This window comes from Ursus americanus, chromosome 29 (assembly GCF_024610735.1).
Source record: "Ursus americanus isolate L20-20 chromosome 29, mUrsAme1.1.p, whole genome shotgun sequence".
In the NCBI taxonomy this organism is placed as follows: domain Eukaryota; kingdom Metazoa; phylum Chordata; class Mammalia; order Carnivora; family Ursidae; genus Ursus; species Ursus americanus.
This window is the reverse complement of record NC_142155.1, coordinates 5,560,855-6,544,584: the sequence shown is the minus strand read 5'-3', so window position 1 is coordinate 6,544,584 and position 983,730 is coordinate 5,560,855. Positions and strand designations below refer to the sequence as shown.

Below are 983,730 nucleotides of genomic sequence, written 5' to 3'. Positions count from 1 at the left end.
CACAGTTATTTTTGGAATTATTTCTAGCTTTCTAGAAAAGAAACCCTTTCTTATAAAACTCAATGTATCTAACAGTCACCTATCGTTATGTAACAAACTACAAAATCTCAGTGGCATACAACAATCAATATTTCTCAAGTGACTGTGGGTCAGTCACTTGGGGATGGGCTCATCTGAACTGGATTCTGCTGGAAAGCTCTGCTCAGCCTGCAGATCCCACTGAGCTAGGCTCTTTATTATAAATCGGGCTTTGGTCTCTTCCATTGTGCTTGTTCTGGGGCCCAGGTTGAGAGGGACACAGCCACTCGGGGCAGCTACTCAGGCTCCTCTGGCAATGGCAGATTGGCAAGGGGCAAAGGGCTAGACTGAGAAACGCTACACTGTGATTGTCCACGTGCTTAGTCAAAGTGCATCAAATGGCGAAGCGCAGAGAAAAGAGGCAGGGAGGTACCTTCTACCCAGAGTGGGAGAACTTGCAAAGTTCCACGGCAAAGGGCATGGACACAGGAGAGATTGGAGAATTGGGGCAAATAATTTACTTTACCACACACACCAGCTGAACCCAAGGAGGGTATTCCAGATCCTGAATTAGGAGGAATTTTTCTAATATTTGATTCCTGGGATTTATATAGTTGATGACACCACACAAAATCCTCTACCCATGACATCTCCCCATCCTCACTCTTAATTATCAGACAAGGTTGGTAAATATACAAGCAACTGCAGTGGCCCTTTTCCCATTGCGGCCAGCTGACATAATGATCCTAGGAAGACTTGTGTAACTAGGACAGATTTCTTAATTCTAGTAGTCTTTAAAGCTTCATGGTCTGAAAACTAGCCTAGAAAATGTATTTATTTTAGAAGAACAGACCAGATGTTGGGATCATCACTGATGTACAAAACAGAGATACATATTACCTCCATTTGGTATTATTTTTTGTAAACACTTAAGTTTAATCAATTATATGACACCTAACCCTTCATTATACTGTGTCTCAGTCTCTAACAGTGTTGACTGTACAGTACATTTAGTATTGAGGTCTAAATCTGCTGGTGAAAAAGAAGATGAAATGAGATATTTGTATCTCTGTTTCAAAAAAGTGGTGTAAGTTAGTGAATGAATGATTTAAGCTGGAATTAAAATGATTTAAAAATGTAGCATTTAAGATTTGATTAATGTCTAACTTTACAATTAAAATTCAGGGTATAATAATGGAGACAGTAGAAATTAGGCAGTGCTGAAATTGATTTTAGGATAGGATGGGAAATAGAGAGGACCACCAGGCAATACTAAAAATGAAAAACGATAAAAATGATAGTAAGTCCTAACATTCATACAGTAGACATATAACACTCCTGTAGCGTAGATATAAGAGACGCCAGGCACTGAGCTAAGCATTTTACACATATTGACTCATTTAATTCTCCCAACAGCCCTATGTGATAAGTAAAATTATGATGTCCATTTTAGAGATGAGGAACTCAGGCAAAGGAACGTTCAACAGCTCTCCCAACATCACAGCACCAGGAAGAGGCAGACTTAGGTTTTACCCCCAGGAGTTCTGTCTTCCCAGTCCACACTCCTAGTTAATCTGCTACACTTCCTGTTCATTGCAAACTGTGCTGGCACTTGGTGAAAGTTTCACAAATGCCACTTCTTGGGAATTGTCACTGAAGCTTTACAGGCCCTCAACTACAAATCTTACACCAAGTTAATGAGCTTATTTTGGAGTCTTCAGCCCCTGAAGAGCAGCTGTCCGACCTACCACCATCTCAGAACAACAGCATACTTGTTCTTTGCTACATTGTAATATTTTACTATAGTAAAGACTCTAGGTAAGTTACAGATCCTCTTGGAACAATTATGTTCTAAAAAGTACAAGGCTCTCTAAAGATGGGGTGGGTGAACTATCGGCTGCAGTGCTCAGCCCGGTGGGAAGAGAAAACAAATCTGATTGTTTTCTCCTTGGATCTATAAATAGATATTGGTGGTATTTAATGCAATTCCTTTACAAACTTGTACTTTTCCATCATACTTGTTGGCGTCCTATAAATAAGGGCAGTTATCAGAGAAAGGCAAGAATAAAAGCCATTTACTTTTCAGATTTTTATGTAAATTTGTAGATTTTTTAAAAATACTGATGCCTCTGGCTTATGAGAACTTGGTTTTGTTTATTCATCAAATATTAAGCACTAACTTTGTGCACAAACCAGTTATTTGCACATATGAACAATAAACATAATAAGTTTTAGCTTTTATCAAATTTATAAAGCAGAACTTTGTTTTTGTGGTCACTATAACAACCCAACAACATCAACAGCTTGTATTTGCTGAGGGAGATCGTTAGAGTGATAACATTTACCTAATTTTGAAAAAAAAAAAAAAGAAGAAAGGATTTTTATTATTGAAAGCCAATTCGTTCTTCTTAAATTATTTATAGAATTGACGGCACTAAATTCATCTGGTCAATGAACAGGCTGCTCCTTTAAGAACTGCCTAAATATTATGGGCTATGATTGACACATAGGAAATGACCTTGACATCTTTTTTGGTTTTTGTTTAATATGAAAGTCCTTTAACTAGTTTTAAGAATCTATTACTATAGGAAACAAAGCTTGTATAAAGATCAGTCTAACATTCATCCCAAATTACTTGACTGAAATTTTTTTTAGCTTTCTCTCAATGTGCCTTAAAATTCCGAAGTAGGATTTTGGGAACTTTAGTTATTCCTGATTCATTTTAAATGAGTAGCAAATTTGGGACACCTGGGTGGCTTAGTTGGTTAAGTGTCCAACTCTTCTTGGTTTTGGCTCAGGTCATGATCTCAGGGTCATGGGATCGAGCCCCGTGTGGGGCTCCACTCTCAGTGGAGAGTCTGTTTGGGATTCTCTCTCGCCTTCTCCCTCTGCCCTTCCCCCCCCTCTAAAGTAAATAAATCTTTTAAAAAAATAAATAAGTAACAAAGTTAAAACATATCTGTCAACCTTAATAACACCTTTTACATTCATTTTTTAGTTGCTTCACTAAACTTACTCTCCACTGGTGGCATTTTTTTAATCCAACTTTATGAGCCATAAATTATAGCTTTCCGTATCAGTCTTGGTAAAGAATGACAACAATGCAGAGAGATGCAGACATGATGTTACTTTACTCTTATGTGGGCCCCCCCCCAAATAATATCAGAGTGTTCATCTTTCTCCCCAGAGATCTGTCTTTATAGATAAGTCAAATATAGTTTAGTTGTAAATATATTATTCTATTTCTCAGACCTAGAGATGAAATTCTACCTTCTTTATATCCTTCTGGAATATGGTGTGACAATAAATAAATAACTAATAAATGATGGCTTGTTCTCAACTCTTGTGTTTATTTCCACCATGTTGTGTCTTTACCACATTACTGTGAGCTCCAAGTTGCCTAAGGACAGCGCCCCTGACCTAATGAAGGAACAGAGCTATCACTGCTTTAGCTTTAACGGCATAACTACTAAGATATTTTCATGAATGATTAATGATTTCAGGAGCATTAGAAATGCTAGACACTCAACCAGCAAGGAAAAGGATGTATTTGTTCTTACTTCTCTCTCGCATACACTGAAACTCAACATTCATTTTATAAAAAGAGATCCTAATCTTTTGAAACTAATTTTTTAAAGTTTGGGGGGGGGGATTCTCCTTTTTTTTATCTTGTGGTCTTTAAGGGGTCCCACTACATGTATTGGCTACATCTTTGGTGCCTTTTTGCCATAACTTGCATCAAGGATATGGAGCAGACCCCTGGCACTGCCCTGTCATGACCGTCCTCTCTTGGAGAACTCCAGGCAAGGCATTCTTCTGAGAGGAGTAACCACGGGCCTTTAAACTGTGTGGCTCATTCCCTTCCACAGTGGCCCATGACCGAGAAGCAGAGTTCACCACAGCTGATCACCTTATCTTGCAACTTGATAACTTCTAAGAAAGAGCACACCAGAGACTAGACTGAGAGAATATGTTTTCTCCGATTATAAAACAAAAAGCAACAGAGCTGGAAATAATTCTATAGAAATGTGAGGATGTCTCCAACTCCAAATGAGTATAGTGATATGACTCCCATGCAAAAACTTAAAATAATAATAATTTCTGAAGCTAGTATGATCTTGGAATATGAGGTACTTTTCTTTCACACAGACTCTCTTCTACACATATCATATAATCCATGTGCCTTTTTGTACCATCACTGTATCAAGGCAGGTAGTAAGACCCAGAATGCTAAGCTTAGCATGAGCTAGACCCTCCACCAAGTTCTTTAATTTATTGTTTTGCTGAATCCTTCTAACAACCATTGAGGTTAAGTATATTATTATCCCCAGTTCGAGGAGGAAGCACGCACAGACCATGTAAGTCATTTGCCCATGGTCACAGGGCTGGGGGAAAAAAAATCAGAGCCATGGTTAAAATAGGCAACAAGCAACTGAGTCAACAGTCCTCCCCGTCAGTACTCAGCTACCCACAGCTGCTGCTCCCGAACTGTGCAAAAGTAGAAAGTGAGTTCGGAGAAGGGATACTCTGATTGTAAAACTCCAGCTCGCATTCTTTTTAAAGAGTTCCTCTTAGACATAGGCCTCATGCCCTTATTATGATAATTATAGTGGTAGGAAATTTACACTCGATTAAGTAAAATTGGATGACGGAAAATATACTGTTAAGTTTGGAAGAATAAAAGAAGTGTGCTAAGACCTAGAGATTTCCAATTGGTGGAATTTATTTAAATGAAATAGACATAAATTCTGCTCTAGTATCTGATTGTTTTGCAAGCCAGTGTAACACTTTCTAAGGAAATGCAAGTTAAATCTTCCAAAACGGAAGGATCAAGATCAGACAACCGTGTACGGATTAGAGTTAATTCCTAAGTCTTAGACATGGAAATAAATAATACACATGAAGCATAATTTCTCTATACCAGCTCCAAAATCGTACTTCTTTTGCTGTGAGTATAAAGAAAAATATCTCTATTTCCTGATTAGAACTGATCAGTATAATCCTATTGACAATATTTGACATTTCTAAAGCGTCTTATGAAGTAGAAAGAAAACATCTCTATAATTCCTTACTTCACAGGGGAAAAACATATAAATAAATAATGATTTAAAAACATCTCAGTGATATGTTCTCAAAAAAAAAAAAAAAAAAAAACTTCAGGCAGCTCTTGTTTACCCATTTTCCTTCGTTCTGGAGAAAAGAGATGTGAGGACTTTTCCCTGCACTCTGCCTTGTCAATCAGCACTACAGCCCAATTTCATTTGAGAGGCTTTCTGTTCTTACCATATTGAACAACAGTGCAGCCCAGAAGAGAACACATTCTAGAAGGCACAGATGAAAAGGCAGGGTGCGGGTTGTGGGGGTAATGGAAGAACAGAGAACAGAGCGCCATGATGGCCAAGCCACAGTGTGACTTAGGACAACTAATTTCATACTCTCATTTTCGCATTATAACAAAGAGCATTTGTTTTTCAGTTTTAAAGTGTAAGGAACAAAGAGTTCCTTTGTATTTCTGCTCAGGAAATGTGTTTCTTTAGAATGTATGCATAGATGATTAGACTAAAATTGTTAAATGTAACTACCCATTATTACTAAATGTTATTGCAGAGCACTGGGAGTTTTGTCTCTCCTGTCGTCATGGAGATCTTTCAGTGATAAACTTGCTACACATTTTACAAGGCCCAGTACTTGGGAGTTAAAAGATGAGGATATCACTCTATCCCTGTTATATAAATAAAACCTCCATTTCTTTATTGTTATTATTTTTTCTTCTTAAGAGCACATGTGGGTGTGCGGGGGCAGGGGGCAGAGGGGGAGGGAGAGAGAGAATCTCAAGCAGGCTCCACACCCAGCATAGAGCTGGACATGGGGCTTGATCTCACAACTCTGAGATCCTGACCTGATCCTAAATCAAGAGTCAGATGCTCAACCCTCTGAGCCACCTAGGCACCCTTCTTCATTGTTAATTGTATTTTTTTTATAATATTTTTTTATCATGTTGGTCCCCATACACTGTATCTCCAGTTTTTGATGCAATGTTCCATGATTCATTATTTGTGTATAACACCCAGTGCACCATGCAATATGTGCCCTCCTTAATACCCATCACTGGCCTATCCCAGTCCCTCACCCCCCTCCACCCGAAGCCCTCAGTTTGTTTCCCAGACTCCATAGTCTCTGGTTCATTCCCCTTCTGTTTACCCCCCCTTCATTCTTCCCTTCTTTCTCCTACCGATCTTCCTGCTATTTCTTATGTTCCATAAATGAGTGAAACCATATGATAATTGTCTTTCTCTGCTTGACGTATTTCACTTAGCATAACCTCCTCCAGTCCCATCCATGTTGTTGCAAATGTTGGGTAATCGTTCTGATGGCTGAGTAATATTCCATTGTATATATGGACCACATCTTCTTAATCCAGTCATCTCTTGAAGGGCATCTCGGCTCCTTCCACAATTTGGCTATTGTGGACAATGCTGCTATGAACATTGGGGTGCATATGGCCCTCCTCTCCACTACGTCCGTATCTTTGGGGTAAATACCCAATAGTGCAATTGCTGGGTCATAGGGTAGCTCTATTTTTAACTTTTTAAGGGACCTCCACACTGTTTTCCAAAGTGGCTGTACCAACTTGCATTCCCACCAACAGTGTAAGAGGGATCTCCTTACTCCACATCCTCTCCAACATTTGTTGTCAATTTTTGCCATTTTAACTGGCATAAGGTGGTATCTCAATGTGGTTTTGATTTGAATTTACCTGATGGCTAATGATTTTGAACATTTTTTCATGTGTCTGTTAGCCATTTGTATGTCTTCATTGGAAAAGTGTCTGTTCATATCTTCTGCCCATTTTTTGATTTGATTATTTGTTTCTGGTGTATTGAGTTTGAGAAGTTCTTTGTAGAGCAATGGAAGAATAGAGAACCCAGAAATGGACCCTCAGCTCTTCAATCAGTCCTCCAGAGGTCTTGATTCATTAAGACACAGTGGTATATTTAAGACACCTCTTTCCTACCAACCAGAGAGTTCAGGAATGGATTTCATATGACTGCACCCGAGGCAAACAAATGCTTTGTACACCGTTCACATGGCAGACTTTTTGCCCTGGCTCCTGATTGTCATTCTAGTTCCCCATTGATTCTGGATTCTCATCCTGAATGCTACCAGGACAGTGGATAATAGTTCTCCTTTTAGAAATAACAGCTTAATTTCCTTTTGTGTCCTATGTCTTTGCCCTATTGTGCACAGTCTTTTTTAATACTAAAAAATCAAGATGCCTTTTTTTCCTAGCTGGAAGGTATTCGCATGGCACCAGTCAAGCCATTTGGAAATTCCCTCTCTAAAGTCAATGCTGTGCAGAATCACTGAAATCGGCTGTAGCTTATTCACTATGGCAGCAACACACTAATTGGATTGTTGACAATTTTTGCTGCTTGCCTCCCCAAATTACCTACTTTCTGCCTTTTTCTAAACCTGATCCTTCAGCTTTTCAATTCAATCTGTGAGTTAACAGATTTTCTTAAATGACATTGCTTTTCTGTTTATGTTAATCAGAGATGATTTCTGTAGCTTAGAACTGCTGACCCCTACCAAATATGCCCACCAAACTGTGGTCCTGTTACCCTTGTTTGTTCCTGTGAGTGCCCTCCATAACATGGCTGGACCATTCTTCCAGTATTTTTCTCTTCCAGTTTCCCTAGCATCTAATGACATTCCAGCAACTAGCTGATATCTGCATCAATCACAAGAGTTCCTGTGAACTATAACTTTGTTAGTCACCTTGCACTAAACACAACTACTCCTTGAAACATAAGCTACCATGCACCCAGGATCTTCCACTCTAACCTGCCTGGACTGAACTCTAATTCTGCACATCCCTTCGACCTTGTGATTCCAAACGCTGCTGACTTCGTTAGCAGTTCACTCTCCTACGGACAGACACAGTTTGCACTGCCTTTTACCCATGAATCTTGCTGTCTTGTAATAAAAAAGCTTATTATAGAAATGAACTATCTGGAGGAGGAAAAAAGATGGCAGAGGAGTAGGGGACCTTTTTTTAGCCAGTCCCCTGAGTTGAGCTGGATATATACCAGACCATCCTGAACACCCACTAAATCAGCCTGAGATTCAGGAAGATACATCTGGATCTCTACAAACGAACATCTCCAGCGCTATTGAGGTACGAAGCGGGGAGCTGTGAATCCTGCACAAATACGGGAAGACAAATGGAAGGGGGGGGAGCTGCCGCGTTCGGGCGCCGGGAAGCAGTAACCACCTACACTGGGGAGCGGGCAGACTCGAGGACCGGTAGCCACGGAGAAACCAGACTGTAGCCACGGAGAAACCAGACTGAAACCGGGAGTTCCAGAGCATGCACTCAAACCAGAGTGAAACCGGGAGCTCGAGAATGCTCAATGGAACCAGACTGAAACCAGGAGCTCAGGAGTGCCTGCGCGACCAGACTGAAAACCGGTGCTTGGGGGCGCACGCGGGAACCGGGGGTGGCTGGCGGTGTTAGAAGCACAAAGGACAGAAACGTGCTGGCCCTGGAAGTGAGGGCTGGGACACTGGCTGTGGGGTGTACATCCTGGGACGCTGTGGGGTTTTTAGCAGCACGACAGAAAAAGAGTTAAAGTGGCCAAGAGAGCTCAGTGGAGAGCGGACTGCGATCTCTGTTCTGAGACAGAGGCTAGGATACGGGCACTACTGCTACTGCTCTCTCAGAAGAGTCACAGAAAGCTGCCAGAGAACAAAAGCCTGGGCATACCAGTTCACATGGTGCCCATCCCCATCACCCCTCACAGGGGATGGGGCAACTCTACCCAAACAGGGTTACCTGAGTATCAGTGAGACAGGCCCCTCCCCCAAAAAGCAGGCTGAAAAATCAAGCCCACATCCCTAAGGTCCCTATGCAACAAGTACACGTTGCTTGGGTCCTGGCCAATAATTTGGGCTCTGTGCATCCCCACAACCACTCATCAGAATGACGAGGAGGAGGAACCCCCAACAAAGGAAAGAAACAGAGACTGTGGCCTCTGCCACAGAACTAATGGATATGGATATAAACAAATTGTCAGAAATGGAGTTCAGATTAACAATGGTCAAGATGATGTGTAGGCTTGAAAAAAATATTAACGAAAATATTAACGAGAATGTAGAATCTTTAAGGGCTGAAATGAGAGCGAATCTGGCAGAAATTAGGAATGCTATGAATCAAATGCAGTCTAAACTGGATGCCGGCCAGGGTAAATGAGGCAGAAGAACGAATTAGTGAGTTGGAAGATGAGATGATAGAAAAGAAGGAAAAAGAGGAAACTTGGCTTAAAAAACTCCAATTTCAAGAATGTAGAACACAGGAGATTACTGACTCAATGAGCCATTCCAATGTCAGAATCATCAGCATCCCTGAGGGGGTGGAGAAAGAGAGAGGTCTAGAAGAGATATTTGAACAAATTGTAGCTGGAGATCTTCCCTAATCTGGCTAAGGAAACAAGCATTTGTGTCCAAGAGGCAGAGAGGACCCCTCCCAAGATCAATGAGAACAGACCAACTCCACGTCACATAATAGTACAATTTGCAAATCTTAGATCCAAGGATACAATCTTAAAAGTGGCCACGGGGAAGAGAATCCTCACCTACAGAGGGAAGAACATCAGAATAACGTCACACCTATCTACAGAGACCTGGCAAGCCAGAAAAAGCTGGCAAGACATATTCAGAGCACCAAGTGAGAAGAACATGCAGCCAAGGATCCTTTATCCAGCAAGGCTGTCATTCAGAATGGATGGAGAAACAAGGACCTTCCAAGACTGGCAGAAACTGAAAGAATATGTGACCACCAAGCCAGCCCTACAAGAAATATTAAGGGGGGGGTTCTATAAAAGTAAAAAGACCGCAAGAGTGATACAGAAGAGAAATTTACAATCTATAGAAACAAAGGCTTCATAGGCAACATGACATCATTTAAATCATATCTCGCAATAATCACTCTCAATGTGAATGGTCTAAATGCTCCCATAAAGCGCCACAGGGTTGCAGATCGGATAAAAAGACATGACCCATCCATATGCTGTATACAAGAAACTCACTGAACCTAAAGATACAACCAGAAGGGATGGAGAACCATTTTTCATGCCAACGGACCTCAAAAGAAAGCTGGGGTAGCAATGATCATATCAGACAGATTAGATTTTAAACTGAAGACTGTAGTCAGAGATACAGAAGGACACTATATTATCATTAAAGGGTGTATCCAACAAGTGGATATGACAATTATAAATATCTATGCCCCCAACAGGGGAGCAGCTAGCTACCCAAGCCAACTCTTAACCAGAATAAAGAGACATACAGATAATAATAATAATACGTTAATAGTAGGGGACCTCAACAGTCTGCTCTCAGCAATAGACAGATCACCTAAGCAGAAAAACAACAAAGAAAAAAGAGCTTTGAATGACATACTGGACCAATGGACCTCACAGATATATACAGAACACTACACCCCAGAACAACAGAATACTCATTCTTTTCGAATGCACATGGAACTTTCTCACAGAATAGACCATATACTGGATCACAAAACAGGTCTCAACCGATACCAAAAGACTGAGATTATTCCCTGCATATTCTCAGACCACAATACTTTGAAACTGGAACTCAATCATAAGGAAAAATTTGGAAGAAACTCAAACACTTGGAAACTAAGAACCATCCTGCTTAAGAATGATTGGGTAAACAAGGGAATTAAAGAAGAACTTAAGCAATTTTTGGAGACCAATAATAATGAAAAAAACATCGGTCCAAAACCTATGGGACACAACAAAGGCGGTCCTAAGGGGAAAATACATAGCCATCCAAGCATCACTCAAAGGAATAGAAAAATCTAAAATGCAGTCTTTATAGTCTCACCTTAAGAAGCTGGAGCTGGAACAGAAGAACAGTCCTAACCCATGCACAAGAAGGCCATTGATCAAGATTAGAGCAGAGATCAATGAATTAGAAACCAGGAGCACAGTAGAGCAGATCAACAGAACTAGAAGCTGGTTCTTTGAAAGAATAAATAAGATCAATAAGCCACTGGCCAGACTTATTCAAAAGAAAAGAGAAAGGACCCAAATTAATAAAGTAATGAATGAAAGGGGAGAGATCATGAACAACACCAAGGAAATAGAAACAATCATTAGAAACTATTATCAACAACTATATGCCAATAAATTAAACTACCTGGAAGAAATGGATGCCTTCCTGGAAACCTATAAACCACCAAGACTGAAACAGGAAGAAATTGATTATTTAAACAGACCGATTAATCATGAAGACATTGCAGCATTGATCAAAAACCTTCCCAAAACAAGAGTCCAGGGCCTGACAGATTCCCCGGGGAATTCTACCAAACCTCTAAAGAAGAAATAATAGCTATTCTCCAGAAGCCGTTTCAAAAAATAGAAACAGAAAGAAAACTACCAAACTCATTCTATGAGGCCAGCATTACCTTGATCTCCAAAACAGGCAAAGACCCCATCAAAAAGGAGAATTACAGACCGATATCCCTGATGAACATGGATGCAAAAATTCTCAACAAGGTACTAGCTAATAGAATCCAACAGTACATTAAAAGGATTATCCGAGATGTTGGAGTTAAGATGGCAGAGGAATAGGGGACCCCTTTTTCAGACGGGCCCCTGAGTCGAGCTGGATAGGTACCAGACCAGCCTGAACATCCACGGAATCAGGCTGAGACGCAGGAAGATACATCTGGATCTCTACAAATGAACATCTCCAGCGCTGAGTATTGAGGTACGAAGAGGGGAGCCGTGAAACCGCGCACAAATATTGGAAGATAAACGGAAAGGGGAGGGAGCCGCCGCGTTCGGGCACCGGGAATCGGTAGCCACCTGCACGGGGAAGCGGGCAGACTCGCAGACCGGCACCCGCGAGAGAACAGACTGTGACCATGAGCGGGGAGTGCGTGACCAGGCTTCTAACGGAACTCCGGTGCGCTCACTGGAACCACACCGAGACCGGAAGTTCTGGGAGCGCACGGGGGAGGCTGGCGGCTGGCAGTGTTAGAAACACAAAGGACAGAGATGCACCGGCCATGGAAGTGAGGGCTGGGACGCCGGGTGTGGGGTGCACATCCCGGGACGCTGCAGGGTTGAGCAGCACCAACAGAAACAGAGTTAAAGTGGCCAGAACATCAGTGGAGAACGGTCCGCAATCCCTCTGTTCTGAGACAGAGGCTGAAATTCGGCCACTGCTGCTCTGACACTCAGAAGAGGCACAGCAAACCGCCAGGGAAAGCCGCCAGAGAACAAAAGCCTGGAAATACCGGCTCAGAGAGTGCCCATCCCCACCCCCCCTCGCAGGGGACGCAGAGACTCTACCCAAACAGGGTTGCCTGAGTATCGGCGTGGCAGGCCCCTCCCACAGAAGGCAGGCTGAAAAATCAAGAAGCCCACATCCCTAAGATCCCTATAAAACAAGGGCGCACGGCCTGGGTCCTGGTCAATAATTTGGGCTCTGGACAACCCCGCAACCTCTCCTCATCAGAATGACGAGAAGGAGAAGTCCCCCCCCAGCAAAGAAAAGACAATGAGTCTGTGGCCTCTGCCACAGAACTAATGGATGTGGATATAACCAAATTATCAGAAATGGAATTCAGAGTGACAATGGTCAAGATGATGTGTAGACTTGAAAAAAGTATTAACGAGAATGTTAATGAGAATATAGAATCTCTAAGAGCGGAAATGAGAGCGAATCTGGAAGAAATTAAAAATTCTATGAGCCAAATGCAGTCAAAACTAGAGGCTCTGACGGCCAGGGTGAATGAGGCAGAAGAACGTATTAGCGAATTGGAGGATGGGTTAGTAGAAGAGAAAGCTAAAATAGAATCTGGACTCAAAAAAATCCACGCTCAGGAATGTAGGTTACGGGAGATTACTAACTCAATGAAACGATCCAATGGCAGAATCATCGGCATCCCCGAGGGGGTGGAGAAAAACAGAGGTCTAGAAGAGATATTTGAACAAATTGTAGCTGAAAATTTCCCTAATCTAGCAAGGGAAACAAACATTCGTGTCCAAGAGGCAGAGAGGACCCCTCCCAAGCTCAACCATGACAAACCTATGCCACGTCGCATCATAGTGCATTTCGCAATTATTAGATCCAAGGATACAGTATTGAAAGCGGCCAGGGCAAAGAAATTTCTCACATACCAAGGCAAAGGTATCAGAATTACGTCAGACCTGTCTACACAGACCTGGAATGAGAGAAAGGGTTGGGGGGGGCATTTTTAAAGCTCTTTCAGAGAAAGACATGCAGCCAAGGATCCTTTATCCAGCAAGGCTGTCATTCAGAATCGATGGAGAAATAAAGACCTTCCAGAATCGCCAGTCATTGACCAATTTCGTAACGACAAAACCAGCCCTACAGGAGATATTAAGGGGGGTTCTATAAAAGTAAAAAGGCCCCAAGAGTGATACAGAACAGAAAGTCACAATCTATAGAAACAAAGACTTTACTGGCAACATGACATCATTAAAATCATATCTCTCAATAATCAGTCTCAATGTAAATGGCCTAAATGCTCCCATAAAACACCAGAGGGTTGCAGATTGGATAAAAAGACATGACCCATCCATTTGCTGTCTACAAGAGACTCATTTTGAACCTAAAGATACATCCAGACTGAAAGTAAAGGGATGGAATACCATCTTTCATGCCAATGGACCTCAAAAGAAAGCTGGGGTAGCAATTCTCATATCACACAGATTGGATTTTAAACTAAAGACTATAGTTAGAGACACAGAAGGGCACTATATTATTCTTAAAGGATGTATCCAACAAGTGGATATGACAATTATAAATATCTATTCCCCCAACAGGGGAGCAGCAAGATACACAAGCCAACTCTTAACCAGAATAAAGAGACATATAGATAAAAATACGTTAATACTAGGGGACCTCAACACTCTACTATCAGCAATAGACAGAGCACCCATGCAGAAGATCGACAAAGAAACAAGGGCTTTGAATGCCATACTCGACGAGTTGGACCTCATAGATATATATAGAACACTACACCCCAGAACCAAAGAATACTCATTCTATTCTAATGCCCATGGAACATTCCCAAGAATAGACCATGTTCTGGGTCACAATACAGGTCTCAACCAATACCAAAAGACTGAAATTATTCCCTGCATATTCTCAGACCACAACGCTCTGAAATTAGAACTCAACCACAAGGAAAAATTTGGAAGAAACTCAAACACTTGGAGACTAAGAACCATCCTGCTCAGGAATGACTCGATAAACCAGGAAATCAAAAATCAATTTAAACAATTTACGGAGACCAATGAGAATGAAAACACAATGGTCCAAAACCTATGGGATACTGCAAAGCAGTCCTAAGGGGAAATACATAGCCATCCAAGCCTCACTCAAAAGAATACAAAAATCTAAAATGCAGGTTTTATATTCTCACCTCAAGAAGCTGGAGCAACAACAGAGGGACAGGCCTAATCCACTCATGAGGAAGCAGTTGATCAAGATGAGAGCAGAAATCAATGAATTAGAAACCAGAAGTACAGTAGAGATCAACAGGACTAGAAGCTGGTTCTTTGAGAGAATCAATAAAATTGACAGACCACTGGAAAGTCTTACCCAAAAGAATAGAGAAAGGACCCAAATTAATAAAATTATGAATGAAAAAGGAGAGATCACAACCAACGCCAATGAAATTGGAAGGATTATTAGAAACTTTTATCAGGGGCGCCTGGGTGGCACAGCGGTTGGGCGGCTGCCTTCGGCTCAGGGCGTGATCCCGGTGTTATGGGATCGAGCCCCACATCAGGCTCCTCAGCTTTGAGCCTGCTTCTTCCTCTCCCACTCCCCCTGCTTGTGTTCCCTCTCTCGCTGGCTGTCTCTATCTCTGTCGAATAAATAAATAAAATCTTAAAAAAAAAAAAAAAGAAACTTTTATCAACAGCTATATGCCAATAAATTAAGCAATCTGGAAGAGGTGGAGGCCTTCCTGGAAACCTATAAACTACCAAGACTGAAACAGGAAGAAACTGATTTCTTAAACAGGCCAATTAATTATGAAGAGATCGAAACAGTGATAAACAACCTTCCAAATAACAAAACTCCAGGCCTGGATGGTTTTCCTGGGGAATTCTACCAAACATTCAAAGAAGAAATAATACCTATTCTCCTAAAGCTATTTCAAAAAATAGAAACAGAAGGAAAGCTACCAAACTCATTCTATGAGGCCAGCATTACCTTGATCCCCAAACCAGGCAAATACCCCATGAAAAAAGGAGAATTACAGACCGATTTCCTTAATCAATATGGATGCCAAAATCCTCAACAAGATCCTGGCTAATAGAATCCAACAGTACATTAAAAGGATTATCCATCATGACCAAGTGGGATTCATACCTGGGATGCAAGCGTGGTTCAACATTTGCAAATCTATCAGCGTGATACATAATATCAACAAGAAAAGACTCAGGAACCACATGATCCTCTCAATTGATGCAGAAAAAGCATTTGACAAAATACAGCATCCTTTCCTGATTAAAACCCTTCAGAGTGTAGGGATAGAGGGTACATTCCTCAATCTCATAAAAAACCATCTATGAAAAGCCTACAGCAAATATCATTCTCAATGGGGAAAAGCTGGAAGCCTTTCCCTTAAGATCAGGAACACGACAAGGATGCCCACTCTCACCACTATTATTCAACATAGTACTAGAAGTCCTTGCAACAGCAATCAGACGACAAAAAGGGATAAAAGGTATCCAAATTGGCAAAGAAGAAGTCAAAATGTCTCTCTTCGCAGATGACATGATACTCTATATGGAAAACCCAAAAGAATCCACTCCCAAACTATTAGAAGTTATAGAGCAATTCAGTAATGTGGCGGGATACAAAATCAATGCTCAGAAATCAGTTGCATTTCTATACACGAATAATGAGACTGAAGAAAGAGAAATTAGGGAATCCATCCCATTTACAATAGCACCAAAAACCATACGTTACCTTGGAATTAACTTAACCAGAGACGTAAAGGACCTATATTCTAGAAACTATAAATCACTCTTGAAAGACATTAGGGAAGACACAAAAAGATGGAAAAATATTCCATGCTCATGGATCGGAAGAATTAACATAGTTAAAATGTCCATGCTACCCAGAGCAATCTACACTTTCAATGCTATCCCAATCAAAATACTGATGACTTTTTCAAAGAACTGGAACAAATAGTCCTTAAATTTGTATGGAACCAGAAAAGGCCCCGAATCTCCAAGGAACTGTTGAAAAGGAAAAACAAAGCTGGATGCATCACAATGCCAGATTTCGAGCTGTACTACAAAGCTGTGATCACAAAGACAGCATGGTACTGGCACAAAAATAGACACATAGACCAATGGAACAGAATAGAGAACCCAAAAATGGACCCTTGGCTCTTTGGGCGACTAATCTTTGATAAAGCAGGAAAAAACATCTGGTGGAAAAAAGACAGTCTCTTCAATAAATGGTGCTGAGAAAATTGGACAGCTACATGTAAAAGAATGAAACTTGACCACTCTCTCACACCATACACAAAGATAAACTCCAAATGGATGAAAGACCTCGATGTGAGACAGGAATCCATCAAAATTCTAGAGGAGAACATAGGCAGCAACCTCTACGACATTGGCCAAAGCAACCTTTTTCATGACACATCTCCAAAGGCAAGAGAAACAAAAGATAAAATGAACTTGTGGGACTTCATCAAGATAAAAGGTTTCTGCACAGCCAAGAAACAGTCAAAAACACTAAGAGGCAGCCCACGGAATGGGAGAATATATTTGCAAATGATACTACAGATAAAAGACTGGTATCCAAGATCTACAAAGAACTTCTCAAACTCAATACACGAGAAACAAGTAAACAAATCATAAAATGGGCAGAAGATATGAACAGACACTTTTCCAATGATGACATACAAATGGCTAACAGACACATGAAAAAATGTTCAAAATCATTAGGCATCAGGGAAATTCAAATCAAAACCACACTAAGATACCACCTTACACCAGTTAGAATGGCAAAAATTGACAAGGCAAGAAACAACAAATGTTGGTGAGGATGTGGAGAAAGGGGAACCCTCTTACACTGTTGGTGGGAATGAAGGTTATCATGTGGTTTCACTCATTTATGGAACATAAGGAATGCAGGGAGATCGGCAGGAGAAGGAAGGGAAGAATGAAGGGGGGGTAAACAGAAGGGGAATGAATCATGAGAGACTATGGATTCTGGGAAACAAACTGAAGGCTTCAGAGGGGAGGGGGTGGGGGATTGGGATAGGCTGGTGATGGGTATTAAGGAGGGCACATATTGCATGGAGCACTGGGTGTTACACGCAAACAATGAATCATAGAACACTACCTCAAAAACTAAGGATATACTGTATGGTGACTAACATAATATAATAAAAATTTTTTAAAAAACCATCCACTTCGTTGAGCCATCATTCATACTTTCTATTTTGTGATTTACAAATGTCCAAAAAATTTTGAACTTAAAAGAATCCTGATACTATCTAGTTATTGCCCTCATTTGATAGATGACAAAACAGATACCAGAAAAATTAAGCAGTAAGCTCAAGTCACACATAGTTGACTGGCTGAACTAGAAATACCTAAAAAAACAAAACAAAACAAAACAGTAGTGTAGGTGGGCTTGATATTTGGCCACTACACTTTGAACACTTTGAAAGAATCTTTCAAAACAGACCCTGATGTGTAGCACAAATACTATATTTCAGGCAAGTAGTAAGTGATCAATAATTATTGACTACATTGCTGTATTAATTCATGAAAGCTATTGATTTCCTCATTCTCTCTCATACATGGGAGTCAGAAGCCCTGGAGAATATTCTGCAGTGGCAATCAGTGTCCCAAATTGTGAATGATCTACACTCAATAGGTGAGTGAATAAAAGTCGGAAGCACACAATACCACTCTCAGTCCAAGGAACTCTCCTTTACTTCACAGAATCAATGACCTAATAGAGATCTGCACTCTAGTTAGGTAGGCAGATGTAGTCTCTCATGTAGCTATCTTATTTTCAAACGCTGTTGCCTAGGTAGAGAATGAGCTGAAATTTAGGATGTTTTTCTTAGGGAAAAAAGAATGTTATCAATTGCAAGTGTAAGTCAAATAACAGGACATGGTACACTGGATTCATCTTGAATTAACATGAGTTTTTGTCCTGATGAAAAATCTTATCTCCATGTATAACATAATTTTTGTGCAAAATATATTCCACTTTCCACTTTATAAGTGAAATTTTGTATCCCAATTCATTTCTATTGTATAGACTGTCAATAGAAACTTCAAACCTTTCCACCCTTGACAACCATCAGTTGTTCCAGTTTTTAACTAGGTTACTAAAGAACACTTCTGCATCAAGGATTGTACAGCTATCAGTGACAAAAGTATCATGTATTTCTTTTTCTGAAAGAAAATACCGTTTAGAGAAAAGAATGTCTTAATGGAAGTTATATGTACTGCTCAGACACAGTGAAAAGAAGGATATAGGACTTACATATTGGTCTCATATAATTTTGATTGACTACTGAATAAATGAATGAACAAAAATGGTGGGATTTCATTTATTATTTCCTATGAGGTAATTTTAGTGGTAAGAAAAAAGAACCAGTAAGCCAACGCAGACTAATACTGATTGCTACATTATTTTACACAAGCGAAAGTACATTAGGCCCCTTACCAGCTCAAGAGAATGAAGGGGGTTACCAAAATGGAGAAGAGCATCAGTATATGAAACACAGGAGTAAGAAGTAGGGCTTAGTTTACTTTTGCTTCAGTGTCTACAATCACTCTTTACTGTGGCTGCTTCAACCCTTTAATCATTTAAAGAACAGATAAGCCCTTTTTTGCTGATGGATACTTCTACTGACAGTACAAAGGAAAATTCATAGAAAATGTTAAGGTGCATTCAAAGGGATCAAAAGTATTTTATCTATATTTTCTCCTCAAAATGGGGCAAAGAAAGCATAGCAGTAAATGTGATTAATTATGGCAGAATGATGGCAGAATTTATTAATAGTCTGAAGGACTATCATCAAATCAAGCTGCTACTTAGAGGTAATATGGAAAATCCATTAGACTGTCAAAAAGCATATATTGTCAAGGCAATGTTTACAAGCAAGGTACACTTCTGAATAGGCAATTGCATAACAAGAACTAGACTAAATCCCTGCTGCCAGAAGATTCAACATAATTTGAATTTCAACAACTTCATTTTTGAAAAATAAAATTACTGGCATCCTAGCAATTGTGAAAGTGACTAAATGGGTAGAAATAATATAAAAGCATTTAACATAAAACATTTTAGAAAATATTAAAAATCTAAAATGCTAAAATAAATGTTAATAAAGAAAGAAGCAGTACAGTTAGGAATACAGAGGTCTTCTTCTCCAAAAGTTGTTCTTTATGATGGAGTAAAGATTTTAAATATTTCTAAATATAATTGATCTTTGTTTATCTCCTTATAGTGTCATTTATCTGCCAAATGTTGGTTTATAACTGTATCAGTGTAACACTTGATTTACAATTAAGGTGATTTACCTCTTAGTGACTACAAAGAAACAAAGAGTATCAGGATAATGCCCTTCTCAAAGTACAAGAAGGCCCATTTATAAGTAATTTTCTACATTCATCTGCACCTGAACTTTTTCCAATCTAAATATAGATCATATTATTTTCAAAACACCCTTGAAGAAGAAACCATCTTTCTATTTCTTTTATTTTAGTAGTTTTAAATCATAAAAACTAAAACCTGACAAATATTCATAATAAATATATACAAGTATCTTATAAGTATCCTATGATGTACTAATTGTACTTCTAAGTATACACCCAAAAGAAACCACTGTCTTTGGGCAAGAGGGAACATTTATTAATTCAAGAACATTCATATTATCACTGTTTGTAATAAAGAGCAAAACCCTAAATGCTCCTAAATTGGAAAGTGGGTAAAAAGTGTTATCTTCATTCAATGGAATATTATCCAACAGAATAGATAAAGCAGAACAAAGGATCAGTTAACTTGAAGATAGGGCAGTGGAACTCATCCAATCAGAGAGTAGCAAAAATTTAAAAAGAATGAAAAAAAAGTAAATAGTTTAAGGTGCTTATTGAAAAACATCAAACAGACTAACATTTGCATAATAGAGGTCCCGTAGGAGAAGGGAGAGAACAAAGGGGCAGAAATCATATTTGAAGAAATAATGGATAAAGCCTGAAAACTTCCATAACTTGGGGAAGGAAATAAACATCCAGGTCCTGGAAGCCCAGAGAGTTCCAAACAAGAGGACTAGGGGAGTTAAGATGGCGGAGGAGTAGGAGACACCGTTTTCAGCCGGTCCTCCGAGTCGAGCTGGATAGGTACCAGACCAGCCTAAACAACCACGGAACCAGCCTGAGACGCAGGAAGACGCATCTGGATCTCTACAAATGAACATCTCCAGCACTGAGTATTGAGGTACGAAGCGGGGAGCCATGAAACTGTGCACAGATATCGGAAGATGAACGGAAGGGGGAGGGAGCCGCCGTGTTCGGGCGCCGGGAAGTGGTAGCCACTTGCACGGGGGAGCGGGCGGGGCTCGCGGACGGCACCCGCAAAACAGCAGACTGAGACCGTGAGACGGGTGCGCGCGCCACCAGGCATCTCGCGGAACCCCGGAATCCCGGTGCGCTCACTGGATCCAGACTGAGACCGGGAGATCCGGGAGCGCGCGCGGGGCGGCTGGCGGCTGGCGGCATTAGAAACACAAAGGACAGAGACGCGCCGGCCCTGGAAGTGAGGGCTGGGACGCCGGGTGTGGGGCGCACATCCCGGACGCTGCAGGGTTGAGCAGCACCAACAGAAACAGAGTTAAAGTGGCCAGAACATTAGTAGAGAACAGGCCGCAATCCCTCTGTTCTGTGACAGAGGCTGAAATTTGGCCGCTGCTGCTCTGACTCTCAGAAGAGGCACAGCAAACCGCCAGGGAAAGCCGCCAGAGAACAAAAGCCTGGAAATACCGGCTCAGGGAGTGCCCGTCCCCATCCCCCCTCGCAGGGGACGCCGAGACTCTACCCAAACATGGCTGCCTGAGTATCGGCGCGGCAGGCCCCTCCCCCAGAACACAGAAGGCAGGCTGAAAAATCAAGAAGCCCACAACCCGGGTGCCCGGGTGGCGCAGTCACTGAGCGCCTGCCTTCGGCTTAGGGCGTGATCCCGGCGTTCCGGAAAGGAGTCCCTCATCGGGCTCCTCCGCTGGGAGCCTGCTTCTTCCTCTCCCACTCCCCTGCTTCTGTTCCCTCTCTCGCTGGTTGGCTGCCACATAAATAAATAAATAAAATCTTTAAAGAAGAAGCCCACATCCCTAAGATCCCTATAAAACAAGGGGCACGGCCTGGGACCCAGTCAATAATTTGGGCTCTGGAAACCCCGCAACTTCTCTTCATCAGAATGACAAGAAGGAGAAGCCCCCCCCCCCAGCAAAGAAAAGACAGTGATTCTGTGGCCTCTGCCACAGAAATAATGGATATGGATGTAACCAAAGTATCAGAAATGGAATTCAGAGTAACGATGGTCAAAATGATGAGTAGAATTGAAAAAACTATTAATGAAAAGGTTACTGAGAATATAGAATCCCTAAGGACAGAAATGAGAGCGAATCTGACAGAAATTAAAAATTCTATGAGCCAAATGCAGGCAAAACTAGAGGCTCTGACAGCCAGGGTCGCAGAAGCAGAGGAACGGGTTAGTGAATTGGAGGATGGGTTAATAGAGGAAAAAATGAAAATAGAAGATGGTCTTAAAAAAATCCACGCCCACGAATGTAGGTTACGGGAGATTACTGACTCAATGAAATGATCCAATGTTAGAATCATCGGCATCCCCGAGGGGGTGGAGAAAAATAGAGGTCTAGAAGAGATATTTGAACAAATTGTAGCTGAAAACTTCCCTAATCTAGCAAGGGAAACAAACATTCGTGTCCAAGAGGCAGAGAGGACCCCTCCCAAGCTCAACCACGACAAACCTACGCCACGTCACGTCATAGTGCAATTCGCAAATATTAGATGCAAGGATACAGTATTGAAAGCGGCCAGGGCAAAGAAATTTCTCACGTACCAAGGCAAAAGCATCAGAATTACGTCAGACCTGTCTACACAGACCTGGAATGAGAGAAAGGGTTGGGGGAGCATATTTAAAGCTCTTTCAGAGAAAAACATGCAGCCAAGGATCCTTTATCCAGCAAGGCTCTCATTCAGAATTGATGGAGAAATAAAGACATTTCAGAATCGCCAGTCACTAACCAATTTTGTAACCACTAAACCAGCCCTACAGGAGATATTACGGGGGGTTCTATAAAAGTAAAAAGGCCCCAAGAGTGATACAGAACAGAAAGTCACAGCCAATACAAACAAAGACTTTACTGGCAACATGGCAACATTAAAATCATATCTCTGGTAATCAGTCTTAATGTAAATGGTTTGAACCATCCCATAAAGCGCCACAGGGTTGCAGATTGGATAAAAAGAAATGACCCATCCATTTGCTGTCTACAAGAGACTCATTTCAAACCCAAAGATGCATTCAGACTGAGAGTAAGGGGATGGAGTACCATCTTTCACGCAAATGGACCTCAAAAGAATGCTGGGGTAGCAATTCTCATATCAGATAAATTGGATTTTAAACTACAGACTATAGTTAGAGATGCAGAAGGGCACTATATTATTCTTAAGGGAAGTATTCAACAAGTGGATATGACAATTATAAATATATATGCCCCCAACAGGGGAGCAGCAAGATACACAAGCCAACTCTTAACCAGAATAAAGAGACATATAGATAAAAATACATTAATAGTAGGGGACCTCAACACTCCACTCTCAGAAATAGACAGAACACCCTGGCAAAAACTAAGCAAAGAATCAAAGGCTTTGAATGCCATACTCGACGAGTTGGACCTCTTAGATATATATAGAACACTACACCCCAGAACCAAAGAATACTCATTCTATTCTAATGCCCATGGAACATTTTCAAGAATAGACCATGTTCTGGGACACAAAACAGGTCTCAGCCGATACCAAAAGACTGAAATTATCCCCTGCATATTCTCAGACCACAACGCTCTGAAATTGGAACTCAACCACAAGGAAAAATTTGGAAGAAACTCAAACACTTGGAGACTAAGAACCATCCTGCTCAGGAATGACTCGATAAACCAGGAAATCAAAAATCAAATTAAACAATTTATGGAGACCAATGAGAATGAAAATACAACAGTCCAAAACCTACGGGATACTGCAAAGGCAGTCCTAAGGGGGAAATACATAGCCATCCAAGCCTCACTCAAAAGAATAGAAAAATCTAAAATGCAGTTTTTATATTCTCACCTCAAGAAGCTGGAACAGCAACAGAGGGACAGGCCTAATCCACGCACGAGGAAGCAGTTGACCAAAATTAGAGCTGAAATCAATCAAGCAGAAACCAGAAGTACAGTAGAGCAGATCAACAGGACTAGAAGCTGGTTCTTTGAGAGAATCAATAAAATTGACAGACCACTGGCAAGACTTATCCAAAAGAAAAGAGAAAGGACCCAGATTATTAAAATTATGAATGAAAAAGGAGAGGTCACGACGAGCACCATTGAAATTGGAAGGATTATTAGAAATTTTTATCAACAGCTATAAGCCAATAAACTAAGCAATCTGGAAGAGATGGAATCCTTCCTGGAAACCTATAAACTACCAAGATTGAAACCGGAAGAAATTGATTCCTTAAACAGGCCAATTAATTATGAAGAAATTGAGTCAGTGATAAACAACCTTCCAAATAATAAAACTCCAGGCCCGGACGGTTTTCCTGGGGAATTCTACCAAACATTCAAAGAAGAAATAATACCTATTCTCCTAAAGCTATTTCAAAAAATAGAAACAGAAGGAAAGCTACCAAACTCATTCTATGAGGCCAATATTACCTTGATCCCCAAACCAGGCAAAGACCCCATCAAAAAGGAGAATTACAGACCGATTTCCCTAATGAATATGGACGCCAAAATCCTCAACAAGATACCTGCTAATAGAATCCAACAGTACATTAAAAGGATTATCCATCACGATCAAGTGGGATTCATACCTGGGATGCAAGCGTGGTTCAATATTCGCAAATCAATCAGCGTGATACATCATATCAACAAGAAAAGACTCAGGAACCATATGATCCTCTCAATCGATGCCGAAAAAGCATTTGACAAAATACAGCATCCTTTCCTGATTAAAACCCTTCAGAGTGTAGGAATAGAAGGTACATTTCTCAATCTCATAAAAGCCATCTATGAAAAGCCTACTGCAAATATTATTCTCAATGGGGAAAAGCTGGAAGCCTTTCCCTTAAGATCAGGAACTCGACAAGGATGCCCACTCTCACCACTATTATTCAACATAGTACTAGAAGTCCTTGCAACAGCAATCAGACGACAAAAAGGGATCAAAGGTATTCAAATTGGCAAAGAAGAAGTCAAAATGTCTCTCTTTGCAGATGACATGATACTCTATATGGAAAACCCAAAAGAAGCCACTCCCAAACTATTAGAAGTTATAGAGCAATTCAGTAACGTGGCAGGATACAAAATAAATGCTCAGAAATCAGTTGCATTTCTATACACGAATAACGAGACCGAAGAAAGAGAAATTAGGGAATCCATCCCATTTACAATAGCACCAAAAACCATACGTTACCTTGGAATTAACTTAACCAGAGACGTAAAGGACCTATATTCTAGAAACTATAAATCACTCTTGAAAGACATTGAGGAAGACATAAAAAGATGGAAAGATATTCCATGCTCATGGATCGGAAGAATTAACATAGTTAAAATGTCCATGCTACCCAGAGCAATCTACACTTTCAATGCTATCCCGATCAAAATACCAAGGACATTTTTCAAAGAACTGGAACAAACAGTCCTTAAATTTGTATGGAACCAGAAAAGGCCCCGAATCTCCAAGGAACTGTTGAAAAGGAAAAACAAAGCTGGGGGCATCACAATGCCAGATTTCGAGCTGTACTACAAAGCTGTGATCACAAAGACAGCATGGTACTGGCACAAAAACAGACACATAGACCAATGGAACAGAATAGAGAGCCCAGAAATGGACCCTCGGCTCTTTGGGCAACTAATATTTGATAAAGCAGGAAAAAACATCCGGTGGGAAAAAGACAGTCTCTTCAATAAATGGTGCTGGGAAAATTGGACAGCTACATGCAAGAGAATGAAACTTGACCACTATCTCACACCATACACAAAAATAAACTCCAAATGGATGAAAGACCTCGATGTGAGACAGGAATCCATCAAAATTCTAGAGGAGAACATAGGCAACAACCTCTACGACATCGGCCAAAGCAACCTTTTTCATGACACATCCCCAAAGGCAAGAGAAACAAAAGATAAAATGAATTTATGGGACTTCATCAAGATTAAAAGTTTCTGCACATCCAAGGAAACAGTCAGAAAAACTAAGAGGCAGCCCACGGAATGGGAGAATATATTTGCAAATGACACTACAGATAAAGGACTGGTATCCAAGATCTACAAAGAATTTCTCAAACTCAATACACGAGAAACAAATAAACAAATCAAAAAATGGGCAGAAGATATGAACAGACACTTTTCCAATGAAGACATACAAATGGCTAACAAACACATGAAAAAATGTTCAAAATCATTAGCCATCAGGGAAATTCAAATCAAAACCACACTGAGATACCACCTTACGCCAGTTAGAATGGCAAAAATAGACAAGGCAAGAAACAACAATTGTTGGAGAGGATGTGGAGAAAGGGGATCCCTCCTACATTGTTGGTGGGAATGCAAGTTGGTACAGCCACTCTGGAAAACAGTGTGGAGGTCCCTTAAAAAGTTAAAAATTGAGCTACCCTATGATCCAGCCATTGCACTACTGGGTATTTACCCCAAAGATACAGACGTAGTGAAGAGAAGGGCCATATGCACCCCAATGTTCATAGCAGCAATGTCCACAATAGCTAAATCGTGGAAGGAGCCGAGATGCCCTTCAACAGATAACTGGATTAAGAAGTTGTGGTCCATATATACAATGGAATATTACTCAGCTATCAGAAAGAACAAGTTCTCAACATTTGCTACAACATGGACAGCACTGGAGGAGATAATGCTAAGTGAAATAAGTCAAGCAGAGAAAGACAACTATCATATGATTTCTCTCATCTATGGAACATAAGAACTAGGATGATCGGTAGGGGAAGAAAGGGATAAAGAAAGGGGGGGTAATCAGAAGGGGGAATGAAACATGAGAGACTATGGACTATGAGAAACAAACTGAGGACTTCAGAGGGGAGGGGGGTGGGGGAATGGGATAGACCCGTGATGGGTAGTAAGGAGGGCACGTATTGCATGGTGCACTGGGTGTTATACACAACTAATGAATCATCGAGCCTTACATCGGAAACCGGGGATGTACTGTATGGTGACTAACATAATATAATAAAAAATCATTAAAAAAAAAAAAAAAAAAAAACAAGAGGAACACCAAGATATGCTATAATTGAAATTTCAAAAGTCAAAGACAAGAAAAAAATCATAAAAACAACAAGAAAAAAATTTTTGATATACAAATCCCCTTAAGACTATAAACAGATTTTTTAGCAGAAAAATTGCAGGTCAAAAGGGAGTAGATCAATACATTCAAAATCTGAAAGAAACAACTTCCAACCAGGAATACTCCACCTGGCAAGGCTATCATTCAGAAGTGAAGGAAGATCAACAAAATTGACAGACGTTTAGGGAGACCACCAAGAAAAAAGTGAGAGGACTCAAATATATAAAATTAGAAATGAGAGAAAAGAAAAACCAACTGACACCACATATTACAAAGGATTATAAGAGAATACTATGAAAATCGATATGCCAACAAATTGGACGAGCTAGAAGAAATAAACTTCTAGAAACATACAATCTTCCAAAAGTGAAGCCAGAAGAAATGGAAAATTTGAACAGACCAGTTACCAGCAATGAAATTAAATCAGTAATCAAAACAACCTCCTAACAAACAAAAATCCAGGACCAGATGGCTTTACTGGTAAATTCTCTCAAACACTTAAAGAAGAGATAATACCTGTCTTTTAAAACTGTTTCAAAAAAATAGAAGAGGCAGAAAAGCTTCCAAATTCCTTGTGTGAAGCCAGCATTACTCTGATACCAACACCAGATAAGAACACTGAAACAACAACGCTACAGTCCTATCTCTGATGAACAAAGAAGAAAAAATTCTAACCAAAATATTAACAAATTGAATCTAATAATACATTTAAAAAAATCTTTATGATCAAGTGGGATTTTTTCCAGGGATGCACAAATTGTTCAATATTTGTAAATAAATCAATGTGATACATCACATTAACAAGTAAAAGGATAAAAACCATATGATCATCTCAAAAGATGCAGGAAAAGCATCTGATATAGTACAACATACATTCAAAATAAAAACCCTCAACACAATAGGTTTAGAGGAAACATACCTTAACATAATAAAGACCATCTATGAAAAACTTACAGCTAACATTATTCTCAGTGATGAAAAACCAAGAACCTTCCCTCTAAGATCAGGAACAAGTCAAGGATGTCTATTCTCACTGCTTTTATTCAACATTGTGCTGGAAGTCCTAGCCACAGCAATCAGACAAGTAAAAGGAATAAAAGGCATCCAAATTAGTAATGAAGAAGTAAAGCTTTCACTATTTGCAGATGACATGATACTATATATAGAAAATCCTAAAGACTCCACCATCATGACAAGAACTTTGATAAATGGATTCAGTAAAGTCGACAGGATATAAAATTAATATACAGAAATTGGTTGCAGTTCTATACACTAATAACAAAGTAGCAGAAAGAGAAATTAAGAAAATAATTCTATTTACAAAGTGCCACATAGAATAAAAATACCTGGGAACAAATGTAACCAAGGTGGTGAAAAATCTGTATTTGAAAAGCTATAAAACACTGATAAAAGAAATTCTAGATGACACAAACAAATGGAAAGATATTCTACGCTGGTGGATTAGCAGAACAAATATTGATAGAGTGTCCATACCCAAAGCAATCTACACATTGAATGCAATCCTGAACAAAATATCAACATTTTTCACGGACCTAGAACAAATAATACTAAAATTATACAGAGCCACAAAAGCCCCCAAATAACCAAAGCAATCTTGAGAAAGAAGAATAAAGGTGGAACTATCACAATCCCAGATTCCAAATATACTATAAAGGCTATCACAATCAAAACAGTATGGTACTGGCACAAAAAAAGACACATAGATCAATGGAATAGAACAGAGAGCCCAGAAATAAACCCATGCTGCCATGATCAATTAATCTATGACAAAGTAGGCAAGCATATCCAATGAGAAAAAGAACCTCTTCAACAAATGGTGCTGGGAAACTGGACAAGTACATGCAAAAAAAGAAACTGAACCACTTTCTTAACACTATACACAAAAGTAAACTCAAAATATATAAAAGACTTAAATGTGAGACCTGAAACCATAAAACCCCCAGAAGAAAACATAGGCAATGATTTCTTTGACACTGGCCATAGAAACGCTTTTTTTTTTTTAGATGTCTCCTCAGGTAAGGGAAACAAAGCAAAATTAAACTATTTGGACTACATCAAAATAAAAAGTTTTGCACAGTAAAGGAAACCATCAATAAATTGATAAGGCAACCTACTGAATGAGAGAAGATATTTTCAAATGATATATCCTATAAGGGGTTTATATCCAAAAAATATAGAGGAATTGATACAACTCAATGCCTCAATAATCTGATTAAAAATGGGCAGGGGACCTGAATAAACATTTTTCCAAGGAAGACACACAGGGCCAACAGATACATGAAAAGATGCTCAATGTTACAGATTATCAGGGAAATGCAAATTCTGCATTATGTGAGGTACCACTTCACATCTGTCAGAACAGCTGTCATCAAAGACAGGAGATAACAAGTGTTGGCGAGGATGTAGAGAAAAAAGAACCCTCATGCACTGTTGGTGGAATACAAGCTGGTGTAGCCACTGCAGAAAACAGTATGAAGGTTCCTGAAAAATTAAAAATAGAGTTACCATATGATGCAGTAATTGCACTACTCAGTATTTACCCAAAGAAAACAAACAAACAAAACCTAATTTGAAAAGATACACACACTCCTATGCTTATTGCAGCATTATGTACAACAGCGGCATTATTTACAATATGGAAACAACCTGGTGTCCATCCACAGATGAATAAAGTGGTGTGTACACACACACACACACACACACACACACACACACACGCGCACGCGCACGCGCGCATGCGCACAATGGTATATTCCTCAGCTTTGGAAAAGAATGAGGGGGTGCCTGGGTGGCTCAGTCAGGTAAGTGTCTGCCTTCAGCTCAGGTCCTGGGATGGACCATGTGGGGCTTCCTGCTCAGCGGGGAGCCTGCTTCTCCCTCTCCTCCCCACTCATGCTCTCTCTCTCTGTCTCTCTCTCAAGTAAATAAATGAAATCTTAAAAAAAAAAAAATGAGATTTTGCCCTTTGCAGCAACATGGATGGGTCTAGAGGGTGTAATGCTAAGTGATTTAAGTCAGACATAGAAATACAAATACCATGTTATTTTACTCATATGTGGAATTTCAGAAACAAAACAAAGAAAGAAAGGGAAAAAAGGAGACAAAAAAACAGTATTAAGTACAGAGAACAAGCTGGTGGTTGCCGGAGGCGGTTGGGACAGGGTATGGGCAAAATAGATAAAAGAGATTAAGAGTACACTTACTGTGATGAGCACTGAGTAATGTATAGAATTATTGAATCATTATATTGTATAACTGAAACTAATGTAATACTGTATGTTAACTACACTTCAACAAAAAAAAATTTAAATAAAGTTCTTTAGAGCCTGACATTTTGAAACAGAGGGATGGAACTCACAATTATAGTAGTACCTATCTCTTCTTCAAGGATATATCTCTGAATGGCAAAATAGTTTGGATATCACTAATTCATCATTTAATGAGTGAATAAATGATAGCATTAGCATATAAAGATGACAATTTTGGGTCTATTTAAATTGACAGTCAACGGATTAATTGAAATAGCCATTATCACATCAAAGTAATCAGTGAAAATGGTTTCTGCTTGGTATGATCTGACTTTGTATTTATTGCAAAATTAATGAGTGCTCTGTAATATGCATATTCTCTCTCTATATATATATATAATATAGATATATGGATATATATGTATATATTCATAGTCCATGAAATTGCGGCATCAAAAGCTACTTTAGAGATTATCTACTGCCATCTTTGTTATAGATTCACAATGTAAAAGATTCTCCATTCATTGGTCTCTGCCGCTTTACCTCAAAGTTGTAGAAATACTCATAGTTTTCTATTGAATTATACTCTCCTTCCTCCATGATACCAGGAAGAGAATTTTAAAGGAGATTTAAACGTTCTATAAATCAATTTTTGAAAGTAGGGGGAAAAAATGTGACATTTCCAAATTTTTGGATGACTTTTTTACAACAGGTGGTGATATGGGTACAATTTGATGTCCCAACATGTTACCCATGAAGATAGCCAATTCTACTTGCTCTTTGAACTGTCTACCTTTAAGGAGGAGAAGAAATTAGCATGTATTAAGTGCTTGCTATGATACTATACCAGGTATCCTACAAATATTCTCATTTCATCTTCACAGAAATTCAATGACATAGATATTTCATCAAATTCTCAGATGAGAAAACTGAAGCTCAAAGAGACCAGAGTCATAAACTAAACAGTGGAGCTAGAATTTAGTAACCGATCTGTCTTACGTCAAAATTCATACTCTGTAAAAGACAGAGTGGCTGAATGAATAAAAATGCAAGACTCATCTATATAAGGCCTACAAGACACTCACTTTAGATGTTAGTACACACACAGACCGAAAGTGAAAGGATGAAAAAAGATATTCCATGTAAATGGAAACCAAAAGAAAGCTGTATAAGATAAAAACAGACTTCAAAACAGACTGTACTAAATGAAAAAGAAGGGCGTTACATAATGATAAAGGTGTCAATCCAACAAAAAGATACAATTGTATATATTTATGTACCCAACATGGGATCACCTAAACATGTAAAGCAAATATTAATAGACCTAAGGGGGAAAATGACAGCAATAAAATAATAGAGGACTTTAATGCCCCACTTACATCAATGGATAGATCATCTAGACAGAAAATCAATAAGGAAACATTGACCTTAAACAACACATTACACCAAATGGACTTAACAGATATTTATAGAACATTCCATCTAAAAACAACAATACACATTTTTCTCAAGTGCACATGGAATACTCCCAAGATAGATCATATATTAGGCCACAACACGTCTTAATAAATTTAAAGCACTGAAATCATATCAAGCATCTTTCCAACAACGATGGTATGAAACTAGAAATCAAATATTTGTGTCTCTAAAATAAATCCCACCTGATCATAATTTATGTTTTTTAATGTATTATTGAATTTGATTTGCTAATATTTTGAGGATTTTTCATTTATGCTCATTAGGGATACTGAGCTGTAATTTTCTTTCTTTGTGGCATGTTTTACTGGTTTTGGTATCAGGGCAGTAGTAGCCTTGTAAAATGAGTTTGAAAGAGTTCCCTCCTCTTCTAGATTTTGTGTTTTGTCTTGTTTTTTGTTGTTGTTGTTGTTTTGTTTTTTAGGGGGAAGAGTTTGAAACAGATTAGTATTAATTACTCTTTGAATGTTTCATAGAATTCACCAGTGCAGCCATCTGGTCCTGAAGTCTTGTTTGTTAGGAGGTTTTAGATTAGTAATTCAATCTTTTTATAGTAACTGATCTATTCAGATTTTCTATTTCATCATGATTCAATCTCGATAGGTTGTATGTTTCTAGGAATTCATCCATTTCTTCTAGTGTCCAATTTGTTAGTGCATAACTATTCATAGTAGTCTCTTATGATCCTTTGTATTTATTTGGTATAATTGTTATATCCTGCTTTCATTTCTGATTGTATTTGAGACCTTTTTTTATGAATCTATATAAATGTATGAAAGTATCTTTTTTCTTTTTTTTAAGATTTTATTTATTCATTTGAGAGAGAGAGAGCACACACAAGCAGGGGAATAGCAGAGAGAGAGGGAGAAGCAGACTCCCAGTCAAGCAGGGAGTCTGATGCAGGGCTCAATCCCAGCTCCCTGGATCATGACCTGAGTCGAAGGCATACATTTAACCAACTGAGCCACCCAGGCACCCTGAGAATTTTCTTTATCTTTTCAAAGAACCAGCCCTTAGTTTCATTGATTCTTTTCAATTGTCTTTTAAATCTTTATTTCATTTACTTCAGCTATGATTTTTGTTATTTCCTTCCTTCTACTACATCACTTTTATTCAGTAGTATTAGAGGATCTAACCAGAGCTATTAGTCAAGAAAGAGAAATAAAAAGGTATCTGAATTTGAAAGGAAGAAGTAAAACTGTAACCATTTGCAGATGGCATAATATTATATATAGAAAGTCCTAAAGACCACATCAAAAACTGTTAAAATAAAGAAATTAAATTGCAAGTAACAAAATCAATACACAAAGACATGTTGTGCTTTTATATACTAATAATAAATTATCAGAAGAGAAATTAAGAAAACAATCTCATTTACAATTACATTATAAAGAATAACATACCTAAACAAATTAAACCAAGGAAGTAAAAGACCTGTATATTGAAAACTTTAAAGGGAAGAAGACTAAATAACTGAAAAGGTATCCCATTTTCATGGGTCAGAATTAATATTAAAATGTCCATATTACACTAGCAATCTACAGATTCACTGCAACACCTTCCAAAATTCCATTGGCATTTTTCACAGAACTAGAACAAACAATCCTAAAACTTATATGAAATTATAAAAGACAGACTAGCCAAAGCAATTTTGAGAAAGCAGAACAAAGCTGAAGGTATCATGCTCCCTGATTTCAAACTGTATCACAAAACTTTGGCAATTAAAACAGCAGAGTATTGGCATAAAAATAGACACATATATCAAAGGAAAAGAACAATGAGGAAAGGGCAGTCTTTTCAATAATGGTGTTGGGAAACTGGACAGCCACATGCAAAAGAATGAAACTGGATTTTTTATTTTATACCATACACAAAAATTTACTCTAAATGAATTAAAGATTTGAACATAAGACCTGAACCATAAAAATCCTAGAAGAAAAAATATGCAGTAAGCACGCTCACATAGGTCTTGGCAATGATTTTTTGAATGTGACATCTAGAGCAAAAGCAACAAAAGCAAAAATGAACAAAAGGGACTACATCAAACTCAAAAACTTTCACACAGCCAAAACTATCAACAAAATGAAAAGGCAACATACTGAATGGGAGAAAATATTTGCAAATCATATATCTGATAAAGGGACAATAGCTAAAATACAAAAAAACTAATATAACTCCATAACACAAAGCCACCCAAACAATCCAATTTTAAAATGGGTGGAAAAATAGACATTTTCCAAAAGAAAACAGTTGCTTGAAATTATGATGTCATTAGTCATCAGGGAAATTCAAATCAAAACCGCACTGATTTTTGCAACCAGCAGGCCTTAAAACCTGGATTTTAAAGCTCATCAGGCTTGACTAGGATAGAGCTCATAGGGTTCTGCATTGCTCCTGGAGAGAGGCAAACAAACAATCTGGGGATGGACAGTGTAGAAACGGTGATCTAGGGAATTCCTGGGGCACACAGAGGGGGAGACACCGTCCCCTCTTCTTGGAGCATGTCCCTGAGAGGCAACATTCTTAGAGATGCCTCTCCAGGAACAAAGGAGTTGGCTGGTGTCCTTTCCCTCCCCACCCCTCAGAATAAACATAGGGACACCAGTGGGAAGCAGCACAGCCCTGACACAGGGTGCCTAATTTGCATACACCAAGCCCCACTCCACCCTACCCCCATGCCCTGGGGGACTGTCCTTCTCAGTCAAGCTTGCCCCCTCAGTTACAGCATGGAGGGCCCCTTCCCCAGAACACCAAGATAACCCCTGCCCTTACAACCTCTCCCAACCAGAGAGGTCTGCAGGGCCTCAGTTCTGGTGGAATTGGTTTCAGGTCTCATTTCACAAGCAGACCAGAGCACACCTAGTTAAAATCACCACATTCAGACCAGGGACCAAACAGGCAGGCAAGGAGAGCTTCTGCAGATGACTGGCCTTAAGCATAGAGCAGCCAAAACACAACAGCAGAATGTACACAGCACACACCAGAGATATTCTCTGAAGCACCAGGGCCTGGGCACTTGACATCTTCTTCATAAGGCCATTACTTTCAAGAGCAGAAGACATACTGGCTTTTCTAAGACAGAGGAGAGGGCAGAGACTTAGACAAAATGCCAAGATGGAGGAATTTATCCCTAAGGAAAGAAAAAGATAAGGCCATGGCCAGAGATATAATCAAAACCGATATAAGTAATATGCTTGACAGAGAATTTAAAGCAACAATCATAAGAATGTTCACCGGACTTCAGAAAAGAAGAGAAGACATCAGTGAGACTGTTACCACAGACATAAAAGAGTTAACAAGGAATCAATCAGAGATGAGCACTGCATTACATAAGACTGGAAATAAGCATGATGCAATTAACAGCAGGCCGGAAGAAGCAAAGGAATAAATTAGTGACCTAGAACAAAAAATAATGGAAAATAATGAAGTGAACAAAAGAAAGAAGAATTATGCAACACCAGAATAGACTTAGGGAAATCAGTGACTCCATCAAATGTAATAAAACTCATATTATATAAGTTCCAAAGAAGGGACAGAAAAAGGGGAAGAATATTTATTTGAGGAAATAATAGCAGAAAACTTCCCTAATCTGGGGAAGAAGTAGATACCCAGATCCAGGAGTCACAGAGAATTCCCACCAAAATCAACAAAACTAGGCCAACACCAAGACATATTATAATCAAATCTGCAAAATACAGTGATAAAGAAAAAAATCTTAAAAGCAGCAAGACAAAGGAAGTCCTTAACTTACAAGGGAAAACCAATAAGTCTAGCTGGAGATTTCTCAATAGAAAGGTGGCAATCCATAAGAGAGTGGCATGACATATTTAAAGTGATGAATAGAAAAAAAAAAAAAACTGCAACCAATAATACTCTATCCAGCAAGGCTCTCATTCAGAATAGAAGAAGAGATAGAGTTTTCTCAGACAAATAAAAAATAAAGGAGTTCATGACCACTAAACCAACCCCATGAGAAATATTAAAGAGGACATTTTGAGTACAAAGGAGGGACCAAAAGGCACAAAGACAAGAAAGGATCAGAGAAAAGCTCCAGAAACAATTACAAAACGAACCATAAAATGGCAATAAATACATATTTATCAGCAATTTCTTTGAATATAAATGAATGAAATGCTCCAATCAAAAGACATAAGGTGTCCGAATGGATTAAAAAAAAAAAAAAAAAGACCCACTGATATACTGCCTATAAGAGACTCCTTTTAGACCTAAAGACACCTTCGTATTGAAAGTGAGGGAGCAAATAAACATTTATCACACAAACGGGTGTGAAAAGAAAGCCAGAGTAGCAATTCTTGTATCAGACAAATGAGACTTTAAAACAAAGACTATAAAAAGAAACCAAGAAGGATGTTACATAATCATAAAGGGGACAATCCAACAAGAATCGATAACAGTTGTAAATATTTATGCACCCAACATAGGAGCACCCAAATATATAAGATAATTGATAACAAACATAAAGGAACTAGTTGATAACAGAATAAAAGTAGGGGACTTTAACACCCCACTTACATCAGAGGACAGATCATTTAAACAGAAAATAAACAAGGAAACAATGGCTTTGAATGACACACTGGACCAGATGAACTTAACATATAGTCAGTACATTCCACCCTGAAACAGCGGAATAAACATTCTTTTCAAAGTGGACATGAAACATTCTCCAGAATGGATCATATATGAGGTCACAAATCAGGCCTCAACAAATACAAAAAGAATAACAGCATACCGTGCACCTTTTCTGACCACAACATTATGAAACTAGAAGTCAACCACAAGGAAAAATTTGGAAAGACCACAAATACATGGAAGTTAAACAACATGCTACTAAACAATGAATAGTTTAACCAGGAAATCAAAGAAGAAATTTTTTAAAAATGCATAGAAACAAATAAAAATGAAAACACAATAGTCCAAAACCTTTGGGTTGCAGCAAAAGCAGTCCTAAGAGGGAAGTAATGAAATACAGGCCTACCACAAGAAGCAAGAAAAATCTCAATTAAACAACCTAAACTTACACATAAAGGAGCCAGAAAAATAACAAAAAACAAAGCCTAAAGCCAGAAGAAGGAAGGAAATAATAAAGATTAGAGCAGAAATAAAATAGAAACTAAAAAAAACAAAAAACAAACAAACAAACAAAAAAAACCTAAAGAACAGTTCAATGAAACCAGGAGCTGGTTCTTTGCAAAGATTAATAAAATTGATAAACCTCTAGCCAAACTTATCAAAAAGAAAGAACCCAAATAAATTAAATCACAAATAAGGAAGGAGAAAAGCAACCAATACCACAGAAATACAAACAATTATGAAGAACTATATGCCAACAAATTGGACAACCTGGAAGAAATGAATAAATTCCTAGAAACATGTAAACTACCAAAACTGAAACAGGAAAAATTAGAAAACTTGAACAGACCCATAACCAGCAAAGAAATTGAATCAGTAATCAAAATCTCCCAACAAACAAAGTCTAGGACCAGATGGTTTCACAGGTGAATTCTACCAAACATTTAAAGAGTTAACACCCATTGTTCTCAAACTATTCCAAAAACTAGAAAGGGAAGGAAAAATTCCAAATTCATTCTATGAGGCCAGCATTCCCCTGATACAAAAACTAGATAAAGACTCCATTAGAAAAGAGAGCTACAGGCCAATATCCCTGATGAACATGGATGCAAAAATTCTAAATAAAACGCTAGCAATCAAATCCAACAATACATTAAAAGAATCATTCAGCATGATCAAGTGGGATTTATTCCTGGGCTTCAGGGGTGGTTCAATATTCACCAATCATTCAATGTGATATATACCACATTAATAAAAGAAAGGATAAGAAACATATGATCTCAATAGATACAAAAAAGCATTTGACAAAGTACAACATCCATTCGTGATAAAAACCATCAACAAAGTAGGTTTAGAGGAAACATACCTCAACATCATAAAGGCCATATATCAAAAACCCACTGCTAATATCATCCTCAATGAGAGCTTTTCCTCCTTTCTGGTTAGGAACAAGACAAGGATGTCTACTCTCACCACTGTTATTTAACATAGTACTGGAAGTCCTAGCCAAAGCAATCAAACAACACAAAGAAATAAAAGGCATCTAAATCAACAAGGAAGAAGTCAAAGTTTCACTATTTGCAGATGACATCATACTCTACATACAGAACTCGAAACACTCCACCAAAAAACTGTTAGAATGCTACACGAATTAAGTAAAGTCACAGGATACAAAATAAATGTACAGAAATCTGTTGCATTTCTGTGCACAAATGAAACAACAGAAAGAGAAATTAAGGAATCAATCCCATTTACAATTACACCAAAAACAATAAGGTATCCAAGAATAAACCTAACCATAGAAGTAAAAGACCTGTACTGTGAAGACTATAAAATGCTAATGAAAGATACTGAAGATGACACAAAGAAATGGAAAGATATTCTGTGTTCATGGATTGGAAGAACAAATATTGTTAAAATAGCTATACTATCCAAAGCATTCTACACATTTAATGCCTATCAAAAACCGCCAGCATTTTTCACAGAGCTAAAACAAAACAACCTTAAAATTTGTATGGAAACACAAAAGACCTCCAGTAGGCAAAACAATCTTGAAAAAGAGAAACAAAGCTGGAGGCATCACAATTCCAGACTTCAAGTTATATTACAAAGCTATAGTGATCAAAACAGGATGGTACTGGCACAAAAACAGACACATGGATCAATGGAACAGAACAGAAAACCCAGAAACTAACCCACAACTGTATGGTCAATTAATCTTCAACAAAGCAGGAATGAATATCCAATGGGCGGGGGCGGGGGGAGACAGTCTCTTCAACAAATGGTGCTGGGAAAACTTGACAGCAACATGCAAAAGAATGAAATCGGACCACTTTCTTACACCATACACAAAAATAAATTCGAAGTGGATTAAAGAGCTGAATGTGAGACAGAAAATCCTCAAAATCCTAGAGGAGAATACAGGTAGTAACCTCTTTGACAGCAACCATAGCAACTTCTTTCTAGGTATGTCTCCCAAGGCAAGGGAACAAAAGCAAAACTGAATATTGGGACTTCATCAAAATGTAAAGCTCTGCCCAACAAAGAAAACAATCAGTAAAACTAAAAGGCAATTTACAGGATAGGAGAAGATATTTGTAAATGACATTTCCAATAAAGGGTTAGTATCCAAAATATATGAAGAACTTATAAAACTCAACACCCAAAAAACAATCCAGTTAAAAAATGGGCAGAAGGCATGAATAGATATTTTTCCAAAAAAGATGTACATCAGATGGCCACCAGACACATGACAAGATGCTCAACATCACTCATCATCAGAGAAATACAAATCAAAACTACAACGAGATATCACCTCACACCTGTCAGAAGGGCTAAAATTAACAACACAGGAAACAACAGATTTTGGTGAGGATGTGGAGAAAGGGGATCCTATTTGCTCTGTTGGCAAGAATGCAAACTGGTGCAGCCACTGTGGAAAACAGTATGGAGATTCCCCAAAAAGTTAAAAATAGAAGTACCTTATGATCCAGCCATTGTACTACGAGCTATTTACCTAAAGAATACAAAAATACTAATTCAACAGGATACATGTTTCCCTGTGTTTATAGTTTATAGCAGCTTTATGTACAATAGCTCAATTATGGAAACAGCCCAAGTGTCCATCTTCTGAAGAACTGATCAAGAAGATGTAGTATGTGTGTGTGTATATATATATATACACACACATACACATATATATATATACACACACACACATACACACATGTATACAATGGAATATTAGTCATAAAAAAGAATGAAATCTTGCCAGTTGCAATGACATGCATGGAGCGAGGGAGTATTAAGCTAAGAGAAATAAGTCAGTCAGAGCAAAACAAATACCATACGATTCCACTCATATGTGGAATTTAAGAAACAAAACAAATGAGCAAGGGAAAAAATGAGAGAGAGGTAAACCAAGAAATGGACTCTTAACTACAGAGAACTGATGGTTACCAGAGGGGAGGTGGGTTAAACGTGATGGGGATTAAGGCGGGCACTAGCGGTGATGAGCACCCAGTGCTGTTTATGCAAGTGTGAATCACTAAATTCTATACCTGAAACTAATATTACACTGTATGTTAACTAACTGGAATTGAAATAAAAATTTAAAAAGAACTCACAATGTGATATTACTTCAAACCTGTTAGAATGACTATTATCAAAAAGACTAGAAATACATTTTGGCAAGGATATGGAAAAAAGGAACCCTTGAGCACTGTTGATAGGAATGTGAATTGAAGCGGCCACTATTTAAAACAGTAAGGAGTAAATTTCTTTAAAAAATTGAAAACCACCCTACTATCCAGCAATTCAAGTTCTGCGTATTTATCGGAAGAAAACAAAAACACTATTTCAAAAAGATATATACAACCCCATATTCGTTATTATAATGAATTATGACACACACACACACACACAGTCACACACAGAGGAGTATCATTCAGTCACACGTGAAAACAAGGATATATCCTGAGGGCATTATGCAAAGTGAAATATGTCAAACAGAGAAAGACAAATACCGTGCAGTCTCTCATATATGCAATCTAAATATATATATGTAGATAGATATAGAGATCTAAGTTCATAGTTAGAAAAAACTGATTATTGGCTATTAGTGACTGCCAGAGGTAGGACATGGCAGAGATGAAATGGGTGAACTGTTTTCATTTTTTTCTTTTGTTTGTTTAAATAAATAGAATGAAAAATTTTAAAAAAACAAAAAGTAAAAGGAACTTTGTACCATTGACATTTAAAGGCCATTAACTTTCTGATAAAACACTCATAAGTATTCCCTAAATACTAACAATAAATGTGATCTAGTCTCGTTCATAAAAGAAAAAAAACGTAAGTGTGAAAATACAGGATACATTAGAAACTATGTAGATGAAAATATCTCAGCTATGATATCACAACTTCTGTAGGTGTTTGCAAACATAACTTTATATCCATTGAGAATTATTTTACTTTCTCTCTGTTGCCTCTATCACTTTAAACTATTGACCACTTTCCAGACAACATAACTGATACCCTTTATCATAGTGTCTTTAGATAATAGGAAACATCATATAAAAGTAAAATACTGATATGCTCAGCACTAACCTAACACTAGAAAGTAAAATCCCCACATATGCAGAGAAACACAGTTTTTGTTTGTTCATTTGTTTGTTTGCTTTGTAACCATGATGGCTATTGTCTGCCTGGAGCTCTACGAGCACAGTAAAACCTTATTCGTTAATCATATCAAGGTCTAGTTATTGCTTGATACCAGCTAGAGTGTTATGTCTTGAAAAATTGGCCTAGACTGCCCACTTGGTTACAGTATCAATGACAAGATGGCAAAACAAGATTACTAAACAACTTGAATTGAATTTGCAACCCTAGTTTAATAATTATTTTGCAAGAAATATTTATGAACCATTTTCCTACATTACTCAGAAAGCACAGAGTGTATTATCAGAACCAAGACATTTTTACACAGCTTTGCCTTTGTCCTGAGTACTCCTCCACCTCGCATATATCCCAATCCTGAAGTCTTCCAAGCACTCAATCGAGGGTGCCTTCCCTATGAAACAGTCCCCCATTAGGGTTGGTCACTTCCTGCTCTTGCCCCCTCATGACCAGTGCTGAGTTACATCATAGCAGTAAGTCCCACTGACAAAGACAGCGACATATATCTTATATCTCCTGTTCTCTGACTCAGGATGAGTGCAGTGAGGCACCTTCTGCATCCTACAACCATCTGCTGAGCATTCATGGAGAAAAGAACAAAGGAAGACCTAATTGTGCCATTATATATTCATTGTTACCAATTTCAACACAGCCATAACATTGAGGCTCTTCTGTTTTTCTCATTATTTTATTCTTACCTCTTCAAGAACTCTTCCCAACTACCTCTTCTTTCCTCAGATCTCTGAGTCCTCCTCATTTCATCTCACTCTCAGCAGATAACCTTGTCCTGTACCTTATATAGAAATTAGAAAATGCAGGAATTCTCTTAAGTTGCTGCCATAAACATAAACCTATCAACCATCTTGTCTTTACCAACTTCATAATAAAAAAGATATGTTTGCGTCCTCCTATCAAAGGTGATGAGGATGCCAAAATTTTGCACCACCTTCTATACCCACAAGAACCTTGACCCACATGTCCCCTCCTTATCTTTAAATGTTCCAAATTTTCTAGACACAAACAAAAAGCCTCCCTGAGCCCCACATCTTCCTCCAGTCAACATCCTACTTCTCGTCAAAATTAAATAGTTGTCAACAGTTCCTACTATTATCTCCTTACTATCCTCATTTTCTCCTCAATTCAGGGCAATGTCTCTGATAGAGTTCTTATAATGATGAGATGAAGTCATCAAGTAAGAAGTACAATAAAAGACAACCATTATTCAGCCATTGCTCTTTCGGGAGCATACAACAGGATGACCAATCTCCCCTTGAAACACTTAGTTTGGATACAACGATCCATATTGTCTGTATTGTTTCCCTACCTCTCTGATGCTGCTTTAGTCTGCTCTCTTGGTTTTTCTTACGCCACTTGATGACTCAATGTGAAGTTCCTCTGGGGTCTGTTTTCAGACCTTCTTTTTTCCTACACTCTCTATGAGAAATATTTATTCTTTCACGTGGTTTCACTGACCACAATTTTGCTGCATAGGTCAGAATACCTAGTTGCAAACAGCTGTATACAAACTAGCTTAAGCAGAAAAGAAATTTATTCATATTAGGAGGATCTTAAGGAGGATTAGAAAGGCTGTAAAGCTAATCCTGGAAACAGTGCCTATACTAGAAAGATGTGTTAGTGAAAATACTATGGCTAACTCTGTAGAACGGGAGGCCTTTGCTGCCACGCTTCCCCCACTACACATAAGTTCCTCACATTGCTCATGTATACATCCAAGTCTCTCAAAGTTGTGTCTGATTAGAAGAACTTAAGTCATGAGTCTGTCCTCACTCAGACTGTAAAGAGTTAACAAATGTTGTGTTTTCTGATTCTTAGCTGGAGAAGATAGGATTTACAGTATGGAGATGATAGAAAAGAGAGTGAGTATTCTAAGATATGAGGTGATCAGAAATGGCAAAAACCCACTGCAGTTGCTCTTCCCTACCTGACATTAATATATATCCTTCTTCCCAACATAATCTTTCAAATAGCAAAACGCTCTCACCTATCCTATTGCCACTACCTATTAACAAATATATCACCACCTTCTCAAGAAGAAAGAAAACATCTCATCAACCATAATATCCATGGTAGGACCAGTGAATTTCACGACAGTTGGCCCACTGATTTATTTCTTTTACTGAAAAGAGTTCTCAAAAAGGCAAAAATGTTACGTGAAATGTCTTAATAGTGAATACGATATTCCACAAAGCTTGTGAATGGTGTTACTATAGGAAGTAAGACGAGCATGGAGGCAAATATAAATCCAAATTAGGCATCTATCCTACCAAGGACAAACTATTTCTAATCCGTAATGGAAGTAGCTCCATGTAATTAATTCACCACCAAGAATCAGATACTTTTCCTGGAGTATAGAACCATAGTGAAGGCTTAGGATTGTTTCCTACTGTGGGTAATTTGGGTAATCAGCAGTCATGGTGTCCAGCTCAGCCTTGTTGTGGGAGATCTACATAAATCTGCTGTTCTTGTCACCATGATCACTTTATTACTGAGTGTACTGGGCAAGTATTGGGGTGGCTAGGAAGGAATCAGACTTTCATCCATTTATCAGGTCATTTTGTTCAACTGATTATTGAGAGTTTTTTCCACAGTGAGAATCTTTGACAGAATATTCACTTGGGATGTAAATATTGTTAATCTCTCAGCCCATTTTGAGTAATGAGTCCCTAAATCTAATCCCAAATCTTCTCCAAGTTTGTTGCGCCTGAATGCAGACCACCTGATCAAACTATTGCTCATGAATCAGTACAAAGCCAGCCTTCAGCCACCCCTCTCTAGACTAAGCAGAAACCAGAATAGTCCTTTGAACTTCTATATTTTGACAGGATTTTCCTTTCCTACTGAGATTTATGGCCACCCTGCATGGGCTTAATTTAGCAGCAGTCCAGTTCTGATTAGTGCCAGCATATCAGACTGAGTAAACTTAAGTTAGACTCAAATTATTTCCTTCTTGGTCCATTTGTTATAGGACCTCAAGAGCCACACATGTGAGTTGACAGAGGAGTGGCAGAGAAAAACATTAGGACACAGGGAGCATGAAGTGACAAAGATTCTCTCCTTGACCAAACTCTAATTGTACCCTCTGAGCCTTCTTCTTGATGAGGCCTCAACTTTGGTGCCAAAGACTTCAGACTCTCAACACAAATTGTTTTGTCCACCCATCACACACACACACACACACACACGCACACGCGTGCGCGCAAAAATACATATCCCATATTAAAAGACTTGAACAAGCCCTAGCATAATTTCTAATAGCTCAAGGCTGCATCCCTAGGATGACCCTAACTCTTTAAAGTGGCTGCCTGAAAGAAACCTCAAGGCTGCCAAACAAATTTTTACCATTTTCTTTCTAGCCAGTACATCATCAGGCCTCTGACCTTCCTTTCTTAGAGCATTTACTAACCAAGGCTTACCACCATGAATTCTTCTGTCCGTGTATCTCCTACAACTCAGGATCGTCTTCTCAAGGACCTAAAAATCATTCCTTTGAAATAGTATCATCAGAAGGGATAGTGCCCTCTCTCCCAGTCTCTGTGGTAGGAAGCAATCCTAACTTCAATAATTGACAGCTAACAGACACAGTTGGTCTAACTGTATTTGCATTGGCCAACTCTTTGTAATTTTTCACTTCTCTGGTTCTGCTCAAGCCCCCCTTCCTTCTCCCACTTTATTTATTTATTTATTTATTTATTTATTTATTTATTTATTTCCTTCCTTCCTTCCTTCCTTCCTTCCTTCCTTCCTTCCTTCCTTCCTTCCTTCCCTCCCTCCCTTCCTTCTCTTCTTGGCTGGGTACAGTATACTTTATTGATGGTACATGACAAAGTAGGGCTCCCCAAGCCCCTCCCCTTCTTCAGGGGGTCTGGGATAGAAACTGTGCAGAGGTCTGGAGATTCTCAGTGTGTTGGGGAATGAGTTGGGGCAAGGACTCCCCAGCTGCCGAGGGCCTCTCTCTTCCTCTTGCTCTCACTGGGGGCTCTTACTCCTTGGAGCCCATAAGGTCCATCACCCTGTTGCTGTAGCCAAATTCATTGTCATACCAGGACATACCAGCTTGACAGAGTGGTCTTTGAGAGCAATGCCAGGCCCAGCATTGAAAGTGGAAGAGTGAGTGTCACTGTTAAAGTTGCAGGAGACAACCTGGTCCTCAGTGTAGCCCAGGATGCCCCTGAGGAGGGCCTCTGATGCCTGCTTCACCACATTTTTGATATTATATTTGGCGGCTTTCTCTAGGTGACAGGTCAGATCCACAACTGACACATTGGGGTGAGGACACAGAAGCCCATGCCATTGAGCTTCCCATTCCACTCAGAGATGACCTTGCCTACAGCCTTGGTGGCACCAGAAGCAGGGATGATGTTCTGGGCAGCCCCTTTGGCCATCATGCCACAGCTACCCAGAGGGGCCATCCACAGTTTTCTGGGAACTGTGATGGCATGAACTATGGTCATGAGTCCCTCCATGATACCAAAGTTGTCATGAATGATCTTGGCCAGAGAGGCCAAGCAGTTGGTGGTGCAGAAGGCATTACTGACAATCTTGAGGGAGTTGTCATACTTCTCATGACTCACAACCATCACAAACATGGGGGTATCAACAGAAGAGGCAGAGATGATGACCACCCCTCAAGTGAGCCCCAGCCTTCTTCATGGTTGCAAAGACCCCAGTGGACTCCACAATATACTCAGGATCAACATCACCCTATTTGATGTTGGCAGGATTTTGCTCCTGGAAGATGGAGATGAGATTTCCATTGATGACAAGTTTCCCATTCTCAGCCTTGACTGTACCATGGAATTTGCCATGCATGGAATCATACTGGAACATGTAGACTATATATCTGAGGTCAATGAAGGGGTCACTGATGGTGACAATATCCACTTTGCTAGAGTTAAAAGTAGCCCTAGTGACAAGGCACCCAATATGGGCAAATCTGTTTACTCCAACATTCACCATTGTGTTTCAGGGACACAGCTGGCACTGCGCCCAAAGATGTGGCTGTCCATCAAACAGGGAGGAGCAGAGAGCCTATCATTCTCCCTTTAAATACCCAGTCACTTTTGTAAAAATTGAAGTTGAGCTTGATTTACCCTGTACCACCTTTTTCCCTATTGCAATAGTATATTGCTGATTAAAAACTCTTTTTACCACTTTAACTACTGTCCAGTTTTGTTTATCTTTGATGAAAATACCTGCTCATGCAACTAATTTGTTTCAGGATCTGCTTGAGGTCAAACCTATATACACGATTTCTAATTGATGGGTTATTGCTGGACATAACCAGTTACATAGCTTGAACTAATATAACACCAAGTTAATGAATGTAAGATCAGATTATTTGTTGCTCTATTTTCAGACGTGCAGTGCCTATCATGATCTTGCTTCTACAAGGAAAACAGAAACTTGCAATCAAAAGGAGAACAGTGACTTGGAAAGTGGTCACAGCTTTATTACAAAACCTTAGAAACCTGTATTATGATTCTCCTATTAAGGCTTGACACAAGCTTAATACCATGTCTCCTGCCACAAATACTTTGGGCACAACTGGATCAGCTATCATAAGGCCCATTGGAGGGTTGTTTTCATGGGTTCTGGTCCAGCTGACATATCTTTTTTTCCTGAGGCTCCCTTAAAAAATGACATCCTTTTGAATCACCTGGCAAATAATCAGAGTAACCAACATAAAAGTGGTGATAATTTTCTTCAATACCCAAAGAAACCCATGGTAACTCTTTCTTTAGAGACTTATGGGGCAAAGCACAGCAACTAGCCTTTCACTTTGAATAGTATATCTTACCATGTACCATACCATAGAATATTCAGAAACTCCGTAAGGTGGCAGACCCTTGTACTTTCATGGGATTTTTTACCCAAACTTCAGCATGCATACACGTCTCAGAAAAAAAAAAAAAAATCTAGCATCCTTGCTCTCCAGTTTCTTCCCTCATGATATTATTAATATACTAAAACTGTATGATGCTCTCTGACATTGTGAGATCAAGGTCCCTCTAGAATAAATTATGGCACAGAATCATAGACATAATATAGTTTTGAGATAAGTGAGTAAAGGCCTACTGTTGTTTGTACCAGGTGAAAGCAAATCACTTTTTTGTCTGGCTGTTCGAATAGAAAAAAGGCTTTACCATATCAACAGCTGCATTCCATGTGCTATTCCAAAGCTGTTTAGATTTCCTCTTGAAATAAAACTGAATCTAGAACAGTAGTTGAGATTAGAGGTAACATGTACTTACATGAAGGAAAGCCTAATGTTATGTTCCAAGGCCTATTTCTTACCGTGCAGGTGATACAAGCTGACTGAATGAGGAAGGGAAAAGGCATAACCATCCATTGGGAATATGAATCCTTATTATTCCAAGTGAGATATGAGAAAAACTTTCAGCTTTGATTCTTTTATTTCATTTTTCATTTTAAAGGCAAAGAAAAGGCCCAGGAACATCTACTTAAGCAACCATAATAAAATTTGGTTTATGGGTTATGACTCCAATCTGTGAATCATTCCACTTACTGATTATAATCATTTCAACTATCAGTAGGAACTAAAGAAATAGCAACAGGATGTGTGTATAAACCCACTGGGCCTACTCTGAGTACTCTCACTGAATCTCCATTGTTTTGTTTTTGTTTTTTTGTTTTTTGTTTTTTGTTTGTTTGTTTTTAAGATTTTATTTATTTATTTATTTGACAGAGAGAGCTAACCCTGCCCCCCACCTGAATGTAATGGTATTGGGAGGTGGGACCTTTGGGAGATAATTAGGTATAGATGAGGTCATGAGGGTGGGCTGAATCTGCTGGTACCTTGATCTTAGACATCATGGACTCCAGAAACTATAAGTAAATATCTTTTTTTAAAGATTTTATTTACTGATTTGAGAGAGAGAGAGCGCACAAGCAGGAGAAGCAGCAGAGGGAGAGGGAGAAGCAGGCTTCCCACTGAGCAGGACCCTGGGATCATGACCTGAGCTGATGGCAGATGCTTAACTGACTGAGCCACGCAGGTACCCCAAAATAAATCTCTTCTTGTTTAAGCCACCCAGTCTATGGTACTTCCTTAGAGCAGCCTGAGCTAAGCAAAGACACTAACTATTAATCACTATTAATCACTAACCCCAGCATTGTTAGTGAATTACAGAAATGGTTTAGGTTCAGTCAGCAGTGTCAACCTGGAATTAGTACCAATACTTAATGAAATGTCTAGGTATTTCTCTTCCTTTAGTAAACAGTTGGCCTCACAAATGGTGCAAGTCTCTTAGGAGAAGAGTAGCGATAGCCAGGGTCTATTGACTGCTTAATATGTGCTAGGTACTTTTCTAAGTGCTTTACATATATTAATTTATTTACTCCCCTTATCCAGGGATCATAAAAACTCCACTGGAATCAGGGAACTCATTTCAAACACAGTGTCTCAAAGGTCTTCAAAGGTCTACCAAGAACAATTATCATTATGCTTTTAAATAACACTGAGTCTCTCCTTCCCAATTATTTCAATCAATAGCTGTATTGCAGTCTTGTGGGTTCCACCAGGAAATCTTTAGTAGGAGTAAGAATCACCTATGTTAAATTCACTACAGAAATTTTCATAATTTTCTGGAATTATCTTCTACTAATTAACTCAAGGTATTTTATGGCATCTTTACCTAATTCAGCATAAGCCAATCTCATGTCAAGGAACTGAGAAAGCAATTACAATTTCTGACTGATTCTAGCTGTTGACGATAGGCATTAAGGAGTGACAGGAAGGGGCGTGAAAAAAATTGGCTCCCCTTGCAAGGGACTTATCTAATGGGTCTTCAGGCAGGGCCTGAACTGGGACAGAGATTCTGTTTTGTTGCAAAGACACTCCAGGAGGTTAGGGTGTTTAGGGGTTCTCCAAATGTCTCCTTTTTAATTCTGGTGTTCTACTCTTTTCCATTCAACATGCTGTTACTAAGAAATCTGACAAAGACGTGAATTCAACCTAATCTGAAATTCAGCAACCCAGAGCATCAGATAGGTTATTTTATTCTTGGCTATGTCAGTCCGGCTGTTGCAACAAATATTTTTGACACAGACACAGAAAGTCTCCAATTCTCCTACTCTGTCTTGAGCCAAGAACTTAAAACTTGGATCTTATCATTTTCTGTTGCTAAGCTTTCCAATATAACTAGAAGCACCAGCCTTCCTTTTCTTCCTCATAATCCTGTCTTTCCTACTCATTCTATATCAATGGCTCCCTGTCTTTTCAAAAATCTTGTCTTCAATAGCCATTTCATTTTAGAGGATAATTTAAGTAACTCTTTCACATGTGCCATTAACCACCAGAGTTCCCAGTTCTGTACTATGTCTTCAGTGCCTTCAAACCCAACTAGCATAAACAATCGATTTACAAATTTTTATTTCCTTGATGGCTTGTTGGTTTCCCTGGCACCAAATACCATATTGGTCAGGATTCTTAACTGCAAACATTAGAAAATATTCTGATTTAAGAAGAAAATTAGTGTTTAAAAGAATATTATGGAACTCACATAAATTAGAGAAGGACCAGAGGACAAGATTCTGAAGACACAGGAACAATGACACCACACCACGGAGAATGCTCTGAAGAAGATATCATGGCTATGCCATTTGGAACTGAATGCCCTTAGGATTAAATGCCTGATATTCCACTCCCTTCCTTCCCCCAACCATCAGAAAGAACCAAAATCTCTGTCATTACATGTGCTGGGGTGTGTATTCCTCTTTTCAGGGTCACCTTTTCAAAATGCTAGCTTTCTAATGTAAATTTCAAGTGGGTCCAAATAATTGGAGAAACTGAAGTCACATGCCTGCATCTAAAACTGCAAGAAAGTCTGGAATATAATTATTCTGTGCTCTGCCCTTGGAAAGAAAGATTTATAATGGGAAAAATTACTAAAACATAGAGAAACTATTGGACCACAATAAATGACAAATATTTACTAGCTGGGCCATAGGTTAAAATCACCTAAAATGATATCATCAATCCAGTGCTAGTCATTACTTTACTCACAGTATTTCTGGATCTCTTTCTCTTCCTATATAATAATTTGAAACTACACTTACCACCCTGTAGAATTCAGTAGAGGTCAAATAACTTACCTTGGCTGATGGAGTGTAAATGGAAGTGACAAGTGTCTCTATAAGACAGAATCTTTTTGAGCCGATATGCCTTCTACATACTCCCTTGGCCTGCCACGGAGAACACAGAAGCCCCCAATAGATACGGTAGCATCATCACAAAATAAGGCTGCAGTCAGCTTGGGTGTCTGAGTGAATAATCTGAAAAAGCTCCCTTCTCACCTTGCAATGGACAGGGAGCAAAAATAAAAAATAAAACTTGTTCTAATTCCCTGAAATTTTGCTGTGACATGCCCATGCTGACAGAAGCTCAGACCTCTCTTCAATTGTACTTTTTATATGATACATACCTAACAGCTTGCAAGTCACGACACAGAGCTGTCACAAAAGCACTTCATTCAACATGTTCAAAACTGAACTCATGAACTTTTCTATCAATTATTCTTTCTCCAGCATTTCCTGCCTCTACAACCCAAAACCATGTGTTTGCTCATCTAAAAACATAAGAATCTTCCCTGATTCTTCCCATTTTCTATTATTTATATGTTATCAATTTCCAAGTACTATGGTTTTCATTTCCTCTATTTCTATAGTTCTGGACCCTACTTCCAAAAGCCCAGTCCAAGAAACCATCATCTCTTATATGATTGAATGAAATAGGCTCATACCTATTTATGCATCTTTATCATTGCCTTACAACCCAGCCTCCACACTATTGCTAACATATTCTTCTGTTTGTTTTTTCAATATATTATTCAATATTTAAAATTTCCTCATTAAAACCCATCACTGACTTCTCATTTCTTTTAGCATAAAGTTGAGATTTCTGACTGAGATCTTTAAGGTTCTGCCTGGCCTAGACTTTTGCTCATCATAGTTTCACTCTCTTATCTGGAAGTGCTGACTGGCATTCAGTTCTTAAGATGTGCTATCCTCTTTCCCACCCCTTAGCTTATGCTCCTATGATTTCCTCTATCTGAAGACTTTTCTCCAACTACTCCATTACATCCACTACTACTGCGACCACCACTATCTTGCTCCATCCACCCACTCTCCTTTCTAATGCCCACGCATTCCTTACATCTTTGCTGAACACTATTGCCTTAGGAAACATGCCTTTATTCTTGATCCTTCAGTTACATTCCCCCAAAGAAGTTCATACTTACTGTTCATTATTGCCCTGTTTTATAATTCATTTGGGGTTTGTTTTCCCAAAATAGTGTTTAAGTTCCATGAGGAAGTAAACATTGGCTTGTTTGCCATTGTTTCTTCAATGCCTAACACAATAGAGGTAGGACATCAGTAATATTTTTTCAAACGAAGGTTCAAAGTTGAATAAATGAATGAGTGACTCCTAGATGCTTTCACACCCTTAACATACTTCCAGGTTTTGCTTTGGTTTTGTTGTTGTTGTTGTTTTTTGGGGGGGTTGTTTGTTTATTTGGTTTTTTTTTTTTTTTGGTTGTTCCACCAACTTAAGTCTATGTTTAGCTTTTTTAACTTGGAAGATATAAAAAAAATTCCCTGTTGTTCGTTATTTACATCACATTATCTGCCCATCTGTTTTTATTTTGTTTTCGTTTGTTCTACTTCTATTCAGCTTATTGCTTGCATTGAGAAGCATTTTAGCTTCAATCTTCTTAACTGTTTGGAAACCAGGGGTTGGTCTGTTTATTTTTCATACCTCATGCTGGCACAGAATACTGACTTTTTTTTTTTTTTTTGGATTCAGGTATTTGTAGAAACTATTAAATGTCCTCTATAACTGGGGAGGTAGAGAAGAAAACCAAAAATTCTGATACTTGGGGGTTTTTTCCCTTCAAATAAAAGAAAGCCTGTTTTGAAATAAAAATATCTGCAGCTTAATCCATGTGAATGTTCTAACCCTTACATACAGAAAGCATTTAAGCAAATCACTCAAACACTAAAGCCTATATTTGAAATAACATCTATTTGAAAATCAATTTTAGTATTTAATATGACTGATAATATCTTGTGAATAAAAATTCCATTGTTTAAATAGAATCCAACAGAATACAATCTAAGTAACGAGACAGAAAGTAGAACGGACAAATTTTCATATGGTTTAAGTTGGTGCATACGTGTCTGAAGCATAATCCATTATGGGATGTAAGCAAGGATATTTAAAAGCCTACTCGAAGAGTAATTTATGAATCTTCCAGGATATTTGGTCTCCACTCAATAAATCATGAGCCATTGGGGTTTCTTAATGAGCACCATGTTTGGGATAGATAGTAGCAATTTGGCAGGTCCCACAGGTGATTTTTTAAAAGTGAATCCAAATTCTCCACAGATCTCTCTTAGCTTCCATCACAGTGTTTCTTTGAAGGGTGCACGGGAGTTGTCATAATGTGTTCTCCCATACCATGTGGAAGAACTGAGAAAACTGCTGTAAAATGCAAATTTAGGGGCATTAATGGATTTTCTCTTGAAGCTGCCTGGATATGGTTCAGACAAATAAAGCAACAGCAATGCACCGTGGCAGACAGAAGGAAGAGGACTTAAAAGCAAATGCAGTACGGTCTTCTGGCACGTCTTCAAAAGGCACTTTGCTGTAATTAAAGAATGATCTGCAATGATTTTTTTTTGGTATATGAAGGAAATTTTAGAAGATGCATAACTTTTAGGGGCAAATATATGAGTTGGACATTACTTGGATCTTTATTGTGCACAATACAACTTGTCTAGCATCCCACAGGTCAAGGAACTTTTCAAGGATTTTATTCCAAGTAAAGAGGTTTGCAGTCTGGCAGGTTCCATGGTATTACAGTTGTAATCTGAAACCTCTTAAAACCTCTCATCTATTGAAAGAAATTTAAAATCTCACCAGTACATCTGCTTTGCTTATTGTAGTTCACACTCTGGGAAGATCGATTTTGTGCCTCTTCTGTTGGGATATGTGTCACTACCCATAGACATGAACGCTTCTAGAGACAGGACACAAGTCTCAATAACTGTATTAACCATGTATCTCTGATTCTTTGACTTCTTGGGCCTTGCTGACCTTGGAGAGACTGCCCCCTCCCATGGCTAGCCAATTCTTAGACATAGTAAACTACCTGCCTGAGAACACATCTTTTCATATGCAAACCAACTAACTGAGATTCCAGATCACCCACATCCTCCTTTACGGCCCTCTCACAAGGCTCTTCCACTCCAGGTCCCTACCCACCTGCTCCAATCACCCCAGGGCTAGATAGATACTCCAGACCCTAAGGCCTGCTGAAATTATTCCAACTAGCCAATTCTAAACCTCCTTACTCCTCCTCACCCATTTCTTATTATAGAAACCACAATAAAGATTATTACCCATGTTTTTCCCCACTCCCTCTGCCTCCATCTAGCCCTGGTGCTTCCCCACGCAACCCCCTATGGCACGTGCCCTGTCCTCTTGGGATCTGTCAATTTAACAATCTTTTTAAGAACAATTTTTCTCTGTTGTATTGGCCTCACCATACTTGAAAAATAATAAATCCTATGTTTAAAAACAATAGCCAGGTTGCACAATATTCCCAGAGATACTAATGGTCATTCATTTTGGTCTGAGCGGGCATTTCGATTCTGGGTGGTTTGAAAGGTGCCAACAAGTTTTCTAAATCAAACTGTTCTCAACCTCCTCAAATTCATACTAGTCATTTTAACTAGATTCAGGAATGACATTATTTGAGAGAGGTAACATAGTTATCTTCCCTTAGCCATATCTCATAAGACAATCATCTCAATTCAGGCATCTAGCAGAACAGAGGTTTAGAGAAGAATGGGCTGTAACATGTGGGTTTATAAATGAGTGAGGAAGATGGAAATATCCTGATGTGAGCCCTCGGCAGCCAGGGGGCTAACTAGAAGAGGGAGGAGTATGAAAAAAAGAGGGTACAGGAGTACCAGGTACACTTCTGACAGTTTCACAATTTTAAATAAAGCCCGACCTTGGCATTATGTTATCTCCAGACCTTTCCTCATTCACAATTTGATATCTTCCTAAAAACATTTATTTATAACACAACCGTCTGGTTTTTTGTTTTGTTTTGTTTTTTAAGATTTTATTCATTTATTTGAAAGACAGAGCACAAGCAGGGGGAAAGGCAGAAGGAGAGGGAGAGGGACACACAGACTCCCTGCTGATGAGGGAGCCAGACATAGGGCTCAATCCCAGGACCCTGAGATCATGACCTGAGTCAAAGTCAGACGCTTAACTGACTGAGCCACCCAGGTGCCCCCACAAATATCTGTTTTAATTAGAAGAGATATTTTACAGTTGGTATATTTTGATTTGCTGATCTAGTGTGCCTTACCCTCACTCAAATGGGAAAAAAAAAAGTTAAAGTAAAAATGTCTTATCCGTATGAGGTAAAACTGGCACCAGAACTCAGCTCTCAGGATAGGTTCAAGACTCTAGCGATTTGAAAGAAGCAGGCAACTCAGTGTTCAAAGGTCTAAATTTAAGAGCTTTCTGGAACTCAGAAGCCAAAGGCTCTCACACTCGTTTCACCAATCTTCAGTGAAGATCTCCTGGTTTGACCACCTTCCCATGAACACATCATAAAGTATATCATACCTGACCCACCTACACTTTATTCTCAACAAAGAAGTCAGAGTGATCCCATAAATCAAGTCATATCATTCCTCTGGCTCAGAATTTTCCAGTGTCCAGGGCACCTGGGTGGCTCAGTTGGCTAAGCATTTGCCTTTGGCTCAGGTCATGATCACCAGGTCCTGGGATCGAGCCCCATATCGGGCTCCCTGCCCACCAGGGAGCCCGCTTCCCTCTCTCCCTTTGCCTCTCCCCCGGCTTTTGCATTCTCATTCTCTCTCTCTCTGACTCACTCTCTCTCAAATAAATAAATAAAATCTTAAAAAAAAAAAGAATTCTCCAGTGTCCCATACATACTGGAATAAAAGACAATATCCTTACATCACCTACAAGGTGCTCTACTCTCTGGATGCCCATGGTCTGTCTGACCCCATTTCTATTCACTGTCCTCCTTACTTCCTCTGCTACAGCCACTCTGTCCTCCTTACTGTTCTAGAGTATTCCGGGTATGCCCTTGTCTCAGGTCTTCTCCACTGTTACTTTCTATATTTGAGCATTCTCTTCTTAAATATCCATTTGTACCCAGGAAATTGAAAGTGGTTAGAGACAAACACACAGCTCCACATTCCTGAAAAACACACAAATGCTGTCTTCTCTGTGAGGCCTGCTCAAGCCACCCTACATTAACTTGCAAGTGTCCCCTTAACAAACACCACCAACTTTTTTCTCTGCTTTATTATTCTTAACATTTATCAACTTCTTACATCATTTATTTTCATATTTCCTATCTACCCCCAGTAGAATATATGACACTAAAGGTTAAGGATTTTGGTTTTTTGTTCCTTGTCTTATGTCCCATATAAAGCATGCTCAACACTTCCTGACTTCCATAGGCTTCAGAAATATGTGTTTAATTGAATAAGTGAAAGACATTGTGATAGATGCTTGAAGTACGGTTAGGCGTGAGTAGCTATTACTATCCTTGAAGAACTCCAAAATACAGGTGGATGGCAGAACAAATGTTTTAATTAATCCTTTATCTTCCACAGACTCTTGTAAATCTAAGTTGTTAGAAGAAGGAAGGGAGACTTATACCAAAGTCATGATGCTGATGGCTCCAAGGACTGAAAACAAAATGTCACTATATTTTGGAGGAGGTAGCATCTCCCCTGGCCCCTGAAGGGTGACAATGACATGAAACCATTGCAAATACAACAAATAGGCATTCAGATCAGCCTGATATAGCCCCTTTAAATATTCACAGCAATTCAAAATTCAGATGGATAAAGATTCCTTTTATAAAAATTCTGTAGAGATGCTCTAAATAGTGCTCCTGATTTATTAAAAATATTTAGAGTTGAAATAAAAAATTTAAAACTCCTTGCTCTAGTCTTCATTTCCTGAGCTCCTAACCATATATCAGGCACTGTGCTTGGAGCTGAGAGAGAAAAGGATAAAGAGGACTAAATCTCAAGCCCGCACAGAGTACACTAGTCTGCTCATGAATAATTTTAATAGAATGACAAAAGGTCTCATTCCTTAAAACTACTTAATTATCATAAACTCATTAAAATGATATGCAAATTCTTTATGGAGATACTTGTCACCAATAAGAAGTTTAGGAGAAATCACAGAAAGAAGACATATTCTGGCGTTAGAACCACTCTTGGTTTTTTCCAATGCTTAGCCTCAAAGAAACTCCACGGCTCTAACTCAGTCCTCTATCATCAATGACTATCTCACCTGTACCTTCTAGGTACACTGAACTTAATTCCCCCCAAGCACACCAGACCCTGAGTTAATTTAATTTATCACATTATTGGGAACCTACCTTTCATGAAATTCCCTTTCCTCCTTTCCTTATCGATCAAATCCCTACTCATCTTTTATACCCTATTCACATATTACCTCAGTGAATTATTCCCTGAATTCCCTAGCTTGTTGGTCACTCCACTTGCCCATCTGTGCTTTCATAATTTGTAAAATCACTTAACTAGTATTAGTTGAGTATTTTCTCTGTGCTGGACTCATTTCTAAAGGCTGGGAAATGTAAGAAAAATCCCTTCCTGCCTGAAATTTAAATCTGAAAAGTGGATTGTATCATAAAGAAATAATACATTGTCAAGTAGTGATAAAGGCTATGAGAAATAAAGTGGTACAATGTCATAGACGCTTTCCCTGACTTCCCCATTACCATAGAAGGGATGGAGTAGTCCAAAAGGACTCAGAGGAAATGGCATTTGAGCAGAGTCGTGAAGAGAGTGGATCATAAGAAAAATCTAGTGGAGAATTACTTCAGGCAGAAACACTTGCAAAGGCCCTGAGGCAAGAACATGTTTGGGAGCTCTAAGAGCAAGTAGGTCAATGTGTCCTGAGCAATGTGATGGTGAGGAGAGCAGCGGGAGGGAGTTAAGCCAAATATCATGTAGAGTCTTTCAGGTTATGACCTTACTATGGTCAGGACTTTCGGATTTATTTGAAGCATTATGAGAGGCCAAAGAAAGGTTTGGACACAAGAATGACATGGTCTAATCCTGCAAGATTAATCTAGCTGCTCTGTACAGAATAGATTATAGGGGTCAGGAGTGGAAGCAGCAAGATGAGTTAAGAGGGGGATTAGTACCGCTGAGAGGTAATGGTGGCACCTATTTTATATTCAGTAATTTTTTAAATGTAAATTGCTTAAAGGTGGACCTTGATTTATTCATTTTTTAATTGTAAGTATCTAGCAAATACCCGGTACACACTAGACGTTCAAAATGTACTTAAGAGAAGGAAGTGGGGAAGAAAGGAAGGGGTGGCAAAAATAAAAGAAAAAAGAAAAGAATGGATTTTAGGATTCTTGAATCTAGTTAAAAGAAACTCAGGTGAGAAAACAGTCCTCTTTGCAAACAGAAATACAAAAAAGAAAAGTACTCATTATTTCTTCAGTGAAAGGAACAAATCTGTTTTTATATTTAAAAAATTGAAAATGTTAGATCCTACTCATGTCTCAACACTAAATGAATATGTGATCATGAAGAAGGCTTTTTTCTGCAAAGACTGACCAGTTGGTTTTAAGGAACCAATTGTTCATAGGAAACAGGAAGGAAAAACGGCTTCTATTTTTTGGAAATGGGTAATATCTTTAATAGGAGACAAACAACTATCCCCCCTCTTCTCTCTTAGTGGGTGGCACTGTGCTCTCTTGGGCTTTCAGGAAGTCAAGGTCATGGAGCAGATGGTCTGTTATTGGGGTAGAGTAAAACAAGATAAATCTCTCATCTGAAATTAGTTTAACTTGGGAAGAAAAATTTCACTTTCACAGATGTACTTGAAGTTGGCACAAAAACGAGAACATGTTGAATTTAAATCAATTTCTCTGGTCCCTTATGTTTTCTGTTAACTGTTAAAGCATTAGTCAAATGCTTTTCTGCTGTATTTGGCAAAATCAAAATGAAGAATAAACTTTAATCTTAAATGTAATTATTGATCATCCATAAAGCATTTTAAGCAAGATGGCTTCTGGTACTATTTAACCACCCCAATTCAGGCCCTGCCGCAAGAAATCTGACACTGGATCAGTTTCACTCATAAATCAATCTCTTAGGACAATCAGGAAAAATGGGCAAGTGTCATGGTGTCTGAGTCACTTGACTATCCTGTAAAATACAAAAAAAAAAAAAAAAATTAAAGCATGTGATTCACCTTGCCTAGAAATGTGGTAAAAACATCCTGATAAGTAATTTCAGATGGCTATGATGTCTCTCAGAAGTTGGGGTTAAAAACATACCACACTCAGGGTCGCCTGGGTGGTTCAGCCGTTAAGCGTCTGCCTTTGGCTCAGGTCAGGATCCCAGGGTCCTGGGATCGAGCCCCGCATCAAGCTCCCTGCTCCGCGGGAAGCCTGCTTCTCCCTCTCCCACTCCCTCTCCCACTCCCCTTGCTTGTGTTCCCTCTCTCGCTGCCTCTCTGTCAAATAAATAAAATCTTAAAAAAAAAAAAACATACCACACTCAGACATAGGCTTAAAGTGCACATCCAGAGATGTCTGAGCATATACTAGACATTCGGGAAACTTCCACTTGGACTATCCTTCATCCCTGGCACCTTATTTCGCAGTCATATTTTTACATTGCCTTGTGGGATCTGTTTGAATTTAGGGTATTTTTTGGAAAATGGCAATTCTATTTTTGAGTTGTTCAGGTGGAAAACATTGGGGCCTCTAATTCCTATTTATCTCACATAATCCACATCTAATTGATCAATAAACCCTGTCAGCTCCACCTTAAAAATATATCCAGAATCTTCCTATTTCTCACCCCTCCGTTGCCATCATTATCTCTCCTGGATTACTGCAGAAATTTCCTGTTTTCCTGCTTCTACCCTTGTGCCCCCTAAGCAGCCACGGGGATGCAGTTTAAAACATAAGTTGCACTATATCCCTCCTCTCCTCAAATCTCCAACATGGTTTTCCATTAGAGTAAAAGACAAAGTCAAGAGAATATATGGTCCTGTGTAATTTGTGTCCTCAAGACCCGATTACCTTTCTGACCTCATCTCCTATGACTTCGCACTTATTCACTCTGCATTAGCCATACCAGCCTCTTCATTGTCTCTGCCATAAACCAGATATGCCCTTGCCTCAGGACCTTTGCATGTTGCTGTTCTCTTTCTGAAGTGTTTGTCTTCAGGCATTTGCACAACCCTCTCCTTCATTTCCTTCAGGATTTTATTGAAATGTCATCCTCTCAGTTTGGCCACCTTCTCTAGAATTACAATATAACACCACACATGCTTATCTCTCTTTTTTGCTGTATTTTCTTCCTAGCATTGATTCCAACATAACAGACTGTATTTTTACATATCTTGTCTTCCCCCCACTAGAACAGAAGCTTCAAGAGGGCAGAGATTTTTCTATGTCTATTGTTATACCCCCAGCAACTAGAACAGTGCCTGACACCCATTAAGAATTCAAGAAATATTTGTTGAATGAATCATTTGTTTGTTTGTTTGTTATTATTTTGGATTCTCCCTATTCAAATAAGTTTTGTTTATAAATAACAATCTAGATGGCTTAATTTAGGGTTTGGGCTAGATAGAGCATTTGTGAAAATCCTTGGTCCTTTTCCTTCAGCCATAAAACAAACGTAATAAAAATATCAGCAATATGAAAAGTATGAAATTTAACATGAGGGAAAGGAAGCATAATAGGTGAACAGGTTACTAAGCCAAGAGGCTTAAGATCCATTAGCCTTTATTACAACTTAGGTAAACCTCAGAAACCAGACTGGAATACTCAGAAGAGGTAAAAACTAAGTTTTTATCCCACACCTCTACTTCTTTTATATATTAGACAATAGACTCAAAGTCTCTGTCAGTTTCTTCATCTGTAGTGGTCCTTAAGCTCTTCTCCTAAGCTCCACTGCCACAATTGCTTACTTAGTAAAGACTTTTTTTTTTTTTAAATAACAGAACCAACATGAGGAAGGCTTCACCATTAAAAGGAAATTTATAGTAAGAATACTGCGGATTTTACAAAAATTTTTAAATATTGAAGTAGCAACTCTTCAGAAAGGATGAAACTGGACCTTGGGCTTATAGAATCAAAAGTTTGAGGGTCTTTCACTAGAGTTCCACCATTAAAGTGAAGTCAGTTCACAGTCCTGAAGGAAGGAGTGTTCGTCAGATGTTCACTCCAGTCCAACCAGATATTGCCAGAGAGTCAGGATGATGTGCTAAAACTATGGTTCTTGTGGCCCCATCATTATGGATGGGTGGACTATTCTCAGAGAAAAAGAAAGGTTCCTACAAAGTGTCTATGGAAACTTTAAATCCCAGTGTGTCTAAAACAAGATGTGATATTAGCACCAGTTATGATATCACACAATGGAGATCATTCTAGTCAGATGATAATTTTTGACTCTTTAATCATCGATATTAACGTCCGTAATTCTTTCTTTGAAATCTAATGGCAGATTAGTTACTGAGATGTTAATTAATCTCAGATAATCCTCAAAATACTGTTTTGTCAATACTGATCTCAGTAACTTTCACAATTTTATAAATTATGTGTTTATGTATTTTCTCCATTTCCCCAAGTAACCCAGACCCTACATTAAACAGAATCCTCTTCCACTTCATCTACCTCTCATGACCCAACCAAGATAAAATTTCTTAGACATAAAATACAGACTTAGACTATTTTAATATTTTTTGTTGTGTGGTCAATAATATTTCTTTGTGACTAGCTGCTTTAAGATTAACTGTAAAAGACTGCTATGATTCCTTGATCCCTTTTGACTCACTACCTAGCCAGTGTCTGAAAGTTTTATTTTAGGGTTGATCTGAAAAATAATAAAAATATATTTCTAAGTGTATACATGTTCATGCTTACTTGTGTGAATGCTTATATACCCTCTCCCATAAAACCTAACATAAGCAAATACAGTAAGTTCTAAGTATCATTTATTTGACATCTGAAAACATTATCCACTCTTTATTTTAGGTTAAGCTTCTTTCACCCCTTCATAATACAGAGTTTGCCAAGCATATACAGTGCTATGCTGATTTGGAATAGATTTTGAATTCCTGTCAATCTTGAATCAAAATTCTTGAATTCTTGTCAATCTTTTGGCAAATTAAGTTTAATTTGTAAATAAAAGGGAAAAAAATCATTGAAAGCTGTTTTGAGAGGCAGATTTCTATTCTGATTTCCCCAAACCAGACTTTTTGGAGTCTCTGTAGGCTGAGTGCTTATTCTGATTTCTAAGTTTCTTCTACTGATATTTTTTATTTCCCAGATAACACTGGTAGAAATTAAATGGTTCATTGCTTTGGGGGAAATTTTACTCTTTGTTCTATAGTTTATATTTAAGGTACTTTTTCCTCCCTTGCTTTTCCTTCCCTTTGATAAGCTTCAGGCAGAATTTAAAGCAGGAATCCAATATACCTTAGTGTTACAGTAAGATAGAAATGGACTTTCCACAGAATCTTTCCTTAAAATTTATTGCTCAACAGTCCCCTCTCTTAACCCAATAAGTTTAACGAAATACATAAGTAGTCTCTTCTTAGCAAAAGACTTCCAAAAAAAACTAGAAAAAGCAACAATATAAGATTTGAGAAACATGTAATTATATCAGCATGTAAGCTGAATGCCAGTAATAGGTGTTCAATAGGCAATAATTTCTTCAGAAATAGGAAATGTTAATATATTGTAAGAATGTTTTGAAAGAGAACAACGGGTAAGAATGGTAATAAATTTTGTCATTATAATCAGTCTCTTCCCCCCAGCAAACTTTTGTTTTTCACCTTTCAAGACATTTAAAGTTGTAATAATTTCTCATAAAAATTAGGAAAATAGTGAAAGTCTTCTAAAAGGCAAGGTAAAATGCACTAGGTTCACTTAGCTCAGAGGAGCTAAACATTTGGAGCACTGTTCTAGAACACGAGTGACCAGTTGTCCTTCATTGCCACAAAGGGCAAACCAAGAAACAATGGGCTAAAATTTCAATGAAACATGGGAACACATCTCTAAGTGTGTAAGGCTGTGGATCACACCCTTAGGTGTACATTAGTTCACCTGAGAGCTTTCACAACAGGAAACACAGTAATTAAAATGTCAAAGATTAGAGATAAGGAAGGAATTTTAAAAGCAGCAAGAGAGAAGCAAAAGTTACATACAAGGGAGACCCCATAGGGCTATCGGCTGATTTTTTATCAAAAACTTTGCAGGCCAGAAGGGAATGGCATGATATATCCAAAGAGCTGAAGGGAAAATAACCTATGATCGAGAATACTCTACATGTCAAGGACATCATTTAGAAGTGAAGGGGAGTTAAAGAGTTTCCCAAACAAACAAAAATAAAAGGAGTTCATAACCACTAAACTGGCCTTAAAAGAATGTTAAAGGGACTTCTTTAAGCAGAAAAGAAAGGCCTTCATTAGAAGAAAATTATGAATAAAAAGATGTAAAATATGACAACATATACATAAAATGTAGAGGGGGAATAAAAAAGAAGTGATTTTAGAATGCGTTTTAACTAAAGTGAGCATCAACATAATATTGACTGCTATATACTTAGGATGTTTTATATGAACCTAATGGTATCCATAAATCCATAACTTAAATAGATACACAAAAAAATAATGAGAAGTCCAAGCATAACAGTATAGAAAATCATCAATCACAAGGGAAGTGGGTGAGAGAAGAAAGGAACAGAGAACTACAAAAAACACAAAAAACAGTTTCAAAAAAGGCAATAAGTACATATCTGCCAATAATTGCTTTAAATGTAAATGGTCTAAATGCTCCAATCAGAAGACACAGAGAGAGTGGATTTAAAAAAAAACATGCATCTCTATGCTGCCTACAAGAGACTCACTTCAGACATAAAGATACATACAGACTGAAAGCGAGGGGATGAAAAAAGATATTTCATGCAAATGGAAGCAAAAAATAAAAGCTGAGATAGCAATACTTATATCAGACAAGATAGACTTTAAAACAGAGACTGCAACAAGAATCAGACATAACATAATGACAAAAGGATCAATCCAATAAGAGGATATAATAGTTGTAAATATCTATGTACCCAACATTGTGACACCTAAGTACATAAAGCAAATATTAATACACATAAAAGGAGAAATTCACAGTAACACAATAGTAGTAAGAGATTTTAACACCCCACTACAATCAATGGATAGATCATCCAGGCAGAAAGTCAATAATAAAACAGTGTCTTTGAACAACACATTAAACCAGATGGACTTTACAGGTATATACAGAACATTCTTTCCAAAAACAACAGAATATACATTCTTTTCAAGGGCACATGGAACATTCTCAAGGATAGATCACATGTTAGGTCACAAAAGAAGTTTTAATAAACTCAAGAAGACTGAAGTCATACAAAACATCTTTTCCAAATCAACAGTATGAAACTAGAAATCAATCACAAGAAAAAAAAACTGGAAAAAAACATGTGGAGGCTAAACAACATGCTACTAAACAACAACTGGGTCAATGAAGAAACTAAACTGAAATTGAGACACATGTAAACAAATGAAACGAAAAACACAATGGTTCAAAATCTTTCAGATGCAGCAAGTTCTATGATGAAAATTCATAGCAATTTGAGAAAATTTGAAGTCTGTCTCAAAACAAGAAAAATCTCAAATAAACATTCTAACTTTATACCTCAAGGAACTAGAAAAAGCAGAAGAAACAAAACTCAATGTTAATAGAGAAAGGAAATAATGAAGATTAGAGCAGAAATAAATGAAATAGGGACTCAAAACACAATAGAAAAGATCAATGAAACCAAGAGCTGGTTCTTTGAAAACTTAAGCCACACTGATAAATTCTTAGTCAGACTCATCAAGAAAAAGTGTAGAGGACACAAACAAATAAATATCCAAAACAAAAGAGAAGAAGTAACAACTGACTCCATAGAAATTAAAAAAATAATAAGAGACTACTCTGAATAACTATATGCCAATAAATTGGACAACTTAGAAGAAATGATAAATCCCTAGAAAAATACAATCTTCCAAAACAGAATCAGGAAGAAACAGAAAATCTGAACAAAGCAATTAGTAGTAAAAAAATTTAATTGGTAATCAAAAACTCCCAACAATCAAAAGTCTAGGACCAGATGGCTTCAAAGGTGAATCCTACCAAACATTAAAGATAAGTTAATATTCATTCTCCTATTCCAAAAATAGAAGAGGAAGTAAAGTATGCAAATACATTCTACAAGGCTGGTACCACCAGGATACAAAAACAAGACAACGACATTTCAAAAAAAAAAGAAAACTATAGGCCAACATCTCTGATTAACATATGCAAAATCCTCAACAAATGATGAGCAAACTGCATTTAAAAATACATGAAAAGAATCATTCACCACAGCCAAGTGGGATATATCTCAGTGATGCAAGGATGGTTCAATATTTACAAATCAATCAATGTGATACACCACATTAACAAAATAAAGGATAAAAATCATATCATCATCTTGATAGATACAGAAAAAACATTAGACAAAATTCAACAGCCATTCATAATAAAATTTCTCATCAGAGTGGGGTTAGTAGGAACATTCCTCAAATTAATAAAGGCCATATATGAAAAATTCACAGCTAACATCATACTCAATGGTGAAAAATTGAGAACTTTTGGTCCAAGATTAGGAAAAAGATAAAGATGTCCACTCTCACCACTTTGTTCAACATAGTACTGGAAGTCCTAGCCACAGCAAGCAGATAAGAAAAAGGAATAAAAGGCATCCAAATTGGTAAGGAAGAAGTTAAGCTGTCACTATTTGCAGATGATATGCTATAGTAAAAAACACTAAAGACTCCACCAAAATACTATTAGAAGTAATAAATGAATTCAGTAAATTTGTAGGATACAAAATTAATATACAGAAATTGGTTGTATACACTAATTATGCAGTAGCAGAAAGAAAAAATTGAGAAAACAGTTTTTATTTATTTATTTGAGAGAGAGAGAGCACACAAGTTGAAGGAGGGAGAGAGAGAGAGGGAGAGAAAAATCACAAGCAGGCTCCACACCCTGCATGGAGTCCAGTGCAGGGCTTGATCTCATGACCCTGAGATCATGATCCAAGCCAAAATCAAGAGTTGGATGCTCAACTAACTGAGCCACCCATTTGCCCCAAGAAAACAATTTAAAATTGCACCAGAAAGAATAAAATACTTAGGAATAAACTCAACCAAGGAGGTGAAAGACCTGTTCTCTGAAAACTATAAAACACTGATGAAAGAAACTGAAGATGACACAAAGAAATGGAAAGATATTCCATGCCCACAGATTAGGAGAACAAATGTTGTTAAAATTTTGGTACTACCCAAAGAAATCTATAGATTTAATGCAATCCCTATTGAAATACCAACAACGTTTTTCACAGAACAAGAACACAGAACTCAAAAATTCATATCACACCATAAAAAAATCCCAAATAGCCAAAGCAATCTTGAGAAAGATAAACAAAGCTGGAGGTGTCACAATATTAGATATCAAAATATACTGCAAAGCTATAGTAATAAAAACAGTATGGTACTCACACAAAAACAGACATATAAATCAATGGAACAGGATAGCGAGGTCAAAAATAAACCCATACTTGTATGATCAATTAATATACAACAAAGGAGGCAAGAATATACAATGAGGAAAAGACAGGTTATCCATTACATGGTGCTGGAAAAATTGGACAGTTCCATGCAAAAGAATAAAATTGGATCACTTTCTTATACAAATTCAAAATGGACTAAAGACTTAAATATAAGGCCTGAAACCAGAAAACTCCTAGAAGAAAACATAGACAATAATGTCTTTGACATAGACCTTAGCAACATTTTTTTAAAATATGTTTCCTCAGGCAAGTGAAACAAAAGCAAAAATAAACTATCGTGACTATACCAAAATGAGTTTTTGCACAGTAATAGAAAACATCAACAAAATGAAAAGGCAACCTACTCAATGGGAAAAGATATTTGCAAATAATAAATTTGATAAGGCTTTAACATAGAAAATATTAAATAATTTAAACACCTCAACACCAAAAAAATAAATCTGATTAAAAACAATGAGCAGAGCACCTGAACCAACATTGCTCCAAGGAAGACATATAGATGGTCAACAGACACATGAAAAGATGCTCAATATCATTAATCATCAGACAAATGCAAATCAAAACCACAAGGAGAAGTTACCTTATACCTGTCAGAATGACTAGAATCAAAAAGACAAGAATAACAAGTGTTTTTGAGAATGTAGAAGAAAAGGAACCCTTGCACACTACTGGTTGAAATGTAAATTGGTACAGCCACTGTGTAAAACATTACAGTTTCCTCAAAAGATTAAAAATATAAATACCGTATGATACAGTGATTCCAGTATTGGGTATTTATGCAAAGAAAACGAAAAAACTAAAATAAGTATATGCATTCCTATGCTTATTGCAACATTATTTACAGCGATCAAGACAGGAAAGCAAACTAAGTGTCCATTGGTAGATGAATGATGCATAAAGGAGATATAGTGTGTGTGTACGCACACACACACACACACACACACACACACACACACACACACAAAGGAATATTACTCAGCCATAAAAAAGAATTACATTTTGCCATTTTTGATGACATGGATGGATCTAGAGGATATTATGTTAAGTAAAATAAATCAGACAGAGCATGACCAATATCATATGATTTCACTTATATGTGGAATCTAAAACAAAACAAAACAAAGACACAAGGCAGAAACAGACCCATAAATGCAAAGAAAAAACTGATGGTTGCCAGAGGAAAGGGAAGTAAAGGGATGGACAAAATGGAGGAAAGTGAGTGGGAGATACAGGCTTCCAGTTAGGGAATAAATAAATCACAGAGATAAATGGTGTACCATAGGGAATATAGTTAAAGGTATTGTAATAATGATGTAAGGTGACAGGTGGTAGCTACACTTGTAAGCACAGCATAATGCACAGTCTTGTGGAATCACTATGTTTTACACTTGAAACTAATGTAACATTGTGGTCAACTATACTCAATAAAAAAAAAAGTGAATCTTTGGTCGCCATCATGAGGGGAAAAAATACATACATATGTGTATGTATGCATGTGTGTGTGTGTGTGTGTCTATATATATCTATATATAGATCAACATTATATCTATTATATCTGACAACATTCCATCTATCTATCTATACAGATGTTAACTAAATTTACTGTTAATCACTTACTTATTATGGTAATAAACTTATTGTGGTAATTATGTATGTGAGACAAATCATTATGCTGTACAGCCTAAACTTACACAGTGTTGCATGTCAATTATACCTCAATTTTAAAAAGAAAAAAATACACAAGGCAAAAATGGTAACTGAATGGAAAAATAAATCTATTCTTAATTGAAAACTTTAACACCTCTTTCACTATTTGATAGATCAAGCAGGCAGAAAATCAGTAAGAAAGAGGTGACCTGAATAGCAATACCAATCAACTTGATCTAATTGATATTTATAGAAGACTTCATTCAATAGCGGAGTTTACGTTTTTCTCAAGACTACATCCAACATTCACCAAAATACACATTTTAGGCTATAAAACACATCTTAATAAACTTAAAAGAATAGAAATCATACAAAATATGTTTTCAGACCACAATGAAATTAAACTAGAAATAAATTAGAAAATACCAGGTATTTGGAAATTAAACACACTTTTAAATAACTGATGACTCAAAGAAGTACCCAAAGATATTTTAAAATATTTTGAACTAAATTAAAATTAAAACACATCATCAAAATTGGTGGGATAAAGCAAGAGCAGGACATAGAGGGCAGTTTATAGCATTAAATACTTATATTTAAAAATTAAAAAAATCAAAAATCAAAAACCTAAGATTTCACTTTAGAAAATTACAGAAAGAACAATTTAAACAATACAAATTAGAGTATAAATCAATAAAATTGAAAACAAGAATTCAATAGAGAAGATTGCTTTAAAACTTTCATTCTTTGAAAACATCAACAAAATTAATAAACTTCTAAGTAAGCCAATCAGGAAAAAATGAGAGAAGACACAAATTACCAATATCAGAAAAAAAAAAAAAAAGAGATCAACACACTGATAAGAAAATACTACAAAAGACTCTATTCTTGCAAATTTAATCATGTCGATAAAATAAACAAATTCTATTTCACCAAGAGAGCACCACTGCAAGCTCCAGCAGTGCATCAAATCATATGCCTGCCCCTCAGGTCAGCACTACAAGACAGGCAAAGGAGACTCTGTCACAAGGAGTCCTTGCACACTTTCACCATGGCTTTCTCCTGAGTTCCCAGGACAGGGAAAGGAGAAAACACGGTGGAGGAGTAGGGGACCCTATTTCAACCAGTCCCCTGAATTGAGCTGGATATCTACCAGACCATTCCGAATACCCACGAAATCAGCCTGAGGTGTAAGAAGATATATCTGGATCTCTACAAACAGAATATCTCTGGTGGTTGGTCTCGAGGTATGAAGCAGGCAGCCGAGATTCTGTGGGCAGATATTGGAAGATAAAGGGAAGCGGGAGGGAGCCTCCCTGCTCTTGCACTGGGAAGGCAAAAGCCTCCCATGCTGTGGACTGGGCACAAACTCAAAGGCCAGTAGTAGCAGGAAAAGGAGTTTAGGACAGCCTCCCAGACTGAAACCTGGAGCTATGGGGGTGAGCCTGTGAACTGGGGGTGGCTTGCGGTTTTAGAAGCACAAAGGGTAGAGACGTGTCCAGCCCTGGGAGTGAGGACTGGGAGAGCTGCTGTGGGGTGCACAACCCAGGACACTGGTTTTTTAGCACAGACAGAAATGGAGACAGTGTGGCCTGGAGAGCTGAGTGAACAGCACACTGTGATCTCTCTGTTCTGAGACAGAGGTTTGGATACAGTCACTTCTGCTCTCTCAGAAGAGACACGGAAAGCCACCAGGGAAAGCCACCAGAGAACAAAAGCCCCCAAAAACTGGTTATCACTGAGCCCTTCCCCACCAAAGGGGGCAGGGCAACTCTGCCCAAACAGGATTGCCTGTGTAACAGTGCAGCAGGGCCCTCCCCCAGAAGACAGGCTGGAAGAACAAGAAGCTGACAACCCTAAGATCCCTATAAAACAGGCGCATCTTACTTGGGTTGTGGTCAGTAATTTGGACTCTGTACATTCCCTCAACCGCCCCTCAACAGAATGACTAAGAGGAGGGACCCCCAACAAAGGAAAGAATCAGAGATTGTGGCGTCTGCCACAGAACTAATGGATATGGATATAACCAAGATGTCAGAAATAGACTTCAGAGTAACAATTATCAAGGCAATATCTAGGCTTGAGAAAAATGTTAATGACAACATAATCTCTAAGGGCACAAATGAGATCTAATCAGGCTGAACTTAAAATCCTATGATATACAGTCTAAACTGGATACTCTGACTGCCAGGGTAAATGAGGCAGAAAAATGAATTAGTGAGCTAGAGGATAATTTGATAGAGAAGAAGGAAACCAAGGCAGCATGGGAAAAACAAATTAAAACACAAGGAATCAAACTGAGAGAGATTAGTGACTCAATGAAACATTCCAATATCAGAATTATCAGGGTCCCTGAGGGAGTGGAGAGAGAGAGAGAGGTCAGGAAAATATATTTGAGCAGACTGTAGCTGAGAACTTCCCTATCTGGGGAAGGAAACAAGCATTCATGTCCAAGAGGCAGAGAGGACCCCTTCCAAGATCAATGAGAACAGACTGACACCACGACATATAATAGTACAATTTGTAAATCTTAGATCCAAGGAAATAATATTGAAAGAGGCGAGGGGAAAGAGATTTCTTACATATGGAGGGAAGAACATCAGAATAATGTCAGACCTGCCCACAGAGACCTGGCAAGACAGAAAAGGCTGACAAGACATATTCAGAGCACTAAATGAGAAGAACATGCAGCCAAGGATACTTTATCCAGGAAGACTATCATTCAGAATAGATGGATAGACAAGGAACTTCCGAGACCAGCAGAACTGAGAGAATATGTGACCACCAAACCAGCCCTGCAAGAAATATTAAGGAGGGTTCTAGAAAAGAAGAAAGACCCCAAGGGTGATATAGAACAGAAATTTACAGAGACAATCTATAGAAACAAGGACTTCCCAGGCAACATGATGACAATAAAATCATATCTTTCAATAATCACTCTCAACATGAATGGCCTAAGTGCTCCCAACAAATGGCACAGTGTTGCAGATTGGAAAAAAGACATGACCCATTCAAATGCTGTCTACAAGAGACTCATTTTGAACTTAAAGATACATTCAGACTGAAAGTGAGGGGATGGAGAACCATTTTTCATGCCAATGGACCTCAAAAGAAAGCTAGAGTAGCAATTCTCTTATCAGACAAATTAGATTTTAAGCTAAAGACTGTAGTTAGAGATACAGAAGGACACTATATCATTCTTAAAAGGTATATCCAACAAGAGATCTATCCAACAATTGTAAATGCCTATGCCCCCAACATAAGCCAACTGTTAACCAAAATAAAGAGACATATTGATAATAATACGTTAATAGTAAGGGACCACAACACTCCATTCTCAGCATTAGACAGATCATCTAAGCAGAACATCAACAAAGAAACAAGAGCATTGAATGACACACTGGACCAGAGGGACCTCATAGATATATACAGAACATTCGACCCTAAAACAACAGAATACTCATTCTTCTCGAACACACATGGAACTTTCTCCAGAATAGACCACATACTGGGTGATAAATCAGGTCTCATCTGATATCAAAAGATTGAGATTATTCCCTGCATATTCTCAGACCATAATGCTTTGAAACTGGAATTCAATCACAAGAAAAAATTTGGAAGGAATTCAAACACTTGGAAGCTAAAGACCATCCTGCTTAAGAATGTTTGGGTCAACCAGGGAATCAAAGAAGAACTTAATCAGTTCATGGAAACCAATGACAATGAAAACACATTAGTCCAAAACCTATGGGATACTGCAAAGATGGTCCTAAGGGAGAAATACATAGCCATCCAAAACTCACTCAAAAAAATAGAAAAATCTTGAACACACAAATTAAGTTTACACCTTAAAGAACTGGAGAAGGAACAACAAATGAATCCTAAGCCATGTACCAGAAGAGAAATAAATAAGATTAGAGTAGAGAATTAGAAATCAGAATAATTTAGATCATGAATTAGAAATCAGAAATACAGTAGGGCAGATCAATGAAACTAGAAGCTAGTTCTTTGAAAGAATTAATAAGATCGATAAACCACTGGCCAGACTTATCCAAAAGAGAAAGGACCCAAATTAATAAAATCATGAATGAAAGGGGAGAGATCACAACTAACACGAAGGAAATAGAAACAATTATTAGAAATTATTACCAGCAACTATATGCCAACAAATTAACCACCGTGGAAGAAATGGATGCCTTCCTGGAAACTTATAAACTACCAAGACTGCAACAGGAAGAAACTGACAATCTAAATAGACCAATAACTGGTAATGAGATTGAAGCAGTGATCAAAACCTCCCAAAAAACAAGAGTCCAGGGCCTGATGGATTCCCTGGGGAATTTTACCAAACATTTAAAGAAGAAATAATACTTATTCTCCTGAAGCTTTTTCAAAAAATTAGAAACAGAAAGAAAACTACCAAACTCATTCTATGAGGCCAGCATTACCTTGATCCCAAAACCAGGCAAAGACCCCATCAAAAAGGAGAATTAAAGACTGATATCCATGATGAATATGGATGCCAAAATTCTCAACATGATCCTACCTAATAAACAGCACAATAAAAGAATTATCCATCATGACCAAGTGGGATTCATCCCTGGAATGCAAGGTGGTTCAACATTAGCAAATCAATCGGTATGATAGAACACATTAATAAAAGAAGAGACAAGAACCATATGATCCTCTCAATTGATGCAGAAAAAGCATTTGAAGAAATACAGCATCCTTTCCTAATGAAAACTCTTCAGAGTGTAGGGATAGAGGGTACATTCCTCAATTTCATAAAAACCATCTATGAAAAGCCTATAGCAAATATCATTCTCAATGGGGAAAAGCTGATTCCCTTAAGTTCAGGAACACGACGAGGATGCCCACTCTCGCCACTATTGTTCAATATAGTACTAGAAGTCCTAGCAACAGCAATCAGACAACAAAAAGAATAAAAGGTATTCAAATTGGCAAAGAAGAAATCAAACGCTCTCTCTCTGCAGATAACATGATACTTTATGGGGAAAACCCAAATTACTAGAACTCATACAGCAATTCAGCAATGTGGCAGGATACAAAATCAATGCACAGAACTCAGCTGCTTTCCTATATACTAACAATGTAACTGTAGAAAGAGAATGATTAGGGAATCGATTCCATTTACAATAGCAACAAAAACCATAAGATACCTTGGAATAAACCTAACCAAAGAGGTAAAGGATCTATACTCTAGAAACTACAGAACACTGATGAAAGACATTGAAGAACACACAAAAAGATGGAAAAACCTTCCATGCTCATGGGTCAGAAGAATAAACATTGTTAAAATGCCTATGCTACCCAGAGCAATCTATACTTTCAATGCCATCCTGATCAAAATACCAATGGCATTTTTCAACGTGCTGGAACAAACAATCCCAAAATTTGTATGGAACCAGAAAAGACCCCGAATCACCAAGGGAATGCTGAAAAAGAAAAACAAAGCTGGGAGCATCATGTTGCCTGACTTCAAATGATACTACAAAACTGTGATCACCAAGACAGCATGGTACTGGCACAAAAACAGACACATAGATCAATGGAACAGAATAGAGAGCCCAGATATGGACCCTCAACTCTATGGTCAACTAATCTTTGACAAATCAGGAAAAAATATCTAATGGAAAAAAGACAGTCTCTTCAATAAACGGTGCTGGGAAAATTGGACAGCTACATACAGATTAATGAAATTTGATAATTCTCTTACACCATATACAAAGATAAACTGTAAATGGATGAAAGACCTCGATGTGAGATAGGAATCCATCAAAATCATAGAGGAGAACATAGGTCACAGCGACTTCTTTCAAGACACGTCTCCAAAGGCAAGGGAAGCAAAAGTGAAAATGAACTTTGGGACTTCTTCAAGACAAAAAGCTTCTGCACAGTAAAGGAAACAGTCAACAAAACTAAGAAGCAACCACAGATCAACAAAACTAAGAGGCAATCACGGAAATGACACTACAGATGACACTACAGATAAAGGACTGGTATCCAAGATCTATAAAGAACTTCTCAAACTCAACACTCAAAAAACAAATAATCAAGTCCAAAAATGGGCAGAAGACATGAACAGACACTTTTCCAAAGAGGACATACAAATGGCTAACAGACACATGAAAAAACATTCAACATCATTAGCCATCAGGGAAATTCAAATCAAAACCACACTGAGATACCACCTTGCACAAGCTGGAATGGCAAAAATTGACAAGGCAGGAAACAACAAATTTTGGAGAGGTTGTTGAGAAAGGGGAACCCTCTTACGCTGTTGGTGGGAATGCAAGTTGGTACAGTCACTTTGGAAAACAGTGTGGAGGTTCCTCAAAAAGTTAAAAATAGAGCTACCCTATGTTCCAGCAATTGCACTACTGGGTATTTACCCCAAAGGTACAGATCTAGTGAAAGGAATGGCTACATGCACCCCAGTGTTCATAGCAGCAATGTCTACAATAGCCAAACTGTGGAAGGAGCCAAGATGCCGTTTAACAAATGAACGGATAAAGAAGATATGGTCCATATATACAATGGAATATTACTCAGCCATCAGAAAGGATAATTACCCAACATTTGCATCAACATGGATGGAACTGGAGGAGATTATGCTAAGTGAAGTGAGTCAAGCAGAGAAAGACAATTATCGTATGGTGTCACTCATATGTGGAATATAAGGAATAGCATGGAGGACATTAGGAGAAGGAAGGGAAAAATGAGGGGGGGTGGAATCAGAGGACGAGACAAACTATGAGAGACTATGGACTCTGGGAAAAAAACTGAGGGTCTCGGCGGGGGGAGGGGGGTGTTAACCTGGTGATGGGTATTAAGGAGGGCATGTATTGCATGGAACACTGGGTGTTATATGCAAACAATGAATCATGGAACACTACATCAAAATAATTAATAATAAAATAAAAATAAAATAAAATACTTTGAAAAACACTAACTACCAAAATTCATGCAAAAAAGAAACAGATAACCTAAATAGCTTTATACTTACTACTGAAATTGAATCAATATTTTAAAACCTTTTAAAAAGTAATTACCAATCCCGGCATTATGGGATCGAGCCCCACATCAGGCTCCTCCGCTATGAGCCTGCTTCTTCCTCTCCCACTCCCCCTGCTTGTGTTCCCTCTCTCGCTGGCTGTCTCTATCTCTGTCGAATAAATAAACAAAATCTTTAAATAAATAAATAAATAAATAAATAAATAAATAAATAAATAGTAATTACCAGGCTCAGGTGTCTTCACTGTTGAATTTCACCAAATATTTAAGAAAAAATGTACCTACTCTCTACAATCTTTTCAAGAAAATACAAGCAGAGAGAGTATGTTCTAATTCATTCTCTGAAGACAGAATTACTTTCATATGTGAAACAGATGGCATTTTGAGGAAAGAAAAAAAACAGAAAAATATCTCTCATGAACACAGATGCAAAAACTTCAACAAAACATCAGCAAATAGAATCCACCAATATGTAAAAAGAATTACATACCAGGAACAAGTGAGATTTATTCCAGACATCTAAAGCTGGCTTAACATTTGGAAATCTACTAGTGTAAGGCACCATGTGAACAGGCAAAGATGAAAAAGAAGAAAGATGCTGAAAAACATTTGACACAATCCAACACCCATTCATGATAAAAAATAACAACAAAAAACCTCTCGATACTCTGGAACAGATGGGAACTTTCTCAACTTGATAAAGCATATCTACAAAAAAAAAAAGGCTTACATTTAATATTACAGTTAATGATAAAAGACTGGAGCTTCCCTACTAAGTCTGAGAAAAAGAGATCAACTTACCATCTCAAACTGAAAGCCCTAGCTAGTACAATAAAACAAGAAAATGAGAGAAAATTAGACTACAAAGAAAGAGAAACCTGTTCTTATTTGTAAACGACAGAAGTGTATAGAAATCCCCAAAGAATCTGTAGAAAAACACTCCTGGAACTAATAAGCAAGTATAGCAATATCACAATATACTACATCAATATATAAAACTCATTTGCTTTTCTATTTACCACTAATGAATAAATGAATCATTCGGTAGGAGAAGGAAAGGAAGAATGAAATTAAAATTCAAAAAAGTACTAGTTACAATAGCACAAAAAGGGAATTGCTTAGGCATAAATTTAACAACATGTATAAAACTGTATGCCAAAATCTACAAAACACTGATGGAAGAAATCAAACATTTAAATAAATGGAGAGATATTCTATGTGTCTATAATGAAAGACTCAATATTATTATAATGACAATTCTTCCCAAATTGATCTGTTTATTCAACATAATCACTATCAAAATCTGAGCAACAGTCAGTTAAGTGTCTGTCTTCAGCTCAGGTAATGGTCTCAGGGTCCTGGAATAGAGCCCTGCATCGGGCTCCCTGCTCAGCTGGGAGTCTGCTTCTCCCACCCTCTGCCTCTTTCCCAGATTGTGTGCGCATACCCTCTCTCTCTCTCTCTCTCACTCTCTCAAATAAACAAAATCTTTAAAAAGAAATCTGAGCAAGCTATTTTATAAATATCAACATACTGTCTAAAATTTATAGGGAAAGACAAAGGATATAGAAAAGGAAATAAAATATTGAAGAATAACAATGGAGGACTCACATTATTTGATTTCAAGACTTATTAAGTTAGAGTAACCAAGGAATTATAAAGGATGGCAGATGTTAGGAGCCAGGTTTCTCCGTGTTGGAGTAGGAAGTTATAGACAAGTAGGGGGAGAAGTCTAGAATGGCCAGTGTTGGTAACAGATTACAGTTAATGACATCAGTATGAAGTCATGTGTAACTTAATAATTTATAGATATGTGTATGTATAAGTACTACTATAAACACACACACACACACACACACACACACACACACACACACACGAGTTTTCTCTGTCAGTGGAGAGGGCCTAATAGTGTAACACTGGTAGCAATTAGCACAACTGGGGCACAGATCTTGGATTCTAATACAATTCTTCAATAAAAGGAAGTAAGGCTCTTTAGAGAAATGACCCCCTAGAAGCTGTGTCAGTGGCCATACAAGATGCACTTGGATAATGATGCTACAAATATCAGGGTACACATATCCCTTTCAATCAGTATTTTTGTATTCTTTGGTAAAGAATACCTAGTAATACAATTGCTGGATTGTAGAGTAGTTCTACCTTTAACTTTCTGAGGAAGCTCTATATCGTTTTCCAGAGTGGCTCCTCCAGTTTGCATTCCCACCAACAGTGCAGGAGGGTTCCCCTTTCTCCACCTCCTCATCAATGCCTGTTTCTTGTGTTGTTGATTTTGGCCATTCTGACCCGGGTGTGAGGTGATATCTCAGTAGGTGGGGAGATGGGTTAAACAGATGATGGGGATTAAGGATTACACTTGTTGTGATGAGAATCAGGTGATATATGGAAGTGTTGAATCACTATATTGTACACCTGAAACTAATATTATACTGCATGTCAACTAACTGGAATTTAAATAAAAACTTTTAAAAGAAAGATGCACTTGGAACATCTTGTAATGCAAAAAAACCAAAAAACAAAAAACTCTCTAAAAAACAGAAACCAAGCACAACCAAAAAAATCCATAATGATGCTGCGTCAAAGGGATACAGGAGTCAACTGAAATACCTCCCAAAAGCCAAAGCTAGAAAAATTAAACAAAATAACTCCTATTGCATGATAATGCAAAATGTAAAATAATTATCCACGAGTCCATACTAACATAAATGAATGACTGAATAAATAAATCAGAATAAATAAATTGCCCATTCAGAAGAATTCCAAGTAAGTTACACAATATTCCTCAGTCATAGAGGTAGAACCCAATTCCCCATTCCTTAGTGTGAACTGCACATAGTGACTTACTTCCAGAGAGTATAGTTAGGAAAAGTGTGAAAAAAGGGTAATATTACAGTGGAGAAATATGACAAATACTACTTCAGCCAGGAGTTCAAGGGTAACATCAATAGTGATAAGTCATATTGACAGGACGTACCCTTAATATGTTATGATGAGAGTGGTGCTTTAACTCTGTGGGTTTTCTCCCCAAAACATATCACTGAGAAACTAGCACAGCCAACAGGAAGTAGGAGATTGCACAAATAAACATATGCGGTATCCTGAATAGGATCCTGGTATAGAAAAAGGACATTTGGTAAAAATTAAGAAAATCTGAATAAAGTATGGGCTTCACTTAGTATTGTAATATTATTGGTTCATTAGTTGTAACAAATTACTAACTATAGTAATATGAGATGTTAATAATAGAGAAACCTGGGTGTAGGATATAAGGGAACTCTCCATACTCTCTTCATAACTTATCTGTAAATATAGAACTATTAAAATGAAAAGTCTATTTAAAAAAAACTGGGCAAGCATTTTTTTGTAGCCCCTATTTTCCACTTTAACTTCTCCCATGTTTATGCTTATTGATGTTTTACTAAAGTCTTCAGACTGAAAAAAGTTTTATGGCTGAAAAAAATGCAGCTCCAAATGGCATCAGATTGGACACATATACTTAGGGACTGAACCTAATAATTTTTAAATTTATTTCTGTATATATTAAATGCTTGATATATTGAGAATTCTTAATTAAACAGCAAGAATCATAACTACAGATTAACAAAGAGTAGTGTGAACAAGACTTTAGACAGTATTTTATCTACTAAAAGGATTCTGGTTAAATGGTTGTAATAACCAAGAACATCACAGCTCTTAAAACCAACAAAATGATCACATCAAGAATAGATGAAGAATTAGAAGCATTGATTTGATGAATCTAGATATGCCTGAAATAATCCTTTCTCAATTCTGACCTTCCAACAAAGGTCAGCACTATTTCTATACTCTGCATATTCTGGCCTAAAAATGAAATTTATCATTCTGACAGGTAGTAGGGCTTCTCTTCCTTTGTAATAGCTTCTCTGTTTCTGTTAAGATTTGCCACAATTAGAATGATTTCCACTCCTCCCTCTCCGTCGTGTCCCTAGAAAGGTCCTCCTCTTTCTCTTCTATGTAGAAGTAGAACTGCTTTGCTTTTTTTTTTTTTTAGAACTGCCTTGCTTTTTATTAGTGCAAGCCATTTGCATGAGAAAACAGAATTCTATAGACAGAAATGACACTCAGTGGGCCACAAATCTACTTCCAAAAGGACAGTATCCTGTGAATGGAAATGAAAAAAGTAGCACCTGCAGAATTTTTAAAATGTATAACCTAACAGATCTAATTTCACTTAGTGATAATATTTATATAGAAAACTAATGAACTTCTCCCACAGAAATAATGTCTGCTTCTCAACTGGGAGGGATTTGGGGCTATATGCTTCCCAGCTTTTTCCTTGAAATAGCTTAGCCTTTAACCTTGTTTAAATGCAAAAGCAACACAAAATACCTTTTCAAAGTCAATTTAGGTAAAACAATCCTTTTCTCATGTGAGTTCTGTAAAGATAACATAATAACCAAGCTGGAAGTGAAAACACAAGATGGCCCTGGCTCGCAAAGAAAATCTGATTAAAATGAAAAAGTTAAACTTACTTATAAATATCAAATGTTTTCACCATGGGAACAGAAGTGCAAATAAATGAAAGCTGTATGAACAGCTTCACTTTACATAACTAACATTTACTGAGAATTTCTCATGTGTCTCACTGACCTTAGCATATATGGAGAATTTTATTTTCACAGTTTGAACTATTTTTGAATGGGCTGAATGTAACATTTGGCTACAATAAATATACAGGTTACTTCTGATTTTTAAAAAAAATGCTTTTTTAAAAAAGTGTCACTTTTTATTTCTTTAAATTATCTCATTGCACTTAGAGCCATCTGTGACAGAATGAGCTATTATTTTCAAAATACCTTGTGCAGATTGCTCCACTGTGACTATACTGGTCATAGTTTATGGAAGTTTATACTGTGCAAGTTTATATTACCCTATTTGTAGTATAATGAACCAGTGTTTCCATATAGCTACACAATAATTTTCAGGTTCATTTATAATATTTCATAAGAATAAATGAATACAGTATTAAGATATTGAGAGGTCTCTACAGGTGGCTTGGAGGACAATCACGAAGAGTGGGAAATGAGGCAGGGACAGCTATTCCACCAAATGTTCATGATCCGCTTCAGTAGTAGGAAGTTATCTTTAAGAAGTGCCCACTTAGTCATAGATTACACTTGCCAGTCACCCTTGTATTTCAGTAGGGCCTTGTAATTAATTCCTGCCAATGGAACGTGAGCAGAAGTAATACATGACACTTTTGGGTCAAGGTATTTTTGAAGTGGAAATGTTTTTGTATGTTCTCTTTCCCTCTCGGCCAGATGAATATCAATCCAAGATGATCTCAGAAGACATTTGTTGATGATGTTACAACCTCCATTATCCTGGGTTCCTGACTAGATGAAGTAGAATTCTCTACTCCAGTAACCAAAAGCACCTGCACAGTGCAGTGAAACCTAAGCATTTACTGTATTAGGGCACTGTAATCTGGGAGTTGGCTTTTTAAAATAGCAAGCATTACCCTACCTAACACAGCAAAGACACACTTTACCAAGCCTCCAGAAACATAATCAACTGCTTCACAAGTCCAGGATAACCTGGATGTGCAAAGAGTGGAGAAACCTTGAGCACTGGCCTTTAATTAAAATAGTTAAATAAAGCCATACAAACAAATCCTAAATAAACCAGTTGTCTTGGGTATAAATTTAAAAAACCATGGAAGTTAATATAGAATTTTTCTAAATGTTTTAAAGATTTGTTTCCCATAGCAAAACAGATCCATGTTTATTTAGCATTATCCTTAAAAATTGTTATCACTTTTCAAATCATAGTGATGTTCCAAGGCTGGTAAAATAATATTTACATGATCATAGAATACACTTGTTATTACAGATATGAACCTAAAAATTGCAATTGTTATTATGTGTATCATTTTCTAATACATCTAGGATTATGAAAGAAAGAGTTTAAGAAGAAGACCAGTTTCACTTACCACTAAAAAGAAGTTGGTGTTTATTAACCTGGTTTCCAGGGAATTGCCATCCTTCAACAGAATAGCTCTTTTAAAGACGGTTTTTCTATGACCTAACTATATCCATGCTGTCACCTTGTACTTTATGGGGGAAATATTCATGACCTTATTAGTGAAAGAATGTGGGATACGTTAGCTTTTCAGGGGAATATGGATCTTATTAGCAGGTTAGTTAGTCCCAAATGCTCCAAGAGCACGTGATAGAGTAAGACACCCAAAGCACATAAAGTCTATGCTTCTGTGTCTTTTTTAAAATCAAGTTGTCATTTCCTGAGCCCTTTCATATTCCTCCCCATCTGCCCTCAGCACTATTTGGTGGGAATAAGTAAGAGATAAAAGTACCAATAAGTGAATTTTGTTACTTTTTGAACTTTGAGAAAACAGGAAAGAACTTATGAAAGGTGTGAGGTTTCACTCTACTTGTACGTTAACAAGTCAGCCTGTCAGTTTCATGGATGCTACCAAAAGACACGAGACACTTAGGTCAGAGACAAAGGAACTTTGTCTCACACCAATGTCAAGAGTCTGAGCATCAGAAGTTATCATAATTCCTCAAACCTAATTTCCAGAGTTTCTGATCCAAGACAGTGGCGTAAGAAGATCCTTGAATTAACTTACTCCCACGGACACAACAAATCACGTATACAGAGAGCAATTCCTCCTGAAGAACTGAGGGCTGATTGAATAGCTTCTGTACAACAAAGGATAGAAGGACCACATAGAGGAGGACAGGAGAGACAGAAACACAGTTACCATGGCACCCCACAATACCACCCACACTAGGGAAGGATATCACTAGAGGGCCAGCACATAGATTCACCCAACTTAAAGCACAGCAAAAACAAAAACAAAAACAAAAAACAAACACATGCACGCACACGCATCCACCCACACACACCCACCCACACACACATACACACAGAGTGGTTTAAAGGGGAGCTACTAAAAGTGACTTACCCTAGAACATCTGCCAAATGGTGTAAAAAACTGCTGGAACTCTCTCTGGGGTCAGAAGTGCTGGCAAGTGCCATTGTTTACATTTCCCCTTCACCTTGATAGTGCAGACAAGAGCAATGTCTAGGTGCTCAAGCCAACCTGCTAGAGCCACTGCAGTGAGCTTTAGGCCCCTAGCCCACAACAGCTCCAGCCATCCCCCCAAAGTGCCCCCTGTCTGCACCGGCTCTAATTCCATCCATCTCACCAAGGCAGCCCCTGCACAAAACACAGTGGCTATGTCCACTCCAGCTCCAGCCATCTCATAGTGTAACCCCATCCAGTGCATCTTGGAAATCCCCTGGCCCACATCGATTCCAATTTCAGCTATCTCACCAGAGCAGCACTGGCACAGAGTGTCCAGGAACATTTGGCCGAAGGCCAGTGAAGCTCCAGCCATCCCATCAGGGTGACCATACAGCAAAACACCCTGGAATTCCTGGCCTGCACCTACTCCAGCTTCTGCCAACCAGCCAAAGCCACCAAAGCACATGCAGTCAACAGTGGGGATATTCTGACACAAGGCCACTCCTTCAAGGCTGGAGAGGTAGTTATTCTACCTAACACATAGAATAAAATACAGAAAGTCAAACAAAATGAGGAAACAGTGGAATACGTTACAAAAGAACAAGACAAGCCTCAGAAAAAGAGCTAAATGAAATGGAGATACCCAATCCGCCTGATAAAGAGTTCAAAGTAATTGTCATGAAGATATTCATTAGAGTTGAAAGAAGAGTCGATGAACTCAGAACTTCAACAAAAGATAGAGAATATAAAAAAGAACCAATTAGAGTTGAAGAATACAATAAATGAAAAATACACTAGAGGAAGTCAAGAGTAGACTAAAGAATGCAAAAGAATGGATCAGTGATCTGCAAAGAATGGATTAGTAAAGAGCAGAAAGTAAAAAGCATTTTTTTTAAAGACAGGTGAAGAGAACTCTGAGATATTTTCACATGTACTAACATTCACATGACAAGTACTAACATTCACATAACATTCTCCAGATGGAGAAGAAAGAAAGGGGCAAAAAATTTATTTGAAGAAATAACAACTGAAAATTTCCTAAGCTGGGTGAGGAAACACATTCAGGTCCAGGAAGCACAAGTCCCAAATGAGATGAATGCAAAAAGGTACACACCAATACGTATTATACTTAAAACAGTAAAGTTAAAGAAAAAAATCTTAAAAGCAGCAAAAGAAAACAAAGAGGCACATACAAGAGAGCACTCATAAGACTACGAGCCAATTTTTCAGCGAAACTTCGCAGGCCAGAGAAAATGGCAGGGTGTGTTTAAAGTGCCAAAAGGGAAAAATCTACAGCCAAGAAAACTCTACCCAGCAGAATTATTATTCAAAGTTGAAGGAAAGACAGATTCCCAGGCAAGCGAAAGCAATGCATCAGCATTAAATCAGCCTTAAAAGAAATGTTAAAGGATCTTCTTCAATTGGAAAAGAATAGGCCACAACTAGACATTTTAAAAATATAGGAAAGAAAGTCTTGGTGGTAAAAGCAAATATATAGCAAAGGCAGTAAATCAGCCACTTAAAAAGTTAGTATGAAAATTAAAGGATAAAAATAGTAAAATCAACTATAATTATAATAAGTGTTGAGGGATACATAAAATAAAAAGATACCAAATAACATGTTAAACGCATAAAATGGGTGGGGGGGAAGTAAACATGCAGTGCTTGTAGAATGCGTTCAGACTTAGATTCCTATCAGCTTAAAATAAACTGGGCGGCACAAGTCAGTATATATGAACCTCACAGTAACCACAAAACAAAAACTTACAACAGATACATGAAAAAATGAAGACAAAGGAACCAGAAAGAACACTAAAGGAAATCATCAAACCATAAGAGACCAAAAAGAAGAAGGAAGGAGCAGAGAAGAGCTACAAAAAACAACAAGAAAACAATTCACAAAATAGCAATAAATACATACCTATCAATAATTACTTTGATTAAATGATCGCATTAAAAGACAAACAGTGACTGAATGGATAAAAGAAATAAGACCCATATATATGCCCCTACAAGAGACTCACTTTATATCTAAACACACACACAAACTGCAAGTGAAGGGGTGGAAAAAGAAATTTCATGCAAATAGAAATAGAAAGAAAGCTGGTGTAGCAATACTCATATCAGACAAAACAAACTTTAAAACGAAGACTGTAAAAAAAGGACAAAGAGGGACATTACGTAGTGATGAAAGTATCAATCCAAGAAAATGATATAACACTAGTAACCTGTAAATATTTATGTACCCAACATAGGGGCATCTAATAGATGAAACAAATATTAACAGACATAAAGGGAGAAATTAGAAGTCATACAATAAAAGTGCGGGACTTTAATACCCCATTTACATCAATGCATAATCTAGACAAAAAAAAAAAACAACAGTGAGGAAACGTTGGCCTTTAACGACACATTAGACCAGATAAGCTTCATATATATATAAATAAATAATCATCCAAAAACTACAGAATTCACATTCTCTCAAGTGCCCACAGGACATTCTCCAGGATGGGTTATCTGTTAGGTCAAAAACAAGTCTCAGTAAATTCGAGAAGACTGAAATCATATCAAACATCTTTTCCAACCACACATTATGAAACTAAAAATCAATTACAAGAAAAAGAACTGGGAAAAACACAAACATGTGGAGACTACACAACATGCTACAACATGAAACCAGTGGGTCAATGAAGAAATCAAAGAGGATATAACAAATATCCTGAGACAAATTAAAATGGAAACACAACTTAAATATATATAGATATATAGATATATATGGGCTACAGCAAAAGCACTTCTAAGGGAGAAGTTGATAGTGATACGGGTCTACCACAAAACAAGAAAAATCCCCAATAAACAACCGAATGTTATTTCTAAAGGAACTAGAAAAAGAAGAACCAACAAAACCCACAGACAGGAGAAGAAGGAAAATAGAGATCAGAGCCGACATAAATGAAATAGAGATTTTTTAAAAATACAAAAGATCAGTGAAACTAAAAGCTGGTTCTTTGAGAAGATAAATAAAATGGATAAGCCTCTAGCCAAACTCATCAAGTAAAAAATAAAATCGTAAATGAGAGAGGAAGAGCTACACTTGGTACCACAGAAATATGAAGGTTATACACACACATATTGGACAACCTAGAATGAACAAATTCCTAGAAACACACAATCTTCCCAGACTGAATTACGAAGAAAGAGAAAACCTCAATACACTATTACAAGTAATGAAATTGAAGCAGTAATTTAAAAAAAACTTACCAGAAAACAAAAGTCCATGAGCGATGACTTCACAGGTGAATCTGCCAAACATTTCAAGTGCAGTTAGTACCTTTCCTTTCAAGGTATTCCAAAAACTGAAGATAAAGAAGACTTCCAAACTCATTTTACCAGGCCAGCGTTATCCTGATACTGAAACCATGCGTACACATCAGACACACAAAAAGAAAATTACAGGCCAATATCCCTGATGGACATAGATGAAAAAACCTCAACAAAATATTAGTAAAACCAAACTCAACAATGCATGAAAAGAATCATACTACGTGATGAAGTAGGATTTATTCCAGGGACGCAAGGCTGGTTCAGCATCCGCAAATCAATCAGTGTGATACACCACATTAACAAAGCAAAGAATAAAAATCATATGATCTCAACAGATGCAGAAGAAGCATTAGACAAAATTCAACACCCATTTATGATAAAAACTCTCAGCAAAGTGAGTACAGAGCGAATGTACCTTAACGTAATAAAGGCCCCATACGACAAATCCACAGCTAACGTCATACTCAATGGTGAAAAGCTGAAAGTCTTTCCTCTAAAATCAGACACAAGACTGGAACGCCCATGCTTGCCACTTTTATTCAACATGGTACGGAAGTCCTAGCCATAGTAATTTGGAAGGAAAAGAACTAAAAGTCATTCAAATTGGAAAGGAAGAAATAAAACTGTCACCCTTTGCTGATGACATAATATATAGAGAAAACCTTAAAGGCTCCACCAAAATACTATTAGAACTAATGAATTAATTCAGTAGAGTTGCAGGATACAAAATTAACACATAGAAATACATTGTGTCTCTATACACTAGAAACAAACTACCAGAAAGAGAAATTAAACAATCCCAATTACAATTGCAGATAAATTTGACCAAGGAGGTGAAAGACCCATACTCTGAATCTTATTAAACAGTGAGGAGAGAAATTGAAGAAGACACAAATTAAGAGATATTCTGTGCCTATGGACTGGAATTATTAATATGGTTAAAATGTCCATACTAACTAAAGCAATCTACCGATTCAATGCCATTCCTACCAAAAGAGCAATGGCATTTTTCACAGAACTGGAATAATCATAAAATTTGTATGACCTCAAACAGCCAAAGCAATCTTTAGAAGGAAGAACAAGCTAGAGGTATGATGCTCCAGAGTTCAAACTATACAAAGATACAATCATCAAAATAGTGTTACACTCAGTTATAAACAAAGAATGAAATCTTACCATCTGGGACGACACGGGCGGACCTAGAAGGTATTATGCTAAGTGAAATATGCCAAAGACAAATTTCATATGATTTCATTTATATGTGGAGTCTAAAAAATAAAACAAATGAACAAATAAAACAAAACAGAAACAGACTCACAAATACACAAAACAAATTGTTACCAAATCTGAATCTTTTATAATGGACAGCATGCCAGCTCTCTGCTCTGGAGGTTAATGCTATTATCTTCCAAGGCTCTAAGCAAGCCTAACTTTGTTCCAGACAAAGACAGTATTTCTGTTTAGTAAAAAAAAAAAAAAAAAAAAAAAAAAAAAAAAAAAAAATCCTTAAAAAAATAAGTCAGAATAAAAGGGGGCAAACGAGGTCTCACTCTCAAGATGTATAGAAATGCAAAACTCATAGGTACGAGAATTCTCTGTCCCTCTCCTCAGTATCTATGTATTTGTATAATCTGTACTCTGTGTAAGGCATGGCAAGGTTAGGGTAGAATAGGGTTTAATAAATACTTATTTTTGATTGATTGAATTAATTATCACCAACCAGAGATTTATTTAAATATATACCGTTATCCCTTAAATAACATGGGTTTGAACTATATGAGTACACTTATTTCCAGATTTTAAAAATACAGTACAGTACTGTAAATGTATTTTTTCTTCTTTATTATTTTCTTAATAACATTTTCTTTTCCCTAAGTTACTCTGTTATAAGAATATAGTATATGATACCTACAATATACAAAATTTGTGTTAATCAACTGTTTAGGTTATTGGCAAAGCTTCTAGTCAACAGCAGTCTATTAGTAGTTAAGATTTTAGGGTGTCAAAATTACATGTAGATTTTTGACTACACGGGGTTGGCACCTCTCACTTCCATGTTGTTCAAGGATCAACTGTGTATATACATCTGTGTTACATATTAAATATACATTTATATGCTATTTACATTTTATATATTTGTTTTACATATTAACATACATGTCGAGTATTTTATATATTTAAATAAATATCATAGATTATTAATTCAATCAAAATAACGACTAAGCCCTATTCTACATAATTAACCTTGCTGTGCCTTACTTCCCTAACTTGTAAGACTGAGATAATAAAACTATCCATTAATTGCATAATTTTGAAGTTTAAATGAGACTATGCATGTAAAGCACCCAAGATTTTATTTTGTTTATCCATACCAGTTCAGAAAATGTTAGCTCTTACTGTTTTATTAATGTTTATATTTTATCATGTTTTTCAAATCATCTGTTGATTACTACTTATTTTACTATGTAATTATTAATAACTATAAATCTGTATAAATATGTATGCACATATATTTTATGCTTTGTGCATTTTAAATGTTGAAATCAATAATTCTACGCTTTTCTTCAGAATATAGAAAAATCAGTTTATTTTATTATTATTGACTCAAGTAGACTCAAGTTGAAGTGCAGAATCAAGTTAAAAGAGAGGAAAGATACTAGGTAATAGATGTTCCTGCCCCCTCAAGTAACAGGTCTTGAAGCAGCATATTAATTCTCTCCTTCTCTGTAGATTGAATCCTTTTAATAAACTGTAATCCACAAAGTATACAAAAAGAAATGCAGTTTATGAAGGAAACCCAAAAAAAGAATGTTTATTAAGAGCACTATAATTTTCCCTTCAAAGAGTATTCATAAAGAGCCTGTTAAGAAGGAGTGAAATCTTCCGTTCCTGTAGGAGAACACGTTAGGATTTTCTTTCTGTCCCTCTTTAGATTCTTGCATCTACCAAGAATCTCCTTTTTAATAACAGGGCCAGGTCGTGCTTAAAATATATGCTTCTATTTGTGGCATTTTGCTAGTTTCTCAGTGTTTTCAGATCACCTCTCACAGAATAAAAGCTTAGGGGGAAAGGGAAGGTCAGATTAAAATGAATTGGTGCTATTAGTAGTTTATATATAGGGTGGGAGCAGGGACAGGCAGGAGTAAATTAGAAATGGAGATAGCAGTAGGGTAAAGCTTATTGGATTTAGTACTTTGTTAAATACTCTGCATTAAAATTTTCTCTCCTTGGCCTTTAAAATCATCCTCAGTTGTCTGAGCCTCAACTGAAATTAAACAATAAAACTAACTTGCTGGATTTATTTAGGCAAAGTCAAAATGGCTACTAATTTCCCAGGTTATTTACCCGGTCTTTGTGCAAAGAGCACTAGACAGCCAAAATAAATGAATGTGCAGCTGCCAGTTTATAATGAAGAGCACGCCACCACTATTGCCTACTAATTACAACCCAAGAGTTTAATTAAGATCTAATTACTCACTTTAGTACCATATTGCCTTAATTCTCCTGCAAAAGAAGTCAACCCACAGATATAGTCAATGGTGGGTCAGTCATCCACCTGGCCTCAGAATGGAGCTTCTGGGGGACTTCCAGAGCATACATCTTGGATTTACTAATGCATTTTCCTCTTATCTTTCAGAAATAACTTTTTGTTGTTGTTGTTGGAATAAAGCCCTTCTGTCTCCCAATGCTCCCATTCAACCCTCATTTACATGAATAAAACACTTTAGAATGACACTTGTTTGTACGATTTGAAAGCATGGAAACGTGCAGATAAATATAGTTAACTGTTGATTTTTTTGTTTAATTCATGCCTCAGTCTCAATGGCTCAGGATGATTACTGTTTCTTGATAACCGCACATAAAGAAATCCTGCAACGATGTAAACTGCTGGGATTATAGTCCAAATCTGTATTGTTCCAGTTCTTGTAATATTTCACCAGTAGGGAAAAAAATGTCAAGGAACACCAGAAGTATGCTGAAAGAACGAGTCTCTTTCCTCTCCCACTTCACCCGGATTTCAATTCATAATGTCCACATAAAACTGACATACCTCTGTTAGGTAATATAATCTCTTAAAGCAGTGTTAAATTGTATTATAATTTATTTTAATAGCATTACATGGATGTATAGTAATGAGGGATTTCTCTTACCTATTAAATAGGCTGTGTTTCTTCCTGCTTAGGAGAAGTGAGTCTCTAAGATATGTATTCACTGACCCATGTTACCTGTTAGTGATCCTGAAAGGAAATGTACATATAGCTCACACCTACCTATCTCTAACCAGCGGAGGTTACCAATTTTACCCAGGAAACCTGTACAAGTAGTTATAATAGCCTTGATTTATACACCCAGTTTGCTCCAAGGGTCTTGTCTTTGGGTTGCAGGTTATTTTAGTATATACTAGTAATCTCTACTGCTTAGAGGTGGGTAGATGGGTCATATGTCCCTTTCTTGTCAAGATCACTAATGGGTGATGTTTCAGTGTAGATATGAAAAATTTTTATTTTTTAAAGATTTTGTTTATTGTTTATTTGGGGGAGAGAGAGAAAGGGAGAGTGTAGAGGGAGAGTGAGAGGGTGAAGCAGAGTCCCCACTGAGCAGAGAGCCCGATGTGGGTCTCAGTACCAGGACCCTGAGATCATGACCTTTGCCAAAGGCAGATGTTTGACTGAGCCACCCAGGCACGCCTAGATAAGAAAATTTATTAAAGAGGGGCGCCTGGGTGGCACAGCGGTTAAGCGTCTGCCTTCGGCTCAGGGCGTGATCCCGGCGTTATGGGATCGAGCCCCACATCAGGCTCCTCTGCTATGAGCCTGCTTCTTCCTCTCCCACTCCCCCTGCTTGTGTTACCTCTCTTGCTGGCTGTCTCTATCTCTGTCGAATAAATAAATAAAATCTTTAAAAAAAAATTTATTAAAGAAGGGGCTCACTCAGATGGCCCACAGGGCTTAAGAATATAGCCATAATCTATGATTGTCATGTAATTCTATAAAAAGGAGAATGATTTATATGGCATAATCAAGGTTTTGGTGATTTTTTCAAATCTACCCTATTAGGTTCATCAAATTTAAAAATGTGAATTTAAATTTTAGTTTTGTCAAACTCCCACTGCATCACACTACATAATGGAGTTTACTATATACATTTATAAATATCTGGAAGAAAATATTTGATACAGAAATTTATGGTTTCCAGGTCTTCCCATACAACTTTAATTGTGTGAAAAAAAATCAATTAAGTTAATGAGGATTAAGAAAAGTATAAGAAAATTTGCAATCACAGATCTTTCTGTTAGTAAAATTGAAAATAATTACTAATATATCATGTGCAGAATAACAAAACCACCTTTTCTTTTAACAGTAACAAAAGCATCAAAAAGAATGTAGGGAATGTAGGTTATTTTTTTAAGATTTTATTTATTTGAGAGAGAGAAAGAGTGAGAGAGCGAGCATGAGCAGGCGAAGGGCAGAGGGAGAGGGAGAAGCAGACTCCCTGATAAGCAGGGAGCCCAACTCTGGGCTTGATCCCAGAACCCTGGGATCATGACCTGACCCGAAGGCAGATGCTTAACCGACTGAGCCACCCAGGTGCCCCAAAAAGAGTACAGGTTGTTTTTGTTTTTTGGGTTTTTTTGAAGATTTTATTTGACACAGAGAAAGAGCATATGCATGTGAGCACAAGCAGGGGGAGTAGCCGGCAGAGGGAGTGGGAGCCTGATGTAGGGCTCCATCCCAGGACCCTGGGATCATGACCTGAGCCAAAAGCAGATGATTAACTGAATGAGCCATCCACGCACCCAAGAGTGTGGTTTTAAAACAGCAAATTTAACTAATGTCTGTCTACTTTGTAGCATTTAATTTTATTTCACATCTATTAAGGATTACTTCAGCTAATCTCAAACAACTTGGATATATCAGACATATTAGGATAGGTTTATATTGTGGTAATATTCCATCCCCAAATCTCAATGTCTTAAAATATAAAGTTTATTTTTCACTAGTGTAAAGCCTACTGTAGGTTTTGGAACTCTCTAGGGTGCTGAATTTCATGTGATGGCTCAGAGATACAGGCTGTTTCAAACTTATAGTTCCGCCATTAACAACACGTAACCTTTACTCTTACCCTGAAGGGAAAAGAGCAGAACTGGAGAATCACGAGGTGTTTTCCCCTGCCTTAAATAGGAAATGACATTTACTGCTTCAGCTCACATTTCATTGTCCATAACTAGTCACGAGGTCCCTTCCCACTGCAAAGAGCTTGGGAATGTCGGGGGACAAATGAAATGTTTGTTGTGCATCAATGTCTTTGTTGAACTAGATTACTGGACATTTTAAGAACCAGCTCCGAGAAAGAGCACGTTTTCTAATATTCTCTTTCCCAAAGATTAATTCCCAGAGTTTATATGCAAAATGTTTTATAAGGTAGGGTAATATTTTGATTATGAAGAATTCATATTGTTGGTGGAGAAACAGAAACAAAAAGGTGTATAGTCAGGCCCACAGATAAGTCAGGATCCCCCTACTCTGTGCTGTAGTCTTTACTGAGTTTCTCCCTTTTAGCTAATTATTTTTGCTAGGTGGGAGTAAACACAAGTATTTCCTACCAGATTATAAGAGGAGCAGCAAGCATAACATTGCTATATGTGATAGAAAGCACTTTCCATCTCTGCCTCTTTCCCTACCTCTGCACCTCTCCCTCCTCCTCTCATTTGCACCTGAAGACTCCATACTTTCTGAAAGACAAAAATAATACATCCAATTGATTTTCTCCATTACATGACTCTTATTTAAAATTTGTTTCTGCCTCATCACATTAGGAATAAGATGCTTTCCTTTTATTCATAAATAGACAATTTTTATTTAGGCTTCCTAGTTGAGAAATATAAAAGAGAATCATCAAATTGAAGGGAACATTTTTTCTCTTCAATTCTCTTTATATTAGAGAAAAAGTCCAGTTGTTTTAGAATTCCCTGGTTGTATTTCATATTCACAGGTCACTGATCACACAATCGATTGAACCCGAGAGGGAATAATGTAAAAGCAAACAACAACAACAAAAGTAATAATAACAAAGCTATGGCCCAATATGAAAACATTAAACTAAATTACTTTGTAAAAATGCCTTTGTCATTTTCTGACTTTGCTTTTATTTCTAGGGTACAATATTATTTATCCCTTTAACATCCCAGTACAAGAAACTGGTTTTAATGTATAATTCAAAATTCTGAGAAGCTTCATAATGAAGTATTAATTTTCTCAAAAACAAACTTTCATACTAATAAAAGTATATTTATTTTTACTGTGACTGGGAATCAACTCAAGATCTAAATTTCTCCTTAAATTAAATATCAAGGGTTAAGCTTTTTGTTTTTAATTATTACTTTGAAAGAACACAACATAAGCTTTCCCAGATGATACTGATAGGCACTATAATCTATTTTCAAGATATGATAGATTTTCAAGTATATGAAAAGACCTTCCCTATTTATCAAAAATCAGTCACTGTAGTGGATTGAATAGTAGCTTTCAAAAATATAAGTCTACTTGGCCTTTATCTGGAAGGAGAGGGTCTTTGCAGATATAAGGAAGTTAAGGATCTTGAGATGAGATCATCCTGTATTAAGAGGGGCCTATGAGAGGACATAGAAACACACACAAAAAGACCATGCAAAAACAGGTAGAGATTGGAGTTATCTTGCCACGATTCAAGGATGCTTGGAGCCACCCAAAGCTGGGAAGGGCAAGGAAGCATTCTCCTCTTGAGCCTTCAGAGGGAATGCAGCCTCCCAACACCATGATTTCAGACTTCTGGCCTCAAGAACTGTGAGAAAATAAACTTCTGTTGCTTTAAGCCAGGAAGTACATGGTAATTTGTTATGGTAGCTCTAGTTTGTTATAGTGTCCTGAGAGTCTGTCCTTCAGAACAAATCTTTGAAGATGGTTATGTGTGAAGAGCTGTCCTGTGTTAGAATCACATATTTTAGGAGGTTCAGCCAGAGTTTAGGAGTTAATGAACACCAGGTCCTACCCTGGGCACTTACTTGCTAGATGATTTAAGATTTTTTTCTGTCATACATTTTTTATTAAAGTATGTGATGACACTTTTTAAAGTCTATGCTAAAATCCCTTCTTTTCTCCTTACTAAATAAAAGAATCCTCTTTGGAAAAGTGAAAAATATTCCACTGCAACAATCCCTTGAAAATGAATTTAATCTATAAGTAAGATTATTAAAAATGTAGCACTCTGTAGGTGCTAAATGAAAAGAACATGGCCAGGAATCACATTAGTCATGCTTTGAGGCCCACTTGATGGGAAATTGTTCACATCATTATAAATACCTTTGCATCATAATTTTCTGAGTATCTTTAAACACTTTCTGAGAAATATGAGAAGAAACAAGCTATGAATTGCTCATAGAGATGTTTCCTATTCTACTCTTCAGACAACAAAACAAAACAGCCACTAAAATATGACCAATGCTTATATGAGTAGGAAAATTGACATTAGTTCATGTTCTCAAACTCAGATTGGCTAAGTAGAATGGATTTTCTAGGACAGCCTGGGCTCTTACACACCTGATTGTTTGAAGGGGTGGCTGTACTCTAATTCCCTCAAGCCACTTTGTGGCCCCTGTGACTTGAAGGTAAAGAGCAGCCACATCCCTGATATTCAGAATGAGATGCACCACTGACATTTGCAAGGTCAAGGGCAATAATCCAAATGGGAACTCATAGACTTTATGCCAAATTAGAGATATACATCAAGCTAACAAACTCAGTTTGAATTCTCTTCCCCTTAGTTTCTCTTCAGTACAGGACAGTGAACTGGAAGGAGCTCCAGTTGGTCAGTTTGGCAAGCGCATATGGTCTAGACCTACCAATATCATCAAGTCTTTCTGCAGTCCTTTCCCCTCACCTCATTCTCATCGGAGCCTGCAGAATCTCCTCCCAGTTTCTAACCCTGTTCATGGATTGCCCAGTCTAACTTTGTTGTTTATTTTTGGGCCATGTTTTGTTTGTTTGTTTGGTTTTATTTTCCTTGCATTTCAACAAGCAGTCACTGGTATTATGTGGATCCAGTGACTATTAGAAGTTAGTCCCTTCCCACACATATTTTGAGATTCATGAGAATTCTGTGTTACTTGTTTTGTAGTAGGTGTTGTCCACAGGCTTTTTGTTTGTTTGCCTGCCTAAACAGTTGCTCCATCAGTTTTTGAGGGGGGATTCAAAAAGATAAAAAGATTCCACTCAGGATTCTCGCTTATTGAAGAATGAGCTATCAGAAGAACCTCAATTACCTTATCCATAAATTACAGAAAATAATAGTAGCTATCTTATAGGATTGAGATAAGAAATAATGTGAGACATGTATATTTTTAAACACTGGCCCCAAATTAGAATGTGAACATATTAACTTTTATTTTTAGCCATTAGGTTCAAACTCTTTCAGAATCTTCTAGATTCTTCTTTACCATGAAATTCCAAAGAAGCTTTTCTATGTGTTTTCAGAACACATAGCAGATAAGAAACTGAAAACTAACAGGTAGTAGGAGGTGCCATTACTCACGATTTCAATTACAACAGAAAGGTTCTTTGACAGCCTGCTATTTGAGGGAAGGCAGAGAAGTAAGAAGCGATAAAGAACTATATTATTCTTCGGTACCATAATGGACACTTACACTTTTCACATAGAGATTATAGTGTTGTTATGGAATAGCTTGAAAAACATTTAAAGTTTCTTTAAATAAAACAGAAGTTAACGCCATTAAAAGTTAAAAAAAAAAAAAAACTTGACCACAAAACGTATTTTATTAAGAACATCATTACCTTGTCATCCTTCCTTAGGTTAAATAAATAAATTTTAAAAACCCATTAAAAATCACTTTGTTATTCAGTTATAGTGAAGGACAAATCATGTGCCATTAGTCATATAAAACATCTCTCCCACTACCATGCAGAAAACCCAGTATAATATATAATGTTTATTCATCTAGCCTCTAATAGAATTATTTTAAGGAAGTGTAAACTCTGTATCAAGTTTTAGTTCTTTGCAAAATTGAGCAGTTTAGTGGTAGAACCGTCTTATCCCCAACTGAAGAAACTGATACCAAGAGATTCAGTGAAGTTCAATTCTAATGTCTCTTTTCATTCTACTGTGCAACATAGTGGCGTTTTAATGATCTCACAGTGTAATCTTTGGGTTGTCTGCCTTTTGAGCTCTCTTTTAATTTCCCTAGAATGTAAATAATTGAAGAGGAGAAGCCAACATCAGAGCCCTGGTTATGACTAGAGCGGGAACACTGAAGATTGATGTCTCGCATGAAAACAACCAGTAAAAATTACCTAATACCCAATTTTCTGGCTAACTTGGTGATTTTGAATGACTTATGTGGTTTGTGTTCCCACGTCCCCATATGTAAAGAGTGACTGGCTCACTTCATAGAAAAATCTTGAGACTCTCACAGCAGTATAGGTGTCACAATGAGGAAAGAAGATAAGGAAAGGGAGCCACTGGACTGCCAGAGGAAAGGACTAGCCACCTGATACTCATGCAGAATCTGACAGGCTAGGAACAAGCACCTTGCTACAAAATAGGGGTTAGGAAAGGAAAGAAAAGGACGGGCAGCTGAAGTTTCATGGTCCTTGGACTCTCAGCAGTACTTAATAAAATTAACAATCTCCCTTACTCTTGCCACGCTCCTTTTCCTCCTTTCAGGCCCAATACAACTTGGATTGTTCTCCTAACCTCTCAGACTACTTCTTCTCTACATGAGTTTTTTCTTTATGGCCCCTGATTTTCTTCCCTTTTCTTTCTGCTCTGCCCTTCTGTCTTACAAACTGACCATTCAGTATGGTATTTTTATATGATTTTTTTAAAAGCTGGCATAGAGTACTATGCCTTTTTTTTATTTTAGTATATTAGCATTCGCACTCTGACTGAACTCCTTCACAGGAACAACAAATCATGCCATTTTAATAAAGGGATAAATGACAATATTGATGAGCTCAAATCCATTTAAATTAAGAACTACAGTATGGAGAATGAAAGGATAAACTACAAAATGGAAGAACTATTACCCATGAAATATTAAAATTACTATAAATCAATGAAATAAAAAGAGACATCCATTAGAAAATAGGAAAAGGCCTGACTAGGTCCTTCAAAGGAAGAAAATTCCAATGGTCAATAAACAAGAGTTACTGCACCTCAGTAATAATAAGGTAAATTCAGATTAGAATGATTTTGAATGAGCACTACCCATTCACCGGATTAGTAAAAATGAAAACATTTAATATGCCAAGTGTTGGCAGGATGTGGTGCAGTGAGAACTCACAGTCCTGCAGATGGGAGTGTTAGGTGGTTAACCACTTCGAAAAGCAGTTTGACTTCTCTAAGTTGAAGGTTTTCATTCCTGATGCCCATTAATTCCACTTGTAGGCACACTTCCAAGCATAAAGGACCACTGTTGTAAATGTGCATAAGAAGTGATGTGCAGGAGTAGTCACAGCAGCATTACGTGCGGCAGCCCTGACTCTGAAACAACCCAATGTCAGGCTAAAACAGAATGAACATACATTTATAATTCTCAGTGTATTCACACAACGGTATTTATAGAGCGATGTAAAAAAATAAACAATGTCCACGTGCAATAACATTTGTGATCACAAACATAATGCTGAGCAAGTCTTAAAATAATGCACAGAGAATAATTTACATAAAGTTCAAAAACAAGCCAAGTTAAACTATATTGCCTTCGGGTACATAGATGATGAGTCTCTAAAGAGAAGGAAAGAAATAATGATTATGGTAAAAATCAGGATGGTGGTTACCTCTGGTGGGAGGAAGGTCACTGTAATTAGGTGGGACACACAGAAGGTAGGCATGGAGGTGGAGGGAGTTTCTACTGTGTCGGCCAAGTTGTTCCTTGATCTACTGGCAGTTATAGAAATCGATGTTTGCTTTATAATCCTTAAATCTCTCACAATTAAAAAGCAAAACAACCACACACACACACACAAAATAAAGAAATATGGTAACTGGCCTCTATAGATGATCTGCCAATGAACCATGCACTTAATACTGTTGCCTCCTCTTGAGTCTGGGCTGCCTTTATGGTGAAAGGGATACTGCATAACTTCTCATGTAGGGCATAAAAAGCCACGTAGCTTTTTCTTTTTCCATATTCTGTTAGAATGTTCTCCAGGGGAAGCCAACCACTGCGTAAGAAATCTGACTACTCTGAGGTTGCCATGCTATGGAGATGTCCCAACTGGTCATGTGGGAAGGCTTCATGGAGGGATAGATGTCCAACCAGCCTGAAGCTACTCCAGCCATCTCAGCCCAAGCACCAGAGACATAAATGAAAAAGTCTTTATACAACTCTAATCACAACTGCATGAGAGTCTCTAAGTATCTAGCTGAGTCCAGTCAACCCAAAAAACTGTGAAAGATTAATAATAATAATAATAATAATAATAATAATAATAAAAAATTGGTATTTTAAGCCACTAAGTATTGGGTTGGTTTGCTATGCAGCAATGGATAACTGGAACAGAATGAGAGTGGAACAATTAGAATAAAGTGGGAAATTTATGTTGGAACTACTCAAGATAAGGAAAAAACAGAATCTTATATATTTAAATAATAAAAATTCAGCACTTTTAGGAATATGGCTCACTCATGTATTTCAACAACTATACTCTCTTCTTAGTGACAAACATATTTTCAACTGTCTGTTGGACACCTCTACCTGGATATCCTGTTGGGTTTTTTGTTCCAAAATGAACAATCCCCTTCTCCTGAGATTGGCTCCTTTTCCTAAGTTACTATTTCTGTTAATGTCAGAGTAAGCCTGACCCATATTTACACCCTCACTTAGTTACATTCACTTAATTAGATATGAAGTCTAATAAATACTAGCTTTCATCTGTTCATTCAATCATTCATTCCTTCAATAAATAAGTCCCTACTAAGTTTCAGGCACTAAACTCGGTGCTAAGCTACAGAAGTGACCAACTAGTCATGCTTCCTGCCATCACGGGACTTTCTACAAAATTCTTGCAGTATCCTTTCCCATTTCATTTCCACTCTCTCCACCTACTTTCTAGACTTTATTTCTTTTCACTTGAACCAATGGTTAGTTTCCCTACCAAGAGTTCATGTTTTTCTGCCTGCTGTTTTCACTGGTCTGGCTTAGCCATGTGGCCAAATTGATCTTTGTACTCTGATTACTGTATTCCTTCACAAAAGTGATTCCCTGACATACTACTGATCTGCTTCCTCTTCCCAGAACTTAAATGCAACATTTAATGTAACACAAAGCACATCTCTACTATTACCTCTTCCGCCAAACCTGTCCTGTGTGTGAGATACTCTTTTGTTCATTTCATATCAGTTTATTGAGGGGAGGCGCACTATGTATTCTGCCATATATTATAGTCAGATGAAATGAATAACTGTTCTCCGCAAACTATGGCTTTAATCATCTTCTATCTTCTATCTGGAATAGGCTTTCTATCAATAGTTTAACCTATTTGACCCTAATTCAACATAGTCCATTTTTGTAGTCTATTTTCTATTTAATAGGGTTTGCAACTGGTAGATGCATTTCATCAATGTTAAAATTGTGTCCCTGCACGCTAACATACTTACAATTTCAGCTGCTATGAATATAGAGAAATGAAAAGAATCAGATGTCTCAGAAATTTCTATGTGAATTTATATTAATGATCCTGAAAATTGATAAAGAAGATAAAGGCTAATTCAAATATCCTTTTTTTCAATTTTTTGTAAAAGAAAGATGACAAAGCTAAGGAACATGGTCCTTGCTGTCTCACAGACATGCAGAGAAATATACTAGACTTTTGAAAAAAATTAAGCCTCTTGTTGCTCTGCAAACTTTTCCATAAGTATTTTTACAAAGCCAGTTTAGTGAACATTTAGTTACAGCTTTTTCTTTCATACTTTCTTTCATACTTTCTGACATTAAAAACTGTTCATATTTTCATGCAGAACTCATTCCTACTTTCAAAATCAAAAATTTAAATCCTTATATGTAATTATACCTTAGAAAAAGAAATTCCTGAGTATTTGACTGATTTTTTCAACCACACAAATCCTTTCCGGTACTGTCCTTTTAACATTAATAACTACACAGATATTCATATGGGAGTCTTTTTTTTTTTTTTACAAACTTTTTGCTTAAGCCTTTTACAAAATCATGTCTTGAAAAATATAACTGCCAATGACTGAACTGATTTCAACTGCACACATCTAATAAACACACCTGAGGAAGTGAAGCTGGTGAACAAAGCTCACTCGCCTTCAAGACATCCATGAGATGCAGTGCGCCACGGCACGCTTAGGGGAAAGGAATTACAAGGACAGCAAAAAGATGTTCTCCTTCCTAAGAGCTCTGCATTTAATGTTTCCATAGTTTCAAAAGCAAAGAGTAACCTTTTAAAAGAATATCTTTACCCTAAATCCGAACAACCATATTTCTTTATAAAATAGGAGGATCTAGATGTTACTAAGTGTGTCGTAGGAGGCGGCCTGACACAGAGGTGTGAACATAGGGCTTAAAAGAGAGACCTCTATACTTCACAACAGACATTGCAAAACGTGGGGCAGTTTACTTAACCCCTGTGAGGCCGCCTCAGCTTTCCTCTCTGCAAAATGTGGATAGTAACCCTTACCTCTAGGATTCACATAAGAATTAAATAAAATAATCAATGGAGGGGTGCCTGAGTGGCCCAGTTGGTTAAGCAGCCAGCTTCATTTCAGCTCAAGTCATGATCTCAGGGTCCTGGGACCAAGCCCTGTGTTACCTCTGCACTAAGCAGGGAGTCTGCTCCCTCTCCCTCTGACCCTCCCACCTCTAAAACAAACAAACAAACAAACAAACAAACAAACAAACGATTTGAAAAAAGTTAATCATGGTGCACTGGGTGTTATACACAAGTAATGAATCATGAAACTTTACATCAAAAACTAGGGATGTACTGGGGCGCCTGGGTGGCACAGCGGTTAAGCGTCTGCCTTCGGCTCAGGGCGTGATCCCGGTGCTCTGGGATCGAGCCCCACATCCGGCTCCTCTTCTGGGAGCCTGCTTCTTCCTCTCCCACTCCCCCTGCTTGTGTTCCCTCTCTCGCTGGCTGTCTCTGTCAAATAAATAAAATCTTAAAAAAAAAAAAAAAAAAAAAAAAAAAACTAGGGATGTACTGTATGGTGACTAACATAATTAAAAAAAAAGATAATCAATGAAGGGAGCAGATGATCTTGTAATAGCCATTGCAATCAAAGTAATGGAACGAAAGATTCCTGCCATTCAAAGAGGTGGATGTGATTAGTCTTGGGGGGTGGAATATAGTGGTTAGAAATGATCGAGCCTTGGGGCGCCTGGGTGGCACAGCGGTTAAGCGTCTGCCTTCGGCTCAGGGCGTGATCCCGGCGTTATGGGATCGAGCCCCACATCAGGCTCCTCTGCTATGAGCCTGCTTCTTCCTCTCCCGCTCCCCCTGCTTGTGTTCCCTCTCTCGCTGGCTGTCTCTATCTCTGTCAAATAAATAAATAAAATCTTAAAAAAAAAAAATAAAAGAAATGATCGAGCCTTACATCGAAAACCGGGGATGTACTGTATGGTGACTAACATAATATAATAAAAAATCATTATTAAAAAAAAAAAAAAGATCATACTCCATTTTATTACTCAGAAACACATTAGGAAAGGGAACTATGGTCCTGTTTCATAAAGCTGTAAGTAATGTAACATCTCTGAAGGAAACACAACAGATTTGTTATGTACCAAAACTAAGTAGTCCTATTCCTTGAAGGCTTACCCCTCTGTTGGCCCTGAGGGTTTACCCAAGTGCCTCACTCTCTGTAAAACTCATCACCAGCGTTGAGCAGAATGATCTTCCCTGTAATATACTGGTTGCGTAACTGAATAGAAACATGGCCAAGAACTTGCTTTACAGAGCCCAGAGACTTCTATTAGCTAAGATGGATGTTGTGCTTTCCACCTTTCCAAATTTACCTGGCTATCTGTCTTTCTCTGACTTATTTCACTTAGCATAATGCAGTCTAGCTCCATCTGCATTGCTGCAAATGGTACGGAATTTAAGAAACAAAACAGATGAATATAGCGGAAGGGGTAGGGAAGAAAGGGAGGCAAACATAAGAGACTCTTAACTATAGAGAACAAACAGGACTGATGGAGGGGACGTGGGCAGGGGATGGACTAAGTGTGTGATGGGTGACATGACGGGTACTTGGGTCAGGGCACCTGGGTGGCTCAGTGTGTTAAGCCTCTGATTTCTGCTCAGGTCATGATCCCAGGGTGCTGGGATCAAGCCCCTCATCGGGCTCTCTGCTCAGCATGGAGCCTGCTTCTTCCTCTCCCTGCCGTTCTGCCTACTTCTGATCCCTGTCAGATAAATAAAATATTTTTTAAAAAAGAAGGGTACTTGCAATGAGCACTGAGTGTTATACGTAAGTGATGAATCACTAAATTCTACTCCTGAATAAACAAACAAACAAATTTACCTAGCCAACAGAAGAATATCCCCTCAGATAACTGTGCTCTGTAAATCAAGAAAGAACAGGAGTGGTAACTAAAGCTGAACTGTTTCTACTTGATATTATATAGTACTCTGGTCTGGTAGTTTCAGTAACTTTTTACTAATTCCCCAAATACCCACTTCACTTGGCATTTTGTGGGCAGGGAATATATGTAGGAATTGTAGAGATGGCACAGTAAAAAGGCTGAACAGCTGCTGTCCCTTCCAGGGCCTGAAATCCAGAAGCAGCCACATGTAGCACATTTATCTCAGAGCAGCCACTTTTAAATTGCTAGCATCCTGACATCTACCAAGAAAGGCTGACTCTTCCCTGGAATTTGGGGGGCGGGGGCTGCGGGTGGGAACCTATAGGAAAGGCAACTGTCACTGTGGCACGGAAGGTGTGTAGGGGGATATTCAAGAATTTTCAGAAAAGAAAATTCTTTGGGACAGGGAGGAATTGGCCTTTATAAGAAGCCGTCTGGCTTCTGTTATTTCCATAAATTACACTAATGACCAAATTTTGCAGTGTGATAGGCTTACTATTTGATGAGTAGGATGTATTAGAGCAAAAATGAATACAGTGTCAATGGTAATGACACTATCATCGTAATAACATTTGCACTAATAAACAGTCATGGTCAAATTCCAGGAAAAATGGCACTTTGATAAATAGTGAGTCCCTTCCCTTCTCCCTTTCTTATCCCTGCAGATCCCTAAAATTATTTCACTAATATACTTCTCACATCATGCTCTTCAAAATCGTATGGAAATATCTCTTACAAGTGTGTCCCTTGTATCAGACGACAAACATTCAGAAGGCATAAAAATGACCACCGCAGATGGTGTGACGGGATTTGTATCCCTTAGTGCCCGAGCTTCTTAGTCACGCCACTTCGAAGAATGCGGTTGTAGAGCAGACGAAGAGTGGTGGGCAGCAAGGCCAATGTTACTGAGCGACTGTATAAAGCTCCCAGAGAGGGAGGGGACCCAAGAGGGTTGCCGTTTTGGTGTTCAAATCTAGGGGTGTCTATAAGCTCTTTTGCAGAACTCTCTTGAGCAACCTGAGTGTGGACCCTTGTGGATTGGCTGGTAAGGTGTGCAAATCAGGGCTTTGATCGTGCACACCTCTACTTATCAGGTTATTGCTCACTTGTTGATGGTCTTTTGGGCTGGCATCTGGAGACTAACTGCTTCAGTTGTGATAGTCACCAGTGTTTTCTAGTTAACTGTTTTGTTTCAGGATGTTTTGCAAAGGCCCTTCTGCACAGGCTGCTAGACGGGATGCTAGTGTGGCCTTGTCTAAGCTGTAAAACAGGACGCTAGTGCGGTTTTGTCTTAGCTGTCCCTACTCCCCGTTTTCTTGTTGGGGACTCTGACTACCTAATTGTCCAACTAACTCTTAACAATGGTACCAGTACCTGCATTTTGAAGGAAATCAACTGAAATTTCAACTGGAAAAGCTGTTGCTTCCTTGCATCTATTCACCCCTTTTAGAAATCTGTCCTCTTTAGTCATCACTCACATTCCTACTTGGAAAAATTCTCAGAATCTTTCACCTATATTCCGAATGATGCTCTGGCTTTCCAAGTATCAGACTCTTGAGATCCCATCCTTCCAACTCCCAGCAATTTTGTGGAATTTCCCTGGGCTTTTATTCTTTTCATTTGTACCGGCCCTCGTCTGATTCTATACACATTCACAGTTATTGCCTCCTAAGTCCGAATCTAAATTCAAATGGTGTAAGTTCAAGTAGAAGCACTTTCTTCTACTAGATTTGACACATTGGGCAAGATGGTTTACTTCTTCAAGCCTTGGCCCCCTTTTGGATAAAATTTGGGCATTAATACCTTGAGGCTCACAGAACTATCATTAGGAACAACTGAAAGAGAGGCCGAGAGTGCTACGGACACTACAAGTTACTGTAAACATGTAAGCTATTATTGTATGGAGAGACTAACTCTATCAACAGACATATATACCCAAACCGCTATGACAATAGAACTTTGACACCCAGCCTCTGTAGCAACCAGCTCAGCAAGCCAAACAATAACCTCTGTAGCAACTGGCCCCAAATGGTCAAAGTGTGCATAATAATTGCTACTTCCCAAATTTTTGCCACCCCTCTCCACTTCCAACCAGAACCAACCAGAGAAAAGCAAATATGTTCTCCAAACAATCACACAGGACTCTTCCCTTCTAGTAAGCGCACCTCCTACTACCCTTGCCAACAACTTCCAATAAGAGCATTTCTAAAGCCCTCCCCCAACCCCAACAGCCGCCACCGCCAACTCTAGAAAGCTTTGCAACTCTCTCACCTGCCTGCAAGTCTGCCAAATGCAAGTAATAGTGACTGACTCCTTGCAAATCTACATAAATTGCCTGTTTATTCTCATTTGTGTAGTCTTTATATACTTTTATAATACCTTGATATATATTTAAATTTACTCCTATTGAACTTGGGAGTAGTATATTTTTTCTTTCAGAAATTTATTCATTCATTGGCTCAATGTTGATATTTATTAAGTATCTCCTATATAATACTGTGATGGTTAAGATTCCAAAGAAGACTAATTTATGTAGAATCATAAATTATGTAGAGCCATGGAACAGACTGGCCTTGTTTGTAAGACATGATACAGAATACAAAAAAAGTAAAAAGAAAGTCAACAATTCAAGACAAGCTAAAAATAGCATGGTATAGATGTAAAAATCAGTGATATAGGCAATACACGCACTAATTCCAAAAAGTAGATGTCACCTATGCTTAGCTACGATGTAGGAAGGCTTCAGCAGCAAATCAGACTTGAACTCAAATTTGCAGAAGAGTTACAAATTTAGGATGGTGGTAGGAACTGAAGATAATCCAGATAGGGAAACATCTATTAGTAATTTCTAGGGCAAGAATGTGCAAAACCTAATAGGAAAACTGGTCATAATTACAAGAGCAACCACTGGGAGCAAAATGAGATAAAAGAAAGTGGTGTCAATTAAGACTATAAAATCATTCACAGAAATGTGACCTTTATCCTGAGAAGTTGCTCCGTGTTTGTGATCAGAGGGTATAATCTGTGTAGATACATTTCCAAATTTAGAAAGTTTTCCCGCCATATTTATGTTAACCTTTCAGTATGTATTATCAAATAATTTCCAAATACTGAAACCATGGTCTCTATTCAACTTTCTTGGGAAAATGCCTTTTAATACTTGCATATTTAGAAAGCATGCAAAAAGACTTTGGAGAGCATAAACACATTATGCATATTCATTTTATTATTAAGTCGTCACTAGACTTTATTTGAAAGTCCATACTCAGCAAAACTTCCGTTAAGAATTTTGCCATGCTGAGGAGGACAAATTAGTGTAAGGTTTTCTGGTGGATAATTATCACAAACAACAACTCTAAACAAATAAATTACAGCACAAAAACTTACAAACAACATGGAAAAAAAGTTCTGGTTTACAGTATTTTTTTTTTTAAGATTTTATTTATTTATTTGACAGAGATAGAGACAGCCAGCGAGAGAGGGAACACAAGCAGGGGGAGCGGGAGAGGAAGAAGCAGGCTCATAGCTGAAGAGCCTGATGTGGGGCTCGATCCCAGAACGCCGGTATCACGCCCTGAGCCGAAGGCAGGCGCTTAACCGCTGTGCCACCCAGGCGCCCCTACAGTATTTTTATTTGTATTTTTTCTGAAGTAGAAATGCCACCCTTTCCAATAATTTTTAAGATAAATTTTCACTTGCTGGTAGGTGCATTATGATGAGAATAGTTCTGAGGAAGCAATCTGAATCTTAGAAGCAAGGAGGAAAACAGCATCTTTGGGGGGTTCTCATTAGCCCACCAACCTCTGAGCACTGGGGTGAGTCCAATGAGGCCACAAACTCCTTCCCTCATCACCTGTTCTCCACCGTTACAGCCAAGTGTGTCTCCCAGCTCTGCTCTTTTGGAAGTCAAAATCTCTATTTTGATGCCTTTTATCTTTTAAAACTTCTAAAATTGATTTTAAAGGTAATCTTATTATATGTTCAAAGTTTTATTTCAGTAGAACATCAACTGCATCTATCAAACTGTTCTCCAGATATTCATTTTGAGAAATATAGATAAATCACAACATATTGTTGTTGGGTGGAACCTCTTATTTCCTTTCTCATCCCCTTTCCTAGCTTTCTGGGGCCCAAGCACATGCTGGAGATCCTGAACTTGTTTCATACTGCAGCACAATATTGACAGAATGGTTCTTCCTCATCTAATATGAGAAATGTCAAGAAAGAAATCTCTGGTGTGGAGCCAAACCACTGACAAGGTTGGTGTAGTTAATATCTAGAAAATCAGTGTTCATGAATCTTTGGTGCTCTGGAAAAGGGAAAGAAGTCCCTAAAAAAAAGGGAAAATTTGTTTTACTAACCAAAAGGTGGTTGACTATAAGGTATACTAAAAATCTTAAAAAAAAAAAAAAAGCCATCCTGAGAGTTTAAAATGTTGATCTCAGGTCCACTTAGGAGCTGAAGGCAAGCTATATAAACTTGAAAAGCCACTATGGACACACCATGCAAACACCTTATGGCTTGATATACAGAAGTCCAACTTGGTTCAAATATTAAGTCTCTTTATCCATTCTTCTGGCATCTCCGTGTGCTCAACAGGCAAGAAGAAGATTGTTTTGTACTGTATTGTACCATTTTCTCTTGAATGCTTATGTATGAGTTATTGGAGTAAAAGCTAGGAGTCTCACTCTAAATCTTTTCTAATAGTTACTAAATATCAATGTATTGAATATCTTTTCTCCATGGGGAGAAATAAAGTTTGGCAATAGAGAAATACATACAGAAAAAGGGTATTGCATGGTTGGGGACATAAACTAGCCATCTGTTATAGATACAATAAAATATTTTGTGTTCAAAAATTAATACTTATAGGGCGCCTGGGTGGCGCAGTCATTAAGCGTCTGCCTTTGGCTCGGGGTGTGATCTCAGCGTTCTGGGATCAAGCCCCACATCAGGCTCCTCCGCTGGGAGCCTGCTTCTTCCTCTCCCACTCCCCCTGCTTGTGTTCCCTCTCTCGCTGGCTGTCTCTCTCTGTCAAATAAATAAATAAAATCTTTAAAAAAAAATTAACACTTACATAATTAACATACTTTTGATAAAATGATAGCAAACACATAGATAATACAGAAAAGTTTTTTAAAGTGAAAGAAATGAACAAAACTTAAAGAGAGTAATGAAAGAAGAGATTTAGGAGTTGAAAAAATTGAACTATATATTCCCTCACATGATCTATAATGAAAAAAGAATAAAAGGCATTACTGATGAGAGCCAAGAGGTCAGAAGAGTGGAGTGTCAATCAGATCTTAGACAAAGAAAAGTTGGAAAGAAAACTTAGGAGGTAAGTAGTTCCAGAAAGATGTCTTTAGAGGTAAGATACCTGAGGAGAAAAAGATAAAAGGAATAGAAAAAAAAACAAGCAGGGATATTGCCAGAAAATTATGTATGTATAGAAGAGGAAGTCCAAAGGAACTCTGAAAACTGGAGATGATTTTACGTGCTAGTTAACAGGAACTCCGCAGTCCAGTTTACTAACAATTCCCCTCACAGCCTCGGCGCTTATCATACAGTAAGGATAATAACCAGAATAATATACATTCGGCACCAATGTGCTGATGTGCAGACCAGAGGAAAGTCATATTTTTATCAGTGAAAGTAGCAAGTATATGTACCACAGAATCCTAGGGTTGAAAGCATCTGGAGGGTGTAAGTTGCTTGAAAGTCCTCTACAAATCATCTTCCAAAAGCTCATCACCTCCCAAGGCAGTCTATTCTGGTCAGGACAGTCTGTCAGATCTTCTTTGTCCGGAGCCAGAATTTAGCTCTGTGCATCTATGAGTCATTGAGTCTAACTCTAGGACCACAGGAAAACACTAGAGTCTTCCACGTCAGATCCAGTTACTGTCTATCGTATCACATACTTCAGGCTATCGCACAGACAAATCTCGAAACAGCGCCATAACGCATGGTTTTAACGTTCCACCAGCAGAATGACTGCTCTTCTTTGAGCATGCGCCACTTAATGTAAAACTCTTAGTACAGTCTGATTGGCCTTCTGGGAGCTATTATTTTATGAATGTGGTGTAAATCAACGGTGTTTTGTAATGAGCCTATCATACTGTTGATACTGACTGCATCAATTGAAGTTAAACACACGCTAGTATTAAGCCATATTTACTTGATCCTGGTCATATGTAAGTAATTTTTCTAATTTCAGTTTGGGGACCTTAGATTTATATCAGATGATGAAGTAATATATTGGTCTGTTGTTCTGTTTGTCAGTATTGGGGGGGGGGACTCCTCATTCAGTAACTAGATTATTTTATTCAGTAGTGTCTTCATCATATCATTTAATAACTGGGTATAACTCACTCATATAAAAGTGATCCAAACAGGGCAGAAGACAGAGCAGACCATTACAGACGTTACTCTGGGGTCCAAACATGCCTTGGCGTATGATAAACTAAAACACGTTTCTTCAGCTTGACCTCAATAATAACCCAAGAAATTGTCAAATATTTTTATTATGTATCTCTCTTCTACAAAATTAATAAGCCTCTGCAAAAGTCAAGTGAGGTGACAGGTATGTTCTTACTGCAATTACGCAGGATCTAGTGATTATGGCTTTTTCTTTTTTCCCCCCCCATAACTTAGGTTTTTTTAAAACTATTTTTTTAAAGAATAGAAGTTATAAATTCTCACTGTAAAAACAAAAGTCACACAGCTATGGAATGTAAAAGTCTTCCATTCTGTCCAATGTCCATACACAACAACTCCCTAGAAGTAATACCTTTTTTTTTTTTAACCCAGACATTTTTGTTTCCTTTTACTTCAAATGGAAAATCCTAACTCCTCACAGGAAGAGATTATTCTGACATAAGAGAGAAGCTAAGAAAGTACAATTCACAAACTTCAAGCTCAAAACACTTCTGAGAACAAAATCACTCACAGGACTCTCTAACTTTAGAAAACCAGCCAGTGACGATATAGGAGGGGCCCACTCCACAAGGTAGAAATAAGTACATTTGAACAAAATCCTGATCCACGATCAACTTAGTATTCTTCTGGTAATTGCTGCGATCAGTAAGACATATTGCAGGTACACTAGGATGCTTGCTTGCTTTTATCAATCACGAAGTTTAAATGATTTTAATACCGCCAACCTCTTTCGTATCCCCTATGCCCAAACTAGAGCCTAAGCAGAATTAAAAACCTTTAAAATCTTGACATTTTGGGGGGCTCTGAAGATGATCAAAAGTGTTAGTTTAGTTACCTCCACAAGATTTTTTAATTTTACCTTCATGCAAATTTTACTTTTTTCACACATACTAGACCAGAAGAAGAAGAAAGTAAAGAGGAAAATGGAAAAAAGGAAAAACAAAGGAAGCAAACAACAGGAACAAAGAAGGAGGACACGATGAAGAAAACAGGGCAGGTCTGAGAAAGAAATCCAATCCAGCAAATCCATCAGCACAGTGTGAATATATGCTAAAGAGATCAAACTCATAAATAATGCAGATTTTTCCAATTTACACCTTTGTCCAGAAATGAAATGATTTTAGGTGGTAGCAAACCAACAGATTCTCACTTCCACATCCATAAGTGATTTTACCTGCATATCAACAACCCACTTTTGTTAAACAGCAACAAAGCTTTCAGTGAAAAATCACCCATTTCAACCAGGATCACATCAGGAAACTGAAGGGGTTTTTTGTTTATTTGTTTTTGCATGTTTTTTAAGCAAACAAGCCAAAACAGATTAACAGCAAAGAGCTTTAAAAACTTTACATTTCTCTTACAAACTGTCATTCAGAGAACAAAAATTTTGAAGTCTATTTAATCTTGGCATATAGACAGAGAAACTTGATAAATAGGTTGTAGCTGGAATATCATGGAATGTTTTTGTTTTGCCAATAGCCATTTAAGTTTTCGTAGAACACACCCCCAGTTAAAAACAATTATAGGAAGGACTATATAACAAGACAATGCAACATGAATGCATCACATATAGAACCTTCATGACCTCATACATGCAGAAACACGCATGAAGAGGAGGAGAGGACAGTCTTATAATTCGGTATATTTTCAAATATATTTCATTTTATATTCATATTAAAATGCACAGATAGAGGGCTAGCTAGGCCTTATTTCTAGGAGTATAGATACAGAAACAATGTTCTTTATCATCCATCTGTATGTGTACTATTTATTAATGCATCCACCCAACTATCCAATAGGTTCATTTTGTTCATTACTTGCCTTTTTTACTTTAAATGCCCCGATTTATTTTAATGAATAGATGCAGTTACATTGTAATTTATACCAAGTGTAAGTATCTTCTATTTGCCTTTCCATATTTATTTGCCACCCTTCCCACCTTTCTTTGTATCCTGGGATGCTGGCATGCATGGACCACATCAACAGTCTGTTTTCTTGCCCGAGTTCTGATAGATACATTCATCCATGGCTTTTAGATTGTTTGCAATATTTTACTGCTTCAGAAAAATCTCAGTGAACATCCTTGTACATGTATCTGTGCACAACTTAGGGGACTATTTCTGTAGGAAAATTCTCTAGAAGGGGAATTTATGAGTACCTATTTAAGACTTATTTATTCATTTCAGAGAGAGAGCGCATGAGTGGGAGAGGCAGAAGCAGAGACAGAATCTCAAGCCGACTCCACACGGAGCACGGAGCCCCACTGGAGGCTTGACCTCACAACCAAGAGACTGCCACCTGAGCCGAAACCAAGGGTTGATGCTCAACCGACTGTGCCACCTAGACACCCCTCTTTTTTTTCAGATATTGCCAAATTTATCATAAGAAGTTGCAAATTTGTACTTAACAATGACCCTGTGTTAGTGGGAGTAAAAACTGAGCTCCCCTGTGTAGCATGTGACCCATAGGAAATATTGAACAATACATTCTAGAATTGTTCCTTAGTTTGACACACACACACAAAATCACCAATTTTTAGAACCCACTTCAAATGTTTTAAGAAAAGTTGGAAAACGATACTTTCTCAGCTTGCACTTTCCCGTTCTCTGTCCTCTTTCCACAATCCTTGCTATTCCTCTGATAGGTCTGCCTTCACAAGAATGTCTCTTAGTCCTGGGACGTGACTCTTCTGTAGCGTTAATACAAAGACTGGAGTGTTTATCGAGCCTCTTTAACTTGGAGGGATTAAACTCTAACTCTGTCTTCCTTTCACTAGGAGGCTGTTAACAACTTTGTTCAACACTTTCAGCCTTCTAGATATTGTTCTCCCTCTGGGCACCTTAGAGTGTCCACAGCTCACGAGTCCATTAAGCATGGGTGAAGAGTTTGAATGAAGATTTTTGGGCTTTCCTGTCTGTGGTTCCCCTTTTCTGGGATACTACCTCCCTGGTTCCCAGCCTCTGTGACAGCTCTGAAATCCAAACATAGACTCTTCGACACAACATGATGTGACTTTGTGCTTGCGTGTTATCTTTGGTTTGCTGTGGGGACTAGGGAGTGCCCCAAGGGAAAAAATCAATGTGACCTTCCAAGGGTCATATCCTCTCTAGCTTCTGCATGCATTATTAAGGTCCTTTAAATAGTTCCTTTTTACTATTTTGTTTAGAGCTTATTATTATTATTACTGACAATAGGTTAGTCTTACCAAGCTACTCTACCATTATCGGCAGCCAGAACTTGGTTATAGGACCCTTTAAAAATGTTGGCATCTCAGAGTTTTTAGAAGTAAAAGCTTAGATGTTTATGTGAACACTGCAACAATTTTTGCTAAATCTTAAAAAGTGAGGAAACTAGTGATGCTCAAGAGAAAGCTTGAGATAAGTGGGATCCTGTTTTACTGTCTGTAATGATAATGGAAACTCGGGCTTTAAAAGCACAGAACACTTAGTTACTAAGTGTATAGACTATTCTAACAATTACAATATACTTTAAAAGTTTATAATTCTAGTTTTTCTCAGAAATTCTTACATAAGACAAAACAGTATTGAAATAGCTTTACAGAAGTTTAATTGAATGGTTTCAGAAATGAATGAAACATTACATGTAGGTCTTGCATTTTTGGAGAATGCTGGCCTTCAGAGGCCTCTGAAATTCTTTATGCTAGAGGACACTGTTTTATGAAAGTGGTTAATTTGGGAAAGGCTGTACTTTTCCGTGTTTTCATTTATCTTTATATTAGCTGTGAAGAAAGGCTTTATTAAAATAAATTTAATAGTTTAAAGAAGATTAGAGAGGGTATTTAATTTAATGGAGAGAGAAACTGCTTTTACGCATACGTTTGCACTTTAGAAGTATACATTTAAAAGCCAGCGAAGGACTAATTAGAAATCATTCTTATCTCTTCACTAAAGCATGAACAATAATGTAAGGATGCTTTAGGATCTTATTAGCTTATTTATAAGTTTAGTTTTTAGCATTTTCAAGTTGCTTTCCCCTCCTGTATACCTTCACAGATGCTACTAATCTCGAGCTTGTTGGGATTATCAGTTTATGTATCTGTACCCTCCGACTGCGTCTGTCTCCCTCAGCTGCATGGGTCCTCACGCTCACCACGGTGCCTCGGCTGAGGCCGATGGCGTAAAATGTGACTCTATGTATATTTACTTTTAATGACTAGATAAACAGAGTGAGTATATTTTTAAAACCTTATGATAGGGGTGCCTGGGTGTCTCACTTGGTTAAGTGACTGCCTTCGGCTCAGGTCATGATCCCAGGGTCCCAGGATCGAGCCCCTCACTGGGCTCCTTGCTCAGAGGGGAGCTGCTTCTCCCTCTGCCTGCCGCTCCCTCTGCTTGTGCTGTTTCTATTTCTCTGTCTGACAGATAGATAGATAGATAAAATCTTTAATGAATACATACATAAATACATAAATAAAATAAAAAACCTATATGACCAAGATTTCTACTGTTCCAGATCGGTATTCCACAATTAGTCAGACTGATTAATATTTTTCTGGATATTTTAAAGGAAACTTATGAGCTAAACTTAACTATACCGAAAGGTGAGAGAAATCTGACACTACAGCAGGCAGGCTACAGAAGTCCTGTAAAGGCCATTTCGTGTGAGTGCGTGCATCCATCTTTCATAGCTCCCCCACCAGCTCAGAGGTTCTGTCAAGGTCAAGAGTGAGGCACGAGCCTCTGCCACCTCTGAAACCTGATTTGCCGGCTCTTAGTTCAAACATATTGACCAAACTTACATTCTGCACAATGTCAAAAATGCCTGGGGAGGAGATCCATAACTCCCACAGAGACTAGCTACTCTCCCCCCCTTCTGTTTTAAGCATTTTTCCTGAAAGGCATACCACATTATATATATCGTTTAGGACCCGGAATTTATTTTCTGGGAATAAAATATGAAAAGGAGTTGCTGTCAATTGACACGATAATAATAATTCCAATAAATATAAAAATAATAACAGCTATCATTTATAGAGCACATATCATACACCAGCCTCTTTTCTATGCACCGTGGCTCAGTGTTTTACATTAAGATTCCCTTATATGATAAGAATATGCAAGGTATTAGAAGAACGTGAATTCATCTCTCTCCACCAGGATCTGCTGGACCGCTTTGTAACAGCAGCTGTGACTCAGAAATGCCATTCTCATTGATCGACTTTAAATAGGTTAAAACCTAAACTAGGTTATAGATAAGTCCAGCTAGCTTGTGAGCCTTTGGTTTCTTTAGAGTTCTTTGTACCTATCTTCTCTGATCCTTCTATGCTGATCTCATGTTTGATTCTCAAAGAGTATATTGCCTATATCTCTAAGTTCCTTGTAGGGAGGGGACCGCACTATCATGAGCTACTGCAGGAACTCTCCTCTCAAATAGTTTTAGTAAGACTCAAATAATGATAATATAATAATTATTATTATTGTATTAATAATTAATAATTACATATTATTAATTTATAACATTGTGTACCAGATACGGTTCTAAGCATTACAGGTGTTGAGCCTTTTAACGCTGACAATAATCTTATGAGATAGGTACGGCTAGAGTACTACAATCCTCGTTTCTAAGAGAACAACGAGGCATAAAGAAGTTAACTACCATGACTGAGTTCACATAGCCAGTAAGGGGCAGAGTCAAAATTCACACCAGGCAGCTGTCTCCTGAGTAATGGAGGTTGATCTGGGGGTTTTCTTTTTGTTAAAGAAATAATGTTTTACTTTTTTCTTGTTATAATGGCAGGTGCTCTTCAGTCAACGAAAAAGTCTGTACTTGTGACTCAAAACTAACTCTTCCTCTTGACACTTTTACATAGAAGGCTGATTAAATCTACATGTAGCCTCGATAAGAGATGTGGAACAAATGTGGAAATTCTATTTAAAATAGAAAGATAAACCTTGGAAGCAGGATCGTGACAGGAAAGGGAGACAGAGTATACAGTGTCAGCCCTTCGGGAACTAGTTTTAGAGAAGATAATCTCTGAGTGTCTGCTTATCTACTCTTACTGAAACATATAATTTGAATGTATTAAAAGATTTTTCCGTTCTTCAAAATAACCCCAGAAGTGGTTCAGAACCAATACTTTAATTTTAATTTTCATAAGCCTGTAAAAAACTGTGAATCCACAGGAGCTGAATTTTAGTAGAATTGAATTAATTTTGGATGCTTCATTAATGAGATGACAAAGTGGCATAAAGAAAGCAGCATCTAATGAGAAGTATATAATTAAATGTTTAACATCAACTTTGAGGAATGAGTTATTTTCCTACTCTTTTTTTCTCTGATGAACAAGAAATTAAAGTGATGAATCGCTAAATTTTACATCTGAAACTAATATTGCACTGTGTTAGCTAACTGGAATTTAAATAAAAACTTGGAAAAAAGAAATTAAAAAACTAAAGATCTAAACAGTATTTTAGTAGATTTACCAGAAAGAGACAATATTACAAGAGAAGAAAAATATGTAATAGGGAGAACATGAAAGGCTTGTTGAAAACATCAAATCTAGGAAAAACTAAAGACCGCGCATATAACGGTTCTGTACTAGTGTCTCATTGCGGTTTTAATTTGCATCTCTTAATGACAAACACCACTGAGTATTTCTTTGTATGCTCTTGCCACCCATTTGCCTTCCTTGGTGAAGTATCTGTTCGAATCTTTTGGCCATGTTTTAGAAATAATTGGATGACTTGTCTTCCTATGCTTATTTTTTGAGAGTTCTTCATACATTCTAGATAGAAGCCCACTATCAGACATATGATCTGAAAATATTTTCTCCCAGTTAGTAGCTTGTCTTTTCCTTCTCTTAACAGTACCTTCAAAGAATAAGTGTTTCATTTTATGAAGCCCTCATCATTTTAAAAAGTTTGATGGATCATACTTTCAGTGTTGTATCCAAGAACTCTCATGTAATCTAAGGTCCACAATTTGCCCTATGTTTTTTTCCAGAAGTTTTATAGTTTTAGGTACACACTTAGATTTGTGTACCACTTTGAGTTGATTTTGTATGTGGTATGAGACAGGGATTGATGTTATTATTTGTGGTGGATATTTGATTGCCCGAGCACCCTTTGTTGATAAGACTATTCCTTATTCCTTCACGATTAAATTTCAGCTCGATAGCCAAAAAAAAAAAAAAAAAATCCATTTAAAATTAGGCAGAGGAACCAAATAGACATTTTTCCAAAAAAAAGATATATAAGTGCCTTTTTTTCTTCTTAATATGAGCATTTAATAGTATAAATTTCTCCGTAAGCACAGCTTTATCTGCGTCCCAGGTACACTGATACATTGTATTTTCATTTTAATTCAATTCGAAATATATTAATTACCTTCTGAATTTCCCCACTTTGATTCATATATTATTTACAATTGTATTATTTAACTTCCAGTAATTTAGGAAGATTTTCTTGTTATTTTTCCGTTATTGATACCAAGTTTAATCCATTTTGGTCAAAGAACACACTTCCTAGGATTTTAATTCTCTTAAAGTTCATGTTATGAGTCTATTTTGGTAGATGTTTCATGTGTATTAGTAAAAAAGAGTTATTCTGCTGATGTTGGACGGTTTGCTGTTTAAATGTCTTTTAGATCAAGATTTTCCATCTCTTCCATCAATTACTGAAAGAAGAGTATTAAAGTCTCCAATTGTAATTGTGGACTTAGCTCTTTGTATTTTATCTTAATACACTAAAAGACAGAGATTATTAGCTTGGTTAAAAAAGCAAAACCAAACTATTGCCTGCCAGAAACCCACTTACACTATAATGAAAAATATAAGTTAAAAGGAAAAAGATGGAAAAGTTATACCACGGAAACACTAATCAAAAGGAGAGATGGGTGGATATAATAATATCAGAGTAAATTTCAGAACAAGAAAATTACCAGAGATGAACTGGAACATTGTATAATGATAAAAGGTCCAAATCACCAAGAAGACAAAACAATCCTAAATGTGTGTATATCTAACAACAGAGCTTCAAGATACACAAAACATTGTTTTCTGGTTTATTGTTTGCTTTTTTTGAAGCATTTTTTAAATTGAAGTACTATTCATGCATAATATATTTTAAGAGTACAGTTGGATAAATTTTAATAATTATATATAGTTGTGTAACCACTGCCACAATCAAGATATACCATAGTTACCTTATCCTAAAAAGTCTTCTACCCTTTGCAGTTTATCCTACACCTTGCAGCCCATCTTTTTCTCCTCCTGCCCGAAGGTCTCAGGCCATCATTGATTGCTTTCTGTTATGCAATTTTCATAATTTCTACAATTTCATATGAAAGACATCGTTTAGATATAAATAAGATAAAGAGATAAATGACCTCTTTTACTGGATTTCTTTTACTGATAATTTTTTATATTAATCAATACTATGTTCATTAATATTTTATTCCTATCTCTAAGTAGTACTGCATGGCTCAATCATACTAGTTTACTGTTCAGCAACTGATCGATCCGTGAGTTGCCTCCAGGTTTTAGTTAATATGAATAATCCTGCTGTAAGTACTTGCAAACCAATCTTCGTGTTGACAAATGTAATTTCTCTTGGAGAAATACCTAGATTGAAATTGCTTGGTTATATGAAAAACAGAGCTTTAACTTTTAAAATATAGCCATTTTGTTTCCCAAATGCTGAATTTTTTTTTTAAATGCTTTACCATTTTGCCTTCTCACTTGCAATGTGTGACAGTTCCACTGTGACACATCATTGCCAATAACTGGTATTAATAGGCTTCTGAACTTAAATCTAGTGGGTATTTCTATCTCATTTTTATTTTCATTTGCATTTCTTTGATGTCTAGTCATCTTTTCGTGTACTTATAGGCCATTCTTATGTATTCATATATTCTTTATGTAATGTGTTCAAATCTTTTGCCTGCTTTTGGGGAGTGTATTTGCCTATTTATTACTGAATCATTAGAGTTCTTTATATACAGAGGATACAAACTCTTTGTTAGATGTATGCTTTGTAGATATTTTCTATCAGTCTGTGGCTTATTCTTTTGTTTAATTCTGTCTTTGTAAGAACTAAAGTTTGTAATCTCTAATGAAGTTAACTATCACTTTGTTCATATTTTATGCTTTTAGTGTCCTATTAAAAAAAAAACAAAAAAAAAAACTTCTCTAAAAAATAAATCTCCGCCTAACCCAATTAAACAGATATTTTCTTCTCTTTTCTTCTAGAAGTTAAATAGTTCATATCTAACATGTAAGTCTATGGTCCAATTTTGTTTAATTTAATTTAATTAGGTAAGAAGTCCATAAATTTTTCCTTACAGATCTTCAGTTGTTCTATCACCAATTTTGAAAAGATCATTTTCCCCCATTGGGTTACCTTGACAACTTTGTTGAAAGTTAACTTTATAAATTTTATTTATTTACTTCTGGACAGTCTATTCTGTTCTATTGTCTCATATACCCTTCTGCCAATGGCACATTGTCTTGATCACTATAGCTTTACAGGAATCTTGAAAACAGGTAATTTAAAACTACCAGTTGTATTTTTCAAAAAACTTTTTGGGTTTTTTAGGTCTATTGACTGTGTAATTTTTTTTAAGTTTTTGAGTGTTTTACTACACAAAACCTCCAGGTATACAATATAAAAAACAAATAAACAACAAAAAAAATCCAACCAACCTGGGAGGAAAGTGTGTTTCTATAAGTGGAGAAAGGGACCACCATGTATTTGAAGAAGGGGCATTTGAAGAAATGTGGGGAAAAAAATGCTGAGAGAATATCTAGCTCTAATTTGGGAATGACCATCCACTGTCAAAACAGAAGAGGAAAACTCAGGCTGGCCTACATGTGTGCCAGGATTAGAAAACTGGGATAGGTAGACATAAGAACCGCCATGTTTTCTAACCTGCCTGTTCCCATACGAACACACGCTCAAGAGAAAATCCTTAAAAATTAACTAATATGTCTCTGGGTCCACACGTAAGAAGCTTGGAATTTGCCATTCTATCTTAACAAGTAAAAAACTGAACAAACTAAAAATATCAACATTTCTTAGATGTGCAGGAGAGAGGAGAATACAGGGCAAACTGCTGCCCCCCAGACTGGAGAGACAGGAGAAGACGAGACGTCACGACTTACCAGAGCTGAGAATCAGGAGAAGAAATTGCGGCAGGAATCGGTGCCGTAGGAAAACCAGAGCCGTCACTGACGAATTGCTGGAGGCTCAGTGTAGACCACTCTGAGCGTTAAAGAGCCCAGAAGAACCCACAATTTTGTGAGATTTTCTTCCAGGAGCTCAACCAGGTTTTCACAGTGAATATCAGAGAAAATTCCCCTAATGCACCTGGCAGGAAGAGGGGGAAAAGAACAACTTTGGAGTAAACCAGAGCACTCCGGTCTTGTAAGACCTGCTCTCAGCAACAAGAGAGCCGAGTTAAAGACAGCCTGACCTGCTGGGATATAGCCAGAGCCGGAAGAGGGGGCGGGACCTGGTCAACTGCAGTCAGCTGTGGCCTTCCACGTGGGGGCGGGAACTACCTAACTCCAGGCAGCTGTGCCCTCCATGTGAGGGAAGGAAATACCCAACTCCAGCACACTAACCGTCCTGTCTTAACCAATGGGGAAGAAAGAAAGGGCTGAGAAACACGTGAAGTTCACCCCACAGAGGCATAGGCTTGCTAAAAGACTGAGACCAAATCATAGAAACGTCTCATCCTCCCAACCTCAGCACCGCATTGTTAAAGGCTTATTTACATTAGTTCCTTTTGCCCAGCAGATCATGTCTGGCTATCAGGAAGAAATTACAAGGCACAATAAAAAACAAAAATCACAGTTTGAAGACACAGATCAAGCAAGAGAACCAGAGTCAGCTACATTAGGAATGTTGGATTATCAGAGCAGAATTTAAAACAACTGTGATTAATATGTTTAGGGCCTTCGTGGGTAAAAAAAACTTTCATTTTTTTATTCATAGTCTGATAAATAACAATTTGTTTGAAATAACAATAGCAACAATATACTTAATTACGTGTGCTTAGTATACACACATACATAAATATAATATATAAAATATGCTAATAGACATTTTAACAATATTTGTTCTCCCAATCCATGAGCATGGAGTATCTTTCCATTTGTTTGTGCCATCTTCAATTTCTCTCATCGATGTTTCATAGCTTTCAGACTATAAGTCTTTCACCCCCTTTGTTTCTAGGTATTTTATTATTTCTGGTGCAGTTGTAAATGGGACTGTTTTCTTAATTTATCTCTCTGCTACCTCATTGTTAGTGCATAAAACACAACAGATTTCTGTATATTAATTTTGTAAACTGCAACCTTATAAAAGTCGTTTAACAGTTGTCATAGTTTTTTGTGGACTCTTTAGGGTTTCCTATATATATACTATTATGTCCTCTACAAATAGTGAAAGCTTTACTTCTTATCAATGTGGATGCCTTTTATTTCCTTTCTCTCATTTGATTGCAGTGGCGAGGACTTCCAGTACTATGCTGGAAAAAAGTTGTGAGAGTGGACATCCTTGTCTTGTTCCTGATCTTAGAGAGAGAGCGCTCCGTTTTTCACCATTGAGAAGATGTTAGCTGTGAGTTTTTCATAGATACCCTTTATTGTGAAGGGGTATGTTCCCTCTAAACCTACTTTGTTGAGGGCTTTTATCATGAATGGTTGTTACACTTCGTCAAATGTTTTTTTTCTGCATCTATTGAGATAATCATACAGTTTTTACCTTTTCTCTTGTTAATGTATCACATTTTTAATTTGAGAATATTGAACCACCTCTGCATCCCAGGAATAAATCCTACTTGGTTGTGGTGAATGATTTTTTTAAAAATATAGTTGGATCTTATTGGTTAACATTTTGTGGAGGATTTTTGCATCTGTGTTCATCAGAGATACTGACCTATAGTTCTCTTTTTCTGTAGTGTCTTTATCTGGTTTTGGTATCAGAGTAATGCTGGCCTCATAGAATGAATTTGGAAGTTTTCCTTCCTCTTCTGTTTTTTTTTGGAATAGTTTGAGAAAAATAGGTATTAACTCTTCGTTAAATGTTTGGTATAATTCACCTGTAAAGCTGTCTGGTCTGGGACTTTTGTTTTTGGGGAGTTTTATGATTACTGATGCAATTTCATTGCTGGTATTTCAATCTGTTCAAATTTTCTATTTCTTCCTAGTTCAGTTTTGGGAAGTTATATGTTTCCAGAAATTCATCCATCTCTGCTAGGTTGACCAATCTGTTGGCATATAATTTTTTCATAATATTCTCTTATGTTAAAATGTTCATACCACCAAAAGCAACCTATAGAATTAATGTGATCCCTATCAAAATACCAGCAGCATTTTTTTTCACAGAATTAAAACAAATGATCCTACATTTTGTATGGAACCACAAAACGAAACGAAACAAAACAAACAAAAAAAACCCACCACCAAACAGCCAAAGCAAACAACAACAACAAAAAAACCCCAAAATACAAACAAACAAACAAACAAAAAAGCTGGAGGTATCACAAACCCAAATTTCAAGATATACTATAAGCTGTAGTAATTTAAACACTATGGTGCTAACACATAAACAGACACATAGATCTACGGAACAGAATAGAGAGCCCAGAAATAATTAATTGTCAGCAAAGGAGACAAGAATATGTAATGGGGAAAAAATAGTCTCTTAAACAAACGGTGGTGGGAAAACTGGAGAGCTACATGCAAATGAGACTGGATCACTTTCTTACACCATACACCAAAATAAACTCAAAATGGATTAAGGACCTAAATATAAGACCTGAAACCATAAATGTCCTAGAAGAGAGCACAGGCAGTAATTTCTCTAATACTGACCATAGCAAGATCTTTCTAGATCTGTCTCCTGAGACAAGGGAAACAAGAAAAAATAAACTATTGGGACTATATCAAAATAAAGTTTCTGCACAGTAAAAGAAACTACTGGGACACCTGGGTGGCTCCGTCAGTTAAGCAACTGCCTTCAGCTCAGGTCATGATCCCAGGGTCCTGGGATCGAGTCCCGCATTGGGCTTCTTGCTCAGCAGGGAGTCTGCTTCTCCCTTTCCCTCTACTCCTCCCCCTGCTTGTGTTCTCTCTCTCTGACAAATAAATAAATAAAATCTTTAAAAAAAAAACTGTCATCAAAACTAAGAGACAACCTACTGAATGTGAGAAGTTGTTTCAGTCTATCCTTGAACATTATAGGTTTGAACTGCAGAGGTCCACTTATACAGGGACTTTTAATAGTAGAGTTGACCCTTGAACAATAGGAGGTAAGGGGTGGTGGCCCTCATACAGTCAAAAATCTGCCTATAACTTCTGATTCTCCAAAAACTTAACTACTGGTAGCCTACTGCTGGCCAGAAATCTTACTGGTAACATAGTTGACTAACACATATTTTTTACATTATATGTATTATATACTGTGTTCTTACAATAAGATAGGCTAGAGAATGAATATGTTATTAAGAAAATCATAAGAAAGAGAAAATACATTTACAGTACTGTAGGTATATTTATTGAAAAAGTCGGAACATAGGCGGGCCAGGTGGGCTGGGACAGAGGCAGCCACTGTGGGAGGCCTGGCCCAGAGCTGATGGCTTTAGTTCAATAGCAGCAACTGCCAGGTGGGCTCGGGAGTGGCAACAGCAGCCTCTAGGCACAGCACAACTCCTCCATCTGCCGGAGGTATATCACCAGCTGTGGCCATTGGCAGCTGTGCATGTGAGTGTGCGTGCTTCCAGGAAGCCACGCGGCCAGGGCACCACTGCAGGGAGGGTTCTGTGCTCCTCTGCTTTCCCAGTACAGAGAGCTGGGGAGGGGGGCAGTAGGATACAGGGCTCCCACTCGGTGCCATCTGTACTCTCTGGACACATTCCTCTACTTCAGCCCAGCATCCTGCTCGCCAGCCACGGGCACTAGACCTGAGCACTTCAATGGCACACAGGGTGACCTGCAGCCCTGCCAGGTTCTGGGGCCACCAGGGGCTGCCGACAGCCTCAGGGCGTCCCTGGGCTTTCAGAAGGCAGCAGGCATGACTTCTGCACAGTCACCTTCTGTTCAATCCAGCGGAAACCTGAGTGGGCAGTTGCAAATAAATGCCTTGTGGCTTTTGGTGTCAAAAAAGAAAAATCTGCATATAAGTGAACCCACACAGTTCAAATCCCTGTTGTTCAAGGGTCAACTATACAGTACTGCAATGTATTTTCTCTTCCTTAGGATTTTTTTTAACATTTTCTTTTCCCTAGCTTACTTTACTATAAGAATACAGTATATAATACATAATAACATACATAATATGGGTTAATTGTTTATGTTATCACTAAGTTTTCTGGTCAACAGGAGGCTATTAGTAGGTTTTGGGGGAGTCAAAAGTTATGCACAGATTTTCCACTTCATGGGGGTCGCTGCTCCTAACCCCCACATTATTCAGTGTCAACTGTTTATGCATACATGTGTGTACATAGACATCTGATGTGAGAAACAAAGGCAGAAGGAAATGTAGATGAAAATAAATGTCCTTATAACCTGCAGTCCATTGACAAATACTTGAGCCAGGCAGAGTATGATGTTCCTCCAGAAAGCTCCCAACTATCTTCAGGTTAATGCCTTGCTACAGGGAAAAACAACCTTGGTTTGACAATAGTAAGACCTCAGGTTTCCTGTCAGTCTTCTTTAGCATATGAACATCTTTTTGAAACTTCCCTTATCTTTATTTCCCCCACCCCCAAAGTATATAATCGGTTGTTCCTCACAATTCTGGGGCAGCAGCTTTTTCTGCCCACAGGTCCTGTCCCCAGGCTTTAATAAAATCCACTTTTTGCACCAAAGATGTCTCAAGAATGCTTTCTTGGCCATCGGCTCCGGATCCCGCCAACCTCACCAGCATTCCAAAACTACATCACGTCCACATATACATCCACATATACACCAGACACTCACATATATATGTACATACCACATACCGTATTAATTATGTACCACGTGATATGGGAAACAGAGGCAGAGGAGAAATTATTAAATGTCCTTACTACTTATAGCCCATTGACAAGTCCTTGAAACAAGCAGAGTGACGTTCTTCTAGGAACTCAGCTGCCTTGATATTAATACTTGACTAAGGGCAAAAGGCAATCTTAGCCGGACCCCCAGGATCCTGTAAGTCTACTTTAACATATAAAAATTCCTTTAGAAATTTCCTTTATCTCCAAACCACCCAAGATACGTGTTGGCAATCATTTCCCAAGCATATGGCCCACCAATATACATCTGAAGAGTCTCATGCCTAAGGTTTTATAAGATGGTAGTAAATGACCTTTTCCCAACAACAGCTAGCCCCCTTAAGGTCTTGGAAACCTTGCTTCCAAAATTCCTTAGAGACTTATGATATTCCCTAACCCCTTCCCAACTTGAAAGTATATAATCAGTCATTCCTCACAATTCCAGTGCAGCTCTTTCTGCCCATGGGTCCTGTCTCTATGCTTTAATAAAATCACCTTTTTGCACCAAAGATGTCTCAAAAATTCTTTCTTGGCTGTTGGCTTTGAACCCTAACGTCTTTCCTACATGACTTTGCAATATTTTCAGTGCTATGCCTATATTAATTCATTTAATCCTCATAACAAAACTATAGCATATCTTATCCTCATTTTATAGATGAAAAATAAGGGAACAGAAAGATGAAGTTTACATGGTAAGTGGAGGAACCCGGATTCACAAACCTGAAATCTAGCTACAGAATATCTGCTCTCAATCACATCCCATTTATTTTCTCTGGTTTTATTTACCTCTAAGTGGTAAACTTTCACCCTCTACTCTTATTCTTGAATATATGTTTAGCCGAATAAATTATAAGTGATAGTTATTTTTCTCTTAGCACTTAGAATATTTTATTCTCTTGCTTTCTGGAATATATCAATGAAAATACAATACTGCTATACATGTGATTGTCCTTTAGTTTTAGGTAATCTCTTTATGTTAACCTTTAAGATTACTTTTTCCTGTCGTTTACATCTTTTAGTTTCAACATAGAGTATCAAAGATGTGTAGTTTTTATACTCCTACATTCCTGGCTTCTTAATTCTGAAGAATTCATATATAGTCTATCCTTGAAAATAGTTCCTCTGCCATTGTGTTTATATATATATATATATATATATATATATATATATATATATATATATATATATATATCTTGAACAACATAAGTTTGAGCTGTGCAGGTCCATTTACAAGTGGATTTTTTTTTCAATAAATATACCTACAGTACTGTAAATATATTTTCTCATCCTTATAATTTTCTTTACAACATTTTCTTTTCTCTAGCTTACTTTGTTGTAAGAATACAGTAGATGATAAATAGAACACATAAAGTATGTGTCAATTGACTGTTGATGTTATCAGTAAGATGTCAAGTCAGCAGTAGGCTAGAAGTTAAGTTTTTGAGGAGTGAAAAATTATACATAGAGTATGGGAGTTGAGGGATTTGGGAGCCCCTAACCCTACATCGTTCAAGACTTTAGTGTGTGTGTGAGTGTGTGTGTGTGTGTGTGTGTAGTGTCTGTAAAGAGAGAGAGATTGAGAGATTGAGAAATACGTATTTTTCGTATATGTGTACATATATATACTATAGGTATATGTGTACATATCATGTGACATATGTACATACTGCATACATATGTATTCCATAGACTATAAGTTTTTTCACACATATATTTTATCTATCTTAAATGTTTCTCGAGCAAATTTTTCCTTTATAGGATTTTTTAAAGTTTCTTTTATATCCACCAGCCATTGTTCCATTTATTCCTCTATTTCCATTTATATTTATTTAAAGATATCCTTCACTTCAGTTTTTTGTTTTTATTTTTGTTGTGGGGAAGGGAGAGAATCCTAAATGGAAAAAGTTGTTTTCATTGACCTATGGTTTTAATCCTATCTAGAGTGATAGGACATTGTTCACTCTTTCTTGTATTTTTTTCTTTTTTTTTTTTTTAAAGATTTTATTTATTTGTTTGACAGAGGTAGAGACAGCCAGCAAGAGAAGGAACACAAGCAGGGGAGTGGGAGAGGAAGAAGCAGGCTCATAGCAGAGGAGCCTGATGTGGGGCTTGATCCCATAATGCCGGGATCACGCCCTGAGCCAAAGGCAGACGCTTAACCGCTGTGCCACCCAGGTGCCCCTCTTGTATTTGTTTTCTTGATGTATTTTGAAATTTTTCTCAACAGACTGACCTTGAATGTGGGATCCTGCATGGGCTCCCCATAACATGTATTAGGATGAAATAAGATAGCGAGTTTAAGTCACTGAAAGCAGTTCAAGGCACATAAGCTTTCGATAAGCCTTAGGACTTTTCATTATACCTACTAACTGTCTAGCATTTCTTTTGTTGTTTTCGTCTGGCCCCTATGGATCTCATTCGAGAACCTCTTGTTACATTGGTGAGTTGATATAGGCTCTGGCTGTAGGACAGTATGTTAATTTCTCCCTAGGAATGTACCTTTACTCTCAGCTTTATTGGCCTTCTTTATGTGCAGAGAGCCCCATCTTAGTTCAGGTTTCAAACAGTAAGCACTTCTCATTCCTGCCCAATGTGGGTCACCTTTAGCCTTTTACTCCACAAACTCTCCACTCCCTGATGCTACTTCCAGAACGACAGCTCAGTGGAACCACAGTTTGTTTTTGTTTGTTTGTTTGTTTGTTTATAAGATTTATTTATTTATTTGGGAGAGACAGAGAGAAAGAGAGAGCAGGGAGGTGGGGGACAGAGAGAGAGGGAGACAAGCAGACTCCCTGCTGAGCGGGATGCTGGAGGCAGGGCTGGATCTCATGACCCTGAGATCATAACCTGAGACAAAATCAAGAGTTGCATGCTTAACCAACTGAGCCACCCAGGTGCCCCGGCCCACAGCTTTTTCAGCACTTTCTGCTTTGTCTTCTATTTCCACTTTTGGCACACTGAAATGTTTACCTCGTTCACTTTCTCCATCTTTGTTATGTGATTCAAGCTGGCAGGTCTGGGGACACCTCAAGCATGAACTTTCAATACCATATTGATTAAAAAGCTCATCAATTTATTTTATAAGTTCTGCTTACAAATTTTAAAATATAGCCTTCTAGGGATGCCTGGGTGGCTCAGTAGGTTAAGCGTCTGCCTTCGGCTCAGGTCATGATCCCAGGGTCCTGGGATTGAGTCCTGCATCAGACTCCCTGGTCAGTGGGGAGCCTGCTTCTCCCTCTGCCTGCCACTCCCCGGTACTCTCTCTCTCTCTGATAAATAAATAAATAAATAAATAAATAAATAAATAAATAAATAAATAAATAAAATCTCACCAAAAAAAAAAAATATATGTATATAGCCTTCTTTTCCATTATACTGAAAATAGTTTCTGATAGCTTGGCATTGAGTCTTAGGCAAGTCATTTCAATAAAAACATATACTTTGAATTAATTCTCTTTATCTGAATCTAGAATCCATTGGCCAACACAGCATAATATTTCCTATTTATAAGAACGATAGCTCTATTTGCATTCTTTACTTTACCGAGCTTCTATTTAATAAATGGTTTCTTTGCACTAATTCCAAGGCTATCTTGTTGTCATTTTTCAAGCACGGCCACTAAATGTCTTCATTTTGTATCTGAGAAAAATTTGACCTGAATCAATGCATGCTTCCATAATTATAATGAGAATATTTTCATGACAATGGAATTCTGAACATTAGTTTTATTTAAGTGCAGTACTTCAGAAGGAAACATGTACTAATTACCAAAACAAAGTATTTTATCTTTTTGCTTATGTATGTTAAGCATGAATTTCTTTTTGGTGGAGGAAAGGGAGGATGGAAGACAACTTTTTACTTATAATATTATGTAGCACTCATATAAATATTATATGAACATCTCTATATGAACAGATTCTGATTAAGATGTTTAGGGGCCTGGAATATTTGTTGGATAAAAAATAGGTTTATATTTCAAGTGAAACTGCATATAACCTTTGTTCAATACAAATATCGCCTCACTCTTTAAAATCCAGTGTCCACACAGTAGCCTAGATCACTTGCAGGCTATTCAAGGAAGTGGAATGCACAAGTTCTTTGTTTGATGTTTTCATCAATTTGGTTTCCACCAAGTGTCAGTGAAATTTACAATAGGAAAGTATATCCACATGTCTAGTGTACTCTTCTGCATCTTGCGGGCCTTAATAAATACATCTAACCCGAATGACTAAATGTGATTTTCGATAGTAATAATTCATAGAGAAAAGGAAAACGTTCTATTTCATTCTTTATCATTAGTATGGACAGGAAGTATTTTGCTGCCAAGCCACAGGGATTTTTTTTTTTCTGGTGATTCTAGCAAAACAGCATCCAGTCCAATTAAAATGCTGTTCTACCCCTGTTAGTTTAAGAAGTCAGCACCCACACTTTCCCGTGGTGCTCAGCTCTCAGTTATTAACAGCTCTCTTGACATCTTATTAAATTGGAGAGGCTTTCAGACCCAAGATTAAGCGGCATGTATGAATCTCTTCATGTTATTTGAAATATATATTCTATCCACATAAACTACTATTTCTATTATCTTAATTTTGTACAGCACAATAAATTATGTGAATTATTACCCATAGGCCCTCAAAGAGGGTCATTTTTCAAAAAGGAAGTAGCCACATAATAAAAAGGTCAAAGCAAAATCACAAAAGAAAAAGTCTCTAATCATTAAAAACATTTTTTTTTAATTTGGAGGAAAATGAGGCACATCAGACATCACCTATTTTCAGCTAATCTAAGATACATGGTGGAATAAATCATAAATCTCAATTCTATATGATCGATTCTCTCCTCCCAGGTGTACAAGTATGCTCGTAGTACCCATATTTAGAAAACGAATCCTTCTTCTTCTTCCTTTAAAACTGTATTTAGTGAGGTATAATTGACATACAATAAAATGCACATACTTTAATTATAGAGCTTGATGAGTTTTCATAAATTCATACATGCATACCCATACACACACTGATGTGACAATAATACATAGGATATTTTTATCACCCGCAAATATTCCTTCATGTCAACTACAGTCAATCCCCAATCTCCATCCTGGGTTCCAGGCGATTGTTAATATACTTACTTTTATCACTAAAGATTAGAATGTTTCCTAGACATTCAGACAAGTGGGTCTATATGGTATATATCCTTTTGTATCTGGCTTATTTCAGTAAATGTATTTTTTAAAATAAACTTTTCATTATAGGATAATTTTAGATTCACAGAATTGCAATGATGGTATCTCACACCCAGTTTCCCCTATTAAAATCTTACGTTAATTAAAATGTAATTAATGTAATTAATATGGTACATTTGTCACAACTAATGAACTCGTATTGGAACATTAGTATTAATTAAAGTCATATTTTATGTAAATTTTCTTACTCTTTAACCTAATGTCCTTTTTTTCAGTTACAGGATCCCATCCAGAATATTGTATTACATTTAGTCATGGCATTTAGTCATCATGTCTCTTGGCTGTGTCACTTTCTTAGATTTTTCTCGTCTTTGATGACCTTGACAGTTTTGAAGAGCACTGCTTAGATATTTTGAAGAATGTATCTCAGCTGGGATTTGACTGATGTTTTCTCATGCTTACAATGTGGTTAGGGGTTTAGAGTGGAAGACCACAGAAAAAAAGTGCCATTCACATCACATCCTATCGACGTGACTTTCACTGTTGATGTTAACTTTAATCACCTAACTGAGGTAGTGATTGTCAGATTTCACCAATGTAAAGTAACTCTCCCCACCCCATCCACCACCCGTCACTTCCATGCTGTACTCTTTGGGCGGAAGTCACTAACTGCAAGCCACACTTACAAAATGGGGAATCATGCCCACATCCTTCAGAATGGAGTACCAACATAAATTATTTAGAATTCTGCATAGATTTATCATCCCCTATTTAGTTCTTTAATAAATCACTTATTTTATTTTTTTATGTTCAGTTAGCCACTGTATAGTACATCATTAGTTTTTGATGTAGTGTTCAACAATTCATTAGTCACATATAACATCTGGTGCTCAACACAACATGTGCCCTCCTTAATACCCATCACCCTGTTACCCCATCCACATACCCCCCTCCCCTCTGAAACCTTCAGTTTGTTTCCCAGGGTCCATAGTCTCTCATACTTTGTCTCCCTCTCTTATTTCTCCCCCTTCAGATTTCCCTCCCTTCACCTATGGTCCTCTGTGCTATTGCTTATGTTCCACGTATGAGTGAAACCATCTGATAATTCTTTCTCTGCTCAACTTACTTCTCTTAGCATAATCCCCTCCAGTTCCATCCATGTCAATGCAAATGGTGGGTATTCATCCTTTCTGATGGTGGAATAATATTCCATTTTATATATGTACCACATCTTCTTCATCCATTCATCTGTTGAAGGGCATCTCATCTCCTTCTACAGTTTGGCTGTTGTGGACATTACTGTTACAAACATTGGGGTCCATGTGCCCCTTCTTTTCACTACATCTGAATCGTTGGGGTAAATACCTAGTACTGCAATTGCTGTGTCTTCAGTAGCTCTATTTTTAACATCTTCAGGAACCTCCATACTGTTTTCCAGAGTGGCTGTACCAGCTTGCATTCCCACCAACAGTGTAAGAGGGTTCCCCTCTCTCCACATCCTTGCCAACATTTGTTGTTTCCTGTTTTGTTAATGTTTGCCATTTTAACTGGTGTAAGGTGGTATCTCATCGTGGTTTTGATTTGTATTTCCCTGATGGCTAGTGATGTTGAGTATTTTTTCATGTGTCTGTTAGCCATTTACTTAGCTAGATACTTTTTACATAGCCAGATACTTCTTTGGAGAAGTATCTGTTCATGTCTTCTGCCTGTTTTTTGACTGGGTTATTTGTTTTTTGAGTGTTGAGTTTGAGAAGTTCTTTATAGATCTTGGATATCAGACATTTATCTGTAGTTTCATTTGCAAATACCTTCTCCCATTCTGTGGGTTGCCTCTTAGTTGTGTTGACTGTTTCCTTTGCTATCCAGAAGTTTTTTATCTTGATGAAGGATTGTTTGTTCCAGCTCCTTGAAAAATGCCAATGGTATTTGAATGGGGATGGCATTGAAAGTATAGATTGCTCTGGGCAGGATAGACATTTTAACAAGGTTTATTCTTCCAATCCATGAGCATGGAAGGTTTTTCCATCTCTTCGTGTCTTCTTCAATTTCTTTCATAAGTGTTCTGTAGTTTCTAGAATATAGATCCTTTACCTCTTTGGTTAGGTTTATTCCAAGGTATCTTATGGTTTTTGTTGCTATTGTAAATGGAATTGATTCCTTAATTTCTCTTTCTATAGTTACATTGTTAGTGTATAGAAAAGCAACTGATTTCTGTGCATTGATTTTGTATCCTGCCACACTGTTGAATTGCTGTACGAGTTCTAGAAATTTGGGGATGGACCGAAGGTTTTGTACTGAAGTGTTTTCTTTCTCATTAGTTTCCACGAATTGTTTAAGTATTTCTTTAATTTCCTGGTTGACCCAATCATTCTTTAGCAGGATGCTCTTTAACTTCCAAATGTTTGAATTCCTTCCAAATGTTTTCTTGTGATTGGGTTCCAGTTTCAAGGCATTGTCGTCTGATAACATGCAGGGAATAATCTCAATCTTTTGGTATTGTCTGAGACCTGATTTGTGACCCAATATATGGTCTATTTTAGAGAAAGTTCTCTGTGTGCATTCAAGAAGAATGAGTATTCTGTTGCTGTAGAACAGAATGTTCTGTATATATCTACAAAGTCCATCTGGTCCTGTGTGTCATTCAGAGTTCTTGTTTCTTTGTTGATCCTCTGCTTAGATGATCTGTCCAATGCTGAGAGTGGAGTGTTAAAATCTCCTGCTATTAATGTATTATTGTTGACATGATTCTTTATTTTGGTTAACAGCTAGCTTATGCAGTTGGCTGCTCCCATTTGGGGGCATAGATATTTACAGTTGTTAGACTTTCTTGTTGATTAGACACTTTAAGTATGATATAGTGTCCCTCTGCTTCTCTTAATACAGTCTTTGGTTTAAATTCTAATTTGTCTGATATAAGAATTGCTACCCCAGCTTTCTTTTGAGGTCCATTGGCATGAAAAATGGTTCTCCATCCCCTCACTTTCATTCTGGATGTATCTTTAGGTTTGAAATTAGTCTCTTTTAGATAGCATATGGATGGATCCTGTCTTTGTGTCCAATCTGCAACCCTGTGCCATTTCATCGGAGCCTTTAGGCCATTCACATTGAGCGTAACTACTGAAAAATATGTATTTATTGACATCCTATTGTCTGTACAGTCCCTGTTTCTAAGGATTGTCTCTGTAAATTTCTGTTCCATATTACTCTTGGGGTCTTTCTTCTTTTATAGAATCTCCCTTAGTATTTCTTGCAGGGCTGGCTTGAATATGGTGGTCACATATTCTTTCAGTTTCTGCTGCTCCTGCAAGCTCTTTATCTCTCCATCCATTCTGAATGACAACCTTTGCTGGATACAGTGTTCTTGGCTGCATGTTCTTCTCATTTAGTACCCTGAATATGTCTTGCCAGCCCTTTCTGGCTTGCCAGGTCTCTGTGGACAGGTCTGACATATTCTAATGTTCCTCCCTCCATATGCAAGAAATCTCTTCCCCTTAGCTGCTCTCAGGATGGCTTCCTTGGTTCTAGGACTTGTGAGTTCTACTATTACATGCCAGGGGATTGATCTGTTCTCACTGATCTTGGGAGGGTCCCTCTCTGCCTCTTGGATACTAATGCTTGTTTCCTCCCCCAGATTAGGAAAGTTCTCATACTTTCTCAAATATACCTTCTAGTCCTCTCTCTCCACCCCCTCAGGGATCCCAATAATTCTGACATTGGAACGTTTCATGTGTCGTTAATCTCTCTTAAATCTGTTCTCATGGATTTTAAGCTATTTGTGCCAAGGCCTCCTCTTCTTCCTTGCTTTCTATCAGCTTATCTTCTAGATCACTAATTCATTTTTCTGCCTCATTTACCCTAGCTACAAGAGTATCCACTTTAGACTGCATCTCATTTTTAGCATTTTTAAGTTTGGCCTGATTAGCTCTCATTTCTGCCCTTAGAGATTCTATATTGCCTTTGATGGTTTTCTCAAGCCTAGATATTGACTTCATAATAGCTACCCTGAAGTTTTCTCTGACATCTTGCTATATCCATATCCATTAAGTCTGCAGGAGAGGCCATTGTCTCTGGTTCTTTTCTTTGTTGGGATTTCCTTCTCCTATTCATTCTATTGAGGGGTGGTTGAGGAAATGTACAGAGTCCAAAATATCAACCACAACCCAGACAAGATGCACCCTAGGAAAATCTGGAGCCATCAGAAGCCACCCCCGAAAAAACAAAGCCAAAAGGAAACACAGGAATAAAATTTATAAAATTAAAATTATTTTTAAAAAATTAAAAATTAAAAAAAAAATTTAAAGGGGGGGTGAGGGGAGGAGGTTACTATAATCTCTCAGTGTGGGCAAGGTACGGTGATTCAGTTCTTCCTGGGTGTGTTTTGTTCTGTTTGTTAGAGGACACTACTTCCAGAGTTACAGGGAAAATAAAATTGGTATAAATATATAAAGGTAATACTGAATAGGGAAAAAAAGGACTACATTTAAACATATATGTACATAAAAAATATAGGTGTGAAAAAGTACAAGTTAAAAAGCTACTATGAAATATGTTATATTATATATGAAATGAGAAAAAGGTAAAAAGAAAAAACAGAGAAGAAACATGAGAAAGAATAAAAACAAAACAAAACAAAAGTTGTATCTGAAAAATACACAAGCTGTGAGGCAATCCCTGGAGCTCAATATACTATTTTCCCCTGGTGTTGGGGTTTTAGAGTTTTATGGTGACCCTAGGGTTGTTGTCCTTTTGTTCTTCTAACTTGTCTTCTGGGGGGAGAGCCTGCTGCACTGTTTCTCAGGCAACCTTACTTGGGTGGTATTGCCCTGCCCCTGTCTGCACTTTCAGTGCCTTTTCTGAGGGTCAGAGTGAAAACCAATGTCTGCACCCAGACCTCTGATCCAGAGCAGAGAAATCACAGACTGTGATTCTTCCCTGAACCCTCCAGAACACATAATCTCTATCTCTGCAAGTGCCACTGAAAACTACAGCCTCCCACCAGCAGTGGGAACCCCTAGCAACCCTCTCTGTGGTTGACTGAGGAGCCCTGCCTGTCTCTGCCCTTTGCACTTACAAAACTGCAAGTGGTCCCAGATTCTGGCACACCCCCACAGCTCCTGGATCCTGTGTGATGGCTGTTATAAAGCCCTTCCTGGCCAGTCACTACCGCTCTGGGAGTTATCACAGGTCCTGGGGCAGGATGCTTTTGTGCTCCAGTGTTATATCACCTTCCCCGCACCAGGTTATGGGGGCTCCGTCCCCCTTCTGTTTGTCTTCCGATATCTGTCCGCAGAATCACACCTCCTCCCTTCCTACCTCTGGACTGGTGGTGTTTTCCTGCTTGTAGAGATTCAGATATATATTTTTACATCTCGGGCTGATTTTGTGGGTGTTCAGAATGGTTTGGTAGATATCCAGCTCAATTCAGGGGACTGGCTGAAACAGAGTCCCCTAATCTTCCGCCATCTTGCCCCTCCTCGAATCAAGAAATTTTACTTATTTATATCAGCATGGACTCATGCATATTTAGCTTAAACTTTGAGTTATAATCCAACACTATGTTATTAATTTTGTCCCAGTTTTCACCACTTAGAGCTCTTTCAACTGGCTCTTTTTCCCTTGATATACTCCTATCATTGAAGGTTTTTTTGTTTTATTTTGGTTCAATTAGGTTTTTGCTTTTGTTTTCGAACACTACCTTACTTTCTGTCGCTACAAGATTCTCCAGCCTTGTATATTCTCTGTTGTAGCTCTGATGCTGCCATTTTACCAATAAGTGCAGATTGCCAGCATGTACCCTTAATCGAATAGTATGAGAATGATACTTTATCTCTGTGATTTTCTCCCAAAACCCAAAACTACAATCTAAACATGAGAAAAATTGATGCTACTAGATGCAAAGAGCTAGATATGCTCATTTACTGGGATACATCATCACTTCAAGGCCTTCTCTGTGGAGATACAAGTTATCAACCATATATATACATATATCTATAAATATCTCTATATTTATCTGTATCTATATTGAACTCTATGTAAAGTTGTACAATGTCTCCACTGTGATCCATTACTATATGGATCATTTTAGCCATTTCCCATTGCTTATTAGTAAACTCCCACTCCAGCAGTGAGAAACTTGATTTAACTGCTCAATTCTAGCATACAGACACACACACACACACACACAGACACACACACACACACACACACACACACACACACACATATATATATACACACACAAAAGTTTCAGAATTGTTATCCTATAGTGCTGAAGAAATAACTTTATCAATTAAATTGCTGTGGACAGTTCCTTTAGTCTTTGGTTTTAAAGTCTCCACTGAATTCCAAAGTTACTTAGTTCAGCACCTTTCCCCTTTGCCCCTTCAGTAATGCTCTTTCATACATTTGCAATAGCAACTGAGTCACTGGTACAGATAAAGATAACATTAACTGGGACTGGAAAAATGTAGGGGATGAGGTTTATTTTGCTAACCAAAAGTTACAGGTTCATGTATGTTAAACTGAAGATACTTATTAGAAATCCAAGGGAGGGGGCGCCTGGGTGGCACAGCGGTTAAGCGTCTGCCTTCGGCTCAGGGCGTGATCCCGGCGTTATGGGATCGAGCCCCACGTCAGGCTCCTCCGCTATGAGCCTGCTTCTTCCTCTCCCACTCCCCCTGCTTGTGTTCCCTCTCTCGCTGGCTGTCTCTATCTCTGTCAAATAAATAAATAAATAAATCTTAAAGAAAAAAAAAAAAAAGAAATCCAAGAGAAATATCAAATAAACTGTCAACAAATTTTAACCATTTGTCTGGTTTGTGAATTGCAATTATTTTCTCCCGGTCAATATTTATCTTTTGAATTTGATTATGATATAATTATATGTGATTATGTATTTATATCTTATATTTAAAAATATATAACATTTTATAGGGAAATTAAAATATATTGTCTTTATATCCTTCTATTCCTTCTAATTGGTATTTTGAAATTAAGACAGGCTCTGGTGCTTTAAAACTTTGTAGCAGAATAATTTTGAATTTCATTTAGCAAATTTCCTTGTAATCATTGTATTTTCTATCTAATTATGATGAAATTTTGCTCTAAGTAGTTCAGATCCATTATGTCTGTAGTTAAGATCCATTATGTCTATATACAAAAGTCAAGATGAAGAACAGTCCGAGAGGACACAACAGTCCCTACTCTAGTCACTATATGAGTGAAGAGATCTTTGGTTAGCTATTCCTATTTAATTATATTCTCAATTACCTAAAGTGAAGGAGTAAACAATCTTATATCTTGAATGACTTAATGCACTGCATTGTTATCTCATCTTTCTTTTATAAATGCACTGCTTGGGCTACTAGTATATTATTTAATTTACTTAAAGCTCTATTTTTCAGAATAGTAAATTTATAATAAAATTGTACATCAAAAGTATAATATGTGGGAAATAGGTTTAAAAAGCCACAAATCATCTGAGTATATCCCAAATGAAAACTGAACTCATCCCTCACCAACAGTTGCCTTTTAATTAATGGTGATAATCTTGACATCATTAGCCGAGCATTTTCATGGAAGCGATAAAAGCCAAATATTACTCACCAGGAAGAAATACACAAAGTAAGGGAGAATTTTTTTTTTTAAACATACAAGACACTAGGACAGGAGCTGCAGGAATGTTGTGTACAATTTTAAAATGGATTCTCACCTAGAGAGGAGCAGAAGGAAATTTAAAGGGGAGCTCAGTTTACATAATGACTCTATTGTGATACTTTGGTAGTACTTTATGTGACATGGTATAAATAGGTATAAAAAATAACATGTTTATAACTGGCAAAATTATGCCACAGAAAGCTTTGAAAGGATAAGAACTTGTCACATAAGGTTCATTGTGCTAAGACGAAAAATATAGTCCTTTGTGGTTGACATATAAATACTATTCAGGTGTCTCACTTTTTTTTCCCCCCTGGGCTCATTAGCCGTCAAGTAAATTCCAATTGGTATTTTTCCAACAGAAATTATATATAGGCAAAGCGAAGCCTCTCCCTTAAATACACATACTTTCTAATAAACCTGAATATGCTTAATTTATCAATTAATAAGTGAGTTGCTCTAACTACTTTCAGCAAGTACAAAGTTAGCTAAATTAATACCGTACTAATTTTCTTTAGTGCTTTATCTATAGCCCACTTCTTTTGCTTCTCATATTTGAAAACTTCAAACTACATCATCATGGATTATATCTCTTTTCAAGAAACTGCAGATAAGAACTAAAATAGGCAGAAGATAAGAGTGTGATAGGTAAACACTAGATATTTTTTAGGGTTTTCTCCAATTTTCCTAATGGCTGTAAGCAAGGATTCTATGGTGATTACATCTTTTTTCTTTTGTTTTCTTTTTTTGGGGAGGGGTGGAGAAATCACAATATATCCACTACAAGAAGGAAGAAAAGACTTTATTTCCTCCTGTTGCTAAATGTTTAGACTTGGGCTCTTCCACAAGAAGCTCAGAGTGTGAACGAATCTCACAGACCTAAGTGTAATTTTAAAAAAATACAGAAAGGATAAAATTGCAGATACGATTTTTCCCTAAAGACCCTCCCCCAACTTATAAACACACACACACACACACACACACACACACACACACATATAGCACACATATTTTACACAGGCATAGATCTGACCATGGGAGGGCCCCTGCTGATAAATGCGGTGGCTGCGCATTCATATTAAAGGTACGCAGTGATAATTTTAATCAGAACAATGGCTGGTTCTCCTGAGGAGGATAGAGTTTACCAACTGGTTGAAACTATTAATATTACTGAAAAATAATTATATTGCTTATTATAAATTATTAAATTTAGGTTTAATGCCAAAAGTGGTCTTGAGATAAATACATTAGAGTTGGATTTCTTTAAATGATTTACCACCGGGGAACCATAACAAAATTATAAAACATCCATTCAAAATAAATGATGGCTACAAAAGACTACTGAAAAGCTCATAACTGGGTACTAAGTTAAAACACTGTTTCGGGGGTAATTGTGTGACAGGCATTAAGGAGGGCACGTGATGGGATGAGCACTGGGTGTTATACGCAACTGATGAATAACTGAACTCTACATCTGAAACCAACGATGTACTACATGTTGGCTAATTGAATTTAAATTAAAAAAAGACACTGTTTTCACTTAGATCTCAACTATGTAAAATTACATATGATTTAAAAAGACTAAAGATGTTGAGAAGTAGTCTCTGGGAGTCAAGGGTAAGGTGATTCACACTTTATACTTTCCTGAGTTTCTCTAGCCTTCTACAGTCATCCAGTAATGTTTTAATAATCAGTGAAACACACAAAATTTTATTGTATAGCTTGATCTATCAAAGTAAATTCTCTTGCTCACACATTATCCTGGCTGTCATAATTATGTTCTAAAGTGAGTCCCTATCTGTGGACGTCCACCCTGACAACCACAGACAAGCTCTGCTAATGATTTCGAAATAACCCTAGGAAATTACTTCCATCTTATAAACAGCACAGCAGCCTGTTCTCTTTAACTTAAAATAGCAAATTTGGCCCGGGACTCAAGAGACTATCTTAATTAATACTATTTTCAGTCTGACAATATTCTCTGCTTCAGTTAAATTCAGAGCAGCTGTTGTGTTAAAAAACTGAAGAGGAAGTTGCATGTGAATTTTTTGGCCAGAAAGAGGATTTTCTTTTCCTCTGTAGTGTTGTGAACAAGCTCATTGCTCACCTGCAAAACGAAACAAAGTTGCACCACTGTCCTTTTATAGCCCAAATCATAATGAGAACTGTTTCTTTTGGTGCAAGGGCAGAGTTAAGCTATAGGAGAAGGGACAAAAACCTTGACAAAAATACAGCCACATGAAGGAAAGTACCATAAAGAATTGAATCAGTCTTTGAGTTGGAGATATCATGGGATTAATCTGATCAATTATATGTATATTGTTGAGCAATGTGCATCGTAGCAGCTCAATAAATACTTGTTGAATAATTATAAAGTGTGACCATAAAGTAGTAAGGCAGGTCCTGTACGTTGCCATGTTACCTCATGGTCATGGTTTTCATGTTTTGTTACAGTTAGTGTAATAAGGATCTTCTACAAAAACCAGCAATGTGTTTCTTGTCTGATGTCAACGCCATTGATTTTCGCAGTGTAAAAAACATGAATTTGGGAGTGAGACAGAACTGGATTCCAGTCTCTGCTCTTGTATAAGCCTATGTCCTTGGGCATATAACTTAAGTTCTATAAGTCTCAGTGTCTTCTTTTGTAAAACGGAAAAAAAAAAAATGAAACCTAGATAAAAAATTAACTGAAATTATGTGAGCAGAGCAATAGCTGAATACACTAAGTGCCCAATAGATAGGAGCTATTATTATTCTTGAAATGAATTTTTTTCTATGATGTTCAGAGCTATTATCTTAAGCAACAATAAAGTGTAGTGGGTAAGAGTTTGAGATTGAAGTCAGACAATCCTGGTTCCAACTCCTTGTTCCATCTCTTACTAGTTTTGCGACCAAGTCAAATTATCAAGCTTCCTTAAAGCTCAGTTTCTATGTCTGTAAAATGATGATAAAAGAATTTACCTCACCAACTTGTTCTAGAGATTCAACAAGAGGGTCCCTATAGACGTGTGGTAGAGGGATAGGATTCACTAAGTGTTCAATAAATATTAGTTATTGAAGGTTTTATTGGCAAGACTCAGCTGATGGTAACACTGATCCTGCCTCTGACTCCTAGATGGACTTTCCAAAACTCTCGCCCAGCTAGGATTTCTTGTGTGAGCATCTGCGGGGGGCTATTTTCAACCAGCTGCCATGTTATTCATAACTGGACTTCAGCAGAGTTAATCAATGTCTTCTTTTCACCCTGTTTCTAATGTTCCATCAGTTCATTAAACAGTATCTGCTCTGCTGTATATATCCCATAAACATTCAGTGTTCTGAGTCCCTATATGTTGTTATCTTTTGTCACTATAGGGATGTAGATAAAAGGAAAATTTAAAAATGTAAGAATTATAAAAATGTATGAGTGGTCATTATTCCTATTCCACATAGACAAACTAGAGTTTAATTCCTCAGCTGTCTTTCAGACTGTCCTGTAAGCTGAAAATAGAAACATCTCTGGAACGAGATCTATCAGACTTTTCCCCATAGTCCTCCCTACTCTAACATATGGATCCCACTCCCTAGTTCCCACTGACACCACAACACTCAATGTCTTTGTAATAATCAGAACCTATTGTTACTGACAGAATCCAAGTCATCCTTAATGAAGCGCTCAGTAAAGGCTAGGCAACAGGTGCATATAATCTCTGGCCCTTACAAAGTCCCAAAAGGCTAATATATCCAGTCTCACTTTACAGATGTACAAACTGAAACTTGGAAGATAAAGATGAAGTATCAAATCAGGTCATGATCAATGTACCAGACTATCACTCAAAAGATAATCTACATCATCAGTCAAGACTCTTAAAAGTTGTAGGACATATTCATGACTCAGTGAGATCTCTGGTCTATTTCTCCCATATCTGTCCTCAGTCTTACCTATAAAACATTAGCACGTGTTGCTTCCTGTCACTATACCTGCCCCACTAATAACTGTGTACCATGTTAAAAGAGTGTAAAACTTTGAAGTAGCAAAGGATACATTTAAAGGAGTTCTATTTTCACTAGAAGATGATGCTCGTCTTTACAAAAGATTTATAATGAGAACATTCTAAAATAATGCAATCCATTGCAGCCAGTCTGTGTATGGTCACATTACACTAAGTCACATCTCCGATTTCTTTAGTCAGAGTTTTGTAGTTATCTGGATATAGATCCTGAACATACCATTTAATATTTTTATCTAATTATTTAATTTTTGGTGCCAATTTAAATGGTATTGTTTTTAATTTCAAATTCCACTTGTTCATTGATGGTAGATAGGAAAGCAATTGAGTTTATACATAAATTTAGTATCCTGTGCTTTTTAATAATGGATTGTTAGCTCCAGGAGTGTGTGTGTGTATGTGTGTGTGTGTGTGTGTGTGTGTGTTGATTCTTTTTGATTGTGTACATAAATAATGTTATTTGTGAGAAAAGACAGTTTTATTTCTTCCTTTCCAATCCGTACACGTCTTGTTTCCTTGCCTTGTGTTATGGTACTTGCTCAGATTCCTAGTAGGATGTTTAAAAGGCATGGAGAAATGGGGCGTTTTTGCCTCGTTTGTGATCTGGTGGGGAAAGTATCCAGTTCTTCACCAGTAAGTATGATGTTAGCTATAGGTATTTTGTCACTATTCTTCATGAACTTGAGGAAGATCCCCCAATTCCTAGTGGGCTGAAAGATTTTATGTTAAATGTATGCCAGATTTTGCCAAGTGCATTTTCCATGTCAGTTGATATGATCATTGACTTTTCTTCTTTATCCTTTGATCTGGTAGATTTTGATTGATTTTGAATGCTGAACCAGCCTTGCCCAGCTGGAATAGATATCACTTAGTTGTAGTGTATAACTCTTTTTATACACTTTTTAAATTCAATTTTGCTAAATTTTGTTAAGAGTTTTTGCATCTATACTCATCAGAGATATTGGTCTGTAGTTCTCCTTTTTTTTCTCTCTTTCTCTCTTTTTTTAAAGATTTTATTTATTTATTTATTTGACAGAGAGTAAGGCAGCAAGAGAGGGAACACAAGCAGGGGGAGTGGGAGAGGGAGAAGCAGGCTTCCCGTTGAGCAGGGAGCCCAATGTGGGGCTCTATCCCAGAACGCTGGGATCATGACCTGAGCCAAAGGCAGGCGCTTTACCGACTCAGCCACCCAGGTGCCCCATGTAGTTTTCCTTTCTTGTTATGTATTTACCTGGCTTTGGTATTAGGGTAATGCTAAACTCTTATAATGAGTTAGCAAGTGTTCCCTGATTGTTTTTTCTGGGAAAGATTTTGAAAAATTGGTATCATTTCTTCCACAAATGTTTGGCAGAATTAACCATTTAGATCATATGATCTTGGTGCATTCCATTTAAGGTTTTTAATTATTTGTTCAATTTCTTTAATGGATATAGACATATTTAGATTATCTTTTTCATGTGAGTTTTTTTCAGTTTTTAAAAAATTATTATTAAAGCATAACTGACATGCAATATTATATTAGTTTCAGATATACAAGATATGGATTTGATAAGTCCATATGATGCTCACTGCAATAAGTATAGTCACTATCTGTCACCATACAAAGTTATTAAAATATTATTGACTATATTCTCTATGCTGTACTTTTCATCTCCATGTCTTATTTATTTTATAAATATGTTTGTATGTCTTAATCCCCTTTATCTATTTTGCACATCCCTCCCCCCACACCACTGACCTACCCTCTGGCAACCACCAGTTTGTTCTCTGCATTTAAGAGTCTGGGGGTAGGGGAGGTGCTTGTTTTTGCTTGTTCATTTGTTTTGTTTAGATTCCACATATAAGTGAAATAGTGTGGTATTTGTCTTTCTCTGTTTGACTTATTTTACTTAGCATAACTAGCACAGAACTAGAACAAACAATCCTAAAGTTTGTATAGAACCACCAAAGACCTCAAATAGCCAGTTATCTTGAGAAAGAAGAACAAAGCTGGAGGTGTCACAGTTCCAGATTTTAAGATATACTACAAAGCTATAACAATCAAAACAGTATGGTACTGGCACAAAAACAGACACTTAAATGAAGAGAACAGCATAGAGAGTCCAGAAATAAACCCACACTTATATGGTCAATTAATCTATGACAAAGGAAGCAAGAATATAAAATGGAGAAAAGACAACCTTTTCAATAAATGGTGCTGGGAAAACTGGACAGCTACAAGCAAAAGATTGCCTATTCTCTTTTTTAAAAAATTATTTTTCTCTTTGCATTTCAGGTTGGGGAGTTTCTACTGACATGTCAAGCTCACTTATTTCTTCCTCAGTTGTGTTAAGTCTACTGATGAGTCCATTAAGGCATTTCTGCCTCTGTGTCCCTATATCTAGAATTTCTTTTTTTATTCTTTCTTTGAATTTCTCTCTCTCAGCCTATATTACCCATCTGTTCTTGCATGTTATCTACTGACCCTGGTATTATTATAACTCTTAACATATTAATCATAATTATTTTAAATTCCCTGACTGATCATTCCAAATTTGTGTCATATCTGAGTCTGTTTCTGATATTTGCTTTGTCTATTCAGACTGTGTTTTTCATTTTATTGTAGGATATGTATTAGAGTTCCCCCCAAAGAAACAAATCAATAGGATATCTTATTTCTTTTCTTTTCTTTTTTCTTTTCTTTTCTTTTCTTTTCTTTTCTTTTCTTTTCGTTCGTTCTTTTTTTTCTCTACCTGTCATCTATCCATTTATTTATTATAAGGATTTATTATAAGGATTTGACTTAGATGATTCTGGAGACTGGCCAGTTTCAAAATCTGCAGTCCGCAAGCTGGAGACATAGAAAAGCTGATAATATAATTCTAGTTCCAGTCTAAAAGCCTGAGAACCAGGACAGTTGATAATGTACAGCCTAAAATTCCATAGTCTCAAGACCAGGAGGAGGTGATGACTCGGTTGAGTCTAAAAGCAGGAGGAGACTGATGCCCTAGCTCTAAGGCGATCAGGCAGAAGGAATTCTCCCTTATTCAGCCTTTTTGCTATAGTCAGGCCTTCAGTTGATTGGATGAATCCCATTCATCTTAGGGAAGACCGTCTGCCTTACTTAGTCTATTGATTCAAATGTTAATTTCATCCAAATACCCTTACCAGGGTTGCCTGGGTGGCTCAGTCCGAGTCTGCCTTCGGCTCAGGGTGTGATCCCAGAGTCCTGGGATCGAGCCCCACATCAGGCTCCTCTGCTGGGAGCCTGCTTCTTCCTCTCCCACTCCCCCTGCCTGTGTTCCCTCTCTCGCTGGCTGTCTCTCTGTCTCTGTCAAATAAATAAATAAAATCTTTGAAAAACAAAAAACAAAAACAAAAAACAAAATACCCTTACCAGCATACCAGGAATAATGCCTGACTAAATACCTGACTACCCCCTGGCCCAGTCTAGTTAATACATAAAATTGACCATCACAGCACACTTTGTAATTTTTTTTTTTTTTTGCTGAAAGCTGGAAATGATGTATTAAATAATAGAAAGTGAAATAAATAGGGCTATAGTGTGAGGTTTTATGTTAACTTTACTAAGAGTTATGTTTAATGTTTGCTATAGCTATAACTGATGTGGAGAACAAAGGCAAAAGGAAATGTTAATAAAATTATATTTCCTTACAACTTGCAGCCCATTGACAAATACTTGAAACCGGGAGAGTATGACATTCCTCCAGGAACTGTGAACTGTCTTAATGTGGACACTTTGCTAAAGGCAAAAAGCAACCTTAACTCGATGATAGCCAGACCTCTAGGATCCTGTAAGTCTGCTTCAACATGAAAATCTGATTGGAAACTTCCTTTTTCTCTCCTCCCCCAACTTTAAAGTGTGCAATCAATAGCTCCTTCTACCTACAGGTTCTGTTCCTGTGCTTTAATAAAACCGCCGTAAACATCTCAATAATTCTTTCTTGACTATTCACTCCCGGACCCCAAGATCAAATCACATCATTTTGGTGTCCAATGTGGGGACTGAGTGTTCCTATCTGGATTCTGAGACTTGATGCCAACTTCCTATTCCTTTATTTTCATTTCAGGGACTTTTCAAGAGTAGGGTCTGATCGGAACACTTTCATGTCAATTGCTCAGGCTACAGTACTCTAGCCTGTGACTACTCTATGGGAAAAATAAAAAGCCTGCCTTTTGTCTGGAAGCTACTACCCTGGCTAGAATGGTAATAAGACCCAGAAACTCGATGCCCTCTCTTTATTCCTATTCTTATACAAAGTTGGCTTTCTTGGGTACAGGACAGCCTCTGGGTCACTAGGACAGCTCCCAATCTTAAGACTCCCATGTCAGGTTTCCTCCTCATTGGTCTAATGGGATCCCTTTCACATCTCTGGTCTTGCCACTTCTGGCCACTAGACCTCCATCTGCAGCTGACTGAAATCAGTACCAGACTGAATTAAAACCCAACTGGGGACCGTTTCCTAGGGAACTTGACTGTAAGACGCATGTGTTGGAATGTTGCTTAGATTATGATGGATTTCTATCTTTACTGTTTTCCATCCACTCCTACTTCCTCTAATTTCTTAAGTTACAAGATTGGGTAATTTCCCATTGTAAAACTTTTCTAATATTTCCCATGGGTTAAAAATTGTGGATTCTTCATGGCACAGCAAAGCAAGACATTTTGGTTTATTCACCAGCATCCGTCTGAAGTCTAGAATGCACTGGAGAAGCAGTTTGGTGGGGAGGATGCTGGCATCCCTCCTACAGGGCAGCGTGGTGATCACAGCAACTTCATTTGAGGGATGCCTCTAGCTGCTTTGACATCAGGAACCCGTGACATATTCTGCACAGGATGCCACCCAGGAGCTGACACGCTTTAGGACCAGGATTCCTCTTTCTCTGCCCTCTGGGTTTTTATCTGCCTTTAGCCTTGCTGGCAGCACCTCCCCTCTTCCGCCTTCCCCTCCCACTCCTCCTGTTTCTTCACCACCTTGGGTAGGGCCTACATAACTGGCTCCTTCACCGTCCTGGGTGCCTCCAGCACCATTGGCTCATCCTCCTACCCTCAGTGTCAAGGAGTCAATCCTCGGGCTTACACTGCCCACTTCAGATTTCCCCACCAGTGCCCCAGGTAAAAATCGACAATGGGGAAAAAACGGATTGACTTTTAAGTGGACCCAGGTGGAACATATTTGGTATTTAAACTAATTTCATTTGTTGGTTTAATGAAGATAGGCATGTCTTTGTAGTTATCAGCATTATATAAAATACTGTTATTCTACAAAGGTTTACTTAAGGTCAAATAAACTCATGATTTCTGTTGCAATTTGTCAGCAAAAAGATCACTTAAAATGATGGTTAACTTTGTCTCAAAGTTTTCATGGGTAATTGTTAAGATCGCTTTCAAAGTCTTTGGTAACCTGAAACTTTAAAGTTTTGCTTGGATGATAAATTGGGTTCATTGGACCTCTAAGTCCTTTCCAAATAAGATAAAATACTAAAGCCGTGATTACTAAACATAAGGTTTATCTGCTTTTGACGAGAAACTAGGATATTTGAGCCTGTTGGAAAACATGCTTAAAAAGTACACTCCTTTGGGGCGCCTGGGTGGCACAGCAGTTAAGCATCTGCCTTCAGCTCAGGGCGTGATCCCGGCGTTATGGGATCGAGCCCCACATCAGGCTCCTCCGCTATGAGCCTGCTTCTTCCTCTCCCACTCCCCCTGCTTGTGTTCCCGCTCTCGCTGGCTGTCTCTATCTCTGTCAAATAAATAAATAAAATCTTTAAAAAAAAAAAAAGTACACTACTTTAAGATTGAAATTCTGCTTTGTCTCTGTTAAAACAAAATTTTCTTGGATTGTTGTCTGCTCTTGATAAGAAAATGTAAACAAAGTTGTTGTTGTTGTTTTCTGTTTAACTTATCAGACCAGAAAAAAGTTTCTATGTTTTGTCTTTATCAGGTCCTTGATTATCTGTAATCCTATTTAGGCATGTGTTTTAAAACTTTCTGAGGCTTTTAACAAAAGTCTCTGAAATTTGAATTGTAAGAGAAGTCTCTGACTAATTAGGCCTTTTTATTTGGTATGTTAAATTATTCCACAAGCACTGCTGAACAAATGATAAGCCCAAGGTTGTGCTGTGTGGGTAAATGCTATAATTATTCTAGAGTTTATACGTAATTCCTAAAAGTTTTCATATGTTTTGGTATAAGGCCATCACTTGATATTGTGAAGTGTTACGCGTCACAGAAATAACTGGATTTCCTTGTCAGCTATATTATAATGAAATCTCATCAGATCTTGAACAATGTCCATTTATGAGTCTTTTATCATTTATAGTTATTGTTCTTATTCTCTTGTGAAATGTGTTTCATCTTCAAGGAGATTCATGAAAAGGGCTTTTGACAAATACAGGTATTGATATCTCTAAGATCATAAAACTAAAACGGATAAGAATATCCAGAACTAACTAAAAAGGCTGCATTGAAGCTGAATAAGAATTAATAACATGGGACTAAGTAAATTGAGGAAGATGATTATAGTTTTTGTGCCTTTTGTTTGAAAAATTGCTGGTTCTCTAATGTTTGCTATTCCAGACGAAGGGGACTTTCTCTTAATCTATGACTTACAGAAATGCAATAAAGTATTTGTTTGTGGACAGATTGAAGCATTTAACTTTTCTAACTGGAACTCTGAAATTCAGAAAAGTCTCAATTCTTTCATGGTAATTACAATTATTAGCATAAGTTTTATAAGAATCTGTTCTCCTTGTAACAGGATATCATTGGAAACATTGGTTATTTTACCAAGCTTTGACTGGAATGTCATATTTGAGAAACATGTATAGACTCACATATGACCAGATAGCTTTAAGAACTAAGCTTGCCTTTATGGAGCCAAAAAGCCCCTTAGAAATGTTGGCCTGACTGCTTACAGAGTTCCCAGAAGCCTTATCAGGTGAGTCAAGAATTCACTTCCTGGCAAGTGCAGGAAACGCAGGATATTTTGGTGACCTCAAAAAGAGGAATTCACTGAAACCTACAGGTGTTACTGGCTTGTTTGATGGCAAGTATTTGGCTTTGCTTCTGGCCTAGAGATGCTACTAAAAGTTCATTCTACAGATTCCTTATAAAAAGTTCCAGCAAGGCATATTTTAAAAGATCTGTATGATCAATCACTGCTTTTACTGAGCTGATTTAAATAATTAGGTCAAGTTTATTAAAACTGGACTTGTTTTACAAATGAATTAGTCTTGGTTTGGCTATCTCTGATTAAAAATGAGGGTGATTATAGAGAGAAAATGTTTCAGTAACATCCTGGTAGATATTAAATTTTAATACTATTTCCCGAATTCTGCTGGTTTCCTCAAATATCTAGCTATTGCTCTCCAAACTAAGGTTTCCAATCTTCTTCCATTCTCTTGACAAAAAGTCATTGCAAACTAAAACTGCCCTTATGCCTGGACCGGACCATCCTACTCCTATGGAATATAGCTGTTCAGAAGTGATTGATGTTGTTTATTCTAAACACAGATCAGACTTAAAAAATTCTCCTACTGATAATGAAGATGACAGTTGTTTTTTTTTCCCCACTTGCCAGACATTCCTCATAATTAAGTTATTTTTAATGCCAGACATCAAACAAAGAGGGCTTCTTGATGGTTTTATCCCTTAGCTGCATTTGTCCCAGGAGCTGCCTCTATTGATGTAAAATTGCAAATAGAGATTTTAACCAAACACACAACGGCCACCAAGCCCAATATGCAGCCACCCACAAATTCAAAAGTGGCTTTCCAAAACCGAATGGCTTTTGTTATCCTGACTGGGGCTCAAGGAGAAACCTATGCTTTATTTAAAAAGTGTTATGTAGGGACACCTGGGTGGCTGAGTTGGTTAAGCATCTCTCTTCGGCTCAGGTCACGATCCCAGGGGCCTGGGATCTCCTTGCTCTGCAGGGAGCCTGCTTCTCCCTCTGCTTGCCACTCCCCCTGCTTGTGCTCTCTCTCTGACAAATACATTTAAAAAATAAAAAATAGATAAAAAATAAATGAATAAGTGTTATGTATATAGTCCAGATTACCACAAAAATGTGACAGGGTTACTAGAAGACATGAGTACTCAAATTGGCACTTTAAATGATCCCTCTCTCTCTTTAATGATTGGTTAAACTCCTGGCAGGAGATTTTTGTTAACTATCAAAGCACTCTTACTTGGGTTTCCCTTTCTTCTTGTTATTCTAATTTTGTTTTGCTGTTGTCTCCCATGTCTCTCCACCAGGTGCTGAGAGAGCTTCACTTCCGTAACCTCAAGCCAACAGATGGTCCTTTCTACTCAAGGGGCTTCATACAGGTTGTCTACCTTGGATTCTGCTGCCTCTGCCTTTGCTTATATATATTTTTATATGTTTATATATATAGTTATACAAGTGTATATACACACACACACACACACACACACAAATATATATATATGTACACACACTTATATATATAAACTTATATATATATATATATATATATATATATATATATATATATATATATATGTTTCCCAACTGACCAATATTGACCCATAGGTAGGGACCTCTCTACGCCCTATTGAACGAGAAGAAGTTACAGAAGATAAGACCTTCCACTGTCTACCACCTTAAAGATTTAAGGGTCAAAATTGTTTGGGGGTGGGGGGATGATGTGGAGAACAAAGACAAAAGGAAATGTCAATAAATTAAATTTCCTTACAACTTGCAGTCCACTGACAGATACTTGAAACCAACAGAGTATGACATTCCTCCAGGACCTCCCAACTGTCTTAATGTTAACACTTTGCTAAAGGCAAAAAGCAACCTTAGCTTGACAATAGCCAGATTTCCAGGATCCTGAAAGTCTTCTTCAACATGAAAATCCTTTGGAAACTTCCTTTATCTCTGCCCACTCCCCCCACCCACCCTTAAAAATATATAATTAATAGGTCTTCACAATCCCAGTACATCTCTTTCTGCCCACAGGACCTATCCCCACACTTCAATAAAACCACCTTTTTTGCACTGAGAACATCTCAAGAATTCTTTCTTGACTGTTCGCTCCTGGACCTCAACATCAAATCCCACGATAAGCACCACAGGTTCCACTGAGCTCCACTGTCCTTATGTTCGTCTACCTTTTTGTCTTTGGGTATCTCTAAGAACCCCTTAAATTGAATCTGTGTCTTAGAGATCTTTCAGCTCTAATCGACTCTTATTCTGAAGTCCTGTTGATGAAGACATTAGGTGAAGGAAGAGGAAGTGTTCTATAATGTTCTGAATTAAATCTCAGTCTTTTAGTGGGCCCGTGTCTCTGGGCTGTGACCTTATATATGTTTCTTACCCTTTCTGTTTCTTTCTCTCTCCCTCTTTTTCTTTAGGGAAAACAGGGAGCCAGACCTGGATTTAGCTAATTATCCTTTTCCCAAGTAGATAAGGTTCTGAAGTTGTTTCCCTCGGGAACAAGTTCTTTCTCATGCTCTGGACATATTTCAAAATGGTTACTTTCCCCTACCCCCCACCAGAAACACGAAGGGATTTGTCCCTGATCTTCACCATGAGAACCTAATGGGATTCCTGGAGGTAAAACCCACAAAAGTGCGGAGGTCTCTTTATGACAGCCCCCAGGAGTTTCTCACTCTCATGCTACTTAGTCCAGACTAAGCCTCAACAATTTGTCCAAATTATTTAAGTACTCCAATCGCTTTATGGCTATATCTCCTGTTCTAGGTAAGCTGATCTGAGTTGAGATTCTCTATATCAACCTTTCTCTCCAGATTTCAGGGCTTACTCTGCACTCTAATTCTCTAATGGGTCCAAGAAAAGTGGCTTATCTTCAGTTTGTCATGCGAGTAACGACTTTCAAGCTCTTACTACATCAGAGCTGAAAGTAGAACTTCACAGCTTCTCTACCACTGATTGTTTGGATTGCAATGAAAGGGAAACCTACAGCTTCCATATTTTTTCTTCTAAATTCTCCCTGCCCTACACCATGGGATTAATGGCGAATTTATTTTCAATATCTTTAATTCTTAGCATTTTATTAGTCTCTCCCTTGGTGGTAGGGGTGGGGAGTTTTCCTACAATTGTACATTTCAAAATATAACCGAAACATTTTTTGCAAAGCAGAAATTACAGTCAAAATATAAATACTAAAGTGTGGTTTGTCATGTTTTAAAATTTAAGAACATAAATTAAAACCCAAGGAATAAAACAAAACCAGGGCTGTCCTTATTTCTCATTTTATTGCTCATCTAAATTTTACGGACTATTTAGCAGATAAATACTACTGACTGGTGACACAAGAAGCAGTAAGTACTCACAGAAATAGGTTAATAAATACTGATTTTTTAAAGTAATTCATCTGTATAAACTGTTTATTGGTAGAAATGATAAAGCTAAAGACTGTGTTATTTTTACGCTATGGATTATTATGCAGATAATAAAATTCTAATTCCTCCTTGTAAGAGAATAGGAATGTGCAGCTTTTATTTCTTCTCAGGGAGGTAATATTTTACCATCTTCTGTATCATTGTCCTTAAGAGTAATATATCCATATTCACTTCAGCCTATGAAATTTTACGTCTAACTTTTGTACAGGTAATGCATTCATATGATTCCAAAATTAACGTAGAGAATAAAATGTCTCCTCATCTTTATCTCTATTCTTTTGGCATCTGTTCCTATATATTCACTCTAATTAGTATTTAGGTACAAGTAAACAAAAAATCCAATATTCGATCACAGATTTTCTTAGTTTCGGCCTAAGTAATTAAAAGGTTGCATTCCCATTAACCGAAATGGGTAAGACTTTAAGTAGTGCAGACTGTGGGAAAAGTTCAGAAATTCCTCTTTGGATATTTATGTTTCAGATTCCTACAAGATATCCAAGAAAATAGATTGAATAGTCAATTGGACATGTGTATGGAGACCACCACAGAAACTCAGGTTAGAAACATACTTTTGAGAGTAATCATCAGTCATTAAATGGTACTTAAAGTCATGAGACTAGATGAGATCACCGAGAGAGAGTGTATTTGACAAAGAGAATGAAGACTTGAGCACAAGCGCTGCGTCATTAAGCATGAGGACAGGGCAAGCTGTAGAGATGGTGATGGGAACAAGTGGCAGGAAGAACATTAGGAGAGCATGATTTGCTGGAAGCCAAGGGAAGAAATAATTTAAGGAGAAAGGGATGATCAGCTGGATCAAATGCTGCTGATGGGTCAGGTGATGCGAGAACCCGAAAATGATTCTTTGACTCAGCAGCTTTGAAGTCATTAGTGATCCTGACAAGAGACATTTCAGTGGAGACATGGAGGTAAAAGTGATGCTGGAGCTTACTCCAACTCTTGATCTTAATCAAGAAAGAATGGAAGAAATAGATAAAGAGATACCCAATACAATACTTTTTGTTATGATAATATTTTTCTCTTCTAATTTTCTTCAGTCTGTCAGTTCCATTTAGGTGATCCACTAGCTTGATTAAAGTGATGAGCTGATGGTGCTATATAATCCCTCTTGACCTGGAATCCTCTCTCTCTTTAGAAAAAATTCTGCACCTACAACATGTTTCCCATAACTAGTCTTCTGCCCAGGCTGGCTTCATCTCCTGGACTGTGTCCCTCCATCTCTTATGCAGGGTGTAACCTGCTGCATCAGGAGACAGTCCAGTATTTTCCAGGCTCTTAGCATTGCCTCTCTTTGCTTTCAGGGATATGGTACTACTTTCCCCACAAGAGATAATGTGTGTCCTCAGTGGCCTATTTTTATCATATCTGCATCATATCTAGAAAGTCTTTGGCATAGGAGGTATAATAATTCATTGTTTACATAGTGTCTAAGACTGATGTAATTTTCCCGCTCATTTTAATATTTTTTTGGTAATTTTTGTTCAGTTTGTAGGAGGAAGGCAAAGAGATAATGATCATCTACGTTCATGCCACACTTCTGTAAATTTGGCTCTCTAAAATGATATTTCCATTACTACATGACTGATCTTGGGCAAGTTACTAAACTTTTCTAAAACTCAGTTTCCCTATCCACATAGTGCGTGATGACACATAAAGGGTTACTGTGAAAATTTAAGTGCTTGGCACAAGTTAAACTCTCATTAAGTTTCTGCCACTTTGAACACACACAAGGATATTCAAGATATATGAGCATCACTGTGTGTCTGTATTGGCAATCCTAAAGGCATCTTTAAACACTGGGAGAAGACAGGTTGATTGAACATACAACGTAAAGAAACAGTTTTTTCCTTATTTCAGACAAGCATTAGGAGGAGGTACAAAGAGGTACATTTTATTTTTAAGATTTAAAAAAAAACAGTTCTGGAAAAATCTGCCAAATTTTTGCTATAAATTGGATAGTTTGCAGAATCATGTTACGATGATTAAAAACATGATAGCAGAACACCAGGGGCAAACTGCTCTTGGATTCTGTGATTAAAGGAAACATTTTTGTGTAGTCCTAAAGTTAATTTCGAGTATTTCCAATGCCTTTAGGCATATGACAGAACAATGTAAGGTCACCAGCTTTAAAGATAGCAGTCATCACCAAATCCAATTTCTTCATGCTGACTGCAATTTAGTTGTTTTTCCTTGAAGAACTGTTCTAATTCAGGGAATTAATAACCACAGCATAGTATTTAAACCTTCCTGCCTTAAAAATTATGTTGCAGCTCTGCAGTGAATGTAGAATATTAGGAACATTTTTTTTAATTAGAGAATTTTAGAAAAATAAAACTTTACATTGTGCATCTTATTTTTAAATTGTTCAACATTAAATGGCCCCAAAAGCGCTGACTTTTGTTTTATTCAACATATTAATTCATTTTCTCACATATTTAGGAAAGCAATTTTGTTTTTAATGTCAACAATATTAAACAGTTTTGAAACTGAAAGCAAAAATCTTTCTATTGCTGTATTTAGAAATATTAGCATATCACAGTTATGAGATTCTGATTTTTTCAAAATCATTTCACTTTTAAAGTTTCAAAATATTTACATGTAAAAAAGTTAGGAGAAAAGGAAAAGTGAGGGAAAATGGAGATTCATGCTTTAATCTATCTATTATCTATTAATCTATTAATCTATCACTTATGGAATGGCTATTCTTTGCAAGTGCCTAAACTATGCAAAAGAATTTACTATCTTATGGAAAAGTCAGTAAATAAACAGATAATAAAACAACTTAGGGGCACCTGGGTGGCTTAGTCATTAACTGTCTGCCTTCAGCTCAGGTCATGATCCCAGGGTCCTGGGATAGAGCCCTGCCTTGGGCTCCCTGCTTCTCCCTCTCCAGGTCTCCCTGCGTCTGCTCTCTGTCAAATAAATAAAATTTAAAATAAAAATTTAAAAAATTGCTGTCACAGAGGAAGTTCTTGGAGATGAGAAAAAAGAGACCCAGACAAAGGAGGGAGAATAACTGTGGGTGCATAGAAATGGCTTTCCAGACCCCGGTGCTGCATGTTGGATGCGATGAATATAAAGATATATGTATATAAATAGATAGACGTTTGTTTTTATCTGGAAAAATTATTAACTTTTTTAAAAAAGATTTTATTTATTTATTTGACAGAGAGAGAGACAGCGAGAGAGGGAACACAAGCAGGGGGAGTGGGAGAGGAAGAAGCAGGCTCCCAGCGGAGGAGCCTGATGTGGGGCTCGATCTCAGGCCCCTGGGATCACTCCCTGAGCTGAAGGCAGACGCTTAACGACTGAGCCACCCAGGCGCCCCGTAACCTTTACTACCATTTACTGCAGAGATTTACACGGACTTCTTAAGTGGTCCATGGCCACATAGCTGCCACCCTCTAGAAGAAGGGTGATAGACCTACATATGAAGGTGATGGCGGAGGCATCGTATCCCCTTCTCTTTCATCATATTGCACACATTTCTATTTACACATGGAGAGTCATTCTAAGCAGAGGACAAACACAACTATCCAAAGATTGAGAAATACAAATGAGCAAATTCATTCAGGAAGCTCTGAACCATCCGATGCTATAGAAATGTAGGGAAAATGCATATAAGTAAGGAGATGCAGTGGAAGTACAATTATAAATGTTGTGGTATCGATATTAAGGCATAATTTTTCCACCTTTGCCTGTCTCTCCATTCAAGAAGCTAGTGGGCTCTGTGCTCATTGTTTTGGGGTGGGATATGGTAGAGAGGAAAACAGGACAAGACCTGTAAGTCCTTATAATTTTTATTTCCAGAACCTATATGCATCAATTAGGGAGAGGATTCCTTGTACAAATAATAGATATTGAAGGAAGCCAAGGGAAGCAGGAGGCTCCCATCTATAACTCCCCCAAATAGAAAGATATCCCCTGAACTGTAGAGAGAACAGAAGGTGGAAAGATACATAGAGCATAGAGCATAGAGAGAGGAAGGGGAAAAGTGAGAAAAACATGGAGAGAGAGAGACAGAGAGGTGTTTGGTGGGTCTTGTGAACAGGATAGCCTTCTGGCAGATCACAGGCAATCTAGCAAGTCACCACAAAGAGGTGTGTGGTGTGTCTAGGAAGATGGAGCCCTGGACAATTTCTCCAAAATACTCTGTGTTCCATCCGGCACAGAGTAGTTCAAGTCACTGGACCTGGAGCTGCCCGACCGACTGGGTGATATGTATTTCCTTGTCAAACTACTGCAGCAAAGCCAAGGAGTACACTGTCCTCCTTCCCTCAGCTCTTCTTGCCTTAACACTACACAAGACTCTAGTACTACAACAGATCCCTGGGAGGTGAGTATGGGGAGTGGTGACAACCCTTTAAGGAACTGAGACGTTTCACCCACAACAATAAAATAGAGACAATAATTAAGTTGAATTATAGAAAATTAAGTTGATTTTGAGATCAGATATTTAATAGTAATTGCATAACGATTTTGGACTTAATCTGGGAAGTAACTGGGAACCGTTGTAGGAGTTTAAGTGCAGGAATTTAACATCATGGTTCTTTTCATTTCTTCTCTTTTCTTTTTTGGAATTCCAATAGTGTATTAGAAAGAATGTAGACATTAAAAAAAAAAAACCCCCACACTCCTGAACATAAATTGAAGCTTTCAGCCTGGGACAAGCGGAATCAAAAAAAGAAAAAAGATCCAATAGTGTATCAAGATTTTTTTCATTCATCTGCCAAATGTGAAATTGATCTAAATGTAGACTCTCGAGCAACAGTGTACAGCCTTCCTTTGTCCTCCGTGCTAAGAGATGTAAAGGTTAAGGTCAAACGATACCAAACGTAGAGGCTTCAAAACCATCCATGGTAGGGCATTCACTAGTTTTAGCTAAGATACATCTGCAACACTGACACGTGATTACTTAGAATAACGTGGAGTACATTTTTTGACAAATAAAATGTTAATGGAATAATCCTGGAGGATATACCGAAGAAACAAGTTACCAGTTTAAGGTATCAAACTATTTGTTTCATTAGTCACTTGAGTCCATGTTCTAAAATCTAAAATTTAGTTATCTTTCTTCTAAGCCAAGAGCTTCCTATCATGTCAGTATCTATATTATGAAGTAAAGGAGACTGAGGAGAAATGCTTTTATTTATCACAAGGGCTGTATCAACTGCCTGGGGCCTCAGCAGCATCACGGAAGTCTGGGAAAAGTTCATGCGTAAAGTTATTGCCTTAGCTGACTTAAAACTGCCCCATTCAATGGTCCATATCAACCCTTGGTGAAGCCTTTAAAAAAACAAACAGGTTGAAAAATGGGTTAACAGAGGCAAATACAGCATCTGCCTTTAGAGCTATCAACTCAGGAATTCTCTCAATTACGAAATCTTGCAGAGAAGTTATTTTTCTTTCTCAAAATCTGGTGATTTTTCTTTCCCAAAATTCCTTACTCCAGAGCTGGCACCATCATTGTCTTGTGACTCATCGTCTGCTCCCTCTACTTCTGAGAAATCTACATCCTAATCACACCCATGTTGTTCATCATCTCAGAGAAATGATCAAAATTCAACGTGTCTTCATCTGAATCACCTTCCCAGTCTTTCCAATATTAAAGTCCACACTAAGCCAACTAGATTTTGCCCTGTTTTTGGTTAACCTTGGCCATGACTGCCCAGAGTCACCTTTTTTGTAAACAACATAAAATCGATCTGTCCATTCTTTTATGTTTAGAATCATTTGGATCAATCCAGTGAAAAAGATCAACTTAATGTAAATGTTTAAAATTATCACTTCCTCTAAAACAACTAACGTAAGTGTGGATTTTTCAAAATCTCCATTAACATCTTTACTGTCTTCAACACAGAATTTAACGAAGATGTAGTCCCCTCGATCATACCACTTTGCAGAAGCAGGCTGCGCGGTGAACCCAACAGGGGTACAGGTGAATGGGTAGACCAGGGCCTCTCCAACTCTTCTTGCTTCGCTCAGGCTACAGCAGTGGTGGACTCCCCATGAGTCCCCGGAATGCCCCACGGAGAGAGCACCAACTCTGGTCTTGAGATGAGGAACGTCTCCGCGTCACTATTCTCTATAGAGGATTGTCCGTGAAGGAGATATCAGATGTTAAATATGGCAAAACATGCTTCCTGGTAAGTGGAAAGATGCATTCTTTATTGTACGGTAACAAAATTGGACCTCAACTCTATAAATCGGTATCTTCTTGAGGTTGTTTATAGTGTTGTAGAACTTGAGGTCAGCAGTGCCAGAGTGAGGTGAGTCAGCTGGCTGTGTATTTTCTCCAAACGAAGCACTGGAGGGGCTGATTACATATGGATTTGGGGTTTGAGCAAAAGAGGGGAAAATGAGTTGAGAATATTGGCAAGGGTGTTATATTAATGATGAGCCACAGAAGTTACTCAGTAAGAAGGGAAGTGTCAAAGAAAACTTGAACCAGAGTTTAGCAGGCAAGGAAGACCCTTAACTCGCTACCAGGGAGAGAAACTGAACTCTACTCCCCTGAACCAAAAGGTAGGAGGGAGGGGCGCCTGGGTGGCTCAGTTGGTTTAGTGTCTGCCTTTGGCTCAGGTCATGATCCCAGGGTCCAGGGATCAAGCCCTGCACGAGGCTCCCTGCTCAGCATGGAGTCTGCTTTTCCCTCTCTCTCTGCCTCTTCCCCCCACGCATGCTCTAGCTCTCGCACTCTTTCTCTCTCTCTCAAATGAATAAAATGAAAAAAAAAATCTTAAAAAAATAAAGGTAAGAAGGATTTAAGTGCTGAGGTAAGTTAGTGAAAAAGTACTGGGGGTTAGTTAGTGGCATGTGTCCAGTACACTGAATCATTCCTGAGTTTGAAAATGTTTTTCTTTATGATCAAGGCGCCTGCCTTTGCTAATAGGCACTTATCAAGTTAGGCTTCTGTCCTCCAATGGGAGATAGGGGTACTAACTTTCTTGATGATTAGATTTCAAAGAGATGACTCCCAGGTCCTTGAAAAAGACATTGCTGGGTTGTAAAATTGGGTGGAGGCTGGGATAGGATTTACCTACATTTCAAAAGGGCAGAGAAAGAATTTATCCTTACAAGCATCGAAAGTAAATGTTCTAAGAAGGGAGGTTAAGGGCCTATAGTCAGGAAGAAACCTCCCTAAAATTTAGTCAAGCTGGGAAGAATGTCAAGGCCATCTTGGTCAGAGTGAGTAGAAAAGGTGGTGAGAGACTCAGAAAACACATCAGGATAAATGGATTACAGCTCCTTATTTGGTCAAATAATTTTAGGTGGTAGCCTACTCTTGGGAGTTAGGAAATGCAGGTCTTACACAGGTCTTAGAGAGTAGTGAGTTGTTTTTTTTTTTTTTTTTTTTTTTTAAATCCTGTGACAGTAATCTTTTCTGCTCCAGGAAGGAAAGAAGTTGGTATACTAGAAACAAAAACGGGTTGATATAAGGCAATCTGACATTTGTTCTCGGAATTTCTATGGCCCTTTTTATACTGGAGTGAATCCTTTGAAGCAAGGAAATTAACTTTGTAAATTGTGCCATAATCAGTAAACCTCAAGAAAAAAGGGAAGGAAATAATCATTTAGGGTACACATACCAAGTATGAATAGATGTTCGATATTTTCTCGTGCATTATTTCACTTAGTCTTCACAATTCTTAGAATTAAGAAAGAATTAATCCATATTTATGGATGAAGAAACTAAATCTAATGCAGTTTTTAGAAGCTGTTTAATATATTAATCCAGCTTAGTGTTCTTTGGTATTAATGACGACCTCTTCATTGTCATTGTCACTGTGGAATACGGAACTATAATTGTGAGACAAAATGTTCCGTATAAAAACAGCAGATCAAAGGTGGTTATTGTCAGTTTTCTTCTCTCTGGTGTGATCGTTTCCATATTACACTTTTCCAAATACACATTTTCTTAGTAAGTATTTTACTCAAAGACAACCATTGTGTAGATTTTTTTTACTCCAGGGAGGGTCACTGCCAATATCTCGTACAGACATTTTTTTTAAATACTAACATAAGGAATAATGATTTCCAGCTGTTAACCCAAGACTATACCAGTAAGCACCTAACTAGTAAGTTTGCTAAAGCACTTCTTTATTTGAAGCTCCACGTTTTAGTAAAATTGTTTACTTTGATATGCAATTTACATCCTCTTAAAGCATTTTCCCATCCATCTCTAAACTTGATATATATAGGTTTCTTTCATTTTAATAACACACTCTCAATCTACTTGATAGATGTAGAGGAAAAAATAGTCTGACCTTAAAGTAGTAATTCTTTAGAAGCAAACACTGCATTTCTCCATTTCAATTTTAGAGCAACTGTCAACTTAAAGTGTTCCATTGATATGTGTATCATCTTACAAGATTTTGATGATATTGGATTTGGAAATATAAAAATTTCTATTTATTTTAACTGTACATCAGGTTTAAGGCTTTGTCTTCAATATCAAATATTTTTCCAATTTAAATTGCTTTGTTTGCATTATAAGTACTATCTAAATGCAATAGATGAATCATGTTCAAAAAATCAAACTAGTTAACTCTGGATTGCTATTGATTACTAGAGAATGAAATAATATCAATGGCAGAGCTGGGCTCCAGAAAATTGCTAAAATAAAGTTAATTCATATTGAAATACAAAATCACACTTATTAAATCATGTGTAAGCCCACTCAGTTTAACGTGTGCATTGAGTTATTTTCACGCTATGAAGATTACCAGAGTTTTGAATGTGGTTGTCAGTCCTCAACATTCTCTAGAAAAATGATCTGAACTGTATGGGTCTATTCCATGCATTTAAGGAAAGAGAGTAAATATTACACTTACAGATCAACTGATCCCACCCCCTTGATATCTATTACAACTTCCCGCAGCAGAGAAAGGTGTCCTTACCGCATAGACCAGTGAGTAGAGTGGTCATCAGGCTAGCATCTTGTGGGGCTTCACCTCAACACAGACATTTGCATGCATTTCGCCCTCACTTCACTTAATTGTGTGTGTGTGTGTGTGTGTGTGTTTAGAAAAGCAGGAGAGAAATGCTCTGGCAAATTGCCACTACTCTGTGAGGATTTCATAAGAATTTGAGATGATTTGGCCAAGTGCAAAGCACTAGATGAATAAGCAGAGCAGTGTGCAAAATTACCAAGAGGAGACTCAAAGCGGATCTTACAACTTCACAGCTCTGTACTTACTGACTTTGATTTTACTATCATTTCCAAACGTAATTCTTTTGCTTATGACTTTATTTGGAAATAACACATTATAAATAGGAAATATAGCTACCACGTAGCATAGATAAAAGTGAAACTGTGGGGGCGCCTAGGTGGCTCAGTCACTCGTTAAGTGTCTGCCTTTGGCTCAGGTCATGATTCCGGCGTCCGGGATCCAGCCCTGCATCAGGCTCCCTATTCCATGGGGAGGCTGCTTCCCCCTCTCCCACTCCCCCTGCTTGTGTTCCCTCTCTCGCTCACTCTCTCTCTCTCTGTCAAATAAATAAATAAAATCTTAAAAAAGGGGGGGGGGGGAGAATTGTGCACTCCAAAAATCCTAATGGGAATGTTTATATTATATCAGCTTGGCTAATTTGGAACTACATTTCTCAGAATCATCTTCACTGTACAGTTGCAGCTTGGCATTGGCCACAAGAGAAATTTGCATAAGATTTGGACCAATGAATCTGCGGCTATCAACTCCCTGAAGTCATCAAACTCATCATAGTAGGAGGCAGAGCAAGACGGTTGTGGAGGGACTGGTGGGTCCCAATTTGCCCTCACTCTTGAACTTTTCTCTTCTTTTTGACCACTGACCCTGCCGAACCATTGCCTTCCAGGCCCACTGCAGGCTTGGCTGTGAATTCGGAGGGGCTGTAACTAAGAACAGGCCGCAGTTTTCTTGATACCCGCACCCAGTACAGCTTACGCCAGCAGCTGGATGTTCCTTGTTTCCAGATTTCCTCTGAACTTTAACATGGCCCCCTGTGCCAGGGCTTGCGGAGAACTGCTTAGTGACTCACAATGACTTAATAATCTTCCAGCTCCGCTTTGTGGACGCTTACTTTCTCAGTTCCTCCTACGACTCTGTAATGTCTAATTCTGATAATAAATTCCTGATTGCATAATACTCATAGTGGCTCTTTTTCCTCCATGAAAGCCTGACTAATCTATATTTTCATTAGTATACATTGGTACATTTCTTTTCTATTATTTTTTATCAATTAATTCCGTCAACTTTTGACAGTCATTTTTTAATTCTTTGTCCCCACTTCCTTTCTCTTTTTTTCTTGCTTCCTTTCCTGTTTGTCTTTTTAAATTAATTAATTAGCTAATTATTAATTAGAGATAGAGAGAGCAAGCAAGAGAGAGCATGAGTAGGGAGGGGCAGATGCAGAGGAGAAGCAGGGAGAGCAGAGACATCTTCTTTCTCCAACATGCCTCCTTTACCTGCAACATATCACTATTGTTTCTTGTACAATAATAAATTATTGTTAAGTGACTTGAATAAATAGTATTAAATGATGTGATTTAGTAATCAAATTCTTAAGACTGTTTTCCTAATGAACATTCTGATTAATTAGTTGAATCTGAGTTCCCACTACCTTCATCAGTCTCTCTGTAGTTAAATGTAACCCAGTGTTGTGTGAACACAATACAATTTGCCTCCACTTAGAGAAATGTTCATTGTCTTCTAAAAATAATCAACTATATGACTTTGTAAACAATGGTAAGTCTAAAGATCATTTATAAAAGACTCAGTTTAGATTAAGAAGTGACTATGGTGGGGCGCCTGGGTGGCGCAGTCGTTAAGCGTCTGCCTTCAGCTCAGGGCGTGATCCCCGCGTTATGGGATCGAGCCCCACATCAGGCTCCTCCGCTATGAGCCTGCTTCTTCCTCTCCCACTCCCCCTGCTTGTGTTCCCTCTCTCGCTGGCTGTCTCTATCTCTGTCAAATAAATAAATAAAATCTTTAAAAAAATAAAATAAAAAGAAGTGACTATGGTTACAAATTACATTTGCTCTGTTTTCTTTATAAAATATTTTTCTTAAAATTTTTACTCTTTAGGTAATATAGTGACTAGAAATAGTATATTAGCTGACTTAAAAAAAACACCTTTAAATCAGGAAAACCATTTAATCTGAATATTGCAGTTATTAAATGAAAAAAGTTTGATACACTGATTCTTTACATTTATCCTAGAATGTAGTTCTGTGTATGTCCAAACGGTTTTGTTTTTAAAATAGGAATTTGTCGTTTTTCAGAGGAGTTAACTCTATCTTCAAAAAAACAGGTCCACAGTAGTGTTACCTTTTTATTTGAGACTAGGAATATTGACATAGAATTAGTAAAAACACTAATGGAAATGGGCGCAATGAAAAGTATCCTAAAATTCTCGGGACACAGTAGTTTATCAGTAATCTTTGTTGATGGTTATCATGGTGAATCAGAGATTCCTACTCAAGACATTTTAAAAATAATGTTAGGAGTTGGACAGAATTCCTAATTCTGAAGCTTGAGCAAAGCAGCTATATGACATTGGTTGGTTGGTGGAAATCTCTCTACGCTTGTTTTCTTTTTTTTTTTTTTTTTAAAGATTTTATTTATTTATTCGACAGAGATAGAGACAGTCAGCGAGAGAGGGAACACAAGCAGGGGGAGTGGGAGAGGAAGAAGCAGGCTCACAGCAGAAGAGCCTGATGTGGGGCTCGATCCCAGATCGCCGGGATCACGCCCTGAGCCGAAGGCAGACACCCAACCGCTGTGCCACCCAGGCGCCCCTCTACGCTTGTTTTCTGATACACTTATAATGCATAATAATAATCACATCTATGCTTGTTGAGAAATTACAGGTGTGAAAGATGCTGTAAGCAGTAGCAATATGAATGTTACTATAATTATCACTAACAGTGATTGATCCTGTTGGCCTGTACGTTTTTCTTCCCAGGTGTCAGCCCAGTTCTGTTATTTACCTTTGATAACTCTGTCATATGTGGTCAGCTTCAAATTATCTCTTGTTATTGCCCACATCTTTTGTTCAAATGAGAAATTTGTAAGAAAGAATGACCTCGCTGAATTAGTCATGAAAGCAGCGTGGACGCATGACCTTACGTACTAGCGCTCACTGATCTGCTTTCCTGGGAGCCAAGAAAATTCCTTCACTTTCAAGAAGGACAACATTGCAAATGTGAGCATGTTTAAACTCTGCATTACAATAAATCTATAAATTCAGACCCTCTCCACCTAAAAGAAGATTCTGTGTTTTCCTTTCCTTCATCTTGAATTTAATTTTATGCCAAGAGTATTCTGTACTATTGCATTAAAATTGTATAAAATAGGGGCGCCTGGGTGGCACAGCGGTTAAGCGTCTGCCTTCCGCTCAGGGCGTGATCCTGGCGTTATGGGATCGAGCCCCACATCAGGCTCCTCCACTATGAGCCTGCTTCTTCCTCTCCCACTCCCCCTGCTTGTGTTCCCTCTCTCGCTGGCTGTCTCTCTCTGTCTAATAAATAAATAAATCTTAAAAAAAAATTGTATAAAATGACATTTCAGCATTCTTGTCCATGTATTTTTTTTTTTTTTTTGCTACTCTTAATTTTGCTCTTTGCTCTGTAGCCCTTCCATTATTAAAGCAACAAAACAAAACAAGGTTAAAGTGCTCTGCTCCAGTGGAAATAATGCACGATATATTTTAGTATTTGTTTCAAATTCTCAGCTCTGAGTTCCAAAATACACTCTTGACCTTTATAACATAAACAATATCCTTGAAAACATTTTGAGAGTGATAAGGATTTATGTACTCTAAAGTGTCAGGGAGTGGAGAATTTGCAACCTGAAGTTTATGCTATGAATTCCAGAGGAAGATAAATGCCAGATAAATGTATTAGTGTGGGTAATACCAGCTGCTGCAAAGAATAGATCCAAAAGGTGTTAAGGCCTAAACGCAACAGAATATATTTCCAGCTCACCTAACTATCCAATGCAGCTGTTCCCGCTTGATAGGAGGCCTTCTTCACGTGGGGCTCCAGGGACTTAGGCTCCCTTCCTCTTGTGGCTCACGCATCCCCTCACACCTCCTCACTATCTGAAACCCACAGTGTCCAGCCAGCTGAAGGGGAAATTAAGCCAAGAGGAAAATCACCTGCTCCTAAAAAGCTTTGTTCCCACATCACTTGCACTCTTATTCTGTTTATAAGAACATTTGCATCAGAAAACTGAGATATGGTAATCTAATCAGGTTCCTGAGTGGTATAATGTTTTCCTATGTTAGTAAATGAAAGCCTTAAATTATCACATATTAAGAGTTATCTTTCGATGTCTAATCGGCTCTTGGAGAAGATTCCCTTATCACCAGCTACAATGCCTCCAAATGGAGCAACTGAAAGGAATCGAGGAATGCCTCCAAGGTAAGACGCTTGATAATGCTGAAGTGATCTACCTCTTAGAGAAAAGTATTTTACTATCCTTTGTCAAAAAGCACTTGGTTCTTGTCAAGTCAATGCTTATCCGAAAGATTTTGTAAGTACTTGTTCTTTCCGTTTGAACATAGTCCACGTTTATTATAACTGGTGCATTAGATACAGAAGCTTTTGAGAATAAGTGACTTAAAAAAAAATCGCCTCTGAGCTTTGCTCCCCATCTGGAATTCATACGTGAGATGGAAATGTAGCTGCATGACTGTGTCTGAACCTTCAAATGTTCTCTGCTTCGGCTCTATTCAGGAAAATAGGCAGGTAATTCCATGTGCCTGGTATTGTTAAGTCCTTACTGAGTAACCTGATCTTTGAATACTAGAAATTGAGAATTAAGAATAAAAGTACACTTTAGTTGAGACTCTAAGCCTTGATTTCGGAATAATTCTACAAGTGTTCTCCAGGGGCACCTGTGGGGCTCAGTCGGTTAAGTGTCTGCCTTCGGCTCAGGTCATGATCCCGGGGTCCTGGGATTGAGCCTGGCATCGGGCTCCCTGCTCAACGGAGAGCTCGCTTTTTCCTCCCCCTGCCGGGACTTTGCAGATTAAATTCAGATTATGAACCAATTCACCTTAAGAAAGAGAGCTTATCCTGGTAGACTTAATATAATCACACAGACCCTTAAAATTAAAAAGGAAAATAGAAAAGTCAGTCGAATTATGTGGTGGAAGACAGCAAAGGAACAATGAGGCCAAAGGGATGTCAGAGACAGTCAAAGCACGAGAAGAACTCAATCCGCCACTGCCGTCTTTGAAGATGGAGGAAGGGGGCTACGACCCAAGAAATGCAGGCGGCTGCTAGAAGACTCGGAAGACTCCCCGTCAGCAGCGAGCAAAGAAGCGGGAACCTCAGTTCGACGGCCACAGAAAACTGAATTCCGACAGCATCCTGAGCTAGCTTGAAAGTAAATTCAAATCCAATGTCTCTAGAAAGAAATGCAGTCCTGCCAAGACGTTTGGCTTTTTGAAATCATGAGTAGAGAACTGGGTGAGCAATGTGCCCGGGCTCCTGACTTGCAGACCTGAGACAGAAGAAGCGGCTCCTGTTTAAGCTGCTGGGTCTGTGGTTACTTGTTGCATTAGCAACAGAAAAATAACACCTGCCCTTATGGGCCAAGAAAACCACTGTGTTTACATTAGGTTGCGTAAACTAGTGGAGTGGAAGTGACCCAGTGGTGCTTCCTGAAGTTTTAAAAATCGCTTCACCAAATGAGGTTTTTAAAATGTTCACTAGAAAACATACAGCGAATTATCAGAGCCCAATATTAGTTTCACAAGGATCTAGGACTTAGGGGGAAATAGGGGCAAATACATGACATTTTGAATTTTCACCTTATGTTCAGTACCTACAGAAACCTCATTACCTCACAGCGATGACCTAGCTGATTCCCAATCGCCCTGGATTGTATTGTGGCTGCGTGTTTTCAGGCTTTGTAGATTAATGACTTTGCTACGATTTTCACCCTCTCAAATTTCTATGCTTTTTTTATTCGCTACATGAAATCTTCACATCCCTTATGTTGAATTACATTGACAAAACTGCCTCCAATTCTCAGTGATGATCCATTTGGAGACAACACTGCACTCATATTTGAAAACACTTTCTGAAGAGACATCTGATTTATAAAAGTGCTTTAAAAATCAATGAACTTTTAGAAACGGTGACAAAATGATAAAGCAGCGAACTTCAAAATCTCACTGAAGGTTTTCTTTTGTGTCAACAAACATTTATTAGGAATCTACTGGGTGTCTAGGACTTAAAAAGCTTCTAGGATATAACAGAAAAACAAAATCAAGTTGGAGCCAGACAGATCTAGGTTTGAATCAAATATTTAACCACTGACTACATGTAACTTTCGGTAAGTCTGGGACTCCAGTAGTCTCACCTGTCAAATCAGAGCATTATTAATTTCTTCACAAACCAGCTATGCAGACTGAGTAAAACCATGCAGAAGAGCATCTAGTTGCTGCTCATTGCAGGCTGAATAACAGCCCCCATAGACAGAAGGTTTTGATCCCTGGAAACTGTAAATGTTACTTCTAAAGAAAAAGGATCTTTATAGAACAAGTTAAGATTCTTGAGATGGGAAAATTATTCTGGGTTATCTGCATGGGCCCCAAAATACAACCACCAGTGGCCTCAAAAAAAAAAAAAAAAAAAAGCAGAGGATGATTTGACACAGAAGAGGAGAAGGCAGTGTGACCATGGAGGCAGATTAGAGGGATGTGGCCCGCAAACCAAGGAATGTCAGCTGTCACCAGAAGCTGGAAGAAGCAAGGATACATTTTCCCCAGGAGCCTCTAAAGGGAGTTGCAGCCCTGCTGATACCTTGATACCATCCCAGTGAGACTGATTTTGGATTTCCGGTGTCCAGAACTGTGAAAGAATACCTTTCTGTTTTGCTTCTAGTTACCCAATTTGTTGTCGTTTGTTATGGAAGCCACAGGAAACTAACATAGTCTAGCTCAGTGAAAGTTAGTTTGCTTTCCCATCTTTGGACAAGTTTTTGTCTGTCTTGGTACCTCATTGGGACTTTCATTTCATTTTCATCATTGGAAATGAGATATCATATCCTTTGTAATGTAACAGTGGTATAACTCTTTCATCTAGTTGTCATTTTACTCAATAAATTGATTTGGTTAAAATTATTCCTACACATGTTTACTAACAACCATCTGCTAAGCCATTCATGGTATCAGGGAATATAGAGGATGACAAGATGGACCCAGTCCCCCTCCTGAGAGAACCTGTCATCTGCTTTAGTAGTTACACTCGTGTAAGACAATTTGCACTAAATAGCTTAAAAATTTTCAGAAAATCAAAGAAGGGAAAGATCAATTCCTACTAGAGAATCAGGAAAGGCTTCATGGAAGAATTCACCTTTGACCGGTGTCTTCAGGACAGCTTACATTTTAGGCAGGTGCAGAGATGGTGCGGGAAAGTACAGGAAACAATGGAGGAACTATGAGCGAGCTTCATCAATGGGACCATCGTATACCGAGCAAAGTGTGGGAGGAAAGGCTGTTTAGCCAGAGGAATAGAGAGACATATTCATGGCAAACAGTCTCTGGATATTGTCCAATCACTTCATATATTTTGAAACAAGTCTGGTCCTTTATTTTTGAAAATTGCATGATGTTTAATTTTTAAACACTGGAGACTCTATCAGAGCTTTTGGAGACGGTGATATGGGGGCCTAGAAGAAATGTCCTGAAAAAATTAGTTAGATCACGTGAGAGAATAATAGGAAAACTTAAAAGTAGTTGTCTAGATATTTCAATTTTTTTTTAAACTTTCAAATTCCTATGTGAATTTGATACTTGAATGAAAGCAGAGGAGAATACCGAAGTGTTCCAGTTTGCCTGCATAGCTTTATTTTTCCATTGTGTTTTAATAATAAAGCCCTATAACTTTAAAATGTTTACATTATTCTCTTCAGGAAAATCTATGGAGCCCAAAGCAGTAAAGCCATGATATGATTTTAGTTTAAAAGTCTGTGAAAGAGGACAGCATTCAAAGAGCTGAAGACATGGTTTCATCAAAACGTAGCTGGCTGTTGTTTTTAGTCTGACTATTAGGTTTTCTCACTCCTGAATGTTCTTTAAATCGATCCACCGCTGTAGGTGTTTGGGGCTAAATTGGAAAATCAATATTCATTATCTTCTGTGTAGAATATCTCTCGTTTTACCCTGATGTAGACTAAGTCAGAAGAGGAAAGGAAGAACGGCAAAACCATCCAGGCAGGTGCAGGGGAGAGAGATTGATGAGCCATGGAGGCAAGGAAGGGACATTAGACAGCTTGCTCCTGGAGCTCATGCAAATCGACCATGGAAGAAAAAAACGTGAAAGTGAGAAGATGGAGAGAGAACTCTGGAGAAGTCTGGCGACTCTTAAAAAGTTAAGTTTCACTACTAAGTTCGTTGGACAGGTAAGTTTCCTCTCCTTGAGAAGTAAGGAAAATGAACCCTCATATACTCAAAAGTAACTGGATATTCTCATACATATTTCTAACGTGTTTCTTCGGCGCACGGTTGTAGAGTACCAGCTGCAGAATCTGGTTGTGCAGCCTTAACTATTTTGAGGATAACTGATTAAGTGAGTAGCTAGCAGGCCTTCACAGCTGTAGAGGATCTTACGATCCACATTCAGTCAACATAACCACAGTCGATTGTCACAACGATGTAAGTATAGCAGGCATTAGGTCCACTTACTAGGCCAGCAAACCATAGATGGTGGCTTGCCAAGGACACCTAGCCTCTAATTTGTAGATCTAAGACTCCAACTTAGATTCAGGGTGTCTGCCATCAAACTGGTAACGGATTGCTATCTACAAAAACTGATGCAACAATTGTTTGATGACTAGCATTGGTCTTAAGTATCGGATAGTTTCTAATAATAAGTTAATATTTTAAGTGTTTGCCACGTTCCAGATACGTTCTATGTGCTTGATCCCACAAACACCCTATGAGGCAAGGGTTAATATTACCACCATGTTATTAATGGGCAAATTGAGACAGGAGGAGGTTACAGAGTACCTAAGGTCATTCGGGTAATGTGAAGCCAGGATGTGAAGCCAGGGAGTTAAGCTTCAGATCTCATGTTTGTAACTACTAGGCATATTGCTTCAAATTCAGATATGTAAGAAACAAAATTGCTTTAGGTCTAGTTTCTACTCATAAACTAATAAACAGTCACTCCTAAATTGCTGTGCTTGATTTAATTTGGGCATAGTTACATTTTGCTCCACACCAACCCATGGCCAGAAATGCTCAGGCAAATTAGAAGAGAAAGGTGATTTGAGTTACTGCAGACACCCAATTTGGATAATTAAGACTTCCCCGTTTCATTTTTGCTTTGGATATGCAAGAACTGGCCTTTGCAGAATATATAGGTTACTCTGAAAAAACTTAGGAAGTATTTCTTATAATCAAAAGCTAAAGTTTATGGGGAGAGATAAAAATGTTCATCTATCTTGTCAGTATTTTCTTTATCATTTCTGGCATCTTATCTGTCTGTATTTCTCATGTAACAAGTGCATCTGTGGATAAATTTCAACTTTCTACTTCACCTACTTAGGATAAATTTCCCAATGTCAGTCATTTACATTTCAGTAGTAGAGAAGAGTGCTATAATATACAGACGTCATTTAACCCCTAAGATTAAAAAATCTGGCTCCTTGATGTTGGAGGGGGGGCCTGAGGCTAGCCTGGCCAATGAGGTGTGAGCTTTCATCTTTCAGTGGTCAAGCAGGTCCCCTTGGGGAAACATAAAGAAAGGAAGTACAGAGTGGGTGACTGAGCCTGGCTCTGCTTCATGTTTATGGGAAGTAAAAGTGGGTTGTAGGGAGAGGCTGGGTCCGAGATAGCGACGTAGGAAGACCCTGAACTCAGCTCCTTCACGAATGCACCGAATCAGCGCTTACATACAGGGCAATTCTTTATACCTACAGAGTAATTCCTCCTGAAGAAGAACCGAGGGCTAACTAAACAGCTTCTGTACAACCAAGGATAGAGGGACTACATAGAGAAGGGCGGGAAAGATAGAGACATAGTGACCACAGGAACCCCAGCCTGGTGTTGTGACCTGCAACGGGGGTGGAGGGAGGGTACTGAAGGACCAGTGCAGAGCTGTGGTTTAAAAGGGCAACTCGAATTTAAAGGAACCAGGCCTTGAGTGTCTGCTAAATGGTGGGGGACTTGATGAATGTTCTCCAGTGTCAGAGAGGCTGGTGAGTGCTATTGTTTATGTTCCCCTTCCACCTTGACAGCACGGGTGGAAGCAGGGTTCAGGCACCCTGGCCAGCCTGCCAGTGGCTCTAGCTGCCCTGGGGCACAGACAAAAGCCATGGTTTAAAAAACAACCAGAATATGAAGGAAACGACCCTAAAAGGGGAAGACAAATGCCACTGTTTATGTTCACCCTGCACCCAGACAGCATAGATGGGAGAAGAGTATGGGCCCCCAGGCCAGCTGGCTGCCCTACTAAGCCTTAGACCCCTAGCCCGCACCTGCCATCCCTCATCAAGGCTCCCCCCAACTGCCTGAGCTCCAGTCATCCCTCCAAGGCAGCCCCAGTGCAGCACACACCAGGACACCCTTGGACAGTGCCCGCTAAGTCCCAGCCATCTCACCAGAGCGCTGCAGGATACAACAGGCCCAGGCCCGCTTCAGCTCCAGGTGACTCACCAGAGCACCTCCTCTTTGAAGCACCCCAGGCCCTCCCAACCTGTGCCTGCTTCAGCTCCGGCTGTCCTGCTATGGCACTGCCTGCAGGGAGTGCCCTGGAACCACCAGGTGCATGCCCGGCTTCAGCTCTTGCCATCCCGCCAGGAAGCCCCCTGCACAGAGTGCATCAGGACAGCTCTGCCCGTGCCTGCTTCAGCTCCGGCTGTCCTGCTAGGGTGCCCCGTGTGAGGACTGCCCTAAAACCCCACGGCCTGAGCCCACTTCAGCTTCAGCCCTCCTGCCAGAGTGCCTTGTGTGTGGAGCACTCTGGGGAGCCCTAGCCCATGCCCACCTCAGCGCCAGCCCCCCACCAGGGAGGCTCTGACGCCGAATGCCCTGGCACTCCAGGCCAGCCAAAGCCACCAGTCACATGCAATCTATACAGGGGACATAGCTATTAGGCCAATCCTTCCAGACTAGCAGAAGTAGCTGTTCTAATTCAGAAAAACAAACACAGAAAGTCAGACAAAATGAGAACACAGAGAAATACGCTCCAAACAAAAGAACAAGACAAAACTCCAGAAAGAGAACTAAATGAAACAGATAAGCAATCTACTTAATAAAAAGTTCAAAGTGATGGTCATAAAGATGAGCTAGAAAGAAGAATGGATGAATTCTGTGATCATGACCTGAGCCAAAGGCAGACACTTAGCCGACTCAGCCACCCGGGCGCCCCCAAAATATAGTACTTTTAGAAAGAGTTTGAACTTAAGCAACCATCACTTTAATATAGACTGCTGTATACTTAGGATCCTGCATATGAAATTCATGGTAACCGCAACCTATAATAGATAGCCTATAACAGATAACAAACAAAGAAAAAAATAAAGAGAAAGAGCTCCAAACAGAACTAAAAAGAGCTATCAATCACAAGTGAAGAGGCAAGAGAAGAATAGATAACTACAAACATAAACAGAAATCAATGACTAAATGGCAAAAAGAACATACTTAGCCAATAATTACTTTAAAGGTAAATGGTCTCAATGCTCCAATCAAAGGAAATAGGATGGCTGAATTGGTTCAAACACAAAAAACAAAACAAAACCCATCTATAGCCTGCCTACAAAAGACTCACTTCAGACCTAAAGACACATGCAGATTTAAAGTAAAGGGATGGACAAAACTATTACACACACACACACACACACACACACACACACACACACACAAATTATTCTACACAAGTGGAAGCAAAACAAAACAAAAAAAAACAAACAAAAAACCCAAAAAGCCTGGGTAGCAATACTTATATTAGACAAATAGACTTTGAAACAAAGACTGTATCAAAAGACAAACAAGAGCATTATATAATAATAAATGGATCATTCCAATAATAGTATATAACAATTGTAAATATCTATGCACTTAACATATGAGCACCTAACTACAAAAAGTGAATATTAACAGACATAAAGGGAGAAATTGATAGATACAATAATCTAGAGGACGTTAACAACCTACTTATATCCATGAATAGACCATCCAGACAGAAAATCAATAGGGAAACAAGGTCTTTGAATGACACATTAAACCAGATGAAAATAACATATATACTTCAACCAACAAGAAAAATCTCAAATAAACAATCTAAACTTATACTCAAAGGAACTAGAAAAAGAAGAACAAACCTCAAATTTAGAAGGAAAGGAATAAAAAGGTCAGAGTGAGAACTGAAATAGAGAATAAAAAAATAAAATATAAATAAAATATAGAGAATAAAAAAAATCAATGAAACTAAGAGCTGATTCTTTGAAAAATAAATAAAATTGATAAACCTTTAGCCAGACTCGTCAAGAATAAAAGAGAGAGTTTTACTTCTTCCTTGCTGATTTGGATGCTTTTTATTTCTTTTTGTGTCTGAATGCTGGGGCTAGGACTTCTGATATGATGCTGAATAAAAGTGATGAGGGAGGACATCCTTGGCTTATTCCTGACTGTAGAGGGAACCCTCTCAGTTTGTCTCCATTGAGGATGATATTACCTGTGGCTTTTTCATATACGGCTTTTATTATGTTGAGATATATTCCCTCTAAACCTAATTTGTTGAGAGTTTTTATCAAGAATGGATGTTGTGCTTTGTCAAATAGTTTTTTCTGCATCTTTTGAAATGATCATATGGTTCTTATCCTTTCCTTTATTAATGTGTTGTACCATGTTGATTGGTTTACCAGTATTGAACCACTCCTGCAACTCAGAAATAAATCCCACTTGACCATGGTGAATGACTTTTTTAAATGTATTGTTGGATTCAGTTTGCTAGTAGTTTAGAGTATTTTTGCATTTGTGTTCATTAGGGATATGGGCCTAATTTTCTTTCTTAGTGATGGTTTTTTTTTTTTTCTTTCTGGTTTTGGTATCAGGGTAATGCTGGCCTCATAGAATAAATTTAGAAGTTTTCCTTCCTCTTCTGTTTTTTTGAATAGTTTGAGAGGAATGGGTATTAACTCTTCTTTAAATGTTTGGTAGACATCACTTGTGAATCCATCTGGTCTTGGGCTTTTGTTTACTGGGTGTTTTTTGATTACTGGTTCAATTTTTTTGCTGGTTATTGGTCTGTTCAGGTTTTCTATTTCTTCCTGTTTCACTTTTGGGAGTTTATATGTTTGTAGGAATGTATCCATTTCTCCCAGGTTGTCCAGTTTGTTGGCATATAGTTTTTCATAATGTTCTCTTATAAATGTTTGTAATTATAACTGATTTCTATGGTATTGGTTGTTATTTCTCCTCTCCTACTTGTGATTTTATTTATTTGGGTCCTTTTTTCTTTTTGGGAAGTCTGGCTAGAGGTTTATCAGTTTTATTAATTTTTTTCAAAGAATCAGCTCTGATTTCATTGATCTATTGTTTTTTTAGTTTCTATGTTTTTTATTTCTGTTCTAATTTCCTTCCTTTTGCTGGTGTCATTTTTTTTCTTTTGCTAGCTCCTTTAGATATAAGGTTAGGTTGTTTATTTGAGATTTTTTCTTGCTTCTTGAGGTAGGTCTATATTGCTATATACATCCCTCTTAGGACTGCTTTTGCTGCATCCCAAAGGTTTTGGACCATTGTGTTTTCATTTTCATTTGTTTCCATGCACTTTGTGATTTCTTCTTTGATTTTCTGGCTGGCCCATTCATTGTTTAATAGCATGTTGTTTCACCTCCATGTTTTTGTGGTCTTTCCAGATTTTTTCTTCTGGTTGAATTCTAGTTTCATAGGCAAGAATATACAATGGAGAAAAAACAACATCAATATATGATGTTGGGAAAATTGGATAGCTACATGCAAAAGAGTAAAACAGGACCACTTTCTTACACTAAAAACCCATAAAAAACTCAAAATAGATTAAAGACCTAAATGAGAGACCTGAAACTATAAAACTCCTAAAAGAAAAGATAGGGAGTAATCTCCTGGACATCAGCCTTAGTAATATATTTATGGCTATGTCTCCTCAGGCAAAAGAAATAAAAGCAAAAATAAACTATTGGGACTATACCAAAATTAAAAGCTTGGCACACAGAAAAGGAAACCATCAACAAAACAAAAAGGCAACTTACTGAATGAGAGAAGATATCTGCAAATGATTTACCATCGTGTATGGTACCATAATGATGAATACATGTCATTATATATTTGTCCAAACCCATAGAATGTACAACGCTAAGAGTGAACCCTAAGATAAACTATTTTGGATGATTATGATGTGTCGGTGCAGATTTCATCAATTATAACAAATATACCACTCTGGTGGGGGATGTTGACAATGGGGAAGGTAAAGCACGTGTGGAGGCAAAGGGTATATGGGAAACCTCTGTACTTTCCTCTCAATTTTTCTGTGAACCCAAGACTTCTCTAAAAAAAAAAAAAAAAAAAAAAAAAAAGTCTAAAAAAAGTACACAATTAAACTGCTGTCTACCTCTCTATCACTCTCCTCTTGTCCACATTAGCCTTACCTCTATTTCTAGATCCTTCCTTCTGTTTCTAAATCACATTAAGATAATTTCTTCCTCAGGGATTTTGCCAACTGTGTTCCTTCTGGTTGGCATGCTCTTTCTCTAGAATTCTAAATGTCTTTTTGTTCTTATCCTTCACATCTCAGATAAAAGTTCTTAAATATGCCTCTAAATTATTCTTTCCCTCTCAGACTGGTCATTCATATTTCATTAACTCACTATATTTTTGTACTTATTTCTATCTGCAATTATTTTATTCATTTTTCGCTCATCTGTCATCCCCCCATACCCTCCTCTAACTCCACAGTGATTATCAATGAGCTTTGAGATTTTATTGTATCCATGGCTGTATCCTGGGACCTAGAACAATGCTTACTAATTAGTAGGTGTCTAAAAATGTTGGTTAAACCAACACATCTGACAACATTCCATTCTCGAAAAGCAGGAATATGGTATTAGCCACTCTTGGATGGGGGATAAGTAGAGCAGATCACAAATGTCTGAACTTTCTCATTGAATATGGAAAAATGTTTGAGCTATCGTTGAATATAATCATTTCTGTGCCTCATTTTAAATTAAATACAGATCTTGAAAGTCGTGGGTTTATTTTGCTAATAATTAAGCAACCCTTTTTGCAACTGTGTTAGAACATGGCCAGCCAGGGCAAATCCTACGGAAAATATTGAGGTAGGCAAAATATGTGTTATTTGCCTTTAATTCCTCTTTGTGTGTCATGTTCTTATCTTTCTACAACCAGTTATCTTTTAACTCCAGGACCCCTACTGATTATCGTAACTGTTCTTTTTACCAGTGGAAAATTTCTCTGATAAATCCCCATGTATATTCTTGACTTTAGAACGTTATTCCCCGTAGAAGAATGGGAAATTGATCCCCTTGCAGCATTGTATGTTATTATTAGCTGAGCGATCCCTGCTCTCAATTTTGACTGAGCAATAAGTCCTTGATAAAATTATGGAAGGCACTCTAGATATGAAGTTAGGTGAACTAGATTCTCATCCTACTGCTGCCACAAACTATTAAGATAGTCTTTTACTTATTCTTGGGGGACTTGGTTTACTCCTAAATAAGATAGGAAGATTAGACTAGATTATCACTAAGTTCATTTCAATTCTAAACTCTAATACAATTTTCTAATATAACATTCATATCCCCTCACTAATCTTACTTGTAGGCACTATTAAATTTTAAAGGAATTAGTAAGTGGTAAATATTTGCAACTACATTGAATATAACAAATTATCTGGTATGGTATTAGAGAAACCCAAAATTGTTTCTGATAATTTTTCAGCATGAATAATTATTCTTCATTTAAAGAAAAGATTTTTATCTGTGCATTCATCCTCTAATTTCATTATTGTCATTTTAATAAATTAGATTTAGAGCACTGCAATTGCTATTTTATGGCATTCAATTAGGGAAGCGATATGTTGAGAATACATCACAAATCTGTGATTAAAAAACACTGTACTATACTCTAAAAAAAATCAGTCTTTATTTTTTTAAAAAAAAGATTTTATTTATTCATTTTACAGAGAGAGAGACAGCCAGCAAGAGAGGGAACATAGGCAGGGGGAGTGCGAGAGGAAGAAGCAGGCTCCCAGTGGAGGAGCCTGATGTGGGGCTCGATCCCAGGACTCTGGGATCACGCCCTGAGCCGAAGGCAGACGCTTAACGACTGAACCACCCAGGTGCCCCCAAAAAATCAGTTTTTAAATAGTATACTTTTATATTAATTCCTTCGATGAATTAAACTGGAATATTTCCTAGCGGGTTTCCCAAGTTTGGATTTCCTGGTCACCAGAAGATGTGCTTTCAAGCATCATCTTAAATAGAAAAGTGAATTTAAAATATAAGGGTGTTTTATTCAGAAAAGTAAAAGCTAAAAGTACTTACTATAAAATAATGATGGTGAAATCATGTCTTATGTACTTCATCTGCATCAAACACGACAGGTAATTAAGAAATGTTTATTGATGATTAAAATTGCCTTATGGGGTGTCTGGGTGGCTCAGCTGGTTGAGCATATGACTCTTGGTTTTGGCTCAGGTCCTGATCTTAGGGTCATGAGATGGAGCCCCACGCTGGGCTCCGTGCTCAGCATGAGTCTGCTTAAGACTCCCCCTCTCCCTCTGCCCCTCCCCACTGCACATGCTCGCTCACTCTCTCTCAAAATAAATAAATAAATCCTTTAGAAAATCAGTTTTTAGATACTTTCTATGAAAAAGAACTCTAAGAATTTCAAAATAGACTGATTGTATGAATTGGAATGGGAGCAGAAGCAAAATTAAAATGCTACATTAGATTTGAGAACTAGTTCACCCAAGGTGTCTGCTGTCGCCTATGTGCTTTTAGAAAGTAATATCACCTTCATTATCTCTGCTTTGATGTGGGTTTGGCATCAGCCTTCAGATACTGAAAATACTCTTCAGATGTGAGACAATAAAATAGAGTCTAGAAAAAGTGACTGTATTTTAGAATTAAGAAAATATATTTTATATTCTCAGATCCTCATAAGGGAGTACTATGAAATGGATACCTACATGACTGAATACCAGGCTTCTGTACTAGTCTGTTCCTTGAAATTAGATACAAGGAATTTCAGTTAGTTTTGTTTTTATTTTTTAATCTGAGGGGGAAAATCTCATTTAATGCATAACTACTCTCTTGTATTGTTACCAGCATATTTACACATAGGTGTTTATTTACATATATATATATTCTATTAAAATATCAGGCATGAAACTTTATTCAGAAGCAGGACTTGTTAGAGAAACCACAAGAAATGTTTTAATGCACATTAATGAATGATCGATCACCTTCCCACCACAAAGCTGTTTATATGAGTCTTTCTGGTTCTCCAAATCTGTAGTTACAATAATACACTATTTTAATGACAGTTATGACAGTCTTCATTTTTTTGAAAGATTTACTTATTTTAGAGACAGAGGGTGGGTGGGGGTGGGAAGGGCAGAGGGATAGAGAGAGAATCCAAGCAAACTCTAAGCCAAGAGCAGAGCACAATGTAGGGTTCGACCTCATGACCCTGAGATCATGACCTGAGCTGAAACCAAGAGTCAGATGCTTAACTAATGGCATCACCCAGCTGCCCCAACAGTCTTAGTTTTTAAAACTCCACCTATCCATATTTTTTATAGTCTTGGCTGCCTCCAGACTCCAAACTGGGGCTAGTCATGTTTCTAGGACATAAATGGTCAAAAGACATTTAGAAAGCATTGGGAGACAAAAAGCAGACAGAAGCAATATCTCCTTGACATGAACAGAGAGTAGTGTCTCAGAAAATAGTGACAAGCTGGATAGCTTAAATAACATCGGTGCATTTAAGATGTAGCTTGTCTTATTTTGAGTTGGGTGCTGGGTGAACGCAGCTCGGGGAGAGCCTGACACTGCAGGACTGGCCATTTCATGACGGTAAGGCTTCTTACGTCCCTTGTGAATGCAAAATACCCCAAGAGCCCCATTTGGTTCACATTTTACTACCAGGCAACAATAGTTCTCAAACACAGGACTAACCAAAGACAGAGTGGTAACTTATTATTTCTTGATATAGAAAGAAGTGCTTGACATGAAAAGGAAGCATTTCAAAGCACCTTGAAAGTTACCTGAAAATAGTAATGGCCAAGGAAGAAGAAATTAAAAAGCAAAACCAAGACCAAAATGGCTTTTGAAATTCTTAGTATGTTTCTGAACAATCACAGAAAGATAAGGCTAGTACAGTGAAATAGAAGGTGAACAATGAAAATAATTAGAAGAAAAACTAGTTCATTAAAGAATAAGGTGGTATTGTATCAGTGAGATTATAAGTTGAGATATCAAAACATATATGTGGAAAAGATTCACAGATATTTGATGCATATGAATCAAGATTAAATTAAGTATGAAAAGAGGATCTCTTGGCTTCTGTGTATTGCAAAAGTCTCCTAAAATGACATTTAGGATTAAAGATTAAATAAAATGCCTGAATAACTTGTAGTAAGCATATACACTATTGCATTACTCATGACCCGTGGAAATCAATTATGATGTCCTATTCTAGAAGCAAGACATTAATCTCATGTAAAGATTATATTGGTGATAGTGTAGAGATAGGTTTTTCTTTAGATAATCTGCTATTTCCAAGAGTTCTCTAAAATTCTGGGTCTCTATGTGAGCTGGAAAAAGGGCTAAATCCTTTAATAAAATCTCCATGGAACCTTTAAGACTGTTGGTTCTCTCTGTCGGTAAAATGAGAGACCTTTAAATTCCTTCTCTATAAAGCCTTCCAGAAAGCTCTAGCTAGTGACTTTGCCACCTCTCAAGTTCAAGAGCTTAACATTCTTCAACCAATCATGTACTCTCAGGAGTAAAGCCAAGTTTTGTTGGGCCTGAAGCTTATACATTTGGAAGGGAGCATTTTAAGAGAAAGAATACAAAATTCTAAATACGAAATGAGGCGTAGGACCTCAGAGGTAGATGAGTTGTCCTGAGACTTATGCTTGATTATAGTGCAAAGTAAAGCAGCTCCCATGATGTAGATTAAGGAAACTAGATCCTTTGTTCCTTACTGTTATTATAACATATACCATGGAGCAATCTGTGTTATTCCAGAATTGTAGCTAAACCCTCAAAGCTAAGGGCAATGGATGATAACTACCGTAAATTCCAAATTGAGTTCCTAGATATATCCATGGAGATTTACTAAGAGGTAGCCAGGTAATCCTTTGACCATTTTCCCCCATACCCATAACTAGCCTTTGTCAAACTAGGTTAGAGATTTATTATGGAGGTTTTGAATGAAATTTATAGGACCAGAGAGTTCTGTGGGCTTTTCCACCAACCAAGCCATGTTGGAGGGGGAGCCAAAAGATTGGAGAGACAGGTATCTTCTTCTATCCTGGCTAGATGTTTGCTACCCTGTAGGTATTCAAACTTCTGGCCTATGCTTTTCCTGGAGCTGAGCATGAAAGAATTTTTAGGAAAAGCCCACATATGTGCTCAGGAATTAAAAGTATAAAATGAAGAAAGAGGTTACTTAGGGCAGGCTACACAGGTAGCAGCTGAAGAAGCTACACCATCACTGTTTGGCAAAGATGCACGAGTTTTGGTGTCCTAAGTAAACTAAAGTTTTCCATACCTGAAAATGAAAGTTCTCAGTTTCTTCAAAGTGACCGTAAAGGGTCATCAAACATAAGAAAAAGTGATCTGGCCTTTTTGCATATTTAAAGTTCACAGTGGAAGAAAGATAAAGTTCTTTCTTATTTATTCTCTGTGGAGTTCTTGTCATTCAATAAGGGAGTTACAGTTACTTAGAAGTCAAGTATTTTTAAGTTATCTTACAATGAGTTGGTAAACTCCTCGGAGAGAATTACGTTTATGCTTGTTTATGTTTCCCGTCCACTTGGTGTAATGCTTGCAGGATTGTATCTGTTCCATAAATCCTGCCTGATCACTTACCTGCACTCTGTCCATCATCAGCTGGACACTAAGGGGATGAGGGGTAGTTTTGAGAAAACTGACTTAGCACAGACACACAGCTAACTTCCTGCATCGTGCATCATTTTGCTGGAATAAAAACGCTTTCACAATTCTGGAAAGTCAGCATTTTCTCTATTCGTTTCAGGCATTTTGAATATATAGCAGTGAGGGGTTGTTACCGACAATCTAACCACTGCTGAATAATGAAATCCATACGTACTCTCCACAGGAACAGGAAAACTCAAATTTTCACTTTTCCATCATCTAATGCCTAGACATAGACACTGAATTGCTGATGATAATGCAATTATGTCCCAGCTTTGAAATGTCAGCTATCAATTTTTCTTTAGCACCTTTTGAAATGTGACAGTATCTCTCATTTGAACCAATTCCTCTGCTCTCTCATCTAACACGACTTTCTTTGATGACAGTTCAGGATTGTTTTGAAACATTCGGCACATGTTTTAAATAAGGAAAATTTCACGGTTCTAATAAAATCATTAAACTAAAATCATAAGAATTCCTAAGCACATGAAAAGAAGGAGCTCAACTAAGATCTGTGAAAGATGACCCCAGGGCGTATTCAGTGACACCAACGGTTCCGCAGTCCCTGGCCATGTTTACCTAAATCTCTGCTGCAAACACTGCAGTTTCCAACGTTGCACATATTTTACACATCTTTTAGAATGCTAATATATTGTACTTTCCATCAAAGCTATACAACCAACATTTGGAATTGAATATTAGAATCTTTAACAAACAGGGGCACCTGCATGGCTCAGTTAAGCCTCTGCCTTCTGTTCAGGTCATGATCCCGGGGTCCTGGGATCCAGGCCCTCCCTGCTCAGTGGGGAGTCTGCTTCTCCCTCTCCCTCTGCCTCTCCCCCCCGCCCCGCTCATGCTTGCACTCTCTCTCTCTCTCTCCCTCTCAAATAAATAAATAAATCTTAAAAAAAAAAACAACCCAATCATCCCATGAAGTCTCACATAACTACTGACACTGCACACGCGAGTTGCTGTGGAGACCGACTAAATCAGGGTATCAGTGATCAGACAAACATGAACTGTGAAGAGAAAGCTCTCTTGAAGCCTTTCTACAATGCGATTCTTTGTGCTTAAATGAGTAACTTATTTTTGATATCTAAAATTTGAAGACATAATTTCTTAAAACTGAAATTTGTGATAATCTAAAAAAAACTTGTGTAGACCACTTTTCTCTCTATTGGAGCCTCACTGTAGTCTTCCCATTGAACTTTTTGCAGTCGGCTGTGTCCTGCTGCACAATAGAATTGAGTCCTTCTGGCCTTTTAGATACTTGGGTTCTTTTGTGATATATTTACTTCAAGTATAATCCTGGCCTCACAAGACATACCATTTGAGAAATGTGTCTTCTTTCGTATGTAAAGGAATTTGCTTTCTGGTGGGTAATTGATACTGTCATCTTATTTGGTGAACAACCCGAGAAAGATTTCTCCAGAATCAGATTATCACTAAAACCAGAGACTTAATGCTTTAAGTTTGTTCCTGCTCCGTCAGCAAATCATACCAGCCAGCCGCATGGCTTCTACTCTTCTGTTCTTGAAAAACCAATGGAGCCCGATCTGGTTGGACATAACAGATCTTCCATTGCACAAATAGCCTTTGATTTCTCCACGGAATTCCTTACACTTTTCCTCTTTCTCAATGAGAGAACCAATCTCCTCCCCTGGGGTATAGAAGTCCCCAGCTCTAGTACACAGATGTTCTTATCTTCATGGGTCCTCAGAGAACTCATACCCATGGATCCCTCACAGGAGGCTGGAGTTTTCCTCTTCATGTGTTTCCTGCCAGTCCGATCTCATCATTGAACGAAATCTCTGAATAACAATTCTGTTTCTTCCTGACACTTAGCCTTTGCCACTGTCCCAAAGTCCTGAGCACTGACAATCACACTCTCCTGGAGCAGACTGTACTCAAGGGGAAGGGGTGTGGCCAGATGCTCAGAGCATCCCCTGCTCCTCGGTGCCCTTTCCCCAGAACTGGTCTCTCCTCACTTCCAAAATTCAGCACAGTCATCCATTTTCACTTTTCTACATGAAATATTTTATATTAAAATTATATAGGGATGATATATTAGATGATATTACAGGATTGTGTAATTTGATTATTAGTTGTGATACAACTAATATAAATGTAAAGATAGTGCAAGCTGCCTCTTACTGAAATAAATCCCAAAGGATCCCATGGTTAATTCCTTCCTAGCTTTTCCCCATGAACTCACACAAAGAAGGGAAGAGCATTATCTCAACACCATTTGAGATGCTATCGGCCAACCAAAAATATTGTTTTTTATTACCCTTTCAATGACTTCACATTTTACATGATTTAAAACCTAACATAATAAAAATGATCTGAAAAGTTTCAAAATTATTTTGAAGAGTCTTTAAAAAATAAGAGACTGTGATTTAAAGGGTATAGGTTGCCTCCGTGATGGTTATGAAACCACTAGGGAACACATACATCAACAAAGAAGATGCCTTCCAACCACAAGATTCCTTTTAAATATCTCATATATAGTCACTCTTTATGGCTCAATATTGTATCAGAGGAACCATTTAAATTATCATGAATTAAGTTCAACTCACTTATACTTAAAAAATAATGCATGAACCTACGTTTTAAGGAAGAAATAGCAAGCAATACACCAGTAATTGCCTGAAACACTTTCAATTTTAACACATTAGTTCTCATAATAATTCTATGAGATCAGGACTATTATTCTTTCTATTTTACAGTTGAGGAAACTGAGGCATGAAGACTAGGAGGTAGAGTTAAAATTTGAAACCAGGCTTGAATCTGGCTTCAGAGTGCACGTGTTTAACCACTACAATGAAGAAATTCATTCCATTACAAAATACTTTTAGGCATGAATAAAAGAACAATATAAAATGGGTCAATGCTTTGAAGAAATTTATAGGTGGTATGACACATCTCTAAGTATATAACACTTACTAGATTTAAAAAGAATAGAGATACCAATCACCTCAAACTGACTAGAATAATCACATGGAAAAGCTCTTCGGAAAGTGAAGGAAGAAGGGATGCTGAATGTAATTCAGATAAAGTTTCACTATCTCCACTTTATATATAAGATCTTACAGATACTAAGAGGTAAGGATCTGTTCTTTCTGTTTTATCATTTGCAGAATAATTCTGTGAGCATAATTATATTCCTCACTGCATATTTTTTCAAACCAGATCTATTCTTTTTTTTTTTTAAAGATTTTATTTATTTATTTGACAGAGATAGAGACAGCCAGCGAGAGAGGGAACACAAGCAGGGGGAGTGGGAGAAGAAGAAGCAGGCTCATAGTGGAGGAGCCTGATGTGGGGCTTGATCCCATAACGCTGGGATCACGCCCTGAGCCGAAGGCAGACGCTTAACCACTGTGCCACCCAGGCGCCCCCAGATCTATTCTTTATAGAGGAAAAGGATAGAATTTATTGCCCATTAAATTACAGGGTGCCAAATATATATATTCAAAAGTTTAATGCTCTTATTTTTTAATTTGAAGCTTCTCTGACAAAGCTTATCACATAATAATAAAAGTAAGAAATATTATTGTATCAGACTGCATATTTACATTAAATTTAAAAATTGTGGAAATTTGGAAACATTCAATAACAAGATTAATTTTTACCTAGAAAATTAATCAAGATAATCTGAATGTCAAAGGCAATAAATGATAAATTAATTTGGTTTCTAAAATGTAAACACACATTCTTTCTTACTAAAACAAAACACTTGGAAAATAATGCTTATGGCAAAAAAAAAGTCCTGACCCCTAACATTAACACTGATCAGGTGACTTTGTAAAACACTTTTTCTTAACTTTGGGTTTTCAATATAAGAAGGGGAATGGAACAATTCTCTCAGTAGGAAATGCAGGAAATTGAAGAATATTGCATTTAATGTACTAAAAAAGCTGTTTCATAGAAGACTGAATTCATGCTCTGTACTTTAGAGTTACCCAGGTTCAATATCCTCTGCTTACCCACCTGGTTTACTTGACTTTTGCTCTTTCTAGTTAAAGAAAAATGGTGCTATTCCAATTACCATAAATATGCAGACATGCATTATTAAAATACATACATAATGCTCGAGATAGCTCTTCTGACTGTAAACTTAGGGTTGAATAGATAATTGAATAAATGGAAAAATAAATTTAGAAATTATTGAACAACTATTGCTAATTATTTTATGTAAATAAAATGATACTTTCCCTTCGTGCAATAGAGAGGAAAGAGAGAAAAATTCTTGTTGTGTCAGTTATGGTACATTTCTTCTCCAGAATATCTACATTTGATTCTGTTTTTATAATTTCTATCTTTTAATTAATATTCTCTCTTTTGAAACATTGGCATCATACCCTCCTTTTCCTTCTCTCATCATATTTATTATTTATTATTATTTATTTTTTTTTTTTTAGAGAGAGAACGTGTATGTGTGAGTGATGGGGGAGAGGGGGAAAGAGAGTCTCAAGCAAGCTCCATGCCCAGCACAGAGCCCCACACAGGGCTTGATCTCATGACCCTGAGATCATGACCTGAGCTGAAATCAAGAGTTGGACATTTAACCGACTGAGCCACCCAGGCGCCCCATCATATTTCATTTTTAAAACATTTATAATACCTACTTTGATATTTTTAAAACATTTATAGGGGCACCTGGGTGGCTCAGTTGATTAAGCGTCTGCCTTCAGCTCAGGTCAGGATCCCAGGGTCCTGACATCCAGCCCCCTGTCAGGCTCCCTGCTCAGTGGAGAGTCTGCTTCTCCCTCTCTCTCTCTGCCCCTCCCCTGGCTCATGCTCTCTCTCTCTCTCTCTCTATCTCTCGTTCTTGCTCTAGCTCAAATAAATAAATAAAATCTTAAAACATTTATAATACCTACTTTGAATACTTATAATACTGAGTCTTCTCAAAGCCAATTTCTGTTGCTTGCATTTTTCCTCTGTGTGTAGGTTACACTTTCTGGTTTATTTGCGTGTCTCAATTTTTTTTTTTTCTGAAAACTGGACATTTTAAATGATACATCGTAGCAACTCAAGATGCTGATTTCCCCTCTCCACCTCCTCTTTGGGACTTGTTTGCTTGTTGTTTGTTTCGTGGCTTGGCTGGAATGTTTTATTAAAGTCTATTTCCTCTGCGCTGTGCAGCCTCTGATGTTGCTCTGTAAATTCCCAGTCACCCTGGCAGCAGTACTGGGGGGGGGGGGGGCTTGCCTTGTCTCTTTCCCTCATCTCTGTTAAACTGACAGCCTCAGGGCGCACCCCACGCAGCTGCTAGCCTTGGGGATCTGCTGGTTGATTTCTCTATTGTTTTTAACATTGCTCCAGGGCATAAACTGCTCTCTAATCATCCAATTAAATGTGAGTCCTTTTGCAGGCTGGTGTTTGAGGTTTGTTCTAAACCTAGGAGGGCTCTTCTTAGCCATTCTTTGCCCTGATTCTTTTTCCTGATTCTCTCTGGCGAACTTGTGGCTGGTCTGTCGCTTAGTGTGTTTCTCTCCTAGAGCTACCAGCTTCCCCTTAAATACTTATTACCAAAATGTCATTGTTTTCAAGGGTGCCCTTAGGCTTGGCCTTCCCCATGCTCTGAAATAAATTCCCTCCAAGAGAGCTTCAGTCCAGTCTGTTTTGATGGCCTGCCTCTGGCCCTGGGCAAAATCTCTGAGCTGCTGCTTAGAAGCTGGGGCCTGGCAATGGCCCACTTTTCTCAGTGATAGCTCTGCCTTAGGAGGGTGCTGGGTAGGGGCAGAAGCCGCTGGCTTTCTCCGCTGGTGCCTCCCAGGCTGGAATCTCTGCCCTACAGGAGAGTTGGAATAAGAGTTAAGTGGGGCCCAGTATTTGACTCCCACACTTGGTTAAGGTTTCCATTCTATCAGTGGGGTTTGGGAAGAGCCTGAGAACCCCAGACTAGACCTCTCAGGGGCTGTTTCTGGAACAAATCTTCTGCAACACAAAGCCTTGCTGGGGGGAGAGCGGATGGGAAATGTTGGCCTCCCTGCTCTGGCCAGATACTATATTCCTTGACTGGGAGCAGAGGAGAGAGGGAGCCCCGCCTCCTTGGATGCCACCTGCTGTGACTGGAGCTTCTGTCATGTTGAGCTGGGTTGTGGTATAAATGGCACAGATTCTCACTGTCTTCCGTGAGGCTGAGTAGATTTCTTTGAATAAATGTATCTTGGTTTGATGCATTCCCTAAGGACAATTTCCAGATGTCTAGATGAATATTTTTACCAGATACAATTGTTCCACTGAAGAGAGAGTCCATGGAGCTCCTTACCCTGTTATTTTGTAGTTACTTGATACTTTAATGTTTACCTTGTTGGGGGTTTAAAGCACTGATGGAGTCCATTTTATTTTCAAGAGCAGTGTGTAAAATTAGTGAAGCATTTAATAAATGTAAATCATGATGGAAGTGAGCTGTTGCATTCCTTTGCTATTGAAGAATTACTGCTTAATAGACTATAAAAGTTCTTTATAATGATAACATGATCTGATGAGTATCGGGTTCTAAATGAGTGTTCACTCATTTATAAGAAAATCATTCATAACCAAAATGGATGGACCAAATACTTTATTTTTGTTTTAAAAACTTTTAAGAACTGAAAGAGTGAACTGTATTTTATGGCAACTCTTTACTCACCTCTGACAAAAATATGTCCAATCACAAGTGAAATCTAACCTGCCCTGGGAGCCAGTCAGCAGCACCAGCATTTCAGGAGGGGCCAGTCATCACCAAGCATGGGATGAGCTGGTTGAAGAGCAAAACAAAACATCTATACATTTTGCAAGGTCAGATCTAGGAAAATAGAAAAATCTCCCTTTTTACAGTAATACATTAAAGTGTGCTATGTCGATATATTCCACAGAAGCCCAGAGATAGACCAGTTGCCAAAGACTAAACACGGTCTCTAAGAAATTTAAAAGTAAATACATCATATCAGAGATTTTTAAATAAAAGGCTCTGTGTGCAACATAGTGTGGTAGAGTGCAGGAGCTTTCCATGATTTGCCTCTCAAGTCTTACATTTTCAAGCTGTGCTAATTTTTCAAGCTCTAGCTGATGGCCAGTGGAGGGACAGGCACAGACACAGGCATACACACCTGTACGCAAGCACGTCTATACACACACGCACACACGCACGCACACGTGCACGCACACATGCACGCGTGCATGCGCACGGAACAGAGACAGGGACTGCCTAATATATTTAGTTGACTTCTCTAAGATTTTCTGTGTATATGTGTGTGTGTTGCGTTTTCACTACGCTTTGTCTCTATGTCTCACTGGAGATTTCTCTATTCATCGTGTTTCAAATTATGTGTGTTTCTTCATTTTGAATATAAAAGTCTTTCCAGAAATCTGGAAAATTCTTATTCATTGCCTCTTCCCCTTTCCTTTTCATTTCTCCTTCTTAGTCTGACATTTTGACTCCATTATCTGTATGTCTTGTTTCCGTATTTTGTATCCTCGTTCCACTCCATGTTGCATTTCAGTGATCTCAGGTCTATACTCCAGTTCATTTATACCTTTTCATCTGAGACTAATTTGATCTTTAATCCATCATTGAGCTTTTAAGAGTTTTTTTTTTTCATTTAATTCTGAAAGCCTTTGAAATGTGGTGAAAGCAATAGCTCTTTCCTGCGCAGAAATACTATCTGATAAAAAGACAAGATTTTAGGAGATTCTAGGAACTCCTAGGGAGTCCATGACTATGGATTAGAAACATTCTAGTACATTTTGCCTAATGTGCCTCAATATCTGTGGTGAAGGAAGTTGCTTCTAAGGGAGGAATTAAGCTATTTAGGACTTAAATGTTTCATGGTACACTCAAAAAGTGATAATTTTCAGAAGAGTTATAATTTGTTAAGACATAAAACTAAGGTATAAAATTTAAAGATTATCTCAAATATCAAAAGTCAGAAGCAGAGATGCATCAAGACATTTTTAAATCCAAAATCTGGCTCAAGTTGTAAAATTTATCCTCAGTTTGTATTAACTACATGACCTTGGAGTTCTCGTGGTAGAAATAATAAAACCAGTATAATGAAGTGACATTTTCCAAATCTTTTATCCTCCATTATTTCATATCTCTTCATCCATTCATATACAAATACTTTTGAGCTCCTGCTTTTACATGGAAGGCATATAATCATAAATAACGAATTTATGTTATTCTCTGCTAAGATTGAGAAGACATTGAAAAGGTAATTTTAAACATTAAAATAATAAAGCAATTAACACTTGCTGATTTCTAAGTTCTGTACTGTTACTTATATACACTATCTCAGTCGATCCAAAAAACAACCCTAAGAAATGCCCTCCCACATGTTACAGATAAGAAATCTGAGGACAGAGGAGTGATCTTGCCTATGGACACTAAATGGTAGACTTTGGATTAAACCGAAACAGGGTGATGTGGGAGGTGGGTTTATAGAAGGTTTTCCAGAGGAAGTATCATAACTAAAACTTGAAGAAGTAATATCATAACTAAAACTTGAAGCATTATAGTGCAAACTGAGACTGGGAAAGATGTTCTAAGAATAAAGAAGCATGTGGACAAGCCATGAGGTCAAGAAAAAAACATGGCCTGTTTGGAAATTTTTAAGTGGTTAGGTCTAAACTGTCGAAATGTGCCAGGCTGGGGACAGCAAGAGGAAGGTCCTCAAGAGCTGAAAGGGCATCATAAAGGAAATGTTGAGCCTCGATAATGGGGTTACTTTAAGTGCAATATAGAATTGAACAATAGTTTTAAGTGGGGGGATAGGCAATAGATTTGAGGGAAGTCAGATCAGTTTAGATGTCACCGCAATAATCCAAGAGAGGGACAATATTTATTTAAATCCTGGTAGTCACCGTGATGGTGGAAAACGCTGGACAGATTTGAGAATGAAAGAACAGAAGTAAATTGGACAAGACTTCTAATTTCTTGGGTATCAGAGTAGCAGAAGACTAAATAGATCTGGATGACGCTCAGTTTTCCAGCTTGAACAACCAAAAGAGTGGTGGTATCGTTAATGGGGACCTAGAACGCAAGAATATATCTGGAGGAACAGGATGATTATACTAGCTTTGTAAACATGCTGACTTAGGTGACTGGTCAGTGCTGGGAGAGTTGTGCTGAAGGGATTTTGAAATGAAAGAGATTGGAACTTGAAATGTTGATGTAGACTCTGCAAATCAGAGATAGCAGAGTGAATGAGATTGCAAAAGAGAGGCTTGAAATGAGATGCAAATTACACCCAAGACAGATACATGGAGTAAAAGACTTTGAAGGACGAAAGGGGAAGAAGAGCTTGAAAAAGGGCTGATAGAGAATGAGGTAACCTGAAAAAAAAGGGCTGAAAACACAATGTGGGAAATGAATTTCAAATTTGTTACCGGCATTGTAACAAACTTAGAAGAGCTCCAACTTTCCCTTTTTATTTATTGTAAAAAAACAGTAGGGTACTAAATGCTGCTCCAAGCTTCGTAATAAGATCTAAACATGCTACCTAAATTGGTACTGGCAGAGACAAGCTTAGGGAATATGATAAACCAACTAATGTAGTGCTTTATTTCTTTATGTGAAAAAATTACCCACTGCAAAGAGAAAACAGAAGCAAGTAACTAGGATCCCTAAGAGAAATAAACTATATTCATCTGTTAGAAAAAGAAGATATAGAGGATCCTTTTTACAGTCTTCTCACTACGGGGATAATCTGAATGAAAAAGCAAAGACCAAATTAAGTACTGCATCAAAATACAAGAAAAATCTCAAAGCATTAGGCATAGTTGCTCTAGTTTCGAATTCTAAAAATCAATTGTTGATACCCAATTTTGATCATTATTTACTTAAAGATAAACGCAGCCAAAAATTTGCACATGATATAGAGTTCTTTATATTAAAAAGCAAGATCATATTAAAAAGCAAATATATATCAACAACTATATGATGTTTCCTTAGAAAGGAAAACTAGTGTTTCCTAGTATCTCTTCTCTTCCCCATTCATACCTTTCTTTTTCCACATGGTTATGCATTTTTTCCACATATACAATATTTACACATTTTTTTTCCTTAGATTGTTGAAATAAGGAACCGATGTGCTAACTTAGGCTTTCAATATTTTAATAATGAAGACCTAACAAAAAATGGTGTAATTTATCATAACCACTAATATGAGAAATGCTTATCCTTTAAAAATTTAGAAATCTACAATTTTCTAAAACTAATATAGAAATTCAATTAAGATGCAATAATAACCCCAATAGTTTGTAAGGGCAGGTCATGGCTGAGAGCTGTATATGATTCAAGAAGACTGCTTTGATTAACGTAAATGTTTCTAAAAGGTTGACTATATTGAGAACAGAAATACTTCTGTTGGATTTGGCAATGGTGATCTTGCTACAGATCATCGCTGGCCTTGGCAAAGGTAATGGTAGGAACAGATTCTGGACTTCAGAGGTTTGAATGAGTGGATTTCAAATGGCGTATTGTTAATGGCATCACTTTTGAGAAGTATTAAAGGAAGTGGAAGAGGGGTCATGCAAGAGGATTCTGAAGATAGAATTCCTAAAGCATGTTTGTAGGCTAGTGGGTATAATGCCAGTGATTCGGATGAAATTCTTCGTCACTTATTCCACAGAAAATATTTTCCCTTTGTTTACATTTTCTTAAATAAAGATAAGTGTATGCATTTCTGGTATTACTAATGAACGGCATCCACAGATTCTCTCATGGTCTTTCTCAGATTTTACCAAGACGTTGATTACAATGGAATTGTACAATGAAATGTATATGGTTATGTTTATAGCTGATGATGAAATTGTTGCCCACAGCTTCTAGATCAGTTCCCAGTATTAATTCATCTATCCACCTAGCCATTCGTCCATTCAGCATGTTTTGCAGGCTTATGGTATGCAAGAAGTTAAAGTAGGGTGGACCGTCCAGACTAAGACATCTGAATTCAGATCTTCTGTCTCTTTCTTACCTTATTATATTACACTGTTAACTAATTCAGAATATGAAGAATGAACAACTGAACAAAAAACTCATCTCCTGTATAGACTACCTCTTCTCCTTTGCCTCCACAAGTGGAAACTATAACAAAACTATGATTAGATTAGAAAAATTTAACTTTGTGAATAAAGTTAAGAGGCAAAACACAAAAACCGTGAAAAATGGTTATAACATGGCAAAATATGGCTGATATTCTTAGAAGATTTAAAAAAAAACAATTGGAAAAGAAAGATTACCAAACCAGAAAATGATGAACAGGCAATTCCTCACAAAATAAAAAAGCAGATAATAAGAGAACTGTTTAAGCCCCTAATAATCACAAATTAAGCAACAATGAGAAAACTTTTTTCCCTTTTATATTATCAATATGAAGAATATTAAAACCTAGTGTTGATGAAATATTTAGAAACATACTCTCCTATAATGCTAAGGGGAGGGTCAATTGGTACAACCTTTTTTGAGGACAGTGTTGAGAACATGTATTAAACCTTGCAGTGTGAATTCTTTGGAACCTAGTAATACCACTACTTAAAATGTCTTATTAGGGAATTCATAAAAATCCTATGCAAAGATTCATGGAGAGAGTTCAGAGCTATGTTATTTATAATTGTAAAAAACTAGAAATACTTAAATGTCCTTCAATATATATATTGAATATTATATTCCAATAATATATCCCAACATAACAAGGATTTGGGAGATTATGTTGTATGTTTATAATGGAATACTATATAACAATTACAAATTATCTCATAAAGAATATTTACACAAATATGTATGTTATATTCATCAGTGACAATATTATACATTTAAAATACAAACATATATATCTGGCTATCTCTCTCTCTATAAAGCATATTTATATATAGCTATCCATATATATTTATTTATATTCATATAGAGAAAAAGGAATACAACAATAATAATATTTACATGGTGAGATTATTGTTGATTTTGACATGTGTTTTTCAAGATTTTTTTTGCACTGAGCACATATTACTTTTATAAAGAGAAATAGTTGCTGTTTTAAAAAGATAAGAGTGAATTATTATTGTTTTCCTACTTCCTAATGTTAAGTTGCAGAGAGCTGCATCCTTTGGAAGTATGTAAAAAAAGTATGTATGTAAAAAAAGTATGCTTTGGACTTCTGTTTCAAAAGGTCAAACTGAGTACAGTCTCTCCTTCCTCATATCCATAAAAATTAAAAGAAAACTCATTAAATAATATTGACTTTAAAACTCTATAAAAACATGGGGAAACAAAAGTGGAACCCCTTGATGAGCTAGAGGAGGTCAAGGAATCCTTTGGGGAAGAAAATTAAGTAGGATTCAATTAAAGACTGCCCATCAACAGATGACTGGATAAAGAAGATATGGTAATTGGGAGGAGGGCACGTGATATCATGAGCACTGGGTGTTGTACACAACTGATGAATTATTGAACTCTACATCTGAAACAAATGACGTACTATATGCTGGCTAATTGAATTAAAAAAAGATGTGGTATACATACACGATGGAATATTATTCAGCCATGAAGGAAATCCTGTCATTTACAGCAACACGGATAGACCTTAAGGACATTAAGCTAAGTGAAGTAAGTCATACAGAGAAAGACAAATGCTGTATGATATTACTTATATGTAGAATCTAAAGAAGCCAAACTCATAAAAACAGAGTAAAATGGAGGTTACCACGTTATAGATGTTTAAAGATATAAACTGGCAACCAGTAGATAAATAATAGTAGATATCCTAGTTATCTAATGCATAGTATAGTGAATATAGACAGTGAGACATATTCTAGCATCTTATAGATAATAATCTGTGATCTACATACAAATATGCATGCATCCTGGAAGTAATTACCCAAATAGTTCTGACCTAATTATGCTTAAAACACAAAGAGAGTAATTACCAAATTTTAGTCTAATAGATACTGCTAATCGGATTCTACCCTGACCCTATAGTTTCACACTTGAAGTCAACTAACTTCTCTGAGTCTCGGTTTATTCTAATAAGAAAATGGCTGTTGGGAGCCTGGATGGCTCAGTAGGTTAAGCATCTGCCTTCGGCTCAGGTCATGATCCCAGGGTCACGGGATCAAGTGCCACACTGGGCTCCTTGCTCAGCAGGAAGCCTGCTTCTCCCTCTGCCCGCTGCCCCCCCCACCCTCTGCTCTCTTGCTCTTTTTCTTTCTCTCTCTCTGACAAACAAATGAATAAAATCTTTAAAAAAAATAATCAAAATAAAATAGGAAACAAGAGAGTAGTAATCAAGAAGGGAGTGCTTTGTTCAAAGAATGTTCTGTACCTGCAGAAGATGGCTCCTCAGAGTAGGAAATGACTTAGGAACAACACACAGGATGATTAGCAAAGATACCATAACAGAAGCCAGGCAAGTCAACTCCCATATGTAGTGCTAATCTTGGGTTAGGAAGAAGCAAAAAGGGGGGTCTGCCTGTAGATGGAAACAATGAGCATGGGAACTTGAATTAGAAAGACATAGTAGTGCCAGCTATTCCCAGATGGTGAGACCCAAAAGGAATAGAGACAACTGGGACAGAGATGACTAAATCTAAGAATCCATCTCATGACATGGCCTCACTCTCTAAACTAAAACTATGCAGGTGTATCAACCTTTATGTGATTCTGAAAGAGTAGGATAATGAGGAAAACCTTTTCTAACAACTATCAAAACGTGATAAAAATGATGTGCCAAAAAATGTGGACATATACTCATGGATGGGAAGTGTGAAGTTGCAGTTATTTCCAAACTATTGTTTAAACTATATACAACACCCTAAAATCTCAATAAAACTCTTTTTTTAAAGATTTTATTTATTTTATTTGACAGAGATAGAGACAGCAGCGAGAGAGGGAACACAAGCAGGGGGAGTGGGAGAGGAAGAAGCAGCCTCCCAGTGGAGGAGCCTGATGTGGGGCTCGATCCCAGAACGCCGGGATCACACCCTGAGCCGAAGGCAGACACTTAACCGCGGTGCCACCCAGGCGGCCCTCAATAAAACTTTTAAACAAAAATTGATGTGCTGATTTTAAAATAAAAGGAATGTAAGAATAGCCAAGACAATTTTGAGGAATAAAAAGAGGGAGATAGATATGTTTTACCAGAAGACAAAACATGCTACATAGCTATAGTACTTAAAGCATAATAATAATAATAATAATAATAATAATAAATTATATATACAGATACAATTAAATATAATGAATATATATTCAATGAAATACATGTACATAGAAATATATTGGTGCAATGGATAAGGGTGTTCACGTAAACATGGGAATTTTTTATCTAATAAAAATAGCATTTCAAAGAAATGAGGAAATTATTGCCTCCTTAATACCCACCATAGGAAGCATTTTCTATTAATTTGACCTTCTATGGACTTCTCTCCATTGAATAGGGAGTCAATGTAGGGTTTCTGAGAGTTGTTAAACATATCTTCTCAAATTATACACTTAGGAATTAGGAAAATAATGGCAGAAGAACTTACTGATTCACTGACCATACTGTAACATAGACTTTGCCCAAATCCATTTATGCCTAATCACACAGCCCTTATAAACTCCCACTCTGGTGAACAAGTGGTGGGTGTCTGGATCCCAGAAATAAGTGTTATCTCAGATCCAGAGTCCAATAAACAATACCCTATTGGTATTTCCTTTTCCTCATTATAATGCTATCCTGGAAGATGGCCACAAGTATATCTGGGCAAGATTCAAAGGAAGATTTTAACAGAGTTTTTCCTTCCTGTATCTTCCTTTATGAAAGGTACAGTGAGTCTGTTATTGACTAAGGCCTGGAAAAGAATGAGGGGTCATGACTCTAACTCAATCGAGCTCTATATGCCAAAACTAGATTTTTGTTTTGTTTTGTTTTTTCAGTTATAAAGATCAGGTAGGATCTTTGAAGGGAGTCTATTCATTTTAGCTCTAATGTCCCCACGAATAACGGCCCTCTGCTAATGATGCCTTGTGGTCAAAACCTTTTGATGATCTCTTTGGCCCTGCTGCTGTCATCTTTTCTTGAGTGGTTAAGTGCTGTCATTTGGCATCAGATAATCTGATGTCTCATTATTTCCACCAAATCAGAGAGCCCATTTCAATGGTAACATCCCCCATCTATTTCTTTTCAAATATTATGGTGCTTATCTCACCAATGTGCATTTAATACTTGAAAAATGTATTAATATGGTACTTGTTACCCTACTTTTCCTGGCCCACTTCTTTCTTTTTAGATAGCACTTATCACCTTATGTCATATTATGCATTTACTGATTTGTCATGTTTGTTTATTATTTATAGTATGTCTCTCCTTCCCTCCATCACCACTAGAATGTAAGAAAGCATAGAGCTTTGTCTTGCCCACTGGTAAATCCCAAGTGTTGGAATATTTTCTGGCTCATGGTTGCATTCCCTAGATATAAATTAATGGATAAAAGAACAGAATGAATATGTGGAAGCTATGAGAAGGTTTTCTGAGCCCTCTCAATAAACACGGTTAGAGAGTGGGTGACTGAGTTTCACATGATAATTCTACTCTATCAATCCTGTCTCCCTAAAGCTTTGAGTACCTTCCAAGGAATCTCTGGTATTATATAGCTTTGCCAAGTTTAAGTATACCATTATAGTCTCTAAGTTTCAATTTTAGGCAAAATGAATTTATTCTCTTCCACCTGTTCTATACACTAAATTCAGAATCTCTCTGTGATATATCAGCTGTATAATATCAGATGTATATATCAGATATATAAAGGATCAGTCTTGTCCAAAGAATGATTTAGCACTTGATTGGCTCCTGACTTCTATACATATTGTCAAAAATCATTTGTAGGAGAAATAAGTGCTGTCCACGTAAGTGCTGCACTGGCAGAGGACAACCAGAAGCTCCGCACCTGCTCCCTCCTGACTTCCGCCCAAAGGCTCTTTTTGTTGATTCCCTTTGCTGATTTTAATTTGTATGCTTTCAATAAACTGTAACTGTGAGTATAATAGCTTTTCTGAATTCTGTGATTCGTTTTAGTGAATTACTGAACCTGAGGATAGTCTTGAGGACCACCTGAATTGCACGATGCTAAATGTAGCGTTATGAATAAAGTCAGACTAATCTCTCCTTGACTTAGAACAATTAGAATTCACCCCATACATATCCTGCAGGTTTGTGTTCATAGAACTTAGCAAAATCTTTCATTTAACTTCCAGCAAAGAAGAGAAAATTATGAAAATGTGACTAGTTTAATAAATTGAAGAAATGATCTAAAATTGTTAAATTGAGATAATGAAAGGCTAATGGTAAGGCCTTTCTTGATTCCTCCTCCCCCAGCTCCTTTCCAATGGTGGTTCACAGAAGTAGATGAGAAAAGAAAAATAAGGACTGTAACAATGAGTAAACCTCAAGGAAGAAGTTCTAGAAAATAGTCTAGCTAAGTGTGCTTGTTCAAAAGAAATATATTCCATATTTATCTAAATAAAAGAATTGTTCCACTCCACTTGTCATTTATCAGATCTCATTAAAAGTATTATGTTGAGATTATATTTTGATATTATAATAGAAAACTGCTTTTAGTGTCATAAATAAAATGGCAAGTTTCATTAAATAAAGTATTTGAAAAAAGGTTCATGGAACCGGACGTGTTCCATTTACTGGGAAAATAATAATAAAACATGGTTATTTAATGAAACATAGACCATCATTTTCAAGAAGATATGGATCACTTCCTCCTGATTAATAGGAAGATAACTGTAAACTTAGGCAAGAAGAATTAAAATTAATCACAAGAGATTGGATGGGGTAACTATACATAAAATCTCATCTACTATGTTATCCAGGCTTGGTCTAGGTAGGTAACATTCCCTTGTGATTTAGTCCACAGCAACCAGTGGCCTCAGGGCATCCATCCACTCAGCTGCAGCCAGAAAAGCAGACTTCAAGATACATTTGTAAACATGTATGTAGAGAATACTGGTAGTGTTTCTGGAGAGAAATTATTACTGGCATGCTCCTACGATCCTTCTTGACAGCTTAATATTTTTGCCAATAACTTGGCTAAAGGTGTCTCCATGTTATCCTGTAACTACTGACATTCTTATCTATCTTCTCTTAAGTGGTTCTAATATCTGGAAGGCTGGAAATCTGTCTCATCAGATTTTGCATCCTTCCCACCTAACACAGGATCTCACTGTACATTTTAGATGCTCAGTACACGTTTAATATCAAACAACCATGATAGAATTTAGTAATAGTTTAGGGAAGGAATGTTTCAAAAAAATAAATTTTAGGAGAATAAAATTAAGTTTCTACATATGGTTCCAAAGGTCAAAATTCACGACTGCATAAGGGAGCCCATGGTTTGGCAAACTGCGTGCATTAAGTGACGGCCAAAGGGGTTTTAGATGACAGCACAAGCTTACAATTGTCAAGAGTATAAATGCCATTGTCCAAAACTAACAGTAATTGGAATACAATACCTAGGATGAAAGTATTTCTAATTGTTGAGTGCCAGTGATGGCACAAAAAGGAATTCAGGATTCATTTTGGTATGCCAGTCTCTCAAGTTGCAAAATAATGTAATTGTTGAGATAAGAAAGCACAGGAAGCAAGGGACTGCTAAATAGGGGAAATGTGTAGAGGAGTTGAAGGATTTGGGCTGGTTATTTTTAGAGAAGGTATATGCATGGGGACACAGTGATAGTAACTATTTGGAGTTGCTATGTGGCAAAGGGATGGAAAATTTTTCTATGCGGCCTTTTAGGACAACAATAGGATTATCGGTAGAGCTATATATACATATATCTTTTTTTTCTTCTACTTCTTCCCCAATCAATAGAAATACTTGTCACACTGGTCAGATGTATCAGAAGAGAGATTGAGTGTAATTCCCTACCAGTGGAATTGTCACGTCTAAACAGAAGATCCACATCGACTTAGCAGCAAAAATATCGGCATTCAAGAGGGATAAGCCAAATGACCTCTAAAATAGCTTCAAAGCTTCTTGAAATCCCATGATTCTATATGGTTTTCATCAGTCAAGTGTTTAACCTTGGAACAATAGCTAAATGAATAAATAATAAAATACATAGAACTTGGTTCCTGTGTCTCTGTTTCTTGGCAGCGTTTTCTGTGTTCTCTCACAAAGCTCTTAGCATGCCAGACATGTATCCGTGAGGCCATTTTTAACCCAAATGACTAAGTATAAGTCTTTGGAGAGAAACTGCCACAAAGTGTTGTGATATTTCTGGCTGAGTGGTTCATGATAAAGGAGGAAAGAATACTTTCTTAAAATCTATTTCCCTTTCTCTTTCTGAAAACAACTCTCCATGCAATAAATATCAGGCAAGGTCAATACCAAAAGGCAGGTATTTTGAAGGAGAAACCCTTTATTTAAAGTAGAATTCACTCCCCAAACACTGACTAGACACCTACTACGTGCCAGGCGCTGTGATAGACGGGTAGTGACCCATGACAGAAGCCCATCTTCAAGGAGCTCGTCCTCCAGGGGGAGGGGGCAGACCTATAATAAAACAGCTGTCAAAATAAGCGCACAGCACTAAAATGAACATATACGCAGGGGGCATAAAGGCAATGGCCAGAGTGATTAAGCTACCTTGAAGAAGTCACGGGCAAGTGTGTGTGGAACGGACAGGTTTGGGGACAGAAGTGGTGTGCTTGGCGGGGACTGGATAATAATACCAGATACATGATTTTGGATTTCTTAGAAACATTTCTCACAGTGGCACACCAGGTCCTCACGGCTTTCATGTGTGCAGCGTGACAAGAGGGAGCTCACGAATCCTGAGTGCTGTATTTGAGTCACAGCTCTGAGGATCCGGCGGTACAGAAGCCTCTTGAACACTCCTGAATCAATGTGTTCTAACTTAGCTGCCCAAAGAACCTTAAAAAATGGAGTGCCCTTTAACAACTGTTAAAAATATCCACGGAAAACCATTCTTTTCTCCCACACAAAACAGGGAGCCTAGGGTTTACAATAGGGCTTAAGTTGGGACACAATATGAACCCATTTTTTACTCAGCAAAAAGTCATTCCGATTGCTAAGTGGAGGATGGACATGAGGGGAGGCTAAGAGACCCCTGGAGAGCAATGCGGGTGGGAAAGCCCCAGCCTGGACGGCCAGCTTCTTATCCCCAGCAATTAAGGCTTTTATTTCTGGATGTCAGGCACCACCTTCAAAGCACGTCATACATCTCAGCCCTTAATACACATCTTCTGTTTTGTTTCTGGGTTTTTTTTTTTTTTTCTTTTTCCTTTTTTTGAGGCTTTGGAAAATGGTCTTTTGAAAATAACCCTTATCAGCCATATCAGTTTTAGATGCACATCTTTAATGGGTCCATGTGTTTTCTGTTAAAATTACTCCCGAGTATATATGTGTTTTTATATTCTCTCTCGTTTGCGTATTTTGGGTCAGGTGACCACCCAAAGACATGGCCACTTTTGGCGGATGTGGTTCACCTGCAAGACAGGAAGAACCAAACAATGCCCCAGAGGCAGTAAGTTCCTTAGGTGAAGGTCACTTTTTGGACCCTGATCCCAGGCACCTCATTATCGTTCCTTGTTTTGAAGCATCTCTGGGTCCTGCTGCCTCACTGGGACTTGATTTCCATTCCCTGCGCTTGACCTTTGATCTGACTGGCTCTGCATTTTTGCAGGGACAATCCTTTCCCTGTTGCTGTCTGGTTTATTTCACTTGTATTTTCCTCTTTGGTACAGCCCACTGAAACATTCGGTATGTTCCTAGCCCACAGCACTGACTTCTGCCAGGCCAACTGAGGCTTGTGTCCCTCAGCTGGGAAAGACAGAGCAAATACCCAAAGGATATCTCTAATATTTGAATAAGAAAGAGAAATCATCCCCAGTAATAACTAGAGGTAGGCATTTTTCCAATAGAAATATGAACTTTTTAGAAATATAATTGGTTGACCAATATGTCTTTTGCTTATTTTTTTGGAACCTATTTTCCAAGGAAATTAGTCTTTGTCCAGATTTAGTCAAAGCTCTCGGACAAATATTAAAGCTTGTGAAAACAGACATGATGGCAATGCCTTAGAATATGATGTCACCGGTGAGAAAGAAAAAAACAAAAATGAACTAACAAACTAAAACCAAACTAAAAAAACAAGCAACTCCTGACATCTGAGAACTTGTCTGGTATTCACAACTAGTCCATATGGTTCTCATGTTGGGTATAAACAACAGAACAGAATACCAACCTCAGACTCTGAGATCGTCTCCAAGTGAGACAAAACCAGTATCTGTTTCAGTCTCTGCTACCAGCAAAATATAGAATCTCCGTCTTTTCCAGCTACTGTGAGTGACAGGTGCTTCCCCACCAGTACAGCATTGTCACTTACTATACGTAAGATTTATTGAGATACCTAATCATAGAATCACCCCAGCTTCCGGACAGCATGCAATCCAGAAAGACGTTCTGCTTCTTTAGACTCCCCCCCAGATTACTTCACCTTCAAAACCCAAACCTATAATATCTCCTTTCTAACCTCTCACTGAAGGACTCCACAAGAGGCCCTGTGGGTGTGGGTAAGGATGGTCACGTAATTGTGTGGGACCAAGTCGCCAAGTGGAGTGGTTAGTACTTCTCTATCTTCTCTACATGTAGTCTTTACTCAAAGTTGTCGCCAATTAGCAAGCCAGTAACAGTCTTCTGCTATTTTTTATTAATTACATTTCTTAAGTGTTCTGAGAACATAACAGAAAACTCAACTGACAGATTTGGACAAATCTTGACATTGATTATAAGTTGTGTGCCTGAGATTTCTCTTTAACAAGTCTCTTAAAGAGCTGAATGCTAATCTTTTCAGCCAACTTGCTTTATGTTACATTGTTATCAATCAATCATGGTTGTAATTGACTTTTGCTTTTATAACAATTCTAATACTTATATGACTTTAAGGATGATTGAACCCACTTTTTGTTCTAGCTTCCTCACTGAATACCAGATAACCCAGAAAGACTGTAAGTCATAATTTTAAGAAACTTAAAGTAAAAATTTCTCTAAACTAAAACATTAAAATTGACAAAATTTTAAATCATAAGCACTTGAATTGTCTTAAATATACCATATTAATAAATCAAAAATTTAAAAACTTATATGCCTTTAATGAGTCATCCATATACAATAAACATAGATTCCTAATATATCAGCATCTGCCTCTGATAGATATTATCCTCAAAAGCTAATACTAGTCAACAAAGGCTCTGAAGCCATTTGAAGATTGAACAGTTCGATGTCCTTGTTAAAATTAAAAACTCATTTCTTAGAAACTGCTACCTCTTTTTCATTTGCAGATAATTTTTCCACGGGCCTTTTATAAGCAAGGAGAAACAAATCACTTTTTCATTATTTCAGACAAAATAAATCTCTAATTACAAAATAAGACACGTATAATTAGATAACTAAAAAATATGATAGTTTGGGTAGAATTGATGTTTAATAAAAACCTTTAAGACCTATTGGTTTATACCATAACTATGAGTAAGTAGTAAATCTGTAGGGATGCCGAGTCCGATAAATTAGGGAGAGAAAGTCTAACCATCTAACTCTTAATTTCTCAAGGAAACGAATAACAAAATAAATATTTATCTTTGGGAAAATTTTATAGCAGTTCAGAAAACTGCTTTTTCACACTTGATTCCATTTATTCCCTAAATCAATGCAGTAAAAGTGTGGAAGTGCTGTTAATTTGAAAAATCCTTGGCTCATCCTAATATTTTATGGTTGAAATTCAATGTATACGTTCCTTTAGACATACTTATCATCATAAACTCCTTGTACCTGAACAACAGGAAATCCAGGCTTCATAAACCAAGCAAATGAAGCAAAAATAGAGATCTACCTCAAACTTTGTCCTTGGGTATAGATGCAATTCAGCATGGCAATTATATGGCAACCTCAAGGTTTGGAGGCATAGAGAGTTATTTCCTCTGCTCTTTGCCAAGATGCACTTGCAGAAAATGTGGGTGAGGAGTTTGAGGACAACATATAGGATGGGGTATGAAATGGGCAACAGAATTGCTAAGTGGAAATGTTTATATCCCTCTCAGCGGAAACAAATGATCTTGGTAATTGACAGAAGTTGTTACCTGCCAACCCAAGGAAGCTAGACATTTAAGATTTCCTTTTATCTCGACTGCCTGATGTGGACTAGATAAGAGGCTATGCTTCCAGATACCTTTAGCAGAATCACAAGGCTGGAAAAGATTTCCTAACTTCTTGAAATACTACAAAGCAAAAAAGTGTACTTCAAAATGATTGATTTATATTATTCTCTTAAAGATTTTTAGGAATTATAATTTTTCCTCTCCATTGAATTTAAATTCCAGTGTTTATCTAAAATATATGTTAGAAACTTATACTTCCCCTGCTTTTGTTCAATTCTCTTACATTTTGAGTCAAGTTTCAAATGGGGATGATTATCTCCAATATAGTTAGTGGTTTATTTCTGTCACTTTGCCTTACTTGATTCTTCCTGATTTGATAAAAACTGATAAAGATTTTTGAAATAAAAACTTATGTTCTTTCAAATGTTATCAAAGCTATTTAGTTGTTAATGGGCATGTAGTATATGTCATTAATTAATAAATTAAATACATATTTTTGAGTTTCTATGTTCCAAGCACTGTGTTAAACACATACTTTTTTGATATGTAATTTAGAATCTGGAAAGAGACATACGATTCACCAGCCATCACCAAACATAATCAAATAAAGAAATGTGCTAAGTGTTAATAAAAGTTGTAAAATCCAAAAAATATGTATTAAACAATAACAATTTTCACCCTCACTGTTATAGCTGTGCTTGTTGGAGATGGAACTGTCCATTAATGAATTACAAGAACTAATCTCAGGGTGAAGGAATCTAGTGATGTCAAAATCTTTCAGGCAATAATCAGACCGGACATTATGTCGTATGCCCTAAAGTCAGAGCGCACTCCAGATGCTCTGCCACCACAATGACAGGACAGTATTACTGGCAGGCATGCTGTTTGCAGAAGGCATCGCGGTGTCATACTTTCAAAGTTTTAATACTTCAATGAAATGAAACAGAACAGTAGGAAGCAGTTGGGATATTTAAAGAGCAAACCTAGCACAGCTGCAAATATAGACACTACGTTTTTTACAACCAGTATATTAATCAGTGCTGAATAAAGAAACTGGCTTATCTAGAATAAACTGGCACGGGCATGCTGTCAGATAAATTACACACAGTGAGTGTACATGATCAGATGGGAGAGGAAACATGTGGGACTAAGATAGTCCAGATATTCCAGATATTCTTGGCAGAAATTTTTTTATAAGTATCCTGGAGAAAAACAATTATGGACACAAATTGTTTTGTGGTATTATGTATTATACATTATCAATAATCTATGTAAGTAAAATAAGTGTGGCAAAAGTGATTTAATTATCCTTCAGTAGTTGTTTTTCCTTTCTTCTATGCGAGGACACATTCTAGCTACCCAGAAGAAAGCTTTGCAGTTAGATGTGGCCATGCGACTAATTCCGTCCGATGAGATTTAAACAGAAGTGTCATGTAACAGCTATTGGTAAACTTCCTTATGATTCAGTTGGTGCCCCTCTCTTTGTCTCCTTTTCAGAATTTCCATCATTCTGCTCCCTGGAGTGCAGATACCGCCATCTTGGACCACGGTGTCAAGAGCCACACTTTACAGAAGACAAGGTGGCGAACTGGGAATATCCTGAGTTTTTGGAGACTTCATGAGCATACATGCCAAATCATTCCTGGATCACTGGTTACTTCTGGATTTTGTTTGTGTGAGAGATAAATTAATTTCATCTTATTTAGACCACTATTATTTTTGCTTTTCTCTTACTTATAGCCAAACCGAATCCTACTTTTTAAAAAGATTTTATTTATTTATTTGTTAGAGTGAGAGGGAGAAAGAGAAAGGCAGGCAGAGGGAAAAGCAGACTCCGCACTGAGCAAGAAGTCCAAAGAGAAACTCAATCCCAGAACCCTAGGATCATGACCTGAGCCGAAGGCAGACACTTAACGGAGTGAGCCACCCAGGTGTCCCAAAATCTAATCCTAATTATTAAAACTTGCTCATGCATATATACACAGATATATATTTGTTCATATATGTAGATCTTTCTGTCATGAATTATTTTTCAATATATGTGTCTTTTGTTGACATTTTTAAATGTTAAGAGAATGCCATGAACATTGATAAGCATACTTCCACTAGGCAACTCCAGCCAACATTTGTGGTCAATATTCATTTTGAAATGAACTAACTTAGCAGTGGTACCCTATGATTAAGGCGAAATAATGCCTTGCTCTGAATCCTATGCTCTAGGGGACCCCACAGATGACGCAGATAGACCCACGGATAGACACACATACTATTACAGACATACATACACTTCTGCCATGCAGCCTTCTGCACTTAATGTGGCACACTGTCCTAAATAATTGCTCTTCTGATTAACAGTATCCAGATACTAAGAATACATTTCTCCATATCTCTTGTTCTATATTCTCGAAGTAAAAGGCAGCTAGCTACTCTCAAATGTCACAAATGTCTGTGAATAGTGCTATTTCAGAGTGGGAGGGGGATCTAAGCAACAGAGTGTTTAGGTAAGAGGAAAAAAATACTTAGCATGAGTTCAACAGTTTCTGACATAACAATATTTCATTTCCCAGTTGTGCGAAGAGTCATTTTCTTATTTCTCTTTTGGTTCCAAAGTATAGTTCTGGAGGTACTCACAAATTACATGGTATTTGACACACTGCATATGGCATCTGAGGAATATTCTGCTCACTAAAGAATTAAAATTCTCTTAGATTTGTACAAGTATAGGTGTATATATAAAATATGTCTTAACATCATTCTTGTTATTGCAACTAGATGGATATTGAGCATTAGAATTGGAAAATAATTTTATTAAAATATTTAACCAAACATAAAATTTTAAATTAAATTTTAATACTTATTTAAATAATTTTTAGTATTCAGTGTTTATTAAGCTTAAGTTTTTTTCCATTTAATTTTTAATATGATAAGAAAAAACATTTTTGAAAGTATATATAAAAATTTTAATTTCTAGGGGCACCTGGGTGGCACAGCGGTTAAGCGTCTGCCTTCGGCTCAGGGCGTGATCCCAGCATTCTGGGATCGAGCCCCACATCAGGCTCCTCTGCTATGAGCCTGCTTCTTCCTCTCCCACTCCCCCTGCTTGTGTTCCCTCTCTCGCTGGCTGTCTCTCTCTCTGTCGAATAAATAAATAAAATCTTTAAAAAAAAATTTTTTAATTTCTAGATTGAAACATGTACTTTAATTTACATTATTAATATTATATTTAAATTTTTACTTTAAGTACAATTTTACTTCTTTTAACATTTTTAGAACAAAAGATGTGATCATTTTGATTATAATACAATAAATAGGGACATGTCTTCCTGCTGTAAGATCCTTCTGCAGTTGATTTTTAGGACTTTTCAGTTTCTGTATTTTCTCACTTTCCTCAAGCTCTCTTGTGCTGTTTCTCACTATTTACATTTAATAATAATCTGTCCCTAACTGTTCTCTTATTTGCATTCACTCTCATTTATATAACGATAAGTAAATGTGAAATGGATAAAATCAGAAACTGGAAGGTGAAAAAGAGATGCAAAATAATTGTGAAAAAAAACAAGAAAGAATTAGAAAAGAATGAAGATTTAAAAAAAAGTGAAACCAGAAAATTAAAAAATAGTTTTCCAGAACACTTTAATAAATGAAATAGACTATAAGCAAGCTAATAACATTCTGGAATGGAGCAGTGCAGAGTCAAGTCCTAGCAGGCAAGACTTGTGCAGAGTTTTAACTACGGTCCGTAGATTTGTCCAGACCAACAAGACGCCAAGACCTGACCTTTACTGCTCACCTGTTTGTACCCACTGAGCTGTGTCCCACCTTTTTCCTTAAGCTCTTCTTTCCAGCTTACCTCTTAACTCAGACCCCATGGGCATAGGATCCTGTGATGGAAACCCAACCGACCCCTTAAACAATAATGACTGCCCTGATGAAGAACTCTGGTGGCTCAGACAACCCAGACCAGTTTGAGCTCAACCCCCAACTCTCATCTATGCAGTTGGACCCTGAAGTTAAGGACAGTTCCTTTTACCTCATTATAATGCTAGAATCTCCACTCCAGGAGGAGTACAAACCTCATTTACATAACATACAATGTGTGTATACGCCTATTTCCTTAATGCTCTGGTGTGACCTTATACCCACCTCTCCATAGGATGACAAGGCTCTCCTATCTAAATATTCATCCTAACCCTAAATAAAAGGAACCCACTCACCCGTGCCTGGGGAGCTACGGCTTTGGAAGTTATTCCTGGTGATCTCCTTATTTGTTGCAAATAAAGTTTCCGTTGTGTGACGATTCCACCTGACGCAGTTTCTTTCTATAACTCACCAAGGTGCAAACTCATGTTAGTTTGGTTACTGATACTGTGAAATCATTTAACTATCTGGGTTTCTATTCCCAACAAAATGTGAGGTTTAACCAGATTTCAAAGGTCACTTCTGTTTCTAACATCTTGAATTTGACAAAAAAGAACAGATACAAATTAGAGTGACCATCGTATCTAAATTGTGGTTGGTTTGCATTTACTCATCATAATTTCAAAAAAACTGAGTATGCACACAAGAATATATGAAAAGATGAACATACCCATCATCATATGACTTACTAAAGTTGTTCAAGACACCCGGGTGGTCTGTACTTTTTACTTGGTAGGCTCAGGATTTTATATCTAGTTGAAGATCTCTCATTACTGGGACCCAAATATGCCTCTCAACAGGACATGTAAGGAACACTGTCAGGCTATCTACACTTGAGGTTAAATTTATTTATTTATTTATTTATTTATTTATTTATTTATTTATTTATTTAAGATTTTATTTATTTATTTGACAGAGAGAGACAGCCAATGAGAGAGGAAACACAAGCAGGGGGAGTGGGAGAGGAAGAAGCAGGCTCCCAGCGGAGAAGCCTGATGTGGGGCTCGATCCCAGGACTCCGGGATCACGCCCTGAGCCGAAGGCAGACGCTTAACGACTGAGCCACCCAGGCGCCCCACTTGAGGTTAAATTTAAAATCACTGATACAGTGACACATAATTCACTGTTTTTTTCCCTCTCCTATTACTGCAAGACTGAACCCTCAATTCACAGTGGGAATATCGCACGTAACCCCAATCAAGTCCGCTCATCTACCAATAGAATGGTGGTTTTGTTCTGTCTTCTAGCTCTGCTCTCTTTGGAGACATGGCTCCCATTAAGGCCTCTATACTCGATCCTCCAAAGTAAATTAGTTTTCTCCACTGTATGTCTCTTCATAACCCCTGAACTTCTGAGTATTTACTGAAATTAGAATTAAGTGATCATTTGTGTGATTACTTGTTGGGTGCCCATTTTCTTCACTCCATGTCGGAGAGGGCTAGGGGCTGGGGCCTTGTTCTCTGGTAGTGCCCCGCACCTAGCACGGGACCCAGCTACGAGAAGGCCTCCTTACGGGTTCAGGGCCTAGAGAAGGCCGACTGCGCTCCCGCACTGCGCCTCACCTACTCTTGCAGGCACTGCTGCGCTCGCGGCGGCTTCCTTAGCGCCCGGCGCTCCGCCAGCACCCTCCGGAACCCGACCGCCAGAGCCGGAGGCCCTCAGGTGCCAAACTGATGTTTTGTTCTCAGGAGTCCTCCAGACTCTGAAGCAATTAACTCTGCATTCCTCACAAAAGTAGAAAGAATACCTCTCAACCCCTTTTAAATTACATTTTGCACCCTGAATGTCTTTTCAGTGGAAATGGCTCTTCTAGCTCTTTCTTACAACATAGTCTTAAGTCCAGATTGTTCTGCACAAATAAGGTCCGGTACAAACTTATTCCACACTTCAAGTGTGGAGCCCTTTCATGACAACTGTGAATGGAAAAGTTGGGTTAATTTATTGGGACTTTTAGTTGAAGGAAGCCCCGTTTCTTATTTTTTTAAATGTTAGCAATTCAGCACAAATGATTAGGGTGGTGTAATGTCATAGGACAATTTCATTTTCTTAGTAGTAGATTGTCATTTCTATACCTTGAAGAGCCACTTGGGGGACGACAATGAAGCCTTGATGTGTGTGAGGAATAGTTAGGGGCCAGGGGCTAACTCATGTGTGGCTGCCACTGCTGTTCTCGAAGTTCAGGGAGAGAGAACCAGCAAAGAGCTTTGAACACTTTGGCTGGGGGAGAGAGAGAGAGGAAATGAGGTGACTGGCCAGGGAGAGAGAGCCACTTTCTGGGAAACAAGGGAGACATTTCAAAGGAGTTCTTTTCCTCACATCCTTACCGAATCTCTAGAGAGGAAAAAAAAAAAAAAAAAACCTGCTTCCTTTTAATGTATATCAAATTGAATCTGGTACTAGAACTGTTTTAAAGTGCGCAGCCATCTTTAAGATGCGAGCAGAGAAAGAAGAGAAGCTGCTGATGGGGCCCTATCATGTCAGGGTTACGCAGTCTCGTGAAGTTCAGTTTATCTCCTTATTATTGAAGACCAGGTTTTCCACGTAAGCCACAGCACAAACTTTAAATATCATGACTTCACACAGGCTTTTCAACACACAGGATTTCTATAATATACTCTCTCGGTAAACTCATATTATTTTCATGTGTTCTGGCCCTAAGGTTTAGAATGTCAAACTATTTCCCTTTCGTGAAAAAAAAAAAAAGTCTAACATATCTTAAGTTGAATTATGGAAGATTCATTCCATATTTTGTTCTACTCGAGACATACTTAAATTTTTATTTTCATCAGTCTAGACAGTCAGACATTTCATGACTCTCCAAACACAAAAATAAACCATTTTCTAGTTGTTTTACACCCTCTCAGTCCTGCAGTCAGCTTTTTGGATGCATTTATTTGTTTCAAAGATGAAAAGCAAATGGTTGTGCCTTAACCAACATAATTTCATTAGGAAGCACTATTCCGTGGTTTGACATTTTTACAGGGGTCCTCAAATAGTTTCTTTTAAGCTTTGAGTCATATTAATTGTTACTGCAAAACAATGAGTATGATGTATCAACTGGCATTTTACATAAGTGCAAAAATATCAATTCCATCATGATTTCATTATGCAGGTTTTCCAAGGAACAGAGAGTAATTGCTGGTGCTGCTGCGGTAGCAAGTCAGGTGGAGCCTGGGACCTGGCAGTGTGGACAACACTGCTGTCCTAATGAAAGATGTTTTACGGGGGTGGCGAGGTGATGGCCTAAGAAGGGAAAGTGCAAAAGTGAATGGGATGAGAACACAGTAAGTAGAGACAACAATGTGAGGGGTTTTGCGATAAAGGGAGCAGGGGAGGATGGTAATTGGAGTGTCCGTGCCACCAACGGGAGGTGTTTATTAAGGTGGATGACACTGAAACATACCAACTCCTTGATGAGCAAACATGATAGTCACCGGGAGCACTGGTGGTTCAGTTCCCATAAGGAATCATCAGTGCTCATGCTTTACATTGCTATTAACTAAATATCGTCCGTGCTGATGTGAAGAATCCAACAGACAGGGAAAGTGTAGTGACAGAGGGAAGAGGAGCTAACTGCAGCATCTAAGTCCTGGATAGGGGAGAAGCTGGCGCGGGCATGGCCAGGTTAATCATTTTACCAGCAGCGACCAGTGACAGGCCCAGATCCAAGGAGGTGGGAAGATGAGAGATTTCCTTCTGGTTGCTCTTTTACTTTCCGCTGAGAAATAATCTAGTCAAGGTCATCAGCTGAGGGTAAGAGGAAGAGATGCTGCAGGTTTAAGGAGGGAGTAGAAGCCCGCAGAGGAAGCAGTCTCATCAGGAAGCAGCCTGGTGACTGTCAGAGCAAGAACAAAGAAACTTTCAAAGAGGTGGGTAAGCACACAAGGGATCCGATGATAACAGACTGAGTTCCAAAGGAGCAGAGAAAGCAAAGTTTAGGACAGTCATTTTCAAAACCATCTATCGAAAGCCCACAGCATATATCATTATCAATGGGGAAAAGCTGATAGCTTTTTCCTTAAGGTCAGGAACATGACAGGGATGTCCACTCTCTCACCACGATTGTTCAACATAGTGCTAGAAGTCCTAGCCTCAGCAATCAGACAACAAAAAGAAAGAAAAGGCATCCAAATTGGCAAAGAAGAAGTCAAACTCTCTCTCTTCACAGATGACATGATACTTTATGTGGAAAACCCAAAAGACTCCACCCCCAAATTACTAGAACCCATACAGCAATTCAGCAATGTGGCAGGATACAAAATCAATGTACAGAAATCAGTTGCTTTTCTATACACTAACAATGTAACTGGAGAAAGAGAAATTAAGGAATCAATTCCATTTACAACAGCAACAAAAACCATAAGATACCTAGGAATAAACTTAACCAAAAAGGTAAAGGATCTATACTCTAGAAACTACAGAACACGTATGAAAGAAATTGAAGAAGACACAAAAAGAAGGAAAAACGTTCCATGCTCATAGGTTGGAAGAATAAACCTTGTTAAAATGTCTACCCTGCCCAGAGCAATCTACACTTTCAATGCCATCCCCACTAAAATATCATTGGCATTTTTCAAGGAGCTGGAACAAACAATCTTAAAATTTATGGAACCAGAAAAGACCCTAAGTCGCGAAAGGAATGTTGAAAAAGAAAAACAAAGCTGGGGGCATCATGTTGCCTGACTTCAAGCTATATTACAAAGCTGTGATCACCAAGACAGCATGGTATTGGCACAAAAACAGACACATAGACCAATGGAACAGAACAGAGACTCCAGAAATGGACGCTCAACTCTGTGGTCAACTAATCTTTGACAAATCAGGAAAAAATATCCAATGGAAAAAAGTCTCTTCAATAAATGGTGCTAGGAAAATTGGACAGCTACATATAGAAGAATGTAACTAGACCATTCCCTTACACCATACACAAAGATAAACTCAAAATGGATGAAAGACCTCAATGTGAGACAGGAATCCATCAAAATCCTAGAGGAGAACATAGGCAGCAACCTCTTTGACATTGGCCACAGCAACTTCTTTCAAGACATGTCTCCAAAGCAAGGGAAACAAAAGCAAAAATGAGCTTTTGGGACTTCAACAAGATAAAAAGTTTCTGCACAACAAAGGAAACAGTCAACAAAACTAAGAGGCAGCCCACAGGATGGGAGAAGACATTTGCAAATGACATTACAGATAAAGGGCTGATATCCAAGATTTATAAAGAACATCTCAAACTCAACACTCAAAAAACAAATAACCTAGTCAAAAAACAGGCAGAAGACATGAACAGACACTTCTCCAAAGAAGACATACAAATGGCTAACAGACACACGAAAAAATGCTCCACATCACTAGCCATCAGGGAAATACAAATCAAAACCACAATGAGATGCCACCTTACACCAGTTAAAATGGCAAACATTAACAAAACAGGAAACAACAAATGTTGGCAAGGATGTGGAGAGAGGGGAACCCTCTTACACTGTTGGTGGGAATGCAAGCTGGTACAGCCACTCTGGAAAACAGTATGGAGGTTCCTCAAGATGTTAAAAATAGAGCTACCCTACGACCCAGGAATTGCACTACCAGCAATTTACCCCAATGATACAAAGGCAGTGAAAAGAAGGGGCACGTGCACCCCAATGTTCATAGCAGCAATGTCCACAATAGCCAAACTGTGGAAGGAGCTGAGATGTCCTTGAACAGATGAATGGAATAAAGAAGATGTGGTCCATATATACAATGGAATATTACCCAGCCATCAGAAAGGATGAAAACCTACCATTTGCATCGACATGGCTGGAACTGGAGGGGTTAAGCTAAGCGAAGTAAGTCAAGCAGAGAAAGACAATTATCATACGGTTTCACTCCTATGTGGAACGTAAGCAATAGCAAGGAGGACCACAGGGGAAGGGAGGGAAATCTGAAGGGGAAGAAATCAGAGAAGGAGACGAACAATGAGAGACTATGGACCCCGGGAAACAAACTGAGGGTTTTGGGGGTGGGTAGGGGGATGGGGTAGCAGGGTGATGGGTATTAAGTGTTGTGATGAGCACTGGGTGTTATACACAACTACTGAATCCCTGAACACTACATCAAAAACTAATGATGTACTATATAGTGGCTAACTGAACATTAAAAAAAAAAAGAAGTAGGAAGCAATAAAATACCACAATGAAAACAGAAAAAAAAAAAAAAAGGACAGTGAATTTCAACACTGGCTACATTTTTGAATCAGCTGGGGATTAAAAGTAACACCGCTGCCTGGGCCGCACACACGATAAATCAAATTTAAAACTCTGGGGTGGGACCCGGGTATTAGATTTTTCTAAAAGCTCTGCACAGGATTCTAAGGTGCAGTCGGGGCTGGAACTTGGCCGGGGGGCTAGCGGTGGTCGGGGAGCGTGGGTGTGGATGGCTAGAAGAAGGCAGAGGAGGGAGGGACAACCTAGACCTCTTGACATGACAGCAGCTGACCATCACGGTGATGTAAGTAGGCGGATGGTGAGATGTGCTTAATGATTTCTTCACCCAAGCTCTAGGTATTTATAGGTTGTAAAGGAGAATTATCATAGGTATTCATGGTCCTTTCCTTTCAGAATTTCCATCTTAAATAAAGGAAAATATACAGGAAGGCCAAAAAATATGTAATCTCTGATAGATGTTTTTCTCCTAAAATTGGTTTTCTTATTGGTAGGTACTTGACAAGGTAATCTGTTTTATTCTATTCACTTTTAATATTTTTAAAAAACCAGAAAAACATTTAGCCTAGTAGGTTAAAGAAAATACATATGATTGGGCGCCTGGGTGGCTCAGTTGGTTAAGCATTCAACTCTCCATTTCGGCTCAGGTCATGATCTCAGGGTCATGAGATTGAGCCCCTTGTCTGGCTTGTGCTGGGCGTGGAGGCTGCTTAAGCTTCTGTCTCCCCCTCCCCCTCTCCCTCTCTCACATGCGTGTGTGTACGCACTCCGTCTCTCAGAAAACAAAAAAAGAGAAAATATATATGATTTATTTAAATGAGTTCTCATTTCCTCCATGTAAATGAAATGTTTATATAAAAAAGTATCTTCATTTGCAAATAAAATGCCCTATAATAATATGCGTTTTAAAATTAGATCTGTCTGAAAGTCTCTCTTAGAATAGGGTCCTCACCAACTTCCGCTGACTCATCATAGGTGTGAATAAGGACAGAGCAGCAGGTCTGGAGTCTCCCAAAACAGCCGGCAAACGGGGGGAGGAGTCAGAAACCTGTAGATGTGGACACTTGGGACTCCCCAGCATCTGCCCTGAATTTCTAGCAGTAAAATTATCTTTCATTGTTGTTGTTATTGAGATTTTGCTTTGTATTATGAGGAAAGTTAGGCTGTTTTGTTGTTTTTGTTGTTGTTGTTACCTTTCCCTACCCCCGTTCCCTCCCTTCCTTTCTTCTTTCTTACCTCCTTTTCTCTACCTGTTCCCAGATAATCCATTCTGGTCAAGACATAGGATGACCTGCCCTGTTGATAGGCACAACCTTTCTTTATCCCCTCAGCTGTTTGGTTCCTTCTACTAGACAATATTTGGAAAAGCAAGGATTTCATTTTAGTTTTCATTGTCTTCTTCATGGATCACAGTCCTGACACACAAGACCTACTCAATATAAAAATCAGTTGAATGGATAAGGGAGTGAACACCCACCTCTGATCTTGCCCTAAAAAAGCAGCCTTCAAAGTAAATAGTTATGCTCTCCACTGGCCAAACCAATGTTTTATCTAAAAAACAAACAAACAAACAAAAAACCCACCTTTAACTTTCATGTTACTAGCATTTGAACTTCTTTAAAGTACTTTATAATACAGACTTGATGTTTCCAGTAAGCATGGAGTTAATTTCATCCTTTCGAGACAAGGATTAGCCTTCACGACAATGAAACCCTATCTCGGTAAAGGGTTTTGCTTCTTGTGTTAGCTAGCAGCCCTCACGTTTAAAACAAATTAACGCTATTCTTAAGAGGGAGAACAATACCTTTCGCTGTTAGTCAGGTGTATGCGACACTGATCTGAACGTCCTCTGGACCAGAGATTGATTATAACGGATGACAATTCCTTAAGAGTGAAATGAAGCAAGAGGAGGTCTGGGTGCTGATTTGTGGGAGTCTTCAGTGGACTATTGCTTCACTAGGTCTAGAACAGACTGCCCCACCTCCCCCCTTTGAAAGTTTAAAAAAGACAAATATTTCTTCTCGTGAGCCTCTGTAACTCTCTTTGAGCAGACGAGGCTCCAGGGCAGAGATGGTGGAATAAGTGGCCAGGTGCCTGCCACCGACATTCGTGCTGGGCTCATTCTTTGGCTTTTGAGCCCAGGTCCCTCTGGATTTGTGGACACAGCCAAGAAGAAATAGACAATAATCCAGGCAGATAGCTGTCTGGCATAAAATGTCACATGCCACAAGTTAAGCAAAAATGCGTCTCTTATCTGTCCTTGAAATACATTATTCGAAAGTCAGGAAATGTGCAAAAGTCACTTAGCTTTTGAACCCAAGAGAATTTCAACAAGGCCTTCACCATAGCGATAGGATTTATTTTTCCTGAGGCAGAAGTAGCATACTGAATAAAATTATACCTTTTTTGGCAATGAGGAAAGCCATTTAAGGATCAAGAATATTCAACCATACGCCTTTTTGCCAAAATTTTATTGTTGATGAGTTGGAGTGATATCCTATGTTGTACCAATCAATTCCGAAAGTCACAAAATAAATGAAAAGAGACACTCTTTTATTAAACTTTTATAATTGAGAATTTTACTGGGAATGGACAAAGCTTTGAAAGCTGATCATCACATTGTTTTTAAAAGTTAATTTATGCCTATTTAGCTCTTTATCTAACTGTATAACCAACCTATGTACAAGGAAAATCTGAACAAAATCAGTACCATCTGTGTTGAGCATTTAAAAGGTTGCCTTTTTCCTTTCTATTTAATTCAGGTGTACAACCTCAAAGATTATTCATGATGAATTTTAGCTATAATGTATTCTTTGGAATTATGCACCTGTGATACTTCATAAATTTATGCACAATAATAACACTTCACATTTTTATGAAGCTTTTCATCTTCAAAGCGTATTATGCACATTAGGAAATTCATCGTCTCAACACACTTATGAGGAAGGTAGATATTGTTCTCTTCATTTTACAGATAGGGAAACTGACAGAGACAAGTCATCCATAGACATTTTTAGAAGGGGATTTTAACTCTGTGTGGGGTAGGCTTAAGAAATATTTATATTCTATTTTAAAATTTATAAAACTATGAGAGCACGCAACTATTATCTTAAAATTTTTCTATGCCTGAATCCCTACACTTGCCCCAAAAGCACATACTTATTCTCCAAATATGGTGTGCAGTTTAAAAATAAGTTAGAGAGAATTTATCTATATACAAACTCAATTTCTTCATAGTTTCTAACCAGGTTCTCAACTTTAAAAAAGAAAAGTTTACTTATTATATTTAGCGGTAAGAGTCCTGACTTGTGTCTTGCTTCTTGCACTTGACCTACCAAAGTGGGAAACATTTTCTTTTTGACATGTTTTTATAGAAAACTGAGGATTCTTTATGTTTTAAGAGGTTGCCTATTGAGACCCATTCAAAATGCAATCATTTATATTAGTAATTTCAATATCCAAGGCGCTAGGCGGCTGATTATATATTCTGTTGTAGTGTTACTGTTCTAGAAAGCATGTAAATACAGCTCTTTTCCAGTCATGTTTGCTTATGAACATGCATTGCTCATTCCATTGTTATGACACTGACATATGAATTTACATAAGATGCCATATCCTGTTGAAATGCTTGTTTTCAGAAACAGCCCCAATGAACATTATATTGCAAGGAAAGATCACCACTGTCTTAGGAATATACTCCAATTAAGAGCTGTGTGTCCAGGTTTTATCAGAGTGTTCACTCGAAGGAACAATATTTACCAGGGAGCAAACGAAACAGGATGGGGCAGAGGGAGAAGCTGAAATGTAAGGTAGCAGCAATAGAGACTAAGGGGGTGGGAAGCTGGGCTAGCCCTAAAGAGTGGTTCTAAGTTGAGGCAAAGGGGCTGGATCTTGTATCCCCAAATCCACCAGCTATAGGATTCTGGACACCCCTGTAGCAGAAGCATAATCTGGATAAGGCAGCTTCCTTCAGCCAGAGGGAAAGTCCCAGAGGAAATCAGTGCTAAGCTATCAGCAGCCAACAGTATCCACTACAATAAAGCACTAGGTATCACAGTCAGAAGCAATCTTTGCTCTGATTCCCCAGCCCAGAGATAAAGCCTGGGCTCTTGAAAGACTGTCATCATTCTGTGTGTCAATGTAGCTTTAAATTTGGCCGACAGAAGAAGCGAAGATGGGGTGTAAAAGACTGGAAGCGTGGGCACAATGTTCTTCTGTGCAAAACTGTTGCTAAATCCCTTCCCTCAACACACTGGGAATATATAATTTGCTGGCCAAAGGAACCATGACCAAGACTTTGAACCCAGAGGACTGATGCTGGAATAAACTGTTTTACAAGATGTTGTCCTGAGAAAAAAACTCCCAGAAATATGAAGCTGAGCCCAACTGAGAACCATGTAGTGTCAAACACAGGGAGAGCAAGCTCAAAAATGAAGTCCCGGGGACAGGAGCTGGCAGGAATCAATTCAGGAGCTGCATGTAATTAAAAATGAATGAGCGCAAGGTGGACAGAAAGGAGTATAAGGCTGGCAAACTGTTGTGGACTGTGTTGGAGTGTCTTTCGCCTGAGCTCAGTGAACGCTGTGCCTGGGCTGTGGTTTAGTGTTAGTATAGAAAGGCGATGGGATAGACTTTTACAGAAAAGGAGTTCTATGTACAAAAGAAGGCCCTTACTTGCTGAGATCTCATTAAACTTCACCCAGAAAACACATAATGCCAATGAGACGAAGAAGAAAGGGAAGTTCACACATGTTCGTTAGTGAGCTATAGGGGAGGAGAAGTGGAATTAGGATCATGAATCATAGTGCTGTTTTTATGGAACCTTTCCCCTTCTGTCATCAGGAAATCCATAGACAGGATCTAGGTGCTCGGGTAAAATAAGGATAAAGAGCTCTGATCCTTAATCTCCTAAAGGAAGCAGAACATTCACATCTCATTGATAAGCCTTCTGCCATTTTGAAGCAGAATATTGACCATGAGGTCAGCAGAGAGATTTCTGCATTTGATTTTCTTCAAAAATGTCAGACCTTTTAAATTGCTTTGATAGAATGTATGCTCTGAAGCTTAGTACAAAGAAAGCAATTGCTCAAAGAATTCTCGAACTAAAGGATCAGTTACAAGGAGCGTGTAAATGAGCTTTCGGTGGTTTAAAGAGGTCATTCCATTGGACCTGTTACAGGCTCTTACAGGGCTCAGTGAATTTACCAAAGTAGGAAAGTATTTCAAACACTAGTTCCCATTAAATTGATACCTGTTTTATTCAGTGCATCTGACCTCTGAGCTTGACAATGACTCTTTGCAAGTGGAAGCTTAAAATGCCATCTGTAGCATAAAATATCAGGTATGTGGGTGTTACAAAAGCACTCTGTCTCTGTGATGGGATGGCTCTGGGGAGAGTTCACTACCCACAGGATTTTTTATCTGTGAGTCACAGTTCCTGGTAAGGGCAGTTTCAGAGACACCTTCAATACACATGAGCCGCGAAGTCAATGTGTGCTCTTTGTTGGGAGTTTAGTGGACAAGTAGCATGTGGTCGAAGTTCCTGGCACAGTTTGCCCCAAATAGTCCTGTTTTCAAGCCTCAGCAAGGAGGCCTGGAACTAAAGTAGATGGAGGCCATTCTCGTTTGCAGGCACAGTAGAGCAGATAAAGTAGATGACAAATATTTAACGTGAGCTAAGATACTACAACTCTTCAAAGTTGCGGCGAGTTGGAGGAATAGTGAATGAAAACTTTTAGAAAAATTCAGTGAAAAGCCTTTATGCAAATCTTAATTTTCAGTAATAATAAATCCTTATGATACAGTGACAAAATTAACCAAGAGTCGTACCATTTCATAGCTGGAAAAGGCCTTCACGATGGCCTTGTTCCCTTTTTTCTAATGAAGAAACTGAAGTAGAAAGTAGTAGGTTAATTTGCCCAAGGCATCTCAGCTTGTTAGAAACTGGCTTGGACCTAGAAGCAGGTTTTCTAAACCCTTCCAGGCAGGGTTCAATGCTACCGGCCGTCACTGGAGAAACTGCCTGTAAGGCTGTGACTAAGGGAAGGAATCAAGTCTGCAGGTTTGCTTTATCTGAATGGCAGTCATTGGTGGGAAGATGTGCATTTACTGGGATTGAAACATCATAAGCTTAATAAGACAATACATAATTTAAAATTTCTTACCAAAATAAAAACAGATGCTCTTATTGGCATAAGTTCCCTAAAGTCAGAGCTCTCATTATATCTTCATCTGTCCTCTCATTGTGGCAGACTGAAAAGAACTGAAAATTCCCTGACATTCCTTCCACCGGAAGGTGGGGTCTCTTTCTCCTCCCCTGAATCTGAGATGTGCTGTGATTGCTTTGGCCATGAAAGTAGAGCAGAAGTAACACTATGCCAGGTCTGCAGCCTACCTCAGACAGCTTTTCCCCGCAACTTGAGACAGTCCCGATCCACTTTATAAGAAGTTCAGCTACCCAGCTCTGTTAGTTTGCCTGGGCTTCTGTAACAAAGAACCAGAGACAGGGTGGCTTAAACAGAAATTCTTCGTCTCACATACGTCTCTCAGTTCTGGAAGCTAGAGGTCTAAAGTCAAGGTGTTGGCAGGCGTGCTTCCACACAGAACCCTAATAGCAGCTAAAGAGAGATGTTACGGACAGAGCCTCACCTTTTTTCCATCCTCCCAAGGCACCAGAAGGCATGTGAAGGAACACATTTTGGACCCTCCAGACCTGCCAGCAGACAGTGACTCAGTCAATACCACGCACGGAAGAATTGCACTGCATTCCTGGTACATAAAAATCACTAGATAAAATAAAATTATTGTTGCCTTATTTATGGCATTAAGTTTTGGAAGAGTTTGTTACATGACATATAAACATCAGACTCCTCTGATTTTCACCATATAACAGTAGCCTTTCAGTATGATTGTATAGAACTCTGGCACTAAATGAACTTATTTGAATGAAAAGCCATTTGGGGGGCAGCGGGGTGGCTCCGTTGGCTAAGTGTCCGACTCTTGATTTCCACTCAGGTCATGAGCTCAGAGTCATGAGATGGAGCCCTACCTCAGGCTCCACACTCAGCAGGGAGTCTGCTTGAGATTTTCTCTCTCCCTCTTCCTTTGCCCCTCTCCCCACCGCTTGCATGCACACACACTTTCTCTCTCTCAAATGAATAAGTAAATCTTTAAAAAAAAAAAAAAGCCATTTAGGTCACTTGTGGCCATGCTATGTAAGCTTAATTTCACGGGTAGCTAGCTTTGTTCTAAAAAGACTAGTCTGCTAACATAGAAATATATAGAAGGTATTAATTTGATTCCAATCAAATTTATTATTTCTGCTCTGATGTGAAAAGTTTAAGTGGCAAGTAAATAATGGTCATGCCTGCATCAGGAACTGAGGAAAAGAGATACATCCTAGAGCAGAAATCCAGAGACCTGGGCTCCACTCTGTCATTAACGACAAGGTGACTGTACACAAATTATTTAGTTCTTTGAGTCTTAATTTCCTCAAGAATAAAGCGAAAGGATAATATAAGCTTTGATTCTAATATGTTGTGTCATTTATCTGCATTTTAAGAAACAGAGCAACCTGTGAACATACTACATTGAAAGAAAGGCTATTTCTACAGTTCTCAAAACAACCAGAATATTCATAGGACCAATTCTATTGGGAGCACTGAGTTGCTCAGAGAATATGAGACTCTAATGTGTATTAAGCTTTATATTTAAGGGAAAAAAATCCACATATTTAATAATCTGGCATATTTACACATCATTTCTTAAACTATGCATTTTGACATTGTCTGCTGTATTATATATCTGTGGAAGTGACAGTGAAAGTTATATTTGTATTTCAGAAAATCACTTAGAACTCATCAGAGATGGGTTTAAGTTGTTATTATTGAACATAAAACTTGGCAGTAGTCAAGAATTAGGTCTCTTGATTCAAAAGACAGAAAACTCAATTTACACTGCCTTAACCATAAAGAAACTTCATTGGCTTACCCAACTGAATAGCTGAAGGGGTGGGTTAGCTACAGGCAAGGTTGGTTTTAGAAGTTTAAATGAAATATTATCATGACCCTGTCTCTAGCCTCTCCATCCTCCATGTGGCCTCATTCTTCAGTTCCTCATGGTGGCAAGATGGCTGCTGGAAACTTCAGGCTTACATCCTTCCAGGTCTAAGACACTAGAAAGATCGAGCACCTCTCCTCCAATATTTCTAGAAAAAAAAATGTCTCACTGCATCTCATTGTCTCATTGTCTTTGATTTCATCACACATCTATTCTAACTCCAATCATTACAGCTGAAGAATTAGATGTGCAGATTGGACAGACTTGAGCCCTATGATTGCCCAAAGCCTTACCTGAAGCCTAGAGTTGGGGCAAAAGTGATGGGGCAGAGAAAAATCAGGGTACTGTCAGCAGAAGATGGGAGACTCGGTAAGGAGCTGCAACAACATGTCTACCAAACTAGGATTTTGATGTATTATCAAGTTTTGACTTTTTATAAGCTCTTTTTATTTCAAATTTAATAGGATTTTCTGCACTGCTCTTGCAGGCAAGTAGCAAAAGTTGACTGCTATATAATGTGTACCAACCTTCGCTGACATCACGATAGGGTCGTTTACCAATGTCAGTGTGACGGATTAACACAGTGCTTTTTGCACTAGGTCATCTTGTTCAACTAAAAGCTTACGTGAAACGCAAACTGATAAAAACTGAGCTTTTAAGGATAAAGTCGGGGCAGGTGGGGGATCCTCTGCAGCAGCCTCCTTGTCAAATGATCCTACAGATAACCCTCGAATACTTCAAATAAACCTCTGAGCTCCACACAGCAGCGTTACTAGAGGTAAACAGGCAGTCTTATTTGAGTTTCAAGATGCTATTCTTCCTTCTCTCTAAAGGCTGACTAACAGACATCACAGGAGAATTATGCGCTGAATTTGAAGGAAAATATGGGTGGCAATATTTTACAAATGCCCTTTGTCTAGAGAGTCCTGCTTTGAGATTATGGGGCACTTGCGAAATTAATAATCTCAAAGAAGGACTCTGGATAAAAAGTGGATTGGAGAATGTGAGAGATGTGAGGACAAAGCACGGCTCTTTTCTCTTGCACTGAAGAGAAGACAGAAGCGTGTAGAGGCAAGTCTCAACTGATTTCTTCACTTGCTCATCGTGAAAGACAAGGGAGATAGTCAAGCGGGATGCAGTGAATAAAGGGGGAAATAGGAAAGTTGGAGAAGAGGTGCCTCTACCGGAGGCAAAGTTCCTGGCCTCCCTGTTAATCCACATCAAGGGTAAGAGGAAGCATGAAGTTTCTGCCCTTGACACAGTAACGCCAGCCTTCCCCAACCTGTCCAGTGGTTGTCCTGGATTCAGACAAGTCGGATTGGTGAGCATTGCTTCTGTAAGGAAGAATGAGGAAGAATATACCCCACGCGGGGAAGAAGCAAGAGTCCTCTTCTCAGTGGAAAGAGGACAAATATGAAGAGGGAGAAAATTTCCCCCAAGAATTTGGCCCCAGGTGGCCTTAGAAAAAATGGGTATGTATTGAAAAGTAGGGATGGATTCTGTTTTTGGTTAGTGTAGTAGACAGAATTATGGCTCCAAAGCTATATATATCCTACTCCCAGAACCTGTGAATATGTTACATGACATGGCAAAAGGGAATTAAGGTTGCAAATGAAATTCAAGTTGCTAATCAGTTTACTTTACGTCAGGGAGATTATTTCAGATTACCCAAATGGGTCCAACGTAATTATATGAGATCTTAAAAGCAGAAGATGGAGGCAGAACAGGGAGATGGACACACGCAACATGAGAAGGACTCAACCATGCTAGCTTTGAATATGGAGGAAGGGGGCTGTTATGAGTTAAAGGATGTCTCCTCCAAATTCATATAGTGAAGTCCTAACCCCAATACCTCAGAATATGTCTGTATTGGAGATAGGGCTTTTCAAGATGCAATTAAGTTAAAATCTGGTCATTCAGGTGGGCCCTAATCCAATATGACTGGGGGCCTTATAAGAAGAGCAAATTAGGACACAGACGCGCACAGAGGGAAGACCATGTGAAGACACAGAGAGAAGACGGCCATCTGCGAGCCATGGAGAGAGGCCTCAGAAGAAATCAATCCTGCCAATACCTTATTCTCAGACTTCTAGCTTCCAGAATGGTGAGAAAATAAATTTCTGTTGTTTAGGCCATCCATTCTGTGGTATTTTGTTATGGTTGTCCTAGAGAATGAATACAGAGGCAGTTAGCGAAGGAACATATGGACTCTAGGAGCTGGGAATAGCCCTTAGTTTACAGACAGTAAGAAAATGGTAGTCTCAGTCCCCGAACTGCAAGGAACTGAATTCTGCCAACAACTTGTGTGACACGCAAAACATATGCTTTCCTAAAGCCCAGAAGGAACGCCACTTGTGGACTCCTTGGTTTCAAGTTCAGTGAAACCTGTATCAGACTTCTGACCTACAGAACTACAAACTTGGCTGTTTTAAGCCCCTACATTGTAGTGATTTGTTATGACAGCATGAGAAAGGACAATGTATTCATTCACACAAAAGGCTCTTTTTTGAAGCGTTCAAGATATGATTCACAGATGCCCTCAATCAAACCAAAGAACCCTCAGTTACTTTTAAGGGCATTCTTCCTCAGCCATTTCAGCAAAAGCCAAAATTAGAGATGGGATCGACTAGGAATAATTCGTGGAAAAATCTCATATCTAATGGCATGAATTCCTGAGATAGACATGGGAAAACAAGGTGCTTGAGAATTTTAAGCCAGCAAAAATACAGCCAGTTTGGACCACCCAGGACAGAGTTAGCGTTAAGTGAAAGGAGGCTACTGAACTCTCAAAATTCCACAGGCAGGAAGTAGGCTGCTAAACTGACTCAGCAGCAAACACATGCTCTCCGTCATGAAAGGGAAGAATGACCCAAGCGGTGGAGGCTTGAGCCCAGAGGGCAGAGCCAGGTACCAGAGAGGATTACTCTCAGCTCTTGAAACCTAATGAAGTTTGGATATATTTCGAAATTGCTTGGAACTGATGACTCTTTCTTTTTGTCTTCCATTTTCTTCCCTTTCCAACCATAACGTCTATAACCGTTACTTTATGCCTATCCCACCATTGTACTTTAGGAGCAGATAACTGGTTTTCTAGTTTCACAGGACTACAGATGGAGAGAAATTGTGTCCCGGGATGGATTATGCCCAGAACCTCACCCACAGCTGATCTAGATGATTCAGGTAGTGAGATCTAGGACTGCAGATGAGATTTAGATGAGATTCTGGATTCGAAGCTGGGGGTGTAATGGGAGGAGACCTCTTGGGGGTTTGGGATGGGAGAATGTGTTTTGTATGGAGGACATACCTGGAGGATAGACTGTGGGCAGAATAATGACCCTCCACAAATGTCTACATCTGAATTTGCTACGGTGGCAATAAAAAACCAATAGTCAGTGGTCTACTTCTGTGTAAGTCAGTGCTCGAATCCTAGGACCTAAGAGCAGGGAGCACGTCAGCATCTAATTCATGTCCATTATTATCCAGATGCTGAGCGTGGACAAGGGCTGATGAGAGCTTACTCTGTATGACGTGGCTCATTTCTGTAAAAAAAAATCATGAGAATGTTTATTTCCCTATGGAATAATTATGGTCTGATTATTCTCTGCTTTCAAAATCATCTTGTATGTGTGTGGGTCCATTCTCTGACCCAGTTCCTTGGACACCCTCTACTCCACACCGGCTGCCATCAGTCTAGTGCCTAGTAAGACTCAGCAATGCCTCAGCGTCACATTTCCAACATAAATACCTTTTAGCTGGTTATGCATTTCTTTGGCTTTTGACAAAGTGATCCCTATAAAGTCAGTAATGTGTTACTCCTGAGAATTTTACTTTTTATTTCTTTAAATTTTTTTTAAAGATTTTATTTCTTTATTTGAGAGAGAGAGAGAGAGAAAGCACACAATAGGTGGAAGGGTAAAGAGAGAGGGAGAAGCAGACTCCCCATTGAGCAGGGAGCCAGACTCAGGGCTCCATCCCAGGACCCCAGGATCATGACCTGAGCTGAAGGCAGACACTTAACTGACTGAGCCACCCAGGTGCCCCTGAATTTTACTTTTTAATCAACACTTAACAAACCTCTTCAAAATGAGATTATCCTGGGAGAATTTCAAAGACAACAATCTTTCATCTTAGCACCCAGAGAAAACTGTTAGGTCCTCCTGAAACTTTTAAACTAATGGATAATATGATGCCCTTGTTTTTGTGTCCACTGCTATCTCTTCATTTTCTTAGACTCCTTCTTAAAATAGGGTTTGAGCTTTGTAATTATTTTAGCTACAATCCACTGTCTTAATGTGGAAGCCCCATTGATATGGCGGTAATGTGTGGAGGAAGGGAAAGTATTCGATCACCTTGGATTAGGTCCGAGTATTTCAGTGAACCTCTGCTCCCCGGCTGTCAACTTCAGAAGTGCTCCTCAGCTTCCTGCCTTCCTTATGGGAGACGAGAAGGCTAGACATGACTGAAATTGGGCATTTCTCTTCATGTCAAAGGCTAGAGAGGGATGGAAGTGAGTACTTCCCTTCTCTCAGATCAGATAGCTGCTGCTAAAATAGTTTCGCTTGAGTTCAGGCCTTGTCACGGAGAACAGAGCTCTTGGGGCATGTCTCAAAATGGTGGCTTTTCCAGTCCCCCTGCTAGAAGCATGAAGGGAATTTTGTCTGATCTTCATTAGGAGAGCCTGGTAGGACTCTTGGAGGTAAAATTAACGAAATATGGAGGGGTGCCCGAGGACTGGGCCCCAGGGTTTTTTGACTCTCAACCTGTTCATACTAAGCCTTGTTAATTAGTTTGTGTTCCCACCAGTACTGGCTCCAAAGACTGGTTTCCTCCTAGTAAGCTGTGATTCTTGGTATCTTTTCCTCTCTCCAGTGTTTGGAGGAGAATTTGCTCTGTGACCTCAATTCTCTGGCAGATCTAAGAAAAGTTGTCGATTTTCAGTTTGCTCAGCTTTTTTCTTGTTGTGAAGGTGGAATGGATGACTTTTAAGTTTTTTGCATGTCAGTGTAGAAACTGGAACACTGTATATTATAAGGGGATCAACTTGAGCATACTGTTTTTTGTAAATATTTTCATGTTGCCAAATATATTCACAACCTGTATGTTAATATTTGCATAATATCCTCTTCCATAGATACACCCTAATCTGCTAACTCTCAGTGTTAAACACATGGTTTGTTGTCCATTTTGAACCCATTTTATACAATCTGGAAGTGCAGCAAGCTTGTGATTCATCTCTGTGCCTATCTATAAGATCCTTAAAATGTTTTCAAATATTTCTATGAAGAAATCAGATTTAGCGTACAGGAAGATTTAGTGAAAAAACAAGGAGAGGAGATGGATCCCTAAATCCATCTTTGGTTACTGCCCATCTCCTCCTAACCCCCCTTTGGTTGGTCCTGTTGTCTTTCCCCTCAGTTCCCCATGTGCCCACTGCCTTCTGGCTGCCTGATACCCTGTGGCGGAACTCAGAGGACTTGTGCCATTTAATGTGCCCTGTGTGGAGATGAGAATTTCTGGGAACACTGTGGAGAACGGCTACTACCTCCCCTGTCTTCACCTCCCATCTCAACCTCAGTAACAGAAGAAGGAATGTGTCCAGAAAGCACCTGAACACATTCTTTTTAAGGTTTTATTTTTTAAAAAATTGAAAAATAAACCATGCCTACATGTTCCCAAACTTCCTCTTGCTAAGCTTTTGGGAGGTGGGCACAAATGGCATCCCTAGATCTCCTTAGCACTTCCCACTGACCCCTGAAGACGGGAGAGCTGCCCCCCCACACACACACCCAGTTCTGCTGCTCTCAGGCTCCAAGGAACTTATTTGCCCAACTCCGTCGTCAAGCACCCCCCACCTCACCCCACATTTACTATTAAAGGAAGGAAATGAGGAAGAATAGCCAACATGCCAAACTGTCTCTTCCCCCACCTCTTGTGCGGAACAGCTCACAGAGCAACAAAATTGGCACTAGAGCTCACAGAAATACACAATCTCAAAATCAGCTAAGTCAGAAGTATAGACGGGGACAGAAAACTGACATTGTTTTCTTTAATGCCTCAGTGCATGATGTGTCTGGAATAAAATACTGGCACATTGATCTTTTGATTAATATTAAGAAAAAGTTCAGCCATACACACCTTAAAAGGGGGGGAAGTGTCATGACAATTCTACTTTGAAATCAATTTCTTTTTTTCTGTATCATACACACACACACACACACACACACACTCAGATATATATGCTTATATATTTAAATAACAACCATTTGAAATGACCCAAGCTGAATGTCATTTTCATAGTTAAGTAAAAATAGGGTACTAAAAATATAGCACTGACTCTAGTCACAAGGAAGATGTTTGAGGTTTTGCTATGTGATAAGAATATAAAATATTTCCACATGTATAATTAAATATACAACAGATAGCAAAGTATTATCCCTGGAAATTAACATAAGACAAATGACCTTGAACGCTTTCAAACGTTATAAGCTGATAAGTCTGACTATAAAAATAAATATAATTGGGCTGTAAAAAAATATTTAATAATTTTAAATTTAAGAGGAAAAGTTTAGTGAGAGAGCCCTGAAAAGAAGGGAATATACACCTGAGAAGTGGTAGAGCTGGGGTTCGGGGAGGAAAGTGGTCCTTCCTAGGCATTGTGTGTGTGTGTGTGTGTGTGTGTGTGTGTGTGTGTGTGTAAAAACCCTTAACAATGAGATCTACCATCCTAACAAAATTTTAAGTATACAATTTGCATATGCATTTGTGAAACCAGAGGTTTATGTGAGAAGAGTTATTTCTGTGTGTGAAACTGCGGTTTCACCAGAACCAAGCAGTCAGATAAGTGACTCTGTAAGTGAAAACTCAGAGTCTCACTGCATGTAGAAATGCACCTTCCCTTGCTTATCGGTGTATCACTGATAAGTGTTAGGGCACCAGCGTTTGGAAAATGAATCTGGAAGAACTCTGTCTCCACTGAGGTGCCCCTTTTTCTTCCCGCAGAAAGTACTTCGTCCTCATAAACATGCCTGGGAGTCATGCACAGAGCTGTGCTTCTGAGAGTCAACGTGATTCTGGGTATAATCTTCACATTTCATGTTAGAACCCTTACATTAATATTTTGACCAGCTTACATAGTTTATTTTAATGACGAGCCACCTTTATATGCCACTTTTCAATGCCTCGATTTTTTTGATCTGGCAACCTTTTCATACCCACTCAGCTTTAAAACTAATAACAAAAATTTAGTCACCAGTTCCTCCCCTCCCACCAGCAAATGTTGAAAACCCTGTCTTTTAAGTGCTCTCTAAGAGAGACCAAGTCAGTCTTCTCTTTGATTCTTCTCAAAGAGCTTCGACAGGGAATCTTAGCTAATTTCCGGGATTATGTAACATGACAAAGTTTCTGGACATGATCCACAACCATCCCAACCATCTCGGGTAGAAGCTAGTCTCACTCTAAACTTATAGCCTTGGTGGAGCCAAGTTTTAGTTACTTCTCTATTCAAACAAGTGAATAGCGTAAGATCTGGTACCTTCAGCAACAGTGCTCAAATTCTTCCCCAAAAGAAAACAGCTTCAATAGGCCTAAGAAACCTGTGTTTCATGACTCCGTTATCTTTTTACCACCCTCCCTTTTTTAGTGGAATTAGGGAGGGGATGATTTGTTGAAATTCAAAGGTTTATATCTTTGCCAAATACTAGCTGCTAATCCATTAGTCTAAGTCATCTGAGAAACATTTCACAGAAATGAATCTCACTGAAATTTAAAAAAAAAGAAAAGAGAAGGTGACAAATGACTTCAAATATCACAATCCAACTAGCACTTAGTGTATTTAATATGGTGTTTTGCTCTCCTTCTGTTCACTGATGCGTAGACGACAATTCAGCTTGGTCCAAGATAAAGAAGCAGATTGTACTTCTCTTTTATCTGCCCCGCGGATGGAAAGCCCTCCCTGCTTTTTCCCCACCCCTGTCTCATTTTCTCCTGTATACCTGTGAATGGATTTCACCCACCTGGTCTCAGTCTAGGGTGTGAAGTGCCTCTTCCCTTTCTTGGGATGTTACTTTTTTCTTCTCGCGGGTAATGATAGTGGACGTTAGCATTTCTGAATTCCTTCTTCTAGGCTGGTGCGGTTCTAAGCGCCCTACGCATACTAATACCGTAAATCCTCACGCTAGCTCTGGAGGAGGCTAGTACCTTAGCCCCATTTTACGACATGAGGAAGCTTCAGGAACAGAGGTGTCAAACAGTTAATAGTGGAAGATTCAAAACTGGGCGGTGTAATTTCAGAGTTCCCATTCTTAACCCTGGCACTGCTGGTCCGCCATACCCTCCTCAGTATTCTCTCCCTAAGACCTCTGTTCTTTTCTACCCGAATCTTTCCTAGTATCTCTTTCTCAGGGGCTATCCCTCTTCTTCCCTCTTGAGGTGGCTTTAAACAGTAATTGAAATATCTCGTTATCTTCAGCGGAATTTGACACCGTTGAGCAAGGGAGGTGGCAGTGCGGTTGCAAGAGCTGGCGTCTAGATCCCGCATCTTCGATCCGGGCTCTTGGTTGGGCAGGGGCTCTATAGCGGCAGGGCCAGTTCCTTCCCCCTCCTCTCATTCCACCATCTTGTAGTCTCTGTAGGTATCTGGTGTCTGGAATCATTCTCCGCCTTTCCGGGCTTCCTTCTCCCAAGTCGTCGCTGGGAGAAAGAAAAGGAGAAGCAGCGGACATCTGTAACCAGCCGCTCAGCAGCGCTGGCCGCGTTCTGGCGCCACTCCTGGCTCTCCCGGTCCTCTCCGCGGCTCCTGGGGAGTTTTGCGTGGACCGTAAGTGCGCTTTAGCTTCACGACAGCACTTTCCGTCACCAGGACCCCTCTCAGGTAGGCGCGGTGTGAACTTCCTTGAGCCCTAACAGAACAAGCTCCAGCCCCCATCTGGTGGCCTCGCCTTGCTCGGCCTTTTGGAAAATCCTAACACAAAGTGAAAAACATAATAAAAAATATTATTGTAAAAAAATAGCATTCGTAACTTCCAAAAAAAATTAAACTGATACTATAATCATAAAAAAAAAAAAGTGAAAAATGCCTTCGCTTGTTCACTGTACGTTTGACTATTCGGTAGTCGGTTTGCACAAAAGGGAACCTGCCTATACTTTACTCGAGACTATAATATGCTGTAGCACTAAATTCGATTTTGTTAATTCTTAAAGCTGTAGAAGCTGTTGGTATTCCATGAACGGCAAACATGGCAGAAGATCTAGTGTTATTCAGAGACACAGTGTTTCATTTAGCCTTGCTACAAGTCCGTCCCCTGTAGCAGATGCAGTGAAAAGTAGTCTGTGCTGCACGCTCTTCTCGTGTAACTAAAGTTGAGATCTCATTACTTGCAGACCTACATTCAATTAACCTTTCTTTTCACGGGTGAGAGAAGTAAGCTATAAAGAGCTCTACCTGTGAGTGCACAGCACCACGACTGCATGCGGGTGAACAGGCTTGAAGAAGTCTCAAGTCTCTACAATGCCTTCTAGATCAAATAAGATTCCTAAGCTTGCTTTCTAACAACAACTCTGCTTTACTGAGCTCGCTATGCCATCCGGAGTTGGCGACGGGCCCCGTGTGCCTTGGTGTCAGCTTCTCTCTCCCCCGTACTGCTGCGGAGTCAGCACACCGGCGGGCTAGTCTACTTCCTTGACGTCAGGGCAACCTTCCTTCTCCCCTCCTCTCAGTCCTCGCTCCCATGTGTAATGGTGAGCTGTGCTTCTCTTGCCTGCCTGTGTTCTTAGAACACAAATAAAACCTTGATTCAAGGCAATTAGAAATATGCGGCTTTTTTTTTTTTTTACAGAACCCATGTCCTGTTGGAAATGGCCTGAAGGAAATAATCTGCAACAGTATACAATGTTACTGAGTGAAATAAAGTCTAATTCCTAAATGAAGTCAGGCACCCATCGACAAGATTGAAATGAAAAACTGATTTACTCAGTGTGAAGAGATGGGATTCATCTGAATGTATGCCATGCTCAGAGCTAACATATAAGGTGCTGTGGATATTCTGCCCAAGTCAATCTGGAAACAGAAACTGTTTTGTTTTGTTTTGTACTCTGCCCATGGTTTTGCCAAAAATTCCAAGAATCAACATGATGGAAGCTAGAATCGTGGCAGAGTTTAAAGCATGCTTGTCCGTGACCTGACCCTCTTCCCTGCTCGTACCAAAGGGCAGACGGAAGCAGAGGTCCTGGGGGTCACCTGGCCAATTTGCGTTAGAGTCTCAGAGCTATGCGTCACCCTCCCTACACTTCATCTCACTTCTTGGACTGTGTTTTGTGACATACCATACCTACGGGTAATGCTCAGTTCTCCACGTTTCCAGAAACCTTTCTTATTCTCTACTTTACCTTTTGAAAAATAGCAGGAAGAGAGGCCATGCTCCATAACTCTTATTAGATGTCTTTCCAAATGCCACAGGGGGTCCTGATGGCCACTGGAAACCTGCCAGCGCAGAAAACATACCCTGTGTTCTGCAAGTTTTCCAATTCTGTGTGAAATCCGCTACCATTTAAAAGACATTTCCTCGACTATGCATTCCTCTCCATCAATTCCCAGGTCTCTGACTTCAAAAATGTTTTTTCAAATGCCTGCCTTAAAGAACACTGTACTAGTTACAACACTTCCATTGCACCTTCCGAACTCTTTGCTCCTTCGGCTGTATTGTGCCCTAGGCGTGACCTTAAGTAGAACTGCCTTGTTCCATCAATAGTAAGTTTTTGACCACTTACTGTGTGCACATCTTTGCGCCAGGCACTGCAGGAGGGTCTAGAGAGCAAGGAAAGCATTCAGAGCTTTCCATTTACCTTAAGCGGAGAAAATTAAAACTTACAAACTAATCAGAGAACAATTAAGAACTGAACTGTGAGAATTAATGCAGCAGAATATGACTGAGAAATGGGAAAAGACGTTAAGTTTGTTTGGATTCCTTTGAGAAAATTCACAGTGGAGGTAAGACGTGGATTGGGGCCTGCGGGAAGAAGAGAATTTGGTGAGAGAGCAAAGAAGAAGGGGCATTGCAGAGGGGAGGCAAGCGTGCGCAAAGGCTCAGGGGCGGGACTAATCGCGGGGTCCAAGGAGAGCCTCCCTGCGTACCAGGAGAGGGAGGTAAGCCGCTCAAGCGCGCTCGGTCATGAGGGGCTTATGGACTGCGCAGCGGCGTTGGAATTTGGCATAAAAAAGACCTAATAAAGAACTATGAGAATAATGCTGCCCAAAGTACAGCCTGAAGAACACCCATCTAAAAATGTGTGCAGCGCTCCTTGAAATAGTGTATCTCCGTAACCACCACCACAGCGAGGACGCAGAACCGTTTCAGGGATCCAAACCACACCCTAGCGCTACGCTTTCATGCCCCCCCCCCTCCAATACACGTGTCAAAATTCATAGACCTGTTCATCAAAAAGTCCATTTTATTTGATATTAATTTGAAACAAAGAATAGATGCAAGATTGTTTTTAACCTATTTTAAAAAATGGCGTATCTCTACGCTCCACCTCACAGGGACTAAAATCAGAATCGTTGGCATTGACTCCAGACATGGACTTTTTTTTTATATATAATTTTTATTTTGTTATATTAGTCACCATACAGTACATCCCCAGTTTTTGAAGCAATGTTCCATGATTATTTGCACAGACATGGACATTTTTAAAAAACACTGCTTGCGGTGATGGAGGGAGATCTAACCTATCTAAACCCCCTCCACCTTCCTGCCCCACCCCTTCCACGCGTAAGTTTTGGAGGTCTCCTTCCTCCAGCTGAGGCTCGGGCGTGGGTCTGTGGTTCTGCCAGGCTGTGGCTGAACTGTAGTCCAGGGACGGCCTTTCTTTTCTGGGTTGCTGCCACTGTTCCAGATCTTGTATTTCTTGGTTTACGGTTTCATTCTCCTGGACTTTCTAAGAAAATGTCCACGAGAAAAGTTGTCGGAGCTCCTGTCAGTCTGAGAAGATTTATGTGTCCCCACATATGATTAAGAATTTGGCCTTTGTACAGAATTCACGAATGAAAATTATTTCCCTCAAAACTTTGAGTGTATTTCCCTGTTGTCCTTCAACATCGGATGTTGCTTTTCCTTGCCAACTCTATTTTCTCTACTTTCTCAAGGTCATTTACTTTCTTCTCTAAGATGTTTAGCGTCATTTCTCATTTCTGAAATTACTCGGATACGTCACAGTACTATTTTGGGTGGTAGGATTCCCATTCATTCATTCATTTGTGTTAGGCAATTGCTGGATCTTTTAATCTGAAGACTTGGACCCTCATTCAATCTTGGAAACTTCATTACATCATTGATAGTTTTTGTCTTTTGTGTCCTATATTCTCTTTTTTGGACTTCATGTAGTCTGGTATCAGGACATGTTACTGATCCTCTAAAACTTAACCTCCCCCCCTTTGGCCATTGTCCCATGCTGGCAAGTGCCGATTGCAGCTTTCTCTGTCTTGCTTCATCAACCAGTATCTCTCTGATAGTTGTATATTCATTTTTTATTGCTTTTGTAACAAATTATCCAAATGGTGTAGCTTAAAACAGCAGAAATTTATTATTTCTGGTGATCAGAAGTCCAACATGTGTCTCACAGGACTAAAATCAAGGTGTCAATAGAGTTCTGGAGGCTCTGGAGAATTCAGTTCCTTGGTTTTTTTCCAGCTTTGTTGGCTCATGACCCTTTCCTGCATCTTCAAAGCTAGCAAAGTTGCATCTTTCCCTCTTTCTCTCTCCCTCTCTTTTCTATTACTCTCTGTCTCTCTCTATATATGTGTCCAAAGCCAGGAAGATTCTTTGCTTTTAAGGACTTATCTTATCAGATTGGGTACACCTGAATAGTCCAGAATAGTCATCGCATCTCAAGATGTGTAACCTCAATCTTATCAGCAAAGTACCTTTTGCTGTGTCAGGTAACATATCCACAGGGTCTGGGGATTGTGGTATGGACATCATTGTGGGCCATGATTCTGCCGATCACAAAACATCTACTAGAAATTTACTGGACTCTGTGTCTGCTGATATTCCCCTTTTATATTCTTCATTTCTGTTGGCATGTATGCCATTCTATATTAATTTATGATTATTTTACTACAGTTTTGGGAGGAAGGAAAGGTAAATGGATGAGCTTAATTTGACATCTTGAATCAGAAGTCTTTCCCCAGGATTGTGTAATGTCCATTATCATTTAAAAATCACTGTTGGGGTGCCTGGGTAGCTCAGTCAGTTAAGTGCCTAACTTGGTTTCAGCTCAGGTTATGATCTCAGGGTCATGCGATCGAGCCCCGTGGCCCTGTGTCAGGCTCTGCAAAGGGCGTGAAGCCTGCTTCAGATTCTCTCTCTCCCTCTGCCCTCCCCAATCCCTCTCCCAGCTCATGCTCACTTTCTCTCTCTTAAAAAAAGAAAAAAATTACTGTCATATGGGCTATTGAGTATAGGGACAATAAAATGAAATGCTTAAAAATTTTTGGAATATGGGGCGCCTGGGTGGCTCAGTGTTTGGGCATCTGCCTTCAGCTCAGGGCGTGATCCCGACATTCTGGGATTGAGCCCCACATCAGGCTCCTCTGCTGGGGGCCTGCTTCTTCCTCTCCCACTCCCCCTGCTTGTGTCTCTCTCACTGGCTGTCTCCGTGTCAAATAAATAAATAAAATCTTAAAAAAAATTTTTTTTGGAATGTATTTTGCATTTTCAAAAGTACCCATCATTTGCATTATCCTTTTGATTCTTCTCTGAATTTAAACTTTATTATAAATGGAATTACTTTACTTAAGCTATTTATTTATGATTAATACTATCCCTTCAACCTGAGTCTTATTAAGTCTTCTTGTATATCTTTAGCATTTTAAAGTATTCTGTACATGTCTGTACATGTATAAAGTATTCTGTACACTGTGTATGTGTGTGTGCGCGCGCGCGCGTGTGTGTGTGTGTGTGTGTGTGCAGGTCTGTGTATATTTCTAGGAGGAAGTCACATTAAAGTGGTACCAATTATTTTGCTAGAGACACAAAAATTTCTTTCAAAATAACTTTTACATTTAGGATGAAATAGGATTTGTCATAAAATATTTAGCCCAACTGTATAGTTTAGCACTTTTAAATTTTTAAAGTTCTTGTTGCATTTTAAATTTCTTGTTAGAAATGATGCATTTTCTGTAGTTCACTAAAACTTCAGAGTACCTTACTGTTCTTACCAGAAACAATTACTTTCAAAAGTGTATTCCATAGAACCCTACATTCCTGTGAGATGGTGTGCACTTAGTCAGGGAAAAGTGTTCTGTGGGCAAATAATTTGGGAAAATGACTCACTCTACTATATCCCCCCCTCAATATTTACAAAGTATATTAAGAGAAATTATACATCAAAACAAACATTTAAAAAATCTTTGGTCAGCCAAAAGTATTTTAAATATATTTGATCATAATTTTTTTTAATTTGAGGATTATCCTCTAACATCTCATGTAAAACTATGTATCTCAGAAACATAGTCTTTTTTTACAATTTTTAAAATTTTAATTCCAGTGTGTTACAGTGTAACATTAGTTTCAGCTGTACAATAAAATGATTCAACAATTCCATGTATTACTCAGTGTTCATCAAGACAAGTGTACGCTTAATCCCCTTTATCTATTTCACCCATCCCCCCTACCAACCTCCCTCTGGTAACCATGTTTATTCTCTATAGTTAAAAGTCTGGTTTTTTGGTTTCTTTGTTTTCCCGTGTTTGTTTCTTAAATTCCACATATGAGTGAACTCATATGGTATTTGTCTTTCTCTGACTTATTTCACTTAGTATTATACTCTCTAGATCCACCCATGTTGTTGAAAATGACAAGATTTTATGATTTTATTCTTTTTTATGGCTGAATAATAGTCCCGTGTGTGTGTGTGTGTGTACACAGATATACCACATCTACTTTATCCATTCTCCTCTCAATGTTTACATAGTTGCTTCCATAATTTGGCTATCGTAAATAATGCTGCAATAATCACAGGAGTACATACATCCTTTCAAATGAATGTTTTCGCATTCTTTGGGTAAGTACCCAGTAGTGTGATTACTGGATCATAAGGTGGTTCTATTTTTTAATTCTTTAAGGAACCTCCATACTGTTTTCCACAGTGGCTGCATCAGTTTGCATTCCCATCAACAGGGCAAAGGGTTCCTTTTTCTTCACACCCTCACCAACTCTTGTTATTTCTTGTGTTTTTGATTTTAGCCGTTCTGACAGGTATGGAGTGGTATCTCATAATGGTTTTGATTTGCATTTCCTTGATGATAAGTGATGATAAACATCTTTTCATGTGTCTGTTGGCCATCTGTATGCCTTCTTTGGAGAAATATTTGCTCACCTCTTCTGCCCATCTTTTAATTGGGGTGTGTGTGTGTGTGTGTGTGTGTGTGTGTGTGTGTTGCATTATATAAGTTCTTTATATATTTTGGATTCTAACCCTTTATCAGATACGTCATTTGCAAATGATATTTGCAAATATCTTCTCCCATTTCAACAGGTTGTCTTTTAGTTTCGTTGATTGCTTCCTTTGCTGCACAGAAGCTTTTTATTGGATGTAGTCCCAATGATTTATTTTTGCTTTTGTTTCCCTCGCCTCCGGAGACATATCTAGAAAGATGTTGCTATGGCCAATGTCAAAGGGGTTACTGTCTATGTTGTCCTTTCGGATTTTTATGGTTTCAGGTCTCATATTTAGGTCCTTTATCCATTTTGAGTTTATTTTTGTATGTGATGTAAGAAAGTGGTCCAGTTTTATTCTTTTGCTCATAGCTGTCTGGAGTTCCCAACACCAACATAGCTTGAAAGTGCTGTTGCAGCTTATACCTCTAATTGTTTTGTGTTAAATAATTTGACTTTATCATGTACGAACACAATTCGGAGAATGATAACTGGGACACAGTTTTACAGCCGGAAAGGAATTAGAGTCTGTGCCTCAAAGCATGGGATTAGGTCCTCTGTTGCCTTACCTCTGGTTCTCCCACTAGCAGATACTCATGAAATGACACCCATTCCAGAGCTGCCATCTGAAAGCCCAGCATGGACAGGTTTTCCAGAATTACTCTGTGGCCAACAGCACATTTTCCCTCTTGATTCTACTTTTCTTTTCATAGGAATGTTGGTGCAGCATTGAGGCATAAGAAAAACCAGAAGAATGTGATAGGACACAAAATGCTTTCTTCAGTCTGACTCTCATCTGTAGATACCATTTCAGCTCAGTCAGAGTACCAGCCATCCTTCTCCCAGGCAATATTTTGAAAATGGTTCAGAATCAGTTTATTAGGTATTTATTTGTACCTTTAGTTTCAGAAAATATTTCAGAAGATTTTCAAAAGTACATATATCATAGAGCATTAATATGAATATTATCTTGTGACCTACATTTTTACCATGATTGGGCCATAGTATACTGTTGTATTTTCCAGAACCAATTGCAAAGAAGGAATCCTTGTCACTTAAGAATCACAATATCCACTGGATAAAAAATCAATTGCTTAAGAGAATTACAACTAGTCTTTAAACCAGAGTCAGGCAGAATTTTATGCTGGGGGGGGCTTTGTAAGGAGAACATTTTCTGATTTAGTAAATAGCATTGTCACAGTTCAACAAATTTCTTATGGAGCTTTCTTATAACACTGTCAGTAAAATCTGATATTATCACACCTAAACATAATTTAGTAATGGCAATTCTTGTGTATGTGTGCAGGGAGGAGGTATAGTTGTAATTCAGTGCTAATCAGATGTCTACCTTTTGGCTGACCTTGAAGAGGGTTGAATTCCCAGCATCCAACCCATTGCCCTAAATGTAGCAGGTGCCAACAAATCTTTCTTGAAGGTGATAATTGTGTATTAAAGAATGCATAGGAACAGCTTTGCTTTCACAGTGCTCACACTAGTGTCTTGTTATATGGACCACTTCAGATCTGCTGCCTTCCATCCTATACCCATGCGAATGGAATGAAATGATGTTTACTAGCCAAGGCAGAGTGCGAAAGATTGCTCAGTTTTAGCCAGCCTATATTTCATAATCTCAGTCCCAAAAGCAAAAAGTTGATTTTACAAATATTTCTTTAAAATGTCTATAGATTTATCCACAACGTTTAGTTTCATTGCCAATAGATGTAACATTCCAGTAGGGTAGGAATTTACAATTAAGGAAGCTGATTCTTGATAGTTGAGCATATTGACCCAATTCATTGAGCTAGCAAGTAGCAGAGCTGGGACTTGAACACAGGTCTGTCTGACTTCACATTTCATCATCTTAATGTGCTCAGCAATGTGCCAGGAGAGATCCTGTAGGGATTGAACTATATACTTTTTCTCTCAAAGAAAGAGAAGAAAAGGGCACTGCAGACAGAAGGAACCTTAACAACTTCACAGTCAACAATTCTGGAAATTCAGATATTTTAAATCTTCTTTGATGCCCCAGGGTCTCAGACCTTGTCTCTGCTGTCTTGTGAGCTGGCCTTTCTCAATGCCAGCCTTTGTGTCATGCTTCAAGGACAGCATGTCTGATGTACCTTTTGAATTCCAGGGACACTGACTTTCACAGGAGGACCTACATCCTTTCATTTATTTTGTGTGCTCTCAGGTGGTATTTAAGTTGACAGCCAGGTCCTCAGTCTTCTCAAGGGATTATAGGTGTTGAACTACTTTCATCTTTCTCTGTCTGTGTTTTTTTTTTTTTTTTTTAAGTGATAAAGGATCAAGATGGCTCTCCATCCTTCTCTTTCCCCTGTAGTCCCCTGGCATTCTCAGTGAAATGCTAGTTGGAAAATCACACTTCTGCAGTGGTGGACAGATCATTGAAATTCAATGCAGCGAGGAGAAAAATCAGTTCTGAAGGCCTATTTTGCTGCACATTCTTTATTAGGATTTTGGCCCTAGATCTGCTCTAGTCAAGATGGGGACAATTCAAAGAGAGGAAAAGGATTCCCTACAACATTCTGAATCGAAATAATTACGTCCTGAATCTGTACATCTTGGATGGCCTGCTTACCTTGCACCTTGCACACATCCTTCTGGTTTCCTGTTCTTTAGATGGTTTTTTTGATGTCAAGCCCTCCTGCAAAGCATCTTTAGCAAATACCCTTTGAGGGTTAGACATACAGTGTTTACATTAATTTGAGAGTTTATCAAATGTTCTTTTTTAAAAAAATTATTCCAAGCAGGCTGACAACCCATCATCCCTGTCATAACTGTTGCTTAACACGACTTCCTCAGGCATACATCTTAACAAGTTGCATTTGACAACGAAGACAATCTACCTTTTTTTGTGTGTGTGTGTGGGAAATCTGGCTTTAAAAAAAATATATGTTCTCTCTGACAAGCATAAGACTGGCATTAGCCAGGAAGAGAAAGTCTAATTTTCTGATTCACTGAATACAGTAGACATACAATGGAGCCCAAACTCACAAAGTTATAAGATTTTGAAGAATATGAAAGGTAAAAAGATCCTGTTAATTTTCTTTGTATCTGTTTATCATGGCCCTGGGACAGTAAAAGAATCTTTAAAGGAAAGGGAATGGGAAAAAGAGGTCTGCAGTATAAACTGATAAGTTTGTGAAGCCTAAGAGGTATAAGTCAAGTGTCAGTTCCTACTTCTCAAGTTCTACATTCTGTTTGGGGTTTGGTTTGCTTTGGTTTTTTGGCTGCACTTAAACTTCATAAAGAGAATGATGATGACAGGATGAACAGAAGCAGCTTTCAATAAAAGGAAAAAACTTTTGTCATCCAGCTCAGAAATAAAGCTAATACGGAATAATAATGCATTAAGAAGCACATGTAAAGCAATATATAATGGAAAGGCATTCATACACAACGAGGCTGACATTTGTGTTACTTTATAAGCTATATTTGCAAAGTTAGGAGTCAAGAATCTGATGGTGAGATTGCTAAAATTCCTTGAAGTCACTCAGAAGGTTTCAAGGCAACGAGGACATTTTAAATACACAATGTCTAACATTCAATCTAAAAAAATTACTGGTAATACCAAAAAACAGTACAAAGAGAAAAGCCAGATAATAGAAACAGAAATAAATTCAGATAATGTAGCTATTGAAGTTACTAGACACAGACTTTGAGATAACTGTGGTTAACAAGTTAAAAAAAAACCATAAGCTGAAATAATGCACCAGAGAACTAGAATATAGAAAGCACAATAAATGAGAAAATCTAAAAACTTAAAAATAAATTGGCTGGATTTTAAGAATCAATGCATGCAGTTATCACAGCTGAGAAAAAGAATTTGTGAACTCGAGGGCAGAAAACGTTACGACTGACACACACAAAGTAAAATAACGGAAAATATATAAAAGAGAATAAAGGATATATGGGACACCACGAAAAGGTCTTTAGAAGAAGGTCATACATGTAGTTGGAGTTTCAGAAGTGAGGCAGAAAGAGTTTCAGAGAAGAAGCTTTGAAGACACAGTGGATCAGCTTTCTTCAAAATGGACAGAAGTCGTCTGGTAGTTACATTGTTAAACTCCCCTGAAGTTAGGCCAGTGAGTCAAGAAGAGTTAGGAACCCTAAGTAGGATAAATAAAAAGAAAATCCTGTTTAAGATTAGATACATTATAGTAAAAATGTTTTAAAATTTTTAAAAGATAAAATCTTATAAGCCACCAGATAACAACAAACCAGATCAAAAACAGGGCCGATGGTAAGAGAAGAAATGGAAGCCAGTAGACAACAGAATGTCACCTTCAACATGCGGAAACATCAATGCCAACCTAAAGGGTTACACCCTGTGAAACTATCCTTTGAAAAAATAAGGCAATCAAAATCTGAAAAAAAATTAAACACCAAAGGGGATTTTTTTCAGGAGAAAGAAAATAATCTTACATCAAAAAGTAGAATTGCAGGAAAAAAGATAATACTAGAAAGTATAAATATGTGGGCAAGTATAAAAGATCATTCACTTTTTAAAGAGTACTGCTAAACCTCATGGAGTCAAACCTGTATGTAGAATGAAAACGCATGGCAACAATAACATAAAGATGAGAGAGGAATAAATGTAATTTAAAGGTTGAAGGCTCAAGCATTGCCATAAAATGGAAAAATACTAATTTATATTCCATGCTCATAAATTAAGGATTAATGTTAGAATCTCCAGGACAACCTGAGAAAATAGCCAAAAAATATACAAACTAAAAATAAAAAATAAAAATAAAATCAGAACAAATAGAATAATAAAAAATACTGGAAGACCACTGGTTGAAGCCACAATAGAGTAACCAGTATCAGACTCATCCTTTCACCATAAACTACCATTGTATCTGTACAAAAATATGTAACTATGTCAGGCAATGGATGGCAACCAACACGGGGCTAAGAATTATGAAAGGTAGAAAGCACAATATCAGCTCATATTCACCCAGGATTTCTCCCTGAAAATATTTCCGAATATGGCCCAGGAAAATAGAGGCCACGCGGAGTGGTGGTATCATGGGGTAGAAGAAAAAGAAATCCGATTTGGGGATGCCGAAATAGGTGGAGTTTGGGGGACAGAATAATTGCCGGTGAAGGATCCATTGAGGAGAAGCCACAAAATTTTCCATAAAATTATTCCTAGGGCCTTTATTCTCTTCTAAGCTATAGATCTGCAAAGCAAAGTCTTGAATTGGCACTTCCCAAAACAGTTTATCCAAACAGCCAATATACATATTAAACATTCGCAATCTCATTTGCCATCAGAGGAATGCAAATTAAAATTACAGTGAAATATACACACTCACCAGGCTGGCTACAATTTAAAAGACTGATAAGATGGAGTATTGGCAAGGAATTGGAACACCTGGAACTCTCAGGCACTACTGGTAGATGCGTAAATTGGCTCAACCATTTAGGAAAGTTAATTGGCTATACATAATCACCATACGAAATGTAAAAGGATGTTCATACAAGCATTTTCTGTAATAACTCAAACTGGAAATAACCCAAACATCCATCAATAATGGTATGGATAAATAAGTTGTAGTTTAATCATGCAAAGGAATAGCATCCATCAGTGTGTGGTGATAGAAGTCAGATTAGTTTTGTCTTCTTTGAACTCTATTTAAATGGGAGCATGGCACATGTGTTCTGTATGCCCAGCATCAATAATGTGGAGACACATCCATGGTGTTGCATAGAGAAATACTACATTTTTTTCTCATTCCTGGGAAATGTGTATTTTTTGTGTACATTCTATTTGTTCTACATTTCCAGACGTGTGTGCGTAGATGTATGAAGTGTATAAGTGTTCTATATGTATGTACATATACTAACTGTACATCGTGTGCTATGTTGTATGTATATAATACGCATATAAAAGTAAACATGCGTGTGGCTCCACAGCTGGGATGCTCACAGCTGTCAGCACCTGGCCCAGGTTCTTTGGCCCAAGTGCACACGGGTGCGTCGAAGCATATACCAATTTGGAATGCTGAGTGTGATTCTCTGAACATTGCAATGGCCATCAAGAGCCAAGATGTGGATGAGGTCATCATTGTCGACACTTGACCCACCACAGAAATAGAGACAGGATATTGCCTTCACCTACCAGAGAAAGACCAAAAAGGACCTTGCATCACCACTGAAGTCAGCCTTGTCCAGCCACCTGGAGACCATAGTTTGGGCTTACTGAAAACATCTGCTCAGTACAATGCTCCTCAACTAAAAGCCTCCATGAGGCTGGAGACTGATGAGGACTCCCTCCCTGAGATCATCTGCTCAAAGCCAACCAGGAGCTTCAGGAAATTAACAGAGTCTGCAAGGCCATGTACAAGACTGATCTGGAGAAGGACATATTTCTGATATATCTGATGACTTCTGCCAGCTGATGCTTGTCCTCGCAAAGGGTAAAAGAGCAGAAGATAGCTCTGTCATTGATTATGAACAGATTGACCAAGATGCCCGGGATCTCTATGATGCTGGGGTGACGAGGAAAAGAACTGATGTGCCCAAGCCGATTGGCATCATGACTGAGCAGACTGTGTGTCACCTCCAAAAAGTATTTGGCAGGTATGAGAGCTACAGCCCTTATGACATGCTGAAGGGCATCAAGAAGGAGGTCAAAGGAGACTTGGAAGATGCTTTCCTGAACCAGTCCAGTGCATTCAGAAAGAGTCCCTATATTTTGCTGACCGACTGTACAACTCCATGAAAGGCAAAGAGACTTGCTGTAAAGTCCTGATTAGAATCATGGTCTCTTGCAGTGAAGTGGACATGTTAAAAATTAGGTCTGAATTCAAGAGAGAGTATGACAAGTCCCTGAACTACCGTATCCAGCAAGTCTACCAAGGGCGACTACCAGAAAGCACTGCTTTTGCCTGTCTGGTGGGGATGACTGAGGCCCACGATAGCATGAGCATCCAGGAGGGGCGCTCCTTTGTTTCCAGCTCACAGTTCTAGAAAATAGCTTGTGACTAACAGTCCCCTCGTGCCCTTCCCTGTGAGGACGATGTTCGCACTGCCCCCTCCCCATCCTTATTTCGGTTGCCTAAGCAACGCCTGCTTCCCACAACTAGTCTTTTCTTTTAGCCAAAGAAATGAACATCTCAAGGAGTTGGCAATGCATTCTATGATGTGAAACACTTTGCCTCTTGTGTACTGTGTCATAAACAGATGAATAACCTGGATTTTTACTTTATAAGAAAATAAAAGTAAAATGTGCATGCATGTATGCATACGTATATTATATATACAATAAATTGTATACACATATAAGATGTGTGTAATAAACATTTATTTTAAAATGCTATTGCGTTGGGGCGCCCGGGTGGCACAGCGGTTAAGCGTCTGCCTTCGGCTCAGGGCATGATCCCGGCGTTATGGGATCGAGCCCCACATCAGGCTCCTCTGCTATGAGCCTGCTTCTTCCTCTCCCACTCCCCCCTACTTGTGTTCCCTCTCTCGCTGGCTGTCTCTATCTCTGTCGAATAAATAAATAAAATCTTTACAAAAATAAAAAATAAATAAAATGCTATTGCGTTAATATTCTGAGGTTCACATTAAATAAAATACTAGACCAGAAGAGTTATGACTGGCCAGCTAAGAGTTAATAACATAGCATTAAAAGGCAAATGAATCAATGAAATCTGTCTGGGCTTGTTTTCAGGCAAACAATGTGGGGACCAAGGACAGCCTGCCCCAAAATAGGCCACTGTGGCATGAACATTTTATTGAGTTAAAAGTAATCAAAACCCAGCAGATGCAGTAAAAGCTCTCTTGCTGTCCTTCAACTGCCTAAATTTACATTGGTAAGGAGAGCCTGTACCAGGAAGAGAGCTATTAACAGAGACTCTACTTTACCTAAGAAACTTACCTGCATAATTGGGCAAACTTTGTTTTTGAAAACATCCTTTCACCTTCCTGCTAATGGCTTCCTCCCCTTTGTGTCTTCAGAACCTCTCCCTCTCCTTAGCTCATGTGAGTTACATGTTGCCTCATCTTCTCTGGAATTTTATGTCTGTGTGGATTCCCTATATGTATGCTATTACATTTTATTGTCTCCTGTTAATCTGTCTCATGTCAATTTTGTTCTAAGTCCAACTAGAAGGACCATAGGGCAGGGGAAGGCCTTCCTCCCCAACAACATTTCACTGAATGCTAAAGACCACCATAATTCCCTTCTTTTGTAGTAATGAGAATGATATTTTAATAGACGAACTTCCTTTTGTAATATTTTCTACCTTTTCAATTCTCTTTTTCACACATACCATATCCAATTCATCTGATATTTTGCCAACTATACTTTCACCAAAACATGTCAGGAATATGACGTCTCACTAGGTCCATCACTATAACCCTAGTCCAAGCCATTGACCAAGAGGTTGGAAGAATGTAGGGAAACACAATGGATAGAGCTACCCAGGAGATGGCTAACATGAGGCTCAAATCCGTTCCTCAACCTGAAGAGGGAAAGGAAGGAGGCTGTTATAGGATTGAAAAGGGGTGCTTGACAGGATTTCGACCTTGACTTAGGAATTCAGCCAGCTGGAGGCAATCACTCTTGGGAGGGAAGACTGAGGAATAAATATCCTGAATTTAGGGGCGCCTGGGTGGCGCAGTTTTTAAGCGTCTGCCTTCGGCTCAGGGTGTGATCCCAGCATTCTGGGATAGAGCCCCGCATTGGGCTCCTCCGCTGAGAGCCTGCTTCTTCCTCTCCCACTCCCCCTGCTTGTGTTCCCTCTCTCACTGGCTGTGTCTCTGTCAAATAAATAAATAAATAAAATCTTTAAAAAAATATATATCCTGAATTTACTCATTTTTTTTCTATCTCAGTTCTTTGTTCATGCTCCCCATTGGCTGAGGCCAAGCTGAGGCCATTTGTCAATAGAGCCTTTTGATGTGATCCGTAGAGGCACATAGGCATTGAATAAAGTAGAAGAGGGTGGAGAGTAAATCTGATGTAGGGGAATGTGTCTCTTAGTGGAACCTTTCAATTCCACTGTTGTTTCCTTTTATTCTGTTTTCCACTAAGCGGCCAGAGTGATTTCCCTAAAGCCTAAGGCAGAACCTGCCATTGTTTTCCTGAAGACCAATGGTTTCCAGTTTCAACTAGAGCAAAATATAAAGTCCTTCTAATGGGCTAGAAGGTTCTAAGGGACCTGGCCACATCACTCATTCTTTGGCTTTATTTCTAGTCAATCTCTCTCTCCAAAAAGATCCCTCAGTAACATGACCTCTTTTCTCCTCCTCAAACACATAGGCTCACTTCCAAACCAGCATATCTGTCATTAATATTCACCTTGGAATCGTCCCCCTTGCCTTCCACATAAATGCATGGTTCTTTACTTTCTTCGGTTCTCTGCTCAAATATAAAATTGCTTCTCGACATCACTAACTCTGCTTTATTATTATTTCTAGAATTTAACTGCATCTGGTGCCTGTTTTTATTTGTTTGTTCATTATCTTCCCCTCTACTTTGGACTGCAAGTTTTATAAAAGGAGGGATGTATTTTTTCTCTGATCTATCCTTAGGTCCTAGATCAGTGACTCACACATAGTAGGCATGTATAATAGTGTGAAGAGGTTAACTTCTATAATGAACAACCACAAATAATCACTACAGTAAAATTTATTTCTCACTCATGTCGCAATACAAGTGTAGGTATTTGGAGGATAATTACTAAGGCATCCTGACCACTAAATGGTAAACAATCCATTTAGGTAGACTATGAAAATGGTTCATATCATTGTTCCTAAGAAACTTCTAGCACCTAAATAATAGGGAAGCTTTGAATACCTTCCACCTTATTTTTATTTTTTAATTTATTTAAAAAAAATTTTTTTAAAAAGATTTTATTTATTTATTTGATATAAAGAGACAGCCAGTGAGAGAGGGAACACAAGCAGGGGGAGTGGGGGAGGAAGAAGCAGGCTCATAGCGGAGGAGCCTGATGTGGGGCTCGGTCCCATAACGCGGGGATCATGCCCTGAGCCGAAGGCAGACGCTTAACGACTGTGCCACCCAGGCGCCCCCCCACCTTATTTTTAAAGGGTCATTAACTTCCCTCATTCCAGAACACCACCTTAATTAAGGGAGGGAAGAAAGGAGAGAGAGAGAATGGAGAAGCAAGGTATTTATGTACAATCTTAGATTAATATATTCATTCTTCCTTCTTCTAATTACCTATGATGACACCAGGGAGTAGAAAAGGAAGTTATTTTCCCTTCTTTCTTAATAAAATAACTATGTCTGAAAACTTTCATTTCTTTGAAATCTCTTTGGAAACCACTGGGTCATTCCTTTTGTCAAGGTGGCTACTTGTATGTGCTACTGAGGGAGCCTCTGGAGTTCATTTTTCATATAAAATATATTCTAATCAGTATGACAGCTGTGAGTCTTACATTTTGATTTCTTTCATTGATCTAGAGGCTTTTTCTTTATTGTCATTTGTCAATCAATACCTAGTTCTAGGATTCTTTAAGGGAACTCATTTAATTTTTGTGGCACAGGCGATGCTTCAATGAGAATGATCAATTTTCTGCCACGCATAATAGTACAAATAAGTTGATGTATTTAAAGGAAAAATGTCCTTGAAGGAAAAGAAGAATCAGTACTTTTATCTCTCTGAGTTAAGAAGAGTAATGGTGAAAGGTGTCATAAAGTCTTAAATCAGAAAGTACGTAAGTACGTATAGAACAAGTACAAATCTGAGGATAAGGGAGGTTACAGGACACAAGACAAAACCCTTGCTCACAAGGAACCACCTTTATAAGCACTTAACTGTATGAAGGGTGACTAGTTTTTAAATAAATATGCAATGGATCCAAGTTTTGTGTTTTTGAACAGAACAAGTATGTGGTAGACTCATTCCGCCATATTCTCTACGATGACCCTAAGAATGTATTTCTTTTTAGGTCAACTATCTAAAGTGAATGGCTCTGTGAGTCCCTGTCCCCCTACCCACCCATGGTAGCTTTTTCCAGCTCTCTTGTCAAGCAGAATAGTTTTCCTAAACAGTAATATAATTTTCAACTGTCTTACCACAAGTCTGATTTAACTGATCATACTTATTTTTATGTTTGTGGTTTTTGTTGTGTGCCTTCAAGATATATATTTGTGTTCTCAAGAAACAAAACCATTGTATCTGCATCATATCTGATGTTTTCAAAACAAGGAAATCTGTGTTTGCCTCAGCAGCACATATACTAAAGATAAAAGGAAAAGAACTCTGGCATTTGTGAGCATTTTACCCAAGCGCCTTCATAGATTCCCCAAATGTAAATATCATTGAAGTTGACCATTTCCCAAAGAAAATGTAGCAAGGTGCAGACCCTTAGTGATTTTCCAAACATAACACTAAATGTACAAAATTTTACAAAGTTTTGTTCCTAGAATAAAAGCTATTATTTTAGCATTTTGGTGATAACATTAAATATACCTAATCTGCAATGGAACTCGGTTGTTGTTATTTTACAAGAGGACTTTTGTGTATGAGAAAGAAGAGATCAGTGTAGTCATACTAAAGAATGGATGCTAGGCAGTTCTCTAACTTTCCACTGCCTAAGAGCTTCCTTCTGACAATGCAGACTTATAGCAGCTTAGAGGGCAGAAAACTGGTGCCCAGCGTCCAGTAAACCCTACCAGCTGGGAAAATTAGTCTAAACATTTCCTGCAATCCTTTGCACCTAAGCTCAAGCCCATGTTTCCCAGAGGAAATGAGCTTGAATATTTTCTTTTAGCTCAACCTTATAAAGTTTTTTAAAAAAATAGTATTACAGCTGAACAGCTAATTTTTCATGTAGCAGGTTTACCTTTTGTGTCTTTGGGGACTTTTCAGAATAGAGAAGAAATGAGGATTGATTTAAATCACTTTCTAAGTAAGATGACCTCTTAAATTGAACAAATTAAGACATCTCTTAATAACAAAGCCATGAAGAACTTGGCATTGCCATGTGCCATAACACTTCTTATCTCAGACTTATCAAATATTTCTTTGATCCCAGTGTAGATCACGAGTTCATAAGTAACATGCAAATGTTTTCTGAGGGAAACACATCTGTATCCATGATGAGTTTCTAAGAGATTTTACTGAAGGGCAGTCATAGGAAGCAGGCACTGGGTTCTGTACCAAAGACACTTGGAAACACTACTGCAGAGGTTACGCGGGAGCCTGGAGCCATGGTTCTCAGGAGACTGATGACCTATGCAACTGTTTACTGAGTTTATCACATCCTGAGGTCCTAATCTAAAGCTCTGACCATTAGTCCTCCGAAATAGAAATGTACGCATATCTCGGTGGCGGTGCTTCAGTTCCACCAAAGCACTTAGTTTTTTTCTGGTTCCTTTGAACAGACTCTTGATCTTGTCTTGTCTTTTCTTTTCCTAATTATCTTCAAGTTGTAGAATCATCCACCAACTTTGCTAGATCAGTTCCACATTCTTCTGCCTCCTCTCCCACTGCACGTGATATTAGAAAACAGAATTCTCCAGTATTTCTGCTTTGGGACTGAGTCAGGCCCAAACAAAATTGCAAAGTGAGTGAGATTTATCTCCAAAGCTCTCGAGTCCTGTTGGTCTTGCTGCCTTCCTTGTGGGTAAGAGCCTTAAGAGAGGTGCTATCTCACACTGTCTGTATTCTGTGTTCGCAAGAGAACCCTACAGGGCTGCTATAGTTATTAGCCCCATTTTGTTTTACCCATTAGGAACCAAGTAGGAAATAGCCCAAGGTACATTTCTTTCTTTCTTTTTTTTTTTTTTTAAAGATTTTATTTATTCATTTATTTGACAGGGACAGCCAGGAGAGAGGGAACACAAGCAGGGGGAGTGGGAGAGGAAGAAGCAGGCTCCCAGCAGAGGAGCCTGATGTGGGGCTGGATCCCAGAACGCCGGGATCACGCCCTGAGCCGAAGGCAGACGCTTAACGACTGCGCCCCCCAGGCGCCCCCCAAGGTACATTTCTTGAATCCAAGAACCCCGCTGCGGTGTAACCATTGTGCTCTACTGAGCTGACTTCTCTTTTCTGCCTGAACTCTCTCACTGTGATGTTCCCCTGTACTGCCATCCCCCGCCCCTGTCCTGTCTTCTCACATGCCGTCAATGCCCTGTAGGCCATTTTTTTCACCTTGATATCTGAGCTGACATCCAAATTTACCGAACGTGTGCTATGCCAAGCAATTGGCAACGTGCCAAGTAATCTGAGAAACAATTTCAAGTAAGGGAACTAATCACTGATACTAAATCACTTGTTGAATTTTATTTGGTGGCGGGAGGAGTCGGGAACTCTAACATAACTCAGGATTTGGGATTTATGGTATGAAGATCTCAGTCTACGAATTTTACTGTGCAAATTTGATACTGGCTCATGATGAATTAACTCTGCCTGCACCAAGGAAAACTCACTCCTTTAAATTCTGTCTCCCTCCTCTATCACAATTCCCTCATATGCATAAGCTACTGAAATTTAAAAATTTTCCTAATGAATTATAGATGCCTCAGCAATAATTTCCAAGCACTGCAACTTTTGCTAACACTACTTTATCCTTGCAGCATTTTCCTCTTAGCTGAGGCTTGAACGTTTTGGACCAATGCCTTTCAAATTGTGCTCCCCTGTTGAGGCCTGCCATCCCCCCCCTCCAACCTCTGGCAGCACAGTCAGGCCTTTAGATCATATTTTCTCCATGACACTAAGAATTTCAGGGTAAAACATCCTGAAATCTTGAGTTACATGACTGAAAATATTAAAAATTTCCTTTTTTTTTTTTTTAAAGATTTTATTTATTTATTTGGGAGAGAGAGAAAGCAAGAGACAGAGCATGAGCAGAGGGAGGGGCAAAAGGAGAGGGAGAATCAGACTCTCAGCTGAGCAGGCAGCCTGACACAGGGCTCCATCCCAGGACTCTGAGCTCATGACCTGAGCCTAAGGCAAACGCTTAACCGACTAAACCACCCAGGCGCCCCCCAAATTTTCTTTTATGATAAGATGACATTGTTTCACTAACACATTTCGACATTAAGTCATCATTGCTATTGATTTCTGAAGCATATATTTGCAATGGAAGAATTAGAATTATTCATATACTAGTCATAAAAATATAGGCTTTATGAAGTAGAACTCCTGCATTACAAATTATGATGATTTTTCTAATTTTTCTATAAAGATAAAAGGCTATTATTTTCCCAAACTGCTTTAACAGTTTAGTCTTTATGTGTTTGTTGTTGTCACTTATTTTGTTCTTGTTGGGGGGGCAGGGTAAATAATATGGCATATCAAAAAAATTCAAGCCCTCTCATATTGAAAATGTACACTGTTATCATACATATAATTTTCTTAACTAAGACTAACAATTTAAAATATAAAATTTACTAAAGTTAGAGAACAGAGATTTACAGTAGTTTCATTAGAAAGTCTGTACGTTTATTCATATTCCCAAGGAGAGCAAGGATTCACGCGAACGTGTGGGTGAAATGCTACAGGAGCACGCGATCCCTCCACAGTATGAACAATTCTTGGGGTGCCTGGGTGGCTCGGCTGGTTAAGCGACTGCCCTTGGCTCAGGTCATCATCCTGGAGTCCCAGGATTGAGTCCCCATCGGGCTCCCTGCTCAGCAGGGAGTCTGCTTCTCCCCTGGACCCTCCTGCCTCTCCTGCTCTCTCACTCTCTCTCTTTCTCAAATAAGTAAATAAAATCTTAAAAAAAAAAAAAACCCAATTCTTTACAATTTCATGAGAGGTGAATTAATAGTAGAAAATATGTTTCTTTCCTGAAGAAACCAAACAGCAAATGAGAAAAAATTTCTCAGTTATCAAACACTATGTATGTTTGTATACTTGTATATATCTGTGAGGTTGGTGAGCTCATTCTGAGTATCGTTATTGTTTACTTTATGTTCTAGGGATTCTTGCTAAACAGAAGACTATGGGGACCTGTTACAATTTCTTTTAAACATACTAGGATGTAATTTCCAATGAAAGGTATATATACAGAGTATCGTTCCAATCACATGCATTTATACTCATTCTCTGCATACTTTCTGGGCTAAGTTATTAGTTTCTTAAACTCTGACACATTTTAATCTTAGAGAAATTACGGCCTTTAAGTCTGTAAAAGAAATCTTCATACGCCATACTTTGATCCCCTTTCAATATAATGGTACCACCTGCACTGGTATAACTTCCTCAGTCCAGCAATTCTTTCACGCCGCCCAGTGAAGGAAAATCTCATGATTAGTATCTAAATTCTAGGTGTTCCATGGCAAGAACAGATCATTTGGACACATTTTCTAATCAAATCCTGGTTTGCTGTTTTTGTTCTTATTGCTGTCCTAGTGGTGGTTTGCTTTATTTTTAAAATTAAAACAAGATCAAGCTGAACATACAATAATAAGTCTATTCCATCTTGTAGGGTTCAATTCTTTACCCGAAGTCAAATCCATTCATGTAACCCAGTGGCAGCCCTCTCCAGGACGTGTCAAATCACTAAAAATATAATGGTAAATATATACGCTGCCAACCACTATGAATAAATGCTACCAAAACAAAAAGGCTTTTATGAAAAACAAAACAAAACAAAAACACTGTCCTAAAGGAAAAAGGTCCCACCCCATACACACACAGGACACGGAGGACATGTTTTAGCAGTCATTAGATAAGAGCCTCTTATAGAAAATAAAATCAAATCCACGGAGAGGTTCAAAATTCCATCAGAGATATCCTAAATCTGTGTCCCAAATTCTGAAAAGAAACACTGGGAACCATCGTATTGAAAGATCCATATGGCCATGAGCTGGCAAAGCCAGGATGGCCACCTGGTAGGATCTGATAAAACTTGAACAGCTGTCAAAATCTTCTGTGAGATGATCCATCACAATAAAGACAAAATGACTACAATATTAAACACTGGTAGATAAAATATATAAGGATAACAAAATATAGCCTCATCTGTAGCTTCAATAATCCTGGAAAAAAGTGTAAAGGCAAGGCAAGACTGGAACCATGCTCTGAAATAATATTTAAGCATTTTTAAAAGATTTAATTTACTTATTTGAGAGAAAGAGCATATAGGAGTGGGGGAGGAGACACAGAGGGAGAAGCAAGCTTCCCCCTGGGCTGGGAGCCTGCCATGGGGCTCAATCCCAGGACCCCAGGATCATGACCTGAGCTGAAAGCAGATGCTTAAACAACTGAGCCACCCAAGCACCCCATATTTAAGCATTTTCAACTGAATTTTATATAATGACTTCCCTCTGGTTGATGTATATTTACAAATAATAGCATGATTACTTTCTGGAAAGTTGGAACATTCCCTTGTTAAAACAGCCGCGGTACAGACTGTAGCTAAAAGATACTGAGTATCCTATTCACTATGTAAAACAGTCTAACTGTTCCATCCAGTAGAAAGGGCTCATTCTATCAGCACAGGTATTCGTGAATTCTGCAAGGACTTGTCCCTTGCTTAAAAGCAATCACTGTCTTCATTATGGTGAAACCTCTAGAAGTGCAGAAAGGATCTTAACAGAATGGGTAAGTTATGCCAATCAAGTGTGAAAAACAGGAGAGCTTCAGAAAACCCCACGTATGTCTCCTGCTGACCCAAGATCCTCAGAATAAGCAATGGCTATAGAGATTATAGAGCTTACCATCAAGACCATCAGAAGCAAATCCTCCGAAATACCCCAAATCACTGAATATTATACTCTCCTTTGCATACTTTTGTTCATTACCTTTTTATTTGTATTTCTTTCCTTATAAGTTTAAGTTTATATACTTGTGATTTATCCTGTTTCCCTTATAATAATACAAACTTGTTTATATTTAAGATTTCCTAGAGTCAATCACCACCATAACTCTCTAATAGTTCCTCCAAGCTATTGCTAGTCACCCAATTTGAAATGTATATATGTATGTATACATGTGTGTTACACTGATTTTATTAATAATGAATTTCTTATAGATAATACACAGAGCATTAGAAGAAGGGGATATATTTAGTATGCCAAACTGACTGTCTTAACAAAATCCTAAAGACAACATATTTACAGCTACACAAAAGTTGTTCTCTCGTGAAGCTCCTGTGTTCTTTGTTCCGGGAGAAAATAAAGGCTCTTTAATGTTCACACAGAGCCAAGTCTTTTGTCCTGCACAACGATCAGTTAGGCTACTCCAAGCAGATGATTCCCCAATATCTCCTGTTGAATTTTAGTATTACAAAGAGCCTAAAGGTATGAAATCCTTTGTGGACAAATAATAGCTAGTGGAACAGATCACAGAGGAGTTAGGTAACTCAACACGGGCAAAAAGGTTTGGTACATAATTTGAATGCTGTTAATCAGTGACATCACACAAAAGTTGAAATTCCTTATGTAGGGGCACCCGGGTGGCTCAGTCATTTAAGCATCTGCCTTCAGCTCAGGTCATGATCCCAGGGTCCTGGGATTGAGTCCCATGTTGGATTCCCTGCTCAGGGGGAAGCCTGCTTCTCCCCCTGCGGCCACTCCCTCTGCTTGTCCTCTCTCTCTCTCTCTCTGATAAATAAATAAAATCTTAAAAAAATAAATTCCTTATACAAATAATTGGAGAACATAGGATTTTCTTTTAGCTACTCAGAGAAAATTTATGCCATTGTTAGCATATCTTATTGTATCTGAATTAAAAGTACTCATGAAATGAATCTATAAGTGAAAAAGAAAGTCAACTTGGCTATCTAAATAAAGTAGACTTAGGGAGTCACTGGAATCTGCTTTCATAATCAAGCCTGGAAAACCATGGATTGATTCCACGGTACCTTTCTGCCCCACAGTTATTTTTGTTTTTCTTGTAGTTATTTGATATCTGTTGTCCATAAATGTAAGTGCTTGCATGCAGCCTCTGCCCTAATAGATGGTGCAGCAAAAAGCACAAAGATAAAAGCACATGTGATCACGCTGATCAATAGTCACACCAACAATCACACCTCCACAAATAAGCCTCACCGTAAAAGATCTGCAAACGCATCTCGTCGTCGGGGAGAATCAACACCAGCGGTGAAGATCTGAGCAAGTCATGATGGTTTTCACTCCAGGTGGCTGTGAAAGAACCAAAAGGGGTACCATGAGTAAAAAAAATTCCTACACTCTAGAAAAACACTGATCTTCTGTTGCCAAGGTAATAGAGTAACAAAAACTCATCTAAAAAAATTTATTATTGAACAATAGTTGAATCACAACTCATTTCTAACTTGCTTAATAAAGAAGTGACAGCCTTCTAGTCACCAAAAACAAAAACACCAAAACAAAAACAAAAATAAAAAAAAAAAACCCCACCAGAGCCAGTTTTAAATTTGCTTAATCAACCAATGTCAACTCAGTTCAGTAAACGTAGTTATACAAGCCAAACCAGCAGAAGGCTTTCCCTTCCGAAAGGCAGCCCACGAGGAGGAGATACATGCCCGTGAACATGATTCTAAGTGCTGGGCAATCGACAACAGTCTTTATCCAAATAACCATTTATGTACAGTAATGTTAAATCACTCCTGTCTCCAAACTTCAGTGAAGTTATCACTGAACTTCATGCTTCCCAAACTTGCTATATAAGACTGATATTCTGCTCTGCTTAGAAAGACGGTGGTTGACCAGCAGAGCTGCCCCACCTTAAAAAAACAATAAGTTCAGTTGTGTGTGTGTGTGTTTCAGATATTGAACGGTGGCTTCATCCTTTACATGGTAGTGGTTACATGGGTGTATATACATTTGTCAAAACTCTATACAAAAATCTGATTTGTATTATATATGTTAATTATACTTAAATTTAAAAAAAGACTACTAGGAATAAAACACAGACAAAAAGAGGCAGATATTTAGAGTTGAGATGGAAACATGGCACACTGCCTGTGTGGCCTCTCTCATACCCATATCAGCAGCCCCCAAGACACCTCTATGATCTCAATGGGACACAGAACATAGTTTGAAATTCGCTGCCATATACATGATAATGACAACTCAAGTAGGCACTGGACAATACAGTGTAAAATTCTTCAATCATGATGTTTTGACTAATTTGGAAAGGCTTAAAAAGCATGAACTAAAATACAAGACAGAAATGACATGAAAGTGGGGAAAAGGGATCAGAATTAAAGTAACCAAAGATTGCTTATTCAAGAGGAAGACAGGCATATTGAGTAGTTTATTAAATCAATCTGCATGTTAAAAAATTCAAGGATAATCACTAAGTTAACAACATAAAATATATAACTTGCATTCCAGGAGAGAGGAAAGAAGAGAATAAGAAAATCTGGTTAATTCAATAAAAGGAAGGAAACAAACAAAAAAGAAGCAAAGATAAGTAAGATAAATCAGACTGAGAGAGATAAATATCACATGACTTAACTCGTGTGCAATCTTAAAAAGAAAAAATGAATAAACAAATAAACAATAAGCAGAATCAGACCTGTAAACACGGAGAACAAACTGATGGTTGCCTGGGTTGCCTGGGAGGGGGTGGGGGGATGGGTGAAATGGGTGGAGGGGACAGGGAGACAGGCTTCCAGCTATGGAATGAATAAGACAGGAATGAAAGGCACAGCATAGGGAATATCCATGGATACTGTAATAGTGTCATCTGGTGACAGATGGTGACTACACTTGTGGTGAGCATAGCATAATGTTCAAACTGGTCCAATCACTGTATTATACACCTGAAACTAATGTCACATTGTGAGTCAACTGTACTGAACTACGATTAAAACAAGAAAAAGAGCAAAGAAGATGCTCTATGAATGGTATGCTAGAGCCAGCTCAGTCTCACCAGCTCTCAGCAGTGGCCACACGCAACTCTTTACACCCTCAACTGCAGACCTCACCGTGGTGCCTTCCAGTCTGCCATGTTGACGGTATTTACACCAGGGGAAGACACAAATGCTACAAATCAGGGCTTTTGTTTCAGAGAACCAGATTTTAAACACTTACCTATATACCTCTGTGCATAGTAACTAGAAAACACAACCATTAACACTAAAAATAGCAGGAAGAATATGGTTTAGTATTATTAATACCTAATCAAACTGGCTCTATGCCCAAAATAGAGCATTTCTGAGTTAATTATTTAATAATATAAGGATGAATTCATGGAAGGATTAACATTCCTAAGCTTGTGTGCAGTTAACATACATAAAGCAAAAACAGAATCACAAGAAGAAATGGAAAAATTAGTACTCAGATTGGGAAATTTCAACACAGTCCTCTCGGAAGCAAATAGATTAAGCTGGCAAAAAAAAGTCACTAAATATATGAAAAGGCTGTACTGCACAAACAAGAAGCATGACAGAATGGACACATGTACAGTCTAGCAGCCACTAATTCCAGAATACACATTATTTGGAAGCACACAAGAAACATTTGTTAAATTACCATGAAAGAAGTTTCAAATAGTTAAGAATTGGTATATAAATCTCATTTTATAATCATGTTGTCATAAAAACAAAAATTAAGAAGAAAGTTGACAAAACAAAGAGGCAACCCACGGAATGGGAGAAGATATTTGCAAATGACATTACAGACAAAGGGCTGGTATCCAAGATCTATAAAGGACTTCTCATACTCAATGCCCCAAAAACAAATAATCAAGTCAAAAAATGGGCAGAAGACGTGAACAGATACTTCTCCAAAGAAGACATCCAAATGGCCAACAGACACATGAAAAAATGTTCAAAATCATTAGCCATCAGGGAAATTCAAATCAAAACCACATTGAGATACCATCTTACACCAGTTAGAATAGCAAAAATTAACAAGGCAGGAAACAACAAATGTTGGAGAGGTTGTGGAGAAAGGGGAACCCTCTTACACTGTTGGTGGGAATGCAAGTTGGTACAGCCACTTTGGAAAACAGTGTGGAGGTCCCTTAAAAAGTTAAAAAATTGAGCAACCCTATGATCCAGCAATTGCACTACCGGGTATTTACCCCAAAGATACAGATGTGGTGAAAAGAAGGGGCACATACACCCCAGTGTTCAGAGCAGCAATGTCCACAATAGCCAAACTGTGGAAGGAGCTGAGATGCCCTTCAACAGGTGAATGGATAAAGAAGATGTGGTCCATATATAAAATGGAATATTAATCAGCCATCAGAAAGGATGAATACGTACCATTTGCATCGACATGGATGGAACTGGAGGGGATTATGCTAAGCGAAATAAGTCAAGCAGAGAAAGACAATTATCATATGGTTTCACTCATATGTGGAATATAAGGAATAGCATGGAGGACATTAGGAGAAGGAAGGGAAAAATGAAGGGGGGGAAAATCAGAGGGGGAGACAAATCATGAGAGACTATGGATGCCAGGAAACAAACTGAGGGTTTCAGAGGGGGTGGGGGTGGGGGGATGGGTTAGTCTGGTGATGGGTATTAAGGAGGGCACGTATTGCAAGAGCACTGGGTGTTATACACAAACAATGAATCATGGAACACTACATCAAAAACTAATGAAGGACAGTATGGTGACTAACATAAATAATAATAATAATAATAATAATAATAATAATAATAATAAAAAGAAAGTTGAAATCATACATTCAAAACAAAATAAATATCTATCTCATGGGCTAGAAACTAAATTTTAATTGAAATTTAGGATATGTTCAGAACTGCACTACAACAAAAGCACTATGTTACAAAATCCATGGGATGTTGTTAACCAGAAGTACTTAGTGAGAAATGCACAGCCTAGAATGTGAAATGTTAGAAAATAAAGACTAAAAATAAATGAGCTTTGTGCTAATCTCAAAAGTCAGAGAAAGAAAGCTGAACAAATTTAATAGAATTAGAAAGAATGACACTTTTTCTAGAAAAAAAGTTATTTAAATTGACTACAAAATGGATACAAACATCTCTATCACTGTTAAAAAATCAATCTCCAAAAACAGAAATATAGAACTTGTAAACAAAAAACAAAATTGTTATTATTTGCACACAGTATGGTCAATTATATAGAAAAATCCACGAAAGTGTACAGCAAATTAGAGCTAATAATGTTTTTAATCAAAATTATTGGATATAGAGTCATTGTAAAAAAGTCAATAGCATTCTATATATCAGCAACAACCACGTAAATGTAAGCCTAGAAAACATTCCCTTTAAAAAGGGCAAGAAAACCAGGAAGGTACTCAGGAATTTAGCTGATAAAGATGTTCATTTACTACAGATTGATTTATAAATTCAGGATAATTCCAATCAAAAATATCCAGAGTTTTTTTTTTTTTTCATGAGAATTGATAAGCTGTTGCCAAAATCCATAGTGGAAGAAATGTCCAAGAATAATAAAACACAAGCAGATGGATAAAAAGTATGATGCTATTTATGTAAATGTTACAAATACGCAAATCAATTATACATTTATATACATGCATATACAATTTAGTAATACATGCATATATACTGAGTCAAAAATAAACATATGGTAAGGATAAACACTGATATTTGAATAAGGGAGAAAGGAAAATGTAATCAGTAAGAAGCATAAAGAAGATCTATCCATAATGAATTTCTGGAAAAACACGTATGAGGAAAACAACAAAAATTAACAATTGTTAGATTTCATTTTTGGTACGTGGTGTTTGTTATATTAGAACCTATATTTTCTGTCTTTTTAAAGATTATCCAGATAAAAATAGGAAAATTGAAAAAGTCTGAATCGGAGATTGGGAATAGGTAATACTGAGAAGCGACAACTCTTCTAAGGAGTTTAGTGTCAATGAGGGCAGTAGTCAGAGAGTAGTAGCACGAGGTCAAGGAAAAGTCCTTTTGTAGTATGGGAAAGAGTGGAGTATATTTCCATGTAGATTAATAAAACATTTAAAATACTGGAGAAAGATAATAGAATTGATAGGGCCTTGAGCATTGAGTACATTGAATCAAAAACACAAATGAGAAGAAAAGAGAACAGAATGCCTCTATTAAGTTCCATTACCAGAGTAGAGAAAGAATTAGTGAATGGGAAAAATGGCTCCAGGGACTTTTATCTTGGACACTAAGATAAGAATAGATGTGAAATACTGTGTTTATCTCACTCCTAAATGGTAGGATAAGTGGAGGAAGGAAATTAAAATATACTGTTAGGATCCCGAGATCTCTTTGGGAACGTTGAAAAAATCAATCTCCATGGCATTCTAATTTTTTTTTAAGTTTTATTTATTTATTTGAGAGAGAGAGATAGAGAGAGAGAGAGAGAGAATCTTCAAGCAGACATCCCACTAGGAACCAAGCCTGAGACAGGGCTCAATCTCATGACCCATGAGATCATGACCTGAGCTGAAACCGAGAGTCAGACACTTAACCAACTGAGCCACCCAGGTGCCCCTTATGGCATTCTAAAGGTCATGGTTCCTAGTCCAGAGTTTCAGTCTCCCTTGCACATGGTAAACTTAAAAGCTTTTTCTTTGTACTCTACATGGAGAGAGTGACTTTTTCCCATACAAGTTTTTGACACACTGGAGATGTTAGATATAATTTAATGCAAGATCTTAATTTTCCTTCCTGATCTCCTAAAGAGACAGAAATATAAGTATGGGATTTTTTTTCTTGATCCAAAGAGAAACAGACCAAATAGGTTGGGGTGATGCCATTTATAGAGGGAAATCTTGTGATTATTCTTGTTTATTAGGCAAAAGCCATCACCCACACACCTCCGTTTAAAGTTAATCGTTGCCTGGAAGTTGAGACGTGAGATCCTAAAAGAGTCAGGTAGGCCACCAGCCAGTCTGGCCTTCATTCTTTGTCTATAACATGAAGGCAGTGGATTAATGATCCCTAAAATAAAATCCTACAGTTCAGTGAATCTGCCTCTGCGGCCATTTGCCCCAGTCAAGTGGAAATGACCATCCAGTACCTTCTTAAGAGAAAACCTCACAAACATCCTAGTTTTTTCCCCCAATTGAGCTGCTAGCTAGAGAGTACAAAAGACTTTAATTCATAGAAACTTAGAGCTAGAGTAGGCCATTTCGAGCCTAGTGATTTCTTCTTACAGGTGAGAACAGTTTCGTCCAAGATCAAGTTAACGGCTTGCTTGAGGGAACACGCTGACTAGCGGTGTCACTCAGCTGTTCCCTCATAGGCTACAACATTTAAAACTTGCTTCTGATATACATATTTGTTAAATTAAACTGCTTCCAGAAAAGTTTGTACACTTGTGATATAACTTTACGTTAAGTGTCCAACTCTTGGTTTTGGCTCAGGCTGTGACCTCGTGGTTGTGAGATCGAGCCCAGCGTCAGGCTCCACGCTCAGCACAGCGTCTACCTGAGATTCTCTCTCATCCTCTGCCCCTCCCACTTCCGCACTCTGTCTCTGAAATAAATGTTTAAAAAAATAAAAATAAATGAATGAATAAATAAATAACTTAGCATGATTTTTAGCATGAAGACTTAAAGAGGTTTCAGCCCAGTGGTAGTATATTTTGCATGCATTTAAAACCTCAGTGGTTTTTGCCAGTTTATTTCCCATCACACATAAGAGATCATTGGTTTTGTCAGAAAATGTCTATTAAAGTTCATTCTCTTTCTCTGTTTCATATGGGACTGTGAAAGGAGGTATCTCAGTGGGATAGAATGTCAAGCCAGTTCCACGACTGCTCAGTCAAACTGAGTATGTCCGAGGGGCCTTCAAATTTATATTTAGGTTTACGAATTACAGGTGGTTTCTGATGGGGCTCTTGACAACTGTTGATGGATTTATAAGCCGTGATAATTTTGGAATAAGTAATAGAATAGCGTAATAACAATCACTGTTTCTTTTTAACCTGAAAGTAGTGACTAAAGGACTATTCTTATTTGGTAACTCTCTGAAATATTTAGATTTTGTAGGCAACTGTGAAAGTCTTTTTAATGTATCTATTGAAATATAAAGTGTGCAAAGCAAAGAAACAGTCTCTTAAAGCGTGATCACATCCAGGAAGAACCATCTGGATCTCTTCCTTTAAGATTTCTTGTGTTTGTTCCAAGTAAAATTGTAATTTTATTTTGTTTTACAGACTTCTCTATCTAGGACACTACTTGGAATGCTGGGAATTCAGAGTTTTAACTTTGTGATGAAAAAAAGGCATTTGACTGCTGGCCTTTGATAATGAGGGTAGAACAATGGCCAATCCAAAAAGTAAAACACAAATTGCTTCACATAAGAAAACACTCTTAAAGCAAAGCTGTAACAAGGTAGAAAGTGAGTACAAGTCAATCAAATAGCGTGTGAAATTTGGCTTTAAGGGGGTAGAAAATAAGTAACTCCAACTGTCCATGCTTGTATGGGTTCTCCAGTGCTCAACAGCGGCAAGCACTTAGACTGTGTGCACGATGTATGTATCGTAGATGTGTAATTTTACTGCAATTTTCCTAACACATAAGGAGGTAACTATCTTTGGGAAAGGCCATCTTTTTTAATCCAAACAAAGATGACCCATAGGTTAGTATTAGTTTGGAGTCTTAAACCATTATTGCAATAATTGATTTCAAGCTCCCTGTTTTGCATGTTTGTATGTGTGTGTGTGTTTTAAGCGTTTATTTATTTATTAGATAGATAGAGCATGAGCAGGGGGGAGGGGCAGAAGGAGAAGCAGACTCCCCCTGAGCAAAGATCCTGATGAGGGGCTCAATTTCAGGACCCCTGGGATCACGACCTGAGCGGAAGGCAGACACTTAACCGACTGAGCCACCCAGGAGCCTCTGTGTGTGTTTCTTATGATCTTAAAGTCTACATGTTACCTGAAGAGAATTTTAAAAATAAGTTAAATAATGTAAAAATTGAGCTACTTAATCTACCATTAACTGTGAGGACACGGCAAGTATTTACCCCAAATCATATTTTAAATAGAACTTTAAAACAGCTCCCTGAAATAGCACTATAGAATGAAATTAAATCTACATATCTCAAGTGCATAAAACATTGTGTATTTTTATTTTAACTGTCATCTTGTATAAACCATGGTATACGAGGAAATTTCATTTAGGAAAGAATGCCGTTCATTTTCAAAGGAAAAAAAAAGAGGGGTTAATTTGAACCTCTCATTTTGACCAAAACAAACAAACAAACAAAAACAAAAAAACCACCTGTTTTCCAGAATCTCCTACTGCAGTCCACAGTGAGTTGAAGCAGCAGAAATCACTTCCGGCTAATATTAAAATTTTATTTGAGAAAACTACTTTCTCAGTACTAGAAACAGATCTAACTCTCAAATTCATTTTGTACAGCTTTGCAATAATTTAATGAGACCTGATGATGTATTAGAGAGGATGGAAAAACAAAGATATCCGCTGTTGTATTTTACTTCGCCTTTAAGGTTATCGGTACCCTATCAGCCAGTCAAAGCTACATTGGATCTCTAAAAGGCATTTTCTCTTGTTAACAAAAGCAATTGCTTAGTGTTTCCATTTAAACGTGAGACCAATCCATAATGCAATATAGGCAAGGAAGAAGAACATACGAAGACTACCGACTTTGAAGTAACGGAAATACAGTCTTGCGAGTCACATGCACCAGTATCTAGGATGCCAAGAGATGTGTCTCTGGTCGTACTCTTTCAGACTGTGATCCTGCCACTGCACTGGTGCTGGGTCTACACCTGAGACTTCTGACTCCAGGCATCACGTGTTCCTGGATCCGCGGTTGTATCCGTCACTCACTATTCACTTAATCCTAGGCAAGCTATTCTCCCTCTCTGAGGTTCTCTACGGAAACCAGGAGTTAACAAAACCAAAAAATTACACAAGGGATTTTCCCAAAGTGTGTTCCACAGAATATCTGGACAATGACATGAGTAAAACTCTAAGATTTGTAGAGCTCTTTCTCTTCATCTCTCTGCTTCCAGTGGCCCGACCTGCCAATTCCAGCAAACTTGCAGCCTCAACTTCCCAGGTATCTACCACTCAGCTTCTATTTCTTTCATCCACTGAGATCAACACTGTCTGTTTGGGCTTCGCTTCTCCGCATTACAGCATGAAACCCCCCGCAGGAAGAACGCTGTGCGCTTCCCTTACCTCAAGTTTCTGAGCCATTTATTGGGTTAATTTAATCCCTTTCATTAGTTGCTTCTTATATTCTGAATAGTTTTATAGATGTTAATAGCAGGAGAGAAATTCTGTTTCTAGCCATTCTATTACGACCCACCCCCAGATGTCCCTATAATAGCATTTTTATGACCTAACTCTTTCTACCAAATTGATAATAGGTTGGTTTGACTCTACTCAACAGAGATAAATAAAACTATGCAGCAATTGCTCAAGCTAATAATAATGATAACTTTGTTTAGCATAATGGTGATAGTACAGAAGGAGAAAAAGAAGCATTTGTGAAATATGCAGGAGATGTATCATTTGGTATTTGATAGCACATGACACTAAAATAAGAGGGGGTTTTATAGAATGGCACAGTTTTCTGTTTGGGCTACAGGATGGATGGTAATATCTTTCATAAATGACCACAATGAATTTGAGATCCTGGTGAGATATCCAGGTAGAAATGATGGAAAACAGAGAGGGTTTACGGTAATAATAACATTGAGAGTTTACTTTTACTCTGATCATTCCACTTTCAGTGTGGTGTAGTTTGTTTTTTCATTCTACATTCAATGAGCTCCATGAGTGTGTTCTATCAATAAAACCATGTCTAATTTTTCATTTTTCTGCAATACCTGGCATAGATAAAACATGTCTGACCAAGGCAATAAAGGTAAGAGACAGGAAGTAAGAGAAGATACAGGAGAGGCTAAAGAGGTAGAGTCAACTAAAATTAGTAATTAATCATACATAAAAATTAGGACAAAGGAAGGAAAATAAAATAACTGGTCAGCTAATGGCATAGGTATCTGGATGGCATAGGTGGTGGTCATTCATCAAAATACAGATTATATGAGAAACAGTCTGGGGTGTAATGAGTTTTGTTTTAGATATCCTGAGTGCATAGGATGTCTAGGCAAAGATGGAAGGTAAACAGTAAGAAGTACTGGCCTGAAGTTTATAAAGGAAATCTTAGCTACAGACACAAGGTTGGAAGTCAGCATGGATGGTTTGTAAATGCAGATGTATAAACCGAGTATAAGGGTTAAACAAAGATCTCTGAGTGGAACTTTGAAGAACACCATTATTTAAGGTATTAAGTGTGGATGAGCTCACTGAAAGCATTGAAAGGGCTTGAGAATGAGTAGCTAGAAAGGATAGGAAAAAAGCAGAAGAATGTCATATTTCATTGATTTATAATTTTACAATGTACAATTTCCTCTTTTTTCATCATTGCTTTGAGAGCAGCAAGTTTTAGGGTTACATCTTTGAAGAAAGTAAAAATGTAAGCCAAATTCTTCTTTCATTTACCTGTTTTTTTAATACTTTAAATGCAATATATATAACATTTAAAAATCTTCATATTATTTCTGTGTCACTCAAAAAGGAAAATTGTTTTAGCAGAAATTTAGGAAAAAATGTTTATATGACTATAATATTGCATTTTTGCTACTGGATAGAATTATTTTGCTCCACTTCTAAAACTGCAAAGTGCAGCTTTTCATACTATATGTTTGATATGTTCCCATTGCCACTGAAATTAATAGTTCTGTATTTAGCCCAGTCAATACTGAATTTCTCGAAATACTCTTCTTAAAACATGTACTTGCATAAACTACTTCTTTCAAAGGGCTCCTTTTTTACTTAAAGCTCTCCATAATCTCCCTGCCCCCACTCTGAACTCAGTCATATTCTATTTCTTCGAGCCCAATAACACACACTCACACAGAGGCACTCTTGTATATGTACCTGGGCCCCTCTGTCTCACTATGGACTAGAGGCCAGGCAGCAATTTTTAGGTCACGAGACAAATTTTACAGGTCTTTACTCCAGGGTCTGTTTGCTTCAACAGTCCTTGTTTCCTTCGTAAGAAAGTCCATTTCTTTTAACACCCATGGTTGGCCAGACCTTAAGTACCACGGCTAGTGATCAGTACAAGAGTCGTGGATTAACACAGCGGGAGGAAGACATTAAGGAGATTCTCTGTTGATGTTCTTGAAATCAGATTGTTCATCCTTCACTGAATTAACAGCAACTATTTGGTCCTCTTCCTTTTTTTAAAAAAAGACTTTATTTATTTATTTATTTATTTATTTGAGAGAGAGAGGAGGAACAGAGGGAGAGGGACAGACTCCATGCTGAGCATGGAGCTTGACACAGGGCTCGATGAGATCATGACCTGAGCAGAAATCAAAGCTGGATGCTTAACGGACTGAGCCACCCAGGCACCTCTGGTCCTGCTCCTTTATATTTTACACTTTTATATTTAGTTACTACACTCAGTGAATAAAGTCAGATTTTACAATTGAAGATTTCTATTGTGTTTTTTTCTCTTCCACTTCCTCAGGTATTTACCTTCTAATCCCTCTGATCTTAGGATGTGGCTTTCAACATCTGACTTTGCCAAATAAGTGTTTTCTAGTTAAGATTTTAACAATATTTATATATTCTTATAAACATACTTTGCTTATTCTGGTCTAAGCATATGAGAGTTCTTAGAAATAAACAGTCAACTGGTAAATTTAGCACCTAATGTTTCTTCCAATAATGAGAAACATCTTTGAAAAACATTTGGACTGAAAATTTCTTGATTCACCATGAGAAACTGAAATAGCAAGACAATTATTTGGGTTGGTAAAACAGAGTTTTCGCATTGGACATGCCTAGAAGAGAAAGGCATCAAAGTCTTAAAATCACTGTTTCATTTATGTTCATCTTTTGTTGTGCTTTAGGTTGCATGAATTGTTTTAAGAGGAAGATGCGGGACATTTGAGGTGTACTGATGAATCTTACGGATTCTAACCGGTCATACAGAGAAGTTACATAAATGGAGGGTATGAAAAATCCTGAAGGGACGTGAAAGAGAACATTCATTTGGAAAGTGCACCTCTACTTTACTGAACTCACTCCTGTTCTCTACTCTGTTTAACCATAGGGAGTGACTTTTAAAAATTATTTTTAACTGTAGCCAATTTCTCTTTGATTCTCTGGATAACATGTAAATTCAATATATCCTTCCACAGAGTGTTCACAGAGTTGCACCCGTGACAAAAGAAGTTTCCCACTGCTCTGGCACATTGCCCATTCCTGCTGACCTAATAGCCATTCATGTCCAAGGAAGCAACTTACAGAGTAAGCTTGGTTAGGGAGAAAAGACTATTTTCTCCTGCCCACCAGGTGTTCAATGAAATGATACATTTTGATGTATCTGCTATTAAGCAGATTTCTTACAGAAATCTTACCTTTTTGCATAAACAAAAGAAAAACCTCTGGCTTCCAATCTGGATCTGGCCGGGTATGTTTGCTCAAGAGAAGAGCAAAGATCACAGGTATTTAATCTCATACTGTAAGACTTAAACATCGTTGGAGATGCCATCCAGCCATAAACCTCTCTACTCCCATCTGTCTTCGAATACAGTTCTAACAGAAGTTGTTTTATTTCTAAAAAGACACAGAAGATTTCCATGCTGTACCATCAAGGGTCAGATTAATTAAAGATGGAGAACTTCTCTCATTTAAATCTAAGGATCATCTGAAATAAAAACAGTCAATGCCCCAGAAATTAGAAGCAGGCTGACCCAGGTGTTCTCCTTTGTACAGAAGGAACAATCACAGGTGTACGTGTCATTTTCCACTTTCCACTTTCTAAGTTTCATCATCACATTGTCTTATTGCACATCCCCGTGGTGTATCACGTGATCCATTGGGACTAAGAACAGGATAGAACTTCTATTTCTATTTAATTTTTTCTCATCTCCTAATTGTGAATGATTTTACAATGTACATAGGTCAGTAGAAAATATATGTACATATCCATGTATTGGTAGGTGGAGGGAGGGTGTCTTTTTTATACGAACATACAATTAAGTGTGAGGAATCTTAACCTAGACTATTAAAATTGCCTCCTAATCCTGACTATGAATCGTAACCCCAGCCCGCCTTTCCTAACTTCACTGGAGAAGACTTTTTTGAATGTCTCATCGTTTTAGGTTTGTTTCTGATGGATTGCTAAAGTTTGACATTTAAGACCCCTTGTATTCCAGCCCACCCTAAATTCTAGTCTTAGTTCCACCTGTATTTCTTAGAGGTCTCCCTCCAGGGTTTCAGTGCTTTTGCTTTACTGTTCTCAGTATTGTCCGAACATACTCTGATGCTCTTCTGTCTGTTGGAAAACATTCATTTTGCCTTGAATGTCCTCCACTAAAAATTGCCTAATAGATGTAGTCTACCCAGTTCTCAATAGGCAGAACTGAGATTTTTTTTATACTGTATAATTATGAAGCACATTCAATTCTCTGTAAGCATTTACCCCTGTGCAATGTATTTGTGTTTATGTCTCTTAAACTGTAAATCCAGAGAAGGAAGGGCCAATTTTCAATTATCTTTTTATTTCCCAAGCATCTTACTCAATGTCAATTCACCCAGTTGGTTTTTAGAAAGTATTTGTGGGATTATTTCAAGTGGAATCAATAGATCATATCAATAACATATTCTTGGTAATAAAAAATAAGAAATATGTCTTACTAGTTATTTGCTTCATAAAATAAAGCCCCAATATGCATTTGCTATGAATTTATATTCCTATTTACAGCTCTTCCAATGCCTCTAGCTTTAGAAATAAGATAACATTTGAAAAGATTTCATGAACAGTCAGGATCGTTTTCCTGGAAAAATAATATTGTGATGACCTTAGGAGATACTATTTGAGAACCCTCTAGTTATGTTTTTTTAATATCTCGATTATTTTATTTCATCTTAGTTCAGATGGAAAGCCCTCAGGGAAGTAACTGAGTCATATTTTGTAACTTAGGAGACCAAAAGACTCCCCTGGAAAGTCACTCATAAATATGTCATCATCATCATAGTTGCCCCTGAAGAGTGTGTTACATTTAAATAAGAACATAAAAATCCATGTTATTTACAATGATGGTTTTATGAAGTTCCCCTTTAGCCTAGTATTGTCTTTCATGGAGCTTTGTACAAGTCTGAGAATTCTCTCCCCTAAAGGTCTATAGTAAAGCAGAGTAGAATTATGACTCCCTTAGGTTTTATCGACAATGTATTCCCTAAGGTTACAAGTCTCCGGAGTTGTTCAGATGGAAAATAAAATGCCAGTTGGACACACTTAGTAAAAATTTCTTTTTTTACAAAAGATTTTATTTATTTATTTTAGAGAGAAAGAGGGAGTGTGCCCGAGTGGGGTAGGGGCAGAGGGAGAGAATATCAAGCAGATTCCTTGCTGAGCGGGGGAACTGAACAGACGACCCGGGACTTGATCTCAGAACCCATGAGATTATAACCTGAGCCAAAACCAAGAGTCTGCGCTCAGCTCAACCCAGGCACCCCACTTAGTGCAAATTTCTATAATACCTCTTTTTAGTAATTAATTATCTGGTTTTCTCAATCTCTCAGTAGCTTTACATTTTTATAGATGATAGAAAAGTTTACCATTTACATTATAGTTTCACATATCAATAAATTCGCATTTTAGATGTAACCCTTTACATTTCACACTGCTATCTAATTTTTAAGTGAATGCCATTGCAGCTTATGTAATACTCATAGAAATTTAAACACGGATGGTACGCAGAATATTTCTTTCACCAATAGTGATGATGATGATGGGAACAGTAATGGTGATGATGTGGTGGCAATAATGCCAGCTAATACATTTCCACGTTTATTGCCATACAATGAATTAAGTGCTTTCGTAAATTAGCTCATTTAATCTTCTCAGCCAGTCCGTGCAGTATCAAATAGCAATACCACATTCTAAAATTAAGAAACTAAGCTTTAGAGATGTTAACAGATTTGCCCAAAATAGCTTGTAGCAGACAGAGCTTTGATTCTAATTGAGACTGACTCCAAAGCCAAAGAGGCTAATGAGAGTGTATTTGAGTTTTTATTTTCCTCAAATGTCAAGATACATGTTTAATTAATTTGAGTTAATAAAGCAGAATTCCTTGTGGAATTCTCCCATGCAAATGTTAGGTTTTTAGGCCATTGGTTTGAACACATTTAAAAATTATCTTTTATAACATCAAGATATATTTTGTGTGAAACACTGTTTTCAAAGAACTGCTTCTTAGGGGCATGTGGGTGGCTCAGTCGGTTAAGTGTCTGCCTTTGGCTCAGGTCATGATCTCAGGGTTCTGGGATCGAGCCCGCATCAGCCTCCCTGCTCAGCAGGGATCTGCTTCTCCTTCTCCCTCTGCTCCTCCCCCCCACTCCTGTTTTTTTTGTCTCTCTCTCTCAAATAGTTAAATTAAAAAAAAAAATATATATATATATATATATATAAAATAACTGCTTCTTAGAACACATAAAATAACAACCAGGCTGCATTATTAGGTTCTCTCTCTTATTTTGTTTAATGGCCTATTACCTTAACCCTCCCTTTCTTTTCTGAATCTACAATATACTTTGGTTAATAATAAGTATAAGTGAAAAATAATTGTTCAGATTAGCTGTTGTGCTTAAAGATAAAGGTGACAGAAGGGAGGATAAAACTAAGTATCAGTGAAAATAAAACATATAATTTTTGAAAATGTAATTATAAGAACTATTCATTAGTGAGTTTTTTCGTAATATCTCAAAGCCCCTGTTTCCTCATCTGTGAAACGACTATAATAATATTCGATCTAATTTAATAGTAAAAGGAATAACAGTTTTATAATAGTTACTATAGGCTGGATTGTCTCCCCTCAGAGTTCATATGTTGAAGAACCCTTAGTATCTCAGAAGATGGCTATATTTGGAGGCAGGGTCTTTAAAGATGTAATTAAATTAAATTAAAATGAGGTTGTTAGGGTGGTCTAATCCAATCTGACTGGTGTACCTATCAGAATAGGAAACTTAGACATAAGAAGAGATATAGGGGCCTGGGTGCGCAGAAGGACAACCATGAGAAGAGGTGCAAGAGGGCAGCTACAAGCCAAATGAGAGAGTGATAGAACAAATCCTTTGCTTATGGCAACTTGATTTTGGACTTCCAGTCTCCGCAACTGTGAGAAAATAAATTTCTGTTGTTTACGTCACCTAAGGGGTGGTATCTTGTATATCAGCCCTAGCAAATGACTGACACATACATACCAACAAATAGACATACACATGTACGTGTATATGCGTAACATGTAAGAATTGGTGGTTATTATTGGTCTTGATTTTGATAACCCACGACCTAGACCAGTGCTAGGATACCGAAGGGATCTATTAAGGAATTTATTAATTGTTTCATGTGTATTAGTTTTGTCTTCCCTAGTGGATTATAAACTCTTCCAGGGCAGCAATGCTTACTGGATTACTACAGGATTCTTTAATTTAATAACTACGGAACGGTTAATTTTCTGTTTTGATCTTTATTTCTCTCAGTTTTTGCTTTCAGTAAGATGAGGCTCTGTTGTTAGCTACAGACAAATTTAGGATTGTTATATATTCTCGAGTTGACACACTAGTCATTATAAAGTGCCGCCCTTCATCCCTTCCTTGTTCTGTCGTCTAATTGATATTAATATGGCACCTCCAGCTTTGGTTTTCTTATAATTTCATAGTTTATCTTTTTCATCCTTTTACTTTAGACCACTTTTGTCATTATGTGTAATATGGTTTTTTGTTGTTGGGTTTTTTTGTTTTTTGGTTTTTGGGTTGTTTTGTTGTTGTTTTTTTTTTAATAGGCAGCATGTCTTTGGATCTTCCTTGTAAATCTGACAAGCTCTGTCTTTTAATTGGGCCATGTGGACCATTTGCTTTCGATAGAATTGTACATTGTTGGATTTAAGCATACAATTTTTTCTGTTTTTCTCAATTGTTTTTTGTTCTCCTACCTCTTTCCTGAATTTTTTAAGACTATTTTTTAATCTAATTTCATCTCCATTATTGGCTTTGTAGCTCCACTTCCTTAAAAAGTTATCAATTTCTCTAAATTTTACAAGATGTATCATTAACTTGTTACATCCTTCTTCAAAAATAATATCATACCACAAAATATATGTAAAAAATTACACCAGGTTATCCACGTGCTTTTCTTCACACATTACTTATTCAAATACTATAAACCCAACTATCTATTTTGTTACTGGCTTTTAGACAGTCAATTATTTTTAAAAGAGGTTAACTATAAGAAAGAAATGCCTTTATATGTACTTTTATTTGTACCATTTCTAGCACTCATTATTTATATGCTAGATGTGTTTCCCTCAATTGTCATACCCCTGACTGAACAAATGTTTTCAAACATTTTTTCTGGTGTTAAGTCTATTGGTAAGATCCCTCAGCTCCTTCCTCTTCTCCTGAAACTTCTTCATTTTAGCTTAATTTTTTGAAATATTTTTTACTCAATATAAACTTTTTGGTTGACAGAATTTTAAATTCTTTTCTGACTTTGAAAGATGCGACTCCATTTCATTCTGTCTTACATAGTTTAAGCCAAGAAGTGTGTTGCAATTCTTATCTTTGTTTCTGTGTATATTTCTTTTTTTTTCCTTCTGTCATAATTTTCTTTTTATCTTTGCTTTTTTTTTTTTTAGCAGTCTTACTAAGAAGTAACTAGGGGAGTCTCTGTTTCTGAGTATATTTGATTGGATTCTCTGAACTTGCATCTGAGGTTTGTTCTCTTTCATTAATTTTGTAAATGCAATTTTCTTTTCAAATACTTTTTTTCCTTCCTTATTATTTCTCTGTTCCCATCTGAGATGCCATTGACACTTGTATTAGCCCACATAATAACGCTCCCCATGTTGTGAAAATTGTGGTTTTTGTTTTGGCTTGGTTTTTTAGCCCTTTTTGTTCTTCTGGTTTCAGTTTGAATTATTTCTATTAATCTTTCCTTTAAGTTTACTAGTTCTTTATTCTTTTAGGGCTACTATGCTGATAAGTCTATCAAAAGAATTATTCACCTCTGAGATCATTTGTTTCGATTTGTAGCATTTCTATTGGACTTTTTCATGGAGTTCTGTTTACTGAAATCTGTATGCACACTTTACACCCTTTCTACTATATCTGTTAGCTTATTAGTCATAGTCATCTTCAATTCACAGACCTCTGTGTCTACTTCTGCTATGTCTTTACTGTTAACGATGGGTGTTGATTCTTGCTTTTTTGTGTATCTAATTATGTCAGCCGTTAGTATGGCGGTGGAGTCAACCTAATCATTAGTTGATTTTGAGTTGATTTATTGTTGCTAGAAATTCCTTCAGAACACCACAAGCTCCCAGTTGTCCCAGCAGTGGGTTGCTGGTGTCTGTGCTTAGTGCCACACCTAGGTTGTCAAAAGATGTCTCAGAGTTCTTGCTCCACCTTCAGTTTTCAGCTGGACCTGCGTACCTGAAACGCAGAGATTTTCTCCACAACTCTTTTGCTTCCTCAATGGTCAGCTACCGTGACATCTCCTGTGGTAAAAAAACTCATGGTGGGAGCAGAGGGTGACAGTTCTCAGTTCTCCTGGCCCAGTCTTAGTCTTGGTCAGATGCTGTGTACTGGGTTGTAAAAACCTCGTTGTCTACCCCACTTCATCCAAATGCTTCCTTGCAGGGTTTTGAGACAAAATATTCTATCTCTTCCTCAGTCATAGCAGAACTGGTTATTACCAGGGTAACATTCTCGGTCCAAGCTCTGTCCTCTGGGTCAGAGCTTTTGCTGCTCCCTTGGTAGCAATGGGCCTTTGCCTGAGACCCTGCTCAGAAGAATTTCTTAGTCTTTCCACAACTGGTGACTACTGATTCTTCCTACTTACTGCATGGCTTGTGGTGGGCCATAGGGCTTTCTTTTCATCTCTCAAAAGGAGACAGGTTTTGCTCCTATCCTTCCTCCAGAACAGATGACTTGCTTCTAACTTCCCCCCACAAATAACAGATCTTTTCTGGGTTATATCCTCAAGCTGCTTGAGGCTTTTGCATCATATAATGGAAAGGCTCAAAACATGGGCAAGATTTTGTGCCCATGTATCACTGAGGGTAGCTCTTTCCTGCCCTGTCCCTAATCTTGAGTATCTTGAGTTCAGTCAGGGGTATGACAGTGGAAGCCTATGAAAAAGAGATGGAAAGTGAATGCATACTCCCACTGGGGCTGGAGTTCCCAAAGGTTCTAAACTTTTGTGCTAGCCCCAACCTAACCTTTAATAATATATTAAATTGTGACTGTTTTCTTCTTACCTGATTTTATAGTGGCTGTCTCTTCTTATGTTCTGCCAAAGAGGAAACAGTTCATTTGTGCCATCTCTCCTCAAAAGGGCCTACTACTCTGGAATTTAGTCTACCAGCTTACCTTGAGACCTCAGCTCTTATAACTTAAAAAAAAAAAAAAAGGTTATAATTTTGAAGATTAGCCTTTTCTTCTTGTTAAGGTGGGAGTAACATTCCTTGTAGCTTTTTACGTCCTAAATGGAAGTACAACTCCCAATTGAAGATCTTTTGAGGAGTTTCCAAATACAGTATGAGTACCCAGTATACTGAGATAGTTACATGCAGAAGTAGAAAAAAAAGGTAGTTTTTATGGATAAATTCCATAAATGTATTTAATACGGGTTATATCTTATACTTGAAATTTATAGTTCTTTATGTTGTATTTCTCAATGATTATGTTAAAAGTCCTTTTAAAAGTTAGAAAAAAACATATAAGTTTCAAAACTACTTTTACTTCATCTAGAATTCTTTATTTCAACATCATACTTCTGGTACAAACTCATCATATTACAAACTGAGTTTGCATTATGAGAGGACACCAGAGAATCAAGACTTAAGTTTTTTAATGTAAGAATATGTAAGAATAAGATTTCTAACCCCCAGAGTGTCTCCAATTCATTCTGAAATTTACCAGATAGCCAGAAGGAAGATAACAGCATCACACTTCTAAAATTACAAACAGAAAATAGAATAAATTCCATTGCACAATTAGATGTATAACCCTCAAGAATACATTTTTTAAAAACTATATTGTTCAAGTAATAGAATTTGGCACGCTGAATGTTGCCAAAAGGGACTGATCTATAAACCCATTGTATCCCCCCCCCCAGAGAAAGACATAATGAGAAAATCAAATAGCAAATGTATCAATGTCTCAATCAAGAGCAAGTCTGAGGAAAGGAGGAAATCCTGCATATATATAAAAAGGGGCTATTAGTGGCTTGAGAAATTCCAGGAAGCAGGGGCGCCTGGGTGGCTCAGTCAGTTAAGCATCTGCCTTTGGCTCAGGTCATGATCCCAGAGTCCCATGTCAGGCTCCCTACTCAGAGGGGAGTCCACTTCTCTGCTCCTCCCCTGATTTGTGTGCATTCTCTCTCTCGCTCGCTCACTCTATTTCTCTCTCAAATAAATACATAAAATCTTAAAAAAAAAGAAAAGAAAAGAAATTCCAGGACCAATGTAGAGAATGTTCTCTTATCAAACTTGACACTGAACATGTTCCTATGGGAAAATCAAGGATAGGTAATTACTGTATCTTTTAAAAATCTCAACGCAAGGACTATTTACTCTCCCAACCTATCCTTTTTGGTGCATTAGGGGTTGGCACAATTGCAAAATAGTATTTTGTTACATTACCAAATAAAGTCAATCTGACATACAGGTGGATAGAAAATGTCAGATTGCTCAGAAGGCACTAATTTCCTGGAATTTTTGTTAAAGCTTCCAAATATCTTCACAACAACTTTCTAATATAACTTTTCAGTAACATGTGTATAGCCACAAGTCAGCAAATTTGTTGGTATTATCATGTTACTAAATATTCCTAACTCAACCTTTCTTAAAATGTAGACAGGAGAACAGGAAATTTATATCCCTCCAGTTTCTTTGCCATGAATCTCAGTAAAATGGAAATCAGACTTTGCCTGGACACATTTTAGGGAAACCTAGCTTTTCTTCTATAGTCCATCCTGACAACATGAAAAAAGCCCAAAAGAAAGTGAAAACAGCCACTTTCTCTCTTACTCTAATGATACACCAAAGGTCAGTTTACTTACAAGAATATAACACAAATAGTAAATTGCAAAAGGTAACTAGACTTCTAAGATTAACAACCATGACATTGTCCATTGCTCTGCTCTCATATGTCTGGGGGCATAAGCTCCTCTGTTCAGTTCCATTTAGTGATCGCCCCAGTCGGCTCCTAGTGATGTCATAGAGTTGTTTCATTTCAAAAAATAAAAAAAGTCAGATGGAGGATTACAACCATATAATCATATTGACACATAACAGTCCCTTTCCATAAATACAATACAGCCTCCAGCCTGGATTGTTTCCAAGCCTTAAGTGTCTGAGAGGAGAATGTGGTTGGAAAGAATGGATTTTCTTTCATAGTCTTAGTAGCCACAGTTCCATTTCTCAAGCCCTAGACACAGTATCTGGGTTGTGTGTGCCGCTAAGGACTTCCCTCACCAGGTACAGTGTTAAAATACATACTATAGGACATTTTGTGTAAAATGAGAGTATCCCTGAGAAGGGTAAATGCAATTATTATTCAGTTTGAAACATTTTTAGAAGACTCTGAGAGTGCCATAAGCTTTGTCCACTAGGCATTGAATGCACGTTATTTTAACGTATCACTGAAGAGACGATTCGATTCTACACTAAAATGTCACCTCAGATTTCTTTTTAGAGAGAGAGAAAGAGAGCATGTTTGCGTGAGAAGGGGGGGTAGGGGCAGAGGGAGAGGGAGAGGAAGAAAGACTCTCAAGCAGGCTCCACGCTCAGTGCAGAGCCCAACACGGGGCTTGATCTCACATTCCTGAGATCATGACCTGAGCGAAAATCAAGAGTCAGACACTCGACTGACTAAGCCACCGAGGTGCCCCAGTTCAGGATTTAAATAATAGGTTACACTTGTGTAACATGTATTTTCTTTTTTCTAAATTTAGGGAGGTATGAAGAACAAAAGGGGCAAAACTGGTCTAGTATATCCATGCTTTTTTGTGCCCTTTTAATTATATATGCATAGTAACAATAAATAAAACCTGAAAAAGAAAGCAAAAGAACAAATAATACTCTAGTAAAGGATAAACTTTTTTGTACGTTGGAAATGAATTATAAGTACAAAGCAGTGAGGAGAATGAAGCCAAAGTCTTGCTGAATCTCAGGTTGAGGAGAAGGTAATAGCAGACTGAAACTTACTTACAGGGGGTTAACGGGGACGAGCCTTTCCTATGCCTGAGGCCTCATTTAAGAAAGAAGCTAAGAACAACTGCTGCTGGCGGCCACCCATGGCTAGGGCTCATATGAACATGTGTGCTGAAGCAATAGGAGGATATAAACACCATTTCATAAATAAGAAACCAGGTCTGGCTCTGTAACAAGCTGGGTTCACCAGATCTACAAGGTAGAAAAAAACCAAAATGATAAACCTGATTCTAGATGCTGATTCTTAATGAAACATGGCTTTAGAGAAAAATCACATAGTAGGATGGCAGGAAGGAGGGAGGTAGAAAGAGAGAGAAGCCTTTCCAATGAAAATGAACCTACAAACCAGCATTTTGAGTTGTTGGAAGAAAGATGAACACATCAATAGAAAAGCAACTGAAAATCCACAACTGGAACATAAATTCACTCCGCGTGAAGTAAAATTATGGGTGTTGGGTGGATGCTCTAACTGAAGAAATTATCGGTATTAAATAGAAGAACAATGAGAAAGTATTCATTGTGCCTGGAAAGATGGGGATCAGTGATGCAAAACCACAGACAAAACTTAAGCCTTCAATGAACTGACAGATCTGGCCAAAGAAATATGCAGGCCTAATGCTGAAATTGACAAGTGGCTGTCTGTGTCTGTCTACGATAAATACGGGATGAGAGAGAGCTAAAGAGAGAACAATTCATCGGGCAAACAGAATTTAGAGGAAATATAAAGAATTTAGACATGCTGGATTACAAATAAAACCATTTCATATTTCTAGACTTTCCAGCTCTGGTCTTAAAGATCAAATCAAGTTTGTGGCTTTGAGACCTTTAGTTAAGAGCACAGAGAGATTTATGGGAGTGCCCAGTAAACCTTCACAGGAAGACAAAGACTTTCCAAGAATTTCAAGAGTATTGTCTAAAAACAACCTCACATATAGCTCAAAGTAAACAGAAGTCTATTTCTAAAGAACTATGGGTGTGGCTTTTGGCACACTGAAGACATCTCAATTAGATTTATAAACAGTCCAAGATATTTTTAAGGGAGTTATGAAAGGCCCAACTATTGGGAATAGAGAGAGTTCAAAATAAAAAGAAGTCTCTGGGATCCCAAATTTCTATGGTCAGGAAATAGGCTAAGAATGCCTTTCAGAAAATAACTGAACCCTTAATAGGGTTCATGTCCTTACCCTGGAAAAGGAGGCTCTGACAACATGTGTATGGCTGGATTTCAGAATTGTTGTTGACTAGAGATTGCTATATGCTTCATCCCCTTTCTGGCTTTCTTGATTGAGTATGGCTATTGTAATCATTCTGTCCTTGTCTTACTACTGTATGTGAGTGTATAGTGTATGAGTAACTAGGCCTTTTCCATTATATACGTCTCTGGATCATAAGTGGCTCTAGCTGAAGAGCTATGTAGATGAGGAGTCCCAGTTATCACCTAACCTGTTGGCAAAGAATAATGCCATGATCAGATAAAACTGTGGGATTATAGAGAGAAACTAAGTATATTTTGCATGTGGGAAAATATGAGCCATTTGGTCTAGATGATGGGTATTATAATAGACTGTTTCCATAATGCTCCCTCCTGCAAATAACACCTATCCCTCTCCACACTCTCCCGAAATACCTTTGTAGCTTCTCCCATTGACAGGTGGAATCTAGTTTTCCACCACCCCGATTCTGGGCTGATCTTGTTCTTTCTTTAACGAATAAACTGTGGGAGAAATGAAATAGTACAAATTTGAAGTCAAGGCCTTAAGAGACCTTGCAACATCTGAGTTCAACTTTCTGGACTGCCTCCTTCATCGTATGGACAAGCCAAACGTAACCTACTAGAGGATGAGAGGCTACACAGCTGGAGAGCAGGGCACCCAACAACAGTCATCAAGCTGCTGGACAGGTCAATGAGACCGTCTGGAACACACTTCCCAGGTGGGCTGACTCAACCTGCAAGAATGAGTCCAGGTAAGATTAGTGCAAGACTCACCCAGTGCAGTACAGGCCAAATTGAAGGATTGTGAAGTAAATGATGGTTTCAATCGTTAAGTTTGTTTGGGGGCCAAGGGGAGTAGTTATTATAAGCCATGGATTAATGATACCCGAAACCATGAGATAAACTAAAATCTAGCCAGCACTCAAAGAGAATTAGTGAATGGGAACACGATACAGGACATTCACTCAGTACAAAACACAAAGTGATAAATAATTTTCTTTTTAATACGAGAAAAGTATAAGACAGGTCAAACAGTTTGAGAGAAGCACCAGTTGACTAATAAGGGTTCCAGAAGAAGATAAAACTGAAGGGAATGGCACAGCAGAAACATACAAAGAGATAACTTTTGAGAACCAAGTCATGAGACTGCACTCTGTGTACCAAGGGGGTATATAAATAAACCCAAACCTAGAGCATATTACAGGCACATAGTATTAAAGAGAATGCATTTTTAAAGGTCAGAAAGAAAAGACACATTACCTATAGAAAAACATCCAAACAACAAAAACTCTTTTCACAACCACAACAGGTGCCAAAAAATAATGAAGCAGTCTCATCAAAATGCTCAAGAAAAATAATTCAGTGTAGGATTTTATACTCGACTAAACTATCTTCCAGGAAATCAAGCAAAATCAAGAAATACTGCAGAAACACATATGTTAAGAGTTTACAACTCATAGAATATCACCAAGCAAACAAGCAAAGCATGTATTTAATTTTTATATAAAGTTAATATGGAGGAAAGGCATAGAATATAAGAATATCACTGTGTACAGAAATAGATAAAACACATCATTTAATTTAAATAACTACTAACTAAAAATAAGATAACTGAACTTTGCCATTTCTACGAGAACGCAAGTCCTATGCTGATTTTGTTTCTCTCTGGGATGTAAGCTTTGGTGTTTGTAACATAGGAAGGGTTAACAAGTATTTATTAAATAAAGACTAAAGGTCCTTACTCATGAGAATAAAAGGTACAGCATAGGGACTATAGTCAATGGTATTATAATAACATTGTATGGGGACAGATGGTAGTTGTATTTGTGGTGAGCAAAAGGTATGAACTTGTCAAATAATATGTTGTATACTTGAAACTAATATAACATATGTGTTAACTGCAATGAAAAAGACTTCAAGTCCTCGAAGAGGAGAAAACTATTCAAAGTCTAGATTTAGCAGAGAAAATAGTCAACTATAAAGTAATTAAAAATTCTACCATAGAAATATAGCCTATAGAATTCAATAAAAGGGAGAAAAGGAGGGGAAGTGCAAAAGAAATGACAGCAAAGAGAAACAGTAAATTCAGGCAGAATTAAAATATATCAATTACCACAATTAATGAAAATATTTTAAATTCATCTACTGTATGATCAAGATTATAAAATTAGAAGAAATGAACAACAGTCTGGTGTTTGTTACTCACAAGAAAAATAAGACAAGTATATAAGAAAGTTGAAAATAAAAAACATAAAAAGTGTAACAATAAGTAACCAAAACAAAAATTAATAAAACAGCATTTAAGAAATCATTAGTATCAATAAAGCAGTAGAATATGTAACAGCCATTCATTTTCAACGTCTGCCTGCTTTGCTGCAGATCAGTCATATCTACCCTCCTTAGTGGCTTGCCTTTGAGCACGGTAACAAATTAACTCTTGCAGAGAATCAGAAGTGGTTGGTGGTCTATGTTCTACCCCAGGGATGCCTTCAGCTAGTTACTGGACTATTAAAAACTCCGCTCCTTTGCTGTGAGTCAGTATGCCCACTGAAGTACAATTCATGCTACAGAGTTCACCAAATGATCGAGCAGTCTGAGATGTCACCAAAATTGTATCCTTTCTGGCCTTCTCCCTTTTCCTGTTTCCACCATATTCCCACATCTTTCTGGGGGCACTTCCTTAGTGAATAACCTGTATTTGAATCTTTGGTTCATTATCTTCATCTGTAGGAACCTACCCTAAGACAACTATATAATACTAGTTTAAGAAGCAACTGGAGTTTCACTTATACCTATGATGTGGGAAGTTGGAAAGAGCATTGCTCCCACTACTAATAAGATGAAAATGCCAGATAAACTACAAAATCATGACTTTTCTTGAACCCATCAGAGAACTGAGATCTCAGGGCAACCAATTAGCTTGGAATCCCAGGAAAGACGGCTCCATGCAGACCGGACACATACACTGAAACACACATGGCAAAGCATGAGAAAAAGAGACACCGGTGTCATACAAGCAGTTAAAAAGAACTTAGCTATTTTTTAAATGAATTTATAAAATCTGAATATGGGCTAGCATAAGAGTATAGAACCGTGGGAGCCACAGACACAGGGACATTCATACTACTCACAGGCTGTCCTCCACAGACCTCTGCTAGGGCTCAAAGAGGGAATGGGGCATGTTGGGAATAAGAGAGACCCTCTCATTGGGTAGGTTTAGGTAAGGAGAGTATCCAACACAGAGGAAAGGCATCAATTCCCATTTAGAACAAAAGCCTTAAATTGCTGGGAAGTTACAGCATAAATCACCACTCCAGGCACACTTAAAGATGAAGCCGGGAAAAGGTAAAAATAATAACTTCTATCTCTGCAGTAGGAATAGGAAATTGTCTTGGGACCAGACCATTAGAGGTCTCCTACCACTAGGGGAGGGGCAGGAAACTCTCACACAAGACCTCCTAGTGATCTGTAGCAGAGTTTGGCTTACAGGGCTAGCAAGGCAGGTTTACTAAGGGAATTCTAAACTTGAGACCAAGCTCACCTAAGTTTTAAACCGGACCAAAACAAGAGAAAATCCCCCTGCCCCATAAACCAGGATCACAACACAAAGTAATAAATACTACCAATCTACCACTAGAGAGAACAAGGACATAGGAAGACCCCCTGTCAGGTGCAAGAGCAAAAGGGAAGGCTAGAAGCTGAGGATAGATAAGGAGAATTGAACCAGAGACTGTTTTTGTTAATTCTCCTTATCCACTAAAATTTTTATGGAATCACAGAAGATTCCAAACAGCCAAAACAATTCTGAGAAAGAACAAAGCTGGAGGTATCACAATCCCAGATTTCAAGGTAGACTAGAAAGCTGTAGTAAATAAAACAGTATGGTGCTGGCTTAAAGAGAGACATAGATCAATGGAACAGAATAGAGAGCCCAGAAATAAACCCACAATTATATGGCCAATTAATCCGTGACTAAAGAGGCAAAAATATACAATGGGGAAAAGACAATCTCTTCAATAAACGGTCCTGGGAAACCTGGACAGCTACATGCAAAATACAAAACTGAGCCACTTTCTAACACCATACACAAAAATAAACTCTAAATGGATTAAAGATCTAATTGTGAGACCTGAAACCATGAAACTCCTAAAAGAGGACACAGGCAGTGATTCTCTGAGATTGGCTGTTGCAGCATTTTTCTAGATATGTCTCCTAAAACAAAGGAAAAAAAAAAAAAACGAACTTAAACTATTGGGGCTACATCAAAATAAAAAACTTCTGCACTGCAAAAGAAACCATAAACAAAACAAAAAGGCAATCTACTGAATGGGAGAAAATATTTGTAAGTGATATATCTGATTAGGGATTGATATCCAAAATATATAAAGAACTTATACAATGCAACATCAAAAAAAAGTCCAATTTAAAAATGGGCAGAGGAACTGAACAAACATTTTTCCAAAATGACATATAGATGGCCGCCCCATGAAAAGAGGCTCAACATCACTCATCATCAGGGAAATGCAAATCAAAACCACATTGAGATATCACCTTACACCTGCTAGAATGGCTAAAATCAAACTCTTAATAAATAACAAGTGCTGGCAAGGATATGAGCAAAAGGAACCCTTGTGCACTATTGGTGGGAATACAAATTGGTGCAGCCGCTATGGAAATAGAATGCAGGTTCCTCAAAAAAATTAAAAATAGAAATACCATATAATTCAATGATTCCACTACTGGGTATTTACCCAAAGAAAACAAAAGCACTAATATATACATATACATACATATATGTAATATATGTAATATATGTATGCATATAAAATATATATATAATGGACAATGGGCACGATGGATGAAGGGGTGTGGAAGATATAAGTTTCCACTTATAGAACAAATAAGTCATGGGAATAAAAGCCACTGCATAGAGAATATAGTCCATAATATTGTAATAGCAATGTAACAGGACAGACAGGAGCTACGCTCGCAGTAAACAGCATAACGTACAAACCTGTCAGATCACTAAGTTGTACGCCTGAACTAATGTAGCCCTGTGTGTCAAATACACTCAAATTTTTTTAAAAAAAACTTTAAAGAAAAACACTATGACACCCAGTCTACCCTAATGTATTGTTGGAAGAATTTGAAGGTGGTGATACACTGATGGTAATCAGAGCAACAACATAATCCCACTCATGACTAGATTGACGCAAGTCTCCACATTAACAGTCTAGCAGAAGAGACACACACATTTCCATGCAAAAATGGCTACTTACCTCAGTCTGTATTGTGCTGCCTTGATGTCCAGAATCAATAAAAATAAAAATTCGAGACTCACAAAAAATAAGGAAAGGAGAATTCACTAAGATACAGCAATCAAATCAAATCCAACGCAAAAAACCCCAATGTTGGAATTATCAGGCAATAAATTTAAAACAACTATGATTAATAGTCTTTAAATTCTAAGTGTAGTTTCTCATCTTCAAAATGGGGACTTTAAAAAGCATCTGATTCATATGGTTTTTGTGCAGACTTAGTGAAATAATGGTATTAAGTGCATATTTAGCAAAATTCCCAACACAGAGAAAGGATTTAGTAAAAAGAGAGCTGCAGCACTTGGACACTTAAATAAAAGTTCACTAGTTTTATTCCAAAGATTTCTGAGAATATGTGTAAGCCTTACCTTTCCCACTCCAAGCTGATGACCACCACCCTCCTGCTTCTTTTGCGATGGGTTTTTCATCAGGAAGGGGAGATGACATGGTAGCTAAGCTTCTTTCTCTATTAGTATTTTGGCTATTGGTAACTCTCCCAGTTCTCTACTTAAAAACATTGGGAAGGCTTCTTCTCACCAAAAAGTCAGAAACCCCATTATAGTCTATACCTGCGTTGTCATCATAGAACTCAAAATTCAATTTTCCACTTTCTATCTTATTTCCATGTGTCCCTACCATAAAACTAAACAGGCGAGATAGCACCACATATCAATTTTAATATTATTTGCCATACACTTTGAATCTTTCCCTTGAAACCTATATCACCTTTACAAGTGAATTTCAATTAAAAGTCCTTTTTCATACACTAATCAGAGATACCCACTTGCAATGATGAATATTGTGCCTAAAAATTCAAGATTATCATTCAACAGGCAGAACGTGGATTACAGAATCAACTTTCCTCTGCCAATATTTTCAGAGTTTATAGATCTCTTTTATTTTTATATTGCTTGAGTGAGTTCTCTTGATAGATAGTATGCCTTGAGATACAGTCTTCAATTAATAAAATAAATAGGATTCAAAAAACAGAACGTGTCCATTTGTGTTATTCTTAGAGTCTCCTTTTTGTAACGAGGTTGCACGTATGGTGCGGATGTCACTGGCCAGCTGCTCGTAACCAGCAGACATACTGAGCGTATCTAACATACAGCACCTGCATAGTTGCTGTGGTTCTTTCAAAGATGATTTATCAAATTAAAGTGACGCACGTATACTCAATTTTCCCTAGCTTCTTTACTCTGCGTCTCCTCTTTAAATTAGGATTACTTTTTAAAAGAATAATTATTTCGAGAAGGCTAAACCCAGAACTGTTGATATCATATAGTTCATTGCCCTCGTTTAGAGAGGATAAGTCGACCTCCCCACAACAATGGCAAAGGTAGGGCTGCAAACCCAGGTCATGCGACTTGAGTCCATCGTCCAACAACTCTGCCATCATGCTTCTCAATATGCTCCAGGTAGTCTAACTCTGCCACTAATTGGATGACCTTGGAAAGCCACTTAATTTCTCTAACACATAGCTTCCTCGTATGGAAAATGGGGCTAATAATAGTGGCTCTCTCAGTGTCATGGTGAGAATTAAATGAGTTACTATTTCAAAGAACATACAACAGTGCTTGACACATTGTAAGCACTATAAAGGTGTTGGCTAAAATAAGTTCTGTTACTTTGACAACAACACTTGTGTTATCTTATTGACATCACTTAACATTTTGATAAGGTAGCTTTAAAATTGCTAGTACAAATTGTGGTTAAATAAAAGAATCATCACTATTCTGGGGCTGGAGTATATTAGACACTGCCATGAAATCCCCTTGTAGTTGTGTAATCACTTGCCTGAAAATACCAAGTAAGCACACAGCTACTCAAATCCTTTGTGGAAGAAAACATATTCAAAATTCAGTGACATTAATTGTGATAGCTAGTATTTACTGGGCACTAAGTATTCTAAATATTAATTATTAGTTCTAATTGCCAGAATAACCTTATGGAATAGGTACTACTGTTATCCCCATTTTACAGATTAGGAAACAGGCACAGAAAAGTAGCCTGTGCAAGTTCACACAGCTAAAAACTGGTAAAGCTGAGATAGGAGAACTGATTATGTCCTAAGCATACCCCAATTTAGCCAGTCCTTCACCCTTCTCTTGCCCCAGATGGCAGAATCGTACCGAGAAATATAAATAAAGAATATATAAAGGAAATATATATAAATGTAGTTTCTAAAACGTAGTCTCCTCACTGCCTGGTGGTAAAAAACTACAAAGGAACAGTTCTACTGAAAGTGATCAAGTTCAGGAAGTAACTGAACCTTAGTTCCTTCCTCAACCTCAGTGAAAAGCCTGAGTTTGTCAATGGCACTGACGCTTCCCCTGGGTCTGAGAGCGCTGAGGGTTTTGGACACGGCAAAGATAAAGAAGTGTGTAATTTGCAAAAAGTATGACACCGTATGAAAGCATTCGCCAATCTTATCAAGTTAAGAGCATTAACCAGTCTTATCAACCGATTTTAACATGTGGTTAAAAGTTACCACCCTCTTTGCCACCCAACCACTTCTAAATTTTTCTGCCTCTGGAGGAAAAGAGCTGCACATTCTGAGAGTAAAAAAAAAAAAGCAATTTCTAAGAAAGCATCTAGAATCTAGAAAATAATTTTCTGGATCAATGATGTGTACGTCATTGCAAACCATGGTGACTCTGAGGATATTTGTAGAAGCAAGTTGAACAGACTTGTCCAACAACCCAGGCTTTGTCTACCCAGAGAGGGTTTGGGGACCACATGTTACTTACAGTTGGGAAGAACTGATCGTGGAGACATAGTCAGCTCCTTTCCACTTTTAAGGGTCAGATATGGAGGAAATGGAGAGAATTTTGGCAGCTAGCTCCATGTTGTTTTCCCTAATACATTTTCTGTTACACTGACAACTTAAAAAAAAAAAAAAATGAGGCCTTGGGAAGAAATTTAGGGAGAAATGGTGAGATGAAAAGATGCCAGGATAGGCAGACTTTGACAAATTTGCTAGCAAGCAGGCCATAGGAAGCCCTTTCCAAAGTGAGAATAGAAGCATGCTTGGGTTGGAGACCCATCTACTTATCCCAGGTGATAAAAAGAGGAATCACTCCAGTTGGTGGAAGAAATGAGGTAGAGGGTAGAGGATGTAAGGAATACACACCCTTATACCACAGGATACCACTCTACAGCCTTTGCATGGACAAATGAAAAGCAGAGACCCTGACATTGTCCTTTTCAGGACACTGGCTCAACAAATACCTATCGCCAATTCATAATGTGCTCGGCACTGCTGATACACCGATCAACGAGAAAGATAGTTTCCTGTTCCCAAGGAGCTGATAGAGTAGAGGGGACTAATTGCCAATTAATTATCACTGTAATGAGCATACAAAGAAGTATAGAGCATTATGGGGGCCCATAGTAGGAGACCTAAACTTACTTAGTCAAACAAAACATAAAGAGGCATTTAAGCTGAGGCCTCGAGGATGGGGAGGCTTCAGCTTTTCATCATCTATGCGGGAATGATGGGGAAAAGCTGAGGAGGACATTTTAGACAGGGGAAAAAGAAACATAACCTTGATGGCTCACTTGCAAGGTTGAATTTATGCTTTAAAATATTAATCTATCTTCTTCCATCCAGAACCAGGTAAGGATTGAGGAAGGCAGAACGAGTATATGAGCTCATATGTATCACACGCTTCTCATGTGCCTCCGAAATGCTAAGCTCTTCCTGTTTGATACCTTACTTCCTCTAGCAGCAGCCCTATGAGGAGAGTGCCATCATTCTTTCCATTTCACACAGGACAAAATGAAAGAGCGAAGAGTTCATACTGCGTATAAATTTAAAGCCGGGAATTCAAATACAGGTCTCCCTGGCACACGCCCCAAACTCTTCCCACAACACGTCTGCATGTTTGTTAGAGGGCAACAGAAAGAAAAAAGTCTGACTCAGTACAAGCAGAAAATATCCTGAGAAGAGGAATGAGGGGAGGAATGCTCCTGTCTGCCTATTTATAACCTACCCATATCCTCAAAAACACATCGCCAGAGGCTGTTTGCCTGTGTAGAGAAAAATGCGCGGGGATTCTTCAAGAATCAAGACAGGAGGCACCACGGGGCAGCCTGCTACGGAGGACTAAGATCTGCCGTGGAGCCCGACTCCTGTTCTCTCGGAAGGTGTCTGCCCGCTCAAAACCCAAGGCACTTCATTTGCAACATAAAGGACATTTCTCCAAGGTGAGGCTGAAGGTGATCCTTCTGGAAATACAAAGCATTGCATACAGGAGACATCTAGCTTTCTCTTGAGTCATGCGATATCACTGCTTCCAATAGTCGTATTGTGCAAGACAGTTCTCTTAAAGCCCGAAGTTGTTTTTATATTCGGAAAGGAGAGAGAGGGGGGGAGGGAGGAATGAAGGAAGGAAAAGGGGAAAAAAAGGACTATTATAGAGGAAAAAGTGTCACAAAGATCGAAACACAACACACACTATATCACTAAATTTCAGTGAAAAGAAAGCTTCAAAATTCCCCCAAAAACATCATCGAATGATCATACTGTCAGAACACTTCTGTCGTATCACCCAAGGAGACGGGCCTGATGATTCTCAGAACGCACTATTCACAGAAAAGAAGCCCATGAATCCACTCATTTTAAGAGCTGTCAACTCTGTGTTTTAAAGCTCATTTCAATCACATAAGAATAAGGCATTTCCTGCATCTTTTCGTAAGTCAAAAGAAAGGCCAACAAATCAATACGTGTTTTTCAACCCCAAAAATGTATGTTTTCATTACTGAGAGAAGTAAAAAAAAAAAAAAAAATCTAACAGCAATAGTGGCATTAAATAGCAACACCTCTCTTTTTCATTTATTGGTAAAATATCTTTTTTTATTATATAGCACATATATAAAATGTTTAGAGGGTTTTTTTCCCTTTTTATTAAGTCTTCATAATAATCTCCCTGGGACTGAGTTCTAAACTCTTTGGAAACTACTGATATGTTAATTGGCTTTTAAAATTCTCTTAAAATCATAAATTTCACTTAATTGCCACATAGGGCCTTTCTTTTAAATATTAATGACTCTTCAACAAGTAATATCTATAAATAAAACCAGACTTCAAAAGCCATCTCTCATAGCAGAGTGAAAATCTGGTAGATTTTGCTTACCTGCCACAACTGAAAACCCAGAGTTGAGGAAATGTCATTTTGTTCTGGAGAGTATAAATAAACAGAACCAAGTGGATGTGTGCTTTGGCAGTCACTGCTACGAAACGGCACAATAAAGGAGAGAAACAAGGTCAGACAGCCGTGTCTCCAACTCAGAAGCTGAGAAAAGACCAATCATTGTCATTAGACGGGGCAACTGTTCTAAGAGTTGAGGGAGAGGGAAGGACAGGAGCTCGTCCAGTCTTCTCACTCGACTGATACAGAAACAGAAGAATGGAACACAACCAGGTAGATGAACTTAAATAGTTAGCACTCTACTCTTCTCAAAGCCTTTTATGTTTTATCCCAAGGGTAGCATCATCCCAAATTAATAGATAAAACAAAAACAGGGGGACTAAATGACTTCGTTGAGACCTCATAAGCAAATGAGTAGAATAACACTAAAACGTGAGACCAGTGCTCCGTACAGCAAACCTTCTGGATGAGGTCTGGAGTTGTGCAGTACACATGTATGGAACCATCTAGCTACTGTCCTCTTCCGTCCGTCCGTCCAGCCAGCCATCCAGCCATTTATACTGTGCTAGATTTCAGATCAAGAGAGCTCCTAGAAGTGATGTGATCCTTCGGGGTATTTGCATCATGAAGAAGACTTTGATTTTCAATTACCAGTGTGGCCAAAGTTATTTACAGGGATCAATGAGTCATCGATTATTCAATATCTAAATGGGGGGGGGGGAGCCACAACTTAAGTTCCCTGAATATAAAATTTTCTGAAAACAAATTGGGAACATTTTGTTACTCTTAGCAAGAACAACTCAATAAAAGCAAATACATAAATCATAAACTTTGACCAAAAATGGATATGAGACTGACTATTAAGTGGCTTACTTTCTGGTAATACAGTAGGATAAATTCTGGCATCCTGGACAAACAAGGGTCAAGAAAGTCAGATTTAGTGTTGTCTGTTCTATTTTGGTCAAACCTGACTCCATCATTAATTTCTAATAATTTCCATGGTATCTCACCTCCCAGGTAACCATGAGGTGTTCTCCCAGGCCACCACATATCTCAGGCTCACTTATACCCATCACGAACTCTCAATAAACACGAGTGTGCCTTTTCTCTGCCGTATCTTCCACTTAACAGATTTCTGTATCTTTCAACTTCGTTAGTTCCGTGTATAGTCATAAATCATGGCTAAAAATGTTTATTTTTTTTGCCTTCATATTTCTCCCATACACTATTACTTTTGCTACTCTGCAATTAAATGGTAGATTAGGGATGCCCAAAATATGTGTGAAAATACACAAAAAGGGTTTCGTACTGATCTTTATGAAAGTACTCTAAAACTGGAGTTTTCGTGATTAAGAGCACATCTTATTGTCACTTTCAGCTCAAATAACCAAAATATTTAGAAAACAGAGCTTACGAAAACTTCAGAAATATTAAGATTTTTATAGTAATATAGACCAAATTGTTTGCACTTATGTAAACAAAACTCAAAGAACTAAAAATTGAGTTTTTCATTTAATAAAGATTTTAAATGTAAATTACGTTTATATTTTCCCCTTTTTCTCCCATGTTCTCATTTTCCTCCCATTCTGATTCCTACTTTTAACTCCAGTTTTATAAATTTATTCCATTCATAATTTATAAGTGGAAATGAACTTCACCGAACATCATGCTCTTTTGTGCTCCTACTGCATTTTTTACACCCCATTCAGCAAAACTTCTTGAAATAGATGTTCATATTCACCAGCTCCTCTTTCTCACCTGTCATGCACCCAGTTCCTTTTAATCAGGCTTTTATCCTCACCATTCCGCAGAAGCAAGAGACATCCCTATTATCAAAATCAATAGTGACCTCTCTACTTCCTCTTTTTCTAATTAATTTTTAAAATTAAGACTTTGACTTTACCTTTTTTAATTTATTTTTAAAGATTTTATGTATTTATTTATTTATTTATTTATTTATTTATTTATGAGAGAGAGAGAGAGAGAGAGAGGGAGATCACAAGCAGGCGGAGAATCAGGCAGAGGGAGAATCAAGCTCCCCACTGAGCAGGGAGCCCAGTGTGGGACTCAATCCCAGGACCCTGGGATCATGACCTGAGCCGAAGGCAGATTAACTGACTGAGCCATGCAGGCGTCCTTAGACTTTACTTGTTTAGTCAATGTTAGGTTCACAACAAAATTGAGAGGCGCACGCAGAGGTTTCCCATGTACATCCTACTCCCACATGTGTATAACCTCCCGAACCACCAACATCTTCCCACCAGAGTGGTATGTTTATGATTGATGAACCTACAGTGACACGTCATAATCGCTGAAAAGCCATGGTTCACATTCTGGTTCACTCTTGGTGGTGTACATTCTGTGGGTTTGGAGAAATGGATCACGACGCATCCATCCTTACAGTAGCACAGAGCGCATTTCACTGGGCTAAAAATCTTCTGAGGTCTGTCTAGTCATCCCTTTCCTCCCAACCCCTGGCAACCACTGATCTCTTTATTGTCTCCATAGTTTTGCCTTTTCCAGAATATCACAAACTGCATGTTGGAATCATACAGTATGTAGACTTTTCAGATTGACTCTTTTTGCCGGTGATATGCTTTTAAGATTCTCCATGTGTTTTCATGGCTTGATAGTTGATTTCTTTTTAGCACCGCATTTTCCTGTTGTCCTTGTTCCAGGTTCCGGCCATTCTGATAGGTGTTTTAGTGGCATCTCACTGTTGTTTAATTTCCCTTCCCCTCATGAGATACGATGTTGAACATCTTTTCCTGTGTTTATTTGCCATCTTTATGTCTTTGGTGAGGTGTCTGTTAAGGTCTTTGGACCATTTTCTTAAATCAGATTGTTTTCTTATTGCTGGGTTTTAAAAGCTTTTTGTATATTTTGTGTAACGGTCCTTTTTTTTTTTCTTTCAAGCTTTTATTTAAATTCTATTTAGTGGGGCACCTGGATGACTCAGTCAGTTAAGAGTCTGACTCTTGATTTTGGCTCAGGTCATGATCTCAGGGTCCTGAGATGGAGGCATGCACTGGGCTCCCTGATCGGCAGGGAGTCTGTTTCCCTTCCCCCTCTGCCTCTCCCCCCCCACTTGCATACACTCTCTCTCTCAAATAAATAAATCTTCTAGAAAATTCTAGTTAGTTACTATATGGTGTAGTATTAGTTTCAGAGTAGAATTTAGTGATTCATCACTTGCCTATAACACCCTGTACTCATCCCAGCAAGTGTCCTCCTTAATGCCCCTCACTCTTTACCCCATCCCTCCACCCACCTCCCCTCCATCAACCCTGTTTATTCTCTATTGTTTAGAGTCTCTGATGGTTTACCTTCCTCTCTGTTTTTATCTTAATTTATTTTTCCTTCCCTTCCCTTATGTTCCTCTGTTTTGTTTCCTAAATTCCACAGATGAGTGAAATCATACGGTATTTGTCTTACCCTGGCTTATTTAGCTTAGCATAATACATTCTAGTTCCATCCACATCACTGCAAATGTCAAGATTTCATTTTTTTGATGGCTGAGTAATATTCCATTATATATACATCTTTGAAGATGTGGTATATTTTGAATAATAGTCCTTTATCAGATATCTTTTGCAAATATTTTCTCCCAGTCTCCAGCTTGCCATTTCATTCTCTTGACCGTCTCTCACAGTTTATTTTAATTAAATCCAGTTTATCAATTCTTTTTCTCATGGATCTTGCTTTTTGGCATTTTATCTAAAAAGGCATCACCAGTCCCAGGGCCTCTAGATCTACCCTTTTCTTACTCCATCTCTTAACAGCTTGCAAGATAGTTGGCCAGCTGCTCAGGCCCTCTTTCTTGAAACACTCCCCTTTTGCTTCTTTGACACCACACTCATCTGTCACACTCACTACTCATTCTAGTCACTTTGCTCACTGTGTCTCCTTCGTTTGAGCTACAAGTGTTAGAGTGTATCTCTGCTCACCTCTAACTTTCTTCTCCTCTGGTCCCATGGCTTTACATTTCATTTTTATTACTTTCATTCTACATGTGTATCGCGATGCCCAGTTGAGCTCCAGACTACTAACACCAGTCGCATACTTCACCTCTCCACACCAAGATCTAATCGTCATGTAAAACACGGTCACATTAGAATTATTGATCTCCTAGACCCATTCCTATCCAGTCAGCTGTATCTCAGTAAATGGAAAACCACTCATTCAGTGGCTTAAACCAAGAACTAACCGGTCCTCCCTGGGGCACCTGGGTGGCTCAGTTGGTTAAGTATCCAACTCTTGATGTCAGCTCAGGTCATGATCTCCGGGTCATGGGATTGAGCCCCACATAAGGCTCCACACTCAGTGCAGAGTCTGCTTGTCCCTCTCCCTCTGCTCCGCCCCCTACTCTTGTGCTCACTCTCTCTCTCTAAAAAAAAAAAAAAAAAAAAAAGGCCTCCTTGATTTTTCAGTTTTCCTCATAACATCCATCCAGTCTACAGAATCCTATAATTCTGCATCTAAAATCTATCCTGAATCAGTCTAATTTCTTCATTTGCAATGTTAATACCCCAGTTTTGCCATCGTAATCTCTTTATTGAACTACTGTGATAATCTCCAAACTTCTTCCTGTCTCCCTCCCTATAATCCATCACCCACACAACAGCCTAAACGGTCTTATAAACCAGATCATGCTTAAACCTCCAATGGTTTCCTTTTGTGCATTGTATAAAAACCAAATCCTCTAATATGCCTCACAAGCCCTTTATCACCTAAATCCTGACTCCCCCAGCGGATGTCCCTCCGCGCCACTGTACTTCTTATTCACATGACACAGTTGTCTTTATCAGCTTTGATTTCCCTAGACGTGCCCAACCTCAATCCTGTTTTAGTTTCTTAATTCTTCCTCTTCCTTCTACCAGAAATGCTCTGAACTAGATTTTCTCACAGCTGTTCCTTTGTTATTAAACTCTGATTTCAAACGTAATCTCCTCAGAGAAGTCTCCCCCATCGCCCACCCCACCCAGGACCACAGTCATTCTTTTTTGCATAACCTTTGCTTTCTTCATAGCTCTTACAACAATCTGAAATTATTTTAATTAGTGCTATTGTTATTGTAGATTTTCTGTCTCGATGCCTCTACTAGAATGTGAGTTCCAGGAGGACAAGTACCTCATTTGTCTTATCATTGCTGTTTCCCCAGCTTTGGGAACAGTGTTATGTGCCAAACACTGGCACATTATGGGGACTCAATATATTTTTTAAATGAATGAATGAATTCACTGAATAGGCAAATTGACAAGGGGCCATAAAAACTATGATCCTTGTTTTTGTAGTGAATCAGATCTACTTGAGTTTCGTAGGGTCATCTGAAAGATCTTTATGTCTGTTTGCACACAATTGATCTTTTATAGAACTTACAGCCCTAATTACACTGTGAGACAACAGATACTAGGAGACTGTAGTTACTTGATTTTGCAAATAGGCATATTGACATATATAGAGAGAGAACAGTCAATTCTTCAATGAAGTCAGATTTCCTCAATGTTAACAACGTTGTGCTACCATGCTTTTTCTAGAAATGTGGCCATCTTCCGCTGAAATGACACCCATCTCAGTGCAAGATCCAGGAACTATATTCAGGAGCTAAATTACTGATACAGAACACAGTCCAGGAGTACAGCCTAAATTAGAAGAAGGCACATCATTATTTCTAAAACACTGCTTTGATTTGATTATTCCCTGCTCTTCAGCACACAGTAGCATCTATTGGCCACTCTGACTTTGTCAATTGGCATATGCTGGAAGCAAGGTTTATCAGAAGTAGTTATTTAATAGATATTTTCAAAAGATTACGGCAACATTTAGAACTCCAAATCTGACTCTCTCCTATCTTCAGTCCCAAGCACAAGGTGAAAATTAAAGTAAAAACACTGAACAAATTAATTTTGGCTTTGCAATACTTTTCAATGACTGAAATAATTCTGAACTGTAAATAAGTGTTTTACATGTCTTATAATTTTTTTCTAACTAGAACACATTTCAAAAAAATTATTGCTGTTCTCCACACATTCCTACAGCATATGCTATATAGAGAGCTGATCAGCTCAGAAACAACCCAGTGAATATTAGTATCTAGAAATCCCATTATTTGCCCTTGAGACTTATTATTAATCATGCTGACACAGGTGCTTGCTAGAAAATGCAAACATCTGAAAAAAAAAAAAAGGGTAGTTCTAGAGAATTAGTTGTATCACAGGGAGAAAACAGAGAGTGCTTTAGTGCCCTCAGTTGAAAATGTTGAGGGAGGGATATCAGGAGCAACAGTCCCAGGATGTCAACCCACTGCATGGTTTGCTAGTGTTGGGGTCACCAAGAAGACACGACTCACACAGGCAATGGATGGAATACCACTTTTCTCACACAGAGGAGAGGCAGAGCAAGACCAACTTTAATAGTGAGCATCGATACCCCATGGACAGCAGATCTCATCCCACAGCTGATACAGGGAGAAGGTCTGCACGCATCCTTCTTGTCCTGCAGGTGAAAGGCCCCTTCGCTCCCCACCAGAACCAAAAAAGCAACCATCTCAGCACATACTTAAAGCTGAACAGAAAAAGTACACCTCAGGCCTGGAACAGGGAAAGATAATTCCAAACAAAGAGAAATATCCAGCTTATGCTGTAAGGGCTTTTTATCTTTCTGCAAGGAAATGTTCCGGGCCCACGTCTACTCTAATGTAGCTGTGTAGGGACTGAAAGGCTACTCACTCATGAGCTCCCAGCAGAAAATGTACTCACTGTACTCAATGTTATTTTATAATACCTGAGGACCAGCTAATTAACTGAAGCTTCTTTCTCAAACTCTACCCCCATATATCTTTTTCCCTACTATTCTTCTCCTTTACCATTTAGGAAGAAGTAACACCTTTCTAGACATCTATTCCATAGGGGGGTTGGGGTAGTTATGAAAAATATATTGGATTAATGTTCTAAAATATGCTTTTTAGAGTTATGGCAAGAAAATAGTCTTAAATGACAAACTATATTTAGTGTATACAAGCCAGATGGTTAAGACAGAAACGCCATCTTTGTTGCATTTCTGAAACTTGATTTTAAATACGAAGAGAAAAATACTAAAAGCAGAACTTAGGTAGAACTCGAAAAATAAATGTATTAGTTTCAGTAATACTAATTGCTGTAACAAACAAGCTCCAAGTTTATAGAGCTTAAGGCCACAGAAGTTTGTTTCTTGAATGTACGAAGGCACAACGAGGGTGTTCCTGGTTGGTAGCTGAAGGTGACATGAAGTGCAGCTATGGTCCCTGTGTTCATTCATGGATACTGGGCTGATGGAGGATTTGGATTTTTTAGGCATAGGTCTTTGAATATCACCATGGATATTGACATCTGACCAGGAGGAGGGAGGAGAAAGTGTTAAGACGGTACACTTGTCCCTTAACGGCCTTAAGGGTCTGGAAAGAAAATTAATGTCTTCCATTTGCTTTTCTGCAAGAATCAGTCACATGGCCCCAGTTAGACAAAAGGGGTGCTAGTGAATGGCCATTTCTCAGGGGACAATTCTATTCTCTGGAAGAATTTTGAAATAGGAAGTCCACAAAATGAGTCAGTGGTGGTTGTTTCCTAGAAAAGCAAACAACCCCACCCCCTGTTAATTCTTTTATTTATTTTTTTTAAGATTTCATTTATTTGAGAGAGAGAGGGCATGAGGAGGGGGCAGGAGCTGGAGGGAGAGGGAGAAACAGACTCCCCGTTGAGCAGGGAGCCCGATCCCAGGATCTAGGACCATGACCTGAGCTGAAGGCAGATGCTTAACCGACTGAGCCACCCAGGCGCCCATCCCCTGTTAATTCTTAATATAACTTCGATACAAAAGGCGAAGAGAAACTGCTAGATTAAGGGTTCAGAGAGCAGAGGGTGTTTATGCCCAACTTCCTATATGGAACTCAGAGGTGATGTAATCTCATGGAACACTCAGTGCTAAAATGTGCAGCGTCAGTGGAGTTGAAATTGTGGTAAAATACTTCTAATCAGACATACAGCTTGAAATACCACTCCTCTCCAAACTATCAGAGATCTATAAAGGTGCAGGAGAGCATCTAAAGTTTATCCTACTGCACACTGATGTAAGGTAGGCTAGAGATGCCTTTCAGTTATGAAAAGAATAACACGGAATAAACAGCAGGGGTCTAATGACTGGAGAATGGGGTCCAGCAGACCTCGGCAGCGGGTTTCAGCAGGGATGGATGCTGACAACCAAAGGAACGTTTGCATTGGTAGGGTTACATTACCTTTTCTGAGAAAAGAGTTTAGTTAAATAAGGTACAGAAAAATTACTAATGTCATTTGATTGCACAGTAGTTTGCTGGTTCAAAATACACGTTTCATACATCTAAATACTGACCGTTACAGCATTAGTAACCATCTCAAAAACTCTAGGATTTTAATGATTTTCTCCAGTGATACCTGACAATTAGAAAAGTATATGGTTTTAGGGGCGCCTGGGTGGCAGAGTGGTTAAGCATCTGCCTTTGGCTCAGGGCGTGATCCCGGCGTTATGGGATCGAGCCCCACATCAGGCTCCTCCGCTGTGAGCCTGCTTCTTCCTCTCCCACTCCCCCTGCTTGTGTTCCCTCTCTCGCTGGCTGTCTCTATCTCTGTTGAATAAATAAATAAAATCTTTAAAAAAAAAAAAAAAGGAAGTTTATGGTTTTAGATTCATCTTCCCATTTCAGAATTTTATTTAGGAAGATATTCTAGTTATTAAATCAATATTAGATTCTACAGCATGATCAAGTTGAGGCTTACATAATGAGATCGCTGTTTTCCTCTTCCATGACATCTTAATACATTTGGTGTTTTTCTTCTAATTGGCAGCCAAGTATTCTTCCCACTACATTCCTTTTAGCTGTTTATGAAAGCATTTCTCTCATGGTTGGTAACCATGTGGGCCTCTCACTCAACTGCAGTGTAAGAGGCTCTCAAAGATATCTGTCTGCAGGTGCCCCAGCCTTTCTCGGTTGCTCTTGAGAAAGCTTGCCTCTCCCTTTCTACCTCCAAATGGACAGCCTTTGCATCCATCCATGATGTTGCCTTCCTATTTTTCTTTTGGAGTTGCCTCCAAACAGTTGCCTCTGCCATATTCCCACAGCACTTCTAAAGTGTATACTTTTTAAAGTTTTTTTTTTTAAAATCAGACTCTCATATATAGACCTTTCAAAGTTGGTGAAAATATGTACGGGAGTTTTCCCATGGTGGCAAGATAGATAGGAAGTTAATTATTTCTCAACAGATTCACTCAAGTTAATATCCACACAGCCTCCCCCACACAATAGCCCATTCCATTTGTACACCTTGAAAACTTTGAGTCTTTTCTCTGACAAAAGTGATCTTTATTTTCCCTTCCAAACTTCACTTTCCTCAACATTGAACCTTCCTATCCCCAGTGATAGGTTTCATTCCCAAACTGACCTATCTCTTATAGAAAACTTTATTGTATTTGTAAGAAACACCATTTAGTGGACTTTATCATTTCCCTGGGAATTAATTATAAATCCTTACCAAATATCCTTGAGGGTGAGAGCATTTTACATATCTTTTTTTAAATCTTCCAAAAGAGCTGGTATAGTGCTAAGTTCATACCATGTGACTACGTCAGTGTGTTACTGTGGCTCTTTTTGAAGAATAAGGGTGGATCTCTGAAATAGGAACATATAACTCATCAATACAATTGCGACATTTCAAGCTTCCGTGCAGAAAAATAGTCCTGCTAATCATGAAATGAAGTAGTCTTTAATATCTAATTATATGCCTTCTTTAATGAGAAAAAAGTATGATCTCAAGTTTTATGATTTTTCACCGTATAAGTCTAGCATAAAAAACAGATCAATGCAATACCATGCCTTTATTTCCTCTCTGCCGTGAGTAGAACTTGAAATTTTCATACGTCCTTACTGTAAGAAGGATATTTTCGGCCACAACTTAGTTTTTACATTTAGACTGCTGACAATAATTTCATAGCACTTGTACAGATGATCACGCCCCTTGTAAAGGGAGACATCTTTTCTTCAGTTCGTACTGAGTTCCAAATTTCACAGTAAAAGTCACTAAGACTTACTGTTTCTCACAGATGTTTTATGAGCTAGCTCTATGTTTATCATCATCGTTGCTTCCCAACAGATTTCCGCCAGTGGTTACTTCAAAGGAACAGCCCCTCTTCAAGGACGGGTAGCTTGGCCACCAAGGTATTGATTAAAAAGACTTAACCAATCAGTGTAAACACACTTCTCTTCACTGAGATGTACATTGCTAGAGAATAAAATTAGAATCCAGACAGAATTAGGGATCAGTTAGCTATAAATGTCAAAACTGATTTCAAACTCCTTAGGTGGAAGAATTTACTGGTTCTTTAATTTAGGAGGAAGAAAAGCAATAAAGTTCAAAGACACTGAAACCAAAGAATCCAAGGCAAACTGGACTCAAACTCCAATTCTCATCTCTGCTTCTTGCTCTACGTTGCCTTCATTTTCTCTGTTACCACAAGAAAATGGCTGATGTTCACTTTAGCACCAAGGCTAAAAATTCTATTAAGTGCTCTTACTGTCATTCCATAGATTAAGTATTCACTTGTTGCTGATCAAAGGATGACTGGGACGGCTGCAGAAGGTTAACGGCAGCACCCCTCACACGCACACATATTAGACTTGGAATAGGGGTGCAGAAGAGCTGTATTTGACAACGAATAATAGATGGTCACTGTCAGAACTTACAAAAACTTGCAATCGGCAATAAAAGGGCATTTATATATTGACACAAATGATAAAATGGTAGTTTCACTTTGGTTTAGTATTCTAAAAATGTATTGCTTAATTATCGAGTAGCATTGTTTTGTAATTATGTAACTCAAGGAACCGGGAATGAAAGAAGATCACCCCAAGACTATATAGTGCGATGGCTGCATTTCTTAAGTGTTCTGTCTTCATGCTATAAAGTCATTGATGAATAAAACAAAATCACTTAGAATTTTGTCTATTAAGAAAACTATTGAGCTTAATAAAGAATTCATATCCTTTGATGGAAAGGTAATGTTAAGCAAAAATGGGCTCTCATATAGATAGCTATTTAGGAGATCACTAAAACCATGATCCAACCTAAATAAAAAGCCAGCAAAAACCAGTATTCATATTACAATTTTCACTGATGTTTAATTTACTTCAAAATTATTTTTCTGTTAAGGCCAAAATATACTTTCATTCTGGACAATGAGAAACAAATTATCTTAAGATATTAATGTAATGAAATCACTGAACAATATCTAATAATGATCATTAATGGAAGGGAGTAAAGTATTTATCTACACAACACTATAATATTTTTCTCCTTCACCTAACCAGAAAGAGATTTATTTCCCCATGAGAATTTTCATCAGTGCTCTCTAGGTTATCCTCTCACCAAACAGCACATTATTCACTATTGCTGGTTATGCATATTTGCAAACATTTAATTTTAGAATGTAGTAGACACCTAATGAACATCTTTTTTTTTTTTTTAAAGATTTTATTTATTTATTCAACAGAGACAGAGACAGCCAGCGAGAGAGGGAACACAGCAGGGGAGTGGGAGAGGAAGAAGCAGGCTCCTAGCAGAGGAGCCTGATGTGGGGCTCGATCCCAGAACGCTGGGATCACGCCCTGAGCCGAAGGCAGACGCTTAACCGCTGTGCCACCCAGGCGCCCCCCTAATGAACATCTTTTTTTCCCCATAGATGTATTATGATTAATCTTCCTTTGCAGGATTTATTCATCAAGAAACATTGCTGAGTTCTTGATACATGAAGGCTTGTTGCAACTGGAGTTAGAGGGATGAATACGAAATAATCAGTAAAGACAAGCAGTGTTCAGAGAAACAGGCTTACTAGACTTGCCCTGCCTGAAAAGTGAGGAACTCCCCCGCAGCAGCAAGCGCTTGATGTGGCTCACACTCTGTTGGGGCCATCAGAGGAGCTAACAAAGGCCCTGCAGCAGTTGCGCTAGTCGGCTCCCTTGAGAGATTTGTGGACAACTCAGTGACATGCTTAATAAAAAGTGTGGACAATGAGGCTTATCATCTATCTGCACCATCAAATAAACCATTACCAAATTTCTCCTTTGATGTGTGTGGAACTCACACATTACCACTTGACAGGCAGACCATTACAACGAGGAACTGGAATCTGGGGTGCCCCCACCTCGATTTTGCCAGAGTTAGGGAGTTTCTCTAGACTAGAGTCATCAGCTTTCCCATAGTCTTTTTGAGAACTTCCGCCGTGAAGGGCAAGCAGAGAAATGGAGAAGGGCCTTGTGGGAATATTGAACTTCACATACCTGCCTTTTCTTTTTTCTTTCATTTTCTTTTCTTTTTCAGATGAGAGACACTATAGCATGTTTGCAGGATTTGTGGAAATTATACATAGAAAGAGATTAATTCTGGTGAGGAAAGGGAAAACTGCAGAGCAAATCGCTGAGAAGGTAAGAAAGACGAGGGGCTCTGAAACACAGGTGAAAGGCGAGGGAGCAGGGGAGGAAGGGGTCTCTTCCACCTGAACAGGGAGGACAGCAACAGGGCAGGTGCTGGTACAATCCTCAACATGGCAATGAGAAGGTGAGAGAGCTCCCTTACAACAGCTTCTATTTCTTTTTCACTGAAGTAGAAGACAGCTGTATCTTCTGCAAGACAGTGAGGAAGGTAAAGAGAGGTTTTAGGAGAGAGGAGAAGGTATGAAATAATCATCCAGGATAGTTTTCTCAAATTATCCAAGGTAATAGACCATTTATATTAAATTTCCAATCCACCATGGACAAATACTTTTATAAAATAAAAATGAAATACCAGAAAATTTAACAAGACTTGTTTAACGTTAGATGAAGGAGAATTAAACTTATTCCTTGAAATTGCTCTAAAAGGTTGCAAATTCACTTGTCATGGACCACTAATAAATAGTTATAAAAGAGCGCCAGTTTCTGGGAAACACTTTAAGGAGCACAGATCTGGGAGAGAGGGACTTGAAGCTTACTAGGAATGCACTGTGGAGTTCCCTGCCAGTGTTACACAAGTATTTGAACTAGCCATCCTGAATGATGTTATTTTTCTGTGTAAAATTCAGCTGTTTATGGTACAGACGAGAATAAGCTGGGTGATCGGATTTCGTAGGAGTCGGAACACCACTGGTGGAGAACATCAGAGCTCAGAGATGACAGGGCTTTTGCAAAGGCCAAATGGACCATGGAATATAAACTAAGCAAAGAGTAGAATGAGGTGCAAAGAGGAAAGATGGTTAGTAAGAAAATTATGGGGTTAGTGGACTAGCAGCTTCAAGACTGAGGAATCCTATCAGTGGAACTGGATGATAGGGGGTGTTGGGATGGAAAGCAAGATATTTAAGTCACACTTTCAGAGTTTCTAGGAATAGCGATGGCTAAGGAGTCATTTTAGCAAGTAACAGAAGGGAACTGGGATAAAATACCACTGGAGGGACTCAAATGATAGTAAGACTGAGGTGCAGAAAGGGATTTTTGAGTCAAGAACTAAAGAATTTACTGAATGAAGGAAAATTCACAGAGAAAGGGAAGTGATTAGTCAAATCAATGAATATCAAAAAGAATAGTGAAGTTTTGGCAAGAGAGAGTAGAAGAAAAATTATCTGGAATTACCAATGTGAAGAAAAAAAGAAACCAACTCCACTTCCTGGCCACAGGCGCCTGGAAATGAAACCAAAACAAAACAGAAAAGTCTTCATTCTGCAGACACAGCTCAGCCCTTAGAACCTTGTTAATGACGAGCAAGAGTTCCAGAGGGCACCTTGGAAGGGTTTATACGTGCTGAGTTCCACAACCATCACCAGCTATATCCAAACACTCCTCCCTCTTTTTTTTTTTGCAATAAAATCAGAGATAAAGCAAAACATACTGCTGGTTTATATCTTCAAAAAAACGATGTCTTGATATATGAGACTATTCTCCTATAATGAAACATTTCGATAAAATGTTTGGATGCTAATAGACTAGGAATATTTTATGTAAGTTGCATTTCAATAACAAAATAACTGAAAAAGATCAAATAAATTAAGGTTGAAGATTGACATAGGAATTATATACACACTCAAATAGAGAGTTTCCACTAAATAAAGTGTGTGCTTATTCTGACAAATGGTAAGAGGAACCTTAACTATATCCTTAGGTTTTTCTGTTTATTATTTTACTAATGTTTTTTGTTAACAATAAAACATGATAAATATGATGTCCTTTGTTTTATTATTTTAATCATCATTTCTCCCTCAAACTACAGAAATAGAATACTACATATATACAAAAATGTTACTGGAGATTTATAAATGTACCTATAAAATGTAACGATGATGAATCTGAAGTCCAATATTGAAAGTTAAAACAATTTTCCAAATATAGGTTGGAGCAGAGTAGTTTCCTGATCTGTAAAATGGGGTAATAAAAGCATTAAACCTGTAAGATACAATGAGATTGAAATGAGACAATTATCATTATGTACTGAATATTTGTGTTCCCAACCCCCTCAAATTCATATTCATATATCTCCAATGTGATATTTGTGGACAGGGGGCCTTTGGGAGGGAACTGGGTCTAGATGAAGTCCTAAGAGTAGGGTTCCCCCCCGATGGGACTAGTATCCTTATAAGAAGACAAAAAGAGCCCAGAGCTCTCCCGCTTTCTCTTCCATGTGCTGACAAAGCCAAAAGACAGCCATCTAAGGTCAGGAACAAGTCCCTCGCCAGTAAATGAGTCTGCTAGCACCTTGATCTTGGACTTCCCAGCCTCCAAAACTATAAGAAATAAATGTCTGTTGTTTAAGCCACTCAGTCTATGGAATTTTGTTACGGCATCCCAAGCAGATTAAGACAGTCATGTAAAGAATGTAATGGCATGACTAGCATCCATTGGTCTATAAAATGTTACTGTTGCATAAAATTTCAAAACTTGACAAAACACTATAAACCCAATTGTTTGCAGTATATAGTAATAACGGGGTTATTATACACTGGACATAGAATAATCATGATAATAAAGGAAAAATATTAATAGCACTTGGAGTTACATAGCAGTGACCGAATGCCAAAGCACCATTCAGATCACTTTACATATATAAAAGCGTTTAGTCTCGTAATAGCACTATGAAATGGCATGATGATTGTCCTCATTTCATGCAAGAAGAAATTTAGGAACAAAGTTTCTAAATGTTTTACACGTATTAAACCTTTAACTTTGCTAGCAATAATAAAACGTGGGTAGTATTACTGAGAAATAATTCTCATTTTATAGATGAGAATAGTGAGGACGTGTTAATAAAATTGGTCCATGGAATTAGCAGATAGATGGTAGAGTTGGAATCTGAGCTCACACTGTCAGGCTCAGACCTAGGTGTCTAGTTATTACATGATATTATCAAGGGGCTGATGGTCTGTTCAGATCTCTTACAAACAAATAAGAGGAGGTTAATCCTTCTGGGAAATGGGCAATGAATTTGAACAGATAATTCACAAGTGCACATATCTCTTGTCTTCTTTGAAATGCTCATCACACCTATGGTTGATTGCCTGGATGGCTTTTTGTGCAGAAGCCTAACCCATTAAATACAGAAAAAAAAATACATTAAATACAGTAAAAATTTGGGTAAAAATAGTAAACTCCAAGGTGGGCAAAAGTGTTAAAATCTTAGATTGCTTATCAAACTGAATGGAAGTTTTAATTTATTAGAAATACATACCGTTTATAAAATTTTTATTCTTTTAGAATTATTGTTTATTGTACAAACTCATTTCAATCACTTGAAAATGACTGTGCAGATCACTCTGCATGTCACTGCTTAAAAATGACTGAAATGGAAAGTTGAAATCTACCTTTTCCACTATTTTATCCAGACCGTTGATCTTCCATTATGCTGGCATAATAAATGATTAATACTCCATGAAAGCATCAAATAGTTTACACAGAGTAAAAGACAAGGTTTAAATGTTATCTATTTTAATATCACTCCTTTGAATTTTTATTTCATAATTACTAATGTGGATATTCATTATATTCTTCAATTACTTTCAAAGTCATTGCTTACTGATGGGAAGACTATCAACCTCTTGTCATTGATACAAAAATATTTTCAAATATGGTTCTCTGCTCCTTTCCTTTTGACAAACAGCCACATCCTCTGGTACAGTGACAGCTGTGTCCCTGAGACATGAAGGTGAGGGTTGGAGTAAAGGGATTTGGCCATATTGAGTGCCTGGTCACCAGGGCTATTCTGACTCTGGCAAAGTGGATACTGTCACCGTCAATGACCCCACCTGTGGCAAATTCCACAGCATGGTCAAGGTTGAGACGGAAAACTTGTCATCAATGGAAAGCCCATCTCCGTCTTCCAAGAGTGAGATCCTGCCAACATCAAATGCGGGTGATACTGGTGCTGAGTATGTTGTGGAGTCCACTGGGGTCTTCACAACCATGGAAAAGGTTGGGACTCACTTGAAGGGGGGGGGGCATGGGTCATCATCTCCGTCCCTTCTGATGATGCCCCCATGTTTGTGATAGGCATGAACCATGAGAGGTACGACAACTCCCTCGAGATAGTTAGCAATGCCTCCTGCACCACCAACTGTTTGGTCTCTCTGTCCAAGATCATCCATGACAACTCTGGTATCATGGAGGGACTCATAACCACAGTCCATGCCACCACTGTCACCCAGAAGCCTGTGGACAGCCCTTCTAGGAAGCTGTGGTGCAATGGTTGAGGGGCTGCCTGCTTCTACGGGCACCACCAAGGCTGAAGGCAAGGTCATCCCTCAGCTGAATGGGAAGCTCACTGGCATGGACTTCCGTGTCCTCACCCCCATTTTGTTAGAAACACAGACCATTTATATTTTTTATTCTTTTAAAATTATTGTTTATTGTACAAACAGTATAGGTCAGTCAAGGATATGACCTGCCACCTGGAGAAAGTTGCCAAATACAATGACATTAAGAAGGTGATGAAGCAGGCACTGGAGGGCCCCTCAAGGGCATCCTGGGCTACACTGAGGACCAAGTTGTTCCCTGTAACTTTAACAGTGACACTCTTCCACTTTCAACGCGGGGGCTGGCATTCCTCTCAAAGACCACTTTGTCAAGTTTGTTTCCTGGTATAACAATGAATTTTGCTACAGCAACCAGGTGGTGGACCTTATGGTCCACATTGCCTTCAAGGAATAAGAGCTCCCTGGACCACCAGCCCCAGGGGGAGCAAGAGGAAGACAGATGCCCTTAGCTGGTGGGAAGTCCCCACTCCAACTCATCCCCCAACACACTGAGAATCTCTTGACCTCTACACAGTTTCCATCACAGACCCCCTGAAGAAGGAGAGGAGTTTGGGGAGCCATACCTCGTCATGTACCATCAATAAAGTATACTGTACCCAGGTAATAAATAAATTAATAAAAAATATAAGTATAAATATAATGAAATTTTACCTACACAATAAATTAGAAAATTAGGAAGCAAATTAGGGACAGCATTTTAATTCCTGTTCAAATACTACTAATTTAGAGTCATCTATAGAGAAAAAAAAAAGTTCTGATATGAATTACATAAAATCAATATATCTGGAAAAAAAACCCCTCAGAACCCAAAGTCTATTAACAGGTAACAATTTACTGAATTGAATTGGAAATACCTTACTTTACTGTTTAACAATAGAGCTAATCAAGAATTTAATTTGTAAAGTATCAGAAAAATCATTTGTCCATCACTATATACTCATATTTCTTGAAAAGAAAATTTATTTTTGCAGTGTACTTCTGGCATTATTTAACAACCTCTTATTGCAAGGTACAAGTATACAAAGGGATTGAAAGTAGTTTGTTCAGGCATAAAATACATGAAGAAGTGAAATTTTCAAGGGCTATCCAATCTCTATTTAAGAGATTTTTCTCAATCCCCAACTGAACCTAGAATTCAGGTTAGCTTTGTTTTGTCTTTTTTTAAATCATATATCTGTGAAGAAACCTTTATTTGGAATACATAAACAAATCTAAATACTTAATAATAAAAAGACAATAAACCAATGAAAAATAAGTAAAGAATTTAAATAGACATTTCTCCAAAGAAAAACATAAGAAATTGCCCTTAAGAATATGAAGTGATTCTCAACATCTTTGGTTATTTAGGAAAATACAAATCAAAACCATCACACACAGAATAACTAAAAGGGCAGATGATATTAAGTGTTGATGAGGATATGGAAAATTCAGAAATTTACACCCTTGTTAAAATAATTTTCTACATTGATTCACTCATCTTCCAGCAATAATCGCTGGAAAAACACCAGTACTTCTTAAGTTCGACTACTTGTTTACAGTACTGCTGGAGAAATTCGAAAAAAGAATTGTGCTGAATGATGTCACTTAAATATTAAGATCATGAACCTCTGACAGGCACTCGCCATTCACCATATAATCCCGTAAACCTTTTACAATATACTTTTCCCTGCTTTATGGACTACTTTGTGCCCCCACCATCCCTACTTCATATGTTGAAGCCCTAATTCCTAGAATGACGATATTTGAAGATAGGGCCCATAAGAAGGAAATAGAGGTGAGGTTAGGTTAGGTCATAAGAGTAAGTCCTTGTAAGGACACAAGTCCTCATAAGAAGAGGAAGACACAGGAGAGCACTCTCTGTACAGAAAAGGCCACATTGAGGACATAGCAAGAAGCTGGCCAGTAAGGGAAATTCACCAGAAACCCACCCTGAAGACACCCTGATTTTGCATTTTAGCCTCTAGAACTGTGAGAAAATAAATTTCTGTAAGTGTGAAAGAATGAGAAATACATATATTGGTCTCTACCCTTGCTTGGTTCCTGGCTCGGAGCTCCAAATACCCCTTGTAAAGAGGGGTGCTAGGAGAATCTTTTGTTCTGTAATTTAGTCTTTTACCCCAGGTCCTGACACAGAGGTCCTAAATCCTTTGGAACTTCTTGGGTCATAGCAGTGTCTTTGTTCTAAAGAGGTCGTTCTTGCATGGGGACTGGTCACTATAAAGACCAAGCTATGATTGGAAGCTTATAATTTTCAGTTCCACACCTCATTCTTCAGAGATGGGAGAGGAACTGGGAGTAGATTTAATAATTGATCATGCCTGCACAATTAAGCTTCCATAAAAATCACAATATCTTTCATCCTTACCAGCCAATAAAATTGTTTTTATCAATGGAACCAGTTACCTTCATCTTTTTAGATGTAACGGTCCATTTATTGCCTTTTTCTAAATGGAACTCTTACAAGATTTGAGATATCATTTTCTTCTTTAAAAAAAATCTTTATTAAAATATAATATACATATCAAAAATCCAGCCATTTAAAGCATATAATTCAATTGTTTTTAGCATAGTCACAATGTTATATAACCATCACGACAGTCAACATTAGGATATTTTCATTATTCCCAAAAGAAATCTCCCACCTACTAATAGTCATACCCCACCCCCCACCCTGGCCCTAGGTAAGCACTAATCACTAATCTCCTTTTTGTTACATAAATTCGTTTATTCTTAACATTTAATATAAAGAGAATCAGGGGCGCCTGAGTGGCTCAGTCGGTTAATTATCTGCCTTCAGCTCAGGTCATGATCCCAGGGTCAGCAGGGAGCCTGCTTCTCTCTCTCCCTCTACCACCTCTCCCCCGCCAACTCATTTTCTCTCACTCATAAATAAATAAAATCTTTAAAAAATATATAAAGAGAATCATACAATATGGGCAATTTGCGACTTGCTTTTTTTAACTTAGCATAAAGTTTTCAAGAATTACTGACGCTGTAGCATGTATCAATACGTCATTCCTTTCTTGGTCTAGTAATATTCCATTGACAGGTTAGCATTTTACATAAAATCAACTAATTTTGACTCCAAAGTCATTTGTCTCTCCTTTTTGCTAATAATGGAAAAGACAAGACAAATGTTAAGGAAAAAAGCACATGGAAATAGATTAATTGGACAATCAGTTTCTGAAAAATTGATTCTAATGGACATCTTTAGGCTCCAGGTGAGTTCACATCTGGAATAGACCACTGAAACACCTTGGAAACCCCCCCCCCTTTTTTTAACCTTTGTACATATTCACAACTGTAAGGAAATAATATTTATTTGGTGTTTTACTCACAAGTGGTACCTTTAGATTGTTGAAGAATTAAATATATTTCTCTACCACTAAAAAAAAAATTAGTTTTTGACCTTGTTTACTTACTCAACATATAAAAATTCTTTCTCCTTTACCATTCATGCATAGGCACTCAGCTTCTCTGATAACAGAGTTCTGGTTTTGCCTTCTCACAGAAGCATCTATTTTCTAATTTATATCATAACTAGTTCATTTTCTCATTCTATATTTGGTTATAAATTAGCTAATATTTCAACAGTGATAAATACCTGTCCTCCAATTTCCTTTCTAACTTTCTAATTTACTTTTGCCTTAGATTTTGTATTGTTTTTTGATGACTGTGAATTAAAAAAACAGGAATCACTGAACACTGAACTGAATTTAATATTACAACATAGTTAGCAATATTTCACTGGAATATTCACTAAAGTATATTATTCAATCTAAGGTAGATAGACATTTATGAAGACACTATTTCCAGAACAAAACATAATTAAGTCGGTACTGAGACATTCACATAAAGTTACCTCATTTGGGAGCCCCAAATGAAAATTCTATTGTGAGAATTATTTGAATAATATGTTTAGCATCTACTTCACAGTTAATAGCTAATTCTTAATACCAGTGATTGACTTATAAGCCATTACACTGATATTCATGTTCCTTTCAAAATCAATACAAAAAACACACTATTTTATAAATTGGTACTTTTATAATTAACTGTCAATGAAAAAGGTCATTTTTTTTCTATAAAGCGTCTATAAAGTTCTATGAGTTATATTTAAAATGTCAAGGAAATTATCTTTTCTATTAACTAATTCCATTTTTAAAAATTGAGTATTATTTAATGTAATAGTGAAGATTTTCTTCTCATTTCTCCTCACACTCGGAGAAAAGCTAACATTTTATATCCCCCAAATTATATTCTTTTGTTCTTACTTTAAAATGTGTTTAGGGGCACCTGGGTGGCTCAGTCAGTTAAACAGCTGCCTTAGGCTGAAGTCATAATCTTGTCCTAGGATTGAGCCCCAAGTCTGGCTCCCTGACCAGTGGGGACCCTGCTTCTCTCTCTGTCCTCATGCTCTTTCTCTCTCTTGCTCTCTCAAATAAATAAATAAAATAAAAAATAAAAATAAAATCTTTTATTTTATATTATTTAAAAGGATTGTATTTATTTGACAGAGCAGGGAGAGAGAGAGCACGCACGAGCAGGGGGAAGGGAAGAGGAAGAGGGAGAAGCCAATTCCCCACTGAGTTGGGAGCCTAACACGGGGCTTGATCCCAGGACCCTGGGATCATGACCTGAGCTGAAGGCAGACAATTAACTGACTGAGCCACCCAGACATCCCATAAATAAAATCTTTAAAAAAAATGTATTTATTTTCCTCTTGGCTAGGAACATTTTACAGCTACCTTCTTTTAAAAGTATTATAAAGATTTTATCTCATTCAAGTTATGCTATATTCCGTATTTATTTTAAAACAGAGTATTTCTAAAATATGTTTTTAACTCTTTCAACTATATTTCTTTGTTCTAATGCAGTAAGAACCCAATTCCAAGCACCTGATAATATGTGTTGCTGTAAATTCACTTAGTGCCTTGTGTTGATCTGCTTTGACTGCCTTCTTCAGTCATGAATCTTATAACATAAAACCAATCTTTCTGTCAAAATTTGCCTACAAACTACCAAATATACCTATGAATTGCACAAACTGACCCTATTGACTGTATCCACAAGGCTGGATATCTGAAAGTTATTTATAGTATCAATTATATTACATTACCTGATGGTTAATATCATAGCTAGCAAGAATTGGCACTGCCAGAAATGAAATGTGACTGTTATAAGGATTATTTAATAATTGTTTGCCATTCATCTGGGGCCTCTATATTTTGGAATTGGGTATCTATGTTTAAATTTGACAGCCATAAAATTCCCTTTTAATTATCCAATGTGTACCTTGAATTCTCTTAAGTAGAATCAAGTGTCTAGAGAAACAACATTGAAGTATCTCCTTTTACCTAAGAGAGGATAGTCAGGAAGAATTAGTGGGGGAAAAAATTAGGAATTAGAACCACAAGTCTGTGTTCCAGAGCATTCTTTGACTTTCAAGAGTGGACTAGTCTTGGGCAAGTCACATGATTCTGAGATTTTTTTTTTCTTCCTCCACACAACAAGGACAGTGAACAAGAAAGTCTTTGAGGTCCCTTTAAATTTAAATTATCTTTGATTACACCATGAAACTGAATAAAGGAAAACTCATTTAAAACAGAGTTAGGAGGCCAGAGGGGGCGCTCTCACACACTACCATTCATCAGTCCCAGACCCCAAGAGGAAGACAGGTGCCTTGCATTCGCAACAAGAAGCCTATACTTTACTGCTCCAGCATGGAGTTAGAAAGAATTCTTCCTTGCCCAGCAACAGCCCATCCAATGACACACTCTCACAACTCAGCCAATGAAAAACCACTACACTTTGAATTCCCAATTTACTCCAAATTATTTTTTTGTTCGTAATAACCTCTCCCAATTCCTCCCTTTCCTCTATAAAAGAACATTCCTCTCCTTTGTTCTCCAGACTTGCTACGGTTTTGCCATAGCTTGCATGTCCTGAATTGCAATTTTTTGTTATCCCTAAATAGTCCATTTTGCTAATAAAATAACTGGCTATTTTATTTTTAAGGTTAACAATACACTGTGAAGTTAATTAAATAAGGAGGCCATCAGACTGAGGTGGCTCTAATGCCATGGTGGTCTGCGTAAGCAAACCAAAATCTCGTCCTGCAAATGCCTCAGGGTTATGAAGCCAAAATGCTACAAGGACAACCAATCACAAACAGCTAACTAGGCTTTAAGCAAGAGCCAATCAATAATTTCCTTACTTTGCATCCATCTTTTCTCTATAAATGTCTCTGTGAGGGAGTGCTCCTAACCACTTCTAGTTTGCTGTTGTCCAATTCAAATCAATTTTTTTTCTCAAATAAACCCTTACATTTTTAATATGCCTCGGTTTATCTTTTAACAACACTCAGCTATCCGAGCAAGAAAGGCTTTAAATGGCAAAAATTTATCTCAACAGAGAAGAATATTAATGTAACAGAGGAAATGAATACAAAATAATGTTTTGTTGAATAGTGGGTGAAGGCTAAGAAGAGTTCTAGAAGACTTTCCTATCAACAAATACTTCAGTTTCTAATAAATCCTCTCACTGACATGATCATAAGGGAGAAGGACCTATAAAAGGATTCACCGGCAACTTTTACAGCAATTTGCAAAACATACCATCATAGCAAAGTCCCTGCTTCCTCCTGTTTCCACATCACTCAGTCTGTGTCATGGCTAATAGAAAATGAAATAGAAAAGACTATAGAAAAATAATGAATGAAGACTCATTCTGAATCAGGGGGTTTGGTCATCTGCAGAAGGAGCAAATAAAAATTTTCTGCTTTTAGAATACAAAACCTAAGACAAGTGACAATTCTAGTGTTTCTCTCTGTGCAATGCGGTCAATCTAGCATGGATTTCTGCAGGGAGCCTATGGGCTATGTAGAGTCTAGTCTTACAACTGGATGAATTCACACATATGTAATTTAATCTTATGGGAGGATGGGAACTGGCAGGACCCCACTTAGAGTGTGTATTTACATAAACAGTACTCACAGTCTATAATACATACACATTTAATTTTATTCATCTATAAATAATAATAATTCATTCCATCAACCTTCTCAACTAAACTTTTTTTAAAAAGATTCTATTATTTATTTGAGAAATAGAGTGGGGGAAGGAATAGAGGCAGAGGGACAAATAGACTCAAGGCTGAGCGCAGAGCCTGACCCAGTGCTCAATCTCAAAACCCTGAGACCATGACCTGAGTTGAAATCAGACTTCACTGACTGAGCCACCCAGGCGCCCCTCAACTAAATTCTTTTCATTGTATTGCTAAATTACCTAAACAAGGAAGCCATCAGACTGAGGTGGCTCTAATGCCTGTGGGAGCCTATGTAAGCAAACCAAAATCTAAGCCTATAAATGCCTCAAGTTTACAAAATCAGAACACTAGGGACAACCAATCACAAACAGCTAATTGGGCTTTAAGTCGTAGCCAATCAAATAATCTCCTTTCCTTGCTTTTGAACGTTCTCCAGGTCTTTCCCTCCAGCTCCTTGAGGAACCACTTCTAAACTTCTGATTTGGCATTGCCCAATTTAGATTGATTTTCGCTCAAATAAACTTAAATTTTTTAAATGCCTTGGTTTATCTTTTAGCACTTCAATGTCTCCCAAAATTAAAATGGAACCTTTGGGTTATTTTCAGAGTTCTGCACATAAAGAAGAGGGACCTATATAGAACTACAATAAGGTTCTATTTTCTAGAATAAGAAGACTGATGAACAGTCCTCTAAAAAGAGTCCAGTCTGAGCGGGCTACATCCAAGAGATGAGTTTCTCTCCAAAGACCATAGTATGTCAAAAATATAGAAGTCTGTATTTTTGTTTATATGGAAAAATAAATGGCCTGTTAGGAGGCTTACAATTTTACATATGACAATAATATACACAATTGATATAAAAGCCTTGTTTACGTGGGGCTTGGGAACATTTTCATTCTTTGAAGGACCAAACAAAAACAGCTTGCTTCACATCCACATCTCCCGTGGCTCTTGGATAAAGGTTTCAGAGATAAATGGTTTGAATAAAGAGAATTTATTTCTGTTCCAGTGTAATAATAAAAATTAATCATTTATGTTTATTCATACATTTGGATCTTTTTAAACAAAAGCCATCAGTTTGAAGCTTGCTTTCTCAGTTCATATTAAAAGCTACGGAGTATTTGAGGAATTCATGTAGTTTGTAAATATTTGCTTTTGGACACAAATGATAGTAATTAAATACACTGCTGTGTGTTTTACTGAATGAGCAATGTCAGAACATTTAGGCATGTAGATTCAAAGGGTAAAGCTCTTCATTTGAAAAGCATTTTACTATTTTACATCTTTAATGAAAGTCTTGATTATTGGTGATGTACTGTCACTAACATATACTCAGGTTAAATTAGTTAACCATATTTCCTTAACTAATCAAATTATTAACAACTATTAAGCATACTATGGCTGCTACATTTCTCATAAAGAAAAACTTCAGGAATAATAAATGAAGTTCTGAGTACAAAGTTAAATATCATTTGGCTTCGTGGGGTATAATCTGCTGTTGGATATTAATGGGTGTGCGTGTATGTGTGTATCTGCCAGTGGAAAGATCATGGACTTTCTTTTCAGACATCTTTGGATCTGAATTTAAGAACAACCTTTCTTGGCTGTGTGAAATTAGGTAAGTTATCAGGCTCTTGAAACCTCAGTTTGGGTTTTGTTTTAATCTATAAAGAAAGGAAATACAGACATATAGTGCATACAGTTCACAATCTTAAAGATGAAATGATAAATTCTCATTCCCAAGTTCCCGTTCTCTTTATGTCTTCTATTCATTTGTTAACATGTTTTCTTCCACACTCTCCTTTACCGTTGCTTGCCATGTCTCTCTGACATGCAGAGCCGGAAAGATCTTCCCCCACAAAACAAAACTCTTCCCATTTCCTGTGAGCTCACAACTCAACCGCACCCCACACTCCCCTGGGAGTCCGGTGCAGCCATGGAAGGCAGACCGAGGTGAAAAGCACTATTTCCAGCTCTGACCCACAGACGCTTTGATGTCACTCTCTGCTCTCTTTCCACTCACTGGCTGCACACAACTCAGAGAACAAGGAGGAGGGCAGATTCAAAACCGTAGATGAAAGATGCCCGAGTCCTCGCACACTTTGTGAACACCAGCATTGAACTGTCTGTAATAAAAATAGAGTTCTTTTTTATAAAGCCACCAAGAATAGGGATTATTTTTACATTACCTCACGTTACTTTAATTTGTGCAGAAATCGAACTGAGACGCTGTGGTTGCACTGACTTAGTGAGGACTGGCTATTAGCAAGAAAACTGCTATGCAAGCGGGAAAGCTGGAGAGCCGCACTATGCTGTGGTAAACATGGGGCAAGAATGCCACCCGCATTAACATAATAGGAAACCCTATGCCTGTAACTCTAGAGCAAAGAGGCTGGAAAACAAAACACTAGGTTTTCTACTGGCTAGTATTAGCAGTACAGAAGGAGTAGATAACCCCAGGCAAACAAGAAGCAGTCTGCAGGAAGGGAAGGGGAGGGAACGGGAGGGGGAGGGGGGAGGGGGAGGGGGAGGGGGAGGGGGAGGGGGAGGGGGAGGGGGAGGGGGGAGGGGGAGGGGGGAGGGGGAGGGGGAGAGGGAGAGGGAGAGGGGAGGAAAGGGGAGGGGGGAGAGGGGGAGGGGGGAGGGGGGAGAGGGGGAGGGGGGAGGGGGGAGAGGGGGAGGGGAGGAAGAAACAATTCAGAAATGAGGTCTCACAGAGTTAAAAACAACAACAACAACAACCACCTCCAGCTTTTATACCTCAGGCAGTATAAAACAAGACTAAGAAAGGATTTAGCAACAAAACCACATAAAGAATCAGCCATGTAGCAAAATTCAGACTAATGGCTTCTCTACCTAAACACATTGAATCAGATAGCCCTGAAGTAGCCACTAATAACTTGAGAGAGAAACACATGCGAAAGAAGGCTTAAAAAAAAAAAAGAGTAATCAGTCTTAAGAATTCTGCTTAGTAAAGATTTTTGGGTATAGTTACTGGCACAACAGCATATAGGATAGCTTAGAAGCCGAATAAATCGAGTATCTAATCAGACTACATAAGGAATTTTTGAAGAAATTACATTGCCCATGAAACCATAAGCCTGGATAAAAACAAACAAACAAAATTTGGCTATGTGGATATTTAAATAACATTCAGTCCCCCAAAACGGCATGAACAGATCGTGGGCTGTTACTCTATAAAAGCATGAAACAGACAAAGCGTAATTCCCATTACTTACTTAAGATTTGGCCAAGGAGGAGGATGAACATGGAAGTCGCTCTCAGAACGCCAGGCAAGGGAGTGCCTCTCAGAAGAGCAGAATCGGGGTCTAATCAGAGCGATGAGGAAGGGCTGTGCAGGTACAGAGGCAGGTAGAGAAGGATCCCACTGAGTCTGAGTCTTGAACTCTTGAAGGTCACCTGCTGAATATCTTCAACAAACAGTTACATGAGCAAGAAATAAAAGTGGTGCTCAATTTGAGGGTGTTTCAGTCCCCCCCCCCCCCAGGGGGCTTGTTACAACACAGACTGTTGTGCAGCCCCCCCCCCCCCCCCGAATTCTGAGCCAGGCATTCTGGGCGGGAACCCAAGAATTTGCAAGTCTAACAAGCTCCCAGGTGCTACTGATGCTTCTGGTATGGAGACCTTTTGAAAACTACTGAGGCCGATGAGGGTGTCTCAAAGAAATTTGAGATTTCTTGTCAGTCACGATAGCTTGTCAGTCACACTGGCCAGTCTCAGTGTAACGGGTACACAACATACATTTTGCATTCCTTCATCTCCTCTGTCTCTTCACATTTGTGTTACCCTATTTTACCTCTATTACTTTTACCCACTCCCCGTTCCTCTTCTTTCTTTATCCATTCTCTGACTTTTTCATTTCTACTCATTTTTTTTCCTTTGACCTACCCTCCTTAGAAAGATTCTCAGTCTACTGAATTAAAATGTATGTCTCAAAGTAAAAATTTTCAGGAACCGGGAAGTCTATTTTAAATACCCTTCATAAAATTATCACTAGCTACCTAAAGCAGGTATGTACTGTTTTAAAGTGGTGCTCTACCTCCTCGGAGATAGGTCTCCGGGAGCAAGGAAAACAGAAGAAAAAATGAACTACTGGGACTTCATCAAGATAAAAAGCTTCTGCACAGCGAAGGAAACAATCAACAAAACTAAAAGGCAACCCACAGAATGGGAGAAGATATTTGCAAGCAACATATCTGATAAAGGGCTAGTATCCAAAATCTACAAAGAATTTATCAAACTCAATACCCAAAAACCAAATGATCCAGTTAAGAAATGGGCAGAAGACATGATTAGACACTTTTCCAAAGAGGACATCCAGATGGACAACAGACGCATGAAAAGATTCTCAACATCACTCATCATCAGGGAAATGCAAATCAAAACCACGATGAGATACCACCTCACACCTGGCAAAACGGCTGAAATTAACAACACAAGAAACAACAGGTGTTGAAAAGATGCAGAGAAAGGGGAAATGTCTTGCCCTGTTGGTGGGAATGCAAACTGGTGCAGCCACTCTGGAGGACAGTATAGAGGTTCCTCAAGAAGTTAAAAATAGAGCTACCCTATGATCCAGCAATTGCACCACTAGGTATTTACCCAAAGGATACAAAAATACAGATTTGAAGGGTCCATGCACCCCAATGTTTACAGGAGCATAATCAACAATAGCCAAAGTACACACACACACACACACACACACACACACACACACACACTGGAATATTACTCAGCCATCAAAAAAGGAAATCTTGCCATTTGCAACTACGTGGATGGAGCTAGAGTATATTATGCTAAGTAGAGTAAGTCAGTCAGAGAAAGACAAATACCATACGATCTCACTCATATGTGGAATTTAAGAAAGAAAACAGATGAACATATGGGAAGGGGGAAAAGAAAAAAGAGAGGGAAACAAACCATGAGACTCTTAATGATAGAGAACAAACTGAGGGTTGATGGAGGGAGGTGGGTGGGGGATGGGATAGATGGTGACGGATTTTAAAGAGGGTACTTGTGAGGAGCACTGGGTGTTCTATGTAAGTGATGAGTCACTGAATTCTACTCCAGAAACCAATATTGCACTGTGTGTTAACTAAGTAGAACTTAAGTTTAAAAAGTTAAGTGCTGCTCTGTATACAGCTAATGTTCAAAGATGACTCTAACAAACCATCTGTTGCTTTACTAGTCGAACTCCAAGACTTTCGGTTTTCTTGGAGGGACTAAGATGAACTCTCAAATGGGAAATAAACATTAAATAATTTCTCCTGCAAAATGATAGTTGCTTGTACTACTCTCTTGAAAATGATCGTGATGGGGAAAACAAAGACAAGAGAAATGTAGCTTAAATTAAATCTTATAGCCTGCAGCCCACCAACAGATACCTGAAACATGCAGAGTGTGACATTCCTCAAGGAACTCACGGCTGCCTTACTGCCCTAATGTTAAAGTTTTATTTCTTTTTATTTTTTAAAGATTTATTTATTTGACAGAGAGAGCACAAGCAGGGGAGAGAGGGGGAGCAGCAGGCAGAGGGAGAAGCAGGCTCTCCGCTGAGCAGGGAGCCTGATGTAGGGCTCGATCCCAGGACCCCGGGATCATGACCTGAGCCAAAGGTAGATGCTTAACTGACTGGGCCCCCCAGGCGCCCCACTGTTTATGTTTTATTAAAGACTAAAAGTAACCTGGGGCAGCTGGGTGGTGCAGTCGGTTGGGTGTCCGACTTTTGGTTTTGGCTCAGGTCATGATCTCAGGGTGGTGAAACCGAGCCCCACATCTAGCTCCGTGCTCAGTGCAGAGCCTGCTTGAGTTTCTCTCTCCCTCTCCCTCTGCACCTCCAGCTCGCTCCTGTGCACTCTCAATAAAATAAATAAATAAATCTTCAAAGGCTAAAAGTAACCTTAACATAAGCAGCTGGCCCCTCAAGGTCCTGAAAGCCTTGCTTTCAAATTCCTTAGAGACTTAAGCTACTCCCTAACGCCCACTACCTAAAAAGCACATCATCTGTCACTCCTCACGGTCCCAGTGCTGCTCTTTCCAGCGACAGGTCCTGTCCCCCTGCCATAATAAAATCACCCTTTTGCCCCCGGAAAGCATCTCAAGAATTCTTTCTTGACTGTTGGGCTCGATGATCCAGCGTCAATAGGAGTAGCATTTTTAACTATATACTGCAACATTTGTATTAATTTTTAAAAACGACTTCTTTGAGAGTCCAAGTAAATGTGTTTAGCAGTCTCTAATGTGTGCAAGGTTGTTCTTGTATCCATCCCAACTCTCTTCTGTTTCAGTTGTCAACTTAAAAAATAAAATAGCCAGTTACTGTGTCAGCAAAATGAGTTTATTCAAGAATGGCAGAGTAATTGCAGTTCAGGATGTTAGGAAGAAGCTAGACAGGAGCAGCGGAAGGAACGCCCCGAGGCAGAGCCCCAAGTCCCTGAAGGGGAATGGGAAAGACCTGAGCTGGGGGCAAGGAAAGGGATCAACACAAAATAAAACAAAACAACAAAAACCCTGCCTATTATAAACCCAAGAGCTCTACATCCTTAGCTGTGGCTCCCAAGACCTCGGTCCTGACAGACGGAGAGCCACAGGTGCAGAGCACACATTCTCCTTTTCCACCTCTGCCCCAGGGTAACCCTCATATTCATTGTAATGCGTTTGTATTGCAGGAACAGCCACGGATGGAGAAAGGCTGCGGTAATGGTTCTGACAGAACCCTTGCAGGGTCAAAAGCCCCCGCCCCCACCTACCTGTGGGAGGAGTCCCCCCAAATGATTGGAAACAGCCTCCACCGTTAGAGAGCACCCCACTGTAGTCACAGCTCCTCCCAGCCCAGAAGAACCCAATAATATCCAATCCCAAAACAACCTGGGGGCACCTACCCGCTCTCCCACTGCTTTGCGCTCGCTACTTTCCCTCCGGCTGTCTTTATTCTGAGGGCGGATCCTCACAAAGTCTTTGCGTGGGGAATCCAAGGACATCGACCTCCATTCGCACACCACAGACTGTCTCTCACTCCTAACAACCACAAGCAAACTATGGTGAACCATAAGCAAGTCTAGAAAACAAAGGAGCATTCTTTTACAGAGAAACAAGGGGAGTTGGGACGGGTTGTTCAGAAGTCCAGTGGAGGAGAATGAGAGTTCCAAGCGTGGGTCTTCTCATCGGCTGCAGGCAAGGGCAGCTTGCTGTTGCTGGGCTCGGAGGAAATCCTCCTTCGTCCCGCGGAACCGTGCAAGCTGTAACTAGTGTGTGACAGCTCCCCTACCACGGCCTCTCAACTGCATTTTAAGTGAGGTTTCTTTTATGCATTTTCACACAGTGAAGGCACATTTCTTTTCATTCTGTTTTCAGTGAGGATGTAGATGAGGAGGTTGCCATCCTCTTCAGGTATCTTTCAAATATATAAAGACACGTTTTTTTCAAGTAGGTTCCACACCCATCATGGAGCCCCACGCAGGGCTTGAACTCAGGGCCCTGAGATTAAGACCTGAGCTGAGATCAAGAATTGGATGCCTAACTGACTGAGCCACCCAGGTGCCTCTAAAGACACTTCTGATGTATATCTTAAAATGTTCTCATGTTCAAAATATAACAATCTCACAAAGTTCTAGATTGTGACAATTTTTGAATCTTTTAAACAAAACTATTGAAGGCCAAAGTTATTCATGCCAGCATGGGTATTTAACTAATATTTTAAGGACTAAAATTACTAGGCTCTGAAATGTTCTGTCTTTGTTAGAGACTGTTGGAGATGTTTTAATGCATTTCCAAATTTTCGCTATAATTTAAAGCTTCTCATTTTATATTTCTATATAACCCAGTTGCTTAAAAAAATGTTCATTACATACCTTATTTGTAAATCATCTATTATATTGTTGCTGTATATCAATCTTCTTTTTTTTAAGTTTTTATTTAAATCCTAGTTAGTTAACATATAGTGTAATATTGGTTTAAGGAGTAGAGTTTAGTGATCCATCACTTACATACAACACCCAGTGCTCATCACAAGTGCCCTCCTTAATACCCATCACCACGTAGCCCCGCCCGCCCCCGTGTTGTATGTCAGTCTACTAGGATAACGTTAACTCCTCCTCACACAAAGCTTAATCATTCAGGTCTCCATTTCCCCAAATCCCTTTCTATGACTCAGATCTCACTTACAATCCTCAGACCTCCTATCTTGTACTTAACCCTCAGATTGTCTTTACTCCAGCCAAGCCACTTAGTCATTTTTTTGTGAAATGAGTCTTTCCGCATTCCCTCTCATGCTATGTATCTCTCCTGAAAGGTCAATCAATTTCCTTCTACTAGATTCATGGAAATTTTCTTTCAATAATAAATTCCAGTCTTCTCTAACTCTATTATTTGTAGGGCAGACTTGGGTTAAAATTTGGGGTTCTCCCAAGTATTTTCTAAAAAGGTGATAATAATAAATGTGGCAGTTAAGTACGATTTATGGAGAAAAGAAGAAAAAGGAACTACACCACTAAACTGAGTTCTAGGATGACAGGAGTTTTATCATGTTCACCACATTATCACCAAAGTCTGGCATAGAGTAAGTATTTCACAAACAGTAAAGCTTTTTTTTTTTTTTCTTAATCTGGCACAAATACATTTAATCTATACCATACATTGTTTCTTTATGAATTTCAATTTAACAATAATTATTGTACATTTGTTCTGTGTTAAATCCTGTACTAGCCAGTTGGCAGAAAAGGACAAATACATAGAGTACCTGTGTTCAAGGACTTTGAGTTTCCATGGGAATCCGAACAAATAAGTTGGCAATAATAATACAATTCTATCAGGGTCATGATAAAAGAGGTACAGTTTTTTATGGGAGCATTTAAGAGAGAAAACCTTAGTTCTTAGACTGGGGCTGTGGAAGGAAAGGAGGAATTTACAAGAAAAGTGAAAGGGATATTATTTCCAGGGAAGAAACAGCAGGTACAAAAGCCTAGAGGCAAGAGAGGGTGTAAAGTGTGGTAACGACAACTAGTTTAAAATGGCAGCTTTCAGCACGTGAGGAGAGTAATGATTAGAGAGCAACCCAGAGAGCAAGGCAACACCACATCAAAAATTTCGAGAGTCAGTGTGAGAGGGTGTCAACTTTAAGAATATTGAGTGCATAGCTAAAGGTTCTAAACTGAGAATGGGGATGACGTAATCAAACCAGAATGTCTGACACCTTTTCCTGTTCCTTTTATAGCTTTCTCCATTTCCGCTCCGTATTTCCAATTATTCAGGTCCCAGGCCTTTGAGTCACACTTGCTCCTGTCTTTTTCCTGATGGTCAATCTTTCAATAAATTCAGTAGGTTCTATCTTCAGAGTATTTCCAGCATCCACGTGCTCTCACTGCTGCATTGCTGCTCCTGTTGAAAGTTCTATCATTCCTCTGTGGTGATCAAGACCCCTACTATGGTTCGATCATCTAATCCTGAGAAAAAGTCATTCCTTGTAAGGACCTCTACGATCTGCCTGTTCTCCCTCATGCTCCTCTATGACGCCCACCACTCACCTCTATGACTCCTTTCCCTCTTGGCCACTCCAACCCTAGCCCAACAACACCCTGCATGAGGTCTGCTCCCACCCAGAGTCTTCACGCTTGCTCTTCCCTCTGCCTGAGTGCTCTTTCTACGTGTCTACGTGTCATGCTTCAAGTCTTCTACTCTCGTGTCTCCTTTGCAGTCAGGACTCTTCTGGCCATATAAAATCACTGTCTTTCCAGTTCCTATTTTCCTCATCTTCTACATTCTTCTTTTTAGCATAAATCACTAACACATATTTTTTAACTTGTTTATTAACTTTTCAAGGATTTTTGACTGCTTTAGCCACTGACACATCCCTAACACTGTTCGGCATATCGTAGGCACGCAATAAATGTGGTGAGTAAAATGCCATATTAGAAGTCCGGAGGAAGAGCTAGGAGACTTGTGTAAAGTATAGGATCATTTCTTGTTGAAAATTGGAAAGGCTTCAAAGGACAGGCTGTATGTCAACCGAGATTAGATGATGGGTTAGATTTGGGTATGTGGACATGGGGGTGATACCTGCAGGTGGAGGTGACTGTGTATACAAACTCAAAACTCCTGGGAAATAACAGAGGCAACAAGATAGTTATTCAATCTGGCTGGAGTGCAGAATACCTGAAAAGGACAGAGAGGTAACTTCGGGCATGTAAGGTAAGCAAAAAGCCAATCTGAGTCTTTGAAGGGAGCGGTGTAGCTCTTCCCTCCCTTGAGCAAACAGGCAGATCTTTGCCATGCTGCGTTTAGATACGAAATCTAGGTAGAGTAGTTGTAACATCTTCCTCTTCCAAAATTCTGCTGGTGACAGTCTTTCTGCTCATCAGGCTGGCTGAGGGAAAGCTGAATCAATAAACCTCATTTCTTATTGAAGTGGACCAAATATTTTTTCATCCTTCCTTAGGGAATATGAATTTCAGTTTCGGAATTTTCAAACTACACACTATTCTAAGTAAGCCAGAAAATAATTATAAGCATATAGAAATAAAATGTTTTATTCTGAAAGATTACATGCAAGTGTTTCACTAGAATTGCTCTTCTATACTTAGGACCTGAATTTGAGTTTGGGGAAAAGCAATCAGTCATCTTATATAATGAGGTTTAAGAGGAAACAGTCAAGCAAGAAATTCCTCTCATGGGCAACAATCTCTCCACCTTCCAATCTTCACTTCTTTATTTCTGCTTGGCTCAAAACAGAAAAATTCTAGCCTTAATTCTCCAGAACCCCTGAAGGCATTCTCTTCTAACAAGATTGCTTTTTCCTTTGTAGTCATCTCTATAGCTGTTATGAAATCAGAAACTATAACTCCCATCACTTCCTGAATTTACCCTCTCTCACCATTAAAATATATATATCAGTGATAAATAGTGAGTCATAAAAACATAAGTAAAAAGAAACAAGAACAAAAACACCTAACAAACCAACGAACCGACCAACAAACAAAAACTACTGGTGAGAGAGTCAAATAAAATGAGAATAACAAATGGCAACTTCTTCAAAATACGCACTGTGCCTGTATATCTGATTAGCTAAAGCTTTTTTTTTAGAATAATCTGTTCATCAAAAAGTAATTCACCTGGCATGTGGAGACATGTGATAGAGATCATCAGATTAACAACTCTATACTAAAGATATAAATAGTAATTATTACTATAAAATAGTACATATTTATTGAGCATACCAGACATTTTGTATGAATTATCTGATGTAATATCCCCACAGCAGCCCTCTGAGATAGGATACACTATAACCCCCAACTGACAGATGAAAGAAGTGAGGCAAAGCAAAGTTAAGTTACTTAACTCAAGACCAAAGCAAATGAGGTGGAAGAGCCAGAATGAATTCAAAGGCCATCTGGTCAATACAGAGTACACACTTTTAACCATTCCACAATTCTGCTAACTTTCTGTAATATACAGTTTCTCCAGTTATTAAAAAGTAAAAGTGAAGCTACCATTAATTAAGCACTTATATGTCAGATATTTCACATTATTCCAAGTTTTACAACAGTCATACAAATTGGACATTTTACAGGCTAAGGAAGGAAGGTTCAGGTCAGTTTACTTCTCATTCCAGAGACTGGAGTCCTATTTTCTTTAAAAAATATTGGAAGAGTAGACAAGTAACATTCAGCAAGCATACTTCTATAAAATCACAAAGCTCACTGTATTTTCTTGGTAAAAATCATGACCAAATTAAGAAAGAGATAATAAAAACATACTCTATTATGTCCCCCATTTTCCAGGTCCAGCTCAAATGCCAACCCCTTTATTAAGCTTTCGTCAGTTTCTTGATCCCCAAACCTAACTAATCTTATATTTCAATTCAATTAAGGAGAAGCAATTCTAACAGATTGGGGAGCAGATAAGCAAACTATTAAACCACTGTTTCTTACAGTGGAATCAGACCTATTATACCCTCATTGGTAAAACCCCTGCCCCTTAAAGTCGGACTCTAGTGACACACACTCTGCTCAGGAGTAGAATTATCATTGTGCTTGCCTTACTCTCACTTCCAGATTTGAAGCAATTAAGAGCAAAGGCTGTTTTATCCTCATCTGCTTTTTATCATCTACAATATTCAGTACAGTGTCTGGTATATTGTATTTGCTTGATAGTGGTTGTAATCTTGGTTGTGATGAAGAATTCAATCACCTTATCTTTGATTATCAATTATTTAATAATCTTCCAATGTCGAGAATGAACAGCTCTACTCTCTTAGCTTGTATAGCTCAATCATTTCTTGACACTTTCAACAACTTTCCCATGATCTCATGAAAGAAAAAAAGTTTCACAGAAGAGGTAACAGATTTGCAAAATATTAAATATGCCATTGCCTGATGACAGCATGAGATAAGCCCCTGCTTTCATCTCTACCTTGCTCTAGAATTATCTGTGTAAGACCCTAAGAATTAGCTCAGCCAATTCCAGAGACAACTGTGTGACTGAAGTGTACATAGCAAGGGGAAGAGGGTGGAAGATGAGATCAGAACTTTAGAGCCAGAATGAAGACTGTGGAATTTATTCTAATTACAACAGGAAGCAAGGAGGGTTTTAGGCAGTCAGACTCACGCTTTAAATGAATTTCAGCCTTAAAAAAGAAGGAAATCCTTTCATTCATGACCACATGGATGAATCTGTGGGACATTATGTTAAATGAAATAAGCCAGACACAGAAAGACGAATACTGTGTGATCTCACTTACATGTGGAATCTAACGTAGTCACATTCACAGAAGCAAAGTGTACAAGGGTGGTTGCTAGGGACGGCGGGGAGGGGGAAATGAAGAGAAGCATCAAAGGGTATACATTTTGAATTATGCAAGATGCATAAATTCTGGAGATCTAATGTTCAGCACGGTGACTATGGTTAACAATAGCAATTTATATATTTGAAATTTCCTGAGTTGGTAGATCTTAAGTGTTCTCACCAAAAGAAAGAAAAAAAGGAAAGGAAAGGAAAGGAAAGGAAAGGAAAGGAAAGGAAAGGAAAGGAAGAAAGGAAGAAAGGAAGAAAGGAAGAAAGAAAGAAAGAAAGAAAGAAAGAAAGAAAGAAAGAAAGAAAGGAAGAAAGAAAGAAAGGGAGAGAGAGAGAGATGGAGGGAGGGAGAAAAGAAAAGAAAAAGAAAGAAAAGAAAGGAAAAGAAGGAAAGAGAAAAACAGACAGATCGAAAGAAAAAAGCAAGCAACTATGTGAGACAATGGATATGTTAATTAGTTTGATTGTGATCATTTCACAATGTATAAAATATATCAAATGATCAAATTGTACTCCTTAAATATATACAATTTCTATTTGTCAATGATATCTCAATAAAGCTGAAAACAACAACAATAAAAATTAGGATTACTTTGACTACTGCATAGAGAGGTTTAAACGACAAAATATGAAAGGACTTCCACTCTGTGGTGGGAGAGGGCCTGGAGCTGTTGCAAGAATCCAGGTGGTTGATGTTGCTACCTCAACTGACAGCCGTAGCCATGGAGATGGGGAGACTTGCCAATGCACTGGCTGTGAGTGTAAGTGAAAAACACGAGATTCAAACTTGTTTATCTTACTTTAAACTTCACAGCATTTCCACACCTTCATATTCCCTCCCTTGGTAGCTTATCTTTATTTTTTTACTTAAATTCAATTAGCCAACATATAGTACATCATTAGTTTCAGATGTAGAGTTCAATAATTCATCAGTTGCATATAACACCCAGTGCTCACCACATCACGTGCTTTAAAAAAGAGACAATACAAAATTTTTAAGCATAGTTTTTCTTCTGGGTACTTCACTGCTTTATGATTTACCATTCTTATCTTCTTAGAATCTAAATGCAGTTTTAGAGAGTGTGATTATTCATTCAAAAAAATAACACAAGAATGCATGGATGCATGGAAATTAGTAGATACCCTAAGAGATTATATTTCTCTATTTTGAGCTTGGCAATGCAAGTAGGTATATAGAGTGGATAAGCCAATTACTTAAACAAGACAGAAAGCATGTAACCTTTTTCTTTTCTTTGTATAAATAACTTACAGCATTTCAGACTTCTATCTCATTGCAAGTTTAATATAACCACAAAAGGATTCTGAATATCATTTCAAGGAACATTTGTTTGCCACCACGCTTTTCCAAGAAAATTATAATAAAGATAATGGTTAGAATAAATGCCTCAAGATATTCTCTTATCTTTGAGAAAGTGTGCAAATTTTAAAAATTTACAGATGAAGCAATATGATAGCAAGTCGTTCCAGCAAGTTGTGAGTAATAGAGGTACAGAAATCAGACTCTTACCAGTAGTGAAATACATAGTCCATTAATAAGAGGAATTTATTAAACAGGAATCGTGATAGTTAAAAAGCACTAGTGCCTGGCTCTACTTCGTAAGACTATGATTCAATTGGATTGAGATGGAGCCCATGAGTTGGTATTTAAAAAAAAATTTTTTTTCAGATAGTTTTAATGTAAAAACAGGGTTGAGAACAGGGTCTGGGGGAAACAAAGTATGATTTCTTATTTTTCCATAATATCTTAAAAACAGAAACCCATCCCCATTTTCCAAGTTAAAAGAACTCTCTCTTAAATCTCGCAGAAGTCAGGAAGGAAGGGCCATGTGTGGAAAATCCAAAGTTTTCATGTGTGTGTATGCGCAAGAGCACGCACGCCCACACACATGTAGTGATGGGTAAAAAGAGGACTTTTCAAACTCTACAGCCAGGTGGAGACATACATCGAACAGAGTAAAGCATAATTTCTGTCCTAAGAGGGGGAAAGATGCAATTAAGAGTCAGCACAGGTCGTTAAAAAGCAATACACCAAATGGTTTAAAAAGAAGAAGTTTATGGAAATAGTGACTGTGTACTAAGACTACCTTCATATTTCTATTTTAGTACCATATTCCATTTAAAGAAATTTACAAAAGATGGAGCTTTTCATCACATTAAGATAACCTTCCCCCAAGTCCTTCACCAACTCTTTCTAGTCTTGTCTCAAGCATTTCTGCCCTGTTAGCTAATGAATGAAATTCATTAGTGCATTGAATTCAATTTAACCAAGAATTAGTGAAGATCTACTACAGACTCAAGTCAAATATAAACCACACTGGTAATTTCCTTTAACCATGACGGCCAGCTTCATGAACAATTACTTTGTATTAAGATCTCTATCAATGCCTAGTCCAAAGGAGAACACAGCACCTGGAAAGGAGGAATCTCTGAATGAGTGCTTCTGGGTGCAAAAGAGATCCTTCTTAAAAGTCCTCATAGAACTGTTTCTTCTGCCTTATAATAGGTCCAGAGTAGATAATTTTGTTGATCTAGACGCCTCTCATATTCTCCCTGAAATACCTGGGAGAGCACACAACCCAGAAAACACGGAAATTCTAGAACCAAGAATGAATCGGGCTCTGTGGAGCAAAAGTGAATGCAAATAAGCAATGAAATTAACTTTTTTTTTAACAGCAATAGGATGATTCTTAATTAAGAAATTTTATTTTTATAGTGAAAACCTTAAGACTGAGTCTCTCAAAAAATGAAATGAGGGCACCTGGGTGGTTTAGTGGCTAAACCTCTGACTTGGGCTCAGATCATAATCTCAGGATCCTGGGAAGAAGCCCTGTTTCGAGCTCAGCAGGGAGTCTGCTTCTCCCTCTCTCTTTGCCTCTCCCCCAGCCACTGCTTGTGCACTCTCTCTCTCAAATAAATAAATAAATAAAACCTTTTTTAAAAAATTAAATGAATGTGTCATCATCTATGAATTTGTTCATTCTACATTAACTGAGCACCTACTAATATCAGGAAGTAATTTTTTTTACTTATTTATTTATGCAGTTTTATTCAAGTAAGAGGATACAACCAAACAAAATAAAGCAGCCAAATAAGTAAGTGTGCCACATAGTTACAGGATGATAAATGCTATGGGAAAAAATAGGTACGGAATAAATGTGATGAGTGATGGGAGTGGCAACTTTAAACAGTGCGATGAAGAAAAGCCTCTTCGAGAAGGTGATATTCTAGCAAAGGTTTGACGTTGATGAGAAAATTAGGTTTTGCAGATGTTTAAGAAAGTGGGCACAAGGGAAGGCAAATTTTTGATATGAAAGAAATAGTAATACAGTTACACTTATGGAAAAGATCTGGCAGAAAAAGAAAAAAATAATAATGAGAGAGAGGAAGGAATTGCTGAAACGTCCAGCAGTGAAAAGTGATTCGGTGAATACGTGGAGGGATGCTTTAGAGAGGAGCTTGGACTCTGCTTGTATAATATATGGGAAAGCAGAGGACCATGGCATTTTTGTACCAGACTGGAATTGCACACCCTGGAACGCAGATCCATCAGAGTGTCAGATTTCTGTCTCTTCCATTTTTCTCTTCTCTAAAAGTGGATGTTTTAGTTCATGACCTAGTGTGGTCACGGATTATTTTGGTGGACAGTGAAAAAACACTGAATAGTGGTAAGACAGGCTCGTATACAGAAGGCACACTGGGAAAGAAGAGAGTAAATGTCCTAACATCATTTGGCTCTATCACAAGCTTTCACGTTTCTTACCAGCTGTACTTGGAGGTGGAGCCGCTCATTGTCACCCACACTATCAGGGCTGTGCGCTGGAGCAAGGGAATATCCATGCTGGTTCCGAGAGGTGCTGCTCTAGGGATGTGCTTTGTTGCCCAGAGGCAGATGCACAGAGTCTCTGGCTGGAGCAATAAAGTCAGTCCACTGGTTTATCGGAGCTTCCTGTGCCGACGAGTTTGAATAAAAGTGCATCATTAAGCCCCTCCCTCACACCGCCCCTGGCTCTGGTTATTGCAGTGGCCAGCCCAAGATTTCTCTCTCTGCCAACCCATTTCCTTCTTCAAAATTTGGCTCTCCCATCAAGTTTTGTGTTTTGTTTTCTTGTTTTGTTTTGTTTTTGCCTTTGGCACAATAAATCTGAGAAACAAATTCATATGTATTCTTCAGAGTATCCAAATACGCTAACCTCCTCAAAAGGCATTTGCTTTATCAACGAAGACGTTCAATTAATCAATAAAAAGGAGTAGCTGATGGGAAGTACTGGGAGCAGCTCTCAGGGAGAGAGATTCTTGAATAGCTCGCAGGGATTGGTGTATCTAGCATGTGATTTGCTTTGCTCACTGCATTTTCCTTTTTTTTTTCCTCTTACAACCTATTTAGTTATATACAAATAATGTTATTCAAGTCATCTGATCAGCAAACAGTTACTGACTGGGTGTCAAGAACTGTGCTTGGTTCTTAGTACAGGCTACTGAGATGACATATTGCCTTATCATCAAGGGAATATAGCCTAATTGGAGAGACAAAGTCACAAACAGCTACTATTCCTACAGTAGGACAAGCACGTGCCCATGATGCTGACATACAGAGTAAAGTACTTACCAGAGTCTGTGGGCTCAGGGAATATTAGAGACTCCCGAAAGTTCAAGGGTAAGCAGAAGTGAGCCAGGCCAACAGGGTGGGAAGGGCATTCCTGACAAATCACTAGAAGGTAAAGAGTAGGCGATGATAGATGACAGATGTTAGATAGACAGACAGACAGACTCTGGTTTCTGTATTGTTTGGTTAAAACGGATGACCCGAAATTTAACATTCAGTAATACCTAGCTGAATGGAACCACTCCTTCTAAGCTAGATAAATACTGCCTTTCTACATTTCTACAAGACTATTCTATTCTCGAAGATATTGTCCTTGAAGAAATAGGCCTGGGATTTAGAGGAGAAAAAGATATGGCTGGAATACACTATTTTCCAGTCCAATTTGTTTGTAACAGAGGCAGAAAGCTATGGCAAAAGCCATTCCCTGCAAGAATAAATTGAAAAGTTCTACAGAGTTCAAGTGTTGACTATATAGTGAACTGACTATGGAATTTTCAGACGTGTTTTTCTTTGAAGACATATTGACATGATGCCCCTTGAAAGAATATAATCATCCTTTTGAAATCATTTTTAATATACCCTATGTGATACAGATTGTTATTGTCTAAGACTATTTATTCTCTCTGAAGTTTCCAGTGAAAGTCAACCTTAGCCAGAAGCTGTGTCAAGTTGTAAAAATAAATATATCTGACAGGCCTGAGAATGTTCGAATTTGGCGGAAAAAAAGTATAAAAATTGGATAATTCTACTTTATAAAAGCATAATTTGTATTTTAGGATCTCCAAATTTTCACTCCAATCATAGTAATTATGCTTTGTTATCAAGTGAATGTGTTACACAAAAGAAATTGACCCACTGAATGAACAGATTTGTCACTCAGAATTTAATATTTCAAGGTTATTATGAAGAGGTTTTGAAAAAGAATAGCTCTTTTTTTACCTGAAGGTAAAACTCTACTGCTATCATAAATGCAGAACCTAAAAGTAGCTTCAATAGTGCAATTATAAAATCCAGAACCTCTGAACCTATTCTTCTGTCATGCCAGTTGCATAGCTCTGATGTTTAGTTGCCTCTGTCCGTACACCCTGTCAAGACAATCAAGCAAAAAAACAACAAGGAAATAGCAAAACAAAAAACCGACTTCTAATAACATATTGAACTGCATGAAGACAGTGGCTGATGCTTAGACCTACATAAGTATGGGTCTTTGTCAGTGCCTGCACTGTTTGCACACGGGCAGAATGAGCTCGGAGGGCGCCGTACAGAGCATATTCCTGGGGTTTCATCTTGTAACAGAGGAGGACACTACTCTGTATTCACTTACTATGATGGAAACAGTTGAGATTTCCTTGGCCATCTCTCCGTTTATGTGATCCTATCTTTCTGGTGTTAACACATAGCTCCGTGAAGATCAAGTACATGATTTTTTAAATGCACATTTTGGTAGGATAATAACAAAAAGATTAAGTTATGACATGTATTTCTGATATGTGCTTCCCCTAATCGTTATGTGCATTCCCACATTTTGGTGTAGACTGGAAGCACGCAAAGATACATACCTATCTGTGGTCTACAGATAAGGCCACCGTGCCCTCAACAGTTTCTGGACATTTTCAATTATCTTGTGTTTCACTTTCAAGATCTCAGAATTTGCCAATTTGGTGACAGTCCTTTCACTATTTCTCCAAATATGATTTGTATTTTATAGATATTTTGTATATAAGTTATATAAGCAATGCCATTCTGTATCAGTTTCCTAATATATAACATGATGTACTTAAAAAAAAAAAAAAAAGACCATTACACTGGAGGAGAGAATACATTGATTCGAATTCCAGCTACTGACCTTGCCTTGTTTCTCTGTCCCTGAGTGGCCCTATTGTTTTGCCCAGTGCCTGAAGCCAAACTTGAGTTTTACCTTAAACATCTCCCTTCTCTCAACTTTCTCATCATGTATCTTCCCAATTCTCTTAAATTTCTCTCAAATACATCTACTTCTCTTGACAACCCCACCATCATTTGGTTACAATGATCTCTCATCTAAAATGGCACAAATGTTTTCTAACCTGTGGCACCACAAGATTGGCTGTGGTGCTTTTTGCGGAAGGACTTGTCATCCTCATTGTATTAGCTGTCTGTTGATGCCTAACAAATTCTCACATACTTCACAGCTTAAAGCAACACAATTTGTAATCTCACAGGGTGTATGAGTCAAAAATCAGGTATGATTTAGCTGACTTCTAGGCTTCCGAGGCTTTTATAATACTAAAATCAAAATGTTTCATCTGAAAGTTCAGTGAGGGAAAGATCTGTGTCCACGCCCATGCAGTTGTTGGCAGGATTTCTTTTGAGTTGTTGGACGGAGGGCCTTAGATCCTCGCTAGCTGCCAGTCAGCGGCTGTTCTCCATACCTTCCAAGCAATCCACTCCATAAGGCAGCATGCAACATGGCAGCTTGTTGCATCAGAACCAACAAAGGATAGAGTCTGATAAAAGATGAAGGCCAGAATCTTAAGGAACAGATTCACAAAAGTGGCATCCCATCATCTTTGAGATATTCTATTGGCTAGATGCAAGCCATAGGTCCTGCCCACACTCAAGGGGAAGGGATTCCACAAGATCATAAACCAGGAGACAGGGATCATCGGAGGCTATCTTAGACTCACTTGACCACATTCATCATTTCCTTCAGTTTCTTAAACTTCCCATAAAAACACATAATTCTAGGTAAAAATTTCTGCAGTCCATACAAATGCAGCTTCAAAGGAAATCTCTGAGGATGTAGGTGTAGACAATGGGACCCTCTTATGTGCTTCCTGACTACCCTTTATTTCTCCTTTCTACCTACTTACCCTTTATTTCTCCTTTGTTTCCCTTTACTAATCACATCATATTACTGTATTATTGTTGTCTCCTTTATATACCAAACAAAAACCTTGGCTGTCCTATTCATTACCAGTGCCTAGCACAGACTCTGCTATATAGTAGGTGTTGAAAAATATTTCTTACATGATGAAGTTGATAAGTCCCTCAAGCTAGATTACCTTAATACATCAATTCTGTCATTATCATCAATGAATGGATCAAAATCCCTCTAGAATTTATTTATTGTTTCTGCTTTTACCACCTCCGGGATTAATGAGCACCATTATTTAATAACTGCATGCATTTGCCATAAAATTACCTCTTTCTTGATTCAAGATGACACTTTTATTTACATCATTCCAATATCCAATAATCAGTCTCATGTCCATACTCCCTACACCCCTCAGAAGGCTAAAGACTGCAGTCTAAACACTTCACCACCTTCCCGTTACCTCACTGAAGAATTCCAGCTTTATTGTTCTGTCTTCATATGAAAAATATCTAATCTTTTTGATTAGTTGGACTTGCCTGGATCTTCTCCAACTATATTATATCTGCTTTAGGGTAAAATGAACAGAATTTTATACATGTACACAGTGGTTTTGTTCAAGGGAGCACAAAGTTCTCATTGCAAAGTTAATATATAAAAATATAGATGGCGTATTTTCTGGAAGATTTTTTATAATAGCCTTGATTCTAGGGTAAATTGGTATCTGGGAAGGCTTTGAGATTGAAGTGTTGGCTTGAATAAATTAAATGCTAAGGTTAAAAATTGCACCATGCCGAGTCTGGGGATAAAGACTGTCTTCTGTAAACTCCATAATAATTTTCTTAATCTCCATCTTTACATAAGACTGCTCCTCCCTGAGATTTCGAGAAGTATTATTTTTTTAAAGTAGCTGATGCTTACCAGAAAAATGACAGAAAGTTAAGTTGGAAAATTAGACTAGAACCAGTCATGATGGACCAGAGATCCTTCCTAAGGCATTTTGAATTAATGCTACAGGAAGTGTGGAGACATTGAAAGTTTCTTTGCAGAGGGATACCATGATGAGAACTGAGCTTCCAAAAGGATGAATAGAACACTTTGAGGCTGTCACCATAATTGCAGGAAGTGGAGAGGCTGAAGAATAATGATGGTGATAACAATTAAGGAAAAAAAGCATAAATATGATATACTTTGTATGTGGTGGAAGAGAGGGTATTTATATTAACTTTTAGATTTTGAGCCTCGATTATGGAGGTGTGGTAATACCATTAGAAGGAAAAAGGAACACAAGAGGGAAGAAAGCAGATTCCAAAGGGCAGGGATTGGGATTCAGTTTGTAATATACTGAGTCTGAGGGGTTGCTAGATATTCAAGGTATAAATGACCACTGGCTGTCAAAAATAAATATCTACTTATAAAGTTGGAGTGAGGATTAAATGATTTGTTGCATTTACTGGAGTCTCTGGCACACAGTAATATTGGATAAATAATATTAAACAAAATTTCCAAAACTCATTATCAGGATTTAACGAAGAACAAGCATTTTGATACATAAGTTTTCATCAGGGTGTGAAGAAACTGAAGCCCAGGATATTTAAATAACTTTGATAAGATCTCAAAGCCAATACCTACGGAATTGGACATTTTCTGAGCTCAATCACAAAACTATTACATAAGCAAAAAATAATATTCTAAAATTCAAATTATCTTGATATTTATAGGAAATATCACTCAACTAAATAGTAAACGTCTGGTTTGATCCTGAAAAAAAATTCATCAAGGTGAAATCCTAAATTTCAGAAAGATAAAATAGTTACCAATGATATTTTAATCATCTAAATTCTCCCCCTAAGACCAGAACCCTAGCATTTGATGGAACTAATAAGATCCACTATACATTTTTAAATTATTTATTTACAAATTCAAAACATCTCCAAAAATTCATGAAGAAAGTAAAGTTTTATTTAAAAAAAATAAATTCTGAAATTTTTAATTAACAGAAATGTTGCTTAGGGGTGGTTCTGAAATAGTGAAAGAAAACTACTTAGAACTAAGCGGTTCCAAAGACAAAAACATTAACATTTACATATCAGAGGAAGACTTCCAGGTGTAGGGTGTCAGTGAAAAATTTCACTGCTCCCTTCTACTAAGGTAAATCATACCAAAAGAATTAGAATAGTAAGAAACAGATAGACAAGCCATTTTGGCAAAATTAGGAGATAAAGTAATAAGTAGAATAAAATAGAGACAAACTTCATCTTTGTCAAATCCAGCAGACACATATACTCCTATACTAGAGAATTTGAGAAAAGGATCCAGTTACAGGGACGCATGCATGGGGTGTAAGGTCATCCAGAGACTGTATATGGCAGTGCAGATCTCAAAGCAGCAGATTTTTAAAGTTTAGACCACTCTGAGAGCAAAATCAATAGGAAAAGGATATAAGTAAGGCTGAAACAGATATTAATAAATTAGAAAAAAAAGTGAAACTAAGAAAAAAGTCTAAAAAATGTATCTATTGATTAGAAAAAAAAGACAAAGTACTGTTAATTTACTCATAGAAGTAAGGAGGAAAATGAGTACACAAAATAAGAAATGGCAACGGGTAAATAATGTCAGACACAGAAAATCAGAAGAATAATTTGAGATCACATTGATCAAATGTATGCAAATGAACCTCAAAACATACATGAAAATAAATGATTTCCAGGAAAAAATACAAAATACCAAAATCATTCCCAGAAGATGTAAGAAACTCTAAATTATTTAATTAACATAGGAAAAAAAAAAAAAGAACTTCGTCAGGGACCTACCCTACAAAAGGTTTTGCATATGGATTATTTTGCAACATAATTATGGAAAAAAATATTTGAGAATTTGAGCTCAGATGATTTCTGAATTGCTCCAGTGGAGAGAAATGGGAAAAAAACACCCATCAGAGATGATGTGTTTGACATGTAGAAATCATTCCTATTCAAATAAAGAGCCAGGCAATGATGGCCACTATCAGCAAAATGTTTGAACATTGTTCTGGAGGAACTAGCTAACAAAATTTGACAAAAGGGGAAACAAGAATTATAAAATTTAGAAAGAAAATAAAAAAACTGTTGTCTGCAGCTGGTAACAGTAGACATGTAAAAAGCCTAAGACTATTACCAACAATTCAAGGTGATGTAGTCACAAAATGATTATACACAACATAAACCTCCTATTGTCATCAACAGTCAGATAAAACCATATTATGGAAGAAAATATCCCAAAACAATAGTAATAAAACAAACAGAAAGGGGAAGATTCCTAGAAATAAACATGTAGAATCTATACAAAGAAAACTTTAAACCCAAACAAGAAACCCAAACAAGTCTTGAATAAATAGAAAGATATACCCCATTTCTCTATATGAATTTTTAACATCCTATAAATATCAATTATCCTTAATCTATGCATTTAATAAGAATACAATAATATTACAAGAGGATATTTTTAGAAGTAAACAAGCTGATCATGAATTTCATTTGGAAAAACAGCTTGGGAAAAATCAGGCAAATTCAACTTGAAGAAAAATAATGAGGAATTAGTCTTCTGAGATGGAAAATATATTTAATAAAACTGCCACAAAAATGTGTAGTTCTGACACTTAAATGGGTAGACAATTAATAGAGCAAAATAGATGGCATGTTGGTGAACTGAGTCTTTGTTCTGATAGCCCCAAATCCCCACATTTGCTTTTCTCGTGTGTGAATGGCATAGAACTACATTTCCCAGACTCCTCTGTGTATGTAGTCTTCTGTGCTCTGACCTCAGTCTTCTGCCTGGGTTCATGCAACAAAAGGCATTGGCAAAGGTTTGCAGGGAGGAAGGGGGAAAAATCCAAGTTTTATCTCAGGTACTCTGTCTCCATGGCTCCTGATCCTGTGGGACAGCTGCTACTTCCATGATCTCGTTCCCAACGAACATCCCTTGAAATGGCTGTCTCTCAATGGGAGCACTGACTTCTTGGCTCTGATTACTAACTTCTTGCCTTATCACTACAATAGCAGGCATGGTATCAGCTTCTCGCTGTTGCTAATCTCTGCCCTCTATTTGGTACCCCTATTTCCTCCACCTGTGTAACACATTCCCTACATAAATGGTCTGTAATACCTAGAGTGATTTCTGTGTCCCTGCCTAGACCCCAGCTGTTCCTCCTGGCAGAGAAAAAGGAACCAGTCAAATCTTGTGTTGAGAAAATTGGAAAGGTATTTGGGAAAAAAAAATACTGTGGTCCTTCTCACTCCTTACACCAAAACAAAATCCAGATGAGTCAACAATTAACATTTGAAAACATTCTGTAAATGTGCTACAAGAAATCACAAGAGAATAAAACCTTACTATGACACAAAACTCAGATGTGGAAGAAAAGATAGACAAATGAGACTACCTAAATATAAAAAGCAATCACAAAACAAAAGCAGTGTAAACAAAGTCAACCTATAAAATACATATTGACAACTTACATTATAGATAATGGACTAATTAACCTGCTACGAATCTCCCAAAACAACGGACGGTATAAGAAAAAATGAGCAAAAGCATGATTGGACAGTTCGCAGAAAGAAAATACATAAAGATCTGATATATCTTAAATACATACGAAGATGTTACGTCTCACTCACAATAAAAGAAAAGCAAATTTAAACTATAATAACATACCTATCTGGTGGGAAATTGATAATGCTTTGTAGGAGAAAAGGTACTTCATACATTGCTAGTAGAATGGACAGATCTCTTCAGAAAGCAGCTGGGCACTAACTACCAATATAAAAATGCACACTCAAGTCCTAGCCATTGTATTTCAAGAAATTTACTCTCCCACTACAGTTGCATATTTGCAAATTGAAGTATTTATTAGGATGTTTATTGTGGCATTGTTAAGTGTAGTAGAAGATTGGAAATAATCTCAATGACTAACTGGGTACTAGTTAGGACATACAATGAGATTTTAACATCATTGAAAAGCACAGCATCTCCAACATATATTAAAATAAATTACGGTAGATGGCATACTACCTTTGCATTAAGAATGTATACAGAATAGGGAGCCTGGGTGGCTCAGTCAGTTAAGTGTCTGCCTTTGGCTCAGGTCATGATCCCAGGGTCTTGGGAGGGGAGTCCCACAGTCAGGCTCCTGGCTCAGCGGGAAGTCCACTTCTCCTTCTGCCCCTCCCCCCGCTTGTGCCACGCCTGTGCTCACTCTCAAGTAAATAAAATCTTTAAAAAAAAAAAGAATGTATACAGAATAAATGTACATGATGATGCGTGCATAAAACATCTTTGAAAATATAGTCAAAAACTTTTAGTGGGGAAAAGAGGGACTAAGACCTAGAGAAGGAGACAGTTAACTGTAAACCTTATGAATTCCTTGATTCTTTCAATGATGTGCTTGTGTAATTTTAAGAATTTAAAAAATTAGTATTTCAAGTTAAATGTTTTAGCTTAGCTTTCAGTTAAGAAAACATGGAAGGGTAAAAGGGTTGGAAATAATTTGGATTTTGTAAATAGAGATATTTCTTTGAGCCCTAATATGATTTTTGAACTGAAGTTTTTTTTTCAATTCTGGTTGAAAAAGAAACAGCGTTTTAAGTATTCATCTGAACACACATGAAATTGCTCTGCATTATTTTAACTCAGTAATCTGTGAAAAATTATCAGCGGCACACAGTGACATCTCCAGCATCACGTCTAAGTCCCCAGATACAACACAGGGCTCCTGGCCCAGGTCCCTGGTTGGGCTCGGGCAGAACAAAGGATTATGCTACCATTCACTGACCGCCTAATATGACCTGATATGTGTCGGGAGGTTTATCTTTATGGTCTCTAACCCTCACCATTACTCTGACGTTTTCTGCATTTTACCAATGACAGAAATGACGCTCGGAGACATTGAAGCCTGTCCAGCGCCGTTCAGACGTTGTTGATGCAGAATGCAAACCAGATCTGGCTCAGGGAAGCCGGCGCTCTTCCCACCACTCTAGGTCTCGGATTATTAGATTCCAATACACATCGTTTTATTTCCAGAATCCCCAATTCATGCTCACTAAGTAAACAGTTCCTCTCAGGACATTCTTCTCCTGTGCCAACCTACGTCCTCACAGACATTCTGGAAAATAGGCACTCATCTCTGGGTCAGTAAAAATAAACAAAATACTAACCCCAAGTAGCAGGTTCTCTGATTAGCTCATCTATCTCTCTTAACATGAAATACACACACACAGGCACACACACACACACACACACACACACACACCAATTCACCTATCTTAAACTCCATTTTACATACAAAGCCAAAGCACAGGGCTCTAGATTGTAAAATTGGTTACCTAACCTTCATATTGTCTGTGCTCATACCCCCACCAATTCAAATCCCTTCCTTCTGCTCAAGTGACTACTGCCCTTCCTTTCATCAAAACTCACTCTCATACCCTTCATTAACAATCAAGTAAAAATAATCCATAGTAACATATATCAGAGTTTTTTCTATTTGAGATCCATAGGATTTCAATAGTATGATACGATAAGTGGTTTGGTTAATGTAGGGCTGAACAAAATATAATGCTTCCCAGAGTCTTTAAATTGCTAACGTGCATGCAAAGAGGAGCCCATACCCAGCAGCAGATTCCAAGCTTAATAGATTAGGTATTCCAAAGAGAACCATTCTAAGAAAAAATTAGAATTGAGTCTACTCTAAACTCTTGATCTTCAAAGTGAGATGCTAAGAACACATTCTGACTTCAGAATATACTTTGGAAATTATTTGCCTATAGCATCTGCTAGGGTACATTTGCAAATATAAGTATCTTAAGACAAATGAGAAACTTGAGGCATGAGTCTAAAATATTAGGTAGGAAAACATTCGAGGAAATTAGGTCTTCCCTACATCCTTGAAATAGCTGAGTAAGCAACGGCACTTAAAAGACTGGCATACTTTTTCTCTTTTTTTGGTTCAGGTTTTCCTCAATTCACTCTGTGTTTACTCAGTATAATTACCTATGCTTCCTACACCCAAGCAAGAAAAAACAAATCAAACACTAAACTCTTAAAAAAAAAAAAAAAAAGAAAAAGTTAAAATTATAGTAAGATACATTCGAACTAAGTTTCAAAGGTAAATAATTCAAGCTACAAGTTAAGTAAAAATCAGAAAAATAAATTCTATAAAAATATTCTAATGTACTTCTAAACATTGAGGCATAACTCTGAATATCTTAAACAAGTAAGCTGGTAAGGTACATAAATTAATTAGAGAAAAGCCTTAATGACATCAGAGCAGTGCTTCTCCAGTTAATGTGCATAAGCATCAATCAAGATAAGGGAAGTCCTGGAAAATGCTGATTCACTAAGTCTGAGGCCTAAGATTTTGCATTTCTTACATTTCTTTGCATTTCTCTTCTGGCTGATGCCAGTGGGCTATCTGCAGACCCATCGGAATAGCAAGGGCTTAGAGTATATTATTAATTGTACCTCTTGCGCAGAATGGTTATCTCATGAAAGCTTACTGATGAGAATACACTGTCTGTTGATTATGAATAGGCTGTGCTCAACAAAACCAAAAAATGCACACCAAGAATTAACACAGGATTCTTTTGCCCCGAAAGTAGACCTAGTATTTTAGGAAAATACTTGAAGCCCAAAAAAGCAGCATTTTTGCTTTACATCCTGAACTCATTTTTAATCCGCTTGTCAGCGAGAGACTGAGTATCCTCAGAGGGCTTCTGTTAATTAAGAACTGTGGACTGTTGAGTGACATCCCCTCTGCTCTTAGCCACCTGTTAGGGCCACCAGCCAAGAACTGAAGTTACAGGAAAGGTGCCAAGCAGCAAGAAACGACTTCAGGTAATGCTAGATTTGATAATGTGAATACCCTTCCTGTGGGTTATCAAAAGACACTTTCATTATCATAGCAAATATATTCAATTCTACCCTCTCAGTTGGACTTTCTTTTCCTCCTTCTCCTAAATTATCACCAGTGGAGGGTGACTATAGCAATTTTTCAAGTAGATTGCATAATGTTTTCAAGTTGCTAACTTGCTCCCTCATCTCCTATTTGAATCTATTCTTTATTCTCTTGATGAACACACTTGATTTTAGAAGTGGGTTGCCCTAAAGCTAGGTTATCCATGTCTTGGAAAGTGCTTGCTCAAGACTATTGATTTCTGAAGTTGTTGGGCTGTAGCCAGCAGCATACATTTTTAACACCATTGTGATTTCAGTGACTTACAATGTCATGTTATCAGAACCCTTTACCCGTATTTGCAGAATTTGTACCTGAATGACACTGATTAAGCAGCTGGTCCATTGAGCTCTTCTACATGAAAGCAGCCACTTCCTCTCTTGCCGCCAAGGGAATGGCAGCCTCCATGTCACACTTCGCTATTTCGTGGTCGCTTCTCCGCCATTTTCATTTTAAATTATGCAGTGGGATGTAGCTCAATCCCTCAATCCTTTTACCACAAACTCTGAGATCTTACTCCCTTGCTGTTCCTCCTTTGTCGGTAGGATTGCAGTAACAGCGCCATCACCTGGCTCCAGTGACTTTTGGTTATTCTGATGTTTTTGTTATAATGGGATTTGCTCTGACAAGATTTAACCTGGAGGGACACCAAGAGTGGTGGCCCCAGTGTCCATGTGAGCCTTGGCGAATAACACCAGTTGTATAGTACTTGATCTCTAATCCTCTTGGTTCCACTAAGTGAATTTGCTGAGAAGCTAACCTTTAATCTTCAAAAGGAAGGATGTTTACTTGTCCGAGACACTGGACTAGATTTACAGAATTGCACCAATTACTTCTGCCTTTACAGCATGAACAATTTGACAACATTAATTAACGCAAATTTTGCTGCACCCCTTTTATTCCATAGACGAATAGAGTTTTTTAAAAAAAAAAACCCTCAGGATTCTGAAAATAAGAGATCTGTAACTTCCAAAGGGGAGACAGTTCTAGACATGAAAGAGCACAATTACGAAAAGACAGCTTATCTCGCTTAACTTTTTAAAATTGTTTTTCCATGTACTATCATTTTTAAGCAGCTTTTCCATTTCTTATTTCATGATACCGCTTTTCACTAACAGGGCCAGAATAATGTCTTTCTTACAATCAAGAAAAGATACTAAGGAACAATTCTATTGCATTCTTTTAAGACTTGGTAAATAATAAGTACAAAGAACAGATATGAGAATCGATCTATTAATTCCTAGGTTGTGTATGTTCCTTGCTTTGATTTACCCTTCCTTCTTTATGCTAGAAAACTTCTCCGGGACACCAAGTAGTAGCATTAAGAGCAATAATGTTCATATCCATGGTGTGTATTGAGTGCTTACTATATGCTAGGCATTTTATGTACTTTAATATTTACAGTATCTCTATGAGTACAAATACTGTTGCTGTTTTACAAACGAGAAAACTAAAGTGTAGAGGTTAGGTTGCTTCCAAAAAGTACTTGACACAGTCAGGCTTTGAATTCAGTCTACCTGAGCCTGACACCAGGCTCTTATCCATAACGATTTCTGTCCATCTGGTCACTGACTCTGGTTAGAGAACGACAATAGAGGGCTCATTTGCATGTGTTACTCAGTTGCCTTCTCCTGATCCTGGCCCTTGCCCAAGTGTGTCTTCTTGGATTTGATTATTTAATGAGAATCCAAGTCCAGACACTCGGTGTTTCCTGACTAACGCAGGTGCGTCCCTTCATTGCCAGAGCCCAGAATCAAGGCTGAAGATGCTGGACCAGATCCAGACTTTAATCCTCTGTATCATAGAGTTCTGCTCGAGTTCTGCTCGCAGACAGGCTCAAAAAGGTGTAGGATGCCTGACAGAATATTAATGCTCTTCAGATTTTAAACTACAGTCATTATTTATAGAAAACTGATTGTAAATCAACACATATTTTTATTAATTTGTCAAAATATGTTTATAAATCTGTAATATTCCTCTCAAGATTTGTTTGCTGGAAACCATACATTTCATTTTAGCTGTGTCACCTCCCCTGTCTGACTCCAATTCTACCAGCCCCTGCTGCCCACGAAACTCCAGGGAAATGAAGAGGTGCACTGGGTCATCTTTACAGCTTTTTCCAGCACGGATCTCATATTCCATCTCTTTCCACATGGAGCAGGTTTCATCACCCAGGAAGATGGGAAGGTGGGCTGTTCCAAACAGGTGGCAGTTCCCTCAGAAGCTATAGGGAAAGGATGAGAAAAACAAATTCCTCCCCATTTTGTCACAGAGCTTGGGATGTCCACTGTTGTGGTCACTCGCCCTCAAGCTTAAAATTAGGAGTTCGAGCTTCCATTAGTGTCTTTCTCCCCTTCTCACAAAGTACAATTGATTCTCCAACCCCCTCATCTGACTATTTTTTTCACCATCTGTTGACTTGTGATTCTGGTTCTCTTCTGTTTCTTCCACACACAGTTAATCAGCAGCAAACAGACCTTAGAGAATTTATAAGGAACTAAATAATAAACATTATAAATAAATGACTTTGCAAATAAAGAAACGAATTTAAAAAGCAAGTGAGGGTCAAAATGCACAAACAGTGGAAATGTACCTGAAAATGATGACTGCACATTTCGAAAACTGGCAGGAAGAGAGCACTGATACACGACAGGAAGACTAATGCATCCATTCAACACCTATTGAGTGACCACCTACAAGGCAGTGTTCTGTGAGCAGAGTGGGATGTGAGATGATGAATAGGATATGGAGCCCACCTTCAAAATTCTTGCAGTCTGGTGGTAAAAATAAGGTGCATGCATAATGGAAGTAATATGAGACAGAAAGCAATAAACATCACAAGCTTCCCTCCCTAGGCTTAGCTATTCCTCTTTGTATAAGCACCTTCACTGGAAACACAGGTTCATAAACATAGCATGACCATACATTTGGGTTTGCCAGGATAGACCCAGGTCATGCCTGTTGTCAAAGCATAATTATTCATTTTCCCTTTCACTCTCAAAAATGACCCAGATTGGGCAATTAATGTCACCTTAATTTTACTACAAGCCATTTTATTGCATTTTTTGGTTTATGTATCTATTTCTCCACTAACGTGCAATTTCCTAGAGGGAAGAGACCATGTTTTCAATTTTTAAAAAAATCCTTTGCCTCTAGCACATGCCTGCCACGTATAGACAATTAATTTAAAATACTGAAAGGAAGGGGTGCCTGGGTGGCTCAGTCAGTTAAGCATCTGACTTCAGCTCAGGTCATGATCTCAAGGCCCTGGGACAGAGTCCCATGTCAGGCTCTGTGCTCAGCAGGGAATCTGCTTGTCCCTCTCTCTCTCCCTCCCCCAATGTTCATGTTCTCTCTCTCTCTTAAATAAATTAAATCTTTTTTAAAAAAATAAAAAACTGAAAGAAGTACTAATTCTATATTTGGGGAAGAGACAAGTTTACATTTATTTAAGGTAAAGGGGGACTTTGAATGGAGAAAGTGGTATCTAAAATGGACCTTGGGGGCGCCTGGGTGGCTCAGTCAGTTAAGCATCTGCCTTCAGCTTGGGTCATGATCCCAGGGTCCTGGGATCAAGTCCCACATTGGGTTCCCTGCTTAGCGGGGAGCCTGCTTCTCCCTCTCCAGCTCCCACTGCTTTTGCTCCCTCTCTTGCTCTCTCTCTCTGTCAAATAAATAAAACCTTTTATAAAATAAAATAAAATAAAATAAAATAAAATAAAATAAAATAAAATAAAATGGACTTTGAAGGAAGGGTAAGACATACTTCCAAAGAGATGAGGAAAATAGTACTCTACGTGAAGGGAATGCCAGTGACGTCACGGCAAAAGCTAGAAATTTAGACAGTGAGAACAAATTAAACTACCGTTAAAAAACCTAAAAATGCATTGTTGCTTCCAGTGTCATAGAGAGGCAATAAGGTCTATCCTGTATGAGACAAACTCTGAATTATTCTGATATGGTCATCAGGATCCCACAAATTTCCTTGCTACTTACCAAGATAAAGACACATATTTGTAATTGGAACCCCAGTTTTTCATTTAATTTTTAAAACTGCTGCTAGAGTAATAGAAAGAGTAGAGCAATACAAAGTATATGTGAAGAGTCAATGTTCTATTGAGACCAGTTTCAAGACAAGTTTGACACTTACTCTCTGTGACCTTGGGCAGGTGCGGAACCTGTGGAATCCCCAGTGTTATCATCTGTAACGCAGGAAGAAACATTGCATTTGGTTACTGTGAATAGCGACAGAAAGCAAGGGCTGATACAAAGTGAGCAATCAACTAACGTAGTTATTATCAGCAGTTCAGCAATAAACAAACACAATTTGTGTTCACTGTGTATAGATCATGATTAAAGAACCAATTCCAGATCATTTCTGCAGCAGAAAGAGTAGATGAATGGGTTGACTGCATGTCAGGATAGACTTGTATTCTAACAGGAATTTTTCCTCTAGATTGCTTCACTGATTGTAGCCCTTGCAAATTTTATTTCATTTTACTTTTAGTTTGCAATGTTTAATGCATGAGAATGTTATTTTTATTGTGTTTTTAAATAAGAAGCTCTCGGGTGGTATTATCTTGCTTTGTTTTATATAATCAAATACATCTAACCGTGAATTTTCTATAGAATTACATTATATAACATATGCGTGTATTTACCTACTGTGTTTATTCTCTGCTCAAAATTAACATACCATGCTGAGAACTGTTCAAATGATTTTTTTTAAAGATTTTATTTATTTATTCGACAGACATAGAGACAGCCACGAGAGAGGGAACACAAGCAGGGGGAGTGGGAGAGGAAGAAGCAGGCTCATAGCGGAGGAGCCTGACGTGGGGCTCGATTCCAGAATGCCGGGATCACGCCCTGAGCCGAAGGCAGACGCTTAACCGCTGTGCCACCCAGGTGCCCCGTTCAAATGATTTTATTTTTTATGTTATAAGAAATAAAACATTATCCTGAATAATAAAGTATAACTATTATACCCATGATGTTTTTATATTTCATAAAAACCTTAATGTTCTTCAGTTATCACAAAGACTGAGTCCCAAGACAAAGAAAAAAATTGTTCTGCAAGTTCCAGTTGACTTTTCCCTCCTTTAATTGGCATTTGCTAACACTGTCCTTTCAATTCCAAATGTGCATTCATGTCCTATGACTTCCTGTTTCAAACAAATTAGTACACTAGGCTTTACAATCCATATATTCGACATTTACTCCATTCCGTATGTATTTCTACCAATCATCTCATATAATCATACCAATACGTCATGTATATTTAAATACATATCATGCAACTATACATTTTATACATGACTTCCAGTCCTCACTACAGAAGGTAGCCTGGCCCATTCCCATGCCAGAAGAAGGAAGAAAATGACATTACGGTAACCAATTATTCAGGAGAAATCTTGAGTTTTTGCATCAGCTGCTCCTGCTCTTACCTCCTTTGATGAAGTTAGCATTTGAATTTAGTTTCCAACTTTTGACTTGCATTTCTTTCTCAAAGACGAGCATGAACACACCTGCATTACTTTTCCTGTATTCTGCTCTATGGAACAGGAAACCTTGATCTTGTTAGTCCCTTTGGACCATTCTCTGAACTACGCTAACCACATAGCTGGTGTCTTGGTTACAATTACTCAGACTATTTTTTGAGGGAGTAGGGATACATGGTAATTCATTTTATCAAAGAGAGAAAGGGGCATGCAGGCATTAATCATATAACATAATATATAATAATAATATAATATAATATAATATAATATAATATAATATAATATAATATAATATAATATAGCATTAGGAAAATGAATAGGATTTCTTCATAAATCTGCCCAGAGATAAGAAAAATTCTGGCCCAAACACTCTCAAAGAATTGAATTAAGGTCCTGGCCTCAGATATGATCCATAAAAGAAATAACTGTTAAGATGGACTTCATTAAAATTAAAAACTTCACAGTCTATGTGGCCATACAAGCTATGTCCTGATGTATTCCTGTGGGACTCCCTTATTGCTCACTGGTCTCCACGCTGTAGGAACAATTTAGGTGCAGCACTTGGACAGGAATTTCCTCCACTACTTCCAATAGTGCTCCAGCAAACTCTCCCACTGTAAATATTAAAGATTTTATTTATTTATTTTAGAGAGAGAGTGCAGGGGGAGGGAGAGAGGGAGAGGGAGAGAGAATCTCAAGCAGACTCCATGCTGAGTGTAGAGCCTGATGTGGGACTCGATCTCACGACCCTGAGGTCATGATCTGAAACGAAATCAGGAGTCGGATGCTTAACTGACTGAGTCACCCAGGCACCCGTCCCACTGTAAATTTCAAATATCAAGACTAATTCTGAATTCTTCAAGTCCTACATCTTGTCCTGTATCACAGCAGTATGGAGCTAGGCTCATGGGAGCTTTGTTTCAGAGATTTGAATATACACTACATACTACCAATATCTGAAACTGTAAATTTCTCAAATTTCCCAAAAGGTTTTTCAAAGAAAACAGGATGTTAATAAAGAAGAGAAAATAGAAAATTAAAATACAGATAAAAGGAGAAAGAGAAGGGGGTGTGAGGAAAGAGAAGAAAAAGAAGGCGGAAGAAGAGGAGGAATGGGGAGCAGAAAGGAGAGCTGCCAAATAAGTCAATGTGTCTGAGGAACAACATTTAAAATGTTTCTTTACTCAGAAAATCTTAGTCTTCCACTACATACACTACATAATTTCTTTACTTATTTAATCATGGAAACTTTTATTTTCCTTTCAGTGGATCATATTACTTTGAATATTCTGCAGAAAATGAATTACTGATCAAGTTTAATCTCTTTCAGTTTAAAATTAAAGAAACTGAGGCAGCAGTGCTTAACCAACTCTCCCAACCTTCATTTGATTTGTCACAGAACCAGAACTGCAGTCCTATATTCTCTACAAAGTCACAGTTAACACTGGAAAATCAAATCGGATAAATTGTTAAAACCTATCCCTCGTTGATACTAAGAAGCACTTGTCTATCACAGTCCTGTGAATCAATACATTAACAACATGACCTTATTCCATGTTATCTTGGCAAGAACATACTTCGCCTACTTTCCTGTTTGCATCCACATATACTGTGCCATGTGGCTTTAGAGCCTGTGAGTCATCATACTCAGGACTGATGTACACGGACCGGGCCCGTCCCATTTTTGCAATTGTCTTCCAACATCCAATGTTTAGCTCTTGATGGATCTGTTGTAGTTCTCTTCTCAATTAAATATCTCTGATATTTAGATTGTCACTGAAATGGAAATATCACTGATTGGATACTGTTGTGTACACTCTGGGTGTAGGTCTGCAGACTAAGTAGATTTGAGGTTTGTTTAAATGATGGGTCACAGTTGTGCCATGTAAGTTTTTAGTCTTCTCCACAGACACTCAACTAGCTTCAAACAACACTCTCTAACAGACAACTTCTGCACTCTTGAAGCATAAAGGAACGACACAAAATTATGAGGCCATTTATTGATTCTTGAACTATTAGAATTAGAATGGTCTTGGAATCATTTAGTTGAATGTCTCATTGACTGCAGGAATTATCCTGTCAGCCTGATAAGCCATCCTTAAGAGTATATGTTTTGTGGAGTCCAAGATTGTGTTTTGAAATCCATCTACATTGCTAATCTAGTCAGTGGACTATCCCTGGATTTTGTGTATAATATTCATTTTATGCAATTTCCAAGTTCTCTTGCTGCTATATTCCTTGTGTGTGTTTGCATGTGTATTTTAGCGAAAATTTGGAAGAACATGCTTGTCTAGTCTGGCACCACACTAACCCAGAAATTCCCCATCACCCACCCACACGCCTTTCTAAGTGCGCACACACTCACACAAACACAGGCTCCATCTGTTTAAAAAGTTATCATAATTCTTGCCAGGAATTTACAGAAATTTTAGAAACATAACAACATAGAATGTCAGTCCTGGAAGAAACTCTAGAAATCATTTAGAGTAATTACTTCATTTCGGAGTTAATGCCAAGAGAGGTTAAGTGACTTATACGATGTCGTTTTCTTAAATTCACTTGGTTGCTTGCAACCACGTCTCATCTCTTACATTTTTCATGATTTTTCAAAACTTTCTGATACTAGCACCAAGACTATATCCCAAAATTCTTTTAAAGTCCCAGGATTTAATTCTTTTAAAGTCCATGTTCTTTAAAAACTTCTTAATTTTACTGGATCTTCCATTTCCTCCTGTAGGTAATGTATGTAAGATTACCACTTACTAGCAGCAGTGATAAAATATGAGTATTAATGTCACTTAATATTCACTGCCTGACCCCGGAACCTCCTATTCCTCCATTGTTGTTATTCCTTGTCTGTGTAATCTATTAAAGCCGGTTATGTTGTTACACATGTATGTGCTGTGACCGTCTTGACACCATTCTTATACATTCATGCTCGTCTTGTATGGTCACACTAAGGCAGCATTCCCCAAAGCGGACCACTGATCTGTAAAAATTATCTGAGAATAAGATCTCCAAAGTCAAATAAATATGAGGATTACCTCATACTATATACTGCTCTGAGAAAGTTACACTGCGTATTAGCATATGAAAGGATCCATTAAGTCCTGTCCTAAAATGCCCAGGCATGAAAATAAATATACTTCCAAATTTCATGAATACTGCTATAGGAAATACTATAGCAAATATTCTGCCCACATTTCGTGTCGATTTTCTCTATATATGAATTTATTAGAGAATTGACTTTTTAAGCTTACCTGTTTCCCCTAATACCTGGACTTCTTAAGTTTTGGAAGTTAGTTTACAAAATTTTGAATCCTTATTTAGTTATATTTTCCCTTTAAAATATCTAACACAATGGGGCGCCTGGGTGGCACAGCGGTTAAGCGTCTGCCTTCGGCTCAGGGCGTGATCCTGCCCTTCTGGGATCGAGCCCCATATCAGGCTCCTCCCTTGTGAGCCTGCTTCTTCCTCTCCCACTCCCCCTGACTGTGTTCCCTCTCTCTCTCTGGCTGTCTCTATCTCTGTCGAATAAATAAATAAAATCTTTAAAAAAAAAAAATCTAACACTAATATTGCATACAGGTCTTCTCAATTTTATGAAATATACTTCATGATAACCTAGGGATTATGTCTGACTCTATACAGAATAAATTTCTTTTACTAGTCAATGTTAAATTTTAAAAAATGTTTAAATACTATGGAGCCCCCCTCCCATACTGAATTCAGGCAGAATGATGTCACTCTTTTTCTTTCTTTTTTTAAGAGAGAGAGAGAGCGCAAGTGCATGCAGCACACACAAGCCCCTGAGGGAGGGGCAGAAAGAGAGGGAGAGAAAGAATCTTAAACTGACCCTAATCCCAGGCCGGAGCAGATGTGGGGCTCAATCTCACCACCCTAAAATCATGACCTGAGGTGAAATCAAGAGTTGGACACTTACCCAACTAAGCCGCCCTGGTGCCCCGATTGTTATGTTTTTAAAAAGCGTTTCAACTACTAAGTTAAGATAAACTTTTATATGGCAAAAAAACAGATGTGGTCCCAAACAAAATTCATACAATTAATTGTTCTTGTGGCAAAGCATTGTACAATAGGATATGAGAACTACAAAAACATATTAAACCTGTTCCCAGTTCTCCACATCCTTTTTGTCTATTTGAAAAGATGCTGACTAAACATATATTATTGAACAGGAATACAGGATTTAACAATTCCATAAAAATAAATGGAAGAAATGCTATAGTCTATCCTATAATTGTTAAATGAATTAAACAATGGAAATTATTATAAAATTGCCTTTAAATACCTAATAAAAATAACATAGAAGGTGACAAATGTTTAATTTTTAATACACAAGACAAAGTCACTGGAATGTCATCAATCTGTTAGCAGTGCCTATATTCAGAGAAGTGTTGTTAGTATTGCAATATTTATAAAGATAAGTCTATTTCATTCTAACTGGAATTTCCAGTCGGTCTCAGGAATCTCTGGAAGATTGTTTTCCAGTGGTGTCATTCTGAATGGTTTATTTAAAATATTGGCACTAACTAAATGGAACCTCCACTTTTTATTTTTTCCCTTTAAAGCTCTCAAGAATATAAGTAAATTAGAAACGACCTCAGAAATTTAGAACTATAAAATAGAGAAAAGGTGTGGTACTATGACAGCGGTAACTTTAAGTTGCACAAAATGATGATTTGAGATTTTTACTTATCAATTAATTTTTTGATACAATTGTTATTCTGGCAACATTCATTGGATCCCAAAGGACCCAGGGGCTGAACTATGATAGGCAAATCACTAAACCTCTTTACCCCCAGTTTCCTCATGTATAAAATGAATATAATAGCAGTAATTAATTTCTAAAAATGTGATGACGGTTAAATGAGATAATTGAAGTAAAGTGCTCAGCAAGCTCCTTATCAAAGGGTAACTATTAGGATTGTTTTAATGCAGCCAAAAAAAAAAAAAAATGCTGTACACATAGTATCTCTCTGTTTCAGCAGTGAGTTTGACAAACTCTCTTACGATTCCCTATGGACAAAATAAATGTGAGCTGAATGACAGAACAATTTATGTGGATCATGCTGGTTGAGCAATTACAGCCCAAAAGTATTGATTAATGGGTCTTTATCACTGTGAAAGAGGTAAACTGCAGGGTTCTGCCCCTGGCCCTTTCCTGTTCAACAGTATCATCAACGAAAATGGAGAAAAGCATAGGTGAATTTACCTAACTTATATATTACCCGAAGTTGAGAGAAACAGGTAACACATAAAATAGCAAAATATATATTTTCATATAATCTCAATAACAGATGGTAAATAAATGCTAAATATGATAGAAGGAAATGAACCAAAAGTCATAAAATTATTTACATTTAAAATATGTATTATACACATACATCAAGGAGTAGAACCTGATAGGAAAAAAGCTCTTATGAAAGAGACCAAAAATGTTTCTTTTTTAGTTTGCAATTTGTATTATTTAGCATAAGGTTACCTACTGTAACAAACTGAACCAAAAACGTGTAATGATTCAAACATAATCCAAAATAGATATTCCTGATCAGTAACTAGGTAACTCTATGGTAAGTCTTGAATCAGGGACTATTTTAAAACACTTGATCTAAAATAATTAGTACAATTTTATAGACAGTCTTTTCCATTGGCATATGCAAGCAAGACACAATGTCATATCTAAAGTCAAAATCATATAATATGTCAAATCAATGGTTCCTAAACCGGACAACACATTGGAATCACATCAAGAGCTATCTAAGAAAATGCTTCTGGATAGCAATGAGGATAACATCATCAAATATTAGAGGCCAGCTAGGTGTGTTTAAGTATTACAAGCAAGGTAGATGCAATTATCTTAATGAGCAGCAAGACTGGAGTAGCAACGGAGGTGCAGACCCACTCAAAGCTATGGTAGATGGTATACAGAGCACCGTGTTCCAGGGTAAAACAAACAAGCAATCAACCAGAAAATTCTTAATCTATACAATGAATGGAAATCAAGAATAAACAATTGGAAGTCTGAGAGTAGCTGCTCCAATGAGATGTCATGTTCCTTGCCCAGTTTCTAGACTCAGGCTAGTTTTTAGACCTGGAAGCCACTAACTAAAGGAGAGTACAAGTCCTCAGGATAAAGGACCCTAGACCACAAGAGAAATTTTACATGATAACTCTTCCAGTCCTTCCACGAATGATACTATAGACATTTCCTTGGTTGAACATATGCTGTAGAATGAATGGAGAATGCCCAGACATTTCAAAAACTATTGGAGATATGGTCCAAGTTGACCAAAAGATCTGAAATGCCACCATGGCCCTTTGTTAGAGTAGTGGAAGAGGGGGCAGACAGGGTTTATACGGAAATCATGTGAATTCCTGGTACTGACCCAGCCCTCGGTGGGTCTTTTAGGTCCACAGACCTACTTGGTAGTTATTTTTGTAATTTCCAAATATATGTTTGCAATGAAAACACTTAATCATTGGCAAAATTCCCACATTGGGTTCTTACTCTGAACAGGTAGAGTTAGCAGGAAAGTCAAGTGGAAACCACTGAAAGCTCACCCCTTGGCCAAGGTACTAAATCAAACACAATATTATATCTCAGAAGAAATGGCAGAAATTAACGCCATTCTTAAACACTTAAGGGATACTGGGATGGTGTGCCCTATAGTCATCACATCTAATTCACCATTCTTTGCCTCTACAATACCCAGATGGATCCCAGAGGGTGAGAGCCAGCCAGCTACTGCAAACTCAAACAAACTGTAACCTCAACTACAGCTGTTGTACACATGTGGTATCTGTGTTAAAGCAGATTGACACAGTCTTAGGAGTATAACATGAGGCATTTGTTTTTCTATATGCTTTATTTTCCAAAGTTACCAGGAAAGAAAACCAGAGTTCCCAAAAAACAACAGTATACATTCGAAGTCTTGTCCCAAAGCTATGTTAATGCTCCTATCCTCTGTCATTAAATAGTCCAAAGTTCCCTAGACCACCTATCTTGGACCTTCTCCAGAACATCACACTGACATCATTTTAATCAGAAAAGAAGAAGAATAAATGAGGTATCCTGGAGACCTTGGTAACATAAATGCACTCCACAGGGTAAATGATAAATTCTACAAAGATTCAGATGCCAGTCACATCAATGAATATTTAATGGCCCATCATCAGGGGCATACCATAACCGCCCTTCTCAAAGTAAAGTTCAAATTATCTCATTTGGTATCTTCCACCACCAGAAGACCTGGTAGGCCTCTTCACATAGTGAAAGCAGCATAATTGACACTTGGGGATATGGCTCTAACACATTTACCAAGTGACATGGAAGGCTGCTCACTTTTAATGGGGCCCAAAGCAAGGAGATACTCTGCAATAGGTCCAAACTGTAATGTGAGCAAACTTTTCTGATGAGCCATATGAATGAGAAGACCCTATGGTCTTATAAACGCTAGAAGTGAAAAATTTTGCAAAGAATTTATGGAAATAAATGGCAGAATCACAACTAAGGCCCCAAGGGTTCTTGAGCAAGACCATGCCGTCTTCAACAGAAATTATACACCACTGAATAAACCATTACTGCTATACTATCGGATCCTGGTAGACAGATCAAGCAGCCAGAACTGTATTCATTGAATTTTTTCAGGCCTATCGAGTCATATGGTTGGGCAGGGCAGTAGTAACCCATCATAAAATGGAAATGGTACAAAAGAAAATAGGCATACTGGGACCAGAGAGCACAAGTAAACTGCAGTAACCCCTGTGTCATCTATTGTTTCCATGGCTTCTCTCCCTCAGTTCACAACTGATGGAGAAGGGAAAAGGGCAAGGTTGGCTCACAAATGATTCTGTAGGCCAAAAATTAAGTACTGCCAAAAATTAAGTACTGCCACACTATAGTCCTATTCAGTTGTGTCCCCGAAAGACAGGAGTGGGGGCAATTCTCCCAAAGGGCAATGCTTTGGGCAGTGCATCTGGTCATCAATTTTGTGTATAGAAAAGTGGCCTGAGATAAGAATATATATATATATGGATTTATGGACAATAGAGAATAGCTTGGCTTTTTAGTCAGAGGCCTGGAAGAAAAAAAAAATTCAAAGACTGGAGACAAGAAGCACGTGAATAAGCAATGAGAGTGAGCAAGGTGTGAAGATCTTTGTGTCATAGGTAATTCCCTCTAGAGAACATCTGCCACCAGAGAAACCACTAAATAACCAAGTGGACATAATGATTCAAACATCTGATGTTAGTTAACCTCTGGCATCATCCACTCTAACACTTATGAATGAATATCAATGGAATAATCATGAGAGTAGGGTTGGAGGATATATACTTGGACCCCAAAACATGAACTTCCACTCACCAAGAAGTATATAAATGCTGCCACTGCTAAATGTCCAATCTGTCATCTGGAGAGACCAACACAGAATTCCCAAAATGGCACCATCTCTCTAGTAGTCAATAGCCCCTCGATGTCCATTTGATTACACTGGATGTCTTCCGCTTTGGAAGAGAGAGTGATTCATTACCATATAGTCACTGAGGCAGCTCCACTGTCTCAGGGCTTAGAGAGTGTTTGATCTGATATTCTATCCCATCTAACACTGACCAAGTAATCACTTTACAGAAGAAAAGGTCCACATTGGGCATACGAATATGAGGTCAACTTGTCCCATAACTTGCCACATCACCTGACAGTAATGCAATGGCCTTTCAAAGGCACAGCTGAGGGTCCAGCTTGAAGATACCATGCAAACATAACGAAATACCCTCCAAGATACAGCATGTATCCTGAATCAACAACTGTTTTGGTTTTGGTTTGGTTTGGTTCTTTTTTTACCATTAGGTATAACACAAAGGTCCAGGATCCAAGAGGTGGAGGCTGGAGGGACCCTGCTTAGCCTCGCTCTCTGCGGCCTACTTAAAAAATTTGGACTCCGATCCTCACAACTCTATGTTCTACAGCCATGAAGGACCTGACTCACCAAAGGGAACATTTCTACCATGGGCAGCCAGAGTCCAGCAGTCAAGGGGGCAACATACAAGGAATGGTAACATCCTGACATAGAAAATTGACCCCAATCATGAGGAGGTTGTAGAGCTATTATTATATAATGGGGACAGGGAAAACTATGTTTGACATTAAGATGATTCATTGGACATCTCTTGGTACCCCTTTCCTACCTTTGATGGTATATTGATAATTGTATAAAAAAGTTCATTACTGAAAAAAAAATTTTTTATTAACAACACAGTTACATCAGTATGAATCTTGCTCACTTCTTGGATATTTTTATAAGCCAAACTCTGCCCTTCCTTGGCCATAGACCACAGTTGATCCCATCTGGGGACTTCAGTCATGCCACTGTTGCCTCTGTTTGTGTTTATGATAGATAGAGTGAAAAATGGGCAGGTCTGGGCTTCATCAGAGGGAGTCATCTTTGCACTATACAATTCTGGTAGAACAAGGATCCCAGAGTGAAAGTGAAGCAGAGGTTTCTCCTCCCACTGAACAACTTTTCTCTTTCATTTTTTTTAAAGACTCATTTATTTATTTTGAGACAGAGAAGGAGAGAGTGCAACACAGGTGCGGAGGGGAGCCAAAGAGAGAAGGAGAGAGAGAATCTCCAGCAGACTCTCCCTTGAGCACAGAGCCCAACACGGGGACTGATCCCATGATTCTGAGATCATGACCCCAGCCAAAATCAAGTCTGACGCTCAGCCAGCATCTTTCTCTTTCTCTTTTAAACCCAGAGCAACAAGCTGCCTCCAAATGCAGTAAAATTAGATACTACACCATAGGAAGAGGGGTCATACTGATGAGAGAATCCTAAAGGAAAGAATATTTTAATTTTTAAATTTTCATGAAATATTCTTGTTTTTCTGATATTTAATGTGCTTTAAAGAAAACTGCCTTCTCCTCAGAGATGCAGGGAGTCCTTCCACAGAAGCATAACGATCACAGTATGCTCACCACTGGAACCAATCTCTTTGTACCCTTTGTTTTGTTTTTTTGTTTGTTTGTTTGTTTTGTTTTTTAAAGATTATTTATTGATTTATTTGACAGAGATAGAGACAGCCAGCGAGAGAGGGAACACAAGCAGGGGAGTGGGAGAGGAAGAAGCAGGCTCATAGCAGAGGAGCCTGATGTGGGGCTCGATCCCATAACGCTGGGATCACGCCCTGAGCCCAAGGCAGACGCTTAACCGCTGTGCCACCCAGGCGCCCCTCTTTGTACCCTTTGATCCTCTTTATCTTGCTACACAAAAACCCACAGACTCTCAAGTCACCCTCATCGCTCCTTCTCTATACAAAAAAGGCTGTACCATCTCTCCCTTTCTTCTGTTTTTCCTCAAATCTTGAAACTCTTTCACTGGGCCCCCTGGAATTCATAATTTATTATCAGAAAAACTTCTGTTTTCTTAATCTCTTTAATCAAAACCTGCCTTTTCCCTGAGGATCATAATTCCCCTCACATGAAGGCTGTTTCTCGTGATTTTGTAACACTGGGCTTAAAACTATTTATATTTACCCACTTGCTCTCATGGGTAATGATACCCTAACATTGCCGCTATCTTTCTGAATTGTAATTGGCTGTTTACTTTTATGTCTCTCCCAGTAGAATGGGAACTCCTAGATGTAAGAGATAGTATCATATTCAGGGATGTATTCCTAGAATGGAGCACAGTATCTTGTACATCAAAAGACCTCATATATGTCTGTCGAAAGAAACAAAAAAATACATGAATAAATACAGTAATAAAAATATTTCAAATCAGTAGAGTTTCAAAATGTGTATTGGTGATATTTAGAAATGTTTGTACCCTTGTATCTAGTCATCTCACTTCAAAAATTTATCCTAAGGCAACCAAAGAAAATTTATTCAGACACGTTCAAGAAGATTTCGGTAAAAAGACAGTTACTACTGCAAAGTAGAACGCGGGAAGAAAGCTAAACTTACAACAAAGAGTGACTCATTTGGTAAATCACCGTTAATCTATAAAATGGAACACTATGAAACCATTAAAGTCATGTTTGTGAAGAACAATAGGAAATATTTATTATGAACTCAATTAAAACGCAGATTATTGTTAAATACAAGAGGCTATTTCCCAATTTGAAAAAAATGTCCAAGATGCTAATGAAAGCTAGCTTCATGTGGTAGAACCATGAATGATTTTCCTCATTAAATCCATTTTCCAAAATTTCCACAGTGGGCAAGCCTCTTTGCCATTCTGAAACTCAAGTTCCTTACCAGTTAGCTAAGAAAAATTCTCCCCACAATACTTTTTTCATTACATCAAGAACAGCTCCATATTTTCAATGTGGAGGTAGGTGATTCATACTTCCTTCTCACAGTGCTGGATCTTGTTGACTAGTAGTAAGAAGATGAGGTTAAAGTTAGGGCAAAGAAATATCACCAAACAGAAATGCCAATAATACGCATACTACACTATTGTACTCTATTTCACTCGTTTCATGTAGCCTGAAATTACATTAATATTACATTTCCTTAGTGAAAAATGAATGAAAGCTTTGGGAACCAGCCAGCAGGTCTAGACCCACTTACAGATGTCGGCTGATTTCTGAAGCAGAGAAGATAGATATCTCCCTCAGGAACCAGGCATTTAATATGGCGGAAGAGCCCCGATTCCCTATCAAACAGGTTTCCATGGAAGTTCTCATTCAGTTGAGATTTGAGCCCTTCACAGTGAAAAGCAAAGTAAAATGAATGATTGCTCTTACTCAACATGGGAGAATTATATTCTCTTCTTCAGTGTTTGGATTCAGGGTATGACTTTATAGCAGCTATTTCTCATGCCAGTCAAATCCCATTTCAAAATATGCCGTTACAACAGAAATCTCTGTACAACAAAAATATTTTTCTAGCCTGAAATCCCTAAATTTTTAATCATGTCTATAAGAAACCCCAATTACTATGCCAATGATATGTGAAAATCTTTAGAGAAGACTAGAGTCTGAACATTTTATAATATTTTTGTGTTCATTCACAGTATGCGGTATGTGTATTATCTTTAAAAAATTTTGGTTACAAATTTTTCAGTTATCCACATTTATATGTCGCCATTAGCAGTCACCATCTATGAAAATAAAATGGAAAAATACCAATAATTTTTCAACATATATTTAATGATTTGTTTATACTCTATTTTAATAATACTCTTTCTGAAGTAAAGAAATTGCTAAGTATCACTCCCATTTTGGGGGCTGAGAAGACATCTGCAGATAGATTCTACTCTATTATGTGGAAAAGCATCCATAGGGTGAATTGGTTCTTGTCCTTGCTTGTGCCCTGGTTCCACAGCCTCTTAATCTCCATCACTGTCATTTAAAGAACATTTTGGTTGGCTGCCTTAGGGACAGTAATTTGTCTTTCAAGTCTTCTGCCTGCCCCTGTTTCTCAGGTTTTATCATCACACGGTGGTTATTTGGGTGTTGTTTTGGAAGCCATTTTTTTCTGCAATAACAAATGAGTCACTGAAGAAAGCACACATCAGCCTGCACCTGGGTCTCATGTCGGGCTGTGTGAGGGCTGTTTCCTCTGTGAGAGATTTCCTGCAATACCCAGAAGCTCTGGTCTTTTCCTTCCTCCTTCACTGGCAAAGCAGCCTTTTGTATCAGTTCAAAGTGCAATGGGTCTTGTCCTTGTGTTTCACACTGTGGCCAGCCTCCTTCTCAGTGCCCAAATCAGTATTTTAATCTTTGCCTTACATCTCTGATTCACTTCTAATATTTCCCAAACATATTTTTGCTGACTTAGAAGAGCAGATAAACCCCACAGATGGGAGAAATAGACATAAAAATATACGTATGTAACCCTGAAGTTTATTGAGCCCGCCCTTTCTTTACCTTACCCGCTACTGATAACACAACCTTTTGCCTCAAACAAGTGTTGCACAGTTTTGCCCTGTTTTCATTCTTGCTTTAAAACTCTTGGTAAGCACTGGGAGTTGAGGAACATTCAAAATCCACCGTGATAAAAACGTTTAATGCTATTTTCATCAATCACTTCTATTTTGGTGGGGCACACGCTCTGAACAGTTCTAAGGGAATTGCGATAGCGAATACAAAGCAAAACAGAATAAGGAATAGACTCTACCCACCTGGAAATCATCACCTATAAGGTGACCGCTATGAAGGACTGGAGAGAACACTGGTTTGGGAACGTGGAGAGTGAGTTCAAGGTTCAGTTCATAAAAGAGACTGTGGACAAGTCACTTCATTTCCAGGATACTTTTCTGCCTATGTTTCCAGATGCCATATGGATCGGTAACTATCAAAATACTTTACAGACCTTGCTTTACCTGCCAAATGGAAGAAGGTATTGCTGAAGGAAGGAGATATTATTTGAGTGGTGGTTTAAAAAATAAAAAATAATAGTTACTAAGATTTGCTGCGTGCTTAATATCTAATAGGAATTCTGCTAAATGCTTTACTTGTATTTATTTCATCACTACAGAAAGCTGATGAGGTACATATTGTAATTCCCCTACTTTGCAGATGAGAATGCAAGGCTTAGAGAGGTCCAGTGAATTGCCCAAGATCACACTGCTACTACATGTTTCAGCTGGGATTCAAACCCAAGTCTCACTGCCACCAGAATCTGTGCAGAAGTATGAAGCCGGTGCTCTTCCCGGCTCTGTACCCTCCTCTTTCCCCTTGTTGACCTCTCTCCAACCTCCCTTCCCTTTCTTTCACATTCTTCCTCTCTCCTGTACACATTTTTCCTATAATATAAACACGCATTAACACACACTTAAGACATATAAAAATGGTATAGAGACTAATAAAATAAGCATTCATATACTCACCACACCACTTAGGCAATAAAACATTACCAGTACAGTTGAAGCCCCCCATTACCCCTCCCTGATGGCTTTCCTTTCCCTTCCTACATCTGTGTGTAGTCAACTTCCTGTCTATAATTTCCATGCATTTCTTTATATACTTATTTAATATGGATATATCCTTAAACAATATGTAATGTTGTTCCACCTATTTTAAAATTTTCTATAAATGGAATTGCAACTCATAGATTTATTTTCATTCATATTCTATTGGAAAGATTTATCAATATTGATATATTTATCTCTCCTTCATTTATACTTTGATGCTATATAATATTCAATTACATGAGTATCCTAAAAGTTACTCATTCTCCAGTTTATGAATATTTACACTTAGATTGTTTTTAATTTGTTGCTATTGCAAAACAATGCTCACATAAGCACCCTGTACATATTCCCGTTAGTAGCACTGCTTAATAGTGGGGTACACATGATACCAACTCCCTGGATATAGCTAGATTGTTCTCCAAGGCAACTCAACTAATTTATACTAACCAAGGAATATGTAAGAATTCTAAATGCTTCTCCATCTTTGTGGACCACATACTATCATCCTACTTCAATTTTTACTAATTATTAACATGATGGGCCTGAAATGGTATGTCATTGTGACTACAACTTACAGTTCCTTAATTATTGGTGATATTGAACTTTTTTCTTATATTTTTGCCCATTTTTGCTTCTTACTCTATACATTGCCCATTTTTCTATTTGGTTTTTGTTGTTCCCATATTGTCTTATAGAAATTAAAGACGTTTTCAGGATTCTGTTTGACATAATTTTGATTTTAATTGTTAAAATATAGATCAATTGATGGAAAACTGATGGCTTTGCTATAGTATTTCTATCCATGATTATGGTATAACTTTTATTCATTTACATCTTTTTATAATAGAATTTTGCATTTCCTCCATAAAGATCACAACTTTGGTTAAGTATATTCCAATTAATTTTTTATGTCGTTGATATTTTAAATACTTTTTAAAACTACATTTCCTAAACGTTTATTGCTGGAATATGAACATAGTTGGTGGGTGTGTATGTATATGTAGATCTCATATGTGCAAATATCTTAAATTTTTGTCAAGTTCAAATATTGTGCTGGGCTTACTATGTAATACTCATATTGTGTTTGAATAAGATCTGTTTGCCTTTTTTTTTTCCAATATGCTGGCCAGAGCCACTGTGATGGTAAGGAAAAAAATATATCTTTCATTTTTATACATTTTAAGTATTACATCACCATTTTTATATAAATATAAATAACTTGGAATTTCATGTTAGAATATTCTTGTACTACTGAAGAAAATCATTCCACAATAATGTGTTACCAGTATTTTTTCAGATACATGTTACATGATTCAGATTACCAACATTTTTATAAAATTTTATAAAAATACCAACATTTATTATTGTAAATAACATTTACCTGTAACCTTTAATTTTTATACAAATTCACATATGATTTTGCAAGGTTATGACTAGCATCATAAAATGAGTTGGAAAGTATTTCACTTTACTTACCTCTGGAATAGTCTGTATAAAATTAGAATCATCTGGAGTGAGTGGACTTAGTAAGCAGACTTTAATCCACTGATACAATTTCCTTAATTGTCACAGAATTGCACAGTTTTGCATTTTTCTTGAATTAGTGATGATAAATTTTAGTTTTTATGGGAAAATGTCAATTCTATCTGTTTTCAAATTTGCTGACATAAAGTTACTTATAGTATTCTCTTGTTTTTAATATCTGCTATATCTGTTATGATCACTTGTACAATAACAATATTTATTTATTTGTTACTTCTTTTGGGGATCAATTTTGCCTTAGGTTTGTCTATTTTGTTAGTCTTTTCTAACCCTCAGTATTTGTCTTTGTTGATTCTTTCTATTGTACATTTATATTTTATGAGTTTCTGATCTTATTATTGTTTTCTCTTTTGTTTCTTCAGAAACAGTATTCACTTTTTGGAAGCTTAGTTCCTTGTTTTTACCCTTTTAAAATTTATTATACATTCATTAAGGGCTTTAGTAGATGCATGCTACAACTTTATTTGTACTTTTGTATCATTCAGTTCTGAGTATTTCATAGTTCACATTATAATTTATTTAGAAATGTATTTATACTTTAATCTTAGTTTTTTTGTCTTTTATTTATAAGTGAGATGATTTGTGATCAGTGATAACTGTTTGGAATTCATTTCTTGAAATGCATTGAAATTTGTTTTATGTAGTATTCATAGTCAGTTTTCATGAATGATTCATGTATGCATGAGAAAAGTATTTTTCTCTAATTTTGGTTGCATTAGTAATATTGTTCATGCAAAAATTCTCAACAAAATATTAGCAAGCCAAATTCAACAATACATTAAAAGGATCATATACCACGATCAAGTGGAATATATTCAAGGGATGCAAGGGTGGTTGAACATGTACAAATCAATGTGATTCAGCACATTAACAAAATGAAGGATAAAAATCATATCATCCAATAGATGCAGAAAGAGCATCTAACAAAATTCAGCATCCATCTATGATAAACCTCTCAACAAAGCAGCTGTAGAGGGAATGTACCTCAATATAATAAAGTCTATATATGACAGGTCCTCAGCTAACATCATAACATAGTGAATGGTGAAAAGCTGAAAACTTTTCCATTTAAGATTAGGGACAAGATGAAGATGCTCACTCTCCACGTTTATTCAACATAACATTGGAAGTCCCAGAGAGAGCATTAGACAAGAGACAGGATCAAAAGGCTTCCAAACTGGAAAAGAAATAAAACTGTCACTACTTGCAGATTACATCACACTATACATAGAAACCCCTAATGACGCCAGCAGAAACAATCAGAACGAATAAAAAAAAATTCAGTAAAGATGCAGGAGACAAATTCAATACACAAAATCGAACACACTTCTACACACTAACACTGAACTATCAGAAAGAGAAATTAAGAAAATAATTCCATTTATAATTGCATAAAAAAGAAGAAACTATCTAGGAATAAATTTAACCAAGGAGTGAAAGACTAGTACACTGAAAACTATTAGACATTGGGGAATGTCTAATAGACACAAATAAATGGAAAGATAGTACATGCTCATGGACTGGAATAATTAATATTGTTAAAATGTCCACACTATCCCAAGCAATCCACAGATTCAATGCAATTCCTATCAAAATTCAATGGCACTTTTCAGAAAAACAGAAAAAGCAGTCCTGAAAGTTGTATGAAACCACAGAAGACCCTGAATAGCCAGAACAACCTTAGAGGCACCACACCTCCTAATTTCAAACTATAGTTCAAAGCTACAGTAATCACAACAGCATGATAAGCTCCTTAACATTGGTCTAGGTAATGATTCTTTGGCTCTGACTCCAGAAGCAAAGGTGATAAAAGCAAAAATAAACAAATAGGGCTACACCAAACTAAAAAGCTTCTGCACAGCAAAGGACACCATTATTCAAATAAAAAGGCAACGTACTGAATTGGAGAAATTATTTTCAAACCACATATTCAATAAAGGATTAATATCCAAAATATATGAGGAATTCATACAACTCAATAGCAAATAATAATAATAATAATAAACAATCCAATTTAAAAAATGGGTAGAGAAACTGAGCAGACATTCTTCCAAAGAAGACATCCAAATGGCCCAAAGGCACATGAAAGATGTTCAAAATCATTAATCATCAGGGAAATACAAATCAAAACCACAATAAGATATCACTTCATACCCAACAGAATGGCTATTATCAAAAAGACAAGAAATAACGTGTTAGCAAGGATGTGGGAAAAAGAGAACTCTTGTCACTGTTGGTGGGATTGTAAATCAGTGCAGTCTCCATGGAAAACAGTGTGGAAGTTTCTCAAAAAATTCAAAATAGGACCTATCATATGATCCAGCAATTCCACTTTTGGGTATTTAACCAAGGGAAATGAAAACACTATCTCAAAAAGATACAGGCACCCCTATGTTTACTGCAGCATTATTTACATTATGGAAACAATCTAAATGTCCATCAATGGATGCATGGATATAGATATCACATTTTCTTTTTATAAATAATAGAATAATATTCAGCCATCAAAAAAGAATGAAATCTTGTCATTTGAGACAACATGGATGGACTCTGAGGACATTATGTGAAGTAAAATAAAAGCAGAAAAAGACGAATATCATATGATCTCACTTATATGTGGAATCTACAAAAAAAAATCAAACTCATAGATAAAGAAAACAGATCGATAGTTGTCAGTCAGGGAATAGGGGACTGGTGAAATGGGTGAAGGGGGTCAAAGGATACAAACTTCCAGTTATAAAATAAATACGTCTTGGGGAATAATGTAAAGCATGGCAACTATAGTTAACAATACTGGACTGCATATTTGAAAGTTCTAAGTTCTAAGAGAGCAGATCTTAAAAGTTCTCATTACAAAAAAAAAAATTCTGTAACTATGTGTGGTGATGGATTATAACTAGACTTATTGTGGCAATCATTTCCCAATCCATACAAGTATCAAATCATTATGCTATACACCAGAAACCAATATGATGTTATATGTCTATTACACCTCAATAAAAAATAAATAAAATAAAAATGTTTACAGGGAAAAAAAAAGACTTAATGGTTCCCCGATGCTCTCTGAACTTAAATCAGTCTACTTTGCTGAAGAAAAATATATTTACTTTCCTTTCTCCATGATTTGAAAAACTCTGCTATAGATAATTAAAGCTAACTGCACCTAATATTTTTAGCAAATTAACTTGTCATACTGCAGAGTTTTTCTGAAATAAAAATATGTAGTGCTTACTTAGCATAATTAAGTCAGTTGGGGAACTGGATGAGTAGATGTAGTATGATCATATCTGTAATCATTTTTCTACCAAAGTTAAAATGCGCATTTTTGTTCCAATTTAAAGGAAAAGGCAACATCTATTGAAATTATTGTTAAACCATAACAATTTGGGGATCATAATTTTAACAGAAATGGTACTTATTTGCTCAAGAAATATTTAATCGCCTATCTACTTTGGGTCAATCATTGTACTAGGCGAAAAGTAGTCAACAGGATAGACATAACTGTTACCACAGCATGTGAGCCTCACCACTTTTACAAAAACAGGAGTATCAAGCAGGTTGATCATTCTATCTCCTTCCAGCTAATATTATTTCTCTGCTGCCTTTGAGAGTTCTAAAAAAAAAAAAAAAAAGTGAAAATTCTCCAAAAAGTTGTTCATATGGTCCCTAAAATATGTTTTTCCCATCTTCTTAAAACACTCATTTACTTGGCTTCTGATCACTGCTCTCTTTTGGTTTTCCTCCCTGGCTAGTGCTTCCTCCTCCTCTTATCTCAGTTCTTAAATGCTGGAATTACCCACAGCTGAGTCATCCAACTTCATGTTTTGGGTTTTTTTCCCCCCTTCCTGCAGATGGCTTTAAATACCATCTCTATATTGATAATTCCCCTATTCGTATCTCCATCCTGGACTTTTCCCCTTGATTCCAGAATTTTATATACAGGTTCCAACACAAACTCTTCATTTGGGTGTCTGATATTTCAATACGTCCAAACTCTGTGTTCTGCGTGGACACAGCCCCCCTCCCTCCCTATGCTCCTCTATAGTCTTCCCAGTCTCAGTAAAGTGAAGTTTCATCTTTTCCCATACTTGCGCCAGAACCCTGATTCATCATTGACTGCTTTTTCTTTCACATCCTGTATTCAATCTCTCCTCAAATCCTGCTGGCGAAGTCTTCCAAATGCATGCCAGATTTGACCGCTTGTCACTACCTTTCCTACTACTACTCAGATCCCAAACACCATCGTTTCTGACTCTGCATTCTTTTAATTACTTTCTAACTAATTTCCCCTCTAACTTTACCCCCTACAAGAGAGCCTATTCAAACTAAAATCCCTCCTGTGGCTGTAGTATCTTAAGAGTGAAAGCCAAAGTCCTTAAAATAGCACGTTTTAGCCTCATCCTTTAGTCCCTAGCTAAGCGCAGTGCCTACCTGGAGTGCTGAGTCTGGCTCAACAAAAAAAAGTCCACATGGTCTTCCAGAAGGTGGCCCAGACAGCCCTCAGCAGCTGCAGTTACAGCTTCTGGCTGCAGAGCTTTGGCGCGGGGACCTGACTGCTTGGGGGCCCCCTGCTCCGATCCCCCAGCAGCATAGAAAGGATCTAAGTGACCTCCTGCTAAGTTGGGTAGGCTGCCCCCAGTCCTTGAGCTGTGACCACCGAACTGCATCCGGAATAGAAGCGGACCACCAAGGCCAGGGCCCGGCCCCCGGGACTGGGATCCTTGGATTGGAGCAAACCCCTCTGGGCTTTGAAGAAGGGGGTTTCCGGCCCCACCAGCCCTGTGGGGAGGGAGTTCCCTGGAATCACCTAGACTCCCAGCTCCCCGCCGTGAACATCGAGGTGCGGCCTGGGCAGCTTGGCGCCACCTCGCGGCTGTTCTTGAGGCTGCACCTTCAGAATCTGGCTTTCCTATGAGTATCTCCCCATTCCCTTCCCCAACCCCATCCCATTAAGAACTCTATAAACTAAAATGACATCACTTGTCAAAGAAGTCCCAAAAAAGTCTCTCTTTTATTTCATCTCTTACTAACCCTTTCCTTGTTCATTCTGCTCCAGCCACACTGGGCTCATTGCTGTTCCCAGAACGCTTTAAAAACACTACTGCTTCAAGATCTTCCCACTTGCTGTTTCCTCTGACCTGGTCACTTTTCCCCTGCTTATGCTCAGAGCTAACCTTTTGTTTACTTACAGATTATCTTCTAAAACATCTAATGCATGAAGATTTACCTGGTCCTCTATATAAAAGAGCCACGTCTACTATTTTCTTGGCCCTCTCATCTCCCTCACCCTGCTTCATTTTTCCTCACACTACTCATAACTGTATGAAGTACTATGTACTTACCTGTTTCCTTCTGGTCTGCCCTCCAACCCCACCACACTAGATGTAAACTCCACAAGAGCTGAGATGATGCCGGTTGTGTTCACTACTGCATCCCTAAGGTCTAAACCAGGGACTGGAACATAGCTGGCGCTCAAATAATTGCTGAGTGAATGACTGAGTGAATTTACAAAAGGGCATTATAAAGCGTTATAGAAGTATAAAACAGAGGGATCTAACCTAGACCGGGAAAGCAAGCCGAGACTTCTTGAGGAATCTGAAAGCTGAACGCTAAGAAGACAAGTAGGAGTTTACCCATAGAGAGAACAACATTGCCAAGACCTCGAGTCCGTTTATTTGACAAGTATTTATTAAACACCTACAATGTAACAGGCTGTGGTCTAGGCACATGGAACATAAGGAGTAAAGGGAAAAGAACATATACAAATAAATACTGGCATATGGTCATTTAATAAAAAAGCTATTAAATTAACCTAGGATAGAGAATAAAGAATGATGAGGATAAAGAATGATGGGAATAGGGAAAGAAGACTAGATATGCTGGATAACACCTTTCAGGAGGTACAATTTGGGTAGAGACTGAAGAAAGTTCAAGATAAGTTATTATCTGAGGGAAAAAAAGCAAAAAAAATGTTCAAATCTATTATATCCTTATATATTGTTACCTTATTAATCTATCAGTTACTGAGAATTTTGTTTGAGAAATCTCTTACTCTTGGTGGATTTATCAACTCAGTAGTTCTGTCAATTTTTGCTTTCTATATTTCGAGAAAATATATTTCTGTATTTTCTATATTAGGTACATTGAAGTTTATAAATGGTTTATATTCCTGATGAATTTAAACTTCTCTTTCTACATATGCTCTTTTTTTTAATGCTTCGTTGCTTTTGGATTTTTAAATTCTTCTACCACTCCCCCTTTTTACTTCCATAATAGAAATGCTATACGCTACTTCTTTTATTTCAGCAATTTCTTGACTTTTAATATGTACATATTTCCTAAAGCCCAAAGTTAATGAAAATCTCAGTTTTCTTCTCGGCAACACAAGGGCTTTAATTCCCAATTTGCCTTACTATTCAAATAATTTAGTTCTCTAGTTTTTATCCCCTATGTTGTACAACAATATTATTTTTATACAAAAATATTTATTTAGAAATAACCATATTTACCAGGTTTTTTGTTTACCATTCCTTCTTGCTCAGTTCTTTCACATTTCTCTTTTTCCTGAAGTACAATCTTGAAAGTTCCTTCAGCAAGAGTCTAGTAGAAACAAACTCTCTTCACATTTTTATGGAAATATGTTTATTTCATCCTTATTATTAAGTGAAACTGTAGATGCAAAATGAACAAGCCTTTTTTGAAATTTTAAAGAGAAAGGAAAAGAGTTTTATTTGAGCTCAAGTTAGAACAGCTGCTGGGAGACATATTCTTCACAAAGAAGAGGGTGCTCTGGAGACGGAGTGTTACACATGTTTCTTGTTACATCAAAAGTTACAAATCATCATGACAGAAGACAGTCCAGAAAATTACAAACTTTATCTTATACTTTTAGTACTTGCAAGGTTACAGGCTTCAGAGGTATGGGAACTTAAGGAGATTTTTATTGTTACCTTTAGTTTGAGATGTTTCTTTTAGGTTATTTGCTAATGAAGCAATATACAATGTGTACCCCTGGCAGAAATGGATCCCACGCTTTGAAGTCTGGTTAAGTCATTCCGATCTTGGCAAAAGTTAAACTATAGCTTCCCTGGGAGCCCAGAAGCAGGGCCCACAAACACTAAAGGTTGAAATTTTTCTTTATTGAAAGTTCAGTTAGGTATAGGATTAAGACCAAGTTATTTTTATTCTCAGTACTTCGATTATATTATTCCACTTTTTGTGACATATTTTAGTGTTAAAACTCATGTCATCCTAATCGTTGTTCCTTTGTAACTGATTTGTCTTTTCTCTTTTTCTTCTTAAAATAAATAAATACTTGCATGAAACATCTCTTTGACTTTGATATACATAAACATGTGCCCGTGTGCATTATTTTATATTTATCTCACTGTAGGTTTTATAATGTTTCCTGAATCTGATACTCTGTATCTTCTATTGATTCTGGATAATAGCATTTATGTATTTAACCATTGGCTTTTCCCACTTCTCCTGTAACTGACAAGACAGAGAGACCACTGGCCTTTTTATTCTGCCCACTATGTCTCTTAACCTTTCTTCTACGTTAATCCACTTCATATCTCTTCTCTGCTTCTAGAGAATTTCTTCATCTAAGATCCAGTTCACTAGTTTTGTCCTACTTGTGTCTAATTTACTGCTTATCGATACCGTTCAGTTTTTAATTTGCATTATTTTTATTTCTGAACAACATATTTCGTTCTCTAAAATCAATTCCAGATAAGCCATGTTAGCCTCACCCTCCTCAATCGTATTTTCAATTCTCTTTTATTTGTTTAAATTTTAATCATAGTTATTTCATATTTTAAATTTGATAAGTCCCAATTATTTAAATTATCTTTTTCCAGTTCTGCTATTTATTGTTTCTACTAACTCTTGCTTATGGTGTATTATTTTTCTCATCTGCTTTGTAATTTGAAGTATAAAACTGATATTTGTATGACCTCAATGTATGAGAACCAAGAGAGGCCTGAGTTGAGTGTCGATTTCTCCAACGGGAATTTGAGTCAGCTTTGGGCAGGCTTAACAGAGCTTTACTAAAGTAGGACCACTCTGAATTTATTTCTCAGAGTGCGATTTTCTGGGTCACATAGGACAAAGTTTTGCCTTGGTTACGTGAGGGAAAGCATGTGGTTTGCTGGCAAAGACAAGTTCCATTAGCATCTCCCTTTGTTATTTGGCAAATGTCTTTTCAGTTTCACTAAGGTGTTGACTTTGGATATAAGCATCATATAGTAAGTGTCCCCTTCCCCTCCTCTGCTTGAGCCAAAGAGTATTTTTTCATGTACCCTTCAAAGACTATTTTTTTAAGATTTAATTTATTTATTTGAGAAAGAGCATGAACGGGGTTCCGGGGTGCAGAGGGAAAGGGAGAGGGAAAAGCCGACTCCCTGCTGAGCAGGGAGCCAGACACAGGCTGGATCCCAGGACCCTGAGATCAAGACCTGAGCTGGAGGGTACGCAGGTGCCCCACTCTTCAAAGACTTTAAAACCCAAAGATCTAAGTTCCTGGTATAGCCAAATGTCCTCAAGACAGCCTGGTGTTCACTCGTGATTTTTAAACTATTTTATAGTTGCCTACTTCTTTTTTTACTAAGGATATTCTTCCATTCTTACAAGCACAAGCTGGTAATTTAAAAGTTGTGTGCCACAATTTTTCAGTCCGTTGGTGTTTTGCAATGGGAAAATTTTTAACTGAATTGCTGCAAGCATAAATCTATAACCCTGTCTATACATGACACAAAGATACAGATTGAAAATACTTACAGTGACATCATGGAAATCTATCTTTTCCAGCACAAACAGAGGAAAGATTATGCTCCTATGCTTGACTGTGTACTCTCCTCTTCTCTTTTCTCTCTTGGCATAAATGATAAGGAACAAAGTAATTATATTATTAAATTATTTTACAACAAACTTTTACATAATCCATGTATTGCATATATATCAATCAACAGAACTAGGACATAAATATTATGAATTTTTAACATATTTGATTTGAAAAATAAGCAAACATATGTAAATTAATACGTTTCACTTATGTTTTGGATTCAAGAAATCAAGTGCCCAAAAAGAATATCCAGCAGAATAACTCCACAGGGACTCTCTTCTCCATGCAAAATTCATGAACATTAAAAAAAAAAAAACCTCTTCCCTTTGTTATTTTCAATTAAGATATTTCAATACTTTGCCAAGATAAATGATGACAAGTATTTTTCCCTTGTTTACAGGGACAAATCATTTTTATCATTTTTCTTCAAGAGAAGTCAAGTATTTCCATCAAACAAGTTTTGTTACCTTTAATCAAAGTGACAGGATGAACACTCTTGACAGCTAATGATTGACAAGACAAGTCTCAGAGATACGACAAGGATTGTTACTCTAAGATACACTTGCTGCACAGTGTCTCAATGTAAGGTCATTTCTCTTCTTAGGCAGATATGGATTATAATTTCATTAGTTATTGAAACTAAGCAAAAATCATTCGAAACATCTCGCTACCCTCTGTTTGCATTAATGACAAAATAAAACTTAAAAGAGTTTTTATTTCTTTGTTTAGATAGTAAAATAAATATATACAATATAACCAAGTGGAGTGTTTTCTGTTTTTCTAGTGTAAAGAGAAGTGAAATCTGATCCATCTTACCCTGTGCTGCAGTGATCGACATGAAATAGTAGGATGAAATAGAAACATAATAGACCTAGACATTCACATCCTGGCTCTGCTAGTCACTACTTAGGTGACCTGGGAAAATACTGAAATGGTTCCAACCTTGAGTTCCTCAATTATAAATACTATTTTTAAAAATTAAAATACCCAGCTGATAGAATTGTGGTGAGAGTTGAGCAGATAAATCACCTGGAAAATAGGCTCTTATCAAAAGACCTTTCTCGATGAAGGGTGCTTATGGAGGAGAAAATATAAACACACATACACATATACACACATATATGTATTTATGTATATAGATTTATGTATACATATATTTATGTATATATTTTTGTGGATGTGTTTGTGTATGTATATATCCTCTTAGGAGGCATTTCACAAAAAAAGTTCAGTGACCCATGACATAATTAATGAACAAAAAATTGGAATAACTTGTTAGCCCCTGAATAAATCTTTCCTTGGGGAAGGGATGCTCACCCTGTTGAGAAGGATAGGATGTTAGCCAGAGTTAGGGACAAATGACTTCAGGTTTTTGTTTTCTGTTTTTTTAAGATTATTTATTTATTTATTTATTTGAGAAAGAGAGAGAGAAAGAGCACAGAAGGAGAGTGAGAGAGAGAGGCAGACTCCCCGCTGAGCAGAGAGCCAGAGATAGGGCCCCATCCCAGGAGCCTGAGAGCATGACCTGAGCCGAAGGCAGATGCTTAACCCACTGAGCCACCCAGGCACCCTGAAATAACTTCAGTTATTATGAAAAATAGGAAACACACTGGTGACAGAGCGAAAGCTGGACTCAAAAAAGAATGGGGGAAAAAAGGAAGAAAAGAAGAACCACAGGCGTTACTTTCTGCAGTATAATGAACCTTTCACAAATCATAGTTAAGATGGCATTCACGATTGAGGATTATTTGAAAGCATCTCAACTGCAATGATCGTTAAGGTATACCCAATTCATATATATATGAATTATATATAAATATATATGAACACACACACATATATATTATACATATAACAACCAATATCTGAAAGGGTTTTTAACTGGAGACTTTATAAAATAGCAGAAGAATGTATCTAAAATAGCAGAAGAATGTATCTAAGAACAATGCACCGTTCACTATTAATATGATGGGCAAAGCATAATTACATAGGACAACTACAAAGCATATCAGCGATGCTTTGATGTAAGCATTTCGCTTCTCCTCTCAAGGAACATCTAAAAATACCTTCCTGGGTCACAAGTTCAAATGCACACAGGAGCCATGCAAGCATCGTAAGTGTATAAATGGGATGAATATATGATCGTGGAAAGTGACATAATAAACTGGGAGTATTAGTGCCACATTTATATTCAAGTTTTCAAACCTACGCTAGCCGAACAAAGCGCACCTTTGGGTGAGATATGGTACAGGACCACCAATTGTTAGCCTGCCTTATTCAAACAGGGCTAGATTCTTCTGTTCAATTGATCTTCCCACACCTGACCCTATTCTTGCCACGCTATCCTCTTTTGAAATGGTCATTCCTTTTATCTAAATCATTTGTAACAAGTTGCAAAGCAGTGCGCTTCTGCGTGCAATTAAATGAAGTTTGTTATTATGTAGAATCTTTCTTTTAACATCCACGGTTACTTACTAATTGTGCACTATTTTTCTTTATGCAGTGTTTTTCTGGGGACAGTTGATTGGCTGTCTCTACGTGTCCTTTCTGACTTCTTTCAGTGCCAGCAACACCAGAGCCATTCTCTTTATAAGAGAAACAAAGAACTGGCCTGATTTAGTAACAATTCTACCCCATACAAGACCTTTCACCCCCATCTTTTGCACAGAACTGTTCATAATGCAGTGCTTTGGTTTACCACCAGTATGCATTCTTGTGGACCTTAATAGTGGATCAAAGTTTTAATAGTAGATAGAGGCCTGGGTCTTCTAAGTAAGACTCCTCTTGCTAATAATATATATAGTCCTATATGAAAGCTAAGTATTTTCCCAGACATATGAGAAGAAGATAACTTGATTTGACAATGCAGGACTGGACAGTGGAGGACCTGGGTATAAAAGTTTGTCAGAGCTTGTAAGGCAGTAAGGAAATATTGCTGTGGGTTATCATAGGTTTTAAAAAAAACTAACATTCTGGACTTCTGCAGAAGGGCAGTGTAGGAAGATCCCGAAATTACCTCCTCCCACAGACACACCAAATCTATAGCTACGTATGAATCACTTCCCTCTGAAAACTAGATGCACAGCTCCTCCACAAAGAAGGATAAAAATCACATGGAGAAAAGCACCAAAACCCCCAACCCTGACACACAACAGAGAGGGATTTCACCAGTCCGGTGCTCTGTTGGAGGAGCAAGAGGCTGGTGCCCTATCCTGGGCATCCCAACCCCTGGGATCTGTACCAGAGAGATGAACCCCTGCAATGTCTGGCTTGAAAAACTAATGGGGCTGACATGCAAGTGATGCAACCTGTTACAGAAAACCGAGGCTCCTCTTTCAAAGGGCTCTCGTGCCGTCTCATGTGTCCAAGAACCAGTGAAGAAACAGCAGTTTGAGAAGTGCCTGGACTACTTGTGAAGGAGATTCATTTGCTAATCTAAGGTCTTCTGGAGGGGCAGGGACGGTTGAAGCTCCCTGGAGGCAGAGAGGCTGGTGGGTGTCATTTTTGTGTATGCCACCTAACTACTAGCATGGGTGGGTGAACGTGGACACAGCACCCTCCTGCCGCCTCACTAACAATGTGAGGGGAGGAATTTGCACGCCGCTGGGATATCAAAGGGAGAGCTTTCTCTCAGACTCAGAGTAGCAAGAGAAGACTGTTAGGCTCAGGGACAAGGAAGACCCCCCACAAAATAACCAGGGCTGTTTATCGGTGCCATGGGCATTTCTAATGCCAGTTTGTCTGCAAGGTATGTCTCAGAAGTTATTTTACTCGTATTTTAAAACTTCCTTTCTCTAATACAAAAAGCAAAACCACTCCAGGAATTCTCTCACAAACTGACACCAATTTATATGCAGCTGGTAGTATTATGCTGCTGGAAGAAACGGTAACCCCAGGGACCAAAAGAACTTAAGGATGTCTTGTCTAAATGCCAGTTAGTTTTTGATGTTGAGCTAACATCTAGAGACCAAGTCAGAACGAAAGCTAACATGTCAAGTACAATCTCAGTAATTTTTCCATCTGTTTTATTATTTCCATATTTTTAGTGTTATTTGGAGATATACAAGCCTGAAATTGCCCTCAAGTTGACAAAAAAAAACTTTTCAAAAGTTTTACTTTTTTTTTTTTCCAAAAAGGGTGCAATTTAAATGTGTATTTCTTCATCTGGGCCAAATCATAACAGGCTTATACACACAGAGATTAAATCAGAAACGAAAATCTAACTTCAGATGGAAACAGCCCCCAAAGTCACATATGACACAGCTTTGTCTATTTTTCATAGGAACTGAAGTTATTTCAAATTCACGGCTTCCAACAATGGTGTACATTCTGCAGGGTCTCTTCTTGAAAGGTGCCTGATTTTTTTCAGATTGTATTTCTTTTAGACAGAGACTAAATAGCAACATAGTTTTTCATTTATTAATTTACTCATATTTTCTACAAACCTTTTTCAAGCCCTCGCTAAATGCCAGACACAGTGCTGGAGATACCAGTATAAAAAAGGCAAAGAACCTGCTTCATGGAGTGAAAACCTCTCCTTCCTCATTTCTCTTTTATGCCATACCTTGGAAAAGAAGCAGGATTTTTTTTCCCCCTTCTTCCTTTCTTCTTTCCTTTCCTAGCTTCTTTCTTTCCCTCATCTTTCTTTTTCTCCTTTTTCTTATTCATTCTTTTGTCATTCAACAAATATTAGAAGCCCACAGTGTGTTAGACACTATCCTAGGCACTGGGTCACCTATAGCATAAAATCAAGTCCCAGCTTTCTCGGGGGCTTTGGGTTCAGGAAGGTACTATAGATACACAGGTGACCAAACGGCTAGCATAATTACATACTAGATTATCGTTATAAAAGTAAGCAGAGAGCTCTATTAAGACAATAATGAGGATTCTAATTTAAATAATTTGGTGAAGGTCTGTCTGATGAGATATTTAGGCTGAGATTGTGCGTGTGATTGTGTGTGTGTGTGTTTACCGAAGTACAGTTGACACATAATGTTACATGAATTTCATTGCAACATAGTGCTGTTATGCTATGTTATACGATGCTCACTGTAAGTGTAGCTACTTACTATCCATAGGTTAAGATTTGAAGAAAGAGACAGAACCAGCCCTGGAAAGGGTTTAGGAATAACTAGTCCAGTTTTCCATGCAGAATAATAGGCAGCTGCAAAGGCACTAAGGGTGAAATCAATTTAGTTTCAGAACCTAAAAGGGGAGAAGGGTTGAAGCATGTTGGCCCAACAGGCAGTTTCAGAAGGAAGCAAAGACCAGATCATGTAGGGAGACATGTGGGCTACTGTAAGAAAGTCAGATCTTATTCTAATCCATGGGAAGCCACTAAATGGGTTCAAGCATGAAGTTAATTATAGTTATTAATAAGAATACCAGAATAATAATAGCTCACATTTTCATAGCATTTCTCACATAGTGGTAAGACAAAGAAAGGTAAAGTACTGTTGACTGGCTTCTTTGGATAATATATAACCATACTATTAACCCAAAATGTAATGTTTTCAGAAAGTGGAAAAAGTTTTCACACATTTATTTTATTTTATTATTTTTTTTGTTTCAAGTTTTTATTCACATTCTAATTAGCTAACATACAGGGTAATATTGGTTTCATCAATAGAATTCAATGATTCATAACTTAATACAACACCCAGTGCTCATCACAACAGGTGCCCTCCTTAATACCCATCACCTGTCTAGCCCATCCCCTGCCCACCTCCCTCCATCAACCCTCAGTTTGTTCTCTTAGTTAAGAGTCTCTTATGGTTTGCTTCCCTCTCTTTTTTATTTTTCCCTTCCCCTATGTTCATTCTTAAATTCCACATGAGTGAAATCATATGTATTTGTCTTTTTCTGACTGACTTATGTCACTTAGCAGAACACACTCTAGCTCCACCCACATCATCATAAATGTCAAGATTCCATTCCTTTTCATGGCTGAGCAATATTCCATTGTACATATATACCACACCTTCTTTATCCATTCATCTGTCGATGGACATTTGTGCTCTTTCCATAGTTTGGCTATTGTTGATAATGCTGCTATAAACATCAGAGTGCATGCATCCCTTCAAATCTGTATTTTTGTATCCTTTGGTTAAATACCTAGTAGTGCAATTGCTGGATCATAGGGTAGTTTTATTTTTAACTTTTTGAGGAACCTCCATACTGTCCTCCAGAGTGGCTGCACCAGTTTGCATTCCCACCAAGAGTGTAAAAGGGTTCCCCTGTCTCCATATCTTCGCCAATATCTGCCATTTCCTGTGTTGTGAATTTAGCCATTCTGATAGGTGTGAGGTGGTATCTCATCGTGGTTCTGATTTGTATTTCCCTGATGATGAGTGATTCAACATATTTCTTTTAATATTTACAAATGTATTGACTGGTTTTAATCCTTTCTAAATAGGCAGAGCTCACTGCTGGTCCATGGTGTCCAAGAGGACAATAGTTGTTAAGTGTGATTGTCCTGTGACTACAAGGAGACTGGAAATGTCATAGGAACACAGGATTAAGGCTCTCACTTCTTAAATCCTCCCTCTACATCCACTCGCTCACAACAGCGCTAAGCACATGGAAGAAGCCTGTGGACTGACTGGTCTGCTGCCTCTTCACTCAGAAAACAACATCAACAGGACAACAAGTGGCTGCTACTTTCACTTCCTCAGAAAGTTCAACACACAGCATTTGATCAATTTTGCCTTTGAATGAAGCTAGTGTGGAGATAGCCTGTAACACTGTACTGTTAATTCTGTCAGATATCAAAGGAAGTATGCATTAGAAGAGAGGAATGTAGGAATATGAGCCAAGGCAATGGGCCTCGGGAGTTTAAAAGAACAGAGACTGAATGCCATATGAATGGGTACAAGTGACGACTTAAACTCCTTTGGGAACTCCGGTCACAGTTGCACATTAGCTGTCCTGAGAAGCTTAGAGCTTTTATTTTGCTGCTATGATCTCTGTGGAATTACTCTTTTCTATCGACAGATACATCAAAATATAATCCATTCAGGTAAGAATTTCAATGTAGGGAGAACCTTACTGGACATGGTATTTGAATGGAAATGAAAACAGTGTATGTTTTCTGACATTCTGCCTTTCTCAAGTTATCAAAACGATCTGAAACCAATATAATTACTTCAGGCCCGCAGCACATGGAATATGTTCCATTTTAACTTTCTGGGACCATTGTAGAAAGGTTATGGCAGGACATAGGTCTTTGGAAACAGGGACCTCTCCACTGCAGCAGGTACTTGGAACTCTGCTTTCCCTACGCAACGAAAGCCCAGGTAGCTCATAAAATGAGATCTCCCATTAAATTATTTGGTAGCCATGTACGTTCTACTGACCAATAAATAATCCTGAAAAAATAAACCACAAACTACAAATGGAAGCAAAAAACTAAAAGGCTGCCTCTACTCTTGAAATGAACATACATAATGAGAAGCTTTATCGAAGTATTCACCTTACCTCTTTGATTATCTCTAGAAAAGTAAATACTAAATTTAGACGATATTCTTGACCATATCCTCATATGGGCTGTTCCACAGATTTGCTATGTGGCGTTAGATAAGTAAACTGAGATGAAAAACTTTCATGCACCTAATGCTAGAAACATAAAATCACCCAAGAGGTCTGATGGCTGTGTTACAATTAAAAATTAGCTTTACCTTCACGGTTTGAAACCGTGTCTGTGATGTGTCATGGGAAAAGCATTAAAGTAAAAGTCAGAAATTTAGGTTCCTACCTGAATCTCTCACTTTTTTGCAGCATAACATTTGGTTAATTACCTAACATCTTTTTTAATGCAATAGGTAAGAATCAAAGTCCTTGGATTTATGTGTCTAAGAAATATAATTTTAGGGGCACCTGGGTGGCTCAGTCGTTAAGTGTCTGCCTTCAGCTCAGGTCATGATCCCAGCATTCTGGGATCAAGCCTCGCATTGCATCGGGCTCCCTGCACAGCGGGAAGCCTGCTTCTCCCTCTTCCACTCCCCCTTCTTCTGTTCCCTCTCTTACTGCCTCTCTCTCTGTCAAATAAATAATATCTTAAAAAAAATATATATATATATATAATTTTATGTATTTGTTTATTGTAAGTCAGTTTAATTTCTATTTCACGAGATTAGTGGAAATGTAGTCTTAATATATTTGTATATTTCCCTCTCAATTTCCCCCAGGTTGCACCTAAATTCCAGAAGTCTTACATAGATCCAGTCATGGTGTGTGTGTGTGTGTGTGTGTGTGTGTGTGTGTGTGTGTGTGTCTGCATCTGTGTGTGTATGTGTGATTTGGGGCAAAGCATGATGTAGGGCCATATTTTAGTCCATTTGGGCTACTACAACACAATACCTGAGTGGGTGGGTGGCTTGCAAATAATAGAAATTTATTTCTCACGGTTCTGAAGGCAGAAAAGTCCAAGATCAAGGCTCCAGCAGATTTGGTGTCTGGTGAAAATCTGCTTTCTGGTTTACACATGGCTGTCTTCTGACATAACAGAAGGGGTATGGAAGCTTTCTTGGGTCTCTTTCACAAGGGCACTCATCCTACTCACGAGTGATCTGCCTTCATGAGCTAATCACCTCCCAAAGGCCCCACTTCCAAACACCATCACAAGGGGATATAGGACTCAAAATACAAACCCAGTAGGGACACCAACATTCAACAGATAGACACATCAGAATCTTGATGCAAGGTGACCAAAAATTGTCTTTAATTACTCTCACTCTTTTCTAAATGTACGTCTCTGTTAACTAGCCCTCCTAGCTTGCTGTAAGACCTCACTTGTTCGTATGCATGAGATTATCTCTAGTCCAGAGGCTGCTGGCCACTTCTATGCCTTTCAAGGCCGGAGTGGAATCATTGCTGTATTGTCAGGCCACACTGGGCCAGTGGAACTCTGGGAGGTTTCATGATACAGGCCTTTTCTTGTTGATGCCTCATAGCTAGCTTCTGGGAGCTCTACCCAGAGAAATGGAGATCAGGTATTCATTGCTATCAGCAACCTCAAATTCAAACTGCCATTTGGCCTTCTTTGGAACTTAGCCCAGGTGGCAGAGCACAGAAAACTCCCCATAGGGCCACAAAAATTTGTGCTTCCTGATTCTTCCCCCTCCTGCAGAAAGAGAAATTTTGCCTAAGTTAGGTTTGAGGAAGTTCTCTTTTTACTCATGATGCTTACTTCTCATTTGTTTATTCTTTAAGTTATTTCCATTTCCACTGGCTAGTGAAACAGCCTGAAAGACACTTTCTTCCCTTTCCTTTTTGCTCTTGTGTGCCTTTCCTGAAACAATGAGTACATAATGGCCACAAATGAAGGGACTAAGTGATCTCTAAGGACCTTTAGAGTCTGTATCAAAGTATGAACAATCTCTTGCTAAATCTGGGTGAACTGAAGATACAATTTTGGGTGAATAGGAAAAGCCATTAAGATGAAACAATTATACTACTTTTTAAAAATACGCAAAGTCTGTTATCCTATATAGTTAGCAAATAGTTATGCTACTTAGGTTTCCTCCACTACCCAAAAGTAGAGCATTCCTATGAAAACTTTACAAGCCAAAATCGTGTAAAGTGAAGTAATTACTTTCATAAAAGTGAAAATACTCTTCAGATTTCTTTCACTTAGTGAAAACAGGTACCAAGATAGGTCTTTCATAAAAGCAGAGTGGAATGAAGTGAACTTTTGGACAGTAGGGGAAACCTGTATATAATTTTATTAATCCAGAGTTCACATAGCATTCATAATACATGGCTCTCTAATTTTCACAAAATCGATACAATACAGACACAAAAAATATTGGTTATGCAAAGTTTACATTTGTTTAGTCATTCAGAGGCAATACAGATCCATCTGTGACTTTTAATAATTATGATTAATGTTACCTGAAACACAAAGAAGTATTAGCTAAGGTTAACTTTAAATAGAACGACAGAATGTTTATTCTATATATAAATGAAGTAATCCAACAACAACAAAATATATACATGAGATGTGAGCTGTTTGGTTGCACAGAACTCTATAATTGAATGGATCCACTATGCATTGTTTGACACGTTAACATAAATAAAACAAGTCAGCCAACCTAAAACACTTTGTGTAAGAAAATGAGGATGGAAATTTGGAAAAAAATAACTGAAAGTATAGCAAATATGAACAGAAATGGACTTAACTCTAAGGAGAGAAAAGTTATACCCAAATCCAAAGAGTTGAATTAATAATAAAGTAGAAGCTTAAGCCTAGAAATCTTCTAGATAAGTTGAATTTAAATTCATGAACTTTAAGTAAACATTCAAAATGTTTACTTTATAATTGTATTCATTAACATAAAATCAACAAATTGATAACAGTTGACTTACTAGTTGATTATTCCATGAAAAAGCAAGTGTTCTTTTTTGCTGCAATTAATCAGTAAATTTTATTGAACCACTACAGGTGTTAAACACTGTGGTCGGCATTAGAGACGCAGACACTTAGGACAACATCACTTCCTTGAACAGGCTGATTCAGGAAACCAACAGTGGTGGAATTCTGGAAAAGATGGCAGAGCAGGAGGACCCTAAGTTCACCTTGTTCCATAAATACACCAAGATAACACCCACATCAGTGTAAATAACCCAGAAAATGACCTGAAGACTGGCAGAACAGACTCTCCACAGCTAAACATAGAGAAGAGGCCATGTCAGCAATGGTAGAAAGGGCAGAGACACAAAATGACCTGTGAGACTGTCCACGGAAGAGAGGGACACCACAAGCATGGTAAAGGGAGAGGAGCAGATTTCACACCAGGTACTGCAGGCACAGGAAATCCACACTGGGAAGACAAACCCCCATAATAGTTGGCTTTGAACACCAGAGGAGCTTAACTTGTGGATTTTTACAATCAGTGAGGCTCAACACTGGGAAATTTAAAAATCAGCAGCTCAGCTCTGGGAGAACCAGAGGGCAATAGGAAACTGAATTCCCACCCTTAATGAGACAACATAAGAGCAACCCTGATGAGATACAGCATAGAAGAAGCAATTTGAAAAATGCCTGGGGTATATAGGAGATTTATTTACTAATCTCAGAGCATGTGCTGGAAGGGGCAGAGATCTTTAGGAGACTTGAAAAACAAAAGAACTGGTGGGTGTCAGTTCCCTCCCCTGCCCCCCGCTTAGATACATGGACACCTGCAGGAACCAGCTCAAACACTCTCCATCTAGCCTGTTAACAAAACTTCCTACTCCCATGCTCTCCTATGGACCAACCCTCTCCACTTCACCCCTCAGGTGGAGTCCATCCAAAGCACCACCATAAGGGTGACAGTGTGCAAACAGCTGCAACAAGGGTCAGCACCACTCCAAAGTGACACCTGCTCTGGAGAAAGGGGAAGATAACCACACACACCAGTTCGACTGTGACTCAGCAGTGGGATAGGGGAAGACAGACGGTCTGACTGCAAGCCCCACCCACCAACAAAAGCCTCTTGGGAGACAACCCAGGGAGGGGCACCTGAGTGGCTCAATCGGTTAAGTGACTGACTGCCTTCGGCTCAGGTCATGACCTCAGGGTCCTGGGATTGAGCCCTGCATCAGGCTCCCTGCTTCTCCCTCTCCCACTCTCCCTGCTTGTGCTCTCTCTCTCTCTCCCTCTCTGTCAAATAAATAAATAAAATCTTTTAAAAAAGGAGAAAATCCAGGGAGAGCATCCTGCAGTTCAGTGCCACCACGGTTCTTGCAAATGCCTGGTCTGATTGCACTGAAGCCCAAGGTGGGCCCAGACTGGCCTCTTAACAGCACAGGGACCAAAACCTGCCCTTAATAGGCAAAGAGAATCATTGCAAATGACTGAACTGAAGGTAAATGTGGCTCAGCCGCATGAGAAGGGCACATGCAACACATACAGGAGATACTTCTGAAAAGCCAGGCTCTGGTGAATAGGAGACATTGCACTACAGGACACTATAGGACGTCTTCGTCTAAGGCCACTACTATCAACAGCAAGATACCTGCTGACTTTCCTAAAACATAGAAACGGATGCAGAGAATCAGATAAAATGAGGAGATGGAGGAATAATCTCAAATGAAAGAACATGGTAAAATCACATCAAGAGACCTAAGTGAAACGGAGATAATTAATATGCCCAATAGAAAATTAAAAATAATGGTCATAAAGATACACATTGGAGTTGAGAAAAAAATGAAGGAACTCAGGGAGATACTCAAGAAAGAGATGGAAAATATATAAAAAGAACCAATCACAGATGGCACAGAGTGCTCCCAAAAAAATCAACCCAAGAAGGTCTATACCAAGACACATAGCAATTTAAATGGCAAAGGGTAGTGATAAAGCAGCAAGAAAAAAGAAAAGAAAGCAGTTATATACAAGGAAAAAACCCATAAGGCTATCAGCTGATTTTTCAGCAAAACTTTGCAAGCCAAAAGAGAGTGGCATAATATATTCAAAGTGCTCAAAAATAAAAAACCTCCAGCCAAGAATACACTATCCAGCAATTGATAAAATGTTAGCCAGACTCATCAAAAAGAGGGCTCAAATAAACAAAATCAGAAATGAAAGAGGAGAAATAACAACCAACACCACAGAGATACAAAGGATTATTAAGAGAATTTTATAAAATTTATACCAAAAAATTGAACAACCTAAAAGAAACAGATAAATTCCTAGAAACATATAACCTCCCAAAATTGAATTAGGAAGAAATAGAAAATTTGAATAGACCTAGTAGTAGCAATGAAATTGAATTAGTTATCAAATAGGTCCCAACAGACAAAAGTCCAAGACCAGATGGCTTCACAGACAAATTTTACCAAACATTTAAAGAAGAGTTAATAACTATTCCTCCCAAACTATTCCAGAAAATAGAAGAGGGAGGAAAGCTTCCAAATTCATTTTATGAGGCCAGCACTACTCTGATAAGAAAGCCAGATAAATACATTACAAAAAAGAAGAACTACAGGCCAATATCTCTGATAGACATAGATGCAAAATCCTCACCAAAATGGTAGCAAACCAAATCCAACAATACATTTAAAAAATCATTCACCATGATCAAGTGGGATTTATTCCTGAGATATAAGGGTGGTTCAATATTCACAATTCAGTCAACATGATACATCATATCAATAAGAGGAAGGATAAAACCATATGATCATTTTAATAGGTGCAGGTAAAACATTTGACATAGTACACCATCTATTCATGGTAAAACCCCTCAACAAAGTAGGGTTAGATGGAATATACCTCAACATAATAAAGGCCATATAGGAGAAACCCATTGCTAATATCATCCTCAATGGGGAAAAAGAGAGAGCTTTTCCTCCATTCTCACCACTGTTATTTAATAAAGTACAGGAAGTCCTAGCAACAGCAATCAGGCAACAACAACAAAAAATAAAAGGCATCTAAATTGGTGAGAAAGAAGTAAAACTTCGACTATTTGCAAATGACATGGTACTATTCATAGAAAACCCTAAAGACTCCATGAGAAATCTACTAAACTGATAAATGAATTCAGTAAGGTTGCAGGATGTAAAATCAATGTACAGAAATCTTTTGTATTTCTATATATTTATAATGAAGCAGCATAAAGAGAAATCAAGGAAACAATACCACCTACAATTGCACCAGAAATAATAAAATACATAGGAATAAATATAAATATAACTAAGGAGGTGAAAGACCTGCTTTCTGAAAGCTATAAAACATTGACAGAAATTGAAAATAACACAAACGAATGGAAAGATATTCCATGCTCAGGGGTTGGAAGAACAAATATTATTAAAATGTCCATACTACCCAGAGCAATGTACAGATTTAAAGCAATCCCTATTAAATACCAACAGCATTTTTCACAGAAATATCCTAAAATTTGTATGGAAGCACAAAAGAACCTGAATAGCCAAAACTTGAAAAAGAACAAAACTGGAGGTATCACAATCCCAGATTTCAAGAAAGACTACAAAGCTATAGTAATCAAAACAGTATGGTACTGGCACAAAAGTAGACATGTAGAACAACAGAACAGAATAGAGTCCAGAAATAAGCCCACACTTTTATGGTGAATTAACTTTTGACAAAGGAGACAAGGAGATATAATGGGTAAAAGAATCTCTTCAACAAATGGTGTTGGGAAAACTGGACAGCTACATGCAAAAGAATGACACTGGACTACTTTCTTACACTATACCCAAAAATTTAAAAATGGATTAAAGACCTAAATATGAGACCTGAAACCATAATAATCCTGCAAGGTATCACAGGCAGCAATTTCTCTGACATCAGCAGTAGCAATATTTCCTTAGATATATCCCCTAACACAAGGGAAACAAAAGCAAAAATAAACTATTGGAACTACATCAAAATAAAAAGCTTCTGCACAGCAAAGGAAACATAAAACTAAAAGACAATCTACAGAATGAGGGAAGATATTTGCAAATGATATATCCAATAAAGGATTAGAATCCGAAATAAAGAACTTATACAACTCAATACAAAAAAAAAATTAAAAATGGGGAGAAGACATGAACAGTCATCTCTCCAAAGAAGACATACAGATGGCTAACAGACACATGAAAAGATGCTCAACATCACTCATCATCAGGGAAATGCATATCAAAACCACAATGAGATATCACCTCACACCTGTCAGAACAGCTAAAATCAAAATGACAAGACACAAGCATTGGTGAGGACGTAGAGAAAAAAGGAACCCTTGTGTACTGTGGGTAGGAATGCAAACTAGAGCAGCCGCTGTGGAAAACAGTATGGAGATTCTGTAAAAATTTAAATATAGAATTACCATATGATCCAGTAATTCTACTACTGGGTATTTACCCATGTAATATGTAAACACTAATTTGAAAAGATACATGCACCCCTATGTTTATTATAGCATTATTTATAGTAGCCAAACTATGGAAGCAGCCCAAGTGTCCACTGATAGATGAACTGGTAAAGAAGCTGTGAGATAGAGACATATAAATAAAATGGAATATTACTCAGCCATAAAAGAGAATGGAATCCTGACATTTACTACAACCATGATGGATCTGACTTCAACTAACAACCTGAATGAGCTTGGAAACGGATTCTTTCCAAAGCCTCCAGAGAAGAGCTAAGTAACACTGATTTCAATCTTGTGAAACCCAGAGCAGAAAAACTAATTGAGTCAACCTGGATTTCAGATCTACAGAACTGTGAGATAATAAATCCATGTTGTTTTCAAAAAACTAACACAAGGTTAAAGAGGTAAGTAGAGACCAAATTATATAGGCCTTCGCATGCCTGCTAGGCTATTAGAGAAGCTTGCTTCAAAACATGAAAAGAAGTGGGTTTTGCATGAAAAGTAATTTTTTCAGCAATGCTCTGGTCTCGTGTACAGAGTAGACACTAGAAAGCAAAATCCTCCACTACAACATAAGATCTATGAAGGTAGGGATTATCGTCCGTACCATGCTACATCCCTGTTCCCTAGAACAGTTCCAGTATTTGGTACTGGAAAATATTTGTTGTACTCAAAAAATATTTGTGGTTGAATGAATCATACAGTAGAAAGGGTCAGTAAATTCTTGGTCAAATTTTGCCCATTGCAGTTATGGGCTTACTTGGGGAAAAGTGGTCAAAGTCTTCTTTATCTTTACTCACCATATTTGCTCACATTTCTTTCACGTTTACTAAAGAAATGTTTAGTCAATAAAACCAAAATAGGTTCAGAAAATGGCCCTAAGGTGACAGTGACTGCTGAAATTGAACCTGCCTTCCTGTAAAGAGTAAGAAGGACAAGAGATACATGGTGAGGATATGACATGGCAGGAGGCCCATCTAGAATTAGGAGTAAATATACCATGAAGCTCTCCTAATGGGTGTTTCTTTTTATTTTCCTTCTGCATCATAACTACATGTTCTAGATTTCTCTCTCACTGAATGAGGTGGAAATAAAACTACATTTCCAAGGTAGTCTTTAGAATGAACCATTCCAAACAGATACCATAAAATGCCCTTGGGCAAACAAAAACTGAATAAAAACCCAGTGAAAAAGACTATTCAGGTTTGGGCCTTGGCAGTAAAATAAAATTCAGTTTTTGGAAACTTATGTTTATCTTGTGTATTTTTCATGTTTTTGATCCTGGCCATTATTTGGATTGTCATTTCCTCAAAGGAAAAGATAGAGTAAATCCTCCTGCAGCTGTACAAACACAATTCAACACTTTGCATATAATGAATGCTTAATAAACAGTAATGCCTCTCCTATTTATTTAAAAAGTAGAAAACTAAAAACTAAAAACAGATCCCTCAGAAACTGGCAACTATACTTTCCCATAGTAATCTTATTTTTAGCTCTTCATTGTTCCATACTCAAAGATAGATAACAATACAGTTCATTCCTTTGATCATTTGACAATTACTGAGTACCTACCATGTGACAAGCACAATGCCACAGGGACACAGTGATGATCAAATCAAATTTAGTGGGTCCTTCAAAACACAGAGCCCACATTCTACTTGGGGAAACGGTCTTGAGCCAAGTAATCACACTAATAAATATATATCGATATATTGAGCAAATGTCCTTAACGTAAAGAACATTTTCCTTAGACAGAAAGAAAAAAAAAAAACCTGAAAATAATGCCAGGCAGACATTATCATGGAGTTCCTATGTAGCATGACATTTTGGAGGAACTGCGAGCTAATCAATAATGCTAGCGCACAAGGCTGGATACGATGAGAGCTGAAGATGGGAGCTGGAGAAGTTGGCAAGCCAGAACACGTCCTGCTGAGTTATCTGGACTTTATTCTGTAGATGACGAGCACACTGTCCTGGGCCTTCCCTTTCATAAAGTAATCCTAATTTGCCATATAACTTACAAACTACACACTTATAAATTTATATATTTAAAAAATATTTACCTAAATAAATAATAGTATTAATAATAGTAATTGTGTCTGAGTCCCAGGAGAAATTATTGCACTTATATTTTGTTCTAGTTTATTTAGAATGGAATGTTTTTTGCTTGTAGGTAATATTTCAGTTATACACACAGACACATACAGACACACACACACACATACACAATCAATCAGTCTGGAAATTGGCCCCTTTGTTTCAGACCCCAAACTGTATAAAGTGCATAAACATTTAAAGGCAAGTTTCTGTTTCTGCCTCTTTTATCCCACTTTTAAACTGGAATTAAAAATTTTATCACCATAAGAAATACAAACTAAATACAGTTAAAGACACCAGCTAGAGAACACAAAATATTTTTCCATTCTGTAGAAAACACAAAACGTCACATTTTAAGTGACGAAAACTGTTCTTTTATATCAACATAACACTAGAAAATAGAAATAAAGATTTAAATTAGCCTTTGTTATAACAATGATAATCTTACTGTTTCCTCAAAATAAACAATTTTGATTAAAATATAAACACAACACAGAGTTTGAATGAAGAAAATTTAGTCCCTGAATTCATAAAAACTCTATTATATTAGTTGTTACTTAGCTTTTTTTTTTAGATGGGGAAAAATTGCTGGCCATTTTGTTTCATTTGCTTTTACTCTAACCTGCCTTATTGTCCATGGAAGCAACACAAAAGTGCCTTCTAAATATTTTCTAATAAAAAGAGTGACTGCTCAAGAAACATAACAGAAATGTGTGGACCTTTTTGGACAGGGGAGTGGTGGAGAGAGAAGGACTACTCATTGCTCTAAAATGGAATACGTAGGGGTGCCTGGGTGGCTCAGTCGGTTAAGCTCAGGTCATGAACCTGGGGTCCTGGGATCCAGCCCCTCATTGGACTCTCTGCTTAATGTGTGCACTCCCTCTCTCTTACCTTTCCCTCAGCCAACCTCCTCCCCCCCAGCTCGTGCGTGCACGCTCTCTCTCTCTTGCTCTGTCCTCTCTCTCAAATAAATAAATAAAATCTTTTTAAAAAATGGAATAGGTAATCTGTATGGGACAGATCATATTTCCTCTAATATTCTGAAGATATTATCTATAAGGAAACTGTTAAAGCATAGATTATTAAGCACAGATTCATAAAAATTTGGAGTTAAGAGGACCTAAAAGTTGATCTCATCTACATTCTTATTATTCTATGTGGTTCTCCATTTTTTCCAGACTCCCTTGTACTTAGGTTGGAGCCCTGTGACTAGTTATAGTCAGTAGACTATGAATGAAAGTGATGCATTACTTCTCAGCTGAGCTCTTAAGATGAAGGCACCCCCTCCATCTCTCTCTTCTCTTCCTGTAGCGACCTACTAAACCATGGTTTCTCACACAACCTGGGTCCCTGAGTGACTTGCAGATCGCCTTCTCCTGCCATCTTGCATATTGGAAAATAAGTATGAGTAAGAAAAAAATTGTTCTGTTGAACCACTGAGATGCTGGGGTTTGTCTGCTGTGGAAGTTAACATCATTTAATCCAACAGATACAGCATGAAATGTGCTTCTGGTGTAACAAAGCCTAAAATATTTGACATTAACCTATGGTCACAAAGCAAGGGAACCAATAGCAGCAGCAAAGATGGAGATATGATTATGTGATTAGGTACAGGCTCTATATTTGTTAATGCTAATAAAGTAGAAGAAAGACCATTATTACTTAACTAGTAATTGTTAGAGGAGGTCATCGAGAGGACATGATCTCCAGTTGATCTGTGAGCTATACCTGAGCAACTGAGGCTCCTCACCCCCTTCCCTGTCCTTGGAATATACATTCTGCCCACTGTTGCCACAGTGGGAGTCATTCCAAGGACATAGCCTTGACAGTAGGTGTTGTTGAACCCATCTTCATAATGTATGTGACTGAACCCAATTTAGGCCTCTATAAATAAACTTTTAAGATTCTGCCAAGAAGGTGAGGAGATCTGGTCATTTTGTAGCCACTGAAGACAAGCCTTGTATGCAAGTTTCCTTGCTTATTAAATCTGCCACCTACCAAACTGGAGTGATCTGCCTTTCTTTGGTCTCTTCTTACCCTAGGGATACCAGGGGCCAATTTTCAAACCAACAGTAGTTCCAGGGAAAGGATGTATATTAATTGGTATTGGCTGTGTTTCATAACATATTATGAGAAAGTGATCAGTGCAGAAAGAATTAGCCAGTTTACAAACAGAAATTTGGGCCTTGCATGACTGGAAAAACAGAATTTTCAGATTCTGACAATAAGCGAATGGTATGAAATTGACTTTGAGAGACCAAAACCAGTATACCTTTTCTACTGAATAAAAAGAATTAGGGAAAAGATCAGATTATAGGTATAGCTGACATATACGTTCCAGAGAACTTCAAGTTAGCTTCCAATATTTGGGGGAGATGCATGGAATAAGAAAACAAAAAAAGTAAAGACTCCAAAATCATAATTCATGGAACTGACTGGAAGCAAATAAATCAGAAGTCTACTGCATTTTCAAAGGAATGCTTATAAGCTTGGACTATAGAATATCTTGCATTGTTCTAGACTTAAATAAACAAACAAGAAAATATTGTGGACCTCCAAAGTTATGGGGGAAAATTGGTTGAGAAAGCTTTTCATTGAGCATAGTTTCCAATTCCTATTTCAGATGAACCAAGTATAATAGAAAAGAAGAAACATCACAGAAGGCTTAGCCAAAGAATAGGGAGAACAACAGATACAGGAAGTCTTTCAGAGCAGAACAAGAAACTTAATCAAGGAACCTTTGCCCCCTCAGGGTAAAAGTTCTTAGTATGGTGACTAACACGACATTAGAAAAAAAAAGTTCTTAAAATGTCTTTTCAATGGGATTCCAGAATTACTTACAGACTAGTGACTGCTACGTGCCATCCAGTTTTCCTTTTTTCCTGTGGGATTTATTACAGATATCCTGTTCTTGTTCCATTGTTTATATACAAAATGAGAAATTAATTTGTAGTTAATTGGCCCAGGAGGATTATTTTTGTCATCAACTATATGTAATATTAAAATAAATACATATTTTTTTTGTAAAATATTAGTAGGTATTAGCAGGTAAACCTTTCTGAGGTTTCAACAAAGGCATTCTATTTAAAAGTCAAAATTTTAGGGTACCTGGGTGGCTCAGTTGGTTGAGTGTCCAACTCTTGATCTCAGCTCAGGTCTTGATCCCAGGGTAATGAGTTCAAGCCCCATGTTGGGCCCCACAATGGCTGTGCGGCCTACTTGAAAAGTCAAGGGGCGCCTGGGTGCCTCAGTCAGTTGGGCGTTTTCCTTCGGCTCAGGTCATGATCTCAGGGTCCTGGGATCAAGCCCCGCATCAGGTTCCCTACTTAGCGGAGAGTCTGCTTCTCCCTCTTTCTGCTCATGCTCTCTCTGTCTCTCTCAAATAAATAAATAAAATCTTAAAAAAAAAAAAAAAAGAAAAGTCAAAATTTCTACTTCAGAACATGCCAAGGACAATGACATCTTCAGAATATAAGTCAGCATGTATGCCCCAGAAATCTTTCTTGGTTTTACTACATTTAAAGACCATCCATCTAGGGGCGCCTGGGTGGCTCAGTCATTGTGTCTGCCTTCGGCTGAGGGCGTGATCCCGGAGTCCTGGGATCTAGCCCCACATCGGGCTCCTCTGCTGGGAGCCTGCTTCTTCCTCTCCCACTCCCCCTGCCTGTGTTCCCTCTCTCATTGGCTGTCTCTCTCTCTCTGTCAAATAAATAAAATCTTAAAAAAAAAAAAAAAGATCATCCATCTAAAATCAGGATGTTAGACTTGAAATCTAAGGCAGGATAGCATAGTGAATGGATGATATTCACTGAACATAGTTTTTGGACTCTGTGGTGTTAGTTCAAATTATGTCTCTGACAGTAACTAGTACAATTAAAGTTCTTTATGTCCCATTTTCCTCCATTTCTTAGCATGGAGCTATGGGATTGTAAGGATTAAATATGATAATATATGACACCTAGTCAATACTCAGTAGTTGGCTTGGTATACACAAAAGTATAGATTATAAAATCTCCTATTGAAAAAGAGAGACAATGGGAGATTTAGAGGAGTCACTGGTCCTCAGCAAATCTGAAATCCCACAAGGCACATGTTGCTAGTTCTTTCATTAAGACTAAAAGCCAGGTTGTGGTTCTTTGCTCTACACTCTGGGCCCTTAGTTCTGCCCCTCCAGTCCTTCTTTTTTGTCAGGCAATGTAACCTGTATTTACGGCTGAGTAATGTTATCAGTTTGCTTCCTGTATGTAAAATGGGGACCCAACTTCCTCTTTTTATTCTGCACTCTTTCTGTCCCTTTCTAATCAAGCTAGCAGTATTTCTGTCTGTATAATTCTCTTAAGATTTCTTTGGTCCCTTACAAATCATATCGGGGTTCATTTTGTTTGGTAAAAGTCACACACAGAGGCATCTTCAAGATGTTTTCTACCTTTGGGCTAAGCTGAGGCTACGAGAACAAAGCCTCATTGTTTAACTGAATAGTTCTCTGAGTTACAACTTTATATCTTTCTGAGGTTTCAACAAAGGATTTATTTATCACATTTATGATTTGTTTTTAAATCATAATTTCCTGGCTTAAAAAAAAAGCATTTATTATCACTCATAGTTTCTGAGAATTTGGGTGATTTGGGTTAAGTGTCTCTTATGAGGCTATAGTCAAATGGGGGCCAGAGATAGTTACCTGAAGCCTTGACTGGGGTTGGAAAATCTACTTTTGAGGTGGATCACTCACTTGGCTGGCAAATTGTTTGTCGTTGTTGGCCGTGAGCCTCAGTTCATTCTCATGTGTCCCTTTCCACAAGGCTACTTGAGCGTCCTTGTAATATGACGAATGGCTTTACCCAGGTAAATGATCTGAGAGAGGGCAAAGTAGAAACTGAAATGTTTTTTATGACCTAGTTTTTAGAATCATACAAAACCACCCCTACAGTATTTTATTTCTCACATTGGCCATCCGTGATTCAAAGTGGGTGAGTACCACATCAAGACACAAACACTAAGGGGAATGGTATGTAGGGGGCCATCTTGAAAGCTAGCTCCCATACTGTTTTCCAGTGTTAAAAAATAGACATTGAACAATAAATATCATAAAAAAAGTATATGGTATGGTCAAAGATGCTAAGTGCTAAGAATTAGAAGAAAGAAAAAGAAGACCAGGGTTAGGGTATGGGGAGAACAGTTTGCAGTAATAAGATAGTCAGCGTAGGCCTCATTGAATAGATGATAGTTTTGTAAAGACTTGAAGAAAGTAATTTTATAATACCAATATTATAATGATATACTGCCATATTTTATTTATTTCAAAGACTATCATATTTTTCAATCAGAATCACTTTAATATATTAAGAAAACATATTTCTTGTTATGTCTAAGACTACATACATACAAAGCTTAAAAAAGCTTCTTTCCAAGGATTTGGTGTTCACAGGCCTTGTATAAGAGGATTACAAGTTAGTAGTAAAGGATTTACAGTAATTCTTAGTGATCTGTTATTTGTGAATTCTTAACCATTTTTAAAAGTCATTGAGCTATTCCTTTACTTAAAAAGCAGCCTGTAATATTTGATGCATACAAAAGAATGTATGTAACTAATGAAGTGTAATAATAAAATAAACACACATGAACTACCATCCAAATTAAAAGCTAGAATATTGCCTTTTCATTTGAAGTTTTTTATTCTTCCCTAATCCTATTCTCCTTTTTACCATCCCCAAGGTAATCGTTATCATTAATTTGAGTTGATTATTTTATTTTTTAAAACACTTTTACCATATATGTGAGTAGCGCTAAAACATTTTATATTCAAGTTGCTTATTTTTGAGCTTATAAAAGCTATATATTTAATATAGCCCCCTGAATTTTTTAAGTAGCATATTCTAAGATTTACTTTTATTATTGTATATACTATATTTCATTCAAATTTAATTTAAGTACCATATTCCATTGTATGGATAGAGCACAATTTATTTATACTTTTTCTGGTCAATAAATACAAAGTTCCAGTCACCCTTGCAATGAAAAATAATGATTCTAGGAGAATCCTTAGGCAGCCTTTTCTAAGGTGAAAGTGATTGCTTCTTGGCCTTTTGGCTAAGATCATGTGACTAAGGAAGAAGTGAAGTAGGTCAAAACACCATTTATAGTAATAACAATAACAGTAATAAAAATAGATGCCAAGGAATAAATTTAACAAAAATTGTATACCTTTCTGTAGACAAATCTAAACCCTTATTGAGACAAATAGGAGCCAAACAGAGATGTATACTATATTCATCAATTGACGTAAAATTTCAATTCTCCTTAATCTATAGATTAATTGCAATTTCAATAAAAATCTTACATAGTTTCAAAGAAATTTCACCCACTGATTATAAAATTAATTTGAATTTACAAAAACCTAAGAACAGCCAAAGCATTCTTAAAGAAGACAAATAGGTTTTGGGAACTTGTCCTATCCAGATATAGCAAAGTAAAAAATGCCTGATTTTCATTATGTATAATAATTACTTTTTTCCTTAGGCAGATGTATCCTGGGATAAACAATCAATATCAAATGCATGTAGACATCTTAGCCTTATTGTGTGTCAAAATTACAACAAAAAACTATTAAAATACACTGTTAGCATGTAAATAAATTTTCCTTTAATGGGACTCGATGAAAGGGGGGTAATCAGAAGGGGGAATGAAACATGAGAGACTATGGACTATGAGAAACAAACTGAGGGCCTCAGAGGGGAGGGGGTGGGGGAATGGGATAGGCCGGTGATGGGTAGTAAGGAGGGCACGTATTGCATGGTGCACTGGGTGTTATACACAACTAATGAATCATCGAGCCTTACATCGGAAACCGGGGATGTACTGTATGGTGACGAACATAATATAATAAAAAATCATTAAAAAAATAAATAAATAAAAATAAAAATTAATGGGACTCGATAACTACAAAGTAAAATTATTAAATTAATTATATGCATAAGTTTTAATGATTTTTATTGGGGATATTTGTTTAATTTATAATAATAATTGACTGATGGTTTTATGATAATGTCCCCATAGACTCTTCAGAATCTTTTCTCTGAGGTGACTGTCAGTTTCAAACTGTGTGGCCTGAGAGATCTAAATGCCTTTGATCACATTCCAAAAGAATGTGGGAATAAGAACAAAGTCTAAACTTTCTATAATATGATGCCAGGCCCAACAGGAGCTCTAGCACTTCACCTGACTAAATGCTTTGATCTTTTCCCACCATAATAGAATCAGAGTTTGTACTGAAAGATTTCAATTTCTCCTCTAGCCAGGCACAATTTCAGTATGGTTGCTTAATAAAATCAATGATACATACCAGTTTGTAATAAACAAAATTTTCAATCAATACAGCTTTTGAATATGTATAAATGGACATGAGCATGACAGATATTCCACTGGCTTACAAGAGGAACACAAAAACCAACACTCCCCTTCATGCATTGCCCATTTTAAATTTTAAAATTTCTGGTAGTAATATTTGCTTTTTTCCCTCAAATATGTGGCACTTTTTGTTTGATTTAATTATTTTCTCTAAGAAGCCTTAGTTAACTCTATAAGGAACTTACCACCCTCTCTTTGTACGATGCTAGTATCCAGTATACACATCTAGCATAGCTTCTGTAATCCCTATTCCACCAAACTGTTCACATGACTGTTTTTCCTTACAGACTGTAATCTTTTGAGAACACAGATGGCATCCTATTCATCTGTGTGCAACGGCTATGGGAAAGTAAAGGACATTCTTCCCAAGGAATGTCAAATCTCTGAGCTGTTATCTCCACCGCCACATCAACCATAATATGTTTACTTTCATAATCAATTCTTTCACATGCTATGGAGGTTTACTTAAAGACCTTTTGAGTATTGTTTTTCAGAAAATCATTATGTGACCTTTTGTTCAACCAATTAATGATGTCATTGATCCATGCTACATTTACTTACTGTTTCCCATGGGTCAAGCACAGTGCTAGGTACTAAATATACAAATATGAAGAAGACACAGCTTGCCCTTAAAGAATTCAAAGACCAATCAGAACACAAAAACTAATAATTACAATGCAATGCAAGTGCTAAAACATAGACAGGAACACAATGATCTAGAAATACATTTAGTGACTGTTTCCGGCTACTTGAGAAAAGATTCAAAGAGCTTAACAAATTGGCAGATTTTGCCAGATAAAGAAAAAGGAAGCAAATAAGCAAATTTTAGGAACAATGTATGCAAAGACATGCAATCAAGAAAGGATCAGGCAGGGGGCGCCTGGGTGGCACAGCGGTTAAGCGTCTGCCTTTGGCTCAGGGCGTGATCCCGGCGTTGTGGGATCGAGCCCCACATCAGGCTCCTCTGCTATGAGCCTGCTTCTTCCTCTCCCACTCCCCCTGCTTGTGTTCCCTCTCTCGTTGGCTGTCTCTATCTCTGTCGAATGAATAAATAAAATCTTTAAAAAAAAAAAAGAAAGGATCAGGCAGATTTAATGAATACGGAGCTGCTCTCTGTGTTTAGAGCACAGGGTATCGATGTGGAGACGAGAAAGGCTGGGAAGTTAGCCAGAAGACTAGAACAGATCTCAGAGGCAGTGTTATTTTTGAGCAGGGGCCATGCTAATCTTCTCTGTCTCGTTCCAATTTTACTATATGTGCTGCTGAAGTGAGCACTCAGAGGCAAAGTTAAGAAATTTATACTTTATCTGTGGCAACATAAACATAGAAGAAATTGTTAAACAAGGCAGAGACATAATCAGATTTAGCTTTAGGAATGTCATGCTGGTGGCAGGATGAGAACAGGTTTGGAGGTGAGGAAAGTTTGTGGTATAAGGACCAATTAGGAGGCTTTTAAATACTTTAGGGAAAAGATGAGATGAACTTTCAAATGGTAGAGGCATTGCAGGGTGTAAGGGTTAATTGTTTGATATTAATGAAATAAACTCAACTGAGCAGAGTAGAAAGAAGAATCTATAGGATGGAGGAGTTAAGGGTGGGTCCTCATTTCTTCTATGAGACATTGACATGAGAAGAATCTTTATGGGTTTAAATAATGTTTGGGATGCCTGGAAAACAGATAGGCAGACACGTCTAGTAGATAAATGTATCTGGAATTCAAGAGTAAAGTTTAGACTCACTGATTAGAAGTTGTCCACTTGTATCTGGTCATGTAAACCATGAAAGTAGATCAGATCACTCAAAGTTTATACAGACAGTAAAAATGAATGAGAGAGGAGGAGACCTTGAGTCATCCACCAACATATAAATAGTGGTCAGAGGACAGAGGGGAAAAAAGACTGTAAAGAATCCCAGATAGGCTAAACAAAATGATAACTAGAAGCCATCAGAGAACAGGCAATTACTGTCAAAAACTGCAAATCCCTCCGGTGAGAAAAAAGCTTAAATTTCTCAAATAAGAAGAAACTGCCAAGGAGGTTGGAAAAGCCATTCAGGGAAGGGCAGGAGTTAGAGAGTAGATTACCAAGGTTTGAGGGGCAGGCATAGAAGATGTAAACTATTTTTTAATAAGAATGATGCTGAAAGGAAGGAGACATATAAGTGCAATAGTTTGAGCAAAAGGTTAATGTAGGGCTTCTTCTTCTTCTTCTTCTTCTTTTTTTTTTTTTTTACAACCTGAAAAGAAAGAGCTAAAAGAACAGGCAAATTGTTGGTAGAAAAAATAGAAAAGATAATGGGATAAAATCTCTGTATAAATGATGGAAACTGAGATACTGGTATATTTGTTTCCTACTGATGCTGTAGTTTGGTAGCTTACAACAAAAAAATTAGTCTCTTACGTTCTGGAGGTCAGAAATCCAAAATGGGTTTTACGGGGCTAAAAAATCAGGATGTCCGTGGGTCTGTGCTCCTTTCTGGAGGCTATAGGGGACAATCCATTTGTGTGCCTTTTCAAGCTTCTAGAGGCTACCTGCATTCCTTGGTTTGTGGCCTCATCCTCCATCTTTAAAGCCAATACTATGGCATCTTCAAATCTCTCTCTCAATCTCCCTCTCTCTCTTTCATATCTCAGCTTCCATTGTCATATATCTTCATATCTCCTCTCACTCTGACCTTGAATTTCCCTTTTACAAGGGTCTTGTGAGGAAATTGGGCCAACTCAGATAATCCAGGATAATTTCCTTATCTCAATCACATCTGCAAAGTCTCTTTTGCCACATAAAGGAAAATATTTACAGGGGCCAGAGATTAAGATGTTGAGTTTTTGAGGGGACAATTATTTTGTTTATCACACTGAGTAAGAGTGGAATGATTAAACTAGGAAGGGACAATCAACTCTTCTTCTTCTTCTTCTTTTTTTTTTTTAACATTTTATTTATTTATTTGACACAGAGAGAGATAGCCAGCGAGAGAGGGAACACAAGCAGGGGGAATGAGAGAGAAGGAAGCAGGCTCCCAGCAGAGGAGCCTGATGCGGGGCTCGAGCCCAGAATGGCGGGATCACGTCCTGGGCCGAAGGCAGACGCTTAACGTCTGAGCCACCCAGGCACCCCAACTCTTCTTCTTTTAACAGGAGAGAAGACCAGAGTGTATGATGTCATATGGAAGCACAGAAGCAAAGGTGGGAACTAGTCCTGTCTGGTGGCCATATTTTCTTCTTGGCAGCGCTGGGATGGTGAAGTATGCCATTGACAAGAGGAACAAGTTTTTGGAAAACCCAGTAAAGTCGGTTGCAGAGAACATGACAAGAAACGGTGAAGAGACCATGAAGAAGCATGCGGGAGCTCTGATGGAGCTAAAAAGTATAAGACCTATGTGGACCTTATTGACTCAGCATGGAGATTTGTCCAGCAACACTTTGAAGGTGGGAACAGAATCAAAGAAAATGAATAGCTGGATTCATCAAGTGATGGATGTCTAAAGGGTGGCTATAGTAGGGAAAACAAGGAGGAACGTAAGCAAGGATCCTGGGGAATATACATTATCGTTGAAGCCACTGATCCTAACATTAGGCTTGGTCAGGTTCACTCTTCCCTGATTTTGAAATTTTGTAAAAATTTATTTAATGTACAAGATGTGTGTGTGTGTGTGTGTGTGTGTGTATGAGAGACACAGAGAGAGAAACAGAGAGAGAGATTCCTGAGCCTTGGAAATGCAAAATTCTTGGCTATAGCACTGACAGGTCAATATCCTTATATACTCAAATTACAAAATCATGTCAGCAACCAAAGTAACTTGGTGGAAGTTGAAACATAAAAGTAGATTAGGATGATTAATAAATCCATCCTCATTCTTCTAGTATATCATATTAGTATATCATATTAATTTAAGTTTTTCTGAAATCTGTTTTTGACAGGCTGATTAATTTTACTGAAAGTTTATTTAACAAAGTTTAAAGTGAATTAGCAAATAGAGTTTTCCCACTGGCAGAGATAAAAAAAATATAATTTACTACATAAGTATTTGGTAATTATTTTGTCATCAGATATCTTTTATGAGAAATTTAACTCTATCTCCCATGTAATCTGTTCCATTTAGTTTAACTCTGGGTCTCATTATTCTCATTTTATCAGTTACAATTCATTAAAATATTATGCCAATTTCATTAGCAGGTCAAAAACTGTCAGTCAACATTCTAGAAAGCCACAATCATTTCATTACTGAGTATTTTACTTCTAAATTTCCCTAACTAGGAGTATACTGGCAAGCTTTTCATCAAATATGAAATGTTCTCATTATAATTTGTTTTTTTCCTTAAAGTATTACATTATGTTTTGTTTATTTAAATACCCTACTACTTTCCTATTGTTCTTTTCTTGGCGTCATTTACACAGACAACCAAGTGGATCTAATGAATTTTGAATATTTTAAACCACTTAGAAAATCAGGTACGTGTGAAACTCACATAAAGAACTTTGCAAAAATACAGATGGGGGGGCGCCTGGGTGGCACAGCGGTTAAGCGTCTGCCTTCGGCTCAGGGCGTGATCCCGGCGTTACGGGATCGAGCCCCACATCAGGCTCCTCTGCTATGAGCCTGCCTCTTCCTCTCCCACTCCCCCTGCTTGTGTTCCCTCTCTCGCTGGCTGTCTCTATCTCTGTCAAATAAATAAATTAAAAAAAAATACAGATAGGGATGAGATTAGTAAATGTTTGGGAAGAAAAGGAATGCCATACTCAGTGCCCTGGATTAAGATGACTTTTGTAGCAGTTGGCAGTGGGGATAGATCAGAGGCACAGGCTCCAGAAAGGAGCACATTCCCATAGCCAGTGTGCTAAGTAATATAGTCCTGAGCCAAGATTATGGCCATAAACATGGCAAGATTATTAGAAATGGAAGAGAAATATGTAAAATCGGCTTAAAAGAAGCTGCCCTAACCATCTCACAGAGTTGTTCTAGAAACAATGTGAAATTTCAGAGGGAAAATTTAGAAAAGACAGAATTTTTTATATGTCTAAGTCTTCACATTATTCATTCTGTAAGAGCCCATTTCTCTCTGAAGTCTCTGTGCTTCACTTGAAAGATTTTGTGAGAGAAGTTCATGCCTGCTGCCACAAACTTTTGCAGTCAGTACTCACAACCTGCTTTTGTAATGGGCTACGAAAGTAGATTTTTATTAGTTACTTCCTTAAAAAACATTATCTACATATCATCTTTTAAAATGAAAGCTGTTTGAGAAAGATATTTGTATTGTTTAAATATTTACATATATAAAATTCAATATTATGCTCTGAGCCATTGTCTCTTTTGGAATAAAATTCCATGCCAGTACTCATAAATTTTGATAAATGAGAAAAGTAGCGTTTCTCCTTTTTTTCTGCCATTCTATCCAAATGAATTAATAATAAATTAAAGTTAATAAAATTTAAAAATGCAGCACAATAAAAGAAGTACTCATATTTAAATGTGACATAGATTTTTACTATTAAAGAATAAAGAAATGAAAATACGCCAAAATTAGTAGTATTTAATGTTCATTTTAGTTTTTCATCAAGTTTTCAAGCCATGGAATTCTCCATCTTGTTCCTTGTTAGTGCTTACATCTGAGAGTAATTTACTGACTAACTATGACTTTAGGAGTTTGAAACTGAATGAGGGATAGTTAAAAACCAAGGCATTAAATTTTTTGAACCATTAGTCAACAAATAATTAGTCATATTGGCAAACAACTGCATTCGCAAGGTATAACCGCTGAAATAAGCATGTTTCAGAAAATGTCAGCTGTAGGGCAATCATTGTTACTATAGCAAACAAGAAAAATAAACCTTATCACAATGAAATGCTTATTCCCAAGAAAAAAATACCTTTTATATGTTTGTATATAAATATATGATAATGTAATTTCTTCACATTTTTTCCATCAAAACCAAATAAACCACTTTAAATGGTCACTCAAATTCAGGTTTTAGTTCAGCAAGAAGGTGCTACTGCAACATTAATGTACAAGATAAAGTATTTCCTCACCTGTGCATACATCAATCTTTTCAAATTTTGATAAATTATCATAATGAAACAGTATGGCTCATTTTAAGTTAATGTATATTAAAAAAGACAAACTAGATAAATTCAGAAAGTAATTTTCACATCTCAAATTTCTTATTTTACTAAGGGATCACTATTGGTTTCCTCTCCATTAGTGCATTTAAAATATAATTAAAAAATAAATAAATACAATAAACACAATTTTGACTAATATTTTCAGAAGCATCTATTCTAAAATGAGTTTATTTGTATCCTATATATTGTGTGTGTCCATTTGAAAATGTGGAAATGACGAACATGTCTCACTAAAACATTTTTTGCTGATTTTTCCCAGTCTGCTTTCATTAAGATTGTTATATTGCCAAGATGCCTCTTACCTCAACGTATTTCAAAATGGATATCATAAACAATATTAATAATCCTGGTGGATTATTACATCTGTTTACACTTTTGAGATTATCTCATCACTTTTAATTGAGGGAAACCTGTGTAATATAAACCTCACACTTAAAAATTGAGATTCAATCATAAATGTCTTCATTTTCCTGATTTTCATTCTGCCGAGTTTACTACCTAATTCGCAAATAGCATTACATTAAATATTTAACATAACTTCTATAAAATACTTCAGCCTAAAGTAAAGAAACTAATTTACAATTCCAACATCATCCTAGACTGGATATTTGTGAATCTGAATTATTTTTAAAACTGTTTTCTTAAATCCTGATTGGTTTCATTGTAGATACCAAGGGAACAGGAGTTAAATTCCTTATATTTCTACTTTCCTCATTCTCTCTCTTTAGGTACAACTCTCTCTCTCTCGAGATAGACCTAGAAATGATACAGAGATGAGATAATAATAGAGTTTTCTTTCTATTCCCATAGGTAATTATATTCTGACCCCAGAGAAACAGGAGAGTTTTCAGAGTAATTCTGAGTTTTTCCAAACTTCTTTTCAACTCTGAAGAGAATTACCAATAACAAGCTCACCAACTATAGTAGCCAACTTAATTTACCTAATCTTCAATTATCAACTTGACAAATGGTATTTGCATTTTTCTTTCCAAGATATTTAGTTACTCCAAAGGGGGGAAAAATGCTTATTAGTGTATGAATTCCCTTTGAACTTTTTATTGCCTTTCCCATTACTCTTCTTAATTATAGCTCCAAGTATGAAATTATCTACTCATCAATATATTAGGCAAAATTCAACCTAACTGGTACAATGAGAATGATTTACTATCTATTGGATTAAATAACTGAAACTTTTTGAGTACAAATAATAATTTATTCTCTTGCTACAAAGAGAAACAAAACACACTCTCCATTATAAACATAATGGAAAGAATGTGGTTTTAGAGCTAGCTAGACTTTGGGCAGTTTACCTGATTTTTTTTAACATCAGTTTTTCATTTTTAAAATGGGGATAAAATGCCTACCTCATAGGACTAGATAAAAATACACCCAGAGTTTGACACATAATCATACCCAATAAATGAGAGCAGAGAAGGAGGAGGGAAAAGAGATGATTATTATGATGTAGCCATCGCTATCTGAGGCCAAGCAATCCCATTCCCTCCCCTCAACTCATCTTCATTCATTCCCCATCACTAAAATTACCTACTTTCCTCAAGGTTGGCCCTTCCCTACATAATCGTAGAGTTTCTCAAAACTAGTGGAGTCTCTCTGTATTTGTACACTCTTGACTTAGCCTGATACATAGTTAAGAATTTGGTAGATTCTAAGAAGTCCAACTATGTTTATTTAGAGATGTAGTCTACATTAATAGAACCAAGTTGGCTTCACCTCCTTCCTCTCCACATCTGATTTAGGCCAGGTATTTGGGGTGCAATGACAAAAAAAGACTGGCCATGTGAACCAAGTCTAGTTCCTTAGAAAAGGTCAAGATTCTATGTGCATTATAATGTTTTATTTTCTCCGGTTTCTCCCCAGACTCAGAGAAGTAGAAATTCTTTGTTTCCAGCAAGGAGTAAATTCCCTCTACAGAAGTATTTTGGTTGCCACACTTTAGACGGATATTAATCACTTTTACATGTTTTGACTACAGATATTTGCCTGAATAGACTCAGATAGGTACAAACTCAGCTTTACAAGGTCCGTTCTTTTCCATGCTTGTGGCCACCATGCAGGCCTACATTCTTCTCAAAAATATTATGGCCTAAGTCAGATCCATCAATAAACAGTGAATGAGACGCAGAGGTATGTGCAAGAAGATTATAGAGCAGGGCTCTTGAGACTAATATCTTTGAGAAGAATTCAGGAAGCCACAGCGAGCAGAGGGAGAGGTTAAATCACAATGAATTTGCAGTAAGGGACTCAGCTGAATTCACAGGGAGATTGGCGGTGGACTAGCCTTTTGGAGTCAAATTCGGGTAGAGGCCTGGCCTTTTATCCTGCATTACTGGTTCCTTCTTTGGGAGAGGCTGCTCCCTGTTGCTGAGGGCAATTGTTGGGGAGGCACTCAGCTGTGACAGCTGGTAGCAAGCACACATGGCAATTTGCAGAATGAGTGTTTCGTCCTGAGGGGAGGTACGGGTGGTGCGCTGCACAATTCACTACCTACTGCTAACCAACCAGCATTTACTTTTAGTCCTTCAAAATAAAATATTTTATGGGAATTGAGAAAAAAAGCATGTGTATTAAGATGAAACAGCGTTTGTCACAGTGACATTTCAGTAACTTTACCAGGTGAAAATATAACAATCCTTTGGAAGGAATTTTTTCCTTTATCCACCACAAATTAGGGTTTCAGGGGCCAACCTGCAAATATAACAATTGATGATCACAGGCCTTGCTATTCTATAGCATGAAGGATAGCAGAGAGAATACTGACCATCTAACGGCAGTAAGAAAGCTGAGAATGGTGGATCTTAGTGAGCTGAAGACCTGGGGAATAAATCAGGCCAGAAGTGCCTGAAAAACTGCAGGCACTCTAGATTTCAGAAACCAATAAACCTAAAGGTCATGGTAAGTACCATATCCTGGTACTTATGTAGCTATCCTTATTTACCAACAGCTGTTTCTACATCAGTGTTTCCCAGTGGATTCCTCCTGCACATCAGTCCCCCAGGATGCTCATGAAACGAAGTTCTGGGTCAAATGTGATTGGGAAACTCACCATACCAAAATCCCCCAAAGACTGCCGTGTTTGTTAGGATATTAAAGTCTCAAGTCAGTCTGTCTACTTTTTTTTTTTACCTTGTCATTTTTCACATTCGTACAATTATACCATCCTTTTTCATGCAACCTTTATTATCATTCTAAGGAAATCATGTCCTGGAGAAATGAAGCTGGGTCATCCTTCCCCATGTAATGTTAAAATGTCTTATGGGAAAAAAAATAAATACTTCAATTAATCAACAGGCTGCTTTGCCAGGACAGAATTCAAATATACTCTTGTGGATATCTTTTACTGAAATTCCTCTGAGAAATTTAGGCAAAAAAGCAATTGCAACTTTAATGTCAACAAAATAGTTTTTCTGTCAGTGAGTCACATGTGTCTACAAACTCTTTTTCTTACATATTTAAAATAATCAATTAAGACACTTCACTTTTTCATATACACCAACATTTGAATTTTCAGAATGTCTATGTGTGTATCACTATAGGAAAAACCACCATAGGAAAAGCAAAGGGCCTTTCTGAGTTGAGGCGGGATGCAGCCATACTAAACTGACAAACCCTTTCTATGTAACATGATATAGGCAGAGAAAATGTGTCACATGGAAGAAGGGGGCTTTGCAGTGACATGAAAAAGGGATCCAATTCCAGCTTCATTCCCTAGCTGAGTAACCTTACCCAACTGCTCCCCTCCTTTGACTTCGGGTTTTACATATGTAATATGAAGATGACCTCATCTGTCTTGAAAGTTATGTTGGAGATTAAATGAAATAACATTTCTATACGGAAATAAACTCAATAGTACTGTTGCTTAACAAACAGTACTGTTTCTTACCTACCCCCTTGTCTCATTCCTTCTAGATGATCCAGAGGAAATGAGGGATAAATTTTCCAATAATTATTTTCTTCAAAATCTCCCCTTTTTTCAAATTTTTAAAACTCATGATCTTATTGAAAATACAGGCAAAAATCAGAAAGGACATTGAAAGGGAAAATATTAGGATAGCTGAATCGGAAACATGATAATGGGAAGCTTAAAGACTAGAAAAAACAAAAGCATGAAGATTTCCCTTATTCAAGGTTGCCCCTTACCTTCTGTCTCTTGAAGGTTTTTGTAAAAGGAGAAAGTCCTTTAACCCTTTATAATTTTTGACATTTTTCCTAATACAATTTGGACATTTTAATCATACCAAACTATATCTACCTGGCAATTAACAATAAATCCATTGTAGAGTTTGAGTGTCTGTTCACTGACAGCATGAGTGCTCATAATATAAAATGCAAATTAAAAGTTAAAAGTCACTACTCTTCACTTCTCTCATTGGCAAAAATCAGAAAGTTTGATGACATGCTGTGTTCGCAAAGGTTGATGTAAACCAAAATTGGTACAACATAGGGAAGACAACTTGGTAACAGCTGACAAAATTTGAAATGCATCCTTTTTGACTCAGCAATACCATTTCTAGCAATTCATTCTGTAAATATTCTCTTGTGTACAAAACAAAGCATCTTCCAATGTACAGCACTGTTGGTTATAGCAAAAAACTAAAAATAGCCTAAATTTCTATCATTTAAGAACTATTTAAGTAGTTAAGTATATCTCTAAGATAGAGCAATGTTTATAATTAACCTGATCACGAGGGAGACTTCTTTTCCACTTGGATTATCTACCTATTCAAAATGTTTCAACCTACAAAATCCTTACCTACCCCCTTGTGGTGTGGTATAGAGCCTCTGGAAATATAGGCTAAGTTATCCTGAAGAGATTCATCCAGCCACCTTCAGCTTTGAAATACTCTGCAAAATATTTTAAAGAGAAAAGAAAACTTTGAAATACTCTGCAAAATATTTTAAAGAGAAAAGAAAACTTCCAATTAAACAATGTGAACTGAAACTAAAACGGGAACATGTCCTTAATTCCTTCAAATACTGCTGTTTAATACAAAGAAAATGTTTTAGTTTAGTTGCATGATAATTACAACGAGCTCTTCTAATATTTTCCAGAGATGCTATGTGGATGATTATTTCATATATCTATCATATTTGGGTCACCCTAAGCTCAACATATACATTAACTATTGAACCCTTCAAGTTACAAGGCTGTGTTCGATCAAGCCATTTACTTTGTGATGACTTACATTCAAAGCAAAATAAGAAGGGATAAGCACTCATACTTATAAAGTCAGTATAATTCACTTTTCAGTGACATAGTCTTCTCTCAAAGCCAAGTTCTGAAATCTACAGAGAGAAATAATACTATCAATTTTTATGCTCCATTATTTAGTTCAATTTTTTCTTTAAAAAGTAAACTTCAAACTCAGAGAACTTAGTAAGTAATTAGTTTGTCAATATTAAGGATGTGTTCCCATAATTAAATTTCTAGGAGGTAGAAGAAATTTAATTTACATTTTAACACTACTCTCATAGGAAGATGGCTTTTTTTCCCCTTGGCTCTATCTTATCATCATCTCTGTGTTGTGGGCTCTCTCTCCTTACCATTACAGTTAATTAAAAAAAAAAAAAGAAAGAAAGAAAGGAAAAAGAAAGGGGATAGGATAATTGGAAAAGACTTTTAAATATAATTCAAGGTAATGAAAGAGACAGAATATAACTTTTACTGTTTGATGTGCTTAGCTTGGAAACCCTTCAGAGTGAGAGACATTTGATTTTTTTACACTATCTGGAATTGACCAAAACTGGAAGTAAAGCAAGCTGCCACCTGGAATCTGCACTACCTCTGGGTCTTCATTCCCTACATCTTTCTCTGAATCCATGCTACATAAAGCATGTTCAATGGATGAACAGCATTGCCATTACCTGGGAGCTTGTTAAAAAAGAAGAATCTCAGGCCCTACCCCAAACTTCTTAATCAAAATCTGCACTTTAAACAAAATTTCCAGGTGATTTGTATGGACATTAAAGAGTGAGAAGTAATACTCTAGATCTGAAAGTCCTCTCCCCCCCCCCCCACTCAGCAAACATTAACTGTGACAGAGGTTTGAAGAATTCTTAGGACAAAGATGAAAACATCCTATAGTCTCCCAGCCCATAGCCTCTCCCTTCCATTCCAACTGGCATGTCATTACCAAAATGGTCTTCTCAAAATACTGTTTGTGATATGCTCCTCATAACAACTATAATAACAAACTCATTTGCAGTATTTTTTTCAACTTCCAAGTACTTTCAGGTAAGTTAATTTAGTTCTCATAACAATACTGTGAAATATGTTGCATTAGTTCCAGGTGAAATGCATTCTCAAAAATGTGCCTAAAATCAATCATGAAGTAAGCAATGCAGTCAGGCTTCACTGTTTTAATTGCTAATATTAAATATCACCCTTTCTCCCTCATTTCATGCTGGACCATTCCCCTGCCCCAACATTCAATATTTCCCAATTGCATATTAAAGAAAATTCAACCTGTTGACCCAGTCTGGTCTCACTGACCTCTCCTACCAACTATGTCAAAACCAACTCTTTACGTTGGCCTCACAACCCAGATGTAGTCACCTAGCCCTCCTTGTTCACACAATGTCCCTTTCTAAGAAATTATCATCATCCCAATTTTTTGAAATGCAGTTAATGATCATTATTATACAAGAAGGAATATAAATCATAAAGTGTTCTGAGTTACTCACCATAAACATTTTCAGGTCTTCAACATTTAGGAAATCTGGATATGCATTAAGAAAATGAAAAATAGCACCTTAATAGTTCCTTTGGAACTAGAAAAGACTCAGGTCCTCCTTTGAAGGTAAACTTCAAATTCAGAGAACTTAATAGGTAATTAGTTTGTCAATATTAATAAGTAATTAGTTTATATTAAGACTAAGTTGTCTTAGTCTCTTCCAGCTGCTATAACAAAGTACCACAGACTGAGTGGTTCCTAAACAACAGAAATTCATTTCTTACAGCACTGGAGGCTGGGAGTCCAAGAACAGAGTGTCAACATGGTTGAGTAAGGGCCTTCTTCAGGGTCACAGACTTCTCGTTGTATCCTCACACAGTGAAAGGGGTTAGGGAGCTCTGTAGAGTCTCATTTGTAAGGACATTAATCTCATTCATGAGGGCTCTGCCTTCATGACCTAATCAACTCCCAAAGACTCCCCACCTCTTAATGCCATCACCTTTGGGGGTTAGGATTTCAACATTTTGGGGGGACCAAACATTCAGACCATAGAAAATACCAAATAAATTATCCATTATTTGAAAAAGGCATTTACCATTCTCTGTGATCATGACTGTTGTCTGTTACTTATAAGCCAAGTGTAAAAATTACAGAATTAACAGATCTTCTTGTTGGATAGGCCCCTTTATTATGATATAGTGTCCTTCTTTATCTCTTATTACAGTCTTTGGTTTAAAACCTAGTTTGTCTGATATAAGGATGACTACTCCAGCTTTTTTTAAATGTCTATTAGTATGATACATGGTTCTCCACTTCCTCACTGTCAATTTGGAGGTGTCTTTGGGTCTAAAATGAGTCTCTTAAAAGCAGCATATTGATGGGTCTTCTTTTTTATCCATTCTGATACCCTACGTCTTTTGATTGGGGCATTAAGTCCATTTACATTCAGAAAAATTATTGAAAGATATTAATTTGGTGCCATTGTATTACCTGTTAAGTTGCTGTTCCTGCAGATTGTCTCTTCCTTTTCTGGTCTTTCTTACTTTTGGGCTCTCTCTCTGCTCAAAGAATCACCTTTAATATTTCTTGCAGGGCTGGTTTAGTGTTCACAAATTCCTCTTACACTGTTGGTGGGAATGCAAACTGGTGAAGCCACTCTGGAAAACAGTATGGAGGGTCCTCAAAAAGTTAAAAATAGAACTACCCTATGATCCAGCAATTTCACTACTAGGTATTTACCCAAAGGATACAAAAATACTAATTTGAAGGGATACATGCACCGAATGTTACAGCAGCATTATCAGCAATAGCTAAATTATGGAAAGAGCACAAATGTCCATTGACAGATGAATGGATAAAAAAGATGTGGTATATATATGATGGAGTATTACTCAGCCATCAAAAAGAACAAAATCTTGCCATTTGCAACACCATGGAGCTAGACAGTACTATGCTAAGTGAAATTAGTCAGTCAAAGGAAGACAAATACAGATGAACATAGGGGAAGGGACAAAATATAAAATGAAATCAGAGAGGGAGACAAACCATAAGAAACTCTTAACTCTAGAAAACAAACTGAGGGTTGCTGGAAGAGAGGTGAGAGGGGGCTGGGGTAATTGGGTGATGGGCATTAAGGAGGGCACTTGATATAATGAGCATTGGGTGTTATATGCAACTGATGAATCACTAAATTCTACCCCTGAAACCAATAATATACTATATGTTAAGTAAATTGAATTTTTAGAAAAATGATGGACATACATTTATATTGTATATAAATAGAAAAGAAAAGAAAATTCAAAATTACTAAAATAGTAAAAAATTAGATAAAAAGCATTTCTCTAGCTAAGACAGTAATAGAGTCTGGACGACCTTACCTCTCCATCATAAACAACTACACGACTGGATACACTATATGAAACAACTGACTTTAGACAAAGGGCAGCATAAAACAGTGATCCATGAATAAGAGGGGAAAACAGGTATACCCCATAACCATCCCACCTTTCTTCCTTGAGGCACAGTCTAGGCTCGAGTGGGAGGAAGAGAAACTGAAGAGAGCATAGTCTCACTGAGTTGAAGAGACAGAAAACATTTTTTAAAAAATAATGGCTAAAACGTTTTGAGTTTTGATAAAAACTACATTCATAGATTCAAGAATCTCAATGAATCCCAGGCAGAAAGACACAAAGAAAATCACACTGAAACATATAATTATCAAATTGATGAAAACCAGTGAAGCAGCTAAAAAAAAGAACCATTATATATAGAAATATAAAGTTAAGAAAGGCTAGGAAGAGCTAAGATGACAGTGTCGTAGGATTCTAGGTTCATCTCATCCCTGGAACACAATTAGATAACTATCAAATCATTCCAAACACCCCAGAAATCAACCTGAAGACGAAAAGAACAAACTCCACAATTAAAGGGAGAGAAGAAGTCACATCAAAGAAGGTAGGAAGTGCAAAGATGTGGTTTGGGAGAGAAAGGATCCTGGGTGCTGCAGAGGACAGGAAGGTGCTGTGGTCAAGGAAAAGTCCAAAGAGAGAGGCACACACAGGGGAATGTAAAAGGGGAACACTTCCCCAAAGCCAATGGCTGGGAAAATGAAAGGGACTGCAACCAGTGGGGCTTAAAGACTGGAGTTTTACAGGCGGTGGATGTGGCTGGGATAGAGCCCTGAGGGCACTACCCTACTCCTGGAGAGAAGGCAGACAAACAACCTGGGGGCAGATAGTGTGGAAATACTGATCTGAAGAACACCTGAGATACACAGGGAAGAGACTGTTCACTCTTCTTGGAGCATGTCCTTGAGAGGTAGCATTCACAGAGGCACTTCTCTAGAGACAAAGGAGCCAACAGCCACCATTTCGCTCCCCAGGATAAATGCAGAGCCACCCACAGGAAGCAGCTCAGCCCCAACACTGGCTGCCTAACCTACTTACACCAAGTCCCACACCCCTGCGCTTTGGCACAACTGCCCTTCTAGGTCAAATCTACTTCAGTCCCAGCATGGTGAGACCCTCCCCCAGAAGACCAGTGCAGGCCCCTGCTCCCACCACATCCCTAAAGCCCGGAGTTCTAAGTCAGCAGGCTTGGCTGGGTTAGAGACCAGAGGGCACTGTATTGCTCCTGGAAAGAAGGTAGGCAAGCAATCCAGGGGCAGTGTGGAAACACCAATCTGAAAAATTCCTGGGACACAGAGTGGGGAGACTATTTGCTCTTCTTGGAGTGCTTCCCTGAAAGCAGAAAGCACAGAGACCCCTCTCTGGGACAAAAGAGGTGGCTGGTGCAATTTCCCTCTCTGCCTTGCCCCCCAGCATAAAAAAGGAGCCACCTGTGATAAACAGCACAGCGTGAACACTAGCTGCCTAACCTGCTTACACCAAGTCTAACACCACTGTGATCTAGTGGGACCAGCCTTTTTGGTCAAGTTTGTCTTAGTCCCAGCATGATGGGCACTTTCCCAGAAGACCAGCAGAAACCCCTGCCCACATCATGACCCCCAACCAGAGAGTTCTGCAGGGCCTCAGCTATACTGAAGTAGTATCAGGTCTCATTTAACAAGCAGACCAGAGCACACCTATTAAAATTTGCCACATTCTGGTCAAGGATCAAACATTGCCCACTGCAGGCAAGGAGAGCTTCTGCAGTTGACTGGCCTGAAGAATAGAGCAGCCAGAACACAACAGCATACATCAAAAACTAGGGATGTACTGTATGGTGACTAACATAATATAATAAAAAAATATTATTATTGAAAAAAAAAAAAAAAAAAAGAACACAACAGCAGAGTGCATGCAGCACACACCAGACACACTACTGGAAGTGCCAGGTCCTGGAGACTATATGAGAGAATCATTACTCTCAGAAGCAGGAAACATAACAATCCTTTTTAACACACAGAAGAAGAAAAAGACAGACAAAGTGCCAAGATGAAGGAATTCATCCCAAATGAAAGAATGACATAAGGTCACAGCCAGAGATAGCAAAATAGATATAAGTAACAAGTCTGATGGTGAATTTAAAGCAACAATCATAAGGATACTCAGCAGACTTGAGAAGAGAATAGAAGACTTCAGGGAGGCTCATACTGCAGATAAAAGAGTGAAAAAAACAGTCAGAAATGAAAAACAAAATAACAAATTTGAAACAGATGTGATGCAATGAACACAAAGACAGAAGAATCAGAGGAACAAATAAGTGATACAAAAGAGTAATGGAAAATAATGAAACTGAACAAAAGAGAGAAAGAATTATGGAACACAATAGACTTAGCCAACTCAGTGATGTCTTCAAACATAATAACATTCATATTATAGGAGTTGAAGAAGAAAAAAAGAGAGAAAAGGAGGCAGAAAATTTATTTGAGGAGATAATAGCTAAAAACTCCCTAATCTGGGGAAGGAAACAGACATCCAGATCCAGGAGACACAGAGAACTTCCATCAAAATCAACAAAAGCAGGCCAACACCAAGACATATTGTAATTAAATTTGCAAAATACAGTGACAAAGAAAAAAAATCTTAAACAAGACAAAAGAAGTCCCTAACTTACAAGGGAAGACCCATAAGGCTAGCTGCAGATCTCTCAACAGAAACTTGGCAAGTCAGAAGAGAATGGCAAGAAATATTCAAAGTGATGAATGGGAAAAATCTGCAGCCAAGAATACTCTATCCAGCAAAGCTATCACTCAGAATAGGAGAGATAAAGAGTTTCCCAGGCAAATAAAAAATAAAGGAGTTCATGACCACTAAACCAGCCCTTCAAGAAATATTAAAGGGGACTCTTTAAGTGGAAAGGAAAGACCAAAAGTGACAAAAACAAGAAAGGAATGGAGAAAATCTCCAGAAACAATAACAAAACAAGCAATAAAATGGCACTAAATACATATCTACATATCTATCAATAAGTACTCTGAGTGTAAATGGACTAAATCCTCCAACCAAAAAACACAGGGTATCAGAATGGATAAAAAAGAAGACCCCATCTATATGCTGCCTACAAGAGACTCATTTTAGACCTAAAGGCACCTGCAGACCAGGGGGGATGGAGAAATATTTATTACGCAAATGGGTCAAAAGAAAGCCGGAGTAGCAATACTTATAACAGACAAACTAGATTTTAAGCCAAAGACTGTGACAAGAGAAGGACACTTCTTGTATGTTCCATAATTCTTCTTTCTCTCTTTCTCCCTCATCATAAGGGGGATTATTCAACAAGAAGATCTAACAATTATAAATATTTATGCACCCAACATAGGAACACTCATATATATATATATACATATATATATATAAATATATATATACATATATATATATATATTAGTAACAAATATAAAGGAACTCATGGATAATAATAGAATAATATTAGGGGACTTTAACACCCCACTCTTACACCAATGGATAGATCATCCAAACAGAAAATCAACAAGGAAACAATGGCTTTGAAAGACACACTGGAATAGATGGGATGTGTATACAGGCCTACCTCAAGAAGCAAGAAAAATCTCAAATAAATAACCTAAACTTACACCTAGAAAAAGAACAACAAATGAAGCCTAAAGCCAGTAGAAGAAAGGAAATAATAAAGATTAGAGCAGAAATAAATCATATAGAAACTAAAAAAACAATAGAACAGATCAATGAAACCAGGAGCTGGTTCTTCGAAAAAATTAATAAAATTGATAAAGCCCAAGCCAGACTTATCAAAAGGAAAAGGTAAAGGACCCAAATAAATAATATCACAAATGAGGGAGAAGAAATAACAACCAATACCACAGAAATACAAATAATTACGAGAATATTATGAAAACCTATATGCCAACAAATTGGACAACCCCGAAGAAATGGATAAATCTCTAGAAACATACAAACTACCAAAACTGAAACAGGAAGAAATAGAAAACTTGAACAGACCCACAACCAGCACAGAAATTGATAAGAACCATATGATACTTTCACTGATGCAGAAAAAGCATTTGACAAAGTACAAATTCCATTCACAATAAAAACCCTCAACAAAGTAGGGTTAGATGGAGCATACCTCAACATAGCAAAGGCCATAAACAAAAAACTCACAACTAATATCATCCTCGATGGGGAAAAACTACGAGTTTTTCCTCTATGGTCAGGAATAAGACAGGGATGTCTACTCTCACCACTGTTATTTAATTTAGTACTGGAAGTCCTAGCCACAGCAAACAGACAACACAAAGAAATAAAAGGCATCCAAACTGGTAAGGAAGAAGTCAATCTTTCACTATTTGCAGATGACATGATACTCTATATAGAAAACCCAAAAGACTCTACCAAAAAATTCCTAGACTGATACACTAATTCAGTAAAGTTGCAGGATACAAAATAAACATGCAGAAATCTTATGCATTTCTATAGACCAATAATGAAGCAGCAGAAAAAGAAATCAAGGAATTGATCCAATTTACAACTGCACCAAAAATAATAAGATACCTAAGAATAAACCTAACTAAAGAGGTAATATATCTGTACTCTGATCTAATGATCAAGACAGTATGGTACCAGCACAAAAACAGACACTTACATCAATGGAATAGAATAGAGAACCTAGAAATGGACCCACAACTATATGGTCAACTAATCTTCAACAAAGCAGGAAAGAATATCTAATGGGGAAAAAAAAACAAAACAGTCTCTTCAACAAATAGTGTTGGGAAATCTGGATAGCCACCTGCAGAAGAATGAAATTGGACCACTTTCTTACATCATACACAAAAATAAACTCAAAATGGATGAAAGACCTAAATGTGAGTCAGGAACCCATAAAACCATCTCCTAGAGGAGAACACAGGCAGCAACCTCTTTGACCTATGCCATAGCAACTTCTTACTAGACACATCACTGTAGGAAGGGAAACAAAAGCAAAAATGAACTATTGGGACTTCATCAAGATAAAAAGCTTCTGAACAGTGAAGGAAACAATCAACAAAACTAAAGGCAATTTACATAATGGGAGAAGATACCTGCAAATGACATATCTGATAAAGAGTTAGTATCCACAATCTACAAAAAACTTATCAAAGTCAACACCCAAAAAACAAATAATCTAATTTAAAAATGGGCAGAAGACATGAATAGACATTTTTCCAAAGAAGACATCCAGATGGCCAACAGACACATAAGAAGATGATCAACAGCAATGATCATCAGGGAAATACAAATCAAAACTACGAGGAAGTATTACTTCACACCAGTCAGAATGGCTAAAATTAACAACGCAGGAAACAACAGATGTTGGTGAGGATGCAGAGAAAGGGGAAACCTTTTACACTGGTGGGAATGCAAACTAGTGTAGTCACTCTGGAGAACAGTATAGGGGTTCCATAAAGAGTTGAAAATAGAACTACCCTATGATCCAGCAATTGCACTACTAGGTATTTACCCAAAGGAAACAAAAATACTAATTTGAACAGGCACATGCACCTGATATTTACAGTGGCATTATCAACAATAGCTAAATTATGGAAAGAGCCCAAATGTCCATCAACTGATGAATGGATAAAGATGTGGTATACATCTTTACAATACAATATACAATGGAATGTTATTTGCTTTCTATAAAAAATGAAATCTTGCCATTTGCAACAACATGGAGGGAGTTAGAGAAAATTATGCTAAGCAAAGTAGGTCAGAAAAAGATAAATACCATATGATTTCATTCATATGTGGAATTTAAGACATAAAACAAATGATGGTGGGGGGAGGGGAGAGAGAGGAAAACCAAGAAACAGACTCATAACTATGGAGAACAAACTGATGGTTATTGGAGGGGAGATGGGTGGACAGATGGGTTTAATAGGTGATGGGGATTGAGGAGGGCATTTGTGGGGATGAGCACTGGCTGTTGTATGTAAGTCTTGAATCACTAAATTCTACACCTGAAACTAATATTACACTGTTAACTAACTGGAATTTAAATAAAAACTTGGAAAAAATTTAAAAATTAAAAAAAAATTTTTTTAGTAAGTTAAGAATTGCAGAAGACTTCCCATGAGAAAATATGTAAGATGGACCACAGTGAAACAACACCTTTGGGCTGTTCATAGCTATAACTGCCTGTTAAGGAAAAAAAAGAGTTCAAATCCCTCTGTAGAGGCATTTGGCTACTTTCTTTCCCCCCCTCCCTCCCTCCCTCCTCCCACCCTCCTTCTCTCTCTCTCTCTCTCTTTTCTTCTTTCTTTCTTTCTTTTTTTTCCTTCCTTCCTTCCTTCCTTCCTTCCTTCCTTCCTTCCTTCCTTCCTTCCTTCCTTCCTTCCTTCCTTCCTTCCTTCCCTCACTTTCCCCCTCCTCTCACCTCCCCTTTCCTTCTCCCTTTTTCCTTTCTTCTCTAGGAGTTTATAACCTCTTGCTCCTACCTGTGTCTGTCTGTGGTACTGCAGGTTCTCTGTAGCTGCCTCAAGCTGTTTTGCTCTCTTTTGTTCTCTGTAGGCTGAAGATTTCTAGAGTATGCCATATCCCACCAGTACTGCATGTCAGGCAAGACAGAAACCAGTCCCTTAGGAAGCCCTCACAAAGCTAGAATGTTTGATGCATGCATCACACTGTTCCCTTTCCCCCTGGAGAAGAGACCACCAAACTATATCATCTTTTGTCCGCTAGCACATGGTTCTCTAGAGTAGTGCAGAGTACCCAGGTATCTTTTGTTCTCATCGGCTCCTCTAAGCATCTAGGTCATGTCAGGTTCCGAAAGCATTCCAAGACAGGTGAGGCAGAAATCAGTCCCTCAGTCAGCTCCCCAAAAAGCTGGAATATTGGATACATGATCTAACTCTTTCCCTCCCCAGGGAGAAGCAATGAGTTGGGGTTTTTCTCCAACTTGTTCCATGCCAAGTTGGGGAGGACTACCACAAGTATGTATGTGCTGATACAAACCTTTGCTTTTGTTTTCAGTGACCCTCAATTTGCCCTTTCCTGTCAGCACTTAGATTTAGGCAAGATAAAAATCAGACCCTCAAGTAGCCTGCTGAAAATTCTCTAAGTTTGGTACATCTTTCAGTCTTCAGAGAGATGCCAGAAGCTGAGAGTGGTCTCATGGTAACACTGCACTGAACTGAGGACAGGGATTATGGAAATCGATTGCTAAGAATTTTTCTACTGGCTTTGATGTAACTGGTTTTGTGTTCACATGGGGTGTAAGAGCCTCTTCACTGGTATCTGTACTACTCACAAAAGGAATTGGTCTGTGTATTGTTGAATACTTGTCTCCCTGGGAGGAAGGAGAAACTGGAGCCATCTTGTGTCATGGCATTACTACCTCAATATATGCAGTTATTATTCTACCCTTTATTTGTGTTAACTGAATGTGAGGAGTTGGGACACTTTCTGCAGGCCACTTGGCCTAATGGGCTAATTGGTAGAGCAGAGATTAAACCTAGGTCTCCGATTCCCAAGCTTTGACTCTCAAACCACTATGAACTACCATCACCACATACAGGGATATATTAGAGGAAAAGACATGATTATAAAATTTGTTTTAAAAAATAATGATTCAAATCCTATCAAGGATGGAAAGGAAGGCAATGTTTGAGATTTCTCAAGCCCTCCTCCATGACTTAGTACTCTCTTGCCTAGATTTGCCAATTACTAATATTCTGATAATCACTGGTCCATTTTTTAAACCACCTTTCTTATAAGCACAGCTCCAAGAAAAGTAATGACTTCAATGTTATTTTCAGATATGAGGCCAAGGTTATTTTAAAATTATATTATTCATATATTCTTTTTTTAAAGATTTTATTTATTTATTTGTCAAAGAGAGAGAGAGAGATTGAGAGAGCACAGGCAGAGGGAGAAACAGGCTCCCTGCTGAGCAGGGAGCCCGATGCGGGACTTGATCCCAAGACCCCAGGATCATGATCTGAGCCAAAGGCAGATGCTCAACAGACTGAGCCACCCAGGTGTCCCTATATTATTCATATATTCTTAATAAAGACTTCTTGCTTTGGAAATTATGGCTGGAAAATACGAACCCAAATGCATCTGCCATCTGTTACTACTAGGAAAAGATAAAACTAGACCTCCTTTCTCTCTGAAGAGTGTCTTCATGACTGACAGGAAGTTCTATTGTTTATATATTACAACTCAAATTCATTTTTCAAAAGACTGATGAGCCATTAGGAACAGAAAAATCTGAAAAACATACTACTTGCTGGAACAGATCATTAGATTCAGAGTGGTCTCCTGATACAGGCTCTTTGTTTCACCTTTCTTAATTTAGGACAATGATTCTATTTTCTTTTTTTTTTTTTTAAAGATTTTATTTATTTACTTGACAGAGAGATAGACAGCCAGCGAGAGAGGGAACAAAGGCAGGGGGAGTGGGAGAGGAAGAAGCAGGCTCCCAGCAGAGGAGCCCGACGTAGGACTCGATCCCGGAACGCCGGGATCACGCCCTGAGCCAGAGGCAGACGCTTAACGACTGCGCTACCCAGGCGCCCCTCTATTTTCTTTTTATGTGTTGTCTATGGAGCAAAATAAGGATATTATTTTATTTCAAATATCTCTAAGGATTTAGAGATATTTAATAGAGATATTTAAATGTAGCAATGTCACCACATTGTCAGAATCACACTGAAGAATCATAAAAAATTTAAGATATGTCAGGGGGCACCTGGGTGGTGCAGTCAGTTAAGCATCCGAGTCTTGGTTTCGGCTCAGGTTGTGATCTCAGGGTCTGGGATCTAGTCCTGTACTGGGCTCCACACTACGCGTGGAATTTGCTTAGGACTCTCTCTCCCTCTGCCCCTAACCCCTGTTCTTTCTCTCTCTCTCTAAAATAAATAAATAAATCTAAAAAAAAAAAAAAGATAGGTCAAGAATATACAGACAAAATTATTTTCTAACATATATAATACTTAGAATTCATTTAAAATAACTTTTAAAAATTAGATTTTGATATTTTCTTTTGAAATATTTAATCAGTGAATTTACTCAGTGTTTTTCCCACAGTAAAAGAAAATTTATAGAAGACCAAGAATGTTGGTCTAAAGACAATAAATACTCAGCAACATACATCTCAAGTTTCTTTGACATTTTGAGTGGAATACAAGTGTAGAAAATGTTTCCTATGAAATTTTCTTACTTTTAATTTCCTATGAAATTCTTAATTTTTAAAAATTCCTATAAAATTAGTTTTTAAAAAATTCCTATAAAATTTTTAATAAGTCTTATAATAATTAAGAATTCACTTACTCATTGACCTCAACCATGTAATTAATACACATCCCACTGCTGCATATATTTCAAAGTTCCTCTTTTTTAAGTTCTGATACCTATTATATCATTTTGATTCTGCTCCACATTATAACTATTTTTAAAATCCAGAGCAATAACTGTCATATTAGAAGGCCTTGTTAACAATGTAGGTCCCTGAGACCACTGTAAGAAGTACTGTGTCTTAGTCTCAAAGGACAAACCAGGCACCAACGTTCATTAATTCAACATATACTTATTGAGCATTTGTTATATGCCAGACACTATTCCAGGCTTTTGGGGATACAGCAGTGAACAAAACAGACTAAGATCATACTCTCGTGAAGTTTACCTTCTAAAAGTGGAAGGTATACAATAAACAACCCAAGAACAAATAACTTAATAGAGAATATGTCAATAATAAGTCATATAAAGAGAATTAAACCAGGGTAGAGGGACTGAGGGGGTCAAAGGGAATGCTTCTTGATAAGGAAACATGGGAGGAGAGCTACAAAGGATATGAGGGAATGAGCCACACAGACATCCAGGGCAAGAATAGTACAAACAGAAAACAGAGAAAGTCCATAGACCCTGAGATGAGACACGATTGACCTTTTCACAGTGGGAGTGAGTTAAGAAAGATTTTACGTCAGGTACAGTTTTTATATCACAATAAGGACTTCAGATTTTAATCTAAGTGAATAAGAAGCAGATGGAAAATTTTACCTGACATGGATTTTGAAAAATTCCCTCCTTTGCAGGCATGGTGACAAGGACACCACTGGAAACTACTGCAATAATCCAGGCAAATGTTAATGGTGACACGGACTAAGGGAGATTTCAGATACATATATAGAAGGTAGAGCAGAAAAGATTTTCAAGAATGCAAGAAAAAAAGGGGAGTAAAGATTACACCAAGGTTTCTGGTAAAGGCATCTGGTAAATATAAGTTGTCATGTGGTGACACTGAGAGACAATAGGAAGAGCTAATGTGTATTTTAGAGGAGGAAGGGGATGCAATCAGAAGTATTATTTTTCAATTTAAGTTTGAGTTTGAGTTTTAAATGTTCACACAGAAATGACAAATAGGCACTTCACGAACCTGACTGATATTCAAGGAAGGGGTCAAGATTAGAAATAAATACACTGGAGTCATCAGCATATTATTGGTGTTAAAAGCACTGTAACATTAAGAGTTCAGGAAGATAAGAAAGTAGTCAAGGAGGTAAAAGACAAACAAGGAGAGTGTATGTCCTGGAATCCAAGTGAAGAAAGAGTTTCAAGTAGGGAGTTGTGACTGACAGTCATATGCTGCTGGCAGGTAATCTAGGAGAAGTCCTGAGAAAGGATTACCATTTTTGGTAACTTGGAGGTCACGGATAAACTCAACAAGAGCAGTTTCAATGGAATGGTTGAGATGACATTCTGAGTAGAGTAAGTTCAAAAGAAAACAGGAGGGGAAAAAGTAGAGGCAACAAGTATGGACAACTCTGCGGAGTGGTTTCAATTTAAATGAATCTGAGAAATGAGATAAGCACAGGGGTTAAGACATGAGATCAAAGAGGATATATGAATTTTTAAGTGACAGTATGGTTTGTAAATATTTCACTGGGAATGATCTGGAAGGGTAGGGGAAATTAAAGAGGAGAGGAGAAAAGAGATAGCAGTAGGAGCAATGTAGGTTGGAGCAGATGGGCACCAGTGCACAGAGAAGGGATGAGCCTTAGATGGAACATAGCTCATTCATATTGAAAAGACTGAAGGCAAAGTCTGGGAGCAAAAATGTATGTAAATGCATGTTTTAGTGGTAGGAGGTAAAATTTCTTTTCTTTCCTGATTTTGTTTTCTCAGTAAAATAAAGCTATTAACTGAGAGTGGGGAGGTGGAAGTGGGTTGGAGATTTGATGAAAGAGGAGAAGGTATAAACTAATTCTCTACAAAAGCGGAAAAGTGAATTGATTGGGGAAGGATTGCTGGGCAGCACTAAGAACCTCTTTATAGTTAATCATGAATTTTATGATTTTTTCCCAGACATGTTGAGTTCGTTTGCGTGAAGACAGAGAGCATGCCAGGTGGAGACAGAGGCAGAGATTGTAGTAATTCACCTACAAGCCAAAGAATGCCAGACTGCCAGCCCTCACAAGAAGCTGAGAGAGAGGCATGTAATGGATTCTCCCTCAAAGTCCTCAGAAGAACCAACTCTGCTGACACCTTGATTTTGGACTTCCAAGCTTTCAGAATTGGGAGAAAATTAATTTCTGTTCTTTTAGGCCACCCAGCTCGTGATACTTGGCTATGCCAGCCTTGTGAAATACAGGTGGTAACAACAAGCGTGAGTGAACACCTCATAAATTTGGGTTGGATTTTTCTCTGACCATATGAATTCTAACTTGCAGGCATAAAATTTTGTCCATCAAGCGCTTATCCTAAATGCAGCCTGAATATGCCCCAATCATCTTAAGAGAATTGTTATTTGTAAATTCAATTTTTAAATATGTGCTTCCTCTTTGGGATCCTTTTATGATGATGTATTATAAAGCATCATTCCCATCCCTGAAGTATCTCACTGCAAACACTTTTTAATTCTTCTTATTCCCACTCTTTGCTTCCTGTCTTTAAATGTGTTCTCTATACTTGACCAAGCATTTCCTTACATGACTTTTAAAAAACTAGAATGATTCAATTAATAAAAAAATATGAGCATGCATTTGCACAAGAGCAATAAACATATGTATGCACTACCAGTGCAATTTATATGTTATTAAAATAAAGTTACAGAGGCTAATAATCTAATAGAGATGAAAAATTTGTATTAACAACACATAATTCAAAGCGATACTCTAAAATCCAGAGTGCAAATTCTAATTAGCATCCTGTAATTCTGCTACAAAATCATTGGCTTATAAAATTCAGATATCAGCTTCATCTTGCTAACAATTCATGCAATAAATTCTCAGAAGCAAGATGTATAAATTGAGGCTGATATATCCTCCTTTTTTTCTAGCATATATGTATAAGACAAAATTAATATATGTGAAAGTCTCACTTAGCTGATCATTTTCATGTTGCAAATATTCATCAAAGAGATATGAATATGGCCTTGAATCTAAAAACTTGACTTTGATGATTGTGTTCCATACTTACTAATCATCAAATTTAAATGAAGGTAAATCATTATTCAACACAAAGAAAAGAACCCGACTTCTGATATGATCTAATGACTGTATTACAGTAAATATTATTTTTAGTTTATAAATACTAAGATCTCTTTTCTGCAAGACTTATAGACCTAATTATTTTCTTAGAAGTTAATACTATTTCATAATAGTATTTTTTAAAAAGTTTTCGAGTTAGTCAATGAGCTGCAACTTAATCATCTGGTTTTACCAAAGGATGAGAAAATTATTTTTAATTTTAATTATAGCTAAGCATATTATAACAAAAATAACAAAATCTCTCTACATGAAGTGAAAATTTAACAACTTAATGTGATAATTGGTATTTATAACTATCCTTATCCAGCTTCTATTAAATAGGACTTCATGAGAACAGGTGGTGGGTGAAAAAGAGAAAGAATTAATTTTAAAGATTTATCATTTCATTGAAGAGTAGACTTTGAGCAACCCAAACTAATGACCAGTTAAAATTACTCCTCTAGTTGTATTCAGCAAACGGGTGCAACTGAAATCTAAATTCACAACTTCCTTTGATCAAGTTCTTCCTGAATGATTTGTCTTAAATACTTTGCTCTGTATATAATTAACAAAAAGGACATTCTTCTGAAGATTTGTTAACACAGTCTATATTATAATCCCGCAAAATATACAGCAGAAGTTTAGATAGGAGCACTTTGCATTAACGCCATGAGTTATTGGAAGAGAGAGAATCTTCTCTTCAGGGGACAGTTTGAGACGGTGCATGTTCTATTCAACTGAAGAGTGAAATTCTAAAAGGTTCTAGATAACTTTTGAAGATTTTTTTCAACCTCATAATAATCGCCAATAATTTTTACCTATAGTCATGTATAAAAGAGAATGTTTATATCATTTAACACTGTAGCTACATTGAAACTAAAATTTGAGCACTTAGGGAGGAAGTATACCAACTTTTCAAAAAATGCAATATATCAAACCACATACCTAGGCAAATAACACTTTCCAAGTATTTGATTCCTCACCCTTTTATTCCCCAGCTTTATTGAGGTATACTTGGCAAACAAAAAATTGCATATAATTAATGTATACAATTTGGTGGGTTTGAGCATAGATATGTGCTTATATTACCATCACCATAATAAAAGTAATAAACATATCCATCAACTCGAAGTTTCCTTGTGTCATTTTGTTTTCTTTTGGTAAGAACAATTACTATGATATCTATCCTTTTAAAATTTTAAGTGTACAATACCTTACTGTTAACCATGGGTACTTTATTATCCGGCAGATCTCTGGACCTACCCATCTTGTGTAACTGTAACTTTATACCCATTGAACAATTCCCCAATACCACTCCCCCATCCCCTAGTAATTATCACTGTATTGTTTACTTCTATATGTCTGACCATTGTAGATGCCTCCCTTAAGGGGAATCATGCAGTATTTGCCCTTCTGTGACTGATTTATTTGCTTAGCATAATGTCTTCCAGGGCCATCAATGTAATTGCAAATGGTAGGATTTCCTTCTTTTTAAAGGCTGAATAAATTCCAGTATATGTATATACCACATTTTCTTTATTCATGCATCTTGTCGATTGACATTTGAGTTGTTTTTGTATCTTGGCTATTGTGAATAGTCCTGTAAGGAACATGGAGTGCAGATACCTCTCTAAGATCCTGATTTTAATTATTTTGGAGATTAACCCAGAGGTGGAGATCATATGGTACCTCTATTTTTAATTTTTTGATGAACTGCCATACTGCTTTCCATAGTGGCTGCTACATTTTACACTTGGAGCCCTGCTCAAGGGTTCGTTTCTCCACAACATCATCAATTATTTTTATTTTGCTCTTTGAAAATAACCATCCTAACAGATGTGTGGTGATATCTCACTGTGGCCTTGATCTGCATTTTCCTGACATTTAATAATGAGAATCATTTCATATACAGGTTGGCCATTTGTACATCTTCTTTGGAGAAGTGCCTATCCAAGTCCTCTTCCCATTTTCTGTTTTTTACTTTTTTAAAAAAAGATTTTATTTATTTAGTTGCGAGAGAGAGAGAGAGCGAGCGAGAGCACAAGCAGGGGAAGGGGCAGAGGGAGAGAGAAGCAGACTCCCGACTGAGCAGGAAGCCCGATACGGGGCTCAATCCCAGGACCCTAGGATCATGATCATCTGTTTGTTCTCTATAGTTAAGAGTCTGTTTCTTGGTTTGTCTTTTTCTCCTTTGTTTATTTGTTTTGCTTCTTAAATTCCACATATGAGTGAAATCGTATGGTATTTGTGTTTCTCTGACTTATTTTGCTTTGTTTTATATTCTCTAGATCCATCCCTGTTGTTGCAAATGGCAAGATTTCATTCTCTTTTATGGCTGAGTAATATTCCATTATACATATATATGTGTGTGTGTGTATACATATATACACACACCGCATGCCTTCTGCCCATTTTAAAGTGGATTATTTGGGGGGGTTGGTGTTTAGTTGTGTAAGTTCTTTATGTATTTTGGAGACTAACTCTTTATTGGATATGTCACTTGCAAATATCTTCTCCCATTGCATAGACTGTCTTTTAATTCTGTTTTATGTTTTCTTTGTGGTGCAGAAGTTTTTATTTTGATGTAGTCCCAGTAATTTATTTTTGCTTTTGTTTTCCTGGCCTCGGGAAATATATCTAGAAAAATGTTGGTATGGCCAATGTCAGAGAAATTACTGCCTGGGCTGTCTTCTAGGACTTTTATGGTTTGAGGTCAAATATTTATGTCCTTAAAGCATTTTGAGTTTATTTATGTGTATGGTGTAAGAAAGTGGTCCAGTTTCATTCTTTTGCATGTTGCTGTCCAGTTTTTCTAACACCATTTATTGAAGACACTGTCTTTTTCCCATTGCGTATGCTTGCTTCCTTTGTTAAAGATTATCCCTATGTTTTCTTCTAGGAGTTTTATGTTTTCATGTCTCATGTTTAAGTCTTTAATCCATTTAAAGTTCATTTTCCTTTGACACTTGACCAGATTCTTCAACTGGGACATCAAATAGATTTCCTCCTTTTGCCAGGTCAACCAAATTGCCATTTGTCAAAACACTGTAGAGTAGATAAACAGAAATCTAATCTTTTCTTCATTCCTTATTTGCTATATTAATTAGTAAATATGTTCTTGCTATATTAACTACTACATACAGTATTAGAAGATAAATAATAAGAGATCAAGTTATTTGTTTGATAAATAGTAAATAAGGCCTTTGTCTTCAGGGTAGCATTGGGTCACTTCCATGAAAGAAGCCCATTAAGTTTTCAAATTATCAAGTCTCCATACCCAGTTTCCACAGCGACAAAAATATATTTTCTACTCTTGTTGGTTTCCAAACCAATTTAAAAACATAGCAAGTATACACAACACCAAAATACTCCACAATTTTGTTACAATGTAACCAATCTTCAGTTAACAAGGATATCAACTATTCTACATTTAGATTTTCTTGTCTTTATTTCCATTAACTGAGAAATTATATTTATTATTCAATTAATCTTTGTATAAAAATTATGTTAAAAGTTGGTTACAGAAATGTCATATGGAAATAAACAGCAATTCTAAATTTCATAAAGTCTACGTGTAATACATCTTGGAAACTGGTTAGTGAGCTCACCATGCTCTACTGAACCATATCATCAATTGAAATCTGGTAGGATGCAGGTTTAGAATTTGAGCTGGAAAGTTTTTATATTGAGCCAATGGGATATGTTTATGTAAAGATTTTTCTCACTCCAGTTATTGAATTTTCATATTCTACACACAATTTTGCACTTACATTTTAGAAAAGAAAACATGCTTTTAAATCTAAGAAATTTAGTTGTAGTTACCATTATCTCACAACTCAGATATTAGTTTTTATTGTCTGGGAGAGGGGGGTTTATTTGGTGGGGTGTAGGGCTTGAGAAAACTGCATTTGAAAGCTCTAGCATTTACATTATTTATGAGAGGAGCTAAAAATAGAACTGGCCATCTAAAATCTGTAACTGAATATGTCATATCTAATGCTTCAAAAAGTTGTTCTCTTTGTACTGGATGATTGTAAAGAGACCAAAATGAAGAAAGCCTGAATGAGTGCCTCAGGAAAAGCATAGAAATAATGAGGATAATATGGAGGGTTGAAGGCAGTAATAGGTCACTAGACTTAGATAAATGATCATCTCCATCAACCCACAATTATAGTATCAAAATGGGAGTGAGTTCTGTAAGGTAGAATCCTTTTACTCCTAGTTCCAATAACTCTGTTTTCTTTGCCCAAAGGAAACTAAACAATGTTATAATAACAAAGTTGATAAACTAAATTACAACTGAACAACATACAGCAGAAGACTTTGGAAAATGTGGCCCACAAAAAAAGTTTTACGGGAAGAGAAAATCTGTAGGCTTTTGAAAAAATCATTGGCATTACCAGAGACAGAATGCATTTAAGACAATAACCACACAAACACTTCTTGTCTTTTCAGTAAAAATGATGCCTTGAGTGACACATAGTCAGGGTTATTTAAAAAGACTGCTCACACACAGCATTCCTTCTGGCCAAAAACCATGGAAATCCCATCTGTTTTGCATGTTTTCATCTCTGGGACCAAATTCTGGACTGTTGACTCTAACTTGTTAGAATTTTGGTTTTTTATCTCTTAAACACTCTCCTGTTGACTTTCTTCATCTTAACTTTCCTGTACAATTTTAGCTATAGTTTCTTCGTTTTTCACTTCACTGGCTGTTGTGGGTGAGAACTTTCCAATTCAACTCTCAGGCCTGAGAAATCCCAGCTTTAGTGGATCTGGCCCCAAGCCACTGACAAGGAGAAAGGACAAATGAAAAATTTTAAAACAGTACTTTTGAGAGAAGGCAACATGAGAGACGTGCAATTGGAAAGAAGAGAACTCGTTAAGGGACCTCCACACTGTTTTCCAGAGCGGCTGTACCAACTTGCATTCCCACCAACAATGTAGGAGGGATCCCCTTTCTCCAAATCCTCTCCAACAATTGTTGTTTCTTGCCTTGTCAATTTTTGCCATTCTAACTGGCGTAAGGTGGTATCTTAGTGTGGTTTTGATTTGAATTTCCCTGATGGCTAATGATTTTGAACATTTTTTCATGTGTCTGTTAGCCATTTGTATGTCTTCATTGGAAAAGTGTCTGTTCATATCTTCTGCCCATCTTATGATTTGTTTATTTGTTTCTCGTGTATTGAGTTTGAGAAGTTCTTTGTAGATCTTGGATACCAGTCTTTTATCTGTAGTATCATTTGCAAATATATTCTCCCATTCCGTGGGCTGCCTCTTAGTTTTTTTGACTGTTTCCTTGGCTGTGCAGAAGCTTTTTATCTTGATGAAGTCCCACAAGTTCATTTTATCTTTTGTTTCTCTTGCCTTTGAAGATGTGTCATGAAAAAAGTTGCTGTGGCCGATGTAGAGGTTGCTGCCTATGCTCTCCTCTAGGATTTTGATGGATTCCTGTCTCACATCGAGGTCTTTCATCCATTTAGAGTTTATCTTTGTACATGGTGTGAGAGAGTGGTCAAGTTTCATTCTTTTGCATGTAGCTGTCCAATTTTCCCAGCACCATTTATTGAAGAGTCTGTCTTTTTTCCACTGGATGTTTTTTCCAGCTTTGTCAAAGATTAGTTGCCCAAAGAGCCGAGGGTCCATTTCTGGGTTCTCTATTCTGTTCCATTGGTCTATATGTCTGTTTTTGTGCCAGTACCATGCTGTCTTTGTGATCACAGCTTTGTAATACAGCTTGAAATCTGGCATTGTGATGCCCCCAGCTTTGTTTTTCCTTTTCAACAATTCCTTGGCGATTCGGGGCCTTTTCTGGTACCATACAAATTTAAGGGCTATTTGTTCCAGTTCTTTGAAAAATGTCGTTGGTATTTTGATTGGGATAGCATTGAAAGTGTAGATTGCTCTGGGTAGCATGGACATTTTAACTATGTTAATTCTTCCAATCCATGAGCATGGAATATTTTTCCATCTTTTTGTGTCTTCTTCAATGTCTTTCAAGAGTGATTTGTAGTTTCTAGAATATAGATCCTTTACGTCTCTGGTTAAGTTAATTCCAAGGTAATGTTAAAAATTGAGCTACCCTATGATCCAGCAATTCCACTACTGGGTATTTACCCCAAAGATACAGACGTAGTGAAGAAAAGGGCCATATGCACCCCAATGTTCATAGCAGCATTGTCCACAATAGCTAAATCGTGGAAGGAGCCGAGATGCCCTTCAACAGATGACTGGATTAAGAAGTTGTGGTCCATATATACAATGGAATATTACTCAGCTATCAGAAAGAACGAGTTCTCAACATTTGCTGCAACATGGACGGCACTGGAGGAGATAATGCTAAGTGAAATAAGTCAAGCAGAGAAAGACAATTATCATATGGTTTCTCTCATCTATGGAACATAAGAACTAGGAAGATTGGTAGGAGAAGAAAGAGATAAAGAAAGGGGGGTATTCAAAAGGGGGAATGAAGCATGAGAGACTATGCACTCTGAGAAACAAACTGAGGGCTTCGGAGGGGAGGGGGGTGAGGAAATGGGATAGGCTGGTGATGGGTGGTAGGGAGGGCACGTATCGCATGGTGCACTGGGCGTTATACGCAACTAATGATCATCGAACTTTACATCAAAAACCAGGGACGTACTGTATGGTGACTAACATAATATAATAAAAAAATATTTAAAAAAAAAGGAAAGAAGAGAACTCGGCAAGGGATTTCATATTTACCTAGCCAGCTTCCAATAGGAACCATTTATTTTATCATCCAAACTGGGACACTGTTGAGAATAAAAAGAAGCACTAACTAAACAGGATGCCAGATAGAACGTATAAACAGAAACTTCTAGGACAAACTGGGAGTGAATGGTTACCTTAGCTCTAAATGAATATAAGACCACAGCAATGATTCCAGAAAGAAAAATGAAGACAGGAAAAAGACTGCAGAGAGTAACCCACTGTCATTGTGAAGGAAGCCAGACATGGCTTCAACTATAATTTGGTAGAATCTTAGACATTAAAACATCCTTGGAGGTTTGGTCTTCAAAAACTTGCAAAGAGGAATCATACTCAAAGATCAGGGCTTGAGTTAAGAAAAATGTAATTAGGGGCGCCTGGGTGGCACAGCGGTTAAGCGTCTGCCTTCGGCTCAGGGCGTGATCCCACTGTTCTGGGATCGAGCCCCACATCAGGCTTCTCCGCTATGAGCCTGCTTCTTCCTCTCCCACTCCCCCTGCTTGTGTTCCCTCTTTCGCTGGCTGTCTCTATCTCTGTCAAATAAATAAATAAAATCTTTGAAAAAAAAAAAAAAGAAAAATGTAATTAATTCCAAGAATGTAATCCAAGTCACTTGAAACACAGAGATCTATGATATCTGAATTCAACCATAGATTATACATTATAAAAATACATTTTTATAACAGGATAACAATATCCCACATAAACCCATTATATTTCATATAATAAAACATAAATGGAAATTTGATTTTAGAAGTTATGAGAGGCATTATTGAAAGTGGAAGACTTGTGATATTTCAAAATTTCTCCTTCACTGGTTTTAAATTACTGATGGGCTGTGTCTACTGGCAAGACAGACAAATCATAATGTTTCCTGCAAGCCAGATGTTGAAGTAATATAGAAAAATGGATATGTCGGTAATAATTTCTAAAGCTGCAATAATGAGAGGAACTGTGTTTTTGTGATTGAAGCTTCCTGCCATTGTTGCTGATTCTATAATATCAGTAGACTGTTTTTCACTTTTCTGTTGACATTCAACTAAATCTTAAACTCGATTATAACAGTCCTTAAAGAAAAGGCATTTCAAATTCTATCAAAATGGTTTTGTTTTTAAGTTTTTCTTCTAAAATAAAGATCACATTTGGTGAAACTTAATTTTTATCAAGATAAATCACATGATATTATTGCATTATAAAAGATACACGGGAAGTAGAGCTTCCTCGTATTCCATGTCTCCATAAATGCAATTTTAATCTTAAGTTCCTAAATGCCAGGTGTTTTTGACAACAAGTGAAGCTGTCAAATGTCATAGTTGACCACTTATAAGGTTTGTTGCTGGAGATCCAAATTTAGGACACATTAGCATATTGATATTACTTAAAAGAAGTGCGGATGGACAAGATTCGACCAGAGAGTATATATATAGAATGAACAGTAGCTCAAAAAACTAAACACCAAGGAACTAAGCAACAAAGAACTTAAACACAACCCTGAGATCATGGTCTGAGCTGAAATCAAGAGTCAGACAGTTAATTGACTGAGGCACCCAGATGCCCCTTCATTTTTTTAAAAAAATTTGCTCCTATGACTGGATAATTTCCAATGTCCTATCATCCAGTTTGCTGGTTCTTTCTTCTGGCTGAGTCTACTTTTTAAATCTCTAGGATTTCTGTGTTTGTTTGCTTGTTTGGTGGTTGAGATTTCCTCGCCGAACTTCTTGTTTTTGTTCATGCATCACTTTCCTACTTTGATTTAGTTGTCTGTGTTTTGTTTTAGTTTGCTAGACTTCCTTAAGAGGATTACTCTGAATTCTTTGATGGTTTATAGATCTCCATTTCCTTAGGGTTATCTACTGGAGCTTTATTAGTTTCCTTTAGTGGTGATTTTTTTTTCTTTTATAAACCTTGAGTCCTTATGTTGGGATCTGTGAGTTTCAGTGATCTAGCTCCTCTTCTAGACTTTATAGTTCACTTTTTTAGAGAGAATTCATCAGTCAGCTCAGTTTGGGTTTTTTGGATGTGTCTGTTGGTGATGTCCATGGGAAGGTGGGCCTGCTATTATGGTCTATTTTAGGGTGAGACCAACTGTTCAAGCCACGAGGACAGGGATGGTGGGGTGTGACACTGGCTGAGAAAAGGTGGGTAGGACTACTGGCTTGGTTTTCTACCCAAGTGAAGCTCTAGGAAAGGTTTTGCATTTGCCTAGATTATCTGATCAGTAATGACCACCATTACTAGATGGTCAGAACTAGATAAGATATTCAGTAGGAGATGAAGTCATGGATTAGCTTCCCTGCCCTAGCAGGGCAGTAGAATGGGGCCTAGGACCTACACAGCTCATTGTGTGGGGACCCAAATCAGTCCAGAGTGTGCATTCAATTCGCTAGTCATGTGAGGCCTCCAGTTTTGCTCGGCAGTTGGGGGATGCCATGGGCTCTCTGATCAAGTGTCACGATACGTAGGGCTGTGCTGTTTCTCATATGTTCTGGTTAGGTTCCCTGGTCAGACAGGCTGAAGGCTGTACTCAGTGATGAGCAAGGCTATGAATTAGATTCCCTGCCTGCAGGCAATGGGAAAAGCAGTTCTAATGCTGGTAAAGCTCTTTGTTTATTGTCTTAAGCCAACCCACACCCCAAGTTCCATGACTAAACAGGACCACTGCCTTTCCTCTGCAACCTATCAGCTCAGCCTGACAGTTTCTTTGCTCAAATACTGTTAGGCTGCACTGCTTTCAGGAGTTGCCACCAGCCTTTCTGTTCAGATGGAGCCAGAAGATACTCTTCACAGCAGGTGGAGCTGTGATTCAGTTCCTTGCCTGGGATGGACAAATAGGGCTCTAGGTTCAGCACAACTCCTTATTTGAGGATCTAAAACAGGCAGATCTACACTCTTCCCAGTTTCCTGGTCAGAGTATTCCCCTGACTTGGTTCTGCAGATGAACAAAGCTGCTGGTTGGGAATACTATTTGGGCACTGCAGGTATGAACTTCGTCTGCCAAGATCTTCGTGTTCATAGTTGCAAGCCCCTCCCCGCTTCTCCACCACAGGTATATTTCCAGTGGTTGAGTCCCATAGACTCCTAATATGTCTTTAAACTGAATTTCTATGATGTCATTCTTGCTTGATTTTTAAGAATTTTTTAAAATTATGAAGGAATTCATAATTGTTGTAGATTTTAATAAATACAGAATCAGGTAATAAAAAAATTAAGACTTCCATTTTACCCCAATGCCATTTTCCTGGGAAGTTTGGTATGAAATTATGTTTGGAATGAAACCATTCAAACTATCTTCTATGCTTATCAAAGCACATATAAATTTTGTTGGTTTATTTTTATTTTTGTTCTTATATCAGTGCAATCACACTAATCATTGGCTCTACACTTTTTTTTGTCAATTAACATGTGATTTTCCAAGCCAATATTTATAAATTTAAAATTATTTTTAATGATCCTATAGTTTATGTCTTCCATGTTTTATCTAACCATTGTTCCTTTAATGCCAAATTACATTATTAATTAAAACAATGCTGCAGAAAATATTCTCAAATTTATATCATTGCATACAGGTCCTCCTCTAACATTTGTTGGACTGAGGAAAGAGTACAAATGGAGGGTCACATACCATCTATTTAAATACTTAAACTAGGTGAGCCAGGGTGGCTCAGTTGGTTAAGCGTCTGCCTTCAGCTGGGGTCATGGTCTCACGGTCCTGAGATCAAGGTCTTGAGATCAAGCCCCTCATCAGGCTTCCTGCTCAGCGGGGAGCCTGCTTCTCCCTCTCCCTCTGCCTGCCACTCTCCCCGCTTGTGCTCTCTCTCTCTTTCTCTCTGTCAAACAAATAAGTAAAATCTTTTTAAAAAATACTGAAACTTATTAATCAAGCTAACAAGCTTTTAAATAACTTACATTCTATCTTCTTACTTTAACAAATATACACTCAGAATAACTGGAAAACCAGCTTGAAATTTCCAATTCTCAGATGTCTTGGTCTCTGGCCATTTACCCTTACCTTCCCCACTTCTCATTCCACACTTGGAACAGTCCTATATCACAGTGGCCTTGTATTCTTACATGCAGACACTCTAGTCCTAACTTCCATTCCATCTGCACTCTTCTTACAGACTCTCCTCCTGCAAATAGCCTCCAGTTGGCCCCCTCCTTGGGTGGGGTGCTGAGAGAAAACAACTGGGGAAAAAAGCACATTCAGAACCTGGAAAATTATTTGGGTAATTTCACAGAGAATTCAGAATCCTGAGTATATGAAATGTGACCCTGCATGGAGGCAGGAGATCTCAGGTTCCAGGATGACATGACTTCTTGACTCCAACTTTCCAGCCCATAAGGAAACATAGTCATACTGAGAGCTCTGAAGAACAGGGCCAAGAGCAGAGCCTGCTGTCACCCATATCTAAGGAGAGTACTTATTGCATAGTGGTGCATTCATTTCTGTAATATGGATCCCTAAAAGTGGAGCTGAGGGTTAAAAGATATGATCATTTTTTATTTGGAAAAAAATCCTATCTGATGCACCAAGCATTGCTAGCTATTTATATTCAACTGACAATGTCTAAGAGTTTTTTCCTTTCAATCTTACAAAAAATATGATAAATTTCTTTCTAATATTTTGCTGAACTAATGGTTGAAAAACAATACCTCATTGTTTGCATTCATATTTCCCTAAGTAGTGGTGAGGTTTACATTTACATTTATAATATATTCTATCTTTTTTTAAAGATTTTATTTATTTATTTATACATTTATTTATCAGAGAGAGAAAGAGCACAGGCAGGGTGAGCAGCAGCCAGAGGGAGACGCAGGCTCCCCACTGAGCAAGGACCTCAATGCAGGACTTGATCCCAGAATCCTGGGATCATGAATGGCGCTGAAGGCAGACACTTAAGTGACTGAGCCACCCAGGTGTCCCTATAATATATTCTCTTATGAATTGCCTATTCACATTTTTTGTCTCTCTTGGGAGAATTATTATTTTTATTGTTTAGCCAATAATTTTCACTCTTTCATTTTATATTCCATTAACTTCAGCATTCATCTTTACTGATTTTATTCTCCAAATTTGTTTTAGTTGCATTACATTTAATGTGTTTCTAGTTTCTTAAGGTGATCACTGATTTGTTTTCAATTTTGGTCTTTTAATTAAAGCTTTTAAAGTCTAAATTAGCTTAATTTTTTATTAGCTTAATTTGTTTTAGCCTAAATACAAGCATTAGCTATGTCACATTGGTATTCATAAAATTATTCATATTTTCATTAATTTCTATATAATTTGAAATTCAATTTTCAGTCCATTTTTGATCGAGGAATTTAATTTTAAAGGGGTTAATGTTTTCTAACTTGTTCATTCTTTGTACTAACTGAATTATTGTGAGCAGAGACTATAGCTGTGAAAGTCCTACTTTTGGGAGTTTATCATGATGCTTTTTGTGACATAGTACCTGATTTATTTTAGTAAATAATCCATTATCGAAAGATCCAATATAGATTATGGATATGACAAGTGTGTGTTTGTGCACACGATAATGTATATACAGCAGAAAAGTAAGTGTTAAAGACTGTTGTTCCAAAGAAAGGCTACTGAGGCTGTAAATATAAAAATTGGTTTTGTGCCAGATTAGCTTAAAAGAATAGAAAAGGATAAGAACAAATAAGCAGAGATCCAAGCAGTATCTAAGATTTTGGCATGTATATCCAATCAGGAAAGAAACCTATAATCACAACAAGAGGGTTCCAGTATTGGACAGACCCGGCATAGGGATTAAAGATTCTCCCAATGGGAAAATTAGATTTCAGAGATAGGAAACCCCCCTGAAAAAATACAGAGTGTAAGTCAGCACAGCTCAAAGCAGAAAGGCAGACTTGATTTTGAGTTAGTAATTGGAAGCTTCTTGTGCTTTCCCCATTTATATCACAATTATTCCTAGAAAAGGTAGCGGAAATAACATGATCTTTCTCCCATTTCCTTATTTGAAACTATTTTTAACATTTTTATCTTTAAAAAGTATTGTTATGCTTACTTCTATTCCAATACTTTCAGTATGTTCCTTCCCACGTGTGTGTAGCATAAGATTTGGTATTAAACCTGTTTAACAGAACAACTACTAAACTTGAATTGTACTTTTATTTTATGAGACACAAGAAGGACCAGGAAAACTATTCAGTCACCATAAGGAACACTCTTAAATGAAAACACTCAAAAGAATAGACTATAGCAACAAAAAGTTCCAAAGTACATAGCCTTAGGTCCAGACAGACCCAGATTTCAGTACCATTCTGTCCCTTTGAATCTCTAAGTAAAAATCTGTGAATGTTTGGCTAGTGAGAGGGAACCATCTGCTGTGGCACTGATGATGAAAACATCCTTCCTGCCCCTCTGCCATATACTACATCCAGAACTCATTAAAGTATACTCCTGTTGGATGTCTCCTTAGTTCAATATATTAACCTCTACTTACAGCAACGGAGCTTATAAACAGCTTTAAGTAGTTCCATGGTCTTGAATCCGCTCAACATAATGCTGAAGAACCTGGAGCAGAATTTTTTAACCTCAACACTAATTCCATGTAGTCACAGACTGTCCTATACCTGAATGTTCAGCAGCATTCCTGGTTTCTACTCTGGTTTCTAAGTAGCATTTCGCCTCTACTTGGGACACCAAAAATGTCTTCCGACATTTTAAATTGTGCCCTAGATGGTACAAAATCACCCATGGTTGAGACCATTGACATAGTTAATTATGTATAATAACTATTCAGTTTTCCTCCATTACTGGAGAAGAATTAAGATATTATGCTATTGTGAATTGCACATTTTTGAGATATATATATCAGTACCTACAATAAGTCTCAGAGAAGACATGCTCCATTATTATTCCATATATTTTTAATATAGGATGTAGAAACACACTCTAAATTTAAGGAAGTATAATAAATAGCCACATTAAATTAATCTCTTCTAAAATAATCACAGAACACCCAGATAAAATAGTTTAATAAATTAAACTTCACCAAAATCTTTAATTTCATATGTTCATCTACTGAAGTTTATTGAAATTAACTCAAATCTTGGAAGTGGGAAGAAATATTTTGATGTTTCTTTAAATATTTGATGTTTCTTTCAACAACCTAATACTCTTAGATGCCATTATCACCACTGTAGGAAATTGGTACTCCCATCTTCTCACAATTACTATAGATGGAAGTGATAAAGGATCCATTGTGTCTTCACGAAAAGATATTTATCTACATAAGTATGTACCTTGAGGAAATTTAGGAAGAAATTACAGCCATGCCAATCCATTCATGATTCCAGCTTTTTCCCTGTGTTGGACATTGAAATTATTTGGGTGCCAATGTCAATGACAACAAACCAATTGCAGTTCATTTGTGTTGAAAATTCAGCTAAAGCTGGTGGAATTTCGATCATAAGTAGGCAAATTGTGCTATAATTTGGTAACTTAGTAAGTAGTAAATAAATTAATAAAATGATTTTACTGTCTTTAATAAGTAAGACAGAACTTTAAGTACTGGAATTTTCCCAGAAATTCCAAGAAGGGATGCCTTTTATTGGACAATTAAAAATTAAGTTAAGTACATTGGGCAATAGAACTGAGGGACTAAAAGATGCATAATAAATAATTGATGGTTGTGAGGTAGTGGTATCCAATACTGCATACTTGTGATATTATATACAAAACTATTTCTTTTAGGAGATGATTCAATCAAACAATCTTTCAAACAAGAAAAACTCTTCTCTGAATTATTCAAGGGGCTTTTTATAATACATCTTAATCTTTAGATGAAAAGTGTTCTTTTTCTGTACAGGATGTTATTACTTTTAATTCAAAAGCTTCAGTAAATGATCACAGCTTGTCCGTCATCGCTCATAACGTCAATTGCAAGTCTGACATGAGAATGGATCAATAATAAGCCAAAGAAAGGATATGTCAGAAGAAGTCATTGCTAACTTAAGAATTACTTTCTGGATTTATTATAACATGACAATTAATGGGTAGCTTTGACAAGTGTTTTTAATGCTAGCTGTGGATAGCTGAAAAGTAATAGGAAGTTAACTGCATTTGCATTTTTTAGTACTTTATGAAGTACCATATTTTTTAATATAAATTAATCAAAACGAAATTTACTTATGTATTTCTTGATAAGGCATTTCTCTTTCTAAAAATCCAATTTCTTAAGATAATGCAAAGATCTCAGATGCATGATGAAATGACATTTGCTGGATTGCTGATATATCTCAGGAAATAAACTAAAGGTCAAAACTAAGTAATAAAAAAAGTATCAGTATTAAATGTAAGTGAAACAGAAGGAATAAAAGGTTGATGTAGAAGCAATATAAAGTCCTATTGGGCTTTTTCTACCAATAGATAAGGACATGTCTGTGACATTTATTATGCTCCATGGTAGTTCAAAATATATTTACGACTGTCTCAATTGTTGGTATTCAGTAGATATAATGCATATTCTAAATTCAAGAGAGTAGATTGAAAACATGAAGATTACGAGATTAGGAACAGACGGAAACAGAATAAAAGAGAATAAGTTAAAGTCTAGTAAAATAGGATGGTGTAATACTCTACTAAAAACGTTTTATTTTACTGAACAAAAAAACAGAACGTGAGCAGGTTAATAGAGTGATCATGCTGTCTACCACCCCCCAATTAGAATAGAAATGGAATTTCTGAATAAAACTAAGTCATTAAACATTTATAATTCATAAAAAAGAAAGCACTTAAATAAAAATCAGAAATTTCATTTCCAGTTAAGGCAGACAGGGTCATTCAAATTAACCCTACCAATAAAAAATAACAAAAGATAAGCTGTTTTTATTTTTTAAATCGCATCAATAGTATTAAAAGAGCTGAAGAGTTGGGTAAACAATTTGAAGTAAAAGAGCTTTAGATGTTTCTTTAAGTTTTCATTTGAAGAACTTAAAAGTTCAGTAAACTATTAGAACTAATTGGAGCATGTGGCAAGGTCCCTGTATACAAAATAAATATTAAAATCTATTATATCTCTGTATATCAGTAACAAATCAAAAAAACATTTTTAAAGAGATATTTAAAATTTCATCAAAAAATAAAATAAAATTGCATCAAAAATTTAAAGTGCATAAAAGTAAACAACAAATATGTGTACACTTCCACAGGAAAAATTACAAAATTTTACTGAGACACAGCAATTAAAACTTAAACAAATACAGAGATACATTATTGTCCTCACTTTGCTTCTCTGAGACACCCCTCCTTCTTGTGCTCCTTCAGTCCTTCCAACATTTTTCTAATAAACTCTCTAAATAAGTGCTCTACTGAAGTACCTGGAGTGATTTCCATATTCCAGAATGGACACTGACACAATATTCTGCAACTAAAATTAAAATTAATTATAGGTGGATTAATTTCAAAAATGTGAAAGGTAAACTAATAAAGCTTTAAGAATAAAATATAAAATAATTTTTTTATTACCTCAGGGAGGGAAGAATTTTCCAAACAAGACAGAAAGACCATTAAGCATAAAGGGAAAGACTGATAAATTCTACTTCAAATCAGAACTTTTATTTATTAGAAGACACCAAAAAGGAGCTAAACAACGGAGTGAGAAAAGGGATTTGAAACTCATAAGTAAGAAAAAGCTAGCATGAAGAATATATAAAGAACTTCTATCCTTCCATAAATCAATACAAAAAGACCAGGAACACAACAGAAAAATGGGCAAGTCATTTGAATGGCATTTTGCATTTACAAAAAGTAAACCCAAATGATAAATGAACATACGAAAAGATACTCATTGGCAGTTTCTAATCTTCTGAGCATTTCTCCTCCTCCTCCACTTCCTCCCCCTCCTCCACCGCTCCCTTTCTCCTTCTTTTTGCTTTTTTCTCCTGCTTCCTTCTCTTCCCCCTTTCTCCTCATTTTCTCTCTTCTGTCCCTTCTCCAATTCCTTCCTCCTCCTCCCTGTCTCCTCCTCTTTCTCCTTTACCTCTTTCTTCTCTTCCCCTTCTCCTCCTCCAGGTCACCTTCTTTTTCTTTTGCTCTCCTAGACCCTTTAACTCTTCTGTAACCAATCCCCTATTTGAAATCCTGAGAGAAGTTTGTTTTCAAAATTGTTCTCACAAGCTTTGACATGAGTTCTAATCTGTTGGGGCCAATATTAAATTACATAAATTTTTGTTAAAATTACAAATAAAGGGAAATCTCTTTGTTCCCTTAATCCATGTATTTATTCAACAGACATTTACTGAACAATTATGGTAGAGTTGGATCCCTGATAGATTTTATATAAGTTCATAAGGAAAAAAAGACTTGAACTAAAGAGTAAGAAACAGAATTGAACAAATGGTAATGACTTCAATTTTCCAAGTCTTAGTTCTTTTATCAACAATATGAGATAAATACGAAAACTCGAAGGACTGATATGAGGATTTAGTTTATTATAATGCATCATTCTAGAAAACTCTCATTTGTCCTTCCCCTCTCTTATGCTTTCCCGCAAGCTGTTTCATCTGTCTCAGATGCCAGTTCTTTATTCTACTTTATTTGCTACACACCAAATTTCTGTTTATTTTTTAAGGCTCAGCTGAGGAATTATCTATTCAAGTAAGGTTTTTCCAACTTCTCTAGGTAGGTTTAAGTGTTCTTTGGGTTTCTTTAACACTCTTCTTATCTACTACTCTTAGAGGACTCAGTTGCATTTTCAATACCTGTCATGTGCCTATCACAGGAACCGTGCCTTCTTTATCTCTTTATTTCTTACCATGTCTTTCATATTGCCAGGTAGGTTACCAATAAATGTTACTTGACTAAATGAATAGAGTTTTAGCACTACCCACCTAGATTTTTGATAAAATATTAGGCCAAAATTCAATGAGTTTCAGATCCTGGAAGAACTGAGAAATAGTATTAAAAGGACAACTGTGATAATAGTGAAAATGTAAAGATCCCAGAGGTTATCATCAGAATTAGTTTGGCTTTTTTCCAAAGATTTCCCAAGAGGTATAAATGATATCTTCTTTGGAATAAGAAATTGTTTCAAGGGAACTTTTGTATGAATGTTTACTGGGAAGAGATTCTTCATTAATATTAGCATGTAGTAACATATTTTTCATCCATGGATATCAGGGAATGAGACTCAAAGCACTGATAAGCAAGATAAAAATACTGAGTGCTAAAAGCAATTAACCTATACAAAATCTGATTCTTAGTTTACTGTGATTACCTATTGAAACAACATTTAAATTTTAAGAAAAACTAAACATATATTTTGCTTTGGAAAGCAATTTTTAACCCTGGCATTCTTTTTAGTTTTTAGGTAGCAGATAGAAATTGGATAGCTTAAAAAATGTATTTTCTAGGTGACCACTATATCACTGTGTTTGGTTTTGAGGTTTTCTTCATCTATCCTTCTGCTATCATTCTGGACATCTTCTTTATATCATGTTTTCCAAATCAATGATGTTGTACATATATTTTAAACACCATTTTGTTCTCTAATTCAAATACCCATAGGCAATGACAAAACTAGACATTTTGGGTAATTAAGCATATACTTGCATTGCTAGGAAAGGTTGGGAATTGAAAATTACGTAAAGAGTAACTAAAGACTTGTGTTGTATTTTGTTCTAGGTATGGCATGTGAATTTTAAAAAGGAGCTTTCTCAGATCAGATCAAAATGAGGCCTGTGAAAATGCAGTCTAGGGATACAAAGCTTAAACTCTAGAGTCTAACAGACATGGATTAATATTCTATACAAACCCCCTTAATCACTATGTACCCTGTGAAATATACTTAACTTCTGCATCTGCAAGCTGGCAACAGTAATACTTCCCTAATAAGGCTAGGGAATCTAGTATATGTAAAACATGATCACAGGGCTTGAACACAGTGTCAGGGAATAATACTGTTGTTGCTATTATTACTGATTACAGCAAGCCTCATTACAGATGACAAGCCAGGTTCTGACAGGTAAAATGACTTGTTCTAAACCTGAGTCTGCTGTCCCCAGACTCCAATCCAGACTTTATCTGTTAGGAAGTGTTCAGCCACAAAAATGGAACTTCTGACTCAACTCAGATAAAATAAAACATGTTGCTGCATCATAATTAAGTTGAGAGGAAGAACTGCCTTCAGGCTTGATTAATTAAGATGCTCAACTTTGTCATCAAGAACTCAGGTTCTACTGAGATGATCATTTCATTTTTTTCTTTCCTTCTATTAACATGACATATCGTAATGACTGATTTGCATATATTACACCACCCCACTTGGTATAAATCCCACTTGATCATGGTGAATGATCCTTTTAATGTCCTCCTGAATTTGGCTGGCTGGTATTTGATTGAAAATTTTTGCAACTATATCCATCAGGGATATTGGCCTGTAGCTTTTTGTTTTTGTTTTTCTGGTAATGTCCTTTCTGACATCACGGTGATGCTGATTCATAAAATGTTTCTTCCTCTTCAATTTTTGAAAGGGTTTGAGAGGGACTGGCATTAATTCTTCCTTAAATGTTTATTAAAATTCATCATGTGGTTCTGGGATTTTCTTCATTTCTTCATTCTGACTCAATCTCCTTACTATTAATTGGTCTATTCAGACTTTCTATTTCTTCCTGATTCAGTACATTGTATGTTTCTTAAAATGCATTTGACAGAATTCACTATATATTCATGATGAAAACTCTTAGCAAATTAGGTATAGAATGGATGTACCTCAACATAATAAAGGCCATTTATGATAAATCCACAGTTAACATCATACCAAAGGTAAAAGGTTGAAATCTTTTCCTCTAAGAAAAGAACAAGACAAGGGTGTTCATTCTTACCACTCCTATTCCACATAGTACTGGAAGTCCATACCAGAGCAATCAGACAAGAAAAAGAAATAAAAGGTATCAGAATTGGAAAGAAAGAAGTAAAAATGTCTCTATTTGCAGATGACATTATTTTGCATATAGAAAACCCAAAACACTTAACCAAAACAAAAAACAAAAACAAGAACAAAAACTGTTAGATCTAATCAACAAATTCAGTAGAGTAGCAGGATACAAAATTAACAACAAAAATCAGTAGCATTTTTATGTACTAACAATGAATTATTGAAAAAGAAATAAAAGAATCCCATTTACAACAGCATCAAAAACAATAAACACTTAAGAATAAACTTAACAAAGAGGGTGAAAGATCTCTACTTGGAAAACCAGAAAACTATGAAAGAAATTGAAGACACAAAAAATGGAAAAGTATCCTGTGTTTATAGATTAGAAGAATTAATATTGTTAAAATGTTAGTACTACCAAAAGCTATCTAAAAATTCAATGAATCCCTTTTTAACAGAAATAGGGAAAAAAAATCCTAAAATTTATATGGAACCACAAAATGCCCTAAATAGCCAAAGCAAACATGAAAGAAAAAAAGTGGGAAGTATTACACTTTCTGATTTCAAGCTATACTACAAAGCTTTAGTTCTTAAAACAGTACGGTATTGGCACGAAAACAACAGATACATCAATGGAGCGGAACTGAGAGCCCAGAAATAAACCCACGCATATAGTGCCAACTAATATTTGACAAGGGAGCCAAGACTACTTAATGGAGAAAAGTCAATCTCTTCAATAAATGATATTGGAAAAAATGGATATTCACATGTAAAAGAATGAAACTAAACACCTATCTTCCACCACTTATAACACTTAACTCAAAATAGATTAAAGACGTAAATGCCCAAACTAAGTGTTCATCAACAGATGAACAAATAAAGATGTGGTATACATACACAATGGTATATTCAACAACTATGAAAAAGAATGAAATTTTGCCATTTGAGACAACATGGGTGGACCTAGAGGATATTATGCCAAGTGAAATAAGACAAATAACACATGATCTCACGAATATGTAGAATAAAAAAAAATGAACATACAAGATAAAACAGAAACAGGCTCACAGCCACAGGAAATGAACATCTGTTATCAGAGTGGAGGTATTACGCTAAGTGAAATAAGTAAAACAGAGAGAAGCAAATACTGGTATGATCTCACTTATATGTGGAATCTGTCAGAGAGAGACAAATACTGATATGATCTCACTTATATGTGGGATCTAAAGGAAAATAAAACCAGAAACCAAACTAATAAAAAAGAGAGAGAGAGAGAGAGAGAGAGAGATCAGATTTGTGGTTACCAGGGGTGGTAGGCAGTGGTGGAGGGGTAATTGGAGGAATGTGGTCAAAAGGTACAAATGTTCAGTTATAACATAAGTATTAGGCATGTAGTGTAAAACATGATGACTATAGCTAACACTGCTATGTAATATACAGGAAAGTTGTAAGAGAATAAATCTTAAGAGTTCTCAACGCATGAACTTTTTTCTTTTTTTGTTTTTTCTATTGTATCTATATGTTAACTAAACATATTGCAGTAATTATTTCACAATACATGTAACTTAAATCATTTATGCTGTACACCTTAAACTTATGCGGTGATGGGTGTCAATTATATCCCAGTAAAACTGGGAGAAAAGAAAGAACTCATGTTCTTCCCATCTCTCTACCATACATGAGATCAATTCCATCCTATGGTTGGTTGTCTTCATGGTTTTAGAATGGCTTCTGGAAACAACAGGGCAAAACGATCTTTGCTCAAGTAGGGAGAGTGACAGAGAAAGATCAATTTATTGATTCCAGGAACCCAAGCAATCCTCTTCCTTTGTGTCACTCTCTGCTTTTCTTTCCTCTCCTCTTCTCCTTTTCTTTAATCTTCTGCCATCTATTCTCTCCATCCTTCCTTTTTCCCTCCCTCCTTCCCTGTTTCCTTCCTTCCTTCTTTCCTTCCTCTTTTTTTTTCTTTTTCCTCTTTCTCATTCTTTTTTCGATAACTATTTATTGGGTATTTATCATAGGCCTGTCACTGTCCTAAGTCGTAGGAATACATTAATGCACACAACTGGCAAAAACATTACCCCCATACAGCTTACATTCTAGTGGAACCAAGTTGCTCCCACAACTAAACAAACCACTGGCCAGAAGAACGAAATGACAATGGTTAGAAACTAACCAGTTAAAGTGGAACAGATATGGAATCTACCACATTGGCTCAATATATTTCAAAATACAACCTTAGGATCTCTTGTAGACATCAAATCTTCAAGCACCTCATAGTCTATGGAAGGGAAAAATCATGCCCTTTTTCGAAATAACTGCCTTATTTTCTGCTTCTCAGAAAAAATAAATAAATTAGTTCAATGGTGTGTACTACACAGTCATTACCAGACATATTTGTTTGTTTTATGTGACAATATGTTGTTAATAAAATTTAAGCTCATTTGCTTTCTTTGGTTGTCATTTTAAAATCCCAGACCTTGCATTTATCTTGGTTTATTATGTAAAAATAATTTAATGTTTTAATCACAGACTACATGATATACTATAATGGTAATCTTTAAATGCCCATTTCATTAAAATTTTATGTTGCACACAAGACCTATAAGTTCCTGCTGCTACAGCAAATCACTTCATAACTTTATCTAATAACAATGTCTGGTGGTGATTTTCAATTAAATTGAGTCACTCATAATGCATCAGAGTAAATGGATCTGAGCCAAATGTTATTGATGCCACTTATGATGTGGTTGCACAATCATGCCAAAGTAGTTTTGCCTCAGTTCCCACCAAATCCTGATTCTCACCAGAGTAAAGCAACATATGAATAGCCCAGAACTAAACAGTAAGTTGTTTCTTCTTTTTTAAGGATAGAGTATTTCATTTATTTTCAATCCTTTACTGAGGTAATTAACATTCTGAGTTTGCTATCCTTTTAATGTTTTGGATTTTTTTAAATTTAGTTTCATTTATACCCACTAGAACTTAATCAAAATAAAATTGTCCAGGGGCTGCCTGGGTAGCGCAGTCGTTAAGCATCTGCCTTCGGCTCAGGGTGTGATCCCGGCGTTCCGGGATCGAGTCCCACATCGGGCTCCTCCGCTATGAGGCTGCTGCTTCTTCTCCCACTCCCCCTGCTTGTGTTCCCTCTCTCTCTGGCTATCTCTGTCAAATAAATAAATAAAATCTTTAAAAAATAAAAAAAATAAAAAAAATAAATTGTCCAGAGCAGCAATCACCTTTCTTAAGGATATTATGTAGAAAGAGAGAAAATTATTATCTTTAAAATAAGTGCACAGGGAGAGGTGGGATTTGCACAGGATGGTTTCCATGAGCTTTTCCAATTCTCACTTCCCCATAAGCTGCAGGATTTCAACATAACTGGGTATTGTAGGTGGTGGAACCATCTGACCTAAACTTTATCTAACAAAAAAAAACCATATTATTATGTAAAAGTTCTTAAAAGAAGTATAACTACAATTAACAGAGTCAAAATTCAGTCCTAGGAAAGCAATTAGTCTCTATTCCAGAGACAGCGAAGTAATTCAAAAAAGAAAATTAAGAGATAACGCTTGTAGCCAATAATAGGAGAGGGGTTTTAGCATTTATTTATTTATTTATTTATTTATTTATTTATTTATTTATTTTTAAGATTTTATTTATTTGACAGAGATAGAGACAGCCAGCGAGAGAGGGAACACAAGCAGGGGGAGTGGGAGAGGAAGAAGCAGGCTCATAGCGGAGGAGCCTGATGTGGGGCTCGATCCCAGAACGCCGGGATCACGCCCTGAGCCGAAGGCAGACGCTTAACCGCTGTGCCACCCAGGCGCCCCAACATTTAACTTAATAATAATGAAACAGATTTCTTCAAGAGGCACCTAATCTCAAACTTACCTTGGTTGTAACTCCTATGCTGCACCATGTTCTATAAATAAGCCAGGTTTTCACACAAACCATTTACAAAAGAAGTTAAAGAATTATAAAATTATTTTGAAGAACTGTCTCAGAAGACACTGCCTTAACTATTGTTGGTACTATCATTCATTTAAAAATCTTACTGATGTATGGGTAGGCAGATCTGCCACTCACTGGATAAGCTTAACGGAGCAGCTATTCTCTGTTCTCATAGGTTGGACATCCATTTTAATTGACTAATGCACATGCCATACAGGTTGATAAACATTTCAAATATTATTTCTGCACATTTGTACTATTATAAACTAGCAATTTATTGAAATGCATTACTTAAATATCACTCAGACATGAAAATCTGTGATAAAATCAATAATCCAAATTGCTGAGAGTTCCGAAATCGAAAGATCATTTTCATTCTCAATTTTATTTCAATCTGTGTCAACTAGATGATACAAAGCACCAAGTTTACCCTGCAAAATCTTGGGACTATTGGGTATAAATCACGTATTAGTCTGTTAAAACCACCAAAACAAAATTATCATGGGCTGGGTGGCATAAAAAACAAAAATTTATTTCTCACAATTCTGAAGGCTGGAAGTTCCAGATCATGATCTGGGAGGGTTTAGTTTCTGGTGAGAACTCTCTTCCTGATTTTCAGACAGCTGCCTTCTTGCTAAAGTACTCAGACAGCCTTTTCTCTGAGCATGCAGATATGGAGAGAGATCTCTCTTTTCCTCTTATAACGCCATCGGTCTTATCAGATTAGGATCTCACCTTTATGACTTCATTGTACCTTACTTATCTCCAAAAGGCTCTATCTCCAAAGGCAGACAATTGGGGATTAGGGCTTCAGGAATTTGGTTGGGGGTGGGTAGTACAAAATTCAGTCCACAGCAAGGTCAATAGACTCTATCCTATCATCCCAACTACTTTGGAATCCAGAAGTTTTATGGGAACTAGTGTATTAACTTGGCTAAATTCAAGTAAAATATTATATGCCATTCACAGTAAAAACCTACCAAGTAGTTAATCTTGTGTGACAAACTTATTGACATAGGGTAAGATGATTGTCTAGGTGTTGAGTGATGGCGCTTGGTGTCTGTCTACAGCTTCTAGTAAAATGATAGAAATGAATCGAAGTTCACACTCCACTTTTGTGGATTATTATATCAGATATAATAATCACCCTAAAATTTCACACAATAGTGAGCCTTCTAATGTGGATTGACAGAGGAATATTATGTAGAAACATAATGTGATTTAAGTATAAGAGACACAGGGATACAATTATAATTTAGCAATAAATCTGTGGGCTTAAAACAGACACTTGGTTATTTTAACAAACAGATAAAGATGATAGTAATTTATAGTAGAAACATCTCATAAAACAAATAAAATGAGTACTACTTTCAGAAGAGTTGCCAAAATACGTAGAAAAAACCAACAAATATAAAACTTCTCACCTTAGCAACTGAGTGATTTCTCGTAGATTCATTAGGCAAGCCTAACTACCATATTTTCTAAATAACTCATAAAACATGCTCTTCTGGACATTTTCCCCACTTAGTAAAGACATGTTTTTATTAAAGACATTTATTAAACATTGAATTGTATTAATAGACTTACATTTATACTATATTTGTTATATTAATTCTATCACATTTTTCTCTTCTTGCTTTTAGATCTATAGACATGGTGACCTTGGAGGAGGAATGGAAATAAATTTGACAGTATTGTTTTTTTATGTGGTTTTATATTTTTGGAGATTATGTATGATTTGGAAATCAAGTTACTAATGATTATGGGCTACTAAAATTATGGATCCAAGCAGAGGTAACTGATGCAAGGCAGGGGAGCTCTAGGCATTTACATCTACACTTTGATGGAATGTTAATAGCACGGTAAATATATGTGCTTTCTGCTTTTGACAAGTATGACTGGGAAAGCCTTGAAACACTTTAGGGGGTACCTGGATTTAATATGAGTGTGGAACTGCATCACAGCGGGGCATACTCCTATACCAGAACTGCTGCTCTTATGAGCACACACAGTAAATCCTTACTATAAAAAATAATAAAATAAAATAAAATAAATAAAAAGTTACATATTTTCATCCTGAGGGCCTAACTTATAACTGGGGTCCAGAGTCACAGTTTCTGTAGAGGGAAAGCTAAAGCTAACATTTTTCCATCGACTAGGACATTTGAGTTTCAGCAAAAAATTATTATTATGAGTGAGTCAATAAGGCATGTATTATTAAAAGACAGTTTACACGGTATTTTTCAATCATAAACAAAATCATAACAAGAAGGCTTACACATAGAGAAAACAACAAATGATGTTGCAAATTAAATTCTTAAGCATAATTTTATAGACCTAAGTGAAGAGAAAGTTTTTTTAAAGAAGCTCATTAGAAGCTATGTCCGTTTCAATAGCGTACTTACCCTTCACACGTCATGAAACTACACAGCTTTCTGAACACAGACCCGCACCTCACGTAGCCACCAAAGCCAGGACCCTGTGGGTGTAGGTGTGTCCATGGGAGTCTTACTACTGACTAACCTACACCCGACTTTATATTCTCTCTCAGGACATTGGCCTTTTTGCTCTCAGTCCATAAATAATTCTCTCTCATCATACTCTTCTTAACCCTAATGCTCCTATCCTCTCATTTTTCTCCTATGAGCACCAATATCTTGCCACTCGTAACTCAGTCTGCATTTTCTCACTCATTATATTCTTACCTGGTTTTCTCCACAGTTTTTCTCCCTTTCATCCTTACCAGTAGCCTCCACCCTCAGAGAGTCGGTATCCCTTCACCTTTTTTGATAAATGACTCTTTTTTCCTAGAGTTTTTACTTCTCTTTAAGTGCACAGAACTTAAAACCTAATAATGCATTACCCCACTGCTCTCTTCCCTGATGATTACTTTCTTCCATTGTCCCCAATTCAGTAGGCCAATATTCCCCATACAGACCATTTAATCCATTGTCTGCTACTCTCCGACACTTGCGGTCATCATTTTATATAACCACTGCCCCACAGGCCCATTTCCACCTTCTCAGCTCATGGGCAGTGCTGCAGAGTGCTCTGTCATCATCACAGTGATTACAACAGCCGTATCAGTAATTCCCCAGACTCTTTCATTATCTTCAGACATCAGGTATCTCCTAGATGTCAGAGATATCTACTTAAGTCAATTACTTATGCCATGCCTATCTTTAAATGTATTTTGGCCAAGTTGGGAAGCTTCAGCTGTGCATTTGTTTTCTGTTACTGCTTTAACAAAAGACCACAAAGTTTGTGGCTTAAACAACTGACACTTATTCTCTTGCAATTCTGGAGGCCGTAAGTCTAAAATGGCTTCCTGGGTCTAAAATCAAGGTATGTACCTTGATTCTTTGAGAAGCTAAGGACCGAATCTGCTCCTTGCCTCTTCTGGCTTCTTGTGGCAGCCGGCATTGCTTAGCTAGGGCTACATAACACCAATTGGTGCTTCTATCATCACATTGCCTTGTGCTCTTCTATCATCAAATCTACTTTGCCTCTGTTTTATAACCTTGTGATTGCAGGTATGGCCCACCCAGAAAATCTAATATGATCTCCCTTTCTCAAGGTGCTCAACATAATCACATCTACAAAATTACCTTGCCGTATAAGGTAACCATTCACAGGTTCTGAGGATTAAAATGTGGATATCTTTAGGGGCAATTATTCAGCCTACCACAGGCTAACTGGCCCCAAGAACACCCAGATAATCATCAGGAAATAGCTTCAGTGGCAGTGGCAGTAACAGCACAGCCAGGGAGGTAGCTTCCAAATGATGTTGGCATCGTAGGGCATCATAAGGCACTAAAGGGGCAAGCAGGAGCCAGTGGCAGTCCCAGGGGCATTAGCAATGTGTCTATCCATTCATATCATGATTATTCTGTGTGATCTGGGTGTCCCAGTAAACATAGGATTAACAACTTTATTTTCACCCATTTTTCTTTGTCCTGGTGTCCCACAGTGGTCAATTTCTCACACTGTCCTTCCTGCATTTCTTTTCTCCACCTGAAATATCTTTCTTTATGATCTTCTACCTATTCCAGTGCTAGCTATCCAAATTCCCAAAACTTCCTTGAATCCTTCTTTACCCTTTCCCTCACATGCTGATATGATTTCTTCTTTCTCTAAATTTCTTAGCTTTTGGAATCACAACCACATAGTTTAACATTTCTTACCAGTTTTGATTATATATATATAATTATATATATTATATATATATAATTTTGATTATATATATAATTATATATATAATTATATATATAATTATATATATATAATTATATATAATTATATATATATAATTATATATATATATATAATTATATATATTTCAGTTGGATGTTTCTTTCTTTCTATAAAACCAAGTAGAATGTTACACACATAAGATGGACACTCAACAAATAATGCATCATTCATTGATAGATTCAAATTGCTCATGAGGTTAATTGGAGAAATACAGAAACTTATAAAAATTCCAGATCATTATTACACTGTTGTGGTGAATTTGGCCAAGTATCCATAATAATAAGGTAAGATCATATGTATGTGGGCTATAAACAATAACAATAACAATAATGAGAATAATAAATATTTTTAAAGAGTTCTGATTTTAATTAAGGAGTTCAATAAAGAGGCATTTTAGATATGTTGTTGTTAATATCCATCTTTTCACAAAGCAGCTATAACCACTACAAATGTTTTTTACAAGTCTAGGACTCAAAATGCTGGTTTATAAAAGTAAGTTTATTACAGAGGTGAGATAACAACTCCACTTGGTACCCTCATCCCTACTGTTCAGGAAGATTTCCTCCACAAAGCACCTGATTAAATACTTGATATTGCTCTTATAAAAGCAGTTTTCTTTCTGGACCATGCAGAGATTAAGTTATATACTGGACCATGAAATTTGATTTATCCTAATATACCTAAAACTAAATTTTAGGCTCTTCTGGGCATGGGCTTCATTTGTTCAGGATAATTATTTCTCCATGATACAGACATGTACAGATGTACAGATCATGTACATACACAGCCCTATAGAAATAATAAATAACTGCAAACGATGATTATTGAGAAAACATTCAACTTTTTAAAAATGCAAATGAAAAATTTGTCTCAATAACAACCAAATGGCAGTGAACTCAAAATATGATTTTTGTAATACACTGAAGTGACTCTCATTGTTTCTTCTAAGTACATAAAAGCCATTCTATAGAGAGCTCTGTTCTTGTATTTTGTATTATGTATTACAGTAAGTAAAAAAAGAACCATTGTCATCTCTGTCCCTTACATACAAATAATCACTTATCCTTAACCTTACCATTTATCTTAGACATGTCAATAATAATCTTCTCTACACTCAATGAAACTACTCTGATCCTTCCTTAAAAAAAAACTACAAAAGCTTGCATGAGTGTTTCCACTTGATATGTCTGTCTCAAATTCACTTTTTGTTTAACTATTTGAGCTTCTTTTTTTTTTTGCATTATGTAATAGATTTTGAGGAAGGTAATTCAGAATTTTAGCTACTACAAAATGGTCTGTTCTATCTTTGATTCTAAAATGAGGCAATACGTTAAAGACCTATATGAATTATAAACTGATAGAAAATACACAGATGCAATACAGAGGTGTCCATAAATATAAAGAATAGAGAAAACTGCATAAGTGGTGAATGAAGGAAAAAATATTTTGAAATGTAATAGCCACAAAAGAGAGGCATAGAAAATAGAAACATGATTTGGATACGTATCTTAGTTTTCCACTCCATTGTGTCTCACAAATTTAGGACAGGAAAGCTCCTAAACCTGAGAATGTAAAAAGAAAGTCCTAAAAATTGCATTCACAATCTTTTCAAATATAAGTGGAAGGAGCTGTACACACATAGTGCATTTCAAAGTAGAAATTATGACACAGTTAAAAGTGCTAACCAGAGGAAAAGAGAACTTAAAATCAAAAGCTAATTATTCAGTATCTAAGTTTATGTGCAGTAATATAGCTTGCTAGGATTTTTCAAGTTAATTAAAAAGACATGTTTAAGTGTTCTCACTTAAATTAGCTAATAATTTTAGCGAATTAAACAACTCAGCAAATTAGCTAATAATTTATGTATTTTTATGTTAACCCCAAAATAACATCTTGTTGGAATATATCCAATTGTAACTCAGTTCTGGTATAATTGTTAAGTCATTATTCAGGAGAAAGGAGGAAAAAGTAACTTAAAAAAAAATCCCACTAAGCCATCTTGCCTAACCAATTACTTGTAAACTACCAATGCCACTCATGACAATTGAACATATACCAGAATATTTCCAGAATTAAAAGCAGTTGGATCTTAAGAATTTAAACTTCCTTCTGATATGAATTTTACAAAGTAAACAAATATAGCCTGGCGATTTCCAGATAAAAGTTCCTGAATAAACACTTGCATTATTTTTGCTTCCTCCTAAAACTTGATTAAAACTTCAACAAGTCTCTTAAGCTTTTTGAGGAAGACATAGATCCAGAGTAACCCTGGGAGCCCAGCCCCTGCTCCCAACTCACCGCTGTGCTGTTCGCTCTTGCGAGGAGGAACAAGTCGGTCAGGAAACCATGCTGTAACCGTGGCTTTTAAAGACACTGGGAAGACACTCGTGGAACCAGAGGTGGCAATGCACCGAATTAGAATTACTCTAACCAGTGCCAGTGTAAAATCATTGGAGAAGGTATATGCTGGCCTGATCAGAGGCACAAAGGAGAAGAATTTCAAAGCAAAAGGACCAGTTCAGATGCCTACCAAGACTCTGAAAATCACTACAAGAAAAATCTTGGTGGTGAAGGTTCTAAGACTTGGGATCGTTTTCAGATGAGGCTCCACAAGCGACTCATTGATTTGCACAGTCCTTCTGAGATTGTTAAACAGATTACGTCCATCAGTATTGAGCCAGAAGTCAAGGATGAAGTGACCATTGCAGATGTTTAAATCAACTTTTTTAATAAATTGATTATCAGCTGTTAAAAAAAAATTTCAATGAAAGTCTATTAAGATATAAACCCACTAGCAGCTTTCTCCACAATAGCTAAATCGTGGAAGGAGCCGAGATGCCCTTCAACAGATGACTGGATTAAGTTGTGGTCCATATATATGATGGAATATTACTCAGCTATCAAAAAGAACGATTTCTCAACATTTGCTGCAACATGGACGGCACTGGAGGAGATAATGCTAAGTGAAATAAGTCAAGCAGAGAAAGACAATTATCATATGGTTTCTCTCATCTATGGAACATAAGAACTAGGAAGATAGGTAGGAGAAGAAAGGGATAAAGAAAGGGGGGTAATCAGAAAGGGGAATGAAGCATGAGAAACTATGGACTCTGAGAAACAAACTGAGGGCTTCAGAGGGGAGGGGGGTAGGGGAATGGGATAGGCTGGTGATGGGTAGTGGGGAGGGCACGTATTGCATGGTGCACTGGGTGTTATACGCAAGTAATGAATCATCGAACTTTGCATCAGAAACCAGGGATGTACTGTATGGTGACTAACATAATATAATAAAAAAACATTTTTTAAAAAAGATATAAACCCACTAAAACAGAATGAGAAAAGAAAACAGCAACTATTTTAATAGCTGGAAGGCAAATGGAAAAATGGTAACTTAACTTAGCACATGGAGAAAGGTGAATCTTAGAATCACAGTATAAAAAGTTCTAAGAAGCAATCTCATTTAAACATAGAGACCTAAATGCCTAAGGAATTGGCAGAGTAATATTTTTGGAAATTGATTAAATGAACACTGAAAGCATAAGAATTTGTTGAAAACTTGCCTAAATAGCATTAAGACTAAGATCTCCTTCTCTGTTTCAAAGTCTGTAGGTTACTGTTTCTCTCTTACACTAGCAGAGAACTACAAGTATTTTTTGACAGCTTTACTGAGATATAATTCACATATCATAAAATGTACCCATTTAAAGTGTAATTCAATGGTTTATAATATATTCAGAGTTGTGCAACTATCATCACAATCAATTTTAGAACATTCTCATTACCCCAAAAAGAAACTCCATACCCATTAGCTATCATCCTCCAGTCCTCCTTCTTTCCAGCTCTAAGAAATCACTAATCAAATTAATTAAAATACATTAGATGTTAAATTAATTAAAATCTAATCAATTAATTAAGATTAATTAAAACTTTATCTCTATGGATTTATCTAATATATAGATATAGACATTTAGTATAAATTGATTAATCCAATATGTGCCCTTTTATAAAGCTTCATTCACTTGGTCTAATGGTTTTAAGGTCATCTATGTTGAAGCATGTGGCAGTACTTCATTCCATTGTATTGTCAAACAGTTCTCCATTGTACATATGTATCACATTTTGTTTACCTGTTTTTCCACTGATGGACATTTGGGTTGTTTTCACTTTTCTATATATCATGAATACAATTACTATGAACATTTGTGTATAAGTTTTTTTGCAGACATAGGTTTTTATTTCCCTTGCGTATATACCTAGGAGTAGAATGTCTGTGACATATGGCAATTGTATGTTTACTCTTTTAAGGAACTGGCAGACTGTTTTCAAAAGCGGTTGCACTATTTACATCTCCACCAGCAATGTATAAGATTTCTAATTTCACATCCTCACAAAAACTTGTTATCTGTCTTTTGCATTTAGCCATCCTTGTGGGTATGAAGTGATCCCATTATGTTTTTATTTGCATTTTAGAGGGTATATATATATTTTTTATTATATTATGTTAGTCACCATACAGTACATCCCTAGTTTTTGATGTAAAGTTCCATGATTCATTAATTGTGTATAACACCCAGTGCACCATGCAATACATGCCTAGAGGGTATATATTTTTTGAGATAGTACCAAAGTCTCCTGCCCCAGGAGAGTCCACACATACAGAAGAATTAAGTAAAAATGTATATATTTATGTAGAAAGCTCCATTCCATTTTTTTCACTCTGCCCCTAAAACAGCTACGTATATATCACCAGGCAGATAAATGGACAAAATCTTTGGGCACTCTGAACAGTTCAGGAGAAATAATCTAAGATACAGACATCAAGCATTTCTCAAAAAAATATCCCACAATAAAGTTCAAAATTGATAAGCCCCATTCATACACTCGGAACTTCCCATCAACTTTTAACTTGCTCTACTTTTAAATGTGAGCTTTCAACCAAGAATTACCAGACATTTTGATGGGTAGTAAGGAGGGCACATATTGCATGGTGCACTGGGTGTTATACACAACTAATGAATCATCGAGCCTTGCATCGAAAACCGGGGATGTACTGTATGGTGACTAACATAATATAATAAAAAATCATTATTAAAATAAAAAAAAAAAAAAGAATTACCAGACATTTTAAGAAAGCCTATAAAATCAAAGACAAACCAAGCAAAACAGGAAAGAAGCATTGTGGATTAAAAGAAAAAAATAACTACATAAGGAGAAGAAAATTTTAAAAAAAGTAATAAATCTTCACTAACATTAATATCCTGAGAGAAATAAGTTATTGCATCCATCAGCCAGTACAGTATGCTATATTTATAAATATACATAAACACTCAGAAGACAAAAAGTAATAGCTCTCAGGTTTCCAAAAAGAAAAGTAGACACTAAAAACTCAGTGGGCAGTTTGGAAGAAGGAATTGAAATAATTTCCTAGTAAGTATGCCAAAAAGACAAGAAAATGGAAAATAGGAGAATAAAGTAAAACATAGTAGAAGAACTTCATTAGACTCAATATCCAAATAATAGATATTCCAGAAAGAAAGAACTGAGAAAAATAGAGGGGGGGGAAGTCAATTAAGTTACCCAAGAGATCTGCTCTACTGTGATCCTGGTTCCTAATTCATTGATCTCTGCTCTAATCTTGATCAACAGTCTTCTCGTGTGTGGGTTAGGCCTGTTCTTCTGTTCCAGCTCCAGCTTCTTGAGGAACCAGGAACACAGTAGAGCACATCAACAGAACTAGAAGCTGGTTCTCTGAAAGAATAAATAAGATAGATAAGCCACTGGCCAGACATACATATTCAAAAGAATAGAGAAAGGACCCAAATTAATAAAATTATGAATGAAAGGGGAGAGATCATAACCAACACCAATGAAATAGGAAGGATCATTAGAAACTTTTATCAACAGCTTTATGCCAATAAATTAAACAACCTGAAGAAATGGATTCCTTCCTGGAAACCTATAAACTACCAAGACTGAAACAGGAAGAAATTGATTATTTAAACAGACCGATTAATTATGAAGAGATTGAAGCAGTGATCAAAAATTTCCCCAAAAACAAGAGTCCAGGGCCTGACGGATTCCCCGGGGAATTCTACCAAACATTCAAAAAAGAAGTAATACCTATTCTCCTGAAGCTGTTTCAAAAAATAGAAACAGAAGGAAAACTACCAAACTCATTCTATGAGGCCAGTATTACCTTGATCCCCAAACCAGGCAAAGACCCCATCAAAAAGGAGAATTACAGACCGATATCCCTGATGAATATGGATGCCAATATTCTCAACAAGATCCTAGCTAATAGGATCCAACAGTACATTAAAAGGATTATCCATCATGACCAAGTAGGATTCATCCCTGGGATGCAAGGGTGGTTCAACATTTGTAAATCAATTAGTGTGATAGATCATATCAGCAAGAAAAGAGTCAAGAACCATATGATCCTCTCAATTGATGCAGAAAAAGCATTTGACAAAATACAGCATCCTTTCCTGATTAAAACCCTTCAGAGTGTAGGGATAGAGGGTACATTCCTCAATTTCATAAAAACCATCTATGAAAAGCCTACAGCAAATATCATTCTCAATGGGGAAAACCTGGAAGCCTTTCCCTTAAGATCAGGAACATGACAAGGATGCCCACTCTCGCCATTATTATTCAACATAGTACTAGAAGTCCCTGCAACAGCAATCAGACAACAAAAAGGGACACAAATTATTCAAATTGGCAAAGAAGAAGTCAAACTGTCTCTCTTCACAGATGACATGATACTCTATATGGAAAACCCAAAAGATTCCACCCCCAAACTACTAGAACTTACAGAGCAATTCAGTAATGTGGCGGGATACAAAATCAATGCTCAGAAATCAGTTGCATTTCTATACACGAACAATGAGACTGAAGAAAGCGAAATTAGGGAATCCATCCCATTTACAATAGCCCCCAAAACCATACGTTACCTCGGAATTAACTTAACCAGAGACATAAAGGATCTGTATTCTAGAAACTATAAATCACTCTTGAAAGACATTGAAGAAGACACAAAAAGATGGAAAAATATTCCATGCTCATGGATTGGAAGAATAAACATAGTTAAAATGTTTATGCTACCCAGAGCAATCTACACTTTCAATTCCATCCCGATCAAAATACCAATGACATTTTTCAAAGAACTAGAACAAACAGCCCTTAAATTTGTGTGGAACCAGAAAAGGCCCCGAATCACCAAGGAATTGTTGAAAAGGAAAAACAAAGCTGGGGGCATCACGTTGCCGGATTTCAAGCTATACTACAAAGCTGTGGTCACAAAGACAGCATGGTACTGGCACAAAAATAGACACATAGACCAATGGAACAGAATAGAGAACCCAGAAATGGACCCTCAGCTCTTTGGGCAACTAATCTTTGACAAAGCTGGAAAAAACACCCAGTGGAAAAAAGACAGTCTCTTCAATAAATGGTGCTGGGAAAGTTGGACAGCTACATGCAAAAGAAACTTGACCACTCTCTCACACCATACACAAAGATAAGCTCCAAATGGATGAAAGACATTGATGTGAGACAGGAATCCATCAAAATCATAGAGGAGAGCATAGGCTGCAACCTCTACAACATCGGCCACAGCAACCTTTTTCATGACACATTTCCAAAGGCAAGAGAAACAAAAGAAAAAATGAACTTGTGGGACTTCATCAAGATAAAAAGCTTCTGCACAGCCAAGGAAACAGTCAAAAAAACTAAGAGGCAGCCCACGGAATGGGAGAAGATACCTGCAAATGACACTACAGATAAAAGATTAGTATCCAAGATCTACAAAGAACTTCTCAAACTCAATACACAGGAAACAAATAAACAAATCATAAAATGGGCAGAAGATATGAACAGACACTTTTCCAATGAAGACATACAAATGTCTAACAGATACATGAAAAAATGCTCAAAATCATTAGCCATCAGGGAAATTCAAATCAAAACCACATTGAGGGGGCGCCTGGGTGGCACAGCGGTTAAGCGTCTGCCTTTGGCTCAGGGTGTGATCCCGGCGTGATGGGATCAAGCCCCACATCAGGCTCTTCTGCTATGAGGCTGCTTCTTCGTCTCCCACTCCCCATGCTTGTATTCTCTCTCTCGCTGGCTGTCTCTATCTCTGTCGAATAAATAAATAAAATCTTTAAAAAAAAAAAGCCACATTGAGATACCACCTTACGCCAGTTAGAATGGCAAAAATTGACAAGGCAGGAAACAACAAATGTTGGAGAGGATGTGGAGAAAGGGGATCCCTCTTACACTGTTGGTGGGAATGCAAGTTGGTACAGTCACTTTGGAAAACAGTGTGGAGGTCCCCTAAAAACTTAAAATTTGAGCTACCCTATGATCCAGCAATTGCACTACTGGGTATTTACCCCAGAGACAGAGACGTAGTGAAGAGAAGGGCCATATGCACCCCAATGTTCATAGCAGCATTGTCCACAACAGCTAAATTGTGGAAGGAGCCGAGATGCCCTTCAACAGATGACTGGATTAAGAAGATGTGGTCCATATATACAATGGAATATTACTCAGCCATCAGAAAGAATGATTTCACAACATTTGCAGCAACATGGATGGGACTGGAGGAGATTATGCTAAGTGAAATACATCAAGCAGAGAAAGATAATTATTATATGGTTTCACTCATTTATGGAACATAAGAAATAGGAAGATTGGTAGGAGAAGGAAAGGAAGAATGAAGGAGGGTTAAACAGAAGGGGGAATGAACCATGAGATTGTGGACTCTGGGAAACAAACTGAGGGCTTCAGAGGGGAGAGGGGTGCGGGATTGGGATAGGCTGGTGATGGGTATTAAGGAGGGCACATACTGCATGGTGCACTGGGTGTTATACGCAAATAATGAATCATGGAACATTACATCAAAAACTGAGGATATACTATATGGTGACTAACATAGCGTAATAAAAAATTATTATAAAAAATAAATAAATGCAATAAAACAAAAAACAAACCAAAAAAATTACTCAAGAGATTTTCAAAGTACAGAAAGACATGAGTGCCCAGTTTGAGAGAGTCCAGAAAGTACCTAGTGAAAGTACAAAAATAGACTCATTCAGAGGTTTGCCAACATGAAATTTCATAACAGTGCAATCAAAGATATCCTTCAAGATTAAAAGAAAAAAAGAGCAAAGACGGGCTTCTAGAGGCAATATGGAGAGAGTGAAAAGAGCGTAGCAAATTTTTTTCAAGTGTGTTTTTAAAATTATTTATTTATTTTAGAGAGGGAGAGTGTGAGACAGAGAATCTAAGCAGGGGGAGCTGCAGAGGCAGAGGGAGAAACAGACTCCCCACTGAGCAGGGAGCCTGATACGTGGCTCGAGCCCAGGATCCTGAGATCATGACATGAGCCGAAGGCAGACGGTAAACCGAAAGCCGTAGTAAATTTTTTATAATCTCAAATCCCCTCATACAAAAAAATACTGAAAGAACCATTAAGGCACTCGAAGAAAATTAAAATGGCCAATGATATTTTCAATAAAACTAGGAAATAAGGAATTCCCCCGAGTATTCGGGTGAAGCCAAAATACCAATAACAACACAGATTGTGTGTTCTAGCTCCAACAGCTATACGATGGGAAAGAGAAAAAAAAAAATGGAAAGATGTTATAAGCCACAAGACACAGTAACCACCAATAAATACTTAACCCCATAAGGAGAGGACCACAGACTGAATGGGACCCTATGTGAGTAAATTTGAGAACAACTAATAAACTTTGAAGAAACCTTTCTAGGCTTCAAATAAGAAGTTAATGAGCAAAGACTTCCAGGACACCACTAATGGAGTAACAAGAAATTCTAATAATGCAGAAGAGACCAAACCGCTAGTGGAATGCAAAAATATCCAATGAACCTTCGCTTGTAGAAGGAAAGATCCACTGTGAGATAAAACTACAGAAATGGAAATCACACTGGGATCCCAGGGAGAGGTAAAGCTCAGATACTGTGTGGCAGAAGAGACCAACAGAGCATAGAGTACTTTAATAGCAAAGAAGAATGTTTAACAGTGAGATCACCATGAAAAGCAAGGCTGGTAGAGCTATCAACACAGAAATAGACAGGAAACCTACCTGAATCATATCAGGCTAAGCCTTGAAAGATGTATAAGTGGCTAAAACATGTAAATAGATGATGATAGACAGATGATAGATAGATAGATAGATAGATAGATAGATAGATAGATAGATAGATGATAGACAGATAGATAGACAGACAGAGAGATAAAATAGATTAGGTAGACAGGAAAGCTCTTGAGCTACAAGGGACAAGAGCTACCATGGCCAAGCCATACCTCCCATATAGAAACATCCTTCTAACAATCCAGGAAATGCTATCTCATTTAAACATGTGAAACGAACAAAATTACAATCAAACAAACAAAATTACAGTATCTTTATAATATAAAAGATATTTTAAAACTGAAGATTAAACTAATCTAAATGACGTTCCAGCAGACAATGAAAAAATGCTAAGAAAATATGACTACAAAGAAAATGAAAGTAGCATATTATTTCAAAAAGGGATAAAAGAAATTAAGAAAATTATCAAAGCTCAAAGAACAGCATAGTCAAAATTAGAACATCTCAGATAAAATAACTAAACAACAGGAGGGTATACATTTTTTTAAAGATTTTATTTATTTATTTGAGAGAGAGAGAGAGCAAACACATGCACAAAGCAGGAGTGGGGAAGAGGGCAGCAGGGGCAGAGGGTGAGGGAGAAGCATACTCGCCACTGAGCAGGGAACCCAACATGGAGCTCAGTCCCAGGACCCTGAGATCATGACCTAAGCTGAAGGCAGATGCTTAACTGACTGAGCCACCCAGGCACCCGAAGGAGGGTATACATTTTAAATGGCTAACAGAACTCATGAATAAATAAAAAGAAAATGAAAAAAATAGAAATAAAGACTAAATTTGAAGAAATACAAGAATATGTAAATACAAAGCAAAGTAGGAGAAACAAAAGAAAGAAGAGGAAAAAAGTGACTATAATGAAATAGAAATAAAGATACAAATGTTTTCCAAGTGAAAGATATAGAAGACATGCAAAGAAATACTAGGTATAATTGAAATACCTAAAGAAGGAAAACATAACAATTGAAAAAATTAAAAATTTAAAGTGCAATGTAAAGAATTTTTTCTTCTGGAAAAAATACCATATTGAACAGCACACCAAGCGCTTGTGAAGTATAACTTAGAGCAGTCAACACCAACTCATATCTAGTAGAGTTACTATTGTACTTTAAAGATACGGAAGAAAAAAACATTCAAAAACACTAAGTGACCAATAAGGGAAAAATAGGTTAGATTGATCTCAGATTTTTCAATAACATTTTATAACCTCAGAAAGTGGAGCATATCTATAAATCAGATACAATCTCACACCTTCCCTCTCCTCAAACACTTCCCTTATTCCTGGAGTTCAAGGTAGGTTATCATCAAAATCTTCTCTATCTTCAATCTATCTTTCTGAAAGTTCCCTCCACCCTTTTGCTCCAGTGGAAATTTGACTATTCCCTTATATTACTGCTTCTCCTCAGTCTCTCTTAAGTGGAGCCTGATTTCTCTCCTTGCCCTTAATGAGATAGAATTGAGTGTCCTCCTTACTCCTCATTGCTGCTTATAGACCATTAAATTTCTTTCCTACTAAACCTCCAGGCTCCTTTGAAGTTCATTCCATCAGTCTATACCATCATGTAGTGGGCTGAATACTGCTCCCCCAAAATAACCCAGTCTTAATTCCTATACCTGTGAATGTTACCTTATATGGCAAAGATGTGATTAAGTCAAGGATCTTGATATGGGGAGAGCATCCCGGATTATTCAGGTCAAGTACACCCTAAATAGAGTAAATGTCCGTTTAAGAGGAATGCAGGGAGAGATTTGACAAAAGATGAGGAGAAGGTGGTAGGACAACATAGGCAGAGTTGAGTGATGTGTTTTAAAGATGGAAGGCGACACAAGCCAAGGAATGAAGGAAGCCACCATAGGCTTAAAAGACCAGGAAATAGGTTTTTTTTGCTTAAAACCTCCAAAAGGAACCAGCCTTGACACTGTAACATTAGCGTAGTGAAAGTGATTTTGGAATTCTGACTTCCAGAGCTGTAAGTGGTAATTCTTTACAGAAGCAAAATGAAACTAATCTACCCCACTTGGATGCAGTCATCTACAGATGTCCAGGGCATTCAATCTCACTTCATTCCTAGATTATAATACCTGGCTTAATATCTTACCTCCTACTCTATCTCAGCAAATAACACATCATCCCCTGTCATTAACAGTAACTGGACCTCTCACCATCCATAATCTCAATTTATAGGAACTTATTCACTGACCACTACCTTCTGTCTTTCCATCCCACTCCTTGCTCTCTTCTCAACAATCCCTTCATCTACCATAACTTCCAACCCATTAACTTTATCCTTTTTTTCACTGCTTTTACTTGTCTCATATTCTCCACTCCTCCTTATCTGGCTGAGATTCCAAGATCATTCATCATAATTAGTCTTCCACATACACTCTCAATCCCCTTGCCACATTCTCTCTCTATCATATCCTCTTGGTGAAATTCCTAACCCAGTCACATCAATCTCTGACCAGTCTATAGTCTGTACTGGCATATGAGCAACTGAATAAATCAGGAGAATAGATACTTTGCTAACTGCTCTCAATTAAATTTATCCCCAAGTGGGCCTTTAGGGCTGACTGGAATTCTACTTACATTTTCTTTTACTTTAATCACTCATTTTCCTGCATGTATATTTCAACACACTAAAATGAGAATTCTATGAGGGCGGAAGATTTGTCTGTTTTGCTTACCAATGTATGCACAGAAATAAAATAGTGCCTGGTACATAGTAGGCACACTTATAATTTGTTGAATTAATACATTAATTTTACATCTTTTTTCTTTACTGTCAAACTCCAACAGTTCTTCTACCTTATTAATTTTTAGGTGGTGATTTTGCTTATTTTACCAAGAAAATAAAAGCAATCAGAAAACAAGGCCCACACAAATGTGATTATTATTATTTTTATAAATCATTTTTTATAAAGGTGCAAAAACAGTGGAAAAAGGAGAGTCTTTTCTTTGTTTTTTTAAAAGATTTATTTATTCTATAGAGAGAAAGAACGTGTGTGCACAAATGGGAGGGGCAGAGGGAAAGGGGAAGGAAGGAAGGAAGAAGGAAGGAAGGAAGGAAGGAAGGAAGGAAGGAAGGAAGGAAGGAAGAGAAGAAGGAAGGATCTCACAAAGGAAATTAACACAAAATAAACCATAGATCTAATGAAAACATGAAACAAAAAACTTCTAGAAGAAGATACAGGAAAAAAGTATTTTGATATTACGTTAGACAAAGATTTCTTAGGTGTAGCACCAAAAGCAAACCCATGCAGAAAAATGAATTAATAAATTGGACTTTATCAAAATTAAAAACTTTTTTGTGAAGATTGTGTTAGAAGAATGAAGACAAGCCACAGACCAGAGAAAATATTTTCAAATCATATTTCTAACAAAGGACTTGTATCTAAAATATATGAAGAACTTTTAAAATTCAACAAGAACCCATTTTTTTTTAAATGAGCAAAAAGCTAAACAGACACTTCACCAGAGAAGATACACAGATGGCAAATAAGCATTTTAAAAGATGCTTACCATCATTAAACATTAGTGAAATATAAATTAAAACAGAATGAGAAATCCTTGCATACCTATTATAATGACTAAAAAATTTTCGACAATATCAAGTGCTGTGAGGATACGAAGTAGCTGAATTGCTCTTACATTTTGGTTTTACTTTGGAAAACAATCTGGCAGTTTCCTAATAGGTTAAATATACACCTATCAGAAGGCCCAGTAATCCCATGCCTAGGTATTTATCCAAAAGAACACACAATAATCTGCATACAGCTATTTATAGCAACTTTATTTGTAATTGATAAGAAGCGGAACAAACTAGATGTCCTTTGGCCAGTGAAGCATAAACAAACTGTGGTACACTCATATAATGAAATACTACTCAGCAATGAAAAGGAACAATATATACGCTACAAGCATGGATGTATTTCCCATGCATTTTTCTAAGTGTAAAGAGTTGGACCCAAAAGGCTACAAAGCATATGATTCCATTTTTATGACATCTTGGAAAAGACAATACCATAGGAATGGAGAACTGATCAGTGGTTGCCAGGGATTACAGGGGGGTGAAGGGGTAACTACAAAGGGGCAGTACAACAGAATTTTTTAGTGCATCAGGATGGTAATGACAGACACAAAACTTATTCATTTGTTAAAGCCTTAGAACTGCATGACACAGGAGTGAATTTTAGTGTATGTAAATTTAAAAATAAAAAAAATGAAAAAAACTATTACTTCACATCTCCATCACCAAATCCAATCACTTATCCACACTTGTATCCATATTCATACTCTGCCTTCTGATACTCAAATGGATAAACCTTTTTTTCCTGCTTCATTTATTGAACAGAGACAATTTATCTGCACTTCTCTTGCCTGTAGAATGAGATATATACCATTGGCTTCCCTGGTTCTCAGAACTTCAGACTTGAACTGCATTATACCACTGGCTTTCCTGAGTCTCCAGCTTATAGACAGGATTGTAGGATTGCTCAGTCTCCATGATGACACTACAAAATGACTGAATTTTAGAAAATAGGGTGCAAAGAAGTGACAGCAAGATGGCCAAAACAGACATCCCAAACTTAAATCCCACTCAACAACAACAACAATTTGGCATCACCCATGGACAAAAGTGCCTTTGTAGGGGGTGTGGGATCCAGGAAGAAGACACTTCTAAGGACTTCCTCCATGGCTTGCTTCCTTATATCCTCAATGCCTGCTCAAATATCTCTTGATCACATTATCAGAGAAGGCATCTCTGATATGGGTATTGGACACTGAACAATGGTGCCCCACCTCACTCCCTCCTTCTCAAATAATTTTTCTCTCGAGGGCTTATCACCATCTGATGAACTATACATTTTACTTCTTTATTTAGATCTTATGTCTTCTCACTGGAATGTAAGCATCTGGAGACCAGGACCTTTATCTCTTATTCATTGCTCCATCCCTAGAATACAGCACAGAGCAGAAGGTCACAAACTATCCAGTGAATTGGTAATCCTGAGAGGGAAGCAATATCACATTTTCTTTATAGATGAGAAAACCTGAGACTGAGAATTTATGCAACTGCTCAAAATCACACAGTATGCACTGGCAAAGCCCAGAAGCCTAATAAAGGAAGTTTCCTCCCCTTTTCATTTTGCCTGTGGCCAGCTCTGCAAAATTGTCATTGCTAAAAAGAAGAGAAAAAATCATGTGAATAACTGCCCTTCAGTTGCTCTTTCAATATCAAAAATATCAGAAGATATTGAAAGAGCTGGAAATCTCAAATTTTAACAGCCTTTGACCCATTTAGTGTTTATGTTGAGTGTCTAAAATGAAATTCATACAAAGAAAGAGCTGTGCACGCCAACCTGTCTCATTTCCCCCCCCCCCCCTCCCTTTCTCCACACGCCTTGTAGCCTGATTCACTTCAGCGGAAGAGTACAAATAATTCTCGAAACTGCCTGTTATGGATAATGTACAATCAACCCATGTGAGATACTCAGAGGTTGAAAAGTGGAAGGAAAGTACTTTGGAAGGGAGATGAGCCCAAGGACCACATCAGCAAACCGTGAGAATGCACAGAGATAGGAGTAATGTTGAAAATGCAAGCCAACACTCATGCCTGAAAACTGCCCTGGAAATAAGCGCTATTATTGTCCCACTGAGACGCTATACTAAAAAACACAGACCACAGTTTCAGCTAAAATTGTAAAAATATCTAGATGGCATCAGTCAGACCACTTGCATAGTTTTAATTGTATACCACTAGGAATTTTTTTTTTTTTAAGTTTAGGTCTCCAATTTATCCAAAAGTACTTTCGATTCCTGAATATTTGCTCAACAAGTTGTCCACCTAAGATAGGAAGGCATTTCTACATTCAGTATTTAGGTAATCAATGTTTTAACTGCCAACACCAACCGAATGATGAATTTAGGTAAAAAAGTGATGACTACTGGGATGGCTGTCACCCAGTTTATTTTAAAAATGGTCTGCACTGCACTTCTTCATTTCACTTTAATTCTGAGGGGACTGACAGGACTGCCTCCGCCTGCTCCCTGCGCCAGCCCACAGTGGCTAGGACTGGCCTGTCTTAGCTGGATCAACTTCCTTGGGTAGTGAAGGGATGGAGACACAACAGGAAGGTGTTAGATAGTGTCCAGTGCTACTGAGGCACAGGATTCTGAATCGTTCCCACAAAAAATATCCAGACACCTGAAGAAAATAACTAGTGAAATTTAAGACTAAGCCATCAAGTTAGAGTAGGAGTAGAAGAACTCAGTATAGCCTGATTAGTGTTTAAAGAATAAGCTCCGTGGCTGGTCTAAGACTCTGCTAACATAACTTCCAGAGAGCTCTGGATAAACCAACCTGAATCCTAGTCTGCAGCGTCAGGTTTAGGAGCTTACCTGGACCAGGATTACTCAGCTTGGGGTGGACAAGAGTGATAAATGAGAGATGTGTTCATGTATGAGTGTTCTGCTCTCTGTTTTATTCAGCAGTCACCTTGTATAATCCTGAGATTGAGATAAACACACCTCGCTCAGAAGAGGTGGTCCTCTCAACACATATCCAGACTACTTTAGGCATCACCTGTAGACATGCCCCAGCCTCATCTGCATATGTATAATGCTAACTTGAGGAGTGGGCTTGGCAGTTGTGTTTCCTGAGGTTCTTATGGGTTCTTGCTGACCCAGACATTGATATCCACAAATATCTACCCTGCTATCATCTAGAAGCTAGCACCTCCATAGATGTCCTGAGGACTATTGCTGACTGCACCAACCTCCCTCTATATTATTTGGAAAAGGAAATCTTATTTGATTGACCCAACAGGTGTGTTTGTCTTTCTGCCAGTGCAAATCCACCGGGCCAACTGACAGCTGTCAATACAAAGTTTGTGCTTGAATATCAGTATTTTGCTTTGGGGCTTCAGCTCACAGGAAAAGAAAAGCCCTGTTTTAATATCTTCTATATACATAAGCACCTACATTAAGTAAAAGATATACATACATACATATTTATAGACTATAATACATTCAAAGAGGTTTCTAATTGCTTTTAGAGTGGGAATGATGTTACAGAAGGAAAGAAAGAACTATAGGCTTGAGTGGTTTATTAAACAAAGACTTTTTCTATATAAATATATATGGTTTGAAGGAATTCAAACTAATCTTTATAATAAAAATATTTTGCCAAGCATTTTAGTTATAGGTCTTGATATATTCAAACTATCCTAGGAAGGTGGTAAAATACACAAGTGTCACCGAATGCCACAGGTGTGGGCGATGCCCCAACACCATCTCTTAGAAACTTTATGTGAAATTGAGTCAAAAGCTGAAAGCTCTGACTCTTCAAACCACTAATTTCAGATGTAAGCTTCCTTAACTCCACATCTCACAAAATATTCAAGCTAACTTTGCCAAAAATCAGAAATCTAAGCATTTGTATGAAATTAAGAAAGATAAAATTGTTAGAAAATATATTGCCATTTTATACTAAGCCCTAAGATGTACTAAACTATTTAAGATAATTGACTTCAAGAAGTAATCCACAAATGGGAGTTTGAGCTATAAAACATGAATATTTAAAATGCAAGGAATTCTCTTATCCATGAATGCAGTCAAACAACACTGATCTTTGTCTCTCATTCAGCTCTAGATCAAATGTGTGTCCCAGGATAAAACCCTCAGCATAGGTGCAGCCTACAAGCCACGGGGAAAGAGAGCTAAATGAAATTATCAATCCTGCACAATATGCCTGAAAGGAAAAGCCAGTTTCTCCCTGCTTTGTTCCCAGAAAGGATGGGGCATCACAGGAACAGGGAGAAAGACAGGACAACTTTCAAGTTTGTACAGGCACAATTGTGGCATCTTATGGCCACTGTCCCAACCAGAACAGCCACTTAGGCTACGTTCCTTTAGTGGGTATGGAGTGTAGAGTCTGAAGGAATGTCCTATACCTTCAGGCTCTACACTCCACACTTGGCTTTGCATTTCTACTTTCGTAAGGTCTCTCACCTTTCTGTCCAGTGCCTTCACATCTGAAATCATCTCATCTGCATGGCCACATCACAAGAAGTGTCTGATGGAGACTCTGCATGGCCACAGTTCCCTCTTTAACAGAGGCTCCCTCCACATCACTTCCACGATTCCCTACACTGCAGCCTGCAAGGAAGTGATACACTATTTATACATCCAACCAAATTCCCCAGGACGCCCTGCACCCAAGTCCCATCTGAGAAGTGAGGTCTGATGAGTTATTGTGCTTGAAGATCTCCAAGACATAATTTTCCTTTAAATATAATGTGTTTCTCAAAAGAAAACAAGAGCTGTGAGAAGAGTAGGTGGTATGTTAAGAAAGCTTAATATTCTAACAGTATATTTCAAACATCAATGCTTGTTCTTATTACCCACTGTTTGTACCTTTGTGTTCATTTTCTTCCTGCCTTTCACAGTGTGTGCAGGACTGTATGGCTACAGGCACATTCCTCTTCTGTCCTGTATTTTCATTCTCCTTTTCCCTTTCTCTTTTACCCATGACCCACTAAGCATTGTAGTCAGCTAATTCCAGGGTTAAAGGATTAATTTTCCACACCCACAGGCAAAGACTGTGCTTCCTATCATCTAGTAGCACACAGCTCCCTAGGGATGAGATAGGAAACCCAAGCCTCCTGGATTAAATGACTCTTACATAGTCCAGCATCTCTGCTAAAGGAATCATCCTCTCCATCTGGGGTGGTCCTACAGAAAAGCATTTAATCATTTAGAAGCAAATTAGCATCTTAGAAGTAAAATTATTCTCAAACATACATGAAATTATCAAAAAAAGAAACTAGTCATCTTGCCAAGCATATATCAAGTAATATTTTAGTCACTAATGGAACAGAAGATTATTTGTTAAGAGCTATGGTTTATAAATGTCATTATTATATTATACTATTTCTAAAAGTCAACTAATTACCCCAAAAGGATGGCAAAGTCTACGCAGTACAGCAGCATGCTTTCTTTCTGTTTCTTTTTTAGCAGCATGCTTTCTTAAATAAAACAAAGACCATTAGTTTGACACTCTTTTCGGCTAGAGTACTAATTAACGCAGCATTTGCATAACAGTGAAGAAACACTACCAAAAATACACATCTATGTATGTGTGTATGCAAATATAATACATATTATATATATGTATATACATATGTAAAATTATTATGTTTGACTCTTTGCATTTTGCTAATAAAAACAGTACTGAGAATAGCCTTTTTGGCTTGACTTACATTAGAAAAAGTGATATACAAGAATCCCGTCCTTCCTTTCATGTAAATGTATATGTACACAAATACACATTTATATGTGTTTTTTTGTTTAAATGTTTATAAGGCCTGCCTTTCCTACTCTGCACCAGGTACTTGCATGTACACTAATCCTCATGAAATCCTATGAAGCAGGCTTTATTATTTCTCTTTTATTGACGAGAACGATGAAACTTGGAACATGTAGATAACGTGCTGAAGTTCACACATCTAATGAGTGGCAGAGTGGGGCCCAAAACCCATGTCTCCTGAATGCAAATCCTTAGCTTTCCCACCATGTATGTTATCCAAACATATACATGTAGGTGTTTTATTCTGCAAAATGAAAAAGGAAGAGAAAATGGTCTCTGGAAAATTCAAACACAGAGGTCTTTCCTTTCTCCTTCTGTGTCCCTAAATTCCCTTTTCTGGCTCTATCATTTTGGCACTGCAGAATACTAACATTGTCCAGGAAAATTCAAGGAAGTAGAAGGTGAGAAATGAAGATTCTCCTGTATCATTAAATACTTTCATGGTTACTCCATTTGACTGGCAGATACAAAGAGGTTTCTCCGTGACATCCATCACACTGCCTAGGACTGTTCCAAGTTTGGTCTCAATGACAAATGCTTGAAGTTAATCATCTGTTTGCCTCTACCTTTCCTTTGAAGACATCGATCAAGCTGTGTTGACAGAGCCGTGATGAAATATCAGGCTCTGGGAAATGCTGAGCTGGCTTTGAATCTACCATTATTTGAACACAAGTTTTGAGGGACATCTGTCATTTTTCTTTGGCATTAACTGTCCTCTTCAATATGAGGCCACATATGTTTTAGTCAGTCATAGATTCTATTTGTGCTTATCATGAAGTTTGTGATTGGCATGGGGCTATTATTGCTGAATGCTAACAATAATGTCATTTAATTAACCAAAGGTCAAAGAAACATAACATTGTAGGACTTTGGAGATAGAGACCTTTCATGCTCTGTTACCTAAACAGTGAAACAGAATTCTTTTAAATTTCTTTATACATTATAACATCTTCCCTTTAATAGAAAGCATCACACAGATTATTCTCCATATAAGTTAATGACTTGAGTTGCAAATGCATTTTAAAGTCATAAAAGTACACTCTTAATAGTTTTTAGTATACTAAATAGTTGTTAGTAAAATAACTTTTCCCTCTTTTATACATATGAGGAGGTACATGGAGTTTTATAGACTTTACGGAGAACTGAGTCATCACATGAAACCAGAACATTTAGAATGTAGAATAACGTACATTGGGCTCATGGAGAAAAGAGAGCTTCAATAAATTATCTACACTAGAAAAAAAAGTGCCAGGAGTCAGCTGGACACTAGTTCTGTGGAGACTCTCCTCAACTCTCAAATGCATAGCTTTCTAATTTGTTTCAAGTAAAATCTTAGAATGTGAAAATCCTATTAGAAATATTGCTTAGGAAAAAGAAAGAAATATTGCTTAGGGTCAAAGAGTAGATTGAAAAAGGCAGTTACCCGTAAAGTAGCAGGGTTATAATACTTATAGACTTGGGAGAGTCCCAGATGCTAGAACTTGAGGGCAGTTAGGAAGAAAAGAAAGAAAACGTCCTGCTTTTATATTCATGGTACAAAGCCATTCCCAGTAAAATAATGAAATAATAATAATAATAATAATGATAATGATAATTAGCTGATTTCAAAAATTTGGCAAGCAAGTTGTATTTCTCCCAATGCCCTCCTTCATGTATCTCTCTAACCACTTTCCATTTGTTCAGTGTCTTCACAGTCCTCTCACACAAGCCAGCTCCCAAACTATTTAATGATGAAAACTTAAGCAATAATCTCCAAATATACATTTAATTTTATGAAAAAAGAACTTGAGGTTGCTTGTCTAACCACTGCATTGACTGAGGCTATATTTCTCCTGTGTGCAATGAGAAGACTCCACTATACAGTAGCTAAAAGTTCAGATACTGACTGTCATTTTCTCTAAATATGTATTTAACATTTCTGTGACTTCGGTTTAGAGGAATAGATGAAATAAAATGCTGATGTGTAGTTTACCACTTAAAAATAGTTCTAAAAATATTATATATAATTGTCATTATCATGAACTTTATAGGACATTATTGAAGAGTCTTTTTTTTAATTATTGAAGAGTCTTAAGCCAGATGGTGACAATATCCAATGATATTTTTAAAAATATTATATAAATACCATATAAAAATACTATATAAAGAATGGAACAATGGTCACATAATAATGTGCTTTTAAATTTCATTTAGAAGAAAACAATATGCTAGCATATTCAAGAAAAAAATTAGAAATAGGAGAACAATGAGAAGATATGGCATTAAAACTGTTCTAAAATTTAAAAATGTATAACATACGCAAATGTACATTCTCTATTTTTCTTTTTGTTTTGAAACAAATTATACTTGTTTATGTTGTTCAATATTTCTTAGAGATAATTACATTTCAATAAACAACTATTTCACTCTTTTGCATAGTATACAATTCAATTAACACTTTTTACAATAAATTTCACTTAAAAATATTAAAAAGTAGCAAGCATACAACAGTTATTATGCTATTATGCCTAGATATACAAACTAAGGAATGGAATTTTCTGTCTGGTATGGTAATGTGACTTCTGTCCAGACCAACCCTCTGGTTCACACTAACAATCGTAAACTTTGGGCAAAATACAAAACAACTACTTAAGAATTCCAAAGAATAAACAAAAACAGGTATACAATGGAAGGTAGTCAAATTGGAGAAATAACCAGAATCTCCTTCCTCCCTGTCTTTGTGGCTTTGCCCTGAAGGTATTAGGGACACTGCAGGAATTAAATAAGGGGAAAAAATAGTGACATATCTGTCCATTGGGGATAGAATATAAAGACATTTTCAGGAAAAAAAATGTCTCCAGCAGACCTGCCCTACAAGAAATGCGCTACTCTGGACCAGAATGGCAACTCAGGAGGCTCCTGAATTTCCTTCCTCACATAGACGCACTGAATATATTGCTACAAATGGAGCAATGCCTTCTGAGAGAAATCCAGAAACTAGCTGAGTGACTCCTATAAATCAGATGACTCAGAAAAGACCCACATCAAAACTGGTAGGAAAGACTGAGAAACACTCTCATCAAAAACCTCACACTAGGGGCGCCTGGGTGGCTCAGTTGGTTAAACAGCTGCCTTCAGCTCAGGTCATGATCCCAGGGTCCTGAGATCGAGCCCCACATCAGGCCCCTGCTCAGTGAGGAGTCTGATTCTCCCTCTCCCTCTGCTGCTCTCTTGCTTGCGCTCTCTCTCTCTCTCAAATAAATGAATAAAATCTTAAAAAAAAAAAAAAGAAACAACAACCACCCTTAGTATAGCACCATAGAATCTGGAGAGAACCCCCAACTCTCAGCTTGTCCCTGAGGTGCAAAGGGTCTGGACCACACCTGTAGTGCTCCAACTTTTAAGGCTACCACCGGTGGGATGGGCCCTCAAACTACCCAGTTCTGAAAACCGACAAGGCTTGTGTTCATGAGTTGCACAAGGCTACAACAAACAAAGAAGCAGGACTAAACAGGTGGGTGAGGACTTGAGCAGAATATACCCCCAAGGCTCAGCACAGAGACAGCAAACAAAAACACCCATTTTCAGACCTTCCCTGGAAGGAATTTGACTGCATACTTTACAAGCTATTGCCTGAAGATACAGCTTCTGTTTAGGATGCATCTACATGCTGACTGGAAGCCTTCCCAGAGCCTGGAAGAGCCAATGAGCATTTCCCTAATTTTCTACCCCTGACTTGCTCTAACAACAAAGATAAGTCATCAGCATCTCGCTGAGGGGAACTTGTCCACAATCTAGCACCTCAACTTTCATGGTTGCCATCCTAGGGATGAGCCCCCAAATCACCTAGCTTTGATGCATAATGGGGCTTGAATTTGTAAGTCCCACACAACTATAACAAGAAAACAGCAGTTAAATAATACTGTCCCTAAGTCCCTATGATTGTAGATGTACACAAGTCCAAAACCTATGCAAAAATAATTACTAAAATAAATAAGTTAGATTTGGAAGATAATGTTAATATACAAAAAAATCAATTGTATTTATTTTACACCAGCAGTAAAAAAAAAAAAATGGCAATCAGCTTCATTTGCAATAACATCTAAATCATGAAATACCTAGAAATAAACTTATCCAAAGGAGGCCAAAACTTCTACAGTGAAAACTATAAAACATTATTGAGAAAAATTAAAGAAGATTTCAATAAATGAAGAGATACACCATGTTCATAGATTAAAAGACTCAATATATGTCAATTCTTCCCAACTAGATTTATAAATTTGATGCATTCCCAATAAAATGTCCGTGCAGCTGTTTTGTAGAAAGTAACAAGCTGATTTTTAGAATTTGTATGTAAATGCATAATTACTAGCCAATGAATGTTTTAGAAGAAGGACAAAGTTAGAGCACTTACACTACATGACTTCAGGTCACAGATATCAAGCTAGTTTGGTATTAGTGGGTGAGTAGACATAAAGATCAATGAAACATAAAAGAGTTGAGAAATAAGGTCAAATGATTTTCTATAAAGGTGACAAGGCAATTCAATGGTAAAAGGAAAATGCTATTAGTTTTCCTCCAATATCTGCTGCTCCTTGGTTGGTGGTGCATACTTAATGAATGAAGGACCATGTTGGCTGGCATGGGTAACTTGTCTTCTGCACTTGTAATATTCCAGCTGTCCAACAGGCCTCTCTCTAAATGAAGGGATTAATGCTGTCTCTGTGTAAGCTGAGCATGCTTATTCAAAAGCATGGGGGAAGCAGACAGGTAAGCTATAGAATAACAACTATGACCTAAAGCAAAGAGGCCTTTACTCAGGGTGGGCATGCAGAGCAATTTAAACTGTTTCCCCGGTGTCAAGATGTCTTTTAATTTCTACTTCTCTCTCAGACCAAAACATTCACTCTATATGCTGTCTCCAGACACATTAATTCATTTAGAGAGAACTCCAAGGGATGGGAGTACAAACACACAAGCAATCTTTTAAGTTGGTAACTCAACCAGAGACGGCACTTGCCTTTGTATGTGTTGACTTTAAACTTGAAATATCCCTGGAATTGCTTCTCTTGCAATAGTTTTCCCATTTGTTTTGGTCTATGTTTCTCTTTCTCTTGCTTCCCTGAGATCCCAATGCCATCTGCCTTCTAATTTTCAGCAATTCCTACAAATATCTTGTCTGCTATTAGCTTTCTTTCTTTACACCAGACTGCTATAGGTTATCTTTCAAATAAATTTTCTGCAAGTTTAAGGATTTTAGGTGAGGAGGGATGCACACATATCAGCTTAGTCTCCCATTATCACTGGTACAATAATTTAAAGAGTGGTTTTCCAGGTTTATAAGATGTAGTGAAATGTGCACTTTCACAATATTATTAGACATGAAAACAAATGAATGTACATTTTGTACAAATTGTTTAAAAAACCAAATGAGACATACTGAGCATGCAATTTTATAATACATATAAATACATTTTAAACATTCATACTCTTTAAATATAAGTATTAATATACATTTTAAATATTCCTTAATAGGAATCTATGCAAAAAGAAAAAATCAGACCCTTGAGCAAGGCTATTTACTTAAGCATTTTTATGAATGCAAAAAAAAACCCAAAAGGTACGTCCAAGATATCTAGCACAAGAACTAGTTAGACAATGTGTGGCACACCTACACGTTAAAATAGTATACAGAAATAAAAACTTAAAAATTCAAAAATATTTAATGTTATGTGAGAACCTTCATAATATAACTGACAAAAATTTGAAATGTTATACACAGTACTGTGTCAATTTTTTTCATATATTTAATTATGTGTACAAATTCTTAAAGGACTTGAAGGAAATATATTAAAATGTAATTGGTACCTGGTTGTTGAATTACTTTAACTTAATCACTGGATATTGTTTTCTATAAAACAAAAAAAATCATTTTTCAAGTTTGTAACACTAGCACATATTATTATAATCAGGAAAAAACAAGCATAAAATGATCTCCTTTTAAAAGGTGAGTTTATTTTTAAATGTTTTTAATAATTGGCCAAACAAATCCATTCCCCCAAGGTTCCTGTTAATCAAGGTCTGGGCTCTATTTATTGTTTTACTTATAATGAAAGCTATTCAGTCTCCCATGGCCAAAATTTTTTTTTCAAAGTAATTTCTGGTTCATTCGGTTTGCCATGATGATGCTTATTATTACCTCTGCATGGGGACTCCTTCAAATTTTCCTCATACTACTGAGAAGGATTAATACAAACAAACTCCACAAATGGAGATTAATAATAACTGAGACCTCTGAATAAAATAATTTTATACCCTACTTTCTACTAATGAGCTTTTGAATACTTAAAACTGAAGGTCTTAGAACTGTGGTCCTTTGTGGCTTCTCTTGTCTGTCATGAATGATTAAGTGGCTTATTAAGACAATTAAGTTTGGACCTCTAGCTAATTGTTTTTACTGCAACACAATATCCTATTAGACATCCCCAAACCTTGTGGGACTTTTTTTATTCAAAGTTTCAGCTAAACTATAATAATGAAAATCAAGAAGCCGTGGTAATTAATTATCAAGGATCAGCTCATTCGAAGCACCATCTCTTTTCTTCCTCCCACCCTCCATCTCTCTCATGTCAAATGTGGACAAAAAGTTGTAGTAAGAACTTAAATTTCTCCGTTTTTATTTAAGATGATTAAGTTAAATTTGATATGGTTTCTGGATAAAGAGACTCCCGCCTCAACCATGTCTTGTGTCTGGCTAACTTTTTCTCCAACAGGCCTCAGAGGAAATATCACTCCCAGGGGAAGGTCTCACAAGCTCCCATCTGTTATCACAGTCACACTGACATAGTCATTTCTTTGATTATGTGTGTAATGACTGTCTTCCTCAAAACTGTTGGTTTTATGAAACCAGGAAACCTACCTACCTTGTATTTCATTGAACTTCTAATACCTAGCTCAGTGCCTGGCAGGTGCATGATAAAAATTTTATGAATGGGTTAATCATAATTCATCATTTTCTTCTTATCACAGTTCAGTCAAATATAGGGACATTTTAGAAAAACAAGTTTTTTTTTTCAATCTTCACCTTTTAGAGTTTTAAAAAACTATTTAATTCTATATGCAAGACAGAGTAATATAATTGGAAAAACACTGGATTAGTGTTTGGAGGCATATCTGCTTGTGCTGGTTGGCATTTCTTAGTCACATGATTTTAGATAGTCAGTTAAACTCTCTGAGCCACAATTTTCTAATCTACAGATTGAAAATAATAGTACTTCCCTGCATGCTTCACACAGTTATTAGAAGGATCAGAGAGAATTAATTGGAAATTACAAACTCTAAAATACTATCCAAAAGTAAGAGGCTGTTATTCTAACAGTTTTTATATATGGAGGTTCTTCATTTTTACTGATTACTTCTCTCTCTCTCTCTCTCCATATATATATATATATTTATATATATATTTATATATATATATAATACTTCCAGGTGAAAATTAAAACCATTATAGTAGTCTATTATAGCCCACCTCATTATTACATCTTTGAATAAAGCACTAATCTATCATCTAGATAAAAGAATTGATTACAGCAAAACTACAATATGACATAGAGTTTACATCAAATTTTGAGTAATGTTTCCCAAGCCAGAACAAGAAGTTCCACTATGCTTTATGTGGAGAAGTTTCAAAGAAAATAGTAAAATTGAGCCTCAACAGGCAAAAAGTGTTCTCTTCCTTCTCTCCCACCTTCTTTCTCCCTCTCTCTCATCTCAGAGTTTTCAGAATTGAATTTACGGTGGTAAAATCATCAAGCCATGAGTTCTGCCAGCAGATAGATAAGCTTAAAACCTAAATGTCAACCAAAGCCAACATCATACTCAATAATGAAAGATTCCTCTAAGATCAAGAACAAGAAAAGGGTGTCCACTCTTAGCACTTCTATGAAACATAGTAATGAAAATCTTAGCCAGAGAAATTAAGCACAAAAAAGAAATAAAAGGCTCCCAAACCAGAAAGGAAGGATTAAAACTGTCTCTGTAGGCAGATGATATGATCTTATATAGTGAAACCCCTAAAGACTCTATCAAAAACCTGTCAGAACTAATAAACAAGTTCAGTAAAGTTGCAGGACACAATATCGACACACAAAAATCAGCTGCATATCTATACACTAACAATGGTCTATCTGAAAAAGAAATCAAAACATTCCCATTTACAGTAGCATCAAACAGAATAAAATACTTAGGAATAAATTTAATGAAGAAGGTAAAAAATCTATACACTGCAAACTATAAGATACTGATGAAAGCAACTGAAAAAGCAAACTGAAAAATAAATGGACAGATATCTTTTGCTCAGGGATCAGAATCATTAATAGTGTTTAAATGACATATTACTGAAAGCCATCTATAGCTTCAATGAAGTCCCTATCAAAATTTCAATGACATTTTTTACAGAAATAAAAAAAGTCCTAAAATGTGTATGGAACCACAAAAGAACTTCCATAGCCAAAACAATCTTGGAAGGAAAAAAAAAAGCTAGAGTTATCATACTTCCTGATTCCAAATTATACTACAAAGCTATATTAATCAAAACAGTATAGTATTGGCATAAAAATAGATACATAGATCAATAGAACAGAATCAAGAGTCTAGAAACAAACCCACACATTTATAGTCAACTAAATTTTTATCAGGGAACCAAGAGCACTTAATGAGAAAGACAGTCTCTTCAAAAAGTGGTATTGGAAAAATTGGATATTTACACGCAAAAAGTAAACAATACCCTTATCTTACACCAATCACAAAAATTAACTCAAAATGGATTAAAGACTGAAGCATAAGACCAGAAACCATAAAACTCATAGAAAAAAATAGGGGAAAATCTCCTTGATAATGTTCTTGGCCATAAATTGTTGGATAGGACACCAAAAGCACAAACAGCAAAAGCACAAGTAAACAAGTGGGATAATATAAACTAATAATAAGTTTCTGCACAGCAAAAGAACCATTAAAAAAATGAAAAGGCAATCTATGGAATGAGAGAAAATACTTTTAAATAATATATTCAATAAAGAGTTACTATCCAACAAATAAAAAATCTCCTACAACTCAATACCAAAACAACAATAATAATAATGAACCCAATTAAAAATGAGCAAAATATCTAAATAGACATTTCTCTTTTTTTCTTTTTTAAATTGAAGTATAGTTCACATACAAAGTTATATTAGTTTTAGGGGAACAACATAGTGATACAACAATTCTATACATTAAGCTATGCTCATAATAAGAGTAGTTATCATCTGTCACCATATGACATTATTACAATATTATTGATTACATTCCCTATGTTGTACTTTTCATCCCTGGGATGTTTTATAACTGGAAGTTTATAGCTCTTAGTCCCCTTCACCTATTTCACCCATTCCCCCAAACCCTTCTGGCAAGCACCAGTTTGTTCTCTGTATTTATGATCTGTCTCTGCTTTGTTTGTTTTGTTTTTTAGATTGCACACGAGTGAAATCATGAGGTTTGTCTTTCTCTGTCTGACTTATTTCACCTAGCATAATACCCTTTAGGTCTATCCATGTTGTTATAAATGGCAAAATCTCAATATTTTTTATAGCTGAGTAATATTCCAGTGTGTGTGTACGTGTGTGTGCACCCACACACCACATCTTCTTTATTCACTCATCTATCGATAAATACTTAGGTTACTTCCATAACTTGGCTACTGTAAGAAGACTGCAATAAATATAGGGTTGCATATATCATTTTGAATTAGTGTTTTCATTTTCTTTGGGTAATCACCCACAGTAGAATTACTGGATTGTACGGTATTTCTATTTTTAATTTTTTGAGGGAACTCCATACTGTTTTCCACAGTGGTTGCATCAATTTACCAACAATTTATCAATTTACCAATTAGTGCACCAATTGCCACCAACAGTGTACAAGGATTCCCTTTTCTCTGCATCCTCACCAACACTTGTTACTTCTTGTCTTTTTGATACTAGGTGTAAGGCAGAAACTCACTGTGGTTTTGATTTGCTTTTCCCTGATGATAACTGATATTGAACATTTTTTTCATGTGTCTGTATGTCATCTTTGGAAAAACGTCTATTCAGGTCCTCTCCCCATATTAAGCTGGAATCTTTGTGGGGGTTTTGGTGTTGAGTTGTATGTATTCTTTATATAGTTTGGTATTAACACTTTACTGGACATATAATTTACAAATATGTTCTCTCATTCAGTGGGTTCCAGTTTTTCATTTTGTTGGTGGTTTCCTTCATTGTGCAAAACCTTTTTTATTTTCATGGATCCCAGTAATTTATTTCTGCTTTTATTTCACTTGCCTGAGGAGACATATCTAGAAAAATGCTGCTAAGGTTGATGTCTAAGAGATTATGGACTGTTTTCTTGTAGGAGTCTTATGGTTTCATATCTCACATTTAGTTCTTTACTCCATTTTGAGTTTATTTTTGTGTATGCTCTATGAAAGTGGTCCAGTTTCAGTCTTCTGCATGTAGCTATCCAGTTTTCCAACACTATTAATTAAAGAAACTGTTTTTCCCCCCATTTTATATTTTTGCCTCATTTGTCGCAGATCGACTATACAAATGGGGGTATATTCTGGGGCTCTCTTTCCATTTGTGCCAGGGCCATGTGTTTTGATTACTATAGCTTTGTAGTATACCTTGAAATTTGGGACTGTGATACCTTCAGCTTTGTTCTTCATTTTCCAGATTGTTTTGATTATTGGGGTCTTTTTTGGTTCCATACAAATTTTAGGATTATTTGTTCTAGTTCTATTAAAATATTAATGGCATTTTGATAGGGATTGCATTGAATTTGTAGATTGCTTTGGATACAGTTTGGATGCCTTTTATTTTATTTTCTTCTCTGATTGCTGAGGCCAGAACTTCTAGTACTATGATGAATAAAAGTGGTAAATGTTCTTCTCTCTTTTCTGATCTTAGTGGATAAGCTCTCAGTTCTTCACCACTGAACATAATGTTAGCTTTGGGTTTTTCATATATGGCCTTAATTATGTTGACATATGTACCCACATACAAAACCCATTTTGTTGAGAGGTTTTATCATGAACAGACACTGAATTTTGTCAACTGCTTTTTCTGTATCTATTGAGATGATCATATGGTTTTCATCCTTCATTTTGTTAATGTGATGTATCATGTTGATTGATTTGTGGATACTGAACCATTCTTGCACCCTTGGAATAAATTCCACTTGATCATGGTCAATGATCCTTTTAATATATTGTTAAATTCAGTTTTCTAATATTTAGTTGAGGATTGTTGTTGCATCTATACTCATCAGAGATGTTGGTCTGTAGGTTTCTTTTTTTGTAGTGTCTTTGGTTTTTGTATCAAGGTAATGTCAACCTTATAAAATGAATTTGGAAGCTCTCCTTCCTCTTCTGTTTTTTGGAATAGTTTGAAAAGAATAGGTATTAATTCTTTAAATTTTTGGTAGACTTCACCTATGAAGTCATCTGCTCCTGGACTTTTGTTTGTTGGCAGTATTTTTTATGTATTTTTTAATTTTCTTTTTGACTTATTTGTTGACCCACTGGTTGGTTAGTAGCACATTGTTTAGCCTTTACCACGTTTGTGTTTCTTCTAGTTTTTTTCTTGTACTGATTTCTAATTTCATACAATTATGGTCAGAAAAGATACTGGATGTAAATTCAACCTTCCTAAATGTATTGAGACTTGTTTTGTGGCCTAATATGTGATTGATCTGGAGAATGTTCCGTGTATGCTTGGAAAGAATCTATATTCTCTGTTCTTCTATGGAATGTTCTGTATATATCTGTTAAGTCCATAAGGTTTAATGTGCCTGATTTTTGTCTAGATGATCAATCCATTGATGTAAGTGGGTTGTATTATTGTATTACTGTCAATTTCTCCCTTTATGTCCGTTACCATATTCTTTATGTATTTAAGCACTCTTGTGTTGGGTGTATAGATATTTAAAATTGTTAGATCTTCTTGTTGGATTAATCCCTTTATTGTTATATAATGCCCTTCTTTGTCTCTTGCAACAGACTTTGTTTTATTTTTTACTTTTTAAAAGATTTTATTTATTTTTTAAGAGAGAGAGACAGATATAGCGACAGACAGCTAGAGAGAGCAGTCTCTTTTAGTCTGCATGTCTCTTCAAGTCTGAAGTGAATCTCTTGTTGGCAGCATATAGATGGGTCTTGTTTTTTATCCATTCAGTCATCCTGTGTCTTTTTATTGGAGCATTTAAACCATTTGATTTAAAAGTAATTATGGATGGGTATGTACTTGTTGTTATTTTGTTAATTGTTTTCTGGTTGTTTATGTAGTTCTTCTGTTTCTTTCTTCTTTTCTTACCCTTTTCCCTTGTGATTGATGACTTTATTTAGTGTTATGCTTTGATTTATTTCTCTTTATTTTTTATGCATCTGTTAAAAGTTTGTGGTTTGTGGTAACCAAGAGGTTCATATATAATATCCTAGATATATAGCACTCTATATGAAGTTGATGGTGGCTTACGTTTGAATACATTCTAAAAGAACTACATTTTTACTTCCAACTTCCATATTTTATGTATATGTCATATTTTACATCCTTTTAGTTTGTGAGTTTCTTAATTTTTTAGATATAATTGATTTAACTACATTCATCTTTTAAGCTTCAGACTTGTTTTATAAGTGATTAATCTACTACCTTTACTGTCTCTTTTTACTCATGTAATTTTTTCCTTTCAAATTTTTCTTCTAATTATAGCCCTTTCCTTTCACTTAAAGAAGTCCCTTTAACATTTCTTGTAAGGCTGGCTTAGTGATAATGACTATTTTTTATCTTTGTCTGTCTGGGAAACTCCTTAGTTCTCCTTCAATTCTGAATGATAACCTTACTGGATAGAGTGCTCTTGGTTGTAAGTTTTTTCTTTTCAGCACTTTGAATATATCATGCCACTCTCTTCTGGACTGCAAAGCTTCTGCTGGAAAAATCAGTTGATAGCTTTATAAGGTTTCCCTTTTACATAACTAGTTGTTTCTCTCTTGATACTTTAAAGATTTTCTCTTTATATTTAATCTTTGACATTTTAATTGTTATGCGTCTTGGTGCGGGCCCCCCATATGTGCATCTTGTTTGGGACTCTCCATGCTTCCTGAATTTGGATGTCTGTTTCCTTCCTCAGGTTAGGGAAGTTGTGAGCTCTTATTTCTTCAAATAAGTTTTCTGCCCCTTTTCTCTATCTTCTCCTTCTGAGACCCCCTATAATATAAATGTAAGTATGCTTGACATTGTCCCATCTAATTTTAACTTATTCTTATTTTTTTAATTCTTTTTTTCTTTTTGTTGTTTAGGTTGAATTCTTTCCATTATCCTGTCTTCCAGATTGTGAATCCATTCTTTTGTATCTTCTAATCTGCTGTTGATTCTCTCTAGTGTGTTTTCATTTCAGTTACTGCATTCTTCAACTCTGCTTGGTTCTTTTTTTATGTTTTCTATATCTTTTTTGAAGTTCTCACTGAGTATATCTACTATTCTCTGAAGTGAACATCTTTATGACCACTATTTTCAACACTTTATTAGGTAGGTTGCTTAACTCTGTTTCATTTAGTTCTTTTTCTGAGGTGTTATCTCAGTAATACATACATATTTACACTATAATACATTCAAAGAAGTTTCTAATTGCTTTTAGATTGGGAATGGTGTTGTAGAAGGAAAGGATTATAGGCTTGAGAACTTTATTAACAAAGATTTTAAAAATATAAATATATAGGATTTGAAGGAATTTAACCTAATATTTATAATAAAAAGGACAACTGGAGCTGAAGACGATGCATGCCTGAAGTGTTCCAGGATCCTCTGTGCCTGTGTCTCCTTGGTGAGGTGACTGGAGCTATAGTGGACTCTGTACAGGGGTGTGCTGATATATGCCACACTGGGGCCATTTAGTGGTGCCTTCTTGTGGGGGATATCTGGGGCTGGTAGGGCGAGAAGCCCAGAGTTCACTGAGGCAGTGGGCTGGCTAGGGTGCCCAGACACTGCTCCCATCTGCACTATCAAGGGGGGAACAACAAGGGGGAACATAAACACTGGCACTCAGCAGACCCTCTTAACTCCCACTAACTCCAGTCCCTCGATATCATCCCTTCCCCACTGTAGCTTGCAGCATTAGGAGTTTCTGTCATTGCCATGTCTCTATCTCTACTGCCATTCTCTGTGTGGTCCTCCTACCTTTGCTGTATGGAAGTTGTTTATTCAGCCCTCAGTTCTTTTTTCAGGAGGAACTGTTCTATATGTAGGTGTAAATTTAGTGTCTGTGGAGAAGGTGAGTTCGTAAGTCACCATATTGAACCTCCCTTTAAATACACATTTTTCCAAAGACCTAAAAATGGCCAACACATACATGAACAGTTGTTCAAATCACTAATTACCAAAAAAATACAAATCAAAATCATGATGAGATATCACCTCACACCTGTTAAGGATGACTATTATCAAATAGATAAGAGACAATAAGTGCCAGTATGGATGTGGAAAAAAGGGAACACTTGTGCACTATTGATAGGGATGAAAACTGGCACAGCCACTATGGAAAATAGTACAGAAGTTCCTCAAAAAATTAAAAATATGATTCAGCAATTTTACTTCTGTGTATATATGCAAACAAAATAAAATCAGAATCTTGAAGAGATATCTGCACTCCCATGCTCATTGCAACATTATTCACAATAACCAAGACATGGAAACAACCAAAATGTCCATCAATGTATGAATAAAATGAGGTGCATATACACTATGGAATAGTATTCAGCCATAAAAAAGGAAATATTGACATTTGCAAAACATGGATGAACCCTGAGGGCATTATGCTAAGTGAAATGAGTCAGAATAGGACAAATGCTATATGATCTTATTTATATGTGGAATCTAAAATACCAAACTCATTGAAATAGAGAATAAATTGGTTGACAAGGGCAGGTGGGTAGAAGTGGGGGAAATAAATGAAAGTGGTCAAAGAGTGCAAAGCTTCAGGTTATAAGATGAATAACTTCTGAAAATCTAATGTACAGCTTGGTGACTACATTTAACAATGTTGTATTGTATACTTGAAAGTTGCTAAGAGTAAATCTTAGTTCTTACCACACACACACACACACACACACACACACACACACAAACACACACACACACAATGGGTGTTAGCTAACCTTACTGGATAATCATTTTGCAACATATATGTATATCAAATCATTGTTTACACATTAAACTTACATTATATGTCAATTGTATCTCAGCAAAACTGGGGAAATAAAAACACTAAATGTCAGCACATTGAGAATCAATCTATTTTTCAGGGAGTAAACTTCCTCTACCTTATAGGCAGTGAGTGATGTATAAAATTAGAATTCCAATATATAAATAGAAATATGGATGCCCTACTTTCTTAAACACTCACATCAGCATAATCAGCTCTTTCTCCCAAAGGCAGACCCTCAAGGACAGTCAACCTTTAATGGGCCAGGTCTTTGGTGAGAATAGAACTACAACAAAAGTGAGTTATATAATTCAAATAATGGCCTGAAGCTTTGATCTTCACAATAAAGCCACCGGCCAATATGTTCTGTCTGTGTTGAGAAAGGACAGAGCCAATATTTGTTCCTCTGGGTAAACTTTTCCTGATTTTATTGCTGAATAACATCCTCATTAACTATTATTTTTCTTTTAGATTTATTTATGTATTCAGTTAAGTCTTGCTCTGACCCTGACAGTAAACTTAATTTTTTTCAGATGACTGCATATCTCTGCTCTGATACACCATCCATTGATTTTATAATTTAATTCTCAAAGGACAATCTCACTGTCCCTATTTATAAGCTCTTAGGGGTACTTTACAGCTGCCCCCAGGGACCACCTTCAATAAAAACAAGAAAGAAAACACTAGTCAAATATGAGCTGAGTTATCTATTGTTCTAAAGACAGTGAATTATTAAGCCAGAACGCAAATATAGGAAAAAATTTTAAGTGATGTCTGGCCAAAATTATATTAAGACAAGACTAGTGAAGATCTCAAAGGATTTTTTTTAATATGACCTGTTTTGACAAATGATATAATCAGATTTTAGGCAACATGGAATAACTTTTCATTTAAGGCATTAATGTGTGTAATGAAGTAGCAAAAGAAATGAAAAATCAATTTCTTACAGCTTATTAATTTATGTTGAGATTGACTTCCATTTATAATTCACTATTATTAGTCTTTTTCATTGATAGCTGACTGTTCATTTATAAAGCATAGCCTTTGATAAGCTAAGTATCATTAATTTTAATAACAATAGAAAAATATTGAAAACATACTTGGATTACCAATCATCTCATGAATAAGACTTTTGGTAGAGTCACAAACTGTATAAAAAACGATATAGGCAATAGTACAACTCAAATATTCACAAATTTAATGCCTGGGATAAGATGTCAAAAAGAAGTTCTAGGGGCACATAATTCAAGAAACAAGTTTTCCTTTTGTTATGAATTTTATAGATTATACTGTCTTATTTAAGTTAGGATGAGAGGCATTTCAATGTCACATTAATGTAATCTGGGTTATTTCCATGGAAAGTAGATTAGATGTCTATATTATAAATCTGTTTTAGAAAAATGTGCTCACATTTTTAACAGATGTCTCCAAAAGAGAGTAGGATATTTTTTCAATAAAATATAAAACAGAAGAGAAAAGTCACAATGATACAGAAGAAAGATTTTTTTTGCCTCTATCCTAAGTTATATAGAATATGAGTGACATTTTTATAATTATCATACTCCCTGTAATAGGAGCATATGTCCCAGATGATTGCTGTCAGCATCCTTGCCTTTGAGATGTTTTAATTCAAGCCCATTTCACTATTTATCTATGCCCATACTCAACCCATAGCAGATTTATGTTTGGCTTTTATACCATTTTGGATCTGTAAAACGAAAGTAAACAAACATCCAACATTTTATACCTTAAGGGAAAGTTACTTTGTAATATATTTATAGGATGGTTTTTAACCAAGTGAAGCCAAAACTTTTACACATTCAAATCTATAAGTTTTTTGGGGAGTGCAAGGACAGGGCAGTAGGAGGTATTTATCAAATACAAATTCCTAATCCCTAGATGGTTTATCCTTGAAATCAATCACATCTCTGAACCAGATTAAGCCCACCACCTCTCAGCTTCTACTAATGGAATATAACCCCATTTTGCTAGTCATCCAAGTCATCAGCATCGTGGATTAAAAAGTCACATAGTTTTGGAATTTGAATAATTCATGGGAACAAAAGGTACAGCATAGGGAAAATGGTCAATGGTATTATAATAGCATTGCATGGTGACAGATGGCAGCTACACTTGTGGTAAACATAGCATAACATATAGAGTTGTTGAATCACTATGCTCTATATTTGAAACTAATGGAACACTGTGTATCAACTATACTCAAAGAAAAAAATGTCACCTAGGTAAACTACATATTAGCTTCTTTTTGAGATCCTTGCTTTTATTATTTCAATTAAACTTTTTAAAATGTTTGGCTCCTGTCTCTGTGCTATAGTTTAGGACACAAAATAAAAAATATATATATTCTTTAGCCTCACAGAGCTCTATGGGGAAACTCAGATGCTCATCTACTCAAATGACTATAACACAAAAGACAACAGTGATGACAACGACTGGTGATGATGGTGACGATGATGATGATGATGATGACGATGATGATGATGATAAACACCACTGGCTGAACACTTACTCTGACCTAGACACTCCTCTATGAGTTTTGCATGCATTACCTACTTAATGAAGTAGATGTTAATAATTTTATTTTTACAGATAAAGGAACTAAGAGAGAGATTAAGTGATTTGCTAGAGGCCACACAGCAAGTACGTCTAATCCTTGAGCCTACTTTCTTTTTCACTTTTAAATTGAATACCTCTCTAATAAAAGCGTCATAAAATGTATAAACAAAATGCCACGGCAATAGTATCTGTAATTAATACCATGAATATTAGGATAAGGCGGTGATGTCACTGATGAGAATAAGGGTGGGGAGGCTTCATGGAAGAACTAATAATTAAGCTAGGTTTAGAATAATGTGTAGTGATGTTTCACAGGGTAAGTCTAGGAGCAATACAATGAAAGGAAACTTAAGAGCAAATCTCTACTGACGAAAAATGCAGGGCATATTAAAGACTAATTATAGAATGGTTGTTGAAAGGTTTGAAAGGAGAGTCTAGGACAAAGGGTGCAGTGGGGATGGGGGGAAATGAGGCTGGAAAGGAAGGCACAGAAAATTAGTTTAAGGTCTTGAATACAACGCTAAGTAATTTTTGCTTTACTTGGTAAGCAATGGGAAGTATTTAAAATTTACATTCGTAAGATGCCTCGTACTTATGGATTGCAGAGGGAAAACTCTGGAAACAAGATGAATTAGGAGACTATGCAATAATACAAAATAGGTGGTTTTCAAAAACAAGAAGTGCATATGAAAGACATACTTCAAGGAAGACTCAAATAGTCTCAATGACAGATTGGATAAGGAAGGAGAGAAAAGCCAAGAGTTACTCTGAGCTTTCTGTATAATACTGTCTTGGGAATCATCCACCCAGGGTACTAGGATGTGGGAGAATGAAAATCAAGAAAAAAATGGATTTGGGTTTGGGTGTATTGACTTTGAATTATTAGCAGGATATCCATAGGAGATGTTTAGTGGCACTTGGACTTTGGAGGGATCACGTCTGGCACAGTATGTTCTTGAGAATAGAAAACTCCCATAAAATGAGCACAGAATCAGAAAAAAAACATCAACTTTTGCATAATGCTTACATCTTAAGAGTGGATCAAGAAAGAGAGGCTAGGGTGAAGTGAGTAGTCAAAAATAAGAACCAAGTCAATAAAATGCACCATCACATAAATCAACAGAAGACTTTTTGGAAGTGTAAAATCAACAAGGTTGAATGCTGTGGAAAGATTCCATGTGAAGATGATGGGAAAAAGAGGAAATTATGAGGAAATGTTCTCATTGTGTCATAACAGAAATAATGGAAAGCATTGTTTCAGTAGGGTATTAAGGATAGGAGACAAGCTAGAAAGTCGATGAGATGTGAGGAAACAATGAGTTAAACTCACTTGATTACTCCTTCCCACTGAAATATTCTCAAGTAGTACCAGTCTATTGGTCCATTCCTAGGTTTGTTTTTCTACTTGGTCTGGACTCAAGAACAGTCACTATAACTGTATGCAGTGATACTTGACTTTTTGACTTTCTCACCTGGTCCTCAGAGTGCCTCACAAAATCCTGCTTTGCTTATCTGAAATCCTGGGAAGATTGTTTTCTCCACTCCAACTTATAGACTATCTGAAACAAGTGGAGAAAACTATTTTACCATACAAATAGATCCTTTATGAGTTTTTTTTTTTTATAAAAACTGAGTCATAAGTACTGTTCGAAATCTGTTACTTATCCCCAGCTGAATGAAAATCAACACATGGACACACTAATTACCAATTACCCTAATTACCAACTTCCTAACTTTAAACATATTTCTAAGCTCCAATTTCCTCATTCTAAACTGAGCACAGTAACAGTTTTTCAAAGGTGATTGTCAATATTAGACAGTATATACAAATTACTTCGACTAGTTCATAACACATAATAGGTACTCAATAAATAGTAGCTGTAATTAATACCAAGAATATTAGGTAGATATTCACTACAGTGTTATGTCCCAAAGCTTTTTATTCACCTAACATACTCTTCTTTTGTTTACATGTGAAGATTTATTGACCATGTTTGCTCATTTAAATATTTATTGAGCACCTACTATATTCCAGGCACATGCTAAGTATGCAGTATAAATAAAACAGACAAGTGTCCTAATCTCAGGGAGTTCACTTTCTGTAGGTGCTGATGAATATTTAACAACTACAGACATACTCACAACAAAATAATTTCAGGTAGTAGTAGATATTATGAAGAAACTAATCAGGTTGGTAGAATAAGAATGATGGCTGGGGGAAGAGGAGGGGGTGATTATGAATGGATAAGAGCCATAAATATAAACTTGTTCAACTCAGTTCCTCCGCACTTTAAATTTTTTCTCAAAGTCCAACTATTCTTTCATATCTTCCTCTTCTATAAGAATAAGATTTGTTTTTATTCTTTGTTCGAAGTCAATCCTTGTTAAGTTCATTTTATATCTTTGTCACCAACTTTCCCTTATAATCTCTTATATATTTACTTTCTCTTTCCAATAATTTCTTTCACTGAGTGTATAATGATAACGGGGTATAGGAATTATTGTGTTTCCTCTAGTAAATCTAAAAAGTTGAAATTCAGTACCTCTTTTCTCCCATAATTTATCAATTATATTTCAAATATTTTGCAATCTAAACCAACTCTAAAGTTGACCATTTGAAAGACATATTAGCAATGGAAATATGACACTCTGTACTAGCAACAAATGCAATGAATACAATCAGGAAAAATTGGAAAAAGAACTTCTGAGAGATGCCAACTTTGAGGAATTTGAAAGGCAGAGGAAAATAGCAGACCTAAACTATCTGCAGTCAAAAATAAAAATGTTTGAAATAGTACATAGCCAATGGGAAAGTCAACATTCAAGTGAGCTGATCTCTTCATTTGTGGGTAGGTTCACAACATACAACCTCATGCCACATTTTACATCATACATAAGTGATCCATATATGAAACCAACCCGTGAAAGAAAAAAAATGCATGAAATTCCCTTTAATAATATAACCACAAAAACGCACAGAATTTTGAACAACTACAAGTATCAGTTCAGTTTTAACTTTGTGTCCATATTCACAAATGCTATATAGGTATTTCTCATCTTTTCTTCTACGAAGGTGTGCCTTCTTTGCATTGCATACTTGGACTCAGAAAAGTAAATACAAAAACTTCCAGCTCAGCCAGGTGGAAAAAGTAGAAAAATGAAGTATAATTGAATAAATCTTCTGAATAGAATAACATTCGCCACTGTTTATTAATCTCTTTAATAGCCTTTTCCCTGAAGAAGGAAAAGAAGCAAGACTTTTCAGAGAACTCCAAATAACTTTAGCTGCTGGCTCAGAGAGATTTACTCACATAAATCTCTCAAGCTTTGTTTCTTTAAGAAATGGCACTCACAGGGTGCCTGGGTGGCTCAGTTGGTTAAGTGTCTGCTTTTGGCTCAGGTCATGGTCTCCAGGTCCTGGGATTGAGCCCTGTGTCAGGCTCCCTGCTCAGCAGAGAGTCTGCTTCTCCCTTTCTCTCCCTGTCTGCCTCTGCCCCTGCTCGTGCTCATTCTCTCCCTCTCAAATAAATAAAAAAAATATTAAAAAAAAAAAAAGAAATGGCACTCACTGTATAATTTGGCTCAAAATCCACAATTCTGCAAATGTAATTTCCTTGCAGTCTTATTGAACTGAAGACCGAGCATTAAATGTGATGTAAAGATCACACAGAGACCTGAACATACTTTAGTTGTTAAACTAGAGAAAAAAAGTTGAGAGACAAGATAGGAAAAGACAGACAAGAATACCTGGACAGATGGGGAAGGAAGAGAGTAAAAAGACTTCAGAATTCTTCCAGTTCATTCATGGCTCTGCCCCTTCCATGGAGCTGTGACTAGAGCAGGCAAAATCTGACACAGGTATCATCATCTCTCAAAAGTCTAACGTTTTCTTTCTTTCTTTCTTTCTTTCTTTCTTTCTTTCTTTCTTTCTTTCTTTCTTTCTTTCCTCTCACCAGAGTACTTTACTCGATTGCCATATGACACCATCTCCCACGCGGGCTAGACTTGCAAGGAATAATCAGTTAACTTACATCATGTCCTTCCTCTTTCCAGTATCATCTGTGAAAGGCCACATGAGAAGAGTGAAGGCCACATGCAGTTGGAAGGGTTTCCCATGACTAAACATCAAATAAGATGTTGTAGTCACATTTTTATCAATTTCACACTTAAGAAAGACCACACTCCCAAGTAACCCCTTCTGCAGCTGCCTTACCGTACATACCCATCCTCATTCAGTCCATCCCTAAAGAAATGCTGACAATGACACATGAACTGCACAGAGCTGGCTGGCCTACCATGTCCTTTATGCAGTTGAATTCACAAGGTGACACCAAATTAAGATAAGTAAAGTTCCAATTTGGGTGCCTCCATCTCCCTCCCCTGAATCTTGATCCACTGGCTGTCATAGCCGGAAGGGGTTTGGGACAGGGTGCTTAGTCATGGGGAAAGCTGCTATGGTTGGCCCAACAGATGGCCAGAGGGGAAGGCTTTACTTCTGCACAATCTGAATGACATCCTCATCCTCTACTATATGGAGGATTGTTTTATCCTCATTTATCCACATTTTGAGGATTGTTTTCACAGACAGACCCCCGACCAGAGTGTATTTAAGTTCTTTGATAAGATTTTTGTGAATCTTCATTCAGAAATCCTCCACCATGATCCTGGAGTAAGGCAGCACCACTGGGGGCATATAATCTGGCAACTGGCCTTTGGGTTTGGTGTAAATCCTCACTATTTTCAGACAGTCCCAGATCTTTTCTAATAGATCATCAAATTCCAACAGTGATGGGCAGAAATGGGTACACAGTACACATCTCATAGATGATATCCAATTCCTCAATGCAGATCTGATCAATCTTATTGATTAATAAATAAACATACTTACAAGGGATATAAACTCTGTTTTCTTCCACCCATTAACGAGGTCATCCACCATGGCATCATTATGCAGAGCCATATCAGCATTACAAATTCAAACATTTAACTTTTTAAGTGTATTTAAGAAACACATCACTAACATTAATTATCATGTACTGAATTATATCAGTAGAGACAAATAATACATATAATATTATCATAGGGAGGACAGTTAGTCCACAGATCCTTTGCTTTCAGTTTCTTGTACTACCAATTAATTTCTCCCATTTTGTCCTTTTCATCAAAGTACTGGTTTAAAAAAATACAGTGAAATAGAATAAATGGTTTCATCTAAGTGATGTTTCCCTAATGGAAAGCTTATTGATAAAAGTATAATATCTGATACAGTGTGCTAAAGAATTTATTTACTTTACTATTTCATTCAATACGAACTATAGAACAATGCATACATATAAAAATGAGCTAACCATAGATTTGAGTGGCAATATATGACAAAATAACTGTCAATTTACTTCTAAATTATTTCTCTGGTATTCAGTAAAGTTGTTTGTTACAAGAAATTTTCTTCAACTGCTCTTCAGTATATCTGTAATTAATTTGTACTCATGGTTCTGCAGAGATGAAGAAATTCTAATAAAAGCATAAAATATTTTGATAGCTTTGAGGATGCTTTGCCAGGTAAGACTTCAAACTTTCCCACCATGCTTTAAAACCATTTCTATCTGTCCAAGGGAAAACATATTGTTCTAATTTTCATTTTGCTTCCTGAAGTTCTCAATTCGCTTTCCTTACACTCTTCATCAATTCATGTATTCTCTCCTGCATTTCTCCCCCTAGCCACACTACTCTTGGGATTATCTCTTTATCACTGTCAGTAACCACAGGACTCATTAAACATAGGATGCCAAAAGTTATTTTGGGCAAAAGAAATTGCTATCTCATTAAGAGCTGTAAACATCTACAGACCCCAGGTTACAGAATTTAAAATGTGGTACCAATTTCAAGCTAAAAAGTAAAAAGAAAAAGAGGAAGGAAAGAAGAAGAAAAGGTAGGCAGGCAGAATGTGAGAAAAGACCTCACTTCAAGAACTGGCCCTCCTTTCCCTGGGTTCCATGCTCTCATTTATCTTTTGGTTTCCTCTCATTTTGCTGAAGCTTATTTTGCAGTAACTAATGTATATGTATATTAAATCACCACATTGTACATCTTTTAAAAAATCACATGGTACAACCTGAATATATATTATTTTTTGTCAATCATACCTGAATAGAGCTGGGGGAAAAGAGCACAGAAATCAAGAATGATTTTTTTTGTATTCTTGAAAAATATTCTACATAAATACTTGAATAATAGTTTGTTTAGTTATGTAATTTTAAGTTGAGAACTATGTTCCTTTAAAATTTTAAGTTATATTTCCATAATATCCTAACTCTGGTGTTGCTTTCAACAACTCTAATGCCATTCTGATTTCAGAGTCTGTAGGTAAATGTGTTTTGTTTCATTTATTTTGTTTTGTTTCCAATTTAATACTCTCTTTGGAAAGTTTTGAAATCCACTGCTTTTTCTGAAAGTTCATAAAAATGTACTTTGATGTGAATCCTTTTTTGCTGGGCTCTTGCTGGTTTCTTTTCACCTGAAGGCCTTTGTAGTTCAGTTTTGGAAATATTTTTGTGTTCTCTTTCTTCAGCAATTTCTTAATGTTTGCTTTCTCTGCTCTCTCTTTATGCAATATCTATAAGCTGAATGCTGAAACTCTTAGAGTGATCATCAAATTTTCATACCTCTTTCTTTTTTTTAAGATTTTATTTATTTATTTGACAGAGAGAGAGCCAGCGAGAGAGGGAACACAACCAGAGGGAGTGGGAGAGGAAGAAGCAGGCTCCCAGTGGAAGAGCCTGATGTGGGGCTCGATCCCAGAACTCCGGGATCATGCCTTGAGCCGAAGGCAGATGCTTAATGACTGAGCCACCCAGGCGCCCCATACCTCTTTTCTTCTATTTTCTATTTCTTTATCTTTTGATTCTACTTTCCCAGGGATTTTCCTCAACATGTATTAGATTTTTCTAAATAATTTTAGTTTAGTTTACAGGAAGTTTTTCTGATTCTATTTCTTTATATAAGCATCATACTTTAGCTTTTTGTTTGCTTGTACTGGATGCACAACCTCTTGTCATTCTGAGGATTTCAATTATAACAGTTGCTTTTGCTTAAGTGTCTGCTAATCCTCCCTGCATTGTCACTGGTTTTTTGTTTTTTTTGGATTTTTTTTACATTTCTCTTTTAAAATTTGTCACACCAATGTGTTTCTGTACCCTGTGTACAGAGGTCCAGAGATTTGCAGGTTCAGTTTTCCCTGAACATTAATGGCTAGCCTCTTACTTGGAGGAGGGTCATCTGGTGTCCGGGAAGGGAAGAAGATCTGGGGGTCCAACTGTGCACAGATTTTTCTCCATTCCAAGAAAGCATTACTAATTTAAGGATTCATGGAACATCCTGAGAGTGAGTTTTGCAAGTGGCACCTCTTCAGTGAGGTCTACCATAAATAGCAAATCCACACATTGGAAACAAAAATCGCAACATCCATAAAATGCTTTCTTGATATCTGTCTTGGTTCTTTCTTGGTATTTATGCACATGTGTCATTCTCCCCTTGGTCACTAGATTCCAGTCACATTCACCCTCTTTCAGTTCTCATGGTACTTCACGTTCCATCCTATGTTTATTTTAGAATTAAGACAATAATTCTGTATATAGATTATACATAAGCAGATACAGACTAAAGGAAGGAGCAACAACCAAAAATTTATGACCAAATGAACAGAACCTCATGGCTTAGGAAACATAAAACTCTATAAAGTATCTATTCGAATCATTTAAAGTAAATCAATTCTTTGTTGACTGTTATACCAATGTACCATAGAAAATTATATAAATAAAATAGTATACCCAGAAAGGGATGCTCCACAAAGGCATATTGATTGATTGGATGTTTTTAAAAAGGACACATCCATAGAATTCCTTTAAATAATTGTACCAAGTACTATAAAGGATTGGCTAAAACAACGTTCACAAACTTGGTCATTAAGAAAAACTAAGAACATAAATTAAATCCAGATTTTTGTGAACCTGGATCTTTGCACACTAATATTTCTGCGACAATAGTAAAGTGTTTCTATGATAAAAATATTTTTATGCTATTGTGATTTGGGGGTGATTATCCTGACCAAGTTCCCTTTTCTGAGAGCTGCTATTACCTGCTCCTGGAGTCACGTTTGTACTTCAGTTCCCTGTTTTATGGCTGTAGTCCATTGGGTAGTTTACATAAGAGCTAACAATGAAAAGTCTGGGCTATGGTAATGAGAGTTTTTCTCCCAGGTATTTGGAATTGGACCAAAGAGCAGGAAGGTCAGTCAAGTGTGGTTGGTTCTTTGTCACATGATGCAGACTCCTAGGTAAAGGATTCCACTCTGAGGAAGCCATGATAGAGATGTGTAAGTAGAGAAGTAGAGTACAGAAAACCATTCTTTAGGAAGAAAAGGACAATGAGACATACCTAGAAATGGTCATGTGTATTACCTGTGAGAGGCACATCCTAAGAAAATCTGCCTAGGTTGCAGTGAATTTCAGTTCTAGTTCCTGTCATGATGCCCTCACTACCTTTCTATCTTTGAATTCATGGGAAAATCCCATATCCTTCTAGTTAAGCTCTTTTTCCATAAAAACAAAATAAATCAATTTATACAAAGGCATTGTTATTATTTTATTGATTCCAAGACACACCTGACAGCTGGCATATAAATGTTACAATTAGTGTTGAATGGAATACCCGGGTCACATTGCAAACTAGATTTCCTCTTACACTTAATGAAATATAAACTCTGAAATCAACCTTTATTTGGTAAATTATATATTCTATGTCTTCACCTCATTGTCAAAATCTATGGGAAAAACTAAGGAACTATGTTTTGATTTGATAAATGGGAATGATAACTTGACTTTTTTAAAATGCCGAATAAATCCAGTGGAGTTTACTAATGTGGGAGAACCAAATATATTTGTTTTTCATGTATTCCTTCATTTTCTCCTTCACTTACACAATTTATTTTGATGTAAATGGGCGCTACACCTCTCAAAGGAGTAAAAGGGTATCAAAGAGTACATCTCTCTCTCAGAAAACATCTGGTCTGGTGAAAGTCCCCCTGAGCTTTGCCCTTGGAGTGAGGAAGCTTCCTAAAGATGAATTACTGAGTGTGGGCAATTCTGTCATGGTATGAGTGTGTCTGTGGCCATGTGTTTAAGCTGACATGTATAATATAAGCTTTGCATTTAACGGCCTGCATGGAAATTGAATTTCTAACTCAAAATAGAGCTTGAAGAAACAATTATCAATCCAGTGTGCATTTGTGCTTAGAAATGTTTAGTGTATTGTAGATGACCTGCCAGAGTGTTAGATTACAACATGGCCAGCATTAGAGAATGATTCATATAAAAACCTGTGCTTCAAGGAATAAACATATTAGCATGAAGTAGCATGAAATAGAGTTAAAGGACTATCTAGTAATTGACTATGTGTAACATAATTTCACTGAACCACATAATAATAACAATAACTAATATATCATTGTGCTAAAAACCTCTTTAATACACTTGAATATTACCTTACTAGAATTTCCCAACAACCCTGTGAAGTACGTATTCGCCATAACTTACTAAAGAAGCACCTGAAGTTCAGAGACGTTAAGTAAGTTCCTTAAGGTAACATGGTTTGGAAATGGAAGAGCTTGAACTCAATCCCAAAACTCTTGTATCAAAATCTGTTGTTCTTTTACTATCTAATACTGCCATCTAAAGTAAAACATGTTTTTAACTAGCAAGATCACTTTAACACTGCGTTTTCTCTTTTCAGGTTGAAGTCACAATCTGCAACATGGTTCCATAACTAAGCAACCAACATACCATAAGGTATGAGATTCTGCACACTACCTGCTGTGCTGCCCAGAGACATGCTCCCACGTCCAAAGGCTCTACTGACTTCAGGAATTCTCCCAGAGTCAGTGGCAGTGTAAGGCATGAGGTCAGCTCCAGGACAGCTGGTCACTAACAACCAGGATCAATAAACAGGGAAGCTACAATAAGCTGTTTCTACAGCATGGTTAGGGAGGCCCACAGACCATTATAAGGCCCATAGCAAGAGTAATATGAATGTTTAAAGAACACTTTGAAAATAAATGCTCAATGTACAAACCTGTGAATTACTCTCATCATCCTTGCCACGCCTTTTTGCTGTTTGAGAAAACGACAAAAAGACTTACGCTCCATCTTGTGCTCATTTCATGATCATAGGCGTCTTCCATTTATATCCTTTTTTTGTAAAAATGAGGATAATAATTTCTACCTCATAAAATTATTGAGAATATTTTTTAAAACAATGCACGGAAAGTGCTAAGAATCATGGCTAGCAAGAAAAGGGCTTGATAACTACTGTTAATTTTATCATTTTTATTAAGAACTAAAGCCACACAGTCTAATATCTGCATTAACATGATCTTACTCTTCTAAGAAACTCTTACCCAAGAAGCTGAAAGTGCAAATAACTATTTTTTTTTTTAATTTCAGGAACTTCCTCCAAACCCACATATCCAAACTTTTGACAATCTCTAATTGCCTCCCTTCTCGGGAAAATAGACCACTCAGTTGGGCTTATTAAAGGAAATGGGCAGAAGACATGAATAGACGTTATTCCAAAGAAGACACACAGATGGCTAATAGACACATGAAAAGATGCTCAACATCACTCATCAACAGGGAAATACAAATCAAAGCCACAATGAGATACCACCTCACACCTATGAGAATGGCTAAAATTAGCAACACAGGAAACAACAGGTGTTGGTGAGGATGTGAAGAAAGGGAAACCCTTTTGCACTGTTGGTGAGAATGCAAACTGGTGCAGCCACTCTAGAAAACAGTATGGTGGTTCCTCAAAAAGTCAAAGACAGAACTACCCTATGACCCAGCAATTGCACTACTAGATATTTACCCAAAGGATATAAAAATACTAATTCAAGGGGACAGATGCACCCCAATGTTTATAGCAGCATTATCTACAATAGCCAAATTATGGAAAGAGCCCAAGTGTCCATCGACTGATGAATGAATAAGGAAGATGTGGTATATATACAAAGGAATATTACTCAGCCATCAAAAAGAATGAAATCTTGCCATTTACAATGATGTGGAACTAGAATGTATTATGCTAAGCAAAGTAAGTCAGTCAGAGAAAGAAAAATACCATATGATTTCACTCCTGTGTGGAATTTAAGAAACAAAACAGATAAACATGGGAGAAGGGAAGGAAAAATAAAATAAGATGAAAACAGAGAGAGAGGCAAACCATAACGACTCTTAACTGTAAAGAACAAATTGAGGGTTGCTGGAGGGGAGGTGGGGGGTATGGGGTAACTGGGTGATGGGCATCAATGAGGGCACTTGTGATGAGCACTGGGTGTTATATGTGATGAGTCACTGAATTCTACTCCTGAAACCAATACTACACTATATGTTAACTAACTTGAATTTAAATAAAAACTGGGAAGAAAAAAGAACTATAGAAGAATGAATTTCTGCTATTTTAAGCCAAAAACCATGACTACTTACACTTTCACGAAATCCTTGTCTCACTGTGGCCACTGATTTTAAATTATAATGTCAAGAACTTTGTCAAATCCCAATCAGGTTGCTGCTGCACTGAAAGATCTGTCTTAAACAGACTCAAAAAACAAAATATACATCCTTGCCTTCGCCTCCCCCCTCAGAAGTGTTACTAAGACTTCAACAAAATATTGATCTCTCTTACTGGGTTAAAAATAAATGTAGTTTTGTTTTATGTTGGTGTTCTTCGGTGAGTCAGCAGTTGACATTATTATCATTATCATGCATATCTCATCTCTATAACCCTATGGTTTCTAAATGCTGCCCTCTGGGACACTGCAGTGAACTCACAGGTGCAGTGGGACATTTTAAATTTTGAGGAAAATGCAGTCATCCCTAACATCTGCCAGACACTGCATGAACCATGTTAACATTAGATCACTATGTTATGTCTGATACATCGTATCTTTGTGAAACTGGGTTTTCAGAGGTTGCTGTGATAAAAGTCAGGTACTATATGAAAGGTAGTGTGGAAAGGAAAATGAGGGTGATACTGATACCAAGATCTGAGATATTGTGAAGTGCCTCATGGGCACACACGTTCTATCCGCAAGTAATCGTGGCTATTTCAGAATGAAATAAAAATATTGGTTTTTTTCAATGTATGTGCATTATTTATTCAAATGGATAGTAAGTTGTTACGACTTAAACACTTATTAAGTGTTTAGACATAACCACTTAATAAATGAATCTGTTGGCTTTTCTTTTGGCCTAGGAGTATCATAAAAAAAATCATCAAGATACCAAGAGTACTGGAAGCAAGCAAAGTTTAGGAACCTCTGTTTAATCTGTTCTCTGTGCACATTGTGATTGTACAGAATTTAAAGAAAGATTCCCTAACTCCAGGGTAAAACTGACTTTGTGTCTCTCTCCAACCTTCAATCCTACCAATATTTCTATGGGTTTCTCTCTCCCGTTGAATGTTCTTATATGAATTTCTAGGTGCCCAGAAGTCCCCCTAACCTGAGGAAAGTTCTTATTTTAATTATTAGGAAGATTAAACTTATACACTAAAGATGGAGCTGCCTCATTCTGGCAATTTAATTTATTCATTCACTCAACAAATATTTATTGAATAGCAGATATGTGTTAGGCATTGTTCCAGGACTGGAGATAGGCTGTTTAGCAAATTTATTACATTAATAGTTCTAATGCCCTGGCAGCTCATTTGTAATTGGCTAAACATTTTCAAGCATAAATGCACACAGGAATGATCATTATTTCTGAAGTAGGTGTCTAATCCAAGTTAATAGCAGAATTTTCAACAGAGAAATAAAGACATACCGCTTATTCTGCTCAGAATAAACCAGGACTGGGGTTGCTTATGAAATTTTCAAACGTGTTTTTTCAGCTTTGAGAGAAGAAAACACATGAACAACTAGTCCTATTTTCTCCAGATTTCCTGCTTTGCTTCTTATCCATTTCAAGAGTTTTCATAAAAATGATTAATTTCTTTAGTGGAATCTAAAATTAGTTCTGGATCATTCAACTCTTCTACTAGAACCAAGTGATGGTCTGTCCTATAAGTCCAGCTAATACTTTATCTTGCTGTAGCTCAAATTTTATTTTTCTAAGAACCTCCTGGATACAAGTTCAAATTATCTTTAATATTATAATGTTCTGAATTATCTTCTGAATATACTTTGAATTTTGCTTCCCCCAAACACGAAAAAATTAGAAAGCTATATGTATTTTTGAGTATATAGAGAACTACATTTCAGCAATCAATAACAGTCTAGTGAAGGTGTAAACGAGTTAAACTCTTGTGTGGAGGTTCCTAATTCCTCTGTCTATATTCTCCTTTCTTTGTAACAAATTCAGATGAGTGGAGAGGAGTCCACCAAAATGATGCCTCATTTCCAAAACAAATAAACAAACAAAAAACAACTCAGAGCTTTTGTACGAGGAGCTCCTGTTTTGCTTGACAACAGATCAATAAGTGTAGTTTTTCAAACCACAATGAGCAAAGCAGTGCCCTGTTATATCTGTAGGACACATTCAAATGCACTGAAGAACGGTTTATTATTATAATTTCAAAAAGAAAACCAGAATATGGTGTTTGTCTTTCTCTGACTGACTTATTTCACTTAGCATAATATTCTCTAGCTCCATCCACATTGCTGTAAATGGCAAGATTTCATTCTTTTTGATGACTGAGTAATATTCTATTCTATGTATTTACCACATCTTCTTTATCCATTCACCAGCTGATGGACATTTGGGCTCTTTCCATAATTTGGCTATTGTTGATAACGCTGCTATAAACATCAGATGCATATATCCCTTCAAATCAGTATTTTTGTGTCCTTTGGAAAAACACCTTGCAGTGCAATTGCTGGAGCATAGGGTCAAGAAACAGACTCTTAACTATAGAGAATAAACTGATGGTTTCTGGAGGGAAGATGGGCAGGGGGATAGGTGATAGGTATTAAGAGAACACTTGTGATGAATTACTAAATTCTACTTCTGAAACTAACGTTGCCCTGTAGTTTAACTAGCTGGAATTTAAATAAAAACCTGGCTGGGGAAGCAGAATAAAAGAAAATACCATTCCCTGTGAAAGTCTGAACAATCCATGCTCCCTTTTCACTCATCTTTGCATATTACATCCAGGTAAGGTAAGGGGTGCCCAAAAACCTTTGGCTCTCAAAGCCACACCAAACCAAGATCAAGGTTAGTAATTTCTAGGATCCACCTTTCTTCCTCATACCAAACTGGTGGATATACAATAAGAGAATGATACAGTGATAGGAAAGGGAGTCACCAAACCAGTGACTCTTTGTGACAATAAATGATTCTTTTGTTTCCTGAGGGAAACCAAGGAATGGAGCTCCAGCAAAAGGAGCAATATTAAGTCCCATGGACTTAAAAAAAAAGTCCCCAATGTCTTCTGATTTAAGGCAGGAAGAACTCTATATGAAATTCTGTCTGAACGAATCCCCTGAACCTTTAGAGACAAATTTGCAAAACCAGATTTTGAATTTGCTCTTCTGTTTCCTTGCCTAGCAACACTCTGTAAGCAGCACATACAGACACCCTGAGAGGAAGCCTGGATGAGAAAAAGCCTGCTTTTCTCAATAGTTTCCAACATGTTTCAATCCCAAAGCCTTACCTTAAAACTCTTTAATGTCAAGGAAAATTAATAATAATATGCACCTAGGGTTAGTCCTGAACCATTTTAAAAGTCAGATGTTTTTATTACCAGTATCCTGGGAGTATCCTTTCCAGGTGTTTCCAACACAGCTCTCCCTACATGGACTCAATGACTCTTGTCTCTTCCTCTGCCCACTTCCTCTGCCCTCCCTCATCCAGACCCACACATTTTTACCTTCATATAAATTCAAATCACTGTGCCACTTCTCCTTGGGATTTGGGGGGTTAAACTTTAACTCCAAAAATGATATAAATGTGACTCCCCATTGAGCAGATAGTAGGCATAAATGAAACAGGTAAGAGAGTTACTAAAATTGCCTTTTTGCTAATGACTCATAAAAACACAGAGTTAAAAATATTCTTTCTGTTTTTATCCCCAGGGGAGTCTGTCACGGAGAAACTACTTTTGATAAATATCCTTACCTTCAATGTTTTTTTCTGTTTCTTAGCTTCATATAAACTTGTTAATATTTAAGATATTCTTTTAAAAAAGACAAGCCTGGACCTACCAGAGTCTGGGTTCACTTCAACCTTACTCTGGGCTGCCTTTTGGCAGATTCTACATGCCCAAAGGGATGTTGATTAAATGGTTTCTGAACTGGAGTGTGCAGCCTAGGTCCTGATTGCTAGATAATTCTAATTCCATCTGTCTATAGAGCTGCCACAAAGCCAGCTACTAGTTGTTGCCTATATGTTAACACAATAGCTCAATTCAATTTGAAAAACAGATGCTTAGCTTCTACTGTGTGCCCAACACTTGTAAAAAACTTAGAAAGGCTCCTGGCAAACTGTATGGTCTCAAAATACGTTACTATTACACACAAATATATGCCTTGATTCAAAATATACTGATGTTTGAGATTCAGTTTTACTACTTTGTCTCAGCGCTGTGTTCGCATGGGAGTCAAATTCAGCATTAACTTTAGATGCTGTTAACAAAGGTGAGATGAGTCTTCAAGCAAAAGTGGATTTCAATGGTGTGATTTAATTCTTCCCAGGCTCTCACACTGAGGGACTCAGTTCCACCACCCAGAACATTTTATGTATTTCCATGTTTGTGTGCTGCTGGAGAAATTCCATATCATGTGTTTGCATGAAGGACCTCTGAAGACATGTACATCCTATCGAGTGAAGAACAAAAAGTTGTTCTCCCGAACTTTGAGAAACAAACTGTTCTTTCCTTGAAATTCAAGGCACTGTCACTTCCGATAATGACTGATTCAATGTTTTGACCCTCTTTTGAGTAGTAGGGACAGTAATGGGAATTCAGAGCTCTCAAAGGCATAGTGTAGACATGTGGCATTTCATTCCTACACCTACCACTGTGAAGGAAGGCTTTAAACTTCTAAGTAATCAGAAGGGGGAATGAAGCATGAGAGACTATGGACTCTGAGAAACAAACTGAGGGCTTCAGAGGGGAGGGGGGTGGGGGAATGGGATAGGCTGGTGATGGGTAGTAAGGAGGGCACGTATTGCATGGTGCACTGGGTGTTATACACAACTAATGAATCATGGAACTTTACATCAAAAACCAGGGATGTACTGTATGGTGACTAACATAATATAATAAAAAATATTATTATAAAAAAATAAACTAAGTAGGTATACATAATAACTGAAAACGGGAACTTGAACAGATACTTGTGTGCCAGTGTTTATAGCAGCATTATTCAAATAGCTAAAACGTAAAAACAACCCAATAGCTAAAACGTAAAAACAACCCAATAGCTAAAATGTAAAAACAATTCATCAGCGGATGAATGAATAAACAAAATGTGACACAGGCATACCATGGAATATTATTCAGTCATAGAAAGGAATGATACATGTTAAAAATCATTTTTAACACAAAAAGTTACTGAGAGAACTGAGAACAGATTTCAGCTAACCTGATTCCATTCCTTGATATATTAATTATTAAACTATTTATTCAACCTAAAAAAAGAAAAAGAAAAAAAAAGAAAGGAATGATACATGTTAAAAAAACAATGAACCTTGAAAATATGCTAAGTGAAACAAGTCACACACAACAGGACAAATGTCATATGATTCTACTTATATGAGGTATTTAGAACAGGTGAACTTACAGAGCCAGAAAGTAGAAGGGAGGTTACCAGGAGAAGAGATTACCAGGGAGGAGAGGGCACAGGGAGTTAACGTTTGATGGATACAGACTGTCAGTTTGGAATGATGAAAAGGTGCTAGAGAAGGATAGCGGTGATGGTTATTTAACATTGTCAATGTATTTAATGCAACTGCATTGTCTACTTGAAAAGGGTTAAAATGGTAAACTTCGTGTGATGTATACTTACTGCAATATAAAAAATAATTCTAAAAAGTAGTGCTTCAGGACTTCTGTGACAACATCATTCACATGTTCTATTGATCCAAGTAAAGTCGAGACAGTTGAGTGGTGTGAAAAATTGGCTGCTATTTGTCAATGCTAGAAGTGTTTTATGTTTTTTGTCTCATGTTCTTTTTTGCAATATGTACTCAGCACTCTTTCTTGTCCATTGCTTAGTTTAGGCCTTAATCATTTGTCTTGTATATTTTGCTCTATACTGCAAAAACCTCTAATAGGCTTCCTAGTTATTCATTATTCGTTTTATTTTGAACAAAACCATATGTTTGGTCTTATATCTTAACTCTAATTTCTGTCTTAATTATCGTCAATGGCCCCTATAACCTGAATATGAATAATCAAATACCTTAGGACAATGTCTAATTCTTCCTCACACACTCAGTCTATTGCCTGACCAGTAGCACCAGCTTCCTACTTGTCACCACCATGTTCCTTCCAGGCTGGACTACTGGTTGCCCTGTCTTCTCCATTCATGCCATTTACTATACATGAAATATATCTTCTTCCTGCAATATTCTCCTTATGATGGCATCATCTAAGGCAGCCTAAAACAGCCATCTCCACAAGAGGTATATCCGTGACACTTGGCCCTGAGAGGTTTTCTCCCAACCGAAGGCCCTCTTGCTATGAAGAGGTGAGAAGAGCACTACCATGATAAGGGACATGATCACCATTTTCACATTTCCATTTCAGTTCAGCTCCTCATTGCTTGGTATTGCCTTCCTTCAGCTATAACATCTTCAATCAGGTGTTAGTAATATGTTTCTCTCCTTTGGGAGTAAATTTACTCTCTCCTTAGCCAACCTGTATATTTCTGTTCCAATTCATTAGGTGTTGAATACCAGTTTCACTTTCTGAGGGCAACACTATCTATGCTTGCACGTCAGTTCACTGTCATTACGATGCAACATCCCAGCCCATGCAATATTTAATACATGTGCCTATACAAATTCTTCAAGGTTATTAGCTTCATGGAACACTGTGGGTGATTAACGTCCTTATCCCCAGTACCTCTGGGAATAGCTGAAATATAGGAACTCTTGCCTCAATGTGATAGTAAGAAATGGGTTATCAGACAAAAATAGAGTTTATCGATTATGATGTAGATGTTAAGAATTAGTGAATTCTTTAAAACCTAAACTTCATTGCAACCAATAACAATTTGTTTCCTCATTCAACAAGCTAACATTTTATTAAGTATCTACTAGGCACCATTCTAAATTTGGAGGCAATAAAAATAAATATGATGTGGTTCCTGCCGTCAAAGAACCCAGGTAGTAGAAGAAGTAGAGATTTAAAGACATGTAATTCAATGTTTTAAGTGAAATGATGGAGTCCTTTCCAAAATATTGGGTGGGGTGAGAACTGATGAGCAAAACTTCGCCTGGACATCCATGACATTTCTCCTTTCATTAAAAGGCCTTAACTCATAAACTGAATCTTTAAGAATGAATGGTGGTATAATATAAAGAATCATATCGAGACCTAGTATTAATCATGAAGAATTCTAATAATTTGAGTAGAAGCATTTTACCTATCACCCATACCCTAGTCTCTGCCCAGGGATCTTACAGAAGAATAGGCTTAAATGGGGGACCCCATGTTTCCTTCATTTTCAGCTAATTGATCTTTTGGGGATTGAAGGCATTTATTTATTCTTAGCTCCTGTGACCAACAGCGAGGATAGAAAAGCAAGAGTATACATTTCCAGTATATAAAATTCAAGTAATTTGGGACTCAAACGTCTGGCATAGGACAACATAAAATTTGGCCATGGTTTATTTGGGATAAAAAGGGACAAGACAATGCCCTCAAAAGGATAAGAACAAAAATCCTCTCCTTCTGCCCATTTTCACCAAATGAATTTTCCTGATAATGGGAAGGGTAGCCATTGAGATAAAATGGAGGAAGCATTCTGATAAAACTTTTGTGAATGTTCCTTTGTCTACATCAGATTGGAATCCAGACTTTGCTGACATGTAGGGCATATCATGTGGAATATCGTGACTACTATAATCTCATAGACTCTACCTAAAAACACTCTCCTTTTTTTATATTCTTTTAAGTTACCTCAGAGCCCCAAAGGGTCACCACCATAAAATATTTGAAGATAATTCCTAGTAGCCATGACAAACAGGAATCTGTTAGGCAAGTAGGTGAAGGGGTGAGAGAATTTCAGACAAAGCAAAGACAAAAAGGTATGGAATCATACATCCAGCTACACACTACAGGGCAGGTGCTGGTTGGAAAGATTATGCGATTAGAAGCAGATAGGGGCCGATGGGGGCTTTTTATTTCACAGGAAGAAAACTGATGCTGTAGACAATTAAATCATATTGAGGGCTTTAACAAGGATAATGAGCATGAGATCTGTGTTTAAAGAGTTTATTTAGTCTATTAGCCGTTTAGAAAATGGAACTGATGGGAAACAAAGGCCAAATGCCCAGAGACCACCTAGAAAGACCACAAGAGTTCAAGCAAACTAGAAAAGAGGCAATAGAAACAGAGAGGGGGTGATGTATTCAAAAAATACTTAGGGATTTATTGGATGTGGCTGGTGAGGGAGAAAGAAGTCTCAAGAATTGCTCTTAACTTTTTGGTTTGGTTAGAAGAACTAGGTGGATGGTGTTATCATCAACTGAAATAAAAATTGGAAAAGGAAGCATTTTACAGGGGGAAATTAAGAGCTCTGTGTGAGTTGTGCTGACTTTCAAGGGCATATAAAACATACAGCTGAAGGTGGTGGGTGAAGAATCTAGACGTAAGAAAGAGTTGTCCGCAATAAGCATATAGGTAGTACTTAAAACCATGAGGCCTGATGAGATCAGCCTAGGAAAGTCCCCTAGATGGAGGGGACAGATTGGCTGAAAATAAAAAATATACCCCAGGAGGACACAAAAAGATTAAGAGTCTAGAGAAGAAAGGCAGAACACTACAGTGTGACAGAATTCAAGTTTTGAAACTGATAGTTTAAAGACAACAGAGGGGCACCTGGGTGGTTCACTCGGTTAAGCATCAGACTCTTGATTTCGGCTCAGGTCATGATATTAGGGTCATGAGATGGAGCCCCACATAGGACTCTGTGCTGAGCTTGAGATTCTCTCTCTCCCTCTCTCTTTGCCCCTCCCTGCACTCACACTCAAATAAACAAATAAATAAATAAATAAATAAATAAATAGAATAGAATAGAATCTTTAAAAAATAAAGTCAACAGAGATCAGCACAAATTCAACAGAGAAGTCCAATAGTATGTGTACTGAAAATGTTGCTTGGGCCATTACTGACATTTTGAAAAACAATTTCTATAAATTGGTGGAGGCAGAAGCCAATTTTTATTAGGAATAGAGTACATGGAAAGTAAATGAATGGAGATAACTTTTCTTCTTCTGTAAGAATGTAGAGTTTTGTTCTTCCAAGTTCAGCAATACAATATTCTAAGGTCTCTCATGTAGAGGCTGAGTTTTAAAGACACTTTGTTGTTGTGGTGGTGGTGGTGGTGGTGGTGGTGGTGATGGTGGTGGTGCTGATGGTGGTGGTGCTGATGGTGTTGGTGCTGATGGTGGTGATGGTGGTGGTGATGATGGCGGTGGTGGTGGTGGTGATGATGGCGGTGATGGTGGTGGTGATGATGGTGGTGATGGTGGTGGTGATGATGGTGGTGATGGTGGTGATAGTTAACAGTGGTGGTGATGGTGGTGGTGATGACGGTTCATCTGATTTTCTGGGAGGCAGCAGATACCACACGATCTTTTATCTGCCTACAGATAAAAGATATTTCCACAGCAAGAGCCTCTCATAGTTTGCTGGACAAAATAGAACTCAGTCTCTTTCATAGTAACTTATCATCTTGTTTTCCTTACTTCTTGATTTTCTCATCATTCACAAAGAAAGAGAGTGAGTGAAGAGAGAAAGGAGAGAGAAAGGAATTTTCTGTCTCCTTGGGTCCTCTGCAGTCCTTCTGACATTCTGACACTCCCCAACACATAGACAATGAGCCCCATGACTGCGGGGGCTGTGACTATATTTCTCACCAAGTGAAAAGTACTTAGTAACAAATAAGTGAATGAATAATGCATCTTTGATGTCACTCTTGTTACACATATTTTCATGTTTCTTTCCTTGTCTAGATTGTAAAATCCTAGAATGCAGGAACCTCTTTATGTTTTATAGCATTTTTGGTGCCTTATATAACACCCAACTGCAAACTAGGTAGTTAAGGAATTTTTTTCAGTGGTTGACTGAACTCATACAGAATTATGTAAAACAGAAGAGGGAGTGCTCAGCACTGTGAAACATACATCCAAAGAATAAAAATAGTTCCTGCTCTTGAATAATTGGAAGAATTAAACTAACATACATGAAAAAGTTCGGAGAAAATGTTAACACTGATTCTGGCCATTAAAATATTCATGGAGATTAGAGATCTATGAGCTCTAGAACTGGCAGAAAAGTTTAGAAGAAGAGTTAAAATTTTATTTGGCCCTTCAAGAAGAGATTGGCTTTAAATAAGTGAAGGGAATATAAATTCAATATTTGGGTTGGCAGTGCCAAGCTGCAAGAGAATCCAGGAGAGTCCAGCATAACATGATGGAGAAGGCAGAGGGAGCCCAAGGTAGACAGGACAGGGAAGGGAATGGCAGTGTGAATGAAAATGGAAGCTCTACTCTTTGTTGGAGAGGTAGGAAAAGATGGCATAAGGTCTATGAATATATTTCAAGCCCATATTCCTTTCCGTTGAACATGTGTAGAGAAAATACTTTGTACCTACCATTCACTGGTTTGAAACCCAAGTTTCTCCTCAGAGTGTCATGGTAGAGCTAGTGCAACCGACTTGGCAGGACCTCATGATTTTCCCAGTCAAGCGTGCAGATGCTGTGATGAATATGGAAGGCAGTCTGGGAGAAACACACAGAAACAGATTTATTTTTTAGTAACATTTATTTCTTTTTGGCTCATCAATATTGATACAACTGATAAAACACAACATGAAAAGACAGAAAAGCATCTCCTCTCACCAAAGAGAAGGGATGGGATGGAAAGAAACTGAGCAAAAGGTTGAAAGTACTTAAGTGGAAGCTCTTGCAATGCTGCTAACTTGTTTCCTACAGACAATAAAATGCTTCTGAAATAACTAATAGGAGTATCTGCACATGAATAAAGAAGTCAGTAAAAGTCAGCATTCTTCCCCAAGTATTTCTAATTAAGAAAAAAAGCCCATTCAGTATCAATGTAAAAAAATCTTAATCGTGCTATTTATGGTGTTTATGAGTATTTGTTCTATTTTGACGGCTCCTCTATGAATTCCATTTTGGTAGTTATTAGACTAAAAGAGATCATCATTCACATGGATATATTTTTCACAGGGTTTTAGTTTGCCATACTCATTGTAGCCAACAAAGAAATTACTGCCTGTCATTTTAACAGTGCTAGCAGTGCTTGGCATATAGTAGATATTCAATATATATTGTTGAGTTCAATTCTGAGGAGATTTATTTGCTTTGCAGCTAAACATGTAATATAAAATGACTAATTTCTAGAGAAACAACTTTTTCCCCCATACTTTCAAATCCAATTTTCCATACTCTCAGAGTTTAAAATTTGTTTTGTTTTCTGTTTGCAATGACAACAATAAGACATAATGATAATAACTTATTCTCTCTCTTTTGATTGTAAATTTCATAAGAAGAGAAATCTGGACTGTTTTGTTTGCTGCCTGGCATATAATAGATTCTCAACAAATATTTGTTAAATAAATGAATAAACAAAATTGACTTTCTTGACATCTGTGTGTGAAAGAGAAAACAAAGACAAATATTCTTAGTAACTTTAATACATATACACATTTACCTCCCAAAACCTAATTGTACTCATAATTTCTTTGAGACATCTCTTTTGACTATCCTGCTTAGAACTATTTGAAATGATGTTTTTTACTAAAAAAATGATCAGAATTAGGATTTATCTAATTCTAGATGGACTAGACACAATTCAGAATTTTCAGGAATTAAATGTATCAACTAATTCCTTTCATTTCCTGACTACTGAAAACATAACTTGGTTTTTAAAAATTTCTGAAGGAATTCCAAATTTAAAAAAAACAAACATAGCCATAAGCAAAGTAAGCATCAGTCCTGATTTAATATTCCTAATTGGGTCAAATTAAAATAAGAGAGACTATTCTGTTCTATTGGAATATGAAAACCTTATTCAGGAGCCAAACAAAATGAAAGAGAGAGTGCTTTTCCAATCCTCATAAAAACTTGTGCTGACCATCCATTATTTGCTGCAGTTTGGAAACTTTTTAGACTTTGGAGCAATTTCTTCAGAGAAAAGTGTTTGCAAAGAAGCAGTACGTAAAACAGATTCTTAGAGTTGCTCAAGTGCAAGTGGGGGTGGGTGGGAAGCCGCGAGGATCTAGGGAATCCTGCTATGCCCAGGGAACTGGGGACTGACAAGAGCTTGTTTCTAAGCACAAGACTCCACTAACAATACTGCCCAGGTGACCTTCCAAGCTTCAGAATTCTCACCAGTAAAAGGGAAAATATGACCTATCTTATGCAATTTTTATGAGACTAAATGAGATGATTGTTTGAAGTACTTAGTGTAAAGTCTGAGATGCAATAAGCGGTCACCAAATGGCAGAAAATATTGGCACTCCACCCCTCTCCTTGGATCTCTAGTCACCATTTTAGTGCACCTCACCTACCTCCTCCCCTTCAACGAGCACTTGCACTTGCTTTTGGGAGAACCCAGGCAGAAACAGGTGAAATGCCTGGAAATTCACTTCAACGACCCATCTGGTCCATTCCCTATGGCCCTTACCCAATGACTGAAAAGTACTAAAAGGAGTATTTAAGGCTTATTTTTCATTATACTACACCACTTCAGGATCAAGCTAAAGCCATCCCTAGCACTTTGCCTTAAAAAAAAAAAAAAAAAAATTACTCCCTTGTCTCTTTAGGGTCAGCCCGGGGCTACGCAATCTAAATGGGGATCAATGGATGTTTATTAGCATGGCATACAAGGTACTGAATAAAAATCCCAACATTTTCGGACACTTAGCCCCATTACATCCTCTCCATGGCTACTCTAACTCAGCCCCAGAGAAGCCTCCCGATACACCATGGATGTACATGCCGCTTTTTCCTGTTAGAATGCCTTTGTCTGTGAGAAATGCCTAGTCATCCTTCAGAACCCCCTTCAAATGTTCCCTCCTCTGTGATATGCCCTGAAATCCCAGCGGAAATAATTGCTCCCTCTGTAAGTGTCCTTAAATTGTATCCATATCTCTTCTATAAAATATACCATGTTGTGTTGGTAAGTGTGGGGGAAATTTTTGAGAAGAATGACTTCATACTACTCATCTACCTTTGCATTTCACCCAGCTCCTCTCCAGTCACCCTTCCACTCACCTTCATCCTTGCCACATACATGTCCAAGACCCTTTACCCAAACCCGTATAACCAGATGAGTTGGAATTCAAAACTTTCAGCACTTAGAATGGTATTGGAGGTCAGGTGCCACATCTTACAGAATATTCCTAGCCGATTCTGGGGTGGCACTTCAAAGCTGAATACATCACAGTTTCTTCAGTGAGAGAAATGAGTATTTACATTAAATGGGATAAATAAAAAATGCACATAGCCTTGTATCCATTCAGGTCATGTTTTGCAACTAAATGAATTCAGGATTTTTAGAGCTTTTTGGATTTCAAATTTAAAATAAGAGGTTGTAGACCTTTAATAGAAGCTCAATATGTGCTTATTGAACTGGACCCAAGAAGACATCCTCTCATTGCTGTTTCCATTAAATTTCCTTCCCACTTAAAGTTATTAAAAGCAGCTTTTTTAAAGCTCCTGGATACGACTGCTTTTTACCAGAAGCCAAGATGAACTGTCCAAATCACCAGATCTTCTTACTCAATTCCTAGAGAAACAGATTATATTGTTTTGCTGCTTCTCTGAATGTCAGACCTGTGAAGGAAAGTCTTCTATGTCGATATATAAAAATTGCAGAGCCTTGGAATAGTCAAATGTAATAATTTACAAAATCTGAGGCTAGCAAATTGCTTAAACATGACTTTCCCTTGGTTTGTACCTGGCTAATAATAATCTCAGACACAAAAACTAAACCCCCCAAAGAGATGGAATCATATTTGATGGCTGGAAGCATTTTTGAGGGCACCTAAAATCCCTTCATTTAAAAAATGATGAAACCAAGGCTCAGAGATGTTAATTGACTATCTCAGGTTCACATAGTAGGTTAGTAGCAATGCTGAAACTAGAATCAAGTTCTCTAGAAAGAGTCCCCTTTTCTCCATGTTATCTTGCCTCAATAAAATAGGAGTTCCTCTGACCCTGATCCTTTAAGCCTGCTATTCCAAAGGCATGGTTATCCTACTCTATTCCCTGAAAAACTGCATGCATGCATGGTACACTTCCTGATTCTGCATACTAAAACCGTCATTTGAAAACCGTGATAATAGTAGCTTTCCCTTTACTGAGCCTATCTAGTATGTCTAAGTCTCCACTTGGGGCCTAATAAAAGGAAAATATAAACAGAAGATAGTATTACCATGAGCAATTGTGGTTCTAATAGGCATATATTAAAGGCTTAAAGTTATTTTCAAAATATTCTTAGATTTTTTTTAAGTTACATTTATAGTGAAATAAAACATATCAGGCTTATTAATCAAATTCTTAATATAAAATGATTCCAGAGTTCAAGACCCTTATAACTACTTTATTGAAATAATGTCAATGAAATAATGTATTTAAATGCTACACACAAGGGTTCCTGGGTGGCTCAGTCAGTTAGGCGTCTGCCTTCAGCTCAGGTCATGATCTCTGGGTCCTGGGATCCAGCCCCCATGTAGGGCTCCCTGCTCAGCAGGGGGTCTGCTTCTCCCTCTCCCTCTGCCGCTGCTCCCCCTACTTGTGCTCTCTCTCTCTCTCCCTCTGTCTCTGTCAAATAAATAAATAAAATCTTTAAAAATAAATGCTACACACATTTTAATTTGCTGTCCCTGTAGTATCATTTAAATAGGGATTTTGAATTAAATTCTAATCATGAAATTAAACATGAAAAGATCAGTTCAAGGGAACAGTTCTTTTAATGTATATACCATAAAACTTGAACATGATTTTTAAAATTTAAGGAGTTGCAAGTATTTCCCCAAGCATTAGGCACCATTAAACTTCATAAACTTCAGAAAGAAGTAATTTTTTCAGCTGAGTTTTATCTACAGAAAAACTAAGTTGTGGTCAGTGGGGAAAAAAAGAACTTTGCATCTCTGTTTCCTATCACATCATAGTATCCAGAGAGGATTTCGTCCTCCACTGGGCACCCTCTTCCTTCCTATTTTGGGGAAAGTGAAGAGAAATAGGATAAAAGTGTAGTTGTGAGTTCACACCTGCCCAAAGAATGTGAACATACAGGGGATGTGAACATAAAGAAATGAAAAGTTTAAAACATCAATTTCCCTCCACTTTAGGTCATTTGAATTACAAACAAAAGAATCTAAAGATGTTCTCCCATCAGTTTCTTCCTTTAAAAAAAAAAAAAAAGTAATGATTATCTTTAGTGAAAACATGTGAATGAACCCCTCCAGCAAGTCTAAGTTATTGTTGACTGGAAGTCAGATAAACGATTAGCCATCCTAAAGGACCCTGGTAAATTTGTCTTCTCATCAAACCACTGACAATGGATTTAGTCCCTCTCATATCTTACAAAGCAGAGCTCCAAGTGGATGGAATAAATATACTTGAAGGAAAATAGTACAAGAATCCAAGAAGTAAGGTCTGCCCCACTGAGCCTCCTGTGGGCAAGAGGTAATCATAGCATTGATTCTTTCATAACCACACCAAGTTTCATTTGGGTTTCTTAAGAGAATGGTATAGCTCTGTGTTTTCATTTGACTAATGATCAAATTCTCCAACCAATGTAATTAGAACAACTAGGTCACTGAGCATTCTTAATTAATGAGAAATTCAAAGCCAATTTCATACACCACCTAGGTTTAATTTTCCATTCACCCTGCTGCTATTAATTTGAAGGCTGTAAAATCACTCTGAGAAGTTTGGCCAAAACTAAGATGTTTTTACTCAGATTTATCTTTTAAATGGCCATTGGCAAATAACCATTAGTTCCACCCTCCCCCAACACACACAGACTTCAAGTATCTCTGTAACCATGTTATGTGAAATGATTTATTCTACTGATTACAAGAAGAGCCAGTTCAAAGTGAGAAGCACCAACTTTAAGTGTCAAGCAGGCAAAGATAATGTGGAGAAAAGAACTAAGTAAAAACAAATGAAAGGATTTTTGTTTTGTATTTTCCCCCTGCTGTACCTTCAGTATCTAGGACAGTAGTTGGCACATACTAGGAACTCTATAAAAATTTATTGAATGAGTACCTGTCTTGTTCCTTATCACTCATACTTGCCATATAGTCCCAGGTATTGCCTTTGAAACTCCATTAGCCTTCTCTACCAGACACAGCCAGGAAGACATCAACCCTGCAGGGTGGTACCACAGAGCACCCACCTACAGACCATCTCTAGTATCACTACAACATGAAACATCTGCTAGCCCAAAATAGACATTGCACTCAGTATACTAAGCAGGTTTCCATAAGAGTGTCCCCATTTCAATTCAGATACTATCTAGAAGTGACTTTTTTTATGCCCATGTGAACAAGTGAGATTTGATTCAATCAGGAGATGGAATCCAGAATGGGTTAAACAGAGGAAGATTAATATAAAAACTAAACTATGATAAAAGAGTGACTATAAAATATAAGAAAACTCTATTTAGTACACTAGGGCTGAGGGAGAATACCCAAAAAACAAACATGGAAGTGGGGGGGGGGGGTCCCCTTCCCAAGGCTGGGCTTCAGACTTCATGGAAAAAGGTATATTTCAGCCCAAAGGAGAGCAGAAAAGTTTGCTTGTTTGTCCAGCCTGGAGCTGGTCTGCAGTCTCATGGGCAAGCAGAGGTTACCCTCCAGAATGGAGGCAAAGAACAGGTGATTAGCACCAGTGGTGTGGACACACAAAAGTGATGAGAGCCCTCTAGGTTGCAAAGGGAATCTGGGAGCCAATGGAATTGGGAGACTTTTGGACACTGGTGCAGGCAAGAAGCTTTGGGACACCAGTTCCCATTTCAACAGGGGTGTAGAAAGGTTATCACCAGACAAAGACTGCAAGGTGGCTGAGGATACTGAGCCCATGGCCGGGGCAGAGCCCCACCACATGTTTGCACTCTCACACCACAGAGACTGCCCACCCCTCCTTCCATTTGCCGCAGCAGTAAACAGCAGGAGAACCCATTCCCTACAATGTCCCTCCAGAGCTCTTTACTGGGAAAAGTTAATAATATGCTTACTGTGAAAGGAGAGATGGCTAAAGGAATTGCCTCTATTATCACAGAGCATATATTAAAGAGTAAATCTGGAGCTAAAAGGCAATAAATTAACAATAGCACAGACTGTTACTTTGAAAAATAACATTGTGTGCTTGTTTTCGTGCATGGGCCAATTGACATATACAAACGTAAGTCCCAACTGGGACATAAAGCAACCTCCGGAGAACTCTCTGAGTAGGCATTTCCCTAGAGGTCACCTCAAAGTGAACTCTCAAATTAGGGGCAGGTCTAAACTTATAACCAAATCATTTGGAAACATTTCTTCTGAAATATATCCAGACAGGTCTCTATAATAACCAACTGTCCTAGTAGCAATAAGACTTTACCCACAGTATAATGATTACAATTATCATAGAGAATCAACCCATTCCCATTCTCCTGATTCTGACATTTACGCCAACCATGCAACTGTCTAGGAGACATTGTTGGGTTTTTTTTCTTTGTTACCTAAAATTATACAATATTTCAGTAACTCAATTTTGTTCTTCACCAATGAAAGTCACATATATCATACCAAACTACTTGCTGCATCCATTGCAGTGTAAAAACCAACCCTCATTGTTTTGACCCTTAGGTCAAAGGATCCTTTGATTCTTAGACATAAAGAAAGAATACATACCTCCAACAACAAAGCATTATAATCCATTAAGATAAGAATTGGCAACCTCTCCAGTGAGTTTCTATATATCTAAAATCATAATGAGGGAAACAACACAAACATTTTTATTTCTAGAAATTCCCCTCATCTCCAGATCTTAGAAACAGTTTCCTCGGGAAGTCAGTGTAATCTTTCATTCACACCCTTTGGCTTTCCTGAAAAATAACAAATCCTGATAATTGCGAGACTGCTTCAAAACTTTAAGCAAAGAAGAAGAAAATAAAAGGAGTCAATGTTTACTCTTTAAGATAAACCAACTCTAGAGTTTGTATTCTATCCGTCTTTCCCTAAAATAGGTAAATAAGAAAGAAACGCTTCAGATTACTTTGTGACTCTGGAATTTTGGGAGGACCCAGAAGGCCAGAGTCATAAAACCTATTAAATATTCTTCTATGACATGACCTGAGGGAAAAACCCAATAAAACGTACGGAAATATTAGAATGTAAAGTGAAATGTTTCTCCTCTAAGAGTGAATATCGTCTTGAAAGACAAAAAATTAGTTAATAAAGAGTAGGCCCCACCTTGAATTTTCTAGACTAATCCTGATTATACCATGCTTCCTCAAGTATCCCCTTAGTGCATTTCTAAATGTATTTGTTTTAAAACAATTTTCACTAGATTAGCCAGGTACCATCATGGAGGAAGATTTCAATTCCTCTTGAAAAGAGGTTTGATAAATTACTTTTTTTAAAGATTTATTTATTTTTCAAACAGAGAGTGTGAGCAGGGGGAGAAGCAAAAGGGAAAGGAGAGACAGAGGACCCGCAAGCAGACTCCCCACTGAACGAGAAGCCTGACACACAGGCCTCTATCCTAGGACCCTGAGATCATGACCTGAGCCAAAACCAAGAGTCAGCCACTTAACCAACTCAGGCACCCAAGTGTTCCTGAAAAACTGTTTTTTACTGCCCAGGGAAGGTCTGGAAAAACGTGGTGAAAGTTAATAAGTTATGCTCTCAGTTTGTAAATTTTTATATTTTCAACTGTTAATTTATTAAACAGTCGTCAGAACCTATATTTTCACACAGCCCCAGGAACCCTTCCTTGTGCAAATACCTGCAACAACTAACGATTAATGAAGCACTAGAGGCAAAGAACATATGTTTTGATTAGTCGTGCCATATGTGCAGTTCAAACTCCAACTATGTAGCTGGGAAAGAGTATGCCACTTAGACCCTAACCTACAGGTGTGTTAATCTCTACTATTCAAACTCCACGCTCATTTTAAACAACTGACAAAAAGCAGCTGCCCTTATTGATTTCTAATTATCTATTACATGATTTATAACAAAACCAGTGAGTGTCCATCTCTCAAGAATCAGATAATGGTTATAACTGCACAGTTCTACTGGAGGATTGGGCTATCTCCAGGTTTAAAAGCTCAAGAGCATTACTTAAATAAAATGTTCATTGAGTAACCACATGCCATGTATCTATATATAAGTGTAACAAGATGCTAAATTCGACTTTTCCTATGTTCTCAGTTTCCACAGAATAATCAGTGAATATCACTTCTGGACGACATGTTAACATACCAAGAACTAGTTCTGAAACCCTTGGCTATCACTCACTTTTGGGTCTCACTGCACAAAAGCAGAGGGAAAGGGGCCATCTGTCACATTTAAAGCTAAGGAAAGTAGCTTTTGAGAACCACACAGAGAGCTGGAGTTTGGGGTATGCAGTCTTATGACTGTCACCTAGAAAATTCGACAGTCAGAAGAAGGGCTGCAGTTTCCCCTGAAGATGGGAGAAGAGATGGCTAGTGTGGGAACAGGAGTGAGTGGCACTTCCACTAACAGCTTGTTTCCCATGGACCAGATATGGGTCTGACAAAAAGCACACCTACAGGAAGGCATTCCTAAAATGATTCCAACAGTCTGGTGGGATGGACCTCTGGAGAGAAGTTTTAAGCAATGAGGACATTATCTAGAACAAAGATCTACAAATATAGCAATCCCAAAAAACACTGCACGAGAGAAAGTCAGTATTTGGACACCTGCCCCAATTGAGAGCATTTTAACAACCAAGAGAAACTTTTTAAGTCACCCCAGTTATATACAACACTTTTGCTTCCTTTATCTCTCATCCCTTCTTCATTCACCCCTACCCCAAAAGGCTAAAAACAGGGAATGGGGGAAGGAGGAAAGTATCAGAGGGGGTAATGAAAAAGATAGACTACACTCCTCATCCCACTGCACGGCTTGGAACCTGAGTCAAGCCGGACCTGGGGGAGAGAAGTCGGACTGCATGAGATTGTGAAACTTTGATATTAGACAAGACTAGCCTTTTCAACTCCTAAAATATGAGACAGTTCTATTTATTAATACCTGAAAGCAACTGGGAAAGAGAGCCAAACAAAGACACGAGGCCAAGTAGGGAACAAAGCACGGCTTCGTTGACAGCTTGGTGAAGCCCATTAAATATGTCAAAGCAACAGTCCAATGAAAGCTGGATGCAAACCATACCTTGTATTGGAATCTCTCAGTGAAGTTTCTTATTTCTTCCCCACCCCTCCAATGAGTCTGTGGGTACATCACCCCCAAATGTGAGGGTGGGTCTTTACTGCTGCAATCTAAGGAAAATCCAACATAAAATATGCACATCAGTGCAGCAACAAATTAAGAAGAGAGACAGCAGGAAAAACCATATTTTCCCCAGCGTCCAGCACTGTGCAGCATGTGTTGTCTGGTCTATGTCTGGGAAATAGCCCAGTACAAACTGCCATATGGATGAGAAGGACTTGAAGAGCTTCCTGTAGCAGAGGTAGGGGTCCTGGGATAAAGGGCAGGGAGTGAAGGCAAACTAAGAGGACTGGTGGAGCCTGGAGGTCCTGAGAAGCTGGGTCCTGTTTTAGGCTCCACAGGAGATAGAAGGACTGCCTGCTCAGGGTCGTACCTCACCCTTTAATATGGTGACAATTCACCACACTCCCTTAGTAAGAAAAACATGGCCCTGTGTCTGACCAATCTGAGCATATATCGTCCTTGTGTAAGGGCAAGACTTTGGAAGAAAGGGGAAGGGGGAGGAAAGTTTTCTCCTCTGAGGGACAGAAACAGATTCCATAACCTTACTTGATGGCTTTTTGGAAAACTGCTTATAAAAATAGACTTAGCTCCTTTGATGAAATGACACTTACGAACTAGAGTGAATAATTTGTCTGAAGTCACCTGATTAATAGCTCTACTCCCTACTTCCCTTTTTGCTCTGAACACTTAATGTTTGCTAATGATGCAATTCCATTACCCAAGTTTCTGGCAATTTAAACCCCATCATGTCTTCTGACCTATTCTAAGAAGTCTCAAATAATAAGACGGCTCTTCACAAATACCTATTTTATGGGCAAAGCTCAGAGAAGAAAATAAATGTACTCCAATCTGTGGTGATACCAAACTCAATTGTATTATTTAGTACCTGTGTGAAATTCACAATCTGAGTCTGGACCACAAATCAGAGTGAAAAGTTTGTAACTTTTCAGATTCTTCACATATATCAATGATAATGACAATGATAGCACACTTTTTTTTTTTTTAAGATTTTATTTATTTGACAGAGAGAGAGAGAATACAAGCAGGGGGAGTGGCAGGCAGAGGGAGAGGGAAAAGCAGGCTCCCTGCTCAGTAGGGAGACTGACATGGGGCTGGATCCCAGGACCCTGAGATCATGACCTGAGCTGAAGGCAGACACTTAACCAGCTGAGCCACCCAGGCACACCTTTATTATTTATCGTGAACCAGGCACTCAGCTAAGTGCTTTATATACTCCATACTGTCTATATACTTTATATACCCACGATAACCTAGAATCCATTCTTTTTTCATCTCCAGGAGTTGAAACAGTTTAGCAATTATAAATGACTTATTCAAAAACATATAGCTACAAAGTGGTCCAATCCAGGTCCTTAAGCTTTACACCAAAATGCCTCTCACTAGAATGCAGGATGTCCGGAGTTTTGATTCTTATATTGCAACTGCTAGTACCTTAAAGAAAACACATTTTATATTGGTGATATAAAAAGGTATGCATGCCTCTTTCAGTTGTTTTCTTACTGGAAATTGAAGGGTCATTTTGAGATATCTTAAAGCCAAGAATAAATGAAAATGTTTAAATCTTTATCAATCTTCCAGGAACCTTTGGTGATTTTGGCTTTATTTCACATACTGAATATTTACTTCTGTGTGGGCAGTACAGTTTTAGTGTGTTTTATATTTCTGATAGAAATTTTACTTTAATTAGAATAGAAGGTTGATACATTCACGTGTATGTTGTCTTGCTATATTTTAGATGTTTATATCAAATGGTAACAAAATGCCTTCTACTTTGTGTGGTATATATGTATATATCCCATAGTCTCATCAAGATCCAAAGAACAAGAACCTTATACTTGCCTTCATGACAGCCAATACGGAGAAATCTTCGAGGGTGTTAAATAAAGAATCGTCGCTTTATCTCATTCATAAGGATTCAGAAGAGGAACCGTATGACTCCAAAAAAGGGCAACAGTAGATTAGGAATGACCAGAAATGTTTCATTGGGTACCCCCTACAACTAAGGTGTACACCAGCTCTACCTCCTGATTTCTTTAAAATCGGAGTGTTCTATAAATACAGACCCCATAGTAATGGTGCAAAGAAGCAGCAGCATTCTGGGTAGTCATTTGTATTCTAAGAAATGGAGGATGAAGCCCTTTTGCTGCCAATACCTCACTTCAAACAGCTTTGGTGGCACTGAGCATGTCATAGGGGCATCATCTGAAGACCTGCTTGGGCCCCTTGCACCCTAAAGTGCCAGTTCTGGAGAGGATCAGCAGAATCAGAGGATCCCAAGAGACACCAAGGAGGGCTGGCCTATGACTTCACATGCTCCTTCCCTACTCCCTTTCTTTCCTCTCAGCTTCCATTCAGCCTCAGAGAATTCACTGAGAGCTGCACTGAGTGCCACTGGACAAAAAAGACCCCTGAGTAATCGTATCAGAACTAATGCACATCCTTCAGTAGCACAGCCTGGAACTCAGAAGGCCTCTGGGGTCATCCTTAGATGACCTGCACCAATTCCTTTCTCCTTTTCCAAACCCTGAGCAAACACAGGACTCTCAAGGCAAAATTAGAGAAGTTTTCCTTGCGGGATGTTGCCTGGGTCCCTACAATGCCTCTGTCCCCAGATGCTGAAGCAAAACAGCAGCAGGATTGGGGACGCTGAGTGGTTACTTGTTGCCCAGGTAATTTCTGAGGTGCTTTTCTATCGTTACTGGAGAACATACCAGAAATTCTCCTCCTTGGCTTACTTTCTAAGCACCTAAATATGGTTTACTAAGTACGAAACCTGAAGGAGTGCATCTGACTGCATCCAGTGCATTTCCCCAAGGTGCTCTTCCTGCGCATGTCTAAACGAACGGGATGAGCTGAGCTGTCAGGTTTGTGTTGATTCTATTGCAGCTCAAGGCATAAGCTCACCTCACAGAGCTCTGGAATCTTCCAGCTGCTCCCAGACCCTTCCTCTTCCTGGCACATTTGAGTATGAAGGACACAGTCACAAAGAAGGCTGAGCCTCGGAGAGGTAAGTAATGTCAATTTACATTTCAAAGCTGTTTTTACCTGTTTCAGGAAGACAGACCATTTGCTCATTAAACACCCATCTACAATCAGCTCTGATACAGCATGGACCTTGATCCACCTCCCACAGATTGGCTTGAGAGCTTTAAACCCTCCTAATCTCAGGCTGGCTCACATTTGACTGGTAGAGTTTTTAGCTGAGTGTTCAGCTGCAATCACCACTTCATTTGATCATTTAAAAAGAGGAATGATTTTTTTTTCTCTTGACTCCTTTAATCTTCTCCTTATTAACAAAAATGGCCTTAGGTCAGGAGGTTGGCAGGGATATGAAGTGAATTACTGATCTCTTTGGAGAAAAGCTCTGTATAAACATAAGGTATTATTGCATCTGACCATTCTGAAACCAAGCTTTCTGCCCTTTACAAAACTTTCACCTCCTTTAGGGCTTTATGAATAATTGAAAACACCGCATTTGTGTCTTCCTAAGTACTTCCTACATAGTATTACAAGACAGTTTAGTACAGTGGAGACAGATTGCCTGGGCTCGTATCCCAACTCTGGTAATTCCTAGGTTTCTTTACCTTTCTGTGCTTCAGTCCACTTATCTGTAAAATGGTTATTTAATAGGGCTTCTCTAATAAAAACTTGTGCAGAATAAATTAATATATATAAAGCATTAGAACAGTCCCTGGCACAGGTTTGGATTCTACAATGTTAGCTATGGTTTCTCAGAAAAATCTGTCTAAAATTGAGACAGAGCAGGGCCTGGAGTCAGGTCCTCTCAACCCTAACCACCAAAGGCAGATTCCAGGAGAGCTAAGTCTGCGCCCTTTAGAAGCGTATCTTGCAGGAATGTGGAGGGAGGACGCTTACTACAATGACTGACAAAAACCGGACCAGTCTGTGCCAAGACGGACTCCAGTACTGACTTTCACCAACTTTCTCCCTCATTATAATACTAAAAACCAAGCCTGGGATGGAGATTGAACATACGAATTAGACATGCAACACATGAAGAAGCATAACCTTTAAGTGCATAAGTGCTAATAAATCCCCACCTCTATATGCTTAGATGTCACCCTTTTCCCAACCTAAGTTTCTTTAAAGCACTCTTCCTGACCTCTCCTTGGGGAGTCAGCCTGAGGATTCTCTCCTTTGTGCTGCCTCCATTGTGCTTAAGCATAAGCCCTGATAAAGCCTTGCCTAGAACTCACAATTGGCCTGCTCTTACCAATTCTATTGTGTAGAGAGCCCAAGGGCCCGGTTCAGCATCAAAATGATATATCTTAAAAATTCAAAATGAGGTTAAATGCTGAATTTTTACTCTCTTTAGAGTTATCCATCATCAGGATGTGTCAAACTTAGCAATAAGCTCCAAGACTGTCACCTTGAGAAAACCCTTTACTTTTTCTCTTGAGATTCGGTTTCCTAGTCTATAAAAGGGAGACAATAGTGATGCTTACTTCATAGGATTGTGTCTAGCAAATGAGACAAAGAATGGGAAACTGTGTGGTGAAATTCTGAGACCTGTCACTTAGCCCAAAGCCAGAAGAATAATGGCTGACAAGCGAAGTCAGGTAATGTAGAACAGGCAGGGTTGCTCTCTGCAAGGCCACAGTAGTAATGATTAGGTGAACATGGTCTAGATTTGGATCTCCAAAAGGCTGAAACAGAAATGGTTGAGAAGTCAAAGCCAATGTAGGTTAGAGAGGAACAGAATACAGAAGAATAACTTGTTGACGCAAACAGGAGAATATTCCAAATATTTTTTTGTCCTCAAACAAGGTCCTTCTAGGGTACGATATCCCCTCATCTTTCCAATTATGTTACACAAATATGTGACAGGATGAAAAGCTGAATGCCAACTTAAAAAGAAAGTTTCTCTAGTGAAGAAAGAAAGGAGATGGAAACATTAGGGCTTCCCACAGGAAAGAGGGCAAAGACCACAGTGCAAGATGTCTCGATGAACTGGCACCATCCTCCCTTGCCCCATTTGAATCCTCATCCACTGCTCCCTCTAAGGGGACACATTCAGGAGCTAGCCAAAGGGCCCTACCAAATTTGAGCATTGGACAGAGGAATTAGTCTAACTGGTCTCATATTTATTAACATAGAATTAGTTTTGACAGAATACGGATGAGGTTCTCCTAACAGGCATTATTCAAGATTCAAATGTCAAGTTCAAAGCAGGGGGCTGCTCTGTCCTGGTCAGGACCACTTCTAGCAGAAGTTTGTAGGCCAGTGCATCTCAGTCTTACTTTCCACCTATCTCACCTGGGGGTCTTTTTAAAATATAGATTCCTATTCGGTAGGTGTGAATGAGGCCTGAGACGGAGTACTGCAACAAGCTTCCAGGTGATATTGCTGTTGCTGCTCCAGAGATCAGATTTTGTGGAGCAGGGGTCTAGTTCTCTGGGTAAGAGCCTCAGAGAGAAAGGGTTCTGACATTGAGTGACCTCAATCTGAGAGCTTTTATAAGAGCTACAAACTCATTTATTATCTTGCTAGATCTCTTTGGAACTCTCTAAAGGTTGAAAGGGTTTGCTCATTTTCAGTCTCTAGTGAGGGGGTATATCATTCTCATTCTTTCAAGAAGTTGTGTATTAAAAAATAAGATGTTAGACTTCCCTGCAGCTCTTTCTGAGAGCCCTGCCCACTAACGACCAAAGAGCTCTTCAGGGCATGTCTTCCAGGCATGTTTTCAATGAAAAATTGAAAACACCATATTTATGTCTTCCTAAGTACTTCCTACATAGTATTACAAGGTAGTATGGCAGAGTGGAGACAGATTGCCTGGGCTCCCTGTGGAATCCTGTCACTGTTTCTATAGGTTAGAAGTGTCAGATCAACTCTAGTGGTCAAATCAACCACTGGGCTGGGGCCAGAATACCCAGCTGTGACATAAGGGGTTTGACAATAATCTCTAAGGACTCATTATGCTCTGAAGAAACGTGATTCTAGGTTCCGGTTTCTCCCATCAAAGTATGACGAATTTTTGTTTTAGCTGTTTTAATTAAAGGTTATTGCACACTGCTCAGAACAAAAGGGGGATATCGATACAACCTGCTCACCCTTTACTGGAGGAGATGGCACCCCTTCTAGCGACATCTGATTATGATAACAAATTTAAATATGGCATGCAGTTTGCAAAGAGAAAAAAACAGCCTCCTGTAGTCAGTTTTAAAAAATTCTTCACAGTCATATGAATTCATCCATTTTCTATGGTGTAGACAAAATTAACTTTTTCTTTTTACCTTAAACATTAGTGTATAATCATTTTGAACAACAAAAAAAGTTATCTATCTAAATATACCCAATGGCTTATCTTCACCTCCTTCAAGTTGTCACTCTCCCGCCCTTTTTTTTCCAGTAACAACCATCATATTCTAGCAGAATACATAATTTAGTTATTTCTTATGTTTATGGTTTATTGTCCATCACTGTGCTAGAGTGGGCCTCCACCCCACAGAGGCCGGGATCTTTTTTTCTCATTGTTCACTGAAAACCCTAGAGTAGTGTTTGTTATATAGAAAGCATTAAAAAATAATAATAATAAAACCTAAAAACTAAAATACCTAAAATGTTCTAAATCCAAACCCCAGGGGCAAGATGGCAGAGAAGTAGGGGACTGTTTCAACCAGTACCCTGAATTAAGCCGGATATCTACCAAACAATTCTGAACACCCAAGAAATCAGCCTGAGGTGTAAGAATATACATCTGAATCTCTATGAGCAGAAAAGCACCACCTGTCCTGAGGTAGGAAGGGAGGAGTCATGAATCTGTGGGCAGACATCGGAAGATATGCAGAAGCCGCTATAAGCTGGCCCCTGGAAAGTGATATAACACCGGAGAGCGAAAGCATCCTGCGTTGGGGACCCGCGGTAACACGCAGAGTGATAGCAGCCAGGAAGGGCTTTATAACAGCGCTCAAACAGGATCCAGGAGCTGCGGGCACACACGTGAACCTAGACCGCTGGTGGTTTTAGAATCACAAAGGACAGAGACAAGCAGGGCTCCTGGGTTCACCATTGAGAAGGTTGCTGGGGGCGCACACCACTCACGGGAAGGCTGCAGTTTTCAGCTCCACTTACAGAGACAGAGACTGTGTGTTCTGGAAGGTTCAGAGAAGAGCAGACTGTGATTTCTCTGCTCTGGGACAGAGGTCTGGGTGCAGACATCTTTTTTTTTTTTTTTTTTTTTTGCTCTGACACTCAGAAAAGCTGTGGAAAGCTGCCAGAGAACAAAAGCTCAAAAAACCGGTTTCCATGGAGCCCAGGCCCCAGACAGGGGCAGCGCAACTCCGTGGAAGCAAGGTTGCCTGAGAAACAATGCAGCAGGCCCCTCCCTCAGAAGATAGGTTGGAAGAACAAGGGGACAACAACCCTATGTTGGCACAGGGTTGCAGACTGGATACAAAGACAGGACCCATCCATATGCTGTTTACAAAAGACTCATTTTGAACCTAAAGACACCTCAGACTGAAAGTGAGGTGATGGAGAACCATTTCTCATGCCAACAAACCTCAAAAGAAAGCTAGCGTAGCAATTCTAATATCAGACAAAGTAGAATTGAAACCAAAGACTGTATTAAGAGATGCAGAGGGACACTATATCATACTTAAGGGTCGATCTAACAAGAAAATCTAACAGTTGTAAATATCTATGGCCCCAACATGGGAGCAGCCAACTATATAAGCCAGTTATCAACCAAAATAAAGAATCATATCGACAATAATACATTAGTAGTATTAGATTTTAACACTCCAATCTCAGCATTGGACAGATCATCTAAGCAGAAGATCAACAAAAAAAATAAGAACTCTGAATGACACATAGGACCAAACAGACTTTGTAGATATATACAGAACATTCCACCCTAAAACAACAGAATACTCATTCTTCTCGAATGCACATGGAACATTCTCCAAAATAGACCACATACTGGGTCACAAATCAGGTCTCAGCCAATACCAAAAGATTGAGATTATTTCCTGCATATTATCAGACCACAATGCCTTGAAACTGAAATTCAATCACAAGAAAAAATTTGGAAGGAATTCAAACACTTGGAAGTTAAAGAGGTACCTGCTAAAGAATGATTGGGTCAACTAGGAAATTAAAGAAGAAATTAAACAACTCATGGAAACTAATGAGAATGAAAGCACTTGAGTACAAAACCTATGGGATACTGCAAAGGCGGTCCTAAGGGGGAAATACACCATCCAAGCCTCTCTTAGAAAATTAGAAAAAACCTAAATGCACAAGCTAACCTTACACCTAAAGGAGCTGGAGAAAGAAAAGCAAATAAAACCTAAACCAAGCAGGAGAAGAAAAATAATAAAGATTAGAGCAGAGATCAATGAATTAGAAATCAGAATTACAGTAAAGCAGATCAAGGAAACTAGAAGCTGGTTCTTTGAAAGAATGAATAAGATTGATTAAACACTGGCCAGACTTCTCCAAAAGAAAAGAAAAAGGACCCAAATTAATAAAATCATGAACGAAAGGGGAGAGATCATGACTAACACCAAGGAAATAGAAACAATTATTAGAAATTATTACCAGCAACTATACGCCAACAAATTGAGCAACCTGGAAGAAATGGATGCTTTCCTGGAAACTTATAAAGTACTAAGACTGAAACAGGAAGAAATACAATCTAAATAGACCAATAACCAGTACTGAACTCAATACTGAAATTAAAGCAGTAATCAAAAACCTTCCAAAAAACAAAAGTCCAGAGCCAGATAGCTTCCCAGGGGAATTCTACCAAACAATTAAAGAAGAAATAATACCTATTCTCCTAAAGCTGTTTCAAAAAATAGAAACAGAAGGATAACGTCCAAAATATTCTATGAGGCCAGCATTACCTTGATACCCAAACCAGGCAAAGACCCCATCAAAAAGAATTACAGACCAATGTCCCTGATGAACAGCGATGACAAAATACTCAACAAGATCCTAGCCAATAGACTCCAACAGTACATTAAAAGGATTATTCGCAACAACCAAGTGGGATTTATTCCTGGGATACAAGGGTGGTTCAACATTCACAAATCAACATAATAGGGCACATTTATAAAAGAAAAGACAAGAACCATATGATCCTCTCAATTGATGCAGAAAAGGCATTTGACAAAATACAACATCCGTTCCTGATTAAAACACTTGAGTATAGGGATAGAGGGAACATTCCTCAAATTCATAAAAACCATCTAGGAAAAGCCCACAGCAAATACCATTATCAATGGGGAAAAGCTGAGAGCTTTTCCCTTAAGATCAGGAACGTGACAAGGATGCCCACTTTCGCCACTATTGTTCAACATAGTGCTAAAAGTCATAATATCAGCAATCAGACAACAAAAAGAAATAAAAGGTATTCAAATCAACAAAGAAGAAGTCAAACTCTTTCTCTTCACAGATGGCATGATACTGTATGTGGAAAACCCAAAAGCCTCCACCCCCAAATTACTAGCACTCATACAGCAATTCAGTAATGTGGCAGGATACAAAATCAATGCACAGAAATCAGTTGCTTTTCTATACACCAACAGTGTAATTGTAGAAAGAGAATTAAGGAATTGATTCCATTTACAATAGCACCATAAGATACCTTGGAATAAACCTAACCAAAGAAGTAAAGGATCTATACTCTAGATACTCAGAACACGTATGAAAGAAATTGAAGAAGACACAAAAAGATGGAAAAACATTCCATGCTCATGGATTGGAAGAATAAACATTGTTAAAATGTCTACCCTGCCCAGAGCAATCTACACTTTCAATGCCATCCCTATTAAAATACCACTGGCATTTTTCAAAGAGCTGCAACAAACAATCCTAAAATGTGAATGGAACCAAAAAAGACCCTGAATAGCCAACGGAATGCTGAAAAAGAAAAACAAAGCTGGGGGCATCATGTTGCCTGACTTCAAGCTATATTACAAAGCTGTGATCACCAAGACAGCATGGTATTGGCACAAAAACAGACACACAGACCAATGGAACAGAATAGAGACTCCAGAAATGGACCCTCGACTCTATGGTCAACTAATCTTTGACAAATCAGGAAAAAATATCCAATGGAAAAAAGACAGTCTCTTCAATAAATGGTGCTGGGAAAATTGGACAGCTACATATAGAAGAATAAAACTGGACCATTCTCTTATACCATACACAAAGATAAACTCTAAATGGATGGAAGACCTCAATGTGAGACAGGAATCCATCAAAATCCTAGAGGAGAACATAGGCAGTACCCTCTTCGACATCGGCCGCAGGAACTTCTTTCAAGACACATCTCCAAAGGCAAGGGAAACAAAAGCAAAAATGAACTTTTGGGACTTGATGAAGATAAAAAGCTTCTGCACAGGAAAGGAAACAGTCAACAAAACTAAGAGGCAACCCACGGGATGGGAAAAGATATTTGCAAATGACACTACAGATAAAGGGCTGGTATCTAAGATCTATAAAGAACTTCTCAAACTCAACACCCAAAAAATAAATAATCAAGTCAAAAAATGGGCAGAAGACATGAACAGACACTTCTCCAAAGAAGACATACAAATGGTGAACAGACACATGAAAAAATGCTCAACATCACTAGGCATCAGGCAAATACAAATCAAAACCATAAAAATCAAAACCACCTTACACCACTTAGAATGGCAAAAATTAACAAAACAGGAGACAACAAATGTTGGAGAGGATGTGGAGAAAAGGGAACCCTCTTACACTGTTGGTGGAATGCAAGCTGGTACAGCCACTCTGGAAAACAGTATGGAGGTTCCTCAACATGCTAAAAATAGAGCTACCCTATGACCCAGCAATTGCAGTACTAGGTATTTACCCCAAAGATACAGACGTAGTGAAAAGAAGGGGCACATGCACCCCAATGTTCATAGCAGCAATGTCCACAATAGCCAAAATGTAGAGGGAGCTGAGATGCCCTTCAACAGATGAATGGGTAAAGGAGATGTGGTCTTCATATATACAATGGAATATTATTCAGCCATCAGAAAGGAAAACCCACCATTTGCATTGACATGGATGGAACTGGAGGGGATTATGCTAAGTGAAGTAAGTCAAGCAGAGAAAGACAATTATCATATGGTTTCACTCCTATGTGGAACATAAGCAATAGCATGGAGGGCCATAGGGGAAGGGAGGGAAATTCGAAGGGGGAGAATCAGAGAGGGAGACGAACCATGAGGGACTATGGACTCCAGTAAACAAACTGTGGGTTTCAGAGGGGAGTGGGTGGGGGGATGGGGTAACAGGGTGATGGGTATTAAGGAGGTTACATGTTGTGATGAGCACTGGGTGTTATACACAACTAATGAATCACTGAACACTACATCAAAAACTAATGATGTACTATATAGTGGCTAACTGAACATTAAAAAAATTAAAAATAAAATAAATATTGTATAGAATTCCCCTGTGTGGGAAAAAAAAAAAAAGAAAAAGAAAAAAAGAAAAAAGGAAAACCCAAACCAGAAAGTAAATGAGTAAGATGGATATGAAGAGGAAAGGAGAGAAACATTAATGCATATAGATTAAATATGTATAATATCCATTGTACCTGCTGGATGATTAAAAGGCTTCACAGTTTTAGAATAAGGTTTACTATAAATAGTCATATTAACTAATGTCAATTGTTTCACTGAAAAGATATAATTCGAACAGAAAGAAATAGCAGTATTCTTAGTAAAGCAGCTTATTATAACTAATTTAATGTTAGAGAAGCAGGAGCAGATGAGGGCAAACCTTTAATTTTTTCCATATTAACTATAGACATCTGCCTTACTCTGTTTGTCAGTATTTCTCCATCTCTGAAGACAACAGAATTTTGGTAGCCTTCCCAATACTGACAAATCAAAGCATAGTATCATCAGGGGCTCTCACAGATCCACAAAGAGGCAATGGTGGAGGTAAAAGTGGATATGAGCTCCAAGCAGTGGAAGAAGCTCATTCACCTGCACCATAAGTAACGGAGCAGGACCATCATTGTCTCTATTGGCTTTTCCAATCCATGAAACGTAAGTACACAGCCTTCGTGTTCCAGGCTTGTTTCAATTCCCTACCATGAAGTCCTTCATTCAATCAGCCCTTCGTTCAATCAGCCTTATGAAAGTCCTCCTTCATGCAGAATGGATCAGTTTAGGTAGCTGGAGAAATGTTCTTTTTATTACTGCATTCATCTCCCAGTAACCCATTTAATAATAACAATTATAATAACATCTTGAATTTAAACAGTGCCTTCAGCACTACTTTCTCATCTGTCAGTTGCCATTTCTTTGATAGTTCTCTCAATGCTTACATATAAAATGAAAAGATGTGGAGGACAGAATTATAAATATTACTTTATATGATAATTTAGTCAAATATGGTGAAGCCCAGAACAAATTACTGCAGACCATTTTGTGATTTATTGTTTATGTGACAAACTGCTCTATAAAATAGGGGCTCAATAAAAGCCAGAAGGCCTTTGATAAGGGATCATCTGCTAAAACCACAGACCATCAAGAGAATACAGGGCACACATTTTCCATGTGGCAGCATGGCATAGAGGAAAGAGCATTCACTTCAGAGTCATAAAGACCAACCACGAAATTGAAATTCTTGCTCTATCCTTACTAGCTGTGACCTTGAGTAAGTTTCTTAACTTCTTTAAAAGTTAGTTTCCTCTGCTGAAAGTTGAAGTGCAGATTAAATTAGTATAAACACACAGTAGACACTTAGTAAAAAGTAGTTGGCATTTTTACTATTCTCTAAATCTCAAAGATAACAATTCTACAGCTCTTATGGTATTTTTCTTGGTCATTACCATTATTAAACATACATTTATTCAGCATTTAGTATATGATAGATTATTTTTCACAAAAACAGAATATATGAGATAGATTATTTTATTACCTTATCTTATAGATAAGGAGAATGGGAAAATCACAACTTTTTAGTGACCTACCTGCAAGACTCCAGAGGTTTCTCATTGCCATTGGAATAAAATCCTAACCACTTACTGTGGTTCACCAAGCTCTGTAAGAGCTGGTCCTTCCTCCCTCCATGACTCATCTCCTGCCACCACATCCTCACCCTAGGTTTCCAAACTCAACAAGCTTGTTCTCTCTGTGTAGATTCCCTAAACTAAGGGCCTCCCATTCCCTACTTCAACCCCCATTTTTGCATGGCTATCTCCTTGTCCCTTCACATCTTAGAATAAATTCCATTTCCAGAGAGGCCTTTCTCAACCTGCCAATAGATAGTAGCCACTGGGTCATTCTCTGTGACATGACCTGATGTTAATTTTCTGCAGTTCTTATTCTCTGATTATTGTTCTTATTTAGCTATGCATTTGTTTGTTGCCGCCTTCCCCTGCACCCCCCTCACCCCCCCCACCCACACACACTCAAATGTCAGCCCCAGGATGCTGTCAAGGAACCTTAATAGCTGTATTCACTTCTGCATCTCCAGTTCTTAGGACACTTCCTGGCACATATTTAGTGTGCATAAATATTGTTGACTGACAATGAATACATGAACGAGGCACCTTAATCTCTTTGATTTTGAGAGACTTTCCTTGTGTTCAAGGAAAACTCGAATTTAGTACCTTTCTCCAGTTTACTAGGCACAGAGAACCAACAGTGCATTCATGTATCAAACATCCTTTATTTGCTAAAACATAGTAACCGACTCACCCCTTAGATTTTGGAATGTAAAACACTGAAAGGATTACTTCCCATATACATATCCACCTCATTCTTCTCTCCTCTAAGTTACTCATTGTATATTGGTTTCTTTTACATCTATACCAGTCTTGGTTTATGCAGAGGGTGTTTTTTAATTCCCACTCCCCACCATGGATCTCACCACTGCAGCTGCCTCCATGTGCCACTCTGCCCCTTTGAGGTCTGCACCGGGAAGACACCCAGCACTGACAGTGACCAAGATACTACCCTAGGTTCTTTGGCCCCATTCCTAAACTTCCCAGTTCTGGGTAAGCAATGTCTGTGACCAGCTGGTAATGTCTCTGTAATGTTTCTTCCTGAGATAAGAATATCTATTCTACTGGGTTGTAATGGTAATTAAATGAGGTAATGCATGCAAGGTGCCTGGGAACACTAAAAATTGTGCCTATGGGCATATGTGTTTGGAAAGAGATAAGTGGGTGAATGTCAAGGAAGAGAAAAATAGGGGCACTGGAGAGGCTGCCTCAGGCTCAGGTCATGATCTCAGGGTCTTGGGATCAAGCTCCACATTGCGTTGGGCTCCCTGCTCAGTGGGGAGTCTGCTCTTCCCACTCCCTCTTCCCCCACTCATGTTCTCTCTCTCTCTCAAATAATAAATAAATAAAATCTTTAAAAAAGAGAGAGAGAAAAATATCAGAAACTTCTTAAAGTTCCAAAAAGGCAAACAGTTCTCTGGTAGACACAATTTTCTCTGCCTAGGATACTTTAATAAAGAATTAACCTCACAGCTATTTGCTTATAGCTAAGAGACGAATCCTTTCATATAGCAATAAATATTCCTCTAATATAAGGAACAAAACAGAATAAGGTTTGCATTTTTAAAAGGTATGTATTTTAGATTTTTTCCAAAACAATTCAAATAACTTGCAAAGAGACTGTCTTAAATAAATCTCCACATACTGTGGGCCCTTCAGAACACACTGAGGACTGTAGCTAAGGGGTAGAAGCTCCAAAACAGATAGGGTAGCAAAGGAGGCAAGATGGGGAAAATGACATGTAGGGCAATGAGGTCCTCTTCAAAGGAGTAGCACAGTTGCCCAAAGTTGGAGAGCTTTTGTTTTAATTATAAATATTCTAAGTTCTAAATCAATTAAAATTATTACAGGATATAGAACTATTTTCAGCATACAAAATTAAGAGCATCCAAGAAACAGACAAATGGAAAGTAATTCAGAAACAAGTCTCTTTGAATTTGTTTCCAAGTGCTCTTGTGAGAGAAGTTTAAGGTAGGTCAACATGGAAATTAGACAACTGACAAAAAACAGAGATAAGTGGGCATACCAGTAATAACTCTGAAAAACTGTCTAAATACTTTTTCCTAATTCAGTTTAGTTAATGTTTATTTAGTCCCTTCTATACGTAAGTACATGTCTGCTTCTCCGTTATGTACCTTGTGATTCCCAAGACATCACTCAGTTTAAATGTTCACAATTTTTTTAAACTTTCAATTTTGGCTAAATAGTTTTCACTCATTGATTCTGGACCAGAACTTCAATATTTAGATTAATAATGAAGCTTGAAAGAAAATTCAACCGACCTTGCTAAAGATAATGTTCTCTTATCCTTTTCCTTTTCTAAAGTTGTAATTTCTTTCTGTTGGTTTAAAAATTCTATGATATTCCCATAAAAACTCTACTCTCACCACTATTATGATATATGCACACTTTACATTTAAAATTTATTCCAACTTACACACAAAAAAATAAAAGGATAACAATGAGGACTTATTATTCACATTGGAGACCACTTCATAAAAAGATTCATCATAGGTTTCCATTAAACATAGTGCTTCTTTCAAATAGCTATATTATTCAATTTACAAAATTGAATTTTCATGAATGTATCTATTGCCCAAAGTGCAGTAAACCATAATCTATGAAAATCACTACACTTCATGATAGATCAAATGAAGTAAGCCACACAGATTTCTATTAAATCTTAGTTTGGAGCGGTTTTGTCTGTTAAGGAAATTCAAAAGCTCATAGCTTCATTTAAGCATCACAAGATGCTCTAAAAATCATGAGAAAGTAGGTCAAGGTAATGCTACCCCCACTAATGAAACATGGTGGGGGGATAATTACATGAGGGATGGCAAGAAAAGGAAAAAATTCCTGGATAATGTCAGGGTTCAATGCTCCATGAATATTCTCATGTTGCTCCATGATTAGAACTTTCTGAGCAAAGATACCTAGCAACCTTTGTTAAAGAGTAACTGAATAGAGACCCTAAAATAGAGACCACTGGAGAGACCTCTTAACTTTCCTTGAAGCCATTTACATGACTTCAATGGTATAAAATAAGATCTTCCCATCCTCTCTCCAGAGAGGAATTGTTTAAATTCTAGAGCAAAAGTCTTTCTGTATCTTCTGAGGGGAGGTCAAGCAGATGTGCCAGCCACTCTACATAAAATATAAGATTCATAATTTTGGGGTTCCTCTCCTGTGGTGCCTGTGCAAGGACATCAGGTCTTAATTATGTCACTGTGTGGAGAAGTGGGGCCTGGGGAACTGGCACTAAGATGAGATGTGAGAAGTAATTTATCTATTTTCTGATCCAGAAAACTTGTGTTCCCTGTCAGGATAAATAAATAAATATAGACATTTTTAAAATGACCGATCAAAAGAGAATTTGTGGATAAAGAAATGTAAACTGAGGGCAAAGGGAAGAACCTCTTACATAAACCAGAATTTCTCCATTTTGGCACTGACTTTTCAGTCAGTTAATTCTCTGTTGTGGGAAACCATCCTATGTATTGTAATGATGCTTTGTAGCACCCCTGGCCTCTACCCCCCAGATGTCAATAGCTCCCCTCCAGTCAAGACAACCAAAGATACCTCCAGACATTGCCAAATGCCTCCTGGGGTGCAAAATCACCCCTGGTTGAGAACCACTGATATAGAAATATTAAATGTCACCAACTATGGCCTCAAATTCATAATAGCCTCAAACATGAACTATTAATTGGCCAGAGTACAACTGCTTTTCTCTTTTTGCTTTAGCAAACATTACCCCAGTATTAGTTTGGATCATTAAATTAAGGTTGCTATATCCCAAAGCAATACTTCAGGGGATTATCCTATTTAGAAAGCTAGCTCTCCTAGAATAAATTATGTGAATTACTAAAGAGAGTAGTCCAATTAGCTGGACAGTAATAGTCCAATTAAAAAAACAACAAATATAAAGTTGTTTGCCATCTACGTAATTTCTAGGTTGGAAGAGACATAACTACTCATCACTTCTGACCATACTTTTATCCTTTTTTAAGTTTACTTAACTTTTATTTAATCCCAGTTGGTTAAAATACAGTGTAATATTAGTTTCAGATGTACAACATAGTGATTGCACACACCACCTGGTGCTCATCACAAATGCCCTCCTGAATCCCTTCACCAATATCACCCATTCCCCCACCCATCAGTTTGCTCCCTATACCTAAGAGTCTCTTTCTTGGTTTGCTTCCCTCTCTCTCTCTCTCTCTCTCTCTCTTCCCCTTTGCTCGTTTGTTTTGTTTCTTAAATTCCACATAGGAGTGAAATCATATGGTATTTGTCTTTCTCTGCTTTATTTCACTTAGCATAATACTCTCTAGCTCCATCCATGTCATTGTAAATGGCAATATTGCATTCTTTTTTATGGCTGAGTACTAATATATATATTATATATATATATATACACACACATATATATACATACACACATATATATACACACACACATATATGTATATATATACACACACATATATTTTATATATATACACATATATATACATACACACATATATATACACTTGTATATATATAAAATATGTATTACATATAATACATAATTGCCTATAATATGCAATATATATTACATATAATATGTAACTATATATAATATGTATATGCCTCCCACCATATTTTGTAGAGCAGGATTTTAAGTTCTTCCATCTTCTTGACCATTCTGTGAAATATTTACAGTTTGCTCATGTAGCTTTTGTAATCTGGTTTCCAAAATTGAATGCCATACTCCAACTGTGATCTGAACATTACACTGTAAGAGCAGATAACATCATGTCCCCTTTCTAGATACTACGTTTCTTTTAATGTAGCCTAAGGTATCTGTGTTTAGCAATAAAGCAAACAGAGAAAAAATGATACAGGGACTTCTTGAAGTCAGTGATGAAATTTTGATAAATAATAAAGAAAATAGAGATTCTGTTTTGTTTCTGTCTTCTCTAACAAGGAGAATTATCTCTTGAAAGAAAATTTTAAAAGCAAGAATGGCTTTATCTTTTCTGTCAGACAAACCATTCTGTTAATTCATACTGAACTTACTCTCAATTTCAACTAGAAAATGTCCCCATCATATGTATACTGCCAAATCGCTTCCTAGATTTATTTGTGAAGATATTATTTGGATCCAAGTTTAGAATCTTACATTTAATTTCATACCAGTGAATCTCTGTAATAATATTTTTTAGATTTTTATTTAAGATTAAAATTGAACTCCCAAGTCTATAGTTATGAATTCTGCACTTTCATGCTTTTAGAAAAATGTAACAGTTTGCCTGTTCCTCTGCCCTATCATCTCATACTGCTGTTTACATTTACGTACATACTTACCCTCTTTCGTAGCCACTTTTTACAATATTTTTTCTACAAAAATGAATGAACCCCTACAAGAGGGGGTGATTTTGCCATCAATGGACTTGTTCAAACATAGGCTAGATATCAGTTACTAAGAATTCTCTTTCAGGAAATAATTCATTTTGATATAAAAGACAAAGGCAAATATGCATTTCTTTATTATTAACAAAATCATACCATGAATGCCAAGCAACACATCTATTCTTTATTGGTTTGTTCTATTGCCAATATAACACATTAAGCTCTCTTTTGATGTCCTCATTTTTTCTGAGGCTTAATTTCTGAACTCCACTCAAGGTTTTGTTTGAACCAAGATGTACTGGGAAATGTAAATAAGAATTAATGCTGCACTTGGAACACTGCTCAAAATAAGAAAGAAGTTGTCCAAGAAACTAAACAGAATATAAACTTCCAGGATTGCATAAATATACTGAATATTATGGAATAATTGGCTTTGTCTTCACCCACTAAACAATATAAACTTAAAGTTTCACCCTAGTTTACCAAAAATTCTTTAGAAGTCCTAGGGCAAAGAACTAGAATTAAGAGCTTTATCAATAGGAAAAACTAAAATAACCTGGAAGCAATACAAAATCAAAATATCACATTTCTATATGCTAATAATGAAGCAGCAGAAATTGAAATCAAGAAAACAATGCCATTTACAATTGCACCAAAATAACACAATACCTAGGAAGAAACTTAACCAAGAAGGTGAAAGGCCTATATTCTGAGAACTATAAAATGTTGATGAAAGGGGATGCCTGGGTGCCTCAGTTGGTTAAGTGTTTGCCTTCAGCTCAGGTCATGATCCCAGGGCCCTGGGATGGAGTTCCGTGTCGGGCTCCCTTGCTCAGTGGGGAGCCTGCCTCTCCCTCTGCCTGCCACTTCCCTTGCTTGTGCACTCTCTCTCTCTCTGATAAATAAATAAACAAACAAACAAACAAATAAATCTATCTATCTAAAATGTTGATGAAAGAAATTGAAGATGACACAAACAAATGGAAAAGTATTCCATGCTCATGGATTGGAGGAAAACTCTTGTTAAAATGTTCATACTACTGAAAACAATCTACAAATCCAATCCCTGTCACAGTACCAATAGCATTTTTCACAGAGCTAGAACAATTGTAAATTTGTATGGAACCTCAAAAGATCCCGAATAGCTAAAGTCATGTTGAAAAAGGAAAGCAAAGTTGGAGATATCTCACCACATTCCAGATTTTAATTTATACTACAAAGTTGTAGTAAGTAGAACAGCATGCTATTGGCACAAAAACAGACACATAGATCAGTGGAACAGAATAGAAAGCCCAGAAACAAACCCTTGATATCATGATCAATTAATCTTTAAAAGAGGCAAGAATATACAATGGGAAAATGACAGTCTCTTCAACAAATGGTGTTGTAATATGAAAACTGGACAGCTAGCTACCTGCAAAACAATGAAACTGGACCACTTTCCTATATCATAAACAAAAGGAATTCAAATGGATTAAGGACTTAAATGAGAGACCTGAAACCAAAAAAATCCTAGAAGAGAGCACAAGCAGTAATGTCTCTGACATCGACCATAGCAACATTTTTCTAGATATGTCTCCTGCAAAAAACACAAAAGCAAAAGTGAACTATTTGGACTACATCAAAATAAAAGTTCCTTTACAGCAAAGGAAACTATCAACAAAATGAAAAGACAACCTACTGAATGAGAGAAGATATTTGCAAATGACATATCCAATAAAGGGTTATTATTCAAACTATAAGAAGAATTTATACAACTCAACACACAAACAAAGCCAGATAATCCAATTAAAAATAGGCAAAAGACATGAACAGATATTACTCCAAAGATATAGAAATGGCCAAAAGACACATGAAAAGATGCTCAACATCACTCATCATCAGGAAAATGCAAGTCAAAGCCACAATGAGATATCACCTCACACCTGCAGAATGGAGTTAAAATAAAAAACTCAAGAACAAAGGAGTGTTGGTGAGGATGTGGAGAAATAAGAACCGTTCAGCACTGTTGGTGGGAATGCAAACTGGTGCAACCATTATGGAAGATAGTATGGAGGTTCCTCAAAAAAATAAAAAATAGAACTACCCTATGATCCAGTAATCGCACTACTGAGTATTTACTCAAAGAATATGAAAACATTTGAAATGATATATGCACCCCTATGTTTATTGCAGCATTATTTACAATAGTCAAATTGTGGAAGTAGCCCCAGTGTCCATTAACTGATGAATGAATAAGGAAGATGTGGCATATATATACAATGGAATATTATTCAGCCACAAAAAAGAATGAAATCTTGCCATCTGTAATGATATGGATGGAGCTAGGGAGTATTATGCTAGATGAAGTAAGTCAGTCAGAGAAAGACATATCATATGATTTCACTCATATGTGTAATTTAAGAAACAAAACAAATGAAAAAGTGGGGGGGAGAGATACAAGCCAAGAAACAGACTCAACTACAGAAAACAAAAAGGTGGTTACCAGAGGGGAGGTGGAGGGCGAATGGGTAAAATAGCTGATGGCAATTAAGAGTACACTTAGCTTCAGAGGGGAGGGGGTGGGGGAATGGGACAGGCTGGTGATGGGTAGTAAGGAGGGCACGTATTGCATGGTGCACTGGGTGTTATACGCAACTAATGAATCATCGAACTTTACATCAAAAACCAGGGATGTACTGTATGGTGAATAACATAATAAAAATATTATTATGAAAAAAAAAGAGTACAATTATCTTGATGAGTAACTGAGTAATATATAGAATTGTTGAATCATGATATTGTACATCTGAAACTAGTATAACACTGTAATGTTAACTATACTGGAATTAAAAATTTAAAAAGTATATCCTGGAAGCTTTGAAATGCCTCATAGATATTGTCTGATATTTGTGTGGGGATGGGGGTGGGGCAGAGAAAGCCACCCCCAACCCCACACAAATCTCAGACATCTATCACAAAAATGCACAATGACTCTGATATACAGTCACCATCTATGTCGTTTATCTTTCCTATACTTTTTTTACAAGGCAACTTAAGGACCATCAATACTATAAAAGTTTTCTTGAACAACCCTGTCATTCCTTTAACATCTTAAAGTTCATTGCTTAATACTCTCTCATGCCTCCCCGATACCCTGTAAATTTACTAGAGACAGCAATGACATCTGGACTTCCATATATACCTTTTTTTTAATAATAATATTTTTTATTATATTATGTTAGTCACCATACAGTACATCCCTGGTTTTTGATGTAAGGTTCAATGATTCATTAGTTGCATATAACACCCAGTGCACCATGCAATACGTGCCCTCCTTACTACCCATCACCGGTCTATCCCATTCTCCTACCCCCCTCCCCTCTGAAGCCCTCAGTTTGTTTCTCAGAGTTCCATATATACCCGCAAGCAACTAAGAAGAATAGGTAAATTTTCTGAACTGAGCCCTCCACCAAAAGCCATACCTACAATAATTGTTTGAAAGATAAAGTTATTTTATGCACCAGTATTTTTGCTGTGTGGTAATAATCTGTCTGTCAACTTTTAGCAAACAGTATTTTTCTGATTAGTTTTTGTTCCATTTGCTGTCCCTGATAGCCTTTTAATTAGGTTGCTTGTTTGTCAAATGCCAGTTTGCTATGCTTGTTCTCCTTCATGGATTCAAAAATAATCAAGGCAGGTGTTGTATAAATTGTATAGGGTGACATGCTGTCATGATCAATTGCTAATTAATTTCAGATTCTTTCTGCTCCCATGATGTGGATGCACTCTCTCAAATGAAAAACAATAAACAATTATTACACTTTTTGTGTTTGTTAAAGCATTTCATAATTAATAGTAGAGATTAATTCTTAAGCAAGTGTTTTCATCCAAGTGTTAGCAGACTCTATTGTGTAGAAACTATTGTTGATTTTATTTTTTATTCTAAGACGCCAGTGATTGTTACTAGGCAACATATGAATATATGGGGAGAAAAAAATTCACCTTTGATAGAACATCCATATATGATTAAAGGAGAAATATTTTAAAGAAGAGTCAATAAAAGGGTCCTTCATGTTTTTTATAACAAAAATGTATCACCCAACAACTATTGAGCTATTTCTATGTACCAAGTACTTTACATGTATCATGCCATTTAAGTTTAATATCAACTAAATGGCATCAGTACTATCATGATATAGATTAGGAATCTGTTGTGCCAGTAGACCACTTATCATGTACTAGGGCTTCAAATAAGTTGTGCAAGACCACATAGCATTTGGTAAGCAGTAAGCTTTACTGGGGAAAGGGAGAAATGTAAAAGACCAGAGTCAGCACAAAGAAAGCATGGGTTCCGAATGCTCATTATCTTATAGTAAGGCTTGTCAAGCAGGATACTCTTCTGAACTCTTGGTGTGATTCCATACTCTTTACCTTTAACAGGGTATGTATGATATAGCAGTTGGGTCAGGGGGAAATAATCAGACTGTGTTTTAGGTGCAGTCTGGTTTGGGATACGAGCAGTTCATAACAGTTGTCTGGAAGCTAGCTCCCAGGCCCTAGAAATCTTGAGGTCTGAAATATCTCAGTCTCTCCTATCATGAAAAGTCCCCAGAGTAGCTGCTCCCACTGACAGGAAGGAAGACCTGGATCTCAGTAAGCAATTTGGCCAGGGGACCCAGAATGAATACCGCTGGTTACTTTTGGATTATTTTTTAATTGAATCACAGAAATTAAGTTTTAGGGAGATTAAATTACTTTCCCAGGATCAGAAGACAGTGGAATGATATCACTGGAATGTCAAAAGAAGCAACTGACCTAGAACTGTGAACCTGTGAAACTATTTTTTTAAAATATCGTAGTCAAAAACTGAGACTGTTTACTATCAACAGTCTACAATAACGACCTACCAAAATGTACTCTAGGTAGAAAGAAATGAAAGCAAAAAGAAGTAACAGATGCAAGAGGAAAGGATGAACACAATGATTGGCGAATGTAGATAGTTTTCAATAAACACTGTCTGAATTAAGAAATAAAAGGAAAACAATATCTAATTAGTGGACTAAAAAAGAACAAATAATGGATAGTAATACCACGTAAGTCAGGATAGGATTACTGGAGTCTATGTATTCCAGGGTGTATATGTCTTTGGGAGAGGGATTTTGATATAATATTTAGACTCAAATATGTTTGATAATATTTCAAAAATAACTCTTTAGAAAGAGAAATATGTACAGTTACGCAACAGAACAGGAAACATGAATAAGAAAACGAAGGTAGCCTATCAAAAGATTAAAAAGGCAAGAAAAAAAAGAAATGTAAAAAAGTAGAATAAAATGAGTATCACAAAATAAGATAGAAACATGTGCAAATATTCCAGTAATCAAAATAAATTCTAACAACTCTTGCCACGTAAGCTACAGAGAATATCAAACTTTTTTTCACTCAATTACATGCAGTGTATAAGAGGCACACTGTCTTAGCTAAGGATGCTGTAACAGAGTATCATAGCTGGGTGGTATATACAGCAGACATTTACATCTCACAGTTCTAGAGGCTGAGTCTAAGATCAAGGTGCTGTCAGATTTGGTTCTTGGTGAAGTCTGTCTTCTAGGCTTGCAGATAGCTGCTTTCCTGACGTATCCTCATACAGTAGAGAGAGAGAGCGAGAACTCTAGTCTCTCTTCCTCTTACAAAGACGTTAATGCCATTCATAGAGGCCTCATCCTAATGACCTCATTTAAAACCTAATTACTCCCAAAGTCTCATACCATCACATTGAGGGTTAGAGTTTCAACATATGAATTTGGGGCAACATAAACATTTAGTCCAAAACACATGCATAATACATAAGGATACAGAAAAGCTGAATGTAAAAGGATGGGAAATTATCTTTTATATATCAGGCCAATACAAAGCACAATAAAGCTGGGGTCACTATTTACTAGCTAATACAGATTTCAAGACAGAAAGCATCATTAGAAATAGATAGGGGCACCACATTATGATAAGAGGTTCAGTTCAACAAGAAGATATTACAGTTCTAAACTTCAACTAGCCCAATAAAATAACATATATACAACAAAATTTGATAGACTTACAGAAAGGAAAGGACAAATTCACCATTATAGTAAGTGGTTTTATCACTTCTCTGACAATTTTTGCCACAGGCACATTCACTTGTTCACATGTTATTTATGGCTGCTCCGGGGCTTCCAGTGGCAGAGTTGAGTGGTTGATACAGAGATGACATGATCCACAAAGCCTGAAATATTTACTATTTGGCCTTTTACAGAAAAGGTGAATTAACCTTTGCCCTAGAGGAAGATCCTGAGACAAATATTTGAGGAAGTAGCTTATTGTCAATGTACAGAGAACACTGGCAGAAAAGTGGGGAAAGAGGTGTCTGGGTGGCTCAGTCATTAAGTGTCTGCCTTCGGCTTAGGTCATGATCCCAGGGTCCTGGGATCAAGCCCCGCATTGGGCTCCTTGCTCAGCAGGAAGCCTGCTTCTCCCTCTCCCACTCCCCCTGTTTGTGTTCTCTCCCTCACTGTCTCACTCTTTGTCAAATAAGTAAATAAATCTTTTAAAAAAATAGAAGAAAGAAAGAAAAGTGAGGAAAGATGACGGGGAAAAGAAGGCAGTCATGAAAGTATGGGCCAGCCAGCTACAACTGTGGGTAACTGATGTTTAGTTCTATGGGGTAACTCTGGGAACCAGTGTAGAAGAAAGAATGACAATGGTCCCAACTGTAGTCCTAATAGAGCCAAAGCAGTGTACTGAGAAGGGAAGGAAAGTGTAAGAGCGAAGTAAGGAGAGATGGCAAGAGAACAGGCCCTCATCTTAATCCTACCTCCTTCAAGTGCACATTTTTGAGCCAAGTTCAGATCTGAACTGAGGAAATGGGGAGAATTTTTGAACTGGACAATTGAAATTTAAATTAAGATATCACTGGGATTTTTGACAACTAAAAATGAGACTATTCTAATGCATGAGATGGGGAAATCCATGAGATTTGTCTGAGGAATCTCCCTGCATGAAGCAGAAAGAGCCTACAGTGTTTCAGGATTTGGGAGGGAGGAAATGAATACTATTTCATAATTGCACCTCGCCAGTCCAGCTTATTTAATTAAACATTAATAAGAAATAGCTCCCAAGATGCTAGGACCTATAAAGATCACAAAACAGCATAATGTATGAGAGAGATTAGGATTGAGAGCAGCATTCATCGAGTGGAACACAAAGGTTTTTCTAAGGAGACTTGGTGCGCACCATGGAATTTGGTAGGCACTAAAAACACAGGCATGAAAAACAAAGATGCCATAGGAAGAGAGCAATGAGAAAGAAATGAGAAAGAAAGCATAAAAAGACCTACTGTCACAGGAAGTAGTATCACACAAACACAAACTGACATCAAACTAAATCTCTCTCTCTCTCTCTCTCTCACACACACACACACACAAAGGAAATAATGGTTGCTGAAGAATTTTAAGTAGTACAGTGATGTATCAAGACTCTGTTTTAGAACTATTACTGTGACAGCCAAGTGGAGGGTGGACTGAAGGAACAAGTGCCAGAAAAAAAGGCAGTAATAACAGAAATAGAAAGAAAGGGAATTACTAAACGGACATTGAGTCAACCCAGTCTGGCCATTGTCTAGGACTAGATATGTGATTTCACACTTGGATGATAGGTTCCATGATCACCCCAAAAAGGGGTACACAGGAAAAAAGAACACATTGGGGGAGAAGTTTCCCTGAAACATCCACCGAGTTATCTGAAAGGGTCATCACAGGAACCTTTCCCCTATACCTATTCTTCAAGTCTCATGCCAGATGTTATTCCTGAGAAACGAATGTTCCCTCCTTGCATTTACTGTCTGTAGTATTGTGTGTGGACTGTGCCCATTATTCATCTAGTGTTCTGAAGTTTATGATTTACTAAGTCACTCTAACATGACCTTGGAAGGGTGGATGAATTGAGTCATTTTTACTTTTCAAAGAGCCAAAGTAGACACGAGACCCGTAATAGTTACTCAACAAAACTGAATAAATGTGTGAATTAATGCATAAATACTTATCCCTTGACCCACATTTACCACAACTGAAGACTATGACATGGCCAGGTAGTTCCCCTCCTCCTAAGACAGCTGCTAAAAGCATCTTTCTATTACGCTTATTTCAAAGAGAGAAGGAAATTGAATTGACTGTTTTATGCAGTAAGTGGAAGCAGCAATATCTCCTCTCTCTCTTGATCTCCCTCTCTCTCTCCTCCCTACTCATACACATTCCTCAACCCCCAGGTTATAACACTGAAGTCATAGGTACAAAAAGAATAAGATTTTCAATAACAAAAGTTAACATTTATTGAGCACTTTCCATTTGCCAACACAATACCAAGTACATTATATATATTATTTCATTTCATTCACTCATTAGTTGAATGAATGATCTAGGCAATGTTCTAAGCATCAGGGACACAGTAGTGAACAAAAAAGACACGATTTCTATCCCCGTGGATGTGAGGATTATAGAGAATATGGACAACGAACAAGGTAACCAGTAATAAATAAGCAAAATTCAGACTGTGCAATTGTAACAAAGGAAATAAGCTGGGAGATATAATAGAAAAATCTGAAAATAGCAGATGCGGGGTAGGTTAAAAGACCTTTTGAGAAGGTGAAATTCAGGCTAAAATGAGGATGAATAGGCCCCAGCCATATGAAGGGCTGGAAAAAGTAGTATCTCAGGCAAAGGGAAGAGCAAGTAAAACTAGTCTGAAAGAGAAGTAATAGTCTGGTTTGTCTGAGAAAAGAAAGGAGATAAAAGAGACTGGAGTATGACGAGCCAGGAGGAAATGGGTAAGAAAGACAGGGATTAAGAAAGGCCAGGTTGTGGAGGATCTGGTAGGCCATGGTAAGAAAGTTGGTATTATTGACCTTGTAACTGCTGAAATGTTTTTAAGCAAGAGAGTAACATGATTAAAAGTTTACGCTCTGGTTGCATGTGGAAAGTAGATTTGGAAGTTGGTTCAATAACGGACATAGAGGGACTGGTTTGAAGACTCTCTCCAGTGCTATGGCAAGAGATGAAGAAAAGGGGATGGATGATTGAAGATATAATTTTGAGGTATGCAAATCTTGCTTGTCAATTGGGTGTGGGTAATGAAAAGCAGATGGGTATCAAAAGTAAAACCTAGATTTTTGAATGGAGCAACTGAAAGCATGATGATATCATTCACTAATAGAGAATAGAGGGAAAAAATGGGGTGGGGGAGGGGGAGAATCAAAACTGTTCTAAGCAAATAAAGGAAGATACACATCTAATTTTGAACAAATAAAGTGATGTATACATCTAAGCAGATAGATAGATAGATAGATAGATAGATAGATAGATAGATCATATATATCAAGTCAGCAGGATTTATTAATCTGAAGTCAAAAAAGGAGATAAAACATTTGGAGCATATTGGGAAACAGAAGTTATTTAAAGGACGAAAATGGTTTAAATTACCAACGACTGACAAACTACAGAGAAGAGAAAGGGGAGTGGAAGGAAAAGAAGGGAGACATGAGGAGGGGAAGGAAAAGGGAGAAAAAAATCAAAATAGAGCCCAAGTTAGCTTTGGGACATACTAACATGAGAATTTGGACAAAAATAGAGAGGCAGGGATGAATAAACAGAAAATCAGGAGAGTAGTTTATAGTCAAAGTTAAGGGAAGAAAGTATTTCAAGAAAAATGTAGTATACCAAATGCTGTTGAGCATTTGTTGAGCAGTTGAGTATTATAAGAACAAAGAAATGTCCACAATAAATTTTCACAATAGCCCTGAGGTAATTATTGATACTATCTCTACTTTAAAGTCACCATACAGTACATGCTTGGTTTTTGATGTGGTGTTCCATGATTCATTGTTTGCATATAACACTCAGTGTGATGTCCTCAAAGTTCATCCATGCTGTAGCGTGTGTTATATCTCTTGTCTTTGAAAATGAGAGCCAGGAAAGCTGAGTCAAAAGGCAGCAGTAGAAACAGCAAAGACATTATTCAATCTAAACATTAGAACTGCCAAAAAGTTCAAAAACTGACAATATCAGGAAACAGGGTGAAAAAGAAAAAGACATGGAGTATAGGAAGTGGGGGTACAACAAAGGAGAAAAGGTATGAGAATGCTCAGAATGAGGGTAGAGATGCCTGAATGACAATGGCTCCCAGGTAGAGAGGAGCAACTGGTCTAGATCAGATAAGGTCAGGGGGCTCCAGGAAAGATTTTTGTCAAGAAGACGAATTGATAAAAGACCTAATATATCTGAATACACTAAAAAGATACTTAGACAACAGGAGGAACTTGGCCTTGAATTAGTGATATAGACATACAAAAATAAACAAACATAAAAAGCAAGATAAAAATTAAGTCCAAAGAAAGCAAATTTGGATAGGAAAGGAAAAGTCATCATATGACATCAGCTATCAATAGCATTTATAACAATATAATATTACAGATAATATAATTATATAAATAATATAAACTCCAAATATTCACCTAACCAAAATTACAATATGACTATGTTGGAAAGTCAGATATAGGGGTGTGTTCTCTTGTATGCTACAGTGTCTTCCATACCAGGAAAACAATAGATTATGTATAATCCCACTTTTTAAATAGTAATAAAATCATGTTATTTAGATATATGAAGGTAAATACCAAAAGAATCAGATAAAATAGTTTAACATATTTGTTTCTGAGAAAGGAGAAATGGAGAAGATAAAGTTGGGGTAGGGGCTGCTATTATTTCTTAAGAATCCTGTGAATTATTTGACTCTTTGAACCACATGTATCTAAAACTTCAGTGCAGATTAAAAACTTATATTAAAGATAATATTCATACTCTTAAAATCATCTTCCTTAAGTCCCAGCAAAATGAACTAGACAGACAATGCGTATGATTCAACATGGCATTTCTTATTTTATAGTTGTTACGTATAGTCATCCAAGAACATGGGTACATGGCATGCTTAATTATAAAATTAGCAGGTTCATAACAACTAAATACATCATGCAATCTTGAGTAGATTGCGGACCAAAAGAAAGATCTATGTATTTATCTGTCCACCTATCACATTATTGGAACAATTGCCAAAATGAGAATAAGGTCTGTAGATTACATAAAAATATTTTATCAATGTTATTTCTTGATTTTGATAACTGTACTATGGTTATGTAAGAGAATTTCCATCTTCTTTAGAAATACAAACTGAACACTTTAGGGGTAAAGGAACATCAGGTCCCCAGTATATTCTCAAATAGTTTAGAAAAAAATTACATCTAGCTTTCAATATAGAAAGAATGATAAAGCAATTAGTGAACCCATGTAAAGGGTGTTTGGTGTTCTTTGTACTAACCTTGCAACATTTCTGTGAAGTTGAATTATTTTGAAATAAAAATAATAAGCCAATAGAAAAAAATTAAAAAAAATAAAGTTGAGAAAACAAGAGTTTTAGAAATATATCATTTAAAAAGTAAGTTCTGGAGACAGGCTTGTAATTGAAGCTGATAATGAAAAAGAAGTTTATCATAAGGAGGTAGAGATTGAAAAAGAGCACATAGAAGGTATAATTTGGGAGAGAGAGAATTTTAAAGGAGTGATAAGAAATTGGGTCCAGAATACCAAATTAGGGTTCAGGAGAGTGAAATGTGGCTCATTTTATTTCAAATTGAGTGATTCATCCATTCACCAGATACCTTCTGAGTACCCAGTCTGTGCCATACATTGTTCTAGGCTCTGGACATACAGTGGTTACCAAGATCCTGTCTCAAGTTGCTTACATTCTAGTGAAAGAAGCTAACAATAAGCAAGCAACAAATCAATAATACTATAGCTTCTGGGAGTAACTAACGCTAGGAAGAATAATAAATCAGGGGAAAGGGAAAGGTATGATGGAGAAGCAAGGGCTGTTTTCAGTAGAGTTGTCAGGAAAAACATACTGAAGGCTGTAATACTGGAGCAGAACCTCAAATGAAGAAAAGGAGTGAGCTATCCATAGATCCAAAAGCAGGTCCATCAGCAAGCGTAAAGGGCCAGGAATGGACTGAAGTTTGATCTATTTGGCAGAAGAGCCAGAATGTCAATGTGTCTGGAGAAGAGTGAATCAGAAGGGGTGGTTGGAAAAGAAGGTTGGGCTATGGGAAGGAATTGAATCATACGTAGCTCAAAAGGCCATGGCAAAAAGTTGTCATTATATTCTAACTGCAATCTCTTGGAAGAACTTTGAGGAGCGAGGGGCTTTGGTCCAACTTATACTTGCAAAGTTCATTCTATCTCCTGTGTGGGAAATAGATTTTGGGAACAAAAATGGATGCAGGAACCTGCCCAGGTGAGCAATTTGATATAGCTTTTCAGATATAACCCAAAGCTTTAAATTCTCCTAGGTCTTAATTATGCAGAAGGTCAAAATGTTTCTGACATATGACAGGCATGTGTGGATTAAGAAAAGAAGTTAAGATTAGAATGAGGTAAATTTGCCACCAGCAACACAAGCATTTGAACCATAATTAATTGCCATGGTTTTATGGGCATTTATCCAGACCCAGTCTGTGAACTTTATTAGCTTCACTCTATGTTTGCATAAAATCTAATGGGGTGTTCTATTTTGTTCTTGGAGAGACTTTAATTGTAAAACATTTTATAAGTTATAACCATCATTTACATGGATGCTAAGATATGGTATCATTTGTATGTATTAAGGAGAAAAGAGAAATACTGTAAACCACTTAAATATTTTCACATAACCTTGTACTTCAGTATTAAAGGAGAGAATAAGTATTAAAACATATGGAATAAACAAACTTATGTTACAGAATAACCCAATAAAAATCAAATGTATTTCTAAAACTAGGATCTCATTCGTTTCTTTTTTTTAGTTTTCTAGGGAAACATAGCAACCTTCAAGAATAGTAGACAAAACAGCTAAACAAGCTTCCTTATAGAAAATTAGAAAATGTTTGTGTATCTGCGTGCCTAGGATTAAGAGCTATTAAAACTCCAAATAACTTAACTAAAACCAATCTTATCTTACCTGAAATTCTACTTTATCCATAGGAATTCTGCATCAGATTTTAGTAAAGAGGATTATTTCTAAATAGGACTATAATGATATATTTTTATTGATATAGCAATATTCTTCAAGTTTGTACAATTGTTCTCTGCCTCAAAGTGATTGAAAATAGTTTCAAAAGACTCTAATGAGTTTAAGGAATACCATAGATTATTTTCAATGCCCTTTCCATGGGATGGGTTCAGAGATGGAGAAAAATTAAATCCCTGAAGGCTTCACTCTTAGCGAATCCAGAGAATAAACGTTGTTGAGAAAAGCCCAAGGAAACATCTTCCCATTTACTGGGGAATGTAAAACCAGGCCATCTAATTAAGTAAAAATTGAATATAGCTCAAAGAGCATCTGACATATTCCATTAAGCATTTTCCCAGACTTTACAACTATTTTGTATTAGCTTAAGAGATAGAATTTGAATTTAATCCTCCCCCAAAGATATGCTTGGCTTCCTTACATTTGAACCACTGTTATGACAGGGCTTCCTACTCAGTCATGGGGCAGAGGGAGAGCTCACTGATTTAGACAAGGAGATTACAGCCACTCAGTTGGGGTAAGTGGAATTCAGAGTATTTCCAAGTAAATTAATCTTAATATTTCTGAATATAGCAAACACCTGAAGCTACAATATTTTAAATTTCTTGGGTAACTTAATTTAATTTATAAAATATTTGTATTAACATCATCATATGGAAAAATGTACTTTGATGCTCAAAAAAAAGAAAAATGTATTTCTGAAGCAATTTAAATATACTTTGAACAATCTTCTTCTACACAATTAGAAAGTTGGCATTTTGTTCATTTATAATATAAAGAGTCACTATAATAAAGACAATCAGTACCTTCTTTGGGAGTCCTGTGGGCCTCTGTAAAGTATATGACCCTCAGGAAGTTATTTAACAGTCTGAGCCTCAGTGTTTACATCTGAAAAAAAAGGGAATAGTAATGTCTAATTCATTATATTTTTGTGAAATCTAAATAAAATAATGTTAAACAGAGTGTAACTTTTGGTGTTATAGCAGAAAGTAAACATGAGTTCCTTTTCTGTCCATTCACTGAAATAACATAAGTCCACAAGAAGTATAATCTGAATTAAAGCATGGTCTTGTGTGAAATGTTATGAACAAAAAATTGAGGTTATGTTTGCTTAAAAGTGATGAAAGTATGTCCTATTTCTATCTATGCTATAAACATGAAATAAATATGCTGAGCTTATAGACTAGGGGAAGGCAAGAAACAAAATTAATAGAAGCAAAATCTAAGGTAGAGGAAAACTGGAGGGAAGAATTCCAGATAGTGGAAATGGCTCACACTGTAATCACCTGGAGACTTGAGGAAAAGAACCAAGAGAATACACCAGATACAACAAAGGAGTATCATTTTTTAGATATTATTTTAGAAAGAGAGTGAGAGAGCATGAGTGGGGTGATGGGCAGGGAGGAGGGAGAGGGACAGGCAGATCATGACTGGATCCCACAACCCTGAGATCAGAACCTGAGCTGAAACCAAGAGTCGGCCACTCAACCAACTGAGCCACCCAGGTGCCCCAGGAATAGCATTCTATTTATTTATTTATTTGTTTGTTTGTTTATTTATTTATTTTTAAGATTTTATTTATTTATTTGAGAGAGAGAGCTAGCATGAGCAGGGAGGAGGGGCAGAGGGAGAGAGAGAAGCAGAGTCCTCGCTGAGCAGGGAGCCATCCCAGGGCTGGATCCTAGGACCCTGAGATCTTGACCTGAGCCAAAGGCAGTCACTTAACCAACTGAGCCACCCAGGTACCCCAGGAATAGCATTCTATTTATTTATTTATTTGTTTGTTTGTTTATTTATTTATTTTTAAGATTTTATTTATTTATTTGAGAGAGCGAGCTAGCATGAGCAGGGAGGAGGGGCAGAGGGAGAGAGAGAAGCAGAGTCCTCGCTGAGCAGGGAGCCATCCCAGGGCTGGATCCCAGGACGCTGAGATCTTGACCTGAGCCAAAGGCGGTCACTTAACCAACTGAGCCACGCAGGTACCCCTGGAATAGTATTTTAAAATATAAAGAACACTTACAGATCAATATAAAAGACATTAAAGCTCCTAAGGAAAATGTGACAAAGACATGAAATGACAGCTTAAAAGAAAAAATATATATATATGGCATTAAACATATGAATAATTGTTTTGCTTTTATAGGAATAAAGTAACCTAAATGTCATCTGTTGCCTATCAAAGTAGCAAACCTCATAAAATAGTAAAAGTAGAAGTAGTAGTAGTAGTAGTAGAAGAAGAGTAAAACCCATGCCTTTACCAACTGCTGATGTGAGTGGAAATATGTAATATGTATACCCTTTCTTGAAAGCAACATCAAAATATCTATGGAGAACTGTTAATAAGAGTTTGTATTTTGTAAGTAATTTCACTTCCAAGAAAATAATTAGATGCAAAAATTATATGTAAGGATGTTATTTTCAACATTGATTTATACCACTGAAACTTATCTAAATATCCGAATAATGGATTGAATAGAAAAAACGGTAAGTAAGCTATGATCGTCTGTATGCTGGACCAGTAAAGAACCAATAAATATATTCCTTTGAATTTTTAGAAACAAGCATTGTTTTTCCTACCTATGAAAACATAAAGTGTAATACTCAGGAAATTATAGAATCTTGAATAGATACTACACAGCCTTGCCATAACTTTGGTAAGAAAAAGACTATATCTACTTAAACCTATATTAAGAAGATAGGGATGGGGAAAGGAGAACAGAGATTTAGAAAAGTGGATCTCTGTGCCAAGAAGAACCCTCCTGAGTTAGCGCTGTCGTTTAAATACTCAAACTGTCAATATATTAGGCTAATAATTTAAAACTTAAATTGGCATTTTTCATTCATAAAATATATTGAGAAGCAACGTATTCAATGTAACCCTTGAATTAAGAATATGAGCTTTGAGGGGTGCCTGATTGGCTCAGTAGGTTAAGCAACCAACTCTTGATATCCGCTCAGGTCAAGATCTCAGGGTCAAGAGACAGAGCTGGAGCCACTCTGCACCCAGCAGGGAGTCTGCTTGAAGATACTCTCTCTGCCCTTCCCCCCACTCACATGTGCATATGCGTGCATGCTCTCTCTCTTTCTGAAATACATTAATCTTAAAAAAAAAAAAAGAATATAAGTTTTGAGTTCATGTAGTGCTGGGATGAAGGCCTATTCTTTCTGATAGTTGATGACTTAGGGGAGTTATTTAACTCTCCCAAGCCTTAGTTTTCAACTGTAAAAGAAGGACCCATCATACTTGAGGAATAGTGTTAGGATGAGGTTTGGATTAAAGTTGGATTGTATGTAAAGTACGCAGCCTATGGCTAAAAACAAGGCAGTGATTGCTAGTGCAGTTTCATGGCATTCATTATTATCTAAGCCCCATAAAAACTTTTATTTAAAAGGCTTTGATTCATCAATTCCATTCACAATTCTTAAAGACCACCAACTTGTCAGGAACTCTGTGCATGGCTTCATGGATGTGAAGATAAATAAGTTACAACCGTTGTTTGCTGCATTAGCTCTATCCAATAGTGTGCTAGACCCTAGGGCAAAGGATGTTACCATGACCTCTGCCTTTAAAGCCCAGATCCAGAAGAATAAAAATTTATAATAAAATAGTAAAATTGCCATTAAAGAATGATGTGGAAATGGCTTTGGGGACTCAAAACAAGAATAACTACCTTGACAATGAAGAAAACCTTCAGGGGCGCCTGGGTGGCACAACGGTTAAGCGTCTGCCTTCGGCTCAGGGCGTGATCCCCGCGTTATGGGATCGAGCCCCACGTCAGGCTCCTCCGCTGTGGGCCTGCTTCTTCCTCTCCCACTCTCCCTGCTTGTGTTCCCTCTCTCGCTGGCTGTCTCTATCTCTGTCAAATAAATAAATAAAAATCTTAAAAAAAAAAAAAGAAAACCTTCAAAAACTGAAGGTAAGACTTGAACTAGAATATTCACTAGTACAGACTTTTGCATCTCTCCCTGTGAGTGAAAATAGCATGTTCTCACTTAAAAAAAAAAAAAATTTAGATAACTAGTTTGTTTTGGAGGTGTACAGAAAAAAAGCAATGGCATTTTTTTTTTAAAGATTTTATTTATTTATTCGACAGAGATAGAGACAGCCAGTGAGAGAGGGAACACAAGCAGGGGGAGTGGGAGAGGAAGAAGCAGGCTCCCAGCAGAGGAGCCCGATGTGGGACTCGATCCCGGAACGCCGGGATCACGCCCTGAGCCAAAGGCAGACGCTTTTAACGACTGCGCTACCCAGGCGCCCCAGCAATGGCATTTTTAATTGTATATCATGTCTGCAAATAAGGAAAGATCTGATATTCAGGAGTCATAAGCATCCCTAAACAGATTTCCACTCAAATTACCAAAATGAATATAAAAGCAGAAGTCAGCAAAAAGGAATAAGAAGAACATGCCTAGGTTTGACAAGCATCTAAAGCACTATTGTTGCAATAGGGTCTTATACACAATTTCATCCATATCATTCAGCAAGTTCAATTATCTAGACAGAGAGGCTGCTTGGGAGGAGAGCAGGGAGATGTTTCAGTGCTCCCTTCCGTTCCTGCAATTACTTTGCCAAAGATAGGGCTCTAGTTTCAGGCAGAGGCAGTGGAAGGCAAAGCGATAAGGAGTTAGCATTAAAGGCGTAAGTGAAGGATAACTTTTAACAAAGAGAAGTTTCAAGTTACAGGGAATTTATTTAAGTATCTTATTAAACCAAATGTCCTTTGCGAGCTTAAAAAACTTGGGCTCAATCCTGGTGAGTAGAGGTATCTGTGAGTTCTGATGTGGAAGGTGGAGCCCAGCCACAAGGTAGGGAGGAAGGAGAGTGGGGAAAAAGGAACTTATCTCTGGCTTAAAGCAGGACTTCCAGTGGTAGCCATGGTAGCCATGGTGGGAGTAACCACGATGGGGACTGGCGGTGGGTGCAAGAGTGGATCTTCGACCACAGAGAGAAACAGCAGGCCAGGGCTGGCAAATTTCTCAGGCTCAAACACATGGGATGCTGTTTAGAGTAAGGAATCTTAGCTTATCTCACTCCTTGGAGCTTCCAATTTTATTTACAAGCGTTACATAAGGAAGGTACTGCTGATCACTATTCTGGTTTAAGGTCCTCCCTATGGAGCTTCTCACTTCTGATCTCATTAGTTCTCTACGCTTTTTTGTGCTTATGGGTATCCTGGGGTATTACAGGTAGCTGAGTGATGGAGAGTGGGAGAAATAAATGTGTTTCCTGGGATTATAGAAAAGGTAAATGTAAGCAAGAGCAAATGGTGAATGAGGGATAAAAGGGAAGCTGAAACTGGGAAGACAGACTGGGGCATGGTGAGAAAAAGCCTGGTAAGTCACCACCAAGTTTAGATTTTAATTTTTCTGTAGGCAATAGTGAACTACTGAAGGTTATCTGCAAGGGAGTGATATGTTTCAGCCAGGCACTTTTAAAAACATAGCTATGGAGGGTATTTTGGGAGGGAGGGGGAGAAGCATTTGAGACAGGGAGTCCAGTTAGGTAACTATAATTATAGTTAAAGAAAGAAGTAATAATGTTGAACTAAGACAGGGTAGCGCTAATGGGAGAGAAAAAGAAAAGAGAGGAAAAGTGACAATAACTAATGCTTTTAATCTAAGCAAATATGAAGCTAGTGATGCCATCTATACAGGATGAAGAAAGGATGTCGGTGGGGGCGAGGGGGGGAATGAATTTGGTTTAAAGCATGCTGAGTGTGGACTAGCACTATAACCATTAATGTAAAACAAAACAAAAACCCAAAACTTACATTTTAAGGTCATTTTTTATTCCCGTCAAACAGATGACTAAAGGAAATCTTAATGTTTTGAAACCCCAAAACTAGGTGCTGATTTCTTACATTACAAAAGGATTCTTTACTCTGTATGAAGTGGTTCGCCTAGACTCAAATCATAATTTTGCCCAATGCATCAAAACTAAGATTGATTCCTTAATATTTAGCTCTAGAGATAAATAAAAAGATATTACTTTGTGATAGGATAATGTAAATGCAAACGAAAATTCCCTAGAGTAGAGATAAAGTGAGGGGATAAAAAGAGGAACAGAAGGAAAGGAGAAGGCAAGGTGATGAGAAAGGCAGAGAAACTTACAAAAGGAAAAGAACTTGACTCTAAAGGCAAGAGTAGCCAGCACAGGAAGGACAAGAGGCTGAAGCATCTGAACTTTGTAGACGGGAGGAAAATCAGACTTAAGGAAAGAAAGAAAGACTCTAATGTGAAAGATCATGCACAGCATCTCTTTCTCAAAGTCCAATACTCAGTTTGTCCTGCGAGCTCTTGAGGGTTACAAGAAAGGCTCCCCTTAAAGTAGAAGCGTTGAAATCACCTTGCAATCTCTAAAAGCCCCGAATGCTGCCTTTTATTAGCACTGTGACCTTAAGTGGGTAATTCGACCTCAACCTTCATGTCTGTATGTGTGAAATAGAGATAATCCCTAAATGATTGATGTGAAAATTGAATGAGATGATGTAGTTTGGTACCTGGTAGTCAACAAATGGTAGTTGTTTTTATTATGAATAAGAAAAAATTCATACTTGGTTCCAAATAATTTCTTATTCCACCATTAGGTATTAATTCATTGCCCTTCCCAGCTATCTTTTATTAATGAAAGTCCATTCTGCGAAGAATAACCTATTTCAGTTGCTAACATAGTATGACCTATAAACCTTCAACTGATCCCATTTTCTAAGCACCAGGAGGGACTTAGGGTAGCTTCATTCCAAAATCACACATGAAATACAAACAACACCCCAAAAACCTACAGGAGAAATGAAGAAACAGCATTTTAGAATTTGGCATGGCCTTCCCCAACATCAAATATAGCAAAAATAATTAATATGATCCTGACTCTCTCTTAGTACAGAAAATGATGAGGAGAAGACATAGAGTAAAAAGTATAAATTTAGAAGAAGTGCCAATGAGAGTGTAGAAGATATGAGTATGAAATGAAAATTTGAGATTACATTCAGGATTCTCAAAAATGGACAAAGGTATTGGAGATGAGTTAGCGTGAAAATCCCCAGAAACTGAAGAACAAGTCTAAGTCTAGATACCAGTCTAGAAACACAGGACTCAAGGATAGAGAAGGGTAGAGTTTAATGAAGCAACCAACCGACCACCAGTAAAAAGGGACACCTATTGGATTACCATCTAGAAAAGCAATGCTTTGTCAAAGATTAGTTGCCCAAAGAGCCAAGGGTCCATTTCTGATTCTCTATTCTGTTCCATTGGTCTACGTGTCTGCTTTGTACCATGCTGTCTTTGTGATCACAGCTTTGTTGTATAGCTTGAAATCCGGCAACGTGATGCCCCTAGCTTTGTTTTTCCTTTTCAACAATTCCTTGGCGATTCAGGGCCTTTTCTGGTTCCATACAAATTTAAGGGACGAAGCCGGAAAAAACATCCAGTGGAAAAAAGACAGTCTCTTCAATAAATGGTGCTGGGAAAATTGGACAGCTACATGCAAAAGGATGAAACTTGACCACTCTCTCACACCATACACAAAGATAAACTCCAAATGGATGAAAGACATTGATGTGAGACAGGAATCCATCAAAATCATAGAGGAGAGCATAGGCTGCAACCTCTTTGACATTGGCCACAGCAACCTTTTTCATGACACATTTCCAAAGGCAAGAGAAACAAAAGAAAAAATGAACTTGTGGGACTTCATCAAGATAAAAAGCTTCTGCACAGCCAAGGAAACAGTCAAAAAAAACTAAGAGGCAGCCCACGGAATGGGAGAAGATATCTGCAAATGACACTACAGTTAAAAGATTAGTATCCAAGATCTACAAAGAACTTCTCAAACTCAATACACAGGAAACAAATAATCAAATCAAAAAATGGGCAGAGGGGCGCCTGGGTGGCGCAGTCTTTAAGCGTCTGCCTTCGGCTCAGGACGTGATCCCGGCGTTCTGGGATCGAGCCCCACATCAGGCTCCTCCGCTAGGAGCCTGCTTCTTCCTCTCCCACTCCCCCTGCTGTGTTCCCTCTCTCGCTGGCTGTCGCTCTATCAAATAAATAAATAAAATCTTTAAAAAAAAATGGGCAGAAGATATGGACAGACACTTTTCCAATGAAGACATACAAATGTCTAACAGATACATGAAAAAATGCTCAAAATCATTAGCCATCAGGGAAATTCAAATCAAAACCACATTGAGATACCACCTTATGCCAGTTAGAATGGCAAAAATTGACAAGGCAAGAAACAACAAATGTTGGGAGAGGATATGGAGAAAGGGGATCCCTCTTACACTGTTGGTGGGAATGCATGTTGGTACAGTCACTTTGGAAAACAGTGTGGAGGTCCCTTAAAAACTTAAAAATTGAGTTACCCTATGATCCAGCAATTGCACTACTGGGTATTTACCCCAAAGATACAGACATAGTGGAGAGAAGGGCCATATGCACCCACATGTTCACAGCAGCATTGTCCACAATAGCTAAATTGTGGAAGGAGCTGAGATGCCCCTCAACAGATGACTGGATTAAGAAGATGTGGTCCATATATACAATGGAATATTACTCAGCCATCAGAAAGAATGATTTCACAACATTTGCAGCAACATGGACGGGACTGGAGGAGATAATGCTAAGTGAAATAAGTCAAGCAGAGAAAGACAATTATCATATGGTTTCATTCATTTATCGAACATAAGAAATAGGAAGATCAGTCAGAGAAGAAAGGGAAGAATGAAGGGGGGGTAAACAGAAGGGGGAATGAACCATGAGAGACTATGGACTCTGGGAAACAAACTGAGGGCTTCAGAGGGGAGGGGGTGGGGGATTGGGATAGGCTGGTGATGGGTATTAAGGAGGGCACATATTGCATGGTGCACTGGGTGTTATACGCAAGTAATGAATCATGGAACACTACATCAAAAACTAGGGATGTACTGTATGGTGACCAACATAACATAATAAAAAATTATTATAAAAAAATTAAAAAAATAGAAAAGCAATGCTTTGTTTACATTTCTTTTACAGCAAAATTATCTCACAATATTGAGTCATGAGATTCTATAAATTATTTCTGATAATGCTACTGTATTAATAATTCTTCCTCAGACCTCACCATAGTGAAAGTGGATATTATATTTCTTTTTAAAAATTCAATCTTTTTAAAAAAATATTTTACTTATTTCTTTATTTGAGAGAGAGAGCACAAGCAGGGGGAGCGGCAGAGGGAGAGGGAGAAGGAGGCTCCCTGCTTAGCCTGATGAGGGGCTCAAAGCCAGGCTCCTGGGATCATGACCTGATCCAAAGGCAGACACAATTGACTGAGCCCCCCAGGTGCCCCCAAAATTCAAGCTTTTTAAAGAGAAGGGAATTTTAAAGGTGAAAAGAATTTTATAAAAATAAAAAATGCTATCATAAGTTGATCATACAACATGTGCCCATTTCCCATTCTTTTTTAATTTTTTTTATTATATTATGCTAGTCACCATACAGTACATCCCCGGTTTCCGATGTAAAGTTTGATGATTCATTAGTTGTGTATAACACCCAGTGCACCATGCAATACTGATTACCCCCCCTTTCTTTATCCCTTTCTTCCCCTACCAATCCTCCTAGTTCTTATATTCCATAGATGAGAGACATCATATGATAATTGTCTTTCTCTGCTTGACTTATTTCACTTAGCATTATCACCCATTTCCCATTTTAAGGGTGATTAATGTATGAGTTTGTGGAATAAAGAAATCAAAACTTGATACCATGTACTATATCTCTCCTATTATTACAGTGTCATACTTTTCTTTAAAAATAAATACATAAGGGGCACCTGGGTGGCTCAGTCATTGGGCGTCTGCCTTCGGCTCAGGGCGTGATCCCGGGGACCTGGGATCGAGCCCCGCCTCAGGCTCCTCCGCTGGTAGCCTGCTTCTTCCTCTCCCACTCCCCCTGCTTGTGTTCCCTCTCTCGCTGGCTGTCTCTCTCTCTGTGTCAAATAAATAAATAAAATCTTTTAAAAATAAATAAATAAATACATACATAACAAATATAACATTATTCTTTTTCATCATGATAAGTGTACTCTTTAATCCCCATCACCTATTTCACCTGTCCCTCCGCCCACCTCCCCTCTGGTAACCATGTGGTTAGAAAGTGGTCCAGTTTTATTCTTTTCCATGAACCTGTCCAATTTTCTCAGCACCATTTATTGAAGACATTGTATATTCTCTTTTCCCATTGTATATTCATTCCTTCTTTGTCAAAGATTAATTGACCATATAGTTGTGGGTTTATATCTGGGTTTTCTTTTCTATTCTATATGTATATGTACATACATACATATATTCTATATGTCTACTTTTATGCCAGTAACATGCTGTTTTCATTACTACCACTTTGTAATATAACTTGCAATCTGGAATTGTGATAATTCCAGCTTTTTCTTTTTCAAGATTGCTTTAGCTATTCAAGGTCTTCTGCAGAGCTATACAAATTTTGAGATTATTTTTTCTAGTTCTGTAAACAATGCCATAGGTATTTTGATGGGAATTGCATTATATCTGTAGATTGTTTTGGGTAGCATGGACATTTTAACAATATTTGTTCTTCCAATCCATGAGCAAGGCATGTCTTTCCTTTTGTTTTTGTAGGTTTGAATTTCTTTCATCAGTGTTTTATAGTTCTCAGAATACAGTTCTTTCACCCCTTAGTTTAAGTTTATTCCTAGGTATTTTACTGTTTTTGGTGCAACTGTAAAGGGAATTATTTTCTTAATTTCACTTTCTGTTGCTTCATTATTAGTGTATAGAAATGCAACAGATTTTTGTACACTGGTTTTGCATCCTGTGACTTAACTGAATTCATTTATCAGTTCTAGCAGTTTTTAGAGTGCAGGGTTTTCTGTATCCAGTATCATGTCGTCTGCAAATAGTGGAAGTTTTACTTCTTCCTTACCGACCTGGATGCCTTTTATTCCTTTTTCTTGTCTGATTTCTGTGGCTAGGACTTCCAGTATTATGCTGAATAAAAGTTGTGAGAGGGGACATCCTTGTCTCATTCCTAATCTTAGGGGTAAAACTCTCAGTTTTTCACCATTGGGTATGATGTTGGTTGTGGGTTTTTCATATAAGGCCTTCATTACGTTGAGGTATATTCCCTCTAGATCGACACTGAAGAGGGTTTTTATGAATGAATATTCTACTCTGTCAATGCTTTTTCTGCATCTATTGAAATAACTATGTGGTTTTTATCCTTTCTCCTACTGATGTGATGTATCATGTTGATTGTTTTGCAAATATTGAACCACCCTTGTATCCTGGGAATAAATTCCACTTGATCATGGTGAGTGCTTTTTTTTAACGTATTGTCAGAATTGGTTTGCTAGTATTTTATTGAGGATTTTTGCATCTATATTCATGAGAGGTATTGGCCTGTAGTTCTTATTTCTTTTTTTTTCTTTTTTTCTTTTTTTAATTTTTTCCTTTTTTTTTCTTTTTTTTTCTTTTTGTAGTGTCTTTACCAGGTTTTGTTATCAGGGTGATATTGGCCTCAGAATAAATTTGGAAATTTTCCTTCCTCTTCTGTTTTTTGGAATAGTTTGAGAAGTATAGGTATTAATTTTTCTTTATTTTTTTAACTTTTTATTTAAATTCAGGTTAGTTAACATACAGGGTAATATTAGTTTCAGGTGTACAATTTATTGATTCAACACTTCCATACAACATACAGTGCTCATCACAAGTGCCTTCCTTAATCCCCATCTTCTGTAAAAGTTTGGTAGAATTCGCCTCTGAAGCCATCTGGCCCTGGACTTTTATTTTTTGGGAGTTTTTTGATTATGGATTCAATTTCATTCCTGGTAATTGATCTGTTCAAATTTTTTTATTCCTTCCTGCTTTAGTATTGCTAGGTTTTATGTTTCTAGGAATTTATCCATTTTCTTTAAGTTGTCCAATTTGTTGGCATATAGGTTTTCATAATATTCTATTACAATTGTTTGTATTTCTGTGGTGGAGTTATTTCTCCTCTTTTCTTAGTGATTTTGTTTATTTTGCTTCCCTCTCTCTCTCTCTCTCTCTGGATGAATCTGGCTAGAGGTGTATTAATTTTACTGATCTTCTCAAAGAACCAGCTCCTAGTTTTACTGACTTTTTTCTCTTTTTTTGGTTTCTATATAATTTATTTCTGCTCTAATCTTTATCATTTCCTTTCTTTTGCTGGGTTTGCATTGTGTTTGTTCTTTTCTAGCCTCTTTAGGTGTAACGTTAGATTGTTTGAGATTTTTCTTGCTCCTTGGAGGTAGGTCTGTGTTGATATAAGCTTTTCTCTTAAAACTATTTTTGCTGCATCTCAAAGATTTTGGACCATTCTGTTTTCATTTTCATTTGTTTCCGCGTAATTCTTTATCTCTTCTTGGATTTCTTGGGAGACCCATTCATTGTTTAGTAGCATATTGTTTAATCTCCATGTATTTGTGCTCTTTCCAGATTTTTTTCTTGTGGTTGATTTCTAGTTTTATAGCACTGTGGTCAGAAAAGATGTGTAGTATGACTTCACTCTGTTTGAATTTGTTGAGACTTGTTTTGTGGGCCAATAAGTGATCTAGTCTGGAAAATGATCCATGTGTACTTGAAGAGAATATGTATTCTGCTGTTTAGGATGGAATGTTCTGAATATGTCTGTTAAATTCATCTGGTCCAGTGTGTCATTCAAAGCCACTTTTCCTTATTGATTTTCTGTTTTAGATAATCTATCCATCAATGTAGTGGGGTGTTAAAGTCCCCTGCTACTACTGTATTACTATTGATTATTTCTTTTATGTTTGTTATTAACTTTTTAATGTATTTGGGTGCTCTCATTTTGGGTGCATAAATGTTTACAATTTATCTTCTTGTTCCTCTTATGATTATATAGTGTCCTTCTTTGTATCTTCTTACAATCTTTATTTTTTTTTAATATTTTATTTATTCATTTGAGAGAGAGAAAGAGCATGAGAAGAGGGGAGACGCAGAGGGAGAGGGAGAAGCAGACTCCCCGCTGAGCAGGGAGCCCAACGTGGGGCCCCATCCCAGGACCTGGAGATCATGACCTGAGCCGAAGGCAGATGCTTAACCATCTGAGCCACCCAGGTGCCCCACAGTCTTTGTTTCAAAGTCTATTTTGTTCAATATAAGTGTTACTACCTCAGCTTTCTTTTGGCATCCATTTGCATGATGTTTCTCCATCCCCTCACTTTCAATCTGCAGGTGTCTTTCAGTCTGAAATGGGTCTCTTGTAGGCAGCATATAGATGGGTCTTGGGTTTTTTTTATCTACTCTGTCACTCATCCAGTGTCTTTTGATTGGAGCATTTAATTCATTTACATTCAAAATAATTATTGATAGATACGTATTTATTGCCATTTTGTTACTTGTTTTATGGTTGTTTCTGCAGATTTTCTCTGATCCTTTCTTCTCTTGCTCTCTTTCATGGCTTGTTGGCTTTCTTCAGTGATATACTTGGATTCCTTTCTCTTTATTCTTTGCATATCTATTACTAGTTTTTGATTTGTGGTTACCATTAAGTTTGTTTATAACATCTTCTGCATAAAGCAGTCTATGTTAACTTGATTGTCACTTAAGTTTGAACCCATTCTTTACTCCTCTTCCTCCCACGTTTTAGGTATATGGTGTAAAATTTTGCGTCCTCTTATTTTATTAATCCCTAGACTGATTTTTATGGAAATACTTACTTTTACTGCATTTGTGTTCTTTTACTTTTCATACTATCACTTGTCTTCTTTTCTTTCCACTCAAAGAGCGCCCCCCCCACCTTAATATTTCTTGTAGGGCTGGTTTAGCGGTCATGAACTCCCTTAGTTTTTGTTTGTCTGAGAAACTCTTTCTCTCTCCTATTCTGAATGACAGCCCTGCTGGATAGAGTATTCTTGGCTGCAGATTTTTCCCTTTTAGTACTTTGAATATGTCATTCCACCCCCTTTCTGGACTGAAAATTTCTGCTGAAAAATCTGTAGATAGCCTTTTGGGGTTTCTCTTGTGTGTAACTGTCTTCTCTTCTCTTGCTGATTTTAAAATTTGTTTTTTATTGCTACTTTTCACCATTTTAATTACTATGCATCTTGATGTAGTCCTCCTTGGTTGAATTTTGGGGGAGATCTCTGTGCCTCCTGTATCTGGATATCTGCCTCCTTTGGAAGATCAAGAAGTTTTCAGCTATTATTTCTTCAAATAAATTTTCTGTGCCCTTTTCTCTCTCTTCTTCTTCTGAGAGCCCTACAATGCAAATGTTATTATGCTTGATGGAATCACTGAGTTCCCTGAGACTATTCTCAATTTGCATAATTTTCTTTCCTTTCCTTTGCTCAGCTTGGTTACTTTCCATTACTCTGTCTCTAGGTCATTAATTAGTTCCTCTGCTTCATCTAGCTTGTTTTTATTCCATCAAGTGCATTTTTTATTCCATTTATTGTGTTCTTGATCTCCAATTGTTTCTTTTTTATCTCTGTGTTGAGAGTTTCACTGATGTCCTCCACTCTTTTCTCAAGTCTTTATGATCATTACTTTAAATTCTCTATCAGGCATATTACTTATGTCCATTTCACTTAGGTCTCTTCCTGTGGTTTGGCCCTGTTCTTTCATTTGGGACATATTTCTGTATCTCCTCATTTTTTTTCTAACTCTGTCTGCTTTGTGTATTAGGAAAGTCAGCTACTTCTCTTGCTCTTAATAATAGCCTTATGAAGAAGAGGTCCTTTAGTGCCCTGCATGCAGTGTCCTCTGTTCCCCAGGGCCTAGGGGAGCACTTCAGAGAGTGCAAATATAACTTTAAATTATATTTTCTGATATACATATATGGTGGTACACTGTTTGTACTTATGGTCCCAATTCTATCTCTGTCATTGTGTAGGGTGTTTTGTTTCAGCCCTTGACCCTGAGATTGTTCATGTGACCAACTGTGGCCAGAAACTAAATTAGCAAGACATAATACCAAGCAGAGACTTAGAAAACCCTTGAGTATATCTCCTAGCTTTGCCCTAGCATTTCCATTCTTGCATCTCTATTATAAACATGAAACCACATCTGGGCTACTCTTTTACAGGATAAGACATGTGCAGGAGGGTTGCATCTCCCTTCATCCAACCTGAATCACTCCCAGTCCCAACAGTGCAATCAATACACAGCTGACTACAATACATGAGTGAGTCCAGCCAAGACCAGCAGAACATGCCAGTCAATCTATGGACTTGTGTGTGATAATAAGTGCATATTGCTTTAAGCCACTAGTTTTGGTGTGGTTTCTTAGTATTATGCCAATAGCTCATTGATTCATACACACACTCACACACACACACATTTGGTTACCTCAACAGAACTATAAATTCTATTTCTTAGTTTCCACCTTAGCGTACTCTAAACATAGTTAAAAGTTTTTTTTAATATTGATTGATGGATGGATTATAGTATGTTAACCATAATTTTTAATGTATTCAAGTATTCTAGCAGTGATTTTTTTTTCTTTTTTTGGTCTCAGGACCCTTTTTCACTTTCAAATATTATTGAGGACCTCAAAAACCTATTGCTTATGTATATTATATCTATTTATACTTATTTAAAAATGTAAAACTGAGAAATGTATAAAGTGCAAGAATAATAAGCACACATTCCTTTAGCCATCAGAGAGATGGCTCACAAGTCCTGTGGTTTCTGGGAAACCCTACCATATACTCTTGAGAGAATGAGAGTGGAAAAGTTAAATGAGTTAAAACTTGCAAAGGAATTAAAAACACTACCTGACAAATAGTAAATGACATATGATATCAAATAAATAAAAATATGACATAGTTAGCTTGTATTTGTTTCCTCACTATCACTACTACACAGTCTTTACAATTATCAAGCATGAGATGATTTACAATAATATATCAGCTGAGGAAGATATTTAAGTTTCAAATAGAAACTATTACAGTATCTACATTTCTGCATAATGAAGGATTCTTTCCAACACCAATTTAATTAGGATGTTACTTTTGTCACCAAAAAGCAAATCAGTTAAAAATCCCCACACTTCAGAGACAAAACACGATGGCAATTGAGTGAAAAACACACAGACATTGCACAAAGCCACAGCATTACACGAATACAGAAATAAGCTTTCAGTTATAATAATTGATTAGTGGTCTGCATTTTGCAGATTACGTGGAGGGATACAAATCCTGTTGGTTCCCACTCAATATCCATTATTCCATTCTCCCTTAATTATAAAACCCTAGTTTAATTCAGAGTGGCAATGTTCTGTTTTTTAATTGTCTGCTGCTTGAGATATGGATGTGAGGACTAGAGCCTGCAAAGCCATCTCAGCCCACAAGGAAATCTGAAGCATGGAAGCCAGACACTGAGAATGAAGAGCATGACATAAAAACTTGTATTTCTGATGAAAATCAAAAGTCACCAGATACTACTGAATTGCTTTCTTCCAGACTTCTTTTACATGAGAGAGAAAAAATCTTCTATCTTGCTCCAGCCACTCTAAGTCATTCAGGTACAGCCAACTTAATCGTAAACAGATACAACAGATAAGTGATAATAAATTGTTTTAAAATTGAACTCTAAAAAATCATGGAAGTAAAAACTGGTAATTTTAAAAGAAAAAGGTAAAACAAACATTTGACTGAAAGTTTTCAATAATTTCAACTCATATTAATTAGGAATTAATAGCAGAACTTCATGGTATATCATTTGGAGTAAAGTGTATATAATAACTATGCTTTATATTACCATAGATTATATATATTTGTCATTTCATAGTTCATTTTCAGTTAGTTTAAATAAAAGGGTCTGGATTGAACAAAAAGGCAAAGGAAGGGCAAATCTGCTCTTTGCTTTGGCTATGACGTCCATCTTCTCTGGCCCTCAAACATCAGTTCCTCCGGTCCTCAGGCCTTTAGACTTGAAATGAATTACATTACCAGCTTTCTTAGTTATCCAGCTTGCAGCTGGCAGATTATGGGACTTCTCAACCTCCAAAATCATGTGAGCTAATTCCTATAATAAATCTGCTTACAGAGAGAGAGAGAGAGGCAGAGAAAAGCAAGAAAGAGGTATAGGTATCATTTTGATTCTGTTTCTCTGGAGAACCTTGACTAATGCAACAGCAATAAACATATTTATTTACATTGCTCTTCCATTTTGTTATTTCTGTTTTTTTAAAGATTATTTATACTAGAGAAAGAGTAAGTGCGAGTGGGGAGAAGAGCAGAGGAGGAGGGAGAGAGATCTTCAAGTAAACTCCCTGCTGAGTGGGGAGCTGATGCAGGACTGGATCCCAGGACCCTGAGGTCATGACCTGAGCTGAAACTAAGAGTTGGATGCTTAACCAAATGAGTTACCCAGGCGCCCCCCATTTTGTTAGTTATAAAGGCAGTTTGTCAAAGCTGTCAAAGTTTTTAAACTGGGAAAACAATGGTTGAAATAGAAAAACATACCCCAAAATGCTATATTAGTTTATAGTTCCTCAATGAATTAATTTCATAATATATGGAGGTGGAGAAGAATATTTGAGGGGAAAAAATGCAGTCTAAAGCTGAGGAAAAAGCTTCAACCTATTGAGTAGATATTAGCAGGCATAAAGACATGAAGTTGCTATATATTTCTTTCTTCAATACATCTAGAATTTTCTCATCCTCTAATTTTCTTATTTAAAAGATGCAAGCAATATTACAAGCTAGCTCTCTCTGGCTCCAGCTGAAGGATACTTGATTAAAGAACATAAAGAATGTTTGAGCTCTGTTCATAGACATTTGCACTGAGCAGAAATCTTAACTGATTTTCTGAGAACAGCCTTTACAGAAAGTGGCATAAAGAAAAATATTATATTGAGTAGGCTTTAAGAAAATTAATTCCCAAAAGAAGGCCTCCAAATTATTAAATCATGAAATTTCAAAACCTTCAGGATTTAAAATAATCCACAATTGCTCATCTGAAAAGTTGGTTCATGAAGAGTTTTGCTTTGAGGAGACATGTGGGGAAAATGATTCCCAGTTTATAACTGATGGTTTTACTAGGCAAAGAGAAAGGTTATATCATATAAACAAAGAAAGGCATAAAACGTTCTCAGAGAAACTACATGATTTCAAGTGTTTAGGGGAAAGTATATTATGTTAATATTTCTCGTTATCGAGGAAATCCTTATTGTTTCATTTTTACCCAATCTCTCTAAACTTCCAAATTTGTTTACATATAAATACACGAGAAAAATAAAGAAATGGCTATAAAATTTGTCGAAAGATCAAGGGGACTAGAGCTAATATCACAATGCGGATAATATTGACATAATCATATAAAGTTACATCTATGTACCTATTTTAAAGGTGAGTAAACTAAGATTTGCAGGCATTAGGTACTCTGGCCTTCATCACACTTCAATTAATTTGAACCTAGATTTCTAGGAATCCAGATATTGATCTCCCTATTATACCACATACTGAGCCTTTTGGTCTTTTCCCTCATGGAGCAACAGTGACCCCGAGGGAAAGAAAACACGATTTATAAACACAATGTGATGGATGGCATAATATAAGTACAAGTCTAATAAGACATAGGAATAAACAGGAAGGAGGTAAAATAGGAAACTACTGGATTATAGGTAGTGAGTCTAGGAAGACTTAATACTGAAGACAGCATCTGAGTAGTGTCTTAAAGTGCAAATTGTGAGAGGTTAGAAATGGGAGATGCTCCAGGCCAATATGACTGTGAATTAACAGAGGTAAAAAATAATAAATGACATTTACATAGCACTCTCCCTATGCAAATCATAAGTGCTTTACATATACAAATTCATTTAGTTCTCACCATAACCCTATAAGATGGATACTACAAATATCCTCATTATAAAGAAAAAAACTGAGGTACAGAGAAGCTAAGTAATTTGCCTTAAGTCACACAGCTGGTAATAAACAGAGCTGGAGTTGAAACTTGGGTATCTGGCTCTAAAGTCTGGATTCTGCACCCCTCCCAGCAGCAAACACAAAATTTCCTTAGGATCGAAAAGTAACCAGGAGTTGGTAGAGTGTAGAATGAATGAAAGAATAAAAAGACTAAAAAGATAGATGGGGGTACAGGATGACAGCCTTAAATGTCATTCTAAGGAGCTTCGTTTTCATTCTGTAAGAAGAGCATTAAGTTCTCTGAAAGAAAGTTATCATATTCAGAAGTGTTTAAAAGTTTTTCTCAAATAGTTCTGTGAGAAAACAGACTGCAAGCTAAATAATACCAGCAGAAGTCTCAGAGAAATCATTGGGAAGTTTCTTTAATAGTTCAATGAAAAGTTGAGGGCTTGAGCCTATCTCAGTTGGAAAGAAATATAAAATAAGGCGCATCATACTCAAGACTTCTCACTGAAGTAGCATCTCCCTCTGGGATCTGGAAAAGTACTCAACAGAAGAAAATAATCTTGTCAGCATTTTCTACAGCATCCTACTTTTATTGCTGTTGAATCAATTCCGGATCTATTGTCATTTCAGTGGAGGTTCTCAGAAAGAAGTCAAACAAAATAATCTCCACAAATAAAATCAGAAAAAGACCTAACTCACGGCATCTGGGTGGCTCAGTTGGTTAAGCATCAGACTCTTGCTTTTGGCTCAGGTCATGATCACGTGGTCAGGGGATCAAGCCCCACATGGGCCTCCATGCTCAGTGAGGAGTCTGCTTCAGATTCTTGTTCCCTCCCCCTTTGCTCCTCCTTCTGCTCACTCACACATGCTTTCTCTCTCTCTCTCTAAAATAAATAAATAAAATCTTGAAGGAAGGAAGGAAGGAAGGAAGGAAGGAAGGAAGGAAGGAAGGAAAGAAAGAAAGAAAGGGAAAGAAAGAAAAAGAAAAAAAAAAAGAGAGAAAGAAAAGGACCTAACTCTAATCGTATAGTTGGCTTTTCTCATGAGAAAGAGCATGAGTATAGTTAAGATGACCTGACAACTGTTTTAAGGTTTGAATGGAACAATACATGGAAAGTACTTATTATAGGGCCTGGCACACAATAGGCACTTAAAAATAGTTCTTGCCATATTATCGCTATTATTATTAGACCTTCACCGACATCCTATTTCTTCAGCCCTAACTCTTCCCTAAGGAGTGTTGTATACTCACTAGTCACTGCAGAGAAGGGTGTCAGTCAAGAGGCTTTAAAGTCATCGTGACACTATAGCACTTTCTATTCTATTTTTTTTTTTAGATTTATTTATTTAGAGAGAGAGAGAGAGAGAGCATGTGGTGAAGGGGCGGGGGGGAGGCAGGGAGAGAATCCTGAAGCTCCCCACTGAGCACAGAGCCGGATGAGGGGCTTGATCCCACAACCCTGAGATCCTGACCTGTGCTGAAATGGAAAGTCAGAGGTTCAACCAAGACTGAGCCACCCAGGCACTTCCTATTCTTTAGGTGCTTCAGCTGTTTGTGTTGTTTCTTTTACCAGAGTATAAGGCAGTTGTTCAACAGTATGATCCAGAATATGGTAGGTACTCAACAAATGTAGTCTCTCAAAAGAATAAGCAAAGATGTGTCCCCTCGTCCACTCACCTGCCAGTTAAACAGGTAGAAAAAAGAAGGGGGAAAGAAACAAAGGAGAATCATAAAAAAATTATTTCAAAACAAGAATAATTATTATAACATACATGCAGCTATACTGATCTAAATAAGCAAACAAAGCAAACTGAGGCGGTGTTCTTCGTGGAAGAGTCTGTGAAATAAGAGAAAATCTATATATTGGCTTCTTCATCCCATTCCTGGCACAGAACTCCTAAAACTCTTGTAATTTCCTAAAGGATAAGAGCACTGGGGGTATTTTTTTATTCTAATATTTGGTCTTTGGTCCTGGTTCCTAACACGGAGTTCCTACATCCCTTGGAATGTCCTGGGTGATAGGAGCCTTTTTTCTAATGAGGCTAATCTGGGTAGCTTCAGGATGGGGCTGGTCACCAGAAAGACCAAGCCATGATTAGATGCTTGGACCTTTCAACCCCACCCCCATCCTCAGGAACAGGGAGAGCAACTGAGATCAAGTTAATAATAAATCATGTCTATGAGATGAAATCCCCCTGAAGTCCCAAAAGTGCAGGCTTTGGGGTTGGTAAACACATCTAAATGCTGGGAGGGTGGTACACCTTAACTCCATCAAGACAGAAGCTCCAACACTCGGGACCCTCCCAGACCTTGCCCTGCGTAACTCTTCATCTGGCTATTCATCTTTATCTTTCACTGTATTCTTCATGTTAAACCAGTAAATTGTTTCCCTGAGTTCTGTGAGCCATCCTACAAATTACTGAAATGGAGGAGAGGTTCATGGGAATCCTGATTTACAGCCAGTCAGTCAGAAGCACAAGTGACAATCTGGACTTGTAATTGACATCTGCAATGAGGGACAGTCTTGTGGGACTGAGCTCTTAACTTATGGGGTCTGTGCTAACTCTGGTTAGTGTCAGAACTGAATTGAATTGTAGAACACACCCACTGGTATCAGAGAATAGTCTGGTGTGGAAAACGGACATGTCTAGTCACAGAAGTGTTCTGTGTGCATCGTAGAGAAGAAACACAAGAGGGTTTTTCCTTTACAAAGTCTAAGTGAGTTTGTTTGTTTGTTTGTTTGTTTGTTTGTTTGTTTTAATGAGGCATCATCTGAAAAGAAATATGTGGCTATGTATCTGTTGGTCTAGGATCCATCACAGACACACACACACAAAACATAGACATTCTAACTAAGTCCTTGTGAAAATCAGATGCAGTGAATTACCTTCAGGAGTTCTATGCCTGGGCCCTTACTGTGGTTTGCAGAAAAGTATAGTATGATGCAATCCATATAGCTGCTTTAGAAGGGATTGAAAGAACATCATTTCAATGAATATAGTTTGTTTTACCCAATATTTTGTAGATAACAACGAATAGGAATAACTTATATCATACAAACTACGTTTTTTCCAGAATGTTTTCACACTATGAAAAGCCCATAAAGAATTATATTCTGAGAATCTAGTCATATTTGACTCTTGAGGAGCGTACCCTACCCAAACTCAATAGTACCGAAAAATGTCCAGTCTCAACTCTCAAGTTGATTAATTATTAAGGAAAAATTCTAAATTTGAAGAGAAAAAAACCAGAGTGGTATAATTTTTCAAAAGGGAAGGATAATTGCTTCTTGCATTATGTATTGAATCCCTTACAGCCAGCTTCTATTTGGATTACATTTCCCCAATTATAATTTTCTCCATAACTGAATGAGGTGTTTATCTGAGTCTCTCTTTCTTAAATTTTGTTATGATTCATTAGTGACTGCAAACCCTGCTCTAATATCTAATTAAGATAATTGTTTAAATTTTTAATATACGCTAACTCATAAGTTTGAGTTTAACATTACAGGCAATAAATAACGTTATAAGCAATAAAACAAGACAACAAAAAAAATCAAGTTAACATTGTATTAAGATGGAGCTATTCAATTATACATCCAAAGATTTTAGGTAATTCTCTTCAGCTTTGCATAGCCACAGGTTTTGTTAAGCCCTGGAAGCAAATTCTTGCCAATTAGACTGTAAAATTAAGACATTCCCTACATAAATTCTAAAGATACAAATAAATATTATCTTGAAGGTTGAATCGTTTGTCACAGAGCTTCTCTTTTCACAGTTCAACCCTCTTCTCTAAAATTTCAAAGTATTAAAGGATTTTAAAATATCTGACAAAATTGCATATTGACATGAACTAATGCAAAAGCCCTAATGACAAGTGAAATTTATAACCACCAAACTTTAAGACTAAAGTAGCCAGTAAATCAATAAGCACTTACTAAGGTCTTACTCTGCCTATAATGCTAGGTGGAAAGTTTTAACACGTAATACCTAACACCCTAAATAAATTGCAATCCAGTGATGGTGGAATGGTAATATACATTCTGAATTTAATATTAACATTTACCCCCAAGATGCAAAATATCTCAAGTCATATCGTTAAGGAAGTGAGCAGACAGAGTAAGCAGTAAGGATTCAGGAGGAATACTGGAAACCCCTGAAATTTAGATAACATTTCGAGAACAGATTCTGTTCTTTTCATCTCTAACAGTGCTTGACATAAGGCATTTGTTTCATAAATGTTTGTGGAATTACATTCAGATAGGGAAAGACATTTCACTTAAGTAAAGTACCATGCACAAAGGCTGGAGGAATGGGGAAAATAATAATTCTGTGTAAAGAGCGTTAACTCGGAGAGTCAGTTGACATTTTGGAGGAGTGAGAGGTAAGGTTGGAAACATCAGCTTCTTATCATTTTTTCTTCTCTGATGTTTTTGCCTGTCCACTCCCAAGTTTTCTGATCTTTCTTTCCTGAGTAATTTAGTCTAACTTCGTCCCTTAGCAAGTTCTGACTAAGGTAAAAAGTACATCAACAATCTCAATCCTTTCATCTGATGAGACTTAAAATTAAGTCATCCTCAAAACCAGACCCCAAATCCACTAGACTCCTATACTACGGCTGTTTTGTCTCTACCAGTCAGATTCTGGACTTCACCTTCAGATAAAACCTAGTACCTGTTTCTTTACCCCTTTTGGGAGCATCTCTTGCCTTTTTTAATTTCTGATCATCAACCTTCTCCACCATTTCTTCTGTAGATTAGAACCTGATATTGTTCTCAAACTACTGGCATAAACCACTTCTTGTCCCTTACCCGGTGGTCTCTGTTACTGACTACTGGATTCCCTACAGAGATCCTACCTGGTTGACCTTCCACCCTGACTCCAGCAATAGAACTGAGATGGCTGGGCATCTTCTGAGGCTGCCTGGCTGCCCCATCTCCAAGCAACCCTGGTGCAGGCTCTATTTCCCATCTCGCTCCTGTCCTGCTGTGTGAATCTTGAACTAAGTTTCAACTCCCTCCAATCCCCACTTTCTGTGATGGGCTACTACAAACAAACAGTTATGTTTTGTCCCCAGGTGGTGAGGCTTGGCAGGAAAGCTAAGTTGGAATTAGGTTTCAGAAAGTATTGAATGCCACATAAAGGAATTTGGATATGTCCAATAATCAAAGGCATAATTTTGAGGAGAGACGTGGCACAGAGAATTAGGATTTTAGCATGATTAATCTGGAAGTTGATTATAGTAAAAAGAAAAAAAATCTGCAATTGGTACACACAACCTAGTTGGTAAGATGGGTCCCCTTTTCTTTCTATGACATATGTCATTGCAATGATGGCCATCTTCTTCTGTTACTTGACTGAAAGCTTTTAAATGATTAAAATTAGCTGTGACAGTTGCTAAATTGTTATGGAGAAATTTCAAGTAAACTACTATTATTTTGGTTGAAATTAAAAAGAGCTATATGTGGGGCGCCTGGGTGGCACAGAGGTTAAGCATCTGCCTTCGGCTCAGGGCGTGATCCCAGCATTGTGGGATCGAGCCCCACATCAGGCTCCTCTGCTGGGAGCCTGCTTCTTCCTCTCCCACTCCCCCTGCTTGTGTTCCCTCTCTCGCTGGCTGTCTCCATCTCTGTCGAATAAATAAATAAAATCTTTAAAAAAAAAAAAGAGCTATATGTGGAGAGGTTAATTACTAATGAAGAAGTGGTTGCTTTGGGAAAATTTGAGAATAAAGTTTTCCTTGAATATTTTCTAAAATAAAATAGAATATTTTTTGAAGGATAGATCTATTGGGTATCTTCACCAGGAAGTTTACCATGTTAATATAATTCTGCAGCAAAGCTTGAGAATAGATGCACTGTATTCTACCTAAGTTGTTATTGCATACTGTATACTTAAAAAATTGTTAAGAGGCAGATTTCATGTAATGTGGCTTTTATCACAATAAAAAAAATCAATTTGTCGTGAGCTTTGGGATGAACCATGTTAGTGTTTCCCTCTGTGAATAGGAAAAATATAACCTTTGCCAGAGAAGGTTTTTTTCCAATCATATTATACAACATTGTTTTCTTCTGAAATGGCTTTACTTTGATTTTCAAACTAACAAATATTTTCAATATATACACAGTATTTCTTAACATTATGATGAAAAATCTAAAATTATCAGTTTTCTGTTTAAATAATACGATCACAATCCATATTTTAACTGCATATCAGTGTTTATTTGCCTTGTTAAAAAACATATTTTTAAATATAATCATAGAATCTTCCAATGCTTTAAAAAGCAATGGATCAAGAGGCAGAGAAAACTAATATGTCTGATTCTTAAACAGCTGACTTTGTTAACTGGTTTATTATTACAATTCTCCAATTGAAATTGATGCATGTTATTAGCTATATTGCAAATTATTAATAGAAGTTAAAAATATTTGCCTAGATTTATTTAGTCTAGGATTTGAATCCACAATTCCCTTTTTTAGTCTCATTTAAGCAAGTTACAAATAGATTCCACATAATTATAAACCTGAGAATATGCAGTATAATTTATGTTGAGGTAGAGCTTAAGAAATTCATGGTAAATATAATAAGAGATTTTTATCAAAAGCCCATGTCCTTATTATTTGGGAGTGTTAAATAAGTTTAAAGGCAGGGCTATTTGTCTGATTCTCTTCTCTTAAATGAAAGACCAGGGGACCACCTCCCCAGTACGGTCCTGCAGAACTGTTGGGTAAAGAAATGCATCTCTCTCATGGGGTTTGGGATTCCTAAAACCTTAAGGGCATGAAAGCCATGAATGAGGACAGAAAGGTCTAAAAAGGTAAGAAATAAGATGACTTGCTTTAGAAACCAGAAGGGCAATTACAATTAAAATCATTTGCATTCACCTGCTTCCTTCACTGCTCACCTGTACTTAAAGTGCCAGGATCAATGTTTTATCCATCTTTGTAGATCGAGCTCTTAATATAGAGCCTCAAATATAGTAGATGCTTAACACATGTTTAATTACTTAAATAAAATGTAACTTGTATATTTATGAAGACTAAAGAAACAGATTGTGTAAATTTACAATTAAACACTTATGGATAAGTATAGATTAGATATAGATACAAATACATTTTAAATAATTTAAAATACATAGATTCATAACATGAGTGAGGCTTGTGTTAATCATCAGTCCTTCCTCAATAGGGAGCAAAGATCTTAACCAAAAATTTTTGACATACAGACAAACCTAATGCTCATCTGATCTTCTTCTTTTTTATTGTCTTCTGATCTCTTTTTCTACATTCATCCCATTTCAGTCTATACTGTCCCAGTATATTCCCAGCAGCATGGCCACAGAAGCATCAGCTGATGCTTCTGTGGCCATACTGCTATCTATTTCTCTCCCTTTTTGCTACTGCAAAAACCTATGCAATAAAAAAAATTCCAGCAGAGCAAATCTCCAAAAAAATCACAATAGCCTCTCTGACTCTCCACCTCTCCAAGTGACTTCCCAATAATACTGCCTTATTCTTCATGTTCTAGTAAAAACAGATTGTAATTACCTGCCTATCCAGGGCTAATTTTACATCTTCGTGATTTCGTACAGCACTTGCTTGTTAAACTACTCCTTCAATCATTATTCAACTAACCCACTCCTAATTATCCTTTCCCTATAGCGCTCAAAGTCGTTCTTAATGAGCACTATTATTTTATTTTATTTTTTGTTTCTATAATTGCTTCTTTTTTTATAATAATTTTGTATTCTGTTAGTCACCATACAGTACATCCCTGGTTTTTGATGTAAAGTTCCATGATTCATTAGTTGCATATAACACCCAGTGCACCATGCAATATGTGCCCTCCTTAATACCCATCAACAGCCTATCCCATTCCCCCACCCCCAACCCTCTGAAGCCCTCAGTTTGTTTCTCAGAATCCATAGTCTCTCATGGTTCATTCCCCCTTCTGTTTACCTCCCCCTTCTTCTTTCCTTTCTCCTCCTACCGATCTTCCTACTTCTTATGTTCCATAAATGAGTGAAACCATATGATAATTGTCTTTCTCTGCTTGACTTATTTCACTTAGCATTATTTTTTTTTAAATTCTGAATCTAAAATCTGAAATGTTTATCAGGTGTTAACTATTTTTCCTGCATAATAATTCTGATATCATCTTGGTGTGATATATATATATGTGTGTGTGTGTGTATATATATATATACAGATTGATATAATGGTAGATAGATATAGATACAAAAGTTGTTATAAATCGATATACATAGACTTCATATTCTTTCTAAAATTTATCTTCAGAATTCTATCTTTTAGTTCATATATTTATAGCTATATGTCCATAAAATACTGTAATGTTGTATAACTTAGATTTTAGAGTTGAAAATTATTCCTTAAATTGTCTTTTTGATGGCTATAACCATCAGTGAAATTTTTAAGTATTAGCACATTATTTCCATGGGAGATGAGGTCTGATCTTGAGTTTATCATTCCCTATCTTGACAAATAGCAGATTATATCATTTTTTATCTTGATGAAATCTCTATTGATAAGTTCTTTACTTTGGCTTTGAATGGAATGCCTAGGATAAAGTTAGTACTAAAAAATTGTTGATTAATTAACTAACTAGAAATGACGTTTTTTGACTGCCTTCGTGTGCTAACCATCTGTCAAATGAGAACATAGTTTATATCAGCTCAGATTTTGGAGTAAGATCAGGATTCCATTCTGGGCTCTACAACTTATAGCCATGTGTTCTTGGGATAACTACTTTGATTTATTCTCCTGCCAAATGAGGATATAATATATTGAAGTGATTGAAGATTGTGTTAGATAAATATGAAAAACATTTAACATAATGCCCAGTAAATTTGTGCAAGAATTAATCCCCACCAAAAGCTCTATGTGCTCTATGAGGGTGGTGTACAAAGGCAAGGAAACTGAGGATCAGAGAAGTCGACCCAGTAGCAGAGAAAATAAGGAGCAGAGCTGGGATCCAAATCCAGTTGAATGGTGTTTGTAATCTGAAGGAAGTTTCCACTCTTGCTGCAAGAAACATTAGTGGAATTTCCCCTTCAGTGTTTTCTTAAAGGATATATGCTGCTGAACTCCAGTTCATTTGTCAGATTCTGTCTCTCCCAAAACCTCTTCAGATCAGAGTTAGCATCGTTCCTTAGCATCTCACACTCTGCCCAATGTGTTTATAATTGGATGGTCTGATGAATGATCCTGCAAGTGCCAGCATATGAACATCTTTGACCTTTCTCCATCATTTCCTATGCAGAACTCCTCTGAAGTGCCTCATATATTGTTTGCTGTGCCCCCTATGTAGCAGATATGCATTGATCCAGGCATCCTCAATAACTAAGCTACCACCTGACTATAAAACACTTTTAAAACCTATTCTTTCATCGTTTTATCCAGGTCACTGTTAGAACAGGTGCCACATTTTAATCTAATTGTTTCTTTTTAGTGCCTTCCTTTTAGCTTGATAGTGAGCTTCTCATAGATGGGAACAATTTCCTCACCTTTCTGTATAGAGCATCTATCGTGATGCTTGCTATTTAGTTGATGCACACTAAATATCTAAATGTCACTATAACAGTCTCTGCATGTTATGGTTTTATTATTCTTTATTAAGTACCCTAAGGAGTAATACTTACCTGTATTTTTATGATCCTGTCAATTTTATAATCTCTTACCTAGAAATTTTGTTTTCCTGTCTCATTAGGGAAACATAAAGAACTCCCAAACAGTTGTTCCAGAAATTACTAGGGCGTTCGTGCCACATTTCCTTTACTACGTAAAGGAATAAGCACAGATTCCCTACATTTAAGTGAAATCTCAATCATTATAAAACACGCTGCTTTGTTAAGAATGCCTCTTTTGGAACTTTTAGTCTCTGGGGGCAAGATAAAGGTAGGTTGGAGGCAAGCAGAGCACACGTACTCGAGAAGAGAGAGACATAAACTTTCAGTTATCAATAAATAAATTCTGAGGATGTAATGTATGGCATGGTGACTATATTTAACAATACTGTATGGTACATTTGAAAACTGTTAAGGGAGTAGATTTTAAAAGTTCTCACCACAAAAAATTTGTAACTGTGTGAGGTGATAGATGTTACCTAAACGTATTGTGGTGATCAGTTTGCAGTGTATACATATATCAAATCATTATGTTGTATGCCTTAAACTAGTACAATGTTATATGTCAGTTATATCTCAATAGAACTAGGAAGAAAAAAAAGAAGAGACGAAGGCCTCACAGCAGTGGTTGGGAACTATGGTGAACAGCTATAGATATAATACCTCGCAAGTTTTTTTTAATCTTTTCTGATGATCCTGGGGTGATTTATACCCCTTTATCATACTACACTCTTTATCATCTGTTACTTCCTCTAACTGTCCAAGAAATAATTTCCTTAATTGTATAATGGTAAGTTACTGAACATTTTTTTAAAGGAAAAAATAAAAAAAATTTAAGAGTGAATGGAAACGTTTTATTTTTTAAAATGGTACAGACCACACATAATTAATTTATAAAAGAGGCCCTCATCTTATTATCCTAGATTCATGACGCTCAACAAATACTGCTCAGAAAATTGGCCCTGAGTCTTGCAAAGAAAAATATACTAAATTAGTTATAAAATTTAAAGGCTAAGCACATATAAAACTGAATATCCTGGGAGAGGGAAAAGATGGCAAAGGAGTAGGGGACCCTATTTCAACCAGTCCCCTGAATTTAGCTGGATATCTCCCAAACCATTCTGAACACCCATGAAATCAGCCTGAGATGTAAGAATATATATCTGGATCTCTACAAACAGAATACCTCCAGTGGTCTTGAGATGTGAAGCAGGGAGCCGTGTTTCTGCACAGATATCGGAAGATAAACAGAAGGGGGAGGGAGCCGCCATAAGCTGGCAACGAGAAGGTGATATAACACCGGAACACAAAAGCCACTCGCACTGGGGACCACACACAGACTCGTAGCCCGGTGGCAGGGAAAGGACTTTACTGCAGCCCCCAGACAGGATCTAGGAGCTGCAGGTGCATGAGCACAAACCAGGGGCAGCGCACAATTTCAAAAGCACAAAGGGCAGAGATGTGCCCGGCCCTGGGTTCCACCACTGGGAGTGTTGCTGTGGGGTGCACAACCCGGGAAGCTGCAGTTTTTAGCCGCACAGACAGAAATGGAGACGTGGCCTGGAGAGCTCAGTGAAGAGCAGACTGCGATTTCTCTGTTCTGAGACAGAGGTTTGGATATGGTCACTTATGCCCTGACTCTCAGAAGAGACGTGGAAAGCCACCAGGGAAAGCCACCAGAAAACAAAGGCCCCCAAAATATGATTTTCACCAAGTCCACCCCCCCCCACCCCGACAGGGGGCAGGGCAACTCTGCCCAAGCAGGGTTGCCTGAGTAACAGTGTGGCAGGCCCAGAAGACAGACTGGAAGAACAAGAGGACGACAACACTAAGGTCCCTATAAAACAGGTGCATCTTGCTTGGGTCGTGGTTAATACTTTGGACTCTGTACATTCCCTCAACCACCCCGCAAAAGAATGACTAAGAGGAGGAACCACCAACAAAGAAAAGAAGCAGAGACTGTGGCTTCTGCCACAGACCTAATGGATATGAATATAACCAAGATGTCAGAAATAGACTTCAGAGTTACAATTACGAGGTCGATACATAGGCTCAAGAAAAATATTAGCGACAATATAGAATCTCTAAGGGCAGAAATGAGATCTAATCAGGCCAAACTTAAAAATGCTATGAATGTAATGCAGTCTAAACTGGATACTCTGACTGCCAGGGTAAATGAGGCAGAAGAACGAATTAGTGAGTTAAAGGATAAGATGACAGAAAAGAAGGAAACCAAGGAGGCCTGGAAAAAGAGATTAAAGCCCAAGAGATCAGACTGAGAGAGAGTAATGACACCATGAAACGTTCCAATATCAGAATTATTGGGATCCCCGAGGGGGTGGAGAGAGAGAGAGGTTTAAAAGATATATTTGAGCAAATTGTAGCTGAGAAATTCCCTAATCTGGGGAAGGAAACAAGCAATTGTGTCCAAGAGGCAGAGAGGAACACCCCCCCCCCAAGATCACTGAGAACAGACCGACACCCTGACATATAATAGTACAATTAGCAAATCTTAGATCCAAGGAAACAATCTTGAAAGTGACTAGGGGGAAGGGATTTCTTACATACAGAGGGAGGAACATCAGAATAACACCAGACCTGTCCACAGAGACCTGGCAAGTCAGAAAGGGCTGGCAAGACAGATTCAGGATACTAAATGAGAAGAACATGCAGCCAAGGATACTTTATCCAGCAAGGCTGTCACTCAGAATGGATGGAGAGACAAGGAGCTTCCAAGACCGGCAGAAACTGAAAGAATATGTGACCATCAAGCCAGCCCTGCAAGAAATATTAAGGGGGGGGGCGATTCATAAAAGAAGAAAGACCCCAAGAGTAATATAGACCAGAAATTTACCGAGACAATCTATAGAAACAAGGACTTCACAGGCAATGTGAGGGCAAAATCATATCTTTCAATAATCACTCCCAACATGCATAGTGAAATGGCATAGGGTTGCAGATTGGATACAAAGACCGGACCCATCCATATGCTGTCTACAAGAGACTCATTTTGAATCATTTGAATCTAAAGATACATCCAGACTGAAAGTGAGGAGATGGAGAACTATTTTTCATGCCAAGGGACCTCAAAAGCAAGCTAGGGTAGCAATTCTTATATCAGACAAATTAGATTGTAAGCTAAAGACTGTAGTAAGAGATACAGAAGGACACTATATCATTCTTAAAGGATCTATCCAACAAGAAGATCTAACAATTGTAAATATCTATGCCCCCAACATGGGAGCAGCCAACTACATAAGCCAGTTGTTAACCAAAATAAAGAAACATATTGATAATAATATTTTAATAGTAGGAGACCTCAACACTCTACTCTCAGCAATAGACAGATCATCTAAGCAGAAGTCCAACAAAGAAAGAAGAACTTTGAATGAAACACTGGACCAGATGGACTTCATTAGATATATACAGAATATTCCACCCTAAAAGAACAGAATACTCATTCTTCTCGAATGCACATGGAACTTTCTCCAGAATAGACTATATACTAGGTCACAAATCAGGTCTCAACCAATACCAAAAGACTGAGATTATTCCCTGCATATTCTCAGACTACAATGCTTTGAAACTGGAACTCAATCACAAGAAAAATTTTGAAGGGGGGCGCCTGGGTGGCACAGCGGTTAAGCGTCTGCCTTCGGCTCAGGGCGTGATCCCGGCGTTGTGGGATAGAGCCCCACATCAGGCTCCTCCGCTGTGAGCCTGCTTCTTCCTCTCCCACTCCCCCTGCTTGTGTTCCCTCTCTCGCTGGCTGTCTCTATCCTGTCGAATAAATAAATAAATAATCTTTAAAAAAAAAAAAAGAAAAGAAAAATTTTGAAGGAATTCAAACACTTGGAAGCTAAAGACCATCCTGCTTAAGAAAGTTTGGGTAAACCAGGAAATCAAGGAAGAACTTAAACAATTCATGGAAACCAGTGAGAACGAAAACACGATGGTCAAAAACCTATGGGATACTGCAAAGGTGGTCCTAAGGGGGAAATACATAGCCATCCAAGCCTCACGCAAAAAAATAGAAAAATCCTAAATACACAAGCTAACTTTATACCTTAAAGAACTGGAGAAAGAACAACAAATAAACCCTAACCCAAGCAGGAGAAGAGAAATAATAAAGATTAGAGCAGAGATCAATGAAGTAGAAACCAGAAATATAGTAGAGCATATCAAGCAAACTAGAAGCTGATTCTTTGAAAGAATGAATAAGATTGATAAACCACTGGCCAGAATTCTCCAAAAGAAAAGAAAAAGGACCCAAATTAATAAAATTATGAATGAAAGGGGAGAGATCACAAATAACACCAAGGAAATAGAAACAATTATTAGAAATTATTATCAACAACTATATGCCAATAAATTAAGCAATCTGGAAGAAATGGATACCTTCCTGGAAACCTATAAACTACCAAGACTGAAACAGGAAGAAATTGACAATCTGAATAGACCAATAATAACCAGTAATGAAATTGAAGCAGTGATCAAAAACCTCCCAAAAAACAAGAGTCCAGGGCCTGATGGAATCCCAGGGGAATTTTACCAAACATTCAAAGAAGAAATAATACCTATTCTCCTGAAGCTGTTTCAAACAATAGAAACAGAAGGAAAGCTACCAAACTCATTCTATGAGGCCAGTATTACCATGATCCCAAAACCAGGCAAAGATCCCATCAAAAAGGAGGATTACAGACCAATATCCCTCATGAACATGGATGCCAAAATTATCAACAAGACCCTAGCCAATAGGATCCAACAGTACATTAAAAGGATTATCCATCATGACCAGGTGGGATTTATTCCTGGGATGTAAGGGTGGTTCAACCTTTGCAAATCAATCAATGTGATAGAACATATTAATAATAGAAGAGACAAGAAACATATGATCTTCTCAATTGATGCAGAAAAAGCATTTGACAAAATACAACATCCATTCCTGATTAAAACACTTCAGAGTGTAGGGATAGAAGGAACGTTCCTCAAATTCATAGAAACCATCTATGAAAAGCCCACAGCATATATCATTATCAATGGGGAAAAGCTGAGAGCTTTTCCCTTAAGATCAGGAACACGACAAGGATGCCCACCCTCGCCACTATTGTTCAACATAGTGCTAGAAGTACTAGCATCAGCAATCAGACATTAAAAAGAAATGAGGTATTCAAATTGGCAAAGAAGTCAAACTCTCTCTCTTCACAGATGACATGATGCTTTATGTGGAAAACCCAAAAGACTCCACCCCCAATTACTAGAACTCATACAGCAACTCAGTAATGCAGCAGGATACAAAATCAATGCACAGAAATCAGTTGCTTTTCTATACACTAATAATGTAATTGTAGAAAGAGAAATTAAGGAATCGATTCTACTTACAGTAACAACAAAAACCATAAGATACCTAGGAATAAACCTAACCAAAAAGGTAAAGGATCTATACTCTAGAAACTCAGAGAACACGTATGAAAGAAATTGAAGAAGACACAAAAAGATGGAAAAACATTCCATGCTCATGGATTGGAAGAATAAACATTGTTAAAATGTCTACCCTGCCCAGAGCAATCTACATTTTCAATGCCATCCCTATTAAAATACCACTGGCATCTTTCAAAGAGCTGCAACAAACAATCCTAAAATGTGAATGGAACCAAAACAGACCCTGAATTGCCAAGGGAATGTTGAAAAAGAAAAACAAAGCTGGGGGCATCATGTTGCCTGACTTCAAGCTATATTACAAAGCTGTGATCACCAAGACAGCACGGTATTGGCACAAAAACAGACACACAGACCAATGCAACAGAGTAGAGACTCCAGAAATGGACCCTCGACTCTATGGTCAACTAATCCTTGAAAAATCAGGAAAAAATATCCAATGGAAAAAAGACAGTCTCTTCAATAAAAGGTGCTGGGAAAATTGGACAGCTACATATAGAAGAATAAAACTGGACCATTCTCTTACACCATACACAAAGATAAACTCTAAATGGATGAAAGACCTCAATGTGAGACAGGAATCTATGTTCTCTAGAGGAGAACATAGGCAGTACCCTCTTCGACATCGGCCGCAGGAGCTTCTTTCAAGATACATCTCCAAAGGCAAGGGAAACAAAAGCAAAAATGAACTTTTGGGACTTCATCAAGATAAAAAGCTTCTACACAGGAAAGGAAACAGTCAACAAAACTAAGAGGCAACCCACGGGATGGGAAAAGATATCTGCAAATGAAACTACAGATAAAGGGCTCGTATCCAAGATCTATAAAGAACTTCTCAAACTCAACACCCAAAAAACAAATAATCAAGTCAAAAAATGGGCAGAAGACATGAACAGACACTTCTCCAAAGAAGACATACAAATGGCTAAGAGACACATGAAAAAATGTTCAACATCATTAGCCATCAGGGAAATACAAATCAAAACCTCATTGAGATACCACCTTACACTAGTTAGAATGGCAAAAATTAACAGAACAGAATGCTTCTTATTCCTCCAAATGTTGGAGAGGATGTGCAGAAAGGGGAACCTTCTTACACTGTTGGTGAGAATGAAAGCTGGTATAGCCACTTTGGAAAACAGTGTGGAGGTTCCTCAAAAAGTTAAAAATAGAGCTACCCTACGAGCCATCAATTGCACTACTGGGTATTTACCCCAAAGATACAGATATAGTGAAAAGAAGGGGCACATGTACCCCAATGTTCATAGCAGCAATGTCCACAATAGCCAAACTGTGGAAAGAGCTGAGATGTCCTTCAACAAATGAATGGATAAGAAGATGTGGTACAGACTAACATAACATAATAAAAAATAATTATTTAAAAAAAAAGAAGATGTGGTACATATATACAACGGAATATTACTCAGCCATCAGAAAGGATGAAAACCCATCATTTGCATGGACATGGCTGGAACTGGAGGGGATTATGCTAAATTAAATAAGTCAAGCAGAGAAAGACAATTATCATATGGTTTCATTTATACGTGGAACATAAAGAATAGAATGGAGGACATTAGGAAAAGGAAGGGAAAAATGAAGGGGGAGAAATCAGAGGGGGAGACAAACCATGAGGGACTATAGACTCTGGGAAACAAACTGAGGGTTTCAGAGGGGAAGGTGTTGGGGGGACGGGTTAGCCTGGTGATGGATATTAAGGAGGGCACGTATTGCAAGGAGCACTGGGTGTTATACGCAAACAATGAATCATGAAACACTACACCAAAAACTAATGAAGTACTGTATGGTGAGTAACATAACATAATAAAAAAATGAATATCCTAATTAAATAAAGTTTAGAACAAAATTAATGGCACCTATTTTTCTGGTAATTGAGAGTTAATAATAAAAGATAGAAATTTCCTATACAAACATAATAATGATTCACTGTTGTAGGACTCAATACACTTAAATGTCTCCCCCAGTGGCTTCAAACTGTACAGATTAAAGATTTCTTTGGGCCTGTCCCTTCCATTCCCCACTACATACACTTTAATACTTTAGTAGAAATTCAGTTTAATTAGGCATTCTGTTAATACATAATATAAATGGAAAAAAACGGGTATGAGTTTTTTTGTTCATCTGTTGTAGACTATCTCTTGAGTGTGGGTGCTTTATACATGTGGCAGAACCAGGTTCTGTGCCTTTTCACACATTGGTCTGGCCCCATTCTCCCCCAGCTTAATGGAACGATCAGTGTACTGTTTTGTTTCCTTCATTCCTTCAGTCTCTCCCATCCTTATTTCTGGAGGATAGAAAGTCTTCATATATAAGAATGTATCAAAATTATCCTTTGAGAGATTGATATTAGTAAAAGAATAGTCAGTTTATTTTATGGATGTTCCATTTAAATATTCTGGATACCTGGACATTCTTAGATGAGCTTTGGCCACAGAGAAACTGAACTTAGGTAGGAAGAAGCAAAGAAAAGGAAAAAGCTGACAGACAAGAGAGCTTCCAGGCCCTGCAAGAAGTAAAGCTGGCTCTAAGAAGTGACCTTGGGAGGACACATAAGAATTTTTTGCACTTTGCTGGACTCTCTGTGTATTTCTAAGTAGCTACATGTAAGATTAGGCCCCTTCTGGGAATGGGCTAAGTTGATAAGTTTTTCCAGCTACTGCCAGTATATATAATCAGCACAACTTCACCCATGTAATTCTATGGGTCACGATATTACTTGCCCACAACAGCTAATGAAAGGGAAAAAGTCAAGACTTCAACTTAGGGTCTGTCTGAATTCCAAGTCTGCATTATTTCCTCTCTATATCATGCTGGAAGTTTTATTTAGAAGGTAAAAGAAGGAGAGAAGCAGAGAAAATAAGGGCCAAAAACAGTGGGATAAAACAAGTCAGAGCTAATTTGAGCTTTTCCCAAATGAGCAGATCTAGGTAGAGTTCAAAGTTAGAGCTGTTTGAGGGAGAGGAAAGCTTGGCAGAGTGGCAAAGATCAGAATGAAACCTAGTACTCTAAGAGAGAGGAGATAATACAAAGTTGAAAAGACCTTAAAGGCAAACTTTCCTTTTGAATTTTCCCTGAAATTAGAGCTGTCCCTTAGTCCCCCTTCCAAGTCCAGGAGAAGCTATCCCAAGTAACTACCCTAATTCAGCCTAGCCTGCCCTAGGCCCCTCTCATCGCCCTCCTGGATTCTACCTAAGGAAAGGTTTCAGCCCAAATAGTTGTAATTTCTCTCAACAGCAGTGGTGATTTTATACAATGTGATTGAGGGAAGCCCTTCAGGATAGTAAAGAGCTCAGCTTATAAACTGGTTTATGATTTTAAAAAACAAATAAACTGGCTTATGATAATACAAATAACCCCTCATGCAAGACAGTGCTCCCAACAACACAGATCATTCTAGACTTTGAGACTGACTGTTCCAGAAAGCAAGTTTGATTTATCCTATTTCAATTATATTTACTTAGTGCCTTCCAATTTAAGAGGTTTACAGAATCTTGGCAATCAATAAGCAATAAAAAGTATCTACTGATATTAGTGAACATGACAAGGCAAACAAAGAAATGTGTACATAATCCAAAAAGAAGCTAGTCCTCAAAAGAGTTTTTTTTGGGGGGGGTGCCCTTCTAGAAAAAAAGTTTAAATTCAGAAAAGGAGAAATTCAGTATTAACTAACAGACCTTCGGATACCCCATTGCAGAGGTTGTTCTCTCATCTTTAATTGGAACTTTCAAAGTCTGGACCATTTTCTTAGTATCAGTAATTTATTTAAAAATATTTATTAAATATCTGCATTGTGAGATTAACATATTGAGAGACTTGGCAAACAAAATAAGATAAAGAGAGGTAATGATGAATTGGAGTCAAGAGATACCTCAAAAATCACCATTAAAATAAAGCCACAGTAGTCAACTCTTGGCTAAGGGTAGTTTGTGAATGGTTTCTACACAGATGGTTATGAGACAGACTCATTTCTTCATGGATGGTAGTCCATTAAGCAGCCATCGGTTACAGATTTCCACCAATTATCAACCCTTTAATACTAATTGGCCAGGTCCTTGCCAAATATATATATGAATGGCACCATTTTGTCTTGAACTAGTGGATCCATGTGACATAAATATTCAAATGAATTTATTTATATAGGATGAGTAACTTTGTAGAAAAACGAAGAAAGAAAAAAATATAAATATATGTATAAAAATTGTATTCTTCCAAGGTGAAGTAAAAACAAAACATGATTTTTGATCACTTGAAGGAAAGAATTCTATCTTTTCCATCATAGTTTCTCATAGTTTCTGAAAATTACTGAAGTATACTTTGCACTTCATCTAATGTTTGTCTTTGATTAAATATAAAACTAAGAATAATGGCTTTTGTAATAAGAATCATAACCTTTGAAAAATTAAAGAAGTTAAAAATCAGCAGAGTTTTTGTTAGATAATATCGTCATAATCTGAACAGATATTTCTCCCTTTGACTCACCACATGCCAATGATTCTTACAAAATAAAGCATTACCTGCTAGCCTCTACTAGGCAATATTAAATTTTCTCAATAAAACCTAGCCTTGGAATTCATTAGTTCATTGTTGGTAACTGAAATTGCGTGAGCAGATGAGATCCCAGGGAGGTCGTGCAGAACAAGAGAAGACAAGAGTACGGCAAACTGGATCCAACTGAAATTTAAGTGGCGATTCAGCGAGAGGATACAGGTGTGTGCAGTTCAGAGCTGCTCAGCACCAAACACATTACCACTGCAGTCCTGACCCTCACCGGCTGCAGGGAGCGCCTTCTTGACACCCCCGAGCACACGCTCGGTGCCAAGGCAGGTGGGACCTCCTACACATCTTTCAAGCCCATCAGCATGGCTCCATCCCTTCTGCCCATTCTGTCCTGACCACCATCGTGGCTTGCCTGGACCCTCCAGGGAAGGAGTAAAGACACAATATGACTCTTCTCCCTGAGGGCAGCCCTCCCAGACTCCGGACCTCCGACCACTGGTTTTGAGGTTCCTGGTATCCTGTTCTTCCCTTTCCCAACATGTGTTTTCAACACCAGGATGCAAGCTTCATAGACAGGGATGATGGCTCTTTCCCTGAGTACATCCCCACAGCACATTGGCCCTGAATATAGCGAGTGTTGAGTGAATGAGTAAACACAGTGGATGCAAAAAAAAAAAAAAAAAAATATGCTAGTTCAGGTGACATAAGCAAAATTGTTTCTCCTGTATCCATTTCTTTGGAAAAGAAAAACTTTAAAAATCTCAAAGCCTCTTCCATTATTAAAAAAAAAAAAAAAAAAAAAGTAAAGTAGCTTGCGCCAGGGCTGAAATAAAGGGAGCTGGGGTTAGGAAGGAAGTGCCATCATGCTCAAAGCTGTGACCCTGACTGGAGGCCCTCAAAAGGGGACCCACTTCAGGCCTCTGTCCTTTGAGGTGCCTAAACCCATTTCCAGTGGCGGGGGTCCCTATGATACAGCACCACACTGAAGCCTCTGGCCGAGTCCCTGGGGTGCAGGAGATGCTGCTAATTGGCTTCTACCCACCTGATGAGCCCCTCACCCAATTTCTGGAGGCTGCCCAGCAGGAGTTTAACCTTCCAGTCAGGTACCTGCAGAAATCTGCACCCCTGGGCACAGGGGATGGTCTCTACCATTTCTGGGACCAGATCCTGGCCGGGGCACCCTGAGGCCTTCTTCGTGCTCAAGGCTGACGTCTGTTCCGACTTCCCTTTGAGGGCTGTGTTGAATGCCTACAGACACCAGCCTCACCCTTTCTTACTCCCTGGCACCACAGCTACTGGGACACAATCCCTCCACTACGGCCACAATGTGGAGAATCCACAGATATACGAGGTACAAGGTCCCACACTATGTGGAGAGACCCAGCATGTTTGTTAGCAGCTTCGTCAACTGCGGCATCTACCTCTTTTCCCTGGGAGCCCTGCGACCCCTTGGGGATGTCTTCCCACGTAACCAGCAGGATGGAGGAGTCATCCGCCAGCAACTGGGGGACTTCTTCAGGCCTGTGGCCAAGGGCAGGCACCATCCACCTGGAACAGGATGTGTTCTTGGCCCTGGCCAGGCAGGGCCAGATTTAGCCACCCCACACTGATGGTATCTGGAGCCAGATCAAGTCTGCAGGCTCAGCCGTCTATGCCTCCTGACTCTGCCTGGGCCAGTACTACCTCATCTCCCAGAAGGACCGGCCAAGCACACCCGAGGGGGTCCACAAATCTGAGGAAATGTTTACATCCACCCAACAGCTAAGGCGGCCCCCTCAGCTGTGCTGGGCCCCAGTGTCTCCACTAGGGAGGTGGTGACCGTGGGCAAGGGTGTGCAGCTCCAAGAGAGCACTGTTCTCCACGGAGCCATGCTGCAGGAGCACACATGTGTTTTTCACACCACTGTGGGCTGAGAGAGCACTGTGCGGTGCTGGGCCGGTGTGAAGGGTACCCCCAATGACCCCAATCACAACAACCCCCGAGCACACATGGACAGTGAGAGCCTCTTCAAGGATGGGAAGCTGCTGCCTGCCATCACCATGCTAGGCTGCTGTGTCCTGATCCCTGCTGAGGTGCTCATCCTGACCTCAAGTGTTTTGCCATACAAGGAGCTGAGCTGCAACTTCACCAACCAGATCATCCTTTGAGGGGGACTGCCTGAAGGTACCCCCTAACTCCTACCAGCTCCCCTCGAGGCTACTGCCTGCATGACAAGCCTCTGTCCAAAAGGACCAGAGCAAGCCAGGCAGGATCTTCACATGTCAGCAGCAATGCGGGTGGCCAGGTGATTCCTGGCCTCCCTCTCCACTCCCTAATAAACTCCAGTGAACCTTGGGGAGGAAATGTGGTCATTCTGACCTCTTATGGTAGGATTTAAAATAAAGCAATGAGTTAGAAACATCTATATAAGAATTTTCTACAATGCAGCTCAGTGCTTTGGATTAAAGCAAAAGTACAGCCATTCTCTATTCTTTTTTTTTTTTTTTCTCTTTAAATACAAACCTTGTGCTTCTGCAGTACACTTTCCCCCTTTCCCAGAATGGATGCTTTCTGCTTTTCATCCACTACTAATCAATCCTCAAACAGACTAAATCCAATGATTAAAACACTATTGGGTGGGGGTAGAGGACTAATCCAGGAAACAAAGGTTGAATAATGTGCTATTTTCACAAAGAAGTTCTAAGTCTTCCTCATGTATAAGGCAAGGGTCTCTTCTATTCATCCTACTTGGGAACAAACAGAAAATGACTCTAACCATTTTAGGGTTTTTTTTTTTTTCTCTCTCTCTCTCTTTCTTTCTCTTCTTCTCTGGAGAGAACCTTCCACTCATTTCCAGGTACACATTAGTTTACACACTGACAAAGCAAAAAGAACAGTCTTGAACCCCCAATAAAACAAAGTTCTGCTCTTGTCACTTTCTTGTACCATGTGATTTTTCTTTAACCTATACAACATGCATCTATAAGTAAGACTTGCTATCTTCGTTTGTACAACCCACACGAAGTCTGTCCTATGTAAGACAGCATATAAGGATATGAAAGTGAGTAGGAAAGAAGGCATCAGTTCCATGCAGGGGACAGACAGAGGATAAATGAATGGACTGAAAGTCCTCTACAATCTCCCTCCAGCTCTGTGCGGCTGGTTTCAGAGCACACGGTGAAGGGGTACCAGGCAAGCACTGGGCCCAGAGCCTCTGACTCTAACTAATACATGGAAAGAAGGTAAGAAGTTCCTTAGCCCAGCTACACTGAGTGACTCACAAACTACTTATGATCCTTTTGGACTTATCTTCCAGGATCCAATAAGAGATGGTTCAGAAGGTAAGAAGTTTCTCTAGGAATAGGGCACTGATAATAGCTCAGCAAACACGAGTCAGTTAACAAACTGATCCCCATGAACAGCAGTTTGAAAATTTCAGCAATTATGGCAAATGTCAAATGATGGAACTTCCCCCTCAGGAATGATTTAAAGCACTATGTCTTAAAACTTCAGGAACGCCAAGATTGCTCTCCACAATGTCACCATGCTCTGCTTTCTACCAGCATAAGCATCGCAGTGTTTATAATCCACATCAAGGAGGAAAAACCAGGTCTTATTTCCACTTTATTAAAATATGCTGATGCTTCCTATGCGAAGTGATTAAGATGTTGTTAAAGCCCCCACACATACCATGATAAATATCTCCAACACATTTTATGATCCCCAAATCCAAGTGTGAATAGCTTCCACAACATATAATTTCTTCCTTTGAAGGGAGTAAATTATAACTGAACAATTTAAGTGACTTAAATCCTTAATGGTTCTGTAAAAAGAAGACCGGAGTATTATATAAAATATTACAAATAAATTCTGCCACCAAATAATCTCTACCCCCACATTACATCATATCATTGTTTGGTAACATTAACCATGAACTTATATATATCTTCAGTATCTACAGAAATCAACAAAGCTGTGACAAGAACGTGTTGCTTGCCCTTATTACCAAATCATTCATTTCAAGACAGTGAGTTGGCTATCTTGTTTAGAGAGAGCATTCTCATAAGCAAAAATTCTCTGCATGATTCATTGAATAAGGCAATGGTCACTTTAATCCTATTTCTGATGAATTTTCATGTCAATGGGTTAAGATTTTAACAGTTGCTACCGTAGGGGCATCTACCACGTGCCATGTGCCTCAGGAAGTTTCAAAGGTTCATTCATGAGTATAGGAATATTTGTGAGAGCTTATTAGAAATGAAAATGCCTAGGCCTCCGTCCCAAGAATCTAACTCGGTAGGCTGGGATAGGCCAGGAAGTATCCTGAAAGTCCCTAGACAATTCTAATGCAGCACACATTCAGAAATCCTGACAATTATGATTTAAAAATGGTGTAAATGGTTTTAAAAGCAGCAGGGTATAAAAATAAAGTAAAAATAAAATGAAATAAAATAAAATAATCAAATAAAAGCAACCGGGGGGATGTTTCCATTCTTAGGCAGACAGAGGTCGAACAAAGGATTGATAGGAACAGTTTATTAGAAGACTTGGTGGTTTAAATCTTGGTTCCCTAATCTTGCTTCCTTTGATCTGCAGGCAGGGACTCAAACCCAAGGATTCAGACTTCGGAAAAAATTTAGTTTTCTGAAGAAACTCGTGGGAAATCACTGACTTTTCTGTTCTTAACAATGGGTGAACCTGACATGAATCTCTTCTGTCTGCAGAGAGGAGCTAAGCAGGAAGACAGGCAGCCACTGATAGCATTTGATACTTTTCACTCCATGGGTCAATGACCACAACTGCTGCAACTGCATTTTCAGAGATGGAAAAGGTGAGTGAGAAGGTAATTCCAGAAACACTTGGCTCACCTTGCATTATTGACCCGGAGACTGGGGGCTCCGGAACAAAGGGCAGTAGGCCTGGCAGCCTCCACAGAAGCAGAATGGCAATGGTCTGAACTGCAGTCCAAGGAGGGTCTGAGGCTCTGCAGCCGATCTGGAACAAGCAAAAACTGCCTAGAGTCAGAGCCAAAGTTCTGGCCTTCTAACTAATCAAAACTAAATATCGAATCACAAATGGGGACCAACCTTGTGATCTGTGCATGGGGACAATCTTATTTGCTCCCAGCATCCTCCCTACTCAGTCTTTGGGGTACAGGGAGGAGGTAGAGGGTGTCTCTATTTAAATCGTCTTATTTAAGGCATTCTGTACCTCATTAATAAAACTGCAGCAAGATCCTCCACTGTCATCAATAATACTATTAGGGCTCACCAATGTGTTTGGTAAGGGCATTTGAGAAATAAAACCAGCAACCGATTTTTTGAAGCCACTAGAGTGAAAAATAAATAACACAAAATAGAAAACACTTACCAAAGACTCGCAAACCTACTTACGTACTAGTAATCTTGTTTGCAAGGTTACATGCTTTACAAACTTGGCCTCTGTTTTATTAAAATCACTCTTTCTTGCACTTCTGCAGTAAAATGTGCATCAGTGACCCACACTGTCCTCATTGAGCTGTTGTAGTTCAGCACCTTCTTCAACCACACCCACAGCAAAATCCAGCACCACCATCTTTCTTACTGAAGTGGGAGGCCTGCCACCCCTTCCAACCCTTCATTCTGTTCAGTACCATACTGACTTTTAATGCAAGCAGAAAAGCATCCCGAGGGGCTAACAGATGGAGGAGAGCTCTTTTCATTCCTATGGAGCTCCTAGTCTCCCCAGCATGCCACCAAGTATGGCAGTGCTGCAGACCTCGCCCTTTAGATTTATAATTTAACTAACAGAGTGCTAGTAAAAGAGAAAAAAAAAAAAAACAGAAAGCACTCAACTGGGATTCATAGGCTTTTAAGCACTGACACTGTTACACTCCCTGGCAAGTTTAATGTTCCAAATCCATCTATTCGGTGTCAGTCCAGCCCTCCGACGGGAGAAAGCACAAACGGGAAAAAGGGAAAATACAGAGATACTTCTCTTTGAAGTGAACTTCAGTGGCGGTCCACATATTTAACAGCTGTGGGATTATGCCATGTTTCAAATGCCTTGGTGGCACTGGGTTTACAATGATGGGGGTGGGGATGCACAGTCCCTGTCTTTGTGTGACAAACACACACCAAGCAAATAAATACATTGTTGTGAATCGTGATAAGTCCTCTGATGATAAAAAGGAAATAATGTTATAAGTAATAAGAGCAACCTGCTCAGATTGGGTGAAGAATGGCCTCTCTGTGGAGGGGACAGGAGCTGCGGCGGGTAAACTGGAAAAGAGCCATCACTAAGGGCTTATAGGACTTTGGATTTCATCTGAGCCACAATGGGAGCCATTGAAGGATTTTAGCAAGAAGAATGACATATCCTGAGCTCCATTTTTCTTTAAGATTTATTTATTCATTTTAGATAGAGAGTGTATGTGCACTCAGAGGGAGGGGCAGAGGAGGAGGGAGAGAGCCTCATCAGATTCTGTGCTCAGTGCAGAGCCCAACTCAGTGCTGGATCTCACCACCCTGAGATCAGGACCTGAGCCTAAACCAACAGTCGAGCACTCAACCAACTGCACCACCCAGGCGCTTCTGAGCTCCATTTTTTAAAGTCCATACGGCTGACCGTATGGAGGAATCAAGAATATAAGCAAGTACAGAAACACAGTAGGCAGATAAATATGACAAATAAGGTGATATGACAGAAATGGAAAGAGAGAGAGAAAGAGATAGGTAAATAGAGAAATGTAATTAAAAATGAAATCTTCTCCCAACCCAGGAAAATCTCTCCATGAAGACAGGAAAGAAAGAAAACACTTCTGTTACTGAATAAGCATTAAGCCAGACTGTGTTGCACACCACAGGCAACCTGCTAAGAGAGGGCAGATGGAACGCAACCTCACCCTTTTAGGGAGCTGAGCAGACATAACCTATTCCATACGTGTTCTCAACATTAGCAGTGACTAGTTCTCAAGTAAGAAGCCTCAACAGCACCGTTTGTCACACACAGTTCATCCTACATTCACCTGGTAACCAGGGTGGCCATACATGGTTGCTAATTGGCTTTATCCACAGGAAAAAGAAACTTCTCATATCGTCAGGAAGGAGAGAGCTTTGCAACTTGCAGTGAGGCACTGCCAAGTTAGACTCCTACTCTCCCCCAGACACTGGGAGACAGGGGCACTAGCTCCTTTGATTTTTACATTTCAAAGACATGGTTCCCAAATCTTTGAGAAAGACATTCCTGGGTCATAAATCTGTGAAGAGACTATCTGTTAAAAAGACGTACATACGTTTCAAAGAGACAGAAATAATTTACAAGTTTTCTAAAATAAATGCTCTAAGGGGGGGGGGGAGGTGGTCAGTCTCTTCCCTTATTTTCAACAAAGGCAATTAAACTTCTTATTTTTAACAAGTGATAGACAGATTTGAGATTAATGTATATTGGATTCGACGTGCGGATTGCAGAGGGAGGAGAAACTAAGATGATGACCAGAAGTTTGAGGGATTATGTCAGGTACACTAAAAGGAAAAGACTCTGCGTTCTAAAACACATAAAATGCACATCTGCAGTTTGAAGTGGCTGTCCCATGTGAGTGTGATGAACAGGAGAAGTAGACGCAGCATCTCCAGGAGACTAATTTCAAAGTCGTCCTCCAAAAACATTCAACACCAAAGAGTCAAAGTGCTCAGATCAGCAATTATGCAGGCAGCCAGCCCCCCAAAAGAGCAGCCACGTATCTGTAGAGTGATTTGGGCACATCCTCGGGACCATCACTAAAGCAGGCAAAGGACCTGTTCCAGTTATTAAGTGATTTTCTCTCAGCAACAAACTCACTCCTCTGTCTTCTGCTTCGACAGAGGCCCAACGCTACTCAGTAGGCTCCAATGCTCCTTTAGCCTGTCCCTGAGTGCTGTGAGTTCTGACTTGATCGAAGCCTTTGGGTGGTGGGAGCAGTTTAGGACAATGTGCTGCTTAATAAGAGACACTTTTGCCTTTTCGTAAGCTCAGCCTCAGCTCTAATGACAGCTATTATAATAGTAGTCATATTGGTTAACGTTTAGTGACTGCTTACTATGCTGTACACACTAAATAGTTTAGCTCAGCTCATTTAATCCCTTTTACAGGGCAATGAGGCAAAAACCCATTTTGTAGATGAGGAAAGGGAAGCATCGAGAGGTTAAATAGTTAGTATGCAGCTAGGATTTAAAGTCAAGTCTACTGCGGACAGACTTTGAGGTTGTTTATGTTCCTGGCCTCACCAGACAGGTTGATTTCCTCCTGCCTAAGGATTTCTATAGATCCTGCTCCCCGTGCGCTCTGTGGAGTTAGGGCCTCAGTGTTTTCCTGTCTCTCCTGTGAGACTGAAACCTGTATGGATAGAAAGTATGTCTTGTTCACTATGGTCTCCCCAAAGACTAGTACTATACCTGGTACATAGCAGACATTCAGTTAATATTTTATAAATGAATTAATTATACATTTTTAAATGTTGCCTCCATAGTTACTTATCTCAGCATTTTAAGTATTTTATTATTCCCATATAACCATGGCTAATTCAAACTTCAAAAGAATTAACTTAGGACTATGTGATCAGACTGTAGGAGAAATGAACTACAGAAAGCTAAACAAGGTTTTAAAATTATGTTTAAGATTATCATCTGGTATGTTTCATCTAGAGAAATTTCATACTTTTGGCATTCTCCCAGATGTCTTCCCAGTGAAGACAGTGTTAAGAGTACATTATGACCACTGTTTAAAATGCAGAATGTGTGAGATATGGAGAGGCCACCTTCCAAACTCCTCAGAGTTGGATAGTGACAGATGACAGCGCGTGTGATGGCCACAGACTAGAGTTTGGGGGCTGACTTGTTTGGTTGAAATCCTGACTCTCTTCCGCCTACTGACGGGGTGACCTCACTTACTAAGCCCTTCTGTGCCTCAGTTTCACCAGCTCTACATAATAGTATCTATCCCATATGATTGTTGATAAAGTGAGTTAATATACGTAGAGCCATTAGAACACAGTGTCTGGCACATAACCAATGCTTATTATTATTTTTACCTAGAAGAGGTAACAAAATAGCTCATTAATTTGACTAATGTAACAGTTGTGTGACCTCAGGATGGTTCCTTAGACTCAATCTGAGGGTTTCAGAGGGGAGGTGGGTGAGGGGATGGGCTAGCCAGGTGATGGCTATTAAGGAGGGCACATACAGCATGGAACACTGGGTGTTATATGCGAACAATGAATCATGGAACACTACATCAAAAACTAATGATGTACTCTATGGCCACTAACATATCATAATAAATTCAAAAAAAAAAAAAAGCTCTCTGAGCCTGCTGTTACATCTGTAAAATGTATATGATAATCCTTACCTTGAAGCAAAATCAGGAGTCCCAGAAACAAAGTTATAAACAACAATACTAACTTTTAGGAGGTGCTAAATAAGCAGCTGTTACTAGCAAAGATGAACTTTTCAGCTAGCTGAGAAGAACGTGTGGAAGCTCGGAAGTCAGATTCGGTGACTAGACACAGGTATAGCCGGGGCTGAAGCTCAGGTCTGAGGGGAAGATGTGAATAGGCAGGGCAGTCAGCACACAGCGGAATGAAAGCTACAAGGGATGTGTGAATGAGAAGGCAGAAACCTCCAACCTACCCCTCCCTAACCGACCCCTCCCAAAGCACTAACAGTGAACAAGAGCTAAGGAAGAGAATCCTGCAAAGCGGATTGACAAGAAAAGATAAGAGGAAAACGAAGGACATGTGGTGGTAACTGAAGGGGAAAGAAGAGAGGGGTTGAAGAGAAAGGAGTTATCCTGGTCAAGGTGGCCAACACCAGAGAAGTTAGGGAGAATAAGCCCTGGTGAGCATCCACTGAGCTTTGCAGTGACATTAGAGAGAACAGCTACCAGTCAGGGCTGGCTACATAATTTGCAGGGCTCAGTGCAAAATGAATATGGAAGCAGACCAGGGCAGTGAAGTCCATCTCCTTTCCATGCCCCAACACATGTTGGACCAGGGACCCCCAGGGAAATGCATTCTCCATGCACGGATGAGCTATGTACCTAGATGCCCCTACCATGTCACCCCATCCTCACCCCAACTCATCAGCGGTGCTGCCTGCAGGGGGAGAACAGCTGCCACCTTACCCCCACTCCTCCCTGTGCTCATGGCCAAGTGACCACTAGGGGTGGAGGGCAACAGCAGATGAAGCCCCTCCCCTCCCCCACAACCAATCTGATTGCCCCCTGGGGCAGAGTGACAGTTGTCCCTGTGCAGGGTGGTGGAGCCAGCTGATGACAATATCTCCCAGGGAGACAGAAAGACTGGGAGTCAAGCTCACACAAGCGGTGAAGCTCCAAGCCCCCAAAGGATAATCAATTGTCCCCAGCATGATCCACTATCTCATCAGACTTACAAAGCACCCATTCAAAGGTAAAAGTATTAAGAATTTCAGCCACCACAGATCATCATACCCCAAGTGCTGGGCAGCATCGTACCTGCTCTGGTGTCACACCCAGCAGGCCTGGTAGCTGTCAAAATACAAGGTAGTCATTGAAGAGGGAGTAGGAAGTACAAATATAGTATAGTCGACTGGTTGAAAGAAAGTGTGCTAGGAAGAAGACATCAGATACAGCAGTAGGCAGAAGTAGGGTAAAAAGAAATTTTTAAAACAAGGAGGCAGGACGGGAAGGGATCCAGAGCCCGGGTCAGGGATTGGCTTCAGTTACAAAGTCAGGGGTCATCAGTGTCTAAGTGGAAATAGAGAGGGCCTTGAGAGATGAGAGAGAGGGAAACAGGAACGGAGCCAACAACATTCATATCTGACGAGAACACTCAAATATGGCCAAACACTGAAGTACTGACAGTTGAAAAGTAGTATTAAAGAAAAATACCAATGGAGAAGGTGGTCCTCGACATGACTATCCAACATACTGACTTGGACCAAAGTCCCACAGGGATTTAACCTGATTTAATTTGTCAATTAAGAACATTATGACCACGGTAGATTTTATTTCTGTTGATATTGCTTTCCTCGATCTTCTATTCACAAAGCAGTTTCAATCTTTTCCCAATAAATTTCTCTGCAACTAACAGTACCGCCTGCCAACTTTTGAGATGCAGTTTTTATTTTAATGGGGCAGACATATTTCTGTGCCCTAACCTTAAGTTGAACACTGTTTACTGCTTTTTTTAGAGGCAGAAAATTATAGTGGAGACACAGGGAAATCAAATGTCAGCTTCTAAATGATCACAAGTTTCCTTTAAAGGTTACCGCTTGTCTTAATAGAGTAACTGGAGATTCTAATATAATAGGCCAATCCCTAAATTCCTTTGTCCTGCTCCAATAAACATAAAAATCTGACAGCGACAGCTCGCTTCTGACACTCTGCATGCAAACACAGGAAATTCTTATTGATGCTACTGCTTCAGAATCCTGAAAAGAAAGAATACGTCAGTCCTTCTCATACTTCTCTTGGTGAGAACATCTTTCCCTCTGTCTCTCTCTCTTTCTGCCTCTCCCTCTTCCCTCATTCTCTCTCCTGCACTGTCCCTTTGTCTTTGCTTTCTCCTTTCTTGTTTTCTGTTTTCCTTACTCTTTCTCTGACACTCTGAAGGTTCTGTGCACTTTAGCAAACCCCAAATTTATCACTATTTTGAGTTGTTCCTTAGTTTGTCCTCTCAGATTGCTTAAATTTAAAAAATAAAATTTTTCAAAATGAATAGAAACAAAGATAATTATTTGTATAAGCGAGTAATTACGTAGTAGTGATAACAAGGTATTTGTAAAAGCTAGTTTCTTTACCTCGAACAGTGAAAACATAACAGGTTTTTGACAATTTTTTTTCCTTTTACAGTTTAGACCCCCTTTCCTTCAAAATGCATGCTATATTAGTATGTCAAGGTTTTAGATAATTTTTTGAATCCTCAATATTTTGAAAACCTCACAATGGATAACCCCCAGAATCTCTGAGAAAGTGGAGTTGCTCTTCATTTCCAGTCCTGAGGCAGGCAGCTACAGCCTAAACATACAAACAAAATCCATTCAGAGTCCCTCTCTTCTTCCTATAATTTTGTTAACTTTTTAGAGGCAAAAAAAGGTAAACAATCTGTTGACATTAGAACTTTCACTCCTGAAAAATTCTCATATATATATATATATATATATATATATATATATATATATATTCAGGTAGTTCTTTTTCAGATGATTCGATTTGCATAAGGAGGGAAGACAAAAGTGTGGATAAACATAAAGATCATTAATTTTTCAAGCCCTAAAAATAATACCCACTGAACTCAATATTTATCTATACTTCTGCCTGCCCACTCACACAAATAAAAAAACCTGAAAAATAACTATCTGAAAATGTTTGCCCAATGTTGCATATATGTGTATGCATATACCCAATATCATATGTGTACATATATACACATAATATATTTATGTGTATTATATATATACATATACAAATGTAGATAAAGAATAGAATGGGAGATAGCTAGGTCTCCATAATGATTAATAAAGCTATAAAACCAAGTGCATTTAAATGGAAAAGTGAATTAAGTACTACTACTAATACACAGGAATCTCCTTCATGCCTACGGTGTGTTATCAGTGTGGAAAATAAACTTGAACTATCTTATAACTTATGTTGATATTGCTTTTCTTGTTGTTTTTGAAAGGCCCATACAAAGCCTGATTTCTCCATATATTTCACATATGAGAAGAGAAGACAAGAATTTCCCAAATTGCAAATTTTCCACACATGCACTTAATTTCTTCCTAAAGGCCCAATTTACTGGTAATTCAGTATTCAGACTGGAAAAGGACATGGAAAAGCACAACTGGAGCAAAACGAGGGCTGCACCTTAGCCAGTTAAATCCTCCTCAGCAGCAACATAGATAACACAGAACTCAAAAACAGACAGAAAAATCTTCAGTCCGCACTGGGAAGAAAAAATGAAAGAGGCAAAGTGGTCTAAAATAACCTCATAACTAAAAAGCCAGAAATCTAAAGACTCCTCACTTATTCTTTTATTTTCCCAATTCTGCTCTACCAAAAGCAAAATAAACTCAACATTATACCTTGGTTTCCTCGTAGATTATTGTTTTTGAATCTAGATGAATTTAAATGAACGTCAATTATGTACCCAAGACCGACTCTTATATAAAGGAGGGAAAAGCGATCAGCAAACACCCAAGTAATTGCTGTTTGTAATAACTACAGAAAAGCCTATTATCTTGTTTACAGCTGCTGGTAAATGAAAATACATTTACACCTAACAAACATGTTAGGAGTTTCACAAGTCTTAAATTCACAAGTCTTAAATTTCAGGGAGTAATATCAAAATTATCCATTTATTAATTAGCATTTGAAAAGCTATTTGCATTTGCTTGCTACTGACAAATATTTAGTTATACAAATATATAGTTATTACATATATAACAAGAAAAAATTTAAATATATCTAAATTCCTATATGCATTGTTGTCTCTATATTTAACTTAGAATTCATGACTCCAACATAGACTCACAAAAATATTCACGCATCCACTGATTGTCACTGGAGGTTATAGTCTAATATTGAAAGATAGACAAACACACCAAAGAAACTAAAAATACATCAGAAAACAAAGAGTGCTATGAAGACCATTAAAATGAAGTCATATGACAACAGCTGGGTGGTTAATTTAGCCATATGCGGGAAACAGAACCTAACCTCACTGAGGAATGTAGACGGATGTGACCACGAAAACGCCGAGATACACGTCAAAGGCAACCACAGAAGGTACTGCTAGAGAATTACATAGAACAGAACATCAGGACAGCTTATAATGTACACTAACAGTGTAAATACTTACACGACTACCTACCAACTGTTTACTAAAATTAGGATAATGTATAACAACTGTGGTTAATGGAGATAATGTATGAGAACAAGTTTTTGTCATATAGAAAGAGCTGAAAACCCATTATCGCTTTGTAGCCACTTGCTGTCTATCTGTACACACTAGGGTTATTTTTGTACAACAAAATCAGTTAATTCTCTACTTATGAATTGGTATGTTCCTTGGGTCTTGATTTCTTCCTTTCTTTTTTTTTCCCCCTTTCAACAGGAGGTTAAGGAAGGTCTCTCTGAAGAGGTGACATTTAATATGATATCTGAAAATCATGCAGATGACAGCCAAAAGTCAGGAGGAGATCATTTCAGAGAGAGAGAGAAAAGTCAGTTGAAAACAATTACTTGGAAAAATAGTAAGTCACCAGTTAAATGATATCTCCTTAATCGCTGACTTTTGACTGTAATATGTTGTGTATTTAGTGTTGAAGGAGAATAATTCATGCTGATGAAAGTAAGGCATTCTTTTTTTTTTTTTTAATTTATTTCCCACAGCAGTCCATAAAACTTACTCATAAGGAAAACTCTCCTTAACTCTGGGTTTTAGAGTCAAACAGATTGTCACACCACATAATGATCTCCCTCTTTGGTCCTGATTAAGTTAATTTTTCTTAAGTACCCACGCACAGTAAAATAAAATACATATAATAAAAGCTTAAATAATTAGAAATTGAATTTAAACAGGGTTGGGTCACTTGGTGACATTTGCTCATGACAATTTCAGGCCAATCTTTTCATCTTCAAAGTTTTCATTCCTTTCATTTATAATTTATCTCTATTGTTTGGAAAAGAGCTACCTCTAAAGTGTCATATCAAAATCTCTGACAGTTCTTTTTTTTTTTTTCAGATTGGTAAACAATGTAACCTCCATTGAAAATTAACATGAATTAGGTGATTTCCAACAAAACAATGAATATTCTGATCTGTTCTGACTGCTCACAGTGCTTATTAATACCAAAAGACTGCTCTGGCTAGGAGGAGATAATGACATGGTCCACATACCTTAGGTAAAGATGGAATCTGAAAAAGCTGAATTCCCATTCTCTAGATGACTCAGCCAAATGCTTTGGAGTCATTTATATAATGTGGAACTTTTTGTCTATGAAATCTTGTGTTTAAGGGGAGTTATGAAAAAAATTAAAAAATAAAATAAAGGGGAGTTATGTACCTATTTGAAAAGCATGGCCAGCTCATACAAAATCTGCCAAATATGTTACATTTAATCAAAATTATTCACAATTTTTAATATTTGGAAGCCAATCTTTATCTAAGATTCTGGCTATTATTTATGGAATAATTCAATCTGGAACATATCCACTCTGGCCATATTTGGGGGAAAACATGAAACTTCATTACATTATAGTTCCAGCAACACTACTCAAACATATTTCGTGGGTTTATTTTTTTTTTAAAGATTTTATTTATTAATTTGACAGAGAGAGACAACCAGCAAGAGAGGGAACACAAGCAGGGGGAGTGGGAGAGGAAGAAGCAGGCTCCTAGCGGAGGAGCCTGATGTGGGGCTCGATCCCAGAACGCTGGGATCACACCCTGAGCTGAAGACAGACACTTAACGACTGCACCACCCAGGCGCCCCTATTTCGTGAGTTTATATAGAACTACTCACAACAACATGAAAAGTATAAAAATAAATTGAAGTATTGCTTTATAAACTATGCTGAATATGAAAGAAAAATCTCCGTCTCTTTTCAGCTTAATGAACTTAAACTTTTTTTTAGAAGTATTCCAAATTTTAGGGGCGCCTGGGTGGCTCAGTCGTTAAGCATCTGCCTTCAGCTCAGGGCGTGATCCCGGCCTTCTGGGATTGAGCCCCACATCAGGCTCCTCTGCTATGAGCCTGCTTCTTCCTCTCCTACTCCCCCTGCTTGTGTTTCCTCTCTTGCTGGCTGTCTCTCTCTCTCTCAAATAAATAAATAAAATCTTAAAAAAAAAAAAAGTATTCCAAATTTTAAAGATAAGTTTAAAAAATAAAAATGGATTTCAGGTTTCAATTGATGTCCTTTATACATAGGTGTATTATAGAACTGATAACTATATCTATATGTTATTTCCCATTAAATTGTGAGCTCTTCAAAATCAGGCATCAATTTTACTCATCTTCATATCCTCATAGTACAGCACAAGGCCTTGCCCAATATGTTCAATAAATGTATACTGAATGAATAAGTCAATTAATGAGTGGTCTCTGTTAATTAATGAGCAAAGGCTCCCAGTGCTTGCACATCCTAGAGTAATCCCACAATAGGCAAAAAAAGGATGTCTGAAAATCAGGACTCTTTTCTAAACTGTGTCCATTATGACGGGTAAAATGCACAGATAGGAGTATCAATAGTTCTCAAAGAAAGCTAATCATAGGGATGGGGCAACTGGGTGATGGGTATTAAGGAAGGCATGTGATGTAATGAGTACTGGGTGTTATATGCAACTGATGAATCACTGAGCTCTATCTCTGAAACTAATAATATACTATATGTTAATTAATTGAATTTAAATAAAATTTAAAAAAATATAATTTAAAAAAAGAAAGCTAATCATTAAAATCATCTTAGCTTAAATTTTTTAATATCAGAAGATTCTGATTCAATAAATCTGATATGGAGTCACAGATGTGTATTATCAAGTTTAATAACCAAAGTTCCATGTGGTGTGAGTGCAGGGCCTCTTAGCATGAACAGCTCTTCAAGATGTCTCATTTCCAGATAATCTACAATTAGAGGCAGCCTTCTCTTTGAAATGCAAAGCTTAAGTCTAAGGAAAGGATGCATATTAAATCATTAAAACAATATGTGCTAAAGATATAGAGACAGACGATAGATGATGGATGGATGGATGGATGGATAGATAGATAGATAGATAGATAGATAGATGATAGATTCTACAGCTTTGTTCTGTAAGGCAATTAAGTTACTTGGAAAGAATTTGATCTTCTTGAGACTTGCCTGTAAAGTGTTCTGAGGTGGGTGCAGAGCAGTATTTAGTCTAGGATTAATTTTTCATCGCTACTTAGGCAACGTTCTTCTGAATATTCCACCCTATGCACCATGAGGTACAAAGTTTTCTACTCTGGCTTGTGGGAACACAATCTCTTCCCAGGTTTTGTGATCTCTGTATACTGCTGCTTTGGGGTAGTTCTTTTCCCAGCCTCAGATAGTTTCCTCTTACGCTGAAGACTTGCTGGATGCCATCTGTGAATCACTGGAGCTCTCTCTCTGCAATGCTCTCCACTCTCCAGTATTTGCACCTGAGAATTCTAGTTACCATGGGCTTCCCTTAACTTCCATCTTTGTCTCCTCAACTCAAAAAGACAGTTGGACTCCACCTGGTTCTCCACCTCCGCACAGCAGCCTAGAAACCCTATCCGGGCAGAAAGCTGGGGTGATTGTAGCATTTGCCACATTTGTTTCCCTTCTTTTGGGAACCACGGTCCTTCCTTCCCTCATAGCCGACTATTGTTTCATATATTTCATTTAGCTTTTTAGTTTTTTTCAGTTCTTTTAGTTCTTTAAATTGGTCCTTGTTGCTGCATCTTGGCTAGATACAGCAGTTTGTGATTTTTTTTTCAATACTTGACTTTGGCCAAGTGGTGGGGGACAGTATCCGAGGTTTCCACGTGGCCTTACTTAATATGATGGCTTGACCACCACCAACCCCAGGTGGACTCAGTGTAAGGTTTTCTTCAACTGCCAAATATGTCAATCCTAGTTAAGCATTCAGGTATGGGGTAATAACCAGAGTGAGGCCACAGACCCAAAGGACCCACTGTAAACTAGATATAGTTAAGGACCCTATTTACTGCCTAGCCCCCCTTACCTTGTCACCTCCCTAAAAGAGGAGTCATGGTGACATTTCAGGTCTCCTATGTTCAACAGCCCTAGAAATGTCTGGGTATTCTCCTTTCCTCACTGTATAATCATCTGAGTAAATAACTGTATGAACCTTTTGGGAAGAACTGGGGGAATCATTATAGTATATACTTCATAATGTTGCAGGGCTCTACCTCCCGGAGACTGAACCACCTCTACAGTCAATGCATACTGGGTCTAAATATTGTTTCTTGCCTAGAAATATTGCAAGACCATGTAATTTTATTGAGCTGACCACCCTCAGCCTCCTGTTCAAACATTCTTGCTTTCTTTCATTTGCTTATTACATTTTATTTATTTTTGACCAATAGAAATTGTACATATTGAAGGTGTTAAAAAACTTGATACGAATTACTTCAGTAGATCGCTTTATGTTAAAGAGCTCAGGAAAACTGGTAGGGTGACAAAAGGGCTGCATGGGAAACCCAAAGAGAAGGTAAAAGGAAAGCACGAACAAATGCAGATGAGAAAACAATTTACCAGAATCCAGGATGGCCCTCAATTTTTTTCTCTGTGATGTTTAAGCTGAATAATGATAATCTTTAGAATAGAGTGACCAAACCAGTGGAGATTCCTGATTTGCTCTATCTTACCATACTAAAATATTAATTCATATTAGCTACATATTGATCAAAGCATAGTAGAGGGAGAGGGAAGCTGTAAATGTCGATAATCCTGTTTCCTCGTAAGGACTTGAATTTCATTCAGCATGCTCAGTTAGAGAAGAATGCCATCTCAAAGCTGCATCAGTCACACTACAGAAGCAGCGAATGTTCATTCAGACTGAGAAGATAAATGAAGAAAGAATGACAAATGTTGGTTTATTAGGATTCTCTTTAAGATTCTTTTCTTCTTCATCAGTGATTCACTATTTTCTCTCCTGATTCTTAGGTCATCTCAATAAGCATTTGAAGAACTTTCACTCAGTAATAAAGGGAAATAATGCCTGAAACCACTTCTCTTAAATCATTGTTGACACTTGAAATTGTACTGAAGCAATTCTCTTTAGCCTCCCTACTTTGTAAAAAAGCTATTCCATACTGAACATGCAATGATATCACAAGGGGCACTTGAAATTTTATGTACCTCAGTTTCCTTTTCTGCAAACTGATAATAAAAATATATTCTATTTAATAATTGTTTTTATACTCCAGGGGGAAGGCAACTTAGAGAATATCTAATTCAGTCCCTCTATTTTGCAGATAAGTAATGTAAATTCATGAAAAATGAAATTTTTTAGGTAAATAATGAAGTTGAATTCATAAAATGAATGTTCTGAAGGCACATACCAAGTTGGAAGCAGAGTGAAGGTAATATTAATGCCAAAGCCACACTCAATTCAAGATACTTTCTTATCTCTGAATTAATTTTATACAGTTTAAGCCACTTACTGCATACTAATAACCGCAAAGCAATTCTGAGAACAAGAGTCATATTTTAATATAACAGTGAGGCGAGTGATTGCGTTCAGTTAAGGTAATGGCTTTTGTTTTTACGAAATGATGGTAAGACTTGCATGTTAGAAAATAGAAGAGTTATTCGAAAATATGTTTATCAAATTAATTACCAGTATATATCTGGTATAACAGTTTCGGTGGTGGTATATTTTTAGTTTGAATAGCAGTTGTCTAATCTGTGTTTTGGTGTACTTTTATTTACAAAGGCTCCATTTTTAAAAATTATATTTATGATAGAACTTATTTTTTTCTATTGAAAAGTTATTTAGTGAGAAGTAATGATTCCGAAGTTTTGAGTGAAGGCCGATGTCTTGATTATCAGCTCATCAAATGTCAACATATTAGTTTTAGCAATAAAGTTCTTCAGATTTCAAAAAGATTGGACAGCTCACTGAAATTTTTATCACATTTTATAACAGATGTTGTGACAATCCACTTGATACATTACAGAATATCCACGGGCTGGATAATAGGCACCAATTTAGGTAAAGGCTATAGACGTTTGCGAGATTTAGCATCTTTCATTTAAAGATGTGCTAATGCTCTTACTATGAAGGAAGCTGCACTTTACGAAATTACAAAATGATTTCCCATGAGCCATGCTGGCTCATCTGCTGTAAGTAGAAGCAGCTCCTATGATACATCTTAAAGTTTTCTTTTCTTCTTATGTCAGTGTTCCCAATTGTATAAGCCATGAAGCCCATTACATTCCTTCTTAGATCTCAAGATCAAGGCAGGTATAGAAAGAATCTGGAAGGATTCATTTTTTTTTCCCCAAAATGGTAAATTTCTGGGTTTTTAAAAATAATTCTAAAAGTAATGCATGGATGTTTGTTATATGAGGTGAATTTAACCTCATGTAGGATTTAACCCATCTTCAGCCTATTTGCAAGAACTCAAAGGATTAGTTATACCTTGGAGTTGTCCCAAAAGAGGCAAGGGATGCAAAGAAAAATGAGAGCTTTAATAAATACATAAAATTAAAGATAACAAATTATGTGCTCACTTTGGCAATAGATATACTAAAATTGGAACAATACATAGAAAATTAGCACGCCCCCTGTACAAGGACGACACACATAAAGATAATGAAGTATGGCCTTCACCAGTCTTTTCACCCACACCAATACCCTTTGGAATTTCAGATGGACTGCTTGTCCATACTGTTTCAGATATATGAGCCTAGCCAGTAGAAATCCTGGAAACTGGTATAATTTCAAGTCAGCCATCAGGCAGTCAGATGGATTCCTGGGCAAATGATCCATTATTGCCTGGGACTGGTTAGCTTCGGAACAACCCTAAAACCAGTGGCACTCTCCTATCTAAAGAGGGAGTTCAAGGCCTCATTTTCTTCATCACTTAGTGTCAAGACCAAGATACAGGTGGTCCTCAGTGCTAGTAGAAAGGTTTTAGAAATGTTAAAAGTTCTTACTTCTTTGTAAACAGCCTACATTTGAGAGATTCCTCTCATGGTCTTTTCTTTAGGATTGCTTACTGTTCTTATTTTCTAGTCTCTCTGCTCCCACGCATCTGGGGCAATAGGATGAGTTAGCGCTTTCTACAACCAAGGACCAAGACTTCCACTTTTAGAAGACTGAACAGGGATCAGGATGAGAAAAGAGGATATGAAGTGAATGCCTAGGCTTCATGGCATAGTATCCATAGGAATGATATTAAGAAAAGGCAGTGAAAGTAAATTACTCTTTCAAGAAACTGTTAGAGAAACAAGGGCTAGAGATGAGACAGGTAAATTAAAATGTAGAGGATCAAAGTGTAGAAGTGTACTACTCTGTTTTGTCCCTAGAGTAAAGATTACTCAAATGAGAGGGTAAAATTAGTAAGAACAGACAGTTAGAAGATGGAAAATCGGGAGAGCATAATTGATAAACAACTTTCTAGAAGAGCCTATATGGGAACAGACCAAAAGTACAGGTAAAGCAGTCAACCTTAAAATGGAAGAATCTTTCTTCTTCCAAGACTGGGGATAAAAAGGGATATTAAAGGGCACATGGGTGGCTCAGTCTGTTGAGCATCAGACTCTTGATTTTGGCTCAGGTCATGATCTCAGGGTCGTGAGAATAAGCCCCACGTTGGGCTCCATACTGGATGTGGAGCCTGCTTGGGATTCTCACTTTCCCTCTATCTCTCTCCCTTTCTTAAAAAAAAAAAAAAAAGGTGAGAAATTAAATAGAAAAATTGTGAGGCTGAGAAAGGTAAGTATACACAAATTTCCAATAAAATAAGAATTAAGTTTATCTGCCATATGTGAGACAGGTCTTGAAGACATTAAGGACTTAACAAATATGGAAAAGTTTAGGTGTATTTGCCCTAAGGGAGGTAATAGAGAATAGTCAAGGGACTGAATTAACAGTTTACTAAGCAATAGCAAGAACCTAGAGAGGGCTAGAGAGCTTGAATTTTTAATGCATTTACTCAACATAATCTTGTGACCACTGTTGGATCCTAAGAAGGAGAACTGATGAAGTGATTGATTGGTTGCTTATATTTGGGGCAGGGGGTAGGGGATAAAAGGTCTGGGGCAGAAATTTCTGGGTAATAGCCAAGTGCACAGTTGCATTGGATGACCATTGAATCCATGCTGGGTGAAACAGAATGGGAAAGGATTAGAAAGAAAAAGGAATCAAGTTGCTCGATGACATACTGAAGGCTACAAGCAAGAAAAGCAAAGAGCTGGGAGAAGTGGTAGTAAGGCAAATTTAAATCAAATGAGGATATTTTATTGACAGGCAATATACACATGTCCTGAAGCCAGACATTCAGGGGCCAAATCCTAGCTCTGCCTCACTAACTGTGGGACTGGGGAAAATAGAATTGTTTTTAAGAATCCATGAGTGATGGGGCGCTTGTGTAGCACAGCGGTTAAGCGTCTGCCTTCGGCTCAGGGCATGATCCCGGCCTTCTGGGATCGAGCCCCACATCAGGCTCCTCCACTGTGAGCCTGCTTCTTCCTCTTCCACTCCCCCTGCTTGTGTTCCCTCTCTCGCTGGCTGTCTCTATCTCTGTCGAATAAATAAATAAAATCTTAAAAAAAAAAAAAAAGAAGAATCCATGAGTGCATATGTGTATTTAGGTCAGGGTCTCCAATATAGTATCCACTTGATAAATTATAGCTATCACTATGTTCCAGAGTTTACCATTGTAGAAGTAGCATAGCCCCAAATGGTGAAGCATAACTCAAAATGATGAGGTATAATTTCAGATGATGTACAGTTTTGCTGATTGAGAGGCATCACTGAGAATAGATGGCTTTATGTCATCAGAGACCTGAAGGTAAAAGTCAGTGGATTTACAGAAATAATTTATATTCTATCTTCTGGAACTCTACTATCGGTAAATAGGGATGACAGAGAATACATTAATGTTGATAAATGGAGGACTATTTAGGTGGAAAAAAATCTAAATTAAATTACTTTTTCCTTTTCAGATTATTCTTACATTTGGGTTCCTCAAAACCTCAGCATTATATATGTCCACCTGTCAAAAGACACATGCAATTAATTAAAAATGAAAACTTTCACATTTTCGAATTGTCCTACACCACTACTGGAATGCCCTCTTCTGTGCATTGTCCTACAAAGATTTAGGAGAGCTCTGAGCCAAGTCCACTTGCATGATCATGAAGCTCTCTCATTTAAACTGAGATGTGAGTTTGACATGCTTCTTAATAAAATGTTATGATAATTTAATTCCAATTATGGGTTAAGATATACTTTGGATGCATCTCACAAAACTAAAATGGAATTGATAATTAGATTCAGCAAGTCAGCATAGCACCATCTATACATACTGGCATACTAAATATCATTTCATGAGCAGAATGACAAGAGAATCACTTCCAATCAGAACCTCATATGATTTCAATGTCATTTTATTCAGTTGATTAATTGTGTAATGTCCCTTTATGTTTATTCCTCCAACAAATAGTTATCTAGTGTTTATCATGTATACAACATATGCTAGTTGCTACCAGGAATAAGTGATAAAAATTGGGGCCAAGTTCCTACCTTGGAACATACATCTGTGGCAGGGACAGACAAGTATCTATATTAATACTAGAATACAGGCCAGAATGTATGAGTGGAAATACTAAAGAAGGAGCAATTGATTCCACAAATCAAAAGGGGGGTCTGTTTAACGGTTTGCCTCTCTCTCTTTTTTCCCCCATGTTCACCTGTTTTGTTTCTTAAATTCTACGTGAGTGAAATTATATGGTATTTGTCTTTCTCTGTCTCATTTCACTAAACATTATACTCTCTAGCTCTATCCATGTTGTTGCAAATGGCAAGATTTCATTCTTTTTTATGGCTGAATAATAGTTCATTGTGTGTGTGTGTGTGTGTGTGTGTGTGTGTGTGTGTGTGTGTGTGTATCTCACATCTTTATCCATTCATCTATTGATGGACACTTAGGCTGCTTCATAGTTTGGCTATTCTGAATATTGCTGCAACAAACCTAAGGGTGCATGCACCCACTTGAATCTGTATTTTTGTATTTTGGGGATAAATACTCAGTAGTGCAATTACTAGATCATAGGGCAGTTCTATTTTTAATTTTTTGAGGAACCTCCATACTGTCTTCCAAAGTGGCTGCAACAGTGTGCATTCCCACCAACAGTGCACAGGGGTTTCTTTTTCTCCACATCCCCTCTAACACTTGTGGTTTCTTAGGTTTTTTATTTTAACCATTCAGATAGGCATCAGGTGATAGCTCATTGTAGTTCTGGTTTGCATTTCCCTGATAATGACTGATGCTGAGCATCTTTTCATGTGTTTGTTGGCCATGTGTATGTCTTCTTTGGAGAAATATCTGTTCATGTCTTCTGCCCAATCTTTATTGGATTACTTGGGGTTTTTTATGTTGAGTTGTATAAATTCTCTATATATTTTGGATATTAACCCCTAATCAAATACATCATTTGCAAATATCTTCTCCCATTCAGTAGGTTGTCTTTTAGTTTTCTTGATAGTTTCCTTTGTTATGCTGAAACTTTTTGTTTTGATGTAGTCCCAATAGTTTATTTTGGCTTTTTCCCCCCTTGCCTCAAAAGATACATCTAGAAAAATGTTGCTATGGCCAATGTCAGAGATCACTGACAGTGCTCTCTTCAAATAGTTCAAAGGTTTCCTGTCTCACATTTAGGTCTTTAATCCATTTTTAGTATATTTTTGTGTATGGTGAAAGAGCGTGGTTCAATTTCATTCTTTACCATGTATCTGTCCAGTTTTCCCAGCACCATTTATTGGAGAGACTTTTTCTCATTGTGTATTCATTCCTCCTTTGTTGAAGATAAATTGACCATATAATTATGGGCCTATTTCTGGGTTTTTGTTCTATTCCACTGATCTATGTGTCTATTTTTATGCCAGTACCATACTGTTTAATTACTACTGCTTTGCAGTATAACTTGAAAACTGGAATTGTGATACCTCCAGCTTTGTTTTTCTTTTTCAAGATTGCTTTGGCTATTCAAGGTCTTCTGCAGATCCATACAAACTTTAGGATTATTTGTTCTAGTTCTGTGAAAAATGTCATTGGTACTTTGATAGGGATTGCATTAAATCTGTAAACTGCTTTGGACAATATAGACATTTTAACAGTATTTTTTCTTCCAATCCATGAGCAGGGCATGTCTTTCCATTTCTTTTTGTAGGTTTGAGTTTCTTTCATCAGTGTTTTATAGTTTTCAGAGTACAGGTCTTTCATCTCTTTGGTTAAGTTTATTCCTAGGTGTTTTGCTGGTGTTGGTGCAATTGTAAATGGGATTGCTTTCTTAATTTCACTTTCTGCTGCTTCATTGACAGTGTATAGGAATGCAACAGATTTTTGTACATTGATTTTGTATCCTGCAACCTTACTGAATTCATTTATCAGTTCTAGTAGTTTTTTGGTGCAGTATTCAGGTTTTCTATATACAGTATCATGTCATCTGCAAATAGTTTAAGTTTTGCCTCTTTTTTACCAAATTAGATGACTTTTATTCCTTTCTCTTGTCTGATTTCTGTGGCTAGGACTTCCAGTATTATGCTGAATAAAAGTCGAAACCACACTGAGATACCACCTTACGCCAGTTAGAATGGCAAAAATAGACAAGGCAAGAAACAACAATTGTTGGAGAGGATGTGGAGAAAGGGGATTCCTCCTACATTGTTGGTGGGAATGCAAGTTGGTACAGCCACTCTGGAAAACAGTGTGGAGGTCCCTTAAAAAGTTAAAAATTGAGCTACCCTATGATCCAGCCATTGCACTACTGGGTGTTTACCCCAAAGATACAGACGTAGTGAAGAGAAGGGCCATATGTACCCCAATGTTCATAGCAGCATTGTCCACAATAGCTAAATCGTGGAAGGAGCTGAGATGCCCTTCAACAGATGACTGGATTAAGAAGTTGTGGTCCATATATACAATGGAATATTACTCAGCTATCAGAAAGAACGAGTTCTCAACATTTGCTACAACATGGACGGCACTGGAGGAGATAATGCTTAGTGAAATAAGTCAAGCAGAGAAAGACAACTATCATATGATTTCTCTCATCTATGGAACATAAGAACTAGAATGATCAGTAGGGGAAGAAAGGGATAAAGAAAGGGGGGTAATCAGAAGGGGGAATGAAACATGAGAGACTATGGACTATGAGAAACAAACTGAGGGCTACAGAGGGGAGGGGGTGGGGGAATGGGATAGGCCGGTGATAGGTAGTAAGGAGGGCACATATTGCATGGTGCACTGGGTGTTATACACAACTAATGAATCATCGAGCCTTACATCGAAAACCGGGGATGTACTGTATGGTGACTAACATAATATAATAAAAAATCATTATAAAAAAAAAAAAAAGTCGTGAGAGGAGACATCCTTGTCTTGTTCCTGACCTTAGGGGAAATTTTCTCAGTTTTTCACCATTGCGTATGATGTTGGCTGTGGATTTTTCATACAAGGACTTTGTTATGTTGAAGTATGGTCCCTCTAGACCTATTTTGTTGAGGGTTTTTATCATGAGTGGATGTTGTACTTTGTCAAATGCTTTTTCTACATCTATTGAAATGATCATATGGCTTTTATCCTTTTTTTATTAATGTGATGTATCATGTTGATTGATTTGCAAATATTGAACCACCCTTGCAACCCAGCAATAAATCCCACTTGATTGTGGTGTATGATTTTTTATGTATTGTTGGATTTGGTTTGCTAATATCTTGTCGTGGATTTTTGCATCTATATTCATGAGAGATATTGGTCTATAGTTCTCTTTTTTTGTGGTGTCTTTATCTGGTTTTGGTATCAGGGTAATATTGGTTTCATAGAATGAATTTGGAAATTTTCCTTCCTTTTGCATTTTCTGGAGAAGTTGCAGAAGACTGGGTCTTGGGGCGCCTGGGTAGCACAGTCGTTAAGTGTCTGCCTTCGGCTCAGGGCGTGATCCCGGCGATCTGGGATCAAGCCCCACATCAGGCTCTTCCGCTGGGAGCCTCCTTCTTCCTCTCCCACTTCCCCTGCTTGTGTTCCCTCTCCCGCTGGCTGTCTCTATCTCTGTCAAATAAATAAATAAAATCTTAAAAAAAAAAAAAAAAGAAGAAGAAGACTGGGTCTTAACTCTTCTTTCAATGTTTGGTAGAAATCACCTGTGATGCTGTCTGATCCCGGACTTTTGTTTTGGGGGAGTTTTTTGATTAATGATTCAATTTCATTGCTAGTAATTGGTCTGTTCAAATTTTCTATTTCTTCCTGATTCAGTTTTGTAGGTCACATGTTTCTAGGAATTTATCCATTTCTTTTAAGTTGTCCAATTTGCTGGCATATAGGGCATATAGGTTTTCATAATATTCTGTTAAAAATGTTTGTATTTCTGTGGTGTTTATTGTTATTTCTCCTATTTCCTTAATAATCTTGTTTATTGGGGTCATCTCTCTTGTAATGAGTCTTACTAGAAGTTTATCAATTTTGTTGATCTTTTCAAAGAACCAGCTCCTGGTTTTGATCTGTTCTGTCAGGTTTTTTGGTTTTTGGTTTTTGGTATCTATATCATTTATTTCTGCTCTAATCTTTATTATTTCCTTCCTTTTTGGGCTTGGGTTTTATTTGTTCTTCTTTTTCCCTGAGGTGTAAGGTTAGGTTGTTTGAGATTTTTCTTGGTTCTTGAGGTAGGCCTGTGTTGCTATGAACTGCCCTCTTAGAACCACTTTTGTTGCCTCCCAAAGACTTTGGATTGTTGTATTTTCATTTTCATTTGTTTCCACATAACTTTTTATTTCTTCTTGGATTTCCTGGTTGACCCATTCATTGTTTAGTAGCATGTTATTGAACTTCCATGTATTTGTGGTCTTTCCAGACTTTTTCTTGTGGTTGATTTATAGTTTCATAGCATTGTGGTCAGAAAAGACGCATGATATGATTTCTATCTTTTTGAATTTGTTAGACTTCTTTTGTGGCCTAATATGTGATCTAGTCAGGAAAATGTTCCATGTGCACTTGAAAAGAATGTGTATTCTGCTGTTTTAGGATGGAATGCTCTGAATATGTCTGCTAAATCCATCTGGTCCAGTGCATCATTCAAAACCACAATTTCCTTGTTGATTTTCTGTTTGGATGATCTGGCCACCAATGTAAGTGGGGTGTTAAAGTACCCTACTAGTATTGAATTACTATTGATTATTTCTTTTATCTTTGTTATTAACCACTTTATGTATTTGGGTGCTCCCATTTTGGGCATATAAATATTTATGATCATTATAACCTCTTGTTGGATTGTGTCCTTTTTGTCTCTTGTTATAGTCTTTGTTTTAAAGTTTTTGGGGGGACATGTGGGTGGGTGGCTCAGTCTGTTAAGCCTCCAACTCTTGGTTTCAGCTCAAGTCATGATCTCAGGATTCTGGGATCAAGCTCCACATCAGGGTTCACACTAAGGGGGGAGTCTGCTTTCCTGCCTCTCTCTCCCATTCCCTCTGCCCCTTCCCCCGCTCCTGTTCTCTCTCTCTCTCTCTCTCTCTCATAAAATAAATAAATAAATGTTTAAAAATCAGTAAATAAATAAAAATAAAGCCTACTTTGTCCAATATAATTATTGCTACCTTGGCTCTCTTTTGGCATCCATTTGCATGATAAACATCTTTATCCCCTCACTTTCAATGTGCATGTGTCTTTAGGTCTGAAATGAGTCCCTTGGAGGCAGCATAGAGATGGGTCTTGTTTTCTTATTCACTCTGTCACCCTGTCTTTTGATTGGAGCATTTAGTCCATTTACATTTAAAGTAATTACTGATAGATATGTATCTATTGTCATTTTGTTACTTATTTTGTAGCTGTCTCTATAGATTCTCTCTGATCCTTTCTTCTCTTGCTCTCTTTCATGGTTTGTTGGCTTTCTTTAGTGACATACTTGTATTCCTTTCTCTTTATTCTTTGCATATTAATTAGTGGTTTTTGGTTTGTGGTGACCATTAGGTTTGCTTATAACATCTTCTGCATATAGCAGTCTATATTTAGTTGTTGGCCACTTAAGTTTAAACCCATTCTTTACTCCTCTCCCTCCCACATTTTAGGTATATGGTGTCATACCTTACATCCTTTTATTTTATGAATCCCATTACTGATTTTTATGGAAATACTTTTACTGTTTTTGTGTTTTTTTAATTTTCATACTATCACTTATGGTCTTCTTTACACTCAGAGAGTCCCCCTTAATATTTTTTATAAGGCTGATTAAGTGGTCATGAACTCCTTTAGTTTTTGTTTGTCTGAGAAATTCCTTTATCTTTTCTATTCTGGGTAATGGCCTTGGTGGCTATCAGGTATTCTTGGCTGCAGATTTCTCCCTTTCAGTACTTTGAATATATCATGCCACTCCCTTCTTGGCCCCACCATTTTTAGATATGAGTTTATAGACAGGAACTGGCACCTTTCTTTATAAATTTGATTTGAATTTTTGATATAATTATTTTATTCAAATATCAGAATGATCTCTCATTTTAATCATCAGCCTTGGCATTTAAATTTTTTTAATGATTTATGTCCAAATATGGCATGTATTATATATATTATTAATATTTGATGGATTGTCAAAGATTTGTTCATATATTTTAAGTTGCCAGCTTTAGATTTAGGTGCCAAATTTTAGTTGCCAACTTAAAAAAGCTAATGTGTATTCTTACTCATAGGAAGAGATATTTAAAAATTCCAGGAAGGACCGAATTTTTGCTCTTTGTAAATAATTAGTCTGGGGGCAGTTCTGTTTTTTTTCATCCTTCTATCAAACCCTCATTTTTATTCAGCCATAAGTTTGTTTAGTCAATCCCAGCATAGGAATTGCCAAGTGCTTACAAAAGTTATACACTTCTCTTGCTGTACAAAACCAATGCTAAAAAATACTCACTCATTCTACTCTGTATAACATTCCTCCTCCACTTTCAGAAACTCAACTTTGCATTTCCATGACCTCTTCCAGATAGGGGACATGCTGACAAGCTCAAATCCATTATTCACTGATCATAAGATACTGGAGTCTTCATATGTCAAATGTTATACCATTCCCAGAAGAAATCCACATATAGATTTCTTTACATTCCAAAAACTAAACTTCTGCTTTCATTATCTAGCAATGTTATTGCAGATTTCAACCTGATGTCATCCTTTGATGTTACCTGTAAAATCTTTTCTCTTTCAACAGAATATTGCTTCTTATAAATACATGCAGGAAGTGGCACCCTGATTCTAATGCTAACTCCCACTTCTGGATCTGTTTAGTTCATGTCAAAAACTACTGAAGACTTTGTTTTGTTTTTTCACTTACAATCAAAAATTAAAAATTAAATATACACTTCTATTTAATCCAAAAACAAAATAATGCTGCTGAAAGAATTAGAAAGATTTCCCAAATTCAATAGAATTGGAATTGCAGTGCCCTGAACACTAATGAAGTTCTTAGAGTATATAATCAGAAACTTTGATTATGTTATAATGGTTTTTGCTAATAAAACATAGAGGGGGCAAACAGAAATACCACTTACCATGTTTACTTACATAATTATAAGCAGTTATGTCAGGCAAATGATTAGTGAATGGCTCTTCCACCTGAAATCTGCATGAAAATTATACGCAGGTGGCTTCCCAAGTGCACATCTCCAGAAAGAATGCAATGAGTCCTGCTAGGACTTGGAATTGAGGAGTTCAGAACTACTAAAGGTTAGTCCTCATTTTCCTCTACACAAAGCACCAGTGAGAATTGCCCTCCTCTACCTGACAATATAATAAAGGAAAGGTTTATCGGTTAGATTTGCAAATGTATTTGTAGGATGTGCTACTTAAATACCCCCATACTCTTCACAGGACAAAAAAAAAGAAAAAAAAAATTCCCTTCACCAGACAGGACAGGGAGACTGGTACTGATTTGACTGCTTCTTCCATCTGGATTTTATTAAAACTGTAAATATATTAACCTATTGTCAAAGCAAAGGGAGTGATGATTCTGAAACATTTGTGGTAATAGGGAAGGGTACTGAATACCCTAGACATTTGATGTTTATCTGCGGTCCCTAGATAAAGAACTTAGAGAGTATTTGTCCTAATAGGGTCAGAAAATAATTTTAATCTACTTACATTAAAATTAAAACTAATGGTAAGTACTGATGGAGGAGTAACACGTTTAGTTACTTGTTAAGCGCTCAGGTAGAAGTCAGTCTCCATGCTTTTATCTATGGGGCCACAAGTGCTAATAAAAACCAAAGACACAAGAAGAAAAAGAAAAACTCAGTTAGCCTAAAGCTGCAGTTGTTTCTACTGAGTAATCTACAGAAAAATAACAAAATGGACTGCTTTTGTTTTGTTTTTTTCCTTTCAAGTTTATTTGAAGGCTGAGGTAAGACAGTGGAATATTTGAATAAACAGACACTTGAAATATGGAGGAAAATGAAAAGATCTAAAAATCCACATTTGAATGGTCCCTTCAGTTAATAATTACTAGAATATAACTACATTGTTGACTTTAATGAAGGTATTTTAATTTGATATGGGCTTGACTTCTCGATTTTGATGTGTGTGCCTATTTTCACTAATGTGGTAATATTCAAAAGATACCAAGCAAATTTATTTGTATTTATATATCTATATATAATTAAATATTTACTTATATATTTATACTTTATATATATAATTTATATATTTTTATAATTTACTATTACTTATATATTTATATTTATATATATAATTTACTTATTTAAATTTGTATATATATGTAATTTATCATTTCATTTCTCACAACTACCATTTGACCATCTGCCTTCTAAGTATGCTAGCACAAAGAAAAATAAAATCCTGGAGATGTATACAATCAGCATTAAACGAAATATGCTTTCTTTTTTTCCTTTCCATGCAGTCATACTCTGCTTTACTCTCCTGCTATTTTTTAATACTCTGGACACCATGGGAATAAAAACAATCATAGACCATGCAGTCAGCAAGTACAGAACACTAAACAAAACATTTAAGATTATGATTATAAGGTTTGGGTCAGAAATATTCTTCCCTTGTGGCTTTTACTATCTCCTAACATTCCTACGATATAGTTCACTATAAAGTTCATCTACCCAGATTTTCATCTAAACTCAACAGCTCAAACATCAATGGCAAAACAAAAATAAAACCACCACAGTCTTTTGAATCACCATCAAACCATTTCTTTTAATGCTGCTGATTATGGCAGTAGAAATAGTTTCCCCTAAAAGGATTACCATACACCTGAAGATAGATCACTGTACCCAAAGATTTGCAGAAGTTGTCCATTTTTTGTTTCTACTCTCACTGTACCTTCTTCATCACATGCATCTACACACCACCCTCTCTGTACCTTCCTATAATGCTAATGCCATCAGCATCCTCTTGAAGACTGAGGCTCTAACCTCCTTTGTTTTTTCTCTCATAAACTCTATCTGCATTCCATTTTTATCCTTCCTGCTGAAGCTCCCATTATCGCTCTCATCTGAACTATAGTAACAACTATGCAGTTTGTCTTTACATTTCTAATTTCTCCCCTTCTGATTCATCCTGTGTTCCGCTGTCACCAGTTACATCCTTAAAACAATGGCTTATAGATCCCTTTTCAAAATTTTTACATGGTTTTCCACTAAATACAAAATAAAATACAATTTTCTTAACCTGGAATTCAAAGCCTTCTACAACATGGACTCAATTTTCTTAACAACTATTTGCTACTAGACACACAATGGACACACACACACACACACCATACTCTTGCCATTCCTTCAGTCTACACTTTACTGTGTGGCTTTCATTAAGCTATTATCTCAACTAGAAAAGTTCCTCTCCCTCCTAATCCCTCTCCCTTCCTCAATATTCGGTTCAAATGCTTATTCTCATATCCATTAGTTCAAACAAATCTTTTTCTTGCATTTCCATTATACTTTATTTGTACTTCTATTTGATACTGAGCATAATTTTTCCTATAGTGTATATGGGTACATGCGTATACATTATATATGGGTTTTTGAGTTTCTTAAAAGTTGGGGACTATGCCATAGTAATCTTGATCATTTGGGGTTCAAAAAATAGTGTTTATCAATTTCTATTTCAGGATAGTTATCAGATGATGATATTTTCCAAATAAGGAAGATGAGAGAAGAACTTTAATTTGTTGATATTTTGGCTAGTGGACTTAAAAAATACAAACTGGAGTACAGAGGAGGGCAGAGGTTAGATTAATGTAACTGTGGAAATACTTAGAAAATAGAAAAAAAAGAGGTCCCTAATTATCTGACTTTTTATGAAATTTTTTTCAATAAAATATAACTGAGTCCAGCTATTATTCCTTTCCATGTAAGACAGAAAAAAATATGTCTATTTACTTTAATCTGCACCAGAGTCTCCTGACTACTTCTGCTTCTCCAACAATGTTGCCAGTGAAGAGCATGTCACAATTAAGGATAGAATGGCTCTAAAACCTCAAGCTGAGGATGAATAGTCAACAAACACATGAAGTCTTCTTATTATACTTCTACTTATAGAAGTTAGTTATGAAAAAATAATATTTCTGGGGTGTCTGGGTGGCTCAGTCGGTTAAGCATTCAACTCTTGATTTCAGCTCAGGTCATGATCTCGGGGTTGTGAGATTCTCTCCCTCTGTCTCTCTCTCTCAAAAATTTTTTTGAAAGAAAAATGATTATTTCTTCAATTTCTTAAATTATGTGTCTTTAGTTATTTAAGGGTTCTTAATAGATTAAACCAGGGTTGACTTCCAGAATATTTGAATACTAGTCATTCTTCCATTCACAGCCAAAAATCCAATTTCCATAAATCTTTTCATGTTTAACCCCTCTGCATCAAGGCATAAAGTTTATTGAACTTAACTAAAAATATAGTTTTCTAGAATCAGAAAGTTAGATAATGATTAATTCACCAATTTTAGAGAATTTGGTGTTTATTCAAAACATATGTTTCTTGACTGTGATTAATAGGGACAATTTTATTCATTTCAAAAATGGAAATCATACAGTCACTAGAAGAACAGGGAAAACTCTATGCATTATTACCACACAATGAATCATCATAGCACACCCAGCCTTAAAACAGCTTTGGAATTTTAAGAATCTAGGTTACTTGGTTGGTATCAATGACCAAATTCACTTTTATCTGTTACTGTAACTCAGAATCTAAGTGTTCTTGCTATTGTGTCTAATGTAGGTCCCATATTTTGGAGAATATATTTTCTGGATTTTTATTTTTCAGTAGGGGTTTGGGGGGGGGCTGCAATTTGGCTCAAAATCAGTCTCTTATGGAGCTGCAGTTGAATGCACAGGCCCTTCACCCATGTAGAGAAAACTAGCCATTTTGCTGTTGGGAGGTATTTTGTCACTTAACAGCCTACTGTAGAAGTAAATAAGAAAGTAAATTTTTCATGTCTTTTTTCTCTTTTAAGTATTTCACTGAGACCTACAAACCATTATACTGTAAATATATCCTTTGGCACATAACCAATATATTTCTTCTCTATCTCTAACTCCAGTAACTTCTGTCTTTGTTGAGAGGACAGCATGTTACGAGTGCCTTCTGGGGTCTACAATTTATCGGTATGACATTTTGTGGTACAGAAAATTGTCTACGGGCCTTTCTTGCCCTGATTTAGAGCAAAATAAGGGCTGTATACAACGTGAATTTTAACACCTGTTATTATGAAGGAAATAGAAATGAACACAAAAGCCTGTAATTTTTTTTAAATGAGAAACTGAATTTATCTCAAAGTAGAATAAGGGAGTTAGAGTTATCAACTCAACATTTAAAAAGCAATGAAAAGGCAATGATAATCTAAGACAACATTTGTACTGTTGCTTTATCAATTTTTAGCTTTGGAAGGGAACTGTTGGCGAGAGCACTGGATTCTGTAAAATGAAACAATACCTCCCTAAAAGGGCTGTTGAAAGGATTCATTGAGATTACATTTCTAAAGCATATATCCTGACACAAGGAAAACATAATAAATAGCAGCTGAGAGATGTAGTAGCAACAGTATCAGAAGATCAGGACACCAGTGTCATTTTCATCACCTACTATTGGCCTTGAGCATGTCACTTAACATGTCTGATCCTCGGAATCTTCATAGACAAAAATAAATTATAACCCTTACTGTACAGACCTCCCCCACATTGTTGTGAAATCAAACAAGGAAATTATGCAGAAGTATCTTGAAAAATATAACTAGTTGTAGAAATACGTCCTTATCTACATCTAATAGTTCAACATCACAACCAGTAAAGAAATCATTTCTAATGCATCTCTGGGATATCATCATTCAGATCATGCTTGCATATCAGAGCAAGTAGTAACTCACTACCTGTAGTTCCAGCCAGCTCATGGCAAGCAAGGATGCACCCATAGACACTGAAGCATTTGTAATTTCCTTATCCCTCTTCCTACTGATATTCCTTGTTGTCAGTGGTCCATGACCTACCTTAGTGGGTAATCAGTGGTAGCCAGAGTTAGAAAACAAGGGCATGGGACACTCTGGAAAACAGAATGGAGGTTCCTCAAAAAGCTAAAAATAGAGCTTCCCTATGACCCAGCAATCGCACTACTAGGTATTTATCCAAAGGATAGAAACATAGTGATTCGAAGGGGCACGTGCACCCAAATATTTATAGCAGCAATGTCCACAATAGTCAAAATATGGAAAGAGCCCAGATGTCCATCGACAGATGAATGGATTAAGAAGATGTGGCATAGTTCATTCCCCCTTCTGTTTATGTTCCATAAATGAGTGAAACCATATGACAATTGTCTTTCTCTGCTTGACTTATTTCACTTAGCATGAGAGACTGTGGACTCTGGGAAACAAACTGAGGGCTTCAGAGGGGAGGGGGGTGGGGGATTGGGATAGGCCAGTAATGGGTATTAAGGAGGGCACACATTGCATGGTGCACTGGGTGTTATAGGCAAATAATGAATCATGGAACACTACATCAAAAACTGGGGATGTACTGTATGGTGACTAATAAAATAAAAATTACAAAAAAAATGATGTGGCATATATATATATACACACACACACACAATGGAATATTATTCAGCTATCAAAAAATGAAATCTTGCCATTTGCAATGACGTGCATGGAACTAGAGGGTACTATGCTAAGTGAAATAAGCCAGTCAGGGAAAGACAAATACCATAAGATTTCACTCCTATGTGAAATTTAAGAAACAAAACAGATGAAAATAGGGAAGGGAAGGAAAAATAAAATAAGACAAAATCAGAGAGGGAGACAAACTATAAGAAACTCTTACCTATAGGAAACAAACTGAGAGTTGCTGGAGGGGAGGTGGATGGGGAGATGGGGAAACTGGCTGATGGGCATTAAGGAGGGCACTTGATATAATAAGCACTAGGGGTTACATGCAACTGATGAATCACTAAACTCTACCTCTGAAACTAATAATACACTATATGTTAAGTAATTGATTTTAAATAAAATTTTAAAAAGAAAACAAGGGCATGGGGATGCATCCCGTCTTTCATTCTTCTCATTAGAGCCCAGTCATAGACAACCAAGAGTTGACTACATACATAAATTCAAGATAAAGTACAGGACAGTTGAAAGAAGAGAAATCTGTGAGCAGTTACTGTCTTCCAAGTCTTTTCTTGACATTACAGACAATATTAGGGGGAGTTTGTTTTATTAAGGAAATGACTGGTGTTCATTAAAATGTATTTATTTGGTTATCACATTCTATCTGGCCATAATGAAAATAATTTGCTTTCTCTTTCAGGCATGTGCAACTTTGTTAAAGTTATATATACACAAAGCATAGTATAAAATCAGTTAATCAAATAGATTATGAAGCCATAGAGAGAGGGAAAGGAAGAAGAGGTAACAGTTGCAAATGCTTTTAGGTTCTGCTAATATCAATGGATCTCTCAAAATTAGTTAAAACATTAGGAAACGGAGAAATTAGACCAACTCCCCATTTTCTTTGAAGCTTAATTGGCATGTTGATCTGTGAATTGGGCTGCAGGTTTAGAAAGGAGCCATGCACTGATGAGAACTGTTATAGTGGAATAACTCCTCTTCTATGATCCATTATGGGGCTGCTTATGCATAAAAGTAAGTGCTGCTCTTCACCTTAAACATAAATAGTTACACTCTAACTGTAAGGTAGGAGGAATACATAACAGTATGTTGCTTTTGTGTTATTAAACAGTCACTTAAGTGTTATACTATTTACATAATTACATGCTAGATGAGAACATTCATTTTACAAAGTTCCTGCATAAAAAAAAAAATTGAGTATTTTAAAAAGTGTCAAACGTTTTAAAATAATGCCCTACCAGGTAGAACAGAAAACAGCAATGAAACCATGTCGAGCCTGATCAGATACTCAAGGCTAAAGATGATGAATGTGACTATGAATTAAAATTTCTACACGACTAAACTTAGACCGATATCTGCTTTGATCCAAAAATGGTCCTAGCATGAGGCTGGATGCATGACAGACAATCATGAAAGAATCTAAGGTTTTTTTAGACATGAACATAAAAGGAGTTCAATGCTAACTTCTCAGTATTAAATATATCTGTCTTATTATTCAGACTCAAGCAAGGTATTAATAGAATCCACAACTGAACTAAAAGTGAGACAAACTGAGAGTTTTAATTGATGCTGAAGCTCGGAAGAGTTGACCAGAGTTTTGAGAGAAACTTTTAAAATTGTCATCATCAAGTAAAGGTGATATGTTCTGACCTGAGAAAACCCCTATCTGACCTCTAGTAAAGCCTATCCCCACATAGAACCTTGCTTTAAAAATCACATTTACAAGAACTGAAATGTGGTTGATGAATAAAACATTTTAGAATACAGAAAATTAGAACCAACCTATCTCTGAATTTCAGCTGACCTGGTTGGTAAGTAAAAGCCCCAGATTAAAACACAAAAATATAACTGTCAATATAAAATAGTATGTATTTTAACAACAAAGTTATTTTAAAAGGAAATGAATGAAAACAGGAAGCTCAATAGTCAAATTCACTGAAATTATACTAGTTTTCTATTTGAACAAGTTAGGTATGCTCAGATAATCGATTTACTTCAAAACTGCCTATAAGAAAACCAAGTTGGATCTGGCAAACCTAATGCTATTCTCTATTTTTCAAATCTGAAATGTATACTTTTTTCCATCTGCAGCAGGGGGCCTGGGTGGTGTATTGCCACATATACTAGATGCAAACACATGATAGAATCTTACATACGAAGGAGGCCTGAGAGTTCCTTATTGTGGCCTGAGGAATAGTTCGGCAGACTACAGGAGATCACATTATCCAAGAAAGGTGACTGCAGGATCTTGGTTATCATTCCAGCATTCTCCTACTCCAGCCCTCAGTCAGAGCTCATTGCTGGACCTGACCATGGGCCTATTTTTCGTCACTGGAAAAGTCCAAGGACAGGCAAAAGACAACAGAGCTAAGAGATTTAAAAATAAATGACCAAGCATTCTATTCTCTCTGCATTCCACCTAAATTAATAAGATAATATTTCAATTTCAGTGTCAAAAATTAATAGAGAAGCTTTTATCTCTATCAGAAGCATGAAAAAGTTGTCTTTAGATTTTTTAGATTCATATTCTTAATGCTCATTTGTCCTTGGTCAACTGTATACCAGGGTTGGCTGCATATTAGTTGGGAGGAATGGAATATTGAAATCACTAGAATGAGGGCTTAAAGTGATATAACTTTTACAGAAAAACAGCCAAATCAATCATTTATGCGCAGGAGGAAAGTTCCATGTTAGCAAGATACTACATTGTATTGCGTTTATAAACACCTCATCTTTCCCCCCCAAAGTTTATACACACATATACATATACACTTATTGTTGGAAGAAAAGGAGGAAGGATACGTCACTTACTTTTTGGAACAAAACAAATAATCAATTAAAAAAATTAAGTATGTGTACTATTTTATGGAATTCTTATCTTGCGGGGTGGGGAATAGCATATTTGTAATCCAAGAGGGATCGAAGACACTGGAAAACTAAATTCAAAGGCAGGCAAGATAGTGAAAGAACTGGGATTAGAATTTGAATCTTGTAAGTGTAACCAAGTTTCCTTTATACTAGATTAGGTCCTCTTCAGAAAGTATTATTTCAAGTTGATAGGACAGTATTTTTAAGTTATAACTCCTCTTTACTTAAATAAAGTGATGCCCTCTAGTGGCTCTCTTTAAAATAGCATTAAATTGAATTTACAAGGTCATCTTTACTGTAAAGATGGATACTACACAGTGAACACTAAAAATTGATCTCACTATCAGGGTACAGTGGGAAAAGGATTACTGAATGACAAGAATCTAATGCACCACTACATTTAAAGAAGGGAAGAACTTTAGTATCAAAGTCTAAGTCTTTGCCCTGATCTACAGTTGTCACTAAGACATACTATGTCTGTTCCTGCCATGAAATTCTAGAAATAACTATTTGGATTGATTGGATAAGTAAAAGACACTAGACTTTTATTCAAAAATCCATTGCCATGCTTTTTTATCATCCAATCTTCAATTTTCAGTGCTCACCAGTTCTCCTTTCTCTTGTTGATAACACACCTAATATTCTCTTTTTAGTCCTTTCCTCTTCTTCATGGAACATTTGATCATATTAACAATTCCTTCCTTTTATAAACTCTCACCCTGTAAACTCCTTAGCATTTTCTCCCACCTCTCCTCTTTCACACTAGAACCAAACTCCCTGATTTTTCCTCTCCATACCTGAAGTACTTCCATCTCCAAATATCCAAATTCTATATTCACTCAGGACCTATTCTAATGCCATCTTCTTCATGAGGTTTTCATTGCTCCTCTTAGTTAGTACTTTCTCTGTTCATTGAATCTTTCATAGCATTCTACACATGACTCTTTCAGTATATTTATTACAATTTTCTGTGAACAGGTACTCGACCCCAAAAGAGTTTCACATATGACTACCACCACCACCACCCTGCCACTAATTGTTTCTGAGTAACCTGGGGTAACAAAATCTAGTCACCGACAATGTGACATCTCCTTGTTGGCCCTCACATATGATTTTCCTTCTTTGTACCACCACTGCTATTCTGTTCTCCACTAAATACCATCTGAATCCTCTTGAGATTCCGTGTCCAGGCACTGCCTGATATTTCATGTCCAACAGAGAGAATTCTTTAAGCCCAATGTTGTATTATACTCAGATATGGAGCTACCAAATTAGTTCTGAGGTTCCAACACCTTACCTAAGGAACACCAAATCTGGTGTCTATATATGGCTTATCTATGAACATGAATACACAGTAGTCTGAGCCAGAGACTAATCTATGTCACATTTGAAACTGCCTTCTCCCACTGGACGACTAAGGCCTCATTACTAGGTTAGTCTCTTTTCCTCATAATATTAGCTCATTTCCAAAAAGCCCCATGGTTCCTATTAAAATAGACTTTGAGAACACCCACCAGTTTGTCAGATAGGGCTGTATGTACTTACAGTGTAGACTCAAACTGGATTTTGCTCATCTATCCCCATTCCACCTGTTCTAATTCCTAATTAAACTGTGGTCAATTTGAAGAGCTGTCTCTATATTTATTTCATTATTTCTCAAATCAAACTTAGCATAGAGCTTCACACACACACAGTAGTAACTAAATAAAAACCTGGAGAATTAATGATAGAATACAACACCAAATTACATTTTTATCTAGTTCTCATAAATTAATATATCCCTTCCATGTTTAAATAGCTGTTTGTAATTATAAGTTTTTTTGTGTGTAAATGATATGTAGAGCCTACAAATAAACTTTAGACTAATAGTATTTCCCCAAATTTATCACAGAATATGTTACTACTGTTATATGGGAAATATCATACTCTATTACTGATTCTGATTAAAATCAGAGTACATTTAAAGGGAAATGGGGAGCCAGGGGTTTTGCTTTCCCACCTTTCATTCTATTTTAAGTAAGTGGAAAGTTTAAATTTATGTAAATAAATGCATATAAGATATTTGCATGGAGGTAAATCTTTGTTTCCTATGCTTTGCAGCCTATATTTTTAGGTTCTGTCATGTAGGAATAGAGCTGCAAACGGTATATTCTCAAAGAGTTTTGCTTTAGGGTGAGATTTTTCTTGGTTCCACAGAAGGGTAACATTCTCCTGATGGATGTTTCCATATTAAATATCATTCACTAATGTCATAACAAACTACTCACAAAATCAAAGCTTGGGGAACAAATACAAGAAACAATGAAGAAATCAAGAAATAAATGTTTATGAGCTAAGGTTACTGGATTCCTTTCTCTATCAAACAAAATTTACAGTGGGGAAATCTGGTGTCTTCTGCGCAAGACACCCAACTTTAGAGACTTTTTCATCTTTTAGCTAGAAGTTCTCTTCATCACAAACTGAAAACACAGTAAAGACAATCAAAATAATCTTCATTATAATTAGTGGAAATACACTATGCATTTCATTACTCCCATTTAGACACCCAATAATTGATCATTACAGCCAACAGTATATCTAGTTGGGAATCACCATTATATTAACATTTTCATCCTACATCTTAAAATTAGCAGTAACTCAAGTTATTTTTGTAGGTATGGCAGAGTCTGCTAGATATTTCCCAATATCTACTTTCTCTTGCTTTCTTAGTTGTATCCTAATTTTATTTCAAGGTATTGCTACTGGCATAAAAAATATTTTTCACCTCTTGGGAGCTAGGTGGCCATATTTCATTCTATTTCTGTATGCTAAATTTATCACAGTTCAAAATTATATTTTTCAAAACATTCAGACTTTTTATTCTTGACTATTTGGATAAAATGCTGTTCAGCATCCTGGCCTCTTACAGTTTCTGATCTAAGTTTCCAAAACATCCCTGGTATGGGGGCACTGGAGCCAGAAAATTTTAAAATCAGTTTCATATTTTGATTTGTATCTAATGTAGTCTTGTTCTTTACTTTTCTGTTTCACTTTTTTTCTTTGTGATAATTTTGAACTTTAATATTTCCTCATAGAAAGGCCTCAGTTAGAATAGTAATCCAAGAATATGTCCCAAGAGATCAATTCTTATGTGGGGGTGGGCAGGAAGAGGGTTTCTTTTTTTTCCCCCAGCTCTACTGAGATATAACTGACATGTAAATTAAAGGTGTACAGGGTGATGAGTTATATATATTGCAAACTAATTACCACAATAAGGTTAGTTAGCATATTCATTACTCAGTTACCCTTTCTCTTTGTGGTGAAAATCTTTACTACCTTAACAACTCTGAAGTATATATAACAGTATTATAATCACCATGTTGTAATTAAATCCCCAGAACTTACTCATCTTATAACTGGAATTTTTTACCCTTTGACCACATTCACCCATTTCCCCCATGTCCCCACCCCTGGCCACCAATCTACTCCGTTTGTATAACTCAGGGTTTTTTTAGATCCCACATACGAGTGAGATCACACAGGATATTTGTCTTTGTCTAACTTATATCACGTAGCATAATGTTCTCAAATTTCATCCATGTTGTCACAAATGGCAGGATTTGCTTTTGTATGGTTGAATATTATTTTTTATATACGTATGTATTTCACATTTTCTTTATCCTGTCATCTGCTGGCAGACAATTTGCCATGTCTTGACTATGATAAATAATGCTGCAATGAACATGGGAGTGAGACATTTCTTTGGATAGTTATTTCCTTTCCTTCAGATATTTGCCCAGAAGTGGGATTGCTGGATCATATGATAATTCCATTTTTAATTTTTTGAGGAACCTCCATACTATTTTCCATAGTGGCTATACCATTTACACCCCTATAAACAGTATACAAATGTTTCCTCTTCTCTGCATCCTGAACAGCAGGTTATTTCTTACCTTTTTTGTATTAGCCATTCCAACAGGTGTGAAATGATACCTCGTTTTGGGTTTTATTCATTTCCCTGGTGATTATTTATGCTGAGCACCCTTTTAGGTACCTATTGGCCATTTGCACATCTTGTTTGGGAAAATGCCTATTTGGGTCCTTTGCCCATTCATAATAGGATTATTTGTGTTTTTGTTATTGAGTTGCATGAGTTCCTTATATATTTTTATACTAATCCCTTATCAGATATGAGTTGCAAACATTTTCTCCCATTCCTCAGGTTGTCTTTTCATTGTGTTAATTATTGCTTTTGCTGTGCAGAAGCTCTGTAGTTTGATACGGTACCACTTATTAATTTTTGCTTCTGTAGCTTGTGCTTTTGATGTCATATCCAAAAAATCATTGCCAAGACTGCTATCAAGGAGTTTTTCCCCTATGTTTTCTTCTGGAATTTCATGGCTCAACTCTTATGTTAAGTCTTCATCCACCTCAAGATAACTTCGTGAGTGGTATAAGCTAAGGGTCCAAGTTCATTTTTCTGCATGTGGCTATCCAATTATCCTAACAGCATTTGTTGAAGAGATGATCCTTCCTCAATTGAGTATTCTGGTTCCTTTGTCAAATATTAGTTGACTATATATGCAGGGGTTTATTTCTGAGCTCTCGATTCTGTTCTATTGGGCTATGTGTCTGTTTTTATTCTAATACCATACTGTTTTGATTACTATAGCTTTATAGTATAGTTTGGTATGAGGACATATAATAATACCTCCAGCTTTGCTCTTTCTCAAATTTTCTTTGGCTATTCAGAGTCATTTGTGGTTGCACACGAAATTTAGGATTTTTTTTTAAATTTCAAAACTACCATTGGAATTTTTATGGGGATTGTTTTGAATTTAAAGATGGCATTGGGTAGTATGGACATGTTAATAATAGTAATTTCTCAGATCCATGAACACAAGATACCTTTCCATTTATTTGTGTCTTCTTTAATTTTCTTCATCAGTCTTATGTTTTTCAGTCCACAGAACTTTCACCTTCTTGGTTAAATTTACTCCTAAGTATTTTATCGTTTTTGATACTATTGTGAATGGCATTTATTTCTTTTTCAGATAGTTTGTTGTTAGTGTACAGAAATGCAATTGAATTTTGTATATAGATTTCATATCCTGCAACTTTATTGTGAATGTATTAGTTCTACCAGTTTTTTGGTGGTGTCTTTAGGGTTTGCTGTATATAGGATCATGTCATCTGCAAACAAAGATAATTTTACTTCTTCCTTTATTGTTTGGATGCCTTTTATTTCTTTTTCTTGCCTGATTTATCTGGGTAGGACTTCTAGTACTATGCTGAAGAGAAGTAATGAGAGTGGGCACCCTTGTGTTGCTCCTGTTTCTGAAGGAAGAGCTTTGAAACTTTCCCCATTGAATATGATTTTAGCTGTGGGCTTATAATATATGGTCTTTATTATGTTGAGGGACATTCACTCTATACCCAATTTGTTGAGATTTGTTTTATCATGAAAGGATATTGCATTTTGTTAAATGCTTTTTCTGCCTCTATTGAGATGATCACGATTTTTATCCTTCATTCTATTAGTGTGATATATCACATTTATTAATTTGCATGTGTTGAACCAACCATTCTTGCATACCAGGTATGAATCTCATTTGATCGTGATATATGATCCTTAAAATGTTCTGTAGTATTTTGTTGAGAATTTTTACATCTATATTCATCAGGGATACTGGAGTAGTTTCTTTTTCTTGTAGTTTCCTTTTCAGGCCTTGATATCAGTATAATGCAGGCCTCATAAAATGAGTTTGGGAGTGCTCCCTCCTCTTCCATTTTTTTGAATAACTTAAGAAGGACTGGGAATAATTCTTCTATAAACGTTTGGTAGAATTCGCCAACAAATTCATCAGATCCTGGGCTGTTCTTTGTTGGGAGATTTTTGATTACTGATTCAATCTCCTTATTTGTTATTGGTCTATTTCGATTTTTATTTCTTCATGATTCAGTATTGGTAGTTTTGTTTCTACGAATTAATGCATTTCTTCTAGTTTATCCAATTTGCTGGCATATAATTGTTCATACTAGTTTCTTATGACGCTTTGTATTTCTGTGGTTGTAATGTCTTCTTTTTCATTTATATTTTCATTTATACTTTTACTTCCACACACATTTTAAGTTATTAATGTTACAATTTATATTTTATATTGGGTATCTAATAATACATTCTTATAGTTATTTTATAATTATTTTTAATACATTTGTTTTTTAACTTTTAAACTAGAGTTATAAGTGATCTACATACACCATTACAATTTTAGAGAATATGAATCTGACTATATATTTACCTTTATCACTGAGTTTTATACAGTCAAATGTGTATGTAGGCAGGGCTACAGGCTGTACTCCTTAATTGCTCCTGGTCAAGTGTGGTCTCAGGCTTGTGCTCCCTGACCAGATGGTGCCACTGGCTAGACTCCATATTCAAGTGCGGCTGCAGACTAGGCCCTGAAGGTGGGCAAGACTATATACACTGGGCTTTGCAATTTTATAGGCTGTTGGTTGTACTCTGTTTTGGGGTGAGGTCACTGGTTAGGGAGCTCTGGCCAGGTGGTTTCCAACTGTACCTTGCAGAGTGGAGCTGGAGGCTAGCCTCTGTGATTGGGCTGGGTTGCTATCCAGGCTCCTTGGTTAGGTGGGGCTGCAGGCTATGCCCCTCAGTTAGGCAGGATCACTCACTGGGCTCCCTGCCTGGGCCTGGCCACAGACTGTGTTTAGCAATTGAGCAGGGCCATAGGCTGGGCTCTGCTGCTAGGTGTGTTTGCAGGCTGTACTCCATGGCTAGCAAACTGTAGACTGAGCTCTAAGGCTGCTCAGTTTCACTGTTCTGGCTCCCTGGTTACACAAGGCCAGAGGCTATGCTCATCAGCTGGGCAGGGCTGCTGGCTTGGCTCTCTGCCCAGGTGGACTATGGCATGTTCTCCACAGCTGCCAGTCATCTATGGCCAGTTTTCTCAGAGGAACAAGACTGAAGGCTATGCTCAGCAATTGGGCAGGACTACAAATTTGCTCCCCTGTCAGGCAAGGCTATAAAATGGGTTCCATAACTAGTATAGCCTATTTGCTGGGGATCCAAATCAGGCAGAATTGCCAGGTGAGCTCCCTAGCTAGCCAGGGCTACCAGCTTGGCTCTGCAGATGGTCAGAGCTGATGACTGAGATCTCTGCTTGGGTGCCACTGCAAACAGAAATGCAGTTCACCAAGATCTGACTGCTGTTTGCTGTAATGAGCACCCCACTTCTCTGTTTCTAAATGATCCTCAATGGTCAAGCTTGGCAGATTCCCCCAGCGATCCTCATGAGATGACATCTGAGTGGGCCTCCTAGTAAGCGTAATGCAGTGCTGAGAAAGTTTTTATCTCTACCTTGGGCTCTCTTTTTCCCATTAGAGAAGCCACAGGCCCAGGGGGCACTTTTGGTTCAATGCTATGTTGAGCTGGAGGAGGAGCAATGTGGTCAAGATGAAGATACTCCTCTTAACCTTCTTAACATGGTCCTTCTCAGTCCCCGTAGTCTAAGGGGGTGTTTCAGCCTCATCCCTGTTCCGGGATTTTCACAGTGGTGTCATGTCTATGGGTAGTTACTAACTGATCATCTTGTGAGGGGAGCTGAAGTCAGGAATAACCTATGTCACTATCTTAATGATGTCCCATGTCAGTATGATATTTTATAAAAACAGCAATGAAAACCATAAACTAAGTCATGACGATAAAAAGCATTTGGTTGAGTCTAAAGTGGGGGAAAAATGGGGCAAATATCACATTTACCAAGAAGGCAGAACATGAAGTAAGGGGAGCAACTGTCCTAGAGTCACAGACAGAAAGTTAGAGATGGTGTTACAAACGAGAAACTGAAGCTCAGAAAATTAAGTACCTGGCCCCACATTGTTGACCTATTTAGGGTGCTCTCACTACTCTGTAGTGCTGCCTTCGATAAATATGAAGTGGAGAAGCTGTTGGAACACAGGTCTAAAACCTGATTTCAATACAAATACTACAGAAGACAATTAGGGAATCACTGAGGTGCCAAGGCAAAATACCCAGAAAGAAACACAGTTTGCCATTGGACGGAAATCACTCCTCTTTCCTGACTTCCTATAAAAGTTAAGCCTTCTACTGCCATCCCCATGAGGAAGTGGCAGACTGCTGAAGTGAAAAGTTTTGAACTCTCAACACTCATAAAAGGAAGAAGAAAAATATGATTAGTCAGCATCTGAGACATAGATATAATCACTTTTTCACAAGGCGTAATATCACTGCACTGCAAGGACGGTTCAGACTGCTTCTCATTCTGTGTTCTTGCCTTCATCCTGATGGTCATGAGTGGGCTTAGAGTTTATCTATAACCCATCTCTGCCCACAGGTAGGTCCCAAGAAGGGAGTTAATGGTGTAATCAGAAGAAGGACATGCCAATGGGAAGAAACAGGGAAGCCCTGAGAAGAAGTAGAATTGTGGACAGAAAATAACTGTTTAAAAACAAATATTAGATAGGATCACAAAATGTGGAAACACAGTATTTCTGAGTTCCCCTTCAGCAACATATATACTAATTTTTAAAGCAGGGACAGACCTGCTTTAAATCAATCATAAGAGGGGCGCGTGGGTGGCTCAGTCATTAAGCGTCTGCCTTCGGCTCAGGGTGTGATCTCAGAGTCCTGGAATCAAGCCCCACATCAGGATCCTCCGCTGGGAGCCTGCTTCTTCCTTTCCCACTCCCCCCGCCTGTGTTTCCTCTCTCGTTGGCTGTCTCTCTCTCTGTCAAATAAATAAATAAAATCTTAAAAAAAAAATCAATCATAAGAGATTCAGAGATGGTTTGGGACATCAAATTAGATAAATTTGCAGTGAGAGAGGAAAAAGAAGCAAAGGCCGTAGCTATTTAGAACCCAAATAAACAAATAAGATACCATAAGCCCATTAAATAATGGCTTGTCTTTGTATAACCTTAGAATAATACATTTAATTTGGGGAGTCTCAGTGTAACAAAATGTAGATTAAATGAAAAGATTCACAGGAGAGCTGAAAAAGTATTTAAAGAAGTAGAGGTATTGATTTATACTACTGATTTACAGGTTAAATACACTAAGGATATAGACCTCAACTAAATAATAATTTACCCTGCTCCTGAATAACGGGCCAGAAATATTTTAAGAGTATGTAACCAAGAAAAAAAGAAAAGTGATTTAGCTGGCAATTAGGAGAACAAATCGGTAAATACAACTGGACTACTCATTTTAGTTTGGGCAAGTTAATTTGATATGTGCTCTAACTGGAGACCTTCCTTTCTCCTGGCTGGGTCAATGCTTAATCACTGTAGACGCAGTACTATGTGCTCTGCTCTGACAAAATTGCTCCATCTACCCAAAATCTTTTTCTGCACTAGGATTTCTTTTCATCTTGCTTTACCAGAAATTGAAATCATTGCAATATGTGAAGCCCTTGCCTAAGGCCTTATCTCTAAAAAATTCCTCTGATATCATATATGTGTTATTTAGAAGGAAGAAAGCATCCTGGGATCTGTTTAGAACATTAGCCCTAGTTTATTCATAAAGATTTTTAATTTTCATCTTAGAAAAGACAGTAACATAGCTCTCAGGGGAAAAGTCCTGAGGAAATTAATTTCACTGGAAATATGACTTATGCTTAGCCTTGATAAGCTCTTACCTGGCTGGAGAACATAATTTTGTAGGAATATGCAGGGCAAGCTGAGAAAATAGGTGCTGGTTGAAGAATGGTACTGTTAAGTGGAAGAACTTTTCGTAACTCTCAAATGTTATTTTTTAAGTTAAGAAATTTTAAAATTGGTTAAGAATGACTTTGCTTTTTATGTGCATCAGAGCTAATGTGGTACTCTTTAATGTGTGTTCTTAAAACTCTAACTCAGATGTGGGCAATCTACAACCCATAAACTAAATCCTGGTTTTGTAAATACAGTTTTATTGGAATACATCCATGCTCACTTGTTTATGGATTGTCTGTAGCTGCTTTTCCCAAACAACTCTGCTATAAGAACAGTTACATGGTTGCAACAGAGACCGCGTGTCTGCAAGGCTGAAATACTCACTATCTGGCCCTTTATCGAAAATGTTCACTATCCCTGCTCTGGTTCTCTGGGATGCTATCATACCTGATCAAAAAGTTTGGGAAATACTTGGTTAAGTAAAGTTAAGGATTTTTCTGTAAGATTTCTTATAATCTTTAACATACTAATCCCTAAAGGGAGTATTCGATACCTCACAAACTTATTTGAGACCACAATTTTTTTTTTCATGGAATATCTTGAAGGACCTGTTTTCTGCAGAACATGCTTAATGGAATGCTACAGCATTCAGTATTCACTCAGATAAAAGACACACTAATAGAGTATTCACTAAATGTTAAACATTAGAGATCCAAAGATGTGTAAAACACCATCTTTGCTTTCAAAGACCTTGCTGCCTATTGAGGATCCAAATATTAAATGAATAATTACAGTGAAGTTCAGGAAGTGCTAACCTAGGGCATACAAAATAATCAGTACTGGTTCAAAGAAAAGAAAAATCAACTTTGATTAGGGTGGGTAGAGGTTAGAAATCAGAAAGAAGGTACAGAGAAGATTCTTGAACCATGTTTTGAATGATGCATAAAAATTTTCCTTGCAGAAAGTTAGAGAATGTTATCACAGACAGAGAGACCAATATCTCTATTAAATAGAATTTTGGTTTTGGAAACTACAAGGAATTTGCCTTTGCGAGGTCAAGAAGATCTGTGGTTAAAGTAAGAGGCAAAATTCATGTCCCCAATCTTGAATGACATATTAGGATCTATGAGAAACAGGACTAGCAGTCAAATTAGAGGGACTACATTATCATCTGTAATGGCACCACACAAAATAATGAAGCAATCAGCAATACTTCTGTTTCCCACAAGAACAAGAGTTTGAAAAATAAAATGTAACATGAAATTCAGAAAAAAACAGGGAAAGTTTTAAGTGATAGTTTACATTGTAATGTCCTTTGTGTGGCAATTTTCAGCTTCTCTTTTGGATAATGAATGGAAAAACCTGTTGAAAGTATGGCTGCACCAGGAAGAGAGGTAATTTTTGACTTTAGAAAAGAAAGATCAGTTTCATGGGGGAGGTTTTCCCAATCTCCCTGACAAACGACAGATTTCCACAATGTTAGCCTGAATGCAGTTGGAAGCCCAACCAATAAAAACGCCTGGCACAAAGACTGGCATGACATTCAAAACTAGAGATAAACAAATAAAATAAAAAAGATGCTTTGGAAGCCATGTATAAGCTAAAGACCCATAGACTCCTGGTAAACGGTTGTTAGTGTACTTGGCATTTTATGTTTCAGGATGATGACAAGGACTCTGTTAAAGGTTGCTATGGGTAAGATCTAGAAACATTACCAGATATACTTTCTGTTCACAATTTTCAAACTCTGCCTTAATTTTTGAAGTATTTCCTCTCCTCTTTCATTAATTTTTTCCCTGGTAAATTCCCAACTATTTCTAACTGATCCCTAAGGCAACTATTCCTTAGTTTTTCCAATACTGTTCCCTTTACTCAGCCTGTAATAGTAACTGCACTTAGATAACAGAGGCTCTCTGCTGTAAGACCTCTTAATATTCTTCTCTTTTTACCAAAAAAGTCTTTAGACTTTTATCAATTATCTATTCTTCCCCTTTCGTCTTAAGATAAATGAGGTTATTCCTTTCTAAGCTGGACTTTCAGTCTGTTATTTTGACCTCATTTGACTTCCAGAACTTGCCTCACAAATTCTCTCTTTTCATCAGCTTCACTCAGCTTCTTCCCTGTTGGCTTCTTTCTTCATCTATATATATGCTAAAGGTTCTCCAATTCTAAATAAATTGTTCCTCAACTCTCTCCTTCTACCTTTTTCCTTTTCATTCCTGTGAATACTCATAGAAGTAACTCTCCTCCAATTCCACCATCCTTCATTGTTCATTTGACCCCAGTAAACCTTCTATCTACACCACTTCCCTGAAACTTTCTTAAAAATCACAAGTAGTAGCATTGCCAAATCTCAGACATTGACTCTTTTCCTATCCTGCTTTACCACAAGCATTTGACAATATTAAACTTAGACTCCTTAGTGAGATTCTTGCCTTCTTTGGTTCTAGTGGCCCCAAACCTCTTTCTCCTGTTTCTTTTCTTACTTCTCCTCCCACCGAGTACATCATGTGTATCTTATAACTCTGTGTTTTCTTTTCTCTTCTGTATACTCTGCTTCGTCAGGCCTTTATTCTCTCACACTAGACTATCATAGCAACACCCAAACTGGACAGAGAGCCCACCACAAAATCAACCCAAGGAGGTGACATCAAGACACATAATAATTAAAACAGCAAACAGTACTGATAAAGAATTTTAAAAGCAGCAAGAAAAAAGAAAACAGTTGCATACAAGTGAAACCCCAAAAGTCTATCAGCAGATTTTTCAGCAGAAACTTCACAGGCCAAAAAGAAAGCGGCATGATATAGTCAAAGTGCTGGGGGGGAAAAAAAAACCAAAAAAACCTCCAACCAAGAATAATCTATCCAGCATGGTTATTATTCAGAATTGAAGAAGAGACAGTTTCCTAGTTAACAAACATTAAAGGAATTCATGACCACTAAACCAGCCCTGCAAGAAATGTTAAAGGAGACACTGAGGGGAAAGGAAAGACCATAAGCATGAGTGAGAAAAGTAGAAAGCACAAAAGCACTATGATTATATATAAAAATCAGTCAACTAATTTACAGAATAAAAGGATATAAAGTATAACACCATACGCCAAAAATGTGGGGAGGAAGGAGTAAAAGTTTAATCCTTTTAGAATGGGTTCAAACTTAAGTGACCATTAACTTAATATAGACTGCTATATGCATAAGATAATACATGCAAACCTAATGGTAATCACAAATAAAAAAAATGTTATTTGTCATGCAAATAATAAAAAGAATCCAAGTATATCACTAAAGAAAGCCATCAAATTGTGAGAGAAGAGAGCAAGAGAAGAAAGAAACAGAGAAGAACTACGAAAATAACCATAAAACAAGTAACAAAATGGCAATAAATACATACCTATCAATAATTATTTTGAATATAAATGGACTAAATGACCCAGTCAAAACATATAAAGTAACAGAACAGATAAAAAAGCAAGATTCATCTATTGCAACCTACAAGATACTCATTTCAGGCTTACAGACACTTGCAGATTGAAAGCAAAGGGATGGAAAAGCATTTATCATGCAAATTTAAGTGAAAAGAAAGCCAGGGTAGCATAACTTATATTGGATAAAGTACATTTTTAAAAAAAGATTGTAACAAGAAATAAAGAAGGACACTATATAATCATAAAGGGAAAAAATCCAACAAGAAGATAGAACAATTGTAAATATTTATGCACTCAACATGGGAGCACCCAAATACATAAAGCAGCTAATAACAAACATGAAGGAAATAATCAATAATAATTCAAAAATAGTAGGGTACTTTAACACCCCACTTACATCAGTGGATATATCTTCCAAACAGAAAATCAACAAGGAAATAGTGGCTTTGAATGACACTCTGGACCAGACAGATTTAACAGAAATATCCAGAATATTCCATCCTAAAACACCTGAATACACATTCATTTCAAGTGCACATGGAACATTCTCCAGAATAGATCATATATTAGGCCACAAAACAAGTCTCAGTAGATTTAAGACTGAAATCATGCAATGCAACTTTTCTGCCTACAACAGCATGAAACAAGATATCACCCATAAGGAAAAATCTGGAAAGTACACAAATACATGGAGGTTAAATAACATGCTACTAAGCAATAAATGGTCAACTAAGAAATCAAAGAGGAAATTAAAAAATTCATAGAGACAAATAAAAATTAAAACACAATAGTCCAAAACCTTTGGGATGCAGCAAAAGCAGTTCTAAGAGGAAAATAAATGAAATAGACTTTAAAAACACTAGAAAAGATTGATGAAACCAAGAACTGCTTCCTTGAAAAGATAAACAAATTGATAAACCTTTAACCAGGCTCATCAAGAAAAACAGAGAGAAGACTCAAACAAATAATCCCAGAAATGAAAGAGAAGCAAAAACTGACACCATCAAAATACAAAGGATTGTAAAAATGTATATGCCAACAAATTGGACAACCTAGAAGAAATAGATAAATTTCTAGAAACATATAACCTCCCAAAACTGAATCAGGAAGAAATAGAAATTTGAACAGACCAATTACCAGCAATGAAATTGAATCACTAATCAAAAAACTCCCAACAATGCAGCAAAGGCAGTCACAAGAGGGAAGTATATTGAATACAGGCCTACCTCAAGAAGCTAGAAAAGTCACAAATACACAACCTAACCTTATACCTAAAGGAGCTTGAAAAATACAGCAGATAAAGCCTAAAATGAACAGAAGGGAAACAATTGAGATAACAGCAGAAATAAATATTATAGAAATCAAAAAAAACATATAACAGATCAATGAAAGTAGGAGCTGGTTCTTTGAAACAATTAACAAAACTGATAAACCCCCTATCCAGACTTATCCCAAAGAAAAGAGAAAAGACCCAAATAAATAAAATCATAAATGAAAGAGGAGAGATCATAATCAACATCGCAGAAATACAAACAATCATAAAAGAGTATTGTGAGCAATTATATGCCAACAAATTAGGCAATCTGGAAGAAATGGATAAATTCCTAGAAACATATAAACTATCAAAACTGAAACAGGAAGAAACAGAAAACCTGAACAGACCCATAATCAGCAAAGAAATGGAATCAGTGATCAAAAACCTCCCAACAAACAAGAGTCCAAGAGCCAGATGGCTTCCCAGGGGAATTCTACCAAATATTTAAAGAATTAATACCTATTCTTCTAAAGCTTTTTCAAAAAATAGGAAGGGAAGGAAAGTTTCAAACTTATTCTATGAGGCAAGCATTACTTTGATTCCAAAGCCAAAGACCCCACTACAAAGGAGAATCACAGACCAATATCCCTGATGAACATGAATGCAAAAATTCTCAACAAGATACTAGGTAATCAAATCCAACAGTACATTAAAAGGATTATTTACCACAATCAAGTGGGATTTATTCCGGGGCTACAGGAGTGGTTCAATACCCACAAATCAATCAACATGATACACCATATTAATAAAAAGAAGGATAGGAATTATATGATCTTCTCAATAGATGCAGAAAAAGAATTTGACAAAATACAGCATCCTTTCTTGATAAAAACCCTCCACCATGTAGGGATAGAGGGAACATACCTAAATATCATAAAGGCTATATAGGAAAGACCCACAACTAATACCATTCTCAATGGGGAAAAACTGAGAGCTTTTCCCCTATGGTCAGCAATACAACAGGGATGTCCACTCTCACCACTGCTGTTAAACACAGTACTGGAAGTCCTAGCTTCAGCAATGAGACAACAAAAAGAAATAAAAGGCATCCAAATCAGTAAGGAAGAAGTCAAACTTTCACTCTTCACAGACGACATGCTACTCTATGTAAAAAACCCAAAAGACTCCAACAAAAAAATGCTAGAACTGATATATAAATTCAGCAAAATCACAGAATATAAAATCAATGTACAGAAATCTGTTGCATTCGTATACACCAAAAATGAAGCAGCAGAAAGAGAAATCAAGGAATTGATCCCATTTACAATTGCACCAAAAATCATAAGATACTTAGGAATAAACCTAACCAAAGAGATAAAAGATCTGTACGCTAAGAGCTATGGAACACTTATGAAAGAAACTGAAGAACACACAAAGAAATGGAAAAACATTCTATGTTCATGGACTGGAAGATCAAATATTGTTAAAATGTCTATACTACCTAAAGCAATCTACATAGTCAATGCAATCTCAATCAAAATAACACCAGCATTTTTCACAGAGCTATAATAAACAATCCTGAAATTTGTATAGAACCAGAAAAGACCCCAAATAGCCAAAGTAATGTTGAAAAAGAAAGGCAAAGCAGGAGGCATCACAATCCAAGACTTCAATCTCCATTACAAAACTGTAATCATCAAGATAGTATAGTACTGGTAAAAAAAAAAAAAAAAAAAGACACATTTACATCAATGGAACAGAACAGAGAACCCAGAAATGGGCCCACAAATATATGGCCAACTAATCTTCAACAAAAGAGGAATGAACATCCAATGGAGAGCGAAAAAAAAACCGTCTCTTCAACAAATGGGTTGGGAAAACTGGATAGCCACATGCAGAAGAATGAAACTGGACCACTTTCTTACACCATACACAAAAATAAATTCAAAATAAATTGATGAAAGACTTAAATGTAAGACAGAAAACCATCAAAAATCCTAGAGAAGAACACAGGCAGCAATCTCTTTGACCTCAGCCACAGCAACTTCTTACTAGGTACATCTCCAGAGACGAGGGAAACAAAAGCAAAAGCGAAGTATTGAGATCTCATCAAGATAAAAATCTCCTGCACAGCAAAGGAAACAATTAACAAAACTAAAAGGCAATCAATGAAATGGGAGAAGATATTTGCAAATGACATATTGGATAAAGGGCTAGGCTCCAGAACCTATAAAGAACTCATCAAAATCAACACCCAAAAAATAAATAATCCAGTTAAATGGGCAAAAGACATGAACAGACATTTCTCCAAAGAAGACATACAAATGGCTAACAGACACATGAAAAATGCTCAACATCATTCACCACCAAGGAAATACAAATCAAAACTACAATGAGATACCACCACACACCTGTCAGAATGGTTAAAATTAAAAACTCAGGAAACAACAGATGTTGGTGAGGATGAGGAAAAAGGAGAAACCTCCTACACTGTTGGTGGGAATGCAAGCTGGTGCAGCCGCTCTGGCAAACATATTCCTCAAAACGTTAAAAATAGAGCTGCCCTATGACCCAGCAATTGCACTACTAGGTATTTATCCAAAGGATACAAAAATGCTGATTTGAAGGAGTACATGCACTCCAGTGTTTATAGCAGCACTATCAACAATAGCCAAATTAGGGAAAGAGCTGAGATGTCCATCGACAGATGAATGAATAGAGAAGATGTGGTATATATGTGATGGAATATTACTCAGCCATCAAAAAGAATGAAATCTTGCCATTTGCAGCATCATGGAGCTAGAGAGTATTATGCTAAGTGAAATAAGTCAGTCAGAGGAAGACAAATACTACATGATTTAACTCATATGTGGTATTTAAGAAACAAAACAAAGAACAAAGAAAGAAAAGACAAAAAAACACTCTTAAATACAGAGAACAAACTTGTGGTTGTCAGAAGGAGGTGGGTTGGGGGAAGGGTGAAATAGAGGGCATCAAGAGTAACCTTATTAAAATGAGCACTGAGAAATGTATAGAAATATAAATCATCATATACCTGAAACTAATATAATACTGTATGTTAATTATATTCAAATAAAAAAATAAATAGAAAATAATTTTTTTTTAATTTAAGTCCCCCGTATATGAATTGTATTGTTTCCGTAACATCTCTGCTAGGATATGTGCTTCATTCTGCTACTGAGGATGTCTTCCCACCTAGACTCTTATTTTCTAGAGGCAAGCTGCGTTTTTTTAATCCTAACCCACAATTCAGTGACTTGCACATTTTATGCGTATAAAAATATGGCCTGTTGATGTAAATGCTACCCTCCTCATTTTATAAATTCATACCTATATGAATACTTAGTATGAATCTTTATCTTAGAAAGCTTATGCAGCTTAGCTACAGTTCAACTATTTTATCAGAGGGTGAGTGACTTAAAGTCAATATAGTGCCTTAGGTAGAAATAATCTGATTTTTGGAAGGCAAAATGGAGAAGATTGTTATATAAATAAATAAATGATCTTTTATGTCAATATCAGACATCTCTTTATTTTTGAGATATAAGTGTAGTAACTGTTATTAATAAATACCCTTTCTTGAATCCTATTTTCAATTTTAATAAAAAAATCATTGTTCATACTTATTAGAGCTCCTATTTTCACATCTTTTTTTCATGTTCTGTCCTAATTTATACATTTAAGATAAACTCATTATTGTGAAGATTTAAAGAACATTAATAAAGTTATGATTCTAAAAAAACTAAACTCTCATTGTGACATTTTGGAATATGCAAAAAGTAAAAGAAAGCAAAGATCCTCCATATTTACATTGCCCATGAGATAATCACTCCTCGTAACCTAATGCGTTATCAGCATCCTGTTTTTCATCTATATACAACAAAACTGAGATCATGGCATATGCAATTTTATATACTGTTTTATTCACTTCACATTGTATCATAGCATGTCCTCATCGCTTTCAGTATTTTATAAACACCATCTTAAAGCCCTCAGAGCATTCTATCATGGGTGTATCATATTTCATTAACCATTTTTCTATTTTAGTTTTAAATTATTTTCCATTATACTATTACAAAGAATGCTATGATGAATATCTTTGTACATACATCTTAATTTATGCCTTAGATAAAATCATAATTTCATATTTAATTCTGCCTTGTTTACAACTTCATTTCAAACCATAGGTTATATAGGTCATTAGAGCATGCATTTGAGAGTACAACATATCGGGCTAGGCAATCCACTTTGGCGTCAGTGGAAAGAAGGTTGAAGAATTTTATAAATCAGATACCGTGAACGTGCCAAGAAAAGAACATTAGTAGCTTGGGTTGAAGGTCCTGTTTCTATTAGATCTATACATGTTCTGTACCTTGTCATCACAAAATTGAGTTTGTCTGGATGGTTTGTTGAGAAGGACAAAAAGATTTTCTTTAATAGTCTGCTTTTAAGTACAATGATTCTTTGTCATCACCTATGGAATATAAAAATTGTCCTTGAAGCTATGAATACTGCAAATCTGGTTTTACATGTTTGTTGTAAGAAATTGAATTTACTCACTATGTTTGTTAAAGTAAATCATATTTATTAGGATATATTGCTGTAGGCAACTGAATTTACTTCCCTAAGTTGTAATACACACACAGCACAATAATGATTAACTAGCTCACTGTCTACAACATCACTAGTTTTATTCTGTAACTTTACCAAACGGTGTGAATTCACTGTGAATTACAATCTTTGTCTTTTGCTTGCTCCCTACGTTCTGTTTAAGAAAAATTAATTATTCCAACAATAAAAATTCTTTCTTCATCAAGATGCACTCCTAAAATTGGAATTAATAGAAAGTCCTATGAAATTTCAAGGCTCTTTATACTTTTTGCCAAAGAGATGCTCTAAAAGTTTATTTACTCAACAAATTCATATTAAGCATGGATAATGCCAGGCACTGCACTGGTTAGTAGGGACACAGTCCCTATGAACAATATATTTGTCCCAAATCATACACCCAATAACAATGGAAGAAGGTTCTCCATGGCAATGTGCATTTGCTAACACTATCATTGTTTTAAATCTTGATGATTTAATTTGCCAAATAAAGCATACTATTTTATTAATTTATCTATTATTACTACTAATGTTAAAATTCTCCTTATATCAATGTTCTCTTTCATTTACTTATTCTTCTACTGGGATTTTTAATATAACTAAGTCATAGGAGCAGATTATATATTAGAAATGGCTGTTTTTCAAATTATTTATGATAAATACAGTTTATATCAAATGTATGTATTCTATATGTTATATATTTCCATCTATTGCTTTTTCTTTATGATATTTTCCATTGTTTTATGCTTAGAAATGCTTTTCCAACCCCAATATTAGACATGTACTCATTCATATTTCCTTCTCTTTCCCTTGTTTTTATCTCATATTAAATCTTTCATCCCTCAGAAAGTAACTTTGGTGTATAGTATAAAATAGTTAGATTTATTTGTTATCAAATTTCTTATGAGTTTACTACAAATCAACTTATTTATGTTTTTATATCCCACAATTATGCTAATTTTTCTATTTGTATTTCTAAGAATTTTAATGTAGATACTATAGATATACTATTATTTGTGCTTCCCAGTGCAAGAAGACCAAGACTTTCATCTCCATGATAGATTGCATATTAATTTTAAATTCTGTTGTTGGCCCTTCTCTCTTCACAAAGTAGTTCCTACCAGAAAGAAGATGATTGCTGACTTTTTGTTAGTTTGTAAGTATTAAGGAATGAGTAAAAAATCATTTCTTTCCTATTTTGTCTGGCTGCTGTATTTTGTCCTAAATATGTCTTAGTTTAAAAAGTTCAAAAAATCATGTTAGACTGAAAAGAGAGTTGCCATGCAGGACTTTTTCTCCTACTCCATGACTTTTCATGGCATAGCACTTACTCGCACCCAACCAGGACAGGCAAAATAATGCTATAAATTTCAGTCACCAAAATGCAAAAATTGTAACTTTCTTTAATTTTTAATTTTTCAATACAAGATTTAATTTCTAGGTAGGGCCTCTAATGCATCAGATAGCAGTAGTCTCAATCAGGTATCTGCTCACCCATCTCCTCCTTCCCAAAGTTGCTTTTAAGTTACATTTGTGAATAGTCCTGAAGCATATAGGATGGGCCAAGGTTGGGGTAAACACAGGGGGTGGAATCTTGTCCTCCTCAGTACACATGGTCATCCTTGTACCAAGCACTTTCCAGTCTAGTAACAGTGTAGTTCAGTATGTCATCTCTTGTTCCATTAAAGGCCCTCAAGTATGGATACTCTCCTTATAGGCCTTTGCCATCTTGGCTCATGGATTAATCTGTTGGCCCCATGACTAGCTAGGCCACTCTACTCAATTATTCTCCCTGGCCCTTCAGTTAATTCTGCTGCCCTGCCATTATTCTGAATTAATGGAATTCTGTGAGCTACCCACATGAAAGACAATGTGAACAGCACCCTCAGTATTTGCATAAAGTGTAGTTCTGAATATACCATCATGTCATATCTACTCTAGAGTGCTTTATTTGCAAGTCTCCACTGCTCTCAAATTCCCAAACCTTTATTTTAGTTTCAGTTGTGCCTCAAAACACACACACACACACACACACACACACAGAGCAAATAGAATATGGGAAGGATGGGGTGCCAGAAATTTCATTCTTTGCAAGTTAAAACTCTACCAGCCTTCATTCACACAATGCTTCCTTCCATCTTTTCTAGGTCTGTCAAATTTGCAGGACCTCTGTCTACACTTGAGAGTGAGAAACCTAAATCTGACTCAGCAGGGATTCTCCTAAATCCTGAATTCTCTTAGGTAGGATTTTCAACCCATGAAAACTTTTTTTTTTTTCACTCTTACCAGTGTAAAAGTTCTAATTTTAATTTTCTTACTGATGTTTGAGCCTAGGGAAGATCAGAAATGGTCATTTTCTTTATCCCCCCCTTTCATTTGTTTATATCTCAAGCCCTGTTCAGTCATATCGAGAATTATAAAAAAAAAAAATTAAAAGATGACCAAAAAACCAGCCTGAAGGCCAATGAGGAGAAGAGGTGAAATCCAAAATATGGCACAGAGGAGAGGAGTTTAAGAAACCAAAGGGACAGAGGAACAGATACTGAAGAGAAAGAGAGAGTCCCTGCAGAGGGGAGAGACTTTCAGACAAACCCAGAGATGCTTGATCCCTAGAAATAAGAAAGACCCTTTTGGAAATAGATCCTTGAGTAGATAAGACAAGATCAATAGAGTAGAGGATCATATTGCCCCACTAAGGGAAAGTCTGTGTGGATTAAAATAAGCAACTTAAGGCTCACGTTGAGAGCAACTATGTCCAGTGCTCTGGACTTTGAAATATGCACCTACATAACTGAACATGCAAGGCTTACAGAGACTAAAGAGTCCAAATGAATTTGGAACTGATATAAAAGGGTGCCATGCAAAGGCCTGCATTTTGGGTGATATCATTAAAAGAGTATACATAGAGTAATTAATTATTCCTAAATGAACATTTAGTGAAATGGAAGAAGGAAGCTTTAATTTTCAGTTTTTACTAATTCTTATGTCAAATTAAAAATATGCTCATATTTCATTCATAAGAAATTTCCTGTTTTATGTTTCTACCTCTGTTTTATTGTTTTGTTTTCAGAATTCATATTTTCTGAAAATCTTACCTGAACTCCATTCACATTCAACAATATGGCTCTGACAACTAAATTCGTTTTTCTCATCACAAAATTCTCCCTATGATGAAATTCAAAATCAGTCTCAGAGCCATCTATGTCTCTAATTATTTTTAATGCCCGTTATCTTTTTTAATCTAAGTAAACCTAACAATATTTTCTAAAATTGTACAATTTCTCTTTACTTTATGAAAAATCAGTCTTGTGACTTAAACAAGCTTTGGGCTTGTTTTTATTTATATATCAATATTTTCATTGTCTAAGCCAGAGAGCTGATATCAAATATTAATGCCAACTTAAATCAGGCATACTTAAAATACCAACCTCTTCCCTCTTTCCAGTTCCTAGAAGCTAATGGTTTCATTTTTAGTTAGATATACTTCCCAGAGTGGAGAGGAATGTTTTACTGAATATTTGTGTTCTTTTGGCAAGTAGCATTCCTCTCTTCCCTTCTCCCTCCTTGTCACTTCCTTCCCATTCTCTTCTAGGCTCTACTCTGTATCTCAAAGGATGGAAGCCTAGAAACGGCATTTCTCCAACTCCCCTGTCCCTAGTATTCTAAGTGCAAGTTAGTGGTCTGCCAATACGATTCATTTGCTCAGGATTTGGAAAAAAAGGATGGAATCACTCTGTGTTCATTTCTCTTTTCCAGCAGGAGGCATATACATGGATATCTCAGATATAGGTGTTTGCACTAACTTGCCTTTGGGTTGAATTGGACTGGTCCAGTCCGAAGGGATATTTCTAATGCTCCATATCCCCAATATAAACATCTAGAAATTACTGATGAAAAATTTAGAAGGAGGAAGTTAGAATAGAAAAATTGTTCTAATTGACTGAAAACAGAGATCAAGAGTTCTACAGAAAGTGATTGAGTCGTCCTGAAACCAGACCAAAATATAAAGTAAAATTTATGGAATGTGTTTCTACCTCTTATGGGTTTCATAAAGGCAGTAGGGCCTAAAGACAGGAAATTTTCTCAATTGTCCCCAGAGTGATCTGTTCCTTGGAGCAATGAGGTAAGAAGGGATAGAGTGGGAAAAGTCAGAGAATTGCTACTCCCTCGAATCCTACCTTGGGTTAGATTCCCTAGAAACAGAGATTCAGACAGCAATACTTGTGCAAGAGATTTTTTTTTTTTTTTAAGGAAATGAAGATGGAACAGAGGAAGAAGATAAAGACATGGTTTCAGCTGAAGTCTAGCCTTCATCTGATCCCAGAAGGAGCATGAATGTATCCACAGTTTTCCACCTGGAAAAAAAAGGGCACTAGGCTTAGCTGAAAACCACTCAAATACCAGGTGGGAAATAAGTCCACCTCTCTGGTAAAGAGATCTGGATGGGCACTGAAATCTACTGCAAACCCTATGGCAGAGCTATTCTTTGCTTACATGCAAAAGACATGTACACCTGTACTCACTAACACTCAGCCAGACCTCATTCCATGTCCTATCATTTCATCCCTGAATACTGTCAGAAGAAAAATGAGAACAACCCAGCTGCTAATTCTATTCAACTTCCCATAAATAAGTTACTTTTAAGTTGATAAGATTCAGATGTTTTTTGATAGTCCAAAGGAATAGGTGTCACCAAAGTTATATTTATACCATTGCACACATTCAATCCAATACCAAGTTAGAGAATAAAATTAATCTTTAAAAAGAAAGTCAAGGAAACATTAAATAGTATCTTTAACTATAAAAAATATTTCTACGAGGTACACTAGTTCTTGTGAGGTGGAAGGGGGGATGCTGAGGGAATAACCAAACTATCTTCTCTCTTCTTCTTACCTAAAAGATGCCAAAACCAGGTGGAACAAGAAGGTAGGAAGGTTGATTCTAATTGGTATTGCAAAAGATGATTGTGTAGATTGTGTAGATCTCTATTGCAAAAGATGATTTAATTGGTGCTGTGTAATTTCAAATCAAATTTGCAAGTATGTTGCTATGTTATACTGGGAGATATCAAGCTGAAAATTGGGTGCCTGATATGATCATGCCAATTTAATAATTGAGTAGGAAATGTGTCTTCCATCTCTGATGCAGTTGACAGTCTTCATTAAGCTCCTGTAAAACTCAGTTTTCTCTAATAGTTGTTATTGTTAATGAAAGCTAAGCCCTCTCATTCAATCTTTTTTTATATTTTTTTCAAAGAGGAAATTAGTATTTCCAAAATAAGCACATTTTTGCCCCTGATTTACTGATGCCCTAAGCATGTCTTCAGCATTTCTATAGGGTGGCCCAACAGGAAGGAAGAGAAGTGGTGGGGCATGGAGTGTCCAGATGCTCTTGAGACCACTGCCACTTCCACAGCAGAGGGGTGAGAACAAGGAATCCCTGGCCACCATTGGTTTGGATGTGATGCACCATGAAAAAGAGGAAAAGAGAAAAGCCCATGTAGGTGGGCATTGCAGGAAAGCTTTGAGGAAACAATTGAGAGTGGGGGTTAACGGAGGAGAAGCTCAGCACAGCTGGTGAGGTGTGGGAGAGATAGGAGAAGAAAAGGGATTTAAAAATACGCAGCTGCAGGTAACAAATTAAACCCTCTTCTGAGTTCTTAGAGGAACAGAAAGTTTAGAATTATCTTTAATTACTTCATCTGCCGGATTGCCTTTCTTTTGGAATATAGGATTATTTTTTTCATGTATTCATTCAATCAGCCAAGTATTTATTTACCCAACAAATATATATATTTAGCACCTGCTACATGCCAAGCTCTGTTCTAGGCACTGGATATACAATGATGAAAAAAGAAACAAAAATCCCTAGCCTTTATGGAGTTAACACCTTAGGGAAGAGAGACAGACTACACAAATCACAAATCACTGAAGGCATTTGGTATGTCAAATGGTGATTATATTTATAATACTACAGAGAAGTCCTAGACCATATAGTATAGTATATACTACTATAGAAAAAAGCAAAGCTGGAAGGGGTATAGGGAGCATTGGGGAGGTTACAAAGTTAAAAAGCACGTTAAGTAGAGCCTCAACTAATTTCTGAAGGAGGTTGCTTTGAGCAAAGTTCTGAAGAAAGTGCATTAGCTAACTGGTTAAGTTGGAGAAGAGCATTTCAGGTGGAGAGAACACATGCAAGGGCCCTAAGGTCAGGGCATGCCTGGAATATCGTGTTAGAGTTAAGATTTTCTTCCTGCTCTTGATTATACCCACTTGTCTTCTAGTTAATTGTACTGAAAGTTAGAAGGTATCACACCTTTCTTGAAATGGATCACTACCCATTATCGGGCAAAGAAATTTATTTCATTGATTAACCATTTACAAAAATAGAACAAATTAGAAGAGAAAATAGCAGAGTACCAAAGTATTTTTAAGTTTAATTGCAATTCTGTACACATTTGTGTTCATGTTGTAGAGAGGGTGGGTATGAGTATAATAGGTTGCAACATAAAAAATATTTCTTACTATGTATCTCAGTCAAAAATGTTGGAGAAATACATAACTTCTAAGACTAAAAATTCTTAGTTTTGTATCTATCTTCAGAGCAGTGATTTCAATAGAAGTGGAACTTCCCCAAAAGTAGTAAAATTGGGACATTTCAGAATCATTTGGGACACACTACCCCCCACACAGAAATTATTATACCTCTTCATCCTGACAAATAATCACTTTAGTGATCCATCACTAATACTGAAAGCAATTTGTCACACCTGCCCTTTAAGTAGAGGCTTTATCACTCTAGATAGTCATGGTGCTAGCTGGGCTAAATCTTCCTTATCACAAAAAATCATGGCAATGAGAGCCTGAGCTCTCAAACTCAAGGGCATGGCCTAGACTGTGTCACAGAGGATGATAAATATTACTTCTGATAAACTGGACTGGAAGGGCTACCCTTGCCTAATCTCTCTGAATGTGTACCTGAAAAATGTACAGTTTTTCATCTATGATTGTCTACATTTGAAGAACTGAAAAGGTCTCAGTCTGTGTCTAAGTCTCTATTTTGAGGAAAGGAGGAGTATTAAAAAGACTTATGTGCACAAAAATATTGCATTTGTTTTACTTCATGTTGTTTGTCCTGAAATTTCACTTACAAGCCCATCTGTTGTCCCCAGCACAATTAACAATATTTACTCACTAAATTGTCCCTTACTTCTTTGCTATAAAATAAAAATATCCATCCTAATTGACCTACTACATGTAGTCCTTATGAACACTTACCTACTACCAGCTTCACAAAGTCTGTGCTAACCACCAATTGTATTTTCTACTTCTCTGTTGGTATATTATGATCTTTTAAGTAGGTAGCAACTTTCAATGACAGTTTTGAGCTCTAAAGAGATAGTTCTTGCTATTTTTATTAGTGAAACAGGTAGTAGTAGTATCTTGTACCCATTCATACATCCTTAAATCACAAGCTCTGGATTAGCATTGCCTTTATATTCTGTAGACTTCTTACAATGTTGTATATTATCACCATCTATAGGATGCTGTATATTATCACCATCTTAGCTCCTCATGCCTTCCAAAAATGTTTTTAAAATATTAAGTAATAACGGCTCATATCATATTGTTGTACAATGAAAAGGGCAAAGTCATGGGTCATGAGCAGTGGAACTGTTCCATTCTACAAATATAATCCCATCCTCACTGGCAGTCCTACATTGTGGCTATATTAGTACTGGAAGAAAAACAACTCAAAACATAAACTCTACTAACAAGTCAATTATAGCATCATAGAATGCAATTGGCATTGTAAATAGCTGTCAACTAATGAGTGTTTGCATAGTTGACTGAGAAGTCCTACTACTTTTGAAGATTTAATTACTTTCTATTATGTGTAACATTAAAAAAGATACATAATTTTATCATCTAAATCTAGAAAAGAAATATGAGAAACAGGATGGATTAGGATTCAAATACTGAAAAACAAATATCAGACAAATAGATAAATCTTACCTCTACCAGCCAGTCTCATTAAATAAACTTTGGCTATCAGAAAAGATTAGGAATAAAATCCTACAAAGAAAAATCAATAATACTAAATGCATTAAAGTAGTCGCTAAATTTTATGATTATGTGTGTGAAGCATTTATTTATTATTTTATCCATTCAGTGAAGCAAACAATAAATGGTTTGGTTAGACTAATATGTCACTAAATTAAATAGAGATTTATGTTTGATGAGCCATATTTGCACTTGGATTCAAAAAAATCTTTGTAAATATATTTCTCCAGGATTGTGCATTCAGTTGTTCACTATTAGAGACCTTACTTCTAAATAAGCAAATCGAATAAAAGAAAGGCTGTAGGGTGTCTTGAATTTAAAAACTTTTAAATATGAAATTGTGGCATAAATTTCCCAATAAATATAACCTATTTTACAGGAAAAGTATGTGTTTATCCCACTGAAATTATTTGCTTATCATTTTAAATTAATCAGGAAAAGTTTCCAGAGTTTTACTTTAAAAATAAAATGGAAGAAAACATGGAACAATACGGAGATACCTAGTGTCTAGAAAGAAAATAGAATCATAACATTTTCCCATATAATGCCCTTGAAATTGTGATGTTTGCTTGATACTGTCACTGCTAGAAACAAAGTATACAAATTTTCTATTCTTAAATTTTCTCTCTACTTTTAAAAATAAAATCCATCTGGCCTCCTTAGAGAAGAACCAGCCTCCTTGCTCATCTCCTAATGCTTTTATTCAATTAAACACATATACTTTAATCAGATCATTTAGTGCTGTAAACATCTGGTCTCAGATTGTAATATAGATTTCAAATTACAAAGAAATAGAGGACGTTATGTAATGTATAATCGAAATTCACTGACTCATAAGCAGATTTCTTTTTCACTACGTACTACCCTCAGTGGAAGTCGTTGTTTTCTTGTCAACCAAGTCCTGATGAAACCACATTCTTACAAAGACAAGCAGGTAGTCTGGGGAGTGGGGTGATTGGAGAGATCTCTCCTCCTCATCCCCGTCTCCCCCACGCCAAAATGTGAGTTTCTTCTGTTCTGGGAAGAGAGTCTATCCTATTTGCTTTCATTAAAAAAAAATTATTGCTTTCTTGAAAATACAAAATTGAAGCATTTCCCACTTATTCCTGACCTCTAAGGAGGTGAGGATACCCAAGGGACTGTGATAGTAAGATTAAACTGTATTCACAAAGGCTAAACCAATTGATTACCAATTTTCAAAGTCTTAGAACACAGTAAAAGTTAAGAATAAAATACTCCTAAACCAAACACAGCATCTCATTGGTGATTCAGCAAGAACTTCAGTATCTTACTATACTTGAAAAATACTAAGTATGTATTAGGCTAAATCTGTATAGACTCCATAAAATATTCTGGAAGTTAGATTTTTAAATATATCACTTAAGCCAGCTGATTTATTAAACAGTTGTTTCTAACTTAATGAAAGAAACGTGGTACACTTTGGAGCTATTCTAGGTCTCAAATTCAATATAAATGGGGATATTTTGAAGTGGAAAGCATAAAATCAAGTATCACACTTGGAAAGATATAACACCTGTTTTTCAATATTGTTATGGTGTTTGGCATGTGCTGTACAATTGTCTGCCGGGGTTCAATACTCATGCCTCACTTACTAAATGTATGACCTTGGGCAGAGTTTTTCTCTTCTCAATGACTCAATTTTCTTATCTGCAAGGTGTGGATAATAACACCTACCTCATAAGGTGATTGTGAATATAAAATAATTGATGTGATCCTTGATTTCTCATTTTTCTCATCCCTTCTCCACTTGATCACAAGGTCCTATTTGTCTTCCTCTGGACATACCCCAAGCCTTTCCACTTCTCTCATTCTTCCCCATGACCCCCTTCATTAAAGCCACCATTGTCTTACCGATGCAAAAACCTGAACTCCCTACATCTACACTTTTTTACCTCCAATCCATTCTCCAGTGTATTCATTTAAACACTTTAATCAAATCGCATCCTTCCCCTTTAAAAATTCTTTAATGAGCTCTTCTTGGTGCTCCTTAAGGAAGAAACTAGACTTTTAATGGCCAGCATAGTCCAGCATAATTCATTTCCTCCTCACTCACCAAAGTCACCTCTTACAAGTCTGCCCCTCATTCAGTCACCATCTTCTTGTCATTCTTCACACCTACCAAGTCCTTCCCCATTGCAGAGTCATGGGAAATGTTCTTCTCCAGGACTGTAATCCCTTCCACCAGCCCTCCACATGAACATTTCCTTTTTTATTCCTAAAGTGTCTCTTTTTTTTAAAGATTTAATTTATTTATTCGATACAGAGAGAGAGAGAGAACACAAGCGGGGGGGGGGGTGGGGAGGCAACAGGCAGAGCGAAAGGCAAATAAGCAATTTTTTAAAAAGATTTTATTTATTTGACAGAGACAGAGAGACCACGCATGAGCACGCACAAGCAGGCTGAGTGGCAGGCAGAAGCAGGCTCCCCGATGAGCAGAGAGCCCGCTGTGGGGCTCAATCTCAGGACCCTGAGATCATGACCTGAGCTGAAGGCAGACACTTAACTGAGCCACCGAGGTGCTCCCTGAAGTATCTCTTAAATACGGCATCTCATTATACATGCCTTCCCTTGCCATTCTATTTAAAGTGTCCATCCTATGTTATTCACTATCCCATTACCTTTAATACCAATTATTATAATATTTCATTATTTGTTGTTGTTGTCATCTAGCTAGTTTCCCCAATCAGAATATAAACTCCTCAGGGGTAGGACATCTCCATTCTTCTATCTTCCGTGCTTGGCACATAGAAGGTGCTTAACAAATAAGATCTCAATAAAAAAACTGTGATACTTATAAATGCTCAATAATTGGAGCTGTTATCTTGAGAACAAGGCTTTTATTTATGAAAATTGTATAAATTATCATGTAAAAGAGTATATCTAAATAACTTGAGAGTATTGCTTATGATATTAAAAAAATTCACCAACTCAATGAATAAACACTGCGATAGTGGATAGAGTTCAAATGGATCTTATCATACAGTAATATACTTTGAGATCCTAGGAAAAGAGGTTTAATTCAATGGAGATAGTGAGTTTCATCTTTGAAAACTGAAGAAATAAGAGAAGAGTGGATAGCAGATACAATCTTTGTTGCTTCCTCATGGCTATGTACCTAATTCCACTGGTCAGCTCCTCATGCATAGGCACAATACTACACACACACACACACACACACACACACACACACACACACACAAACATGTATCTGAGCAGGTGGCAGGTGCTCAAATATTTATTGAGTTGAGTTGAATTTGATACAAACATAACAGAGATAATGCCACAGAGAAAGAAGACTGAAGATTTACTACTGTGAACCACACATATGCTAGCCTACTTGTACAATAGTTTGGACCATGGTTTTTCTGATTACTCAGTGATTCTAACAAACTGGCCAGAATTAGTAGTTTATTGACAAAATCACAAACAATTAGTTGTTTAACTAAACATTAAACTCGTAGAAATAATTATCCAGAAAAATTCCACAGGTTACCCAAGGTCTGTAATGGTCCCTATGCGTGAGATCTCTCAAAATTCAGTAAACATGTACTTTAATAAAATGTGAGGTGATAGAAATGCTCTTGGATGGGAGGGAAAGATGAAAATGATGGGGGGGGGGCTAAAAATGCGCCTAGACTTGATTGGAGCAAAGAAGAAAAATATTGTCACAGCACAGAAAGAAGAGAAATAATGAAGAGAGATTGTAGCTGATAGAAAACAGAATCAAGTGACTAGATAGGGAGTTTTGAGGTAAAACACAATTTCAATTACAGAAAACAAGAAGAATTCAGAGAAAAGCAGACATAGAAGGCACAAAAAGGAAAAAAAAAGTTTTGGGAAGCTTTCATCATGCTTAAATATTCAAAATATCCTATTTATCCCTAATAGAATAGAATAGAATGGAATAGAATAGAATATGCTTCAGTTTTAAAATTAAGTCTTTGATTTTTTAAGAAGTTGGTAAACTTTGCTCAAAATATTTACATTTCAAGAGATCTAGATAAATGACATTTCAGAGATATCAGAGGTTAAGTAAAACGTGCATTTTTAGATGTAAAAACTTTCATTAACATCTGAAGATTTCTGTGCCTTATCAGAAATTTTGTAGAATAAAATATCCCATATATACAGCATGTATAGAACTGAACCGTTTCTAATATCCCGCAGTTTTCAAAGACCAAACCCAAGTAATATCTCCACTGATTAAACCTCTCTTCACAGGATCTCAAAGTATATTATTGCATGATAAAATTCGTTTGTTACACCTTCTCAGGTGACAATAGATGTTATATCTATTTGTAGAATAGGAAATGCAACAGATGTTGTGAAACTTCTCTAACTTAAAGCAACGAATCAAACCAAAGAAAAGTTATGATATCAGACCTGAAGATCCAGTTCACCAGGTCTTTGCTCTCTCTCTTACTGCCAATACCTAAAATTGAGCCACCTATTATCTACTCCTTGTATATGGTGTTATAAAATAAGTCCAAGGAAGTGATAATTTTAAAAATAAAAGTCAAATTCTATATTTTACCATTAACTTCAAATAATTTAGAAAAATGTAGCCCTTGGGACTTTCTACAATAAAATACATGAAAATGGACACACATACTTGGGGAAAAAATTTAACACTGACTCTCCTCTTTCTTCTTAAAATTCATACACTTGGACTCCTGGCAGAAGTATCTGAAACCCAGAGATTACTAATTTTAATCCCCCATGAATCTATAAGTACATACTCGGCATCTCTGGGACATTACACATTGTACCAAAAGATTTTCTGAGAAGTTTGTTAAACATCCAAGCACCTCAAGTGATCTGAACCAGGTAATCTAGGGGCCCTATTTTGAAAATACTTGATCTAGGAGTTGATACAGTCATAAAAAAAAAAAGAAAGAAAGAAAAGAAGAAAAAAGAAAAAGAAAAATACCTAACACAAGAACAACATGTAGCTATTGATGCACAACAGATGTCGCGAAATGGTGAACTGTCGCCTGAGTACAGGCATAGTCAGTGCTTGCTCCACAGGGCTGAAGTTCTCCAAGTTAACTTGAACCATTCTATTTGTTTTCTTTTCTTTGAGATATAAGGAACCAGGCATAACTAAACAAATGGAATGTCTGCCTTCCCACACACACACACACACACAAAACCTGGGGAAAGTATTCTTCTGACTAAAACTGAACTAAATCCTGAACTAAATTCCACAAGTGATCAGTCCAAGGCTTCTTCTAGATTATACTGGAAAGGGCCACTTCTGGTCTTGAAATTCATGAGCAGTTAAGAAAACATCTCTCTTGTATTCTTCCTTCAAGGTCTAGACCAAAGGCTGCACTCCTTTTACTTACAATTCCCCAATAAGTAGCTCCCCAGTGCTTTCAACTTCTAATTCAAACTCCTCAGAATGGTATACAAAGTCGTCATGATACAATTTCTGCCTCCCTTTCCGGATAACTATTTGACCATTACATCACCCTGACACTTACTCCAGCCAAAAGTAAGATGTTTTCAGAATATAAAACAAGGAAATGAACAGGCTCACTGAAGAAAAGCCCCACAGTGAAATGGGCTTTAGAGTTAGGTTGATAAAGTGCTTCGGTGATAAGATAAAGAACTTAAGCTCTATCAAGTATAAGATTCATCCTAAGACTGGTTCCCCTGAAGTTGCATGATGACTTCCAATGGCAATGGAGGCTAAATGCATCTTCCTACTCATCCAGAAGGAGAGAAAAGGAGGCTTCTTACAGTTTCTTTTAAGTTTTGAAACTTCCTCCTTAGGATTTCCCAGGAAGTCTCTCCTTAGGTGTCATTGCTCCAGATTGCAGAACCAGATATGAGCTAGTATAGTCCATGTTCTCTCACCTTGCCATGCATACCACATTCTTTTGCCTTTACCTTCAATTTCTTTTCCCCTCAAAATGCTTGGCCAGATCCTACTCATCTTGTAATACTTATTTCAAATGTCACCTCCTCTTGAAAAAGTTTCCTCACCATCTTATCCCCTCCTTAAATTGAGTTAGTTGCCTCCTTTGTATTCCCAAACGCCCCATAAAACCTCTATTTTAACACTGTAGTTGATTTTCTTGTCTAAATCTCCTAAGTGTGTGGACCATGCTTTGTTCATTGCTATAATCACAACACTTAGCACAGTGACTATCAGTGACTAGTACTTACATTAGGTGACAAAAAATATTTAATCAATTAGTGGGGAATAAATGAAAACATGATCACCATAAAAACCCTCCCTAAATAAAAACCAAGAGCTGCCCTGCTAGCTATCCCTAACACTCCTGTCATTCAAGGAAAGTCAGGTCACTAGCCAGGAAGTGTCTTGAGAGCAAGGGTCAACACTGGTTATACGCTCAATAAATTTGAATGAATGCATGCATGTATACATTCATGAATGAATGAATGAAAAACACATAAATGAATGACTGAGTGACATATAAAAGTTACAAATTTCCTTAAAAAAAAGAAATATAATTCTCTGACAAGTCATCCTCTGAGTAGGAATCAAATCATAGTTCTAATTTGAATAATCAAATTTTATAAATAGAAAACTGATACCTCTGGTTCCTGTCATCTGGGAGGAAATACCCTACCTCACTCATTAAACCTCATTTCACAAACTGAGTTGCCCTCATTGGTTCTACTGGTCTCTTAATTTAATGGTTTTCTTGCTATGTTTTTCAGAAACTAATGATTTCATAGAAGTAATAAGAGCTACATTACGGTAACAATGGGGCCAAGAGTCAGACCAAATAGCCAAGCTTCCTAATTCTTCCTCCTGTTTCCATTAGGTGTGCTCTGATTTTTATTCATTTTTTGTATTAAAGCTCTTTAAGATTTTATCCTGATTTTTAAAACATTACTCAAAATGGCTAGCATTTATTAATCACTCATGTTGTATCAAGTTAAGTGTTTAACATGGATTATTAGGGCTTATAAAACCCTATAAAATGTGTACTATTACTATCCGATTTTTATACATTCAGAATCCGAACTTAAATGAACACTCTGATGGTGAAATTATAATTTAATACCAATTTTGTGGAGATCAATTTGATAACATACATTCAAAGCTTTTAAAATGTTTATATCCTTTGAAAATATTAACTCATTATCTTTAAGTTATATGGGCACCAATATGGACCAGTAAGAACCAAGGTATTTTCTTGATAATTTGGCCTAAACCAGTCGTTTTCATTCTATTTAACTTATCGACAATCATTCTTCCTCAAAGGAAAATATGCAAAATTAGTACTTCCTGAAGATACAGATGTGGGTATTTTAAGTCTCTAGCCCTCCTGGGACGTCAGCCTCCCAGTACCAGCCCCTTGGCTCAAGTTTACATGAAAGTCCAATTATTGTACAAAGCTACAAAGCATTATAAAGAAATAAAAGGTATAATCCTACAAAGAGAAAGAGTATTGGGATTGGACTAAAGAGAATAGGTAAGACAATACAAAATAGACCTTGCATGCACCAAAATATATTAGAATCCAAAGTTGAAATAATAAGCCCTTATTGGAACTTTTAGAAATTAATTATAACGAGATGAGCTATCTCAATAAAAATTTGTCTATGATCTTAAAAACATGCTAAATCACCACAGTATTAAAGAACAATGAATTAAAAAACAAGATGTCATATTTGATTATTAAGTTAGCAATTGAAAAGAATGATAGAAGTCACTGTTCAAAATCAAGAAATCCAAGAAATGGGCATTTAATATAAAGCACAACAGAGTATAAATGCATGTAAACTTTGAAGGGGGGGATTTTAACCAGGTCTATCAAAAACCTTCATTAAATATTTTTGCATTCCTCTGCATTCTAAGAAATAATCAGTGAGGTACACAAAGTTATAAGAATACATATCTCAGTATTATTTATAATGCTGGAAAAACTTTAAGCAGCTTCAACATCCAAATGTAGGGGATTGATTAAATAAATTATGCTACATTCAATAGTGGAAAAGTTATGATCTAGTCAATAAAATTTAATGACTTGGAAAATGCTAAAAATACCCAGCAAGTGTTTAAAAAAACAGTCTTTCAAATAGTATTTACCATACAAACTCATTTGCATTTTGAGAAAAATAAAGAGACTGAAAAATATTGCATGGGTAACTCTGATTAGTAGAATTTAAAAGATTTCCTATATTTTTGAAGTTCTTTTAAGTGTGCATATATTACAATTATGCTCTAATAATTTTGAAAATAAGTGCACAGAACTATTTCAGCGACTGCTGAGATAGGAGAACAAAAAGGGGATGACCATGGCTGAACACAAAGAAGTAGGCTAGGAAAGAAAATACTTACACATTTGGAGAGCAATGCATTGAAGAGAAAAGAGACAGAAATGAATAAATAGCCTTCACTTCTTATATTTTGGACCAAAAAAATTCAAACATGCTTTGGTGTCTTCAATTGAGAGATTTAGGACAAATCAAAATACATGTACTAAACTCTATGAGGGAGTTTTGCAACTTTGGAATCCTTCCACTTGCTGAGATAGTCTATTCCTGAGAGGAGTAGTCATTAAATGAAGACCTACTAACAGTGGGTATGAAGTTTTCAGAAAACACCATCCTCTCCACTGTTGAAGCACTTAAAATTAGCTAATATCCTGCTAATATCCTTATTAAGCCTGCTTCTTTAGCCTAAAATCCTACAGATAAACTTGTCTGTGGTGAGAAAGAGGCAGAAGTTTAAAGTCTTTCCTACGGCCCCCAATGGGAATGATGGAGAATATTAACGGATGATTGAATCAGTTAAAAGTAAATAAATTCCTAAGTGTGCAGAGCAATCTGCTTCTTTTTTTGTTTGTATTTTTTTATTTAAATTCAATTAATTAACATGTAATATATTATTAGTTTCAGAGGTAGAGGTCAGTGATTCATCAGGCTTATATAATACCCAGTGTTCACTAAATCACGTGTGCTCCTTAATGTCCATCACCCAGTTACCCCATCCCCCCACCTCCCTAACCTCCAGCAACCCTCAGTTTGTTTCCTATGATTAAGAGTTTCTTATACTTTGTCTCCCTCTCAGATTTTGTCCAGTTTTTTTTTCCTCTCTTCTGCTATGATCCCCTGTATTGTTTCTTAAGTTGCACATATGGGTGAGATAATTTGATGACTGTCTTTCTCTGATTGACTTATTGTGCTTAGCATAATACTCTCTAGTTTCAACCATGTCGTTGCAAATGGCAAGATTTCATTTTTGATGGCTGAGTATTTCCGTGTGTGTGTGTGTGTGTGTGTGTGTGTGTGTGTGTGTATGTATACACACACACCACATCTTCCTTATCCATTCATCTGTCAATGGACATCTCAGCTCTTTCCATAGTTTGGCTATTGTGGACATTGCTGCTATGAACATTGGGGTGCAGGTGCCCCTTTGGATCACTACATTTGTATCTTTGGGATAAATACCCAGTAGTGCAATTGCTGGGTCGTAGGACAGCTCTACTTTCAACTTCTTGAGGAACATCCATACTGTTTTCCAGAATGGCAGCACCAGCTTGTTTCTCACCAACAGTGTAAGAGGGCTCCTTTTCTTCTGCATCCTCACCAACATCTGTCATTTCCTGACTTGCTAATTTTACCCATTCTAACAAGTGTAAGGTAGTATCCTATTGTGGTTTTGATTTGTATTTCCCTGATGCCAAGTGATGTGGAGCATTTTCTCATGTGTCTGTTGGACATTTGTACGTCTTCTTTGGAGAAATATCTGTTCATGTCTTCTGTCCATTTCTTGGTTGGATTATTTGTTCTTTGGGTGTTAAGTTTGAAAAATTCTTTATAGATTTTGGATACAAGCCATTTATTTGATAAGACATTTGCAAATATCTTCTCCCATTCTGTCAGTTGTCTTTTGGTTTTGTCGACTGCTTCCTTTGAGGTGCAAAAGCTTTTCATCTTGAGAAGTCCCAATAGTTCATTTTTGCCTTTGTTTCCCTTGCCTTTGGAGCCATGTCTAGCAAGAAGTTGCTGCAGCCGAGGTCACAGAGGTTGCTGCCTGTGTTCTCCTCTAGGATTTTGAGGGATCCCTGTCTGAATTTAGGTCTTTCTTTCATTTGAGTCTATTTTTGTGTATGGTATAAGGAAATGGTCCACTTTCATTCATCTGCATGTGGTTGTCCAATTTTCCCAACACCATTTGTTGAACAGACTGTCTTTTTTCCATTGAATATTCTTTCCTGATTTGCTGAAGATTGGTGGACCATAGCATTGAGGTCTATTTCTGGGTTCACTATTCTGTTCCATTGATCTATGTGTCTGTTTGGTGCCAGAATCATACTGTCTTGATGATTACAGCTTTGCAATACAGCTTACAATCTGGAATTCTGATGCCACCAGCTCTGGTTTTCTTTTTCAATATTCCTTTGGCTATTTGGGATCTTTTCTGGTTCCGTACAAATTTTAGGATTGTTTCAGATTTGTGAGAAAAGTTGATGGTATTTTGATAGGGATTGCATTGAATGTACAGATTCCTCTGGATAGCATAGACATTTTAACAATGTTTGTTCTTCCAATCCATGAGCATGGAATGTTTTTCCATTTCTTTGTGTCTTCCTCAATTCTTTCACGATTGTTCTATACTTTTCTGGGTACAGATCCTTTGCCTCAATGATTAGGTTTATTCCTAGGTATCTTATGGTTTTGGGTGCAATTGTAAATGGGATTGATTCCTTAATTTCTCTTTCTTCTGTCTCATTGTTAGTGTATAGAAATGCAACTGATTTCTGTTCATTGATTTTATATCCTGCCACATGGCTGAATTTCTGTATGAGTTCTAGCAGTTTTGGGGTAAAGTCTTTTGGGTTTTCCACATAGAGTACCATGTTATCTGTGATGAGTGAGAGTTTGACTTCTCCTTTGCCAATTCGGATGCCTATTATTTCTTTTCGTTGTCTGATTGCTGAAGTTAGCACTTCTACTACTATGTTTAACAACAGTGGTGATAGTGGACATCCCTCCCACATTCCTGACCTTAGGGGAAAAGCTCTTAGTTATTCCCCATTGATAATGATATTAGCTGTGGGCTTTTCATAAATGGCTTTTATGATATAGAGTTATGTTCCCACTATCCCTACACTGTGAAGACTTTTAATCAAGAAATGATGCTGTACTTTGTCAAATGCTTTTTCAGCATCTATTGAGAGGATCATGTAGTGTATCACAGTGATTGATTTGCAGATGTTAAGCTCAGAAATAAATCCCACTTGGTCATGGTGAATGATCCTTTTAATGTATTCTTGAATCCTACTGCTTAGTATCTGGGTGAGAATTTTTGCATTCATATTCATCAGGGATATTGGTCTGTAATTCTCCTTTTTGATGGGGTCTCTGTCTGGTTTTGAGATCAAGGTAATGCTTGCCTCATAGAAAGAGTTGGGAAGTTTTCCTTCCATTTCTACTTTTTGAAATAGCTACAGAAGAATAGGTATTAATTCTTCTTTAAATGCTTGCTAGAATTCGCCTGGGAAGCCATCTGGCTGTGGACTCCTGTTTTTTGGGAGATTTTTGATTACTGCTTCAGTTTCCTTGCTGGCTATGGATCTGTTCAGGTTTTCTATTTCATCCTCTTTCAGTTCTGGTAATTTATAGGTCTCTAGGAATGCATCCATTTTTTTGCCAGATTGCCTAATTTGTTGGCATATAGTTGCTCATAATATGTTCTTTTAGTTGTTTGTATTTCTTTAGTGTTGACTGTGATCTCTCCTCTTTCAATCATGGTTTTATGTGGGTCCTTTCTCTTTTCTTTTGGGTAAGTCTGGCCAGGGGTTTATCAATCTTATTAATTCTTTCAAAGAACCAGCTCCTAGTTTCATTGATCTGTTCTGTTCTTTTGGTTTCTATTTAATTGATTTCTGCTGAAATCATTATTAATTCTCTTCTCCGGCTGGGTTTAGGCTTTATTTCCTATTCTTTCTCCAGCTCCTTTAGGTGTAAGGTTAGTTTGTGTATTTGAGACCTTTCTTCTTTCTTGAGAAAAGCTTGTATTGCTATACACATCCCTCTTAGGACCTCCTTTGCTACATCCCAAAGGTTTTGGACAGTTGTGTTTTCCTTTTCATTTGTTTCCAGGAATTTTTAAATTCTTCTTTAATTTCCTGGTTGACCCATTCATTCTTTAGTAGCATGCTCTTTAGCCTCCATGTATTAGAGTTTTCTCCAAATTTCCTCTTGTGATTGAGTTCAAGTTTTAAAGCATTGTGGTCTGAAAGTATGCAGGGAATGATACCAGTGTTTTGGTACTGGTTGAGACCTGATTTGTGACTTAGTATGTGATCTGTTTTGGAGAATGTTCCATGTGCACTCAAGAAGAATGTGAATTCTGTTGCTTTAGGATGGAATGCTCTGAATTTATCTGTGAAGTCCATCCGGTCCAGTGTGTCATTCAAAGCCCTTGTTTCCTTGTTGGTCTTCTGCTTAGATGATCTGCAGTAACTGGGGTGTTAAAGTCCCCTACTGTTATTGTATTATTATCAATGTTTTTGTTTAATTTTGGTTTTAGTTGATTTATATAATTGGCTGCTCCCATGTTAGGAGCATAAATATTTACAATCGCTAGATCTTCTTGGTGGATAGACCCTTTAATTATGATATAGTATCCTTCCTCATCTTTTATTGCAGTTTTTGGTTGAAAATCTAATTTGTCTGATATAAGGATGACCACACCAGCTTTCTTTTGATGTCCATTAGCATGATAAATGGTTTTCCACCCCCTCACTTTGTGTCTGGAGGTGTCTTTGGGTCTAAAAGGAGTCTCTTGCAGACAGCATATCGATCGGTCTTGCTGTTTCATCCAATCTGATACCCTGTGTCTTTTGATTGGAGCATTTAGCCCATTTACATTCAGAGCAACTATTGAAAGATATGAATTTAGTGCCATTGTATTACCTGTAAAGTCACTGTTTCTGTATATTGTCTCTGTTCCTTTCTGGTCTGTGTTACTATTGGGCTCATTTTTCGCTTTCAGGATCCTTTTAATATTTCTTGCAGAGCTGGTTTAGTGATCACAAATTCTTTTAGTTTCTGTTTGTCCTGGAAGCTTTTCATCTCTCCTTCTATTTTGAATGCCATCTTGCTGGATAAAGTGTTCTTGGCTGCATATTTTTCTCATTTAGCACCCTGAATATATCATGCCAGTCCTTTCTGGCCTGCCAGGCTTCTGTGGGTAGGTCTGCTGCCAGGTCTAGTGTTTCTACTCTTGTAGGTTACAGACCTCTTGTCCTGAGCTGCTTTCAGGATTTTCTCTTTATCTCTGAGATTTGCAGGTTTCATTGTTACATGTCAAGATGTTGACCTATTCTTATTGATTTTGAGGGGGGTTCTGGGCCTCCTGGACTTGAATGCCTGCTTCCTTCCCCAGATTAGGGAAGTTCTCCACTATAAATTGCTCCAGTATACCTTCTGCCCTCCCTTCTTCTGGGGCCCCAATTATTCTAATATTGTTTCACTTTATGGTATCACTCATCTCTTAAATTCTCCCCTGGTGATCTAGTAGTTGTTTCTCTCTCTTTTTCTTGGCTTCTTTATTCTCTATCATTTTGTCTTCTATATCACTAATTCTCTCTTCTGCCTCATTTATCCTAACATTTAGAGCCTCCATTTTTTATTCCAACTCCTTAATAGCCTTTTTGAATTTGACTTGATTACTTTTAGTTCCTTTATATCTCCAGAAAGAGATTCTCTAGTGTCTTCTATGCTTTTTTCAAGCCCAGCTAGTATCTTTTTAAGCATTATTCTAAACTCTAGTTCCAACATCTTACTTATGTCCATACTAATTAGATCGCTGGCAGTAAATACTGTCTCTTGTTCTCTTTTTTGAGGTACATTTTGCCATCTTGTCATTCTGTCCACATAATAGATGAATGAGAAAACAAAATATTAAAATGGAAACAACAACCCCAGAGAAATATACACTAAAGAAATAAGAAAAGATCTGAAACTGAAGAAAAAAGTAAATAAAAATTTAAAAAACAAAAACAAAGAGAATATAATCAGACAGGTGAACAAAACAGAGTAATAACCTGGATCCTGTGAGTATTTTGGTCTGTTTGTTAGAAAACTAGATGCTAAATTGTAAAAAAAAAAGAAAGAAAGAAAGAAAGAAAGAAAGAAAGAAAGAAAGAAAGAAAAAGAAAGAAAGACTTAAATACGTACAAAAATAAAATACATTGAAAGGATAGAGTGTAACTGTAAAAAATTAAAATTAAAAGGCAAAAAAAAGAAGGAATATAAACAGGTGAACAGAACAGAGCAATACACTAGATTCTGGATGTATTTTTGTCTGTTTGTTAGAAGAAACTGCATACCAAAATTGTAAAGAAAGAAGAATATATATATATGTGTATATATGTGTATGTGTATATTTTATATATATGTGTATATATATATGTATATATATATACATATATATATACACATATATATAAAAATAAAATTAAATGCAATGAAAGGATGGAATGTAAGTGTAAAAGTGAAAATTTAAAAAGATTTAAAAAAGAGTTGATAAAATAAGAAATTGGTTGAAAAAGGAAAGAGGAAAAAATTAAAATTGAAAGAGTGAAGTATCCTAGGAAAAAAACATAAATTCTACATACTATTTTCCCCTAGTGCTGGAGTTTTGTAGTTCTCTATGACCAGTAAACTTGGTCTTAGTTGGATGTTCTTGCTGATCTTCTGGGGGAGGGGCCTGCTGTGTTGATTCTCCCATGTCTTTGCCCCATGCAGAATTGCACCCCCACCTTGCCAGGGGGCCATGTTAAGTAAGCTATTCCAGATTGCTCTTTGTCTTTTGCTCCCTGAAGTCTTTCCCAGATGCTTTAGCAGATAAGAATGAAAATGGTGGCCTCACAGTCTCCAGCCCCGGAGCTGAGAGCTCAGAGCCCTACTCCTCAGTGTGCCCTCAGGGAAAAGCAGTCAATTACTCCTGTCTCCCTTGTTTCTAGCTGTACTCTGTGCTCACCCAGCCTTTGACCCAGTGTTTTTATTTCAGGTACACAATCCTGTTTCAAGTCTCCAATCCCTGCAAACTCCTACAGCGTACACCTGCGCCACTCCCCCCAGGGGAGGAAGGGGGGATCATGCCAGGGTTCTGCCACTTGCTGGGCCCCTGGTCACCCAACCACAGGACAGTTGGTGGTATATGGCAACCCTCAGCTAATAGCCCACTCGTGGGCTTGCTCATTGCAGCAGGCTTCCCCACTCTGATGTTTGGGAACTCTGCTGCCCTCAGGCCCCCTGGTCTTCTTGTTACCATGGGGATCCTAAGACCACACTGTCCCACCTAGGATTCCGCCCCATTTTGCCACCTGAGTCCTTTTAGGCAGGGACGTCCCTCACTGGAGCAGAATTCTAAAAGTTCTGATTTTGCTGTCCACTGCTACTTCACTTTCCAGTGCTGGCTGACGGAGAGTTCCTCCCTCCACCCCCAGTTTATCTTCCCATATATTGGGACTCACTTCTCCACACCTCCTACCTTGCAGAAAGTGATCGCTTTTCTATTTGTAGAGCTGCAACTATTCCTTTAGATCTCTGGTTGAGTTCACAGGTATTCAGAATGATTTGATAGCTATGTAGCTGAATTCCTGGAACTAGATGAAACTAAGGTCTCCTACTCCTCCACCACCTAGGACTCTCTCCCAACAATCTGCTTCTGATATCAAACTGCAAAGCTTCAAGCCAAGTACTTGGTGGTGTCCCCATCATAATAAGAAATGTTATCATCAATTTTAAAAAATCTTATCTTTTAAGGTTTTTTGCCAATATTCCTATTAAGAATTTATAACAGTCATTTCAATATAAGCCTTTCTCTCACTATGTTAGGAGGTTTAGAAAAAAATAAGTATATGGGACTTTCTTTGTCTTACACTGGCAACATTTATCCTCTACCTATCTTCTTATGAAGTACAAGAATGGTATGTCTTTCATCTTCAATAGAAGACTTTCAATTGCAAATTTGTCCCCATCTTTACTTTGAGAAATAGTATTAACTGGTACATTCATGAAGGTAAACATGCATGTTTAGTTTTTAATTTTTTTCTTTTTTACTACAAGACATTCACTGCATGCTGAAAATTTTAATATGGTATATTCTGAGAGATTCTGCCAAAATGTAAGTCCCTTCTTAATGTTTCAGTGGTCTTCTCAATGTTTAGTAATTTCATTAACATGTGGTCTTCTTTAATCTTGTCTTACTTATTACCTGGTGTTAAAAGGGTATAAAGTAATTTATAAGTTTGACAGAAGATTTTTTTCTTATTTGAATGTGTCAAATTTCTATCAGTCTCATTGAGTTTGATTTCCATTCAGAAGTTATTGAGGCTAGGGGCGCCTGGGTGGCATAGCGGTTAAGCATCTGCCTTCGGCTCAGGGCGTGATCCTGGTGATCTGGGATCGAGCCCCACATCAGGCTCTTCTGCTATGAGCCTGCTTCTTCCTCTCCCACTCCCCCTGCTTGTGTTCCCTCTCTCGCTGGCTGTCTCTATCTCTGTCGAATAAATAAATAAAATCTAAAAAAAAAAAAAAAGTTATTGAGGCTAAATTAAATTACACTAAGTCAAGTCATGTCTATTTTTATTGGCTCATAGGAAAACAGAGTTGGAAGGAGGCTTAAAGGACACCAATTACTGTCCCAAAAACAGGCATGTCTTCTTCAGCTTAGTGAATGATCATTAAGACTCTATTTGAACATGACCAGACATGAGGAACTTTGTATGGAGGACATGGTGATGTGCTACCAGACAATCTTCAATGGATGACTTATTGTCCAGCTGCCAGAGTGCTACTAGTAAATAGCCTTCTCCAAGGAATGCCTCACCTGCACAGAGCTGCCTTGACCAGTGTCCATTTCAGGATACCCACACTCGATGAAAGATATAGGAGTAAGAAGGACTAACTATCCTGGCCCTACTGAAAACTATTCTGACGGGCCATTCGGCTTCCATTGCAGTTCAACTTCTCATGCAAAGTCCTTTTTAATCTCCCTACTTACCAAGAGCACTTTTCTTTTTTATAAATTTTTAATATAATTGACACACAATGTTATTTTGGATGTACAATATAGTGTTTTAATAAGTTTCAACATTATGCTATGCTCACCACAAGTGTAGCTCCCATCTGCCACCATACAATACTATTACAATATCATTGACTACGTTCCCTATGCTGTGACTTTTAGTCCTGTCTTATTCATTCTTTAACTGGAAGCTTGTATCTCCCACACTCCTTCACCTATTTTGCCCATTCCCCTACCCCCCTTCCCACTGGCAACCATCAGTTTGTTCTCTGTATTTATAGAGCTGTTTCTACTTTTCTTTGCTTATTAATTTGTTTCGTTTTCTTAGATTCCACATATGAGTGAAATATGTGGTATTGTCTTTCTCAATGTGACTTATTCCACTTAGCATAATACCCTCTAGTTCCATCCACATTGTCACAAATAGCAAGATCTGATCCTTTTGCATGGCTGCATAATATTCCATTGTAAGGCTCTCTCTCTCTCTCTCTCTCTCTCTCTCTCTCTCTCTCTGTGTGTGTGTGTGTGTGTGTGTGTGTGTGTGTGTATCACATCTTCCTTATCCATTCATCTATTGATGGACACTTAGGTTGCTTCCACATCTTGGCTATTGTAAAAAACACTGCAATAAACATAAGAATACATATATCTTTTTGAATTAGCATTTTTATTTTCTTTGGGTAAATATACAATAGTGAAATTATTGAATCTTATGGTATTTCTATTTTTAATTTTTTGAGGGAACTTCAAACTGTTTTACATAGTGACTGTACCAACTTACATTCCCACCAACAGTGCATGACTAAGGGGTTAATATGCAAAATATATAAAGAACTTATACAATTCAATACCAAAAAATTAAAAAAAAAAATGGGCAGAGGACCCAAATAGACATTTTTCCAAAAGCACTTTTCAATAAATTCCCTGCACACTAAACCCTGTCTCAGAGACTTAGCCTCATCCATTGTTGGCTTTGTTTTCATCCTATCAAGCCCAAAAATACGCCTTCTGCATTTTCACTTAGAGAATTTTCTCCTGGGGTACACCTGGGTGGCTCAGTCAGTTAAGCATTCCTACTCGATTTCAGCTCAGGTCATGAGATCAAGCCCCACACTGGGCTCATGTGCTGGGCATGGACCCTGCTTAAGATTCTCCCTCTGTCCCTCTCCCCACCTCTCTCTCTCTAAGAAAAAAAGAAAGAAAGAAAAGAAAAGAAAATCTCCTGTCCTCAGAAAAAAACACAAATAGGAATGGAATATTGACTTGTTTGAAAATTCCTTTAAATATTTGACTTTGTTGGAATTTCTTGAAACATAAAGAAATAATCAATATTACGACAGTATAACTACATCAATATTTACGTCAACATATAACTTGAAATTCTTTCTCTAAGTATTAAAAAAAGAAATTTACTACAGTGGAATATTACTCAGCCATAAAAAAGAATAAAACTTTGCCATTTGCTTAAACATGGGTAGACCTTGAGGCATTATGCTAAGTAACATAAATCAGAAAGAGAAAGACAAATACTGTATGATCTCACTTAATGTGGAATCTAAAGAAGAAAAACCAAAAACAAAAACAAAGTTCACTGATACAGAAAATAAGAAATCTGAAAACACTTCCCACATCATTCTCTACTTGCCACTATCTTGAAATATTAAGATATATACTAAAAAAACAAACAAAAAATATAAAACAAACCCAACAAAAACCTCTTCTGTGTGATAATTTTACATAGGTTTCTCCTCCCTAAAATATGCCTTAATCTTTGCTTCTAAATAAACATATTTCCCCACCATTTTAATCAATTTTCTTTAAGTTTAGATCAAGGTTTAAAATCTAATGACATCCTTACTAGTCACGTGGTCCTTGGTAAGTTTTTCAAACTCTGAGTCCCTATTTTCTAATCCTAAAAATGTAAAAATACAGCCTACAAGTGTTTTTTGAGAAAGAAATAAGCTATCCATGTGAACTGACACAGTGGTTAAGAGCACTGAAGTCAGATGTCTGCATTTTAAATCCAATAAAGTTACTTAACTTTATAAGAAATCATTTTTCCCATACATAGATTGGAGATAATAAGAGTACTTCCTTTATAGCTATGGCTATAAATTTTATATTTATATAAATGAAATAATCCACACAAATAATTTAGTATAATGACTGCTTAACTATTATTAGCTGCTATTATTTTTTAAGAACCTGGAATACAACAGACACTCAGTAATTGTTGGTGCTATTGCTCTCCTCTCTATCACCAACAACTATATCTTTTACCTTTAACTATTCTCTATGGAAAGTATATATGTCCTTTCACTATCTTGTTCTTATCTATAGTAATGGGTAAGAGACATGAGTCTATGTTTTTTTGGCAAATAACCCTAATACCCTAATTTAAAACCTCTTTAATGCTTTAGTCCAATTTTTTAGGATCTTTCTGAGGATTTTTTAGAAAACTTCATCCAGTTAAACACCATCCACTGGTGCTAAATGAGACCCAAGGTAGATGGACAAATAAATGTATTTAACATTTACCTTGGGCAATTTTTCACATAGGCAGCTCATGTAATATTTTATTTAGCATAACCTTGATCTCTTTCTACCCAAAAGGTAAGTATTCTTGAATAGATATAATTTTTAAAGAATATAAGCATATTACTACATACTTTAATGATTCTCAAACAGCATGAATGGGATTTAGGAGGGGAAATGAAGTTTTTGTGATCCAACATAATCTTTTATAGCTCATCAGAGCTTTTACTGTGTCATTTTCTTTAACTCATACTCATTAAAGTTGCTTTATTTTTCTTTAATGAACTACTCTTACACAAAATTCCATAATCAGTCGTGCACTTTCAAAAATATGCCTTGTTATCAAGGCATGAGTTTACAAAAAGACAGTTATTCAGTGTTAGTACTTCAATCCCAATCTGACACAAACACTAAATCTTCTATTAGTCATAAATGTTCTCATTATTCTTAGCAAACCACTACGCACTATAAAAATAAGTCAAATACCACTTTTTTTAAAGATTTTTTTTTTTTTTTTGAGAGACAGCGTGTGCAACCCTCATGGGGTGCAGGAAGGGGAGGGGCAGAGAGAGAGAGAGAGAGAGAACCTTAAGCAGGTTCCATGCTCAGCACTGAGCCAGAGGTGGTGCTCCATCTCATGATACTGAGATCGTGACCTGAGCAGATATCAAAGTCGGCCACTTAACTGACTGAGCCACTCAGGTGCCCCACAAATACCACTTATTAATTCCACTTCAATTCAATAATGTTTTGACTTCACAAATTTTCTTCAAAACTAGGAAAGGTGATTCTGAATTAAAATAAAAATTTTCATTTGTATGCTAAACATGCTAAAATGTTTCAAATATTCTTGTGCTAAATGACAGAACATTAATTTCAGAATGACAAGTACCCCCACAAACTTCATTATGCTAATACTAATTAAAATTTCTAACTTAGGGTAAAGTCAGATCAATCAGTTCAGAAACAGAGGCAGTTATTGTTATTGAACCTGGTAAAATGGAGATAGATTAATCAAACTTACATCTATACATGCATAGACTCTTTAAATAACTCTAGCTTCTAGATGCCTCAGTTTCCCATTTTATCAATAAGAAACAATATTCTTCCTCCTGACAAATTTGCAAGTTTGCTTTGAAAATGAGCCATTTCCATCAATTGTAAAATTAAAATTCCTCAACTAACAGGACTACATAAAATAAATATTGAGCTTGGGAAAAATATATAGAGAGGAAATACAAATGTGGAACTGCAAGGAGAAATAAGTCTGCTATTATATTTGGAAACTTCAACATCCTTCTTTCAGTAGGAATAATTCATATGGAATGCAGAATGCAACAAAAAAACCTAACTGTGCTTATTACAAATGTATAAAGCAACCTCACTGAAAGGGGTGAGGAAAAAGGTACTGACCTGAGTACATTTGGAAATGAATGGAATCTGTAAAACTAAAGTCAAAAGGAACTGCACATAAGCATTGTACTCTAATTGATAAAGTTGTTCTCCTGGATGTACAGATTAACAATTCTGACGCTGCATACACGTACACTGAATTGAATAATTAGGTAAGTGGATGGCAGTGGGTGGGAGCCAGATTTCTCACTACTGGAGTGGAAATTCATAGACAGGTAAGGGGAAGAGGCTATAATGATCCATGTACTAATGTATTAGAGTTGGAGACATCAATAAGAACTTGTATTTTACTGGTTACATAGAGAAATATGTGTGTCTGTATATGTAGGTTAGTATATACACATACATGTATATACTCTGTCAGCTGTGGGGGCCTAGAAGCAATGGTATTCTAGTGGCAACAAGAATACCTAAGGCCCAGGGGTGCCTGGGTGGCTCAGTCAGTTGAATGTCTGACTCTTGATTTGGGCTCAGGTCATGGTCTTATGGTCTTGAGATGGAGCCCTGCATCAGGCTTTCACTCTCAGCACAGAGTCTGATTGTCCCTCTCCCTCTGCTCCTCCCACTGCTCAGGTGCTTGCAAACTCGCTGTTTCTGAAGTCAATAAATAAATAAAAACTTAAAAAAAAAAAAAAAGAATACCTAAGTCCCAGATCTTGGTTTCTAATACCATTTTTCAGTAAAAGGAACTAGAGAAATGGCTGATTCTAGGACTGGAGCAGGAAATATACAAGGTAAGCTCTTACAGTGACAGAAAGTAAGTTTCTATGGAGTATTCCCAAAAAAGGCAAACCATAACGATAGGGGTATGTCAAACAGACACAAGAACCAACTGAAAGAGATTCTAGTGGCCAAAGTGGAATAACTTGAATAACAAAATTAAGTAGTTTTGGATTACAGCCCAAGTATATAATAAATATCCTGAGTCCACACTGATATAAATAAATGGTTAAATTAAATGGAGGAAAGACAAATCTCCCTTGCAGAAGAATTCTAAATAAATTTATATGGATAACTTCACCTTATGGGAGGGGAAGCAAAACTCCTGGCTCCTTAACTGTAGGCTGCCTGTAATAACTTCCTTGAAAAGAGTACAGTATGGAAAGGGAGAGAAAAGAGTAAGTTTAAAGTAGAGAAACCTAAAAACCACTATTTCAGCCAGGTGATCAAGGTCCACATCAACGGTCATAAATCATGTTGACGGTATGCGACCTTGATATAATGAAATGAAAATGACACTTTACCTTTGTGATCTTCCTCCTGAAAACCCACAACCAGCTAATTAGGAGGAAAAGTTCAGAACAATTCCAACAAAGGGACATCCTACAATACACCTGACTAGTACTCCTGAAAATAGCTAATGTCACCCAAAATAAAGCAAGTCTAAGAAACTGTCACAGCCAAGAGGAGCCTAAGAAGACAAAACAAATAAATGTAATGTGGTAACCTGGGTGGGACCCTAAAGCAGAAAAAAAAGTCATTTAATAAGGGATAAATGACATCGAAATGACCTGCTACTTTAATTACAATCAACAGACCCATGAAGCAAATTGTAATAACCAAACTGAGCTCAAAGTATGTACTGGGCCTTATGCCTTCACTGTTTAACAAAGAAAGCATGAAAATAAACCAACTAAATATTCAATTCATGGGAAAACAAAATCCTAAAAAATAGAAATATAAGGAAAACAAGAGGGGAGAAGTAAAGTCTTAAATATATATATTTTTTAAATTCATGAGTAACAAAAGAAAAAATAGATCTGGCAAATAATCTAAATTTTATTTAAAACATGAACCAGACATACCTCCAGCAAGTTAGTTTACTTTAGTTTTGCTTTGTAAAGGAAAAACAATGGTATCCATAAGCAAAAGAAGAAATGGAATATAAAAGATAAAATTGTATTGTTTTGCATTATAACAGGCAGACTGAGGGAACATGAAGCAATTTTAGATACAGACCCTGCCATGTACAACCTTATAAGTCAGCCCAGCAAGTATACAAATAACCTGTAGGTGAGACAACATTCATTAAGTATCACATGTATACTTATACTACAACTGTAAGGAGAGGCAGCTATATACAGGAGGAGAAACAAGATATGTTAGTAACAGGAAAGATGCATAAGGAGAAAGTTTCCAGAAGCAATGGATAATCAGTAAACCAAACCACACTGACATCAGGCAGAATGGATTCAGCATAGATGGAAAGCCAGAGGGTCCCTCTCTGTACTACAGTCTCTGAAACGGATATCAATTAAAAAGTGACTGGATGCCCAAGGTTTGTCAACAAAATAGCAGGTCAATTTTCAAAAGATAGAGGAAGAGAAAGGGAAAGGACAGGAGTAGAAAGACTAAGAAGTAGAACAAATACAATCTGGTTCCTTCTGAGGAAGCATCATCACAAGAATTCCATTCTGTTAGCTTTCGTAGACTCATCATTTTAGGACTGATGAGTACCTCAGAGATAATTTTCTGAATCCCCCTCGTTTTACACATGGGAAACACGTTCCTAGATGAGGAACAAGGAAAGTCACACATTGAAAAAGAAATTCCAGACTCCAGTCTTACAGTACAGTTATTATTCCCTTACACGGTATAACCTCCTGCTGTTTATTCCAACAAAAGACAGGATACAAAGTAATGCTCCATGATTTTTCAGTTTTTCATTTCTTTATGATATTTTTATTTTTTTATATTTTGAGCAGCACCTACATTGCTGCGGGGTAAGAGAAGAAAGGAAAAGAAAAAAAGGAAGCTGTTTTCAAACTCCATTTGGTTCAATTTCTACAGGGCTGTTTCTGCTGAACCCAAGACACTGGGAGTCTTGAATAGAAACAGTCTGACAAAGTGCTATCCTATAGGGACTTAGCACAACCATCCTGATTCTTATTCAAATGTGTAAATCTCCTCGAAGCCCCCAGTAACAGAATGTAAATACAGTTTTTGCCTTTCAATACAAGATCAAGACACAACTTAAAGTTCTTTGTAATACTCCTAGCATCCCAGTCCCCAGGCCTCTGAGAGCACTTAAGGACACAAACCTGCCCGTGGCAGTGTTTCACAGTTCATTAAGCCGCAAGTAGGAAGTCATTCCAAGAGTCTGAACAGGTTCTTGATGAAAATATTGGTTAGGAAAATGATTGTGCCCTCATGCCGATCCATCACATCTGGTAGGAAAGGATTGTTACTTTATTTGCATTCCATGAACAATTAAAAAACTAATTTGCAGTTTGGGACAAAGAAATGTGAAACAGCAGTTGACTGACTGAAAGCTTCCCCATTAAGGAGTAAAACTGACTAAATTACTTTAAAGTACATTTTTCCCGTAAAAGCTGCATTAATGGAGTAATTACTTTATGATTTACCCTTTGCAGTAAGTAATTTTGCAGAAACTGGGGGTGGAGGGAACTGTACCCTAGTGAAAAAGGTTAAAAGACACGAAAGAGAAGAGTTGTACAAAGATTGACTGGGCAAAGGAATCACCATAGACCCTAGGGGGAGGTGGAGAGGGAGGAAGACAGAGGACAGAAGAAAGCTGACAAGTCGTGCCACAAACAGAAAAGAAGGCAACACAGGGGTGAAAGGAAGAGAAGCTCTTTGGCGGAAGACAGGAGGTGTGAGCACCATCATCAGTGGTGTTTCCTAGAGGACTGAACAGACTGGAGTTCGTACACACAGTGCCGTGTGTACGAAGATGTACTATTATCCTTCAGGCACAGGACTGATAGGGCAGATTCAGATTTTGTTGACCTAAACAACTACGTTTTCCTTGGGAAATTTCTGACCTAATATATAGTATATTTGTTTCCTAACTGCTAAATAAAGTTACGTTGAGATAATTCTGCATAAAAGTGCCAGGAACTCAATTTCAGATGTGCTCATGTGTTCTAGAAGCAGTGGCTACATTGTATTACACTAAGTAGATCAGGAAGTGAGTTGAGAAGGAGGCAAGTTTGTTAGGAACAGGGTTTAACCCTATAGTAATGAACACGGAAAATATAACCTGCTGAGTTACAATACAGGGTACACTCTAATTTTCAATATTTCCCCGAATCTGAGATTCCTTTTCCATTAATTAATCTAGGGAGCACGATCACAAGACCTGTATGCCACAATTTACATCCCTTCCAACCTATTTGCAGATGTTACTAATTAATCACAGGGCCTCAGGCAGGATTCAGCTACATCACAGCATTCAACTGATAAGAGCTTGCAGGAGAGTCCAAAAAATCAGCTTCCCACCTGTGATCTATTTGGTTATCTTCTGAGATACCTTACTCAAAAGTTAGTAATTAGTAAAAGAAGAAGAAGATGAAGAAGAAGAAGAAGAAGAAGAAGAAGAAGAAGAAGAAGAAGAAGAAGAAGAAGAAGAAGAAGAAGAAAATTAGTAATTACTAACTGCACTCAGTCCAAATACTCAGCACTGAAAAATAAAAGTGAAACTGGAAAAGTTTAAAGAACTACAAAGCCCTCTTTAAAATTGCTATGAGAATTCTCAGAGTGAGTTCTATTTTTTTTTTTTTTGAGAAGTTCTATTTTAAATTCAGTTTTTCTGTAATATACATGCAGTTGTATGGTGTTTTATAACCTTCAAAGACCTTCCACGTGCAGATTTTTAAATTTGATTCTTATTGCAACTCTATGTGATAAGAGGACAGAATTAAACAAAAGCAAGAAACGCCAGAAGAGAAGAAACGGAGGCTCTGGTAATTTCACTTTGAGGATTTTGAAAGGCAGAAGTATTTCTGTTCCCACAATTCAGGGAGGGGCTTGGGATTTCCCTTCTTGTCCATTTCACACTAAACACCCTCTCTGATCTGCTTTATTTAGGTGGACCTGCCCAACGTGTGGTTTTTCTTTGCATTTCTAACTGCATTTCTGAGGCTAAAAATAAAAATTGAAATCACAACTGTTTCATGATCTGTTCCAAAATTTGATCTTAGAAACATAAACAGTCACCAAATTAATATGCTTGAAGAATACTTCTACTTTCACACACTTTTTCTATAGAGAAAATCAGATATATTTTTCCTAGATCTAATACATTTCAATGCAAGTGATCTTAAGTATAGGTGATTAAACCAGACCTTTGTTACCACAGATTGACATTAAAGACATCTTTGTCCTCTAGTACCAAACAACAACAACAACAACAACAACAACAACAAAAATCAGTCTGATTAATACCGAGATCCTTTCAAAATTTAAACTCCCCCCTGCTCCAGTCACCTAGTGTAGAGAACATACAGCAACTGATCCCTCTGGGCTCCTTATAACTTGGTTTTTGATTGCTAAGCTTGCTATTTATATATACAACTATGATATCCTTCATTATGATGATTCAAATTATGTATGATCCAAAAAAAGAAATCAAGTCCTGACTCAGCATAAACAAAATCCCAGTACAGAAAATCCAACAGATTCAATCAAATCAATTTTCTCTCATTTTAAAGTGTACCTTACTCTGGATACATATTTTCTTTTTCTTTTTTTTTTTTTTTTTTTTTAAAGATTTTATTTATTTATTTATTCGACAGAGACAGCCAGCGAGAGAGGGAACACAAGCAGGGGGAGTGGGAGAGGAAGAAGCAGGCTCCCAGCGGAGGAGCCTGATGTGGGGCTCGATCCCATAACACCGGGATCACGCCCTGAGCCGAAGGCAGATGCTTAACCGCCGTGCCACCCAGGCGCCCCCTGGATACATATTTTCTTATACTCTGAGAATATTTTCTTATTCTCTTAGGATTTTTTTTTATTATGAATTATTGTCAGCAAAAATGCAAACTCATGAAATACAGCTTATAGAAATGCTAGTTATATTAAACAAACTGATCTCACTCCACTCAAAGTGCCTACCTTATTTTTCTGTGTCTTCACTTTAGTACTTCTATCTTAAATTTGACGATTAATAACAAAGTTGGAAATGCAGTTTCTGGGAAATGTTTCCATGTCATTGTGTTTTTATTCACAAACCGTTCAGGAGCAGGAAGCCTAGAGCCAGGAAGAGGATGTGATCATGCTGTCATTTAATGATGAGTGAAAACAATTCAGAAATGCTTCCCTTTAAACACTATTTGACTGATGAGGAGGACATGTAGCCAGAGAAGGAAGCACCCATGCTGACCACTGACAAATTTACCTTATCTGGCACATTGCCTCAGGAAACAGGTCTAGAAAAATGTTGCTAATGACTGATGTCAGAGAAATTACTGCCTGTGCTGTCCGCTAGGATTTTTGTTTCCGGTCTCACATTTAGGTCCCTAATCCATTCTGAATTTATGTTTGTGTATGGTGTAAGAAAGTGGTCCAGTTTCATTCTTTTGCATGTAACTGTCCAGTTTTCTCAAAACCATTTGTTGAAGAGACTGTCTTTTTCCCATTGCATATTCTTGCCTCTTTTGTCAAAGATCCACTGACCATATAATTGTGGACTTGTTTCTAGGCTTTCTATCCTGCTCCATTGACCTACATGTCTATTTTTGTGCCAGTACCATACTATTTTGATTATTACAGCTTTGCAGTATAAGTTGACATCTGGAATTGTGATACCTCCAGCTTTTTCTTTTTCAAGATTGCTCTGGCTATCCAGGGTCTTTTTTGGTTCCATACAAATTTTAGGATTGTTTGTGCTTTGCAGTATTACAGCTTTGCAGTATAACTTGAAATCTGGAATTGTTATACCTTCAGCTTTTTCTTTTTCTTTTTCAAGATTGCTCTGGCTATTCAGGGTCTTTTGTGGTTCCACACAAATTCTAGGATTGTTTGTGCTAGTTCTGTGAAAAATGCCACTGGTATTTTGATAGGGATTGCATTAAATCTGCAGTTTGCTTTGGGTAATACGGACATTTTAACAATATTTGTTCTTCTAATCCACAAGCACGGAATTTGTTTGTCGTCTTCAGTTTCTTTCATCAATGTTTTATAGTTTTCAGAGTACAGGTCTTTCACCTCTTTGGTTAAGTTTATTCCTAGATATTTTACTCTTTTTGATGCAATTGTAAATGGGATTGTTTTCTTAATTTCTCTTTCTGCTGCTTCATTATTAGTGTACAGAAATGCAACAGATTTCTGTACAACGATTTTGTATCCTGCAACTTTACTGAATTCATTTACCAGTTCTAGTAGTTTTGTGGTGCAGTCTTTAGTGTTTTCTATATAAAGTATCATGTCATCTGCAAATAGTGAAAGTTTTACTTCTTCCTTACCCATTTGGATGCCTTTTATTCCTTTATCTTGTCTGATTTCCGTGGCTAGGACTTCCAGTATTATGCTGAATAAAAGTCGTGAGAGGGGACATCCTTGTCTTATTCCTGAACTTAGTTTTTTACCACTGAGTATGATGTTAGCTCTGGGTTTTCATATAAGGCCTTTATTACGTTGAGGTATGTTTCCTCTAAACCTACCTGTTGAAGATTTTTATCATGAATGGATGTTGCAATTTGTCAAATTCCTGGCTTCATCTCTTACTACCTATGTGACTTTGGTCAGTCCTTTACTATTTCCAAAGTCCTAGTTTTTCACCTATAAATGGATATTATACTCTTCTCTCTTAGAATTGTGCTAAGTCCTAGCACATGGTTACCCTTTTGCGAGGAGACATAATACAGGGGGGCAAAATGATGTTAAAAAAAACAAAAACCCAGTTTCAATTTCATCCAATTCAAAATTTTTCTAATAGTAGGTACAAATGCTACAGGCTCTAGGGATCCCAGTCCTATTCATAAGCAAGCCTTCCTGCTGAGAGGAGAGATTAGGGAGTGGGGTTTAGGATGGTAGAAGTAAAATGGAGTAAAAAAATCAGTAGTTTGTTGGTTTGTCTATTTTGCATAAATTTCCATGCAGTCAATTCAAAGGTCCTTAACTTCAAATGTATATAATGTACTCATTCATGCTGTACAGATTCAAAATTCAAGCCACAGCCTGAAAACATGAATAACGTCTAATCACACATCAATGAAGGGGAAAATTTTCTGAGCTTGGAGTTGAAGCTGAAGGCAGTGTGCCTGAATACCCTTTACTCTGTGTGCCACTGAGGCCTAAGTCCGTAACGTAGGGATCCTCAAGAACACAGGCGCCTGAGGACAATCATCTAAATTGACTGTGTTACATGGGTTGGAAGGTAACGGGTACCACAACCCCACAGAGTGCCCAGTAGATTTCCTGATGCCTCACTGGTGTAAAGGGTCATGGATAATAGTTTCTACTCTCTGAATGCTGATTCCTTTTTTAATTGAGAAAAAAACAGCATTTGAATAAAACATTCCAGTATGTAAAGCCTAATTTGTCCAGAACAGTCCCTGGGCTCAAAGCCTTAGCCAAATGACTAGGCAAACAGAGAACAGCCCTCTACTCTGCATCCCAGAATCCCCCTTAGGTACAGATAACCTAACACGGGTATTGTCATACCCAGACTCAGTGATTTAATTTGACAAGAAAGCAATGATTCCAGTACTCAGTGAGCTGCCAGAGGCTTAATACCCAGAATCTGTGGCCAATCACCAGCCCAGTGACTTTACTGTGAAGGAGCTTTGAGGTTAAAGTGAACATCACGATCCCACGTCTGGTTGAGATTTCCCATGACCCTGTCACCTCCATTGGACACTAAAACCACTGGCCTCCCAGCAGTGATGTCCTTTCCTTTCTGATCCTGCTCTTTGACTCTAGCCTCAAGCTATTATGACGATGGAAAATGGATTCTTTTTGCTCTACATAATTCCCTTTATCTAATGAATATAGATTAACATGGTGGGAAAAGAGACAGGAAGTGAATATTATATTAGGAGGCAGCTGTTAGGAACACAGCTTTTAAGTTGAATTCTGAGGATCTGAATGTTGACCTGAAGTTTGATGGTTTTACCTTGGACAAATTACCTAGCTACTCTATACCTCATTTTCTTCATCTATAGAATGGACCGAATAACTAAGAATGAAATGAAATTGTTGAGGTCCATCACTTACTGGGTACATATTTGACATGGTATGTACATGAGTTTTCATAGTATTACCATTAGATCTTAGAGTATTATTATTAAAGAAACAAGGGGTGTTGAGCATAAAGGCAATAGATTCTTAAGTGCAAAATGTAAAAGAAGCTTGAAATATTTAGGAGAATTCTGAGTAGAAAAGTCTTAGCTATAAGAAAAAAAATAAATGCACATTTATTAAGCTAACATATTCTTTCCTAGAAATTCTGTTAGTCCCTCATATGTTCTCTCGTTTCATTTTCACAACATCCCTGCATATTAAATGTTGCAAGTACCATGACTGCAGTAAAGGAAACAAGCCTAGGAGACTTTATGACACTGCACAAGACGACCCAGCTTATTCGAGGCAAAGATGAGATTCTAACATAGATCCAACTTCCAAATTCATGTGTTTTCATCAAACCAAGATGCCTCCACAATATATTCTGTGAACACCTTCCATCAAGTTTTGTGTCAGCTCAGATAAATCAATATGCCTGGTGTGAAGACAGAGCAGCTGAAGTTATTATGAAGCACTCATAACAACTGCAGTAGTTTCAACAAAGAGAATACACAACAATTAACATCCCTAACCACAAGGGAGGTAAAGAGCTTGCTCATTTTAATTGTTATTAAACCCCATCACCTACCTTATTTAGTTATTCTGACTTTTACTACTTAGAAAAATACCCTTTGCAGGATACGTAAAAGGAATATTAAAGGAGCCAACCTCTATAAAACCCCTTTCTTCACAACAGGGAAATGTTATAGGTATCAATTAATTCAGCAATGTGCCCCGTGAGAACCAGGCTTGCCAACTCTTGGTTTGAGGTTACTATTTCACTATTAATGTAGCAACTTCCTATCAGAGGGATTCTATGAGCTTTATAACTTTACCAACAATCTAACGTCACTGCAGTCAATATTCTTCCTTTCCTAAATGATTTAAATATAAATTCTGCTCGAAATCACCAGGGAAAAGGCACAGTGACTGCTCCACTGCTTCCATCAGTGCTAACTAGTCTAGTCCACCACTGGACTCCAGCTGTACTTTTTTATATAATTGTTACAGCTCTCATCACATTGCGGCACAATTATTTATGTATACACCCCTGTCTCTCCAATTAGCCAGCAGGCGACTTCACAGCAAAAACTCTCTTATCCCCTTAGAACCGTTTCAGCTCAACAACTATTTACTGAGCTTGTACTTTGTGCCAGGATCCAAGGTAGATGATTAGGCTATAAAGATAAATGAGGCATAGCACCAGCCCTGGGGGATGCTAGGGACAAATGGAGGAAGCAGGCACATTAACTGATCATTTCATTTCAACACAATGTGGGAGATACTACTACATATACGCAGATATGGCAAGAGATGAGGTGGTGAGAGCGTGAGCAAGCAGGTCCTGAACCCAGTCTGGCTAGTTCAAAGAAGACTCCTAAAGGAGACGAGGACTTAGCTGTGACCTGAGGATGTATACCACCAGCAACAAGTGCAGAAAGTGGCAGATAGCAAACATTCAATCAAAAATCCATGAAGGAAGGGAAGGAGGGAGAAAGGAAGATACAGAGACAGGACTGGACTAATGAGTCCTTTTTATTTCCACCAAAGATCTGGGTATGTACATTTTTGACAGCTTCACCACGTTTCCTAAATTGTTTTCCCCCTGTAAGACCTAAAGGCAAAGTTCCTACTCTTTACTCCACAACTTCTCAGGTTCTTCTACATCATGGTACATGTAGCAAATGATGTTTGTGTGGCTCACTGGGTAAACAGGAGAGGCTGTCTGTGGCTGGAGGTGACCTATCACCCAGGCCCAAGCCAGCTACACCAAAGACTGAAGGGATCAGTGTCTCAGCAAAATGCTAAGACACTGGCAGCCCATCATTGTGCTGAGGAAATCAGTTCAGAAGTACGTCCTAAACTAACTCCTCACCTTTTTTCTTCACCTCACTCCCATTATGTTCCTCCAGGAAACTTGCAGACGAATCACTTATAATATATGATCTTCCATCATGCAGTTTCCCTGCAAATCTCCTTTAAAGTTCTCCTTCAACCCTATTCCTCCTTGAAGGGTATCTCAACTATGTTATTCTTTTTAAGTACTAACCCTGCAGAAAGTTTACTTCACTTACTGACTACACTTCAAACCTGTACAATGTAGAGAGTGTTCTACATACAGGGGGTAAGATTGGGATCAAGAAGCCAAGGTCCCTAGCCTCAAGAAGCTTAATTCTCTTGAAGGTGACAGACCAATTAACAAATACAAGCATAAGATAATATCATAAGATAAATGCCTTGAAGAAATATAAAACAAGGGGATAGACAAGGATGGTTGGTGGCTACTACTATAGACAGGTAGTCTAGGAAGGCCTCTTCGAGAAGGTAATGTTGTTTTTTAAAAAAGGATTTTATTTATTCATTTGAGAGACAGACAGACAGACAATGCATGCACGAGCAGGGGTGGGGGAGTGGGGCAGAGGAAGAGGGAGAAGCAGACTCCCCGCTGAACAGGGAGCCCAACATCGCAGGCTTGATCCCAGGACCCTGAGATCATGACCAGAGCTGAAGGCAGATACTTAACCAACTGCGCCACCCAGGTGCCCCGAGAAGGTAATGTTTAAGCAGAACATTAAAGGAAGTATAAGAGAAAGCCAAATGCATACAGGGAACAGAATTTCAGAAAGGAAAGTTATCTTGATGTAAGAACATGTTGGTTACGTTCGGAGAACAGCAAGGAAGCCAATTCAGTAGAGTTCAGTATGCAGGGAGAGTATTAGGAGATGGGCATAGAGATCAGAGGTAGAAGGCAGTCTACGTGGGGTTTTAAAGGCCTTGATAAAGACATGGTAACCCATGAGGAAGACAAGAAGCTGAGAGAGTACATACCTACACTGTGTTGGAAGGAGCATCTTCATGATATTGCAATAGACAAAAATGTTGACAGACGTCATCAGGAGAGGACCATGGACGACTTCAACTAGGAGGAGCAGCTGAAGGGATTATATGGTGTCCCTCTCCTGCTCAGAAACTGTCTGTGTCTTCCCACTGTTACTGCTTTTAGAGGGCAGGGAGTAGGTCTTTCTTGTCTTCTTCGCATCTAAGTTTGGAATGCTGCAAACAACCTGGGAACTCAGTAAGTATTTTTAAAACAATGAATGAGCTGGATGAATGAACTATACAATAGAATATATGGCTCTTCAAATCTCTCACTTATCTCCCACAACGCCAACACCTACTTACTATCCAGCCCCACCACACCACTCCACATTTCTAAACTGACACTGCATGTTTCCACATTTATGCTTGCCTTGTTCATGAGTATCTCTTAGCCCAGATGATTTCTCCTATTCTATCACCTATATACCTCTTGAAAACCTGCTCATGTTTCAAAACTCTGACCTCATGTCCTCCAAAAGCACATTCATCCCCACTCATACTGCAGGTTAGTCCTGCCTTCTGCTGTGTGATCTATTAGCACTTTTAAATGGCACTTTTCCCAGCCTTCCTTGGATTAGAGTTTACTTTTGCCTATTCCTCCAGACTGTAAGTCCAGGTCAGTAGAAAGTTTTTCTTACTTTTATTTCTGTCCTCCTAGTTAAACATTCTTCAAAATTCTTTGAGGTTGTACCACAAATTATAATTGGATTCAATTAAAATGAATGTAAAGCAGACATGAAAAGATCTCTTGAAGCTAAACACAATTAGTGTAATATCTGTACTTTCAAATTATTTTGCTTAGGGAAAAAATATGAAATCACAAGTTGTTTGTTAATGAACGTTCTCTATTTGAGTAATGCAAAAGCTCTGCTCACTTTTAAATAAGGATCCTGAAACTATGTGCCTGTTTTAGAGCCTTATCCTCCAGCCTCACCCTGCACCTACCTAACCCCCCAAGTACCCTTGAGTTCCACTAGGCTCAACTACTTGCTATTTCCTGCACATAATCTCTCATAACATTCTGCACATGCTCCTTCCTCTGGCTAGACTATCCTTCCCCACTTTTACCCCTGGACAACCACAACACAGGTTTTTTTATTTTAGTTCAAATTGTTTCATTCAAGATCTCTACCAATGGAGAAAAGTTGAGCACAGAATCTGCTGTTTCTTCAATACCTTCTACGTAATTCACTTTGAGAACTTGTCCTAATCCAATGCTTATCTATCTTGACCTCTTTCCTAACGTACCATTGTGAATTCTTCTAGGAGAGAATTTGTGTCCAATTATTTTTGTACCACCAGGACTTAGTATTGGCTAGGGAAAAGTAGGTGCTCAACAAATAATTGCTGAGGTGAATGAACCCTGAGAATCTCAGTTTGCAGCCTCAGAGCTCTACAAGGCAATTCTGCCTTTGTTCATACTGTTTCTTACATCAAAGATAAATTCTGATTAATTGTTGATCTGTAGCCACAAGCATGGAGATACCCCCTAGCAGCTTTAGGAAACCCACTTTGCTGTGAACTACCTTTTCCTCCCAGTAATTATAGATGCCTTCCCCACCCCCAACCACTTAATTCCTCCAGCCTTTCAATTACTTATTGTGTTATCCAGTTGTGTAATCAGCCTGGATGATAAACTGTCAGCAGTTATTTTCTTAATGTAAAAGATTTCTTTATCCACAGGTCTGGGCTGTATGTTTTTCAGGGGGTGGTGCAGGATGGGGAATGAAGAGTGTTCTCTAGTGATGCATATTATGGAGTTTTCTAGATAATCATTTGTGATCTAAATATAAATATGCATGCATCCTGGAAGTAATTACCAAAACAGTTCTGACCTAATTATGCTTAGGGGCGCCTGGGTGGCTCAGTCGTTAAGCAGCTGCCTTCGGCTTGGGGCGTGATCCCAGCATTCTGGGATCGAGCCCCACATCAGGCTCCTACGCTGGGAGCCCTGCTTCTTCTTCTCCCACTCCCCCTGCTTGTGTTCCCTCTCTCACTGACTGTCTCTCTCTCTGTCAAAATAAATAAATAAAAAACCTTAAAAAAAATTATGCTTAAAACACAAGGAGTAGTTCCCAACTTTCAGCCTAATAGATACTGCTAATCTGATTCTACCCTGACCCTATAGTTTCACACTTCAAGTCAACTAACTTCTCTGAGTCTCGGTTTATTCCATTAAGAAAATGAACCTTGGGGTGCCTGGGTGGCTCAGTCAGTTAAGCATCTGCCTTAGGCTCAGGTCATGATCCCAGGATTCTGCGATCAAGCCCCACATTGGGCTCCTTGCTCAGCAGGGAGCCTGCTTCTCCCTCTCCCCTGCCCTGACTCATGCTCTCTCTCTCTCTCACTCTCTATCTCAAATAAATAAATAAAATCTTAAAAAAAAAAAAATGGCTCTCGGCAACTAGAAAATCAATCCAGGATTGTGGAAGAACAGAGCAGGGGATCATGACCTGGGGTCTTCATTGTCAAAGTCTCCTGCCTCTCCCCAAAATACATCCACGAAAGTAAATTAGATGAGTAATTAGCATGTGCTTACAAGACAGGAAAAATCTGCTCTAAAGTTTCTGGTGAGGAAGAGAACACATGCAAACATTTCTTTCTTAGTTAAGGAAGGGCCTCCCTTATTTATTATCTCATCAATAAGCCTGAAAACAGGATTTGCTTTCCACAGGAAAGAAAAACTATCTTACAGAGAACATTCAAGCTCAATGCCAGATCAGCTAGTTATTTACTATACAGGAAATACAGAGAAAATGCCAGCGAATAAGAAGCAATGCTGAAAGAGAACTAGCCATGGATTCCATTAAGGCTCCTAATTAAGTCTCTACCTGGCACTCAGTACTCAAACATTTTTCTAAATGAACAAATGAATGAATGAGTGATTAAGTGAATGAGTGAATGAATGAATGTATAAGCAGTTCCAGTATATGCAAAAGCCAATTCTGAACAGCCCCACAGCCCTGGGTATAAACAGACTGAAGGGGAATTAACATTTATCGTGGTATTTAAACTCTCACACTCCTTCCTAACAGTAGTATATTATTATCTCCATAAAAGAGAAAAACAAATTTAAGAAATGTGTTCAGGATCATACATTGCCTAGTAAGTGGCAAATAGGGATTAAACCCAGTTCTGGCTGTCTTCAAAGCCCATGCATGATCTTATAACTCTACCAAAATGCTTCTATGATTTCCCCGTAGCTAAGCGTGGATTTCATGATGACCTTGGGGCGTTATTTCCTCTCTGACTCGAGATTCCAAGCAAATAGCAATTTTGTATACGCTGTAAGACATGAAGCATGAGCATCCTGGGAGAGGGTATGGAGCTACCATCAGAGAGGTCTTCCAGGAAGGTAAATCAAACCAGTTCTTTAAAATGGGCATGACTGGTTTTGTGCTGCAATGCAATCAGGCTTACGTTAATAACTCTAATGACTGTAAATTGTCAATACTTCACGTACTCTCAGAAAGTATTTCAGAGATTAGTTGTTGGAGGGAAAGAGGAAAATTAGACAGGGCTAAAACTGCTCTGAACCCTTCTAAAGACCTAAGGGAGTGTCCAATCTCATCAGTTCTCCATCTATGAGTGTCACCTAATGCTTGACGATTTACCCGGGTCTCCTAAGATTTATTTCCCCTACCTGCCCCTAGAGTCCATAATATGCAGAATGCTGAGTGCTCAGTCCCAAACTGTCACCCCCATTTTGGCTGAATTTACATTATGCAGAAATTAACTTTGTTTAATAAGTATCCCTAATAGGTATGAGATATCAGACAGCTACAACTTAAAATCAATTGATTCAAGGAGCTCCCTCTTAACTCTTTGGTGGAATGAATATACCATAAATGTGATAGTTGTAATGGATGAAGTAGAATGGATACAAATTTTGGAGAGAAAGAGCAGGAAGAAGTGCCGCAGGGGAAGTAGTTAGAGGGCAATGAGAAATTCAGAAATCCGAGGGTTTTTTTCTCCAACCTTAACAATGACATCAATCTTGCATATGCATGAGTACGAAAGCAGGAAAATAAACAGGTTATAAGAAGCAACTACAATGGCACTGCTTAGGGAACCAGTACTCATATCGGGTTAGAGCCAAGCTTCCCAACCAACATACTGCCACTACTAAACCCCTCAGGTCTCTCACCCTCAAGGACAGCAGCTGGGGGTGGGGGTTTTGCTGGGGCAGCTGGAGCCCTGATGTGAAAGTTGTGGGAATAAACTGGGGTGAAGCACAAACTTTACAGTCAGAAAAATATTGCCCTGCTAGTTTACCTTCTACGTGATCTCAGGCAAGTTAACATCTCTGAATGTTCCAATTCCATCCATGCATGTAAAAACACTCGCATCGTGTCATAAGTATTAAACGAAGTTAAATATGTGAAAGGCTTAGCAATTTCAGACCCATACAAGTACTTAAGGAGAGATAATTGGCTAATTAAACTATCATAAGCATTTACAATTATAATACACCAGTGAAGTTAAGACTGTTCTAGTTTTTCATATTTTTTTTTACTTTTTACCATGTAAAACTGTAAGTCAGATCTGGGAATTGCACTGAGAGAGCCTAGAGTGCTATATATGGAAAACAAACGTTTCCTGGCTGATAATCTCCTGGTAGAAATATGTCCATGTAGTATAGATGTGAAGGGCAGTGTATGTGTCAGTCATGCTCCTAGAGTGGATGTACCGGGAAGAGGTAGGATGTTGCTATCCCTTTCCTTGATATTACTTAACAACATCCAAAATGTGTACCAAAGCAAAGAGTTGATGAATGTTCTTGCTGATGGCTATCTTGAAAATTCTGGCCAGCAGCCCTTGGGGACCTAAGTTCCAATCAAGTCACCAGGAGCTAAATTGAGAGGTACAAAAAGTAAAAAAAAAAAAAAAAAAAAAGCAGTTTAAACTGTATTTTTGTCAGAATAACAAACTCATTAAAGGTTGAAAAATGTGTTTGTCATCTAAGTAAAATGTGTATGTGTTCTAGTCATTGCTTCTATTGCACAGATTCAACTCTGCAACACTTTCTTTCCCTTTTTCTGATTTTAATATCAAAAAAAGGATTTTGATTGGTTTCTTTTAACAGATTCTAAAAATAGTTCTTTAAGCTCTGGTCAGTATTAGCTGCTTAAGAAAGTTTGGAGGTAGCTTCATCATTCCTCCAATGTATTTTATCCTCAAGCCTTACATACTGTGGTTGTCAGAGTAGAAGCGCAGCTTTACCCAATTACAAAGGTGCTGGGTGGAGAATAGCAAAGTTGAGCTAGCTCTCTCTGAAGGAAGCGATAATAAAATCATAACTTGAAAATTGCCTAAGAAAAGACTTCTCAGTCAATATAAGGAGAAGGAAATTCACCTAACTATGCAAAATATGATCGAGAACTCATTTATATATTTCATTTCGGCCTTCAGGAAAATGCCACCGTGGTCCACTGTTGTTAAGATGATTTTCGTTACAGAAGCTGCTAGTAACTATTCTAAATCTAGGGAAAACAGAGTTCTCCTATGCCAGATTTGTGTACGAACTCTTAGAAAATCTCTGAATAAAGCAAAGCAGTTCCCAGTACCATTTTCTGGATTGCTTGTTCCTCCATGAGGTTTAGAAGATACCTGCTAGAAATCATAGACTTCGTCTTTAAGAAAATTCTTTCTGGGTAGCTCTCTATCAGGTCAAGTACAAGGAGCTGCTTTGCTTTCAGAGAAAATACATTTGATAAAAATTGACACCTTATTTATAAATTTCTAATGGGTTAGTCAAAAATATTTTAATGACTGTAAGGATATAATTTTAGTTTGTCACACATTTTGTAGATAAAAACAGAAGTGATATTCTCAGTTTTAATTCTGGATAGAGTAGATGAGGAGATAACTTTTAAATAGCCGTACAGTGGGCAGGAACAAAAGATATGGAAAGGAATGAAATCTCTTTCCATTTGTCCAAGTCAGACAATAAAGAAGCATATTTTAGACCAGACCAATACTTCTGTTCACCAGGTAAGATGACAAGAATTCTGGGAAACTTCAAAGCATGAAGCTACGTAAATCAGAAAGTGTTTAATGGTGTACGTATTTTCAATTTATTTAGTATAACTCCTTAAACCCCAGCTAAGAATATGACTTAAGTACACTAATGTAAAACTAAAGCATTGCAAAAACTTACCCAGACTTTATTTTATAGCTGAACACTATAGGGAGATAAATCCAAAGTCCTGAGCCACAGGGAAAGCACTCATCCAAAAAGACTAATTCAAAAAGGTATTAGTATTATGGATGTGTCTAGTGGCCATTTAATAAAGAGAGCCTTTGGGGGATAAAAAATAATTCATCCAGTTATAAAAGTTCACCAAAATACAACCTATTATAAATTCATTCCCCTAAAGCAGTGACAGTTAGCTAATTCAGTTCCTTCCCTAAGAAAGCTACAGAACAACTGGAGAGAGAGCACAATCTATGAAAAACGTGAAGAAATTAATGAATGTTAAACACTAGAATTTCTCTGATTTGCCCCTCCCAAACATCCAAGTCAGACCACCTCAGAAATGAACCAGACTGCCTTTAAGTGCATTTGACATTTCACCTGTTGAAAGGTGTAGAGGGGGAGGGGTCCCAGAAGACAGGACACTTAATCTGAAAATTACGGGGAGAGGCTGTTTGTCTCTAACACCATCCTGGCATAGAAGCGAAAACACTAATCATAAGGTCGCTTCTTTGATTTAAGGCTTAGCCTCCATAAGTCATCTTATAAAATGTAAATGTATTCCTTAAAAGAAAACACACAATAACCTTTATTCACAAATAAAATAACTTAAAAATTCATGTCTCAAATTAACAGAGGCAAGTTTACTACTAAAAGAATGGAGCAAGGGCAAGAGTATTTGGGGGGTTAGGAACGGTAGACTTAAAACATGAACTGAGGATAGCTGAGGAGAGAGGGATCCGGATAGATCATTGACATGTTCTGGAAAGCCAGCGGGCTGTACCAAGACCTGACACTTGGGTTAAAGAGGGACAGACAAATGAAAAAAGGAAAGGCTTAATTTTTACCTTCTTTTCCTAAGGATTTTGCTAGGTATAAGCTACAGTAGAGTCAAACAGAATTCTCTCCCTAACTTTCTCTCCAGCCTCATAATGCAATTTGGTCTTTTCTTTCCTTTTCTTTCTTCATCTTCCCGCTACTACACCCCCTCCCCCAGCCCAGAACATGCTGCTTCACTTAATAACTATTTCCTACACTGAGTTCTTGCTTTATGCCAGGAACTGCTCACAGTGTTTTTCATGTCTCATTTAATGCTCGTAGGAACACTCAGAAATGATCATTTTTTAACAATTAGGGGTGCCTGGGTGGCTCAGTCAGGTAAGTGTCTGCCTTTGGCAAGAGGTCATGATCTCAGGGTTCTGGGATAAAACCTCTTATTGGGCTCTGTGCTCAGTGGGGAATCTGCTTCTTCCTCTTCCTCTGCCCCTCCCCCTGCTCATGCACACGCTCTCTCTCTCGCTCTCTCAAATAAATAAATAAAATCTTTTAAAAAAATTGGGTAATAGTACACATAGTTTTCTTAGGCAGATTAAATAAGAAGAAGCACTTAAACAGTTGCTCAATCAATACCACTTGCCTCTATTTACCTCACCTTTGCTCTTGTAGTTGTCCCTTGGTGCCCAGGAAATCCACTGTTCAACTGCTTATCAGATAGTCAGGCTAATATCTAGATAACATAGATTTTTTTATGCCTCAAACTGGTTTCATTGTTTTTCATTACCCTCTCCAGTTAAAAATCATTTCAGACCTTTAGCTTCTCCTCTTAGTGACAATGTGTGCCCCTACTAGAGAATTGCTTAGTCTGAGGAAACAAAATCCAAAAGCATCTTTAACCATCCTCCCTCCCTCCATTTTAACACTCCACTGACTTATTTTGTGTCCTAGGGTACTCTTTGGAATATGAAATTGTATTACAGAGGATCTAACATAAGAAAGAACAACCATCATGTTGAGGGTTTAGCATAGGCCTAGAATATAGTAGGCATGCCACTCCGTCACATTTTTAAATCAAAGGTGATATTTTAACATTCTTTGAGCCTGTAATTCTGTTAAAAATCAAACATTGTGTAAAGCTCAGAGGCAGCTAAGGCTAGTTTCATGTCTGCCATCTGTCATATTCATTTTCTGATGAACAATGTTTAGAACAGAGAAATCTCAAGGAAGACATTTTCATTAAGTGCATTCTACTGATGTTTTAGTTGAGTTTAGTTGGATGGAATCTTAGCCAAGTCAGAGACTTGGAGGATTGCTCTCGAAATAACATGGACCTTCTTCCAGTGCATTCAGGTCATTCCTACCCCGGGCAGAGTAAAGATCTCAGTCACCCCAGCACTAAAGTGTGTTGATTGTGCAAAGGCTTCTCTCATTTTACATTCATAGGACACTGAGACTGGAAATAAATCTAGGATATGCTGACTAATTCCCCTGGCAGACACCAGCTTTTGCCATGCATGAGATATTCCCACTGTCACTTGCCTGAAGGGCATCAGAGGGAGAGAGGAAAATGTATTTCCTCAGAGTGAGCTTAGTCTAAGTTCTCCCACAATCAATATTATTACATTTTCTTGGGTTCAAGGCACAAGGAATTGTGATGGATAAGTAATAAAAAAGAAAAAAGTCTGTCACTATTTCACCACCACATTTCAGTAAATATCACAATGGAACGGTTCAGAGGCAACCAGCAATTTCTTCTAACAGGATTCAACTGCTTAAATAACCAGACATCATCTGATTAGATAGACTCAGTTTGCACAGTTTCACTGCATCCTAGTGCTCTGAGTGTAGCATCTTCTTGCTGATATAAGCACCTGTGACTACCACAGGACTTGAACTGCTCACCATTACTCACCTTCTACAAAGGGGAACTACAGCCATTGCTTATGTTCACTCATTGTCTCATTAATTACCAACAACAAACCCAAGCCATTTGTCTTCTCTCTAAACTAACTTAACCTAATGGGCAGCCAACTGCAGTTGTTAGAAAAGCAAAAGGCAATGTAAAAAGATAATTTTTTTAAATCTGAATGAGTTAGAATTACCTAAGAGAATATAAAAATACTTACTTAAAAAAAAGAGAGAGACACAGTGGGAACAGTGATGACAAGGCATACGTAGAGTCTCCAAAAATTCAATACTGATAAGTTACCAAAACAATCTCGATAGCACACTCTCAAGTAGAAGAATGCCTCAGCTTTACAAAGAAAAGTAATTTCATTTTGTTACTCTGTGTAACTAGTATGAAAACCAGCAATAAATGTACAGAGACTGGAAGAAGCAGAGAGAAAACAGAAAAGAACAGATGAGAACAAGACACAGAGAAAATAATAAACTTAGAGAGGAAGAGTGAGAAAAAGAAGAGAAATGCACCACTGAGCAGGAGATGAAATGGGTAACACAAACCTTGGTTTGTAACTTCTTCCCAAATTCTATGGCCTGTGAATGATTAAAACTCATCTCAGGATTTTTGTAAATGGTGGGAGTTGTGGGGAGAAAGAGACTTCAGTGATTCCAACTTTGAACGCTTCTAGTAGAATTCTAAAGCCATTCTAATATCTTACCCCTTTTAGATAACTTCATCTTTTTGTTCAAACATCCTAAGTTTTTCTCTATCTTTGAAGTTCTATAAGAAGTAAGGGTTAATTCATGGGAGACTGATCCCTTCCCCGTTGGCCTTCCAAAAAAGTGCTATCCTTCTATGAAGCTCCTTGGAACTCAGCCCTGAGCAAAGCTATGGAAACCAGTCCTGGTCAACTTCAAAGCTACGAGCACAGTCCCCTGATCACACCACAGTGAGTATGATAATCCCCTTCTTCATCCTTGGAAGCTGAGGTAATGAATATGCTACTAGCTTACAATGTCATACAGGCAGGGGCGCCTGGGTGGTGCAGTCGTTAAGCATCTGCCTTCGGCTGAGGGCATGATCCCAGCGTTCTGGGATCAAGCCCCACATCAGGCTCCTCCGCTAGGAGCCTGCTTCTTCCTCTCCCACTCCCCCTGCTTGTGTTCCCTCTCTCGAGGCTGTCTCTCTCTGTCAAATAAATAAATAAAATCTTAAAAAAAAAAAAAAACACAATGTCATACAGGCACAACTGCAAAGCTTGACCCCAACTCCCATATTACATCAGGGGAACATCGGGGACTCTCCTAACCATGAATGCTAAACTAGCAGATTAGGGTGAGAGCCATGAATTCCCTACAATCTTTCAGGATTCTACCCCAGCTATCGATCAATCAGTAGACAACGAATGATTCCATAATCATGCAGCTAAAACGTTCCCCAGCCCAAGAGTTAGAATCCCTTCCCACTGGAATCTGACATCCAGCCCTGCCAGATCTCTGGGCACTGCCCAAGAACACAATACTCTCTCCTGTCTCCTTGGGTGTCCTGCCAGTAAACACCACCCCACAAGCCCAACATGTATTCTACAGGGTTATGTGATGTTTGCACATAGCCACTGACTTTACAAAATATATCTTATTATGGAAATATTCCTGATTTTATCAAGATAGACTACTAAAACTGTGAAACCATTTGAATTTAATGCTACCTCCACTGTTATTCTATTCCCCACCCCCCAATTTTTTTTTTTTTCGAAAATCACTAGGACATGTAATCATTGGGACTAAAACCAACCCAAACATTAGTTTGAAGCACAGAGCCTCTTCAGCACCACCTCACCCCCTCTTGGGTATGCAGCCAGTCCACACCTTTTGGAATAATTGCCCTGTATACTCTAATTCCAAAGCACTTCCCAGGCATCACAGAGAGATGGTTAGAAGAATGTCATCAGGGGCCATTCACACATTGGCTCTCTTTCGACAGTTGCAATCTCTTCCAGACACCAGATCGACTTTCAGCTACAGGTGACAAAAGTAAAAGGACAAAATAACACAAACCTAGTAATCTTACCAAAAAAAAAAAAAAGAATGTGTGCTGGTGATAGTGGGTAATCAGCATATATAATCTTCCTATAGAGCAATCAAAATGCCATCATCACTGTTTGGGGATTAAGAGATATACTGAGTAACAAAATGGGTTTTCACACACTGAGGAGGAGTATGAATTCTGCTTACAGAAGAAAATACCAATTTCCACAATTATAATCCATTATTCTTGATAGCCTTTTCTCTAGTTGGAGGGGAGCCTCTCTGACTGTGATAATTCATCATCAAATCAGTAGTCTCTTGGTATTCTGAACAATTTAGGAAAAATAATAAAAGACTGGAGTAAATAGCATTAAGGACCGTCTTAGTTTCAAAAAAAATACAACCTCACATAAAAGTAGATACCTGACTAATTTGAAAATGGAATTGAAAATTCATTTCTGTGGTACCTTTAAAACTTTGATAGTTCTTTGAAATTGCATTTTAAACTACTTCTTATTTTGTTCTAAAGAGGAGATTTTTTCCCCTATTTCCTCTGAAAGTTTTCCCTGAAACAAATTTTTTATCTGAAGTTCTAAAAAATCTGCTGCTCTTTTTTTTTTTATTTTGAATTACTTCTCCCTCCTAGCTTGCTTTTTTTTTCCTCTTCTGATTTGAAAGCTGAGTTAGAAATTCTATGAGAAGTGGAAGCTTTGAAAAATAAAACCTGTATAGCCTTTGCTCCAACAGTTAATAAAAATGCAGCCTTTTTTCTAGGTGCTTTTGCTTGTGGAGGCTCACTGACACCGAACTAGTGTAAGTGAACTAGTCCCCCGCCTTCAACTGAGCAAACATTAAAAATCTGTCAGTAGGTCTTTCTCAGTGAGAGACCTCAAAAAGGCAACAGCAAATCTACTTTCTTCACTGGAGATATTTCTGCTATGATGTTGATTCTCAGCCTATTTCAAGAACTAGTTACCCCTGGGGACTGATTATAAGCTACTGTATCTTTCATAACTAAATAGCTTGAATTTGACTATCGTGGTACTGTACCTAAATCTATGCCAGCTTAAGACCTCTTATGATCTCATGGGTGAATTCTTTCACAAGACATACTACTAAGAGGTTGTACACGTTACAGGTTAGAGCACAGGCTCTGTGATCTTGGCTGCACCCCTTATCAGCTGTGCATCTTTGGGCAAATTTCTTAAGGTCCCTTTGCCTTAGTTTCCCCATCTGTACATGCAAATAATTCTGATGAAAGAACTAATTCACCTTAGGAGAGTCCGTGGCACAGAGGAAGCACTCAAAAGCATCAGAGATTGTTCTGAAATCACATGACGAAAGGGCAATGAATTATGCTATCTTACTGCAATTCCTACAACTTCTCTTTTATAAATCTCTTGACAATATTAATCATTCTATAGAATCATTTGTCTATAATTGTTTGAAGGAAAATCTGCTATAGAGTAAGAGCAGGTGCCAGAGACAATCTGGAAGGTCATTTCCTTTCTTCTGACAGCAGCTCTGTTCACAGATATGAGAAACTGGCTCTAGGAGTCTATGGATCCAAAAGAGTTACTTTCAGAAACCAGACTCAGAGGGGCGCCTGGGTGGCACAGCGGTTAAGCGTCTGCCTTCGACTCAGGGCGTGATCCCGGCGTTATGGGATCGAGCCCCACATCAGGCTCTTCCGCTATGAGCCTGCTTCTTTCTCTCCCACTCCCTCTGCTTGTGTTCCCTCTCTCGCTGGCTGTCTCTATCTCTGTCAAATAAATAAATAAAATCTTTAAAAAAAAAAAAAGAAAAGAAAAGAAACAGACTCAGAAGTGTTGAGACTGAGCCTATTAAAATGAGCAGTTCTTCAGGGGAACTCAGCAATTGGGGACATTTTCAGCGGTTACACTCCCTAGACTAAGCCTCATGCTCCCACCTTGTATACTAGCCCATGCATAGCTAAAGTAACGTGTTTACAACCTCAATTCCTGAGTCAACTGAAAAATACACCCCTATAATGATAACAGTCTCCCTGTAAGCCAGACACTTGGAAGTAAGCAGTATGTTTGCTTAGAATCTCATGAATCTGTTTTAGAATCCTCTACCCTGTGAGACTTTGGGCAAATTACTTCCCCTATCTCAGTCTCAACTTTTACATAGGAAAATGTGGATGAGGAGAGTTACCTAGGCCGGTGATGGGTAGTAAGGAGGGCACGTATTGCATGGTGCACTGGGCGTTATACACAAGTAATGAATCACGGAACTTTACATAAAAAACTAGGGATGTACTGTATGGTGACTAACATAATATAATAAAAAATTATTATAAAAAAAAAACAAGAAGAGTTACCTTGCAGCATTTACCATGTGAATTTAAGATAAAATATTTAAAGTTTTCAATACAATTCTTAACAAAGAATAGATTTTAAATACATGGTTATTACTTTTATTATTGCTCTCATCATATAGGTGAAAAAACAGCATATATGATTCCCTTATCCATGAGGAACTCTTGGGATGGATATGATCTTAATGAAGCTAAGGGAGCAGAATAAAAATAAGAGGAAAAGTAATCACAGTAAAAAATGGGAGAGAAACGAGAGTTGAGAGGCTAGGCCTCATGAGCTTGTCTTTATGTATCTTTATATCAGGGGCCATAGACATTTTGAAAACTTGATAAAACCTAAGGACCTTATCTCCAGAAAAACAAATCCACACATTAACAGATAAAATTTTATGACTCTAAAAAGTCTGGGGCATGAATTATGCGGAGGCTATTCCAGTGTTTTCCAAACTGTGCATCACAACCCATTGTGGATAAAAGCAATTTACTCTGTTTGACCAGCTTATTTTAAAGAAATACATATTCTTATCTATATCTATAGAAAATAACATGACAATATTGGAAAGTATTACATATAACAGTATTATTATTTGATAAAAACTTTGTTGCGTGTGTGTGTGTGTGTGTGTGTGTGTGCGTGCGTGTGAACTCGTAGGTACACCAGATCACAAGGTTAGATACCTTTCTTCCACAGTTTATGGTCAAAAATGTTAGAGATGTACTAACTAGGGTGGTTACTACAATTATGTACCTCCAAGACAGGTATCTCTAATAAGAACCCACCCATTCCTTTTTTTCTTTTTTTTTTTTTTAAAGCCTAAATGCTATTTATTGTAAAGAGCAGAGAAGAGAGTACAGGCCCCCTAAGGACAGGATGGAACAAAACAAGCAGTGCAAGTCTGCCTCCTGCTCAGCATATTCCCTTGCTGCCCCACTGGGTCATCTTGCTGTTGACAGGCATCTTCAAGTGAACCCAGCCATTTTTAAACTCTTCTGTGATAAACTACTTGAGAAGTATCCAAACCTTCCTCTCATCCTTCAGACATAACAAGAATATGAACTCAAAGATATTCATGCTTATTATTCAATAGTAGGCATGTTACAATAAGAATGTATATTCTTATATTGAATAATATAGAGCTATAATTTGAGGATATTGGGGTGTCAGAAGCCTTATGTATAAAATTCAAAAGAAGCTCCAAGTAGTGTGTTGAGCACAATGTGATTGTAGCATTACCAATAAGAAGATTTTGAAATTTAACATGCACCTTTGTGCTTTGTGTGAGGAGCAAACAAGTAAGCAATATATTAAGAGATCTAGGGGTGCCTGGGTGGCTCAGTCAGTTAAGTCTGCCTTCGGCTCAGGTCCTGAGATGGAGCCCTGTATTAGGCTCCCTGCTCAGCAGGGGATCCGCTTCTCCCTCTGCCCCTCCCCACCACTCATGCTCTCCCTATCTCAAATAAATGAAATCTTTAAAAAAAATAAATGTAGATCATCATCTGAAATTTTTATAATGCTTTCAGAAGAGTATGAGGGAAAGGAGACATCGAGCTCTTTTCAAACATATCTATAAAATGTGAAGCCACTCTAGCAAGGGGAACCTCTTACCTATATGAAAATGAAGAACCAGGTAGAGAGAACTCTCGGCACTTCAAGTAAGTAACAAAAATCAAAGGGTAAGGCTGGATGCTAGGAGGTACATTCTATAAATAGACAATATAGGAGGAACCACTGTGTTAAGAATGGGCCACCAAGAATCACAACTGCTTTCACATTTACATGATAACAATCCATACATGATAAAAGTCCTCCACTCTTTCTCTTACTTCCCAGATCTTTAAAAGAATTTCACCTATGCTCTTGCTCCCTTCCATCAGTCATGTAAAACTTAGCATACTGTCCTCCTCACTATAAAGCCTCACCTTTAAGATGTATACCATGTAAACTTAAACCCGAAATGTTGTGGAATAGAGAGTGTGAATAATTTGGTCTCAATGTTTGTCCTAATATTATTACTAAAATGATGGAAAAATATATTCCTTCAGAATTCCCTAACATTTCCATGTTTGTGCATCAGAGACAATTTACAGAGAAATGAAAGAGGTACAGATGAGACATGGCCTGATCTGTTTTGAATTCCTCTATCACACCCATGATGTATATGGGGTAAGTTAGAAGAGGAAACAACAGGGCCCTTGGCAGTGAAGGAGTCTGAAGTGAAGATACTCCATAGTGACAGCAACCTCACAAGAGACATACGGTGATAGAGCATTTTTTTTCCAGTAAACAGGCAAATAGTTGGCTCATGCTTCTGGCTATCTTTATCAACGTTTTCCCGTTATAGCAACAATGAAAAAAATCTACATGGCTTTACAAGATAGATAGATAATGTAAATGATGGTCTTAACTCTTAAATGTAACTAGCCTTTTTTATTCTTCCACTTGAATCAGCAGTTTAGGATTGATACAAACCTAAGAACTAGTGTCACAGAAGGTGAACAAAATATTATTAGCACAAAATCAGAAGTAGTAGTATGGCCATAATCACTAAAAGTGGCAGCTCTTCTAAAATTAAGGAGGACTGAGAGCTTAAATATTGACAAGAACTATTATGCCAGTGAATACACACATTATGAATTAACAACTATCATACTATCAACTTATAAAGAGCAAAAGACAAAATGAAACAACAAAATTAAATCCAGCAAAATAGAAACACCTCCAAGTACAAACTGGCTTAGATAACCAAAATTTTAAAATAGGATACAGAGGTTCTTCACAATATCAAAGCATTAAAATAATAAGTACTAAGATATTAAAATAGAATAAAAATAATCAACATTTCCAACAATAGAATACATGACTAAAAATCATGATGTCACATCCCCTCACCAGACTAATAAGCATAAAGCAACTAGTAACAAAGATATATTGCTAGGAGAAGGGCCAGAGCATGGAGAGAGGCCCTCTCTGTGGCGCAATGTAAAGGGTAAACATAAAACTGAATATGGGACAGACATTTAAAATAATACTCTGGAAGACCAGCCCCTGGAAAAACAAGGTTAACATGGAAAGAAGCTGATTCCATGGAAAACTGAGAGCAATGACAGGAACAAAAAATCCTTTTTTTTTTTTTATTATATTATGTTAGTCACCATACAGTACATCCCTGGTTTTTGATGTAAAGTTCCATGATTCATTAGTTGTGTATAACACCCAGTGCACCATGCAATACGTGCCCTCCTTACTACCCATCACCAGCCTATCCCATTCCACCACCCCCCTCCCCTCTGAAGCCCTCAGTTTGTTTCCCAGAGTCCATCCTAAACCCAGTTCAACTCCTGACTAGATTGACTCAAAACCTCCAGGGGCGCCTGGGTGGCCTAGTCAGTTAAGTGTCCAACACTTGATCTCAGCTCAGGTCTTGATCTCAGAGTTTGAATTCAAGTGCCCCCCCCCCCCACGCTCACCAAAAAAAACCACACTGAAAGCCTACTAGAGAGACAGGAGCACCTGTAACCAGGTACAAAAACTATTCACTTCAGTCTCTACTATTCTACATAGGACATCTGCCTTTCAGCAGTAAATTAAGAGACATACAATAAGCAAGGGGGAAAAACAAAACAAAACAAAACAAAAACCTAGCACACTGTCAAGAGACAAAGTAATCAATATAACCTGACTAAGATATGACACAGATGCTGGAACTATCAGATGAGACTAAAAAATAATTATAATATATTACCGGCTCTAATGGAAAGGGTAGACACATGATGCTATGCATTCATAAAAATTCATAGAACCACCCAACAAAATAAGTGTATTTTACTGTATTAAATTAAACAACACGGAGATAATTTTTTAAAAATATGAATTCAAAGAATTTTCATACTGTGTAAGAAAATGTTTTAAAATTGTAAGTGTAAGGGCTCTTTCATAGGCCCAGTTTAATAATAATAAAAATATTATATATGTATATGTACATAATGCAAAGAATAAAAACTGGGTAAAAGTACAACAGAATACTGATGATCTTCTATGTGAGGCAAAATAACAAATTATGTATATTTTCTGGTTTCTACTTTCTATGATTATAAATAAGTACATACTATTTTAATGATTATAAATAAGTACATACTATTTTAATAGGAATAATATTTAAAAATACATCATGGTTTCATTCTATTAATAGAGTCTAGAAAACAAGAAAACAAAGTTTGCCTTGTAAGTTCTATAAAGTTCAATGGTTATAACTGAAAGTAGATAAAAGGAAGACAAAATGGAGTGCATGTAGAAAGACATAAAAATGCATCGTTTTGACTTTTTATTCAATAAAAAATTAAGGTCTTGCATCAATAAGCCATATGAAATACCCCACCTTTACTTTTTGTTTCCAACAGGGAAAAACATACATAACAGCCAGATCAAGAGAAAATACATGTACTCTTTTCCTACTACATCAGGGTACTCTGGAACAAATTTTAACAAATATAATACTATTATTTATTAATAGGCAGATACAGCCTTCACGTGCTCTAACCCCAATAGTTGCTATGTACCTATGAGATCTTTATTATTCTTATATAAATTTGTGATGAACAACTAAATTGCTATAAAATATTAAAGAAAATTGACTAAGAATTCAGGAGAACATATTTCAAAAGATTACAAAGCAGTATATATTCAAGGAAACCCAAATGAATATTTTTATAAGAACACATTATTGATGATCATGACCAAGAAAAGGCCACCTCTTATGCCCAGAAGAAACACTTCTTAAAATAAAGAATAATCGACTGACAGTAGGAAGAACAAGTAGGACAGTTTTTTTTTTTTTTTTTTTTTTTTGCTTAATGAGAAGTTTAGATATAGATAGGCAAGGGTGGGTCTGGAAGTTCAACAATAACCTCAAGACTCGGACTTTTTCCATCCTTCCTATCAACCATCATTGGCATGTTAGCATGTTTAGTGTTTATTGTCTAATAGTCTCACAAGTCCAAGTATCACGCCCACATTCACAGGCAGGTACAAACTGGTAGCCAAATCTGATGTCTCTCCTTTTTAACAGGGAGAAAAAAATTCTGTCTCCAACCCCACAGCAGAATTCCTTTTATGTGGCACTGGGTAGAATTGGGTCAAGTGAACCCTTCTAACTAAAAAGGAGTATGGGAGACCGACTTTATGGCAAAGCATAGCACTGTCATGACTGGATTAGACAACAGCACATTGCTTTACAACAAATTCATGGTTACACAAGAAGAAAAGTCGTTGTTGCATATCATGTGCCTTGCATCTGTAATTATATAGCCAGCCTTACACTGAAGTAAGTAACAGGCTGAACGTGATATTTCTACGAAACTTCCTGCCTACTAAAAATACAGTTTTCCAAACTTTTGTCCATTCCTATAAGCAATGGTTTCAAGATTATGTTGTCAATATAGTGTATAGCATTTCCTATATTCTTCCTGATTATATAAATTCACTCTTCCTCATAATTCCCTCAGAAACATGCAGGTGAACAAGTAACTAAAATTCCCTTCCAGGTCTTAAAAAAATAAGAGAGGCTGCTTTTATTAACACTGTCTTCCACTACCTTGTGTGAAAGAACAATTCTGAGATGGAGATCAGCCCATGCCTGTGAGGCATTCAGACTATATCAAGGATGCTATCAGAAGGTAAACTGTTCCTAAGACTTTCCAGAACTAGAGATGAGTTGTTCCTGCCACCTCCAGAGCCTGGGAAAGTTCTTAGCAATCTTATCAACAGTCAAGGTGGGGAAGAAGCTAATCTAAGCTATAGCCGCAAAGGCTCAACAGGGCAGGAGTTCTTGGAGAGCCTCCATTAACTCTATGGGACTTCTCCTAAAGTCTGAAGGGTCCAAGAAAGCACCAGGACATGTTTAGATTCTCATCTTCCCACCTTTCCTTGAATTGTCACAGATACAATAATCTGGAGATTTTCCTCCAGTAAGAAAGGAGAAGTAATGGGGTAGGAGAAATATGAACATGTATGAAAACAGAAGCAAGAGGTAACTCTTTCAAAGTGGAAAAGGATGTCAATATTGTGAAATACTACAAGGTGATGGAGGAGGATGAAGCCAAAGAAAAAAATCATTTAGCAATTCAATCTCTTAAAGGGAAATTTCTATACAGTAGCAGAGCTTGACACCAGAATCTGAGGAAATGGGAAATGAAGAAAGGACAGACTGTGTGTAGATTACTTTTTCTAACTATTTTGGTGAAGACAAGAAAAATAGCGTGGTAATTCAACTAGATATCACTGGCAAGAAAAGGAATATGAAATGGATGTTTTCCTATACTTCAGATCAGAGACAGCTCAGCCGGTCATTTGATCCTGTTCTCGAACATTTTAAATACATAACTTACCAGCAAATGCTCCTACTTAATACGAATCACCTGGTAAAATGCTTCCCAGATAGTTGAACACTACTGAAAGTCTTTTCATAAATGCTATCAAGAAATAACATGAAATATCCCTTTCTAGTTTCTTCAAGGGGAAAAAAAATGTACGTGAGCAAAAGCAGAGAGAAGCAAACATACAGCGATTCCCTAAGGAAAATTAATGGTTCAAAAGTCATGACTATATCAGGAATGATGCTGACCTAAGAGGGGAAAAGGAAACCCCATTAGTGTGTTTTTTTCTTTCCTCTGAGCTGTAGTGTTCTGTCTCTTGAGAATGCTAAGGGAACTTTTACAGCATAAGGGCTTCCCATTTATTGCAGTGGCACTCCACTATCGCAGTTTTTCAGATAAAGGTCCTTTTGCTGTCCATCATGGCATAGTTCAAACAATTCAGTGTTTCTTACTCAGGCTTCAAGTCAAAGTCTCTTAGGCCACTGCAAGATGCCATGTGGTGTAACACCTGACGTAAGCTCATCTTCACTTTAGTCAGTGGTTCACAGAGCTGGGGCTGCATGGGTTTCCTGCCAGGTTCTTTAGTCATAGGTGGTGTATCTAAATCAAATTCTTCTTTGTTTTCCAGCTTTGTAGACTAATCCTTTTACTCTGGTCTCCAAAAATGTAGAGAAACTACGTACAATGATGCAGATATGACATAACCATTCTTAAAAGACTCCCTCCCAAGTTCGCTAAATACTGTTGGGAGGAAAAGAGATATTTTTGTGATGCCTGTTCAATAAGTAATTGTTAAAATAAAACTGCCTTGTCAAAGACCAAATGTGCAAAGACTGCTTCTTCTATGAACATGTTTCTCATCTCAGCCTACTGCTGTCTATATATTTTTTTTATTCTGAGTCTTATCTGGTACCAAAACTCTGATATAGATCTGCAAATAAGATATCCAGGAATAACTAGAATCAGCTACCAAAACTTCTATGCAAAATCTTAAGTTTTTGGCAAAACATTGCATAACCATCTCTTCTTAGCTTGGCAGATGGTGATCATATATTTATTTGCAACTACCAGAGCGGTTGAGAGAGCCTCAGTTTGTATCACAGCTCCACCGCTTACTACATAATCTCGGGCAAATGATTTAAAGTCTATTCGCCTCAGTTTCCTCTTCTGTGAACAGGAATAATACCTTCCTTAGAAAGATGTTGCAGAAATTAGATAAGGTCTGAGGGGAGTACCTAGCTCAAGATAAAGTTTTAAAAATGTTACTTGTTTATTATAAATAGAAAAATACTTTCCCCCCATTTTTTTAGTAATTTCATTTTTGGCACCTTCCTTCTAGAACTTAGTCTTCACTTTCTCATTCCCAATTTGGAATTGCCCCTGAAGGAAATGTTAAAAGCCAAATTCCACCCCTCTCAACAACAACAACAACAACAACAACAACAACAACAACAACAAATAAAAGGACAAATTGTCAAAGATTGTGCTCTATTTGGTTTGGAACAGGTGTTTTCCTCTAATTAGACAAGCAAAAAATGAAACATTCACTCCACATATCTTGGGCCACCATGTCATGGATTTGGACAGCTTCTGGTTATCTTAATAGCGGCACCTTAGAAACTGGGTGAGAGGAAACACAACAAATAAAAGATTGTATTTCCTCCTTTCTAAATGCCACTTGGTGCTACTCACCATTCAACATTCAGGCCTTAAAAACTTCTGATTTGCACAGTAGTTTGGTACTTTAAAAGCACTTTCTAATGTAAGATCTCAACTTTTTTTCTTTTAAGTTGGCTCTGTGCCCAGCACAGAGCCCAACATGGGACCTGAAATCATGACTCTGGGATCAACACCTGAACCGAAATCAAGAGTCAGATGCTTAACCGACTGAGCCACCCAGGCACCCCTTTCTCTTTTTCTTATAATACCCACAACAGGGGCACCTGGGTGGCTCAGTCGGTTAAGTGTCCGTCGGACTCTTGGTTTCAGTTCAGGTCATAATCTCAGGGTTGTGAGATGGAGCCCTTTGTTGGGCTCTGTGCTCAGCAGGGAGTCTGCCTGTCCTTCTTTCTCCCCCTCTGCTCCTCCCCCAGCTCTCTCTCTCTCTTTCCCTCTCTAAAACAAATAAATAATTTTTTTTAATTTTTAAAATGTCCATCACAATCCCTGTGAAATAGAGAAATAAACTATCACTTATCCTTTTCTAAATTAGAAATCTGAAGCTGCTAGAGGGCAAATTTTCATCCACAGTCACACTGTTAGTGTGTGGTTGGACAGGGGGGTTGAATCAAGGCTTTCTGTCTCTAAGGGTGATACCCATTGAAATTTTCCTAGCTTCCTCCAAAATACATTGATTAACCAATAAGAATGACAGATATTCCAATCCTTTAATTAAATCCTTTTGGAAACACTTCAGGCAGTTAAATAGCGACCAAATCAACTGATGCTCTTGCAGCATCCTAGGTCACTTATTGAAGGAGTTTGAGTCAGTTCCATAGTTCTCTAGATTTTACTGAATACTTAGAAAAGGGAACTAATGAGCAGATTCTTTAAGTATTTAAAAAGTGCTTCTAGGGGCGCCTGGGTGGCGCAGTCGTTAAGCATCTGCCTTCGGCTTAGGGTGTGATCCCGGCGTTCTGGGATCGAGCCCCACATCAGACTCCTCCGCTAGGAGCCTGCTTCTTCCTCTCCCACTCCCCCTGCTTGTGTTCCCTCTCTCGCTGGCTGTCTCTCTCTGTCAAATAAATAAATAAATCTTTAAATAAATAAATACAATAAAAAGTGCTTCTGGAAGCACAAAGAAATATGAAAGACTATAGTTTTTAAAGCTACCACATGCACTCAGTAATCTTGCTCACACCCTCACCCAGAGTCTGTAAACTAGCAGGCCTTTTTTATATCAAAACTTCCATCATCCAAAATACATTAAAACTATGCCTGAAGGATCAACATGCTCCAATTAGTAATATTAAGTTCTGAGATTATTTTAGATCAATTAGTCATTAAAAAATAAGAATTTACTTGGCTTGGACTATACTCAAACTGCTTTTCTAAAGGAAAGTCCTATTGGATATCAATCCTCTTTGTTTAAAAACTGATGTTTTAATTTACTTTGTTTGGTTACTGATTAAAGGTGCCAAGGTAGAATGCATCATCCCCAACCATTCTGAAGAAGCAAGATAATGTTAAAGAAAAAGTATGAGGATTCAAGACAGATAGCCTAGGCTTATGTTCCAGATCTGTTATTTACTAGCTGAGAGCTTTGAAAAGGCCCTACTATATACCTCAGTCTCTCTTACATTGTCTGGAAAGGGGCAATTGTACTGAAATTTCACCAGGTAATTGTGAAGATTAAAATAGATAATTTATGTAAAGGTCTTGTAGTGTTTATTACCATGCTTTCCAACTATCCAGCACTTTTTGAATACCCTTCCAAAGTCTGGGAGATTTCCAGCCTTATGGCCTCTCCTCCTGAGAGTAGAAGGCAAGAATCCTAATCCTTCTTAAACAGACATGTGACCCAGGCTTCCTCCCTAGTTAGATGCCCCTCCTACTCAGTATGCCCAGTGTTGACAGAATGACCTGGGGCCTGTACCTTGCAGTAAGACCAATAGGATCTCCCTCAGACGATCCAGCAATGTGATTTCAACTAATATCACTTCATAAACCAATATAATTTAATAAACCCTTTTAACAAGACTAGCTACAGTGGTTTTTGTTATTAGCAACCAAGAAACCCTGGCTGAAGCAGCACCTATTCTAGATACAGCAAGAAGCACATACTCAACAAATAATTGTTCCCCATCACCCTTCTTTGTAGGGTCCATTATATTAAAAACCACCATCTAATAACAGTTAACTTTTGTTGAGTACTTACTCTGAGCCAGAAAAATGAGAAAACTAAAGCAGAGTGATTCTATCAATTTCCAAAGTTCAAAGGGCTAGCAAATAGTAGAACCCATCCAGATTGGATTATCATCATCACCACCAATAAAAATCTGTTATATACGTGAGGAAACTGATACCAGAGGGGTGAATAACTCCCCAAGATCACAGAGTTCATAGGAAAAGCAGCCAGGATTTCATATGATACTACTAGGTTTTTTTCTATTTTCAGTCATACAGCAATAGGTCTTATCTTTTGAATATTATCTACAAATTACAAGGACAATTTATATCATGATTTCTAGAAGAATTCTGTCTTTGACCTCTTTTAATAAGAATAATTTAAAACTCTCAAACTATTTACTGTGAATGGAATCCTGTCTTTTAATCTTCAAGTTGTTCTTTAAAATGAGTTCATGCTAGTGGCATATTCTGCAACTGAAGAGTAAGGAATGAAGTCATTATTTCTTGATCGATCCTGATGCCCTATTATCTTCCACTTTGGAATTACAGACTCTAAACTACATAGTCAATAAATCTCATAGGGTTCATTATAGTTATAGATTCTAGACATCAATTCCTGATTCTGGTACTTTTGCTGGTTAGCTGACTATCTAGATAGCACCAAACAAGTAAAAACAGCATTATCTAAGAGAGGCCTTGTACTCCCAAGAGCTGTTTCTTATCTTTGTTATGATACACCAACTCTATTAAAGTCGTTAAGTATGGCTTCAGCACTAAGGATATTGAAGAAGTTGCTACTGTTCCAATGGCAAAATGGTTAGAGAATGTCACAACACATAGTAGGCACTCAATAGATGTCAATGGAAATTTTTTAATGAATATTTATGATACCCATGCTGCTTTGTACTGGAGATTATTCTGAACACAATCTATACATACCATTTTGTAACTAAAAACTTTTTTTAACAAGGAAGACAAAATTTCAGCTTTGAGGGTTCTAAGTTAGAGGCTTAGGGTAGGGGTGGAGGATTAAAAAATTTACCTTGTCAATTTCTTCCTTTTGTGCTTGCTGTCATTCCTAGAAATATGATAAATAGAAAACAAAAGAACCAGAAACACAGAAGCACAAAATTGTTCAAAGTGTTCATATTCATGTTAGAAATGGGAAACCATAAAACCTGAAAGAATATTTTTAGTCTCATTTCAACCATAACCAAATTTGAATGATCTGAGGGACAATTTGGCTACACACAACACAATACTTGATGTTCATCTGAGACATCAGATTTCTCCTGACATCTCCAATTGACACAGCTGTGCATACAGGATGCCAAATCCACAGTTTCAAAAACAAAAAACTAGGCAACAATTTCAATGTTTGAAAAAAGAGGATAGTCTCATTTTTTACTAAATCCATTTGATCACTTGTTTTGGCTTCATTGCTTTGCAGCAATTTTTTATTTTAAGAACAAAAGGAACACCAATAAGTAGCAAATCTCTCAGAGTCATATTGGGACAACAGAAGTACATAACTGAAGGCTGGCAAGTCAGGAGAGGGGGCATTTCAGAGAGTGGGCAGCAATGTAGAGCTTCTAAGTCTCCTAGAGACAACACAGCTTGACGTTTGCTGTCCCCTGACCTGTAACAGCAGAGACTATTTGATCCTTGAAGTTTGGAGGAGAGTGCGTACATGACTGAACTACACTACCCAAAATGCCCAATGTTGAAGACAGGGAGACAGGGTGCACATGCAACAAGGCTGGTAACACAGAAAGAACTCTGAAAAAAAAGATGTGGGATTTGCATGAAACTGCCAACAAAAGGGGATTTGTCTCCTTGGCTCTGCATGTAGATGACCACTCTCAGCTAATTATGCTAAATGCCAAGATGTAAAATCTTTCCTGCAGACCCATAAGAGAGGTGTCTGAGAAAATACTGGTAGGATGCTTATAACATTGAGTTTCCAAAGTAGCTTCAAAGGGAGTTGTAAGTAAGATGTGAGAACATCAGGGGAAATCAGTGCTGCATATGCAAGGGAAATGTTTAACTGTACCAAGATATCTGTTCTTTTACTTGTTCCAACAGGAGATCCATAAAGCTTAATTGAAACTTATATAGTTACATGAGAGGACATGTTATAATGAAAAGAGTGTACAACTAAGATTTGAGTAGGATGTCCCAGCATTCCTTGGTCACTGACAATTTGTTCTTAGTGAAAGAAATTTAAAGTCCTGTTTATTCTCCGGCTTATTTTCCTCCCTCCTAATTATTAACGGAAACTCCCAGTCACCAATATGACTTATTATTCTGATTAAGTTGGCATTTAAAAGGAAGTAATATACTTACAACTCTCAAAGGGAATTTTTGCCCCAGAAAGACTCTTGTTAACCAAGATCAATTTCTACTTAGTAGATGATTCTCCCTTCACTCTCCTAACAACAGGCTTTCAGACTAGAGGGATTTTTGTCAGCATTCTTCAAAATACACCTTGGAGGTGACCGCATGTGACTAAGCCTAACACTAGCTGTGATCAGTACATTGGATTTGTACCCTGAATTCCCTCTGGTGCTAATTAATATTTGCAAAATGGAAATATTTGATAAAATTTTCATCACTAAAGTATAGTAAGTACCAACATTTATAAAAGATTTTGAGCCTCACTGAAAAGTAAATGAGGTGAAATAATATATTTTTATCACCATATGAAATTTAGAGAAGGTTCTAGTCCAGTGTAATTATATATTTTTGTAAAACATGTAAAATTAAAGTTTTAATTACTAGAATCAAATTAAAAATTCATATGTGAACATAACACAATGTATAAACTTGTCAAATCAATAAGTTGCACACCTGAAACTAATGTAACATTGTGTGTCAACTATATTTTTTTTAAAAAATCACATGTCAAAGAGTCTTTTTAAGAATACTAGAAATAGTCTACAATATTGCATCTTCTCATCTCCCCTTGGAAAGTTAATTTCAAGAAAAATAGAATATCATTATTATAATTCATGTCATAAAAACTTGACTCTCTAAATATACTTATTAAATAATTTAGACATCTTAAAAATGCTCATCTCAGAATAATACATGAAATATTACAAGATAAATAAATACCAAAAGAGAACCAAACCTAGCATATCTGTTTCAGATATGTGTTTTTAAGTAATAGAAATCTTTTTTTAAAAAATCTCAAAAGGTGAGAAATTTTACATTGTATCTTTAGCCAAAAACTAGGATAATAATCAGGGAACTACTAAGTTATAGTTCCAGTCATCATTTCCTACACTAAGTATGATGGTTAATTTTATGTGTCAATCTGACTAGGCCTTAGAGTACCCAATCATTCAATCAAACATTATTCTGGGTGTGTCTGTGAAAATGTTCCCAGATGAGATTAACATCTGAATTGTTAGACTGAGTACAGCCGATTACCCTCTCTAATATGGGTGGGGCTTATCCAATAGGTTAAAGACCTAAATAGAAAAAAAAGGCTGAACCTTCCTTTGAATAAGAGGGAATTCCTCCTGCCTGACTGAGCTGAGACATTGGTCTTCTCTGAACTTGGACTCAGACTGAACCACTAACTTTTCTTGAGACTAGAAAAAGGAGCCAAAAGAAGCAGATTGTCACACACACACATCTAAAAGGACAAAAATTTCCCTTTGTCCATTTACCACCATCCAGAAAAGGAAGCAAAGAAAAGGGGAGAAAAGTTTGATCAAAAGCAAATCAACAGCTTCTCAATAAAAAGTTAACTTTCAGTATTTGAAGTGTTTACAGAAAAGTGAAATATTTTCTTCTCTTTAAATTTATACCAATTTCTCTCAAATTACTACCCACTCCATATTGCCAACAGATTTTTTTTAATTCAACATATTACAGAAACTTACAATCATCTAAACTCTTGTTAACCAACAGAACTTATTATAAACTAGGGGCACCTGGGTAGCTCAGTCAGTTAAGCCTCCGACTCTTGATTTTGGTTCAGGTCATGATCTCAGGGTTGTGAGATCAAGCCCTGCCTCGGGCTCCACACTGGACATGGATTCTCTCTCTCCCTCTCTCTACTCCTCCCCCACTTCTCTCTCTCTCTCTCTAAAAAAAAATTTTTAAAGAATTTATTATAAACCACTGTATCAAATATTTAGAAGGAATAATAAATTCACTTTAAAAGTTCCTCACTTTGAGAAAAAAACATATTATTGAATAAAGAGTGTTGGTATATTTGAGGAGAAAATATAGTAAACATCTGCATCTCACACCAAACAGAAGATAAATTAAAGAGCTAAATCCTGGTAAAAAAATATAAAAGTGCTAGAAGAAAATATAGAATAATTTTTTATAGTTTTCTGGTGGACAAGGTCTGCCTAGGCAAGACTCAAAACCGAGGAGTCATAAAGAAAAAGACTACTAAGTTGGATTATATAAATTGCTAAATTTCTGTGAGACGAAAACACTTATCTACTGTAAGAACAAGCCCCAATCTTCAGTTCCAGCCCAGTTAATTACCACTGACTCTGTAAGAGCTGCTTTCATTGGCAGTTCTAGCAAATTTTTCATTCATGATACAAGCAATTATATCCATTCCCACCCCAACTCCTCAGCCAGTCACCTCTTGCCTTGCTACTTGTTGCCCCAGGAGTAGACCCAGGTTTTATGGGGATCACAGTGCATATAAACTTGAGAGGTTATCTCCATGAAAAATAATATCATATTACAAATATAAAATCAGATATGCAAGTGAATGCTTACTAAAAATGAGAAAATAAATCACAACTTTTAAAATTAAGAAATGATACACAACACAAAAATTTTTAAATCTAGGAATATAATCTAGAATCTTTATTAATTGATACTATACATTTTCCACATTTTGGTTTCCTGTTCTTTGATCACATTTTATGACAATTGTGACTACAATTTTCTAGAGAAAATAAAATAATTTGGTCTCTTTTTCTACAAAAGTTGATAGAAATTTATTTTGTTAACAGATTTACAAAGTTTTTTTTCCTAGCTTCATAACAATGACATCAGAGAACACATTCATGTCCACTTTGGCCATGAACCTGTATGAAGTAGAGGTTTTCCTGGAAGCCATTCCTACACAAGAAGATATAACAGTAGCTTAACTATAAATACAAGTGACTGAGAATCATATATAGCCTGCTAACTCCAGACTAAATAATGACCCATCTCTTTTCCCCTTATCCAGTTCTCAAAAATATCCACCATAACCCAAAATCCACCTGATGAGAGAAGAAATGAGATGGAGGGGGAAATGGGATGGAAAAAGAGAACAGTTTTAACTGATTGTGGTAAAAGTGTCTTACTTTGCAAATTTTACCAAAACATAAAACCATATGGAAGCATTAGGAGGATCCCTTTTTAGAACCTTCAAAGGTGTCCTTTCCAGTGAGGGGCCTGAAACTTAAGCTTTAGTAGGTTAACAGTAAATCCATCTCTGGTTTCTACCCATGACAGGATAAGTGAAAAAGGAGCTGGAAGAATGAGGGGCAAATGAATGGCAGAAGCAGTGATTTCAAGAAGTCTATAACCACAAGTCAGCATATATCCAATTCTAGGCAGGTGGTAGGTGGTGAGGAGGATGGCTGTTGGAGTGAATTAGAGAAGGGAATACAATCAAAATGAAACACATTAGAATGTATCACTCAGAGTAGGAGCCATGTGAGCATTTAATATACAACATCATACTACAAATATACATGTATGGAACATATATATGATGATGAGTTCTCCTGAGAGGAAGGAAAGAGAGAGGAGGAGCCTGGTCCTGGCTCAATACTTTACAGACACAATTCTGTTTAACTCTCCCAACAATTGTGGAGAGTGGATATTGTTGTTATGCCCATTTTACAAATGGAACTGAACATCAGAGAGATTATGTAAGTTTCCCAAGGTCACAGCAAGGAATTACTAACTCTGAGCCCCACCCACCTTTATGCCACGCCGCCCAATTTCATTGGCAATAAAGTATACTTCTTCATCTCAGACCACAAATGCCAAAACATAGGAACTTTTCACTATAAGGCCACAGACATTCAAATGGGCTTCTGAAAGTGACCAAATTAATAGAGAAAACAGAGTGATTTGGACTATGATCAATCTTGTGGAAAGTTGTTGAGGACAAATGAGAGAGGACTTTCCCCAAAATGGCAATTCAATAGCAAGGCTGTTCTGCAGCTTTCAATCAAACTTTCCACCTGAAGTCTATTGGAGTAGGTATCTGAGCTTTCTCCTGTGTAATGAAATTTGACTGCAGACTATGAGCTTAAGACAGGATGGTATTGAGTGAGCACTGTCTACTCACCTGGACAGGGGTTTCCAGCAATTTCTCAAACAATACAGGTTCCAAGCTGGGCAAATTCAAAATGTGATTGGCATGTGGCAATTAAGTTGATACAAATAAGAAGGGGCTACGTAAGTAAAAAGTGGAGAGAGAGGACAAATATAAATGGCCTTATAAATTCACTTAGAAGAAATAAAAAAGGAGAGATGTGTGAGGTGAATTTGGGGAGTTAAAATGTCAGACAGTATTTGGAAATCACAAAATCATTGTTTTCTTCATAATCAGAAAATAGAGGCAAGATTAAAAAATAACTCATTTACATCTTAGATAACTTGGGCCTATTTTGTCCTCTACTGAAATAATACTTACAGTGATATATATTTCCAGAAGTGAGATACATGTGTGTATAAGTATATATATTTTTTGTATATTACAAATACGTGGTGATATTGTAAAAGAGCTAAGAACAAATATTTTAAAGGCAGATGATTGAGAAGGGAAATTAATGTCTATAATACAACTTTGAAAAATCAGTGACAGTAGAGGTAAATAAGTTAAACTATATTTCACTAATATAGGCATATAAAAGAAGATAGCTTATGAAAAACTGAATTCCTCTATTCATTCAGAAGAGAAAAAAAATGAAGGTTTTATTATACATAGATGCCATGGAGTGAAGCCAAATTTAGGATGATCATAAAACTACCTTTCATTTGCTGTCCTAAGCATTTGGAAGTGTAAAAAATTTCAAGATTAAGCTGCAGAATCTCCTTTAAAAGTGTATTATATATTTGAAAGCCATATAGTCACATGGAGTGAAAGCTAACACCTAGGTTTCATGGATTCAGCTAGTTCCGTAAATATTTTCTCAGATGAGGGTAACACTAAGGAAAACAAGAATCTACCTGGAAAATTACACCATTAGAAAAATATTTAGAAAGATTATATCTCCAGCAAATTAAAAGCTAGAGGAAAATATAATATCTTGAGGGGTTTTTTTTCTTTTCTTTTCTCTTTTTACTATATTTTTTAGAGTAGTTTTAGGTTTGCAGCAAAATTGAGAGGACAATACAGAAACTTCTCAGAAACCTTTGCCCCCACTCATGCAGAGCTCCCCCCTTATGGGCATCTTCTACCACAGTAGTACATTTGCTACAACTGATGAACCTACCACGATACTTCATTATCACCCAAACTCCATAATTTACATTACGGTACACCTAGCATTGTACATTCTATGGGTTTGGACAAATGTATAATGACATGTATCGATCATTACAGAAAATATTTTGAACTTTTTGAAATCTAACTTACAGTAGTCCCCTCTTATCCATGGTTTGCTTTCTACAGTTCCCCTTTCAACATTTTCAATTATCTACTTTCAACCACTATCCAGAAGCAGATGATTCTCCTTCTGACAGCCAGAAGGTGACTAGTAGCCTAAAACTATGTCACAATGTCTATGTCATTCACCTCATTTCACCTCATCACATAGGTATTTTGTCATCTCACATCACTTCGAAAGGAAGGGTGAGTACAGTAAGATAAGGTATTTTGAGAGACAGCAAGAGACCACATTCATACAACTTTTATTATAGCATATTTTTGTAATTGTTCTATTTTATTATTAGATATTGTCGTTAATCTCACACTGTGCCTAATTTATAATTAACTTTAGCATAGGTAGGTATGTGTAGGAAAACTACATATAGGGTTTAATACTATCCCTGTTTTCAGGCATCCACTGGGGGCCTTAGAACATATCTCCCACAGCTAAGGGGGAACTCTTGCATTCATATTTTAACTAAAACTATGCAAATTATCAGAAACTTCCAATTACCTTTCTACAGGGTGGCTCTGGCAATAAAATTGAAATACCTAATTGACAGAGACCTTGTTCCCCAGATTCCCTCCAGTTATTGTAAGAGTTGACTAATCAGATAGCTGGGCAGGTGTAAAGTTATTTGTATGCAGGCCCCCAAGTTTAGTTTTTTAATTGATTCCTAACTACTAAAATCTAGTGCATTATTAGAGGAAAGATTTGTATGAGTGAAAATAGGGGTGGAGGCATCAAGTATGGCTAGAAGAGCTGTCAATCTCAGTGCAAATCTGAGGGAAGTTTGAATGGAAGCTTCCTGAACTGGTCTGCATCTAAGCTAGGCCTTCAGGCAGTCCTCAGACCAAAGCTGACAGAGTTCTTTATCTGACACGGAGCTGTCTTGGTATCCCTGCCGAACTCAATTACTGATTACAAATAGCCCATTTGCTGCTTTACATAATACAATATTTCCAGCATGCTCACTTCCCTTAGGCTCTTTCTTCTTACCTGGACACCTGCCAGGACAACTTGGGCATTTCTAGTTTATTGAGAAGTGGCTATCATCCCATGTTTTCATTAGCCATCTCAACAGCAAGTTTGCCTCATCCCCTGTTGTCCTTGTATTGTAAAGTCCTATGACCCAAGAAATTGCTCCCAAGTCAAAAAGTCCTAATAAGACCATTAACCCCCACCCCAAGAAGAATTTCCTGGTTTCAAGGGCACCCAGACTAACTACTGCAGCCACTGTCTAATGCTGAGAGAGAACAAAAGCAGGTAAGCAGTGCCCATTACAGACGCCCATTACAGAGCTCTGCAGGGCTCATCAGCAAAATTAACATTCCTAATTAAGTATCGTTCTCAATATCATACGGAATATACCAGTGGATCCCAGACCTGCTTATTCATCAAAACTACCCAGGAAGATTTACTTCTCATACTAATTCTCAGCTCTTCTCCAGAATATACTGAATTTAGACTCTTCAGAAGTAGAGTTCAGTAAGTTAAAAACTAGATAAACTGAAATTAAGTCTTGTGTGGATTAATTGGCTTAGCAGGAAATTCTATATGGGCATTTCAAAAATAATTTTAAGAGCAAAGTTTTGAATAATAATTTGACTCTTATTTCCTATTCATGTTTTAATATACTTATATTTTATACTAGTGTTTTCTTAACTCAATAACTAAGAAAGAACTTGCTTTTCAAGTAGTAGATCTAAGTAGTCTCTTTCCACTGCAAAAAGTAGAGGTTTAACATGTTGACCTCCGTGCCAATAGATAATCCAAGACCATAGCATTATAATCAAATGATGGTAAAGTAATAGAATATATAATTAATCTATTGTCCATCGATGTAATGGACTTTCAGGATATTTACTCAAGTAAATATAATTACACTTGTAATTCTTTTGCCTTTTGTGAATATACTATTTGTAGAAGTTTTAATACAAGATAGGTGAGAAAAACAGTCCATCTAAAATCAAAATCCCAGCAGCATAAATACATTTTGTTTCTCTGGTCACACAAGTGCAAGAATTCCCTACAATCTCCAAAAGAATCATTATATTGATATTTTATGATTAAACACACATTTACCTGAAACAGCTTCAGGAAAATGTGACACAATTTTTAATACACCTACAGGCATACAAGTAGCTTGTATCTTCATTGAATCACCTCTCAGTTCAACAGCAATCTACATGGGGATTCAATACAGACACAAAAAAGCAAAGAGTAGAATTACAGCAATTCATGAGATACAGTAATTCATGGTAAAAAAAAAAGAAAGAAAGAAAGAAAGAAAGAAAGAAAGAAAGAAAGAAAGAAAGAAAGAAAGAAAGAAAGAAAGAAAAAGAAATCTGTATATGATGATGCTAAGAGAACTACATGCCTCTAACATAACTAAAGCCTTTGTAAATAGTCCAGTTTGTGTTACTATAATCTGAATGGCTTATCAGATTTTTATATTAAATTAGTATCATTTACTCAATTTTCATTCAACATATACACAGTGGATGGATGAATGGAGGGATAGATGGATGGATGGTGAATAATAAAGTGAAAAAAAATTAAATGGCATATAATCTCAAAGAAACTATGTGGCAGCATGGTTAAAACATGAGCTTCGAGGGGTGCCTGGGTGGCTCAGTCATTAAGCGTCTGCCTTTGGCTCAGGGCGTGATCCCGGAGTCCTGGGATCAAGCCTCGCATCAGGCTCCTCTGCTATGAGCCTGCTTCTTCCTCTCCCACTCCCCCTGCTTCTGTTCCCTCTCTCGCTGGCTGTCTCTCTCTCTGTCAAATAAATAAATAAAATCTTTAAAAAAGAAAAAAAAAAAAACCCATGAGCTTCGAGCCAGACGTACAGGGATTATATCTCACATCCATTTACTAGCTGTGCAATCTTGGGAAATTACTCAGATTCTCTGAGCCTCAAGATTTTTGCCTGGAAATTAGAGATAGGAATATCTTTTTTGTAGGCTGTGTAGGAAGATTAAACAAGCTAATGAAGAAAAAAACACGAAGTACTACACCTCACATCCTATTTCCAGTCTCCCTCTTTTCTCCTGAGAAATGTAATACATCCGAGTCTAGCTACAGTGAACATTTGGCATTTAGCATTGGTCCATAACATAAAATGCCTTTTCCACTAGACCTACAAAATGTAAATAAGTTCTGTCTCCTCTGTTAACTTTCTAGTTTTCACAGAAGTGTGCTTATATAAAAGAAAAAGTAAAGACATGAAGCCACACACGGGAATTCCCTAAGACAAAACACAGGTCTTGAGTAACATTAAAGAATATACAGGGGCGCCTGGGTGGCGCAGTCGTTAAGCGTCTGCCTTTGGCTCAGGGCGTGATCCCAGCGTTTTGGGATCGAGTCCCACATCAGGCTCCTCCGCTAGGAGCCTGCTTCTTCCTCTCCCACTCCCCCTGCTTGTGTTCCCTCTCTCGCTGGCTGTCTCTCTCTGTCAAATAAATAAAATCTTAAAAAAAAAAAAGAATATACAAATTGTCAACATGCAGTTTATATACTAGTAAAAATCTGGGCTCAAAAAATTTTGCCACCTGCACGACAAGTTTATTAAATGCCCCATACAACTTATGCTTTTTAAATTATTTTGTTCTTCTTTGCAAACAATTACATTTCATGTTTTTAATATACTACATACTAGTATTTAACATCCTTCTAACTGGCAACAGGTTAATTATCAGCTTCCCTAAAGCAATCCTACAAGAAGGAAGCAAAATTTAAAGTTAGAGTATGAGAATAATAGAGCTTCTATCAGAACAATCTGAAGATACGTAGAAGAGGAGGGACTTGGATGATACAATTTGAGAGGCAAAATTAAGGGCTCCTGCCCACAAGCATGCCTTCCCACCACCACATGTCAATATGTATATTAATGTTTCCTTGTTTTCAGTAAGTTTATGTATTTCTAATAAGCCATTTGGTTGCAGTACACATATAGAAATCACATGGACAGTATAATGAATTTTCGCAAAGTACACCCCATGTAACCATCACTCAGTTCAAGTAATAGAGTATCATTAGCACTCTGAAGCACTGCTCATGTCTCCCAGAACTTAGGTATCAATACATTCACTTCCTCAGAGTTCGTCATTATCCTGACTTCTAAGACCATGGATTAGTTTTGGAACTTCAAACAGAATTATACAGAAGAATTATTTTAATTTCTTTCAATAAGTTTTCTGATTCTGAGATTTATCCATGCTATCGTGTAATTATGGTTCATTCATTTTCATTGCTATATAGAATCCCTAGTCTAAATTTACCTAAATAAATTTACCCTAAGTATCTATTACACTGTTGATGGGCACTTATATTCTTTCATTATGAACTGGTTCATAGTGCCACTATGAAAACTGTGTATATCGTTAGGTGCACATATGTATGTGTGTCCATTGGGTATATACCTAAGAGGAGAATTGCAGAGTCTTTGGATATACTCATGGTCAACCTTAGTAAATGCCGTCAAATAGTCTTCTAAAATTCACTCTCTTATCAATTCATTCTGTTACCAACAGTATATGAGATTTCCACTTAATCATCATCTTGGCCAACTCTTGGTATTTTCAGTGTATAAATCTATCTGTTAAAGTAGGGTATAGGATTTCTTGTTGTAATTTAAGTTTCTATTTTACTGATGAGTAATAACATTGAGCACCTCTTCATATGTTAATTAGCCTTCAAATTTCCTTTTTTTTTTTGTACTGTTAAAGGTTTTTACATATTTTTCTATTGAGTTTTTTGTCTTGCATTGGCTTGAAAGAGTTTGTTCCTATTACAGAATGGAGACAAGTCCTTTGCTAGATATATGTTATATACTTTAATTATGTTCCCTAAAATTCATATATTGAAGCCCTAAACCCAGTACCTTAGAATGTGACTGTATTGGAGATAGTGCCTTTGAAGAGGTAATCAGGTTAAATTAGATCATTAGGGTGGGGCTCTAATCCAGTATGACTGGTGTTCTTTTAATAAGAGGAAGAGACACCAAGGATGCTTGTATACAGAGAAAAGGCCATATGAAAGACAGCAAGAAGTTGGCCACCTGCAAGTGAAAGAGACAGAACCCTCAGGAGAAATCAATCTTGCTGGCACCTCGATCTTGGACTTTTAGTCTCCAGAACTGTAAGTCAACTAAATTTCTGTTCTTTTAAGTCACCCAGTCCGTAGTATTTTGTTACAGCAAACTAATATACATGTTAAAAATATCGTTCACAACTCTGTGTGAAACATAAAGTTCTCAATTTTAATGCAATAGTTTTTCCTTTATGGCTAGTGCTTTCTGTTATGTTTAAGAAAATATAGCCTACCCAAATTCATGAAGATATTCTCCCAAGTTTTCTTCTAAAAAAATTTTTATTGCCCTTTCACATTTACAGCTATAGTCATCAGAAACTAATATTTAATATGGTAGAAGACAAAGGCCAAGCTTCATTTTTTTCCATATGAAAAATAATTGGCCTTGCAACTGTTTGATGAATAGACTTTTCCTTTCCTATCACTTTACAAATCAAATGTATTATATGTACAGACTTGTATCTAGATTTTCTAATCTGTTGCATTAATCTATTTATCTAGATTTGTATCAAGACCACATTGTCTGAAGTACGATACCTTTACAATAAGTCTTCATTTCTGATAGGCAAGCCCATCAAATTAGGTCTTCTTTCAAGATTTTCTTGGCTATTCTTAAAAGTTTGATTTCCACACACGTTTTACAAACAGTTTGCCAATTCTGTAAAATACCTCCAGGAATTACACTGAATCTCTAAATGCAATATATCAATTTGAGAAAAGTGACATCTTTAAAGCAATGACTCATCTAAGCCATATAGTATCTTCCTCCATCAATTTAAATTCTCTTTAACCTCACTCAAAATACTCTGTAGCTTTTTGTGTACAAGTCTTACATTCTTCATTGATTTATTCCTGGGTATTTTATGTCTTTTGATGCTATTCCAAATGACATGCCTTACTTAATTTTGTTTCTTAATTTTTTGTTGCTAGTACAGTGGACCCTTACAACATGAGGGTTAGGGGTGCTATCCCTGCATACTTAGAAATCTGTCCATAATTTTTGACTCCCCAAAACTTAACTACTAATAGCATGCTGTTGACTGGAAGCCTTACAATAACATAAACAGTCGATTAACACATATTTTGTATTCTATGTGTATTAAATACTGTGTTCTTTTTTTCTAAACATTTTTTATTTTAGTTTTTTAAGATTTTTTATTTATTTATTTGACAGAGAGAGAGAGAGAGAGAAAGAGAGAGCACAAGCAGGAGGAGCAGCAGAGGGAGAGGGAGAAGCAGAAGCAGACTCCCCGCCGAGCAGGGAGCCTCACACAGGACTCTATCCCAGGACCCCAGGATCATGACTTGAGCCAAAGGCAGACACTTAAAATGACTGAGCCACCCACGCGCCTTATATACTGTGTTCTTACAATAAAGTAAGCCAGAGAAAAGAAAATGTTATTAAGAAAATCATAAGGAAGAGAAAATACATTTACAGTACTATATTATAAACCATCTATAAGTGGGCCCATGCAGCTCAAACCCATGTTGTTCAAGGGTCAACTCTATATAAAAACAAAATTTCATTTTTATACAGATTTTGTATCCAGTGACCTGGCTAAATCACCTATTAGTTTAAATAATTTATGTTATTTACATTGATATTTCTATTTAAACAAATATGTAATCTGTGAATGATAAAAGTTTGATTTCCTCTTTTTGAAACCTTTTTAACTTCTACTTTTTCTTGTTATAGTACATTGACTTATAATGTTGAATATAAGTGGTAAAAGTAAAATTCACCCAATCTTGCAGGGCGGTGTGGAGGGTGCTTTCAATATTTCATGATAAGGTGTAATATTTGCATTAGATTTGTTGTAAATATTCTGTTAACAAAGTTGCCTTCTATTCCTAGCTTATGAATTTTATCCAATGCTTTCCATTGTTTTATTAAGTTTCTCTCCTTTATTCTGTTAATGTGATGAACTATACTGATTGACTGAATTATAGTGATGGATTTTAGATGTTAAACCAGTTTTGCCTACATATAATAACTTGTACTTAATTATTATAGTTATCCTTCTTATAGATTGCTGCATTCAAGTGGATAATATTTTCTTTAGGATTTTTACACTTGTGCTCATGGGAGACATTAGCTTGTAATTTTTCTTCCTTGGAATGTCCTTGTCAGGGTTTGGTATCAAGGTTATGCCAGCCTCACAAAATAAATTAGGAAGTGTTCCCTTTTCTTTTCTTTTCTTTTCTTTTTTAAGATTTTATTTATTTATTTGACAGAGAGAGAGACAGCCAGCGAGAGAGGGAACACAAGCAGGGGAGTGGGTGAGGAAGAAGCAGGCTCCCAGCAGAGCAGGGAGCCCGATGCCAGGCTTGATCCCAGAACACTGGGTTCATGCCTTGAGCCAAAGGCAGATGCTTAACGACTGAGCCACCCAGGCGCCCCACCCTTTTCTTTTATATCACTTGGAATTTATGTAAGATTGGGTTAGTTGTGCTTTAAATGTTTATAAATTGATTGTAAAACAATCTGAGCATACAGTTTTCTTTGAAAAGTGGGAAGTTTTCTAATTATGGGTCTAATTTTTAACTTATTTTTTTTAATTCCAGTATAATTAACATAGAGTATTATATTTGTTTCAAGTCTATAATATAGTGATTGAACAATTCTATATATTACTCAGTGCACATCAACATAAGTATATTCTCAATCCCCTTCACCTATTTCACTCATCACCCTACACACCTCCCTTATGGTAACCATGTGTTCATTCTCTAGACTCAAGAGTCTGTTCTTTGGTTTCTCTCTCTTTTTCTCCTTTGTTCATTTGTTTTATTTCTTAAATTCCACATATGAGTGAAATCATATGGTATTTGTATTTCTCTGACTTATTTCATGTAATGTTATACTCTCTAGATCCATCTATGTTGTTGCAAATGGAAGATTTCATCCTTTTCATGGCTGAAGTGATATATATATATATATATAGATATATATATCTATATATATATGTATATATAGATATATATATCTCAAATTCTCCCAGTAGTATGATTACCAGATCATAGGGTAGTTCTATTTTTAATCTGTTTAATCTATTTTAATCTGTTTAATCTATTTTAATCTGTTGAGGAACTTCCATTCTGTTTTCCAGAGTAGCTGCACCAGTTTGCAGTCCCACCAACAGTGTAAGAGGGTTCCCTTCTTTTGCATGTAACTGTCCAGTTTTCTCAAAACCATTTGTTGAAGAGACTGTCTTTTCCCACTTCATGTTCTTGACTCTTTTGTCAAAGATTCATTGACCATATATTTGCAGATTTCTTTCTGGACTTACTATCCTGTTCCATTGATTTATGTGTCTATTTTTGTGCCAGTACCATACTATTTTGATTACTACAGCTTTGTAATGTAACTTGAAATCTGGAATTGTGATACCTCCAGCTTTGTTTTTCTTTCTCAAGATTGCTTTGGCTATTCAGGGTCTTTTGTAGTTCGATACAAATTTTAGGATTGTTTGTTCCAGTTCTGTGAAAAATGCTGCTGGAATTTTGATAGGGAATGCATTAAATCCACAGATCACTTTGGGTAATATGGACATTTCAACAATATTTGTTGTTCCAATCCAGGAGCATGGAATTTGTTTGTGTTGTCTTCAATTTCTTTCATCAGTGTTTTATAATTTTCAGAGTACAGGTCTTTTACCTCCTTGATTAAGTTTATTCCTAGGTATTTTGCTGGTTGGGTGCAATTGTAATGGGATTGTTTTCTTAATTTCTTTTTCTGCTTCTTTGTTATTAGGTATAGAAATGCTACAGGCTTCTGTACACTGATTTTGTATCCTGCAACCTTACTGAATTCATTTATCAGTTCTAGTAGTTTTTTGGTGGAATCTTTAGTGTTTTCTATCTGTCATTTGCAAATAGTGTAAGTTTTGCCTCTTTCTTACCAAATTAGATGACTTTTATTCCTTTTTCTTGTCTGATTTCTGTGGCTAGGACTTCCAATATTATGTTGAATAAAAGTGGTGAGAGTGGACTTCCTTGTCTTTTTCCTGACTCTAGGGGAAAAGCTCTCATTTTTTCACCATTTAGGAATGATATTAGCTGTGGGTCTTCCATATGAGAACTTTATTATATTAAGGTAGGTTCCTGCTAACCTTACTTTGTTGAGGGTTTTTATCATGAATGGATATTGTACTTTGTCAAATCCTTTTTCTGCATCTATTGACATGATGATATGGTTTTTATCCTTTCTCTGTTGATGTGATGTACCATGCTGACTGTTTTGTGAACACTGAACCATCCTTGCATCCTGGGAATAAATCCCACTTTGTTGTGGTGAATGATTTTTTTTAATGTATTGGTGGATTCCATTTACTAGTAGTTTGTTGAGGATTTTTGCATCTATGTTCATCAAAGATATTGCCCTGCAGTTCTCTGTTTTGTAATTTTTTTAAGTTTTTTTTTTTTTTAGGTCATCCCTACACTCAAAGTGGGGCTCGAACCTACAACCCTGAGATCAAGAGTCTCATGCTCCACTGATTAAGCCAGCCAGGTGCTCCTGTAGTGTTTTTATCTGGGTAATGGCACCAGGGTAATGCTGGCCTCATAGCATTCCTCTTCTATTTTTTGGAATAGTTGGAGAAGATATTAACTCTTCAACTCTTCTTTAAATGTTTGGTAGAAATCACCTGGGAAGTCATCTGGTCCTAAACTTCTCTTTGTTAGGAGTTTTGTTTTGTCTTGTTTTGTTTTTGTTTTTGTTTTTACTGACTCACTTTCATTGCACATAATTGGTCTGTTCAAATTTTCTATTTCTTCCTGATTCAATTTTGGGGGGTTATCTGTTTCTAGGAATTTATCCAATTTTCTAGGATGTCCAATTTGTTGCTATATAATTTTTCATACTACTCCCTTACAATGCTTTGTGTTTCCGTAGTGTTGGTTGTTATTTCTCCTCTTTCATTTCTGACTTTGAGTCCTCTATTTTTTTTTTATGAGTCTGGCTAGAGACTTAATAATTTTGTTTTCAAAGAACAAGCCCTTGGTTACACTGATCTGGTCTATTGTGTTTTTGTCTATTTCATTTATTTCTCCTCTAATCTTTATTACTTCCTTCCTTTTGCTAGGTTTGGGTTTTGTTTGTTCTTCTTTTACTAGCTCCTTTAGGTGTAAGGTTAGGTTGTTTATTTGAGATTTTTCTTGCTTCTTGAGGTAGGCCTATGTTGCTATAAACTTCCATTTTAGAACCACTTTTGTTGCATTCAAAAGACTTTTGACTGTTGTGTTTTCATTGTCATTTGTAATTTTTTTTTAAGATTTCACTTATTTATTTGAGAGAGAGAGCATAAGAGAGAGAGAGAGACAGAGATCACAAGCAGGGGGAGGGGCAGAGGGAGAAGCAGACTCCTTGCTGAGCAGGGAGCCTGATGTGGGACTAGATTCCAGGACCCTGGGATCATGACCCGGACCAAAGGCAGAGGCTTAACCAACTGAGCCACCCAGTGCCCTAGTCAAAGTAATTATTGATATTTGTTGCCTTTTGGGTACTTATTTTATGGTTGTTTTTGTAGTTCTTTTCTGTTCTTTTCTCCCCTTGCTCCCTTCTCTCACAATTAGTTGGCTTTCTTTAGTGATATACTTGGATTCCTTTCTCTATTTTCTGCATAGCTATTACTGGTTTTTTATTTGTGGTTATCATTAGGTTTGTATATAACATGTTCTGTATATAGCAGTCTATATTAAGTTATTGGTCACTTAAGTTTGTACCCATTCTTTGCTTCACCTTCCCATCCCACATTTTAGGTATATGGCGTCATACTTTACATTCTTTTTTTGTGAGCCCCTTGACTGATTTTTACAGATATACTTATTTTTACTGTTTTTGTACTTCCTATTTTTCTTTTTTTTGAAGATTTTATTTATTTGAGAGAGAGAGAGAGAGCATAAGCAGAGGGGGGGGAATAGGAAGAGGGAGAAGCAAACTCCCTGCTGAGCAAGAAGCCCAATGCACGACTCGATCCCAGGACCCCAAGATCGTGACCTGAGCTGAAGACAGATGCTCAACCAACTGAGCCACCCAGGCACTTTTCTAACTCTTACTTATGGTCTTCCCTTTCTACTCAAACAGTCCCATGTAACATTTGTTATAGGTTTGGTTTACTGGTCAATGATTCCTTTAACTTTTGTCTGGGAAACTGTTTATCTTTCCTTCTCTTCCGGATGGTAGACTTGCTGGATAGAGTATTCTTGGCTGCAGATTTTTTCCTTTCAGCCTTTGATTATATCATGACACTGCCTTCTGGCCTGCAAAAATTTCTGCTGAAAAATCAGCCAACAGCCTTATGGGTTTCCCTTGTATGTAACTGTTTTCTTTTCTCTTGCTGGTTTTAAAATTCCTATCACTACTTTTTACCATTTTAATTACTATGTGTCTTGGTATGGACCTCCTTGAGTTGATTTTATTGGGGATCTCTATGTCTCCTGGATCTCAATATCCATTTCCTTCCCCATATTCAAGAGTTTTTAAGCTATTATTTCTTCAGATAGATTTTCTGTCCCCTTCCTTCTCTCTTCTCCTTCTGGGACCTCTAAAATGTGAATGTTATTAAGCTTGATGGTGTCACTTAGTTCCCTAAGTCTATTCTCATTTTGTTTTTTTTGTTTTTTTTTTTTTGCTGTCACCTACTCAGCTTGATTACTTTCATTACCCTGTCCTCCAGGTCATTGATTTGTTCTTCTGCTTTCTCTAGCCTGCTATTTATTCTATCTTATGTATGTTTTAATTTCATTTGTGGTATTCACCTTTGATTGGTTCTTTTTATGTCTTTGTTAAGGGTCTCACCGATATCCTCCACTCCTTCCTCAAGTACAGTGAGTGTCTTTATGTTCATTACTTTAAGTTCTCTATCCAGTGTATTACTTATCTCCATTTTACTTAGGTCTCTTGCTGTGATTTTTGTCCTGTTCTTTCATTTAGGACATATTTCTCGGTCTCCTCATTTTGTCTAATTTTCTGTGTCTGTTTCTGTGTGTTAGGAAGATCAGCTATATCTCCTACTGTTGAAAGTAGTGGCGTTATGAAAAAGAGGTCCTACAGTGCCCTACAGTGCAGTGTCCCCTATTCACCAGAACCTGGTACTTCAGGGGTGTCTCCTATGTGTGTTGCATGTGCCCTGCTCTAAAGGCTTCCCACTTTTTTCTTCAGTTTAAACATCTGCAGTTGCTCTCTTTGCCTGTTTTGGGCAGTTTTTGTTCCTGGTAGTGTTAGTGGGCCAGTCTAGGGCTACTCAGGGCTTGAGTTGATTCAGACCAGGTACTTGTCAGAAATGCAATAGCACCAAACCGCGGGGTGCTTTCCCTGTGTTGTCGCCTGGGAAGCTTTCATTGGTTGGCAGAGCCTGCAGTCAGACCAGCTATCTGCCCCAGCCCACAGTCTTACTGGAGTGTGTGTTTATTTTTCCTTCTTCCCAGTGCAGGAATTACTTTGGAGTAGTACTGGTCCTGTTGGGGCTGCTTGCACATTGCCTGGCCTGTGACAACACTTTGGATGGGCTCCAGCCAAGAGCATATTGGAGGGGGCAGATCTGCAAAGCATGTGTGGGTGGGAAGTTCAGTATTGGCAAGATTTGCATGGGTTTTCTGGTATTGGGGACCAGCAGCACTGGGGCTTTGCCAGGCCGGGCTGGAGGAGGCAGATCCGCCAAAGTGGGAGGTGGTTAGGATGCATCATGTTAGCAAGTTAGTTAGCAAGTGTCACGGCCACACTGGTTCCTACAGGTGGCTACATGTTTATACTGGGGGTTGGGGAGAGAAATGGTACCTGCCAGCTCCTTTGCTCCTGGAGTTGTCCATAAGGATCTCTGTCCCTCCAGGACATGCTGTGAAATGAGTAAACAACCCTCTATCCACTATGCCTCAGGCATTTTTCAAACCGCTGCCTCTATCTCTGTGGGTTATTCATCGTGCTTTCTCTTTAAGGATGGGGATGCAGTTTCCTCTTGCCCTCCCAGCTGTCCCAGAGCCAAGCCTGCAGATTTTTTAAATTCCAGGTTTTAAGCCCCGCTGGTTGTAAGAACTCACAAAATTCAGCCCCTCTAGTTTTCAAAAACATATGTTATGAGGATTCATCTTCCCTGGTCAGGCTCCCCGGTGTGATAGTTTATTTCTCTCTTCTCCCTACACCTGTAAGTGCCTCCCTCCCATGGACGGTCTGTGAGTCCGGTTAGCTTCCCACTGCCTCTCTGTCCTTCCTATTCTCTTTGGTGTGGCCTCTTCTCTACATTTAGTTACGGACTTTTTCCTGCCAGTCTTCGGGTCATTTTCTGGGTTGTCTACACTGATATGAATGTTATAAGAGATGAGGTGCCCTTAGGGTTCTCCTATTTCACAATCTTCCCAGGAAAAACCCTAATACACTTAATTTTTAATAGATTTTATTTTTCTTCCTGTGTCAGATTTGGTAAGTTGTGGGGTGTTTTCTTCCAGAATTTGTGCATTTCATCTGTTTTTTCAAATGTATTGGCATAAAGTTGCCCTAATACCCTCATAATAACTTTTTATTATGGTAAGGTATATATGACATAATATTTATCATTTTAACTATTTGTAAGTGTACAATTTAGTGGCATTAAATACATTCATAATGTTGTATAACCATCACCACTCTCTATACCCAAGACTTTTTCATCATCCCAAAGTGAAACTCTGTACCTATTAAATAATAACTCTCTGTCCCTTCCTCCCCCTGAACGCCTGGTAACCTTTGTTCAACTTCAATTCTCCTATTCTAGGTACCTTGCATCAGTGGGCTGATACAATATTTATCCTTCTGTGCCTGGTTTATTTCACTAAGCACAATATTTGTATGGTCCATCCATGTTGTAGCATGTATCAGAACTTCATTTATTTTTATAGCTGAGTAATAATCTATTTATGCATATACCACATTGTTTATCCATTTGTCTCTTGATGGACACTAGGTAATTTCCCTAATGACTAATGCACTGAACATCTTTTCATTTGCTTATTTCCATTTGTATATCTTCTTTGGAGAAATGTCTATTTAAGTACTTTAAGCAATTTTTGAATTGGGTTGTTTTAGTAGTTCTTTATATATTCTGAATATTAAACTCTTATCAGGTACATGATTTGTGAATATTTTCTCCCATTTTGTAGGTTGTCTTTTCACTTTCTTGATTTTATAGCCTTTGATGCACCAAAATTCTTAATTATGAAGTACATTTATCTATTTTTTCTTTTGTTTCATGTGTTTTTGGTGTCTCTTATCAAACTTTTTAATAACTATATTAAAAATAGTGCCACCCCCATTTTCATTCCTAATAGTGGTCATTTGTAACTTTTAAAATATTATTTATAAATGCTGCTAATAGTTTGTCAATTACATTTATCTTTACAAGAAACAAAATTTAGATTTATTTTATTGTTCAGTTTTTTATATTAAGTAAATTTCTTCCCCTATCTTTTCATTCCTTCAATCTTATTTAAGTTTGATTTTCTAACTTATTGAGATAAATATTTAGTTCATTGTTTTTCTGCCTCTCTTTTTCTAATATATGAATGTAAGACCATACATTTCTTCTAAGCTCAAATTTTCTTACACCCCCACAAATTTGATGTATTTTCATATCATTATGTAGTCAATACATTTTATAATCTCATTGAAATCTATTCTTTCCTATGGGTAATAATGCTTGAGAATATCAGTAAAAATGGTGGAGAGAACTCCAAAATGCTGCCCCTTCATAAAAGTGGTGAAAAAACCTGTCAGAACCAATTTTTCAGAACTCTGGAACTTAGCCAAAGGGTACAGTAACCTGGAGAGCACTTATTCAAGAAAAATATTTGAATCTCAGTAAGAACAGCAAACTTCATGGCATTTAAACTTATCCTAGTCCCATCTCCTATTGAATTTGTTTAAATATAATTTATATTTCAACATATGGTCAATTTTCGTAAATGATCCATGTTTAATTGTAAAAAATGTGCATTTGGTTGTAGCTGGCATAGTGCTCCATATATGTCATTTAGGTCAAGTGTATTAATCGGTTTTTTAAAAAGATTTTTAAAATTTATTTACTTAAAGAAAGAGCGCGGCAGAGGGAGAGGGAGAAGCAGGTTCGCTACTGAGCAGGAAGCCCAACATGGGGCTCAATCCCAGGACCCTGGAATCATGACCTAAGCTGAAGGCAGACGCCCAATCAGCTGAGCCACCCAGGTACCCCAAGTGTATTAATCATTTAATTGAAATTATTATAGCCTTACTGATTTTTTATCTGTATATTTTATTCATTACTGATAATTTAAATTTTCCATAATTTGTATTAGTTCTATTAGTTCTGTCATTTTTGTTTTATTGTCTTTGATGCCATATTATTTTAGGAACATACAAATTTATAAGTGCTTAATCTTCCTATTTTATTCATTATTTTATTATTTGAAAACATCCATTTTTATTCTTACTAATACTCCTTATTACAAAGTCTACCTTGTCTGATATTAACTTTCGTAGTTTCACATTGCATATATTATACCATCATTTCACATTCAAACTTTCTGTGCCCTTACATTTAAGTTCAGTCTCTTAAAGCAGCAGATAGTTGAGTGTTTTTTTTTTCTGAGTCTGACAATCATTGCTCTTCAGATGAAAAATTGAGTCTATTTATATTTAATATGATTACTAATACATCTAGGTTTAAACTTATCACCTTATTACTTGTTTCTTATTGTAATTGCTCTATATGTTTTCTCTCCTTTCCTGCCTTCTTTTGAATTACTCATTTTTTTATTATTATTTCATTTTCCCCTTTATTAACTTTTTACTTTTTAGATTTCTCTACTTTCTATTACTGGTTACCCTAGAGACTACTTTCCACATCTTCAACTAATGAATATCTCTACTAATTCCTGGACAATGCAAAAATCTCCTTTCTTTTATATTACTTATTGTTATATACCTTAAATCTACATACACTTTAAAACTCACACAACATTATTATGGTATAGTCAATATTCACTTAGATTTACCTTTATATTTACCCTTTACGCTGCTTTTAATTCCTACCTGAATTACCATGTGTGTGTCCCAAATTATTTTCCTTCTACTATCTGTTATTTCTTTTAGCGCAGATCTGCTGGAAACAAGTTTTTTCCATCTTTTGGGTTTTGTTTTTTGGTTTACCTCAAATGTCTTTATTTTAATCCTTTAAAATATTTGAAGGATATTTTCACTGGGTTAAAGAATGTTAGGTTGAAAGATATTTTTCTTTCAGAACGTTATGTACTTTTTCATTGCTTTCATTGCTTTGATCATTTCTGTAGAGAAGTCAGCTATCAGAGTTGCTGCTCCTTTGAAGGTAATTTTCCCTTTTTTATTCCTGGCTGCTTTTAGATTTTTCGTTCTGCATTTGATTATGAGCAGTTTTATTATAATGCAACTAGGTGTAGTTTTCTTTGTATTTATAGTGCTTGGGATTTGTGATGCTTCTTGAATCTATAGATTGAAGTCTTATACTTTGGATGAAAAAATACTCAATTTCTCATCAAATACTGTTTTTGCTCTTGCCTCACCACTTTCTGAGACTCCAATTACAACACATTAGACCTTTTAACTATGTCTTATATATTTTCTGTGTTGTTTCTATGTTTTCTTTCCGTGCTTCAATCTGAATATTTCCTGCTGACTCATCCTCCAATTCACTAATTTTTCAACTGTGTCTAATTTGTTGTTAAATTCCCCTATGGAAAATTAAATTTGTTATTTTATTTTTCATTTTATAATTTTTTCCTATTTTTTAATTCAAATTCCCTATCTCACCATTTATATTTTGAACATATTAATCACACTTATTGTTAAGTCCATGTGTGATTCATCCAATACCTGGATTACCTATGGGTTTGTTTATTTGGTCTGTTTTACTCTCTCGGTTTTTCTTTTCTTTTTTTTTTTTCTTCTGGCTTTTCATTTTTTGAACCTGGTCTTTAGTATGTTTAATAAGGTTTTATTTACTAACAAGCATTTTGAAGGGATATTTTGAAGGAAAAAATTAAGATTTAAAATGTCATGTACTTCCAAAAAGTATTCAGTTAAACTTCTATCAGAAGGAATGGAGGCTGGTTACCTTAATTCAATCATAATTAATCTATTTCAAAGCTGAGTTTCAGCCCTTATGATGGTTCTGTCCAGTTGGCCATTACTCTTAGAAATATAGCCCTTCAGGCTTCTCAAATACAGCTTGCATGGTTAATAAAGTCCCCTGCTCTTTAATGCGCACTGAATTTAAGTTTTTATCTCCCCAGTGAACAGAAATAACTGAGGGCCCTGCTTAGATTCTTAGTCTTTTAATCATAATTTTCTGCTCAGTTTCTCAACCTCTCAACTGCTGCTTCCAAATTAGTAAATCCTGCAAAGGACAAGCACTGCAGAATATTGGATTAATCTCAATGCACTTCTTTCTCTTGGAGATCTTGGCCTTCAACTTCTATTGACTTTTAGCTCTCCAGTGCTTTCAAACAAACATTCTCCCAAAATATGTTTGTGATTTATCTAGCATTTCTAGTTGTTCTCAATGGGAAAGTAGGTCTGAATATATGCTACTTTATTATCTAAAAAAGGAAGTTGGCCTATTTATTTGTAAAAGGCTATTTCAAAGTATGTTGATATAACAATTGATTATCTAGTGTTTACAGTAATAACAATAAAGTGTTATATTTCTTTTCTCTGGGAAAAATATAACTATTAATGTATTTCACTACAAATACAATATATGTTCACTGTAGAACTTTGAAAATTAAAAAACCTATAAAGAAAGGGGCACTTACATGGCTCAGTCAGGTAAGCATCTGACTCTTGATTTTGGCTCAGGTCATGATCTCAGGATCATAGGATCGGGTCTCACATCAGGCTCCATGTTCAGCAGGGAGTCTGCTGGAGATTCTTTCCCTCACCCTTTATCCCTCCTCCCCAGTAGTGCATGCACTCCCTCTCTCTCTCAAATAAATAAATAAAATCTTAAAAAAAAAAATAAGGAAGAAAGTAAAATCACCCATAAGCCCACCATACAGAGGCAAATCCAGCTACCCATTTGACACATATTCTCTTCTGTTATTTTACTCTATAGTTTTTTCCCACAAAAAATATAATTGTGATATATAGTTTTACAATCTTTTTTGCTTAAAATACATTGTAAACAACTTTCCAAGTCATTAAATATTTTCCTGAATTTTTTGTTGTTGTTTTAGGCAGTACCGTAGTTTAATAATAAATTATCATTATTGGACACAAAGGTTGTTTTTCAATTTGGGGTTTTTATAAACAATATTTAGATAATTATCCTTATATACATGCATCAAATATTATCTCAATATAAATTCTTATAACTGGGATTACTGTGTCAAAAAGTACAAACATTTTAAGACTTCAGATATATATATATATGTAGCTAAATTGCCTTCTATAAAAATTATATCAGTTGACTCCCCTTCAAGAGTATATGACACCCATTCCCCTACACCATCTATCACTGAATAAAATCCATTTTTATTGCCCGTTTGGTAGATAAAAATGGGTCTCTTTTATTTGTACTTTTTGTTGGTGGAGAAATTTGCTTAATAACTTAATTCTTAATTAGCTGCAAGACTCATTTCTAATCATACAGGATACAGTATTATGACCATTGAGAATTACCCTTATTCTTTAGTCACAGAATTTCCTATTGATCTGAATATTATAAATTATACACTGCCATGGTTTGGAGATTTCTGGTTATTTATGCTTGAATACATATGCTGTAACTGCAATGAAAAGGCCATTTATTCAGTACCATCCCATCATCTTCTCTTCCTAAAAATGCATCACTAATATACAAAAATATGGTTTTCACAAATGCATGAAGAAAGCAGAGGACACTGGCTAATAATAAGAAGAACATACGAAGAGATAAGCAAAGTGCCACAAGAACAATAATCTTTAAATAATTTGGAACTAAATAACATCAAATCAACAAATACTTATTGAAGTTCTACATCTTTTCCATTCTTGATTCCTGTATTAGTTTGTATTTTTGGCAGGTTTATAATAGGCAACCTTCTCTCAAAAGTATTGTCAGGTTTGGGGTGCCTGGGTGGCTCAGTCAGTTAAGCACCCAACTCTTGATTTCAGCTGAGGTCATGATCTCGGGGTCATGAAATCAAGCCCCACATCAGGCTCCACATTCTTCAGGGAGTCTGCTTGAGATTCTTTCCCTCTCTTTCTGCCCCCGCTCCAGCTCTTACTCTCTCTCTCTAATAAATTAATAAATCTTTTTTTAAAAAGTATTGTTAGGCTCTAACATGTCTGCAAGTGCTATCTTCAGACTCTCCTTTGCTGACTGGTATCAATCACATAAAATTATGTAAACCCCTATTCTATATATAGAGAAGCAAGAGGCAGATCTTCCTGCCTGGCACTTGAATGCAGTCAAACTCAGCCACTACAGAAAAAGCTATCATTTCCATTTCCAGTATAACAACCAATAAGGAGACCTAAAATTTCTCTCAAAACCCAGATAGTACATAATAAATTTTCCATATCTTCACAAATTTTTAAACAAAATATTTTTACTCTCATTCCTAATTTTCTTTTTTTTTTAAGATTTCATTTATTTATTTGAAAGAGAGAAAGAGAGTGAGCACAAGCAGGGGGGAGGGGCAGAGGGAGAGGGAGAAACAGACTCCCCACTGAGCAAGGAGCCCAATGCAGGGCTCGATCCCAGGACCCAAGTCATCACCTGAGCTGAAGGCAGAAACTTAACTGAGCCACCCAGATGCCCCTCTTATTCCTAATTTTCAAAATGTGCATTATAATCAAAATACAAAGACTTAAATCCAAATACAGTATCATCATATGACAACATCACTTCATTGCATTTAAGAAATTGATTCCAAATTATAAAATCACAGATAAAAGTTCAGAAAGCAGCACAGTGTAGTGGTACCAGATAACTTGAGTTCGATTCTGCATTAAGCACTTATTAGATGTGTGCCTTAGCATATTTTTTAACACCTCTGTGGTTCATTTTCTTTGTGTGTAAAAGGAGAATAATTGTAAGTACTTTATAGGGTTAATCATAAGTATTATATGGATACATACATATAAAGTCCAGTAGTTCCTGGCACATAGTAAGTACCATAAATTGTGTTTGTTATTATTATTACTACTATTATGAAATAATAAAAGAGACTGCCCACAAGCATTTGGGGGAAAAAAGTAATGATCATCAGCAATCAAAATCTATTCATAATAAATTATCTTTTATTTTATACAACTACCAATTCAAGATGTACACACCTTGTTCATTCCTTCTTTTGAAATTTCAGTTTTTACCTGTGGAAAACAAGCTAAGAGAAGGAGTTTACTTCCATAATTTAAAAGGTTTTTTAAAGGGACCTAGGAAGATAAAGTATTAATTCAACAATTAAAAAGCCTGAAGCCTTTAACCTTGAGCACCTTGTTTCTTGCTTACTGATCACATGTCATATACATTCATATTAAAGCAGTCCGACCAGCAAGAAAATGCCTTCAGTCTCTCATAGAACAAAGATCCCTCCAAGAACTCCAGACTCTGAGTGAAGATTAAGATTAAGAAAATAATATTCTATTATAATATATGACAATTGTCAATAAGAAGAAAAAACAAAAGGGAAGTGGTGGTATCTAAAAAAGGCAATATTTTCCCTTCTTGCTTGCTTTTTTATGTGTTAGACTTTGTCTTAACTTTTCCTGTAGGCTCTGAATTTATCCATATGTCAACCTTACATATTCAAAGCACTGATGTCTGAATAAAGAAGTGCTTCTGTGTGCTTGTGCAGGTATGCATTTTAAACAAAACTGGTTTTCTTTTCTTTAGATCCTGAATTCTCAATAATTAACTTTCTTTCAACAACTCTGGTCTGAGCAAATATGCGAGCACTGCCACCTACAGGTAGCTACTTATTTCAAGGCAGTCAAGCCACAGAGATTGCTGTGACATTTGTATGCCTTTCTAAAGTGAAACAAGTAACACACAATTGAGCATTATGGCTGAAGTTCTGAAACCATCCATCAACCTTATACTCTCTTGAGAAGTAAGTAACGCAAGAAAAACTTCCCTGAAACTCTTCCACAAAACTTCCCTTCAGTCTTGCTTATAGGATCCTTAATCTTTCTTCCTTTTCTCTTGTCAATGGCTTTCATCTTCGTTGCTATCCCCTTTTACAGCATATTTTCTGTAAAACTTATTCTAAATTATAACAAGTTCTATTTTTATTTATTTATTTGACAGAGAGAGAGACAGCCAGCGAGAGAGGGAACACAAGCAGGGGGAGTGGGAGAGGAAGAAGCAGGCTCCCATCGGAGGAGCCCGATGTGGGGCTCGATCCCATAACGCCGGGATCACGCCCTGAGCCGAAGGCAGACGTTTAACGACTGAGCCACCCAGGTGCCCCCTATTTTTAAAATTACAAATACGGATTTGACTCACTAGTGCCATCAATTATTCTTTGGTCCTTTGTCTTTAATTAGATGATGAATTTTATGTGAATTTTTTCTCACGGATTAAAAAAAAAAAACATTCAATTCTATTCTGTTTCTCTGGTCAGTCTCCAGACACTAAATATCTATCAGCCTAGCAGGACTGGTAGGAGCCTTGGGTGATGCTGAATTCTAGAATCTTCTACTGACACTCGCACACAAACCTTTCATAAAAGAGTAAAATAACCCTAAAAGGCATTCATATTTGGCACCTTGTCTACACACTCTTGTTCTTTAATTTCTTCTCCTAAAACCACGAAATATAAAGATTTACTATCTCTTCCTTTTCCACTTTACCTTTTTAAGCAAGGTTATTTGGCCTGAACTCACCAATTCAGCAAAAACAATCACCTAAAAGCAATACTAGATTGTGTCCTATGATATTGCCTGCATCTTTCATTAAAGAAAATTGGAAATACAACTTATTGGCTATCATTTTCCAGATTGTGTTGATAAAGTACAGGCTTTGAAATACAGTAAAAGTTCTTATGAGCAGAGCTAGCTACATATTTTGTGAGGCCTAGTGTAAAACAAAAGCATGGAGTCTCTTGTTCAAAATACTGAGGAGGGGGACTACTGAAGTTATTAAAATGTACAGTTTTTCCCTTTTTTCCATGGTCTCTCTCTTAACTTGTTATGGTGTTTCTTATTTCCTACTTAATGCCATTCTAAGTTTTTAAAAAATTAAAATTTTAAATTATTAGTCCGACTCCTACCATTTACATTTACCTTATGCAATAACAGTTTTTAAATACAAGACCATGTAATGATATGCAGAATCATTGAAATTACACAATTGATATAGTTCATTCTTAGCAGAAGAGTGGAAATATTACATAAAACTAACTTAACTGTTCTTATTTCATTTTTTGGTACCAGTACATTCTACCAAAACTTTCTACCTTCGGCTTAGTATTAAGTAAGGAAGGCCTAAAAGGAAAAGGAACTATGGGTTACCCTACCTTTCCTTTTCTTTACTATCATTTCTGGCATAATTGGCTAATAGAGAGCCAACACAGTGTTCCATGGTCATTTGTGTTTCTCAGAATGCCACTGCCTTTCTTCCACATTCAAAGCAGATGCTGCTTCCAAAAAAGTGTGGTGTCTCAGGGCTGCCAGCACCCCTACTTGGTCAGAGGCATAAAACTTAACCTTGTACTTGTCTGAGTGTCACTGAACTCCCACACATCGTTCATTCACTGTAATTCTGTGTTCGTGGAGCATGTTAGTTCCATTACGTCAATGGAGTGGCAAGGTAAGGTGGACACACATGTTAAATGTACCACCTCTGTGCAATGCACGCTCTATTGTCCCACTGGACTTCACTTACATAACACAATCTCAAAGATAAAATTATTAACAATTTCAAGACAGTGACAATAGAGCATTAAACCAAGCACTGGGCCCTTCTGAGTATAGGGCCCTGTGTGACTGCACAGGTCATAAAACTAGACCTACTTATAAGATTTATTAGGACAGAAAAAGTTTCATTTTTCTTTAAGAAGAGGGAGGAACAGAAACTATATTTATTAAGTATTTACTATGGTGCTGAGCACTAAGTTAAATCCTTCATATATTCTACCTTATTTAATCATCAAATAATATTTTGGGGTGGGTATTTTTAACCCCATTTACAGAGGGGCCATATTGGTGAATTTAGGTGCTAAGTGATGTACCCAATATCTCTTATCTAAAAGGTGTTGTTAAGGAGATCACGTATTGCGTGGTGCACTGGGTGTTGTACACAAGTAATTAATCATGGAACTTTACATCAAAAACTAGGGATGTACTGTATGGTGACTAACATAATATAATAAAAAATATTATTAAAAAATAAAAATAAAATAAAAGATGGTGGAGGGGTGCCTATCAGCTCAGTCAAAAGAGCGTGCGACTCTTGATCTTGAGGTCATGAGTTCAAGCCCCATATTGGGTGTAGCGATTACTAAAAAAATAAATAAATAAAAACTTTAAAAATTAAAATAAAAAATAAAAGGTGGTGGAGTAGGGATTTTAACCCATATTTGGCTGATCCCAAAGCCCATCACATCCCACCAGTTCCTCAAAAAACTTAGTTCAGATTTTGAATTACAAAATATTTTTAAATTGTTACTTTCATATTTCATATATATACATATAGTATAATATATATTATATATACATATATATAGACTAATAAGACCAAGTATGAATTAATAAAATAGCATGATTCACAGACTTCAAACAGTATCTCATCTAGGCTTCTAGTTTAATACGAGAGGCTAAGAACACACATTTATGGACATGGGTGGCTCAGTTGACTAAGCATCTGACTTCAGCTCAAGTCATGATCTCAGGCTTCTGGGATTGAACCTAATGTCAGTCTCCTGGTTCAGGGGGAGTCTGCTTGTCCCCACTCATTTTCTCTCTGTCTCTCTCTCTCTCAAGTAATTAAAATGATAATGCTTTTTTTTTTTTAAAGATACAAGCTGCCAACGGCAAAGAACAGAGTGGAAGCTATCAGGGAATAAGCAATTTCAAAAATCAAACGAAAATGCACAAAGAGGCATGCAGTATGAATCCATCTATAAAGTTCAAAAATAGGCAAAACTAAATAACTGGTGTTTAGGAATACATACTTAGATGATAGAACTATTTTTAAAACCAAAGGAATGATTAATACAACCTGCAGTGTAGGAGCGATCTCTGGATGGCGAGGGGAAATATGACAAAGAGAACACAGGAGCCTCTGTGGTGCTGCTGCTTCCTTTCTTACTGGGGTGAGAGGTACATGGGTATTCATTCTGTTATATATTTATAATATATAAATCACAAAAATACTATTTTGAATGTATATTTCCCCTCAAATGATTAACTTATTTTTTAAGGTTTTATTTATTTATTTGAGAGAGAGAGAGAGAGAGAGCGAGCATGAATGGGAGAGGGGCAGAGGAAGAGAGAGAGAGAATCCCAAGCCAACTCATGCTGAGCACAGAGCCCGATGTGGGGCTCAATCTCACCACCCCCAAGACCATGACCTGAGCTGAAACCAAGAGTTGGATGCTTAACCAACTGAGCCACTCAGGCACCCCAAATAATTAACTTCTTAAAAAGATACTGTATTGATAAAATAACCACAAGACAGTATGTACAAGACAGTACCAGATAACAACAGCAACAACTTTTGGAAATTAAAATTTGATTGTCAAATAAAATTCAATAGAAAAGTTAGACAATAAATCTAAAGAAATCTCCCAGATTACAATACAAGGAAACTGAAACATGAGAGAAAAGATAAGAGATGCAAAGGATTATTCCAAGACATCCCAGTAAGAATTTCAGAAGGACATATAAAAAAGAAAGAAGAGGGGAAATTATCGCAGAAGTGCTAATAGATAATTTCTTTAAAGATGGATCTGGTCTTCAGACTGAAAGGACTCATTCTGTGCCCAGGACTTAGAAATGTCCTAGTAAAATGTCCTACCTCTGAGGATTAAAAAAAAAAAAAAAAAAAAAAAAAGCTACCAAGGAGAAAAGAGAGCTTATCTGCAAGGGAATGGGAATCACAGAGAATCATCAGAACATAGGACGGGTAGAGGGGCACCTGGGTGGCTCCATCAGTTAAGCGTCCCACTCTGGGTTTTGGCTCAGGTCGTGTTCTCCAGATCATGAGATGGAGCCCTGCATCGGGCTCAGAGGGGAGTCTGCTTGAGCTTGTCTCTCTCCCTCTCCCTCTGCCCCTCCCCACACTTGCACTTGCTCTCTCTCAAATAAATAAATAAAACCTTTTAAAGAACATAGGATGTGTTCTGGTACAAGGCCTTCAAAATTCCCAGACAAAATGATTTTTTTATCCCAGACTTCAATAGCCAACATAATAATCACTCATAATTCATAATAAAAACATTTTTGAACATGCAGGAACTCAGAATTTTACCTTAAGTGAAACTTTCCTAGGAATAAAAATGTATTTTAAGGGAATAGAAAAGTACTCCATCAAAACAAAGAAGAAAGAAGGTCTAGGGCTCCCCCTCCCCAGATAATGATTCCCACCCCAACAGAGTAGTGAAGGGAAATTCCAGGCTGACACCACATAGCTATTTTAGAGAAACCTAGTAAAGACTGGAGCCAGGGTAGGAGTGGAATGATTCAGGGAAAAATGAGAATAAATAAAATAGATAATATGGTTGGGAGTTTGGAAAAACTTGAGGATAAAACAAAGACATTTGGTAAAGTGTAGAAAGGAGAATCTATTTGAACAGAAACATTTTCCATTGAGTGGCACAGGGGTAGTAACTCAAATTCCACAGACAAAGAACTGTGATACTAGCATATCACTTGGCTCTACAATGAAGCATTTGCACGTATGCCTGTGTCCATTCTGAACCTTCAGGAAGCAGTGGTCAAGTCACAGAAGTGCAAGAGATGTACTAGGAGGGGATGCCCATGAAAGATAAAGACAAGAGGGAGTGGGAATAAGCAGAAAAGCTTCCAGTATTCAATAGAGGCCTGATACCTATAAAAGGAAAGGAAGAAAGGAGGTTTGAGTAAAAAGAATCCAGACTCTGGTACCACTCAAAAAAAATAAAAAATTAAAAAAAAAAATAATAAAACACTCAACCAGCCCAACAGGGAGCTAAAAAGCAAAAGTTGCCTTCTGCATGAGTCTCATGTTGGGCAGCAATGGCCGGCACTTAGAAACTCCACCATGCTCAATCACTGGTTATAGTTGCCCAGAGTCAGGGAGAGTGTATACTCGGCTTGAACGCTTTCACAGATCTCAAAGGCACCACAGCTGACTGCACTCCTTGCTGCAGAAGCTCTCTTAAAAACACTTGAGTGGCACTCTTCCTCCAATATATACAATATTCTGACCCAGACCTCAAAGGACTACCACCTCAAGGCTGTATCCAGTTATTGCATCAGCTCAAAATCCAATTGTTTTCAATGATATGCATTCCTTTGTTGCAAGTCCAGATATGGTCTAGCCATTTGCTACCCCCTCCAAAAAAAATAAAAGGAGGTGGGGTAGTTTCTTATCCAATATACCAAATCATAGGGGAGATACAGCATAACCACAATAAAAGCTATCTAATTATCAAATATCTTTAGTGATATAAAATACATTTTATGTACAAAAACCTCATGAAGGTCACTCATATAGATTATTTGCTTATTTACATTTGAATAACAGTCATGGTGCTGAATGCCTCTCAGACTCATTGATAACTGGGACTGATTGCTCTAGTATCCTTGACTTCTTGCCTCTCCCCAGTAGGGTAGCTATATCTGCACCAAGCCTTAGGACAGGAAACAAAGGCAAGTTCAAGGACCAAAAGGGTTCATGATAATAGATAAACCAGATTAAAAGTGTATATAAGTAACTGTGTATCTTTAAAATTATTGAATATGGGGCATATTTTTATGACATAAAACTTTTATGTGATATGTATACTTAAATTAAAAATTAATCTTAAATTTGAAAAAATAATGTTCCTACACTGTAAAAATTCCAAGAGCTTATAAGGTTCTCAGTTAGCCAACCTAGAAGCCATCAGTTCTGCTGTCTACTTGTCCATTTTTCTCACAGGCCTCTGGTTTTGCTCTCTAGGGGTTTCTTTCCTGTCCATTATCCTCCTTAGATACATCTGAAGTGAGCACAGCTTTCACAATCTATTTCTAACCAGTGTAAGTTTGCAGATTTCGATGTTGCTTTAGAGGTCAAAAAAATCACAAGCTTCTGCAGCCCGGGCATTTGGAGTATTTGGCAGTAACATTCCCTCAAAAACTCACTAGGCTTCTAGTTTTTTTAGTTTTCCAGGGATAAACACAGCCAAACGCAACCACAGATGGTTGCAAGGCTTGAGGACTGACATTTTATTTACTATCTCTGTGCTATGCCTACAACACTCTCTGGCACAACCAGCAGCCATTGGAAGCCGATTGAGACTTAAGGGGCAAGGCAATGCCCTTCAGCTCATCTCCTCGGCTAGAAAGGTTCCCATAGTCTGACAGTGATGCTTGAAAAGGTTTGAGCCCTATTCTTTATCTTTTGCTTAAACTGACAGTTTTATAATTGCTTGAATTTGAATTACAGAATCAGTTGACTTTTTCAGCTGGGCAAAGCCCCAAATTACAAAACCCCCAGTCATCTGAGATCGCCTCAGGCACAAAGTCTCTCAGCAGAGTTATGTTCCTTTGCATTTCTGCTGGCAAACTAGCTAGTTCTAACCTGAGTTCTCCTCTCTGTTGTAGCGCCTTCTGAAAGAGGTAAGGAACGGTCAACAGACATTGAATTTTTCCCGCCATTTCCCCCTAGAGAGTTATTGGCTCACTTGGCCCATAAGCTGCTACTCCAGATATCAGAGGTATACTTGCCACTATTTTGCTACACCATTAAAAAAAAAAAAAGCCATCTTTTTTACGCGGTGCAATGTCTCTATATCCTTGAAACCATGAAACAAATTCACCTATTTAAGTTTTTGTTATATGCAGTACTCCATATGCACATAATAAATTTTAAGTTAATTAGGATATAGGTTTAGCTGCATGAAATAGAAACCTGAGTTAATGTACCTTTGAAAAGATAGATCATTTCTCTCTCACATAGCAGCAGGATAGAAGTAGGGGGGACAAACAGTATAGCCCCTTCCTTTAAGGTCATGTCTTTGGAAGTATGACATATCATTTTCCCTCACAAACCCTAGGCTAGAACATATCACATAGCCACAGTTAAATGAAAGGAAAACTGGGAAATGGATGGCCATGCACCCCTCTAAAAGTCCCAATGTTCTCCTGCTGGAGAGTGAAGGAAAAATCCCTGAGAGAGAAGGGGTGGCAGGAATCAAGAATAACCAGTCTCTTCTGCCACTCTTCCCCAAGTCTTGTCCCCTATCAACAGAGAACATCCAGACTAATTCTCCTAAGACAAAATTATCCCCATAATTTGCTTCACCAAGACTAACGAATCTTTATTGACAAACACATAAAAAATCGACAAAAAAATACTAGAAATATAAGTAGGTAAGTAAAATTATCTTTAATCTCTATAAGCATAGAGTAGACCTAATAATACTTGAGTATATATTCTTCAATGAAAAATATGATTTCAAACATTTCAATGAGCATTCCATGCACAGGGTTTGAATTATCAGAAAATTATTAGAGTATTTTCTTAAGCAGTGTTAATGATCTTTCTTACTTGTATCTAACAGGACCTCATCAAGCCTGCTAAAATTCTTCTCTCTATACTACTTTTACCAAGGCATATACTTAAGCTGATTTCATTCTTTCAGGATTTGCTATAGACAAATTCATAGCTTTCAGAAGTATAGTGACAAATGACACCCATCTATAGTCATAAAAAAAAGCATATAGTATTTTTATGTGTTTCATTTTTCTAGTCTCTGGGTTATAAGCATCAATAATATAAATTTTCAAGCAAAAAGGGATACTTATATACTATATATGTTTTGATATGTTTTATAGTCTTCACAATTTCTGGCAAGGGAAAATAAAACATATTTTCTCAACTTTCAAATAAAATTTCCAAAAGATGTATTTTCTCTTTAGAATGTTAGCCATTAAATTATATCTACCCCTTCTTATCTACATCAGATTTGTAATGAAAATAAATGGAGAAATAAATTTGAAAAAAATTTGAGCTCTTGAAAGGAATAGCATTAGTAACATTATATAAAGGTGAAGTACTATTTTATTTACAAATTCAAGATTTATTTTGAAATAGAAGTCACTCTACCTTTGTATTGGATATATATAGGTATTCCTGATCATTACTTTCCATATCAGTAAAAATCAGATTATTGATTTCTTCCCTTTTCTCTGTACAGTATCCTCATATCCAAAGTATTTCACTGATGATCTCTTCTTTTTATTAAGAAATAACACATTCCACTGAGTAAATGGCCACCCACTTGTTTCAAAGGGGGAAATCACAGATATGACGACTGCTCATGAAAAACTTAAAGGGACTGCACCCACAAGACGCAGCAGAATTGCAAAAATGAACATGACGCATAATATAAAATCAGGAGGCAGTACTATCCTAATAAATGGCTCTATTCCATGATTTTTGACTTATCAAACTGTTATAACTAACGTAGTATTTTTCATATTGGCATTTGACAGTATTAGAAAACCAGAGAAAGAACTGATTCCTAGGCAAAATGTCAGTAATTATTAAATCCCGGTGATAAGTATATGGGTATTTGTTTTATCACACACTAATTTACTGTAGGTTTTTTTGAATTGGCATAACAAATAGTTGCTTTATTCCAAGTTTCAATCACTTCCATGTCATCAACTAATAGCTCCTTCCCAGCCAGAACTAGGACGAGCAAAGGAATTCACTTTATCACTCTTATACCTATTAAAAATGAATAGTCTGAAATAGTATCTGATTTTAATTGAATAAGCCAACTAATAGATTTCTAGATAAGGGAAAGCCCTGCCTTCTTTATCTCTTGTCTCTGTGCAATTTCTGTGATCTATTTCAAGAATACATCACACATATTCATTTGCCCGAGCAGTCTCTAATACTCTCCAATATCATTTACATCCACTCCTCAAAAGGATTTCTTGGGTACTTCTAGGTATAGGTTCACAGATTTCTATATAAGAATACATGCTTTTCATAGATATATATTTCTTCTTGCCTTATAAGACCTTTTCTTTTGATAGTCATACTGAAGAAAAAGAGGGGCAAGACAGAGGTTTTAATCAAATGACTTCAACTGGCCACTCAAGGAATATCTTACACCTTAAATTTATCTTTAAAATAATTTTAAATAGTAACCATTTATTGAGCACTATTGAGTATTTATTGTCCTAGCTCTGGGCTAAGCACTTTAGTTGCATCTTTTCATTTAATTCTCATACTAATAATGACACTATGTTTACTCTATCTGGAGAGAAAATTCTCCTATTTCTCAAAGATCCAGCATTCATGTTATTACTGTGTTTTTGCAAAATTTAAGAATTTACAGTCATGTTAGCCCTAGTCACTGGGTCTTATCTGAGGTCACTTTCTTGCACATTCAAAACCTCTTCATTTCCATTTCCCCTATGACCCTTCTGCACTAGCCTCTGTCTCGCTACAAAACTGCTTAGGCCTATCTACCCACATCTGTTTAGGCTGCATAATCACCCTCCACAGATTTCTGTTGTTTGTCTTATCCATTGTGCTCCTCCAACAAACCCTCTTACTGCCACCCTCCACCCTGGGCTGCAGCCAACTATCTTTTATATACAAAGTGGATGAACACAGACTTCAGTCTCCCAAGGATTTCTTCATGGACTGTTGTTGTTAGTTCCTCGAATCCATTTTTATCTCTTGGTTCTGCAGTTTCTCCAAGGTTGATTTAGGGGGAGCAAGCTAACCACCCTGGCTCATTCATCATCTTCATAAGAACCAGAAACCTTGATGTTGCTTATTTGTTTATAATTAAATGCTACACTTAGGGATGAAGCCACCATTTTTGTGAAATTCCAAAGTCACGGGACAGTGCTTACATAATCAAACCCAGAGCCAACTGAGGCCACGTGATGAGAGGAATATCCCTGACAAGCCTGTGGACAAGGCACACACAACACGAGCAGTCAGTCTGTCTACATGATCCTCCCTTGGACCAGAATGCACTTGAAAACAACACAAAGAGAATACACCTGAAGTCACTTGTCTTCTCTGCCTACCGCAGGCTGCTGGAAACACACATATCAATGCTCTGAGCCACTCACAAAACTTATAGTTTTAAGTCCTGGCAGGTAAACTTTTATAGAAGAAGCATCAAATAATTTTCCTAGGTCTTAATACCTGAAAATCTTATATATTAAAAGGGGAGAAACTCTCTTCCCCACTGCATCAGCTGCACATTGTCCCTAAGCCTCTGGGGTCCCACTTGGCCCAAATATACTGCAAAAGCCAGAGCCTGTGTAATTCAAGATTGAGCTGCAACAGCTGTACATCATAGGTCTGGGACTCTATTACTGTTACTGTGGTCAGAATTTAATGAAACACCCTCCACCCCCTGCCACCTGTAGCTATAGCCTTGCTAAGGTCTGCACTGCATGGCCTCCATACTTATTGAATCCAGGTTAGTTCCCTAATATTTGCCAAAGATGCAACTCTCACTTTTATTGAACATCTCACTTTTGATTTAGACAAGGACTGAGATATATTTACTTAAAGCAAGTTTGGTCCATATTAAAATAACTACTTATATAAAAACAGCCACTTACCAATGCGCAAAGCTTCCATAAGCTGTACCACATCCATCAGGATGATAGCTGCACCTATAAGGAGTGAAAGAAGAGACTTAATAATTAAAGCCACAGACATTAAAAGGATAATAAATAAATATTATGAGCAATTTCATGCCAACAGATACAAAAACTTACAAGAAACTAGATGAAAATCCTTTTAAAAAAATACAGCATACCAAACTACCACAAAAAAAAAAAAACAAAATCCAAATAACCACATAAGCTATTCAAATTTGTAATTATTTCCCATAAAGAAAACTTCAGTCCCAAATTGCTTCATTGGTAAATTCTATCAAACATTAAGAAGAAATAAAACCAATATTATACAATTTTTTTCAAATAACCTAGACAGAGGAAATACTTCCCAACTTCTTTTATGAGATTAGAATAATCCTAAATCCAAAACTGGACAAGAACATTACATTGGGGGGGGAGGGGCTTACAGATTAAAATGCTTGAGAACAGGAAACAATAAAACTAAAACACAACATATGGAATGGAAGAAGATAACTGCAAACGACACATATGATAAAGAGTTAGTATCCAAAATACATAAAGAACTTATAAAACTCAACACCCAAAAAACAAATAATCCAATTAAAAAGGGGGCAGAATAAAATTAACAACACAAGAAACAACAGGTGTTGGCGAGGACATGGAAAAAGGGGAACCCTCTTACACTGTTGGTGGGAATGCAAACTGGTTCAGCCACTCTGGAAAACAGTATGGAGTTTCCTCAAAAAGTTAAAAGTAGAACTACCCTATGATCCAGCAATTGTACCACTAGGTATTTACCCAAAGAATACAAAAATACTAATTCAAATGGATATATGCACCCTGACATTTATAGCAGTATTATCAACAATATCCAAATTATGGAAAGAGCCCAAATGTCCATCAATTGATGAATGGATAAAGAAGATGTGGTATATACATACAATGGAATATTACTCAGCCATAAAAAAGAATGAAATCTTGCCATTTGCAATGATTTTGATGGAGATACATGGTATTATGCTAAGCGAAATAAGTCAGTCAGAGAAAGACAAATACCATATGATTTCACACATATGCAGGATTTAAGAAACAAAACCAACAATCATAAGGAAAAAAGGAGAGAAGCATACCAAGAAACAGACTCTTAACTACAGAGAACAAACTGATGGTTACCAGAGGGACAGTGGGTGGGATGGGGTCCAACAGGAGATGGGGATTAAGAAGAGCACTTGTTGTGATGAGCAATGGGTATCCTATGCAAGTGCTGAATCACTAAATTGTACACCCGAAACTAATATTATACTGTATGTTAACTAACTGGAATTTAAGTAAAAAACTAAAAAAAAAAAAGAGAGAGAGAAAGAAAAGAAAAGAAAAAACACGTAAGAACATAGACATAGAAATCCTCAACAAAGTAACAGCAAATTAAATCCAGCAATATATAGAAAGGATAATAAAACATGACTAAATGATGTTTATGCCATGGGAATACCTAATCAATGTAATTCCCATTACCATAGTAAAAGAGAAAATGTTGAACAATTCTCTCCTAAGATCGGGAAAAAAGTATATGCTTTTACAACTTCTATTTCATAGTATATGGGAAACAGTTTAAAAAGACAGAATGTGTAAGAGAAAGACAGAGACACAAATTGAAAAGGAAAATGTAAAACTGCTTATTCAAAGATATGATTGCACAGAGATTTCAAAATCCTAAGAAATCTATTTTTTAAGATTTTATTTCTTTACCTATTTATTTATCTGAGAGAGCGCACACGCACGTGCAATCACGTGAGCTCAAGCAGAGGAAGGGGCAAAGGGTGAGGGAGAAGCAGACTCCCTGCTGAGCAGGGTGCCCAATGCAGGGCTCGATCCCAGGACCCTAAGATCATGACCTGAGCTGAAGGCAAAGGCTTTAACCGAATCAGCGGCCCAGGCATCCCTGACACTCATTATATTATTTGCATGCCAGCATTCAAGTGGCACAGCAACCCTATGACCTAGATGCTGCGATTATTCCTATTGTGCTGGCAAGAAAACTGAAGTTTGGAGATGTCTGTGGGCTTGCCAAGTTCATGACCAGTAAGTGGAGAAGGTCCTTTGCCTGCACAAGAGCTCTGTGAAACCGGTACAGCAGTTGTTAGGTAAATCTTGGGAGAAGGGCAAGAGGAGAGTTCCCTGACCAGATTTTAAACTTCTATATGGCAGCTCCATTTATTCATTTTTTTTTTAATAGAAATCTATTTTTAATAGACTTTATTTTTCAGAGCAGTTTTAGGTTTATAGAAAAATTGAACAGAAAGTATAAAAAATTCCCATCTGCCCCCTTACACTTTCACCTATAGTTTCCCCTATTATTAACTTCTTGCATTTTGTGGCCCGTTTGTTATAATTTTTGAACTGATATTGATACACTGTTATTAACTAAAGTCCATAGTTTACATTAGGGTTCACCCTTTGTGTTTGACAAATACATACTGTTGTGTATCCACCAATGCAATATAATTTAAAATAATTTTACCACTGGGGGCACCTGGATGGCTCAGTCGGTTAAGCACCTGTCTTCGGCTCAGGTCATGATCCCAGAGTCCTGGGATCAAGCCCCACGTTGGGCTCCCTGCTCAGTGGAGAGCCTGCTTCTCCCTCTCCTTCTGCCCTACCCCGCACTTGTTCTCTTTCTCTCTCAAATAAATAAAATCTTTTAAAAAATAGTTTAAAAAATAATAATTTTGTCACCCTGAAAATGTGCTCTACTTATTCAGCGTTCCCTCCCACGAACCCCTGGCAACCACTAATCTTTTTACTGTCTCCATAGTTTTGCTTTTTCCAGAATGCACATAGCTGTAATCACAGAACATATAGCCTATTTGGATTGACTTCTTTTACTTAGCAATATGCATTTATCCATGTCTTTTCACAGCTTGATAGCTCCTTTCCTGTACTGCTAAATAATATTCTATTGTAGGATATGTCAAAGTTTGTCCACCCAATAATCTATTGGAATGCATCTTGGTTGCATTCAGTTTTTGGTGATTCTGAACAAAGCTGCTAAAAACATTCATGTGCAGGTTTGGGAGTAAATACCTAGAAGCATGGTTTCTGGATCATATGGTAAGCCTACATTTAGCTTTGTAAAGAAACGTCAAACTATCTTCTAAAGAGGCTGTACCATTTTGTCTTTCCACCAGCAACGAATGAGATTATCTGTTGCTCCACATCCTTGCCAGTATTTAGTGTTGTCAGTGTTTTGGATTTTATCCCAGAACCTATTTTTTTAAATTAGATCTAACAAGTGAATTTAGCAAGATTGCTGGATTCAAGGTCAGTATACAAAAGTAAATTGTATTTATATATACTAGCAATAAGCAATTAGAAAACATTTAAAAATACTATTGATAATAGTTTTAAAATCCTTAAGAATAAATTTAATGAAAAATGGATGAAACCTCTACATTGAAAACTAAGTATTTCCTGAGAGAATTTAAGGAAGGCCTAAATAAATGGAGATATATGCCATGTTCATTAATTGGAAAACTCAACATTATTAAGATATCAATACTTTCCTAAATTCAGCTACATATCCAATTCAATCCCAATCAAAGTCCCAGGAAGACTTTTTTAAAGAAACTGACAAGCTCATTTTAAATTTATATGTAAATTAAAAGAATCTAGAATAGTCAAAGCAGTTTTGAAAAAGAACAAAGATGGGAGATTTACACATCCTGATTTCAAGGTTTACTATAAAGCTATAGTAGTCCTTACAATGTGATCTTGGTCTAAGAATAGACAAGTAAATCAATGGAATGAAATTGAGTCCAGCCATAAGCCCACCTGAAAATGGTCAACTGATTTTCAACAAAGATACTAAGGGAACTCAGTGAAGAAAGAAAGGTCATTTTAATAAATGGTACTGGAACAACTGAATCTCTACAAGGGGGAAAAAAATAAAGAATTCTGACCACTACCTCACACCATGCTCAAAAAAAGTGGGAGAGTACTTCATGACTTTGGAGTAAAGAAAGATTTCTTAGACCAGAGCCCCCAAAAATCACTAACTATAAATTTAAAACATTAATAAATTCCACTTCATCAGAATTAAGAAATGTTGTTATTCGGAAACACCATTATGAAAATGAAAACACAATCACAGACTGAGGAGAAAATCTTCCCAAAATATATACCTGACTAAGTACTGCTATGATAAGTATATGAAGAATTCTATGTTAATCAAGCCTTGATCAAAGAAACAGAACCACAAGTGTGTGTGTGTGTGTGTGTGTGTGTGTGTACATGTGCATGTGTGCACACATGCAGGAAAAGAGAGAAATTTTTATTATATGAACTGACCTCAAAAAATTATGGGAGACTTTCTGTGAATCGGTTGCCTCTATACCCCATACATGAGATCAGCAGATAAAACAGTTGGGCAGTAAAGTCAGATGTGAAATGAAGGAAGTAAGGACAAAGGAATCTGCATGCTTGGGTTAGAAACCCCAAGGACAAACTGGAAACCTTGTAAATCTCTCACCACTTTCAAGTTTCTAATTTCAGTGATTAGGAGATGGATTAGTTTGCTAGAGCCGCCATAACAAAGTACCATAACAAAGTACTAAAAACTGGGTGGCTTAGAAAAGAAACTTATTGTCTTAGTTCTAGAGGCTAGAAGTCAGAGATCAACGTGCCAGCAGGTTGGCCCCTTCTGAGGGCTGAGAAAGAATGTGTTCTCTGCTTCTCAGATCTTAGCTTCTGTGGTTTGCTGGCAATCTTTGATGTCCATTGGCTTCTGCTGAACCACTCTAATCTCTTCTTTCATGTTCCTACCTACAGGTGTTGTCCCTGCAGCGTACATGTCTGTCTGTGTGTCCAAACCCTCCTTTTTTATAAAAACACCAGTTGTATTGGATTATCACCCACCCTAATGGCCTCACTTTAGTTTGATTACCTCTGTAAAGACCCTATCTCCAAGTAAGGCCACATACTGAGGTACTGAAGATTAGGACTCCAACATATCTTTTGGACGAACAGAATTCAACCAGAAACAGGAGACAAACGTGCTCCTGGCCTAGGATTCAGGGTCAGGTAAAGAGAAGCCTGGCTGGACAAAAGGAGCTACAAGTTGGCTGCTGTCTCAGGTTGGCAAGGTAACGAGCAAATAAGCAACAATATGCTGTTTTGCTCCAACTTTCCACAAATAAAAAGAAGATGGCTGTTTCTTCACATTTGTGTCCCAGATTCCTTGCAAATTTCCTCTTGTGGCCTCCACTAATCAGAACTACGGACAGGGAATCCTGGCAGGATTGTAGTTCCAATTTAGGTAAGTTGCCATAACACAAATGCACAGCACATTCATACAACTCAATGCAGACAGAATGGAGCTTTTTAAAAATGGATAAAATGTTTTAGTTGACCTTTTACAATATGATATAAAAATAGCCAGTGAACACATAAACAGGCATTCACTCTTACTAGTCTTAAGAAAATGCAAATCAAAATCACAAGATAACTACCGACTAGCTAATATTAAAACAAAAAACTGGTAACATCAAATGTTGATGGGGATGACTTTTTAAGTTTATTTCAACGTGAAACACATACAAATATTTTATCCATCCAATATTTTAAATAGAACTTTATATTATAGTAATTCATAATGTTAATTTGCTTTTATATCTTATTCTCTTAACTACCAAGTAAAGTGGGCATAGCGTGGCTAGGCAGAATAATGGCCTCCCAAAACGTCCTCATTCTAATCCTCAGAACTTGTGAATATGTTAGACTACAGGGCAAAGGGGATCTAAGGTTGCAGAGGGAAGTAAAGTCGAAAATCGCCTAGCTTTAACATAGAGAGATTATCCCAGATTATCCATTTGGGCCCAGTATAATCACAAAGTTCCATAAAAGAGGAAGAGGGAAGCAGAAGAGTGAGGGTCAGAGAAAGATATAATAAAAAATAAGGTCAGAGAGATGCTACAGTACTGGCTTTGAAGGTGAAGGATGAGGCCAAAAGTCAATAAATGTGAGCAGCCTCTAGAAGCTGGAAAAGATAAAGAAATAGATTCTGTCCTAGAGCCACCAGTATAGAATGAAGCCCTGCTCTCATCTTGATTTTCGCCCCTGAGGCCATGCAGATTTCTGACCCATAAAACTGTGAGATAATAAATTTGTTTTTAAGCTGTTAAGTTTGTGGTAATTTGTGATGACAGCCATAGAAAGCTAATATAAGCAGATATTATTATGCTCATTTTATATATAATAAAGTCAACACAGAACCCAAAGAAATTACAAGCAGTAAGACCCACACTTGGAACAGGTCATGGCTTTCTGATAAGGAAGTCATATATATTTTCACTCTCAAAACGTCATGGACTTGAACTGAAAAAATATAACATGAGAGTACTTGAAACAAATACCTGCTCTGTGCAAAGATATGTAAGCTATCTAGCCAAAAATTTCAGTTTAAAAGATTTAACTCAGGACCTAGAAGACATTACAGCCTACCACACGTATCAACAATCTTAAATAATTAAAAATTAATTATGTTAATGAATCTTCCCTAGCTTAATGCCCAGAGTCTTGGTTTGTAAGATACCAAGTAAATGACCCTGACTTTTTTCAAGATTTGGAAAATGGCTCAGAGAAGTAAAATGCTCTACACAGTAGGTCAAGTGTCAAAGTTAATACATCTTTTTGAGAAACTGACTTAACACATTAAATTATGAAGCAATCTAGAATATCCTCTAGGGCTTCTTCTTATTCTCAACAACATAAATAAGTCAGTTTAGAAGTAAATAAATATAAGGGAAGGAATAGCAGCTCTACATTTCAACTCCATGGGGCATCATTCTCCTGAAAAACCCTAACCCTAACCCTTAGAATTGTGTAATGCAGTGTCCCTGAGGGGTCAAGGATAAAAAAATATTTTTTAGGACAGTATATTGTTCTGCCTGTCATACTCATGAACTCTGTCCTTATCTATAAAAGGAAAAGGTAGTCGGTTAAGCACTGTGATTTATGGAAGGAAGAAGGGGAAGTCAGAAAGTATGAAATTCTACCTCAAAGCTATTTTTTTGGATTGAGGCTCTTTTAACTCCAAATAACTTTTTATTACTTTTATTAGTAGTAGTACTTGCACAAATACTACTGATTTATTGTAGAAAAATTTTAAACACGAAGGGAAAAATTCATAATTCTATCATTTATAGGGGCTTCTTCCAGCCTCCTTTAGATAGTACATACCATCAACCACACTAGATCTCTTCCCGTAGTAGTTGTGGCCTCTGTGGTTACTGAGATGATGATGTCCTAAGAGATGTTATTGTCCTCCTGATGCTACTGTGGCCTCATACGGCAGGCAATGACATCACCAGTCAATCTCAAAGTATGTATTTTTTTACCACAACATAGGTGTACATCAAGAAATCACTTCTCAGGGCACCTGGGTGGTTCAGTCAGTTGAGTATCTGACTGTTTTTTTTTTTTAAGATTTTATTTATTTATTTGACAGAGAGAGACACAGCCAGCGAGAGAAGGAACACAAGCAGGCGGAGTGGGAGACGCAGACGCAGGCTCCAAGCGGAGGAGCACAATGCGGGGCTCGATCCCAGAACGCTGGGATCACACCCTGAGCCGAAGGCAGACACTTAACGACTGAGCCACCCAGGTGCCCCTGAGTATCTGACTTTTAATCTTGGCTCAGGTCTTGATCTCACAGTCGTGAATTTGAGCTCCACATTGGGCTCCATGCTGGGCTTGGAGCCAACCTAAAAAAAAAAGAAATCACTTCTCATAAAATAATACTTCCCAATTTTCCTGAGTCCTGCCCACACAACTCCTACCCCTACAACTCCATATTTTATATTATTTGATAGGGATAGAATCTTTATCAGAAGAAACGAAAGGAGTCAGGAAACTTCATCCCCAATTCAGAAATGCTTGTGTTCGAGCATCACCTTCCATGTTCTTGAGAGCTCTTGGCCTCTAGTGAGGTTTAGTATCTTCCCCAAAACACTTAAGCCACGCTTTAATGATACCTCAATACCAAGGGGGAATAGCTGGGATTCTATTTCATGGCCAAGATCAGTACTATATTTTGTTCCTTCTCTTATGGAATATTCCCCACAGTCCATTCACACCTCTCAAAATAAGGAAGAAAAGCCCAGCCCTGGAACCTTGGTTCCACCTACTTACAAGTGGATGAGGCTGACTACCTACCCGTTTAATAAAACGACACACAAACTCCCGCCCTTCTCTAAATACTTCCACGACTAACCTGCTAAAAATCTAAAATTCCAATCTCTAGAGTCATTCTGGTATTGAGAACCTTCACCAGAATGATTCTGTTACAGTGCAGTTGATACCTGAAAGAGACAATATAATCTATATAATATTCACCAGGAAATAGTTAAATATGAAAATCTCTACTTTTCCCTGAGCATCTGTTGGATCTGCAGAAGGGGACAATAAGGTTTGGGGTCCATCTTCTTGCTACAATTTGGAGGATCACATACATACACACCAAACAGGAAGTGACTATTTCAACCAGGAGGGATTTAAACAATCTTCCCATTGATACGTCTCCTAGAGCCTAATTGTAGCAGAGAATGCAGATCTTGGTAGAACACAAAAAATGCAGCCACCAGTAAGAGAAGGAAGAATCAAGACAAAGAGAACCTGGGCTACAGTGAAAACTGAAGGGCCAAGAAAGCCATAAAATCTTTTTTTACATTAACAGGGAATTAAGCTGCCTAAAATTTTCAGACCATAAAAAAAAAAAAAGCATGAACTTTGAAATTACTGACAGAATCATAGTCTGTGGGCTGACAGCAAATAGTAAGGAATCTAAATGAAAAAACAAAACCCAGTGCAAGCATCACAGAGCAAACTATTACGGAGCACACAAAAGATATCAGAATAACTAAGACAACACAAGATATGGACAACAGACCAGAACAGAGACTATTCCTTGGGCACAGGTATCCAGGATGAACTGAAACATCACAACTGAATGTATTTGCTAAGTTAATGCACATCAAAATGAGCTTAAATTAATGCTCAGCACTCATTCCAGAGTCTAAGTGTAATCACTACAAGATTCTGGGTTGTCTTCGTAAAGTTCTTAGTTTTAAATCCCAACAAATCTTCAGTATTAAAACATCAGCATGAAGACAGACCTGTTAATCACTGGAAGTCACTCCAAAAGAGAACAGGAAATAGAAATGCAAACTCCATCTCCAAATACGAAATGAGAAAAGGGCTGCTAAGTTCAGCAAAAGGTAAACTGGAATGTGGGAAACTTTCAAAAAAGGACTTTGTCTGCAAATCTCAGATAAAGTTGAAAAATCTTAGTAATTCAGTTAGTGGCACACCCAGAGGAACAAGAGAGAGGGGGATGACTGAGGAATCACAAGTTTAGACAAGCAGTATCATGATGAGGCAAAGTGGAAGAAATCTCCTCTGTAATGTGAGCACATCTGAAGTTACTTGGCTCTGTTGGCTGAAGTGATATAAATATTAATAGAAGTCATATGCACTTAAGCTTGTTTTATAAGGAAATTAAGTAGAACTTCCTGGTCTGGGGGAAATTCAATTCCTCTAAAGATGTGTAACAACTAAATAAGAGCCAGCACAAGATTTATATGAATATATTACTAGAAAAATGGAGAAAAGGAGCACAAAATACAAATGACAGATAAAGGATATTCATATTAATGTTGCCATGGGATAGATGCAAAACGTAATTAAATATAAACCATGGATATAAAACACTTAGTAAAACAAATGTCTCTATAAAGCAAGACTTCAAAACAGAATTATGCAAGGTCAAGGAAGATAGTGAAACAAGAGAATTAAAGATAAGTTTGCAAATGCACAAAAGAAATCAGAAAGAAAAATAAAGCCATTCCATAAATTAAGACCACAAAAGTCAGAGAGAGAGAGAGAGAGAGAGAGAAAGAAAGAAAGAAAGAAAGAAAGAAAGAAAGAAAGAAAGAAAGAAAGAAAGAAAGGGAGAGGGAAGACGGGCACATGGAGAGTAGGACTGAAAATTATTTTTAAAAAAAGAAGAAACAGCTGAAGGGAAAATGATTAAAGAACAGAAGGAAAATGATGGCTGTAGAAGGCAAAGGAAATCCAACATACATATAATTAATATTCCTGAGAGAATGGAAATAAAGGGGATGGAAAATATTAAAAGTACCATTCAAAAGAACTTTACAGAAATAAAATAGCACTTGAATCTACAAACTGCAAAAGCACATCATGTCTCTGGAAAAACTAACACAGAATGATCAACGCCAAGACACATCTTAGTAAATGTATCCAGCAGAATCCATCAAAAGATAGAATCCATTCAGTAATTTCATCAGGGAAAGCTTAATATAGGGAATTATTAATTGCAAGAGAGGACTGAGTTAATAAGGAATTGGCTAATGAGAAGTAAAGATAACTCTACAGAATACAGGAATAGCAGATATAAGTATCAGCCACTATCCCTGGGGCTGACATAAGCAGCACCCCTTAACCCTGCACCAAAACTAAAATCCAGACCTTGTTGCAAAATACATAACTCTGACTTCACTGGATATTAAAGAACTTGCTGAAAGTCCACCCTCTGGGGAAACTATCTACAGTAAGGTTCTATTTCTACTGCAAAGTTTCCCAAGAGAGTGCCAGGAGAAGCCATTCAAGGAGAGGTGTCCTGCTGGTGGCATTTTACTGAGAAGTCACTGAAAACTACCAAGGGAAGTTGCTGGCCACTGGGTGCTGCTGACCAACATGTTACAGGAGCCAGATATAGAGGAAGCAGGGGACTATGGGAGCCAGGCAGTGGAGAAACCATCCAAACTGCGGAAGCCAAACACCAGAAAAGCTGCATGTTTAAGAACCCATGTTCTAGAGAGGCTGCCCATGCTGCAAAAGCCTGGCACTGAAAAAGCTGCTCGTGCTGAAGGCAATGGGTATTAGAGAAGCTACTGGTACTGAAGGAGCTATACAGCTGTCCGTGCTGCAAGAACCAGGCCAGGAGAAGCCATCCATGCTGCTCAGCACTAGAGAACCCATTTGCCCTTCAGAAGCCCGGCCAGAGAAACACACCTTCTACTCCTGTGCTCTTCCTTCACCCTTCACAGACAGAACTCAATATCATGCCATCTGGCAAAAGAGAAATATTTAGAGTTCTCCCTGGGGCCTGGCAACCTGCCAATGGGAATTGTGTAGATACTTTAGGATGGGCAATGTTGTTTTCATGTCCAATTCTTCTTTTCCATATTTGGAATAAAATCACTCATATGAAAAATCATTTCTTCATAAATTCCGTGGAGTTTTCTTTCTTTAGAAGTAGAGGAAATGGAAAATGTATGAGAGAATAGAATAGTAAAAGATGTCGTTGTTTAATTAAACTGATAATAAAGGTTCTTTCCTAAGTGTGAAACTATCTTCCCAATAGCTAGTTGAGAAACGAAAATCCTTCTATGGCTGATTTCTCTGTATTACTGGCCTATGAGGTGATCTCAGTATAAATTCCCCTTTCATTGACTAAGTTTGTCTCTAAGGGTACTCAGGAGAGTTCACTTCCACTGAAAAGAACCCACAACCAGGGACAAGGTTCTTGTTCCAGACATGCTGGCACCTGGAATATTGAGAACATTCATAGAAACAAAAATATAACACTAAATTTAAAACCAAAAAATCTTGCAAAAGTCAGTGATTTTCTTATTCTTTAACCAAGAGATTGAGAGGCCAACAGAGTCTGATAATGTTGCTTTTAAACAAGACATTTTTAAAACACAGCTGGGCTACAAAACCCAAGTTTGAACACTATTTCACATAAATTAATTAGTAGAGTTTAGATATTGATAAAAGTCTTACTGAGACTATAGTGTTAAATTTGGGGAGTTTGTTACAAGAAATTTTGAGGAATGATATAGAAAGGTATTATTTTTTTATGGTTACAGAAAAAGAATAGTAGAGTTAAAAGGTAAAGCACAGATTTAAATCTGACTAGTTTCTTTCCTAAAACTGGGTTTGGATTTATTTTCAATGTAATGTTTTAAAGAATATTCTCAGCCTTCAGTTTTATCAAGGAGATTCTAATTGCTGTACCACTTAAAATGAAGCATTTGAGCAAATAAGCATTTTATCAGAAAAAGCTTTTTCACTAAGCTTGCTAATTAGAGGTTTACAGTCCCCAGCTTTAGTCAGAATCTATTAGCCAGCATTAAAACAAAGAAATATCTATATGGCTAATGGAATGAAAGTACAAACAAAGAACGGAATAAAAAATTCTAGTTTTTATACTGAGACCTTAGGGGCTTATAATGCTGTGCCTCTACCTCTCCAACCCCCAGATACCTAGGGACTGCCAGAGAGATGCCAAACGGATTTTGGACTAATTCTGAGTTCCATCATCATGTTTTGTACTATTCTTATCAATAGTTATTTAGACTGTTGAGACATAACACATGATTTAACTGATCTTTAAAATAATAACTTATATTTACTATTTGTCTTATTTGGTAGCTATGTTAGATAGAAGCTAGATATGAGCAGTGGAAGGAAAGCCCAAGGCAGAGTCCCAAGTCCTTGAGGGGGAATGACAGACACATGAGCTGGAGGCAAGGACGGTGATTAAGTGCTTATACATTAGAAGCCTGGGAGTACAACATCCTGTCCTGTGGCTTCCAAGACCTGGGGACTCACAGAAAAAGAGCCATGGGTGGAGAGCATGTGCTCTCCTCTTCCACCTTTGCCCCAGGGTAACCCATCATAATGCATCTCCATTGGGTGTAGAGATTACTTTAAAAAGTAAAAATTCTTTATTTAAAAAAAAAGTGTTCTCTCCAGCCTCTGAACTATAGCACTGCTTCTATACATTTCACATGGTGTGTAAGACTATATCCTGTCTACATGTCTTACCTCTTCCGCTACACTATAAGCAATTTCAGGGCAGGGTTCATGGGTTACAGATTTTTCTTAGCCTCTTATATAACACAGCATCATGATTTGCAGATATGAGATGCTCAACTAGTATTTTTGAATCAGAAAATAGTTCCCCAAAAAGGATCTTTAGGACAATACTTCTTGTCTCCAAGCAGGCAGAGTTTAGTCTAACAGATGAAACCTCACAGGAAGGGAAATCCAGACACCACTGAACCAGTGCCCAGCCAAATCAAATGATAAAAATCAGTTATACAGATCCTGAATTTGAAATTTTGATATTTTGTTCATTGTGAATGTTTAAATGTTAACTTCGATTATTCAGATTATTCAGGTTATTTAAATATTGCATTAAAATACTACTCATCTTGATATCTGTGGTTTTGACATCTCCTTAAATTTTGCATCTCACTCACCCCACTCTATTCCCAGCCCTCCAGTAGTCTTAATCAGTAGACAGTAACTTCAGGGATCCAGGCTATTTGCCCATTCTCAGTATGATGCTGACCATTGTGTGGGTTAGGAAAGAGCTAGACAGACTACCAAATTCTCAGGCAAAGCTTATATACTGTAATGTTGAACTAGAGTGTTAGTGCAGTCCTACAAGCACTATGCCAAGAGGGAAGATGGTCAGGAATGTGAGACTCAAAAGCCCCAGAAACCACCAGGATCATTCCCGGCACAGTGGAAACATTTCCACTGGGCCACAAGATTTTCCTTTCAGGCCCAACCAGATGGTAAACTGGAACTGTGGCTATATTTCTTGCCCTAGAAAGGAATGGTTCAAGAACTCAGGCAAACATGTATTAATATAGGGCGTCTATCAGTAAATATAGACAGGAGTACCTATAGAAGACATGGTTGATAAAGAGAGGGATACCCTTTCTAGGGTTTGGGTTTGGGTTGTGTGTGTTATTTCCCTCTCCAAAGAAGATGACCTTAACTCCTTACATCTTTACACATATGAGAAACATTCAAGTCTTTCGCAACTTCATAATCCACAGTTACCCATTATAGTTTATAGTTTATACCCATCTTTTTATAGTTTACTGTTATAGAGTTTAAAATAAAATTGAAGCACTTAAGTAATATGATTTTATAACCACGACAGTGAAGAGATATCCAAAGTTATTTACATCCCAAACCATCATTGTCTTAGGCCTGCTGACCTCCATTATCAGACTTAGCAGATGGCTTTTTAAAAATAATTTTCAATATTTATTTATTTGAGAGAGAGAGAGAGAGAGCGTGCACATGCATGAGCAGGGGGAGGAAAGAGAGAATCTCAAGCAGACTGCATGCTGAGCACAGAGCCAGATGAGGGGCTTGATCCCACGATCCTGAGCTCATGACTAGAGCCAAAACCAAGAGTCGAACATGCAAATGACTGCACCACCCAGGCACTCTTAAATAATTTTTCAAAATGAATTTATTTATATCATCATGGGAAATATTGAGTCCTAAATGCTAAGAGAACAAAAAAGCTTCTTCACATGTTCTTTTTTGCTCATTTACTCTTTAGAGACAGAGAAGATCTATTGGTAGATTCTGCTTAGGTCATCCCTTGGCATTTATTTCAGAAATGAAAACAACTGTAACCAGTGTTCCCAGGTTTCAAATTATTCTTGGTCACCTTTTCTTTAATGTCCTGGATGATCTATCACCCTATTTGCTTGCAGAAGCCCATTCTCTTTCTCTGATGTTTCTGAAGATACTCAGAGCCAACCAATCATTTACCATCTTTCACTCAACAATTTTAGCTTCAACTCCATCTATCTCCCTATACATAATGCTGCTTCACCCAAATGTCTATCAGTTGTGAAATGAATAAATAAATTGAATACAGTCACAACATGGAATATTATACAGCCATGGGAAAGAACAACTGCAACTACATGCAATAACATGGATGACTCTCAAAAACATCAGGTTTGGCAAAAGAAGCCAGATACCAGTGGGCACATATTGCATGAGTATACTTCTTTAAAATTAAAAACAAGCCAAACTAATCTTGGATGGTGGTTACTCTTGAGGGAGCTGTCATACCTGGAAGTAGGTAGGCAGGATCTTCTGGGGGGATAAAAATATTCTGTTTCTTGACGTAGTGAAGAGAAGGGCCATATGCACCCCAATGTTCATAGCAGCAGTGTCCACAATAGCTAAATCGTGGAAGGAACCGAGATGACCTTCAACAGATGACTGGATTAAGAAGCTGTGGCCCATATATACAATGGAATATTACTCAGCTATCAGAAAGAACGAGTTCTCAACATTTGCTGCAACATGGACGGCACTGGAGGAGATAATGCTAAGTGAAATAAGTCAAGCAGAGAAAGACAACTATCATATGATTTCTCTCATCTATGGAACATAAGAACTAGGAAGATCGGTAGGAGAAGAAAGGGATAAAGAAAAGGGGGGTAATCAGAAGGGGGAATGAAGCATGAGAGACTATGGACTCTGAGAAACAAACTGAGGGCTTCAGAGGGGAAGGGGGTGGGGATAGGCTGGTGATGGGTAGTAAGGAGGGCACGTATTGCATGGTGCACTGGGTGTTATACACAAGTAATGAATCATCGAACTTTACATCAAAAAACAGGGATGTACTGTATGGTGACTAACATAATATAATAAAAAAATATTATTATAAAAAAAATTCTGTTTCTTGATCTGAGTGCTAGATATATAGGTGTGCTACTTTGTGAAAATCCACTGAAAATTTTCTCCGTATATACTATACACCAATAAAAAGTTTTGTGAAAATAATAATGTGGTTGCCAGATGCCACTGCTTAAATCTATAACCAACCACTTTTTAAAGGAAAGACTCACTTAGGAAATAAGGTATTCCAAATATTCTACATATAAAGAGGGAGCAAGAGAGGTCTACAATAAAAATTATTCTTAGAAAGAAAAATACACTGTATGTTAACTAACTGGAATTTAAATTAAAAACTTTCAAAAAACTTTCAAAAAAATAAATAAAAATACATATAACTCTGATTCTAATTCTACATTATTCCTGATAGAAATGTTTTCCTTAGCTATAAACACATATACCTAAATACATAGTTGGTTCTTGCACCTAGATTCTCTTCAGAAATCTACAACAGAACAGGTCCAAAACTAAGTTTGTTTTCTCCAAAACCTACACCCCCACCTTCTCTATCTCAGCAAATGGCACCACTACTCACTCTTCTAACCAAGTCAAAAGCATGGCATCTTCTTACTTCCTACATTTTCCTTACTGCCCAAACCAATAAATACTATTTATTACCAATCTGCCTCTAAGTGATCATTTTAGTCCCCTCTCTTCCACTCCCCACTTACCTGCCTTATTTCCATCCATCATTATTTTTGTTATGAATGATTGTGATTAATGGCTCCCCTGACTCTCATCTCATTCCTCCACAATCTCTCCAGCCCAATGCCTTCAGAGCCTTGTAAAGCCACACAAAGATAATCAGTTTCCTAGCTATATACCCATCTTTAAATTTAACCAAAAGCTGTTTCACACATATTCTGAAAGAGGTGTCTTTAATATGTTCTCCTCTCAACAACAACAACAAAAAGTTTCTAAAAAGTAAAGACTGTCCAGTTCTGATATTATGAAAATAATGTGTGACTTCCACCACAATTTCCCAAGACTTCTCTGGTGAGAAACTTGTGGTAATAAAATATTCTATGTTTCATGAAGCAAAAGATAATTGCTTCCATGTTTAAAGTGGCCATGTTTGGAGCATCTGCTCAATCTTATGTCCTCTATAAAAACCTCACTTTTTCCATGGTAAAGGGTAAACTACCCAAGCTGTGACCATATTATTGGACTTTGGGTTGAGTATTTTCTCCAGAGAAACTACTGCCATCGTTTGAAAACTCATTTAAGCTAGGCCAATCAATTTCTCTACTGGGAGTTTGAATTTGAGACTTAAAGATGGTTGTCAGTCTCCGTTGGGCACTTACTAGGACTAGGAAAGAAAAGTTAGAATTGATACACAAAGAAGAGCAGAGGCAGGAGACTGTGGTCTGGAAGAACCAAAGTCAATCTGAGTTTCCCCCTTTTCAGTTCCTGGATCCAGTCCTTACAGCCTGGAAATACTACCTGCTTGTGGATATATGCCATGGCCTGATTCCTTAAAATAAGTCCTTTACCTGGAGTGAGTTTCCAATACTAGTAAATAAAAGATTATAGAGTAAATCAAAGCTAAATTCATCTAGTTACCCACCCTCAAAAAATCCACTTAAAAATATACTATTTTCTATTAATATTGACTTTTTTTCACTTCTATTAATGCTTTAACCAAAGAATAAATCCCATATCCTGTAAAAATAGATTGAACACATTAAAATGTCAAATCTTAAAATGGAAATATCAGCCATATTGCTTTATAGCAATGCTGCCAACTTTTTCCATGCCATACCTCATATAAAAAATGATATTGTTTGTACAGTATACTGAAATGAATGGAATGCATGAGGTCACAGGCCCAGAACCAACCTGGCTTCCCAAAGACTCAGAGGATCAATGTCTTACATGTTTGTGGCATACCAGTATGCCCCAGCACACCAGTTAGGGAGTTCTTAATAAACATATCTTGTGTAACTGGAAAGTGTATCCCCATATTGAAAGAGCTTGAGATTGTGCTGTATATATAGTACCAAACAGTGAGGGAAGAATTTAAAAACAAGATAGAGAACCTTCTGGGTGAGTCCTCTGAGGAGAGCTTATAACCTAAAAATGGCACTAACTTTGGTTCTAATAACTAATAATGAGAGGGGGACACTTCAGAGCTTTTGAAAAGACTCAAAATCTAATTAAACAGATGGAATGACCACATAGTACTTGTCCCTGCCTTCTGAGATACCACCAAAAAAGACAGCAAAGGAATAAAAAGGGCAAATACCATGAGGAAAAAAAGAACAGCAGGAGATTCAACAGTAGATGAGATATTTTAAGAAATATATTGCACATGGAAAGCACATGGAGAATGACAATTTACCCAAAAAGGGAAGGAGAAGCTTCGATCTAAAGTCTCTGCCGAAAAGGCTGTCGATGAAAACTAAGGTGACTTCATCTTTAGAACTCTTGAGTTATTAAGGACTTGGAGATACTTCATATTTCAGAATTATCAGAAGGTAGAAGTAACAAACAGGCTAAATACAACACTGGTTGAGCAATAAATAACGTCCCCTCCACCATCTTACTTAACCAGGCAAACACCCACTCCATTCTCACTGCCAACACAACTCTACCCTGGTTAGGATAGTAAAGTTACTTCTCTGGAATATTTGAACCAAAAAGGCTATAGACTGGGGCAAGTCAAATGCAATTAAAAATCTAGAAGACACACTAAATGAAATCTCTAAAAAAAAAAAAATTAAAATGAGACAAAGGATTGGAAAATAATTGAGAAAAGAGACTTAGAGGATTATTCTATCAGATCTAACATCTGAATAATAGGAGTTACATAAAGATGGAACAGAAACAAGTGGAGGGGAGAAATTCATCAAAAGTGAATTGTATAAAGAAATGTACACGGTGAGATAGTCCAAGATGGTGGAGGAGTGCAACATCTTAGTTTCATCTGGTCCCAGGAATTCAGCTAGATAGTTATCAAATCATTCCTGGGGCCTCAACTGGAGATCTAAGAAAAGAATAGCTCAACTCTACAAATAGAAAAGTGACCACCTTCTGCAAGGTAGGAGGTCAGAGAAGTGAATCTGAGGTGATATATGGGAAGGCAAACCGTGGGGGGAGGGAGCCTCCATAAACTGGAACCATGAAGTGATAAGTAGCAGAGCACAAAATCAGAACTTTAAGAATCCTGCTCCAATGAGGGATGTTCCTGCCTAAAAGGCACTCAGGTGGTGAAGCGGGGCAGATTCCTAGGTGGGACAGTGTGGTCTCAGAAACCCCAGGATCACAGGAAGACCAGGGGTGCCTGAGTGTGGCAGAGTTCCCAGGCATTGGAGAGCAGAAGCCAGCTGCAATCAGCGAGCCCAGGAGTGGACTTACATCTCTGGGTTGCCATAAACCCCGGACAACCAGATAGCCGGTCAACCGCTCTATGAGCAGGGGCCCAGCAAAGGACAGAACTGTGACAAGATCCTCCCTTTCTCTCCCAGGAGGAGCAGAGCGGATGTGCACAACAGGAGTTTGCAGGGTTTGGAGACTCCAAATAGGTTTGTGTGCCTGAGATAGAAACCCTGGATCACAGGCTGGGTGAGCATAGAGTGCAGAGACCAGGGAGAGAGAAGTGACTGACTGCTTTTTCCTGAGGGCCCACTGAGGAGTGGGGCTCTGAGCTTTCTGCTCTGTAGCTGGAGACTAGGAGGTCACCATTTTCATTCTCATCCTCTAAAGTGGAATGGAAAGCCTTCAGGGAACAAAAGACACATAGAGCAATCTGGAGCAGCTTACATAGCCTGTTCCCCTGGCAAGGGTGGTGCAATTCTGTCCAGGGCAAAGACATGGGAGAATCAGTACAACAAGCCCCTCCCCCCAGAAGATCAGCAAGAACATCTGGCTAAGATCAAGATTACTGATCATAGAGAACTGCAAAACTCCAGTGCTAGGGAAAAATAGTATATAGAATTAATGGGTTTTTTCCCCATGATTCCTTAGTCTCTCAATTTTAATTTTTTTCTCTCTTTTTTCAACCAATTTCTTCTTTTATCAACTCTTATTTTAACTCTTAATCTTCATTTTTACACTTACACTCTATCTTTTCATCATACTCAATTTTATTTTTGTGTATATATAAGCTTTTCTTTCTTTACACTTTTGGGACACAGTTTCTTCTAAAAAACAGACCAAAATACACCCAGAATCTAGTGTATGGCTCTGTTCTTCACCTGACTGATCATATTCTTCTTTTTTCTTTTTTTTTTTTTGTTAAAATCTTTTTTAGATTTTCGTCTTTACACTTAAATTATTCTCGATGAATTTAATTTTTTTTGTATATATATATATATATATATATAAAGTTTATTTTCTTTACACTTTTGGGATGTATTTTCTTCTAATAAACTGACCAAAATACACTCATGATATAGTGTATTGCTCTGTTCTGTTCACCTGTATGTTTATATTCCTTCTCTTTTTGTGTGTCTTTTAATTTTCATTTTTACAGTTACATACTATCTATTCATTATATTTAATTTAATTTTGTACATATATAAATTTTTCTTTCTTTACAATTTAGGATCTAGTTTTCTAACAAGCGGACCAAAATACACACAGGATCCAGTGTATTGTTCTGTTCACCTCTCTGATTATATTTTTGTATTTGTTGCTGTTGTTATTGTTTCAGGTCTCTTCTGATTTGTTCAGTGTATATTTCTCAAGGGTTGTTGTTGCCATTTTAGTATTTTGTTTTCTCATTCATCTATTCTTCTCTGGACAGAATGACAAGATGGAAAAACGTACCACAAAAACAGAACAAGAGACAGTATTTACTGCCAGGGACTCAATCAGTACGGACATAAGTGAGATGTTGAAACTAGAGTTCAGAATAACGATTATAAAGATATTACCTTGGTTTGGGAAAAAAGCATAGAAGACACTAGAGAATCCCTTTCTGGCAATATAAAGGAACTAAAATCTAATCAAGTCAAAACCAAAAAAAAGGGCTATTAAGGACATACAATCAAAAATAGAGGCTTTAACTGCTAGGATAAAAGAGACAGAAGACAGAATTAGTGCTATTGAAGACAAAATGATAGACAATAAAGAAGCTGAGAAAGAGAGAAACAACTACTGGATCATAAGGGGAGAGTTCAAGAGGTAAGTGATACCATAAAGCAAAACAATATTAGAATAATTGGGACCCCAGAAGAAGGGGCAGCAGAAAGTATACAGGAGCAATTTATAGTGGAGAACTTCCCTAATCTGGAGAAGGAAGCAGGCGTTCAAATCAGGAGACAAAGAGCAGCCAATTATATAAATCAACTAAAACCAAAATTAAACAAAAACATTGATAATAATACAATAACAGTAGGGGACTTTAACACCCCACTTACTGCAGATCATCCAAGCAGAAGACCAACAAGGAAACAAGGGCTTTGAATGACACACTGGACCAGATGGACTTCACAGATAAATTCAGAGCATTCCATCCTAAAGCAACAGAATTCACATTCTTCTTGAGTGCACATGGAACATTCTCCAAAACAGATCACATACTAAGTCAAAATCAGGTCTCAACCAGTACCAAAACACTGGTATCATTCCCTGCATACTTTCAGACCACAATGCTTTAAAACTTGAACTCAATCATAAGAGGAAATTTGGAGAAAACTCTAATACATGGAGGCTAAAGAGCATGCTACTAAAGAATGAATGGGTCAACCAGGAAATTAAAGAAGAATTTAAAAATTCCTGGAAACAAATGAAAAGGAAAATACAACTGTCCAAAACCTTTGGGATGTAGCAAAGGAGGTCCTAAAAGGGATGTGTATAGCAATACAAGCCTTTCTCAAGAAAGAAGAAAGGTCTCAAATACACAAACTAACCTTATACCTAAAGTAGCTGGAGAAAGAACAGCAAATAAAGCCTAAACCCAGCAGGAGAAGAGAATTAATAATAATTAGAGCAGAAATCAATGAACTAGAAACCAAAAGAAGAGTAGAACAGATCAATGAGCTAGAAGCTGGTTCTTTGAAAGAATTAATAAGATTGATAAACCCCTGGCCAGACTTATCCAAAAGAAAAGAGAAAGGACCCAAATAAAACCATGAATGAAAGAGGAGAGATCACAGTCAACACTAAAGAAATACAAACAACTAAAAGAACATATTATGAGCAACTACACGCCAACAAATTAGGCGATCTGGAAGAAATGGATGCATTCTAGAGACAATAAACTACTAAAATTGAACCAGGAAGAAATAGAAAACCTGAACAGACCCATAACCAGCAAGGAAACTGAAGCAGTAACCAAAAATCTCCCAAAAAACAGGAGTCCAGAGCCAGATGGCTTCCCGGGGGAATTCTACCAAACATTTAAAGAAGAACTAATACTTATTTTTCTGAAGCAGTTTCAAAAAATAGAAATGGAAGGAAAACTTCCCAATGCTTTCTATGAGGCCAGCATTACTTTGATCCCAAAACCAGACAATGACCCCACCAAAAAGGAAAATTACAGACCAATATCCCTGATGACAATGGATGCAAAAATTCTCATTGAGATACTAACCAATAGGATCCGACAGTACCCTAAAAGGATTATTCACCACAACCAAATGGGATTTATTCCTGGATTGCAAGGGTGGCTCAACATCCACAAGTCAATCAACATGATACACTACATTAATAAAAGAAAAGACAAGAACCATATGATTCTCTCAATTGACGCAGAAAAAGCATTTGACGAAGTACAACACTCTTTCTGGATTAAAACTCTTCACAGTGTGGGGATAGAGGGAACATACCCCAATATCATAAAAACCATATTCAAAAAGCCCACAGAAAATATCATTCTCAATGGGGAAAAGCTCTCACTTTCTTTTCTTTTCTCAGTCAGAAACACACCAGGAATGTCCACAATCACCACTGTTGTTCAACATAGTACTAGAAGTCCTAGCCTCAGCAATCAGCAATCAGACCACAAAAAGAAATAAAAGGCATCTGAATTGGCAAAGAAGAAGCAAAACTCTCACTCTTTGCAGACGACATGATACTTCATGTGGAAAACCAAAGAGACTCCACCCCAAAATTGCTAGAACTCATACAGGAATTTAGCAATGTGGCACAATATAAAAGCAATGCACAGAAATCAGTTACATTTCTATACACTAACAATGAGACAGAAGAAAGAAAAATTAAGGAATCAATCCCATTTACAACTGCACCAAAACCATAAGATACCTAGGAATAAACCTAACCATTGAGGCAAAGGGTCTGTACTCAGAAAACTACAGAACACTCATGAAAGAAATTGAGGAAGACATAAAGAAATGGAAAAACATTCTATGCTCCTGGATTAGAAGAAAAAATACTGTTAAAATGACTATGTCACCCAAAGCAATCAAAACATTCAATTCAATCCCTATCAAAATACCATCAGCATTTTTCACAGAGCTGGAACAAATAATCCTAAAATTTGTATGGAACCAGAAAAGACCCCAAATAGCCAAAGGAATATTGAAAAAGAAAACCAAAGCTGGTGGCATCACAATTCCAGACTTCAAGCTGTATTACAAAGCTGTAATCATCAAGACAGTATGGTACTGGCACAAAAAGAGACACATATATCAATGAAACAGAATAGAGAACCCAGAAATGGACTCTCAACTCTATGGTCAACTAATCTTCAACAAAGCAGGAAAGAATATCCAATGGAAAAAAAGGCAGTCTCTTCAATAAATGATTCTGGGAAAATAGGATAGCCACATGCAGAAGAAAGAAACAACCATTTCCTTACACCATATACAAAAACAGACTCCAAATGGATTAAAGCCCTAAATGTGAGACAGGAACCCATCAAAATCCTAGAGAAGAACACAAGCAGCAACCTCTGTGACATTGGCCATAGCAATTTCTTGCTAGACATGTCTCCAAAGCCAAGGGAAACAAAGGCAAAAATGAACTATTGGGACTTCATCAAGATAAAAAGTTTTGTACAGCAAAGGAAGCAGTCAACAAAACCAAAAGACAACTGACACTCAATTTCTTTCATGAGTGTTCTATAGTTTTCTGAGTACAGAACCTTTGTCTCAATGGTTTGATTTGTTCTAGGTATCTTATGGCTTTTCATGCAGGAGAAGATATTTGCAAATGACATATCAGAAAAAGGGCTAGTATCCAAAATCTATAAAGAATTTATCAAACTCAACACCCAAAGAACAAATAATCCAATCAAGAATTGGGCAGAAGACATGAACAGATATTTCTCCAAGAAGACGTACAAATGGCCAACAGACACATGAAAAAATGCTCCACATCAACTGGCATCAGGGAAATACAAATCAAAACCACAACAGGATACTACCTCACACTTGTTAGAATGGGTAAAATTAACAAGTCAGAAAATGACAGATTTGGTGAGGATATGGAAAAAGGGGAACCCTCTTACACTGTGGGTGGGAATGCAAGCTGGTATAGCCACTCCGGAAAACAATATGGAGGTTCCTCAGCATGTTAAAAATAGAGCTACCCTATGACCCAGCAATTGCACTACTGGGTATTTACCCCAAAGATACAAATGTAGTGATCCAAAGGGGCACCTGCACCCCAATGTTCATAGCAACAATGTCCCCAATAGCCAAACTGTGGAAAGAGCCGAGATGATGAATCAACAGATGAATGGATAAAGAAAATATGGTTTATACCACAATGGAATATTACTCAGCCATCAGAAGGGATGAATACTTACCATTTACATCCACCAAAGTATCAATCAAGTGCGAGGAGAAAATGTAAATGAAATTTTGGATACACAATAAATTTTAAAATGTAGAAAGTTGGCTAACTGAACATAATAAAGAAATAAAATAATATAAAATAAAATTTAGGAAGCCATGGGAGATGTACCTCAGAGAAAGATGAAATAAAAGGAAAAAAAAAAGATAAAGACACAGAATCTAGCAAACAGTAGAGCCAACACAGGATAGAGCTACAAAAGGAGATCCTAGGATGACAGTAATTCATCAGGCCAAAGGAACAATTGATACAGATAGAAAAAGTAAAATGGAAGGATCTCAGAGGGAAGTCTAAAAGTTCATGAAATTGATAAACTATTTGAAATGCTGAACACTTGGAAATAAATACTCATGAGGGTTAGATAGAGCCCTTAAAAACTGATTGTAGGTATGCTGAAAACTAATGCAAAAAAAAAAAAGGTAATTGTTATCAATGAAGAGAAAACTTTTACGAGAAAGAAACAGTCACAGACTACTACTTGGCTTTGTAGTAAATAGTATTTTCACAGTCATAATAAAGTAAAAACTGAATACTGACTGGCCCCCCAAATTATCATATTATTACATCAGAAGAATAGTCAGGCAGGAAAGTAAAGTGTGGGTAAAGAATGTAAGATACCAATTCAGAAAGACCTACCTTGATGGGAAATAAATAGAATAATTTGGAGGAAAATACTAGAAGAAACCACCAAAAGAAATAAAAACGGTCGCCTCTGGGAAAGTTCACAGAGTATTTAGAAAGTCAGAAGACAGCAATTTTTCATTATTATGTTATTTGATTTTTCACAAACATGAATTACTTTTAAAAATATGTGAGGATGGGGTCCCACCCCGGATGTCCCCCATCACTGACTGAGTCAGAGGCTATGGTCAACCAGGTTATCAAGTGCAAGGCTGAAGTTGCCTGGGAGGCAGGAAAGCCTCTCTCTATAGAGGAGGTAGTGGTGGCACCCCCAAAGGCTCATGAAGTTCGAATTAACATTATTGCCACTGCAGTTTGCTACACCGATGCCCGTACCCTGAGTGGGGTTGATCCTGAAGGGAGTTTGCCAGTGAGCCTGGAACATGAAGGTGCTGGAATTGTGGAAAGTGTTGGTGAAGCAGTTACTAAGCTAAAGGCAGGTGATACTGTCATCCCACTTTACATCCCATGGTGTGGAGAATAAAAATTTTTCTAAACCCTAAAACAAACCTTTGCCAGAAAATAAGAGTTACTCAGGGAAAGGATTAATGAGAGATGCACTAGCAGATTTACTTGCAAAGGAAAGACAATTTTACGTTACATGGGAACCAGCATGTTTTCTGAATATACATTGTGGCTGACATCTCTGTTGCTAAAATTGATCCTTTAGCACCTTTGGATAAAGTCTGCCTTCTGGGTTGTGGCATTTCAACTGGTTATGGTGCTGTGCTGTAAACACTGCCAAAGTGAAGCCTGGCTCTACTTGTACCATCTTTGGCCTAGGAGGAGTTGGACTGGCGGCTATCATTGGCTATAAGGTGGCTGATGCATCCCGGATCATTGGTGTGAACATCAATTAAGATAAATTTGCAAGAGCCAAGGAGTTGGAGCCTCTGAACATATTAACCCCAGGACTTCTGTACACCCATCCAGGAAGTGCTCACTGAAATGAGTGAGGGGGGAGTGGACTATTCCTTCAAGTGTATTGGTAACGTGAAAGTCATGAAAGCAGCGCTGCAGGCCTGCCACAAAGTCTGGGGTGTCAGCGTCACAGTCAGAGCAGCTGCTAGAAATTGCCACTCGCCCATTTCAGCTGGTAACAGATCACACATGGAAAGGCACTGCCTTTGGAGGATGGAAAACTGTGGAAAATGTCCCAAAGTTGGTGTCTGTTATATGTCAAAGTTGTATGTCCAAAGTTAAATGTCCAAAAAGATAAAAGTTGATGGATTTGTGACTCATAATCTGTCTTTTGACCAAATTAACAAAGCCTTTGAACTGATGCATGCAGGAAAGAGCAAGCCAACTGTTGTAAAGCTTTAAATTCAACAGAGAAAACATGTTCATCTTTGTACCTAAGTCCTGTGGTCCAACTGGAACAGCCAAACAGCAAGATCTTCCAAGTTCACAGCCTCTTAGACCTTCTCTACTACTACTTCTAGAGTAACCTACTCTAGGCAATAATATTTTTTGTATAATTCATAAATCTCTAATCAAGGACAAGGCTAATACAGTCATAAATCTGTTTTCTGAACTCTCCTTCACATGAATAATTGCTAGCTCATTAAGTAATATTCTAACATAATAAAAGTAATTTCTGTGTAAAAAGAATATGTGAGGATGAAGAAAACAGTCATAAACTATATGTTCAAAAATATTTGTGCCATTTGCTCTTTGCTTGGAAATGAAAAATTTTAATTTAGTGAAAGCAGAGGATGAATACATTTTACAAAAACAGTATAATTTGTGAATTTCCTTCATTCAATTATGCCACTCATTCTGCATTGACCAACATCTATCAAAAATATCTTTGCGTTATAGAGGATATAATAACACTTCAGATTCAAGGTAGAGTTTTTCTTAAAATTATTGATCTACTTATATTTAAATTTAAATTTAATATTTTCATTGTTGTTTTATCCAAACATGTATGAAAATGTTTACATTTGGATAATGACAGACCAATTAGTTGCTTTAAGTTAAATTTCCTGAACTACAAAAGGTAAAATAAAGTCTTAGGTCAGTGAAAGACATCAAACTACTAAAGTGGGATTTCATGGCTCAGATTACTTGGAAAGGGAAAATTATAAAGACTATGCAATTTACAGAGAAATTAGCATTTTATTTTATAAAACCTGATGTCTTCTTTAAGTTTCTAAATAGTGGCTAAACAATATCATAGTTATCTGAAAATTATTTTTCTAAACTGTGAAGTAGTTTTTTTGTCACACAACTTTCTTGACTATTAGATTTTTTTTTTCCAAAGAAAAATCTGAGTATTTCAGTGAGCTAATTTGTAAGCCAAGCACTTCTTCCCTCTCTCAATTGTTCAAACAAATCCCCAATGGCCTCCCTGAGTTAAATTAGCAGAAGAATAATATTTCATGGCTCATTAATGCATAGAATCAAGTAGCAGATCCCAGCTCAGCAGTGTAAAGATAGAAACAATGGGGTGTGTCCCATTTTGTTAACTCCACAATGTGCCTAAAGGCCTCAACCAAAAGATATAAATTAAGGATTAAACATAACTGTAAAGCAACTGGCTAACACAAAAAAACTTTTAAAGAACTATTTTAACAGAAAGAACTAGTGCAACCTAAATTTTTGTCACTTTTTTAGTAGATTAACAATACCTATTTTTATTCGTAGGCCAAATTTCTGCTGCAACTCAATTGCATTTCATGTTTACAAGGCCTCCATTGCCTCTCTGAGCAGTAATAGTATTCATATTTGTATTCTATTTATATTTGAATAATGTTCAGGAGACTTCATATTTGAGTCCTTACACTCAGGTGACTTCTTCAGTTGCATTTCAAGGGTTTCTAACTAAGAGGAGGTGTGCATACACCCAAGAGAAGTACAAGACAATTCTTTGGAGATATGTAAAGAAAAGTACTAGAATTTCTGTATCTATTTATTTTTTTCTAAAAATAAAAAATAAAGTAAGAGTCTATATTTAATATACAAATTATCACTGCATCCTAGCTCAGTAAGTATATCAGAGACCCCACATCTCATACAGTGAGCAAAACATCTTGGAGAAAGAGTAAATAATCTAGGCACAGAAGAATGAATGGTAGTGTCCTCATGCATTAATTCTCTGATTTCAGCAGGTTACACCTTATAGCAGTTTACAAGAGACTAATTAGGAGGGTTTGCAGATTATATTGTCAAGTTTTTCTACACTAACCTTCACAAGAACAAAAAATTACTTTAAAATATTCTGACAAAGACATCATATGTTAAAGATAATGCTAATGATGCAAACCCATAAGTGAACCAAGAAAATGGCAGCATGGAAAGTTCTATTCCTGGTATTTGTTCCTCATTGTTTATACTATGAGATAAAAACAAAGATGATCATATTAGATCAAAGAGTTGGTCAAAAATTCAAAATTATCAAAACAACAATTTAATTTATATTTTTATATTCACAATTACTCAATTATGGACATTCTTGTGCATATGTTCTTCATTGTGATAACTAGTCATTGATAACATGCAACCCTTACAATTAACCTGACATTTTAAAATACTGTTTTGTTCACCTTTGCTTTATTTCAAATTTTTATGTGGTTTTTGTAATGCATGAAATATGTTAGCATTATTTAATTCAGTTATTTTTATTTATTATAAAGGTAGAATAGTGGATTAACAGCATGAACATTGAACCAGACTGCCAAATTCTGCTACTTACTACTAACATGGACAATTTATTTAATCTCCCTATGTCTCAGTTTTCCTACAGAAAGTGGTGATAATAACAGTACCTATTTCATAGGGTTGTTATGAAGAAAAATTAGTTAAAATTTATAGAAAAATAGTTAAAATTTATGCTCATCATGGAACACTACATCAAAAATTAATGATGTATTGTATGGTCTCTAACATATCATAATTAAAAGAAATTATGTTCGGTGCCTTTAACATAGTAATATCTATATAAGTACCATAAACTAAATTAAAATATCAAAGAAATTAATGTATATGTATTGGGATATATGCTTAATTTTTTTTTTACAAACGTGTATGCAAATCAACAAAGTTTGAAGCCCACTGTTCTAGAGAATCTTTGTCATATTTGTTACTTGAGAACTGAAAGATGGTCATAGTATATAGACAGAAAATTCCTATTCCATTCATGTAACCTAAACCAAGAAGATATATATTTTAATTTTACATAGAGATTCATGCTCTACTTTTCAAAATAATAAAGGAAGAACAGAAAACAGATGTTTAAAATAAGCAACAAGTTAGACACCAATTGAGGGGGAGGAGTAAGATGGCGGAGGAGTACGGGTCCCCTTTTTCAGCTGGTCCCCGGAGTTGAGCTGGATAGGTACCAGACCAGCCTGAACATCCAAGGAATCAGCCTGAGATGCAGGAAGATACAACTGGATCTCTACAAATGAACATCTCCAGCGCTGAGTATTGAGGTACGAAGCGGGGAGCCATGAATCCGTGCACAGATATTGGAAGATAAACGGAAGGGGGAGGGAGCCACCACGTTCGGGCGCCGGGAAGCGGTAGCCACCTGCATGGGAGAGCGGGCGGGGCTCGTGGACGGCACCCGGAAAACAGCAGACTGAGACCGTGAGCCAGGGAACGCACGCAACCAGTCTGAAAACCAGAGCTCCGGAGTGCCCGCGAACCACACTGAAACAGAGCTCTGGAGTGCTCGGGGGTGGCTGGCAGCTGGCGGTGTTAGAAACACAAAGGACAGAGATGTGCCGGACCTGGAAGTGAGGGCTGGGACACCAGCTGGGGGGCGCACATCCTGGGACACTGCAGGGCTTAGCAGCACCAACAGAAACATAGTTAAAGTGGCCATAAGAGCTCAATGAAGAGCAGACTGAGATCTCTGTTCTGAGACAGAGGCTGGGATTCGGCCACTGCTGCTCTGACTATCAGAAGAGGCACAGCAAACCGCCAGGGAAAGCTGCCAGAGAACAAAAGCCTGGAAATACCGGCTCAGAGAGTGCCCATCCCCATCCCCCCTCCCAGGGGACATGGAGAATCTACCCAAACAGGGTTGCCTGAGTATCAGCGTGGCAGGCCCCTCCCGCAGAAGGCAGGCTGAAAAATCAAGAAGCCTACATCCCTAAGGTCCCTATAAAACAAGTGCAAACTGCATGGGTCCTGGTCAATAATTTGGGCTCTGGACAACCCCGCAACCTCTCCTCATCAGAATGACAAGAAGGAGAAATCCCCCCCAGAAAAGAAAAGACAATGAGTCTGTGGCCTCTGCCACAGAACTAATGGATATGGATATAACCAAATTATCAGAAATGGAGTTCAGAGTTACAATGGTCAAGATGATATGTAGCCTTGACAAAAATATTAACGAGAATATAGAATCTCTAAGGGCGGAAATGAGAGCGAATCTGGCAGAAAATAAAAATGCTATGAATCAAATGCAGTCAAAACTAGATGCTCTGACGGCAAGGGTGAATGAGGCAGAAAAATGAATCAGCGAATTGGAGGATGGGTTTTTAGAAGAGAAAGCTAAAACAGAAACTTGGCTCGAAAAAATCCAGTCTCAAGAATGTAGGTTATGGGAGATTACTGACTCAATGAAACGTTCCAATGTCAGAATCATCGGCATCCCCGAGGGGGTGGAGAAAAACAGAGGTCTAGAAGAGATATTTGAACAAATTGTAGCTGAAAACTTCCCTAATCTAGCAAAGGAAACAAGCATTCATGTCCAAGAGGCAGAGAGGACCCCTCCCAAACTCAACCACGACAAACTTACGCCATGTCACGTCATAGTGCAAATCGCAAATATTAGATCCAAGGATACAGTATTGAAAGCGGCCAGTGCAAAGAAATTTCTCATGTACCAAGGCAAAGGTATCAGAATTATATCAGACCTGTCTACACAGACCTGGAATGAGAGAGAGGGTTGGGCAGGGGCATTTTTAAAGCTCTTTCAGAGAAAAACATGCATCCAAGGATCCTTTATCCAGCAAGGCTGTCATTCAGAATCGATGGAGAGATAAGGACCTTCCAAAATCGCCAGTCACTGACCAATTTCGTAACCACGAAACCAGCCCTACAGGAGATATTAAGGGGGGTTCTATAAAAGTAAAAAGGCCCCAAGAGTGATACAGAACAGAAAGTTACAATCTATAGAAACAAAGACTATACAGGCAACATGACATCATTAAAAACATATCTCTCAATAAACACTCTCAACGTGAATGGCCTATATGCTCCCATAAGACGCCACAGGGTTGCAGATTGGATAAAAAGACATGACGCATCCATTTGCTGTCTACAAGAGACTCACTTTGAACCTAAAGATACATCCAGACTGAAGCTAAAGGGATGGAAAACCATCTTTCATGCCAATGGACCTCAGAAGAAAGCTGGGGTAGCAATTCTCATATCAGACAGACTGGTTTTTAACTAAAGACTATAGTTAGAGATACAGAAGGGCACTATATTATTCTTAAAGGATGTATCCAACAAGTGGATATGACAATTAGAAATATCTATGCCCCCAACAGGGGAGCAGCAAGATACACAAGCCAACTCTTAACCAGAATAAAGAGACATATAGATAAAAATACTTTAATAGCAGGGGACCTCAAACCTCCACTATCAGCAATAGCAGATCACCTAAGCAGAAAATCAACAAAGAAACAAGAGCTTTGAATGCCATACCAGACCAGATGGACCTCATAGATATTTATAGAACACTACACCCCAGAACAACAGAATACTCATTCTATTCTAATGCACATGGAACATTCTCCAGAATAGATCATGTTCTGGGTCACAAAACAGGTCTCAAGCGATACCAAAAGACTGAAATTATTCCCTGCGTATTCTCAGACCACAATGCTTTGAAATTGGAACTCAATCACAAGGAAAAATTTGGAAGAAACTCAAACACTTGGAAACTAAGAACCATCCTGCTCAAGAATGATTCAATAAACCAGGAAATCAAAAATCAATTTAAACAATTTATGGAGACCAACGAGAATGAAAACACAATGGTCCAAAATCTGTAGGACACTGCAAAGGCAGTCCTAAGGGGAAAATACATAGCCATCCAAGCCTCACTCAAAAGAATAGAAAAATCTAAAATGCAGTTTTTATATTCTCACCTCAAGAAGCTGGAACAGCAACAGAAGAACAGGCCTAATCCATGCACGAGAAAGCAGTTGATCAAGATTAGAGCAGAGATCAATGAATTAGAAACCAGGAGCACAGTAGAGCAGATCAACAGAACTAGAAGCTGGTTCTTTGAAAGAGTAAATAAAATAGATAAGCCACTGGCAAGACTTATCCAAAAGAATAGTGAAAGGACCCAAATTAATAAAATTATGAATGAAAAGGGAGAGGTCACAACCAATACCAATGAAATAGGAAGGATCATTAGAAACTTTTATCAACAGCTTTATGCCAATAAATTAAGCAATCTGGAAGAGATGGAGGCCTTCCTGGAAACCTATAAACTACCAAGACTGAAACAGGAAGAATTTGATTTTTTAAACAGACCAATTAATTATGAAAAGATTGAAGCAGTGATTAAAACCTTCCAAAAAACAAAACTCCAGGGCCTGATGGATTCCCCGGGGAATTCTACCAAACATTCAAAGAAGAAATAATACCTATTCTCCTAAAGCTATTTCAAAAAATAGAAACAGAAGGAAATCTACCAAACTCATTCTATGAGGCCAATATTACCTTGATCCCCAAACCAGGCAAAGACCCCATCAAAAAGGAGAATTACAGACCGATATTCCTGATGAATATGGACGCCAAAATTCTCAACAAGATCCTAGCTAAGAGGATCCAACAGTACATTAAAAGGATTATCCATCATGACCAAGTGGGATTCATCCCTGGGATGCAAGGGTAGTTCAACATTCGCAAATCTATCAGTGTGATAGATTATATCAACAAGAAAAAAGTCAAGAATCATATGATCCTCTCAATAGATGCAGAAAAAGCATTAGACAAAATACACCACCCTCTCCTGATTAAAACCCTTCAGAGTGTAGGGATAGAGGGTACATTCCTCAATCTCATAAAAACCATCTATGAAAAGCCTACAGCAAATATCATTCTCAGTGCGGAAAAGCTGGAAGCCTTTCCCTTAAGATCAGGGACACGACAAGGATGCCCACTCTCGCCACTATCATTCAACGTAGTACTAGAAGTCCTTGCAACAGCAATCAGACAACAAAAAGGGATAAAAAGTATTCAAATCGGCAAAGAAGAAGTCAAACTGTCTCTTCGCAGATGACGTGATACTCTGTACGGAAAAACCAAAAGACTCCACCCCCAAACTACTAAAAGTTATAGAGCAATTCAGTAACGTGGCGGGATACAAAATCAGTGCTCAGAAATCAGCTGCATTTCTACACACGCACAATGAGACTGAAGAAGGAGAAATTAGAGAATCCATTCCATTTACAATAGCACCAAAAATCATACGTTATCTCGGAATTAACTTAATCAGAGACATAAAGGATCTATATTCTAGAAACTACAAATCACTCTTGAAAGACATTGAAGAAGACACAAAAAGATGGAAAAATATTCCATGCTCATGGATCGGAAGAATTAACATAGTTAAAATGTCTATGCTACCCAGAGCAATCTACACTTTCAATGCCATCCCAATCAAAATACCAATGACATTTTCAAAGAACTGGAACAAACAGCCCTTAAATTTGTATGGAACCAGAAAAGGCCAAGAATCGCCAAGGAATTGTTGAAAAGGAAAAACAAAGCCGGAGGCATACAATGCCGGATTTCAAGCTGTACTACAAAGCTGTAATCACAAAGACACCATGGTACTGGCACAAAAACAGACACATAGACCAATGGAACAGAACAGAGAACCCAGAAAAGGACCCTCGGCTCTTTGGGCAACTAATCTTTGATAAAGCAGGAAAAAACATCCAGTGGAAAAAAGACAGTCTCTTCAATAAATGGTGCTGGGAAAATTGGACAGCTACATGCAAAAGGATGAAACTTGGCTACTCTCTCACACCATACACAAAGATAAACTCCAAATGGATGAAAGACCTCGATGTGAGACAGGAATCCATCAAAATCCTAGAGGCGAGCATAGGCAGCAACCTCTATGACATTGGCCACAGCAACCTTTTTCATGACACATCTTCAAAGGCAAGAGAAACAAAAGAAAAAATGAACTTGTGGGACTTCATCAAGATAAAAAGCTTCTGCACTGCCGAGGAAACAGTCAAAAAAACTAAGAGGCAGCCCATGGAATGGGAGAAGATATTTGCAAATGACACTACAGATAAAAGACTGGTATCCAAGATCTACAAAGAACTTCTAAAACTCAATACACAACAAACAAATAAACAAATCATAAAATGGGCAGAAGATATGAACAGACACTTTTCCAATGAAGACATACAAATGGCTAACAGACACATGAAAAAATGTTCAAAATCACTAGCCATCAGGGAAATTCAAATCAAAACCACATTGAGATACCACCTTACGCCAGTTAGAATGGCAAAAATTGACAAAGCAAGAAACAACAATTGTTGGAGAGGATGTGGAAAAAGGGGATCCCTCCTACATTGTTGGTGGGAATGCAAGTTGGTACAGCCACTCTGGAAAACAGTGTGGAGGTCCCTTAAAAAGTTAAAAATAGAGCTACCCTATGATCCAACAATTGCATTCCTGGGCATTTACCCCAAAGGTACAGACGTAGTAAGGAGAAGGGCCATATGCACCCCAATGTTCATAGCAGCATTGTCCACAATAGCTAAATTGTGGAAGGAGCCGAGATGCCCTTCAACAGATGACTGGATTAAGAAGATGTGGTCCATATAGTCAATGGAATATTACTCAGCTATCAAAAAGAATGGTTTCTCAACATTTGCTGCAACATGGACAGCACTGGAGGAGATAATGCTAAGTGAAATAAGTCAAGCAGAGAAAGACAATTATCATATGGTTTCACTCATCTATGGAACATAAGAAGTAGGAAGATCAGTAGGAGAAGAAAGGGATAAAGAAAGGGGGGATAATCAGAAGGGGGAATGAAGCATGAGAGACTATGGACTATGAGAAACAAACTGAGGGCTTCAGAGGGGAGGGGGGTGGCAGAATGGGATAGGTTGGTGATGGGTAGTAAGGAGAGTACATATTGCATGATGCACTGGGTGTTATACGCAACTAATGAATCATGGAACTTTACATCAAAAACCAGGGATGTACTGTATGGTGACTAACATAATATAATAAAAAAATTATTATAAAAAAAAGTTAGATACCAATTACATATGGCTAACATATACTGTGTCTAGGATTCCCAACAGATTCACTCTATCAAATATACCTTATACTAATGTTTATATTGATTCATATTCCCTGAGCAGCAAAAACTGATCATGGAAGATATGCAGGAGCCTTCTCAGATAATAAAAATCAGCATATATGACAATTCAAATAATTAATGGTTACTGATGGCCAATGATGGCCAGGATGTGTGTGACTACTGCCTCAAGAGCCCAGTTGTGGCTGTGTATGCAAATGATTGCAATGCAATGAGGCAACTGTTCATAAGGGAGCATAAAAATGACATTTTGAGCATTACTGGCTGAAACTGGGAGGCTGAGAGAGGGCTTTTTAGAGGATCTAGGTATCATTGTAGATGGCTACCAGGATGATTTAGTGTGTTGGGCCAAACCACACATACTAGCACAAACCATGAGGTTAACAAGACTGTAAGAATTAATATTGTTAATATGTCCATACTACCCAAAACTACAAATTCAATACAATTCTATCAAAATTCCAAAGGCATTTTCACAGAAATAGAAAACCAACCCTAAGATTTGTATGGAACCACATAAGACATCAAGTAGCCAAAGCAATCTTGAAAAAAAGAGATGGAAAGGGAAAGGGAGAAATTATACTGCAAGGCAGGATACAGGGAGTTGAAGTCAATAGCAAGCTATGTGAGGAGTTAGTTCTGCCTGAAAGAATATGGCTAGAACACTGTGGGGGGTACAGGTAGAGTAGGGACAGAATCTCGTCCAGACAAGACTGAAAGCCAGGGATAAAGATTCCATCCAATTAAAAATTAGTGAACAAAGAGAACGGCATTAGGAGCCAAGCCAGAAGAAATCAAACCATCTGAGGAACAAAAGTGGGATTCAGCGGCACCTGGGTGGTTCAGTTGGTTAAGCCTCTGCCTTTGGCTCAGGTCATGATCCCAGGGTCCTGGGATTGAGCCCCACATCGGGCTCCCTGCCCTGCGAGGAGTCTCCTTCTCCCTCTAACCCTCCCCCCTGGCTTGTGATCTCTCTCTCTCTCTCAAATAAATAAAATCTTAAAAAAAAAAAAAAAGAAAAGTGGGATTCAGTCAAGAGAGTCTCAGATAAGAGAGTAAAAGAAAGATATAGGGGCACCCGGGTGGCACAGTTGGTTAAGCATCCGATTCTTGGTTTCAGCTCAGGTTGTGATTTCAGGGTGGTGAGATCAAGCCCCACATCAGGCTCCATACTCTGCATGGAGTCTGCTTAAGACTCTCACCTTCCCCCTCTACCACACCCCCTCCCCCAAAATAAATAAAGATAAATCTTTAAATTTAAAAAAAGAAAAGAAAAGAAAGATATAGGAACAGGAAGGCAAGTGTGGACGTGATTTACATGGCTCCAGCCATGCCAAGGCTGTCACTCAAAGGCAGAGCTAACCACTGTAATTCAGTTACCAACTGCAAAGAACTGATAAGAAACTGTGAAGAAAAAAGAACAGCAAAAGTGCACACTGCCTAGAAGGCCTTTGGGTTGGAAGTGACTTCTGCTTGACAGACACTTTTATTCTAGAGATTAAAAAGTATCTTTCCTCTTTTCTGGCCTCCCTCCAAGGCTCCAGAACCTAATTTGCCATTGCCCAAATACAGAATGTTCTTTCAAATCTCCAAATTTTTTCTTTAGGCTTCTATCTGTGCCTGAAACACCTCGTCCTCCAAGGCCAGGTACCCAAATATGACAGTTGAATTTAATTAAAGTCTATTGATTACACTGGCTTTTCCTTTGGTAAAACTCAAAGTAATGACCCCACGGGGGGTAAGAATAACAAAGTAACCAGAAACTATCTTCTAAGGACCAATGTCCCCAGAAAGGGCTCCTGTGATCCCAATAAAATGGTTACCAAAGTTACTGCTAACTTGGTTCCCTCTCATAGGAAAATTGAAATTTCCTTAGTAGGAAATTAAGGAAGCAGAGGTATCCCCAAATCTTCACAGTACCAAAAGCCTAAAGAACTTTCCACACATCAAGATCCATATCGAGGACTTGGCATTTATCACCCAATGTGCCATTTCTCAAAACCACAAACTATCACTGCCCTTTTCAGACAGGGCATCCTAATATTACCCACTTCCCAGGCAAACTGTAGAAATGCCAAATTCATCATTTCACATATTTTCAAGGTTGATAGCATTGGCTGATCTTGAGTTTCAAACCTTGAAAAACTGATTTTTAGATTTTTCACAGTTGTATGAGAAATTGTTCTCTTTTTTTTTTTGAGAAACTGTTCTTTTTAAGACTAGAAAAATGAAAGCATAATTAGTTTGCTGAAACGGTTGAGTATCAGTGATTTACTCATACTGAGCTCAGCATGAAGATCATGCTGTTCCTTTAGCACTTTCTGACTGACAAGGCAGGAACCCCATGAGTCTGAACATTCTGTATCAACAATAATGGGAATGTAACTGGACTTTGATGTTGAAGGGCCTAGAGCACCTGTGGGATTAAAATGCCAACTGATCATGGGCCAGTTTACTATTTAATACTAAACCTAATGCCCAAGTCCACCATACAGCTCATTTGATTTTGTATGAAATTGTTCTCTCACTGAAGTGCTGCCATTTTGCAACAGTATTATCTATTATAGAGAGCACAAAAGACCAAGTGCTTTCACATTAGCTCCAGCACCTACACTAACACATTTTAAACTGGATATCCCCATTCTTATTTTGGTACTCTTGTCATTGTTTGAAGTTCAAGGTGTGCCCTAAAAGCTACTTTTTAAATATGCACCTATGAAATATACCTCTGGTTGTGTTCTCTGAAAGTAGGCCATTTTGGCTTTATCTTGGAATAATATAATAATCTGAGTTAATATTTACTTACTCCGTGGTAGGGACCACACTGAGTGCTTTTACTTGGATTAATTTATCCAATCCCCATGCTATTATTAGACCAGAAAACTGAAGGTTAGAGTCATTAAGTCATTTGCCCTAGGTCACAGAGCTGGTGAGTGTCAGAAAGTTTTTTAAGTAGAGATAACTAGAGCTCATTCATACTATTTTTAATGTCTGGAAAATGATTGTATTTATTTATAGTTAGAAAGACCTATCATTAACTTTGAGTTTGAATGTCCTATCTTGACCCCACAAAAGGACTCCAGAATCACTCTAGAGCATATAATAGATTTAGATTAGTAACTCACTTTTTAAGGAACATACTTCTGAATTTATCCCAAAGGACATTACATGGCCAGTCAGATGCCTAGAAAAATCACTTCTGCTCCTTTGGCCACATTACTCATTCATCCTTAGAAGAAGAAAACAAAAAAGACAGAGGAATAACTTTCAACAAACACTGAAGATATTAAAAATGTTAACTCACTCAGGACCTGATGTGTTCCCTAACATTCTTTGAGCAAAATCTGATTCCTAGAGTAGCAGGAATGATTCAGATTTCAGGTCCTCCATTGGACCCTGCATGTACGTGATCCTGGACATGTTACTTACCTTCTGAATCTCAGTTTCCTCCTCTATAAAATGGAAATACCCTACCTTGTAAGGTAGATTAGATTATTAGCATAATGAGAACTGGATTTCAGTTGCTAAAAAACTTTTAGCCATCTGTCATCATCATTAGAACTTCTAATAGCCAGAAAACTTCTAAGATCATCTCTCCCCATATACAACAGCAACGATTACACTGAAGACAGCTTTATAAGATCATAGACTCTTTCTTTAAATAATTTGATTCATATTATATTTCTTTCTCTACATTGTAGAGTAAAACATAATTGTCTTCTTCCTCTCTTTTTTCCCCTGGGTCCCCACTGACGTATGGAGTTACATGTGTTTTTTACAGTTTCCATCAGGTCTCAGCTTCGATATTTTTGTTCTCATTATTTTTTGGCCAACTTTATACAAAAGGAAGGGTATCAGGGCTGAGATGAGGGGTCATTCACCTTCCCTGAGACTGAACTTCATGACAACGATGTCTCTGTGGCCCAGGAAAGAAGGTATGCCAAAGTAGGAAAGAAGTTTTTGTGTCTATGAGAATTCTCTCAATTGAACAATTAGTAGATGGGACAACTTCCTGGGAAGGCACACACATAATCCCACTACACTGCCACCTCACAATGACAGTTTTTACATCAACTGTGAACCTTGCTAAAAGGTTCTAGTCACTAGTCAGAACTGAATAGGAACTCCAGAGCTGCCCAGTGTTTACCAACTACTATTTACTATCTTAACTAAGACACTGAGTCCTACAGATAGCTGTCTATATATCAGAGAGTTACTTCAGAATTTGGGGAAACAGTTTAAGATCCTAAAGTAACGGGCAGCAGATGATAGATTCCCTCATTATGAAAAGAGGCCCAGATAAAAACTATAGATGATACCGAAGGAAAGTCATTGTGGAAGCTTGTTGGGGAACTGTGAGTGGAACCATGTTGCTCACTGAGGCTGTGTGGGTAAGGATTAGTATATAGTGGGTATGCTGAATATAAAAAACAGGGGTCTGAATATAAAAACTATGGAGCTAGGACCAGAAGTAGAAATAATGCAATTTCTTTTAAAAAATAAAATTTAGGGGCGCCTGGGTGGCACAGCGGTTAAGCGTCTGCCTTCGGCTCAGGGCGTGATCCTGGCCTTACGGGATCGGGCCCCACATCAGGCTCCTCCGCTATGAGCCTGCTTCTTCCTCTCCCACTCCCCCTGCTTGTGTTCCCTCTCTCGCTGGCTGTCTCTATCTCTGTCGAATAAATAAATAAAATCTTTAAAAAAATAAAATAAAATAAAAAATAAAATAAAATTTAAAAAAACTCTTATCAAGAATATTTTATTGCTAACTCTTTAACAGAATCTAGGAAAATATTAACATAATACTATTAAATTAAAAATAAATTTTTGTTGTAACACTATGAAATACTAAAGAAACATTAAATGATTAGGAAAATAAAAGATAAAAAATATACACTTGAAGTAATAAACAACATGTAATGGATAAGAGTAAAAGTAAACTCTGTATTATATTTTTAATTGGTTACTAATAAGGTGTAAGTGATCAGAAAGAAATAAACATAAAATGTCATAATTCAAATTTAAAATAATAATAGCAACCATAGGGGCACCTGGGTGGCTCAGTCGTTAAGCATCTGCCTTCGGCTCAGGGCGTGATCCCGGAGTTCTGGGATCGAGCCCCACGTCAGGCTCTTCCTCTGGGAGCCTGCTTCTACCTCTCCCACTCCCCCTGCTCGTGTTCCCTCTCTCGCTGGCTGTCTCTCTCTCTCAAATAAATAAATAAAATCTTTTTAAAAAATAATAGCAATCATACCCTACAATTTCACCTTAAATTATGGCTTGTAATACTAACTTCTTGACATGTTCTAAGATCTAGCAATTTGCGAGTATCAAAGTTCAGGTTGACCACAACATACCTATTAGAATGGTAAAAAAACAGAACACTGACAAAACAAAATTCTCTCGAGGATGCCAAGCAACAGGGACTCTGTTTATTCACTGGTGGTAAGAATGTAAAATTGTACAGCCTTTTTGAAAGACAGTTTGGTAATTTTTTAAAAATTAAACATACTCTTACTATATGATCTAGCAATCACACTCCTTGGTATTTACCCGAAAGAGTTAAAAACTTATGTCTATATGAAAACCTGCACATGGATGTTTACAGCAGCTTTATTTATAATTGTCCAAACTTGAAAGCAACCAAGATGTCCTTCAACAGGTGAATGGAAAAACAAACTGTGGTACATCAAGACAATGAAATATTATTCATTGCTAAAAAGAAATGAGCTATCAAGCCACGAAAAGACATGGAGAAAACTTAAATGCATATTACTAAGTGAGAGAAGCCAATCTGGGAGGGCTACATACTGTATAATTCCAACTATATAACATTCTGGAAAAGGCAAAACTATGAAGACAGTGAAAAGATCAGGGGTTGCCAGAGGTTGGGAAGGAGGGTAGGATGAATAGAGCATAGATGATTTTTAGGACAGTGAAACTACTCTGTATGATCTATAATGGATATATGATGGATACATGTTATAATATGTTATACTTTTGTCAAAATCCATAGAAGAAGAACAAAAGCCACACATCACCAAGAGTGAACCCTGATGTAAACTATGGACTTTGGGTGACTGCAATGAGTCAATACAGGTTCATCAATTCTAACGAATATACTACTGTGGTACGGGATACTGATAGTGGGGGAGGCTGTGTGTTTTAGGACAGGGAGTGATAGAAACTCTGTACTTTCTGCTCAATTTTGCTGTGAAACTAAAACTACTCCAAGAAAAATAAAGTCTATTAAAAGTTTTTCCAATTATATTAAAATATTTTTAGTTTATAATATGCCTATAAATTTATATATATTTCACTGAATTTTTGGATCAACATAATATTGGGTTTGAGATACATGAAGTCATAAAACAAAAGCTATGCCCCCTTACCCCAAGAAAATTAATTAAAAAAAAAAAACACCAAATCCCAAATTTTTAGTGTTTATGTTTTTAGAATAAATGTCATGCTCCTTAGAATTCTAGAAAGGTACTATGGGCAAACTAAAATGCAGTTTCCTTAAAGTAAAAAGTAATAATTGAATAAGGTCATATTGGTCATCAATAAGGTGTTTCTCCCATGGTAACTTATTCATTGGATTATGGATCTCAGTTCTCTGGGGATAAGAACAAATCCATATAAAGATTCTGTACAAATATATTTGATGTCTCCATTCCCAACTTAGCTGACAGATGTGCATAACTGTCCACATTTGAATGTTTAGATGGTCTCCTGGTACTTATGGACTAATGTTAAAGAATACAGAAGTTACTTCAGAAAAGATAAGTATAAACTTAATATTAGAAAATTCCCCTCCAATTTTTTTTTCACTCTTTATCAAGACACAGTCATTATGTCATCTTCATGTGTGGGCTTCTCAATGCAGAGGTACAAAGCAATATGTTCATTCCTTTTGGAAGCAACAAAGGACATAAAGCTTATTGACAATCTCTCATATCTAACCACATCCTAGAAAACCTAGTTCACCTCAGATTAATTTTCTAAGATTTACAATAACAATATATTCTAAAAAATAGTACAGTCCAATAATCTTTGGGGGAAAAAAAAACAATAAGGAAATGGTTAATTCTTAGAAATATACCCTTTTAATGAAGATTGCGGTGGGTAATAAAAAATTTATATTTTTTAAGATGCTAAAGTATTCTAAGAAATCTTGATATACTCTTTTAAGCCATAGCTACACAAAATTAAGCAAAATTTTAGTTTTTAGAGAGAGAAAAATGAACTGAAATATAATATTGTGTGTGATTCCTTTAAAAATGTATGTGAAATCAAAATTAGAAGCTTTCTTCTTTCCATTAAAAAGGGGACTAGTCAAGGAAAATAATATATGTGAGAAATCTAGCAATCCAAAATAGCTATTATATAATCGTGTTTATTATACTTGGCTGGCTGATTTGTCGGATCGTGTCACTCTGAGAGGGAACATTTATAATCTCCTACTGCCATCTCATGTAATGTCTTGTCATTGCACAATACAAAAGGAGGAATATACATTAAGGAAAAGCAAGAGAACTTTCTGGAAATTGTAGAACAACCCACATTTCTCACATAAAAATTAAATACCTATTGTTCTATCCCCTATCTATTTGCAATAGGACTTATTAAAGTTTGGTCATTGAGCAATTATTAATAATTCCTTTCCTATTAATTTCTTAAACTTCCTATTCTGATCACACTTACACTATTTCTTATATATAGTTTATCATAATGAAATACAAAAGCTGGAGATTAAAATATTTAACAATAAAACAGAAACAAAGCATAGTTCTATTCATTTTGTCGTTTTGTTTCTTGTTTGATTTTCACAGTTCTATTTTTTAAAGCAACAAAATTCAACAATATTTCTTACAAAAATTTATCCTGAAATCACAAGTCATAATTTTAAATAGAATTTTAATTTATTCTTTTTTAAGATTTTATTTATGAAAGAGAGAGAGAGCAAGAGTAGGGGGGAAGGGGGCAGAGGGAGAAGTAGAAGCCGACTCCCCGCTGAGCAGGGAGCCTGATGCCCCAGGACCCTGAAACCATGACCTGAGCCAACGGCAAATGCTTAACCAACTGAGCAACCCAGGCACCCCCAGAATTTTCATTTAATGTGCCAATTTTAATAACATAAACATGTAGGCAAATTTGTATTTATTTTTCTATAAATTCTAACAATTCTTTTTTAATACATGTGATTAGTCAATTACTATTCAAAAGACCATAATACAATACAGTGTGGAAAGCTGTCAGTAGGAGTCTCTCCACTACTATTTGACTATTTAATACCAGCATCCCAACTATTAGAGAAATATATCAAGAATGTACTCATCCACAAATAACTAAAACGACAATAACAAACAAAAACAAAAAACCACAATATCAATTAACCATGGCTTAAACAAATAAAAGTTCATCTTCACAAGAAGGAATATGTTGCCTTTGATTCTATTTCTCAAAAGTGTCATCAATTACTAAGGTTCTTTCCAGCTTTCCATTCCCCATCCTTAGGACATTGACCTTTGTCCTCATGCTTGTTATTTCATGGTCATAAAATGGTTGTTATTGTTCCAGACAATAAATCAATGTCAAGCCTAGAACAAAGTGGAAAAAAAAAGAAAGCACCAGATGCATCCATCCCCATATTATTGTTATTAATCTCATGGCCAGAACTATGTCATTTGCCCATTTCTAGCCACAAAGAAAGCTGGGGAAAAGAGTATTTAGTTTAGCATAGATCACTGTGAACAAAATTAGCAAGATTCAAGGGACAAATGGATGGTGGGAAGAAACAATGTCTGCCACAAGGAATGAGATTAACACTGATGTATAATTAAGACTTTCTGTCCAGACGGTAGGTTAAGCTATAGGAGGAAGCATCCCTCTCTTTCCAAATGCTTACTAATGCTAGGTTACATGTTAGGGAATATATACATTGGCTGAGCTTAAAGCAAGTTAGAGAAACGTTCAAGTGCTATACGCAAAGAGAACCAATAATAATGCTTGGGAGCTGAAGTCCAGATTCCACAGAGGTAACAGGAATGGCAGAAATAAAGATGCCAGACCCAATGCATATGTAACAGTTGGCACTGAACCTGGAAAGAGAGGTCTGGCCAGGAGAATACCTCCCATCAATGTAAGGACCCCCACAAATATGGGCAGTATACCCCAGGCCTGGGCCAAACTAGTCTTCTGTATGAAATAGAGCACCTGGCCTGCATTGCATGCAGATGTTGAGACTGAATTCTCATACAACTCACCCAAGGACAGAAACTAATGGTCTAGAACAGGTTAACCCTGTAGTATATTATAATTGGCAACGAGAAAACTTCCTCAAAGTGACACAGCACACAGAAGATAATTTCTATGAAAGATGAAGCTGCTGGCAAACAAGGAAAAGCACAAAAAGAAAAGCAAGCAGCACAACAAATGGGAGAAATCATCCCCAGGGATCCATCCATACTAGAGCAATCTCTAAGGGACTTTTCCAAATCAATCTTTATAAGACTCTTTCAACTTTAACGAATAACTATAAATATAACCCATACTAGGTCATTAGGAGTTAGGGAAGCGACACAAGGAAAAATACTAAAACAGAAAGTTGACTTGCCCCCCTTCTTCCCATGACCCTAAAATGAGCTTACATGTCATTCATAGAAAACAAAAGGGCTAAAGGACACAGAGTCATTTACAAGAATAAATCAATATAAAACAGACTGAATTTTAGAGAGCTAAAGGATATAGGACAGAGGTCATACAATTGAAAATTGCAAAGACATACTCCCTGACCCTGTGGGTCACCAAAACATCTTCACAAAGATAAATGTATTAGACCTGATGAGGGCATCAGCTAAGAAAAGAATCTTAAAGGGGATGAATTTTCAGCTGAATTTGGAAAGATCTGTGGGGTCAGGGAAAAGACACAAATAATCAGAATACTGCTGATTCACAGACTTGTGTCCAATCCTAATAATACAAATTTAAATGAGTTTTAGAGAAACTGGAAAAATCCATTGATGTTAACATTTGTCCAGTAAATGGAATATTAGGAGCAAATATTAAGTGGATTTGCTTCATTTCACATAGAAGGTACATGAGTGCTCTGTATTCTTCTTTCAAAGTATTTAAAGTGTTTTAGGAGAAAATTAAGTTTTTAGCCTCAGGAAAAAAAGATCAAAATTGGAATAGGAATGACACATAAAAGGAAGAATCTATAACTTTCAAGATAATAAACTCTGAAATAGCTATCAGGTCAGGAACTAACTTTTGTTTCCAAACGTTATTAAGAAAGGATCAACCATGATGGGTTATGGGTGTTTTCATTTCCTTATTTGTACCTTGCCGAATTGTCTAAGTGTGCATTAGCTTTTATAATAAAAGAATATCAAAAATTGAAATTTAAATGCTAAATAACATGGTTCAAATAATCAGTTGCCTGAAAAAGGAGACTGGAAAAGATACATAAGTCTCTCTAGGTCTTTTATTCAATAAGGAAAAAGCCCTTCCACAAACTAAATTCTGTGTCAATAATTTTTGATAGAATATTAATTGTTCTTAATATGAAATCTAGGAATGTTTATAGATTCAATCAGTTCTTCAACATCTAAGTAATAACTATTAAGATCTTAATTGTTCAATCACTGGATGGTTTCTTAACTTCTTTAGCAATAATTACGGATGGCAGAGAAGGTGGGAGCTTCCTCTTTCAAAGTAAAAATATTCAGAAGAAAAAGTGTAATCAAGAAAAAAACACATTGTACTGATCATTTAAAAAAAAAAAAGAAGAGTAAATGAAAAATAATAACAATTTTCCCACCTACTCACCTTCCAGATCTTCAAATAATTTCATTTGTATAGAGAAATAAGTATGACAATGAACATATAGGAGTAGATTCTGAACAATGACCACGTTCTCCTTCATTATATAGAACTGTAAAAATTGATCAGCAAAGTTACAAAAGAATATAAATAAAATAATTCTTTCACAAATAGCAATAGGCCACATAAAAACTGGACAAAATCCAACTAGAGTGATATATAGCACTTCTTGCTCAGACAATGACATACACAGGAACACATATATGTAACAGATCAATTTTCAGCCTGGTTTCCTAAGGTAAAAGTACCGATACAAATCGCTGTTAAATCAAGTTCAATTACCAAGTCAATTTAAACCAAATTAGGCCTAAAGCCACATAAGGCTCCTCTGGTTTCCTAGAGCTAAAAGGATTATTAACTAAATAACCTGAATCATTCCTCTAATTCTGTTTTGCATATTTGATCTGAGCTTCCTAAAGTTAATTTGGAGGGCTGAACTTAGAGGACTGGGCTGAGGAAATTCTGCTTTGATGCCATCCTGTTCAGGGTACCAAGGGGCAGAGAACTGAAATTCAGAGATGGAAAGCTAATAAAGGGCTGGGCAGCTAAGCAGAAAATACATCTGGACAATAAGTGCCTCTCAACCTGGCTGCAAATTTGAATTTCCTGGGTAGTCTTTTTTAAAGTACCGAATCAATTAAATCAGACTCTTTAGAAATTGAGCCCATGCTTTTTTTTTTAAATCACCAGATGATTCTAATACAGAAAAAGGATTAAAAAGCAGAGCAATAGATGATATCAAATAAACAATATTCTTCAGGTTTAATGCATCCAAAACAGAGAACTATGTTCCAAACCAAGAGTCAGCTCCAAAGAGAAAACATAAATATGATAATTTTTATAACCCCAGAATACAAAGATGACAATTTGTAGTAGCCAAGGCACCAAAAAATTATCTGAGGGGCTGATTACTGAAATACTGAAAGAAACTAAAGCAAAAATTCTCCCTGGTGCCTTTATTCTTCCAGGGCCATGAGAATAAATAGCTAATAAAGTCAAGCAGGCTCCTGGTACTTCTCGTCTATGTTAATGAAACTCAGCAGGAAAAAAAGGGGGGGGGGGTTGTTTCCAGAATAACACAACTCTTGTTATTTGGGTGTTGCCACCAACCTCAAAGTAAAAAGCCTTGAAAACAACTACATAAACAATTTTTTAAGGCATCATTCAAATTCAGGTCATATGAAAACCCTAAGTCCATTTACCAATAAGACTTATTTTTCAGCCAATTTAGAGAACTTTAGTGACCTTCAACTTTCACAGTTTTCTCAGGGAAAATAAGCACTTGTCAACTTGAGTCACATCAAGCATTTCAAGAGTAGTGCCCATAGAACGCTTGGTAAGGAAAAAAGCAAAAGCCAGAACAGAATAGTTCTTACCAAAACTACCTCCCTATAATAAGAAGTAAACATAAGTTAGGCTCTAAAGTAAATTAGAGGCATGCATAAGATGCATGAAATGCAACTCTAGTTCTTAACACTGTTTCTTTGCTTTTTAAAATAAGTCCAACGATTGGAAGCACTGGCCCCTTTGATTTTTAAATACTGTGCTGATAGAGATCATGCTATAGAGGTATCAAAGTATGGAAGCTAAACATGCGTAGATTAAAGGCACAGAAGGAATCTGAAATTTAAGTAGGGTGGGTGACTTGGCCAAGTTCATAGAACTTGAGCCAGAAGAAGAGCAGAGTCAGAAGAGGAAATGAAACAGGCCCAGGAATCCCAGTTTCTCTCCCAGGCTCCAAAGAATCCTAATACAACACAAGCAGCTCAGCTTATAGACTTAACCTCAGGAATAATATGATTTCAGATAAGAATTTTTATTTGTTTGAAAAAAGGTCTCCTGCTTCCTAGTGCCTAAAATTTCTTCAATAGGAAACAGAGACTTTAATTAACAAAGACAAGATTAAAAGGCCAGAGTTCACACATTACAGTGAGTGTTCTCACATGCAAATGAAACATGAACTCCCTTGATAGAGATAAATGAGTAGAAATCAGGAAAAAGCTACGTACTTGAAGGGTATGAGTGAGTTCTCTGAAGGAGCAAAGGTTCTTAAAAGATGACAATAGAGAGGGCTCACATCTGTGACTTCTCAATTTTGCCCTGCACTAAAATCTATATACAATACTGACGAAAAGCTTAAACTTGTGAGACCTTCATCCAGATCCTACATATGTAAATGACTGTGGCACGTCACTTAACCTTTCTGAGCTTTGGTCTTCCCATCTTTAACATAAAAAGGATATTACTATCTATTTCATATAGTTGTGTGAGGATTAAAAGAGCTAATGTATGGGAAGCATGTGGCACAATGCCTGGCATATAATAAACAATACCTGTTGGTTACTAGTATCACCTCACCTACCTCTTGAACACACTGACTCCTTAGGAGTAAATATGTTTACAAGTCTCATTATCAGTGTCCAGCAAAGAATGTAAGTTTCAGCAATGTTATTGCTGTCCTTTCAAATTAGGTCATCATCTATTTTGATTTCTCTAAACATATGTTCCTCAGAGTAAAACTGCATTATACTTCTTGAAAACCTGTTTCAGGTAACTATGTGAGGTAATAAACGTGTTAATTAACTTGTTTGTGGTCATCATTTCACAATGTATATGTATAGTAAATCATCACATTGTATACCTTTTAAAAATCATGTTGTACAACCTAAATAAATACAACTGTCACTCATTCTTCAATAAAGTTGAAAAAAATACAAATAGAAGTTTTTTGAATTAAAAAAAAATGGTTTCCAATTGTTAAATCTAATTTTACCTATCTTTGTACTTCACCTAGATGCACTTCTGTTTAACTTTTATAATTACAAAATAAAAAGCAGTCAGCATATAAATGAATGCTTTGGTTTGCGAGTAAATTCGGTGTTAAGTCCCTATCAATAACTTTTATACGGTTTTGTGTGTCAGCCATATCTGATATGATATTGGTTTATAAAAAGATTCTTACTTTTAAAGATTTCATTTATCTATCTGAGAGAAAGAGAGAGAAAGAGCATGAGTGGAGGGAGCAGAAGAGAGGAATAGAGGGACAAGCAGACTCCCCACTGAGCTTGATCCCAGGCCCGGAGATCATGACCTGAGCCCAAGTCAGATGCGCTTAACTGACTGAGCCACCCAGATGCCCCTATAAAAGGATTCTTGAGTGGCAAATTCCTTATGAAGAGAGTACACAATTTAAAATTTTGTCACAATTTAAATTTTTAAATACTTTTTAGCATCAACAGTTACAGGAATATTTTGAGGTATCTAGACCAGCAATATTATTATATCCTGGGAACTTGTTAGAAAAGCGAATTTTCAGGCCCCATCCAGAGCTAATGAATTAGAAATTCAGGGGACAAGGACAAACAATCATGTTTCAATAAGCCCTCCAGGTGATTCTGATGCACACCGAAGTTTGAAAATCACTGGTCTAACATTCTAGTCAATAGAGTGAAGCTTCCTCATCACTGCGGAGCTGAAACTTCCAAATCACTGAGGGGCTGCCCCTATGGATGACAGAGAATGTAGAAATCTTGGTTTATGCCATGCAATTACAGGGAGAAGTTCCGTACTCCATAACCAATTACCAATAGCTCATAAAGTGGGGAGGGGAAGGATGTGGCAAAATTTCAAGTCTTATAGCCTCAAATCACAATTAGGCAGCCAAAGGACCTGAATTTTACTCCCTATGGGGACTCCCTAACCAGGATGAATACAGGTACAATCAGAGTAAGGAACTCCTTTGCACCATGCCCCTGCCATGCAACTGAACAATGTTCACCAGTGTGTGTGGTAACAAAAAAGGCTTTCAGAGGAGACTTGACTTGGAAGATCTTTGATATTTCAACTCACTTTTAAGAGAAAAATGAAAATGATCTTGAAGGCTTAATCCATTTAAATGGCCTGAGAACCTGGGTTTTCTAAACTATTGGGTTGGAAACTGCACGTTTTCACAGTTATTTCAAAGGAATAAGTTTGTAAACATACCAGGCACTGCGTGGAGACAATAAATACCAAAACAGCCATCATTCATTCATTCCTTGTTCTGTGCCAGAAATGTGTCTGCATCCACTCACTCAAGCTTCTATATAATACAGAGGTTAAATTTTTTTTTAAGTATTATGAATCCCAGGGTGCCTGGTGGCTCAGTTAGTTGTTAGGTGTCTGCCTTTGGCTCATGTAGTGATCTCAGGGTCCTGGAACCAGGACCTTGTCCCTCTATTCCTCTCTCAAAACTTTGTTTTTCTAGCCTCTTTACACACACACACACACACACACACAGATTTTATACCAGTTTTTAAAAGCAAACAATTCTGATATAAAGCTAGGCTGTAATCATTACAATCAGGCATTGTATCACCTAATACCCACTTTGGCCTTAAAAATATTCTAACAACTATAGAATAATTTTTGTTAAGGTCTCAGATCCATTTCTTTTCTTTTCTTTTTTTTACATGGAAGTATACAATGTTAACATTAGTTTCAGGTGTACAACATAGTGATTGGACATGTTTAAACGCTGTGGTATATTCACCGCACGTGTAGTTACCATCTGTCACCATACAATGGTATTACAATGCCATTGACTATATTCCCTACACTGTGCCTTTTGTATCTGTGACTTATTCATTCCATAACTGGAAGCCTGTATCTCCCACTCCCCTTCACCCATTTCGCCCAACCCCCTACTCCCCTCCCCTCTGGCTATCATCAGTTTATCCTCTATTTATAGGTCTGTTTCTGCTTTTTGTTTGTTTTGTTTTTTAGGTTCCACAAATAAGTGAAATAGGTATTTGTCTTTTTCTGTCTGACTTATGTCATTTAGCATAATACCCTCTAGGTTGATCCATGTTGAGATGGAACATTTAATTTTAATAAATATAATTACTTATTAAATCTTCCAAGAATAAAACATTGCAAACTGTTAATGTATTATAAGCCACCTAGTAAGTCAACTACTAAATAAATTGATAGGAACAGCAAGTTAAAGGCTGAAACATCTCCTAAAAATGATGGCTTTGCTTTTGAATAGTTAATCTAAAGCCCATCTCTCTTATACTGGAAATAAAACAGTTGAGCCTGTCTTCTATTCCTAATTTGTGACTGTGAAGTCATGTCATTTGCATTAAGAGCAAGATTATTAGTCTTCGGTTCTCTGTAGTGTGGTAGATAAGTGGTAGGGTAGAGCAATGACAGTGGAGAAATGGGATTGCTGTATCAAATGGTAGTTCTATTTTTAATTTTTTGAGGAAATTCCATAATGCCTGTACCAATTTACATTCCCACCAACAATGTATTCTAATTTTAACATGCAGTCATGTTTATAAGATTAATAAGTACTGGGATTTAATGTACATGACTATAGTTTTTTCAAAAGTGCAGTTATGTTAAGCATGACTTGCCTCAATTATCATTTAACAATCTGTATATATTTAGCTTTATTAATTTTACCTTATATCATCTGATTTGTATATGCTTTTTCCTTGAATTCTACCCAAGTTGCCTCAAATATCTAATCTCCTTTCTGTGACGGAAGAAAAAAACAAGGTAATGTCTTTTTTTCTTAAAACCCTACCTTTTTTAACCATTAAATATATCTCTGGTTTCTAGCAAAGTATGTTAAATTCTTTTTCAGTGCTTTGAATATCAAAGGCATTATTTCCTTTGTATAAAATGACATCTTAAATAATGCATTTGCTTTCAAACTTGCAACAAATTATTTCTCCCCTGGGAGTGACTGTCTGTCATTTTTAAAGTAACCATACTATTCAAACATTGTGTTTACTATGGTAAATCCAAAGTCTTTGAACTAAACTCTATTTTTCATTTTATATACCGCTAAGTGGCTTATTTCTATGCTTTCATTGAAATAAGGATAGATGTTCATTTCAATACTCAATAATGGATTTCTAAAGTCTTTATTTTACACAAAGAACTTAAATTTCCTCTGAAAACTAAGGCCAGGAATAATTACTTTTAAGAAAAATAAACTTTGTTTTATAACTATTTTAAGACTTTACCCTCAGAGAGTAGAGATGTACTTGAGAACACTTTTTCTGTACTGATTTGTAACTTTAAAGATGAAGAGATACTTATTAGACTCTGGAAGTCTGTGTCAGATGAGCCGAGGAAAGGTAAATAAAGCTGACTGTCAAAAGTCCCCATGGAGACAGCATATCCTGTGCCCACTATGCTGTTTCTATCTGTATTATTTAAGGTACCAGAAGTTAAACATCTTTAACTTGTAAGAAAGCAAAAAACAAACCTGGAAATAATGAGAAAAAGAGAAGAACCATTTCCAGTGTCTAGGGTATTTATAAGATAAGGTAGTATATATTACCTTCATTTCTGGAAAGCCTGAATCCAATTACTTTTCTACTAGAAAAAGAAAGAAAAGAAAAGAAAAGAAAAGAAAAGAAAAGAAAAGAAAAGAAAAGAAAAGAAAAGAAAAGAAAAGAAAAGAAAAAAGGAAAGAGAAAGAGAAAGAAAGAAAGAAAAAAGGAAAAAAAAACTTTCAGATAGTATTGAATACTTATCTGTCTTTACTTTTTCTAGTCATTCACTCATCCCTTAACACTTTGTCAACCAGTTCCCAGTGAATCAATTCTTAGGTCACTAATAATATTCTAAATATTATATTCAATAGATATCTATACCTCAATTTTTTTTACCTGTCTGTATCATTTGGCATTATTAATCACCTTTCCCTTTTTACATCCTGTGGTTTGTAACATTGTGCTATCTTAAGCTTCCTCCTACCTCTACTTTTCTGCCTCCTCTGATCTCTTCATTTACTTATATATTTTCCATAAGTAATTAATTACCTAGCATTACAACAAAGTATAATATAACTCAGTATCCACCGGTCTCTTTTTGAACAAGCCAAGGACCTTCAGATGCTTTAACCAGATGCCATGAATGTCTCTCCTCCTCTCTTGTTATAATTGTCTAGAATATTTTTTTTAGTTTCAATTTTTGTTTAACAACCCACACACAAACAAGAAATCATTTCCAATAATTAAATTTTTTTGACATATGTTATCAATTTCTATAATTATTATTGTTTCTTCCATGCCATGCTTTCCTTTTGGACTTAGTAATAACAGAGAGGCATATTCTATGATATTTTAGTTAAGAGTCTATAGGTAGTAAACTCCTTTAAGTTTTTTTATGTCTGAAAATATCTCTATTTTCCTTCATTCTTGACGAACAGTTTAACACACACTTCTGAGTTAATTGATTTTTTTCCCTTAGCATTTGGAATATATTGGTCCATTCTCTTCTGACACTTTGGATTTTTAGATGTTTGGAACTGCCATCATAAGCTGGGTCCTGTTAGACACTCCAAATCATACAGGCAGAAATCTAACAAAAGGTGAAAATAGTACATCTGCTACGCCAACTATGAGCAGCGCCAGAAAGCGTAAGCATGCTTCATGAGGGGGTATTCCAGACCCCCATTCCACACACCAAGGTTGCGCTAGAATACACTGTCACCTCATACCAGTGGTTATGTTGCGGGTTCTTACAAGAATAGTTAAAGGAGGAGGAAAAAGCCTCAGCCCTTATGTTTAGATTTGTGGATAGGCAGGCTCAATTAGGCAAGTTCCAGTCAGAAACGGAAAACAACTGCATGACAGCATTACTCACTGTGTCCTTGAATGACAATGGAGAGCAACATTTTACCTAATGATCCACTTTGTGTGGAGCTCAGTAACTTACTAAAGGCTAAAAACTATACAAATCAACTTTGAATTCTTCTCCCTTATCCACTACTATCAGTAAATATTTTCAACTTTAAGATAACATCAAAATCTACTTCTGAAAAAAAAAAGTGGGGTAGATTTTATGTCAAGGATACAGGAATATTTTACAGAATTCCAGGGCAGGAATGAAACCAGACCTAAGGAAAATTCTAGAAACAGAGATTGGAATTGTATCTAAACTCTTCTCCACCTCCTCTATTTCTCTCTGAGTGTATGATTTCATCTCTTTCTCTCTCATTTTCTCTCCCTTTCTCTATACACTGTCATTTTCTGCTTCTCTACTAGAAATAGTATGTGGAAAATGGTCAATTTATATCTCTCAAGGTTTTATATGTATGTAAGACTGCATGTCATGCTTCTACATGTGGCAGTCCAATTTTCCCAGCACCATTTATTGAAGAGACTGTCTTTTTTCCATTGGATATTCTTTCCTGTTTTGTTGACGATTACTTGACCATAGAGTTGAGAGTCCATTTCTGGGTTCTCTATTCTGTTCCATTGATCCATGTTTCTGTTTTTGTGCCAGTATCATACTGTCTTGATGATTACAGCTTTGTAAGATAGCCTGAAGTCCGACACTGTAATGCCACCAGCTTTGGTTTTCTTTTTTAACATTCCTCTGGCTATTTGGGGTCTTTTCTGGTTCCACACAAATTTTAGGATTATTTGTTCCAGCTCCGTGAAAAATGTTGATGGTATTTTGATAGGGATTGAATTGAATGTGTTGATTGCTCTGGGTATCATAGACATTTTAACAATGTTTATTCTTCCAATTCATGAGCATGTAATGTTTTTCCATTTCTTTGTGTCTTCCTCAATTTCTTTCGTAAGTGTTCTGTAGTTTCTAGAGTACAGATCCTTAGGCTTATTCCTAGGTATTTTATGGTTTTTGGTGCAATTGTAAAAGGGATTGATTTCTTAATTTCTTTTTCTTCTGTCTCAGTTAGTGTATAGAAATGCCACTGATTTCTGTGCATTGATTTTATATATCCTCACACATTGCTGAATTCCTGTATGAGTTCTAGCAATTTTGGGGCGGATTCTTTTGGGTTTTCCACATAAAGTATCATGTCACCTGCAAAGAGTGAGAGTTTGACTTCTTCTTTGCCAATCTGAATGCCTTTTATTTCTTTTTGTTGTCTGACTGCAGAGGCTAGGAGTGGTGAGAGTGGGCATCCCTGTCATGTTCCTGACATGGCGACCTTAGGGGAAAAGCTCAGGTTTTCATCCTTGAGAATGATATTCACTGTGAGCTTTTTGTAGATGGCTTTTATAATATTGAGGTATGTTCCCTTTATCCCTACACTGTAGAGAGTTTTAATCAAGAAAGGATCCTGTATTTTGTCAAGTGCTTTTTCTGCATCGAGAGGATCTTATGGTTCTTGCCTTTCTTTTATTAATGTGATGTATCATGTTGATTTGCAAATGGTGAACCACCCTTGCAGCCCATTTTCTCACACCGTACACAAAGACAAACTCCAAATGGATGAAAGACCTATATGTGAGACAGGAACCCATCAAAATCCTAGAGGAGAACACAGGCAGCAACCTCTTTGACCTTGGCCGCAACAACTTTTTGCTAGACACACCTCCAAAGCCAAGGGAAACAAAGGCAAAAATGACTATCAGGACTTCATCAAGATAAGAAGCTTTTGCACAGCAGAGGAAACAGTCAGCAAAACCAAAAAACAACTGACAGAATGGGAGAAGATATTTGCAAATGACATATAGGTTAAGGGCTAGCATCCAAGATCTATAAAGAACTTACCAAACTCAACATCCAAAAAACAAACAATCTAGTCAAGAAATGGGCAGAAGACATGAAGAGACATTTCTCCAAAAACACTACATCTGAAACAAATGATGCACTATAAGTTGGCTAATTGAATTTAAATAAAAGAAAAAAGAACGCATATCATGGCCCACCATCTGAGAGACTTAATTTTTTAAATTTAGTGTAAATATAAATTCCAATGCTAAAAACCAAACCAAATAAACAAAGCCAAAAAACACCTCTAACTGGCTCAGCTTGAATAAGGTGCCTATTCCAGATCCAAACAAACTGTGGAGAGAGTCATCTTATTAAAAATGGTTGCTAGAAGCTTTGCCTTCACCCTGAGGGAGAACCAGGTCATTATAAGCTGAACAAATAAACTCCATTTTATTCACTTATTCTCCCAGTTATCCTGGCTGAAAACCTCACAGTCATCTTTGGCTTATCCTTCTCTCTTATTTACTGTATAGTTCTATCACCAAGAACAATTTCATTCTTCTTTCAGAATTACTCTTTTTTCTATTCCATCTTTATTCCCATTGCCTTTATTACTTGCCAAGATGATTGGTCCAAAAAAAGTTAGTTCACTATAGTTAAATTTGCATTTCTTTAACTACTGGTGAAAATAAACATTTTTCATTTTTCCCTCATGATACAGACTATAGTATTTCTGCTTTATTGGTTTGTGTTATATGAATTATGTGTCTCCCCCTTCTCATTCATATGTTGAAGTACTAATCCCCCCAGTGTGACTGTATTTAGAGAAGAGCCTTTAAAGAAGAAATTGAGGTTAAATTAGGTTACAAGCATGGAGCTCCAATCACTAGGACTGGTGCTCTTGCAAGAAGAGGAAGAAACCCCAGGGATGCCTGCCAACGTAAGAAGGCCATGGAAAGACACAGTGAGAAGGGTATCTGCAAATTAAAGAGAGAGGCCTCAGGAGACATTAAAACTGTGGACATCTTGATCCTGGACTTTTAGCCTTCAAAACTGTGAGAAAATAAATTTCTGTTAAGCCACCTACCTAGTCTGTGGTATGTTGTTACAACAGGCCTAGCTAACTAATTCAGTTTGCCTGTGTTCATTATCCATTTTTCTTTTATTTTCTTCCAGTAAGAGCTCTCTAAACATTATTAGCCTTTTATACAAAATAAGTGTTACAAATATTTCTCCCAACTTATTTTGCCCCCCCCACCTTTCTGTTTTGTTTTATATACCGAAATTTTTTAGTGTAGTAAAATTTTTCAAACCTTTCCTTATGGTTGCAAATTTGAAACTGTTCTTAGAAAGTTCTTCCATTTTTCTAGTCCACACAGAATTAGACAGATAAAGATGATAGATGAATGATAGATGATAAATAGATATGGGTGGATGGATAGATCATAGATAGATAAAAGAATGGATGGGTAGATAATAGATAATTGATAGGTAGATAAGATGGATGGATAATTGATATATAGATAATAGGTAAGTAGGTATAGATACATGATGGATGGATGGATGGATGGATGGATGGATGGATGATAGAAAGATGATAGATAGGGGCGCCTGGGTGGCACAGCGGTTAGGCGTCTGCCTTCGGCTCGGGGCGTGATCCCGGCGTTACGGGATTGAGCCCCACATCAGGCTCTTCCGCTATGAGCCTGCTTCTTCCTCTCCCACTCCCCCTGCTTGTGTTCCCTCTCTCGCTGGCTGTCTCTATCTCTGTCGAATAAATAAATAAAATCTTTAAAAAAAAAAAAAAAAAAAAGAAAGATGATAGATAGATAGATAGATAGATAGTAGGTAGATATTTAAAAAAAAGAAAGTTCTTCTGTTTTCCAGTATATCTATGTGCACCTTCATCTTCTTCCAATTCTTTTTAATCTCGTCTGAATTTTACTTTCAATGTATGATGTGAGATACAGATCAATCCTTTTTTCATATAGCGAATCAATGATCCTTGTACCATTTACTTATTTTCCCATTTATTTTAAATCTATTTTTATCATATCCTAAATACTTATATGCACTTAAAACCCTTGTTGCTTTGTACTAATGACATTCATTCATTCAATAATTCATTTTGGAGATTATAGTGCTCCACATTTATCATTAAGGAAAAAGGATTTTCCATCAAATTCAAGAAACATTATTTTGGGGGTCTCAAATTATAAAAAAACTTAGGGAGGAAAAGTTTTTAAATTAAAATAGTATCACATAATAGGTTTTAGGTAACAATAAACATCAAAATAGATGCAAAATTACTTTAACCCAGATATGAACCAAAGGAGAGAGTGAAGGGGGTACCATCTGATTTAGTTGAATTTTTTCTAATCAAAAATAAGAGAAAAATGATAGAGAAGAAACTTCATGACGATTGTCAGTTGGCTTTTCGAGTCTCCTTTCAAGTGATTGGTGGTTCTTTTTTTAATTAGTTGTTTTTAAAGGTTTTTTTTTTTTTCCTCATGGGATAGAAGAGGTACTATCTATGTAAAAATATCTTTTATATACTTAGTGTTAAGAAGAAATCCCCCCTTAATGGGGATCAATGGGTTGAAGTTTGTGTTCTCTCAAGAAAGGGATACAGATAAGATCTAAGTTGTACTGGACCAACAATGTTCATGTTCAATGTGCTTTGATACCTGTGGAGTCTCTCCTGTCCATATTAAAAGACAGAACCGTTCTAGAGATTTTAGAGAAAATTCAAGAGCCGAAAATTATGTTAGATCTATTATTACTATTGGCTATCCATTCTTTTTTCTTTGCTTCGCATACGGCAAGCACTTAAAACCATACTGCAAATGTGAAATATATTATCCATATGACTTTAGAGACAATGAAACTGAAACTCGAGAAATTATATAAACTCCCAAGAACAAACTGGCAAAAAGCCCTTCATGCCAACAGGAATCTCTCGCGTACCACGGCGCTGTGGAGCCTCAAAGAACTGTGATCCAAGAGGAACGGTAAAGTCAAACTAGACAAGGCTCGGGACAATCGCAGACCGGCCTCACAGAAACATAAAGCAATCCCACTTCGCCAGCCTGGCCTCTCCGGAGCGATCCCGGAGGTATGCCAGTCAGGGGGTCAGACGCGGGCGGTGGGCGTGGAAAGGCGGAGCTCTCTAAAAGGGAGGCCGCAGAGAAAACTCACTAAGACTTTGAAAACCGTAAGGTAAACACGCTAAAAACTATAACGACGTGCCCAGCCAACACCTTGTAAAGAAGGTACGGCAAAATCCTACTCACAGCTCGCGCCCTCAAGAAACTCTGGGACCTCAAGCCCATCCCGGAATCCTTTGCGCCGCGCACGAGGAAGCCCTGGAGCGCTTTGGCTGCTTCGGCCGCCGTAGGCTCTGCGTTGCTATGGAAACACAGTTACCATCACGATGTCGTTGCAACAGGCCTCTCAGTCGCGGGTGTTCGTGGAACTGGTTCCCTGGGCTGACCGGGGCCGGGAGAACAATGTGGTCTCGGGCGGTGAGTCGCAGCCCGGCCTCCGCCGCCCCCTCTCCTCAGCACAGACCCAAACTCCGACCCGCGAGGTGCACGTAAGCGGCACCGCGGAGGTGTCCGCGATCCCTGACAGGGCGCAGGTGGCGGTGTTAGTGAGCAGCACCAAGGAGGCGGCGGCTGAGGCCAAGAAGAGCGTTTGCCGCCGCCTGGACTACATCACGCAGAGCCTCCAGCAGCAGGGCCTGCAGGTGAGAGCTTTGTAGTGGAGGCCTCAGGCCGGACCGCAAAAACCGGAGGCAGAGGTTAGGGCCCCGAGGGCCCCTGGAGCCAAGCGGAGGTGGGGAGGGTCTTGAGTGTCTGGGGCACATTTGTCTCGTTGGTATTACAGAGCGCCAGAACCTGGCCGAGTGAAACTTCGGCCCACAAAGTAGTTATTGGCCTCAGTGGCTTATGAAGTACAAGAATGCAAATCGAGTAGTTTATTATTTGGCGATATTCGCCGCAGTAATTTTGTTTTTAACCTTGATATGATGAACTGTTAGACTTGACACCTTAGATGTAAATCATTCTTTGTTTTGATTCTGCACCATGCAATTAGCAAGTGAAAAGCCAGGCCTGCTCTCTCCCAACCACGTTAAGCTTCGCGTGGAGTGGTTCTTCAGTATTTTTCGCAAACAGTAACGTGGGGAGGAAAATCGCATCCATATAACGCAATTTTGCATTAATGCAAAACAAAACTTTGTTAATAAAAGCAAAAAAAAATTCTGCAATTATTTTAGTTTTAACTTTCAAAACAATTAAGGCAGTATATTGTAGATGACACATAAATGAAATACCCCTACTTACCAGAGAGGTCCATGAAGCAAACACTAAATAAATCTTACCTCAACTCTACTTCTAAGAAGAAAAAAATGAACCAGCTTTATTTAATCTGAACAACAGCTCTGTTAGGAAGATTTTAATACCCCATTTAGATTTAGAGAAGTTAAATAATACTCTAAACTTCAGCCAAGACAGCATTTGAACTCTTGTCTTCCTGAAACTAAAATCTACATTTGTTCCAACCAGAGTTGGCTCCAGATAATTAGAATACAGGAAAATTAGAAGTGACAGAATGGGTCAGCTATCTCAGTTCCCTCATTTTACACCGTAGGACTCAGAAGGCCAGAGTTGTGTTTTATCCAGGGTAACACCAAGTTCATAAAAGTGCTTCCTTGTCTATTGTTAGACATGACACAGGCCCAAAAAACAAATCTTTATTTTAAGGAAAAAATATATTTGTACTGCATTTACAAACGTAGAATTATTTAAAAAGTCATTTGGAAAAGATGTCTCAATGATTTTACAGTTTAAAAGAATTCGAATACTAATTATAAACAATGTGAATTAAATGGTTTAATATGGAAAAAATTCCTCAAAAACTGTTGCTGCTGCTGCAGTCCTGTTTGCATAATATAACTGATTCTTAAGTTATTTACATAAAATGTATACCAAGCCCACATCGCTTTAATTTCTAACATGGAAAGCAATAAATCACTACATCTAACTTAGTAATTGCATTAGGGTTCAGTGTTCAAGGCAAGACATAGAAGGTCAGTAATCTCCCAATTATCTCTGCTAATATAAGAAAGCAGTCATGTAGATAATTTGTTTTGTAGATAATGCAAAAAAATCATTTATATTACTTTTCAGGATGAATTATAATGAGTTTTCACAAAGTCTTTATTCATTTTAGACTTTGGAGTTTGGGGTTTATAAACATCACTCCCCTACTTAAAATCTCCTCATATTCCAGATTCCTTTGCTTAATAGATGGAGTCTAATTTTCTATCATCTTCTGTCATCTCTCTCCCCTCCTTGACTAGGTGACTCCCATTTTTTTCTTTAATAACCAGCCAAGCTCACCTCCTTGGCATTCCTTTTCTAACACTAGTCTTTGCCATACCACACTCCATTCCCCACTTGTAATAAAACTTACCATTCTATATTTTAATTGTTGCTTTACTGGTGTCTCCTTCATATTCTAAACCTCTCCAGAGCTCGGACCATTTTGTATCACTTGCTTTGCATTCATGGATTATGCTTTATATACATCATATGATATACACCCAAAAAATGGTTTTTGAATGACTAAAAGAAAAAAATGAAGCACTAAATAAACTATTCAACTATATTATAGATCGACCATATTATAGATTATTTTATGATCATGTATAGTTTCACATGTGAAGGCATACCCTCATTTTTAGTGTTTTCATGGAAAAATAAGTTCTAAGCAATATTTACTTATTCAACCATCAAACATTTTTTAAGCATTTCTATCACTGTTCATTTTAAAATAGCACTTAATATGATATGTAATTATTTTGCTTTCTGGTTTGTATGTTCCCTCCATAGGTTGTAAGCTCCAATATTTGCCTACTCATAATTGTATTCTTTTTTTCGATAAATGTGTAACAGATGCATGTTGCTGGGCACCAAAAATAGAGAATGAGTAAAACGTAGGCACTGTGCTGAAGGAGTCTTATGATAGGAAAAGACTAATATATATTAAGTATTGTGAAGAAAACGTACATGAGATGATACAGTAGAGTAAGAAAGGAAATAATGTTCATTTTACTTGAGGAATTCCAGAAAGATGTCATAATGGAAGTGACTCTTGTGTCAGATATTGAACAGTGACTGAAAGGAAGGCGTTCCAGTTCCACACTAGAATGCAGCAATGAGTGTGTTCAGAGCACTACATGCAGTTCATTATGGCTAGGACACAGGGCTATCTGGGGGAAAGGGAGGAGAATCGAGATAAGACCGAAGAAGAAAGCTGTGGACAGAATATGGAGGAAGGACTTGTTTGCTATATTGAGGAGTTGGGATATTATTGGTGATTAAAAAAAACAAAAAAACAAAAAACTGCTTAAGTAGTGCCAGACCTTACAAATGTTATCTCATTTGATACTCATTCCCACCACATGAGACTGGCATTTCAGTTGCTGTTTATAGATGAGAACACTCAGGATCAGGGTGATTATTGGCAGGTAGCTTCTACGTCCAAGGTCACACAGCTAGGAAGTAGCAGAGTTTAGACTCCAGTCAAAAATTTTGACCTCAAAGCTCTTGCTCTTAACCACTGTGGTATCTTGCTGCTTTCCTGTCTTGGCAGTGGGTGATTGAGTTTTAAGTAGGGGATGTAGCAGATGCTATTGATACCCCACACTTGTATCCCTTGGCACTTCACATTTGTGTACATACAGGCCCAACTTCCATCTGCTGACACTTGTGAATTACTTGCCAGTTTTTCCCCCATGCAGTTTTTCCTGGCTCCACCTACAAGTGGGCCAGCCAGGAGTGCCAGAGAATTAACAACCTCTCTCAAGCTCTCGAGCCTTCACCTCACAACTGAGGGCAGTGAGCGGAAAGAGACCTTACCCCTTGGGCAGGATAACTGAGGCATGTGTTCTGCCCAGGTTCCCAGAGTTTCTTTGTAGGAATAAGTTCCAGTTGCCCACAGTGGTGACTGCTTGACAATGCATACTTTAATGGCTTGCTTTTCCTTCCCTTTCACTTCCCATTCCCCTGTAGTGTTTCTTGAGGTCATCTTAAAAATTAACTGCTTGTACTCACATCCTTGTCTCAGGGTCCGTTTCTGGAATTCTTTATCTGTTCTAGATATTAACCCCTTATGGGATATATCATTTGCAGATTATCTTCTCCCATTCGTAGATTGCCTTTTTGTTTTGTTGATGGTTTCCTTCCCTGTGCTTTTGATTTTGGTGTAGAACCAATAGTTTAATTTGCTTTTGTTTCCCTTGCCAGAGGAGACATATCTAGAAAAATGTTTCTATGGCTAATGTCAAAGAAATTATTGCCTTTGTTTTCTTCTGGCAGTTTTATGGTTTCAGGTCTTATATTTAGGTCTTTAGTCCATTTTGAGTTTATTTTTATGTATGGTGTGAAAAAGTGGTCCGGTTTCATTCTTTTGCATATAGCTGTCCAGTTCCCCAGCACTGTTTGTTGAAGACACTGCCTTTTTCCCACTGTATATTCTTGCATCCTTTGTTGCAGATTAATTGTCATAGGCCATATAAGTGTGGGATTATTTCTGAGCTCTCTCTTCCATCCCATTGACTGTGTGTCTATTTTTGTGCCAGTATTTACTGTTTTGATTACTGCTGCTTTGTAGTATATCTTGATATCTGGGATTGTGATACCTGTAGCTTTGAACATTAAAATTAAGATTATCACTAATTCTGTCTTTCATGTACTGTAAAAATGTTCCCAATTTCATATTTGCCATGTAACTTTTTTACAGTATTGAACATTCAAAATGTTTAAGTTTTATTTAGTCAAATTCATTAATCTTTTCTGTATGTTTCTTGCCTTTGGTGTAACACTTATTGGGTCCTTCCAAAGCTTAAGGTTATAAAACCATTAACTAATATTTCCTGGAACCTTTAGGGACCCTTTATACTACATTAAATATTTGATGTGTTGGAATTTATTTTGGTGTAAGGACAAAGGTTTTATTGTCTCCTAAATGGGTAAGTTGCTGTGCTGAAATCATGTACTGAAGTCTTATCCGTTAACTGCTTGTGCAAGAACCTAACTCAAATTGTCTTTAAAAAGTATTAAAAAAAATATTTTTAATAAAAAAATTGAAAGTATTGCTTTACATAACCTTAAATGGGTAATATGCGCTTCAGGTCAAGGCTCTATTTTGATGCAGTTCTTCTGGCTTTCCTGCAGCTTCCTGCATGACACCAAAATGGCTGCAACATTCCCAAGCCTTACACCACATTCTGTACCATAACAAGAAAGACAATAGTTACTTCTTTCAACCACATAAAAACAAATATTCCTATAGCTCACTGTAAATGGACAACCTAAATTTGTCTTTGTGGCCAGAGAAATGGCATATACTAATTAGCTTAGATTTGGATTTCTGCCCATTTTTAACCTAATCTTGAAGCAAGTTAGGTGTGATAATCCTCAATGGTTTAGACCAGGATTTACCTTGAACCACATAGTTGCTACTTAGAGAAAGTAGGGGCAGAATGTATGACATGAGGATTCCATATTGTTTCTTGTGCCTACTGGTTTGAAGTGTTACAATCCAGACATTCTTGGATCAGTTTCAGAATATTAGTTCTTTTCATCCTGGTTATGTTCCTACATTAGTACCCCATTATTTAAATCATTATATCTTTGTAAAACATTTGTAGGGCAACTTCTCCCTTCATTACTTTTCTACTAAAAAAGATTTCCTGTCTGCAAGGGCCATGTTAAATGACACCATGGGGATACAATCAGAAAATCCAGACAGTATAAAATTCTGCAGTCCAAATAAAATGACTGTTCATATTTTGCATTGTTTATATATTAATTTCAGGAGAATTGCTGATTTTACAATATTGTGTCCTGGTCAAGCTTTTTCTTCTGTGAAGTTTTATGGTTTTATTCATGTTTATCCTTTTTAAGTTTACTCCTGCCATAGCATGGTTTTTTAAACCTATTGAGAATGTCACCTTGCTGCCTTCACACACTTAAGTAGTTATACTGACCATTTTGTGTCTTAAAATCTGCCCTTTATATTTGGTTATAAAATAGCTTCCCAGGACCTTAATTAGGAAAACATAATGGATTAGGCCGGTATATTTTAGTATTTTTTAGCTTGTACCCAATATGGCAGGATTTCCCAATCTCAGCACTATTTTTAACATCCTGAACTAGATAATTCTTTGTTATGGGGAGCTGTCCTGTGTATTGTAGAATATTTAGCTATATTCCTGGCCCCTATCCATCAGGTAACCAACTTGTCCTGATTTACCTGGGACTGTCCCAGTTTTGCAACTGATAGTCCCATGTCTCAGGAACTTCCTCAGTTCCTGGTAAACAGGAGCATTTATTCACACTGTCTACTTAGTACATCACAGTAGTGTAGTCCCCTAGCCCATTTTTAAAATTGAATATGTCTCCAGACATTAACATATTTCCCTGGGGATCAAAATTGCCTTCTGCTTAGGAACCATTACCCTATAGATAAGCAGAAAATCTCATATTTTGTGTGGGAGCCCACCAGCCAAACATTACCAGGAATATATCTACGGTGAAACAAATTTAGGTTTATTTAGCATGATCAGCAGACACTCCTGTAACTTTCAAAATGCTTTATGTACAAATAATTCCTCATATGTATACCACTCTAAGTTCATACTTTTGTACAAGCTAATGTAAAAATTACTACAAATGGAGTGACAATTATGATGAAATTTTCAGCAGATATTTGCAGACTTTGAATTTATTTTATGTAACTTTTAGGAAAGCCTTAAACATCAGGCAAACCAGTTCTTGCAGCTTACTCTGTCATTCTGATTTAAAAAGTTCAGGTTTCTACCTGATGTTTTAGAGTCACTGCATTTAGTAGCCAAACCTTTAGTAATCATACTCTTGTACTTTCTGCTTCAGGCAGAAAATGTAACGCTGACAAAGGATTTTAGAAGAGTGGAAAATGCTTATCACATGGAAGCAGAGGTATGTACTTATAACAAATAATTGGAAACAGCATGACTTTGTGGGGACAATTTGCATTTATTTTTATTCTTGAAATGTACAGGAGAAATGCTTCTCATGGTATTGATAAAAGATTATTTTTCTCAAAATCATCTTTGGTGTTAATATCTGTGAGGTTTTTTGCTTACTGATATTTTTTTAGTAATCTCTACACCCACGTGGGGCTTGAACTCACGATCTCAAGATCAAGAGTATCATGTTCTTCCCACTGAGCCAGCCAGGTGCCCCGTGTGAGCTTTTAAAATAAATTTTAATGAGATTTATTTGAGAGAAATTGTTTTGAAAGAGAATAAAAATAGCAAGGAGGAAGTGGCAGTTAATTGCCACCTAATAAAATTTTAGTGAAGTTATTATTTTGTGAGCAGGAAACACTATAGGAGAGAAATTTCTTCTCACATAAAAAGGAGATTAATAAAGTCCTAACGTAAGGATTGAAACAATTTTCAACATTCTTTTCTTTTATAATGCAATTTTACTGTGTTGTGGTAAGTTAAATTTTATTTAAAAATAAAAACCACTTGTGGGCACCCGTGTGGCTCAGTTGGTTAAGCATCTGACTCTTGATTTTGGCTCAGGTCTTGAACTCAGAGTCATGAGATGAGCCCCGTGGTGGGTGGTGGGCTCCGTGTTCACTAGGGAGTCCGAGATCCTCTCTCTCCTTCTGCCCCTCTCCCCACATGTGCATGCACACTCTCTCTCTCCATAAAAAATAAATAAGTCTTTAAAAATAAAAACCACTTGGAGCACCTGGCTGGCTTAGTCAGTAGAGCTTTCAACTCTTGATCTTGGGGTTGTGAGTTCAGGCCCCACGTTGGGTGTAGAGATTACTTAAACATAAAATCTTTAAGGGGCGCCTAGGTGGCTCAGTCGGTTAAGGGTCTGATTTCAGCTCAGGTCATGATCTCAGGGTCCTGGGATGGAGCCCCAAGCCCCATGTTGGGCTCCCTGCTTACCAGGGAGTCTGCTTGTCCCTCCCCACCTCTCCCCCAGCTTGTGCTCTGTCTCTCTCTCTCAAATAAATAAATAAAATTTTTAAAAATAAAATAAAATCTTTAAATAATTTTAAAAATAAAAAAGGAAAAAGCACTCAACCTTTGCCCAAATTAAAAAGAACAAAATATTTTTTGTACACTCAATGATAACATTTAGTTCCTACAACTGCCTATACTTTTTACTTATCTTTAAAGATTTTATGATCAGGATTTTATAAAATCAGAGTATGTTATAATTGTGGTTAGGTTATAGGACTGCTGTTTGTTTCAGCTTCCAGACATCTTGGGATACGTGCTGGGTCCATACTGCCTTCTTGTCACAGGAAGCAAACAAGAATGGAGTTAGAGTGGACTCTTATTTATCTAGTCAGATAATCTTTATTTTTAGAGGTGGGAAATATCTCAAGGAATCATCTGTCCTACCTTCAGGCAGATAATAGATTATTTTTCTAATTTTAAAGATGTGACTTTAATCTCAGATAACTTGTCCTCAAACTTCTCAAAGACTATTACAAGAATTAGAATGGAAATTAGAATCCTGGCTTCTTACCTCTTTGAGATGGTAATTTCTACAAACGTTGCTCCAGTACTTAATTTAATAGTTTTGTGATTTCTCCACTTAAAATTATCAATTAATTGAACTATCTCAAGGAATTTTAAAATTGCTTATGATGATTTTAGGGATCCACATGGCAAAATTTATAGTAGTTAGGACTGAAAAGTATCTTTCAAAACAGGATGAATGGGGCCTTGGGATGGACAAAATGGGTGAAGGGGAATGGGAGATACAAGCTTCCAGTTATGGAATGAGTAAGTCACAGAAATGAAAGATACAACATAGGGAATACAGTCAATAATATTGTAGTAGTGTTGTACAGTGACAGATGGTAGCCACACTTCACAGCACAAAGTATAGACTTGTTGGGGCACTTGCCTGGCTTGGTTGGTGGAGCATGTGACTCTCCATCTTGGGGTTGTTAATTTCGAGCCCATGTTGGGTGTAGAGATTACTTAAAATCTTTAAAAAAAAAAAAAAAGGTATAGATTTGTTGAATCACTGTATTGTACACCTGAAACTAATGTAACATTGTGTGCCAACCGTACTTCAATTTTTTAAAAAGGGAGTTATAAAAAAAAAGAGTTATGAAACTTCTCAGATGTGAAAAGTTTTAATATAATTTTTAATGATTTTTATGATATACACTGTGATATCACTCTCTCATATCAATTGTTTTCTTAAAGTAGGTTTTTCAGTTTGGGACTCTTTGGTTGATATTCACAATAGAGATTGGATGTCCAAAAACAACAACAACAACAACAACAACAACAACAACAACAACAGGATGAACAGACTAGTAAGATTCCATATTATGGAGATCAAAAGCCAGGATTTATTCTGGAACTCCTCCAGTAGTTATTATCCGTCAGGACTTCAGGCTATAGTGAACGTACATTGGCTCAGATTATCTTAAGTTAATGGGGTTTATTGTGAGGGTAACACCAGGAAGCAAGGAGGAAAAAGAATGGTCCCAGCAAATACACAGAGGGGCTTCGTGGAAAACTGGCGTATTTTTCAGACTGAGTTGTTTTAGGGATTCACTGTGCAGTTACAGAAAATGCATTAGAGCTCCTTGTTTTGCTATAAGAACATGACTAAATGAGGATTTGGCTAAACACTCTTCTTTCTGCTGTACTTCTTAATGTCTTGTACTCAGTTTCTTCAGAGAACCTGATGATATTTCGTGTAGGGTTCCCTGGTAGCCAGAATTCTTATGTCCTGCAATCCAATACATGATTGCTCTTCGGTCAGCATCAGCAGTCAGTGGAGACCAGGGGTCCCAAGGTACAAAATAATGTCTAACATGTACCAATATTCTCATGGACAGTTAAATGTATAAAGATCAGATGGTAGAACATTACATAATAACGAAAATTTTCATCCTGAAAGGCACTTTAGAGATTCTTTATCTAAACTCCCACCTACCCTGCTGCTTCTTTATTTTAAAGGTAATAGTGAAAGTTAGAAATTATTTAAGTGCATGAATATAAAAAGCTTATTCCATTTTCAGACAGCTAATCAATACAAAATTTTGTAACATTCAGCCAGAATTGACTTACTAGTATTCATCCATTAGGTACTTCTCTAAGAACAAAAGGCTAATACGTTTTCCTTCAGGTAGATACTTGAAGTTCAGTATCACACTGATGCTACTTTTTTCTTCTCCAGGGGTAAGAATCCCCAGTTTCTTTAGTCATTTCTTATAGTAAGACAAACTATTGAGCTAACCAATTTCCATCTAAAGCACCTAAGCTATAGTGTCCTAATTGTGATTTAGCCAGTCCATAGTAGAGAAAGATGGTTATCTCCTTTATCCTGGAATGTTCAAGACTGAACTTCTAACACTCACATCACCTTGTTACCTTCTTTTGAGCTCACAGTCATAATTAGTAATCAAAATTAATTGAACTGTCTTTCTCACATGCTGCTTTAAATCGTACTTCTCCTGTTTTATACTTTGTTATTGCTAATTCAAAATGAAGTATGAGTTTAAATTTACCTCTGTAAAATTTTATCCACTAGATTTGACCTGTATTTCCAGCCTGTTAGGATCTTTTTGGATCTTGATTTTATCAAGCAGGGTTTATAGTCCATCCTGCCAGCTTTCTTTCACCTGCTGATCTGATCATCTGGGTACCCATCTGTGTAATTAATAAAAATATTAAGTAGCATTAATCACTATGACACTAAACAACAATGTTGCCATGAAGAGTATATGTCAGTATATCCTAAGTCTTGTCTAAATAAGTAAAATATAGGGGCGCCTGGGTGGCACAGCGGTTGAGCGTCTGCCTTCGGCTCAGGGCGTGATCCCGGCGTTCCGGGATCGAGCCCCACATCAGGCTCCTCTGCTATGAGCCTGCTTCTTCCTCTCCCACTCCCCCTACTTGTGTTCCTTCTCTCGCTGGCTGTCTCTATCTCTGTCGAATAAATAAATAAAATCTTTAAAAAAAAAAAAAATAAATAAATAAATAAATAAGTAAAATATAAATCCTTTATAGCTATAGTATTTCTCTGGTAACTTGCAGCTAGGAAGTCAAATTTAGTACATCATGACTTATTCTTAATATCCTCAAGTCTACATGCTCAATAGATTGGCCTTTGGAAAGAAATAATTTGGCAGTGGTTCAGAAGATAGAGTTTAGAAGAAAAACATAGAGTTGGTGAACTTCAGTCTCAGGAATAAAAGCGAAGTTAAAAGTCAGATGAGTTTTCTACTTAATATCTCATCAAGAACCTTAGTACTTAGAAAACCTTATAAAATTTTAATCTTAAATTTCTGTGTCCTTATTTTGTTATTCCCAGATGCCTTCTTGGAGGACCATTAAAATGAGAAAGACTTGTATTCTTTTCTTCAGAGACAGGACCAAGAAAGCGGTAGGGGGGGGATTTAAAGAGGGAAAACAAGAACAGGTTATGGCAATACGAAAAAGAAAAAATACACAAAGTACTTGAGGCCTGTGGCAACGGAACAAAGTGAATCAAAAGGCCCTATCTTCTTTCCTTCTCATAGAAACCTTTTGTTCTTTCTAATTTCTTACAAACTAATTTTTAAAATAATCTGTTCTAGAATCTTGCTTAGGATTGAAAGGTGTCTAGCCTACTTACATGTAGTTTGTTCAGTATTATCCACTTGCCTTTTTTGGAAATTAGAACTGTAAGTATTTTTAAAGAGGCTTTTGGCCTATTTCTTTATGGTAATTGAGATTAGCAATAATTCAGAAGTCTCATTTGCAGAGATTTTTAATAAACTGAGATTTAATTTATCCAGTAGGAGACAAATTCATTAAAAGCACTTAAAATCTCACCTCTTTGGGGGGTATCTGGCTGGCTCAGTCAGCAGAGCAAGAGTCAAGAGACTTTTGATCTTGGGGTCATGAAGTCGAGCTCCATGTTAGGGGTAGAGTTTACTTAAAAAAAAAAAAAAGAAAAAACATACCTATTTTGGAGTTGTTTCTTTTTTAGTACTAAAATTTCTAAACTAATGATTCTTCTTGACCAGAGAGATAGGAAGCATTTATGTATCAGTCTGTTTTGTAATTTAATATAGCTAGTACAAGGTTGTGTGTAAAATATATATATATGTATGTATACATTTGTAATCACATTATTTTACCGTGATGAAATATAATGAGGATTCTGAATATGATATATGAATTTATCTTAAATTTTTTTATTTTCAATGTATGAGAGAGATTGAAAGTTTTTTATCCTGAATACCTCTTTTTAAATATTGTGATGCAACATCTCTATTCTTCAGTAAAGTGATTCTGCCTCATTAACTTGGATTTCTACCTAGCTATGTATTGATTGTATACCACATTGCTGAATTTAAAAGCCGTTCAGGGCATTGGAAGGCTTAAAACAGTTCTTAAACTGTTAGAAAAAGCAGAATACAGGTTTTTTCTGCCCAATTTACTTCTTGTTAATCATTTAACCCACCCATTCCTAAACTATAGTTCGTCCATGGTTTGGGACAAAGACAAAGAGCTGAAAGTCTGTTTACCAATGTAGACGTACTTCTAAAAGCTCATCTGCTAACTTTTTAAGTCATGGTGGTGATAAGAGGGATGAAGGGCAGAGAAAATCTTGTTTGAGCAGCTCTGGAGCTGATCTCAACAGACAGCTTTATAGAGCAAGTACGTACCACATGTTAAACCTGATTCTGTGGGACTAGATTTGCCTCAGATAATTAGGGGTGGAGGGGAATTTGAAGAAGAAAGAACTAGTATCTTTTCTGCAAATTGCTTAGGAATTTTCATTGTCCTTCCTGCCATATACTTTTTTTTTTTTAATAGCAAAGAATACCAAGGATGCATACAAAAGATTCAGCATGTCTCATAGCAAAGCGAGTATATTTATGAACATTTTTGTTTTAAGCTACCAGAGTAGAAATTGGTATACTTTTTTAAAATAAAATTTATTTCGGGGCTCCTATGTGGCACAGTCAGTTAAGCATTCGACTCATGGTTTCCGCTCAGGTCATTATCTCAGGTTTTTGAGATCAAGCCCTGCGTCAGGCTCCGAGCTCATCAAGGAGTCTGCTAAAGTTTCTGTCTCCCTCTCCTGCCCCTCCCCACGCTTATTCACCCTCTCTCTCTCTCTCTCTAAAATAAATAAATAAATAAATAAATAAATAAATAAATCTTTAAAAAATAAAATTTAATTCAAGGGCACTTATATAGCAAAAAATTGCTTTTGTTGACATTTGGAACCTGATATGCTCAATCACTTTAATCTGCATGCAGAGAAACCCTTTTAACTCTCAAATTTAGTTACCTTCCAACTTCCACAGAGGCACTGTAAACCTTGCCATATTTCATCGCATGTAATGAAATGTATGTACAGTGCCTCTGTGACACTGTTATAGATTAAATATAGCAACAAAAGACAGGATCATTTCCATAGACTATGCAAATGCAGGAAAGTATGATATTATCTTTTCTTTTTTTTTTAAGAGAGATTGAGGACACAGGCAGTGGGGAAGGGCAGAGGGAGAGAGAGAATCTTAATCTCACGACCCTAATATCATGACCTGAGCTGAAATTGAGTTGCATGCTTAACCAACTGAGCCACCCAGGCATCCCTGTATTTTTCATTCATTTTTAAAGATTATTCAAGAGCGAGAAAGAGAGAGCACAAGTGGGGGAAGGGGCAGAAGGAGAGAATCTTCAAGCAGACTCCCTGCTGAGCACAGAGCCTGACAAGGGGCTCAATCTCACAACCCTGAGATCATGACCTGAGCCAAAAAGAGTCAGATGCTCAACCGACTGAGCCACCCAGGTGCCCCCTGTATTTATTATTAAAGGCAGCTACAGGCATTTTGGAGCTTTGATTTTCAACCAGGAAGGAAATGCAATTTTTCAACTATCCAGAGATTAAAAACTAGCAACCTGGGTAAGGCTGGAGAAGTTGATTTTTGACTAACGGATTGATATTTTGACTAATACCATACAGTATTTTAAATAAAAGGGGGGAGACAAAAAAACACCATAAGACTTCTCTTCAAAAGACAGAAAAGACTTCTGCTCTGGCTAAGGCAGAATAACATGGACCGGATTTACCTTCCCACCTGAAACCAAAAAATGGACAAAGCATATGAAACAGTGGTTTTCAAAAGAGTGGACATAAGGAAGTGAAACACAGTGATCCCCTGAGAAAAAAGAAACAAAAAGTCCTACCATGTTGGGGTGCTTGGGTGGCTCAGTCGGTTAAGCATCTGCCTTTAGCTCAGGTCATGATCTGGGATTGAGCCCTGTGCAGCATGCAGCATTGGGCTCCCTGCTCAATGGGGTGCCTGTTTCTCCCTCCTCCTCTGCCCCGCCCCCAAGTCATTCTCTCTCTCTCAAATAAATAAAATCTTTACCAAAAAAAAAAAAAAAAGTCCTACCGTGTCCTAGATCACTGTCTTAAGAGTGCGTAGGCAGCTTCACACGGAAGGGAAACCATGCAGAGCCTGGCAAACTACTTGTATTGAGGAAATGGAATTGAGAGCCCAAACAAGACAGCTAGAGTTTGTAGGAGAGTAGAGGGCTACACAAAGAGACGTCTTCAGAGAACTACAGAGGGGACACCCCCCTTCACCCTCTCAAGTACTCAGCAGAATACTCATCAGCACATGCATGTGCAGAAGTGACCTGAGGCTAGAAAAAGAATCACCCCCAAAATTAGAGGGGACAGTGTTTGGGGTTCATACAGGGCTGGGGTACAGCACTAGCGAGACTAGAAAATCTTGATTCATAGGGCATGTGGTAGAGTATACAGAAGCATCCTACTTCATTAGGGGGTAATAATTAGCGCCAGATCGAACATTACTCTAATCCCACCTAACAAATCTTAAAAGTAAACCTAAATAGATCAGTTTCCAGGTTAGTTAGCTGAGTTCTAGAAAAATAAAGAATATTTATAGAAATACAAGGATATCCAATACCTCCCGTTAAGTTAATTTACAAAGATTACTTGGCATGCAAAATAGCATGGAAATAAAGCTTACAATAAGGGAAAAAATCAAACCCACCAGAACCAATATAGATGTTAGAATTAACAGACAAAAAGATCATTAGTCATTATAACTGTATTTCATGTTCAAAAATTAAGTAGAGACACTACTTTAAAAAAGTTTAATAAAATGTAATAAAATGATTTAGTTGTAAGGATCAAGTAGGCTTATCTGTCACATATTATAAAATGACCTCATTGTTACCTGGCTTTACTTTTTTTACTCACATTTAGAGACTATTTTGAAAGAATGCATCAGCCATGAAAATAATTTCATGTGTCATTTCATTTACAGGTCTGCATTACATTTACTGAATTTGGAAAAATGCAAAATATTTGCAACTTTCTTATTGAAAAGTTAGATAGCTCTGTTGTCATCAGCCAACCCCAGTTCTATCATACTCCAGGTTCTGTTGAGAATCTTCGGTAAGTTAAGTACATCTTTAACTAAATTACCAATTAATTAAAACTATTCAGTGTTAGAGTTTGTTGAATGTCATATTAATAATCTCTGCATTTAATTCCTAAGACGAAAAGCCTGTCTTGTTGCTGTTGAGAACGCATGGCGCAAAGCTCAAGAAGTCTGTAACCTTGTTGGCCAAACTCTAGGAAAACCTTTATTAATCAAAGAAGAAGAAACAAAAGAATGGGAAGGCCAGATAGATGATCTCCAGTCATCAAGACTCTCCAGTTCACTAACTGTACAACAGAAAATCAAAAGTGCAACAATACATGCTGCTTCAAAAGTATTTATAACTTTTGAAGTTAAGGGGAAAGAGAAGAAAAGAAAAAACCTCTGAAATTCCAACTAAAATATATTGTGTTTGTATCATTTTATTTTTATACTTTTTATGTTTGCTTTTGTCCTGAAAATATATATTGTATATTATATTATTTCTCCCCGAAATCTGTCAGTCTTTGAATACAGTCCTACAGATACCTAAATTTACGTTCTATTTTTAAAAATTTACTGTGGGAAATACTCTGAAAATAAATGTGTTACACGTGCACAATTATATACTGACAGTGTAAGTGATGTGTAAGAAATTTTTATATTTCTACTACAGGAATAAATATTGGCAGTCTTATTAGCATGATTCTTAGCATTAATAGAAAGAATGACGAGGAATACATAACTTTTGATAAAAGGGTAGTGAGGTATACTAGGAAAATATTTTGATGCCACAAATAAAATATATGGACCAGATCCTCTTCACCAAGCTCCTTTGATTATACCAGCACTCTCCAATACAAATAAATGCAAGCCATATATGTCATTTAAAATTACCTAGGAGACAAATTTAAAAAAAAAGTAAAATAGAAAATAAAAAAGCAGTTGAAACTAAGTTTAATAATATTTTATTTAATGTGTCCCACATAATATCATTTCAGCATGTAATCAATATTTTAAAAATAATTAATGGATATTTATATTTTTTATACTAAGTTTTCAAAATCTGTACATTTTGTATCATAACAAATCCTAATTCAGATGCTAAATTTTCATCAGAAATACTTAATCTGTATTTATTCTCTACAATGTAGTTGAAAAACTAGACTCATATATGCAAGTTGTTCCAAACATGCTTAAAAGAGCTAATAACTCTGCATCAAGTAGCAATTTCAGGTAGCAGTTTTCAAATTAAAAGTTTTAAAAATTTAAAATTCAGTTCCTTGATTGTACTGGCCACATTTTAAGTACTTGAAAGTAGTTAATGGCTACTATGCTGGACAGTCCAGGGGTTTACACTGAGATAATACTGATCCTTAAGGCTATTTGAGATGTAGCAGCAAGTACATGGCATTGCTGGTGCCCCGTACATTATCTGCGGGTGATCATAAACCAAAGCTGTTACATAGGATAGGCTTCCCGTTCCCCACCACAGAGCGATGGGTCCTAGGGTTTTTCCTCTGACCTAGCTCCATGCTCCTAAACCAGTATTTCTTTCCTACAGCACACTCCAGTATGTAGTTTACATCCCCACCCACTTTTTAAAGTGGCACTGGAACAGTTTTATCCATCTCCTCTGTAGTGTGTCCTTGGCAGGAGGGAATATGAAAGCTAAGAAGTAAAGTTTTAGGATCCGACACCCTGTGTTCAAATCCGGACTTTACTACTAAAATGTAAGCTCCTTTAGAATGAAGATCGTATCTTGTTCACAGCTGCATGCTAAGACCCCGCTTAGTGTCAGGGACAACAAAGAGTAGGTTCTCAAATATCTGCTGAGCAAATTTACCAGATGTGTAAACTTAGCAAGCAAGGCACCTTGATCTCTTTAAGCTTCTCTTTCCTCACCAATAAAATGAGGCTAAATACCTCCCTTGCAGTGTTACTACAAGGATTAAAGTTGATAAATACAAGACCCCAAGAATAATGCCTACCACACCATAGCTGGCAGTCAATAAATAGCAGCCATGATAGCAACTACGTTCTTTGATTACTGTCAACCCAACTAAACTAAAAGTTGGCTCTTCCAAGTCTTCCATTAAGATGGATTTTTAAATAGTTATATTAAAAATATTATCACAAAACCAGTTTAGGATATTTTTTTATTTCCAAAAAAAGAGCTAAATATATTGTAGCTTTTATTTATCCAGTTGGATAGAAAAGTATATCGGGGCTGAACATCAAGAAAAAAATTACTTAATAAAAATTTAATTATGTGGGTAGATTTTTCTTAGCTGTAACTTCATTATATTTTGGTTTCATATTTGGTAAAGAAAGTTTTCAGCTTAGCATGAAATACCTAAAAACAAATTTTAAGTTACCAAACACTTCTTAGAATTTACAGGAATATTTAAAGATGGTGTTTTAAAAAAAAAAAATCTGTAAATTGGGCAGTCCTGCAATTCTGTAGAGTTGCTAAGAGAAAAGAAATCAAAGATTGGACTGGTTTCTGTATGACATCTCATGTGCTCAGACTAAGGGTATCACATTTAGTTGTCATTGGTGGCAGTTTAATTTCTGACACATGGCATATACTGGAGTCTCAAAATGACTCAGGGGACCTGTGCCAAAAGCCTGCTAGAATAAGCCACTAACCCTGACGAGATTTCTTTCTTCTGAACCCCCTTTTAAAAAAATCTTTCGAGAAAGCAGCAAATTATAATTGCTGTTTTCTGAAAGAAAAAAAAAAATTCCCATTTGAATATCTGAAACAGACCAACTACACTCCAAGCACCATTGTAAAAGGAAATACTATTAAATAAATTTTCTTAATATTACTGATAAAATTTAGGATTCTATTCAGTTACATGGTAAAGATTACATTTTTTTATAGTAGCAATATACCTTATTTTTAAGTATCCGTGTTCTTACTGGACAGTTAATTTTAGTTCAACGTAAATAAACAAGACCTGGAAAAATAGTTTGTAACTTAAGACGCTGTACTTCATATCCCATAATTATTGTTATGTCCTCCTCAGGAATGTAGGTCGAGGATATCCTAATTCCGTCTGACTTGTTGATGAGAACTTGATAGCGAGGAATTTTCTCACTGACCTAAAAATATAAAAACATGAACTATGAGGTCAAATATGGGAGTTAATATATTATTATCTACATTACAAAATTATATGGGAGGCAAATGCTTTACTACTCCTTCCCCAAAAAACCCACTATATAGTTTAACTAAAATAACATTTATTATTTTCTATGCATATTTTATTTACAGCCAGACAGCTTCTACTCATCATCTAATGTGGCCTAAATTATTTTAACATGTTCAGTTTTGTTTAAAAGCCTAGAATTCACAGTGACTAATCCAAGTCAAACACTGTTCTCAGGATAAGGTAATAGATATTTTTCAAGAGGAATGACTTGTGCTGTTTTATTAAAAGAATAATATTCTTTTATAACCTGTTTATCAGGAGGCTATTTCTGTTTCTGCAACTCTTCTGGAGCTCTGGCTTCAATATCCCAACCAACAATTACTCCCAGTTATCCACCTTTCTTGTGGACGATCACCAATCCCACCTCCAAACAGTTTCCACCCTTAGTTTCCACACTCAAGGATGAAAAGCCCAGGTGGCAGGAGAAAGTGCTAAGCTAAATGATCCTATAACAAGTTAGTGATCCCTAAATTAAAAAAAAAAAAAATCCTCCAAATACCATGTTACTTCCATCTGATGGCGGTGGGGTATGTGTGTGTCTATTTCTTAAAATATAAAGATTCTATCACTTAGCCTCTGCTTCCCTTCTGCAAACAATTTTGGGCAAAGAGTTAAAAACAGATTAATAGTTCCAGTAGTTCATATATACATCAGCTTTAAACTGATCACATTAATTACATAATAATAATGTTTCCTCTGTCTCTATACGAGACTATGAACTTCTTAAGAGCAAACTTCTTAAGTTTGTGGCTATGCAACAAATATTTTGTTGTCTAAACTAGTCTCTTAAATTATTTTGGAACCTATATTGATTTTAAGCTTTCAGATCAGCTCTAAGTAGGTATGTCTGCCCTTGACCACTGAGCACAATTGAGTCATTATCACTTGTGCCACACGTTCCTCACCAATAGAACATAACACACTGCTCAGGGAAAGTTGCTTTTGAAATTCCGACTGCAACCGCTATAAAACTGCGTCTAACAAATTCAGTTAACTTAGAACTTTTAATAAACAGATGCTTAAATTGAATTTGTTTCCAGTAGCATCGATTTTATTTTCAAAGCTATTTTAGAAAATCATATTTGTACCTGATAGCAATAATGCATTTGTAACTCATACAAAAGGTTTTTATGCTTTTACCTTTTATTGAATCAGTAATATTTATTGTAATTCCATTTAAAAAGAATTAGCACAATCCAAATATATCAACTCTAGCCCAAGTAAGCAAATAATATCAAAAGAAAATTTTTCTTAGTTTATGCTAAATGAATCATGGAAAGTCTAAGATATTATATTCTATATTGGAGTGGAGATAAGGTATAATTAACTCAATGTTGAATGTCAAATAAAATACAAAATTATTTTTAACATATCAAATGTTTCACTAGCTCAGAACCTGTAAGGTAAGCGCAGATTTCTTTTTCATTGTCATTGTACCTACTTCTAAAATGATGAAAATGCAGTGATTAGAAGCTGATGTGTCTCTGCAAAGAAACCAATATGAATATGCAGCAGAAACCTTTAAAAAATGTGTTTGCAAACCACAGAAGTCAGCATATATCCGAGGAATGACTATATTGGTTTCATTCTGTAGGAATGAGATTTCACAGTATTCCAAGATGTTACTACTCTTAAACATTACATTCATTTAAAGTATTCAGTTGTTTAGTACTCCATTTGAATAACAGAGAATTCGCTAATATTAAATTCAACACATTAGAAATGTTCTATGTAGGGATGCCTGGGTGGCTCAGTCAGTTAAGCATCAGCCTTCAGCTCAGGTCATGATCCCAGGGTCCTGGGATCGAGCCCCATTTAGGGCTTCCTGCTCAATGGGGAGCCTGCTTCTCCCTCTCCCCCTGCCTGCTGCTCCCCTTGCTTGTGCGCTCTCCCTCTCTCTGTCAAAAAAATAAATAAAATCTTTTAAAAAATGTTTTATGTAAATGTTAGACACATATTAACTAATGATTTTTCATATTATTTGGGAATAACTCTGGAAACATAACACTGCAACAACCACACCACTGAATAACTCCCAGAATATCCGCAGGTCCGAGATTTGTACAGATTCCAACCACTTACCCCACCCCAGTAGCCCTGAAGGCAGGAATAAGAGAAACCCCAGCAGTATCCACACAGCCCACTCAACTACCTTTTCTATGTGTGAACTAGACTGTTCAGAAAAGGAACGTGGGAGTTGAGAGAATAATGAACTCAAAAGACAGCAGTGGCATGACAGGAGTAATATCACTTCCAGAGGCAAAAATGGAGGCTGTACTTCTATGACTTATCAGAACCATTATCCAAGTTTTTTAACACTTGTAGATAAATGCAATGTACCTATAGCTAAGTGAGTATGAAGACTAGAAAGAAACATGTAAATCTAAAGAATTTTTAAAATCATGGTCAGGAATATGGAATGCAGTGTAGCCGTAATGCTACACTTGCAACATCGTTTATGAAAAAGGGGCAAAGGCTAAAATCAAAATGCTTGAAATTAATAAAAAAATAAGAGAAATCAGCAAAATTTTGTTTAAAAAAATAAATTCTGAATACTCTTCTCCCCTTCCTACTCTGTCTCGCATTACAAACTATTTTCCATGTCATAGAAAGTCAGGATAAACAGCCCAAAAGCTTGCACATAAGTGCCCTTGATTGAGTCAGCCATGTCACAAATAAGGCCAGATGTCTTTTAGTTTTTGCCACTGAGAACTCGGATGAATTAGCACAGATGAAGAGGCTTTCATGACTGATTTGGAAAAAAGTGGATTATGTGTTTTAAACTGTTTATCAAGTCTTAATAGTGATGAAAAATAAGGTATGTTACCGACAGTATATTTCTTTTTTCATACTCTTTCCAAAAGATATCCCCCTTTCCAGTCACGCCTAAAATAATGTGGGACTAGTGTTGGAATAAATATTAAGTTACCTAATTATTTCTTACAGTTTTTCTCATTCTTATGTATAGAAAAATCAATCAAATCAGCATAAAAATGTCAAAAATAAATTATTCTTACTTTCAAGGTTTGACATGGACTTTGGATAATCCTCTTACGTTTGTAGTACGCATTAAATATTCTGTTTACTAGATGCCTGTGGTCAATGATATCCCTTTGCAAATCATTATTTTTAGACCACTTTTCATTCTCAAGTGGTCTTGATGCTTTTAAATTCACGGATTTCCACTATTATCTGAAAATTATATTAGCATTTATGTGTATGTATAGAGCTAGATATGTAGATATACAAATCATCAAAGAAAGGGATTACTCCTTTGCCCAACACTAGTTTAAAGAAAATGAATCTGCCTCCTCTTTTTTATTTTTTTTAAAGATTTATTTATTTATTTTAGCGAGAAACAGCACAAGCAGGAGGGCCAGAAGGAGAGGAAGAGAATCCCAAGCAGACTCCACCCTGAGCATGAGCCCGACTCGGGGCTCGATCCACCACCCTGAGATCACGACCTGAGCCTAAACCAAGAGTTGGTCACTTAACCAGCTGTACACCCAGGTGCCGCTGCCACCTCTTTTTTAAATAGGAACTAATTATTCTTACTTTTAGCTCCCTGGTCTTTAAAATATTTATGTAGGAATAACATGGATTTAATAAGTATTAAGTAGACTATCAGAAACCTGGTAAATCTTCTAGATGATGAGAAAAGACCTTTCTTAACTTCCTTTATTTTGTATACAATATCTTAAATCAAAATATATTTTAGAAAGGGTATGTGCAAGCCAGGAATCAGATTAGGACTGAAAGGCAAAATCTGAAAGCAGATTTACTCACATAAATGTATACTACCTTGTCTTTAATAACCAATGTTTTATATGCATCATCTTTCATCTTATACGCATTATCTTTCATTCTCTGGTATGACCATCTAAAACCATTCCAAAAATCAGAAAGCATTAAAAACAAATAAAATGTTTAAAATAACAAGTGGCATTATGCATATTAATATATAGCAAATGATGCTGCTTGTTACATAATGTCTAGCTATCATCAGGGAGAGAGACTGGTCTTTTATACAACCACACTGAGTTGACCTGTACAAAAGTAAGAAAAAATAGATCTCTCCCATGAAACAAGAGTATTAAATAAAGTACATAAACACACACACATTCCATATCATGACTTGTAGATTTTTTTTCTTCTTTTTTTTTTAAGATTTTATTTATTTATTTGACAAGAGAGAGCGAGAAAGGGAACATAAGCAGGGGGAGTGGGAGAGGAGGAAGCAGGCTCCCAGCGGAGGAGCCAATGTGGGGCTCTATCCAGGGCCCTGGGATCATGACCTGAGCCAAAGGCAGATGCTTAACGACTGAGCTACCCAGGCGCCCCATGACCAGTAAATTTTCTTTTGTGAAATAAGGTGTCAGAACTTCAGATTATTTTATAACAAGAATATAATCTTTAATCAGAAAAGTATAATCTAGTTATATGGCATCTTTCTGCATTTCTACAATAATTTTATTTTTCCTTACAGCCAATTTCCTTTTTCTACAAAGGATCTTTTTCTCATTTTATACATGTTTAAAAAGAATATAAATCATGGGGTGCCTGGGTGGCTCAGCTGGTTAAGCATCTGCCTTAGGCTCAGGTCATGATCTGGGATTGAGCCCCACGTCCTTCCTGCTCAGCGGGAAGCCTGCTTCTCCCTCTCCCTTTGCTCCTCACCCCACTCTTGCTCTGTCTCTCTAATAAATAAAATCATTAAAAAATAAATAAAAGGAATATAAATCAGATAAAATTTATTGTTTAGAAAAAAACTTCAAGGAGGGGCGCCTGGGTGGCACAGCGGTTAAGCGTCTGCCTTCGGCTCAGGGCGTGATCCCGGCGTTATGGGATCGAGCCCCACATCAGGCTCCTCCGCTATGAGCCTGCTTCTTCCTCTCCCACTCCCCCTGCTTGTGTTCCCTCTCTCACTGGCTGTCTCTATCTCTGTCGAATGAATAAATAAATAAAATCTTTAAAAAAAAAAAAAGAAAAGAAAAAACTTCAAGGAGCACATAAATACACCTTATGGGGCAATCAGTAACCTCCAGAATACTTTGGAGTTTTTCCCCTTGTAAAGGGTCAAAATTGGTCATCTGATAGTAAAAAGAATTCTAAAGTCCTACATACCAATATTTAGCATTGATATGTGATTTTATAATATTTTGCTACAGTTCTCTGATGTCCCAAGAATTCACAAAACTGCAAACAAACTAATGGAGGCTCAGGGTAAAATCCAGATTTGGGGAAGCCAAAAACCTTACCACATCCTCTACCTCAGCCCTCACTGACATGACCTATGTGGTACCTATCTGAAATAGCATGAATAACCCGGGTATTTCTTTTTCCCCAAAGGATAAGTACAATATCCATGAACAAATTGCTGGAAGTAAGATTTTATGTATGCTGTATTTCAGCATAGTAGTTTATTTAACTACCATCAGGTATATGGAAGGCTGGATATTCTTTTTTTCTGAATATGGTTTCTTTTCCAACTATACAGGGAAATCACAGATGAAATAAAGTGAACGGGACGCCTGGGTGGCTCAGTCGGTTACGTGTCTTCTTCGGCTCAGGTCATGATCCTGGGGTCCCGGGGTGGAGTCCGACATCAGGCTCCTTGCTCAGGGGGGAGTCTGCTTCTGCCTCTCCCTCTACCTGCGGCTCTCCCTGCTTGTGATCTCTCTCTCTGACAAATGGATGAATGGAATGAATGAATGAATGAATGAATGAACAGATGAATGGAAATGAATGAATGAATGAATGAATGAATTGAACAAGGAATAAACTAAGATCATTTTTCCATTATCCTTATAGTTATGTTTCATTTTCCTTGAGATAAAGCTAAAAAATATTTTTCAGAAATCACACTTTGTCACTAAGGTTATTAAGTCACCTTACTTTTCTTCAAAATTGTCTGATCCCCATTTGCCCCTCAGTGCTCAAGCTAGTTTTTATTTTTTTAAGCTAGTTTTTAATAGATTCAAAGAGGATTTCCTGTTTGTTCTTAAAGCTAACTACAACTTTTAAGTAGTCAAATAACTCAAATATTGTTGAGAAGTATTCTACTAATCAGGATAAACAGATGTAGCATTATAACTTACTATGCCACCCTCTCCTGCCCCGCATGAAAAAGGAGGGAAGATTTGATTACAGAGCTTCCACTACAAAAAGAGAATGCATACTGACCTTGGATTAGTTTCATTTTGTTTTCAAATATCTACAGAAGGATGATTATATCAATGTGTTAGGAGGTTTCTACTCCCGGAATTTACTTTTCAACATAAATGATAAAATGTGCACATGTTGTTTATATCCGTCATTTGCCAAAAGCCACTGAGCTGATTAATCATTATTTTCTGCCCTGCAATCCCCAAAATATTATCTTAAATAATATGTCAAGGTCTCTCTGAAGGACAGAATTTTTTTAAGGATGAAAGAAAATAAAAGAATTACAATACAGCACAACTTTTTTTTTCCCTTGAAGACTCAGCAGAATTGTTGCCACAGCCCTGAAACAAAACACTGAACTGGTTGCCTGCAAAAGACAGAGCTGCAAAACCAACAGTACACTATTTGCCACAATCTCCACAGTAATAAGTCTTCCAAGATGCTTCTCTATGTAGTATTATCAGGCAAAAAGGACAAAACAATGTTTATTCACCTTCAATGTGAAAATTCCTTTGGCAATATCTGCACATGAAGCATTAGATATTTTTCCAATTATTACTACCAAACTAGGTAGGTTACTAATTTTTAGTTTTTGCATTTTTATTTTTTGGATTGAAAGCATATAAGCATTACCAGGTCATTAGATTTCTTCCCAGCTACTACTCAATTTAAAATAAATGATAAATAGCATAACATATTTCCCCTGATTCAAGCACCCAATTTCCCAGAAAACTTGGGTTCGCTTAACAGGTGTCTTACATTTGTGAGCCCTGATGAAAGCTCACTTCATATAGGCAGTAAAAATAGTTAAACAGAAGTCTTAGACTGCAAGAGAAGCTTCCTTCACTAGGATTAGAAGATACTTTCTTAAGGGGGCGGGAGACTGACATTCCTGAAACCCATTTAATCCATAGTTCCTATATTAAAACAATGAAAGGTTAGAGGGGAGCCTGGGTGGCTCAGTTAAATGTCAGACTTCTGATTTCGGCTCCATGACCTCAGGGTCGTGAGATTCAGCCGGCCTCTGGCTCCACGCTAGGCACGGAGCCTGCTTAGGATTCTCTCTCTCCCTCTCCCTCACCCCCTCCCCCTGTTCACGCACTCTCTCTCTCTAAAATAAATAAATCTTTAAAAAACAGTAAAACAATGAAAAGGTTAGAAATTGGCACAGAACAAAAAATTGAGATAGCCTAATTACACTGGGCTTTTCTGCTGAGTTGAGCTCTTCTCATTCTGGTAACCGAGATGGCACCTGTCAGTCAGTGTAATGTAGGACCTACATTATCGCTGCAGTGTGTACACCCACCAAAAGAACTGCTGGTTTTAGACATATAGAAAATCAATGTGCAATAATTTTTTATACCATCATCAGCTGACTCTTCACCAGCAGTAGCCTACGGGTTTCTCTCCTGCCTTTCGACTTCTTTCCCAGCATCATGTTTGTTTCTTGATTTGCATGCAATCCTGGAGTTGAAGGGCAACAGAGGACTACTCTGGGCCCACCTTCGCCTTAATCCCAAACCTCTTCTACAGCATCTTTGACGCGTCGTCTTTGGCATCACAGCATCGGTAGAAAACTATAAAGAGTAATAACATGAAAGGCCAGTCTTGGAACCAGAGAGAAAATATGAAATAAGAGGGAAAAGAATATATTGAGGAGGAGGAAAATTACTAGTTTAAGAAGGGAAAGCAAGCAAATAACAGATTGGCCTGAAGGTCAGCACATCCTTCTCTTTCCCTGAATTAGAAAGATTTTAACCTATCTTCTCTCAGCAAACCCATTCTAGGTACATGTGTAACAGTGTGTGGATGTTTTATAAAGTACATCAAAGATCCCTCTCAATGGAAGCATAATTTAAGAGACCTGTATTTGTTTTTATTTTTTTAACATTTTATTTATCTGACACAGAGAGAGAGGGAGGGAGGGGCAGAGGGAGAAGGAGAAGCCAGCTCCCCGCTGAGAGCAGGGAGCCCCATGCAGGGCTCGATCCCAGGACCCTGAGATCATGACCTGAGCCAAAGGCAGACGCTTAACCGACTGAGCCACCCAGAGACTTGTATTTGTAAGCCCTTCTTTTATTATTCCAAGCAAAAATGTTGGCCTTAAGTGCATGAAAAATGCACAAGAATTCCACAACTCTAAATCTGAACATCACCGGTGAGTCCCATATTTCACTATGTAGGAGAAGGGTTTTAAAAAACAATTAACTCCGGGTGTCTGGCTGGCTCAGTAGGTGGAGCGTGCAACTCTTGATCTCAGGGTTGTGAGTTTGAGTCCGACGGTGGGTGTAGAGTTACCTAAAAATCTTTTTTTTTTTTTTTTTTTTAAATAAAATCTTAAGGGGCACCTGGGTGGCTCAGGTGGTTAAGCATCTGACTCTTGATTTTGGCTCAGGTCATGATCTCAGGGTTGTGGGATCCGTCCCACATGGGGTTCTGAGTTCAGAGTGTTAGAGTCTTGGAGTCTGCTTTTCCCTCCCCCTCTGCTCCTCCCCCGCCCCCCGATTCATGTGCACGCATAAGCTCTCTCTCTCTCTCAAATAAATAAAATCTTTTAAAAAAATAAATAAGATCTTAAAAAAAAACTTACTCCAGTAACAATAAAAAGATACAGAGGCTGAGATGAAGTCCAGATGGAGGGAGAACGTATGGATTACTTAAAATATATTAACCAATTACAATATGTGGAGCTCATTTGGGTTCTGATTCAAACTAAAAAATATTTACAGAAGGAGATTTTTGGAAATGTAAATAGTGATTAGATGTTTGATGTTATTCTATGTTTGCTATTTTTCATAATATGGTTGTTAAAAATGCCATCTTTCCGCAGCACCTGGGTGGCTCAGTCAGTTAAGCAACCAGGTCTTAATTTCTGCTCAGGTCATGATCTCTGGGTGGTTGGATCCTGCTCGGAGAGGTCTCCACGCTCAGTGGGGAATCTGCTTGATATTCTCTCTCTCCCTCTCCCCACTCTAAAACAAATAAATAAAAATTTTTTTAAATGGCATCTTTCCATTACAGTATGCTGTTTCTGATAAGAATATAAGAAAAGGATGGGAAAAAAAGAATGAAAAGGCTTAGGTGGGTCACAAAGGATAGACAGACACATTCAGAGTCTGAAAGCCAGGACTAAGCCAGATGCCCAAGCCTTATGCCCAAGCCTTGCCGTTTATCTGAGGAAACAGATTACAGTGGAGGGAAACAAGCTGCTCTTGGATGAGAGTGCAAGGTTGAGGGCATGCTTGGGGAGTGGGGGTGTGATCAGGTCACAGGAAGAATGAGAAGAGTGTGGAGTTATTCTTAGAAAATATATAGTAAGCCCTAAGGAGTGACTGTGGAAGCAGCTAAAGCGTCAGCAGCGTACCTGTTCTTGGGCTACTGAACGCAATGGCCCAGCTGGAGCACGATCCCAGGATCCCCAGGGGCAGGGCATAAGTTAGGAGCTATGAAAGAATGTGACCCTCAGTTCCCCCTTTCTGCACCTGGCAACTGCTACCCCAAACAGCCTGCTCCTCCCTTATCCCATGACTGACTCCCTCTGTGCCTACCTGGGGGAAAGTGCCAGCCTGCTTCAAGATATTAGCCACCCCTTAAGATCGGTAGGGGAAGAAAGGGATAAAGAAAGGGGGGATAATCAGAAGGGGGAATGAAGCATGAGAGACTATGGACTATGAGAAACAAACTGAGGGCTTCAGAGGGGAGGGGGGTGGGGGAATGGGATAGACCGGTGATGGGTAGTAAGGAGGGCATGTATTGCATGGTGCACTGGGTGTTATACGCAACTAACGAATCATCGAACTTTACATCGGAAACCGGGGATGTGCTGTATGGTGACTAACATAATATAATAAAAAAACATTTAAAAAAAGATATTAGCCACCCCTTCGTACTCCTTTCCCACGCTTTGAGGCATCTGCCCTTGCTAAATACACACATGCATACATACATACATACATAAATTTTAAAAAGCTCTGTGCAGGATTCAGAGGCTGCGGCTCTCCCTTGCAGAGACAGCCCTGCACAGCCGCTCAAACTTCCAGCGCACGACGACAAAGAGGATACTGGTTTCTCCCTGCATAAAAACGGGATGGATTATCAAGAATATACTGAAAGTCTATCACGGTATCTACCACAGTCTTGGGCATTCAGGAATGCTGAAGAGAAATGCACGTCCTTGAACTTAGCTCAGGAATCAGCATCCGAACAGAATCACCAGAGTAGACTTTTATGGAAAGTCGTTACCCTGGGTAACATTTGACCAAAAAATCTATTTCCGGTAGAGTTCGTAGTTGCTGTTGGAAGAATTAAAAATATACAGATGTAGACCCAGGTTGCTTAAAAGCCACAAAATCAATGAAGAAATTGAGCAGTGGGATGTAACAAAGGAAGAAAACAGGAATTAAAAAAGAGAGAGATAAAGGGGCAGACGACAAAGCAAACTTGAAGGAGGAAAGCTGAACACCTGTCCTCCCCCAGGCCCCCCAAAAACGCCTCCTTCTTCCTCACCCCAAAATACCTGAAATGACGCCGGAGAGGGAGCCGCCATCGTCCCGGTTCCTCCTCAATCCTGCTCCGGGAGCCCGGGACAGGAGGCTCCTCGCGCGGCCCGCGCTCTCGCCCGGGCTCTCGGTCCGCTCCCTGAGGAAGCCGGGATACGGGCCGCCCCCGGGGGACCCCCAACCTCCGCCCCGTGCGGTCAGGTCCGGGCACCAGCTCCTCGCCTCGGGGTGGGGCGCCGGCGGGGACAGCGGGGACGAAGCCCGCGCTCCCCCGGCCGCGCGGCGCGGAAATGGCCGCGGGCGCGCGCTGCGCAGGGAACGGCCGCGCGCACTCCGCTGTGGGCGTTAGCGGGGCTAAGGCGCCGCCGCCGGAGGCTCGAAGCCGACCTTCCGCGCCCGCGCGCCTGCGGCCAGTTCAGACGGAATCTACCGTTGTCCGCTCAGAGCTCCATCTCGTGCCCTGAGCCGCCGTGATAGGTCTCGGCCCTGCCCTCCTTTGCCCACTGTTAGTGCCAAGCGGCAGGATGGCTTTTGTGTCCTCCGCATCCCTCAACCTACTTATACCGCCCGGAGCTGTAGATTTTGCCCAACCCCACCCCCTTCGGGCTCCTACACTGTTCCTATTACAACAGCCTGACACTAGGTCCCCGGTCCCACTGATCACCCCACTCCAGTTTCAAAATCTGATCCCCTCAAATCCACACCAGGACTCAGTGACCTAACTTAAACTCAACTCTGATCGCGTGCTTCCTAGTTTAAACCCTTTTGGTGGCTTCTGATGGCCAGCAGCACAGAGGCCAACCCCCTCCGCGTGCTTTCAAAGGCCCCTCAGGATCTGGCCTCGTGCTTTCCCCAGTCTCATCCCTCCTTGTATGCTCCAGGAGAATTGAACAACTCCCTTCTCATGGATATTCCGCATCCCAATTGCCCCCTGGGCTTGTCTGGCTAATTTACTCATCTTTGAGTTAAAAACTGGGCTCTGACATTATACCTTCAGAGATGGCATCCCAGCTGAGTTAGATGACCCTCTTGGGGCTTCAGAGCACCCGCACGTCTCCATTGTAGCAAACATCACTACTCTAGCTATGGAGTCACTGACTCTTCCCAGCCCACTTGCAGCAGTGATCACCCAGTACTCTGCACCAGGCACACGATGAAGCAGGTGTTACGAATTATGTAATACTTACAACTACCCTACGAAGTAGCTTCTGTTATCTCCAACCTACAGGTGGGGTATAGACTGGGAGCTTAAAAAAGGTGTCCAATGTCACATGACCAGGATGCCGGGAACTCAGGTGTTCATATTTTTAAAAATCACCTTCCAGGTGATTCCCATGCGCCTCCGAGAACCACTCTCCAGCCCGGTGAGCTCTTTTAGGACAAGGGCCATGTGTTTCATGTCTGGACCTAGTGTAGTGACTGGGACATAGAAGGTGTTGTGAAATAAATGGAGGTTTTATTTGATCTTCTATACCATTCGGGAATCATAATGCCTGTTTGTTGTTGCTGTGCAAAGAGACTCAGGAAGTTAAGTGACTTGACAGTTCATAAATGGCAGAACCGTTGTTGAAGACCAGGGACATTTGACTCTTCCCGGGCTTTTTTCACCATGGCAGCTTTTTCTGGGCCAGCCTCCCAGAGGAGGGTGTGTGTGTGTGTGTGTAGTTCTTCCTAGAAAACTGTGGTGTAGAGAGATTCATTTTTACATTCCCACATCTGGTATCTGCAGTGCCAGAGTACACAGTAGGGAGGGACAGGATAGGGTCATGGTCTAAACCCAACCTCTTGATCTAGAACCAAAAGATGACATGAAGACAGAGTTTGGGGGTAAAGAGGAACAATAGTTTTATTAGTTTGCCAGGCCAAGGAGGCTGCAACAGGCTAATGCCTTCAAAACTGCAGACCCGCGCAGGGTAAAAGGTTGAAGGGTTTTATTGGAAAATATAGGCCCTGGGCTGTTTCAACAGGAACCTGGGAAGTGCTGCCAGCCACATTCATCAGGTCTTTCAAGGTGGTCTCACGACTAGCACTCGAGCCGGCCATCCAAGTCTCCTTACTAAGTGCACATTGAGGTCAGCGAAATATCAGTATCTTAACCAAGTTCCTGGAACAAAGGATTCTGCAGAAAAACAAGTGGAGGGGAGGAGGAGGTTTTAAGAATGAAGAAGAGAAAAATGTGCTCAGTTGAAAGTCAAGTCTTGCTGAAGCACTAGTGTGTCCATCTTAACTTCCATCCATCTTTACGTTTCTATGGCGGTTTCAGGTTCTGGTGACAAAAAGAAAGAGAAGTAGCAAACTCCCTGGGCCACACGGCTATTTTGATGTGTATCCTCGAAAGGAATGGCTTCAGTTGACCGTAGTTATCTTGATATCATTCCAGGCCGATCTGAAATACTGTTCCAGGTGGTTATGCCAAGCCACCAGGATGAAGGATTTTCAAGTAAAAAAGTCGTAAGCTCAGAATTGGATTTACTAAACATAAACACACACACACACACACTGCCCAGAGACAGCGCGGGGGATGAGCTGTTGTGGGACAAAAGCAAACACAGGCAATGATGTCCATAATAGCAAAAAGCTAGAAAGAACCACCACACCTACTGGCAACAGACTGAGTAGATCGTTATATGTTCACACAGTAAGTGTTACACATCAGCGAAAATAAATGAATTATACCTTGTGTAAAAACATGAATAAATTTTGAAAACATTATAAGATTATTGTCATATAAAGAGATAAAGAATATGCCACCAAAAATGAAGGAAAAAGATATTAGAGAGCACTCAGGCATTAACTCTGTTAAAGAGAATTCGTTAAAGAAAACTGTATATATCAAAGCATCACATTATACACCTTAAATGTATACAACTTTTATTTGTCAATTATACATTAGTGAGGTACGGAAAAAAATAAAACAGAGTTTATGCCAAAAATTGATGAGGACAAACTAATTAACACATATTTAAAGTGAAACTCCTCTTTTTTTCTTTAGCAATGTATCAACTATTTCTGTCAAAGGACTTAAAATTGGGTATTTATTAGATTTCTTGGAAAAATGCTGATATTAAGTAAAATAGTAAGTAAAATGGGGAGAAGCAAATAGGAATGAGCAGATGAGATACTCTCAATCTTTTGACACTTTCTAGCTGCTCCTTAGTAAGCATGAGACGACAGAGCGTAGAATCAATATTTGTAATCTTTGCAATATTACACTATGCCAAAATACTTGAGTAATAAGCAGTATTCCAAAATAAAATTTCATTTGTAATATAGACCATTTTAATCATTCCTCTAAATTAAGATTTATTTGAGGGGGAGGGGCAAAAGAAGAAGAGAGCAGCAGGCTCCCTGATGAGCATGGAACCCATCTCTGATCCCTGAGATTAGGACCTGAGCCAAAACCAAGAGTCTGATGCTTAACCAACCAAGCCAGCCAGGCGCCCACAATTCCTCTAAATTAAAAGAAACTTGCTTTAACTAGGGATCAATAAATTAATACATTTATTAGCTAGCTCCTGGGTGATTAATAACTTGTAAAAGAACATTGAAAAATTTTCTCAAACCCCAAGAAAAAGGGTGTCTCTTAACTCGCCCCTCAGCTGACAAGAATTATAAAACTTTTAACCCAGAGGGTAACTTCTTTAAAGTCTTGACTGAAATGAATCTTAATTTTGAAGATGAGCCATCACCTGAGTTTTGGTATCACAATATCCAGCACATTAAAATTATTTATACAATGCTTTCATGTTTCTAAAATAGAATGTCTAGCTTTTGTACACCAGGGCTATTGGTAGGCATTCAAACTGTATGACCAAAAAAAAATTGTCAGGCTGCAAAGGTCTGTTTATGCAGTTATAATCTGACATTTCTGTATTATGTCTAGTGTGTATGAGGCTGTCTTGCCTAAATTCCATTTCTGCAAGTCTCCTGGTTGAAGACCTGCATCATGTAAAAAATTAAAGGCAACACTCCTAAACAATTTCAAAGCTTTCTGTGAAATACGCATGTATAGAATTGCTCTCAAGATTTCCAGTGAATCATCCATTGCCCATATGTAATGATGGAATAACCCCTTTATTAGGTAATTATGACATTTGGCTTAATAAGCTGAATAAATTTTGATACTAATTAATAGTAAGTTATAGTTTTTATGTCTTAGGCATTATAGACAGAATTGTTATCATGCTTCCTGTAGGAACTTCTGACCACATCACATGGATCATTGGGTACTGGGTTGCACATCATGAATTAAGTTATGAACAACTGAGATTACCTGAGAAAATTATTCAAGGACTGTGAGTCTGCATTCCTAACAATGTAATACATCAAGAGTTTGTAAGTGATGGCAATAATTAAGCAAAAATGTTATACTGACCTTATGACTAAAATAAAGTCAAAAGCTCTTCAGCTCTCAAGCACATTGTAGTGGCCGTGAGAATGTGCCTTAAGAACTCCGTCCGTAGGGAGCTTAATAGACCAGGGGCTTTGTGCAATGCTCCATGTTTCTACATGAAAACTACACTCTGAGCGCCATCGCTGCATCTGTGCCATGGATTCAACTTCCTGAGGCTGCTTCTTGCCGCTATTGGGCATGAAGGGATACTGAAGCAGATGCACACTTACCTGGGAGACGGGGGACTCTTCTGGTGGTCAGCGTTGGTTCAAGGACTCCCCACTGGTCCTGCTGAGTCTTCCTTAGACTACACAGCAGTCAAAGATACTTTCCTCTCTCCTTCATTTGGGGTCACACTTACATTGCCTCTGATGGAGCTCAGCTTTTCCTAGCTCCCTCCCAATTTTCTTTCACAGGCATTTCCTTTACTCAAATCCTTCCAGTTTTAATCCCATCTTGGCATGTACTTCTTAGAGGACTTGGACCAACACATGTCTAGAAATACACTGTTGGGGATTCAATTAAAATTAATGCGATCCATGACAGATTGGTGGTTTTTTTAAATGCAAGATATCAGAACATGATTATGGGTATTACAAGCAGGCCCTTTTGGTGGCCTGTATAATGGCCTTTTGCAATAAGACCCAATCTTAGAAAGAATTACCTTTAGAGCCAATATTATAAATCATATATAGTGCCATTAACCCAGTCAACTCATTTTTGAGTAGAGAGCAAGTTACTTAATTCCTGTGCTTTTTAATTTCCTTAATGTAACATGGGAATAATCATTGTATCTAACTCATAAAACTATTCTCCATTCTAAAAGAGCTATGAAATGGGGGCGTCTGGCTGGCTCGGTTGGTAGAGCATGCGACTCTTGATCTTGGGGTTGTAAATTAAGAGCCCCACGTTGGGTGTAGAGATTACTTAAAAACACAATCTTAACAAAACAAGTAAAAGAGCTACTATATGTAAAGAATGTAGAACTGTGCTTGGCATATAGTGTTTAATTAGTGCATTAACGATCATACTATCAGTATGAATTTGGCACTTGAGTACATGTAGTTTGCAAAGACAGCTAAGATAGAATATTCTGTATTTAAGTGAAAAAAGTCACAAAAGAGATGGTCAGAATGGTTAGAAAAAAGCTAGAATTTGTTCATTCAGTGGCATGTCTGAAAAGGGAGAGAAGAACTTAATTTGCTCCAAGTTTTATATAGCAAGCTTATTTATTAATTGTAGTTTGATAACTGATGGAATAATGTCACTCTATTTTATAAAATGGCTACTCTACTGTGAGTTTAGTTAGCATTCCTTGGTTTCATAATAGTAATGACAGAGAAATACATTCCAAGACAATCTTTTAAGTGGTCTTAATAAGTGAGGAAGGCTGACTCAAAGAGGAAATAGGTCACCATGGGGATTAGCGAATTTTAATGACTCATGAAAAAACAGAACTGGGACCTCAGAGTCTTTAGGGTAGGGCTCTATCTAGAGCAAAGTGGCATATATGTTTATTATTTCTTTGGATAAATATGAGCTATACAGGTTTAATAGGGTTGTCCTTGTATCATGAAAACAGCACAAAGCTTGAAGAAATTATCCGTTTCATAAGTGTGGGTGTAGTGATTTAGCTCAGTCTATGAAGTCCTTTCCAATGACGTTTAAGATTTTGGTTAAAAATTTAAAATTTTAAAAATTTTGGTCCCACACAAATCAAGTAAAGTTACATGTTAACTTGTAGATTTTATCCAGTGGAGTTAAAAATAATTTCTGTTTACTGGAAAAACTACAAAGTTATCATATTGGTCTGTAAAACATGGTTTTGTATCTAATCCAGAGATCTTACTACCTTCCTGTGAATAGCCATACCATCTTCTTCACATGCTTCAATTTTTTGTTGACAACTGGGCATTTAAAATATTATAATATGGAATTGGAAACCACATCCTCCCCACCCAGGTTTTTTCTAGTATTTGTAAGAGACATTAGTAACAATCTTTCTTATAAAAACAAGTAGCTCACAAACATTTTAAGAGCCCCAGTTCATATAATTAAGGTGAATCTGGGTAAATAAAGCTGATTTAATAATTTTGGTTATTAAAATTATTTCAAAATTTAAATAATGGCTGTCTTTTCCATATAAGTATGGAGTATAATCCAAGAATACATTTTATTTTTAAAATGAAGATCGGGCTTGCTTAAGAGACAAGTTAATCTGAAGCCCTTAAATTTCTAGTGCTGGTCTGCTACTAGATAAACTAACATTGCTTATGTAATATTAAGAATAAAAAATATAAAATGTCTTCAAATTGAATCATGATTCTGACAAATGTTTGTATAATAGTAATTATATTTCATAGTATGTCAGCTTGAATATAACTTCCAAGATCCTCAGGTAACTTAAAACTTTGGACTAATATTGAGTTAATTAATGGGTAATCATTGGATACTATTTAAGATTCAATGCTGAAATACTGCTCACTCAGTGTAATTTTATTTACATTTGCTTCTTGTATTTATATACTATGGATGGCTATTTTTGGGTTATGTATTTAACGGACATGTTCATTTTTGCAACTTTAAGGTTTCAAAGTTATGTGTATTCATGAGCTTTGCTAGTCTGCAAAAATGCTTCCATATGACAGTTTTCAATTTCTTTCCTTTGAGTTTTCTCAGTGAAATAGTTACACTGCTTAAAAGGTGTAATTAACACATGTAGCTGAGACCAGGAATACTGACAGAAAAATACAATTAAGTATCAAGATAACAGAATGAGTTTTTCAAGGACAGTGTTTTTCCTGAGGTGTCTATTTGTTCCCAAATATGAGAAACTTGAAGATCTAGAAGAGTCTGAAAAGAAACTTACAAAATGTACTAAAAAAATTGGCAAACTCCCTCAGTTTTTGATGCACTTATTCACAAGAAAAGGAAGGGGCGGGTAGAGGGTGTGAAAACTTTACTGTTAAGGACTATGTCACTACCAAACTAGAATTTGGTGTTCTCCATTAAAATAATATATTGCTCTTAAAGAGCTCAAAAGAAGACTAAATTGCTCTTCAATTTCTGTACAATCTACTTAGATTTTCCCCTATCTCATCTGAATAATTTGCTTGGCTTTGTTTTGACTTTATAATGTCCTTGATTATTAAAACAAAGACAAAAATTAAAGAAGTTTCCCACTTGTGAAAGATGTAAGTTTCCTTGAAATTGTTCTGTTTTCTATGTTTTTTAAAAAAATACTTTATTTCACTTTTATTAAGGGGGAAACTCAACTATCAATTCTCAGGCCCCCATGATCCTGTCTTAATGAAGTGATTAAATCTCCTCTGAAAACTTTTGATTTTGCTTTCCCAAAATTGAATCCTAAAATAAAAATTTCAAGATGTGTTTTATACAGAAACTATCTTTGAGTCTTCCCAGAGGGCCCTGGGAAAATCACAAACTTTAGTACTTATTAGTGTAAACAAATATTGCAACTCAAAACTTCTTTTTCTAAGGGTTCAGAAGATCTTGCACTTGCTACAATCAGGTTATGGCCAAAAGATACGGCTTGCCTGAAAGTTAAACATAAAAGAGAAAATCAAGATTGAACCACAAGTACAGGGGACAGTATACAAATGAGAAACAATCAATGACTATTTGAAATGAATTGGATGTTGCAGATTATCTATTTTTTTAAAACTTTACAGATGAAGAAAGTGAAGCTGTAAGAGAGGACTCAACTCTAAGCTTAGTTCATTGCATTACACTGCTGCTACCATGCCTAGCTGACTAGGCAGAAAATTATTTCATCAAATCCTTTCTACTGCTCTTTTCCCAAACAAACCCAAGAGCATGGGGCACCTGGGTGACTCAATCATTAAGCGTCTGCTCAGGGCCTGATCCTAGGGTCGTCCTATTGAGCTAGAGCTCCCAGTACATGGGGCTCCCCGCTCAGCGGGAAGCCTGCTTCTTCCTATCCCACTCCCCCTGCTTGTGTTCCCTCTCTCGCTGGCTGGCTCTCTGTCAAATAAATAAATAAAATCTTAAAAAACAAAACAAAACCCAAGAGCAATCAACATACAGTAAACATGTTTAGTGCAAAAAGATTACAAGGTATATATTGCAAGGGATAGAAGTCTTGTGCTTTGGTTTTTAATTTTACTGTCCTTAAATAATAGGGAAATAGGCTCGAAGAAAAAGTTGATGTTATTACAAAAGAGAAACCAGTAAAAAGTGGTTGCTGAAAATGAAATTTTTCTTGACTGGTTCTTCTAAGTACATGCTAGGTATTATTATCAGCTTAGTTTAGAGAGAGGAAATAAAAAAAAGGTACTCCAGGAATGTTTACCTACTTTCCTCAACTTAGAAATTTATTTTATATAGTCATTTAAAAAAAATTTCTTAGGGACAAAATAACAAATCATCCTGTTATCTGCTTAATCTGAACTGTCATTTATTATAGCCTTATGCATTTTTATATTAAAATTAGAATTTTTAGGAAGTCAACAATGTATGCCAATCTGAACAAACTTCTAGGAAAACAGCAATGCTTTCACAAATCTTATTTTGTGTAACTGCTTAACAAGTGAAATTTTTCGACATTCCTTTTTGTAGACATTTTATTTCACATTTTGAAAAAAATACACAAACTGTTCCTTTGAATTATCTCTTAGAAATATCTGAATGTATTTATCACCCAGTATAGTAACTTGCACATAATAAATTAATGAAATTGTTTTATTAAATGTACACATTAAAAGGCCAAGTGACTTGGGGTGCCTGCATGGCTGTCGGTTAAGTGACAGACTCTTGGTTTCAGCTCAGGTCATGATCTCAGGGTGGTGAGATCAAGTCTCAAGTCGGGCTCCACTCAGCACGGAGTCTCCTTGAAATTCTCTCTCCCTCTACTCCTCCCTTTGCTCACTAAGGCTTGCATGTGCACATGCTCTCTCTCAAATAAACAAAACCTTAAAAAAAAAAAAAAAGGAAGGCAAGTGACTTATTTTCAACCTTTGGTTATTTTGGAATTAGGATACTCACAATCCGTTAACTGGCTAGTGATTTTAACATTTTGCTAAATAGGGCAATTACATAATAGATTCTTTGGTACAGTGCCTCTTGAAATGATGTACTGAGTGCTTATGTGTTACCCAAAAGAAAAAAAAAAGAAAAAAGAAAAGCAAATAAATCAGGAGGCTCTACAAAATAGCTTAGAAAAACAAGTTTTCTATTTATTTAAAAATAAGTTTGTAGTTACTACATTGCAGGGACAGGAATTCTTACACATACATTCTAGTTTGTATAAAAGGATTCAAAGAATTATGCATCAAAACTAACATAGAAAGTGTCCACATAACAGTAAAGAAAGGTCCAATCAATATGTACAAAAAGAAAGGGCACTGCTATTCTGGTGTGAGACTGCCGTTTATAACATGGTACTCCAGGTTTCTGGGAGGAAAAAAACAAAAACCTCAATAAAGCTAAATAATTTGTCTTTAAACTCTGTGTTACTTATTACATACAACAGATTTGCTTGTGTTTAACATTGTTTTCTGTACAAAATAAGTATAATTTTAATTTGAAAATGTGTCAGTTTCAACTTTAACCCTCTAGGTCAGTTACTTTTAAAAAATTGAGCTACATTCTACATGTCTAAATATCGTGTGACAGGATTTAACAGTTTTCTAAAAGATCTTTAATAAAGACCTCATCTTCTTGCAGTTTTAATATGGTCCAAAAATGTAACTTTGTATTTTGCCTCAATTTATAGTTTACCATTGTGATTAATCATCACACACAATCTTAAAAGTAATGAGCGTGTGTGTGCCTCTCTGCATCATATCGTGTGTACTGTATCATCTCAAACCTACTCTCTTAGCTCCTTAAATGTAGAAACTCATAGCCACCCACTATTACGTATTTGGTTTGTGCCATATAAAGGTTAATTTCCTGATGATTTTATCTGCATTAAAAAAGTACTTCAACACAGAGCTATCAAAACTAAAAATCATATATATTTATAGCTCATAATATTTTGTTTCACTGCAGTGTGTACAAGATTTACGTCTGGAGCGTCAGAGTGGTACTTACAGTCTTCTGACTCAACTTGACCTCTTCTTGGTTACTGTACATAGTACAAAACGTCATTTGTAGTGCTTAGCTCAGTGTAATTAAGAATATAAGTAGTTTCTTAGTAAATGCAGTATTTAGTTCAAATCACGTGGAAATTTGGGGAACTGAGGGCAAGTGCAAGGAGGAAAGTAAGGAAATGGTGTATTTTTCTAATTTTAATAGGAAAATAAATTCTCACCTAAATATAACTAAATCGCATCAGAACCTGTTATGTAAAAAATACTTTGTTAGTATGGGGGTAATTGACAGAACATAAAAGTACTTCCCCTTTTATGACTTTTAAAATCACATATTTCCTGCATATAAGGAGAATGCTTATAGCCCTTTAAACTCTCAAGTATCTTGGCCCTTTCAACCGACTCAAAAATAAATTTCAGATGAACAAAAACATTCAGAATAACAATTTGTTTTCATTGAATAGAAAACAAAATCAAAATTGCTTCCAGTTGTCATGTGAGAGATACATAGGTATGTATGGATAAAATGGAATGCTAGAATTAAATACTATTAACCAGAGGAACTAATTTATAAGTCAGATTTTAAAACATGTAAATTGTGACTATCACATAAGCAAAATGTTATTTGAATACATTTGTTAAAATGTCTGATTAATATACTACACTGCAGATAAGGAGCAGTTCTAGATGTTAACACACCGCTGCATGAAGATCGTTTTGCAGACCAGTCTATCTTAGGCAATTCACTTCCAAGTGATACTAAATTCAGCCAAACTCATATCTCAGATGTGACATGTTCAAGCTCACAATTATTTTAATTTAATTTAAGGAGGGAGATACTTTCATAATAACGTTAATAGTCTTCGAATTTGTGGTGAAGCTGTGCCAGTAATAAAAACAATGGAAACAAGACCAACAAATCTTTAGTACATAAATTTATGCAGAAAACAGTCTAATGACATAATAGCAGATTGCAAAGGATAAAAATTTTAAGAAGGTATGTATCTATTGCCCAGAGTTGTGAGGCTGTAATTAAATTGAATGTTTAAACCGCTCATTTGCAACATTGTATAACTTTGTAAGATTTGATTGGGACTGGAGACTTTTGGGGTGGAGGGAGAGGATATTAGGGTTAGGTACTTAAAAAATATATAAATTGATTTATATTTTCCATGTATGTAACAAGTTATATTTCTGAAACTTTCAATTAACTTGAGGTTTTTATTGCTCACCTAAGATAACTGCCAACATTTCCTTTTGGCCTACAAAGAGTACATACATGGTGTCATTGTCTCAAAGAGGATATTTTTCCAATATTTTTGATATTTGGTCAAACAGAACAAAAATATGATGACGACTTAAATTTCTCAATTCAACTTCTGTAATGTATAGAAGCTAAATTATAAAAATATAAAATCTAAATATATCTGGTATTACTAATACATTTTTAAGTGTTTCAATTACAAAGAATCTGAATCCAAGTCGTTTTTGCTTTACTAAGAAACCAGTGTCTAATGATGTCCAAATAAGGTCATAAATATACAGTGTCTTTAGAACAGGAACAGTACATTTACTTGTTGCAGGTAAGATGGTAAATACTCATTTCTTTGCTCAAGAGTTAGAACTAATCCGTACATTGTACTAGAAGTATATTCCACCCTAAGACTGTGCACGCTCTTCCTTTTTCTGTACACACCTTAAAACTGTACACATCATTTTTACAAAAATGGAGTTATAGTCTATTATTTTTTTCCAACACAATGCAGATAACATCAGGAAATTACATGTTTCAAATAGATTGCCTTCAAAAGCAACACATTACTTTAATGACTTAAATCTCAAACATACACATTATTCTCAATAATGGTGTAACTGAAAGACTCATTTTACTATACAACCAAGCCATCCATTTCTGCATTATGAAGAGTTTTAACTACTGAATTTTAATTATATAGTTAAATATATTTGTTAGAAAAAAATAAATATACAAAAAACCTGAAAAATTTGAAATTATTTCTCAACTGCAAAATCACAGCAATCCAGTTAAGATCTGGAAAATGGTTTACTTAATTTCACAGGAGGATTTCTGTACAAATTTAGTTACAAATGATCTAAAAAGCCCAAATGCATCACTTTCCATTGTTCTTCAATACAATTAAATGACGGCTAACATTTATCCCTATCAGAAATAAGTAAGGAAATAATTATGTAATGTATTTTGCCACGGTTCAATTAAAGACTTTATTTTTCTACATCAGGGTCATGCTGATACATATTTTCCCATCCTCACTTTTTAAAAATGTAGTATCTGAAAATTTTGGTTACATTTTTGTACCATACCAGTCCTCAGAAAATACTACATTCTTTAAACCTTTTAAAAAATGGACAATAATTTTTAAACAATAGAAATGGTATTTATGTTGGTTTTTAAGGTATAAAATAACTAACTGTACCATAAACAAATAAATAACTGCTTTCCTTTTCCATAGCAGTACATATAGCAATACATTCTCCTAAGTCATATAGTTATCATTTACAATAGACAACTTAATTTTACTAACGATGCAAAAAATAATAGAATACAAGGCACAATCATTAAATGGAATTTTTCTTTAGGGTGTATATTGACATACCAGCGTGATAAGGATACCATAAAAAGTGCAGAAAAAACACAATGTGCAATGAGACCACTGTATAAAACATGATTGCATAAAAAGTGATTTGGCCTATTTTAACCTTTAATAATTGAAAATAACCAATCTTCCCCTTAAAATTAAACTATAAAGTATGACATTTTAAAATTATTTTTATTCTACCACTATCTAAAAAATCCTGAAAAAAGAATTTATACCTGGGTAATAGTATATAAGTATGTGTTTGTATATATATATGTAATTATACCCATTTATCAATATATACACATACACACACAGACACATTTCTTTGTAAGTCATTTTAGCCTATTAGATATGTCTAAAGTTTAGAAACGACATTAATCCAGATCAACAAGTAAACATCAAATCCCATACCTTTTTCCTGTATTTTCCTTGAATCCTTTAACCACTTAAACATTTTCTCTAAAACATCTCTGTCAAAGGACCCACCAGTGCATTATTTTCTACTATTAAGTACCAAAAAAAGATACATCTCAGCATAACTCTTTTTAATAACGTGCTCTTTAGAATAATATATAGCCTTTCCAATATTGAAAAGTGTATGCTGTCCTGACAGTCAAAAACAGGCTTTCCACTGCACTGATTCTCAGTCTTTGGCACAATAAACAGAGATTGAGTGATTGATATAAGAATCAAGGTCTGAAAAATTAGACAGTCAAATGTTTTCCAATGTGGATATGTTTCCTTTTCATCAGTACATCTTCTCTTACGTTTGGCAGAAATGGAATACAGCAAAAGCCTTGTCTAGATTCTTTGTAGATGAACATTCTATAATTAAAATTAAACTTTTTAGGATATCAAATGGTGGGAATTTTATATTTATCTTTAGAGGAAACACACTTCTTAATTTACTGCTACTCTGGTAACATCTGTCTTCCTAGGGGCAGGACTTCTGTATCAATAGAAATGTACCTGGCTTGGTCAAAAATAATTCATTTTAACATGAAATGCTCTATCACTAGGAATATTATGCTCCTTAAGAGTGTAGCAGAACTGTCTTTTCCAGAAATAAACTGGGAATTCATTATAGGTCCTCAATTTCTTTTGTTTCAAACAGTGAATGAAATGAATGTTGAAATGCATAACCTATCTAAGGGCAATAAATAGCAAACATTTAAAATATATATGTATATATTTATATATATATATATTCATTTAAAGAAGTGAAGTGTCTTGTAAGTTTGTTTGTTTTTTTGCAAATCAAATCATAACATTCCCTAATCCACCATAGCAGCAAGGAAGCAGAAGCCTTAGTTCTACGTGTTCCTTAACTGTACCTGCTTTATGATTTTGAAGTAAAACATTTTGGTACAAGTTACCAACCAATTAAATTAGCTTTTGCTTTTTCAGTCAACTTTCGGACTCGTCCTCTACTAGAAGTTCCAAAAGTCAAAGAGGTGTCTTCGAACAACAGCTGCCTTTGCTCCTCTTCGGAATCATCCTCGTTATAGAAAGCTGTCCTTCGACCTTGGTTTCTAGTTCTCATGTGGGGTTCAGAGCCTTTAAGTTCCTCAAACTCTTCTTCCTCATCCATAGGATCATCTGTCTTTTTTCGGTTACTTCTCCTTAGCATTTTAACACTTGTAGGAACTATGAGATCTGAATCTAGTTTTTGTGTCTTCATCTTCCTTTTCGGTTTTCTGCCTCCACGACTTTTTTTCTGTAACAAATCCTCTTTTATAGTATTAGTTTCAGAAAGAAAACTGCATGTTGAAGAAGGAACTACTTCATCTCTGATTGAATGCACATTATTTTGCTCTGAATTTTCTGGCTTTGCATACTGTAGCTTTTTGGGCTTTCTACCCCTTTTCTTGTGTATAACTTCACCACTATTGGTATTAACTTCTACCTTAGGCTTCCTTCCAGGTCCTCTCTTCACAAGTTTGGATGGCTGCCCTCCATGGCCATTTACTTGAATGCTTCCTGGTACGAGGGCATTGTTCTTACAATCTGCTAAAAAGGAACAGCACACTTAATATATGAAATTGCTTTTTTTATTTGACCCTCAAACTAGTCATTAAGGACACTGCTATACTTATGTAACAACACGATTCTAATTTTTGTTTTTACTAAAATGAGAAAAATAACCAACAAAGGCTAATAGTTTAGTGATATTATTTTCTACTTAAAACTCACAGAGGAGGAAAGATCCTCAATGAAATCATTAATGACTTCACGAGGGAAGAAACTCAGAACAAATAAATAACCTGTTAATACTGTAACTTATGATCGCGCTGGGGTTAGCCAAGATTTCTTACGCCACTATTACCTTCACTACATGTTCTAATATAAAAGCATTGCTTCCATTACACAAAATGACCCTATATACTTGTAAGGAGCTTAGCAACCTCAAAGAATTTCATTGTTTACCTCATTAAAAAGTTTTCTGTATTCCTACCTTTAAGCAGCTCAAGTATGGAAAATGATCCAAGTATATAAAATCCAGGACATTTTAACTTGGTATTCTGAATACATAAGCATATCATCCCCTTCTACTTACCTCTAATCACTTTTTCCTACCAGGGATGGAATAAAAAGGGACTATCAAGACTGGAATGATTCTGACTCTTATTTGATCCCTTTTTGGATGTAATCATCATACCCTCTCTAGTATCACAGAAGAGTTTACAGTCTAAATATTTCCTATGTCCCTCAGAAGTAAAAAGGCTCTCCTCTCCTAATCCTACCACACACAAGGTTTCAGAGTACATCTACTGCAATAATTTACATCAGTTATTCTCCAGAAAAACTACCATGGCTTTGATATTCTTCATCTATCCTAACTACAAGAGTAGAAATAAGTTACTATGTTCTCAGAGCTGTTTAAAAAGGATGAAATAAACAACTAAACAGCAGTTTTCTTCTCAAGCTCTTTGAAACAGTCCTATATCCTTATGTATTGATTGGCAAATGATTTATTATCATAAGCAGTACTGACTCCATCTATCAATCAAATCTATTATGCATGCCACCATTATAATTGTAACAAATTCCACGATAGAGGTCATTATGCTTTATAAAAAAAATCAGAAAATTCTAGACGTCAGACTCTAAATCTGCAGGATCTAGAGATCATGATGAACTGCCCTTCTGTGTTAAAAAAAAATGCTATTAGGGGGCGCCTGGGTGGCTCAGTCGTTAAACGTCTGCCTTCGGCTCAGGTCATGATCCCAGGGTCCTGGGATCGAGCCCTGCATTGGGTTCCCTGCTCAGTGGGGAGTCTGCTTCTCCCTCTCCCACTCCCCCTGCTTGTGTTCCCTCTCTCGCTGTGTCTCTCTCTGTCAAATAAGTAAAATCTTAAAAAAAAGAAAAATGCTATTATCCCATCAGATGAAGGAAAAAGGTGATAAACATGTATTATCACTAACTTTTTCCTTCAAAGTTCTGAGATTCTTTTGTTTGGTTGCGATGGTGATCTGCAATGCAATATTCTAGAGGAAATCCATAAAGAGATGAAAACTGCTTTTAAAGAGAATGCTTCTTCATAATGGTATATTTTGGTCATAGGTTTGAATTATACTTTGTAAATATCAAGAAAAAAAATCAAGGTCACAAGAGGTCAGAGACAGAGGGAAAAGGCAAAACCCTCATTTCCTGACCCCCAGAGTACAAATAATTTTCTTTAATGGTTTTCTGCCATAATGAAAGAAAGGGAAACAGGGAGAAATGTGTGTGTGTGAATAAAGTAATTAAATATTTTCTAATACACAATTATACTTAACCTGTCTGAGGGTTCTATAGATCTTGTTTTACATTAAGACTACTGACAAGGAATCTAAATATCCAGTCCATGTACTCACTATAGAAATTCTAAAGCACGATTTACTCCTTTTTGGGGGAAATAACTACAGGTTTCATCAACATTACAAAGCAATACACATACTAAAAAGGTTAAGAACAAATGCAGCTCTCTGTGTGGATCTGTGATGTTCACTAAGGTAGTTACTAAACATGTAGCTCTTGAGCACCTGAAACATAGCTATGCAATTGAGGAACTGACTTTTTAATTAAATTTAAATGTGAATACTGAAGCACTGTACATTTTAAAATATTGATTACATGTTGAGATGATATTTTTGATATAATGGAGTAAATAATTAAAATTGGTAATTTCACCTGTTATTATTGCATGTAGTAGCTACTAGAAAACTTAAACCATGTAGATGTCATGGTTTATATTGTATTTCCATTGGACAGCACTGTCTCTTGATTCTAATAGTTAATACAGGTGTCAATAGTTATGTAATAAGTCACTGTTAATAACTTATTAGCTTATTGTATTTCTATACTGTACTGGTAACTCTTATATATTTGTGATACTCAAAACTTGTAAATCAGATTGGTTACGGGACCTCCCTACCATAATGTTAGAACCAATTCACTATATACATTTGATCTATGTAGGGTTCAAAGTGACAAAAGCAAGGCCAATAAACTATACAAAACTTTTAATTCAGTTCAGAAAGGAAGCAAATATAGAAATACAAAACACTCATATATACAAGTCATTTGCTTCCTTATTCAGTACATGTGTTTCTCAAGTGAGCACATTTGCTTCTTTATTCAAACACTTATTGTCCACTATATACTAAGTATAGGTGATTAGAAAAAATAATTAAACACAAGAGTTCAGATTCTACTGGATATAGACACATGTAAAGAAGAATACTCTAAGTGCCACAAAAAGCAATGAACAGGGTGTTCTGGGAACATAAAAGATGAAATGCTTGATTTGGTCTAAAGAACCCAAGAAGCTTCCTGGAGTTGATGCTACTTCAAAGTGAGACCTGAAAGGTAACAGGAAACCATTAAATTGGGAGGAAAAAAAAGACATTCCAAAGGAAGAAAAGGGCAGTGAAAATTCAGGGACTTCCAAGCTGTAGGACAGCTGGCACATAAAAAGGAGAAAGAAAGTAAAGAAAGCCTGAATGTTAGGCAGCAGCCAAGTAATGAAGAGTCTTATATAACAGCAAAAACATTAAAACTGATTCCACATATGATTTGAAAGCAGGGAAGGGTTTGAAGTGTGTGTGGGGGGGGAGGGCATGCAGACAACATGTACTAGAGATAAATGATCAGAAAGATCACTTTTGCACAATGTGGAAGATGGACCAGGTAAGGAAGAGCTCAGAACCAAGACAGTAAGACCAGTTAGGAAACCAGGACAACAGTCCAGATGACAAATTATGTAGGCCTGAATTAAGAACACAGAAGTGAGAGGAGGAATGGATTTTAGAGATATTAAGGAAGCAGAAATAACAAGAACTAATGACTGTGAAGTAGATCTGGAAGAGAAGGCCAGATGACTCCCTGATTTTAAGTTTATGTAGGGGGAAGATCACCATTCATCAAAAAGAGAACGTTTCAGTAGAAAAATTAAATTCTGAGAGGTTGCTGAGGAGAACATTGAAGAGGAAATTGTTTAGGCATACTTTGGAAGTCATGATATGAAATGCTTATTCTTGAGCTGCTTATTGCCAACAAGCCATAATTGTTCTAACATGTCACAGGGTACATCGTATCAGTTACTTTCTCCTTTTTTCAGGCATAAAGACTTTGCAATGAAAATCTGCAGATGAAAGAATCTGGAAGCTTAACTCTAAAGGGTTAAATGTTGTGATAGAATAGAGGCTGGGCTGTAGACAACCCTAATGAGTTATTATTTAGTGAAGGGCAGTGTGATGAATTTTATGATGTAAGAATTCAATTTTTCTAGGGGCGCCTGGGTGGCGCAGTTGTTAAGCATCTGCCTTCGGCTCAGGGCATGATCCCGGCATTCTGGGATCGAGCCCCACATCAGGCTCCTCCACTAGGAGCCTGCTTCTTCCTCTCCCACTCCCCCTACTTGTGTTCCCTCTCTCGCTGGGTGTCTCTATCTCTGTCAAATAAATAAATAAAATCTTTAAAAAAAAAAATTTAATTTTTCTAGAAAAGTAAAGACTGCTACATTGGGTTAATTAAATTCAATTTAATTTAAACTTCATGAATACACTTTTTAAAAAAAGATTTTATTTATGTATTTGAGAGAGTGTGTGTGTGAGAGAGAGAGAGAGAGATCATGAGCGGGGGGGAGGGGTAGAGGGAGAAGCAGTCTCCCCACTGCGCAGGGAGCCTGATGCGGGACTCGATCCCAGGATCCTGGAATCATAATCCGAGCCAAAGGCAGATGCTCAATGGATTGAGCCACCCAGGCGCCCCGAATACACTTTTTAAGGTGTTGTAATAATGAAGTCAGGAACTATGTAATTTACATCATTAAAAACCTTTGATTCTAGAATTTGTTTTGATTTCCATATAGCAAGTTTTTCATGGCTTTTAATCTAAAGTTTAATGACAATACAGTTTGCTTTGGGCACAAAGCTGCAAATCAAGAGATGTCTCACTGAATGTATCAACTAGTACAGAATGTGTGACTTTTAAATGGGCAACCTAATAAAAAGTGGGTATAAATGCTACCTCTGACAAAAAGCATCATTTTTAAGAAATACCTACTATGCATCTGGGAAGATAATAAATAACACCTTACCTTGATCAGTGATAGGTGTTGACTTTGTAACAGTGGATGTTTTTGAGAGGACAGATTTCACTTTACGTTTGACTGGCTTTTCCTTTTCCATGTTTTCTTTTGCAGAATTATTCCTAGTGCCATGACTGATACTGGATTGACCAGGGCTTGAAAGAGTATTCAAGGTTTTGGAATGTTTCACAGAATTCTCTAGAACTAAAATACACACACACACAATATTAAAAGCTAAGAGTTATTTAAGCTAAAAACAAGCAAGGAGGTTGGGATTACTTCTAACCTGAATTGCTTGAATTAGCCAAAAGGATAAAACCTAGGAGTTGCTAAATGCTTCTTTAGGATATTTACTTTCAAACAGGAAAAAGGAATACACAAATAAACTCTTAACAGTTCAGACCTTTTTGAGGCTGTCCAGTTGCTTCAAGATTATGAAGGCAAACCTTGGCAAACTGTTACCAAGTCTGGGTACCAGGATTCAAATTCAGGCAATTTGGATCAGAGTTGCCATTTTTAAGCATTATTCTACACTGATATTCCTAAGCCTCAATTTTTTCTTATTAGAAACAAAAACAAACAAAAAAGAGCAAAAACGATAGAGAGAGCAAAACTAATACTGTCTGCTGGAATTTACTAAAACCCAGGATATCTCATTTGGCAAAATAAAAGCTTAAATTTAAAAATTATATATACTTCAATTTAGAAACTGCAACTGATTCTTACTTGTTTTCCCTGGCATTGCAGATGTATTAGCTTTTGAAATTAAAGTCTTTGCTGCTGAGGAAGTAGATGGTTGCTCAGTGGTAACTGGATCTACACCCACTCGGTTGCTTCTGGTTCGAACTACAGAACTGGATTCTGCTTTACCGTTTATCTGAGTGGCACTATGCCGTGGTGGTATTGTTCGTGTAGGTGTAGAGAATGGAGAGGTAGAGGTATCTGACTTTAGCTGGGGTTTTAACGTCCTTTTTTTCCTTTCAGGGCTGTAAATAAAATAATATCATTAGTCATCCTTATAGCTTTATGTAGACGAATAAAATAGTTTTATACTGTTGGATTCAATATTTGTACTATTATGAAATATGTTAAAATATGAGATTTGTAGTGGATTTCATATGGTTGTGAGCCTTTGAAAGTGAATATTTAGTGAAGGATTGCCATAAATGCTACAGTTATATGACAGAAAGCATGATGCCATCACTATCCTAAAAATGCTGTTTTACTGTATAGATTTAGCAGTTTGAATTTAAGCACTTACACTAGTATAGCTTTAGTTAAAAGATTAAAAATCCTCCACATCTTAGGAACTTGCATGTCAAATATATCATTCTGCAATATAGGGAATAGTAAAGGAAGTATTAAAAAACACCGAGTTCTATCATTTAGATGACAAAGTTATAGATCAGTTGATGCTTTTTTAAAATAAATCAAATACCTTGATGCAGCACTACTGGAAACAGAGCTGCTTCTGTTTCTTTTCTTCCTCCTTTTGGTTATTGTATTTCTTTTATGAAAACGAAGAGCAGATTTATAATCTGATAAAACTGAACTAATGTGTTCTTCAAAGAAGGCAGATAGGCGCAAACTCATGCTGTAAATCTGTGATAAGAAAAAAAGTGTTTAATCCTTCCTCAAAGGAAAATGCTTGTTCAGTAAATATTAACATATACCTTGAGTATTTTTCTAGCAAAAAGTTTTAACAATTTAAACATTACTTTTTCCCAATCTCTTTGGATGAAGAACAAAACTAAAGCATTTTTACAATTAAACTATTTTTATATTAGATTAGAAATATTTCAAGGTTTCAGATTCTTTTTTTAGAAGATTTTATTTTTAAGTAACCTCTACACCCAACAGAGGGCTCAAACTTACAACCCTGAGATGAAGAGCTGTATGCCCGATCAACAGAGCCAGCCAGGCACCCCTCAAGATTTCAGATTCTTAAAGAAAAGCCCTAATATCAATTCAGATGGCTCATGTAGACAAAATTCCTGTCAACTCTATCACACTGAAACTATCCCGGAGGTTCTGAACCTGTTCTCCATTGCTACTTAGGATTAGCATCTGTTCTTTTCATTTCATTTCCATATATCACCTTGTCTGCCCAAAGAGAGGTAAATGATATCTATAACATCACTCATTTTTATAAATCATGCACAAAAATTTCCTTCCACTAATGCAAAAAACAACTGGAAAAGTTAAGCCCACATAACCCTAACATATACCAGGAAAATATGTATGTGATATGTGTTCAAGAAAACCATTCCTAAACATTAGTGACATCATTGTTATTTTATAGAAGGAAAGAAATAGAAAGATGTGAATTCTTTTTTCCACTAGGATACCTTTAAGAACATAACAGAAAGTCAACTTTGCTCTAAATTTTAATTAAAGCAACATTTAGTTACTTAACCTACTTTTCTGATTTCATTTAATTTAAACATAAACAAAAACAATTTAATTATATACCCTTGATCTTTTGCTTGGTGTATAGGCTTTTGAATTGCTAAAAATAAGTCTGACATCTTTACATAATTCCATTGGTGACTCATAATTCCCAGCCTCTAAAGTTTCTCTAACAGTAGCAAAATCCATTGGAGTGTCAATGATGTCTCTGTAGTCCTAAGAGAAGAAAAACAGGTGGTATTATTAACATAACTACCACAAAGTATTACTACTCAGCACAGGGATTCACATACAATTTCTGTGATGAGTACAAGTCCTATATCTTTTAATAATCCCTATTTTCCTCATTAAGGCTCCTTTTTTCCTAATAATTTTTATTTTTTTCATGCCCTCTTTTTTCTTATCATTAATGGTGTTATTTTCTTACATTAAATATTTGTGTATCTGGCATCCATTCATCATAGGGCTAATTATATTAAGCATATTTTCTTATTTTCTGTATTCCTGATGCTCTGACATTTTGGGTTCCTTACAGACCTGAGGAGAGACTGCCCCTCTCAGGGCCAACCAATTCTTACAGATAGCAAAAAGGGCTGCACTGAGAACACATCTTTCATATGTAAACCAACCATCTCCTTATCTAATTCCAACAAACCAAGCCAGTATTTCCTCTGCCTTGAATTGTCCTAAGGCCAGGAACCAGACAACTAGAGACCACCCCTATTCGCCAAAGCCCACTGGAATTATTCAAACTAGCCAGTCCTAAAGCGTTTACGCTGCTCTCTCTTTTGCCTTTCTCACAGAAACCCCAATAAAGGCTCTGGCTTAAACATCTCCCTTACTTCTGTCTTCTGCCACTGGACCAAAACCTGCTGCTTCCTTTGTGGCTCTAACTGGCATTCAGTGACAACATCTGTGGGACCTGGGACCAAAATAAATTTCCTTTTAAGCCCCATACTCATTTCCTCCTGTGGCAATGTTGACTGTACCCTATAATAACATATCCAACATGTACATTCTTAGAACAAATGGGTACTGCATTTTGTCAAATGCTTTTTCAAATGCATTAATTGATATGATAATGTAATTTTTCTCTTTTAATATGATGAATTACACTGATTTTTGAATACTGAATGAGCGTTACATCCCTGGATAAAAACCTTATTGGTCATGGTATAAAATCATTTCTATATATTGTTGAATTCTATTTGCTATTTTATTAAGAATGTTTGCATTTTCTTCTTTTGTACTTTTTTGGCCTATTTTTAATATCAGGATAATATTGATATTATCCTGGTTTCACAGAATGAGTGGAAAAGTAGTCTCTTATCTATCTTGTGGAAGAGACTATGTAGAATTTGTGTTAATTCTTTAAACATTTGGTAGAATTATCCAGTGAGGACATCTGGAATTAAGAGGTTTCTTTTTTGAAAGCTTTTAATTACAAATTATATTTCCTGACTGGTTATAGGGCTATTCAAATGATCTCATACTGGGTGAGTTGTGATAGTTTGTACTTTGAGAATTGGTCCATTTCATCTAAGATGTCAAATCTGTATGTGCAGAGTTGCCTACAGTATTCCTTTATTATCCTTTTGATATCTATAGGGTCTGTAATGATCCTCTATTGCATTCCTGATATTAGCAATTTGTGTCTTTTTTTCTTTTTAGCTTTGTAAAGAGGTTTATCATTCTCATAGATCTTTTGAAAGAACCAGCTCTTGGTTTTATGGATTTTTTCTACTGTTTTTCTGTTTTCAGTTTTATTCATTTCTGCTTTTTATATTTCCTGTCTTCTCCTCACTGTAGGTTCATTTTATTTTTATTTTTCTAGGTTCTTGAGGAGAGAGCATGTGTTACTGATTTGAGACTTTTTCTCTTCTGATGTACTATTTAGTGCTGTAAACTTCCCTGCATTGGTTTAGCTTCATCCCACAAATTTTGATGTTATATTTTCGTTTATTAGTTCAATGTGTTTTATTTCCCGTTAAGACTTCTTTGATCTTAAAGATTATTCAGAAGCATATTTATTTAGTTATCAATCAAGAGATTAGAGATTTTCCTGTTACTTTTATTTCTGGTTTGATTCCACTGTGGCTATAAAGCACACTGTATGATCTCAATTACATTTGTCACTTTTATTGTTTTCTGTTTGTTCTGTTGTTTTTTTATTTTTCCCCCCGATCTTCCTGTGGGTCACTTGAACAGATTCCATTTGATTCACGCATTGTGTTTATGATAATACCTAACTCTCTGTCATAATTTTTCAAAGTGTTGCTCAGGTATTTATAATATATACAAAATTATCAAAATATACTGGTGTCACACAAAAAATTAAATTCAAAATGGATTAATGACCTAAATGTGAGACCTGAAACCATAACAATCCTAGAAAAGAACACAGGCAGTAATCTCTTTGATATCAGCCGTAACAACATTTTTCAAGATATGTATACAGACACACACAACGGACTATTTATTCATCCATAAAAAAGAACGAAATCTTGCCATTTGCAATTACATGCATGGAGCTAGAGAGTGTAAGTTAAGCCGAATAAATCAGTCAGAGAAAAACAAATACTATAGGATTTCACTCATGTGTAGAATTTCAGAAACAAAACAAGCAACAGGAAAAAAATAAGAAAAAGAGAGACAAAGTGAGAAACAGACTTTTAATTATAGAGAACTAATGGTTACCAGAAGGAATTAAGGAGTGCACTTGTCATGATGAGCACAGAATGATATACGGAAGTGTTGAATCACTACACTGCACAACTGAAACTAATATCACACTGTATTTTAACTAACTACAATAAAAATAAAAACTTAAAAAAGATAGTGAAATAGAAAAGAACATATCCAAAGTGAAAATTGTGATTTCAGATTTTCCTGTGTAATGAAATCATATGAATGGCCTTAAAAAAAAAAAAAAGTATTTGAAGCCTTGACTTTTTTTTTTTTTTTAAGATTTTATTATTTATTTGTCAGAGAGAGAGAGAGAGAGAGCACAAGCAGGGGGAGAGAGGTAGGCAGAGGGAGAAGTGGGTTTCGTACTGAGCAAGGAGCCTGATGTGGGACTCAATCCCAGGACCCTGGGATCATGACCTGGGCCAACGGCAGACACTTAACCAACTGAGCCACCCAGATGTCCCTGAAACCTTGACTCCTAAGATAGCTGTGTGTGGGTAAGCTGAAGAAGTTATGAAATTGTTTTATGCAATGGTAACATCATCTGAACAGTGTTCAACCTCTCTAACCTCTTAAGAGAAACTAACCACTTTAACAGACACTGTAATTACTTGGATATTGAATATTAGGACATACTGTCTTTACAAACTTTGCAGATTTTAGGGAAATGTTAAATATATTTATGGTAAAACACTTCATTTTTCTTGGTTTGTATCTTGGGTTTCCATTACTCAATAGAGTATATATATATAGGGTAACCACGCAATACATCTCTGTTGAATAAATGAATGGGACAGACTATTTAGCAAGCTAACTTACATACAAAATTTAATTTTAAAAATCTTGCCTTAAGTATTTGATTAAATTCAATACAAAAGCTGAAGTATTAAGAATATGACTGCTTTAAATATTCTGCTAGAGTTAGGCTGACAGTTAACTCATAGTTAATTCTGAAATATAAAAAGTAATAAATCCAGTTTTCTCTTCTCCTCGGTGACAGTAATAAAAAACAGGAAATGGTCCTAAATCTTCACACCTCCCTCCATCAAGGAGTACTATAAGAAACAAGTGATCAAATTATAATTTTTTTCTTGTTTCTTCTACTTTCTGCTAATACTTTTGGCTGGTGGAAAGAGAAGCTCTAAATACTGCTCTCATTACTTTGAATACTTAAGAGAGACTACAGTCTTATATAATATTCTCTAATAAATACTGCATATAGCTCTGGTACACCAGATATAGAAAATATGGGCTCTTATTCTCACTTTGCCAACAACTAGCTATGTATCTTGGAGAGCTGCTTAATCTGAGCCTCAGTTCAACATTTTCTTGATTTTTCGCTATTATTCCAGGTAAAGATTTTTTTTCATATACATCCTGGTCAGGAGTCATGTTTTGTCAAATGTTTATCAACCCCAGAAAATGTACGCAGCCATTAATTTCTCAAAGATTGCCCCTCTCCCATTCTGTCTCCTCTCTCTCTCACTGAATTTTTTCATCTACCTACCGTTATCTCCTAATCTTTCCGAGGGCTTAATTTCAATGATTTTACATTTCATTTTCAGAAATTCTATTTAGTTTAAAGTTTTAAAAATACCTGCCTCACTCCTTTCTCCCCTCGAGTAAGGTCTTTTTTTCCTTATGTTTCTTATCTCTCCATTTATCTCTTAAACCAAAATAACAAATCCAAGTTTAGTTGGCAGCATTTCATTTTTCTTTCTTAGTGGTGCATTAAATAAGTCATTGGTTTTAGATCTGATGAAGTATAGTATTTCAGAAATAATCTAGCATGTCAAGTTTTGGGGGAGAGGGTGCTAATATTTCCATTTGTTGCTTTTGTTGTATATATGATGGATCGCTCCCTCATACAGTTTGCGATTTTTTTTTTATCATTAATTAATCTGTGGTTAGGGATTGGTTTTTCCTCCCTCTGATGAATTTCTTTCTACACACAAGGGTAGCGTAAATTTAGGCTCTAAATCCTTGCAAAGTGAGAGCTTAGGGAGACTCCTCTCCTGACAGAGCACCAGACAGACACTTTTCCTCATGGAGAGAATTATACTATTGTTTTCACTGAGGGTGAAATCTTTCAATAGTCCTGATCTCAGTTCCAATTTCCCTCCTCACCTTGGCTCATATGGCTTTTTCTGTCTCTACATAGCGTTATTCTTGTGCCTCTAGAATCTAAACATTAAAGCTTTTATCTAGCTCTTCTTTTCTGTGGGAAAGTCTAAGAATACAAACATCTGCAAGCACTAAATAAACTACAACTTTTCTAAAATACATAGCTGTGTTCACCAGAAACAAAAGGGAAATCCACAGGTTCCAAAAACAAAGAGAATTGAAAAGCAGAGTACTGCAGCATTAGCTCAGTTCTTCTATGAGTTTTTTGGAGCATAGGGTTCAAATTAGCCCAGTTTATCACACTGCTGGAATTAAAAACTTATCTTTTATATTCAAGATTCCACATTTCTTGATTTTTAAATGACAAAAAGGGCATTTTATGATATATATCTATTGATGAAATTTCTCTATTTTCATCATTCACGTTATAAAACATACATAAAAAAGATAACGAGATTAGAGGATACCACATCTGCATCATGATCTCTTATAAAATATTTCATTTTTATTTTCATTTGAAACCATGAATGTTATCTAAACTGTACAACCTTTAATGACTGAATAAAGGAATAAAAAAACACTTTAAGCTATATTTAGATAGCTAAGACTGCATGCAAAAATAAATATTCAGATCAGGTTTACTCAATCTTCCTACCATGAATTCTATAAATATAATAATGCTACCTGGCATTTGTATATACTGCTATAGTTTAAAAGCTATTTTAATGTATTCTCATTCCATCCATAACCCTGTTGGGAAGGTTAGGTAGGTACTATTATTCTTGCTTCCTAAATAACTGCCATAATAAATTCTTAGAGTTAGTGTGGGAAAGAAAATTGTAAAAAAAAATTTAGATGAGAAAAAAAAAATGACTTACTCAAAGTTGTACAACTTTAGGTAAGAGCTGGAATCATAACCCAATTCTTTGTGGAGTCTTAGTTTGGGGTTCTTTCTGTTTTAAATACCACACTACTCAACTTAGATGCTTCATACAACCAAATAGATGACAACATGTATTTAATAATGAAGAAATAAATGATAATCATAAGAAATAACAAGTTAAATGGCTAATTGTCATGTGTGAGATATAGAGAAAATATTTCCAAAAATACTTACTGGATATTCAAGGAGATCTACTGGCTGGCGGAAAGGCTCAGAATCTTCACATTGAAATATGAGATTTAACAATTCTTGACATTGTTTCTTCCATGCTTGAATATCGTAAGATTGAGCTCTGTTACGTAATCTTCTTCTAGGTTGATGGTCCTAAATGAAAATTTTCAAATATATTAATAAAATAATATTTATACAGTAAAATCTGTACTTTCAATGCAGTCTCATATAATTCGGTAATATACAGTAACTCAAATAATAGAAAATATCATTCACCTAGTTCTGAAAACCATGTATTTTGTGATGGAAACTGATTTGGAAGTAATACTTAATATGTCTCTAAAAATACTAAGAGTTAAAAACAATGCTTTTAATACATTTTAATTCATATAAAGTACTTCTGCTAAAATAAAAAGTGTCTTACCTTTCTTTTTCGGGTAGAAGTTCCTGGCACATCAGCATCTTTCTCTTCTTCCTTTGAAGTAAGAATTTATCAGATTCATTAAACATTCCAGATTTCATTTTATACTCTTTAGAATTAACAGTGTCTATCACAGCTGTTTATATGCCAAATATTACCTTTACACTTTGGAAAACCCATAATGTATATGCTGGAACATTTTCCTGATTCATTAGAAAGTCCCCCCACAATGTTTTTAGTAACTGTAACAAGAAAATTCTGGACCACTTTTTTGAAACTACAGCATTAGCCAAAAATAATTTTCATAATACCATTTATCTGAAAACTACTATGTGTAAATTTCTTTTTTATATACAGAAAAAGAACACAGTCTGAATGATGAAATATGAAATATGAAATACCTCAGAGTCAGACAAAACTTTCTTCTTCATTGAATTGTACAGTGGAATTAAGTTGTAACAAGTCTGATCCCTAAACAACAAGGCAATGTTAGTATACAAGAGTAGAGTCATGAGATTTTTTTTTCCCCCTTTAAAATCTGTTAACAAAACCAGATTTTAAGATAAAGCTTGAAGCTGAAGGCTTTCTTCATTGGTTGACTCCAAAACTCTATACCCACCCACCTGCCCCTGCCTCTCCACCTTACCTGGAGCTTCCAATTTGGCTATTTCTTTACATGAAACCCAATTCTCACCTCCCAGTCTTTGCTCAGATCACTGCTGTGTGGGGGACACCTTCTTTCATTCCTCAGTACACAAAGGAAAGCTATTATATGTCCTGTCTTCTAATTCCTTTTTTTCATTCTTAAATGTTTAGTCATTTCCTAAAATTTTGTCCTTTAGTCATCTTCCCTTGTCACTACAGCTTTTGCCCTCATAATCTTATATATCTGCAGTTTATCTGTATAAATGAATTCCAAATTCCTGTAATTTGGTTGGACTCTTCTCCTGAGATTCCTACCATCATCTAAAATTTCACATGTCTAAACCTTATTTTCACTTCCCAGACACTCTTCCCCCTCCTCCTATTTTCAACAGCATTACTATTCTCACAGTAATGCATGGGTTTTCACTATTTCTTCTTTTGCCTCCTTATTAACCCAATCACTGGCCAAGTTCTGTGATTCTACCTTCAAACTTTCTTGGCCTCTGCCTCTTTCTCATTTCCATAAATTAAACCCTCATCACCTCTTAGTTGGTTAGATGTAGCAATCAATCTGCTTTTTATGTTTTTTGTCTCTTCCCTATCAGTTAAGATTAGAAATGCATTCAAAGCCCTCCATGATCTGGCTCAAACTCATGTTCATAGCATTGCATCCCTATTATGTCTGCTCATGTATTCTCTACCTCACCTGATTTAAAGTGCTTAATTCCCTTAATAACCTTTTACTTTCCTACCTCATGCCACTCCTTATCCCTAGAACGGCTTTCCTTTCATCTAACTTCTCCTAAATCTATCAATATCTACCTTGTCCATAACACCCTAAAACATTTCTCCCCTGTACCTAAAACTCCACTGTCATAAGCTGGAAGTGATCCTCATCTAAACTTCCATACAGACTTTCTTGTTAGCTTTTCCGTATATTACAGTTACTTAAAATTCATCTATGAAATCGTGTTAAGAGGGTAAATATACATTCCTCTCTATCTCAAGTATCTCTCACACCACCTCATTATATACCCTATTGCTTGAAATTTGACTAAATAACCCAATTAAAAAATAGAATAATCAAAATTTCAAGATATACCTAACATTTGAAAATTACTGTCAGCTAAAAATGTATAAACAAATTATGTACCTCTAAGAAATGCCAGGGATTTATTTTTAGATATATACAACATAAATGCTTTAAATGGTAATCTCTTCTAATAAGGTATTTCAAAATAACATTTGAAAGAAATACATTTTTATTCCAAATAAAATACAGACTATTCCAAATATAAAAATAATTGTTTCATCTAAATTATAGCACTAACATGTGAATTTACATATCATGCGATTCCATTAATTCCTGTCTCTTTGGAAAGAGAAACATACAAATACATATAATATAAAATTATACACTATAAACCTTATAGTTAAAATATTATAAGCCATTATAATTAAGTTAATAAACAATCTTCCAAGAATAACTAATTCTTAATTACCAATTTTACAGGGTTGGAGGGGAACACAAGTATAGTAAAAATAGCCCCCAAACCATTTGGAAGGCAACAGGTTTCTTTAGAGAGTAAGGTAGAGGGTAGGATATAACATTTACCATACTAATTTTCTTTGGTGTTTTCTTATATTGACATTACCTATATTCCTTACCAGAAAAACCCCTAACACCACAAAAGGAGGCCCTATGATTATTCTGAGTAATGAGATGAAGCTGGAGATATCTTTTTTAAAGAGCCTCAATAATCCCAGCATGTGAAAACGAAAGTTGACACCAGCTGAGTATTTAAAATTAAATTATAAAATAGATTCTCTTTTTACCAGAAAAAATTATCCAATATAAATAACCTTAATATGAACTCAAAAGTAGTATTTTATACAAAACAGAAGTCATTCCTGTGGTTTCAGTTTAGATTAGAAGGCTCAATTCATTCTACGGCTATATGAAATTCCTAAGGTAAAAAGTAAAAGTGTTGGGGCGCCTGGGTGGCACAGCGGTTAAGCGCCTGCCTTCAGCTCAGGGCGTGATCCTGGCGTTATGGGATCGAGCCCCACATCAGGCTCCTCTGCTATGAGCCTGCTTCTTCCTCTCCCACTCCCCCTGCTTGTGTTCCCTCTCTCGCTGGCTGTCTCTATCTCTGTCGAATAAATAAATAAAATCTTAAAAAAAAAAAAAAAAAGTGAAAGTGTTGCTCTCCCTTAAATAGCTATAGTTATCATTCTTGGTATGAAATCAATGAATGAGGAAGTAAACGTGACTTTTAATAAGAATCTTGAAAGTTAAATTTAGTTTCTGGTTGGACTACTTAAATACTGTTTTATAAACTTGTCAGGGGCAATATAATGTTAAGATGACAAATTCTTAGATCGAAGACACTCATGTACTATGAAAATTAAACATGTAAACCTCTAAAACTGTTTCCTTAACTGTTAATTACAGATAGTGATATCTCCTACCTGTAATTATTATTTGACTTAGAAGAACTATTTTAGGTAAAACATTACATATTCTATACAAGCTTACCCTCATTATTATTGTCCAACAGCTGGACTTAGAGAAGGATCCATTTTTTAAATGTTAACTGTAGAACATAACTGTAACACAACTTTCATAATGTTTAGACAGACATTATATGCTTTCTATTCTGAATGGAACTAGTTCACAGCACAGCATGTGACATATATATAAATAATTGCATTTCACATTTTTACCTTTTACATCTTAAAATATTGACTTTAATTAAGTGTGGAAAAACAACTCACTTTATAAAATGTAGAAGAAGATCAGTCACAAACTTAGCAGATTTCACAATAGGGCTTCCAGGCTCATTAAATGTTCGTGTATTATGTTCTATGTATCGAACTTCCCACATCAGGGAAGAAACTCGCCTTAAACAAACAAAACACAAAAGTCTTAACCTCATCATATTTAAAAGTATTTGTGCACAATTTAAAAGCAAGGCATTCTAAGTTTTCAATTATAGTCTTATCCAACTACAAAACTCACAACTTAAAAATTTAAGGAGATATATAACCTTATTTGTGTTAGGGGAAATATAAGAGGAGCAACATTAATTGTGTATTTGCATAGAAAATCTCGCACCAGATGACACACACTAGATTATTAACAGTGCCTTCTCTTCTTTCTGAAAGTAAAGAAAAATCCAAAGACAACTTCTAGAGTATCATCCAATATGTGGTCAGTCCCACTTAAAGTAACAGGGAAGAAAATACTCAGAAAATATTACTGATATTGATGTGTGAACAGAAATACAATTATAATTTAAAAAACATATACAATTATGGATACAAAAGCATACACACAAGGTTTATTTATTCTAATAACAGAATCACAGGCATCTTCAGAGCACTCTACAGAAAACTGTAAAATAAGGCTTTAGATTAATGCCAAGCAGGGCAAACTGATTAGTAGTAGTTTAACAAGAGACAGAACCAGAAGTATCACAGAGGAAAACCATCAACTCTAAGAAATCTGAAGCCAATGAGTAAAGGAGAAACAAAAAAGGTTGAAACAGTGAAAAAGCACATGAAGGCATAATTTTAAAATTAAATAAGAACACAATTTGGGTCTATATTTTCAGGTTCAAGAATAGGGAGTTTCTAATTGTAAGGATTGTATTCTCAGGTTTTTCTTATATTGGCTACTAAACTAATGCCAAAAAAGCCTATTTAAGCTGTAATGTACCCTGAAATATAGTATACCTTAGCAGTTACCATGTTGAGTAGTATTTCTATGAGAAAGTATATTTACAACAATAGTGGGAGATGTCACAAGCTTATCTTTGTAGTTGTAGTCCAACGATTACTGTATAGTAACAACTCTATCTCCCTGTTTTTCTCCCCTATCTTGTTCCATCTCTGAAGCACTAAGTCCACTTCCTAAGGCTTAGCGATTTAGGGGTGTAGGGAAAAAGGAAGGATGCAGCTAAAAATTTCTTCTCCATTTTCTCTTAAACTTTTAACATGTGGTGTTGAGAAAGATATGAAGAAATGTACTATGAAGGTAAGATGGCTGGGAGGCATATATCATAGTGATTTCCTCCTCATCTCTACGCTTTTGACAAATATCAGTAAAGGAACAGCAGAAACACCTAACTAAGATCAGAAAAATCTTTAGAACCTGAAATTTAACATTTTAGTTTTCTTCATTTCAGTGGTTCTCAATGATTCTGGGTGAGAGATGCTACCTCATATTTGGCAATGTTTAAAAACATTTTTCCTTTTTACAACTAAGGGCTGCTATTATATCTCAAGGGTAGAGGCAAGGATAGCTCCTCACAATGAAGAATTTTCCAGCCCCAAATATCAGCAATTCTTTTGTTGAGAAACCCTGCTTTAGTAAATTAAGGAACAATAAGTGGTGTTTTCAGTGCCAGATACACAAAGTACCAAATTAGAATTATAATTTAAGTAAAAAAAAAAACACCAAAAGCACATTATATATTAAAAAATACAAAGTACAAATAAAAGTTTCCCTAAGTTAAAATGAATAATATAAAGAATTGCAGTAATACAAAACTGGCCACAATTTTTTTTTAATGCGATCATTTAAATTAAAATGTTGTAGGGTGCCTGGGTGGCTCAGGTGGTTAAGTGTCTGACTCTAGATTTCAGCTTAGGTCATGATCTCAGGGTTGTGAGATGGAGCCCCAAGTCAGGCTCCACACTGGGTGCTGAGTCTGCTTAAGATTCTCTCCCCCGCTCCACTACACCCACCACTCTCGTTCTCGCTCTCAAATAAATAAATAAATAAACAAAATGTTGTTAGTCTTCTAAGCAAAAGTCATGAAAACTAAAGTATGATTTCATTATGTGAAAGCTAGACTTTAAATTCACTTTTCTGTAAAGACATTCCAGGCAATAAAACTACAATGCCCATCCAAGATTAGAACTCAATGTTTACTGAAATTGTTAACCAGATGATGCAAATTAATTGAAATCAGGTCTTTTTTAACTCTGTATTTCAAGCTAACCTACAACTATGAAAAACAGCCTGAATTCCCAATTTCAAGTACTTATAAGCTAAATATTAGCAAAATGAGAAAAAATACGCAACTTTTTAATACTGTTCAATGAAAAAAAAATCCATGAAAATATATTTCAATGTGATTTCTAGGAGAAAACGAAATACTCTGGCTTGCTTTATAAATTACAGTGTGAAAACAGTGAACATCAACTTGTATTAGCAACTAGAAAAAACTGTATCTATGAATTATGTTCCAAGTCTATACACCTACAGTAGCATTACCATCCCAGGGAACTTGTTAGAAATGCAGAACCCGCAGGTCCTACTAAAATTACTGAACCAGAGACTGCATTTAAAAAAAAAAAAATCCCCAAGTGATTTATATGCACACTAAAGTTTGAGAAACACTCAAGGATCATTTAGTTTTCTTTTGATAGTGGCTACAGCAAATGAGTTCTAACCTGTAAAACCTGTTTTCCAGTCTTTGTTTAATTGTACTTAAATCCGTTGGATATGCCACTACAGTGCAATACATGGGATAGGCTTGTAGATCCACAGGGGCCACAAATGCTGAAGCAATATCTAGAATAAAAAAATTAGTTTATGTTTTTTATTGTTTAAAATACTTTACAGACAATTCTGTTTGAATTAAGACAAATTCTGATCCACATAACCATTAGACTGCCACTGTCTTTTCATAGTAAATACAGTTTAACTAGCTTAATACAGTCTCACTGCTTATTACATCTACATTTACACTACAAAATTCTAGGGATACTTATTATTCAGATCCCTTAGAAGAAATGACAGACAGTATATAAATCTGACCTATTAAGTACACATACATTTCTATACTTAAAACCTGGCCATTCCTGAATCTGTAGGTTTTTGACAGTCATTCTGTCATTAACACTGTAATAACAGAGTCCATTCAAATGTAACCTGACTTTCTCAAAACTTATCACCTTAACAACTTAATGCTGTGAAATATTACACAAGCACTCAGAGGAAGAAAAAGATCCAGAAGTCTTTGACTCAATGTCACTGACCCAAATGGACACAGTAAACTGGTAAAAATCTAAAACCTGGCAAAGATCACTCTATTTTTTTGCTCATTCACGTACAGTATAAGACAACGTCCTGTGCTAAAATACTACTAAAATTATTTAAGATAATATTTATGACACTCTTTAAATAAAGTGTTGCCATATTAAAAAAAGATTTCAGATGAAAATATTATCCAATATGTGTCTCCAGTGTCTTCACCTCTAACTCATGATAATTTTCTCCTCTTTGAAGCTTGATTCCTTACTGACAGGGCAGTTTGCTATAAACCACCACACTAGTTTATAGTTGTTTTGGAAGCCCAGAATTCAGATAACCAAAAATTTTGCGGTCCTTTTTTTTTTTTTTTTAAATGAGAGTTTTTAAAGCAGTTCACTATTCTTTTCCTTCCCCTTATAAGTATTCTCTTGTTTATATATTCATGAAGTTAAGGGGAGAACTGGTACAGCAATCCATATAGTTGTGGTTCACCTTTCAACCCTCCTCTCCCAATTCACATCATGTCAGCTTACTTACGTTGAAGAATTTCAAATCGGGTTCTGGAGCCTCCAGATTTTTCACAAGTACCCCTGGCATTTCTGGAGGCCCTCACTACTCTAAAATTCAGCTTGAGCAACCCCATTTTTAACTGTTCTAGACACCCAAGTCCTATGTAAGTTCTCATTTAAAAAAAAGAAATTCCACTTGAAAATATTTAAAAACAACTGACATGGGGGGCGCCTGGGTGGCACAGCGGTTAAGCGTCTGCCTTCAGCTCAGGGCGTGATCCCAGCGTTCTGGGATCAAGTCCCACATCGGGCTCCTCCGCTATGAGCCTGCTTCTTCCTCTCCCACTCCCCCTGCTTGTGTTCCCTCTCTCGCTGGCTGTCTCTATCTCTGTCAAATAAATAAATAAAATCTTTAAAAAAAAAAAACAAAAAACAACAACAAAAAAAAACAACTGACATGAATACTGCGAAAAAAATTTTTTATTAACATTTTTCCTTTCCTTTCTGCCAGTTTTTCTATATTCCTGTGTTACTATTATTATTTACCTAGTGTCATCAACTGGTTTATTCCTGCAACAATTCTTTCACATTCTTCATCCCTGGGATTGGAACCCCATTCTCCATCAAGAGGTTTATAGATCAATGATCTGCATTCAACATCAGTTAAAGGAACACTAGTACCTAGTTCCTCAGGAAATACAGCTGAAATACACAGAAAAGCAAATTTAGTGAAAATGTGATTTTTGCAAATATTTAGGTTACCTTTAGAAAGCAGAGTTGACATTGTCAAAAAAACCCTAAAGTATAATTCTGTAAAGATCTGGTAGGTATATTCCGTGTTTTCATTAAAGGAAAGTATGTTTCAAGGGTCAGTAAAACTTATTTTTTAAAACACTAATTTTATAAATAATTCTCTAGATGAGCATATAATTACTTCTCCAAAATTATACCTGACAACTTGCTCTACTATCAGTTTCAGGTAAAGGACAAAGTATTTCAATAAAACGATGCTTAATTTGCAAGTTTCCTGAATCATTTCATGATATAATCTCCATATTTATGTTAATAAAACATACACAAGGTGAAACCGAACTAAAGCGGTGTTTTTCACAAATACTTCAAAGTCTTAACTTTTTTTAACCTAGAAACAGAGAGAATTATGAATACTAACAGATGATTCATATGCTTGTTGCTTTTAAATTATAAAGGTATGCTTTCTGCGTACATTAGGAGGTGGTGGTGGTGACAATAAAACCTACAAATCTGCCAAGTAACATTTCCTTTGAACTAGGCTTCATCAGAGAAACACTGAAAAATATGCTACTATTTGTATACAAAATTCTTCCTCCTCACACAATGTAATTAAACTCCACTGATGCACATGTATAGTGTACCCAGACAGAACAAAAACAACAAAAATTACCCCCCTCACAAATGGATATATTTAGGCAGAAAACAAATAGTATATTAATGCCACTAATTCATTTCAAGAAATACCCCAAGCAATACAACATTGACTAGGTTCTTTTCTCTCATATATAGTAGTCCAACGTGACTGTAACCTCAAACTTACAAAAAGAAGAGAAAGAGAATAAAAAGATAAGCCACGTAACATCATTACAAGTTGTTCAAGATATTTTATAGTTTTGGGATGCCAGGGTGGCTCAGTCAGTTAAGCATCTGCCTTCAGCTCAATTCATGATCCCAGGGTCCTGGGATCAAGTCCCACATAGGGCTCCTTGCTCAGCAGGGAGCCCGCTTCTCCCTCTGCCTGCTGCTACCCCTTCTTGTGCTCTCTCTCTCTCTGACAAATAAATAAATAAAATCTTGAAAAAAAGATATTTTATAGTTTCAAACAACTCTAATCTAGCAGTGAGATGAAAAATATGTTACTGGTATTAAATTTTCAAATTGATAATTTCTAGGAAGAACTAGTCTTAGAAAATATCAGCATGTCCTTTTCCTCATTTCTAAGGTTTACCTGATTGGATTTAGCTTTTTCAAGTTATCTCTGACTTTTTAGAATACAATAACTAATGAACAACTCCATTATAAATGATTATTTCTATTACGTCACAAGATCTTTTTCCTTTTTGTTTTTTAAAGTCTTTATTCTTACCTGACAGGAAAAGTGATATATTGTGGGAGAAAAAAATATAGAATAATGTAAAAGATAATTTGTGGAAGTCCTTACAGCTCCATCCTTTATAAATAATCATTAATATTCTGGGATATATATCCTTTTAAATCCTTTTACGCATATGCAATTGTGTGGGCTGTATTTTTCAAAACATAGAAACAAAAATGGACACTGGGGTAGAAGGAAAATACAATCTGCAGGCTTCAGCCATACTGGCCTTTTCTCAGTTCCTGAAAGACGTCTACTTATTGCCGCAATGTATCATATCAGGCCATATGCAAGAAGACAGTTATTATTAGTAGTAAACTACCTACTCATGGAGGCCCTTACATGTGTCAGGCTCTATAATAAGCCCTTTACGCACATGATGTCATTTAATCTTCACAGAAGCTCTGTAGGGTATTAGTTTACAGAATTTCAAAGGTTGAAGTCCTAAAAATCTGAAGTTTCGAGTCTTAAAGAACTTGCCAAGATGACGTAGAAGATGGCAGTGATAGCGTATGAATCTACGTCACATTCAAAAGGCTGAACTCTTAATATTATGTTTTATTTTTAAGTGTTCTGAAGTTACAAAAAAAATCTTTGCTCCCAAGTGCTCACCTTTTACGAGTGACCAATAATTAGCAAAACATTTTCATATTTTGCTGTTAACTAATTTCAATCTCCCCTTTTACACTATAAATTCCAAGTGGACAAAGATTATGTCTTATTCACTTCTGTGCCTTACCTACCACCAATCCAAACAGGCGTGCAGTAAGTAACTGCTGAATATTTTCTATATGCTCTTCATAACAACCTTATGCAGTAGCGAGTCAGCAAATCAGATTTCTTATTTAAGAAATTAATTTTGTAATACAAAAAGCTTAACATATACTTACCATTATTAGGAATAAGCTCCATATCCCAAGGACTCATCTTTTCTGTATCTCCATTGTCCCAGCTTAAAGGAAGGAAAATCCCTATGTTAAAAAATCTAAATATTGTGTTATAAGTTTCATAAAATTACATTATAAAAACAACTGCTTCAAGTGTTTAAAAGAAGTGTCTTTGTCACTTTATTAATAGATGGGGAAAACATTAAAAGTAACTCAAGATGGGGGTGCCTGGGTGGCTCAGTCCGTTAAATATCCGACTCTTGATTTTGGCTCAGGTCATCTCAGGGTTGTGAGACTGAGCCCTGTGCCGGACTCCACACTGGGCCTGGGGCCTGCTTAAGATTCTCTCCTCCCTCTCCCCCTACACCCCCCCCCAAAATAAATGAATGAATGAATGAATGAATAAATAAATAAATAAATAAAGTGACTCAAGGTGAACTAACATACAACAAACACTCCCTTACCAAACATTATAGCACTGAAACAAACTATCAGGGTACTCAGGCTGAAGAGGTTCCTGGCTTTCAATTGTTCCAAACCACCAAGCATCATCTATGACTGATCTGAAACGGTCACCTAGACAAGAATAAAAGCCATCTCATTACTCTGAAATGTACTGCTGCTGTTGTTACTCTTTTCTCCCAAAGTATATCTTTAAGATACTTAAGCTATCTGTATAATTTCAGGAAACATACAAAAAGTGACCTACATACTCCAAAATAAATAAATAAATAAAATCTGCAATATTGAGGAAAAAAGTTATTTAATAAACACACCAATGTGACTTACCAGTTTCCAGTACCATTTCTTACATTTTATTAGGGTAGGAGAAATTCACTCTTAGGTTAAACATTGTTACCAATCTAGAATTTAAATTCATCTTTAGGATTATGCCCAAACTCTTCATTCAAATAAAAGCATGGTTTAGTTAATTTCTGCCCAACAAGTATTTATAGTCTATCTTTAATTTCTTGCTTTCTAGAGGCAAGTTCTTCCAATCAAAACTCTAGCCTAAAAACAATAAAAAGAAAACATTCAACCTGCCTTCCTTCATGTCAATCACCCTGATGTTATAACACTCATTTATACACTCACTTTCTCTTTTCTATAAAAACAAGAAAGTAACAAAAACTAATCTTTGTAAAATAGATAGCACTCCTTATGTTCCTTTCCTTACCCAACTGCATTCAGCTACTATCCTGCCACTAGAGCTACTTTCCCCAAAGACCCTAATAAACTATCTTCTTAGCTTCCCTATGTGTCATATGAACACTGTAAATCACTCTCTTCCTTTCTGCCACTCTTTCCTCTTCCTTGGCCTTCACAGTATGGAGCGGTTTTTTAGGGTCTGAAAGCCTTGAGTTCAAATAACTTATCTGTGTGATTTCGAACAAATTAGTTATTTTAGAACTCATCTGAATAGGTTTCATTTTCAAACCCATAAAGAGAAAAGTATTTGTTTATATTCTCATTTTTTACCAAAAAAGATTCAAAAGTTTATAGAAACATATAGCATAAAATGAATTGAAAATTTAAAAAATAAGATAAAATGTAATGACAAAAAGGGAAGTTGGGAGCCAGGAATAAGTTAATAGAACACAAATGCATGTTGTCAAGTTATATTTTACTTTGAATGCGTATGCATTGGTGCCCAAATTTAGATTCAAAGCATTCACACAGCCAATGTTAAGAGGGAAACATGATCTATTACCAGAGAGAGTCTCTAATTGCTCTTCAGATACGTATTAGTGACACTGAACTTAGTGAGAAGCTACCATATAATAAACAGCATTCTTGACACTACTACAACCTTAAACATAATGATGAGTTTCAAAGAGCTACTTTTTAAGATCCTACATACACTAATGACATTATGCTAAAGAGGAAGAACTGGATAATATATGTCTAACCACAATGAACAATACTACAGAAAGATAACGAAATTAAGCAGGGAATAGAGTACACCATTAGAGTAAGCTTTAAACATTTTAAATGGCTATCAGTAAGTAGATGCATATTTCCTTAGAAGACATTATTAATCTATAAATTTAGGGAGGAAAAAAAAAGCTACAATCCAGATGAGAAAATTCCAATGCACATCCACCATTTGAAATATCTCTTTGATATGTCTAATGCTTGCCATATTTATTTCCTTAGGTTGTTATCAGCTCATTTCTGGAATATTCCCAGATTCTGACTGCTAATATTTGTTCTGCAATTTATTGGCAGATGCATGTCTTTAAAAAAATAAAATTTTTCAGTAACACATGTAAATAATTTAAAAAACAAGTGTACCCAAGGCTTATAATCAAAACCAAAAAAAAAAAATCTTTAACTCTTATAACTATTTCTTCTTAAATCTAAGATTTCTAAATAATGAGTACAGAACTATTCTTGACTCATCAATTTTAGACATTAAGTACTGACCTCTCCATATAACTGTGTGTAATTATGTGTATTTTATTTAATCTATATCGTTTTTATCGTAACTGTAAATATCGTTTGCTACAGAGCCAGATAGTACACAATTTCCTTCTAGAATTTTTATAATAACTGCTTCACTTTTTTTGTGATTGGTTTTCTCTGAATTTACAATTAAGTCTTCCTACGTGCTCTAACAGCTTAAACTATAAAACATTCTTCAACATAATTTCCAACAAAGTCAGATAGGTTAGGTTAATTCATCAGTTCCATTTTCTTTCTTTCCTGAAGACTTTGCTCTTGGAGGACGTCATCTTCTGAACTGGTTGTTTTATAGACTTGCTAGACAGATGCTATCCTGAGACTTCTATTGACTATTACTGGGAATTCATTTTGCTTCTTTCCTATTCTGGATTTCCCGTCTCCTGGAGGGATTCCATGTCTTTTCCTTCCTTGGTTTATTCCCTTATTTGATAGAACACATCTTTCAAAGCTTCCAGAAAAATGGTGTAATGGAATTTATATGGAATGTAAATTCTTTCTGATAACTCTCATGTCTCTAATTTTGATAACTTGCATTTCTCTAAATTTTTTTAGAGCACACATGTAAATTTCTAAGCTTACCAAGACCAAACAAGACATATCACCATGCCAATGCCTTCTAATGGCACTGGAGGAGAGATGGACTGGCCTGTCAATTGATGTGCTTTTTCAAACCAAATATGCCATATATGTACCACATCCCACTCCAAGATGACAAAGAGTGGCCCTGTCTGAAAATTAAAAAAAAAAACCCAAAACTCTAATGAATTGCACATCCATATGAAAATAAATTAATGCATCTTAAATGCCTGGAAACTTTTAAGAATTTTAAAGTTTCTCTGAGTCTTGGTTATAACATTAAGTTTAAAGATTATAACAGATTAAACCAATAAAAGAAAAATGCCAGTTTAGTTTTGGTCCCAGTCCAAATTATTAAACATTTTGAATTGGAAGATGTCTTTTCTTCAAGTGTGAATTCTATTACATTTTTAAATGAAAATTTAATTCAACACATAAAACAGCTAAAGGAATAGCTATAAAGAATCTTATAAGAGTTACCAAATCTAAGAGAGAAAATGTTTAGAATTTCAGCATCAACGAGATCGGGAGGAGAACTGACCCTTGAACAATATAGGTTTGAACTGTGTAGGTCCACTTATACACGGATTTTTTTTCCTGATATAATACTACAAATGCATTTTTTCTTCCTTATGATTTCTTAATAATATTTTCTTTTGTCTACCTTACTTTATTGTAAGAATACTTATACAAAACACATGTTAATTGTGTATGTCATCACAGTAAGTCTTCTGGTCAAAAGTAGGCTATTAGGAGTTAACTCTTTGAGGAATTAAAAGTCATACACAGATTTTCGACTATGCAGGGGGTCAGCACTCCTAATCCTTGAGTTGTTCAAGGGTCAACTATATTTTAAATACCTGACACTGTATCTTCGTATTTTGTTATTAATATTCCCACAAATGGCAAGAAGATTTCTGATTATCTTTTTTCTGAATCATTAAAAATAGTAAATCACTTATTATGTTAAAAATAACAAACATGTATGTCTTCTAAATAAATTACCTACCTATGTTCCACCGCCTATATTTTGCGTCATCAAACTGTTGTCTCAAGACGAGAAAATCTATAACATCAGGCATATCGTGGTATCTAATTACAAATAGAAACAAATTGATTAGCTCACATACCTTAAAATATCTAAAAGAAGTTAAAATGTATCTGAATCTTGAAAAACAATCTACAATACTAAGAAACCACTGCCTCTTTCAGTAGTCCTTACTTCATGGTAAATGATCCGCCAGTCAGTTTACCAGTATCAGGATCTAGAAAAGCAAGTTTAAGGCAGCAAAGGGTAGGCAATCCCACTTCATACTTTATGCCAACTATTTTCATCAGTTCTTGTTCCTAAGATACAGAAAATAAACCATCTTCACAAAATAAATCACAAACTGATAAACATCATCAAAACATTTCTCCATTTCAATCTTGATCTAGGTGGTGGTAATTCTGTGCATGCAAAAATTTGTGGGCCTTTGTGAAGAATTTGTGTACTTTATAGTCAACAAATTATATCTCAATAAAAATTTTTTTAAAAAGGGAAAAATTTATTGAAATACAAATTTTCCAATATAGTTCCAAAGACCTCTACATAATTTTGAACTCTGGCTGTTAATTCTAGAAATACTTATTTACAAATATGAAGTTTACCCTAGACATCAGTGTTTTCACTATAATTACACTTCGTGCTTATAAACTATCGGAATACCTAAATTCAATCTTGTGTTTCTTTGAAAATTAAATACCTCTTACTCTCTAGGATGGCTCCAATTAGAAAACCCATCTTCATGAAACAGTTTCTTACAGTGAAAAGAGTAACATTCAATACAACTTTCTACATTATCTAAAACTGCACCTTTTAAGTAATAAACACCATACCCGTAGTTCCATTTTATGCCATGGCTGTTTTTTGGGATTGATACTATAAATCTTATTTTTCCGGGCCATTTCAACATAAGCTTCATGTCCCTGTCGGAAGTAATAAACCTAAAAAGTAAATAAAGTCACAATTTTAAACCTCAAATGTTTCCTTTAAACCCAAGATGCAACGTCTCAGCTAAAACTGCAAAGAGAGAATTTAATATCCTTTCAAAAGAAATTCTAATATTTTGATATTTTTTTCTTCTTTTCCTTAAGTTGTCCTACTGCCACTTAAAGTGTTCTAAATAACATTATTTTGGTTATACGCTAAGAGGATAAAATGAGCAGTTTTTTTGTTTGTTTCACTGTTTTATTTTTGGATTCAAAACAAGTTGACCTATTAAGTTGTAACTAGGAGTCGTGATCAATTTGTTATTCATGTATTTTGGTAGCAAGTGGTTTGTACATATGCAGTAAACTTTGAAATGAAAAATGTATTTATATATATATATTTTATCATTATAAAGAGAGCAAGACATATATCTATCCTCATTTTATGAAGGTCAGATTTAAATGACACTTGACTACCATCCTGGTATCTACTGGCGTTTGACACAGTAGTCTGATACCAGGTATTCTTCCCACTACAAAAAAACAGTGGAGCTTGTTAAAAAATGTTATTAAAATTTTTTAATGCTATTAAGTTCTTAGGAACATTCTGGGATATCCATTATTCTACATACTTTTATTCTATTCATTAATATCACTATTGTTCCAGTTGTTTGAAATTTCACGCAAAGAAATAATGCTGAATAATGAGAATTTACCTGTTTAAGCACGAACAATTAAAAAGACAACTTAAACATTTTGAAAGAAAATTATTCAATAAGGATTTACACACTTTCTAGTTATCCTGAAATAACATATTAAATATAATTTAATTAAGCATTTTCTTGATGCTCAAGGACCTGTTAGGCTCTATCATTGTACTAAATTACAACAATGTAGAAATGTTCTGTGCTCTTCAAGTCTTAAGTAGGGTGCCTAAATGAATTTTTTTCAGACTACTCTTCAGAGTTACTTTTGCATTAAAATGTTTTTGTTTCCTTTTTTTTACTGGCAACTGTCACTTGCCACTTTCTATTGCTAATAAGTGCTGTTTGCTAAAGAAGCTCATATAATGTACTTCCTAATTTATTACTGCCAATCTACTGGATACCAGATGACTCTGCTTAACACTTATGCATAAAATAAGAAGACATGAACACTGGACTGGGAAATTTTGATCTAAGATCTTACATTTTCATTTCAAATTCATAAGTACACAGTCCAAAATGATGAACAAAGATACTTTCCTAAAAATGAAATATTTTTGATTCTAATAAATTTTTAAAAGATCTAACAAATTATAAACATTGTATTTAAAGGAAAACTTATCAAATAAAATTTTAAAAAACGTTGAATTGCATTTTTCCTTCAACATGTTATGTATTTGAGCTTTAAGCTAAGAAAAGTATATTTTTAGAAAGAAAAAGAAAATTGGCAATAGAATCCACTTATTAAAAGAAAAAATACCAGCTTTTAAAATGCTAATAGAATTTTCATTCTCTTATAATATTTAGTTTTGCTATTTATTGCAATATTTAGTGGCAAGTGGCCTCAGAAGAGCTTTCCTCCTAATTATACCTTTTCCATACACAGCTACAAACATCCAAAATGAGATACTTTATGAAACTATTTTCTACAGTTTCAAGAGCTATTTAAAAAAGCTTAAAGACACTTCAAAGAAACAAAGACTGTTCTTAAAAGTTTAAAAGTACCTCATCACCCATCTGTGGCACAAATGGACATCTTCGGGGAATAGTATCTGTAATCCATGTTGAAGGTAACCATTCTTCTAATGTCAAACCATTTTCTGTTAGTTCTCCTACAGCCAATCTCTAAGAGTTTAGAACATTATAAAGTAATATTATCACAAAAGCAATCATCTCTCCATCTGTTAAAATACCTATAGGGGTATGTGGGTGGTGAAGCTGGTTAAGCATCTGACTCTTGGTTTCGGCTCAGGTCGTGATCTCAGGGTCCTGAGATTGAGGCCCATGTCAGGCTCCACGCTCAGCGTGGAGTCTGCTTAAGACTCTTTCTCTCTCTGCCCCTCCCCACTTTCCTGCTCTCTCAAATAAATAAATAAATAAATCTTTAAAAAATAAAATAACTATAAAGGTGATTAAATAAAAGGGGAAGGAGATCTTTGAACAAAAATATATACTAAGTATTAAAAACCCTTATTTATTTATTTTTTAAAGATTTTATTTATTTATTTGACAGAGAGAGACAGCCAGCAAGAGAGGGAACACAAGCAGGGGGAGTGGGAGAGGAAGAAGCAGGCTCCTAGCAGAGGAGCCTAATGTGGGGCTTGATCCCAGAACGCTGGGATCACGCCCTGAGCCGAAGGCAGATGCTTAACGACTGCGCCACCCAGGCGCCCCTAAAAACCCTTATTTTGGGGCGCCTGGGTGGCTTAGTCAGTTAAGCATCTGCCACTCGCTCAGGTCATGATCTCAGGGTCCCGAGATCAAGCCCCGCAATCAGGCTCCCTGCTCAGCAGAGAGTTTGCTTCTCCCTCTCATTCTCCCTCTTTCTCAAATAAATAAAATCTTTTAAAGAAATTTAAAAAAAATTAAAAACCTTATTTTGGGAAGATGGCAGCAGTGGCAGTATAGTTATTCAATCTCTACAAATCACTGCAGAAAAAAAGAACTAGATAAACCAAAACCTTACAGACAACATTCAGAACAAAGACTAGGTGAACAAGATAGTCCCATAAATCCCAAAGTATAAGCTCTGTGTAACCTCCCTCTCAAAATCCTACCAGTTTTATCAGTATTTGTAACAAACCAAGCCATATTCAAGATTTTTCTTTTTTTAAAATCATAGTCATGGTGTGTTAGTAAGAACTAAATAAGATATTTTCATATGGGCTGAGTAGTGGAAAACGCAGAAGGCTAACTGTTTCAGTGGGGTGGGCATTATATTTATACAAAGCCCAGGAATATTTTCTCCTCTTTTTGAAGTAGCCATTTCACACTTGGGTCATAATTAATTTCTAGAAAAAAAATATTTCATCAGATTTTTTTTTTCCCCCAAACAAAATGTCATCAAGCCAGGTCCCTTACCGTTTTTTTTTTTTTTTTTTTTTTAAGAGAACTCTACACCCGATATGGGGCTTGAACTCATGACCCTGAGATCAAGAGTGGCATGCTCTACTGACAGCCAGCCAGGTGCTCCCAGGTCCCTTACTCTAACTTCTGTGGCTAAATATAAAAACAGAACTCTGAAAAAAAGCTTTTTTAACTTTGCCCACAAGTGGCTATTACTGTCTGGATATTACCTTAGACTTAGGAAAAATGGACTTTCTAAGAGCCCTTGAAACCTAATGTTATTCATAAGTAGAGAAACTTCATGTAATTGACTAAAAATGTTTTCGTTTAGTGTTTGTACGTTAAAACTTCTAAATTTTATTCTCTTGTGTCTTTTAAAAAAAAGGTAGTTATCATTGTGACTTAACACAAGTTCACTAAAAGAAATAACGTCATGGGGTGCCTGGGGGGCTCAGTCGTTGAGCTCAGGTCGTGATCCCAGGGTTCTGGGATCGAGCCCCGCATTGGGCTCCTTGCTCAGTGGGAGACCTGCTTCTCCCTCTCCCACTCCCCCTGCTTGTGTTCCCTCTCTCACTGTCTCTCTGTCAAATAACAAAATCTTAAGAAAAAAAAAAAAAAAAAGAACAAATGAACATCATAATGGGATATCAGAGAACACTGCTAACAGCTGTTACTCAATATTCATTTTCCTCTTCTTCCTACTAAACACAACTTGTTTCTCATTCAAACATATCAGGAGCACTCTATCTTTGAAGAGTAAGGGAGGGATAAAGGAGTTTGGCATTTACTATATGTGAGATAGATCCACTAGAGAATTTAGTCAAAAGAGTAAATAGAATCTGATTTTTAAAAGGCTCACTCTGGATGCATCAGAGCAGGGATTTGCAAATTATGGCCCAGGGTTCAAGTCCAGCTGCTTCTACTTTTAGAAATCAGATTTTATTGGAACACAGCCCTATCCATTAATTTATGTATTGTCTATGGCTACTCTCAGGCTACAACAGCACGGTAGTGGGTCCCAGAAAAAGTTTGTTGATCCCTACTTTAGTGAACAGAACCTAGGGTGAAAGGGTGGAAGCAGGAAGACAGATGGAAGGCTAATGCAGTAATACAAAGGAGAGCTTATGGTGGCTCACACGCGTGTGACAGAAGTGGCAAAACAAACAAACAAACAACAAACACTCAAGTACTGAATGTATTTAGAAGACAGAACCACAAAAATCCCCTGATGGATTGGATGTAGAATATGAGAGAAAAAGACTAAGGATAACACCACAGTTTTGGTGTAAACTACTGAAAAAAAATGTCAGTGTGAGAAGAGGAGGGCTGGAGAAGGGCAGAGGGGAAAACTTAGAAAATAAATTTTGTATGCGTTATTCTCAGGGACCAAGTCAGAGGATATTTGAAAAGTTAATTTATCCATTACTGAGCACCACTGTCACATGACAGAGTTAGAGCCACAGATTTTCAGTTTTATACACTGAGGTCATGAGTTAAAGTGTGTTTGAAAAAGGTTTCCTCTGACTCACTAAAAAAAGGTAGGAAAAGTCTGAAAATGGTTAATTCCAGCCTCAATATGGGCTATAAATTGCACCAAAGATTTCTTCCCATAAGGAAAATATCTAAATGGACCAAAATAGCTAACAACTCTTAAATGAAACCAGATAAGTTAGCTATTAAATAGGAATGATCATATTTGTAACTCTAAGACTATGGTACGGCATAGTCAAGAATCAGTATGTTACATCTTATTCCCCCAGTAATTCTTGGGAAACCTAGAATTTCTGGTTTAAGTAGATTTCTATCACATGGTACTTAAAACCACTTGGGCGACAAAATGCACTGAATATTCCTCAAAATTTCAGCCTCATAATTTGAAATTTTTTTAATTTTGGAGATACGGATAACTGATTTCTTTCCTTTCTATCCATGGAAATTCTTCTAGGTCCACCTCACATTTTACATATTCTGGGAGCCTTACCTGAAACTCTAAGATGTCCTTATTTGATTTCTGAATTACATCTTTAAAATTAATCTGGCAATTAAACATATTCGATAATGTGATACTCTATTTTTATCTTGGGGGATTCAAGCAACTTGTTAGTCACACATTGTTTTGAGAGTAAGCACTATGTCTTACACTTCTTTTATCCACTGTATTGCTTTATAAACTGTAAGCACTTAATAAAAAATTTATTGATCTGGTTTCCAGAGTTCCTAACAGCGTGAAGGACATATGTCAGATACATCTGAGATAACTTTACTGCATCTCTGGAGAATTTTTTTTTTTTTTTTTTTTTAAGAGACAGAGCATGAGTGAGGGGGTGAAGAGAGAGGGAGAATCTTAAGCAGGATCCACGCCCGCTCAGCACAGAGCCTGACATAGGGCTCAATCTCATTATCCTGAGATCATGACCTGAGCTGAAATCAAGAGCTGGATACTTAACCAGACTGAGCCACCTAGGCACCCCTGGAGAATTCTATTTTTAAATAAGCTTTTTTTTGTATCTGCCTTACTGTTTTTTTGCTTAATTTGAATACAATTAGCCAGATGGAAAATATCTTCATCTTTTCATACATGCAGTAAGTATTAATTACTTAATGATCTTTCAGTTACTTTCCAGCTTTACAATTCCATGTGTAAGAAGGGAAATATTGTGTTTATTTGGGATAACAAGAAGACTAAGGAATGAGAACAATTCTATCTACTCTTAAAGCCATTGGTAGACTAATACCAAACCATGTGAACAAAAACCAAACTAAAGGGAATAGTCTGTAATATCCTTACACTTCATGATATTTAAAGTTTGTCCCACAAAAATTTAGTGGCACACAGATCCTATTATAATACTTCAAGCAAAATAGTGAAATTAAAATATGCTAAACAGTAACAGTGGATCCAAATGTGGCCTTGCATGAAGAAGCCCAAGGTGTTTAGTTTGTGCGTAACTATCAAATCAAGAGGAATTAGGTGAAGTAAACTGCACTCTTGGGACAAAAAAAAACCTATGTTCTCACAGGGATTTAAACACTGTAAAGCTCAAAAATGTCTTGAGATAAGAAAAAAAATAATTAGCCAGATACAGGGCTAAATCAGTTTTTTTTTAACCAATCTGTGTACCACATAAATAATGGGTTAACCTACTTTTATCATCACTGAAAACACAGAAGAGAAAAATATGGGCATATGTATGATATTCTCTTTGGTAAATCTTCCCCAGACAAAAGCAAAGGTGGTAACAAGAATAGTAGGCTGTGGAATCCAAATTAAAGTAATTCATAATTATAAAGCTGAAACAAATAAGGGCTCAAGTGAAGCAGATAAAATAAACATTTAAAACAGATGTATTCTTAAATTTCTCAAAGCTCTCTGGAGATAAAGACCTTCTTAGTCTCCCCAGTATTTACTTCCACATTTGACAACTTATATTTAATTCTAAAAATGAAACAGGTTAAAAAAAAATCTTCCTTGTGTTTATTTAACCAAATATACTTCCCATTTATAGTTTTTTAGGGAATAGAAAACACGTCCCTTGTATTTCATTTACTTTAGAGCAAAAGTGAAATAGCTCTTATTTTTTAAAAGAATCCCATTTCCATAAGAGCTGACAGATCTTACTTCCATAACATTTATTTCTTATGTTCTCTGATCTGTCTCAAATTATCCACAGTCTAAAGAAGGAATCAAACCAATACTATTACTGACATAAGGTCCGTCTAATTATGGCTCACATGCTCTGTAAATTAATGAAAGCTTGTTAACAGCAGTGTCCTACTACTTCAGATTCATATTTGTCTAGTGGTCAACTATGACAAGTTCTGCCATTATTATTCCAGGTGATGCGCACTCTGCTTTTTGGTTCTTTTCAAGCAATAACAATTAATAAGGATCGTTAAAAATAAAGGCAATTAAAAGATGAATAAAACTGTATGTTTTGTAATGTTGTTCTTTATATACACAAATGAATAAATCCACCAGATTACCAAAAAAAAAAAATCTGCTCATATTATACGATTAAATGCTCAATATTTAGAATATAATTCTATACGTGAATATCTTCATGTGCTAAACACTGAAAATTTGAGTAAATTAAATGTTTTATTATAGTATATTCTACTACTGTGTACTTCTGAGTTTTTTCCAATACTACTTGCTGGTACACCTCAACAATGTTTATGTGCATCAACAGCACTTTTAAAATGGGTGCTTTTGTTTTCATAAAAAACAATTTGTATTAAAACAAAATCAACCTTTTGTTTCCTTTCTTTGGGCTTCTTTTTCTTTGGTGATATTTGTCCATCTTTTTCTTCATTTACTTTTTTCCTTTCTTTTTTAATCTGTTTTTGCTTCTGTTTTTCAGATTCTTCTTCTTCATCTGAACTGCTTTCTGCTTTCTTGGTTTTATGCTTAGGAATTTTCTTTGGTGGTTGCAGATTAATTCCTGCATCTGCTGTCCAGTCAGAATAATCACTCGAGTAGTCACTAGAAGGCAAAAAGGGATTTAAAAAAATATATACGCTAGATATACTGTGAGACTTTGTTTTATAAAAATGTAAAGAGATATCACAATAAAGAATGAATACACACTAAATAAACTAAAAATATTTCCCTAACTTTCAACTCATTGTCTTCTAAACAGTTTCTTAAAATTCTGTAGGCTTAACTTAAATATCTCAAAAAATTTTTCTAAGATAAATAAGTCTACAGCTTTAATTGGAACAATGAATTTAAGTGCCTTATGAAGATTTTAACAAAAATATTAATTTCTGAGTGCTGCATATGTTCAAAATATCGTGGGGCATACAAAAATGAGCAAAGGGTCACTTTCCTCAGTTCCAGGAACAGTACAAAGATAGTCTGGGATACTACAAGAGATATCAATATTGATGAAGAGACACAGGGATTACTTTTTTGAGAGGAGATGGGAGCTCTTGACCATGGGAACTCCAATGGTAGAGTGCTGCTGCCTTCATGATAGCTGAATATTAAATAGGGGGGGTGGGGACTACCAGAAGTGTTCTGGCCCGGGAGGAAAACTGCTTGCAAATTTTATTCAATATCTATATATGCATTAGGTACATCCAACACTTCAAAGAATGACATGATTCTGAAAAATACAGGCCTTCGTATTTTATGTATCACTACCAACCATGTTTGCATTTCTTTTCAGTTTACCTTTGAAAGACCTAAGTTTTACTGAACTGATGATGCTGCAAAATAATGAATCCAGTTATGCTATCTTCTGTTCTAATTTTCGTACATGAGAATATTACTTGATTCTGTACAATTTTAAAATATAAATGCTTTAAAGAAATCTAAGTTATACTATGTTAAAATCAATAATTAGTTCTCCTATATTTAGTGATGTATGACCTTACTCCTCCATAAAGATTAACACTGAAAGGACAGATTTTTCTGGAGTTTTATTCTACTACCAATACCTCTTACCCCTGTCCTGAATGTTTTTACTAGGTATTTACAAATATCTCCCCAAGAATTATCATCATAGGTAAGAATCAATTAATTAAGGTGCTTTCCAGTATGATTTCATGACTTCATTTTAACTTGAAAATCATTTTAAAGAACTTAAAAAATATTTTCAGACATTACACTGGATGCATGGGAATGCATCAACAGAGCAAACATCTATCCAAGAATAAGCTGTCCTCAACTTATAAGCATTTATTTACACATACTCCAGCCATGGTCACTATAAATGGCACCTGCTAAATACTCACAGCTGCTACTCTCTGGAGTATCCAGCACTTACAGAAAATCTTCTAATGCTAGCACAGATCTAACTACAAACTGCAGAACCCATCTTTATAACTGCCCTCATCTGCTGAAGCCACTAATGCTCTTTCCATATAAGAACCTCTATGTTGTCTCAGGGTTTGAGATATTCTACTTCCATTACTGAGCAAAAAGAAAGTGAGTTGTTCTTTTACTGCCCTGTTTCAAATATGGAAAACTACCAGACACAACTATGGGTATGTGCATATCATTACTGCGAGTCACTACTGTGGGAATAAGAAAGCCCTTGATTCAAACAGTGATATAAAGAATTCTTATAACCTCCACCTTTTGGTTTCTTTGGCAATTTTAAGAGCTACTGCTGACGGGCAATAAGTGTAAGGTGCTAAATATAATCACCATTCCCAAAGGCTTGGGAATGCTACTAAGACCTTACACAAGGTCAAAAAAGATCATCAGCATTGTAACAATGTGGATCTCTAGTATACATACAGGAGATAAAGGAATCCTCACTTACATGGTCAAATGGGGTAGGAATAACAGAAAGAGGAAAGCTTATTCTCATTGCTGGAAGAGATAACTTATCATTCAACAAATTAACACTATGTAAAATAGTTAATTCTACAAGATCTCATTACTTTCATAATTTAATGCTTATATATATCTCAAAACCAGTAATGAAATTAATTTGTGGTGCAGTATTACAAATAATAGTATTCAGACAATAAAATATCAACTAAGAAGGCTAAAAGCATCATTTTGTAGATCTAGTTGCAATAACCAACATTTTTTTTATTATAACAAATAAGTCAGAAAGAAAAACTCCTAAAATTTGGACAACTACAAAAAGATCTCTGAAGAAGAACCAACTTTAAACCCAAAGAGATTTTGAAATGTGTTGCTGAAAAAAAGAATTTTTAGCTTTCTGAAGATTTTATATTACAATGTGGAGAAATAGAAATTCATTGAATTACCTAGAACTACCATCACTGTGCCATGCTCTCTCTTCCTCTTCAGAGGTTCCACCACTGACAGCAACAACTTCACCTTCCTAAGAAATATTTAACACATGTTTTATTGTGTAATTTTACAAAATAACATTCTAGGATTACTAGAAAATATCAGTGATATCTAATAGTACCAATCACACTAGGATATTTACAACAATTAAAACCTGATTTTAACTGGTTGTAAAACATAGATCTTATATTTTAATACAACAAAATTATTAAATGTATCCAACAAAAAATGTATCCAATGAAATAATACCTATTAATATTGGATTCAGAGCAATCTTTCAGATTATTAACATATTGAGACGCTTAAATTAGGAGTTTACATTTTATTTATCATTATTATTAAAATTAGCTTTACTACACACAAAAAAAGAGTGTTTCAACTTTGGTATTAAACAGTGGTAGAGGATTAAAAACTACTCAAACACTGTTTCTCTTTAGTAAATATTCTCTGCTCAATATAGGACAGTGCAGTGAAGCCGTTTTCTTTATAAAAATTGTTTTTTGGGGTCATAATATTTTATTCAATTTCTCCCTTGCTCAAATAAAATTTTATACTCCAATAAAAATAACAGCTCAAATTAATTAAGCTTTTACTATATTACAGACACTATTCTAAGCATATGTATATATCATCCCATTTGATCTAGACAAAACACTACTGGTGATAGGGAGCAGTTATTTAAACAAAAGAAATTAAAGCTTAAAAAGGTTAAGAAATTTACCCTGGACAGAACAATTAATGAACAACTAAGCTACTCCAAAGTTTAGACTACTCTTCACAAGAATGGTTCAGTGTTATTACTTGCTGGGCACATTCACAGAATTTTTCAAAATGATAATGGAATGTATTCCTTTATTAATTAAATAAAATAGCATATCTTGGGAGAAAAGTTTTCTTTTTGATGTTTTAATAATGAAGAATGTGTATTACACAGCTATTCCACAAAGTTTTGAAAACTAAGCAAATATGAAAAGATCAAAATCCAACAGTAAATTTTATTTAGCAAATTTAATCTCTGCCCAGTATAACTGAAAAAAAGAATGTAAACAGATGATCTGATTATTCCCATCAGGGAGAGAAAAGGGAGAGAAAAGAAATGTACTTCTATATTCTTTTTTTTTTTTTTTAAAGATTTTATTTATTTATTCGACAGAGATAGAGACAGCCAGCGAGAGAGGGAACACAAGCAGGGGGAGTGGGAGAGGAAGAAGCAGGCTCATAGCGGAGGAGCCTGATGTGGGGCTTGATCCCACAACGCCGGGATCACGCCCTGAGCCGAAGGCAGACGCTTAACTGCTATGCCACCCAGGCGCCCCTGTACTTCTATATTCTTAGTACAAAATTAAAAGGTACTATACAGAAGTACAAAATATTTGAACCAAAAAAAAACCAGGATTCTTTCCATTAATTAATATAAAGTACCCAAGATAATATTCTGTTCTCAATGTACTCCTCTAGAAATTTATTTAATTGCTCTAAAAGGATGTTAAAATATAAGCAAATTAGTTTTGAAGACAAATGAAGGATTTAGTGAACTTTTTACGTAACAGATGTAACTGGAAATACATAAGGTTCTAATAAGCTGAATCATATTTAAAGTATTTTATAGGAACATATTATTAAAAGAATCATACTAAATCTTTCAAAACTAAAGAAACATTTTATAGAGAGAAATAACTAGCTCACATATATTTTATGTTTTATGTGTATATCTAAATGGTCATGTATCAAATTTATGTTATTAGTATATCTGGTCTTTTTACCAGATTGGAAATATCATTTTCACCTGATCATCCTATGACCTAAAAGTCACTGGAGAATAACTTTTCAGTTGTGGTTAGCATACTCTCAATTTTGTTGCCATGTCTATAGAAAATATACTCAGAGAATTCGCATATATGTCTAACATTGCTTCGTAAATGTATATATAATAGTCAATAAGATCAGAGTCTTTGACGTAACTGGGGGAGGGTGTGACGGGGGGGGCGGGGGGAGGAACGAAGATGTTGTTAAGCATTTAATAAGATTAAGCTGTGATTGCAAATTGACTGCCTTTGTTGAAAGAATATGTAATGTAGCAGGTACAATGATATTTATGGGAGTAACTATAAGGAAAATTTAAAATAAATTGAAAAGTCATAAACTGGTACAGAGATCAAAAACTAACCAAAATTACCAAAGGTCTATTAATTAGTTATTATAGTTATAGACTATAGCTTCATGGTACTATTTTCAAAGCTTGGTTTTAGAGTAAAAGGACCCTGGGTTTAATTCCTGCTCTACCATTTCATAGTTAGGTACATAGGTAATCTAAACATCTTTGAACCTCAGATTCCTCACACGTAAAATAGGAATAATTAATTCATATGCATTTGTTTTGTGAATTTGACATTATGAATATGTGTGCCATGCCTGGAACATACAAAACAGGTCTTCAGTAAATGGAAGCTATCACTATCATTTTAAGACCCAGAAATACCATCTTTGAGTTACATCCATAAATTCATCAATGAATACAAAGAATAATAGTCATACTAAAAAAAAAAAGTTAAACTGGAAACAAATTTATAAATGTGCTGAGATCTTACATCTGAAGAACTAGTGCCATTTTCTATCTCTTCTGAAGGTCTAGGAGTCTCCTCCAAAGCAGATCTTGTACGGTAATTGTGTTGATTTGCCTGCTGCCGTTTGGATTCTCCAAGATCCAGGAAATGTTCATGAGCATGATTCTGGAAAAGTAAATTAAATTTATTTAAAGTAGGATTAACGAGCATGCTTTTTACTTTGTAAGTTGTATATTTTTTAATTATAAAAAAATCCATTCATATTGAAGATACTCATGTAAGTGGACCCTGGTACCAATTCAAATATTTTAACATTACATTAAGTTAAATCACAGCTTTGTGATATGTTGAAATTCACTTGCTGGTTTAATAAGTTATAAAAAAATTTTTTTTTCTGATTAAGTGATACAGACTAAAGGATTCATAATACCAGACTAACAAATTCTCCTATACCCACACTAACATATAGAACGGATATGAGAGAGGACCATGAGCTGTGAGGCCATATGTAACGGGTAGAGGCAAAACGGAATCCAAAATGGTGGTCACAAAACTACCCTGCCACTATGAGGCTAGGACACCAGTTGGCTATCTGTCTTTTGCTACAGAATGAATATAGCAAATGAGAACACAATTAACAATCATCAAAAAAATTGATAAAGTCCAACATGGTAACAGAAATGAACAAACTCAACAAACACAAGAATTCACACCTGGAAAAAAAAAAAACCAAACTTGTGTCTATATAAAAAAAGAATAAAGATTACTTTCAAAAAAAGACTGACATCAGATTTATATATACAATATATTATAAATACACATCACACAAGAAGAAAATCTTCCAAGTGACAGAAAATAACTTCAGATCTATAACTATATCCTCACTTTTGTTTTTTCCTTCTCATTAAACTTTGTTTTAATGGGTCTCAAAATTCTGTGACCGATTTCTGGCCAAGTTGTTTACATTAAAAAGTACTGACTGATTGATTCACTTATTTATTATTTTGAAGATTTATTTATTTTAGAGGGAGAGCACAAGCGAGAGAGAGAGAGAGGATCTCAAGCAGACTGCACTGAGCATGGGGCCCAACTTGGGGCTCAATCTCATCACCCTGAGATCATGACCTGAGCCAAAAGGAAGAGTAAGACACTTAACCGATTGCATCACCCAGGTGCCCCTAAAAAATACTGATTTAAAAACTAATTACCTTAAAATTGCTACACACTCACACAAACCAAATGGTTCTTTCCTTCAAGGTTTTATGATGCCATTATCACTAAACGGTTTCCTAATTAAATGGTGGATTGAGACAAATAGTTCTGAGATCACTCTTCTACCACTGATTAAGACAGGGTGGCAGGTATTATGGATAATATTCATTTAGCCTTCTGAGCTTTCTGGGCAGACTTGGTGACCTTGGCAGCTCCAGCAGCCTTTTTGTCCACTGCTTTGTTTACACCCATGGTAACTGTCTTATGTCACAAAGAGCCAAATGGCTCCGACGAGGACAGTCAGAGAAGCTCTCAACACACATGGGCCTGCCAGGAACTATATCAACTATGGCAGCATCGACAGATTTCAAGAATTCAGGGCCATCTATCATCTTCCTCCCAGAACAGCAATCAATCTTCTTCTTTGGCCTAGCAAACTTGCAAGCAATGTGAAGCTGTGTGACAATTCAGTACAGGTGTATAGCCAGCACTGATTTGGCCTGGATGACTCAAGATACTGGATAACCTGAGCTGCGAAGCCAGCTGCTTCCATTGGTGGCTTGTTTTTGCTGTCAGCAGCTACACTGTCATGGCAAGCATCTTCTATAAACATGCTCTTGACATGAAAGCCACATTAGCCCCAGAAGAGCTTCACTCAAAGCTTCATGGTGCACACGTTTCAACAGACTTTACTATAATTGTAATGGTAACTGGAGCAAAGGTGACCACCATGCCCCGTCTGAGAATACTCGTCACCACTTGGCCCATAGGCACAGCACCAATACCACTCAATTTTGTGGACATCATGGAGGAACAGGCACAAGTGTTTGTTGGTTGGATGAGTTGGTGGCAAGATGTCCATAACTACATACAGCATGGTTCCACTGGCACTGTCACCTTTACGGGTAGACTTTACATCCCTTGAACCAATGCACATTAGCACTTATTTCTAGCATGTACCATTCTGACCAGAAATAGGCATAAATGCTACTGTGTGGAGATTATAACCAATTTTCTTAATATAGGTGCTGATTCCTCAAAGATGTGTTCATAAATCTCCTTCTGGCTATGGGTGCTCAATGGAATTCATTTGTTAACAGCAAATAAGAAGTGTAACATTAGTCAAGTTATGTTCGTTTGTGGGTGATTTTTTCTCTCCAGAAACTTTTAGAATATTGTTTTAATTGCTTTCAAATCTTATTATAATGTACTTAGTTGAGGTTTTTTAAAATTTTAAATTCTATATTATTTTTTCCTTATTTATCCTGTTTGACACATGATATCTTTTCCTATTTATCCTCTTTGGCACACGAGCCAGAGGTTAATTTTAGGAAAATTCTGGTTCATTATTTTTTCAACCCTTTCCTTCCTCTGTATTTTCTCTTCTTCAAAGACTCATTAAATACTGACTATACCACTACTTCTAATATTGTGTGTTCTTTCTACATATATCCACATACACATTACATAAATACATATGTTTGCTTTTTAGATTTCCCTTTTCTTTCCATCATTTCATCCCTTGTTGATACATTCTGGGAGAGTTCTTCAACTTGACATTCCAGCTTAGTAACTCATTTTTCATTCTTCTAGTCAAGTCATCCACTGAGTTCTCTATTTCAATAATGATGTGTTTCATCCCAATTTATCTAGTAGGAGCCTCTCCAGAACGGCTTTTTCTTATATTTCCAATATCCCCTCCTAGCTCTAAGAATATGCTATTTCAAATATCTGTACTGTGCATTCCATTAGTTTCCCTATGTAAGTCATGTAAATCCATCTACAGTGTGGTTTTGTTCCATCATGGTTTGGCTTCACAAGTGTTAGGGTGCTAATATTGCATTAAGGAGGAGAGAGAAAAGAGCAAAAATCTAGGTCTTGCTTTGCACTCCTTGCTTTGCACAGATTCTGGATGTGCACTTCAAGACCTATATAATACTGCAATCTGAGTTCAACCATTCCCTGTTCCTCCACCCACCTCCACTCTCCGGTTCCTTCTCCACAACCGGTATTGTCACAAGAACCCTGCCCTCACTTCAGCCCTACTCTTGTCTGAACAGCTGCTAGTAACAGCCAAGCGAAACAAAAGACATTTCCACTTACAAGACATTTCCACATACAAGGATATAAGATTCACTTTACCTGGATTTTCTCTAAAAGGATCACTGAAGGGCTTTCTAATTTTGTAGAAATTTTGGGAAATATGTAAAGGTATAAAAAGGATATACTGTTCAACTACAATCATAAATTTCATAAATTTTGAGTAATATGTGAAGAATGTAATGTACACCTGTTTCTTTCATCTAACATAAATATATTAACCTACAATTCAAATGCATTTAATTAAAAATTGCTATTTGTTCCATTTTGTAAAGCTTTCTCAATTTCATATTTCTTGAGGATAAATTCCATGTCAAAGACATTAATGTTTTTAATGCTTTCATAAATAATATGGTGGAAGGGAAAGCTGGCTGTCAACCAACAACTGTTCTCTTTTTGCACACACACAAAAATTTTCTTTGTCAGAATTTCATATGACTAAAATTCTGCCCAATGGGATATTTGGCACAATGTTGCAGAGCAACTTCAAGGAATGTTCCTCAATAGAGCGTATGTGCCCTCTGCACTTTCCTTATTGACTTGATCCTCCATCCTTCAACCTTAAATGAGAAAGCTGATATCTTGAGGCAGGAATTCAAATTCACACCCAAGAGAATCAGAAAAATGAAAGAGCTTCAGTTCTCAACACCAACACCATCATACTGGGTCTGGACCAACTGACTGAGGCTTTTCTATCAGAGATAAATATTATAACCATTTATTTAAGCCACTGTAATTTTGGAACCAAACCTGCCACTAAAAATCATATTACTACTATTATTATAACTGTTTTCTCAGCAATTTTTGTATTTATACTTCCTACCTACGCAGTATCTTTTATTTTTAGAAGAAAAAATCATTGGAACTCTGAGATGAAAGATGGCCATCTCATAATTTGTACACCCATAGGTTTGTTTTCAAACCTTTCTTTATTTTCATAGAATTTGAAAAACAAAAAATAAGGTCATAAACATTACTGTTCTACTTGTTTTCTTCACTTAAAATATATCATGAACATTTCTCTAAGGCAATGGAATTCTAACTCATTTAGTTAAAAAGCTGCATAATATTCCTTGGGTAAATACATAGCATGACAGCCTACCTCTCTTCCACCAATGGACACTAAAGTCATTCTAGTTGTTGCTACAACTATAAATATAAATATGTGAGTGTACAGACACACATATATATACATACATTCACATCAGTACTTTTCTATAAGAAAATACTTTGAAGAAAAGTACCACTATTGGATTAAAAGTAAGTGTACTCTTTTAATTTTAATAGATATTACCATATTCCATCCAAAAAAGTGGTAGCAATACAAACTCTCACCATCATATGAGTTTATATCGCCACATCCTTAGATTCTGGCAAAGGGTATGCTTCTCAGCCACCATGAGAAACCACCCAACCAACCAATCAAACACCACCAACAAACACCCTCCCCGGAAACGAAAGATTACCTCAGATTATAAATGGGAACCTTTGTGGGGTCCTACTGATCCCAGGGTATGATACCCTTAATAAACGAAAATATAAAATAGCAAAGGACTACCTGAGTCCTTTAAAAAGAAGAGTCACAAAATCAAAGAGTTCTAGAAAAGGACACTAATATACAGGTTTAAGGACCCAAATAGAAAGAGAAAGGAGAACAAAGCAGGGTCATGAGACCAGTTATTTTTTGTTTAATTAGGTGCTTAGATGGTTACTTGCAAATGAAAAGACGTTCTAGTTTACCTCAATTCTTAGCTTTCAAACGAAGGTGGTTTGAGAAAGAAAAAGAATGGAAGAATGGATAATTGTGATTCCTTGACACTCAAGGAGATAAATACACATCTTTCCCAGATTAGGGCATAAACCAACTGAAATCCATTGGATCTAAAGGTTTCTCCAGAGTAGGACGACAGAGAAACCAACAAGGCAAACTAATACAAACAACTTCCTTCTTTTAATGGGGAAAATAAGAACTATTATTTATAATAGCATAGCTGACTTACCTACAGTAACAGGTGCAAAACAGAAAAAAAGAAAAAATAGGACAAAAAACAAAACCAAAAAAAACTGTTTTAGAGTGTGCAACCAATGGCAGAGCTAAAAAAAAAAAAAAAAAGATCTTGCTTAGGCTTACGATATAATTTATTACATTTAATGGGCATGTAACAGTTGGCATTTGGGAAAAAGGTATACTAGAAGGCAGTAAAATAAAAAATTTAAAGTGGTAACAGATAACCTAAAGAGATAATCAAGAATTAACTATATCAACTTTATTTCATTAATTATTTTTACAATGTTAACATTTTTAATTACAAAGGGGCTTAAAGTAGTCACTATATTTATGAAGCATAGTATTAAACATAAAAGTAATTACTATGTACCTTTGCGACGGTGGGTATTTTATTTTCTTTTGGAATAGTAAGGTGTTTTCTTTTTTCTTCTGATCTATAAGTTTTTATTTCTTCTTCTCCCTTTGCAGTTCTCCATTCTTCCTGCCTACTGAAAGAGAATTAAAAGCCATACATGTTAATTTAGAATTTTTACAACTGATTTCACTCTGAAAGGCATGTTCAGTGTCAGAGAGGGAATGTTACTCCTGATGTTTTCTTTTCAGACAGAGGCATGTGATAAAGATTTCTGACTTTAAATGCACAGATTGTTAACTCTGGACATTTGGCATTAAATGACTGGAATACTGGAAAGAGTCTACTTGAATTTGATACTACTGTTTCTGTTTATGGTCTCTGGCAAATCAAATATTCAGTACTGGGAACATGGTTATTCCTAAGGTAACTGCTCCAAGGGTGAGAAATTGGATTTATTATCTTTTTTTAAATTATGCCAGTGTAGGGCTGTGATAATCTCTTATGCCATATGGATAGCTACAATCTTAAAAAAAAGAGGCACAAGAGAACTTTGAGGTTGAATTAATATACTCCTAAAGCCGTGAAAGAACTATATTCTCTCCAATGAAAAGCAGGTCTTCCATTCATTCCAGGCACTGAGCTGAAAGTAAGCAACAGAAAAAGTTGAGGAACATTAACTGTGAACTTTAATTTCATGGAAACTGAACTTACAAGGGCAAGAAAATTTATTTTTAATTCCTTACAACTTTAAAGTTTTTGACCTGCAGGGGTATTTAATTTTGGAACTTTAATTTTTCCCTGGAGATTTCATATTCAAACTTGGAAGAACACTACAATGTTGATATTTTATTACTAGAGTATATTAATGTCATTTCACTTAATTGCAGAATCTCTAATGCAGCTGGTAATAATTCTGAATGGAAAATAAAATGAGTAAATTTAAATCTAGTGAAAAGAATGGCCTTGATTTAATTTTTTGTTTCACCTTAATTATTTATTCTTTTTTAATTAAACTTTTTACTGGAATAACTGTAGATTCACATAGAGTTTTAAGAAAGAATATAGAAATTCCTTGTCTCCTTTACGCAGTTTCCCCTAATTGTAGCATCTTGCAAAACTACAGTACAGTATCACAACCTGGATGCTGACACTGATAAAAAGCACCAGCACTATTAAGAACCCAGTTTTACTTCTACTAGTGGGTGCATGTGTATTTAGTTCTATTCAAGTTTATCAATGTGCTGGTTTGTGTATCCATTACCCCAGATAAGATACAGAACATTTCCATCACCACAAAGATCCTTTATGGTGTACTTTTCATAATCATACCCACACCTTTCTCTCTTCTCCCTCAACCCCTCCTTCTCTACAAGGTCTAACAATCACTAATCTGTTCTCTACCTTTACAGGTATTTTAATAATAGTCCATTAATTATGTAAACCTTTGAGACTGGTTTCTCACTCAGCATAATTTCCTCAAGATTCATTCAATCTTTTCTATCAATAGGTTGTTCCTTTTTGTTACAGAGTAGTATTCCATGGTGTGGAATCTGTTTAACCATGTACTCACTGAGGACATCTGGGTTGTTTCTAGTTCTTGGCTATTACAAATAAAGCTGCTATACACTGATGTACAGGTTTTTGTGTGAACATAAGTTATCACTTCTTTGGGATAAATGCCCAAGAGTGGAATCACTGAATAATATAGTAGTCATACATTTAGGTTTTAAAAAAAGTGGCAAACTGTTTTCCAGAGTGGCCACAATATTTTACATTCCCATCAGTAATGCATGAGTGATGCAGTTTCTCCACACCTTCCTTGGCGCACTGGGTGATGTTACTATATTTTGGTCATTCTGACAGGTATATAGAGATTATTTCCCTGTGATTTTATTTGTATTTCAATAATGGCTAATGATGTCAAGTATCTTTTCATGTACTTATATCCCATCTGCATATCCTCTTTGATGACATGCCTGTGTCTTCTGCCCATTGTCTGAGCGGATTTTTTAGTTTACTGTTGAGTTTTTTCTTTCCTTTCTTTTTTTTAATAGATTTTATATATTTATCTGACAGAGAAAGAGCACAAGCAGGGGGAGAGAGAGGAGGAGAAGCAGGTTCCCTGGTAAGCAGGGAGCTCAATGTGGCGCTCAATCGCAGGACCTTGGGATCATGACCTGAGCCGCAGGCAGGCACTTAACTGACTGAACCACGCAGGCACCCCTACTGTTGAGTTTCGAGAGTTCTTTATATATTCTAGGTAACAGCCTTTCGTTGGAATCCAATCAATGTGACTGGATTTAATTTTAATTAATGTAACAGGTCTGACCCACTTAAGAGCCTTCTAGGGGCAAACTGCAAACTATCTATGAGGGGGACATAGCCCAGGAAGATTCTCAAAGTACTAAGTATCAGGGGCAAAACTCCGGGAAGGTCAAAAATCCTTTGAAGTCATGAAGCCCTGCTTGACCACTGGCTCAATGAAAAAGGGATAAAAAGGTAAAGAACATATAGAGAGAAACGAATCTTCCCCCCTCCTCCTATTTCCTTCCATGTACAGGGACCTTCATCACCAACTAGTAACCCACTCCTTGCCTCTCTTAACCTCCTTACTCATTCTTTTCCAGGGAAGAAGTGAACTAATTAATTGGTGTGCTCTGGATGGAAAAACCAGCTTAGTATGGGCCAGTCCTATGCCCTTATTTACAATGTATACATTTTGCTCTGCATTTTAAAGACCCAAACCCCACTACCTCAGATGGGAAGAAATATTGTGATCCAGTGCTACCTTTTATTTGGGGTTCAGAACTAGAAACACACTTTCATGCAGATTAAAGCCACATCCTTCACCGTTGTCTCAATAACAAAAAGTAACATTGTGATTTAATATCTCATTCTTTTGTATGTTCACTTCCTTTAGAACTCTTAAGATGGGTGTTACTTACTACACCCCCTTCAAACCTTAACATTAAAATTAAAAAATGGACAAAAATCCAACTAAAAATACACTGTAAGAGTTCATTTTTATTAAGGATATATGGGTATACTTGTTATCACATAAAGTTATTGTTCAAATTTATACTTTACTTGTATAATTAATGTTAAATCCTAACACAAATTTGAAGCATTGTTCAATAAAAAAGCATAACCTATATAAACATTCATGTTAAGTGTTTTTTAAATTATATAATTACTATCTTTTGAGTTTAAGAACTAGAAAAATCTTAAAATCAAATTTACATTTTGATCTTTATGGTTTTTATTATAGCATAGTATTATACTATGTAGAGTTGACCCTTGAATGGGTTAGAACTATGTGGGTCCACTTACATGTGGATTTTTTACATAGAGTAGTGTAAATGTATTTTCTCTTCCTTCTGATTTTCTTAATAATATTTTCCTTTCTCAAGCTTACTTTATTGTAAGAATACAGTATATAATACATATAACATAAATATGTGCTAGCTGACTGTTTGTTATCAAGGCTTCCAATTAAGAGGAAGCTTATCAGTAGTTGAGTTTTTGGGTAGTAAAAAATTATATGCAAAATTTCAATTATGCAGGGGGTCAACATCCCAATTCCCATGTTGTTCAAGGGTCAGTATTAGCTGGATTCATATGGACCACATTCATGAATATTTACATTACTAAATCACAAGGAATCAAAAGGAACTGGATATAAAGTTCCTTTACAACATAGGCCTTGAGAACAGAATTATATCAATATTTAATTTATAAATGTATACATTTGAATATAAAAAAATCATTAAAGAATCATTTTAATATATAAAAATGTTTATATAATGTATTACCAACAAATAATGCCATATATTTTCACTCCGAAGTATGTGAATATGGTGTGAATAGTTAGTAAAATCTATAAAAAATTATAACTTCATGAAATGTGTTTTAAGATGCAGTTAAATAAGACAAACTAAGATTTAAATATGCTACTCACCTTAACACATTCTCCCCGTATCTTTTACATTAATTATAGAAAAGGACATGACCAAAATTTAATTATCTTCCAGAACCATGACTAGTTTAAAATACTAGCTCTTCAGATAAATTTAAAATAAATTACAACTTGAAGGTACTTTGAAGGCTGTAATTCAAAATAAACATAAACAACGGTGGTACATAAAACTTCACAACTCCCCTTACCTGGCTACACCGGCTGATAGCTCAGGTACCACCACCCTTCGACTCCAAGCTACCAGATCCCGCTCTGTGGCTATTTCACTTCTTGGTGCATTGCTGTGCATTTGCCGTACACCTTCAATTTGTCCACTACGCCTTAGTCCTACATTTGGTGGTGAATGAACCTCTGAGGTAGAACTTACAGAGCCTAAGTGAAAAATTAATACAGTAAGTTCTACTTAGAAACATTATGCTTATAGCAGAAAACAAAGTCTTTATTACCTTCCACATGAAAATTCATATTTGGCAAATAATTAAATGATCAAATCAGGAACCAAAAACCACAGGCAAAAGTTTAATGAAAACAAAACATGGCTATTCAGTTAATTAGATAAACTAATGAACCATAACTACTGACGGATTTAACATGTAAAATCATTAATTTTTAAAAAATGCTTTGTATTTTAGGAAAACTATTAAGAAGCAAAAATAGACAAACCCAAGAATATTTATGGTTCATAAATCTGCTTTAACTTCTCTCTGAAAATAATATGTGACAATAGGGCAGTGAGATATTTGAGAATGTGGAGTGTATTCCATACGTTATTGAATAGATTTAAAGTTTTTTTCAGGTTCTACATGTTTACTATAGGAAATCTGGAAGAATATACATATTTAAAGACTCATTATCTACAGTCTGAAATCTTATATTATGAACATTTTCTTAGGCATTACATATTTTTAAAAACCTGATCATTCTGGCAGCCTAATATTTCATTCTATGGATGTGCCACAATTCGTTTAATCGGTTCTTTACTGTTCGCAGTTTAAACTATTATGATTTTTTAAATATTTCACTAAAAGCAGTCCCTGCTTACCTCTACTTAAACGGCTGGTATTACTCATACCGGCTTCACTAGAACGTCTCAGGTCTTGCTCCTGTTGTAGTCTTTGAATCATGCTGTCCAATGGGCTGATCTCCTGGTTTGCTTGCTGACTTAAAACTTGGTTCAGTCCTATATAATACCACACAAAATGTTAAGGACACTTTAGTCAACTAGTCAAACCATTTTACTAATTAAGCTTACTGTGAGTCCAGAATTAAGCATAAATTTTGCTTGAGTACAAGACCTTAGATCTAAAATGATTAACTTGAAATGATGGCAGTAAAATACACATACATATACATACAACCAGGAATATACTAACTCAATCCTAATTTATTATAAAACAATGACAAGGATGATAAGGTTTACCAAGTGTTTATGATTCAGGCACTCATACTATCCCCACAATAATGCAATTAGATACGTATTATTAACTGCACTTACAGATGAGAAAACCAAAATAACTACTCAATGTCACATATCTAGTAAATGGCAAAAGTGGAATTTCATCTTAGATCAGTTTCTTTTAAAAAAGGCAAATCTGATTACCCACTTTCTCAAACAAAACAAAACGGAACAAAAAACCTTTACTGCTTCATTTATTCAGCAAATTCTTGAGTGTCTATTATGTGTTAGGAACTATATACCAAGGAAGTAAGGATGCAGTGGTGAATAGGACATCAAGGTCCTTGACTTCAAGAAGCTAACACTGTAATAGGAAAACTGAACAATAAACCCTTATATAAATGCAGACTGTGAAAAATGTTAAAGATGATGACAGAAAGAGAAAATGGGGAAGAGAGATGAGAACTGCTTATCAGGTGAGTCAGAAAAGTCAAAGAAGCCCCTTTGAGAAGGCAGCATTTGAGCTAAGACTAGAAGAAAAAGAAGAATTAGTCATCCGTGTGAGGAACAAGAAAAAGAACACTCCAGATAAAAAGCAAGAGTTGGAACAAAGCCTCTGAGGTAGGGAGTAACTTGGTATGTTTTAACCCACCCTAATTTTCAAGCATCAACTTTCACCTGTACCAGTCATACTGGACTACTTGACTCTTCTGCTCTAACAGGATAAACACCTTAATGCTTTGGAGCTTTTAACCACAATATTCCCAATTCAAGTATAAACGTGATAAACACTAACTTATCCTTCAAGCACCAGCTAAAACGGCATCTCTCTGATATTTCCTCTGTGAAATCTTTCCAGACTACCTGTGAAAGAATTAGCTGCTATCCTCTTTCATTTCCTCAAACAATATATATGTCTTAGTACTCAGCCCAATATAAAAAGGAAGCCTGCTAGTTAGTTCTGCAAAAGCATGGATTGCCTATTTAATATTCTAATTCTAAATCAAGCACGACGGTAGGCATATAAAAATGTTCAATCCTGCTGAATGAATTAAAAAAATGTGTGTTAGTAGATACATGAAAGCACTGCCATGACAGAAGGGAGCAATTAATAGCAGGTGTGTGGGTACATAAGAAATGATGTGATGAGATCAGACTTTTAGAGTGGGCTGGGAAGAGAAGATACAAAGCGCATTCTGAAACAAAGTATTAATATAGCAAGGAAGATATAAGGAAAGGGAAAATTACATGTATTAATCACATAATGTTATTTCATTTTATAAGAGAAAACTAAAATTCAATAGGATAAAGTAAGTTCTCCAAGGTCATAAACCTAAAAAGTGGTAAAGTAGAGTAAAAGTTAAAATGCCTGTGGATGCTTCTTTCCTGTTATGATGCTGGGAAAACATCTCTCATTTGAACATCAAGGAGTAATCTGATATAGCTCAAGTTGTAACTGAAGAAGCATACCTAAAGTGTATTACTCAAATATACATTTCACAGTGTAAATATAACAAAATTTCGTTCAAGCCCATTTACCATTACAATACCCATCATCTATTTTTACCTAATTCTAAGAGATTTCCCAAAACAAATTTTATCATAGATCTAGATTTACAAAAATAGTTACAAACGATTCTAAAGATTTTTTCAAAAAGTATCTTTCTTCTGTCCTATGTTGTACTTGGTTAATTCAAAAATAATGAAAGACATGATGTTTTACCCTGAATTCTGTGACCTAGAACACTTACAAATTCTATGACTCACTTTGAAGCTATAATTATTGCTATGGGTTCTCTTGTGGTCCTGTACTAATAATAACTGGTGTCTAATTCATTTTCAAGATAAGGTACACTTTTTTACAATAAGGGCAGCTTAGTACGGAAGAAAGAACAATGGACTAAGAGCTGCATACTCTGAGTCCCTGTGGTTCTATACACTTCAACTTAAAACAAGACATATGTTGTTAAATTTTCATTTTCTCAACTTTTAGAATAAGGATACCATAAGGATTAAATGAGATATTATTTATAAAAGTCCTATACAAATGGTTAAAAGGAGGAAAAAGGTAATAGCCACAATAATTAAGTAGCACTGATATTTTAACGAAAGAGTCCTTTCCCTATTTCCCTGTGCCTGAAATCCTAGCCTAGGTACCTATTTTGAGACCTGGGCAAGATCCGATTCTTGCCAATTCCCCAAGAGTCTGAAGACATTTATCTTAATTTCAGTCCTATGATCAAGACTTCGCTTAATAATTGAGACTTCTCTAATCTGAATACCTGCCTAGACTTCTTGAATACTACCTATTCTTAGATCGAGTTCATGCTATGTCCATGTATGAGACATTTTAGTTTCATACTCCAAACATTCAGGTCTACTGGACTGTACTACTCTCTGTAAGTAGCAGCAGAAACTATTCTTCTAATGCTTCCCTTCACCCTCCATCCTGAGTGGGCATGGCCACCTTCAAGAGCAGCACTTCCTATCCAATATGTTCATCTTCATTGCAATTTCATGCCCAATCCTTAAAGGAAAATAAGAGATGGGTCCTCTGTAATGCAGTGAGACTGGTTTTTCTGCACAGCTTACAGAATCTAAATTCATTATTTAAAAGTTACTCACTATATATTACATCCCTTATGTCTCCTTCACATCTACTTAGACATTTTGGCCATTATAACAGTGTTCGGAACTTAAAATGATTTCATAAATTTTTCTCTTTTTAAAAAGATCTATTTATTTACTTATTAGAGAGAGAGAGAGAGAGAATGAGACCACAAGCAGGGACAGGCAGAGGGAGAGGGAGAAAGAATCTGAAGCAGACTCCACACTGAGGGCGGAGCCAGACTCGGGGCTCCATCACTTGACTGTGAGATCATGACCTGAGGTGAAACCAAGAGTTGGATGCTTAATCGACTGAACCACCCAGGCGCCCCTTAATGAATTTTTCTAGTCTAAAATATAACAAAGATTCATAAACTACAAAACTGGTTTAACCTTCTAATGGTTTCCATCACTTTTACTTAATAAATCAGCACTACATCTCTGTCAAAAGGGAAGGTCTGCAGACCTTGTCTCTATTTCAACTTCCTTTTAATTCTTCAACTAATTTGACTTTCATCCTTCATTACTTAACTAGAACAGCTCTCAACACTTTCATTCCTATCTTATTTAAAATTTTTAAAAGTTGATCACTTCTTAAAACAATCTTCAATATGAATAGGCTATCTAGTCTTACTTTCACATCATACTATTATTCCGTTTAATAACATTTATCACAAGTTTTAACTGTTTATAACTGTGTTTATTAATCTTATCCCATGAGAAAAAGGATTGTGTCTGATCTAATTCACTACTGAATACCAGTTTAGCAGGTGTCCCAGAGAGGATAAATAAATAAATGACCAAGATTATTGCTTTAACTCTCCGATGTTTTTTAATTATCTTATAGTACGTACTTCAGCATTGTTTAAAGGACTTCAGAGAAATTTTTAAAAATAATTTTACTTTTCATTTGTTCAAAACAATAACAAAGCTTTATCCAATCAGCAATTTTATAAGACATTAGAAATGGAAAATTTGGTTGTCTAGGAAAATGAGCATTTACCTGAGGAAGTTACTCCCATCTGAGGGATGAGTTGCTCCTCCCTGCAATTTTCACGACCAGGAACTAATCTCTGATATCTTGATGGATGAGGATTACCATCAACATCAACCAAAAAAGGGGGAGGCATGAGATGAGGTGCTTGCTGAGTCTGTTCATCTAAGACAAAGTTGTTGGCATCACGAATAAGGGGCCGATAATCACTATGAAAGAACATCTGATCTGCTATCTGTAAAAAGAAAGGTCCATAAAAGATTGGAAAAATAAAAATTTATCATTATAAACTTCTAATGGAAGGCAATGTCTTAATGTAAATCATGGTATTAAGCATCAATACAAAAGAATATTATTTTCTTCAGTTAATGGTAAGTCTTTACTATACTCCTACATTAAATTTTATGATCAGAAAAGCAGCTGCTTTGAATTTTCTCTGCAACAAGGAAAAGATTGTATACATAAAACACTATCATGATAATTAAAGTTGTATAATTTCAAATTAAATGGTAAAATCAAATCTTGGCATAAATCATTCAGCAGTACTACTACTTTCACAGAGCTACCATGCATTATCTTATTTTTTAAACTATTAAACATAGTAATTACCTGTTTTAGCATTTTGCAAAGGGAAATCACTCAATGAATTTATTCTTTGAACTAAACTCTAATGAAAATCACTTATACAATTTAAGAAAACCCTTAAGAATACAGTAAATATTGACTTATATATTAACATAAAAATCAACATGGCATGATCTTCCAAGAGCCGATAAGCATTTTCTCTGAAGTTTTTGAAATAACACAAAATTCTTAATATGAACTCATGCCTGACACATCTGTAACTTCAAAATTTTATTGGTTTATTTGGAATTTCTTAAACTATGAACTATTCAATTTTTAGGTCTTTTAGTCACTAAAATAAGCTCTTTAGAATTTAAAAATATTAGCTACCATCAGTAGGCCATATATTTTTTAGAACCTCATGAAAGCCACAGATTTATACCCCAGCTAAATGCACTTTATCCATATAAATAAAACATTTTACATAATTTCAGAGCCTCTCTATGGACAACCTCTCCCACACCTGGCACTGGAATTAAAATCTAGATTGCTCTAGCAAGGTATATAAAGTTATTCCTTCTGAAATGTAAAGATGATTAAATAAGATCTAATTATTATCTAATGTCTATTACAGAGAATAGGAATTTAACAACTGCTGTGTTCACCCTCCTCTCTAAAACTTAAGTCTCTAAAATACTTAAAATATGATTGATTCTTCAAGCTTGAGACTAAAAGCATAAACGATGCTCACCCACCCCTGAAGAAATACAACCCCTAACCATCCATAGATTTAAAACAAAAAAACCAGGGAAAAAAAAAAAAAGACAAAGAATCATCATACGCTACCTTGTCGTATTTACTGCTGGAGCCAAAGCCAAAAATTAGAAGATGTCCATGAGAGTCTGTGCATGCAAAATGCTGACCATCAGGAGAGCATTTGCAGTCAAACACTGCACCATGTCCTTGGCCTTCAATCTGAAATATATTTAACCAACAATCAGAAAGTTGCCATTAAAATATAAAGAACTGGTCACTACTGTTACTAATATTTTATGATAAAAGAGATGTAGAAGTATATACATCCCAATGAAGATTAAGTATAACAGAGTACAGTAACAAAATTTGTGAATATTCATGAAAAGTGCCAGATTAATAGCCTTGAAAAACAAAGTGTTCTCTTTATGCACACACAGACCAGACACAATTCAGGAAATAAGACATCAATTTCCCCCACCCATAGAATTCTGCTTCATGTCTTTAAGCCACATTTACAATGTAATTGCACCTTACATTCCATCTTTTCTGCATTTAATCAAGCCCTTTCAGCAAAGGCTGACAATGTGTCGTAACTGTAGCGATTTTTTTTGTTAACTCTTGGAAGTAGTAGCCAGAGATCATTGCTCACAAGACACTAAACTTTTTTCTTTTTGGTAATAAATTCCCTTGATGGTCTGACTCATCTTTTAAATGGTGAATTTCAAAGGTTAAAGAAAAGGTTTTTTTTACCTGATAATTGTTTTCTGTTTTCCAGTTCCATTAATCCAGAACGAATGGGTTTCTCCCTGCAACCTGTCAATCAAACAGAGGTGGCCAATCACCACTCTGAATTTTTTTTGCTCTCAGTGCTTCTTCAGACTATGTTCCAGTTGAAACTTCTTTAGCAGTGTTCTGAAAGAGGTAAAAGTTCTAGCCTATCTAAAGCACATCTAGGGACTGAATTTCAGAAAACAACTAAAATAGGGAGTTGACTCCCTAACAAATAACAACTAAGGATGATTTTCAACAAATGCGATTGGATTTCTGGATTAGCAGAATCGGAACACACACACATTATCAGGTAAGAAATACCTCCTCTCTGTTCCGGTATCCACTGATCTAGAACAATTGAATTTTACTAGCAATATCCCAATATTCTAGGAAATACTTAGAAAAGAGAGAAGTGGTAATTTTCTTTCTTTAGTGTTAAAAAATATGGCATAGGGAGGGATGTGCAGTTCACCAAATATGGAAATGAAATTAAAATTTAGAAGAATAGTTGATTTCTCAAGGAAAGTTTGTGTTTTGGTCAAAAGAGAAATATCACTCTAAAAGAAAGGGCTCTGCCTAAGAAGTTAATGTATTATCACAAATGGGATTGACTCAAAAAGAAAACTAGTTTCTCTTTAGCTTGTTGAAAAGAAGGAAAGAGTACACTGGTGTTTATTAATGTATTCTGGATAGTGATAATAATGGAAAAGAAAGAAGAATAACTTTCCTTAAAATTAATCGTATGAAAGAAAATCGGTAAACTTATCTAATGACTAATACACTTAAAGATTTACCATACAAGCAAGAAAAAGAATCATAAGTGAAACAGGATCATTTCTTGGTTGTGAAGAAAGTTGGAGGAAAAGACAGACTAAGGGAACTGATTCCAAGTCTAGTTTAAAACTATTCAAAAATGAGAAAGAACAGAACTATTTCTCCAAATCAGCATATGAGCATTAATAAATATATATATCTCAGTATTTGCCAAAAATGAGAGACTACAAATGCAGAAATGTCAGGATTCAGGTCTCTTTTTCAATGTTTTCTAGGCAAAATAAAAAGTTACATGAACTGTTATTAATAAGTAACCACTTGAAAAAAGTTTATCTCTAGATAGAACTTTACATAAAAAATTCAAGACAAGAATTCAAATCGCCTTGGTTATGTGCTGTTTTTATTTATCTCAATTCAAAATTTCACAAAATTTCACAAAAGATGAAAAACAAAAAAGCAACAACTTATAAATCTACTCTAATAAATGCTTCCAGAAATGTAATACTACTATGTTTACAATTCTAAGTACACAGAATGGAGGAAGAGATCTGAAAGAAGTCTAACACAGCAATGACAAAGGATATTTGATAGATGTTCACAAGCATGGTATCCTTCACATGTTGTTTAAGCAACCTTGCTCTACACTGTTTCCTTTTTTGTGTGGGGCAGGTTATATGAGGATTAATCAACCCTATTTCTATGCTATCTACCAATGTTGCCAAATTTGCAGTTAGATGTCTAAAAGAATACTTTGGAGATGTGGAACTTACAAAACTCTAACAAAGCAAAGAAAAAATATCAATCCTATTGAAGATCACTGTGTTTCCGATATAACACATGACATTTGAATATGGCATCAATTTCCCTGGTATAAGGCATTCGTGTAATTTTGAAGCGACTTTTATATAGACAAAATAAAAGTTTATTTCCACAACATCAGAAAAAAGTAAAAGCACTTAACTTGGTTTAACCATTATTCATTAAAGGAGGCACTGAAAGAATCTACTCATGAATCAATCAGAAAAGCTGTCTATAATCTTATTAATTAAAATGTCAGATTTATCTTTAGTAATGGCTCCTCCGATAATAAACATAACCACAAAATGCAGACTAGCCTTTCCAGCTGATACGAAGAAGGAAAATATTTTACTTCCCCTATATAACTATATATACTGTAACTGTTTTTATAATTATGCTGTGATTAAAGCAAGTCAACCAAAAAAGACAGTTAAGTCTTTCTTTTTTTTTTTTTTAAAGATTTTATTTATTTACTTAGAGAGAGAGAGAGACAGCCAGCGAGAGAGGGAACACAGGCAGGGGGAGTGGGAGAGGAAGAAGTAGGCTCCCAGCGGAGGAGCCTGATGTGGGGCTCGATCCCAGGACTCTGGGATCACTCCCTGAGCCGAAGGCAGTCGTTAGACTGAGCCACCCAGGCACCCCAACAGTTAAGTATGTCTCTCTAAAAATGATTTCACCTTCTTAAATCAGGCTTAAAGTATATAGAAGAATTCCCAAAGAAAAAAATTTAATAACGAAGGCACTATTTGAATATTCATGTATAACTAGAAAACAATGAAGCTTATATTAAAAAAACGAAAGGATGGAAGGGGGCCTGGGTGGCTCAGTCTTTTAAGTGTCCCACTCTTGGTTTTGGCTCAGATCATGATCTCAGGGTCCTAAGATCGAGCCATGAGTCCGGCTCCACCCTCGGCATGGAAAGTCTGCTTGTCCCTCTCCCTCTGCTCCTCCTCCAGCTCTCTGTCTGTCGAATAAATGAAATCTTAAAAAAAAGGAAAAACCCAGAAGGATGAAATCTCTTCTCTATCCATATTAAAGTTATATGGGCCTATCATAAAATTAAATGTACAGCTTAACCCAAGAATAAATCAACATAAAATTTAATATTGTATATAACTTATGCCAGTATTTAATGTATGCTGTAGAAAATTAAAAAAAAGAAACAATAATAATGACAAATTTTCCAAGTGAATTTTAGATAAACTACCTCTCATAAAATCAATCATGTTTAAGAAACATTTGGGACATATGTAAATACAGACCACACAATAAAATTCATACACATTAAATCACAATAAGGAAAGCTGAGAAAATCCAGGCCGTGGTATTTACCAATAAGTGCAAAAATTTCAAAACAGGAGTTAAGAAATCTATTCAGCAATTATGATACAGAAGTTATTTTTATTTTTAAAGCAAGAGATGAATGGATTAGACGAGTTAAAATAATAATTCCTCAATAGGAAAACTCTCGTACTGACTAAAGAATTCTAGAAATATTTCCAAGAAATGAGTAGTACAGTCTTATTAATTTAGAGGTTTATAATGAATTTGAAAAAATACAGAAACTTAGGAGTTAAGAGCTTTGATGATAACATCATATTTAATGAAGTATGCTAGTACCTTTTTCAAGGCAGAATACTAACCAAACTTCTAATGTAATTTCTGTGAAGTAGAAAGATGAATAATTAAAGATGAATAACTAAATGAGGCCTAAGACCCAAGAGACTTTTCTGGTAATGGGCAAATCACCTACTCTCTCTGTGAAATGACAGAGATAATTTAAATGATCATCAGATGCCTCCTACCTAGTTCTAAAATTCTAACATTTGATATTCAAGAAGACTTTTTGGAAGAATTAGACAAATCTGGAAATAAGGTATGCTAAAAGTACTAGAATGCATGCTAAAAGTACTAGAAAGCACACTAAAATGACAGGGTCTAAATTACATCAATCATGAGGATCATACATACAGGTGAATAAGAGAGTATGTAGTCCCAGAGAAACTCAACACAAATCAGGAACATGGGCTATCTTAAGCACAATCATCCTGTTAAGGAATTAGTCCATGTCTATGACCAGGGTCAATTTTTTGGTCTCACTTTTTTTTTTTTTTTAAAGATTTTATTTGAGAGAGAGAGAGAGAGAGAATGACCAGGGTGGGGGGTGGTGGGGCAGAGGGAGAAGCAGACTCCCCACTGAGCAAGGAGCCCAATGCAGGCCTGATCTCAGGACCCTGGGATCATGACCTGAGTGGAAGGCAGTGCTTAACTGACTTAGCTACCCAGGCGCCCCAACAGTGGTATATTTTTAAAAACGAGTAAGACTGGGGCACCTGGGTGGCTCAGTTCGTTAAGCATACAACTTTTGGTTTTGGCTGAGGTCCTGATCTCAGGGTCCTGAAATTGAGCCCCACCTCGGGCTCTGCGCTCCGCAGGGAGTCTGAGGCTCTCACTCTCTCTCTCTCTGCCCCTCCCCCGACTAGCACAGGCACACCACGCACTCTCTAATAAAATCTTAAAAAAATAAAAATATACCACTGTTTGGAAGGTGGCATCTTACCTAGAATATACTCCATAATTCAAAATTATGAACCTTTTACTTTTTAGTTTTTTAAAGATTTTATTTGAAGGAAAGCACAGAGGGAGAGGGAGAAGCAGACTCCCTGCTGAGCAGAGAGCCCGATGTGGGTGTGGGACTCGTTCCCAGTACCCTGAGCTGAAGGTAGGTGATTAACCGACTTAGCCACCCAGGTACCCAAAATTATGAAATCTTTTAAGTACCCTAATGATTCTGTGATATAGATTCATATCCCAAGACTAATAAAACAGCTGGGAAATGGAATTTATACTAAGAATCATCCTTACAAAATCCTTATGTATAAATAACTTTTAAAGTTTATCTACCTGGGGAGAAATAAACTTAATTAAGAAAGCACACTAGATACTGAAGACAGACACTGTCATACATATAACTAAATTATGCTTTCGCCACTTTTTAATCATTATGACAGTTACAGTGTAAACGAAAATATATCTTAAGGGAAGTTATCCACACTCTCATAGTGTGGGTGTCATCAAATTACTTTAAAAGACCATTAGTAAATGAATGCTTCCATTAATACTGAAGACTCTTTTTAATTTATAGTTAACATTATTACATATGAATTAAAGATAGCAATTTAAGTAGTGCCAAGACAAGTAAATTTGTGTAAAAAAGGAAACTGCTGTAACTGGCTTGATAGAGCCAATGAATACATAAAAGTGATTTTAAAGAATCAGCTCTAATTTTCATCAAAAGAACATTTATTATCAAAATAAATAACTCATCTTCAAAGTTAACGGCATTCTGTTTACCCATATTCTAATCTCACTGAGGGCTGCAATATTATTAATTAGTCCTCCTTTTACCTATTCTCCTCCTTTGTTCTCTGACATGGTACTAGCATGGTACCTTTCTAACATATTCTCTAGTGATTTGATCTCGTATTTGCTAAATATGACTACTTGTAAAAGCTTAGTTTTAAGCCCTCCATACTGCTCTATCTCCATGAGGTGAACAGCACTCTACATGGAAGACTTCAACATCTCTTTCCACTCCTAGCCCCTCTAAGTATTCTATCTCCAAGTGTTGCCTGGCCATTTCTGCACAGGTCGTCCAACACTACATCACAATGAACACATAAAGATGAATTTAAAAAATCAATTTTTCTTCACATCATTCATATTTCTGTTATTTTAATATAATACTATTCACACATTAATCATTTTAATCTCCATTATTAAATCTTCTGTTATTATCCAGCCCTAATCCTTCTATCAGTCACAAAATACCAAGTCCTATACACATATATTTTTCTTTCACAAATTTCCTACCACCTAACCCCTATAAATTTTCATTGTGATTTCACTGATAGAAGTAGTTATTCCCCAACCTATTCAAGTTTGTACCTGAACTTCTACTGCTGGCAATCAAATTTATTCCCTTGTTTCTAAAATATAAATATAATTTACCAAAAATCCCACTATGTTAACTATTCTTTACACTAACAAGATAACGAGGCCATCAACAATCCACCTCAAATTATGCTCTTCATCTTATCACCCACTTTTCAAAATCTATTCCAGATAAACATTCTAAATTACTCTGCACACATCTTAACATTTCTTACTTCCTTATTTACAATATTCCTCTTATTTATAAAATTAGGTAGCTTCCTTCCTTACTCAGTTTTTATTTTTCAAGACACAACTTTAGTTCTTCCTCCTCGACAAAACTTTTTCTGACCATCCACCCTGAAGAAGATCTCTCCATCTTCAGATATAGCAATTATCTATTATCATATGCCATGCTAACACTGCTGGCTAAAAACAAGGATCATCCCTTACTCTTCCTTGTGGTCCCCATGTTTGTCCTTATGCACAAAACAAACACCCAAATATTTGTTAATCGAAGTGTCTTTCACCTGTAAAAAAAAAAATGTTTACATTCTGTAGAATTGTACAAACTTCTTCCCTGTATAACTATTAAACCTCAAACACCCTTGTGATAGTAACTCATAGACCATGTCAAAGAATTACATAAAGTAATTCACTAAATATAATGCAGGATGACAAGATACAGAGACAAACTCACATTCATGGCAACAAATTTTAAGATATGTTTTTGATACCAAAGATGAGAAAGAGACAGAATCTAAAGAACCCCAGAAATCTGAAAGAAAGTGACAATAACTACAGTTCATACTCAGAAGATTGAAGGTAATTCCTTACCCAGAGAGGATGAAACAAGGACTGGAAGCACCAAATAATCCTTTTAACATAGAGTGCAGATATATGGCATCTTGTTAGATGATGAGATAGGTAATGAAAGAGATGGAAGGATGAAAGCAAAAAAGGAAGAAGAGAAGAAAAGGGGAGAAAGAGAGAAAGATTTATCTTGAAATCTTGATTCACAAGAGAACATGATATGAGATTACCTATTTTGAGCTTCTCTTTCTGCCTATCCTAGATATATGCAGCTACAATTGTCTAAAACTAAATTAGAGGTCACACTGAGAACATATTGTCAGAAGTATGCATGTGCAAAAATTCTGAGTGGTGGATTGGCAGCCTCTGCTTGTTTGGAACGTTGCAAGGAGAAATATATTGTTCTGGATTAGTGGACACTGGAACATTTTTTAAAAATCTCAAGTAAAAGAAAGGTTAATTATAAAAATAAGGAAAATTTTAATTAAATAAATAAAAATTGTTATTTAGAATTTATTCATGAAACAACAAAAGTAAAGCAAAACTCAAATTCAGTAAAATTGCTTTCTAGGAGACATTGTACTCTTCAATTAAAATCAAAACCAGACAAGGGGCAACAAACTACAGCTTTGAGTAACATGACAGAAACAGAAAGATGGAAAGAGAGGGAGTTATAAACATAGCCAGAAAAACAGATACAAAGAAAAGAAACGGAACAAGAAAGGTAAAGCAAAAGCGCCAGAAACATGAGGAAAGCAACTAATATGGGGGTCTACAAATCCCACTCCAAACATCTTTTACATACTATCTAATATCAAATGGCCTAGTAACTAAGAAATTTAAAAGTCTCTTTTCAAAATTAACTTTTTATTCATTCAAACTTATTAAAACTTACCTATCCTGTGTTAATTTAAGGGAAAAAGGGCTATAAAATAACTTTGCATTTAGGAACATTTATGGTTATATTTAAATTCTCAAACTTGCCTACCTCTTTCAGGGAATTCGAATATTACAAAATCCTTCAAATTCAGTTCAGAGAGTTTGCATACATTTTCAAATTATTTCTGGGAATAATTTATCTGACTTTTAACATTTCATTGAAGTTTCAGAGCCTTTAAACTAGCGTTTAGAACAACTCTCATCAATACAAAGCTGTAGTAGGCTTGTTAAACTGTATTTGAATAGTTTGGAATATTCTTAATATATACTAGTTTCAACAAAATATCTAAATATACTTTTATCTTGAATATTTAAGTTATATAAGGACTTTTCAGCTACAACATAAATAAATGACATAGTTTTTACAGGAATGTTGATAAGTAAAGCTTAAGGGCTAGAATTTATAAATATGTTTTAAAAATAATAAAGTTATCTTATAATTTTCTCTACAATATTCTCTTTAGTTTCATTCTCTGGTTCATAAAAAAAAAAAAAAAAAAGAAGAAGAAAGGTTCAAGGTTTCTACCTTATACATTTTTCCAGCAAATGCTATTAAAAGTTTATTTTAAGATTGTTTTATTTTTAAAGATGAAACAATGGTGGGGAGGGTGCAAGGAACATATATTCTCTATTCCACTTTATGCTCTGTGTTGTATCATTTCACTTGTCATATAATATAGTTCTTGTATATAACAAAAGCAAACCCAACACCCACCCCCTCAACTGCTTTTATCATTCAGATCCTCTATTAAGAGGAAATATAGTAGTAAAGATAAGCAAAGTAACTCCATCACTTTTTCTAGATGATACTACTAGCAAGTTGAGAATAGATTTATTAGATTTTGAAATGAAATAAATTAGGGGATTATATAAGCAAAGAAGGAATTAAATCTTTATTGCAATTCTTAATCACAAACCTTGTTTACATATTTAGGTGGTCCTAAAATAAAGTGTCAGATTTTTAAAAGTATAAGTCAAGGTTTGATACAGGAAAAAAAGAATTTGAATATTTACCAGAATGATGAGTACCAGTACAATATTAATATATCAATGTATCATATTTTAAGTTTATTAAATATATCAATAATTTTTAATTAAAATTTATTTTAAAAATTATATATCAAACATGGGCATTTATAAAATTTAACTTTTTACCTGTGAAAGAGCTTTTTGATGATATAGAATGTTTGACAATTTCTAAAATTTAATTTATTTTTGTAATAGGTAAGAATGGTACAGTAATATGCTGATTAACACAAAATAATTATTAGTTACATGATTTTCTTACTTCTTGCAAAGCTATTATGAATTTCAAGTGGAAAATTTAATTATAAAAAGAAAAACCAATAGTAAAGCAGTATTCTCAAAATACACTTGATAACAAGTATATTTTAAAGAATTTATGTATCAAATTTTTGTTATTTTAAAGGCAGTTTACATGCCTACTTTCTGGCTATAAGTTTGTTTAGTGAGGAATTTATTTATTCACATTATAAGCTTTGATTTTAAAACTCATATGAAATATTACTTAGTCTTAATACTACTTCATCTAAACTTTTACCATTTCTAGTCTAAACAGGGAATATTCCACTAGTTATTTATCCTTAAATCTTCCAAGGCACTATAACTAGTCCCTCTACAGAGCATTCAAAAAATATTTACTAAGCTGAACTTACTGACTACTAGTACAATTTACTATCAAGGTTTGAATTTGTACTTCTTCAACTTCTATGGTATTTTAGTAACTCAAAAAATTACTGGTTTGCTACACAGAGCCAAATAGCTTTAACTACTAAGACCAAAATTCAACATTCAGGAGAGTGGACAGTGAACACAAGCTTCTACTCCCCCATCAAACTGTTTTTATTTTCTTAACAGCAATGCTGGATGCTTTATCTTCCATCTGTCCACAGATAAAACAATGAAATGAACAAAAAAGCAAAGAGCAAAAAGCAGGGCACTTAGATAACTTATAAATTAGAAACAGAAAAAAATCATCAAGCTAAATTATCAGATCAAAAGATCTACTCAGAATTAAAACCATTATAAAAACATTTTTCTCCTGGTGACATACCACTAACTAGGTAGAGCTGGAAGTTAGCTGTACAATGGCCAACCATTAACTAGAGTTAGCAGTAGGAACACAGTAACAATGGACCAAAAAAATATGCGTTTAAACCCCGAGTCCCCCATAATAGCTGTGTGACCTAGGTAAACCTGGGCAAAGCAATTCATTTCTGTATAGTTTCTCCATTCATAAAACCAGCAATAATAAAATCTACCCAGATTATATTACAAAGTTTTCATGAGACCCAAATGAGGTAACACGCAGAAGTATTTTGGAAGTCATTAAAAATCTTGCAAAAAATTAAAAGGAGGACCCTTATTTTCATTAGATAAAGTATAGTTCATTTGCTGGTTTTTTAAAATGCAGGATATATTTTTAATCCATTTTATTAGTCTATTCTATGGATACCATCCAATTCTACTTATTACATAAAGTTGTTTCTTCTGCCCTCAGAGGCTTTTCTCTTTTTCTTGGAACAGGAAAAATATCTTTACCTAAAACTCTTATTAAAACAATTTTTAAGGCAGTAATGTAACTAATCCCTTAGCTAATTTCAAAGAACATACATATAATATGGCTGACTTCTATTCCTGGGGTATCATGAATTTGTGACTGTCTAAGAGCAAATCACTTCATTCTCAATGTATTCCAATTTCTATAACTAAGGTGGAAAATTAGTGTGATCAACTTACCTGATGAGGAAAAATTCACCTTTGTAGCTTAAAGGTGAAAGCAGTATTCAAGTACGAGAGAAAACTTTCCCTCCACTCTACTAACACACCAATGCCTTTTAAAAATATGAAATTACTAAAAAAAAAAGTCACTAATATATGTATAGGCCACAAACTGTTTTCTTTTGAAGACAATAAAGACAAACTGAGAAATAATATTTTTTTAACATAGATGTCCCAAAAGGGAGCAAACCAGAAACACAAGCATTGAAAAAGAAAGAATTCTTTACCAGCATATTTAAGTATTTGCTTTTAAAAAAATCTCCTCTATACACATATCACTAAGGAAATCCATCTGTCACTAAAAAATGTACTCCAAATAATTACATCTTTTTTTTAAAAAATAAGAATTTGACATATCTTTGTATACTAAAGCATCCATAAAGACAGCCAACTTAATTCCTTCGATGATGAAAATTCTATCTTCTTACTCCTCCAACTGGTCTTATTAATTACTTCTTACTTTGAAGAAGTAACTTTACTATGATTATCAATCAAATATATTATCACTTTAATGAAATTTTTTCATAAACCTCTATTTCACAAATGACACTTCTGAAATTTTTCTTTGGCAAAATAACTGACTACACACACACTGTTAATTGTACTGCTTCATAATTCATTACTAGAGGTTTCTGCAATTGATTTTTTAAAAAAAATCTAAAGATGCTGAAATAGAAATACAAGTTTTTCTTTTTTTATTTTGTTGAAAGGTATCCCTGTTATATAGGAAATAAATTAAAAAATATATGACTGGATAAACAGCAGTATTTGAGGAAAACTTTATGCTTCATATAGTGGTTACAGAAACATGGTAACACTGCATAGTAAGCTGTATGTGATATTTAACCACTGCAATTTCAATACTCAACAAAATATACTAAAAATCTATATAAGAAGAAAAATGTAGAGAGGGAAAGTACTTGAACACAAAGAATATCTAACATACTATAATTTGATAAAAGACAAAGATGCCCTTAATTTTAAAATGGGTGTAGGACCGCCTGGGTGGCTCAGTCGTTAAACATCTGCCTTCAGCTCAGGTCATGATCCCAGGGTCCTGGGAATGAGCCCCACATCGGGCTCTCTGCTCAGCAGGAAGCCGGCTTCTCCCTCTCCCACTCCCCCTGCTTGTGTTCCCTCTCTCGCTGTCTGTCAAATAAACAAATAAAATCTTTAAAAAAAATTTTTTAAATGAAAAAATAAAATAAAATGGGTGTATTAGGAGTAGGGGTGTCTGGCTGGCTCAGTTGGAAGAATATGAGACTCTTGATCTCGGGGTCATGAGTTTGAGACCCACATGGCTGTAGAGATTACTTAAATAAATAAAACTTTAAAAATAAATAAATAAAAATGGGTGTACTGGAAATCAAATTCTGTTGTACAAGAGGACTTTTGAAGTACAATAACACAATATAAATATTAAGAATTTCTTCACATGGTTTTCTAAAGTTTTTCCTATCTATATTCTATCTTCATATTTGTGAGTTTCTCAAAGTACCACTGTTAAAACTATTTTAAAAACCAGATTAATTATCAGCAATATAACTGTATTGTAATATGCACAATTTTCTTTCAAATTTAACATCTAAATAAGTGTACAATACAGAACTCTTTCTTGAAACTTAAAGGCAAAATAATGTCTAAATAAACTCCTAAACGGATTTCCTTTGTGATATGCAGAGTACCTGTAAGCAGTCCTCAAATCTTCAACAGTTATAAAATGAAGAGACTGATAATTACCATATTGAAATAAGATCGAATTTTGACTCCTCTTGCCAGATCCCACACTATCACGTTTCCATCGTGACCAGCAGAAAAGAGAACTCTTGGATCGAATGGGTGTGGCTCAAGGACAAACACCTCATCTTCATGACCCTGAAATATTTTTGAAGTGGCAAAGAATTATAAATTTGAAAAAAGGAAACATCAATCAAACATCAATATGGCAACATTTCTAAAATTTGAATTATAAGACATATTAAAGTGGCAAAAATCTTCAAATTTATCAATGGATAATAATGAAGCTGAGCTAATACCACCAACCAAGGCTTTGCTATCATTTGGTGAAACCTGAGAATAATATTGATGTAGCCCTACATACTAAATAACAGCAAGGATCTAGATTTCCAAGCCAAACTAGTTTAACTACATTTTAAATTATTTCTGATCTCCCACAAAGACCTGTTATCCATCTAGCAAGATTTTTTAGCTAACTTTTTATGAAAGACTTTCTCAATAAAAAACAGTCCATTCTATAATTAGCTTCATTATACCAAATAAAAATGAGTCTTTTTTTCTCACCATCAGGACATGAATTAGTTGACCGGTGTAAGAATTCCAAACTTTCAGAGTCATGTTATTAACTGCAGTTATAACTGTATTGTCATGTCGATCCCAAGCTACCATAGTTACTTTCATTTTTGTGATTTTATCTTCTATTCCTTGAAGGTTTTGGCTGAAAGTGATGGAGGCAGTATTTGTTTACACTGATATTATTTATTAAAATAGTAGTATGACAAAAACCTAAATGTGGTTTTCTTATAAATTGTACTTATATTCATACATGGATAACTATCATTTAATGGTAATTAAGAATAGTTTGAACCAACAAAGAATGAGGGCAAAAGTCACTGCACTGAGTCAGCAAATCCAGGATTTCAGCACTCCTAAGCCCTTAGTAATAGATGATCTTAGGCGTGTTATCAATTAACTCTATCTGGATCCAAGAGTTCTGTGCCATGCTATTCACTCTCCATCTTTTACTGCTTTTGTCATGCCCTGCTAACTGCTTTGCTCTTCCATCCGAGACTACTACACAAAAATACAAATAGAGTTAACTGATTTCTATAGAAACTAAAACCAAAATAACAGTTGTAAGGTGAAATATAATTTCTCATGGCTGGAAAAAACCATTAGATATACCATATCATCCCTCAGTGACATACTACATCATCTCCCTTTGACATATGAACAACATAGTACGTCCTACTTTCTGAAGAACACCAGCAAAACTTAAAAGTATTCCTACAGTACTATCATCTCCTTAACAAACTGAACTGAAAAACATCATTAATGCAGATCTTCTCATATTTTTGGCAAAAAATAATTTCAGAAATATCCTTTCCATCTCCAATAGCACTAATTATTATAGAAAAGTAATCATTTTAACATGGATTATGACATGATTTATAGGCTGAGAGTCACATCAACCTACAATACAGCATACATTAAATTATCTACCTTTATCTTCACACTATTTCAAACTTGATCTCTTACCCTGCTGGACGAGTAGCCATATCCAACAAAATGCTCTTCCATTCTCTTCGTTTAAATTGCCAAATACGCGCTGTCCCATCACGACTGCCACTTACAAACCTATGTTAAAGGAAGCCCAACCCCCCCAAAAAACCACATGCATTTAACCAAAATGTGTTTTCCCAGAGATGTTTTTCAAAACACTGAAAGAGAGCATTCATCTTTACTTACACAGCATTCTAATACAATAGAGATTACTGTCAGATATTCTCTGTAAAACTAAGAACTTCTGCAACTTTATGGATTTTAAAATTTTATACACATACATTCTAATGTGTTTGGCTAGGTGACTAGGTCTCAAAATAACACTCAACAGCGATTCAAGGCCACTATTTACTACCTTACAAACAGAATCAATATTTTCCAATGGAAAAATACTGATTTTCCTCTCAACTGAAGAACTTGACTTCTTTTACTCAAGGTGCTTATAAATATCTTTCTTTCATTTTAAAATAAGAACCTGGGAAAATTTATACATCATTTAAGCCTATCATCAATACATAGTTCTGCCTCAAATATTACATTATCATACATTCCAAAACTCTTAAAAGCTTCCCTACACTTTGACAAGTACAGAAAATATAAAGGGTGGATAAAAATCCCTTTTATTAAAAGTGGCCAAATAAACTAACATTAATACAAAGAAAACAAAGATGTGCTCAGGCTATAGTCAGTTTAGTATAACTCGTTAACACCTTCATATTAGGTAGCCAGCTTTTATATAATTCTAATTAAAATCTGACTACAAGAAATGACTTTATTTGAAAATGTTAAATTGGAATTAAATTTCCAAACAAAAATAATTATTTTACCTGTTGCTAGTGTTGGAAAACTGGATACTGTCAACTTTGTCCTATGTACAAGCAGATAAAAAAGAGAATCCTCAATATAACTATTAGACTCATTTAAATTGTTCCAATCTAATTCTTTTTACCAGCACTTACAGTATGAAACTCCAATTCTGATATTTTCTCTGGCTGACCTGATCCAAAAAAATAAACCCGAATAATATGATCTGTGCTTCCTGTGGCCAGAAACATTCCACCTGCGGAATAACAGTGAACACTTATGAGTAAAACGTAATTTCAAAATCTCTGAAAATTAAGTAAAATGCAAGCAACATTACCATGATACACACTCATGATTAACATTTTATTCTAAAACTATTCATATTGATTCTAAGTATATAATACATTTAAACCTGAACTTTATGAACTTATAAGTTTACAAACACAGCTTTAACTAAGATGAATTTTTCAATTTTTCAAAACAGGAGTAAAGATTTCTACTACAAATGACTTCGCTAAGTGATTACATAATTTCATGTTAAAATTAGCAGTCACCCTCCCTAGAAACATGTCTTTTAACTCTGCTTACGTCCTTCTCTTGCCACATGTCCTACCTGTTAAAATCCTATCAAACTTTTAGAGCCCAGTTTCTTCAGTAGGTTGTCTTTGCAACTCTGCAATCCAATGAGCCTATCCTCTGAACTCTTATTAAGATTTTGTCTTGTAGCACATACATTTTACTTTACATTAGTTATTTATATATACAATTTACCCTCTTTCCTTGGAATCAATACTCTCCCACAATGTTGAAAACAGTGCTGTATATAACTGCTTACAGAGTACTCTCAAATCATGGATAGTGCCTATAACTGTGTTATTACCAAAAGGAAAACTGTCTTCATGGCAGTAGCAGTAGAAATCTAGAAGTTAGATATTAAAAATGTTTGGATATTAATATGGCAAAAAAAGACTTATGTCATTAGTTTGTAATCACCTGTTGAGGTACAACTGCTATCCACAACTATGATTTGAGAAGATTAGTAAAACTGGAGGTAAATATGGAAGGAACTGGTATTAGGAAAATTAGGTATTAAATCTATTGATGTTTAGTTTCATTTTCTCATCAGTTCATTTCAAATATTCAAATTATAATTTCCTTAAAAAGACATATCCATTCAAAATGTTACTGCATAAACTCAAAACATAACTGGAGTATCACTACTGCTATATAGCTACCTTTTAAAAAGGAAAGAAGAATTTGGAGCAAAGTAATTAATAAAGATTTACAAATAGCAATCAATTTTTACTTAGCTACAGAATACTTCCAAACTCCATGAAAACATAAAACATATCTAAAATACCTTTCTTCCAATGAGGTAACTATTCAAGGATCTATTCTTTAAAAGAGTCAATTCTGAAACTCTTCTTCTCTCCTACCAGAGCATTACGGTCTCAAAGAAAATTCTTAGTCATGTGAATACATAAAATAACTCTGGTAAAGTTCAAATATTTTTTTTTCCTTTTTAAAAAAGATTTTATTTATTTATTTGACAGAGAGAGACACAGCAAGGGAGGGAACACAAGAAGGAGGAGTGGGAGAGAGAGAAGCAGGCTTCCCGCTGAGCCGGGAGCCTGACAAGGGGCTCGATTCCAGGACCCTGGGATCATGACCTGAGCCGAAGGCAGACGCTTAACGACTGAGCCACCCAGGCGCCCCTAGTTCGAACATTTCTATATTAATTTATGACCATCCCTTGGTATACGTATGTGAATAAATCTGTATTACAACAGCAAATATTTTCCCAAAATTTTATGTGTTCCACTAAAAGCTTTCCCATGTACAACTTTAAGTGGAAAATTAGGGAGAAAAAAATCTTACCAGCGCTAAAAGAAGAACAGATCATTTGAACTCCAGGCCGAGGGCGCTCTGTAAATTTAGCAGGTCTCGGACTAGAACACAAAAAATAAACAATTAAAAATATCCACAAAAGGATCAGCAAGACCAAAAATGAGCTGTTCCAAAAAATAATCACAGAAAGACAAAATTAAAGAAGCAACAGATGGCTCTCTTCCTAAAAACAAGTTGGAAATCATTATGTGTTGTGATCAGCAGATCTTATGGCAACTCTATAGATTTTGTGATCCACACATGAAACATTCTCAAAGCCACTGTCATACTGGACATGCAGTTGTTACATTTACTTCTAATCAAATTTAACAAGTTTTCAGTTTTTCATACAGTACAATAGCAATGCACAAATACATTAGAAAGTAAGTCATTTATAAACATGAACACACTAGCAAAATAGGTGCTGCCTCTTGTGGCATATTTATACCATCAGGTTTAGGTAATAAACTTTTTCAGTACTAGATACTGTTAATTAAACATTTCCCTCTGTTAATCGTCTGATGTGATGAAATATGCCTTTTAAGACCCAGAAAGAATCTTACACTCACCCTAATGAAAATCTGAAGACTGTTTCAATCTTATGTCAACTATAATGCTCATTCAAAATAATCATCTACAGAAAAGTCACCTACACTCAAAAATATTTACATTAATTGTATAAATGTGTTACAGATGTCTTCTATTTACACTACTGACATTAAATGTTACAATCAATGATACTAAATAAAAGAAAAATTACAGATTTTACACCATACCAGCTCCAATAAACATACAATATATTTGTAATGCTCCACATACAGTGATTTTATTTAAAGCCCTACTTAACATACATTTTGACCTAGTTTTTCTCAGTTTATCAGGGGAGAAAATTCAAAAAACAATTACAGCCTCAACCAAAGTGCACTGCATAATTTCTACAATCTGCAACAACTGAATATAGAGTGGTTTCAGTTTTGTGATCATATAAGGAAAAAAAGTACAAAATATTTATGATCAGTTATATATTTAGAACAAGAACAATCTTTTTCACTGATACACAACACAACAAAAAGTACTTATTAAAAATTCTCGTAATTAATAAGTGTATAAATATGTTTTTTTAAAGATTTATTTATTTGAGAGAGAGCGAGAGAGAGCACGTACACTCTCACAGGACAGGGCAGAGGGAGAGGGAGGGGAGGAGAGAGAGAGAGAGAGAGAGAGAGAGAGAGAGAGAGTGTCCCAGCTATGGAGCCCAAGGCGGAACTCGATCTCAGGTCCCTGAGATCGCAACCTGAGCTGAAACCAAGAGTTGGTCACTTAACTGACTAAACCACCCAAGAACCCATATAAATTTTTTAACATGACATAACAATTTTTCTTAGTCACAGGATCTTACATAACTGAGTGTAAATAGATAGTCTGGAGAAATAGAAAGTTATTAAAACATTCTTACAACCTAAACAATTATTCAGAGTAAAATTAAAGTAACTGTAATTTAAGTAAATTAATCTGAAATTATAAAGGCAACTAAATGCACTACTTTAATCTTATGTATCCTAGGCTCTACATTTTTGTTAATTCTTGGCACAATCATTCATCTAAGGGTTAAGCATCATTTGGCCTGAACTTATAATCAGAATATGCAAACAATCATATAGATTGCCATTTTAAATGGACTTTAATATTTCTAAAGGGAAAAAACAGATATACAGGTACAAATAATTTATTTTTAAATTCACATTTGAGGAAATATTTTAAGATAAGGCCTTGGATTCAGACTCTCTGAGTTCAATTTCCAAATCTGCCATTTATCAGGTGAATGACCTTAGGCAAGTTAACATTTCTGTACCTCAGTCTCCTCATCTGTAAAATGGCAGTAAAAAGAAACCATAATCTTAAGACTTACTGAGATAAATAAATTTAATCCACACAGAGTGCTTAGTACTGTGCCCAGCACACTCAATAAATATTAGTATTGTTAGTATTTTAATTCACTTCAACCAGTCCTAGATAGTCCATCAATGAATAACTGCTTTTAGTTTGGTACAGTGGTTGAGAGGGGGTTCTAACAGTATACTTCCAGTATCCACCTCAGTTTTCTCTCCCATCTGTCCTAAAGATAATATTTGTATACCTTCTTCATACGGTTGTCATAAAGATTAACGAGATGACAAATGTAAAGTGCTTAGCGTAAGCTTAGCAGACTAAGTGCTTAATAAAATTTTGTAATCATTATTATCTGTATATTTTAGGATTCCCATTCTCCCCTCACATCTAATCTAAATATGCTTGGACAGCTTTCTCCAATCAGAGATCTCTTCAGCCAGCTTCCAAGTCACCCAGCCACTCCTATTTCTCACCTATGAAGCAGCACCTAATTATTAGTGGGAGTTGTTACCGTATACATAAACATTGTATAGAAGCAAATTTATCAAGAGATGTGGGTTTCCAAAATAGGTTTCATTTACTAATAGAACTGATTTTCTCAATTAATGCAGATTGGGTTCCTGAAGGCACCTCCTCATCAGATTACACAAAAGCATTACAGCTCAATACAATTTCTGCCTCTGATCAGTAATTAAAACCCCTAAGACAGTAACAATCTACATCCTGCCAAAATTTTTGACAGCTATCAGCCATGAGTAAAAATGGAAAGGAAAATAGGTGTCCCAAAGCCTATAACTAAGAAAAAATTACTCCTTTATGACTTCAGATTAAAAGCTTTTAAGGGACAATTATAGTAAAAAATAGAAAGAATACTATCTCTAAATAACCAGAAAAAACTTTTATGTCCAAAAATAGGAAAATCACGAAGCAAAGTATGGAATAACAACTCAGTGGAACATAATGCAGCTATTAAAATTATTATAAATACCTATGAGAAAATGTTAAGGAAAAAAACCAGCAGAAAATTATATACATTTCTCTACTTACATCTACATTAAAAAACACATTTATGTGAAAAATATGGTTAGGGTAGTTGGTTATTGGGTGAATCTATGTAAAGGTTCTGAAAAAAATCATTTATACGGAATACCTCACTTCTCAAGAATTCAGATTAATATTATTGTACTTAGCAATGTAATCCTCAAGAAGCACAAAGTGAAAATTTAATTTTGTAAAAACATTTTTGTTCCTATGCTAATCTGAAGACTTACGTAAGGTTTTCTTCTCTACAAAAACAAAACATGAAAAGACAATGGTATCCCAATCTGGTCCATTAAGAGGTAAAAAAAAAAAAAAATACTCAAAGGAAGACAACAATTAACTATTGCTGTTATCCATACACATCAGTAAAATATTTAAACTTTTATCTAAATGTCTACAGAAAATCTTTACTATTTTAAATATTAAGAATGCAACTAAAATGAAATCAATTTGCTTTCTCCGAAGAACCACCTCTTTGATCAGAATCCTTTTTTCAAATGAAGTAGTTTGTTTTATCATGTTACTCTAGCTGCCAGGACCTACTAATGCCCTGCCATAAAAGGCACTCTCCAGGAATGTTAATATTCACAAACCTTATGTAAATGCTACTGTTTTAAAATAATAAAGACATTCACAAATTATTCAACTTGGGTTGATAATTTATAAATAGAAGTCAGATAGAATTACTGAGATATACCTTCTAATCTGAATGATGTTCTACCATGAGAACACAGAGATGACCATTTCGACACTGCAGAACCACTGGGTGCACTACTTCCCCATTCACTGACTGTCTATGGGGCAAAACGCAGCACTTCCTCTCCCTACTATACCCACTTGAGAGGTGGCATGGCATAGACAGCATGGGACCAACAGGCAGGGAAGTGCTGTTCTAATGCTGGCCTGGCCAATTTTTAAAAACTGTTTTAACTATGGAAAAGTTGTTTAACCTTTTTTGCCTCATTGTCCTTAATCGAAAAATAATACTTGTTTTAATAGCCAACTTGTTTTAATAAACCAAGATATTAATACAAGAGAAAGTAGAAATGCAAGATGCTATTATGGGATGAGGGAAGGATGCATCTATCTACCTTGATGTAGTTTAGTGAAAATGTAATTAATTGGTTTTCCTAAGTTTCCCAAGATCTACAATAAAATCTAAAATTTGTAGATTCAACGACAGAAATAACTGCAATTCTTCTAAAGAACAGCCTTAGGGACTCTTAAGATTATGTTCTCAACACTGGAAGGAGCTATTGAGATGAAACTATGCCACATACAGAAAGGAGTGGCAATAAAACAATACGTTCTGAAGGAAACAGCTACGGCTAACAAAAAGAGAAAAAAAAAACAAACCCCAAACATGTTAACATAAGAAACTTTCTTTGAAGCATGAAAAAAATAAAGGGGGGGTGGAACATGAAAATCAAAGAGGTCAGTGAACGCATTTTTGTTACTTACTCGAGGAGAATAAATTTCCTACTATTGACTACTTTATACTACTGCAATTTTAACCATTAAATTAAACAAATTATTCTATGAAATAAAAGAGCAACTGACTTTATTTTAAGGGTTCCAGCATCCCACAGCCAAAAACAAATAGTGCCATCTGCCCCAGTAGAAGACAGATATCTCTTTGAGCCACTGCACAATGGTGAGAACTGAAAAACAAATGAAGAAAAAATATCTTTATAAGAAGAGTGACATAATCTAAAAAAAAAACCCACTTTTTACCATATCAACAGCAACTACAAAAACAGAGTTAGAAAACATCCAGAATTAATGAAGGTCAGGACTACGATGTTTTTTAAAGTCCATGTGTTTATAAAGAAAAAAGAAATATTCCTTTCTTCATTTTAGGTAGCTTTATACAAGGGATTATAAAAGTGACTTAAAATTTAAATTATAATCAAAAGGATTTTACAGGGATTAAAACAATTACCTGTAGTGATGTTATAGATGCACTGTGGCCCTGAAGAACAGCCAAAGGTGCACACGTTCGAAGACACCAGACTCGGATCATTTTATCACAACTTCCAGCTGCTATCATAGTATTCTCATAGTTTACAGCCATGTCTGATATTTCAGCAGCATGTCCTCTTAAAGTAGCTAATAATCTCCCATCATCTGTTGCCCAGATTTTCACAAGACAGTCATCAGAACCCTTAAAATAAAAATGTGCATTAATGGAATTAACTATATATTTTCAAATTCTGAACAGAGATAAGAAACTATCTGTAATGTCCACTTCCCAACAATTACATTTTTAAATACTAAAGTGTAAAATACTTATTTCAGGAATTTTCCTCTATACAAGGCTATTTTTATTAAATTATTCACTTATAAAAAATGCCTTTGTGCCCACCAATCTAACAGAAGTAGCATGTTAACAATAATGTTTACCTATGATCCCCTACCCAGCAGCCATGGTAACCTCTATCCAGAATCTTGTGAAAGAATTTGAACTTCTGAAGTAACAAAGCAGAATTACAATAGAACAAAAGTAACATAAAATAGTGACTAATCCTGTCAATGTTATTATGTTACACGGAAATGAAAGTAAGTTAATTTGGGGCTTTTTCTCCTAGGCTAAAAACAATATATATACGTATTTCCCATCAGTGATCTTCAGCTAAATACATTACATATAAAATCACCAAAACCATTTTTTTTTAAAAATTAATTTTATCTGCATGAAGTCAATAAAAATACCTAAATTACATGTTTACTCTGCTATAGTAGCATAAGCTCAGAAAGAAATTGTAAAAGATACAAAGGTTTTCTATGAATACCTATATTTACAAATAAACACTTCAATTTCACATAAAGAGATTAGAACTTCTAGGCTCTATTTTTTCCTTTTCTAATTTTCCTTATTCACTTTATAGTTGTAAATTTATACTCTTTTACCAACCTCTTCCTATTTCCTCTTATTGTTCATTATTTGAAAGGTTTTAAATACACAAAAAGTAGAGAACAGTGTCACTAGCCTCATATATCCATTTCCCAGAGTCAAACTTATCAATATGTTTCAAAGGTGGCATGTTACAACCTTCCAACCTAAATCTTAAAAACAAAACAAAAAACTCTTATATCTGACATTAGAAAGTGGTTAGAAGATCCACAACAGTGAATGACACAGATGTGTTATTGCCTTCATACTGATGATATGACATATAAATGATCACACAGTACTAACGGAACATGCGTATCCTAAACCAGATTCTGCCAACACTACCTAGAATACTCTCAAATAACTCACGTTCTTCTGACTGAGCTTTGAAGCAAATTAAGTGGGCTATCAACCACTAAAGACTAGTGACAAAACTTAACTTTGGTAAATTATCTACACTAAAATCTGGTATTCTTATCACATTCATTTGAAGCTGGTCAGACTTTTTATCTAACTTTGGTAAATTACCTACATTAAAATCTGGTATTCTTATCACATTCAAAAAGCTGGTCAGGCTTTTTATCTATAAAACAAGGTAGTTAAATTAGATGATCCCTAAGGTTCCTTCCACCTTTAAAATTCAGTGATTCATGCACTCATTTATTCATTTGCCTTGAGGTTAAATATGTGACAAACACTAGAGATACAAAGATGAGATGCAAAGACACAGTATTCCTGTCCTCAGGAAGCAAGGCAGAAGAGTATAAATGCAATAACATGTCTGAAGTGCTATACTGTTAATCAGAAGAGATCCAAACCAGGGAGTAATGTGTTTGTCCTGAGAAATGAAGAAACAGGATCTGGATCTGGAAAAGAATCCAGAAGCAGTAATGCCTGGACAGTCTTCTGCATGAAGACACAATGCAGTGTAGTTTTTTCGAGCATAGAGTGCAGTATCAAATGTCTCAGTTCACGACCTGTCATGACCACTTTCTACATGTTTAACATTGGGCAAGTTACAGGTATCCTATGCCTCAGATTTCTTTTCTATACCTATCTCATAAGATTGTTGCAAAAACAAAATGTGTGAGGATGGAGTGCCTGGCATACGATAAGAGCTATGGACTATTACCACTGCTTTTGTTGGTGGTAGTATTCTTATCTTACTTTAGCAATAGTCTTACTATTTTAAAAAGAACAAAAACATCCATATGGCAACTAGAGAGAAAAGTTTGATCAAAGGCATGAAAATGTGAATGTGAGAACTGCAAGTAGTCTGTATGCTAACAGTGTGAAGTAAAGGCATGAGGATGAAGTTAGGGAAAGACTATGAAGGACCTTTTATGGTATACTAAGAAATAATGTTTTATAATGGGGATCACTTAAGATTAAGATCAGTATCAGGATCAGATTTATGTTTTCCAAAGATCCCGTCGGCGTCAGTGTGAATTAGGATAGAAAGTCAGAGGTCATCTTAAAGTTGTTAAAATACTACAGGTAGGAGAGAATTGAGTGATAAAACTGAGATTATTACAGAAGAGAAAGATCAAAAGAGATGGATACAACAGCTGTTTGGGGAATTAAAGGGATGAAGAGTATATCTTGGCTATCTGTGGAAAGTAAAGAAGGAACTGTAATAGACCATGACTTCCAGAAAGCTGGTCTGCCTACCATTTGGCACATGGAAATTGCGTTAGACATTTGTTGAATTAAAAAAAAGGAGTTAAAGCATTTATTTATTAAATTCATGTATTCAACTGCTTAAATTCCAGAAATTAAGTCAATTTATTCATAGTGTTTATTTTCTAAAAATTAAGGCAATATTTGGCTCTGATCTAAATTCACAACAAAAATTGGGGTGCCTGGCTGGTTCAGGCAGTAGAGCATACAACTCTTGATCTCGGGGTTGTGAGTGTGAGCACCAAGCTGGGGACAGAGGTTACTTAAGAAAATAAATAAATAAATAAAGCTTATAAAATTCACAACAAAAATAAAATTTTTAAAAGATTTTATTTATTCGACAGAGATAGAGACAGCCAGCGAGAGAGGGAACACAAGCAGGGGGAGTGGGAGAGGAAGAAGCAGGCTCCTAGCGGAGGAGCCTGATGTGGGGCTCGATCCCATAACGCCGGGATCACGCCCTGAGCCGAAGGCAGACGCTTAACTGCTGTGCCACCCAGGCGTCCCAACAAAAATAAAATTTTAAGTATGCAAATACTGGTAGAATATATGAAAAAGTAAAATCATGACATCTCATTATGCTTCACAACACTAATAGATTTCATTTTGTTCTTATGTATTTAATAATAATTTTTTATTATGTTACGTTAATCACCATACAGTACATCCTTAGTTTTTGATGTAGTATTCCATGATTCATTATTTACTTATAACACCCAGTGCTCCATGCAATATGTGCCCTCCTTAATACCCGTCACTGGCCTTATGTATTTGAACAAGAATTTGCTTTATATTCTACCACAGGAGGTGTTTCACTTATTTTTCACGTTAACAAACAGGAAAAAACAAAAACCAAACATCTTTTTGACTGAAATGCCAGCTTTTAATGAAGAGTATAGCAACCTGTGATCTAACATCAGCGTTCAGTGACTTTTCACCAAGTAAAATCTAACAAGAAGTCCCATTGTATTTGTATTGACTTTATTACTTAGTAATCTCACCAATTTAATACAGTTAAATATTTTATAATTTTTCTCTATTTAGACAACTGCTAAAATAATACTATGCACATTTTCCCCAAGTGTGTATTATTCAAACTGACCTTTCTTTTCTTCCATTCAACTGCAGGAGAAAAATCTTTGATGTTTTAGGGAAATCTCTCTTCACTATTCTCTTCCGTGACCTATAAAGTAGTATGTTGTCCCCATCCTCACTCCTACTCCCCCGTGCTCCTGGCAGAATTTCAAACGGAACTCTAAAGCATCCTTAGACAATTTCTACTTCATGCATCAATACTTGTGATCACTAATTTATTTTTATGGGAATGTGAAACCAAAGATAATCTGACAGATTCAACTAAGTTCTTTTAAAATGACTATCAGAAATATAAATACACTATAAATAATAAACCAAAAAGGACTCCACAAGAAAAATTAAATTTACTGGGTAAACGTTTTTAGAGCACTATACATGTGTTTAAATTGAATGTGGAAGGATAAATTAAAAACTGATGAAATAATTCTTAAAAAAAAAAAAAAAAAGTACAGCCGAATCTGAACAGACACACTTTCTTTTTCAAGCCTACCTCAAATGTAAGTAAGGTCAATAATAAACCAAAGAGTAGGACATTATAGTCTTTCAATCAAGATGTTAAAAGTGTTATGGACACTAAAATAAAACCAATGTTATGTAAATGGTGAAAGGGAAAAGATGAACAACACAGACCATGGGGGTTGATCTTGGCTAGGAAGAATACATAGGCTTCTAAGATGTATGAAGGAGAAAGAGGCATGATAGAAATAACAATTTTAAAGTAAACAGGAAAGAAATTAGATGATTCCTAACCTTGGTGATAAAACAAATATCTGAGCATTATTTCCTAAAATGGGAGAAGAGGGAAACAAAAGAAAGGAGCCAAAAAAAGTGAATGAAGTTTGGAAATAAAGTGGGATAAGAGCAGCAAGAAAAAAGGGAAAATCTGTGAGCAAAAGTGAAAGTTCTGCTAAAATTAGATAGCATGATTTTAGAAAAACCTCAACTGACAAGTTTTTTTCAGAAAGCTCCAATGCCTAGGGGGAAAACAGAGGAGTCATTTCTCTTCAATAACATCTAAATATTGCTCTTAGGACTAGGGACTGGCAAAGTGAGAAAAGCTGGGAGTACAAAGTTTAAGTGGAAATAACAAGAAATTAAGCTGGAAAGGTTCTATCTGAGGAAGGTAACAGAGGGTTTTAGATACTTGTTAAGGAGTTTGGATTTAACCCAGGGTAGCTACTGAAGAATTTTAAGCAGACAAGACTTGGTTACTATTTTATTTCTAGCCACAATTAAATTTGAAGAAATCTATGAGCTAGGTGCAAAATTGAAAATGCTTTTTTGGATTCATTTTTAAATCAAACTTAAACTAGTGTTTAATGCCAAGCAAACACAAGACGGCAGTGTATTACTAGTTTCACTCTTCAATAATGCAAAATTGTCATAATTATTGTGAAAGTGTGCTCATTAATATGTTATCATTTGTCTATGTCAAACTTGCCTTAAAGACATCTGAAAAAAAAAAATCACAATGACAAGAATGTGCAGCTTTAGCTTACTTAAATCCCCAAATAAAATGTGACACCAAATTTTCAGTGACTTTTTTTTTTTTTTATGTGAAGACATCACCGTCAATGCAGGGATAAAGCCAAAGAATCAAAAACAATTGCCTTATCTTTATTCTGAAAAAACAGCAGTGTAGGTATTATTTATGAAAAGGCCTGGTAAGAAAGAGTGGGACTTCAACAAAACTTAGATTTGCCTAAACATAAGAATTTAGCTTGAAGTACCCTACAAATTTGTTTATTCCACTCCGCACCTAAAGAAGCCACACATACAATAAAACCGTGTGCCTTTAAAATAATCAATGTGCTCTGTCACTTAGGACAGAGGAAGAAAATGGAATCAGACATTACACTTAAGAATCACTGTTTTCTTCTTTCTTTGTCTCTCAGTCTCTCTCTCTCTCTCTCTTAAACTTTTAAGTATTAAGTAGACTATGGAGATAGTAGCAGCAAAGCCCTTTCCTTTCAGCAGGCAACAGGATCTCTTACAGTGTAGGTTAATTCCTAATTTTTTTTTAAACTAGTACAACAAACCCTATTTTGTGAATCCCTCTTGGAAACTTCAAAGTTTCATCAAAATAAAAAATTTAAGAGGTAAAATATAGATAAACCAAAACAAATATGGATATTTCCATCAATAAAGCCTAGACAATGTCTGGTACACATTTGACTTTGGTATTCTGGTAAAGAAAAATTCCACAGATCTCTATGACATGGCTTTCTACTTCGTTCTGGACTTAAGTATTAAAATTCTCCTTAAAATCTAGAAAAAAATGTTCTACCTAATGTTATGAAAACTTTATGAAACAACTTCAGTAACAGGGCTTTCAATCACTTAAATTCTATGCAGAAACTAAAGGAGAACCTAAAATTTACACTCCCCAAATTTAATTTCTGGAAGGCAAATTTTAAAGGCTTAATTGAACTACTTATTTTTGTAATTATGTATTTGCTTATTTAAAATAAAAGCTAGATGATTAGACGTGACAACTATGTGAACTATTCAATGATGAAGAAAGTACTTTACAGAATGGAACAGTAAATGCCAAAGAATGGCTGACTTCTGCAAGCAGAAAACTGCATACATTTGGAAACAGTACAGCAGGTTAGTTCTCTACAGATGACCTTAAAAGGAAAAAGTAGATAATTAAACCTTCCCCAGCTAAAAGAGAAGCATCAATTGTGCACACCAACCAAAGACTACTACTTTGAAATAAAAAAAGAAATTTTGTGATATTTAAACCTACAATATCTTGGAGAATCTGGCATTCCTTGGCAGAAATCAACCAGGAGAATTCTAATTTTCTTGCTACTACTACACAGATTTGAGTCAGATTTCACTCTTGATGTCTTTAGAACAAACAGAATTAAATGTTGAAAACATCATGTATGTGTCATTTTCTTATTCATGCTAAAAAGTGGCTTGTTCTTCAAGCAGCTAAAATGTGCTTATAATTTAAATTTAGTTCAATTTTTTTTGGTTTTTTTTTTTTTTTTCCAGAAACCGGCCATTGATTTTCTTTCTTACCAATCTATCAGACCTGTTTCATTTTCCTTACAAATTACCCTAACCTTCAGTGTCAATCATTTCAACACACGCCTAATTTTCTCACTCTTACCCACCTAAACCACCAATGACTAACCTGTATCAAAGTAATTATCACTTGCTCTGATCCTGCTCCCAGGAGACCAAGAACTATTATGGAAAAAAAAAGATACGCGTACTAAATCCGCAACACTGCAAATTTATGAACACTCTATTTATTTGGGAGGCTAAGGCTAACTAGTCCCTATTCATCACTCTTTTCCTGCTACCAGAGTTTATCAAATACCTCTAGGACCCACTTCTGTTCCCTAACCAAGACTCTTACCAGATAAAATATTTCACAATGAAAAGTAGAATCTGTTCATTGTGAACCTAATTAACTATGTTTCTAAATAGGCCAAAATAAACTGCTCTTTATACATCCCATCTTCATCTACTTATTTTCACCTATCCTCCTTAAAGACCTTTGCATATCAAGTCTACTGTTCTAGCTCCTTCCCCCTGACCCACAGTTTTCACAAATTTATCCTCCTATAAATTACTATACTCTTGGCTCTCCTTTTCATTACCACCAAACTTACTGAATACTCACTATACCTCTCATGCACTTTTTAAAGATTTTTATTTATTTGACAGAGAGTGAGAGCACGAGCGTGTACATGCACAAGCAGGGAGAGCGGCAGGCGGAGTGAGAAGCAGGCTCCCAGGGAGCCTAATGCACGACCCAATAGGTAGGCAGATGCTTAACCAACTGAGCCACCTAGGCGCCCCCTTCTCACACACTTTTAAAAATAATTTTTAATTTCAAACTTACAGAATTTCAAGAAGAGTACTAATGTCTTCCATATCTCCATGACCCAGATTGTTCAGCTATTAACAATTCACTACATTTATCCCATCACCACCTTTCTTCCCTTCCTTTCTCTCCATGTAACACACACACACACCCACACACCCATTACCATTAATTTTTTTCTGTACCATTTAAGAGCAGGCTGCAGACCTGATGCCCCATCACTTCTAAATATCCCATTGTGTACTCCTCCCCCCAAAAAGGACATCATCTACATAAACTGGGAAATCCATATTGATACAACTGCTACCCAATCCACAGACCACATTCAAATTTTGTCAACTACCTTGACAATGTTTCCTTTTCCTTTTTGGCTCAGGATCCCATATAGCAACACATGTCATATTTTAGTTAAATTGTCTCTTCAGTCTCCTTCAATCTGGAATATTTCCTCAGGCTTTCAATTTTGTGTCCTCAGAAATTTATAAAGAATACAGACCTTTAATTCTGTAGGATGATCCCAAGCCGCAGTCTGTTTACCATTTCTTTATGACCACACCTAGGTCATACTGTCTTGGTAGGAATCCCACCACACATATTTTTCAGTGCACCACTTGAGAGTCCACAAAATGTCAACTCATCTCACCACTAGTGAAGTTAATTTTATCATTTGTTTCCAAGGTATCGCCCCTATAAAGTTACAATTTCCCCCTTTCAATTAATATTTTGTGGGAACCTATTGCAAGATTAGGCCAAGATCTTCAAACCAAGATCCTCCACCAGTCTTCGCCTCCATTGATGATATACAAATGAACCAACCACCACTATGATGGTTGCCAAATCATCATTCTTTCTACAATTATTGGTTGACTTTCAACAGTAAAGAAGAGTTTTCCTCCTTTCTCACTTATTCATTTACTTAACCGGTATAGATTCTTGGGTCCCTGTCTATCCTAATGGAACTTACTAAGAAGATAGAACAAAACCCCTATTCTATCTTACCTTTTTTAATTAAAAATATTATATTTACTTAGAAGCATTTACAATGTCAACAATACAGCTGTACTTTTTTTCTTTTTGCAATTACAAAAAGATATTCTATTAATAAAACAATTATTTCCTGCACTGGAGACAACTGAAGATGACAAAACTACCATCCCCATACAAAACTAGTTTCTGCTGTGCGCCAGTAAGAACCTGCTTTAAATTTCCATGCCAATTTACAACTCTCATACTGTACAAGGCAAAGTCAGTGGCTACTGAAAATACCACCAGGACAGCGCCATACGTTTGGTAGTTATAAACTATACCAAAAAAAGACAACCAACAGTTTAAAAACAAATTTTACACAGCATACATTTCAATTTTCAATTTTTTTCTTAAAAGGAATGAGTTGTGTACAGGAATGTTGAATGCTTAATAGATAAGAAAAAAAAACCTGCTCTACTCCTCCTCATCCTTTTCATCTTCCTTCTTTTTCTTGCTTTTCTCAGCCTTGATGACTCCTTTTTTTTTTCCTCTCTCAGCCTTGAAGGCTGCTTCCCACCCCTCCACCCCCCGCATCAGGCTTTCCTTTAGTTCAGTACACAGCAATATCCCCTTTGTATTTTTCCTTCAGCTTAACGGTCTTTTTTTGTAAGGCAGCTTGTCATCTGCAGCAGTGTTGTTCTATGTCTCTCCCAGTTTCTTTGCAACATCACCAATGGATAGGCCGGGATGTTCTCCTTTGATTTGGGGGTGATACTCAGAACAAAACAGAAAAAAAGTCTGAAGGAGGCCTCTTGGATGCACTGAGATCCTTGAACTTTTTTGTTTCCCCTTTAGGAGGGATATAAGTTTTCATTTCTCTTTCATAATGAGCCCTATCTAACCTTTGCCATATCTTCTAATTTTTCTTTCTGCTTGGCAGGCATGATCTTCTACCTCCCTGAGCACTTCTTAGAAAACTCTGGGTAGCTGATTGAAGCATCTGGGTGCTTCTTCTTGTGCTCCTCCCAGCGGGTTTGCATGAAGAATGCTTATGATGACCTTTTGCCTCTCAGCTTCTTAGGAGCCCCTCTGTCCATGTTTAATTACTTTCCTCAGTGAGGCAAACAGTCACCCGGTGCCTGTCTGGCTCTCACTGCCCCAGCACCATCTCTCACAAAACCCAAATTTTAAAAATAGTAATTTCAGACAGTGATACATATTATAAGAAAAATACAGTAAAGTGTTTAAATGGGATGAACAATGGTGGAATATGGGGAGGGAAGTTAGTCAGGAAAAATCTCTAAGAAAGCAGTGCTTCAACAGATGACTGCTAATAAAGCAATCAGCCAGGGGAATATTTTGGAAAAGATAATTCCATGCAAAGGCAATAGCTACTACAAAGGCTCCAAAGCCATAAATGGGCTTTGCAAGTTTGAAGTACAGAAAAAGACCAGCGTAAAAGAAGCATACAAGGAGAAGGGAATTTGTCTTATAGACATATGTATATATCTCCCCTAATAGATTCTAAGTTTCTTGCAAAAGAGAACATTATTCATTTTTTATCTCTCTAATTGACTGGTTGATTCATTTATCATTTGTTCTACCCCTAATGAATGCACTCGATATTCGGAGGCATCACAGACCTAAAAGGTTCAAGAAAAAAGTCTTTGTTATTAAAAAGTTCACAACTTAAAAGAGAGACATCTAAAATTCACTGCAACATAAAAGGAAGATACAATATAACAGAAGTATGAAGTTCAGTGATAGTACTCTACTTCCAGAAAACAGCCTTTTTAAAAAAATTGTCAGGCTTTTTGAAAGAGTAGTCTGCATTACGTCTCTTCCATTTTTCAATTCCCAATCCCTCCTCAATGCACTGTAATCTCCTATCCCTAATATTAAAATAGAATAGTTTTTTGTCAATGTCATTAATGGCCTTCACAAGCTCAAAAAATGCCTTTCAGTTCTCATTTACTTTCGGTTTTTATCTTTTACAAAATACTAATCCTTTGTCTTTTAAGACACCACTTCTTTTATTTTTCTCTGGCCTCTTAAGCAGCTCTCAGTCTCAATTATGGCCTTTTTTTCACCTGTTTTAATAGTTAGTCAAACACATATGAGGTAATATAATCAATATCCACATTCAGTGATTCCCAAGCTAAATCTTCTAGCCTTAATTTTTTTCCTGAGCTTCCAATGTCTCTTGAATGTTTCTATTTGGCTATATAAATAACTATCTCAAATTTAACATGTCCACCATCACAAATTTCTCTACTTAAATCCCTACCACAGTAAATGACGGGACTTTCTAACCAGTCACACAAGTTAAAAACATGTGATCCCATACTCTTTCCCTCTCAATTCTTCCCTATATTCAAATGAAACTCTTACATCCTAGAGATTTTATTTTTAATCTATTAATTCCATCCCTACTTTCACTGTGACTCTGTTCAAGCCATGATGATTTCTTTCATGGATCACTGACAGAACCTTTTCACCAATTCCTCCATATATAGACTTAGTTTCAATCCATCCTTAACAATAATGTCAGAGGGATTGTTAAAAAGATAAATTATACTCACTCTTCTGTCTAAATCTGTCATTTTCTCTCCACTGCCTTCAGGAAAGAAACCCACTCCCCTTCATACATTGCCAAAAGGATCTTTATGATTTTGTCCCCCACTAATATATCTAGCTCTTGTTTAATGATATTCCATATTTATTCTTTGCCATATCCAACAATACACAATTTCATGTTACAAATGCCTTTTCCCAACTCTGCAACATCCAGCTAAACTCAGCTGAGGTGTCATTTCTAGTTAAGTTTCCCTTACCATCTACCATCTCCTACAACACACTGAATTAGATACTTCTCCTATGATACTTGAGTATCTTATATAGCCTCATTCAAGCTTCTTATCAATTGTATCACGATAGTCTGCTGACAATCTGTGAACTCTCCAGGGACAGATACTTTGTCTTTCATTTCTAGATCCTAAGTGTCTAGAAGAGTGACTAGTTATAACTTAGAGCATTTATGGAAATACTACATGTTCTTTTGCCTTAATTTGAAAAGAGAGATACATTTTTTTTTCCTGTAAAGGGGGGTGTCACCTGGGTGGCTCAGTCGGTTGGGCATCTGACTCTTGATTTCTACTCTGGTCATGATAGCAGGGATTGAAAGCTGTGTCAGGCTCCATGCTCAGTGGGTAGTCTGCATGAAATTCTCGCTCTCCCTCTGCCCCTCCCTCCACTTACTCTCCTTCAAATAAATAAATAAATCTCTAAAAAAGGGCGGGGAACTTTTTATATGGCTCTCAACATACTTTTCTGTATTATGAGTGAATGGCTTCCTCCTGAGAGAATTCATTAACTCTACTTTTCTTTGGTGAATATTATTTGAAGTAGTGATTCTAAACCCAAGCAAAAAAAAATTAAAAACTAAGAGCGAATTAGGAAGCAAGTCTGACTCAGTAATTATGCTATCTCCCTCTCTGGGTTCTTCTCATTATTCTACTGGGAAAAATTCATTAAAATATTCTAGTACAAAATATTTGTGAATTGTCCTAATATAGAATTTCACTTATCAATTACAATGATTTCATTTTGGATCTGGTATAGAATTTGTAAATAAGATTTTAGTTAAGAAACAAAATGGATAAAATTTATTTAAATCTATCTAAAAGAAACAGCAGGAGGTAAAACTTAATGACTGCTTACTGTATCTTGATCTATTCTAATTACATGCATTATTTCATTCATGTAATCATACAAAAATCTTATGGGGTTGGTACTATTATTACCCCCCCCATTTTTTTGGGGACGAGAAAACTGGAGATTAAAGTGGAGAGGTAATGTTTCCAAACTGCAACGCTAGGAAGTGATAAAGCTGTGAGCTGAACTAAGAGCCACCTAATGTCAAAGCTGATGCTCTTACACACAATGCTATCTATACTGCCTCTAGCTACGTCTACTCAGAAAGGACTCAAGAGAATCTGTCCCTTGAACAAAAACTTGCAAATATATCTACACGTAAGATACCAAATACATAAAAAGGAAAAACTGGTTGATTACTGAACTGTTATTCCAATAAATAACAATAGTGTGTTCTCTCACAGGAATTGCTCATTAGTCAATCATGATCTACTATCCTAAAGCTTTATCCCATCAGTTTTCAAGACTGATTTTCAAAACATTAGTCAGTGGGTAGTGTGTTTCCAGTGGAATGAGGGTACACTCAGCAGCCATCTCACTTTATGAAGTTAATACGAACAGTGAACACACAGGTATCCTATTGCCACTTGAGATAACCATAAAAATACAAGGAAATTTTAAGTAACACTACTTTTCATATCTACATATTTCTTATCACATGGTAACATTCTGGAGTCTACAACTGCAAATCAGCAGTAAAAAATTACAAATAAGACAATGAGTTCGGCCCAATTAGCAAATTTTATCACATACATAAAACGTCAACAATTTTAGACTCTTGTAAGACCCATATAAAATAATACGGAGATAATTTTCTTCCCTTTAAGCACGTGTCTTCAACTAAAGAAAAATTTTCAGAAAACAGCTTCTTCATATGTCATTCCTTCTCCTGAAATCAAATGCTCCTAAAAGTAGAAAGTAAATGTCTAGCACAGGGGCTGCATGCAGATTTTTTTTCTGTACAGGGCCAATAATTATCTTAGACTCTGCAGTTGTAAATACTCACATGTGCCAGTTTCTGTCATAATTATTCAACTGTGCCATTTGGTAGCGCAAAAGCAACCATGGGCAATACATAAACAACTAAGCATGCCTTTGTCTGAATAAAATTTTATTTACAAAAACAGGTGGAAGGCTGGCTTTGACCCACAGGAATAGTTTGCTACCCCCTGTTTCAAAGTGCTGCTCTTCCAACTCCTTACCTATCACTCTACTAAACTCAGGAGATAACAACAGCACATAACTGCATTTCCCCTCAAAAAAATTCAAGGAGATTATGTATCTAATTCAATCAAAACACACATAATGCTTCATGAAGTAAAAGAAACAAATACTTACCATCCTGTCATTTATTTTTTATTATTTTTTTAAAAGATTTTATTTATTTATTTGACAGAGAGATAGCCAGCGAGAGAGGGAACACAAGCAGGGGGAGTGGGAGAGGAAAAAGCAGGCTCCCAATGGAGCAGGGAGCCCAATGCAGGGCTTGATCCCAGAATCCTGGGATCACGCCCTGAGCTTCATGACTGAGCTACCCAGGTGCCCCCCATCCTGTCATTTTTAAAGAAAGAATCCCCACAAGATACGTACTAACATCAAAAATTAAGTAAGTTATATATTTTTATAACCTCAGTGCAATGACGTAACTTTATACTCACCAAAATGAAGTACAAACACAATGTAATGCTTTTTTCTTGTTATTTCAGTTTATTACTATTTTTGAAAAATTGTTTTAAACATTACAAATACCAAATTTACTTTGTTTTCAGAACTAAATTTAAATATTGGTATACTGAGCTTGAAAAAGCTAAATGTAATTTTTCATTACAATTTGAAAACAAATTACTGTTATAGATATATCAAGCACTTTACCAAATATATAGATAGCCTGATACCTTCATGACCTGTCAGAAAATTTCACTTTTATTTTGCTGCATAGAGAATAATGGAGATAAAGGAGAAGGTGAAAGAGGAGAACACTAATCTAAAAAATGATCTGCAAATGCCTGAGTGGATTAGAGCCAGGGAAAAGATATGTATGGAAATCCTTTCCCACATCCTGCTGTTTAAGCTGTTTTACAGGTGACTGGGTACACGGGTAGAGAAGTAGATACAAATAAATCTCAGTTTACAAGCATATTTACTTAAAAGAGGAATCTGTAATTGTACCCAACTGTGTAAAATTTGCAGCTGCTCTCCAAAGACAGAGATAGGAATTTCCATTTTAACTTCCATTTTCCAGTTTCTTACTTCAAAGAAAATTAAAGACTTTGTGAATGAATGCATACCTTCAGCTCACAGGGTAGAAGTATTGTCAAGTACAAGAACACTGTAGTAACTACTACATTAGTGGATGTAATAGTTAATACAACTAAAAATAAACAGAATTATTTCCAAAAGTAATTTTCTCAGTTAAGGCTGAAAAGTTCTGCTTTTCTCCACTTAACAAGTCAAAAGAAACAACAGCAAATAAACCCAAAGAGCCTCTTTAAACACATCAGATATACTGAAGAATGAGGTGCTAAGGATAATATAAAAAGATACATTTAATAATCTCCTCTAATTTGCTTAACACACTTTCGAAAAGCCCCGCACATAGAATTTAAATTATTATAGGATATTTCTATAAAATGTTAAACTGCATATTTGATATAATGCTGGGAATTACACTTATCCATAATGTAGCACCATCATACAGCTGTGCCTGTATTACAACATGTCCTTTACGAACTTTCCAAACTTGGATCAAGTCCAACTTCAAGTAAACTCTTTTATCACAGTAAGCTAAATTACCTGAATATCCAGTTTTTCATTAGCAGAAAAAAATAAAAGTTCTATTTCAAGTTCAACTATAAGCAATGTTTCTTCAATGCCATATATGAATTAGGATAATATTTCAAAAATTACTTACAGTAAATATCCGTCTGCCAGTTCGATCAAAAGTTACACAGTACACAGATGACAAGTGTCCAAGAATTCGTTTATGCATTTTCATGTGCTGATATACTGCCGTTGGAACAAGTCGTTCAAGCCTATATTTCCCATTCAGCTTCCGTGAAAACAAAGTATCCGCTACCAAGAGAAAGGGGGGAAATGAGTATAATTCAGAAATTAATTTTCTTAATTATCATCTTTTAAGAATTCACATATTCTAACTTCTCATTTGTTGGTAAAAATAAAGATGCTTTCTAATGTACATGGCTCTTTTACTGGAATTAAGTCAGGCACTATTACCCTAATTTTACAAATAAGCAAAGTCAGTTTATATGACTGTCTGAAGTCACAAAGTACATAAAACATGAAGCTAGGATTAAAATTTAGACTTCTTTACTCTCTGGCTAGTACTCCAAAAAAACCAAAAAATTTTATATATTATTTCTTTAAAATGCCCCTATGAGATACATTTTCTGACAAAAGCAGTTAAAACTAGATCCAGCAATTCCTACTTTTCATCAACAGCAATTCTTGACATCCCAAATGATGTTTCAAGAAAACTTAGCACAAATGAAGAGAGAGGAATAATTCACTGTATTATTTTAAAAAATAATTAAACTGGGGATCTTGCCAAACACCTGTATAATGATTCCTTCTCTAGAACCTATTAGCTTTTTGTCAACTCATCCATTTTAACCATCTTTCAAGATATGACTGAAATTTATCTTCTGTCCAGAGCCTGATGTGCTGACTTCAGCCCAAAATGTTCTCCTCTATCTGAATTACCACTGTACGTATTTTCTCTTCTGATAATTATAGACAAAGAAGGTGCTCAATAAATATATGCTGACTGATCTGCAGGCTCATTATTCACTTATAGATTCCTCTGAATATACCTTTAAAAAATCCTTTTAACATAAGGCTTTTTTTTCTGACTGTGACTGCCATCTACTTTGCATGGTAAGCACTACAGCTTCTCTCTTGAATTTAGTCCCGAAGAAAATTTAAATATACATACAAAATACTACTTAATCTAGATTTAAAGCCCAGCAATTATGTCCTAAAGTTGATGAAATACAAGTACCTTGGTGTAACATAAAAAAATCTCAGTATTTATTATTTTATTCATGTACAATAAGTGTTTGGCTCACACTACATTTAAAAGCAAAAAAAAAAACAAAAACAAAAACTTGGGGACTTGCAAAATGTAGAAAAATGCATTACATTTCGAGGAATAATTGCATTACATTTACATGTTCTTTTACTACATCAGTTAGTTTATATTATAATAGAATATACCTCTTTGCTGTTAGCACATAAATTCTATGCTACAATTTATTTCTAACATCTGGGGATATCTGAGATAAGCTTTGAGTTGTAAATTAGCATATTTAGGCTTAAGCTGGTTACACAGTAACAGTGATTTACCAAGTTTCTAACAAACGTGATACATTTTTCTTTATGCACAGAGATAGCCTGGTAAAAGACATCCTCTAGTGCTTTGGTTCCAGACTGATTTAGAGCAAGAATCACACAAATCCATAGACATCAACTGTCTTGCCAAAGGAGAACTTATCCAAACATTAATGATCTTATCCAAACACTAAGGATCCGTGGTATCTCAGACTCACCTGTCTATTCTGTAAGAAATTAAGTGATGACAAATAACACAAATGTTGACAGTGTTACGAAGATGTAGTAATTCCCTCCAACCGAAATTTAAAATTTTCAAAATAACAAATTTTTTAAGACATTTAATACTGTTCAGGTATAAAAATATGATTACTAGAAATAACTACAATATCAAAACTATTATTTTAATGATCGAGTACATGCATATATGTCAGAATTTTTAAAAATAAATTTGTTATAAAGACCATTTAAAAATCAGAGCTGATGAAGTTTCTTCCAGGCAAAAAATACTTAAGAGAAAGAAAATGTTGCTGTTCTCTTACATAGGTTTTTTTTCCCCCCTGAATCTTTTTAAACCCGGGTTTAAATCTTAATTTTTACTTTAGGAGTCAACTGAAAAAAAAAAAAAGAATATGCCTTTCAAAAAGCTACTTTATAGTCAACTTTTCAAATCAAACTTTCCAGAAACATTATTTGAAATATATTTATAGTTAAAACTATAATTCTATACTACCTTTTGTTATGCTTGGCTACCAATTAACTACTGAATATCTATACTATGACTGCATCCTAGCCAAACCCTTGATTTCAGACAAATTACAAACCTGAGTAACAATAACTAAAAGAGAACCTACAGAGAAGAGAATTTAGAATCTGCAGGCAATAACTTGCTGGACAAACTTGATAGAGTTAGAGAAGAAAATATAAGTATGGTTCAAACGCTGAAGCTAACCTGAGGAGGCTGAAATTTGTAGGCCCAAACAGATCAAATAGGTAGAGAATTTTTACAAAGGTAGAGAGAAGGAGGTTCTAGGACTCTGATTAAATGAATCACACTTTCTTTTACTATACCATTTGCAGAATGTCTATCTCCCTTACCAGAGCTTAAATACCCTAAAGAAAAAAATTCTTATTCATCTTTCCCACAACTGAGTGTAGAACCTTTTAAATAACAAAGTATATAAATGAATCTTAGTTAATAAGATACACAAGATGGTTCAATTTAATCTATAGTTTTATGGCAGGAAGGCAAATGGCAATTATTCACTTTCTAAAGAAACTGTTAATAGACTAATTGGATTTTTGAGTAAAAAAGGAAATGTCTCTTGGATTATAGAAACTCCTTAAATTTTATTAAACTAGAACATCAATTTTTAAAATGAGCATGGTTAAACAGATCTAAGGGGTCACAAAGGAATAAGTTCCTTATGTGACATTATTATAGTTTTAACCTTAAATCAAGGAGCACATAGGACTTGGTTTGAAAGTACATTTATTTTCCTAAGTATGGTGATGAGAAATATTCTTAAATCAAGTCTGCCAAAGCAAATTTCTACCCTCCTTCACTTGGCAAATTCTTTCTTACTCTCTAAGGCCAGTTAAAATGTCACCTCTGCTAGTAGAACTGTAGTGAATTTCAAAAGCAACCTAACTGGTTGCCTTATAACATCACTCCTGTACTCAAAACTACAATGATTTTCATTTCATTAAGAATAAATACCAAATTCCTTACCCATCAAGCCTACCAAGGCCATGCATAATCTTGTCTCTCTCTCATCACCTCTCTGACTTGCTACTTGAGACCCTCTACTCAGTCTGTTCCAGCTACTCTAATCTCCCCCCATTCTCCCAACACAGGAGGAACGCTCCTAATGTCAGGTCTCTGCACTGGCTGTTCCCTTTGGCTAGAATACTCTCTCTACATATAGCTAATTCCTTGACTTTGACCTTCTCCAAGTCTTTTCTCAGATTTCTGTCACTTCTCAATGAAGTCTAACCTGATCAGTTCATTGAAAACTGCAACTTACTCCTTACCACCATCTATAACTCCTGGTCCCCCTTTATTTAACTCTATATTTGTTCTTTTTCCATCACTTATCAACTGATGCTAGACATTTATTGGCTCATATGTTCACTGTTTATTTCCTGCCCACCCCCTCCAACTTACATAATAAGCTCCATATGTACCAGATTTTCTCTTTTTTTGTCCTTATATTACCTTAAAGCTGACAATGATGACTGGCACTCAGTAGGTGATCAGTGCGTATTTGGTGAATTTAACAAATAAATTACACATATAATAAAACAATTAGGTTTAAGGAATAAAACAAAAATGGAGGATGTATCGAACAGATTACATATCCAGAACCCCCCTAAATAGTTCTGCTATTTCAATATTTCAACTGCTCTGCTAAATAGATTTAATCTGAAGGAAAAGAGAAAAATATTTTACTCAATTTCCTAGTAAATAGAACAGTAAATAAAATAAACATTCCAGAAATCACTGTTATCCATTTGAAATATATCAGTCTCTTTAAAATTTGAAGAGGGGTGCCTGGGTGCCTCAGTTAAGTGACTGACTCCTGATTTTGGCTCAGGTCATGATCTCCAGGTTGAGGAGCAAACCAGTGCTCAGCATGGAGTGTGCTTGTCCCTCTCCCTCTGCTCCTCCCCCTCTTGCGTGCATGCACGTGCATTCTCTCAAATAAAATCTTAAAAAAAAAAAAAAAGGTGAAAATAAATAAAGGGTCACAATTTCTTAATGTTAGATATAACTACATACATATCTAACCAGTGGATTCATATCCATTACTCCTCTAGGTATAAGGACGATAAATCAAATCCCCCAACTCACTTTTCCCCAGTTTATACTTATTTTTCAAGAATTGATTTTTTTCTAATCATAACACTAATGTGTACTCAGTGTAGAAAATAACATAAATGAAAGAAGAAAAATCTGTAATTCTATCAGTCACTTTTAAAACTTTACAAAGATTTCCCTCATAAACAGCATTTTAATAGCTATGCTGTATTCCTTAATGAAATAAGAGTTAGCCTCTAAGTTTGACAGACCTGTGTTCAAACCTGATACTGTGGGGACTTTAAGCAAGTTTCTTTCTCTCAACTTTAATTTCTCTAGTTATAGTTCTTTTTTTAAGATTTATTTACTAAAGAGAGAGCCTGCGAGCAGAGAGCCCATGCCGGGAGGGGCAGAGAGAGAGGCAGACTCCCCGCTGAGCAGGGAGCCCGATGTGGGACTCAATCCCAGGATCCTGAGACCATGACCTGAGCTGGAGACCGACACTTAACCGACTGAGCCACCCAGGTGCCCCTAGTTATATTTTTAGAAATATTTTCCGCAATGTACTTGACTTTCATATTAATGCAATTCTCTTTGACATCTTACAATTTCATGAATTTCAGTCAATTTTTTCAATTATTTTTTCCTTTTTAAAATAACTTCTTCTACTGATTTAATATGTAAAGAGTCCTCCTAACCAGCCGACTGTACAATAAATATCCGCATACATTTTCTTTTACTTCTCTGTGGTTAAAGTTCTCACCTCCTTAGTTTATCTGGAGTTTTAGTATATATTGGGGTGAATCTCTAAAGATATTTTTTCTCCCCCAAGTAACCATTTATTCCAAACTTTTCATTTACTAATTCTTCTCTATCCCATTAAATTGTGATTAAATTACCTAACATTTTTTTCTGTGCTAGATCACTGACCTCATGTCTATCTAAATGCCAGTGCCAAAATTTTAATTTTGTAACTAATGATGTTTTAATATTTATCTGGCTATTCTTCACCATTATGCATCCATTTTTAAATGTCTTAGTCTTGATTATTATCTAATTTGAGGATCACTGAGAAGTTAAAAAAATAGATTTGTTGACAATGCAAGATTAATTTCATTCACTCATAAATACCCAACATCTTTCTATCTAGGAACATGATGCTTTCTTCCTATAGCTTGGACCAAGTTTTCAATACAGATGATCTTAGAAAAAAATAAGTATAACCAAAGTTACCTTAGTTTTCCTCACTATACAAATCTGTACCATCTGAACCAACTTCACGGGAAATCCGTATACAAATCTGTACTACTTAAACCAAGTTTTATAAGGAAAAAATGGGTAGCTGCCAGGAAAGAGCATCTGCAATAACCTCAGTAGGTATAATTTTGAGGACACTGGAAAAATGCATGACAAAATCTCTTACAAACAAAAAAAGCCTGAAGCAGAAATATTATCACTTCCCTCCAAAATGTTTAGAATTTTTTCTCCTTCTGCTAAGTACTTCGTAAAATGGACAAGAATATGTGGTGCAATCGCAATGAATTATCCAAGATCAAAATTAACTATTGCTAAAAAAGATGAGTTGGAAAAAAAATTCAAATTACTATGAATTAACAAAAATGCAGAGGTTATTTATTTATTTATTTTTAAACAAAGAACAGTAAAACTTGCTATACAATGTCTACTCCAGTGAAGGAAAGCTGTCTTCCCTTAATACTCTAACCTGGAAGGCCTCAGAACTAGTGCTTGCAACTTCTGCCAGCTCATGAAAGTAGAGCCCTGCTAATGAAAGCAAGGAGAAGCGTGTGGCTGCAGATTCTAAAACCCAAAGAATACATTTTTGACAACAGAAAAAGTAGATGAAGAAGCAAAGACAATGTAACTCAGCAGGTGTCTCAGTATAACTTGGGCTCTTTTCTTATACAGAAAAAGGGGTACTCAGATAAAAAACATCAGAATATTTATTAAGATTATTTTAACTGATTTTTGTTAAATTCATTTTATCCTATATTTTGATTAATTCTATTCTGTAATTCTGTTAACAAAAACACACTTGAAAAGCTCCCAGAGTTTCTGTCAATAAAATGCAGAAGTAGTTATAATTCATAATTAATAACCACATAAACAATTCCTAAATTAAAGTAGAAAAGAGTGAATTCTGGATAATCAGTACCTAGATTTCATTTTAATTTCCATGATCTGTGTTAATAAAGGCTTTCTAAATGTAAAATTAGTAACTCAAACTATAAAACAAGAGTTTGGAAACCTATAAAACTAAACTTGAGTAAACTACAAAACTGGTAATAAACATGTAAGCAAGACCACATGAAAACAAATTCCGAACTGCTTTATTGCTAGACGATAATTAGTTTTCCCAACAAAATAATGCTACATTCACGACCAGGCACTCAGAGGACAATTTCTACAGAAATGACCTTCCAAGTTCATTGCAAGCCCAAAAAGTTGCCAACATGTGGTATTGGTGATTTCAAATTTTCCATTAGATAAATGTAAGGTATTTGATAAGGCATAAAATTATATAAAATTTTATTCATTTTAAAGAACCACAAAAATGTTCTAATGAAAAGAAAGTATGACTATGGGGTCACAAAAAATAGCCATATACATCTCTAAAAGAGAAGTTATGCTAAAGCCAGGAATCAAATACCTTGAAAAAATACCTATGAAGAGGAAAAAGACACCAAGGCTTATAACTAGAGAGGGTTTTACTAGAAGGACTTCAAGAATCTAATGACTGAAAAAATCTTACCTGCTTCAAATAACAATGTAGGTAAATGTCAAAATACAACACAATACTTAATTCGGTGAGAAAAATGACTACTGAACACAATTATGATGTGTAGCAGGTTTGGAAAATAATTTTGAGTCCTTCAGTATGCGTCAGGACTTTACGTATGTTCTCATTTAATTTCACCCATCTTTTAAGGTAGGTACTACTGTTATCCCCATAAGGGGATATTCCTACCAGTAAGGAAACTGAAAGACAAAATGTAGCTTTCCCAGAGGTGAAGCTCAAGGGTTGAATTCAGGCAGTCTGATCCCAAAGAGCACACTCTTACTAGATAGACAGATATCAGAAAAAAAGACAGAAAGGAAATACGCTGAAGTATTAATAGCAGATAACCAGAGAGACTGACTGATTTTTGAGCTGTTCTCTGTTTTCTCTATTGAGCATTTATTCATTCTGCTTAATTTCTTAATTAAATGAAGTATAGCTCAGTCTACCTGAAGGAATTCAAAAGAGCAATACGAAAAATCTAAACTGTCTAAAGAGATTAACTGAAAGTCAAAGACTGAGAAAAACAGGCCCAGGGATAAAGATGCGAGGAATTTAAATTTATTTAATCATAAAAAAAAAACCCTTCAAGACTAAGTATATTGAAGTGTCAGAATTGTATACTATAAAACAGACAATAACCATTGCCAATTTGACAATGGACTGAATGATAAGCTACAAAGAATTCACATCTGGTTTGATTCAAAACCCATAAAATAATACAAAGCGCCATCAATTTTTTTTAAGTTTTGCTTCTAAAATCTAGCCCATTAAATTTTTAAAATAAAAGAGAAATATATCACAGATTGTGTAGGTTCAATTTTATTTGGGAAGGCATCGCATAAGAAGGAATTTTTAACATTTAACTCACTATAGAGCCACAATTGAAAAGCTTGCTGCAATAATTCTCCTGAGGTTACAAACATAGACATGAGTAGGAATTAACAACCAAATATTCATAATTTGAGGGACAGAGATACTATGGGAAATAATTCAACACAGACCAGTTTACTTCTACACTATCATCTGGTCTGTATGTCATCTTGCACCAATAACTAGAAAACAACCTAACACAAGAGCAAGACAAATCACCATTACTATAATGAACAAAATTCCCAACTTTAAAGTAGCAGGGGGGTTGCAACATTAGAAGGATAATCCGGTGAACAGGTTTTGTCCACAAAAAAAGAGGGAAGGAAGGAGAGAACAGAAAAGGGAAATAATCACCTGGGCAACACAGCACCCATGAGAGCCTCTCTCTTTATTTTACCATTGTAACTAAAATAATTAGAACGCACAGTAGCTACCCTCCAAATCTCTACATAGTCAATCTGGTGCTTAGTTGTACCTCCTATATGAAAGACATTATGTTTTTAAGATTTAGCAGATACCACAAAGATAAGATCTAAAAAGGAAAACTCAAATACTGAAATGAAATACAGAAAGAGATGATTCCAAGAGTTAAAGCAAAAAAATCTCATGAACCAAGTATGTAACAAGCACAAACAAAACAAACCCCAAAACACAGACATTACAATTACTAGGACTGTAATTTACTAGAATTGTAAAATTACTTGATTTGTATTATTCTTCCTCTTTTCTTTCTTGGAAACTAGTCTGATACCACTTCAGTCAGAAAATAATACTATGGTACAATATTATCAGTTTTAAAGATTTTAAAAATGTTTTTATAGTAATTAAAAAAAAGGGTCATTCTTTAACAATTACGTAGTTGTATGCCAAACACTTTAATCATTCAATTTTAAATTAACAAACATTAATACAGCACCTGCATGGGCCAGGTATGAACTAAGGGATGTAACAAAGAAAAAAAAAAAAGACACAGTACTTACCCTCATGGAGACTGCAGTCTAGCAGGGAAGACAGACATAAACAAGGACTTACAATAAGAAGTGTCAGCAAAAAAAGGGTTCAGAAAAATCTTGAAATATATAGCAGAGGGTCCTAAATATATGGCAGGGGAAGGAGGGATTGGATCAGGCTTTTCTGAAAAACGCACATTTAAAGTAAGACCTGAAAAATGGGAACAGCCAAAGAATGTTGGTGGGAAGGGAGCATATTCTAGATTGAGGAAAGAGCATGTGCAACAGTCTGAGGCTGGAAAGAACACAGTACTCAAGCTACATAAGGAAGCCAGGTATGGCTAGCACACAGAGCACAGAGGGGCAAGCGCAGAGGGAAGAGATGGGAAGGTAGGCGGCGGACTGCAGAGTGCTTTCTAAGCTACAGCCAGGCATTTTGGACTATTTCCCCAAAACAGTAAGTTGAAGGTTTTTAAGGAGAAAGAACTGGGAATAGTGTAAGATTTGCTTTGGGATAAACCACTGCAGTTTATCTCTTTACTACAATGAGAACAGCTCAGAAGGGATATGACTAAAAGCAAAACTGATTTTGCAAAAGAAATCAAAGGTTTCAAAAAAAAAATTTCATTTTTGAAAAAAATTCAAATCACTTTGCCAACAAGATTCGTAAGACTTTCTCAAGGAACTGAATGATTTTCTCTCAAATTATTTATCTGGTAAGAGATAAACTTTAAAGAACATACCATGTTTTATTCTTTATAAAGTTCACAACTCTGAAGCATACTTCCAAGGCTCTTATATCTAAATCAATAAATAGACACAGGTGGTACAAGACTAACGCATTAAGAATTTCACAGAGATAGCAAAAAGGTGCTAAATAAACGTGACATAAAGTTAAATGGATAAGATCAGAAAAAAATAACCAGGTATCGATAACTGAGTTGGTCACTACCTCTTAAGGTTTAATTTCTTCAATATAGTGGGGGTGTGTTGCAGTGTTGCTATGAAAAGCAAACAAGACAAAAAGTTTTGTAAACTCAAAGGTATTATATATATATACTAATGTTTATATTGACTGTCCTTAAACAATCAAATCTTCATGTTATAAAAGTAAATCTTACTGAACACAGGTTTTCTTTCATTTTTTTTAAAGACTTTTGTGGGAGATCATTTTTTCCCATCTTCCTTAAGGAGTGGAACAAATTGCTACTCTGTTTATATAAGTATCTACTCAGCCTGATCATGGACTTCCCAGTTTCAAGACAGGTAGGAAGACGTTCAATCCTTAACTTCAAAGGTTCCCTGAAGAAATTCAAAATAAAAAGTCAGAGACTTTATGAAGAAAATAAGATAATTTCCTTCGCCTATATAGATATGAAATTCAACATCAAACCCAATTAGCAATCTGGGAAAATAGGGGACACAAACTAAAAGGGGTAATGAATGGCTCGTGCTTCCTAATTACTACTGCAACTGCTTGCCAGACACATCACAACAGGAGAGCAGGGGGCACAGCTGATACTTCTCATCACAACTATGACCTTAAGAAGAAACTTCCTCTCATTATTTACAAAAGAAAATAAAATACAGCTACAAGAGCAACAATTTGAACTCACCTAAGTAAACTGTCATTCTTCAAAGTGTTTCCCTTTTTTTGGTCAATCACAAATTCGAAAAGAAATTTAAGCAAAAGAAAAAATATAAATAATAATGTCTGTTTTATATATTTGGTACTTTGGCATAATGAACATTAGCTTTATTTCCCTTAAAACAAAAAAAAAATGTAATACATTTTAGGAGTCTCTCATAGCTACCTATTCTTAGAAGGCAAAAAAAAGAAATAGGGAGGCTGGGGGAAGGATAGTAGTAAGCAGAAGAGAATTAAAAAAACAAAAGCCTCTGCTAAATGGAAATATATCATTCTGAACTTTTCTTGTCCCACCCCAATCATTAATTACATCAATTACCTACTGCCTCTCCATTTATATTTACTAATGCTGAGGAACTGGGTCCATAAAGAGCAATCAAATATAATCCATCGACAGATAAATGGATAAAGAAGTTGTGGTTTGTGTACACACACACACACACACACACACACACACACACACACACACATCATGGAATATTATGCAGCCATCAAAAAATGAAATCTTGCCATTTGCTATGCCATATATGGGACTAGAGGGTATTATGCTAAGCGAAATAAGTCAATCAGAGAAAGACAATTATCATATGATCTCACTCATATGTGGAATTTAAGAAACAAGGCAGAGGATCATAGCGAAAGAGAGGAAAATATGAAACAAGATGAAACCAGAGAGGGAGACAAACCATAAGAAACTTTTAATCTCACGAAACAAACTGAGGGTTGCTGGAGGGTAGGGGGTAGGGGGATGGGGTAGCTAAGAGGTGGGCATTGGGGAGGGTATGTGTTGTGGTGAGCGCTATGTGTTGTGTAAGACTGATGAATCACAGACCTGTACCCCTGAAACAAATAATACATTATATGTCAATAATTTTAAAAAAAAATAAAAGAAATATAATCTCTATCCTCCAGGCCCTAACAGTATCATAGAAAAAAACCAAAGATAAATAAAGATCGTTCAGGGGACAGATTAAAATATAGACGCCAAGACCAAAAAATAAAAACCTCAAAATATAGCTAAGTCAGAAACGATTAAACAACACAAATTATAAAACTATTAAGACTAGAAACATAGAAGTAAATTGTAGAAGATGAGTTCTGAAAGAAAAAAATGGTTACTGAGAAAGTAATAGGTCAAAATGAATGAATTTAAATAAGTGATGAACAACTGCCTAACTAAAGTATGGATTGAGCGAGGGCAAAAAAGGCACAAGACTTAACAGAATATTAGGCAAAGGATAAATGAACAGAAATCACAGATTATTATAATCTTATAATTTACTGAATTATGTGTAAACATTAAGTTATATATGTTAAATCTTATACATTTATAATAATATACAATATTTCTAATACTTATGTAAGAAATACAGTCATATGAGGAAAAAATTTGCTCCGTAACTTCCAGATCTCACTCCAGTGCCAAATATGTTAAGAAATTACCAACTGCAGAATAAGTCAAATATTGGAACGTGGCAAAACATAGCAGTGAAAATAAAAAGAGGTAAGAACCTCCTTTTCAAAAAAGTACTCAAGATGTGTTAGCAAAATAATTCATTAAATGAGAATCACAGGAAAGGCAGAAAGTAAAATTTATTGCAATCTACTTTTGTGCCTCACTTTACTATCTTATTTAAGTGTCCAAATTACCAAATATGGTAGGTATTATCTCGATTTTACAAATGAGGAAGCTGAGAGGCTAAAAAATTTAAAAATTTGCCTAAGGCCACACATCTAGACTAAAGCAGACTCAAGATTTATAATCTAATTTTAAATGAATCTTTGCTGTCTTTGTTCAAACTAGTTTTCTCAGAGGAAACTATAAATGTAGACGAAATCTAAGACTTCTTTTCATGCATAAGCTTCTTAGTGTTAACTGGATGCTTGTGTAGTAAGGCTATTTTTCAAGGCAAAGCTGTTTCCTTAACACTCACACATTTTTAAGAAACAGGTTCCCTAGTACTCCTTATCGCCCCCCACCAAAACTGCAACCTTGCCACAGAAACAAGTAAAATGTCAGAAGAAACAAGTAAAACAAAGATATGAACTACACAGGCACAACGACAAACAAGATGAGATATGGAAAACCTAGAGATAAAAAGTTTATGATGTTAATATGGTAAATATAAGAAAAATGCAAATAGGCAATTAGCAAAGATTGCTTTAAATTTAATATATTATAACCTTTTCCACAAGATAAACATGCATTAAACTCATCTCCAAATTTATCTTTAAAAACAACTTTTTTACACAGTGAGAGAGAGAGAGAGAGAGTATACAAGCAGGAGCAGCAGCAGGGAGAGGGAGAAGCAGGCTCCCGCTGAGCAGAGAGCCAATGTGGGGCTCGATCCCAGGACGCTGGGATTATGACCTGAGCCGAAGGCAGACACTTAACCAACTGAGCCACCCCAGGTGCCCCTAAAAACAGCTTTAATGTACCTAAGTCTCTTCACCCATGTCATTTACTACTGAAGTAGGGTTGTTTATCATAGGCAAATACGGAGTAAATTATATCTGAAAAAAAAGCATAATGTGGGTAAGGAGGTTGGAGAAAGGATAATACCTGAGATTATTAATTTTTTTGAAAGTAAATATGCCTAGTTCTCTTCCACAGAAAATCTGTTAGAATCTGGTGATAACAGATTGGTGGGATCTTTCTCCACCCCTTCCCCCCCATAAAAAGAGGTTCTAGAGGACTGGAAAGCATTTGACCATTTTCATTCTCCTGCCCTGAGAATGAATTCCAATTCAATTTTCACAGTTTACATCAAGGACTAGGAGATACAAAACAGTCAGGATTTATAAGCAGACAACAAAATAAAACAGGGTAAGAATGCACTGAGATAAGCTCAAGGCCTGGTTCTTAAATTATACAGGTACAAGTTTTAACATCCTGAGTGTAATGAACTGACAACCCAATTCATGAATAAACCTTAATTTCTTAAAAACCAGTTTCAGCGGCAGCGGGGGGTGGGGGTGGTGACGCGTGGGTGGCTCAGTCAGTTGAATGTCTGCCTTTGGCTCAAGTCATGATCTCAGGGTCCTGGGATCAAGCCCCTTAGCAGAGAGTTTGCTTCTTCCTCTCCCTCTGCCCTTCCCCCAGCTAGTGTGTGTGCTCTCTCTCTCCAATAAACTAATAAACTCTTTACACACACACACACACACACACACACACACACACACACACACACACACAGAGTTTCTGGGGTTTTGCCTTAATTTAAAGCCACCCTTGGACCAAGTCTCTCTCTTTTTCCAACCACCTATTCCATTTTTTACTCCCTACGGATTTCTAAACTTTTCTTGTCCCACTCCAGTTCATCAATTACCAACTGCCTCTTCATTTAATATTTACTAATGCTGAGGAGTTGGGTCTATGGAGAGCAATGAAACATAATCTCTATCCTCCAGACCCTAACAGTGATAAGGAAAAAAAAATAGTAGAAAAGGAAAAGTAAATAAATAGACACAACCATGGGACAAAAGCTATAAGAGAGTAAGTATAAGCAGACATTGAAATTTTAAAAATTCTGTTTTAAAGAACAGACGAAAAAGAGACATGGCGGAAAGAAATAGAACATGTACAGAGACAAACGGATAAAAGAGTTTAGCTGACTGTTAAAAACTGCCAAAGAGTAGTACAAAACTAGAGCACAGGTACAGGTGAGGAAAAGGTGGGAAAGACGGGAAAAGGTCAATTTTGTGAGCCACATTACACAGTTAAGACTATTTAAAGTCAGTGAGAGAAAGGAGGCATGACATGATCACATAGGCATTTTAGAACTTTTAGAGTTCTCAACTGGAGGATATTTTGCCCCAGGGACATTTGGGAATGTCTGGAGACATTTTTTGGTTGTCACAATTACGGGGGCAGGAGGTGAAGAGTGTTACTAACATTTACTGGGTACAGGCAAGAATGCTGATAAAACACCCTACAATGCACAGGACAGTAACCCACAACAAGGAATTATCTGGCCCAAAATGTAAATAGTGCTGAAGTTATAACACCCTGATTTAGAGCTAAATCCTAGGGTACAGGAATAGAGGAACAGAGACAAGGGATTAGGTAGTCTATAAATTCTAGGAGAGCAGAGGTCATGTTCTTGTTTATCCTGCAACTCCAGATCTTAGCCCAGTTCCAGATACAATGCAGAGAGATTCTATATTTACTTAGTAAGTGAATGAATGATGTTAGCACTCCAGGCAAGAAATACCAAGGCCTAAAATGTGGCTGTTGCAGTGGTAATGAAAAATAGATTCAAGAAACTAGAATAGAATACATATGCCTTATTTACTAAATGAATGTAAGAAATGAATTAAGTCTAACTTCCAGGCTTGGAATAACAAGTTTCAGAGGGTCAGAAGTTCTATTTTACACATTTTAAAGTTTCAGACAAATGTGAGATATTCAAATTGAGAAGTACAACAGTTTGCATATAGTCTGAAAAAATCTAAGAAAGGAAAATCTAATTTATCACCCCACTCATCTTAAATGATCCTCTGAGTTTAGAACAGGAAGTTCAACTTAAAAAATAAATAAACCCTAAAAGCAGTACGGTAATCTGAATTGGATCCCGGAACAAAAAAAAAGGTAATTAGTGGGAAAATTTGGTGAGATATAAAAAAGGTCTGGTGTTTAGTTAATAATAATGTGCCAATGTGGGTTCTGTAGTTTTGAGAAATGTACCAGATAACATAAGATTATAACAATAGGAAAAACTGCATAAAGGGTATAAAGGAACTGTGAATTGTCTGTGCAGCTTTCAGTAAATAATCTATTCCAAAATTAAAAGTTTATTTTAAAAAAACCTGACCTCAAATGTGTCAAAATTTAAATATCTGAATCTATAATATAAACATTTAAATCTGTAGTTTACGAAAAGCTAAAATGTTAAGGTTTTTTTTTTTCTTTCTTACATCCATTGATAGTTGGTAGTACTACAGAGACGAAGGAAAGAGCAAAGAAAATCTTTAAAGGTAACCAGAGAGAAAATAGCAAAGAGGAATCAACAAAAGATTTTTTTTTTAAATCTTCTAACCCATATTCTGTGGTACTTGAAATGATACAATGTATCACCGTGCAGACAAAAAGCTGATGAATTTTTCCTTCCATTACCACCCTATTCCCAATTTTGTAGCAATGACAAAACATTCAAGACTGTCACCAAGGGGAACTGACAAGACATGACACTAAGCTATGACTATAACACAGTTGTTTTGATTAGTCCAGCTTTTAGTGACTTAAAAAAAAATTATATGCAAATACAAAAAAGCAGGTAAAACTGGCATTCTAATAGTTATTTTTTTTAAATATAAAGAACTAATATTTTCCTGAAAATACAAATGGAAGAAAAAAACATTTATCTTAAACTCTAAAACTGAAATTAAGTCTTTCAAAAAGGTACAAAAATGACCTACTTGGTAATTAATTCTGTTACCTAAATACACCAGTTGCATTTCTCTGCTGTGACATAAAACTCAAGGTATTTTTGCCATATTCCCTATATCCATGTCAGCGATACTTACCGATCTGACCATTATGATTTAATATCAATTTTTCTGAGTAGCCAAATGCTACTATTGAAAGTTTAGCTTACTGAAAATAAGGCATAGCAAAACAGTCAGTCTGGTCTAAGGACGTACTAAATTTGTAACCCTGGTCAAGATACTGAACCTTTCTCAATGCCTCAATTTCCTTCTCTATAAATAAGAATAGCTCCTCTTAAGTTTAAGGTTTTAAAAGAGAAAATAAATGGAAAATGCCTAGCACACAGTAATTACTCAGATAGCAAAAATTAAGAGAGGTTACTTACTGTCAATCATTCTTGTACTTTCGTGGCTACCACATTGTACTGGACAATGCGTTGAAAGAATAATATAACACATTCCCCTTATTATACAGATCTGCAGTTTTTCAAGAGGATGAACTTCTCCCTGTAGGTGAAGCTCCTGTAATATCTTACCTTCCCCTTCTTTAAACTATTCTGCCCCCAGTATAATTTTCTAAGTGCAAACATAAAATATACTTTAGTGTCTCAAATCCTTTCTTATTTTAATAGTAGTTCTTTATATACATTACCTATAGATACTACTACGTAACCAAGACATTCATATGCTGAAAAAAATATCATCCATGATTGCTTGCCATACAAATACTACATAGGATACCTTTGGAAAGGTCAGAGAAAATAAACCGGAATACATCACAGAGACAAAAAGATGCAAATCATAAAAGAGAAGGTGATAAAGAAGATTAAGTAAGAAAGTCTAACATCTGTTCAACTGGAGTCCCAACGGGGAGACAATGGAGCAAAGATGATAGTTTAAAAGATAATGGCTGAGAATTTTCCAATGCCAGTAAAAGACATTACAGATTCAATAAACCCAATGGATCTCAAACAAGATCAATTAAAAAAAAAACAACCTACCAACACCAAGACATATCACAGACAAACTAAAGAAAACCAGCAAGAGAGATCACTTTCCAAGCAACAGTTAGGAGATTTAAACCCACATCTACCAATAATTATACATATAGGACAAAAAAAATGCCCTTCTACACTATTTTTAAGAGATATAGAAAGTAAAAGGACAAAAAAAAGGTTAAAAGTAAAACAATGAGAAAAGGTATACTATACTAAGCAAAAGGCAAAACTGTAATGTTGATGATCAGTATAATAACTATCCAGAAAAAAGAAGAAATAAGTAGGATCTGGATGGGTGTACGAAGGAGACTAACAATCCTTCTAGACAGGCAAAAGAGTGGGGGTGGGAGAAGAGGCTATGACTGAAATATGAAAGTCTCTGAAAATTAAAAGTTTAGACTGGTGCGAGAGGAAGTATGACACCATTAAAATAACCTCTTTTTACCTGAGCAGAAGAACAACGTAGCAAAGGTAGAATTAAATAAGATTACTATTACAGTGTTGGAAGTGGGACCTGGAAGGGAAACAGTGAGAAGACACTGAAAGCAAGATTAGTTTAGAAGATGGTACAGTAATCCAGGTAAGACAAGGGCCTGGTAGTAGGAGAGATAAAGGAATGAATCTATGAGGCATTTCAAGAGGAAGTCCTATCTGCATCAGTTCTCCTCTGAAATGTTAAAGGCAAAAAAACGCCCTATGCTTTATAAAAAAATAACCAAACTATTTTTGTTTATAACTAATCTGTAATACATACAGTCGCCCACAAAAATCAATCTCATACATTTTAGGAGACAATTTTTTGTAAAAGTAATATATCAGTGAGCTAGCCTACATTAGGTACAATATGCACGATCCATAACTACACATTATGACTTCTTCACTACTAAGATTATGGACACAGTAAAAAAAAATCTGATAGCTTTTCCTCTTTGAATGTTCATGCAAAGAATATGAAATTCTCTTTAAATAACTAAAACATTTTTATTTTCAAAAGCTCTTTACCAAGAGGATATCAACTTGTTAATGAACTCAAACAACTCACCAATGCTGGGTGGGCTACCATAGTTAATTGGTGACTCGGGTGGTCTTCCACAATGCAATGCAGCCAGAGCAGATCCTTTCCACACAACATGCTTGCAGCCTATTAAACACACATATTTTTATGGACCCAAAAGTAGGACACACACACAAAAAAGAATGTCTAAATCCTATTAGAAATTTTTCATACTTTTATTTGTGCGTAGCAAGGACTGTCTTCCAGCTCCTAATAAAGTCTGTACTCCAGGAACGCTTTGTGGAATTTCTTGTTCAAGAAGAGGTCCTAGCCGATGACATATTTGCAGCAAGTGATCAGGCGCTAAGTGTCTGTAATACTTCACCTATTATATGAAAGACATATAAAATACTTGCTAAATAAGGTGATATAGTTTTTTATAGTAAATAAAATATACTTTAAAAAATACAGTAATTTGTTCTGGCTAGTCGACATTTCATTTTACTTGGTAAAAGTTCATGCTTATTCTGTGCAACCACTTGACTCGCAGAATAAAACAGTTGTCCCAACCATCATTTAATTCATTGAGGAGAAAAACTGCTAAAGAATTAATGTAACTAAATATAGCCAAGCTATAAATTAGCAGATTCTAGTCAATGCAAATATTGAAGAAAAAATATATAGCATTATAACCTAAAATGATTATGTTGCTTAACATTTTAATTTTCAAAAACTTCAAAGTCATCCAACTATAAAATATAATGAATATTTTGGATCTTTCACATTTTAAGAATATCTCCAGAATAATTATGATTAAGAAAAAAACCTTAATATTCATGTTCTCATCACAAAATTTAAAAACACTTACAGCCTCTATGAAGACTTTTATAATCTATTCACAAAAAACCTTAGCGAGAAAGGCCAAATTCCAAATGTTAATTTAAACAAGTTTAACTGTAAAATCTACCTACTACAAAAAGTTTGGGCACTTTTGGAACAACTTCAAAACACCACTTAATTTATGCTAGCATTTGAAAACAAGATAGAAAATTCTAATATTTTTATTATCCATCCTGAAAGTCTTTCCAAATAATCTAAAGAGAATTAGAGGAAAAAAATATTTTGTTTTATAGTTATCAAGTTATAAAAAATTTCTCAATGTACTACCTAAATATTATAGTTTAACTGTTCTCAAAGTGAGTTTTGGGAACTCCTGGAGGTTCCTGAGGTAAAAATCATGACTAATACTAAAATGTTATTTTGCTTTTTTACTCCTTCATGAGTGTATGGTGGATTTTTCAGGGGGCCACATGACATGTGATATCACAAAAGACTGAATAAGGCAGCAGATATAAGAATTTTTCTTTTTTAGCCAGACATTAAACGTTCCCCAAAATGTAAAACAATGTCACTCTTCATAAATTTGTTTTGGAAAATAACTGCTACAAAAAGTGTTACTTATATTACATGAAATGAGTTTAATAGTATTTAAATAAATAAATAATTTTAAAATTTGTTTTAATTTTTAAAAATACGAACAGATTATAATCCATGCAAACAAACAAAATTCAGTAATTTTTATTAATATAAATGGGTTCTGAGGCAAAGTGTTTGAGAACTGCTACTCAAGTTCACATAGTAATGACAATTTTAGGATGAATTCCTTATAAGATTGATTTGAGGAGGGAAGTGAAGGATTAAATCATTTCATTCCATCTTGCAGTATCTTTTATACTCTACAGATAGAAGAACATAAAAGGTATTTTTAAAAAGTTTGCTAATATTCATCCTTCTAAGCTGAAGCCAATTAAGAGAAATCAATCTTACTTTTTATCATAATATATTCCTGTCATGGAGACAACATGGAGCCATACTGCCACACTAATAATTTAAAATAATGCAGAGCGTGGCATATAGTAGATAGTATTAGTGGAATGAATACTTTAGCAAAGAGGTTCTAATACAAATCATATATATACAATATTATGTGCCTCTGAAAAATCCTGAGATAAATCTATTTGATTTTGTTTAATGTAATTTCCCAAACTTGTTAAGCTATGGATTCCCTTTTCCCCTAATATCATCATCATCTTGACTCAAAACATACTCTTTCAAACACTAGTATGATTAGCTAAGCAAAAAACCATTTAGAATATACCAAAATAGAAATTTTTAAAATTATATTTATACCTTAATCTTCCCTAAAATAATATACTTAAAAATAAAATTTAAAGGAAACGTCTACAATATTTATAGGGTCCCTTCCAGTTCTAAGTTGTACATAATTATTCTAATGTGATTTCTTTACATTGATCTAAATTCCTCTCAAAAATTTTACTTTAACCATAAATTTCATTACTTATTAACTTAAGTTTGATGATTATCCTGTTTTAGAGTCTTTTTGCAGGGGCGCCTGGGTGGCTCAGTAGGTTAAACATCTGCCTTTGGCTCAGGTCATGATCCCAGGGTCCTGGAAAGAAGCCCGCATCGGGCTCCCTGCTGAGCAGAAAGCCTGCTTCTCTCTCTCTCTCCCCCTCTGCTGCTCCCCCTGCTTGTGCTCGCTCACTCTCTGTCAAATAAATAAATAAAATCTTTACCAAAAAAAGGAGCCTTTTTGCAAAAACACATTTCAGCTAGTGAACCTGAAAACCCTTACTGAAGAATCCTTATTGAAAAATTCATAAAATATTATGAATCCACTTTTTCAGACTTAGTCTTTCCTTGGTGATTTAGTATATTTTTCAAACTCGACTTTCACTTTAAAGTTAGAAGAGATACTTTCAGTTCTTAAAATCCTCAGGCTTTCTGGCTTTTGAGACTTTATACAAGCTGATCCCTCTGCTGGAAATCTTTTCTTACCCATCCACCTCCCCATCTCATTCTCCTTCATGTCTCAGTCTATACCTCACTGCCCTCCATGACCTATTACAACACCTCTGCCCCTTCTTTTTGGACACTCTATCTTTGTGTTTCCATAGCACATTATACTCCTTCCCAAAACGTTCTTTTACTAACTCATCAGCACTTTGTAGTACTTTTATCATATTAATTGTTCTTAATATATTTTGATATCTAGAGCTCAGTGGGAATCGATCCTCTAGCCCCACAAAAGCATTCGTACAGGTCTTAAATAGTCTTGCCCTGTTTTGGAGGTTCCTAAGACCCCTGCAGTAACCTAAAATTGCCAATTTACTTATCCATGACCTACATTAGAAGACATGGGATTAGATCTTGTTTACCTGTCTACCTAATACCTAATGTAGTACTTGTAGTTAAGTGTTTATTAGATAAGTGAACACATGACAATATGCAATAACTACTGGCTTCTCCTATTCTATCTAGCCATTAAATGGTAAAGTTCTTAAGGTCCAGGATCCCAGAGTCCAGTTCCACACCCTATTTCTTCTCACTCAATACTTTCTCCTTGAAAAATTATTATAGCAATGATTCCCAAATTTGTTTCTATAGTCTACACTTGCATATCAAACTTCCTTAAGATATCTCTTTTTGGAGTCCCAAAACCCCCTCAACTCAACATATGTAAAAATGAACTCAAGATCCTTAATGTCAACACCCCCTCTCCCAAAACGTTTCCTACCTTGACAAACGACAACACCATCCATCCAGCCTCAAACTAAGAAGTCACATTTTTTACACTGCCTATTCCTCCCTTCCTCCTCATTCTCAACATCCAAGTAGTCACCAAGTTCAAATGATTTTCCCTTCCTATTCTTAAACTCATCTACCTCTATATCTCCATAATGACCCAGTTTCAAATCATCTTTGCAATAAACTCCCGTCTTTCTCACATCCACTCATGCCTCCTACCTCATTCTATTCTATAATCTCTTCTATTCCAAATTTATTCTTTACATTGCAATCATAACGCCCTTTCTAAAACCTTTATCTGGTCAAGTAACCCATACTTAAAGACCCACAAGTAGGGGCGCCTGGGTGGCACAGCGGTTAAGCGCCTGCCTTCGGCTCAGGGCGTGATCCCGGCGTTATGGGATCGAGCCCCACATCAGGCTCTTCCTCTATGAGCCTGCTTCTTCCTCTCCCACTCCCCCTGCTTGTGTTCCCTCTCTCGCTGGCTGTCTCTATCTCTGTCAAATAAATAAATAAAATCTTTAAAAAAAAAAAAAAAAAAAAGACCCACAAGTAAACCCACACTTCAGAGACTTTCCTTGCTCTTTGGCCATCCAACTCCTTAACATGATCTACAAATCCTGAAAGGCATGTATGGTCCACTCATACTTCTTTGCTCCATATGGCACATTCCCAACCCTATACACTCCAGCCCTCACTTTCCACACTTAGACATACTGGCCTTCCTTCAGGTTCTTTACCTGTACTCTCTCCTGTCAGGCTTTTCCCATGTGGCACACTCTTTACATCTCCCCACATTTCCTTGCCCAAACAACTCTTTTATGTGCTTCAGATCTTCCCTCCAAGGTAACCTCCTTTGTTTCCCTTTATTTTACAGTCTAAGTGTATTATCTTGGTTGCATGCTCTTGGTGACTTTTCCTTAACATGTACCAGTTTATGATTATACATTTAAAAGTTTAATAATTTAATGCTTTTCTTCTCAACTTCACCATTAACTAGAAGAGAATAAGAACCACGTCTTTTTTTTGGTCCTAGCTGCATCACATACACACATTCATACACATATACCAACCTACCCACCCACCCATCCCCCCAATACACACTTAAAAAAAAAAAATCAATGAAAACTTTCTTCTGCTACCTTTTTAAAACATTATTCTTAATGAATATTAATCCAGGTCACTACGGTCAATAAAATTTAAAGACAAAAATTTTAAGAAATTAAAATGGTTCCAAAAAATCAAAATGGTTCATTTATGGCTATCCATATATGGTTTTTAATTTCCAAAGTAGTAAGAACACCATATCTTTAATATTAACTTAAGACTTATAGTTTGAATGGACTTTTACTTTACCTATACTAATAAATAACTAAAAGGAAATGAAAATTAAAAGGGAAATCAGAAGTGATATTGTAATAAAATCCATTATCCAAAACATCTATATTTGGATTCTCAGTAACTGTTTGTACACTATTATTTGGGAAAAACAAAACAACATCCTCGATTCTAATATACTGATTACTTTCCATGACCAGTGCTGCTTTAAATTTCTTAAGATATTCAACACATAAAAAGTATGATCAAATTATAAAGTTAACGGTGATAAATCTTAACAATACACGTATTTGATTGCATTCTAAATGCTAAGCCTTGTGGTAAGTGTAGTAAATTATACATATAAAAGTTCAGCTCATTAACAACCCTAAGAGATTTGAACATTTCCATTAATAAAGAAATTATTGTACAGTAAGGTAAAACAAGGTTCCGAAGATCACACACATTTAGTGGATGATGAAGAGTCAAATCAAGACAGTCTAACTCCAGCCCTCATATACACCGCCCATAGAACCTATTGCCATATATATATATATATATATGTATTCCAATACTGAAGTAAGCTAAAAAGAGACATTTTGAATAGTTTTCAACACAGACATTAAACTGAGCCAGAAAAAGAAACATTCTAAAGTTCATTTTTACTACTAAGCAAACTATTCCTATAGGTAAAGGATACCTACAGGTAAACAGCTAAGGATAGAAGATAAAACTATAATAATAAGGTGACAACCCTAAGTATTCTCTCCCACAATGGCTAAAGGAAATCAATGTGATCAACCCTACTTTTCTCAGTATCTCTAAGATTAAAATTTTAAACTCTTAAAGTTAGAAGCAAGTATAAACAAATTAAACCAAAGGATTAATACCATAAAATTTATGATTACTGTTCTTAAAAAATAATAATGCATATTTATCAGCTGTGCTCCATTTTTAAAATTTTCATAAACATTTCATCTTCTCTCCCACTCAAGATACAAGAGCCTGTTTTATGGCTGCAAACTCTGATGCCATCCCATGGAGATTCATTCCTACATCAGGGGGTTAGTCAGAGCTTTCCCAAATTTCTCATATTCCCACCCCCACCTCCAATGCCATTTGAGAATCACTTGATATGGTAACAACGGTCTTGGGTTAACTGAATTAGAACCTGAATTAAAGGTATCTCTTTGTAAATATGTTATGATATCTATAGCAGAAGTCAGCAGACATTTTCTATGAAAGGTCAAACAGTAAATATTTTAGGCTTTGAAGACAACTACCTGTTGTACACACACATATATATATATTTTACCAACTCTTAAAAATGTAGTAACTTTAGCTTTGGGGACTTAAAAAACAGATTTCCTATATGATTTACCTGCAGAATCATAGTTTACCACCCCTGATCTAAATAATTCTTGGTTCTATCAATGTTTCCAGTAGCAGGGATAACAAAATTGTGTGGAAGACGCAACTCTGTTCATGCCTTGTCCATCTTGGCCCAAATCATAAACCTGTATCACTCCTGATTTCTAAAATTATCAATTACAATTTGAACAACAGGAACCTCTTCTGAAAATGTGAACCATAGGAAGGAAGGAACAAGAAAAGACTGAGCTCTCTGAGTAGTTTACTTTCTTGCATTTTTAGTTAAAACAATCTGCTTCTGCTTGCTATGCTACTTCACATAAACAGTGGTTCTTCCCAGCCAAGAAAATTTTGCCATTGTCAATGGAAATTATCGTTAAAAGGTAAATTTTATCAGTGGGAAGAAAATATAAAAAATCTGGAAGCCACTGCATTCCACCAGACATACTGTCATTAAGAACTCTACTCAATTTTTCAAGAAAAGGTCAGTAGTTTGACTGAGAGATTTCAAGTCAAACAGTCTAGGTTTAAACTTGCTGAGTGCAGGGAAAACATTTACTTTACTACTCAATGTCCTCATCTACAAGACTGAGACTGCTAAGTCACAACCTTGGTGGGTACTCATAGTAGGTGACATAAGAGTTGGCTGTCACTTTAATTATACTCCATATTACACAATACATGTTGCTCTTTCATGTTGAAAACCTTTCTAGACCTACACAGGGAAAAAACATTTTGGAAATCTTTTTAAGGAACTTTCCAAAATGAGGTTAGAGCAATGTAATTCATTAAACTACTTCATTTACCTGTGTGCTCTAGAAATGCCAGTCCTTCTTTTAGCATATAATTAAGAAGTCCCTAAGAAAATAAGATACACCAAATATCTGGCATTACTATGTCCTGAACACCTGACTGGTTCTAAAAATATCAGTTTTTCACATCTGTTTTCTCAAATTTTTTCAGATCTGAAAGGCTAGTTATTTCTGCTCTCCACTATAGTTCTGAGTTCTAAATAGTCACCTTAATGGAATATAGTACTTATTTTTACAACTATCCTAACATATAACAAAATCACAAATTTAAAAAACCCTATTTGCTATTAGTCATTTCTAAGCCTATTTTTAAGACCAGATCTCAAATTCTCAAAACTTTAAACCTGTAATTATAAATCTGTTATCATTATTACAAAGTATACATTAAATTATACCCATAATCTTTAAAAGCAAGTTTATATTTTCTGACCATTTTTTAAAAACTGTAATAGCTTTCCACATAGAGAAATTACGGAATACTTACTTTGTGCCAAGTATTCTCAAAATTTATCTTCACAAGCAAATAAGGTTAAGTATTTTCCCCATTTCACAGGTAAAGAAAACTGAAGTCCAAAGGTTACAGTTTCTCTGAAGTCATACATTTAGAAAGTAAGAGAAATTAGTATTCAAGTCCAGGTCTCCTGATTCCAGGGTTACTGTTATTTTCATTACAATTTCTTTCTCAAAACTTTAGTCCTTGCCCCGCTGTCACACAGGTCTTATAATTACAAACTTAATAGGACCTACATAACCATTTTTCAACTCAAAAACCTCTAATCTGGGTAACTATTTTCAGAAGGACTCTTACATGCCTACAATTTCTTTGTAACCTGAAGTATAATAAAATTAATATAGAATCTTATTAAGTGTCAAAATTAATGTTGGTGGTCTATTTACTCTTAATTGTCAATAAACATGCTTGAAAGACTGTCATCTATTCACAATTGAGTCAAAATATACAGTGTTCTTTCAGATTTTATTCATCACAACGCAACTGTATTTTGCCAAAAAAAATCCCAAAAGACATAGGGGCACGTGGGCTCAATGAGATATGGGTCTGTCTTCAGCTGGGGTCATGATCCCAGGACCCTACGATGGAGCCTGGCATCGGGCTCCCTGCTTGGCTAAGGACCTGCTTCTCCCTCTGCCCCTCCCCCTGCTCGTGCTCTCTTGCTCAGTCTCTATCTCAAATAAATAAAATCTTTAAAAAAAAAAAACCACTTTATCCAGAATTTAGGTTTCCACAAACCACAAAAGATGCTCTATAAAAATTAATTTAAAACACTACAAAATGACAAAATTTAACTTTTTTTAAAAGCACACTAAAGTTTTGTTTTTAAATCACATATTTTCTAAGCAAAATTTGTGCAATAAAAAATCCTCTTTAAAACATTATTTACTAAAATATAAAATTCAAATATGCATTCTGTTGGCAAAATTATTGTCTATCAATTTAAAGATGGAAAATTCTTAAACTGTTTATTCTTAAAATGCCAATATAAATACTCTTAAGAGAACGACCAGTTTCATTTTTAGTAATGTTTCGGTTTCAAACACTGCACTCGAAATAACTAACACCACACATACAATGTGGCAGCAAAGTTGTTTTAAAAAATGCGTATTTCTCCAAGTTGCTTAGAATTTAGTATTTCCTCACCCCAAATCTAAACCACAACCAAATGACACAAGGTCAATATTTCTTGTTATAACCTCTGCCAACAGGCTATGTGCCTGTTCTCTATCTCTGATAGAGACCAAATGGGTCATGCCGCCATGACCATAGGCCATCTGGAGTCTAGAATACACGGATTCTTTATGTGCTTCCTTGGCAGTAGGCTGCCATTATCCATGCTACCGCAAATTACCTAAGCTTTACATTATAAGTCTCATTCCCTTTACAATTTAGTTTTAGTTTAAGCGGATGGTGCATTAGATCATGTTGCTAACTACATTTTCTTAGTATCAAAAAATTCTCCTCCAACCAACCATCCTTTTCCTTATCTGTAGTCCCCGAGCTCAAACCCCTGGCTGCTTCCCTGTACGCAAGGCAAATAAAGGTGGACCTGCTTCACACCTGATGACTGCCTTCTCTGTAGTGACCAAAGGTTCTCACTTACATATTTCACTCTACTGTATCATAACTTTGATTTTTTAGCACACTGAATTCTCAAATTCCATAGAGAAAAGAAGTATTATCACTTTTTCCAATCTATTATAAAATACTTAACAATTTTCTATATTCCATATGCTCAGTAACATATATTTATTCATTCCAAAATTATTAATTTTCACAAATTACTCATAACTTTATGTATAACATGTCTTCTCACAAACAAAATAAAAATTGATCTTTACACCTTTTAAATTTATTTCTAAAATTTTAAATTTGGTTCCTATTATATAATAGCCTTTATTACTTTAAGATGTAATTACAAAAGCAACTTAAGTATCTTAAAAGAAAAATACACTCAGAAAGAAAAAAACAAAAAATACTCTCATTTTAATGCCTTTCTTGAATTCAATTAAAGTTCATTAAAATGAATACACTTAGTACTCTGTTAACTTCCACTTCACTTAGTATTGCAGATACTTTTCTGTGAATTCAAAAACTTATGTAATAAAATGAACCTGTCTAGTATTACTTGTCCAGAGCAAGTTGTCTAGATACAATTTTGTTTGATAAAATTCTGTAGTGACATGATAACTACAAAATTTGGGAAAAAGAAAAATGACTCCAATAGACTACAGGGGACTTTCTAGATAAAAACAAAAACAAAACTTGTGGTCTGAAAAAGAAATTTTGAGTGGATTAAAAAACTGGCATTCACAGGATTTATTTAACCTAGTGCTCACTTAAAGATTAATTCAAAAAGTCTGTATTAAGCTGTTTAAAACATACATCTTTAAGCCAGATTGACAAGGCAAAACATCTGACAATTTCAAAAATACAAACTATCATGAGTTTAAAATTATACAAATCTCTGAACAGAAGGAGACAAAAGCAACAGCCAAGTTCCCTTCACATATTCCTAAATGTCATCTGATTACCAAAAGATACAAAAGCTTCATATATTCTCTAATCAATTTTGGATATTTTAACCACCCAAACATTTCTTAATGTTAATTAGTCCACAAAAACAGGCAGAGAATCACTTTTAAGACCGACCAAAATTTTTCTAGAATTCTATTCACAATGCTTTAAAAATTATTTATTTTTCATATTTATTGTACTTTTTTCTTTGTATCTGAGGCTTAATTATTTCATCCTTGAATCTACAACGTAATTATACTAACGGTATCTTCTGAAGGTTTAAATCAGTCTTTTTTACACTGGAGCTGCTATGTTCAGAAAATTATGCACACTTGTTTCTGGAATAAAACTGTTTTTTCTTAAACTTTCATGCATTAATAAAGCTACAACTGGAAACTTTACTACCATGACTAAAGTTCTGTTAATAGCAAGCACAAACCCTTACATAGTGCTTCATTTGTGCCAGGTATCACTCACAGAATCCTACAAAATAGGGACTATCATTAGCCCATTTTACAGACTGGGGAGCAGACTCCTGCAGTACTGTCTGCCTCATAACAGTCATGTAAAATACCAGTGTGTAGCTGATGTTATGTTCAAGCCACTTTACAATTATTCAGAAGTATAAAGAATTTAACAGGTACTTATTCCATTTAAAAATCTTGTAAATGCCTCAAACTTCTCAAAAAAATGTTACATATACCAACAGAACAACTGCATGGGTAAGAAAGGATGAAGTTTTGCCCATTTCAGCCCTTCAGCATGTAGCATTTCCTTAACACGTAATGTTGTATTGTTCATTATAAGGATTGTGAAATATTAAAGCCCTGTCCTAGAGACTACCAAGCTGTGCTTACCATTTTACTGATACTCTATTAAAAAAGGAAATGGTAACTGTACTATGCGCATTCACTTCATTATTTGTCACCCCCCCCCCCACAAATTATATAGGCTAGGTTTTAAATGCACCATATTATCTTTAATATAGGGCAGCAATACCTCATTCAAAAACATATTTTTTTCCTAAAACTTGTCCCCTAACTTTCACATTAATCAGCATACTCTAAATACATGCACATTTAAGATATATACTTAAGTATATCCTATTCATGGTTCTTATTCTTTGAATTTAAGACCAGCAATAATTTATGAAAACCAGTACTTAAACCATGGAGAGAAACATACTAATTACAGAATAAAGAGGTAGTCTACAATATGGTATCTCAAAAATATTCATCTAAGAAGATATGATATTACAGCCTAAGAATAGCACTACAAAAAGCATTTATATAATTTTCTAATCTGCATGTTTTCTCCATATCTACTTTTTTGTGTTTTGGATAATGAACAACAAAATGAAAGAGTTTTTAGAGACAATTTATCACTATTTCTAGTTCAAAATCAGATTTTCAGATTAGAAAAATTTCAATTCACTTCTTTTACAAACGAGGTAACTGGGGCCCAGAGAAATTCCATGCTTTGCTTGAGGTAACCTGCAGGCTGACTGTTGGCAGGGCTAAAAATCACAATCCCTATCTCCTGACTCCCAATCCTTTCACTTGAATAGAAAGATTTCTAGTAAGTGGAATGATTTTAAGAAAAGCAAATACCAGTACAAAAATTAAAGTAAGAATTACATCATTTTAACAGATTAGCAAAACATGAACCTAGTTTAAAAAAATTTAAAAAAAGCCCTGTAAGCAAGAAATGTAATCAGAATCTCAAATTTGGTAAAAATGTTTAAAAATTCTGCCTCATAAGCATGCAATCACCACTAATTAAGGTGACAACTAGACAGCAAAACTTAACAAACCAACTAATTTCACTATTCAAAGAGAAATAAATGACAAAGCTTTCTCTTTGGTCCAAAAATTAGTTGAGTTTTCCTGTTCTTTAAAAAGTTTGCCAACAATGCATGGCTCCATTTAAAAAATTAGAATTCTGATGAAAGCTTATAATATGCCCTCTTGCTTTAAAATCAACCTATATTTAAAAATATAAAATCTGATTAAACATACACCCTAAGACAAAAAAACTATTCAACTTCCTATCAAATTCTATTCACAGTTACAAATGTTTTAAATCTTATAAAATCATGTTTTACAATAACTTTATCAATCACACTTGAAAAAAGCACATCTTTTTTTTTTAATCTGTAAACCTTTAAAACTACTCTTAAAACTCTACTTTCCTCTTGGTCAAAACTCAATCACTGTGATTTTATTTGTAGGCTGAGTACAGATGCTGATCTATGCTTGTTTTTAACCTCCCAAGTACCAATATTATACACAATCCTGAATAGCTGTAATTTGAGGTCTTCTAGAAATGTGAATCCGACATATAAACTCTTCCATTTAAAATATTACTCAATTTATCAGTTAATGTAGCAACAAATTTCCAGGTATAGGAAGACACTACAGAAACCACAAACAATAGTTATTATTTTCGTTTAACTCATCAAAACAAGCTTAAAACCAATGTCAAGTAAATTCAAATTCAACCGAAGGCAACTTAAATTTTTTTAAGTCATAAGAATCAATTAAGACAACAGAGAACACTATACAAGAGATTTTGCATGTGCTCACCTACACATAAAATTTTAAGATCCTACTATTAAACAAAAATGTGCTCAGATACCTAGTGTTCCAAAATGTTTTAGAGCTGATTCTCAAAAAGTCAAATAAAGTTAAACCAAATACCCACACACCTAGATATATAGTTTGATGGATATAAAAGTACTCCAAAAGGCGTCTTATATCCAGTAGATATAGATTGACTAATATGCTAAATGAATAAAAAGAGAACATCAACCAGAGAACTCTAAATTTTAATGAGGATTCTTAACTGTCTTATGAGTACACCAACATGACTCTTCTGGAAAAAGGTGAAAACACTACAAGCAAGAAAATCCACTTTCATGCAAAATAGGTGGATTCTGAAAACATAACAACACTAATGAAGACACTACTTATTGCCCTAAGTCTGATAAAAAGACAGGGAATATAAATTCATTTTATTAATATCTGAGAGATGAGAAACTCTCCCCCCAAAATTAAAAATGAGCATTGGTACCCCTGTTCTTACTAGAGAAAACAAAATGATATTCCTACAAGCATCAGACATTCCCATAATTTGGCAAGACACCATCAGCTGCTTCATTTTAAAAATACATTATTACTAAGAGTTTCCAAGGTAAGAAAACAGCAATCTTCAGTGACTGGGGTTTGAGGGTTTTTACGAGATGCGATGGTAAGTTTTGTAAAAAGAAATGCAAAAAAGTTTTATAAAATCTGCCGAATTCTTAAAAACTGCATTATTATAATCTCTACAATTTTTTCAAATAAGGAAGACATGGATCCACTTAGGATTCTGTCAAATATTAACACCCCCCCAAATTAAAGTATTGCAGGTACTGAATCTTAAGAGTTTGTTTCAAACTCCATTCATTGTAGCAGAATATTAAATGAAATTGGCCTCAATTACTACTTGAAAACTAACAAAATTGTAAATATATACACTGTTAAGTTTCCATTAAATTTCCTAAACCTATGTTTTCCTTATTTCAACATCTGTGAGCACGTAGCAAACGATATTAATCATAAGAGCTTTAGATCCAAAAGTTAGATGTTCTATATCCAAATGAAACAAAAACCATCAAAATCATGTCATGCCTTCACCTCACAGAAGACATTAAATTCTAAAGTAGCTGAAACTTCCTAATCATCTCACAAGCCTTCATGAAGTAACATCACTCGTTATAACTACCTCAAAACATCAGTTTCGAATCAGTTGCAATGCACAGATTAAGCGCCCCCCCCCCATTCCCCTGCCCATGGGCGTGTGACCGCTCTAACTGCCCAACACACACACGTTCATACAAACAACCTTAATCAGTTTGGGAGACAAGAATATGGAAAATATAACTACCGAATACAAATACGTTACTTTTCCAGTCACAATACTTAATAGGTCCCCTTTCAGAAGACAATTTTTAGAAATTACTAAACATACTCGCTTTGAAAACCCACAAAATGAAGAAACGGGTATTTATCAAGCTATTATACAAAATATATCCCAATATAAACTGAAAAACTTCTACTTGCCAGGTTCCGTACCACAATAAATATAAGGGTAAAAATCAAAACTTTTCAGTGGCCTCCAGTAATAGCTCTTAACTGAAGAAGCAGCATAATAACACGAGAATTAGCAAAATTAGAAAAAGCCTGTTAAACTTCTGGCTTTTAGAGTGTTACAGGCTTTTGCACTTCTGCGAGTGTGTTTTGGTAAAAGCAAGATGAGCCTCTGGCCAACTATCATCATACATCTGAACCCCTCAAACAAAAAATGTGGCTCTGAATTTAAGGAAAGCAAAAGAATCGAGAGAGGAAAAAAAAAATAACGCCTTGCTACGGTTCCGCTGCGGCTGAATAGCCTGCTTGTGAAATGCTAATGCCACTTCGGAGCAGTTAGTCACCAGCTATTGTGTGGGGCAGGAGAAAGCCGAGCCGACCGCGCGTGCAGAGCGAGCGAGCGAGCGAGCGAGCAAGCGCGCCCTCCTTCCTCGCGCCGCTCCCGCTGCCGCCGCCTCGCGCGCGCCCCCGCGCCCGCACGGACGCGCGCGCCGGCCCCTCCTCCTCCGGCCTTGCACTGCACAACACTCATGACGTATCTTTATTTCTAGCACATTAACAAAATATCACAAATAAATTGTCGGCAGCCCCTGCGGCCTCGGGGTGCGGGTCCCCCCGACCACTGCCCCCTGAAGCCCCCGCGCCGGCCTCCCAACCCTCCCCGGGGCCTTTGGAGCTTTCACGTTCTGGGGCCAAGTTTTTGTCTCTGTAAAAAATTGCGGGAAATTCAATTTTTATTCGACTCGGGGAAAAGTTTCTTTGCTCCGCGACGTGAATGTCTCACCAGATTCTGGTAGGTCCTGGGATGCTCCTTCCCGGTCCAGTCGGTGCGGCGGGGCAGCAGCTGTGGGGACAGGACGCCCCATGAGCCCGGCCCCCAGCCCCGGCCCGCCCGCTCCCCTCCCCCGCCCGCCCCGCGCCCCGGCGGGGACCCCGAGCCCCGCGCCCCGCGCCCCAGCGGCGGCGGTAGCGGCGGCGCGGCCCAGGGGCGGCCGCGCGGCGGCGAGACGCGCCGGGCCGCCGCCGCCCTTACCTCCTTCTCGGCCACCTCGCGGATCAGCACCTGCAACAACAAAGCGGGGAGAGCTGAGCCCCGCGCCCCGGGCCGCAGCCCCGCCGCCGCCACCGCCGCCGCCCTCCCCCACGCCCGCGAGCTGCGAGCGCCGGCTCGGCCCGCGCCGCGCGCCGCCGTACCTGAGCCGCCTGCTGACAGGGTCCATCTTCCAGGAACCGGGCGATGAGGAAGTAGAGCTCTGCGCGGGAGAGGGGAACGGGGAGACACACAGGCTTAGCGGCCGGGCTGCGGGGGGCGGGGGACCGCGGGCGGAATCGCCCGGTGCCAGCGGCCCCAGCAGCCCCCCGACTTACCCGATCGCAGCTCCGAGAGGCCTTTCCTCTCACAAGACATGTTTATGGGTCACTTCAGGGCCGCCGGCGGGACACCCCGCCGCCGAGGGGAAGCGGGGATGGTGCCGCCGCCTGCCCTATAGCTGTCACTGTGTGTTCACGAGCCCAGCCTCGGCTCCACCATTCAAGCAACGGCGGCGGAGGCGGAGGAGGAGGAGGAGGAAACAACAACTCTCAGGCAGCGGCTACGGCCGCCGCCGCCTCCGCCGCGGATCCCTCCGCCGCAGAAAGGAGTCCACCGCCTTCGCGGCCCGGGCTTGGCCCCGTCCTCGGCCCGCGCCCCCGCCCCCCGGCGCAAAAAAGGAGTGCCTTCGGCCCCGCGCCCCAGCGCCCCCACACCCAGTGTGGCGAGACCCCTGCCCCCTTCTCCCCGGCCAAAGGTGCGATTTATTTATTTATTTCTAGTCGGAGAAGATGTCGGAGCCAGAGCCGCCGGTTGGCTGAAAGGCGCTTTCTCTGTGGAGGCCGACCGCGGGAGGGAGGGGGCCGGGGACGGCTCCGCGGAGGGATCTGACGCACACGAAGCCGCAGCACAGGCTCTATTCAGCGGCGCTGGCTGGGGCTGAGATGGAAGTTAGTTTCTATGTAGCAGAAATGGGAAACAAATGAAGCAAAACTGCCCAAAGAGGGGAAATGCCCCGAGGATGGGTCTCACTCTCACGCGCGCACACAGACACACACGCAGAGAGCCCTCTCGCGCCGGGCAAACTCGGGATCGCGCTACCCGGCCCGAGTTGAATGATAGTGTTTGGTTTCTGTCTCTTGCCATGTGCATGTGTATAAATGCTGCGGATTGGCATCTGTGTAAGTCTTGTCCTGCGTTATTTCTGCAGCCTATGCAAAGTGTTGTGTAATTTATTGGAGTGCCGTATATTGCAATAGAGGTACGGCTCTTTTTGTTAAGCACTCGGCGTTTGCAAGCCCGTTATTTGCTGAAGCCACCTCTGCATATATCTTTTATTATTGCCATTGCCTTAAGCATTTTACATTTAAAAATGTTTTTTATTGTTGTACGGGCAAAGCGAACTCCTGATCTGTACTTCAGATACTCTTTTTCCTGGTTACAAAAAGGCTAGTGATGGCTAATTAGGGATTTGGGATTAAAGAACCTTAAAGCTTTTCTAAGTGTTTACAAGAAGGAATAATGTAAACCTGAGAGAAAGGAAAGAAGGCTAATATTTATCTCTAACTGATCTGGAGATAATTTACTGACAGATCAATAACCCACCGAAGGATATTGAAAGAGTATACTACAGTTTAGCCAAGGTGATTAGTGATTAAATAATTTAAATTATCTGTGTATCTTACAGTTGACTTCGTCATGCTAATTAATGGCTTCTAATTTGAGGTGTAAACCATTCTTGTTTACAGTTAATCACGGGAAGACTTCTTGAAACTGACGAAAAGAGAAAAAATTAATCTTAAGTAAATTAGTATGTAATTACCGGTTTTATATGCTAAATCATACATCTGTGTTTTGCTGATGAGGGTAAGGGCCTTGTTTTTTAAAAAACGAATATGGGTGAAATTAATGGAAACAATGGAAAAAGCCATTTGTTAGAAAACAAGGACACCAAGTGATATTTATCTCCAGATGATTTAAGCACTTTTCAAAAAGACTTGATAGTTGATTTTTTTTAAGGATTGCATTTTAAAAGGAATTAGGATAGTCGTTCTTTGTTAACATTTAACAAAAGATTCTCCTTTAAAATTTTAGATAATAAACTGCATTTTATGTATATGGTCTAAAAAGGTTATTTGTGGGTAAAGGACCAACAAGCTGTATTATGGATTTCTAGATTGTTTCCTCAAGCCTTGTTTCCTCCTAGCTCCTGACATTACTAGTGAGAAATACTTGCTGCAACTGCCTTGGGTTGCACTGCAAGACTGCACCGGTGTGATGCCCTATACTAAATATCCAGAAATCATCCTACATGTAAGGAAGAAGAAAAAAAAGCCTGCAAAAACAAAAAACAAAAAACAAAAAAAAAAGCTTAAACCTCTTTGGAATGATAGGATGTAAACATTGCCTTTTAAACAATCTTAATGGAATAAAAAAGAGAAGTTACCATGACTTGTCCTATTGCAGCCTGGTTATCAGAGTACTGTTATTTATTGAAATGGCTATCCTTCAAATCCTGAAAATATTTGCATTTTTAAAGACATTAATTCCATTCTATCTATTATTGGTAAGTAGCTTGCTTCTAGATACTTAGGTTTGAAAGGCAGACATTTAATATGCCTTTTTGCATTTCTCTTTATGTCTATGACTGATGCTTTCTATTTTAACTTTTAAAAAAGTCTTATGTTCTTCAAATAATTGTGATATTTTATTTTATGATGTTCTTCATATCAACAGATTTTAGGAACTAAAAATTATAGTAATAACCTTGTGGTTTTGAAATATTTGTATTAGTCTGATTCTTACTAATAGATGTTTTATCCTTGCAAAGGAAAATAAACCAAATTATGACATGGAATACAAAATTACTCTGGATAAAGTTTTCCATATATGTCTTGTGAGTGTTATGTAAACATGGAAAACTAGTATGACTATCTCATGTATGCTTTTCATTTAGAAGCCACGAAAACTTTTCCAAAGTTGCTACCAATATGTAGCTGCTAAAAATTTTTTAAGGAAAATTTCCCTTCTAAGTTTTCTGAATATGATGCTCTTGTCATTTTGACTAACCTTTGACAATGTTTAGAGTTTCTTTTTCAAAGACCTAATTTGAAGATAGTTGTAACCTTGCCTTTGAATTAATTTATTACTATCAGTCTGCTATAAGAAAATGGAGGTTACTGGCTAAAAATTAAAACTTCTCTTCAACCAAATAAACTATTTGTTTTTTAACAATAGATGTTAAATTGAATTTTTCTAAGTCCTTCAAATGTAACAAATAAGATACTCCCTTATAATGTTTTAATTTCTTTAAACATGAAACGGTTCTGGATTCTGGCATCATCAATTAACTGCAAGGTTTATATTAAGTGATTTATTGTGTGTATGTATGCAGAAAGTCTGTACATACCGAGTAGAAAGACAGTCTTACCTTGAAACCTGTATTTTAGTTCCCAAAGCCATGGCACTTGTAGTTCTTTTCTGTGTTAACTCTTTTGCATATAAGGATAGCTCAGATTCCATCTACACCCCTTTTTGTTTGATTATTTTAACTTTTTCATAGACTTCAAAAGTAAAATGTCAATTTGAAAAGGTTTCCATGCCTTTTATATAAGAAGGCTAACAAAAACAGTAAAGATTTGAAAAGCTAACAACAAATATTTTTATATAACACAGTCTCTTTAGGAGAATTACAAACTTTTCTTGAAATGTAGAAGTTTCTGTAAAATTCACTTCTTTTCACTTGGCATCACATGAAACAAGGTTAACACTTAACAAAAAGTTTGTCTTGGTCCTGATAAGCTATTATTCGAATGAAATAATCAAATGCTGCCATTTAAGTCCTTCCTGGATCAAGATGGGATAATATTTATAAATTAAAAGACCTGACTACATTTATGAAATTTGGTTTCTCTCCACTAGGATGATGAAATAATACATAACTCCAAAAAAAAAAACCTCTGCAAATACAACTTTTAAAACTATATATTAAGTCTTGTTTTTATTTTGATATTATTCTTTTTATTTTTATAGCAAAAACTTTATCCTATAAAGTGTAGAATGGAAAAGTAGAAAGCACTCCTCTTCAAAAAAATACCTTTTAAAAAAATACTCCTCTGCCCTAACAACAAAATACAACTATCAAAAGAGCCTTTTTTAACATACCCGACTCCTCCTTCTGGTTTGCTCCCCAATATTGTATGTTTCTGTCCATGTCTGTTTGACTTTCTACACAGACATTCTTCTTCCTTCACAAAGCTTGAATGTATATCAAATTTGAAACATACGAGCAGATACACTCTTTGGCTTCTACAGAAAGTATAAAGATAACCAGCTTTAGTAAGCCAACCCATTACTTAACAAATTGTATTGTCTCCCTTATATCTCGCTGGAAAACCTTTTTACTTATGTTAGAGCGCAATTCCTTTTTAATCTGTAACAAAGATTAGCTGGTTACCAACAATCGCATAATTCCTTACTTATTTGAATGTTATTAGTAATTCACCACTCAACTTTTTTCCCTCCAAAATAATAATCCTAGTTGCTTAGATTTTTTGTTTATATTTAAGTCTTAGTGTGCACAAAAAATACATAGCTTCATGGACTTATTTATATTTTTAACATCAATTCATGAGTTAACAGTACAATTACAAAGATTAAAGAAGAAAAGCAATTTTAGAACATATTCCCACAAGATTTGGAGCAGCACAGTGGATGAAGTAGAAAAAGCTGTTCCAGATGGGAGGAAA

General features: G+C 36.9%; 2 protein-coding genes, 1 long non-coding RNA gene, 1 other non-coding gene and 9 pseudogenes across 10 annotated transcripts; 7 read left to right on the top strand and 6 right to left on the bottom strand.

Annotated features, from left to right (window-relative positions):
- Positions 1 to 44,542: 44,542 nt before the first annotated feature.
- Positions 44,543 to 46,489, bottom strand: LOC123797453 (glyceraldehyde-3-phosphate dehydrogenase pseudogene; annotated as a pseudogene).
- Positions 46,490 to 153,146: 106,657 nt separating this feature from the next.
- Positions 153,147 to 161,913, bottom strand: LOC123797231 (prostaglandin E synthase 3-like; annotated as a pseudogene).
- A 65,440-nt stretch (positions 161,914 to 227,353) lies between these two features.
- On the bottom strand, positions 227,354 to 807,893 carry LOC123796523 (uncharacterized). 5 transcript variants are annotated; one of them, XR_015722242.1, is made up of 15 exons: positions 807,803 to 807,893; positions 748,763 to 748,816; positions 507,311 to 507,437; positions 406,782 to 406,948; positions 403,875 to 403,962; positions 368,566 to 368,658; positions 366,294 to 366,453; positions 357,451 to 357,651; positions 352,689 to 355,700; positions 342,952 to 343,003; positions 327,964 to 328,065; positions 327,118 to 327,303; positions 313,769 to 313,960; positions 252,818 to 252,910; positions 227,354 to 228,341 (listed from the first exon to the last, which is right to left on the bottom strand). It is a non-coding gene; the product is annotated as an uncharacterized LOC123796523 (long non-coding RNA). The 5 variants fall into 5 exon arrangements; XR_015722241.1 differs by lacking the exon at positions 227,354 to 228,341 and having other exon boundaries at positions 249,514 to 252,910; XR_015722243.1 differs by lacking the exons at positions 227,354 to 228,341; positions 252,818 to 252,910; positions 313,769 to 313,960; positions 327,118 to 327,303; positions 327,964 to 328,065 and adding an exon at positions 334,294 to 341,575.
- LOC123797242 (annexin A2 pseudogene) lies at positions 240,759 to 241,744 on the top strand (annotated as a pseudogene).
- On the top strand, positions 302,871 to 303,877 carry LOC148107494 (glyceraldehyde-3-phosphate dehydrogenase pseudogene; annotated as a pseudogene).
- Positions 394,152 to 394,257, bottom strand: LOC123797620 (U6 spliceosomal RNA). The gene has a single exon (XR_006781000.1). It is a non-coding gene; the product is annotated as a U6 spliceosomal RNA (small nuclear RNA).
- Positions 396,215 to 450,777, top strand: LOC148107493 (small ribosomal subunit protein uS10 pseudogene; annotated as a pseudogene).
- Positions 588,031 to 589,314, top strand: LOC123797256 (mannose-1-phosphate guanylyltransferase regulatory subunit alpha pseudogene; annotated as a pseudogene).
- On the top strand, positions 607,383 to 607,495 carry LOC123797664 (U6 spliceosomal RNA; annotated as a pseudogene).
- LOC123796555 (alcohol dehydrogenase class-3-like) lies at positions 773,994 to 775,141 on the top strand (annotated as a pseudogene).
- A 49-nt stretch (positions 807,894 to 807,942) lies between the features above and the next one.
- On the top strand, positions 807,943 to 825,775 carry IRAK1BP1 (interleukin 1 receptor associated kinase 1 binding protein 1). The gene is made up of 4 exons (XM_045804047.2): positions 807,943 to 808,257; positions 814,472 to 814,537; positions 822,921 to 823,051; positions 823,155 to 825,775. The coding sequence occupies exons 1-4, from the start codon at positions 807,943 to 807,945 to the stop codon at positions 823,423 to 823,425; spliced, it is 783 nt and encodes a 260-aa protein (XP_045660003.2). The 3' UTR covers positions 823,426 to 825,775.
- Positions 825,776 to 846,489: 20,714 nt separating this feature from the next.
- PHIP (PHIP subunit of CUL4-Ring ligase complex) lies at positions 846,490 to 979,581 on the bottom strand. 3 transcript variants are annotated; one of them, XM_045804071.2, is made up of 40 exons: positions 979,321 to 979,581; positions 979,147 to 979,205; positions 978,986 to 979,015; positions 978,737 to 978,796; positions 963,917 to 964,067; positions 963,731 to 963,829; positions 945,760 to 945,920; positions 930,596 to 930,817; positions 930,214 to 930,314; positions 925,714 to 925,784; positions 923,991 to 924,091; positions 923,859 to 923,899; positions 923,008 to 923,106; positions 922,033 to 922,186; positions 921,472 to 921,606; positions 908,992 to 909,120; positions 907,591 to 907,816; positions 903,627 to 903,764; positions 902,773 to 902,956; positions 898,624 to 898,738; positions 892,958 to 893,098; positions 890,324 to 890,400; positions 887,846 to 888,077; positions 882,254 to 882,373; positions 880,452 to 880,559; positions 879,796 to 879,920; positions 879,583 to 879,665; positions 875,996 to 876,107; positions 875,535 to 875,596; positions 873,063 to 873,218; positions 871,425 to 871,545; positions 868,740 to 868,865; positions 865,718 to 865,787; positions 865,320 to 865,370; positions 864,899 to 865,048; positions 859,033 to 859,185; positions 857,999 to 858,162; positions 857,287 to 857,546; positions 856,570 to 856,764; positions 846,490 to 851,996 (listed from the first exon to the last, which is right to left on the bottom strand). In XM_045804071.2, the coding sequence occupies exons 1-40, from the start codon at positions 979,358 to 979,360 to the stop codon at positions 851,359 to 851,361; spliced, it is 5,460 nt and encodes a 1,819-aa protein (XP_045660027.2). In that variant the 5' UTR covers positions 979,361 to 979,581; the 3' UTR covers positions 846,490 to 851,358. The 3 variants fall into 3 exon arrangements, with proteins under 3 accessions (XP_045660027.2, XP_045660020.2, XP_045660036.2); XM_045804064.2 differs by having other exon boundaries at positions 898,624 to 898,741; positions 979,321 to 979,580; XM_045804080.2 differs by having other exon boundaries at positions 846,490 to 851,993; positions 898,624 to 898,741; positions 979,321 to 979,580.
- On the bottom strand, positions 930,824 to 945,751 carry LOC148107492 (high mobility group protein B1 pseudogene; annotated as a pseudogene).
- Positions 979,582 to 983,730: the final 4,149 nt, after the last annotated feature.

Excerpts from the sequence above, each read along its gene's own strand:
- IRAK1BP1 (XM_045804047.2), top strand. The coding sequence starts at position 807,943 with ATGTCGTTGCAACAGGCCTCTCAGTCGCGGGTGTTCGTGGAACTGGTT. Across the intron at positions 808,258-814,471 it reads TCCAGCAGCAGGGCCTGCAG|GCAGAAAATGTAACGCTGAC; the intron begins GTGAGAGCTTTG and ends TTTCTGCTTCAG. Across the intron at positions 814,538-822,920 it reads CTTATCACATGGAAGCAGAG|GTCTGCATTACATTTACTGA; the intron begins GTATGTACTTAT and ends TTTCATTTACAG.
- PHIP (XM_045804064.2), bottom strand. The coding sequence starts at position 979,360 with ATGTCTTGTGAGAGGAAAGGCCTCTCGGAGCTGCGATCGG. Across the intron at positions 930,818-945,759 it reads CTGGCAGACGGATATTTACT|GGTTCTGATGACTGTCTTGT; the intron begins GTAAGTAATTTT and ends TTTTATTTTAAG. Across the intron at positions 882,374-887,845 it reads CCAAAGAAAGGAAACAAAAG|AGATTGGCTGTAGGAGAACT; the intron begins GTTGATTTTGTT and ends CTAAACTCTTAG.